General features: G+C 30.3%; 10 protein-coding genes and 1 non-coding gene across 20 annotated transcripts; 4 read left to right on the top strand and 7 right to left on the bottom strand.

Moving 5' to 3' along the window:
- Window positions 1–38,430: 38,430 nt before the first annotated feature.
- LOC142320337 (odorant receptor 2a-like) lies at window positions 38,431–68,938 on the bottom strand. The gene is made up of 7 exons (XM_075358043.1): window positions 68,636–68,938; window positions 65,544–65,953; window positions 65,433–65,486; window positions 53,323–53,419; window positions 50,289–50,417; window positions 47,022–47,177; window positions 38,431–38,490 (listed from the first exon to the last, which is right to left on the bottom strand). The coding sequence occupies exons 1-7, from the start codon at window positions 68,936–68,938 to the stop codon at window positions 38,431–38,433; spliced, it is 1,209 nt and encodes a 402-aa protein (XP_075214158.1).
- Window positions 68,939–200,767: 131,829 nt separating this feature from the next.
- Window positions 200,768–208,636, bottom strand: mIF3 (mitochondrial translation initiation factor 3). Its single transcript, XM_075356885.1, has 2 exons — window positions 207,581–208,636; window positions 200,768–201,017 (listed from the first exon to the last, which is right to left on the bottom strand). Exons 1-2 carry the CDS (start codon window positions 208,127–208,129, stop codon window positions 200,865–200,867), a joined length of 702 nt encoding a protein of 233 aa, XP_075213000.1. The 5' UTR covers window positions 208,130–208,636; the 3' UTR covers window positions 200,768–200,864.
- A 31-nt stretch (window positions 208,637–208,667) lies between these two features.
- Window positions 208,668–236,997, top strand: LOC142319516 (solute carrier family 25 member 35-like). 2 transcript variants are annotated; one of them, XM_075356884.1, is made up of 5 exons: window positions 208,668–209,288; window positions 216,415–216,633; window positions 218,447–218,564; window positions 225,404–225,665; window positions 234,894–236,997. In XM_075356884.1, exons 1-4 carry the CDS (start codon window positions 208,914–208,916, stop codon window positions 225,589–225,591), a joined length of 900 nt encoding a protein of 299 aa, XP_075212999.1. In that variant the 5' UTR covers window positions 208,668–208,913; the 3' UTR covers window positions 225,592–225,665; window positions 234,894–236,997. The 2 variants fall into 2 exon arrangements, with proteins under 2 accessions (XP_075212999.1, XP_075212998.1); XM_075356883.1 differs by having other exon boundaries at window positions 231,365–236,997.
- A 4,549-nt stretch (window positions 236,998–241,546) lies between these two features.
- Window positions 241,547–274,278, bottom strand: mei-W68 (meiotic W68). Its single transcript, XM_075357696.1, has 7 exons — window positions 274,112–274,278; window positions 266,397–266,540; window positions 259,292–259,485; window positions 258,201–258,346; window positions 253,374–253,511; window positions 250,958–251,137; window positions 241,547–241,666 (listed from the first exon to the last, which is right to left on the bottom strand). Exons 1-7 carry the CDS (start codon window positions 274,276–274,278, stop codon window positions 241,547–241,549), a joined length of 1,089 nt encoding a protein of 362 aa, XP_075213811.1.
- Window positions 274,279–275,872: 1,594 nt separating this feature from the next.
- Window positions 275,873–317,808, bottom strand: LOC142320336 (epidermal growth factor-like protein 8). The gene is made up of 8 exons (XM_075358042.1): window positions 317,640–317,808; window positions 304,482–304,556; window positions 296,086–296,211; window positions 292,558–292,676; window positions 291,488–291,613; window positions 283,259–283,350; window positions 281,978–282,085; window positions 275,873–276,129 (listed from the first exon to the last, which is right to left on the bottom strand). The coding sequence occupies exons 2-8, from the start codon at window positions 304,553–304,555 to the stop codon at window positions 276,010–276,012; spliced, it is 765 nt and encodes a 254-aa protein (XP_075214157.1). The 5' UTR covers window position 304,556; window positions 317,640–317,808; the 3' UTR covers window positions 275,873–276,009.
- Window positions 317,809–323,833: 6,025 nt separating this feature from the next.
- On the top strand, window positions 323,834–381,650 carry LOC142319514 (nuclear pore complex protein Nup93-like). Its single transcript, XM_075356878.1, has 18 exons — window positions 323,834–323,995; window positions 326,589–326,773; window positions 327,473–327,653; window positions 333,001–333,129; window positions 337,047–337,214; window positions 341,854–341,993; window positions 345,070–345,300; window positions 350,163–350,300; window positions 351,509–351,687; window positions 353,051–353,242; window positions 362,460–362,586; window positions 365,363–365,513; window positions 366,582–366,674; window positions 368,893–369,014; window positions 371,601–371,718; window positions 375,299–375,453; window positions 377,795–377,843; window positions 381,420–381,650. Exons 2-18 carry the CDS (start codon window positions 326,604–326,606, stop codon window positions 381,537–381,539), a joined length of 2,463 nt encoding a protein of 820 aa, XP_075212993.1. The 5' UTR covers window positions 323,834–323,995; window positions 326,589–326,603; the 3' UTR covers window positions 381,540–381,650.
- A 2,066-nt stretch (window positions 381,651–383,716) lies between these two features.
- LOC142319515 (ADP-ribosylation factor-like protein 2-binding protein) lies at window positions 383,717–402,522 on the bottom strand. Of its 3 annotated transcripts, none has more exons than XM_075356880.1 (6): window positions 402,270–402,522; window positions 399,816–399,935; window positions 397,967–398,073; window positions 391,894–391,979; window positions 385,258–385,354; window positions 383,717–383,978 (listed from the first exon to the last, which is right to left on the bottom strand). In XM_075356880.1, exons 1-6 carry the CDS (start codon window positions 402,355–402,357, stop codon window positions 383,907–383,909), a joined length of 570 nt encoding a protein of 189 aa, XP_075212995.1. In that variant the 5' UTR covers window positions 402,358–402,522; the 3' UTR covers window positions 383,717–383,906. The 3 variants fall into 3 exon arrangements, with proteins under 3 accessions (XP_075212995.1, XP_075212996.1, XP_075212997.1); XM_075356881.1 differs by having other exon boundaries at window positions 397,967–398,070; XM_075356882.1 differs by lacking the exon at window positions 399,816–399,935.
- A 14,957-nt stretch (window positions 402,523–417,479) lies between these two features.
- TRNAS-AGA (transfer RNA serine (anticodon AGA)) lies at window positions 417,480–417,561 on the bottom strand. The gene has a single exon. It is a non-coding gene; the product is annotated as a tRNA-Ser (tRNA).
- A 471-nt stretch (window positions 417,562–418,032) lies between these two features.
- On the top strand, window positions 418,033–988,405 carry mtgo (miles to go). Of its 6 annotated transcripts, XM_075356873.1 has the most exons (20): window positions 418,033–418,184; window positions 433,261–433,321; window positions 537,920–538,213; window positions 907,774–907,943; window positions 942,258–942,399; window positions 943,141–943,269; window positions 944,298–944,458; window positions 949,657–949,829; window positions 953,485–953,838; window positions 954,279–954,525; window positions 959,424–959,628; window positions 961,106–961,324; window positions 962,848–963,041; window positions 964,141–964,404; window positions 966,262–966,509; window positions 970,930–971,136; window positions 972,491–972,663; window positions 974,232–974,359; window positions 980,211–980,408; window positions 984,873–988,405. In XM_075356873.1, the coding sequence occupies exons 3-20, from the start codon at window positions 537,922–537,924 to the stop codon at window positions 984,981–984,983; spliced, it is 3,615 nt and encodes a 1,204-aa protein (XP_075212988.1). In that variant the 5' UTR covers window positions 418,033–418,184; window positions 433,261–433,321; window positions 537,920–537,921; the 3' UTR covers window positions 984,984–988,405. The 6 variants fall into 6 exon arrangements, with proteins under 6 accessions (XP_075212988.1, XP_075212987.1, XP_075212989.1 ...); XM_075356872.1 differs by lacking the exons at window positions 418,033–418,184; window positions 433,261–433,321 and adding an exon at window positions 470,233–470,339; XM_075356874.1 differs by lacking the exons at window positions 418,033–418,184; window positions 433,261–433,321 and adding an exon at window positions 491,728–491,860.
- A 26,789-nt stretch (window positions 988,406–1,015,194) lies between these two features.
- Window positions 1,015,195–1,102,524, bottom strand: LOC142319512 (uncharacterized). The gene is made up of 15 exons (XM_075356871.1): window positions 1,102,048–1,102,524; window positions 1,096,207–1,096,348; window positions 1,063,771–1,063,883; window positions 1,056,641–1,060,943; window positions 1,050,440–1,050,659; window positions 1,047,170–1,047,405; window positions 1,045,428–1,045,617; window positions 1,042,439–1,042,614; window positions 1,041,026–1,041,183; window positions 1,036,364–1,036,524; window positions 1,036,078–1,036,189; window positions 1,029,007–1,029,186; window positions 1,022,155–1,022,253; window positions 1,021,587–1,021,730; window positions 1,015,195–1,015,488 (listed from the first exon to the last, which is right to left on the bottom strand). The coding sequence occupies exons 1-15, from the start codon at window positions 1,102,192–1,102,194 to the stop codon at window positions 1,015,408–1,015,410; spliced, it is 6,462 nt and encodes a 2,153-aa protein (XP_075212986.1). The 5' UTR covers window positions 1,102,195–1,102,524; the 3' UTR covers window positions 1,015,195–1,015,407.
- A 646-nt stretch (window positions 1,102,525–1,103,170) lies between these two features.
- Window positions 1,103,171–1,153,098, top strand: Maf1 (repressor of RNA polymerase III transcription Maf1). 2 transcript variants are annotated; one of them, XM_075356869.1, is made up of 7 exons: window positions 1,103,171–1,103,965; window positions 1,112,247–1,112,396; window positions 1,121,347–1,121,503; window positions 1,124,578–1,124,702; window positions 1,129,604–1,129,723; window positions 1,133,182–1,133,287; window positions 1,141,144–1,145,460. In XM_075356869.1, the coding sequence occupies exons 1-6, from the start codon at window positions 1,103,883–1,103,885 to the stop codon at window positions 1,133,252–1,133,254; spliced, it is 708 nt and encodes a 235-aa protein (XP_075212984.1). In that variant the 5' UTR covers window positions 1,103,171–1,103,882; the 3' UTR covers window positions 1,133,255–1,133,287; window positions 1,141,144–1,145,460. The 2 variants fall into 2 exon arrangements, with proteins under 2 accessions (XP_075212984.1, XP_075212983.1); XM_075356868.1 differs by lacking the exon at window positions 1,141,144–1,145,460 and adding an exon at window positions 1,151,707–1,153,098 and having other exon boundaries at window positions 1,103,172–1,103,965.
- Window positions 1,153,099–1,153,433: the final 335 nt, after the last annotated feature.

Raw genomic sequence — 1,153,433 nt, 5'->3', positions numbered from 1 at the left:
AATCATCGTCAATATTTAAATAAAAGTAGCGTTAGAATAAAATATAGCGTTAAAATGAACAAAGCTAAAATTACAATACTAAAGTGATGGTAGACACTGGATTGACTATTGACTGCCGATCTGTAGGAGTTTCTTATCTACTGCATTGTAAAACGGTCGGTAAGGCTTCCTTATTGGTTAAGTGGATCGTATCAGTCAGGGTATTTATGTATTGATTTTATCCAATAATAATAGCGCATAACTCTTAAACTAAGATCCAAATCTCTGTAGTACGTTTGATTCAGTAATCTATCTCGTAGAACGATTTATTTCAAATTGAATCTCATGATAAAAAAAAGGCTTTCCCATTTCTTCTACTATTATATTCCAATAGTGTACTTAAATTCCATAAAATAACTTCATAAACTAAATAAAACTGCATAAATAACTTCATAAAATTCATACGTTTGGACAATTTTGATAAAATGATTGTCCTTAATAACCTAAAATATTTTTTTACATTATTTTATCAACTTAAAGTACTGCCTTTTTCTTAGCCTTTACTAGCTTGGTAAATCGGTCTAGAAAGATAAGTAAAGAATAAAATTATTTTAAAATTTTGTTAGCCGGGAAGGGTTAAATTTTCAACATTTTGCCAACGCATGATAGTTCAGCAGCATAGTTCTCAAATGTGTTTAAAGTAGATATGATTTAATTAATATTCTGACTATTGTGATTATGTCTTGCTTTAAGGACAAATTTCTTATCTTTTTACGTGATGTAAATAGAGCATAATAATTTAACGCACATGTGTAAACATTTCAAAAGTCTGTTAATTGCTGCACGTGGTGAAATAAAGACCGAAACATTTCAACTCGTAATGTTTTAACGTCATCAATCCGGTTTTGTGATAATAAATTTTAAGTTCGTGTTAAAATGTTATTAAGGTATGAATCAACTATTGGTGGTATATTTGTTTATACGTAGTTGAGTATAGTATCGAGAATGATGGAGATAATAATGGATGATTCCAGTGTGGATTTAGACTAATCGAATATTTTACATTTTTTAATGCACTGCAACGGCTACTTAATTGGCAAGTAACCATTTTTCATGTGTATTTTATTTATTATTGTGAACCCTTCATATTTAATGGTGAAGGCAATTTTTGTTAGAAAATTATAAATTTACTTTTTTAATTTGTTTACTATATCTTAAACAGAAATTTAGTCGTAGAACAGATTCACATTTTCATATTGTTGTTATTCAATTTTTTCTTATTCATGCAAAATATTTTAAAGAATTACATCCTTCTGTATTATTATCTGCTGCTAATACGATAATAAATTACACAACGAATAAAAAATTCGCCGTATTTGTGAAGTAACAATAAAACGATCGGTTTGTAAAAATTTAAATTTATTTGACTTAATCGCTATCTCTTAAAAGGTGGAATAGTAAGTAATATTTCTAGACATTGTGTTACAGTTGAAGCGAGAATGTAGATGAATCCTAAAAGGACAAGGCTTCGACGTACTCGTACTTCCTGGGACGGGCCAGGGCAATGACCTTGCTACAGGAAGGCAGAAGTACCGTTGCTCGAGTCGGCTTACTGCGACATACCTACGCTACGCGGCGCCACTAGCTAACTCAAAAGAACTCTGACGAGTTGCCCCCTCTCCAACCGTTTGTGACGTGACCGGGGTCACATGGACATTGTCTTTCAAGGGTCAACACTATTAGAGCGGGAGGAGATATAATATTGATATTTGATTTGTAAATAAATCATTTGAAGATTTACGCGGATGAACGTTAAGTTAGGCTAGTCAATATTAATTCCGTACGTTTTGTGAATCAGCTTTTTTCAGTTCCGAATTTATTCGTCGAATTGCATTATTTTACGAGTCCTACGCATTAAAGTTTTAATAACACATGATAAATATTATTGTTTGATTAATTCCAAGGTAAATATTCAGTTCGGGTGTCATTAAAACGAATACAATGAATCGTGTTAAATAAAATGAATGAAAATAATCTCTTCCTTTTTTTTGCATTTACTAGTAGTAAATTTTCATTTCAATAGGTTAAACATTTTCACCTTTTACTTTCAATGAGATATTGCCTTAAATTTTCAAGGAGCATATATAGGCCCTATGTATATAATTACTCTTAAAACAGTTTTAGTCATTCCTATAATCAATAACTGAATTGATTATCGATTTCTTTATGGAATCTTTTTCTCAAAATTTATACTATTTTAATTCATGGGGATAATTAAATAAAAAGATTGACTTCGTAAAATTTATTTAAAATTTAGATTGTCGCTTTACTGGTTAATTACGAAAAATTTTTTGAATAAATTCATTTGATATATTTAGTTTATTTTACACAGAAATATTATTTTATATTTATATATAGAACACATTCGCACACTTGAATGTGTAGTTGATTATGTCTTATATATTTTCCGATAACTTTGAAATTATCTTCATAACTTATGTAAAAAACGAGCCACAAGTATTTTTATTGGTAAGTCACTTCTGTTATTCTACAAAACTCCACTTCATTCTGAAAATTTTTTATTAATAAATAAAATAAATCTGAAAAAATATCTTTTTTTTCGCTTTTTAAACTTTCTCGTGTAAAACCCGTACAATACTTCCAGAAATACTGTACGTACATTTACAGTCAGATATATAACTTTTTATATTATCATCGACAAAGTTGGACGTTTTTTAACTGATTAATCAAGTCAATGTAATCTATAATATGCGATCATTGCAGTACGTTTTGCATCATCGTAATTTATACCGTGGTCCGAGTGTTAGCGTCTCGGCCTTTCATCTGGAGAACCTGGGTTCGAGTCCCGGTCAGTCATGACATTTTTCATACGCTGCATTTCCATATCCCACGCATAAGCTTCAAGCTTATGTGGCGAGCGATATTATCAAGCAAAACAAAAGTATTATATTATAAAATTTTAATTTTCAAGTACCAGTTTATCCCCGTTGTAGTAATTGTTAATTTTAATTACCGTATTTTCTAATTTATAAGAAATATTTTTTTCTTTTTATTAACATTTTCTTATAAGATTATTATGCCAGCTGTTTTAATTGAGTTCGGTTGTTTTAGTATTCTTATGATTTATGTTTATGTTGAATTATACGTGTTGTAGTGTATAAGGCTCCTTAATTATAAAACCTGAAAGGTACGATAACATAAAAACATTTTTTCTTCGAAGACTCATTTTCTAAATAAAACTCTACCATCTCTAGTAGGCTAGTTAGGTTAACGTAGCTAACTTCTACTTGCTCTATTTTGAAGCTGTTATAGATCAGCTGTCGGATAATAAAACTAAAAACAACTACACATTGCTAAATTCGAGTACGAATGTTCAAACAAAAAAGACGACCTCTGATGTATTCCAACAGGGATCCTAGAAAATCTTCGCGGTGAAAGATAATAAAAGGCAACACTGCAGACAATATCAATCACGTTATCGACAATATGAGTGACATCTCTGGAAGTGGAAAGAATATTACGGACTCACAGACGAATTCCTTCCAAAGGCAGATTATCCCAATTCTACAAAAATCGAAAATGTCACATGCTCACACTACCAGTGCCTCTATCGAATCAATTTAAACACCTTCTAGTGGAGGAGAGCAGCCGACAAACCGATCATACAAAGGTTGTTAGACCTACGCCAATAATATTTTACGGAATAACCGATTTATTAAAACTCTATGATTTATTTTGGATGGTTTTAGACAGATTTGATTACTTTGTGCGAGTAATAACTAGTAAAAAACTTCGGCTAATTACCATATAGATATAGATGTTTATAAGAAAATTATTAACTTGGTGCGAGGACAAGGCCCGGCCTAATAGCGCTCACAAGGAAGGATGAACGCGCGTTCCGAGTGATACTTAAACACCTACATTATTCTAATCCAATAGATGTTATAAAGGAAGACATTAAGAGCCATGGAGACAGGATCTGGAGTATTGTTAATGCCTGACATCGAGTGACAAAAGAGCCTTTGCCAACCTTCTTCGTCAGCCTAGTACCGCAGGGTAACAGATCTTCGACCAAAAGCGAACTATAGTGTCAACTTCAAGACACCATGGAAATCTCCTGGGATAGCACTTTGCACACGATGTCAGCAATATGGGCACACTAAAAACAATTGCATGTGGCCTTGCAGATGAGTAAAGTGAGCAGGTGGACATAGAACCGCGGACTGTGCCAAGAAGATAATACTATTCCAGCAATGTGTGCACGCTGCCACTTGTATCATCCTGCAAATTATGAGGATTTAGGATGTACAAGAAGATCTTGGAAATGGTGGAGAGGCAAAAAGCCACTTATGTGAGGAAAAAGTTTCCTAGAGGATCTCAAGCAGGATTATTTGATATCAGGAAAAGTAAATTTTCTCCTTCGGATTGGAGATCGCAAGAGGGCTTGAAAACTCGTTATTCTGATCGTCCCTGATCTTATACCGCGGTTTCAGATAACAAAGACTTTTCGTGATTCTAGTGGCAAAGATAAAATAGACAATCTAGCAACTAAGATTGACTTTTTGGTTTAACGACTTGCCTACAGACGAAAGTTATTACCAAGATTTGTTAATGGCGAACGTTTTAAGAATTATGACCTGGAACGTCAATGGACTAGGGAGTCGAAGAGAGAAATTGGAGGCGATGATAGTTACGGAATTTTTAGACATCATATTTATTTCCAAAACACCTTTACATAGTCTACATAGTGCACCATTATCTACTCCACTAACATCCGGATACAAGGACACTTGAAGGTAGTGCAGTTCCGTTCAGAATACTTTTTGGCATCACTTGATTCCAGGTTTTAACATGGATCTTATTCAAGCGGCCTCGTTTGAAATATTGGACTGGCTTGGACCTATCGTGATATCTGCAGTTTATTGTCCCCTTCGAGTAGAGGTGACCATTCATTGTTATGGAAGGTCACGAGGAGACTTCGTCAGCCTTTGCTCTCATTTCCACCTTTAAGAACACCGATTGGATGGGCTCGTAGTTGCGGTCACAAGGCAGAACACATAACCAAGATTTCGCCGTACGAGATGGGAGGATCTCCCCCCATCACATCATATGGAGAGATTTATGGCTTCTTGGATAGCCCGATTCCTCTCTGTCTACCTATACGGCGTTTTACATGTGCAGAAGTGTATGTGCAGAATAAGGTTTAAACAAGACTCCTGGATTTGACTTAACATTAAGACGCTGTTTATGTTGCCATTCAGATCCGTCGAATGCATTAAAATTCATCCTCTTCAACGACATTCTTTGGACGACGCATTTCTCATCGGATAGTTTGCGAAGAACAAGAAGCTTCATGATTACCACGGGATGCCATCTATTCGTGAAGAAATTCATCGGTTAAGCTCAAAGTATACACTTAAGCTGAAAACCATCTGGCTGTTAACCAACTGGATAAAAGTGAGGATGTGAGACGACTGAAAAGGTTGCATTTCTTGGACCTTCAGACTCTTATGCTGTAATAATGTCCTTTTCTTTGTTCTATTCACAATTTAACGGTTGTGTTGACCATTTATCCTTTTTGGTTCTGTTTCATTTCTTGTTGATTTTGTATTCTTTGTTACGAACTTTGTGTGCATTGTTAATTTATTTTTTCGTTGTACTTTTAATTGCATTTTGTTTTGTTCAAACTTTTGTTGTGTTGTTTTGGGTGGTATCACTGGATTCCTCTCTTTCACTATTGCTTTATACGATTTACTTATAGTTTCGTTATTTGAGAAACTGATTGTAAATAAAATAATATTAAAAAAATATATTTATAACTAACATAACAATTTATGTTTTCCCCCAAATATAACTAACTTAGATAATGGACGATAACACGTCCTCATTGGGTGATCAAAATGAGAAAAATTAGTCATCATGCAGTTAATGACATATGTTATACGTTTTATGTATTCATCTGCTTGAGAAAACACTACATTAAGTAAACTTAACTAAGCTTACTTGCTCATTAGAAAATACGAGGATCAAGTGAGGCTTGGTTCGATGCCCTTGTCTATTCTGCCTTAATCTTTTAACCGTAAAATATTTCATGCATCCTTAATTATCTGTTTTATGAAGGATATTTTAATTTTGTCCTGCCTTTACATTTTTTACCGCTCACACACGTTCCTACAACCAAATTAATTGCTGATTGCCTAAATATATGCCCACCAACATTGTTCGTTTTATGAAATTGTGTTTCATGTCTTTTCCATTTCATCAGTTTAATATTTAATTGCTGTCTAATTTTAGAATTGTATCATACACGGCTACCAAATCTATATCCTTTTATTCTGAATTTATAAAGTATTACTTTCAAGAAATAATCTGTATTATAAATAAAATTAGCCTTAGTTTTAAATGATCAAAAATTCAATGAAAAATGAATTCTATGAAACACACACTTCTTCAAAATCATTTTTTCAAACATCTTTTTTTTAATTATATCTTTTACATCCACTTATTACTTAGTATCACTTTTTGATAATATTTATTAATTAAATCGATTAAAAAAAAATGTTATAGAAAATCATTACACGGTGTTTATTATTGTACAATTATGAATCTTTACTTATTTACTCATATAACTGCTATTGTAAGGAAAGTGGTAAAATATATTGGGCAGATCTATGGAATTTGATTTTAACATATTTTACTGGGAAAAAAATGTTTATTCTTTTTTTATTTATCAAACTTTTGACGTTTAAAAGATCTATTGTTTGTTCTAAAATTGTATAATTAGAGTCATGTCTCAAGTAAAATAATAGTTTCATCAAAAGCATAAGTTAGGATTTTCGAAATACAAGATTAGCTCTTTTTTTTTCAACCTGCATTCATCACGCTAATTTATTGGAGATCCCTTTTATTGGAATATCCATAAGAAAATATTTTAACACTGTTATTTGAAATTAATTGAAAGTTTTATCTATGCGGGGGCTTTCATTGATTGCTTAAGCTACTTAACCGATAAAATAATTTTAAAAAATCTTTCTAGGAACACCTTATATTTAAATTTTCATTCAGATATCTTCTAAATAATATCTTCTTTTAGTTCGTGGCTCATTTTATATTCAATACTTTAGAACCAGTTTTCCCTGTTTGTGACTTTTTTTGGTAAATACCAAACTATTAAGCATAATAAGTTAAGTTGAAAGTAAAGGATGTTATTTAATTAAAGTGTCCTAAAAGAATTCATATTTCTTGAAATCATAAACTTGTACGCATATAACCTGTTACGTAAACTTTTTAAGTATATAAATAAAATAAATTATAAATTGCATTAACATAATTTTTAAAATGACACAGATTATAATGTTATAAGTTGTTTTAAAATAAATATCCTTCAACGTAAAAAGTTTATTTTTTTTTTTTTAACATGAGTAAGTAGTTTTATGTCTTTATATGTATAAAGACATAAACTACTTTATATGTATAAATTACACGTAATTCGCATCTGAAACTTTGTAAAAAGCAAGGTTATTCATAAAACAACATTAAACATTTTTAGAATTGCATTTGCTGTAGTTTGCTAAACTACTTGACATTACGTCTGAAATTTCATTACATATTGGAATTCAATCGCCGGTTTTACTTTTCTTTTTATTGAATTGACATTAGTTTTAGATGGATTTTATATTTTAAACGAAAATATAGAGTTGAAAATTTGAAATAATATTAGCTTATTTACCAATATCGCTATATTTTAAAAGTTATCTTTTTAAGAACACGTTATGATTGAAATAGTTTAAGGTTGTAGCATTATTCTAACTGTATCGTCCCCATCCGATAAATTATATTTTATTTTTTAAATATCTAACGTTCTTTTTTTTATAAAACCGAATGTTTTATTTCTACCATGTTGCAGTGATACGATTTTTTAAAAAAATCTTCTTTAAATATTTTATTGGATAAAAAACAATCTTACTTTCAGATTTCGTGTTATTCTAAAAACTATTTTAAAATAGTATTTATTTTTTTTATCTCAACGGCCGACCGAGAAATTTTTCGGGAAGCATAGAAATGCATAATGGTGTAAACAAAATTGCATAAATATTATAAACATATAAAATCGCACCGAGTGCCTTGTATGTAAATCTTTTATCAAATAATTGTTGAACCTCCTTCCCGTTGCAAGCACTCACGGATTGAGACTTCATTATTATTTCTATGTTTTACTGTAGTAAAAATAATAAGGGTTAAATATGCAGAGGTTTAAACAGTGATAAAATTATATTACGACGGCTTTTTGAAGATCCACTAAAAAAAATATTCCGTATATATTTAAATATTTTTTTTTTAAATTAAAAATTTGGGTTTTAGATCCTTCGGATTATAATTCATTAAAAATTATCTTGTACATTAAAATATTAGTCTGTGTTGTTTGTAGAATGCGTTTGTGTGCATTTGTACACAAATAATAGCTTAGAGCTATTTAAAGAAAAAAAAAACGAAAATGAACAAGATTCTATGTAATGGGAATTTGCTTATTTCACAGGAGAAAAATACGGTAGAATATTAATATAAATAATTTTTCTGAATCAATGAACCAAAAGTACTATACAATTCACTGAAAATAGTCACAAAAGAGGGCGGAAACGTTTCGATGTAAGTTTTTAAAAACCGTTTCATTTATAAAGTTTGGTTAAATTTTCTTTTTAAAGGTTTATGGGCTTAAATTGGATAAATTGTATCAGATTTTCAGCAATTGTATCTGATTTAAAGGGCACTGAAAACAACACGTTATTAGAAATTAATTTTTAATTTAATATTTTGTCGTACTTTATCCGAACTATGATATGTTTGCTGCCGTACGGTAAGGTGACCGTATGGTACACTTTGTCATAAGTTTTGAAACTTATGAACTTATAAGGTCATAAATTTCCAAACAGGGCACATCAATCTCAATAAAAGCCACATTAACAAGGAAAAGTGAAGAAGTAATTAGTCTTTTGTTGTTCTTTTTATTGCGCAGAGAATGCTGATGGCAACTCGGAATTGATGCTGATATTTAGCCTTGCAAATGAAACCCTCATTCTATTTATTTTCTGCATACTGAATATTATTACTATTAAAAAAATCTGATTTGAAGACTTCCTTGTAAGCCTATTAAATTACTTATACACATTTTTTGCTGCACTTCATTTAAACTTATTTCATTTGAAAGTGAGATACGATCCTTCAATTATTTAATAAAGTGGACAGTTACACAATCGCATTGTGGTGGACGCACATTGCATCAAATTTTTTCTTTAGTGACCGTATCAACATTTTATATTAGTTTTACATTAATTTTGTTTTACGTCACTCATGTAGATATCTGGTGTAAGTGAGATCGTGTCGGATCCGTAACCACGCACACATTGGTTCGAATCCGACTTCATATACATATACTCGTATTTTTTTAATTTTTAATTTTTTTAAATTTAAATATATTGATTTATTAATAATTATTAACCTGTGTAAACATTTTTGGATTAAAATGAAAAGTACATAAAATTTTATTTCACTAATAACTTCTGATTTTATTTTCATTTTTTTTTTTTTTTGTATTATTATTGAATTATTATTTATTGTTATTTTTTTTCAATCAGAGATTAATAATTATTAATATATTTAAATTAACAAAAAAAAAGGTTAAAAAAATATGTGTATGAAGTCGGATTCGAACCGATGTGCCTTCCCATTGTAATATCCAAATATTTCATTAATTAAAATTGTATTTGACTATAACTCTAGACGAATGAAAATAAGTACCACTTATGATATATCATTGAAAAGCTCTTAACGGGGGCTAATTTTTGCAGTTAAGGAAAAGTCCAAAATCCAAATTTATTTAGAGGTCTGACTGTACACATAGTTTTGGCCCAGACGATTGCAATCAAAAGGGGAGGTAGACAACTAGATGTTACAACAGTTTTGAATACAAAATTTCAACATTCTACGGCTAACGGTTTTTGAGTTATGCGAAATACATACGTTCGTACAGATGTCTGCCGAATCTAGTCAAAATGGATATTTCCGTTGAAATCTGAAAAGTAAACGTTTTTGCGATTACAATACTTCCTTTACTTCATATAAGGAAGTAAAAAGCAAATGTGGGCTTCATGTTCTTTCCAGTAATAATAAAGACTAGGAGGCTGCCCCATCTGGTCGCTTCGCTGCCAGCGAATTGGCAGCAATGGTATATTACCATGTCATAATATAAAGAGAACCAATCTTCGTTCATATCTCGACTCAGAGTTGAGGAAAGATTTTGGGTGAGACCTCATTAGGTGTGACTTGATTATCCGAATGTTTTAAACCATTGCTCGTCCCAGTAGATCAATTAGGTCTCGACTTATTGCAAATTTCATGTTTTCAGAATTTTTCTTACCATTTTGTAATACAGGAAGGATTAAATGTGTTAAGTGTTGTTAATATCAAGGTTTTATCATCGTTTCTCCTAAAGAAAAATAATGACAAATATTGAACCGATAATTGTATAATAAATTGTACTGAGTACTATGAACAGTATTTTGTTTAGTTAACATTTATTCTATACTTAGTTATTTTTATAAAATTTCAAAAAACTTATGTCTACAATATTTTTTCTAACAAAATGTAAAAAAATAATAAATATAAAAAATATTAATGTACACGATACGATTTAGCGTACTAACGTACCAAGAAAGTAGCAAATGCAGTATGCTACTTTGTTGCATTTTGCAAGAAGCGCACTTCATTCAAAATAAAAATATGAGCACACACAGCAAATAAACCAATGCACCATGCTTCTTGATACGAATATACGTCAGGGCCAAAAAACAGAGTTTTTGGATATATTCTCAGTTTTTTCCTTCTATTATGTACTACTAAATCTAATGCCCTTAAAGTGCATTATTAATGTGCAATATTTAGCTAATTATTTTGAAATGTATAATAAACATCTTTTTAAAATTTTTCGAACAATAATACAAACAAAAAACGCAAAATAATTAGCTTAATATTAAAAAGAAAAAAGAAATATTGTAAAACATATTTTAGAAAAAGCTTTGGTAAAACTTACTTTCAACAAAACTGTATGTGCTGGAATCTAGCGTAGAAGTGCTTCATTCATAATAAAAAATGTGAGCACATACAGCAAACAAACGAACGCACCATGCTTCTTGATACAAGGGAAGGGTACTGGTTCTCTAAAGAAACAATTTCTGTTGTTAAAACTTCATTCTGCGCAATATTTATCCTCAGTTGAAAATAAAATAATTTTAAAATCGTTCAGCCAGATATGGATGTCGATGTTTCCGTAATGTTTTCAAAAATAATTTTTCTGTAACTAAATAAATTTTAAAAAATTGGATTTCACCTTTGATAAATGATAAATTTTTCTTCAAGTTTTCTTAAGGTAAAGATGTTCAAAATGGGAAAACCTTTTTAATCGTACTTCCATAAATATTTAAGTATTATAACTACGTATTTTAAAGGAAAACTGATAAAAAAATATAAAATTCTTAACTTTTATTTCGCATTTATTATTCAGTACACAAACGTACAAATTGAACACTACACGATTTCTACAAGTTTTAATAATTTGTAACAAAATGTGTTAGCAACTTCATCACAAATATTAGTCATCTGTTCTAAAATAATAGGATGTGAATAAATGTACTCACAGAAAATGACTGAATCGTTCTCAGATTTTACCGTTACGTGTAGAGCTATATTAGGTTAATTTTAATATATAAAAATATATTTTATTAATGGAAAGATTATTATTATTATTATTAATAAAGTGATAAAAAATTTGACTTTTAATAAAAAACAATATTTTTTTATTTATTTTATAATGCACTTTATATAAAATAACTTGATGTAATTTATGTTTTTTTTTATTACATTTATTTATATATAAATAGTTTACATTAACTGCTTTATTAATCAACTTTTTCGCAGAGAATGAGTGTTCAGATTGACACTTTTATAATTATACATTTATATTTATACATTATTTTTATTAGGAAGTCCTATTAACATTTTTTACAGCATTTTCAAATAGATTTTTGTAACTTTACATTTGTTTAATTTCATTTTTATTTTCATTTTAAGGAGCAGTTATTGGTTTTTATGACACTTAAGCAACACATTTTAAATTTCAACAAATATGTTAATACAGATCTAAATACAGCATTGAAACATGTTAATTACAACATATTTCCTTGAACGTAGTGGTACTTTTTATTTGTTTATACTTTTTCTTTAAATATTTTGTTTGTTGTCAGCAAGTCTATATTGTTTATTTATCTTTTTTATTTTAACTAATAACTTTTTACTATTCTGTAACCGTTAAAAGTTACTATAACATTTGAATCTTCATAACCGCTTTGTAAAACTTTAGCGTTATATCACATTTAAAAAATATATTTTAATGTAGTAAAGGTTCTAACTGGTTTATACTGTACATATATAACGTTTAATAGAACTTCAATTCGAGTTAAACTAATATAAAACCAAACGTATAGAATAACTGAACGCTTACCCGATTCATTCGATTATGAGGATGACCTGAAAGTTTTCTTTAATGAAGTCTCAGAGCTGGTTGAACGGTACCGGCACAAAGAAACTTATAGCTAATATTTATGCTAATCGACACAAAATCTTTGATCGTCAATGTGCTGTTCTCACTTTGAGTAAAGATACGATCTCTAGAGGAAAAACACACGCTATCTTCATACTTAACTTTATTTTTAATTAGTCTAGGTTCATTTAACATATTTAGCACTAATACATGTGCAATCTGTGAATAGATTTTAATCAATGAATATATTTGTTAAAGATGAATGTTTTTATTAAAAAGATACAAATTGGATCAGTCAAATAATTACATGCAATGCCTTGCGGCCGTGTAATTAAATAAGTCATTAGCATAGTATTCAGCCTTCTATATATATCACTGCTGTCAAAGAGATTTACAGCTTCTGAATTTTGGTGAGTTTCCATATGCGGCTCAAAAATGTTTAATTTTTCCGTGAATGTGGGTGAGTTTATAAATCTAAGTAACATAACAGAGATGATTCTTTATGTACCACCATTAGAATAAGTTGTGATAATTCAAATATTTTTGATCGGAAACTTTGAGGTATCTCGATCGCGTTGTGATTTGATGTACAGCAGAATTGTATTCCGTATATCATTAATGGTTTTAGGATTATTTTTAAAAATAGTAACTTGTTATGCATCGTTACTTTATTGTTGAAAATTCTGATTTATTGTGGAATATCCGAAAGAGTTTTTGAAATTTGTGGTTTACTATTAACTTTAATGTATACCATATATATGCCTTCCGGATAAGCTGTATGTGTAAATGAACTCTACTAAGACATTCATATCGGAATAATTTATCCGTATCAGATTGTGTGAGGAATTTATAAACTGTTTATCAATACTGAAGGGCAGATTTCTTTTTAAAGTATAAATGATCCATTAAAATAAGATGAACTTCTTAGATTTTACACTGATTTGAAGAGACGTGAAGCATCAGACTTCAATTTATATTAACTTCAGTTTATAACCAAAATTTATAGTTAGTTTTTAAGCAACTTTATATCAAATTAATGAAGTAAAATAGTTTGATTATGTTTGGTGGATTATTAGAATTTTTAATTTTTACAGTGTTATTTTAATAATTTTTTGTTGTAATATTGCTTGACTGATTTAATTTACAGTTGTTTTCTACTATTTTTTGCATTTATTTTTTAATTTTCAGCTTATGAACTTCTAAATTGTAAAGTATTAAACTAAGCTACACAAAAAAAATTCATTAAATTTTTCATAATTTTTTTTTAAGAAGTTCTGTGTTCGTTTGATTTATTCCGAGGTGAATTTACAAACGACGAGAAAATAAATCTCTTTCGAGTTAGAAGAAGAGAAGTAATTACGGATTAAAATGAACGACTCACGATTTTGTGTATTTTTTTATTAATTTTTACGTTATGAGACTTATAAAATAACTGTTGATAATATCATTAGCAAATGTATAGCTCTTGTAACGCAATCATACGTGTTCCGAAATCTTTATAAGAAGTAACATTACATCTTCGTATATTATAGTTGTACACCCTTAGTCCGTCTATAAAATTAATTATTTATTCATCTACAGTACGTAAATTTTATCATTTTAACAATAAATTTAATTTTTTAAAGAGTACGAGCATTTTTTTATTCATAAATTTTCAACCAGTTTATTGCAATAAACTTTCATCAAATATCAATTTAATCGATATCAAGATACATTCGATTATTTCGTAATTACATGTTTTCATTATTTCATTTCTACGATGTTAATACAGTTTGGTGGATAATAAATTATTACTTTTATAAGATTGTTTAACAAATCGTTTAATTTTATCTGATTTAATGTGAGTATCTTAATGGTAGTATAAGAGATTATTGATAATTTTTTAATTATTGAATAGATTTCATGCATTTTTTACCTTATTTTTTACCAACTTCACTAAGAAAAGGACGGTATTACTTTCGGCCGCACGATGGAATTAGGATGTGAAATTGAATTTTCTTAACGTTTTGAGATATGTGGAGTACGAAAATACAAAGTGTGATTTCCTTATAGATATAAATATATATATAGGCAATTGTATTAAATTTGTGACTCGAAAATCTCCAACTTGATTAATTTAATTGAAATTTAGATATGCTGTAAAAATTTATCTGAAGTTGTCCATGTGAAAATCTGATGAAGATTGGTTGAGTTACGCTCAATTTAAGGTCGACAACAGATAAGATAACCTCACTTTTAGGTTATATTGACATTGTACTAGTATATCATTCGTACGCGCTTATGCAGTGAGTTGAAACTCACAGTGTGCATTGGTGAGCGAGTTGAACTTCATGCTTGTGTGTAGGGTCTACTCCTTAATCGAACGTATGCTGTACATTGTACCCTGAAAATCATTGCGTTTCTGACTGCGACATAGTTAGGTTGTCGGAAACGAAAAGTTGATCTTGGCAGTTCTGCGCAAGATTCTTTTTTATTACTAATTGTCAGTAGTTTATGATTGCCTATTTCGTTGGTCATACGTATCATGTGTAGCTTAGCTATTTTAAGTGAAAATGTTGAAATATTTCAACATTAGACGAAATGGCTATTTCCCAACGTACTTTGGGAAATTTTGTACGTCCAGACCGACTTTAAGATTATTTTTTATATTAGGATTTTATTTTCTAGGGAATGCTGTTTTTAACTGCTAACCGGTCAAAACTACCGACGAGTTGCCGTTTTCCGTTTGTACGAGTATTTTTTTTTTTCATATATCTAAATACATTTTTAAGAATTTCATTTGCTCTCTAGAAATTATTTTTGTCGATTATTATTGAAGGTGGATATGACCCTTCACCTCAGAGTAAAGGTTACTCGTAATATGTGTGGGCTTACCATCATTTATTTTAATTGTTCATCTTTGACTATGTTATTAAGGTTTTTAGAAACTCAGTCCGATGACGTACCTGTTACTATTACTGCCTTTTCATTCGTAAAAATTTCTATCATTAACGATTTATGTTGTAGGAGTTCCGCAAAATTTAGAAAACAGAATACATATTAAATACTTGTGAAAATTGCAAATAAAGGTTCATAATCAAACATTAATTTTATAATTATCGCAGGGTTATATATTCATTTAAATAAAAAATAAAGCCTTTTTGTAAAAGGATGATTATTTTTGAATACTCTGTTAAAAAGAATTTAAAAAATCAAAATTAAAAAAAATTAAAATTAAAAAATTAGAACTTAAAAAAATTTAATTTGAGAGAACTAAAGAAAAAAAAGACTGTAATAATAGTATGAACAATTTAAACCCAAAATGAATTATTTTTCTGATTTTCTATTACCTAAGAAATTAAAAAATTCTTCTTCCTTCATATGAAAATTTCTCTTTCTGATGTATCTCCCATAAACATTTTGTCCATCTTGAAATTTCGAGTTTTCCTGAGATATTTTTGTAGTTATTTAACTTGTTTAAATAAAAGTTGAGAAATTTGATTTTCATTACGTTGGTAGGTATGACGGTATATATTTTTATTACACGATCTTAAAAAGTACCTACTATGTTCTTTAATGATAAAGAGAATAAGGGATGTGTAAAATAATTAAAAGTAATAATTATTACGGCGGGGATGAAATGATAACTGGAAAAACAACTCTTTTAAAGTAAATGCCGTGGTGGAGTGGTAGTGACTCGGCCTTTCATCCAAAGGTCACGGGTTCAAATCTCATCAGGCTTAATATTTTTCATACGCTACAAATTTCCATATTCATATTCCCACACGAAAAGGGTTCTTTGTAATCTTCTGTAGTGAATTAATTTATCAATAAAAAAAATTACGCTACAGTTAATGGCTGCGAATAGGAATAGTGCTGCGACCTTTACATAATAATACAGTGTGACACAAGGAAATGGGGAATTTTGAAAAGTAAAAAAATTGAATTTAAAAGTTTTGTTGTTGAAAACAAAAAGTAAATTACATGCCATTAAGTTTTCCAACTCAAAAGATTAGATTTTAATTTCCAAAAACAATATTTATAAGGTGATGGCCATTCAAACGTACGCATTCCTGGAAGCTGGCTGAGATTCTGCATGGCACTTTGAAACGCTTCCAAGGGAATTGCAGTGATTCTTCTCGAATCCTCGTTTTCATCTCGGTGATTGTCGTTGGGCTAGTGGTGTACACTTTACTTTTGAGCTGGTTCCACAAGAAAAAAATCACACCGACAAATCTGGTGATCTTGGGGACCAATGAATGTCGCCAAACAGTGAAATTACGTGGTTATGGAAGAGCTGTCAAACGGCTGCCATTGACGGTCTAGCACTACGGGCCGTGATTCCATCTTGCTGAAACGATGGATTATGAAAATCAGGAAACTTTTGAAGTTGTTCTGCTGACAAAAGTTTCGAGCATATCAACATATCGTTCAGACGTTACTGTCGTTGCATTCCCTCTCACATCCTCAAAGAAGTAAGGCCCAATCATACCTCGCGTTGATACAGCACACCAAACTGTAACCTTTTGACTGTGTAATGGTCGTTCGTGCGATTGAAGAGGGTTTTCAGCTGCCCAATATCTGCAGTTCAGTTCTTGTACAACTTAAATTTTGTAAGGGTGAAACTTCAAATCACTGTGGAGTAATCGGCGGATGGTTGTTCGGTTTAGGTTCATTGCTGCTGTGAATTTTCTTGCCGATCGTCGTGGGCTCCTTCTAATTGAGGTCCAAACTGCTTCAATATTCTCTGGGGTTCGTCGACTCCCTGGTGGTTTCTTTTTTAGAGTTGAACCCGACTCCTCGAAATTCTCAACCCATGTCTTGATGGCGTAGCAAGATGGAACGCGGCTATTACGTCCTAAATTGTAATGACGTAGGAATTCCCGTTGACCAGCACTCACACTGTCACCATTCATGCCTTCAAAAATTCACGTTGTGTACCGACCCACTGGCCCATGATTACTATATTGCAGGTAGTTGTGTACCGAAGGATGCCATTCCCACCTTTCTACCAGTTCCTCAGGGATGCCACTACTATTTTCAAAATTCCCCGTTTCTCTGTACCACATGTATGTAACTGTTACAGGTGTCATTAGCTATTACTTGTAAGACAATACCCTAGCCAATCATCTACACCCGAAAGTTGTTGTATATTGTCAAAAATGACGCAATTATTTAGTCTTATTTTTATTTACAAATATATATTCACCCGACACATATAGATGTCTTTTCTTTATCATTTTATATACATTTTCTTACCTGGCTAATCAAAACGACAATAACAGTTTTATTTTTTTTATTTTTAGGACTCAGAATTTCTAACTGAAGCAGGTATAACCTGAATGATGACCAAGAGACTGATACTAATCAGATCATCATAAACTGGACGAGATCAATGAAAATTAGTTATACCGAATTTAATAGAGCGTGTTTTTAAATTCTTTTTTAAAGCTTTTCACGTAGTTATAAAGTCAGTAGTTTGTATTATAGTCTAAGTAAGGAGATTTGTCTATTTATTTTTTACTTTTTGAAGATTAAATGAAACGCTATAGATATGAGGATAATATAAACTAACTTCATTTGTTTACCGTCATTATCAAGCGGTTATTCGTTAATTATGAAGTCATTATTAAACTTCAAAGACATCGATAAAGCGCGACGATTATGATTAGTAGGATTCATTTGTAAAACGGAGAAAGGAAATAATTGTTTTGTTGCCTGAAGTAAATTTAAGTTTGAAAACAAATTCGAATTATATTTATTTTTCAACCAAAAATTTCTTGCTTATAAGTACAAAATATTTATATATATTTTTGTTTTTCTATTAACTCATAAATCATTATTTTTTATTATCAGTAACGACATCACGTTATTTAATAAAAAAAAGTTAAAGATTAAAGATTTATTTTTTAAAAAAATAAATAAGATTGGTACATAATTTATAAGGTAGATTCCGTTAATAAAGATTCACATTCTAAAATTTTTATGTTTTATCGGATTTAGGTCACTAATTTAGGAAATAACACCTCATTTCTTCGTAATAAATATACTCGACTAATATTACAATCGGCTTAAAACATAAAATCGCTACTTAGGTTAGTTATTTAGAATTGTCTCAGTGTTGAACATATTTTTATGTATTAAGTTAAACTACAAAAAATGTTAACATTAAAAAGTTTTGACTATAAAGTTTTTGGTTTTGGTTTTAATTTTTTTTTAATGGTAATATTAACAATGCAAGCGTTCTTTTCTAATTATAACCGAATAAATTTTAATTTACTGATATTCTTTTAGCGGGTTATGACCTACCTAACAGAATTCTTTTAGTATTTTTTAATGAATAGAAGTCGCCTACGGATTTTTATTATGAAAAAGAGATCGTGTGATGCCTATGGTTTAACCGCTGTATTCCTAGAGAACATAGGATGAATTTGAAAGAACGTATAAGGACTAACCATGACGAAACTAACCTTATATAAAGCGGTACATTGATAAAGCAGGCAATGTTTAATATAAAAATATAGGCTACCTATTATTATATTATTTATTTATGTAGAGTCTTATTTTACGTAGGCTATTTTTCTGTTTGTTTACTGGTAGACCTACGCCATTAACCCTACATAATATCTGTACCGTATATTCAAGTAGTTTATGCTGTACGTAAAATTAGTTTATCTTAATAACTACTACAAACGTATTGTTATATGAACCGTATCTGTTTATGTTTATAGGGTTACAATTACAGTCGTTTTATTTATACGTTTTCTTATTTACATAATTACAATATATAAAAAAATGGTTGCCTGTAGGACTGCTATTCCCCGAGGGATTAAATAACTAACTATATGTTAATGATTTAAGGTAGGTACACTGGTTTAATATAATTTATATTGTGTTGCCTTGGTTTTATTTTATTATGCATTTTATTGAGGCACAGCTGCACATATATCTTGTATTATTTATTATGTTGTACATATAAGCTTTGAGTCTTGTTTTTAGGTAGTTCCATTAAGTGAAACATTTTTTAAAATTTGCCTACATCTGTTGTATTTTCATTTTCATTTTTTATTTTATAGATTGATTTTAATTTTAAGAGTTTTTAAGTGTACTCAACGAAGCACACGAATTATTTTCAATATCTATCAAAATTCATAAAGGTAAGAATTAAATGAAAAAGTTAAATGTTTGTATTAAATAATACTGTTGTTTTTGGTGTTAGCCTATTTTAATTAATAATTATACTTTTGTACGCACAGATACATGTTGTAATTGTATATCAGAAGAAAACAACCTGACTAAAAAAAAAGTTATCACTAAAAGTTTTATATATATATATATATATATACTAGCTCTACCCGCCACGCTTCGCTGTGGCACATGGCGGTTGCATGGATGAGAAATGATAAACAAAACAAAGCATACGTTTCATAGAAGTTTAATTTTGCAATACTTGTGGATATACAATATTTTTTTGTTTTTCCACTGTCTGCGTAGATATAAAGGCTATCTGATTTGCCGACTCGGGAACACGCAACATACAGTTGCCCATGTGAGAAGCAATCCGCATCTAAATCTAAACCACACAAATCTAAAAATTGACCTTGAGCTTTATTGATTGTGATTGCAAATGCCAATCGAATTGAGAATTGCAATCTTTTAAATTAAAATGGTGTATCGGTCGGGATTATGGGTATTCGAGGAATGAGGACATCTTCACCTTTGAAAGGCCCCGTTAAAATCGTTGCTTCTACATTATTCATCAATTTCTTAACTGCAAGTCGCGTGCCGTTGCAGAGTTTTGGCTGATTAATATTCCGCAACAGGATAATTGTCATTTTTTGATCGAACCGTTGCTAGAATCAATCTAATGAGGATTGTTTTCCCAGTTCCTCCTGGCGCATCCAAGAAGAAGGTCCCCCCAACTCCGTCATTTATCATTTGCATTATGCGATCATAAATGCCTTTCATTTATTACATTTTTGTAATACTTTTCCCATACCGGATGCTTTGGAAATTTTGCACGTAGGAGTCTCGATGATTTGCATGTTTAATGGCAACTTCAGAGCTGAATGCGCAGTCCTTCCACCTGGTAACAGCAGCTATTCCAGACGAAGCAAGAGCTAAGGCTGTCATTTTTTGATCGAACCGTTGCTAGAATCAATCTAATGAGGAATCTTTCCCCAGTTCCTCCTGGCGCATCCAAGAAGAAGGTCCCCCCAACACCGTCATTTATCATTTGTATTATGCGATCATAAATGCCTTTCTGTTCACGCGTTAATTTGGGAATGTTTGATTGGACATATGACTGAAGATCACCAATGTTGTAACTCTGTTCACGGCGTAAATCCACATCAAATGAAGCAATCGCAGCTTGGGTGGGTGCGGCATTCCCAATTGACTAAGAACTTTATTTGCAATAGCTAAGCACTTGTCTTCAATATTTATCAATGCTTCGTTGTAAATGCCTTCTGTAAATTCCATGGTCATATTGGCATTTTCTAGGCGTACTCTATGCAAAATATCCTCAGCCATATGCGATCGATATCTTTCCCATAACTCTGTGGGAGATGAACGGAAGCAAGCGGTCAATATAATTGCCAATAATGCGTGAATTTGGTTTGGATGTGCAGTGTTACACGCGTCATTAATACATATATCCCACTGTTGGTCGTTTTCTAATAAATTCAGAGCTTGGTGAAAGGCGCAGCTCAATCACGACACGATCACACAAAAGTACCTCGATTAAAGTGAATATTTAATTCAGATTGTATAATAATCTGAATCAGATGCAAGTGGATACGTATTTAATTTTTTTTTTTGTTAATAAACAATGTAATTAATTGGGAACAGGTATTGTTTCACATGTGACTACGGTTGTCGTTAGCTAGTATGGCGAGTGTTCCCCTCGCTTCCTGCAGATGGCGCGGTCCCTGGTACACAGCTGAGCGTTAAAAAACTGTTTTCTCGCGGTCGCGGGTATGTGACTGATGCGAAAAATAGATAAAAACAATCTTTGATGCGGGTTATGTATCGTGCTAAAATTTGAGCTCAATCGGTGCAGAAAATTTTGAGTTTTTGAAGCGACACAAACGAACTTAACATTTTTATATATAAAGATTTGTGGGCTGCGAAAAAAAGCCCTTAAGTCGTGCGAAAAAACACATCATTTTAAGTGCTTACAAAAGCAGAGTAATGCTTACAAATTACAGAATAATCAAACGGCGTTGATTTCAGATGTTAATAAACTGCTAACGTAAGTAGAAGTTGTGCTGCTTCAGTGTACAACGTGATTCTCGAGTATGAATCTACTAATGAATTACGGTCTCCAAAGAAAACAAAACCCCGTAGGTCAATTGAGAAAAAGGTGAGATTTTGATAAAAACGCGATTCGTAAAATATTTACACGAATTTGAATTATTTAGAAATAGTTTAGCGGTGTATTATGTCCTTTGGAAGAGAATTCGGTTATTGTCTTCGAAAGCGCTTCTTATCATTAAACGAAAAGAATTTCAGCCGTATTATAGAAAAACAATGATATCAAAATGTGCCTTGTTCAAAAGGAATAATTTTTGAAGAAGTTTAAGTTAATGTTCAATCATTGCAAAGGGTTTCGCGTATTAAAAGTAATTATAGTCCGTATAAAATTGGTTTGACACACAACGTCATATTGGTAAGTCGTGTTTTTATTCGGCTCCTAACGAATATGTTTGCCGGCCTCCGTGGCGCGAGTGATAACGTCTCGGACTTTATCCGGTGGTTCCGAGTTGGAATCCCGGTCAGGCATGGCATTTTCATACGCTATAAATCATTCATATCATCTGAAGCAATGAATAACGGTGGTTTCGAAGGTTAGAAAAAACAAGAGATAGATTTATTAGAAATAGATGAAAACAATCTTTGATGCGGGTTATATATCGTGCTAAAATTTGAGCTCAGTTGGTGGAGAACACTTTGAGTTTTTGAAGCCGTACACAAACGAACTTAACATTTTTATATATATAGATATAAAACATGTAGTGAGTGATTCACATAATCAACCTCTCAACAAAAACTGCTGAAGATAAATTGATGAAAATTTGTATACACATCCTTTTATCTTTTTAGGCGTAAATGCACGCTAAGAAAGGATTTTTGAAATTTCGACTTAAAAATGTTAAATTGGAGTAACAACGAAATTTACTTTTTTTTGTAATTTCTCGGCAACGAGCAGTAAATGAAGATATCAACTTAATTTATGGCTTGTGTAATCTTCAAGTGAATATTTAAAAACAAATTTCTAGATTTTTCAAATTCCGATTTTAAAGGGTTAAAATGGATTCAGAATTTTTTTGGAAACCCAACTATTTCTGAAATTTATCGGTAACAAATAAAGTTATCAACTTGATTTTTGGTGTGTATAATCTTCATGTGATTATCTAAAAATCAATGTATAGATTTTTCTTTCTTTGAGATTAGACCTTGAAAGAGGTTAAAGAAAGTTAAAAAATGTGAACAATGATTGCAAATTTTCCCCATTTCCATCTATACTAAGCGAAAAATTTATTAAATGTAAACTTGTAAATACTTTTCAGATAAATATCTAAAAATCATATTCGGTTTTTTTTTAAAATTTCGATCTTTTAAGAGGTGCGACGGTGTATGGCGCGGCGACTCAATCAACACAGCCACTGCTATTATTACTATTACTATTACTGTAGGTGCAACACAACTGGCTTCACCTGCCTTCGGCTGCTTTACTAAAAAAATAAAATAAAAAAAATGACAAACCAGGTAAGGTCATTTTCTAGCGGTGTTTGTCAGACAACGCTAAGAACCGGGCAAAATACATATTTACCCGTACGAAGGTATAACCATTATTTTAAAATGAAGGCCAACTATTTTGAAACCCACATTCTTTAGAATCGTCAAAATTTTGCGTCTTTTTTTAACCTCTGGTACCACCGTTAGGTAACACTTCAGAGGATGAGATGAAGGGCAATTTTTGTAGTGTGTGAAAATACCATTTGCTAGTGCAGGATTTTCTACATTGAAAATTGCTTATGGGTTTGTATATATTAAATAAAAGTTTTAAAGATTTTAAATTTATTTATGTATACATATAACATTTTTTTCTTTCTGTTTTACTTCCTTGTATGAAGTAAAGGAAATATTGTGATCACGAAAAATTTCGGTTTTCAGATTGCAACGGAAATATCCATTTTGACTAGCTTCGGCGTGACGTATGTATTTATCCCGCATAACTCAAAAACGATTAGCCGAAGGATGTTAAAATTTTGGATTTAGAACTGCTGTAACATCTAATTGTGCACCTCCCCTTTTGATTGCAATTTACTGGACTAAAAGTGGCCAAAAAGCCCAAAATCCAAAGAAATTAGATTTCGGACTTTTTCTTAACTGTAGTAATAAGCTCTCATTGAGAGCTTTTTTACGATATATTAAAGTGGTATTTATTTTTCTTGGTTTCAGAGTTACAGTTACAGCCAAATAAAATTTTAATTAATGATATATTTAGATCTTAGAAGGGGAAAGTACATCGGTTCGAATCAGACTTCATCTCCTTTTTTTTTATTCAAATATATTTATTAATAATAAATAGGTTTATTTATAATTATTTACCTCTGATTGTAAAAAAAGTTTTACAATAAATAATAATTCAATAATAACAATAAAAAAAAGATATGAACAAATATCAGAAGTTATTAATGAAATAAACTTTTTTGTACTGTCCATTTAAAAAAAAATAAATGTTTATATGTAATTTAATAGGCGTACAAGAAAGCCATGTGGTGTCCACATCAGATTTTTTCGCATATACCTAGTTTTACATGAGATTAGTAAAATTTTTTTCATGAAAAATTCTGTTTTATTTATATTTTTAAAAATCAGAAATTTTTCGAAGTTTTTATTAATTTATAGTTTCTTGTTATTCATAACAATATCTCCTTTTTTTACTTTTTTCAATATTACTTTAGTAGTATTAAATATAACTATTGAATATATTTTAGTAATATTAAATATATTTTCAGTAAGAACTTTCTTTCAATTTTTCCTTATGGAATATTGTTCCCTACAGAGATTGCGCCTGTAGATTATTTACAATTTATTTGAATCTATATAAATATATAATATTATTATAACAATAATATATTTTTATATATAATAATATGTTATTATTTATAATAATATAAATATTATTATAATTTTTTATTATATAAAATATATAATATTATTTAAATCTATATTCTGTTCGTAATATTATTAATGTTTTTGAAGACAATTGCTATAGAAACAAATCGAGAAGAGGCTTTAGACATAATCCATTTTAATTTTAAACTATATATATATATATAAAAGAATATTATATTATATAAAAGAATAAATATAATTTCAGCATTCCAAAAAAATAAATAAATAAACAAAATATACTTAAAATTTATCATGCAACTACTGGTTAAAAAAAGAACTATTAACAGTTATTCGACAGTAACATTTGCCACAATTTAATCAATAAAAAAGTACACACAATTATCAATTAAAAAAAATCTAACGAGAGCAAAATTTACTGTTAAAAAATAGGTGTATATAAAAAGATGTGGTGAAAAACGTTTACCTCGATCTAACGGCAGTTGTAAAAACCTTTTTCAAGAACGCATGCAGAGTAACAAATAATATGAACAAATTACCAGTTACAAATAATTTGATCAAAATTCCTGTTACATGAATCGATTAAAAATGGCGCCAATGAATTGATTAACTTTCCAACTATCCTGGTGGAGTTGTGGAATTCAGTCATTTTAAGCTGTATTGTAACTTTATGATGAAAGTGATTCCTTTTTATTGAAAAACAATAACCAACTCTTTTTTTCACCTTTTTTTTATAAAAATACTTGTTTCTAATTTTATGATACGTAGTTAAATATATTAAAAGGCTGATTGATTATTCCTATACTTGTGAAGGATTAAATGAATTTTGAGCGGTGGTACTATTATTCTAGATTCTTGAAAAATGAAATTTGCTTGGGGGATTCCCATTCTCAAGGGAAAGCATTCAGGTAAAATTAATTTTTACGAAAATAATCCCTAAGTGGTGGTAATAAATTTAAAAAAATAACTTTTTAAAATCGTTTAAAAAATACAAAGATACAATCATAGATCTAAATAAACAGAGTTGTAATTTTGTAGGAAAGGGACGAAAATGTTTGGCTAATTTTTTTCAGAAATACTGGAGTAAGAGTTATAAAAAATTAAGATTTTTAAATTTTAAATGCGACCAGTATCTTCCGAGATAGATTTAAATTTAAAATAAGATTATTTACAATTTATTTGAATCTATATAAATATATAATATTATTATAATAATAATATATTTTTTATATATAATAATATGTTATTATTTATAATAATATAAATATTATAATAATTTTTTATTATATAAAATATATAATATTATTTAAATCTATATTCTTTTCTTTTTTTTTTTTTTTTTGTTAACAAAAATTAATGTCTCCTCCATTTAAAAGAAGACCAGTTTTTTAATTTGTTTTTTTTACCGATCTGTATACTTTCTCGTTATAGCTCGTTATTATTTCATGGTTAGCAGCATACATCACTATAGACGGGAACATAAAGAATAAATGAATACGCCTTTTGGAATTTTAAATCATGTAAATTTTAGCAATTACGTCACTTTGTTAATTTAAAAAGTGTTATTTTGAGAGCAAGCGAGCGAGTGTTGTGTAATAATGAAATCTTATTTACTTGAAAAATTGAGCATAAAAATAAAATTAAAAAATTAAAAATGAATCTTGTAATGATTATTGGTTGAGGGAAATTATTCATTAGTCTAATATCAATTTTTTTTTTCTGAAAAAGAGCTATTAATCTTTTTTTTTATTTTAGTTGTATAATTTTCAACATATTTTATTTCAAAATGTATCTGGAAACGTGTTCCAGTAGAAATATTGATAAAAGTATAACGTGTATATAAGTAAATTTGTAATAATTTATTATTCTGCTGGTAGGTAACAACAGAAAAAACCATTAATTGTGGGATAGCATTATGCGTACCATTTTTCCCACAGCCGAAAAGTAAGATAAAGTTAAAGCTGCTGAGGTACTAAAGGCACTATTCAGACTGCTTTATTTGTACAGTAACGTTCAATGTAATTCTAAATTTCGATTTAATAGAAAAGTTTCAGCATCTAAAATACACAGCCACATAAGCTGTTTTTCCAATAAATAATAGTATAACAACGCCAAACATAAAAGAAAACTTGTTTTTCCGTCAATTTTTTTTGTGTAAACACAACTACGAGATAAAGAAATTCATTCATGAAGCTTCCTATGCAATAATTAAGGTTCATAATGGGGAAAACGTTCTATAAGTAGTGATACTACAGTAGCAAGTGCACTTGATCAGTATAAAATTTTTGAAACCCTGCCTGTCTCTGTGTAAGAAGTGCTGCATTAAAGATATAATTTATGAAATAAATTCTGATAGTATTAACAATTGTAGACAACTTTACACGAAACAATAACTTCCAAAAATGGCATAATTACTGTCAAGAGTAAATCATGCCAAATGAACCAGAAATTGTGAAATGCTTGAGAATTGTTGAAATTTTTCTTCAATGAATTGATTATATTATCAGTAAGCGTACACCCGATCCATATTAGGAATTGAGATACCAGCCCTGCAAATATTTTTTTAACCCCAGGAACTATGCTATAGTGAACACCATTACATTAAAAAAAAACATCTGTAATCACAGCAAAAGTTTCGTGCAAAAATCAAAATATCTCATGCATTACAGCAAAAACACTATAACAAATGGTGTAAGTTAAAATTAAAAAATAAATAACGTGGTATAACGATTAGATTAACCTGGAAATAATGAATAAAAATTCAGGATATTAAAAATTTGTCAGGATAAGTTTAGTCTAAGGAGAAAGGAAATAACGATTATTTGTTAGTTTTTCTTTTAAAGAGAGAGAGAGAAATACAGAATGAGAAATAGTTTTATTAATGTTTAGAATAAAAATTACAAAGTCGACTACTACTCAGAAGTAAATAGATCTATTTAATTATTTCTAATAGATGCAGTTATTTATTTAAAACCTGTTTAAGTGATTATAATGATAGTGTAGTATAAATAATCTTCTCAATAATAATAATAATAATAACAACTGAAGTTTATACTTTTAAAAATTTTAATCTGTTTTTAACTAAATCTTATATGAAATCTATTTCATTCGTATAAACAAGTGTTTCGTAATAACGATGATCTTTTCTCAACGATTATTAAATATTAACGGTTATGTAACTTTTCCAACGTTAACGAGTGAAAGTATAACAATTTTTTTTGTGTTGATCTGTCTTTCACTGTTAAAAATATAGTCGTGAGAAGATCGTCTTTCACCTTGAAATTTATTAGAGTTGTTCATTAAACCTAATCTATCGCTTTCGTTTTAACACTTGTTAAAATTATTATTTTTTTTTTTTTTTTTTTTGTATGGGACAGTACGATCTACATGAAAATTAATTTTTTTAATGCATTTATATTATTATAGTTAAAATCGAATTAAATGGGTAAGCGGTAAAGAATGTAATTTAATTTATGAAGCAGATGGTTATATTTCAATCGTTAGGCTAATTCGTGACGAGAATTTTCAATACCTTGTCGGTATCGTTAACTCGTGTTACTGTTTCAGTATTCACGGTTGCTACCCACCAGCTATCGCTACATATTAGGTGACTAGTTCATATAATTCATATCGTGTTAAAATTCAGTGTAAAATCGGTTGGTACAGTCAAATTCAATCAGTCACGGTAGAATAGGTACGAGTAAAAAGATAATTCTAAAAATAAATTATTTCTTCATGGAAATTCATGTTTTTTAACTATAAAAAAATTATATAATTCATAATTTTTTTACTACTATTGCCAATCCGATGGATTGTTTTAATATGCACTAGTCGGTATATATTTTCCCCCATTAGTTTAAAGCATAAATAGCTTCATAAGTTCAGTAAAAATTCTAGGGTGGTCTTATCATTCACCAATCAGTTTTCTATTAAATTATACTGATCCAATTCATTACTCTATTTCTCTTCTTTTATTTAAAAAAAACAAAGCTAAAACGCGTATCTGTTTTAACTAAAAACACCTGACTTGTTCGTAGTAATTAAAACATTAATATGTGTCGCATACAAACGGATATTTTAAAATGCATTTTTATATTATAATATTAAATGCTATGAAATATTTGGTACCAGTGCAATATTTCTTTTCAAAAATATGATCAGTACATTGATTTATGAGTGTCGTCGATGTTATATCGTTACAGTACTCTTTCTCTTCAAAGCAATTATTTTAAAAGCTCTAAAAAAAATAATTACACATCATCCTGTCGTAATAATGTTTACTTTTTCAATTACTGTGTACATTTTCTTATTCAGCTTGTTAAACAAACATATCACATTTTCATTAACTTTTCAACGCAACCGTGAGTGAAATATCTGATAATTAAAAAATACATTTTTAATTTGGAAAACTTTTAATGGAAAATGTTGAGTTAGATTTAAAAATTATTGAAGAAAAATTATTTCTCTTTTGTTTTAGTGTATTTTTAAAACGCAGTAATAAACTTGACTAAAGAAATAAAACTACATAGGTTAATAGAAAGATACCCACCCTACAAGGGATTAAACATCAATTCACGATTTTATTAACCGTTTTTCTTTATCGAGTTATTAAAATTTAAATTCGTTGGAAAAAATATAGCGCGACTAGTGTAGCATAATTCTCATAATTAACAAATATGCAATAGCTGTAATATATAATTTTAACTGGTTTTGTAAAAACTAAAAGTCACTACTATATTCTTCTTCTTCTCTTCAAGGGATAGGTTTGAACCTAACAAATATAGATTTATATAAACCATGAAAATGTAACTACTTCAAAATTACTCAAAGTTGCACAGTCTTCTTATGCTTCTTCTTAATCTGATTTTATCTTCCAAAATCATTTTTAGGATTGTACTGTTATTCATTTTTAAAGATGATTTCTCCAACTGTTGTTATGGTTTCAAATTTTTCAGTGATATCAATGAAATTCAAGTCGATTTCGATGTCTATATTTTTAATCCTTTCCTCTCTTGTGCAGACTTTGACTTTCGTAAAAACCTAATTCCAACTTTTGTTCGTAAGATTCCATGTTTTACTATCGTATAAGAAATTCGTAACGGTAATAGAACTGTAAAATGTTATTTTTGCAAGCCTTTTTCCCTTATTCCACATCTATTCTGAAAACGGCCAATCTCTCGATCAAAAATTAATCGACAATCTAAGTAACTGATCTGCTCAATAATTGAGTTAATAAATACAGATCTTTGATTTCACAGGGTCTTTTCCTAAGGATGTCATAACTTTAGCCTTTGAACTGGATATGATTAAATTATAATCTGTACAAATATTGTGTAAAAGAAGATGGATTTTTGCAAGTTTTCTTCAGAGCCAGCAATTATATTGAACGATAACCCATTACGCCACTACGGTTTATTCATATACTTCTGTTCTCTAATGTGGTCGTTTATATAAATATTGAAAAAGGTCGGAGACATACTTTACCCTTGCCAATAAATAGAATAATCACTGCAATATAGATTTAAACGTTTTTAAAAGTATTTTGTCTGTATGATTTCAGTAACAGAAAGTTTTTTGCAGTTATCTTTTATTTCAGAATTGAAATGGATTTCATACTATACAGCAAAGTGAAATTAAAACTTTATTACTGATGTAGTTCGGGTTTCTCTTTCAATTAACATACACTGCCGTTAAACACTCATATTGTATATAACAATAGCGATTTTCTTAGTTTGATAAAAATATGTAAAAAAAAAAAACTTAAGCGACATGAATCTGAGAAAAAGTTTTTTTTTTCTAGATTAAGGCGGTAAGGATTTAAAGACAATGTCACCCAGATTCGAATCAGGAACATTATGAAACATTAACACCCTACCGTGTAAGCAACTTAATTTGTATAACATAGTTTTCAAAATTAGTTACCCAGTTATATGTGAATGAATTTCTGTACAATTATCTTCTGCCTGTCTGTAAGAAACTCTCTTCCATTAGCCTACTGTTCCCGTCGCTACTCTTCCATCGTATCTTAGCAAAAGAAAATATTTATTCATTTAATTCATTTGTCTCTTAATAAACACCAATATGTGTGTTTTCAGTGAAATACTTACATAAGATTCTTGTTTTATGGATTTTGTCATTTAATGATTTGATGCTGTTTTTATTCCATCCTTCTTTATACTAGTTTTTTAACTCTTTGTACTACAGCCAACATCATCTGTTGTCTGTTTTACATATTCTAATATCTCTCAACTTCTACAGTTAACCGTAAACTCATCCCTCTATCCTCTATTATATGATAATTAAGTCTGGTTTCATAATATATGGTCAACCAAAATAGCTACTTTTTGTAATTCCTACTTCATAATCTTTTTTCTTTCCTAATCGTCTATCGTTCTAACTTTATTGAAATATTGTTTCTGCTTTTCATAAACGTTTCTACGAGTTAAAAAGACCATAGTAATTAAAGTTATAGTTACAGTCGAGCTTTAGCCTTAGGTTTTATCTAATTTAACGTTTTTAATTTTTTAATTTTGAAAACATACTTTTGCATTTACAAAACACGTTATATTGCATTTTGGAAGTAATAAATGCACTCAATAATGGCCGCTTTTGTCTGTAAAAAAACGACTGCAAGCTGTCCAAAACCTTTTCCTTATCTACTTGGTAAGAAACATTCTAATTTGGTGCGGTGGTTTTTGTGTTGTGAAAAAGAATTGAAAGATAATCTTCTGTAAACGCATAATGTAGATGAACAGAACGAAATATGGGTTGATCTAAGTATCGTACTGTAATTCTCAAATAATAAATTTACATAAAGTAAATAATGTTGGATTTTTACATAAAAGATCCGAAAAATCACGACATCTTATATTAATGAAAACTGTACTGATTCAGCGGTTCATCATTTAGGGAAAGATATATTAAAAAATTTCCAATAAAAGACATCTATTTTGAAAAGTAACACACTTATTCCTCGGTGTCAGATGTAAGGAATACTTACAATAAACCTACAGTATTAAAAAAAAAACAGGAAATCTTAATTTTAGCTCGGTCAGTTAGAACTTAAAAAAGAAAATCAAATATATAAATTAAATTTTAAAAACGAAATTATAAGGAACAAAAAGGGGTCTTTCAAATTTTCAAAAATTGAAGTGTGCATTGCAAGGCAGATCTTTAAGAAGATTAATAACAGATGCTAGGAAAGAATTGAATGACAACGTAGATAAAACCAGACATAATGGTGTTTCATGATTATATTGATTACCTGCAGAAAAAAAGGAAGAAAAATACCTTGGTCTAAGCCCTGTAATTCTCAGCTTAAAAATGAAGTTCAAATGAAGTTTAAAATAACGATTATTTTTATATAACGTGATCACTAATTATCAATCACTTTCTTAAACAGAAATAAATATTTGAGTCATATTTTGGGTTTTTCTCTTTCAATATTTTGTGGTCTTTTGAGTGAGAGACTTTATTAATAGTGGCATGGTAATTTTAGGATTATTTCTTAATCTCAAGGTATAATCTTAATAACTGTGTAAATCTCTAGTTCGAGACAGCGAATCACCAGTTATTTGTGAATAAATTAGGCCATTGTTTCTGCAGTGAAGGGGACTGTAATTTTGTAGCGCTGAGCTTTGTATGATCTGCATTATTTTTACTTTACTCCGTAATTTTTTTTACAGCAATTTACTCGGTAATTTGTTTTTTGTCATAGCTGAACCCCAAAGCAGGATATAATATTAACATACTGCTTCATAATATTAATTTTACTGATGATTTCACTCTGATGTAATGCTGATTAAGCACGGGATGATATCTGAATGACTAAGCAGGTGTTTGATAAAATAAATGAAGTTGTAGCGTGCATTACAAGGAATGGTTTAAAATTAAATTTTGATAAATTGTTTGATGTCCAGATCGAGTAGAAATTTTAAATCTTGAATGTTGATGGGCTGATTCAGTCCTATTTTTAAATTGGGTGGATATCAGTGGATAAATTAGTGAACAGGTTTTCTTCTCGTGTTTTTTTAAATTTGTTTTCTGATAAAAATTTTAAGTAATCGTACTATGGCGTATTACATTATGATGGTGTACGAGAGTTCAGCTTTGGCCCTGATTAGGGTTTATATCTCCTAAGAGAGATATTAAAATTGTAGCAGGTATTAATAGAAGAGAAGTATAGAAGACATTTAGAACAATTAAATTTTTGTATCATCTTTAATGTGCATTACTATGCAGGGGTCCTTGTTTGTAAACAAGTCTTTCTTTCTCTTTCCTGTTTAGCCTCCGATAATTACCTTTCAGATAATACCTCAGAAGATGAATGAGGATGATATGTACGAATGTAAATGAAGTGTAGTCTTGTACAGTCTCAGTTCGACCATTCCTGAGATGTGTGGTTAATTGAAACCCAACCACCAAAGAACACCGGTATCCACGATCCGTGTTAAAAATAACTGACTTTACTAGGAGTAAACATGTCTAAATTACTTCTTTTTTTTTTTTTTTTTTTTTTTTTTTTTTTTTATTTCTTCCCCTACTCTCCCCGACCGGATATCCATTTAAGTATACTCAGTCGGGGAGAGTGTCCTTTTACTCTAAGGGAGTGTCCCCCGCCCACCGGTTGTACACCCAGCACGGCAGGTTAGTTCCCTAGTTCCCCCGGTCTCGGATCTTTAATTTTATTTTATTCGCCTGCCTCTAATCCCCCGCCTCGGAGACGGGGTATGGCTACGCCACCTCCCATCCCCTCAGCAGGGAACCGGGTCTCGGTCATTATGTCTTTGCCGCTAATCAGCGGTACCGCCCACACTAAGCACCGAGGCACCCGCAGGAGCGGCACCGCCAACCGGGACTCGATCTTTTATTTGCCCCACACTCCCCAGGAGTTCCCCCCCTTCTCAGGAACCCGCACACCACGGCGTACGGACTCCGTGGCCCTCCACGGAGGGACTGTCCTCCCTACCCTAATTTCATAAACCCCTTCTTCTATCCTCTTCTTCCTTGGTGCGTAAGATTTCCCCGGCAAACCTACGGAACCAATCCCAGTTATCGTCACTATAGACCATCCAATTTAAGAGGTTTTCAGGTGTAAGTCCGTTGTCCGAAATTTCTCTTCTATTTGGAGCCCATCTTGGGCATACAAACACAGCGTGTTCCGCATCATCAGTCTCTGGGCAGTACACACATTGTGGGGTAGGTCTTTTTCCAATTCTAAACAGATAATGGCCGAACGAGCCATGCCCCGTCAACAGTTGTGTCGTATAAAAATGTCTAAATTACCTGAAACCAGATAAAGTAACTCACGAATACGGTATTAAAAAAATGCCCGCTAAATCATATTCGTTTTGATACTTCACAAATAAATTACGCTTATGCACAACACTAATATTTTTTAATTATTGAATTGATACAGATCCATGTAATAACCCAACCGAAGATGCTAAAAAAGATCAAACACACATTCATACAGCTTGAAATCTGTTCGGTGAAAGATATCTGGAAGACTGAATACAGACTAAGGCTCCGTTGGGATTCCTTTTATGGCTAAATATCATACATCGGTGATTTTCGACCGAAATTGTAATTTTTTTTTTTTTTTATTGGTTTTCAAAAATTGCTCTTGTACTTTGTCAAAATATAATTTATTATAGATATGGTATAATATATATATATATACAAATAACCATGAAATTAATACATATTTAAATAAATTTATATTTGATATTATATGTAATTATAAATTCAATAGTCTTTGTACTACGTATATATGAATGTATGTTTGGTTTGTATTATTTATGAGTATCATCCACATTATTATTATGATTGGCATTAAAAAAAAAGTGAATTAAATTAATTATTATAATTTACTCATTTTGTTTATTGAAAAATTCTTTGATAGAATATGATAGTTTTAATTCTTTTTTAAAAGAATAATTTTTTTTTATAATTCACGAATTTATTTTCTTAATCTTCGCAGATGTACTTTTTGTTTGGATATGTTTTATTGTTTTATTTTTTCTGATTTTTTTTTGTTGTTCATCTTTCCTTTTTACTAAACAAGGCAAACGGCTACATTTTGGTGGGGTTTTTATTACTATTATTTTAGTCAGTTCGAATAATTCCAGTTTTTAATGAGTTTAAAAAATGCTACGTAAATATATACTTATTTGTGATTCTATTTTATTCGTAAATGAATTATTCACTTTTGTGTATCTTAAGTGACAAAAACTGAACTGGTATTCAGTTAATTTGGTTTTTTAATTAACAACACGTGCTATATTTTACTTAAAATACGTTGAAATTAGATAACTGAATATATAAACAATAATGTATAAAGACGTTTAAAAGATGTTTGTGAGAAACGTCCTTTTTGTTTATTAAAAAAAAAAAACTTTATTAAAACTGTGCGTCTAAAAATCCGGTGTTTTTAATTTATTTAACCGTTGTCCGATATTTTTTCCTTTGGCGGTCCGTTGCATAACCGAACCAGAGAAGAAGATATACACGTGGAACATGAATAACAAGACACGTGGAGGGGCAGTTAAGCTGAGATTGTAGTCCGGTATTTGTACAGTGTTACGGGGAAAGCGGCCTTGACCCAGGGCAGGGGGCGACTGTTATATAAACCGGGCGGTGTCTTCGTAATCGACCGAGTGGAATCTTCACCGGTCGACTTTCTCGTCCAAGGACAGAAGAGCCCGGTACTCAACGGTTTCTCTACAGCACGCCGACCGGGAAAGTATCAGATTCATTTCATTCTCTCTTTCGAAGGCCATCGACTTCTTAAAAGGAAGATGAGTGGGGTTATCATTATTAAATAATTATTATGTATTGACCATCGTACCCGGGACCTTTTTTTTATAAATTGCTCTAAATCAAACATGCTTTTATGGGTTTATTATGTTTATAACAAATTTAACTTAATTTCCAAATTTATGTTAGAAATGTTATTATAGATTGTCCGTTTTTTTGTATACGAGTGTATAAATATATATATATATATATATATATATATATATATGTATATAATATTTATTTTACGGGTTTGATTTCAGATTTTGAAGTGGTTTTATTAAGTCGAATTTGAATATTTTGAGTAGATCGTCTATATCTTTTCCTGTTATATAATAACAAGTTTGTATATTTTATGTAATAATCTTACTAAACTAACAAGTATATATATTAAAAAAGTGTTAATTTTAGGCAAAAATATACCAATTCTTCCTAGTAGTCAAGAGGAATTAAATTGCCTGTTAGGTGTCTTAAACAAACGTTTGTCGGCGACCTAGTATGAGGTACGTAAATGTCACTCCCAGAAATGCAAATAACTTTCTAGAATGACAATCATTCATGCCAGATTAACTAGAAAAAGTAAAGGTAAATAAAATGTTTTTCCCATACCGTTGCTGTATTACTGGATTGAATTATTATGTAGCTATTACCTATTATGTCATTTAATAATGAAATCATTTTGATTAGCAAATAATAATATTTAATTTTTAAATCAATAGAAATTTAAAACTTGTCAGATTCAAAGAAAAGATATAGTCACCTTTTATTATTTTTTATATTATTTTTAACAGTTTTGTATTTATGTATTTAAAAGCGAGAAACTATATGTTAAATTCATAAAAAGAAATATTAAATAACTTGGCAAAGTTGTGTGAGAAAATATAAATTAAATTTAAACTAAAATAAAAAAGAAATAAAATTAGAAATAAATGTCAGATGTAGTAGTATAAGAATTACGTCATAATCTTTTGTTAAAAAAAGAAATGAGCGCTTGGATTGGTTATTTGTTTAAGTGGATGATCAGCTTTTAATCTGAAGTCTTTTTATTCAAAAAAATGTTTGGTGTTACTTTAGAACAATACTTTTATTTGTTAAGTGCATCTGACCAAATGCTTTCTTGTGTTTTTGTGATAATAATTTATTGCCTTTATGAAAAAGGATTTTATCTAACTGTTTAACGGTTATTTCAAATTATGGCAAACTATCATTTCTTTGCTAATTAAATTGATCATGGTAATAGTATTACTTTAATTTTAATAAAATTTCCGATTTCCATGGCCGAGTGGAAGCATCTTGGCCTTTCATCTGGAGGTCTCGGGTTCGATCCCGGATCAGGCATAGCATTTTTCATATGCTACAAAGATTCATTTCCATATTCCACGTACAAGCTACAAATCTTCTATGTAATATCATCAACTAAAAAATAAATAAAAATACTAATTTAGTTCGTTAAAAAATTTGCGTATATTAACTAATAATTTAAAATTACCTAAAAATTCATTCACAGATTTAAATTTAACTTACTGTTTACGAGAAACATTTTTTCTATTTCAATATACTACAGATTCTTAGTTTAGGTAGCTTAGGTGAAAATCTTTTCTTTTCTTTTATTTTTTTGTATAACTTCTGGGACCACCGTTAGGTATTGCTTCAGAGGATGAGTTGAACGATTTGTAACCGGGATTCGAACCCGGACCTACGTATGAAAGGCCGACACGCTACCACTCGCATCACGAAGACCGGCAGGTGAATATCTGCCCACTCACTAATTCACCTGACTATCCTAATAACAATATTACTCGTGCAACATGAACTTCTATGGCGTTGGTTCTATCATTTGCAAAAAAATATAAAATATTAATGATCACCGCTACGCATCACCTGTTAGCGGAATTGATAAAGACAAATTCTATTTTTATAGGTTTTTCTTTACAAGCATTGAAAAGAGTAAGTAGTCGTGCAATTAGATAATAGATTACTGGTGAAAACTGCCCATCAGTCGTGTTGCTGTGACAACTGGTCCATTTTTTAGTAATAATGTTAATCGAAGTAAATTTTTGAGCTTCTCTTAAAAGAAAGAGAATAATTTATAGAAGATATATACCATTTCAAGTTTTATTTTATATATTAGTTATAAATTGACACAATATAAACATTTTGAAATAATTCTGTTGTAAAAGAAGAACTTTTTTTTTAATTAGCAATAGTGATCGGCTGGAAAGGGTAAATGTAAAATACACATTGATTTCAGTGGTTTCATAAATTATTTGTTATTATATATCTGGTTAGACATGTTAAATAAGAAAGAGTTAGGCATTTAATTCAATAAAAATATTTTTTCTGACTCAAGGTAGGTGTGGTTACATAGACCTTTGCGAAATTAATCACTAGATTTATCGCTACTTTTAGGATCAATTCTGATTGCTGATTGATGTATGAGAAATATTGAAAAATTTATTTTGCTTTTAAGTAAAACTAATTTTATATATCTGTACTGAACACTTTTATATGTTTAACATTCCGTCTACGTCCATGGCGGAATAGTATCGTCTTTGCTTTTCATCCCAGAAGGCTCTGGTTCGAATTCTGATTAGACTTGACAGTTTACAGGTGTAAGATAATTATATAATAATTAATATTAAGGAAGGAAAGTTTAATAAGTATTAATGTGATTATGAATAAAAACCGAAATAACTTATTAAACATTTTTTGATTGCTACTTTAATTATTAAATACTAAATGACGGTTCGAAACTAATATCTAATAAAACTAATATCTATTAGCAATTAGAAATATACATTGCTTTATGTTTCAAGCTAAAAATCTTAAATGTAACTTTTTTTCTGGATTTTATTTAATGCTTTATCCAATACAATATTAATAAAGTGGGAGTTCAGTAGTTAAGAAGTAAAGCTTATTTATTTATTAGAATTAATTCCATGGAGAAATGTAAAATATGAAAAAGATGCTTTCATTACCTGAAACAGATAAAAGCACATTATTATGTAAAAAAAAACTTAATTGTGTAATAATTAACAAACTTTTTTATGATTTAATTTACCTCTACCCTTAAATTTAAAAGAAGAAACTGGAAAACCCTACCTTTTGGTTATTTTAAAAATTGTCTTCAGGTCTTTTTAAAGTGAATTTGAAATTATTTTTTTTTTTTACTGTCGTAGATAAAATATAAATATATTTTCTTTTCCATAACCTTTTTAGTAATCTTGAAAATTTAATTACCAAAGTAAATATAATAAATTAATTATTTTAAACGGTTTTTTTCCACTATTATATAGTAGTGTAATATTTGATTTGTGTTAAATCTCAATGAGGTCATATGAAACTTGCCTGAAAAGGTCGTTTTTATGAAGACTTTTTTTAAACTGCGAGCTTACTTTGTATTTAAAATCAAAGAAAATATTTACATCATTTGATTTACGTTCGAGTTCATGTAAAATATATAAGTATTATTTATTAGAAACGGCTTTGACTTGGGAATTATTTAGAGTTTAAAATCGGTTTAGAGGTATCAAATTAATGAACAGACGCCCGCTTGAATAATGGGAATGTAATGATAGTAATTATAAGAACGTAGGTATGAAAATGGGGTGTACAGTTTCATAGAGTTCATGCAGTTAAAACGAGTCAGATTTAATTATAGTTTATTTCGATCACGTCAGTTGGTAGCACTGACTTTTATTCAGGGTTAAATTAGAGCAATCCGTTTAGTGTACGGGCAGAATCTCAAACTGCGGTAGTTTATAACAATAATTATAGTCAAGCGAACCATTTACCGCTCACGCACTGTTCACGGGTGATGCATTCGCTATCAACCGGCAATATAAAAGATTTATATTTTATATTTATGTGGTTCCGCCGTATGAACACTGCAACATTAAAACAAGAGATATTCAAATTCAAGATTACTTAATTTTTATGAACCTGTATGTATTCTACGATTTACCTACCTAATTCAGCGCTTGATTCAGTTTCTCTTTTATTGTGGTCTTTTTATATTTATTGTGGTGTGAATTTAATGACGAATAGTTTGTAAGTTATATGAAGGTTAAAAGATACTTGATTATATTAGTCATACAATCAGTTAACCTGAACGGAATTGTTGATGGTTCTTGAAATATGATAAACAGCTCTAGCACTCTGATCTTAATAATTTCTAGGAAATAATATAATTTTTTATTGCAGTTATGATGCTAAACGAGAAGAAACAGCCTTACAGCTTACCTTTCTATTCACTTACACGCGCGCGCACACACGCGCGAGCACACACACACACAAAAAGTGAGATACATGAAAATTGTACTATGTACATCTTTTTTAATGATTTCAGATACACATTTTTTTAAATTTATTATTTTTTCGGCTGAGTACTTCTCATCCTGGCTATTTAGGTAATGAGATCAGGAATTTTGAAAAAAAATTATTTAAGATTTTAAGCATATCGTTTTACAAATTATTGTAGGCGCATAATATGATTTTTCATACACTATACTGCTATTCTATTTTTAAATTTTGAAATCGCAATTTTGTTGAAGTTGGTGCCAACTTAAGGTTGGTAAACTGTTTATGGTTGTTTTTAATCTAGCGCCCACTTCAATTAGCCGAAATTTATAGGAAACTTGAACATTTTTTACGTTTTAATGCGTTTTTTGATATTATGTTAATTTTTATTTCAAGTATTTTTTCTTTAATTTTAATCATTGATAATTCTACAATAAGAATGATATCCATATGTAAAGTTTTTTTGCAAGTAAACCAAAAGACAATAAATCGGTGTAATGATTAACAAAAGAGAAAGAACAGAAATAAATAAATATTGTTAAATAATGAGGACATTTATATATGAATGTTTTTTCTCAAGTTTTCCAAATAGCTTTCTTGAAGTTTCATGTTAAAGATTATTTAAGTGTCAGTATAACTTAAGGCTGTGAATCATAGCGGTCCTGTATTAAGAGACGTATTAAGAGATAACGACAAACAAAAAAGTCTTTAAACCATCTATATGACCTTGTACATTTCTCTTAAATTCGACTTCATCTCAGAATCTTCCTCAATAAAATAAAAAATAAATAAATTCTACTAATCAGTGTGTTTTTTCGCGAAGTTTGAATCTGCAAATGAGAATCATTCTGGTCGTGATCGTATTAAGGAAAGGTTAAGAAAAAATGCAATTCCAAGTCAGAAAAGAAAATAAAAAGGAAATAAAAAAAAGAAAAGGTTGAAAAGGAATATTTTTCGAAAAAAAAAAAATTACAACTTACTACAACAATAAGCAGAATTTTATACTTTTCAATATTTGAAAGTAATCAGTTAGATCTAAGAACGAAGATTTTTCTTTTAAAATTATTGGTAATTACAATTTGAGAAAAAGTTTTATTTGTTTAGTTCTGGTAGCTTTTTTAAAACTGTTGGTAGGAATGAAATATGAAGACAGGATACTAGATCGTGGATACTGGTGTTCTTTGGTGGTTGGTCTTTGCTGGTTCTTTGGTGGTTCTTTGGTTCTTTGGGTTTCAATTAACCACACATCTCAGGAATGGTCGAACTGAGAATGTACAAGACCACACTTCATTTACACTCATACATATCATCCTCATTCATCCTCTGAAGAATTATCTAAACGGTAGTTACCGGAGGCTAAACAGGAAAAAGAAAGGATAGGAAACGAAGAAATTTTTTTTCTACACAACGTCTTTTTATATTTATTGATTTAACATCGTTCTACATCAAGCAGCCCAATAAATATTACTTATCATAATGCAGGACAATGTTTTCTACCCTTGTGGCAGTCGTCAGACTTCAGTCAGTGCTTCACATGTGTTGAGATGAACACCATTCATAAGATCTCCCAAGTTGCATAACCCACAGACAGGACCGTCTGCCACTCCAATTCTAAATAGGCGAGCGCTCAAGTAATCATGTCCAGAAATGATCCTGAAACAGGCTACGGTCACACTTCGCGGAAGGTTGTGAGGAATTCTCGCAGTAGGTAGCAATAACGAACCCACCGGGTTGGTCTAATGGTTAACGCGTCTTCTCAAATCAGCTGATTTGAAAGTCGAGAGTTACAGTCGAAAGTCGAAAGCCAGTTATTTTTACACGGATTTGAATACTAGATCGTGGATACCGGTGTTCTTTGGTGGTTGGGTTTCAATTAACCACTCATCTCAGGAATGGTCGAACTGAGAATGTAAAAGACTACACTTCATTTACACTCATGCATATCATCCTCTGAAGTATTATCTAAACGGTAGTTACCGGAGGCTAAACAGGAAAAAGAAAGGTAGCAATAACGAAGACCACTATTTGCCATTAGCGCTAGTAGCGTGTCCTTTGTTTGCCTATACCTTCAGTTTATTCTTTAATAATCTTTTTACCGTACTACATTCGATTCGAGAGATGCCTGTGGTTGCAGTTTCTTGAAACCTTCTTTCGCCAGTCTATCCGCCCTCTCATTACCCCAGACACCACAATGACTGGGAATCCATTGCAGCATCACAGTCCAACCAGTTTGTAGTAGATCCGCTATCATCTCTTCCTCGCCGGACGTCGACAGACATACTTGCCTCTAAGGAGGTAAATGCCCGCACCGCCGCTTGCGAATTAACAAAAACAACTACTTTATCTCCAGAGGCAAATCTTAGCTGTTTTAAGCCCAGTATGATAGCTCGAATTTCACCGTCACAGTTTGATGTCATCGTTCCCACCAGTTCCGATATCTAGAATTTTTGAGAGAAAACTCCGGCACCACCGTTACCACATGCGTCACTGGCAGATCCGTCCGTGTAAATGTGGAGCCAGTATACAGAGGGATACCTCACATTAATCCTTTCCAGGGCAATAGCTTTCAATTCTGTTGGCAGTATCTTACTTTTGCTCACGGATTGGAGCAGGTCCAACCTCCCTACGACTTTAGGTAGGGTAATATTGTCTAATAGCCGTGCTGGAAAAACCTTCCTGTATTCTATGTATAATTCATATGCCCTGGTTAACTCTTTTATCTTTACCAACAGGGACATTTGAGTCTTCAGACGTTGGTGAGGGGACTTATAATTTTCCCAATACCCTATGCCGAAGCGCCTAACAAGTTCATTGAACTTTATGGCTGGAATATCTCTTCTAATTTCCAGTGAGTTTACACCAGCTTGAAGTTCCATTGCACCTGTTGGAAAGGACCGGAGGCGCCCGGTTAAGAGTCGCAGAGCTCGATTTTGGATTTTATTTATTTTTCCCGAGTTGGTGCTAGATGATGTTGAAATAAGCTCACTTCCATACTCCATAACGGGTCTGACATAAGTTGTGTAGGCTTAAATTAGAACACTTTCGGTGTCTCGCCATTTGGTTCCAGCTAATCGTCTTAGCAAGCCAAGCCGCTTGCTTCCTTTGTGCACTAGTTGGTCAACATGTTTTGTCCATTGAAGCTACGTATAAAGTCGTACTCCTGAGTATGTAGCTGTTTTTGTTTCCTTCAAGAGTCTCATAAGTATACTAACGACAGCTGTTCAAATTTCTTAGTAGATAGTGTGTAATGTTTTCTTAACAGGTAGGGAAACGAAGAGGTAGTAAAATGAACTGATAAAAATAAAATGTAAGTGGAAAAAAAACAGGGAAGGATTGGGAGATTGGGCATTTCTTGAGAATGAAATACTTTTGGTAGCCAGCAATTGATTGAGGGAATGGTGAGAAACACAGAGAAAAGTATCAGATTCTGGACGAGAAAAAATATACGCTTGGAGAGAAAAGTTAATACATTGAGAGAAGTTGCCAGGGAGAAGATCAACTAACGATGATTGCATGTGTAGTACGTCAAAATTATCTTACTACTACGCAGAAGTAGACTGCTACCTTCAATCCAGTTCGCTGAACAGTGAATTGGATTAGAAAGAGTTGATACCCTTAGAATCAAAGGCGGAGGTGACTGAGGAGCTCAACTACCATTAACCCTGATGACAGGGAATTATTGTAATACCCTATTATCTCCTAGCAAGCGGATTACTGCACATTCATTTATTGTTTCAAGATAAGATTGATATACTTCATACAGTCATTAAATATCATATAATCATAATATCATTAAATATGTAAATACTGCTTTTGAAAAATATAACTACATTAATATTTCCAAAATATGAATGTTGTTTTTATGCTGAAAACATTTTTTTTCTAGTACCCTCTTTATTTTCAGTATCCGGTGATAAAAAATATAATGCATTTTCTATTTTATTCTATTTTTTTTTATACTGTAGATAATGTATGAATATTTATTTCAGAATTTAACTATAGGTTATTTATTAGTCAAAAAAGATTTTAACAAAAAATTGTTACATTATATTTAATTGTAGATTTAACCGATAAGAAGGGGGTGTGAATGAAAGATATGCATGAATGAATATTATTTACTTCATTTATAATGCATTAATTATAGATTTCAAATTATCGTTACATTGCTACACCCATTTAACTAACAAAAAGTAGGTGTTACAACTGACGTCTGTTGCGAATGTAAATAATGTTTAAGCGGTAGAATAACACCCATAATATCTATCTACCCACTGCTCTTTTTTTTTATTTTTTATTTTTAGTTTATTTATTTTAACAATAAAAAAAGTAACGACATCTTACTAACTACAGAGAACAAACTAAATGAAAAAAAAAATGTATACCGCCCTCTAACATAAATAAAAGGTAATAATTGAACGACCCGATAAACTAGACAGTTTATATCAATAACAGTTGGTAAATTTATTTATGCTGACAGTAAAACATTGACTGCAAAAATTCATAAAAAAATAAATTTTCTAATGCATATTATTTAAAAATAGAAATGGTAGTAAATAAATGTTAATATATTTAAATAAATAGATTTACTGCTTACGCTTATCTATTGATTTAAGAACTTGAATTTTTGCCGACGCGTGAATAACAATCGTGAATATTATCTTATCTGGAGGCTACTTGCATAAGTTACTCGGTTTTCAGTCGTGTAAAAAAAAAAGTCATTGTTTCTTTCTTTGCACGAGTTAAAATACAAAAATTATTAAAACTATTACGCATAGCTTACAGGTTTTATTTTCAGTAGACTTTATTTCCCTAAATAATGACTGCGGCAACTATTTCAAATTTTTTTTGTTTTAAAAGTAGTATAGTAAGAGGTTTTATTCCTGGTTCCAAGGTTTTGTGTATAAATCTAATAATTTTTTTTTTAACTTATTTCAGATTAGATGGATATCCTCTGTTTGATATGTCTGAGCGTTGTTTATTCATTTGTTTCTCGCAAACTTATCATAAATTGTTTTAGAATGTTTATTAGAAAGCTTAATTTCCGAGTTTAAATAAATGTAAAAGCGATTATACAGTTGAATTTTTTCATCTTCTATCTTTTGTATGTGTTTGTGTGTGTGTGTGTGTGAGAGAGAGAGAGAGACAGAGAGAGAGAGAGAAGTTTTATTTATACCTATGCGTTATCCCTGATCCCTGATGGTAAGCCCTTGGAGTATATTTTTGCTAATGATTTTTATGTTGCTTAATATTTCTACTTATTTTAAATCGTGAGGAAGCTTTAAAAATTTATTGTTTTCTATAATGTTGCTCTCAAGATCATCAGTAAATCTCATATTATTTTAATGATTTCATTCTGCTGAAAGCTACGTACACTTGCGGAATTTTTGCTTTATTTATTTATAACTATTTAATTCAAGAACGAAATAACTGACTGAGATAAACTTTTTTGGTTTGTCTTAGGTTTTCGTAGATAAAGACTACTTGAAACTTTAAGCAACGAACTTTTTAAACAAATTTGTATCTACGAAGCTACATCTTATATACTAAAAATATTTTACGTTTTAGAAAATCAGTTAACTATTCCTCATACATTTGAGAAGTAAAAGAAAAAAAAAGTGTTATAGGACTTTTATTTACAATAAGACTGTGTCTACATAAATATAGATGCAGGTGTTATTGCTTAAAGAATCTCGTTATTATAAAGCAATGCAAATATATTAAAAAAAGCAATAAAAATGAAAGAAATAACAACAGCAATGCTTCATCAAATATCTCCCCCACTAACACATAGTTAATTAACGATACGGCATATTGCTGTTTAATAGGCGCGCAAAGTGCATACGTCTTAGAGGAGGGCTCTTGTAGAACGAGATATATTTTTTACAAAAGAAGAAAAGGTAAGAGGTGAATCAAGAAGTTTTTCAGATAGTCAGATGGGACTGAGTTGCTGTTACTACTTCAGAAATTTACATTCCGTTTATTGAGTACAGTAATGAGACATCTTCAAGAAAGCAACCGGAAATTTAGTGTACTATATTTGTTTTTATGAATCTGTTGATACTTATTGTATTTTCTTTTGACAAATTACTCGATTTTTTTGGTCTTCGATACTGTTCCATCGCTTGTAATTTAATTTTTTATTATGCAATACTTATTGTTACTTTTAAAATCAAACTTTTTTTGATTACGAAACATTTTTATTACACACAGTATATTATGTTGTTTTAACATTTTTTTTTTTACATAATATGTTATCTCTAATTATTTTAAAGTAATAGCTAGTCATTTATATTAACTAAACTAAAATATCAATTAAAATAAAAACTAAAATGCCAGTATAGAACAATCAATCTATTATCTAGAGAAAATAAAGAGTTTGTTTATTTCTACAATTTTGTTGTCTGCATTGTAATTATACACTAAATATGTTTATTAAACGATTAATAAAGTTTAATCGTTGAGAAACAGTTAAGATATTTAAGAAACTTAAGAACCTAATCGTATACGTGCAATAAAAGCGACTACACCATCTTTGTATGACTACGGTTATTTACAATAGGGTTAAGAGAGCCAGCGATGCTACCTCGACTGCATAATACTTTGTTTTATGTATTATTATGTATAATCCTAAAAATAAACATGTGGTAAACTTAATTTTTTAATGAAATTGTAGAATAACAATAATTTGAATATACTTTTTACTTAAAAATAAGTGCCACTCGGTAGTTAAAATATTAACTGTGAAAGCATTGTGAGCACTGACATTTTTGTACCCTAGTGTGTCCTATGAATACATCATTGAAATGAAAATTTAGATGCCAAAGGTTGAAAATGGGTTAGTTATACAATTGCCCAGCTAGACAATTCTGAATGAGTAACTTAATCTAGATCCATATTAATTCCTGTAAAAAGATTTTTAAAATAAATTTTATAAAACTCTTACGATTTATAGAAAAAAGGTTATTAACAATAAAGGTTAAAAACTATTATCATTTGAGAAAGTTAATTTCTCTCTTTTCATTGTTTTATAGTTTTCTATGATCCTGTATTGCTTTACGTGGTTAAGCAAGTCTTTTGTTGAAACTAGAAAACATTCAAAATTAATAATTTTTAAATATTGTACATACACTATTATTTTAATGTAATAATTTATATCATGATTATTTACACAGATTCCTTAAATTGAGAATATTGGTAACTTTTAACTTACTGAAGCAAATGTTCCCAGATTTATTTCAAAAAACTTTCCTGCAGTGAAACGAGAAGGAGAAGTCGTTTTTATTAACGCTATTAAAATATGTTTTTTGAACGTAGGTGATCCAGATGTCCATGATGTCTCATAAAAAACTTCGTGCAATGATGTCGTCTGAAAAATATATCCGTTTATGCTAAACTATATATAATAATTGTTTAAAAGAAAAACATACACGGACACAAACATATGCTCCTAAGTTAAAATTAATTTTATGTTATATAAAAATAATTTCGTATCTATACAATATTTTTATTCTATTAAAGTTGCTAAATATTTTAGGATTATATTTTCTGTCGTTCATTATTTCATTCCTTTTTTCCTTGTAGCCGAAATGTTGAATGATTTTTCAGATATTTATAATTCATAAAAAACGTCCGTCTCTATGATAAAGTAAAATGTGTTTGTTCACATCATAAAGATCGTTTGAAATATACGCTCTGTTTTTGCATGGGACCTAAAGAAAAGTTTTCCTAGTTTCTGATTATTTAACCCTAGATTTTACAATGGAGGTTAAATAATATAATCTCGCTCGAAATATCGCCTTTAGATTCCGAAAGTAGTTTGTAGACTACTAGCGTAATTTCAAGTGGAATTTCAATGAAATCCAATATTCCGTTGAACTTTATGATAGAAATTTTAAATTAATTTTGTAGAAAATGTATTTCGTTTTGTAAATGAATTAAAATAGTTTGTAAGCAAAGTCGCCAGGTCTTCACGAAATGGTTAGTATAAAAATCTTCTTTTTTAATTTTTTATACGTCTCACTTAAAAAATCTCAATACTTTTTTAATTTGTTATATTCCGAGACTCCGTGTAAAATAGTATTTTCTGTTGATTTGAAATTTAACTCTGAAATAAAAATAAAGTTAAGAAATATAATATGAGTTATCTAGTTTCTTAATTCGCCGATTGCCTGGTTAGCCTAATCTCATAGTACATCTCTAATATGAATGATAATTTACACAGCAGCATGGGACATTTGTCCCTCATTTGGCTCTGTGATTAGTAGGGAGATATATAATAAACTCGTTCAAAAATACTCCAATTAAGTATCAGAGAAATTTATAACGGGACATCGACGAACTTATTCTATAAAGTATAAAAAAAAACCCTGGAAATCGAGTCATTTGTGAAAAGTAAGGAGGGAATCAACATTGCAAGAAAAAATAATAAACGTGAGTGGAACTGATAACTTACTCTTCTTTGGAAATCGGTTAGAAAATATGCATTATTATTATAACTAATTGAAAATTCTTTTTGACTAAGGATGAATTAACAGCTGTAAAAAAAAACCATCTAATAATGTTTTTCAATTTAATATTTTATCAAATGCTAATAACATTCCTCCCAACGATTCTAAACGTATTATCATCCATATAACACTTCAAAGGTAAGAGATCATAAAGCTAGAGACTGAATACTATAAGGAAAATTACTGTTGAGTTGCATTTAATGAATCCGGTAATTCGTAATTATGAATTAGAAGGCTCATAGTAGGTAGGATGGACGACATGCGTCTCTCAGAAAGACCATTATTTTTAATATGCACCTGTTAATTTGAATATGATTAGATTGCAAGTCATAATAATAATTGAAGTTTCAATTCTTGTTGATAAGAACTGCGATGAGGTTGGTTGTTAAGTAGGGCTTTCCGGAAAAATGTTCTGCATCATGCACCGCATATCCTGATAATAATTATTCTCATCGTATATTATTTGTAAAAGAAATTCTTATCGGTTAAAAATAAATATTTATTAATTATTGTAATCATTGTTCCGGGCAAGATTAAATGTATATTTTAAAATATTATGGAATTATCTAAAATATAAAATTGTTTAATTATGTAAATAATCATCAATACTGCATATTATTTTGTTAATTTGTGAGTATACTGCAGATTTTTATCTTTTTTTTTTGCAAGCTATCTTAAAATTAGTATATCGATAAATGATTTCTGGTAAATATGCTGTATGTATTAGGCCTATGTAAATATTAAAATGAACTTAAAAATTACAAAAGTATATAAAAAACTTTTTGAAAAACGGAGTAAAAAGTGAAGAGTAACAAGCCGCAATTTAAAAAAAAATTAAATTTAAAAGTCGGCTCTAAATTAACAACTATTTACCAAAAATTTACTAACTCCTAATTTGATATCGACTTCAAAAAGTCAAAATTTAAAGAAATTTATAAATATTATTTTCTAGTTTTGAGTGCTCTTTTTTAAAATCGGTTTAATTTTTTAATAATAATTTCATTATACTTAACATTATTTTGTTCTATTTTTATTATAAATATGGATAGATCTACAAAAATCGCTATCCTTATCAAAATTATACGTTCACAAGAAACACAAAAGCATAATTTAATGAAAATATGAAAAATAATGCGGAGACGACTATTAAGAATGCACACATTTTACCAGAATTAGCTAAGGCTCTTTATATTGTATGCAAACCGCAGTTTACAGTAGTGTCTTTTATGAGAATGCTTAAGCCCGCTATTGCCAAAGTTAATCTATTCTCTTTTTCCTCTCCTCAATATCCCCCTCTCTATTCCCTGATCGGCTGGTAGTTTAGGCAATAAAGAAGTAAATATTTTTCGACTATTGCCGTTGTGCATAATATGTGCATGCTTGCATGAAGAACACTATAAAATCCACAAAAAATGATCTTCGATCTCCTTTATCATTCGCTATATTACATAAGCGTAATTGAATAATACGGTGCAACTGACAATAATTTTTTTTCGTAAGATCAATGTCGTTTCTAAACTTGGCTAGTACTATAGAATGTTGGAATATGTCTTCTTTTTTTTTACTTTAAGTTCTTCAACTTAAGTTAACGAAAAATAAGATGAATATCAAAATGGCATTAGACGTTTTTGTTATATTAATCCATAACTGAGCATTAATGACAAAAAAATAAAAATATCATCAAACGTGTTCTACAATGTAGTTTTTCGTTTAAACTTTTTTCACTTAAATTTTATTGAAAATGTAAATATTGAAATAGGTATATTCTTTGAGAAGTAAGGCTTGAATGTACATAATACAATACTCCCAATTATAAAACTAGTAAGCACGACCCGTGCTGTAATTCGACCCGAATTACAAACCTTTTTCTGTTACTGGAAACTGTAAAAAAAACTTTTTACTTATTTACAATTAACTAGTTTCAGACATTATAGACTGGTAAACCGTCTTTTATTTAAAGTTAATATTACCTGATCTAACACAATGTGCCCGCACCAACTGTAGACCAAGAGTTCCATTACAGCAAACACCAAATACATTAAAAATTTGCAGCCCATCGCTAGTGACATAGTAGAATTTTCAGAATTAGTTGTTTGGGCCTAGAAATAAACACGAGTAATTCTTAATATATATTTTTTTTAAATCAAGTGACAAAGAGGTTTTTTAAAATTATTTTGATAAATGTTAAGGATTAATAATTTTTGTTTATAAGGTAAACAACTCTTAACAGAAGTAAGGGGACTACTAACGGCGCAGAAAGGACGTTCACTAAAAACAAAAACTGCTAAGAAATGTATGTTTAGCAACACATTTTACCAAATATTCATCAATCTAAAATAAAGAATAAAGTAACGAACTTTGACTCGTGTGTTTTCGTCGTATAGACCCGAAGATAATATAGTTATACAAATCGAATAACTCAAAAACGGTTAATCATACCGAATTGAAATTTTATAGCGATAAGGTAATAGAACGAACTAACTTATATAAAACGTTGAACGTGATTCGTTTATTGTTTTTTTTCTATCAAGCGACCAAAGACATTGAACGCAACAGAAATTTCAAAAACCGTTACCTTTTCTCGTTCTTTTCGTTATGTACGTAGTAATAATATATCTTAAAAAATTGTAAAAATATAAAGTTTGATATATAAATCGAATCCAGTGTAAAATAATTTAAAAAGTGATATAATTACTTTCGAAATTTGTTGAACGGTTTTGTTTTTATAAAACCTCAAACTCGAAGGCGCATACCTTCTGTGGCGATAGTAATTGCGCGACTACCTATGTAAATTGATAACATGAGCAGATAACTATACTTATGGGAAACCATAAGTAGAATTTTTAGTTATTTTTCTGAATGGAAACTTCTCAGTTAAACGAATTGCAACTTGCAACAAGATATAGAAGATTGGTTTTTTTTTTTTGTTTTGTTTTTTAATTTAATCTGGATCAGAAAAATAGAATGATCAAAAATGTAATAAACAGTTTTAATTTTCTAAGATATCAGCCTATTTCTATTGTTCTTGATGCAAGTACAGTAAAATAACTGATTCTTAATTTAAATACATTTTATAATTATATTTAAGTCAGGACATTCTAATTATGTTTAAAAATATTGATTGATCCAATTAAATTTACGGTTTGTCAAAATTACAACGTAATTGTAAATTAATATATTCACATATATATTACAAGTATTAACATATTAATTGTAAATTGTCAAAATTCTTCGTAATTAATTTATATAAAATTATGATTATTGTAAATTATCAATTTTATTATTATTTGTTGAGATTATTACTATTTATTACTAATTTAAGACTCATTTGTTTTTAACGGTTAACCTATCACCATGATGGAAGATGATATGATTGGTTACATATTAGAAAAGTTGAATCGAATGACTTGTAGTAAAAGAAAAATTAATATGAAGGCTGGATAGATATTTAAGGGGTGCTATATTTTGAAGATATTTATACATTATATAAATTTTCTAGTACAGTATTTTCATATTATAAAAACTTGTTACATTAAAAATAATAATAAAAAGTAACGCTCCTAAAAATTAATTTTATAGGTTTTGAATATTTTTACTTTTAATTTTAATGCGCTGTAATTTTTTGTCTTATTTCTACCGCAGTATTAAATTTTTTTTTTCATTATTAAGATGATGACAGTTTTCAATCTATTCACAATGGAAGAGCTTAAATGGCATCTTTGCCATAGTTTGAAGCTTAACAACTAATTGTAGAATGACAGTAAAATATCGAGAATAGTCGTATTTTGCTCTACGATCATTGTGTTGTAAATCAACACACTATCATTATATTAGTGAAATTTTTCTTTTAATAAACTAAAGGAAAACTAAAAAAAAATACGTTTCTTTTTACTGCTTTATATTTGATCAGCGGTAAATATTTGTTATAAAAAGCCGAGTAAGAAAATATATCTTATAACAAAAAGTAACATTTGTTAGATCGGGAATAAATTGACAGGTGTAAATAAAATTTAAAGAAATTATTTACCATCAACGCTTATCTTTTTTTGTTGTCCTTCCCAAGCCTGGATCGATTACCTACTTTCCAGTTTGCCATTTTTTCTTTTTGAGTTTTGTAGTATTTAGAAAAATGTTTTACAATAATTGCTGTAGAGACGAAAAAGCACAGTAACGATCACATCAATAAATATTTTTTGCTTGTGTGGGCGGTGTACAAAAAGTTATGTAAAAAAAAAAAAGATTATTTAACTCATTTATTTGCGAGGAGTGGTCCTCAGTATGTTATGCTATTCTGTTATTGTTACATTAAAAATGTATATATTCTACATTAGTTAATATAATGATTATTTTAAAAGATTTATTTTTCCAGTACAACTTCATTCCTGTCATAAATATTAGTTATTTTTAATTATTGCACAATATTTCTTCTTCTGATTCAGAATCAAGACGAATTTACTAATTAATATTTAAGAATAACGATTCCCAAGTGAAATAGGTGTTGCTTGGGAAATGGCCTATGACTAGATATCCAAAAACGGCCTAATTTGACGAAAAATGAGAAAAAAATTGTTAAATTAATAAAATGTCTTTAAGCGTATGAAGTCAAGTAAAATTAAAAAGCAGAAAAAAAATATATAAAAAAGCACTTGTACATTATAAGGATGTCTTTTTTGTTCGATTTATTTATAGCATCATAAAGTGTTCATGTACTCCTTACTAATTGTGATAACAAGCTATTCGTATTATTTTTTTATAATAAAGATTTTTACTTGCTTGACAATAGGAATATGAATTTTATGTTAAATTAAATAATATTTTTCATTAATCCTCAGTTTTGTTAAAAGATTATTTTGTAAAATTATGAGTCATAACGTCAACAAGAACAGCATCATTATCTTTTAATGAGTAATTCATTATATAGCTAACTATATAAGTTATTACGTTGACTCGTAATTGCGCAAACAGCAGTATTTTAGTATTTTCTCGTTTCTGAAAATTACTTACTGTGAGAGAAATTCCGACTAGACATAAAGTCAAAGTACTGACAATCATTTGAAATAAAAACAATGGGCTGTAAACTTTCTCCATCAGTGCTGCAAAGCTGAAACATAAAAAGATTCTAGTTCGAGTCGGAATTGTAGTAGATGCGCTGACCTTATTAAAAATGTTATTTCTTTTTCGAAATAGGGTATAAAATATACATATACTTACCGATTCGTTTTTCCCCGTAACTGAAAGATATAATAAATACAATTCAAAATAAATATATTTCATACGACTCGCTTTTTGGGATTTTGTTAATAATACAGATTTTTTTTTTTTGATTTTTCCTTCTTAACTAGTTACGATTTATATTTTACGATAATTCTTGTCCTTAATAACTCGCTTCATCAGAACGATGAAATTTCAGGTGCTCTTTATTCTCAGATCACTTTTCTAATAACGCTTGTAATTTCGTTTCTTTTCTTACAATTTTCTTACAAAATTTAAAGAAGCTGAAAAAACTAAATAAGAGATTTTTTTGCTTCTTTTTAACTTTATAAGATTTTAGTCTGTGTGAATAACCGAGAAATATATCTATAATATGTGCTATCAGCTGTGCCATAACTACCTTTTATTATTGTCAATGTGAATCAATCTTCATTCCAGTCAACCGTTTAAAAAAAATAATAAATATTATTTGAAAAAAATTTACATTAATTACTGCAGAGAGGAAACATTTTGTTACGACCACTTCATAACAATCCTTGGGATGCAAGTGGACCGCAGCTCATAACACAATTCACTAGCCAATTGTTTTCTTGTGGAAATCATTCTACATATCCTGTACTGGCATAAGATTTTTTATTACAATTTTGTTTAAAAATATCAATTCATCAACAACGTAATATTTTTATCTTCTACCCCATTATGTACATTATTTTATTCTTCTTGCAATAACGAACATGTCAGTTTTTTTTCGATAATTATTCCAGACTGAAATAGTTGTAAAATGAAAAAATAGTTGATAAAAAGTTAAAAGTAAATGATAAAAAGTTAAATAAATGATAAAATGATAAAAAAGATAAATGATAAAAATAAAAAGTAATAAATGATAAATGATAAATGATTAAAAAAAAATGATAAAAAGTTATACCAAAAACACCCAAGCTGAGCGAAGATAAAAAAGATTAGATTTTAAAAGATAGTAAAATATTAAAAAAAAAGAAAAAAGTTTTTGCGAGTTGGTGTAAAAATGCGCTTTAAGTAGCATTAAATTTACTATATAAAGTCTATTTCCTTCTTTTTTATTTTTAAGAAATACTGTAGTAAGAAATAATGTTAAGTAGAATAACGGGAAGTGTTTGGGGATTTAAATGTGACAACCTTGATTTCTTACAGTTCTTATGAAGCAAATTACTTATTAAGAGGCTTCAGATCCATCAACACAGAAATAAACAATTAGGCACATTAATAAGTTATTGTGGTATTATATTAATAAGTTGTTACATAAGTTATAACTTTGATTAATAATCATTAACTTACTAATAAGTTATTAATTATTTTGTATGAGTGACACACGCGCGCGCGCGCGCGCACACACACACACACTTTAATAAGCACGGGAATCCATGTATAAAATTAAATTCGGCAAACGCTTTAACTCATTATAATATACTCGTATTTTTTCGAGGAATGATTATGCTTTTGCACAACGTTTTAAACAACACTGAATAATAAAAGTTTTGACCGAAAACTTTGCTACGACAATCGTAACCAAAACAGCAACATTTAATATTTTTTACAGTACCTCTTAAATAACTACTCGACAGTGAAACGGTGAAAAAATAAAATTTAGATAATGTTTCTACCTCAAAAGATCTCTGTTTTTCGATACTTAGGGTTGCTTTCAAAATTAGCGTGAAAAATATTAAATGATCGACATTTTAGTTGCATTTGTTGTAGCTTGAAGTTTTTTACTTCAAACCTTTTGTTTTTCGAGCCTTTAAAATTGATGTGTCGCAGTCGTACCCTTTTCATTTAACATTTTTGAGTTACCCTCCAATGGCGGCTCCTCTGTTTCTTGGAGTATGCATGTAAGTGAAAATTTATTGAAAGGTTTCAATATTCTATTAACACCAATTCTCTTTCTCTCTCTCTCTCTCTACACACACACACACACACACACACACACACACACACACACCCACACCCACCCACACACACACACACACACACACGCACGCACACACACACACACACACACACACACACACACACACACACACACGCACGCACACACACACACACACACACACACACACACACACACACACACACACACACACACACACACACACACACACACACACACACACACACACAAGCATACATCATACATTATATTGTATCATTCATATTATCTTCTTAAATTTGTTTCTAAAAGTTAATGGTATTAGACAATTGTGGTAAAATAATATAAATTTGAATTGGGCAAGCCAACTGAGAGGTGTATTAGAATCAGTGTTAGCTGAGCACATTCTTTAGATCAAAACTATTTATGTATTTAAGGAAAGACATCCGCAATTGAAAGCCTGGTTTTGTTCCAAATCAAGAAGAGACGACATGTTTAATATTATAATCCCGGTCATTGATTCTGGAGTTCATTTGGAAGTAGAGAAAAATACATTGAACTAACAATATCATTTACAAAACAGCATCTTAGAGTTTTTGAGAGAGCAAATGAAACCTCAAATTTATTTTATAAAATGAGCTAAATAAATTAGAAAGAACTATAATCAGTCATTTTATAATTATTGGAAATAAAACTTATTTTTTTGTTTTATATTCGTTTTTTATTCATTCAAGTCGTTTAATATTTTCTATTAATCAACGAAACAACGAAACTTGTCATATAATCAAAGCAGTTTGTATTATAATGAGAGAGTATAAACTACATTGTAATGTAATTGTTTGAAGTTAGTGATGAACTAAAATTGTTATTTCTTAGATAAGGATGCTAATGTTATAGAAGAGAGATTGTATTTTGAAAAAATATACGTTAAAAAATGAAAAGTGTTTTAATTTTGTATTCAACTTTTTTTTTCATTTCTAACGTACAACACATTTCTAACACACAATGATGTGTAATAATAAGCTATAATGCAAAATAAACATTTTATTATCTTATTCAAAAAGTTTTTAGGTCCAAGACACTTTCTCATATCATTATTCAAGTAAATAAAAGATTTCGTATTGATGTGAAAATATTTTTATCGTTAAAATGAATCTTTGTTTAAATCTCATAAAATATGATGAACATATATATGTATATTATACTTTATAGCTGACTAATTTCTTGATTATCATTTATTTCGATTAATTTACGTCCATTAGGTCGCAGTTTTAATGAATATCATTTATTTTACCATTGATAAGAACGGGTTTCTCTGTAAATAAAAGTTATTTAGCCACCATATTTGTTTTTTTTCTTTTTAATCATAAAACAATAAAAAACATAATTATAATAACAGTGTAGCAAACAATAGAAATCATTCTAATTTATTTACAGGTAACTACTGTTTCGATCTTGTCATAATATTTTCTCCCTTCCACTGTAAAAAGTAATAACTAAATATTGATTAATATATTCCTTTATTCTTTTATTTAATATTAGTCAAGTACTAATGGTAATAATAATTGACACTTTTGAAAAATGATCCGTATTCTATGAAATGTTAGTCTATAATAAAATGATTAAATAAAAATACTAATAATTTTGAATAATAACCAAACCTGGTTCTACTATTCCATTTCAATTGCTTCTCATTGTTAAAACAAAAATAATTAGATATTCGTGACTTGAGTTAGGTTTAGGTCGTATTATTATTCAGATAGATGTATTTATGATTATATATAAATAGCTGGTTAAAGCTAGCATACGTAATTTATAAAAATAAATGCGTAAAATTATCTGGTAATACCTAAACACTGGTTTTTATTACTTAACATGATAGCGGATTTTCTTTTTACCATTTTAATGTTTTAGAAGAACATTGGAATAATAATAGTTATTATTATTATAGAATTAGTACAGAAATGCAAAAATTTTACTTATTTACCTTGAAAAAAAATTTTTTTCAAGGGAAATAAGAATACAATTTTTTTTTATATTATGAAAATAAAAAAAAAGTATAACTGCGTTAAAATACCTTTTAATATTAAAAAAAAGCGAAACTAAACATGTCTTGAATATACTAGTATTTATTTTAACATATTTTCCAGTATATATTTATTATTTATTATTAATCTCACACTTTGATTATCATCTTAGTTATAAAAATTAAAAGTTCATAATCATTATACAGTGGTTACGTATCATTATTTACTAAAACATTCATATGATTCTGCTTCGGCATTTATTTATGAAAAAAAGATGCGTTCCAAATAGCAGGATTCTGAACTATGTATCATTTACATTTATTTTTTTTATTATTTTTTTTGGATGATTTATTCACCATATAAGATTGAAAATGGTAATGGTATACGAAATGCTGTTGTTTTCAGTGCAGAAAACTCATCATCCACCCCTGCCAAAAATTCAAAGATTGATTTATTACTAAATTTTCTTTTGACTTCGCCATTTACCATGAAGTCTGTAGTAACTTGTTACCAAGTTATCAGCAAGAAAATACTTTTTAAAATTCTTGTGCACGTGAATACGGAATGGAAATTTTTTAGCTTATAAAAAATGCCATCCCTGAGGGACTCGAACCCAGGACCTCTGGGTGAAAGACCCAGACACTATCACTCCGCTACGGAGATTTTGTCCCATTTTTATTTAGAGCAGCTTAAGAATTGCAGTTACAATTTAATTCCAGATTTGATTTCTAATGAAAATGGATCTTTCTTCTTCTTAATATAAACAATATACAAGGGACACTCAAAAGGTTTTCTACCTAGGGGTGTTCCAAGTTACGTATTGAGATGTGAGATTAAAATATTATTAAAAAAATTTATTAGTTGACTGAAAGGAAAGCATAAAAAAAATTCATCTTACATAATAAATAATAAAATGCACATTTACACTGATATAATACACTTATAAATGGGATTGCTTCAGTACTGCATAATATATTTAATAACTAACTTACCAATACAAAATTAAAAACAAGTTTGATAATTATTAATGACTCCCTTTGGCCTGTCTTGCAGAGCAAAGGTTTTCGAAGGAAGGTTAAATATTAGAAATAGACACTCTGAGTTCTTTTTCTATATTTAGCTGAGATCTATATCCTGTCTTTAAAGCAGCCGCTGCAGAAGATCCGGTTACGCAAAGGAAGGATGTTGAAAACGGTAATAGTATACGAAATGCTCTTGTTTTCAGTGCAGAAAACTCATCATCCACCCCTGCCAAAAATTCAAAGAGTGATTTATTACTAAATTGTCTTTTGACTTCGCCATTTAACATGAAGTCTGTAGTAACTTGTTACCAAGTTATCGGCAAGAAAATACTTTTTAAAATTCTTTGCCAGTTTGGTTAAATGATTTTCAATGGTTCAAAAACAACTTTCACATGTTGTGTTTCAGCCTTGAACGTTTTAATACATTCATCCACATTTGCAAATATTTCTACGTTTTTTTGCTTTAAATTTTTGCTCCACAATTCTAATTTTATACAGAAAACATTTTATCACTCGTATCCAGAATACGTGTATTTGCTCCTTCGAGTTGAAGATTCAAGGTATTTAATTTCTGAAATATCTCGATTAAGTGGCTCAATTCCATCACAAATAAACCACCTCGAAACTTCTCGGCTTTCGGTCGGTTTTCTTCTTTTAGAAAAATTACGATTTCATCTCTTAATTCATAAACACGTTATAAAACTTTTCCACGTGATAACCATCTTGCCTCGCAATAAAATAGTAACGCTGAGTGTACTGCATACACGTGTAGGTTTGAATTTCTATGTTGCGTAAAACATGCTTTTGACTGGTATGAGTGTAGATCTGATTTGACTTTTTACACGTACGTTTTCTGAGGCATTTACAATCACGAGCGGTGTTGTTAAAATCGATGCATATTCGGACGCAATTTTTTCACCCTATGTTTGCATAGTTTATAAAATTACTTATGACAGCAAATAATGCTAGTGCTGTTGCTTTTAATTCTATTGATTTGCAGAAAAGTAGTTCTACTGCTGACATACCATCACAAAATCGAACATAGGCAATGAAATGAGCATCTTTATTGCTATCTGTTGCCTCATCAAACTTAATTGAAAACAATCTGTCACGCAACTTTTCGAAAAGCTGATTCTGTACATAGTCAGCTATATCACCAATTCGACGGGCAACATTATCATTTGATAGAGGTATGGACTGCAATTGTTTGAGAAAATTATTTCCAAACATAGTTTCTATAATCTCAATCGCAGCCGGGAAAATAAGCCCTTCAGCAATGGTGTGAGGCTTTTTACATCTGGCTATTTTATATGAAACTTTGTAAGAAGCTAGTAAAGCTTTTTCAATCACAAAGTTTTTTTAAAAAATTATGTTTACTTTTTCATGTGATTTCAATTTTAATTCGAATAATTTTCGGTGTTTGTTAATGTACTCACTGTGAAGCGTTTCCAAACGTCGTTTAAGTTTGTTAGGTTTAATGTTGTCTGCTGCCAAAATGTTTGGGCAAATAACACACAGGGCCTTTCTTGTTCATTTACTTCAGTACAGGTAAACCAAAAATTCTTGAGAATATTTTCTTGATTTTATTTACGAAACCACGCTCGTCTGTGCACTTGTTTATGCTTCATTATCGTCTAATGCTCGCCCACTTAAAAATTTATCTATGATTCTGTATAAATCTACTGCCGTGAATATTTAATACCGTGAATTTCAATTAACACGCAAATTACAACATACACATTTTCGATAGATTCGATAGCGATAGAAGGAGTGACTCGACTGAGACTGGCTGAAATTGTACGAGATGCAGCATTTATACACGTTTGCGCAGAAGGTTGCGCCGATGTTCTGGAATGTTCGAGACAAATCGGAACTTCTCGAGAAGCCGCAAGAATGTCCGATATGGTGGACGTAAGATAGAGAGCAATAGAGAGGCATCGATTCTGGTTTTGTCATTGCACAGAATTGGTGTTGCCAAATTAATAAAAAAGAATCAATAAATTTACTTATTCTTGGTAAGTTGTAAGGTTTGTAATTAAGGTTGTAGTGTAGCTTTAGCATCAAAATACATTATTATGGTGTACATTGTTATTGTATAAGAGGGGAAAAATATTGAAAGGTTGAGAAACGCTACCTTACGGTGGTTCCGAACAGAAAAAGAGAGAGAGACTACAGCAAATATGTCAGCGCTCCTTGCGATGAGAGGGGTTCTAATGACACAGTATACCCCTTAGCCACTAGTTTATTTAAAGTATTTTTTGGGGTACGATTTTGCAAAACTTTTTTTGGAAATATTATTATTTTTAATTGTTAACAAATGTGCCTAAGAAAATAAGACCTTAATTGGGCAAAATATCGAGATACAAAGAGTGACCTTGCTCTACAGCTTCATTTCCTTGACCCTTTAAGTTGAAATTTTAATGGCATCAATGTCCCAAATATAGAAATAATCTGACCAAGTTTGGTCAAAATCGGTCGACTGGTTCTTGCGATATAAGGTGATTTAGGCAGCGACAAAAAACACCGAACACACACATACTTACGAACACCCGGAAAATTTCCATCCGGTTTTTTGGGTTCATTAGGTGTCAAGACGTAAAGATCCGGTGAAAACCACATATGCCCAAATTGGACCGATTACCATAGTTCCCCTTCTATAGCTATAACTCTGCTATAGTGCTAGGCAGGAAAGTAAAATAAATATGTAATTAAATCTAGTCTATTTTGGATGATTTTTGTTTCAATTATTTTACTCTAGATTAAAAGATACATTTTTTACATTCTGAGTCATAATAATAATTAATTACCGATTTATAAATAGGTTCTTAATTTATTTTATATCCAGTAAATTTCATTAAAATAAAAATAAGCAGCTATTGATTAATAATAAACCAAGTAAAGACTAAATTTCTGTTTCGTTTATATCTTGTAGATCATGTTTATTGAAGTCGCTTCCTTTTATCAACTAAAGATATGACAATAACCATGAAATCTTTTTGATTTACCAATATTAATATCATCCAGTTAAGTTAACAATTAATGTGACCTAAATTACCGTACTTTGAAAAATTCAGAATAGGATAAACAATTCTCTGGTCTCTGGATAAAACAGAGTTTATCGTAAAGTAACATTGTTTAAAAGGGCGGCATACATAATTGCCATGAAATACGGAATTAATTAATAATTTCTTTTAAATCTTATTAATAAATTGAATTCCATAAAAACTGTACCGGTGTTTTAAGTGGAAGTGCGGTCGGATATCGTGGTTGTTGAGCTTCGGCGTTATCCTTCTATCTCTTTTGTTTTATGAGGTCATATGGACCTCATTGATTTCCAACACCTAAATTAGTTTATTTTCTTCAATTTGTAGATAAAAATTAACATAAAAAACTATATTTATTTTTTCGTTTTTTTTTATCAGTGGATCATATTTTACAATTTAAAAAAAAATTTGTTCACACACAAATTATTAATTAATTTTTTTTAAATTTATTAAATAACACACACACACACAAATAATGTTATATAAAATAAAATTAAAATAATATTCAGACTTTTGGGAAGGTAAGTATAATATTGATGTAAAAAGAGTAATGGCTTTTATTTTCGTTTTATTACGACCTTTAATTTTATTGTACGAAATAAAGGAAGTATTGTGATCGCGAAAAATTTCGGATTTTAGACTTCAACAGAAATATCCATTTTGACCATCCCTGAATCCATTTTGACTAGTTTCGGCGTGACGTCTGTACGTACGTGTCTCGCATAACTCAAAAACGATTCCCCTTAAGATGTTGAAATTTTGGATATAGGACTGTTGTAACATCTACTTGTTCACCTTCCCTTTTGATTGCAATCGACTGAACTAAAAGTGTCCAAAAAAACCGGAAATCCATATATTTTGAATTCTGGACTTTTTTTAACTGCAGACTTTTGCTTATTTTCATTGGTTCCAAACGTATAGCCAAATGAACTTTTAATTAATGAAATATTTAGTTCTTTGAAGGGGATGGCACATCGTTTCGAATCAGACTTCTTCTCCTTTTTTTTCTTCAACTTTTGTTTTACTTTTTTTTAATTTAAATATATTGTTTTATTAATAATTATTAACCCGTGATTGTAAAAAAAATGTATAATAAATAATAATTCTATAATAATTTTTTCACGGTTCTTAGCGTTATCCGACAAACACCACTAGGAAGTGATCGTACTTCGTTTCTCTTTCTTTTTTTTTATTTTATGTTTTTTAATCGCGTAACCGGAGACAGGTGCAGCCAGTCGCGTCACACATACAGTAACAGTGGCAGTGGCTGTGCTTTTTGACCCGCCGCGCCGTACACCGCCTTAAAATATCGAAATTCAAAACCAGAAAATGTTTTAAATATTTATCTGAAGAGTTTTTGCAAGCCCAAATCAAGTATATATTTTGTTTAGTTTAGTCTGAATTGGGGAAAAATTTCAATCATTTTTCAACATTTTTTCACTTTTCTTCTCCTTTTTCAAGCAGTTTTTTCAGGCTATCTTCAAGCTTCAGTAGCTTTGACCAGCAAAAAGTACTGAAGATAAATTGATGGAAATTTGTATGCACGTTATTCTTACGGTGTAAGTGCAAACTAAAAAAGGTAGGTTTTAAATTCCGAGTTTAAAGGATTAAAATAAATTTTAATCTTTTTTGAAACCCGGCTATATTTATTTTTTTAATTTCTCGGTAAAAAATGAAGATATCCACCTGATTTTTGGTGTATGTATTTTTCATGTAAATATATTTAAACATATTTCTAGATTTTTTTAAAAATTTAACCTTGAAAAGGGTGGCAAAAAGTAGAAAATAATTTGAAAGATGATGGCAAGTTTTCCGATTTCCGACTATAATAAACGAGATATTTATTTGATTGGGGTTTGCAAATACTTTTCAGTTAAATATCTAAAAACTATTTTCCGGTTTTTTGAATTTCAATTTTTTAAGGGGTGTGACGGTGTACGACGTGGTGACTTAATCAACACAACCACTCTTACTGTATGTACAACATGACTGGCTGCACCTGCCTCCCATTACTTGACTAAAAAACATAAAACAGAAATAATTAAACAATTTAAAAAAAATGAAAAACGTAGTACGGTCACCTCCTACTGGTGTTTGACATAACACTAAGAACCGGACAAAATATACTTTCACCCGTGCAAAGTACGGGTAACCAGTTATAACTAATAATTTTAGTATAGAGCCCGACTGTTTTGAAATCCATATTCTTAGATCACTCAAAGATTCTGGTCCTGTACTGACCAAACTGTTGCTCTGAAGAAGTTAAGATACATTGATATTGATTATAAATTGAACAGACTTGAATTTTTTTCATTATTATTCGTAACAGACATGAGTTTAATGAGCACAGCGGGGTCCAAAGGGTAGAGCCCTCAGACTAGAGAAGGTTGAGCTATACGAGCCATGACTGGCTAAATATCCCCTGATCGCGATGGGAGATGCTCTGTTTTTTGGAGGTGTGTAGATATTCTTCAGATATATATTTAAAATCCATTTTCGAGGGTTTTAGAATTTCGATTTTTAAAGGGGTGCGACAGTGTATACGGCGCGGCGGTTCACCAACACAGTTACTGTTACTATATGTACAACGCGACTACCTGCACCTACGTCTGGTTACCTCACTACAAAATAAAAAATATCAAAAAATGTAAAATAATACACAGATGAGAAATGAAGTACGTTCATCTCCTACTGATGTTTGTGGGGTAACGTTAAGAACCGGGTAAAATACATTTTTACCTGTACCAAAGGACGGGTAACCAGCTATAACTACTATCTTTAAAACCGAATTCTTCAGATCACTCAAAGTTTCAAGCTCTAACCAAACTAATGCTGTGAAGAAATTGCAATACCCTTATAGTTTTTATAAATCGAACAGACTATAATCTATATTTATTATTATTCTCACAAGCATGAGTTTAATAAAGACAGGGGGTTCAGGGGGCAGCGTCCCCTGGCTAGACGGGATGGGAGTGTGAAGCGAGCCGTGACCGCGACGGGAAACCATATAACGCGGACGAAGTCGCGACGGGTGTGCTTAGTATATATGCATATATAAGTAATTTTCTATTAAATGATGTATTACATTTATTTGATGATTATTTTTTTTTAACTTTTAAAGAAATTCTATCTTTATCGTTTCAGTGTATAGCATGTAGAAAATTTGGGTTCATATTTATCAGGAAAGTGAAATTTACACATGCTTAAATTAAAATGTTTATTATTTTTTTATTTATGATGCATTAACAATTATATCGGATGATGAAGAATTTCGAAAACTGGCCAGTCGATTATTTCATGATTGTTTATATTTTTAATAAAAAATTTCTACTTAAAAACAGTGTATAATTTAATTCCATAGAGGTTTTTGAGCTCCCTATTCATAAATCAATTAATTTATATATAGGAGACTATATTATACGACTATACTATTAGATAATTACATAAATATAATAATTACATATATTACATATACTGCATAATAATTAATTCAAATAATTAATTTTTCCACAATTTATCATATTTTTATTTATAATCCTTTATTATTAAAAGTAATTTAAGTATAAAATAGCAGTTACTTAAAATAATTTAAATAATACTACAACAAAAAAATGATTTATCAAAACGAATATAAGTCCTGACTTCTTTTATTTTATTTTGAGTTAAAAATATGTAACAAAGGATATTTTTCCTTATAAGGCAGATTTAAATAATGAAATGAAACTATGCATTTTAATAATAGATTGATTGATTATAATATAAGATTACCCTCGATTTTTCCGGTAATTATAAGAAATAATTTAAGCGTTAATTCATCGATTAAGATGTAGGGTGATCGGAATCTAGTATTTCCACAACTATACAAAAATAATAATTAGTATCGCAAAATAAATATTGAAGTACTTACCGTAATATCTTTTCATGATCTGAAAGGCAATCTTTCAGAAGCTCATCCATTTTTCTATTAATAAATTTCTGGCAATAAAAGTATGATAATGATTTACTCTCTAATTTAAACTCTTTTTGAACTATTTTCCTTGCGTTTTGTTCAATATTTAAAAGATTTAATGACAGAACACGTACTTGTGATGCTAGAAGTTTAGCGTACGATAACAAAAGACAATTAACGTTGTACAATAATGAAGCACAATAGCACATAATTATAAACTCCGAAATATAAATCAATTGTTTTGTCGGTGTCTCATTTACTGAAAACGGATACCATGATGGCATAATTATTAAACTGGTGCATTGATCTTCGATTATACATTTAAATATCGGAATGCTGTTCCATACAGCGACCGTAGTATATATTATTATTATAAATAGATTTATGTTCTTTGTTAAATTTCGAGATGAATCTACAAGCATCGCATACGATGTTATTTTGTCATGTTTTGCAGAAATCATAAAAGTTATTTCAAATACCTGGAAAGTAAAATGAAATATTTAAATTCAATTTATTTTTACACTATTTTCCTTAGTTATTACTCAGAGTGAATGGGTGAGTGAGCCGTATGATAAAACTAAATTATCGAGAAGGTCTATTATAAGCTTTAATTACTCTGTATTCTACTTGGACTGCGTCCTTTGTAAAGTGTCATTTCCTTAAATCTATGTTAAATCTTTGTCAGTGTATAGCGCTAGTATAAAATTAATCGTAGGTTACGGTCTCCTAACAAAACCAAACCGCATAAAACAATTAGATAAATCAATCATTTCTATTAAAACAATATCCGAGAAGAGTACACGAATTTTATTTTCGAAATGAACTGCAGCAACTGATAAAGTAATGCGTGAGATATGTCGACATTGATCTTGCAGATTTTCGAAGAATAATATCGATGAATCTCAGATACATAAAACGCAGGCCGGAAGATGTATTTGTCTAGAACGACAACTGTAATTATTTATAATTTTTGCTTTTAATTCTTATTCTAAAAACGGCTAAAAAACTTTGATTTATAGTATTTCGTAATTATTGTTTATTTGTTAAATGATACAGTTTATTACTTTTTATATTTTATTTACTTTTTTCATATCTTTTTTTCTATTTTCCGTAGTGTCTACGATGATGACCGTTTAATAATTGAAATGGTTTTCTAGGTTTAAATTTTAAGTGGAATTTTTTTAAACGATTTTTGAAACAGACTTGTTTACTAATTTATTCCAAAATTTTGTAGATATTATTTTTTTTTAAATTGACGTTTATAATAGTTTGATCGTACGAATAAAGTGGATCGCAAAGTTTATTAAAGATTTATTATAGTTGACACCTGCTTAGAGAAGTACTCGAGTAGCAGCTGAACGGATGATGTAAAATAAGTGATTGAGAATAGGAACCTGTCTATAGCAGATTTGCAAAGAATGAGGATTACTTTGGGTGAGGAGAAGTAGTCGACAGCTGTATCAATCTACAAAAAGTAAAAGTAATTTAAAAAAATATATATATATATATATATATATATATATATATATATTATTAAAGCTAGGAGGATCTTTTCTCTTTATTTTTTAATAATGTGATTTTCTACTCCAAAAGGAAAGTAAAAATTTACAAAAAAAGTTTTGACTTCTAATTAATTTCTTAGTTTTAACAGGAATATTCCATTTGACATACTCATTAATCTCTTTCTAATTTAGTGAACAATCACATAACCAAAAAAGAAAACGTATGTGAAATAAATGAATACGATATTTACGAAACGCTGCATTTGAATATAAAATAAATATTAAATAAAATAGCTTTATCTGTATGATATTTTAAACATATACGTTTTTTTTGAACAAAGAATTTGAAGTTAATAAAAATAAATGTAAAAAAATCATCAATAACAACTAGAATAGTTTAATCTTTAATAAATTAAAATGAATAAAAATTTTATTTAAAAACTTAAAATCTATGACAACTTTTTGTTACAAGCTCTAGTACTGCAGGAAGCAATTTTGCGGTGTTCAATAACTTTAATTAATCACAACTATATATATATTGGTACACTATGAGTTTGAAACAAACTTGAGGGTAGTGTTAAATTATTTCCCAATCGCTTTTCTTTTAATTTAAACAATACTTAAATTTTTTTTCAAAAAATGTGAAAAAACAAGGAATGAAACAAAAAAAATAATAAAAAAGAGATCTCTACAGTAATAACAATAACAAATATTGTTATGATTTAAGCGATTAATCATAAGAGCGTGTTAATGATTTTTGTGATTTCTGGTTTTTGATTGTAAGTAGATTATTTAGATAGTTTGTATTTACGTTAAAGTTTTTTTCCTTTGACCTTTTTTTGGTTATTAAATTTATATGGGGGTGGGTACTTATTCGGTTTGCGGGTGTGAAGTTTTCTGGATTTATAGTTGGAATTATAGTTGGATTTATAGTAGGAATGGATTTATATTGATTATTATTGTGAATATATTAGTGTAATTGTTATTCCTATAATATCTTTAATGGTGAAGTATGGGTAGAATGAGATTTTTTTAGTGTTTTTATTAAAAACACAAATGAAAATTTCCCTTCTTGACTACTTTCTTTGCTAAATCGAATTTACGTTCGAGTTAAACTCAAAAATAGTTCTAAATTATGTCTTATTGATTGTATATTAATTTATATTTTCTCATTTTCTTAGTTTAGTTTTTTGGGTTTAAATCCTGCGGTTTTCCAATTAACGGTCCTTAATAAACTGCTGTTTAGATAATAAAAGATTATTTTGAAATATTAAAAACACTGATATGTTCCTTTCGGTTAAATGACTAAGAAAATTTGTAATACGAATGTACCGAAAACAGTCATTTTATAAAAAAGGCTTGTAATTGTTATTGTGCGCTGCTGCTGGTAATGCAGTGCGCTGCCTAATTTTGGCCAACCGTTTTTTACTACTTATTGCCTTTCTGGCGTAAAATATTTGTTTTAATCTTTATTTCTAAATGTCATTTCATTCTCATCAAAGAAAGTGAACAATACAGATAACCAATTAAAACTTAACTATGATTCACTGGGTTTGTACGCTATTTTTTCATTAGCGTGAAAATTGGCTCTGTAAATTATCATATTAAAAATAAAATAAATTAAAATGAATTTACTATTTAGAAATATACATATTTAACCTGTGAAAGATCTCCAAGATACCGACGTTGGGTGCAACAATAGAAAAATTTTATAGCTGATTCAACTAACGTGATATCTACAGCTAATTTTTCCAAAAGCGTGACGAAGTCATAACAAAATCGAAAAGAACCGTACAATTGCGTTAACACGTACGGTAAGAACAAGCTCATCAATAGAACGTTCACTGACACGAAGTACTTGGCATTGTAAGATTGCTGACCATTCCTTGATGAAATAATGAACTGCCACAAACCAATCACCTTGAAGGAACGCACGTCTAAGCTTCCAACAATATTTGTCATTTTCCTGTATTTAAAAATAAAAATTATTTAGTTTGAATTAATCGTGGAAAATGTAGAATATAATTTATATATAAATATAAATGTATCAGTGGTGTAAAAATCAGAATAGTAAATGAAATTAACTGGTTGTTAAATTAAGTTCGTAATGGCAATATTGTACAAAAAGGAAAACATTTACATTGATAATTTTTTTTCACATATCGTATAAGATCGCATAAAAGTTTCAAGACATTTTACGGGATTCTTTTTTAAATCCTTTCTCTTGATTTTGAAATAAAAATATAAAGTGAGGTACTAGTAACTAGACAAAAGTGTTCATTAATCCGACGTGGATTAAGAGATTTAGAAAAAATCCTGTTAATCCGATATAGAGTTAACGGGTATTTAAAAATTGCGAAGTGAAAGTGAACGGTCGATCACCTCTAATTGTTCGTATCCTGTTTCGGTCGTCTAGTAGCAATCATCTGCACAAACTACGAAATTTCTTTATTCCATGTTATGGTTTACTTTAAGCGACTGAGAGTGAACGGCCATCACGCATCGGCATATCAGTGAGGATGTTAAAAAATATATAACAAAATCTTAGAGAAAGAAGAAATCTGGTTACATTTTACTTTATAATACTCGTATATACAAGTAATATTAAAAAATTAATTAATTATTAAATGTAACTGATACACAAATAAATTGAATGGAAATTGTATTGGGGTAGTTGAAGATGTAAAAAATTCATTTATTAATTTATTATTTTGCCGGCCTTAGTGGTGCGAGTGGTAACGTCTCGGCCTTTCTACCGGAAGTCCCGGGTTCGAATCCCGCTAAGGCATGGCATTTTCACATACGCTACAAATCATTCATCTCATCCTCTGAAGCAATACCTAACGGTGGTCCCGGAAGTTAAATAAAAAAAAACAAAATTTATTCTGTTTTTTTCAAGTTATTTCATAATTTTAATGATTTTTTCTCTTTTAATAAAATAATGTATTTTAGGCTATCTGTACTGGACAACTAAAATAAATAAAATTAGAAAAAAACTTTCATTGAAAAGATTTTTAGAATTTTTTCTCTTATATATTAAGAATTTTTATCTTTGGACGTCCGTGAACATTAAATCTATTTACATTAAGTCACTGAAGATGATTTCGGTTAATTTAACAAAAAAAAAATTATATTTTTAACTTGATTAAAAAAGGAAGAAACTTTCAATGCGATACGAATAAATATTGTACTGAATTTTAAAGCCTTATTTTTCATTATACGTAGTAATTTCGATGATTATATTTTTTGCAGAGGAATTTCAGTTGGTAGTGGAGAGAATCGGAGAAAATTAGGGATAAAAAAGTAATGCATATTACCAAATTCCAGTCGGCCCTAGCTTTCAATTTCAGTAGCGTTCTATTTAAGTTTGTCTGCATTACCTTTTTGATTTTTATCAAAACGCATTGAACATTCCATCTTTGCAATACTTAGAAATTTTTCATCTTATCATACACCCTGAATTTTTTTGTAGAATCTTTCAAATAAATATAAAAGATTTAAAATATACGAGTGTGTGTATATATATACGAGGTGCGACAATAAAGTAATGAGACTGATTTTTCTTTGCAAGATGTGGCAACCTTGCAGCTTGCGTAGGTAAACCATCTTTGACCTTGGTCTATAAGCTACTTCTAGTCCAAGCGGCACATTGATGCAACTGCTCAGTCGTGAGTTGTGCTGTAATAAGTGAACACGTGTTTGTGTCTCTCGTCACAGAAATGAAACCGCAAATTATTGCGCAACGGTATGCCATTTTTTTTTGCGTTAAATCGGGTGTAAACGCGATGACAACTTACGGTAAGGTTCAGAAGGCTTTTGGAGAGGAGGTTATGTCAAGAGCACAAGTTTTTCGGTGGCATAAAATTTTTAGTGAAGGCAGAACGAATTTTGAAGATGAAGACCGCAGTGGACGACCATCAACCTCACGGACAGATGTCAACTTGACCAGGGTGCGTGAAATCGTACGATCTGATCGAAGATTATCCGTGAAAATGATTGCAGAAGAACTCGACATCAATCGAGAAACGGTTCGTCTAATATTAACTGAAGATCTTAGTACGAGAAAGATTTGTGCAAAAATGGTCCCAAAAAATCTCATACAACAACAGCGAGAAACACGGAAAAATGTGGTAGCCGATCTGTTAGACCAAACGGAAGTCAATCCAGATTTGTTGAGCCGTGTTATCAATGGTGATGAAGGTTGGTTTTTTCAATACGATCCAGAGACAAAATGCCAAAGTTCGCAATGGTGCTCAATGGGATCACCCAGACCAAAAAAAGCTCGCATGTCAAAGTCAAAAGTGAAATGCACGCTTGTGTGCTTCTTCGATTCCAAGAGAATTGTTCATAAAGAGTGGGTGCCTCCTGGACAAACAGTTAACCGATATTTCTACAAAGAAATTTTAGAAAGACTTCGTAAACGAGTTCTTCGTGTCCGTGCCAACATTGCTGATAATTGGATTCTGCATCACGATAATGCGCCATCCCATACTGCTCTGTCACCATTTTCAAACAACACAAGATGTCCAAAAAGCTGTGACGAGGGACACAAACACGTGTTCACTTATTACAGCACAACTCACGACTGAGCAGTTGCATCAATGTGCCGCTTGGACTAGAAGTAGCTTATAGACCAAGGTCAAAGATGGTGTGCCTACGCAAGCTGCAGGGTTGCCACATCTTGCAAAGAAAAATCAGTTTCATTACTTTATTGTCGCACCTCGTATATATATATATAAAATAACTCATTCTCAGTCATGTGATGACTAAAATTATTTGAAATTTATAAAATTCAATTGAAAATAAAAGTGCCTAAAAACTATTTTTTTAAATTAAATGTTGTAATGCTCCTTAACAATATTTTCCATAAGAAATATTTTTAAAATGTACGTTTATTAAACATAACAATGAAAAAATAAATTGCAACAGAAATCAAAAAAAAACTACGAATCGATAAAATGAAAATTAAGATAGACAAGTAATTTAAGGTAAACTAAAATTTCTTTAAAAAAATTTATGAAAGTTAGTATAAATCGGTAAATTTATAAATAACAATAATTGACATTTTACAAACTAAATTAGTAATTAAACGGTTCACAGTTTCGAGAATAGCACAATTAGAAAACATGACTTTTTTGATTATAATAATTTTTTTTAAATTCGTTGGTTTATAATTCTTTTCTTTTTTTGTAGTCGGATCAACAATTAAAATCATTACTGACTCATCAACATCTGTGTGAACGTACCGGTAAAGTGCAGTCTTGAACAGATTCAGGCTGACCATTCCTGAGACAAGTGGGTAGTTGAAACATAACCACCAAAGAACTCGAAATAATATTCAAATCCGAATAAAAACATACTATCTTAATTAGGATTGAATTTTAAAACTCTCGACTTCGAAATCAGCTGATTTACGAGTTTTAACATCTAGACTAACCTAGTAGGTTTATTATTCCTTTTTAAAATGTATGAACATTTTATAATTAGATAGCTTGTAATATAATATTTTTCATATCAGTTTTTAACATGATTTTCAACAAATATTTGAATGATCACCACCCATTAAAAATAACCATAATTTAATTTTTTTTTAAATAAGACATGAAATAAATCATTTTGGATAATGTGAAAGATTAAAATTAAGACCTCCATCGTGGAAGGTCGACGACAGAAGTGGTCGCGTCTCTCCATCTCATGCGGAAGGTTCTAGGTTCAAATCTCGATCAGGTTTGACATTTTTCATGCTTTAAAAACGTGTCTTCCATCATTAATTGTAAATGGACGGATTAGCCTGTACTGGCAAAAATAAATAAGTAAAGTTCTAGCTATTTGATTTCTCCTATAATTTTTCTATTTTTGGCCCAATTCAGGATTGGTAAGTGACTAACAACTGTTTTTTAATTTAAAGTCAACTTTTTTTAAAACTAAAAATTTTTAAAAATACTGAAAAATTATTATTTTTTACTTTCTAGAACTTTTCTTGCAGTCGGATCAACTTTTTTAAAAAACTTTAATTTGTGCTGAAGAAAGTAATATGATTAAAGTTAGTTAATTGTATTCAGAAATTACTGTTTTGTGTATTAAGGGCTCAGAAATTCTTTTCTTCCAATTAAACAGAGGTAACGGCCTGAATACCGACGTCAGTTTGGTGGTTTCCGAACTGATATAAACGTTTGAAGTTATACCCTTAACTTTCGTTTTGATATTTCATAGGTATATTCAAAGTTAAACGTGGTTACAAAAGTAATCTGACTACTGTTTATTTTTAAACTTTTATTTCAGTATTAAGTGATATATGTTTATTATTAAGGGATAATAAAGTACTATTTAATTCTGTTCTGTAATGGACTTCCTGGTAACTAACCAGGAGTTAGTTACTCCTGGTAACTAACTTCCTGGACATATGATATTTTTTACATGTTATACATGATTTGGGTTATGCGGAAGTCAAAATTCCCTTTACCGAACACACTCGCACGCATTCGCAGTTTCATACCATTACTTAGACTCGCTTCAGCTGCAATATTTGTATCTCACATCTGCTCATAGTACATTCAGTGAGTCTTCTTTTTTCCTTTCCTATCTCATATTTTCCCTTATGAAAAGGCGGGTGCAAAAGGAAAATGTACTGAATATTTTTATTTCAATGATAATGAGTATGAAAAAAATATTAAATTTGTTTTTTTTTTTTAAATAGTTTCTTACCTTGCATTGGAGATGAAACAACAGTATATTTAAAAAAATCATTCTAGCAATTCTTGACTTGTATTTTATTTTGAAATAAACGTAATTTCATAATTTGCAAAAGTAAATTTGTTTGGTTTCAGTTTTAATCCCGACATGAGATGATCAGGTTGTTGAATTAGTAATATAGCAATTTTCCTCGTTCTAGAATAATTAATATTGAATATAGGAATTATTTAAAACAAAATGATATTCGTTGAAGAAAAAGTTCTTAAATTACCTTCACCAGCTCTGAGTGTGTATTTATTAAGAAGTAAACAGTATGATATATAAAATAAGTGTGTTATTTGTATGTTGTGTAGTTGGTCTAGTGGCAAAACTCGTCTCTCTGCTACTACTATTTATACTGATATAATGTAAACAGCCAATGAACAAAAAACCATTAAGTCTACTATACTATTATTAATAAATGTTATAATTCCCATATTATCGGCTGGACCGAGAAAGATAGTCGTTTCAGCTTGGTCAAATTTTGCAAGTCATCACATCACCGAGCTTATTGAATTTTCTCTTAACATAGTTATTTATGATTGTTGACTGAATTTTTTCTTTTATTTATTTTGCTTTTTTATTAATATATTACTAACAAAAAATATAATAAATTTGTTTTTTTTAACCCACTGGATTGATCTAGTGGTAAAATTCGTCGTAAATCAGCTGATTTTGAAATTGATTACTCTCGATTTCGAATTCTAATAAAGGTGGTTGCCTTTATTTGGGTTGAATACTAGATCGTGGATACCGGTTTACTTTGGTTGTAGGGTTTCAATTAACTACGCGTCTCAGGTATGATCTTCCTGATTCTGTACAAGACTACACTTCAATCACACGTCACGAAAAAGGGTCGCGTCTGTCTACGGGCTCCGTATCCAGAAATCTTAACGGGATATCTAGAAACTTCCAGATATTCATAGGAGAATAATTAAAATTTTCAAATTTATTATCTAATAGAAATAGCTAATTTCTGCTAGAAATATGAAATTTCTTGCGATTTATCATTGACAAACAATGATTATGAGATAAATATGTCGACGGCTATTGATAAAGAAGCATCTCTTGCGTGTACTTTAAGAACCAATGTTAGAGTAAACGAAAATAAATTAACTACAGAAATCTCGATTCTATCGCACTCCTAGAACAACAGTGCCATAAGTAAAAAAATAATAATTATATTATGAATACCATATTTTAAAACTTGATTTGCTCTAAATTATTGTACTAATTTTGTACTAAATTTCTTCTTTTTTTTGGTTTACAAAAGAAAAATATGCTGTTATATTTTTTTACAAAACTTTAATGAAGACAATGCAATAATGCTACGATTTAGCAAACAGCACTCATATTGATGAGAAAGGAATGTTTTCTTAAATTTCTTAAATCAATACTATATATTTTGAGTTATCAAACTACTTTAACTCTGCAACCAAGAGGCTTAGAGAGACGAATAAAAGAAAAATTAAAGCTTGAATATTCTACTTTTTTACAGTATACTTCAGATTTCAAAAATCATCAAATTAAAAAAAAAAATCAGTGAGAAGAAAAGTTTTAAAAATTTGAAAGTTTTTCTTCATTTTTCATCGAGTGCATGGAGGAAACGAAATGTTTTCAGTAAACTGCATTCAAATCGTTTAAAAGCTTAAGTTATTAGCTATAACTTATTTTTTTGTATATCTCTCTACGAGTTTTCTGAACCGAAATATTCCACTTTAAAGAGAAAATGCCACTTTTGTCTTTAATGCTGCATATCTCCCGATCTAAGTAACGTATTGATACAAATAAAATGGAAATTAAAAGGTTCTGATCTAGCTGATCTAACTTTAATGACAAATTGTGAGTTCTTTAACGTAGCGTTGAAGATTTTGTCTTTTGTTCATTTTGTGCCAAGGTACTGAAATTTTTAAAGATCGATACTGCAACATTAGTTCTCAGCTTAGTTCAAGATCATGTTGGCAGTAAACCCAACATTTTGAGAACCTCCACGGTGATTTCAAAGAACGATTCCAGGACATTTTAAATATGGACATACCAGATCGCAGGGTATTGTCCATGTCCGTACTAAATATTGATATGGACAACGCAGCAGGATCATCCCAGTTAGAAGTACAACTTATAGAATTAACAACATAGGAAAAAATAAAAATAAAATTCAAGAATGGCTACCGAGAATTTTGGCTGCAAAAGCCAATCCCGCAAATGTACTCTAGATTATGGTCGATTGTTCAACGATTCTGATAGCATTCCCATCGTCGTATTTGTCTAAACGTGGATTTAGTGCTGTAGCAACGTTGCTAACAAAAAATAAGAAATTGCCGCATGTTACCGAACACGGTGACTTACGGCTCATTTTAAGTAAATTGAGCCAGATATTAACAAACTCGTTAAAGCACATCATATTCATCCTTCACATTAATGTAAGTGTATTTTTTAAATTGCAATCTTTGTTTTAATTATCGTATTGTTATATTGAATATGCTATCGTTGTTGTTGTTATATAGATACAATTGTAATTTTTTTGAAAGCAATTTTAATAAAAATACTTCAAAATATGATTAAATATGCATTTCGATTGATCTCATTTAAAATGTAAGTTTCAACTCAGAAATATGATGTGCCACGTTTAAATACAATAATTGCAACTGAAGTTTTTAAGCGTGCATCTCAAAAACAGCAATTCCAATTATTATTTTTAACAGATGCTAAGTTTAAAAATTTTGGGGGGCGCTAGAAAAGTTTTGATTCTCAATATGGGTGGTGGGCAAAAAAGTTTGAGAATCAATGCTCTAGGTTTATGGAACACAAAATCTATTGTAAAACTGCCATAAATCAAGATGTGGCTATGTTGTTTTCGCATAAATACAGCTATATGCCACAGTTTAATTTTATTCATTTTTAATAAATATTGAAGTTTGTTTTATCATTATTATTAACATAAATAAGCTACACGCCAAACACAAACTTAGAACAATACGAAAAATATCAAAATTATAAGTTTTAACATTAGAGCTGTGCTCTTAATATACTCAAAGCTCGATAACTCAAAAGTGCAATTTTTAAGTTGTGGAACTATTAATCTAGGTATGCGATATGACAAGTCTTAAATAGGATCTCTATTTAGTGTATAACATCGTATTAAAATTAAAAAATAATAATATTAAATAAAAACAGTTTTAAAATTATTCTCCTTCTTCCTCATTTTGAATTTTATGAATGAAGCTTGAACCGTACTACATTCGTGATGAGGATGCCGGGACCTATAGAACGAGTGCGTACTTTGTATAATTTGGTAGAGTGGAGCTGCCTTTGAACTAACCTGCGTAATCTGCTTTGATGGTCCAGCGGCTGAATAACTAGATTAATGACCGGTGTCTGTTACGTAAAGTTAGGCTTTCTAATCAAAATACAAATATAAAAAATTCTGATTTATCTGAGTTAACATTTAAACTACGTGTTATGAAGAATTTAGCAGAATAAACATTTGTTTTTGTCTGTTATGGTCTATTACAAACATTTCGTATGAAATGTTACTATTACATTTGTTATTTCATATGAATAACTTCAACGGATCAGTCGTAATTTTATTTTAAATACTCAACAATCATGATTAAAGTTTTGTTTAAAATATTATTTTATTTTAAATACAATGAAACTTTTCTATAAAGTCAATTTGATTATTTAATAATATTTATTGAAACGCTCAGTATTATGAAGTTAGCACGAGCTTCAAGAAAACTGTGTGGCGAGTTAGGTTATTAAAAATATTTTTAATATTTTGACTTTTGTAAAAAGATTTAATTTTCAGAAACAATTTTAAAATGAACGAGCCGATTACTAAAAAATGTTCAAAAATAAAAAAAGTTTGTAAACCATTTATAACAGAATTATTTTTTTATTTTTAAAAATATAATGTAACTCAGCCATACTTACAAATAATTCGATGCAGTTCAAGTCCAAAAATGTAAATGAATAAGTTTTTACCTTATAAAAAGTTATATAATAAAGTTATTATTATTATAAAAAGTTAGAAGAGTATAAACTTCTTCTAACGTTTGTTTATGTGTATACCGGCAAGAATACTTTTGTCGTTTTATCTGACTGTATTTGAGTAAATACTTAAATAAATAACTAAAGAAAGAAACAAACAAAACTAAGTTGTCTTAAAATGTCGAAGTTCTATCTAAATAGACATTTAAATAATTATTAGTTATAGACCGCTGTCACAGTGCGTGTCTGCTGTAAACTTTTTCTCCGCCTGTTGTTTGCAAACGGTCAGTTTGGAACTAAAATCAGAATATATTTGTCCTTCCATTATTTTATCTTCTTTTTATTTGCTACATCAACATTTAATGAATACAGACGTCGAGCGAAGAGTTCCATTTTATTTTAGTTATCAAGAAATACGGTGTTACCTTTTAAGATTGTTTTATGTAGATAATGTACATTAAACTGTCATTAAAAAAAAGTAAAAGAAAAAAAAATAAATGTAATAGTTTCATGAAAAATATTTAATGCATAAGTACATTTATTAGTTGACAAATGCAATCTAAAATAAACTTATTAAATTAAGTATCTTAAATTAAATGCAATTTATATTTTGCTTGTACTTTAAGAGAAAAATATTTAGTATGACGAAGATTTAAAAAAAAAAACTACCTTCTTGTCCGAATAATTGACGTAGTAAGAATACGTCGTGTTTTGAAAATATAATTGCGGTTTAAAAAAACTCAGATTGATATTAATCAATTTTATTGATTTTTTATTTTAAATTCAATTATATTACACAGCGTTAAGAGAAAAATATATAGTTTGACGAAGATTTAAAAAAAACTACCTTCTTGTTTGAATAATTGACGTAGTAAGAATACGTCGTGTTTTGAAAATATAAATGCGGTTTAAAAAAACCAAGCCTCATATTAATCAATGTTATTGATTTTTTATTTTCAATTCAATTATATTACACAGCTTTAAGAGAAAAATATTTAGTTCGACGAAGATTTAAAAAAAAAAACTACCTTCTTGTCCGAATAATTGACGTAGTAAGAATACGTCGTGTTTTGAAAATATAAATGCGGTTTAAAAAAACCAAGCCTCATATTAATCAATGTTATTGATTTTTTATTTTCAATTCAATTATATTACACAGCTTTAAGAGAAAAATATTTAGTTTTCCGAAGATTTAAAAAAAAAACTACGTTTTTTTCCGAATAATTGACGTAGTAAGCATATGTCGTGTTTTGAAAATATAAATGCGGTTTAAAAAAACCCAGCCTTATATTATTCAATTTTATTGATTTTTTATTTTAAATTCAATTATATTACACAGCTTCAAGAGAAAAATATTTAGTTTGACGAAGATTTAAAAAAAAACTACCTTCTTGTCCAAATAATTGACGTAGTAAGAATATGTCGTGTTTTGAAAATATAAATGCGGTTTAAAAAAACCCAGCCTTATATTAATCAAGTTTATTGATATTTTATTTTCAATTCAATTATATTACAAAGCTTTAAGAGAAAAATATTTAGTTTGACGAAGATTTAAAAAAAAACTACCTTAAAAAAAACTTAATAAAATAATAAATAACTTTAAAATATACTTTAGAAACTATGCTTTTCTGTAAAATTTTATTTTTACTTTCAGCTTGATGCTAACAATCAAATTTGAATAATAGCATTATTATTAATTTCTTTTTAACATTTGTGTATTTGTTAACTCTAACAGTTTGTTTCCATAATTCAGAATTTATTAATGATCACCGTATACGGGTTTATTAGCTTTGCACTACAATTTGACGAATTTTTGCAGTTAGACATTTTGAACTACGTAGGTCGAGTACCATTAAATTATTTTTCACACAAACTATATTTCATATGAATCTACGCGTAGTACGGATTTTTTATATATATTCTAATCATATGTACATTTAGCGGTAACACAGCTAGGAAATATGTATAAAATTCATTTCCATACAATAACAAGAACGAATATTAGTACACTTAAATTTTATTTTTTTAAGCACCGGAGAACAGAAAAAATTTATTAACGTATTTTGTAATGAACATTTGTGGATAAATAAAATTTCTCTATCGTACTGATAAGCTTTCATACAAATCAGTTTTAGCCTGATCATTACTTAAAAGAAATAAAATAAGATTGGCTGTGCTCAACAGTGTAAAAATAATTCTCTAGTGTAAAATAATACTTTCCAAGTTTTATATTAAACAATAAAAAGTACTTAGTATGAGAGTTATATTCCATTCTCTAAGCATCTCTCAAATTTAAATATTTATTTAATATTAAAAACACGTCGCCAAATCAGTTAGATTATTTTAGTGATGTTTTGTTTTTGTTTTGTTTTCAAACAAAACAATAAGTTTTCAAACTAAAATAATCACTAATAATAATAATTGTTTTTGTTTTCAAAATCTGGGAATATTCTTTTTAATGTAGTATCCACAGTAGGCCTAATCCATGTACCTAGAAAAAAATTTCAATTTTTTTAAAAAAGTTTTTGATTTTATCAATTTTTTATTTATAATTTAGAATGTGCATCGGTGGAGACATTAGCCGAGATGAAGTGTTATAGATGTGGAGAGAGTGGGCAGGTCGTAGCGAAGTGTGGGAGCCCGGACCTTTCTAACCTTTGCTTTCGGTGCAATGGCAAAGGCCATAAGAGAAGTGAGTGTCGACAACGTGAAGGGAACGTAGCGGGCAGTGAAGTCATGTGTCGGAGGTGGGTGATGGCTGCCATGACGAAAAATCAGCCCGCTGATTCGTGTTCTACAATTTAAACTAATCGGAGCCGCAGGGCCATGGATGCATGCTAGGAAGTGGCTGCTCGGCTAGACAGCGACATTATTGTGGTCAGTGAACCTGATCGGAGGACAGTCGAGGTCACCAATGGACTGTGGCGGCAAATGCAGGTACGGCAGTACTAGTGGTCTCTACGATTACTGCGGTGCATGGTACGGGATCGGTATCGTGCTACGCATACATAGCACGATCCCGTGCTAGCGAGGCTGGTGGTGTATAGTGTTTACCTGTCCCCTAATATTGACCTGACGGCCTTCAAAAGACTGGTGGACGACTTGGACAGAGACATCGGGAGGTGGAGAGCGAAATATATCCTAGTTAGAGGTGATTTCAATTCAAAATTCAGGACTTGGGGGAGCCAGGTTGAAGATGGAAGAGGCCGCGTTCTGGAGGATGCGATGGTCTGAGTAGACCTCCATTGCATGAACTGGTGTGGAGAACGGACGTTTGTAAGGGGGGGGGGGGGTCGGGGAGTTTCTACCCCGGACCTGACTTTTGTAAGCATGAGGTGTGTACGGCAGCTTACGGGTTGGAGGATCCTGGAGGAGGAGTCGCTCATTGATCATCGCCTGATAATATATGAGGTTGTCGGAGTCGTTATGGAAGGACCAACGAGTATGAGGAGAACCCGCTTCAATCATATTAGAGTGGAGCAATTTCGGGCAGTGGTCGGAGCTGGATTCAAGGAAAACGAGATAGACGACCCGAACGTCTTAACTGATGTGATTTACTGAGCGGACAGAGAAACTGGTGTCATTAAGGACACGGTCCCTTGTCGCTGAGGAGTTTACTGGTGGACTCCTAACCTGGCAGTTCTAAGAAGGTGTGTGGCTAGTCGGCGACATTTCCAACGAGCGCAGTGACGGGGTGTGGAGCTAGATAATGAGCTGCATTGACATCGAACGCTCAGAAGAGAGTACAAGAACGGTATAGCGGTTGTCAAGAAAAGAAAGTGGTTACAATTTTGCGAGTCGGTTGACGACGATCCCTAGCGCGATGCGTACCGGATCATGATGAAGAAATTCAGAAAGAGGTTATCGGTCTTATCTAAAGGAGATTTGGTGAAAAGTGCTAGAGAGCTGTTTCCACTAGGCAGGGACACCTTCAGGAAGGAGGTGGTGGCGGCGGAGGAAGTCGTCCCATTCACCCTCAGTAATTTACTGCCAGAACTATTAAGGGTGGCAAGAGTCCGGGACTGGACGGGATTCCTCCTGAGGTTGTGAAGACCACAGTAGAGACCGTGCCGAACAAGGTCTTACAGACCATGAACACATCAACGAGTGGATACCTGAGGAATAGAAGGGTTCGAGGTTGGTTATGCTGCAGAAGCAGGTAAGATGTCTGAGTCCTCCGACGGCTTATAGACCATTATTCCTATGAACTGCTTCGCCAAATTATTTGAGAGGATGCTGCTGGGAAGATTAAGTGAAGAAATTAAGGCCTCTGGAGGGCTACATGCGGATCAATGTGTACGTACCTAAGGAGAGTCATACAGGAGTATTTCAGAGACAGCTACGTGATCGGAAATTCTGAGGTGGGAGAAGAAAGGTTCTCTGTCGAAAGGGGTGTTCCTCATGGATCCGTCGTGAGTACAGATTTGTGAAACATAGCATTTGATGTAGTATTACGACAGGAGTATCCAGAGAAGGTCACACCAGTGGCATTTGCAGACGATTTGGTTTTAGTCAGTAAATCCGATGACGAGCTGATGGCTGTGGGAAAGGAGGCGATGGACTTGGTGAAGGGATAGCTGACCACCAATGGGCTGAGGATGGCAGATGATAAAGTGAAGGTCGTTGTGATGAATGGGGACCGGAGATTGAGTCCTCTTCGGATCCGGGTGGGTGAAACGTTTGGGTACCCCAGCCCGGTGGGGAAGTATCGGGGGGTTTGGATGGATGGGCATAGGTCTTTCTCCATACATGTTGAGAAATGGCGAGCAGGTTGTCCAAGCACTGACAAGGTTGATAAGCAATATCGGTGGCCCCAGGACAGCGAATAGGAGGATACTGTCCAGTGTATACTCTTCAGTAGTGCTGCATAAGGCGTCTGTTTGGGTTGGTTCTCTTGATAGGGCACGCAACAGAAGAAGGTTGTTGTGCCAACAACGACGGCTCAATCTGCGGGTTATCGCAGGGTACCGGAGACTACTGCGGCGTCAGTCATAGCTGGTCTGCTACCGATTGACCTGCAGGCCAGGATGAGACATTATATTGCTTTGGGGAGTGAGAGGAAAGTAGCTGTCGACGAGATGTTTAGGACTTGGAACGACCGGTGGAATGCGGTGGAGACGAGTGGTGGACACACCGGGTCATCAGTGATGTCAGGAGCTGGGTAGAGTGGAAGCGCAGTGATACAATTACAACCTCACTCAGTTTCTATCAGGGCACGGATGCTTTCAAGATTACCTGTACCGTATGAGTAGGAGTACCACGATATGCTGCTATGGTTGTTGGCAGCAAGATTCGTTAAACACATAGTGTTTTTTTGCCCGAGGTGGAGAGACTTGAGGGCCGCCATGGTGGGTCACGGCGCAGTAAATGTGGATAATGTCGTAAGTGTGATGTTGGGTGACAGAGATGTTTGGACGAGAGTAACGACTGCGGTGTCAGCTATAATTAGAAACAAGGCAGCATAGAAGAGGGGCAGACAGGCTGGAAGTCTGTAGTTGACCTGAGGCAGAGCGACTGATGCTGGACGGCCAGCCTGAGGGGGTTGGCGGCGGGGGCTCCTCGAAGTCGTCGTTCGCCGATGATCCCCTGGGGACGTCGCTATGGCTATTCTAATTCGGTGATAAGAGCGCCCTGGTGTTTGCGCAGGAGCAGTGTATATATTATGTGGATTAGGTCTGTCCCCTGCGTGACTGGAGGGGGAGGTTTTTTAGCGGGTGAGAGCCCCGAATTTGCTGTCAGAGCGAGCCTGGCGACGGCTGGCGGAGCTCTTTTCTCCCCTACGGAAAAAGTATCGTCAGAATATTTTCTCTTTATAGATAACCATTTACTTCAAAACCTTTAATATAACGTTGGAATCTCAAAGTTATTATGCTTTTCGAGATTGCTTAAATAGTTCGTTTTTGAAAGTAAAAATTTTGGTGTGATATCTCAGTTAGGCTATAGTGCTTTCAATTTCGATTTTCTTTTAAGTAAATGAAAATTTAGTATCAACCTCTTTTTTGTATCGCTTCCACGATTAAAATAAAACTTTCTCTTTTAAACGTTCCCTCTGGTATTGATAAATATTTATCTCAAAGTCGTAATAACCACCACGCGATTTCACGCGAACGTATATTACTTAAAACTTAAAATTAAAAGATCGCTTTAAAAAGAGTCATCACAATTTCACGTAGTTAAACGATTTCTTTAACAAATAACAGCAAAAACTGATTTAAAAATATTGTAATGTTTTTCACAAACGCGACAATACTGCAAGTTACAGCCTAACCTAACAATTACGTTTCTATGATACATTTCTTAAATAATTCAAGTGATATTACCTTACTCCACATAAATTTCCAGTTTGTAAATCGTATTTAAACATTATGTTATTAACCCAGGGATCGCCATGATTTAAAACCTTGAATTCTATATTTTCTTCGTGTGAAATATCAATCATTTTATCCAAAATATTCCCAGAGAAGTTTTTTATTCTATTTCCCATATCATACCTGCAAAAAAACAATTTAAATATTTATCGTTGAGTAATATAGATCATTGTTAATTATAAGTATTAAATCATAATTGTCATAAGAGAAAATAAGATTAATTTTTTAAATAAATAAAATATTTATTTCATTAATGTAAAAGTTTCTACATTTGCCATTAGGAATACTGAACTTAGTGTTACAAGGTGCACTCAAAACGTTATCTACCTATCTTAGAAAGAGTAGTGTAGAGGTAGTGTATTTTTATTTTTCAATATAGATTCCTTGTACTTCCACACACTTGCTCCATTTAGCCTGCAGTAAAGTTATCCCAGAGAAAAAAAATTGTATCTTGCTCCTCAAAATACCCTGAAACAGCTGCTTTCAATTCATCATCGTCGTGAAAACGTCTACCTCGAAGGTTTTTCTTGAGGTTTCTGAACAGAAAATAATCACTGGAGGCTAGGTCCAGACTGTAGGGAGAGTGAGGAAGTTCTTGAAATTCACACTCTTTCAGAGTTTGCTTTGCAACGTGTGATGAGTGGAGTGGAGCATTATCATGCAAAAGCAAGACACCTTTGGTTAGCTTCCCTCGCCTTTATTTCTGCCCGTAACTTCTGAAGATACTCAGCGTAGACATTGCCAGTGACAGTTTGGTTATGCTCCATGTATTCAATCAGTAAACTTAGGGAACTTTACTGTTCCCTAACTTTAGATCATGGCCCTGATCATGGCCCAAAAAATTGTGGCCATGATCTTCCCAGCCGATGGCTGGGTTTTGAATTTTTGGGTGTTGGGGATCCTTTGTTTTCCTCTGCGTGGACCAGAATTGTCTCAGGATCCAAGTATTGAACCCGTGTTTCATCACCAGTCACGAACCTGCAGAAAAAATCCGTATATTCCTTTCACACAGCTGCAAGTTCTCCGCACTCAACTGCGCATGATATTGCTTCTGATATGGTATGAGATTTCATAGGACCCATTGGGAACTGACTTTTGTCATGTGTATTTTTCATGAAGTATTGTTATAATGGTTTTATTCAGTTACCCCACCTTCTGTAGCAAGTATTGCAACCTTAACATGTCTGTCTTCCATAACCAATCTGTCCATTTTCTGGCAGATGTCGGGTGTGATTGATTTCACAGGTCTTCCGCTGCGGGGATCATCTTCAATGGATTCGTTGCCCCAGTTAAATTATTTGGACCAGAATTTCACTTGTTATTATGAAGGTTCATTATCACATACACAGTTACCATCCTACTATGGATGTCCTTTGGACATTTCCCTTCTTTGGTGAGAAACTTTATTACTGGTCGATGTTCTAATTTCTGCAAATCCATTGCTACAGCCGGGTTACTAACTTCGGAGGACTACTGCATCAACACGTGTAATAAAAATTCAATCACAATTAGGTCATTGCATACACATATTATGAACTACATGTAGGTATCTAACACATCTCAATTCGTAACTCGCAACATCCCTAGGTAGATAACATTTTTGAGCTCCTCTCGTACATTAGTGTTTATTTTAAATAAAATTTCCCAAATATTTCTTTATTTATTTCCATACTTATATTTGCTAGAAATATATCTTAATTTTACTAAATCTCTTGGTGTAATTAGTGTTACCTCTAGCTTTTTATATATGTGAATTTCTACGTCAGAATATGCTAATAAAAACAGTTTAGTGGCCGATAGGTAGTCCCCAGAATTCGTGAGTTTTAATATACCAAGGTGACACAAAAAAGAGGGACTTTAGAAATGCGTAGTGGTAGCCATTTACGGTTGGCAGCGCTCTTTTATGCAGAGGCAAACTTACCACTCAATCATCATGGAACAGTGGAACGGTCAACAGCGTGCTTTTGCCATACATATTCTTTACAAGACCAACGATAGTTTAGAAGGTGTACAGAGGGAGTTCCGACAACATTACAATTTAGGACGTGTTCTATGTAAACAAGCGATAAAAACGTGAATTAAAAACTTTGTAGAGACTAGATCGGCTCTGAAAAAGAAATCGACAGGATGACCAGGAAGTGCTCGTACTCCACAATATTGAGGCTGTACGCGTTTTAGTCGTACATAGGCCACGGCATTCAATTCGTAAACAAGCAGCTGTGGTAGGAATGTCCGGAGAGAAAGTTCGCCGAATTCTTCATTTCAACTTAAAATTTCATCCTTACAAGTTACAGATCGTGCAAGAACTAAAGGTAAAAGATCATCAGTTCCGCTTTGATTTCTGTCAAAAGATTTGGCAAACATTAACGAGGACAACGAATCTCTGGACAAGCTGTTGTTGTCAGATTGTGAACGGTGTGATGTACAGTTTCGTCAGAAGAGGACATCGGACCATACTTTTTCGAAAATGACGAGCGGATCACGAAGACTGTCACTTCGGATCCGGTATGTTCACATGCTGCAATCTTTTATTACACCTGCATTGAACAATTTCCCACACCAGCACAAAGCCTGGTTTCAACCGGATGGTGCAACGTCGCGCATTGCAAGGTAATCAATGACAGCTGTGCCAGAATCATTCAGTAACCGTGTCATTTCAAGATTCGGTGACATTCTCTGGCCCCCAAGATCACCGGATGTAGTCATTTTTTGATATTTTCTTGTGGGAAAACTTTAAGGGTGTGGTCTATAAGAATTGGGTAAAGACTGGGTGAATTGAAAAAAGCATGATGAGATTCGGACAATCCCACCTGACATGTTGCAGCGAGCAATGGGGAAGAACCTCAACGGCAAACTGGCAGAGTGCATACGTAAAGGAGGATGTCATCTACCTGAAGTAATTTTCAAAAACTGATATTAGGTATTTTGATAATTTGATATTTCACATTTTTATATATATATTATATTTCAATAGTAATGGTTTGTTTTTTCTGTTAATGTTTTCTGTTAAATGTTTTGCTGCATTTTTCAAAAGTTCTCATTTTTGTCACCTGTATTACCAATTCAACTGAGCTTCTACTTTCCTACTTTCATCACTAGATTCATATACGCCAATTCAACACATTTTTATTAAATTATTCCAATCAGTCATACTCATTTTGATAGTTTTATACGTATACAGGATATCTTCCACTGGAATTCATTTATTATTTTTTTAACACTTTTCTAGTTCGTGTTATTTCACGTCTATTACTTTTATTTCAGATAAAGAAGAGAAAACTTACATGTTTTTATTATTTTTTCAGTGACTTATCTTTCTAATTAACTTTAAATGTTAATGCTACTTGAAAAAGGTGTAAACTAATATTGCTAAACATCATAAAAAAATAAAATGGTATTAAAAAATACCATTTACGGGTATTTGAATGGAGGGGAAAGATTCTTCATTCTGCTGTGATTAAATTGATAATTATTTTTACTCTTTCTTTCTTTTAACTTCTTAACTTATATATTTGCAGTATAATGTTTTTACTTTCATTAAAACAGTTATTCCTTACTCCCAAAAACAGTTACCTACAAAGATTCTAATAAGGAAAAATATTTTCTACAACTTATAACGCATTATTTACAGAAAAATAATTTTTAAAAATTCGATTCGATTGGTTGAAAAAGGCAAAAGTGAGAAAAAATTATAGAATATAAAAATCAAATCTTTAATGATATTGGTTTGTTTATTACCCACAATACTTTGATAAAGGTTTGAGAAGTGTTACTATTCTGTTTACTGTCATTCATAGAAAAATGATTAATTGTAGGCGGGATTTAGAAAACTATACTTCTTTCCAACTTTATTTCTCCTAGTTTAAAGAAATATAATAAAAATCTTTTAGTAGATATAACAGTAGTATAGAAACCTCATATACTGCGTCAGACCAACCAGTCCTGAGCACGAGCCACTGACGCAGTATGTAAGGTTTTTTTTCATGAGATCTGATTGGTTGAGAACGTGAGGTCTTTCTTCACGAGAGCAACCCCCTCTTTTTAGTTAAATTTTCACTACGAAAGCGTGTAGTAAGCACAATTCAGTTTCCTTCATAAACATACTTACCTGGCGTGGAGGTTACAGTGATCATCAAAAAGTTTCCTTCATAAAACAATACTCAATTACAAAAAAAAAATAGAAATGTACCGATCTGCCTGGACAACAGGGGCGCCCGCAATCCATGGACAACCCAAAAATAAAAAAATAATTAAAAATTTCATGAAATAATAAAAATAAAATAAACTAATTATAAAGCTTTATTACTTTGCCGGATAACGGTGAGTAAGCCCACTATATTTTCATACATTAATAAACAATACGCGATTGTATTGGGTTTAAAATTCTCTTTAAATTCAATATTAATTTTCAAATCAATAACACCAATTTTTATCGATTCATCTTGTCGTGAACAATCAATCACATATAAGGGATATTTGTTTTTATAATCTGAATATGTGTATGCTGAATCAGTCAATTATAATATGATTGTTTAAACTTCACAAACATCTTCTACATCAACATTCGATCCCCACTAAATCCTCATATAGATAACAGTTTGAATTTATGAATATTTTAATATTTTTAACGTTACACAAATCAAATTCTGACGCGTTCTTTGTAGCTTTATTCAATCTATCGGTTTGAAAGCCTACAATAACGTATCGAGGTTGTCTAATTGTGATGATGTTTTTATATTCCAAGTCATAGATTTTGTTTGTGGGTCTGTCGGATTCTGATGAAGTTCCCAACTTCTAAATTGTATACGCAACTCTTCATTCTTTTATCTCAATTTAGCCAATTCCAATCGATATTGATTCGACACCTTTAAATATGGTACAAGCCATGCAATATCTGCTATTTCTAGTTTACATTTATGATCTGAAACTGTGGCCAGTATTGCGTTCACATCATCACTAGTACGTTTCAATAATAATTCTTGTCTGTTGTTTATAATTATTTTTTTATAGTCTTCAGCAAACATTGATAGGGGTATGTATAAAGTAAAACCACCATCATCATCCATATTAATTTTATTTCTCCCATTAACCCAGCCGGCTTGTTCCAACAATAGACTCGAATTATTTGTTATTGAAATCACATTTTTCATAATAGAGGTCACACCTACGTTTCTCGTGCTGGCCACCTCTTGGCCATTTATTTTATAAATTATCTCATCGAATAGAAAAGCGCCAGCAAAATAAATTAATCTGATGTTGATTTTTTATTGTTTTCACCGACAAGTTTTCCACGAATACGTGGACAACTATCACCCGGAACTGTATATTCATCCGGTTGATTTATTCTTATTATAATCTTATCACTCGTTTTAAAGTTATTTTCAAATGGGGTGTGTTTGTGTATTTGTTTATATGTTAAAGATTCGTCTATAGACGCGACTATTTCAACATTTAAATAATTCATCTTTCAATCTATATAATAAAAATTATTTTTTTTATTTCAATGACTTATTGACTCTTTTTAATGTTTCCCAACAATTTCAAATCCCAGAGATTTTAATTTTTTAATACTTTCCTCTGTCAATTTATAAGTTTCTTTAAATTCAACATCATCACAAATATTTCTAATAAATTTCTAAAAAAAAAAATAAAATTGTAATAATTTATTTGCATTTACATTACATTTACATATTTGCATTGTTGTTGTATTGGTGTTTGCTCGCAAGGTGATAGATTTTTTAATTTTTTTCATTTCGTTTTGTATATATTCACCAATATCTTCAATTTCATAACTACCCGTTGGTATTGTTATGTAATTTTTCTTTCTAAATTCACAATTGTTATTTTCATCTTTTTTAACGTCCTTGTCGAACACATAACATAATTTATTATTTTTGTTCTCTTCAACATTTGGAATAGTGTTGGCCATCATCAACCACTTTAATCCCAATTCATATTGGCCTTTTGAAAGGTCAATTGGAGGAAAAAATGCTTTTTTAATCAACGAATCGTTTCCATCAATCGATAACAAACACGACATATCTAAAATAAGAAAAAAAGTTAAAATTAAAAATATATAATTTATTCTGATAAAAATTCTAAACACAATCGACCACAAATTACATCATCGACTTGATATCTGTAAATAATTCACCAATTCTGGAGGTGGGTGTGTTTCCTATACTATCAAAATAATCTACATTTTTATCGATTTTTCTAAAGCAAACCCAATGTGTCCCACGACCTTTTGCAGGGACCAAATTAATTATAGCACGTTCATTTTTTTCTAATCTTTTTTTGGTAAAGTATCCAACATAAAAACACCTCTAAAATGTGGAATTTTCAATTTTTTTGCATATTTAATCAATTCGTCGTCACATAAAGCACGCCTCGGTATTGAATCGATTTTTTCCTTTTTTAATCTATTCCCACTTTTCTTTAATTTTAATCTACCCCCAAATTTAGACTTTAATTTCATCGCATTTGTTGCAACATAGGCAGACAGCCGCTCTTTCAGTCAAAATACTATCTGGGGCAGTTACACGTTTCCAAGCTCGCTGAGCAAGTGCTTTATCAGCTTCTGATCTGGTTTTGGTGTCTGAATATTTTGAATAGGCTATGTCATGCATTTTACATGCATCATCCAATTTATTAACGCCTTTATCTCCACGTTTTAATCTTTTATCTAATTTCGTCCCAGGTCCACAATAATTATAACCTGGTATGTGTTTTTCAACTGGTAATAAATCTACAGCTTTATTCACCTCAGAACCAATAATACCACGTCCTTTTTTCGTCTTTTTGTTCATGTCTATATAAAAAAAAATAATTTCAATGTAAATAAATTATTGATATAAAAATTTAAATCATATATAATAAATCTACAGGCTCGAAAAAATATTTATAATATTTCTATGGTTTAATACTCATTTCATTTTCTCGAATCGTTACCCCAACAATGGATTTACTATTGTCTTTCAAATGATTGGCTATGAGATATTCTGTAATACGGCCATTTAATTCATCGTCTATATACTTTGTAATTTTTTCTTTAAGAGGTTCGAGGGGATCTTTCATGAATTCAACAGTTGCATTTGCAAGTTTCATTTTTTCATCGCCTATATATTTTTTAATGTTTACATCATGATTTGTTATCTCCTGATTTAATCGTTCTAGACCCACATACTTTTCACCGAGACTGTTTGTGTATTCGTCAAACAAGTTTACATCGTTTAAAATTTAACGCATCCTTATCATCGATAGGGTCAGATATGTTACACAATCTATGATGTTTTATATCAAAATTTCCATCTGGTGTGAGTGAAAAACCTACTCCTGGTGGGCCTCGTACTTCTCGACGACGACCTTTGCCTAATTTTATTCGTGGCATTTCTCTATATAAAAAAATAAAAAATTAATATTCAAAAACCTATTCAAATTCGACATCTTTCAATTCATTAATTATGGATATGATTTCATTTGAAACGCTCTTGTTTCTAACGTCATATTCACCCCCAAGTGTATACAATCTATCTATCAACTCATTTGGATCGTCCCAATATAAATATACTGGATTGTAATTGAATTCAGCATGTAACAACCCAGAACCACTAAAAGACGTGGATGGTGTTCTATATGGGGAGATTGGGTAAACAGATTATTTTGAAAGGAACAACTTTCTAATCACTTCATTATATTTAAAAGATTTATTTGTTTTTACTGTATCTGTATCATGTCGCACCATCAAATGAGCACTAGTATGTTTTAACATTTCTCAATAAGCTTTCATATCTGCTCTGTGAACCTTTTTCAATCTGGATTTTTATAAACTAACAACTCTAAAAGACCTGGTGTGGGTGGATAAATGAAATCCCCCAAATGAATTTTATCATTTTTAAATTCAATTTTAATGTTACCCAAAGTGCAAGCATCTGTATTTTATCATATTTTACACCATACACATGATCTATAGATACTTTTGGACCTGTTTTTAACATTTCCAAGTATGGTTTAATTATTTTAGTTGTAGTTATGTCGGAAGACTGACTGTCTTCTAATATAGGCGAATATTTTGTATATATTCTAGGTTCTTCGTCTTGAGTTTGTTCAGCGTGTAGTGGTAATGTTGTGTAAATTTCTCTCTAGACTAGGTGGGCGTGGCTTAGGTCACGTGATCAGAATGCTGCTCTTTGATTGGCTGTTATGCGTCAACTGTTCATCTATATCTACTTCAATTCGTTCAAAGTTCGTGGTTTTTTGCATTCTTATTATAATATAAATAATTTTAATAATCATGTATTATTGATGTTAACATTCACTCTATATATATATAGACATGTAAAAAATTGGGGATTCCCTATGACGTCATTTATTAATCATGTTTTTAACATGATTAGTTAAATCAACCAATCAGCTCTCGTGAAAAAAAAACCTTATATACTGCGTCAGTAGTTCGTGCTTAGGACTGGTTGACCTGACGCAGTATATAAGGTTTCTATACTACTTATAACCAACAGTTAGAAAATGAATAAGATAATTATTTTAAATAAGGTATTTTTATAATTCTTTATTCAGTTTTGTAAACATTTTCATGAAATCTAACTTCTCTTCAGAATATAGAAATCGTTTTTCTATATTTTTATAATTATATTTCTATAATTTTTCACCACTTCCATGCCGCTTTTTTTCGGATCCTATTGTTCTGCTGTTGGCGAAAATATTTAAGTCTTCAAGAAAAGAATATTGATGAAAAATTATTTACTTGTAAGGTAAAAGTACTATAATCATTAATTAAACCTTATGTAAACTAAAGATGGAACCTGAATTTGAAGCCATTTTAATCATGAAATTGGATTCACACTTTATTTCCAAGCGTCTCCTCTCTTTCTTAATAAATTAATGTGCAATAGCAGTAGTAAAGACAAATTGGGCCATTAAAATTAAAAACAATTTTCGGTGGGATGGTATTTCCATCATAACATTAACATCGTTAATTATTTATCAACAATCAATTAAGTCACGCCGATTAATTAAGGTAAGAATTAGTTTTAATACCAGCTATAAATCAGATGTTTTTGATTTGTAAGTTTCATATTATAAGCTGCATTGTTTAATAGAAATAATATTCAGTCTAAAACGTTTTTCCCACGCTGTCTGCTTTCTATTGGAAGAATAGTAAATGATTTAATATACAGCCTAAGCAAACATGATAATATAAAACATAGAAATAAAATAATAATCTTGTTAAAATTATAGCCAGAAGGACTATTATATTTCGTATTTTTATTATGGCATTTATAAATATTTAACTAATAATTACGAAAAAGCTGTTTTATATATATATTTTTTTTTTTTTGCATTGTATAATTTATCCTTTCAGCAAGTTTCGCTAATTAATTATTCGATGTAGTTATGTTTTTACACTGAAAATAATTAAATAAATATACCATTAATTTCAATCAGGAATATATATTTACTCTTTTTATTTGATATTTATGTCATTAAAATATTACCTTACAATATCTACATTTTGTACGCGTTTTTTTGTATAAAAATATAAAACTGTAGTTTATAAATAAAATTGAAATTTTATAATTATTTATAAACGGTTTAACTGATTTTATAAAACAGCTGCAATTATTTTCGTAGTATTCTGAATAATTAATAATTAATTAATTGTTAATACTATGATTTTTTTTTTAAATCTTCAAGGAATTAGTATGAAAAAAGTAATGTTTTGATCAAAGTTACATTTTTTACATGTGTAAAAAAATTCTTCCAGAAATTCAAAAAAATCTACATTTGTAAATTAATGATTTACATTAAAATTTGTTTTCAGAGTCTTACTGACTTTAAAAAATTTGTTTGTCTTATTCACTTTTTTATTTTCGTTTATTTAAGACTTTTTTTTTTTGTTTTGAAGGTTATATTTCTACGATCATGATAAAATTATAACAGCTGCTATTAATTATAGTCCAATTTAACACTTCTTAAAAATTAACAAAATTTTAAAACATAATTCAGACTCTTCCGTGTAGTAAAACTCGCACCGGTTCAGCTAATTATTTTTTTAATTACTGGTAATATAATAAGTTAGTGCAGCAATTAACTATGTTTTTAATAGTGTATTTTTATTTAAATTAATACTTATAAGTTTTCTGGACCTTGGAAACGCCTAAATTATGACCCTTAATATAATTTGTTTAAGAAAACTTGGACGAACTAAAGTAAACCCTTTTTTTAAGAAATGTATACAATCGATATGGTTGTGGGTTTATCAGAGAATACTCCCAAGGATTTTCGTATATGAACGGGTTTAAGCAACTACGTTGTCTCTTTCTCACTTTATTCAAATAATTATTCAGAAGGTGCTTGAAATTGACGTAAAATATATCATTATTTGAGCTTGTAGAAGGAGTGGATGGGTACGATCCTGTTTGCAAATAACCACATAGTTATCGCAAATTAGTTAGAGGATCTTTTGTTTAAGCCAGGTAAACTTAAAGGGAAGTACAAGAATGGGCTTTAAAACTTAAAATAAATATTAAACTCATAGAGTAGCTTGATTAAGCATAGAGTTAGTAGGTGTAATAACCATGCCGGCCTCCGTGGCGCGAGTGGTAGCGTCTAGGCCTTTCAGCCGGAGGTCCTGGGTTCGAATCCCGGTCAGGCATGGCATTTTTCACACACGCTACAAAACATTCATCTCATCCTCTGCGGAAAGAATTGCTTGACTACGGACTGGGAGGTTAAACAAAAAAAAAAGGTTAATAACCATAAATGTACTGCTAGCGAATGCAAGATCAATTGGTGACTAAGTGTAGAAATCTTAGATCAGTATTTTAATGGTGATGATATGGACAATAACAACAAACAAAAAAATGTAAACATAATATTAATCAAAAACTTATTATCAAATAATCAATTAATTTTAATTATTTTGCTATTAATCAAAAACTTACTTTTCTAAGTATTCAAATTTTTCTGCATTATTAACCAATTTATCTCCTCTTTAAGATTGTAAAAAAAGATTTCACCAAAAGATACAATTCATTTTTTTCAATTTCACATTATTCTCCGTACCAATGGCTGACATTAATGGAGTGCTTCTCCTTCGTCATTTTTTCCTGAATTTTAGATCGTACTTTGTCTCTTTTCGTTCAATTATTTTAGCTTCTCTATTTATTTAAACTCGGGACCCTTATTATTTATTTATTTTATTTATTTATTTACCGTTATTTATATCAGTGACTACAAAGATACATGCTACGATTTTTTTTGTTGATCAATTGTAAATTAGCCCAAAAAAGTATCATTAGGCATCAATTTTAAAATGTTTTCTACTATCTCTCGCCTAACTGGAACAGGCAAAAATTATGATTCATGATATAATTAAAATAACAAATTTAATAAAAATGTGGTAATAATAAATAGGAATAGAGATAAAAATTGTAATATTAAGGAAGAGTAATTGGATTAACTATATGATAAATTTCCATAGAATATTTTTAATAAGGAAAATATGAAATAAGAATGTAAACATATGAGAACTGTCTTAACACTGTATAAAGTGGTGGTGAACTGATCTATTTACTCCGTATGATCAGAATAGCTCTCAATTTATGTTCTTTACGTGTGAGATTGCAAGATGTCGTAAATCATTTGACTAAGGTGTAAATGTTCTTCAAGGATTGAGTTTCTCAGTATAGTCTGATAAAATATTGTTATGGATGAAAACGTTAGCGTAAAAGAATAAATTTGAGCCCATTTTTTCATTGTTCTGAACCTGAGTATGAGAAAATAACCTGAAGAACACGTCAGGCTGGAGATTAGAAATGCATTGGTTGTAAAGTTTTTATTAGAAATTCAGATTGGAGCATGAAGAACTAATACTGGACATGACATATAAAAAAAAAATGGTTTATTTTTTACAAAAAAGGGGTTGTCCCATAAGAATTCGTTATGCGAGATCGATTGTAAGAAAGAATTTTATTTGACGGTAATGCAGAGTTGAGAAAGACCTAGCGGAGCTTTTCTTAACTACATAGAAGTAAAGAAATGTCCGGAGGAGTGGGGTAATAATTCGATGGTGTTCCACAATAATGCATTCGCTCACGGGTCGTTCTTTAAAAATAAATTTTTAGTGAAAGAAGCGATGAATATTTTTCCTCAGCGCTCCTACTTCCTCAGGATGGTTCTTCCTGACTTCTTTTTTAATTAATTGAAACCGACCTTGAAATGCCGATTTTGTTAATAGTCAGTATTCAAAACTGAAATTAAAAGAAAATTCTACGCATAATTATAATTATTCTACGAAAAGCATTTTAGGAAGCTTACCAATACTGTAATAGTTACTTCGGTAACTTTATAAAATCCTAGAAAAGTTAAACACTGTATAAGAAGGCAGCGTGCAGTTAAATTGTTGAAGTTAAAGAAATGAGTGGAGAAGAGATAGAAGTGAAGTTAACATTAAATCAGTACAATGAAGTACATTAAAAATGTAAGTAACATGAACAAAGCTATCTCGTATAGACAAAGGGCAAAACCAGGGTAATGCCGGAATAAATGAAACGACTATGACTAAAAAATATTAATTTAAAACAAACATATATCAACTACTCTTCCAGCTAAAAATAATATACTCGTACAATTCGAACTACTGTGGTTAAAAATGGAAACGGATGAGAGTATAAATTCTGTGGGGATACACGCGGCAGTATCTTGCAACATCTGTGGTGGTACATTTGTATAATGGTCAAAATATTTTAGGCAGGTTTAAGATCAAGGTTTCTGAGTAACTGAAGGTGTAGGAAGACTTTCGTAGTTGGTACTCCCAGAAGGTAAAAGATATTAGTGGTGTTGTTTAAGTTATTGTGGATTATTTGTGCTTAAGTGATAGACTACACTTTATGGACGAATCGTACGAGTTCGTATAATTTTTTATTGTGTTAAAAGTCTTTTATAACGATTTTAGAATAGTGTTACAAAGATCACGTGCACCGGAAGCCGTACAGGTTAGTTCGGTTCGTCGGAATTGGCGGCAACTACTGGAATAAACTGAGTGAGTGAACAGCTGTTGCTTCCCGCGCTAACGGACTAGGTTTCCTGGGTGATCTTCAGTCCTTTTACTGATCTGGGTCTTAAGTCAGGCTCTATTCCATTCTCTAGCTTCTCTCGCTTTAGTTTTCAGGATACTTGTTGCAAGGTGTACTACCTTGTCCCATTCCGCTCTTCCTATCAACATGTATGAAAGTGTTTCTCTCGGAGAAAGCCAGCTTAACCCGACATCTTGTCGGACCACATCCCACCGCTGGCATTGGTAGATGGTGTGCTCAACGGTATCTTCGAGATCGCAGTACCTGCATAGAGGAGACGCTTTCCTGCCAAATCGATGCAGGTAGGCTTCAAACTCACTATGTCTAGAAATGAGCTGCGTTATATAGAAACCTAACTCACCTAGTCCTCTCTCCACCTATACATCTATTCTTGGAGTTAATTTACGCGTCCATACCCCAGTAGGTGAGGTGTTACAGGCCTCCTGCCACCCGGCCAGAAGTACGTTCTTAGCCTCGGTCTTAGTCACACCAAGATAAACCCGCTGGAGCATCAATGCACGCAGCCGTACCTCCGAGGAACGGAGGAATCTCGGAGATGACCTCAATAGCGTTTCGCAACCGTGCGGTATGCGGCCGCAATCTTCAACGCAGCACGTCTTTGAAGCGATGATATTTTATCTACATTCCTTTTATTTTCAAAGGCCTCTACCCACGCAGGGACGGCATAAAATATGATAGAAGAAGCCACCGTCAGTATTATACGTCGTCTGGAAGCATGAGGACCTCTGTGGTTACGCATAACCTTACCGAAATTACCAACTGTCTCAGCATGTGCCAAGGTCTGCTGAAGGTGGACGTTGTAGTTTCAGCTCATCTCCATCTTGTTTAACGCATCCCGGCGGGGGAATACCAACCAGAAGAAGAATTTTTCTTCGTGAAGGTGAGCGTAAATTTTCTAAGTCATACAGAAGTAATATAAGGAGGAATTCTTCCTTGATAATGTCTCCGCCTCTCTTCCATACTTTCCCAAACCCCCCGGCTCTATCCTGATCCCACCCGTTCCGATCCTTTGACGCCCCAAAATATCGTTTTGGGGAATACATTTCCCCGACACTCCCAAAAAAAAATAATTTTGGGGGTCTCCCAAAGTCCCTCCGACCACCCCCGAACACCATCGAGTGGGGTTTAAAAAAAATGTGCAATTCAACGCTGAGTAAGAATCTGGAGGTATTAATCCAGACTCGTTCTAGATGGAATAAAACCGTTTTCAAGCGAGCAGGAGCCTTGCTTACTCCACGATGAAAGGAGAACAAAGTGGATCGTCACGCCAATCAAGCCTAGTGGATATGAATTTGCATCTTCTACCTGAACCGGAGAAGTGCGACTCTGGAAAAAATAAGGAAGTAGCTAAGGAGCGATCTCCTAAGCGAAAAGTGGACTAATTGAAGATAGTGAAGGCGATATATCAGACAGATCGGATGGTTAGCCTGTGCCGGCAACACATAAACACGAAAATTGAAATTGAACAGTATGGCAAGCAAAGTTTTGAAAAGGTTAAAGATGTGGAACTTGTGATGAAATCTATGTATGAAACTTTTCTCCCAAACCCGGGATTTAACAAAGAGACGCAGACTGAAACGGGTTCATGAAAAAACGTTAAAGATGCTCAAGTACAGACCAAGAATTGGGGAACAATAGAGTACGTAATAAGCTCCGGTAATCTAGGTAATTTGAAAGATGTCATCAATATGAATTGGCAGGAGGATGTACTCCAGAAGGTGGAGGTGTTGTGTGGTTTCCCTCTGAGTGAAGTTGAGGGGACCCTGCTTTCTTATCCCTAAGGCGAGTCGGATAAAAAGTCGTTACACGGATACAATTTGGGAGCTGTACCGGGAATTGGTAGACGCCTCGACGCGAGTGCTGATATACCCAGCGACACGATCGTCAGGGATTCCAGGAGCATAGCAATTTATTACCCTGAAGACAAGTACGCGATATTCGCGATAGTTGTGGAGGAGGAGAACGCGATGTTAGTCCGACAAATCTACAAAGCACTCCACCGTGTTGGGAATAAGGATACGGGCAGGTTGCTATTCATCGTCCCAAACGATGAAACTGGTGTAAATTTCAATAAGGTAATAGAATTCTGGACCAGGACAGAACACCAAATGAAAGATAAACGGCCCCTTTACTACTGTAGACAGGGAGTTAAAGAAGAAAATTCCCCAGGGATCGGCCTCCCCAGGAACCGACGAGGCTGGTTGTCGGTAATAACAGTCAGGAAGCCGAATGTATCGTATGCTGAGTTATAGAAACAAGTAAAAAGCGGCTTCGGGGACGAATTGGCGGAGGACATCCTCTCTATGAAGAAGAGCAGAACGGAAGATACTATGAAAATTAAAATTGGTGACTCATCCGCGAAGCGAGAAGAGGTAATGAGACGTGTGGGTTCGAAGATTGAGGATGCGGTGATAGGCGAGGGTCCTGGAAATGTTCGAATGAGAGCATTTCAGGTTAAGGATTTTGATTTGGACGATACTGGAGACGAGGTGAAGACTGCAATCAGCAAAGAAATAGGTGCAGACGTTCTGATAGGTGCGTTCTGTAGGTGCGTCGTTGAGGCCGACTTATGGGGGTACACAAAGAGCTACTACCTTACTCTCCACCAGAGAGGCTAAGATGCTGGCTTGTAAGCAGAAATTAAGAATTGGTTGGCACAGATGCCGTGTCGAACCCAGTGTGGATGAAATCAAATGTTTTAGATGCTGGAGTCTTGGACATAGAGCGATAAAATGCGGAGGTTCCAACCGCTCCGACCGATGCTATAACTGTGGTGGGGTAAGACATAGAGCCGCAGATTGTAGGGAACCCAGAAAGTGCTTGGATTGTGGTAAATTTGGACAACGGACCGGAGACCGGGATTGTGATTCACGGAAGTCATGAACGTTTTACAGATCAACGTAAATAGGAGGGCAACTGCCCACGATGTTGTGTGGCATTCGCCCACACAACTCTGCCAGTTAATGTTGTCATAGGTATCATTGCGATAACTCTGAATCAATGCATAATAGTCAGTAGCAGTATTTCTCGGAATAGCAGTGATGAGAGATTCACAGAATTCCTACAAGATTTATAAGGTCTGATGAGGTTGGCAAAGTGGCCAATTATACTCGTGGGAGATTTTACCGCAGAATATTTTGAACTCGGCGACATGAGGTCGACCGGACATGGTTACAGATTTGCAGCGTTCCTTGGTTCATTGGACATGACGGTCCGAATAGCCCGGGCGTCCCGACTTTTGTAGGTAGGGGGTCCGGAGCTGCCATTGATATCACGACGATTCCGGAGAGGATTTTCTCCAGACTGGTCCATTGGAGGTACTCCAGGAAGAGTTAAGTTCAAGCCATACGCTTCAACTGGAAATCATCAGAGCCGGAGGTTCAGTTTTTTGCTGCATATGTGGCAGCACGGGTGGAAGGCCTATAAGATTGGAATCCAAATAATTTCTTACGGATACTAACAGAAGAGAATGAACGCATAAGACCGCGATCGGACCGAGGTAGAAAAAAAGTCTATTGGTGGATAAGGGAAATTGGTGATCTACGAGCTGCGACCTTAACGATCAAAAGACGTCTCCAACGAGCTCGACGACATCATCCTGAAGAAGTGGAATTGGCAGAAACCTTGATAAAAATTCTTGAAAGACATATAATGCGGTCATCAAGACGTCCAAAAATGTCGCCTGGAAAAGACTGGTGTCAGAACTAAACGACTACCCGTGAGGGAGGAAGTATCGGATATTGATGAAGAGAATCGGTGCGCCCCTCTCTCTACTCACCAGGAATCAGGTGGAACGAGCTGCAGGACTCCTTTTCCAGTCAGATGGAGAAGTCCAAGTAAATGTCACATGCGACAAGAAAAGACGCTTCAACATGGATGAATTTCGCTGGACAGTATCTCGGACTAGCAGCAAGAATAACACGTGACCATACGGGGTTCCAGGGGGACTACTGAAGGGGCTGGCTAGAAGACTTCCCTGGCTTTCACTTGAAGCAATAAATAAAACCCTGAGAGCGGTTGTTTCCCAGTCACTTGGAAACGGGGAAAACTCCAATTGATTCCCAAGACATCACAGACCGGTCGAGTTCCAACTTTCCGACCGATCTGCCTGCTACTCTCTATAGGGAAAGTATATGAGAGACTATTAGCGGAGAGGATCTCAGAAGAACTGAGCGCGACGGGAGGGCTAGCTCCTTCCCAATATGAATTTATTCAAGGCAAGTCCATTGTGGATACCCTTCGAAAAGTGACGAAATGGATAGATACATGCAGAGCGGGCATACCGTCGGGGAATGATGCAAACTGCGAATAAAACAGTGCGGCGGATGAGTACGTGGCTTCAATCTAAGGGACTGGAATTAGCTCCCGATAAAACGCAGATGGTTGCAGTGATCGGGAGGTGTAAGATCCGTCATATTAGTGTAATGGTCGACGGCGTCCAGATAGATGTGAGGCCACACGTGAAATACTTGTGTTTGGTTTTCGCGGTCATGTAACTTCAACCAACACCTTCAAGAGACAGCGCAGAAAGCGGAAAAAACTTTTACGTACGTATGTACTTGTTTTGACGTATTTGAAGGTGAATAACTTTTGACTGGTTAAACTGATTTTAATGAACTTTATTATATAAAGACTCATATTTATGACGGGACTGGTTGGAAAAGTTTGGGGTCAATATCTAAAGGGGGTGTGGTAGATAGTCTTCTGGGGTCAGTTTACTCAAAATTTTGCAAACCTAACCTCACTTTATATTGAACTCAATACATGCGTTCATGCTTGTTACCATTTGAAAAAAAATTGCCTCAATATTTGCATATTTTTTAACCGAAATTTTTTCTTCTTCCTAGGCGCAGTATACCTAGCCAAGTGACCCAAAAACATAAATAAAACTTTGGAGTCAATATGGTCAGGTGGGTCAAATTTAAAAAAAAAAAACTTTTTTGACATTTTTAAAGCATTTTTGGTTTATTTAAACTTTTAATTAATAATAATAATATTACGATAGAATATAATCAGTATTCACCCCGCCCCAAAAAAACAACTTGGGTGATTTTTTTCATGTATCTTTGTTTTTCTACTATATAAAAATAAATAACCAATGCCAGGAAAGTATTACAACTTTGTAGTCAGCTTTTTTTAATTTCTGTCTATTAGCACGAAACAACTTTTTTAATAAAATTTTATAAATGACTAATTTTTTTCTAAACTGTATTTAAAATTTAGTGAAAGAAAGTAATATCTAAGTAAACAAAGTCTTTGACAATTTTACAACTTTGAGTTTGGGTTTGTTAATTTTAGGAATTACTAATTAATTCGCTCACTTTACATCTAGACCTTAATTCTACGTGTCAGCAATTAATTTCCACCTGTACCGACCTGATACACCACAGCAGACCAGCGTCTTTTGTCTCTGGAGTCGTCACAGCCTAAATGGCTGGTGGTACACTCTGGACTGGTAAGTTTGGTTCGTTTTAAATAGTGTAACTGCGGTCTTATTACTGCCACCATAAGACCTTGAGAACATATTCAGTAGCACAAATAGTGGGTTCAAGAGTAATAATTTGATAATAATAATAACTCTATGTACAAGATCAATTATTATTAGTTTTTTTCTAGACAAAATCTGTTCTTATATTAAGATCTAAAAACATAATAAGAACAATTGCTGTATTACCATTAAATTTCAAATGACAATAACATAAATGTAAGTTCATAATTTTTTATGCAAAATAAACACAAATGCAAGTAAATTAGGTTCAAGGTAGGAGTCCTTTTGCATCAGTAGTACTTGCTGCCCACATGGGAATACTCGTACAAATTGGATATTCCTATAGTCACGATCACAAAGTTAATTGTCCATTACGTCCCTCAAACCACACACTCCGAGTAAATATAATTAAAATCACAATCTTTTTTGAATTACTCTTTTTAAGTCCGTCTGTAATATTTTTAAATCCCACTAAAAAATTGTTTAATAACTTTTAAAACTTATTAAAGATCACACTAAAAACAATATTCCCTACTCAGCTGGAAGATGACGCTTCTTTTGCGGTCCCAACTCACCGCCGTCAGTCTAGCAACACGCGGGTGTTCATTTGTGTATTCGTTCAGCAATTTTTGCTGAATTGCAATTTTAATAGTTTAGGCTTTAAATTACACATAAATACACATTTAATAGAATTATAGTTATTTTTATATTATATCATAAAGTAAAATAGCTTTTAACACATTGTAGCGTGCCAGTTATGAGCTAACAATGTTTAAATCTGAGATTTAATGTTTTTCAGGCAATCAAAGAAAAATGTACAGAAATTAGTCAAGTGAATAACAATAATGCTTATATGGAACATGATTTAAATATCAAATTATTATTACTTTTTAAGAAGCTACCTGTAATAAATTTTTCTTAAATATATTTGACTGAAAAAATTTCTGTGACTCATGTAACTTCTTCAATCATACGAATGAGTGTCTATCTCTATTTACAGGAATAAATGAAATCTTCTAGATTTCTAGCGATGTAACTATATCAGGCAAAGAACGAGTCTACGTAGCTGACACGGAGATGCATTCCAAAAATATGTGAATCATGATATGTAGGCTGAAAGTGACAGAGTGACTAGTTAGCGTTTTCGTGAATGAGCTTCATCACATTAAACTCTTCACAGTATTGCTGTGCGCAGTATTCTTCACAGCAATTGTGAAGAATTAATTCTTCACAGTATTCACAGTGCAACTTTTTTTGCACACCAGATTGATGCATGGATACTTCATATGTACGGTAACAAGCCAATTTGGCACAGAGGTAGCTGATGTATTCTTCACAAACTCTTTGATAATATGTTATGGGCTATTCCGGCGGAGGTTCAGATTGTCGCCCACTGTTGACAGAATGTTACTTGATAAGGCAGTATTTTTCAAGCATACGTTAACTACATTCAATGAACAACTCTCTAAGAAAACTTTTTATCATTACTTTTACGTTAAATTAGATTTAGCTTACTATATTTTCTAATTAATAAAATCAAATTTCTCACCATTCTGTCGGCCATGATGTCATAATTACATTCCCTAAAGTTTTGGTCCATTATTCGTAAATGTCTGCACCAACGGATCATCCTTGGAAGCAAAGGCGAAATACCTAAATTCTTCTTTGCGAAGAATGCCTTTTTCGTGTAATACTACAGACATGCCGTGAAATCTAAAAATTACACAACAGTACCTTATGTAGACCTAACTGTAATTTAATTGATTTTAAAATATACTACTTATAAAATGTGTTATTTACTTTATACTTGGATACAAAATTGACTTCCTTACAAACATTTTATGTAATTATTAATAAACTAATGAATATTCTACCACTCGTACGTCCAAACTCCAATTCTGCTTTTGACGTTCTATAGTTTTATTTATTCTTATCTTTAGAAAGGTAGTGCGTAGAAATAGATGTACGTAGAAATACATGTTGGTTGCTTACCTTATGTTACAACATTCTTCTTTCTGCACATTTTTATACATTGTTCTCACATCTTTACCGATAAGCTCAATGAAAGTTTGAACCTCAAAGTTAATTGAAATTCACCATTAATTTTTAACACGTGTTATTTGTTAACATTAAAAGATGAAACCTTAACAGCTATTATTTAAAAAAACAGCGGGTAACAGGAAAACAATCGTCCAAGAACATTCAAATTTAGTGAAGACATTATGAAAGTATCAGTTAATAGAGGAAATGTTTGAAACTTTGCCATGTTTGTAGCGTAAAATTCAAATAACATTAAAATGTTATCAGGAAAAGGCAAGAAGTCAAATTTCAGTAGTGAAATTACATTTTATGCTTTAACCAAAAATAGCTAAGAACAAATCCCCACCCCCGAAGTTTTTACCTTTGTAATAAAGTGAGCTATTAAATAGCTTCATCAGCAAAGTTATAGCGTTACTGGAGTCGAAACTGATTAGTCCTAAAAATTAGATGTTTTTTTTATTTTTGGACTTTGTTCGTTTATTCTCTCTAATACCTTGAATTACACCTTAAAGCTAATAAAAAAACTTATTCAAGCTTTTTTTCTCGATTACAAAATTTTTTTTTCAGTTTCACTTTTATAATGACAGTAAAAAATTAACAACTACTGCTAGGAAAACAGCTGATAAATGAAAATTAAATTTTTGATTTTACGACCGGTAGAACAACATAAGTTTTCAAAGATGTTTTGTAGTCTTAGCTGATTAAGTAATCATAGTAGTGAAGTGAATTATATCTGGAAAATTCGATTAGAAGCTGGCCTATAGAGGTAAAACTTTTGGTTATGGATAATGGATTTCATATTCAACCTTCATTTACAGGACTACTGCTACATCGGACATTATCTAAATCTACTTAACTTCACTTGAGTTTAACTATTTAACTAGAAGTTAAATAATATTTATAGTACTGAAAACAAAAATTCAAAGAAAAATTATAGGTAAATAATGGTAAGTAATTATAGGTAAATTATGGTAAATAATTAATTATTAATTATAGAATGTTTCTAATACTTTTTGGCTCTAGAAGAAGAAAAATATTAAAATGTACATTCTTATCAGAGTATACCTTAAGGAACAATTTAACGATCCTAGAAAGTAATGAAAACGTATACTGTTATTCATCGCACACAGTTCTTAAAATATGTAAGAAATTTTAAAACCTTTAATTGATAATTTTATTTACATATCTTCATTATCTCGACCAATGTTTTTATAAGAAGGCGAAGCATCTTTTTACTTGAATCTCAAAGGCCAATTTTTTTCCAAACTGAAATAATTCCAAAGATTTTCCAGTAATTTTCATATTTTTTTTTTATGACTTGTAGGAATGGTAGGAATGGTAAAATTCTGTCTCATCGAATAATAACAGGAATATGAGCTAAGGAATTTCCAGCGTTTGGTCTGCGCTTTTATTTGTTAGGCTGTTACAACTCTCGTTAAAAAAATTTCTCCAGTCAATTTTACTGTACCTCTTTCTGATCTCCTGCACTTCTGGCTTATTTATTAAAACGATTTGTTCTGTTAAATGAAATACTAAATACTGACCCTGTCGGGGAAAGCATCCTCCATGTGGCAGTTCCGTTCGCCACGCCACCCACTCCGTACCTTTTTTTCTTTTCCTGTTTATCCTCCGGTAATCACCGGAGGCTAAACTCCGTCTACTTCAGAGGATGAATGAGAATGATATGTATGAGTGTAAGTGAAGTGTAGTCTTGTTGTCTCAGGTCGACCATTGACGCAACCATAACATAACACAAAAAAAAATAAAATAAAAATGAACTCAAAAATAAAAATAAATAAACAAAACACTACTAAAACATCAAGCCTCATAACAACAGAACAAAACCACGACACAGGAAAGACCAGGCGGAACCCTAAATTCCCTCTACAATCCGTTCTCCTGCCAGGTACCCGATGAAATTTTCAACAATTACCCATTCGGCCCGGTTTTTACAATGCTAACGGAAATCTAATGTCGACTCGACAAATAGTCTCCGTGCGCAAAAATTCGTATTTCGCGCATTCGTAAATTACATGTATGCGTTATCAAGTTGTCCGCAATCTGGATACATACCTTAATCCACTAGGCCAAATTATTGGAGTCTGTCTCGGAAGGCGCTATGACCAGAAATAAATTGCGTCACATACTTGTTAGGGTGGATCTAAGGGGCGCCTCGCAAACCAGCAACCACCGGAAAGACCACCGGATCATGTGTATAACCCCCATTCATCTGACTTCATTCCATCATGCTACCTCATTCCATCTGACCTGCCATAAAGCAAAATCATGCAGTTTTATCTCGCCAATTTTTTCTGAAGTCAATTCACCTGACTTCTTAGCAACTTAATGCTGCTGCTTTTCTGACGCAATTAACAATATCGGTTTCACGCCTGCAAACACCAAGATTGCCTCTCGTGAAATAGTACGGTAACCTCCCGTTACCATTAATAATATAAAGCGTTGAGCTCTTAATAATACATCCCGGTAGCTTTTAAATTTTAGCCTATCCGCCCAAACAGGCGCCGCATATAACATAATTGCCTCGGACACGCCCTTATACAGAATACTCATAGTCCTAAAATTAAGACCCCAATCAGGATTGACCACTCTTCGAATACCAAAGAAGGAATGATAGGCCTTTTCCACGACGTAATTAAGGTGCTTTTGAACTGCAATTTCTCGTCAAGAAACACCTCGAAGTAGTTTTGAACTTGAACATTTTAATACGAAGGCCTGACATCGAACCACAAACTTGACGCCTCACTACCGAACGGCCTTTAAGAAGCATCATTATGGGCTTCTCCGGGCTGAACATCATCTTATGTTGATGACCCCACAATTCAAGTATCCTTCATGCCTGGATGGCTCGAAACTGAATCTCCCTTCGCGAGCTTCCTTCGACCAGTAGAAGCCCATCGTCAGTATAAGCCACGATGAGGCACCCGCCAGGCAATCTCAGCCGCAGATGGGAATCAAACTCCACCACCCTCAACAATGGACCCAACACATTGCCCTGAGGACAACCCTTAAACAGCGTCTTGTCTACCTCATGTCCGCCCTCGCGAAGCAGCGCATCCCGATGTTGCGCTGCTTCTCGGCCTCTTGGCTAAGATCAAAGCATCCCGATGTCTAAAGTAACTTTGCATTACTCGCAGTTCACTATCAGTGCATTGTTTCTTTTATAATTGATAAACGGCAGAAGGCCACCGCAGGTTATTAAACGCACGGGAGATGTCCAGGAAAATTCCCAGGACATATTCCTTCTCGCTAGCTCTTACCACACTCTTCACGCGGAGTATGGCGTCCTCTGCACCCTTTCAGGGGCCAAACCCCTAGTGACTTTCCCCTAGTAAGATTTGTGATATCAGCCTCTCATTTATACGTAGGTGCAGAACCTTTTCAAAGACCTTAACATTAACTGGCAGCTATGCCAAGAGCCTGTACCACGAAGTAACAACGGGATCCTTGTCGCCTCCTTTAAAAAACAATTTAAGAGATCCTTCTTCCAGCATACCGGGAAGTATCCACCAAACAGTAATTTGTTAAACACGCGTGTGATTGTTTTTATACTAACCCCGACCGAGTGAACAAGTATCTCTGCGGTTATTCCATCAAGTCTGGGGCCTTGCCCCTACCTAAACTGCAGATAACTTGACGCTCTTCAGCATCGGTAATTTCCAAGGATACTGCACCCCCGCGAAACGGAGCAATCTCACGCCTCACCCGCAGATCGTATGCGGTTTGATGTTAGAAGTAATGTACTTAAATGAAGTAATAAAAGTATAAATAAATAAGTTTGGAATTATAACAAAGATACAACTGCTAATATTATATATAGATAAATTGTATTTTTTATGTAATAAAAATACAACTACCAGCGTTCAAAGGATAATAACCTTGTCTTTATAAAACCACAGATATATTATTATTACTATAAATCCAGTAAATCTTAAGTTATATTCTTAAATCTATTCTTAAGTGTGTATTATTTTTTATGAAATAAATGTAAATGGTACTTACAATATTCGTTATCCGGTTATCTCTTGAATTTTACATTTTCTACTACATAAAATTAATCTGTTAATAATCTACTTACCTATCTTAGTCTATGTTGATTATCGGCGGCCAGAACTTAGCTATTCCTTGAATAATTGATCGAATAGGATCGTTATTTATTTGGTTATACCACATGTAAATTCAAAGAAGTGTGAATTTGTAAGGTTTCTAACGTTTTATTGCTTATTTCGTCTCTTTGAGTTTCGTAAAATCTTTTTAATTGTTTGGGTATGCACTCCATTGACCAGAAGTACAAAATTTTACTGTGCGTTGAGCTTCATTATTTTCCGATGAAATCTACTGGTTTGAAACGCAATCACCAATCCGTGTAGATGGTCGACTGCATCTTGTATCATAGTTTCTATATTGTTTAGTTGGGAAGGATACGACCTATTCAGCTCTTGTACTAAGAAACGCCAATCGTGCGTTTCTCAGCAAAATTCTTTAGAGACGAAAATTACGAAGCCAGTGTTATTTTCCACTTACATTACTTAGAAGTCTATCCTCAACCTGTACAATTTTACCTATACCTTTAATTTTTTGATTTGCAATATTTTATTCTTTCAATAAAATTGCACACTTACGCATGCAATTGTACCAGTAATCCAACATTTCAAATTCATTCTCACGCCAGTTCACGAGAGTCAATTAGCGTTTTTATATATAGATGAAGTATACTGTTAAAAGAAAGCAGTCTTAGCATGTTCAAATCAATTCCGGATATGTAAATAATCTTTTTTACAAGTTCGCTGATTACGTCATGCCGTCATTGTAATAAGGCATCATTTACATGCCGTTTTTCGTAAAATTTTTCCGGGTAGAATGTTCTCATATCGCAGTAACTGAATGCGATATGAGTTACTACTCATATCGCATTAGTTACTACTCATAGTTCAGTGTACTAGTACTAGTGCACTAGTACACTGAACTAGTGCACTGTATTAAATTTCTGTACTAGTTCATTGAATAAATGCGCTAGTTTCAGTACTAGTTCTAAGAATTAAAAAATACGTAGTGCGTTTGTTAATTTCAGTTAATGTCGGTTGCCGATGATAATAACTGATAATGAAGATCGTTTACTTTTTTTTCTTATATTGTGTAATAAGAAAAAATTAATAATAATTGTTATTATGCTCATGAAAATAATAAATTTAAATAACGGTAAAATAAGGTGGCGGCACCCTCATTGTGTAAATATACGGTAGTGTAAACTGTAATAATTTTTCGGTGTACGCCAGCAAAATTACTACATATCTTAAAAGATGCTGAAAAATTAAAATAGTTGTAAACATTAGGCTGATTTTTCAAACGTAGAGGTTATTTTGAGAAACACCATCAGCGTAACATGACGGGATTGACTACGGTTTGTTAGAACCGTATCCGGGACAGTTGGAACGAACGCCTACCGTTTTTTAATGTTAATAATAATTTATCATCATTCAATAAGTCATATTTTTCACAATTTCTTAAGCTGTATGTTGAATAATTAACAAAAAATAAAATAACTCATAGGAATACTGAGTGATTTTTTCTCTTTATTACTCAAAATTATATTATACATTTTGCAGGTGTATTGATGATGTATAACACCATTAGTGTCTACTATAATTTGTTGAAAGTACGTCACTTGACATGATCTCTCGCATAAGACTATTTGAATTATTTTTATTATGAATTTGCGAAAAGATGATATATTTTTGAATAAAATTTTCTATTTTCAAGTTACGATTTATTGGTTTTTTCATCCATTACGTTTTTTTTGTTGCTTCCCATGTGGTTATTCTTGCGTGGTGTTAGGAAGATAATTATCTCTTGGTTTATTCTTAGAAAAAAAAATTGTCACTAAGTTTAATTATATGTAATTTATAAATATTATTCTGGATGATTTTTATTACTTGTGTGAAGGTTAATTGGTTTCAGTCCATTACGTCTTGATGTGGTTATAAAATTAAGTTTTAGATGTGTATAAAAAAAAAATAATAAAACTGGCCTTGACCACGTAGATTCGCTTCTACGCCAAATTACTGAATGCATCATCATCAAGGTATAATAAAGTTGTATACTCAGTCCGTTGCTCATTTAATATAATCATAATTAAGTGAGATCCCAGTTCGTGTGAGATTTACTTATTACCGCTTCTTGAAAGCGGATTTTTTCTATTAATTTAATATTTATCTTTGCTATAAATCTTAGATACTTTATGAAAATAATTTTTTTTTATGTATGAAAATTACACTGGGATGAAGTATCACAATAATTTTAATTGTTTTATAAAAAAACTGTACATTGAAAATTTTTCCTTATGCCATAACATTTTGCTTTTAAAATCTGATTGTACGTTTAATAATCACCTTATGATTTCTTTTTTAATTGTAAAATTTAAAGAAAAAAACTGCTAATCGGCGTGAAAGAAGAAATTTTTCAGTTCACTTTCATGATTTTTTTTTAAAATACGTTCAGCGTCAGTTCATTTACCTGAACGTGTATTTGAATGTTAACAAAATTTTACTTTATAAATGTTCCTCTGACAGCCGGTTTTTACATATTATTCTCTGTTTTTAATTATCGCTATTAAGTATTGTATAGAATAGTGAAATATATACACTAATATAAATATTTAAACACGAAAATTCAAGAAAATTAATTGAAAAACTTAGAAGAAGCGACAACTTTCAAGAAAACGTTGGTAATTTTCACTGAAACATAGTATTAATAAAAACCAAGTTGGTTGGTATTCTTAGATTTGACATTTTTGATGGAGAAACACTTTTTTTGACATATTACCCGTATTGAAAAGGCAAAGAAAAAAAAACTTTTCGAACACTTTTATCGAGTTATGACACTTTGCTCCATTTTTGTATCATAACCTCTGCTATTGTTCTACAATTACGTTAGTTTACGGTCATTATTGATAGATTTTCTTTAAAGTTTTATTGTATACTCTCACCTGTGATTACATGTTATACGAGTATATATATATGTATAAATGTGTATATAAATTTATCTGATAATTAAACAATAACTGCAGTAATTGTTTTCCTAATTATATTACCGAGTATATATAGTGTACATACTGAATTTCTACTCAACAGAAAGGTTAAAGTTAAATTATTGTTTTATATTGACGCTTGTTTTAATTATTGTTGGGAAATATGTAGAAATCGGTGGAAGAAGAATTACCAATAAGAGTTGGTTTTTCTAAGAGTAATCATGTTAACTGTAAAGCCTGTCCATACGGAAAAACAAAGTGAAGCTGAAATTTGTAGAACAGAACGTACTTGAATTTCGGTAGTTGGCATGTTGAATAAAATACGTCAGAGAATACGTCAACGAGAAACCACCTTTTACTTTTACTACTTATGCCAGGCATGAAAAGGACTATTTAATTTTCTAAAGTGATTTGTATATCATCTCCTATACAATTGGGATCACAATTCGTTAAAGTTACGGTAAAACTGCATTAAAAGTTATAATTAATTGCTTAATGCAATTTAATGGTAGTATAATAAAATAACTTAAGCATTCAACTATTTTTGTTATGTAATAAATAAACCACTACTATTATGTAGAAATAAAAACTTCCTCTCTTATTTTGTTTTTTTTCTAAATGTTACATAATCAAATGTTTAAACCTAAATGTTTACATATAATCAAGGTTTACTTATGTACATATAGTTTTTTTTTTTTGTAATTACTGTTCATTTAATAACAAAAACTAAAGTAAATTTTATAGGAAGTTGTCTTTGCACATGTAAAATATATAAAAATGCTGAATATAAGGATGAAATAATACCTTATAATTATTTTTCCTAAAAAAAAAAAAAAAAAAAATATTTTTAGAATATTTATGCATGATATTATTTTACTACAAGAATATTCTCCAAGCTGGTTATTGTTAATATGTTTTTGCTATTTTCAGTTATCTCCAGGTGAAAAACTTGCAACCTTTGGATGGGAGAAACGAAAAAATACCAATTTTTATTTTTTTATTTTGAAACATGTTTATTCCCACCTAATTCTTTTTGGATATTAAAAATACATCGATTTTTGGTCGACTGGTTAATAAATTAAGTATTTTTTTGGGAGGGAATTCCGAAAAAGATCCAATGAAAGGAGAAACACTTTCAATATGTCCATGGGCCCACTTATTTATACGTTTCTTTCTAAAGGCTTATATCATTTTCAATTAACTGATATTTTCATTTTTTTGTCTTCTATTTTATCTTGATGTTCGATAATTCCTTACTTTCAATCTGTTTCATTAACTATTCTTTGTTAGAAAAGGTTTGTTAACATCTAGCTTATGAGATGGAACATTGAACGACAAAATTTCATTTTTTTTAATTTTGATAAGAAAATATTTTGGGGAAGAGACCTCAGAGATTCTTTTTTTTATTCTCTAGAATTATTGACTTTTTTTAATTAGGAAAAAGCGTATCGTTCAATATTCTACTGAATAAGCCAGAGATGACAAAATTGGAAATAAATTTTTTAATTGTATTTTGTTTTTAATATAGAGAGACAAAACAGTTATTATAAATTGTCATTCTAAAATTTAATTAAAATATATCACAATAATTATAAAAATAGATTAAATATTCCATGTTAACAGATTTTTCTGCTGAAGAATAAATCTGATGAAACGGACTAAAGATAAACGCTAATGTTCATAATTGTAATATTAAATATCAGAAATTATATAAGCTTCCTTGTTTTAATAAACAGGTTTACGATTCCTTTTCTTACCTTGCTAAACTAGAAAGGGCGGCTTTAGCATGTAGAATATCAAACCCTTGTTTACGATCAACTACTTTATATCCTAACGGACTAAGATCTTCTAATAGCAGTCCTATTTGTGTATCAGTAGCATTAACATTCTGTCCATAATTGTTCCCTCCAATCATCGACACTTTCCATTAATTTTTTCATCTCATTTAACACTGTTCTATAAACCTGCATAAAATTAAACAAATAATAATTAATGTATCATAGGCCAAAAATTTCATTTAAAATTTACTTGTATACATTTCTTGAAAATAAATCTGTTTTATTTTTTAAACTTGTTTTTAGAAGAATTTACTCAAAAGTTTGTATTTTTTTTACAATCAGAGGTTAATAATTATTAATAAATCAATATATTTGAATTAAAAAAAAGTTAAAAAAAGGAGATGAAACCGAATTCGAGCCGATGTTCCTTCCTTTTCTAAGAATGAAATATTTCATTAATTAAATTTTTATTTGGCTATAACTCTGGAACCAATGAAAAGAAGTACCACTTATGATATACCGTTTAATAGCTCTCAATGAGGGCTATTCTTATTACTACAGTTAAGAAAAATTAAAAATTTTTGACTTTTTGATTTTTTGGACACTTTTGGTCCTGTCAATTGCAATCAAAAGGGGAGGGACAAACTAGATGTTACAACAGTCATAAATCCAAAATTTCAACATCCAACGACTAACCGTTTTTAAGTTATGCGAGAAACATACGAACATACGTCACGCCGAAACTAGTCAAAATGGATTCAGGGATGGTAAAAATGAATATTTCCGTTGAAATTTGAAAACCGAAATTTTTCGCGATCACAATACTTCGTTCAAGAAAGTAAAGATTATTATTCGGAAAATTGTTTTGTAAAATCGATTTTTTTTTTTGTAATTTATATCCGATATCTTACAAGATGTATCCCCAATGAGTGGTTGTTATATTGGACTTTTTTACTATTGAGATGTGATTAGAAAGCAGATGAAAATTATGAGAAATCTGTAATTGTATGCATTTTGATTTTATTGCTGATTTAACTCATGCAAGTTTTAAAATAGAATCTCTATCAACTAAGTCTAAATACCTAGTTTGTAGATGTTTATATTCCTTCTCATCTTAGTTACCATTTTTTTGTTTTTATTTATTGATTTTTAACTATAAATTGAAAATAATTCATTTTTCTCTTTTTATTTTGTAGTTTGTGAGATCCTGTGCATACTTACGTTTTCTTGCAATGTAATTTATTAGAAATTAATCTACAAATAAGGAGTAATTTCATAATTTTTATTTGCTTTTAATCCGATTTATTATTACAATGATTTTTTGTTTAATTATTTGGTTGCGCCAGGAAAAGTTAGATGAACTGCTATAATCAGGCTACAGAGAATCTGACTAGTAAATAGTACTAATATCAATGGATCAGACGTTCTGAAAAATGCAAAAGTACAATGATACAGTCTTGTAACACCGCTTGACTATAATCATTGTTAATTACCGATAATGAAATTCTTTAATGATTACTGAAAGTAGTTCAATCGTTTTAAAGTTCTTACTAGTTATGTTTCATTTCATTATATTTTGCAGGCCTGTTTACATGTAAGTGCCACAACCGTAACGGTTGTACGCGACTTGACATGAGTCACAAATCAAAATAACTCAAAAAAATTACATAGCCACTCTCAACGATAAAAAGCAACACACGCCAGGCCTATCTAGGGAAATTGTAGAGTGAAGTGGTTTACCGTTCTCTTCACAGGCACGGTAACTGGGCAGTTACCTATGCATTTAACTGTGCAGAAAATATTCTTGCACGCCAGTACCCCATGCCCAACAAAATTCAGGTGATAATCACCCCTGTAAGCGAACCGTCACACTATTCACCACAGGCACATTGATCATTATTATTACTCTTAGAGAAATAAAATTTGGGTAGATTATTTTTATATTATATGTTTTACATCACCCTCATTAAAAAAAAAAACACTGAGAGAGACAGTGTAAAGCAACAAATCAATTTATCGAAAAACAATACATATACGTACATTGTCTCTACTAAGTAGAAATTACTTTCGTGACTGCACCTTGTAAAAATACTGAATAAAAATGTAATAATAAAAGTGCAGAAAAAAGTAAATAACAAAATAAAGGCGATATAAAATTATTTGTGTTCTTCAACCACGATTATTATAAAATTAAAATAAACTTTGCACAAATTGACTCTGTTGTGCAGTCTTGCTACGACAATTAATTTGTGCTTCAACCACAACTCGGTTTGGATATTTTAACTGTGTTGGGACAATCTTTGAAAAGCACGTATACTTGTCAAAGACAGATATTACTAACAATCAGTTTTAATCTATACATACAAGTACAACATTCTCCGGTGCGACCTCTGTAGAAATTTTATTTATTTATTTTATTGCTGGAGTATAAAATACACTACATATTCTACTATATCATATTCTTTACAAATTTATTCAATTTATACACCCGTAAAACGTGTTAACCATCTGAGTAGAAGGTCTTACATATAATAAAGGTCCCAAAGACAGGTAAACGTCCTCATGATGGCAGTTCCTACGGACCCATAAGTCTTCTTCTACCGATACTATCAAAGTTGTTTACAAAGCTGTTTCCCCAGGGACTTGGAGTGAGAGGAGATTACACCAAATCATCAATTTGGCATCAGTAGTGAGAAAATTGATGATTTTTTCACTCCTGGTATGAGCAATTTATCACTAAACAGACCCAAAGTGCTGTTACCAGTGCTTGGGGAAGAAAATGTGCTGCTCAGCAGCGTTTTTGGATGTTCAGCAAGCCTTTGATAAGGTCTGACTGAGTAGTCTGTTGTAATAAGCTAAAACTGAGCCTTTCTCAGCTACTTTACTTAGTCCTGTGGAGTTACCTACTTGGGTGCTTTTTCAAGTTCAATCAGGAACTATCTGAGTTCTTCGATATAAAGTCTGAAGTTCCTCAGGTTCTATATTTGATTTTCACATCAGACCTTCCTGCTCCAGATTACGTCACTGTCACATCGTTTGCAGACGACACGGCAATCCTAGCTGATGATGATCTGAATCAAAACTCTGCTAAACTATAATCAGAGTTAGACGAGGAGTGATTGGGCATGGTTGACGGAATGGAAAATGAGGGTTAATCAGATCAAATCAAGCCATGTGACATTTACGATTAGAAGGGATGATTTTTCACGATTCCACCTGAATGGCGTGGAATGGCGTTTTCTTTTTTTTTAGAACAAAAAAAGAAACAGCTTAACGTCACACATAGGGAAATAACCTGGTTTCTGGGTAGGAACTCACAGTTATCTTTATCTAATAAACTGTTGATCTACATAGTTATCTTTAAACCTATCCGGACGTATAAGATCCATCTATGGAGTATGACGAGTAGCAACAATATTGAGACAATTCAAAGATTTCATATAAATTGATGACGGCCATAACAGAGGCGCTGTGGTTTGTTTGTGGTAGAGAGATTCATCTGTCTAAAATTACCTTCTGTTTAAGAAGAGATCCAAAAAATTAACTCTTGGTACAGAGGTTAGACAAACATGTTAATTATCTGGCAGTAAATCTATTGGACTACAGCGATGACATCAGACAACTAAAATGTTTCCATCTGCTGAAACTCAGAAATGTAACCATAGGGGTGACTTGGAGAAGGAACCTAAAAGTGGGAATTCAGGATGATTCTTCACTGCATAGTGAATGTCACTTTGGTAGTCTACGAATTACAGCTATTTTTACTTACCGACGAATATTTGTTTTATCTATTGTATTGTTTTTACATATTGGTTAAGATAACATTGTTTTTATTTTTATTTTTTTTATCTTTTTCTTTCTGTGATTTATTTTTAGTGCTAAGTATTGAACTTTACTTGGACCACCTATAAAAGTGCTTTTCCTATATATGAAATGTTGAATCTTTGTATACTTTAATGAGGGGTTTCGACGGAAACCTATCTTCACGTGATTATCATAAATCAAATTTACTTATAGTTTCCTATGAGGTACGGTTGTAATTGCTAACAGATAGCAACAAAATTGTTTACTTTCTTAAAGCTGCTTCTTAAAAGTTATGGATATAATATAGTCGGAGTTTTTGTAAATTGGTTCACATGCTTAGATTTTGTATCCATAGACTATTATGTTCATATCTTAAAAGAGTAATAAGTTAGTAAAAATAATATTTTTATAAAAAGTTACGGTTATAAACGACGAATAAACAACAGTAAAATTTCATTAATTCTTTTTGATTACCTGGAGCTTTAATTATCCAGACTGCAAAATTTTATTAAATCATTTAGGTTAAAACATTTTTTTTTTTTAATTAAAACAAAAGTTAATTCCTTATTTTATTTATTTAAATAAAAATAAGTAATTTCTTTGAAGTAAATGATTTCAGTTAAAATAAGAATTAAGAAGTTGTGCAACATAGACTGTTTTATTTATTTTTTTTTTTAAGTTTGTTTTATAGGGCCTGAAAAACTAAAGTAATGGAATTAAACGACAAAGAGGATTTAGCGGTAAGGAAAAGTGAAGAAGAATAAAAAAGTAAAAGATTACAGATATTTGGGTGTTATGGTGTCACAAGACTGGAAGTGTTCAGTGTATATATAAGGAAGGATAGCGATGACAAGGGAACCCTTCATTAAAAAGAGAGAACTACTTAGTAAAAGTCTGGACTTAGAATTAACTTAGTTAACTTAGTTAGTCTGGAAGGGCTTAATCAAATCCCATATATGAAGTGTTTAGTTGAATTAAAGCTTGGACGATGATGAAGACGAAGAGGAACTGAATTGAGGATTTTGAAATGGATGGAGAAAGTAAGATGGATGGGTAATGAGGAATGAAGAAGTAATGGACAGGATTAAAGATGAAAGAACACTTATGCGAGAATTACCCGAAAGAAAAAAAAACTGGTTAGAACAGTTAGAGTTAGAGGAATCTTGGCAACTGCATTGGAAGGGACAGAAGAAGGAGAAAGGAGAAGGATGAAGTTAACAGATAAGATGAAGATTGAAAACTACAAGGGACAAAGGAAAAATCTTGGGACAGAAATGGATAGAGTCAGCGGTGGTGTAAGGAACCTGCTGGCAGGCAGAACGCAAGATAATGATGATTATAGGGCTTATTATACAGCAAAGTTCTCTTATGCATGAAAAATATGTTGTTAAAAATACAAAGCTATTGTTATTACATCTAAAAAATTGAATTTTGTTTTATATATATATATTTTAATTTTTGTAATTAATCCATTGCTTCTTCTTAGAAAGGAATTATTATTACACATACAACCAAAACATCAAAAATTAGTTTAAATGTCAGGAAAAGATTTTTGAAAGTGTATGTTTGGAGTGTCGCTTTATATGGAAGTGAAACTTGGACAATCGGAGTATCTGAGAAGAAAAGATTAGAAGCTTTTGAAATGTGGTGCTATAGGAGAATGTTAAAAATTAGATGGGTGGATAAAGTGACAAATGAAGAGGTATTGCGGCAAATAGATGAAGAAAGAAGCATTTGGAAAAATGTAGTTAAAAGAAGAGACAGACTTATAGGCCACATACTAAGGCATCCTGGAATAGTCGCTTTAATATTGGAAGGACAGGTAGAAGGAAAAAATTGTGTAGGCAGGCCACATTTGGAATACGTAAAACAAATTGTTAGGGATGTAGGATGTAGAGGGTATACTGAAATGAAACGACTAGCACTAGATAGGGAATCTTGGAGAGCTGCATCAAACCAGTCAAATGACTGAAGACAAAAAAAAACAAAAAAAACAACCAAAACATTAAAAACTAACAAACATATAAAACCACATATAAAACATCCTTCACCAACATATTAAAAAACTTCCAGAATCAATCAAAAATACCTTAATCTCTGTGTGAAAAAATCCAGAATTTTGAACTATTTGACGCTTAACAGACTCTTCTGAAATATCCTTCTGTATAAAGTTTTTTTTGTTATTTCTCCAGAACCCATTACAACACTCAAAATCAGTCTTTTTGTTTCTCTTATATAGTTCTCACCCTTTCCTCCGAGTGATTCACTCGATACAGATAATATCTTTTGTATTGATCTGTCGTTGCTGTAGTTTTTTAATGTATTTTCTAACCATTCTTTAGTTTGCCACATTCTTCAAAATAAAATTTTAAAAGCTCTGAAAAATTAAATTAATACAGCGTAGAAATTCAAAATTTACTCATCCACTTACATATGCGTACGCGCGCGCGCGCGCGCGCGCACACACACACACCCACCCCCATTCACACAGGGGTACGTTATACAGTACGATATTATAAAATTATATTTACTAATAGACTCGTATAGTGATGTTCATCAGTCGGTAGAATGCTATTTATTATATAAAAGGACCGCATCCGAATTTCCGGACAAAAATCGCAAATATCTCGAAAACGGTCGGTCCTACCACTCTGATATCCAAAAAAAATTACAATGAAATTGTAGACCGTACGGTAAGAGTCTCGCAAGTAACAAAGGGATGGAGGCGATTGTTGAGCTATTACTCAAGGCGGTCATGTTTTGTGATGCTCTGTACTCACTGTTCAATTCTACATATTCCGTTGTTATTGTTATTATTTTGTTTTATTGTTCGTTTCATTGTATTTTTTATATTGTTTTGTTCATTTTTTTGGAGTTTCCTGGTTACTTTTTTCGTTTTACTTTTTACGTCATTATAACCTAATTGGACAGCCACATTGTTTGTGACTGTCCAGCTAAAGGCAAATGGACGTGAGTGACTACTGCAGTGTCAGCCATAATAAGAAACAAGGCAACGGAGGAGAGGGACAGGCATACTGGACGACTGCAGTTGACCGGCGGCGGAGAGACCGATGCCGGACGGCTATGGGCGGCCAGCCTTAGGAGGTGGGCGGCGGGGTCTCCCCGGAGTCGTCGTTCGCCGATGATCCCCTGGGGACGTCGCTCTGGCTATTCTAATTCGGTGGCAAGAGCGCCCGGGTGGTTGCGCAGGGGCTGTGTACAAACCACGTTGATTAGGTCTGTCCCCTGCGTGACTAGAGTGGGAGGTTTTTATAGCGGGTGAGAATCCCGCACTGCCGTCAGAGCGGACCTGTCGGCGGCTGGCAGAGCTTTTTCCTCCTCCTACGGAAAAGTAACAGAATGATACTAATATCAAAAAAGGTGAGAGACTACATTTCTATTATGAAATTTTTTTATTAATTTAGAATTTTTTGAAAATTACTTTTAAAACAAATATGCAATTCAAGAAAAGATTTTGAATCACTAATAAGTCAACGTGCAATATAAACGCTAATAGATGATAAATTTGTGACAGCAAATTCATATTTGTAAAATTTAACAAAAATTGTAGTAATGACTTTATACTACCCCTGATAATTGTAGAGTTTGTTTAATAAATGAAATCGGGCAGGTAAGAGTTTTGTAACAATTTTTTTTATTTTTTGCTTATTATATGGAACGCTTGAACATTTTTTTATTATCTACGAGTATTATTGTATATCTATTGTCTATATATTTAACATGTATTTTTTTAAACAAAATTCTAAATTAATAACAGATTTTGATAATAGAAATGTAGTCTCTCACCTTTTTTGATATCGGTATCATTTTTTTATCTCTCTTTTTCCTGTTTAGCCTCCGGTAACTAACGTTCAGATAATATAATACTTCAGAGGATGAATGAGGATGATATGTATGAGTGTAAATGAAGTGTAGTCTTGTACATTCTCAGTTCGACTATTCCTGAGATATGTGGTTAATTGAAACCCAACCACCAAAGAACACCGGTATCCATGATCTATATTCAAATCCGTGTAAAAATAACTGGATTTACTAGGACTTGAACGCTGGAACTCTCGGCTTTCAAATCAGCTGATTTGGGAAGACGCGTTCACCACTAGACCAACCCGGTGGGTTTATATTTTTTTTGTTTTTTTTTTATCTGGGAACTCTTACCGTACGGTTTACAATTTCATTGTAATTTTTTTGGATAGTACAATACGCTTGCCACGACAGGAAACTACTTATCAGCGCACAGAAAGAACAACAAACAACATTTCCACTCAACGTCTCGGTAATGAATCCCTATTAATTTAGATTTCAGTCAAAGAAAATTAATGTGTTTTCAAAAAGTCTCTTTAACTTCCCTTATTTTTTTTTTAACGGTTGAAGATTGAAAAGATTAATTTCTCAGCACTTACTAGGCCGTAATAAATATTTACTTAACTGAATATTCATACTATGATTGAAGGGCTGTAGATAAGAAGGAGGTCAAATATTTTTAATTCAAAAATAGAGCATATGAAACATATTTTAAAGCCTATTTTTTAATGGCAAAAATGGTGTAAACTAAGAGTAAAAAGGAAAACTAAGATATTAGAAAAATTTCTTAATTTTAAAGCACTGTTTTACCATTTTAGGGCTTTCTTTGTGTGTTACTTTAAAATCTGATCGGCCACTATTATTTAACAAAATTTGTTCGGCCACCATTTTTAACAGATCAATTTTATCGAATTCCAGTTCTTTAACTATTTGTCTTTAAGTAACCTTTAAAAAATATACCGAATACTTTAAATATCATAATTTTTTTAGCTCTCTTCTTCCGTGCAGCTCTCAAAATTTGGATAAAAAATAGTTATTATTTAATAAATGTTAAAGTTTTATTTTAACAATTAAAAATTTATAAGGGTTAAACGAACCTTTTTAACACTTTGTATGTGGCATGTAATTACTTACTGAAATTTAGAAAGAGTGGGTTTTTCATTAATTTTATCTGGTAACGCGATTATCCTGATTTCGATTTAACTATGTATACAATATCTTCCAAATGATACGTATTGTATCATTTGTAAGATTTTATTACATAAACCTAAACGGTCTGGTAAGGACGAATCTTGAACCGACGAACGAAAATTAAAAAAATGTTTAGCTGTGTAATAGTGCATTTACTTATTTATTTAAAAAAAATTTTGAATCTTTTTTATTCGTAAATTTAAGCCTACAGAAAATTAATTCACATAAAAAAATAAATAAATTCTTAATTATTAAAAAAATAAAAGAAAAAGGTACTAATTTACGAAATAAAATTTAGAGGTGTAATACCCTCTTAGATGTCCCAATTAAACACGTAAATAACGATTACTAATAATAAAAAATATAAATACAGTTTGTTTTAACAGGAAGGTATAGTTAATAACAGCTGTATTTTAACAAAAGGATAGTTGAATTATTACTTGGGTGGTCACCTTTTCTTCAAACAGTTAGTGGTGGAAATAATTCTGGGCGAGAATGCAAAGAAGAAAGAAATATCGTTTAACTTTTAGTAGTAGTATTTTAGTGTATAATAAATGTTTCATTCAAAAAATTTAAACGTAAATTTTTATAAATATGTGGTTTTACTTATTTATTGATCTTTTAATTTCTTAATTTCAATGTACAGGTAAAGTTTACAGTGTTAACAGTGTTTGCATTGTGTAATTAATTTCACATCGTTAATCTGCTGTAAACCGTGTTAGTTAATTATTATATATTTAAAATTAAAAAATAAAATAGCGAGCTGTTTACAATTTGTATTACCAATTTATTTTTTGTAGAAAACTATTTAGAATTAATTAATCAAAGTGTAATTAGCTTTATTTTTTATGACTTTTAAAAGTCAGATATGTTGGCAGATTTTTTATTTTTCTATTGCTGTTCTTAATTAGCTGATTACGTATGATAAATGACTGTACAAATCGCTTTGCAAAGATATTCAGCCATAAATTAATAGATAAAATAAATACCTTAATTATTTAATAAATAAAAGTAAAAAATGGATGTAAACAATTTAAAAAATATATATTTTCCCATCATATTTTTAAAATGTCTACACGTTGTTTTTATAGCAGTGCATTATTTATTATTGAAAAATAATTTTTTTTGTGATATTAGAGAATGAAGTTTTATATAAACTATTTTTAGGAAATTTAATTATTTTTTTCTATCAATAGTGAAGTTTAACTGGGATTGTATGTTTTATTGGAAAGTACAAAAGCCTTTCATCACCATCTCATTTCTCTCTCTCTTTCCTCTCTCCTCTCTTTCTAAGTACAAAGCCTGTTATGATGCATGTGCTCACCCGCGACTTTTAAAAATATTGATTTCTAATATTTCCTTTAGTAATTACTCAGTATTACTTTAGTAATTACTTCCTCTCCAGCGGTTTATTCCATATCACATTTTCTCATTCTGTGTTCGATCTGAACTTTTCTTCCCCTTTAGATGGTGCGAAGATTTAGAAATTAATTGTAATAAATAACTTTATTAATTTTAATACACTATCATAATTACTTAATTAAACAGGTTTGTCGCACATATAGTCTAATGAATATCGGAATCGAATATATGATATATCTGGAATTTGATTTGAATACTGGGAGTTACAAAAATATACTTATTTTAAGGCCATCATACCTAGCAAAGCAGAGTATATTTGCTTATATAATAGATTGTTGTGTAATTTATGTCATCTAAAAGTTCACCACCAAATAAAACCGATTTGCATGCCTTCGGCCCCAGAAATATGTTATTACTTTTCTTGTATCTGTAGATATTTGAGTATCTGTAGATTGTTTCAAATCAACAGTTTTGTCGTAGGTTTTAAATAGAAAACATGCCTCAGATAAGTATTTGTTTGCAAAAAGGTCTTCTTATTTTTCTGGTAAGTGGTGACAATTGTTGAATATCCTTGTCTTTCTAATAAATTAAAATACCCATATGCGCATTTGTACCGACGTTCACTTTAAACTAAAGAACCCCTGGACTGAAGTGAATTTCTTTACCATGTTTTTACTGAATTTTGAGAACGAACTGTATTTTGTTGTTGAGGCAGTAAAGCTCAATAAAAGAGCATGTAATTTTTATCATTTTTTAATTAGAAAATATACTGCATCAAATAAATCACACTCTATAATAAATATCTATATGGCTGTATAGTTTTCTAAGTGGAATTTAGAAAATGACTGAATTTTATTATACAAATTGGGTAAATTGTTTTCGAGATATCTGTTTCGATTTTCGTATATAGACAAGTGACGTAATTTTTCATAGCGAGCATTTTCTATGTTGAACAGTTAACTTCTGTAACCAGTTGTTAAATTAATTTTACTAGTATTTTCATGTCATCTTTGTGTTTCGTAAAGACACTTATTTCATAGATTTGTTTACTTCAATTTCTATATTGTTTCGATCTGTTTTACTGAATGAGATTACAAATGGACCACATAACCTCCTTTAATAAAACTTTAAAAAATATATTTATTTTATTAGAGATTTTATAATTTACATGAAAATCTAAGTAATGTCAGCACTTATAATAATGTTCTGCACTGTTAATGTTAATAATGTTCTGCACTTGAAATATTTATCTGTAGGTTATCTCCTCTTGACAGAAAATACACTTTTTTTACCATTTACTCGCCATGTATATACTTTACAAAACAAAACAAGAAGTCTCTTTTTACGACAAAACCTTTTTTTTTTATTTACACGTTTTTATTGCACTTATCAAAAAATGACAAGTGATGAAAATGTAAAACTAATATTCGTAGAATTGTTTATAAAATTTATAGAAATGTTTTTTATCTTTCTACGGGAGACCTTTTTTCTTTACGGGATAAGATTTTTTTTTGAGATTTATGGGTAGTGAATAATTTTTATAAAAGAGATTTTAGGGAGACCATAAATTAACGGAGATAAAAATTTATTTAATTTTCATACGAAACTTTTTTGAAATTTGTACTATGTGCTTTCGTCCCGGTAATAAGTAAAATTTAATGTTAAAAAATTAGTTTTCATCCCAAATTTCGAATTTTCCAAATTCCTCCTTATACATTGAAAAAACCAGAATCACTCACTGCATACATTCATCCAAACAAAATATTACTTAATTGCAAGAATACTTTTTAACAATATTTTTGTTTTGAAAATTTTAGCTCTTTTTAAGGTTGAGAATAGATTTTTAACAATTTCAAAGCAATAACAACATGTTTGTACTTTTGGATTTTTTAATTAATTCAGATTTAAAAATAAGTTAAAAAAATCAATATGTCATTTATAAACTAAATAAAACTTGCACTTACCTTAAAAGCAAAAAAATACTAGGTATCTAAAAATTTACCTACAAAGAATTTTTTTTCATATGACATCCGCGTATGACAATACATTGTTGTGATCTGGGTGTATGACGTTTTATAATAAAATAAGCTAGCATAATTTAGTAAACTTGGACTTAATTATATATTATTTATCAAACAAATATTATTAATTTTTATTGACCTTGAAAATTATAATTGTAGTTCCTTTTTCCTAGTGTAATTACTTCATCATTAATTTAAGGTTTTTTATTTTTTATGTATTCATGAAATCAAACCCTCAGGTCAATTATAAACATAATTTTTGAGTATTACATTTTTTCGACTGCTTTATAATCTCATATACCAAAATGTTGCATTGTTAAGAAGCCTATTTTGCAAATAATGAACACAGTAAAAACTAGGCGCTTAGTCCAACCTTTCAATCGGGCCAAATGGTATTTTGGTCTAATCGGAAAGTCGGATACTTTCTGTATTTCTTTTTTGTGATACTACCATATCATTTTGGGATCACAGAACCCGTTGGGATGCTAGAGAATCAGTTACCATACGAAAAAGTTATATTTATTTAAAATCGGAGTAGAAACCTCATTTAGTAGTCTATTTTACTCTTCTGCATTTAATAAAAAAAAAGATTTTTGGGACCGATCGATCTGTTGTAGACTATACTACCTATTTAACTGATATTAGTTTAAACCCTGCTTTGAGGCGGTCAGTTTGATTTTTGTAATAACATAATTCTAAAGGAAATTTGACTCAGAAGAAGTAAGATAACTCTAAAGAAATAATCGTTTTTAAAAATATTTACGTACACTATCTACAAGTTTTTTCTATCTATAATTATTTTGATCTAATAGTGATTTAGAAAAACAGAACAGTATTATGTGCATTACACTTCCCCAACGTCTTAATTTGTTGGCTGATCTAAACAAGATTATTCTACAAATTAAATTTTTTGTAAAAATCAGCTATCATTCTTTATTAGTTACGTAAAATTTATAATTTTTTTTTTTTAAATAGCTTAAAACTTTTGAATGAAGCAAGCACAAAGAATCTAAATATGCCGTCGGAATTATCGTAATTTGTTCTATTACGGTTTGACGTTTCTATCTTAAAAAAATGAGACGCAATAATGGCAATTAGCATTTGGAAATCACTATTACACTGAGACATCAAAACGGGTCTTACTTAAAACCCAGTGTAGAGTCTCATAGCAGTTCAACCAGTTAATGGTACTTTTTCATTGAAATTTATTGCAACTTTCGGAATTTTATTATACTTCATACCATTTAATTGCCAGGATGGTATTCCTTGTCATATTCCAATTGTTGGGGACGATCAGGTCGTAGGAAATCCAGTTTACCGTCTTACCCAAGACCTCTGATTTATTATGAGCTTACGTAGCTGCTGCTAAAACTAGACTTCTATCTTTAAAGGACGATTACAGAATATAATTATTTATTCCGGTACGAATTAATTTTTAATTTATCGTCATAAATAAATTTACTATATGATATATAATACGAAAAAACGTTTTAATTTTGTTATAATTTCAGGTATAATTTATAAATTAATTAAATTTTCATTACATTTGTAGCAGTTCAATAAGTTATGCAGTTTTTTATTTTATTTTTGAATAAATATTTTATTAATTTTCTATGATAGGAGTTATTCATTACACATACACGATATATCTCATTCAAAAAATCAGGTTTTTCTGGTCTGACTAGTGTCTGAAACAAAAAAAAAACATTAATTGTAAAAAAATATTTTAAACTTTAATTATAAAGTTATAAAATAATTGTCATTATTATACTTCAGTATTATACTTTATAGCTGTACAATAAATTGCTATACCATAAAACGTTTTTCAGATATACTCTTTTTTAACATTATTATATATTATAATATCATTTTTAAGTATATCAGAATAATTGATATACACTGTAGTAAACGTTTAATGATTATTGTAGAATTTTATGTACTTGGTTTATACTTAATTATAGATTATAATGGTTCTTTCTAGAGAACCAATAATTTTTTCAGACTATTTTTTGGAAAAAAAATGATGATCGGTTGACAAAAAAAGTTTACACTAATAAATTGCTAAATAATACAAAAATTATTACGAAATAGTAATTTATGTTTAATTTACTGAATATTTTATGTAATTTTCATATTCTTCCACTGATCAATTAAGATAATATATATAAATTTCTCATTACTCCTCAGGTTATGTAGTAATGATCGCTGTTTTAATTATATTCTATACTTTAAACTTGATCCATTGCCCAAACTGGGCAATGGATCAAGTTTAAATAATATTAAATCAAGTTTTGTTAAAATATAATCAAAAAAATAAAAATTTCATTTTTTTTTAATACAATTAATAAATTTTTCAAGTAGTTAATAAACAAGAAGTTGAATGAAAAAGAATTTTAGTAAAATTAGCTTCTACAACCATTTTAATAATGGATAAAGTATTATTCGGTGTAAAAGTATACGAAACGAAGTTGTGATACTGTTAAAAGTGCAATGGGTGTTCCAGCTCGCTGTACTTCAGTTAAACATTAGACCAGTCCGGTGGGCTACATTTTTTTCAATTTTTTTTACATGTGTTATGCATTTAGAGGCCTAACTTAAATTCAATCTGAAAATATGAATCATATTTACTAGATGAAGTCATATATCTTTCTCTTATTTATTTAGTATAAATTTTTTAAATATTTTTGTTTTATATTTTTATGTTTTTATATACCATTGAAATATGCTTCTTTAATATTTTAGTTGAAATATTTGCCATTTTTATTAAAAAATGAATAAATAAAACAGAAATAAATTGGTAAAATTTGTATTCTACAATTAGAACTATTTGGTGGCGCTGGGATCGTGATATTTCAAAAAATTGTATTTACGGTCCGATTTAGCTCATATTCAGAATATGATTAGTTCCGTGAAAAGACATATTTTTACAAAAAAAAAAATGAAAAAAGATTTTCATTCATGAAGATCGATTGCTTTATTTGATGAGAATTTTGAACTTGTTTTTTCATAAAAATAAGAAGAATCTTATTATTAACAGATGAATAGTTATTGATTAGACTTGATATATTGTCCAATCAACCAAATGCATGATTTCATATTTAGTGACAATGTCTTTTTGAAGAACTATAAATAAATAAATTGTTGAATTTTGATGTTTTCAATTGACGGCCAACTCTCGCCGAAACCTTAACAATTTTATTGTTTTGGGGATTTGGATATCATCTGTTTCTTTTTTTTCTGTTCATTCGATAAATTTAAACCGTTTTTATTTTTATACTTATAAAAATTCTGATATCTGTCGTGTGTTTTCTAATAACTTCTCGTCGATTGCATTCACGTATCTAATGAAAAATCAAATTTGTTCTAAAACTAAAACATAAACGTACTTGGAATTTCGTGGCCAACTTTTTTTGCAATTAGTAAATCATTAGCTTCAATCCAATTTTTCCCAATTTTAATTATGCTACTAAATGTCCTTTCATTGACTACCCGTGATGAAATATTGTATAACTTTATATTTTTCCCCGAATAGTTTTCAAGCATCATTAGACAATTTTTTTATTCTTTTAGTTTCAGTTATTTTGCGTAAACTTACTGCGTCGTTTTCGAATAATTTTATTTGAATGATCAACAATTTTCCTAAAGAATGAATTTCCATTCTTTGTATGAAATCTGTGTTTCCACATTCAGCACATCTACCTTCGACGTGAGTTTTTTCACTAAAATTATAAATTAGATTTTGGAGACTTATACCGTTATTGTTCTTTAAACTATCCGTTCTATGTGTAAACTAAATTATTTTCTTTGTGCTCTGAACCATACTTACGTTTATTACTTGCACAAATAATCGTGTATTGGATAGTGTATTCTATAATGTTCTTGAAAGGTTCAACTTGTCAATTAAATATGTAAAAAATTCAATACTTTTTACCATTAATATCAGTTTTAACTTATTTTATTTTATTTTTTTACGTCAGAAAATACCCATACTCGTTTAATTGGTTTTTTATCTTACGCTTCGGTGAAAACAGACTGAGAATATTGCGTCAAACAAATTTATGAACAATGGTGTAAGTAACTGCTTTAGAATATTAGTTTGATTATAGTAATTTAAGTTTTTTTTTTAATAAAAATATAATTGACTAAAACATGGTATTGGAGATATCGTTTAAAATTTAATAAAAATTTTAAAATAAAATTTAAGTTTTTTTAGACTTTTAAAGTAATGTTGCTCTATTTTGTTGTATTTTCGTATGTCTTTCAAAAGATATATAATATAAAAAAATTATAAATAGAAAAATGGATGAGTATTATCATCTTCAAAATTAAATAAGTAATAAAAATTCTTAATTATGTATTTAATTTTTTTTAATTTTTCAGTAAACTCGCTGAATTTGGTAACCATGTCATGAATATTGTCAATTTTTAATATTTGTTTAAGAAAATATTTTGGTAAAACGAAAAATAACATTACAACAAATTTTGTATAAATAAATTTATTATTTATGTGTAAATTAAAATTATTTCGTTTTTCCAAATTCCCTGAAAGTCGTTGAACGTAACTAAATCGTAATCACGTTACAGGAATGGATCCTATAACAATAAACAGATTTAATTATATATATACGAGGGTTTAACCTTCAGAGAGAGTTTTACTGAATAATTTAGGTTTCAATTTGACACTTCCATGCGCCTTACAATTCTTGTCTTGGGAAAGTTGATCGAAGAGGAATAAGTATACGTATGAAGGTTAACTCTTTAATTCTTAAAAGAAAAGCACTTATTATTGCAACATATATTTAGACGTTAATAAGAAATCATCGATCAGTAATAATGAGTGCCCGCACCATGGCAAAAATGGCCTGATCCCTCGATGGATTGTGAGCAGGGTAGAAACTTGCTACCTACTCGCAGGTTAGGGTGTTTGTCTCGATCCGCGATTGTTGGGCAATCGTTCTTTTTTATTACCAACTTTTTATTCCCTATTCTTGATCTCTTCAAATATTAACAGCTCTGTGGATGTAGGTCTAATCCTGGTATACTCTCGTTATTGACGACACTGATTTTTACAGCCAGTACATAATCGATTTTATAAAGAATCTGTTATCTAAACCCCCTTTAACCATAATTAAAATCATGAACTTAGTTTTACGGTGTTTTTGTACACTATTCAAAATAGCAATTTTTATTGAAATATTATTAAAATTGTACTTTTGATCCATCTTATCTAAATTACCCACTGAAGTTTCAGAAGGAATCATTAATTTTGCAACAAACTTAACACGTTTATGAAAACTTGAAAATAAAGCATTTTTGGAATACAAGAACTTTTTATTCAGTTTTATTCAGTAAACGCATTACTAAATCTTTATATCCATGACGTAAGTTCTTTTATGTGTAACGATATTTTAAAAAATTCGTCTGAAATTCACTTTATTACAGTGTTAATAAAAGTGTAAAAAAACTTTACTTGTGTCTATCGAAGGTATTTTGTGCTATCGAAGGGTATGCAAAATTAAATTTTTTTTATTCACTTAGAATGTTTTTTGTGTTAAAAATAACATAAAAACATTCTAAATGCACATAATTAATTTAAATCGCACATATCATAAACAAATAAACAAAGATCTTTCAAAACCCAATTGAGTCGCATCCAACGATACTACAACATCCAGCGCCATTATCTAAAAAAGGTTAACATAGCCGAATGCCAGATAAATTATATAAGCAAATATAAACTGAATTTAAGAAAAAAAAGAATAAATAGTGGCCGGGTATATGTAAACAAGTCTACAACTCACTAAGCGAATAAAAAAAAAACTGAACAAGATTTTTGATTTCCTCACTTAAGAAAATTAAGATGAATTAAAATTACTTAATTAAATAATATCCTCTTTTAGGCATAGGTTCTTATTTGGTAAACCAGATTCAGAGTGTTACTAGGATTGGGACTAAGCAATCAAAAGAACTGTATTGCTTGTACATAATCATCTTTCAGGCTAATGTGCTTGACTTTAAAAATTAAAAACTGGGTCAAAAATATTTTTAGTTAAATCTAAAATAAATAGATGGATTTTGGAGGTCTAAAATAGTACATTTTAAATTCCAAGTTAAAAATAAATTTGGAATCTGAAATATTTTATTCGTTAGTGCTAAATTTAGTCATTGTTTTGTGATTTTTCATGGATAATATATTAAGAATACCATATATATAAGGTATATGTTACGCTATAGCTGCAATAAATTATATATATATATATATATAATTTATCTGATAATTAAAAAGTAACGGCCGTAATTGTTCCCTTAATTATATTACCAAGTGTATATAGTGTACATACTGAATTTCTACTCAACAGAAAGGTTAAAATTAAATTGTTGTTTTATATTGACGGTTGTTTTAATTATTGATGGGTAATATGCAGAAATTGGAAGAAGAAGAAGTACCAATAAGAGTTGGTTTTTCTAAGAGTAATCATGTTAACTGTAAAGCCTGTCCATACGGAAAAACAAAGTGAAGCTAAAATGTTTAGAACAGAACGTACTTGAATTTCGGTAGTTGGCATGTTGAATAAAATACGTCAGAGAATACGTCAACGAGAAACCACCTTTTACTTTTACTACTTATGCCAGGCATGAAAAGGACTATTTAATTTTCTAAAGTGATTTGTATATCATCTCCTATACAATTGGAATCACACAATTCGTTAAAATTACGGTATAACTTCATTAAAAGTTATAATTAAATTGCTTAATGCAACTTAATGGTAGTATAATAAAATAACTTAAGCATTCTACTATTTTTGTTATGTGATAAATAAACCACTACTATTATGTAGTCATAAAAACTTCCTCTCTTATTTTGTTTTTTTCCTAAATGTTATTTACATATAATCAAGGTTTTCTTATATATATATATATATATATTTTTTTTTTTTTTTTTTTTTTTTTCTAATTACTGTTCATTTAATGACAAAAACTAAAGTAATCTTATAGGATGTTGTCTTTGCACATTTAAAATATATAAAAATGCTGAATATAAGGATGAAATAATACCTTATAATTATTTTTCCTAAAAAAAAAAATATTTTTAGAATATTTATGCATGATATTATTTTACTACAAGAATATTTTTATTATTATTTTTAACACATACAAAATGTTTAATAATCCTATAAAATTGTAATATCTATTTATATGTTATGTCAGTTGTATAAAACTTAAATGTGTTTACCTTAAACTCGCATCAACACTGGTGTGTAAAGTTTCTCTGCAAGTTCTCACAAAAAAAATGTATTTTTTTAACCATTATTTATTTACGGAAATTTTTAGAAGTAATATACAAGAAAATAATTTACAAAATTTAGATAGTAAACCTGATATTTGAAAAGATTTTTAAAAATCCTGTAAGTTCAAATTGAAAAAATGATGAACATTGAGAAATTTGATGAAAGGAAACCTAGGACACCTTTGTTAATATGTTAATAACTAAATCTTTTCTGTGAAAAATCATTGTCTTTACTCCTTGTAAGAAGTAAAGGAAGTATTGTGATCGCAAAAAATTTCAGTTTTCAGATTTCACGGGAAATATCTGAATATTCCGATTTATGAATATTCTGATTTCAACGGAAGTATATGAATTTTGAACATCCCTGAATCCATTTTGACTAGTTTCGGCGTGACGTCTGTACGTATGTATGTATCTCGCATCATTCAAAAATAATTAGCCGTAGAATTTTGAAATTTGGATTTAGGATTTTTGTAATATCTAGTTGTGCATCTCCCCTTTTGATTGCAATCGACTGGACCAAAAGTGTCCAAAAAAGCCCAAAATTCAAAAAAATTTGATTTTGGACTTTTTCTTAACTGTAGTAATAAGTCCTCATTAAAGCTTTTCAACGATATGTCATAAGTGTTACTTATTTTCATTGGTTCCAGATTTATCCCCGAATAAAATTTTAATTAATGAAATATTTGGATCTTACAAGGGGAAGGCACGTCGGTTCGAATCAGACTTCATTTCCTTTTTTTTTTAATTTAAATATATTGATTTATTAATAATTATTAACCTCTGATTGTAAAAATATTTTACAATAAATAATAATTCAATATAATAATAACAAAAAAATGAAAAGATCAGAAGTTATTAATGAAATAAAATTTTATGAACCTATAATTTAAAAAAAAAATGTTTATATGTAATTTAATAGGCGTACAAGGAAGACATGTGGTGTCCACATCAGATTTTTACTGTTTGTGCACGCGGCTTTTTTGTGATGCGCGGCTTACATACACTAAACACACACACAGTTAATTAAAAATATTTATCATTTTATTTAAATACATTATCTTTTGTTTATTTAATTCAGTGATTCTAACTAAAGTGCGCGCGCATACCGTATTTCATTCGCGCGGGTGTGGCGGTACTAGCGGCCACTTTAAATAAATTTTTACACTTTTTAAATTCTACTGCTCTTCTATGACGTCACAACGTAACAGAAGACTACAGCAGCAGTCCTGCCGCTAACTGTGACGTTGGGATGTGTAAGGAGGGGTGGAGGCTGGATTAAGAACACTAAGGAATAAATTTGTGGATCCAACGAGATGCTAATAGAAAAAACTAAAACGATAAAGACCCTGTACTACCTTCAACGTTTCAAAATCATCACTATTTTTTGGAGTGGGGGTGCAATTAGCAAACAAATTTTTACACAAAAGTTTTTTTTTATAATTGTTCACAAAAATGCAACGAAAATCACCCCTTGTACTGCCTTCTACAACTCTTCAAAATTAAAACCATATTTAGGGGTGGGTGTGAAATTAGCAAAAACGTTTTTTTTACAAAGCTGTTTACTTTTGTTAATATTCATAAAATCATCAACAAAAAAAACTACAACCTTAATTATGAAAAATCTGGAAATGATTTCGTTTTCTCCCCCACCCACAAACCTTTTGAATTGAAAATTTAGAAGCATCAATGTCTCATATATAGAAGTAATCTGACCAAGTTTGATCAAAATCTCTCGCGTAGTTCTGGAGATATACATTTTTCGGGTTTCTGAGGTCAATTTGTCAAGATTCGGTTAAAACCGGATATGCCCAACTGGACAGTATCATCATACTTTGCTTTCTATGTAGCTATAGCAGTAAAAAGAGCTGTCATTGAACAAATTAATTCATAATTTAATGAAGAAAACAGTTTCTTTAATGAATTTTCAACGGTTAGATACTGCTTAGTTATTATTTTGAAACAATTACGCTTGTAAAGCGGGAATTAAAACAATTTAAGTAAAGCGGGATTAGTTTAATATTTGCTTTAGTTAAGAATGTTGCAAGTGAATTTGAACTGAATCAAGTTATTTTTTTTTTCTTCTTAAGGAAGAACTTCAGAATTTTTTACGTTTAGAAAATAATCAGTATAACTCAATATAATTGATATTTTTAAATTCCATTTCAAAGGCGATAAATAAATTAAAAATAGCTTCGAGAAAACTACTGAAATGTCTTAGTTAATATTATTTTAATTTTGGTAGGTGTAGTAAAAGATAGACAAGAAAAAATATTGGCCTGAACTTTATCAATTTACATCCGTTTTTTTTAAATTATACAATAAAGATATTTTTCATAAAAAAAGGGACTGTGAATGAAGTACCTGTCGAAAAACTTTAACCATTTGATACTATGAATTCTTAAAAAGTGACAGCTGTGGTAAAAATATAAACCCACCCCATCCTACTATTGCGTGAACAACCCACAAATCCGATCTAGTACTACAACATATGGAACGACCTAAACAATTGAAAATGAAGAAAGATATACAGTCTTTGCACCCAAAAACATTAATAAAAAGTGAGAATGATGATGCATATTGTTGAAAAATATTCCCACCCTCACTGTACTAGGGTTGCTGACCTGACGAATACAGCGTAATTTTTTATTCGTTTCCGACTGCTGGAAAAAAAAATGAAAGGTGGATCTACCTGCACCCTCGTTTTCACTTGGAAAAAAGAGAAGAGTAAAATACATAAAGGAAGGTCAGGGAAGGGATCCGCTTTAAAAAGTTTTTTTTATTATTAAAAAAAAGATAAGTAAACACTTATAAAATATGCGGTATAAAATCAGGAAGTTGTGTAAGGAAAATGTGTTTGTATTAGTTTTTTCTTCTTTTTGTAAGTACTTTGTTCATTTCCTACCTTTAAACTTCCGGAGGGTGAATTACGCAATTTTTGTTTCATGAGATATCTCAGCGAAATTCGATATTTTTTTTTATAAAAACAAATTTCCCAGATGGCGAATACAAAATTACAAGCTCCATTAGAGAAATTCTATCTAACCTTTTGTTGTACCTTTTAACATACGTAAATAGACCGCAATCTCGTTTATTTTTCCTATGTATTTAGTATTATCGTAATAATATCTACGTAACATAATAATTGGCTTTTCTTAAGTATAATCTACCTACTTCGTAGATAAAAAAAGTAAACATAATTCTATTTATGAAATTATGACAAGTTAAAAACTAGTACTTTTTTAAAACTCACGAACTCCAAGTATCTTCTCCGATAAGTGATACTAATTATATCCATCGACGTTAGTGCACTAAATTTTAAGTAGTTAATGAGTATCAAACTGTACATATTTATGCATTATTGTAGATTATGAAATTCCCACTTGAGAAGCCGCTTCACTTTTTTCTTTTTATTTTTTGGTTTTTGAGTCTTCATTTATTTTAAGAAGTTGATGCCTTATTTAATTGAATTTTTTTTTTAATAAGCTGTAATATTCCCGCATGTTTTATATTAAAACTTTCATATTGCAGAATATTCCATTCATATAACTTTCAAGTTTATCAGTACCTTTCAAATATGTGTAAGTATAATTTAATTAATTTAATTAAATGATTAAATCTTCTGTAATTTTCATTCTGCTAATTAAAAATAAGTACATAATATTCCGAAAATAAAAAAATTCAAAATTCTATCATATCAAATTCCTATCTTTCATAATTCGAAATCTCCGTTTTATAAAAATTAGATTTGCATTGATATTGTTTGAGATTTAGTGTTTTTTTTAAATGTGGTCAATAATTAGGCTAAAAAATAGATAAAATCAGTTTTAGGTAATTGATATCACCTCTACTACTCGAAATTGAAAATAAATTATTATAATCGAGGCATACACTTTAATAGATTATAAAAGTTTTGAAAATATTTTTTATTCAAAATCATTCTCTTGGAAACTGAAAAGCGGGTAATTGTACTTATTTAGTACGCAATACTCTTTATGAATTTAGACATAATTTAGGAAAGTTTTTTTAATTTCATCTTAGCGGTATCATCACTATACAATGAATAACAATATATTGATCAATTCTATGATAAATCTTTAAATGAAGGACTTTCTATATAAATGTTAGGTAAATATTCATGCTGCATGCCGTAACCTAACGGCCGTGTGTAATTTTCTTCATAAGTGATCTACAGGCTTTCTGTAATAATAGTGCTTTTCTGTGTTGTTGAATATATATCCTGACCGAAGTGAGATTTTTATGAACAGTATAATCTATCTTTTAGAAGATATTTAGAGTTTAACGAGTAAGCTTCAAAATAGATTATTGATAGAAAATCTACTTACACCTCTTTTAAAAGTTGAATTAGATCGCAAAAATAAATAAAGGGAGTCGATTAAGTACAAAGTTACAAAGCTTTAGATTTCAACATTATATTAACGATTTAGATTGTATTCAATTTAGTACTCGCTGATTATTGTTCCTAGTGAGAATAAACATTTAACAATATAGCTTATTTACGAGTATTGTCGAATATTTTTTTTCAAAACGTTTATACCGGTAATAAACAGACATATTTAAAGCATATATGTTTATTTTTAAACTTTTACAAAAGATAAATCATCTTGAAATATATTTATTATTTTTAAAATATGTGCATTCGTGTAATTAATAACAGTTTAGGAAACAGACTGTGTAATTCTTGTAAAGAAATGTATAGACAGGTGTTGAAAGAGAAGGAAGCAATAATCATAGGTTGTTAGAACTGTGAAGTGCTTATCACAGTGCATTTCTCACTTACACTACTAGTGGCACTAAAAACACAGGTACATTTCATTACTGTTATTACATTAAATTACTGTAACTATCGATTTTTTTTTTTTTTTTATTAATTTATTCATTTGATTATTAGTATTTTCAAGGTGTCCGTCGGTAGTAATCAGAGTACTATAATTAACTTCTACTACAATTTTTAGTTTTTGTCATTTTATTTTATTATTATTATATTTTTTTGGATGAAACTTTTAAATGAAAAACGTAGTTAATATGATATAAATTAAATAATTCTTCAATCAAATTAATATTCTGTGTGTTTTGATTGATTGTCACATAAATAAATAAAAGTGGATGAATTAATTTAGTACTGTGTAAACATAATAAATTAAAAACAATAATTTTTAGTTTTTTAAGAAATTATTCATGTAAAATGATATTTTACTTTTTTTTACATTCGCTTCAATAATAATAAAGAAGCTGTTTATTAAATAAGCGTTTTAAACAATTGAAAGTAAATTGATGTATGTTACATTACTGTAATTTTAAAGAAGGTTTCTAAGTTTTATATTTTTATTGTACCAATTAAAATCGTGGGAGAATATGCGGAAAAAAATTTATTTACATATATATAAAACTATGTGTCGTATTTTTTGTTAAAAGATTTATTTATGTTGAATATTGAATTCACTGAAAATCTTCAAATTCGTACAGCTGGCAGTGATGAATTGTGAATTCCCTAACCTCATTTTGGATTTGAAAGAAACATCGCGGTATAGTCTGCTAATTCGGGTCTTTAATTGGTACCCCAATGTCTGCGTCTTGTAAAATATTTTTTTTTTATTGTGAATTTAAAAATTATTGAAAACAGACTTTTACTCTCTTAAATTTAAAATGGAACTAGCAGTTAATGATGTTAAAGAACAATTTAGATTCGGAGTAACAGTACAAGGTGAAAAGATAAAGATGCTACGATTTGCTGATGATATAGTAATTCTAGCCGAGAGTAAAAAGGATTTAGAAGAAACAATGAACGGCATAGATGAAGTCCTACGCAAAAACTATCGCATGAAAATAAACAAGAACAAAACAAAAGTAATGAAATGTAGTAGAAATAACAAAGATGGACCACTGAATGTGAAAATAGGAGGAGAAAAGATTATGGAGGTAGAAGAATTTTGTTATTTGGGAAGTAGAATTACTAAAGATGGACGAAGCAGGAGCGATATAAAATGCCGAATACCACAAGCTAAACGAGCCTTCAGTAAGAAATATAAGTTGTTTACATCAAAAATGAATTTAAATGTCAGGAAAAGATTTTTGAAAGTGTATGTTTGGAGTGTCGCTTTATATGGAAGTGAAACTTGGACAATCGGAGTATCTGAGAAGAAAAGATTAGAAGCTTTTGAAATGTGGTGCTATAGGAGAATGTTAAAAATCAGATGGGTGGATAAAGTGACAAATGAAGAGGTATTGCGGCAAATAGGTGAAGAAAGTAGCATTTGGAAAAATATAGTTAAAAGAAGAGACAGACTTATAGGCCACATACTAAGGCATCCTGGAATAGTCGCTTTAATATTGGAAGGACAGGTAGAAGGGAAAAATTGTGTAGGCAGGCCACGTTTGGAGTATGTAAAACAAATTGTTGGGGATGTAGGATGTAGAGGGTATACTGAAATGAAACGACTAGCACTAGATAGGGAATCTTGGAGAGCTGCATCAAACCAGTCAAATGACTGAAGACAAAAAAAAAAAAAAAAAAAATTTAAATCATTTTATACAGTGAATGCGAACTTCTTATAATTCGGTTGTACATTTTAGAATACGTTCGCTGCAGCTGCTTACAGAAAAGTTTGTAGAGGCAAGAAAAACATGGTCCGATACCTATGTACTCGTATAATCATTATTTACACTTTTTTTAAGTTTACATTTAATTTGTGATAAGAATTAAACAATTATACAGTAATAAAGAATACGAATGGTTTGGTTCTCTCAAACTCGACGTAAAGAGTCCAGTTTTATATGAAGTACTTTTATCTAAAAATTAAATGTATAAATTTTGATGATTCATTCAAAGTAGGCTTGGTGATAAAAATAAGATAATAATTTTATTTTATCAATGTGATACACATTCTTAAATGACTTTAAACCGGTATTCCGGCGTCTTCTGGTAGAGGCCCTTCAATAAAAATAGAGTCAAAGAGATTAATCTCTAGCAAACTTATTGACGAATTTCTCAAACAGAAGAAAAACAAGCGATGGAATATATCTGGCCAAAATGGAATTACTGCCATTAGAAAGTCCAGGAACATCTGTTCCGGGTTACTAAAATATGACCAAAACGCTGGACCGACTTAAGAATAAAAATTGACCAGTAAAACATTTTTTGAATACTTTCACCCCGAAAGATGAATTTATAAAAAAAAGTCTTTATTAAGAGTATTAGTGATTAGTTCATTTTTCTGGTCAGTCCCTTTCAGTCAAAATTGTTTTATTTCTTCAGACAATTCACAAAACTGGTTAACTTAATCGTGTTTGGCATTTACAGCTAGATTCACCAATTAAAATAGAAATCTTTGGGATCATGTAACTTTCGTAAAAACCACATCCCGTTTAATTCTATATTTAATTTGACCACACATGTTTTCAGTACGTGTAAATATATTTTGTAATAACTTATGGTTGTGGATGTTTGTAATGATTTAAATTATAAAGACAAACCGTTTACTATCTGTTACAACTCAAAGTTAGAATGCATTTTAAAAGAAATTTTTAGCGTGAAGAATGAAATTGGAAATTTTACATAATCTGTTTATTATATTATATCATAAAAGAAGCATTTTAGTTTGCCTGTTTCTGCGGAAAACTAATTTTACATGCAGCTGTAAGATAGCTTCTATCTCACACATAGTTCATCGTCACTTTAATGTACCATTATACTGGAATACTATGCCGAGAACAAAGGTCTGTTAGTTCCGGGAGGTTCGTTATTGTATGATGTTAAGGCCCGGAGGTCTCCTGGGCTGTTGATAATGATTTTACCTCCCGCTGGTATAGTCCTAACCTAGCCTTGCAATCCGACTGTTTGTCTTCCCCAGCATCTATGCGTTATATTGTTGTTTTTATTGGATCTTATTATTCGGTCAATCGGTTTAACAAAGCGTCCTCCCACAATATTTTGTTTTGAGTCTAAAAATTTTTCTAATAAAAATATCTTAATTCTGAATTCCATTACTTCTTACAGTTATTTCTATGGAATAGTTTAATTAATCATTTTGTTGAAAGTCAGCATCTGAATATTAATTATAATTTTATAGTACTTACTGTTTTAAAATTATTACAGCTTACTTTAAAATAAAAGAATAAACGATTCCCTAGCACGCAAATCGAATAACACAATGCGAGCTGGTTGGTCTCAGCTCACGTAAGCTGATCAGTGTTATCTACAGCATTGATCAGTATGTAATCTAAAAATTAAATTTTTTCAACGAATCCTCCAAACCGTTTAATAAATGTTCCAAAAGTGATCTTTTCTTACATTTTCACAGCTGTTTGTCTAATTAATAACTGTTGATTTTTGAAGAAGCGATTTTTATCGCTATGCCTGTATACAGATTGCAGTAAAGAATTAGGATGCGATAGCTATTATTTTCCTGGTAGGAAAGTCAAAGAAAATGTATCTTAATCGATTAAAGAAGGGTTTATTTAATCTTTAGGTAGTATTTGATATTTTTTTGAAACTTTAAAGGTATTCTTTTTAAATTTTCTCTAAATAAATAATTGTTTATCCATTTTTAAAGAAAATGTTTAAAATATCTGTCTTATTTGAAAACTTACAAAAGAAGTAATCATGAAAGTATTAATATTTCTATGTTTGCTCATCCTTGCCATGAAAATTTAAAATTTCTTAAAAAATTCCTAAATGCATTACAAATTGATTGCATTACTAAAATGCATTACTAAATTGATTATATGATTATATTCCTAAAACAAGCATGAACAAATTTTAAATAAAATAAAATGAAAAATCAAGATTTGGTTCATCTATTTATGAGTAAGAATCTTCTTTCCGGTTTCAAAGAAGCCTTCTCTACTAACTAGGAGAAGTTTTCTTAATAATGTAACTTATAAGCGGGGAAGAAGCATGATTTCCCTACCAATCCTCCTTTGGCTGACACCACGGACTCTTGAAAATTTAGTTCTTTCAAAACTTTTCTCACAATATCAATCCGTCGCTGATTAGACATTCTAATAATATGTTGTATTATTATTATTTAAAGGTGCGTAAACAAGCAACCTTCGCTATAAATATTACTGTCCATTCTCACAATTAGTTACTTATCTACTTATATGAATGAATGCCAGAACTTTCCTGTGAAGTCAGGAATGACGTCATTCTCAGAAAGAAAGGCTCCAGAGATGTGTAAAAGGTTTTACTGAAACTTCTAATAATGTTTTTATTATAGAGTTTACCGGTTTTAGTCGCATAACAAAGCTCCACATTTGGTAAGAAATACATTTTCTGTTTTTAAGCAAGTGCTTCATCTTTTTTAATACTCTGTAGCCTTGGACATTCTGTCATCCAAAAATGCATCTTTTCGCTGTTATACGTAGTCCGAGAGAGTAAGCAAAATTTCCTATTACTCCCACATCAGCTAGGAATTGACCGGTGTAGTGTTGGTGTTTTTAGACGTCCCTTACTTGATATTAAAAAATTATATATGGTATCCACTCTACATGATCTGCGCTGGTTCTACTCGAGGTAGTATCAATTCGCGTACATCTCGAGTTTCGGCACTAGTCGTAATTTTTTTTAATTTTTATTCTTTATTTAAATATATTTTTATCCAGATTTTCGTTAATAAGTTTTTACTGAATTATTCTGTTATACTGTATTACGTTTCGTACATTATATTTAACATATAACATATGAAACGTAATGTTGTCAAACTAAATGTGTATAGTTCAATACAGCGAACAGCATTTTTGGTGTTCGTTGATGATAATTGAATTTCTATTGTTAAATATCTTTTTAAATTTCCTCTTTTATACATACCGAATTGATTTCTGAATGTCTTCAAAAAATTGTTAAACAACTAACAGTCTTTAGACTTGGTCACGATAAATTTGGGCTCCTCGGAATCAAATGGACTATGTAGAAATATTATCGGGGTTTTTCTATAATACTCAAAAACACAAAATAGAAAACTTCACCGAGTAATTTTGTAATACAAAGATGGTGGATGATATTTTTATTCAAGTCTTCATACTTTTTTTTTATTCATCTGATTCCTGTAGTCTGCGTTAGAACCACACGTAACTAGATGACTGATGCGTTAACCAGTTAAAAAAATGTGAGTATAAGCTCACATTTTTTGGTAAAACGTGTTACTAGACAACCAAAAATATATTCCAAGCAATATTTAGAATTATTTTGTCAGTATTCGTACTCTAATTTAAATAGATTTAACTTTTAAGACATCACTTTCTTATTCAACATTTAAAAACTGTATTTCGTCATCTTTAGTACTGTAATTTATAAAAAAAAAAATTACTTAAAATAAATTATTTAAAAATTAAAAACTTCTAGTTTACTTGTACATTAAAACTAGTTTCCACCCATATAGAAACGAGTAAATTATAGATTATTATATACATTATTTGAATAATATTGTTTTTTATTAATTCTAACTAAAATTTTTACTTAAAGGTAATGTTTGGTTATTAAAATGAATAAGTGTATTAAATTTTTAGGTTTTAAGTTAATATTTCTTCCATTATACCTTTAACCTTTTATTATATATTTAAATTATCTTAATAGAATACTTAATTAAATTTTATATGTAATCTTTACAACTTTTTTTTATTTTAAATATATTTTATAATTAAAAATATAATATATAATTACAAAACTATAATATATAATTACAAAACTATAATATAATTATATATATATTTATAATTCAAAATTTAAATATAATTAAATAATTTTAAAAATATAAAATAAATAAGATACAGTATTTATTATATATTTTTTAATTTGTAGTATTATTAATTTTTACCTAGTTTCAATTCTTATATTTTATTTTAGTCAATTCTTTTCGTGAAGTTCATTATTTAGTACTCATAAAGTTTATTATAGAACATAAATTTTATGTAGTTGAGATGTAAATAAAATTATATAGATAAATTTTTTACATTGGTCGGGCATTAATACTTATGTAAATGAAAGTCGAGATATACGTTATTAGTATTCAGTTAATTTTATATAGTTCTTCCGTAAAAAACTACATTACAAAAAAGTGTTTGTTAAAACAATACAAACTGAACATAAAAACAAAATAACCTTTTTATTCTTTTTTATGTCCGTATTAGAGGACAAACAAAAAGATTAAAGTTGTTTAAAAAACTACTACAAATAATTACGCTAAAAATTTTGGTAAAATACTAGATTTTAATGTATTAACACAAACACACACACACACACACACACACACACACACACACACACACACACACACACACACACACACACACAAACACAACACTGTCTCATATTATTTTAAAGTTTGTAAGAATGTAATAATTTATTTATTATAACTACCTAAATTTAAATATTTTTCTTTTTGTTTTAACATGAAACTTTTATTAATTCATTTTAGTTTACTTAGTCAAATACCATTCGTTATACAAAATTTTTTAAATAAGGTAAGATTGCTAGTCTACAAATTGAGCGGTAAGAACGAACGGATGTTTGTTTGAATTGGAAATTGTAATGTATATTTTTTCTTGTTTTATAACGTTAAAGGCCATTCACGTAAGCGGCAAACATAAAAGAAAAAGATGCGTTAAAATGATTTAAACCAACAGAACTGAACGTTGCCGTAATTACCTACCGACGAACCGGTTTCTTCGGAAAGGTAGAAAAACAAGAGTATTTCTGCTTTTTACCACCATCGCAGCACCTGTTAGATGTGTATTCTTTATGTATTACTATTACCTAACGGATGCAACTTTTCTATATATTTTTCCTCGATTATTTTCTTTGTAAAATTAAACAGGAAAATGCTTGAGAAATTAAACTATATTGTTGTTCTCGTCCTTAATAATATTGTAGTAAGTTTTTAACTTTAATACTCTTTTATTATTGAAGCATAATAAAAGAGTATCTTAATAATGAAAATTTCCTTAATTATATTAAATTATCTATTAATAAAATATGAATAAGTTACATATAAAACCGTAGAATACATATGGAATGTACATAATTCTTTCTCGTGGTCTTAAAATTAAAAAAATAAGATTACAATTAAATACGGCTTACTGAACGTTGGATACTCTCTGAATGCTTAGGGCGTCGTTCAGTTCAGTTAAGATCTTATCCAACAGGCCTTATTCATCTGTCTTTATATCATTTTGTGGTACTATCCATACTTATTTATTTTTTACTAGGTACTTTATTTAGGTTTAACCTTTTTTTTATATATTAGTATGCTGCTTCATAACATATAATAAGGTCAACCGCCAATTCAGCAGTTGGATTTGTCTAAAGCACGCCCTACCTTTCTTACGCAAAGTATTAATCATTAAATTAAAAGTATGAAATACTTGCAATTTAATTTATTATTTCTATGCTTTTATTGTGCATCTAATCCAGATTAATTAAGCTGATTTATTTGCCATCGATTACGAAGGAATTACTATTTTAATGAAACTTGGAGATTATAATTCAACCAATTCTTAATCATTATTGAAAGGCAAAGTCTTAAGTATGTACAAGGGATTTATACCCTCTAGATGAAAAAGAGTTTTTTTACATTTAGTCGCTCGGGATGAATTTTACTTAAAATAACAGAGCTCATACAATCTGAAATTTAATGTTTGTATAAAAACTACATTTTAATTTTAAGAAAGGGTCTGATTCCATTTTGCAAGAAACATTTTTTTTTTTATTTATCGCTGATGATACGTTCTAAGAAAAGATTTCAAGCAATAAAATTTACAGAGAATAAAAAATTAAACATTAAAAACTTATACTACTATTACAGGACTGTATTTAATATTTTCAAGCACTTGAAAATTTTTAAGAGGGATCTGTATGTATACATGAATTGATGCCTATGTATACAATCAATTCAATACACCGTATATTTGGTTAATTTATTCATATATGTAGAGCATGAATTGATTGACACATAGATAAGTTACATTTGTTATCTTTTTATAAGATGTATGTATCTTTGTGTAAATATTATATTCACTACAATTTTATTGTTACTATTATTAATTAAACGATAATTACTAGTAATGTTTTGGTAACTGGATTGTCACAGATCGTGATCCACCAGCTATGTCAATTACTACTCAATTTCCAATCGGTCCTTTTCAGAGCCAGTGCGAGAATATTGGTTCTGTTCTAAATATATGTCATTTTAACGCTGAGGGCCTGAACAAGTCAAAGTTTAGTATTTAAGCAAAATCATCTTCGAAAAAAATGCGTCAATATTCTCACACTACAAGAATCTCTTACTGAAAATCCAGAAAAACTGTGCAAGAGGCAATATCCGGGGTACAGACTTATTCAGACCATTAGTCATAGTGTGTACTGTGTCGGTGGACGTAAAAGAAGACATCGAAGAAATGTCTATTATTCACAAAGCTTCTGATGACTATATTTATATTGATAGTAACATTTTATATTTATGTTGTCCGAAAACGACTATAGATAATGTATAAGCCTCCTAACATCCAGTTGCCAGACACTGTCCTTCTCAGTTTTGAACATCCTGTTCTTTTTGTCGGGGGTTTCAATAGTCATAATAATTCGTGGGGATACACGTCTGACTATGAAATGGCAGAAGCCTTAACCAGCTAGGATGAGAACAACGTTATCTTAGTATTTGATTCTAAGTATGTAAGTACTTTCTATTCGGCTCGGTGAAATCATGGACGTCATCAGATTTTTGCTTCTGCTCCTGTGATGAATCTTTAATATTCATGACGGTGGATAGGAAAGTTCTTGCCTTCCCACTCCCAGTAAATGCCTGTCTTGATTACCTCTGGAATCCAGATACCTCTGGTCAGCTCCTTTCCTCGACCGAGGTGAAGCTTTAACAAAGCTAACTGAGAGGCCTTTAACACAAGGCTTGAACACGACATCAGGTTCATTCCTCCTATAATAAAAATTACGATCGATTCACCAGTCTCATACTGTCCTCTTCAAAAGCCTGCATTCCGCACGGCAAGGTTATATAGAAAAGACTATATTCCACGTTGAAGTCAAGAATGTGAGAACCTTTATCAGGAATTTGATGAATCTGAAAACTCCGAAACAGCTTATAGACTGCTCAAGAAGTGGGTAAACATTATCGAAAACCTGGATTTTATCGGTTGCAGTCGAAAAGCTTGGTCACTCCTTAGAAAAATTTTCACTGGTAAGCCTTTAACTCAATATTCAGTGTCGCATCCTGACCCTCAAGCTATAGCTAAGCAAGTTGTGGTTTGGTCAAAGTCCCTTCAAAGTCATCCTTCTGAAAAACGCGTTTTGTACAGACGGGACGATTTAAATAAATCTCATCAGGCATCCCCGGAATTCTCCAGAATGTTTTCCTTGGAGGAGCTAAAAGTGGTGATCACTGCTTTACCAATAGGAAAGCATCCGGATTAGACAGAATATTTCCGGAGTTTCTTACACAAATTGCGTCAGGGTAAAAACATGGCTCCTGGCAGGTTTTAGTATTGCCAGAAGCCAGTGGCGAGTTGCTTTAGATTTTTAAAACATTTAACATTGTAGCTGTTTTTTTCAAACGGCATTTGTTTTGCTCCGATAGAAAGGGTTTTTTCTTTTTTACTCTTTTGGGATGCATTTTTATGAAAATATTTCAAGCGACAAAAATTGAACATAACATTTTAAAAATAAAGAAACAAAGAAAATTTTAAATAAGTATTTTTTTTTTTAGAAAGTTTTTCGGAATTTTAACTTCAAGAGTTCCCTTTTGAACAGTGGATAATACAACTGGGCGTATATGATGTTTATCCCAAAAGTAAGTGTACTGATTTTTTATTTAATTATCTATTGGAATTACCTGAAATTACAAGTTATCTCCTTTGAAGTATGACACTTGGGAAATTACACAGCGGTTCCAACGTTTCTTCCACTGTTCATAGCAGTACCGGAAGTATTTTTCTTTAAGCGTGTGTAGCTCATCGGTTATAGTTGTTTTTTATGTTTTCCATCTTCCCGAAATGATTACCTTTCAACTTCAATTTCAACTTAGGGAAGATGTAGAAATCGCACGGAGCTAGATCTGGGCTGTAGGGAGGCTGTGGAAGTAGGAGAATGTTTTTCTTCGCCAGAAATTCTCGAACTCAAAGCGAGGTGTAAGCTGGCGCGTTATTGTGGTACAGCATCGAATCATGTTTGGACTCGCTGGACCCGTTTTCGAAGTTTTTCCAAGACATCTTTGTAAAAGGCGCTATTAATTGTCTAGAGGTAGAAATTCTTTGTACACAATGCACAGCTCGCATCACTTCCACATTTTCATTGTTTGTTGACGAGGCTGGTCTTCCAGAACGAAAGCTATCTTCAAAATTTTCTCGGCCCTCTTTGAAAGCGTTTTGCAACTTAAAAACCACATTTCTCGATAGAGTTACATCTCTTCAAGCTTTGGTTAAAGAATCAAATGTTTCTATGGCAGACTTGTTGAGTTTCACACAAAATTTGATAGCGAAACGTTGTTCAATATTTTCCTCCGCAAACGTAACGAGGTTATAAAATAAGAACATACATGAATAGCAGTAGCGCGCGACTGACTGAACCGATTCAGTTAAAACAAGTATGCATGCGCAGCCAAGATCTACCTACGCGCTGTTACACATCAAGGACATTTTACATTACATGTTCGTCCGTAGGAAAATCAGTAGTATACTTACTTTTGGGACAAACCTCGTAGGATAACTATAATGAAACATTGATTCTTAAATATATAACTTGATTTATATAAAGAAAATAAAAACCCCAATAAATTTACTTCAAAAAATCGATTAAAAAGAGCTCAACAAAACGAAAAAATAATACTTTATTCCATTCTTCTTTAAATTTCAAGAATATCGCCCGCGTAATATTTTTAATTGCAAACTTATTTATTTGTAAATAAAAATTATTTAATCAAGAATGTTGCTTCTAGATTTTCATTAAATCCTGAAAAAAACGGTAAATAAAACTTTTCAAAGAAATAGAAGAAGAAATACATTATAAATAACGAATTGTTGCTCAATACTTAAATATATATGTCCCTGATAAGGGCCAATTTAGAATATAACAAAAAAAGTGCTGTTTGAGATATTTTTATTTCAGGAATTTCTTGTAAACTACATTGGCAATGTTTTTTGGGGTGCTAGAATGAATAAATTGTTTTTTCGCGTAATATCAGCGAGGTATACTGGCTCGTCGTTTTCTATATGTTGCCTTGGTAACAGATGATGCTGTCAGATCTTGGTAGTCAGTTAATGGTAACGGTTTGTATGCCTCAGAATAACCAGTAGTTAAATCACCAGAGAAGCACATCGTTAGTACAGGGTGAACGTCGTTACCGAAAGTAGTCTGATGTTCACAATTGCGGTAAACCTCAAATACAAGTTGAATTAATCTACTAGCCGCTAGCAGCTCATACAATTCACCTTTGGATGTGATCCCAAATAGTTTCTATCATATTTGAGAATTCCTCTCAGTTCACCAAATGTGACACAATTATTTTCCGCACTTCGATCGCAAATAGCTGTGTTTAGTACATGAGATGAAAAAGAGATCGAATAAGACACACACCATCCTACAATGGGTTTAATTGTGTGAGGTAAAAATTCTCCATTGACTTGCTTTTCCAGCAGTACCGTCGTGGCTTCACTCGCGCTGTATGGATAGATATTTACATTAAAATTACACACACACCAAAAATCAAATTGATATCTTCATTTGATACCGAGAAATTTCCAAAAGTAGCCAGGTTTCAAAAGATTCAAAATCCATTCTAATTCTTTAAACTAGGAATTTTAAAAAATCTAGAAATTAGTTGTTTGATTTTTAAATGAAAATTACACACATCAAAAATTAAGTTGATATCTTCATTTATTACCGAAAAATTAAAAAATAGTAAATTTCATTTTTACTCCACTTTAACGCTTACAAATTTTCATCAGTTTATCTTCAATAGTTTTTTGCTGGGCGTTGATGAATCAATCAGTCAGTTAGTACTAGTTTCTTTTTAGGTATAGATTATTAGATCTGAAATATATGTGGGTATTAATTCATTTCAGTAATAATAAGTAGTCAATACATTCCTCAGTATAAAGTAATAAATATCGCTAATGAAAATAACTTTTTATTTTTTAATTCTCCTTATTAGCTTGAAGCTTTCGCATGAAAATATGGCGTGAAAATATTTTTAGCATTTGATAAATGCCATTCCTGACCAGGATTCGAACCCGGGGTTTTCCGGATGAAATACTGTGACCACCCCCTCTATGAATTTCAGCATATTCAATGCATTTATTTCTCATGCAGTTATATTATATTGGAATCGTGTAATAAACCGAAACGCCTGTGGAATCTAGGACTCTGATAAATGGCAGCCTTCAATAGCGTTCATTATTATAGTGAGGTATAAAAATATTAAACCCAGAACGGTGAATCACAAGTATTAAAAATAAGTCTTAATTGTTATTTCTATTTAAACTGTTGTTATTATTAGTGATTAATACATATATTAGGAGAAAAATCCAGTTCATATTCCATGATTCTTTCAACGAAATTGCTTAATAAAACGATGAAATAAATTATTTATATAATCAAAATTCATTACAAATTTTGATTATATGCATTTTATACATATCTTCTTGTTTTTTTTATTTTTTTTTTATTTTTACAAGCACTAAGCGTTCGCTTATTCTATTAGATTGTAAATATTTTTTGTACAACTAAAATTCCAGAAAATCTTTTGAAAGATAATAAAGAAAATATGACAAACATCTGACATAATAGATTAAAATTATTAGTGAAATTAAACTCCACGAATAGATTTCTCGTAGTTCCCATCAATTACAACGAAAATAAAACTTGTATGGATATAATTAAAGGCTTACGTAAGTTATTAATTCATCAATCGCCGAGAAACTAAACTCTTTATATCAAAAATGTTATAACTTTATTAGTGATCATAGGATAAGGTTGTTTATTTTCTATACATAGGTGCAATTATTGTATTAGTTATAATGTTGCTAGAATATCTTATCGTTAATTATCATATAACTGTGAAATATCCTATTTCTTTTATATTAATTGCACGTTATAAGACATAATAATTAATTGCGTTTATTAAACTAGTTATTTAATTTTTAATGAGTGATTTTTTTTGCTCTAAAGTAAAAAAAAAAAACGACAAAATAAAACTATTTGTAAAGAAATTTATAATAAGTTTATATTTGGATGAACAGTTCGACTCGATTTATAAATTATCTTAATTTCATTTCGAGTTAATCAATTTTTTTTACAGTAAACGGCGCTCTAAATTGTTTAATTGTAATATTAATACTAAGACTAGTTTGTTGTAACTCTACCGATGACTTTGAACCTAATAATCTGCTTCATAATCTAAGTAAAAATCGAGGATGGTCAATTAGGTAGATTTCATAAGAAAGCTACCTACTGTAATGAGTACCATTATTCGACTTCCGGAAAATTTCGACATATCTTCGCATTTCACATGCCCCAGACCCCAAAACCACCGTCAGCTCAAAAGTTTATATATATATTTCACTTTCTTGTGGACACGATAACTGCCGTAATTTTGCGCCAATCAGTTTCTAATTGGTCTTTAAAAATAACTCCACCAAAATCTCGGTCGAGTTTTTTAGCGGCCAAAATCGGATGATGGGGGGGTGGCTTTTTCGAAAAAACGAAATATCGCTATAACTTTCTTATTAAGGAAAACATCGAATTCGTTTAAAGTTCGTACTATTCTTTGGATAATGGCCTAAAACTTATTTAAGTAAATTTTTTGATATCACTAACCATTAGCCCAGGGAGTGGTAAAGATAGGGTTTTAAAGTAAAAAAAAATTGTACCTCCCATAATAGGCACAGTATCGAATCGGTTTAAAGTGTTCGTTAGTCCTCTAAACATTACCTAAAACGTTTGTCTGAAACAATTTTTGATATGACCAACTCTTACGGCAAGGGATGACCAAAATATTGCTGGAATTGTAAGATGTGGCTTGTCTATGCTAAACACGTGAAACTTTTTTTCACGTCTAACCATTGTCGTATTGAGTAAATTTGAAGTTTTTCTTAAATTTAATGTTAAATTTTTTTTTATTATTCCTAGTTAGCACCGGTGAAATCTACCCCTCTTGCGGCGTGCCAAAAGGATTTTTTTTATTTCCCAATCACTTTCATCTAAGCCTACCCAATTTAATTTCATTTACGAAATTTTCCCGAAGAAAAAACGAAAGAAAATAATATTTTTGACGAATTTTTAGTCACACAAGGTCTTAGGTTTGTGAGCTGAAGTGTTTTAAATACATTTCCTATCGCATGGTTAATAACTAAACTTTTGTGATTATCATTGCCCAATCAGGTTTTTTTGAAGGTATGGTTTTCCAGTTATCGTTTTTAAGTCCGGAATGGTAATTCATATTTAGATAAAAATATGAAACATTTCACAAGATGTGGATGATGGACAATATAACTCTCAAGAAAATTATTACGTAGTCCATCATTTTATGAACAGCAGTCATAAGGTAATTTCTTGATCGTTAAAACATTTTCACTTCGTGAAGTAGTTAACAGTTGTGAAAGGTACCAGTTTTTTTTTTTAAATAGGTATTTTTTCAAATAATACTTCATTCCCGTTATAAAGGTCATTTTTAATTATTATACATATTTTTTTATTCAGCTTAACACCAGTAGTACTGTTAACAGTAGGTTTCACTCATTTTCTTCTGGATTATAAAAATTAAGATCTAAATCAATATTGCATTAATAACGGCAAAATTTAATAAAATAAATAATGTAACTGTTAATTGTAATTGATTGTGGAAAGTGTATCCAATATCATAGATAATTTTACTCTATTAGCAATATCGTAAATATTGTTTCCAGGGACATCGGAGAAAATTGATGAACGTCTAGATACTTCCATGATATATCCAGTAGATAGAAATCAAAAACGTACTTTTCTTAGTTTTCTTTAACTTTTTAAAAACAAGCCAGTAATGAAATTAAGTAAATTTGAAAGAAAAAGAATGAGAATTAACAAAAGATCAGACTCAATTATTAGCTTTATTATGAAGCGGAATGTTCTCTAACCCATTAGCAAATACAACGCGACTATAACATAAAAGATTTTTTTGTTATTTTTACTGAATCATCTTAATTTGAACAAGTTGAAATAATTATTAAACTAGCCGAATATTATCAGTCGTTTCAAAAGAGGAAACCTTCATTAAAATTTGGGGAAAATGTTTCATTAAAAAAATTATTTCAGTTTTTATTTCTATAATTTTTTATCTTTGATCTTTTTTTTCGTTAACTGCATTCCAAGAAATTAAATAACAAAAATCGTTTCTACTAGAAAGGAATGAAGCGTTTATTTAACTTTTCACAAAATGTTTGCCACAAAAGTTATTAAATAATTCCTGTAATATTTTATTACTGAAATTATCTTGTGGATTGCATCTTCAGTGAGAATAGTAAATTACAAAAATATATTTCAGCCAGAATTGAGCCAGAAACAAGACCCATATTAAAAAGAATATTTTTTATTTTCAAAAATTCTTAAATTTGATTTAACAATTTTTAAATTAAAGTTCTTTTCTATGATTTCTTTCATTTTTATTTTTATTTTAGTGCAATCTTAATGGTAAAAAATGCCAGAATATTTTTTATTTTAAAGAGCGCTTCTCCGAGTGAATATTTTTAAGTTAAAATTAAAATTTCAAACAACTAAATTTATCCTCAACATATCACTTTCATGAGAAAAAATATAATTACTTCAGGACTTCGTTTATCATTAAGTTGCTAACTAAATTAACTAAGCTAGAAAGATGATTAATTTTATTTTATATTGATGTAATTGAATGCATTAAGGATTTTTGTGTATATGTATGCAGTAAAAATGAATTATTATCTTAACCTTCTTTGTACCGAAGTACCATATGCGACTTTCTCCGCAAAGGGAGTACATTTAACCCTCCATAAAACTAGGGCCTTATCAGGCCTAATGTTGATCAAAACATCAAAAAGCCTTCATTGACGGACTAAAGGGGAATGTCGGAAAAAAATATTTTACTGATCTCTAGAGAAATAACCCGAATAAGATATTTTCGCAAAGGATCGGAACCGATCTATAAAGGATCGGAACACAATCCCAAATTCCGTCTGTCTTAAAAACAAAATATAATATATAACCGTTATTAGAATTAAATAATCCGCAGGTAAATAGAAAGACCCAGCAGCAAGGTTCAGATGTCCAGGCTCTGCAATAAATAGGACACATCTCCGACATCCTTGCATTCCGTTCCGTCCCGAAATACAAGTATAAGAATATTTCATAACAATGATTCTTTCTGAACTTAAAAACCAAATGTTTGTATAAAAATTTATTAAAAGTTCATCATTACCATTTTAAATATGAAGTCATGTTGGATAATAACAGAGGTCAACTTCATTTGGGTATGAATTAATTATTATAATTAATTTTTATGAATTAATTATTATAATTAATTTTTATGAATTAATTATTATAAGAACAGTCTAGATTTTAAGTTAAATATGTAGGCCATTGTGTTTATCAATACAAGTTTTTCTTGTTTGTTTTTATATTAATTATAATACAATACTCACCTCCTAAGAAAAGTTGAAAATAAGAAATATTCTTCTTATGAAGAAAATTGTAGACCTGGAATGAAAACTTTGCAGAGAACCAAAAAAAAAATTTTATAATTTTTTGTAGCAATTTTGAAGTGATAGCAGCAGACGTTAAAGATGGACGCCTACTCAGTGCTGATGGGTATCTGTAGGGGACAGCCCCGTTCAGGAAGGTGGGAGGCTCCAGCATCCCACCATCAATGATTGGAGGTGACTCCTTCGCAGCACCTCTAGGGAAGGGAATGTAAGACCTTAGTCCCGGTGAAGGGACCCCTTTGGCATCCTCTCATTAGAGGCTTGGCATGTATTGCAAGATTGTGTCCTGGCTACCTTAGCGGGACCTTGTGTTCTGCCGGGGTAGTTTGAGGCGAAGGCACTCCTCGGAGATGAGTTATGCTTAGATGCGGGTCCGGCTCTGGGGAGCGGGGTAAATGGAGGTGAAAAAAAATAACAAAGAAATAAGACAAAAAATAAATAAAATTTCAGTTTAATATTTTATAATCATTAATATTATTGTACGATTATTTAAAATTTTTCTATTTAACAATTTTTGTCCAAAGCTTGCTTTTCCTGAATTGATTTACATACTTTTGACCAAAAATTAACATCGAGTTTTGGGGAGGCACTGAAATGTATACTCTTTGGACGTATAATTCTTATGAGGCGCTGAATTCATAGCTTACATAAATGTAAGCCTGTTATTTTTTTCTACAAGGATCAGATAACAATATTACTATTCTCTGATTTCAAAAGTCTATGTCTAGACTTTTTTTACTTCGATATTTTAAGAAACTTTAGTAGTTGTTTGGAGGATAGTTATAATTTCAACATACGATAAATTTATTTTGATTTATGATGGACAGCTTTAGAAAAACGTTATCGCATTAATTAACTGGTGTAACGCAGAAAATTAAAATGTCTATTATATTTAACAACTTTTTAATCAGATTCAGAAAATGTAATAAAGTATTCTACATGTACTGACTATCGAAAACAATGAAAATCTACCGTGTTGATATTTTTTAATTAAGAAAAATAAAGAGAGACACGACCGTTGTTTATTCAAGGTGATGTTATGATAACAAAACACATCACCGTGATATGAGATGGAAGATGGACAAGCGTTCTCATGTTATTCTGGACTTGATCCCATGTTCTGCTAGTTCGTGGAATGTAAATAAATTACTTTCGCAATAAGGAAAAACTGGTTTGTCCGGGCGGGTGCATCAGGTGAAGAAAGACGCTGACATCAGCCTGCTCGAGAGAGGGCGTGCTAGGTAAGGTCACCTCTAGCAATGTTTCAAGGTCAGTAAGGTGGCCGATCGTCCGCCGTTAGGCTACTAGGAATTTGAGCAGCAGTTCTAGGAAAGGATGAACGGAGCTCCTCTTCGGTCTAGATATCATAAAATGACCTTGAGTGAAAATACAGTTCACTTTTTTTTATTGATAAGATTACATTTAGAACCCAGTTAGTTTTTTTTTTTTTTTTTAATAAATACGATAATGTACAGACAAAAAGTTTTAGTTTGCATTAATTTTATGGTATATTACAGCTAAACAAAAATAATAAATTATTCCAGATAATTACTTATTTAGTAATATTTATCAGATAAGTTCTTTCTGTTAATTCACAATAAATGAAGTATTACCCTCAAACTATATTTTTTGAAACCTACTGAAGCGGCGCAGTTAAGAATCACCATGGATAGACATATTCCTCCATCCATCACTCTCATTCTGTCTCTTTTCTGCAATAATTTAATTTAGAGATTAGAACACATACAAGTCGTACGAATTTGCACGAAATGATTTGTAGAGTAAGCGGTTATGCATTTGTCGCATTAAATTTCTTCAGTTCAAACTGAAAAATGTATAAGAATACATTCGTTCTATTGATTAACATTTTATTTAAGTACTTATTTATACCAATCCTTAATCATGAATAAATAAGTGATAATTTTGTGTCTACAACGATTGTTTAAAGATTATTGTATAATTATTTTTAAACTACCAGATAGATACTCTGAGAATTCCAAAAAAGAAGAAAAAATAATTCAAAACTCTATAAATCAATAAGACGTTCTATTAAGTTCTTTATAATTTCGGAAATATGTTTCTTTGAAATAAAAGATTATTAATTATAATTTAAGTATTATAATACATTGTTAACGCTGTAAAACTTTACAGATACGTAGCACTACTCGTACTAATATCTGATAAAAAAAAAGTAAAAAAGAAGTAATCTATTCTATATGGTTGTACATATTCGCACAATATGCTGTAACCACACTAATTATATAAATAAAACTATTTTATCTCAGCAGAATTTTTTTTTTTTTGAATTGTCCTGATACATACATCCAATCTTTTTCGTATTAATTTGTGTTATTTTTTTTTTGTTTTTTTTTTTTTTTTTTTTTTTTTAACTTTCAAGGCCGCAAAGGACCACTTCAGAATAATTCAAGTCTCTTTTTTGCCGATCTTTTGGCCTTTAAGTTCTTAGCTTTTACTTTCTCCCAGTATTTAGTCATTCTTAATGATCTTGCTTTACGATCCTCTTCTGAATAAACCCTTTTCGTATAATTAAAAGTTCTTACTTTAAAGTTGGTATTCTGATCTTTAATAACAAATTTTAATTTTTCGGATTTATTAAGTAAATCTTCGTAAGTCAAATTTAATTCTTGCATGTCTTCTTTAAGTTCTTTGATCCATAATGGCGGATTTTTTAAAGACCAAAATTGATCGATAGTTCTCTTAGTAATCCTATCCTGCGGTAATCTTAACAAGTGTGCACAGAAGGAAATTCGCTTCCTTTCCGTATTGATACTATTTTCATAGTATTAATTAAGGATTCCAAGTTTTCGTACAGAAATTTATTAGGTAATAATCTGTACTGATTTTCATGTTTATATTTTTTGTTTATGCAGGTTCTAAAAATCCTGCGTTCAATTTTAAGCAAAGGTTCAGTCCTATTTTTCTGATTTAATCTAAATAAAGTCTCGCTCGCGTAAGTAATTACTGATTTAACCACAGTTTTGTAATGTCTAATTTTAGTGTTAATCGAGAGCGATTTTTTGTTGTAAGTATTTTTGGTTACTTGTAGCACTTTAAATAATTTATTAAGTCTTTCAGTCCAATTTTGTTTTTCGTTACAATTACAAGTAATGATCTCTCCAAGATATTTACATTTTTTTACAGTTCTGCTTTGTTTCCATTAATATTCACAGAATTAATAACTAAAGGATCTATAGCCATCATTTTGGTCTTATCGTAAGAGATTTTAAGTCCAATTTTATTCGCAAGTTCTTCTATACTTGTTATTTGTATTCTGGCTTATTAATTTGTTTATATAAAAATTTATGAATGTAACTACACCCTAAATAGAGTAGAGACTTTTGTGATGTGTAATTCACAAGCTACATTACAAAATTACTAAACCATTTTCCTTGATTAAATGGTTAATAATGTATAATGTATTTTTTTTTTTTAACGGGAGGAATATTTCAACTGAAATGCTAGAGAAAGTTTTTCTGAAAATTATTTTTCCTTGAGTAAGATTTTGAAGCGTACAGTTTGTTGGCTATTAGTTCTTTTCAGTTCAATTGCACTTCTTTTAACATTATTTTCAATAAATATCAGTTTGTATAGAAATTATTGCAGTAGACCAAACTTATTATTTCTTTTTTCTTCATCCTTGATAAATCCATTTTCATTATTGTTATGATGGCATTCCCCGTACCCTACACTACTCATATAAAATAAAAAATAATTTCAGGTATATTTTTTTACATTTAATAAATAATAAGTTTTATGCGTTGTCTACATTCGATGTCCGATTGAAAACAACTAGTGATTTTTATAAATTAATTTAAAATTGTTATTATGCTCTTGATATCTATTAGATTTTACATTAAGTCTTTTTAAGCTTATTGGGAAGAGTGATCACACACACATCCAACCCCACCATTGATCTACTGTTTGTGGGATTATCTCCTCATATTTCTTTAGACGAGGAACCTGATTCATTTAAAGTTGGAAATTTATTTGAATTTTGATGTTTTGAAAACAACTTAATTTTTATTTATCTAAAATATTTAAAGTTTTTAAATAGTTTTAGAGCAATTTTAAAACTAATACCATAATATTAGTATATATACTCGTATTTTAAAATCCAAAATTACTTACTGTATGTATGTACTATACATTAAAATGTATAAAATTAAATGTAATAAATGTCTATACTATAAAATTACTTACTAAATGTATATTTTGATTCTTATTTTTTAAATTTTGGTTTTGTAACGATGATATATTAACTTATGACAATTATTCTTTAAATGGATATAAAATTTATCATAATTAACTATATTACCATTTTTAGAAAATAAATATACCAAAAGTCATCCATCGGTCAACTTTTATTTTGCTAACAAATGTTTTGTGATAGTGCAAGTTTAAGACTCGAATTCTCTTACGGATTTTAGTGAATATGGATATAGTAGTTGGGTTTCAATTAACAGCATATTAATAGGATTAGTCAGCATTATATCTATTTTTAAGCTGCAGTCCCCTTAAACTGGATATGCGGTCTAGGCTGTTGTAAGAAGACTGTTAAGTTGAAAATAAAAAGCTATGATAAATTACACGATATCGTAAATCGTATGTAAAGACAACCTTCGGTAAGTTATTTTTTTCAGAAATGCAATTTGAGTATGAAAAACTGACTTAAGTTACAAATGGATTTAAGCATTTCAACTTAAGTTTTAAGTTTCAAATTTTTATTAATATTTTTCATAACTGGAAAATAATAACTAAGTATATAAAGTAATACATGAGGTTTCAAAAAAATGACAAAAAGAGACCGGTATCCTTGGTTAAAGTTTTAAATCATTTTAACAGTTGGTAACTTTTCTTAACATTAGATCATTATCTATTGATAATTGCCTAGTAAATCATCGGTAATTTTTATTTTTGTCTTTATACTTAGATTATTTGCGAATTAAAATTACATTTGCAACCTGTTAAAGTCAGAAAGAGAGAGAGTGTGTGTGTGAGAACAGTGGAATGAAGATTTATGAAGAAATGAACTTGAAATCACAACTGCATATAGATAATTATTAATGATTATTACTGCTTGTGCTATGAGTAGTTGTGTAACATTACGTCATTTTAACCACTACACGTTTTTTAATAGATCAATTTTTCTTTTTTAATTTATATTCTTTAGCTCTTAAGTGCTAGCCTACATTTAACGATTGCACTGCGTTTATCAGGAGAGGAAAATAATTAAATCATCACGAATTTTAACACAATAGGCTTTTTCTGTTCTATCTCTTATATTTCATGAACGAGTTATGTCGACAAAATTAATTAATTTATTTCATTAAAACAAATTATTTTATTTTTCAAATATTTTGTAAAAAACTTTGTTGAACCCAATGGTTGAAGAAGTCCTGGCTCGTGCACAGAGGTGCAGTGTCCACCGGTAGAATATCATATTTCCTTATAGGTTTTTCATATGCAGTGATGGAGCCGTCTGTGTCCTCAGCCTCGAAGTAGCTTGTTGATAGTTGGTCTATTCATGCTTACAGACTCACCTAAAACGCTCCCAGAAACTAAATGCTACACTTTCTCGGTATGATTGTAGGGGTTCAATCTGAGTCTGTGCCTCCATGGCGGCAACAGGATTGGACTTAGCCGCTGCTAAGTCCACCCTGTGATTACTCTTAAGACCGTATTTTGAACGAGGTCGAACTTGATTAGTGTGCTAGCGCAAGCTGCGACCGTATATTAGCACAAGTCTTTTTTACAACTTGGAGGCAGTTTGAGAACATCCTGATTTGCACCCCACTCTGTGGCTGTTAGTCTTCATAGTAGGCGGGTTACTTTTACCACCTTTTCCATAGTGGGGCTTCCATATTAAACGTCTGTCTAGTTGAACCCCTACTTATTATATTTTAATAAATATATAATTATAATTTAATAAATAAATAAATATGATTATAATTTAATTTATATTTGGATAAATTGTTTTCCTCCAGCACAATTTCATTTTACTGGAGGTGGACCTTTGGTATTTTTATTGACAGAGAGAAAAGCTGAAGGGTGGTTTTTGATGCATTCACTGTCATTGCGTTTTGCTTTGTCCATTGTTCAAGTTTTATCAGAGCCTCCTTTAAACAGACCTCGAGTGAAGAGATGGGTCCACTGGTTCCCCAAAAAAGTATGTCGTCTGCATAAAGGAGTGCCTGGACGCCAGGCACGCTTTATACCGCATCCAGGATTATTGCTTTACATGGCATTACTCCCGCCACCAACCCATTCGGTCGCCCGAAAGCATAAGACCAAATATCTGTGCCACGAACGGCTACTGAGCCTAGAATCAGTTTAGCGACCAGTGTCCTAACTAGCTCCTTGAGCAACCTAATTGAGTGAGTGAACTAAGCGTGGTGCCACACACCACTTGCTCTGGGTTCCACCGCTAACTTGTCATACGTTTCTAATATGGGTAGGTCCACCCCGTCAATGTAATGTTTTTACTAAAACATTATGACATTCAATTAAATTTATCTCGTCAAGATAGCAATTCGCTGCCACGCCTACGTTGCTGAATGCCATCAAGTGCCTGTACACCAATATTAAAACGCTTGGAGCTCTAATTGGCTGATGGCCAACCATAACTCTCGGGTAGCATCCCACAGCAGCAAGGTAAGAATCCTTCCCTTAAATAAAGTACTGATGCCGGTTGAACGAAGCAACGGCATCAAGGAACTCCCACGCAGTCCGACAATACGGCTCTCGGAGTAGCCGCTTATGAGTGGCCAAATTTCCCCATGATCTCTAAGTTCTAGGGTGGCCTGAGTTCTGCTCCCCAAGAGCTGGGGAGTCGAACATCATGTGTTCGTTCGACTGGATCTCTCCGCAGACGCACAGCTCATCAGCTGCCAGACGGAACCAAAACAAATATTAGTTCAAGTTCGCGCGGTTGGAGAACACCTGGGCACCCGTTTCCCTTAAAAACAAAGGAGAGGCATACCATCCCCCAAGTCCTATATTAATCTGTACAAGGACCTTCCCTTAGTCGTGGGGTGCCATTCTTGCTGCCATGCATCCGTCGCAAGGCTATACAGCCTCCTCCGCAGGCGGGAGATGAGCAACTGTTCGAAATTTATAACCGGTGCATTGTCATCACCGTTCCGCTCCGATACAGGCCCAGCTCGAAACTGCATCCCAAATACCTCGGTCTCCCTGCCTCTTCGCAACTTCCACATGGCCATCCAAACTTTACCCCCTAAATCGATTGGGAGAGCCTTTCCCAATACGGTGGTAGTCTCATAGAAGGTTGTTTTAAAACCACCAGTGCATGTAATTAAGGTTCTGCGTTGGGAACTCCTTAAATTCTGAACAAGTGCTCTATTTCTGTCCAACCTATGCGCCAAACGGACGCAGCATAAGAGGCCATACTTTCAAAGGCACCTCGGTACACCATGTACAAATGACGGCCTTACAGCCGTCCTTCCGAGCAATCCTCCTAAGCTTGCGCATCACAGAGTCGGCGTCCGCCGCTACTTGCCTAATGTGGTTGCTAAACAGCAACTTCTTATCAAACAAAACACCTAGATACTTATGAACTTTGGCTCGGCTGATTATACAGCCTTTATACTTAATGTGGGAGTTATGACTCTATGATAATTTGTCTGTACTCTTGAGAAGAAAATACTTCGTCTTGGGCACAGAAATCTTTAAATTTTGCAGGTCCATCCAGCTCTCCACAGTCGACAAAGCCACCTGCGCCCGATCTTCTAGCTGCAGCCGTGAATTACCACGAACTTACAGGAGACAGTGATTGGCAAAAGCCTGAGCCGTAACCCCTTCTGGAAATGTCAGTCCCAGAAATCCATCAAATACCAGGTTCCACAGTAAGGGAACGAGAACAGAACCCTGCGGTCTTCTCCTGGTGACGGACTTTTCCAAGCCAGATGCGCATCTCTAAACAAAGCCGTACAGTTAGACAAGTAGTCACGCAGTACGGCCTATAGGGCTACGGGAACACTGCGGCGTTACAACTAATAGAGGACAGAACTCCAACACAAGGAAGGAAATTCTGTCTCTATGTCTATAAAAATTACCAAAACAAATTTAAAGTCGGCGCTTTTCAGCTCGGTAAGAGCATTTAAGATGCAATCTTCGGTGCCAACTTCTTTCATGAATCCACATTGGCCTTGATTTAGAAGACAGTTCATATTAATGCATTCCCAGAGCTGTTCCACAACCAGCCTTTCAAGCAACTTGCCGATAACCGGCAGGAGGCTGATGGGCCAATAACTACCGACCTGATTTTGAGAGCACCCTCACCAAAGCCACTTTCCAACAAGTCGGAAAGCAACCCCAGCTAAGGCAACCCGTGAACAGTCTGCCAAGCGGCTCTCTTATGACAGGCAGCAGATGATAGAAGATATCCGGGTCAAGCTGGTCAATACTCGGTGCCTTTTTCAGTGCCATTCGAGAAACCACTAGGTCTGTATCCACGAGATCTACAGCCCGCACGCCAAGGAATGGTGTCTCACCCTTCCTCACGCCGACTTTTGCTTCACCCTTCGGAGCACCTGGAAACAGAGTATCCAGGAACGCCTAGTAAGTCGCCACAGATATTAATGTGTGGTTCCGATCACCAAACCCGCACCGAACACAGAACAGTTCGTGCAATGGCTTTGGCCGGTAGCATGACTTCGCGAGCTGCCAGGGGTTGCGCTGCAACTGGCTTACGGAGTCTTGCCAAAACCTTAGTTTGGCTTCCTTGATGGTATGAACGTATTCACTACAGGCGCGCCAGTAGAGCTGCAGACGCTCAGCGCGCACGTCATCAGCGATAATCCCCGTTAAAAGAGCGACGCTGGTACCTTCTACTGGCAGATCTCACTTTTGCACGCAGCACGCTCAGGTAAGAGGACCACCACCTTTTCCCGGGCTGCCGCCTGCGGTCAAAGACGGCCTCCCGAAAGTGGAGGTCATGACCGCTCCAGCACTCATCGTCAATGAGTTTTTGTGCTTCAGTCAATTGATTTAGACGGTTTCCAATCATCCTTTCTGCCACTTTACAGAAAGCACTTGTCAACGATATTGGTCGATAACTCTCCGCCTTATTGACTTCTTTGCCTTTCTTCAGTATAGGAACGATTTCGGCCTTTCTCCATTGCTGTGGCACGTGCTTTTACGAAGTCAAATTTATGGCGGCTAGAACTGTTTTCTTAACGGCATTGCCAATGTGAATTAAAAGCTCAGGAAAATATCATTAATTCCTGCCGATTTCTTTTTTGTTTTTGTCTACAAGAGAGCATTTTCCAGCTCAGCAATAGTAAAGGAAGCACCAGACAGCTCCTGAGTTCTCTTGTCCGATCATGAGGTCAATGAGCGTTTGGTCAGTGTCCTGATGATGGCTTTATCTCCATGGACACGGCTCACATTCGCATAGTGCTTGCGTATGGTATTGGCTGTATCTATTAGGTCGATAAAAGATTGATTGGCACATTGCAAGGGTTGCTGCGGCATTGGAGGGTTGTCGTTGTTAAGCTGGGGGTATATTTGTGAGCTTGGGTATCATTCTTCCTAAAATCCATCGTAGCAGTCAAAACCCTGAAAGCAAAGCGCTTGACTTTTTTATTTCAGCGTGAAGCTCAGCTTGATGTTTCCTAAGTGACCTGAGGACCTCCGGTGCTTTTGTTCTTTCGGCTGTGCGGCGGCTGTTACCTCTTCTTTTCTTTAGGTTGGATAATGTGGAGTTCCAAAAGTTTGCAGTTTTCACCTATCCACGGAGTATACACTGTTGTGCACAGTCCAGTAAGGCTTCATTAATTGTGTCGATATTTTTTTCATAGGAGTCAGATATCAGTGCCTCAGAATGAACCGCATCCGTTCAGAACTTATCCCAATCAGCCTTCTTGAAATTCCAGCGCGATCCCAGGCAGTTACTGTAACATGTCTTGTCTATAAGTGAACTGACGAGAATGGTTCTATGGCCGCATCCGCCAGCGTCATCGAGAAGTTTAACTTTTGTTTTACCATAAATATGGGAATGTGGGTAACAACTAGATCCTGCCTTGACGTTTGACCCGAAAACAATAAGAAAGTTGGCGATTCCAAAACCCCTAATTGGTTACTATCGATCATTTCCTCCAGAATCTCCCAGGCACGGTAAGCCTTGGATAGCCCCATCTTGGTGAAGGACAGTTAAAATCCCCGACGAGAATACGGTTAGGCTGGATTGATTCTTCAACCGCTTCAAAAGAGGGGGCGTCACCAGGAGGGTTATACAGGCCAATCACACTAAAGTGTTGTCCATTTTTCCATACATCGAACTTAACGGCTTCGAGCTTGTCATCGTCTTCTACTTCATGTAGCACTTGGAACCTCGTTTTTACATTATTTTAACTCCAATAAATATACCAGAGGAGATTTGTCGGTATCTTTTCATAGTTGTGATGGCGTAACCGTTTGTCTGACAAAACTCAGCAGTTTCTGTGGCAACTCCTGCTTCGACGATAAAGAATAAATCCACGTCTAAATGGTAGACGTTTCGTTTGAATTCTAAAACTTTAGTGCTGTTAAGGCGTCCTTTATCCTTCCGATAAAGGATACGAAGGCTAGTGTCAGAGCTCTTAAAACAGCTGATTTTTGGAAGGTACTTTGAAGCCATCTTGATGTAGTCAGCACGTTAAAAGCCGAACCTTGTGTTGATCGTTTAGAATACGCAGAGCGCACCACGAGCAGGCGATCAACTTCCCGCCCCTCATTAATGTAAAGGTAACCCCACCAGTAATGTATAGGTAGTTGATAATAGAACATCAAATCTGAAACAGAGTCCAAAAGCAGCTGCCTCCCAGCAGACAACGCCAGGTCGCAACATTTTCCTACATTCTCTGCATGGGACAAGCGGGATCTTCATTTATTTATCGTGAGGAATAACGGATTAAGGATAAGAAAAATTGGATGATAAGGAAGATTGATATACCCTAATTTCAACCACGACGCTTGACACGAAAACCCTACCCAAAGGGAGATGCACTGCAGCCTCCTGGGATCCGGGCACTTTTACCGTTTGTGGATACAGATATACTGATTAACAAGTTTGCATTGACTAGTTTAAATATATGCGATTAATCAATTGCCTTCTTTCCAGAAATTAAAGAGTCAGTCGCCATCAATAATAAAAGCTAGATGTATTATGAAATCCCGGAATTGTGCGGTGAGTAAAAGTATTAAATTATAAAATCATCTATCTCCGTTAGAAGTACAGCTATTTTTTGAATTTTCAGAAGTAAAACAACAAAATCTGTTTTGTCCCTTAAAAGTGGAAATGTATTTTTTTCTTTTTTTAATGCAAATTTAGGTTTTTTACTGCTAAAATTTATCAGGATTTATCACCTATATTTTTAGATTTAATTTTTAAATATAGGAAGAATATGGAAAACTTAGATCTTAACTTTCAGTCCCTGGTAAAATATCTGAATTTATAATTTATGAAAAAATAATTGTACGCATAACAAACACTCATTTCTTATTATTAACTTTGTTATTATCCTGTTCAACAAATACTAATCTAATGATTTTTTTTCAAATATTTGATTTTTTTTGTTGGGACTGGAGTACCACAATCCAATCTGGAATCTAGTCATTTTGAATATATTTATTTATGAATAAATAGTATTAAACTTTCAATTATATTTTTGTATGTAGACAACTTAAATGTATTATTCTAATCTGCGGATGACGTTTGAAGCGGATTATGAATTATTACATAATTAATCATATACTCGTATTTTGGATAAATAGAAATAGACAATTTTTGTCTAGTTTTATTTTGAAAAAAGATTATATATTATTTGTAATTATAGTAAGTATTTAATTAAAATCAATTGCATTTACATAAAATATAGGTAACAATTCTTTTGAACTTGTAATGCTACACGAGAACTTTGCTCTGCCGATTGAATGTAAATTATCATTTATTGTGGTAGAATTCTAATTAGTTGCCATAAATTTGAAAGTTTACAAACATTAAAGAATGTTTATTCTGTTTTAGTATTGTCAAAATGATAGCAAAGATTGTGTGAAGCCTATTTCACAGAAGTTACAAGTAAATAAATTTATTAAAAGAGTAAAATATATTATTAAATATTAAGTAAAGAAATGTATTTGCTGAATATCTAGTATGATGTTGTGTATCATTACTTCTATACTTACGATTTTTTATTGTATTCTGGTTCTACTAGTATAGATTTATAAATCAACTGTATAGCCAATCCATGTTCTGCAGCAAGAAGGCTTTTAACTCTGGTTAATATTATGTAAGTTTCAGTGGGGTTAGCATGCTGATTGCAATGGTATGTTCAAATTATTGATGAACTCAATTGGAAACCACTTCATCCCTCCCTTTCACTAGTAAGCCTGGCATAAATTCTTATTGAAAATGTTCATTATGAATTGCTTTGCCACTTTTTTAATGATGCCACATGTCAGGTCATAATGTACATGTAACAGATTACTTCCTCCATATTAATTAATTTTTTTATTCATTCTTTTTAAAATCTATATATTATTTTATTAAAATTAGCCGTTAACTCCATGATGTACTGTACTTATTCAAAAAAGTTGATTTTTATACAATTGAAAAAAATATTTTTTCTTTTTTTGTAATTTTTTTTTCGTAATTAAGGTCTTCTTTATGCTACTCTTTTGATCTAAATCCGTTCATGTATAAAAACATGTTGAATAGTCGTTGTAACCAAACTGAACTCTTTTTTCTGATTGGCAACTAAAAAAGATACATGGATAACGTTTGCTAATTGACGGGAGATATAAAGATGGTCGCAAAGAATAATTCTTTGCATAAATTACGGGAAAGATTCTATAATTTCAAGTACAAAGAGTTTATTATTATTAAAACATTTCATTCTTTTTTTTTCAAACGTCCATTATCCTAAAGATTATTTCCGCAACATTAAAATAACAAGTTAAACGATCACTAGTCTGCACCTGGTCGTCTCATTCCTTCACATTTGCTCTTCTTTTTCTTTTAGTCATTCACCTTGCTCTTCACTCATCTACCATATATTTTAGTTATTTATCATTTCTAATGGCTTTATATATAATACTGGTTTTTAAATATTCAGATTATGATAGATGTATAACGTTTAACATTTTTAATCGAATTATAATCGATCAATAACAAGCGATTATTTAAAATGTCATATCGTTTGCCAAATCTTCTGTGGTTAAAATAAAAATACTGTAGCGTCCATAAAATAAAATTCTTAACTATGTAATGTAATATAGATAAATTATTATTTATATTTATGAGCATTTATTTTAGTTTAATGTAGTGAACAAAAAATTTGTTCTGACACTGTATTAATTAGATCTCTTATATAAATTTTTTAGCTTGTCATGTAAAAAAATTATAAAATATGTCGGTATAAGAATTCTACGACGTAGTAATACGCGGATAATCAAAGCGAACCAGTTTTACCAATAAAATTAACAAATTATTCTTTTCTAACTCAGGACAGCATTTTTTAATGATTGCACTTATATATAATTCGAAACGTTTCATTGTTTCCTTGTATAATAATTTTTGATATACACGATTAAAATTGTTACGTCACCGTTTTGTAAGTTATGTATTATAACTTACTTATTATAACTAACTTAGATTGTTAACCGTAAAATAAAAGAGTACATACATTGCTTTAACAATTAATATTTGTCTTATGAATTATATCTATAAACTAAACTTGTTCGTTAGTCATTTTAGACAGCACTGTTCAAAGATTTCAAGGATAATTGCTGATAATAAAAATGTTGGTTTATACGGACCCGGCCCGACGTAGTGTGTTTCACAGCAATAAAAGTATAAAAGATCATAAACAAGTTCATCGGCATTTTATTTTTTATTTTATTTTAGTGAATAAAGACCTTATCGTAGCCCATTAGTTCTCGTTTTAAAACTACCGACTAACAGTATGGGATGACGTTTAGGTTATAATTTTTCAGGTTTGTCTATAGCGGGGATTAAAATAATTAACTTAAGTGTTTTGAGAAGAAAATTAATGTTGGAGTTCTGCAACATTATTTATACACTTATAAACTTCAAAAAATAGATTCTATTAATTAAATAAACAGCGATTTACTCCTGGTACACGACCGTCTAGTAACTAAGAAACGTTGTAGCATAATAATAGATAATATTGTTTGTAGAAAGAAGTACAAAATTTTGTGGAAGTACTTTAAAAAAAACTGTAAGATTAATTCACTTTATATTTATTGTATAGACGGCATTACAAACTGTTACTCATAACTGACCGAAATAAATGAATGGAAAGAAATTGACATGTGATAAATTGGTTGATGCTCTTCTATTTTAAATATACAGTGTGCGCCTTAAGCTCCGTTATCCTATCACAACTAATCTTTTTCTATTATCAACCCCGATCCAAGTACAGTCTCGTTCTTTCGTTCAAAAATATTTCCATCCAGTTTTAGAGGAGTAGGATGGATTTTTCGACGGTTTCATTGTGACATTCCTTCCATGCAACAGTTTGTCAGAGTATTCGTACCGAAAGAGGTGTTTCATTTAACTGTATGAACTGTAGATGAATAATTGAATCGTACCGATTGAATTCAAAAAGTTGGAATATTAGGGAAAGAAAATAAAAACAAGAGCACTTGATTGATTTTCTCTGTATTCTTGAATCAGTATCAGGTAGGGGTCGAATCCTTCTTCAGTATTTCAAAAAAAGAAAAAAGTAGAAAATTTTAAAAGTAAGCCGTGGACCAAAAACATTTTTTGGTCAGGTTTATGAAATTTAAAACATCTTGCGTGGCCGATTATTTGAAGGAAGGGGGCATATTGTAAAATTTGTTTAGTTGATTGATACTTTTGACTACAAGAAACGAGTTTTTGAAATTTACAAATAAAAAACTGCTAATTTTGGACCACGATAACAGTACAGTGTACTCACCCGGTGTTTAATGTTCTGAAATATTGAAATTTCGTCTTCTTTACATCCCTCTATTAGCTCTGATTTGGCGCATAATGATTTCCCTCTGTTTCCAAGCCGCATAAAAGTTTATTTCCCAACCGCATATGTTCAGTCATGAATCAAGTACAGAAAGCCCGAAAAATTTGATTGACGATTTGCTAAACTTTCCTCAAGTTGTGAAAATTGAACTCAATTAAATAGTGTATATATCGAAAAATAAGTATTATTTAGCCCACCGGGCAGGTCTAGTGGTGAACTTGCCTTCGCAGATCAGCTGCTTTCGAAATCGGAAAATTCTAAGATTTAAATCCTTGTAAAGGTAGTTACTTTTATACGAATTTGAATACTAGGTCGTGGATACCAGTGTTATTTGGTGTTAGAGTTTCAATTAATCACACATTTCAGGAATGGTCGACTTGATACTTCATTTACACTCATACATATCATCATCATTCTTCCTGTGAACCACCTTACGGTGGTTCCGGAGGCTAAACAAAAGAAAAGAGTCAAAAAAGTATTATTTGCCTAAGAAAAGAAAAAATTTCGCGGAGGAAAGGAAAATCAGACCTGTATTATTGTAATGGTATATTATTAAATTTTCTTAAAAGTCGCTTTATAATGAAAAAGTTTAATCTTGTAGGAAAAAGTATTGCCCATATTTTTTATTAGTAAAATTTTAACATAATGTAACCGTTAATAAAATATTTAAATATTTATGAAAAATCCAATTAAAAAAAAATCGATAATTTCTGTTTTTATCTGTAACTGCGAATTATTTATATCAACCCTGGAAAAAATGAACGTGTTGGAAAAAACTGTCATTGTTGCTATAACAAGAACTAACTAGAATGATATAGTATACGGAATATATTGTTTTATTCGTCTTAATTATTAGACGACTAATTTTTTAAATATATATAATAGCTACATTCAGTACTCACAGACATACATTACCCGTACTCGTGATTCTGCAACAATTCGGAAACTCGGAGCTTAGATTCAGCCAATAACTAGCGTAAAATTTGTTGTATTCATTTAAAGTGAAACGTGTAATTAATCATTTTTTTCGTTATCTAATGTTACTAATTATCAATAAAAAATCACAGTTTTTAAAAGCTATTTTCTTCATCGTTATAACTAAATATAAAATTATTTTAATATAAAAAGGAATTATTACGAGTAATTATTTTCCGATTCAATGTTTAGCACTTCCGTTGGCTACCAGCATCTTTAAAAGATTGTTTGTGTCATACCGAATTTAATATCTAAAATTATTCATATAAAACTCTTTTTCGTAGAAATAGGAGATGTAAAACCTCGACAGGTTAATGGGAGGTATACGTAAACCTATCTACTAATGTTTATGGATGGTTTTAATTGTTGTATGACTATAGCAACTTGACAATTTTTATCTGTTTTTTAGACTTTGATAAAGAAAAAACAAAACATTCTGAAGATGATGACTAGCTATCGAAAGGGCTGAGCGTTGAGTCAGAAAATACCAGCAAGTATTAATTTATTTTTTAATAATTTCATACAGTTACATATTATACCCAATAAATAAATATTAAAGGTCCATTTATACATCTATTTATATCACAATTATACTGGATATATCCAGTTGTGTAGCTTATATATTCAGTCTGTAACTCACATTAATTTATTGACTAACTTAATTAAATTTCGAATGAGTATATCATTCTATTAAAATATTAGCGATCAATTATTTTTTGAAACTGGAATCGAATGTACGTAATGTTACTTTTTTACTTGCTAGAACAGGTGTTAGGTATTTTAATATTACAGTCAGCAAAATTAATTTATTAGTTAAAAAACTACGGAAAAAATTAATAAGTATTATAATAAATATGACGTAATATTAAAATAAAAACATTATGTAATTGAATGTTTTTATAATATACCTACATTTACTAATAATTTTAATTTATTTACAATACCCTCTAAGTGTTAAAACTATGCCTATGATATTTTCAAGGTTAAACATGCGTATTCAGTTATTTGTAGAACAGTACATGATGTGTTTTTTTTTTAATCATAAATCGCTTTTACATAATGGTTTTTATACAACTTACTAACCACCCTAATGATTTATACCTTTAAAAAAATTATTATAATCATTTATAAATCAAATTGTTTAATAAATATACATTTTTTTATTTTTTAAATTTAAAATATTTAGTTTTCTGAACCGATATTATTGTAGACATAAATCATCTTTTTTTTTATATAATTTATTTATTATAATGGCGTACGATAATATTTAAATTATCTATTAGATTTCCACAAATTAAAACGCGTGAAACCTTTCTTATTAATATTTAATAATTTTTTATCCATAATTGATTGTGCATGTCTAACGTGTTTTTTTTTGTTCCAAATTTTATCTACATTCGGTTACATCTTATAGAGACCTCAAGTAAATTTGAATGATTCTTAATTAAAGACACAGCAGCTATAATTGAGTTTATTATTATATTTCTATTCGTTTAATAAATTATAAAATTGATATTTTGGATTTCGGCCGAAAGTCTAATGAATGTTTAATTCATTTAACTATAAAACTCGTCAGAGATGACGGGACATTTCAGACAGCTTACGATTGATTATTTATAGAAACTTCATTTATATTTCTTAACTCAATTAAGATTTTATCGATTCAGTCTTTTAACAAAAAACCAGTGACGGTTAGCAGCAGAAGTGACTAAAGAAATCAGAAGTACTTTCTACTCATTAAATTACGGGGGTTACAGTATGTCCGTTCCTGAATGTCGCAGTCTGCCTACATGTATAAAAGTTAATCGAATATTTACTATCTACGAGCTCACTCCGAGCATAGCATTCATTAATTCCTCCCGAATTCCTGACCGCTGGATCAGTTGTGACGGGGTAAGAGAATAAATAATTTTTATTGCTTAGATGCAGCTGCTGATCGACTGAAGTCCAGTTTCTTTTATGTTACACAACATTTTAATTGTTAGCTATTCAAATGTGTCCAGTGTGTGCTTTAATACCGTTGCGCTCTGCCTTTCCCAGTTTGTTAACGTTTAACATCAGTAAATTAAAAACGTAATCAATCAAAACGTAATCAAGTAAACGTACTGAATTAAAGAAGTTAGGAATAGGATCAAAAATTATTAATGATGCATTTTAAATAAAATTTACCGCACAAAAATACCATATAAGTACGTAATTATTAATCATCGGGCTTTTTTATTTTTATTTTTATTTTTCTGTTTCTATTTAGTCTCCGGACCCGAAAGGTATTACTTCAGAGGATGACTGAGGATGGTATGTATGAAAGAAAATGAAGTGCAGTCTTTTACAGTCTCAGGTCGACCATTCCTGATATGTGAGGTTGAAGTTAAAATTATCGGGTTACGAATACTAAACCTACCAATTCATATTATTGTTCAATTCATATTATTGTTGTACGTTTTCCTCAAGAACTACATTAATCGAATTTAAAAAAAAAGTTATTAAATGGAATTTTATTCTTGTTTAGAAAGATATGTTTTCTCTGAACAGATAATATTATTGCATTACTGTTTGAAGATTTTTATAAACAGTTTTAAATTAACGTTTATTTCCTAGACACACAATAAAGTGTCGGTATCAGCTCCCGGACACGATATTTATGTAGTACGTAAATAAATAGTTACTAAAAATCCAAAAAGTGAGATAAAATCATAGTGAAGTATTACATCAATAATCTAAATTAAAACAATAAAATTACGATCTGTTATACGCCAAATAGTATAAATAGCTGAGAGCTATTACTGAACACTGAAATGTTTTAATATAGACGGACGGCCCTGAGAAACTGTTAAAGATTTGGTAAAATTGTTTCTTTGTTCCCCAACGTAGCTTCGTTTGTCAGTCTAGTTTAAACTTGCGACGCATAGCAGATACAATCCACAAGGATGTGGTGCACAGTTAGCAGACAGTCGCAGCGAGCACAAACGGGTGCATCTCTTTGTGTCATTAGATATCCATGAGTGAGCTAGTATGCCCTATTTGCAAACTGGCAAATAAACCCTCTCGATGGTTATTTCTGCATGATGAGCTCCACGGTAACACAGTGTTCTTAACTGGACGAAGTTTATTATTGATGGTAGCATTCCATTCACTTTGCCACTCACTATGAACTATCCTCTTCAGAAAACAGATAAGATCGTTTGAAACAAAGCGATTGGTGAAAGAAGGGTGGAAACAAGCCTCTATTGCCGCACTATCAACGTGCTCATTGCCTGAAATTCCAATATGGCTGGAGATCCAGAAGAAACTCACAGTTGTATTACGTTGAGTCATTTGAGAAATAACTCTCTGACTTACGGTGTCTGAAGTACAAGTCACTAATCGCCTGTAAGGCACTCATGGAATCTGAACAGACAAGTACGTGTCTAAATGTTGTACTAATTATATTTAAGGCTTTATCAATAGCATACAGCTCTGACAATCCTGGGAAGGCCAAACATGTTTGTTCTGTTGTCAACCACAAAAGCACAACCAACCGAATTAATGTTTTTAGAGCCGTCTTTATAAACTGTAGCATCAGGATTCACGCTATTTATAATACAAAGTTCTTCTCGTAAAATATTCAACTTTGTGTTCTTATGATACTGACATAGACCAAAGCAGTAATTAATGGGTGAAGATCGCCAAGGGGGGTAATTGCAAGGAACAACAGTAAGAAATGGAGGTAATTGTATATTTAGAGTTAAGAAGAGGCGCTGAACTCTGATGCCTAGCGGATCAGTAGCTCGACTGTTCCTGGTATTCGTTCAGATGTAGGTTAGAGAACACCGCATTAAAACCTGAATGATTTCATTGCGCTTTAATACGAGCTACGAAACTGCAGATCATTTGGTTTCGTCTATTCCAAAGGGATGGCTCACCACTTTCCACCAGTAGACTTACTGCAGAGCTTGAACGAAATGTACCTGTAGCAAGATGGATGAACGAATGATGGACTGTATCTAGCATTCTAAGAGCGGTGGACCGAGCTGATAAATAAGCCACGCAGCCGTTGTCCAAGCAGGAACAGACTAAAATTCGGTAGAAGCGCAACATGCATACTCGATCAGCTCCCCAGCGAGTATTAGATAAAACTATCGGCATGTCTAACATTTTACCTTCAGCTCCTTCAAATATGTTATCCATGTTAGTTGTTAGTCAAACCACATACCTAAAAATGTAACCCGTTCACGTGCAAAAACAGTTGAGAATCAAAACCTTCCCTCAAACGTAAAAAGCAGATGCATTTCGTTTATTTCGGAGAAAACGTAGATCCGGTCGTTTTAAACCACGATTCTAAACGGGTTTATTTTATTTTGGAGCAGCCTCTTACTAGTACGTAAATTGAAAAATCATCAGCAAATAAAGAACACATAACGGGTTTTCGCACGCAGTTCGTTATATTATTTATGGCTATGGCAAATAAATTAATACTTAGGACACTTCCCTGTGGTACTCCGGTTTCTAGTGTAAAACTTTCGGATATCTCCTTCCAGCTCGAACTCGAAAAGACCGACTATTGAGGGAACCACTTCTAAGTTTTTTAATTGACTTCGCAGAGCCACACGCTGTAACAACGCATCTATTAATTAATAAAGATGAAATCTTTGCAAATGATTTACCTTCTACCTTGTATGTGGCTACAATAGTGCTGATATTTTATCATTCTATGTTTTATCTCCAGACACATATTCGGCTGACAACGTCTGTCGAAGTCTTTTTAAGTTCTCGGGTGTTTGTTGGTTTTTTCAAGTAGACCAACGACCACCGAAGAAGTATTTAATGGGATAGAAATACGATTTCCACGAGTATAGGCGATATAATGGATCACTTCAGCAGCGCGTACTGGAGCTAGGGCTGAATACAACTGGGTTCACCCTGATGCTCAGAAGATATCGTTTGACTCACTACGTAGCGCCATCCACCCATCGGATTATGGTATGGCATAAATTCCACCTTGGATTATGGTTACGTTTCGTAAGGTGTTACAATACCACCAAGTGTATGTGTAAGAAGAAATAGTGTAAGGTGTTATCTTGCTGTATTTGTATGTATGTTGTAATTTTTTTACACTGTATGTTGTATGTGTGCACATTTTGTAATGTTTATGTAGTGTGTGTATGGTGTAAAAAGTTCAGCAGCTCACTATGCAATAACAAAAGTGTATAAATAAAAAGATGGTCAGGGTTCTTATTTGTGATGTAAAACCAATTAATATGTGGAATTCTATTAACATATTTATTTTCTGCCATTTTGACAATTTCGTAATCTTTAAAAAGAAATATTCACTATAAAAACAATTATAAAATAACGTGGTTATTACGCAGTCGGAAATTCAATGATTTATCGCTTTCTTTCGGTTTAATTAGTGATAAAATTAAATTTTTATTTATTGTATGATATTTTCTTTTCACTTTTTTAATTATTAATTGTTCTTTGTCTGAAGGATATGTTCAGCATTATGAATCTAGAAAAATACAATTTTTTATTGACTATCAATACTAACTACAAATCATTCTAGAAAGATGAATTCACTAGTTTATTTTGATACATTATTTTTACTCACCCTGATCTCTTAATTTCATGTAGTTTAATTATAATATCATTAAGCTTTATCAAATGCCAAGGTCGAAAATTTACTCCCCCGCATTACTCTTATTGTCTTTCTTTCTCTCTTTGCCTTCTTCTCCTCACCAATCTTTTTTCCTTTAAGCAAACTTTTGTGAACAAGTTTATTAACAAAATAATAGTATCATTTTATTTTATTTTATTAATTACTATTATCATATTAATTGCCTTAACAAAATAATTAAGAAAATAAAAAATATTTTGGTACAGTATTTGTTTGGTAAATTAATTTATAAGAAAAAGTAAGTGTAATTAATTTTACACTTACTTATGTAAGTGTACAATTAATTAAGTTTAATATATGCTGTTCGAGTTAAGAATAAAAATATTTTCTTTTAATATTTTTTTTTATTTTGTTGAGTTAAATGAATTTATTTTTTACTTTGTGTATACAAATTTATATTTATTTACTTATATTTAGCTTTTAATAAGGTTATTAGAAAAAAATATTTTTTTTTTAAATCGATGTAGATTCAAGATACATTTAAAAAGTAATTAAAATGATAGTTTTCTTTAGTTCAGATTAAGTCAGTATCATAAAAAATTTTAGTAACGAAATGAAATTGCGCATTTTAAGATAAAAGTGACTGGAAAATAAAATAGGAGCAACCTTGATTTTTTCCAACATGATTTATTAAGTTTCATTTATATTTGCAAAGATGTAACTGTGGATACCGATTTCTTGAAGTATTCAGAGATAAGAGTAAATCTATTCAGTTTTCACACCCTTAGTAGGAATTTTTATTCTTTAATTTTGGAGTTACTGATCCCTTTCGGATGAAACTTTAATAGTGAATTTAAAAAAAAATTAAAGTAGATTTTGAAAAAACTTGGAAAAAATATTTTTTAAATTTTTAATAGAACCTTCTTTTTTAAATTATTTAGTCATTTAATTTGTAATATTGTGATTGTAATTAACTCCTTGCAAAACAATTTTAGTAAAAGTTTCAAGAAAAAAATATAATTTTAAACGTCTTTTACCATTAAATTTCTGAATCGAGAATTTTTCGTAGTAATATAAGAATTATATATAAGTTGTTAAAGAATTATAAGTTGTTAATCAGAAAAATGTTGGATAATTCATCAATTTTACAGCATTTTATAATTATTAAGTCTAATAATTTTAAATATAATGTACCAAATTATACACTAAAATCCTTACTTTCTAAATTAAAATATCTTCTCTCAGTTAATGAACTATCGCTTTCTTTTTACTCTTATAAAGTTAATTGAACAAGATTCATAGCTCGGGATCTGAGTGTTAGGTGCAAGAAAGCCCTAAACATTTCTAAATGTTTTTCGAACGCTGATTGAGACTCAGAAAAAAGGAGACTACTGTGATTATATAAAGCATTGGTTCAATCAAACCTCGATGAAATCAAAGCTAATGAATGGAGAAATCTCTAAATACGAAATTAAATGCAGTTAAAATTACTCCAAATATATGGATGAGCGATGCGAACTGACTCGCCGAGAACAAGTGGCGATGACAGACTCAGAATTGGTTACACACGAATAAAAAATTCATATTTGCTAACCGGCGAAGAAAGACCAGTGTGCAGTTTATCTGACAAACCATTTGCTTTTAAGTATCTACTGGAAGAATGGATAATATATGAAAAATCTCCGAAGAGGTACGGACTAATAATATCGCTGCTGATTTAAAAAATAGCAAAGAAGAAAAAATAACTTACCTACATGCCAGCGGATTTCTACGAGTTCATAATAAAACTTCGACGAAGTCAGTATCTGTTATGTTTGACAGAGAATCCTCAATGTGTGAGGGCAATTTACACCCGAAGATAGAGTTCTCAAAGATAGAGTTGTCTAAAATTCTTTGTGTCTTATTTTACTGCACGTTTTATATTTCATTTTTATGTCAGACCCCTTTGTACCCTATAAGTGTTATATGTGTGCGTTTTGTTCAAATTTGTCATATTAGTTTATCTTTGTTTTATTAAAATATAACGCTCTATACAACCTTAAATCTGACGATCCTGCTGGTGGATTAATTCTTTTTTAAACAATGTGAAGGGCTAATGACCTTAGAAATCAATGCAAAAAAGATACTAAATTTATACCTTATAATACTAAAAAACCTATATAATGGAAAATGATTGAAAAAATATTAAATAAAAATAATAGAAAAAACCTTATTATAAAAGAGGTCTTATAATTCTTAAACGCTGTGTTAAAACAAAATACTATTTCTTTTTACAAAACTATTTGTTACCATATTGAAGAATAGACTGTAGATAAATTGTATTTTTGAAAATTTTCATGGTCGTTCTAATTGACACGATAAAAAAAAAATATTAACGATAAATATAAAATTTTTTTATACATGTTCATTGACGATATTATATATGAAGAAAATATTGACGAATAAGATTACATACTTAAGATAATTTAAAAATTATCTAAAAAGCCAATAAAATAAAATTTCACATTTCTAGAGAGCCTTTTAAAAGTTCCAGTATTTAATAAATAAAACTAAGGTTTTAGAGACTAAAACATCTTTTGGAGGAAAAATACTTAATAAAGAATTTTAAATTTGTAGTTTTAATGCCTTTTTCTTCTTAAATAACTTACCGTTTTTGTAAATTAATTTTTATGATTATCATTATTTACTACGGTATTATATACATAATTTATATCATAAAAATTAAATTACAAAAACGGTACATTATTTAAGAAGAAAAGGCATTAAAATTAAAAATTTTAAATTCATCACAATAAAATAAAACAAATTTTATAATCAATTTCGACGGATAAGATTACAGATATTTTTAATATTTGTTATAAAACAACTTACAGCGTTAAAAAGTAACAAAAGATATATCTATCTTTCGAAAAAATATCGACCCAATAATTCTGTAATATACAGCAGAGATTGCTGTAATTATAATTAGGCTTATGTAGGAATGATTGTTTATAAAATATATATATATATATATATAAATAATACAAATTATGACATTAAAAAAGCGTGAAAGTATTAAAATATATAAATAAATGTAAAAGTATGATTAGTTGGGATTTTTTTTTAATATTAAATCTAAAAAATAAAAAACTGATTAATGAATAAATCATGAAAATGAAGAATTTTTTTTAACTATATTTTTTATACCACTTACGTTAATGAAAAGTTATTTGCTGGTTTTGCCAAACAGTCGACTTCATAACTGCAGTTATTTACGCAGTAATATCTAAATCAATACTCTTGTTTCTGGATTATTTTTCTCTGCGGTAGGTAAAATAATTATTCGATTAGTTTGCAGATAAATGATGCGTTAAAAACTACTACAGAAATTACTAATTATTAATAATTTTATGACTTTCGAGTTTTAACTGTATTATTTATTGCATTTGTCTCCACGTACGTAACCGTATAATGAATATTGCTAATTATGGAAAGATAGGTAATCTGAACGACTAACCGTTTTTACTTCTTCATAAGATTAAAACGAGATTTGTTTTAGGTTAGGGATTTTCTTCTTATTCGAAATTATGGAGAAAAACAGTAAAACTGAAATTCTTGACGCATCATTTTTATATTTCAAAATATATTCCACGGTATTGATTCCATGTTAGTAATAATCTATTTCCTGATTATGATATTTTACGTATATTGCATCCTACTCCAAGCTGTCCCGTTTTCTTTTAATTTCTTAGAAATATTTTTATAGCTGCTTTATACGATCTTAAAATTACGTTAATAATAAATATTAATTGTTTAGCGATATTTGTCCTGCTGCAAATTTAGATCCCATCCAGCCTACATCAGTTTCTCTTATGATAAACTCGTATAAGATGTAGTGTTTTTATTTTTTTGTTTTGTTCCTCTTAATATTCTATTCGTAGGCTTCCATTAGTTCGCTGACTGATCAGCGTTACAGCCGTATTAAAGGCAGGGAAATATACTAAAGCAACAACTTAATGAAATTTCCCTTCCTTTAATAAAATTTTGTACATAGTCTCCAGCAAGGGAGAAATAAACATACGTATGTATAGAGAATGTTCTGGGACGTATTAGCCGTACTTCAGGAACTGATTCGGAACACCAAAATGAGCAAAATCGTTCATATCGACGGAAGTCTTATTTTGCTTTGTTTTCCTTCTGAACGCCAGCCATTCTGTGATTTTCAAATGATATATATTTATTATTTATGGAATATATATATTATTTATGGAATATATATATTATTTATGGAATATATATTTATTTATATCCTAACTGAAGGTAGATTTAAAATGTTACCACCGTTTTCTGGGATATTTTAAAGTTCTTTCGTTGAAGGATCCGGCTAGTCTCAAACTGTCAGCTTCCTTCGTGGTACCAATTGTTAACTTTGTGAACCACTTCGATACAACATGTATAATTGCCCCAGCGAATCTACGAGCTTGTGACATCACGTGTATAATGAGATGTCTCATTATATTATTGTTTTCCAAAATATTATTTTTGCGCGTAATTATTATTTTATTTTTTTTTTCGACTTATGGACAATTCGGGCGCCCAAACAAATCATTTATATTGTTGTGTGTTCAGTTCTTTCCACTTGATTACATGCATAAAAATGCTTAATCTTGCTTAATCTAAATGACTCAATCTTGTAAACAATAACAGTTCCTTAACCAACGACCAATTCTATGATTGGTATTATGTACAGGCCTATAAAAAGACCTAAAAATGTATACATGCAGTTAGAAATGATGTCTTTCGTCACGATTATATTTATATCCGTCATTCGTAGTAAACAATGTGTGTATAAAGAAATAAACTTTAGTCCAGTTTATATAGTGTTCAGTGAAGGTATTCGGATAGCGTTTTTGTGCGGCCATATTGTTTTATAATTACTCATTGTTTTTTGCAAGTTTTTTGTAATATATATATTTTTTTTTTATTCTTGTTCGTGTTTTATTAGTACGGTTTGTTATGGCAGAATTTAAACCCGTAGTTAAAAAAAAAATACTTAGGAGTCAAGCACCTGAAATTATCAATAATTTTTATGATTTTATGAAAAAAGAAGCTCTAAAAGTAGGTAAATTAACTGACGGCAAACATATAATTGTCATTCAAAAATGCGAAGAAAGAACTGCTGCTCCTTGTGAGATATCAAGAACACAGGTTCAAAAACTCAGAAGAGAAAAAAAAGACATGATTTTTCAATCAACATCCTAATCGTGTTCTTTCAACACGACTAAAAATTATAAAAACGTTCGATTGGTCAGTGTCGTTTTGGTTTAGGTGTAGTTAAAAGAACAGTTAATGAATTTCATTCAAAGAAGAGTGAATTACCTACTTTAAAAAAAATAAGGCAAGAACTTCAGTGATCTATTGATTTTAAAGGCAGTAAATCAACTTTAACTGTCATTTTGAAAAAGTTAGGTTTCAAACGGCGTAAAACTAAAAAACAGAAAACTTTTAATTGAGAAATCCGACATCAGGTGGAAGAGAATTGAATATTTGCAGGCAATGGCTAAGTACAGACAAAGCAATGCTACAATTGTTTATTTGGATGAAACGTAAGTTTTAAGTTCGCATTGTTCGACAAAGTCGTGGTCTAATGCTATTCATATGCTGATTAATAAAGATGACCGTTCAATAGTAATTCAATAGTAATTATTTTTTTAGTATTGGAAAAAGAGTTATTCCAGCTTATAATTACTTTCCCGAATTAACTTTTCCGAATTATTAACTTTTTTTTAACTTTTTCCGAATTATTTGGAATTACTTTCCAAATAATTAACAGAGGAAAGATATTCTATTGTTAAATTGAAACCCCAGACTTTTTATTTCTAGATTTTTAAGGTTCGATAAGACCATAATTATTTAAATCTTAGTTATAAAATGTCGTTTGAATGTAATTTGGTTTTCCTTTTTACCACAGGACATACCAGCAATCAAAAAGTTTCTATAAGGTTAACTTACAGAAATGTTTTGAAACTTACAGTTCGATTTTTTTTTTGTGTTTTCTTTACCCAATCAAAAAGATCGTAGACAAAAATGTAATCGAAAAATTTGTATAACGATGTTAAACATATTAAAATGTAAGTTTTATTGATTTTTATAACTTTTGATATTTTCTTCTTTACGATTTCCATTTTAAATTATAATTATTTACTAAATCATATGTTATCAGAGTGAAAATTGGTTTTCTAAGGATTCATTTTGTTTTTTTAAATAGCCATAATATTTTTATTTAAGATGTTGGTACGAATTAATTACATTTTATAATGAGTTAAAACAGGAATATCTTTAGCTATTTTTAGCTAGTCACTAGCGTAGAATTTGTGCTGACTCTATCAACTTTTTACTGTTTTAATAAATTTAGAATGATTTTATTAAATTAAAACTAAATAAAAATTCAAAGAGTAAGGGCAAAAAAAATCTTTTTTTAATTATTTTTTAGAGGTGAGGAATAAAAAAAATGTTCTAAAAATATTCAAACTCAGGTTAGGCTTAACAAATTAGCTTAAACCAAAGTTTTTTCTTACATGTTCATCAATAAAGGCTTAAACAAAAACGTAAGAATTTTTAAAAACGTTTTCTGTGTTAAGGTCCCCGGTGTTTATAATTTTGGAACATTTTAGACATTTTTTAATATCTTTATATTCGATGTATAAAATATCAAAATATTTTTTTTTTAATATTAAAACCAAAATGAGAGAGAACAAACAAAAAAAATATTTAAATTACAAGAGCTAGGGGTTGATTTTTTGAAAAAAAGCTTTTTGGATTATTTATATAAGCAAAGTAAGTAACGGATTTCCAAAGTAACATTTTTTAAAGTGCCTCTGGAGAAAATCAAAACTGTTTTTTTCAGCGATATCCGTCACTCCCTCAACGATTTAAAAAAAAATTAATTAGATCAATACCCCATATATAGAAATATTTGAGTCAAAATTGAAGAAAATCGGTTCGGTCAATTCTGAGATATAAGGTCAAAAGCAGTGCAACATACATAGTACATACATATAATTTTTTTGGTTTAGATGACTATTTGGACCCTAAAACGAAAAATTCGCAAAAAAAGATCTATACCCCGTTTCTGACATGATCATCAATACCAAAAAAAATCCCTTTCGACACGCCGGAAGGCGGAGGTAGATTTCACCGGTGCTAAGTAAGGAATAGAAAATATTTCCACCTTAAAGTTAAGAAAAACTTCAAATTTACTCAATACGACAATGGTTATATGTGAAAAATTTTCACATGTTTCTTTTCTTACCCATTTTCTTACAATTCCAGCAACATTACGGTCACACTTGCCATAAGGGTTGGTCATATCAAAAGTTGTTTCAGACAGATGTCTGAATAATGTCGATAATGATAGACGTCTGATAATGTTTAGAGGACTAACGATCACGTTAAAACGATTCTGTACTGTGCCTATTAAGGGAAGTATGATTTTTTTATCCTCGAAACCCCTTTTTTTCCAGTAGTAAAAGCTTTTGAACTTGGCAATGAAGGAACCGTTAGATTTTAACTTCTTTGAGAATTCCGGAAAGTAGTCCAGCAAAGATAGAAAATAAAAAAGAAAAGAATGCTTGAGCGATAAAGATTGGCCAAAATATTTGTTTTTACATACACTTTATGAATTAATGAATCCGTAGCACGAACTCACTGATTCTCTCGAACGAAGTTCGAGAAAGGAGCAAAATTTTTTTTCAGATATCTCCAAGATTTCATAAAAAAAATACAAACTTTATGTTTAATAAAATTTCATTTTTGATTTGGTTTTTTTTTTGTCGTAACATTAAGAAATACCTTTTTTTAATTTCCTTTGAAAAATCTAATAACTTAAACGTTTTACTTTCGCGATTCACTGAAAATATTCTCATTTCTGAATAAATACTTACAATAAAGTTCTTCAGTTTACAGTTACAACCAAAACTTCTAATGTTGCTATTTTTTACTTAAGTCTCATTAAAACGTGCATAAATGCATAAAATTTCAAATCATTCTAAATTTTCGTTCGTGTAAAAAGTGTTTAAAAATACACGCAAAATCCACCTATATTATTTTGAAAAAAAAATAATACGATCAATGCACCGTATTTAGAAATATTTTAAGAAAATTTGTTCGGTCCTGAACTATAAGGTCAAAAGTAGTGAAACACATGCGTACGTACATATAGGCAAAAGTAGCGTGTAATATTTTTCATAGTTTATACTATTATTTTAATGACACGATAGTTTATATCAACAAAAAATTATCATATACAACTAAATCAATACAGAGATAGAAATATAGTTTGTCCAAATGTATATATACTACCTCTCCGTTGCAGCTTCTCCTGTTCAAGTATGGTTACTTGCGTTTCCTGTAGCGGCCAATCTTTTTATTTTAATTTTAGTTGCGATTGATCGGGTAGTTTTTTGTTTATCCCGAACAAACAAAAACCCTCTTCCTCTTTTTATAATAGTAAAGATAGATAGATTACTTTATTTAATGTAAATTTAACTCTATTATTATGTAATATTATTCATTCGATCGATTCGAATTATTCAGTTCAAACCCTGTTCGCAGTTCATTGATTCAATTCATTAAAGTTTTTAATTCAACCGGGAAATCTCCACTAATACATTTTTTTCGAAATTTCTTAAGATGAAATTATCTAAAAACCTTCTCAGTTATACCAAGAAACAAGAGTAAAAATATGGCTGCGATTGAACGGTAGTATTTTTGTTTATCCCTAACAAACAAAAACCTCTTCCTCTTTATATAAAAATAATGAAAAGGTTTTTAAAAAAAAAATATTTTCTATTTATTCGCAATCTAATGAAAGATTATTATTGGTAATCCTTACAGAAAGTTATGCTTAGATTACATTAGTTATGAACAATTTTTCCTCATTTAGGTATACATGCAAACTAACGCTGTTTGTCCCATACAGAAGTAGACAGGGGAACACTATTATTACATAAACAACACCCCGTCGTATTTACAAAAGTGCTTTAAAGAGTACTGGAAGCAAGATTTGTTGATAAGGTAAACATTAAATCTTAGAAGTGCAAGTGGCCTGTCCTTAAACACATGAAACACTAATATTAAGAAATGTAATAATAATACACACTACATATGTAACACCTATTACATATGTAATACATGCTGAGAATTTCAGCTCAGTTGCAATTATAGTCCAATTTTTCTATTTTTTAAGTATCCTAGATTTGTATACTTTTTATTATTCTTTGTAAAAATGATTTTTTAAGACAGAATAATATTTATCTATTTCAAAAGAGTTAGCTAATTTTTGTAAGAATTACGTTATTAACAAATGAATTTTGAAAATTTTAGTATCTATTTGTTTAAACATAACTTTACGCTAGTGAAGCATGAAGTACCTTTTATATTTTGTTTATAATAATCACTTTGTGCGCCCGGTCAAAGATAATTAAATTCTTTACGTATCTCAACAAAAATTAACTAATTTAACCGTTAAAAGAAACCTATTATTAGTGTTAGTAATATTTCTTAGCCAGAATTTATTACTTTAAAAGAAGAAAGGCTGCAACCTAAAACGTAATATTTTTAGGTGTTTGGTCATTAGAGCATCAAAATAAGAGTTTTTATTTGTAATAACGAGCAGAATAAAAATAAAACCGATTCTCGAGTTGTTTCGTGGAATTATCTTTTCTTTTTCTAGCTATGGCTACATCTTTGTTACTTCAGTAATAATGACATGTTAAACGCACATCCAATATTCATTGACTACATTGCGGTTAGTCGAAGTACTTACTTGTCGAGGCGAGGTCTGTGGTCGATATTCAAGGACACACTGCTGCAAAGCGGTAATATGATGATGATGTTAAGAGAGGCGGTACTTTTTCCAAGGTCATGGCCACGGTTAGGAAGGCATATTGAGAGTGAAGAGAGCATTCGGGATGTCACGGCCACTTCTGGGAGTAACGTACTACATTCGTTTGTTGTATGTTTCTATTTCTTCATATAGAATATTTTCCTACCGTTTCCCACCAGTCTTTGTTCTCCCACTTCTGAAAATATTTGTCATTTGTAAAAAATCTCATTCGTTACATTTTTAGGGAACATACTTGTAGAACAGCAAATAGATGTTACTTTTTTTTATTAAGACTTTCGGATTTTATCCGAATAAGCTCCTCGAAACAAGAGTTCCTCGTTAAAATATAATTGCATGTTCAGGGAAAATTGAAGAATTAGTTTTCCTTCTGAACTCAATATTTTCATGAAATTTTATTATCACCACTATTTTTTCGAGACTGTAAACGTATGAGACAATGATTTTAGGAATAACTTCCTAGATTTTTAATACATGACATAAACTCACATGGATAGAGTATTATAAACACTATGCATTTCCATTACAGTTTTATTTAATTTTTGATGGGATTTAGAGGCCCTACGGTTTTTTAATTATTACGTTTATTTTACGCAGCCGTGGTAAACAGCAGGCTGCAACTCACCACCAGATTGCACTAATGGACTTCTCTATTAACATCCTCAGTATAGATCTAGCGAGGCCTGACAAGTTAGAAGGAACCAAGCATAATGAAAAGAAATGGAAGAACAGGAAGAGTTCTGTCCTGGATCTATCCAGTACAAGAACTCCACTTCATAAAATAGCTTCAAGGAATTTTCTGAGCAACGGACGCCATCCCTGCGGCAACTTCTCAGAAAAACGGGACATTTTACCCATGGTGGGAGAGCATGTTATAGTTTCACTATATTTTTTCAATTTATTGAAAAATACTACTGTAACATTTTTTAACGCAATACACAGTACTCATAAAAACAACAAATTTACAATTTAAACATTTATTTCTAATCGAAAATGACGAATATTTTTCATATACAACAATAGCAATCATATACATTGTACTAAATTTATATTTTTTCGCCACTCACATACGTGTTCATTGAATTTCTTTTCGGTTTTAATTTCCCATCGTTAAAACTATAAAAAATACTGAGGAGCTACAATCGTTTGTTACTAATTAATTATAAATTCACTAAGAACAAAAAACAGAAAAAATATAATTAAAAAATCTCTTGACGCCTCAAAAAAATCTTAGGTCTAAATTGTTACAACTCAGAAAGTATTCACCTGATTAAGATTAAATACCTCCAATTAGGTTTTAAACAAAACAGAGATTTACTTCTGTCTAATTTTTCGGAGAAAACCCTTTAATTGCCTGGTTTGCTTAATGCTTAATCACCACGCATTAGTATATACAATCACAGACGTTATCTCAAACCGGATATTTGTTGAGAAAGATCCTATTGTAGTCTGTAATATATCTATACGTATAAATGATATTAACAAATTAAATCCTCCAACTTACTTCAACTCGATTGTAAATAAATGTATCTTCATAATTTTCTTCTTTTAATATTCTTTTGTTAAATTTTATACGCAATTATTACCGACCTTCCCAGAGTGCACCTGTTTTTTTTTTTTACTATTAATATGGCATCAGACGTGCGTTCATACTACGAGTACAGTATCATTTATCTTGAACTTTCTAACATTTTAACGGACAAGATGAAATGGATGAAACGCTAGACCCTTGCCGCCAATCGAAACCGCGACCGGTTTATCTAGAAACTAACTTGTTAACCATAATACCAATTACAACAGTTGTGCGTCTATCTTTATTTGAACAAATATAACAAGGAATCTGATGTGTATCAATGCAGGATATCAGCGATTTTGCTCATGTAATCCTTTATTCACACAAAACGCCAATTAATTTTAAAAATAAATTGAAAATATTTGATTTAATATTATTTAATAACAAATAAATTTTTTAAAAATAATAAAAATGTTACGGTTATTTAATATAACGTTGGTTTTATTTCTGTATTAGAGAGAACTGATTTTAAAGTGGGAGAATATTTTTTTGTCAGATGTTAGTATCAAATTCACGGTCAAACCATTAGTAGTGAAACATTATTTTTTAGGATAAAAAAAGAAGATAAAGAGTGAAATAAAAGAATGATTGGTTTTAAAACGGATGAAGACCGAGAAGGGTTAGACGGAAGGAAACACGTGATGGATAAAAGGAAGAATTCAGCATTTTGTTGGACCACCTTTTCTAATCGATCGTAGGATGTGCGAAATTAATTGGCCCTGGGCTATAAAGTGCATCACCTGCAAGGGAATAAGGGTTTCGAATATTTTACGAAAAGGGTGAAAACCAAATTATCCCCTTTGCTTCCGGTCGGAGACAACATCGCCAGTTGGCTCACAGCAAAATCCCAGCGGATTTTTACCTGTTACATCATTATACGCGTCCTGTGATTTTCAAATGCATCATTCTTTCAATATATTTTGGTAGTCACTCTCACTTTCGTCTGCAAGCTGCCAGTTAGTTTTTTCTCATCCGGTAATCTTTTTTATTTTGCTTGAAAATAAAAAAATACACTCCTTTATGTAATGCAAAAGTTTATAAAAGTAATTTTTATTTATTAGTAATTCGTATATATATACATATTTTTTTTAAAAATTCATTGCTTTCAAAGGAGATCAATATTTCTCAAAAGAAAAATATTTTGTACAAAATCAATTACAATTCATTTTTAATTGTTCTTACAAAAATGAATGGGGTTCCAAATATTATGTATTTATTACCAGCGACTTTTCAGTCGTATAAAATGTTTTTTGTTTATTTTTATACTAGTTACAGAACATCTGCTAATAGCTAACTTGCTTAAAATTCGTATTTTCAAAATTTAAATTCATATAATGGAAAGAGTTAAACCATTCGTATAACTTTGAATACATTGGCATTAAATGTTTTATATATTTAACAATACATAGTAGAAAAATACAAAGCAAGGAGAAATCGTTGAGTAGCTAAAAAATCGTTTTGCAAGATTTTGTTCCTGGCATCTTTACAGTTTCATTATATAACATATGAAATACAAATGTATTATTTTATTAATATAATATATTTATTAATTTGTTAAAGTAATTTACCATTTTTTATATCAGATTTATTGTTTTACTATGAAGTTCACTTAAAAACCTTTAGTTGTTTTTTTTTTGTTAATGAGGAGCGTTGTGTAAAAAAAAAACAAAAAAAAAACATTTTCTTAGATAGAAGTATGCTCCGAAAATGGAAAATATACAAAGAATGTAATAATGGAAGATGGTCTAATATCTAAAAAAAAATTGCTTTGAAATATTCTATTCCTGGCTCTATGCTGATAAAATTATTTTCTTTGGCAATAAAAAAAGTTATTTTTCATAACTTTACTGATGGTAAATAAACCATCATAATATTTATGTATATATATTAGAAACACAGAACAAAACTGTAAATTATTTCTTTACAGTTTTTTATGTTTCTCACTCAGGAACATACACTATGGCAAATTGTTGAATATGTAAAGGAAAAAAATACCCTTTGCAAAATTCTATAGATGGCTCTTATAACAAAATAATTTTCCTTTGCAATTAAAAAAAAAAGAAGTTTAATAGGTTTTTAGGTTATAATTTTTAGGGAAAAAATATATACATTATTGTTCAATTATATTTTTAAAAAACCTGTTTCTGATAATTTAAATGTTTATTTCAACTACAAAATTATTTTTATAACACTAAAAAACGTTCAGTATGTTGGGGAACATTTAAACTTGATTATATATCATTTTAATGTGGACTATTTCACTTTAGATCCTTAATTTGTACTTTTGTACTTTGATTAGAAAGTTTGGGAGAAATTAAAAATTTCCCCTCACCATAGATAATGAAAAGCATAATTTTCTTTTAAATTTTGGTACTATATTAAACATAGACTTCCATGAAATAGTGGATTTCATATTGTCTTTCATTTAGAAGCCAGGTTCACATTCCAGTAAGGCTAGATAATTTTTCTTATGCTAGAGAAATTCTTTCTCATTTCATCATGGGAGAAATATAATTGTGAGTAGGTATCAATGTTAGAACTGTGTATAAGCCAATTCTCATTTTTTATAGGTTTTCTCAAAAAGTAGTAAACATTTTTTACTATATTTTTAAAAAGTTTTATTCATATAGTGCAGGGCATCCTGCATAATTTACCTTATTATTTGACTGTCATTATTTTTTAATGCCATTATAGACTTTATAATTCAGATACAAGCTAATGAATGAATTTTTGAAGTTTTGTCTGTTGTTTATAGCTTGTTCTACAGTTAGCTAACATAACTAGTATGCAGTAAAAAAGCTTTTATATCTATCTATTAGTAGGTTTTATTGGTTGCCTCAGTTTTTTCTGAAAAATATTAACAACAACAACAATAATAATAAGATACTTTTCAATTCATGGAAACATACATACATAAGATCTTTTTGGAACTATTATGTAGCTCCTTTATATTTTTGATGATGCTTTTTTAATGAGTCCATCTTAAAACGATTGAAAACCACTTAAATATTTAATGAATAATATATTCAATGCATGTTATTTTTAATTAATAGGATTTTATCAAATTCACATAGATTACGTTACAACACAACTGGTAAATAAGGACTTATAAAATTTTCCTTGTTCTCTGTGAGCACTGTGAATTATTCTAAGTGCTACAGTTATAAGGGGAAATTTCAAAATCATTCCGGTTCTGGGAAAATCTCACCAATCCCAATCCTTTGACCCCCTTCCAAATTTTAACCCCCCAAAATTTTTATTTGATTTTTGGATGGGGCACATCTTCCTTTCCCCCTGAAAATTTTATTCGATTTTTGGGGAAATACATTTTACCTCTTCCCCCAAAAGATAAAAATTTTACCCCCTTCCAAAAACCATTGGGTGGGGTCTCGTTAAACGCGGGATTTGGTTTGTAAACAGAAAATCACATAATGCAGAGTAAAAATTGATTTAAATGTCAGGAAAAGAATTTTGAAAGTATATGTTTGGAGCGTATCTTTATATGGAAGTGAAACTTGGACGATCGGAGTATCTGAGAAGAAAAGATTAGAAGCTTTTGAAATGTGGTGCTATAGGAAAATGTTAAAAATCAGATGGGTGGATAAAGTGACAAATGAAGAGGTGTTGCAGCAAATCGATGAAGAAAGAATCATTTGGAAAAATATAATTAAAAGAAGAAACAGATTTATAGGCCACATATATTAAGGCACCCTGGAATAGTCGCTTTAATATTGGCGAGACAGGTAGAAGGAAAAAATTGTGTAGGTTTCATTGATCAAATTTCAGTACAAAAGAGCTTATTGATTCGCAGGGACATTATGTTTTCTTGAGCTCAAAAGAGAAACAAACATACAGGAGGTTGAGCTTAAAAATTCAATATTTACTCATACGGTGATCTAGAACTTCAGTTAATTTATTGTAATACAATAAATTCAACTAATTCATTGTCAGATGAATGATTCTGCAGTTAGTTATTGAGGTTATGTTCTGTATTAAAAATTTCACTAATGTAAGCTTTAATGATTTCATTACTTTTCTTTTGAGAAATTACATGCCATCTATTACCATGTGGTAACTGTGAGATATTCATGATTGAAAAGAGTAATACCATTATTTGTAGGTTCGCTAATACTGATGGTTGTGGTATTTGATCTGCCCAATTCAAGAATGCCGTTTTCTCTGATGATTTTACCAGTAATGTTTTTTTTGACCTTATGAATATATTTAATTGCTTTTGCTTTTCCTAAAAACTTTTCTATTAAAATAAACTGCTATGATTAAATTGAACTGCTTTTTGAATACTTTTCCTGTAGCTAACTGAAATTTTTTTTGTTATTACCAAGCTAAAAAAAGAAACACAGGTATGTTAGGAAACAAACTGGAAACCTTTTCACTTCTTAGCATAGTATTGTGCATTATGTGGAACAAGCAAAAAATTTTTCAGCTTAGGTATATTATATCCGGGTGTTATTTGCTTATGTCTGATTGCCCATCTAGATATTATGCATCTCTTAGATGCATAAATAAATATAGATACTAAATTGGGGGTCACATGCTATTGGCTGGGAAAACTTTTGCTGATAATAGTTTTCCTCTTCTTACTCTTTTTTAAAATTGCAAACCTTTTTTAAATGAGAAGCAGATTTTTTCAGATTAGGTCAGTTTAGTTCTTTGAAATCAGTCTTATTTTTACTATCATCATTACATTTTATTCTTTCAATAAGCTTCTACTGCAAAATTTTACATTTCTAGTAACCCATCCCCAATGAAATTCAACTTATATTAGGTATTTATGTTGTTAAATATTCTCCTATGTTTGAATTAATTTTCTGATTATTATTTCTTCTTTTATTGCTTTTAAAATTACTCTTTTTTGTAAATATCATATTTTACACTTATAAAATATTTTATTCATTAAAATTGCCTAATTTTGCATCAAATCTTACAGTATCAGTATCATATAGTTACAAACCTTAGCAAATGAATTGGTATCCTACAAAGTGTTTGTTTTTGCTACATGCTGGTGTTTTCAGAGTTATATATTTAGATACCACTTTCTGTCTGCTAAATGTGAAGAAACAAATCACTGACACAGGGCTTGCTCATTATTGTAGGATATGTTTGAGTGACAGCTGTGTTTTTTCCATACACCATTAAAGGAAGTATCTTTTATCAAGAGATATGATATTGTTTTAAATAACACCAGTAAGAACGATTCATGTTAGAAAAGCAGAATTAATGAAATATCTTCTCAAACTAAGGAAGTTTTTAACAAATAAAACAGTACGCAAGTTTGCAGATGTAAAAACGAATCAAAAAAGGTAGTATTTAATAAAATAAAAAAAACTGTTATAATATACTAAGATTGAACCCTCTACTAGATTTCTATGTTTGAGTGTACTTCTTTATGTTATTTATGGTGCACCAAAATGAAAGGAATGAATCAATCTCAAGGTGCTTCATTACTTTTAATTTATTTAAGTATGGAGGATATTGAAGATGATTACATGGATAGACAAAGAGAAAAATGAAAAAGTAATAATGAGAGTAAAATAAAATAGAAAATCTTAGAGCAATTCAAAAGAGTAAAATTTATCGGCTGCAACGTTACATAAGTGAAGAAAATGTAGTTAAAGCAATGCCAGAAGGAATGTAAAAGGAAAAAAAACAGATCCTGGGAAGAGTATATTATAAGCTTTGAGAATTCAGAAGTTTAACTCTATCTTTTTCCTGTTTAGCCTCCGGTAATTACCTTTCAGATAATACTTCAGAGGATACTTGTACAGTCTCAGTTCGACCATTCCTGAGATGTATGGTTAATTGAAATCCAACCACCAAAGAACAGTATGGTTAATTGAAATCCAACCACCAAAGAACACCGGTATCCACGATCTAGTATTCAAATCTGTGTAAAAATAACTGACTTTACTAAAAACGTTCATTTCAAAATATATTTCAATTTTCCTATTTATAATTTTTTAACAATTTATGTAATTTATTCTTGTAACCAAGATGATGAAAGTAGTAGGTGGTAGTTGTGAGTTGTTTTTTTTTTGTAACTGCTAACAATTTTCTTTGTAACCAAGATGATGAAGTAGTTGGTGCAAGCACGAACACAAGATGGCATATCCACAGTTCTGCAAATTTAAAATATTCATTAAATAGATAATATTTTTTCATTTGTGTAAATTTTCTTTGTAATTGTTTTTCAATATGATGAAAGTAGACTCCAGTTTTTTCTTTTCGATTTTTGTAATCATTTATGTAGATTTTCTTTGTAACTATTTCAATATGATGAAAATAGTAGGCAGTAATTTTTTTTTTTTCTGAACCTTGATGTAACTTTAACCATTTATGTAAATTTTCTTTGTAACCATTTCAATATGATGAAAGCAGTAAGGATTATTTTTTTATGTAACAATTTTAAGTAGTAAAGTAATTACTGCTAAGGCAGTAATTTTTTTTTTTTTTTTAAGTATGTTTTTAAACATTTATGTAAATAATTTTCTTGTAACTATATCAACATGATGAAAGTAGTAGGCAGTAGGCAGTTTTTTTGTTAATTATATAACAATTACTTGTGACTGTAGTTTTTGCTTTTTCAAATTTTTTGAAATCATTTATGAAAATTTTTTTGTAAACATTTCAATATGATATGTATTGGAAGGTAGTTTTATTTTTATTTTTTGTAACCATATATGTAAATTTTCACTGTATGCATTGATGAAAGTAGTAGGCAGTAATTTTTTTTCATTTTTTATCTGCAACTATGATGTAACTTTTTAACCATTTATGTAAATTTTCTTTATAACTATATCAATATGATTAATTAGTAGGCAGTAGTTTTTTCCTTTATTTATTTTATTATGTTATTAACCATTTATGTAAATTTTCCTTGTAATTATTTCACTTTTTTTTTGTAAGCATTGATGAAAGTAGTAGGCAGTAATTTTTTATTTATATTTTTTATTTTTTATCTGTAACTATTATGTAAATTTTCTTTATAACTATATCAATATGATGAATTAGTACCAATTTTTTTTTGTTTTGTTTAAATTTATTTTGTAAATATTTTAAGATGATGAATTAGTTATTTCAAGTGCGAAATACAAGATGGCGTACCTCCAGTTTTGTAAATTACTGTATAATTCTTTGAATAGCTAATATTTAACATGCAAAAATAAACTAGATTTGTATTTGTAAAATAAATAAATTTTTGTATTTAAAAAAAATTAGATTGGCGACACTAGCTCTTCAATTAGTTAGAACAAACCTAGATGTAGACACTATCAGTGGTATGGCCAGGTAACCCCTGATGCCAAAATACATCATTTACTGTGATGTATCTTTAAACTGTATTTTTTATGTTTTTACTGCAATTTTGATGAGTTGTATCAAAGATCTATTTCCGTATTTAACTTGTAACCCTTGAACTGTAATAATTACAACAATGGACTACAGATTCAGATCAATCAAATACCAAGAGATATTACGTTTAAAATTCTGTAACAAATATGAAAGATGTTACAATAATCCTGAAGTATGACTTTTTTTTTCGAGTGAATATTTTTTATGTATAATTCTAGACTGTTGGTATGTGTGTAACTACCAACATCTGTTCAAAGGTAGAAAACTGTATAAAGAGTAAAGGGGATGATAAACAATTGTTCAGAGTCAAGAAAGTAGACATCAGTGTTATATGAGAGAAAATTGTCAGCTTTGACCAAAAGGGAAAGTGTACTGATGAGCAATTATTTCAACTATTTGGTTTGTTAAAATTGTTATTCTATAAAAATGAAGACTTGAAGCCGGCAGATAAAACATATAAAGTGAAATTAGGGCATACAGAGCTGTAATCAAGGCAACTGGCGCTCGTTTAATACTGATGGGGCAGTTGAAAAGCAGCAAATCCTACAAGTACATTAACTGCACCAGAAAGTTGTTTATACACAACACCAATCAGAACTGTGTTTTACGTACTCCATCCCCTACTACTCCTCAACAAACACCTATTATCTAAATCCCACCAAAATCCTATATATCCTTATACTGATCAAATGTTCAATTCACCCCTACCTGTGCTTAGGTTACCCATGCCTTATGTTACCCATAATAAAACCCGGTACATTAGTGCTGATGAAATATTATCTAAGGTCACATTGGGTCAGAACCTGAACCTGGTCCTAGTCAGGATAGGACAGGTCAGGACTAGACAGAACAGGACAGGACATTACAGGTCAGGGTGTTTACGTTAAACAAATCTCTGATGCAGTTAATGTCTTATAGGATCTACTGCTTTTCTCCTTAATCATCAGCATTAACCGTTTACGATTTTGACACCGAACACATGAACTAAAAACAAGGTTTTTTGTGTTGCAGCATTGAGCACATGTCGTAAGAATGCAGTGTGTTATTTGCCTTTTTTATATTTTTTACATGGTTTTGGTGAATGGGAAATATCATTGTATGATCTGATAGACCAAGTTTCTCTTCATAGGCAACTCTACTCATCTGTAGTCCATCGTAACTATTACAATATGACAACTGTTAAAGATTAAATATAAATATTATAATATGAATATTAAAAAAAATATTTGTTGGCATCAGGGATCTGAAAGAAAAAATTATTAGTATAGAGTAATTTGTTTATCAGCAATGAATTTGAGATGTATATTAAGTGTACCGCGCATACCACTGCTAGTGTCTTCATCTAGTTCGGTTCTAACTTTTTTTTTTTGTTCTAACCTACTGAGGCACGAGGGCACTCTAACCAGGTACTGTAAACACAGTGTCGGCCACCTTGGAATTTCTTTTTTCACTGTGGGAAACTCCCCTTTGTCTCACAGTGTTTTTCAATTAACGAATATTTCAAAGGTTTGCAAAACTGAGTATTCGTCATCTTCTATTTCCCGCCTACTACCTACCTAACTACTGCCTACTATTGATGAATGAAGCTTTTTTATTGTTGTCTCACAGTGTTGTCAATTAACAAATTTTACAAAGGTTGGTAAAACTGAGAATTCATCATCTTCTATTTCCTGCCTACTACCTACCTAACTACTGCCTACTATTGATGGATGAAGCATTTTTATTGTTGTCTCACATTGTTGTCAATTAACAAATATTTCAAATGTTGGCAAAACTGACGATTCATCGTCTACTACTGCCTACTATTGATGGATGAAGTTTTTTTATTCTTGTCTCACAGTGTTATCAATTAACAAATACATGTATATATATATATATATAACAATTACATGTATATATATATATATATATATATATATATATATATATATATATATATATATACATGTATATATGAGTATATATGTATATATATATATACTCATACTGCAAAATTTTGTTGGTAGAATTAAATGCAATCCTATCTAAATGCCTTAAGCCATCTTAACTGTTTCTGAAACAAAAAATAAATCAGGAAAAAAATTATTAGTACAGGGTAATTTGTTTATGAACTACTAATGTTATATGTGTATTGTAAAATAGAAAAAGAAAGAGTAATTTTAGATGGCCATCGCTTTTACAAAATAGGTAAACAATAAGTAAATATTTTGAAAATCTCAAAGGTGATGAAAAAATGGAGAGAATTTTTTTTTTATAAAAGTTCTATGTCAGGAACCGAAGGTGTTACAGTCATGATAGTTTGGGTATTTAAAATCTTAAAACAATTTGACAAACATTTCACCATTTTCAAAAATCCAGTTGGAAGGAAAGGAGGCAATACAAAATTTTGTATGAAAATTCTAAATCCTAAAATTATTGGCCAGTCTCCATGATGTGAGTTGTACAGTCTTGGCCTTTCATTCAGAGGTCGTGGGTTCAAATCCCGGTCAGGCATGGCATTTTAAGACCTTACAAAATTATCATTTCTTCTCATTCTGAAGCATTACCAAAACGGTGGTTAAACTTAAAAATATTTAACGAATAATGACTGAATTCTTCTTTTTCTACAAAATAACCAAACAAAAACAAACTACGGAGTGTCTACCTTGACGACAAGAGAACACCCCCTAAGTGGTCCCTATCCACCCAGATAACTTTTTCAGTTAACATTTAAATATAAAGCAGACCCAATATTCCCGAGCTGCCTCACTACCTCTAATCGTCTTTCATCATACCGATGGCAGACATATAAAACAAGAATGGTATCATTTAATATGCTACACCACAGACACAGACCCAAATCGCCCAGGCTGAAATGATCTGCTATCCCCAAAAGCACCATGGCCAGACAGAAACTGAATTATATACTTGTCCACCCAAGAGGCACCCCTCCTCACATCAGGGTGGGATTAGACACCCATCAGCCGTCTCATTCCACCTATTCTGCATAATTGAAATCCATCATTCACAATCTCTCTAATTCTAGAAGTTAGTTGACCCAACTCCTTTGTAAAATAGCGTTGTTGACACTCAAGTGCAAGAAAATGGGCTTTACTCCAGCAATCACTAGGACAGCCTCTCGAGAAATTGTACGGTAACCTCCTTTCACAGTCAACAACAAAAGGTGCTGGGCCATCAAAAATATGCCCCTATAAATTTTTTATTTTAGCCTATCTGCCCAAACAGGTGTAGCATACTACATAATTGTCTCACACACACCCTAATAGAGGATACTTATAGTCTTAAAATTCAGACCCCAATCCAGATTAACCAGAAGTCAAATGCCAAAAATACTGGCGTTCTTTTCTACGTACTATAAATCTCCTTACCTCATCAAATTTAGCCATAAATAACATTACATTTAGCCATGCTAGCAAAGAATTTTAAAAACTATTTTCTTGCTGACAACAACTTTGTAACAAGTTACCACAGACTTCATGGTAAGTGGCAAAATCAAAAGAAAATTTTGTAATAAATCACTCTTTGAATTTTGGGCAGGGGTGAATGATTAGTTTTGTTCTCAAAAAAGCATTTTGTATACTATTATACCATTTTCAACATCCTACCTTTGTGAAACCAGCATTCAGCGGTGGCTGCTTTGAAGACAAAATATAACAGATCTCAGCTAAATATAGAAAAAGAACTCACAGTGTCTATCTCTAATATTAAACCTTCCTTTGATAAACTTTGCTCTGGAAGACAAACCCAAGGGAATCACTAATAATTATTAAACATGTTTTTAATTTAGTATCGATAAGTTAATTATTAATACTTTGAGCAGTACTGATACAATCCTATTTATAGGTGCATTATATCAGTGTAAATGTGTATTTTACTATTATGTCAGAATGTATTTTGTTTAGCTTTCCTTTCAATAAATTAATAAATTTTTTAATAATTTTTTTTTTAATATGCTTGTACCCCCCATTTAGTATTATTACAACCCCCCTAGGGGGGCATATCCCACAGGTTGAGAAACACTGTTGTAGGATGATATAACATTACTTTTTGAAAAGCAAAACTGCAGTCAAGTTTGATAAATATTATGAGCCAGCTCCATTAATTAGAACAGTTTACAAGTAATTACATTATTTTTGGAGTGGTCATATCAGCATAAACAATACTGAACATTACATTGAAATTTACAGAGATTACAATAGAAAAGAAAGTTAAAAAACCATGATGAAAATCAAGTATTAAGGTATTTATTTATATGATATAGTTAAAGTGGATAACCTTTTTTATATTTTTAAAAGATAGATGAACATTGTAATTTCAATATTATTTTTTATTATTTAACAGACTAATTAATTTAATTATTTTGGTTTTCCATATAAATCTTCATATAGGTAATTATTTATTACAAATATTTTTATTTTAAATTTAATGTCACTCGCACAATGAATTCAGGTTTAATATTTTTATAGATAATGAATAATGAAGTTTTCTGCCATTATCATGTTTTAATTGAGTAACATAATATTAATTTTTAGAATAATGGTTTTTAACCCACATTCTTTACTGATTTTCAATAGAAGAAAACCACTTTACAACACCAATGTGTAGTTTCTTCAGACCTTTATATTTCACCAGTTTTTTTTTTAATTTGTGTCCAAACAAAATTCAAAAGATGAATTTTTAGTAAACTTTATTCTAATCCTTACTTTTGGTACTTAGATGTTACTTACCTTTCTGGTTGTTAAGCCATTAACAAAAAAAAAATTAAAAAAAGAACTATATCAATACTGACTGTATACATCAGAGTAAAACTTTTTTTACAATACCTTTTTCTGGAACTTCCAAACAATATTTACAAAATGATGTCAAACATTAAAATTATGTCAAAATTATAAGAACAATTTTTTTTTAAATTCAGCTTTGAATCGTCATAGAAAACATGCATGAGCATAAAAGACTGATAGCAGATGTTAAATAAAAGCTTGGTTAATATTATAAATGTAGCTTTTGCAACTGACTTTACTGATGAATTCAAATACCTTTTAACATTTATTAAGAAACAATCCCAAGTTGAGTCTATGAAATTCTCGTAATAAACATATTTCTTCAAATAAACTTTTGTATATAAAAAAAATATTTAGATCATTCATAATTACTTGTTGTTATTAAATTTTATACAATTGCACAGCTGCCTTTATCTATAAGTAGTCAAATATTCTCACGGTTAGAGTGTCATAGTGCAGCTATCTCTCGACTCATATCTAATGGTAACATACTGACTTCTACGCAACCAGTTGGTTGATTCAGGTTTAATTCCTGGCAAGACTCTTAATGTATTTTCATAGATCTATCATTTCATTCATTCAATCTTCCTTATTAAAATGCTTTCATAAATGCATATTCAAGGTTATAATAATAAAAACGCAAAACCTACAAATTCTAAAATTCAGAAGAAAGGATTTAGTAAAATGTTGTAAAAGCTATTTAGTAAAAGCTACTGGTTGGGATCTAATTAAACGTTTTTTTTGTGGAATAACTGGAATTTAAATACAAGATGGAATTATAATATAATTAAAAACACAGTATAAAACCATATAATCATTATTATAATACAATAATAACATTTATACATCAATACTCTATAAAAAAAAAAGCATATGCATGTAATAATTGCATCTATTACTACTGATCTGAAGATTCAGAATTTGAAGTAGGCAGTTCTGACGATTTCTTTAACGCTACAATTTGAAATCTGAGATCAGGGCCTTTTTGCCTTTTTTGAACTATTTTACCACTTTCTTTTACACCTTCAGCTACTTTATTGTAAATATTCTCCTGAAAAAGGAACACTCATTCTTAGAATAAATGAATTATTATTTTTAAATAAATACATACTGAGAACATAATATAAACTAAAACATGATCCTACATCAACATTTTAAATAAAAATAAAACAGCTAAAACAAAATGTTCAATTTAAAACAAATACTCTGTAGCGCTAATATGAAAATCACAACTCAAAATCTAACAAGGTACCATTTATTTGTTTGTCATTATTTACACATTAGTCTCTACAAATAAATTATCAAGGCTAGATTCCCTGTAATTACATGTATTAAACTGCCAATAAACAAACAAAAATTTTCAAACAAAACTAATACAAATTTAACACTGACAAAAATTACTAAATAAAGTTATTAGAATACAAACACAAGTTTTAGAAATTTGACTAATTCAAAACAAAGTAGAACAAGATTTCACAAAAAATGCTACAGTATTTAACAGAACAGAAATCTTAATATATCTAAAAAAAAAAAATATATAACTAAGATTAAAAAACATATTTAATTACTTAAAAAAATTTTAATTTCATGACAGTAACAGCTGATTTAAAATTAAGTTTTGTATATTTGAGTAATTTTTCGAGCAGTTTTGTGTTAATCTGAAGTTAATATTTTGAAAAATAGTTTCATCCGCTATTACATACAATGAGAGACAACACTTATCTGTAAATGATAATTAATTAGCAAATGTGCATACAATCCCAAATTCCTCAGTCATATTTTAGTTACTAATGAGTCATATAATTAGAATTTTTTTTTATTACTCACACTTGAGAAGAGAATAACCCACATTAAACTACCACAATGCACTTCCAACATATATTTTCATTCATTGATATAGTGTGATCTTCGTGATAATTTCACCAGTTCTTTTCCCTTACCATCAAGCTTTTTTTTTTAAGTACAGTACTTAAAACATATTTAATTGAAATTTTGGAACATAACCCAATTGCAGATAAAACACATAAACCATTTCTAAAATTTTTGATGGTGATCTATACATGGGATGTAGTTTTTAGATGATGAAGTACCAGCTCATTTTCCTTGAAATGTTACAGATTACTTAAAAAATACATAAGGTAACTGATGGATTGGTAATGAGTGACCAGTAAATGGGCATCACAATTTCCCAATCACAAACCATAATATTATTTCCTTTGACTTCGAATGAAGTTGTTGGTTTATTTTATATATTTTTACACAAAAGAATTAAGAAATCGCAAAAGAGAAGCTGCAGCTATTCACTGTGCTCTAGAACCAGCTATAGATATAACAAAACTAAATCCAAAAACATCATGCAGGGTTGCATTTGGCACCATTCATATTTTTAAAATTCATTTTAACATTTTAAATGAAATTGTAATCGTATTTTTTTTTTTTTTGAGAAATCATTATTTACGTTTTTTTTATTGCGTTTGGTCAAGGAGAAAATGCAACTTTAACTTAATATAATAATTAAGTTAGCATATACTCATTCATTTTCTATTAAAATTTGATTTAAATATGTGTTTTATAAATAATATTTATGCATAAAATAATATAAGTAATGGTGGTATTAGGCGAAAGCAATTAAAACTCGAATTTTCATAAGGAGAATCATGTATAACTACAATAATGTAAACAATTTTTAAATCATACACAAAGTATCACTAATATAATTTTTTTTTTAGTTGCATAACAAATGAATTATAACTTTATGTACAACAATGTATTATTTTATACATTACATAGGTACAAGAAACTAACCTTTTTTGTTTCTAGTCCATTTTTGATTTTGAATTCAAGTACACCTTCTTTATAAACAGGTTCAAGCATATTTACCACTAGCACACATTTCACACACTATCACACATCACACTATCACACATTTCACCAATAGCCCGACACGTATCATAATCATAAAATTGGAACGGTATACACATTGTGAACTGCAGCAACTAAATTTTTACTTTTCTTTCGATATTTTTTTCTTTCTAATTTCATTTCACCTAAAATATTGTAATTATATCTATATTATTTTTCTAATAAATTATTAAGTTTTAATAATTATTATTTATTATTAAGTTTTAGTCATGTTTTTCATAATATAAAGCTACTGACTTTCTGCCAACATTACTCCTCAAAAAATTAATAAACATTTTCATTGAATTTTATAATGATCCTGTGTTGACTTGAAAAACTATCTAAGCTTTCAATAAATAATCTGGTTTCAAGCTTTTGAGAATTTGGATTTACAGTAGTTCTTATCTGTGATCCTTCAATACTCAAAATAACAATTTTGTAAATAATGATTTTGTAAACGAGCAGACCCTTTATCTTCAGACTTATCTTGACTAGATTAAATTTTTCGCTTCAATAAAGAAGTAACAACTTGTTCCTGTTGTTTATCAGGTAGAGACTCAACCAATTTGATAATATTTTCATAAACCTGGAATACCACAGACATGCTGTTTTTCTGTTCTGATTTCTCAAAAACAAATTGTATATAATGTAGAACTTCTTGATTTTTCTTCGATTTTTTTTTTTTGGTGTGTCAAAAGTCTGTCAATATGAGGAGAATTTCCATAAACAACATTAGAATTAATGATTTGAATGGACAGATTTCATTCATGGCCTCACCGAGTTTTGGTTTTTTGTTTGCCTTAATGACACCCCATCAAGGCAAATTAGATCTAGTTTCTTTTGGTAGAATTATATCACCTTAATATGGCAGTTTGCAAGGGTCTTTTGAAAATCTTTTTTGCATATTCCAAATAATTTATGCAACATGTTGTGCATATATTTAGTGGAAATCTTTATTCAACACGGCTGAAGTCAGAATTTAGTAAAGTTCTAATTAGTTGCACGTACTTTTCATTTATATGAAATTTCTCTGGGTTTGTTCTCCCAATGAAATTTTTTTTACTATACAATGTCACACACCTTTTTTTCTATTTTTTTCAAATGTACATTTATTCAGACAATGATTCATTATCACTTCATTTTGAAAATGTACTTAATACATATACATTACAAAATCACTGCATGAAGTTACAAATTAAACATTGCATGGCAATAAAACTGAATGTAACAAATACCATATGACATTTAGTTCATGAGTTTTAGGTATACCTGCCTTTTTCTAATCAAAGAATAATTTAGATAACCATCCCCTCAACTTAACTTGTAACTATTAACAAATAATTATGATTACTGCCAGTTTCATAAGCAATTATGATTTAATAGAAAATATTTATAACATTTACTTTTAAAGTAAAATTTATTTATTAACAAATACCTAAAATTTAGATCATTAATGTCAAATGTTAGAATATGATTTAAGCCATAGATATATTTACCTAAATTATGCCTATAACTCAATCATTAACAACAAATGTCAAAATATGATTCATGCTTTTTTGTTGATAGTTATTAACTTTCGCTTCCTGATCTAATTTTAATGGATTTTACAGTCTATTTCAAATTCATTCCATTAATTAAAAAATTATTTAATGAAATATAATGTAATTTCACACAACACCTCAATGCACAAATAAAAGACTACTCTTTAGATATATGAAAAAAGTAATGTGCAATCCAACCATACCTTATGCCACTGGTAATTACCACAGGTGTTAACTCCACCATCAACCACCCTAATACCCAAGTCGATGGAATTATTATTTATATTATTTTATGCATAAATATTATTTATAAACCTTATTTACATTCAAGTTTTAATAGAAAATAAACAGCCACATTAAATTAAAGTAGCTTTTTCTGCTCAACCAAACATGATAAAAATAAAAAATGTAAATAACAATTTTTCAAAATAAAAAAAAATCTGATGTGGACATCACATGACTTCCTTGTACGCCTATTAAATTACATATACACATTTTTTGCTGCACTTCATTTAAACTTATTTCATTTGAAAGTGAGATACAATCTTCCAATTCTTTAATAAAGTGGACAGTACACAATTGCTGAAATATTAGTTTTTATTAATTTGTTGAATTAATAAGTGTATAAATATGTGAAAAATCTTACATGAAATATTAGGATAGCGTAAAAGTCCCTTTATTACTAGTCTTACTAGATCAGTATTAATCGTATTTTCGTGAGTTGCTGATTAACAAAAGTTTCAGATTTCTGGTGTGTTGTATAAATAAATTACCCGTGCAGGCCATTTTTATTTGTGCACACACCTATTTTTGTGACGTAGCGGTTTACAGAAAAAATATAACTAAAAAACTATTGGTTCTGGAAGGATGAAACAAAAATTAATTTATTCATATTTTCTCAAGGTAAAAGATTGGTCCAGTGGTTTATTTACCTATCTATCTTTTTTCTACGAGAAAATTACCAATAAAGTTGTATATGAAAAACAGTGAAATTTCAGTTTTGGTAATTATTTTCAAAAGGCAGGGATAGAATACACAGTTTTAATTATTTTTTATACATAGGTGTATGTTAGCAGTTTTATCATAAATAATATCAATGGTGATATACTTACCACTAAATTTTTATGAATTTTTGAAAACCAATTTATTTTTTTTAAATTCAAATTTTGGCTTCAATTAATTCTGATGGCGCTGGTGATGAAAATCTCAAACAACTAACAGTGTTTTTGTACATTTTTATGGCAAATAAAAACGTTTCTTGTGCATTGTACTAATAAAAAGTTATAACCTCTCAAAAATCATGAAAAACTGTTAAAAGCGACACCACTTCAACTCACAAAATAAGTGCTCCAAGGGGATTCTTGTCTTCCACTTTACATTTTTTATGTATTTTTTGTATTTAGCCCCTATGTTGTTGAAGTTAATAATTTCAATATTTTGAAAATATTAAATTATTAATGATAGGTCATAATTTAATAACTTAACCAATACCAGTAACCTAATACAATTTTAATTCAAAAATGCTTGTAAAACTTACCCAAACTGAGATTTCAATAAGTAGCCTAATCTTTTTTCAAGAATTAATTTTAATTTTATAATGGTTAATTTTTGTAAACACTAATGAAGAAAAAATAAATTGTACCAAAATTTTAATTATTCTTCAATGAAATAGCCAGTTTTTATAGCAATGAAAGTTTATTATTTAGTGTGGTTAACGAACAGCTGTATATCTCTTCTGATAATTCTCTTGAAATTGTGTGACAACAACCCATCACTGTAGTTATTTCAAGTGGTGTCAACTTTCTCAGGACTTTGCAGATCGGTACCCACACTTTGTCTTGTTGAGACTTTTGAAATGATGTATGTGGTCCAGCTGGGTGAAAAAATGAACTTCAAGTGTCTGTTATAACATGAACACTGCAATTGAGTCGTTCAAACAAGTCTATTTCAACTATAGTAATAAGTGTAAATATTAAAGTGCCAAGAAGACAAGAAATCCCCTTGGAGCACTTTTAGCGAGTCAATATGGTATCACTTTTAACAGGGTTTTCATGATTTTTGAGAGGTTATAACTTTTTTATTACTACAATACACAAGAAACGTTTTTATTTGCCATAAACATCTAAAAAACACTAAGTTTTTTTGAGATTTTCATCACCAGCCCCATCAGAATTAAATAAATCCAAAATTTGAATTTTCAAAAAAAATTAGTTTTCAAAAATTCATAAAAGTTTAGTGGTAAGTATATCACCATTAATATTATTTATGATAAAACTGCTAACATACACCTACGTATAAAAAATAATTAAAACTATGTATGCCATCCCTGCCTCTTGAAAATAATTACCAAAAGTGAAAGTTCGCTATTTTTCATATTCAACTTTATTGGTAATTTTCTCATAGAAAAGAGAGAGATAGGTAAATAAACCACTGATCAATCTTTTACCTTGAGAAAATATGAATAAATTAATTTTTTGTTTCACTTTCCATTTTTTGTTTCACTTTGTTAGATATGATTTTTTCTGTAAACCTTTACATCACAAAAATAGGTGTGCGCACAAACAAAAGTAGCACCACAGGTAAACTACTTAAATTAAAAGAAATAGTTTCAAGGTCCTGAAACATTTAGGAAACAAGTGGGTACTTACGTATTAACGCCACCGCAGCTACAGCTTTATTTAAAAACAAAGTAGTCAATCGGATTTCGGTGGAAAATGGGCCGATATAGAGTTTAACATAGATTCAAAACAGTCTCTTTATTAATTTTAATAAATGGTTATTTATATTTATTTATTTTATAAATATAATTTAACCAAACGTAACCTACGCTCGCTTCGCTCACTAACCTTGACTAATTAACACCGTAATTTTTTGAGTATAAATTCAATAATTATTGCAATTATTTATAATTTAAATAATCAAAACACTCCGATTGACTACTTTGTTTTTAAATAAAGCTGTAGCTGCGGTGGTGTTAATACATAAGTACCAACAAGTGGACAAGTTTCAATTGTTTCTGAATTTTTCAAGCAACCAACTTGTTTTTTTGGGACACTTCATCTGGATTGACCCAATTATGTTTAATACCTGATCATGCATCGTTTTTCAGTAAAATTAAATTATATGAGAAAAACTATAAATTAAAATCTTATTGGTGGAAAAATAAACTTACTGCTTCTCCTTTATCATTAGAAATTACAACTCTTACTTCATAATGTTTATCTAACCACTTAATCATATTTTTTATTTTTGAGTTCAAATCATTATCACTTATCTTAGTTGACAATGATACCAGTTTAGTTCCCTTTATTGACGATTTATTTTTCTCAGAAAATGAATGTTTAATTTTCATATCTTCTCGTAAATATTGAGCAATAGTCAATAACCTATATGTAGCCCTTTCAGTCTTTGCATCATATTCCTTAACTTTTATAAGTTTCAAGTCTCTCCGATTGGCTAATTTTGTGGCATCCTCTAAAGTTGTTACAGTTATGCTATGGTTAGTATCTTCTAGAGTAATATAAGTTAACTGTTCCTTTTTCTTCTTTGCAGGTTTAACAGTACCTTCTTTACTAACATTTTGTTTGACAGTTTCTACAGAAGTTTTGCTCAGTCTGAGAGAGGTATGAAAGTTACTGTTTATGTTAAATAAATTTCTTCTAAAGTAACTAGTCTGATACAATACATTCACACTACTGGAAACTCGTTGAAGGAATAACATGTTATTCAAATATTAAGTTATTTTACCAACATTTAAAACATTATGTATTAACCTGTAGTTAAATAAAATTATTATTACTTAAAATATGTAAATTGATATTTGAGGTTATCTACTAACTTCCTAAAATATTTTAGAATAAAATAACAATCGGTTCTTAACGGTAAAAATCATATCATTTACAATTCATTACAAATTACTCATCCCTAAAAAAAGATCAAAAAAGACAATCTGAAATACACATTTCACCAATAACCCGACACGTATCATAATCATAAAATTGGAACGGTATACACATTGTGAACTGCAGCAACTAAATTTTTACTTTTCTTTCGATATTTTTTTCTTTCTAATTTCATTTCACCTAAAATATTGTAATTATATCTATATTATTTTTCTAATAAATTATTAATGTGTAATTCAATAACTTTGAAATAAATTAAAAACTATGATGTGATTAAAAAAAAACATCACTACAAACTACTCCAACAGGAACGCAAGCTGCAATCTTAAAACAGCTGATAAAGTTCCGTCGTGACTGGCGGGATGATAAGGTACATGGTAGAGGTCGTGCAATGTGTTAGCGATATTAAGTAATGAAACTTTTTTTTATCATAAAATTAGACGATTCGGATGACTTTAAATGATAAGTATGCGAGATAGTAGTTTAACTATATAGGCTAACTACTTATGAAATTATAGACACAATTTAAAAAACTACAACTCGTGTAATATTGAAGTGACTTGTAGGCGTATTACTTAGAAAATTTTACTGACTAGTTTTGAAATGGAATTTATCACTGGTGCTTTAGCCGCTGTTGGTGCAGGATGTATAACCAATCCAATTGATGTTGTTAAAGTAAGATTTCAGCTACAGGGAGAATTAAAATCCAAAGGTCATTATGCAGTTCATTACAAAAACTTTTTTCATGCATTTTATGTGATAGGAAAAACAGATGGAATTTTTGCATTACAAAAGGGCTTAGGCCCTGCTTTATGTCACCAAGTGTTCTTAAATGGCACAAGATTAGGTGCTTACCAGTTTGCAGAAGAAAGAAAGTGGAATGTTGATGAATCTGGGAAAATATCTATATTCAATACTGTATGCATTGGTACTGTGGCAGGAATAATGGGCGCATATGCCGGTAGCCCGTTATATTTGGTATGAAGCTAATTTCTTTTTTTATAGTTTATTTTTATCTTTCAATGAAATTCTCATTCACCTCATGAAATTATGCCCTACAATATGATGGAATGATGAGAAAACTTATGTATATCCTCACCGTAATTGAATCTGTTTGAAAATTACAAATTTTAGTGTGTGTATAATTATGTTTATATATTTGACCCAATGAACATGGACGTTCATGTACATTGTATTAAGCAGTTCCTCAGTGTAGGTAAGCAGAGTGGATTCTGACTGTATAAAAGCTCTCAGTAGTTGGAAGAAATCCAATAGGTCAGTAATGTAGTTAGGAGTGTGTTTATATAAATAATGTTTTTGTAGTGGTAGTTGCTACCCAAGTATGCATTACTGCATATACTGTAAAACTTAGTTGATTTTGTAATAAGAATAGTACTAATGCTGGTAGTATATCACACACTACTACATTTCAACCATCTCTTTCATACTACAATTACATAAATCAGACTTGTAGTACTATATTTTGTAAAGTACAATTGCAAGGAGTTACAGACTACTAACCTTTATTTGTTTCCTGTTTAGGCTTCGGGAATCACCCTCGGATATTACTTCAGAGAATGATATGTACGAGTGAAAGTTAAGTGTAGTCTTGTACAGTATCAGGTTGATAACTTCTGAGATGTGTGGTTAATTGAAACCCAACCACCAAAGAACACTGGTATCCAGGATCTAGTATTCAAATCCATATAAAAGTATCTTTGCTAGGATTTGAACATTGGAACCTCGACTTCGAAATCAGCTAATTTGCAAAGACGCGTTCACCAGTAGACCAACCCAGTGGGGTTACTATCACCTAACCTGACTGCCTGTTATCATTCCTTTTTGGTTTTTTGTATTGGGTCTTTGTTTTTACTCTTACCAAGTCATTTAGCTACTAGTAAATGCCTACATCACCTTGTGATATAAGATGTGACTCACTGGATTGTAATACAAAGTCTGAATCATAATTTTTCTTCCATAGTGTCTGCTTCTTCATCACTATTTTCTTGAAACAAGTTTTCAGGAACCTTAGGAACTGTAATGGATTCACTATGAGGTACAGATCTAAGTGCAGATGACATTGTAGAATGCAGTGTATTTAGAAATTCCAAACACATTCGTTAAACAGAAATAACAATTTCTTAAGTGATCATTTAGTTCATACCAGACCATGGGGACTCCAGGTGGCCTGGAGTCCCCATGGTCTCCCCATTCTCTTAAGTTGACTGCACAGTTATTATGTATTACTTAGTCTAAGTAAAATTTATAAGCTTATTTAATTAAGGATGTAATATTTTTCCTTATGTGATTTTATAGTGAACTCATCAGACACTTAATAAAAACTATCAAAATCATTTGCACTTATGAAGTATTAGAGATTTCACTATTCATTCAATGTAGTTGTCACACTGACTGAATAGATTATGATATTAAAAATAATAGCTAACAAGCTTTGTGTTTTGAATTTTAGAGACATGATGAATCTTGTTCATGTACAGTTCAATAGAAAGGTTGATGTGATATGTGATGTTTATGTTATGACTTAAGTTTATTTTATGTTTAGCGATGTGTACTGAGCACATAAATATAAAATAATCGTATAAAATAAAAAATATATATGTAATTGTACATATATCATGTACATATACATGTACATTATGCATCATGTACATATACATGTACATTATGCATCATGTAATATTAACAATTTTCAAAATTAAAATTTTGGAATTTTTCAAAAACATGGGTGATGGAAAAATGTTGACTTCAAATGCATTTTCAGCATTAAAAAATAATAGATGGGTTTCATGTATCACATGTTAAGAAAAAAAAATTGTGTTATCAGCGTAAGCAGTAGGACCTGTTCTGTTAATTCACTGCCACCCTTGTTTTACTTACCTCATGCATCTCCTGTGCACGATTGATTAGCTGCAGGTCAATACAGTGCTATTTCACTCAGTATATCATTGAAGGGATCAGCAGTCTTGTTCTTCACTTGCTGCCTCCATAGAAATTCACATGTTAACTGTAGCATGCTTCAATGATTTCCCCAAGTTCTCTTCTGTTTCAATTTGGCCGTAGTCCACAAATTCTATTGCCTGGATGTTTGCACCAATCAAAGAACTGAGAAATTGACCAGTTAACTGTATCTCTTTCATTCATCACTTATTATGGTAATGTAGAAAGCTATTCGATTTCAAACCATGTTAATCAATCTTGCACTGCTGCAGTCAGGAACTGCAATTAGGAAACATTCTTCTGTTTATATAAGCATTCTACCAAAAATTCATTGTTGTGGGAGAACACACCCACAGTTATTGGCAGCTGAATAAAAATTCAGCTACTTGTACCTGTAAATTACATCTGCTAATTACTCTCTGCTTACAGAGGCTTGCATTTGTGCATATATCATGAATGTATTTATTCCAGTTCACAACTATATTTTTATTCAGTTCTTTCTTGCAAAACTTAACTACTTAGATACTCGTGTGCCCAAGCATAAAATAAAAAATGCTACAGTTGAGCATGACAATCCAGAGCCAGTTAAATATGTGTTTGTTGATACTGTTTTTTTCCAATTACATGTATTACAATTATACCTAAACTATCTTGCAAGCCAAGTTCAAGAGTCATTTCATGTTAATGGAAGGATTTGTTTTTCTTTAGAAAAAATGCATAACACAGACCTGAAGGATGACCACAATTGATTTGAGAGCTATTATTCAACGACTACAGTTACAGATAACAGTACAGCATGCTGTGATAGCTACATGACAACAAAGGGAAAGGATTAAAATTAAAGTAATGTGCAACACAGGGAACAGGTAAGGTGGCAGTGAATTAACAGGAAATATCCAAAGTTACTGTAATATCAAGTTTTTAACTGATAACTTTTCAAATGATCCTCTGGCAGTCTCAAATCCAGTCAGGCTTTTTCATTTTCATATTATACAGATTTTCTTACCATACACCTATGCACAAGCTTCAAGCTTTCATGGTAAACTGTCAAAATAAAATCTGCAGCCAATGGATTTACATTATCCACTATATTGAGCTACCCTAATTACACCCAACGAATGAAATTGTTTGTAGTACAGTGTTATAGGTATTTTAATATTTAAAAGCTATTCCAAGATCATAGTAAGAAAATAGGATAATTGTTCTTTCAGATGAAAATGCATGTGATAAAAAACTCCAAGCCTACTGCTATTAAATATTAGCAATCATTGTGCTTTCGTAACATAGATTATGAAAGCATTTATTTTCTAACTGTCCTGACTACTTGTTTCATTTTTTCCTAATTTGAAGGGGACAAAACCATTAAGAAAATGTTCAAACCACGCTTCCCTAAAATAAGATTATATTTTGTTAATTAGTTTCCTTTCAGTGTATCAATTTTGTATCTGTAATGTTAAAATGCATTGTCTGCTCTTCAGCTAAACTTATGATAACATTCAAGGATGTTTAATCTTAACTAAGCATTAAAAGATTTTATATGAGATATCTGTAATAATGAAATGTTGATTACTGTGCTGTTTGAACTAAATGTATTTGATAATGGAGGCCTACTCAAGCAAGACTTACTTAATTTGTCAGGGCTTCTCTGTTTAAGAATAATAAGCCTTTGAGTAGCTCTATTACTTTTAAAAAGTCTTAATAATGTGTGGTTTACTCTCATCAAGGTATTTTAAAGTGAAAAGATTGTTGGAGGTCAGAGGAATTTTCAGAAAGTAGAGTAAGTAAAATTTAGTTTGTTAATGACTGTGACTTTAAGATTGGACGGAGCCTTACAATAGGATGTAAACTCATTCGTGATTTATTTTCTTGCCATTTAATATGATTTCTTAAACATCCAATTCATTTATAACAATTTCTTTGTTATTAAATTGAGACATTCTTGGTAGAAAATATCCTTGCTTTTTTCTCTTCCAGAATTTATCCTTTCACTCCATACACCCTTTATCATCACAATTACTTTTTAATTTATATACAACATTTTTACACTATACTTTCTGTAAGGATTTCAATATTCAGACTTGAGTTTCTTTATCTGAAAAAAACTCCAGTTCGATGAATTGGCATGAAATTAGGTTGTGTGGGCCAAACATCCTTTTCAGTCAACATTTAGTATTGAACACATGTATACAATACCTCTCCAATGGGGTATAACTCTTCCCTAGGAAAACAAACTTCCCTAATATATATTATTTATTTACTTATACTTTTGTTGTGTCAACTAAGCCTCAAGGTACTGCAATGTATTTGTACAAGACAAGTATTTACCAAACTCCAAGGGAAGTAGGACTGTAAACATAGATAGATATTCTAAATGCTTAATTGAATTTCAGTTAATCACAGAAAGAACTTAACAATGAATACAAAAATGCAGTCTTCTTTTCTTGAGAAAAATTTTCAGGAAAAAATGGTTTCTATCAAACACTACCAAATTTTTACTTAATTCAAAAGTTAAAATCCTGCTATATGGAGAGATTACAACAATGGGGATCTCCTGTGATGAGTAGTGCAGATTTTGTCTGTTAACTTCACCTTTAGAATTTTCACATTTCATGTAAAGCCTCTTTGGAAAACAGTACAAAGGATAGAATTCTTCTCAGTCCTTCCCAAAAACAACCACACATTTTCATCCTACAATAAGGATCTTCAGTTTCTGACTTGCCATGGCACGCCAGAAACTGAGTGAGTCTGTAACCCAGTGAGCCATGTGATCTCCTATACCAACCCTTGACATCGGGACGGTGTACGCACCGTCCACCGTCCCTTCATGGACCAGTCCCATCACTCCTGACAGTATCATTACCTGCAACCAGACAAAACTAAACAGAAATATTAGAATTTTGCCTATGGTGTGGTTCTTTTTGGACACTATATATATATTTTTAAAAATATTTCTCAATACTGTATCTCCAGTATAGTATCTGAGAAAATTGTTGAAGGCATTAAAAAATTTAAGTTGAAAAACTTTCTTTTCTAAGTGTGTTATTGCACTACATTAAACAGCATGTATGCATGTTCATCCAGAGTTAACAAAAATTTCAATAGGCAATATGTTACTAGAATTAACTGACAGCATGCAAATTTTCTACATAGCAGTAAAAAAAACTAAGCTCTCAGCACATTTGAACAATATAAAGTTATCACATGTACCAAATTTTCCAAAACAATCTATCAAACCAACACACACTAAAGAACCAAACATATTATTTGATTGCACACTAAAGAACCAAACATATTATTTGACTGCACACTAAAGGGATTTCTTAACTACTTTAATAATTTTACAACCTCAGATAAGCATAATATTATTTCTTTCCATCAATTCTGCTCTTTATGAGGTAATTGAAAAGCCTTTTGTGGGTTCAAACTGTTTAATATTTTAATTTTTTTGAAAAATAAGATCCCCCATCAGAATTAAATGAAGCCAAAATTTGAATTTTCCAAAAAAATTAGTTTTCAAAAATTCATAAAAATGTAAGGGTAAGTATATCACTATTAATATTATTTATGGTAAATCTGCTAACATACATCTACATATAAAACAATAATTTAAACTGTGTTTGCCATCCATCCTGCCTCTTAAAAATAATTACCAAAAGTTAAATTTCACCGTTCTTCATGTTCAAATTTATAGGTAATTTTCTCATAGAAAGAAGAGAGATATGTAATAAACCACTTGACCAGTCTTTTACCTCTAAAAAAATTATTAAATTGCTTTTTGTTTCATCCTTCCAGGACCAATTGTTTTTTAGTTATGATTTTTTTCTGTTAACCCTTACATCACAAAAGTAGGTGTGCGCACCGTAACAAAAATGGTCATCACAGGTAAACTGCTTAAATTAGAAATTAAAAAAAAAATAGTTTCAAGTTCAACAAATGTTGTTGACAAATGGTTAACAAATGGATAAGTTTCAGTATTTTTTGAATTGGTCAAGCAACTAGCTTATGTTTTTTTGGGACATTTCAAATGGATTTACCCTATGACATTTGTTTCATTCATTGCAAAATGAAGCAAAACTGTGTATTCAGTTTTGTACTGCCTTTTTTTTAACCTTACAAGCAAAACTGAATTTATTTAAAAACTTTTTGTTTCTCTGTCAAGTCCTAATCTATCACTGCAGTGATGAAGTAAAAATTTACAAGAGCACCTCCCAAACTATTTTCATAAATTAATTCCAACAATAGGAGAGGTGGGATTGCATAATGTTATATACATAAAGCTTACATTTTCTGATCTTTGTGATTAGGAGGTTGGATTGGACAGCCTTATTATAGTTAAAGTAACTTAGTTACTTTTCTTATGTAGTAAATTTATATTTATAACGTATCATTTTATTATAATTGTATTTTCATCCTATAATTTTTATAAATAAAATGGCAAGTCAAATTATGATCCTAGACGGGATATCAAGAACCACCCCATTCAGTAGTAGTTACTGAGTTAATTCGCACTCCCTTCAGGCTCCTCCATTCCTTCAGCCAGTGAAATTTTCTATGGACGTTTCTGTACAGAAGAGGATAGCACAAAAAGTCAAACTATTGTTTGAAATCAAAATTTCTAGTAGATAATCAGCCCTCCTAACTCGTGTCAAATTAAGATGTTAAAATCTTTATTTACTGGATTAATTTGAATGTTGGAAAATGACAGTAAAAATAACAGTTTTGATGTTTCTCATAAATAATTTTTATTGTCAAGAAAAATACGTCAGTAAAAAAGTAAAGTATAAACATTTTATAAGATTATTTCCATTTGTTCTACACGATTAATAAATAGTTTAACCGCAAAATTCTAATACAAACTGTCATATTACTCAGCACTCACAGCTACACTTTCATACATTTTGATACCAAGGATTGTTCCCATTGTTGAAATGGTTTACATTAGTTACTATTTTTCATTCTCTTAATGTATTATAAATTATTGTTGAAATATTCTGTGATTAAGAAATCCTTAAACATAATTTCCTTGTTGGGAGAGTAAATACACACTTCCCTTACTCATTTTTCAAATGCAGTAAACAAATAACAAGCAAAAAATATTATTTTACTATATATAACATTTTTTTAATGAATTATGTTGCTTTTTCAGGTAAAAATACACCTACAATCAAAAGCTGCAGCTAGTATTGCTGTAGGTCATCAGCATGACCATCATGGAACATTTCAAGCACTAAGATCAATATTCAAAGAACAAGGGTTTTTTGGTTTATGGAGAGGTGTGACAGGGGCATGTGTTAGGTTGTCTGTGGGATCTTGTTCTCAAATTACAGCATTTTATCTTGCACGCGAATACTTAGAAGAACATCAGGTATTACACTTATAGACTATCTTGTTAAACAGAGTTAATACTTTTCATCTGTTCAAAAATTATCTCATCTTAGACATACAACAAAAATATCTGATGCCCTCTTGGCTCTCAAATTGTTACTCTTCAAGCACATATTCATCTTTAAGAAGTAATGATAAGAAGGTAATGATAGAAGGTATCTGGAGAGTTTGATGCTTACCAAACTTAGGGTAATACACATTTAATTAAAAAGATCTGAACTAGAGACTTGGAACTGAAGACTAGGGCAATGTTATGATGGAATTTATAGTTGCACATCTGTCCTGCACAAGCTTAAATCACTTGTTAAGTTTGTATGTGCTCACTCGCCCTCTATTAATACCTACAACTGGGTAAGTTCTCATTAACATTATTTGTATTTTTTTAATGATCACTTTCTCCTGAAGTTCAGCCATTTTTAAATAGCATACTTTGCTTTTGTTTGTATACTCCTAATATTGTTGCCAAATTCTTCTTAAGTCTCCCATAATATTTCACCGAGTTTTTTATAGTAATAAAATACAATTTGTGGTGATGAAACTTTTTTATAGAGTATTCCAAAATATTACTGAATCATTTAATATTAACAGATGCTTGTCAAAAAATATACCTCTGGTTAATGTAGTGTGTTTAATACGTATAACTTTCAAGATGTAATTCTTAATTACAAATCATACTAGCCATTTAATTAAAGGACCTTCCCACTGTGCTAACTGTTTTAGTGAGTTTCAAAGCTGTCTTTTAAAATCTTGTAAAATTAAGATCTTAAGTTTATTTTTAAAATCCATATAATACACAGATACATTATTTCTCAAACATGGTACCGCTGATATGTTAAATGACAATTAGATTAACAATTAATATAATCCACCTTACCACCATGTTAATACATTCTCTAGATCTTTCGGCTTACTTGGAAGCCATCATCCAGAGTTAAAATTAATGTATTTGAAGTCAAAAGTTTAAAAAAAATCAGTTAAAATTAAAAAATTTAAAAACAGTCATGACTGTCCCGATCCTACTAGTATAATTTAATTATAATACATTATCATGAGTGTACTAGTAGGACTGGGACAGTCATGACTGTTTTTAAAACTATAATTTTTTTAACTTTTGACTTAAATACATTAATTTTAACTCCTGATGATGACTTCCAAGTAAGCCAAAAGATCTAGAGAATGTATAAATGTGTTGGTAAAGTGAATTATATTAATTCTTAATGTATGCAGATGCATTAGCTAAAGATATATATTTGTAGATAAGAAATTAAACTTACACTTTATGACAAAATTAAACAATTATTTGATTACAGTTTGAAATTTCATGTATAAAGAATTTTCTTTGCTGTCATTTATGTCAATTTCAGATTCCTCATTATTCCATTCTTTATATAATTTTTGCAGAATTATATAATTAATTTTGAAGGCATGCTATCTCCACTGACCCATTCTATATCATTTGCTATAATTATTATTTTAATAGCATTTAAAAGATCTCACAATTTGGACTAAAAACTCTTAGAGGTATGTGATATTGTGATAGAATTCATTACACCTCATGGAAATAGTACATATTACATTGTATCCCTGCCACTTTTCATGAAATCACTACCAGTAAAACAGTATAGCTCTGACACAAGAAATAATTTATCTAAGCTCTTTAAGTAAAAACTAAGTGTATGTTCAGCAAATGGTCTTTTTTTAGACAAACTTTCAACTACAGAAGTTAGGTAATTCATTTCCATTATTAATTAGCTACAATATTTTTATTTTATAAATTGTTTGTTTTTTTGCAGGTATTGACTTCCCAAAAAGGTATAATTAATACAGTAGTTGCTAGTGCAGTTGGAGGAACAGCAGCAGCAATCTTTATGAATCCATTTGATGTAATATCCACTAGGTTGTACAATCAAGGTATATAGTTTCTTTTCTCATCTTACTTTTACTGAATTTGTTAAGTTTTAGTATTATAATTAGAGAAAAATGTTACATATACAGAGCATCCCTAGAAGAAACAGAGAAACTTTCAGGAAATGTTCTATTGGTGAAAAGAATGAAAAAAGTTCACAAACACATAGGTCTGGAAACGCTTTGTTTTAAAGTTATGGCTAGAGAAAAATTTCATCCAGATTTTAGGTCTTCTAATAAAAAGAGATCCTACTGTAATTTTTGGGACCCAAATTAAGGAGTAAAAAATGATGGTTTTTTTTTATGTAATTTGAGCTGAGAAATAGGATAAAACAGGTCCAAGAACTGTAACTCCAGTAGTTTTTAAGATAGACAATGTAAAACACAAAATTTTGTATCAAAAAACAAGTTTTTTTTAGGTTTTAGTACAATAGCTTTGTTAAATGACTGATAAATGCAGATGATTTAGTCACAAATAATTCGGAGAAAATTAATGTAAATGCAGCCAATAAAAACTTTTAAAAATCAGTTTTTTGTTGAAGCAAAACAGATGAAAAATAGACAGAAAATCGTATTATTCTTTCTATACCTAATAAACATTATTGTTAATATAGTAAAACAAAAAAATAAAATACATGAAATGATAAATAAAAGCAGAATAACAAACCTCAATTATAATAATTGTTCAAAATTCCCTCCTTCACAATGTACACAGCACTCTGCCTGACTTAAAATATTTCCGGTGGCTTTCCGTATCATCTCAGGATCGTTTCATATAAATTCAATAGCATTCTGTATTTTAATGAGCAACTTTTATTGGTATACTATCGTTTTCATATGGTCCAAAATGAAGTATTCTAGTAGTGTTAAGTCAGGTGATCATGGTGGCCAATCGATTGGTCCAACCCACTGTAAGAAATTAGCATTCAAATGGTTTCTAGCTACTAAAGAGAAATGTGGCATTGTACCATCATGCTGGAAAATCATTTGCAGTCTGTTTTGTAAAGGTACATCCAAAAAAGCCGGCAAATTATTTTTCAAGAAATGAATGTATGCATCTCCTGTAAGATTTTCATTGAAAGCAGATGGTCTCAGAATTTTGTCATAAATTATGTCACACTAAACATTAATGTGAAATCTGTGTTTGAAACTAGTTTCCACAGTATCATGTGAATTGTCTTCACTCCATAAATGACTATTTTTAGAATTGAAGACTCCAGTTCTCATAAAAGTGACTTCATCAGTAAATAAAATTGAATTATCTTATCAGCACTATCTAGATGCCAATGACACAAGTTTAACCGCTGGGGATAATCTGTTGGCTGCAAATTTGAACCTTCTGCAGGCAGAAAGAACAAAGATTTTCTTTCTGTAGGTCTTGTCTTTTTTCCAAACTTTATTTTTGACAAACCAGTGTGATATGAAATTTCCCTTGTTCTAGTCCTTGGGCTATGCTGAAAATGCTGAATCACATGATGTTCATCGTTAACACAATGATTTATTTGGCTTTAACAGAAAACGAACATGTTTGAAATGACCCTTTTGTTCATAAATGCTGATACACTGAAGATTGTTTAAATAGAATGTTTGTTAGGTACAGAAAGAATAATCATGGAGTTCGTTAGAACTTCGCCGGTAAGAATCTGTATACGGCAAAGTCAACGAATGATGTTTACAATTCTAAACTTGATGTAACCTAAAGATGAAATGAAAATGGGGAAAAAATTAAAAAGTAAGCATGGAAACATGGAAACATTATATTTCAGTTAAGTTAGATTTGCAATAAAGATACTTTCAAAAAATACCTCAGATTTTGTTAAACAGTGTTTTTTTATCCATTTGATGAATCATCGGACTCAAATATGTCATTTTATTCATTTTTTTTACAGTGACTTTACAAATCTTGTCACTAGATAGGAGTACTTGATAATACTAGGTAGCGTATAAAAACTCGATAATGTACTTGAAATAATAAAATTTAAAAGAAATGTACTACAGCTTGTTTTATAGTAAATGCTTGTATGTAAATGAAAATACTGAAGATGAAACAATTTTTTTAATTCCCATCACTTCAATACAAAAAAAAAAATGAAAGTATTAGTTTACAAGAGATTATACTAGTTTTGTAAAAAGGAAAAATATGGTAAGTAGTGAATGATTCAACTATCAACAAAAAAAATTGGTCATGAAATTCAATTTGTTTGTTCTAGAAAGGCAATAAATTTTAATAGTAAATCCATAATATAAAAAAATAAATAAAAGAATAATCTAACAAAATGCAATGATATCTAAAAAAATTACAATGAAATTCTAAACCATACAATAAGAGCCTCGCAGATATCATTTCTTCCGCTTAAAAACCAAAAATTTCTGTAATAAAAATAAAACTGTTTTTAACAAAATGATACTGATATCAAAGTAAGACAATACATTTTCTATTATCAAAATCTGTTATTAATTTAGAATTTTGTTTAAAAAAAAAATACATGTTAAATATATGTAATAGATAATAGATATACAATAATAGATAATAAACAATGTTTAAGCATCCATATAATTAGCAAAAAATAGAAAAATTTGTTACAAAACTCTTACCAGCCCAATTTCATTTATTAAACAACAAATAATCATAAGAATTGTATTATTTCTATGAGTGTGATATGTATTATATATAAATGAAATCAGGCTAGTAAGAGTTTTATAACAAATTTTCCATTTTTTACTTATTATATGGAACGCTTAAATATTGTTAAATTATTGTATATGTATTGTCTATTACATATATTTAACATGTATTTTTTTTAAACAAAATTCTATTTTGTTAATAGAAATGTAGTGTCTTACCTTTTTTGATATCAGTATCATTTTGTTAAAAACAGTTTATTTATATTACATAAATTTTTGTTTTTTGAGTGAAAGAAATGATATCTGTGAGATTCTTACTGTATGGTTTTCAATTTCTTTGTAATTTTTTGGATGTGATTTTCTGTCTATAATTTCTCTATTTTGCTTCAATAAAAAACCGATTTTTAATATTTTTATTGGCAGCATTTACATTAATTTTCTCAGAATTAAATTCTCTACAAGTTTTGTGACTAAATCTTCCGCATTTGTCATTTAAAAAAGCTATTGTACTACAAACCGAAAGAAAAACTTCTTTTTTGACACTAAATTTTGTGTTTTACATTGACTGTTTTAAAAACTACTTGAGTTACAGTTCTGGGACCTGTTTTATCCTACTTCCCAGCTCAAATTACATATCAAACCACCAACTGTATTGCTTAATTTGGGTCCTAAAAATTACAGTAGGACTTCTGTTTGAAACAGAATTATAACATTAATAAATATGTACCTAAAATTCAAATTTGTTTATATGAAAACCACTACAACACAGTTTAGGATATTGGGTCAGAATACTTTTTTTTGGAAGTACTTTAACAGTCCTTGACTGCATCAGCCAAATAATTAAGATAAATGCATATAAAGCCTATTACTAGTTTTCTAATCATTTATATCATTATGTTCTACCATAACAGCTCCTGGTTTTTGTGTGAAAATGCCATCACTGACCGGAATGGCATTTTCACACAAGCTGCAAATCATTCATCTCATCCTCTGAAGCAGTACCTAATGGTGGTCCTGGTGGTTAAACCAAAAAAAATCTTGGTTTTTATATTTAATTTATTTATAAATCTGATATATCCATTTTTTTGACATTTTGGTTTCAGCTTTGCCCAGGTTTATAGAACATGTTATTTACAAATTGTGATCAGTGTATATTATGAACACTAAACTAATAATAATAATTCAATTTTTTAATAAGCTAATATTTTTTATAAGAGGTAGATCTTATACATTCAGGGTGTTAGACGTTAAGGTCTAACTTCATCCATTAACACATTAAGGTGTTAGGGCGATTAGCAGGACTGAAATCTGCATTCTTATTTTACTTGTTAATTATTTGATAAAATATTTTTATTTTTTTGCTTGATATTGCCACAAAGCTTGAAGCTAGTGTGTGGTATATGGAAATGGACTTGCAACTAGATTTGAATTAACTTTTAACATAAAAGCCAACTATTTTGAGGATTTCATTGGAAAGAAGTAGATATTTGTAGAGTTGATAATTGTTTTAATTCTCTTATCTTAATTTATTCTTTAATAAATTATTATCATTACTAATAAATAATTTTTATTATTAATTATTACTAGCATTTTATTTAAATGTTCATATATAGTTCACTGGTTAATCTAGATGCAATTAAAAAAATGGCAAGAAGAACGAATTAGGTATAGTGGTATAGATACAAATTATAAGAATAAAATGGTAGAGAAATTAAATTTCTTTTTGAAATTGTTTCACATATAAATAAATTTGTTTTATTACTTGTTCAAAATGATTATATTACCACCTGCTTTAAATTTCTTTATTAAGTTTTGTAAATAAAACAAATGCGATGGGTTTTTGACTGTTATCGTAGAGGTAAGGAATACATTTTAAAACTTTTGTTCAAATTGTACGTATAAAGAGAATCATTCTCCAGGTTCATTTTTTAATTGAGACCATTAAAATAAATTAATTATTTCATATTTAAAGTACAATAAATAAGGAAAACACCCAGTTTAGTGAACAAGAATATTTTATTGGATATTTTTTAATTAATAGAAAAGTTTTTCTGTTAATGAATTCTTATTACCAGAAAAATAAGGAATATTTATGTTTGTAGTGTGCTATAAAGTGATAAAAAAAATTATATAAACAGATGTGATTTAGTAATGTAAAAGTTATCAAAAAGATTATTGAAACTGGCATAAAAATAAATATGTATAAGCAAACATAAAAATGCTGATGAGAAACAACTAGGTTAGGGAGAAAATCACTCATGTGAAACACCTTTAATTGTGTTTTGAATCAGTGTAAATATTTTTCTGACAAAAGCAAGATGATATCAATGTATTTAGATTTTAAGAGTTTGAAACCAATGACAAACATATTAATAAAATGAAAATATTGTGATATTATGAATAATGCTTGTGGTTAGTTTAAATTTTTATTTAAAACAAGAAACTAAAATAGATAAAATTTTCTCTAAACATTGATATTCAAATATCTCTGGGAATAACTTTGGTGGCTTATGTTTATTTTATATGGTAATGATGTAACTTTAATATTTCTTATGAAATAAAGTTGTTTCCAATGATATTTTAGTTTATGTAGAAGCAGATAGTGTAAATGAGGAGATAGAGATGATTTAAATGATTGGATGAAACTGGATAAATTAAATGTGAACATTAGTAAAACAAAATATATCATATTGAACCATAAATTTAATGATGTCACATTAACAGTAGATAATGAAGTTTTGAGATTGGGCTACATATCTAAATATTATTACTTGTTAAAAGTGAAATAAAAATATTGATATAGTGTTTACAAAAATATCCAAATAAATAATTTTTTTATTATAGTTAGAAATAAACTCAATTGTGTTCAAGTTATTAGACTGAACAATCTAGTAGCACTTAATGTACAAGGGATATCTCTAAATTAAAGACCGCTGGGAGATTTCTCTCCTTAAAGTTGGCGAACCTGTGTCATTCATGGCCATGCTAGTAATATACACACTATATTTTTGTCTGTAAGTTGTTGTGTTGTAGTATCTTTAATTACATGTGAGTTATTACATTATAAAATGAATAGGATGTTGTCGCTGACTGTGAAGTACGTGGTCATATGTTTTTTAAACCATCAAAACGTTAAGCCGGCTGAAATTCATAGGCAGTTGGTTGTTGTGTACAGCGATAATTTAATGGATGAAAGAAACATCACAAAATGGTGTGAAAGGTTTACAAGCAACAGAATTAATTTGCATGATGAAGAATGTTTGGAGAGGCCCTCTATAATCACCAAGAACTTGTTGAAACATGTCGATTTAAAAAAAATTATAACAGTTAAACAAATAAAAGAGTCAATGTGACATGTGCTCAGAGACTTCTGTGTGTAATGAGTATAAAACTTATATGTTAGTCAGAGACATAAAAGAAAAAACAAACATACTGAAAAATTTAATAAGGTATGTAAAATAATGTTTATTGCAAAATAAGTACTTTGATAAAAATGTAATTTCATAGTCATTTATCAGACTGTTCACTGTTCTTTATATTTATAACCTGTTCACTATTTGATAAGTTGATTTATCTTTTATAGCGATAGCAATTTTTTTTTGTTTACTATAAATAAATTACAATATTAAGACATATATATTAAAGTTAATTTGCATATTTTCCTTTAAACTCTGTAAATACTCGTACTCTTAATTATATGGCCTTATGATTTATTTTCTAGTATAATTATTTATGTTGATAATAGTTAAATACCCATTTTTCCTAATTTTTTTCTTAATATCCACATTCTCTGATTTTATTTAGATTAAAACATTTAATAGGTCATCAGTTTTAATTTTTTTTTGCAGGTTCTCTATTAATTAAACATTTACATCATTGTAAAAATAAAAGTTGAAAAATGTTATATTACTGTATTTATTATGTTCAGCGGAAAAATGAAGTAATAAACTTCATTTATTATTTTCATACCCTTGTTAGAATCTCATTGGTAAAACTTATTCATAACTGTACACCGATGTAATGTTGACTAAATCAAAATTATGGTGAATGACCAGTTCCTTACTCATCAGTAGCATGGGCTACTATTTAAAATTTGCTGCTTGTGGTGGACAAATCATGTTAATCATAAAATTAGATTTATTATCCATACAGAATTAAAAAAGTGTGTATTTTAAAACTTAAAAAGTCCTAGTTTTTATTGTCATTTTCTTTTTCTTAAGGAGTTGACAAACATGGGCGAGGACTGCTGTATAAAAGCTACATGGATTGTGTTCATAAGGTATGGCAGTTAGAAGGAGTTAGTGGATTATACAAGGGACTTATTCCACAATTCTCTCGTATTGGACCACACACTGTTTTGTCTTTAGTCTTTTGGGATATTTTAAAGCAAGTTTTTAAGAAAGATTAAAAGTTGGTAAATTTTTAAATCTTTAGATGTTTAAATAATCAAAAAATCATCGGATGATAGCTGCTATGGAACAGGTGACTGTATTGATTAATTTATTTTATAATTTCTTAATTTATTTGGAACAACAGGGTGACTGGTAAATATTCCTTTTGCAGTTTCTTTAAGTTCATTACTTTCCTGAATTTTTCTTATATCCTTAATTGTTTAAAAAGTAGGGAAGTAGTTGTTTTATTTTTTGAATTTTTTGAACAATTGTTACTTTATATTGCTCCAAAAAACATGGTAATAGTACTAGTTGCAGCAGAAAACATGCTGTTATATAAATGTCTAAACAGAGATGATAGCTGTTTAATGAATGAAATTTGCTTGGTCTTGATGAACACTCATTTATTCTTTACTTATTCTATAAGTTACAGTCAATCATAAGAAAAATTTACCTAAGTTTATTTTAGATGTATGAGGTCTGTAAATGAAGTAATGAGGCTGCTTATGTAGCTTATGGTACGGTAACACTACAGACAACCCTTCACTTAAATGTTTACTTAACATCCATGGGAAATTTAACTAAACATGTCGTGGATCTTCAGTATGAGTTCCAACTTAGTAAGTAACCAGGTTGTTTCTAGTATGTAACTTGTAAATTGATTTTATTTTGTTGATTATGGAAATGGAAGAGCAAAAATTTGAAACAACATGTGATAAAATTTTGTCTCAAACTTGCAGGAAACACCACCACTCAAACTTAAAAACAAGAAACAGTTCAGTGAAAAGCATGTTACATCAAGTTTATAAATGCCACAAGGCATTTTTGGAGGGCTGTGAATCCATTAAAGTTGAACCCCCCTGGAATACCTTCAACTTCAAAAATTGATGACATGTGGAAAAATTGCAATCCCTCAACTATTCAGATTGCCAACTGACAGTAAAAATGATAATGTCCTAAATTTGGACCATACCATCGTTCATCAGATATTAATATAGGATTTGTCCTTGAGGAAAGTATGCATGAAGTAGCACTTAACTCACCATGCCCAAAAAAGGAAAGATTAGCAAACTTAAGATTAAATGCATGTTTATCTATTGTTACCAGTCAGCTAAAAATAATTCCAGATAGTGACTTCCAGTGCTGCTGTAAAAATTGAAATCAACATTATCAGTAGTATACAGCCTCCCAAGGAAACTATTTTAAAGGAGATAAAATTGAGTTATAATTTAAAATCATATACAGTTATACTGAAACAGTATCATTACTTTATTTACAGGACTTATAATTAACTTTATTGAGGATAATTAATTAATTTACCTACGTGTTAATTTATTACCTATAAGTATTTCTTGTAAAAAAAGTATTTTACCAGCCTTTTGCAAACATTTGTAAAGTTTTAGAGTGTACAGTAATTTTCTTTTATTTGTGTAGTTCAATTAAACATGCCAAAACTGAAATCTTACTCAGTTTTTAACTTATAAACTATTTTTAACTTTAAACAAAATTATTGTTGAAAATTATCAAATTCTGATAATTCACAGAAGTCATAGCACAAATTTTATGTAGCAAAAAAAGAGGTCTTTAGGCTTTTTTACAAATCGAAGCCTAAAACACTATTTTTTTACTACAATAATTTTATAATCTTTTCCAGCTCCCTAAATCCTGATTTTTTTTTTTTATTCATAATTATACTAAATTTATAATATTACTTAAATTTATTTCATGATTTTACAGTATCACAAGAGTCTGTAAGCTCAGTTATAATAATGCATTTATTCTGTTATCTCAGACTATCATGCTTAGTAGGTCTCATTAACTGAATCCAAACATCTAAAGTAATCCTGTTATACGGTTATATTTTTCTTTTACTATTAACTTTATCTTATCAAGGCACAAATTACGATGAAATATTTTTTTAAATGTAAACACATGTTTCTAAATCTCTTTATAATATTGAAATTTTAATTAAACACATCTATAATTAAGACATTTATAGTAAAATGTAAAATATAAGCTTAGAAAAAAAAGGTTTGTTAATTCTTAAAATACTAATTTTTTGGGGATTTATGTACAAGAATGTAAAGTAGACTTGGCTATAAAAATAATTTAATACAAATAAGCACTTACTGTTATAAACAAAATGAGTGACTGGCAATAAATAAATTAAAATACAGGAAAAACTTCCTAAATCTCTTTAAACTATCTCAAAATAAAAAACGTTAGAAACTGTAATTAACAGTCTGTGAACACAGATTAGAAAGCAGAACATATGAATAGAAAACATCAGTTATGCGTGATCCAAAACATTGACTTGAAAAAAATGTTTACGTTTCTCTTGAAAATAATAATTTAACATACTTCAATACTGATCTGTATTATCTCCATAAGCTATTATTATACAATGTAACTTATATAGTTATACTATGTAGGGTAGACGGGGACACATTTCAACAGATTGAATTTCCCTCCACAGGAACTGTTACTCGATTGGCCAGCAGGTGACCAATCAAATTTCATAATGGAACAACAGTTGGCAATAATTTTCCCTCCATTTGCTATCACATATGCTGTGTTATGCACATCATATGTACTTTGTTATGGAATGACTTCTGTTTTGTGTCTTGTGAAGTTAAAACTGAATTTTTTTTCATCAATTAATTTCTCTTACTCACCATCCATTGAGGTAAATTAGATTTATTCATCAAATTAATTAAGAATTTCAGCATCTAACAATACCATAAAACTATAAATTCCTTTTTAAAAAAAGGAAAACTAATTTTAACGACTGCGCATGGATACTTAATAAAACTCCTTTAGCTTTGTATACTAGTCTGCAAATTTTCACCGCAAATAAAGAAAATATCTGTTCTGATTATTTCATAGTTCAAATATGAAATATAGCTTGATTTGCAAATATGTATAACTGCTTGTATATGATTATGCAAAATACCTCGGCTCAAGCATGCCAACAAGTAGAAATGTAAATAAAATAGCTAGAATTGACTGGATCAAGGTTTTTATGGTTCGTGGTTTTAAATGGCTCACAGTATGAAAGCCAGAAAACACCAGCTTGTCAAGAGCTACAGCTTTTAATTAAGCAAACGTTGCATAATTTTTTTGATAATTGTGAGTGAATTATTTGCTCAGATGATTTCACCGGGAGGCGTATATAAAACTGAGACAAGACAAGAGTATCAACGTACATCAATTTATAAAAGTGGTTGATAAGTAAGGAACAAGGAAAAATGATAGCAGTGTGTATGATTGTCAATGCTGTCAGAAATACAGTCCCTCCAGCATTTTTATTTTCTAGGGTGAAATTTCATGATAAAACTGTAGGTAGTTTGGAGCATCTGAGGGAAGTTTAAGTTTATTAAACAGTCTCAAAAGTGAGTAGATGATCGGCCCTCTATTTTTACAGGTTGTAAAAAATACAAAAAAGCATACAAGGTGATGAAAAAAATACAAAATTTTATTGCTGCTAGGCAACCACAAAAACCATATCATTCTCAATTCTATATTGCAAGGGTGGGCATGCATGAGGTCAATGAGAGCCGCATTCCAGTTTTTCATATATTATAAAGAGCCACATCATAGTTACATGGTATTAAATATGCAAATTCAAATTTAATTAATATGGTTACATATTCTGTACAAGTCTTAAGTTAGTACAACTCTTCCTTAGTTACGGATGATTTCATGGTCTTCAATAATTCCACACAGGACTTGCCATGTATCCATACCATAACTACTCTGCTGTCGTCAACTGGGGGAGTTGACCTTCCAGCCGAGGCCGATCTCTACCTTGATCGGCCAAATGTTTCCGTCGACCCAAAAATCACAACCACCGGTGGTTCATCGCTGTTGTTGAACAAATTCACTAGCACCTTTCTCACCACCATATCGGCAATACAAATACTGGTGATGCTAACCTTGCCAAAACACGCCTTAATGACCTCAGAAAAAGGCGACGTCTAATGGTCGCCGCCCTCAGTAATGTAGTAAATCCTAAACTTAATACGCTGAGCTGACTCCTCATCTTCTCCCATGAGGGAGGAAACACCTCTAGCGACATCGCCTGATTTAGATTATGGTGCTTTCGAGTTAACATCGTCCACCCTCTGCTTGTTGGCAAAGCCAATAAAATGACATGTCGTCGCCATCTTCGGCAAGTGTCTTGAATTATCTAACTCTATTCAATGTCACTGACAGCCACCTACACGGGAGTAGGTCTAGAAGTACTGTGTCAGTCAATTCTCGCTTCAATATGTCCCCAAAGTCTGATTCCTTCTGTGGATCAGTCTGCGTGGTTGTGTGACCACCATTAATGGCAGCGACACCACTGACAGTTGTTTTAATCCACTATATATGTCAGTCAGCTCATTCTCATGGTTGTAAATGTGTTTCACCAGACCCAAACTGTAATTCTTCTTCAACATCAAAATAGCTAATCCTAACTGATTAGTTCCATCAAGCCAACCACTGGCTCCTCCTCTTCAGAAGACACCTGTTGGATACGTTTTTTCCTTTAACATCAGTGACCATATAGTCACTGATGTTGAAGGTGTATGACAAATTTTTTTGTCGTACTTGCGTTTAATTCCTAGTATTTTAACACCCCACAAGCCTAGGTTTGGAGGAGTCCTAAAAGGGGGGTTGGTGGGATCTTTTTGTCGGGAAGGGGTAGGTAGTTTCTATAATCCCAAAAATTTTTTGGGGAAAGGGGTCCAAAATGTTTTTGGGGGATTCGAAAATGTATCCCCCAAAAATATTTAAGTGAGAGCGGGTCCGAAAGAACCCGGGGCGCAAAGATCCTGGGGTTTTTGATCGGAGGTATGGGGTGGGAGTTATAAGGAAAAATGTAGTCCTCTTGTCAATTGGCTTGAACAATTAAGTAAAACTACTAAAACTTTTACAAGTCAGTTTGTTTGCCAATAAACAGCCTACATCACAAGCCAGTTGTGACTTGCTAGTAGGACTTTGAAAATTTTCTCTCTTATATTGTCTATACATGTATAACCTCAAATATATATAAATCACTGTATTTACACATACCTCAGTTCTAATAATCTACAGTTCAAAACTCTTCTTGGGGTGTCCCAGCATCACTAATACTGATCACAACCCCGAACACTCCACTAGATAACTCGCTATATTATCACAAGCTTAGCTTCAAGTATTACTGTAACCAAAAATATTCTATTCTCAAAAATATCGTAATAGAAAGAGTATTCCATAGCCGATTGCCATCAAATTTTGTGTCCGTGTCCAATAAATCCTACCCAACAATAATCAATATCCATATTCATTAAAATAATCAAAAACTGTATAAAACACAGAGCAATTACAACATGTGTGTCCATGAGAAAGTAACCAACTTGACCTAGCAGTTATCCACCTGCCAAGTCATGCATATACAAGCGCTAAAGAAGTTTGAACAAACTGGATCTGTGTTTGACAAGAACCATCAATACCCACTTGTGAAAAGGGCCTAGGTGCAGAACAAGGTATTTGCCAGCACATCCTAAAGAACCCAGACTTGAAGCCATAGATCATGCTTTAAAAGTGTTAAATAGACCATAATAAATGTGTACAGCATTCACGTGGCTACTGAAGGAAATTGTTTACCCGATCCAAACCTCTATTTCATGATGGACAAGGCATGGTTCCACCTCAGTGCCAATGTTAATTCACAAAATTTGCAATATTGGTCTGTCATAAACCCATGAAAAATATTCAAGCTACCGCAGCATGATGTAAAGATTGAAGTGTGGTGCGCTGTTTCAGGGATGAGACTCATTGGACCCATTTTCTTCAGAGACAGTGAACTAAGTGTATTACATTGCCGGCATTTATCAGCTCTTCATATAGCAACAGATGCCAGACAAACAATGTTTCGCATATACCAGTAGGACAGTGCAACAGTACATGCTTCTTTGGAAGCTTTGCACCCAGTTTTCACACCTGACAGGACATCTCAAAGGATCTACCCCTCCACAGTTGCATGATCTATCCAGTTGTAATTTTTATGTGTGGAGCAACCTGAAGGGCAAGGTTTATCAGAACAATCCATGAACTCTTGACGCACTGCAACAGAATGTACCCAGTGCCATCATCAACATTCAACAGGATAAGTTACGGCAAGTCACACTGAATATGAATGATTGGGCCAAACTGTACCTGTACCATGGCAGTCAACATTTCCAGCAGTCCTTGTAGAAATGGAGGAACTTGCATAAATAGGTTATTGTCTTTCATTTACTTGTATAATATCATCATACAGTTCATTAGTTCTTTGCTTGCTTTGGGCTCGGTTTATATTGAGCTATCCTGTATAAGAAAATATAATTAAGAGAAAGAAATGCAAATTAATTGTATCAAAATTTTAATAATAAAAATGCATTAATAAATAGTATAACATTTAACAAAGTTCTATTGTCAGAACTTTAAAATTTGACGTAAAATTTGTTAAAGCCATTCGCAGCTATTCTTTAAGATGATGATTGGTCAACTATAAACAATATTTCAACTTCACAAACTTCATTATGGAGTACAATGATTTACAGCAATATGTTGTACAAAAATTGAATTTAGACAGCAAGCAACTTTCTTTAAGTGTTGATATTTTGATTCTGGCACAGATTTCAAAAATTCAGTAGATTAGTACTGTATTTGCAATTCCTGGTCCTATTTCAATCTGTAATTACTCTAATTTCCCAACCTTTTTTTCAACAAGTATTTTTCAGAAGTTGTAGATCCATCTTCAGTAATATTAAATAAATGGGTTCACAAAATATATAAATGTAGATTTCAAATCTTCAATCCTTTGTTTGAAATCTGCTTGCAGTTCTTCTGATTTTTCTTTGTATTTATCTAACTTTTCTTCTTTGATATTAATTATATTTGCTTTTACTAGAGGAATATGATTAAATATTTTGTTTGTAAGATCATACACAAAAAGCCGAAGTTTAGCTTCAAAGATAAATACAGTTTGTGACAAATAATAATAGTTTTTCCTTTCCTTCTAAAGCCAAGTTAAATGATTGCAAATGCTTTTGCATGTGTATAAGAAACATTAAGTTAGAAACCAAGTCTCATTTTCTAATTCTGGTTATTTTTTTTCGTGTAAATGTTGTGATACAATTTAAGAGTTCCACAAAATGGCTCAAAACATTGTAAGTTGACAGCTATCTTATAGCACACTATAGGGATAAATCACTGGGCAATTCATCTGTTTTATCATTCACCAACAATTTTCTAAAAAGTTCTAAAATTGGCAGTGTATTTTGGTGTTTGTTCTAATTATATTCACAATCTACAAAACAATCTTCCACACATTTTTGTATTTGAAGTACTTTGCTATGAGATGTTATGAGGTGAATTATGCAGTGAAAGGTAAGAAATATGGAATTTTAGAATACTTGTTTAAAAGATCAATGAGACTTTGGTTTTTCCCTATCATTGCAGGGGCTCTATCAATTGCAACACTTATAAATTTATTACAAGGCTATTAAACCTATTTATTACTTCAAGTGCATTTCTAAGATTGATATCACGAGTTGTTTCGATAAGAGCTACTATGCTTAATATTTCTTCCTTCACATTTATGTCTGCAGATACTTAGATAAAAACAGCTGATTATAGAACATCCTGATTGTCTGTTGACTCGTCAAGAGCTAAACTAAATTCTGTAGAATTTTTCAAAACACACATCAAACTATTTTCAATATTTTTACTTATTGCACCAATATGATGCTTAGTTGTATGGCATAACATAGAAACCTGTTCAATCAATTTATACAGTTTTGTAATATCTGGATCCATAACTTTAACTACTTTTTCCAAATTTCTTTTAATAAATTTTCCTTTCCCATATTGAAGTTTGGCATGAGCAATATTCCAAGCTATCAAAAAATTAGCTTTATTTGCTTTGTAATCTACCGCTAAAGACAAGAGTCCTTATTGCTTATGAAGACTAGATTGCAAAGACTTAAGTTTCTCTATTCACAATTTGAATTGAGCGGTATCGTGTTGAAAAGTGGGGATGACTTACTTTATAATATCGACATAAATTGCCTACTTTGTAGTTTGTATCTTTACAACAACTTTGCGTTATTGTCAACAAAAGCAAAATTTTCTACCTATTCTTCTTGAAAAATTCTATTTTCATTTCTTGATTGATATTTTCCGAGCTCATGGTATCAAAAAATGTAGATACATTTAATTCCAGAGTCCGAAATTGAAATGAAATAAATTAATTACGGTACAGAAAAACAAATAGACTAAGCATAAAATCTGTGTAACAAAATATTAGTTACTTAGTCAATTTAACAAGATTCAGTGAACAATGTTGTGAAATAAAAAAAAAATTAAATGTTGCACGAGAGCCACATTTGCTACATTGTTTGCTAGAGACAGTAGTATAGTGTTGGCAACATTTCCTCCTCATTGCGCTTACCATCTACAGCCCTTGAATACTGGAATTATGAAGCCATTTAAATCAAAACTGAAAAGTGCACAAAATCACAATGACTAGCTAGTATCAAATCCTGGAAAAACAATTCCCATTCACAACTTGGCTGCATTAACGAACACAGCTTCGTTAATTCAGTACATCTTTTAATTCTTTATTTACAGTGAGAAGTATTAGTATTACTTTTAAAGAAACTAGTACTTGACTGCTTTCTCATCTGAATTTTGCAGATGACAATTTTGAAGCTAATACACCTATTCATAAACCATCAGTCACACAACAGGATCTGTCCCCTATAGTTGATTATATGCTTGTACCAAGCTACACAACTGAAAATCATCCTACAATAATCAATGAAATCCCTGCTGCAGACTTACTGAGTTGTAAACCTGAAAAGCTAATTCAGAAACAAATAAGCCTGAACATAAAAGAAATCTTAACACCTGAAGACGTTCGGCCTTTTCCTGAAGATATTGCAAAAACTAAAAAAAGGAAGAAAAGAAAAAGGGAAATAAAAAATTCTGACCAAACAACAGAAAAAATCAAATTGAATAGGAAACCCTGAAAAGATTATAAAAAAGTCAAATGTAGCCAAAATTAAGATCAAATCTGAGAAAATAGTAAAAGGAATTGAATGCAAGCCTGTAAAAAAGGTTTTATTTTATGAATCTTCTTGTAATGAGAGTGGAGACCTTTTCAAGATGAATCTGAATGTGAAGATTTAGAATAATTTTTGATTTCTAAGACATTAGAATTTGAATAAATAAAATAAAAAAATGAATATAAAATCATAAATTTGATGATTTGTCAATATAAATAAATGATTTTATTTTATACTTGTAGAGTTTGCAGAAGAGAAGAATAGTTTTTTTTCTATAGAACGAGTAGAAGATAAAGAAGTAACAGAGTGAAATTCATGTGAAGGAAGGGAGAATCTTTGAAATTTACATTTCCTGAAAAAAAAAAAAACGATCTTATTTGTGTTGAAAGGATAGGTATTAAAGTGAAACTTCCTCAAGTACACACAAATGAAGAAACTTCTCAAACTAGTTCTTCACTGGTACTTCCTGTGAATTTTTCCTCAGTTATAAAAAAAATAAGGTAAACTTTAAATAACAGTATAATATCTTGAAATGTATTTTATGCTTTAACTGAAAAAATTGGCTATAATCGTAGTATTTTATTCATATGCAATTTGTAAATTCAATTTTACTCCTTTTTCTGAATATATATTTCAATAAAATTTATGCTCTTTAAAGTGAAATAATTTTATATTTATTTCTTGAAAGGTATCCCATACCCTGAAAAGTCCCCCACAGTTTAGGTACAATTCGACAAATATAGGGTTTACTTGAAATTTAAAATTTAACCTTTTAGTTGTGATCAGGAACTCTGGCAAAAACTTATTAACTGTTTAATATATTATTGAAATCACATATGCCAAATAATAAAATAAAAAATGGGCACTTCATATAAAAAAAATATATATATACTAAATATTATTGAAATCCACCCCTTTCTGTCGTATAGTTACCTAGATGTACTACATAACTTATATAGTAAATATATTATTTATGCTATATACTAAAGATTTTAAAAAGGGGTTTTGTTCTTGATATTAATTACTGGCAATATTCAAGTAAAACACTGACATCTAAAATAAATCCCCTTAGTCTCAAGAACTTGAGATTTTCTCACTTACTGAGCTTACCATTTCATGCATTGTTCTTGTTACCTGAAGTGTACAGCTAGCTAAGAATTATTCTTCAATTTTGACCTTTTTAAGTAGCAGTTAAAAAAAAAAAAAGTATCGTACCCCAAAGATGAAAACAAATTTTATATGAAATTTTTTTTTGTTGTTAATATTGTAAGTGGTATCAAGTAAGAATCCTCTTAAAAATGAATTAAGGATTTGTGGGAGCCACTCAATAGAGCATATTCTGTTGATGGTATCAAATATGAATACTTATGAAATAATAATCAGTTTCTCTCTTATTTAGTTTGTTACAGTATTTATTTACTGACTGCATACTTACCATTATAATGAAACAAACAATACTTTATTTATTTTATTCTGTGTTCCCATAATAATATTGCAGTTTTATTTTTTCATCACTGTAGTATATGTTGATTTTTTTAAGTCTTATTCAAATAATAGAACAAGAAGCATTTTACATGAAAGATAAGAACAAATTTTTACATACTTCATTTTATAACTTTTTAAATTTATTGCTGGTGTATTGTACAATCTTTCAATATAAATTAATTTATTCAATATGAATTTATCTTCTCAATATAAATCAAGAATTTATATCTGTGATACACTGTTCATGTATTTTGAACACGAGCTGAGTTTTTTATATATAGAAATTGCCTACAAAGTAAGTGAGTCAGGTTGTTTTATTTTTACAATATTTGTAAGCAAGTATGTAGTTACCATTATTATAAAATAAGAGTTTGTATTTGTATTAGCATGTTTATTTTTATTTGTTTACACAATTCAATTTTTTATGTTTATTTATAAGTATCTGTAATCTCTTTTTTATGTAGTTATTATATTTATATCATGTGCGTGTATTTTTTTTTGATCTTTTAAAGAATTGTTTCATTCTTATACATTACTTAATGATAATACATCTGTTTTATTTATAAATAACTCATTATTTAACTTAATATTATTTATAGATAATTAAAATTTTGTTGCATAAAAATTATTTTAATGTTAACTATTTATTAATTTATGTTGAATGTTGATTGAGTTTTGTTATTTAAAATCATGAATTATATAAAAAAGAAATATAAGATTAATTTCATCACAGAATAGATTATTTTAAACTTTTTTCCTGTAGCTTAAGCTGTTATGTAGCTGCGCAGATGCTTTTATACACTGCTAAAAATATGAAAAATTTTCTAGTTCATGGCTTTATTCAAGATGCAAAGAACATGTTTTTCTTTTTCTTTAATATTAGGCACGAGATCTATCACTAAGTCATCTCTTAATACTAAATGATATTGATGAGCCAATATTAACTCAATTTTCTGTTAACTCTTAGATCTTAATGTAATAAAAACTGCCATGTGCTTTGTACAAAAAGGTTTTGAAGTGATTTAGATATTAAAAATGTATAACACTATGTGAAAGCATAGCTGACATCATTCAATATCAGTTTTTTTGTATAGTTTAGTAGTACTTCTTTTGAGCTTAATTTGTTTTAAAATTAATTCTAAAGATAACAAATATCTCAGAAGACTTTTGAAAAGAAAGACTTTTGAAAGAAGACTTTTGACTTACTTGAACGAATTAGATATAAAAGTGAATTCATGAATTCAATCCTCTTGCATAGCCTTACACATTATTACTTAGTCACAGAATAAAGCACATTACATTATCACAGAATAAATTATTTTAAACTTTTTCCTGTTGATTAAGCTGTTATGTAGCTTTACAGATGCTTTTATACACTATGAAAAATATGAAAAATTTCTAGTTTATGGCTCAATTCAAGACACAAAGAACATGTTTTTTTTTCTTTGTAATATTAGGCATAAAATCTAGCATTACACCACCTCTTAATACTAAATGATACTAACTAATGAGCCGATATTAACTCAGTTTTCATAAATGAAATGATTAATAATCATTTCAAGTGTTCTCACTAGGAAAATTCATAGTAGTAGAGTCACAAGACTATTTGATATCACCAATATAGTGTAATCCGCATATAAATATTTTGTATGTCTTTGCTGAGTCCAATACTGTGTGGCCCTGATGTAATTTATTTTCAGAACTACCATTAGTACTGGAAGAAGAGAATTATTTAATGTGGATTATTAACTCATCAGTCAAGCAATATTGTATGAGTTGTCATTATTCTCAAAAAGTCTAACTAAAAGTGACAAGTTCTTACCACATTATGACTTCTAAATTATTCGAAGGCAATGATAAAACCACAGATGATTGCTAATAAATAATTATTATTCTAGTGCCTTGAATAAATTTCTTTCTACTTAAATCTTACAAATTAATACTTTATTTTTATCTTGGTGGGATAATTCAGATAAAATTTTTACATTCACTTTTACATTCCACACTTCTATCTGATATCTCCAGATGTTGAAATGGTAACTTTAGATAAAGATGTTTTAATTATATAACATTCTGTAATAAATGCAAGATGTTCATTTTATCATTCCAACATAACCACTTAAAGAATATTAAACTGTTTAGACAGCTTGTTATCCCTTAGTAGTTATAAATGGCACTACTTTCAAATTACTTAATGAATTTTGAAATTCATTTTACATCTTTTGTACAAGTTGACCTGTTACTAGTTGTAAATAAAAATTTCGAGATCACAAAACCATGCAGCAAATCAAAACAATAAGTCCCAAATTCATTACAAATATCTTCAATAATATTTTCACACAAACTGTCTGCTTCCCATGCTTTTTTCCTTATTGATTGCATGTCGAATACATTTCCAAACATTTGGATCTACTCTATTAACACCTACCTATCAATAATTTTTTTATATCACAACTTGAATGTTGTATTATTACTCTCAATGTACCTTTGACTTGTGCCCATTTGAATTCTATTGTGTTAAAATTGCAGTGGTATTGAGGAAGGCACAATGCAATTTTTTGATTTTGCAATTTTATCTACTTTATAATGAATATATTTTTGTTTAACTGATTTTACTATTTTTAAAAGTTCTACTTTTAATATGTCTTCGGTGTATGTGATGTTCTTGATTTCAAACATTCAGCAATTTCTGATTTTTGAGTCAAAACATTTGGGATTTTTTCAGTTTTCAGGCAATGGTATGACTCTGTCCACTATTATGATAAATTCTTCAGCAACAATTCTTTTAAACCTATTACATAATATTGTCACCATTCATTTCATCATGATACACTTGGAAAGATCTATATTCAAATACTTACCAACCACCATTCAAAAGCCCATTTTCACTACCTACATGTGTTATCTAATAATCATTTACCTTTTCCAAACGAGGTTTCACCCTGGTTGACCTTGATAAAAGCATCTTTTGCACTGTTTATTTCTTTATCCACCCACACCTTTCTCAGTACATGTCCCACATTAGTCCAAGTTTCATCTAGATAATAAATTGTCTTACCCTCTTCATGAAATTGAAGAGATTTTTTCAAGGCCCGATCGGTCACGAAATTAAAACCACAGTGAAAATAAAAAATATTTTATTTGTAACAAGTACTTACATAGTTACGCTATTTCTCTACATAGTCGCCACTCCGATTTAGACATTTGTCGTAACGTGGTACCAACTTTCCAATACCCTCGTCATAGAATGGAGCCGCCTGTGTTTTCAGCCATGTTTCTATCCTGGTCTGCAGTGTAGAAAATCTAAGTCTTTATCTGTTGCATCTTTATGCAATTCTATTTCAGACTGAACTTCAAAAAAGGTTTTTTCGTATTCTTACAGCTTATTAAATTTTATAGTGAACATACCATAATCGTCTGATTCAGCATTAAAATTATCAATGAATATTATTGATAATTTTAAGCAAAATTATCAATATTATTGATAAACTGTATTATTGTAAACTGTAATAGCAGTTTTTCATAATACCTCGTTTTTTAATTAGATCTTTAAAGTCCATTTTGACTGGAAGCACAATATTGACAGAAATAATTCAATAAATTTATAATTTAAATTGTTATAAAATAATACTATTAAAAATAAATAATATTGAATTTAAAGTAATATTATTAAATTATATTTGATAATCAGAAGTTGAGTGAATAAGTTTGTTCCAATGTATACTTGATTTGCTGTTATCTGCTGGTACTGGCCTTGCTTCAGGTCAAAAATGAAGCAATAAATGTAACATGAACTGCAACTATGAGTTCGCGTATGCAGTATAGTTCTGACACAGTGAAGCTTACAAAACCGGTATTATTGAAGACCCGCAACGTATAACCACTATTGTTATAATCTTATGCATAACTGCATCTTACAACCTATTTAAAATGTATTTGATTTTATGCATTTCCAACTAATGCCACTTGTACCCTTGAATGTACACTGTTCGATAAAATTAGTGTTCACACATTTCTTAGAAACATTAAGTTATGCTATTTAACACTGCTTATAAATACCACAAGATGCAGTTCAGAGATGCCACAAACACATGTTAAACGATCTGTTAAGTTACGTGGAGTTTCCTGGTTTATTTTTCATGACAGAATCACTCATTAAAACCGACTGCCATAAAAATACAAGGTAAATTAAAATTAATGAAAATAACAATGAATAAAACTGCTATAGAAATGAACTATAAAACGGATGTTAAGTCTTCAGAGCTAGTATGGACTGTATTGGTATTCGGATGAAATGATGAAACCATGTTCTTCTGGGATAGTTTAATTTAATTTTGTCTCATTAGACACACTTAAAATAATATACAAAACAAGTCACATTAGACTAACAGAATGCATGACCGCGCCAAACGGGATTCTTCACTAGAATGGAAGTATGAAACTGACTCGCAGGCCAGCGCTAGTAGATACTAGAACGCAGCATTAGCTAGCTAAACTAGGAATGGAACAACTGTATTGTACCATACAGAGTAATACGGTAACTAGACAAAAATACTTAGAATGAACTGAATAATGGTATGAAGCATTACAAATTATGTTACTGTTATTAAAACATCAATAACAAAGACTCAACAAAACATTTAATTGCTTATTCTCTTATCAGCATGCCATGATGTCAGACAAGTGATAGCTTGCAGTACATTATTATAAGCATAAAGCAATAATTTCACTTGCACATGGGAATGACAGAATGACTCAGTTTAAATTTTTGAGATATTACTCATGCATGCTGAATTCATATTTATATCTGCTGCACAGTTTCATGAGATAAGGTTTAGTTTCATTCTTATAAAAAATTTTGTCTAATTAAAATTATATCTTTACCTTACTCATTAACTTCAGTAAGTATGAGTAATTCTTATGTGCCGTTTATGTAAAAATCTCAGCTGACCTAAAATACTGTGTTTGAAAGTAAGAAATTTTCCCTCCAGATTTTACAACAGACAGAAATTCCTGACACTTCATTTATGAAAAGAGTGATAATGAACTTTTAAGTTTCTTTTGTGTATCTTAATCTGTTCAGTGAAACATTCTGTATGCTAAAATAAACCGCATCAGTTATTTCTATATAATCGCTTACCAATTAAAAAACCCAGGAAGAGCGTCCATAAATTTATCCTATAAAGTACAAGAATACAGGAATAAAATACAAAGAGAAACTCAGGCATATAAATTAATTTATTAACACATGTTAAATCACTGTATGTTGTTACAACTGATAGTTTACAAAATAAAATTTTCTGAGACTATAAATTTTCCTTGATATTCAACATAAATTTTTTATTAATCAAAATGTTAGAATTAACTTAGTTAAGAAAAGTAAAAAGAGAAATAAAAGTAATGCAAAATATTATACTAACTCCATACAACAGACCTTATGGCGAACGTAAACATCGCTTAAATAACTAGATGAAATATGAGAAAATCCTTCAATTTCACATTTGATGTTTGAATCTATCATTACATTTACCTGAAATAATTAAAGTATTGGTAATTTATAATTGTTGAAATCTTGATTTTTTTTTTTATTTCAATTCAAGATGATTAATTATTATTTAATCGATGGGCAAAAAAAATTTGATTTTCATCAATTCTGTATATCTAAAAGTAGAACCAATTGCTAATAAAAGTAATTTTCAAGAGAGAATTGTATTATACATGCTCATTAGCTTCAGTTAGTAGATTAGATAGCAGTCAGCCATTTATTGAGTCGATAGTTTGATTTCTCATAACATTGAATAAGGATTGCTGATAGTAAGGGGATTGCTACAACAATAAGCAGTCCTATCATATAACTAATCACTGAAATAGTTTCTCAATACAAAAACTTATTGCTGTTGAAATTCACTGTGAATTGGGTAAAATTTGTGAGCATACTTTAGTAATGAATGAAGGCAAGGTAATGGTATCATGAGTGTAATTAAGACTGTACAAATATATATGATTATCAGAAAAATGGAAGAATTAGTGTTCAAGGATAGGATGCCCTTGTTGAATGAATAGATCCTGAAGCTCAAGAAACTGAAATTTTACAGAATACATTGTGCTGAACTTTTACTGAAAACTAGGTAGTTATAAACTAAAATGAAACCTTATTAAAAGATTTTTGGGTGTTATAACCAAAGCCTGTTGATTGGTGTCAAAGACCAAAGAATGACATCTGTACATACAACTTCAGTAAATTTTATAGAGGAAGAAAATAGTATATATATATATATATGAATGTATGCACAAGGTTGATTCCAAACTGGGCAGTCTAATAGGATATGATTCTATAGCTAAAAATAAGAAAAAAAGTTCATATAAACATAAGTCAGAAAATGGTATGTTAGCGAAACATTTAGCCCTGCTTTCTGCTCCCTTTGTGAAATTAAACCGTACTAAAATTCTAGGGGTAAATTTGGTGCTTTCTTATGGTTTTTGAAGGAATTGAATAAAAGTGGTCCCATACCTAATCTCACTTAGGTTTAAAAAAAACAAGGTAAAATACAAAAAGATATTATTGGAAAATACACTATTTTTAGGTTTCAATAAAATAACCAAAAACAATTGAAAGTTTCTAATTAACATTATAGAAAATTTAATTCTGAAACAATTGGTGTAAATAATGTTTATTAGAATTAAACACAAATTTGAGAAGTTCAACTTTAATTAGAAACAAAACATACAAACTGGATGGGAAAAGCAATACAATGCTTTAAAATACAATACAATGCTGTTTAAAAAGCAATTTTAAACAGAACAGTTTACATACAAATGCTAAAAATTATAAAAATAAATATGAAAGACATCCTTTTAAAACTTTAAAATTTTAATTTGAATATTCATTTTTAGCAGTTTTTGTGCTGATATTGTTCGGACAATCATTCACAATGGACGATATCACAAATTTGTTTTCGTTTGGAGAGTGATGGACATGTTGTTAATTTATGGTAAAGTAAATAAAAATGGATTGGCTGCTGTGCGTGAATACCAAGAAAATTATCCAGATCGAAGAGTATCAGCTCATAAAACATTTGAGGATTTGGAGAGGCAAGTTTGAGAAACAGGTATGCTTAAATCACAACATTTTGTGAGAAATCCAAATGCTGTAGAAGCAGTATTGAATATGTAAGTAAGCAGCGATGTGTTACTTTCTCACCAGAAAGTAACCACATCACTTCCATGTTTCACAATCAAGTGTGTGGTGAACATTAGGAAGCAACAATTATACCCATTCCATACAATATGTGTAAAAGAGTTATTGCCCCCTGAGTTTAATAAACGGATGAAATTCTGTCAATGGTTAATTAGAAAATGTGAACATCATTCCGATTTCGTAAATAATATTCTAATTATTGATGAATCCTGTTCTACAAGAAATGGCATTGTAAATTACTGAAACACTCACTTGGGCAGAAAAAAATCCCTGTGAGACTCTACAAGTCATTTCTAACTCACTTTTTCATTTAATGTGTGGTGTCGTGTGGTCTTGGTGATAATCTCATCAGCCCTTTCTTCTTAATGCCAAGGCTCAATGGAGAACAGTACTTGCATTTTTTGCAAACACATCTAATGGAACGCTTGGAAAAAGATATTCCACTTGCAGATACGGTTTTTCAATAATGACATACTTGCACTGTACTGTCAAGTAAGTAAGCAATGGATTGGTTGAAACGGACCAGTAAAATCTACCTAGATCCCACGTCAGCAGGCTTTTTCCTTTGGTGTTGGATGAAATGGTTAGTCTATTCCGCTTGTATTGGTACACAATAAGAATTGAGACATTGTATAAGAAGATGGAGCTGCTATCAGGAATAATAATGATGGTATTAAACGTGCTCGGCTATCATAGATTCGTCGAGCTGAACTATGCATTGAACAGAATGGCGACCACATTGAACGACTGCTTTGAAAAAATTTTTGTTGCTTTATCAAGTAACCATTTTGATATTTAATAATTTTTAAAAAACCAAAAAGTATGTGATTTTTATTTTTGAAATCAATTTTTTATTAATTTTTTCTGTTGCTGATAAGTTTTCTATTTGTCTTCATTTACATTTTGTTGTTCAAACACTGATAAAAGTTGTGTTTCAAATCTTGTCACTTTTCCCATTCAATTTGTGTGTTTTGTTTCTAATTAAAGTAGAACTTCTCAAATTTGTGTTTAATTTTAATAAACATTATTTACACCAATTTTCTCAAAATTAAATTCTCTGCAATGTTAACCAGAAATTTTTATTTGTTTTTGGTAAATTAACTAAGTTATTTTATTCCAAACATAAAAAAGTGTATTTTTGACAAAACTTTATTGTTATTCCCTGTTTTTCGTAAAACCTAAGTGAGATAGAAGTCTGAGACCACTTTAATTCAAAAACCATAAGGAAGAACCAAATTTACTGCTTGATTTGTATCCCAAGAATTTTAGTAAAATTTAATTTAGCAGAGGAATCAGAAAGCAGGGCTAAATGTTTCATGAGCTGAAACTCGTTATCAAATCATTTTCTGACCTCTGTTTACATGAACCTTTTTTGTATTTTTGGCTGTAGAATCATCTCCCCAGAGCTTGCTGTGCAATTTGGAATCATCTTTATTTACAATATCTGTAAGTTCTTGCAGGACTTTGGTAACCTATTCTAATCTTGAAAATAATGGAAAAAGTTCAATAAACATATGTCCCAAAATACTTCATTGCAAGTTATGGCTATTAAAAGATTTCATTCAGATTTCAGCTAACCCAGTGAAATGAGGTGATACAGAAATTTTTAGGACTTATTTAAGGCACAGAATTAATGATTTATGGTTTCTGACCTAAAAAATCCCTAGTCCCAGAACCGTATCTGCAGTTGTTTTTGAGAAATCTGCGATGAAAATAAATTTGGAAAACCCTTTTTTTTATGTTTGACGTACAATAACTTTGTTAAATGTGTAATAAACACACAAAACATATAGAGAATTTAATTCTGAACAAAATGGTTTAAAATAAGTTGAATAAATCAAAGAAAGGTTAGAAAAATTTTAATTTTATTTAGAAGTATACAGTATACTATATCAAGTGCATTTTACATACCAATTTACAGTAAATGTTCAAAATTGAGCCTGCCATTTTCAGCACATTACTTGGCACACTTCTGTATTGCTTTTTTTGTTTTTTTAAGTTCAAGGATGTCCTTATATTGCTCAACCGCATCCATAATGCAGAGAAATAATTGCTCACAAAAATATATTTTTGTCTTGTATACAACATTAGTCATCCATCCCCAGATGCAAAAATCAATCTTGTCTAAAACCAAGGTGTTAGATAAGGCAATCTTGGTGGACAGGAACATGGACCTCCATGACCAAACCATTTCTCAGGGCAATGATGATTTAAGTGAGTGTAAATGGCACAAGAGAAGTGGGGAGGCACACCATTGTGCTGGAAGTATACTTTGCATCTTAGCCCAAGAGGAACATCTTCAAGCAGCTGCAGGAATTCTTCTTGAAGAAAGTAAAATGGTCCAAACAGCTGATTGTGAAGAAGGCCGCACCATACAAATGCAATAAATCGGTGTTGAAATTGCTTTTCACTGTTTCATGAGGATTTACTTCTGCCCATGTATGCTCATTGCGTAAGCTGTGGAGCCATCTCGAGTGAAATATTCCTCGTCGGTAAACAAAACATAGTTGTAGAGTTGTCGATTTTTAATCCACCAGTTGCAGAACTCCAAGCAAAATGGACCGTCTCCTGGGTGTAGATGTTGAACTGGCTGTTTATGATAAGAATAAAACTTGTTGTAAGTGACCTCCAAACCATTGGACTGACACTAATTCCATAGACTGTGCTGAAGTGCATCAATAATAAGTTCATCAGTAACAGAATCTGTTGGACAGATCATTCATAGCTAGTACAAATATTAGGTAGTGAACCTGTTTCTTGAAGATTGCAAAAAGTCGTGCTAGTTGTTGTGGGATCTGGAATCCTGTGATTCAGTAAATATATTTCATATTCCACTGTAGCATTATCATTACACACACACACAAAATGAATATCATATCAGCGTATTCCTCTATTGTAAATAAGTACAGCATTACTTCATTGGCAAACCGATCACATTCAAACTAAAATTCAGAGATAACCTTCCTAACGACAGTACAGTTCACAGTACCCAGTATACTTAATGCACCTTACAGAATGGTCAGAATCAGTCTAATGTAACTGCACTGAACAAACTCAGGTTGACTACTCCTGAGATATATGGTTAATTGAAACCCAACCACCAAAGAACACTGGTATCCATGATCTAGTATTCAAATCCGAACAAAATTAACTAGCTTTATTAGGATTTGAACCTGAGAACTTCAACTTCGAAATCAGCCGATTTACGACGAGTTTACCACTAGACCAACCCGGTTGGTTCATAATTCAGTATTATGCACTGTCATTATAATACAGCTGTTGTTATTTTATTGCCAATTTTGATATAATAATTTTTCAAATAAATTATTGTATTCTTTCAATAAAAAAATTATTATCCAAGTAATTTTTATTTATTTATTTTTATTTTACAATTGTTTGTAATTTTCAATTTTTTTTTTTATTTTTAACAGTAGATTCTGTTTTTAAAAATTTTCCATATCACCAAAAAAGAATTTGGTATCTGTTTACATTAAATAATTACTTTAATATCAAATGTAGTATTGTACTGTTTCTAGATGAAATTAGAATTTTTTTGACTTTTCTTTGTTTTAATCAAGTTATCTTACACCATTTTGTTCAGAATTAAATTCTCTTCAAGGTTAGAGTAAAGGTTTTATGTATTGGTTACCCATTTAACAAAGTTATTAACGTCAAGTATAAAAACAGGATTTTTTACCCCAATTTATTGGTTTTCACCCCCAGATTTCTCAAAAACTGCTGGAGTTACAGTTCTAGGACCTATTTTATTCAATTTTTCAGGTCAAGAACCATAAGGAAAAACAAATTCTGTATCTTAACTTAACGTCCTAAAAATTTCAGTACGACCGGATTAGTTGAAATCAAAGTGAAATGTTTCACCACCCATAACTCATAAACGAAGCATTTTAAGACATATATTTTTAGAACTTTTTCCATGAGTAGAATAAGTTTTGAAAGTCTTGGAGAACTTCATGATGCAGACTGAATGTACACTGTATCTTCTCAATCTCAAAAATGTACTCCATACTGCTGCCAGAATTATTTAGAATTTTAATATCTATGACATCATTTTTAAAACTATGAATTACTAGTTTTCAATTTAATGGAATTGGTCTTCCAAAGGCTTTGTAGGGCTAATTATTGGCACCATTAACTGTGGAGTTTCAAGTAGTATTATTTTTAGTCATGCCCCTTTTAAAAATTTAAGGAAATCCCTAAAATATATAGTTGAATTATATTTGACCTATGTTTTGTTTGTTAACTTATAATGAATATTGATTTATATTGTTGGGGTGTTGAGATCTTGATTTTTAATTTTTTTTAGTGTTATCTTTTATAGACTAGGTTTAATGTGATTGCTTTCTGTTTCAGGTTATTGTTGATTTTTAATTCATTTGTGTATGTTGAGTAGTGAGTGTAGGTATGGCTGTGTATCAAATATGGTGAGAATAATATTGCTGGATTCAATGAAATCCCAGCCAATGGATTTTATAAGGAAGTAAAAAATATTTTCCTCAATATGGAAAATGGTTGGAAAACAATAATAGAAATAATAGAAAAATAAAATGGGTAAATGCAAATATTGAAATGCATTGGTTACAAGTTATAAGTAACCAATGCAATAAGTTATAAGTTATTGGTTACTTATAACAAGTTATAACAATGCATCGTAACCCTCTGAATACGTAGACTCTACCATCCCAAAGTAAATATCCCGTATTTCTGTTCCTCTTATCAATAATCTTTTATATAAACCTTAGAATTGTATGAATTTGAGAAATTTTTTTTATTGACACAATTTTCTTGATAATATAAATGTTTTATACATTTAGTTATATTTTATTCTTATTACATTGTCGCGTATTATATTATTAATGAGATGAGATGAATATGTCTATCTGTAGTTATGAACAAGATTTCTGAATGTCAAGTGCAATGTAATACAGGGTGTCCCATATAAAACGCAACCCAACCTTATATTGGTAGGTATTGAAATAATAAAAAGGCATGTGTAAATGTAAATGTAATTTTTATTATTACCATCCATTACCTTATATTTAGAGTAATTGTTGGAAGTGGCCGCCATCTTCTTGAATACAAGCTTCAATTCTTTTTACAGCGTTTCTTGCAACTTTTTTCAAAGTTTGTGGCTGGATATTTAATACAGCTTGTTCAATATTGACTTTCAAGTGTTCATGGTTTGTTGCTTTAGGCTTTTTCTTTGAGGTAATCCCATAGAAAAAAATCCGCCGCAGGCAAATCTGGAGATCTTGGTGGCCACAAGCCTCGACTGATAACACGATTACCAAAGAATTCCTCAACAAAATCAGAAGTTGAACCTGCGTAGTGCGATGTCGCACCGTCATGTTGTAGCCAGCAGTGTCTGTCTTCCTCTTCCAAGAGTGCAATGAACTGAAATAAAATATCCTGATATCGTTCTGCATTAATGGTGTACTCGAAAAAAATAGGACCTATTATTTTCTTCCGCGATATCGCGCACCACACTCTCAACTTCTGCGGGTGTAATATTTTTTCGTGATAAATGTGGGGATTTTCAGCACTCCACATTCTACTGTTTTGACTGTTTACGTAGCCATCCAAATGAAACCGTGCTTCATCTGTTAAAAATAACGAATCCATAACATTAATTCCCTCACGCAGAAATCGACGGAACCATTGACATTATTATAGCCGTTTTTCTTTGTCGGGCTCAAGAAGTTGATGAACAGTTTTAATGCGATAAGGTCAAAATTGTAATTGTTTGGTCGCCCGATGAACAGTTGATTTAGACAAATTAATTTCAGCACACAAACGTCTGATCGATTTATTTGGCGAGGCGAGTAATCGGTCTTTGATTTCAGTGACTGTATCTGTATTCAACACTGACGCAGATCTTTTGTGTTCCTTGTTATTAACAGAACCGGTATCTCTAAATTTTGCAACTAACCTTAATACTGATGGTTTTTTAGGAGCTGGTTTATCTGGGTACTTATTGCGAAACAAATCTTGCACTGCAACCACTGATTTCGTACTGAAGTACAACTCAACAATGAAAACACATTCATCTTGCGAAAACACCATCTTGTCTCTAGCAATACACTGAACGTTATGATTGCATTGTTGTTACTATCGGTAGTGTTCTACTGCGTCGCCACAATGTTCAGATGTTGGACGAGTCCATTTCAGTAACGAGTAGGGGAGTAAGCTTGACTTTTGAAATTTCATGGATGAGTGATTGATGGGTTGCATTTTATATGGGACACCCTGTATATTAATATACATTTTTGATATCAGCTGTATTAAGCTAGCTAGATATATTTGTCAATAAGAAGAAAAGTACAAAATATAAGAAATAACATATGGAACCAAACATACTGCCACCTAAAAATCAATAATAATTTTTTTCTTAATATTATAGTAAAAATATAAGTAATAATACAATGATAACATTAACAGTGTTTTGATCTGAAATCTCAAAATAGTACAAGAAAATAAATAATATAGCATTACATTAAGATGTTAATACACATTAATTACAATTGTGCAAAGAAGACATAATTGTATAATAATAAATATTAAACATAAAAATTAATTATATTTTACAAAATAAATAACTAGTAATGCACATAGGGTCGTTGTAATACAAATGAATCCTAGATTAATTCAAACAATAATAAAATTATATTAAATATACATAATACTATATTAATAAATAATAATGTTCAATTACATAAAAATTAGTTTTTGAAAAATTATAATGTATTATATGCCTTTACATTCACAGATCATTTTATTCATAACCATAAAGATTGATCTATGATTATATCATTAATAAATGTAGGATATGTTTTAAGTGTTGTTTTTTTGTTCATGCAATGGCCAGTCTAAGCATGATGTCATTGACGAATATGGAAGTGTATGGGTAAATGTCTTAGAATCCTATTCCAAGACTAAATAGATATAATCTTATAATAAGATATATATCATGTGGTGTATCCAATAGCCAGACTAAGTATGATGCCAGTGGATATTTTGGCCCAACATCACCATGGATGTATAAATATGACACTTCTTTAAAGTTCCTGGGGCCCAGCTAGAATGAAGGTGAACTCAGTGGCATGAATAGTCATGATCCATTGACGATTTGTACCTAGGATCACTTGGATCTAGGATTTATTTTAAAGGTGATGTTCGTGAAATTCCATTGGAATTAGAGTGTATTCAATGGCCAGACTAAGCATTATGCCATTGAATATAAAAGCGTATGAGTGATGTCATGGGGAACTTATTTACATGACTTGAATAAATCATCTAGGTGCATTAAAAATACAATCTATCTATGTCAGCTCTTTCTTCAGTTTTTTCACATTTCTACTACAAATATGGAGAAATTTAGATACTCAAAGTAGTGTTTTGTGAAAAAATATAATTGTATTCAAAAAGCATTCATCACTAAAAAAATAAACATAAGCGTTCAGAAATATAAACCAAAATATTTGTTAAGACTGAATTATTATTTTGATCTTATTTTAATTTTATATGTTATGTTTCTTAATACTTTCTTCTACCTTCCATTTGAACATGGAAATAAATATATATCTAAAAAATACTATAATAACATACCTGAGAAAGAATCTGTGGATTTGAAGTTACATATGGCCGTTTTTGAAGTGCTTTTGCTTTCTGTAAATCAGCAGTTGTCAGAGGAATACCAGGAATACATAACTCTTTTATATCTGTAGGATGAACACCAATCCACTGTAATGCAGGCACTGCTAACAACTTGCTTTTTTGAGACATACTCTGTAAACAATATAAGCCATTTAAAAGATTTTTTTTAATCAGGATAGTGTTTTACTATGTGTTTCTAAATCTTCAATAATTTTCTATCTTATGTATTCTAATTTTGCCTTTTTTTTTAATTTTTATGCCTTAAGATATGGCTGTAATGAAATTTTGTTCTTTATTTTATCAAAATTTAATTAAAGAGCTTTAATTAAGTTAGTTAATTAAGTTTAATTTTAAGTTTAGTTTAATTAAGTTTAGTTTAATTAAACTAAATTACTAAAACTAATTAAACTAAATTAATTAAACTAAATTAATTAAACTAAATTTAGTTTAATACTTTAAGTTTAGTTTAATTAAGAGCTTATTAAGTTAGTTATTAACTAACTTAATAAGCAAGTTTTAATCAGTCGGTTCTCAGAATTAATGTTTAATTTACACACTATAGTTCATAAACTGCCTTTAAAAATGTTTTCTAGTACTTACCCACTAGTTGGTTATTTTCTATAAAAAAATTCTTCAAGTTCTGATCTATTCAGAGAAAAAGGATAATGTTATCTTCCCTTCACCCACCTTCATAAATTACTACCTACACAGTGGAATATCTCTGTTTACATTGAATGTTGATAATATTATCCATAGTGAATAGTGTTCTATAACTATGCTAGCATAGTACCCTGGTTAACTTTAGCGCTTGCATTATTTTTTAATCCATTAAAGATATTGAATTTTGGTTAAATATTTCACTGAATGAATCCCAATAGTCCAACTAGCCTGAAAGGCAATAGGATACTAGCAGATAAATTAAGAAAAGGAAAGATTAAATTGTTTCCTTTGTTTAGGATTCCGATTGGGACATAACCAGTTTTTTATTTCATGTAAGTATTAAAAATAAAGTAGTGCACATAATTATATTATAATAAAATTAAATACAAAAATTAAAAGGTAATAAATCAAAATATAAAATTAAATAATTAATTACTTATTTTCATCGTCATTCAATTTCTCAATGATGAGCATCCATCAATAGTACCTACCCTACTCCTCCCAAGTCAAGTTTTTAGTGTTATACTAATTCATATTGCATTAGTTGACCTTCTGTTCAAGCAATGTTTGGTTCCCCAGCATGTGCACACAGTAATATGAAATGATTTGTTATGGAGTAGTGCATTGATAACTTAAAGAAGTGAAACTAGATCTTGTAAACTTCTAACAAATTTTACCATCATTAGTAAAATACCAACATGAATATCAGCTTATTCATTCAGTAGTCTGAAATTTACAGCTTTATAAATTTAACTTTAGTCTTTACCATCACTTTCACATTAAATAGGACACACTTACTAAATTATTTTGCAGAATGTTTTATAAGTAAAAACTGCTGCAAGTTTCCTTTTTTTGTTTTATAATCTGTTCAATCAGGAAAAGGTTCTACTGATTATTAGTCCCTAGTTCCTACAAAAACCATCTAATATGATTTACCCTAACAGGTCATTTGCCTGATTTTGTCTTAAATCTTGTACAGCCAGTAATAATTAATTTTTGTTTTATTTTTAGTATGCTTTTTATCAGGAAAATATCTGCAAGATCTTCATTTACTATCAGCCCATTCACTTTGCTGTGGATGCATTGACACACAATGAAAACTAGTTTCATCATGCCATGATTGCATAGTTACATTATATACCATTCAAACTTCAGTCTCTAATAATACAAAAATGGTTGTATTAATCCTTCCTTTCTCTTTTTTAATAGGAGTGTTTGCTACAAAAAGATTCAATTTGATCTGTTCATTTTTAACAAAGTAAATGAAGAGAGCAACTAACTATATTTGTAATGTTGAAATCATATGTTCCTCAGTATCTTATGTCAACAACACTAAGAAGAGTTTCTAACAAATAGGATGATAAGTAGAATTAATGAGACACTCAGTGCTTTAAAAATATAAGAAAAAGTATAAAATTAGATGTAATTGTTTACACTGTTGCAGACAATAGTTCGCAAAATTTAAATTACTTTTACCATTTATTTATTTAAATCCACTTGAATAGATATAAAACAATAATACACAAACAATAAAAATCTAAAAAAATATTGTTATAAATCACTGTTGAAGACAATTATGTGAAATCTTAGATACAAACATTAACTAAATAATAATATTTCTATATTAACCACTTGCTGGTATTCTTACTGATCAACGTTTATTAGTCATGAATAAGCAAACATTTAACAAAACATCATTAAATCTTACCAAAGAACCAAAACGATAAACACACATAATTTCAATCCCATGCGGGTCACCATCAACTAGTGCAAAAATAGGTAATTTTAATTCTTCCCATATTCTACGTAGCATTAATCTTGTATTTATATCAGGAAACCCTTTACCCTAAAAAAATTTACGTAACAAAAATTAATTCATAGTTTTATTAACTTAGGCAAATTTATTACAAACTACTAGATACTGCTATACTAATCTTTTCTTATAGTCATGATTAATCAATATTCACCAATAAATTTATAATGAGAAAAAGTTCTAGGCATATCATGAATTTTTGACCAAATCATTTCTCTGTAGTCTAGATTTGATGTAACACCTGATATTATTACTGTTGAAGCTGAAACAACTGATAAGCTTGATAACTATAGATGTATACTAAAATTTAATTTATTGTAACTACAAAATTACATAAAAATCATGTTAAAGAAGAAATATATTCTACAATATGTATCCAGAACAAATGTAAATCTTTGGCACCCAACCAGAAAGGTCACTCCTATTATCAACATGCTTTTGTGCTAAAAAAGAAAGTGTATGTATTCTTTTTTTATTTGTATAAATTATAAATGTCAATCCCTCGGGAGAGCCTGTAACCCCTATAGGGCGGATCAAGGGATGTCTCCCAGTAATAGGTGGTAGGAGGAAAATCAAATACCTGCAGACCAACAAGTAAAGAATTGGTCTATGGCCTCGAAGGCGGATGAGGAAGAAATTCTAAAGGGCAGAGAGGTGGAAGAGCCTAGGAGGTGTGTATCCGAATCTAATCCCAGATTAGATTCAGATGTAGGTCCAGATTCTCAAAGATGGCAGCCCCATCACTGAAATTACTCCACAAGATATTGTTACTGTCTTTAGAGGACATAAATTTTACTCACAAGTCTCAAAGAAAAAAGCCGGACCGGAAAAATGAATACAAATATGGACAGAATGAACTTAAAGATTTTGGAATAATGGAAATATTAAAATTAACAACATGGAATGTAAGGGGATTAGCTCGTAAGGAAGCTGAATTGTGTCACAGTCTGTCGGAAAATAAAATAAATGTAGTATTGGTAACATAAACTTGGGAAACAACGGAATAACGCTCCAGAGTATGAAAAGGAGGAAGAATCTGACATTTTCTATTGCCAATTACAGAAGCAACTAGATTCATATGACAAAACAGATCACATAATAATATCTGGTATCTTAATACAAGAGTTGGTAGACATCCTATAGATTGGTACTTTCAGAGAGGAACATGTGAATAAGAATGATATAAGATTGAGAGAATTTGCAAATGCTAACTTACTCTAAGTTACATATACATTTTTTTGGAAAAAAGATATAAATAAATATGCTTGGTCAGCAAAAGGTCTTCGATCAATGATAAGCTATGTGAACGGATGGCTACTCATGTATATAGAGGTGAAGATATAGGTAGTGATCACTATATGGTTTTGTCCAGAATTGAGTTGTAGACTAAGAAGAGAAGGGCCCAACAGTCGGTTGTAGGTAAGGGATGAGATGTTTATAAAGCCTACTTGTTCCAAGAAGAAAGTATTTAATAAACGTTACAGATAATGTTAACAGAATATGTAAACTCTGTCCCCACAAGCGATGATAAGAAGAAGAATGGAATAATATGCAGAATCTTCTGGTAAAAGTGGCAAATGAAGTGCTAAGTAAGAAAGTAGTCAACAAACATAAAAAATGTCTTAGAGTACTGAATGAGGAGATAAAACAAGCAGTAGAAGATAAAAAATTAGCTTATTGTCAGTATCTCCAAACACAAACAACAGAGATATTTTAAATGAGATGTGGTACTTTGTTTTAAAGGTCTTTGCAAGACGAGCAAAACAGTATTAAAAAAATTAATTTCTGACAATTTAAACCACAAATGTCACTAAAAATTTTAAAAATCTATTATTAAAATTTTTCAAATGCTTCTTTTACTTAAACTTAGAGTCTTGAATTTCAAAATAATGAAATAATAATTTATTTATTCATTTGTTAACATTAAAATTTTATAAAAGACTTTTTATAATTTCAACATATATAACTTTTTCTTATTTCATAAGAAAGTTTTTATTTCTTAAGTTGCCATTATCTTAAGTCTCTATTATCTTAAGTTGTCATTAACAATTAAACAAATATAAGTTACATTTTTTCAAAATTTATATTAATCATTGATTTTGTGATAATTAGCTAGAAAACAGTGAATTTGGATGTACCCTCTTTGAATTCAGATGAACATATTGAACATGGTTGTCCTGATTTACCACTTTTTCAGGTTTTAAGGTTCGTGTGTCTATGAGCTGCCTATGAATGGGTGAAAACATTGTGTAAGAAGGGTAACACTCAATTGAGGAAGTATTCCTGATAGCAGTCTTGCCTTAAGGATGCTGCAATGTGCAAGACCGTACATTAAATGCATATCAGCTATTTGTAAGTTAGTATGAATATGATTTACATTACCTTCCCTGGTGAATAAGATAATGAAGAGAAAATAATCAACTCGTACAACACAGATCAATGTATTATCTTGGTCAAGAGCAAAAGACAAACTTTGTATTAGTTTTTATTTACATTTAAAACAATAACTCTTTAATTACATCTGTTTTGATGGAGTTTTTTTCAATGGTAATATTATTTATCATAATATTTTCATGATTTCAATAATATTTTATTGTAATACTTTCAGTATTATTATAATTTATTATATGATAACATTAATAGAGAATTATTCCAGTTGAGATTTAATTTTATTCAGTAAGAAATGAAAATTGGTTTTTTAATACAGAATTACTACTCACTTAATCAATGATTACTCAAGAAATTTTGCCTTACATTTGCTATTTATGAATGGATTTGAACAAATAAGGTGTCATTTTCTTTGTCATAAACACTTAACATTTTTTGTACAACTTAACAATTAAAAAGTTTTCATGGCTGCCATTTTGAAATGGATTGAGAGATCCGGTTCATTAATTTTATACAAGTAAACCTCTAGATACCCTAGCAGTATACAAAATTTCAGCTTAAATGATTAACCATTCCTGAGAAATAAATTTTTATGTTAAAATATAAAATGACGGATGGCCGGTAAAGTGTTTTCAGACATATGTTGATACAAACTTTTTTTCCTTATTTTGAAGTGGGGGACCATCCGCTGAATTCTTGAAACAGTTTTTATAAACACACTGCATATAGGAACCACATTATATATATATATATATATATATATATATATAAAATGTGGTTAAGACACTACAATACAGTTCTAAAACCAGTGAAAGTTTGGGATATATACATCATACTAATATATATATTAGTAAAGATAACATTTTTTCTTATATCTCTCTACTATGAACATATAAATATACAAAGATATTTTTTTACGTATATTTTTTAATTCAAAGTAACTTTTACCCCCTCCCCCTTTTACATTCTGCACACAAAAAATTGATATTTTTTCCTTTTGCCTCAAGCTTTATTATACTTTACACTATAGAAATTTTTCATAAAACTTTCTAAAACAAAAGTTTCTCTTTTTAATAAAGACTTTCTTTTATGCACTATAATGACATTTCATCCATTATGCCATAATCAGTTTACTCTGTTGATAGACTTTCTTTGCATAATATTAATACTGAAAGGCAATTGTTCTATTTAAAATCGTATTACGTTTCTGATCCAGTTTGTGTGTTTTGTTTCTAATTAAAGTTGAACTTCTCAAATTTGTGTTTAATTTTAATAGATGTTATTTACATCAATTTTCTCAAAATTAAATTCTCTACAAAGTTAACTAGAAACTTTCATTTTTTTATTGGTAAATTAACAATGCTATTTTATTCCAAACCTAAAAAAGTGTATTTTTCGACAAAACCTTTTTTGTGTTTACCCCATTTTTCTTAAAATCAAGTGAGAGAGGTCTGGGACAAATTTTAATTGATTTCTTTGATCAAAAACCTTATGCTAGCACTAAATTTACATCTCGATTTATACCCCAAGAATTTTGGTACAGTTTAATTTCACAGTGGGAGCAGAAAGCAGGGCTAATTTTTTTTTCCAGAGCCAAAATACTATTGCATCGTTTTCCGACCTATGTTTAGATGAACCTTTTTCTTATTTTTGACTGTAGAATTATTTCCTGAGAGATTGCCATGCAATTTGGAATCACTCTGTTTATAATTAATAAAATCAATATTATTACATAACACTGATTTTATTACTTTCCATGATGTCCTATAAAATTGTTTATTAACACGAATAAATGCAAATGTCAATTCAGTTTTATTAAATTACTCGTAGATTCTAAAGTACTGGTTGAGGAATAATGTGTTAACAAAATTCTTAATCATTATATTAATTCCTTATATTGTACAGAATGTTTAAAATTGTATAATCAAAATGACATCAGCATGTGATTTATATATCAATGCACCCACGTAACCAATCTTTGAATTCAAAAGATTAAGGTACCTAATTGTTTATGACATTTTGATGTTAAAAACAATAAAAAGAGTCAAAGATTAAATAAATAATTAAGGATCTACCTTTTATGTAGTATAACCAACAGAATGAAAAAAATTCACTATCTTCTATTTTTTTTTTTTTTGACTCCGTCTATCTGAGAGTTACATTTAGTTAAATTCTAAGCAACCTCCAGTTTATTAAATTAGATATTAAAATATACCTTTCACTGTTTGAAAGCAAGTGTGCAACAAATTTTATGCGTAATTCTATTATTATTTTTCTAGATTTCTCCTTAGACCAGTTAACACAATACAGATCAAAAACCTTTTTTAAACTTACTGTAATCAATACACATGGGCCTAATTTTTCCAGAACTTTTTCATCTAGTAGTTTCTGAAATGTTGCATCTTTTTCAACAACTAACACAAATCTTGCATTTGATTTAAAGTTTGTCAAATTAATCACATCTTGTGGTATCAGTAGACCTAAAAAATATTATGTAATATTAATATCCTTAGCATAGATAATTTTTTCTGGTGGTTTAGAAAATGGCATTTATATGATAAATTTTTTAATACTTAACTGATACAGTTGCTGAACCTTTTAAACAACTTCTATTCTTTTATAACTTATGATACTCACATTTGAATATAATATTAATTTTATCATGAAATTACGTTCACGGGATCTCACATCCTCAACCATAATTGAATTATTTGATTAAACTGTATATTAAAAATATTAAAATAAACCATGCACATGGTGTAATGTTTGTTACATAATGCAGTTTAATTAAATAATTTAGTCATAATTCAGTAAGGATGCAGGATCCCACAAAAGTACTTTCATGATAAAGTTATGGTAAGATATGTCTTTCTCAATATTACTGGGTGGTTTATATTAATATTAACTTGTTTGAAAATAATGTATATCTTTTAGATCATAAAACATAAAATACTGATAATTTTCAGAGGAAAAATACCAGGAAATGAAAAAGAAATCTATATCTATTTGCACTTAATGCATAGAACAGATCGGTCTGTTCATACGTCTATATATTGTCAATATCTAACTGATTTAATTTTTTTTGTTTTATTCCTCCTTTTATATACTGTTGATTGTAAATATTGTATCATAAGACATTTAAACATATTTCATTCATAATTTTATATTACATTGTGTTAAGTGGAAACTATATGACAGCAGGTTGCTGTAATGCTGTAATATTTATTAAAAATAAATATTTTGAAATTTTTTAATAAGAAATTTTTGCTATAATGAAATAACATGAACTTATTTCATAAAAGCAAATAAAGTTTCATAAAACAGCATAAAATAATAACACAGAAGATGCATGTCAAAATATTTAATTGACTAAAGCATTATTCCATAATATCATTACTAATATGTAACAAGTCTTTATAATTTACCCTGAGATTTGTTGAATTCCAACAATTCACCAGATGGTCCCATAACATTTAGTGAACCAACGATTAATCCTTTTGATGTAGATTGTAGTGAAAGTTCCAATGGAATTACATCTAGAACACTGTATACCACACTGAGTGCAGAATTCAGATTTGACTGAGATTGAAATAGTGAAATATTCTGATAGTACAGTTCTCTAAAAAAAAATACATATATATTCTTTTAAATTATCTGAGATGTGTATTTTAATAAAGAAATATTAAACGTACTAATTGATAAAATATGATGATATGAAGCATAAAACCTGGAACCTAGAATATACTAGCCAACTTGTCCTGCACCATCAAAAGCTCATAAACTTAAAATATTTACTTATTGATTTAGTAACTTCACTGCAGTGTCTCATTAATTACAGTTATTTTCTTTATTAAAAAATATTGTTATAATGTAATTATTTCATTATGTGTCATCAAATTGCAATACTTTATTTTATTAATGATATTGTATTTTGTTATTGTTTGCATAAAATGATAGCAGTAAATTCAAAGAAAAAAAAATGTTGGTACTTCACTACATTGTTAAATATATTCATGGATTATGAAAGTGATAATTATGGCATTTGCTTACTACATCACAAACTTCATTTCGATGTAGAACTTTTCCCTAGTAAAGCATAATACAATCTTTATAAAATTTAAAAAAACTTTTTTTTAAGTTCTAAAGAAATAAATAATGATTGTTGAAGTTAATGGAAAATCTATCCTTTGCATATGCATATGCAATTCTCCTTAAATAATTTTTTAACAGCTCATGATGATCATTTGTTATCATGAATTATATGTGGTTATTCATAGAAATAGAGACACAGTTCCTATATGAATAAGCCAAACTAGAATTGTTGGTTTTGATATTTTTTGGAACTATTATAATCAGAAGACAAAAAAGCAGCTCATAAAAACTCTTAAGAACATCATAGAACTATTTCAAAGATTTTTGTATTATTCAGCAATTTGACTACATAATATATAAATATAGGCTAATTGACAAATTTGAAAGCTTGAGAAAAAATAATTCTGGACAAATATCCTTATTAAAGATCTTCTATCTACAATTAAAATAATATAATTTACTGGATGAACTATCCTTGATTTCAATGTAAAATATGAATTATAAACTTAATAAATATTTGCCCTGTACTTTTGTATACAACTTTCTAAGATAACACATGTACATGTTATCTCCCACTAATTTTATTTACATGTGCTCTTATTGCCATCACTCCTAAAATTCATTTTATTATTGTGTTAAATCATTTGTAACAAATTCTTGATCTTCACTGTTTCATTATGTTATTAGCATATTTTCTCATGTAAGACACACACCTGAAAAATAATATGTTTTTTGGGAAAAATTAACCTAAAATTTTCAGTTGATTTCTGTTTATTTTTTGTATTATAAAAATTAACTAATAAAATATGTGCTTTAAAATTAAACTGCCATTAGATACTATATCACAAACAACAATAACAGGACATTGATTAACACTACTAAAGTTAAAGAAATACACTAGGCTAGCAGAGGCTTACCATATTTTTTTGGGTCCAACCCAGGACATATTTTTGAAATTACTTAAACGTCTTAACAGTTTACTGAAACATTAAACTTTATTTATTCAGTTGTATTTTTCATTAGACATGACTTTTTTTCAGAAATGTTTTGTTTGTTTTAATTACATCATAAAATTCACAACAAAAAAGTCCCTAATTAATTTTAACATTTAGCAGATGTTTAACAGTAGATACTGAAAGTCTACCCCTTTCGCAGACCAAATGTTCCCAGTAATTGATAAAGATCTCTCAACTGGAGCAGATGTCCCAGGAAAAGGCATTGCAAACTCAACCATTTTAAAAATATTGCAACATGAAATATCAGTCTTTTGAAATACCTTAAAAATTGCTTTCCACTTCTCTTAAGTAGTATCTGGTACTTTTTCAGAACTTAAACCACAACCTACCCTTTGGGTTTGAATTATCTACTTCAACAATATACGTTCATCAAATAGGTCATCAGTATTTATGGAATCTTTTATAATTTCATTAACAACTTGTGCACTCTCTTCTGAGTCAGAACAGGCAATTTCAGTTTGTAAATCTACCCATTGAAACTTACTAACTTTATCAAAATTGGTTCTCCACAACTCTTAAGTATTGGATACTGGAATTATAAAAATTGTCTATGTTTGAGGAGAAATGTTGCTGAAGATCATTATTTTTTTTTAAAGTGTACAGTAATTCTTTGGCAGAAGATCTGTGGATTTTTCTTTCCTGAAGTTGAAAAATTAATTCAGAATATGTCTGAAATGCTTCTGTTGTGATAGAATTAGCTTCCAATTTCAGAACCTCATTATTAAATAACTGTAGAGTACCATATAAAAATTTCAAAAACAGTTTACTTTCTAGATTTAAAAAAAAATCAAATAATTTTGGGCATTTGTCACAAGATTAGAAGTATGATTTTAGACCATCAAAAATGGAAAGAACTCTTTCTTTCTATTGCATATAACAAACTAAGGAGCCTTGTACTGCTATGAGATAATACTTTTTTGTAATCTGTTTCCACAAATTCAGAGTACTCTTTTAGTGCTATTACTCTTACTTTATATATGTGAAAATATTTATAAGTTTTTATAACAATAACTTCTTTGTCCAGGGGTAGAGAATCACATGCTTTACAATGTGTACAATGAGAGCTGAGCAACTAATTCCTAAAATAGGTCTATCTAAATCACTTTGAGCTTTTCTGTAGATATTTTCATTCCCCTTTCTCTTCACACCACCAAAATTACTGTTAGTGTTATCAGCAGTATAACAAACCAACTTCTCTTAAAGTCTGTATTTTTTCACTCACTGCAAAAGATAATGAGTCATTTTTTAAGCAGTTTCACCTGACACTTCATCGAAATGTAAAAGTTTTACTTGAATTCCCTCCTCCAGACTGAAATATCTTACAACAATCGGAACAAATTTTACTTCACTTCTGTTTGAGCTATTCATCGTTACTGTTACATAATTAATGTTTTCCAAAGAACGCAACACATTATCAAATATAAATGGTGTAATAACGTTAACAATAATTGCCTCAGTTTTGGTTCTAGCAGATGAAAATTTTGGGTCGTATAACTTTTTAACCAATTTAGATGTGCAGTCTGATGTTTTGAAACTGAGTTTGTGTCTAGCAGTGTGGTATGAAAATGTAGCTTCTTTAGCAGCACACTCCCATATTTGGCTGTAAAAATTTCTCTTATGTTTGCTGAAGCAGTAGCATTAATAGCACTCATATGTTCAGCAGTTTTCATGTGGTCTTCAATATCACCCTTTCCTTTATGTGCAACAGAAAATTCTTCAGTACATAGTGTGCAATAAACATATTCATTGTTACTGTCATTACACAATTTCAAAAATGTGTATTCCTGTTGCAGCTTAACATTAAACACACATTTTTTCGCAATTTCTAAATGATTAGACAAAAAAAGAGTAAAAATAAAATAATCAAAAACATTTAGATGAGTTACTTCACACATGAAAACAATATAAACAAACTGTCCCTGTTGTGTTGCCGAATGACTAAGTAAAAAGTTGTGGCAAGACTGGCAGCTACGCTTCCATCAAAATTGATGTCAATGCTTGCTACAAGGTCAGCTGAGAGATGCACAGCCGTAAGAGAATGTTTAAAAACATGATGTCGAACATATAGGTCTAAAATTAAAAAAAATCCTCGGGGGGGCAGTCATAAAATTCTCAAACCCTGAACATTTTTGCAACCCCAGACAGCACTAAAAAAACCAGGACTGTCCGGGCTAATCCCAGACATATGGTAAGCCTAGATAGCTGGCACGTCTGAAACAAATAAAATAATAAAGTGCTTATTTTAGCAACATCATACAATCATTTTAATAGACAAGCAAGTTAAGATATTAATATAGTAAATCTGAAGAAGGATTCTTATTTGTTTTTTAATCTTCATCACTGTGTGAAATCATTTTTAAAGTCTAAGAATAAACCTACAACATTAAATTAATTCTGTTCCAAAACGGTGTTCATGACTAAACAGGGTTTTAACAAAAATATCATCATACAAACTGAATGTTATTTTTCAATCAGAATCAGGCTTGGTTATCTCTAATCAGCCAGCTTCCAGTGGTTAGTCAAATGTTTAACTGCAGAATATGATACAATTAATGGATTTTTCTTTAAGATCATTGATAAGATTATTATTCTAAGATTGTAAATTCTATTAAATAAATAGATCGCCTAGTACAGAATATTGAGATAAGACATATCTTATCTTAATTTTTCATGAAATACTTTTGTGGGATCCTACACCCTCAGCCATGATTGACATAATTATGTTATTGCATTATAAAAATACTAAAATAATAATAATTGCATATTAATATTACCACAATTGCTGTTATCTAAACTCTAGTACAGCTTAAATGTAAATAAAGACATTAGAATGGTTAGTTATGATATAACTAACATGTATCATAGCATACCTATAGACCATAAATTAAAAAGTAACCAAGAAAATCCAAAATTTATAAAGATTTCATCACTAATATAAGAAATACATGTTAGCAAAACTATTTTGAATTTAGTAACAAATATTATACCCAAAAAAAATACCTTACCTATGGGATTTCCACTATCAGCTATTATGTCAGTATTACATTTACAGAATTTTAGAGTAAATTAGTACATGGTATCATTCATACACATAAAGCTTTAATATGGTCACAGTATATTGATGATATTCTCATTATATAAATCCCATAATAAATAATGAACATTAATAATATTAAACAAATTAAATTCTTATAATGAAAATTTCAAATTCACATTTGAAATAGATAATAATAGAATGTTAAATTATTTAGATGTCAATATTGATGTAACCAAATATTGAAGTGCAACCAAATTTAAACATCAGAATATAGAAAACCTACATCAAATAATATAACAATTCATAAAAAATCATATCACCCTTGGTCTCATAAACTTAACACTTGTACACATATTAAATATTATATTAATTATTATTAAATTAATACTTATACAAATAAAGCAATCAAATACACATATAGAAAAGTTAAATTGCGAAATGAACATCATAAAACACATAGTTATTGAAAATGGATGTGATGCTATTTTAATTAACAATATTTATTTTAAAAAAACTATCAGCATGCAATAACAAAATAACTACCTTACAAACAATACATAATAAAACACAAAAGAATGAAAAAATATATATAAATTTATATACACTAATAATATATCATTGAAAACATTAGTAAAGTTACAATGAAGAAATATTTAAACCATTATACAAACCTAATCATCACGTAATAAAATATTTAAAAAAACAAAAATAATAATATAAACAATCTGTGTGGATTTATAAAATTAAATGCAATGGTACTACTTATATAGCAAAAATAAACAGATCCTTTAAAACCAGATTTCTTGAATATTATAAAAATTACTAAAGTAATAAATTAGGTTTATCTAATATGGCAGAATATCTAATAAACAATAAACTTTCTATTTATGATATTAACACAAATTTAGAAATTAATAAATATGACATAAAATTAAATATATTAAAAAATATTACATATATAAATACAAACAAAATCTTAATTTGATAAACCATCAGTGTTTGAGGGAGACAGTCTTATAAAAACTGCAACAGATAGCAGCACTGGTGTGAATTAATACACAGTTTTCATTATTTTTGTTAATATTATTATGCAATAAAGGAATTATTTCAATTATGACTGAGGTTGCAGGATCCCACAGAAGTACTTTAATGAAAAATTAAGGTATGATATGTCTTATCTCAATATTCTGACTAGGTCGTTTATTTAATAGAATTTAAATATAATCTAACAATATAGAGAAATAAATCGTAAAAAGATTAATTTCAGTAAGGTAATATATATGTGTGTGTATGTGTACTTATTGCATGATCTAATTCAACCCTAACCAGGTTCAAATCATTGTTTGAAAGATAAATTGTTTAGAGTGTATATCTATAACAAGTACTACAACCCTGGTTCTTAATCAAGTAAGATATATCATGTAAATCAGTGAATCCCAAACTGTGCACCCCAGGGAGACCACTTCTTCACAGGGGTGCCCTGAAATATTGTAAAAGCTTCATAATTAATTGAACAAAGACATTTATAATTATTAATTTAATGTTAATAAAGTAAAGAAATAATGATGCACGAGTTGTATTTATTCTTATCTCTTACTTACGAGTAGTCATACTTTTACTTAGGGTACGGCACCGTGGAAAAAATTTAATTGAATAAGTGCGCCACGACTTGGAAAAGTTTTTTTGAACCACTGATGTAAAAATTCTTTTCATCTGTTAAATAATTGTGATGTATGTGATTTAAAGAGATTTTACTTATAATTTCCTACTGCTGAGTAAATTGTCAAATAATAATATAATAGTAGATAAAGAAACAAAAGCGATGCAGAAAAGAAAAAACTAAAATTAAATTAATTTAAGTGAGACTGTGCTCATGATCCAAAACAAAAATCCAAAATTTGTTTAATACAATAAACTAATTTAGTGAACTCCCAATGAAAAGAAACACATTTTTAACCTTCATTTGCTAAACTTGTATTCCTTTCACAAATACATGCTGTGTAAGATATAAAATATACTAAATTTACGATGGCTCAGGATTTCCAAGAAGTGAAACATCTAGGAGTAAACATGATATATTAACAAGAAGAAAATTGTATATATTTCATTTAAACATAAATGGAATTAATCTAATTGTATGTACATTATTAATTAATCAGTCATTTAAATTAAATTAAAAATTTAATGAAGAGGAATTTCCATTTACCTTTAAAGAAGGGTAAGAATACTCCAATTAAATACAAGTCCTTTTACACATTTCCAGCAGTATACAACATTTACAATATAATTGTTAGATGTGTAATTCACAATCATACAAAACAGAATCAGCCAAAAAAAATCAGATAAATAATTAATCAAAATAATCAGTTTTATAATTATTCTCACCGAACTGTACAGTAACTTGAAGCTGCTAACATCATGTATATTTTTGAGAGCAAATATATTACTTTTGATAATTTATCCTTGCTATTAACTGCTCCAAAACTTATAGTTTGTTGAGACGCTTCACCATCATCTTTAAGAGATAAACTGAAATTTATAAAAAAGTGTGTTGAGTTTGTGACTTTCACAAGCTGTGTGTAAAGCCTTTCACATTTTAGTTAATATTTTTATACTAGCTGTACCCTGCCATGCTTCGCTGTGGCACATTGTGGTTGCATGGATGAGAAATGAGAAACAAAACAAAGCATACGTTTCATAGAAGTTTAATTTTGCAATACTTGTGGATATACAATATTTTTTTGTTTTTCCACTGTCTGCATAGATATAAAGGCTATCTGGTTTGCCGACTCGGGAACACGCAACATACAGTTGTCCATGTGAGAAGCAATCCGCATCTAAATCTAGACCACACAATTATAAAGATTGACCTTGATCTTTATTGATTGTGATTGCAAATGCCAATCGAATTGAGAATTGCAATCTTTTAAATTGAAATGGTGTATCGGTCGGGATAATGGGTATTCGAGGAATGAGGACATCTTCACCTTTGAAAGGCCCCGTTAAAATCGTTGCTTCCACTACGTTATTCATCAATTTCTTAACTGCAAGTCGTGTGCCGTTGCAGAGGTTTGGCTGATTAATATCCGCAACAGGATAATTGGCACACCTATTTTCAATATTAATATGTGTGGTTGCATCCCTGACAGATCAAGTGAGTTTAAAAATTCCGTTGGATAATTAACTACTTCATCTGCTTTAACAACGATGTCTATCAACTTATATGTAATTTCCTCAATTTGAATGCTGGATTGAATAACATTATTAAGTTGATAGACATCTTTATTCTTTGCGGCAAGTATAGCTCGTTCACTGAGCCAATCGTGATTTCTATGATTAATTTGAATATCAGGAAATACTTTTTCGATCAGTTCTTCTTTCGATGTTACTAAATTACAAAAATTATCAGGAAATGATATTCGTCTAGACATCTCATCGACTGGTAGTTGCCCGTTTCCAATGTCCAGTAACTGTCGTGAGAATACCTCAGCTGATGGATCATTCTGCAACTGGACACGCATATTCGTAGTCAACTGCAATGTACGTACGTGTCGCCACAGTGTTGAATATTTCAGGCAAGCATTTATTTCGTCTGCTGAGAAATTACAGGCAATGTTTGCCTAAAATATCCTGCAGGCAATATCAAAGCATTCCCGAATGGTTGAACGTTTCCACGCAAATCTCGTAACGATCGATCAAGAGCTTTAAGGGATTTTTTTTGTGCCATCGTGCATTTATCCCAAACAATGAGTTTACATTTTTGTAATACTTTTCCCATACCGGATGCTTTGGAAATATTGCACGTAGGAGTCTCGATGATTTGCATGTTTAATGGCAACTTCAGAGCTGAATGCGCAGTCCTTCCACCTGGTAACAGCAGCTATTCCAGACGAAGCAAGAGCTAAGGCTGTCATTTTTTGATCGAACCGTTGCTAGAATCAATCTAATGAGGAATCTTTCCCCAGTTCCTCCTGGCGCATCCAAGAAGAAGGTCCCCCCAACACCGTCATTTATCATTTGCATTATGCGATCATAAATGCCTTTCTGTTCACGCGTTAATTTGGGAATGTTTGATTGGACATATGACTGAAGATCACCAATTTTGTAACTCTGTTCACGGCGTAAATCCACATCAAATGAAGCAATCGCAGCTTGGGTGGGTGCGGCATTCCCAATTGTCTAAGAACTTTATTTGCAATAGCTAAGCACTTGTCTTCAATATTTATCAATGCTTCGTTGTAAATGCCTTCTGTAAATTCCATGGTCATATTGGCATTTTCTAGGCGTACTCTATGCAAAATATCCTCAGCCATATGCGATCGATATCTTTCCCATAACTCTGTGGGAGATGAACGGAAGCAAGCGGTCAATATAATTGCCAATAATGCGTGAATTTGGTTTGGATGTGCAGTGTTGCACGCGTCATTAATACATATAAACCACTGTTGGTCGTTTTCTAATAAATTCAGAGCTTGACACGCAGCGCGGAAAGTGGCATGTGTGACGCCGTCAACAATTTTCAAATGCTGAAAAGATCTAGGACCAGGCACATTTACCAATAGCATGCGAAGGAAAAAACATTCATCTTGATTGGGATCCACTGTATAAAGTTTACTAATTGTATTTTCTCTGAAAACGCCAGACTGGCTCTCCTCGTCTGCGTCGTACGAATACTTTTTTAGTTACATTCCACGTGTAATAAGAGGGAACTTCTGAATACATCAGTGTTCTGGCAAAAGCGTCTTCCTGGCATAAGGTGAAAAAAGCAGTCAGAGTTGTACCAGGTGTATTAAGGGCTCTTTGTTGCACATTTGCATCTGTGAAATAAACACGCTGTCCATTCTCTAAATATACTGCTAAGTGAACCACAGCTGGATTGGGTTCATGCATGGGAAATGAAAAAATTCGCCATGCAGCCTCATTGCTGCTTATGTATCTTCCAGCCTGTTATTGTGCAATTTCATAGATATCTCGTACTGCATTTCTGTCACTATTTTCTGATTGCACACTGCGGTTGTCGTTAGCTAGTATGGCGAGTGTTCCCCTCGCTTCCGGCAGATGGCGCGGTCACTGGTACGCAGCTGACCGTTAAAAAAAAAACTGTTTTCTCGCGGTCGCGGGTATGTGACTGATTCGAAAAAAAGATAAAAACATTCTTTGATGCGGGTTATATATCGGTGCAGAACATTTTGAGTTTTTGAAGCGTACACAAACGAACTTAACATTTTTATAGATAAAGATAAAGATATGTAATCTCTATGAAGCAATTTGTAAAGGTTGTTTCTACTTTTGTAGTCATTACTTGAGAATGTTCTTTGAATTTTTATGTCCCATTTGCCTAATCTAATATTCAGTACATTCATTTTAGTTAAATTTGTTTGTTTAACTGTATATGATTTTCAATTGGTCATACAAGCTTGTGAACCTTATTTGTGGTTTGAAAGCACAATAACTTTTCCAGAAAATTTTTAAAACTTAGTTGATATTTTTTTGCTTTTTTTATAGTTGTGTTGTCTAAGAGTGTAAGTGTCAGCCATATGTTAATGTATAAATAGACACTGTATTGTCACTCTATAGTTGTGACTATATTAAAGGTAGTAATATCTGAAATAAAAAAATTCAATTAAGTTTGTTCATCATCAGTAAATTTAAAAAAAGTAATCAGTAAATGAAAAATCAACAAAAAATTTTTATCATAAAAAAAATTGATTCAAGATAATGTATGTACTTGTAGAAAAATGCATGCATAGTATATTAGAATTCTTTTCTGAGCAAGTTTTTGTTTAAAAATCAAATGACAGTAACCAGCCAGGAATTACGACATGGAACCAAACATAAGGACTACCAATATTTAAAACACCTTAAAAGTACAATATCCCCATATCATCTGCAAGGTACTAAATAGAGATGGAGCTGTTTATCATATAATTCTAATATTTATAAATTAATTACAAAACCAGTCTGAGTCCAGTTATTTTTATTTTAATTACAATTACATAGTTATTTTGTGATACAATTACATCTTTATTTTAATGGAATTCATTAAGTAAATCATTTTTCTAACAAGGTGAAATTCATATAAAATTTTATCAGACTGACTTATAACAGAACAAGAGATCTTTGTGCAAGTTGAAAATTACTTGTAGAACTGTGTAAAGAGGAAAAATTTGTTAATTATTTAATCATTTGTTTTATTTTTTAAAGCCCAAAAAACTTCAGTCCTTTATAAATTCAGTACCAAAGATTTATTCCACTTAAAAACTAAGCATAAGTTACCACTTTTTTTAATTACTTACACTTCACCAAATTCACAATTTTTCCACACTTTGTTGTTTCGTATAACAACATAAGGTACTTCTCCGTTACTGATGTTTTGGATAAACTGTATAATCACATCTTGGATCTGCTTCATTAACTGTTTTCTAAGAGAAAGATAGAAACTAAATCATTGTGTAATCATAACATAAAAAAAAGAATATTGACAATAAATTAATTAATAAAAATATATAATTAATTTTTAATTCAAAAAAAGATAATAAAAATTGATTGTATATATTGATGAATAATAACTAAATCAGGAAAACAATAACTAAAACCATCATTTGATTGGACAAATCAGTACATGAAAATTATACTCTAAAAGCTAAATCAGCTACCTCTCTTGTGCAATTTAAAATAATATTACATTATATTAGCACAACAATCGAATACCTACTTTCATCAAAATTTATTCATATCCTTCACAGATAATAAATAAAAATTGCAGTTAGTATAATAAAGTATATCAAATATGAGTATGAAGCAGTAATTAATTTTACATCAATCTTATGACCAATTTTCATTCATATTAAAAGAGAACTTGCCATCAATATATTCAACCACTATATCACTGACAAGAAAATGAAAGGTAATGTAATTTATACATGGCAATGTATAAATAAAGTTATACTGTTATTTGGTACCTGTTAATCATTTAAATGTAGCAAATATAGTTGTTTCAGAAAACTCTATGATTAAAATAGGAATAAAAATGTTATTTAAGAAGTTATCTGATTGAAATAATATTAGTTCACATTTTAACCCAGTTTACATATTTTTTTTTTTTAGATATAACTGAAATGTCTTTTCAAATACAATATATTAAACAATAGAAAGTGAGCAACTTTAACAAAAACAAAAATTAAGAAAGAGAAAATCATCTTGTACAGAAAAACAAAATTAGATTTCAAAATTGATAAATTTCAGCACTAATAATAATTTTTTATTGACATTATAGCCTGTTACTGCAAATACATGAACCAATCAGTTTGTTTAATATAAAAGGAATTAATAAAAATAAAAAAACAATTCAGTTAATATAAATAAAAATACAGCCTCCTTCCCTGTGTCAGTAAGTGAAATTTCACAGGGAACCACATAAATTGGATCTATATTAAATTAGACTTTGTTGGAAATAATTAATACCATTCCTTAAAGTTTGAGAGTTCATAGATTTTCAAATATGTACCATCATTTTATTTTCATTAAAATAATATATTCATTTGAGTAAGTTCATTGCCATGCATAATGAACTTATTCAAATGAATAACCAAAGCTGAAAGTACTCAGGGTAGTTTTCATTAGGCTAGGTGGCTGGATATGTTGGTATATTTTGATCAATTACCAACAAAATACTTATTGAAGAAAAATGTAATTTCAATAATAAATCTTTTGAACACTGTACCTTCTTATCATAAGCTGCTTAGAGACAAATCCTAAGTTTTCTTCTGAAAATTCCGATTCAATTTTACACTTTAAATAGATAAGCCTCTTTATGAATATATTATCTTTGCAACTCATACTAGAAATCGCGGAAACTTTTCTGTTGGAATTCTGACGTAAATACAAATAAACGGAATTATTATTAAATATTTTTCTATATAAATGTTAAGTTAGCAATCTTTTTCTCCCAGAATAACGTAATTATTCAGTGAATTAAAATTTCTTACATCGACCAAGTAACAAAAATCAACCGGTCATTGATTCGAAAATGACTGTGGAAGGTATCAGTATAGCCAACTGAAATTATGGTAGTACAAAATACAATTAGAATCTGAAATAGCTTGCTTACAAAAATATTAAAGTTTGACACTTTCCTGTAATATCTACTTAATGCAGTGTTTTTATGTTACTTTTCTATTCCGAAAGGATGCGTTTGTAAAAATAAAATTCTAGCTGTCAAGAAAAGACACCTTTCAGTTTCTGCTTAATATAAGTAGAATATTATACAGATTCTTGCGGTAAGCGATCGCATGAATGTATTTTTGTGTTATGGTAGAATATTTTGGTATTAAGAAGCTTTATTACTTAAAAATAATTATTAAGTTTAATTGATTAAATATCATATATATATATATATATATATATATATATATATATATATAATAAATATTATATATATATATATATATATATATATATATATATATAATAAATATTATATTTATAATTGATTTATTGGGGAAAATAAAAAAATAGTTTGCCTTTCTATACCCAAAAAATGAATTTATTGTAGATCTCGTATCCTACCAAAGTAGTTTGGACGTGTTTCACAATAACGAAATTTTTGTTAAAATTTAAAGAAAAAGGTTACGATAAGTTATCATTTGAACTTATTTACACCTTGCAATAGAAATTTACGTTGAGAGGTATCCTTGCTTATAGCTGGAGATTAAGATGGGAACTCCTAATTGTCCATTAATTTATAAATACACGCCACTTGCTGGTTGTCGGTTGTTCGTTATCCACGGATATAGGCTTATTTTATGAAAGAGATTAATACTATGCTACTGTATTAATAATACTATATTCCACTTTTTATCTAAAGCGGTAATATTTACAAGACTTTATTTTTCGTTTGCAGTAAATTTTGAGTTTTTAAGCATGATTACCGCAACCAAAATTTGTACTGCCTCCTTTCACGCTGCAAATAAGGTCATAGGGAGGATAGGTAGAAAATTAAAATTACACAATATAATTCTGGGTTTATTTTGTTATATTAATTGGTTAATAACAAAAATAATTTTTCCCATAATTATATAACTGTTAAATAAATGGAAATTGGCTCGAGTTTTTTTGATTGAACAACAAAATTAAACGTTAAACACTTTTGAAGTGTAAATAATTTGCTTTCAAATTGGATGGAGGGTGTTCTTCCAGAGGACCTTTTGAAGCTAATTATGCAGTATTTACACTATTGCCATTGATGTTAATGGTGCCTTATTTTTTACCTTCTTAAAAAGGCTGTAAGAAGTAGTTTTATTTGTTTTTGTTTAATTAAGATGTTAACTTAATTATTAAGTTATCATTAATAATTTAAAGTTAATTTTATATTAATGTTGAGACCCAACCCCAGTGGGAAACTAAGTCGGTGTGTAGACAGGATTTGGAACTCAGCAGAAGGCTGATAATTTTCCCTTGACAACCCCATGGGGTATGTCTGTGAATAGGATTCATAGCAGGTATGTTGACAGGTCTCTCAAAAGGCTTCTGCACAGGTTTATTGACAGGTTTCTCAAAAGGCTTCTGTGCAAGTCCTTGGACAGTTCTGTGGAAAGGTCTCTGAGCAAAGCTGTACAGGTTGTTGAGCGAATCTCTTGAGTTTTTTCAAAAATTAATCTATATGTTTCTGCGCAATAAATACTAGTTCTATATTTGCATAATATGCTCCTCCCCATCACAACAAACCATTCATCAATTTTGACTCAAAATTAATGTATGTACAAAGATATTAAAAATGTTATAACATTTTTAATGTCTTTGGAGGGCAGAAATTCTTTAAACAATAAAATTTATGAATATCTACATCTAATTCTTTTATTATTTTTTTTTTAAATCATCAATCCCCATGATATTTACATCTAGAATCACTCCTAAATATTTAATCATGTTATTTTGTGGCATTGCTGGAGATAAGCAAAATTGTTTAACTCACAATTTAAATTATGATATTTAATATTTTCTACATAGTTCAGTGAACCTTTTAATTGAAAAATTAAATAATTAGTGTTTGCTATATTTAATATTATTTCATTCTTTGTTAACCACCATCTAATTGTAACCAGGGTTTTTCAATATTCTTTTTTATTATTTCCACATTCTTTGCTTCATAATTGAATGTTGTATCATCAGCAAACATTATTCTACCCTTGGAAATTCCATTACATAGATCATTTATGTAAATAATGAACAATATAGCGCCAAGAAGAAACCCTGCAGTATTCGTCATTTTATAACCCCTAGAGAACTTACTTTGTTACATATTCTTACTTGTTGAGTCCTACCTTCCAAATAAGATTAAACCCAACTATTACAAAATCCTCTACTCCAGCTTCCCACAATTTATTTAACAATATTTTTTGATCAACTACATCAAAAGTTTTCCTCATACCTAAAACAATCCAGCTGCTTGTATCTTTTATTTTTACTATTTATTATATTTTATATAAAATTCAGTAGCATAACTTTAGTATTTCTACTCTTTCCAAAACCATTGTGATTCTCACTGAAAAAATTCGTTGTATCAAGAAAATTAGTTTTGACTATTTTTTCTAAATATTTTTACAGTTCCAGTAGCAGTAATATTGGTTTATAATTACTTATTTTTACTATTTACAATCAGTTCCTTAAGAAATGCATTTATCTTTGATTTTAAATCATCATTTTATCTGAATTTAAAATTCTTGTAATAATTCTTAAGTTTGATATTGTGTGGTTGGATCTTCATTTTCTTATACAGAATATCTCTTTCTAATTCTATGAACTAAATCTATGATCACCCATGGTTTTATAGGGGCATATTCTTGCTTATTACTAACAGATTTTTTTTGCCAGATCCATGTTTTCTATCAGAATATTAATGAAAGAATCAAAAGCTTTCTCAACATCTGATATTTGAAAAGTATTATTCCAACTTTCATCATGAAGTTGTGCTTTAATTATATTTACATCAACTTATGATCTCAAATCTATTTTAGTTGTATCATTGAAAACGAAAGTATGAGTATTTAGTATTAACCTAATCAATGCATGAACAGTAATTCCCAAATTAATTATTTCAAAATTCTGATTAAACATATATATAACTGTTTACTTTAAATTTTATGGCTATGTGGTCTATACACGAACCAGAGGATTATCTAATGGGACTATTATATAACAAACTGAAACCACGACCTTGTAATGTAAATAAATAATTATCTTCAGTTATATCATTCTTCAAAATATCTATATTTATATCACTGCCATAAACTGAGCTGATGTCATCGTCTGATTTGTTACTGCTTACGAATCTATCAAGTTCTTGAATATAAATATCTAGTAATCCATCAGCGGAAATAAAATTCAATTCACACTGATCTATACACTTTACTTCTTACTTAATATACATAATAACTCCTTCTGCTTTACATTTTGAATTGCAGTTTGCTAATCATTAATAATTATCTACTTTGTTTCCAAATAACTCTTCAAAAAGGGCCATATTGCCTTCGCTTGAATGACAGCCAAGGTTGTCAAGTTTGAATCAGGGCCAAAACCAAATTAACCTACAAGTTTTATTAAAAACAGATTAGCTATTTAGAAATGATTCCCTAACTGACTACAAGTATCTTGTAGTTAAATAAAGAGATATGAACACTGAAAAAATTTCCTTCTAAATTAAATGGTTAATTCAAATACTCATTCTGTTAAAATATGTTGAGTTCATTTTTTTTTAGGTAAACTGAAATGATCAACATAAATATGAACATGTAGCCTGTATATTTTTTTTTAAAGAAAATGTCTACATAAATCTTTTTTAAAAATTAAGCACAAATTTAACTTGGGAAATATTTTTATATAAGCATGTTTTAAATTTAATCACCTTTATTTACAATACATAGATAAACTGTTCATAAATAACAATTTCAAATTATAAATATGATTTTGTAATTATTATTCGTTTTTATTTTTCATAAAATTATAAACATGACTTATGAAAATTAAATTGATTTTCTAATGTTTCTACTCTATTACATAGATACTGCAACTCTGCAACATATGTTTCAACTTTTTTCCATTTTTCATTGTGGTAACGTAACTGAAAAACAAAATAGAAAATTTTCCATTATTAAAACAGAACATAGAATACTTCTTTCTGTTTATATAAACAATACATTTTAACCGATATTAATCAGTGTATTTAGATACTATAAAAATTAATCAAATTACTCTTCTCGTTATGTATAACAAATATAGTCTTTTTTTTTGCCTTCAGATATAAGCAATCAGAAATAAAGCAATACTGAAATATTTGATATAATGATTTTATTATTAATAATGACTTTATTATTTTTATATAATTTTTTTGGTGATGCCCTCTAATTTGTATTTACATTCACCAGTAAAATATTGAGAAATAAAATATAAGATGTCTAATACAGGTCTGTCTAATGCATAGATCCTAATTTAAGAAACTGATAAACAAGACAAACACATCTTGCTCCAAATTACTACTTCAATTCTTCAAGTTAAATTTCAGATCAAATCTTTTTCTTCCTAATGAACAATCTTCTTGGAAGAATTAGCCAGTTTATTTTTTCAACAATATTTTTTTAAGCATTCCAAAACATGCTGAACAAAATTCACTTGCAATCACGAAATGGGCGTTAAGGGGACATCAGAACTCTGAAATATTTTATAGTTGGGGATAGCACTGCTAGCCTGGAAAAAAGGTGTAATGATTTATTACTGCCATTTACACCAGAACTTGTTACACATCCAGTCATCAGTAAGAGTACAGTAGCAGTAAAAGTGAGCAGTAACTATTGTCTAGTGGTTCCTAAACATTTTTTATCTAACATGAAAAGAGATACTCAAATGAAACAAATATGGCATAAAAGTACATTTTATTCACTACATAAAGTTATTTATTTTTCCACTTAGTCACTATTCACAATTACACAAGGGTCTCGGTGATTGTATAGTGAAGATGTGTGTAGCCAGCAGTGTCATGTAGCAGAATTACCTCCTCAGTGGATTGTTGAAAACACACACACACACACACACACACACACACATCTCCTGAGGTTTTTTAACGTTTCTATGAAACGTTAAAAAGAATATGCAATTAATCTAGTTGCAGGTAGTCAGTCACATACATGTGTATGGAATTCCAGAACAATGCCAAGAGAATTTTTTTGCAGAGGATTGAGCTTAGAATTTTTTTGATTGAGGTGAACTATAGCGCCGGTATTCCATGCTCTGCCATTTTTCTTTCAGGTTGTAATGATTCATTTGAGTTTCATCTCGCATCACAATATTTAATATGAGGGAGTCATCTCCCTCATCACAATAATGATTCAGAAGCCATCCACAGTATTCCTTTCATTGCTGTCTGTTCTTTTCTGCGAGCTTATGTGGTACTCACCACGCATAGATTTTTGCCCAATCGTGCAACTATGTCACCTACCCATTCTTTTGATATTCCTATCTAGGTTCAATGCATTGTTGAGTGATGCGATGGTTGTTTTGAATTTCATCCACCTACTTTTCGTGGTTCTTATCAGTCACAGAAATTTGTCAACCACTTCAAGGTTCATCCTCAATATTCACTTTACCAGCTTCTGATGCACAAAATGTTATTGCCCACCAAATCACAGTACTTCAATCAACCATTTCATCTTCACAAATGTCTTTTAGACAACTATAAATGTCACCAGCATTTACTTTTTCTGCTGTTAAAAATTCAGTAGCTGTACATTATTTGAGACGTGTAGGCACACTTCATTCCATAGTAAATACTAACAGAAAATTAGAGGGTATGGGTCAACAAGTATAGGAATGTTAGTAGGGAATGAAACTACAAGATGGCAGCACCTGTCGCTTTGTGCAAATCTTGTTTTCCTGTGATTTTCCAGTATGTATTACATTCAGTCGCTCCTTATATATTGACGATATGTTTGTAACACTTATGATTTAATTGTACATTTGTTTTTTTAATTTGTTTGTGTTTTAATAATGTACCAAAGATTTCTTATTTATTTAGAATACTTTTGTATGTAGGGTCTACCAACTCTGGTTATAAACAATTGTAATAAAAATTGACTAATTTTTCTGCATTCTTCTTTCCATAATTGATTTCTCAACTTTTTTCTTTAGATACTCTTGCGGTTCAGCATGCGAGAATGTAATTTTTCCTGCCATTGTACAATTGCCCCATACTTTTGGTAGTACCAGTGTTAGTTTTTGCGTATTACAGTAGAACAATATTTTCTCAATTTACAAAAAAAAAACATTTTTTTGGCACCAATTACCTCTTCAGGAATGATAAATTTCGTTGAAACAGAACACTTTATTTCCATGAGACTTTCATATCTGATCAAGCCATCAATAGAAACTCTTAGGGATGCAAATTCCTGATACATAAAAAAGATAAATCATTTTACATTAATCTCATATTAATTTTCTTGTCTACTACCTTTTTCTTTCCATAAGACATTCCAAAATAAAAAAAAACACAAATCGTCATACAATAATAATTACTACATTTTAGCACAACACATTGCTTGTCTCATACAAATAATTTTTCCAAATTTCAAAGTTATTCTCTTCAGAATTCTCTCCATTTTCCCTAATTTCCTTCTGAGATGGTTTATTTTTTTATTTCTTTCCATCTTTTGGCATTTTCCTCTAAGGACTTCAAGGAAAAGTCTACTAGATTTTGAATTTCTCCATTTCAAGATCTGTTTTATTTCATTCCCATAGTTCTCATGTGAATACCTCAAAAAGCTTTTTCCTTGATTTATTTTTCTTCTGGAAATCTCTCATTTTTCATAATTTTCACTCTTCTATGTTCAGTTGCTTTGCTTCGGAATCCTGGGCTAGCATTGTGAAGGTACTTAAGCAATGCATAAACTAGCCTTTTTTTTTTCTATTTTGGGTAACTGATGCTGTTTGTTACCATACTTTACACATTCTTTAAAGCAGCATTTAATCTCTTCCCTCTAATTATTTTTATTACGAGAGCATTATATAATTCAGCTACATTGCTATTAATGTTAATTAAACTTTAACTTTCTTTTTCTGTTCAGCCTCCCAACCACCACTAAGGTATTACTTAAGAGGATGAATGAGGATGATACGTATGAATCTAAATGAAATGTAGTCTTGTATAGTCTCAGGTTGACCATTCCTGGGATGTGTAAAACTTTAACTTTACATTGACAATAATGTATCAACTTAAAATGTAATAAAAAAGACCACATGCTTTCATATCTGCTACACAGTTTTCCTCCTCTATTTTAGGCCAACTAAAAATACATTTCTTATACTTTTTGTGGTCTCCAAACATATGAAGTGCAAAGTTCAGTGTATACTGTGTATAAACTTTTTGAAAAATTAACCTGAAAATTAAATATGAAAAATAAAATAAAAAACAAATTAAATTTGAAAATTAACCTTTGAAAAATTTACGATTAAGGTTGTATAATAAATCAATTAAGTAATGGAATACTAATGTAGTATTGCATATAATAATATTACACATTTGTTTCTCATCAGTAACTCACCCTTTCATCATTTTCATGCTAAATACGAGATGTATTTTACCATTTTGATCGTTTTCAGGAATGGGCTTTATCCCATAAGTTTTAGTATCTTTGGGTTTTTCTATATCTGGTGTCATTTTTTGTTCCAGTCCTTAAGTGAATAAAGTTCAAAGAAAATGTTTTTTAAGCTTTATGGTACCAACAGATTTAGTTTTGACTAATTCTTTAATATTATTCCATTAGTTTTTCAAAGATGATTTCTGCATTTGATTTTTTTCAATTTCTTCAACTGTGATTTATAGAGACTGGCTCTATCCATAACCTTATAAATAATTACATAGAGACATAGACTCTGAGTACTTTTAAGCCCAGACATAAATTCAAAGGATTATTAATATAATATACAGTTCTAATGTGAACATATAATTCTTTTTTTTTCTTTAGAATATTTGTAACAATCTCTAAGCATACTCAAAGGTAATGAAATTATGATGAAAGAATGCCTGACAAAAATTGAGTCATTAACTTCTGCATCTAAAATCCAGCAACTCACTAGACCAACCAATAGGACACTATTACATAATTATAGTATTTTTCTTATACCATTACACTAGTATTTACTATTACATTTATTTTTTATTTTTTGAAAATGAAGCTGAAATCTGACCAGCAAATTTAATACAAAACAAATGTATCACTTTGAGTTCTGTTTAAGAAAAAAAAATTGCAAGGGGTATATATCACTTTTTGAAAAATTAACCAACACATATATATACAATTAAGGTTGTGCAATAAATAAAAATAAGATGAAATACTATTGTAATATTGCACATAATAATACTACACATTTGTTTCTTATCAGTAATTCAAACTTTCATCATTTTCATGCAAATACAAGTAGTATGTATATATTTTACCATTTTGATCGTTTTGAGAAATGGACTTTATACCATAAATTACAGGATTGATTTTAAAATTAATAATTGTAAAGAATTTAATAATTGCCCTTTAATTTTCAGTCCAGTTGACTGAAAAACAGATTTATATTTTTTCATATCAACATAGCTCAGACATACTGATTTAAATTAATAAAACATTTACAGTGAGTGTATTGTGCATGAAGCAGCTAGTATGGTTCCATTTATAGTTGTTTCAACATACTGCCAATAAGTTTAACTCTTGAGTGGGTGGAGTGATTGATTTCAGTTTGCTAGTCCAAGTCTAAGACTATGAATTACACTCATTAGGGGTTTTACTTTCAGTATATTGGCTGATTTTCATCAAATTTCAGCTGAGTTCCTATAGGTTCTGCTTAAATAAATCAAGTAGATTGTAATTTTGAAGAAGTAATGGGAAAGGTTTCTTTTAGAAAATTAATATCACTTTTTTCAATTATGAATAAATAAAAAATTTAATTTCTACAAACAAAACTCATATCAAAAATAAGGTTATGAGTTACCTTTAAAAAAATAATCAGTCAAAAATATTAGAAGCTAACAAAGTGGTACCTAATTTTTGCCTGTTTTGGAGAGTCTGAATTTTTTAATACTTACTCTTCATCTAAAACTCTACAAAACTTCTAACATGAGGTTAAGCATTACCATCATAAGAAATAACTACAATAATAAATAAGATGAAAGTTATAAAATATTTTCTAGACAGATTTGAAATTTATTGCCTTTCTTGTACTATGAGTAACACTATATAGGCTTGTATTACAGCCCTAAAACATTTTTTACCATCCTGTAAATATAAAAATGACCAGTACAATTATTATAGTTGCTAAACTACTTTTTGTTGATCCTGGCAATTCAAGGTACACTCTTTATCTAGTAACTGTAGACCTACATGCTTTTTACATGTTCTTTTCACCCTACTGATTTGTAATGATAAGAAATACATTTTGTAATATGTTAAAAAATGTTAAGCCTGATTAGGATTCGAACCTAGAACCTTTCAGAAGAAAGGCAGAAACACTACTACTCTGTGGAGGTTGGAGTAATCACAAAAGATTGTAGGCTGTAAGGGAAAGTGGTAAAGAACATATAGATTATTAGCATATCATACAAGTTTACATGGACTTATATTTATGGTTATGATAGTTTTTGGTTACTAAATAGTGTTTCTTATGGTCACCTACACAACATTGTTCTGCAGGTCCTGCAGAACAGTGTTCTGCATTGAGTATCCAAGTAAATGGTTACTTTTCACCCTTTATACTTGTACACTTTATTTTTATTAAATGTAACTAATAGCATTCATTAAAAAGAAAACTATTAATCATTTGAAACTATAAAAACTGTAATATAATTATATTCATGTCAAAGATAACTTCTGTAAAACTTAATAACATTATTTTCAGTAATTTATTAATTGCCTATTAACTAATGAAATACTTACTAAAGAATCTACTTTTTGTTGTAAGGTATCAATCATAGCTAGTAGTTCACTGTTGGTTGGATTATCAGAAACTTCTGTTGATAGTTCATTTCTGTTAGATTTAAAAACCTGAAATCAAATAAATTTGAAACATTAGTATATGTAAACAGTAACAGATTATCAAAAACTAAATCTGAAAGTATTTTTTAAGTAGCTAATGATTATTAAGTTATTCCTTAATAACCTAAACTAAAATATCGCACAGTAGTCAGATTAGTCACACTGCTTCAGATGTATGTGAAGGAATGGTTTAACCACTGGAAAGAATTTTTAGATTTTATATACCTCAGAGAGAAGTGAAGAAGTAAGCTGATCAATCAAAAACTTTACTCAGATTAAATTAATAATGGAAAAGCTAATAATGGAAAAGCTTTTATTTCAATGTGAAATAAAACAGACATTGAAAATCTGTTTAAAGATTATTGATGAGTAACATCATCAAATAACTAAACAAATAATGCAGTTCCGATCTGGATCTATAGAAAAATAAAAACAAATGGAAATTTGATACATAATGACCATTCTAATTACAATGTAATAAAATAACTCGTGTATAAATACAAAAAAACACTTAGATATTTAAGCTGTATGAAAAAATACAGTAATTTGTCTTCAATAAAATCACTTACAAAGAAACTGAAATAATATTATTATAAAAGCATAAAACTGTTGGTAAGCACAAGAGATCATAAGAGTATATAAATTAAAAGTGTATTTATTTGTTTTCAGGTTTTTCTAAATTGTATTAATTGAATTTTATTCAAACACATTACATTACAAAATTAATTAATATTGATTTTAACCAAGACAATACAAAGCTTCTCAAATGTTTTCATTCTCATCTTTAACTGCATGTTGTTATAACAAATCTAGGAATTTTAATCAAAAGCATAATACGAATTTAAAAAAGAACTGGTTTTGTAGAAATTTTACTTCTGTTCAGGCCTGAAAATTTTAGGATAGCACCATAAACTCAATGTGATTACTGATGGACCATCCTCTGAATAACAAAGTGAATTTTATTAAAATTATTCAATGTTTGACCTCCAAACAGAAATAGACAAAAAGAGAAATTTAAGATTGCTTTATTGTACCTCCAATTCATCTTTTAATAAAAAATTAAATTAAGAAATTTTGGAACATTTCAATACTAATAATGTATACATCATGCTTAAGAAAGTAAAATTGAAACAAGATAAAAAAATATTGTAAATAAATACTCTGGTATTGTTTCATTCTTACCTCATTTAACTTTGCCATATTTTTAGCAAACACATCAACATCTGACTCATACACATCAGTTCCAGTACCAGTAACACTAGGCCAAGATCTGTCTAGAGAAAAAAATAATTTTAGTTTAGAAGATTCCTGTGTCATAAGGACAGTAAATGGTCTTCAGCAAGTAATATTTTTCAGAATCATAATGATTATCTTATATTGTTTTATTAACAAAATGATAATAATCAACATACTATATTGCAGTAGTAGTTCAGGGCACTTGAGGGGGTTCAGGGACTCCTTAGTACTGGCTTTTTTTCTCTTAAAAAAGAAAACAGTGGAATACTTTGCTAATGTAAATGTTTAACCATCATAATTAATTACCAGTACGTTTCTTTATTCAGATAAACTGTTCCCAAAAATAAGAATGATTTCTTGCTTGTTGAAATCACAATATTTTGAATTCTAAAATGCAGCAGTGAAAAAATATATATCTAATTATCAGACCAATTTGGAAATTATGCTATTAGGTAATTAACCATAAATTAAACAATAACTTAACCATAGTTAAGTTTTTTTAATTAATGGTTTGATAATTTGATATCAGTTGGCAGGACCATTTAAATAACTAGAATTGGGATTGTAAAAGAGTTACTCATTTACCAAGATCTAACTCATACTAAAATAAGTAATTTTTAACAAGTAATTGTGCTGTAAATGTTTTACTGCAGTTAAATTTTAAACAAATTAAATTAATCAAGCTTTTAAAAAAACATTTTTTTTATTTATAAAATTGAAGTATGATACATTTTTCATTCCTTGTTTAATTAAGGCTGATTAACAACAAAATTTCCACATACTTAATAAAAATTCTACTCTACACTCTATGGCTAATCTACTGTTCTATGCACCAATAGTTTATTTTTGAAATTTTCAAAGTGATTCCTTCAACTTGATAAGGCTAATGCTTAATTTATTTTAAAATGTTTTAATATGGAAAAAATTGAGCTTGTTCAATGTGGGGAGACCAGACATGTTCACCAATACCATCATAAGTAAATAAAATAATTAAAATTCATATATTATTAGTTATTCATACTGTTTGGAAAACAACAGATTTTTGCCAAAACTATTTGAAACATTAGATGGGATAGTTGATGTTAATTTAAGCATTAGCCTCTTTTGTGGTTATGTATTTCAACCTTTTCTGTTTTTGCACTTTATTTTTATTATTGATTAATAATTTATCAAACTAAATTGATTCATTGATTGCATGCTTAGGAAATTATTTATAACTATGAGTTTAATGCAGTTCATTTTTTAAATACTTCCAAGTAAGCTTCCAGAAGATATTTTTAGAATTGTAATCCAGTTCCTTACCCAAAGTGTTTTAGGTAGTACTGTTATTACATATTTAAAACAAATGCAATAATATTGTTTTAAATATATTTGTAAACCTTTTCAGTATGTGATGAAATAGTATATTTTGTTTGTGTAGTATTTGTTTAATTAGCATAACAAAACATGATTTTGTTTTGGTCAAATTTAAAAAGAAAAAATATTCTAAATGAACAATGTAGAACTTCTACATGATCAGTTATACAGAGAAGCCCAGTTTAGCGCGGTATTTGGGGGACATGTTTACCCCCCACCACGCATTACAACCTTACCATGATACAACAAAATGTGATCATAGAAGTGACAAAAATCGATCCCGCGGAGGGAAATATTTATGAGCTAATAAATTATAATATTATACAATAATATAAAATAGAGTACTTTTAAAAATTATGCAATAGTTATGCTACTTATTCTAGTCCTATAACTGATCTCAATTTACATCACACTGCACAGAATTTACATTAACCTAATTTTGCACTCAATGTTCAATCAGTAAGTTTTGTTTGACCAACCAATGCACTACGTTTTTTATCCATGCTTGTTTGATTGTAGCAAAAGGGAAGAAATGAATACTGTTCAATTCATTTTGCCGCTCCATCCATAAAATCACCTTGTTCATGAGACAACATAAACTAAACCATTTCCGCTGGTGACAGTTCCTTCACTGGAACATTTCTTCAAACAATTCTAAATTATAGCCAGAGTAATGCTTCCCCATGCAAGACCTACTGAATATGCAACTGTTTTCAGATTGAAAAAATTTAAAGAAAGTTTCCATTTCCTTGTCATAGTTCACTAGAGCACTGAGTAGTTCTTGGTGGTAATGGACTTCAAATGACCAAATAATATTGCGGTCCAGTGGATAGATCAAGTGTTTTTTGGCAAAAACATAACTGACTTTTCCATCTCGTGATGGTAGCACATCAACAGGTAGATGCACTGAACAATGGTCAAGAGTTCTTTCTTCAAGTTTTAGTTATTGCATATGTTTCCTCAATGATGAAACATATTCCTCATGGAATCACTTCGCAAAAATTTCATAGAAAATCATGCATTTTTCATATGTTTGTACAATAACAGTAGTGATGCCATATTAACATGTTTAAAACACACCAGACTAGAACTTTTCCCTATGCAAACAGGTTTAAGTTTATGCTTCTGTCATATGACTGAGCTTCTTCTTTATTGCTGGTTTGACTTATACTGTGATGAGATTTCCACTACAAAAACCAACCATCAGTTGCTTTAAAATTATCAGCCCCATGCAAATCTTTATAGAACTTCACAGCTTGAGCTCTGATGACCAATATCTGGACTAGATATTGGTACCCTTTTCTTCACTTTGTTTTATTAAGAACCACCTGTGTAAGCACTCATCTGCGATATCCTTGGAACGCAATGGTCACAGTCAACTAGAAGGTATGGCAAGAGCAACTCAAACGGTAAAATTATATTGCAGAAACGCTTTTTGCAGGATTTTTGCTGTTTTAATTCAACTTATAAAAGTAACGCCCATGAAATACTTACAAAAGTTCGGATGTAACGCGAAGGCATTACATCCGAATCCACGGCATTTTGAGCTTCTACTGTACCGTTTGTTCTGCTCCTTTAAGAGTAAGTAACATTAACAACAATGTCATCTACACCACTGAGATAAGCAATGCATATAGACTGAAAAGATATTCTGGAGATGTCTTTCTAAATATTTAGAAAATGGATTTATTAAATCTATTATTTTATGAAAGTTTAAACTGCATATTGTTATGATGATCATAAAATTACTGGTATTGAAATTAATTTCAAATAGTTTCTCTGTGGTGATAATGGAAGCAACAATCTTAAAGCTAACCTAACTATTTACAATCACCTTTCAAGGTCCATCACTGACTACAAAGTTTTATCAGGAAATCCAGCAAGTCTTAAGTTATGCACAAACAAGCAAAAATCAGCCCAAAAAATTAAACATTTCATAAAATAATGGTTTAAAAATTAACTTTCTAAATATGTGTATCCTTACCAATGGTGGTAAAGAGGGAACTGCATCCGCTTATAAGAAAAAAATTAGTTGGTTATTTTAATTATCAATAATTATAATATACTAGTCACCCCTTGCTGCTCTGCAGCGTTATAACTACAAAGTAATGCTACATATTTTTCTTAAAACTCGCCTAAAAACCTATTCAATTTACAACATGTCTGACCCACAACCCTGCAATAAAGACCTATTCCGGCTAAAAACCTACAAGACCCGTTATGCTCCGCAGTGTTATTATTACAAAGCAATTTTTTATATTTAAAAAAATTGTCTAAAACCCCACTACATTTGCAAGTCTCACCCTATCACCCTTGTTTTTTTCTTTCCTGCCACAGGTAAAGAACGTGTTCAAAACCTATTTTAGTCCGTCAAGTCGTTCTACTGGACGGATCGGGCCGATCTTTTTTTATTCCACTCAGAATGGCCCGCAGATGTCATCAAACATCGACGAATCTTCAATATGACCTTCTGTGTTTAATAACTTCGGAAACTTTCTCAGTTAAGGATTTTTTAGAATTTCCCAGAGGAGACTCTAATTCGGGTTTCGATGACATATCTGTAGGTCATTCCAAGCAGAATGAAAAAAGTCAGCCCGATCCGTCCTGTAGAACGCCCGGACAGACTGGAAAAAGATTACTTAATATATTGCTTGCTCAAAACCTATTTCCAGTACATCTGGGGGTTCTATGGACGGATCGGGTAGATTTTTTTCTGCTCAGAGTGGCCTGCGGTAAGTCATCAAGCATCAATAGACCTTCAAAATAATTTTTCTGTGAGTAATAGCCTCAGAAAGTTTCTCAATTAAGTAATAATGATGATTTTCTGAGGAATGTTTAGAGGAGACTCGAGTTTGGAATCCGATGTCGCTTGACTTATCTGTGGATCATTCGAGCAGAATAAAAAAAAATCATTACGATCTGTCAGTAGAACGCCCAGACGTACTGGAAATAGGTTTCAGCCCAATTTTTTTAATATATATATATATATATATATATATATATATATTATATATAACAGTAAAATTTACTGTTACACGCCGGCGCCATATTACTTGCGGCAACAAGAGCTTTCTGGAATAGTGTCGTCACACTAGTCTCATTTCACGATAAATAGGGATTCCAGAAACTATTTACCAAGTACATAAGAGCGCACGCATTTTTAGTTAGTCAGTGCAGTTATTACTTTCACACAAATGTGTAATTAATGTTTGCAATTTTTTCTGTAAGTTTGTTTTTTTCGTCCCAGCCACCTTCCATCCACTGTATTATAACGGATGGATATTAGAATATTTTTTTGCTAAGTAGCCTACTGTGACGTTTGTTACATCTTTTTATTTAACTTTCAATCTATGTTCCGTAAATTTACAGAAGCGCGACTCTTGCTTTAAAAGTATATAACTTATAATTTGTTATTCTTCATTTTCTGATTATCTTTTTATGTTTGCAAGTGCTACGCCCACTATGGATTCTTTTGTATCTATCAACATAAAATTGAGTTTCGTATTTAAGTTTATAATTCTTGTTAAACTCTTCTAAATAACCAGTACTTTTGATGAGCTATTAAAAATAATTCAAAACTTGTCTTAATACTAATATTGCTTTTGCCAGTTATTCAGTTTTTATATCGCTAAAATCGCCTCGTTTCTAGTTTATCTTGAATTCGTCAGTAATAAAAAGAAAACATTTAACTACCTTGTGATAAATTTATGATTATATGGAAATATACGTATTGGGGTCCCCGTCCAAAAAAAGATTTGTAAAAATGTCTGTATAGCTGATAAATTTTCTATTGATGATTCTTGCATAAGTTTTAATGATATAATGATAAGAATCATACTTTTTAAATTAAGCTCAACTAGCATACTCATATACTGTATAAAATTCAGTTTTGACAAAAATATCAGTTAGAACCTTGCTTGTCAAACCAATGCAGCAAGATCAATCAACGTTTTGAAGACAATGGTTGTCATGAGATGATATTGGAAAATTCGTCAGCCTGGAGAGCACTATGCCAGTTGATAAGAAAAAATGTGTATTGGAGTGAAAGTACTTCATTTTGTTCAACCTTTTACAATTTAGAAGGCATTGAAGGAAAAAGGGAATTGTGGTTCTAAATATGGAATGAGGTACAGGAAGTGCCAGACATAATTGAAGTTTGAAAAAAGAACAATCATTTTTCCTGACTATTAGAAAGGCTTTGCTGATATTGCTTTCACAGTCCTGTACAAATACTATTGAGTGTTCATTTAGCTCTCTTCATCGAATTAAAACATGGCTAAAAAGCAACACTGGAAGTCTTTTAAAATAAGAATTTTATTCTTCCTTTTGTTATTGTATAGCAACCCCTCTCGTGGACTAATCTTCCCCCATGAAAGAAGTTAAATTCAGAAAACTGTTCCCCCTTCCCACTATCAGGCAGGATTTTGCATACACTAAAAAATTATATGTTTATATTCCCAGGCACAAGCTTCAAGCTTATGTAGCAAAATCATCAAGCAAAAATAGAAAACTATTTATAGAGTTTCTTGAGTATGAAACTCCTTTTGAAAATTTTCATATTTCTATTTGTACAATAAATTTTATCTTTAAAAAAGTGGAATTTAAGTTAAACCTTTAGGGTATCTCTAGCATGTAAGCATCTCATGATTTTCAATATCATTTTGGATTATAAAAATTACTATTTATGTATCATTGTTTATTTAAAATAACAAATAATTTTATGAATTATTAAACAAAATACTCAATTTAACATTTTTTCGACCCTTCCAAAGTATTAATTGAATTTTCTCAAATTAATAACTAGAGTAATTTTTTAAGTTCTACCTGGTGTCGGAAAAAGAACTTGATTTTAAATTAAATTTACTTTATTACACGTAGAATTACAAATGTATGCGTTTTATTACATAAAAGTACAAACTCTGAAGTTTTTTTACCTTAATTGTAACTCAAAATGACTACAATTTACAGTTCTCCACATGTCAAATTTATAATCTGCCTCATTCCATACTTTGGGGAGTCTGTAGGAATTGCTTCCATGGCTGCTGTTATTCTTTAGCACAGGTGATCAAGTAATTTGATTTTTCCTTGGTATAAGATATCTTTTACGTAACCACAAAAGAAGAAATCCATAGGCATCAAATCAAGAATTCATGATGAGCAAGCGATAGGAGCTTCTTTACCTACCCAGCCTTCTGGGAACCTGTCATTGAGTGCAGTCAGCACAACTTCTATATGATCAGGAGGGGCTCCATCCTGTCAGAAAATTAGGCCTTCCATATTTTCAATCTGCAGAACACTAAGTTCTCTAACATGTCCAAGTGCACTTTGTCTATCAGAGATAAAAAGGCCCAAAATTTTGTTTATGCATGATATCACACCAGACATTCGTTTTCAGGCAGCTACAGATGAATTCCAGCAATTCATGTGGATTTTCTGGGCCTAATATTCAGCAATAATGGTGAATTATGACTCTATCAATACTAAATGTTGCTTCATCATAAATTAAAATATGTTGCATGTCATTTTCTTCAGCAGAAATGTAAACTATCATGTTAGTAACAAATTGAATTTTATGTGGCTAGGTTGTTATAAATTGAATTCTCTGTGGTTAGATTGAATTTTATGGAGTAGCTGTGGTTAATAAACAAAAAATATCAATTACTTAAACAATATCATAGATAATGGTTTTAGATATGTTTAGTTGACGACTAACACTAAAAACAGAAAGTTTTGGACTTATTTGGAAAGACAGTTGAATTCTTTCTGTTTTTGCACTATTTTTTAGGCCTATCTGATACGGACCTTTCAAAACGCTTCCAGTATCCAAAAATTGTTTACACCACTTACATATGCTTTAAGTAATATGTCTTTACACATAAATCATTAGTGCTACAAAATAAAGAATATATTTGTCCGTGAAACCCTTCTTTTCTGGTCACTCTGTATGTTTAAAGAAGGTTATATGGATTTATTTAAATCCAGAATTTTAAAGAGTTAAGTGGTTTATTTGGATTTCATTTTATGTAAATAAAATGAAAAATGTTTTCTGTTATTTTAAATTTTGAAAAATAAGATTAGTGTTTAAAATAGTATTAGGATAAAATATTCTGCTCCAATAAAATTCATATGAATGGTATTTTTAATTTATATTTTATTCAAAATACATTTTATTTTATGAGGACCCCAGTTTGCTCAAGCCTGTATGAAAGTCATGGTTTTCAGGATTTTCATCAGTCTCATGAAAATCCACATCCACTACTTGTGTTTTCAGAAGATCTTTCTGGAGCTTCTACATCCACTATTTCTACTTTCACAAGATCTTTCTGGAGCTTTTATTAAGCTCTTTCATCAGTGGTGTTGTTAGGCACTCTTGTTTATGATATTGATTTTGAGATACTAACAGGGAAGCATCAGGAGAGGTGAATATGGCAATCAAATTTACGTTCAATACCCAATATATCAATTACAAATATTTATATCTTACTATCTGTGCAAATTCTTTTTCAGCATCAGCATTTTTCTTCAAATTTGACATGTACTTTGCTCTTGCAGGTATTTTTGTGGGTTTTAGTTTTCTAGTATGTATTGATTTTAATTTATTTATTTTTTGAATTTATCTTTTATGATTGATTTTTTTTACATGTATAAGGTAAAAAAAAAATATATCAATTTAAAAAAATTAACATTAGATTATTTTAGATATTATATGCATTAATATATGACAGAAACTAGGACCCTAGTTAAGTGCAGTTGCCCATCAGCCTAAAAACAACACTTATTAATGTTTAATTCAAACTACCACGAATAACTTTAAAATACCATTCCACCTGCAGGTATGTCCATCAGATTGCAGTACATATCCAGTCCTACATGTACACCTATAACTTCCAAATGTATTGATGCATGAATGATCACATGGACTTTTCTCAGCACATTCATTTACATCTGAAATGCATAAATTTATTTCAAAATTACAACAGATCAAATAATTAATGTATTAACTCAATTTATATATATATGTATTTTAGATGCCATAACCAAAATGGGTTTCAGCAACCTAGCATTAGGTACACATCACTCCTGAAATTCCATTTTCAAGATAACAAGCATCCTGTGAAGGCTTATTATTTAAAGTGAGGAGTGAAATGGTTTCCCATTTCCTCCTTCATTGAACTAAACATTGGACACACATCAGCATGCCGGCCTACTAAAATGCAGGTGATGTTCAGTCCTGCAAGTAACACCTACATCCACCCCATTTAACACAGAAACTGACCATTTAATGAACACCATTATTCTAAGAAAAAGTAGCTCTGAATGATGTATCTTAAAAACTTCTGGTGCTTTGAAAGCATCATAGTCATAAGAAAGACTAGGACTGATAATGTAGAACAACAAAACAGTAAGTATTCTCCTTCTGCTAAGAAATAGTGCTTTATATACAAATACACTACCCCTTCTTAGTAAGGAATAAATTAAATTGTGCCCGGGTGTAGTATCCCAGAGGTTTTAAATATTATAATAATTAATATTATAAATATTGTAATTTTTTTTTGTCATTAGTGTTGACAAAAAATTCCTTCATTTAAATTTGGAACCACACAGGAGTTTTCCTCAGGGGTTAGTTACTGAAGCAGCACTGTATTTTTATCAGTAGAGAATTCATTTAAACTACATTTTTTGTTACTAGTGAGAACTAATGAAAAAAGATATTTCATTTAATTATCTGTATTAAACATTGAATCACAGATTTTTTAGCATACTGAACAAGCTAATGGTAAATACTCATAGTAAACAGTAAAATCTGTACAATTTTCCAGCATGGTAAATTTATTGTTTATTTTTAATAAACAATACACTAGATAATTTAGTTACTATAGATTAAATACCTTTATTGCAGCCATAACTTAACTTTGTATCTTGAACCCATCCTGGACAGCAAATGTAATTAATTTGTCTTCTTATTCTATGCTTATAAACATTTCTATAACCAGTTCCATATGTAATTCTGAAATGAATATATCACAAAAATTTTTCAAAATTTTTAAAAACTTTCTTTATACTTTTTAATCATACTTTAATCAAATTATTATCATACATTGCATAAGTTTAATTAATAGACTAATTTGGATTTCAAAAGATAACATCATATATTAAAATGTCTTATATATTTATAAAATATCAAACAAATTTTCAATCAAACATTTACTTCATTATTTGTGACTTTTGTCATATATATATGAGTGATGACTAAATGTTGTCAAATTCAAAACCACAAACACTCAAGTTTTTGTCATTTTTTTATGTCAAATGGCTATCGGATTTGTCATGTGTGACCCCCAAAATCCCTGCATAGCCATTTTGCAATTTTTTTACACCCACACCCTTAATTTACCTCCGTACAGGAGGATGTTTGCAAAAGTAATGGTGGAATATTGTATTCACCTGACCTTAGTAACTGTGCAAAATTTCATCAATTGGCAATGTCAGGAAGTATGTTAAATTAAGGATGCAAGGTTTGAGGACAAACATGAAGCGAGTGGTAGCGTCTTGGCCTTTCATTCAGAGGTCCTGGGTTTGAATCCTGGTCAGGCAAGGCATTTTCACACGCTAAAAATATTTTCATTCATCTCATCCTCTGAAAAAATACCCAACGATGGTCTTGGAGGTTTAAAAAAAGTAAAAACAGAATTCAATTAAAGCATATATGTGAGTAGAATGTCTAAGAAAAGGATCTTAATGTTATTTATTTTGTAGTGTTAAGTCACTTCTACTGATAATCTTAAAAACATGTGAACTACATTGATCAGTGGAAAAAATTGTCTAGTAGTAACCCATTATTTATTTGATTTAGATTTTATTGTATTACAGTTTGAATTATTAATGAGTTACGATTACAGCATGTATAGAAGAGTAAGTAAACTCTAATTCTAACTTACAAGAAATAATCCATTAAATAAAATAATTAAAAATAAATGTCATATAATAAATTAATAAATATGAGAACTACAATGGTCAGGTAATTTAGATGTAATTAACTAATAATATCTTAGAAAAATCTTTTAATAGATACTGTAAAGGTTAAAGAATAAAGAACACATGTAAAGTAGATTAAAAAATATAATTTGTATACTTCCTAATGAGCGGAAATGGTTTCTATCAGTGTAAAACAGTGTTTCCCTGAAAAGGTGTTGACTAATGAGTTGCTTTGCATGTTTTATGTTGTGTGTCTCATTTGTGGTTGATATGTAAGTAGAGCATTTGATGTACAAAGTGGCACTAGCTTGTTAGAGATTCTTTCTGTTGATGCTCATTATATCATTAATACTTGCAATGAGCAGAATAAAGTGTTTCTGGTATGAATATCAACTACATTTCTGTGGGCTTGGCATGTTGATAAGCAATAAAATATATTTAATTTTATGAAGAACTAAATTGAAGAGAATTTCATTTCTCAATCTCCTAGGTAAACCTGGTCTAGAATCCTTAATATTCTTGCAAAATTTTATTTTTGAGAGTATGCTCATCTCATATCAGGTCATCTACAATAATTACAGTTATGGCATCTTATATAAATATTCAATTTTAAAATTATATTCATAATATTTAATCATCACGATAACACAATAGAACAAAAAAAAAAAAATTCTCCTAAGAATGAGAAGAAAACAATTGTATAGAGTAAACCGCGAAGAGAGAAACCCCGTTTGAAAAAAGATTTTATCAATAAGCTATAAGGGTAATAAACAGTGGTTTTCCATAGCATTGTTGTTACTTTTTATTGTAGGGATTACGGCAGCCCAACAATGCTACGGCAAACCGCTGTTTATTACCCTTATAGCTTATCGTTAACACTTGTTTGAAGGTATTTCCCGATTTCACCTTTTCTCGATTTATTTATTTATTTTTCAGACATCAATATTCTTCTTGTTTTCTTTTTTTTAAATATAATTTTCAGAAATTCATATTCTGTATAAAATTTCCAATAAACACATATCAAAAAATCATATGGTTGACAGTCAAAAAATTTTAACTTTAATCGTTAATAACTAATCAACGCGATCCGATAAAATCTTTTTTCAAACGGGGTTTTTCTCTTCGCGATTTACTCTATACAACCGTTCTCATCTCAGTTTTAGAAGAAAATCTATGTATCACTGTGTAATAAATTTAACTCTTTTTCTATGTGCTTTGAGTGACTCGCAGCAATTACCAATTTAAATTTTAAATAATAAATTAATAACAATTAGATTCTCTGAGAAGTCAAACTACCCTGAATGGTAAAGAACCAATGAGGAACCAAGTAGCCAATTTCAGGCTTGAGAATCTCATTATCAAATCTTATAGTTATCTTATTTTTAATAAAAATAATTTATTTACTTGTTTGATAAACATTGTAACAAGACCAGTATAACAAACCAGAATGATGGATCCCTGCCAATTAAGAAGAAAGTAGTAGGAAAATACAATGAAAGGAATCCAGAAGGGGACTAAAAGGAATTCTTTTTCTAAGGCTAACAGGTCTGTTTAACAACTGTTCTTTGTAATACTGCTCCTCACACACCTGTCTGGTTCTGCAGATCAAGAGAATATGAGTATAAATGCTTGAGGCCTGGCGAGTTAAAATCAGTATTAAGCAAGTATAAGTGGGTGCAGTGAAGTGTATTTGACGCAAGAGTAAGATGGTGTATAGTAGAGTAATGTGCAAAGTGATGTCACAAGCATTCAAACATTCCAATGTGGACAGTGGGTGAATAAAGGAAGTTGTTCAGGGAGTTACTGATAGACAATTAATGAAAGAGATAAAATATAAACTCATTCATAAATTGTTAGGGTAGTTCTATTTTAAAAAGAAAAGGTATTTGCAGAAACTGAACTTTAGACTTCTACTACCTGGTAGTTAATACAACACCAGTTATTAAAGGTGTAAATATTAGTGGTCATTATAATCTCTTTTGTCAACTGAACTGGATTCTGGTTTTAATGACTTAACTACCTGTAAATTCTACTTTGCATGTAATTTATTGTTATTGTTATTATTATTATTATTTATTCATTATTATTGTTGTGGTTGTTATCACTATTATTAATTGATTTGCCATACTTATTTATGTTCTTAAACTAATAAACTGTAATTATGCAAACATTTTTAATTTCTAGCCTCCCAATAATAATTTAATTTTTAGTCTCCTGATTGATCCACAAACACAGGACAATGTAATGGTATAATTAAGTAAAAACTGTATAATCAAGGCTATAACTGGTTTTTAAATTAATTTTTAACTTCCTACAAAATGATAATTCATGTAACCCAAATAATAACAAGTATTTATCAAAATTATATTACCTTTTATTGTTGTATTTATACCTCTCTTATATGTTATTTCTACAATTTCTGATATAACCTTTCTACTAACCTAAATCCTCGGCATGTTTTTCCTTTCTGGCAGGGTTCACTGTATGTTTGCATTCTTGGTTGCCTGAATGTTTCAACTGTTTTTATAGGTTCTACAACTGCCTTTTGCAGTGTGCATACATGTCGTCTGGAAAAAAATATTATAGTAGTAAATAATCAAAAAGAATTGTTTTAACAAAAAAATATTAAGAATACTGTTGTCATCCATTTTAAATATTGATTTGACATTTGTAATAGTTAATTTTACTTATTTTTAACTAGTCCATCACACTGACGTAACAGTAATTAAAATATACAGTTAAGAATATCCATAACTTCAGCCCACTCTTTTCTACCACTAAAGCCAGATGTCTTTCAGTTTATCTGTGACAGCTCTGTTGATCTCATTGGCGACACTCAATAGCTATCCATTCTCACTAAATGGCTTCAATGGCACGTCGCACGTTAAGACCTTATTGTAGCCCTGAAAGGGCTGTTGTTGTTGCCAAATGGCTTTGACAGCATGTTGTAATTTAAAACCTTGTGGTACCCTGAAAAGGGCTATTTGAGATTTCTGGAGTGGTGACCCTGAAAAGGGCCGTTTTTGCATTAGTTTCGAGAAGAACTGTTGAGTCTGGAAGCTGGTCACCAGCTAAGTCGACTCAATTGTAGTCGGGGAATTGTGGCTCGTTGATTGAAATCAGACCAGGCTTTCCCCTCAGTGGCAGTTGGGTCCCCACTACAGTGTGGCAGTAGTGGCCTCCAGGGCCCCACAGTGTCAGGTCAATGTCGGTCATCTTCCGCCAATGTGGAAGTCCCCAAGCAATTCCATGCTGGGCCAGTTCGCCAGCATGCGTCACCAGCATCCCATGCTGGTGAGTCCGCCAGCCAGGACGATTGAAGCCCAGCAAGCTGGAGCAGAAAGATAGTGTCAACACACAGCAGCTCCCTTGACGTGCCGGCCAGGCCTGCTGCTCCAGCGGGGATGTTGGCATCTGCTGGGAGATCCCACATGAGTCGGCTAGGGAACTTCTGTCTTCTTCCATCTTCTTGTTCTTTTTGGTCTTCTCCAGGCGGTGGTTGACAACAAATTGAAAATTCACTCTGGTGTATGCTCTTTTATTGGAGCCTGTTAGTGGTGGGACTGCAGCTTCGCTATGGTGGGAGATCTACACAATCAGCTTCATGGTGGGAGTGATGCTCATGCAAGCACGTACGTATACTGTACTCCCGCTGACATCTCCGCTATTAGCATGTTGCGTCTCCCGATCTTAACTTAGACATATATGTGGCAACACCATGTAGTAATCCACTGAGTATTAAGTATTGAGAAGTATCTTACCATTTTACTGTAGTATGGTGAAGCTTCACCTTGCTGATACGTAGATTGCATTTGTGTATTTTACAGTATGTCATCAATATGGTAGGAAATATATTCCAAGAAATAACAGAACAAGGCACCTGTACAATTACCATGGTAATTGTTTGTAATAGTGCGCAGTTTTGTATGAAATCTGATTTGATTATCAACCAACTTCATTTAACAATTATAGGATTCACAATTGATCAGGATTGATTATTTTTCCTGTTGCACGAAACCTTTCTGAAAAAACTGGTCTGACATGTCCAAACAATATTTGATAACCAATGGGAATTGTTGCATCTATAGCAATGGAATTGTAAAGTATAAGACTTTTTCCCGTATTCTTAAGCATCATACAATGATCTGGCTTTCCTTGCTTAAGTAATTACACTTTCCTCAACTTATTTATCAATTCATAAGAAAATTGTGACACAATGACTAATTCTCTGCTGGAAGATGTAAGAAAAGTTTGAAATTATAAATAAATATTAGCCCCAATGTTTTCACTGACCTCTCTGTTGCCACTTTTTTTAATTAAATGACCCACTCATAATTAGATTTTTTTTAAATACCCTATGGATCAGTGCATGTAAGGTCTGAAGGTATTGCACTAATGCTTCTTCTAACATAAAATTAATTTCTAACTTGCTTATCTTTTTTCCCCTACTTGTAAATTTTGGTATTTCATAGATAAGTAATGCAATACAATTCAATGCAATTAAATTTTTTTTTGCAATACAATGCAATATAAGATGATGTTATTTAAACATTGTGTGGCCTTTACAATAGTAATTGGAATTACTGTTGTTCAGGCCTGATGTATCCTAATACAGTTGTATTAACATAAGACCTAGCAGTAAAATAAAATAATTTTTTTTCATAACTACATTTGCAATGGAAATTTTCTTTCTCCTGATTTTTAAATACTATATTTTTAGTTCAAGCTCAAGATAAAAGTAATTGAAATCATCCCACAGCTGGGCATAGTCTAGAGTAATGACATAATAAATTATGGTTCTGTGACAGAATGGTGCAGGTAATACAGGGAAAAGTAAACTTAATATGCATGATGAGCAAGGAAGAGAGTGACATTCCACTGTGAGTAATGAACTTGTTGAAGAATATGAACATGTCTTTCATGATAAATGCCGCTTCACAATTACTGAACTTAGTGAAAAGTTTCCTCAAATTTACAAGTTCACTTTACGGAATTGTTACAAACAGATTGAGTTTTTATAAATACTGTGCACGATAGGTGCCGAAACATCTTAAATTGCCCACAAAAAGAATGGGCATGGCATTGACTTTTCTTCAGTGATACCAGAAAAATAAAACTAATTTCTTGATAGTATTGTTACTGGGGACAAGACATGGATTCGGTTCATCAATATTGAGACAAAAGAACAGTCCAAACACTGGATGTACACAATCAGCCAATAAACTCAAACCAGCCAATTCGAACAAAGAGATTGATGTCTACCGTGTGTTTGGAGAGTAAAGAAATTCTGTTGGCAGGATTTATGAAGCTAGATACAATAATAATCCCCAGATGTTTATTGTGAAACATTGATAAAGCTTAGGATGGCGAAACAGAAAAAACAAAGAGAGATGCTAACAAAGGGGGATAGTTTTTTGTGTGGCAGTAAGCAGCCTCACAATACCACTAACACTAAGGATATACTAAACAAATTTAGGTAGTAGATTTTTAACGATCCCTGATTTGGCACTGTCTGATCTCATTCTGTTCACAAAATTTAAGAATTAGTTGGCTATTCAACAATTCAAAATTTCATGGATGAACTCATAGAAAGTACAGGTATTTTGGTGGCGCTGTTCTTTGTACAGGGAATAGACAAGCTGGTGTCACAATACCTGTGCTTGAATTTTTGACGAGGACTATGCCTAGATGTAATATAAGTATGTTATGTAACTTTTATATACAATTTTTTTATTTTTATTTATTCTTATTTCTCAACTGGAGGTTAATTTTTAAGTAGTCCTGGTATAAGTTTATTAGAAACAAAAGTTTAAAAAAAGTTTGTAATAAACAGGGATTGGATACATGTATTGTTAACAATAGAGAAGATTCATTGTTGAATAATAAACAGTATGGAATCAATATACTTTTTTAGAATTCTACTTTTTTTTTATTTTATAGGTGAGGTTTTTATATGTTAGGAACATTAAACAGTTTCTTTCCTAGTTTTATTTAACGCAGAAAATATTTCTATGACAATTGAAAGTTTGTCATATCTGTTTTCAATTCGCTAGTTTTCATTTCGCCAGTTTTATCTTCCCCTGTCCTATTATAAGGGTGTGTATTATTACTTCTTATCAGTTGGCTGTCATACCCAGACCAAGAGGAGAATTAATTGATTTAGGCTAACCGTTTGCTTTCTACTTGAACTACCTAAAAAAAACTGTAGTCGGCAGTTATTTTTATTTTACAAACATAGAAAGAAATAATCTTTTTTTTAGTATATTTCTCTTTTGTCAATTTTTCTTTTATTTAAGTTTTATTTCTTTTTTCTATATTTATCTTTACTAGTGTCTTTGTATCTATTAATATTGATTATTAAAAAATCAAAACGCACATCCTGCTTTAGATTTTTATTAGTTTTTTAGGTTTATATTTACAAATTCATTTTAATAATTATTTATCTCATCCTTTGTAGTTATTAAAAGTTTTAACATAGTATAGGGTTTTAGAATGAACTAGAATAAATTTTTAAACATTTTTGCTGATAATCAATGACTTAAACCCTTAAAAGTCAGAAATGTTTTAGTACCAAATCATAAATATTGATTTTAATTTTATTTCTACAAACAATACAAATTACTTTTAATTTTTTTAATACCTTTTACTCACATCTGTTTTTATCCTTACAAAGTGGAAACATTTCATTTAGGGAACAAATAATTTAGAACATGAAAATCATGTTTAGGATCGTATGGACTCTTTTTTCCACCATCAAGTTATTGCTTTCTAATTAATCTGATTTTCTTATAAAAAATAAGAAATCTGTAATTTTTACAAACATTACAACTGTTAAAATAGCAATTCTACCATTAATTATTAAGCAGTACTAATGTTGATATTTCATCATATATCCAAATTACGTTTAATATTTTTGCTGTTTTAAAATTTTTCTCTAGAGCTCTTTTTATCTTACGTAAATTATACTGTGTTGGATATGTTTGAGTGATCAGAACACAGGATTTATTTATTTATACCAGTATTAGTAGAAAATATGATAATGAATGATTATAACTTAAAGAATAAAATATATTGTACAATTTGAAATGCCAGATGAAAGGCCTCAAAAAAAAATATATATAATAATTTAGATAGCAAAAAGAGGCCTAAGTGCAACTTAATTATAATGTTTATTATGCTTAATTTCTACTTAATATTATAAGTCTGTTATTGGCATGCTATAAATTCATTTTGATACATTTTACAATAAATTAAAAGATTAAACAAATTTTACAAAGAAATGGCAAAGGATCTTATAATCAAATAATAGTGAATTTTTTTAACATAAAAAAATGAAAAAATCCTTAAATAGCCTCAGCATAACAATGGACTACAGAACTATTTAATCATTCACAACATAATGGCTGTACACACATTTATTAGTTGTCATTTTAACTAGTTACCAAATAAGGTATAAGTGGTTTAGTATTCCTTGTAAGGAAAGAACAGAAAAAATAAATGTTCCACAACATAACCCAACATTACAGAATTACATTATTTGTTATTTTTTCTATAAATTCCTCACTAATCTTTAAGTAAAATATTTAGTCTCTTTTCTTTATATTATTCTTAATACAAAAAAGAGCCTGCCAACAAAATGTAGAAAACAAGAATCGCAGACTAAAGTATTATGAATATGTTACATTGATGGTAATATTGTTTTGTATAAAAACACTTTTCCACATTAACCTTTTATAATTTTCAGTATAAAACATAAAGAACGTGAATGACAATATTATTAACGCCTCAAGCCATCCAACTTCACTTACACTGTCCTTTCATAAGTATCATGATCCACAGACTACTCATAATACCCATAACTCCTGAAGATCAACATCAAAGTTAACATTATAAAATATTTAGCACTCACAAACAGATGTAACTCCAGTTCTATACAAAATTAAATAAAAACAAAGATAAATAGAACCAAAATGCATTACATTATTATAAACAAAGACTGCAAAAAAATAATTCACAAATTTAAAATATCTGGATATGTTGTCTTCAGAATCAAAACCAATAGTTACATTCAAACATAATCTTCAAACACAATGGGCCTGGAATATATAAAATTAACTGTTCTGCTGCAAAAGTTCTACGCTGTATATATAGCTTTAAACAAAGATGTAATGAACTCTTGAAAGCCCTCTGCAGTAAAATAATATCAAAAACTGCCACCCATCCCGTAGATAAAAATCTTAAATCCACCAATATTGACCATAACAACCTTCATGTTTTAAGCATACACAAAAAATGACAACATATTTGAAGATGATAAAATAAACAAACACACCAGGTATACTTAACTAACAAATTCCACATACCTTTCAATCACATTCTAAGCACCTGTCTAATAATTAAATTAAAAAAACTGCCAGCATAGTATCAGTTGATGCCAATGTAAGGACCAGTATAAATAGGTCACTAAAAATAGCCAGAAAAATGACTGAAAGTGTTTTGAAGTAAGTTATTGAATACTTTTTTTTTATAAAATTTGGTTTATTTTTTTTATTTATTAAAAATGTTTATATTTTTAAATATTATACATACCATGAAGAATGGATAGTTATATTGCTTTAGAGTCCACACAATAAAGAAACTTTATATCAATTACTTAAAAGGATCACTCCAAACTATGAGAAAATTTTGTTAGAGCAACATCATAAAATATAAAATTAATAAACAAAAAAATGACAAATGAATGTAATTCATACTGCATAAAAATAACAGTAATTAAATGAAATAGCAATAGTTTAATTCTGCATCATTTTCACTTTTTCATCTCCTATTTATTTTTATTAATCAAATTTGTAATTCCTGAAATCATATTAATTATTCATTAATAAATTAAATTGCTCTTTTGTTTTGACAACTGATTAGTTTTAATAATTCCATCCACATCAGACGTACGATTGTGAACACTTTTACAATTGCCTGCTCTGTTTATTAACATCGTAGATAGATAGCCTCAAGGTTGGCTAGTAATCATTCGTACACGTTCATTTAGTGAACGGATCATATTTAATAGATACACTGAAAACAGTAAAGTATATATTAATATTTTATTATCGAAAACTAATCTTTAAAATTTAGCCAATTATTTTTTTCACCTAGTATAACACAAGTAGGTAGAATTTAAGCGTGGGAATAACGTGCTTGTTAAATTGCCACCACAGAAGGCGTAATGAAATACGAAGGCGGAAGATGTCTACGAAGTGAAATGCTTGTTAATTCGTTGTTTATTATAATAAGAAATAAATAAATAATAAGCAAGATATTATTAACTACAATCTGTTCATCTGTTTACGAATAAAATAATGTAAGTAGGTACGCATTAAATTCAAAGTTTCTTAAAAAAAAAAAATAATTATCATACCGACAAACCATCAAAATTTTAAAAAAGAAACCTTAGGCAAAATAATTTTGAAAAATATGCGCAAAATTTGTTAATATATTGCGTGACCGACATCAGTTAGCGATGGAATTCTCTGGGTTATACAGAGTTAAGCAAGTCGGTGAAAAAGTTCATAAAACTCTTGGTACCGAAAATGGACCACCATGTAAGCAATTATACACATTCTAAAAAAAAATTATACTCTTTTAAAATAAACGAGATTATTTTTCGACCTACTATCATAAAATAAGAACGAAAATTTAATAAATATTGCGATCAGATATTACCGCATTTATATTTCTTTCATAAGTTCTAAATTATCTATACATTTAGGCCTCTACCATTGTAATTATCTACAGCTATGGAACAACGTGAAATATAGACCTGAAAAATGGCTTCCACCTAGTGGCAATATTTTTCATTTATTTATTTAATAATAGGTTGCATTGAAAAGTAAGATAAATTTGCTTACGCTATCGTAAAGTATTATTATTCTAACGGATAAATACTATTAGCCACCCATACATTCACAAAATATGTTTAATGAAAAACTAATTTTTTTTAGTGCAAAATAATACTAAGACAAATTGAACGGAATAAGAATCAGAAAATAGATTAAATTTTTAATATTAAACTTTAACTTAATAAAAATGTTTATTACCTGATATTTTTATTAGTTAAATTTCACTTCGTGTTTATAAGAATAAATCTTACTAAATGTAATAGAAGTATTTAGAATTTACACGTCTACGTAAATAGTGAATAAACTAACAGCCAAAAATAACTCGTAATGTGTATTGAAACAAATCTAAACGTTTTAAAATTGTTTTTAAGCAGTTTATTTTCCTTTATTTTTTTATTTATACTTTTTTCCTCAATTAGAACAAGGAGAATTATTTTTTAACCATCTTATATTCAATTGTTTAGTTATAAACAATTGATTTCAACAAAAATATATTCAAATCATTTTTAGAGAAAAGAACGCATTTTAAAAGCAGATTTATACATTTTTCTCGTCTTTGTTTAAAAAAAGTATAGCCTTTTCTCACCATTTTCAAAACTAGTGATATTATTAGATATATTATTAGAGAAAAAAATTAAAATAAGTTCTAACGCATTAAATAAAATTAAATAATTTTTTGTTTCTAAATAAAATTTCTAAGCCCCTCGAAAACTGTTTCTCCGTTGAAAAGATATACGTTTCAATGAACAGTACGCTAAAACACAAAAGTAAGATAAGATCTTTTTTTAAGATTAGTTAATTTTTATTTAAAAATATAAAAACTGTAATTAAATATAATCTTATAACATTATATCATTATATCTCATACTTAAATATATATATGCATATACATATAATTAAATCCAACAATTTACAGTATAATAAAAATGTGATCCACTTACCCTGAATGAAATCTGGTATAAGGTTCTCCATAAATTCCACAAAGGAAAAGAATAATTACAAATATCTCTTGCATTCTAAAAATTTAATAAATAACATTTATGAAAAAAATATATAAATAGATTATTTTCACTTACAATATGAAAGGAAAGAAAAATAAAAATTTATTTACCTGAGAAAAACGTCCTTATCCTAATCACATAGAAAGAATTATAAATTTTAACTTTAATAAATCAAGATAAAACAACCAAAACTCCTCCATAGTACTATTTATAAAACCTTAATTAATTAACCTATTAAGGTTAAAAGTTTATTGATTAGAAGTAAATGAGTTTTTTTTATAAAAATTGAAAATATAATTAACCACTTTCAAAATCTTAAAAAGCAAGTGGATTTTATTTTTTAATTACTCATTGAATCGATCGGATTTTTTCTATTTCGTAAGGTACCGTGTTCGTTACATTTGATACGGTTTCATAAATTCCATATGTTATGATAATATGACAACTGTATTTAAGATGGATGTTATTTTGTAATAATTTTTAATAAGTTATTTAAATAACATTTTGTTAAAATTAAAGACAATTTTATTTTTTAGGTGCACTTCTTTTAAGATTAAATATCACTTGAAGAAATGTTTAATTTTTTTTATAGTCATATTTTAATTATTTAATCCAACTTAGCTGACAAATTTATATTTTTTAAGAAGTAATAAAAAAAAAGGAAATTTACCAGTGATTTATAACTAGAATCGCCCACGTAATTTTGTGTACTTATCAAACATAGGAAATTGGTCGACAGTTGACTAAAAGAAGAAAAGGACAAGTAAAAACTAAATAGATTGTCAGCAACAATTTATCATTCAGTCACTAAAATTTATTAAAATAATTAATTAATTGTTTCAAATTGAATTAAAAATATGTTTCTTATTATTATTATAAGAATATTTAATCACTGTCAAACTTAGATTCATTTTTATTATAGTCGTTAATTTATGCAATTTACTAACCTATGTTCATCTTATATATATATACTAGCTCTACCTGCCACGCTTCGCTGTGGCACATTGTGGTTGCATGGATGAGAAATGAGAAACAAAACAAAGCATACGTTTCATAAAAGTTTAATTTTGCAATACTTGTGGATATACAATATTATTTGTTTTTCTGCTGGCTTGCCGACTCGGGAACACGCAACATACAGTTTCCCATGTGAGATGCAATCCGCATCTAAATCTAAACTACACAATTCTAAAGATTGACCTTGAGCTATATTGTTTGTGATTGCAAATGCCAATCGAATTGGGAATTGCAATCTTTTAAATTAAAATGGTGTATCGGTCGGGATAATGGGTATTCGAGGAATGAGGACATCTTCACCTTTGAAAGGCCCCGTTAAAATCGTTGCTTTCACTACGTTATTCGTCAATTTCTTAACTGCATGTCGCATGCCGTTGCAGAGTTTTGGCTGATTAATATTCCGCAACAGGATAATTGTCATTTTTTATCGAACCGTTGCTAGAATCAATCTAGGAATCTTTTCCCAGTTCCTCCTGGCGCATCCAAAAAGAAGGTCCCCCCAACTCCGTCATTTATCATTTGCATTATGCGATCATAAATGCCTTTCTGTTCACGCGTTAATTTGGGAATGTTTGATTGGACATATGACTGAAGATCACCAATGTTGTAACTCTATTCACGGCGTAAATCCACATCAAATGAAGCAATCGCAGCTCGGGTGGGTGCTGGCATTCCCAATTGACTAAGAACTTTATTTGCAATAGCTAAGGACTTGTCTTCAATATTTATCAATGCTTCGTTGTAAATGCCTTCTGTAAATTCCATGGTCATATTGGTATTTTCTAGGCGTACTCTATGCAAAATATTCTCAGCCATATGCGATCGATATCTTTCCCATAACTCTGTAGGAGATGAAGGGAAGCAAGCGGTCAATATAACTGCGAATAATGCGCGAATTTGGTTTGGATGTGCAGTGTTGCACGCGTCATTAATACATATATCCCACTGTTGGTCGTTTTCTAATAAATTCAGAGCTTGGTGAAAGGCGCAGCTCAATCACGACACGATCACACAAAAGTACCTCGATTAAAGTGAATATTTAATTCAGATTGTATAATAATCTGAATCAGATGCAAGTGGATAGGTTTTTTTTTTTGTTAATAAACAATGTAATTGGGAACAGGTATTGCTTCACATGTGACTACGGTTGTCGTTAGCTAGTATGGCGAGTGTTCCCCTCGCTTCCGGCAGATGGCGCGGTCACTGGTACACACCTGACCGTTAAAAAACTGTTTTCTCGCGGTCGCGGGTATGTGACTGATGCGAAAAATAGATAAAAACAATCTTTGATGCGGGTTATATATCGTTATAAAATTTGAGCTCAATCGGTGCAGAACATTTTGAGTTTTTGAAGCGTACACAAACGAACTTAACATTTTTATATATAAAGATTTGTGGGCTGCGAAAAAAAGCCCTTAAGTCGTGCGAAAAAACACATCATTTTAAATGCTTACAAAAGCAGAGTAATGCTTACAAATTACAGAATAATCAAACGACGTTGATTTCAGATGTTAATAAACTGCTAACGTAAGTAGAAGTTGTGCTGCTTCAGTGAACAACGTGATTCTCGAGTATAAATCTACTAATGAATTACCAAAAAAAAAAACCCCCGCAGGTCAATTGAGAAAAAGTTGAGATTTTGATAAAAACGCGATTCTTAAAAAATTACACGAATTTGAATTATTTAGAAATAGTTTAGCGGTGTATTATGTCCTTTGGAAGAGAATGCGGTTATTGTCTTCGACAACACTTCTTATCATTAAACGAAAAGAATTCCAGCCGTGTTATAGAAAAACAATGATATCAAAATGTGATTTAGTTTAAAAGGAATAATTTTTGAAGAGGTTTAAGTTAATGTTCAATCATTGCAAAGGGTTTCGCGTATTAAAAGTAATTATAGTCCGTATAAAATTGGTTTGACATACAACGCCATATTGGTAAGTCGTGTTTTTATTCGGCTCCTAACGAATATGTTTGCCGGCCTCCATGGCGCGAGTGGTAACGTCTCGGACTTTAATCCGGTGGTTCCAAGTTGGAATCCCGGTCAGGCATGGCATTTTCATACGCTATAAATCATTCATATCATCACCAACTGCGTTTGTCCTTCTTGGTGGCTTTTCTTTTTGTTTTGGCGTTTTTTTTATTTTATTTTAATAAAATAGAGATGTTTTAGCTGTTAAATATGATTCAAAGAAATTTGGTCGTTGTGTTTGACAGCGGCCATCTTGCAGTGATCTGATTGGTTTTCCTTTGTTTACATTTTCAAATGAAAAATGTACAAATTAAAAATAGATAGATAGATTTATTAAAAATACATGAAAATAATCTTTGATGCGGGTTATATATCGTGCTAAAATTTGAGCTCAATCGGTGCAGAACATTTTGAGTTTTTGAAGCCGTACACAAACGAACTTAACATTTTTATATATATATAGATAGGTTATAAATGTAACATAATAAGCAAATTGAACAACTCATCAACTAATTTTTATTCAATATATAAACTGATAAAAAATCAAAAAATAAAAAATTTCATTGTATCTCTAGTTCCGACTAATTAACAATTTTTACGGGTACTTAATGGAGCTCCATAACACTGTAATACAACTCCATAATATTGCTAATATACACATTACATACATTAATAATATATTACAGTTAATAACATTGTAATATAGCTCCATAACATTGTACCGTAACGTAACACTAGAAATCAAAGAAAGAAGATTACAGATAATCGAGGGTTCAAAAAATAAGCAGCAGTCAATCAGGACTGAACTTAATGAGATAAGTTTTAACACAAAATTTAACTGATTCATATGTATACGAATATAGTAAAGAAAGTTAAAATATTCAAATTGATCAATTTGCTCTTTGATTCAATTTTTTTACATTAAATTTTAGAAATAGAAAGCTATCTCAATTTATATCGATACTAGTGGACCCGACAAACGTTGTCCTGACGCGGCATTATTCTGTAATAAATTCACAACACATAAATATAAGAAACTTATTTAAGTTAAAATTAGTAGGAATGTGTTCGAAATTTCATTAAAATGACTATTAGTATGATATTATCAGTTTGTGATTGTTGTATTATTGTAATGGGTTTATTGAGTGATTATGTGTAGTATGGGTAATATTTATTTTCACTAAATATTGAGATGTCCGATGAAAATTGAATTAAAAAATCGAAACGTTGAAAAATTAATAATTAGTGTAATTAATAAATTTTCATCCACATTACTGCTAATTTTCACTTAACATCATTCTAAAAAAGTACCTCCTACATATTTTTTTTAATTTAATAATTTTGATGTTTCATAACCATGTAACAGTTTAATTAATCAATTAATAAAAAACGTAAAGCACTGTAAAAAAGCAACGTAGTTAAAATTTTAGTAGAAATTTTTATCATTTTTCTCATTCTTTATTTTAACGTCTATTTTACCAAATTTTAGATAATTGTAAATAAAAATAATTTTAGAAAACTTTTTATAAAATTAATCAGCTAAAACATGATAAATTCATTTTTTTAAATATACTTTAAACTATAATTGTTATAAGTAACTTATATTTTAATTTTATAAATGTTATAATTTATTTTACAAACTTACATTTTTATTTTCAAAGTTCCGTTCAATACTTCATAAGTTGCATAGAATCAAATGAAAACTAACAATTTAAATTTGTAGGTTAAGTTGATTGTTATTGAATGCAAGTGTATACATCATTAAAATTCACGAAAAATCATGTAAAATACTCACTTCAATACTAATGTACATTTTTTAATTAAACTTTAAAACGTTATTTCAATAAATAATAATATAATATAATATTCTCAATAAGCGCGCAATTCTAAATGCGATCGCAGTGCTGCCTACTGGATCCAATTGTGAACCTTACCATCTCAAGATCAACAACACATAAATAAAAAAATTAAAAAAAAAAATCTTCTATCGTTTCAAATTGTGAATCTAAACCATTCTCGAATCCCCTTGAACACACACAAAAATTTCATCAAAATCGGTCCAGCCGTTTAGGAGGAGTTCAGTTTCATACACACGCACACAAGAAATATATATATATATATATATATATATATATATATATACATATATATAAAGATTAGAGCGCACTAAAATTGTATAAAAATGTTATAGTAGTAAATTAAAGTAGATTGTAATGAAATTAAATTTGTATGAGAAAAAATACTTCTTAGCCTACTTATAAAAGGATTTTCTTTTTTTTATCATTAACAGCTGAACACGATCTCCTCAAACTTCTTACTGAAGAAAGATGATTCCGACGTTTTGAAACGAAACGTTGTTATTCATTTTTAAGCAAAGTTTTTTATACATTTTTAGTTATTAATTCATATTATTTAAGAAATCCGTGACTCTTGTACATATTCAACGGATTACTTCGACCCGTTTACACGAACTACAAGTGCAGAAGTTTTAATTGTTAAAACAAAACCAATAATTTTTTTTATAACATTTATAATCGTTTTTATTTATATAATATTTCTTAAATGCTTCCATGTTGCAATGAAAAATAATTATGGAGAAAGAGTTAAGTTGCAGGTGATTAGTTTCACACTGAACCGGTAATTCCTGGAAGCTAAACAGAAAAAAGAAAAGTTTCAAACATAATAAAAAAAAATATAGTGTTATATTAATATGAAAAATGTTATTTAATAAACTATGCTGTCACGTGTTCGCGGCTCGATCAGGATTTATGTTTATATAATTGCAATTTATTAGTTTATTAATGTAGAAGGTAAATAAAATAAGACAAATCAGTAATAATAAAAACGACAATAATAATAATCGATAATAACAAACAGTAATAATAAGAATAATAACAATAACAAAACTGTTACAATAATAATAATAAACAATAATTACACACAAAATAGAATTTAAAGTAAGGTCAGGATTTATTTACAGGAAGTAAAATCATAACCAGAATTCAGTTCGGTTTACAAAAAATATTATGACCGCTAATATTTATACTTCCAAAGACTGGTATTGTATTACTACGAAGTATGATAGATAAGTCTATGATTCTTTCGCGCAAATACCTTTCCTGTTCACCAAATAAATGACCCTATTGTTTATGAATGACTGTAACACTTATCCCTTTCACTAAATGTCTATAGTAATTCACCAAAACCACTTCCTACATCCTCCACTGTCCTCAGCGGAATTACTTGTGACGTCACCTTAATAGTTTGGAACTTGTACACACTAAATATTCGCTCCTTCACTGACTTGCATAATAACTGCTCGCTTAAACTCTTCGCGAAGTACTTACTCGCTTCATCAAAACTGACTCAACTCGTCTTCCCTGGAGTATTTATACTGCTATCCTCTTTACCTGTAGAACCAGAGCCAAGTTGAAGCATAAGAATGATCTTCAGAGACATTTTCCCATACTTTCCTACCCTGATCGGTAATTCTTTTCATGGAACATGTGTCGTAGGTGCGTCAGCGGGCAGTATTACAAAGAACGATTGTTAAACGGACCTGTTAGCCTTAGAAAAAGGATTTTTTTTAATCCCTTTCTGGATTCTTCCCATTATTGTATTTTCTACTACTTTCTTCTTAATTTGCAGGAATCCGTTACTCAAGTCCGTTATACCGGTCTTGTTACAATATGATAGCCAACCTAACATACTCCAGTTTATATATAAAACAAATATATAATTTTAACTAGTTGAAATGTTATTTCTGTTATACGGTCGATCATGTCGAGTCGTACAGAAATGAAGGTACATAAATACTTTAATAGCATCAGTTATGTAAGTGCTTGCTGAATTTAACAGACTAATTAACTCTATATAAAGTGCAGGCGGCAAACATAATGCGATGACAGACTACTGTTACATAATACGCGAAATGCTTAACTATCGGATTCTATTTAATGTAAAGTTCAACCTTTATCAAACTGTAGATATCAAACTTCGTTTTTTTTTTATACAAATGACCCTCATAACATTGAACCGAAAACAAGTGGTAACCCAAATATGCGCAGTAGTTCTACCTGGAGTATCTAAAATAGGTTGCCGCTACTAACAGTTCAGTGGAGGGGATAGAGTACCGTCGACAGTACGATGACAGATATCGTAGGTAAGAAGAACCCAGTCGCGGATCCAGCAACCCATGCCCATCAACTGAGCTTTCTAAACTTTTACAAGTAATAATGTATAAAGATTACGTTATGCCTTGTATTAGTAAGTTTTCTTAAGGATAATTTTTGTAGATATATAAAGAAACGCGCCTGATTTGAAAAACATAAATGTAATTCTCGATAAAGAAAACTTTCCAAGATATGGCAAGTAAAAAAGTAATATCTATTTTATATTTGTATACGCTTTAATTCACGTTGTTATTAAACGGATACCAGCGCATTAAAATTCAAAAAAACTTGTCGTACTCCACCCTAAAGGAATTTATTCCATTAAACTTAAAATATCCTTTTATATAAGCAATAAATATTAATCTTTATGACGTGACAGATACAGCCTTGATTGACAGCCTATTGTTAAGCAACAAGCAGGTGTCCCAAAACTGAATACAGTTCACTTTATCAAGAAATTATATTACATATTTATCAAGATCGGTCGTTAGTGAATAAATTTAAGTTTCATTTGTAAATTTGTACTTGACAACACAACGGTTGTCTTTCAAAAGCTTTCCTTCGATCTCATTTTAATTATCGAGGTGGCGTTCTTGCTTCATAACCGCAAATGTGTAGAAATAGAGAATCATGTAATCCTGTTCTGAATATTGTTCACTTCTGGACCAAATATACCCGCAACTTATTTTTGTCTTTCCGTTTTCTGTACTCGGCTCACATATTTTACCAAGAATATAATTAGGATAATCATTTATTTATATTACAATAGAGTACTGTACAGCAAATTTAAAAGGCCAATGATTAATAACTTCAATTGAGGTAGGTGAAATGCATATCAAATTTTAATTTATAGTTAGTTAATGACTGATTTACCTACGGTTTCATGCCGTTAATAAAGAAAATATTATTTCATTTAAAAGTAAATATAACGAATAAAGCTATCAAGATGTGTGTGTTGTTTTACTGTTTGCTGAAAAACGCACTTTATCTTTAAAGTTAAACTAATGTTTATGGCCATGGTATAAATTCATTATAATTATTATACCGTGTTGTTAATCTACAAAACATGACTTTCTTAACTCACGAATAAAACTTCACTTTGTGACTTTTTTAATTTATTTTTATTGATTATGTATTCCTGATTACAGAATAAAATTATTTCATAGCTCTTTATTAGATAAAAAGATTTTTTTTGTAAATATATAAATATATATATATATATATATATATATATATATACAAAATTAAATAAATTAAAAGTAATTTGAAAGTATGTTAGAATTATGTTTCTTCATGTATATTAACTGCTGATATTCTAATACTTCAGTTACATTAAATTACTTTCTTGATGTAAAACATATTTTATAAATGGTTTTATCTTTTTTTACATATACTGATATTTGCATTGAGCTGTGGGTTCTATTTTAACTGCAAGCATACCTGAAAATATATGGCATCCGTCAATATACGTCACAAACGTTTACCGTTGTATGATCAAAATTCACCGAAGAGTTAAAAAAATCTACATTAACCTTAAATAGAAATAGAAATCAACCTCCGAGTTGTAACAGTTTAAATACGCAGTACGTATAGAATATACGAAATCTATCTTCAAGTAATTTAGTATGGCATGTATTTAGATTTGGGAATGAGTTATTCGGAAATTAAACACCGTTTTACTGCTTATGCAAAATTAACTTCATTACCCGGTAAACTAATTATTTAAGTTAATTTGGACCTTTTTCGGAATCCCTCCCCCCAAAAAAACATTTAATTTTTTAACCAATCGATCAGAAATCGATGTATTTTTAATATCCAGTAAGAATTAGGTGGGAATATGCATGTTTTAAAACAAAAAAATCAAAATTGGCAGTATTTCGTTTCTTCCCCCTCATCACCCAATAAAGTTTGCAAGTTTTTCACCTGGAGGTAACTCAAAATAGCAAGAAATATTGATATTAACAATAACCAGGTTGGAGAAATAACACAATAATCAGATATAACCATTTGTATTGCCATTCTTATAACCATTTATATTTATTTATTTTATAAATATAATCTAACCAAACTTAACCTACCTTTGCTTCGATCGCTAACCTTACTAATTAACAGTAATGTTTTGAATATTTAAATAATAAATTCAGTAATCATTGCAATTATTTATTATTTAAATAATCAAAACATTGCTGATAATTAGTCGAGGTTAACGAGCGTAGGTCAAGTTTGGAGTTTGATCAGTACAGGCAGCTAGTTATTTCCTGCTATTTTGAAAGATGCATATTCCCACCTAATTCTTATTGGATATTAAAAATATATCGATTTTTGACCCATTGGTAAAAAAATTAAGTGTTTTTTTTTTTTGAGGGGGGATTCCGAAAAAAATCCGTTAATTTTTTTAAATTTATTATTTCCCGTTTGCTTTGCAACTTATACCACAGCAGTCTGGAAGCCGAATGTTCTCTTGGATACCTTTTTCTTCATCAAATGAGGTTTTCTTTGTAAAGTACGATACATAAATTTTACAATTATATACTACACAATTATATACTACATTACTCTTTATTCATTATTCAATTATTTAAACGACGGTTCCGATGGTACCGAATGTCAGATTGGCAGAATTCTGATCTGTCAAGCTAATTTGCATTCGTATAAAAAAAAAATAGCTACGTATGTAGACGAATAAAAAGGTTTACAAATTTTGAACGAAAAAAACAAATCCCATCACTTTTTTATTTTTGCCTAGCGATTATATGTACACTATAATTTTGACCTTTAGACTTAATCGATGATACAGAGCAACAATATAGTTCGTGTAACTTTTTTTATTCTGATGCACTGTAGAACGTACTGGGTGTCTACTACATTCACTTTTTATTACTAGTATCACAATGTGAACACTTTTTCTAAGTATTATAATTTTAAGAAAGAATAAATATCAAATTTTCAACTGATGTACGATTTATTAATCTCAGTCCTTCTGACGATCTGAAATTATTAATCAAAATAAAACATATAAAACTGACAATAACTAATGAATGGTTAATAACTGTAGAAGCAAAACCGAATTAAAAACGAGTAGCATAAAAGGGTTTTGTGCTGTTTTTGAATCGATGACCACATTCTTTATTCGGTTACGTACTAGTCGGTTGAAGTTTCAATGCAGTTTGTTTACTTCCATTTCTATCTACATTTACAATTTCCTCTACCAAACTTCTTTATCCGTGTTTTTATAATCATATATACCTCTTTATCGTCAAGTTTTTTCTTTTACTTTTTTTTCTTTATTCTTTACCTAAAATTGTAAACCCGTACGAATCTTTGACGGCAGCCTAACATCTCCCTTATTCTTAACATCTCAATATGACGTAACTTATTTCATTTTCGCTGAGGTCAAGAAATAATCTATACACTCTCACTCACACTTCTTGAATCATATGCGTATCATATCTGCATGTCCAGAGTAAAAAACGGGACTGTTATTACGAATTGTTTTTCAAATTAAGGCTCAAAGCGACCTTTTTGAGTTTTATTTCTAATTAATATTGTAGGATACTTGCATTGCATTGAGCATTCAATGTAATTTTACTGTGTCACAGTTAAACTCATATTCTCACTCTCTGTCGAAATGCTGAAAATCGCATCGATTTATAGAATGCCTCTTCCCAAACGAATGATTCAAGAACTGAAAGCCCAGGTTCCCAAGATTCATTACAGAAACAAGCTTGCACTAAATTTTGGCTCGATATGGTTAGACATCCTTGAGATGATGCTAAGTCAAACCAGAATTATAAAAAATCAAATTTGTATTTAAAATTTCCTATTATCTGGCTATATGGAAGACCTAAACTGTAAATTTATGTACATCTCGGAAAAAACTTCAATTTGAAATATTCATAATAAATTTCGGAACTTCTGGCTATTGGGCGCATTTCGAAGTGCCTTAGTATCTAAAAATGGCGCCAGATTCAAGAAAAAATAACGGGTAAAATACCGTTCCTATTTTTTTCTCTTTTTTTTCAAAAATAATTGTTATTCTTCACCTACGCCACTTTCCCAAAGTTTGTATTAAAATTTAGAGCTAGGTTTACAATAATTTTGTTAGAAAACTAATAAAATGTTATACTTAGTTTCTCCGCACTTTTTACTCCATACCTTGAATTAATAACTAAAAGAGAAAGTAAGTAGTGTTTTTGTGTTTTTTTTTTTTATTATTAAGGATTCGGTTTTTTCATCCAAAAACTCATCTAATGAAAATCTTTCAAATGGAAAAATTACAAATAGTTTTATGACAAAATCTTGTAAAATTTATTAATATTTTTTTTCTGGAAAAGAAAATTTTTATAAATTTTCTTACGTTCTTAGTCAGGCCCTCACCCAGTTATCATAGAAATTAGTACCAGCCCCATTATTTATTTATCAGAATCCACTTACTGCTTGTAAGAAAGAAAGATATTATACAACGCAACTCCGTTCCAGCTTCCCCGCAATCAGGTAACAGATTCTAAATTAAGACAAAAATTTACGTTTTCTTATTTTGTTTTCTTTTTTCTATTAATGCATGAATGTACAATAAAAGATTTCTAATAGACAATAAATTCTTACTTTCATAAGCACTTGGTTGGGGCTAATAAAATGAAGAAAAAACCTATAGATATGGAAAAACAAACTACGTTGTCTGGACAATAAAACATCGTTATGTTGCAGATATTGATGAATATATTACCGGTGTGAAAGATTTATTATAAGCAAATATGGTTGCCAGCTGGCTCGCTGTTAAGTTTTTTTATAACAATCTATACAATAATCTGTTAACAATTTAACGCATGTTTGTGGGCCCGGATGATCGTAAACTGAGGATTAATTAATCCTCATCCCCCTTATTAACCTTATAAATTTTTGTAGAAAAAAAACATCGATAAACAACATCCAGATGTTTTCTTTCTGTAGGTAGTGGCCGGGTATGGAAAAATATAGTCCGAATTTAAACAATTAAAAAAATATATATATTTTAGAAAAGTATAAATGAATGAAATGGCAATACGTAATTGAAGGGTCATTTACAACTAGAAAGAAATTAAATAATAACAAATTTTAAAAACGTTAATAAACATAATAATCATGTATTTCTTTCGTTAATTCTTTCCGTATTTTACTTTTAGAAAAGGTCTCAATTTTATGTACATAAGTTTGAAAATAGACACAGTAAGCTACTACCACTTGTAAAAATGTTGTCTTATTAAAACCCGGGTTAGTTAGTTTCAAACAAAATTTAAATAAAGAAAGATTTGTAAAAATATTTCAGTTAAAATTATATGAATGATTAGTGAAACAAAATGCCAAATATTTCATATTCGATAAAAAAAATTATCTTTCGTTCTTTCTTGGTAAAACTTATTTTTTAATGAAATAATTGTTTTGTATTACATATTTTCGGACCATAAATTGAAATATAAAAGTATTGATATTTTATTTAAATCTAATTTAATGATAATAAATAGCATACAGTTATATCATAAATATTTAAAGATTCAGAAAGACTTCGCTACTATAAATATAGATTTTAATATAATATCCTTTAATTCGAAAAATTACATTTCATTATTGACTTATCTTTAAATCACTTAAATGCGAAAAAATAATATTCCATTTTATATAATGAGACAAAGTTGAAATAGACTACAAAAATACATATTTAAATAAAATATGAAAACTTTTATACAACCTTATTTTAATGAACTTATATTCCAAAAAAATCAAAATAAATAATATTCATCAAAATTTGCCGATCTAAATGCCAGTTTAAAATTGCTAGTCTTAATTATCAAATGTATTGAAATAGAGAAAAAAGCTTTATAAACAATGAAACTGAAAGTAAATTTACGTTATCCTCTATTCTTAGAATAGTATAAATAATACGGTTTTTGTTTGACTTACTCAAAAAACAAGAATCCGAAGACTACCGAAGCGTATTTAGCTTGCCAAAGTATGCGTTGTACGTGAATACGCGTGCGTAGAATCCCAGACAGAACCAGAAGTCTGGTAAAAAGCGACTGACTGCTCGGTCGGCCGACAGGACGCGTGAATCGTGCGCGCTGCTGCAATGTTTACCTCCTTCCCTCGCCCACATACCGAAGCCGACAACCTGACCTACCCTTCGGCGTCGTAACTTGCGACAAGGCATGTGGCAGTAAGATTTGCTGCTTAGACATGAGGTCTTAATTGAAGGGGCAATTACTGAATAAATTATATGTCATTTACTTATTACCGTACATCGATAACTTCACGAATAAATACAGTATGAATTACGAGAGAATAAATTAGTTAAATAGTATTGAATATTTACCTGTGTATCTGAACCGGTAATTTGGGCTAAATATAATGCGACTCGGTTACAGAAATCTTACCACGCGGTGTTAATTTAAAAGTACACATTTTTTAATGTTTATCAAATGAATTTTTGAACTACTCCATCGGTCACTCATATCTGCGAACACCAGGTCAAAAGACTTGCACGTTGATATTTAGAACGCTTTCTTTTTTAATTTAGGCAACCGTTAAAAAAGAGTTTATTGAAATTTATTATCCTTATTTTTAACTTCTGTTTTGACATTTTTGGCATTTTCTTTTATGCGCTCGAATTCATTTTTTATGCATTATTTATAAATTGTTGTTTTTTTCTACATATTCGTTGAGATTGAAAGTTACGACCATCCGAACATAAGGCTAGCATTTTTTCACTCGGACACTACTAGTTTACATTAAAGCAAGACAAATTTTAGTTCATAAAGTCGTATCACTCGTGACAGATTTTCAACAAAGGTTTATAGAGTACAGTTACACGCAGCTAACGAGACATCACCTCAAGTTCACAAAGAAACATAGACTAGTAGAATATTAACAAAATGCAAACTTTTATTTATCATTTTATAATTAGGTCATCCGAAAGCAGACTTACCGTACGGAGAAAAGTAATCTATAAAGTAAAAACTACGCTTCACATTCAACTCATACATTTAATAATTCTAGACACTTAACTAATTAAAGCTAACCTAGACAATACTTCGAATAACGGAATATTATTAAGCAGGTATTTTTGTGCACAGAACAACGATTTATTAACTTTGCGTACAAATAGACAATACCAGATCGCTGTCTTTTCTGTAAGCCGTACAGGACAACACAGGTAACAGTTTTACACATTATATAATCATTAAATACGATTATTTAAACAATATTATATCATATTTTTAGATGTAAACCATATTATATCATACTTTTATGTAAATCCATGAGAAATAACAAAAAAAAGAGTGCCGGACGCATATCAGAAAAACCCCGACTTTTTTCCCCGAAAACCGTTATACCTTAGAGACAAACAATAAAATTTTAAACTTGAAAAAATATCATTAGGTGCCTCATAAAATTAATTAAAGTCCAAAATCAAGATCGTTTTAGGGAATCTCTATCGTTAAATATTACGTAGAAAAAATTAATAAAATTCTTTTTCTTTAGAATCTATTCTTTCTCGTTTGATTTATGCCAGTACATAAAAAAATATTTGTGTGCGAAATTTTATTGAAAAGAGAACAATAGAAAATTGATGACTAACATAATCAAAAAACAGTTACAGAATATTGCCAGTTTCAATTAAGTAAATACTCTGACAAACACTGCAACCCAGCAGTATTAAAATTATTGAATTGTTTTTTTTTCAAACTGCAATTCGAAACGATTTGTGTAAAGTAATTTTATTTTTTATTCTTATTGCATACTCCACTTCATCGTTACTGTTGAACAGTTGTCCTCAAGACTATCACGAAAATTATACTTTGGAAAAGTTTACCAGAGATTCAGGTAACAGATGACAGGAGAATCAAGTTACACAAAGGAGTGATTGAGACAATAGTTCAGATCTTCTAAGACAATTAAGTGCAGCAGTCGTAAGGATGGAATCACAGTAATGACCTCAACGGACTTCAGGCAGTCCTTGCCAGTGGACACGAGCTGATGAAATCAAGCCTTACTTGAGGTCACACAGCCGCATGTCAATGACCACTCGCGGTCACGACCTTCACATAAGAGGTCATACGGACACGGTAATGATCCCAAGAAACTTCAGGTAATTATTACCACAGTAGATACTGGATTATGAAGACAAAATTTGATTTAGATCATACATCATAGATTACGGCATAAAACTAAAGGCTACCTCTAAAAAAAATTATACGAGTTAAATTAAGAGACATGAGAAAACACTTTGAATGTGACTGAAACCACACAATTCACAACATTATTTATAAAAAAGAGAAGACGGTAACGTAAAAGAGACAGATCGACTAAGAGGTATATCATTAACGAGTAAACTAGGCATTTTTTTCCTACACTTTTCTTACTTTTCTTTCCTAGATTTATCTTGCTCAAACGTCTCATTTATCCACTTCGTCCTTTCATGCTAATTTTTAAATTCGTTTGGTTTTATAATTTTCTATGAAAATTTCAAATTCTTTCCGAAATTCATTCGGAGAAAATTATAATGAAAGAAATACAATCTAACGAAATAGTACTGTATTTCTTCAAATTTTTCCATTAGTGAATTTTACGGTTGTTTCCTCTGTATTTCTTTTGTTTGAAATCGTACGAGTGAAAACTTAGCGTTTCCGGACCTAGTCTATGAATTTTTTTCATATATTGATGCGAGAAAATTGTCACTAAAATACTGGATAGTTTTTTTATAATTTATAAAAAACTACATACTTGGAAACCTTTCGAATGTATGTACTCCTGAAAGTACAGTAAAAGAATTATGTGAAAAATGGATTCCTTACCAAATAAATCTAATAAAAGATTTATGGTTTTTAGTCTTGAAATACTTTTCAAAAATATCCTTCCTTGAAAAACATGAAGAGATATTTTTTGACTAGGTACATTTTAATACCCCATGTTAGCATTCATTGTAATACCAATTATTTGAAAACCTACAATCTGATAATTCCGTTAACAATCTTGATAATTCCGACAGGTAATAACATTCTGGAAATTGATAGTTGTTAATAAGAATTCCAACGACTGAAGCTGTTAAGAAACCAATTCCCGTAGATCACCTATGTTACAGAAATCTGGATAAGTTTCACTTCATAACATTTAGAGCTATTGATAGTTAATTAATGACCGTAGCGATTGATGAACTAAAAGAAATTAACAATATTTCGTTTAAATCTGAATTCTGTTCTGTAGAATGAACAATCAACAAACAGCAGCGGAAGTAGTTATAAGAATATAGTCGACTACGTGATAAAGGAAAATGCAAGTACAAAGTTCTGTATGGTACGGGGCAAATCACAGACATGTTTTTAAATGATACGGAAAATAATATATCCGTATCGTTTATAAACGGATGCCTAATCTAATTCGTGCTTAATCAGATCAGAGATTAAGCATTTTTACAAATACGTTTAAACAGTACAATATTTGAATAAAAACGGCAAAGAACTGCATTTAATTTGTTTTGGTTGACAAGTTTTTTTTTTTTTTTTAAAGTGAGAATTGTTTTTTGCTAAGTATAAAGACAGAATTAGCATATTCAGGGAAGATGTAATTTACATAATAGTAAAAAAAAAAGAAACACATGCGCAGTGCGCGTGTGTATGTTGTCTCGTAAAGAATGAAACGACACATACTTTTCATTATTAACGCTTAATGCATACGAGGTTTTCACATTGAAATGAATAACTAACCTTTTAGTAATTGCAGTGTTTATGCAAGTAAATTTATCTCCATTTATTCCGGGCGTCAACCAAGTTACTCGAACTCGAGTTCATCGACTTATAATATTAGTAGACGCTATTTTATGACCATCAACACATAAGAATGCTGGGTTAATATTATGTCAGGTTTATGACAGTGCATGATATGAATAAAGGGAAGTACGAAGTGGCATTATATCTAAATACACTTAGTTTAAATTTTTAACTTTTATATATTTTTAATAAGTATGAAATACTGCTGCAAACTCAAAATTTTTTTCTTCATCAATCGTGAAATAATTAGACAATACTATAGTAATAGACTTGTTTATTTTGATGCTAGCAGGCCTACTGCATTTATAAGAATTGATTTCTTTAATCTTCTTAACCTTCAGGCAGTTGCAGCCATAGACTAGCTGTTGGTCCTCTTTCATATTTGTGTTATATTCGCTAAGTAAGCAAGTGAGGAAGTTTATAACGTCATTTTGAAAGAAATATCCCCCAGTTTTTAAAACATGCGCTTCGTAAGAACAAAAAAATGTCATAATTTTTTATTGGATGTCGTCCCCTATTAGCCTTGCTCTTCATTTCTAATTCACCATAAATTTCTGATGAACAAGGGGAAATTCAACATTTGGTCCTAACAGACGCAAAAGTAATGATAACTAATGAATAAAAGTCATTTCCATTTTCGTGCCATTATACATAGTTTTGTTAAAGAAAAAAAAGTATTTTTGTCATCCGTTTTAACAAAAACTGGAGTGAAACAGAAGTATTTAAAAGTTTATGTCAAATTAAATTAATTATTATGATATTTGATACAATTCCTAATATGTATATAAATATAATTTACAATTACTGTAGATATTAGTTCTCCTACTGGAGTAATAATAAAAATTTATATATATATCTCATGAAGATTTTCTGATGGTTAATAAATTATTGTTATCTCAGCATTGATGATGACATAACAATAAGTACGTTAAACTATGTTAAAAAACGAAATAAGTACTTAAACAGTTACTTATCTGCATCAATACAATTCCAACATTTCAATACCTAACACCAAAATAATAAAATGTTTATTTAAAGGTTAATGGACGTTAGTAAGGAGTAAGGAGACTGATAATGGACAGAAATCATCGCAAATCAGATGATTTCATAGTCGAAAGTTCTAAGATTCAAATCCTAATATAGGCAGTTACTTTTATATGGATTTGAATACTAGATCCTGGATACCGGTGTTCTTTGGTGGTTGGATTTCAATTAATTACACATTTCAAAAATGATAGTGATACTGTACAAGACTACACTTCATTTATATTCATACATATCATCCGCATTCATCCTCTGAAGTAATACCTTACAGTAGTTCTGGAAGCTAAACAGAAAAAGAAAAGGTCTGTTACGTTTATCGTTATTGCCATATACATCCATTACAAACATTCTCTTATATGTTTCATGCTTCTGCTGTACATACACAGAACAAATCTACTTACACCTGTTTATTTCTTGAGTATAGTATTTTGCAAAGCGTCGTTGTTTATATGGTATTAGATTAAATGTAATTTATCTGATTCTTGTGTACATAAACAGTTCAGAATACGAGAATGTGTTCTTGAAATTTATCTTAACGTTTAAGTTGTTAAAAACTATTTCAACGTCCCAACGTTCGCCATTTAACTTTTTTCTTAGCTTGCACAATCATAACTCTTTTAATTGAATTTTTGCAGTTAATTTCTAACTTCATAGATGTTGAAATTAACCAATAAAAAGTCTAAACAGAAATAGGCGAGAATAAGTTAAGCTGGTATTTTCAATGCTCAGTTTTTTTTAACCTCAGACCACCGTTAGGCATTGCTTCACAGGATGAGATGAATGATTTGTAGCGTGTGAAGACGCCATGCCTCACTGGGATTCGAACCCGGGATCTCCGGTTTTAAGGCCGAGACGCTGTCACTTACGCACGGAGGCCGGTTTCAGTGTTCAGTTGGACGGAGCAAAGCAGTTAAGGGAAGGTGCAGCTGTCAACGCTACTACTGGTTTGAAACTAAACTAAGTAACAACTAACCAGCCAGACTATTGAAAGTGGTTACACATGAAAATCAGTTACATGTCATCATAAGTAGTTAGATAATTAAATTTTACTTTAAAATAAACCATATTATAAGTTTTTATAACTTTAAGCTAATGAGACATGATTACTAGTTTACTCACTATAATACAATTATATAGCACTTTAATGGATTTTTAAATAATAATCAGTTTGGTAAAGCTCAGCTGCTTATTTTTTTTCCAAAGAAATGAATTAAGTCTAGAGGTGATTTAAAAAGGTAGCTTTACTTATGTACAAATTTTTTAAGTTGGTATACCTGTTATGTTTTACCGGTCTAAGGTATGGTGTGGTTAATGTGATTGTTGGAATTATGAAAAGTACATTTTGTTCTACGTGAAAATTATTCTGTTTTGAAACTTTTTTCTATGTTCTTTAAGCTCGTGTTGTAACGATAAGAAGACAATTATTTGGTCCTTAAGCTCCTTTTTAAGGTAATTCTGTTACTAAATTCAACTGTAACCTTAAAAAGGAGAGTATTTTATGTAACCTCAAAATTGTAGATGTATTTTCTGAAGTAAAGCATAATATACGGTATGAAAATATCAAGACTAATCTTACGTAATTTCTGCACAATTTCTTCTGATAAAGAATGGAAACGTATTGTCATCTGTGATTGTTTCACAACTTACAATTAAAAATTGATTTTAGCTTTGTGTAAAATACCAATAATGATATTAAAATATTAATATATTTATATTAGTATAAAATTATAATACCAATGAACTTAACTGTTATTGGTATATTTTGTGTACCGTTTATTGTTTAAGTACTAAAATTCATTAAGTAAATAATCATTCCCCTGTAGATGAGTAATCATTTTAATCATAAACATTGCAAACAAACTACCCTCAGTCAATGAAATCTGTAAGTAGGGGTAAAATATAAAGAACATAATGCTTTTCAAATCAATTATTGTTACTTTGTAATAACAAGACATAACTTAATATTTTTTTGTACTTTGTCATGAGCATTTTATTTTTATATTTCCACTGTTTTGATTGATAACAATTTGATATTTGGAAGATTGAAAGCATGTAGATGTTCTATTTATCTACCAGTTTGTGATAGTAATAGATAATTTTAATAGTTTGTTACACAAGTAAAGGTATGTGAAGCTAGTATTAGGAATTGCGTCACATTATATTTAACATTTAATACTGATTTATCTATATGAATAGTGTTAAGTATAACTATCTTATCTCCATGTAATGTAAGAGGAATTGAAAGATGTAGGCCTTAATGTTAAAATTTGTATGTGATTATTTTTAAGTGTCTGTAAATGACTGGCAAGTGAAGTAATTGCATAAATTATAGCATGCAGTTTTATTTATTAAATTATATAGTGAAGTTTATTTTTTAAAAGTATTATATAATGTCCTGTGTATTATGCATTTTTGAATTAACTGGTTTGGTCCTGGCCATGCTTGTTAGGAAGTTCACTGTACCTAAATAAATCTCCTTGTTCTTAACATTGACTTTCTTGAAAGCGTAACATTGAAGACTTTTCAAATTGTATTGTTAAAAATAGTGCTATCTTTTTGTGATAACACTTTTTTCAGAGGTTTTAATGAAAAGCTTTACAAGCAGTATCAATGCATTATGGCTATCTTTAAAAATATCTGTTGTGGACACCACATGACTTCCTTGTACCCCTATTAAATTACATATACTTATTTTTTGTTGCTTTTCATTTAAGCTTATTTAATTTGAAAGTGAGATACAGTCCCTTAATTCTTTAAAAAAGTGGACAATTATACAATTGCATTGTGGTGGATACCACATTACATCACATTTTTTTGTGTTGCCCATATCAGCATTTTATATTAGTTTATTTATTAATTTTGTTTATGTTGCTCGAGTAGATATCTGGTATAATGAGAACATGTCGGATCCGAACCCATGGTCACATCGGTGTAAATCCCACTTCATATATATATTTTTTTAACTTTTTTTTAATTTAAATATATTGACTTAAAATAATTATTAACCTCTGTAAAAATTTTTGAATTAAAATGAAAAGTACATAAAATTTTATGAAAAAAAAAAAAAAATATATATATATATATGAAATTTGATTTGAACCGATGTGCATTCCCCTTGTAAGATACAAATATTTCATTAATTAAAATTTTATTTGGCCATAACTCTGGAACTGATGAAAATAAGTACCACTTATGATATATCGTTGAAAAGTCTCTCAATGAGGGCTTACTGCAGTTAAGAAAAATTTCAAAAACCAGATTCTTTTGTATTTTGGGCTTTTTTGGACACTGTACAGGTGATTGCAATCAAAAGGGGAGATGCACAACTAGATGCCCTAAATCCAAAATTTCAACATTTTGTGGCTAATTGTTTTTGAGTTATGCGAGATATGTACAGATGGCATGCCAAAACTAGTCAAAATGGATATTTCTGTTGAAATTTGAAAATCAAAATTTTTCACGATCACAGTACTATCTTTATTCCGTACAACAAAGTAAAAACTGAATTCAGGCTTAGATAACGTCATGTGAATTTGAAATTTTTAAAAGACAAAAAGGAAAATTTTTTTTTATAAAGGAAATTTGTGGAAAATGTCAAAAGTTTAACCAAATTGCTATAGAAATATATTCAGTCCACAAAACTCAGTGTTGAATTTTGTGGAATTATTTCATCAAATTGCAAAAAACCAAATACTGAATCCCTTAATACTTAAATATGTAAAGCATAATTTATGTAAATATGTAACTAAAATTAAATTTATTTAACTTCAGGTTTGCAACTTAATTGTTTTTCTTACTTTCAACATTTTAGAGCTTCATTAATGTCATTCTGTGTTTATTGTGTAGTGGTTCATCACATAACAGATTTGTCACACTAATTACAAGTTTTTTATTTGTAGCATATTTTATTGCATTGCTTTACATGTATTTTTTTCTGTTTTAATTTATTAGCTGTAATTTTATCTATGGAAAGTATTATTTACTGAATTAATTGGTAGTTTTCTGTTTTCATAAAACTAATTAATTTTCTTTATATATGTAGATACATTTATTCATAATGTCGGAAACTGACTTCAGTGAACTACTGAGACAAGCTGAGCAACTATCAGCTTTTGCAGATGGTGCTGAACAGCTTCCTCGTGTTGAGCGTTCATTGCGGCAAGTCTTGGATGCTTCACATGAACTATGGTCACATGTTACCACTACAGGTGCTCAGGATATACAGGCGTTAGTATTTTTATTTATCATACAAATTAATATAGTTTACTTTTCTGTCAATCTGTGGTTTCCTATATAATATTAAATTGCATTTGTATTTCAAATCTGGACACTAACTGTTTCAATGTTATGAGCACTAGTTTAAATATACATAGTAAAGGTCCAATTATCCAGGATTGATTATCTGGTTTGTGACAACCAGGGTTTTAAGGCTTAAAAGTTCTATTTTTCATTTTTAAGAACACATAATTAGTACCTAGATTCTGCACAGTCTCTAGATATTAAAAAGTTTTAAAGCTGAATTTTTTTATTTCATGGACTCTCCTATAAAACTTAATTCTTTATATGTGTTTCACAGTTTTGAGACTGCTTTACTGAGAAATTCATTGAATCTTCAGCTTTCTTGGGATCTAAAATGCTGATCCCTAAAATTCAACTGGTTATGGTATATAACCATAAGTAGCTCTGAATTTTCCTGGTCTGGGGTGGAAATGGAATGCTACTGTATTCAATTTTTTCTAAGATTTTATATTCTATTTATATCATATTTACCCATCTTAAGAAGGAGATAAAAGTTTATGAAAAGTATCAAATTGATTGCTGTCTTGTCAAAAATAATTATTTTCTAATTCAGATTGTTAATATTTTTATATTATTTTGGATACAGCTATGCTTAATTTTTTTGTTTCTTTTTTTTTTTAATTTTAGTAATCTGCTTTTGGGTACAAAAGGTGTAGATTTGCCCCAGTTAACACAAAAATTGGAAACTCTTAGCGCAAGGAAAACATTTGAACCTTTACAGCCAATACCAGATAGCGATATTCAGAATTTCTTGAAAAATGAAGCCGAAAATGCTACCATTTCTCTTATTGAATCTACCCATCATAAGGTAATGTAAACTTTATATTGAAAGTATAACTAATATTTTTTAATTGATTTTTTAAATAAATTTAAATGTTCTGTGTTAGACTGTATAGTAGACTGTTCTGTAGTTTTTTAAGTTTATTAAATCTTTTTATTATATACAGATAATGGCTAATAAAGAAAAAAAATCTGACGTGGACAACACATGGCTTCCTTGTACATCTATTAACCTTTTTTTTTTTTTTTTAAATAAAAAGTACATAAAATTTTATTTCATTAAAAACTTCTGATATTTTTTCGTATTTTTTATTATTTTTTTATTTAATTATTATTCATCGTAATCTTTTTTTACAATGAGAAGTTAATGATTATTAATAAATCATCAGTATATTAAATTTAGAAAAAAAAAAGGTGAAGTCTGATTCGAATCAATGTGCCTAAGATCCAAATATTTCATTAATTAATATTTTATTTGGCTATAACTCTGGAACGAATGAAAATAAGTACCACTTATTTTGGTTTTCTTATTATTTTGGTTTTCAGATTTCAACGGAAATATCCATTTTGACCACCCGTGAATCCATTTTGACTGGTTTCGGCGTGATCTGTACTTATGTATTTCACATAACTCAAAAATGATTAGCTGTAGGATGTTGAAATTTTGGATTTAGGACTTTTTCTTAACTGCAGTAATAAGACCTCATTAAGGGCTTTTCAATGATATATTATAGGTGGTTCTTATTTTCATTGGTTCCAGAGTTATACCCAAATAAAATTTTAATTGAATATTTGGATCTTACAAGAGAAAGGCACATCGGTTCAAATCTGACTTCATCTCCTTTCTTTTTTTTTTTAGTTTAAATATATTGATTTATTAATAATAATTTAATAACAATAAAAATATATATATGCGAAAAAATATCAGAAGTTGTTAATGAAATAAAATTTTATGTACTTTTCATTTTATATTTATTTGGTGTACAAGGAAGTCATGTGGTATCCACATCAGATTTTTTATTTACCAAATGTCCTCATTAGGGTTCATTTGGCCTATTGTTTCTGATAATAATTTTGCTTTTAATACAGATTCTTTTTATGTTACATCAACTACTTCTGCATTTCAGTTGCAGAAAATGTTCTGCTAAAATTACTTTTATCAGAGTAACTTTTTGTAGTCCATTTTTCTGGAGTCTGAAAACTATCTTATTATTCCAATTACCCTTTTCAATTTCTCTTTCCAAATACAAAAAAAAAAAAATGGCAATAGCCATATTAAATAAGAATGTTTATGCAGTAATTGTTGTCTCTTTTAGAATGATATCATTTTTTTTTTGTTTTATTAGTCAACTAAGTCCAAACAATCAGAGACTTGGGATTATCTTGTAAAAATGATGTTTCATTTTTCTCTACAGACTACCTAAAGGAGTCAAGTCAAGCAAACTTGGTGGCTAAATGCCCTCTCAGATTAATTTGCTTCTGAACTTAACAAGTCAATAGCATCATGGTGACTATGCTATACGGGTAATATCTTACAGGACGTAGCCATATAAAATTTTACCTGTTATTATACAATGAAAGTCTATATGACTAATCCACAAAAAGTTTCCTGCAGTTCAAGTATCAAAGAATATGGGGCCATTCATTTTAAATTCTCTTAATCATCAATAACAATTGCTTGGTATAGCCCATTTATTTCAGATTGTTCTATTTTGTTACCTTGTAGAGATCCAAACTCTGGTGTCTTATATTCTTTGCTTGCACTGTTTTATTATATCTTACTTACTATCCCAATTTACAAAAAAAAAAAACTTCTTTGGACTAGAGATAATGCATTGCATTTTTATGTAGCATTTCTTTCTCTTTTCACATTTGCAGTTTATCAGATCTCAAAATGCCCTCCATGATTTTGTTTTATGAAATGTATCAAACATTATGTTGATAGTTAAAAATTGTAAATTGTTAAATTTGTCACGCATTAACCATTGTGTTATGCGTTAGTACTGTATAAAAAACTTCTATATATTCATCTGTATTTAAAATACTTGTTGTATTAGCAGCACAAAGCCTTGATTGGTAAAAAAATTCAAATTCTGTGATGTATGTAATAATGTGATGACAACCTTGGGCACAGTATGAAAGAAAGGAAGGGAAGAAATGCAAGAAACATGTCAAATTATGTAGACTATGGTTATATTTTAGAACACTTGTGGTATTATTATAAACTTCATGAAAGAGCTGTTTTTTAGCTCATTTTTTTCACTACCTAATAATGTATGATGCACTTTAATTTTTCCCCTTTGTGAAACATCCTGAAACATAAATATTTAATTCATTTTATACCAGAATACAAGATTTTTATTTAGTATCATATTTAGTGTAGGTATCATATTTAGTGTAGAATATGGTTTTTTGTCCTTTGTTCTGTTACAAAGGTAAGATGTGATAGAATACAGTTGGTCAAGTACTTTTAAAACATTTTTTTTTATTTTTAAAAATAAACATCCTTAAATAACACTGAAAATATGCATTTTATAAATTTATAAAAGGGGAAATCCTGGGAAAGTCCCGTCAGGGTGATTGAAACCAAAGGTGATAATATTTAAAAAAGGTGACAGTGAGAAATGTGAAAATTATAGAGACATAAGTTTGCTGGACAGTGCATATAAGCTATATCCCAGGATTCTCAATAATAGGCTGAAAATTACAGCTGAACATGTAATAGGAAAAGAACAAATGGGATTCAGAAAAGACCGTCCAACAATGAATGCAGTCTTTACATTAAAACAGCTGATTGAGAAAAGAAGGTAATTTAACCTGGAAACTCATATAGCCTGTGTTGACATTGAAAAAAGCATTCAACAACCTATATAGAGGGAAAATACGGAACCATAAAGAGTTTATACAGAAGCACCACTGTGGTTATCACTACAGATGGACAAAGATTGGAACATGTCAAAACAAATAAGCGTGTGAGACAAGGTTGTTGTATCGCTCTGACAATTTATATATGATAATTATTATGACAAGAGTATAGCTAGGCTGTATGTCTGTCTATATCAGTGCGGTAGACCTAATAGTCATAGACACAGGCTTAGTCGACAGCCAGAAGATTGGTGCCAGCATGGCACCAAGTTGGTGCGTTGGTGCCAAGTTGGTACATGGTCATTACCGCGATGTGACGTAAAGGCAACAAGTAAAGTAGCTGATTATTGCTAATATCAGAATATAATTTTTATGTTGTGTTTTACATATTTATTATTCTCATTATTTTGAAGAAACCAGTAATCATGATTTTATAAACAAACTACTGCAATTGAGGCCATACAATGTGTATTCTAAACAATAAATTTAGATTCAACATACAACGTAAAACATTCCAAACAATGAAATATTAAATTCTTTATATTAACAATACATAAATTAAATTAAATGTAACATATCCTGCCACTTCTGTTCCCCATGAAATTTTGTCGCACTGTTTTCATGTATCTCTCTGCCAACTTCCTCTTCATGGAACTCATCTTCCTCTCCACCTTCTTCTAAGTCCTCAAAATCAAAAAAGTCTTTAAGATGTTTGGCAGTATTGTGATCCACAGCACAAATCATTATTAGTTTTGGTACCCTTTATAGTGATACTCGCACACTGTTACCAAGGATTGGGAAACTCTATTTGAGATGACCAAACACTATTATGACACTTTCTTTAGTGTGTTTACTGTTAAACCCTTCAGGTATCATAAGCAATGGCATCATATCAAGAAATTATGTCCTGAATATCATTTCTCCATATTCATGCACAGAGCTCGGCCACTCTGTCCTAATGCTTGTAAACCTTTCCTCCGCATCACACATTGCCAGAAAATTTACACTGGCATAACCATTGTGATTAATATATTTGTCCCCAAACATTGATGGTGTTTTTTATTTTTTATTTTTATTTGGATGCAATCTAATGCAACAACAGTTAGTAAATGATAGTGCATTTGCCGCCGTAACTTTGCGTTATTTATTTGTTATGTCCTACTGGGAAAATGAATTCACTTTTTCAAGAATATGATCCATAAAATTATTTCTACTGTTACACACTGGATCGGTTTATTCCAAAATCTTCTGCCACTCCACTCTGAAATTCAGCATAAGCAATATAACATAAAAATATTTCTGTGTGCTTTCTTGTGTTTAGCAGTTTTCGCCGAGGTTCATCACTATTTGTCATAAATTCGGAAGCTAGAAAATCAATACTACCAGTCTTGAAACACATCAGTTCCTTGCATGTACTCTTTTCTCTAATTTCTCTATATGTTTTTCCTTCCCTCACATGCATGAACATTGCCATCCACTTAAGTAGTTGTACCTTCACTTTATTCATATCAAAAGTGAATATAACTATCTTTCCAGAAAAACAAAGTTGTAACTGTAGGGGTAGTTGTAACTTAACTTTTATTCATACCAAAGGTTAGTTACAAACTTAGAAATACCATAGTGATAGCATCAACTCTTTTTTATTCACTCTACCTGATCTTAGAGAACTGTATCAATAATATCTAAGAACTCAGTATAAAATTATAATCATTTAAAAGTTTCTTTCAGTTAGGTAGCTTTTGGAGGTGGTTTCTTATAGGATAAATTTACTCATTCCAAATTTTATCAAGTTTGTAAAGGGTTAAGTACTACATTTCTCACAAAAATTATTAATGAAATTGTTAAAGATTTTAATTTAATGATTATTTTTCAAAATATAATAGTAATTACATGGTACATTTTTATGGTGCCACGTGTGAGCTTTCATTCAGCATCTTTTAAGTCAGCATCTTATCACATTGATAAATCCAAATGTTCAACTAACAACCAATTTTTCAGCCTGTGTATTTTTAAAAGACAAAATTAAGTACTTAACAGAATCATCTCTAGTAAGATTTGTTGTTACAAATGTATTATAACAGGGACTGGTAAATTTACACTTTTTTTAATGGTTGAAGTGAATTCATGTACGTGGTTTAAGGTTTAAATATTTTTTTTATCTACGTCTTATAAATTATTTTATTGGTAATTAGAAAATATGAATTCCAGTGGAAGTTTTTACCCAGAGTAAAGATAAAATTCATTGATTTTAGCTACTTAATTTTTATTTTCATTGATGAAATTTGCATATTCCACTTAAGAGTTGTACATAGAAATTGCAAAGCCTAGTTTTCTGAAGTTGCATGCCGTTCTAGTAATCGTAGGAAGAAATAAATATTTAAGCTTCTGCATTCATAATATTGATTATGTCTATTAAAATGATTAGAAAAGTTTTTTTGTGGTTATTTTTAATTTTAATGCCATTAAAAAATTATTTGGTTAAACATTTTTACAAACTTTTCTTGTTACAGACATTTGAAAGATTACATAATCGTCACAAGAAGAAAGTAAGACAAGAATGGCATAGTGAGAAGATAAAGTTGATGAATTCTCTTTTGGGTTATTCTAAACATGTCATAGACCTCCCTTCTAGACCAGAGGTAGTATTATCTTTATTATATTTTTTACTGAAATTATTCTTTCATAAATATCTCAACATCCACTAGAATTAAGAAAAGAATAAAAATTTTCAGAATTAAAGCAACTTTTCTTCAAAACTACCATGAATACAAAATATTCTTTATAAATAACTGTATTACTTAATTAGAAATGTAAAATCTGTTGGTATATCAGTTTTTATTTTTTCAAATTGACAGTTAAGCACATGTAACAGATTGTTTTTAATATATGTAAAAGATTAAAGAGGAACTAAAAAGTTGTTTCTCAATGACCAGGATGTTACTTACTGATGCCCAAGTAAATCAACTGGCTTTTACTTACACAGTCCTATATTATCTAATGTAGATTTCTTTGGAAGTATATTATTTTCATATTATCTAATTTGGAAGTCTACAAAAAAAAAGTCTAATACTCCTGTCATCTTGAAATAATTTTGTCTTTTGTTTTCCATGGGTTAAGGGAAATTCTAATTTTATAATTTAATTACCTCCTCTTTGATAGCTGTTTTACTACATGATCCAGTTGATTAAATTTAAATATTTTAAATGTTTTAGCACCATTTTGAATGTTTTACTGTAACATTTTATGATGTGGTTGTTGTATTCTGCCTTGAAAACACCTCATTTCTGCTGTTTCAGATCTAATATGAGTTATTCCCTCCTTTACAATAGGGATTTATACATTTTTTTTATAATTTAGACTTAATAAGTAAATAACAAAAAAATAATATGGTTTTAACTACTAAAACAGCTGTTGACAAAACGAAATACATATTCGAAGTTAACAAACTATTATTGTACACATTCCAGTGGTACTAGTAAAGTAATTGTGACTTCTGCTATGAAGTTCGATTACTGTTTTAAACATTGTCTGTGTGAATGGATGCTGATGCACATCATGATTATGTTACATAACAATTTGGCTTTATTTATAATTTCATATTAACCCATATTTTGCCACGCTCTGATGCAATGGTCGGAAAATGATTTCTTAGGTTTATAGATGCTTCTCAGTCATATATATGATTTTTGTCCCTCAGTTATGTTTATCAATTTCTGAAATGCTGTGAAAACTCAAACTTCAGCAGCAAAGGGTAACTGATTTAGCTTAACTATATTTTTACTAGTAAAAACTAAACAGAACAGAAATTAGGATACAATATAAATGAAATGTCTACATTTTATTTCAGTGTACAGTGAATATATCAAGTTTATTTTTTATGGTAATCAATAAAACATTTTGGTAAGTCCAACTTTACACTTATTACATGAAAATACTGTTGTACTTTTACATTGTCAACAGCGGATTCTTCTATTATTTAAATTTTTTTGAGGAAGATGTTTGTCAACTGAGTGTCGCTGAGTTGCAGTTGAAAACACTGTTGGTCGTCCAAGTCTCTGCATTTGTAGAATAGCAATTTCTTAATAATAATAATGCGATAACTACAAATTGTCAAAATTTGAGTTGCTGGACTCTTTCTTTGTGGACATATTTATAAACTTCCACGAATTTACTAAAGCTACTTCAAGAAAGTTTGAAAACAAAGGCCCACACAATTTTTTTCATTTCATTGTTATTCGACAGTTGCTGACACCATTCTCCATGATTCAAACCCACCCATATAGCAATTGTATTTCTTGATGAGATCTGACTGTTAGATTGAAATTTTCATTTTTTCACCTTAGAGTACCTTTTGACATTATTCAGAGGTTCAGTGGACTGAAAATTTGTAATTAGAGTAACAGTTTTGCAGTAACCATTTTAAACGGACGTTTCTTGTTTAGAACAGATTGACAGGCATGTACTTTGTTCTATAGAACTAAGCCCAAACTGTACTGTTGTATTATATTTCCATCTCTGTCTACAGCCAAACAAAAAAACAGTGCCCTGCTCCTTCATGAATATGAACTTCACCTTATTGACTTGCACAATATCTGTGTTTGTAATTTCATCTCATGCTGTTAACTGAATTCCTATCAAATTTTTTCTTGCATTCATAGTCTGATTAAGCCCATGTGCTTAATCGTTTTTAAATGATCGAATATTCTCATCAAAAAACAGATAAATTTACATTTCCATAAGGAATTTAAAGCTATGCTGTTGTAGCATACACACCAATTATCTTACAATTGATAGTGAATTATGTAAAATGAGACTACTTTTATGTATCAGACACAGTATTTTCAATTATAGTACAAATCTATTTCTACAGACAATTTTCAATATATTCATGTAATTTTTCAACAACCATTGTTCAAGATTATAATAATTATTTGGACAATGATTGGATTTTTCATAATAATTTTTAAAACAAAAGTCTAATGGATATTTTATGGGAATAGTCAATGTATTAGTAATGCTTTATCAAAAATATAAGTTATGATGCTTTATAGTGGTAAAAAATGTTGTTAGCAAACTAAAAAACCAAGGAAATTTACTTTCCTTGATTTTTTTTTAGTGCATTACAACTAAGTTAGTAAATAAACTTGAATCTTATACATTATAGTCTTGATTACCTACAGAAGTGATGAGTTGCAATTAACTAAAGATGGAATTAATTGAACATTATCTTCTGATGAGCTGATGAAGTATGGTGGTTGATTTTTTACTTAATTCTCCTTGACAGATTTATTTTTAAAATTAATTTGTCATAGAATAAATGTAGATTAGGAGTCCTTTTTTCTGTCAGAGCTAATCTCCATTTGCAAATTTTGGAGTTCATTAAAAAACTGTTTTTTGGTATGGTGTGATAGATATAAGTAAGGTTTCTAATTCATTGGATAGATTGTACAAGAGATGCAGTGTCTACTAAAAATTTAGGTAATCCTGTACTTTAACTTGCACTAATGGTATAGTATTATACATTTTTACATCATCAGCTTTAAGTAATTCTGAAAATAAATCCTGTTTAAATGTGATTCTCTTGAAATAATTTAGTTCAGGTATTAAAAAATATATTTGTTAAATATTATGAATTGCTTGTTACTTAAAAACATACAGTAAAATATATTTTTTCTTTGGCATTAAGTATAACTGAACATTTTTTCATATATTTAAGGTATATCTTACCAAGTAGTTCCAATAACTTTCAGGGCTTAATAACCCTGTAGTGAAGTTCATTATTGTACATTTTTGTATTTTTAGCCAGTCCTCCTTTTGAGATGTAGAGATTCAACTTTTGAAATCAAATATTTCTTGAAGAGAATGGAAAAACAGCATTATTTTTTTCATTATCTTTAACAAAGGGAAGGAATCATACTGATATTCTTTTCCCCTCAAAGAACAGAAAAATCCTAAACATTGATTTTTATAAAACTTTATTTTAATTTGGACATTTTTTATAAAATTTAATTTTAATCAGCTAGAATTTATCAAAATGGCTTTATAGATTAAAAAGTTTAATAGACTTTTTAAACAAATACTATTGGTAAAAAATTAGCATTTTGGAATTTTTTAACACCCTGCAGATAGGAAATTAAATACAAAAAAAAAATTGGTCATCTAACCAGTTCAAAGTTTGCTGATTTTCTCTATAATGATTTTTAATTGAAAATTTACCTTATGCAACTTTTTTTCCACTACCAATAATAAGTTGCAATTAAATAACAACAGTAAGTTAATTGTACTTAAAAATAAGGACTGTCAAACCATGTTTCTCCAAGGTTTACGTTATTGCTGAATGAGGAGCCCTTACCCTTAAGTATTTTTTATGTGATCTTTTTAAATTCATTTCAAGAAATTTCTATTCCAATTTGAATAGTTTAAAGATTATTTTTGCAACAATAAAAATGTACAATATTACTTGTTAGAAAGACTTTTTTATTTAAATGGATACACCTAAAATTGTTTTATTATCTTTTACAGTTTTATTATTTTTTGTTTTGTTTTTTGTCATTAGAGAAGTGTGATGAATGAAAGTGTATTTGGAATGAAAAGTCACTTAGATCAACAAGAGATGGCTTATGCACAGTGTGTTATTGAATATAATAAGTGTGTAATTCAAGGTTCTGTTCGCCCAAATTTAATAAAAAAATTTTCATCTGTTGCTACGTCTTTCAATGATCAGGTATGTGACGGTAATTTACAATTTGCCATTAATGTGGAAATTTTTGTATATTAAAAATTGAATTAATGTTATTAGTTGAATATTTTTTTAATAAATTTATTTAATCGTTAATTACTGTATATTATCTATGTTTTATGTTGTAGATAAATTCTTGTTTAATATGTGCATAGAGAATATTACAAAATTTAATTAGGTTTACAGCCTGTGGTTTATCTTATCATTAAAGTCCTAAAGTAAAAAAATAATAATAAACTAAAGCCAGTTAACTTTTTTTTAAATACTACTTAATATTACTAAAATTTTAGTATTAAAAATTAAGCATCATAATTTTAGTTTAATGACTTGAAAATTATGCTGTTTGATATTTGAGAAATATTTTTTTATACTATTTCTCTACCACATAATAATAAACTTTAATAAAAATTGTCCCATAATTACTTAACTATAATATTTATATTATAATCCTGAATGAAGCCAATGTAGTGTATGTTCCATTTCTCTGTGAATTTTAATTGCAGAAATATAATTTTATTACAAGAAACTTAAAAGTCACAACAATGATTCATTTAAAACATTAATGAATAAAGCATCAAAATTTGAAGCAGTTTGGTCATGAATCTTGTGGTTATAAATAGCCATACTAAATTTTCAGAATCAGAGCTCCCAAAACAGGTTGTTATCTTGGATTTATCTAAAAACAAAATGAGTACTCATATAAGTATCTGAAAAATGTTTGAAGGCATCGACCAGTTAATAAATATAATTCGTTAGTTATAAGTATTATGTGACCAACTTATTGATGAAAATTCTTTGTGATTGCAGTTAATTTTAAACTGTTTAGTTTAGATATTAAAAAAAAAACCGTCTCAAATTAACCTTTGCAAGGATACAGTTGCCTCCTGCCATACTTCAGCATACTTGATCTGCATCCCAAATTTTCCTTGCAGTTAGTAAAGTGTGTGCTTTTTTTTACAGACGCTTTACAGTATTAAAATATATTTGTTTCTTGGAGGTCATGAAGTTATTTCATTTATCAATGTGGTGCTTCTCTCTTTGATTACTACTGTATGATAAATAGAATTTTCTCCTTTTGCAATGCTTGTAGGTATTAATATTAATGTATTCATACACAGAATTTCATACATGAAATTTTGTTTAAAAAATAATGCATTTTTGACAAAAAATTGCAGATAAATTCTTTTTATCCTGATTTAACTCTTCAGAATATCAGTTAAGAATTTTTTTTATTCACATGAGTAGAATAGGTTATGAAAGTTCTGGGAGAACTTCATGATACACCTCTGTATTCAAGACAAATATCCGTCTGTACTAATATATATTGTATATATAATCCAACTTGATCCACCTAAGCACAGAAATTATAAAAAGTAATTAAGATGACACTTACCTTATCTTTTCTTAACTTTTACAATAGCGCTTTCATGGCAACCTACATCTTCAGCGTAATTTTTGTTTTTTAAAACTTTTATATCAAACTACATATTAAACTCAAAGACAATTAAAATATATAAAAAATTGTAATATATGACTATTTTTTTCTTTTTTATTATCAAATTAAAATTGAAAATTAAGAATTAAAATATAAAAACTATTTTTTTTTTATTATTATTAAAAATCACAATTTAAAACTTCTTTTTAAAAATATGAAAAATGAAATTATGAAAATTAAAAACTACATGTATAAAATATGACATCAGAATTAATAAAATTAAAATAAACAAATAAATAGGATAAAATGTGCTATGTATCTTGGCTAGCCAATGTTGTAGCGTAGTACTGTATGGATTTAAATTAAATTAGATTTATGCACTATCATTATTTTTATCTGAATAAGTGCTGCCATCTACTGCAGCCTGTATAAGCGTGTCATCTTCATATTATGTTTGCAAGTTGATCAAGTTGAATTTCCTCTTATCTTTATATAAATAATATTCTCCAAAATGTCCAAATTTTTATTATTATTCATATTTTATTTCTTAATTTAAAATATTTTCAAATTGTTTTGAATATCAGAAATAGAATGTTTATTGTTTATGAGGTGGTTAGCAACATTAGATAAACCCAGTTTCCCATTTTTATAATGTATAATATGTTCAAGAAATCTGGTTTTAAAAGATCTACTAGTTTTCTAGTATCTATATATATATATATCTATATATATATATATAGATATATATATATATGTGTGTGTGTGTGTGTGTCTTGGTGTCATAGTCATATTTTATTTTATATATTTTCACATAAATTATATGAATCGGTATAATTACTATTTTTTAAATATTTTATTAAATGGTTATTTGTTTTGTATGCAGATCTAAATTTACTTTTATCATAAACCTTAGTTATATTTTCTACCATGTTATAAGTATATAAATATTTTAAATATAAGTTGTCATTTTTCTGTGTATGATGTAGTGTTATTAATTTTTGAAATTTTAAAATTGTTTTTGTATATATTATCAATTAAAGAGTCTCTATAACCATTATATAGCAGTTTGTTTTATAATATCTATTTAAATTAATTTTTACATTTTAATTCTTAATTTTAATTTGATAAGAAAAAAATTTCTTATACTTCACCACAAAAAGTCAAGGAAAACCAATATCAAACCTGCTGAAAACTAAGATAAATTCTGGGCACCACATATAGCATTCATCAAATGTTGTTAAACTAACCTGATGGTTAAAAGGAAAAAAGAACAGTTTCCTACAATTTGGCGAGAGCCTACTAACCATTATGACAACTGTTATTTTTGCTTAACAAATGTTACTGCTTTCAATTCAAACAATAAAAGCAGTATTTATTGCATGCCCAAATGTTTGTTCAGCTATGAGACCACTAATTCATGGTGTTGATTTACCAATTCTGATAGCTCCAACTTTTTGGAAAGAAATGAAAATTTCTGATTCCCCAGAGGGCTCAACCCATGAATTCTCAACTTCAGTAGATATTAATTACATTCCAGAAGAATTGCTGAACCTTACCTCATCACACAAGCAAAACTAAACAACCTAATTCGTGACTTGTATTTATCAAAATAACACTCATGGCGAATCATTGCTGACCTGAAAGTGATAAGCTTCTTCACAGTCTCCAGAGTAGCTTTACAAAATATATATGTTTTTTGTATTTGTGGGATAGTTGGGCTACAGATAAACACTACACAGTTAAAGACTGGCCAAAAAGAAATCAGTTTACCCCAGGAAAGGAAAATGTTGTCAATTCTCCTTGTTGAAGCAGATTGTATTATTTTTCCACCTCTACACATAAAACTAGGCCTGATGAAGAATTTTGTAAAAGCATTAGATAAAGATGAAGACAGCTTTAAATATTTATCCTAGGTTTTTCACAGTTAAGTGAAGCCAGATTAAAAGAGGGAATATTCATTAGGCTACAAATAAGAAAATTAATTTGTGAAAATATATTTGACAACAAACGGAATCCTAAAGAACTAGCAGCATGGAAGTCATTGAAAGATTTGACGTTAATGTCGAAACCAAGATAGGACTGACCACCTCGTTGTTGCTGTTGAAATGCTGACTTCACAAAAACAGTTTCAAGAGCCTGAATGGGTGAAAATCACTGGAAGCGAGGTCAGGATGTTGGGGAGTGGGGGGGCGTCAATAACTTTGGTCAAGTTCATGTAGCTTGCACGTCATTTGTTATCCTGCAGAAACAGAACACCTTTAGTGATCACACCAGCCATTTTTTCTTGAGAGCATTGTGTACATCTTGAAGAACTTTGCACATTTATTGCTTCTGTAATTTGCTAACAAGTTATCCATCGATTATCAAGGATCAGTTCTTCCACTCACTGAATGTTCATGGGAATGACTACAGTAGGCTCCAAACCACCTCGACCAGGATCAATTTTCACTGATGTACAACCTTCTTTAAAACATTTGCACCACTCAAATGTTTTACTGCGACTGAGAGTCTCATTCACCATACTGTGCAAGGAATCGTAAGTTAATCTCACCGGGTTTTACACCTTCATTCACAAGAAATTTCATTACAACATGCTGTTCCATATATCCATTCACTACATTGGACGCTATATTCTTTACGACTGACTGCTCTTGTTTAAAGTTGCTTCACACCAGTGCAGCATGCAGTAACAGCTGACATTTGTATCTTATCTTATGCGTACAACCAATAGAAGGCACAGGAATCTCCATTTACATTCTAGTCTAACAAAATTCCCAATTGACGTGAACGTTCCTTGTATATTTAGTAAGTTATATATTCTACAAGGCATAAAATAAATTGCAAGAATGCTCATGTAAATTCATTGCCGTAGCCGTTATCAAGAGTAGTTCTTAACAACTATAGAAATGAGTTGTAACTTCAGTTTTCACTCAGGCATACAGTTTTCAGATATAAAAATTTAGTTTTATGATCAGAAATGTAAATTAATTATAGCTTAAAATCTTATGAATACTAAAAATGAATGTTTTAAAATATCATTGCACTATCATCACAAGATTATTTACCATTCATAATGGAATGAGAATACTTTATATATTTGCATTACTTTATTTAAAAATCTAAATTGGACAATGCTACTAAATATTCTTTCTTTATGTGATAATTTTTTTTTTTTATTATTATTACTAGAAAGTGAGCGAGTTGTGGAATATTGTTGATTACATGACTCAAGTACCACCACAAACCAAAGGAACTCCTTTAGAAGCAAGAACATCACCTGTTATGGTCGATGCTCTCATACATCAAGCAAGACAGTACTTAGAAAACAGGTATATTGCTTCTTTTTTTATTGATAATTGAATTATTTAATAAAAATTTATAATTAAACTTATGAAGTACAAATATATGCTGATATATGTTCCTAATCAATATGTATAAATAAAAATAAAATAATTAATGATTTTACTGTTTTGACAGCTACAATGGTATTTAGCTAGAATTTTGTTGTATATGACTATAACATTAAGTTTTATATTTTAAATTAGATAATATAAACCACCTAGTGTAGAATATTGAGATAAGAATTATCTTACCTTAATTTTATCATGAAAGTACTTTCGCGGGATCTCGCATCCTCAGTCATGATAGAATTATTTAATTAAATTTCATATAAAAGTACTAAAATAAACTTTACTAGGTGGTTTATATATAGAATTTAAAACATAATTTAACAGCACAGAGAAATAATATGAATTTAAAAAGATTTATTGCAGTAAAATATGAAGTTTATCTAATATGAAAATCACTGATCTGGACCATACTACTACAATATCTGATTTACAAATAAATTACCCATTTTAAACATAGAGTGGTTGACATAAGTGATGATTCACTTATATTCTGAGGAATATACCAGCTATGTGGAATATTTAATAAATATTCCTTTTTTCCATATAATAAATTTTGTTGCTATTTTACTCTAAATTTCAATAATTTTGCCACAATGGAGAGTTATCTCTTCTATTCATGTTTCATCTCCCTTTTTTACAGTAAATACATATGAAGTAAAGATGTTATATACTTAACAATATTTCTTTTTCACACTGGTTATCATAACTTTTATTTGAAAACATATTTTTATTAGTGATTTAGATTCAATGTAAAAAAAAGATTAAATAAAAGAATTAACAATTATTTATTTAATAATACATATACAGGTTGAATGGAATTTACATTAACTGCAGTCTCCAGCTTCAACTGAAGCAGTTAAGACATGAGTAATTTAATGTACACTAATGCTACACATTCATAGTGTATTTTCCATAAATTGTTAAATTATGTAATTACGAATCTATGAATGAGTTGTTAGAACAAATGTTAAGTGTAAAATAAAATTTGACAACTGAACATCAATTTTTTTATAAAAATTCCACTAAGTTGATCTATAGTAGAACGCTTTTTTTATACTTTAATTACAGATAAAGCTCTGTTTTCAAAATGAAAGTATGGAATTTTAAATTGCATTATCAAGAAAAGAAGAAAAAACATAAACAACTTCCTATGCTTTCTTTTACTTAATTCCTAGCAGCGTTTTTTTTTTTTTAATTAATTTACTCAAACTTATAACACAGATAAATTTAAAGTATAAATTTAATACTTTCTTGAAGTGATTTATATTCTTTAAATATAACCTCTTTTTTGTAACATTCTTACAGTTTTGGTTTTCTAAAATTTCAGTTCCGTGAAGTTGTGCACTTATTCTTTAAATCTACAGTGTTACTTTACAATAAATACTCCATTCTCAGAACTTGAATCATTGTTATACTATTCCATGTTCCAATCAAAATATTATTTTTTTTTTTTATTTCCAGTATTCATTCGGAATTCTTGCTACAATTATTGTGGATTTATATTCTGTTGTTCCTACTTGTAATCTGAGACAATGTTTCAAGTTTTGCAGTTAGTATTTATTTATTTTTCTAAAGTTTTGATATCTTCCCACTCAGATTCTTTCATTTTGTTGAATCTAGAAACCAAAAGTAATCTAAAAACTACACTGGCCAACTTTGCCATATTATAAAACAGCACACTCCCTTCATCATTTTGCAATTGGGAGAGGGATTGGCTGGTTTCACAAACTGCAGAACTCGCCAACTGATGCATTGTGAATTTATTGAGCCATATTTCCAACTTATTAAATTGTTACATCAAACTAGGACAGTTCCTACAAGCTGTAGTTATTAGTGAAATTACTTTTCTGTTATTGTATTATTCCAAAAAAAATACTCTCCTAATGACTAATTTACTTAGCACAGTTTTTTTTATAAAACAACAAAGGAACAGATAAAACTTTTAAAAAAATTAATGCAGTCTAAGGAACAAATTCTATCTTTCAAATACCTCTTGTGGAAATAAATTTGTTTTCTCAGTCCTTAAAAACACAGTTTTAATCTAACTGACATAATATACATTTAAGTTACTTGGTCACTGTTCATGTATCTTTTCTAATTTATTATTGAATTTCTACTACTTGACCTATTTTTACCAAATTTGGCTATAATATTTCCACAGTAGGGGCATTGATGTTATTAAATTTTATTTTAAACACAGGAGGGGGATACAGGGGAAAACCAAAATTGTCTCAAGATCTTGCATCATTAAGGTTATATATATTCTTTTTTTGATAATTTTGTGAATATTAATAAACAACTTTTGTAAAAAAAATTTGCTAATTTTCATCCCCCCACCCTTAAAAATGGTTTTAATTTTGAAGAATTATAGAAGGCAGTACAAGGGATGATATTCGTTGCATTTTTTTAATGTTTTTGTGAACAATTATAAAAAAACATCTTTTGCGTAAAAAATATTTTGCTAAATTGCACCCCAAATAATAGTATCAAATTTGAAACATTGTAGAAGCCAGTACAGTGAGTCTTTTTCATTGCAGTTTTTCTATTAGCATCTCGTTGGATCCACAAATTTGTTTCTCACCAAAGTGGGATCTTAAATCAGCCATCCCCACCCACTTACACACACCACTTAGTGACTGCATTACTGCTTTAGTCGTCTGCTATGTTGTTACATCACATGTGAGCAGTAGAATTAAATAAATGAATAATATTTAAATGTAAAAATTTATTTAAAGTGGTCGCTAGTACCACCACACTCGCTTGAATGAAGTACAGTATGCACATGCACTTTAGTTAGAATCATTGAATTCAATAAACAAAAAAAAAACTACTGTATTTAAATAAAATGATAAATATTTGAAATTAAGTTGTGTGTGTAAGCCGTGTATCAGAAAAAGCCGGATGACAGGAAAGTCCTACAGCTGTGGTGTCAGTTTTTTATAATTTTTTTAGTTTTATTAAACAAAAAACTAAGTAGTTTTTTTTTTGTTTTCAGATATAAGCAGTACATGAACAGTGTTGTGGCTAATAACATGGCATCAGCACATAGAGGTGGCGTACCAGGTACTTATTCTTTAGTAAGAGGATTTGTTAGTGTCAGAGTACCTCTAGGAATGTTAGGATTGGAACCAACAAATCTTGATGGTCTGCCTCTTTGGCCACTTATTTATTACTGTTTGAGATGTGGCAGTTTTTCTGGGGCTGTATATTGTGCTCAACAAGCAGGGTATGCAAATAAACTTCTTTTTTTTATTAGTTTATGTTGTTCAGTTTACTTAATTATTAATACTTGATATTTATTTAGCTCTAGACGCTGTAATAAATTATGTATGATATCATTACCATCAAGAAATTCACCATTAAGTTCTTTTATTTTTTTAAAAATAAATTATGTTTATGGTAATAAATGAATATGTAAAAAAATAATTTTATTGCATTCTTACTCCTTCATGTGGCAAGTTTACATGACCCTCATTCAGCTTGTTCCACCACTTATGGTTAGTTTTGTGACTAATCTACATTGTTATTTTTAACCATTAAACAGCGTCATCTATCTGATTTTAAACAAATATAATTTAATTCAAATCTGTTTGTCAAATATAACTTTTCTTTTCAGAAAGAACAAATTTTTAAGATGCAAAAGTTGATCTCCGACGTGCTACTATTTTTTTTTTGTCTTCAGTCATTTGACTGGTTTGATGCAGCTCTCCAAGATTCCCTATCTAGTGCTAGTCGATTCATTTTGGTTATATTTCTGACTGAAAGCTCGTTTCGCCTGTGCTATTCGGCATTTTATATTTTTGTCAATCTTTAGAAATTCAACTTCCCAAATAACAGAATTCTTCTACCTCCATAATCTTTTCCTATTTTCACATTCAGTGGTCCATCTTCATTATTTCTACTACATTTCAGTACTTTCATTTTGTTCTTGTTAATTTTCATGTGGTAGTTCTTGCGTAGGACTTCATCCATGCCGTTCATTGTTTCTTCTAAATCCTTTTCACTCTCAGCTAGAATTACTTTATCATCAGCAAATTGTAGCATCTTTATCTTTTCTCCTTTTACTGTTACTCTGAATCTAAATTGTTCTTTAACATCATTAACTGCTAATTCTATGTAAAGATTAAAAAGTAACGGGGATAGGGAACATCTTTGTCAGACTCCCTTTCTTATTATTGCTTCTTTCTTATGTTCTTCAATTATTACTGTTGCTGTTTGGTTCCTGTAAATGTTAGCAATCGTTCTTCTATCTCTGTATTTGAACCCTAATTTTTTTAAAATACTGAACATTTTATTCCAGTTTACGCTATCAAATGCCTTTTCTAGGTCTATAAATGTATGTTGGTTTGTTTTTCTTTAATCTTCCTTCTACTATTAATCTGAGGCCCAAAATTGCTTCCTTTGTCCCTATACTTTTTCTGAAACCAAATGGATCTTCTCCTAACACTTCTTCCACTCCACTCAATTCTTCTGTACAGAATTCTAATTAAGATTTTTGATGCATGGCTAGTCAAGCTAATTATTCTGTATTCTTGACATCATATTCTCCTGCTTTCTTTGGTATCATGACTATAAAACTCTTTTTGAAGTCTGATGGAACTTCCCCTTTTTCATAAATATTACACACCAGTTTGTATAATCTATCAATCGCTACCTCACCTGCACTGCGCAGTAATTCTACAGGTATTCCATCTATTCCAGGAGCCTTTCTGCCATTCAAATCTTTTAATGCTTTCTTAAATTCAGATCTCAGTATTGTTCCCCTTTCATCCTCTTCAACTTCGTCTTCTTCCTCTATAACACCATTTTCTGATTCATTTCCTCCGTATAACTCTTCAATATATTCCACCTACCTATCAACTTTGCCTTTCGTATTATTCATTGGTGTACCATCTTTTTGTAACACATTATTGGATTTTAATTTATGTACCCCAAAATTTTCCTTATCTTTCCTGTATGCTCCATCTATTTTACCAATGTTCATTTCTCTTTCAACTTCTGAACACTTTTCTTTAATCCACTCTTCTTTCGCTAGTTTGCACATCGTGTTTGTAGTATTTCTTAATTGTCTATAATTCCTTTTATTTTCTTCATCACCATTCTTATATTTTCTACATTCATCCATCAGCTTTAATATATCGTCTGAAATCCAAGATTTTCTACCAGTTCTCTTTGTTCCACCTAAGTTCGTTTCTGCTGATTTAAGAATTTCCTTTTTAATAATCTCCCATTCTTCTACATTTTCTACTTTGTCTTATTCACTCAGACCTCTTGTGATGTCCTCCTCAAAAATCTTATTTACCTTCTCTTCATCAAGCTTCTCTAAATTCCACCGATTCAACTGACACCTTTTCTTCAGATTTTTAAACCCCAATCTACATTTCATTATCACTAAATTATGGTCGCTATCAATATCTGCTCCAGGGTAAGTTTTGCAGTCGACGAGTTGATTTCTAAATCTTTGCTTACCCATGATATAATCTATCTGATACCTTGCAGTATTGCCTGGTTCCATGTGTATATTCTTCTATTATTATTTTTAAACTGGCTGTTGGCAATTACTAAATTATACTTTATGCAAAACTTTATAAGTCGGTCCCCTCTTTCATTCCTTTTGCCCAGCCTGTATTTACTCACTATAATTCCTTTCTTGCCTTTTCCAATGCTAGCGTTCCAATCTCCAACTATTATTAAATTTTCATCTCCTTTTATGTGTTTAATTGCTTCGTCAATTTCTTTGTTTACACATCATCATCATCATCATCATCATCATGGGTGCTTGTAGGCATACAGACGTTAACAGTCATTGTCGGTTTAGTTTCAATTTTTTCCTTTTACAATGATTCCATCACTTTACATTTTGAAATACTCTACTCTCTTCCCTATCTTCTTGTTCATTACGAAACCTACTCCTACTTGCCCATTATTTGAGGCTGAGTTAATTATTTTAAAATCACCTGACCAAAAGTCATTTTCCTCTTCCCACCGAACTTCACTAATTCCTACTACATCTACATTTATTCTATCCATTTCCCTCTTTAAATTTTCTAACCTACCAACCCTTTTTAGACTTCTAACATTCCACGCTCCGACTCATAGAATGTTATTTTTTAATTTTCTGGTGACCCCGTCCTTAGTAGTCCCTACCCGGAGATCCGAACGAGGGACTAGTTTACATCCGGAATATTTTACCAAGGAAGGCGCATCATTGCTATATGAAAATGCAGAGAGCTACATTTTCTTAGAAAAAAAAGCAGCTGTAGTTTTCCATTGCTTTCACCTGCCCAGTACTCAGAGGACTGAACAATGTTGATATGGCTAAGTCATCCTGATGTACGCCCTTAACAACTACTGAAAGAGCTGCTGCCCTCTTTCAGGAATCATTCCTTAGTCTGGCTCTCAACAGATACCTCTCCAATATGGTTGCACCTTTGGTCCAGCTACTGTGTATCACTGAGCAGTCAAGCTCCCTCACCAACAGCAAGGTCTCATGATTCATAGAGGGAGGTGCTACTATACAGCTATAATTAAAATAATAACGTTCAACAACTGCAATCACTGTTTTTCTTTGAGGTTTGACTGCAGAATAAAATTTTATAATACCATTGCTTAGGTCTATTTAGTTTTTGTCACTGATCTTGTTCTTAATAACTGTAGTGTAAATCATTATTGACCTGGCCAAGAATGTTGATCGACGTCTGGCAAATAGAACCAATTCTAAGCATTCATCATTTTCTCTTTTGCCATCTGGTATCCCTTCCATTAATACTTTTTTTTCAATAATAAATACATGTTATTAACTCAATTGCATATATTAAAAAATAAACTTTTAGCAACAGCAACAGTTCATTCTTTTCCAGTGAATCATTATTCAGTTCCATTTGTCTTGTTGCTCACCTACAACCTTTTCATTATGACACCTTATATAAAATCTATTGGAAGAATAGATTTAACACATTACATTCATTTTTTGCCAATATTGTTAAATGATTGTTAGCCATGACTGTGATGTACCTTCTGTGCTTTATTATTGCACTTTCATTCTTCTAAATATTTTCAAAGCTGAAATGTTTGTCTAATTCAGAATATGTTACACTATTGAGCTGTCGAATTAGATTATTCTGTATCAGGTATCAATGTTAAATAGGCGAGAATGTCTTGTTATATTTTATTAAAAACTATAAAATGCAGATTTACAATTATATACAGTAGTATATTTTATTTTTTTATATTTATTTTTTTTTTTTGTACAGTTTCAGGCTGATGCCTAATAATAATCACTTTGTTGAATGATTATGAATTTTTAACATATGATAAATGCTAGGTCTGACTAGGAGTCAGACCTAAATGATAAATATTTGTACTCTAATATATAAATTATTTACTCTCGAATTATTTTCTTTAATTTGTTAAAAGTACATAAATTACAAATATAAGAAATCTTATTTTTCACGCCATCGAATTGTATAATTGTGTATTGTTCATAAATCTTTAATTATTCTATACAAATAAATTGAAATATACTTTTTAAAAAAATATATGATTCTTATAAAATTGATGTATGTTTTAGGTTAGTAAATGCAACACACACATTTGTAATATGACAACTAGTGTGCTCTGTTTAAACAATACAAACAATTTGGTAGAATCAGCATTACATCCAAATAAATTATTGATGACCTGACTTATATACAAATTGTTCTTGAAAATGACAAATCCATTCTCAAGAATATTAAATCCCATGCAGGCTTGCTACTGTCTGTTTAGAAAATGTATTCACTCCTCAAAGCTTTTAGAGAGGAAAGTGAAGTACCTGATTTTAATGACACATAAATTTTTGTCCAATTCATTTCTTCATTTTCCCATGTAAATTTTTTAGAAAATACAATCTGTATACATATTATTAATTTTAATTGTCAGTGGCTATTCTTTTCTTTTTTTTTGTGTGTGTGTGTGTGTGTGTAAGGTATTCAAAATAAAATTGAGGAAACTTTCAGAATAATTTTACAATTTAGAAAATGTAATTTAAAAAAAAAGAAGTTTTTTATACCTCTACTTAACAAAATATTTTTTTGATTTGTTTTATAGTGCAGGTATGGAAGAGATGTGTCATGTTTTGGAGGAGTTAAATAGCAGTTCTGTTCACCGTTTAAGTGCTAAACTAGAAAAACTTGTTCGAACTCAATATAGACGAGCAGTAAGGAATACTACTGATCCTTATAAAAGGTAATTTAAAGTTAAAGAACATATCTTTGATTATATATCAGTATCCCATCTCCACCATTTTAATTTTTTTTATGAGACTTGTACAAAATGCTTGAACTATTGCTGGGTTTTATTTTGATGCATTGTCAGTTTAATTGTGTGTTAAGTGCAGTTTTATGTACTTTTTTAAAATAGGTTCTTAAGATGGAAAAGTTATTCATTTCCTCTATATTTTTGCCAAATGGATCACCAATTCTTAAATTGATTTTTTGGAAGCAAAATCTATATTTTTTTTTTGTTTCCTTTCATTTTAATAGCATATTTGTTATTTCTATACATAATATTCTGTTGAAGTATTTTAGTAGTTTTAAAATTAAATAAATTTTTAAATTTTTTTGTAAGAAGTAATTTTAATTATTTTTAAGGGTTTAGAGTGACCTGTAAATTCTATCCCCTACAACTTGATAATTCCCCAATACCTGGAATGCCTCAGGGTCTAGCATCCTGTAAATAGGAGTCTGTTAAGGAAGGATAACGACAATGAAGGCAAAGTCATAAACTGCTTCCTGTTTCTGAAGTTGGCTGCAGTTTGAGTTCATCCTGTTGAAATTTACTAGTGGTTAATGACCTTATCAGTAATGCCACTTAAAAATTATTTTCAGATTATTGATACTTTTGTGACCAGAATAAATAATTAGTGGGTTATGTAAAAGATTTATTTACTTATAACAAAAATTTTAAAAAACCCTACATTTCAGCCTTTTTCATTTTGCAAGTAATTAATATATTAGATAATTAACAGTTGACTTCAAAACATGTAAGAGGGCTTACAAAATGTGTAAGATTCAATGAAATCACTAGAATTTCCTGTTAAGTAGCTGCATTTTAAAAATATCTGAAGTAAATCTTTTTTCAACGTTTTTTATGTATTTTTTTTCTTTAAACTATACACTTTTTGCAGTCTGTCAAACAAAAACTTTCACCTTCGAGGAACTCAATTCCAGGAATATCTGCTCCTGATAAATGAAAGTTGCTTTTTTCATTTGCTATAAAGTAAAGAAGGAATGGAATTCTCTATATTTTTTTCTTTTTTGAGAGCTTTAATCATTTAAAATTTGGGTTTTTTACTTCTTGCAGCTTGTTCTTCTCTGAGAATTTGACTCTGCTATACTCCAAAATTTTTAATTAGAGCAATAAATGTTATAAATTTACATTTTTGTGTATTTCAGAGCTGTATTCTGTGTACTTGGTGCGTGTGATGTCAGTGATGAGCATAGTGAAGTAGCAAAGACTGCTGATGACTATTTATGGCTTAAATTGTGTCAAGTTAGAGAAAGTTCAGATAATTCAGAATCAAGTGATCGTATCTCATATTCTGTGTTACAGTCATTAGTGTTAGAAGAATACGGTTAGTATCAGTATTTTATAATGAAATTTTTTGTTCAGTTACTCTGAACAGTATTTGTTCAGTTACTTGTACTTAAATCAAGTCAATTGATTTGATTTTTATTTATATTCTTGTTCATAATTTCTGAACTTGATAAATTATTTTTCCAAAAAAAAAATAATTTTTTTTTTACTAAAAATTATAAGATTAACAATTATATTTGATCTATTATTAATTAATAAATTTTATTTACTTTCAATTAAGATTCAGATTTTTTTTATAATTTATGTTTTAAAAAAATAATTTTATGTGATGAATTTTAAAATCTTGGAAAAATTAATCAAACATCAGTAAAAAATAACTTAAAAAATATATTGAAGTTTAGATATAATAGTTCTTCACTATTAACATATTTAAAGGGCTTTGATTAATAAGATTATGCAGAGTTGAGCCCTAAAACTTATCTGTCCTTAAATCAGCTCATGCTTTTACACTAGTACTCACTGAATTAATCTCATGTATAAATTCAGTGTGATGGTTTATTTTATAATTTCTTACATTTAAAATTACTTATTAAATGCAATCACTGTAAATAAGAGAAGTTATAAATGGCTTATAAATAGCTCAGTGGAAATAGAACTTCATATTTCTAGATGCTTTATGTATCTAAATTTTTTGGATTACTTTTATTTATCATTTTTAATTGACTCCTCCAGTAAAAATTTAATTTAAAGTTAACTGCAGTAAACTTGTAACTCTATCATTAAGAAGATTTTCCAACTAACATTTCTGAAGTAACTGATAATGTGAAGCATTATAAACAAAAAATGATTCTCCCTTCCCTATAAATTTATGAAAAATTTCCTTTAAGTATCAAAGTATAAACACAAAAATAAAATATTCCACATGAAATTTTATCAAAATTAGAAGAACCATTTTAGAATAGTTCAGCTTCAAAATCCATCAATCTTGATTTTAGAATCAGCAGTTAATATTTAATAAAATAAAGAAACTATAGGTAATTGGAAGAATTGATAGGTTTTATTTTGTGTATCAGTGTTATAGAGACATTACAGTTGAGTCACAACATAGATAAGTTGCTTTCTGATAACAGGAACATAGCTGTAAACAAGTGATGGTTGTTCACTTGTATATATAAAAATTACATTAGTATAATATTAACATATATTTTTAACTTAAATGTAAATTATTGCATCAGTAGGATTGAAAAAAATCAGCCTTGCAGTTTTAATGTGTATTTATTTTGTTAGGTCAAATTTTATAAATTATTAAGTTTTATAATTTTTTATTATTAAGTAGTATTTTTTATAGATTCAATATTTATTGTAATTTTAAGTCTTATGATTTTTAACTGTTTAAACAGGAGAGACTCATTATAGTGCCAAGGATCAACCTCATGTTTATTTCCAGTTGCTGTTTTTAACTGGACAGTGGGAGGCAGCTATTGATTTTCTAGTTCGTAATGACAGATTACGTGTACATGGTGTTCATATGGCGATTGCATTACATGAACTTAGTATGTTGGCAATGCCTGCTAGTGTGAAGTCGCCTTTAAGTTAGTATTAACATTATTTATTTATTTATTTTTATGTGGTCATAAAAAAAATTTAATTTTTTAGTCTGCTTATAAATCATATAACACTTGAAAAAGGATCACACTTAAAGGACTTAAAAGGATATACATCACTTAAAAAATATCTTCTTAGATAGAGGAATGGAGTTGGAAATTCATTAGATAGAGACTGATTCTGATTTCTGTTCTATATATAATATGTAAAAATACATCATTAAATTTAAATCTCTGTAGCAGATCTGTAGTAGAAAATATGCTTTTGTTTTATAAAAATGTATTATTTATTTTTATACTATAACTAGATTTTACCCCACGGCTTCGCTCGTGGTGTACTTTTAAACGAAATACCCAAGCAACTATGTCATGTCGATCAGTGACTTTTTGCCCGGCCATTAGCCCTTTAGTTGCATCCTGCCACGAAGGATTACAGGTAAAAGTTACAAAGAGGTCAGGCCTGGCGTAAGTTCCTACATAAGTGAAAGCGTCTTTAGTATATTCATGCAGATAATGGGGACTGTTCACAAAAGTAGAAGGCAGAATAACCATCTTGCCTATGTCGTTAGGTCTAACAGCCACCTAACCTCAAAAACTGGAAAAGTTTTAGTATTGCTTAGAAGTGACAGAAGAATAACAATAAATATAGAATGATTCGAAACAGCAGAAGCACTATACTCAATTGAATAGTGACTTGACCATCGGTATTACAGTGTTGGATTAGCACTTTATTTCATTTACTTACTGGAACGCCAGATGGCGTTGAATTTGGTCAAATTTTTTGTCAGACGATCATACCTACCAATATAAATTTTTTTACCCTCCTGAAAAAATATTGTTTTTTTTTTTTACTAAAAAGTGTCCTACGTCCTTCGCAATACCTTTGAGAATATGTGTACAAAGTTTCATGATGATCGGTTGAGTAGTTTCTGTGTGAAAGTGTAACAAAAAACAAACTCACATTCACATTTATAATATTATATTATAATATTTCAGTATTGAGTGTATAACTGATTGTTGTGTTATGTTGAATTCTATCTGAGAAATTTCTATTTATTACTTATTAATCTCTACATGAGATTAAAAAAAAGAAAGAAGTAATATACTGGGTAATATAATAAATTGCATCCCTTACAATGTAATTATTCCACATGGTATATCTCAAGGACTTCCACACAGAAAATTTAAAGGTGTAAAGAACAGATAAATGTCAACAGCCAAAGGCATGTTTAATAAACATAATATGGCATGATAGTACACTTGGTCTAAGGTTTTTTAACCATAGATCTTCAAAGATAGCAACATTTATTAATGGCTAATGCCATAGCAGTTTATACAGTTTTGACAAACAGCTAATATGGAACAAATTTGCCGAAATGGAGTATTATGTCAAACAATAAAAATATCTGGCTGGAATTCTTTATTGGCAATATAAACTTATCTCAAGAATAAATCTGAGTACAGTTCTTTACACACACCACCTTTATACTAAATTTTAAGTATCAAGGATCATTTTTTAAGTAAGAGACTTTTGTCATAAACAGATAATGTAATCCTGTTGTCCTTCAAGAATTTTTAAGATTGGTAGATAAGCTTGTCAATCTCCACATTAAAGAACCTGACCTATTCCTTGAACTAATCAGTGACAGTTTTTTGGATTTAATTATTGATTTTCTTGCATTTTCTGCTTAAAAACTCCTTCAATTTCAAGTAAAGATGGTGACATACATGAGCTGTATCGAGGATATAGTAACCCTTGCAACTGATCTGTTGCATTCTGTTCAATATGAGAACAAACATTATTGTGGAGCAGGCACCACTTTAGTGAACAGGCAGTCAAGCATCAATGATTTACTGAACCATCAAGCAATGGTTCTGTATATTGCATCATAACTTTTTAAAGTCTCACAGTACCTTTACCTTTCAGATCAAATCACCACTACCATGACTTCCATGGTTGCAAGTACCTGTTTGAACATTCTGGTTTTGGTCAGAGAATGTCAGCAGTAGTGTCATTCAAGAGCCTGTCATTTAATTTCAGGAAGATACCTATATCTACCTCTTGTCACTATACAACCCAAGAATTAACCCTTTGTCTAAGGTAATGATAAAAAATAGCCATTCTCTTCTGTTTGTGTTCTGAAAACATTAGGGAAAACTACTTGAATATGAAATTCAACAATCATGAATCTCTGTAGATGAGCATGTTTATTACTTTTCATTATGCACTTTTTCCCTTCATTGAAAGACCATCACCATTTATTTCCGCATCTCAATTCCCCCTGAGGGAGAAGAAAATCCACCTTGTGATATTGCGGGTTGCCACATCACCCCCTCCATTCCTAGCCATTATTACCTTAATTGGAGGACATCTTCTAACTCTTGCACTGATCACATTCCACAGTCATCAGCCAGCCTCAGTAAGATACCACTGATGCGAATGCCTCAGAAGATTTTCCCATCAGTAAATTCTGCCCTGTCTTGGCCTTCTCCAAAGGCATCGGACATCTGTAAACTACCACGTAGCCTTCAGGAACTACTCTACTCTACCAAACTCACAGAAGCACGAAGACCCCACACCTAACTTTGCTAACACCTAAACTTTCTGCCACCTAAATATGCCATTACAGAGCCAGTCATTCAGTAAATTGCCAATTGCTACGATAGCAATAATAAATTGATTGTATGGAGTGCAAACAAACCAAAAACATAATCCCAGAGGACCTGAGGTTTGATCCATCTGGGAGCTGAGTATAACCTCTAGTCTCCCACTTCAGTTCCAATTTTACCATTTCCACACAGTTTTGGTCTTGTTTCACACTTTTACACTTATCCAACTACTATAGCGAGATTGGGATGTTTACTAGCTGTCAATAAATTTCAGCTGGATGAATGTTTTTTGCATTAAAAAACAAATTGCACTCTGCATTCAGTAGAATTGATGTTAGACATGGTTAATGGAATATTATGATAAAGCAATGTTTGATGCATTCAAGAGCTAACCGATACTATCATAGGTACAAGTCGACAAGTTGAAGTTCATATTCGTGGAGGGGTGCAGCACCTGTTATTTTGTTTGGTTATAAACAGAGATGAAAATATAACACAACAGTACAGTATGGGCTTAGTCCTACTGAACAAAGTGTAGCTGAGCAGTTATACTAAGGTGCTTGTGAAGGGGAGTAGATGTACATCTGTAAGTAGAGGGAAAAGCACCGTGCTAGAATGGCTCTGCTATTCTAAACAAGAAATGTCTGTTTAAACTAGGTTACTGTATTTTTTTGGAACCTGTGATTTCTTTCTGAATATGGAAATAATACAATTAATAATATTAATTTACATTACTGTATTCATAAATGAAATAAATTTAACCTGCAATTAATTGCAATAATTTACATTTTCACTAAAACAGTATCATAGTTCACAACATTATATTCAAAGCTGATAGTAATAATTTAGATATTTAGGCCTACAGAATCACAAGTTGGATATAGCTGTAGAATAAAAATTAAAATAATATTTTTATATTAATTTATTAAATAGTAAAAATATCTTCTGATAGGCCAGCAACCCTTGATTTCTGAGTTTCTCAGTTTCACTTCCATCAGAATTAATTTCCAATTCATCTTCACAACCTAGATCTCATCATCATCCCCTACATTTATAATTATGCTTTCAATGGCATCTTCTGTTAACATATCTGTTTTCCAGTAAGTATCTAGTATCTTCTGAACTTCTGACACTGATCTTTTCCAGTCTTCTACAGTAATTAAGCAAAATCGCATCTAATGTAACTGCTCTCAGTTCTGTTAATGACATGTGGGACATATTGCAGTTAAATTTTTTTTTAACTAGATTCCAAATAAATTTAATTGGATTAAAATGTGGGTGGTAAAGTGGCAATCTAGGCACTGTAATTCCTTTGTTATTTAGTATTTTGTCTAATTCATATTGTGGTTCTAAACTGTGATGTATGACAGTTTCTAAAAGTTATTTTTTGTTAGATCTGAGTCTTAGTTAATTTTACTTTTTTTGAGCCATACTTGAATATCTCTTTTCAACGAACTGGATGACGGAGATTTATTTTTTTGTTTCTTATGGTAAGGTGCATTATTTATGACTAAAATATATATTTGTTGATAGTCCTGGAATTACTTTGCTTCTCAATATACTTCAAAAATAAATTTTCATTGTTCATCTCTTTATGATAATATTTTGTTTTGCTCTTGGAATTGTACATTAAAAAAGCACCATCTATGAATCCCATGTCCCCATTCACATGAGCCGCAATTAAGTGGTCACCATCAGTACTATTAACAAAAACACCTGGTACATTGTCACTTTGCAAGCATTTTTTTTACCATAAAATGTGTGTTCACCCAAGTTTCATCAGAGTATATGACTTGTCTCTTTTGCTCAGAAGTTGCTTTTTTCTCAGACACCAAAGAAAAAATGCAGGTTTCTCAGTAACATCATCTCACTTACCCAGAATCAGTCTATTGTTCTTATACTTCCTGAATTGAAAACCCATAGATTTTATACTTTTCCTTAGTGTTCCCTATAGCAGAAAAATTCAGTTCCTTGTGATAAAAATTGTGTAATTTTTGTATAGAAAATATTTTCTTATAGAATTTGAAATAGTTAAAAAATCTCTTTTAATAACTCGCTGCCAAAATCATCTATTTCATATTTACTATGAGGAGTATATTTGTTTTTGTCTTTGGCGTTTAAATTTGAGAACCACTAGCCTTCGTTTCATATCCAATTTTCCTGTAGACCAGCTTAAGTTTAGCATTCTACAAGCAAGTCCCATCGCTTTCACAAGATAATCATTTATATCAATAATCCATTTTTTCCTTTGTCTATGAACTTAATAATATTAAATGCAAGACGATGTGCTTGACTGCAAAGTGGTTTACCACATTCACTTGTCATCTTAACACGATGATTACTTTTAAGTAACAACTGCTGCAATTTCCAACTCAAAAAATAGTGAATATTTGTTTTTATTAGTAATAACATATCTTTAAATTACCTAATACTTATAATTATTACACACCTATTTTAAACTTTTAACCAATAATTCTATGGCTCTGTTCATCATAATATCATTACTTAAACCAAAACACGGTTGATGTAAGAAATTTATACTTTATTTACTTGTATATACTTTTTTTTAGTACGATATATTTTTATCATGCTTGTGTTTTAAAGTACATTGACTAAGAAAACAATTGTTCTTATTACAAAATGACAGGGTAAAAGAAAAACTTCATTACTTATACAAAAATAGCTGTAATTAAGCATAAGAAAAACTGATGTTTTTATTATTAAACATTGAAATTAAAATATCAATTAATTCATTAATATGAAATTAATATAAATGAAGCATAATAAATAATATAATGTTATGTAACATTATCATGATGTGCATTTGTGTCCATACACACAGATAATAATGTTTAAGACAGCAATCTAACCTCAGGGCAGAAGTCACAATTACTTTACTAGTACCACTGGAACATGACTGTACACAGCAGTAGTTCATAAATTCTCTAAATATGCTCCTTGTCTTGTCAATTAATAAGTTAAGATATGATCCCAAATAAGTTGCATTCAAATAGTGCATCATGTTGTGTTGTCAATATGTACAAATGATTTCTTCCCTTCTAAATAACCCTTATACACTACTGAAATGACAAATTCTGTCTTTAGAAAATTTTAATTTGTTCATCTAAACAAATGCATGCTTATTCTATTAATTATTATTTTAATGACTGGCATGTATGAAAATTTAATAAATTACAGTATATATGTAAGAAAAAAGAGAACTTAATATGTTAAGTTCACTACATTTCAACAATTCTTGCATATTTTAATTGATAATGTAATTCTTGTAATAACTTAAATATGATTATTTATAAAAATTGTATTTGTCAAGAAGATTTGTGGATTATCTTTACGTTACAGATAATTTTTTCCAGATATTTCTTTTGAAATGTATACTAACATGTATTAGGTAATTTAAATTAATACTAATGAATAATTTATTGCTTTACTAAGTTTACAAGCTATAGAAAAAATGTTACAATAAGAACATTATCACTCATAATTACCTTAAATGCTATCATTCATGTTATTTTACAGTTGTATACAACTGTAAAATAATATGAATGATATGAACATGCAATGTTATGTTAGATCAAAACTGTGCAGGTCTCTAATCAAAGCAGTATGTAATTGTTGCAGTATTTTATGTCTTAAATTTCTCACAGAATCCTTGATTTTTTTTTAATTTTCTTTCCAAATTATCCCCATTGATTTTAGCAGATTGTTATAATCATCCATTCCCTTCAATAATTCCTTTATTTCATATTCAGTGCTTTCTTCTTCAGTATTTAATAATATTGGAATGTTATTAATTTGTTTTTAAAGCACCACTATCCTCCAGAATTTGCACTTGCTGAACAATTTCTTAACCTAAAAAATCAAGATGTGCCTTAACTCAATTTGACAAAGTTGCTTCATATTAACTATTCATCTTCTATAAGAGTTTTTATCAATAATTACTTTGGAGGTGGTTGTAATTAAGTTATTTAATTTTTCTTTTTTTTGTATAAATTTTTCCATATTAAATTCCAGAAATATTTAAAATTTATAAAACTAATTATAATCAATTTTTTTTTATTGTTAGTAGAAAATATGTTAAAATTTTTCTTATAGGAATGTTTTTGTCTATAAGAAAAGTAAAATGTTTTTGAATGTAAAAGTTTAATGCCCCTTATAAAATTGGCATAGTAAAAATTTATTTGAACAGTGTAACTTTCAATAACTATATCAAATTGATGATATTCAAGCTCAACTAGAGTAATATTCAGCAAATAAGTCTTATAGAACTCTTAATTCAAACCTTCACACTATTATACAGGGTTATCATAAAAGAATGGTGCGGTTTCAGTAATTCATAGGAAGATTTTAGGGAAATTTCTCAATGTTATGGTATCCCTGAAAGCCTCCAACCCAAAAGTTTGTTTATCAGCAGTTGTAACCATAACGTCAGTTCTTGTATTGTTGTTGTGGTGAGTTTAGTGAGTTACTATGTTCTCAGATAAAGACAAAGCAAAGTGTGTTTTATTGATGGCTGAATTAAAATCCGTAATTTTAGTTCAATGTGCGTTTCGACGTGAATTCAAAAGAGATCCACCACACAAAAATAACATAACACGTTGGTTCAAACAATTCGAAGAAACTGGATCAGTTAAGAAACAGAAATCAACCGGCAGACCAAGTGTACCAGACGAAACCGTTGAACTAATTAGACAATCGGCAATTAGAAGTCCTGAGAAGTCCACCCCCCATCGAAGCGTCGAATTAGGTGTTCCAAAATCAACAGTTCACAAAGTTTTACATAAAAAACTGAAATTACACGCTTATAAAATCCAGATACTGCAGGAATTGAAACCCGATGATGGTGTAAAACGTTACAATTTCGCTGTTGAAATGAAGTGAAAACGAATAATTTTTAGATGTTATAATTTTTACAGACGAAGCTACATTCCATGTGAATGGATGTGTTAACAGACACAATTCATGAATATGGGGCTCTGAAAACCCACACGCAATTATTGAGAAATAACGCGATTCGCCTAAAGTTAATGTTTGGTGTGGTGTGATGAAAAATCGTGTAATAGGGCCTTTCTTCTTTGCTGAAAAAACAATTAATGGAGTTGTGTATCTTGACATGTTAACCAGTTATTGCTTTCCTCAGCTGGATGAACTCGAAAACATTCATGAACTTCATTTCCAACAAGATGGTGCTCCCCCGCACTTCAATGCATTGGTCACGGACGCTTTGAACGAAAAATTTGGAGATCGATGGATAGGCCAGCAAGGACCCATACTTTGGCCTCCAAGGAGTCCAGACCTGACACTTTGTGATTTTTTCTTTTGGGGGTACATCAAAAGCGTTGTTTATACACAAAAAATTTGCGACCTAAACCACTTAAAAAACAGGATTAATGAGCAATGACAACCATTAACGAAGAAATGTTAACTAATGTTTGGAGAGAAGTTGAGTATCGTTTGGACATTTGTCGCGTGACTAAGGGCGCACATATTTAAATTTATTAATTATCTAAAAAAATGTTTGTGATGACAAATTTGAAAAATAAAAAACATAAACTGTAAGTAATTCTGTTTTAATTTAAACCATGTTCAAAACTGCACCATTCTTTTATGATAACCTGTATTTCCCTGCAAAAAAAAAATGTATTTAAAAATTTGAGTTAACTATTGTATGACTGCTTCAAAAATTGTTTGTAATTACAGTATGAATATATTGATATATAATTTCTGTGTAACATTAATCTGTTGTAATACAATAGCACAATTCCATCATGTAACACTGTTAATCTAGTGTGCATTAAACATTGGTTTTTCATTGAAAATTGTTGTTATCTATGTAATTTTGTAAGAATTTAATTACCAATAATCAGTCGGTTTAACAATCATTTTTTTCTGCATTAATAGGTTTATAGAACTATATAAAATTCAATCAGATGAAAACATTATGAAATATATATATATATATTTAAATTCTGTTAAATAAACCTCCTAGTACAGAATATTGAGATAAGACATGTCTTATCTTAATTTTTCATGAAAGTAGTTTGCAGGATCCCACATCCTCAGTCATGATTGAAATAATTCCGTTAGTGCATAATAAAAATACTAAAATAATGATAATTATGTATTAATTTACAGGAGTGCTACTCTGTTGCAGTTACTATAAGAACGTCGCCCTCAAACAGTGACTGATGGTTTATCAAATTGAAATTTTGTTTGTATTTATATATATATTTTTTTTTTCTAATATTTTTAATTTTATCTCACTTTTATTAATTTTTAACATTTCTAAATTTGTGTTAATATCAGAAATAGAATGTTTATTGTTTATTAAATGGTCTGCCATATTAGATAAACCTAATTTATTATTTTTGTAGTTTCTGTAATGTTCAAAAAATCTCGTTTTAAATCTATTAGTTTTTCCTCTATAAATAGCATCACAATAATATTAATTTTATTATATTTCTCTCTCTGTGTGTGTATGTGTTTTTTTTTATACATATAAATACATATATTTATAGCATTATTTATTAAATATTAACAAAAAATGTATTTTTTAAATAATATTTTTATTTTCCAGTGGTGATTGATCCAAAAGATCCAACTCCAATGCGACGTATTAATCTTGTTAGATTGATTCTAATCTTTGTTCATAAATTTGAGAATCATAATTCACATGAAGCTTTGAATTACTATTATTGTCTAAGGTAATTTTTTTATAAATAAACATTCAAATTATCCAACAAAAAAAAACCTTAAGCTCTTAAGTACAACAGAAAACTTAGTTTTCTTCTGTTAAGTTCCAGTTTCTTCTGTTAATTATTCATGTTCAGCAACTTAGCATCTAACTTCAATGCATGAAGTTTCTCATTAAATACAGTCTGTATTTTTTCATTCATACTAAATGTTTTTTTTTTTCCATTTTAACTTCTGCTGTTTACAGAATATTGTTTTAATATTTTTATAAATTATAGTCATACTTCTGTATAGTTCTGAAACATCATGTCTGAAAATAATTTCAGTGTGTAACAGACAATATTATAATATACTACAATTAGTAAAAAGTAACAGGCAAGATAGATCTTAATAAATATAACTATCGACATAAACCATCCATAAACATGCTAAATTAACAGCAAACTTACCTGTTTACATAAAAAATTTGTTTTTTTGAATATATGGATTCATTTTGGTTATTAAAATATTATATCAGGCATTCCACTCACTTCCTAGTAAATATAAAATAGAATTAACTCGTAAATGTAAATGTTACTGTCAAAAATTTTGTTTCTTTGTTAAATGTGGGGAGTTGCATTTAGAACTCTTATAATTTTCTCTGCTTTTATTATTAAATTCTCTACTTACTTTTATTAAAATTTCAGATATTAAATAGTTTAACATAATCAAAATATGCAATTTTCATATAAATTTATATATTTTTAAATTAAAAAGCTAATGGAAAAATTTAATGTTTATTATGTACTAGTATTTTTTTTTCTAAGATTTTGTGTTTATTTATTTTCAAGTAGGCTTTTGATGCCTAAGTATCTATTTTAATAAATCTGCTACAGTATTTATAAAAATTCTACTGTTCTGATTTATTTTGTGCTTCCATAGTTAAATAGAAATGGTTCATCATTGTACTTTTTTTTACATAATATGAGGAGCAATTGAGAAGTCATGCTCACTTGCTAATAACCTCCATACAGAAAGAGACAATCGAATAAAACAAAAAGAATCATAATGTTAAATTTTATTGGATACAAGAGTTTTCCTTTACTTTTCAGTATAGTCACAACTTACAGCTATACATTCCTCTTAAATTGCTGGAAACCTTCACTGGCACTTACTATATCCTTCACTTCATTTGTGGTAAAAAAATGAGTGCCTTAATTAAATTTGGGAAAAAGTGAAAATTGTAGGGTGCCAAATCCAGTGAGTGTGGAGGATCTGAAATGCATCTGAATTTCAGCTTTACAAAAAATAACAACAGTATGTGTGTCTGAGCATCATTGTATTATAGGATTAATCACTCAGTGTATTTTCAGATATGACACACTCAGCTATACAATTGTTTTAACATCTATATACCTTGTAGAATTATCCGATTTCCCAGCTTTTACACAAATATTATTACTCAATTTAGACAAGTAACTTGTATATAAGTTTGGCATCCAGAAAATTGTCAAGAGAATTTTTTTTTTTTGCTTTACAAGCTCTATGCACAAAGTTTTATCTCTGTGTGAACTCTGTAGTTGAATCAAAAGTCTTACCATAAATTGCTTGTAAACATGATGAATGATGTTAGAGTTCAGTTTTCCAGCTGTTAAAATTCAATCACTGCATGCTGTTTTATATCTATTAAAGTACCAGTCATCTTGACTCCATGCTACTGTACACATTCTTATGTGTGTTAATAAAATTTAACATGACTAGGCATATTTGTAATGTCAAGATCCCAGCACATGCCACTCAGCACTACATTTTATTGTGTCTTATTTGCAATTGTGTATTATTTTATCAATCACTCTTTGTAACTTAGATGGCATTAATAACAGGTGATTTATATATTGTAATGGAATAATAAAATGAACAATGTTGAAAGAACTGATTTTAAAATATGAAAACTATGGTAGTGAATTTTTTGACATTAATAAAAAAATTATGAAAAGATAAAAGGATATTTATCTTATTGTAGTTTACAAGTATGTAAACATTCAATGAATCATTCTTTGATGAAAATTTCTCTGTAAAAATTTATTTCATCTGTAACATGTATTATATCAGGCAGAAGAGAAGAATGGAATTAAAAATGTATTAATATTAAATATTCTCATTCTATTTGTATCATTGTAAATAATGCATTGTTTCACAGTAGAACAGGAAACAATTTTTTTTACTTTATATCATATGTTCCAATCATCCTTAAGGGTATGTTGTATATAAAGTTCCAAAAATACAAGAGGCAACAGTCAGTTACTTTTTCTGAAAGTAATGAGGTTACACCCAATCCTTATAATGAAAATATTGAATTTGTCACTTATAGGAAAAAATATCACCTGCATTTCAGTGGTTTGGCTATGGCTGTATTTCAGTGGCTTTGGATATGTAAGGTATATTTGGCTCAGTGAAAAAAATAACAATAGATTACTTTATTCCTCACTTTTCATAATCTGGCATGGGATGCTTGTTCATGAAGATTGTTGCTTCTGTTTTAGGCCTAACATTTGTATGTGTCAGGTTGCCTACAACCAACTTACAGGGACACTAAACAAATGTAATGTTAGTTAACACTCAATCTATATAATATAGATATAATCTATATAATGCTTGTTGTATTAGCAAATTTTCAACTTCCTACTACTTGAGGTTTAGGAATTTCATCGAATTAAAAAAATATTGTTGTTTATATTTCCAAGACTATGAAGTAGTTCATGTTTTCGTGGATGTATTCAAATAATCAGATGTGGAATTTTTTTTCAGGAATCTTAAATCACCAACTGGAGATGACATGTTTGCTGAATGTATTAGTGATCTAGTTATGGAAACAAGAGAATTTGATGGTATACTTGGAAAGCTTGAACCAGATGGCTGTAGACATCCAGGACTCATTGATTTCTTCAATGGTGCTGAGGTAGTCCTTAACAAACCATGTTTAAAAAATCATGCAAACCATTTGAATTGTTTAATAAATAATTTTATTAGATATTATTTAGTTATTTTTTTACAGTCATTACCAGTTTTCACATGTAACATAAGCTTGCATTATTTTTTAATGCTAAAAAATATTAAGTTATATGAGAATGCATTTGCAAAAAAAGTCAAGTAAATTGAAATTTTAAGCTCGGAATGTCGAGCTTATTTTTAATAAATATAGTATACAAAGATATTGTGTTTTATACCTATACCACATATAGAGTGGTTGAATTCCCTTTACTACCAGCCTCCATAGCAGAGTTGTTATAAATTTTAGCTGCTTCTCAACTGAATATTCTGCTCTTGGTTTGAGATTGTTTTGAAAAGCCTGATTTTGGAAATTTTCACTCGCTACAAATCTATCTTGTGATAAAAAAAAGTAGGATGATTGTAATTGTGCATCAATTTACAGTTGCTATATTTTTATCAACATTGAGTGATTCTTTAAGGGTTATTGTAAATATTATTTTAATTAGGAGATAACATAGATACAAATAGAACATTTATATAGGTATTTATTTAAGTTTGTAAATTTTATAAAGTTAGTCATTTTTATTTTAAATTTAATTTTAAAAATTAAGTCTGCATAACTACATTACATGTATTATCACTAAATAGCAGTGAAATAAGTAAAAAAAGATGTCTCATTTAAAATATAATGGAATTTTTTTTTTTAGTCAAATGAAACACGTACGTCCAGGCTTCTTCTTAATCTTTATTAATTTTTGAAATTATTAAACTGTAGCAAAAACTAATATAAAACTGAACTACCTCTAATTTAACAGAAATGAGTTTAATGCAGTTTTTATATTTTGTTACAAGTTAAGGCAATAATTTTAAGTAAGTTGTATGATAAGGTGTTTGTATTACTTTTAATAGTTCATTAAAGAAAGTAATAATGTAGTAATCAAAATCCTGCTAACTTAAATTAGTTGAACTTTATAACTCAGTGTTTCTGTATTTACTGTGTATGAAGTAATTATTTTTATCTGTTCTCTCATTTCAGGATGATGTGAAAGCAGTAGTTGAACGTGTAGCATCTACAGCAGAAAATCGTGGACAATTTGAAGATGCTATCAAACTTTATGATTTGGCTGGTGTAAGTTTTTATATGTACAATTTTTTTTCTAAAATGGTCAATTTTGTTCTTATTGAGCTCCTTTTCTTCCTGCCATTATTTTTTTATGTATATTCATAAACTATAGTAGAACTTATTTTCAATAATTATGATAAACTTTTTTTAATCACAAATCATTAGCATTTGTTTAACTTTTCTGCTTCACTTTTAATCATACAGATGTTTTGTTTTGTTTTTTTTTAACAGTTAATAACCGCCATTTAATATGAGGCATACCAAAAAATTTTAATTACAAAGACTTTTACATATGATTAAGGTGCAACAAACATCCTCATCAGAAGCAGCTACTGATGTACATAAGAGTTGATTTTATTCCAAAAATTTTTATAAAAGATGATTTTTACATGTTATATAAATATATTATATATTCACATTTATAAAACAAATGTGAATAAAATTTACTGTTTTATGTTATTTAATATGTAACTGGGATTACAATCTACTAATTTTGTGATGTTCTATAATACTGTGCTTTACATTATGATTTCATTGTTAGCATGGAAGCTATAAATTTACAAAATTAATGGTTATAGCTTTAAAATTAAGAAAGTTTTCTTTTTTGCAATTTAAAAAAAGAATCATTAAATACATCTGTTAAAGGATAAAATGTCTGAATCAAACTTGTCACTGAACATGAGCTTCATTTATTTAATTTGGCACATTTGTGTAAAGCTATTAATTTGTTAATTATCAGTGAACTACAAATCCTTCATTAACTATAAAACATTACGAATGTGGTTTTAGCTCTGTTTCCCTTTTTAAAAACTAACTTTAAAATTACAAGTGTTCTTATGAATATTAAATTGTTGAGTAAGCTTCTGATTTCACCCTTTTCTAGCCAGTCAAGAAATTTAATTTAATGAGTTTATCTTCCTTTGAAAAATTGTTAAATTTGTATTCAAAACATAGCTTTCTTTATACTTCTGTTACAAAACTGTAATGATTTTATTTAACATACTGAAACGATTTATGCAATAAAACCTCATTTATAGAACTTAACTTGATTATACTGTAAAAGTATTATATTTAATACTTTTACAGTAAAAAATACCTCAGTTTAATGATGTTTTTTACCCTTTTAGGTGAAATTAATTTTAAAATATCTTTGATATCTTTCATTTGTTTGCTTTTGGAAGTTTCAAATACTGATCAGGTTTAGTAAGCAAAATGAATGGCCTTGAGTTAGTCAAATAGTAGATAATCATATATTAATTTGTCAGTATCAGAAACTTTTTATATTTAATAAAACAGCATTCATTTATGCTGCTGGTCACATTGTTAACTGTTCCATTTAATATTACTAGTTGTTACATAATATGGGAAGACTACTTCTGTTGCAGTGTACTCTCCTGTGCAACAACTTGCCCACTTATGAAATATAATGAGAAGCAATAATGAGGAACACTGCCTCCATAATTACTTACATCTCCTATGCTAGTATATAAGAGTTAGTGGAATAAGCCTGCAGAATTATAAGTTTCATCTATAATGACAACTATAATGACCGTAAAATAAAAGTTATGTATTTTTTAATCAAAAAACTCAGTAAAATTAAACACTACAAAAAATAGAGCGTATTACTATCTACATTGAAATAATTTTTTTCTAAAAAATGCAGTATTTTGAAAGAAGTGGCTGGATATGGTAATGCAAAGTAAAATTGTGTATGAGAGAGCCACCATGACTTTCTGAAAAAAGTTGGTTCAACCAAGCTTGGACATTAAATATGGCCATTACTGTCAATAGAAAATAATATATTGGGTGTCTGAAAAAGAACTCTGGGGTTTCAAGAATAAATATAGTTTTTATTTTGCAGCACTCAGTAATGTATGCATAATCCTGAAGCTTGGTTTGTCATCTGCAGAGGTCTATGGTGCTCATATTGAGTTATATTAAGAAGTAAAAAAAACTTTAGATTGTACTTTCATACAAAAACACATACATTTTTAATCCTAAATGTAATAAAGTAAATTTAATTTAAAACAGCGGAGTACTTTTTCGGATTCCTGCATTTAATTTTATTGAAGTTTATTTGGAAAAGAGTATTCCACATGAATCTATTAAAAGTTTTGCTTGGCTTAAGAATACAGTTTTTAAATCACAAAAATTCTACCAGAAGAAAACTTACTATTAACCAATATCAAATTTAAATATTACATTAATTCATTTTAATTTTCAGTGTCATGAAAAGGTATTGTCACTGATATCAACATTGTTGTGCCAAGTTGTTTCTAAACCAGATCATGATCCTGCCTCCTTAAGATCACGACTAGCAGTTTACTCTCAGGATATCTCGGATAGGTATGTAATGAAAAATTTACTATTAGTGTTACCCAGCATAATTGTAGATTAGCTATTGCAGGAAAGTGATAGCATTCTGCTCCAAGACCCTGGATAGTATGGGATGTCAAGTGTACATTACAATCAACACAAAATGCCAGTTTTTAGGGCTCTGTAAAGCTGTAGCAAATATTAAAGGAGCAGAGAGGTTTTAAGTTAGATTCCATTTTAAAATTTTCCACCATTAATGGTAAAGATGAATTCTTTTAAGATTCTGATCTGAAATACATCTTAGGGATTAGAACAACATTTCTCAACCTGCAGGTTGTAAAATTAGCCTACAACTTTACATGTAAACTATAATGAAATCATTTTATGACAAAAATCATTTATTATTATCATTTTACTTACATTTATAAGTAAAGAAATTAAATTAAAGAGACAGTTGCATTTGTTTTTCGTTTAAAAGTTTCTCAATTTGTAAAACTATCTTGGAAACACACAAAAGCAAATTGTTTTAAAATGATAAAAGATAATTCCTATAATTAGTTGTTAGCGTAACCATAAACGAAAAACCCTTTTCACAGAGATAAGATGTGGCAAAAGGGAATAATATTTTCAATGCTTCTCTGATTAAATTTCCATATTCACTTTGACAAGCAAACCAAAACATAAGTAAATCTTCAGATGTGAATTGTAGTTGTAACGTTTTATCGGCAGAAATTTCGATGAGCTGCTCATGAATCTCAACTAGTAACTTAGGCTATATGAAGATGAATAGCTTACGCAAATTCATCTTCATGCTATTCAAACTGTGGTGAATAATAGTGTCTTCTTCATTCAAATTTTAATTAGCATAATCAAAAGTGAGTGGAAACTTATCAAAACTTTTGTTTTGAAGGTGAATAATCCAGATATCAAGATTCTTAATGAAAGCATGAACTTTTCTGTCATTAATGAACTGTTGTTATCATGTACTTGTAAATTCACATTCAAGTCGGTTAAATGTAAAAATACATCAGCTAAGTAAGCCAACAGCAACATACACTCATCTGTAAAAACATTGAAAATGGCATTTATTTATCCTGGAAAAATATTATTAATTCATCTCACAATTCCAATCACCGGGTTAACACTTTCTCCCGTGATAACAATCTTGACTTCTGTATGGAAAAGAAGAATTTTTTCTCTTTCCCCATTTCATCACATAGTTTGGCAAAGAGCCTATTCTGTAATAGTTGACTTATAAAATTAACCATTTTTACAGCTTAACAAAGAATTTGAGATTTACCAGCATATCTTTTGTGGCAAGAGCATGTCTGTGAAGGAAGAAGCCATACATTCCATGAATGTATGGCTCCATGAATGTAAGCCATACATTCCCAAGAAATGTTCTTTCTTGTTATCGCCTTTGCACCATCACTACATACTGCGACACATCTTGTCCAATCTATGTCATAGCTTTTGGTAGCTTCATAAAAACCATCAAAAATGTTTTTGCTTCTTCTATGCCTATTAAAACACTAACTATATCAATTGCAACAGGCAATATGAGGTTTTCTGACTTTCATCAATATGGTTTCATTTACAAATAGAAGCTTGTTCTCAAAGTATGTAATTTTCTTTTGAAAAATTCCAAGGGTTTGCGTTAGAGATTAACTTTTACTGTTAGAGATTATGTAAAAAAAAATTATTGAAATATAATTTAGAAGTCATATGTTTTACATTTTTCCAGTGATGTTTCAATATGGGAGCTATTTCAGCTCGCATTAAAGGTAAGAAATTTTGTTTGCATTTAACTATTTATTTTAATAATTTTTGTAGTTTCATAATTTCACTAAACATTGCAAAGAAAAAGATGTGAACGAAAGAATTTTATGAAAACTGCTGACAAACTCGGCCATCAGTTAGAAAATAGTAAAATTATGTCATTTGAATTGTAGAACACAATATACAACTTGTACTTGTTTAAACAGCTATTTCATTGTGAAGCAACTGTATTTTCTAACAAATGACCAAAATTACCAGCAGTTTTAATGAGGATTTTTTGCTTCATAACCATTGTTTTTGAAATTTTGATGTGAAATATAAGAAAGATGTTAAAGGAAAAGTAATTGAGAGTAAAAAAGTCATTCTTAAAAAATAATCTGTATAATGAAGAAAAGTTTAGAAAAAGTGGCTTTAAATGTTTAAACAATAGATTTTTGAAATAATAAACTTTTTTAAATACAAATTACTTGTAATGAAATATTGAAATTGTTGTACCATGAAGACCAGATGAAAATTTAAGAGTACTTTTTATAGTATAAATTGCCTAACTTTCATACTTGTGATTCAAAAACATTGCAACCATATCAAAATTGCAGAAAAGAACAAGTTTTAATATTCAGTTTGTTTTTTTTTTAATACTGTTGTGAAATTCTTGTCAGAAAAAATTGGTCCCCTAACTTCTAAAATGTAATCTAAATGTAAAAATCTAATTAAATTGTTCAAACTTTGTTGAAAAACGTTTTTCATGTGATCATTATTTTTCTTGGATTATTATACCCTACAGTTAGTTCTATTCTCTGGGTTTCATATAATAAATTCGTTTATTTTTTTTTTCAGGTACGCTGGAATACAAATAAATTGTCGTTCAGAAATAGCAGCTACATTTTACACACTTCGTGATTTGATTGTGTTTTTTGATCAGTATGCATGTAACCAGTATCAAGAAGCACTGGAAGTATGAGTATTATTTTTTTTAAGATTTAGCTCATAATTTAACTAAATGAAATATTTTAGAATTGCTTTTCAGTCTGGAATATAAGAAAGAAGACACATTCCTTGAAAATGTTGAGGGGATTAGAACCTCACAAAGATTTTTATAAATTATCATTTAATTAAGTATTCATTATTTTTATTGCAATAAAGTTTTGTGAAAATTAGAAATTAAAATTCCAGTGTTTGTGTTTACCTGACCCAGGTAAAAGACAAAAGAAATTACCTAAATCGTTCATCAAATAAACATAAGTGAATTTGTGTATATTTTAGAAAATCTTATTACTGGAAACTCCAATCTATAAGATAATTCATTTATGCAGATATCATAGTGTTCTGGATTACATATCATCCATTTAATTAATTATTTCTATTATTTTACAAGATCCTTTATTTGGAAAAATGTTTACTTCAAATAAACCCAATGAATAATAAAGTAACTCTTCTTTATGAATAAACTGATTATAATTTAATAATTAAAACCACCCACTCATTTAAATGTAAACTACTCTTAACTTTTTCAAACAAATAGGGTACTATTATTTAACTCCTATAATCATTTAATATTTGTTAACTTTGACTTATAGTAATGAATCACAAATAAAATGAAAGAGTAATTCTTACACATTTTTCCTAAAGTGTTCAATATGAGTACCTGTTGTTACATGGCACATATCCAACCAACAAAAGAGTTTGTCCCGTACTTTAACCAGTATATCTTGAGTAATGAAAATGACAACTTCTTCAATCGTGTGTCTCAAATCGGAGAGATCAGAAGGTAATGGAGGCACATTCACAAGATTATAAAACCCCAAAAGAAGTCACATGGAATCAGATCGATTGATCTTGGAGGCCACCATAAACAAGCTTTTATCAATTCCACGTTGACTAATCCAGCACTTGAAGAGAACTTCAATCAACTAATCCCATACAGAGTTATGTCAGTTAGAAGGTGACCATCTTGTTGCCAAATAAAATTCTGTGGTCCATCTTGCAGTTGAGGGAAAAGCCGTACACATAGCATATCCAAATAAGCTTAAAATCCAAATTACACTTGCTTCAGCAAAAAAGAAGTGTTGTAAATTTACCTTTGGCATATTGTACAGAAAATATTTAATTTTGGGGGATTCTTTTGCATTTTAAAAATTCATGGAGATTTTCTAGCTCCATATATAAATATTGTGTGTTAACTTTTCCACTAGGATTAAATGTTGACACATTGCTAAACACAGTACTATCAAGAAAGTTGTCATCTTCATACAGAAACATTTCAACTATGAAGTTAGCATGCACAGCATAATTAGTTAATTTTAAAGCTGTAAGCATTTACTTTCATTCTGACATTTCTAGCTTTGCTAGTTTGTGACTGGCTTTCTTAACAAATTTTTTAGGACTACACAAGAGACTCCCTGAGTCATTTGCACTCTTTCCTTTACATAATCATCTGGTTATTTAAAATTGATTATGCTATTGACAGATGTTATTGTCACTTGGTAGATGAGTATTAGACTTTCTGCAGAACACATGTTGATCTGTAATTACAAATTCACACTAGCAAACTGCAAAACACAGAAGGCTGTGGTACAAGAGTCACCACCATCTTTGCTAGTGGTGCCGTCAAGCAAAAAGATAGGGAATCAGGACTACAACCATGCATGCAACTAAAACTTCCTTTTTTGCTTTTGATTCTATCCTTAAATCAACACTGTACACCTCATCCATGACATATTATAACAAATTAAAACTCCGATATCTTTTTTGTATACCCAGTAATTTAAAAATAGTGACTAATTCTTTGTTTTCACATGTTAATTTATGGTAATCAAAAATTTATTAAAAAAATCTTACTGCAGTATTTTAAATTTCCTAACATTGTATAGACCTTAAAATTTAACCTTCCTGTTAGTGATTATTATTACTCTATGATATTATTTATTTTCTTGCTTTTTTTACTTATTAACCTTAAATGATTAAAAAAAAAATTATTTAATGTTCTAGAATTAATTAAACTAAACTAGTAAGAAGTTATAAAAATTACCAGAAATTCAGTTCTGTTCTAAGGTACAATTTTGTATTTATGAAACATAAAAGCTAGTTAAGAACAGTATTTTGGACTGATTAAAAAAAAATTATATTTTACCTATTACAGAGGTTGAAGACATTCCTGGTAATGCTTCTTATTTTAAAAAAAAACTTATTAACAAAAGAGTCTTGTTAATAAGTTTTTTATGTCATTTCAAGTTTAATAAAATATTACCTTTTTTCTACATTTCAGTTTTTTCGCTTTAAAACTGCACAATGTTAATATACAGTAAATGTTGCTGTGACATTTTTCATATAAATGTTGAAAAATTACATATTACCAGGAAAATAATGTTCCAAACGTAAATTTTAAAAATCGGGTAAATAAACAACAGTATCTAATCTTATTATTATTTTAGGCATTAATAAATTTCTTTTATATTGAATTATTCTCATTAAAGAGAGGTTATGTTTTTGATTTCATTATTACATGAATCCATGAGCATGGGTGGATGATTTGGTGCTTCCAATTAGATAGTGATTATATCATATTAAGTTGCAGTTGGGTGCTGTTATCCACATTTTTAAACTTACCTTATTGTAAAACAGCTTTACAACAAAAAAAAAATATTGCTGTTTATGTTTTTTGTAGTCATTGTAATATTATCAACTCCTACATATTTATTTCTGCAAGAAATTTTGAAGTCCTTACAGAACAATAAAATATATACTTCTTAGTCACTGAAATAACTTGTTTCAGCATTTCAATAACCTAAATTTCATTTCATTATGTGTTTTGAAAGCATCATTTCTAAAAGCATTTTTTTTAAAATTATAATATTAATTTTTAAAAAAATATTCAGAAGTAAAATTAGTAGTGACAGTGATTGATTATCCCTTTTATTGTTTAAATATGCAGCAGACAGAATCAAAAAAATCAAAAAATTTTTAATTACCTGTATGTTTTCTTTTTAACATGCTGCATTTTGCTTATTTTATTTTAACAAGATATTAATTCCATCTATAAAACTACAATGTATAAAAATAACTTGGCAAAAAATTTTAAACATTGTGTTTGCCCAAATAATGTATTCCTAAGGACACTTAATTCTGTGGTTTATATACATTATTATTGTTAGTTTTACATTCATAGTTGTGCTTTATTTTATGGGTATTTATTCTGCATTATATGATATTCCGTTTTGGTTTTTTTAAAGATTAGGTTTACAAGTTAAATCTTACCTACTTGTACTACACTACAAATAATCATTATCCTGTACATCTGCTTTTAATTCTCCCTTTTCTTTCCTGGTAACAAAAAATGCAACATGATCATTGAGAAATGTTGAAAAATAGGTGTTATAAATTTTTGTCATTGGTTTAAAATGGATTATCAGACATAGAACAAGTCATCAAAACTGATAATGCTAAAAATGAGTTTTAATGTATATTTTTTCTTTATCAAAATATTTGTTAAAAGGTCAACTCTTATATTAATATTTTTATTTAATTTCTTTTTTCAGACCATTCAAAAATCACGATTAATTCCATTTTCAAAAGAAGAAGTTGATGAACGTGTAAGCAATTTTTCAAGATTAGAAGAAGAAATCAGCCGAAATATTCCCAATATTCTTTTAGCCACTATGAACATTCTCCATAATCAATACAATCAGTTGAAGTAAGTAGCTTAATCATTTTTTTATTTTTATTAATTTTGTAAGTTATTCAGTAATTTATATTAATGGAAAAAATTTCTCTTTTAATTATTTCCTCATATTTTCCACTGATCTGCATGGCAGAGCGGTAGCATCTTGGCCTTTTATCTGGAGGTCTCGGGTTCAAATTGCAGTCAGGCCTTATGAAAACAATAGTATACCAACAAAAGGTTAATACTAAAGAAGAGTTACTCATTAAAATATGAAATGCTATTGAATTTATATGAAATGATCCTGATATGATACGGAAAGCCACCGGAATATTTTACATCGGCAGAGTGCTGTATTGATTGTAAAGAAGGAAATTTAGAACAAATACTGTAACGTGAGTTTTGTTATTCTGTTACCATTTATCATTTCATATATTTTATTTTTTTGTTTTACTATATTAAGAATAATGTTTATTGGGTACAGAGTAATGCATTTTTGTCTAGTTTTTGTCTGTTTTGCTTCAATCAACAACCAGTTTTAAAAAGTTTAATATTTACTCTTTATTGGCTGAATTTACATTAATTTTCTCAGAATTAAATTTTGTACAAGTTTTGTTAAGTGCTCAAAGTTAAGAAAGTGTAAACACAAGTCAATGTGCAGGGTGGGGATAAATCGGTATCATGCCAGTGGGAGGAACAGAGGATTGACTACACTCACACACATGCAAGTATATATTGTTTACGTGTGTGCGTATGCTCCAACAGCACGCCGATTGCTCAAGGATACATAACGTCTGACCATTTCTCTTGTTATATTTATTTCTACTTGTTTGTTTAATCTATTATTTTTTTTTAATTTTGTTGGTTTAAATTTCTAAAATATTTTATTTATTTTATTGTTTTGTATTGTTTTTTGTAATTTTCAGCATTCATGTTGTCCCGATATTATCCTTCTTTTGGCCCAATGTAAAAATTAAAAGACCCTTTTGAATTTCTCTTGCTTCATTGTCAGCATTAACCAATATCAGCTTCGATCCTTTGGATACAGGTGTTTTATAGACTTTATTTGAGCCATCGGTCCAACCATAACTTTTCCAGTGTGTCAAGTCAATATAAGATTCATCTGAAAAAATTGTTGGTCTTCCTTCTTCCTGTCTCTAAAATACTCATTTTATTTAGATAATTTACTCATTTAATATGTATATCTTGTTTTTCTACAAAGATTTTCCTGTTATTTTCAGTTTTCTTCCATCTAAAAGCCAGACTTCTCAGAATTTTCCTTAGTTTTGTGACTGTAATTCATCTGCAGATCTGGATGTTTGGTTTTTAAAACGAATAATTTTTTCAATGTCGACAGGGCTTTCTTTAGTTTTGTATGAAAATTGTATATTATATTTTGTAATGTACATTTTTGGAAATTGTCGATGTTAACTTTCATTTTCATTCTGAGTTTTTCCCAGCAACTAAATTCTCATTTTCTCCCAGTTTATTTGATTCTGTTATCACTTTATGCACAATATAAATAGATACTCCACAAAGATCTGCTATGCAAGCTTGAATTTCTGTACATACCATCGCTGGATTATCTTAGACTAGTTTGCTGTGGACATTCATTATTATGCATTTGTTTTGGCTTTTTAAAGGTATTCCTCTCCCTAATCTACGATTGCATCTTGGATGAGGCATTAGGAAGATTATTTAAAAATTCCGTAATTGAAACAAAATTAGTTTTGAAAAAACTGTTTATAAAAAATAGTGTTGAAAAATATTTATTATAAAGGCTGGTAACAACATACGGTTCAACTACACAAATGCAAGAAGGCAACTGAATTCCTGCTTCTATTCTTGAACGTATCGCACAATCAGCAAAAAACTTGTTTTTCGACACCAATTTTTGTTTTTGCATCAAATATTTTAAAAATGACTGAAATTATAGTTCAGATACATGTTTTATCCTATTTCCCAGCTCTGATTACATAAGGAACCACCAACTTTACTATTTTGGAAATATACTGTATTTTGTTAAATATTTTTTTTTTTGTGTAGTGTACCTATGTACTGTACTAAACCAACTTATAATTAATGTTACCATCTATATTTCATTAATAACCACCCTAAGTAAGTGCGCATGATTTTTTTTTTTGAAAAACCTAACCATTCTTCCTTAAATGAGTAATAGTTCCGTTCTATATTCACGGCATTTTTATGGTCTCAAGCCTCTGCGAATAAGGAGATTTTTTGTATTTTATTTTAATTGACTTCATTAAAATTTCCAGTATCATGCAATTCAAAGAAAGTATAATTTGTAATAAATTAAAATTGGCTTTATTACGCTAAATATATTAAGAAATGTTAATATATTAATAATTTACAGGGGAGAGGTTCAAGGTGTGGGTTACATAGAAGACAGTACCAAAGAAAAGGTAAATATTTTATTTTATTTCATATTGTATATTATCTTGGAATATATGAGTCTGTTGTTAAGTGCAAGAAATATTTGTTAATGTCTTGTTTAGTAAGCTAGTTTAAATTATGTTTACATAACTGATGAACAGCAGTTTTTAAAAAAATCAAAAATATTTTTGTGAACAAAAGGCGTAGACAGTACAGTAGTTATGTAACATTCACTTTATTTTCCCACTTAATCTCCATTTATTATCCAGTCATTAGTGGAAGGTTAAAAATGTCCTTATGAAAGCACTTTTTCAGCTTCTTGAAATGTCATATAAACTGTTTGATTATTATTATAATCTCAGTGTTTACTTCGCATCTAGTTTCCATGAAATCAAAAAGAAGATATGAAAGTGTCAAATCAGAACTTTCAATTCTGATTAAGAAGTTCTTCTCACCTAATTTCCTCAGTTTTGCACATGGTGAAATAAGGAGCATCCATTGTTAATTTAGTGAATATATTTTCCCTGCCAGTTTACATGTAGAACACAAAAGTTTTTTTTAGTGACTTAACATTTATAGTTTCTTTCTCTTGATCCAGATACAATAAAAATTTGAAGAATCTAAATGGTACTCTCCTACAATTAGGTTGGGAAATCCCCTCTGCCCATGAAAATGAGAAAGTAGACATTTTGCTTTATCTAAGAATATGTGCCTTTTTATCTTATATTTTTCTAAATTTATAGTTTCTGTGAAAGTGCACAGTAGAATTATTCAGTTTGTTTAAAAATTGGGTAATCTCCAGTTTGACTAAAAACTTTGTTTTTTTATTTGAGAATCAGCTCTTCCCATTTTTAGCAGGGTCCCCATCATTTTTTCTCATAGAAACAGTTATTGTTGCATCCCTTTTGACCTCATTCTTCTAGTTAAATTGTAAATTATTTTTACAACTTTTGAAAGATGTAAATTTAGTTTTAGAAAAAAGAATCTGCTACTTGATTTTTTCTTTAGGTGATTAATTCACCACTAATGTTTGAAACTAGAAATATGGTATAAAAGTTTTTTTGACTACACTAGTATGGTGCCTTTATCCAAACTGAAAACATCCAGTTTAGTTTTCATACGAGAAGCAAATTTCTTTCATTTAAATAAAAATTTATTTTATGTTACTGTATGGTATTATGGATTACTTTTAAATATTTTCTAATTCTGCTGTTTTTATTTTATAAATGATTAAATTGCCATAAATAAATGTTATAATGTTTAGAAAATAAAATCATATTTTAAAATGTTATGTTGTTTTTAAATGTTTTAAAAATATTGGCTTATTCTTAACAAGTATTATAATTATGTCAGCAGATAAAGGCTAAATGATAAATTAGCTAGCATTATAATTGTCTGACATATATAAACATATGATTTATATAATCTATCGTGATTTTATTTATTGTAAAAATAAACACAGACAAGCCAAGTATTATAACTCAGGAAATGATGTCATCATCTTCCTTAGAATAATATTAATAAATACATTGTTTGAATGCTTTGGTAAAATCCAGTTAACTAGTTGTCCTGAATTTGTTGATCCTGTGAGAGCATTTATGCAAATTCCACTTTTGTTTTTATTCGAGTTTTGATTGCGAAAAGATAGTCACATTTTATAATCAGTTGTATAATTTTAGTGTTTTATAATAATGAGTGAACTGAAGTCTACTATAAAAAAAAAACTAAAACAGTAGGCCCAGGAAATAATAAATATTGTGTATTTGTTTATGAAACGAGAAAATTGATTTCCAAAGTCAGAAAAACACCTGATTCACATTAAAAAATGTGAAGAAAGGACAGCAGTTGGTATGATGCGTTGCAATCCCAAGTCTTAAGAGTGAGAAAAAGAAAAAATCAGTTGCTAGAAAATTTCGCAAAATTCAGCAGAGACTTCCTTCTCTATTCCAATAAAATACAAATCCATGAAAAACCTGCAGTGGGACTAAATGACCACCACAAGTGTGTAGTGAGACCGCAAATGAATTTCATAAGCGGCATTCGATGGTAAAAAATAAAATTTTAGTGCTTAAAGATGTCATTGGTTATTCAAGAAAAGAACAAGTTTGATAAAAATTGGGCTTTAGGTGAAGCAAAACCGAAAGTAACAGTAAGGTTCTCACTGAGTGACATGACATAAAGTTTAAGTGTATTCAATATCTGACTGCCATAAAAAAATTTAGAACTGAAATAGGTCAATAGTGTACCTTGACGAGTCATTTATATTATTTTCTCACAGTACAAATAAATTGTACAGATTTAGACAGCAGGCTGAAAGTTCCTATTTCAAAAGAGACTGCATACTTTTAGTACAGCTGGAGGAGAAATCCACTCCTTACTAACTTGGCAAAAAGTGGCAATTACAGAGGTCAGATGAAAGCAGAAAATTACTTAATATAGACAGAAGAGATATTTATACCCAAACCTTCCTGATAATTCTGTAGTAATTTCATGCAATGCACACCCTATCACAATGCCATTTTAGAAAAATTACCAATTTTCAATTCAAGAAAAGAAGGTACGATAAAGTGGTTGCAGAAGCACTCTGTTCCTCATTCTTTCTCAATGCTGAAACCACAGTTGTATGAATTAGTAAAAGCAAATAGAAAAGTTTATTGACTGTGTTTGACAAACGTTTACAAAAAATGCATGATGTTCTCAGACTACCTCCATACCACTCTATCAAGATGGTTTGGCCAGAAGTTAAAGGATACATAGCAAGTCATAATATAACTTTTGATATCAAAGTTGTGAAAATAAAATGGCCAATGTGAATGAAAAAAGTTGGAAGATGTATAGTGATAAAGTTAAGGAAACAGAAGCTGAATATATGCAACAAGAACACATTATTGACAGTACTAAGGAATCATTTATTATTTCTTTACAAGAAAATAGTGAAAGTGACAGTGATGATTCTGATGACCAGTATCCTGGGAAATTATAATATTTCTTATGAAGTGGATGGCATTCACCCCATTTAATTAAAATAATTTTATTTCGTTCTAACATTTAAAAATAATTAACTTCTGAATATTTTTTTAAAAAATAAAATGTAATGAACACCAGCACTCTATGAAGGTAAAACATTTTGATTTTGCATGTTATACCATTTTTTGTGTAGGCATACTATTGTACAATTCCCAGCTTCACATAAGCACTTTGTAATTCTTGTCATGTTTACCATTTGAAATATCTGTACTAAAACATTTTTTCACAGAAAGTTGTTGGATTTAAAAATCCAACTAACTACTTTCACAAAAATAGTTGGATTTAATTGGTGAACCAATTAAATTTCACATAACTTGTAATAATGTTCAACAAATTATAATTAAAATTTCAAAAAATTGTGATCTGCGATCCAATTCTAACACCACAATACATCTTATGAAGCTATTCGCTGTTAGGTAATAAAGAATATTTTATGCTGCAAGTATAATAGAATGATTCAAAGTGCAGCTATCACTGCCCTTTGGCACCAGTCATCAAGATTGATTGCGCCACCTGTACCATAATTTCAGGTTTTGCAATCAATTGTATAATTAATTAATGTATTGTTTGTATTTCAGCAACTAAATTTCTTAAGAGAGCGAGCACAAGCAATCACAAGTTTTGCTGGTACTGTTCCATACCGAATGCCAGGAGATACTAACAGCAGATTAGTTCAAATGGAAATTCTGATGCATTAATGTTACTTTTTTTATACATATGTCAATCAATTTTTATTTTTTATCAAAATCATTTTATAATTTAATAGTACTTTTTTTCATTATTAAACTGTTTGATTATTAAAAAAAAAAGTTATTTTCTTGTCTTTAGGTCTTCATCTTATTTTATATCTTGTGAATGGTTTATTACCATATAGGTTCATTACATATGAGGTTTGATGAAAAAGTTTATTAAATTTTTTTTATTCCACTTGCTAGAAAGTTTGGATAAAAAATAATTTCTGTAGTAAAAGTATACTTGCATTTGAGATCTGTCTTTTGGAACACATTAAATATGTAATTTAGACATCAAAGTTATATTTAGTAATTTTGTAATGCTTTATAAGATGATGAAGATTTATATTGAGTTTGTGAAATTAAAATAAGATATAAGTTCTCTAATGTGGTGAGTAAGTTGCAAAAGGATTTAGTATGCTGGAACAAATATTTAGTCCAAAGGTTTCAAAAACAGTTATGAACCAGTTGAAGATGACAAAGAGTTGCAGGACCAAACAGATCCCTGACCAGTGAAAAAGTGGAAAAAATAAAATGAAAAATTGTGGCTGAATTTTTTTTCTCTAAAAATTGTCTTGCTATAAAAAAGATCTGTTGAAATGCTGAATGAAGTCACTAATGAACAAACCATAATCCAGCACACATAAATGGTAGTATAACAAGGATGTATGCCTAAAACATTACAGAGGTCCATTTATCTTACTAGAAGTTCCTGAGTGACCAAAGACCAAAAAAATATTTGAAGTTCAATCAGATATTTAAGTTCTTATTAACACTTTTTATCATGTAATTCTATTCAGTGATTTTTTTTACAAGTTTCTAATCGGTAGGTAAAAACTAGTACATGACCATTTTACATAGTTTGTATTAAATTGTCAATAAAATGGGCAGATGTAATTTTTTGTAGGAATTAAGCAAGTCAGGAGGGGTAATGCTAAACATCAGTTTTAAAATAAAATTTTCTTATGTATAAATTATAGTTAAATTTCAAATATGTTCATATTTGTTATGCAGAAGGGCAAGTCAGATAATATACTGCATAAAGTATCTTATACTATCACTTTCAGATTTAATTAACCAATTGAAGTTCAAGAATTAGTGATTGAATGAATGCTCATATCTTTCATATATAAATTATGTATATTTATATATAGTCTACATTTAATAAATCTTATCTACAGATTTTAGTGATTACAGATCCAGTTATAAGAAATATTTAGAATTAAATAAAGACTAGATTTCCAAAAAAATATAAGAATGATAACAAATAACAACACCTATTAAACATTTTCTTACATGTTAAGATGAGTTGTTAGTTATAGTTGATTTAAGAATATATTGAAAGTATTTCAATATAATCTGAAATGTAGTAGTTATTTATGATTGATTCAAAAGAAAAGTAAAATCAGTTAATTTAATTTTGAATCTGTTTTATTTAATGTAAATAAAACCGATACTTTGTTTTTTATTTTAGTAGCTGAAAATAAGATTAAACAAATTTAAAATGTGTCACTGAAATATTCTCCATGTCCACAGCATGAAATAATAAAAAAAACAAGTTTTTTATAATATTGTATTCATTATTTTTTCATTTAATAATTTTAAATTAAGATGGATAAACTCTTTTTTTATATAATTTATTTTTGTTTTTGTTGAATTAATATTGTTTATTATTTGAAGTTCATTGTAGATTAAAACTGGTAAACAATTTCATTCGTTTCATTCATTTTTTTCTGTTTATGGTGTTTTTATTTTTGCTTATTATTGATTGTTCTGTTTTGTTACGCTGGTTCCATTTGTTGTCCTTTGTTGAGAAATGTAAATTGAAGAATATATAATGGAAAATGAATTTTTCAAAATAGTCTACAGAAATTTAACAGATTCAGTAGAAGGTGCATTCTATCATAGATCAAAACAAAATAGAAATGACAAAAATGCATGATACAAATTTACACTGTTATATTGTAATTTGTACTAATTAGAATATTATAATGTTTCAGCTTATTCTCACACAGAAGATGAAATATAATCTTATTTGTTTTTCTATAAACAATTAATTTCATTAGTCATTTTGAAGTAACTTGCTTTCAGAAAGTAGCTGTAAAAAGGTGAATTCATTTTTGCAGTGAAAAAAAAGCGTTAAATTTGTTTTTATAATTTATTGTGCAATTTCAATAAAAAAGAAAGGAAATGTACAAAAATATGTAATTATTAAATAAGTTAAGAACTAAAGTGCAGGTACTGTGACATAAATAATTAATATTTTTTTACATAAAAGAGAGCTGTGTAGAAAGTGTAGTTTTTATAAATATAATAGCTTTTGGTAAATAATTTTCAGTCTTCTTCAAGAGAGATCGGTGTAATGGTAATTCCATTAGAGAAATCCACTGCAGTTCCTTCTTTCATCTGAAAAATACCAAAATATAAATAAATCATGAGCTCTTGCAATTCCATTACAAAAAAAAATGTAATAAGTGGATAGTAAACTCATGTTTTGACCATTTAGTAATAATAATATATCGTGCATCAGTGCAAATTGTATAATATAAACATTAATTTTCCATCATTGTTGAACTGTTTATACAACAACTGTTTATACAACTAAAGTACTAATTACCAGAAACTGATCATTATAAAGCAAAAAAAAATGCTGGTAAATAACAAAATTATATTATAAAATTAAAGGACTGTTGCATCATCAAGCTTTTCAGAAATTTATATTTTTTTCTGTACAAAAAGATTTTCAATTGCGCTGGCCCAGTTAAAATAACATAATCATTATAAAAAGAAAATTTGGTAAATCTGTAATGCTGTTCTAATCACTGGTTCAAAATAAGCCAGTGCTTTAAATCTACTAAATCAAAAAAATAAATGCAAGCTAATACAGTTTGAAGACAATTGGAAATTTATTTCATATCTTAAAATATTCATAATTCAGTTTTATTGCAGGCTTTTATAAATACCTTCCTGGCTATAGTAATGCCAAAAGGAAGATATCAGATTTTGTATCTCATGTATGAATATTTTCTTCTCAAAATCTAAATCATCTCTCTGAATTGATAAATTGTCATTTATCGCATGCTAGTTAGAGATTGTTATTGGTTTTGTCAACCGTGCTTAAGTTATAAGCTGCATAAAAGTTTTGGAAATTCAAAATTGCAACTAAAGAACTAAACTCATCATTAACTAAAGAAAAAAACGGAATTTTCTCACATTAGTGTCAAATTCAAGAAAACAATCACGAATCCAAAAATATTTAAAATAGTTGCTGAATGTTTCAGCCATAAACAAAATCAAATTGGCCACCTTTATCATCAACTAATAAAATAGGTACAATGAGTGTCGATTTTTAACACTACTTCTTTTACACTTAACTAATTTCTTTTGTCACAGTTGAATTTAAGCTGGAAGGCTTTATCTAATAGAGCACTACCACCAGATAGTAAATAGAATCTCCTAATCCCAAATAAATAGGCAGCCACCTTAAAGAAAAAAAAAAAAAAAAAAAAAAAAAAAAAAAAAAAACCCCAGCAAATACAATTACCGTGATACTGTTCCTAAGAAGAGGGGGGAGAATAGAGGAAGATATATTCAATCCACAGGATTGTCTTTGTGTTGAGGTTTGATAAGGATAGTTTATTACCTTGCTCAGGACAATTGTAAAATAATTATAATAAAAACTTACTGCTTTGTAATCGAGAAACATTTCTTTAAAGGCAATGAAATCTGAAAATGTATAAAGTACTTCAAATACTTCTCCATCAAGTGAATCTTTTTTTTGTCTGAAATATAATATTAAACTTATTATAAATATATACTTAACCATATATTCATATATTTATTTATTGATCATTACCAGATTACAGAATAAGATACAATACATAAAATTACATAAAATATTACTAAACTTCTGCAAAGATGCATCTGTACCCAGCTTGGAAAAAACTTAACAGCCAAAACAATAAATTTTATTCATCATATTTTCACACCCATTACATATTTCTTAACACTTAAAATTTCTCTCTATTTCAAATATGCCTTGTTTTCATTTAGTAACTCAATTTTCCAATTTATTTTTGAATTCAGGTGAAAATGAAATAAAATTATGACAAATATATATATTATTTTTTAATATTTCATTGTTGACTTTAGGCAAAGTACTGCTTTTTTCATATAATAGAACTGTTATTAACATATTTATATGATAGTATATACTCTTTTTTTTTTTTTAGAATCTTGATAGCCCTATTATGAACATTTTCATAGTTTTATTTGCTCCACCCTATTATGAACATTTTCATAGTTTTATTTGCTCCACCCCATGCAATCATACCACGAGTAACTAACTATACTATAATATAACCCATACATAATCATGAAGAAATTTTTAGCAGGAAGTTACTAAGTTACTAAAAAATGTAAATCATATTTGAATTTTTACACAATATTAGCTATTTGATAATTCCAATGCAAATGTTTATCAATGATAATTTGTAAATGATTACTTGGTTTGCTACTTTTTTAATTACTTTTCCTTCAGTATACTATTAAATTAATTGGGTTTCAAGTCAATGCGACTTGAAAATATATGAACTATTTTGTTAATATTTAATGATAATTTATTTACATCTAGGTAGTCTTTCTATATTCTTTAATAAATTTGTGTCTCACTTAGTTTCAAACCAATTGTTAGCTTTACATAACAAAACCATATCAAACGTATATGATGTTATAAAACATTTAATATCGGAGTTTATTATAAAAATATGATTTACACATAATGTAAACAATGGCCCAAGTACTGTACCTTGTGGTACTCCAGTATCTAATGTAATATAAATGTTCACAATTTGTATTCCATTATACAAATACTTTTATTAACTGCAATACATCTCCTCTTATACCTTCTAATTTTCTATTTTTTTTAAAAGTAATTTATAGTTAACAGTGTCAAAAGCCTTTGCCAAATTCAAAAAATCACAACTACTGTTTTTTTTACAGTCTACATTTTCAGCAATTGTAATTTCAGTAATAGCATCTTTTTTTCCTTTACCTTTTCTAAGACCAAACTGAGACTTACATATAATATTGTAATTTTCAAAAAAGTTTCATAATTTTTTATCAATATTTTTTCTAATATTTTTGTAAAGTTAGAGATCAGTGATATGGGCCTATAATTTGTAGCTAGTTTACAATTGCCAAACTTAATATCAGGAATTACCTCTGCTGATTTGAAATGACTAGGACAGATGCATTTCTCAAATAGATTTGAGTAAAAATACTATAGGATATAAATATATCCTATACTCCAGTATGTAATACATTCACAAATTTCCTTTATGGTTTTAGCATGTATGTTGTCTACACCACCAGATTTGTTTTTTAGTAGCATTATTGTATTTATAACTTTAGTAGAAGTTTTTAGTTTTATAAATATACTATTTTTTAATCTGGTGGTTTTTCTTTCATTAGTTTACAACTGGATATTTTTTTTGCTTGATGGATCCTACTGTAACCTTTCCTACATTTCCAAAATAACAACAGAAATAATTGACTATACTAGTCACTATTTCAGTAAAATGTTCATTGTGACTAATTTCATCTATTATGCAACAAAACTCCCTACTGATTTTTTACCTCTGCCACTTTACTCACGAACTTCCATGTTCTTTTTGGATCAGTTTAGACTCTTAATATTTCATTTTTGTTATAGTTTCATTTTCTGTATTTTTTCCATAGCTTTTACTATTGTTCTTTAACATTACATGATTTTATAAGTCCCGAGTAATCCGTGGCTAGGTAAATTATTATTTTTTATTATATTTGTTGATTTATGGAAAATCTCAACTATAATACTGACTAAGAATTCAGTCACTTCGTTCACATCTTTCATTTGATATATCACATCACAATTTGTTGACTACATAAATATATAAATTTTTATAATTAATTTATATAATTATGTAGTCAACAAATTGTGATATGATATATCAAATGAAATATCCAAAATAGTGGATAATGATCTGTTAGATCATTCATTATTCAGTTTTATTGATTGTGCTTTTGAGATTTGATTCAGTAAAGGCATTATCATTACATAAATTACTCTCATTTACATATCTAGTAAAGCTTTTAAAATATAGAATGTATCTGAATTAAAAGAAATTACTTTGTAATTACTTTTTTAATATCAGTATTAAAATCACCTATTATAATATGAATTTTGAAATTATTGCAACTCTGAATATATTTATACAAATCAGACATAATTTATCATAATTAAAAAATCTACAATTGCATTTTTTTTTAAATGTTTTTCATTATTTAGTAACAGTAACTCTAGTTTTAGGATAGTGGTTAACCCTATTTTTTCTATTTGTATATTCATCTACAATTCTACATAAATAAAAACTCAATCTCCTTTATTTAAATATCCTTCATTCACACATGTGTTATAACCATCAAGTTTACATAAATTAATCCCCAGAAGTAATTTAACCAGTTTCTACACATATCACAGATAGTTTAACTTTTAATAGATATAATATTTCCAATCATTCTACATTTTTTTCTCAGATGCCTTATGTTAACATAACATTACTAACTTTACGTCATTTGTTTAAATCTCCTACATTCTCTGCTGTTAACTCTTCTATTATGATGTCATCCACAGTTTAATCCTGAGGTTCAGAGAATATTTCACAAGTAATATTCAATGATAATGCATCTTCTTGTATTCCATTCTCCTGTGTGTTTAATACTTTCCATTTTTGAATGATGGGTTAAAAGGGCAGTCAGTCTTTTTGGATTACTCTGTGAACTAAATATTTGTAGGTTTCACAGGTTTTATAATTGGCTGTATGTTCAACATTCCTTTTGGAAAATTTTTCATTAAAGTGTAAACAATTTACACACTTTGGATTACATTTATTTTTACATTCTCTATCAAGATGATTCAGTGAACAAATGCAACATCTAATCAAAGATGTACATTTACTGCCGCTGTGTCCTGTACATAACACATTTGTAGCTCATATTTAAATTGAAATCATTCACCATCAACACCTATTATTATATCCTATAAATATTACTTTTTCATTCATTATCTTCTAACACTTTTATTTGTTCATCTGCCATTTTATTTCCCCTGATAGAACTTTTTTCAATGTCTTCTTTATTTTAATTAGTTAAATTCGAGTCAATTTTTAATCTAGATTTTTTAATGTTTAAATTTCAGCATTTAACCCTATTGGATCATTTCTTAATACATCTGCACTTTTATAACATCAGTAGCACTATTGCATTTAACAATAATCTTTTTTCTTGCAATAAAGATATTGTTTATTTGAATTTCTAAAGCTTCATTCAATATTTCCTTTAAGTTTGTATACATGGTTTCTATATTGCTTTATGTACCTATAGGTTTTAATATCAAACTCTGTATGTTTGCATTTGAGGTTCGTACTTCAGAGCATACCTGTGCAAATGTATGTGTAAAAGTGTTGCTGCTTGATGTTTGACAATGTGTCTTTGAGATGCTTATTATTCTTGGCAAGTTCAATATTTAATGCTTTCAGAATATCTTTTTTTTCTTGGAATTCATCATTTATCTCTTCTAAATGTTGCACTTTTACTTAAATAATATTTTGGTTTGAAATTATGAGCTTGAGTCATCTTGTACTGTACTATTTTATTTTGCTTTCAATTCATAATATGCTTGTTTTAAGGTTATTTATGAATTTTTATACTTGTTATTTTCTTTAAGATTTTTATTTTTTTTTATTTTCATCTTTTATAATATTTTTCAGTTTTGTTATTATAACTTTGTCTTGCACCGTTATCTCATATTTTGAAAATGAGGTTAGATCAAAGTTTTGATGTTCTTCATAAATGAGTAGATTTGTCACACAAATTTTTTTTTTTCTGTAATAATCACTACAAAGATACACACTATCACATATTATACATATAAATATTCCAGAAAATTGTTTATTGTGACATTTCAAAGGAATGTTGGGAAGTATGTTTTCCTCGACACCTCTTGCATCCATTATCTTGACAGGAACTTTGTAATATTTATACAAAGAGATTGTAATATACTCGTAATTGTCAATACAATGGTAAAAATGATTCACTACAATCTTAAAAATAAAACACTTGATTTGAAGTCAGAAAGTTATATTTTTAAATTTGTCATTACTATAATTTTGGTAATTTATAAAATTTTATTCTCATACCCACTATTATACAAATACAAGGATATCAACTAATTTTTCGTTAAGCCTAAAAAAATTTGTGATAAAGTTATAAAAAATGTTGATATTAACTACGGTACAATTCAAAAGAGCTGAGTAAAAGTATGTAAACAAGATGTGGTCTCTTTCATTATACTAGACCATTTTCTGCACAAGTTAAGTATTACAACTACAGCATATAGATATCATAAAACATCTCTAGAAATAAGGACAAAACTGAACATAATATATCAACTATGAAACCATGACCAAGGCCAAACCAAATACTAGAAAGAGAAAAGAGAAAACTATCAGACAACCACAAACAAGTATGAAAATATACATTACACTGAAATGTTATGTGACACAGATGAACCTGAAGAAAAATGAAATAACAATGACAACACAACTAAACATCATAAAAGAAATTTTAACCAATACACACAGTCATCACTTTGCTCCCACATCAGTAGCTGAATCTCTGAGCAAGTGGTGCCATCGTCCATTGTGTAATGAATTATAATCCATTTCTTCCCAAGAAGGTGTTAAATACTCTGACATTTTGTCTTGACTCCAAGCACAGTTCAAAACTGTCAAAAACTCGTGTTTGATTGGGCCAAAAGATTTTGAAGTGCCCGTGGATGTAATGGAGAACAAAAGTCATGAACACTGTCTGTGGACTAGTGTCGATGAAACATTCAGACCTTTTGTAACTTTGTGGAAGGAGACTGTCATAGAAACTCCCAAATTTAAATGCATTTATTGTTATATCAGAGGTGATCATAAGTGTTGGGAGTGTGCATACAATGTTGTCAAGACCTTCTTGGATACAGCCAAATGTCAGTGAGGTGGGCTCGATGTCTTCTCACCGAGGCACAGATAAATGTCTAGAAAGACATCTGTGAGCAGCTTCTGAACTGCCTTGAGGAAGAAGTTAAGGAAGGTCATATTGTGACCTGAGAAAAATATAAACCCATCACTACACTTCAGAAAGCAAGAGAACAAGTATGGTGAGGTGGGAAAGGAAAGTGAGGAGCACTGATCAAGGCCAAAAAATGCTTGTCAGCTGGAAAAGTTTGCAACTGTGTTTTGGGACTCAAAAGGTATGCTGCTGATTGATTTCCTACACGAAAAAAGTATGTTAAATGCAGCATACTACTGCTAGTTATTGGATGACATTATGGTTGCGTATTGCAACCTCCTTCACAACACACAGCCACATACACCAGCTCAGACTCACTAAAATTCATTGGACACCTCTTGAACACCCATTGTAAAGTCCAGACTTTGTGTAATTTCCACATGTTTGGTTTGCTGAAAGAAGCTTTAGGAGGGGAAAGATTCAATTCCGCAATTGGTTGTTGAGGCAGAAATCTTGTTTTTTTTTGAGGGGATCAGGAAATTACCTATTCAATCAAGAAAATACTTTCTGTTGAAAGAAACTATGTAGAAAAATAAGCTAATTTCATTCTTATTGAGATCATTTTATTGTCCACATCATCATGATACTATATACTATAATTCCGCTGTGGACTATAATATAGAGATACCCACATTTGATTTGATTCATGGAATGTAGTTATGCACAACTGGTAGTGTCTTACAGCAAGTGTTGAAGATGTCCATAATTTTTCTGAAGGCAGGTGCGTAGGGTTTGGACATCTAAAAATATAGTGATATTTTTTGACACCCTTCGTAGTACATCAGGGCTAATGGAATTCATCTCTGCAGTAATGGCTCACTCCAGGACATGTGAGTTTGCTTGAAATACAGATCCATTCAAAAAAAAAAACCAGAGAAACAAGTCAGGAGAACGAGGAGGCCACAGTTCTTTGGAGATCATGTGGTCACCAAACATTTCTTCCAAAAATTCCATGATGTTGACCCGTCTTTTTGCAGCTAACAATAGCATTCACCAGGGTGGAGAAGAGCTACAAATTGCATAGATATATTCTGATATACCAGACTGTCAAGGGTTTCATAAAAAAAAATCATTACTCATTTTTTTAATTTATATAATTGTAGTAAAATATGAAAACCAGCAAAACTTTTTATACTACAAATTAATTTTTGTTTTGAATACTTACATTAGATCACGCAGAAAATTGCTCATTGAAAATCCTGGTAGAAGTTCAATAAGTCGTCTTTCTATAAACCGTTCTATAACGATAATCTACAAATTTAACAAAATAACATTTTAGTTCTCTACATGAAAATTCATTAAATACTCTACAGAATTCTAAGAATAATATTTATTTTGTTTCACATTTCATGTGTACTAAAAGCTAGCTATTTCATCTGAGAATTTTTTGTGATTTTTCTTTTTTCAGGATAATAGAATTAATAATCCGATCACAGTAAATTAAATCAATTTTCAGTAATCAATCCACATTAAAGCAACTAACAATTTACATTTAAAAAAAAATTAACACCCTATATCATTAGGATCAATAATAATTTTCCAAACAGCCCTAATATGTAGAAACCACTCAAAAAAATTAACATCATGTGTGAAAAAATTAACACTATTATTTAGAATTCTTTTCAAATTCTGCTTCAATTAAACAATTTTATTTAAAAAAAAACAAAAAACTGTAATACTTATGAGAGATGTCAACATATGAATGCAGGTTACAGATACTATTGTTTTCTGAGCTGAAATGAGTCTTCTTCATGGTCAATCATGAAAATATATGTCTTAATACACAAAACACTGTATTTATTTATGTATAAAATAAATAGACAACTAGTATAAGCTCATTAGTCGTCTTTCTATATACTGTAATTTAGAAAGATGATTTAGAATGATAATGACACTAATAATAATTATAGATATAGACTATGTCTGAAATTTACATATTTATAATCTATCTACTAGCTAGATTTTTTAATAGTTCAATGAAATATGTCCTTATTGTTTTATTTAGCACATATTACTTTTTATTTTAGAAATATTGGTGCAATATCAAAAAGTAATCGCTATCAGCTACAATAATTTTTGTTTCTTACTACCCACCACTGTGTCATGTATGTCTACATTATCATAATCACTGGCACAGTTGATGGCAAATGCTTATATAAGTTTTCCATTTATGGTTCTACATCTTCAAAACAATTTTTTTCTAATATTTATCCTGAAACCTAACTAAACCAATCTACCCAACTCTACCCACTCCACCACTCTACCAACTAATCTACCCACTCTGTATCTAGTGCCAGAAGATTCCCAAATAGATTAAAATAATATGATGATATAATATGAATTAAAATAATATGAGCTCGATATTCTAAAAGCTGTTTGAAATATCAGTGTATATGATGAAGATATAATTGCTCCCATAGTTCATCTACTTAAAATGTAAATATAGGTTCTAACCTGAAAGATTACGAAGCATAACCACCAGAAAGAAGTCCTAGTGTGGATGTCAAACCTCAACATCTGCCTGGGAACTAAATGATCTGTAATATCACAAGCCAATTTGTGGGCACCCCCAAGCATTAAATCTTTCCATTGCATCCAGCCCCCAGTGTGACCATAAAGTGGATGAAGATGAGAGATACATGATGCCACATCAGATATCATGTCATTAACTGAGCCATGAATAATAACATTCCTCAGCTCCTACTGAGCTTCAGTAATACTATCCTCGGTTTTAGTTATATCATCCTACATTAATGGCACATAAAGTTATATTAGGTCTCAGTAGTTATATACAAACTCAACATAGCAGTTTTTCCAGAACAGCTGTAAGAGATGCTACTGAAAGCCCCAAAGTTGCCAACCTGGATGATACAAAGTTTCTTCACAGTAGATTGTTAGTTCATCCACCATCCATCAACAAGCTTTTTACACTCAAACAATCCCTCACACAGAATTGGTATTAATTTTCAGATTTAACAAACCTATTTACATAAATATTAGGCTTCTTAAATTATTTAGATCCAATTATTTTAAGCCAAAGGCTTCTTAAATTATTTTATTCAAATGTGCACTTCCAAGTGTTTCATCCAGGGTCCCCCATGATTTCAACTTAACACTAAAGCTCCAAAATAAGTTGCCTTAAGGTCTACCAGCATTTCAGATTTTATTTTTTCTATGGAATATTTTCAGCGGGCTAATTCCTAGTCCCACTTAGCAGTCCCAAACTTATTAACTTCAAACAATTTTCAGGAGCACTTTTTATGATGCCTGAAATGTCTAGACGATATTCGATTTCACACCACACATTACAAAGAATAACTGGAGTTATTCCATTAATTACACCTTCGATTCTTCTTTTAAGTTCATTGATGTTGACACTTTGTTGCATACAACCTGTCTATGACAAACCACCAAAGAAAGATATCGAGTGGCATAATATCACGAACCGAGGTAGCCAGGGAATTAGTCCATCATGGTCAATCCTACATTGACAAAATTGTTCACGTAGACAGTCGCTAACATTTAAGTCCCAATGTGGTGGTGCGCCATGTTGGGAAGTAAACTTTGGGTTGCTGATGTTCAGTTTTTGGTACTGCATACTCCTTAACAAGTTTAGTTAATTAATGTTAGTAAACATTGGCTCAGCGAAGAAGAATGGCGTCATAAGCAGTCAACACACACCAAACATTAATTTTCGGTCTATCACATTGTGTTGGTTGAACAACATAAGGGTTCTTGCTATCCCAAATCTGCAATTATGATGATTAACGTGACCAGAAATATGGTAGGTAGCTTTGTCAGAGAAGATTACTTTTTCTAAAAACGCATTATCTTCGTTCACTTTATCAAGAATGTCAAAATTGATATATCACAGCATGGTTTACATCATATTCAACTGCATAGACCAACTGAATTTTGTTGCATAAAGTATTAGTCGATTGTGTAGAACCTTCACAATTATCAGTTGCAATATTCCCAGTTCTAAACTCTCACGAGTCAATTTACCCAGGCTTGTCTAAAAAGTTTCTCTTATTAAATTCATAATTTCCTCAGAGACAGGAATTCTGCCAGCACCTTTTTGTGCTCTACACTTCCTGTATCCTTAAACTACTGATACCAATGTTTAATAGTCTTTATTAAGAGGATCATGGCCATAAACTAAATGAAAAGCCTACAAATAGTAATAACAAACCCACTTCAAGAAACCATAATACCCATATTGCTTTCTCCTGCATGGTAACCATTGCTCAACTGAAGATGATCCCCCTTGTCGTTACATCGCACTGGCATGTTCATTCAAGGTCATCAGTAACTAGTACTAATTAATGTTTGAAAAATACCACAAGCACTACATTGACTTGTTCATTTTTTAACTCCCAAAATGTGCTGAATAACTTACTTTCATCCAGTATAACTATCTATAAAGGCACTCACTACATGACAAGGTACTCAGCTGCTAAGGTCCCAAGTCAAGAAAACTACTACATTTCTGGAGAATTCCAGAATTCTTACAAAGCACCTTGTTCTTTAAAACAAAGGAAATTTTTCTTATCCTCTTCATAAATATTGTAGCAGTTCTGGTTTGATGTAGTCAAATCCAAATTAATACTACCTATATTTTTGAACTTAATTTCTGTAGCAATACAGTACAGCTTCCAGTTCAAGCGCTTTAATATGCTTGTAATTCAGTCAATTTTCTTTTGGTTTTAGGAATAGGAGGAAGGCTTTATGAAAACTATAATAATATTTTTTTTCCAAAATCCAGACTGGGTTTTTGATAACTTCGATATGCAGAGTTCCTATCCCCAAAGAGCTCCAATAAAAAAATAATTGCCCCACTGCATGCAAGAAGGTACCTACAAATAGAAAAATGGCTGTTAGATTCCACATCTATCCAAGGAAGAATGGATAAAGGATGAAGAAAAGTGAACAATTAATTAATCAAGAGGGACTTTCCAAGAACTACAGTTTAGGTTAATAAAACTATATTAATAACTGATGTTTGGACTTACAATTCAAGGTAGCTACTCATCTAGCCCATCTTACTCTGTCAATTTCTCAGTTTGAAAATTTGTTTAGGTTATACACTCATAACTATTTAATAAACCTTAATCAGTGGATACAATACTTCATACACTTAAAAAGTAAAAGCAGCTGTACAATCCAAACACATTACGAAAAAATATTTCAGAGATAGGTTTCTTCCCTTGCAGATTTTTCATAAACCTAGGGGTTTGGCTTAGTTCAGCCCTTGATGGAATTTGATATAAAAATTTTATCTAGTTTGCAACAACTCAAAAGAAAAAAGTAGATGTACTTATATCTATTACAAGGTTTTACTTCAAAGTACGCAACTACATGAAACATCCTTACTTATAATAAATATCTAGGATTTTAGTCTCAATACCAGGTCTATGCTGCTTTTAAGAATATAAAAAAATGTTGTTTTAAGAAATATTTTTGATTACACCTCAAGCTTTGTAAGTTTTTTAAATTAGCTTCATTAATAGGCAGAACAATGATTCTACCGTTAGTGCAATAATAAGTACAACAATAAAACTAACTTTATTAAAATAATACACATTCTAAAAGGTTTTTGTGCCGGAGGTTAAATACCTTCCCTTCCATCAGCAAGTTGAAAGACTGAGTTCAAGCCATAAGTTAAATTTTAATCAGTTCCCGAGTTCTATTTACAGCAATCATTCGTTGTTAGGTTCTAAGTAACAACACATTCTAGCTTTAGGCACAGCTATATGAGAGTCATTCAAATATAAACCGGAATTTGTTTACATATCTTTATTGATAGATAAAATTACAAATAAATTACATTATTTTTCTTCATAGTTTCCTTTAACAGAAATACATTTTCCCCACCCAGGTAGCTTCCTGATCCCCTTATCAAAAAAAACAAGATAGTTGCACAGATAATGTCAAACAACATTGAATATTCTAGAAAACTTTTCTTTTTTTTTGTGTTTAGCCTCCAGAACCACTGCAAGGTATTACTTCAGAGGATGATATGTGTGAATGTAAATGAAGTGTAGTCTTGTACAAGTTCTAGACAACCTGTTGAGATTATAACAGCAGAGAACATTAAAAAAGATCTACGATAAGGTGATGGAGGAAAGAAGATTGAAGATGTGTCAGATTACTTAGACAATAGACATCTCAAATGGAATAAGTGCATCATATTTTATATATATATTTTATTTTTTACTTCCAGAACCACTGTTAGGTATTGCTTCAGAGGATAAAATGGATGATTTGTAGCATCTGAAAATGCCATGCCTGACCAGGATTCGAACCCGCACTTCCAGATGAAAGGCTGAGACACTACCACTTGCACCACAGAGGCCAGCCATATTTTATATATTACATGTGCGAAAACTGTTCACAAGATCGAGTGTCACAACTGATCAAAAGTACGAACAAGTAAAGATTTCTAAGCATGGTTTGGAGTTGTTTCAACATATTTGAAAGGAAGTTTTGTATCATTTCTTTGATGAAAGTTGATGAAACCTGGATACATCATTAGCAATCTGAAACCAAGGAAATGTCAAAAAAGTGAGTTGCCGTTGGGGAATCTTTTGCTCCAAGGAAGATTAAAACCAGTCCATCAGCAGAAAAGGTGATTACCACATTTTTTGGGATGCTCATGACATTATCTTCACTGGTTTTCTGGAGAAGGATAAAATGACAACTGGGCAATATTATGCATGTTTACTAAATTGCTTAAATAACCACATTTGATGAAAAAGAAATTTCTTTTTCACCAAGAAAATGCACCAGCTCATTCTTCTGCAACTATAACAGCAAAAAAGCTTTAATTATACTACAAAATTCTTCTGAATTCCCCACCTATTCAACAGACTTAGCACCTTCAGATTATTATCTGCTTCCAAATAGGAAGAAGTGGTTGTTGGAAAGAGATCTACATGAAATGATGGAAGTTATTGTTAAAGCATTTACCATTTGAAGACTTGGCTAAACCATGCTATAACGACAGGATCTAAAAACTTGAACACATTGGACTAAGCGTAAAAATTTAAAAGGAGATAATATTGAGAACTAAAACAAAATTTCTTGAAAGGCTGTCTTTATTTTTGTACAGCGCTAATCAAATACTTATTGTATACCAGTATATGTTGTTTTACATCTATCTATAATTAACAATGGCAAACTGAAGCCCTACAATATATTTTATCATACTTAAATAATAATTTACAAATTTAACTTACATACTCATTGAATATATCTGTATAAACTAGCTTATTTTCTTCACTATTATCAAATTCATGCCAATACCTATCCATAAATGATGTCTGCAAATGATGAAATTCTTCTTCTGAAACAAATAAGAAATTTTATTAATTCTTAAAACATAAATTTTATTTGTTTTACTATTTAATTTAAAACATCTGAAATACTTTAAAAATAATTATAAAACTACTAATTAAATTCTATTGTTTTTCCACATTAATTTATTTTTTAAAAAGCATTTGTTGTATATGTTTATTATATGGATGTTGTTTTTTTTAAAGTTAAAAATCAATTCAGGAATGAATAATTTCCATTGCTTAGATGAGTTTATTCATCACTATATAACTGAATTAACAAGAAATAACTAATTTCTAAATGGTTTTCAGTGAATGATTCCCATTTATTAATTGCTGAAACATTTTTACAATTTTTTTTTATGAAATAAAGATTTAGCCTCTACTCATTAAAGATAAATATAAGTACATTGAAATGCCTAAAAAATAGTAATGCATATTCAAAATGGAATGCAGGAACTTTGACAAAATATATCTTTGAAAATCTAACATATGACTTTACTAAGCTGTTAGGCAGCTGTTTTATCAGTGTTGAAGACAACATCTATTTTAAAACTGTTAAGAAATCTCTTTAGAAATGTAGTCAAATATATATTTTTAACTGGGTTCTGTTAATTTGTTCAATATATATAGTTTTTCTTAAATTTATTAAGAATATGGTCAAAAACTTTCAAGATAAATTACCTCCCAGCATTCTAACCCCCCCCCCCCAATTAAAAAAAAATTAAAGCATATTAATATCCAAAATGTGTTTTACCTGCAAGGGAAAATAAAAAACTTGAACTCCATGGTGTAAAAAATTAATGCGAATATTTCCTTGTCCACTTAATTCAAAAATTCAGATACTGGGATATTCAATCCATTTTTTTTCATTGGCATGCTTCAAGGGGATAAAAGCTTTATGGTATTAAATTTTGGGTCTCATTACCTTCCCTAGTAGCTTGAGCTCCTTAGTCACCTTCATTAACAAAAACTGAATTGATGTCAATTCTTTAAAATACACTATCTTTCAAGAATACATAACAGATTCAATTATAACAAAAATTTCAGGATCCCTTATTTCACAAGATCCTACCAACTTTCTGGAGTTTTAAGCACACAAAACAAAAAGTTAAAATAACACATAATAAAAGTTAAAAAATAAAATTATACTTTTATTTATTTGGTTTTCCACTTTTTTTTTGTAGGAATAGTTTTTCTTTTTTATAGTTTTAATGAGTAGCTAATGACCACCACCCAAGTGAAGTCTGGTAGTTCAGCTAGTCTATTAACTAATGACATGATAAAAACAAGTCTTGCAGAAGAACTACAAATTTCAATTCAGGTAGAGTATTAAAATAAATTTTTATGTAAGGATGTCAGTTTAACTCTAATTTTATTAATATTGAGTACAGATAAAAATGTAGGAAAACCATTAATCATAAAAGGATTACTATGTACATAACTACAAAGAAAAATTCATTTTTAATCGATGATACAGATGTCTGTATCACAAGAAAAAAAGCCTTGTCAAAAAATATCGGTAATAATAAACAACTACATTTTTTTATCAAAGATTACTAAAAACAAAAGTTTTTTAAATATTATTTTAATTCATTTATTTATTTGATTTCGTATATTACATGACTGATAACAAGGGTATAAATATAATTTTTATCTAAACAATGATACAATTTATCATATAAATTTTTAAAGTATAGTTTAACACAAACATAAAATGGAAATATTAAATATAGGATAAATATATGCTCACCAATTATAATATCTTCAATGTGTCCAACAACAATATCAAATTGAACTATTTCTTGATTTCTGTTAGTGGAAGTTAGAGTGTCTCCTTCATTACAGACAGTATGAATTTCAGTGCCTGATTCTGAAAAATGGAAAAACACTATCTGGTTCTTGATTGCAATATTACTATTACAGTGATGTAATAGCTAAGAAGCTGGCCAAGACTGGAATAACCATTAAGATTTGATCCAGATCCTAAAGTTCAAAATAAAACACTATACCATTCCCGTTAATTTCTTCTACAATTTCAAATCAATACTATAGATTATAAACATGGGGTATAGGAATAATTATTTTAAATTGACAATACTTGTTATCTGACAGGAATCAAGATTATATTTTCTTAACTGAATTTTAATCATATTTTTCTGTGTTAGCATACACTTTAGATTACATTAAATCCAAAAATAACAGCCAAGTGAAATGTTTCCCTTCCTGTGAAATATTTTATAAATCGAGAGAGTGTAGTTTGAGAAGGTTAAAGGATCAATTGGCCATATTTTGGTGTCATTTATATGAAACTATTCTCTCAAGTCTGTGTAAAACAGATTCAGTATGTGGCTTGAAGAGGGCTAAACCATTAAAAATTGTGTATTCTACACTCCAGACAACAATAAATTTGTTAAAATTCTCATACTCTTAAATTCCAGCTTGTTTAGTACAAAGACATTTATGCATTTTAAATGTATGAAAATGATCTTTACTAATCTTTTGACCACATAAAATCCAAAGTATTCTATAATTATAACAAAGTACGTTACTAAATAATTTATATTTATAATAAGTATTTATCATATCAGTAAATGGAAACTTAAGTTTAGAGTAAGTGAGGCTAACTTCGACATGGATTTGTGAATAAGCAGAATTAATATTGTCGTCAATCATTCAAACCCTGACATTTTTAAGTTATAAGGGTCTTCTGCCTTGGTCAACAAATTGTTAAAACTCTCATACTCTTAAATTCCAGCTTGTTTAGTACAAAGACATTTATGCATTTTAAATGTATGAAAATGATCTTTACTAATCTTTTGACCACATAAAATCCAAAGTATTCTATAATTATAACAAAGTACGTTACTAAATAATTTATATTTATAATAAGTGTTTATCATATCAGTAAATGGAAACTTAAGTTTAAAGTAAGTGAGGCTAACTTCGACATGGATTTGTGAATAAGCAGAATTAATATTGTCGTCAATCATTCAAACCCTGACATTTTTAAGTTATAAGGGTCTTCTGCCTTGGTCAACAAATTGTTATCAAAACACGCACTAGAATATCAATGTGAAACAATGTAATGCAAATCATATATTATTTTACTTTATAATTGCAATCAAAGGCCTAATTTTACAAATATTGCAATAAGATGAAAAACAGTGAAAACACTTCAGGGCCACTATGCCTAGTTGTATATTTCTTTCTGCCAATCATTTAATAAATCTAAAACACATATATGTACAAAATAAGTATAAGCACTGATTTCCTCCTCTATGGCAGCAGAGAAAAAAAAAATTATATATATTTGTTAGTTTAATATCTTATTTTGCAGTAAAATGGCTGATTCTGTTTTAAAAATAACACCACAAATTTTGTATCGCAACATTTTTTTACTGTTTACTGGAAGGAAAATGTTTAAAATGGTGACCATTTGCTAATATGTTACCAAGAATATTCTATTATATTATTATATATTCTCCTAGAATTTAAACATAATTTAAATTCTAGGAAACTTCTGCATGGGATTAAAATAAACTTTAATCCTACATTTTTTCCCCTCTCTCTCTCTCTCTATATATATATATATATATATATATATATATTATTTTCTTTATAGTTTTTACATTTTACACATCCTCTTTTATTAAATTAATAAAAACTGGATGTCACCAAAACATGATCAACGTAAGAGAAATTTCAGCCATCTGAGATATAACACAAAGAACACAATTATAATTTAATTCAAGGCACACAACTAAAATATAAAAAATGTTTTTTTGGAAGTTACAAAACACATTCCAACTTTGCTGATCCACCTCAATCTCATATCAACTACCACATTTGCAAAAACTTATAATCTCATCCTTCACCCTCTATTTACTAATACATTACAATTCCAGTACCAATTACCAGTTTAATGAAAATATGTAAAAATAGCAAAATGAAATAGCCATCTACACATCATTATAAATAAGTTCTGATGTAAGAAAATCATGATTACTATAATTTTAATGATTAGAAGTAGTTAGAACAAAGTTTTAACTACTAGTAGTAAGTGGTTTCCATATTTTTTTTTTTCTATAATTATAAAACAAGATGACTAAACTTACAATAAAATTATGGATAAGAGTTTATATTCGTAAAAAAGTACCTAGAACCAGTTATCGTCCCTAATTTTAAAATACAAAATTACACTGACCATCTTCTGGGGTAATGTCAAAAGATTCATCCATCTTAAATATTTTATTAAAAATTACTGTTTTAATATTCTCGATGTTCCCGGTCATATACTACAAACAAATTTCATCAAATAAATGCAAAACCGCGAAACTTAATAGAATTAAGATTAAAAAAGTAATACTTTGAATAAAAACTCATCATTAACAGAGTTAATTAACAATAACACACAACTCAAAATTACAAATTAAAATGAGAAAAATATTAGCATCAAATCATAACCTCAAAATAAATGCAGTAATAGATAAATTTTTCAAACAACGTGAGGATTGCTACCGCTTTTGTTAGAATACGTGTGAACGTTAAAAAAATGAACTATACTGAAGAATTAGATGATTTGTGCACGTATTAATTTGTAGGCTACAGGACATCTGCTTGAAGTCTAATTTGTCGTGAAAAACCCAACCGTTATCACACATAAAATTTTCCTGCCAAGCAAATAATTTTAAAACTTTTTAATTGTATGCTAAAAATATAAACTAAATTTAGAACGGTTCTGATACCTTTTATACAATTTATAAAAATGGGAGAGACTCAATTTTTGTTAAAGACTACCTTTTTAATAAAGTTGAAAGTTACCGTATATTCACAGAAGAAATTAATTTTGAATGCTGTGTAACTCTATGCCCTATACTAAAGTAATTGATTGTAATCTACAGAACTCTTTCTGATTCTTTTGAAACCTTTCTACTTATATTATCGGAAACTTAAAATTCCTAATAAATTTAATGTCAAAGTGTGTGTGTTGTGGCGATTTTAATGTTAACTTGCTTGACAAGTCGTGTTTAACGAACTATTAACTCAATTTGATTAGTACGTCTAAAAACTCCGGTTATTCAAAAAGAAGGGGCAAATTTTAAATATTTATTTCTAATGAACGACAGTAGATAGAGACACATATTGAAGAGACATCACTGAATAGAGGAAAAAGTTCAGCTTTTAATATTAGTTCCATTTAATTTTTGTTTACGAGAAAATGGCGACGCCACAGGAAAAGTCATTTTATGTGCTCTACTATGCAGAGTGAATCCATTATTTCAGTGCAGCGTGCTTTTCATTGTAATTTCAAACAAAGAGCCACTTCGTCATAAACAGATTTACAACTAGTACAAGAAATTCGTAAAAAATTGTTGCATATGTAAATAGAAAAGCACTGGTTGTCTTCACACGTCAGATAAAAATGTTGAGCGAATCCGAACTGTAGCCCTAGGTTGTTGCCACGAATTCAACAAGATCGGGATGACTTTATTTTCATGCAAGACAGCACTGCACCTCACTTCCACCACAAGGAAAGACAGTATCTGAATGGCAATTCCAGAACGATGGATTGGAAGAGGTGGGCAACACGATCTTGTTCATTTTAGGTGCCTCCAAGGCTGCCTTATCTTACTACTTGCAATTTTTATCCATAGGGTACATAAAAGACAGCATGTATGTACCAACCTACCGGGTTGGTCTAGTGGTTAACGCGTCTTCCCAAATCAGCTGATTTGGAAGTCGAGAGTTACAGCGTTCAAGTCCTAGTAAAGCCAGTTATTTTTACACGGATTTGAATACTAGATCGTGGATACCGGTGTTCTTTGGTGGTTGGGTTTCAATTAACCACACATCTCAGGAATGGTCGAACTGAGAATGTACAAGACTACACTTCATTTACACTCATACATATCATCCTCATTCATCCTCTGAAAAATTATCTAAACGGTAGTTACCGGAAGCTAAACAGGAAAAAGAAAGAAAAGCATGTATGTACCACATATGCCTGCTACTCTTCAAGATCTGCGAAATCGAATTGTTACATCAGTGAATTCAATAACCATCGTGTGTGGTAAGAAATGCACTACCTATCGATGTTTTCGTATAACAAATGGTGCTCATATTGAATGCATAAAATAAAACTTTTAACTTTCCTCTATTAAGTGATATATCATATGTGTCTATCTATTGTTCATTACAAATTAATATTTCAAATCTGCTCGTTCTTTTTGAATAATTCTTTATTCAATTTTCCAGGCAATCAGAATTCAAGGACTTTGGCCTTGAATTATTATGTAGACAATATTTTGACAAATTTACCGAGATCCAATTTTTTATCCTTTTTTTGCGGATTACAGTCTCTTTAAGACCATAATTGTCAAATTGTAATAGAATCATTTATCAATGAAACAATCAATGAGAATAGTTTACTTTTATTCTTTCTAGAGGGTGATAAATAAAGATTCAGTTAACTTGAGAATCCTATTGGCAGAAACAAATTGTGAAAGTAATAACAAAATTAGCTCTGATAAAAAATGTAACAATTCTTTTAATGAGTTCTAGCTTGCCCTTTAGTAAAAAAAGAAACAATTTAAACATAGAAAGAAAAATGTATGGATTACTAAAGAAATGGTAAAATCTAATTATGCAAAGAAATCTCCATTAAATGTCTAAATATAATTTGTCTGATTTTGTCCAGAATAATATAACTGTCCAGAATTATTTACAAATGAATTTACACTAAATTTATTTGTATTGCTAAAAGGTTATATTATTATTTAATATCTAATTCAAACAACAAATCTAAACAGACCAGGTTGAAGAAAAAACAGATAAAAAAATATTTTAATAAAAAAAATAAATAATTAATAAAATAAAATAAAAATATTTATTAATAAAATTAAATAAAATATTTTAATAATTTTTTTTCTAGTATTTCAAACAATACGACTGATTCATTTCAAACAAGCCATGAATTATTATTTTTACTTCCTGTTGATACCCAAGAAGTTAAAATGTATACTTTAAATACTAAAGTAAATATTATGTGGGTCTGATAACATTCTGGTTAGTATTTTAAAAGAAGTACTTCAATCTCCCAAGCAACAAGAATTCAAGGACTTCACCTTCTGTATAGATAATATTTTGACAAATTTGCCAAAAAAAATTTCAGTCCTGTACGACTACAGTTGATATTTCCCAGTTTAAAATTGGAAAAATTTCCCACTTTTTGGAAAATATTTTTAATTCTGTAGATAACAAAAAGACCCCATTTTCAATTCTTTGCAACCTCAGTAAAGCATTCACATTATGTTGATACAGTATTTTACTGCTACAAATAAATGTTGTAGCTATTATTGGTTAAAAGCATACCTTACCAATTTACAAAATCATCAACCATTCATTATAAACCTTTTTGCTGATGACACAACGATATATCTGAAAATAGTTATTTGAAAGGAATAGAAAATTGTATAAGAGCAGCTCAAAAGATTGTTCACTGGATAGATTGTAATCATCTAAATTTACATATGGATAAAACTGTTGCATTGTGCTTCTCATCTAGACTGTGTTGATCATTTGGATAGAATTTCCATTAACGGTACTCTTATATAAAAATAAAATATATAAAGTTAAGTCATCTCTTATGGCTTTATCAAAAAGTCTGAATGAGTTTTTAAGATACAAAAATGGACTATCAGATCATTATCTGGCACCATAAGTATGAATCGTGTAGACCTATATTTAGAAAATTAAATATGTTAACTTCTTGTGTTTACATTAATGAATGTGTAATCTTTACTAAAAAGGATTGTCTTAAAAAATAAAAATATCCACCTTAATGAAAACCAATATCTACCTTATCCAATCCAGACAATGAAACTGTTTTCATATAACTCAATTCAGTACTTTGCCTTTTTATGATTTTATTACCATTTTTAATAAACTGCCTAACTAAAAATCTCCCCACCAATTTATTTAAAATACAGTTAAAAGATTTTCTTTTTCGAAAATAATATTATTCCGTTGATGAATTATTAAATAATACTAATTAAAAACAAAAAACAAAAAAACATGATTTATCTGCACCCTGTCCAACTTGCATGTAATCTTGTTAATTTGTTTTTATATTTATAATTTATCTTATACTAACATGATCAATAAAATATATTTTTATGTACTGATCAGACAGAATAAAGATTTATTTATTTCAATTTTTTTTATTTGGAATTAGTGCCTATTAAAGCTAAAATTTCAGTTTCAAATACATGTATGACAATTTCAAAATAACATTTATATAATAATTCTTCAAAATTAAGCATTATAAATACTCTGCACTTTGTTGAATGTCTTTCTTTCTTTTTCCTGTTTAGCCTCCGGGAATTACCGTTCAAGTATTACATCAGAGGATGAATGAGGATGATATGTAAGTGTAAATGAAGTGTACATTCTCAGTTCGACCAGTCCTGGGATGTGTGGTTAATTGAAATCTAACCACCAAAGAACACTGGTATCCATGATCTATCAAGTATTCAAATCCATATAAAAGTAACTGCCTTTACTAGGACTTGAACGCTGGAACTGTCGACTTCCAAATCTTTTGTTGAATGTCTAAATCACTGTTTCTCAATGTGGTCTGCATACCATTGGTGGTGCATAGACAAATTTAGTGTCCATGAACTTCTTTATATTTATTACATAAGTTTACAACCTTCAAATACATTAAAAAAATGAGAAATCATTTTTTTAATGGCAATAATAATCCATACAACTGAGAAAACTGAGCACACTTGCTTACTGTACAACTGCGAGTTTACAGTTAAATTTGTTCTGTGATAGACAGCATTATGAAAATTTTTAATTTGTTTGTTTGTTAGACATAAAAAATAAGTAAGATTGTACTGTTTATTTAATAATTGACATTAATTTTTTGACGTATTTCACACTTAAAAATATGAAATGAAAAGAAAAAATTAAATGTATTATGGACTTTTTCAAAACCAACCATTAGTAGCTGTAGTGCTTCAAATATTAGTTATTCTGGAAAAGATTCACCTCCTCCAAAATGATAGTGTCTGTTCATCGTTATAACCCAGATTACTTAATATACGTTTTTATTTCATCAGAATCGGAAGAAGATTTTACGAGACCTCAATGCGTCATATGCAGAGAAATTTTATCAAATGAATGTATGAAGCCTGCAAAATCAATATGTCATTTACAAACAAGATAGATTTTGTTTTGATTTTGAATTGTAGATTTCAAATCTACAAAATAAGCCACTTGAATTTTTTGAAGGTAAAAGTGCTGAATTTAAAAATCAAAAGTTATCTTTGAAGAAGTTTCTTCTTGTTGACAAATCTTTTGTAAAAGCATCATTTTAGGTGTTTTACGAATTGCTAAGTGCAATAAAGCTTATTCTATTGCGAAGACTTACTAAAACCGTGATTAATAGACATGTGTTTTGAAATCCTAGGTACAACTGCTGCAGATAAAATGAAAACCTTTCCGCTTTCTAACGATACTATTCAACACAGAATCAGTGAATTAGCAACTGATGTTGAATACCAATTAATCCAAATAATTAGCAAATCATTGTTTGCTGTTCAACTTGACGAATCTAGGATGTTACTAATAAAGCAATACTGTTATGTTATGTTTGTTATATTGATTATGAAATTAATGACATAAAAGAAGAATTTTTATGTTGTCTTTATCTTTTAATCATACAACTAGTTCAGAAATATTTATATTGATAATATAATTGCAGTATTATTTACTGAAAGGAACTCACATAATTGGAAAAATTTTATTGGGTTATGAAAACCCAAAAACACAATGAATTATTTTTATTCATTGTGTTATACATCAAGAGCATTTAGCTGCTAAAAAGTTGTCTCCTGATTTAAACACTGTTCTTATTCAATCGATAAAAATAATAAACTATGTCATAGCAATGGACTGAATTTTAGACTATTTTCAAAATTATGTAATGAAATGGTATCTGAATGTGAACTTTATTCGTTCACAGTGAAGTAAGATGGTTGTCAAGGGATTAATATTAACAAGACTTCACGAATTAAGAAAAGAAGTAGAAACATTTCTTGAAACAAAAAATTCAGAACTAAGAAATGTTTTACTTGAACACAATTGGATTGCAAAACTGGCTTACTTATCAATATCTTTTCATTAACAAATGACTTAAATTTAACATTAACAATTTAACATTAAATTTAAATGACTTAACATAACATTGCAAATAATGCTACCACTTTTGACTTGTAGAATAAAATAGAGGCGTTAAAAAAAAAGTTACAAACATGTAAAGGAAAACAACTATGACATGTTTCATTCTTTTTCAGAATATATTAATGAAGCTGATATAAATATTAACAATTTAAAAAGTATTGTTGTCGAACATGTAACAGTGTTTAGTTCTGCATATGATCAATATTATCCAAAAAGGAAGATATGTGGGAGGAAATATGTAGATTTTAAATCTGTTTGTTGAACAACAAGAAAGCAGTGTTACTGATTTAGAACAAGAAAGATTAATAGAATTAGGTTGTGATGCTGCATTACAGATGTCATTTAAGTTGCTAAGTTAAACTCAATTTTGAGTTAAAATTCATAGTGAATGTTCAGAATTGCATAAAAAACCATAGAAGTGTTGCTGCCACTTCCAATAACTTATTTATGTAGAATCAATATTTTCAGCAAAGACTAACACCAAAACAAAACAGAGAAATCGTATGAATATAAATTCAGCTTTGTGTATGGCAGTTACTAACATAGTTCCAAGAACTGAGAAACTAATAAATGAAAAACATACACAACAGTTGCATTAGGTTTGCAATGTAACAAATTTAATATTCTTCCTTAATAAAAAAAGAATTTCAAAGTTTCGATTTTGTATGTTTTTATTACATGGTTTTATTCAAATTGTCTTCTATTTATTTCCTAATTTATCTCAGTCAAATATGGAAACTAATATATCAATTTTTCTAAAATTCTGCTCAAAGAACAGTCTTCGATGATAATGCATGAATCTAAAAGAAAATTAGACCTAGGGTTTTTCCAGAAACTATTACTTGGGATAACTTTTGAAAAATTTTCTCTCCTCTCCCTCTACCACAGCATCTTGTGTAAGATTGTTACTAAAAAATGTATCATCAAATAAATCAAATGTATTTTTTAGTACTATCTAAACTTTTTAGGTAATTAGTCTGTGAATTACTAAAAAAAAACCTCCAATTTCTTCAGTTTGATATGGGACTTTTTGTGTGGTCTGCAATACAAGCTTAACATTTTTATTGTCCGCAGTATCAGTTGCATTGAAAAACACGGTCTAAATTAAATAATTATTGCATTATCTACAAATGAGAGGATATTGTTTGGACATATAAGCAGAGCAAATTGAGATGACAATGGCCAGGTTAATGGATCATGTAAATACCTTCATCATAAAACACTGAAGAATAACACATCAGTTGGTGATAAACAAATCACCCTGTGATTAATTTTTCTTGTAATTTCCACGATACTAGAAATGTAGTATTTAATAATGTCAAGAATTCTGGTTTTAGATGTTTCTATTTTATACATCACTTAATTTTCCAATATGTTACTACACAATTTTTCATAGCAAAACATAATGACACATTAAAATTACAAAATATCAAATAAACGACTTTCAAGATAAAGGAATTCTTTCTTCCAATAAACTTTTGAGACCAATTAGCAACTCATTAGTTACTATTAGTGATGTTGTTAACAATACCTGTTTTAGCAGCATTATAGAACCTCAGCAATATGCAACTGACTAATATATTTGATCAAAGTTCATTGTGTTTAATATGTTATTTAGATCAAATTTTGTCTGAAAATTTCATTATAAAATTTACAATTTTTTAGATTGCAACCTCAGACATGCTTTACTTAATAAATAATATTACCGGTTTCTAATGAAAAATTAAAAAAAAATTATTTTAATTTATTATAAACTTGCTTCACACCTTTTAGTAGACTTTGTGACCAGTTAAAGTGCTATTTTTCTCTCTGATCTTATCATCCAAAGCCTATTTTTTAGGAAGACATTTATTTAGGATATGGTAAAAAAAGTGCAAGTTAAATTTTAACTATGAATTTCATCTGTTTATTTAAAATATTGTGTGTTTGCAAGAATGTCAGCAATTATACTGCATACACTTTTTTTAAAAAAGCTACTATATTATTTCTTCTGTGATTCAAAAATTGACTGAATATCAACATGTTAAACCAGCATTTTTCAACCTTTCAATATTTTCAATCATAATTTTCATCACGTCCCCCCTCTCAAAAACAATATATACAATAATAATGCATTTTAATGCTAAAGCTATATTACGACCTTAATTACAAACCGTAAAAATTACCAAGAATTAGTAAATTTATTGATATTTAGCAACATTGATCCGCTGCATTACCAAAACCAGAATTGATGCCTCTCTATTGCTCTCTGTCTTACATCCACCATATCGAAAATTATCGTGGCTTCATGAGAATTTCGGATTTGTCTTGAACATTCTGGAAGATCTGCGCAAACGTCTATAAATGCTGTACTTCATTCAAATTCCAGCCAGTCTCAGTCGGTCAATCGGTCTATAGCTATAGAATCTATCGTGAATGTATATGTTGTAATTTGCATGTTAATTGCAATTCATAGTGTTAAATATTATTAGTAGATTTATTATTAGTTAATAATATTATTAGTAGATTTATACCAAATCATGGATAAATTTTTAAGTGGGTGTAAGCAAGCATTAGACGATAGATAGTGAAGCATCAACAAGTGCACAGAGGAGCATGGTATCAAAAATAAAATCAACAAAATATTCTCAAGAGTACTTAAATTTTGGGTTCCTCAAGTAAATGAAAACGAAAGTCCCATGTGTGTTATTTACTCAAAAGTTTTGGCATCAGACAGCATGAAATCTAATAAATTTAAATGATATTTGGAAATGCCTCATAGTGAATACATTACTTTAAGAATTCTTCAAATTAAAATTAAAATCATATGAAAAGCAACCATCATTTAAAAAAAAAACTTTGTAAATGAAAAAGCTTTACTTGCCTCTTACACAGTTTCATACAAAATAGCCAGATGTAAAAAGCCTCACACAATTGGTGAAGAGCTTATTTTACCAAATTGAGATTGAGAAAGTATGTTTGGAGATAATTTTGCCAAACAATTGCAGTCTATACCTCTATCAAATGATACTGTTGCCCATCGAATTAGTAATATAGCTGAAGATGTACAGCATCAGCTTTTCGGGAAGTTTCGTGAAATTTTGTTTTCAATTCAGCATTATGAGGCAACAGATAGCAATAAAGATGCTCATTTCATTCCCTATGTTCAATTTTGTGATGGTATGTTAGCAGTAGAAAAACTACTTTTCTGCAAACCAACAGCACTCGAATTATTTGCTATCTTAAATCATTTTATAAATGAGGCAAACATTGAGTAGAAAAATGTGTCAGAATATGGTGATGGTGCTCGTTCAGTGTCTGGAAAATTCCAAAGGATACAAGCACTTGTGAAATAAAAATCTCCACAGTGTGTCTGGACATACAGCATGATCCACAAAGAAGCTCTGTCTTCCAAAGAAATGAATTCTGGTCTGAATATTGTGCTAACGACAGTTGTAACCATAGTAAATTATATAAAAATGAGACCCCTAAAATCAAGAATCTTTTCTGCACTTTGTAAAGACATGGGTGCCATACATTTATGTTGCTACTTTATTGCGAGGCAAGATGGTTATCACATGGGAAATTTTTGCAACATGTTTATAAATTAAAAGATGAAATCACCATTTTTCTAGAAGAGGGAAACTTTTTCAAAAGCTAAGAAGTTTTATTTGAGTTGAGATGGTTTATTTGTGATGGAAATGAGCTTCTTGGTTGACATATTAGAGATATTAAATACCTCGAATCATTTAGCCATGTTGACAAAGAATTCAAGAAAGTATTTTCTTGTTGACAACTTGGTAGCAAGTTACGAGTGGGTTAGGGAACTATTTCAAAATACTCCTGAAGGGCTCTCAACTGCCGAAGAAGAAATCTGCATAGACTTCATGGCAAGTGGCGAAATCAAAAAACAGTTTAGTAATAAATCACTCTTTGAGTTTTGGGTAGGGGTGGATGATGAGTTTTCTGCGCTGAAAACAAAGGTACTTACATATCAGCCCGTTGATCATAATCATAATGATTCCATACCTTTGAAGTATTTTCAAAGTTACATCATCATTAACATATTTTACATATTAAAAATATAAGCATTATTGCTCATAATTATAGATATAAATTAACCAAACTTAACCTACACTCGCTAACCTCGACCAATTAACAGTAATGTTTTGATTATTTAAATAATAAATAATATCAATAATTACTGATTTTTTTATTTAATACTCAAAACGTTCCTGTGTTAATTAGTCAAGGTTGGCAAGTGAAGCGAGCATAGGTTAAATTTGGTTAAATTATATTTATAAAACAAATAAATATAGATGGTTATAAAAATGGTAATATCAGGTGATATTAACAATAACCAAAAAGTTTGCAATTTATTGGTCGATGAATTAATGCATAAGCAGCAAAACAAGAGCATTTCTTATGATATTACCATTTTCAACATCCTACCTTTGCAAAATTGGATTTTCTGCAGTCTTTGAAGACAAAATATAGATCTCTCAGCTAAATATAGAAAACAAACTCAGTGTCTATTTCTAATATTAAACCTTCCTTTGAAAAACTTTGCTCTGCAAGACAGGCCCAAGGGAGTCACTAAGAATTATTAAACTTGTTTTTAATTAATACTGATAAGTTAATTATTAAATACATTGTGCAGTACTGATACAATCCTATTTATAAGTGTATTATATCAGTGTAAACATGTATTTTATTATATCAGACTGTATTTTGTTTTGCTTTCCTTTCAGTAAATTAATACAATTTTAAATATTTTCTTTTTGATATGGTCACACCCCTCCATTTAGTGTTATCATGCCACCCTAGGGAAGTGCACTCCACAGGTTGAGAAATACTGAGTTAAAATAATATACTTAAATGACAATTTCATTCTGGGGCTTATAATAAAGTAATTTACTATAATGTGTAGTAATTTACACTTAATGTGGTGTAATAACTCACTTAGGTAAGTTGGTTACCTTATCTGAATAAATTGTTTTGTTTTATAAAATAACTAGCAGACCCAACAATGCTTTGCTATTGCTAGATTTGAGTATATATATTTAAAATGAATACAACTGAAAGTTTGGTAAAACATTAAAAAGATTAACATTACGGAACCTCATAAAATGTAACCTTTCACTTTATCTCTTTTTCCCTTCTTCCCTTTCAACTCTTTTCTCTTTTTACCTTTTCCCTGCTTCTCTTTTTCCCTACTTCCCTGTTCTTTTTTCTTTTCCCCATTTCCCCTCTTTCCTTTTAAATCGGACCAGTAGCATAAATCGGTCTAGTAGTTTTTTAGTCTATAACGGACACACATACGAACATTGCCTTTTATATCTATAGAAGAAGAAAGTCTGTATATTTCTTTCTTTGTTTCGTAAATATCTTGTCACCGGCGCCACCTAGCGGGTATAGCATTTGCAAAAATTTCTCTTTTCACATAACTAATATGTATTCTGAATATGAGCCAGATCGGTTCATAAATACAATTTTTCCAAATATCTCAACTCCAGTGCCACCTAGTGGGTCCATTTTTTGGAGAAATATTTCTTTTCACGTAATTAATATATATTCTAAATATGACCCAAATTCAACCATAAATACAATTTTTCAAAATATCTCGACCACAGCGCCACCTAGCCGGTCCAAACTAATTCAGAAACCTTTGCGGGTGTGCGCACAACAACTTACCAAAGTTTCATCACAATCGGATGAACGGCAGAGACATACAGACAGACAAACATTCATTTTTATATATATAGATTTTATTGCTCAATAAAATCTCTGATTCTACTACAATAAATAATTGCATTTGAATTAGTTTATTTAATACAATGTAGGAATTCCATAATTAAAGAAGTATAGTTTATTTTTAATACATTTTAAACAACAAAAAAGATATAAAACTAGAAAATACAGAGAAATTGGAAAATGAAGAAGTTTACTTGAATGATATTCCTCAAATATTATTAGATGAACCAACAAAAATAAGGGATGTTAATATAAATTATTAATTAACTGCTGTTTCACATAAGAGTATACTGAAATTAATTCTAACCTAAATTTCTTTATGTCCTAAGGAAATAACGTTAGTATTAGAATCATTGGTCACTCACTTGTAGGTAACAATATAAATTAGTATTATAAATTTTATAGTAAAATAAAATTAACATTAAGTAAATTAATTCAAAATTTGAATTTTTAACTAACATAATTTTTCCTAATTAGATTGAAAGTAAAGTACAAACTTAATCCATTCATTCATTGCAGTAGTAAATTTTTAAAGTGCAATATATTCCAGTGCATTATATTACAGCACTGAAATATAAATTTTGGCTAATCATCAAGAGGATAAATTCATACTTCAAATAATTACAATTGTATAATGTTTCCCTTTTATTTATCAGTTTACAAATGAAGAAGGCTCATTTTATTTTGTCAGAAATTAATCCATTTTGCAAATCAGTCAAAAAAATTTTTTTGAATAATATTTCTGTGTTCAAACCAGAAATCAAAACTTAAATTAGTACAGAAATTATGTTTTGTAATTAATGGAAACACCAGCTTTATAAGACTAACATTAGAAACTAAAAGATCCTCTGACTTCTTTCATAACAGTTCTGTGGGCATTATCAGTATGCTGTACTCATAATATATTATACATTATGAAGTTTTCTGTAAGTTTAAAAAGGAAATTGCACCGTTTCCAATTTTCAAACTGAATTGTAAAAGAAACAAATACATTACTGTTAAAGCATTTAAGCAGAGTATGTAAATATAAAGTGGTTATTCGGCACTTCCCTATATGAAGCTAATATTATTAAGATTCAGGGGAGAAAGGAGGTTTACAAAGTGTTGATTTTGTAATTTGTATGTTTTGAAGGGGGGTTGTGGAGCTAAACCCATAGTAATTTCATATTACCCACCTAATTTTTAACAATCTTTACAATAGAAAATAAAAAAAAAAATTGTCTTTCTAGTATTCTACTCCTCATATTTTGCTGTCATAAACCACCATTCTTCCAAACAAAGTTTTAATAATATTAAGAAATTTAAAGTAACATACTTTGTATTTAATGATATTTAACAAATATTTATATAGAATACATTTGCTTCTGTTAGGAAGTACTGAAGAAAATTTTGCAAATTAGTATTCAATAAAGTAGATTTTTGTTACTTGTGTGTACTGTAGTTACACAAGGTCATACACCATACACCATCTAATAGAAAAATATTTTTTTTGTGAACTGCTCTTGAATATCTTTTAATAAAGAAATTCCAGACATTCTACTCTGGTTACAGTTAATTACTATGATGGTTTATTATTTTATAATTTGAGAGACATATATTTAGAATGTGGTTAAAATTGCTTGTGATTTAAATTGAGACTTGATTTAGTTGTATTGAGGGTTTTAGAAATTTCATAATGTTCAAGTATATTAAGATGCTTTTCCCGTTTTTTTGTTTATATATAGCACATCAAGGTCGTTGTCAATGTTGGTGGATTTGTTATTTGTAGATTCAAACAAAAATACAATGAACATTTAAATGTTCTACAAAGGAACAACCTCACTGACACAAAAATATTAGCATGACAACAACTTTGTTATTCCACACATACACAAAAAGAGATAACATCTTAATACACTTGAACATTATGACATCTATAAAACTTAAAAATACCTCAACATAGCCAAATATTAAATACACAGACACAATTCAAATCCAAGACACTTTCAACCACCTTAATACATGTCTGTCTTATTATAAACCAGCAGTAATATCAATGTGATAACAGCAGCACCAATAACTGAAGTTGTTCACAAACATGTCTGAAAATTTTTTGAAGTGTTTAAAAAAGTTATTATTATAAAATTTGGCTTATCTTGTCACTGCAGAACTTTATTTATATATATATATATATATATATATATATATATATATATATATATTATGTTTTTTTTTTTTTTTGCTGAATTCTTTTATTTACTTATGATCAGCTTCTACAATGAAGCTATAAGCAAGTCATATGACTGACCATCACATGAAAGAGGACCATCCAATGATAATCTCCTCAAGCAATACAAAAAACAATAGCATAACATAAACAAATAATAGTATAACATTTGATAGTACCTTTGAATGTCCAGTCAACATTAACATTAAAATAACTAATTAAATTTAAATAGAACAGTAAACAAAACAGAAACTTTGAAACATCCAAAAAACATAAACATAAGCACTAAACCACCAAATTGAATCATCATAGCAGACCATCAACAAGATCCACACGGAGCCTTTTCAGCTCCTAACGTCCACGATGTTATCTAGCAGATTCAAAGTTTATATTTTAAATTAATATTTTCACCAGCCGTCATGGGCATAATTAATTTTTATATTAAAAAAAAAAAAAAAAAAAATGTCCATTCTATATTTTGAAAAATGTACAAAGCAATTTGTACAAATCAAAAATGTGTCAATCACTCAAATCATAATATTTGATTAATAAAAGTGCTTTCATAAAATTCATATTCAAGATATACTTTACTTTATAGACTGAATTGTAATCCACCTGATGAAGTTCCAGTTAAAATAACAATTGATGATTTTATAATTATAGCAGATCAAGTTAACAAAATAATGGTTCTGCTCCAATTTTTTCATTAAGATGAACTTTATAAATTAAAACAAATTGTTCAAGATGGTAATTTCCAGAGGAAAAACCCCATTTATAGTAAAAATTTGGGTTTTTTTTGGAATCCGACAGCCATTATTTTCAAATTTTTTAAGTACACCTACGTAATCCAGTGGGTATTTAGAAGTATTTGCACAGAAATAATAAATATAATCTAACCACACTTAACCTACACACGCCAACCTTGACTAGCAAGCGTAGGTTCAGATTATATTTATGATTTCAAAAACAAGCTATTTTACAAATATTGAGTTAAAAAAATTTAAAAAGGTACTGTAAAAATTAAATTAAAAAAAATTTAAATGTCATATTCAACCCAGGAAATGAAAGGTTAACTGAAAAATCATTTTCAAATTCTTATTTCTTAAAATTTTTACAAAATTAAGTTCTACATAATCCTTCACCCAGTAATTATTATATTTTTTTTATAGATTATATTACAATAATAAAAAACGCACTAATGTCGAGTACATAAGCAAAAAATTTTACCGCAGTCGGTAGGACTCGAACCTACGCTCCCAGAGGGAATCTGATTTCTAGTCAGACGCCTTAACCACTCGGCCACGACTGCCCGATAATGAACTTGTGATATTTTTGTATTAAAATAATAGTGATTCTAGAAATACAAAAGATGATTTTTTTACGTTTTTCTTTTTTCTAAGAATCCAGAACTGCGTTACTAAATTAAAATCTGTAAGCGTTTTACCATTAACATAGTTAAATTTTTTAATTTGAGTTTTCCGTATTTTAATATGAACGAAATCTTACTAAATGTTAATTTTACAGATAAGTTTTATAAAATTTAATTTAAAAACTTTCTTCGTGAAAAAATAACACAATTCACAGTATTAATTTTTTTGTGGAATGTTATACTACAAGATTCGACGTTTACCTGCTGTACTCTATTAAAGAATATTATAAGTAATGTGTTACTCATTGTTCCGACAGATTGAGCTAAACACTCTGTTTTGGTTGACATAGGGTTTAACTGCGCATTCTAGTTTGAGCATATACAAAATCAATAAACAACAATGGCGACATGTGCAGTCGGTAGTGTATCATAGTGGTTTTAACGTTTTGTTCGGTGTAATATTATTGCGTATATAAACTGAATACGCATTCCAGATCATTAACGGAATTGTAGGTTATTATATTAAATGTGTGTTTGAATCTTAAATAGCGTGTCATTTAAATGTAAGTGTTACCGCATTGTTTTTTTATTTCAGTTATTTGCATGTGGGCGTAGCTGCTGTCAAAACCATGTTTTTGTACGATTCTGTAGCATGTATCATAAATTCTTAATAGAACTGTTTTATTAATTATAATAATTGCGCTAACTGTTAATTTATTTTAAGACGATGACATGTTAGTTAAAAGATTAAGTACGCATTCTAAAAATTGTGACAATTTTAATTAAAAAAAGTTTAATATTATTTTACGTGTAAGTAACATATGTTGACATTTCTAGAATTATCTAATGATTTAGTTTCTCTTAAAACTGCAGATATTCCGATGTACTTACCTATTAAACACTGAAGAATATTATTTTATGTTTTTATCGTACTGAAACAGTTCTACTTGCTGCAGCTGTATTGATACTGAGCGAAAGATAAGATGTTTAACGGTGTTATTCGTTTCAAAAATTCATGATTATAATAATAATTATGAATTAGTTTTTAATGATGTGTTTTCAATAAAAGCGGCATGGTGTGTTTTTGATTTTAATTTTTGTTTACATTTTAATTTATTGCAAGAAACAACTTGAAACGTTGTATGCATTTCTGTATTATGTCATTGAGTAGATTGTTTATGCCAATCTAGTTTGTTTATCCTGTCAAGTTTACCAGTCAGATTTTCATTCTTCAAATTTTTTCTCACATTTTACATAAGCTTTTTCTACATCAATTTTTAAATTTAATTGATATGATTATTGATTAAGATTTTTCGTTTCAGTTTTCCTTATGCATCTGCATTTGTTTTCATTCACAAATAGTACAGATTAGGTTAACTTATAAAATTACTTAAAAAGAAAATTTTTTGTTGCAATTTGTACTTTCAACTTTAATCAGTTAATTAATTAAAATGTATTGTTCTTTTAAGTATTATTTTTGTAATGTTTACGATCAACAAAGTTTCGAAACTGGTATAGTAGTGAAAATGCGTAAAGTTTAAATAATATTTTGTTGAGATTTTTAACAACAGTTGTAGTAAACATTTTTTTTGCAATTCAATTCTTAAATTTTTATTATATTAATTTAAATCACGGAAAAACAGGTATGTATATATAAAAAATAAATATGCACCAAAAAAGCGGGTGTAGATCTGGTATGTATCATAAAACATGTTCCGGAATTTTAAGTTTTCACCGAGACACTTACAGGCTGCATCGTAGGAATCTACGTATTTGCTTTAGCGATTATGAAACTTTTTAAAATATTGCAGAGCTGAGGTATCGAAAAAATGCTTAGGAAGCGACTTGTTTGTAGCGAAAGAAAAGGTTTGTTGATTGAAGAAATCGAAAAAATTAAGCCTGAGGAGAATTGATTGATTCTCAAAGTAAAAAAAAAAAGGAATTAGATTACCGTAATTATCTGCTACTACTATGTTTTGTGTCGTTTATAGTTAATTGTTCAATAACTGCTTTTCCAAAATTTGCACTCGTTTGAAAAGAAATTAATTAAAGACTCTGTTGTTTATTTACTGTCATGTACAATATACGCCTTCTAAACATCTCCGAATTAATAATTTGAAAATGCGCTACTCGCTGTCAAATTGACGGACTATATTTGACATCACGTTTTGAAATTTGAATCTTGTAGTGCACTGTGTTAAACTTAAAAATGCGATTTAACCACCAAGACACATTTACATTCTTTTATATTTCATAACTGTTAATAGAGCTTAAATCCATTACCTATAATTATAATGACACGTAATAGATAAACTTTCTCATTAAATTAAGAATATTGTATAGTTCTTGCAAGTCAATGAAAATTCGTAATATTATTTACTGCATATTAAAAAGAGTACTTAGGGACGTAAAGAATTGCCAATCTAATAGTGTTATGCCTGATTGAACGACATATTGTTATAATTAAATTCTCCTCTCAATGTAATCTTATTTGAAACTACATTTTCAGCATTCGTTAACTATTAAAAGTACTTTTGGAAAAGAAAAGCTTATATAAAATAACACTTATAATATAGTTAAAAGAAATTCATTGAAATTGTTTACGTTTAATGTATCGCGGAAACTACTTAAAGAATAGACATTTAATGATTTGAAAATCACAACGTCCGTATCCGTGTACTCGATTATCCAATGAAATGATACTATAGACTCTTATCTAGTCTTCTTCTGCGACAGGTATTTAATTAATGAAAATTATTCTGTTAAACAATTTATAATTCTTTGTAGATCATTTGGAATAAATTACCGGTACCGATAAAAAATAATTTACGTGTTTTTATTTCGTAATTGGACGAAGCCTGTCTGCTTAAGTGTTCGTTTACGCATAGGTAATTAGATGAATCGTAATACAGGAAACGTGCCGATTTCAAACTTAGAATGTATTCTGTTCGTTTACTTAGAATCGTATTGTATTCGTAGCTCAGTTATGTTAAATTATGCTGTACGAATTGAGCTAACATGTTTTTAAGGAAAACTTTGTTTAAATATATTTTTTTTAATCGGTTTTAATGGTTTTTTTTTTTTTTAATTTAGGTGATCTATGTATTCACCTGGATTAATGATATGTACGTCTTTTCTTGTAGCCTGTTTGGTTAATGTTTCCTATAAGTAGTTCCAATTCACTCACAGGGTACTTATTTCTTTTTCTGTTTAGCCCTCGGAACCACGTAAGAGGATGAATGAGGATGAGTGTAAATGAAGTGTTGTCCTGTACAGACCCAGGTCGACCATTCCTGAGATGTGTGGTTAATTGAAACCCAACCACCAAAGAACACCAGTATCCATGATCTAGTATTCAATTCCGTATAAAAGTTATTTGGGAAGACGCGTTCACCACTAGACCGACCCGGTTATTCTACTCACAGGGTACTGATTATCTATAACTTCACAGCTTAATTCTTTTCCGAAAGTGGAATAAATTCGCGTAGAAACGAAGTTCTTAGTTCAAACTGTGAAAGTTTGATTATCAAAACTCGAGAACCTTTAAACGAATTGAGATGTTAACTTTTGTTGTAGAGGATTTTTATTTAAAGAACGCCGTGTTAATTATAATTGCATTGGAAATTGTTTATTTTAGACAAATAAATTGTTAAATAGGATAGTTATATTCTTTCTTTGAATGCTAAAAGTAATAAGTACACATTCCTTTTTGCCTCATGCCTGTAGTCAAATAACAGGAAAATATTCATCCAGTTTAGTGTGACCAAGCAGGACGATTTTTTTGTTTTTCAAAAAAACTCTCCTTGCTCGGTACAATACGTAAACTGAAAGTTTTCCCCTCGCCAACGTCTGTGGCAGTACAATGTACTGCCACGTTGGGGCTATACTATAATAATAAAAGTACTATAATAGTACTAGTCTGTTGTGTTTGCATTTTATATACAAGTGTGTCATGTTATTAGTAATCGGATGATGTCATCTGGTTAGATAGTACAACAAACCACGCTCGCACTCCCGCCCAGCCAATCACAGTTCGGTTGACAAAGACCAGAGGCAAACCATCAAACCCACCAGGTTGGTAGGTTGGTCTAGCGGTGAACGCGTCTTCCCAAATTAGTTGATTTGGAAGTCGAGAGTTCCAAGTTCAAGTCGTAGTAAAGACAGCTACTTTTATACAGATTTGAATACTAGATCGTGGATACCGGTGTTCTTTGGTGGTTGGGTTTTCAATTAACCACACATCTCAGTCGAACTGAGTCGAACTGAGACTGTACAAGACTACATTTCATTTACACTCGTACTTATCATCCTCTGAAGTAATACCTGAACGGTTATAGGCTAAGCAGCAAAAAGAAGAAAGAAAGGGGGGACAAACCATCAGCTTACGTAGTGTATATACACAAATTGAAATAAGTCTGTTACATAAAGAAGTAAGAAAATAAAATCAAAAACAGTTTTAAATCGGTTTTTTTTAATACGTTTAGTCCTTGAAAGATAGTTATAGTTTACAAAGTGTAATAAAATAATAATAACATTTTTATGTTTTATTTTAAAGTGAAGAATGAAGGTTCATTTATCACTATAAGCAAAGTAGAATAAGTTAATTATTTTGCACCGCTTTCAAAAGTAGTAAAACTAAAGATAAGTACAGTTTTATCTTATTTTATCTTGATTTTTCTTATAAATTAAATTTTTTTAGTGATAATTATCGCTATGCGTTTTCAGTTTTAATGAAATGAATAAATTAAATAAATTATCAGACACATAACTGTAATCTTATGTAGAAGTAGTAATTTGCTATCCCCGCTTAATAAGTATCAAATGGTAGTATTAATTTAATTATAAGTGATAGGCGTAATTCTTTGAATTATTGTTCGAAGAAGTACTGTTTCACAGAGTATTTCGAATAATCTTTTCGCTGCTCAGAATTCATACTTTCCTGTTTACTTTCCACAAAAAGTTTGAGAACACGTCACGTAAAGTTTGAGAAAGACACGAATGAATATATATATAGAGATATACCTAAAATGGTGAGTTGGCTATACATTTTCGGATCTACTTATCAAAATGAACTTAATTCTTTCATACTTTAATTTCTACTTCATATTCCTCCTGGTCGCCATTTTGTGTTTATTAATGAAAAATGTAATCTCGAGAAATCACAATAATATTTGGCACGCATATTTATACCGATGTTGCCTTATAAGTAAAAAATTACCGTGTAAACACATCCAAAAATTTCAAAATTGCAGCCATGTCCATTCTTCAATCCTTTGTATCTCGTTAATCCACAGTTTTGTCATATTACGTTTTACGTGTAAAAATGTTTGGCGTTTTGTTTTCAACAATATGACACCTTAGATTTGAAAATCGGTTGACAAATAACTAACTTAAGACAGAAAAAAATATGACAATTTCTGCCAGATTTCATCTCTGCTGAATCAGATAAATTGATTTATTATGCTTTTTTTTGATTTTTTTAATGAGATGTGTGGGCATCGACTGCTGTGATCATTTAGTCCGAATGGAAATTTGTAGCCTATGAGAAATGCCATATCTGACCGGGATTCGAACCCAGGACCTCCGGGTGAACTGCTGAGACGCTACTACTCACGCCATTTAATTGATTTTATTATTCATTATTTTTCTTGAAGAGAATTTTATTACAAACTGAACGATAACCCACTTTTTAGTATACGATCAGTTAGCCAAGAAACGAGAATTTTTTCTAAAAAAAAAAAATTGCAAAATTAATCTTCGATACATAATTCTAATAAATTTTACTTAAACTTATTATTTACTACTGTGCAGCACTTAAAAATGAAAAAAATACGACAAATTATGTTAAAATAAACTTTTAACATAATTTTAAAATCGTATTAACTGTCATTTTAAAAGTAAGAAAATTCACTTCTAAAGAGTATTTTAATTACCATTATAAAATTACTCGAACTTCTGTTATTTATGTAGGCTTAACAGTGTAATGTCGTATTTTATCTTTTTTATTCTTTACCTATCGTGGGAGGCAGATCCGTCTGGTGAACGCATGATGAGCCTGATGACTATGACGATTGGTAAAACTGTCCCCCTCTCAGTCACTGTAAAAATATATATACTTGTATTCTTACCTTTACTAAAGATTAATGTTTTTAATTTGTTTCCTCCATAATTTCAATATTTTTGTAGATCAGTCGCCAGAGATGGTAAAAACTAAACGATTGGAAATAAAGTCTTTATTGTAATTTTAAGTGAATTTATATGTAAATTTCAAACATTTTATTAGCAGAAATAAAATTTGGAGTTACACCGGTTCAAGAAACGGAACAAAGAAATAATAGAAAAAAGGTATCAATTTTGCGATTTTATTTCACTCTGCAATTTACTCCTTTTGATCTACGAAAATAGATAAAATATTCTTTAATTACAATGTATATGGAAAAATGTTTAGAATTGTAATTTTTATAGATACGTGATTAAAGATTTGAATGAAAAAACAAATTCTATCGCACATATTACCTAAATGTATGTAGTGGAATCTTATTAGAAGTTACCGTTAAACCTTTTCGTCTTTATGTAAATTTAAATTGACTACTGCAGAAGTTGTAATGCTAAAGGCTGTTACTACTATATTTCTACTACTATGGTGTATGAGTAGTATTTAAAATAACCGTATTTTTATTCAAACTGTTTCAGGATGTATCTCCAATTCGTATAAGCGTATTCCTTCGAGTGAAGTAATGAAAAATTTCATGTATCATAGATCCGAAAAGTCTTGTTTTCGAATTATCTAGCGAAAGATTTCGTTAAGGTTTCTGCTCTAAACCTGAAACAGTGTTTTATATTAAAACCCTACGATACAAATTATTGAGCAGAGAATTATTAGTTTTATATCATCTTAAATTAGAAAAATATAATAATGGGTCCCAGAACTGTATCTCCGGTAGTTTGAGAGAGAAAATTGTTGTAAAATAAAAGAGTCCAAGCATCCTTTTTTAGGTTTATGTAAATCTGTTTTGTTCAATCATCAGTAACCAAGTAAAACGTCAAAACAGAATTTGTAGAGAATTTAATTCTTATAAGAGTACTGTAATTAGAATCAATAAAAACCGAATATATATATATATTTTTTAAATACGTTATTATTAAAAACTAAACAATAAACGAGCTCTGAAAATGTTCTACAAATAAAACTTCTTTCTACTATACTGTATTTAATTTTTTATTTGTCTTTTAGTGCATTTTTTAGCCGCTAGAAGTCATCCATATGTTCATGTACGTAATTGATCTTCCAGCATACACCAATGCCCTCATGTGTCCGTGTACGATGAAATCTATTGTATTCAAATCGGGGAATCTGGCTGGTCACGCTTGTCGTTTTCCTCAGCCAATATAGTTTCTTTTTTTTTTTAATTTGAGATGTTGAGTTACGCGGCGATGAAAGTCAGTTGGCGCCCTATCTTGCTGAAAATATTTGTGTTTGCATTATCAACATCCTCTACTAGCTGAAGAAATTTGAGCTGGACATCTCCTGAGAATCTACGAATAACATGAGGTCCGATCAGAACGTTTTCTATTGCACCGTATCAGACGTGTATTGGTAAACGACGTTGTATGTTTGATTTGGAGGTTACGTGAGGATTGCCGTCATTCTAAATATGTTTTTTTTCCTTGTATTAGTAATACCATAAGTGTAAAATATCGCTACATTAGTGAAAAGTAGAATTGTTAATTCATTATTTTCCCATAACCATTGACAATAATTGATTCTCAGATTATAATCACGTTCTTCCAAATTTACACTCCTAAGATGATGGGGATGAAGACTTTCACTATGTAACATTCTCTACATGATAACTTGGCAAATGTGCAACGGTACAGATAATCTTCGTGTGTAATAAAACTTTCCTGTTCTAAATTTACTATGAATGATCCTCTTTCTCTCAGTTTTCTATGTGTATCAGTAAATACTTGTCTATTGGGAATAATTCGGTTAGGAAATTATCGACTATATTCTTCAGTGGTTAGAAAAAATTCAGCGTTTTTCTGTATTGTTCCAAATTACTGACAGTAATTTTAAGAATTCAAAAAATAATACTCCAAAAACAGTAGACTCTTTCCACTTTTATTTTACTTTGAACGTAAACCTAATTGATGTGAGTTCACTTCAACACTATTATTGTATTTAAAATGTTGGTCCGTGGCATGTTTTGAAGTGGAGCATAAATTAACTGTATTAAATAGGTTAGCATAACTCACTAAAAGACCAATAAAAATTATAATGTACAGTATAGTAAAAATAATTAGATCAGAACTTTTTGTTGCATTTCCGCAACACGCTTTTATTGATTTTAATTTTATCAATTTTATTCCCATCCAGGTCTTCTCACTGTTTTCAGTTTGCTTTTTTGGTTTCTCTAATCGCCTTAACTAGTTTTTAAACCGTTGTTTCTTCAATCAATTTCTCCAATTTTTGTAAGTTCCATTTCTTAACTACTTTCTCTTTCTCACCTTCTTTTAAACTATTCTCATTTCCATCAGCAATAGCACATGATACAATCACTATTGATAACTGCACCTGGTAATCCAGTGACTTTCTTAACAGTATTCCTATACGTTATGTATATATATATATATATGTAATATTTACGTAGATTATCAGGAAGTCGCACTGTAGGGTCCACCTGTACCAGGCGGTTCACTAGAATCACATTATGTGTTTCTTTAGCATCGCTGATGATATCTGCTGGAGGAATACGAAAATGAAAGATAATAAGGGGAATTGCTGCGAGATGAGAATTTTAGATATTTACAATCTAAGTAAACGTTTGGTATGTAAGAGACGTATGAACTTAAAATTAAAACTTGAATTTGTAAAGAAAACAGGTTGTTTGGTGTATAGTGTGATGTGAAGTAGAAGTATTAGATTTACTGTTGTTATTAATAAATAAATAGATTATTTTAAAATTAAATTTACAAATTTAATTAATCGAAAAGGGAGAAGTCGAGCCTAGTAAATTATACATTTGTGCATTTAAAATGTATCAAATGTTAGTTAAATAATGCTAATTTTTCCGTTCAGTACGGAATGTCAGTACGACATGCTATCAAAATACACCCTTTTCCTTTCTGGTCACATGCTGTAAATTTAACACCCAACAGTAATTTATGTAGTTTTTTAACCCAGAAATTCATCTGATAATAATTTATTGTTTAGAGTAAAGTGCGGAATAATCGTATGATGTAAATAAAGTAATAATAATTGCTTAGCTGAGGGATATTGATGAGGGACAATTTTGAAGATTTAACTGTCATTACCTGTACATTTAAACATACCTGAGATGATCTGATTGCTATTAAGCTTACAGATTATACGATAAATGCAGAATATTCTAGTGGTGAAAATAAAGAAAAATGTTTGTATAAACATCGCCCCGGAAACGATTCGAATTACATTAGTGAAATATTTCGCCTTGTTTTCTGTTCAAACTGTGAAATGAGGCTGTTCCGAATCCTTGCGATAGAAATTAGGGGCTTAATTAGTGATTTTATTTACTTTTTGACGTAAAAATATGATTTTTTTTCCCCTTTAGATGGGAATATAAAGACTAGAGAATAAAGTTTGTGGGTCATTTAATTTTGACAGAATTGGCGTAAGTCTGACTAAAAATTCGGCTTTAACTAAAACGTGGTAGAAAAAATATTAAACAGAACAAAAAAATGTTGATACTGAAAAAAAAATTCAAGAAACAAATTAACTACGTATTTTAAATTAAAAAAATATATATATATACAGGATCATTCACGGGAACCGGAATTTTTTGAAGTGGGTTGTACTCGGGCGTTCGTGGTGGGAGGGGCACGTGGCTGGTGTCTGACGTTTCCTTTGTTCATAGCATTTACATTTTGGTCGTTGAGATGGAGCCGTGGACGCTAGACCAACGCCTGTACGCGTATGACAGTTTTGTGCGAAATGACGAATCCGTAACTGCTGTTCAGCGAGATTTTCGCCGTCACTTTAATATCCATCGTAATGAAAGTGTCCCTTCTCGTAACACAATATTGCGATGGGTAAACAACCATCGAACAAGCGGTTCAATATTGAAGAAAAAACCACCGGGTCCCCGACGAACTGCTAGCACTCCGGAGAACATCGAACGTGTAAGGGAAGCCATTGTCAGAAGCCCACGCCGCTCTATTCAGAGGCATTCAGCAGGGCTTCAAATGAGCACAAGTACGGCAAGACGAATTCTTCATACAGACCTGCATTTCCATCCTTACAAGATAGCCGTCGTGCAGCAGTTAAACGAGCAAGATTTCACGCAGCGATTACAATTTTGTCGACAAATGCTTACCGTTTTGAAGAAAATGAAAATTTGTTATTGTTAATGAATGACGAAGCCCATTTTCATCTGAATGGCTCGTCAACAAACAGCCGGTATTGGGCAGAAAGAAACCCGCATCAACTTCACGAGAGACCACTTCATAGCCCAAAGGTGACTGTCTGGTGTGCGGTAGGAAAGGTCGGTGTTATTGGACCATATTTTTTTGAAGAAAATGACGCTGCCGTAACTGTAATAGCTGATCGTTACATTGCGATGTTGAGTACGTTTTTCATCCCTGAGTTACGAAAACGGGGAATCGATTTTCAAAATGTGTTATTCCAGCAGGATGGAGCTACAGCGAGGGCAACGATGGCTGTTCTCCGTAACTTGTTTCCGGGACGGATCGTTTCCAGATTCGGCAACATTCCTTGGCCCCCTCGGTCCCCCGACTTGAGTAGTTGTGATTTTTTTCTGTAGGGGTTTCTGAAATCGCGTCTTTACGGCAATAAACCGCGTACATTGGAGGACCTAAAGATCGCAATTGGTCATCACGTCACCTAGATTGATGTTGACATGCTGCAAAGAATTGATTGAGGCCAGTTACCGTGAAAGGCTACGACAATGTATTGCCCAAAATGGACATCGCTTGTCGGACATAATTTTTCGTTCATGAGTAAATGACAAATGCTTTGATTTAACAAGTGTTTCAGTACCAATAAAACTTTTTTAAAGTAAATATTCAATTTTTTATGATTATTTTAAAAACATCCGGTTCCCGTGAATGACCCTGTATATATATATATATATATATATATATATATAAACATTTCAAAACTTACAATTATATAATTTGGTTAAAATAAGAACTTATATCATTGTTTATATCACGCTCTGCTAGATCTAAAATTTCTTGACTGTGTCTTACTTTCCCGATAGCGAAGTTCTTAGTTAAGTATTTTTTCATTAATCTAGCTAGCTGTTTATTTTGCTTTCTGTTGTATGTTAATCTTTTATTCACACATATTTATTACGTCTTGCGAGTTTTCTGTGTAACTAATCGTATCGTAATCTTTATCGTCATTAACAGTTACCGTTCATTATATATAAATAAATTGTTTACACAAGTGTAAATGCTATGTGGTTATTTTAATTTTTTTCACGTATATGTTAAATGAGTTGAGAACCGTCAATTTTTTTCTGAATATCGGCAACAACGTAATGTTGTGACTATGTCCCTTCCATCGACCACCATTTTTACTGTTGAATTATTGCACAAACATGAAACATTCTTAAACAATTTATTTACAAAGGTAAAAAATTTTTATTACAAATTAAAGATGTTTTTGCCTTCGTCTGGTTTGTAGAAAGGCTGTAACCTGCTCGAGCCTGAGGGTCCGATCGCCGACTTCTGAGAGGGAATAAATTACTCTAAATAGATCCAGTCATGCTTGTGCATCCGTTGAATATGTAATCAAATCTGTATTAACGCACTTTTTTTTTTTACAATTTTTTTGCAATGTTGATCGTGGAAGGTAGTTTGAGAAGCAGAAAGTTGTTAACCTTCGGTAGCTTATATTCGTTAGAGTTATCTTAAATAATTAAGATTACTAAAACTTCTGTAATATCTATTTAAATTTAAACGGTTTGCTTTAAATTTTTTATTTACTCTTGGATCATAAATTGCAATAAATCTTTATAGAGTATAGTGTGGTTCATTAATACATTTCTTTCTTAATATTTATCTATTTCTTTTGAGACTGTATAAGTTCTGTTCATTACTAGAGTGTTGTGGCCTACTAGATATGAATTATAAAGCTCATCGATTGTAATACCATTGTATTCAATTATAAAGACCGTTTATAAAACGTTTCGGGAAAATTTTGCGAAATTTATTGTTATATCTGTCTTTTGTATATATTTCAATTACATTTTTAATTGTGCGTTGTCGTTGTTTATAACATATAGAAGAAGAAGAAAGCTGTTAATCTCAAATAGATGTACGAAAGTGATCTATTACGTACCGGACTGAAAGTTTTAAGTCCTACAAATCATTATCCGTTGTTAATACAGAAATATTCTTGGAAACATGTTGATTTTTGATTGTACAAAGAAAATTAATAATGAATCTATCCGAAGACGTTTAAATGTAAAAATAATTTTAGTTTTACTGCCTTATGGAAGATCTGCGGTTGGTAATTCAGATAAGGTAGTTTTGTGATACATTCTGCAGCATTAATCCAATTTGTATTCCCATAGGATTTGACAGTCTTATTTGCTGTTGAAATATGAAAATAATTGTAGTTACAGTCCTTTGTATTCCTTCGAGTTCTGGAGGTTTACTCGCAGGAAATTGATTATGCCATTGTTTCTTGGCTCTTGAAGGTAATTAATGCATTGATGTTTTACAAAGAAGAAAGAAGTAAAAAAAAATTAAAATTCCAAAAATCATTTTAAAAATGTTACAAATTATCCTTATTAATTATGTGATACTATTAGAATATTATGATGATGACGTTAGTGATGATAAAGCTTTCTTCTGTAAGTGAGCAATCAGGAGGTGTCTCTCGAAAGAATGCTAAGAAACTTTGGATGGATGTTCCTGTTTGTTTTTACCTTGAACAAGTTACGCTAATTTTTTTTTTAGGTAAGTGAGAAAAGTTAACCAGGCGAACGATACCCAACGGGTTGGTCTAGTGGTGAACGCGTCTTCGCAAATCAGCTGATTTCGAAGTCGAGAGTTCCAACTTTCAGATCCTAGTAAAGACAGTTACTTTTATACGGATTTGAATACTAGATCGTGAATACCGGTGTTCTTTGGTGATTGGGTTTCAATTAACCACACATCTCAGCAGTGGTCGACCTGAGAACGTATAAGACTACACCTCACTTGCATTCATATATATCATCCTCAAGTAAGTAATGACGGTGATTCCCTGAGGCTAAACAGGGAAATAAATAGCCGAAAGATGACAAATTCTTACTCCGGGGATCATATCTAGAAAATTAGTTTTTCCTAATTAATAATTTATTATTCGTTCATCTGAATTGCTTATTACCTAATGATTTGTCTTATTTAATCGGTACTTGTGTGGTAGGTCTCTACAGAGAAAGAAAGTACGCGAGTGATAAAGTAATGAGAAATTGTACCTGAACTGTACACCTATTGATCCCAGTCAGAATGAAAATGTCACAATTAGACTTGATATCAATCGGGTGTGTTGCTATTAAGTGATTAAATCAAACAAACAGAATTGCATATAAACTTTGTTGGATTTTGAACTGCGATTCATTTAAACTGAATAGAACCAAAGGCACTGTTAGTTGCGGAAATAAGTTTTTAAAATACATTTTTTATTTTTATTGAACCGATATAATTTTTTGTTATCTTCTAGATTATCTACTAAACAGTCGATCATTATATCGAGTTTTAATCGCCTTAACTAGTTTTTCAACCGTTGTTTCTTCAACCAGTTTCTTAAATTTTCTAAGTTCCATTTTTTAACTGGTTTCGCTTTCTCACCTTCTTTAAAACTATTCTCATTTCCATCAGAAATAGCACATGATCAGTATTGATGTACAATACTTTTTTTTTAAAGAGGTGGAGGAACCCCATTTACGGGCGCCTAAGCATTGTCGGGCTGGCTAACTGGTTCAGCCAGTTATAACCAAGAGCGTATGTATACCTGCACACTACCGACTAAACCTTCACCCCTGGTTTCCCCCTTCCTGGGACTGCTTATAAAAACATTTCATCAGAAAAAGGGGGAATCGCCCAAACACACGCACATAGTCATAACAAACCAACAAATGTCACACACCACACAAATAACACCGCTGGAAGCAACACATACAGCAAGTCAATTACAAAAACCGACATCACACAAGAACCCTGTAGAAAACAGAACAAAGCTTCTAACATTCACAACACCCACACGTTACACACCCACACAGCAGTCGAGACAGAATATCAAATAGTCATACCACTTACCAGTGACCACCATTAGACGCACGAGCAGAGTGTCCCCGGCCTCATCGCACCCAGGCGACCCCCACACGTACGGGGAACCCCCTAGGCAATCAGCCGAGAACCTGTCCGCCCCCCGCCCGCGCCCCCCCGCGCGCCGGCTCTGCGGGACTCTTCATATACTTGCAACTTCCTCATGACCGTCCTGACGAATCTTTCCACAGTCTTCCATTGTGCCTCACCTTGTAATAGGATTCGTAGGGTATCTTCAGGGCGAAACATGAGCTCACGTGTCAGGTTGCCGAGCATCTCTACACTATATGGCGAATCGCAGGCACAAAAAGAATACATGTTGGGGGGTCTCTTCCACCTCGCACTCCGGACAATTTTCAGATAGATCGAGCCCTTATACTAAGTCCTTATACAAATAAGACCTGAATCCCCCATGACCCGCCAGGAATTGTGTTAACTCAAAACTCAGCGTGCCGTGGGTCCTCCGGCACCGTGCCCTGATCTACAATACTACAGCGGTTCAAAAAAATAACGATCGCTATTTTATTTTTTGGATTACGTTCTTTCAACAACGTAATCCAGAAAAAATTTGGATTTCGCCTTTTAGCTTTTACGATTAAAATTAAAATCTTGAAAAACATATATTTAATATTTATTAGTCGAGTAATTTTTTCAGTCTGTATTTTATACTGTTTTTCATTAGGAATGTTTAAGGATGTAGAATTGACGTGATTCATAGATAAGTTGTATCGTAACTCGCTATATACATTAATTGAATTAATTGTTATTGAATTTCAGTTAACTGGGTCCCATTATTTTGCTATTTCTTCACCATCATACGTACAGTTTTTTATTGTGTTTTAAAATATATTTGAAAAAATAAATTTTTATTTTGTTTTCTTCTGAAATATTACAAACTCGACTAAATTTTTTTGAGTTTCTTACTGCTAACGTAAGTTTTTAATAATCTGTTAATATAGTGTCTGTAGTTTTAAGTTTTACTTTTTAGTCATGTAGTTTTACTTATTTAAGACTATTTATCTTGTAAATTTAACTTGTATTGTATCTCGATGCCGTAAATTAGCAACGAAAAAATGTTTATTGTTATGAGATAATTTTAAAGTGCAGGAATCTTTTTTAGGATATATTGTATCGTGCCGCACTACAAACCTTTAATCCAAAATTGGTGGGGTTCAGTTATGACTGTCCGTAAATTCGTTAAAATCTTTGGTTTTGGTATACTATTCTGTTGAGTTTTATTGGTGGTGGTCATTGGTGTAGTTATATTGTAAATTAAATTAAGAGTATCGTTACGTAAAGTAATTTCTCTTTTTTGTTCAGGAAGTAGTGCTGTACGGTATTTTGATGGACCTTTGAAACATCTCTTTATCCTTCCGTTGTGGTAAGTTTTAGGATTGGTTTTTTCTTAAGTAAAAATAAACGAAATTCCAAATGAATTAAATATAATTAATTTTTAACTGTTCACATTTATTTATATTTGTCTAACCGACGTTTTCTTTATGTATTAATACAATAAATTGATTTTAATGAAAAGATTTTTTTTCTTTATTTCGTTGATTATTAAGCGATTTAAACCTTTATTTCTTAGTATATGATGAATTTCTCACGAAGTTTTTCAGCTATTATGAAATTAGAAACGTTTATAAGGATTGTAACGTCAGATAGGCTATCGCATACGTATAATTTAAACATATTTATAATTTAGTGCGACAAACTTTGTTTATCCTGATGTTTAATTACACTGTTTTACTTTTAGTGAAATCATTGTAAATACATGTTTTAACGAAAGTTATTGCAAATAATTACTTCTAGCTCATTGTTATTAACATTGAAGTATTGTTTAATGTAAACCGAGTAAAAAACGTTGAGAAAATTAGCGCTTTTCTACATTTAGTATAATAAATTTCTTCAAGAGCATAATGAAAATTCCCCCGACTAAAAGTAGTTAAATTGTACTGCTAAACGACTAGTCGTTCCGGGATGCTGCAGCACCGGGTTAAAATCCACTTTAAAGTACGATGTTAATTTTCAACAGACTTCAAAAAAGGTTCTCAAGATGAGGCAAAAAACTCATTCATTGGTGCCCCTCCAAGACCGATGATTTATTAACCCCTTCATCGATTGAGGTAAATCATCTTTACAGATTTACGCAAGAAAATACGGGGTTAATAAAATAATTTTAACATTTTAATAAAAATTACAGTTAATCTAATAATTAAAATTTTTAGGTCAAAAAAATAAAAGTATACTTATTAATAAAACAATATTATAACCAGATGTTAAAGGAATAACCCGATCGTAGTAGCATTTCGATCGATCGATAAATAAATTAATTAAAATTAATGTTTAAACGTAACCGCACTTTTATACTGAGAAATATTCTTCAGTGTTATTCTTTCGTCACACAGATAGGATAAGTTGTTTTCTTTTTGTTAATGACTAGAGCAATCGATGCTATTTAAAAAGAAAAAAAAAGTTGTAGAGAAAATATAAAAGATTACGATTTGAAAACTGCAACCGAAATTATATTTTTATTGTCTGATTAAAAATCATTATAAGACACATAAAACGGGAACGGTCGGTCCATCGATACTTTCGGGGGCCGAAACTTTCAGTGTTTGTTGTATGTCGTCAACGATAATTCATAAATTAGATTTTTGTTCATTCTTGTTAAGAATTTATTCGGATATCGCTTTTAAAAAGTGAAACTCTCTCTAGAATTATACTTTTTTTCTTAGTAAAGTTTTTAAAAACTATTTTGACCTAAATATCGGCGATGAAATGATAATAATTCTTTAATGTATTTACTTTGTTTTTGTAGAAAAAGTGTATTAGTAAATTTATGAACAATTTCGCCATCATTCATGAGAAAATTGAAAAAATAGTTATAAGGAATTTGCAAAACTGAGAAACTTTGCGCTTTTTTTAAAAGGAAAATTTGATTAATATTGGTATCTGATATTTCTTTTCTTTCAAAAAATCGATTTAGTTCATAAATTATAATTTTGTACTGCGACATTCCTTAAAATTTATATGCAAAGAACTTGACAGTAGTTAGCTACTACAGCGTCCTGTGTTAAACAAATAAATGAGCGAAAAAAAAATTATGAAATGTATTAACTTATATTGCATTACATTAATAGAAGAAAAACATTTGATTTTTACTTTACTGGGTTCGTAGCTGTTGATTTAGAGTTATGCTGCAAGAAGGATATCGGTCTAAAAATGGGGTATGGTGTTTTGCATTTTTCGACGTTTCATGACCTAGGGATCCCAAAAAACAAATTAGGTGGGAGAGAATGTTCATATGTACGTATGTAAGTGCGTTGGCGTGTTTGAATATTAATAACTTTTGACTGGATAAACAGATTTTGATGAAATTTTGTATATAGACTCGTGCATATTGGACAGCTTGTGGGTAAAATTTGGTGGAGTCAGTATTTCCAGGAAGTGAAGGGAGGTTTTGGGGGTCAATTTTCTAAAAATTTTGCAAACATTACCCCGCTTCATATTAAGCTCAGTACTTACGCGCATGTACTATCTTACCATTTTTCAAGAAAAAGTTGCCCCAAATACCTCCTTTCCCAAATATCAAAAAAGCTACATTTTAATTTATTACATATATTTTAAATGTCTTCCTAGACTTAGTAGTAATGCATGCGAGCAAACAAATACCTTGGTGTGGGAGAGCCCATCAAAGTTTAAAAATATCGATTTTTTAAGTTTTTTAAAACCTTTTTTGGATTTTATTAAATTTTTGATAGTATAAAAAGTTTCAAATTATAAACTTTTAGTAATAATATTACAATAAAATTTCATCATAATTCACCTTCACCCCAAAAAAATAAATCTTAGTTAACTCTTTATTAGTTGTACGTTTTTTTAGTGGATTATTTTTAGTTTTTTCCATTTAACATAGTAAACGTTGATAAATTTTAAAAAAATTCTCTGAAGGTGATTTAATAAGATGGGACAACAGAAAGAATAAAAAGATACCAATTTTTTGAATTTTTATAACTTTTTGGTTTAATAAAACATATAATAATTTTACAGGCAAACTTTATTATAAATTACCCGTACTCCAAAAAAAAAAAATTTTGTAACTTTTTTCAAATGCATTTCTTTTTCCACTACATAAGAATAAATACTCAATGCCAGGAAAGTATTACAATTTTTTTGTCAGTTTCTTCTTTTTTTTTTTGTTAAAAATAGTGGAATACAATTACTGAGAGAGAAATAAGTGGTTAACCTATATTTTTGATTAGACGGGATTCCATTATCTCACATTTCTGTGAAAAGAACATTAAATTTGCCATAATTTCTGATTAGTTACGAACATCGTATCAATGAATGTATTTTAACAAACTTTTTACCCCATTCTTATTTGAATTAATAGTTGTTACAAAACTGCACCGTTCGATAAAACAACCTGCATATAAATAAAATATTGCTAATAAACGATTAATGACGAAAAAATTATGAAAACTATAAAATTTTAATTGCATTCCATCAGTTCTATATACTAAGAAAATAAAATTATAATGAATGAATTTTATTATCATGGCGTGAAACTGAGCGCTGGTGGAATGGAGAAATATTAAGATAAGCGGTTAACCTCGGCTTTTGCCTGATTGGACTCTTTTATCTCGTATTTCTATAATAAACGTATAAATTAATCGTAAATCCATATTTTTTGATTGTATTTTGTCACTCGTCCTTTTTTGTTACGCTGTTTTTTTATTATACTGCTTAACATTATACATAATACCATTAAGATTCTTTACTTAACCTCCATCATTCTTTAAATTACAGTCTCCATTATCAACAGCGAAAAAATTTATTAGGATTTTATTTTTTATGGAATTCCAGCAAATTTTGTGCAAAAAATAATAATTTTGTTTTGCTTTTTTGTCGTAAAGTAGAAAATCATGGGGTAAGAAAAAATGAAGCAACGTAATACAGAAATAATTTGGATTCTTTTAATATTTATTAGTTAAGTACATTTTTTCAGTCTGCATTTTATACTGTTTTTCTTTTTTACAATTTTTAGATTATGAACGTTAAAATGGTAGACCGTTGGTAGACCATTTAAAGAATGAATATCTGATGAACTATTATTATTATCAAACAATAGAATAATTCACATAAATAAATAAATAACAAAATAAATTTTAAGAACTGATATTCTTTTAATTTCATACCGATAACTTTATTATAATAATAATTTTTTAATTTTATTTAATGAGTTTTTTCAACGATTGAATTTCATTTGAATGCGTGAAACATAGCATTGAAGGGAGTGCTATAACAAAGTAATGAGCGATTAACGTCGAATTGATTGGCTGGATCACATTTTATGATATTTCTCTATTGTTCGAAAAAAATTTACATTTGAAATTCCTGTTTATAATTACATTTTGAAACGTGTCCTAATTTTAAATAGTTTTGGGATCAGGCTTGTACGATTTAATTCACTTGGTGAAGTATATATGTGAAGAAAATTTCCTCCAAGTTTGACAAATTTACTTTATTCGATTCTCGAAAAATTTTTTTTTGATGTAGTTTGCGACATTATCCCATCTTTTTACCAAAGTATTTTTTTTTGTTGACTGAATTCAGATCTTTCAATTTTAGAAAATATAAAATCTTATGACACTGTTTTAATATTGATTACGATTTTTAACTTATGCTTCATAGTGTTAGCATTATTCACTAAATTGAAAACAATTTTAATGAGTTAACCAGATTGAAAATTCATATGAACTCATAGTACTCAAAAGGATTATGCGGTTATTTTTATGTCCGCCCTTCAAAACTTCATAATTTGGGACGCCAGTAAGAAACTGGCGTCCCAAAAATACAACTTCGAAGGGATGAAGTTGTATTTTACACCTCTGGAAGGTATTCGTTTATATAAGTGTTATACCAATAATATTTTTATAATCGTATGGTTAAAATAATGTAGTAATAATATTGTAATTAATCGAGTAATAACGTACTGCTGTAGTACAAGCGTAGTGTATAACTACGCTATAAGGCTAAATATGGGTAATCTGTTTTTAAATCTCTTGATATTTCGTGTTAGAACTGAAAAATGTTATGTATATGTATTCAGAGAGATTATTGGATCTAATATCTGGAATGGGTGATGGTAGAATACTGAAATATGATATGGCTATTCGTGTATATGGATCACTAATGCTATCAAATTTTATGTAACTCGAACAGAGGTATTTTCTTGTCTGATAAGGGCAAATAGGGTAGTTCCTTTTCATCCATCAGATTGAATGCAACTGGGAAAGTTTTACAACAATAAGACTTTTTTGCTAAGATGATATTAATTATTATATATATATATATATATATATATATATATATATATATCACACCAATTACATATACCAGAATTAACAAATATATAGTGGTTGCGTTTCCCGTCGTGGTCATTTTTTGTAATTTATGTTTTTTTAGTCAAGTAACCGGAGGCAGGTGCAGCTAGTCACGTTGTACATACAGTAACAGTGGCGGTGACTGTGTCGTTTGAGTCGCCGCGCTGTACACCATCGCACACCTTAAAAAGTTGAAATACAAAAAAATCCGAAAATGGTTTTTAGGTATCTGAAGAGTATTTTCAAGCCCAAATCTACTGAATATCTCGTTTAGTATTATCGGAAATAGGGAAAATTTGCAGTCGTTTTTTTTGTTGTTTTTTTATCTTCCTTCACTCCTTTGAAGGTATAATTCAGAAAATCTAAAAATTTCTTTTTAGATATTCTCTTGACGACTACGCACACCAAAAATCAAGTTTATATCTTCATTTGTTAACGAGAAATTAACAAAAAGCAGACAACACAGTTGTAGGACTTCACGCGGCTAAAGCCGCGTTCCGAGAAAATCCTACAACAGTGTTTTGTTTCTGATGCACGACTTACATACACAACTTAATTTAAAATATCATTTTATTTAATTATAATATTTTTGCGTTTATTTAATTCAATGATTCTAACTAAAGCGCGTGCGCATACCGTATTTAATTCGTGCTGGTGTGGCGGTTCTAGCGGCGACTGTATACTAATAAATAAACTAATGTAATTTCACAACTTACATAGAACAAATTCGCTTTTACGGTCGACAGACTGGTGTAGCCGCGAGGATTAACGCACGAGGTAACCGGTCGATTGAGTTCGAGACCCTGTCAGTTTTTTACATTTTAATGTTATTCATTTATTTAATTCTATCGCTCACCTTTGATGTCACAACATAGCAGTAGTTTAGACCATTTTTTGGGATGGGGATGCGATTTTACAAAAAACGTTTTTGCAAATATTGTTATTTTTTAATTGTTAAAAGATGTGCCTAATAAAAATATGACCTTAATTAATTAGGCGAAATCTCAAACCTAAGACTACATAAGGTGATTTAGAGGCCAATACCGAACACGCACGTATGAACGTTAACATCAGGAAAATTTCCATCTGGTTTTTTGGGTTCCTTAGGTGTCAAAACGAAAAACTCCGCTGAGAACCCTTATGTCTAAATTGGACCGATTACAAAACTTTCCCTTATAGCGTTATAGTTCTACTATAGCTCTATATAGACGGGAAAGTAATAGTAAATGTCATTCGGTATTACTCCATTTTAACCTTATAAACTCGGAATTTGAAATTATCCTTTCTTGGTGTACGTGAAGTGTAAGTAGGATATGTTTACAAATTTTCATCAATTTCTCTTAAGTAGCTTTGTTGGGCGTTTATTATGAATGGCTCACGACGTGTTATTTTTTATATATATATTTATTACGTTCCCTAATGATATATATATAATTTTTAAACTAAAATATCAATCTGATTTGTATAAATTTATAATGGGACGCCATCTAGAATTATGCCTACTTTTATTATGAAGTTATTTTGCATATTCATATTTCTACATTGTATTAAATAATCTTTATTTGCAATTATTTTAATTATTTCACCTCTAAATAAATCTAAAATCAAAAATTTAAATCTAAGATGTTTGTAATTCCGAAAACGATTTTCTTTCTTCTGAGAATCTCAGCTCTACTTGAGTCCCTCAGACTTAACTAAGTGAAAAGGTCCCCTGTTAAGATCTCAAGTGCTCCTAATCCTAACAACAGGCCTAAACCATCAAAATATTATGAGTTTTATCCCGACCAAAAACAAAAAGGATTAAAAAAGGAAATTATTAAAAGTCTTTAATTTTTTTTCTGTATTCAGTAAAAAGTCCTCTTAATCATTTGGTGTCTAGTTTCATATTTTCGTTGTAAGGTTTAGTTATTATTTTAATGTAAGAATGGTACTCACGAAGTACCATTAAATTTCATAAAACCTATAACGGAGTAGCATTTATTACAAAACATAAATCATTACAACTCTTTTGGATAATAATAAGAAAACAGTTCGTGATATCTTTATCAGATAGTATGAAACAATTCATTAGATTTAAGCCTACTATAATTTCATAATCATACATACTGACTAGTAAAATTGCATGTCAGTTTGCGCACAATTTAAGACATTTTGTTAACTAAAAATATTCTTTAATTGACTTTCGCTCTTATGTTTAATTATTGAAATCGGTCAAAATCCAATCATCCCTGTACTTCTGAATTGACTGGAAAATAGTAAATGAAAAAAAGAAAATATTAGTAGATCTACAGATCCAGACCAGCAATAATCTGGTTTAATTAGCTTATTATCCAATGCAGAAACATATTTACATCTACATGACACTGACTTACATTTTTGAATTCCGGATTTTTTTCCCAAAATTATGCCAAGTTTAAGTTATGTTTGAGTATATATATATTTACTCAGAAATTTGGAATATTTAACTAGACACATTAGAAAAAAATTTAATTAATTAATAAATAAAAATAAGAAATAAATCTATGTAAAACGAATGGATAGATTTAAAAAGAGAAGTAATTAAATCTGGAGAGGATGCTTTTCGTAAACTGGTACAGTCGAAAAGAAATTGATTAGCGAAAGATACTTTGTGGATAATGAAAGAACTGCTGGATGAAGGCGGAAAAAATGAACATTATGATTCGAAAAAATTCCTTATCGGTACTATATTTACAATAAACATACTAGTAGAGCGCATAAACACTTTTTGGGACTGAACGGAAAATAAAACAATATTTTAAATCCGAACCGTACAGTGCTCCCTAAAATTGAAACTGATTTTATTTTATAAAGTTGATTTTGGAATGAGTAAGAGGAATTCATAATAATGACTTTTAGGGCATAATTTGTAGTATCACTTTTAGAGAATACCGTATAACCTCATGAACCATATGCCATATAGATTTGAAAAAAAGTAAAAAAAGAATATTGTTACTTTTTTGTATTTTATTAACATTATCACTATAGAAGATTGAACGTATAATAGTATTTATTTGCATAATGTTAGTAAATCAAATATTTTGTAAATATTTAATTAAAAGCGTAGAAATTATACAGGTAACATAAAACTGAACGCATAACGTAACCGTTGCAGAATCGGGTGGTTGGTTATGTTGTAATGAAATTTTATGAATTATACGGATAAATTAAATAAGAAAAACATAGAAATGTTTTTAAATGTTGCATTTATTTACCATATTGTTATAAAAGCTGTTAAAAATGACCACTCTGGGAAGCGATACACTCTTTTGTTAGATATATTGAGGAAATTTCTTGTTGAATGTTCACCTTCAGTTCATCAATATTGTGGGAATTAGATGTATAAACTCCCTCCTTTAAATAATCCCAAAGGACAAAATCGCAACTAGACAACTCTATCTGTCCACCAACAGTGTTTTCGAGAAGCCAGTTGCAATAATCAAGACGTTTCGGTTTGTTTGTCTCTTTCAGTTGTTGCACAGTTGTAACGCGGTATGGTTTCAGTTTTAATTCGTGAAGAATTTTACGACAAGATATGTTTTTAACACCAGATTGTTGGGATAACTTGCGTAGTGATTATTTTGGACTGGCAGTAATTCTCCTTTCAATATCGACAGTGGCCTGTTGAGTCCTTACGGAAGGTTGCCTATTTCGTTTCGCATTTGAAATCATATCTGTTGTATGTCATTTTTTAACTAAATCGTGTATGCTACTCTTCGCTGGGATACAGGCATTCGGAAATTTGTCTACGAATACTTGACGTGATAGATTCTTCAAACGATCCAGAACGAATATACCCCTCAACTATAACTATCCTATCCTGGATTCAATAAGGCATTTTACGCAGAAACAACTTTTCTTTCTTTTCCCTGTTTAGCCACCGGTAACTACCGTTTAGATAATTCTTCAGAGGATGAATGAGGATGATATGTATGAGTGTGAATGAAGTGTAGTCTTGTACATTCTCAGTTCGACCATTCCTGAGATGTGTGGTTAATTGAAACCCAACCACCAAAGAATACCGGTATCCACGATCTAGTATTCAAATCCATGTAAAAATAACTGGCTTTACTAGGACTTGAACGCTGTAACTCTCGACTTCCAAATCAGCTGATTTGGGAAGACGCATTAACCACTAGACCAACCCGGTGGGTTACGCAGAAACAACTGCATTCATAATACTGCACTGCAACAAAATGTATGCTGCACTGAACGTAACCATCTGACAAACGACAGTAACTATCAGTAGTACCATATACATCCACTAGTCGTATACATGCGCTAGTGTCTGAGTCTTTCGTAAATAGCGTTGGGTAGTGGTTTCATTATGGGTTCAGTTTTATGTTGCTCACTCTGTAGTAGGTATTTATTTACCTTAATTTCTGTCCAGTCCTCGAGTCGTAATCATTTAACAAAAATAATCGTCCTCACTTCCATCGACAACGTTCGAAATACAGGATTTCTTAAACAATTTTTTAATCAAATCATCCGGTATTTCTAACCGAGCCGTAAAAATTCAGCTCACAAACATGGATCAAAGACGGCTTCTTATTTTATCAGATGATGTAATCTCGTGTGCCGTGTTGCCATCCAGTTTGTGTAGGGTTTACCGAGTTTCGTTTAAAATGGTCGAAGAATAGATGTCATTTCACCTGATCACACATTCCAGCAATCAGTCTTCGTTTTATGTTATTGGTGTAAGACCCCTAAAATGTCCATTACAAGTACAAAAGGTTTTCGTAATAAAGACGACTCCAGACGCTTTTAATCCGGTCCAGTACTTGTGTAAAAGTATTTATTTGCTTGTTGCAAGTTGTAAAAAAAGGATAAGTTCAGTTGATCGAATATTAAGGAACTAGGATTAATCAGTTTGTTTTTAGAAATAATTTAAAGTGTAAAATCAATAAAGAAAGCAACAGATAATTGATGACGTCGAACGTGTATGGAGCTCAAAAGTTGGCCCAGAATAGAAAGTACATAAAAAGACTGATGAGATAGAATTATTCATAATTCATTGAATAATTCAATGTTATGAAATTGCTGTAAAATGATTTATCTAAATACAATATTATTTTAGTAAACAAGGAAAACAGTTTATATTGTTGAGTGTTCTTTCAGTAAATAAAATAAATCAGAATCAACAAAATTATCAGTTTCATTCATTCATTTACTGCGTTTAAATAACACTACATTATTACAGTACAATGTCTCTATTACCGTGTGTGTTTTAGATATCATTAATTAGAACAAATTAAGTATTTTACAAAAGACATGAATTATATTAAAACTAATATTTCATATGCACGCTAAAAATTCCGTTTTATTATTACGTACTGGTAAAATCTGTACCGGTATTTACAGCTTATCGCTCCGATACCGCTTAACTTAATCGATGTTTTCAACAAAATTACCCGTGGTAAATATTAATTCAAGCTCCATAGCTCAGTCTTTTACTTTGAAGATTCCGGATTCGAATCGTCTGGTCAGAATTTTTTTAAGGCATATGCTACGAAATGCAAATATGCTACGAAATTTGCATTTTCATATTACCATATTTGATAATTTTTTACTAAATACGTTTTTGAAATTTCATTCTCATTGATTTACTGAACTGTATGACCACTAAACATGTTGGAGTATTTTGTAAGTTAATGCAATGAGTTTTATTTTTAATTTTTTTTGTAGTCACCGTCTTTCAGTTTGTCTTCAGTCAATTTTATTGCATGTATTGTTTAAATTAGGGAAATATAATGTTAGTAATAAAACACCTGATATATTAATTTGTGCATTAAGGACATCGACCGTTGTTTTAGATCAATGTTTACTTCAAAATTATGTAATTATTAAATACGTAATTAGAGCATGAGTTTTTAACATTTTATTGTAGTATTCCATATTTTTTCATATATAAAAATAAATAATAAGTGCATAAAAATGGTTTTCCTAAAAAAGTGTTTATTTTTCCTTTGTACGGAAACTTATGAGACACCTGTATATAATTTATCTGTTTTTCGTAACTATTAATATTTATAATTAATTATTTTACCTTAATTATAAATTTTTTTATAATTTTGTGTTTACAGATTTCTGTATTCCGGAATAAATAATAAAATATTATTATTATTAACTAAAGTTTACCTTTCTTAATAATAAAACTCGTATATAATTTTTTGCCGTATCACCTTAGTTTTTGCCAAACTTTTCTAATACGATGATTATTTTTTATTTTGCACAGAAAATTTCTCTTAGTTAATTTTTTTCCAGGTAACCTGCTGAGTGGAAGCTACAAAAAATACTTTGAAAAAAAAGAATTGCATGCTCTTTATTGATGTTTGAAGAGTTTTTTAATTGTTTGTCATCGTGCGTATGTTATATATTTTTAAAAAATTCTCCTACTTTTAAATACAAGGTATTAAGACGATAATTGGTAATTTAAAAGTTGTATTCCTCATTACTATTTCGTTCGTAGTTGGTAAGAAACTATTTCTTTCGTTGAGTGCTTTATTTGGTAATCTCTGACAATGTGGTTCCGTGCAGCGGTCAATTATTGTGAACATTAAAGTCGTCGTGATCGTTGTTCGGCAGACTTATTTGACAGCCGATGTTATTTTTTTATGCTAATTCTTTAGTTAAACTGGTATTTACTTTTTCCTGGATTTCTTAAATCCTTACCTCACGTTATTGTATTAGTCTCTTTTAAAAAACTTTTTTTTCGTATTTTCGTATTATTTTGATGAAGTTTTATCGCATTTAGCGTTTCTTGCAAATAGCGGTTACGTCCAACCATATTTTAAATAAAATTAAATGAACTTAAAAAAAAACGCATTAATAAGGAAAAATAATACAACATTTTGTTACATTTTAAATATTTGAAATTTGTGTCAATTTTATTTTGATGTAATTAAACAAGCAAGGTGTTTTTCTCTCTATCAATACTTATCGTAAACTTGATAACTTAATTCATGCTCAGTAATCAAGTTCTTCCATTTACAAAAGTCTGTCGCCAACTTCTGTTTTCACCATTTTCTTTTTTAAACTCTCATTTCGTGTTCTTTCAACGCGCCTAATTTTCAGCACTCTTTTGTACCCATTTATAGGTTTTCTTTGTGGTTATTCTTGACATCCACATTTCGCTGGGTAAAGCTGCTTTATAAGGGCAATTTGTAGAGTTGAAAATCGGCAATTCGATAAACTCTGCATACTAATGTCCAATAGTATGTTTGGTTCTGTTTAAAAAGCATTGGAAAACCACTTGATTCCTCAATTTCCTTAGTAATTGATATGAACTACTTGTGTTCTTGAGTATGGCTATACCAAATTTCAGGATTGACTTGGGTTTCATGTCAGATCGCATGGTTCTACACGGATCTACTTGGTTTTGGTTATGGCACAAAGCTTTGCACTCCGTACAAATCCTTGAAGTAAATTTGTTTTTTTTTATTTCTAAACATATAAATGATATAAAGTTTCTCTTATTCTGTGCCATTTTACTTTTGTTTACTTTATCAATGCCTTGTAATTATACAAATTAACAAATTTTTCAACTTCTTGGATATTTTGTTTTCCTATCGTATTCAGTCTACCAGTTTTTTGCAGGAGTACTGTTATAATTTTTATTATACTCCTTCAATTAATTCCCTTGATAAATAATATGATAAATAAATAACATTTGTTTTTGAAATAAGATCATATTTTTATGCACGATCTTTTAAACATTTAGAAATACGGTTTTCTATTGACGTCATAGCATGTAATGCAGTATGTCCTTAGGGATACTGCGTTAGAACTAAAAATAGGAATACATTTTTTTTAATAGTTCTCTGTATGGTCTGTTCTGAAACTGTGCATTTATTTTCATATTTAATAGGAATTTTTTCATCGGTCTTTTAGGATTAAAATCCAATATATGTATATGTATATATATATTTTTTATTACTACATTGGTTTTATATATTGTAAGATTATGTTTTCTAATTACTCTTTAATTCTTGTTTCCTGAAATTTTTTTACCCAAACATATCCCCAGCGAATAAATCACAAAATGTTTCCGTAAAATCAGGTAAGGAATTCCAATTTGACATTTCTAAAATCGTTCTATGAAAGTTTTACTCTAGTTTTCATCACATGGAAATTTTTCATTAAATACAACTTCAACTGGTTAATCATTGAACCATTAAAAAAAATAGCTCGTTCCAATTCGAAAATAAAGCTTCTATATTTCTTCAAGTCGTATTTTCGGCCGTATTTTTCTGCTAAAATACATCTTTTTAAAGTGCATCCTAAGCGAATAAATGGGAAAACGTATTTTTGTAAAAAAGGGGGATGTCCTTTCAAGTGAAAACACAGCAACATATCCGAATAACCCCACCCCAGTAACTTGCTGAACAGTAAGGGCCGTTTTGTATTTCAAAGTTTTTTCGTGTAGCATACTTCCGAGTGCTTAGTAAACCAAACTCAGTTAAGATATAGCCGCATTGTTCCTGCTAATGAAATTTCGAAAAAAAGACTGAATTGCATTTTGGTAATCATTTTTCAAAATTTGTTCTATAAAAATGTCAGCTATTTAATAGAAAATCACATTTTCATAGGTAGTCTAGTGTTGTATTTTTTGTAGCTTTATCTAAATTGCGTTGTCTGTTAATTGATTGCTGAGACTTTTTCATTTTCATAAAAATGACATCAAAGCAACAGCCCATATTTTTCGATTTCATCCTGTATTATTGTTAGTAAGAAATTATGCATGATTTTGAAAGCTATTCAATGAATTGTAGAGTAATTTAATTTTAACGGACCTGGGTTAAATTTAACAAATATTTCAGTAAAATAATCGGTCTGATTGGTGCGGTTGTTCCTTAGTCCTTCGGTACAAACAAACAGAACGTTTATTCTGATTTACATATGAAAATTAATATATACGTATGAGGTTTATTAATAACGATTTTATGTACCTAGTTATTAGTTCCAAGAATTAGTTTGATAGCGTTCTTTGTTATTCCATGAAGATTTAAGACTAGAAGCCTCTGGTTTAACTTCTACTCATAAAAGCAGGGTAGTGTAGAGCTGTCAAGTGAGGTAATCCGGTAAAAGAGTGTAAAGAAAGAATGCCAACAACCACTCCACCGCAGCAGTCCTCTCGGAATGCGGCTTCAGCCTTGAGCCACCAGTCGTCTGGCCAGAATGATGTCATCCAACTCTTCCATTGCTAGAGTATATTCGTTTAACTTATTGCATTCACCAAATTACAAGAAAAAGATACGGAAAGCTACATTCTTATTGCATTTATTTATTTTTTACACGGTGCATTTTAATTATTTTTTACATTAAAAAAAAATCATGTACGGATTGTATTTTTATACGTAGTTTTCTATCGAAAACCTTATTACAGTTTGTATTTCCGACATTCTGAACATTTTTATCATAACAGATCTTGCAGTTTATATTATCTATTACTTCTAAAGAATTGTTTTTTTTTTTTTAGTGATTTATTCTGTAAATTTAAGAAATATCGTTTACTCGTGATTGCCACGAAAGGTCAAGATAGTAAAACTATAAATTTATCAAAATCTAATTTGCACTTTCTCTTTCCAGTAGTCTTACAGCTGAACCTTTTTTCTTTTATTTAATATCCACACTTTATCTGAAATAAACCGTATTGTTTCCATTTTATCTTAGTTAAAAATAATTATGTTTTCTTCTGACAAGTGGTCGTTTAAAGACGGGATAGTTTTATCAACCGGTTTGCATAGGATGACATTATTTTGTTTCACTTGTAATTCTAATAGTTTTTCTCGTATCCTAGTTTACTCACTGAAAGAAAGAAATGTTAAATAGTTATTGTATAGTGAAATTGCTCAAAAGGTTTTTGAAAAGAGAATCATAAAAATTCGACAGCCAGTCATTTGATTGTTAAAAATAAAATACTTGGAAATATTATGGAAAGTATTTATTTCCTATATTTATAAAATTGAATAAAAAAAAAACTGTCGATTAAAAATTATGAAGTAGCTATTTTGATAATTCGGGTCGAAAGCGTGAAGTTAGTTTCAAAAGTATAATTGAGCAAAAATATAAATCATTTATAATACATAATTGAGCAAAAAATAATCATTAAAGTAAATTTAAAAAAAATTTACTTCTAAAAACTTTTAAAAAATTTGTGTTTAATAAATTTAAAATTCTAAAATTTTATCACATATTAGGCCCTAACCTTTCTCAACAATGAAATTTCTATACATCATTTTTAACTAGGTAATTTTCCCAACTGGCCAAATTTGTTTATTTTATGAACTTTTTAAAACTTTGGTTCCTTTAAGTAAATTTAGTGACCGGTATTGAGCCAGAGTTGGGCTTCGGCCGATTTGTTAGTTTTCTATATTTAATTGAACCAAATGCTCGCTCCTTTATTGTATTTCTGCTTTTCTTTCGGTTTACCCTATATATCCCAAATTGCAAAATTGTTGTCCTTAGAAATCAATTTATGTCCTCCCGTTTTTTCGACTAATCTATTTTTACCTTTAGCGTTTACGAGAACAAAATCCAATTTCTTAGACTTTAACGTAAAAGATATGATTTAAAGATATTTTTTCACCTTCCTCCAATACGGAGACCGTGTGCAACTTTTATCCATTTTATCTAATCCTTCTCTGAAATAAAGTTATTCAATTATATTGTCTTTGGTAAATTTTTATCGTTCTTCTCTGTATATTTCAATTGTTTTTCTTGAAAAAAAAAACCGTTTGTTTTAATAAAATGTATTTCTCTTTAGTAAACTTTTATATCAAGTGGTTGTCGGTTTGCTCTGTATATCTTCCCATTAAAAGCCACCTTAACATAATCTTGTAGCATAAGATGAAAAAAAGCAATAGTTTTTTATGTAGCTATCAGTGTGCGTACTTTTACTATAAAGTGTTATTTTAGTAATTTTGCGAATTAATTTTAATTCCCAAATTGTAATATCTGTTTAATTTAAAATGGCAGGTAAATATTATGTCTTTCTTAATTTATTTAAATCTTTTAACAAACAAGAAGTAGTCAAAATCAGTAAATATCCGTGCAATCCTATACGCGGATTTTTAATATTACATTATAAAATGTTAGCAGTATTTCAAACAGGATAAGAGGTTCATACATCAAATTTACAACTTTTTAAACTTTTTAGTAGTTTACAACACATTAAATAATTAAACAATGCAACGATAAAAATTTGAAAACGAGATAAGGAAAGAATTTCTAAATTACGGCCTATATATAATATAAAAAGTATTTTAGCTTAGTGTCTATATGTATATGTCGATTTATTTATACAGTAGTCGCGGGTATTTTCTGTTTCTCCCCCACAATGTTCGTTTTTTTAAGAATAACTATTTAAACTCATTAAGAAAATTTTAACATGTCTTTGCAAATCAGCTGATTTCGAAGTCGAGAGTTCCAAGTTCAAATCCTAGTAAAGGCAGTTACTTCTACATCTCAGAAATGATCGACCTGAGACTGTATAAGATTACACTTTACTGCACTCATGTATATCAACCTCATTCATCTTCTGAAGCAATACCCGACGGTGACTCCCGGAGGCTAAACATGAAAAAAAGATTATATGTATAATTTCTCTGCAAATGGTAAAATTTTTAAAAATCTTATAAATTTAAAATTACGTTAAAAATCCAACTTTAAAAAAAAAAGAAAAAAAATGGCTGTCGGATTCCGAAAAAGGGGTTTGTAAATAGATATATTATTTATGCTATCACACTGTAGGGGAAAAACAGAAAAAGCCCGTATTCGATGCTATGACATAAAGAAGCAACAATAGTATCCAAACTATCTATTTAATTTTAAATTTGTTTGTAATATAATTTCGAGATATATAATACGTCTGTAAGTTACCAAACGTTTCAAACCAAATGTTTTTTTTCTTTACAACTTCATAATAGTAATTTAACTTCGTTTCTACCAAAATTGTATTGCATCAAAAATAAATTGCAAAAAAAAAAAACATTTTCGAACAAAAGGGGTCGTGTCCCTTGTTTTTTCTGAGAGCCCCTTCTGAATATTTTCGAAATGCGGTTGGCTTATAGTCTAAATTTGAATCGATACAAAAGCGAAATTAGCTTCTTAGTTTTTTTCTATAAATTTGGGTTAGCTGTTCAGGGAAGCTGGATTGAAAGATATACAGACTTTAATTTTTTTATTATTGTTTTAAATACAGTATAATATATTATATTTGTTCATTCTATTCGTAGAAATTTGACGTAATCCATAATTAGTTTTTAGTAGGGAAAAGTGCTTCGTTACATATCTTTTCACTTATGTTGGTCGCGTTGATGACGATGACATTAACTGGAGCATATTTATAATAATCATCTGTTGTTAGTATTGCCCAGTAATTAATTTCATAACATTCCAAGTGTATTCTCTTCCTTGTAGATTAAATATAATGGCCGTCATATGTCTTGATTCTTTCCGTGTTCCGCCATTTCTTGTTATCTTAATCTGCGTCTTGATTTTTTCTTTCTACGTCAAATATATTTTTACGTAATAGAATTTTTTTCACGATTTAATTTTTTTATTGTGCGCAGTGATTATTAAACACTAAATGAGGAAGTAATGCGTTTTTAGTGGAATAGAATTTTAATTTGTGTTTTATTTTTATACAGTTACACCTTCTCCCCCACGCTCTCACTCACTCTCACTTTGAGCGTGCGCGCGCGCGATAGCTGAGGAATTCTGTTTGAGAAATTAACAAAATAAAGTAGAGTTCAGGAGGTAATTTAAATGCCTAAAGCTGCTTACAGTTGGTAGTATCTACACTGAATGATTCTTGGTGAAACCAAGACAGTTAATAGAATATCAACAAAATAGAAGTTGTAAAAAATAAGTTTTCCTCAAATCTTATATTATTAATTAAGAAAATAGATTCGAATATTGTTTAAAACTTTAATAAAAAAAAAAAGAATTTATTCGTTTTAGATTAGGAAGAAATTAACTAAATGTAATATAGATACTGTGGTCGGAGGGATGGGGACATTCACTCAGTCGCCTGCTCAACGGTCTAAGAGTGATTGAACAAGAGCTGATGTATTTGTCATTTAATGTAAACTAAAAATAGGATCAGACTGTCAGATCTGTGTAAATTAGAGTCGAAGAGATCTTCCGAATACTCATCTCCTATAATACATCCTTTAAGATTTCCTACAGTCTTTTGTCTAGTCGTCTCTCAGTTGATGACTTTTCAGCGATGCAATCGATTAAAAATGTCTTCACACATGAACTTGTTCTAGAAATACGAGTAGGTCTTCACTTAAAATGAGATTTTAATAATGAAAATATTTAAAAATTATATTAAATTATTCCTCTACATTCTGATTTGTATTTATAGTGGTTATTAAATATTTGGTTACCGATCATATTTTTATTTTTATAAATCGATTCGTATACTATTTTTATTTAATATGCATTACGTAATTGGTTAATTTTTATATCATTAAAATTTCGGTTCGCAAGCGAAAATATCCTTTTCTGAAAATTGATGAAACGTATGTTTAATGAACCGTGCAATCGCCATTATGAAACGCCTCTTAATACTTCTAATCCACTCTTCTGTTGATTTATTTTTCTTCATCCTTTTGTCGTAATTTGTTATAAAATCATTATTTAGTGTAATGCAATTAGGCTCAAGTCAACCGATGATTAATTCATTCGTGATTGAATTTATATGATGACATCGAAACAATAATGCTGATCTTTTTAATAAAGCAATAAAAAATTTGCAGAATTCTTTGTGTCTCAGTGAGAATATAACCAAAGAATATGTATAATAGTAAAATATTGTAGTACGAGTACCAACTCTTATTTTTTTCTTTTAAGTAAGTTAATCGTGTAGAGGAGAGGCACCAAAACTGACAGGTTCGGTAAACCGACATATCAGTGTTTTTCTACAATAATGTGCTCCACTCTCGGAGGAAATATGAATCTTTTCTATTGTATGCTGTAACTGGAGTTAACGTAGTAGAAACCGGTTCCCATTTGTATTATCGTGTAGAAAGGTGTGATTGGTTTTTGTTCGCGCTGATTTTTTTGTTCTGCTATCTTCAAGAGCTTACTGTTGCAAGAAATCAGAGGTAAGAAATTTATTTCACTACACTATTTTGTTGCTGAAATATTGAATTTTTCAAATCGCTATAGATTTTTTACTAATTTACTAATCGTTCCTAATGAAACAATTGCAGGAGTATAAAATTATGATGTTTTATAAACCGACACACTTGAGTGTCTGTAAACCGACATACCTGAGTATCCTGCTTGTAAGCAGGCTACCGTATCGTCAGAGTAAATGCAAAATCACAGTACGATTAAATTTCGATTGACTGATTTTGCTTTTTTATTTTTTATTGTTTTAGTCCAAAGGTGGTTGGAAATACGTCACGGAATCCACCTCCTCATAATAAAGGAACTAAAATCCTTTGGTGGGATCCAAGTAATATGGCTAAGGCTATAGTAGTTGTCTGATAACGGGATAACGGGTTGAAAGCTTGAAGACATTCCAGGTGCCTCAGAAAACTTTAAGGAGACTAGCTGACAATATGGTATTCCATAAGAAGCAGCTAATTGTAAACACGGGAGAGACCACCTTTCTTCAGCCCAGAAATGAAGCAGGCCAGTTTCTTTGGTTTAACAAGAAAGGATCTACGTAGAATGGCATTGCAACTTGCTGTTAGAAATAACATCAAGCATTCTTTCAATGACATTATGACAGGAAAATCCTTGCTTCGCCTATTTTTAAAGAGATTCAGACTTATCTGTAGCAACACGAAGAGAACCCTCGCAGTCAGAAGGGCCTGAAGCTAAATCACGCCCCAGGAGAAAACTGAAATTCTCAAAAAACAACTGTGCCGGTGCTGAGAAAGACATTTATGTTTGTAATTATTGTAAGTAGATCGAGTTTAATTACTGTAAATTTTCTTTTCATGGTTTTTTCTATTAATTTCTTGTGAATATTTCCATTGGTAGAAGTCTCATTGTCATTATAATAGGCCCTATAGGCGTATATCTCAGAAATGTAACTTTCGAAATATAAACGTGATTGTTGATGAACAATTTTGTGTAATTATGAGTTAATAAAGGAGTGGTTTCCGTGTCTGGCTGAATCTTAAGATAATTTTTGTTGGTATGTCGGTTTTGGTAACTTTCCCCTACATAATGAAATTTTTAAGTAAAAAATATGAGATGATTAAAAAAGAAGTAATAAATAAAACTATATTTAAAATATAATAAATTAGAATCTAGTATTGGTGATTGCATTTTCGAGCATTTAAACAATTAAAAATATTGCATGCTGTAATTTTTTAACCGCTATTTTGTAATGAATTTATTGTCGTAATTTATGAGGTTATACGTGTTATTTATGTTAATTTTGCCACAAACTATTGTTTTGCTAATGTACTGCTATTCTCTGTACCGTTTTAAATAGTTATTGCTGTAAGACATATACTGTATATAATATTTGGAATTCTGAACATTACACATCCGTATGTCGTTAATAAATATTTATTCTTATTGTTATACTAATTGTAATAAATGCCAGTACGCTAATTTTTAACTTTTATCTTAGTTATTAATATTTATTTTTACTTTAAATATTATTACTAGTTATTGATTTTATCCACGACTGTTACATTTAATTACCCAACAAATATGCTGAAAAAAGAAATTAGAAGAAGGTTGGCTTAGTCCATACACATCAAGGAGTATCTTTCACAGTAATTTGTTCTAAATGTTTTTGTTCACATTCTGATACAGCAGTCTTTTAATAGGATTCTTGATATGTAACGTGATTTTAGTTCATAAATTCGTTTGTCCTAAATTGTACTGTATACACCCATGACTACGTATAGTCGAAATATAGGTATATACCTATATACCAAGCTCACCATTTTATCCCTGATGACGGTTGCAAAAATAGCCTCCGTGTCGTACGTGAATTTCATATATATCATCCTCTGAAGTAATACCTTACGGTGGTTCCGGAGGCCAAACAGAAAAAGAAAGAAGATTAATTACGATGTAATCATTAAACTTATATTAATCAATCCGTACAGAATTGTAAACAAACTGCTTATTTTAACTACGAACATACACGTAGCGAAATAAAATTATTTAGATAAAACGAAAAACTTAGTCGTGAGTAATTACTGGTATTAAAAAATTAAACTCTAGTCTACAGTGTGACGCCAGACTTACCGGAAGCTGTCCTTGTACTTTTCTCTCGCACAAGCAATTCTTATTTTATATCAAAAAAATTTATCGATCATTTTGCGGTCATTTTACGATCAATTTACATTGTAACAAAGACCGTTCAATTCTTAAAAGTTTCATATACGGCACAGTTGCAGAACGACTGAAAAAAGACCAACGCGCGATAGTGAAGCACTAGTGAACAAATGGCAGCCAACACCTCCAATCCCGCGCTTTTACTCAATGCCGCGTCTAACGTGCTTCTCGAGTTTTCTCGTGGAACGCTCGATTGCAGAGCGCCTCGAGTTACTAGTTATTGAATTAAACGAGACAAATGGTTCAGTCGAGCACGCGTTGTCAAGTACAGATATGGCGTTTGACAATTTTGACAGTGAAATGTTGATTGAAAAAGTAGAAAAGCGACAAAGAGCTGTGTGGGGATATGGAGTGTTTCGATTACAAGAATAGATTTATAAAAAGAGAAGAATTAATGGATATTTTTTCTGAGGATCCTTCAGTAGAACAGAAGAAAATACTTGGTAAGTTTTATTTATTGAAAATAGTATATTATTCACCTGTTTTGAATTCACCTGGGCCAAGCACAGGCACTCCTAGCAATAAAAAATCAAGCACTCCTAGCGATAAAAAATCAAGGTAAACCCAGTAGACAAGCGCTTTTCTGACATACTAACCAAAAGTCTTTTACTAAGGGAACAAAGAGAAACCGAGAAAAACAACCAGGATGAGACATAGTTTTGTTTATCTTTGTATAAAGAATTAAAAAAAGTTCTGATCAAGGTAGAGTAAAACAAAAATTCAGTCGCTTGAGATCATTCAAAGAGCACAAGAGTTTTACAATCAAACTAATACGTATGAAGCACCAGGGAGAACGCTATACCGACAAGACTATAATAACCAAAACAACGACACTTGTTCAGCATCCCAACCCCATAGGGGAAGACAACCGCCTTGTGACGCTACCGGTCGCCTCACCCACCTCCCTGTTCGTAAAGCCCTGGTGGGCTTTAACGGGAGTCTTCTTTCGCCTTCTAACCTTTTACATCTCAACACTTGTTCAGCAGCTAATCTGGGCAATGTGGTGAAGCAAACGCAGCAGCTTATTTGTCCCAAATTCCTCAGCCCAGGGTAAATAGTGTACAACCAGCCTCTTCATCAGCGAATGGCAGTTACACTTCTTGGCAACACAGTTCTGATTTGATGAAACTTTACAATTAACTTTTTACGTTAAATCTTACTTGTTGTGAATTTTGTGTTTATTGTTTCAAGTTAGTGTGTTACGAGTTTGAAAGTTCACATTTTATCAATATAATGGACATTGATATTGAATACTTTTAATTTTTATACATATAAATACTTTTCATTTTTATATTTTTCTACATTTGAATACTTTTCATTTTGTAATGTTACATGATGTAAATACGAGTATAAATAAACTTACCTCAACGTGATCATGAGGTTTTCTTCAGGTGAAATACTATCCCTCACAAAGTTTGCGAGGGATCATATATCATCCTTAATTATTTTCAATAACTCCTCAAAGGATTCAATAGATATTCAAGTGGCTAACCTAAGCCCCTTTTTTTCATTTGGATACAGTATTACAAAGGAGCTATAGGTTTGTTAACCTATCGCATATAATTGGATGCTATTGTCTTTGCCTGGTCTTTCGTGTTTTGAAACGACGGTTTGAAATAGCTAGACTAAAGCGTATATGTGAGCATAACGCTACAACTGTACGCTCTTCTTTCCCTAACGCGCGCTTAAACGCACCATCAAGTGTTCCCATGTGTACATACTCTTATGCAAAGGAGCTAGCTAGCCTTAACGGATACGCACATTTCTTTTTAGACATAGTTTTTTCTACTCGAAAAAAAATAACAATAGTACAGCGGCTACCTGAACCAAGAGCCATTCACAAAGAACCGATAAAGTTTCAAAGATATGCCATAAGTTTACGAAAAAGGAACAGTTATTCCCTAGATTAAACGGGGAATGGGGATCGGATACGGTGACTTTCGAAATGCCATCAACAATTAATAGTGTAGATCCAAAGAATATTAGATACGTACTGCCTGTTACGCAAAACAACGTTGCTTAGTGATGCTGACAGTACTTTTTGACGAGAAAAAAGTATTCCTGTATGTAATTTTCAAAAGAAAACATCTATCGAAAAGTGTAAAGTTTCTACAAAATATTATCGTACGAGCACAAGAAATGGAATAAATGAATAATAATGAATGAAAGGGATTAATGAATTAATTACTGGACTGGAAATGTTCGACCAGGCGGTGTATCATAAAGCCCTTCGCACTTGTAAAGGACATTTGTAAAGATTATACAACCGATGATGTAAAGCGAAAACTGATTGCTGAAAAATGTGATAAGGTTAAAAGACATCTATCCTGGCTGAAAGACATTACCTATTCTTAGAACTACATATCTGCGTAAACCGACCATTTGAAACCAAACTCGGTAAACACTACACACACTGTATGACCAACTCAGAACACGAGACTACATAATCTGGTAAAATTATGAAATCCATTTTGATGCTTATTTATGAGTTGATTTTTGCGGGCTCAGTTGGGAATACCTTATGATTTCATTAAAAAAACTATTCAAAAAATGTTGTATTTCGAACGCCGTAGTTGGAAGTGAGGATGATTATTTGTGTTTAAGTGATTACTGCGCAAAATCAGCTGATTTTCGAAGTCTAAGGTTCGAGTCCTTGTAAAGACAGTTACTCTTATATGGATAATAATGCTAGACTGTGGATATCGGTGTTCTTTGGTGGTTAGGTTTCAATTAAAAACACGTTTGAGGAGTGGTCGACGAGTCTGTTCCAGACTACATGTTTATCGGTACATTTACACTTGCCTGGCAAGCCGGTAGCGGTATTACATTTGCTTATACACACTCACCCAGACACCGCAGTAACTGGAAAATTGGTTGTAGAAAACAAATGATAACGAAGATAATTGCAATTCTACGGGTAACAGAAACTCGAGCACTGATGATAGTAATTAAGGTAAATTACTTACTACAATTTCTATGCTTTTAATTAAATATTTACTGTATAGACTGATTTATTGACATTATGCAAATTACAAAATCTGTTTACCTTAAATCTTCTACGGTTATTTTGTTAATAAATTGCAAAAGATTAATCACTTTTTTTCAATTTTCCAAGCCTGGTTGCGCGTGGTGTATGTATTTATAGAAAAAATATAGTTCATATTTGTAAGTGTTGAAATAAGAAAAACTTGTGTAGGAAGATCAACTTTTCGTTTCAACGCCCTAACTATTTCGCTCTTAGAAACGCACTGATTTTCAGAGTACGACGTACTACATAGTTCGATTAACTAGTAGACCATACCACACAAGCGTCAAGTTTCAACTCGCTCACCACTGTGAGTTACTGTGTAAGCGCGTATGAAAAATACATCACTACATAGTCAACATTTAATTGAACGTAACTAAGAATGATTTAACCGATCTTCATCGAGTTTCACATGCACAACTTCAGATACACTACTACTGCATATGTAAATTTCAATGAAATTTTGGTAATAAATTTTCGAGCCACCAATTTTATACCTAGCTTGTATATGTAAGGAAATTACATTTTACGTGAATGGTGTTTTCGTACTCCTTATACCTCAAAACTTGAAGAAAATTCAGTTTCGTCTCCCAATCTCACCTTGTGACCGAAAGTAATATCGTACTCTTCTTCGAAAACTAATAATACTTTTTTTACCTTTTTCAATTCTCCAAACGTGGTTGGGGTGTGGTACATGGGTATATACGACATAATTTCCTTAAACCGTCCATAATTTGGGAGAAAAGGTGTTATTCATGTTGGGAAAATTTAATTATTAATGAAGTGTTTTATACGAATAATATCTATATATATATAAAAATGTTAAGTTCGTTTGTGTGCGGCTTCAAAAACTCAAAATGTTCTGCACCGATTAAGCTCAAATTTTAGCACGGTATATAACCCGCATCAAAGACTGTTTTCATCTATTTTTAATAAATCTATCTATCTATTTTTAATTTGTACAGTTTTTTAATAAATAAGAGGCTAATAAATCAGATGGAAATGTAAACAAAGGAAAACCAATCAATGCAAGATGGCCGCTGTCAAACACAACGACCAATCACAAAGAGCCCGTATGGCCGTTGCCAATGTAAACAAAATCACAACTGATTAAGTAACAAATTTCTTTGAATTATATTTAACAGCTAAAACATCTGTATTTTATTAAAAAAATAAAAACACCAAAACAAAAAGAAAAGGCACCAAGAAGGACAACCGCAGTTGGTGATGATATGAATAATTTATAGCGCATGAAAATGCCATGCCTGACCGGGAATCCAACTCGGAACCACCGGATTAAAGTCCGAGACGTTACCACTCGCGCCACGGAGGCCGGCAAACATATTCGTTAGGAGCCGATTAAAAACACGACTTACCAATATGGCGTTGTCTGTCAAACCAATTTTATACGGACTATAATTACTTTTAATACGCGAAACCCTTTACAATGATTGAACATTAACGTAAACCTCTTCAAAAATTATTCCTTTTGAACTATAAGCCACATTTTGATATCATTGTTTTTCTATAACACGGCTGGAATTTTTCGTTTAATGATAAGAAGCGTTGTCGAAGACAATAACCGAATTCTTTCCAAAGGACATAATACACCGCTAAACTATTTCTAAATAATTCAAATTCATCTAATTTTTTTACGAATCGCGTTTTTATCAAAATCTCACCTTTTTCTCTATTGACCTGTGGGGTTTTATTTTCTTTGGAGACCGTAATTCATTAGTATATTCATATTCGAGAATCGCGTTGTACACTGAAGCAGTACAATTTCTCCTTACGTTAGCAGTTTATTAACATCTGAAATCAACGCCGTTTGATAATTCTGTAATTTGTAAGCATTACTCTGCTTTTGTAAGCATTTAAAATGATGTGTTTTTTCGTACGACTTAAGGGCTTTTATTCGTAGCCCACAATCTTCTTTATATATAAAAATGTTAAGTTCGTTTGTGTACGCTTCAAAAACTCAAAATTTTCTGCACCGATTGAGCTCAAATTTTAGCACGCTATATAACCCGCATCAAAGATTGTTTTTATCTATTTTTCGCATCAGTCACATACCCGCGACCGCGAGAAAACAGTTTTTTTAACGGTCAGTTGTGTACCAGTGACCGCGCCATCTGTCGGAAGCGAGGAGAACATACTAGCTAACGACAACCGTAGTCACATGTGAAACAATACCTGTTCCCAATAACATTGTTTATTTACAAAAAAAAAACGTATCCGCTTGCATCGGATTTAGATTATTATACAATCTGAATTAAATATTCACTTTAATCGAGGTACTTTTGTGTGATCGTGTCGTGATTGAGCTACGCCTTTCACCAAGCTCTGAATTTATTAGAAAACGACCAACAGTGGGATGTATGTATTAATGACGCGTGCAACACTGCACATCCAAACCAAATTCGCGCATTATATTGACCGCTTGCTTCCCTTCATCTGCAACAGAGTTATGGGAAAGATATCGATCGCATATGGCTGAGGATATTTTGCATAGAGTAAAATACCAATATGACCAGAAAATAACAATATGACCATGGAATTTACAGAAGGCATTTACAACGAAGCATTGATAAATATGAAGACAAGTGCTTAGCTATTGCAAATAAAGTTCTTAGTCAATTGGGAATGCCAGCACCAACATGAGCTGCGATTGCTTCATTTGATGTGGATTTACGCCGTGAATAGAGTTACAACATTGGTGATCTTCAGTCATATGTCCAATCAAACATTCCCAAATTAACGCGTGAACAGAAAGGCATTTATGATCGCATAATGCAAATGATAAATGACGGAGTTGGGGGACCTTCTCCTTGGATGCGCCAGGAGGAACTGGGAAAACATTCCTCATTAGATTGATTCTACCAACGGTTCGATCAAAAAATGACAATTATCCTGTTGCGGAATATTAATCAGCCAAAACTCTGCAACGGCACGCGACTTGCAGTTAAGAAATTGATGAATAACGTAGTGGAAGCAACGATTTTAACGGGGCCTTTCAAAGGTGAAGATGTCCTCATTCCTTGAATACCCATAATCCCGACCGATACACCATTTTAATTTAAAAGATTGCAATTCCCAATTCGATTGGCATTTGCAATCACAATCAATAAAGCTCAAGGTCAATCTTTAGAATTGTGTGGTTTAGATTTAGATGCGGATTGCTTCTCACATGGGCAACTGTATGTTGCGTGTTCCCGAGTCGGCAAACCAGATAGCCACTATCTACGCAGACAGTGGAAAAACAAAAAAATATTGTATATACACAAGTATTGCAAAATTAAACTTCTATGAAACGTATGCTTTGTTTTGTTTCTCATTTCTCATCCATGCAACCACAATGTGCCACAGCGAAGCGTGGCGGGTAGAGCTAGTTAAGTTATCTATAAAATGATTAATGTTGACAATTTAATTGGAAACTTAATGTGGTGTTTTATGCGATAGGGCCTTAGTGACCACTGATCATTTCGATGGAAATATTTTATTTGATTTGTTAATGAAGGTTTGGTAAAACGTATATCAGAAATATTGATTTAGCAGCCAGACTTAAACATTTAAGTATCTTTTTTCTATTCATGATCCAAGTGATGCGTTAAAGAAAATTTAAGGACAAGTTTTTAAAGAAAGACATGGTTAGGTTTGTCGACACCAATTTCGGTATTGTCTTTCCAAGTCAGAAATTCAGAAAGGCTATTATTGAATCTTGTGCATTTTTATAGCATCATTGTAAAAAACAATAGATGTGTTTGAATTACGAGAAATGTCTAAGAAGTAGAAATATTGTACTGATATTAAGTGAGGATAGAGACTCGTTGAATTTGTACACTTTAAGTGATAAAAAACGTAATTTTTATTGTAATCGTGGTTGAAGAGCACAACGAAGGCTTAAAACAAAATATGTCTCATATTATTTCATTTTTCCTTTATTTTAATTGCATTTTTGCAAGTTATATATTAATACATATTATAGGATTTTAGATATTTTTAATAAAATTGCAATTATATGTTCGGTGTGATTTACTTTTGCTATTATTTATGTTTTATAAAAAAAGTAATCTGAATTTTCTTCATTAGTTAACATCATACATGTGAATCGGATAATACTTGATATTCATTGACTGTAATTGCCGATGCGAGTTGAGGCCTATACAAAATTTTGTAATCTATGTAAAAAAAAACCTTTGTACGTTTGGCCCACGTGTAGTTAGTCCACGTAACCTCCTCGTTAAAATTGTTAGCAGTCGATGTTGAAGGAGCAGTAATAATCATAAAACAGTCGATTAACCCGTAATTAAATAAACACTTGTTATAAATCGTCCTTAATTAATTTTATCCAAATCAATTCTGTCGGTAAAATTCATCTTTCTTGTGATAAAATTAGCTTAAATTAATAACAATTTATTTGTCTTTCGATAAAGTTGTGGTAAAATTAGAATAAAAAAAAAAATTAATCTACGATAAAAATTATTTTTCGTCATTTAATCAAAGTATTGATATCGGAATTTGTTTGTTATAATCTTTAAATTGTATTATTAAGGTAGCCTGTCTGATCGTGATAACAGATTTTTTGATAACAGCGTAACGTGGCCGTCAAAAAATTAAGATAAATCTTTATATTATGAAGAATAGTATTGTGATTCCGTTTGTCGGATGAAACGATTATATTTAAATGCATACTTGGTTTTCAGAAGTAATTTTGCCTATAATTTTACAGATCGAGTTATAAAATTAAATTTAAGAAAGTGTCAATTGTGTTTCTTTAATTATAAATAATAATTTTTAAGTGTTTTTATCTTATTAAAGATTCAGATCACATTTTTACATAACCATGACATTAGTTCATTATAAATTATTTTAGTTGTGATGAAGTTGTGTTAACAGTTTTTTTTTTTTTAAGTTAGGATATTGTGCGTTTTTTACGTAATCGTTAAATAGTTCGATTCAATTTGTCCTCCTGTAATGTAATTTATACATTATTATTTTGTGTATTTTTAACTTAATTCTTGTGGACTTCTGTGAATTAATAACGAAGATACGTTTATGTTTCCAATTCATATATTTCATTTAGGTGGATGTGGTGACTTATTTAAAGTAGTTCTTAGGTTTTCTTTTTAACGAGTCGGTAAGTTTATTGTTACTGTCTAAATTTCTTTACACAATGTTTGCAAATTTGATTGTCTTTGATGTGTGTGTGGTGGGGGTGGGGACGCGCTTGAGCGTAAAAACTTAAATCTTGTCTATCGATGTAAATTTGATAAATTTTCATATTTTGTTAGCCTTAAATGAACTTCTAAATATTTTTAAGGCATTAAAAAACAGTTGCATTTTGTATAATAAATTTTAGACCTTTGAAAATTACCCACCGGGTTGGTCTAGTGGTGAACGCGTCTTCGTAAATCAGCTGATTTCAAATTCGAGAGTTCCAACGTTCAAGTCCTAGTAAAGGCAGTTACTTTTATACGGATTTGAATACTAGATCGTGGATACCAGTGTTCTTTGATGGTTGGGTTTGAATAAACCACACATCTCAGAAATGGTCGACCTGAGACTGTACAAGACTACATTCATCCTCTGAAGTAATACCCGACGGTGATTCCCGGAGGCTAAACAGGGGGAAAAAAGAAAAAGACCTTTGAAAATTAAGTCGGCAATACATTAAGTTGGTATGCTTCGAAATTAATTTGGGAGATACAGTTTTGAGACCTTTTTTATTCGATTTTTCAGGTTAAAAAAACATAAAAACGACCAAGTTTACTCCTTAAAAATTTCAGTATGATGTCATTAATTGAAATGCGAGCTAAATTTTTCGCTAGCCGTAACTCTGTAACAAAGCGTTTTCGGACATATGTTTGTATGAACGTTTTTCCTTATTTCAGGCTGTAGAATCGGTTCCGAGATTATTTCTCTCAATTCCTGATTTATTCTGTATATATACGCCTCTACTATGTACTTCTGATAAATTATGATAAATCTTAGTTAATCGTTTTTATTAGCCTTTTTATTAAAGTTCTTCGAAAAACAGAACGTAATGATTTGTCGAAGCACTAAATTTCTTATTATTATTATATAGGTATAAGCTTATTAATCGTAGTCGTTCATTAATTTGCAATTTTTTTTTTGCAGCTCCCTTACTAAATTTATTGCTAAAGCTTATTTATTTTATTTTTAATGTAATATGAACTATACTGTGACTATTTATATTTTAAAATTCCAAGTATTGTGAAATAACTAACAAGAAGAGATTTCATATTGATTTGCCAAATTACTTTAGAAAATTTAGTAAAGTTGTTACGTGTCATCTAACAACCATGTACCTACAGCTTATGAGTCCCCACTTTTCTCCTACCATATATCATGTCATGTGAATTTAAAGAAATAAAAATTGATTGAGGTGCAATTTATGTAGTTCGCTTAAAAATATTTATCCGCTAACATTGCGAATAATTTATTATACAAGTGGCTTATTACTTGAATATTAAAAATGAATGTTCGAGAAGTTACCATAACCTACGCAGGGATAACCTTGTAAATAATATAGTTAAGTCCTAACAATAAAGAAAGACAGTTTATATTTAATTGTTGGAATTGGAGAGTAAAATTATTCCTATAAATACGTAGAGTACTATTATTATAATAGTTCTTATTTTTACATTTGGCACAGTATGTCTTTGCCAATGATATTGAAATTTCATAATTACAGTAAAAAATTTAGCTGATCTTATTTGAAAAAAAAGAAAATAATTGAATAAAAAAAAGGAAGGAAAATCCGAAGGAAAACGAAGAACTTCTATTTTTTAACCCGATTCGAATTTTCGCTCTATGAAAAATTCTTAAAATATTAACCGTCTTATTGTTATTGTATTTTCGGATTGTTGGAGGGGGCTGAACTAACGGTTTTTTCAGATATCAACTGGTTTTTTTTTTTCAAAAAATATTTTTAATTTTTTAATCGTAAAACTTGTACAATCGTTTTGATAATCTGAAGATATTAAAAATAAGATTATTAAAAATAGTATATTAAGATTATTAGTATAACAATATATATTAAAAATAACAATTTTATGACCCGGATAAAGTGGGATTTGTAAATTAAAGCGTGATGAAAAGGTTCACCCCAGAGCGAGTTACATACAATTCCTCCCCGATTTATTAATGATTACTAGAGCACATGTATTACTTAAAAATTATGAACTTTTTTTATTCAATATATCAGACGAACATTCAACATTTTTTTATTATTTTTCTTAAAAATGCCTGTAACTGGAAAACAGGGTGGTTAAATAACTCTCGTAAAATTTGGCGAGGTCATTGAGAAGAGATTAATTATTAGGCAGTTAATAGACCATACTTTCGTACAGCAGAGTTAGGTTAAAAAGAAGTAAAAAAGTGTATTTTCGTTAATTTTTTTGTTTAATAATAAAATGTTATTGGGAATTAAAATAAACCACCATTGATTTTTTTTAACTTTATTGTGGAACAAAACTCAAACAACAGAAAAAAATTTAGTTTCAAAAAACGATCCTTCATCAAATTTAAAGTTTTATCCGGTATCTTACGTTTTCATATGAATTAAGCACTTCTGTTATATGTTCATAGAAACTCATCACCCACAAGATTAACTCCTTTTCGTTCCTTTCGATTTTTCAAAATTATTTTCTTGTTTTTTACATTTTTGGCACATTTCATCTGTGAGTAACATATATTCCTTTAATTGTTCTTTCCGTATTTTTGTAATCTTTGCTGGATTATCAGGTGTTCATTTGATATCAATAGTTTAAAATAATGCAATGCAGTTAACATTATTACGTACCTGTAATCTTTATATACTCTATTTTAATTGTATTCTGAGATCTGAATTTAAAAGAGCATTAAAAGATTTAAATGGCAGAAAGGCTCCTGGAATAGACGGAATACCTGTAGAATTACTGCGCAGTGCAGATGAGGAGGCGATTGATAGATTATACAAACTGGTGTGTAATATTTATGAAAAAGGGGAATTTCCGTCAGACTTCAAAAAAAGTGTTATAGTAATGATACCAAAGAAAGCAGGGGCAGATAAATGTGAAGAATGCAGAACAATTAGTTTAACTAGTCATGCATCAAAAATCTTAACTAGAATTCTATACAGAAGAATTGAGAGGAGAGTGGAGGAAGTGTTAGGAGAAGACCAATTTGGTTTCAGGAAAAGTATAGGGACAAGGGAAGCAATTTTAGGCCTCAGATTAATAGTAGAAGGAAGATTAAAGAAAAACAGACCAACATACTTGGCGTTTATAGACCTAGAAAAAGCATTCGATAACGTAGACTGGAATAAAATGTTCAGCATTTAAAAAAAATTAGGGTTCAAATACAGAGATAGAAGAACAATTGCTAACATGTACAGGAACCAAACAGCAACAGTAACAATTGAAAAACATAAGAAAGAAGCGGTAATAAGAAAGAGAGTCCGACAAGGATGTTCCCTGTCACCGTTACTTTTTAATCTTTACATGGAACTAGCAGTTAATGATGTTAAAGAACAATTTAGATTCGGAGTAACAGTAAAAGGTGAAAAGATAAAGATGCTACGATTTGCTGATGATATAGTAATTCTAGCCGAGAGTAAAAAGGATTTAGAAGAAACAATTAACGGCATAGATGAAGTCCTACGCAAGAACTATCGCATGAAAATAAACAAGAACAAAACAAAAGTAATGAAATGTAGTAGAAATAGCAAAGATGGACCACTGAATGTGAAAGTAGGAGGAGAAAAGATTATGGAGGTAGAAGAATTTTGTTATTTGGGAAGTAGAATTACTAAAGATGGACGAAGCAGGAGCGATATAAAATGCCGAATAGCACAAGCTAAACGAGCCTTCAGTAAGAAATATAATTTGTTTACATCAAAAATTAATTTAAATGTCAGGAAAAGATTTTTGAAAGTGTATGTTTGGAGTGTCGCTTTATATGGAAGTGAAACTTGGACGATCGGAGTATCTGAGAAGAAAAGATTAGAAGCTTTTGAAATGTGGTGCTATAGGAGAATGTTAAAAATCAGATGGGTTGATAAAGTGACAAATGAAGAGGTACTGCGGCAAATAGATGAAGAAAGAAGCATTTGGAAAAATATAGTTAAAAGAAGAGACAGACTTATAGGCCACATACTAAGGCATCCTGGAATAGTCGCTTTAATATTGAAAGGACAGGTAGAAGGGGGAAAATTGTGTAGGCAGGCCACGTTTGGAATATGTAAAACAAATTGTTAGGGATGTAGGATTTAGAGGGTATACTGAAATGAAACGACTAGCACTAGATAGGGAATCTTGGAGAGCTGCATCAAACCAGCCAAATGACTGAAGACAAAAAAAAAATTGTATAATTTGAATTAGTTTATTTTTACATGTAATTAATAATTTAAATTTACATTTTGCTGTATTAATCAAGTCATAAGAATAAAATTTTTATACACTTAAGATTAAACTTGACTTCCCTATTTTGTAAAAAACTAAACATTGTTTTTTTTTCTTTCTGATTTTAGCAGTTAGTACCAAATTAGAAAGAAACAACAACCAATAATAACTCACTAAATCTTAACTGTTTTCTAGTATTTTAGTGCAGTATTTCTGTCTGTTTTTAATTTATTTTTTTAAACATTTTGTCTAATTTTAAATTTTGGTAAGCCTACTACAAGTACGCTGTCCGTATGAAAAAAAAAACCCTTTCCAAGAAATCCAAAGATGAATATCCAACGATTTATAATAATATGAGAAAGAATACACAGAAACAAAGGAACTATTAAACGTGAGCTAAGGCTGTAATGAATGTGAATTTTTTTATGTAAGTTTTCCAATTAATCTCCTTGAATTTTCGCATAAAATATACTTCGAATATCAGAATAACATCGGCCAAATTGTGCTATAATAATCTAATACTAAACCTTGATAACAATAAAAATATATATATATTCAAATTGTTTATATAGCTTATATATTTTTCCATTTAAAAAATCATTCATTTATATTATCTGGAAAAACTAGTAACGGGATCATTATAAGAAGTTACTCGACAATAAAATAAGCATCATCGTGCTTATAAAATAAGCATCATCGGTTTAAAATATAAAACAAAAACCGGGTTTAAATCCTGGTAGTCTTTTTCGTATGCTACCATATTTCATATATATAATCTAATTTCAAAATACCCCCAAAGAATCGTTATATTTCATAATATAGAAGTTCGTTAAATGAAAATTTGATTGTAAATAAAAATTTTTGTATTCCGATATAGATGGTATTAAAATTGGAGACTGATGCTATTAAATTGTTAACTAACATTATTGTACATAATATATGATTAACTGAATAATGTGTATTGAAAACGAGAGATTTTTATGTAAAATTAGAAGTGTTATTCAATATTTTATCATTAAGGTTAACGTTAGCTTTTTATTGATTTTTCTTCTTTTTTTCTGATGAAAATGTTATTTTTTATATTTTATCTTATTTGTTTTTATCGATATTTCTTATCTTTTTTTGTGTATTTTAATGCGACCCACATTCATGATTAGTTTCATAAGCTTTAATTCATAGTTTTTCATAGTTTCATAACCTTTTCTTTATAAATATTCGCATATTTTTTTCAGTAGTTTTTTTTAAGATAATATGGTATTACACCTCGTTTATTAATGTATGATGTTAAATAATGTCCGCTTGCGTAGTTATTATCGATTTCTAGTGTAAAAAGTAAATTATGATTTGTGAATAGTGATTTTGGTAATGTAATCGGTTATTTTAATGGAATTGGGGCTGCTTAACTTAGATCAGCTGTTTTTTTTTTACATAGTTTAATTTTACCAGATGCTGCTCATCGTTAGATAGTGCTCATAATTTTATGAGTTAGCTAGTCCGATAAATCCCGCTCCTTTGAGTTCTTAGCTCGACCACTCGATTCGACGTGCTGACATGCGGTTCTCATTGGGTAGCTAGAAGGGAGCGAGTGAGAGGTGAATGCCTTGGTAGGTGATCTTTATCGAGTTAAGCAGTGGTTCCCAAACGTTTCCGAGTCGCGCGGCGTCCTTTTTCAATTAAAATATTTCCTTGGCGCCCTACCCTAAGTAAAAGTATGACTACTCATAAGTAAGAGGTAAAAATAAATAAAACTCCTGTATTTCATTATTTTTAATTTTTTTACTTTATTAACGTTAAATTAATAATTATAAATATCGTGGTTCAATTAATTATGAAGCTTTTACAATATATCGCGGCGACCCTGCGAAGAGGCCGTGACCCCCTCCGGGGCGTCACAGCGCACAGTTTGGGAATCACTGGGTTAAGGTATGGTAACCCCGACGGAAGGGTTTTTGGTGTTCCAGGTCGAGGGTTGTACGGTATGGTGTTACCCTGTCTGTATTAAAAATTATTTCTCACTCATAATCCTAAAGACAAGTTCGGAAGTAGCAGAAATCCAGATAGGAAATGTCCACCTGGTTGGTCTAGTGGTGAACGTGTCCGCAAATCAGCTGATTTTGAAGTCGAGAGTTTCAACGTTCAAAAGGCAGTTACTTTTATACGGATTTGAGTAGTAGAACCTGTGTTCTTTGGTGGTTTGGGTTTCAATTAACCACACATGTCAGCAATGGTCGACCTGAGACTGTACAAGACTACACTTCACTTACACTCATACATATCATCCTCATTCATCCTCTGAAGTAATATCCGACAGTGATTCCCGGAGGCCAAACAGGAAAAAATGTCTTGGTTAGAACTGTTTATTTACTTCGGTGCGTTTAACCTAAATGAAATCAATTACATATTGTTATATGTGATGGTCCGAGTTGATGATACGCACGTTCTATGGCAAGCTTAATAATTAAGAAGAATTTTATAGGTTGACGAAAGGCCATTGTACTTATCATACATCAAAGTGATACAAGATAAAATTGTGGACGCACCTTCAAATTGAATCTTTTAATATTCCTGGAAGTATTTATAGATGTATCAACATATAAATCAACCATCTTCTATCTTCATTAAACCAAACATTACAACGCATAAAAATTAATCTAAAAATGATATTTATTTATCTATTCATAATTAATGAATGTCATCACTATGTCAGAAATTACAAGAATAAATGGCTCTGCTATGTTGCTTGCGGCGTGGTGTAATGTAGTAATATATATATTTCATTGCCATTCATTAATTATCACTTCTCGTAATATTGTATTCATTGGGTGTATTGTATATTTATTGTATTGTTTAGTTGACAGTCAGTCAAGTAAGTAATATTAATACGTCTGTGCCTCTGCTGTATCCGTGAACTGTTGACGCATTGTTATTCATTTGCTTGAATGATTCTTGTTGCATCTGTAAACTTTGATAATAATTATTGTTTTACAGCCATCTGGCAATTTTGTTTTGATACATTATTAACATGGAAGTACTAAAATTTAACGTCTTCATTTATTTCGCAGGATTTGTACTAGCTGCTTTCGTGTTTCTATTTTTTATCTTTAATTTTGTTTTTACGAAGATGATACTTACGTTATACCTGTAATTATTGTTATTGTTGTATGAGTATTATAGTTTACGTTACGCAGAAACAAGTTGTCTTAGGAATAAACGAATCCACGAATTTAATCCCCAGTTACGGTATGAATTCTTTTTTATTTACACTGAAACATTGAAGCATGTGGTTTAACGAGACTAGCACGCTACGTATGTATTTTCATTGTTAAATTTAACAATTTGTATAAAGAGTTTGAACAAAGGTTAAGTTTTCAATTGATAACGAGTGAAAATTTCGATCGTCTGTTAATAATAAATACACTATCTTTCAAGAAAAGTCACATAAATTGATACGTACTAGGTCTGGATTTGATTCTGCGTTTACATGAAGCGACTGCACTTCTTAAATATTCTTAAAAAATTATTTTGTTAAGTAAAGTCTTATAAAAGACATTGTAGTTGTATTCCCGGAAAACAGGGGAAATTGTGCATGATGTTTTGTAATCACTACAGGAACGCCGGAACAAAATTGTTAATACAGTATAAAACTAATTTTTTTCTATCAACTAGTTTGTGAGATATAGTTGTTTTTGATGACAAATTATGTTTATCGTGACCCATATTGCTCGGTTGTCTAGAAGTAAACAAACCAAAAAATATTAAATCAATCAGTAATACAATATCTATTTAGTTAAAGAATTTTAATTTAATTTTAGAAAGTTTTATAAACGTAATAATTGTTGAAGGTGTCCGTCCGTTTCTTAGGTAAATGTTTAAGCTTGTAGAAGTCTCTGAGCAGGTTTAAAAATAACTTATCATTTATAGCTTCTGTCATTTTTTCAATAGTACATTTTATGTTTGTTTTCAATTCTTCAATGGTATGAGGGTTTTTTACCCACAGTACTTTTCAAAAGTCCTCAGAGAAAAAAATTGATAATATGAGTTTAAGATACCTGAGGTCAAAAAAAAAAAATGTTGAAATAGGACGGTCAGAAGAAAACTTTACGGTTTTGGTTGTTGTTATCATGTTCTGCAAGTTCTTGAACTTTTTGTTACTTTTTAATAACAGTCATAATTTTAAGCGTTTTGTAGAAATTGTGAGAATTTACGCAACTTTTCTAATTTAATTTCAACAACTTCGGATGTAAGCAGTCAAAGCGAAAATTATCTTCTATCCCTTTATTTTTGTGAAACCGATCTAGCAAATGTTGTGTGTTCGATTTATTCGGCACACGCTTGTCAGGAAAAATATTCCGAAATAATTCTTGCATCTGCATGTAAGATTTTTTTTGTGATTATGCTCTGAAATAAAAACTAGTTTACTCTTCTAAAAATTCATATTAAATCTAAACAGAACAAAAATTTCACGTAACAGGTTCGGCTGACTGACTAAAATATTTCACGTTAAGCAGTAAATTCAGTTTATCAACGGCACAACTATAGTATTTACATATCCGTGCCGCTAAAAGGATTTTTTTTAACAATTCTGGGTTGTGTGGTCTTAGTATAATGTGTTGCTTGTTTGTCGAGTTTACATGCTTTCATTTTCCTGCAATTCTTAGATTTAGTTCTGTAAATTATCTGGAATGACTGATTTGTAACATTTTTTTACTAAATAAATAATATATCTGATTTTATTACTTCTATACTACAAAAGCATATGTTATCATGGAAATCATCCTTGTATTAGGTAGATTTCATAAAAACTACCTATTGTAATAGGTACCATCATTCGACTTATCTTAAATATGTTTTAGACTCCAAAACCACCTTCAATTCAAAAGTTTATATATACATTTATATATTTCACTTTCTGTATATATATATTTCACGTTCTTATTAAGTAAAATATCGGATTCGTTTAAAGTTTCTACTATTCTTTGGATAAGGGCCTAAAACTAATCTAAGTAAAGTTTTTTGATATCACCTACTATTAGCTTGAAAATTGAAATAAATCTGTGGTTTAACTCTTAACTTTCTCGTTCTACTTGACTCGAAAAACTTACAACTTTTTCTGGTCGAATTATAAGCTTTACTTAGATAGAGCTGAATCTCTTTAATGCCACTGTCAACTGGAATATTAAAATCCATTGATATTGGAATCAATTAGGTATAGTCAGATATTAGCTAGTTCCTTTCCTCTGCAGAATCATGCACAACTGTAATTATCAATTAATTTATCTAAGCTGAAGTGTAATTTGACAAGATATATTCAACCTAATTAAACAATAAAAACCTAGGATCCTCATGTCTGTTTATGGCTATGGATATGACTATAATTGCAGTAATTTTATCTTGAAATAAATTTTTAAATAATTCATTGAACGTCGAGCTTTTATTTATTATAATTAAATTATCGTATGTTTTTTCCTTCTTATACCGAAGTTATGTTCGAGATGGATTACATTAAAATCGATTTATTATCGGCTCGTTTTGTCTTGTCACGTCCTCTTTATAACAACTAACTGATAATGTTGCTATACAAGTATAACTTGGTTAGCAAACTTCACCTTTAAACTTTATAAAAATCAATACAATATTTTTCTTCTTGAAGGACGTTTACTCCTGACTGTGTCTGTTGGAAAAGTAGTACGGTTAAGACTTTATTATTGATTATATTTCATTGAAAAATAATTTTATATGTTTTAAAATTTTGTGATAATATTAATTTTTACTCGTATTTAATTGATTTGTATTCATCGACTTATAATTTAAAGATAAAATACTTCAAATTTTGGCAATTTTCATTCTGATTGATGGACATAATTGATAAACGGTGAGTGTGTGTCGGTTTTAATTTTTTCTTTGCTGATAGAGGCCGGTCTGCCGATAAAATGTTGCACAGCCTATCAGATCGTTGGCGCCAGTCTGCTGCTGTATGAGAGACATCGTCTTCGTGCTAGTTCAACAGCAGGGTGCTAATTGAAGTTGACTAGACTGTATAGTATTTTCGTAGTCTTTTTTTTAATAGTGATTTACATAAGAGCTGTTTTTCTTTCGAACGAGAATTTTCCAACGAGTTGAATAAGATTAATTTGTTAAAAATAATGTTTTTTTAAAAATTATAATTTAATAGACGTCTTTATGTTAATATCTACATCTAATTCTTTAATTATATGTATACGTTATTTATATGTATTCAGTATGTATTATTTTATTATTAAATAGTATAGAGCATTTTATTCGTATTAGCTTATTAGAAGATTAGTTACGAAAGGATTAACTGACTTACTATATTCAGTTCTTAGTTTTGTAATAATATTGAAAAATATCTGCTGTTCATCGAGCTACAAATAACACAGCTATGTTATATAAAAATTGCTAAATGAGCTTTATCTTTAATAATACAGTAATTTTGTATGCTGTACCGCTAAATAAAACTATCTTATTACTTTTTAGAGGATATGAAAATTGTATAATTTTATTCAAAACAGTTTCTGAACAAAATATTTAATGAACTTAAAAACCAAGTTTATGTTAAAAATTCTTGAATGTAAGCGGTTTAAAAAGGGTAGTTAAATCATTAGTAAAAGAGTTTAAAAAAATAATAAAAGAATATCTATTATAATTTTGTAATGTAATGGTCTGGGAAGTACTATTAGAAATTTTTTTTTTAAATCTGTTGTTCTAGCTTCTCATAAAAATTCAGATCATAACTTCGTTAATTAACGCTGTTTATAATTAATTACCTTAGTTTAAACCATTATTGTAAAGATTCTGTGCAACAGCTAATCAATTTAAATTACGCAACAATAGTTATCATTCAGTTTTTTATTTTTGCATTTTATCTTTAATTTTAGTTTTAATTGTTGTTTATATTTATTTTTTTTTCTTGTAAAATTAGAATAATTTTCTATTGAATTTTACTTTCATTATTTCAAAATAATTGAACACTTTTTTATTATTCACTTACCACATGTTGAGTTATTAAACAATTCTATAATTTAAGTAAGGAAACGGTAAAAAAGTTCACGCTTCAAGATAAATTTCATTTTTTTAAAATTAAGATTCACATAATTTACATTTATTTATTAGTATAGAATGATTTTTATTCAATTGTGTTCGTAATTCTGAGCTAAAAAATATATAATCGATACAAACATTAATGTCGAATGAAAAAATAAAATAAAATTCAACCCTTTAAAAGATTCTTGTTAATTTATACGAAGTTGAGATTGTAAAAAGAAAATTAATATAATTTATTTATTTTGTAAATAAGTAAATTTATTATTATTTTTTTTTTACATGTAAAAAGAAAAATAAATTTAATCGAAAAAAGTTTTCTCAAATGAAGTAGATGTATAATAGTACATATAGGCTAGAGTACTAGTTTTTTTTTAATAGAATAATGTTAAAATAATGGTTTAAATAATGTGGATGGCTTGTTATGAAATTATCACAATAACCGGTATTTTATACTTTTATGATTATAATTGAACTTTTTTTGAAACTTAAATTTGGAGTTTTGGTTAGGTCTCAATAGTATAAGGTTTTTCTGTATAACATTTAATAAATAAATAAATCTAATTATGAGCATCGTTAACTATAAATATTTTAGGGGATTATTAGAGATCAAATTAAAACCTTATTAAATTAGTCCATGACGTTTATTATCTATTATGTAGCTCGTTTATTTTCCGTACACTTGATATCTTGGGAATAGCCATTCCAGTTTTAAGAATTATATTCTAGTCTGGTGACCAGCAAACGTTTTGGTTATGGAACCTAACACATCATCACACGTAATGAACGTAACAAGTTACATTATATTTCTTTATTAATTTTTTTATGATTACAACTATATTTGATTACTTGTACCAAAAATCTAATCGATCTTTCTACCCAGTACTTTTTTCGGGTAAGTACTGTTACATTTTAATAATTTAGATTTCATTCACATCGGTTTGTGATATTCGTGTACATTCTATTAAGCGACACTTATAAACGTTTGACAAAATTGAAAGCTTTCAACAGTATGTTACTTCTCGTCCATTTTTGGAATAAAATTAAAGATATTGTTTAAGCTGATGTAATCGCGTTTAAAATAAAAGATGTAATAATCTGCTCTAATGAACGTGAACGCATTTTCGTGTGATTCAGCAGATTATACAATTATTAATTTTTAATTTATGTGTAGTTCTCTTTAAACCACTTGTCATCGTCTTTTTATTTTGTAATTTTGTGTAAAAGAAATAAATTGTTATTACTAATTTGTTTCAACTTTATTACATGACGTTTTTCACCGTGCTTTGGTGTCTGATTTCTTGTTACTTTTATTTGAGTGTGTCATGTTTATCGTTAGAAGATATGTTGATAGTCTTTTATTACCTGTAAATTAAATACTTTTTAAAGTGTGAAATTTTGCAGTTGGTTATTAAGTAATGTATAAAAAAATGTTGAGAAGTCTCAGTAATCTAATAGTAGTTGTTAACAAATTTCACAGAAACATTAAGTGGCTTAGTAATAGAATTTTTTAGACTCCTTATAAACTGAAACATTTTTGTTCATTTATTATACTCCTATCGACCTTATATTTGAATTAAGAATATCAAAATATTAACGTTTTGTCGAATTTAGTGTTAATTTATTTTCAGCGTAACCTCCATTATTCGTAAATGTGGTGGCATCATGTACATTGTCACAATGGCGAATTACTGGTTGATTTTATGATCGATTACTTCAATGTCTTTTCTTTTATTTTTTCTACTTCATTCATTCATTGATTAATTAGATTTCAGTTAGTTGCTAAATACAATTTAATCACTTGAAATATTGTATATATTTGTTCACTTAAATATTTATTCCGGTACACAAAGTGAACTGAAGGTTTGCTCCTGTCTTGTCAACCGATCTGCCGGCTGGCTTAGGCGGGGCGGGCAAGAGGGGTTTATTGTTCTGTCTAACCCATTCGTTCTCAAAATGGGCGATAACGCCCCCTTGTGGGCACTGGTGACTTTCAGGGGGAGGTGATAGAAGGTCCACAGAAAATTGGTGGTGTTCAGTCGGGCTAGGAAGGCGATGCCTGATTAAAAAAGGCAAAAATAATGTTTTCGTGATATTTCAAACTAAAATTAAATGCCTACTGTAGTAGTAAAAAATATTAAAGGGACACTTATATTTTGTGATGAAAAATGATTGTATTTAAACTACTTTAACTTTGCAACCAAACAGCCTTGAGGGACGAATAAAAAAAATTAAAGCTTGAAGCTTTTGACAGTATATTACAAATTTCAAAAATCATCAAATTAAACAAAAAAGATTAGTGAGAAGAAAAGTTTAAAAAATTTGAAAGTTTTTCTTCATGTTTGATCAAGCGCATGGGGGAAACGAATTTTTTCAGTAAACTACAATAAAATCGTTAAAAAATTTAAGACTATAGGTTTAATTAATTTTTTTGTGTCTACGATTTTTCCGAACCTAAATATTCCACTTTAAAGATAAAAGGCTTCTTTTATCTTTAATGCTGCATATCTCCCAATTTAAGCAACATATTGATACAAATAAATGTGGAAATTAAAGGGTTTTGATCGAGCTGATCTAGCTTTAATGACAAATTGTGAGCTCTGTAATATAACGTTGCAGTTTTTGGCTTTTATTTGTTTTTGCCGAGGTATTGAAATCATTAAAGATTGAGATTGCAACATGTATCACCCACTCTCAGCTTAATAACTTTGTAACATGATCATTTTACAGCCTCAATCATTAAAGATTTCAATACTCTGTACAAAATGAACAAAATTCAAAGTCTGTAACGTTACATTAAATACCTTACAATTTGTCATTAAAACTAGATCAAAACCCTTTAATTGCTGATTTTCAAATGGTAAGTTTAAAATTTTGGGGAGAGCTAGAAAATTTTTGATTCTCAATGTGGGCGAAAACGTTTGAGAATCAATGGTCTAACCAGATGGCATCACTGTGCTTTGCACATGGTTATTGACTTCAGTAAAAATTATCTACTGAAACCGTTATTCTTGTACATATATATATATACACACACACGAGGTCTGTAAATAAAGTAATGAGACTGGTTCAGAAAAACTTTTTATTTACACTCCAATTATACATGAACTCTATCACTTCCGAAATAGTTCCCTTGGGAAGCCATGCAATGCTTCAAACGGGTTTTCCACTCTTCATAGCAGTGTTGGAACTCAGAAAGTGGAATATCCTTTAGATGGTCGGTTACATTTTTAAAAATGTTTTCTACTGTTCCAAAATGGTGTCCTTTGAAGTGTATTTTTAAAATCGGGAACAGGAAAAAGTCTCAGGGACTCAAGTCAAGTGAATAAGGTGGTTGAGGAACTACAGAAATGTTTTTCTTTGCCAAAATCTCATTGATTGAGAGTGCAGTGTGACATGATGCATTGTCATGATGCAGCATCCAGTTGTCTTTGATGGCTGGTCTCATGCGGGCAACTCTTTTCCGCAGTCTTTCAAGAATTTCTCGGTATACATATTGATTTACAGTCTGTCCTGTTGGCAAAAACTTCTTATGAACAATGTCATTACCAGCGCAGAAAAAAATTAGTATGGTTTTGATTTTTGATTTGCTCATTTTTGCTTTTTTTTGGGACGTGGTGAGTTTGAAGTGTGCCACGCCCTGCTCTGGCGTTTTGTTTCTAAGTCGTACTCAAATATCCAAGATAGTAATAACATTTTTTAGAAAATAAGGATCAGTTTCAATTCGCCCTAGAAAATCGCGGAACACTTACACCCTGTTGTTTTTCTGTTCAAAAGTGAGGTTTTTTGAGGCCAATTTTGCACAGACTTTTTTCATGTCCAATTCGTTTGTCAAAATTTGAAGGACTGTGGTACGGTTCAAATTCAATTGTTCTGCAATCATTCTAACAATTAATCGCCGGTCGTACCGTATCAAGTCTCTGATCCGCCCAACATTGTCGTCAATGTTGGGCGCCATTTACGTTAACTGATTTCCGCTCATCTGAAAATGCTTTAAACCACCTAAAAACTTGGGCTCGTGACAGAGCGTCATCTCCATACGCCCTTTGCAGTTTTGAAAAAGTTTCATTTGCATTCTCACCCAGTTCAACACAAAATTAAATTGCACAACCTTGCTCATAGTTAGTATCACTCATTTTTGAAACGCACAACAAAAACTCGTTTCACGAAAAGTTTGTTTACCTCTCACGTGGCAACAATAAACTAAAAATATTTATACCTTATATAAATCAGCTGTTCATATAACCATATGTTTACTAGTAACTTTACAATGTTGCCACTTTGGCTGCCAAAAAAAAAACTAGTTTCATTATTTTATTTATGGACCTCGTATATATAAATATTGGGAGAGATCTGGAGGTTCTACTTAACCGGATAAAAGGTTTTTCATTATTATTTCAATGATTATGCAGGAATCTTGTGGTAAAAAATACTGCCTCCGAAAATATAGGCATAATTTATTTAGTAGTTTTTGTTTATTGTTTTCGTCCTAAATTATAAAGCTCATTCTTATTTATACGGCTTACCATTAAAAAAATTTAACGATTCAATTTATAAAAACATATGAAAAGTGATTTATCTTCAATGAAGTGATTAAAAAAAGATTATTAATTATATAATATATTATAAGCGAATTAAATAATATAAAAACGTACATATAGAGTTATATACGTTTATTTGGTACTTTAGTTTTTTTAATAGTTTATTTTTAGGTTAGCAGATATTCAGTTTTTATTTTCCTACTTTTATTTGTACGATTTCTCTTTCGGTCAAGTACAATAAAGTATTGATTGTAATCTTACTTGTGGGAAAGTTTTTTTTTTATAATTATATCTGCTGCAAAATTTTGTTATACATTTTATTACATACGAAACTTGAAAATAAAATAAGGTAAAGAATGTCGCAAATCTAAAAACATTTTTTGAATTTCCCGTGAGAAAAAAGAGAACATTTTAAAAATTGATGGTACTATATATGTTTATAACTTCCCGCTTAAAAATCGACATCTGTTATAAAACTTTTAATTGTGTTTGACTACCTGTTCAAAAGAGGTTCAATAATAAAGTGACTGACTCGTTTTGTAGTATTAAAATGCATAAAAGTATTGACCGATATTTTTCATTATTGAGAGGTATTTTTTTTTAGTTTTCATGCTTTGAATGTTACAAGTTTTATTCTCATACAATATATTTTTTTTAAAAAAGGTTTTATTTGGTAGTTTGATTATTATTTTTCGTTTTATTACTTCTTTATTCTGTATATTTAAACTGTATAATATCTGTCGAGAGGCATTCGTAAACAACGCCCAGCAAAAACTGCTAAAAGATAAATTGATGAAAATTTGTGTACACATTCTTACGGTGTAAGTGTACACTAAGAAAAGATTCCTAGTTTAAAGTATTAAAATGGAGTAACAATGCAATTTACTATTTTTTAAAAAATTTTCTTTAAAAAATGTAGATATCAACTTGATTGTTGGTGTGTGTAATCTTCATGTGAATATATAAAAACTAATTTCTAGGATTTTTGAAATTCAACCATGAAAGGGGTGAAGAAAGATGAAAAGATTTTGAACAATGATTGCAAATTTTCCCCATTTCAGACTATACTAAATGAGATATGGGTTTGTAAATACTCTTCAGATAAATATCTAAAAATCATTTTTGCCCGGTTTTATTTTTTAAGGGGTGCGACGGTGTTCAGCGCAGCGGTTAAACCAACACAGCCACTGCCACTGCCACTGTTATTGTATGCGCGACGCGACTTGCTGTAACTGCACCTACCTCAAAAAAGAATTGACCGCGACGAGATACGCAAGTAAACATATAGATGCGCGAATCCGTGTACTAGGATGTTGGTGTGTGTGTATATATATATATATTATATATACATAATTTTAAGATGTACGAGCGTTACAAAAAGAAAAAAATAATTTAAAAAATGAATAATTACGATTATATAATTTTTAACATAATATCTTGTTAAAAATTAGCAAGAATAGATTAAAATAAAACATTCTCGAGGATTCAGCAAAGTACAACAATGAAGAACAAAATTCATCATTTTATTCTAACACTTCCTCACCTATTTTGTAAGAGTAAAATCTCTCTTTTATTTTATTATTATTATTATAAAATAATCCTTTACAGTCCACTCCGAGACTGAGTTATTTTATTACCATACTTAATAAGATATAGTATTTACTTCAACAGTAGTTTTATTCCTGTACAGTGTTGACTAAATTTTTGTTTACTGCGAGAATTTCTTTAATTATTATAAAAGTAAGGTTTACTTTTTCGTAGGTCTTCACCGCCGTTACCCATCGGGTTGGCCTATTGGTGAAGTGTCTTCCCAAATCAGCTGATGTGGAAGTCGAGAGTTCCAGCATTCAAGTTCTGCTAAAGGCAGTTACTTTTATTTTATACGGATTTGAATACTAGATCGTGGATACCGGTGTTCTTTGGTGGTTGGGTTTTAATAAACCACACGTCACATGAATGGTCGAACTGAGACTGTACAAGACTACACTTCATTTACACTCATACATATCATCCTCTGAAGTATTAGCTGAACGGTAATTACCGGAGGATAAACAGGAAAACGAAAGAAAAGGTGTTCACCGCCATAAAAATTATCAGATCAAAATTTTAAAAGAAATCAACCAGCAATAATATATACTTTTTTAAGTTTAATGCAGTAAAAAAATCTTTGTAGCCTCTGGTAATTTTTTTTCTTAAAAGACGAGATTGTTTTTATTTCTTTATAAACATTTTTACTAATTTAGAACCGAAAGTTTTGGAATGTGAAATCCATAACATTGCGAAGGGACTTTCTTTCTGTTAACACATATAATATTGGAAAGAAATTAATTCTTCTGTTTACCTATTAAATATATTGGTTCATATATCCTACTAAAACCCACGATATTATATTATAGGAGAGGTTATCTTTAAAGTAAGGACCGTTTCTTTGTAAAAAAAATTATAAACATTTTTTTATTTCTCTTAAACTACATACCTTATACTACTTCTCTATATGATCGCCATATGAATTAAGACATTTATCGTAGCGATACCTCAGTTTCAATATACCCTCGTCGTATTCTCCTGCCGCCAGTCCATTTAGCCACTGATTAACAACATTTTTAAGTTCGTCACCCGCGAATTGAGTACCACCCAAACATTCTATAAATTTCCCAAACAAATGGTAATCAGAAGTAGCTAAGTTCGAACTATGTGGTGGGTAATCGTAGATTTCCCATCCAGATGTTCTTAGTAAATCATCTGTCGGACCCGCAATATGTGGACGTGCATTATCGTGCAGCAGGCCGACGCCGTTTTTGAATGGCGCGCCATAACTTACGTAGAGTTTCGCTGTAGGCTTCTGCATTTATACGTGGCATGAAATCAATCAGCAATATTCCAAACCGATCCCAAAAGACTGTGGTCATCAGTTTGCGTCCAGATGGCTGTGACTTGACCTTTGTCGGTCTGGTTGTGATTGAAGATTACGCCATTCACGTAACTGCCGTTTTCTGTTTGGCATGTTGTACGAAATCCATGTTTCATCACCGGTAAAAATTGAATTCTAATCACTTTTTTCTGTGCATCAAAAATTCCAAAGCAGATTCCATTCTGATTTTTTTGTGACGTTCCGTTAAGACGTACGGCACCCGACGTGCACAAACCTTTCTGAAGCATGAACGATGTGACTGATAACCTCTTGAAACAGTGGGAAAAAGAAGAGTCAGGTCAGAAATCGTTGGGCGACGATCTTTTTTGATTTCATCATCGACGCGTTTCAACAAGTCCTCGGTGATTATCGAGGGCCTCCCCGAACGTTTTTCATCATTCATATTAACTCTGTTATTTCTAAACCTTTCACACCATTTTCGGACGTCTTTTTCATTCATTACATTATTACCGTACACAGCAACCACTTGCCTATGAATTTCAGCCGGCTTAACATTTTGATGGTTTAAAAAACGTATGACTCCACGTATTTCACAGTCGGCGACAACATCGATTTTCCTATTCATTTTATAACGTAATAACACACGTAATCAAAATACTACAATGCGACAACTTACAGACAACAATGCTGTGTGTACATTACTGGCGTTCCATGAGCAACACAGGTTCGCCAACCTGAAAGAGAGAAATTTCCCAGAGGTCTTTATTTTAGAGATATCCCTCATATTTTATATATATTGACGATTTTTTTTTAATATATTAATTCACCACAGAAGCGCAAATCTTGTAGAGAATATGGAAATGAAAATTTTGTAGCGTATGAAAAATGTAATGCTCGACTGAAATTTCCACCCGGGACTTCATGATAAAAGGCCGAGACGCTACCACTCCGTCACGGAGATCGGTAGAAACGATTATTTTTATTTGGGTGGATTCCAAAATGTCATGAACGGATATCAAAAATGGAATATTTATACAAACACACACGCGCGCACACACACAACACACACACACACACACACACATAAAAATATATACAGGGAAAGAGAGAGCGCGTGTGAGAAGGAGGAATGAATTTGCCAGTATGAATTAATGCTTTGAATACCAGATCGTGGATACCGGTGTTCTTTGGTGGTTGGATTTCAATTAACCACACATCTCAGGAACGATGGAACTGAGACAGTACAAGACTACACTCATACATGTCATCCTCTGAATTAATACCTGAACGGTAATTCCCGGAGGGTAAACAGGAAAACAGAGAGTATGAATTAATGCGATTATTCTATATGTTGTTTATTTTTTCACAATACGTCTGATAATTAACAGGTTAATAGATGTAAGTGTAAAAAATGAAGTCTGCAATAAGGCGGTTTCATTAATAAAATGATTCAATTAAATTTAACCAAGAAACTATAGGTTGGCCAGTTATGGACATTACACCCTCTCTTTCTTTCTCTCTCTCTGTTTATTATTATTATTATTATTATTATTTTATTAATTTTTTTAGGTTATTTTCCCATCGATTTAATTTCTTTTTCGACCTACACTTTTTTAATATGGAAAATTAAATATCCAAAGGTTTTAATTAAATTGAAGTTGTTTGTATCTATATTGTTATTCTAGAGTTGTTTTTAATATGAGTTTTACTTTCGTAGAATTATAATTATTAGAATAAAAGAAAAGGTCACTTGATATTAAGTCGTTTAATGTGGGAAGTAATAATCTAAGCGTATGAATTGTTGCAATAACATTTTATATTACATAGATCGTCATAAAGAATAAATAGTAAGCGATTTGTTCGTGTAACTTAAATTTGTATTTATCAAAAGCTACTTTTTCGAATTATTTACGGTTCTTGTAACTGCTGACATTATTGCGCCCACAGTATTTAATTTTTTTTTATTTATGCATTATTATTAATTATTTTTTACTGTATTTGATTTACGCGTAATTTGTTTAACCTTGTAATCATATCCGTTATGGTATGGTACAAATTTGCAAGCATTTTTCAGAGGCTTTCCTGTTATAATTCGGCTTGTTTCTTTTGTCTTACATCTATTTTTGAGAATTTCAGTCGTTGCAAGTTTCAGTTGCCTCAACGAAAGGAAGAGGTATGGGCATTTTATGCTAATGTTGTTGACCTATCTTAAGCCGGTTTACACATGATACGCTGTGCTAAACTATGTAGTAACAGAGATTGAATGTTTCATATACATTGCAACTATACCGTGTTGTTTTAATAGGTTAAAAATTAAGAACATAATCTTAAATTATGGGTTACTTACCGTTCTGAATTCTGTACACTTAACTGTCTGGTACAAAAAAAAATCAAATAGCTATTTTCAACCGACTTGAAAGGAGCGAGAAGTCCCCATCAAATATTTTAGAGTTACCAATTATGTCTTTAATTTGTTGGATTTTTTTTTATTCTTAAAAATGAATTTGTAAGTTTCATCAAAATATGTCTCCTCATTCTTTTAACTTAGTTACAGGAAATGGATAGGCAGAATTTCGGAAAAATAATTGTCACATTTATACTAAGAGAAGTATCTGAAATGAAATCAGGGAACAAAAAATACCATACGTACAGTTAAATATTTTATTTTAAATGTAATCATATTGAATTTATATAAATTTTAATCTATTTCCGTAAACAAAGTCTGCAAGATATATTAAAGATTATCTAAATTTAGGTTTTAATAGACTTATTCCATTTTAATTATCAAACTTATTTTAAAGTTTTACTTAAAGGCATAATTTAATACAGTATGCTTACGTCTGTTTTATGTTTTATGAAGTATACATTCCCTTTCCCACTGTCTGGTTTTACGTGCGCATTTATGTGTATTCGCGCTAGCCCATAGTTTTTATTAGTATGTTTTCAGTATATAAACGATAGGTTATACAATACTTTAAATGATTAGAAAGTATTAGTCAGAACGCTTTCCCTTACGCTCACTTCCAGATAGTAATTTAATAATTATAATTTAACTAATAATATCTTACTTGTGCAGTTGAAACACTTGATGTCCGTAGTCGTTTGCTTTTAGTGAAATGGAATTATCAGTTTTCATTTATTAAATTATTTATGCTGACAGTTCTGCGAAGAAATAATGTATAATTCATTGTATATATGAATTAATTATTTATATTTATGTCATTAATTATAATCGGACGCTGTCAATGTATACACATAATTAATTGGTTTTATTAGTGTGTAACTGACAATATACAAGTAAATAAATGTTAAAACAGATTATTTCCGCTTTGAGTAATTGCAATTAATTTCACTGCATGTAATTTACAGTTAAATAAATTTAAAAAAACTGAAACCGAAAAATATTTGTAATGATTCCAAAAAGTCAAATTGACGATTATTCACGAAATTTACCGATCGGAAACTGAAATGGATTTCATATGGAAACTTTATCGGTTAAGTAAAATCGTAAGATATTTTAAGCCTATTTCAACCACTTGTGAAGCTACAGCTTACGGACACGACAATATGCAGTAAATTCAATTCAAAAAATTTTTGATAAATGTTATTAAGTTCATTTTGCAACTTTTATCTTTCTGTTCGACGATTTCTTTTGGGAACAAGTTCCCGTAATCAGTATGATTATACTAAATCCATTATAGCATCTAGGTAAAATACTAAAACATACGTATTACACTGTTTCACATACAATATGGTTGTAAAAGTTAGCGCTGGCAGATTTATGGAAGCATCTTTATGGGGATTGCGCATGATAATCTACTCAAAACAAATTTCATAATTAAAAATCTGATGTGGACACCGAATGTCTTCCTTGTACGCTTATTAAATTGCATATACACATTTAAAAAAAAGTACATAATATTTTATTTCAGTAATAACTTCTGATTTTTTTAAATTGTTATTATTGAATTATTATTTATTGTAATTTTTTTTTACAATCGGAGGTTAATAATTATTAATAAATCAATATATTTAAATTATATAAAAAAAAGTTAAAAAGAAAAGGAAATGAAGTCGGATTCGAACCAATGTACCTCCTCCTTGTAAGATCCAAATATTTCATTAATTAAAATTTTTATTTTGACTCTGAAACCAATGCAAATAAGTACTACTTATGATATATCGTTGAAATCTCTCAATTAAATTTATTACTGGAGATAAAAAAAGTCTAAAATTCAAATTCTTTGGATTTTCTTTTTTTTGGACATTTTTGGTCAAGTCGAATCAAAGATGCACAAGTAGATGTCTCAGCAGTCTTAAATTCAAAATTTCAACATTCTGCGGTTATTCTTTTTTGAGTTATGCGAGATACATACGTACGTACAGACGTCACGCCGAAACTAGTGAAAATTGATTCAGGGATGGTGAAAATGGATATTTCCGTTGAAATCTGAAGACAGAAATTTTTCGTGATTACAATACTTCCTTTACTCGGTACAAGGAAATACGAGGTATATCTCTAAAATAAAGACCGCTGGGAAATTTCCCTCCATAAGGTTGGCGAACTATATGCCCACGTTAGTAGTATGCACATTGCATTGTTGTCTATAAGTTGTTGCGTTGTAGTATCTTTGATTACGTGTGAGTTATTACTTTATAAAATCGATGTTGTAGCCGACTGTGAAATAGGTGGAATCATACGTTTTTTAAAAACATTATGCCGGCTGAAATTCATAGGCAATTGGTTGCTGTGTACGGTGTTAATGTAATGAATGAAAAAGACGTCCGAGAATGGTGTGAAAGGTCTAGAAATAACAGAATTAATGTGCATGATGGACATTCGTAGAGGCCCTCTATAGTCACCGAGGACTTGTTGAAACGCGTCGATGATGAAATAAAAAAAGATCGTCGCTAAACAAGTTCCGACCTGGCCCTTCTTTTTCCTGATGTTTCAAGAACTACTATCGGTCGCATTGTTCATGACCATTTAGGCTGCAGAAATGTATGTGCACATCGGGTGCCGTACGTCTTAATGGAACGTCACAAAAAAATTCGAATGGGATCTGCTTTGCAATTTTTGATCCGCTACACAGAAAAAGGTGATTAGCTCCTAAATTCAATTGTTACCGGAGAAGAAACATGAATTTCGTATTATACCCCAAAAGAGAAAACGGCAGTCAAGTGAATGGCCTCATTCTCAATCACTAACCAGACCAACAAAGATCAAGTCACAGCCATTTGTATGCAAACTGATAGCCACAATCTTTTGGGGTCGGTCTGGCATACTGCTGATTGATTTCATTCTACGTGGAACGACTATAGATGCAGAGGCCTACTACGAAACTACGTAAGTTACGGCGTGCCATTCAAAATCGGCGACGTTGGCGGCTGACCGACGGCATCGTCTTATTTCACGATAATGCACGTCCACATGTTGCGGGTCCGATACGTGATTTACTATGGGAAATTTACGATCACCCACCATATAGTTCGAACTTAGCTCTTCCTGATTACCATTTGATTGGGAAATTGAATGAATTTTTGATTGGTAAGCAATTCGCGGATGACGATGAACTTATAAATGCTGTTAATCAGTGGCAAAATGGACTGGCAGCAGAAGAATACGAGGATATATTGAAGCTGGTGTATCGCTACGATAAATGTCTTAATTCATGTGGCGATTGTATAGAGAAGTAGTATAAGGTATGTAGTTTAAGAGAAATAAAAAAATATTTATAAATTTTTCGGAATAAATTTTTTTTTTCAATGAAACGGTTTTTACTTTAGTGATAATCTCTCGTAAAAATGAGTTTAAACTCATGAGCTATCGGATTACCTTCTCAAACTCGTTCGTGTTATTATCTTTGTATAGTTTTGTTTTAAATTTTTTCAATCGTGTAGTGTGGTACGTTGCAGTTCTATAAGTTTATTAGGTTTTGAGGAATAAATAAGAAATTATGTTTTGTTAGATTTGATTCTACCCTTCGCTGTCTCATGTGCGTTTATTTTTAGTCTGAAATCATCATTAGAGAGAAGATAATTCGTCTCATACTGTATAAATTAAAATTATGCCAGAAATTCTTCTTCCATGTTCATTTCGTTGTTTGTTTATTCTCGTGTTTGTTGAATAATAACACGTGTATGAACAGAATTAGCGATGTTTCGTATTTTGAAATTCTACTTATTATTTTGTTTACTTTAAGTATTATTTATGTTGTAAATTATAAAGCGGTTTCAGTTTTTATCTTAGAAGTTTTATTCTTCGCATATTCATCAATTTGTGGCAGAAACGGGTCCTGTTGGAATGTTCATTCAGACTGTTGTAAGATGCTTTAGATATTTGACCCTGCGCTATACCTTAACCTAGATCTGGTAACAATAAATTTTCCTGTTTCAAGTCCGATAGTTGAACTTCCTTACTTCATTTATAAGGCGGCATGAATCATGTGATCTAACAAATCGTGAATATGTCTGCTAAATTTTTTTTAACCAGAATTATATATTTATAACAGAAGAAGTACATTTTAAAATTGGCCTTATGTCACTTGTTATAATTACTAAGCAGTGTACTGGCTTCTTGACAACTATATCAGTTGATATCTATTCATTACAAGTACCATCTTTTCATCGATCTCAGTCTCGCAATTAATGCACCTTTCGTGTATAAAATGCTTCAGAGTGTTAACAATACCTGAATAATTTGTGGAGTTTATATTTAAGTAATAAATAAAAACGTTAATTTTTTTCGATGAAAACCTATTAATTAAAAATTGAAATATTAATTTTTTTTATAATTAGTGTTGTACTCGTACTCTTAACTAGTCGCGTTGGTTTTTACTAGAAAAATATTTATTCCAAATTTTGTTCTAGTCGGTTTTGTTTCTTCTCACACGATTATAGATAAAGTTGTATGTATATTCAGACATTAATTTTTAAGGCGGGTAAAGGAATACTACAATTTATTAACAAAAATCAACACCGAATAATTTCATGATCGGTACATTGTTTCTTTCATTAACTTAAAACAGTCTTATTATTTTGAAAAATCTTGTGTTTTACTTTTTGATATTTTTAAATTATTCAATGTGGAGGGATTATGGTTTTTATTACTTAAAAAAAACAAGGAACATCTTATTTTTAACGAAGGTATTTTACTTTGTAGGTAATAATATTAAAGTAATGATAGTAATTCATTTTAAATATTAAATTTGAGATCATAGGAAATATTTTCCTTGTTTCAGTAAGCAGATCTGTGACAATCAATCTTTTTCTATAATCTATAAAATTCGTGGTTCCTTTCTGATTAATAATCTTATTTTCCAGATATTAAGAAACCGTTATAGCATAATCTAAGATCGTTCACCGAAAATTATCGAATTGTAAATATTCCAAAGTACGCATATTACTTTTCTAATTAAATCGTTAAATGACATTATTTACTGATACATTTATTTACTGTTAGGATTTAGAAGTGCTTTATCGTGCTTATGTAATATGAAACAAATTATAGAGAAATAAATAGAAAATTTAACAAGGAAACCCACATTGTTTTATAAAATTTTGTTGGCCTTCATTTCAGTGATCCAGAAGACTTTGATAATTTGATAAGTTGAGGCATAGTTATGCATCTGGTACAAATTGTAAGGGCTGGTTATGCAGATAAAAAATATGTTTGATAGAGAAACAAAAGAAGTTGCTAGTAGTTTACTAGAGAATTCGATTGGAATTTAATTTTTTTCTCTTCTTTTAACCCGATGAAAATTCTGGTTCTTCAGAAGTGGTTTATTGAGTTACCGTCTTATGGTTTTGACTTCGAGGAGAGAAATACCATTCTTTCGGTTTTATATTTGTAAACCACCAAGCTATTATACCTCATCATGTAGACAACGTAAGAACTGCAATATTTTATACTATAGGAAAGTAGATATGTATTATAAAATCGAGACAGTTTATTACTTCAAATCGAAGAAATAATTAAAATAACTTTGAAAAATAAAGTACGAAAATATTTTTTTTTAATTTCGTATAATATTTCGGTTTCTACTTGTTTGAATATGAGACCTTAAAAAATGTATAATGGCAGTCGTTATAGAATAAACGATCTTGTTTCCGAGATTCAAATACCTCAGGAACATTTTAGGTAGAACGCATAATATTGGTATTCGAAGGAATATAATGTATGTAGTCTGAACAGCTGTCACCGATAGTGGTTCACTCACATGATCGCATGAATCCAGAAAGGGTCTCTAACCAGTTAGTAAATTATAATCCTATTGGAAGAAGAGGTCGAGATCGCCCAAGATATAAGATGGAGTAAACAATTTATAGATATTAACGACCTAGTGGGTGTGATACCTATAGTATGATTCCTAGTGATATGAGTCGTAGAATGTATCATAATGGGTATGATACCTTTATGGAGTGGAAAAAGAAGAAACATTAGATTTATTCCGATGAATTGGAAAGAAATCCAGTTTAATCGCTATTATGGGAATTCCCTATTATTATTATTAGAATTATGGCTTTCGTTGCTAAAGGTCAAAGTAAATCTTTTGCAAAACATAGTCTGTTTTCGAGCCTTTTCTGATTATAAATTACTTTTCTACTACACACGTTGTCAATTAAAGGAAGTAGGATGTATTTTTTTAATTTTTATGATTAATGATGTAGAAATTTATAAGAAAACGATTTTTTTTACAGTTTTACTCTTTAGCAGCCTGAATGTTGCAAATAATTGCTTAATTTGTGGTTATTCTTAATTTGCAGATTTAGCTCTTTCGTTTAATATAAGCTGTTAATATTTTCAGAATCAAATTTATTTTATAAATAACATTAATATAAAAAAGGAAATAAATTAGAAAAACCTTCTAAAAAGTAAAAAATAAGAATTCAATCAAATTGAGTATTTTAAACAAAAAAATAATATATTAGCAAATATAAAAATGCATTATGAAATTCATATAAAAGGTAAAAAATAAATTATATAAATATCTAATAAATAAATGTAATAATTATTAAATTTAAAATTAAAAGTAATGAAAATATTTAGTTAAATAAAAGCGTGGCGCAGTTTTTATAATTTATTTACAAGACAACATTTATTTTTACAACAGTTAAATCTTCATTTTCATTTTCAATAACGACACGAGGAAGCGGAAAGGTCTGCTGGAATCTCTCCAGTTGAGACTGACTAGCTACAAGTAACAATCTGGTAAAAATCACCCACTCGCTTTCTTTGAACGTGTTCTCATATATTTGAAGTTCATCTTCGAATTCTGCTTGTAATCTAAGCCAAATTGAACGCACTCTTTCCGCTAAAAGTTTCATTTTAATTAATTATGAATTTTTATTTATGAATTCATAATTACGATTACAATTATAATAATGATAATAATTAATAATTTTTCAGATTACCGTCAGAATGTAATAACTTTGTGCAAGATTTCTAAATTTAATTTTTATTTAAAGGTCATCTCGGTGCAAATTTGAACCATCAAAGAATTAAAACTTGAGTTATTTTATTATAAATAAAGTATATACATATACTAAACAACCTCATTAAACAAAAAATGTATTTTAAAATAAAGCAAATGTCTATAAATACTAATTCGAAAACATTGTTATAAAACCATTACTATTTTTTTTTAATTATAATATTTTTCTGTACACATGCCAATTATTAATTTGATTTTATATTTTTAAGCGTATCGATTTTTTGTTTATTCGATCGAATGTACGATTGTTGCTAAAATGGTTTCAATAAACCGAAAAATAAAATTACAATTTTTCCGTTTTATTTAAATTTTTTTGTACATTAACGCAATTTTTTTATGTAGTCACATTTTGTTGTGTAGTTTTTAATAATATTTAATATTAATTAATTAATATTTTTATTAATATTGGAAAGTGTTCGATTTGGACACTTTCCTTTCGATATGGTCGTAAACTTTAAAAAAAAAGGGATGACAATTTATTAAAACAATAGGTCGTATTCAGGTAATCAGTTGTATAAAAAAGGTTAATGATATTGAAACTTGCTTGCGTGTTTACTGACAAAGCTGTGCTTAGCGCCTATCTCCTTGTTGCTATAGGCAACAAGAGAGTAACGTGTACTATCAACCTCAAACTGGCTTATACTTGACTATTTATTTAACGATTCTGCTTTAGGTGCCACGTATCGTCGTGCACAACACCGCATTGACATAAAGTTCGGAGGTTTAATTGATTTTATTTTTTATTTATATTCATATCTGTGTTGTTAAGTGTAGTTATATAATTGATAATAATAGGTAAGTTAATTGTAGTACATATTTCTCTATCAACTATTTCATTATTAAATATAATTTATAATTATTAATTTATTTACTTTTTTATTCTTCTTCAATATTGTCTGTTACTTCTTTTTAATTTTTATTTATTCTTTCTGTTACTGTACTGTAAGTAAAATTCATTGTGTGTCTTTATTTCAATGGTTGTAACAAAATAGCCTCATTTTTATGTTCAATATGTTTTTTATTCTGGATGTATTTTTTAAAATCAAAATTATTGTATACCGCAAAAATTTCTTATTTTAGTTAAATTAAACATTTTTATAGTTGGATTTTTGAAATTTGTTTTTTTTCCTGTTGATTTTATACATGAGCGCGCGCACATCTCTCTCTCTCTCTCTCTCTCTCTCTCTCTCTCTCTCTCTCTCTCTCTCTCTCTCTCTCTCTCTCTCTCTCTCTACATATATATATATATATATATTTACTCGAAGATTGTAATGCTTTAAAATAGGCTAGAAATCCATTTTTTAATTTGGAAATTAATTTTATTTAGCCTTAAATATATACCAGCTTCAAAAGTCTACAATACCAACAACTAAACTCCATCGATCATTGCATCCAGGATTGATGATAATTTTCTAACTCTATCAGGATTAGTAAAGGTGATTAATTTAATTCTAATCTGATCTGATTAAAATTAATACGACTGAATATTGATTTAAACCGGGATCAGACAGCGTCTCATGACAGCTGTATTAACAGACAATTTTTAATTCAAAAACCTAACGCAAAGGGAATGATGGGTAGTTTTCTCATCTCTGTTAGGTTAATAGTAGTATATATCGTGAAATAGAGGTTGTAAAACCTTTTCTTCATACATCAGCGTATAAACAAATCTCTTCTCCCTAAAGTAAACGCTGTTTTAATTTAATCCTTTATTTGACGATTTTAAATTTTTCTGTTCTTTTCTTTCTCTCTCTATCTCTCTCTCTTTCAAATCGTCAATTCTTTATCTTGTATTTATTTTAGTTTGGTTTATTTACTTTTAGGATTACTTATTATGTATCCCTATTTTATTTTAGTTATTTTACATTTATATTTTTTATTATTAATTGGTGATCAGTTTAAATTTTCTTGTTATTGTTTTATTTCTTTGCATCTCGCATGTTTTAAACTAATTTTTTGTATGAAAAAAAAAATATATAATGAGAAAGAATGTTATTTCTTTAAAAATTATTTTTTATATATATATATATTTTTTTTAAATTGTTAACTCTTTCGAATATATAAAAATTGTATCCTAATTATCTTAACAGAGAAAATCAATTTGATTATCATATTGTCAGATATGTAAATAAATTGAATAAAATTTCTCTTATTTATTAATTCATCTAATTGCTATCTCTCTTTTGGATGTTTTGATAATCTGTCTTAAGCGCCGAAGCGCTTAGTATTTTGATATTAAAGAAAATAATTACTTGTTTGAAACTGTAAAATATAAATAATAGTCATTGTGTTGTATAATTTTTAATTTGCAACTCATTTAAGTTATTTATTTTACAAAATGCTGGTCAAAATACAGATGCATTATTTAACTTTACTTTTGATTTTTTTTATGTTTACGAATTCATCCATCTACCTGTATTAGTATATACATTATAGTCTTGTTTTTAGAAAATACCTTGCGTAAAATTGTACTGAATTTTTAATATTCAACGTAGATTAATATATTTATATAAATGAAAGTCCTAAACTAACACAGTTGTAATTTTAGAATATCATTGTTTTGAATATGATTGCAGATCTGACTAAAATTTAAATCCGTTTAAAAACTAATATCTTTTCTGTTCTTTAAAATTATTTTTTTATTCGCCAACTAAGAACAAAGCATTCGATAGAATTGCTAGATTATAACAGTTAACTTCGATAAAGTGTTATTATTATTTCAGATTATGTATACATTGATGATAATCTTTTATTTTTGTTAAGGATAAGAAATTAGAAGTTTTATATGTGTCGTCTAAATGTATTAGTAGCGGCATTGTTCTATAGTTTTTGTTCAATCATTAATTATTTTATGTTTATAATGATAACTATTTGTGTAGCTTGTAGATTGTGACAAAACTATTGGTATTCGCTAAGTGCATTATTACGGGTACCGAATGACTTAATTAAAGAAAGTTATTTCTTTTCGTACAAAATTCATTATTTTTTTTATTTATTTGTATATTTACTTCCTTGTACGAATTAAAGAAGTATTGGGATCAAGAAAAATTTCGGTTTTCAGATTTCAACAGAAATAACCATTTTGACCATCCCTGAATCCAATTTGACTAGTTCGGCGTGAGTTCGTATATATCTCGCATAACTCAAAAACTATTAGCCGTAGGATGTTGAAATTTTGAGTTTAGGACTGTTGTATCTAGTTGTGCACCTTAATAGGCATACAAGGAAGTCATGTGGTGTCCACATCAGATTATTTTTAATAATGAACTTTTTTCAAATTCCTAAACTCTTAAGAGATTATTATGAACTCTTGTAAAAATGTTTTTAAGAAATATTTAAATAAAGCCCAATATTTTGAAACAACATATATTTTAACTAACAAAAGCTATTCAATAGAACAGTAAGAAGTATGTGAATTCTTTAAAGGGAAGATTTGCTACTAATAGTGTAAATAACAACTGTTTACCATACATTGTACAGTTCTTTAACGTATCTATTTATTAATTAACATTAACCCAACCATTATTTTAAGTGTTTACAATAGCTGACTGTTTTGTAAAGAGCTAGCTGCTGTTTGTATAGTCAGATAACTACTTTTAATCTCTTAAATGATTTATATGATTAAAAAAATTGTGTTTATGAACTATAAGAAAAAGTTAAATGTCGTGGCCATGTTTCCGTTTTACCGGTTACTTTCTATTATCCGAATGGAAATCTTAAGAAAGAATTTAAAAAATTGTTTACAAATATTTTTAATTTTATTTATTTATGTTGTCCCCCTGAACCCTTTTTTTGAAAAATATCTCCAATTAGTAAATCACAAACGTGAATTTTCATCATACGGTGTCGGAGCCTTGTGTGGAATTAAAAAAAAGACATTAAAGTAATTCGTTTACATGTATTAATTCTGTATGTATAATTAATTCGTATATATATATATATACACACACACACACAGAGAGAGAGAGAGAGAGAGAGAGAGAGAGAGAGAGAGAGAGAGAGAGAGAGAGAGAGAGAGAGAGCAATGAGCTTGATATGTTTAATAATTAAAAAATCGAGGGCGGTCTAATTCTTTAATCCTTTTTCGTTCGTGTACAAATTTAATTTCATAAAAAAAAAAATTGTCTGCAATAGAACGAAAAAAAATTGAAGAAAGGTTCGTTTCTTTAACGTGGCTTGACGTTTTCCTTTCAAAGCACACGTCTTGACGTGGGAAAAAGACACACGCGCACGTTTATGTGAGTGTGTGTTTTGTATGTGTGTTATTCAGAATTAATTTTTATTTCTCTAAGGTAGTAAATTTTGTTAATTGAAATTTAATAGATATGACGGGTTTTATATCTTTTTCGAGGAACCTGTAATTTAAATGACAATCTACGATATTTTACCTTTAATTTCTCGCTGCTTTAATTATCGCTGTCGTTGAATGTAATGAAAACTTTATTTTCCTTTTCTTTTTTTAGATTTATGTTAGGTCTAGATGCAGTTATTTAAAGGTTATTATGGTTTACTTTAATTTTTATTTTTCTTTCTTTAATCTTTGATTATTATTTATTTGAATTTAGCTCTTAATTATATGCATATCGCCCGTCACTCTCATAAATTGAGCTAAGTCGTAACAAAGTAAATGTACTGGAAAGTGTATCTAGAAACAGATTTTGGGTTTCATTTACTTACAATAAGTAAGATTACTGTTCGTTTCATTTGACTCTGGTAAGTAAGAATTGCTATACAAAGTATTTTTAAGTTATAGGTAAGATAACTAGTAATAAGTAAGATAATTTATTTACGCTTAGTAAATAAGTCTTACTTATCTTACTTATTTACTTATTAAGAATAAATTCGTATTCTTATTAAGAATTTATAGTCCTTTTTTATCGCAATATAATCATGAAATAAGGTAATGATATAACAGTTGTTTTAAAGTATCATATTCATGTACCGGTCGCGTTGTAGCCGTGCGGGAGTTCTCTCTTGTAAAATAATTTCATTGCTAACATAAGTACTTAAATAATTAATTATGATATAGCTACAAAATGTTAACCACCGTATTGATTCGAAACCACAATTCGATGGTCTTCTTTCTAATTATCGGACTTTAACTATGTCTTAAAAACCTATCAAAATGTTTTATTTTAAATAGACGACACAATTTTTTATATAGAAATATATCTTATGTGTTTGTCTTGTTAATAAACAACTTTGTCTGTGTACATTTAAAAAAAAAAAAGCTTAATGTTTGGTAAAAGTCAAATAAAGCTTCGGAAAATGTTTTATTTACCACTTCGTATTTTCATCTCGTTCTGTTTGGTATATATAGAAGTTGACATTCTCAAAAAGAAAAAAATATTAAATAAATTTGAATTTCCTCTAGCTGATGTCACACCACGATTCAAAAATTCTTAACAGCCCCGGACGAAGGAATGAAAGAGTATGGAATGAAAATAAATATAGGAAAACTAAAGTAATTGAAGTAAATAACAAAGATGATTTAATGGTAAGGAAGAATAGAAAAAAATAAAACGTTGCAGATATTTGGGTATTATGGTGACAGAGGACTTGAAGAGTACAATGGAAATAAAAGGAAGGATAGCCGTGAAAAAGGAAGCTTTCAGTAAGAAGAGAAAAAATCAGAAGAGAAAAATCAGACTTTTACTTCGTAGTAAAAGTCTGATTTTAGAGTTAAGGAAGAGGTTAACCAAATGCTAAGGAGTGTCTTATATGGAAGTGAAGCATGGTCTGTGAGAAAGAGAAAAGGAATTAAATTGAGGCTTTTGGGATGTGAGTATGGAGAAAGTAAGATCGACGAATAAAGTGAGAAATGAAAAAGTAATGAACAGGATTGCAGAACAAAGGGGACTTATGCGGGAAGTATTTTACAATAAATGTAACTGGTAGGACATGTGATTAGAGGAATTGGAATCTTGAGAACTGCATTGAAAGGGTTAGTATTGGAAGAAGAAAGAAACCAAAGAAGAAGAAGGCTGACGTTAATAGATGAGGTAAGGATTAAAAACTACAAGGGGACGAAGTAGAAAGCTTGGGACAGAAGTAGATGGAGACAGCGATGGGACCTGCTGCCACGTAGAACATCAGATAATGATTCTGGTGAATACGAATTCTATTCTATGGACGCTAGTGGAATTAAATTAAAATTCAAAAAGCGAATATATAAAGATGAATTAAGTTTTTGTAAATTCAAGTAAAAATTTTCATTAAAAATTTAATTTAAAAAAACGAGTAGACGAAGTAATCCCTTTGTAGAAGAAATCCGATTCCAAGGAACAAAATAGGTGAGAAACCTGTTCCTTGATATAAATAAAAGGAGTGTCTGATAACGGTGTTTAATAACAATTATTTCCGTCACGTAAGATTAAGCGTATCTTTGATAAGTTACACCTTATGATGGAAAAAATTAAGTGTAGCTACAACTTAAGATATAACTCTTTAAAGACTAGCTTTTATAGTTAGGGAATATAAAAGCTTGTATAGTTAAGGAGCTCTTCCCTAAATATTTATAGTTAGGGAATGCGGTAACTGTACTGTATTACTTTTTCTTTTAATTTATCCATCTAATTTTTTTTAAATTTTACGTGAAAATACTTTGAATAGCAGACTGCCTTTAGGTTCTCTATCATTCTTTAACGGCCTTATACTAGTTATAATGATATGAAAAAAAATTATAAATATCTTCATATCGCCTTTGTGACCGTGTAATTTTTCTAAATATGTTTGTAATGAACCACTCTTTCTTCTTATTATTTATTAAAACTCTTAAATCACCTCCGTGTATGAATACGATTTACATTAAAGACTTTCCGCTGTTAAGGAATAGTAAAGAGAAAGATTAGTCTTCATTTAGAAGATGTATGATCCAGTTTGTTTGTAAATTTTTAAATAAATAAAAGATTAAAATTGCTGCAGAGGCAGATACATTTTAACCAAGCAGGCATTATTCAGTTGTGCAATACTGCACGTGTCAGCAGCCTACACAATTTTTTAGGTTAAAAATAACACCGCTACAAATTTTATATTAGAATTTTTTTTCCCGTTAAATTACATATAATTCTTTTGAAGCTTTTTCATACTCTTTAAACAGTTCCGCTACATTTTAAATCCTCAAGAAATAGTTGCTGGTTATTTTAGAATGGTCCTTAGATTTAAGAATGTGTAGGAATATATCTGCGTATCGATCTATCTACAAAAATTACAAGCTACAGATTCTATTAACGTCTAGAACCTTAATTTCTCTCAAAATCTGCGCACCGGTAATGAAATATTTATAAAATTATCAAATTAATTTTTGCGGAATTTGCAGCTAATCAAATTTTTTAATGTAATTCATACACATAAAAAAAAACACTATCTAAAACTTTTGTACTTACGACCATGTTTATACAAAATTGAATTCCACAAGTTTAATCGATGGAAAAATATAACAAAAACGTGTGTACCGGTATTTATTTTCTTTATAAAAAAAAGTGGACTTTTTGTGAATTATATTAATGTCATAACCGTAACCTGATGTGATTAAAAAGTCACTTCCAAAATCTATGTAATTATCCTTAAGAATAAAATGAAATCCATACCAGACTTGAGAAGGCGAAGAGTGAAGTCGTTTCCCGTCGCCTTTTTCGCTGAAGTAAATGTACGAAACGTATCATGCTGAGCCTATTGAAATCAAAATAAGATTCAACCGAACAAGGGCAACTACATTCTGTTCACCATAAGGATTGGCTGTATAGTGAACATCATTAACCTTACCGAAAACGACTCTGATTATAGTTTCGTGTACCTAAGACGTTTATATGGCGTTAAAAAATTCAGGGAGAGATGATTTAAAGCAATAGGTTAATGAACCCCGTTCAGTAGTGAATTAACGCGTTGTATATACTTTTTTATTCTTCGAACTACACTATCTAGTGTAATGTTCAGTTATTTTCAATGACGGGCGTGACATAATATTTAATAAAACGAGTTCTTCATTGCGTAGCCTATACAATATGATAAGATTGTAACATTTTATTTATTTAAAATGTCATTACATATTCATTTCCGAAACGTGCTTTTAAATCTATTTATTGCGACTGAAATAAAACTCTTTTCCCGTTTCAATAGAAATTTGCAGTTTACAATTTAAGGAAAAGCTTTAGAAGTGTTCTGAATAAAGTTTTGCTTTTATTTTATTTAGTTAAATGATTTTTTAATTTTACACATGTTATTAATTTGTATTACTGCAGTGATTGAATAACATACGGATGTCGCGTTTATACAGTGGTTGCGTACGCATGCTTCTGTGTATTTTAGTTAGATAAATACTGTTAAGAGGGTGTTTGACGTCACCGAATTGATCGTAGCACGTTATCTGTGCTCATCCTACTACCCTGGTAACAGATGAGAGGCGCCCCCTCTCAAATATAGACGTCAATGTCTCTAGGGTGTAGTTGATGCCCGTCATCCCCGCTTATCTTTTCGTATCCTATATTTAACCCATTTGTAAATTTAACCTTCACGTATTGTCACATATAGATTTTAATTTTAAACATTTTAAATATTATTTGTAATTATTTTATTCTTTTGATATCAGCTCTGAAGTATTTTATTAACAATTATCCCCAAATATGTTTTTTCTATACTATATTATGAAAAACTTTACATTAATATTTGAAGGTAACGATAAATTAAAAAAACCATGGGCCAAATTTCTAACATTCTTTCACAGATATCACACTCATCGAATTACGTAGGCTACGTTATCTTTACACACCTCAGCCTAAGATGAATGGAGGAGAGAACTGTAAACCGGGTCGAAGACCCGGTTCATTTGATAAGACCCAGAATCACTCAATTATATAAATAAGTGTCTTGATCGTCAATATATGTATCGAAAATTGAAATTGGTACTGTATTTAAAATAAAATATTTTCCACAGTATTGTAGTCTAAATTGGATAAACGGGACCCGATTTCAAAAATGTAAGAACAGATAAAAGCTTACATTATCGATTTCCAATCATCTGTTAGAGAAAAATCACAAATACACGCACATTAACATAACCTTAATATTCATCGATTGCCTAATCGCCAAAAAATTCACATCATTATTTATTTTAAGAATATGACAGAATACAAACAGATGTACAGAATGGACAGGCATCAGTTCAAATTTAACCTTTTTTCTACAACATAGGAAATAACTGATGCCTGTGTGAGAATAACAGTACCAGGTCAATGAAAGGATTATGACACGGGTTATGCGTTTTTATAACTATTTTATAAATTTGGTTTGGTTTGTCGCTTTGAAAAATTTACAATTTTACAAAAAAATATGTTTACTCGATTACCTTATAAAAACATAATTTGTTTTAGTGTTTTAATAATTATTATTTTTTATAGAGTCAGCCGTTTACAGTTGAATATTTTGATATGCTGTTTGGCTTTTTTAATAAAGTCAAAAAACTTTACAGAGTCAAAGAAACGCATTAGATTTATAACCATCGATGATGATGAAATATCAAAACTCATAATAATATAAAATCATAAATAATGTTTTTACTTTGATATTTTAAATAACATAATAATGGTAGGAGTTAAAATTTAAAAACAGAAGAGTACATACGAAAAGTCCTAAAATCCAGTGGATCTCTACTGAATTCATTTATCGAAAGATTTAACTGTTTTTTATCATGAAACAAAAGGAAGAAGAATAAATGATTTTCTAACCAACAAATGAAGGACATTATAAATTCGATATTTAGTTTTTTAAAGATTCATATATATATATATATATATATATATATAGAGAGAGAGAGAGTGAGAGAGAGAGAGAGAGAGAGAGCGAGAGAGTTGACTTACACCTAGTGTCGTTCATAGAATGTAGAATAGAATTTTGACAATTGTTATTATTATTATTCAAAACTAAAGATCGTAAAATTAGTACCAATTTTTTTTCAGTACCAATTTCGAACTAATTCTTTGAAGAATTTTGGTAGATTCAGTTTTAGTTTACTATTATTAGTTACCTACTAAAATGAATTGTCATATATCATCAGTTTATCTATCATAGCTCTATTAAATCTACCGCCCGCCATTTTTTTTCCATCTATTCTTCAACGTATCCCCTGATTAAGATAAATGGTGTGATTCTTATTTCATTAAACTCGTTGCTGCCTTCTTCAATTTCTGGAATTTATACAAAAGATAAAATATACCTCAAAAAACGTCATTCTTCTTTTTGAGTAGTCGAATATAAAGTTTATTATTAATAAATGTATAATTGGGAATGAAAAATACATACAAAAATATTAATCTTATTTTTTTAATATTATATTTAGAATCTCTTTTACATTCCACGTTTATGTAATTATTTCTTATTATATTGTATGAATAAATGTACGTCTCAGTTGCTTTTAAACTTCCAGAATTTGGTTTTTGTACATCGATATTTCTTAATTTTGAAGAGAATGGTTTTTTCCCGCCCTGTTTAATTAGTTATAATTTTGGACTCTTAAAAAAAAACATCAAATAATTTATGTTCACTACTTAAGGATATGTATTCATATTTTTTAAAATTAGTCATTATATTGTTTGTGAAGAATTAATTACCTGATCTATTTTATAGTGTTTTTTAATCAATAGTTAATTAATGTTCCTTCGAATAATCATTAATAATTAATAACTCTATTGTATTTTATTACAACGGCTTCACCACGTGCAGTGTAAGATTAAAATTTAACGAAGCTTGTATTAATTTTTTTTATGGATTTAAATAGCATTTAAATTCACTATAATTAATTATAAGATAATTTTTATTGTTAATTTTACAGAGTATGATATGGTTATTTACTTCTTTTTGATTTTCAAACGGACCTTAAAATGCAATTTCCCTTTCTTCTTTATGGAAGGAAAAATATTTATGAAAATTCTCGCTTTTATCATTTTCATTAAATAAGCATTTTGCATAGTTATGACTATGCAAATTATATTAAATTAATTTTTTTTCCTAATGTGTACGTTGCAAGATGTTCAACCAGTGAACAATAAGCAACCCCCTCCCTCACGCCCAATAAGATGAGGATGATATGTGTGACATGTAAATGAGGTGTAGTCTTTTACAGACTCAGGCGGACCATTCCTGAGACTTGTGGGGTTAATTGAAGCGAAACTACTAAAGTACACTGGTATCCACCGTATAGTATTCAAATCCGTATAAAAGCGACTAAATTTTACTGGAGTTCTAGTTTACTCAAAACCTTCAAATATGAAAATCAACTGTTGAACAACTGATTTGCGACGAGTTAACCACTAGACTAGACTAGAATTTTTTTGTTAATTGAAAAAAAAAGTATTTTTATTTTACTTGGGAAATTGTAAAAGTTTTTTTAGAATTTACATCTCTACCTTAAACGTTTTTCGGTGTAACTTGATCGTTTGAAATCGTATTCAAAGAAATACCAGGATCAATTCATTTTCAATAAACTCTTAAAATTTATTTAATAAAATATAACTCTATGGAACTCAGAATTTTCAAGATAAATAATGATTTAAACATTTAAATAGTCCCTATTAAAATTTTAAAAGATAGAATCGTTTATATTTTTTTTTTTTTTAGAGAATGTTGGTAAAAATATGTTTATCGATTATTATTAAAATATCGGACCATATTTTGGTTATAAATAATTATTAAAACACACAAAAATACAGTAAAATGGATAACGAATTCTGAAATCAGTATACGAAATTTAAGTATTTCTTCAAGGGATGGAGATATCTCGTTTTATTTTAATCTCTTAACCGAGAGTGAAATCGAAAAATAGTTTTGTACTTCTGTACGCCTATTGTACCTCGACCGTGTTCAACGGTTTCAATTTACACATTGTGTATTATAAATGGCTCTTTTCCAGAAAAACAGTGCTTATTCCTCTTCATAAAATTACGAAAATCAGAAAATATCTGACCATAGGTTATCGAGACCTCCTCCCACATAATAAAGATGCTTTTAGTCATTTCCTTTTAAGATTTATAATATTCCACAGATGTCTTCAATTGCCGAAGAAATTGTTCTGGTACATTGTCTTGATAACTGCATTCGGGAAAAGAAATGTGAATAATTCGGATGTAACTACTCTATTACCATTATCATGTTTTTCTTTCGGATCATTGGAACCCGAGGTAATTTTAAGGACATAAAAACGCGTGAAGTGGTTAACAGCGGTTTATGTCACTCTCAGCGAGACATTGACTGACATTTTCAGAAGCGATGGAAGACGGTATTATGACCACAGTCGGCGCTTAGATGTGTAACACTAAAGAAAATTATATCTATGTAGATGTGATATGCAATGTTACAATAAAAATTTTCACGACATGGCTGTAGTTTAGTAGGCGCACATCACTATATGTATTAAATTCATTCATTAACTCAGTAGTTTCCAAACTTTTCCCAGTCGCGGCGTCCTTTTTCAATTCATTTTTCCATAGCGCCCTACCTTAAGTAAAAGTATGACTACTCGTAAGTAAGAGATAAAAATAAATAAAACTCTTGTATCTTCATTATTTTTTTACTTTATTAGCATTAAATTAATAATAATAAATGTTTTGGTTCAATGAATTATGAAGCTTTTGCAATATTTCGCGACACCTCGCAGCGCACAGTTTGGGAATCACTGCATTAATCCATTAACAGGGGTGAGAAGGACAGATGTGAATAAAAACATTTACATCTTAAGTCAACTCCTCTTATTAAACGGTATTTTATACTTCTTAACTCCTTATTTTTCTACCTCCTGGTCACGTATGCGCATTTGGAGTCTCACTGTTGCTTGCTATTCTATAATAATAATAACCAATATTCTATATATTAGATAATGCCATATGTATAGCAATTCAACACCTATATTCGTTACTGTCATAATATAATATCGGCTGTTGTTGGAGTCTAATATAATTATTTATATTAACAAGGTAATTATAAAATGTAACCTCAAGTAATTTGGACTATCGATCGACAGCCTCTTGGCTAAGATCAAAGATCAAACTGTAGTCGTTCATGCATTCAGTAAAAGAAACGAAAAGGGAGTTAATGATAAGTACTGATGATATACTAATTTATTGTGTGCTATTTTTTTCCTTATTCTGCGTTTGTTATCAAATGGAGTAGATTATATGCTTAAAATTTTCTCCTCGAATCGATTGGTGGCAATGTAAATGTATTTAGTTATAACTCTCCATTCTCACTTTTTGTTACCTGATAATCTTTTATTTTTGTAATGACGTGGAAGTAAAAATATTATACTCATTTGAAATATTGTTATTGACGATTAATATGATAGAAATTTTACTTTAGATCGAGAATATTTGCGAAGTGGATAAGTATGTTGATTTGCTTTGCAGTTTTAATTAAAATTTACGAATATATCGAGCAAATTGAATCGATTTGATTTTGTAGATTTACATTTTTATTCGAGTTTTTACCTCTTCCATTAGTAAAGAGTCGCTGGCTGCATAAAATTTATGATTTTCTTAAATATTTATTTATCCTTTGACGTATGTATAACGTGAAAGAGTATTAAAATTAAAATGATTGACAGTTTTATGTTACTTATTATCTCGACGAAAAGTAGGTTGACTCGTTAAACGTGTATACTTGTACGCGCATAATCATTAGTGATCCGTTCTTTATTGTGACATATGTTTCACTCAGACCATATATAATTATAATACATTAAATAATCTAACCCTCATACGTGTATGAATACGTATAAATTATTCTGATGTATATGTGAATGCAGTAGAATATGTAATGAGTAATAGCTGCGATCCTGCTTGATAGTTCGCCATTTCAGTTTCACGATAATGTGGAAGATACAGTAGTAATGTTAGTCCTGTATACATAATATGTGTAATTTATCTGTATTTAGCTGTTTTAAAATGCGGGTTCAATGAAATCGTTCGTCGTTATACTGAATTAACATTTCCTATCAAAATATTACTAAAAATAACTCTTATTTTAACTCCTTACACGTACGTTTGTCACGTTGTCTGATGTATTTCATTTAAAAGTGCAATATTTAAGTTTTCCTTTATTAGATTAATCCCGTTTTATTTGACCGTTTAGCATTTCCCCTGTTTATTTTTTAATCTTTATTTCTCAATAATTTGGATAAATAAGTAAAATAAGCTATATCTTACGAACGAAAAAGGGTACTGAATAGCTTTAGAACAAGCTTTTTTCTTTCGTAAAGAATTATACGGTATCATTTTTGTTAGTTGCCTCTACGGGAAATTATGTTTTTCGTTACTGATAGACAAAAAAAGAATGCTCATGAATTTTCAAGAAATCAATTTTACTCAGCCGTTTTATTGTTATTAGTAATATCCTGTAATAACCACCCTGATTAGATCTTCATGTAACTACGTAGTTCTTGTCTTGGATTTTGTATCTTAATTTTAGTAAAGTGAAATATTATTTAATTGCTGTAGAAACTTCGTAAAAGTCATTAAGTCTTTGTAGGCAGATGAGTTTAATGGTTCTAATATACAAAAGAAGTAAGCAAAATAAGCTTTGATATAAAAGATGTTTTTTGAGTGAATGAGTTTAATTTTTGGGTATAATATTATCCATTTATGGACTACAGAAGCCCAATTTTGTGTAATTTCAACGAATTAATTCAAAGATATATATTTTAGTCAACGATAGGTAAATTTCAGAGTAGCGTATTGAAAATATTATGTTATTAATTATTTTACCGTTAAATAGGATTATGAAAGTTGAAGAATGTTTTGGTTTTATCGTTATTATATTTTATTTCATTTATAAAAATATAACTTTTGTCGTATCACTAGAATATTTGCGTAAAATATTAACAGTTTCGACATCAATCATTTTTCCATAACATTGACTTAATAACATTTTTTCCTAATCTCCATCGAAAAAGATCATTCAATTACAACTTGTGAGTTCCCAGTGTCCAATAACCTATTTGCACATGACCCGTAACATACCTATCCTCAAGGATACCTAAATTACAAAAACCTAAATTACATCAATGTAATTTAGGTTTTGTGTCGCCTCCTAAGCGCTATTATTAACCGGATCACCTGACTACCATTTAATGGAAAAATCCGTTAATACCAAATCTGATGTTTACATCGCCAGTTTTCACATGCTGTCAATATCATGAACTGGACTGCCGAAACAAGTGCTGTTCACCCACTAGTAGTATTTCAGGTGCAAATCAAAATCCACCACCAGAATCCCTCCTGAAGACATCCGAATCTACTACTCCCCATATAGATGTGCGTATCCGATAGAAACAAAATTTTTCGGGTCAGGCGTGGCGTGGTCTATAGCCTATTTAATGTTTTGAGAGCGGCTAATTTTTCCATATATGTATTCACAGACTCCACCCGATTTACCACGTGAAATGAGAAAGCAACCAGCCACGAGTATCTTAACCGGCCTGCGGCCGTTGACCACTCTTACGGCGTTTTGGTAGGGTGGATGCGTGATGAGATAACTGGCCAAACTGAGAACAGTTTCGGATTTGCAAATCGCAAATAATTTTAGTCGTAAATCCACACCTCTATTTAATACAATATTGATGATGATCTATTTTATTACGCATCTGTGGAAAAATTACGGCGTTCTGATAGGTCTTACTCCTTGTCAGCGTGAAATAGAGAACTCACCTTCAAACTATCAAGTCTCTTTCTAACTAAGTAGTAGTCTCTTTCTAACTCCTGGCTAATAAAACTAAATTAATTTCTTACTTACTTCTTCTAGGTCTTACTTAAATTCAAATAGATGTTATAAAATATATAAACAGGTCGAGTATTCTCAACAGATATGATATTTCCATTTCCTTTTTTCAGATTAAATCTGTTATTTTTGAAAAACTTTTAACGACTTAGGATCCTTTTACTCGCAGCATTTTATTTACAACTAATAATCGTAAATCTTTTATGACTAAGCTACGAAATAAAATAATTACTTTTTTAAATTTTACTTATTCACTATTGCTGTAGGGATTAAATAAAAATTTGTTTATTATATACTCATCGCACATATTATATTAAGTAGAGGAGTGAATCTACGATTAAAATTACTACCGATGTGTAAATTCGAAAATGTTCTTTGTTTGGCTTGTTAGATGTAAGGAATCGTCGTGTTTGCTGCGTTATATAGCTTAGAAATGCTTATAGTATGTCACCAGTTCAGTTTTTCCTGAAGTCGTTGAATTTCCCTGAAATCGAGAAGTACAACTTCTTGATACAATGTTTGGAGGACCCAAGAGGTGCTAAGTCTAATGTGCTGGGTGAGATCCTCCCTAAGATCAGGGAACTAAAACCCATTGTTGAGGCCTTGGATCAAGGCTATGAAAGATTGGCTACTAAGCCTGAAGTAAGAAAGGTTGTGAAGGAGATAGTTTCGGCCCCTCCCATGGTTCCACAGGGCTACGCGGAGGTTCTGAAAGAGAGGCGGGAGGCTAGTCTATCCCGTAAGCAACCAGGGGTTGTGTTCGTCAACCTACAGGAGGGGGCAAATACTAAAACATCTAAGATGAAGGATGAATTTCAGGCCGTCCTTCGACATAAGAGGCAGAACCTGAGAATTCGTAATGTTAGAGAAACGAAGAAGGGTTTAGTCGTCATTGCTAACGATAAAGAAACTGTGCGGGTCATCTCTGAATACTTTAAAGTCGGAAAGTCCGACATGAAATTTGACCCTAAAGGCAAGAGGCGTCCTAAAATGCTTGTTTATGATATAGATTGACGGCTGTCTGAGGAAGAATTAACGGGACTCATTAGGGAGCAAAATACTCAGATGGATGAGGCTACATTCAAGTCTGAATATCGATTATTATATAAATCGGGTATGCACGAGGCAGAGCGCTATCATGGGAATTTGAGGTTAGTCCTAAACTTTCCGGTAGCTTCACTGTGGAGGACAGGTTGTTTGTAGACTTATCTTCGTGTAAGGTTACGTAGTATTTAGATGTTCAGCGCTGTTTTAAGTGCTGCAGGTTTGGTAACAGGGCTAAGTTCTATGAACATCCTGCAGTTTGCGCTCATTATGGTGATGAAGGACACATGCGTGAGAAGTGTCCAAAGAAGACGTAGGGTCCGACTTGTATTAATTGCAAACGTCTTCGGAAGGATCATAAGCACTCTGTGAACAGTAAAGATTGTGGGTGTCATCAGAGAGCTCTCGAAATGTACTATTATTCTATTTCATTAAATGATTAGATTTGGTCAGTTGAATGCTCAGGGTGCTTACATTGCTCAGGTTGAGTTTTGCGATTGCATTACGTAGAGGTTAGGATGTTGTTTTGTTGCAGCATCCATATAGTGTTTCCGGTGATCTGCCAGGTTTTTCTCGTTGGAAAAGGTTCTATTGTGGTTCTGAAAGCGTGTTCGCTGTTTTGTGCAGAAGGGAACTTGATTGTGTCTTTATTTGACAGCTGTCGGATAATCATCGTCGTTGTCCGTGTGGATGTTGAGAACTTGCATCTGTATGTTGCTAGTTCATATTTCCAGTATAGAGATCCTGCTGATCGTCATCTTGAGGTCTGGGATAAAATCCTTCGATTCTCTGGCAATGGTCCAATCCTTATAGGTGAATGCTAAGTCACTCTTGTGGCATAGCGGTTTCACCGATGTTGGCGGTGAATTAGTAGAGGACTTTTTGGCCCAGCATGATCTACGGGTATATAACGTACCTGGTGAGTTGCCCACCTACGTAGGTATGATAGATGGGCGTCGATTGTTTGATGGAACGAACATCGATGTTACTGTTGGTAGGTTTATCCCTGCCAATGTTTTTAATTGGAAGGTAGTTGATAATTACTCGAGCGATCATCCATTGATTGTCTATGAGATTGCTGGTGGCTTGAATGAACGCTACCGATGTAACGTTCCGGTTCTGCAGGATAGTTTCTGCAAAGGCATGCGGACTGGAAGAAATGTTTGATTTACTTTCGACCAGGCTTCGAGTTTTAAATCGGAGTCTGGATGTCTTGGATTTGGAAGATCTGGCAGTTGGTTTGTCGGCGGCTTTTCTTGATGCCGCTGAGTGTTCAATTCCCCAAAGTCCCGGTCGAGAGAGGATTGCATCATGGTGGAATAGGGAGCTGTCCGGCATGAAAAAAGCGGTTTGTCGCTTGTGGAAAACTTCTCAACGTGAGGGTGATCCGGGACGACGGGCCGTCCTTGTTGCTGAATACAGGACCCTGAGGTGTCATTTTCATAAATTCCGGACTGCGAAAAGTGACTCCTGACGTTCCTTTGTTCATGAGCAGGGGAACTGAGATCCCTGGGGCGTAGTATATAGGGTCCTGGGATACAAACGACGAAAAGACGTTCTTCTATCTGCTTTCCCAACCAGGTTTGGTGTAATTTCTGATACTGAGATTTCAGACAAATTACTAGACGATTTACTGCCTAATGATAGTGAAGCTGAAGAGACCACATATCATCTGCGGATGCGGCGAGAGGTCGCTTAGTTCCGCGGGGGTACAGTGTCCTTGAAGATCACCGAGGCTGAGGTGCGTCATGCTATAGTTTAGGTAGGGGTAAGGCCCCAGGCTTTGATGGAATAACAGCGGAGCTTCTTGTTTGCTCGGTTGGGGTGAGTGTGAGAGTTGTCACACGTGTATTTAATAAATTGTTGTTTAGAGGATACTTCCCTGTGTGTTGGAAGAAGGGGGTTGTGAAATTGTTAAAGGTGGCGAAAAAGATCCCGCTGTTAGTTCGTTAGTTCTGACGTTACTTCCGGTTATTGGCAAGGTCTTTAAAAAGGTTCTGTTTCTGGGTATAAATGAGAGGTTAACCTCGCAAAGATTGTTGATGGAAAATCAGTACGGGTTTCGTCCCGGAAAGGGTATGGAGGACGCCATACTCCGTGTGATGAGTGTGGTAACAACCAGTGGAGCGGAATATGTCCTGGGGATTTTCCTGGATATTTCCGGAGCATTAGTAATCTATGGTGACCTGCTATTTGCCAACTCCAAAAAAGAGAATTTACTGTAAGTGAATTGCAAGTTATGCAAAGTTACTTCAGTCATCGGCAAGTGCTGCTCCGCGAGGGCGACCATGAGGTTGGCAAGATGCTGTCTAAGGGATGTCCCCAGGCCAGCGTTTTGGGTCCATTATTGGGGGTGGTGGAGTTTGATTCTCTCCTGCGGTTGAGGTTGCCCAGCGGGTGTTGAATTTTGGCTTATGCTGACGATGGGCTCCTGCTAGTCGAAGGAAGCTGGCGGAGGGAGGTTGAGCTCCGAACTCCTCGGGCTTGCAGGATGCTTGAACTGTGGGGTCATCAACACAAGATGAAGTTTAGCCTGGGAAAGACGATGATGATGCTCCTCAAAGGCCGTTTGACAGTGAGTCGGCGTGTCCGTGTTTCGATGCAGGCCAGCGTATAAACATGTTCAGGTTCAAAAGTACCTCGGGGTGTTTCTTGATGAGAAACTGCAATTTAAGAAGCACCTTCAATACGTCGCGGAGAGGGCCTGCAATGCCTTCTTCGGTATTCGACGTGTGGTCAGTCCTGATTGGGGTCTTAACTTTAAGACCATGAGCATTCTGTATAAAGGCGTGTGCAAGGCTATTATGCTGTACGCGGCGCCTGTTTGGGCGGTCAGGCTAAAATATAAAAGTTATCGGGTCATTTTATTAAGGGCTCAACGCCTAACATTGTTAACGGTAACAGGTGGTTACCGTATTATTTCACGGGAGGCATGGTGATTGCAGGCGTGAAACCGATAGACTTGATTGCGTCTGAGAAGCAGCAGCGGTATGTTGCTAAGAAGTTCGGTGAGTTGACTTCGGATAAAGTTCGAGAAATTGAACAACATGGCAATGCCTTATGGCAGGCCAGATGGGATGAGACAGATGGTGGGCGTTATACGCATGATCTCTCTCCAAATGTTGTTGGTTTGGGGGATGCCTCATGAGTGCACCCTAATAAGTATGTAACGCAATTTCTTTCCTGCCATGGTGCTTTTAGGGACAGACTGCAGCAATTTGGCCTGGTAGATTCTGGGGTGTGCCCTCAGTGTGGACAATTGGATGACACCTACGATGTTCTTTATGAGTGCTCGAAATACGAGTTGCGTACGGAGATCATCCGTCGGCTTGGTCTTATCGGGTTGGCGTTGGATCTCCGTGTAAACTGGAGTAGCCAGGCTAAATGGGAAATAGTGGAGAGTTTTGTAGTATAGTTAGCAAAGGAAAAGATTGCTGAGGGGATCTAGAGCTCTGCTTCGATTTTTCTTTTATTCTATTTTTATTGATGTTTTGTTTTATAAATTATGTTTTCGTTGTTCTTGTCCTTGTTTTGTTTGAATGTTACTGTGTTGTTATTGTTCCATGTTACGTACTTACACTCGCTGGTCGAACCAAATCCATTACTCTAAGAATAGCGTCCTCTGTGCCCTTGCCAGGGCGAAAACCATACTGGTCGTCCATCAGCATATGGTTAGAAGTCAACCTGCTATTAATGCGGAGGTATAAGACCTTCTCGAAAACCTTACCTACTATAGGCAAGAGCGTCAGAGGTCGGTAAGAAGAAGTTACAGTGGGGTCCTTGTTGCCACCTTTGAAGAGCAGTTTCAACTCACCACCTTTCCAAACGCTGGGAAATATCCAGCAAAAAGCATCTTATTAAAAATCCTAATCAGGGTAGACTGAATAGACATCCCAGCCCTGTATGGGAAGACACCCGCTTTGTGACACTACCGGTCGCCACCCCCCCTCCACCGTTCATAGCCCTGATGGGCTTTAACGGGAGTCTTCTTTCGCCCTCTAACTTTTAATATCTCAAAGTAATAAGCCAGGCCTCGTTGGGATGCCACCGATGTAAATGCCTCGGTAGACATTTGATTTTTAAACTCAGCTTTTGTCTTCCTTGTAGGCCTCGTCTGGACATCTAGAATGTCCTACATCATTGCCCTCTGAACTAGCTAACCGATTTCGCGGAAGCACGAACCCCGCGTTTAGTTCTACATTTACTGAGCCAATTCGTGTAAATGACTCATTCGAGGCAAATGCATAATAACATACCACTAAAAATGTTGTTCGCAAAAACGAAATTTAGTCCTAGTTCCCTAATGAATTCAACTTTAGTTCAAACCCCTGACTTGGAGACTGATTAGACGTCAAATTCAAGCATTTCATTCTGACAAAGGTTAATCTACAAACTAATGATAAGGAGAATGTGTAATAGTCGTATACATTTCTTCGCCTTCGTGATTTTTTAACTTGAGGTAATCGGTAAATATATTTCATATTGTTACAAAATGTAATATTTTTCTAAAAATGTGTTACAAATACCCTGATAGTTGTAAAAAATAAACGACTTACGTTTAGCGAATGGCGAAATAGTATTTATTGTATTAAGGTTTTTCCATATTAATCAATTATATAAGTTTTTACCAGATTTTGTTATGATATTATTTATAGAATTTAAAAAAAAGTCCTTTTAATGAAGATTTAGTCCACTAATAATAATTATATCTTATTTAATGTTTGTAATGTTTGGTTCGAATGTATAGTTCTTGCTAAAAATAAAAGGATCTTCAGCAACAAAGTGGTGTTGCGATTATTATTGAACTTCTTTGTACGAAATAAAGGAAGTATTATAACGGAAAATTTCGGTCTTCAGATTTAATCTCCTTTATTCTTTTTTTAACTTCTTTTTACTTCCTTTTTTTAACTTTTTTACTTCCTTACGAAGTAAAGGAAGTATTCTGACCACGAAACATTTCGGTTTTCATTTTTCAACGGAAATATCCATTTTGACCATCCTTGAACCCCCCATTTTGACTAGTTAGTTACGTACGTATGTACGTTATGTAAGTTTCTATCTCGCATAACTCAAAAACGATTAGCCGTAGCATGTTGAAATTTTGGATTTAGCACTGTTGTAACATCTAGTTGTGCACCTCCCTTTTTGATTGCAATCGAAATTAAATTAAAAATTTTAAATCATGAAATATTTGAATCTTTAGGCACATCGGTTCGAATCAAACTTCATTTCCTTTTGTTTTTAAATCTTTTTTTTATTTATTTATTTTTTAACTTTCCTTTTTTTTATTTAAATATATGGATTTAATAATTATTAACCCGTGATTGTAAAAAAACTTCTACGATAAATAATAATTCGTTGATAATAAAAAAAAATTATTAGTGAAATAAAATTAGAAGTAAAATAAAATAAAAATAATAGATTTGGTGAAACATCTAATCATTTAATATTAACGTAAAATTATAATTTAGAATTGTATTATTTCAGGATTTTCGTAGCAAATTCTTATAAAAGTTGTATATTTATGTAAAAAAAAAAATTATTTAATTATTTAACAGAAAAATAAAATACATTTTTGAATTGTATGCAATTTAAAGTGAATGTTGAAATTTTTTTTTCATTTGCACGTAATATGCACAAGATTTCTGGTGTGTCGTATAAATAAAAGTTAATAATAATTAAATTATTAATTTAGTGAACTCATGTATAGTAGTTAAAAATATTAATTTTGATCTTACGGTCTAGAATAATCAGTTTTTATTATTGGATTATTTGGTAAACATTTTATTTAAAGAGTAATCAAGGGACTTTTGCTCTAACCTAATATTTCGGGTAAGATTATTGATTTAATAATAGTATAAATATTTGATGTTGATAAAAACGAATATTTTAGCAATTGTGTAACTGTCCACTTTTATTAAAGAACTGGAGGATCGTTTCTCACTTTCAAATGAAATAACTTTAATGAAGTGCAGCAGAAATGTTTTTATGTAACTTAATAGACGTACAATGAAATCATGTGGTGCCACATCAGAATTTTTAAAGTTAGTTTGTTAAGAATGAAGTTTTTCGGTAATCAGTATTTACTGAATTTACGTAACTTTTACTAACTTTATGTTTTAGTGTTTTTTGTGTTTTTTAGAATAACTTTTAACTTGAAATGCTTTAAATAATTAGCTTTATCACTTTTTAAATGCTTTAAAATGATGAAAAGGGAGCGGATTAAATAAAAACGTATTTACTGTAATTGCATTTCAGTAACTTTAAGGCCTACTTTCTTTTTATAACCGTTCAACTGGTTTATTTATAACATTTACATTTACCAATTAGTTGTGCAACACACTAGCATATTATTTATAATGTAGTTTTATAATTTTGTTGATTTGAAGTATGAAAAAAAAAATTTGTGTAATAACATCAGGTGTGTTCGTATATAAAGTACTTGTAACATGCAATGTAATAAAGAAATACTATAAATTATAATCGGAAATGTTGAAATTTGATTGCAAATTTCTACGTGAGAGGTCAGTTAAAATAAAAAGTAATTTTAGTGTTATATATATTTTTTCTATTATTAAAACTCATTGTTGGCTGCACTATGCGATTTAAAAAAGTGGGTATTATGTATTTATTTATGCAGTGGTTATTTTTTTATTTTTTTTTTTTTTATATATTCGTAATATCATATTACTACTGCTACACCCTACTCAGATTTCCGTGTTGTAGATTAATTTACTATTTCATTACGTATGCTCTGCGTTTCCTACTTTCTAGGAGTGTCAGGTTTAATAACGATATGCCTTCTTAGAGTTTGTTGCAATATGACTTTTACGTTCATATTTATATTGTAAAATTTACGGGCAAAAATTACACATAAACAATATTTTAAATAATTTTACCACAGTATTTTTATTGTATATTCTATTTTAAAGATATTCACATTCGTACGCATTGTAGATTATGAACTCGGGAAAAAATAACTTTTTATTTTATAGAACTGATTTAAAACAATTTAAAATGTTAGTCTTTAAGAGGGAATATTATCAGTGCCATTCATTATCTTCATCTGTAGTGCATTTCCAGATATAAACTGAATAACATGTCCTTCTCGCATCTCTACCCTGAACATTCTTTGCTGAATTGTCATCCTTTCTATTATTCTAAAGCCATGAAAGTTCCTGTGTAGGTTAGTGGTTGCGTGCGTGTGTGTCCCACTAACTAATTATTACTGCTTCCTTTTGGTTGTCAGTTTTCCTCGTTCATCTATATCCCTTAAATACTAATATATTCCTTATCTAAAATGTAAATTTTGTGCTCTATTCCTAGCCAAAAATTTGGAAATATTAGTTCCTATTTCATTGCTCATATCTTTCATACAAATATAACTAAAATAGCATTTTTCAAAATATTACCTCATTTCTATACTGCCTTTCTTGGTTATTAAATACATCATCGTATTACCGTATGCATCCCTTTCTTGTGTTTTCTTGCTCTTTATCTTTTTTATACGTATCTCATTACGTTCTGCGATACTTCAGACGTGCTGAAATGACTTCATTTGTATAATACTATCTCTCTTTTATCTCATTAACATACCGTTTTTTTTTTTCTTTGGAATCTTTTTATAACGTTTATATCGCCCCCTTCATTTTCTGCTTCTAATGGTTGATCCTTATCGAACTATTTTATTGCCTTGTTTGCTGCTTAAGCTTGTCTCTGCAAGTATGGAAGAACGTCGAGTATATGTTGCAGCTTTGTCTTATCCTTCTCCCGGATTTGTTTTTCATATCATTCTTTTGATTCTCATTGATATTTATTATAATGTATAGATCCGTATGATAAATCTCCTTCGTTTCCATTCCACTCTATTGTCCTTGAGGCTGTTAAATGTTTTACTTGGCATCGTCAACTTAAAAAAAAAAAAAACATCCTTATTGATTTTAAATAAGTTTATTCATTAGTAAACAAACCCGTGAATCTTTATGCTCAGAAACAGAACTGTCATACACTAATAAAATAAAATTGAGATACAAGTTAGTTGTGGGGAAGTGTTGTAACCTATTTTGCTTCTTTGAAAGCTCATTTTTTAATGTCGTCTGTTATTATACTAGTCAAAAAGATCATCGATAGATGGAAGTTCAATAAACAGTCGACTTATTAAAAGTCAACTTAAACTTCGATAAAAGACAACTTAAACAGTCAACTTCGGGGCTCGTAAAATGTAAAGTGTTCTTATTGAATTATATAAATTTAAACAAGTGGTTTCAGTGATTGTAGAAATAATTTTATAGCAAAGTTTCTACACTTTACGATGTAGGGTACGCAGTGATAATTTAATATGTTTAATAAATGATATTATATAAGATGCTGTAATCGATTTATTTTTGTTAATATGACAGTAGCAAATATGGAAAACAATCTCAACTGTGATAACGCACCTAACTTATGTGCTCATCTACGTAAGCGCGACAAACTTGGTATGTACTTTGTTTCAATAAGCAGCGCCTTTATGCTTGTGATGTTCATACTTGATAAATTTTTTTTAAAACCTATACTGTTTTAAACAAGATATACTTTTCATTTTGTGCGCTATCTTTTGCCGATAAGTTTGAAACTTATCAACTCGCTTCATAAGTATGGTAAAAATTCAAGGATTCTCTCGTTTCTTTAATCAATTTTCCGTTAAAAAGAAATTTCATCAATACTGAAATTTGTCTTCAACAGTCTGCAAAATCTAAATAATATTTTCCTTTTTCAAACTGAATAGAATTTTCGCCCGTATGAAACACGATAAAAAAAAATCTACAAATATTATTGACTTCGTAACATAATTGTTATTATTACTAATAAAGATTAGTATTTTTTCTTATTATTCTCACGTAATTTGAGCATTTTTAGACCAACGGTTTTCTAGTCATCGGTCATCTTACAAATTGTTGCAATTTTAGTCGAAAATGATATTGTTTGAAAATTAAAAATGTTTTATTCTTTTGATAAGTCGAATAAGAAGACGCATCAGTTAATTATAAAATTTTATTAAAAAGACGAGGACAAGTGGTATTTGAACATCGAGTGATATTTTATTGTACATCGATTATCCATTCGGTTATTACACAGTTTCTTTCTGGACATTATGCTTTTCGAGATAGGTTGGCCAGATTTAGTTTGATTAATTCAGGTTTGTGTCCGGAGTGTAGGGCCATTAATGATGTGCGTCATGTCTTATGTCTGCCCCAGATACGAAGCTGAGCGTACCAAAGTAACTAGAGAGCTTGCGAGGATCAATTCTGGTCTTAATCTGCAAGTTAATTGGAAAACCGAAGGTGAATGGAACATAGTTTCTGGTTTCCGTAGATTCTTAGCCCTGTGGAGGATGGCTAATCAATCAAGTATTGATCTGATTGCATAGTCTAATTGAAATTAGATGTAGGAAGAAATTTTGTGTGAAACCTTCGGTGTTACAGGAAGGCTTGGGAATCGCGCTTTCGCGAATCGTTTAATTTGGTAGTTGAGGGTTGTAAGATGTGGTAGGTGATCGTGATTGGAGGAGACAATACGAAGGCGATAGTAAGTTGTGTAAATACATTGATGGTAACGTTTGTCGAGGCATTTGTCTGCATCGGTAGCATCCTGTCAGAGACCAAATTGATGACTTTGTTGTGTTATCAAGTTTAGGGTCTAAAAGACGGCTCCAGAAAAGCCCATCAGGGCTAGTAACGGTGGGTGGGTGCTGTGGCGTGATGGCGGATGTTTTCCTCTACGGGGGTCGGTTGTACATCGATTGCCTACTGTGGCATAAAATATTTTATCATATTTTTATTTAAATTTTTCTTAATCCTCATCTGATAAAGATTATTTTTAATTTAAAACACATTTTCTTATACTCGGGTTATCAGAGAAAATTAGAAGTTTTTTAAATTGTTAAAAATAACTTTCCTTACTGAAATAGCTGCGTGTTTATAAAATGGGCTGCTGTTATAAAACAAAAAAAAACAACCAATTTGACCATGAACAAGGGAAACAAATTATATTTATTGTACAGTAGAAGGTGGGATATACTTTTTGATTTTTCTTTCGTGGGTTTCATATTAGCTTAAATTTGAACTAAGTTAAAATAGTCAAATTTTTTTTTCTTAATTTTATTGATGATAAATTTCAATAATATATTGAAATTGCTTAGGAGAACAGAAAAGTGATTCGGGAATAATTAAGGATAGCCTTGATTTTTTATTGCTATTGTAAAGCGACTTTTTATGCTTCAAACTTATCGGAAGATTATAGATTTTATTCTTTATGAATACATGAAACACGATTTTGTTTACAGCATGTGTTTTAAGCTAAATTTTATGTGCTATGGATACTTTTTGTATTTACACTGTTATTCAGCCGACTGTTAACTGAATTACAGTCATTCGTTGATATTTTTAAAACAGCTTAGTAGTATTAATTGATCCATACTAACAAAAAGTACTCCTTACTTTTTTGAATGCTCATGTTACTCGATAAGTACAAAGTAACAACTCTATTCGGATTTTAATCTGAGTCGTGCAGAAATTCGTAATAATTAATCTGCAATAATGCTAATCACTAACAGAGTCCTTTTTACCTGTTAAATCGATATGAAAAGATTTCTGTAGTATTTAAATAGAAATTTTGTTAGGCCAGTGTATGGATTTCTCTCTCTCAAAAAAAGAAGAAAACAGTAAAAAAAAAATACATAAATATGTTGCAAGACAATGTTCCTTCGATATTTTTCTCTGCTTCAATATTTTATGTATATATTTCAAGAATTTTTTTTAAACGATGCATTCTTGTAAAAGTATATCCAATTTCATGGATTATTAAATTATAGTGAATATAAAAATAGTGAATTTATTTTATGACTGCTTTTTTAATAATAATTTTAAATCATAATATTATTTTGTTTCAGTTAAACATTTATTTCTTTTAGATTATAATCGGTTTTTACTAGGAATTCTATTTTAAAATTACGTTAGTTTTATTTAATTAAAAAAAAAAAGAAAAACATGTAAAATTTGGAATGCCGTACTGCAAGTCAATTCTCTTATGGTGAGAAGTAAAAAAAATAATACGAAACCAGTCGTTAAAGTTGTTTTATAGGTTCGCAGTTTGCTTAAGGTTCAGAAACTTTGTTTACATGTCCTTAAAGCAAAGAATGCGCGCGTTGTTTGTGAAGTACTGCGACTTTATCTCTACATTTCCGATCTAACTTCTTTCTGTTATTCTTACTTTCATTTAATAACAAATTCCTCGTTCTTCGTGAATCTATCTTTCAACAGGTTTCAACTGAACGCCCACCGTTTTTTTTCGATTTTAAGATCTTTCATTTCCTTGCAATTTCTTCCTTCGTTCCTTATATCTGTTAGCATGTTAATCGTTCTTTCTCTTTCTCATTTCTTCGATTGAAATAACAAATTTTTTTATAGGGTAATCGTTTTTACCCTATTTTGGTACACTCGTTATAATCGATTCTATTTTGTTGCTATGTGCTATGGATACTTTGTTATTATCGGTACTACTTTTTTATTATTCACTACATTGTTATTATCGATACTACCTTGTTATAATCGATATGTCAAATTTTAGACGTATATCATTTTATGGTTGAAACGCTGAAAAAAAAAAAAATGTTAAGGCATATTTATCGTTAAAACGTTTTTTTTTTTAAATGACTGATTTACATTTGTTGTATCTAACTAGCGGAATTTTTATTTAAATTTATGTGTAGTTGAACGAATACTCTTTGCTCACTGGTTTTATTTAATAATTATAATATTAATACTTAATTAATTACTTCCCTTTTATTGATATAATTCATTTAATAAATTATAGTTTTGTTAAATTATTCAGTTACCGTACTTTTTTGGTTTTGTTGATGAATGATGAATTTTATACCCTTTGAAAAATGCCAAGCCAGTCCGTATCCGAAACCAGAACCTTCGAATAAACGGTAATGACTCTTCCACTGTGAGTCAGAAGTTGATACATATTATTTATTGTTTTAAAAAATTGATTTAACACTTTTCTATAGACAACGTTTACTTTTTCTGTTTTTAATTTTTATGAAACGCATAGCAAGATATTTTTTGTATCGAAATAAGATTTGTTGAGTGGTTGTAAACTTTTCGAGTGGATAAACTTTAATTTATTTCCGCTCTACAAAAAATAAATAAGTTACTCTTTTGGGAACTTATTATACATATACCGGGTGATTCAGAAAGAAAAGGAAATAATTTGGGAACTGATTCTAGAGCTTGAAATAAGAAAGAAGTTCATATAAACATTTTCCGAAAATGCTTTGTTATCGAGTTATGTCTAGCGAAAAATTTCGACCGGATTTCGGTTCCTCCGATGAAAAGAAGTCGTACTGAAATTTTTTAACTGTTATGTAAAGGGTGATTTCTTATGTCTTTTAGCCCGTAAAATCGAATAAAAAAAGTTCCAGAATTGTGTATTTCCCTTAGTTTTTATGATTTGTATAACAGAAAAATTCAACGACAAAAAAACGTTTTTTTAAATTTATTTATTTTTTTTTTGGTATAATAACTTTGTTTAATGACTATAAGTATGTATATTTTATTATTAAAACGTGTAGAGAATTTAATTCTGAGAAAATTTATGTAATAAAGTTTATGAAAAACAATTAACTTTTATTATTAAAAACAGAACAGAACAAAACTTAAGAGAAAAATATTATGAATTTGTAAAAAGCTGTTGTAAACAGCTGTTTTTAGTACAGTAAATTTAGACCTTTGAAAAATTAAATTACTCGTACTTTTAATTTACTTAAAAAAAAAATACTCATTGTGGTTTGTACCGTATTAATTTAAAATAAATGTTGGAAAATTCTACCACTGATTCGATGCCCCATTCAATTCGTCAACTCCTCTCCTTACATTTTCTGTCACCAATCTAATAGATATCTTCCCCTTTCTTGATGAGGGCAGCAGCATTGAGAATGCTAGCGAGCAGTTCATCACATGTGTCTACATTTTGCTTGTATACCTCGCATTTCATTCCCATAAACAGTAATCTAATGGAGTAAGGTCTGGTGATTTAGGTGGCCAATTTACCGACCCTCTATGTCAAATTCATTTACTAATAAATTTTTCATCTAAGAATTGTCATTCTTCATTCATGAAATGTGTTGGTATTTCATCAAGTTGATTGTATATCAATTTGTCTCGCCAGTGAGAAATTTTCAAGTACTGTAAAAAATTCATCGTTTAAACATTTCCCCATCACAAGCTGATGGTGCCACACGAAATGTTCACCGAAAATCGTTGCTGGAAGTTTGATTCAACAAGAGCATGTAGGTTTTCTTCAGACCACCGATGTGAATTCCGTGTCTTGCTTATGCCATTACAAATAAAAGTAGCTTCGTTCGAAAATAATATGGACAAAATTAATTGGTAATTATTGTTAACCTATTGACAAAACCGCATGGTTACCAAGCTGGTGTTGAACTTTCACAACATGATAAGGACGCAGTCCTTGAGCATGTAATGTCCTCCACATTACATTTTGTGGAAAGTTGAGTCGTGTAGAAGAAATTCTTCGCGTGCTCGTTGTAGGACAAAGCTGTACCACCTGAAGAATGGTTTCCCCTTCAACGTGTACCGGTTGACGTTCAGATGAAACATAAGCGCCAAGACGTGTATCATTCTTGAAGATTATTAAAATTCTACAAAATTCTTCACGGTTTGAAACTTCTCTTCCAGGATACGTATGTCGGTATTCTTCCACAGCAGCTGGAGCACTCCCATCCAAAAGCCATATAAGAAAATCATATCGGCATATTCTGCATACGTGAAGAGATGCAGCATTTTTCAAAACAGAGAATTCAAAGCGGAATTTCATTTTTCAAAATCCAGGTTCAATTGGAAAGACCAAGCGGGTTGGTATAATGGTGAACGCGTCTTCTCAAATAAGCTGATTTGGAAGTCGTGAGTTCCAGCCTTCACGTCCTAGTAAAGACAGTTATTTTTATACGGATTTGAATACTGTATCGTGGATACCGGTGTTCTTTGGTGGTTGGGTTTCAATTAACCACACATCTCAGGAATGGTCGAACTGAGGCTGTACAAAACTACACTTCATTTACACTCATACATATCATCCTCATTCATCTTCTGAAGTAATACCTGAACGGTAATTCCTGGAGGCTAAACAGGTAAAAGCGAGAAGTTCAATTCGAAAAAAGTAGGTATACAGTTTAGAGTACACAAACAAAAACACTATATAACTTGATTCTCAAAAATAATTCAACACGATCAAAATTATTTCAAAAATAACTAAACCGTCTAACTTTTATTATCAGCACGTAACAACACAGAGTAGTATTCAGATTCATTTCGAAGCGTACAATTAGTGTTGCCAACCTAATTTTTCAAAGATCTAAATTTATTGTTCTAAAAACAGCTGTTTTTAATTTTTACAAATTCATAACATTTTTTCTGTTAAGTTTTATTCTGTTTTGTTTTTTTAATAATAAAAGTTAATTTTCTTTTTCGTAGACTTTATTACATCAGTTTTCTGAGAATTAAATTTTACAAGTTTTAATAATAACATTTACACATTTATTGTCATTTAACAAAGTTATTGTTCTTCAAATTTAAAAAAAATGGTTTTTAGTTGTCGAATTTTTCTGTTATAAAAATCATACGAACTACGGGAGATACAAATCTGGGACCTCTTTTATTCGATTTTATAGGTCAAAGACTATAAGAAACCATCAAGTTTACTCCTTTTTATACATCGCCTTAAAAATTTCAGAATGAGCTCATTTCATCGAGGTAACTGAAAATGTCTGAAATTTTCACTAGCCGTAATTCGGTAACATAATGTTTTAGGAATACGTATGAACGTTTTTCCTTAGATCATACTAAGGAAAAAATTTGAAGCTGTAATCAGTTCCCAAATTATTTAATTTTTTCCTGAATCACTCTGTATATTGACAGTTTCACTATAGAAAATTCTGTAAATGAATTTTTTCTCGTAACCTAATACCTATGATAAAAATAATTAAGCTAATTACTTGATTATGAACATTCACTTAATCATTGATCAGTCTATCAAAATTCTTTTCATAATTTCTTGTATTAATATCAGTAATGTTTTCATTGACAGACCTGTAATTCGACCATATTTACTTTAACAATAACATTTTTGTTTACAACGATAATCGGATATTGTTTCCTTTGTTTCCTGTTATTTATCAAAAATTTGCAAAGGCAATTTTATATTCGCGGAAGCGCAAAAAGAAATTAGTATAATTATAAATGGAGAATTTTTATCGCGCCAAAAACCATTAAACCATGATTAGTTGTTATTTAAATATTTAAGCACCTGTGTGGTGTTAATTAGAGTCGTAATTAGTTGTTATTTAAATAATATTTAAGCATTAGTGTTTATTAGTGTAGTAAACAATATTGCTGACAGTTTTCAAGAACCGTTTAAAAAAAATGTAATGGTGTAAAACTAGATGCACTTATATTTTTTTTAAATAATCAAAATTATTGTTTAGTGGTTACATCATTAAATAATCGCCAAAAAAAGAAAGAGGTAGCTCGAATTTGAGTGGTAACCTTGAGAGTTCCATTGTGAATTAATAAATAAATAAAGTTATTGTTTCACAACAAAATACGATTCGATGATTGTTAAACATTTAAAATGATATCTGATCAAACTCAAATTGTCATTTATAACGGATCAAATGAAATACGAGATGCCTTTGTAGACACTTATCAATGATAATTCATAAAAACAATGAAATAAATGTTTCATTTAAAGCTTATTCTTTTCTTAATATTATTCAGTGCGCAGTACAAATAATAAAAATGATCAGACGATTTTCCGACTATATTAAAAAAAATGTAATCCGGTTTTTATTAAATTTTTCGTTGTTGAAATCTATAATTCATATAGTTTGCACTAAAAAAATTTTCTTTAGGATCAGTTACTCTTGCATGTTTAAATATGTTAGCAAATTTTAAAATGTGCTTTAAAACAGTTTTTAGAGTGTAAGAAGTTTTAGAAAAAAAAAAAAAAAAATTATTTAGTCATATAGCATTGCTATGTGATTTAGATATTGCAATCCTATTCTGTTAATAAGACAGTAAAGAAAAATCGCACAAAATTTTGATGCATTCTTTGATTTATCCGCAATGGAAATTAAATATTAAGAAAAGTAAAGTGAATTCTTTTTTTGTTTTTATAAAGAGGCTGAGCATTCTTGCGGGGCCATGTAAAGGTTGATTGTAGTATTGCTTGGTTGATCCACACCGATCATAATATTCATTATACTGTGATGACGGTAAACGAAATAATACTATTAATATTCTGATCCTAATTAACGATTTGGAAATAAAGAATAATTCTGAAATAATTTTTAGTAAAGCCGCCGCCGCCGCCTATCGTTGTAATCTAAAAAATACGATGATTATTCCATGAAATCGTACACGAAATTTATTTTAAAACATTTTATCAATTCACGGTGTTTGTTTATTTTATGACCAAATATGTTGTTTGTAACAAGTAATTTTTAGCTACATATTTAAATTGAATAACACTGCAAATAATAATTAAAATAAAACTGTTCTAATTTGTACGGTTGTAAACAAACATAATGCAGTGTATTATTTAGACTACACAGAATGATTAATAACGATATAGAACTGGTAACAATGATTCATAAACAAACTTTTACATTTTTATAGATCGTAGAGGAATTGTGTTATAGTTATTATTTTTTGTTAAATTTAATTTTCACTTTCCATCATCCACTATTTAACAAATAGATTTCGTATGTGTCATCAGGTTTAGGCAAGTACGATTTAAAAAAAAATATATCATATATTCAGGTAGTTACATTTACATATTTAATTGTTAAAATATTTCTGTAAAGTGAATAAAAAGTTCGTAATTACTGTTAGTTACTACTAAGTAGTTTTGCAATTGGTCAAAATAAGTGAATAATAAGATGCAAAATTACATACTAGTAATTAACGATTTCGTATCACCCGGAAAAACTTTACTACTAAGTTTGTTTTATTTCGAGTTATTATATCTTCCATGAATTGCACACATGTGATAATACCGACACTTTCTGCAATGTTATTACACTTCCGTTTGGTTGCTGTTTGATACGAAATAATCTTTATTTCGTATCGTTTGTACCAGTCATCTTCCGGTAAAGAAATGTTGCGAGTTGATATTTTACAAATATTTGAAAATGACATCTTTATTAGACGAAGAGATAGTAGACAAAAGGTTAGACAGTAGGTAGGGATTTGTTAGTGAAATTATTATCGGAAAATGAAATAGTATTTGAAAAGTGTAAGTTGCTGGGAGTGATATTGTCAAAGAAACAAGGCTTAGAAATAATCGTGGATTGGTACTCAGATACATTTGATAAACTGATAAACGTGCAGTTAAAATTGTTAAATTATCTGAAATCTGCCTTAAAGAAGATAATCGACATAAAAGCGAATGAAAATCTGATCTTCAGTAAACTACCGGTAAGTTTGTAATTACATTTTGATGAAAGAGTATCATCACGTATTTAATTTTTTCTGAAAACAGTTTAGTTATTAAAAATTTTTATGTTTTCATTTTCATTACGCAGTAACTCCTTAGCTATTTTCCTTCGTTCGCTTTACACATTCCTGTTGCGTATATTAAAGAATTTCGCCATGGTTGGTACTAATAAAAACCTAGCATGCCTTCTGTGATACTTGAAAAAAATCTAGTTGTTACCTACATTAAAATCAAGTATGTTATTTTTGTTCACTTTTATTTTTTAAGTAGTTACTACAGTTTTCAAAGTATTTCATACTTCCGCTAGGATTGTCGTAATTGATTTGAGTGTTATTTTTTTATTAAAGTAATTTTGAGAATGGAAGTACTCCGAAACGCGTCAACTACGAATGGTAGAGTGATTATTCTAAGAATGACGAAAAATAACACTCAGATCAATTAGTTACTAGATATTTAGCAAAACCAAGTTGATACTAAGCTTAGTAACTAGTTTTTTATTCACACAAAACCTGGAAGTTACTTAAAAATAGTATTAGTAACTACTACTTTTTATTCACTTCACTTTCATAAGCTGTAATGAAAAAAAAAAACAACTAACGAATTTATGAAGTGAATAAAAAATAAAATAAAAAATCCACTACTGTTAACACCACATTTATGTGTAAATTTCGCACGCCAAACGCGTTTAAAGAACTACAGATTATAGTCCAGGGGAATGATGGTTTGATTTTAATCTTCATAGCAATTCAACTTGTTTACTACTTTTCGAGATCTTTCATTTATTCATGGAAAACCCAACGAATTTTCTAAAATTACTTGCAGCTTTCTTTTACTTCCTGATTAATAATACAAGAGTAACAATGTTCGAACGATTTTTCTATGAGTTTCGGAAACAGAAATAACAATTTAAGTTTCATCTTTATTAAGAAATTTAAAATGGCCTGATCATTGATTATTTTGATTAAGAGTATTGCTTATTAATTAATTAAGAGAATAAAAATCCTTTAAACAAACCATTCTTTTTTTTTTATCTTGCATAATTATGTAAGTTTAGATTTTTATTTCTTGTAATTGGTACATGAGAGTTTCTCTTTGCGATTTTATTTCAATAACAATTTAAAAATGCTTATTCTTTGTTTTTAAAAATTTATTAAATTAACCGAAGCGTTAAACTACCACCTCACTTCATTTGGCTTCTAATTGACTTTATTTATCGGAAACCTTTGCAATTAAATTAATAAAAGTTTTATTTTTATTATAAACTTTTAAACAAAACTAAAAAAAAATTTCCGAATTTGTTAAAATTTTTGAGTCCCCGTATCAATGGTTTTTTTTATTGAGTATTATAATTATTACCAAAGTAAGATTAAAAAATCAAAGTTTCCAACCATATAATAATTTTTTATTTTATTTTGGGGGGCTCCCTTACTTTATAGGGACAATTTATTTATTTATTTATTTTTTTAAAGAAGTCATCTTTAACAAAAAAATAAACTTTTAAAAAACTGTTTAAAAACACTAATAAAATGAAGTATAACATTTACGTTAATGAAAAAAATTTCTTCTTATTTTGGATCTGGGTTTATATTTTAGGTGCCAACACTACTTTAATTCTAATTGCCGTTAAAGTGGCAAAGGAAAAGAAAAATTTAACGAGTTAAGACAAAAAAAAAAAATTAAATTAAAAAAAAATGCTGTGGGCACTACATGACTTCCTTGTACGCCTATTAAATTACATATATACATTTTTTTAAAGTACATAAAATTTTATTTCATTAATAACTTCTGATATTTTTTTTATTTTTTTTTTGTTATCATTGAACTATTATTTATCGTAAAAATCATTTTACGATCACAGGTTAATAATTAATTATTAATAAATGAATACATTTAAATTTTAAAAAAAAGTTAAAAAAAGGAGATGAAGTCTGATTCGTACCGATGTGCTTTCCCGTTCTAAGATCCAAATAATCCAGTAATTACAATTTCTTTTCGATATAACTTTGGAAACAATGAAAGAAAGTACCACTTATGATATATCGTTGAAAAGCTCTCAATTAGGGCTTATTACTGCAGTTAAGAAATAGTCCGAAATCCAAATGTTTTTGAATTTTAGGCTTTTTTGGACACTTTTGGTTCAGTTGATTGCAATCAAAAAGGGAGGTGCACTACTAGAAGTTACAACAGTCCTAAATCCAAAATTCAACATCCTACGGCTAATCATTTTGAGTTATGCAAGATACATACGTACATACGTCACGCCGAAATGAGTTAAAATGGATATTTCTCTTGAAATCTGGAAACCGAAATTTTTCTGATCATAATACTTCCTCTACTTCGTATATGGAAGTAATATATTTTTAATAATATTCACATACAGAGCTTAAGAGGTTAAGCTTAACAAATTTGCTTCAATAAAGCTTTCTCTAAATCTGACACCTCCTCCAGTAAAAGCTAAAACAAGAACGTAAACTTTTTCGAAAAAACCTTTCCACGTTTAAGCTCCGAGGTTTATAATACAGGAAAGTTGTAGACTTTTACGGTAGCCTTATATATAAGATTTTTAAAAAAATATTAAACCAATGGGATATTAAACAAAAAGCATATTGTAATTTTAAGAGCTGGGGATTGATTTTTTTGGAAATATTCTCTGGATTATTTATATATGCACTGTAGGTAACAGATTTCCTTTGATAAAGTTTTCTCTAAACTTCCTCAGAAGAAAATCGAGATAGTTTTTTCATGATATTTCCCCATCCCCTTAAGGAATTTTGAAAAACAAAAAGAATAGTGCCCCATATATAGAAATATTTGAATCAGACATGAAGGAAATCGGTTCGATCAGTCCTGAGATACAAGGCCAAAAGCAATGCGACGCATACGTACGCACATACATGTGTTTTTGGTCTAGATGAATCAGTTGAACAATTTACAATTTACCTATTGTGATCCTATCAGTGGCGGCTTGCGTATAGGCACTGTGGAACTGCAGCACCCTTATTTCCATTTGATATTATCGATAACATTTAATATAAATTGTTTATATTAATCCTTTAAGTCCTTTTTCTTTAATTCTTTCTTTATACTTGTACAATATATAATCCTTAAGCTTAATGTCAGTAGCCATCCGCCAGTTTATGAAAAAGATACAAAAACTGTGCAATATGGCACAGTTTCAGCGCCGTGGTGTTTGGCTGTTGTGCGCATGCGCACATAGGAAGCTGCACGCGAGGCTGCGAGGGAGGTAGAGTACTGACGCTCTCGCAGTGCCGATCATGGCATGCTTTTTTTTCTTATAAAGAGAGGTGGAGGATCCCCATTTTCGGGTCCCTAAGCAGTGTCGGGCTCGCTAACAGGTTCCGCCAGTTATAACCAAGGGCGTATGTATACCTGCGCACTACCGACTAAACCTTCACCCCTGACTTCCCCCTTCCTGGGACTGTTTATAAAAACATTTCATCAGAAGAAGGAATCGCCCACTCACACACACACACACACACACACACACACACACACACAGAGAGAGAGAGAGAGAGAGAGAGAGAGAGAGAGAGAGAGAGAGAGAGAGAGAGAGAGAGAGAGAGAGAGAGAGAGAGAGAGAGAGAGAGAGAGAGAGAGAGAGAGAGAGAGAGAGAGAAGTCATAACAAACCAACAAATGTCACACACCACACAAACAACACCACTGGAAGCATACAGCACGTCAAATGCAAACACCAACAATAACATTACACAAGAACCTTGCAGAAAATAGGACAAAGCTTCTAACACCCACGCGTTACACACCCACACAGTAGTCAAGACAGAAATCTCAAATAGTCATACCACTTACCAGTGGCCACCATCAGACGCACGAGCAGTGTCTCCGGCCTCATCGCACCCAGAGACCCCCACACGTACGGGGGACCCCTTAGGCACTCAGCCGAGAACCAATCTGCCCCCGCGCCCTCCGGCGCCATTCTCCTCTGCGGGACTCATATAATTGGAGCTTCCTCATGACCGTCCTGAAGAATCTTTCCACAGTCTTCCACTGTGCTTCACCTTGTAATAGGATTCGTAGGGTATCTTCAGGGCTAAACATGCGCTCACGTGTCAGGTTGCCGAGCATCTCTCTACGCTCTATGGCGAATCGTGGGCACAAAAAGAATGCATGTTGGGGGGTCTGTTCTACGTCACACTCCGGGCAATTTTCAGATTGATCGAGCCCGAATCTATACAAATAAGACCTGAATCCCCCATGACCCGTCAGGAGTTGTGTTAACTGAAAACTCAGCGTGCCGTGGGTCCTCCGGCACCATCCCCTGATGTCCCTAATAAGGCGGTGGGTCCACCTATCCTTCGTAGCCCGGTTCCACCGCTCCTGCCATGTTTGTGCGATCTCTTCTTCTAGTTCTTAAACAGAACGCTTCCTAGTTCTGTTACGCCGCCCTGGCATGCTGGTAGAAGGTGTTTTTTTTTTACTTCGCGTGTTTATGGAACACGTTCCGTGTTCGTTCTCTGTTCTAGTTTAGTCGGTGGAATATGAAAATGGTTTAGTTGTTTTTTCAGTAGTGATCAGAAGATGTGCGGAAAGCAAGGGCTCTTTGATTGCCAAATCTGTCCAAAAACACGCTGAAAGGGCGAAAGAGAAGGTAATTAGTAAAAACTAATTATGTATTTGTTTCTGTGTATATAGAAATTTAAATTAAGCACCATCGGACTATAGCGTCTTTAAGCGGACATTTCATTAAGTAATTATCTAATAATACTAAAAAATATTATCTGTACTGACGTTTTATTATTTATTCGGTTGAACCGAATACAGTTTTTAAGCACAGTGTGATTAAAAATCGTCTACCATATTTTTGAATGTGATAAAATGTGGAATTATATTACTCTCCTGCTTCCAGCTATTCTAAATTGATTCATTTTTTCCGATACATTTATTTTAGAAAACTTTAACCATGGCCTTGAAACGGTCCAAAAAAAAATTCTCTGTTTAGCACACCTCACTAATTTTAGCTATGAGCCACCATTGGATCCTACCGTGGCAGATTATGTTATCCAGTTGTTTTATTGTTATATATATATTTTTTTTTTGTTGATTAGAAGCTTATAAAATGTGGTGTTATAGAAGAATGTTAAAAATCATGCGGGTGGATAAAGTAACTAATGAAGAGGTGTTGTGGCAAATCGATGAAGAAAGAAATATTTGGAAAAATATAGTTAAAAGAAGAGACAGACTTATAGGCCACATATTTAGGCATCCTGGAATAGTCGCTTTAATATTAGAGGGTCAGGTAGAAGGAAAAAATTGGGCGGGCAGACAACATTTGGAATATGTAAAACGACTAACACCAGATAGGGAATCTTGGAGAGCTGCATCAAACCAGTAAAATGACTGAAGACAAAAAAAAAATATATATATATATATATTTATTTTTTTTAACCACAAATCTCAGGAGTGGTCAGCCTGAGATTGTACAAGATTACAGTTCATTTTCATTCATACATATCGTCCTCATTCATCCTCTGAAGTTATACCTTACGGTGGTTCCGGAGGCTATACAGAAAAAGATTCTATTGTTAACCTTAACGATCAAATGCTGTCCAGAAATGAAGAGATTTCTTTAAAACACTTTTATTTAATGTGTTTATAAATAAATGAAATAGTAATGAATATTTTTAGATTATAATTATGCTGATAAATATTTATTCTTTTATTTCGGTATTGAAGCTAGTTGAACCTAATATTTTTATTGGTATAATGCATTTATAGTTGGTGAAATACTAAATCTTTTTGTAATTACTATTTGATGATCATAATGGTGCCAGTGATGACACGTTAATAGATTAATGTTGATTATATACTAAACATGAGAGTAATTGCCTTACCTCATCCTGTAAAACTTCGTATAACAAGGACTAATATAAACAGCGAAAACAGTGTTTTGACCCGACAAGGACATAGGTTTATGCTGTTTGTGCAGGATTCCGTATAATTCTCTTTTGTCTACGCAAAAATTTATTATTCGTGAGTAAATGTATTCTATTTAAATCTTATCTTCACCTTTGCTTTTTTTTTATGACTTTTTACATCCGTTATGATTATTTTATTAGTTATAGTTGAGATCTTGGTAGTTTACTAGATGTAAAAAAAAATTACAATAATAATATTAAAATATCATTTATATCAAGTTTATTTGATAATTTAAGAATAAACTATGTAAAAATTTATTTTCATACCTGTTTTAACTTATTTGAGCTATTTGAAAAATAGTGCGTTAAAAAATAAAATACTACTTTATAAATTTTATTTCCCTCTCTTAGAATAATGAAATCTTTGATAAGGGAGGCTGGCTTGTCCTTTAGAGATTCATAATAGCCGTACCATCACTATTACTTGAACAAGCTAATTATAGATTGGTCAGACTAAAGGAAGGAACTTTGTATAGTTGTTAAAAAGGCAACAGGTCGTAAAAAATCACAGTCAGTTTAATTTCAAAGGTTGATGTACGATAGTTGTGCTAAGAGTCGTACTTTACCTGACTTTCGATAAAAAAGTAAAACTTGATTGATTAATGTTGATTACATATCTATTAAAGGGTGAAAATTAATTGAAAATAATACTGTAGGTTTTTAGAATCAGGTAAATAAATAAGACCCACCGGGTTGGTCTAGTGGTGAACGCGTCTTCCGAAGTCAGCTGATTTGAAAGTCGGGAGTTCCAGCGTTCAAGTCCTAGTAAAGTCAGTTATTTTTACACGGATTTGAATACTAGATCGTGGATCAATTAACCACACATCTCAGGAACGGTCGAACTGAGATTGTACAAAACTACACTTCATTTACACTCATACATATCGTCCTCATTCATCCTCTGAAGTAATACCTGAACAGTAATTCCCGGAGGCTAAACGGGAAAAAGAAAGGAAAATAGATAAATTTTACGCGTTTGGCTATAAGAGAACAATAAAAATAGTTTATTGTAAAAAGTTTAAATTTTAAATTCAAGAATTATTCACGATTGCGGCAAAATATAGGTGTCCCATAGGTTTCCACACATAGGAAAAATATAATCTTTTTTCTCAATAGGAACTATTAAAACCATCAAATAATATAAGAATCTTCGAGTCAGCGTGAAATGTAAAATAAAATCAGTAAATTAAATCAGTTAAAAGATAAATAGGTAGGATACGTAAAGAAATTATTGAGATATTAAATAGAGTCGGAATTTTAAAAATAATTGTAATATATTTAACGTATTTTTAAGATACGGAAACAAAGAACTAATTTGATCGATTTTAGTCCGGAAGATGAGACGCCCATTGTCGGCTCCAGTTAAACACCAGTCACCCCTTCGATATCTAATCTACTGGAATTGAATTTACAAGTAGTACTACATATAGCAGTGGCCATAATTATTTTGTATGTCTTCTTTGTAGTATTTTTTCGGCTTGGAAAATAAGTTACTCGGTCTTATAATACATCCTTTAGTTGTAAAAATCAATTGTTGTAAAGCAAAAATCAGGAAGGGGCCACTAGAAGCTTCAACGGGATTTCCAATCGGTATCTGTAAACATAAATTACTAACATTTACGTCCAGCGCTCCTTTCTAATTTTATACTCCCCTCTCCGTAAACGTGAAAAATTTGCAAGTAATGTGAAATATTTGTTGCAAATAATAATGTTTACACTTCAAAACTTGATGTATGTAATCGTGCCAAATTTTAATCGTTTTTTATTATTGAATATTTATCTGTCTTCGTACGCATTCTCCCACGGACATATGGGAGAACGTCACTTCCTTCAATTTTTCCAATTGTTAAAAATAAATAGCTTATCTTCTTTAATATATAAAATATGGTGAAAATATTATGATAATGGGATACTGGGATGCAAATAGAAGAGAGTTGGGCTTGTTTAAAACAAGCCCATTGTGGGTTTGTTTAAAGAAAGGAAATAAAAACTAGGCTTTCAAAATTTTGTGCGTAGTGGAAAATAGTAATTGCGATTTATCTTTTTTTATTTTTGAAAATCTTAGAATAAGAAAAGTACACATAAATGAAAAAATCATTACTGAAAAATAGAAGTTTTCGATTTGAAATGTTTACAGAAGATTCAGTATTAGTTTTTGGGGTATGATAATATATATTCAAGAAAATTAATGAAAATCGAATATAATTTGGTTATGAAATGTAGACTTAAGTTAAATAAAGTTTTTTAATAAAGTAAACTTTAAGTTTTAATAAAAAAATTTTTGAGCAAAGAGTATTATGAAAGATTAGAAAAAAATGATTTCCAGTGATTGACCGACGTTTATTGACGAGTACGAATAGTTCTTTTGAAACACATTTCCCATTTTTTTTTTCGTCTTCGAGAAAATAAATTTTGTAAAATTTGGTTCAAAAGTTACTATAATTTCGTTTACATAACTTTTTACATTTTTTTTCCGTAGTTTTCCTATTTCTAATTTTTCAATTTCTCAGTAAGACTATAACATAAAGATAAAAAAGAAACGTAATTATGGTACAAAAACAAAATCAATAATAATAATAAAACGTATTACAAATAAATAATAATAACTTCCGGTAAGAATCTTCTAACCGTAATAATCATTTAATTATTACTATTTATTATTATTATTATTATAATAGGGTTATTTTTTTACACATTTGCCTTCAGACAAATATTTTATTATTCATAGATTGGTTACATGTCAGGTCGTGTCGATGATGAAAATTACACTGTATAGTTTTTGGGTTGTAAGAAAGGCAATACCACTCCTTAATGATCTTTTGCATATGCTTGATTAAAAGATAAAAAATTACAAGAATCATATTACTGTTTCAGAGTCAATCGTTGTCTTAGCCAATAATTAATTCAATTTCTTTTATTATTTTCCGATACCCTTTGAAATATCGTAATCTATTAAGATTATTCTTTAGTACGTTCTGTCATATAACGATATAATGTTGAAATGCAAACGCATAAAAAAACGCATTTGCGCATTAATAATTCATTATTTTTCGAAGACCGTTTCATTTCTTGTCATAAAAATATCAAAAGTATTACGTTGTTCAAGGGAACAATTTTATTTTTATAGTCCACGTGCATATGTTGTACATATTACAACATTAAGTACTGTTAAACGTTACAGCTACTTTTGTTTTACATTTAAAGAAAGCTTAGATTACGAGTATATTTACAGTTACAAGTAAATGTGCATGTGCGTGATAATGCATGGTGTATGTAGTTGCATTATACAGACATGCATGTAAATTTATTACTTGTCATCTGGGTATAAATGAGAAGGTTACACTCGTTTTACTCGTTTTACTCGTTCGTACACGCATTAAAACTATACGTCTTTTTTACTAGCCTATATTTTACTGTGTTAAATAATATTTAACTCGTAAACTAGGGATGTAGTTCGAGCGATCAGCGTCTGTTTGATTGTTCCAAAAAGAAAGGTAGTTAAAAAGAAAGGTAGATATAACAATTAAATGCGATTTTAAATTTAATTAATTTTATATGTATTAGATTAGGTGTTGTCTTAATAAACAATATTGTTCTTATAAACCATATAATACAAAAATTATTTTAAAAAAAACGTTATTTCTCATGAAAAATTAATTTACTTATTAATCTGATATTAAGAGTAATACGATTTTCTGTCTGTTTTTCGCCTTTTTTGCTTCCATAAAAACCTATTTTTAGAAGTTTTTATTTTCTGTATTTACACATTAATTTTCTCAGAATTAAATTCTGTACAAGTTTTGTTACTAAGTCTTTCGCATTAGTCATTTAAAAACGTTATTGTACTAAAATCGTAAATAAAATTTATCTTTCGACACCGAATTTTGTTTTACCTTGTATATCTTAAACACTACTGGAGTTACAGTTCTGGGACATGTTTTATCCTATTTCCCAGATCAAATTACATAAGAAACTACCAACTTTACTCCTTAATTTGGGTCCCAAAAATTACAGTAGGATTCTTTTTATTAGTAAAGCTGAAATGGGGTGAAATTCTTCGTAGTCGTAACTCGAAAACCAAGCGTTTCCAGACCTATGTTTATATGAACTTTTTTAATTTTTTTCACCAGTAGAACATGTCCTGAAAGTTTCTCCGTTTCTTCTTAGAACACCTGTATAACGATTTTAAAACAAAGTTATATTTGTAGTTTGTTCTTACAAAAATAGAAAAATCAATTTAATGTAATGGTGGGTAGTAGATTTAATCATTCATTCATATATACTTCGAATATTTTGTGCACCTCTATCGAAAGGGGGTCTATAATAAACTAGATCCCTAGTTCGTAATGTGAATATACATGAAGCTTTTTACGTTTTTGGAGCACCACGTTAAGGTGGCATAACAGCATGCCATCCAGTTGTTGTACCGTCTTAACGTGTTGTTAATTATAATCTAGCAACAGAATTTTACGCTAAAGACTACCAACATCGAAGAACCTGTACGGTTAGTTTATTCCGATGGACCCGAACGATGAACGTTCCTTATGAAAACAAAACGCTAACTCTCTGTGCCACCACATTACATTATATTAAAACTATTATAAAAGAAAATCATTAAATATATCCCGTTAAATAATTATTATAGAAAACATTGTACAGTACTGAAATAAACTGCGTACTAAAATTTTTATAGTTGTCTATCTCGAGAAGACTGGAATAATCGAATCAAATTTACACAAATAAATTTAGTTCTTCAGATAGTGAGATCGGTCAAGTAATGCGTCGTTGCAGTGGTAAGTTATTAACGAATGCAGTTCGTGCTATAATTATCAGTCTGAGGTTGTTTCATTCATATTAATTACTACTGATTGATTAATAATAATTGTTGTTTTATTCTGATTAAAAAACAAAAGTTTTCTGTATGTGCATATAAAATAGGTTTTATTCTTATTTTATGCAGAATGTGAAAGACGCTTCTAGTACGTACACGTATACGTGGGTGTTTAAAACAAAGAGTGTGTTGTTACATACGTGAACTGTTAAACAATTACAGAAAAAAAGGCAGTATCGGAATTTATTATGATCTTCATCTATGAACATTAAATTTGTATGGAAAAGAGTGAATATTCTTTTCGATATATTATATGATAATATATACTTGCTTTGAACTGTTTTTTTTTTTTTTTTTGTTTATTCAATGATAATTCAATCTGTCATACTATAATGTTGGGTTACAAATTCCTGTGAAGCAGACAACTATTCTGTTGAAAGTGTCATTGTCATACTTTGTGCCCTTTCCGTGTGAAGCTAAGTGCAAAGGATTGTTCTTTATTAATAAAAAGGATAAGATTTTTGTGCAAAATATTGTTTTATACTCCTTTTTTTTGTTTAAAATTATTTTTACTTAGAAAATATTGTCTGTACCCATTGTAATTATAACTACTAACTTTTATATTAACTTCCTCTAGACCTTTTTACTCAACAAACTTTTACTCTACATCATTAAACATTTAATGATGTTTAATTTCTTGTAAAATTAATATTCTATCTTTTTTTAGGTTGCTAGATTTTGCTTTTACAGATAATTCAGCTAAGAAATCATCTTTATAAAAATCTGGATTTTGTATGCACTAATTGAATTCAACCATACACACATAAATATTTGAATTATTTATTCAATTAAAATAAAATAATATTTTTACAATTTTTAATTTTAACATGCCCGCGACAGCGTACATACACGTTACGGAGAAGTTTAAAATTACTTTTTTCTTCAAAAAATTAAACAAATACTTGGATTTTTAAAGAAAATATAAAGATATTGTCAAAACGTTGAAAACTTTTTTAACGTTTCGACACATATGGTAGTTTATATATTGAATAACATTTGTTTAAAAATTGATTTTTTTAATTTTCATTCTTAAATGAAACCAGTAAATTTGCTCTTATTTTTTATTGAATTTCTTTGAATATTGTGTCTAGCAATTATATATAAAATTCGGGATCCTTTTATGAGTTGGCACACTTAATCAGTTAAAAGTATTTCTTTGACTAAAATTTTCTTTTTTTCATTTCTCTTGCTTCTGATGCTTAGCCGTTTTCATTTATTCGAGAAACCAGTGGGTTTAGAAGAGATCTTTTTTATCATTTTAATAAATTTCTTTCGCGTTATTTTTTATCTTTGCCATCCTTAATATGTTTTTAAATTATTTCCTCCTTGTCTTAATTTTGACAGATCTGGAAGGCTATATAAATAACGGGAACCCGATTACTAGATCGTCTTCGTAATTGTAGAGCCGTAGAACCATATTTTTCTTAACTATGTTATATCTGGTTAAAATTAAAATTATGCCTGGTTAATATAGCTATCGAAAGACATTCTACAATACTTAATTATTTATAGTAATGAGAAGAATTTTCTTTAAGTTTAAGTGATAACGCAGAAAAATATATCACATATACTGTCATTTTATAGACTTGTATGCTTGTTGTTGTTGTTGTCATTTGATATGCTGATACTTTTTCTTTTTTCCCAGAGATGGTGAAGGTGCAGGAGGAGGACCACGGTTCGGGTTCTGGTGGGCGGAGAGGTGGCCAGCATGGTCCCGGTAAGGTACCCCCGGCCGGTACCAGTAACGTGGCTACTCAACACTTCCACTACCACTGGTCCTATCCTACTGCGGCAGCGGCCTCACCTTCCCCGGCTACATTCCATTTTGGTCCAGGTTTTGAACCCCAAACTAGTCCTCAGCAACATGTCGTGTACTTCCATGTTAATCCTGGTGTTACAGTCAGCTTCCAGATGGGTGATAATGTCCAAGTCATCAAAGGTAATTTTTATTTATTTATTTCTCTACGGTACATTTGTTAATATATCCTTCCTATTTTAGAAATTTATAATTTTGTTTGAAATTATTTCATAAAAATATCTTGTAATATTATTGTAGAGAATCTTTTTTTTTAAATTAATGTAGGCATTTTTTCACTTACGTTATTTATTTCAACGAGATTTCAAAAGTTATAGTTTTGTTATACAGTATTTTTTTCAGCACTAACGGAAATAAGGTTTTTAAGAAGAAAAGAAATAAGAGGCACTTGTAGTACACTTCCTTTCTCACAGCACTGAATACCCAAAAAAATCCTTTTTAAAATTTTTATCAAAAGACAAGATGATGTCTATCAGCCAAATAATACACTTATTTTTAGGAGTCTGTTTACTGATTTATGATAAATCCAAAAATATCATTCTGTTATTCTCTTTTTAACGTAAAACTACCTTTTTAACGACCATTACCTTTTTTACGTAACGGACGGATGAGCCGATTTAGCACATATATCCGTCTGATATTAGTCTACCAATATTTTTAATAAAAGCTTTAGCAGGAACAGTACGCTGACGTAGCATTTGTATTCCTCGAATAACCGCCATTCTTTATATCACCCAGCCAAATCATTAAAATCAATCGACCCCCGAAGGAGGACATTTCGTTTTTTCCCCTTGGGCGCACAACGAAGTGCCGTTATCAGTGCCTGGACAAGATATTTATATAGTACCGGGGAGATATTATACCCTATGATATGCTTGCGTTCCCCTCCCTGATTGGGTTAATGAATACGTGAATAATAATTAAGTTAGACATCCATCACGAACTTAATCTGTTTCCTATCTTACGGATGTTTTATGATCCAACATTTGTATGAATATAGTAATAAATGTTTCTGATCGGTCGGTCACATGAGTTAATCATGGAAGTATCACGTCATCTAGTAGCTTCTAGCAACCAAACTGTTCTACATAGTCGAGAAACTATTTTTGTTGGGAATACGGTTATAATTTCAAAGTTTGAATTATTTTTACTGTTTAAACATCAACAGTATTAAACTTTTCTTAATAATTTTATTTTATTTTTTGTTAAAATTAAAAAAAAAACGCACATTTAAATGCCAAAAAGGAACAGAAAAAAAGAAATTATATTAATAAATAAGTAAGTAATATAAAGACTTTTTATAAATTATTAAACTAAAGAGATAATAACCCTATGATAACTGCTGACCTCACTCGGATCCACTCCTGATTTTAAGAGCACCGTCACGAAAGCCATCTTCCAACAAATCGGAAAGCAACCTCAGATAAGGCACCCCGAGAACTCTCGGGGTGCAGATGATAGAATATATATCCGGGTCAAGCTTGTCAATCCTCAGTGCCGTTCCAAAACCACCTCATCTGAGTACCTCATGGTACTCAGTACCATTCCAAAAACCGCTCGGTCTATATTTACGGAATCCACAGCCCGTAGCCAGGAACTTGTGTCTCACCCGCCCTGACCCCGATTTCTGCTCCACCCTCCGGAGCATCTGGAAACAGAGTATTCAGGAACGCCTGGTAAGTCGCCACAGATGTTAACCTGCGGTCCCGACCTGCATCGAACAGTACGTGCAATGGCTTTGGCCGGTAACATGACTTAGCGAGCTGCCAGGGGCTGCGTTGCAACTAGCACATAGAGTTTTGCCAAAATTTTAGTTTGGCTTCCTTGATAGCATGAACGTACTCATTACGGGCGCGCCGGTAGATCCGCAGACCTTCAACGCGCACGTCGTCAACGATAATCCCCGTTAGAAGGCGACGCTGGTGTCTTCTACGGGCGGTTCAACTCTTGCGCGCAGCACGCTAAGGATTCAGGAGTTTGCGCCCGCGTCTAACAGACGGCTCCCAGGAAACGGAGGTTGTGACGGCTCCACGCAAGCGCAGATCAGCGGATTGGCTACTACCCAAGAGTCCGTCCATTGGCCTAGGCCGCCGTAGGACCCTATCGCAGCCAGTCTTGATGGCCCGGCCGAGTTGTTCAGCCAACAATTCCGCCTCCTCCCTGTGCTCCATACGCCATTCCCACCCCTGTAAGGCAACCGCACACTTGCCGAAGCCTGTCCTTAACCAGGCCTCTTAGGCTATAGCGACCAGAATCTGGAGCTCTTAGCCCGCCTCCGTAAGCGATCTCATAGGTTATAAGCCTATGATTACTCACATTGGCCTCGAGTCAGACAGTCCAACTACTTGTACTGCTAAGTAGATCGCCCGGTTGATGGTTAACCGAAAATAGCCTTCGCGTCTTGGATTTTCACGTTTACGGGGATGTAATAATTTAATTTATTATGTATGTTAATTAATCGTTACAACATTGTAATACGAACTGCCTTTTTTACTGCAAATGTACAACCACTGAAATAAAACGATTGAGATAAAAGAAAAACTCGTCTATTAGTAATTACCGCTGTTAGAAAATTAAACTATTATCCAAAAAAATTAAAATGAAATTATAAATCGTACGGTAAGAGTCTCGGAGATATCATTGCTTCCGCTCAAAAAACAAGCATTTCTGTAATATAAATAAAACTGTTTTTAACAAAATGATACTAATATCAAAAAAAGTAAGGCACTACATTTCTATTATCAAAATCTGTTATTAATTAAGGATTTAAAAAAAATACGTGTTAAATATTGTAATAGATAATAAGCAATGTTTAAGCGTTCCATATAATAAACAAAAACTAGAAAATTTTATTACAAAACTCTTACCGGCCCGATTTCATTTATTAAACAACGAATAATCATAAGAATTGTATTATTTCTGTAAACGTGATATGTATTACATGTAAGTACCGACGACGATGAGGACGACGTGTGGACGATTATTTGGGGGTAACCTATTTTACGATTTCAGTTACAATTCTACAGATGACGGAAATTCAGCCCACTGGGTTGGTCTAATGGTGAACGCGTCTTCCTAAATCAACTGATTTGGAAGTCGAGAGTTCCAGCGTTCAAGTCCTAGTAAAGACAGTTACTTTTATTTTATACGGATTTGAATACTAGATTGTGGATACCGGTGTTCTTTGGTGGTTGGGTTTCAATTAACCACACATCTCAGAAATGGTCGAACTGAGACTGTACAAGACTACACTTCATTTACAGTCATACATATCATTCTCATTCATCCTCTGAAGTAATACATGAACGGTAATTCCCGGTGGCTACATTGGAAAAAGAAAGAAAGATGACGGAAACTCGAGCACCGTTGATTAAGGTAAATTTCTACTATAACTTCTATGTTTCTAATTAATTATTTACAGTGCAGATTGATTTATTTACTGGTGATTTTGTTAATAAATGCCAAATAGTAACAATATTTTTTTTACTTTTTATAAATTTCCACACCTGGATGCGCGTGGTTCATGGGTGTATACTGTAATAACGAAGTTTTACCAATACGTATTTGAATACTTGAATGTTATCCGAGTTAATTATTAATAAACATTTCCTTGAAACATTTTGTAATGTAATATTTAAGTATATTATCGTTTATTTACATAAAGCTTAAAATACCAACTAACTAAAGCCGATTCGTTATGTTATTATGTTATTGATAAGATAGTTATTAAGTATCAACAAAACTTAAATATTTTTCTGAATGAATTTTCATTTTTATCATATTTCATTTATATTTACTAAACGTTAGTTACATAAACTAAATAGCTTAGTATTCAATTAATTAAAATGAATAGTTCTAGAATAAATTTTACGTTTACTGGCGTTCGAATATTTGATATCATCTTAGTTCTGAAAGAGAAAATTGAATAACATTTTGCTCTTCCTCATTTTCCGTTGTAAATTTGGCATGACATGTGAATTTTTTATGGGACTGGTTGTGCTCTTTCGGGAGTAAATTGTATTCATGTTTAGGTCACGCAAAAAACCATACGATTTCGACATATTACCAATAAACTTATTTACATGCTGGATATCCGGATAAGACTTCCTACCTATTATTCAAAAAGAACCCTTATTTAAATTTTTTTATATTTTTGTATAAGAATTGTTTCAAATCTAATTTTTTTTCTTTATTATTATTTTTTTTTAGTATATCTAAGAAGTAAACAATAAAAAACCAATCCCGCGATATGGCGAAGAAACATTTGTGTGAAGTTTCAAAAAATTTCAATTGGAATTTGTTAAAAATTTTATTTACTTTAATTTTAAGAGTTGAAATATTTCTCTAAAATTCTATCCTATTAATGCCACCAGATTTTTTTCGTATAAATATTTCAAGCGAACAGATTTCTAACATAAATAGGATTTGAGTCGTGTAAATTGTTATTTGAGTAAAATAAGTTCAGTTTGCAAGTTTCTTTATTGCTAGTTTGGCTGTCCAATCGTAGTCTCATAGAAACAAAAATATACAAACCGAGATAATATATAATTATGGACCCAAATTGATTTAATTTGTGGTTTATTTCATTTTTTTATTAAATACAAAAAAAAAGCATGAAAGCACCATTTATTCTCAACAATTAATTCGTTTACAAAATATTTATTACCTAAGGAACGGATTTCCTAATTTTGAAAGTTGCAAAAACGAAAAGGAATTTCATATCTTCTTTAATAGGTACTTCTTTAATAGGCTATCTGTAAAAGAATGTTAATTTGTGGGCGGGCCGATGTATGGTAGATTAACACGTTATCCTAGCAAATCATCAACGACTGTAAGTTTGGAAAAAAAAATAAACAGAGGCCTTTGAAATGTAATGTTACAGGCTGATGTTCATGTTTAATAGATTGATAAAATACGAAGTGAGAAGGTCTTAAGATGGATGAGATAGAAGAGAAATTTGTGCCAGAATCTTGTAAAGAGATGAACTAGGTTTGCAGGTTGTTAATACATATTAATACACCCAGATTTAGTTAATTTATTAATTAAATGGAAGTGTAGAGGGTAAAAACTCTAAAGGAAGGCAACGATTGAAATTTATAAAACGGATTGTTGTGGAATAGGATGTAGTAAATAATTTCAGGTTAAAAGATTTACGCAGAACAGAAAGAATGGCATCAAACCAGTCGAATGATTGATGACTCGAAAAACATTACATTTTTTCTTTCTTTTTATCATTTATATGTATTTTATTGTAATTTATTTTGTTCTGTCTAATCTATCACTTCAATAGAATTTGATTTATTGAAAACTACCACTTGTTGAAATAACTAACTTTGTTCGGTTAAAATATATTCAACTATTTTTTTTTTTTTTTTTTTTTATGGCTAACTAGACCACATTTTAGATTCCTATTCCAGCGTTTTATCTACAGTTCTTACATTCTAATTCTCTGTCTTTCACAATATTCTTCTGCGATATTTCTTTTCTTTTTTTCTTTCTTTCAATTTTTTGAAATTAAAATTTTTTTAAAACATTTTTTTCTAAATAAATCTCTTTCTAAAATATCATCAATGGAAATATTTAATTTTTCCATTTCGTTTTCTGTTTTCAGGATCAAGATTGGTTTAACTTTTTTGCTGTTGTAAAAATCAAGAACCTTTTTAATTAATCTATTATTATTATTATTAATTCGGAAAATATTTTCATAAAAACATATCTTCGCTTTTTAATACTTTGTAAAAATGTTTCTTGTTATAAATTTCGCAGTAAGATTTTAATAATCGAATCCCATCTTTGATTTTTGGGCCTAGAATTCTTCTTTCTTTTTTCACAGTATTTTCTAATTGTCCGATGTAAAGTTTAACTTTCAGATGCATACAAACTTTCCGGTTTTATCACTGTACTGGTAATTTATTAATTACTAGCACAGCTTATTGAAATAATTATCTTTTGTTTTCTGTTTTCTTGTGAATTTATATTGACATATATTGAGATGTATGTACATGTTATGTATAATTTTATTTTACACAGTGCAGTAGTACCCGCATTCTTTCCAGTACTTTGTTTTAGCCAGACCATAAGTTACGTATAATTTAAAAATACACATTGCTATGTATATTCGATGTTATCAGATTTATTAACCACACAGTTTAATATTCTGTTATGCATTCATGATTCATTCTTACAGAGTAATTTATAGTATTTTTTTCATACAAATTGAACTTTTTTTTTCTGTAATCGGACCTCTTAAGGATCACGATGCATAATCGTGACTTCTTTCTTTTCCAAAACATTTGGAAATCCCGCCTAAAGATTTAACTTTTGAATATGTTTTGTTAATTTTTCTTTTGTAATATTACTTCCTGGCATCATAGCTCTAGAGCTATGTTGCAAGAAGGAAAGTATGGTATTCAGTCAAAAAATGGGGTATCGGTTTTTTAATTTCTCGAAGTTTCATGACCCATGAACTCAAAAAACAAAAATTGGAGCGTAATGTTCGTACGTACGTATTTATGCGTGTTGGCGTGTTTGAAGGTTAATAACGTTTGACTGGATAAATCGATTTTGATAAGGTTTTGTACAGAAACTTGTGTGTATGGAACAATTTGTAGGTAAAACTTTGGGGGTCAATATTTCCAGGGGGTTGGGGCGGAACTAATAGTATTTCATTATTGATGTGATACAGTCATTACATGTCAAAAAAAAAGTTTTGATACCTACTATTTCAGACTTTGATAAAAAGTTTTTATCCTTTCACATAGATATGTAGCCAAACCAAGGTTTTTCTCTTTAACTCGCCTGGTTTTCATTTTATTGCTGTTTAATATTCTCAACATTTTGCCAGCATAACCTCACTTTATATTAAACTCAATACATGCGTGCATGTACTATCTTACTGTGTTTTTTTTAATATGCCTCAAAATACCCCTTCCCAAAAAAATGAAATTTTATTTATTTCATGTTTTAGGTTTTTAAAATGTCTTCCTTTAAAATAACCTTTCATTCGTGTAATGTGGACTGACTTATGGCTGTTTTATATAATGTATATAAAGTACTTTTTAAAAATTAATAATATCACGTAAATATACTTCATATACGAAGTTATTTTACTATATTTTAGTACATTTTATTGTAATTTAGTGATATTACACTCCATAAATTCCGATTTTAAGGAATATATGAAATTTTAAAACAGTTAAATAAATATTAATAAGTCGACGTATATAAAATATTAAGTAGTAGGATAATTATACTGTTTACACTTAAATTAATAATATAGTAATCAACACGTAGCTAAGCTGTACTTATGTACTTATAAGTAGATTTAAAAGGAGTTAATGTTTAAAACTTTCATTTTAAATTAAATATAATTGTATTGTTTGGTTCATCGGGAACGAATATTAATACGAGAAAAAACAATAATAAAGAAAATAAAGCGTAAAAAAACATTATTTGGAATCGTGTAAACATTAATAAAATAACATCTGAAAATGCGTTCATATTTTGTATCTTGATAATATTTGTATAATTTTTAGATTAATCCATCGTCCTGATACATCAACCCTCTTTGTTTTTATTTATTTAACCATAAATAAACAAGTCATATTATCTACCAGTTGGATAGATGAAAAATCGGGAATATTATAATTATTGATGTGATACAGTCATCCCATGTCAAAAAAAGTAGGTTAAATACTACCTACCTACTATTTCAGACTTTGATAAAACGTTTTTTATCCATTTATGTAGATATGTAACCGAAGCAAGGTATTTCTCTTTTAATTCCCCTGGTTTTCATTTTTTTGGTGTTTAAAGTTTAGATAAAAATTACGATTTTCCTTTTAACAAACGTTACATACAATTTTCTCCTTTAAAAAAAATTTCTTAATCTTAGTGAAAATTTACAGTATTAAAAATTAAGATTCATGGATATGTCCCTCTATTTTTTTTTTAATAAATTTTGCAGTTTGTATAGCAGAAAAGAATTTTTTTCTTTATGAAAGGTAGGGATAAATTTAATTAATCAATTAATTTAATCTTTTTTTCCAAAAAGATCTTTAAGGTATGTTCTGTCAAGAATTAAATTTAGTCTTTTAATTCCTCTTAAAAATGTTGATATCTTGTAAAAGATTTTGTTTGGCAATGTTATAATTTCTCTTGTTCTGTAAATATAAAATACCATGTAGTTACGGTCACGGTAAAAAAATGATCTGACAGAGACAAAGCACTTAGATAGTTGCTAGTGCGTATTAAAACCAAGACGAAATGTACGTTCTAACATTGTATCACCAGTGTTATTCAAAAGAAAAGCCTTTGATACTTCTGAAACTAAAATATTAAAAACGTGGTAAAAACTAATTCACGAAGTATTCACAGCGATTTTCAACCGATTGGGTTAAGATAAATTTTGATCTACATTTGATGATTTAGCCAGCAAAATAATCCATTTTCGCTTACAGCAAACTCTCATTCTTCATTTCTTTGAACTCACTAAGATAATTTACCAGCCAATCTTGTATTAAGCCGAAACAGGCAGAAATGCCTTAATCCACGAAGGGAAGCAGATGTTTCATTAGTTTCAATCAATTTTAATAAATTTTTTTCTTTAAAATGCCGTCCGTGGCTTAGGCCTACCATTAGATTTCTGATTTATATACTTTTCATTTTTTACTAACGTAATATGACAATACTGATGGAGAAAATCGTTTCGTTATTTTCTTTATTATATTATGCATTGAAACAAGATCTAGATTTAGATCCTAAATCTAAAAACCTGGAAAATTGCCATTGATTCCTAAAACAAAGTTTCTATTCATCAACAAAAACTTTCAGTTAAAATTTCCGTGATTATTTTATGCTATAAGCCATGGTAAATCAAAGTACGAATTCGTAAACCATTTGAGAGCAGGTTTTAAAAATACATTTTTCAATTCTTGTAAAACAGTTTTCTGTTAAGTAAATTTTTATTTAATTCCTAAATAGTCTGTAATATAAAGCCTCTAAATAGTCTGTAAATATTTATAAATCTGTAAATATAATTTCTGTAAATATAATTTTCTGTAAATATAATCTGTCTATATAATTTCTATATAGTCTATAAATTCTATATAGTTTGAAACAGACTATTTCTAAATAGTCTGTTTGAAAATCTTTTTTAAAATTAAAAAAAACATTTCTTGATACAAAAAGATTCCATATTTTTAGGTGACAGATTATTTAGGAACCTAGAAGGACCATTCTGATGACAAACCCACCTTAACTTAGAAATTGAGAAAAACGCTATGCGTGTAAAAGAAGATATTGTGTAATTGTAAATATATATTATTACTTGTAGTGTCTGAAACGGGGGAGAAAAAAGAACATGCGGTTTTTTATTGCCTATTTCTTCTCTCTAATGCCCTAACACTGTGTTATCCTTGGACAAGGCGAGAAGACTGTTATTCTACACCGGTTCCACATTTGTTTGCTGTTGTTGAAACTTCATTTTAAATGAACGTATCGCTTCTTAACAGATCGCACAGTATTAATCCAAAACAACAATGGCTCTCAGTAAAACTTACGCGTTGACATAGTTTTAGTTTATGTGGATTTGTTTACATGTTTACAATTATCTAAATGCGGAAATTTTTACATAAATAAATGCTAACATTTAATTAATTTTAATGCTTAATTTTTCTTAATGCTGTCATTTTCTGTATGTATATCCTGGATTTTTTCTTAACGTGTAGTCCTGTATTATGAAAAAAGGATAAATAGATTCATAAAACTACTTTGGAATAAACTATAATATTAAGTACATTATTTTCTTTTTATTCTTTTATTACAGTATTATTTTTTTCGCACAAAAAAGCATATTTATAAGCATAATAATATATATATAATTACATAATATCTTCTCCAATAGTATAGAATTTTTTCTCAATTTGTAAGTTAAAGTGGATTTGTCATCAGCATGACACCTTCTAACCTCCTAGTTCCTCCTTCTAACCTTCTAACCTCGATAGTTCCTGAAGAATCTGTCATCTTGAGGATAGCCATTTCGTTGGGACATAATGACATACCCAATTCAGGTCTTTAATTTTTTTTTTATAAGAAACATGATTTGTCTAAATAATAAAAAATATATAAACTATAATAATAGACAAAAAAATCAAAATCTGTCAATTTGGTGAACTCTAGGAGTTTTAACTTGACTTCATATTATTTTATATTTATCGAAGAAACGGAACAAGTATAGCTCTAAGGAAAACATTTTTTATTACAATTTTATATAAAAGGATAATAATTTTTTTTTAGGAAGTGAAAGAGCTATTTACATATAACATTTATATTGAACATATCATTATTATTAGGAAAAAGATTACTCGATTACTTCTTTTCCTCACATAGATAATAATTTGGGGTCAATGAGGCCTTGTTTTTTTATACAAGCTGCAAAATTAATATAAAAAAATAAATGTATATTGTCAGTCCTTCCAGCTATTAGTTTTTTATGAAATCTTCATACTTTGATGTTAAAACCCAAAAAACGTATTTTTTTAAGGAAGGCGTAAATTGCATTTAACACCTGTGGAAAGAATACCTAATTTTTAACAAAATTTTAAATATATGTGTTCAATGTATGATATGTATATATGAGAATGTACTCTACAAACAACAGCTATATTAGCTGTTGTTTGCAGAGTACAGTAAAATCTCACAAATCTTGCAAAGTACTGAGATTTTACTGCAGCGTGTGCGATTGTGTTAATGAAGTAATGTACTGGGGCGACTCAATTTTTTAGTCCTCTCCAGTGTTTACATAATATTTTATCGTCTATCTTTTTTTGTTGTAAACAGTATAACTTTAAATGTAACTGCCATGAAATTAATTCGTAAATAACTCGAATGATTCGGCGTCAGATGAAAACTTAACATAAAACATATATAATATGTACGCGTAACTTACTAAACAATTTTTTTCCTGTTTAGCCTCCGGGAATCACCGTCAGGAATTACTGACATCATTCTCATACATACATATCCTTAATGAGGATGATAAGTGAAGTGTAGTCTTGTACAGTCTCAAGTGGACCATTTCTGAGATGTGTGGTTAATTGAAACCCGACCACCAAAGAACACAGGTATCCGCAATCTAGTATTCAAATCCGTATAAAAGTAACTGCCTTTACTAGGCCTTGAACGCTGGCACTCTCACTTTGTGATTTGGTTATATTCCGAATTTTATTAAAATTTGAGATTTTGTGGGTATTATAGCCTGATTGAAATGATGTGGAATGACCCAGATACAAGTTTGGATGCCTCTTAATTGATTTACAGGTGTTTATCTTTAGGTTCCATTACATAGGTTATGGTTGAAGGCAACCTACATGAGACAACATTCACTTCCTGAAGTCATCCTATAACCTTTGTCAAGAACAAGTTCTACACGTATTTTTTTCGCTGCTAGCCTACTTCAATTTTGTGTTGTGCTATATATTATTTGAGTTAGTTTTAACATTTTATATTCATTAATCTAGAATTATTACACGGACATTGTAAAATTGGTTACTCTCTATTTAATTACGAAAAATTTTCTTTGAATTCATTCACTAACCATTTATTGGTGAAAATTTTTATTAATAAAATATTCTAGAATTTAGAAAACATACAGTTTTTAAATATTTTTCTCCATTTTCTGTTCATTTAATATAAAATTCAGAGCAAAAGTTTCGTAAAAGACTCTTTCTTAAATTTATAATTATTTTCTTAAAAATCACTAACAAAGTGAGAAAATTAATTAACGGCTTTTATAAAAGATTTTTTTATCAAAGCAAATATTCTTACTGAGTATTGGCTGACTGATTTAAAGAAGATGAAAAACTGCTAAAAAGAAAAATTAAATTTCATTTTGATAAATATAGTCAAATTTTACAGTTAAAAAAATGGAGATTGTAACACCTCCTTTACAATGAATAAAAAAATAATTTTCTATAAAGTGCTACACCTCTGTTCTGTTACGGTAACATAATATTGTTTAATTACACTAAGGTTGTATATTCTGCCAAGTGGAGCATCCTATTTACTAATAGCTATTAGTGCCCTTATTTCTGTAGATATAGACTGTACAACATCATGCGATCTCATTCGTTATATTTGTTATTTTTAATGTGTCTTATCTAATTTCTGAAAATAAAAATTACTTTACAGTACTATTGAAATCTGGTTTAAAATTCTAGTTCTAAATGAAGCCTACACTATAAGGTTGCATTTACGGATATGCAGTGTTTATAGTTCTTAGAAGTAAGTAGTATTTCATATATATGGTTAGCGAATGTTATTAATGTATCTGGTTATACATATAAATTCCATGTTAAACAGTCCTTGACCATTACACAAATAATAGTGCTTGCATGTACGAGTTCCCATTTCCTTTGCAACATTGAATATCCTCTTTACTGTGCATTTTTTTTTTTACATTATGCACTTTTATTGCGTTTAGGCAAGCTTTATTTTTAAATAATTTGATCGTATAAAATTTGTTGTTATTAGAGATCTTTGTTCGAAAGCTTGTAATCTTCCTTGACTTTGTTAACTTACGAAACATCTTAAGAGTAGTTTAGTGTTCTTGAGTACATAATGAGCAGCTTTTGCTTTTGGTGTAATTAATTAATAAATTAAAGTAATTAGTAGAGGAGATTTATAATTTAAAGTAGAATTATCATTTTTTCAATATATTTCCTTTTCAGTATATACCGTGATGTACAGTTTGAACGAAGTTCGACGCGTCATTAATTTTGATACGTAGAAATATCTTTTCCAAGATGACAATTACGATTATTCAATGTTTCACGCGTAGAAACATTTGGTAATAAACATGTAATGATCCTTGTTAATAAATAACAAGCATTTATTTGGTAAAGCACTGAAACTAGTAAGAAAATTGTGGAAGATTTGCAATCTTTTAAATTCGGTATATGTGTCACAACTTTTTTTCCTGTTTAGCCTCCGGGAATCACCGTCAGATATTACTTTAGAGGATGAGTGTATGAGTGTAAATGAAGTGTAGTCTTGTACAGTCTCAGGTCGACCATTTCTGAGACGTATGGTTAATTGAGACCCAACCACCAAAGAACACCGGTATTCACGATCTAGTATTCAATTCCATATAAAAGTAACTGTCTTTATTAGCATTTGAACGTTGGAACTCTCGACTTTGAAATCAGCTGATTTGCGAAGATGCGTTCACCACTAGACTAATCCTGTGGGTTATATCTGTCAGAACCACTGAAATATAGAAATACTAGAATGGGCACTGCCTATTTCCAACGTGAGCGGAAAACGAACGTGAGACAGATAGATTTAGAGGTATAGTTTTCTTTGTCGCACAGTGCAGCGCATGCGCATTGTACCTAACGTACCGTCCCTTCAGAAAGTGAATCCATAAAACTTAATTGTAGTTAATATTAAGTGATAAAATCTCATAATTCTATTTAATTAATAGAAAAATGTTAATGCTTATGAATATTAAATAAATGTTGAGTTAATCATTGTATCATATAAATGTTTTTATAAAAACTTTCCACAATAACTTGAATTATGAAATATAACTTGTGATTTGTGATGAGATAGATCGTCACAAACTTTTTGAACGGACTGTAGACAAAGGGAGGTATACCTCTAAATCAGCTATCTTTGTTGGCACGGATTTCTAACGCTAGTGCCCATTCCAGTATTTCTATATTTCTGTGCTCAGAACTTAATTTTATTGAAGCAGTTTTAAAGGTACATTTTATATTTCCAATAAAAGTTTAATTCTCCTGACAAATTTGGGATTAGTATTCCATTAGTACACATTAAGATAGGGCCAGTTGATGAACTCGTGCTAAACAGGGTGTAGTCCTAAGCGTAATTTTTTTTTGGTTGAGATATCGCCACATAAGCTTGAAGCTTGTGCGTGTGATGTGGGATCGAACCCTGGAGCTCCGGATGAAAGGCCGAAACGCTACCACTCCGCCACGGAGATCGGCAATGGCGATCAATTTCATTAAGATATTTATGGGTTAAGTAAATCTATATTAATTTATGTGGCAGTCCGTGGAAGATCGACAGACGTTAATTAAAGTTTGTAGTAGACAAGGTTTATTAAACATTTTGCAGCCGGAAAGTAAGTTAGAAAAGTATTTTTAATTTTCAAGCGGTCTTAAAATATTTTTTGTGTAAAAGAAACTCTTCTGTTGTAATGTGAACATTGAATGTTTAGTGAATTTCCGTTAGTAAGTTAATGTAGATGTATCTTCTCAAACGCAACTAACAACCCGCAAAAGTTACAGCAAACATTGCGTTTGCTTGTTTTACTTAGTCATCTGGAATTTCTATTGGCACAGAGTCAATAGCTTATGTTTACGTGCATTGTAATGTCAGTTCTTGTTTAGGTATAATAGAAACAGTTCATAACAATTTTAACTCTGTATCAACCGTGAAACTTTTTTTTCTTTTTTGGTTTATGTAAATCTTATTTGTATACCTTTAGGTAGAAATACGACCACTCTCTTTGCGATGATGCATGTTTGTTTAATGTTATTTTATCAAATAACTTTTCCCCATACTTAAAGATATTTATAGTTGTTTTTTTTTTCTAATGGAGAAACAGTCATTTGAAACCGTTTAGAGAAACATTTTACTTTGCTCAATTTATGTCCATTTTTGTGTTCATTTATTACATTTAATAAGTAAAATAACAGAGTATTTAGGAAAAAAAGATTTGCAGGTATAAGTAAATAAAAATTTATGTTTTTTAAATTTAAACACGTTGTTTTCTTGTAAAAGTCGATAAAAAATAATTAAATTTTATTGTAGAAAAGGGGTTTTCATTAATATTACATAAATATAATTATTGCAATTTTCAGTAATCAGTTTTTCTTTTTTCTTTCAATTTTCTTTCGTAATATTCTTCAAAATTATCTTAAAAATGGACGTGCTTTGAAAAACTTCTTTGGGTTATTTTGAATCTTCAAAAACAAAACAATTTTTTTTCTTGCCCTTAGCTTCACAAACTTTCTCACAAAACTTAATATGTGCACCACCTGTTGGCATTTTCTGTAAACTACTTCATTTTCATGAAACATAGGTTTTATATGAAAATAATTTTGTAACTCTGATTATCAGTGGCTTCTACTAGCGCAAGATAAAATGTTTAATCTCATTCTTTGTTCTACTCATGGTATAACTCTCCATATTATTGTGAGTGACATAAATATTACTAATAGAATTACTGTTCAATAGAAACCAAAATAACAACGAACAAATTTTTTCATCTAAATTACTGTTTAAAACCATTAGGTCCTGTTGCAGGAAAAAAGATTGTAGAAAAGTTTTAATTTCACTTGAGAGTATCTTTTACCCTTAAGTAGAGATTCGTGTAAATTTTTGTTTAGCCCGATCGGATAATTCCGCAAACCTCACAATTCTAGGAAATTGGGAATCTAGGGGATAGGCGAAGGGTTTTGTTACGAATGTTTTGAACTTCCAACCACAGTCCACAGATGTTACAACAGTCCTCACAGATGTTACAACAGTCCTAAATCCAAAATTTCCACATCCTACAGCTAAACGTTTTTGATTAATGTGCACGGAATTATTAAACGACTGTCGATTAACCGGTTTTTCTAATAATCATTTATCCAAAATTTTTGCTTCAATTGGGATCTTTGATATTCGAAGAAAAATATTTTTTGTATAGCATATATTTAAGCTGATTTATGCAGGATTGTTGATCAGCAGTGCGTATTTCTCCTTTTAAAGATCATACCTGGGTACAAGTACCTGATCTCCGGAAGAATTGTGATTAGATGGATGCTCACTGCCTGGGAGAAACTTTTAGGTAGGACCGTTGCTTTCGTTTCATGATTCGTCTGCGAGTAGATTGTCCGTTTATCTCCATCCCTTTCGCTTATCTTTTCCCCCTTGTTGGTTTTATTTTTAGTGGATTTTTGCTTGACAACCGTCGGATCGATGTCAATGTTATTAGAGAATGAGCGTTTGCCTCCTTTGTTTATTTTGTAGTTTGTTAGGAGCGGCTCTGGTTGTTGTACAGGTGTTTCAAAATTAATATCGGGGTTTTAAAGCCATGTAATATTTCTCATGTTTCACGAATATTGATTGATTACATATGAAATGAAAGAGCAACTCAAACAGTTCTGCTGTGCGCTCATAAACTGTTTCCCGTACCTGTACCTTCCGATTGAAAGCGCTAGTAGCAGAGATGGCGACCACCCAACAGAAAACGGTTCTTTGTTTTGCAGTTTGCAAAGGGTGAATCTGTAATTACCACTCGACCTGCGTTCCGTTTGAAGTTCCTGTTGATCCCCCGAGTGACAATAACATTAGCTGATGGTATAAACATTTGAAATCATTGGCTGTACTCGTAAAGGAAAGAGTAGGAAGAGGAACAGGACGACCAAGGGTGTCCGAAGACAATGTTGAACGTGCAAGAGAGTTTTTGTGCGTAGTCCTAGGAAATCCGTTAGGAACGCTAGTCGTGAATTAGCAATTCCATTGGTGTCTGGAGGATTTTAAGGAAACGCTTACTGCGTCCATATCGTTTCAGCTGTTACAAGCGCTAAAGCCTACATATTACTGTTCGCGTAATATGAAATGATCATATTACGATCATTTCATTAGCTTTCGATTAATAATTAATGATCATTTCATTACTTCGCTAATGAAATGATGCATCGTGACGATGAAGACTTTCACTATCGTATCGTATTCAGTGACGAATCAACATTTCATGTTAATGGAAAAGTAAACATTCATAATGTGCGTATATGGGGATCAGAAAATCCTCAAAAAATATTGCAGTTTGAACGAGACTCCTCAAAACTGAATATTTTTTGTCCCGTATCCCGACGGCATGTTTACGGGGCGTTCTTTTTTTGGAAGCAAGTGTGTCTGGAATGAACTTGATATGATATAGCTATGGTTCTTTCCCCAACTGCAATACGAACCACAGAACTTTATTTGGCAACAAGATGGTGCTCCTCCTCACTGGCGTAACGCTGTACGCGATCTGTTGAATGAAATTCTCCCCGACCGCTGGATCGGTCGCCTGGGACCAGATGATAGGACTTGTTTGCCGTGGCCTCCACGTTCGCCCGATATGACCCCGTGCAATTTTTTTTTTCTTTGGGGGTTTATAAAGGATCAAGTGTACGTGCCACCGTTACCAGTTGACCTATCCGACTTGAGGAAAAGGATTGAAGCAGCTGTCGCTTAAACTATTCATGATTTGCTGATTAAAGTATAGGATGAAGTCTCCTATGTATGCCGTGTTGCAAATGGTGCTCACATTGAACACTTATAGAAAAACTATTTGAGTTCCTCTTTCTTTTCATGTATCAGTGTAAGTAAAACTAATAAATATTACATTACTTTAAAACCCCGAAATTCATTTTGAAATGCACGTAGACGCTGTTTTAAGTTACCGATCGACTTAATAGTGATGCGTCACCGAGTAGATGCCGATTGCTAGGTGCTAAATATGCACTTTAAGATTAAAAAAGTAATAATTAACTACAATAAATTAAAGAGGAAAAGAAGAAAATTAAGTTTTTAGTAAGCACATCTGTAACTTGTTATTAGGTTTTATATTTCAGAATAATAAACCGAACAAAACCTAGTTTTGTTAGGGAAATTTATCTAGTGTTTTTTTATGTATACTTTAATATTTTTTCTTTTTTATTACGTCACGCTTTGTTTTTTAAGTTGTTCGCTTTGTCATCGCCAAGCGGTACTTTATCGCAGAGCAGTATGGTAACTAAACTGTCCGAGAACATTATTTACCTTACTAATTTTCCAATAGCCTCTCCGATTTTATAGAAAATCGAAAAACTTTTTAATTATTGTCAAAATTAACAGAAAGGAAAACGAATGATGGATCCTTTTCTTTATTTGCTGAAAAATGATTGTAATTACTATTAGTTAAAAATATTGTTCCATTTTCATTTTAACTTTTATTTATAATTTTTTTTAAATATTAAAAATATATTTGTGATTATTTTAATACAAAGTGCAATGTACTGTTGAGAACTAATTGTTAATAAAATTAATTTCCTTTGTCTTAAATTACCTGTTTTCATGTTTTTATTATCTAATTATTCTTATGTATGTTTAAAAACAAAACCATTACAGATAAAAATTCCCATTTACATTAATTATTTTTGCGATTATTTTGGTTAATAATACCTGTCACATATTTCAATTATTATCACACACTTGTAATATAATTTTATTTTCGTCATTATATTGTTGCTTACGTTGATTTTTTTAATTAAAAACATCTGAACTTAAAAAAAAATAATAATATATAAAAATAATAAATTGCCGTTCTCCGTGTCAAGAGTGGTAGCATCTCAGCCTGATCCAAGTTTTCGGGTTCCAATCCTGGTTAGGCATGGCACTTTTTATATGCTGCAATATTCCATTTTTTATATTCCCACGAACAAGTTTTTAAAAACTTCTGTGGTAAATTAATTCATTAAAAAAGAAAAAAAATCAGTTAAATTCATTCCAATTCGATATTTTTGTATTTCGTAAACTAATTTTATCCCATTTCTTTCGTGGTGGAAATGTAGAGAAAATGGAAGGAGGAAATGTAAGAGATATCGATTATAATTTTGTGGTTTTATGTCATAATTATTAATAATATAAAATATTTAAATATTTGTAATTTTTATTGCGTAACAGATTAGAAAGTATTAGAGTATAACTGCATGGATCGTTACAGTGTATGAATTCATACTTTTTATGTAACATTTATTTTATTTTTAATATAATTGAGTGAAATAATAGATAATCGTGTTCTTCGATAATATACTACATGAAAGTAAGTACCTTGAAAGGTTTTACCGTAGGTGAGGAAATGACTGCAAATATATCAACTTTGTTTCATTTATACTTGTACTTTAGTTGTGTTTCCTGATTTATTGAATAGCTTTCGATTAATAATAAATGAATTAAATTAAATTTCGCTATTTAAATTTAAATTCCGTGTTAATTTATTGAAATTAAATTTGTTATGCCGATGCATTCACCATTCTGAGGTGTGAACAATTTATTGTTGACGCATTTTGTTTCTTTCATGTTTCATATATTATTATTATTCGTGTTGCGTATATTATTTGTACAGCAGTTTGTAAATTACCTTCGGATTGAAAAATTGTTGATTCGTTGATAGATTGTGATATATTATTATCTGTTTCAGGAGTAGTTTTATTTTATTTCACAATGACAAGTTAAAAATACATACGAATCTGTTAGGGTGAGGATTGATTCGTAAGTAGGTTAAATAACTACGATTATAATTTGGTGAGATGGTTTTTTTTCTTAATAGAAAAATTGTATAATTTTTTTCACCTTGCGCAGCAGCGTAAGAAATTTTAGATGAAGGTAATTTTTAAAAAACATTCCTTTATACGTCATTGAAAATGAATGGTAGTCTATTGTTTTTTGTTGTTTTTTTTTACCTATTTTATCATCGTTATCGTTACAGTGATGCATAACAAACAACCTGATGTTTGGTAGATGTAATTCACGAAAAATCACTGGCATTTTAAAATTTTTATTTATGTTTATTTTTTCTTTTCTGTGTGATTAATTTCATTTATGTATCATACTTGCAATAAATTGTACACCACTATTTCGTTGCAGAGGTGAATTTAAACCGTGATTTATTTGACGGCCTCTTTTCACAGCTATTAGATATTCCTATTTAAAACTGTTATTGTAGAGATTTTCTCAAAGAAAGTTCCCTATTTTTTATCCAAATACAACAGAACCCGCGTACATGCGGGTTGCTAATAAATTATATAAAACTGCGAAAATAAATTCGAAATAAATTCAAAATTTTAAGACTTCTTGATTTCCATTGTGTAATCAATTCTCGTTATTTTATGACAAATTATTATTTTTTTCAGTAAATTCGTGAATCTTTTTTAAGAAAGTTTGTATAGTGAATTTTTTTTAAAAAAATCGCAGTATGTTGAATTTTATGTAATTATTTGAATGAATTTTTAAATCCAGGTAAAGGAAGTTTTATATTATCTAATCCTTTAAAATTTTAATTCATCATGCCAATAAATTAAGATTGTAAGATTTCATCCCCTGCACTTCCTGTGACAGTAGACTCATGCTTGTGAGAATAAAAGCCTGTTCAGTTTCTAAAAATTATCAGTATATTGCAATTTCTTCAGCGCAACAATTTGGTCAGTACAGGACTCAAAACTTCTGTGGAGTGATCTGAAGAGTGTGTGGGTTTCAAAACAGTTAGCCTCCATCTGATTGCACGTCCTTAGTACGGGTAAAAATGTATTTTTGCCCCTTAACCGACAAACACCACTATGATCGTACTTCGTTTCTAAGTTTTTTAATTTTATGTTTTTTCGTCAAGTAACTGGAGGCAGATGCAGCCAGTCGCGCCGTACATACAATAACTGTTACTCTACACTGCTATTGTGGCTGTGGCTGCGTTGGTTGAGCAGCCGCGCTGTGCAACATAGAACCCCTTAAAAAATCGAAATTCAAAAACATCCGATAATGGTTTTTAGATATTTCTCTGAAGAATATTTGTAAGCCCAAATGTAGTGAATATCTCGTTTAGTGTAGTCGGAAATGGAGAAAAATTGCAATCATTAGTCAAAATGTTTATACCTTTCTTCACCTCTTTCAAAGTATTGAATTTCGAAAAATCTAGAAATTGGTTTTTAAATAATTACATGAAAATTGCACAACGAAAAATCAAGTTGATATCTTCATTCGTACCGAGAAATTATAAAAATATAAAGTTCACGGTTACTCCATTTAAACCCTTTAAATTCGGAATTTCAAAAAATCCTTTCTGAGTGTGCACTTAACACCTTAAGAAGATTTATACAGATTTCCATCAATTTATCTTCATTAGCTTTTGCTGGGCGTTGATAAATCAGTCAAACCAATCAGGACAAGTTGCTTTTTAGGTACAGATATATATATATATATATATATTTTGTTGCACTTTTTGAGCAATTTTTTTTTTTGTAAAACGTTTAAAAATAATCTGGACATAATTCAAAAAGTTATTAATTTTCAAATATCATTCCGTGGTTACAATTAATTTTCTTACATATATTGTTATTCAACCTAACAAAACGAATGAATATTCTTTTTTTATCAGTTTCTCACTAAATAAATACTGTTTAAAAAATGACCGATAACTGGAAATCGTCGGTTTAAAACTGATGTCTATGAAGTTGAAAAAACACAGGTTATTATTCTGTTACAAGCGAATATTTTTAGAATTTTTTTAGTCGCGTTGTTTAGTTGATTCGCTCATTCACATTAAAATCAACGGAATCTAAACGAACATTCTAAAAATACCTTTCGAACCTCTTAATAAATTAATAGAAATATTTTTTTTTATCTGGTAATCACGTGTTTAACGTAAATTCGAAAATGTGATCCTATTTTAATTCAGTAAAAAATCTGACTAAAATATTGTAATACTTCCCTGGCATTGGTTATTTATTTTAATATCGTGAAGAAATAATGAACATGAAAAAAGTTACTAAGATTTCTTTTTTGGGGTGGGGGTTAATTATGATGATGAAGTTTTACTGCATAATTATCAGTATATGTTTAAGTAAACCAAAACAAGTTAAAAAAAATTCAAAAAATCAATATTTTTTAATTTTTTTCTGCTTCTCCAGCCCAAAGAAAACTTTTAATTTTTCTACGTTTACTATTTTAAATGGAGAAATTAAAGATTTTTGGGAAAGGGGGAATTTTGAGATAAAATAATTTAAAAATGGTTAAATAATCTTGTACGCATGTAGTACATTAATATAAAGTGGATTTATTTTGCGAAAATTGAATCCAAAAAACTTCTACCCCACCCCCTAGAGCTATTGACCCCAAAACTTTATTAACAAATTGCCCCATTTACTCGAGTCTTTTTAGAAAATTTCATCAAAATCGGTTTATCCAGTCAAACGTTATTAACTTGCAAACACGCCAACACACGTACGTATGTACGACCAATAGCCCCCACTTTTTTTAAATTTTTTGGGGAACCTGGGTCATGAAACGTCGAGAAATGCAAAAAATAAAAAAACTCATTTTTTAACTGATTACCATACTTTCCTTTTTGCAGCATCGCTCTAGAGCTATTATGCCAGGAAATTACAAATGATTTCGATTAAGTTGTTGGTGATGGAACCATAATTTTAAAACCCCAACTATTTCCGAAGTAATTAAAGCAAAGTATCAATGTACGGCCGTAAATTTGACGAGGGAGAAAATAAAGTATATTTTATCTTAAGTAAACCGCATACTTTATAAAATTGTTTTGTTGAAGTTACAGATCTCGAGAATAATGCATACGTGAAAGTAGTGTTTTTCGTTAAATTTAATCAAAATTTTTTTACTGTTTTTGATATTAAGAACCTATTTAAACCAGTTAAAATAACCAAAGAATAGGTATGAAATATTTTAAAACAGAACATGGAATAAAATGTTTTTATATACTCGTGTATATATATATAAACTTAAACTCAGTAAGTACCTCCTTTTCTTAGCTAGAGTAGTTTTGTAATTTTATGATAGTTACAATATCTTATAGAGACGATATATACTTTCCATAACACGTATAATATTTATATTCCGATGAGCTAATTCTTTTCATTCTCACTGTGCTATGAGTATAACTTATTACTACAGTAATTTTTATTATTTGTATATTTATCAGTAAATCACACAAATGCATTGATGCACTTCAGGGCCATAAATCCCACAAAAATAAATATGAATAGTTAGGTATGTTTCAAGGCCTTGAAGCTGCTGGCTCTGACTAGAAATTTTACATCAGTCTTCTTTCATGTACGCTTAAATTATGAATACGTAGATAAATAAATAATAATATTTCATATGGGATATGAATAGATTAATTTCAGATATAAATTAACTTTGACATTATAATGCGCGGTGTTGTAAACTGTCCTATTTATCTTATATACAATTTTGTATCCGTTCTCTAATTCTAAACACTTTACAACTATTTTATTATTTATTTATTTTTTTGTAATACCCGATTTAAAATGCTTCTATTCTTTATATTCTTTCTTTTTCGCATACATTTCGCAATTTTAAGGCTCCACACCGCAAAGAAATGTTTAAAATAAACATATCTTTTTAATGCCTAAATCTGTCTTTGATGCTTGTAACTTTCGAATATGTTGGAATGATGCCCTTGTTTGTGCTACTCTCCTTTTGATGCCTTCATCTATCCTTTGTAATTTTACTACCAAAATAGCAATGCCCCGAACGAGAAAGCAAGGCGGATGGGTGGGGTTAGAATAGCATAACATTTCAACCTTCGGTATCTCTTTTCCTATCTTATATTCTATCTCATCCTTGTATTATTTTTTGCCGCATTTATTTTTATATATATTTTTTTATTACTGTGTTTTTGTTTTCAAATTGTGTGAAGAATGTAAATTAGTGTTTTTTATGATGCCTGAGTTTTTTCTTTTTAGTAACCTTGTGAAAATAGCAAATAACATATTGTGTGTTTTTACACTCGACTGAACGTTTGGGATTTCGTTTGTATGATTCTTATGGTTCAGGGAACAACTTATTTGTCTCCATATATTTGTATTTTTTTCATACTATCTAGCCACATGCTGTTACGAAAAAAACAGTTGGTATTAACCACACTTAACCACGGACCAGTGTCTTTAATTGAATCTCAACAACCGAAGTAGTTAGTAACGGGCTCATTCAAATCCGATAAAAGTAAGTGAACCTTTCTGTGTAATTTAATCCTACACCTACAGCTTCAGCTGTTAATTGGCACGTGTATATTTTCATGTTATAGTTTCGGGAACAACTTTCAGAGATTTGAGGTTTTTCTTTAATAAGCAATTTGTGACAAACGGCCTACATGGAATATACTTAGTACATTCTGTATGTATGAATGTAGGTAAAAGAAAGGAGGCTGTTACTGTTAGCGGTCGTGTTTTATTGTATAAGTACAGTTAAGTTCGTAGTAATGAAGAAAGTCGGATAATCTTGCTTTTAAGTCGAGTCACACAGCCTCTTACAAGTTATTAGAGACTAGGTTAAGAGGTCCATCAGTCAGCCAGTCACCGGGTCTTCGATTATTCTTATATTACTAGATTTTATTTGTTTATATACAGATAAATAAGTATGTTTTGTTCCGTTTTTACAAATAATTGGTAATATTCTAATTTTACAGTACTTGGAATTTAGTGGTATACTTTTTCATAATATACAATAGATCCCCGTTTAAACCGATTCGGTCGGGACCGATGAGCAGCTGGTTAAGTGAAAAAGTCCGTTAAACGGTAGAATTATTTTCTTATCAATTAACTGTTAATGTAATAACCTTTCCGTGAACTATAACAGTGACGATAACAGTAACGATAACAGTGACGATACTGTACGCTACTTAACATTTACTTAATAAATATCAGGTAAAACGTATAATTTTAGCCTATTAATTATTGTTACATAAAGGCGTCATATAAATACCTTTGTTATTAATCACGTTTTTAACTCAAGTAAATGCAGATTAATCGTTCAGATTTTGGTAAAGTCCTGTTAATTTTTGTTAAAAAAAAGAATTTTGTCGATCTACGTGGCAGAGGGGTACCGTTTTAGCCTTTCATCCGGAACTCCTGGGTTCTAATCCGGCTCAGGCATGGCCGGATACTTTTCATACGAAACACTTTCCTTTACTTTTCATTCTCCATATTTTTTATGCATCAATACCTTGGTATTGTTGCAGACCGAGGATCTTCACTCCTCGATCGTAGTTTTACACTTAACGTCTCGTATGTCAAGAATTTTTTTCACCTCTTGATTGTGTACTTCAGTTTTGTTTCTTATTCTTTACATTCTTTTCATTCCATTCCTTTTTCATTTGCTTGATTCGCGCTTTTAGCTTCAGTGATTTTGTTGTCGTTAATTATCATCTCATTTTCTAATTATCCGTTACTGAACATTCACATTATCCATATCAAATAGTCCAATATGATGTCTTCATTGTCTAGTTCTCTTGTATAATTTAACAAAGTTAGTTTTCATAATTTCTTTAATACCTGGATTTTATATTTATCTATGACATTTTTACAATCTTCTTTACCTTTTTCCAACATTTGCTATTTTTGTAAAGATGAAATATCATCTGATGTTACTGCTACGTAATGTATCGTAATGTAATGTTAAAGGTTTAACATTTTAACGTAAAAAAATTAAAATAAATCGCTTGACGTAATATATACTATAGTTTAAATATTGTTTGTAATAGTACTCACGATTTTAGAGTATTGTTATACATCAAATAGTAAATATTGTACGCTGTTATATTGAAACAAAATTCATTTGAGTATGGTGCCTTCAGAAAAAGCCTAAGCTTTGAACGCTCAACTGAGGCATTATCGTTGAGATGTTAACTGTTGCTATAATAATTTAATTATAGCTTAATATTAAAAATTACGAAAAATAATTAATAATCTAATTTAGTTAATGAAAACTTTACACATTTAATCGTGCTATGTTGTAGGCGTGAAGTAGTAATGATTTAATTAAATAAAATGTCTTCATAGATTTGTCATGTTAGTTTCAATATAATCACTTCCAAAATCGTTTTGTTATATAAGTAATTTTACCTTATCAGTTGTATTTGAAGTTAATACTCTTTACCTTGGACTATTATTTACAAAATCTAGCGTGCTTGTTTATATTGTACAGTATTTCGTATGGAACAGGGAAGTACATTAAATTATTTATGAACACCCCTTTTATAGCAAACTCCATTTCCTTTGTTTCTTTATACTTATAAATTAACTTTCTGTAAAGTAGTTTTTCGTGTTGATCTATTCGCTTACGGTAGTGTAGTTTTTAAAAAAGTGAGCTCTGAAAATATTAACAAAGTAAATAATAATAGAAAGTGAATGCAAGTAGTTTTAAATACAGATTAGGATGAATATCTCATCAAAGTAAGAATCTGCATCGATGTATATTCTTTGGGAATACGATTCTCCACAATATTTTAATGATCGTGTATATAAACAAATTTTTCCATCTCACGCTTAGAACAGTTTCGATTTCTGGATATTTAAAATTAGAACTATATATTTTATGTTATGCTAATTTGGATTTATTTTTTAATATAACTTTCAGTGTGATGAGAATGTCAAAAACAATAGTGATATTATTAATTTTTCTCAACCAAACTCGCGGGAAATATTTGAAACTCTCTTTTAAATTTAATTTCCTGGTTTCCCGTGAAAAGTTTATGAAACCACACAGGGGATTACTTATCGCTGTTCCATCAGTTGTTTACAAAAATTATTTTAATGTAAATTTCATTTGTAAACTTGCTAAACTTATATACTCCTGTTTTCTACATAAAATTAGTTTAGGTGTCAATCAGCTGTTCCAAAATTTCATTATTTCATCGAATTCTGGGATTCTATGCCGTAATATGATGATTGAAAACAAGTGTAGAAAGTACAGAACTATGAAACTGAGAATAAACTGATGTTATCTTTTTTGTATTCTAAAATTAATTAGCAAAGATAATAAAATCACTGACAGTAATATTTTCAGGAAAAGTTTCCACACTGAATGCTGGTGATATCCTTTGCAATGTAAGATGACAGCATTTAATCCGATGATCTACAAATCAAACTTGATGGCACTTTGTCCGGAAGCTTATTCCAATGAAATGAATTTTATTGAAGAGCTCTAATTGAGTGGGGTTTTCGGAGATACCATTGATAGCATAAAGAAAAGAATCTGCAAAAAATGTAGCAAAACGACTTTACTTCAGAATAACAGGAAAGAAGACTCCGAGAAAACATGGATAAAAACTGCGCGTTGCCTTTCGTCCAATAGCAGTTTATATAATATCTTTAAAGAAACAATTGCAACGTTGCAGTAGCTATATCTTGGAAATTGGCCTCTCTTCTCGGAAATGCTGAGGATAAAACTAAACGTATCGAAAAAGTTGGCTGATAAATTGATTTATAAAGACAGAAATTCCAATTTGGAATACTTTCATTTAATTTTCATTCGGAAAATTAAATGAAAGTCTGTAACTAGAGAAAAGAAAATTTAACTTCTAAAAATAGAAGACCCGAGAAATCGGCTGTTGTCTAGTATCGCTAGGAACTAGTTACAGTAATTGGAAACCGTTTTTTATGTTCGTAATAAACAGAAATTGTATAATTATGGAACTTATTTTTTTTAACAACCATGCTTTTTTAACAATTTAATTATTTGACTACGATAAGAGGCAGATAACGAAGAGCGTTTAAGAGTTTTAAATTAAAAAAAAAATGCTATATTAAAAATCATAAAACCTGTTTTTATGTGTAACCATTTAACATCCATTTAATATGTGTAACAATTATAATCCAATCCTTAAACTAAAGAAAAGACATGTTTTTTTTTTGTTTAAGTAATCGCACATACTTTTTTGAGATAAATTTTTATTTTATCTAACCCTATATAAGGGCACTCGTAGTGGACAATCTAGTCAGAAGTTTCAGTTCTTTAGACTGTATATTCACGTACGCTCGATTATAAAAGTAAATCTGTTACAAAATCATATCAGGAATAAAAGTTAAAAGAAAGAAGACTTTTCATTATTGCCCGGAGTATATGTTTATGTATTATTACCACACTTTTTCTCTTTAAAACAAAAAAATTATTGCATTTATATTAAGAGAATCTTTTTTTTCATATATCATTCCGTCGCCGTAATATATATATCGCCGTAATGGAACCTTCTTTTAATTATTAAATACTTTTTTTTTATGCAACTCATTTAACCATCGGTTATTTTTAATTTTAAAAAACGTTTATTTTTATTACTTTTAAATTACTATTAAAACTGTTTATTTTTATTTTAAAATTGTTCAAACTGAAGTAGCCGTTGCTTTAAAAATAAACGATAAACCGTTTGTCCGTTTAAAAATTGAGAAAATATGGGTTATTAAACAATTAAAAACAAATCTTTTTGAAACATTTTTATACCGTTTTATGTTCGTTATGCTTTAAGTCGAGGTTATTTTTATCTACTTGTATTTCAATTTATACAGAATTTTCAGTAATGGAGTATAATTAAAAAGTTTTAAAAAAATATGGGAATAAAATAAGCTCATTGTATTTTTTTATTCTGAGCTTTAAACTCATCGATTATAGTAGAAAGTGGTTAGTATATAATGAAGTAAGTGTAAAAATGTTTTGTGATGATACAATTTCATGAAGATACGAATCAGGCTTTAATAACAGTAGTGGTTCTCCAGTAAATTAGTATGTACTTGTACATTTATGTTATTTAAAAGTTTTTATTTTATGTTCCAATTTCGTTTTTTATATATGCAAAAAAACCATCTGGGAACTCAATCTAGTCTTATATTTGTTAATTACATGTATCGATCGCTTTATAGTATCGGGGCTCCAGCACCTACGGATCTTTCGTCTTGCGCCATTGGCTGGTTATAAATTGAATAAGTCGTACAATGTCACAGTAATATGTAAGAAAATAAATAAACGTTTACGATTTTATACTGAACCAGGCTTTTAGTAGCTATTATATCTTGTTTAATAAATTCCCTTAAATTCTTGTGATCATAAGAACGAAAATTTATGTTTATATAGTTCCCTTGTGTTGTGAAATACATATATAAATATCTTCTTGTGAGTTTTACGACTTTTGAAACCGGAATTTAATTATGTTATTATAATTTTAACAGTTATGAATATGTTATACAAATATGTTGTTTTCTTTCAGGTTAGTAACCGACCTGTTGCATGTAGAAATGGATAATTTTATTACATTATTATTTGCCGACCTGTAAGTTTATATTTAATTCAGTTGTTTTTTTAATAAGCAACTTTAAACGATTTTATTTTTCATTTACTTCTTAGAACATTTTACACATAGAATATTTATTATGTAACTTTATTATCTAATTAATTTTGTTTTTGTAATTTGTGTTGTTATTGTTATTATTATTAATTTATTAATATTTCTGGGCTTTGCAAAATAAATAATTTTTAACCTTATTTTCACCAAAAAGTAATTATTTTATTGGGAGTTTGGGGTAATAAAATGATCTAAACTTTTTTGGCATTATTCGTCGTTTAGAAAGCACATACATGGGCAAAAATTCTACCTGGAGTGTCTGAAATACTGTTTGTACTGATCATAGTACAGTGGAGGGGATATTGTATCACCACAGAACATTGTAGGTAGCAAAAAGCCAATCGTCGGTCCCATTTTGCTTATCAACTGAGCTTTATATGCTATATGTTGCACGATTATTATTTTGTTACTATTTTATTTATCAAAATTATGAAGTAAAAAAGAAACACGAAAAACAATATTGGCTATTCAACATTTGGAGCAAGAAGAATATTAATAATTTAAAGAAAAAAATATTAAAAGAAAAGTTGCTAAAATATGTAAAATAAAAGTTTCGTAAAGTTTTTAGGAATTAGTTTCTGTAGTAGCACCCACCGGGTTGGTCTAGTGGTGAACGCGCTTGAAGTCGAGACTTCCAACGTTCAAATCCTAGTAAAGGCATTTATTTTTATACGGATTTGAATACTAGATCGTGAATACCGGTGTTCTTTGGTGGTTGGGTTTCAATTCACCACACATCTCAGAAATGGTCGACTTGAGACTGTAAAAGATTACACTTTACTTATACACTCATACATATCCTCATTCATCTTCTAAAGTAATACCTGACGGTGATTCCCAGTGGCTAAACAGGGGGAAAAAGTTTCTTTTGTAGAATGAATTATTTAAATAAATACTTGACCGTATTCTTGATCAATTGAATATATTTATTTTGAAAGTGTTTTTTTCTGTTTGTCTGTGGCTCTGAAACGTGATTTCACTTTCTTAACAGCGAAATATCATATTTCATTTTTATTTATCTGAAAAATAAATCTATTTTATTTATATCCAAAGCAGCATTTTATATAGAATTATAGTTAATCAAGGGCCATTAATTGTTACCGGTTACAATTCCGACGAAGATCTGTATACGAGTTGATTAGAATTTATAAGTCGAATAAGATACTTATAAGGTTTTGTTTGATCGACTACGAAAAATATTGAACCGTTTTTTGGTACTTTTTGAAGATCTTAAAAAATAAACTAGAGTTATTCTACGATTTAGAAGAACGCTGAATTGTAATAAATGTTACTTTGAAGTTTTGATTTCCTATCGCTGCTTTTTACTTCCTCGTACGAAGTAAAAGAAAGTTTTGTGATTGTGAAAAATTTCGGTTTTTAGATTTCAACGGAAATATCCGTTTTGACCATCTCTGAATCCATTTTGACAAATTTCGGCGTGACGTCTGTATCTCAAATAATTCAAAAACGATTAGCCGTAGGATGTTGAAATTTTTGGATTTAGGACTGTTGTAACGTCTAGTTGTGCACCTCCCCTTTTGACTACAATCGACTGAACCAAAAGTGTCCAAAAAGTCCAAAATCAAAAAAAAGGTGGGTTTTTGTCTATTTCTTAACTGCAGTAATAAGCCCTCATTGAGAACTTTTCAACAACATATCATATGTGGTATTATTTTAATTGGTTCCAGAGTTATAGCCAAATACAATTTTAATTAATGAAATATTTGCATCTTATAAGGGGAAGGCACATCGTTTCGAATCAGACTGCATTTCCTTTTTTTAACTTTTTTTTTTAATTTAAATATATTGATTTATTAATAATTATTAAACTCTGATTGTTAACAAATTTTTACGATAAATAATAATTCAGTAATAAACGTAAATAAAAAATTATGAGAAATTAATGAAATAGAATATTATGTACTTTTTCCTTTTTTTTAAATATGTATATATATCTAATTTAACAGGCGTACAAGGAAATCATGTGGTGTCCACATCACATTTTTTATGTTTACGAACATTTTATTTGTGTTATAAATGCATCGTTAGTGATTTCTTTGTTGTTGTTTTTTTTCATGTAATTGACTAGTATATTTATTCTAATGCGATATAGTAGTCAGTGGAGAGATTTGATTTTTGTTTATATTATTTTTATCATTTTTTAGAGGATTCACACTGAATATAAGCGCACAGATGTAATTATTAAAAAAATATTGCTTAAATTTTTAGGGTATTAAATTTGTGTGGTTATTTTATATTTACCTATTAATCTATGCATAACAAATGTAAAAACTTTCCTTGAAAACGTAGTTTACTGTCGTCATTGCTTTGTTTCTTTTATATTTAACTGCCGTATTTATTTTTTGATAAGGAAAGAAAGGATTATGCTACAGAGTAGATAAGATGAAGTTGTAGTAGGCCTTGGAAGCGAAATGAATGATTTTGTTTTAGTTAAAGTAGCATATTTTTAAACTGGGCAAGGACATTACTTATCTATTTTCATAAGTGCGTGTTTCTTTATCGCAATATCCATTCGGCCTACGTTCTTAATTCATTGCGTGTTAAATTCAGAATCTTCTCAGCTTGTCTTAATTAACGGGTCGGCATATTTGATGGATCTACATTTAGTCATGTTTTTTGCTTCCTCTTTTCGGTTTTCTAATCTCTTTTACCACTGCGGTGATAGTCTGTTATGTTTTTCGTTCGTGAAAGTTCTTGTTTAATCGCGCCAGTTGTAACTAATAGTTTCTTGTAATAAATTTTTGTAATCATGGAAAGACTGTATGGACACTGTATTGTCCAACTCAAGTGTCGTTTTAAATTTTTCATCCTTTCTCAGGATATTTCCGTAATATCGTTTCTTGTTTTATAGAACAATATTAGAAGTAGATAATTTATTCCGTAATAACCAACGTTCTTTTAACTTTAACAAAGAAACATTTTTATATATGAAAACCAATAGTAAAATAGGTTTAATTCTTATGGACAATTGAAATGTAAGTTATTTACATAGTAAATAACATTTGCTATGTAAAATGTTTATTATTTTATTTATTCGCATTTTTTATTTCGATTTTTGTATTAAGTTTATGGGTGACCAAAACTTTATCACCCGTAAACAAATTCAACAGGAACATTTTTTTTACGATAAAAAATAAATTCTTATTATTTCGAAATTATTTTTTTTGTAAGAAGATTATATCATTGTTAGGTTAATGTTTTCATAATTACCCACAGAAAACTGATAATATTTTAGTTAATGTCTTCCCGTTTTTAAGATCCTGCGTATATTTTCTATAATGTCTTATTAAAAAAACAAAAGAAAACCCGACTAACATTTGTCACATCTACCTAGAATAATTATGAAAAGCGAACGAAAAAGATAGTTGAACAAGTTTTTCTTTCTTTTGTTACATTTTTTGTAAAGTTTTTTTTGTGTTTTTTCAACGTACAATACGAGTAAGTTAGTCAGCGATGTGAAATTTAATATTACTTCTATCTACATTTTATATTGTAGTCCGGTGTCTGTTAGTGTTAACAAAGTGGAGTCTATTAAAGTCACAATCTCATATAGCCTACAAAAGCACCATACTATAATAATATAAAATGGAGAAGTAATATTAAATTTCACATCGTTGACTAACTTACTATATCCTGAAAAAATGTTTGATAAAAGAAAGAAAAACATGTTTAACTTTTTTCTTTTTTAAGAAACATTTTATTTAAATAGAAATTTCAAAGATATTGAATGATAAACTACATGCGTTACACGCGTGTATATGGTGCTAGTCTCGATGCATTCCTGCTTCCTTTCGCCGAGCACATTTTTCGCTTTTACCTCAAGAACGATAAAATTTTCGAAAATGTTACAAACAAAAAGTATTTCCTTTCTGTAGTTTTACGGAATACCATCATTAAAATTAAAAATAACCTAATTTTTTAATGTTATCCCTCAGTGTTGAAGGACCCGCTTCTTCTAGATAAGACAATTTAAGATAACCTATGTTACGTCCAGACTGATGACGTGTTAGTACCCAGAAGTTGGTTGTAATTGGTTAGATCTCTGAAAATAGAGAAGGGAACAAACATACATTACAGTTAAATACAATACCATTCTTCCTGTGGACGTAGTAAAAAGAAACGAAACGTTGTTTTTATGACAAAATCGTTCTTCTATTAACACGTTCAATAAAATATTTATTTATTTCAGTAATAACTGTTTCAAAAAACACATATGACTTAGACGTCGGATTTCACTTTGAATCTAATTGGAAAACCGAAAGTAAATTTCGGATGAAATTAAATACGAAAATATTATGAAATTAATGTGAATTATTTATTGAATTTTAATATTTATGGGGCACGATTACAATGTAGAATTATTTTTCTTATTCCGTTATAATTTATTCCTTATTTTTAGAAATTCTAATGTCCTTATTCTATTTCAAAAAAAAAAATAATGAAAATATATTATTAAAAACCAAAAAATATCAAAAAAATTGTATTTCAAATTTTTAATAGATCTCCGTCCTCTAATACTGTCTTTCGGAATCAATATTATGCAAAAAAACATAGCAGTTACTTAAATTAACTGCTTCAGTGTGTATGGAAATGTAAAGGAAATCATATTATACAATAGCTAAACGGAAATACTCCTTTAAAAGTTTCATTACGTTAAATTTTGTTATCTTGTAATTATAATGTCGAATCCGCTTTGAATTTGTGTTCTTTAAGCTGCATATATTACACTGTATCACGCGAATGAACCTCTTTATCATGTAAATCACGTAATGAAACGAATTTAAAGTGATATCTACCATGTACTAATCGTTTAGGTGTTATATTTAATACAGCATTCCTGTATAAGGTCAACACCACCATAATAATCCGCGTTGTAATTTCGATATTTTGAAGGGATTTAATATTGAATTTGTTGGTGAGCGTGCGTGGATCAGTGTGTACATTATTGTATTGTATTAAATGGAAAATTTAATATGATCTTCAGATTAATTTCTCGTAACACTACGTACAATGAAAGATTAGGCTTGGTTTTGTAATAACGTAATTAATCGGGTGATAATTTATAAACATTAGATACGTAACCTATATAGTCTGCTATTTTAATGCCATTGTTTACAGTATTCATTATTTATTTAGTTGTAATATTAAGTACAGGTTAATAATCCGATTACAGTTACTAATAAAGATGAATTTTGTTGCGTATAAAAAAATGACTGGCTTGACCGAGATTCGAACCTAGAACTTTCTGCATGAAACACAGAGAAGGATATTTTACGGCTATTAAATCTAAATTATCCAGTTTTTAGTGTATTTTTCGTTGTAGGTTTGTCTTTGAGGCCGCTCATCCCATGCGGTTTTCAATAAAAAGCTCCTCTTTCAAGGAGTTTTTATCTCATATGTTTATAAATTTCCGTACCGATTCGCATAGCGAAGTACTGTAGTTGAAAATTTTTTCATTCACGCCGAAAGAAATTTTATTTTATTCGAAAGTTTTCCAAAATCGTTGGCGAAATATTACCGTATTGAAAAAAAATTGATCCGGGTGCCGGAGTTAATTTGTCGGGGAATGTAGTGCATCTTTAAGCACCGTTACACAACATGGTTTTAATAATTATTGTTGCCCTACCAATCGACTATTTATTCTTTCAGCTGTATTTCCTGCTAAAATATGTTAATAATAATTAAATATAGTTTCTTAAATAATAATACTTGGAATAAAAGTAAATAAATTATAGACATGATCGTTGTCGGTCGTCTGTCAATTTGAGATCAAATTAAAAAAATAAACCATTGATTCTCTCTTCGTGATTATTAATAAAACAAGAAAGACGGAAAAACCATATTATAATAATAATCATGATGATAAAAGAATAAGATAACCGAAAGGGACTAAACCTTATCGGAACAGATTATAGTTAAGAACCTATTACAATAGTACAAATAAATAACAAAACAGGCCAGCATTGTCCTTCATTTAATGATAATTATTAATAATTAGCTTAAGAAATATTTTTTATCTTAATCGTGATAAAAAGAATATATATGTATTATATAACTAAAAAACATACTTGATGCATAAAAATTTTGCAAAATAAACAAACAAATTAAAATCTCCCTTTGTCTTGCAACGAGCTTCAGCTAAAAAAAAAAAAAATAACGTGCACATAAATACGTATACGAACGCTCGTGTATGTTAAAAACTTTTCTCAAAAGTGTCTTCGTCTAAAATATTAGTCTTTCGAAATAAATACAATCTTGATAAAAATGGACTTAAAGGTTTTTTCTTTTTTTAAATGCTATAATTATAATGAATCCGGGCATATATATCTGTTTCCTTTATTTCCTTTCGTTTTATCTAATACCTGCTATTCCATACAGTATATTATTCTTGGGATAATTAAATTACATTTTACTACAGCAAAATTTACACTTGCAATTTATTGCTACGTAATTAGCCAAAATTCCAGTATATCTCTTATAATATCATCAAATAGTTGTATTTTTCCACGGAGTATGAATTCAGCCAGATAGCTTTTCAAAATGACGTCTTGCTTTCATTATGTCATTTTTGACGGAGTTCCACATTACAATTATTATGTTTATTGCTTATAAGCTCAAAACAAGCGGTCGATGAAGTTGTAGCCTTTTTCTGGTTTACCGTTATATTGTAAATCCTGTAACTTGCAGCTCATCATTATTATACCTTCTTGAGCAGTCCGAAAGACTTGATCCGGGTTAAAACCTATTTTTAATAAATTAAGAATGTTTATTCATGTATTACGAATCTTTAAAAAGGTTTTTGTTTGTATACATCGCTAAAAATTCATTGCTGCATGAATTATACGGTGAGTAAATAAACGTCCATCTAATTCCACTGCAAGCCATTCTCTACCAACTTCCTGTTATCGTCTTTTGCAGAAAAAGATTTTTTATAGTGTCAACAACAATTTATCGTATTTGTCACACGGAAAAATAAAAAATTAAAATTAAACAACAAACATATTTGTACATTAACAAATAAGAGGGAGGGCTGAGTTAATAGACGATAATATGTGTTTTTCATTATTAAATATATAGAGGTTTTTTTTTCACATAAAGCACATTTTTATAAACACAGGATTTAAAAAAAAATATTTTTTTCTTTGAATTCAGTAAATAACTTATTTTTATTACTGCATTAATTTATTTTCAAAAAAAACTATTTTTATTTCGTTTTAATACTGGCTTACACAGTTTTATTCACGATGTAACTTATAGGTAGGTGCTGTAACGGTTAACTTTTGACCAAAAACGGAACGGAAGTTGATTTTACTTATCTGTCTGACTTACACGACCAGAATGATTAATTATCGATTACCGATACGATGCTGAGAATCTTGTGAATTGTAGTGTAGTTAAAGTGTTGCGCGATAATTTTGTTATTATTATTATTATTATTATTATCATTATTATTGTTATTAATATATATATATTTATATTTAATTATTTTTTTAAATACTGTAATTATTTTTATTTCAAGAACATGAATATATAAAATGTTTCTTCTGTGAATTAATAGAATTATATTTTTGATATTACAACGTATTTATTCGTGTAATGTGCATTTTTTTTTATTGAGGTAAGGAAAATTATTATATGATAATTCGATAACAATGTTAATTGTTAAAAATTTAAATTTCAACGTAGGTGGTAAAAATAACATAGATAATTAAAATACAAATATTATTTCGTTTTAATGTCATTCAGTTCACCGTATAATAAAAAAATGATTGTACATATAGAAAATTTTATTCGTTTTATGTGATCTTACTTTGTTGCTTGGAGAAACGGGCGAGAAATAAAACTGATATTTATTAATTTCTTATTGGTTGAAATGAATAACGCGTCGTTTTACCTTCACTATCCCATAGTAGTTTTAAGTCTTACAGAATTTTGCAATAATTGAACACTTAGCGAGTAAAATAATCATCTACTTTTGTGTGTTTTTTCTTCAACGACCGTTCCATTTCAGATATGTGAGCGCGCGTTCATGAATCATTGTATGTTAAAATTGCACGTATTTGTAATTCCCACAACTATTAAACGGAGCTATTCAAATTAACTGTCCTCTATATCCATACCATTCATTAATTCTTTCATTCAGTCGATTGTGACTGTATATTTAAACGTAGGATAACTATTTGTAATTCAGTTTTTGTCATTTAAATAATTTAAAATTATTATTATTGAATTTTTTTTTTTTTTTTTAGTTTATATTAATGACAAACATTCATATTTATTTTCAGATATAAAAATAAATATACAAATTAAATGTTACGTAAATGTTCTATTTAAGGAGAAATTAAATAATATCAAGATTTATAGTTATTCTAAACTTACGTCACGTTAAAAAACGTTTTAATCCGTTCCTTTTATTGTAGGTGTCTCAGTTTTCCTGGCATTTTTTATTCCTCCTTTTGTCATATTATTTCAGGCGCTAGAGATTAAAATCGTTCACGTATATTTACCTAACTCCCAGTAGAAAATCGGAAGCGTAGTGTTCGATGTGGATTAACGGGATTATTTCGTCTCCACCAATCGGGGTTACATGAAATATTTAAAATCTTTAAATTTGGATGAATGATGGAAGCATTTTGCTTAGGAGGAGAATGTTTGGTGATCGTACTTAAAAATAGTGAGTTAACCGCTGATTTAAGCGTCTTCTTTCCTAGTATTTTTTTATTTATTTTTTTAACATTTTTATTTATAGTCACATCTATCCGGATTTGAATACTAGATCGTGGATGCCGGTGTCCTTTGGTGCTTGGGTTTCAATTAACCACACATCTCAGGAATGGTCGGCCTGAGACTGTACAAGACTACACTTCATTTACATTCATACATTTCATCTTCTGAAGTAATAACTTATATCAGTTCCGGAGGCTAAACAGAGAAAAAGAGAGTCTCATCAATAATTAAAGTCATTAGCTACTTATCAGTGTAATATAACTGTACCAGTAAATACGTAATCATGAACAAACTCAGGCCGACCATTCCTGAGACGTGTGGTTGACTGTAACCCAACTATCAAAGAACACCGGTATCTACGATCTAGTATTCAAATCCGAATTACAGCGTCTACCTTTATTAGGATTTGAAGCTCAGAACTCTCAACTTCGAAATCAGTTGATTTACAACGACGAGTTTACCACTAGACCAACCCGGTAGGTAGTAATTTTATTTTAAGAGTGGTTTGAACATAAATAATAATTGAATCTTCTACAGAAGTAAATTTTTTCTTTATGGTTTAGAAATGGTAGTTGTTTATATTATCATGCGTAATTGTTACAAATAAAGTCTTAATAAAAAACTGCGCATGAAATGTTTTGAAAATAAACAAAATAAAATTAAAATAAAAATTTATAACTAGATGAGCATTTAAAAAAAATCATCGGTAAATATAGGAAAATTAGAAAAAGTAAATTCTGTAAAAAAGTTAAAAGTTATTATACGTAATGTAGTAAACTTCACAAGTAAACTTTAATAAAATAAAAAAAATATAATAAATTTCTGAAAATAACAGTTACCTATGAAACGATTAAATATTGCTTTAAGCAGCCCAAGCCGGAAGAGATAACTTAGCTTACAGTAAAGTTTGTCGGTTGGACTGACTTTGAGTGTCATTTTTGTAGTTAGTTATTTTGTTCTAGGCGTCCTATAAGTCACAACGGGGTTAAAACGGTTAAATTTTGTTTGTTTGCTTATATTTCTTTATTTATTTATGGTTATAATAATGAACACATCATGGTGATTACTTTATATTATGAACGGAAAATTACATCTTTTAAATTTCTCCCATTTTCGATTTCGCACAGATGAGCTGTTTTTACGTCATGTTCTATAACAGTTGCTAGACTTTGTGATTGTATTGCCCTAATTTCTGCTCGAATGTTTTCCTGTAGTTGTATTATTTGTTGTTTGTTCACACTATTTCTTCCCCCATAAAAATAAGTCAAGGATCGTCAGATGTGGAGACCGTGGTGGCCAGTCCACTTTGATCTCTGGCAATTGTTCGTTCGCAAAGAGCGTTCTGTAAAATTTTCATTATGGCTTCAGCTTCTACCATCTTGTAATACCATTTTGCTGAAATGACATTCCAGGTCTGTTTTCCATTGCAGTTCTTACGAAAATTTGAAGCATTTCTCGATACGGTTCTCTATTGACCTCACAATATCACCGTTGACATTTTCGAAGAACAACGGTCCGATGACGCCCTGCGATTAATCCATACCAAACTCTACATTTGAGAGGATGCAATTCATGCTGCTTATATTTTCGGTGATCCAAATCCTATAGTTCTTGCCTATTTACTAAACCGTTGACGTGGAATTTAGCCTCGACACTTTTTCGCACACGTTCCGTATTTGCCTCTGTCCTAGCTGACCGTGACCGTCCTATATGTGGAAGGTCAGTTACTGAACCCTGTTACTGGGGCTCATTAAGGAACGAATCATTGATCCCAAGGGCGCACTTTTAACGTTAAAACATTGTTAGTGTGCTTATTTGTGTATTCTCTAACAACTAAATATTATATTTTCAAAATAAACTGAAGGATTTTAGTGCGTTGTAGGGTTATGAATAATTTTTCTATGGTGGTTTTCAGCCCCACTGAACACTGACCACTACTTCTAAAACAAAAAAAAGAAAAGAAAATTAATCAAAAAAGTTATTACAGGTCCAAACTCCGTTACGGCTGATGAACCACTGTTTATTTTTTATTTGGATAACATATACAAAAAAGTATTTTAATGTTTTCTTGGCATTATTTTTCCATTAATTTTTTTTTTACTGTATATTTATTTGTTAAATTATTTTTAATTTTTATATTTACTTTTCTAATTACCCTACACTTACCGATTATATTATTTAACGACATAGGCGGACATTTAGTTAAAAGAGTTATAATTTTTAAACGATTTTTGATTTTTTCTTTGTAAATACAATTTTCTTTTAATAATCGTTAAGCGTAGTTCATTATTTGTAGTATTATAGAAGATAAAACGACGGTGAGGAAAATTATTTATTCCGTTAAAACAGATTTTTCTGAAGTATTCATTCCCATCTGTAATTACCGTTTGAAACAGGTGCGCGAAGTTTTTTATTAATATATCTACTAAGGCTTGGTATGACGCAATGCCTATAGTTTTACGTCAGTCGAATTTTATTGAATAATTTTAAACTATATTTTAACTGCGTAAAAAACCCAGAGAATCATTATTATTATGTAAAGAAAGTAGAATATAATAAATTAAAATTAGTATTGTGTTCCTTAACAATAGTATGCATTTAATATATTTTTTTAATACATCAGGATGTAAGTTTATTTAGCTTCTGTGTTTAGCGGCATTAATTATTATTTAGTTTCCTTGTTAAATAATTTAGTTATTTATTATGAAATATCTCTGGAGATGCTTATTTCAAGATCAGAAACAATTAATAAATTTTCAAAAAATCAGACGAGTTGTTAATTACAAATACTGATCGGGAATTTATGAATATATATGTTAATATAATGTAAAAAATTATGTAAAATTTTCTATACAGAATTGTTTCCAGGAATGCTCATCTTAGTTAGCTTCTCGGTTGTAGATAGTTACGTTATCGTGTCACGACAGTTCATTAATCAGCGTTATTTCATGACTGTCATCTTCTTCAACACAGATCCCGTCGCCTCACATTATCTATCCTTGGTACAATATCTCGAATCTACAGTAAACTAAACGGTGAAACGACCACAAAACAGTGAGAGTAGAACTGTATTACAATTCCCTCGGCTTATGACTGGTCTGGAATAATTCCCACAATACCAGTCGCTCGCTTCTTTGTTATTATTATTAATAATTTTTTAACCGCATAAATATTATGCTTTATAAATATAAAACTTGTCAACATGAAAAATGAGATGTTTTTCCTAAACTCATTGTTTTCACAAAAGACTAATTATTGGAATTACTTAGCTCGTGTGAAATATAATAATCACATTTCCGATTAATGATTATTTATTATTTTTTTCAAAAATCTACAAAATTAGTTCATAAATTTAATTGATGTAATAGGTACGGAGCGTAAATTTAATTGACTTCATATTGTATTATTTTTAAATTGATTATATTTTAAAGGAATGTCCCTTTAAACATGAGTAAATTGCGTGAAAAATTGTATTGTCTTAGCAATGTAGTCAGTTCCATGTGGAATTATACATGAAATCAGATCAGGCAGTTGGATTTAATAACCGGATGTGAATCATGTTTTCAGAATTGGATTATAAGTAGAAGAAATTCCGTCAGCATTTGCGATAGTGGGAGAATGTTCCCTGCGTTTCATACTAGAGTTATGGACTTAGATTTTCTTCAATACAAGCCGGTTCAGTCATACTTCCGGTCAAAACAGTCCAGATTGCGATTCTGGAATTTCATCTTTCAGTATGAATTTTGAAAGAAAGTACTCTTCAAAAGCTTTATAATTCTTCTTTTTATTTACGGCACGGCTTAAGATTTTTTATTAATAAACGTAGCGTTCTATTGACGACTTTTTATATCGGGGACAGTTGCAATAAGTACTACACAAACATTTTTTATATCTTGTTATCCAGTAATCAATTTTATTCAGAATAAGATTTTTGTAGCTGTTTTTTGTACGTGAAGATAACATCGGAAAAAAAAACAATAAAGTCCGTTTCACCTGAAAAATGTCGCATTTTTTATTTTTTAGCTTAGTTTCGTCTCTTGCTTTTAGGGGGAAGGTGAATTGTTTTATTTTCTCTGATAGCTACTTTTTGTAATCAATAGAATCGTAAATATTCGTACGGGATCAGGCCAGTAAGTATTAAAATTATGCAGCCTGAGATAATATAATCTTTTTTTAACAAACGTTATATCATCCGTAGTACTTTTCCGTTTTCCTCAACAATACCTAGCTTTTTTAGGAGAAACACTACCTGTCTATTTTTAATAATGATTTTTTTTTCATCACCTTAACTAATATAATAATCCCTCTTTGTGTTGTAGAGGAAAGTTCTGCAAATTTTAGTATCATCATTATTTTTTTAAGCATGACATTATTTTAAAATCAAGTAGATAAATAATCTCAATCATTAAAAATTAAATTTAAAAGAAAAACCACTTACCTTATAAACCCACAAATATATTGCTGTAGTTAGTTAAATATATTCATCCGAGAATGTGAATAAGTTAGGAATTAATTGCAATAAAAAAACTATTTATTACATTCTTTATTGGAATGAACAGTTTAAGTAAAGAACGCCAAAGAAATATGCAATTTAACAGTTATTTTACGCCAAAGCTAAAAAACTGTATTTTTCAACTCAATTTTTTTTTGTTTACTACATCCTATTTCGTAGAAAATAATGTTGATACAGTTCGGGACCCATTTTTTATAACTTTTTCAGGTCAAAAACCACAAGAAACCACAAAATTCGCCACTTAATTTACCTTCCCAGAATTTCAGAATGGCTTCATTTCAGCGGAGGAGCAGAAATCGAGGCGAAATCTTTTACTAGCCGTAAGTCGCTAACGAAGCGTTTTTGAACTAATGACTATATGAACTCTTTTCATTAATTAATTGAGAGAAATACGCCAGGAAGTTTAACAGAATCCTCCTGGAACAATCTGTATGTGTGTGTATATATATATATATTTGGTTCGTTGTTAACCTCTGCGGTCATGTTTTAGCTTAGCTGACTTTTAGTTACTGTTCTTATTAATTAAAACCTATTTTAATTACATTTTTGTAAGTAATTCAAATCTCTACGATAGCCAGACATGTTTATTTCTGATTGCTATGCATACATATTTCAGTATATTTTTAAACATGTATGAAAAATTAATTTTAGTTTTTGTAGGCAAAAAAAAAAAAAAAAAAAAATGTGTAGTTCTGAGCAAGACCGACTTTTCGTAATTTTATTTTGTTTCCGCTTAGCAACTTGCAGCATCACAAAGAACCACGCTTCTAACTTGCCCCGCTCAAATTTTTTCGACCTTAAATTGAGCGTAACTCCAGAACGACTCAACCAATCCATCATATTTTCGTATGTACTACTTAAGATTACAATTTTATCTAAATTTCAAAGAAATTGATGTAGAAGTTTTGGAGATTTTCGAACTATAAAATTTATACATTGGCCTATATATATATATATATACCGAAAGTAACGTAGTTTCTTCGAAAAGTCGGTATTAAAATAAATTTCATTAATATTTTACAAGAAAGAATAAGGATGCTTTAAAAATGTATTCAATACGATTAGGCTGTTCATATATGCAAATAAATTATTGTTTCATGAAAAATTAGTGTCAAACGTTTTTATTTTTGTTTTATATTTTTAAACAAAGAAATTTGTCTCGGTCAGTGTATTTGTAGACTTCAAGTACTACAGACATTCTTTAGTCGAAAGAAGTCGTTAATAAAATATTTTTTGCCAACCCAACTTGTCCATTTCGTACGATTTGTCCGTGTTCTTCGGAATTTTTTTATCTTAATGAGGTGTATTGATCTCTTCTTTTATGTTTGTAGTTTCTGGAATTTCACATTAAAATACTCTTTTTTTTCATCGCCTTAACATTTATTTTGTTTTAGTGTAACTTTACTTTTATCTTGGATTCAAACAAGACCGCAGCAATTTTAATAGATGTATTCTTTTAAATCTGTCTTTAAAAAAAAATTAATGATGTTACCATGTTTAACATTTAAAAAAAAATAATTATTTTGTTGTCCCTCAGAAAATAAAAAGTATAACAGTATCGTGAAAAATAATTTAAAATTGATGTGATATTATATTCGCTAACTGCAAAACTTAATGTTATTTATTTTACAGTTGCGTATTTAAACTTTTTCTTGGTTGTTCCGAAAATACGTAGTTTTCTTGTTGTGTCGTTCACTATTTGTAGGAAAAAAAACGAGCAAAATTCAACTTCTTAAACGCATTCCATTTAAATAAAATTTATATATATACGTATAAAAAGACGCTTCCTCTTTTCCTGTAACTTTTTTTATAAACTTAGATAACTATATAATACAAAATTTCTTAAAAATCACACTATATTCATGATTTGAACACTTTTAACAATATGCATATTTACAGATACACGTACATTTTTGTTTCTATACGATTAACGGGCCAAGTTACACAATTACATTAAATCTTTTACACATAAGTACACGAGTGAGTCAGCGCTATAACAAACAGTGAAAATCAATTAAAAAGATTTTTTTCAGTACGGTGGTTTATTTTGCCCGAAAAAATATCTTAATAGTTAATCTTGAAAATAAACGTTTAAAGAAACACATTGTGAGGGGACCTATTCTGTTTGTTGAAAAGTAATACATGTTACTGCGTTGAAATTTTTACTTTTTTTATTAAGGACTAGGTGTACTTCATATATCGGTTCTTCATTGATAACGAAAACAAAAAAGACAATTTTTGCATGGATCATCTCTTAAGTATCTTGTTTTGTAATCTTCCAAATTTTATACATGTATTCCATTTGTCACTGGAGAGTAACGTAATAAATTTGGTGTTATTCCTTTGGAGTCTGTAGTCTCTTGATTTGTAGGAGATTAATTTATTTTTTAAAATCTAAAGTAATTTAAATAGAGTTATCCGATTTGTTGATATAAAATTGGCAAGGACTTTGTATCAATTGTTAAACGCTGTAGTCGATTTCTCCATGGGCATATTTTTCGTTTTGAATGAGATCAGCCAATTTTTTGTAGTACGATTAATCTTTGAAACACTTCAATCGATCAGTTATAAATTATCCATGCAGTGGGCTTTCACTTGAGTATTGTCACACATTTTACCTATTGCATTCTTTGTACATTTATTTATGTGACCGGGAGGCGGGAGATTACTACTTTATTACAAAACAGTTTAGTGTCTATGGATTTATATAGACATATAGAATTCCATCCGTATATAGAATTTTTTACTCTTTTGTATTTCTTCTGGACATTTCTTGCTAAGAAATTTCTAACGTTAGTTGAAATCGTATTTAACCCGCTCGAAAAAAATTTGTTTTGAGTTAACTCTAAAACGGTAGAACGTATTTTTGAATGTTACTTAATTGTTTATCAGATAGCTTTAAATTCTATCGTGGGATTCCACCTACATCTGTGAAAAAAAAACAATATTTTCCCATATTTGATTATTATCAGTAAAAGGGAGGGGGAAATTATTCATACAAATTACAACAATTTTTTTCATATCATTTCTTGAAATTTTGGTGCAGGCCGCCTACTTTGCTGAAAATATATCGACTTCACGCCAACATGAAACGCGCAAAAAATCTAAAAAAATATTTCTTATTAACTGTTTAATAACTCTGTAGGCAGTTCTTTTTGTCTTTGTTAAATTTAAAGGTTTTTCAAATAACGATTTTAAAGTTATCGACCGTTTTTCAGATTATAAGAATAGTTATTTTCTTTTAAATTAAAAGACTTGTATCTTAATTTTTGATAAATCGGATAAGAAAACGACTATAAAAATCACCAAATATCCATTAATAACTCGTGAATAAATTTAATTATTGGAAATAAAGATGTAATTAAATAAACATTTCTTGCCGATGAGAGCATTGTTCAATCACTTTGTGTTCATCCATCGATTCTTAAACGGCTTTAGTTGAGCAGTGTTTATTTATCGGTTGTTTCCTTTCTATTTAAAGCTTGATTTTTCTTTTAAAGTAACCGTTACTGTATAATCCTATGGACTACGCGGAACCGGGTTTGGAAAAATGAAAAAATTAAAAAAAAGTTGTTACTTTTTTACATTTTATTTACTAAACCTTAGAAGATTGAACGTACAATAACAGTATTTATTTTCATAATTCCAGTGAATATTTATATTGTAAATATTTAATTAAAATCATATAAATTTACCGTTATCTTTGCTTGAGTTTACGTCATCCGTAGAATTGTAATTATCTTCATTATCACTTAACCGCAAATAATTGTCCTCACTTCTGTCTAGAGCGAAAAAATTCAATAATGAATATTTCAAAAATAATAATTCAAAAATTTTGAAGTTTGTAATCAAAATTAAAAATTTTGTATTAAAAATTTTGTTATCAAAAACAGTATAATTCTATACTGTATTCATTTGTACTAGTTTCATCTATACTGTATTTATCTACCTCATTTACAGACAAATTTTTGTTTTATATTATAATTTATATCACTGTTTACAGTGCAATTCTGTACTGATCGATTAATATATTTAAGTTTAAAGATTACATTATCAGTATGAAACCTTAAAATCCAAGTACTACGCACAGACTACTTTTACGACTGTCATTCCGGACTATATGGTGCGCGTATTACATGAGTAAACGGTTTTTATTCTATTTTATGGATTTGATTTTATTGTGGTAAAGTTGTAATTTTTTCTTTTTTAATAAATGCCTGTTATTATTTTGCAATTTATTTTATGTCAATTTATTACCTTAAAGAAATTAATTATTAAACTTAATTTCCTAATAGACATGTATCGTGCAGTGATATATTTTATTATTTTCTGTAAAAGTCTTTTGCGTTTGTATTGTTTGTTTACATTTTTTATTTTTATTATTTTATTTACTTTTTTTGTATACTTTTAACGAGTTTTTTCTTTTTTTTAAAAAAAAACAACATTTTATTGTATTAAAATTAGTAATAGGACCATAAAAAACATTCAGTTCTTTTGTTTATGTTTTTATTATTATTATTTTCTTTTTATCCATTAAAATGAAACAAACATGATATTATTTTGTGAAAGTTGTGAGTCAGCTATAATTGACAGAATATTTATTGTTAAATGGTATGTTTGTTATGGATAATACTATTTTATATATATATTATTTTTAAGAATAGAATTGCACGGAAAGAATCTGCTGATTTCTCTGTGATAATAAGTGATAGTATTAGTTAAGAAAAGAAGAAGAAATTGAAGATGCATGCATTCGTTCGTTCTTCGTCGTAAAAGTTAAAAACGACATAAGAAAATGAACTGTTAGTGAGATACCTTTTACTAGCTGTGTCGGAGTTGCATTGGAATGCAATTTGTGGTGAACGAAGCACGCCTTCTTGTCACGAAGATCGACTGCCTGGGAAAGTTTTCTAACAAAAATTGGCCTAAAAAACTAATAGAAGGTGAAACGATAAAAAATAAAATAAAAAACTGCAATAAATAATGAACAAATATTTAATTGATTTCATGTCTTAAGATTTATATTACGGTATTGAACCGAATTAAAAGTGATTAAAATTTTATTTCCTTATAATATTTAGAAATTGGCCAATTGAGATGAACTTTGGTGGTCTGAAATAATAAATACACCTCCCCCCCCAACACACACACACACACACACACACACACACACAGAGAGAGAGAGAGAGAGAGAGAGAGAGAGAGAGAGAGAGATAGAGAGAGCGAGTGTGAGAGAGTTTTATTCTTCTGTCCTCCATTTTGTATTTTTGGAATAAAAATTTATGTGTAGAACGGATTCCGTTATTTTAATGAAATTAGGTATATACTTTAAAAATAGTATTCTCAAATAAATAAATAAATTTTGAAACGTTCATGAATTTCAAAATGGCATCCTCCTTAAGTTTCTGTCACACGATAGCTTAAGCACTACTAGATACTTAAGAACTACTTTATTTAAGAAGTAATGCATTGTTAGGTAAAATTTTAAGAGTTTCATTCTGAAAAAGACACTTGTTTTAAAAATCGTTCTTCAAACTATCCACTCACAATGGAAAACTAGGTATAAGTCTAATATTACTAGTCAGTAGCACCCAAATAGTCATACTGGTCGAACACTACAATTACTAAACAACCGTGTTGTTACTTCCTCCATTATGTCAAAAAACACTAACTGAATATTAATACAAAAATACTTTAGGTAGCTGTTTTTTAAAATTCTTTTGTAAGAATTTACAATCTACAAATTTTCTCATATTTGTAAAATCAAAACTATAGTTGATCTTAATACATAAAAAGATTAACAACAGATTGTTTATTTTGTATTATTGAAATCTTCAACGGTTTTTCTTTTCTCCTTTTGTATGACATGCAGATCATAAAACGATTGAACGCACTTGTACTTAAAAACAAATGGATCTGCTAGAGAAGTGGCCAGCCTGTAACCTATAGCTGCTGATCCAGATCGTGTCAGGTTTTTAAACTTCTACGTTTAAAGTTTTTGTTTATATCTTCTGATAGCTAATAATTTTGTTTTTAACAATAATTAAATATATATTGTGTTTCAGTTTTTGTCAAACAACCCCTTTTTGAGGACCAGTGATTCCCGAACTGTGCGCTGCGGCGCCCCGGGGAGCCGCAGCCGCAGCCTCTTCACAGGGGCGCCGCGAAATATTGCAAAAGCTTCATAATTAATTGAACCAAGACAGTTATAATTATTAATTTAATGTTAATCAAGTAAAAAAATAATGAAGATACACGAGTTTTATTTATTTTTATCTCTTACTTACGAGTAGTCATACTTAGGGTAGGGCGCCATGGAAACGTTTTAATTGAAAAAAAGCGCCGCATATCGGAAAAGTTTGGGAACCATTGACCAAACAAATAAAAAGGCGTTTCTGGAGCAATGTTTATACAGCAATGTTTCTTATATTTAAGTTAAGAACTCATTACCGAAATATTGGACAGTCTTTTTCGTTCATTCTACATATTTTTACTCAAAATTTAATTATTCAATTTTCCCTCATTTACGTTATCTTTTTGCTTCAAGAAGCAGAAATAACTTTTAAAAAAAATTGTAACTAAGTTTAAAATTTATTTTTTCTGTTAAAATTCATCCAAAGCATTACGATTCATGCTCGTAATAAAAACTTGACTTTGATCGACTGTTCGATCCAACGGACAGAAATATCTCTTGAAATACTGATTGATAAATTGCGCAATTTTTCTTGGTTGATAAATTTATCACATTTGTTCAAAGCATGCTCGTGAAAATACGGTTTCGAAATTTTATAGTGGATGAAAAATACCAAGCCTGACCAAGATTTGAACTGAGAACCGCCGGCTGAAATTATTTGTGATCCATTTAAACTAAATTTGCATAACGCAAATATTTTGATCGATTTCCAGAAGTTGCCTTTAAGGATGTTTTAAAATAGAATTTTTAACGTGTTTTTAAAAATCTAAGTTTCGATTATTTTCCCAAGTCATTTCCGGGCTCAGAACTTAATTTTTGATACCTTATACAAATATAGAATTTCATGTAACAGGAAAAGCCTGAAGTTTTCAACTAACGTATTGACAAATTCTTTTACTTCGGTAAACCAAACGTTTTGATGATCCTATGTTTTTTTTTAATTTCTATCCACATGAAGAGTCAAATTCCCAACCTAGGAACAGCTGCCAGCGATTATAATCGTTATTTTCAGCCTACATCAGCCTACTTCAGCTTCAGTATTGCTGTTCGTTCTAACTTTCTAGCTTAAAGGTTGCATATGTTTATTTCTAAAACAAGAGAAAATTACAACTTTGACTTTTTAATTGTTTGCATGAATAAATTAATGAATATTTGCACTGGATTTATTAGGTTTATTGTGTCCTGATATAGACATACCTTTTGCAGTTTGTTTTTATTAAACCCATCGGGTTGGTCTAGTGAAGAACGCGTCTTCCCAAATCCAGCGGATTTGGAAGTCGGGAGTTCCAGCGTTCAATTCCTAGTAAAGGCAGTTAATTTTATAAGGATATGAATATTAGATCGTGGATATCGGTGTTCTTTGGTGGTTGGGTTTCAATTAACCACACATCTCAGGAATGGTCGACATGAGACTGTACAAGACTACTCTTCATTTACACTCATACATATCATCTTCATTCATCCTTTGAAGTAATACCTGAACGATAATTCCTGGAGGCTAAACAGGAAAAAGGAAGAGGCAGAACTTTGTTTTTATTAAAAAAAAAACTCAAACCATACAGTCGTTTACAAGTAAGCTCTCTGAACTTGCTGTGTTTTTCTCTCTTAAAAATTAGTGCAACAAATGAAATAGTAAATTTGCTGTTATTTATTTACTGTTAGATGAACTTCAGTTGGTGTTAGTAAATGCTTGAATTGTTGGTAAATAATAATATTTATTTTTATTATTTCATCATTATAATTCCTCTTTCGCCTCATGTAAAGTGCTCTCCAAAAAGGAGGTCTGTCTAGTCCAATAGTTAATATTGTGTCCGGAGTAGTTTTTACGTTTCCGATAATTCGTACCTACATTCTTTACAGCTGTGTCAGTTAAACATAGAAAACCTTTTCCTATTTCTTTCTTTTTTGCTTATTTTTTTCATTTTTTAATCTCTTAGTTTGTTTTTCCTCTTTTTCTATTCGACCAAATTAGTTAAAATAATGGTTTCTAAACCATTAGTAAAATAATACAGGATATGTGTAAAACTTTATTCAAAATCACATCATAATTTTTATTACAATAATAAGTAAAATATGTAACATATTTTATAATGTCATAATTTTATGATGTCATGTATAATTTTTATAATGTCTTGTTCTCCACTAAAAACCTTTTTGAAGTTTATTGTAAAAAACAATCACCCGAGTTATGAGAAAACTCCCTGTAGAATTGCCACGCAAACACTTCGATAAAATGTGGATTTACATTCGTCTGTTTTAATATAGAATACAATAATAAGGGGAAGTATTATAATGAATCAGCATTTCAGGTACTCTGTTATAAAAATTGTTATAACATTATTAAAGTAACTTTTATAAAAATTTAATAAGGGATAGGTACTTACTTACCTTTTAACCCATGACTTTTACCTCGAGATAATATGTTTTGGTGTAAACTTCACCAGGGAGCTTTTGAATATTATTTGTATCCAAAAGTAATATAAAAAATAATGCTTTATATCTTTTCCAACCTTACCTCTAACAAGGATACAAGTTCCTTCGTGGGTTCTGAGAAGAGAGAAAATATTTAAAAAAAATTATTTTACGTATCTTAAAACAGATAAATTTTCAGAAAATACTTAACAGATTTTTTCTCAATTAATTATCTTCCATTATAGTTAAACAAAATTTAGTAGTTCTAAAAACGTTGAGAGAAAAAGTGGGATTAAAACTGCATAAAACTTTCGTAAATACGTTGCTAGCTTCTTCAGGATTTAGTTGCTTTTTACTTCTTTCTGGTCATTTTATACTAATTGGAGCATTAAGTGATAGATAATCAGATCAAATTATAAGTATAAGCCGTCATAAGCATTTTTATTTTGTCACGGCCAATTTTATGAAATACAGCAATTTGAGCTTAACTTATTTATGAAGTTATCACTAAAATTTATTTTGTAAAGTTTGAGGTAATTTGTAATATTCAGACAGGTATTGCTTCAGTATCAAATAAATTTTTTATTAACTAATAAATACTTCGGGGCAGATCTCATGCAGGGTGAGTGCAAAAATACTGTTTTCTTTGTTGTACTATGAATTTCCTTGCCTTTTCACTCGGTTGTATTACTTCAATAGAAAATCAATTACCAATTCTTCCCAAATAGATAGTATATTTGAGTAAGTTAACCTCGCCACCCGATGTTTCATTTTATAGCTTGTTTTTTTTTTTTTGACCAGCTATCACTTTAATATTTAAAGAACTGATTGGATGTCTTAATAATAATAAAATAATACTTGTTCTTAGATTTTTAGCAGCTATTATAAAATGAAAATATTAAATTATTAGGAAATTTATGTTTATTTCTAAAATTTATTTCTGTATTTGTAGCTATTTCTATTAATTTTTCGTTCATGCTATGATAAGGAAAGGTGAAATGTCAAAAGGTATCAAGAAGGTCTTAATGTTGTTGATTTATCATTTTTATCGTGAAATTATTCATTTCCCAGAAAAGAATTTTTTTATTGCTTTTTAAAAATATTGCGGATTCGGCCATATCGAAAGAAAAACATTTTATTTTTCTTTGTCCTCAGTTCTTTTTTTATTTTAGTTTAAAAATAAATAAAATTGGATTTATTTATTTAGTTTTCATTGTACAAATAAAGTTAAAAATAAATTTTAATACTGTTTAAGTAATAATGTTTTTAATAAGGTCTTGACGCCACTAGAAGAATCCAAAATCGTAATTGTTAATACTTTTATGTTAAATGTTATGAAATAATTAATCATCTTCTGTTAATAATACGTAGGTGTTTTTTATTGAGAGGTATCCATTCCCTTTCACCTATACTTTTCCTTAAATTAGTTAAAGCACTAGTTAATAAAATCTCTACTACTTAAGATTCTTTTAAATAAAAAATGTTACTTTCGGTTAAAATTTCAAAAGCTAAGATATTTGGTAAGAGTTTGAATTAAAGATTTGGAATTTCTTTGTTCACGAAATAGATTTTATAAATAAAAAAAAACTTAGTTAAACCGTCCTTTGCCGTTCTGTACGAAAATAGATGAAAGATTATAATAATTATCCTGCGTAAAATTGGAGTTAACAGCGATGCTGTATGAATTTGTAATCGTTCTTTATTGTAAACTTTTATGAACAATCCGCTTCCACTAATATGCTTAATACAATATTTTGTATAAATTATTAAACTAAACATATCCTCTGTTTACTGATTGAAGTTTCATAATTAAATAAAAATACAAAATAATTTCAGCCGAGTTTAACAGAGGGAATTTTTTTTTATTAAATTTTGTATACGGGTTGATGTACAACTTATTCAGTTCGTAAAGTTGTTATACTCTATTATTCAGTGAAATATTCTAAAATACCTTATTAATATTAAAAACTTACAAATTATTAGCTACATTTATATTTTTTAATTTAAAAAAAAAGTAATATTTCTTTCTTTTGTTTTACTTTCCCCTTCCACTGTATTTGGCAATAGGTTTATTTAGCAACTTCTTACGGGAATAAAAGACCTAAGACTGGACTGTGTAGTTGAGATCAGGCGTTTTTACACGGTTCCTAACTGATGATACTTATCAGCAAAAATATTACGTGTAATTTATAGCTAACTTACATTAATAAACCAGTTTAATTATTTAAATATTAATATTCTATTTATAATAATAATATTATTATTATTTTATTTAAATAATAGAAATAGATATATCTTGAGTAATAATAGAAACTTATGTAAATAATAGAAATAGATATATCTTGAGTAATATACTGTAATGTTAATCGGTTTATTAATGTTATTCCTTTTTGATAGAACTATTAATTACTGTATTAATATAAATATTTTTCTCGGAGAATGTTGTAGTCTTAAGAATAGGTTTTATAACCTTGAATTTTAGCTTTTCTACCTTTTATATAAGAATAAAATTTAAAAAAACTATTCTTGATGACCTGTTGAGTTAAGGGATGACTCGTTTATTAATTGAGACTTTTCCTATAAACGTTTCTTTAATTTTAAAAGCCTAAATCATTTTATTATTTTTTTAATAGAGTAAATCATCCTCTTTCCTTTTTAAATTTGTATTGAATGTTTAAATTTGATCCGATTTGTATACCCTTAGATATAAAATTAAATAATGATTATTTGTGCATTTTTTAAATATTAATATGAAGGTATGATTATAGTAATTATATAACACTATAACGATAATTTATTATTTATCTCTCTCTCTCTCTCTCTATATATATATATATATATATATATATATATATATATTGTGCCTCAAACGGTTTAGCGACCAATAACCTAATTAGATCCTAGAGCTTACCTAACTACGTGAGCGGAATAAGCGTGGCGTTCTACACCACTCGCTTGCGTGTCCCGCCGCTCAATTGTCATATATTACTAAAATGGGTAAGCGTGCCCCGTCTACATACTAAAATATATGACTTGCCAATAAATTAAAATTTATTTCGTCAAGGATAGCAATTTTCTGCCACGCCTAGGTCGCTGAATGCCAACAAGTACCTGTCCACCATATTATAGCGCTTGGAGCTATTTTTGACCCATGGCCAGGGATTTTTTCGAGGGTAGCTTCCTACAGCAAGTGATAGGAATCTTATATCCCTTAGACTACTGATGCCGGTTAAACAAAGCAACGGTATCAAGGAACTCCCACACGGTCCGACAATGCGGCTCACGCTACATTGACTCGTCGCTTATAAGTGGCCAATTTTCCCCTTGATCTCTAAGTTCCAGGGTGGCCTGAGTTCTGCCCCCCCCCCTTTGCAAGAGCTGGGCAGTCTAACATCATGTATTCGTTCGACTGGACCTCCCCGCAGACGCATAGCTGATCAGCCGCCAGGCGGAACTTAAACAAATATTAGTTCAAATTCGCGTGGTTGAAGAGCACTCGGGCTCCCGTTGCCCTTAAAAACCAACGGAGGCCAGCATCCTTGAACTTTTCTTTTTCCTGTTCAGCCTCCGGTAATTACCTTTCAGACAATATTTCAGAGGATGATATGTATACGTGTAATTGGAAGTGTTATTACACTTATACATATCATCCTCCGTTGGTGGAGGATGATATGTCACACAGTCTCAGGTCGACCATTCCTGAGATGTGTGGGTAATTGAAAGCCCAGCCACCAAAGAACAGCGGTACCCACGATGTAGTAATCAAATCCGTGTAAAAATAACTGACTTAACTAAGACTTGAACGCTGGAACTCTCGACTTCCAGATCAGCTGATTTGGGACATCCTTGAACTTGTTTTTAATGAACCCTACGGGTTGATTCGACCATAGAATAAATTCAAACTTATTCTTTATGTTGTTTCGAAAATTTTCTGGAGGCGCAGCCCTCGATTTGGTCAAAATATTTTGTATTTTTTGCTTGAATGTTAATCTACTTTAATGAAAATAATATTATTTAATATTCGTAAAATTTGGAACAATTTTTATCTAAGATATCTTTTAGTATGTTGTAATTTTTTAGGAAGTGAAATATTGCATAATCAGTAGTTATAAACAACACTGTTTGCATGATTACCTAATTTGTCTGTAGAAAGAGAAAGTAAAATATTTTTTATGACATAAGAAGAAGAATTCTATAACCCAGAAACGGTTGTTGAAGCACCATAATATTTTGAATTTTTGCTAATGTGTTCGAAGAGAGTATGCATTCAACCTCATTCATGAAAATTCAAAATTGGTTTTATTTTCTGTAATCGATATTATTCAGATAACATTTACTACGGTCTGATGATTAGTTAATTTTTTTTGTTTTTTTTTATTTCACTTTTACCCAAAATAATTTCTTCCAGTTTACGTTAGGTTAGGCGGGAATGATGTGGCGGGATTTTCACGACCGGATGTCCATGCTAACTGCAGCCTACCCAGGTGGTAATAAAGTATGAAAATTTGTAGTGTGTGAAAAGTAGCTTATCTGACCCGAATCTTCCGTGTAAAATGAAGACCCTTCTACACTGTCACGGAGGTTGTCTTTGCTTTAATGTTTGTGTTTTGTATTTTTTCTCGGAATAAATTTTGAACTTCTCTTTTAGATTTATTAGTTTATTAATTGATCTTAAAATGAGTTAGGCATATGGCGCGATGATATAAATCGAAAATAAATATTTTTATGCTTGTTCGATGAATGTTGGGATATTGTCAAGCTGGCTCCATATCCCTCTTCGCATGCGCTTCAGGTTTAATTGTGTATTTATACAAATCATTGCAAAAAATTCATTTATGTATTTAAAGTTTATTTTTTAATTTAATGGGCGCGCTCCCCTGTTTTGTTGACCTGAGCGAAAGCAAGTATTAAATAATACTAATTAATAATAATATATAATAAATAAATAATATCCCATCGGGCTGGTCTAGTGGTTAACTCGTCATCGCAAGTCAGCTGACTTCGAAGTCGAGAGTTCTCGACTTCGAAAGTCAATACGGATTTTAATACTAGATCGTGGATACCGGTTTTCTTTGGTAGTTGGGTTTTAATTAACCACACATCTCAGGAATGGTCGACCTGTGACTAAACAAGACTATACTTCATTTACATTTATGCATATCATCCTCTGAAGTAATACCTTAAGCTGGTTCCGGACCCTAAACAGAAAAAAGAGGGAGAGAGGTATTAAATTATAATTAACAATTTTTCAAATTGGTTTGTACATACGTTTACTCACACCTGTCGACGAAAAGTTAATTTCATTATTAATAGAAATATAAACTTTTTAAATATTATAAATTATTGTCTTTTTAAAGTAATGCTTTAAATATGAAAAAAATTGTGGAAAAAATTTGCTTTATACACTAAAAAACTTTTTTTTTCAGTTATTATTAGAATTCAAATTTTGTTGAAACCTGTAAATAAAAAGTACACCGTTTTTAGAATGTTTTCCCGGTGTTACTGTTAAAACATTTAAAATAAGAAAAAAACTCGTGTACAAAATAGTACAGATTATTCTCTTCTCTGACAGCTGTGTCGCTCTGAGCACTGTAAAGCGACTGTAGTCTTCTGCGAGAGACAGCCGAAATTCGTATCGGTTTTAATGGAAATTCCTCTTCCCTTGAATTGAAGTTCTATTAAACTATATATGTACCGTAACGATGTTGTTAAAACAAATGGTTCATTGCAGTAAAGAAATTTCCAATCTTTGTTAAGTCGAAATATAATTTTTTATAAATTCTTTTTATAAAATTGGAAATTTTTTTTAAAATATTTAAACGATAGCCTTATAATATATACTCGAATCTTAAATATGTTTGTTTGATATAATTTATTTTTAATATTTTTATATAATCTGTTAAAGAATTTATTAAACGTTGAAATTCCAATAGTAGGAATGCAGGCGAAAAGTAATTAAAAATAATTTGTGCATAATTTTCTATAATTCTTACTGATTTCGTTCAAATAAGTTGTTAGTCTATAACGCAAAATACCGTTGGTTATATGATGTAAATTTAGTTTTTCCTACGTTTCGTTGCTTATAAACTCCTCAGACAACCTGTTTCTGGTGAATACTCTATTCAATCAATCAATCTATGTTTTGTTAATTATTCATTATTTTCGGTCGTTACTTCGGACACCTAGTGTCTGATATACTGATATCCAGTACTTTATTTTATTGTGCCAATGATTAATAATATTATAAATATTTATAGAATAAATTTGATGCTACGTTGTTATGCATTTATTAAACGGGGTATCAGTATTTATTGATTATATAAATATTTATTTTCTTTGTGCTGTTATATCTAAACCGTTAAAGTTATATATGTATCATGTTATAAAGTCATATGAACCTTTAAATTATCTTAATACTATTTATGAATATATGTTATGATTACAGTCTTTGATAAATAATGAAGACTGTTAAATACACTTGTGTATAGACTAAACAATATGTACTAGTGAAATGTTTTGTTACTTGTAACACATTTACGTTATCTAAATAAGTTTAATATTAATAAGTAATTACTTTTGAAGGAATTTGACAGAGTTTTTTAATGATTGCCCTATCAACAAATAGTCTGAATTAAAATTTTAATATCCTGATGTACTTATCGTATAGCAATCTTAATACAAGATGTTACAGATTTAGAACAATGACATCTCAATCATAAAAGGTTATATGGTTTTCAAGTTCTGTTCAAAATTAGCGGTTGCGAAACTGGAAAACTGTAAAACAGGATTTTTCAAGGTCGACCTCGACCCGTAAGCTGGATCTAATATCCCTAAATGTTAATCTAGTACGTTAACCAGTGAATCGGCTCGTAAGTCGAGTTGGTCGCGGTAATTCGCCCTATTTTGTATTTTATGTGTCTCGCATTTTATCTTTCAATAGACGATTGAATCAAAATTTGTCTCAAAGAAATGCAAACTTCTATTCGACAGAGTTTTATTCTCTTAGGAGTGATTCAATTGTTTAATCTTCTTCCTTTTTTTTTAACAGATCAGTCTTGGATTAACTTGTTGAGGCGCCAGCGCAAAACTGAATAAGTCCCTGAAAGAATTACAGAATAAAAAGATAATATTCAAAAGATAAAAATAAAAATAGTACCATATCTTCTAGGAAGTAAATATGTGATACTGTAAAAAAATGTTTTTACTGTAAATTAAGAAATAATTATTAAGATGTTATGATTACTACTGAATGAGGAAGAAGTTTTAGTGTCTTATACAAAAACAACTATTAATATTAAAAGTTGGAAATGTTACCATCAGATGTTAGGAAAATTTTTCATATCTAAACACGCATTCAAAAATAGACGCAGCGATTGTGATCTCATTTAAGAAGCAGCACTTTACCGATCATCTGAATCGGTTGATCCGTTGTTTTACTGTGCAATAAAATTGTTTTTCTTCCAGAAACTAAGGAACCAATCGCGGAGATATTCAACTGAATTCTGTCGACCTTCGTAAAATGTCAGCGTTTACTTTTCACCTGGACGGTTCTAGATTCGAATAAATATCAGATTTGGTATTTTTCATACGCTAAGAAATTTATTTATAATCATGAAAAAAATAGAAGAGGGTGGCCGTAATTGGGGTGAGCAGCTCGTAATTACCGGAGTAGAATAAACAAATTATAAAACGTTCGGCCAGAATGAAATTATAAAAACATTCGGCTCACTGGAGAACAGTTAGAAAACGGTTGATTAGAATATTTGATACGATTACCGATTTTTAAAAAAATTATCTACGACCTGGTTTTTAACGTATAAAGAACTGTAATTGTACAGTAACTTTTTCATTGTTATTTTATTATCAAATTGTTCAAAAAGCATCTACAATAAGTTGTGCTTAGTGGTTATTGAAAAATCTGAAGTGGGTATCACATGACTTCCTTGGACTCCTGCTAAATTACATATACATATTTTTTTTTTTTAAATTACGTAAAATTTAATTTCATTAATAACTTCTGATAATTTTTTTTATTGTTATTGTTGAATATTATTTATCGTAAACATTTTTTACAATCAGAAGTTAATAAATGAATTTATTTAAATTCAAAAAAAAACTTAAAGAAAGGAGATGAATCTGACTCTTCGAACCGATGTGCCTTCCCCTTGATCCAAATATATCATTAATTAAAATTTTATTTGGCTACAACTCTGGAACCAATGCAAATAAGTACCACTTATGATATATCGTTGATACGCTCTCAATGAGGGTTTATTTCTGCAGTTAAGAAAAACTCCAAAATCTAAATTCTTTTGGATTTTGGTTTTTTGGACACTTTTGGTTCATTCAACTTCAATCAAAAGGGGAGGTGCATAACTAGATGTTACAACAGTCCTAAATCCAAAATTTCAGAAATCCAAAAAGATAAAGAGTAAAATTTAAGAATAAAATAGATATGTACGAGTATTTTAATTTTTCAATTATTTTAAGTAGATGTAGAGGAATTTATAAACGTTACTTATAAAGTTCCAAAATAAAAAAATTTTTGGATGTATTTTTAAAATAAAACAAAAAATTTAAGACTGTAGTATATACATGATTGTGAATAGTCGAAGAGAAAGCAAAAATTAGATTTAAAAGCAGTTATTACCACTTGGACTTACAACCGGGATGGGAAGTCTTAAAAACACCTCTTTAAATGTAAGAAAAACATTTAATTGCAATTATTCTGCAAGAAATAAATTTTAAGAAAATATTTCCTAATTAGACTTATCTTTGAGGATGTCAAACCCCATTTTATTGTAAAATATTCGTAAACGATTCTCAGTGTTTATCCCTTAATGTATGTTATTATATTGAAGGTTAAAACTATAGTAGTTGTTTAATATAATTAAAACAAATTTTACTAATTAATTATTTGGTTTTAATTATATTAAACAACTATTATAGTTTTAAAATTAATTGAATAATTTCTTCGATTAACGGCTTTTTATTTTTTTATAATCTCCGTTGAGTAGTTTCACAAAGATCTACTACTTGATCAGAACGGATTTTTTTAATAAAAATCTAATTAAAACTTAAATTTTATAGAGATTTAGTTTTTAGTCGATCAAATAAAATGAACTATTCTCCTCCTATTACAACAATATGTATGTAGATAATGAAATTTTGATTTTTATACTACAATTAAATATATTTTTAAATGTAAATTATGAATCTTTGAATAATTTAATCTATATTTGTTTTTTCCTTGTAAGCTTATCATTCGACCCATTGTCTTCTAATTTTATTTGTTCATTATTTTCTCATCGTTGATGTTTTGCGTCTGTAAGTGTGAGGGATTGAAATTTGCTAATAATCGTTTCTAGATTTGGACATTTTTGTTTAGTTTCCTTATATATTAAAGAAAAGTTTTTTATTTAAAAAAAACTTGGTTTTCGTATATAGAAATTTATTTGCTTTCCGACTTCTATTTTTTAGACATTTGGTTTATTATAAATATTAAAATCATATTTACTTTGTTAATTATCGATTAAATATTTTTACATTTCCGGTTATATAGTTATACTGTATAGCTATACAGCGTATTATATTAAAACGTAACCTATTAAATCGAGTCAAATTTTGGATGTTGGAATCTTTTTCTAGACGTTTCTTGACCCATCTAATCAAAAAACATAATTTTGCCGTTGAACAAACGTCCGTTTGCACTATGTATATGTTGGCCTATAGTTTGATATTTCCATACCGGATGGACCGATTTGGATAAAATTTTCCACGGTTTCCATATTATTTTAAACATACATTTTATACAGTTTCCATATGTAGGACGTTCATGGCATTTAATTTTTGTCACAATCGGTTCAAGGGGCAGGAAGATGAGGATTTTAAGGGACCCGTACCTCCACGGTATTAGTCAAAGGTTAGGTAACGTTTTACATAGTATAATTTAGTGCCACTTAGATAGCCAAAATACTTTTTGATTGTGTTTGGTCTTATTCCAATCCTCAATAAAGGGGTAGGTGAAAAAAATCTTTTTCTTTTATTTTTTGTCGTTTGTGGACTCGGGTAATATTGTTGTACATTAATTGCATAATTATTTTTTTTTATATCCGGGCCGGATATCCAATTAAGTATATTCGGCCCGGGGGCGTGTCCTTTAACTCAATGGAGGCCTCTCCACCCACCGGCTAGAAATCCGGCACGGCAGGTCGTCCCTCCCGGTTGGATCTTCTGTTGCCTGCCTCAAATCCCCAGCGGACGGTAACCGACTATGTCGTTCCCAGCCCGCACGCCAGAGACCGGGTCTGAGCCATTAGCATTGCCTGCCTTTAACCACGGGAAGGGGAAGAACTAGGCCCGGCTATGCCGTTCCCAGCACCCCCCTCCGGAGCCTCAGTCTCAGACTTAACTTTTTCCCCACCTATTGATCCCTGGAGTCCCCGCCCGATCATTGTAGGCCGCACACCTAAGCATGCGACCACTCACGGATGGGGCTGTCCACCCTTCCCTATTCTGACATCATCTAGAACCCTCTTCTCCGCCCCTCTGCTACCTTGGTGGTGAGGACTTCGGTCCCGAAGGTCTCAAACTTCCTCAGTTGGCCTCCGATCCTAACATAACTGTCAAAAGATTCTCTACCTGAAGCCCGTTAATCCCGGCTGTTCTGTTCTTCTCTGATTCTGCCATTCATCACACACAAATATGGTGTTTTCTGCGTCATCCTCCTCGTCACAATATATGCAACGGGGACATTTGTGAGGGATATAAGCCTAATTTCTTCCTTTTTTCCTTCAGTTATGGTTTTGGTTGAAATGATTAGACATGATTAACAGATTTTTAAGAAAGTTTGTTGTAGAACTTTTGAATATTAATACTGTTTTATTTTGTTTACGAACTTCTTCAAGGGGGAAGTGGTGGTACGATCACCCGTATTCAAAAATATGCCGAAGCGAATCTACGAAGTTATTAAATTAATAATCTTCCTTACTGCTCTGAAGGTAACTGATATCTTCAAACCAGTTTTAAAAGTAAGAAAATATTTTGTTTCTTTCAAAATTGAAAATTATAATTTTAAGGGTTATATTAAAATTAACTTATTTATGTTCTTTACAGCATGAAAATACTATAAATGTAATATTATGTATTACAACCGTTTTCTTTTGGTAGTTATTTCATTAAATTTTTCAATTTACACAACATTATTATCTATACAGTACATTTCGGAATTATATTATCTAAGCTACCATAAGTTTTTTCTTTTCTTTTTTTTTGTATGCGTATTGTATTTGTTGTTACTTAGAACATTGTTTTCGATAATTACTCACTTTTATTTTTAACTATTTATTTATTAACATCCAAAAATAAAAATGTATAATATTCTATTTCTAAAGTGCGTATAAACATTTTTATAAAAATTATTTAATTTTTTTTACACACTATGTTATGTTATTAATTAATCTGACTGAAAATTATCAAAATATCATTAATATATCTCTACCCCATAATTCTGTTTTTTGGGTATTTATATTATTACGTCTTCCATATATTATAAAAATAATTCAAACAAACAACACAAAGGTTAACTTCAAAGGTTCAAAGGTTAAGTTCTTCTTTTTATAAATAATATTACCATTAAGTGTAAAGTAATTTTCTTTTAATAATGACATTAATTTATTAATAATTGATTTGTTTTTTCTTTAGTATTTTGTTTAGACTTTCGTGTTAAAATTGCTAAAATTGCTTTTTTTTAAATTATAGAAACTCAAACATTAAAAGGTGTGTTCAGATAATTTATTAAAGGTCGATTAGATCATTTTTCTTCATGAATTAATATGGTTAATTAATGTATTAATAAATTATTAATTAGTTTGCTACTCTTAATCAAGTTAATTTAACAAAATTATTATACTAGTAGCAAAATAAATAGTTGTAAAAAATCATATAGAAACTACAAGGTTAGCCAAGCCAATAATTATACCAAATACGTATTTTATAAAAAATAAACTCTTGGAGTTCATTATTATTGTAAGTCAATTACGTTCTCCTGTTTGTATCATTTGAATTGTTTCTTATATTATTTTATTATTAAGTAATGTGTATTGTTTTACAATTTTCACGTTTAGTTAAATGTTTTGTTCGTAAATTTTTGTTAGTATTTTATTTTTAATATGATCTGTCCGAATTGAGTTTACGTGCAGTAAAATTTTATATTAGAATGTTACGTAGAAAAACATAATATGCTCTTTTTTTATTACGTTCCGGAAGTATAATAAATTAAAATTCACATCTTCTATTCTAAAAAAGTAAATATTTCTGCTCTGAAGTAGACCTGTGTAAATAAAAATTATAAAAAAAAAATGGTATAACGGAATACTGTTAGTTCCTGGAGAGCTTTGATTATATTAAAATAGTATTAGGAAAATTCAAGTTCTAAGTTGTTGCGGAAAAATAATTTTATTATATTTTAGTTTAGTTAAATCACTAAATTTCTTTTCTCACATGTACTCAAAGGATAATACTTACCGAATTTATGGGCTGTTGAATTATGTTTTTTCAATTGTTAACGTTTTCTTGTTTAATACCTTATTATTTGAATGCATTAGGGCATTTTTATGAAAAAAAGAAAAACAAATCCTATTCACAGTGGTATTAAATATAAATATTCACTCTATTGTTTAACGGGAAATTTTTAGTTATGAAAAAGGTCATTTTTCAACCATAATATACGGTTAGGATAAGGTAAGAGAATATTGACAACCGTAAAAGAATTCACATCTGGTAAAAGTACGTAACGATTACCGTAGTGTAAGGGTGATACAACGTAAGTTAGTGTTTGTTTAAAAGAAGAACGAACGTTGAGCAGGGGACCCGTATTACATTTTTAACTAACGTACATACTTTTTAAAGCTAATCCCTTTAAAATGCACTAATACAAAGGGCACTAAAAAATGTTTGCATTACAACTTTATTTTTTATAATTTTTCAAAATAATTTCCACCGCACATTATGCATTCTCCATTTTTCGAAACAGTCTTCAAAGAAACCTTGCCGTATTTCTTCAAAGATCGGGTTACACTTATCGTTTTAAGTCCTTAGGAGGTCATCATCGCTCGTAAAATGCCTCCTTTTCAGTCTACTTTACCTGGGGGAACAGCTCGAAGTCACTTGGAACGAAGTCAGAGCTGTAGGAAGGATGCTCTAACAGTTTTATTCCACTGCTGGCCAGAATATTCGGAGCAAACTTTGGTGCGTTATAATGGTAAGAATCCATGTGCCATCCTTAACTTTGGACGCAGCTTCTTGAGAGCTTCGACAAGTTTAAGCAGGTATACCTCGGTATACCTTTCACTGTAACTGTCTTCTCAGTTTCCACCACAACTCGCTCAAAAATTCATCTCACACTAAAAAATACGATCACCAATCTCTTTTTTACTGATGTGGATTTTCGAACAGCCACGGAGGTCTCCTCGTTTTCGAACCCCCACACTTTGTTCCTAACCTTGGTTGGGATGTCATACTTGTACAGCCAAATTTCGTCACCTGTCATAATACTGTACACATAGGGAAATTTTCCATTTTAAAATGTTTTCAACATTTAACGGCACCATAAAAACGATCAGATAACCTGCCATCTGATTGTCGTTCAAGCTTTCCGGCACTCAAAAGGTACAAAGCTTTCGAACTTGAAGGTGATCTCACAGATTAGCTCGAACTTCTGATGCATTAACGCCCAAGAACACCTCTATTTGGTGTCCTTTGTACTCAAGCATTCAGATAAATTCAATCTTTTTATTACATATGAATTTGAGTAGCCAGAATTTTTTTTGACACCTCACACGCCTTTCTGTCTCAAACAATTTTCGCACAGCAACAATTTTTCCCTGTCACAGACGAAGACGGTCGGCCTGACCTTGGAGCGTTCTCAAGGTCAAAATTTCCTCTTTCAAACTCTCGGTAGCTAATATAATATTGTTGTATGTTGAGGACAATCCTCTCCAAACACAGGAGTAATTTCCTCTAAACACTGAATACCTAACCCAAATGCAAAATTGTCCGGTATTCTGTTTTCGACCACGACATCCATCACTACTTCTTTTCAGTAACGCATTCCAACCCCCGGAGGGGAAGATACCCGCCTTGTGACCATTCCGGTCGCCTCCCTCCTCCCGTTCCTAGCACTGATGGACTTTAACGGTGGTCGTCTTTTGACCCTCTAACTGATTACATATCACAGTTACCAGCCAGGCCTCAGTTGGGATGTAAATGCTTTGGTAGAGATGTACATTAGTGAGTTTTGATTCAGCCTTCGCCTTCGCTATAGGCTTCTTTCGTAGATCTTTTCAGTATCACAGCTAAAACGCAAGAGACAATGACTAGAGCGACTATAGTGTAAGATGGGACCTGTCTAAACAGCACTAACTTGTAACCGCTTATGATCTGTTCCGTCTTATTGCAAAACTTTCTTGGTGATCTTTGTATAATGAGAATTTTTATTATGCATAATTTTTATTCTGTTTAATTTTAGCATAATCATGTTATAAAGATTGCTTGGGAATTTATGAAAATTTCATTTCATTTAAAATACACGATGTTTCTCATTTTAACCGTGATTTCTTCTGAGCCAGCCATTAGGAACCTGAAAATTTTCTTACGCCAGTTTCTTATACTGCACAAGGATAAGAAATATAGTTAATGTACTATATGTGGTTATATGATAAATAGATTTTCGTTAACGCTCTTAAATTAATAGAAAAATTATTTATGCATTATTCTCTTTAAGTATGACATGAAGATAACTCATTGGCAAGAAAGGTTTTGGCTAAAAATTGATTTTTTTATACACGATGTGGATGAAATGTAGTAAAAAGATTGAGTTTACTTTCTACGGAAGAGTAGTTCAAATCTGGCTATCCTATCACGGATCAGAAGGTTGAAAATGTCAGCATTCACAGTGCTAATTGATTGTTTCAACACGGGATGATATATATACTCGTATGTGTTTCACCCTAAATTGGGTTTTCCTGCTGATTTTTTTATTTTTGTATTACTTTATTTTATGCCTTTAAGGTTAGTTCATTTCGTTTCTCTCGTACTGTAGAACCAAACAAATATTCTGGGCCACATTGGACTGCATATATGGCTTTATTAAGATAGAATTTTGGGTACCTCTCTTCTTAGCTGACGATCAAACATGAGTAATTTGAGACATTTTATTAAAAAAAGCGTTTTATTGAAACTTTTTAGCGGTTCCAGTAGCTAAATAATTAATTATTTTACACATGTCAATCTTTTTTTTTTTTAATTTAGTAAGTAAATTGCTATAGGTATTTAAATAATATTATAAATATTATATTAAAATAATATATCAAATAAATAATATTATTATAGTTTGTTTTTAAATCGCGGATTTTTCATAAATTACTGTAAAAAATTAATAAATAGAATTTATTTGTACAGAAAAATAAGTGTAATAAATTGTATCGTGGGGTAAAATTTGTACATTTTTGTTTTTGTTTTTAAGCTTTAAAGGGTTTTGAATATTGTAAGTTTATTTGGAAATTTTTGAAGAAAAAAATATCTTTATTTCTTTACAGTTAGTATTGATAAAATAAAAAAAAAACCATTTTATTCTTTATTATTATTATTATTGCGATCTCTAGCGTCTGATATTATATTAAATAAAATATTACGTTTTGTTTGAGTAGCCAGAATTTGAATATTTTTCAAGCCAAGTAGGAATTGAGTAATGTAATGAATTACATTTTATATTTGTTTGAATGGTGATCAATATGTTTTCAATGGCCAATTTTTTTTTTGTAACTTTGAAGGTTTTAGGTTTATAGGGAAAGAATTTTCTCGGGATTTGGGTTGATATTTTCTAGGATAACGTTCTAACCTCTTTGAAGGTTTAGTTTTTCAAATCTCTCCACTCCTGTTATTTTTAATGGTAAATATTTTCTTACAAAAATAAAACGTAATTGAATTTTGTTCACAATGGTCATGAAAACTTTTATCTTAAAGCGGGGAAAAGTTTCAAATTGAGAAGTTGAAATTACGTTGGCCGTTATGACTTAGATTGGCTGTGTGAGCTATGTCTAGGTCTACTGTTTAGAGAACCACATTTATATTACTTTATGTAAAACTTTACGTGAATCTTCTTTTCCTCGAGTCAGTTGTCTCAGATCTTTTACGTTTCCTTAAATAGAGCTTAGTGTATTAATTCAAATACTCTGTATACATCTATTTGCTCAAATATTGGGTGTGCGCGCGCGTGTATGTGATACTAAGAATTAATACTAAGGGCGTTTAATACTAAGAATTAATTTTAATATAATCGTATAATGAATTTGTACTATCTTCTGTATTATTTTGCTACGTCATTCGCTTTTCATAATCATGCCTTATATTAATATCTGAAAATAACACATTAGATTATCTTAGACCCTCTTATCCTCCTTCTGTAAGCTGTCTCATAATTGATCCATGATGGGATAACATCGCTGACAATCGAAAATTAATAGTAACTAGTAAGCCTAAGCCTGATCATTAACTAGTGATATTAATGTTCACTGTTATTGTAATTAGTGAATAAATTAATTATACATGACTGAATTGTTTATTTAAGGAATTTTAGGAATGTTCCCTAATTAATATGTTATAATACTTTTATTAATATATTGATTTCTTCACGGAAAATTTTATTTTTGCCTCGTCAAATACTTTCTTATTAAGGATAATGTTGAAATTTTACAGGCTTGTATTGCGCCACGAAAAAACCCAACTATAATTCTAATTATGTTACATTCAAGATTATTTTATTTGTTCACCTTTGGAAAATAGGATGATTTTGAAAGTGATTTACAAAACTTCTACCACTTTCAGTTTTTCTGTTCATTTATCGTAACGGCTTATAATAGTTGCCGGCATTCCTTGTCTGATGGTCTGCAGCCTGTCACTAGTGCAGTATTCTCATATCCCTTGTTTAAGCCGACGGATTTAAAACGCGTGCGTAGACTGTTGCTTGTTGGTTTCGCTACTGTTCGAATCTATTTTTATATAAAATAATATTTATACGCAGTTGATTATTTATTTATTTTTCTAATAAGCCCTTAAGAGGCTACGTTAATCAACATAAAATAGTTATTTCTTTAGTTTCTTCTTCTTGGTTGTTTCAGTTTTATGTTTGGCCCAGTATTCTTTCATTTTCTGTGACTAGTTGTTTACGTTCTTCAGACCACTTTCTGCCAATTCTCCTTGTTTTTTCTGGAAAACCTTTATAACTTTGAATATGTTTACTAAAGGAAACATGTTATTAATCATTTCATTTGGAATGTTTAATTCTGCAGTTTCTTTTTTAACTTCTTTTGTAAATACAGAACTGTTTTTCAGTTTACCCATTTCATCAAAATTTGTTTTGTTAGTCCATCATTGCCCATTCTGAAAATGTGCCCATAAAACCGTAAATGTCGTTTCCTAATTGTTTGAAATCTTTTTATTCTGGAATGTATCTCTTTGTTTGATCTTTTCTTGCTTCAAAGTTCTCATTTTGTTTTAGGCCGTATATCTTTCTAGCATTGTTTCTTTTATCTCTCCAATTTTTCAGCTAACCCTGTTCTATTACAGTTAAGTGTTTCTGTTGCACATAAAGCTTCTAGAATGATCACTTTTGGTAATGTCTTTTCTTAACATTCCAAGGTAATGATTTCTTATTATAGGTGTTCTTAGCTAAATTTATCTTTTCGATTCTTGGTTTAATTGCCTTTTATTTATTTAGACCATCAGACACCCATTTCCCTAGATATTTAAAATGATGGAAATGATATTTAAAATTTTGTAATTTCTTTTTATGTTTGTGTGAAACTTGGTTTTCTCATAAGATATTTGTAAAGCAATTTTTCCAGCTTGTAGTCTTCATTTTTTTTTACTGTTTCTGTGCTTCCTCTATTGATTCTATGAGGAGAATAATATCATCAGCAAATGCTAGCAGTCTACAGTGATGTTATATTTGGGACTCAATCTTATCCCTTTAGGTTTTACTTCTTTTAGCCATTCTCCAGTTATGTTTTCCAATACTCAGTTAAATAGTAGTGGTGAAAGTCGAACTCCTTGTCTTACTCCTGATTTTATTTCAAAGGTCTCTGAGATTAGTCCCATGTATTTAATTTTTGATTTTGTGTTAGTATTATTTTGTATTAGGTAGGTATGTCTTTAATAATATTTCTAATTTTGTCATCTGATTCAGATTATTTTAGCATGTTTATTAGTGTTTCTTTATCAGTGGGATCATAGGCCTTTTGGAGATGTACAAAATTCGATGTGTAATATTTGTTTCTTAATTTCTGATATGCAATTACGCTTTTCAGATTGAATATTTGTTCAGATCACGATTTTTATTTTCTGAACCTTCCTTCATATTCACTCAGTTCTTTCTCCATCTAGATTTCGATCCTCCCTTCTCAAGTGTGGAGATACAAATCTAGGAGAAGAAGAGATATAGGACGCCCAAGAAAGCTATGAATGCAGGAACGGGCCAATGAGCCTAATCCATGACGAATGATGATGATGTTTAGTAAAGAGATACGTCTACAGTTATGAAGATCTGTGTTGTCTCTTTTCTCGTGTAATGTGTGTGTCAATCTTGTTTTCCAGTCGTAGGTATTTTTTCTGTCCTCTACATTTCTTTTAATAGTTAGTTCTACCAGTAAAATTTGCATTTTTTCACCTGCATATTTCTAGAGTTCTCTTACAAATGAATCTTCTCCACATACTTTGTTATTCTTTAAGCTTTTTTGTTGCCTTCTGTATTTCTTCTAGGTTAGGGGGACATTGGTTAGTGATGCATAGACCTGAATCTACTAAACGACACTTAGCCAATCTCTTTCGAAAAACACCATGCCCGGAAAGAAATTGCGTAATATAGCAATTGGAGGAAATCTACCTAACGCGCAAATCAAACGCAATTGAAAATATAAAATGCCTGTAACGACCAACAGGGAGTCATCCCACCTGGCCTGCCAAGATGTAAAACCCTGGTCTTCAATTTCTTGCATACGTTCTGAATAAGAAGACCATCCTGTTTGGAAATATAACGTTCCTTACGTTCTATCGCAGGATTATCTATCGGCTTAATGCCAGCAATAACACAGACTGCTTCCCGCGATACAGTCCTGTAACCGCTGATAACAGTGAACAGAAGGAGACGCTGGGTTCTCAAAAGAGTGTCCCTACGCATCTAAAGATCATGCGATGAGCCCAGACAGGCGCAGCGTGTAACATAATATCCTTACTGACACCCTTATAGAGGATACGCCTGGTACGGAAATTTAACCCCCAGTCAGGATGGATAACAATGTGAATATAAAAAAAGGCAACAACAGCCTTTTTGGCAACATGTTAAAGGTGTTCCTTGAACCGAAGATTCTCATCAAGGATTACACCCAAGTATTTCTGAGCAGAAACATACCTAATGGGAAGGCTGGTCATTGAAAGCCGTGTTCGGTATGAATTAACCAGCCGACCCTTCAACATCATCGTGCACCGAGTTTTATCTGTTGTTTAAGTATTTTTTTTTGTTGGTCAGTTTCAATATAACTCCTATTTAAAACTTCCTACTTTAGCTTCAGTTGCCTTACGGGGAACAAAGGGAAAAATTGGGTGTATTTTGTAAGTAATTTTAAGTAATTCATGAATATTTTTAAAAAATAAATTGAAGCTCTCAAGAATTACGAACCAACGCATCAAGATTTAATATGGAAAACATTTATTAATTTCCATAATTTTTATGAAAAACGTTTTTCCCATGTGGTACTAAGAAATAACTCTTCAAATATAAGTTTTTTCTTTCATGGCTCATATTATAATTAATATTTTTATATCAGTAAACAGAATAGTAGTGTTGCTTAATTTAAGATGAAATTAAAATATTAATATTGAATTATAAATCACTTCACTACATAACAGATGTTCATTATTTTAAAATGTATGCGAGCTCATTTAATAGCTGTAGTAGTTAGCAAGCTGGCTTCTAAATCAACAGATCTTGTGTTCGATTCGGAAAGTATCGGAGATTTTAATGTTTCTTTAAATATTTCTTGTAAACAGAAAATACTAACAGAAATATCTGAGGTAAGAGAATATACTTCAAAAAATTTGCCGATATTAACTTGACAGTATCAAATGAAACTAATATTTTCTCTTATGTATATAAAAATACTAAAATATTAAATTAGATTCTCTTACGAACAAAATTGTATTTTAAAAATCGAGCGTTTTCGACTTCATGGATTCTCATTTGTACATGAAATTAATACCTCATAATACTCAATTCTTTTAATAATAATGAGCACAAATATGCATAATACCTCTCCACCGTCAAACAATAGCAGAAATCGGGGTATATACCCAGATCTGGGTAGTATTTATAGTTAAATTATGTAGATGCCGAATCAGTGTAATACTAAAAAAATATATATTTATATACATATTACATTTAAATCACATGTAAAAATTGTTATTATTTTTGTACCTAATTTAATTAAATTTAAAAAACTCTTTTTATTTTATTATTCATAAAATATTTTTAAATTTAGGCTCTACTCATGTATGGAATATACAAGCTATTATTTTTAGGAAAAAGAGATTTCAGGAAGATTTGGTTAAGAAATCTTACATCTTAAATACTTGAAATTTATTATTTATAACCAGAAATTCTGATTATTGCAATCTCTGTTAATGACTGTGGATTTTTATTTTACAGTAGGAGTGATCTACATTTGTCCGAAAAGTACCACACCGTAGGCGAAGTCGCAATATTTGTTCAATATTCTCCGTCGAATTCCAGACAAATGTGTAGGCGATGTTTCAGGTTAACATCCGGGACGATAATGATTATCTATGGCATGGGATTCGTCCTCAGTTCTGCTGCTTAGGTGGGCCATATCGTGAATCTTCACACCGTACACTTTAGATACCCTCAAAATGAAAACTCCATTGAATTTAAATCTGTCTACCGTGGAGCACATTCACATGTCCTTTGCGACTTATCCAGCGTTCAGAAAAGGCTTCAAAGGTTTCAGTATCATATAACAGTATAGTAGTGCGGTGGGACTCCGTCCTTTATGAACCATTCAGGACGCTTTCCGATGATATCCAATTCGGGAATTACTTTTCACCGTCCACATTTCCTTCAAAAACGTTCGGGCTAACGATACGATCATTCTAGATGCCGCACTACACCATTACACGATCAGACCCCTGCTGTATGAAGGGATCGTATCAGTGAGGTTTTCCTTTGATCAGTAGCGCAGATATTGTTTGTTGGCTTCAGCTTTCACGTAAAAATTAGCCTAATCGGAAAACAGTATAGAAGATAGGAAGTCCGCATTCATCTCAGTCCTGCCCAAAAACCACCTGCATATTTCCATCCTCATATTACGGTAAGTGTTTCAGGAGTTGGAGCTTAATGGAAGAAAATTTACCTTCTTCAGGATATGAATGGATTCGAATGTGGATCGAGGAACGTTCCTCGATCCACATCCGGTGAACCGGCCGTACCAGGCCGGTTTACCGGCTTGTTTTCTTTGGAGTGCCGTAGATCCTGGCAGTCACAGCTTCTTGTACTACGTCATTTGTCCGTTGCCTTCTCGATCGGGGCAAATCGGCAACATTACCCGTCCCCATAAACTTGTCAAGTAATCTTACCGCAGTGCTGTGTGATACTGGTTGGCGTCGATTAAACACATTACTAACACCACGGTGTGAGTAACGGCCACACAACAGGTTGATTTTCCTGAATCCCTCCTACGATAGCATCATTCCTTCCAACCATGCAAAACGAAACGGAGATAATAAAATTTCGCATATAGTGCGGTAGTTTCGGACACTCTTATTTACATCTATTGTTTTATTCGTCGATACAGAGATATTAAAATTTCGCATATGGTGTGGTAGTTTCGGACACTCTGTATTATTCGTCGATATTTGTTCGGTTACGAATTTCCAGTTATATTTAAAAGTTCCCTATTATTTTTTATAACTTAAATTTGAATTTAATATCTAGTATAATTTCATACTATTATTTTGTAAGATTAGAAAGTAGTTTTTTTTCCATTTTGCTTGTTTACATCAAGGGAACATTAAACCATACTATGTATTTAATTAGTGGTGTTCCTACAACAAGACCGCATTCTTATACGCTACTTTCTATTTGTTTACTACTACTCATATTACCCTAGCGGTATATTAAGGTGGCTAAGGTGCATTTAGCTGTTGACCTTTGCGGTTATTAATCAAATTATTTCAGGTAGACTACCGGTCATTGTTATTTATAACCGTCTTAGTTGCAGTTTGGCTGTTTAAAGACTTACACCGTATTTTTTATTTGATTAAAACCGATTTCCATTTACTCTATCTGGTTTATTTAATTATTTTATTATTTATAGAACTGTTCTTTTATTTTATTGTCTTTTTTTATAAAAATAAAAAAAATAAATTTTTATTCCCACTGAAGATCAGTTGCAAAATTCAAAGGATATATATATATATAAATAACACATGTAAAAGGAATTAATATTCTACTTAATGGACAGTGTAAAAGTAAAGTACCGTAGATGCAGAGTTAGTTAAGTAGGTAGGAAAAGTATTGCTTTGTTGTTAACAGTTGTTATGAAAATAATTTAAGTAGGTTTATATTCAAGTAACGTAATTTACAGGTAGCGTAAATGTAAATTTTAATACTAAAACTTTAATTTTACGTCTAAGAAAGATAAGTTCGAGAAAGTAACAAACCCACATTAAATAACATTTATGAAGCTTTAGAAAAGAGGAATTGTGTATCGTTCCTTTAATAGTATTGTAGATGTTATTCAAATTTTATTTTAAATTAAATTTTCATCTAAATATTAAAATTGGTAAACTTTAAAAACAATATTTAAGTTGTTAAGTGCAGTTATATTTTTGTTTGCGATTGTTCATTTAAGATGATTTTTTTCCAGTTTTACGAAATGTGTTTACTTATTCTTTCCTAAAGTAGTTTTTTACTTCCTTGTGCGAAGTAAAGTAAGTATTGTGATTGTAAAAAATTTCAGTTTTCAGATTTCAACGAAATTATCCATTTTGACAATCCGTGAATCCATTTTGACTAGTTTCGGCGTGACGTATGTACGAACGTATGTGTCTCGTATAACTCAAAAACTATTAGCCGTAGGATGTTAAAATTGTGCATTTAGGACTGTTGTAACACCTAGTTGTGCACCTCCCCTTTTGATTGCAATCGACTGAACCAAAAGTGTTCAAAAAAGCCCAAAATTAAAAAAAAATTGATTTTGACTTTTTCTTAACTGCGGTAATAAGCCCTCATTGAGAGCTTTTCAACAATATATGTTAAGTGGTACTTCTTTTCATTGGTTCAGTGTTATAACCAAATAAAATGTTAATTAATGAAATATTTGGATCTTACAAGGGTAAGGCACATCGGTTAGAATCAGACTTCGTCTCCTTTTTTATTTTAAACTTTTTTTATTTAAATATATTGATTATTAACCTCTGATACTTAAAAAAAAATTTACGATAAATAATAATTCAATAATAACAATAAAAAAAAATTTAATAGACGTACAAGGAAGTCAGTCATGTGGTGTCCACATCAGACTTTTTTTTGTCACAAATAAATATCTACCATCTGTTTCTCGAATTGGTGAATAGATGTCTTAAATATATATCTAAAATTTACTTGAAGGAAAGAAAGCTCAACAGTAATTAACTCCTCTAATTTTGTTTGGCACTTTATAATATCTGCCGATGTATGATAATGAATTTTTTTATAACGAGTGCAAAAAAACTGTCTGATGAACTTTTGAATGAAAGGCTAACACGAAATTAAAAAAGAAAAAGAAAATCAGATTATTAGAGTGTACACATCTTGTATTTATTTTCACATAAAGGAAAAGCGAGATGTAAAATTTATTAACGTGTATATAATGAAGAGAGAGCACTGGGAGAGAGAACACTGTCGCTCGCGCAGAGTGGATCCTGGCGTGCTGGTGGAGGTAGTTTTTTTTTTTACTCCGAGTGTGTTGTGCCTAAAAACCGTGTATCATATACTTGAAGGACGCGTATTCAGTAGAAGGACGTCTGGTTTAGTAATGAGGGAAGAAAAGTTTTCCTGTTCATGCCAATTTTCTTACATATAATTCATTGTATGAGTTCTCTGGTGGTGGTGGTGATGTAATTGAAAATCATTCAGTTTATGATGATTAATTATTTGTAATCAACTAAATTATTAAAAAAATATATAAATAAAATAATTAAATATTATTTTATAATAAGGAAATGAGAACACTATCGTTTAAAACAATGCCATTATTACATATGTAAGAAGTCACGCCAGGAATATAAGCTCATTCCGCCTATTGACAAGTTGATTTGCGACTAGTTTACCGCTGGACCAGCCCGGTGGGCTATCTTCAAACATAGTACAGATATTTTCTTTCATCAAACCTTTTTAATAACAGTGCGTCGGTATTCTGTTTTTTGAATTATACGGATAATTTGATTAATTATGTACCTTTTAATTAAATTGTTTTAAATTTTATTTAACGAATTGGGAATTCGACAAGCGATAATAAATAAATAAAATATACTCGTGTATATTTTTTTTTCATTGAAAATCTGCCACAATTGTATTATTAATATTTTTTTTTAAATTGTGCATTTTTTTTTTATTAATGTTTGTTTCCCATCGCTGGTATTTTTCACTTTTCAAGGTAATGTGGATTCTTCAGTTCAATGGGAAAATATATTACATACATGCTTTATTATATACACGTTAATAGATTTTATATTTCGATTTTCATTTATGTGAAAATAAATATAAGATGTGTATGTTTTTATAAGCTGATATATCTTTTATCATTCTGAAATTTTGAATAGATTTCATTTATAACTTAGGTAGTAATTTAAGATATTCAGTAAAATGCTATGTGTCTTCGTGCAGATAATTTACTTTCTCTGATTTTATTAGAATAGCATGTAACCTACTGTATTGGAAAGTAGATAATCGAAATCCATTAATGTTATGAAGACTCTTAATCTTTTTGTTTCTTTTTCCATTTATTGCAGTAACATGATATAATACAATTATATAATATTTTACTTTTATTTTTTATGTTAGTCTTTCTTGACCGGTTCCAAAATGTTAATTGAATAATATTTTGGGCGCTAAAGAGTTTTTCCAGATCTTCTACTGACTTTTCGTACGGTATTTCTTTCAGTCGCACGATGGGATTGGGGAGGAATTGAATTTTCTTTATGTTTTGAAGTATGAGGAGTACGAAAATAACATTCAGTTAAAAATTATATTTATATATATTAAGTGTCCGTGTGTCCTTATATTATAATATATTCCTTAGTTATATATGTGTGTGTGTGTGTGTGTGTGTGTGTGTGCGCGCGCATCCCTTAAAAAACCGAAATTAAAAAAACCCGAAAATGGTTTATAGATAGATATTTATTTGAAGAGTATTCGAAAGTCTAAATCTACTGAATATCTCGTTTAGTTTGTAAGGAAATGGGGAAAATTTGCATTCATTGTTCAACATTTTTTTACCTTTCTTCACCCCTTTCAAGGCCAAATTTCAGAAAAATCTAGAAATTGGTACTTAGATATTCACATGAAGATTACACACGCCGGAAATCAACTTGATATATATATTTTATATTCCGAAAAATTGTAAATTTCATTGTCACTCCATTATAACCTTTTAAACTCGGAATTTCAAACGAAATCTTTCTTAGTGTGCACTTACACCGTGTGAAGAACGTGTACTCTTATACAAATTTTCATTAATTTATCTTTAGTAGTCTTTGTTGGGTGTTGATTATGTATGACTTACGGTTTTTTTTTTATAAATAAGACCCCCAATATAACTTCAATTTGAGGTTATTTATTTCGATCGATTTTTGACATAATTTTGACACTATTTACTAGTATTATCTGTAAATTGACGAAAATTTTCATAGTAATTTCATGTTTAAAAAAAAAATTGTTATATCGATATGATCTTTAACTTTTCGTTCAAATTTATTTTGAAGAAACAAGTAAGATATTAACAATTATTAAAATATCCTACTATGAAAAACCCACGTTGTCCTCGATTTTTACTAAATTTCGATAACGTATCTATCGAAGAAAAAAGAATATATTTTCTTATTAAGGAAGAAAATCGTGTAGTTTATCATACAGAAACGGATGTAGTGGGTTTTAAATTAATGCTCAGATCTATTTCTTTTAATTTATAGAATGTTTTTTTTTGTTGTTTTTTTTTCATTGCACTGGTTTTCATCTATTTATTTATGTTATTCTTGAACTGAGTTGAACTTTATTTTAATATTTTCTTGAATATTTTTTTGTTATATATGTTAAATATATTTTAATCTTTCGAAATATTGTTATGAAACTTGTCTTAATGGTTTTAATCCGCTATTAACGCATTTTTCCTTATGTTGCGTTTCAGTTAATTTTATTTAGTTTTCGGCTTTGTTAAAATGACTTTTACAGTCCGTCATATTTTCTTGTATTAGTCATATTTACTGTGGTCGTCTAATATGACACTACTCCGTATTAGTCGTCGGCTGACAAGTATTATTTTATTATTATTTTGCTTTTCTTAATTTTCGTCACACTGAATTAGAATTAGTACGGTATGGAGGGGGAAATACAATGAATCAGTTGCCATAGCTACATCACCGCTTATGCCACCCACATTCGTGTCTGTCTGTAGGCTACTGGTAACTTCCTGTCTTGACCATTGTAAAATAACTACTAAATTAAAATAATAATTTACAACGTTTCGAACACAAGTCACCAATTCCTTGAGAATTTAAAGAAATTACGTGGGAGTAAACCGAACGAATATACTCGTATAATATTAACCGGCATGAATTTTCTCCTTTAAATGATTGTGTAACTTAAAATGGTGATAATAATATAGTAGTTTAAAATTTATACGTATACAGAGTTTATATTCACGTGTACTTTTTTTTATAACATCACGGTGTTACGTATTTTCGTTTTATAAATGTATTTCGACTTATTATCATATAAACGACGTTCAATTTCACAATCGTAATAACTTAGTTACATGCAATAAAATAAATGTTTAATGCGATAATTGTACGATGAATCACGCTTTAAAAAAACGCTCCGACCATAATTTTTCATTTTACAAACTGTTATTATTTCATACTTTAGGTCTTAAATAAAAACAACACGGAAGGAGGACTAATGGCGAGCATTTTTACTAGTATTTATATATGATACTCCTGCAGGATTCGGGTCAAATCTTATTCAATGTATCTTGGATTTACCCGTTAACTATTAATCAGATTTAATAGAATTTACAAAGTTGATTAGTTCAGAACACTCAGACCACTTCTTACCTGATTGGACCACTGAGATACCTCTATCTCAATGGTTCAATCAACTGTATTAATGAGATGGAGGAATGGAAGATAATTAGTTTTGTTTGGTCGTTTATTTGATATATTCTATTACCGAATGTATCGTTCAGGAAAATTAATGCAGTATTTATTGCTTTACAATTCTTTTATTAGCATTGTAGTAGGTATTTTTTCATTACGAGGAGTCTTGTGAAATTCTTAAGAATTTTACTGAAATTTTTAAAAATTAAATAAGAAAGGTGTATCAGATTATTTGTAATCAGGTGATACGAATCTGTATCAGAAATTGACCTTGAAACCCATCGTACGCCTTCTGTATCTTTATCGACTGAGATACAGTACATCTTTACTTTTCTGAAATTTACAGTTCTGAGGGAAGGAACTTCTACTCGGTAAATCTTTGTCCTTTATACTTCTTTATTATTACTTACAACAAAGGGGTAGCCCACTAAAACATTAGTTGTAAATTTTTTTGTTTGTTATCTTTTTTTATGAAACCTTTTTATTCCGGGCGATGATAACGCGAAAGTGTTTTTCGCCGTCCAAAAAAAAAAGGAAAGGAAGGGGCAAAGAAGCGTCTTTTCACCTACTTGTCGAATATAGTCGAATAGCTATTTTAACGCGGCATGCGCGAGCGCATAACTCATTTTATCTCGAGCGTTTGGTTACCGGAAGGTGTACATAGGATGATGAAGATTCTTCCATCGCTTAGTGGTCTTTCTTCTTGTACTTACTAACCATTCAAGCAAGGCACAGGTCTGTTCAGTACTCAGCCACGGTCAATGGACTTTATTGAAAAAGCCTGCGGTTCGTGGAGATAATGTCAAAATTGAGGTTATCATCTACAGGTTTAGTGAAGGCCCTTGTCGCTCGTGCCAGATAAGACATTTACACTTAAACCGAGACTCCCGTTATATCTTTGAAAGCCGAACCTACTTTCTCAACAAAACGAGATGGCCTAAATCGTTCAGTTGTTAGTCATCTAGTCTTGATTAAAAATTAATTTAATTTTTTATTATTATTATTATATGATACTCTGATTTTGTGATGTTCGATGATTTCTGAGAGAAATGTTGATCGATGCAAAATAGTGAAGCATGTTATGCGTAGGGATTTATCTGTTAATCTGATATTAAATAGCAATTTTGAAGTAAAGCTCTATTAATAGATATATTAAATAGCAAGTTGTTTAAAAATTATTATTATATTAATTTCTATTCGTTTTTTTTTTTTTTAAAGTACTCACTACTACTCCAGACCTTATTTGTTCCGTAGTATGTTTGTTTAGGATTAATTACTTTCCCTCCTTTTAATTAATTTCGCTCATTGATAGATTATATGCCAGATTATATTATTTGATACGATATAAGGAAACAACCGTTATTATTACCCCGCTTAAATGCAAGTAGATATTTGCATTAGATTGTAAAAACATAATTGTTTTTAAATAACCAATAAAAGGATTCATTTGATGGGTTGTGTCTTGGATGTACCACATCGGATGGTATAATGCATTTTGTTGCCGGAATGGCAGTTCAATTACTGTCATTATAAATAGCATTTCTAATTTACACCTTTATTATAAGGTTGTACAACTCACTGTTTGCGTGAATCGGTTGATGGTGACTGTTAGACGCCATGACGTTTTTAATTTCATTTGTGCACATTTACGTTCTTTTGATATTCTCTTGAACGCTTTAATGAAACTATTTTTCTTGCTTTATTAAGTTTGTAGTGGTATTCTGATTCAGTTATTGCTATTAATTTTACATTTCTTTTTTTCTGTAAAAAAAAGTTACACAAAATTGGGTATCACATAACCTTATATAAACTATTTATTTTGTACTTCAAGTTTATTAGTAGTTTTACTTCATTATCGATTTAACTTTTTAAATCATTCATTATAAAGTATAAACGTTTCCGCTCATGTAGAAAAATTAATTCATTTATTCTCATGTATACGGTTTCCTTATTTTTGTATAAGTGAACTTACAAAAAAAATAATAAAACAAAGTTTAAAATCGATGATTAGGTATTTTGGACCGATACTTTTTCTAGAGGTTGATAAAATATTCGAGCCAATTTTTATCATAAGAGAAAGAAAAAACTGTAAGAAATGTCGTTGTGTTATTATCATAGGGACTTTCCTTCACTCGATAAATTTTAAAATTACTGGTAGTATGAGTTGTGAATATCTAAAGTTCTAGGGTCCATTGAATTAGTCACATAAATAATAATGATAACGGCTTCTCTTCTTTATTTCGACTGTTGTAGTAAGTTTATTCACCTTTTATCTGTAAACCTTTGTTTACAGTTTTACTTGAAATTTTTAGAGCGAAAGGAGATATTGTAAATAGAAAGGATCTACAATTTGTTACGTCACATTTTTCAAATTTACAATCTCGTTGGAAACGATTACCGATATGAAATAGTATCGGATAGAATTTCATAGTTCTGGGTGTGGAATCTTAATAGAATTTTCATAATATTTCCTTACAGTATTTATAGTAACTACCCTTCAGATAAATAACCGTTATTAAATAGAGGATGAAGTGATATATTTGTAAGTAATGTAATTACATATTTCACCCACTAAAGGTATATTACAACCCTCACATATACCCAGCTCATTGTCTTATGATGAACGGTTAATATTGCAGTTTACGTATCATTAACTACAACACAACATTTATTTAAAGTAAATATTATAACTAATACGATTACAATTTACGTAGTCGTTACAATAAGGTACATTTCCTTCTTCTTCTTTTTTTTCTTGTTGATATGAACAACTTTATACATTTTTTAAATTTAATAATTTATCCTCTTAACTGAAAACATTTTTACTTGACACGAAGCAGATTAACGGAATATCGCAGAAACACGTTCAAAAAATATTCAGCTTGATGAAAATAGTAAAGAAAGATTAGTTTACAACTGTAGGGCATATTTTTAGAATTTTTTTTTACATATTTCACATTTTCATAACGTTGTAACTTACTAAGTTAAGACTTTATCAAAGAGGTACTTTTTTTTAAAGACAAATTTTAGCTATGCAATTAAATTTTATAGATTAAAAGAAAAAATATTGGAGAATAAAATAAATCACCCTTAATTACTTTACCGTTATTATGAGACCAGCTATTTAACTTAAAATTCATCGGCAAAGATAACATGACTAATATATTAAGAATACTAAGAATTGTTATTATTTACATATAAACAATTAAAAATAACAATAATTGATCATTAAATCAAGAAAACAGTCATTACCATTTCTGTGAATAGTTTAAGACAAACCTAAAGAAAACCCTTGATGTAATTTTATGTATAAATTTATGTGTTTATATTTTATTGTAGCCAGGTCTTTGCCCTCTCTGGTTGAGTTGATAGTTATTTAACGAGAGAGGTAACATTGTTTCTTAATTTAGATTGGAATTTTTCAATAATAGTGTTTTATTATTTTGGCATTAACTGTTGTGTTTTCAAAGTTGTTTTTTTTTTATATGTGTATTAGCAAACAGTAATGAGACAGGTAACCTATCCTGTGGTAGACTGTGATGTGGTTTAGAGAAAATAAGACTAGCTTCTTATAAAAAGAGAATTTCTTTTTTTAACTACTTCTTTAATATTAATTTTTTTTTTGTCACGGTAATTTAATAATAAATTGTAAATATTCTTCATTGACTTTCTCATAATGAAGATATTCACAAGGTAAACTAGTTATAAACTTACATGTAGAACAACTTATATTGAAATATTTATGCACAATATAATTTTATTAACGGTTAGCGACAGACAGTTTGTTCGTTTTAGACTTCGATTACTTTCTTTACCTTGAAATGATGATAAAATGTAATAATTAATTTTGTGTGATGTCGAAGTGAATGGGTTTTTAATTGCTAATTGCATAACTCATCATCATAATTTACACATCATCTATACTGAATTTTACCTTTACTTAAAAGTAAAAAAAAAGAAAAAGTAATAGTTTTTACGTTAATTTTATTGAATTGTTTGAGTTTTGGTACTTCTGAATTTATAAATATTCCGTTACTGTCATCTATGATATCTTTCTCTCTCTCTCAATTTAATTTTTTTTACGGTTCAAAAGAATATCAAAATATCTGAAAAAATATACTGTCGCGTGTTCACGGCTCGATCAGGATATTGACAGATGAAAATGTTTATATACTTACACTGTATCGCTTTAAAAACATAAGTAAAACAAGACAAATCATTAATAATAATAATGACAATGATATTAATAATAGTAAACGACAATAGCAAAACAAATAATCATTAATGTCAATAGTAATAATAATAAACAGAGATTACATACAAAACAGAATTTAAAGCAATCATCAAGATTTGTTCACAGGTAGATAAATATTGAAAAGCAGAATTCAGTTCCATTGCCAAAGACATAGCATGACTGCTAGTCTTAACCCTTTTAATCACTAGTCTTGTAGTAACAACAATAGTACAATAGATAAGACAAGTATAAAGGTCTTTTACTGCAAATATCTTTGCTGTTCACAAATAAAACCACCCTCACCGAACCATTCCTTGTTTTCGTGTAGCGGGATTAAGGTGACATCACCTTAATTGCGCCGACATGGTTCACTTTGAAATTTGCTCCTTCACTGACCTACTCGCAGACTCTCCTCGCGGAACTGACTTTAACTGGTCTTTCCCGGAGTATTTATACTCCTATCTTCTTTACCTAACGGACCCCCAGTTGAGCGTGAGAACGATCGACCGAGCCGTTTCATTCCCATGTGTTCCTAGACTGGGTCCGATAACTCTTTTCACGGAGCAACATTTGTTTAGGTTTGTCTAGTGGACAGTATTACAAAGGACCATTGTTATATGGACTGTTACCTTTACTAAAAGGGGTCCTTTTAGTCCCTTTCTGGATTCTTCTCATTATTATACTTTCTTCTTAATTGGCAGGAAACCATTACTCAGGACCGCTGTACCGGTCTCCTTACAATATTATATATTGATATAAAATAAATCATACGATTTGAAACTCCTTTTAATAAATTATTTTAAAGGTTTTTTTTTTATTATGTAGTAATGAAAAATACCATCCTTTCAAAAGGAAAACAAGACAGTTCTTTGAGGTTGGTAAATTAATGCAGTATAGTAGTTTTCAATATCGAATAAACAGTTGATTAATTCTTCTCTTGTAGGTAATATAATATTTTTATTTTAATTTGTTAATGGATTTACTTATTCCAAGTTTTATGAAAAGTAATAATATCAAGAGGTTAATGATTTTGATTATCGGTTTCAGCTTATTATCCATCTTTGTTTAATGTAATATAGCGTAGATATAAAATGTTAACGTATAATTAGATTGTCTAAAATTAAAAAAAAAAAAAATTATATATATATTAAAAATGTTTTTATATATGCGTATTATATGTTCTTATAAATACATATTACATATGCATTATGTACTCTTATGTTACCTATGCATATCATATGCTCTTTTATAAAAAGAGGAAACGTTTGTTTGTAATTTAGCAAAAATCTCAAGAACCGCTGAACTAATTGCTACCAAATTTTAACAGTAGCTTATTATGTTATCCGGAGTGACGTAGGTTATATTTAAATGAAAAATTTATTAAAACGTGTAAATATTAAAAATACGTTACGGTGCTGCACTTCTCATTAGGGCCGCTAGGTGGCGAGCCGCTAAATTCTAATGTTGCATTCTTATCGGAAGCCGCTTCCAAGATATTTTCCCAATAATAGGAATATTATTGGAGGTCTTATCGAGATTGAAGAAAACATTTCGTGAGTGATTCATAATCAGCGCTAAGTAAAAACTACTGAAGATAAGTTAATGAAAATTCGTATACATATCTTCTTACGGTGTAAGTGTACACTTAATGTTTTTTCTGTTTAGCATCCGGAACCACCGTAAGGTATTACTTCAGAGGATGATATGTATGAATGTAAATGAATTGTTGTAGTCTTGTACAGTCTCAGGTCGATCGTTCCTGAGATCTGTGGGTGATTGAAACCGAACCGCCAAAGAAAATCAGTATCCACGATCTAGTATTAAAATCCGGATAAAATTAACTGCCTTTACTAGAACTTTACTAGGATTTGAACCTTAGAACTTGCGACTTATAATCGGCTGATTTGCGATGACGAGTTAATCATTAGACAATCCCGGTGGGCAATGTACATTAAGAAAGGATTTTTTGAAATTCCGAGTTTACAGGGGTAAAACGAGTAATAATGAAATTAAATATTTTTTGAATTTCTCGGTAATGAATGAAAGTATCAGCTTGATTTTTTGGTGTGTAATTTTCATGTGAATAAACCAGTTTCTAGATTTTTTAATTTCGACCTTGAAAGGAGGTGAAAAAAGTTAAAAAAAAAGTGCAACAATAATTGCAAATTTTTCCAATCCTGACTGTACTAAACGAAATATTCAGTAGATTTGGTGTTGCCCAGATAAAACTCTAAAAACCGTTTTCGGTTTTTTTTAATTCGATTTTTTTTAAGGGGGCGATGGTATACGGCGCGAATCATTATAGTCACTGTCCCCGTTAATATATGTGCACTGGCTGCACCTGCTTCCGGTTACTTGACTAAATAAACATTAAAAAAAAATTAACCGCGAAAGGAAATGTAAGTAACCATATAGTGCGGGCGACGCTGCGAGAGAAAGCAAGTAACATATATAGATAAATATTTAAAATACACTAATATATATATTATATTTTTGTGGTTTGTCTTGATAAAGTCCTACGTCTTGGACGAAACGTCGAGATTTTCTGCTTTTGTTGTTTTGTTTGTTTGATTGTTGACCTAATAAATTGCATTAGAAAATTTTCTATTATTTTGGATAATTTTGTTACTTATTTAGTTTTTTTTTATATTTGTCTAACCAAAGAAATTTTTTTTTTGTCTTCAGTCATTTGACTGATTTGATGCAGCTCTCCAAGATTCCCTATCTAGTGCTAATCGTTTCATTTCAGTATACCCTCTACATCCTACATCCCTAACAATTTGTTTTACATATTCCAAACGTGGCCTGCCTACACAATTTTTTCCTTCTACCTGTCCTTCCAGTATTAAAGCGACTATTCCAGGATGCCTTAGTATGTGGCCTATAAGTCTGTCTCTTCTTTTAACTATATTTTTCCAAATGCTTCTTTCTTCATCTATTTGCCGCAGTACCTCTTCATTTGTCACTTTATCAACCCATCTGATTTTTAACATTCTCCTATAGCACCACATTTCAAAAGCTTCTAATCTTTTCTTCTCAGATACTCCGATTGTCCAAGTTTCACTTCCATATAAAGCGACACTCCAAACATACACTTACAAAAATCTTTTCCTGACATTTAAATTAATTTTTGATGTAAACAAATTATATTTCTTACTGAAGGCTCGTTTTGCTTGTGCTATTCGGCATTTTATATCGCTCCTGCTTCGTCCATCTTTAGTAATTCTACTTCCCAAATAACAAAATTCTTCTACCTCCATAATCTTTTCTCCTCCTATTTTCACATTCAGTGGTCCATCTTTGTTATTTCTACTACATTTTATTACTTTTGTTTTGTTCTTGTTTATTTTCATGCGATAGTTCTTGCGTAGGACTTCATCTATGCCGTTCTTTGTTTCCGAACCAAAGAATAGAGTTTAGTTATTGTGTATATATATATATACGTATGTATAATATATAATACAGTATATTATTATTAATTTTCTTTTGATGGGGAGTTTTATTTGAATTTCTATTTTATAAAATCATTGGGTCAAACATTCATCTGTTAATCTGATATGTATTGTAATCGTATCCATTTTAGGCAATTATCTTTTTATTTTGAAAGTGCGTTTATATAAATCTTCGGGTAAACTAATAGAAACCCCAGTCATTATGCTTAATTTTGTTTTTTAAGTTTAGAACTTATAGCATTAAAATGTAACGATGGGTTTATAGCATTAAAATGTAAAATGTAACGACGTAGTAAAATGTAACGATCATGTTTTATCATCATCTATTTGTTGACAGCTGCTTCGAAGATCTTTTCTATCAGTGTTACTGGAGCTTTTGCGATCATTTACGCAGATTGCTCAAACGAGAAAAGTACGGATCTTCCTTCTTTCTGAAATCTCACTTCCAATAAATGGTTTCATCTGTTGTTTCAGAAAATGTATTCTGTTAACTCACGTCTATTAATTTGTAGCCCCAAACGCTTGAATCGGTTATTGGGTTTTTTCATATCTTAATGTATTTTACCTTCCTGTATTTAGTTTTTCTTACTGCTAAAAGTTATTTAACAAATTTCTTTTACAATTTTAAATTATCATGTTAATTTTCCTTTTTACCGTCTATATTGTGAAAACAAGTATACCACAATACACAAGTGAAGGATGAAAACACTAGCGCATGATATTGTAATTTAAGCGTTAAAACATAGTGAAACAGGTCGAGGTTTGGTTTCAGAGTTAATTAAAACCACAAAAGCTCAATATCCTCATCAAACCACAGTTTTAATAAAAGTTTATAGTAATGCCGACATGTTCATTAATATTCTTTGATGTATCCAGTCGTTGGGATGTAGAAGGATTCGATATATTTTTACAAAAATATCATAAATGTTATTTAAACAAAACTTTTTGATTTTGTTTTTTCTTCTGAATTTAAATATTAACATTACACATAATTCTCTTTCAGCGTAAAAAAGAAAAATGAGAAATAATTGGTAGCAGTTATGTAATGTAAATATGTACCCGCTGGAAAGAAAAAATCTGATGTGGACAACACATGACTTCCTTGTATGCCTATTAAATTACTTTTACATTTTTTTTTTTTTTTTTAATAGAAAAGTACATAAAATTTTATTTCATTAAAAACTTCCCGATATTTTTTTTTTTTTTTTGTTATTGAATTATTATTCATCGTAAAAGTATTTTTACGAGAGGTTAATAATAAATTATTAATAAATCAATATATTTAAATTAAAAAAAGGAGATGAGGAGGTCTGATTCCAACCGATATGCCTTCCCTTAAGTTCCGAATATTTCATTAATTAAAATTTTATTTGGCTGTATTTCTGGAATCATTGAAAATAAGTACCACATATTATAGCTATTTGAACAGCTGTCGATGAGGGCTTATTACTGCAGTTAAGAAAAAGCCAAAGTACAATTTATTTTTGGATTTTAGGCTTTTAGACACTTTATTTTTGGACACTTTTAGTTATCTCGATTACAGTCAAAAGAGGAAGTGCACAAATAAATGTTACAACAGTTCTAAATCCAAAATTTCAACATCCTACGGCTAATCGTTTTTCAGTTATGCGAGCTAAATACATACATACGTAAGTATAGACGTCACGCCGACATTTGTCAAAATGGATTCAGAGATGGTCAAAATGGATATTTCCGTTGAAGTCTGAAAACCGAAATTTTTCGCGTTCACAATACTTTCTTTACTTCGTACAAGGAAATAAAAATGAGTAAAAAAAATTATTCTTAGTGGAGAGAGAGCATCTTCTGTCATATTAATACACGTAGTGAACTTATTAATTAACTGAAATAATTCAAAATTTGCTAAACCGTTACGCCTTTTATAGTATATATTAGACCGTTCATGGAAATAGAAATGTAATAGAACTTTAATTTAAGCAAAAAACCAGAAAGTTGTAATATTCACGACAGTGAATTTTTAATCTTCTTCATAGTTTTATTTTATTCCTTCTAGTTACATCTCACTGCTTAAACGTTTTCTTAAGAATGAAGAAACTGAAGGAATGTACCCTTTTTTATTACTTTACATCCGTATGTAGCGTGGAAAAAGTTATTCATTGCCTGATAATTTTTTCCATTGTTTTCCCTGAAATTTTGACATGTTTAGGCCACTTATTTTTCATTTTCTACCGAATATTTTCTAATTACGGTTATAGATATTTTAGTTACATATTTATTTTTTCAACTTAAAAAAATTAATTTTTCATTCTGAAACTAAATATGTATGTACAGTTTTGATTGTTTTTTTTTTTCTATAAAATATTGTAGAAATATTTTATTCTATAAAATATTTGAAAATCTGTTAAAATATTGTTATGGTAATAAAAAGAAAATGTAACGATTACATAAAATAGACTGCCTTGTGGAACGTTGCTTGTAATACAATGGCTGATCATTTGTTTGGGAGTGTTAGTTAACATCGTCAAAGTGGTGAGAAATATTTTATCACATGGTTATTAATACCAAGTTTCATCCACGATGTAGTAAAAGTATCTAAATGCATGATGTAGTTATTCTTCGTAATCTATATTTACTTAGTTTATCAAATCAATTTTTTTTTTTAAAGTAAAAATCCGTGACCGAAATAACAATTGCTTATAATCGCGGGACAACCCCCCTCCTCCGAGAATTGACAAGATACATGATAAAAGATTAATTATTAATTATCATCACGTTTATTTATATAATTTTTTTGTTCTTTTCACATGAACGTCAAGTCAGATTAAAAAGTAGTAAAAAAGGGGTACTACTCAACAGTTTATCTTCAAATAAAATTAGATTCTTTTTTTACGAACCGAGTTATTAATCTTCAAACTTTTCAGCAAAGTTGACTATTATAGTTCACGGAATAAAACGATAATATATTACCTACTAGCTCATGCGGCCTTGAGTATTATGCTACAAATCATTAACCTCTTTTTATCTTTGCATTTTTTTTTTTTAATTTACCGTGTCGAGATGACGCAACAGTTAGGCGTTTCCTTTCGTGTGAAAGACTCAACCGTACAATAATTTGTAGCCTGACTAACGAAAGAAGACACCGTAGTTTAAGCAGTTGCAATTTTGCAACAAAAAGGAAAACATATGATATATACCAAATAAAGAGCATGTTATTTTTTTAATTTATTTATTAATAAAAATAAACACGTCGTTTGTACTGAAAGAAATCAAAACAGGTTTTTAAGCGGTTTTTTGTACACTCAAATTTTGAGCTTTATAACTTGGACAAATAGTTCAGTAAAGAATGTACCTGTCTGTTTAAATATATATTTTTATCTTTAATTACAAAGATAATTTTATTGCTTAAACAGAATACATTTTTTATCAATTATCACATAAAATTTCAAGTCGTTTCGTTCATGTGTAAATATCTGTTTCCCTGCGTTTTTTAAAATGTAAACCATGTGTTTCTCTCTATTTAAAGAGTTCTTTATAAATAATATAAAACTGAGCGGAGTTTAATTTTTGTATGTTCTATATATTTTCTTGTTTTATTACAATCGGTTACAATGTCAAAACATATTGATGTTGTTTCTTTGGGCAGGGTATATTTATTTTAAATTTCGACGACATCTGTTCTTCAATTTGTCGCAGACAATTGGTAAATCTTGGATTAAAACAGCTGTATTGAATAATAAACTAAGTTATTTCTTTAAGTCTAAGTTCCTTGTAAACAAGGAACGTAGCAAACTTATAAGTCTTAACTAAGTAGAATTACAAAATATAATCATAAAGCTTTGCAGACATCCGGATAACGGTACGATTAACTCGCACTCTTTACTTCAGTAGTTTGGCTTGTTTTGTTTAAGTTATTGAATAATCTCCTATAATGCGATTAATATTTTTCGTCTTCATTCTTAACGTTTAGTTTATGTCTGTAAATTTTTCTACACATTTTATTAAGACAGATTAGCTACTATAGAAATGTCAACACGTAACCAAAAAACATTTCTTGATTATTTATTTATTCATTCTGACAAATACAGGTTGACACAACGTCCCAACTATCCTTTTTCATTATAATCATTATTATTTTATAATAAATTAATTTGCAACATTTGAAAAATATAAAGTCTTAGCGAAATTCGAACTGATCTTTGTTATGCGATTTTATTTCGTGACTCAATTACGATCGATTGATTTATTTACTACAGACGTAGAATTTGTCAAATTAGGTGTTTGATAGAAAATATCTTTAAAAATAGTTAAATTGTTAATTCCCAAATGAGCGTAAACCTACGTATTTGTGTGAACATCAAAACAAAAACAAAACATAGTTTTAACATGATATAACCTTATTCCGACAAAAAATATACAAATAATAAATTATTGCAAAATATTTGATGGGTTTTTTCTTTTCATCATCAGTCTTATGCCTTTTTTAATGCTTTTCTCCATTCCTTTGATGTTACATTTATTGTTGCAAATTAACAATTAAATTTTTCTATCTCCTCAAAGTATAGATTAGTATGTTAAATGTAAAAATACCTTATTGGCCTTATCAACTTTAGTTTACTTTCTTATGCACTTATCAGCCAACCAAAATATCGACTGGTGCAGTCTTGAATCGACAACATTCTACTAACGTTTGATACTTTTACGAATACAATTTTTGAACCGAATTTATCTAACCTTAAAGTTATATTGTTAACTTTAAATATTAAAATGTATCACACCATTATAAACTGTCTTGGATTTGTTGCAAGAAAGAGTAAATTTTTTAATTGTATTATAGAATTTTTATTTTATAATTCATTGAAAATATGTAAACCCACGTAAAATAGACAGTAATGAGTGTCAAAATATCATTTGCCAAGAAAAGAGTTTTTTAAAGCTTAGATGTTTTTAATGGCAGTACTATTATTGAATATTATTGGAAAATTTTAAAAACGATCATTAAGAATTCTTAGCGCTTAGGAAATTCAGACATACACAAAACTCGTAAATTAATACCTGTGCATTATAGTTATAATTTTATGCGGTAACTTGCAGTGCATTATCATATCAACTTACACTTATCCACGATTAAGATATTGATAATAATATATAGTTCGCATATTTTTCTCATTTCTTATTTATTTCCTTTACCTTTATTTAAAAATTCTTTCTGTTTGTGGTGATCCTTTACAACTTCTAATTATGTTTATTTGTCGTACTAATTCTCAAAAAAATTAGGTAATTTACCCAAAAACTACCTTGTACTTCATCTTTAATAAGAAATTTTGTCGGTCATAACTTTTGAGCGATAATGACCTATACGATTAAACCGCTTGATCCAGGGTTTAGATGGTTTACCCGCTCTAGCTTGTGGTCGTAGTTATAACTACACAGGTGTTGTTAATTACACAATAAAGACCTGAGAATTAATTCTTCTTATTTGGGGTTATAGGTTTCATAAAAAGTATTACACTGGTCATATGGATACGATAAAAATAAATGTTTTTTCATTGTTATAGATAACCGTGTATACGTTTTTTACAAAATACGATAAATTACTTTGCAATGAGAACATGTCTTTCTTTTACGTCGGCTTACTTTGAATTTCGTTTAATCTTTTTGATGACTATGCATAACGTAAAACCCCTGATGTGCCGTCATCTTCTGTTCCTTCTGTACATGTTATGTAACTGCCATAAAGCGCTACTCTCCATCCAACTATTACAGCTAATTTATTTCTAATTCATAAATTAAAGTTTAAATTAATAGACTGTTCTGCATTTAAGTTTATTTGGTTTCCGTCTCTCTGCATTTAGTCGCTTACTTCATCCATTCTTTGTAATTTTATTACCGCAATAACGAAATTTTGCTACCACTGTTGTGTATGTTCTCCTATTTTTTATTTAATTTCTTTACCTTCTTTCGTGACTTTACATTTCATTACTTTTGTTATCGTTTACTTTTAAAGTGAACTGTTTTTTTAAAAATGAATCTATATCTTTAATAGTTTTTCCGAGTTCATCCAAAATAAATATATCATCAGGGAAATTTAACATTTTTATGTTTTGTTCTAAAGCGGTTGCTCCTTCTAACTTAAAGCTTCTATTTCAGTACTTTTATTGCCTCCTATATGTACAAATTAAAAAATAATATGGGTAATTTATATCTTCGTCCTCCTTTTTGAACTCCAACTTATTTTAACTTTTCTTTTTTTGTACTTTGATATCGTACTTTTCTTAAAAATCTTAACATTTTATTATTCCATTATCAAATGTTTTTTTTTTTTTATTTACATATATGCCGTATAAATAGCTTTTAAATCAGCCGATTAAATAGTCGGCTCTTTAGGTCTAAAATTATTTCTGAACTGATTTTATAAATCGGGGCAAAATTTTATTGGATAAAAACTCTGTAAGGCCACTGGGATAACTCTTAAACCTTTTCTTATCTGTATTAAACATTTAATAATAAAAAAACTTTGTTAACTTGATTTTACTGGTTTTTTTTTATTATTATGGAAACTAAATTTTAGCCTACCCGATTTATATAATTAACAAAAATAGATATTAATTTCTAAACTAACGACTTGAAATAACAGAAAATTATAACGTATACTTGTAGATATTGTCTTTACGTCGTAAGTATAAAGCATAGTTTACAATAGCATAAGAGTAAATATCCGCATCATACGAGCATTGTGCGATTATAGGAGTGCCAGAATAAATGATCAGGTTAAGAGTGAAGGACGTATTATATAAAATGTAAATATTTGATGTATTGTAATTATTTGTAAACGCGTGATTGTTTGTTGTGTATTCATTTTATTGTATTCCTACACTTACGTTCCCATAATATTATTACCATCTTCACGATCCATAAGCTGACGATTTTCGAGGATGACTGTGCAACACGCATTATATTAACATGTAAAAAGTGTTATAATTGCTAATGTTGACTATGTTTCACAAATTTATCATTTTCAATTTAAAAAGAAGTCTAAACCGATTGTAAAGCATTCCGGTAGTATTTTTCATCAGTCACGAATTTCAAATCTGAACTACACAAAAAACGGTTCTGAACATTTTTATTTTAATATATTGTTTTATACATTGGAACGCCGATTATCCGGCTTGACCTCTTCAAGGCCGAATCACGGTAGTTGGAAAATTGAAAAAGGCTTATCATACATACTGGACATATCATTTTAATATTTAATGGGTATAAAAATAATTGCTAGAAGAATCTAACACATGCAGGGCCAACATATGGTCCGCGAAAGTTTTTTCAATATTGGCTTTTTTTATAAGCAATTGAGTAATGGAAAATACGAAATTTAAACAACTTGCCAAGAAATATTTAGTAATTTTTAGCTCAACTTATATTTGTGTAAAAACTTTTTCTTTAATGAATCTAAATAAAAGTACAACAAATTCCATAATAAAAGTTTGTTTACTTAAATGAATCGTTTTCGTATTTAACATTTTTTAATTTTAATATTTCATTTGGTCCCTAAATAAAGCTTTCTTTCCAATTCGACCCGGAGGCAAAAACTGATGGCCACGACTGATCTAACATATGGACTTCAAATAGAGTACCCAGATTATGTTTCAGATCAGCTAAAAACTTTTTTTTTAATTTCTCTCATGAATATCCATTTTGGTGATTTAACTACTCCTCTTATCCATTCATAGCGATTGTACTTAATAAAACTCGTCCTAAAAATATTCATACTATATTAGAAATTTATAATAAATTATTTTGAGATTATGCTTCTTAGATTTTGAAAAGTAAACGGTTTGAAAAATGCAATAACAATAGTCGAAGAAACTTGTCAAAAGGAACCCTTTTAGTAAAGGTAACAAGTCAGCTTAACAATCGTCTTTTGTAAAACTGCCTTCTGACACACAGTGAACAAATGTTTGTACCGTGAGAAAAGTTACCGGACCAGATTAAGAAATGCATGAGAACGAACGGACTCGAGCGATCGTTTTCACGCTTCGAGTTGGGTCAGGTCCGGCAGGTAAAGGTGGTAGAAGTATAAATACTTCGGGGTAAACCATTTAAGAGTCAGTTGTTTGAGTTCTGCGAGACGTTACGACGTCTGTCCAACGAAGAGAGTTCGATAGAGTTCTGCGAACCAGTCCAGCGAGACATTACGATGTCCGTCCAGCGAGGAGAGCCTGCGGTGTGAGTCTGCAAGACGAGAGTACGAAATGTCAGTCAGCGAGAGCATTCTGCGAGGAGGACAGATGAAGGAGCGAATTTCCAGTGTGAATTAAGTTCGATACGATAAGGTGACGCCACGAGTAAATCCAGTAAACAAGAAATACATCGGTGAGTTACTGTAAAACTGGAGAAAAATATAATGTACTAAATTTCATTCATAAACTGTTAAGGTAGTTTTATTAGTGGACATCAAAGGTATTTGCAGTGAACTTTATACTTGTCTTATCTAGTGTAATATTGTTTGTTAATACAAGACTAGTGGTTAAAAGTGTTAAGACTAGCGGTTGTGCTATATTCTTTGTTAATGGGTGGGAATTCTGGACTATTTATCTACCTGGAATAAACCCTGACGATTTTTTTAAACTCTGTCTTGTGTGTAACCTCTGTTTATTATTACTATTGACATTAATGACTATTTGATGATTTTTTAATATTATGTTTATTTTATGTTTTGATTATGATATGTACGAGGGACGATCAGAAAGTATGTTACACCCCCTATATGATACAAACTCTTCTTTATAAGATTTTTTTTTTATTGAACTTTAAACTACATATTTTTATCTATTTTTCGACATAATCACATAGTTTTTCTAAACACTTTTCATACCGTGTGACAAGTTTTTCAATTCCATTCTCATAAAAATTTCCTTCAATCATTTAATGACTGCTTCCTTCAATTCATTATCATTAGCGAAACGCTTCCCTTCCATGTCTTACTATAGAGGACCAAGCAGGTGCTAGGGCAGGGCTGTAAGGCGGATGAGACCACACTTCCCACTTAAATTTTTTCAGTAACGCTTTTGTCACATAAGCTGAATGAGAAGTAGCGTTGTCGTGAAGAAAAACGACTCCATCGCTCAATCCCCTGGGTCTTCGATCTTCAATGGCTTTATGCAATTTTTTTAAAGTCTCACAGTAAGATTAGGCATTGATTGTTATTCATCGGGACATAAATTCACTGTAAACAACTCCCTCACAATCAAAAAAGACTGTCAGCATAACCTTTCCAACATGTGGGAATGTTTTCACTTTTTTTGGCTGCGGCGAATTTTTGTGTCTCCGTTCATAAGATGCTCGTTTAGTCTCAGGAGTGTAATGAAGCGCCCAGCTCTCATCCCTTGTTATCATTTGTTTCAAAAACTGTGGACCAGTCCTGGAATAACGTTGAAGAAAAGAAAGAGCAGATGCAAAACAATGTTTTGGATATGTCGGTCAACAGATGTGGCACCCATCGTGGACTCATACGGTAACCAAACTGATCGTGAATAATCGCCGCAAACACACTATAACTGATGTTAAGTTCACTTGCAATATCTCTAATTTTAACTCGCAGGTTACTCAAGATCATTTCATTCACACGTTCCGCGTTACCCGTCGTGTTTGCAGTTGAAGGACGCCCAGCAAGAAGTTTGTCACTCACATTTGTTCTTCCGTTTCTGAAAATTTGGCACCATTTTGTGATCATCGGGCGTGATATTCATTCTCATCGTATACCTCAACAATTTGACGATTAGTATCACAACAATCGCACAAAAATCGGACTGCTGAACGGTCTTCTAGAGGACGAAACCTCTAGAGGACACGCCATATTGACAACGACATTACACACGTACTGAATGTCGTGCAGAATTACTGCTGGGGGAGCGTGAAGACAACAACACAACCAGTGCTGCACCACAAGACATTAATATATATCCCTTTCAGTTCAAGAACACGGCAAGGATGTAACTTATTTTTTGATCCAACTCTCGTATGCATTAATTGTTAGGTTATTGCCACTTATTATTATCACTATTATTATTTTTATCATCATATTGTAATTATATTGATTGTCTTGTTTTACGTTTTTAAACCAATAAACTGTAATAACTATATCAACATTCTAAATTGTCAATTTCTCAATATCCTGATCGAGCCGTCAACTCGCGACAATATATATTTCCATATATTTATTATGTTTTATATTAACTGACCGAGCGAGGCTAGCTATATATATGTATATATATAAATACGCGTGCGCGCGTGTGTGTGAGTAAATCGTTAAATTACATAAATGTATTGACCATCAGATTGGAAATGTTAATTCGACTCAACCATAAAATGATATTAATTCGTATTTTATGATTATTAAAATAGTAATATCATCTATCTGGTTATCCTTAACATTTAACTTCGGCAAAAAATATAAATTTTTATTATTATCGTATTATAATAATAACTTTCGTTTGCCGTTAAGTTATTTTTAAAAAATCGATCGTTCATTGAAAAAAATATAACCTACTCACAATTTAAGTTATTAGATTATATTTAGTATCAGTTGATATTACGAATAATGTACTAGTTTTCTATTTTTAATAAAAATTATTAATAATAAAAAAATCATGTTTCACGATAAGTAGAAACGTGGCTTGTTCGTATGACCTTTTGTAATTCATTATTAATTCATTTTATTAGTCCATTAATTTTATAGATTTGTTGTATCAGTTTACGGTTTTATTTTTTAATCTGTTTAAATTTTATTTATTTATTTTTAATATATGAAATATACTATTATGTACGTGTAGTAATAATTATCGTTATAGATTATGAAGATAAGTTTTATGTTCGACTACCGGCTTCATCGAATTAATAATTTTATTATTAGAAAAGACAGCTGGAATCATCGTGTTTCCCGAGAAACACAATCAAAGAATGTTATTTAATGCATCTTCTATTTCTAAATTATTTACTTTTTTTCTTTATGACGTTGATTGCTTGTTATTCGTAAATAAATCATTCGGTTTTCTTAGCTCTTTTTTTGTTTCCTTAATTACTTTTAAATCTTCTTTTTAGTTTTATTTTCTCTTTTGTTCTTTCTTCTATTCACTTGAAAAAGTTCTTTATCTCCGCATTTTCCTACAGAAACGACCTTCAATGCTAGTGTACAAGGTTATTCTTTTTATGAAACCTATAATTGAAATAAAACCTTATTAAAGTTTTTTATTTCTTTATTTTACTTTTTTCCTTTAATTATATAATATTCGATAATAATAGTTTACACTCGATGAATTCAAACTTAGATAACCGAAGATATGTATGCTTTGCAGTTTTAATAAACAAGCGACGAACTTAGCAACATTGTACAGTGCGCTACATTGTAAGATAAGGTATTATTGGTTTCACGGCATTTGGACCATCAGCTACGTTACAAATAAGACTCTAAATAAAACCACACTTTATTTTTGGTAAAGAAAAACCATTGAAAATTTGGCTGTATTTTTCTGCTCATTTATTTAGAGACATCTTAATCAAAGGCGCGTTGTCGTTGGGCCCGGCTCGTTATTCTTATTGGGTAGTACGGATTCTTAAGAACCAAAAGAAAATACTACTCGGATACCACTGAGCATACAGCTTTCAGAAATATCTTAATTGGGAGTATGTTGCATCGCTCGAAAATCCCAATTTTTGGTTGTATTAATCAATCAGAAGATAGCCGAAAATATTATTACAATTTTTCTTTTTTAACTTTCGAGGAAAAAATACTTCACGATTGGAAATATACCCTCCCGAAAAGAAGACTAATAATTTGAACTGCGTTAGTGAATTTTCGTATTTCAAAAGTTTTCGAACAAAATCGACTAGGTCAAAAAATGGGACTGCGCAAAAAAGCTATTAAATGCGTTGTCTGTGGGTTCTTCCTTTGAAAAAATTTGTTTCTTTTAAATTTATGGCAGAACATATCATCCTCATTCATCCTCTGAAGTATTATCTAAACGGTAGTTACCGGAGGCTAAACAGGAAAAAGAAAGAAAGAAGAGATAAGAGTATTAAACGAAGCAGACCTTTACCATATCTGTGTTAGATTCCTCTCGTTCATAGGATGCTGTGACTCGACAATTAAAATACCAGTTAGACTGAGGCATCCCCCAGTCCCTTGGCAGACAGGGTATGGAGAAACAAATAGAATCCTCTTTTCTGATCTTTATTTAAGTAGAGAGAGAGAGAGAGAGAGAGAGAGAGAGCGAAAGAGAGAGAGAGAGAGAGAGAAAGAGAAGCATAAATCAGTCTTTTGATATATCTTATTAAAATATTACAAAATGTACGAAAAATGTTGTACTATAGAATTAGATTAATTGAATGCTTCTTTGGTCAGAAACTTAAAAAAAGATGGAATATGAAGGTCTAACATACTACGAAGTAGTACGGACTCTACTATTCTTTTGTAGCTGGAGCGATTTTTAGTAATATCTTAAGATCTTAACTTGATACTGGTATTGTAGATTTTATTATACAATAACATTTTTTTACGAATTCATCAAAGACCTGAACAATCCTCTGTAATTAATTATAACAATTCACTAAATTTTCTTGTAGGCTGATAAAAATGTTGTACACATCAGCTATTAATTTTTTTACAGTTCAGACATCTATTCAAGGACTGGAAGAAATGTAGTTTTTTTTCATCCCGCTATTTACCATAGTAAAAAACTACTACTTTAATGTACCAAAAAGGGCCACAAAAATTACATTTATTCTCTAATAGTGTCTTTGCAAATAAGTCTACGAATGTTCACTGTTTGTACGTAACATGAGAAAATATTTCTACTTCCAGAGGGAATGGATATCGAACGTGCTGATTTCCCATGTCTGCACCGGGCCGTTTATTTATTTTCAACAGTAAGGTGTAAAATATTTTGTCATCGTAAATTTTTTTCATTTGAACTGGTATTAACGTAGTACAAATATATTGTATAACATATAAATTATATATTATGATGGCTTCTTCTTGCCATTATTAATTGGTATTACTAGTAATAATAATAATAATAACGTTAATAAGTAAATTAGGTATTAAATGAATTGACCGAAGTGCTCTGGCGTTTTGTTATCGTTTCATTTATTTGACATGTGTTTAGTCTGCTGATTGACAATTCCCTTGCACAGTGCCAGAAGCCAACCGGCAAGCAGGTTCACGGCCGTCCGTGACCGTGTTTAGACCGGCCGGGCCTACTCTACAATTGGCATTGACGCTGTTTCTGCCGCTTCGGCGGCCAACCCCTTCTTCTTCGTCGTCTTCATAACCATCTCCTTCTACTTCTTTTTCATCTTCTATCTTAAACAATGCATTCTTTTTCTTTTGTCTCGCCTTTTGTTGTTCCATCTACTAGCTGATCCTTTTTCTTATTATTCTTTCAGACTGTCGCCATCTCGAGTACATCTTACCTCTGTTTACCGACGTATATTACCTCGTAACAAATATGTTGTTTTGTATTAAATAAATAATTTTCTTCATTAGTTTTTTGTCGTGAAAGATTTTCTTTGGTTATTTTGTTACGGTATTAGTATAAAAAAGAAAATGTATTTAATTCTTAATAAAATTACGGTTCGGTTTGAATATTATACAGTTAAAACTTAAAACCAGTGATACATTAGCTCTAAAATATCCTCGATAATGATGATACTATTATTAAGCCAAAAATAATTTAGCAAAAGATTTTTCAGAATAGATATTTCAAAATTAATTGTCAAAAGAATTAAGAAATTAAGTACGTAAAGTACGAAGAAAGATTTGAATTATATAGAAAATAATTAACCGTTTAAAATCATTTGATCATTTTAATATAAATATAAGTTGCTCCTTTTTTAAAGAGAAAATAGTTTTATTAAGCCTTTTTTTTAATACTACAGTTAAAGTTATTACTAAAAAGAGGAAAATAATTGATTTAGAAAACTAGAAATTAAAAATCAGAAGTAAATGATGTTTTTTCTTCATATTTTGAAGTCAGCGGTAACAAATACAGCAGTTACTTAACATTGCTTAAAAAATAAAAGTAAAAAACCCTTAAGAAAAATATATCAAGGAAAATTTTCTGTCTAATTACGTAAAATATTTCGGAATTTGTTGGTCAGTCATATTTATATACTTGGATTATTAAACCGGTTATATTTTAGTTAAAAAAATTATTTCCTTTATTTCGGTGATAGATATTAATTTTTATAAGTTACTAAAAATGTCTGCTTGTAAATTATTTTTTACTTTACACCTTATTGTTTATAAACTAGGAATTTTTCTGGGACAGAAGTCCAACGTGTAAGAAATGTTAGTTTAGCAAAAGTTAGAAATATTTCATCTGTCTAGTGTATTTATTATTTGAAAATATGTAATGGTTTTATAAATTCTTATGTAAAATAATATTTTTAGCTTAATAAATTATCATTAAAACAACTTGCGCATTGTTTTTTTGATTGCAGTATTTTTCTATTAAATAAAAAATGATTATGACCTTCTTTCTGAAATAGTAACATTCGTTAATTTTAATTTTTAAATAAAATGAATAGTGTCAGTTATTATAAAATTAGTGTTAATATGCTATTACGATATGATGGAACAATTTGAATTTCCTTGGAAAATTCCTGGTACATTTTCGGAGTCGGTTTATGAAGGATTAAACACCAAAATAATCTTTTGCTACTTTTCTTAATGTCACTAATACTGTCACTATACATTGTATAATACAATGTATCTTGTATGTTACGTGATTCCTTTACTTCCTTAAATGAAATTTTAAATTAAAATTTCGATAAAAGTTGAATAGGCTCTTAAAATATCGGTATTAAGTAGAAGAACGTAAAAGAACAGCTGTGATTTTTGGCAACATGGTGTATGTAGCGTTGGATTAATGTTACCTTCACTAATTGGCAATACAGTATAATATTAAGAGACGTTTACAGTAATAAATTATAGGCAAATAAACAATATATCATTTTTACTAATTCGAGCAATGATTTCATTTTCTATTGATGTCAATTTAAGCTGCACATGGAGGAATACTGACTGGAAGACAGCCGTCTGGCCTCTACTGCAAAGTGGTTGGAATCATTTATATCTTTCGATTAAAAAAAAAAGAAATCGTTAAAGCTTAGTTCTTTTTATTGTGTTTCTATTTTATAGATTTTATCAGATAAAATTGTAATTTAAACATTCATAATAAGAACTGAAAAGACAAGAAAGTCGGTATTTTTTTCGTATTACGATTTGGTGATGAGTTAAAAAAAAATTACTGCTTTTACATCATTCTTTCGTGTTGTATGTTATTAATTATTTCAATTCACTTCATAGATTTAAACGACATAAAAAAGGAAGAGATTTTCAATTCAGCTGTTATTTTCAAGCATTTAAAAAAAAAATTGTTCATCAAAGACAGATTTGCATGATTTATTTATAGAATAAGTTCTTGTGGAGTTTTTCCTTGCATTTTGTTTTCTTAGAGTAATTTTGTGATTAATCTGTTTAATCATACTACACAGTGTATGATATTAAAATTCTGTTTTTGTCCTCATTAGATTAAAATTTTGTAATGGTTTTTGAAAATTATTTCTTCTAATATTAAAGTTCTTTTCGTGTGAAAATTTAAGAAACTAACAAACTTTCCTGATATTTAACAGTTTATTTTTATCAATACCCTGGTGTCTTGCGAACATTCTTTTAATAAAGCGCTCCAATTTTGTAGGTGTACACATATTTTAAATTAAAAACAAAAAATAGATAAATTAAAAAAATAAAACAAGTTGAAAAAAATGGTACTACAAACAAAAAAATAAAACTTCTACAATTCTTTAAATTTCGATTTCTAAACGTCAGCGCCAAATTAAGGCTAAATCGATTTTTTGGGTTTTTTAAATTAGGCACTCATTTATAAAAAGTGAAATTTCAAAAAAGCATTGTAAATTGTATTTTTATTGCTTTTTTAACTTCTGTTTAATTACTTTTATTTTATTGCCTAACTGATGGATAAAGGAAAGACCTATTTAACCTTTAAACTGGTATACAAAGAATGAAGATTTCCGAAGGTCGCTTACGATTTCGTACTTCGAGGTCATATTTATTTCAAATAAGACTTAAATTATTTACAACGTCACGAAAAACATATTTTATAATTAAAGTTTTGTTATATTCTATACTATTGTACGAACGATTATATTTTTATACTGAACGATTAATTTCATTCCAAAACCTTTTTTAGGAGTAATAGTGGAAAATGGAGACATCAGGCCTTAGAAAGTAGATAGGTTTCCATTCCTGACTAGCTGGTGAACATTATAAAAATAATGATAATTGAAATATTCAAAATCTTATTACTTTACTACATTTTATTATTCTCTGCAAATTTTGATAAATTTGATCTCTTACGTACAAGATTTTGATAAGAAAAACAGTCGTTTGGAAAGCTGCAACTTTCTATTTCAAGGAAATAAACATCTCGAATTTAATATAAAGTATCTAAACAGATTTATTTATTGTATGTATTTATACTTTTATTTACTGTAATGATTTGTTTTTGCTTTTAATGAATACATTTTAACAAATAATAGAAAAGAATATATTTATCCAGAAAGTAAATTATCGAACTAGCCAATCAATCGGCTTGTATCGTTTGTCTGAAATGACTATCGTATACGTGTGAAAGAATTAATTACACGTAGTGATTCGCGAAAAATATAACAAACTTTTAGGACATGTTCTACTAGTGAAAATAAAGAAGAAAGTTTTATAAACAGATTTTGAAATGCTTCATTGGCGAGTGTAGGGTTGTGAAAGATTTCAGACTGATTCCTTTCCGTAAAAAGCTAAGCCAGACTGTAATTCTTGGGACCCTAATTAAGGGGTTTTATATAAAATTTGACTTGACGAGTCGAAAAACACTATTTTATGTTAGGTGTAAAATAACTTTGTTAAATGGAAATAAAGCATAAAAATTTTAAACTAAACTTGTGAAGAATTTGATTCGAAATAAAATGGTTTGGAAAAGGTCCACCGAAAATAAACACAGACTAAGAATTTCGAAGTTTATTAAAAACTAAACATGTCAAACCATATCAGATCTGGTTAAAATCTGCCACATTTTAATGTCTTTTGTTTTTAATAAACTTTTAAATTTTATGTGTTTAAATTTTTGTTAACTTTATTCATACTATTGTAGTCAGAATTAAATTCTCTACAAATTGTATTTAAGACCTTTATGTGTTTATTACCCATTTAACAAAGTTACTTTACCCCAAACAAAGTTACTTGACCCCAGTTTTTTATACACCAGATTTCTCAAATATTATTGAAAATGCTGTTCTGGGACTTATTTTTTTTAATTTTTTAGGTTAGATTTCATATAAAATCACTAGATTTATACTCTTAATTTGGCTCTCAAGAATTACTGTCTGGGCTTAATTTTATCAAAAGTGCATTAATCAGGGCGAAATCTTTTGCCAGCTGATACTCGCTAATGTTTATATGAACTTTCTTCTTCTTGTTCTTTTCACCAGTGGAATATGTTCTAAAAATGTGTTACACTCTTCTTGAATGATTTGTCTTAGAGTGTAGATCTTATAGATTTTAGTGCATAAATCTTATAGAGATCGATTACATTCTAACTATCGCGTACCTTTCTACTTATTATCTCCTGAACCCTTTTTTTAGTACGTTGATGAATCTATACCATCCAATTCAATTTTTGTATAATACATTTCCTAAACCAGAATGAAAACTTTTCATCAAATTAACACGACGTCATCCAGTTTTCTGTATGTACTTTTATTCTCTGTAATTTTTTTCACTCTTTTCACCCTTTCTCTATATTCTTTTAATAATTATTCGTTAAATTTTATAAAAAAAGTTTATATTATTAATGAACGGAAAAAAATTTGGTTGGATAAAAAATTAAATAAAAATCAGCCTTACCAAATCTTATAGATTTTGTAAGGTATTGTAAAAAATAGTTAGGAAAAAGAAAAAAATAATGGATCAGGAATTTGAGAAAATGATGTTCCATTTTCTCCCAGAGTTGTTTAGAACTTAAGTCAACATTTTATTGCCGGATTGACCACCGCCCTTTCATTGAAGGGATGCCACAAAAAAAAGAACTCCAGATTTTATAATCTACCAAAAAGTACTTAAAAAAATGTTTAAAGTTAAGTTTAGTTAATTTATGTTTAGTTTTCATCAAATTAATTCTGCATACTTGATGTATTTTAGGAATGTTATAAGCATTAAAAAAAATTTGAGGTTGTCATACCTATACTTCAATAACACAATAGCTATGTATAATACCAAATAAGCATAGCAATTGCTATTAATGCATGTAACAAGCGTATTTTTCTGGGGGGTTAATTTTATATATATAAGTGTAACAATTATTTTTTTTTAAATATTATCAGAAATTCTGTTATTTCTTGCCAGTTATTAAGTTACATTATTTAACAACATTGTAAAATCGTCAGGATCCAGATTCGTATATTTAAATGTTAAATTTAGTTATTTTTAAACTGAAATTAAATACCCTCTTTTAACGACATCATGTGATCATTGTGCTTTCCTCTACCTTAGGATTTAGGTTGGATGAGACACCCGTTGAACTAAAACTGGGCTTTTCAACTCGGTGGGAGAAAGTATAACCTAAAATAAATTGTAGAATAATAAGTTTCGCTTGTATATAATATTATATTTTACTCAAAGCGAGTATTCTTTTAAATCATATAGCTATTTTTAGTTTTAATTAACAAAGTTAGTTTTATGTGAAATTATCCATATAAGTTTTAATTAATGTCATGTAATTTTTTTTTCTTACAAAATGCATCTGTAAAATTAATTCTCAGTAGTGGATTACTAGCTCTGTTTAGCATATGCAATATTGTTATAACATCTGTAAAAATAGACTAACTCTCGCTCAGTGTCAACACTGTTTGTGTTAAATAATGTTCATTATATTAATTATAAAATACTCCAACGAATGCGCGACTTTGACATCATCTCATAACCGTTACTTTATTTTTTTCAGTCCTATTACTTAGCTGTTCTAAGCTACTTACTTGACTAACATCGTTGTGAAACAGAAATAAATTACAATTTTATATTTAATTCTTCTAAATGTTTTCGGACGTATGTGTTACGACACATCTATTACGATAATCCGTTACGACAGAATTTTAAATTGAAAATGCTATATTATAATACCATTATTATTATTAAAAAAACGTTGACATGATTTTTATATCTTTTCTGTTTATGAAAAAGTGAACTTGGAAACTACGTTTGATGTAGCTCAAAATTATTTTCTTTATTCAGCCAAATTTTTATTGCAGTTTACGTTCAAATTATTAAATTTTAGGATAGTTTTAGTTAAATCAATATTATTTACGTAATATTGAACGACCATTTTCCATAGATTTATAGAAGAATTAGGATCAGAAAGACTTAAAATCGGTATTTTAAATTTTATTTTTATTTTTATTTTTGTGTATGAAATTTATAAATTTCATACACTAAGAATGTGAAATATATGTGTGTGTGTGTGTGTGTGTGTGTGTGTGTGTGTGTGTGTGTGTGTGTGTGTGTGTGTGTGTGTGTGTGTGTGTGTTTGTATAAACCTTTTGAGTTTGGTTTCTGGGGGATGTGAAACGCGAAGATATGTCGAAATTTTCTGGAAGTCGAATCATGGTACCATTACAATAGGTAGCATTCTTATGAAATCTACCTAAAAGCCGAAAGTTTTGTTTGTTTTAATTTGATAACACGCGAGAACCATCTGATCGATTGCTTTCAAATTTGTAGGATACAGTCGTGTTATCCCAGGGAAGGTTTTAGCCGTAGATCGAGGCCATAGCTCTTTTAAGGGTGAAGTTGTGGTGTTTCCCTCGTCAAAAGTCTGTATTGTTTTGTTACCATAGTTACTAATATTTCGTCTTTTATAATTTAGTTTCCTTTTTAGGTGTTTTTAAAGTTTGTATACGTTAATAGTTAGTCAGTATTATTCTAACAACGATGAGGATAACGAACACAGCGGCGGAACAGGGGACGGAGCCCTCTGGATAGACGGGAAGGGCGAGGATTCCCAAACATACTTAAAAAACACGAAATCATATTTATTTTACATGGTGGTGCCCCTCCCCCCAAATTCCTACAACCCCTAAATAGCTACCGACCCCAAAAAAAACTAGCGTTCGAGGCTAGGTGAAACGCCTGTATGTAAATAAAATTATCATTTCAAAGAAAAAGTAAATAAAAATGTTTACTTGTTGAAAATGTGCAACAACTTCTGGTTCATACTTTGGGCGTCCCAAAATATTTATTGTTCTTTCAATTAAATAAACTAAATTTTATATATAAAATAAATTTCAAATAAGAATACATTATGTCGAGAAATATATTTAGATAAATTTAAAATATTATGTATTGTTTTTGGAAGTATAAGGTTGACTTCACTGATTCATCGGATTTATAAATATAAATTTGTTTTAAAATTCTGATGATTAGTTAGATTTCAAAAAGAAAAAGACTGATCAGTTTTCGAAATACTAATTAGAGATTCGTTGTCCTGACAACTATAAGTGTGGTAAATTTCGTTTTCCTGACATGTATCGACCCGTTTTACAATTTACAATCATTTTTTGTGTTTTTTATGTTTTATTTTGAAAGTAATGAACAAAATATATATTAAGTACATTATTTTATAACAGATTTTTTTTTTTATTAAATAATTTTTAATTTCAAAAAATAAATTACATTTTATAAAACTTCTACAGATTCATTCAGGAAAATTGGCTATCCATTCCCAAGAGAACAGGAGAGTTTTATATATATATATATATATATATATATATAAATGTCAGGGATTGAGTTGGTAAACAGCTCTACAGTTTAATGTTTTAAATTACTTTTTAATTAGATTTTATTAAAAACGTTCTAAGTAAACTTCTCTATCAAAGTACTAAAAGTAGATAAAAAAAATTCTTAAGTGAAAAAAAGTTACGTATATATTATATTTTATTTTATATAATTATTACGTTATTACATTATTAAGTAATAAAATACTTTACTACTTCAATTACTTGTAAAAAGTAAAAATTGTAATCCTGTAAAAAAGCCATAGTGCATAAAAAGTCATGCATGCATTATAAAAATAATACCAAATACTACAATTTTAAAAAAAATTGATTTCATTTTGTAATCATTTGCTGCTACTTAAGTTTTCAAGATTGCTGGACAAATACTGTAAATTAGATTGAATTAATAACCATAATTACTAAAATAGTGATTTTTTTATTTTAAATAAAAACTAATATCTATGTATACTTTTCCTTCCTTGTACGAAGTAAGGGAAGTATTGTGATCGCGAAAAATCTCGGTTTTCAGATTTCAACGGAAATATCCATTTTGACCATCCCTGTATCCATTTTGACTACTTTCGGCGTGACATCTGTGCGTACGTACGTATATCTCGCATAACCCAAAAACGATTTCTCGTAGGATGTTGAAATTTTGGATTTAGGACTATTGTAACATCCAGTTGTGCACTTCCAATTTGGATTGCAATCGACTGGACCAAAAGTGTCCAAAAAAAGCCCAAAATCCAAAAAAATGTGGTTTTGGACATTTTCGTTACTACAGTAATAAACCCTCATCGAGGGCTTTTTTTTCAACGATATATATATAATAAGTACCATAAGTGGTACTTATTTTTATTTATTCCTGAGTTACAGTCATATGAAAATTTAGTTAATGAAATATTTGGATTTCACAAGGGCACATCGGTTCAAATCCGACTTCATCTCCTTTTTATAACCTTTTTTTTTTTAATTTAAATATATTGATTTATTTAAAAAAATTTACAATAAATAGTAATTCAATCATAACAATAAAAAAATATATATATATGAAAAAATATCAGACGTTATTAAAGTTATAAAATTTTACGTACTTTTCATTAGAAGTAAAGTGGTGTTCACATCACATTTTTATATAATAATAAATTTAAAAAAATTACTTACCGGGTTGTGAAGTTAATACGACGCATACGTTCTAATATTTCGAGGTTTATTACTAGGGAAGGTCATATTACAAAATATAGGGGACACTAAAACCTTACGTCCATTATAGATGACTGATCGTCTTCATAAATAAACTCATAATCCAGATGCACAAACCAAATTGGCAAAATCAAGAAAAGTTTCGTATTACAAAATAGGTTTGGTTCTATAAAATGCAGGTAGATTAAGAATTTGAAAATTCTTACAAATACTTTTGTTAAGAATATAGCACAAGAAAATGAATAGATGCCGTTGAAATGTAGTGTTATTGGAGGATGTTGAAAACTAGGTGGGCTGGTAAAATTCGAAATAAAGAGATTTTAAGACTGAAGGAAAAGAGAAAAATTTGCTGCAAAATCTTGTAAAGACACGAACTATTTGTAGGACTGTGGAACATTTTATTAAGAGGTTTAATTAATTTGGTGATGAAGGAATTTAATATTTATCTTCTGCCTAACGTGGAAGGTAAAGCTGTAGAGCAAAACATAGACTGGAGAATATAAATCAAATAATTGAGAATGTAGAATTTGGTGATGAAGGAATTTAATATTTATCTTCTACCTAACGTGGAAGGTAAAGCTGTAGAGCAAAACATAGACTGGAGAATATAAATCAAATAATTGAGAATGTAGAATGTAAAAAATAAGATATTCATTAAAAGATTAGCACAGAACAGAAAGAGATGGAGAATAGCGTCAAACCAGTCAGCTAACCGATCAGACCAAAAAAAAGAAAGTATTTATATAAATTACATAAAACACTGACCAAAAGTATGTAGTATTTAAAAAAAAATATATTAATTTTATTATTGTGGGTGGGGTCAATATAAATTTTTTTCCTCCAAATATTTGATAGTTTTTAATGAATGTGTACCGTGGTGATTGACTGAACATTTTTGGATTGTTAGATTAATGAAATGAAAACCTTTTTTTTTCAATTACACAATTTTTCAACACAATAAAAACTGTATTTACATGGAGATATACGTTCCAAAAATTTCTCAATAAAGTTATTTTCTTAGAAATATTTAAAAACTATTACAGCAATTTTTTTTAAATAATCCAGATTTAATAAATCTGAGAATTTTTGCACGTGTTTTAAAATTTGTTGCCGAAAATACATGTTTATATACATAAATATTAGATATTCTAGTTCATTGTAAAGACTTCGTTCAGACTCGCTTCGTTAAATCAAATTTAAAATATTTATTTGAAATGGTAATTTCCTCACGTAGAAAAATTGATTAAAGAAACTGAATTAAAAAAAAAGTAATAATTTAAATTTGTAATTTTTTATAATATTAAAAATAATAATACATAAATATTTAATTATGTTCAGGTTATATATAAATAGACTTTGAAAGTCTCAAATTATTTTGTCTTTCTTATTTGCCAATTTACGTGTTTGATTGATTTATGTGTTATGCCACCTGTTATTTTAATTGAAATTTTTTCTTCTGAATCTATTATACAAAGAAAGACAAATTTTGAGAATCGTTACACGTTACAGCTCATTTGAGGTTTTGAATGATGCATGCAATATTTCTGAAGCTATTCAAAACTGAAATTTTTTTTCTTCTTGATGATATCGCCTCACAAGCTTGAAGCTTGTGCGTGGGATATGGAAATGTAGCGTATGAAAAATGCCGTGCCTGACCGGGATTCTAACCAGGACCTTCGGATGAAAGGCCGAGACGCTACTACTCGCGCAATGGAGGCTGTCGCGAATGGTTCTATTTATTTACTAAACTGTTCATGTAATTCCGCTGTTTAAATAAATCATCGAATATTTATTTTAAATAAAATGTAAAATATCTTGTGTAAAATATTTATTCGCATATAAATAAGTAAAGAAATCCAAAATAATTATGTTCATGATGCGCATTTTTACAACATTTACCTCCGTGCTAAATTACCAAAAGTATGAATACCAGTAAAAGCTATATATTTATATTACGCTATATAGATGTTAATGCCGAGATAACCCACATGCATCCTTAATCGACAAAAACATACCATTCATTTCAGTTATTACATACCATTATTATTGTTATAGTAATTTCAATGCTAATAATAAACATTTTTTCCTAGAAAGTAATATAAAATTAAAATAATCATAGCAAAATAATCAAATAAACATGTAAAAATCAAATAAAATATTATTAACTAAAATTACTCAAAAAACGCGCGCGCGCACACACACACACACACACACACACACACACACACACACACAACACACACAAACAAACACAAAACAATAATCAGCTTGTAGTATCCAATTCATGTTCATATAGCAGATATCAAGAACAGACGACCCAGAAATGACTTCTGTCGTACGTAAATTGATTCGTTTGATGTACTTGTATATTTACATTATCTCTACTATTTTATGCGTAGCAATTCTTATAGGGTCAAAAGTATGTTTAACATTTTTTATTTTTAATATTTGTTCGCAAACAACGAATACAGTTGTAAAACCAGCAGGTCTACCAAATTATTTTCAGAATTTCACAATTCTTTTAATCGTAATGAAAGATTTATTAATTATTTTTTCCATATAGAAAGAGGAATATCGTAAGTATCAGGTCTTAGAAAAGACAGCTAATTATCCTTCTTGATATTTAAGATTAAATTGATACAATAATCCTTACGGTAAAGTTCATATCGTTATTAATATGTGAATTTGACAGAAATTTTAGCTTAACAACTCATCCTAGAAATCTGAAATTTAAGAGCAATACTTCCAGAAAATAAAAACCGATTTTGTTTTATAACAGATTTATTGAATTTGTTTTTAATTTTAATATATGCATCCATAACCACCTCTTAAGTTCAAGCATTTATCAAATACTGGCACTAGTTTTTCGTATGCCATCGTCAAAGAAGTCTGCCGTCAATCCATTAAGCTACTGACGAACAACTAGCTGTCTTGACGTCATCGTCGTTTTTATAGCGGTTCCCTCCAAGAAACTCCGTCAATTTTATAAACAGGAGGTAGAAATCGCTTGGAGCAAGATCTGAACTGTACGGCGGATGATTAAACACCCGAAACCTTTGAGAAGTTCAAAAGTTTTTTCCAGCATGTGGACGTGAATTGTCAAGAAGGAAATAGAACCATGCCAGGCATTTTGAATTACGCGATGAAGTTTCAATTCCGAATAAGAGTCTGCATTAATTGTCTCTCCGTGAGGCATAAACTCACACAGCAAGACTCCGTGGCGATCCCAAAAAATTGTGGCCATCACTTTGTGTTTTGTTTATCTGATTTTTTTGGCTTTGAAGGCGATCGAGATTGATTCTATAACCTTCTTTTTCCTGTTTAGCCTCCGGGAATTACTGTTATGGTATTACTTCAGAAGATGAATGAGGATGATATGTATGTGTAAATGAAGTGTAGTCTTGTACAGTCTCAGTTCGATCATTCCTTAGATGCTTAATTAATTGAAACTACATATAAACTACAACTAAATATTCAACTACTGACATGATTGATGTGTACTCTCTTGTGTGTAGTGCGAAACCCACGTTTCGTCATCAGTCATATGATCCAGTATTTTATCTTTATGGTACCGATCCAGGAATGATAGAGCTCAGCAGAGATGTGTTATTTTTTTGTGATGTCAACATTCTTGGGACCCATCGGGGCACAAATTTTACGGTAATAATATAAGCGAACAGTTACAATTTTGTGTAACAGAAACATGTAGGAAATTTATCATTAGGTTCTCTTGAACATATCTGTCGATCCGCTCTTTCAGCTGTTCAATAATGAGAGTAGGGCGTCTTGAGCGTTGCTCGTCATGAATAGATGTTTCCGTGGCGTAAATAAACACACTATTTTCTTACGTCTCGTTTATTCATTACATTGTCACCGTATACTCAAGTAATTTGACTCGTGAATTTTCACAGGACGAACACCTTGCGTATTCAAAAAACCGATCGTACCTAACAATCGACGGAATTTTATTTATTTTTTATTCATTATAAACACACGTAGTCACTCTGTGTCACAGTACAGTTAAGAAATGTTGTACAGCGCTAGCCGAAAAACAGCAGAAACCAGCTGGCCTTGACCAATTGTTGTGAGTGAAGCTGCGCGCATGCAATGGGCAAACGATTGTTACTTTCTGGACGATCGTAGTATGTTTATGTATGTAATTAAGAACAATAAATACAGAATTAATAACACATTTGAATTTTTTTTAATAATTTGCTATTGTCTAGTACATATATGTGGCTTTTGAGGAAAAAAATAAAATGCTATTTTATTTCTATTAAATATTAAGAGTGATGTTAAATTAATCTGTGTTTTTTACGAATATAACACGGATTATATATTTATTTGATATATAATTTATAATTATTTGAAATTTTCTGGCTGCTTGAAGAAAAAATAAATTATGTTTATGATATTTCTTCTTTCTGCAAATATTAGGATAATAATGTAACAATTAGATTTGTTAAATTGAATTTTCGAAATTTTTTTTATTTGACTTCCCACTTTTTATTCTATAATTTTTTTTTTCTTTAATGATAAACCAAATCAAAGTTTTTCCGCTAATGTTGTAAGGTCGTATAAACGAACAATCAAACCGATCTCTTACAGTCTTAATCTTATATCAGAGAATGTTTGAAGAGAAGAGGTCTTGTTTTTAGTTTGTATAGACTGATTGCATGAAACTGGTTTATATAGTAAGTGAAAGGAAAAAATTTAAAAACATTTAAAATATGCATTTAATATATGTAATTTAAATATGTAATTATTTATAGAAATATTAATATGTAATTTTACAATTCATTTACGTTAATAGAAGAAAACAAGGCTAGTACCAGAGTTACTTACTTTCTTGGCACCGACAAACTGAAAAAGTGTATTTCGATAACTGGTTTCTTGAAAGATTTCATAATTTTACCTTGCAGCTTTTTTCATTTAAAATGTTATTTAAAGAAAAAATAAATAAATATTACTAGCTAAGTTTATATTTTTTTGTAAGAAGGTTTTTTCTAAACTACCTAAGTAAATAGTCGTAAATGAAAAATTCGTAAATTTCTCCCTTCCTATAGAAAAATGTGCATAAAATTTTAACACAGTATCTAGTATATAAAGACAAACCATCCTAAGCAGTGTATATATATATATATATATATATATATATATATATATATATATATATATCTGGCAAACAATTTTGAACAAAATTGGTGTTTCCAGTCTGAAGATATTTAGCAAAAAATTCAATGCGACTTACGTACATGTGTACGTACGTACATATATAGTGTGACGGATTTCTTCGGGAAAGAACAGAGAAAAATAAGGAAAGAAGAATCTAAAAGGAACCAAAAAAAATTCTTGTATTTAGAATAACAGATCGTTTAACAATTTGTTCTTTGTAATATAGATGATGGCACCTCCAAAAGCTCCTGTTCGACCAGAAGAATTACCGGACAGGAAAAAGGATTTATAGAAAAGCGTAGAAGGCTTGGACAGTAAACGTTATTACACTTGAACAATCAAAAAAACGGTTCGGGTACTGGTTCTGCCGACCAGGAGGTATAAATACTGCCGAGGAGCTTGCCGAGGAGAAGTTTTGCAAGCCGGAGTGCGGTGCGGCGTGCGATAACAATAAGTGTTGGTAACAACGACTGAAGGGTGCGTCGCGTTTTCCATTTTGGACAGTTCTTGAAAACAAGAAACTATCCAACAGTATTCTGTTCATTCACAATGTGTACGGTAGGTTTTTTGTAAACAGTAAAACTAATAATACTTGCAGAAAATGAATTGTATGAATTTTAGATTTTTCTGTTGTTATTTTATTGGTAATGTAATATAGTTTCTATCAGTCATTATAACGTTTTTAGAAGAAGAACTTTTAGATTTTTCTATTATCTTATTGGTTAGTTACTATCAGTCATAACGTTTTTAAGAAATTGGACTGTATTTTGGTATTTATAATTTAATTGTCATTAAATCAATTTTGCCTTTTTATTTGGATTACTATTTTGTATGTTATTTATATTTATTATTACTGTATATATATATGTTTATATTTATTTATAAGAAATTATTAAACGTAAAGCGTTACAGAAGAGTGTTGATGAAAACGTTGCACTGTTATTTAAGAGAAGATAGAGTGGTCGGAAAGTCTATAAACATTTGTTGGTTGTAAACAGCTAAACATTATATTTAATATAACGAGGTTACAAAATATCACCAAAATGAGCTTGTGTATGACATTTAATTATCAAATTTTCAATATGAAAAAAACAAAATACAAGTTCCTTAATTATGAAAGGTTTACGTACTTCAACCGCAGAATTTGATATAAATTTAATGTTCAGCAAAATTCCCTTCACAGAAATTTAAAATGATTGCTTTATTACAACAGTAAACGAAGTCAATTTAACCTAAACCCTATTTCACTTCCAACCCCGTCATAGAGAGTAATTTTATAAACTTTCAACGTTAGTTTAATCAGTTACATCAAGTTCAAATTAATATTTCGTCTCTGTGAATACAGGTTATTTAAATAAAAATCAATAAAAAAAATATTAATATCAGATCAAAAATTACTCTATTTTTCTTGCACAGTACAGTAAGTAAAGTAATTGAAATTTAATTTTGAAAATTAAATTAAAAATAAAGTAAATTTTTTATAACAATTCTAAACTCGTGTACTCATAATTAAAATTAGTTAAAAAAACCCTGTAACACCCTCACAAGTTATTTGGAAGTCAAATTATGTGAATGGTACAAAAATGTTGAAACCTAATAATTTTTTTCTTTTTCATCCGGGTTTAGATCTTGGACCCTGTTACTAGCTGAAAATTTTGTAACTATTAATATTTAGTAATTCATTTCTTTCTCTCTTAAGTCTCTAAATTTCTGAGTTCTCGGTTAGAATATTTCGCTAGGAAGATGATTATTATTCATCTTATTAACTTATTAACAGCTGAACAGCAATTTCTTAATTTAAGAATACATATTTAATACCTGTGTCGCACTTTCATATAACGTAATTTGCCCTTCCTTGTAATTGCAGAGATTGAATGCATCTTAGCAGCCCGTAATCGGTGCAAGTCGAATAAAGCTTAAAGGAATAATTTTCATTAATAAAGTACTAGATATATGAATTCAGTGTATACTAAAGATGCAACTAATTTAGGTTTCTGATTACCATTAGGTATCTTTTACGCTTTCTATAGAAATCAATTAAAAGAACAAAAATACGAATGTATAAGCTTAAAATCATTTCATAACCGATGAAATAAATCACTTGTTCCTTTTCATTGAACAGAATGAAAATGGACGAGTACAAATGAAAGCAGAAACATATTTAAACATCTGCTTTTGAAAATATTCCTTAATAGAATGGTAGAGACCCAAAAACAGTTTAATTTTATATAGCGTTATTAAAAAAAATTAAATCTGTGATATTCCTAAAATCGGTCTCGGGTTTATTTTTTTTAAATGTAGCGATAATAAAAAAAATACAACTCAAATAATACAACTACAAAAGTACTTCTATTAGAAAAAAAATTATAAATAAATTAATATTATCATGATAAAAACTGAACAATAAGAAATAAATAAACAGAACAAAAAGAAGTTATTTATACTATCACAGCTGTAGTCTGATTCGTTCCGTTCTTTAACTTATAACAATAAGAATGCCAGGTGTTATTAACTTTATTAATGTCTCCCTTACAATAAAATAATTACCAATAAATTTAAATTATGTTCTAACATAAAACTGACATAAAAGTTTATCTTCACTTGTATTTTACACTTGTTACGAATTATTACAGAAAATAAAATCGTTAAATCATAAAACATTATTCGAAGTGTAGATTTTTACATTTAAAATAAAAATAAAAAAAAAACAAAAAAAAATTACAAAGAATATATTATTACATATAAAAAATTATTTTTTAAAAAAGCTGTTATTTAATTAATATTAATATTAATAAAAAAAGGAAACAAATTAGAAAACCCCTCTAAAAAGGAAAAAATAAGAATTAAAACAAATTGAGATTTTTAAACAAGAATATATAATATATTAACAAATATAAAAATGCACTGAAAAGTAAAAAATAAATTATATAAATATCTAATAAATAAAAAATAACTAAATGTAATAATTATTAAATTTTAAAATTAAAAATAATGAAAATATTTAGTTAAATAAAAGCATGGTGCAGTTTTTATAATTTATTTAAAACAACACAACATTTATTTTTACAACAATTAATCTTCATTTTCATTTTCAATAACGACGTGAGGAGACGGAAAGGTCTGCTGGAACCTCTCCAGTTGAGACTGACTAACTACAAGTAACAATCTGGGAAAATGCACCCACTCGCTTTCTTTACGTGCTCTCACAAAGTTGAAGTTCATCTTCGAATTCTGCTTGTAATCTAAGCCAAATTGAACGCACTCTTTCCGCTAAAAGTTTCATTTTAATTAATTAAGAATTTTTATTTAATGAATTCATAATTACCATTACAATTATTATAATTAATAATTTTTCAGATTACCGTCAAAATGTAATAACTTTGTGCAAGATTTCTAAATTTAATTTTTATTTTTAATCTTATTAATCCTTAAAGGTCATCCTTAAAGGTCTAAAGGTGCAAATTTGAACCACCAAAGAATTAAAACTTGAGTTATTTTATTACAGATAAATAAAGTATATACATATACTAAACAACCTCATTAAACAAAAAATATATTTTAAAATACAGCAAATGTCTATAAATACTTATTCGAAAACATTGTTATAAAAACTGCGCCACGCTTTTATTTAACTAAATATTTTCATTACTTTTAATTTTAAAATTTAATAATTATTACATTTATTTATTGGTTATTTATTATATATTTATATAATTTGTATTTTACTTTGCAGAGCATTCTTATATTTGTTAATATATTATATTTTTTTGTTTAAAATTTTCAATTTGATTTAATTCTTATTTTTTACTTTTTAGAGGGTCTTTCTAATTTGTTTCCTTTTTTATTAATGTTAATATTAGTTAAATAAAAGCTTTTCTAAAAAATAAATTTTTATACGTAATCAAATATATTTTTGTATTTTTTTAAGACTAAAAAAAGTAAAAATATTTATTTTTATACATCGAAGTTACATACGTGTACCAGATTTCAATCATTTTCATACGATAGTTCATGAGAAATGAAAATTTTCAACTAAATGCATGAATTAAGCGTAGGGGTAGTGCGTGGTGCATGGGGGTGGGTCATATCAAATTCCGACACCGTTAGTGCTGTATTGTCATCGAAGTTACATACGTGTAACAAATTTCATTGATTTTCATACGATAGATCAAAAGATATAGCAGTCGCAAGATTTGATTATTCCTGAAGCGAGTTAAATAAACGCATTTAAAAATCATTACTCATTAATAAATCTCGGTTTAAAAAAATCCAGTAAATTATGCTAAACCAAAAATATGCGAAATACATCTGTTTTACACAAACTAATTGAGACGTCACATAAAACTATCATGAAAGCAATAGTTATGTAAATAATATTAAACTAAAGGTAGATCGTTGTTCGAATACGCATACGTTCCGATACTACTTAATTCATTTCCTGAACCTAAGACTATTCTTCAACAAAAAGTGCGAAAAAGTTATATAGTTTTTTTATAAATCTATGAAAAGTTTTATAAGAAGCTTTCCATACAATTCAGTGACGACACAAAAAACACGACTCAAAACTTAAGAAATTTCAGGAAAATTAATGTTTAATTTATAATGCATGTAGATATATCTATTAGGAAGTATAAAGAAACCCCAGTTTATCCGATAAGCAGCTCATCCATCCCCGGGCTGGGTTTTTATGCCATCGCCTTGTAGGAAAGTAAGTCACTGGACAGGTTAGTATGCTATTTCAGTGAAATTCTACGCCTCTTGTCATGTTATGTGTAGTCTATATGTTCCAAAATTCAAATTGTGTGACAGGTATATTGTGTAAGAGGTGTAACAGTATACCGCTCATCAAACCACAAAATACGTTCGGATTATTAGTTCTAAAAATTACCACATCCTTAGCATGGATCCAGTTGGTAACTAGTTAAAACTAACCAAAACCCCTAGAGGAAAAGAGAATCAAGATGAAAAAAAATAGGTAGCGAGAAGGAATTATCTACTCACAGAGAAAGCACGAGACGACAAAAACCCAGTAGATAGCATTCACCAAATCCCTTTCTTGTTCTGGATGCTCATCGCTTCCGTAACACCTCGGAAGATTGAGATATCTTTACCAACAAACTAGGAAATTATGGACACTTGCGTTGCCCAACTCAAATATATGCTACACCAAATTTCTTTTCCTTCATATAATAAAAAGATACTTGAGAACTGGCTCAGGTTACATTAAGGAAAATCCTTAGCCATCCTCAGAACTAAGTGGTGCATGAAGTATTCAATTTAGGTATATTAAAATACATAATACGACATTGCGTATAATTCATCAGCAAAAAGGAATTTCTAATTCCTCCGTGCTAGAGAACAACGGTTATTATCCAGGAAATTGAAATTTGAAAGGATCATTATTGCCCTTTAGTTAAATCAATGCTGCAACCAAAATTCTTACAGGAAAATAATTCTGGATTAAGATTTCCCAGTCCAGAATTATTAAAAATATAATTAATTTTGAGTTAATATGAGGGGAATATTGAAAGTTAAATCAAGGGAATACCTTTTTTTCTTAATCTTCACATATTAACCTTATCATTAAAAAAATGATGACAGTTAAAAAAATAAAATGTTATAAAATAATTCTTAGTCTATAATTAAATAATTTAAACTTTAAATATACAGGAAAGTTTGGAAGTTGAAGGTATGGAAGAATTTAATTCCTTCACATCCTAAGAAAATCCATTTCGACACGCCGGAAGGCGGAGGTAGATTTCACCGGTGCTAAGAAGGGGATAAAAAAGATTTCCACCTTAAAGTTAAGAAAAACTTCAAATTTACTCAAACGACAGTAGTGGCATGTGAAAAACGTTTCACATGTTTAGCGTACGACAAGCACCATCTTAAAATTCCAGCAACATTTTGGTCATCCCTTGCCATAAGGATTGATAATATCAAAGATTGTTTCAGACAAAGGTTTTAGGTAATGTTTAGAGGACTAACGACCACTTTAAACCGATTCGATACTGTGCCTATTAAGAGTGGTATGATTTTTTTTTGTCTTCGAAACCCCATTTTTTCAAACCCTCGGCCAATGGTTGGTGATATTAAAAAACTTTACTTAGATATGTTTTAAGCTCTTATCCGTAATAGTAAGAACTTTAAACGAATTCGATATTTTACTTAATAAGAAAGTTATAGCGATATTTTTTTTTCGAAAAGGCCCCCATTTCCACCCCGATAGTCCGATTTTGCCCATTAACGAACATGACCGAGATTTTGGGTCGTTATATTTTATGTATCAATTTGAAATGATAACTGCTGTAATTTTGCGCCAAAATTACAGCAGTTATCATGTCCACGAGGAAGTGAAATGCATATCTATAAGTGAAGTATAGAAAATATATTTATAAACTTTTGAACTGACGATGACTTTGGGGTCTGGGGGATGTGAAACGCGAAGATATGTCGAAATTTTCCGGAAGTCTAATCATGCTACCCATTACAATAGGTATATGAAATCTACCTAAAATGAATCGACGAAAAAAAATAGACGAGAACTTACTTAATGTGAACTGTAACACATTTACGACATAATATTTCCTGAAACCAGCAAAGAAAGCAGATGAACAACCGTAGCTATTATTTAAATAATTTTGTTTATTATAAAAAAAAAAAAATTACGGGACTGATTTGTATAGAATCATTTATTAAAAATATATAATCAATTTTAAGATTTAACCTCGATTCCTGTTATTTTAAGTAAAAAAAATTCATTATTGAAAACAAAATTATACTTTCACTATAATTCCTCATAAAATTCATAAGGAAATGCAAAAGTTAATAAATGCATTAGTAATTGTGTAATTTTCATTTAAAATAAAAATGTAATCTGCCATATATTTATAAATACATACAAAAATAAAAATGTAACCGGGTATATATTTATAAATACATACAAAACTACACTCAAAAAAAAAAAATCAAAAGGAAAAAATTAATGTATTTGAAGGTTATACACGAGGAAATTGCATCTAAACTATAATAATACATCACAATTTAATTCATCAAAATTAATTACAGTTTGCCTACACTTCTATAAGCCATTACCTTGAACATCAAAGTATGGTATAAACAATTACAGGAAAAACACCGGTGAAAAAATTTTATTTAAATTTATTTATTTTTTTAATTGATATAATTTATTTTTTATATATATATTTTTTTACGTACTATATATAACATTCGTTTTAAGGTCACGTGCAAAGAATATACTACTATGTGTTGAAAACGTTTGCTTAGATAAAAGGTCTATACAAATGGCTAATATTTTGGCCAAAAATATTTTTGATATATTGGGTTAAATACATTTACGACTGAAAAATTAAATGTTAGATGAAGATAAATCTTGATGTGTTCTATATTATTCGGTAAACGTTTAAAAAATTTCATTATTTAAACAATACAAAATTGCCGATTGTCTGTTGCTTTTAATACGTTTTACCTGTTGATATTACATTTTTAAACCACGCTGCGGTAAATTTTTATTGAGATCAACAACTAATGACTGCTATATAATAGATTAAACAACAATTAGTTGATTGTATTTATCATAATAATCAAAAGTATTATTTGAAATATCTTGAACTGGAAGTAAATATATTTTATTTTACTTAAAAACAAATATCATTAGATTTATGAAAAAAAATTGTTAAAACTAGTTACCTAATTTAAAATTATTAAAAAAAATTAACTTGTGCGAAAATCTTTCTCGCGGTTTCAATTTTATTATTATACTCTGTTCAATATGGACGTATCGTCTCTTATTTGAAAAAAATTACTATAGAGATAAAATATGCGTTTTATTAAAAGTAGTATATTTCTATTTTTCCATTTTCTACAATAAAACATGCAAATATATGAAGTGAGAAATATATATTTTTTCAAAATAGGAAAATAGTATTCACGCCAGCAACGCGGCACTATTTGATGTAGTTGTTTCTTTGTGTTTATACCACTTCTTGGAATCTTCGCCTGAACTGAATTACAAAAGCAACAGGTAGGCGGTATTAGTTCGTGAATCATACAATAACTTGTTGTTTTAACCTCTTTTGTTTCGTATAAATATATACGTTACCACGACAATCTGTACTCATTAATCTACACGCACCAACCGGGTTCCAAATAACTAGCTTGAAGCCGGCACCTAAAAGTATTATGAAACTAATACGGGAAAAACCAATACATTAAATAATGTGATGTGGACATGACTTCCTTGTACTCCTATTAAATTACATATACACATTTTTTTTTAAACGAAAAGTACATAAAATTTTATTTCATTAATAACTTTGATATTTTTTCCTATATATATATATATATAATTTTATTGTTATTATTGAATTATTATTCATCGTAAAACCTTTTTTTGCAATGAGAGGTTAATGCTTATTAATAAGTCAGTGTATTTAAATTAAAAATAAAGTTAAAAAAAAGTTGAAGTCCGATTCGAACCGATGTGCCGTCCCCTTATAAGACCAAATATTTCATTAATTAAAATTTCATGTGATATAAACTATAACTCTGAAACCAATGAAAATAAGTACCACTTATGATATATCGTTGAAAAGCTCTCGATGAAGGCTTATTAATGCAGTTAAGAAAAAGTAAAAAATCCAGATTTATTTGGATTTTGGGTTTTTTTGGACACTTTTGGTTCAGTCGTTGAAATCTAAAGGGGAAGTGCACAACTAGATGTTACAACAGTCCTAAATCCAAAATTTCAACATCCTACGGCTAATCGTTTTTGAGTTATGCGAGATACATACGTTAAGATGCGTGTTTACAGTTGAAGTATGGGAAAATGCAATGATGTGGGATAGGTTAATAGCCTATGTATATATATGAAAAAATAAAAATACTGTTGTATTTTTATTATATATATATATATATATATGAAAAATTAAAATATATATATATAAAAATTAAATTAATATATATGACAAAATAAAAATACTGTTGTATTTTTATTTTTTCATATATATTCTCTAACATTGTAATATTTATAAAACATTTGTTTTGTAGGTATCTACGTTTTATAATGGTTAAATCAAATTAAACTGGCATACAGTATTGTAAGAAAATCTTACAAATAAATTTCTTAGATTCTTAGAAATAATTGTCGATACACGCGAGTAAAGTAGTGTTGAATTTTGCAGTCGGTAAAAATGCAACTAAATTACTTGTAGTTAGAGAATTTTAAAACGCCTACGACTTATTACCTTAACCGAAATTTTCTATCAGATTTTTTTATAATTTTAAACAAGTAAAAATAGGTTTTTGTATCAGCCTGATAATGAATGTTAAATTCTTCAAAACCAGCATCATATTTAACTACATTTCGCTACAGCATTTTCGACTTGAAAATGTACATCAAATCAACTTCTTACAATAAAGAAAATTATGTTCTTTTTTTTTTAAATGTTCATCAACTGTTAAAAGATTTTAAAAATAGGTTACCGAAAGTATTTAAAAATAAAGATTTATTACTATGATAAATGTTTTAAATTGAAATTTCTAACAAAAGTGATTGCTTTGGATGCGAGTGCAATTACTACAAAACAGTAATGGTTTATTTTGGGGGATAGCAGTGTGGTATCAAATAAAAAAACATTAATTTCGAGCAAAATTATCGAGAGAACTGACTGATGTAAAGCAGAATTTACTTAAAGATACAATCTTAGAAATAATCTTCCACTGTGCCTACCTTTTCCTACCTATATTTTTCCTACCCTTTTCTTTTCCTTCGTTCTTTAGTAAGCCTAATTCATTTGAGAATAAAATATTAAAATCTCTGTTTTTCTATGTATATATATATATATATATATATATATATATATTATATATATAGAAAAAGGCACGGCTGATAAATTTTGCACATATATGCGTAGCATGAGAATGAAAAGAGTTATTGGAACGAAATAAAAAATTAAGAATAGTGCAAAACCTTAGCTACAAATTGTAGTATTTATTTTTCAGTATAATTCCCGTTTACACTGATACACTTTTCCCATCGTGTGACAAGTTTTTGCATTCCGTCACTGAAAAATTCTGACGGTTTTTCCCGGATCCAAGTGACCACAGTTTCCTTCACCTCATCGTCGGTGGTGTAATAATTACCTTTGAGATCCCTCTTGTGATGAGCGAAGAAATAGATGTTGCACGGAGCCAAATCCGGCGAGTATGGCGGATGCGGAATAGACTCAAATTTCAGCTTGCAGAAAGCCATCAGAGCATTTCCGTTGTACCCATCGTGCACAGATTTTACGGTAATTTAATAGACCTATAATAATGCCTACTCGTTGTTTACATATGCCTAACTGAATAGCGAGATGCGTTGGTGGGTGATTCGCCGGTCACTTTGAAGCAAATCGACCACTTCCTTTCAATGTTTCTCGTCAGTCACAGAAATTGGTCGTCCGCTGCGAGGTGCGTCCTCAATTGTCGCTTTAACAGCTTCAAATTCGCGAAATTTCAACGCCCCCGCCTATTCACAATACTGTCAACAGTTTCACTACGTAAACCGCTTTTAAACGATGAAAAATATTCGTAGGTTTCACATTTTCAGCTGTTAAAAATTTGATCACTGCGCGCTGTTTTAACTGTTTGTATATTGGCCGTACTCGACTCCATTTTAACTGCTACTGAAAACAAACCGGTTAACGGATTTCCACTCATTGTCGCAGGTTTGTATAGGGGGAATTTATCTATCATGTGCTGTCACGCCCAACTCGATAGTACCTTTGTCTCCGTGTAGCACGCTAGTGTGCAAAATTTATCAGCCGAGTATCGTACATTTTATATACCGATAGTTCAGATGCTTTAGGCCCTATGTTGTAAGAAGTCAAATCGGTTATTATTTCCCCGCTATTATATACGTTTAATTTGGATTGTATACCAGGAGTACTGTTAATTTAAATTATTATATTTCTTAAAGAACATATTATCTCAAGCTCGGAATTATATAATATAATGCAGGAAGGAAGCATTAACCATTATACTCTCAAGTAATTTTTCACCGCCATTATAAACTTCAAGAATGCCAAAATAGTCTCTGCCTTGCATTTTGTTAATCGTAATTTCCTCTTATTTAAAAGTTTGTATGATCTGTGGGAAGGAGAAATATCAATTCAGATGAGTGCAATATGAATTTATATATTTTCTATATATTATCTATATTCTATATATTATCTATATATTTAAGCGACGTTTTAAGCCAGAATTTTGACTTATTACCTATTTCCTTTCTTCGGTCCATTTCTTTCCACGACCATCTTCTATTTTTATTTCTTGAAAATTTAATTATAAATTAACTTTCTAAATAGATCCATGTTTCAAATATCTGCAATTTAAAATTCTGCAACTGGGATCGCTTTGAAACCCTTCTTTACTGGTTCTAACCATTTTTTTTTTCTTTCAGGAGAAATCTGTTATTTTTTCAATATTCTACTATTAGTCGTTTGATAGTTGTGACCAAAGAAACTCGGTCTTCTTTTTCTGGTTACCTGGAAAACTTTTACACATTTTTTATAAATTTTAATTTTTTGGAATTCTGACATTTTTAATATTGGGGCTAAGACATTTTCCCAGGATTTTTCATTCTTTTTGAGAATTTGTTCTATTTCACTTTTAACAGTTAGAGTTAAATATTTTATTGCTGTCTGTTCTTATTACAGTATTGCAAAGTCTGACTTTAGTATTGTTGTGGAGGGACTTTTCATTGTAAATATTATGCGTTAAGTTTGTATTACATCTTGTTTATTTATTAATGAAACACATTTCGTTATGTTTACTGAAAAATTTACGGGTTTTTTTTTTAAATATCGCGTCTCAAGTGTAATTTAAATTTAAAAATTTGTAAACCAGTAACAAAAGATAACTTTAAAATCAGATGTTATCGCCAAAGTTTATTATTATCTTAAATAATTTCCTAAATAGATTGTGTAATAATATTTAATCTGTAAACGCGCGCGCATAATCATCTACCTGTAAGGGGAGACCGGGGATATTAGCGGGAGTTCCAGTAGCGGGTGGTGCCGCAGTCGTAACCCGGAGGATATGCTGCAGTCATAGTGTGTGTGTGGGTGCGTATCTACCAGTTTCCTGTCGCACTTCCTGGCCTTGTTTCCGAGCCGTATTCATTCTTCTTCCCTTCTCCATATATATTCATAACGTAATCTGCCGGCTGTATTGAAACGTATACACATTGTGGTTCTCTATTCCCTTGTATAGGTTTACAAAAGATGACGACCGCCCGAGGGCTTACCAAACTCAAATGCATTAATAATTGTTAATCAAACCTGTGTTGAAGCAGAATAAAACATAATAATAACTTCGATACTTCACATTCGTTAAGGTGCTATCATATACATGCTATAGAATTCACATACTCATAAACCGTAATAAGGCGTCTACTTTTTTTAACGTTTTGTGTGCTTAATACTTAAGTTGTAAACTTTCGTCGAATTTAAGACGAATAAGTAAACGAAACAATACACTGTAAATATTTGTCATTTCAAAAACAGAATATAAATTAAATAGACCTATCTCTGTTCCACGTAGATGTTTTATTTACCGATAAATTTCTTGAATTTTCTTATGGATTTCAAAACAAGTCGCATGAAATTTACGATAAATTATTAGATTCTTGTTAAATACGAAATATATGATGACATTAAAAATTATACTATAATTTCTAGTATTTTAAGAAATTATTTTACACCGATTACTGAACCAATTGCTGTTGAGAGGGAAAGAAAAACAAGATAAAAATGACTGATCATCTGAAGTCTATCTGCAACAACAGATTGATTATAATGTTTCACAAACCACTTCTAAGCACACATGAAAAAAGTTCTCGTTCCGGATTTGAAGAAATATTTCTTTGTTAAACATATTTAAATCTTCGTCAACATTTACACATATCCGTTCATAATATATTGTTCCGTCAAAGACTCCAGCAAAATGTCAACAATTAAATCTAGCGATATTGATGTACTGTCCAAAAGCTAAAACTATTCGTCCCAATTCATCTACCTACCAGTTCATCATTTAATAATTTTATTTGTTGTAACGTAATGAGCCGAACCATGATTTCGTTTGAAAATAACCGGAGCAGTAAAATGCGGGATAAGTCGTGATTTAATATGTCTTGTCATAACAGTCATTTACGGTATTGTCGTGTAAGCCACAACACAAAATAACGTCAGTAATGATTTAGTGTGCAAAATCTGGTGTTTTATTTTCACAGGTTGTCTCTTTTTGTATTCTACAAGAGTGAATTTGATGTTATATTTTTTGTATTTTTTTTTCCGTGTAAAGCTTGAGCTAAATCGGTGATTGTAAATAAAATCCTTCCAATGTGAATCAAAGAAGTAATTTCTTCAAAGGGTGCATTCTTTGTCATTAGTCAGTTGAGAAATCACAGTGGTATTTAACGGCTATCATATCGCCTCATTTAATGAAAAAACTGTTGTATTAGAATTGAATAAAATGCTTTGATAATATCAATAAAATATTAAGATATCCGCAACGGTATCTTAATGGTTTAAGACCACCGGATAGAAAAAGTACCTGTAAAACTTGTAGCAATTTTTTTTTTTTAATTTTTAAAAAACGTGAAGCTGATCGGGGATTATCGTTTCTTACTCACACTTTATATAAAAGGAACCGTACAATAAAGTCCACTTGGTAATATTCCTTCAAGATGCCAACGTGTTATATATAAAAAAATAGCGTAATATTACAACTTAAAATCTAATCAAGAAAACAGCGGCTTAGTTGCCACCTTTAACCTCCATTTTGGGCAATTTCGTTGGTTTTTATTTTTTATTTTTAATGGAGGCAGTTTTCACGGACTTGTTACTACACGTTGTCACAGAAAGAAATCATAAACGGGTGGACAATGTGCGAAAAAAATTCGGTGATATCAAATGAATATTTAAATTCTCCGAAGTATCAAAGGCACACGAAACTAGTATATTTTTTTAAGAGCTGTGTTTTGAAAACCAAGTTTCATCTTTTTTTTCTTTCTACAGGCATTTTACATCTTTATTAAGTGGAATAAATGCCCTATGGTCAAAATAAGGTATTGTTTTTTTTTCAATTTTCCATTTGGTTTTGTACTGTACCTTTAATAAGAAAGTTAATTAAAATTAAATTCCTGGCTTTATTGCTCGAATACTACTAGCATTTGTTGGTGTGTATTATATATAATCATTCCATAAAAGCTATGAAATATATTACAGCCAGTAATACAACTAAAAGGCCGTCTGTACTGACATTTGCAAGACTATTTTATCTTCATCACATTTTATTTAATTTAACCTTGACATAAACACACTGTAGCATGATTAGGTTATTATTTAAATTGTTAGTTATAATTATACTAGAATATGTTGCTTAAAATAACTTTTATATCGTAGTTAATTGATTTTTATTGTAATCATTATTGTTAATTTATTTTCCTTTTTTATAGTTATGTCAAAATAAATAAACAAATGAATAATTGAAAATAAATACGAGTATAAAACTTTTAAATAAAAAAATTGATTGCGTTGAATTATTTAGAGAAATTGAGAGAAATTAAATAAATATTGACATATGTCTTAGTTTCTCCATTAATTTAAAGAAATCTAAACATTGTTGCAAACATAAGTAAAAAAAAAATGATAACCCTTCAACCAGTTCATTTTATCAATTAAAATATTTAAATAAGAAATCTAGTCAGTGGCTAAAAAACAATCTGGATGACAAATAACTCGTAACACTAGCGGTTGGTATGAAAATTAACACAGTGAACTGCTATAAATTAAAGTTTGAAATGAAGAGACAAACAAATGAGAACATTGACTCGATGAGCTTGAAATGAAATGAAATCGACTATAAGACAGTGGAAAAATAACACGGATAACATTCAGATTACCAAACAAGTATTAAATACAATAAGATGAAGAAAACTAATCTTAGAATATCGTCCTTATGTCTGACAGAAAAATTAGAAAACCGCAGAGAGGAGATCATCGGATGACATTAGAACATAACAGGTAAATATTAATTAGATTTATACACATTATTGCCACAACACCGAAATAAATGAAAGATTGGAAGCGGTTAACAGTGTATTGTATATAAAAAGGAATGGATTGTAAATGAAATTAAATAAGGACTGTTAGAAAAAGAAAGAATTCTAGGATAATTTTTTCAAATGGTTTTTAGGAAATTAAAAAAGAATTTTGGAAGTGTTAATGAAATACGAGTGAGATGACATGATAAAATTCGGATTCCAAATTGGGACTTTTATCTAAGAGTAATAAACAGATGTGAAACAACAGATTTCTGCAGATTTCGTGCAGATTAATATGAAAAAATTTTAATTTACGCTTCTTTTTGGAGGAATTCTACTTTAAGTCGTAAATGCGGAACCTATAAATCGATCGGTATTAAAGTACGAACATTAAATGTCTCGGTTTGTAATTTTTAACTACTTTATGGTAACTATTTGTTCCGAATATCTGTGACTGTTACGGCTGTAAATATTGTTTGTTTATTGTTAGTCTGAACAGCATTGTGGAAGTTCGAGCAAACAAAGTTTTTTAGACTTTTCGATCACAAGATTCTTCCTCGATCAACACATTTCTAATCAAGCATTTTTTAAATTTTTTTTTATTACAGTATGATCTGTTGTAGATGAAATTTCTTTTCTTACGTTATTGTGCCGAAATAAATGTGATCTTTGCTTTCATAGCGGTTAATGCTTCCTTTTTCTTTGTACTCTAGAAAGAACTTCAACGTCGGAAATATGAATCGTCCGAGAGATACCTTCAAGGACTTTTTAAAAACATCCAATTTCCTACATGCCGGCTACATCGGAGCCTATACCTCAAAACAATAAAACAACGACGACACATAGCAACAGAATAGTTTCACTTTAATATCGACGACATTTTAACTGATTATCCATTTTAATAAAGCAGTTTAAGCTCTTTAAATGAAACAACTGATGTCCAAATAATGTTCCCTTTAATCATTTATTGTGGTGCCTATTAGATTACATTTACACATTTAAAAAAAATCAAAAGTACATAAAATTTTATTTCATTAATAACTTCTGATATTTTTTCATAATTTTTTTATCGTTATTGTTAAATTATTATATATCGTAAAACGTTTTTTACATTCAAAGGTCAATAATTATTAATAAATCAATATATTTAAATTAAAAAAAAAGGAGATGACGTTTGATTTGAACTGATGAGCCTTCCCCGTGTAAGATATAAATATTTCATGAATTAAAATTTAAATTGGCTATAACTCTGGAACCAACGAAAATAAGTATCACTTATGATATATCGTTGAAAAGCTCTCAATAAGGGCTTATTACTGCAGTTTTGTAAAAATTCAAAATCCAAATTGTTTTGGTTTTGGGCTTTTTTTTGGATACTTTTGGTTCTGTCAATTGCATTCAAAAGGGGAGGTGCACATCTAGATGTTACAATAATCCTAAATCCAAAATTTCAACATCCTACGGCTAATCGTTAAGAGTTATGGGAGATATATACGTATGTACATAACGTCACGCCGAAACTAGTCAAAATGGATATTTCCGTTGTAATCTGGAAACTGCAATTTTTCGCGATCACAATACTTCGTACAAGGAAGTAAAAAAAAACTATTAATTGATTTATATCGGTACTTAATACCTAGAATTTAATTATAGCTTATCTCCATTTTTCTATTCATAAAATGTTGGAAATTGTCATGATTATCTGCAATTAATAATTGTATCATCTCTAAACAAAGAATAACTTTTAACCATTCTCCATTCAAGAGAAATGAAGATACATTTCAACTTTCTGTTGGGCCCTTCTTAAAATACATTTAGAATTGATGTTAAATATTAACGTAAGTTGTCCTTCAAGACAGCTTAGTCAAGGATAAGGCGTAGGATTTGTGTCTGTACACCTTTGCCTTACTCTTCGTAGAATCTTTACTTCCTCCAGCACAGATATAATTAATTGAAAGTAGGAGGACCGACCTGCTTAAGTCTATCATTCATTCTAATGCTCTTTAAGATTGTTAATTTAGGATGTATTCAATCAAACGCCTCTTAATGATCAACAAAATAAGAGCGTATGTCGCAATTAATTTCTCTTATTTCTTTGCAATACACTTGAATTGTATATGTAATCACGTAAAAATATTATATGATTAGTTCAGTGTCTATTTCTGCTGAAGAGACAGATAATAACGTTAACTACGAAATATGAGGTAATTGATCTAGTAAAAAAATCCTAATTCGATGTGGGAATCAAATCTGGGGTCTACCGTACTGAATCAAAAGGATACAGGTTTCTTGCTAATCTGTTTAAAATCGGTTCATAAATATTAATCTTAAGTCAGTATACACTTAATTCGTTACATTTTAATTGTCATCTTATTAATCTCCCTGGTTGTTAGGGAAACCGTGTGTTAGAAAAACTATTGGGGAATCATTTCGGAAGTACAATTTATTAATTTCGGTATTCGTATCTTATTTGTCTGTCGTTAGTATATACAAAATATGGATTTATGATCTTTCTGCGTTCTTAATGCAGTATTTGTTCAACACGTTCTCTAATTTATGTAGAATATGTTTTTTTTCTATGTAACTTTTTCTCTTGTATTATGTATTGCACTTTTACGTGCTGATTATTCAATGAATACTCTACCCGGATGTTCGAAACACTAGGGACTATTAAACTGAGCATGCATCATTGTTTTGACGTTAAATGTTATACACGTGTCACATATTTGCGCCGTTACGCATAATATAACAGCAACCCTCTCGCTTGTGAAAATTGTTTCTCTTTTGACGTTATTATAGGTCACGCTATAACTTTTATCATGAGCTTTTTATAAGGTAGGTAATTGAGAATATTTCATTTATTTTTTAAAATTATATATCTTGAATTTTAACATACTTATTTATTTTTTTTAAATGTTTTTTTTAATTAAACTTGACATCGTTAAATTCACTTCTGTCAAATCTTATTTAACATAAGTCAACCTATTTGGGCTACGTTTATGTAAACAACGTAAAATAAACTCCAAGCTTAAAAATTATTATTGTTTAATTATCTTTTTATTTTCAAGAAAAGATTTATATTATCAAAAAGTGTTTAAATAATAAGTAAAAACTAATTTTAAGTGTAATCTCACTTTCAAATTAAAGTTAAGGTGAAAATTTCTCAATATTTTGTTTTCATTCAGACTTGTGCTTTACCTTTTTACTGTTCGATTTTTACTTGTTTTTCCGTAAAATAATTTAACCGAAAGTTTTTACTAATTTTTTTTTTCTTAAGGCCGGTTCACTAAGATAAACAAATACGAATAAAGGCAACCTCAGAAGTCTTTTTTTGATATTAAAATTAGTGAAACGCCCACCCGCAAATAATAGGCAGTGTTCTTTTCATTCGTTTATAGTAACGAACTGGCCACAAACAATAAGTTCAAAATAGAATTTATTAATGAATACTTTGTTGAAAAAGTAATACAGGAAATTATAATTAAAATTGAAGTACATATATATATATATATATATATATACATATTTACAGACCTCGTCTATATAATATATATATATATATACACACACGAGGTCTGTAAATAAAGTAATGAGACTAGTTTTGTTTGGCAGCCAAAGTGGCAACACTGTAAAGTTTCTAGTAAACATATGGTTATATAAACAGCTGATTTATATTAGGTATTAATATTTTTAGTCTATTGATGCCACGAGAGAGGTAAACAAACTTTTCATGAAACTAGTTTTTGTTGTGCGTTACAAAAATGAGTGATACTAATTATGAGCAACGTTGTAAACCAAGTTTTGTGTTAAAACTCTGTGAGAATGCTAGTGAAACTTTTTCAAAATTGAAAAGGGCGTATTGAGACGACGCTCTGTCACAAGCCCAAGTTTTTAGGTGGTTTAAAGCATTTTCAGTTGGCCGGGAATCAGTTGCGGAAGATCCACCCTCTGGAGGACTGTTAAACGCCAAAAAGTGACGATAATGTTGAGCGAATCAGAGACTTATACGATTCTACCGGCGATTAACTGTCAGAATGATTGCAGAACAATTGAATTTGAACTGTACCATCAGCTTTTGACAAACGAATTGGACATGAAAAAAGTTTGTGCAAAATTGGTCCCAAAAAACCTTGCTGTTAAACAGAAAAACAACAGGGTGGAGGTGTGCTGCGATCTTCTTGAGCGAATTGAAACTGATCCTAATTTTCTAAAAACTGTTATTACTGGTGATGAATCTTGGATATTTGAATACGACCCAGAAACAAAACGCCAGAGCAAGGAGTGGCACACTTCAAACTCACCACGTCCCAAAAAAGCAAAAATGAGCAAATCGAAAATCAAAATCATGCTAATTTGTTTCTTCGATAGTAATGGCATTGTCCGTAAGGATTTTTTCCTACAGGACAGCAGACTGTAAATCAATATGTTTACCGAGAAATTCTTGCAAGACTAAGGAAGAGTTGCTCGCGTGAGACCAGCCATCAAAGACAATTGGGTGCTGCATCATGACAATGCACCTTGTCACACTGCAGTCTCAGTTAATGAGTTTTTGGCTAAGAAAAACATTCCTGTAGTTCCTTAACTACCTTATTCACCTGACTTGAGTCCCTGCGAATTTTCCTGTTCCCGACTTTAAAAAAAAATATGTAGGACGTTACATTTTAATCGCCGCAGGCGTTTTTCTCGTATATTAGCCACAGTATAAAAAAATTACAACAACAAAAGTTACTCAGACTGGAGGAGGACATGTCATGGTGACCTTTGATTTGATTTTGACATATTTCAAGGTTTACACGATTTTTTTTAATGGAATGACCTATTTTTGACTCCACCAATGAATAGAGCAGAACATTTTATATTGAAGTATATGCGGTTACTTGACTAAAAACATAAAATAAAAAAGTTTTTAAATGTTTTACAAAAATTAATAAACGAAGTACGGTCATCTCCTAGTAGTGTTAGTCGGGTAATGCTAAGTACCGGGCATACATTTATAGCCATACAAGTACGAGTAATCAGTTATAACTAAAATTTTAAAGACGGAGGCCGACTGTTTTATATATTATAAATACTGCCAGGGATCAGCGAACAGAGTCAGTAGTTCGACGCAGTTGTAATAACAGCGATATCAGTAAGCGTGTGGTAACAGCGAGTGAAGAGTACGTTGTGAATATTGCAGGAATGGACAGTGGTTGAAAACAAGAAGTTGTTCGGTGAGTTACTGGTAAATAGTTAAAATGACAGTATTCTACTCATTTATAAATTGTAGGATATTTTTTTATAAACAGTAATAGTAACAGAACTTGTGGAAAGTGGATAGGATGGACCTTTTGAGTTTTCTACTGTTATCTTGTTAATGCAATGTCAGTTTCTAGCCGGTGATTTTAATATTTTTAGTAAATCTGACTGTATTTTGATATTTATTAATTTTTCAATAAATAAATCTTATCTTTTTATCTGAATTACTATTTAGTATTTTATATTTATATTTCTACATATATATTTTTTTTTTCAAAAGGTAAATTTTATTTGTAAGAAATTTTTTGTCTCTCAATATCCTTGCCAAACCTCGAACACGCAATAATATATACATATAAAATAATTAATCTATCACCTGAAGTAGCACCTTTTGCATGGGAATACGGAATGTAGCGTATGAAAAATGCCACGCCTAACCGGAGTAAGAACCCTGTACCTTCTAGATGAAATGCTGGACGCTACTATTCCGCCTTTTTACATTTATATATCACAGTTCTCCCCTTCCCAAACAGCTATAATTTCTCAGTTTGATTGAAATTTTTCTTTATACACTTTAAAGATCTGTAAATTAATACTTCTTTAAGTTTTGAATTATTTTTATTTTTTTTAGAATATTATCACAAGATTGTGGTAAGGATAAAATCCTTCTTTATTATTTTTATGGATTTTATTCATTTTTTTTTTCTTTTTCATTTTTGCCTGTCTTTGTTACTCTGTTAAGAACTTTTAATATCTCATGATGAAGAATAGTATTCCTCATTTTGTCTTTTTCTTTAGAACAGAAATTAAAAAAAAAAATGTTAACGGAAAATTAAAACAAAAATCGTATATATGTCAGTACATTTTATTTAAAACATTTCTTTTAAATTTGATGTAGAGGATTTCAGCGGGAGCTTTATACTTCTTCGGGTGAAATTTTTTTGTTTCCTTGCTTTCATTGCCTTTTTCAGTCTTAGATGAAATTTATTCCCATACAATATTCAAAAGTCAAATGTTTCCATGATTAGTAAAATAAAATTATTATTTACTTATTACGTAAATAATATTAAGATGCTTACTGGTGGACTATATTTAAAGGTTCCTGTTTAAAAAGGATATTGGTATAAGAGGTCATTATTACAAAGTTATTTTCCTACGTAGGATAATAAGAAGTCGCACCCAAATGAAAATACTATTTTTTGACCAAGACGTTATTTCTGACACAGTTAGGCAGGTTTTTGCAACTATCCATTAATTAAAAAATGTTTGCGGAATTTTCAAACATTTCTACTAAGATTTTTGTTGTATCGATATCATATATTTAATTGGTGTTACCTTATATAAAGCCGTCGTACCGAAGTGTCATGCCGTCGGCATGACATTTAACCTCCGGTATGACTCGCTATTATCAGTATTTGCTCCGATTCATAAAGAAATAATTTCTATTAAATTTTATCTATTTTATTTATTTGTGAACGAAAAATAAATACAATATAGATATTTCAAAATTTGAAAATGCACCGCTTGTTGCTCGATGATTTACGTATAAGGTTCAGCTTTCCTTCATGGATTCCTTTGCTAAAAATCTTCAATAATATTATTTGTGAACTCCTTCTGCCAAAATGGTATTATTATGTGCATGAAATTCTCTAAATATAGTGGGAAAAATTGTTCATATTGATTTTAAATAATTTTAATAAATTTTTTGGCAAAAGGTTTTTGCGCTATCAAAAACTAGTTATACATTAATACCCGTATTATAAAATATATATTTTTAAATTTAATATTAGAGTTTTGTTTATATATATAACGTTTCTTAGCGGAGTTTTTAATGTTTCTTATTTATCTGTTTTTTTATGTTCGATTATTACATGCTATGAATTTATTATTGTCATAACTTCTAATTATTATTTGACTAATTATTATGGATGTGTCATATGTTACTGTAACTTCTCCAAATATGTAGTTTCGTGTTAGTATTCAATAAGTATTCAATAAATAAAAATTATTTCACCGAATTAAACTTTGAACTTTAGGTGAGGGGTACGGTGGTGTGGAAATGGTAGATGTGTTTTTTTTGATTTTTCAAAGTCCGAGTGAAGATTTGAAGTTGGATTATAGTCTATCACTGATGATTATAAATATAAGTCTAATTTTCGACGCGGTAAACAGTATCCCTAATAATTGTTTTTATGAAATTAGAAATTTTATGAATTAGGACTGTATTGATAGTTTTAATTAAACAAGAACAATATTGCCAAGCGAGCGTAGTGTATAGTTCATAATTGAAAACCGTAACAGTTTAATTTCAATGCCTGATAAATAATAATTTATACGTATTAATGTACGTTAGTATTACCAACTTTATAAAAATCTTACGAAAAAAAATTCTACACCTAGAAACAGATTTTCTTCTTATTTCGTTAATACTTTTCTACAGAGAAAATTAATATCACTATATCAATAAAAGATCAGCAGTGACTGCAACAGAACTAACTGAACAACGACGAACAAAATCTCAAGAATTATCAGAACTTAAAATCGAAAACAAAAGATTATTAACAAAAAAATATTACGTTATATGGTATTAGTTGGTAAACGATTAATTCTGTAGCGACACATCCTTCGAGCTTCCTTTTTTGTAACGTCGTACAATCATCAATTGTAATCATTTTTCGCAACAGCGAACGTTACTATAGATACTGAACAGTTTAAACTTTTTATTAGTATTTAGCGAGGCGTGACAGTTACATGATTATTCATCGTCCAACTGTCAATACAGTTGGAATACAGTTGGACGAGTATTCATCGTCCAACTGTATTGACGATAGAGTTGGAATATTCTTCTACGATCTACGTAGGAATATTATAATTGGTACCAATTATAATATTCCTACGTAGAAAAATAAGAATTCGTTTGCATCCAAATGAAAATACTATTTTTTGACCCAGACGTTATTTCTGACACAGGCAGGTTTTTGGTACTATCCATTAATTTAAAAATGTTTGCGGAATTTTCAAACATTTCTAAGATTTTTGTCGTATCATATTATCATATCTTTAATTGGTGTTACTTTATATAAAGCCGTCGTACCAAATTGATGACGTAACATTTAGTCCTGACCGGGAATCGTATTGCAGACCTTCTATATGTCCGCTTACTGCTCTGCCAACTGACCTACCAAAACACTTAAATATTTTTATTTTATTATTTTTTTAATCACTCGGTAGACGATGCACTTTTTTTAATATGTTTAACAAGTTTTTTTATTCTTCACTTCTTTTATTGTTTTCCATGAAGGTTTTACTCTTAGCACTTCTTCCCGTTAAAAATTTAATTAACGAAGCCTAGCTTAAACTTCTATTGCCCACCTTGTTTGTTTTGCGTTTTTACTTTAAGTAAAGTTTATACCTATTCATCTTGAAATTTGTTTATCCTAATTTTATCAACAAACCTTATTAATAATAAAATATTTTTAAAAATCCCCTGTAATATAACATCTCAGTTTTTATTCTCTTTCCTGCTTAATTTATTGGTAATCTCTCATAAATTGCCGCATTGAATAATATATTTTGTTTAATTCCTTACATTTTACCCTCCGAATCGAAGGATGTTTTAGTAAATAATATGTAAATCTAGTTTTAAAGGAATTTATGCTTCGATTTGATTAGTGGACTATTTTGTATCTGTAATATTGTATTTATAATTTTTTCCTGTTTAGCTTCCCGTCAGATATTATTTCAGAGGATGATATGTATGAGTGCAAGTGAAGTGTTATCTTGTAAAGTACCAGGTTGACTATTTTTAAGGTGTGTGGTTAATTGAAACCTGACCACCAAAGAACACTGGTATCCACGATCTAGAATTCAAATCCGTAAAAAAGAACTGCCTTTGCTAGGATTTGAACGTTGGAACTTTGGACATCGAAATCAGCTGATTTGCGAAGACGCGTTCATCACTACAGCAACCCGGTGGGTCAATATTCTATTTATTATGTCGCAATCATTGTTCAAGTTAAAAAAATAAATAATGAACAATTTCCTCGAAAAATGAATTTCTAGTTCAAAAATTAAAAATTCATTTTATACTGCTCAGCCGTTATCAGTCAAAACTGATAAAGGATGTGCATTGTTAACTTCGACCTTCTACTAAGAATCTAATCGGTTGGCATTCTCAACCCAGGTATAGGATGGAGGAACCCACCGGGTTGGTCTAGTATTGAACGCGTCTTCCCAACTCAGCTGATTTGGAAGTCGAGAATTCCAGCGTTCAAATCCTAGTAAAGGCACTTACTTTTATACGGTTTTTAATACTAGATCGTGGATACCAGTGTTCTTTGGTGGTTGGGTTTCAATTAACCACACATCTCAGGAATGGTCGAACTGGGACTGTACAAGACTACACTTTATTTACAATCATACATATCATTTATCTTCTGAAGTAATATCTGAACGGTAATTACCGTAGGTTAAACAGGAATAAAAAAGATAATGTACTAATATACACAAGTGTAGTTCTCCAAAGAGCCAGATTCTCAGCTCTAAAAAGAAGTAAGTAGAGTTACTTTCTAAGCGTCAAAATAATGCGTAGAATTTTTTTTCTTAAATCACTTCTTCAAAACCAAATTCCGCATTTAATTAAAATTTAAAAAAGAAAAATGTATATATAATGCCAAAATCTGACTCGGTTATGAACAAATAATGGGGAAAACCTCAACTACACAAAATTCCTGATGTATGTGGCTCGATAAATAAAAAGCACCAGTAAAAATCAATGGGTTGCACTTATATTTTCAACTTAATAAATAAATCATCACGTTTTATTTTCTGTAAGTGAAGCCGTTATCAAAAGCGTTCACGATGATTACACATGTATAAATTCAATCAAGTTAAGAACATACCCAGTGTAATCTCCGTTCAAAAGAATTAAAAGAATAACACGGAATCGGATGTTTTTACATCACAACAATAAGAACGTAAACTTTTTTCTGAATTATTTTGAAGAGTTATATGTATATATATATTTCTCGAAATATCATATACCACTTTAATATTCCTCAAATGCTATAACATAATCATCCTCAAAATAAGACTAAATAATCATCTTTTATCTTTATACCTATTTAGCACATTTTTCTTTCCACCCCGTTAATATATAATTTATATTTGTAAAAAATAATGAATTTTTTGTTTACGTTTAATGTAGTTAACAATTTTGTAATCTTCAATCCAACCGAATAAAAATTGCATGCCATTATGGCACATTACACGACAGGTAAAGATTTCATTTCTTTTAAATTATTTTGGTAATCTGTTGTACTTAATAACAATTAAAATTTAACTTATACTAATATTGTTATATATTTTTGATAAGTTTTTGGTAAGTTTTACTTCTTTAAAACCCTTCTTTTTCTTTTTTGAAAAACCCTTTTGATATGAGTGGGTTTACTTTATTTCACTTTTTTCAGACAGTTTAGATACTTTCATTTCATTACCAAAAGTTATCCGCGAAAACGGGAAAAAACAGAATTATCGAGTTTGACTATTTTCTAACCTACTCGATCTTTAGTGTGGATCGTACATCATCTCAGTGCGGATCAATCATTTTTTCATATCTCCTTTCCACTGCATAATAATAATAATCTGTATTTTAATCGATATATGTTATCTCGATTTGTATCAAAGTTTTTCGATTTCCGGTTTTTTACAGTAATTTGTATTGTCAAGTTAAAAAAAACTGGTGTGTTCGTATCGATAGCTCGAATAAAGAAATAAGTATAGCAATGAAAAACTAAACATTTCGTCGGGGACGAAGTAATATTTGTAATAAAACATTCATTTGAAGTAACTATTTCGGAGCAGAGAGTACTGCAAGATTGAGCTGCTACTACTGACTATTGCTGACTATTCCTATAAGACAATAGGTGATTCAACAATAGATAATAATTTTCGAAATTTGTAGTTCATCCATATTGTAACGAAAAATTTCAATTTACAAATATTTCTTCATTATTATCATAAAAATCGGTTTCCTTTTTAATTCTTTACTAATTTTCATAGATCACTTATCAAAACGAACATTTCAATTCCTTTCACGTTTTTAAAATGTATCGTAGCTGATAACTTTGGTCCGGATATTTTGGAAATTAGATATATATTTGTGAATAATTAAAGTAAAACAATTTTGATTCCCTTTGTTTTAATTTTACCTTTCATCATTCTTTTTTTTTCAAAGATTAATTTTTTTAATATATAACATTACTAGTTTTTTGAAATTTGTAATCTTGATTTCACTATTTCCGTTAATACATAAAAACATAAGATTAATCACGTGTAATTATTGTATTATTACGTGATTATAATATGCTGTTGTTAAAATAATTCATACCTTTATGAAATTTTTAAATGTTTCCTTGCGTGTTTGTGTGTGGGATTTCGTAGCTGTCATAGATTTTTTAAATCTACATTAAAAAAAAAAATTATTTCAAAACTTTATCTGTTATCACGTATTATGTTAACAGTAACAATTTATTTTTATTAGTTAGTTGAAACATTTCCTGGTTGAAAAAAAAATCCCAGAATGTTTTGGTAGTTAGTGTTAAAATAATTAACTTGTTAATTTGTTGTAAGACTTGTTAATGACAGATTTAAACATTAACATCTTGACAGCTGCCACTTTTAATAATTTTATTTTAATATAAGATAAAAAAATTGCTACGTCAGTATGCTTATGCTATTCGACTCTACATTTTTAACTTAAAAAAAAATATTGGTTTCTGTACTCTTTAGTAATATAAAAAAAACATAATAATTTTTTCATCTGTTTAATACATTTTCATCGGTTCAATCGGGATACTGGTGGTGATACGTATCGTTGAAGTAATTAACATCTGAGAGAATGGTATCAATATTAATGATATTTTAATTGGTTTAAAACTGGTAATTATATCTGTCTGTCTACCTGTCTGTATATATATGTATAGATTATTTAAAGCTATTTATATTTTTTTTACAAATGAAAATTCATTTATTTGTAGAATTTTAATTTCATTAATATCATTTACGAAAATTAAGAATTGTTATTTTTTTACATTCCACTTTAACCATATAATGTACTTAATATTACATTACTTCGAATAGATTTTTTTTTGGTTAGTCATAATTACAAATTTCTTGTCTCCATTTTTTACTTCCTTGTACGAAGTAAAGGAAGTATTGTGATCGCGAAAAATGTCGGTTTCAGATTTCAACGGAAATATCCATTTTGACCACCATCCCTGAATCCAATTTGACTGGTTTCGGCGTGACGTCAGTACGTACGTATGTATCTCGCGTAACTCAAAAAACGATTAGCTGTAGGATGTTGAAATTTTGGATTTAGGACTGTTGTAACATCTAATTGTGCACCTCCCCTTTTGAATGCAATCGACTGAACCAAAAGTGTCCAAAAAAGCCCAAAATCCAAAACGATTTGGATTTTTTGACTTTTTCTTAACTGCAGTAATAACCCCTCATTGAGAGCTTTTCATCGATATATCATAAGTGGTACTTATTTACATTGGTTCCACAATTATAGCCAATGAAATTTTAATTAATGAAATATTTGTATCTTATAAGGAGAAGGCACATCGGTTCAAATCAGACATCTCGTTTTTTTTAACTTTTTTTTTTTTTAATTTAAATATATTGATTTATTAATCATTATTAACCTTTGATTGTAAAAAAATGGTTACGAAATATAACAATTCTATAACAACAATAAAAAAAAAATTATGAAAAAATATCAGGAGCTATTAATGAAATAAAACTTAATGTACTTTTCATTAAAAAAAAGAAATGTGTATATGTAATTTAATAGGCGTACAAGGAAGTTATGTGGTCTCCACATCAGATTTTTTATGATTGTATTTAAACATGTTTATGGTATGCCTCTGTTTATTTTGGTATATTAAAACTCTTGAGAATCTCTTTTACAAAACCACTGCTAAATCTGTTCTAAATAATATAATACGAGTGTAATAATAATTTCCTGTAGTTTATGTTGATTTCCTAAATATAGTTTATTTATTTTCCTGGATTATGTTCATGATTGGTTTGTAATAAGAAAACTAGTATTTTGATTTCATACTAGAAATTTGTATCAACCGTCTAGCAGATTTATCATTTTTTACGAAATTTACCATTTAACCTTAAAAAACGTATTTATTTATTTATACGAAGAGGATATAATCGAAGCCCAGCACAACATAAGAAATTTAATACTGAATATATTTTGAGAAATGAATATTAAAAAAAAATTAAAAAATTGAAAATTAAACTGAGAGGAAAACCTTAATGTTTTTGAAATGGTAGTACCGTTTTTCCTTTCACCTGCCTCTTTATGGTAACTACTACTTTTTTTTACTAGTCATATTCCTATTTTTATCTTTGTTTAATCATTTTAATTTTTTTTTTTCAGGTATGTATCTTCTTCCAGACCGACAACTTATCGTTTTTACTTTTGCTGTGAGTAAATTACATATTTTTGTTTATATATGTATTTTTTGTTTTCACATATGATTATTAATTTAATTATTTTTAACATTTGCTTAGACTATTAAGATAACAAATTGTTTATTATTATTATTCGTTTGGTGTAATGTTTAATAAACTACATGCATGCTTACGTAAGTCGTCTGGAATTTTTCCTCATATTACGTTTTTGTGAGTCATTATATTTACGTTTAAAAATATTTACATATTATATTCATGTTATTTCGTTTAATGACTTTAAACCCAAGTTTATATGAATTAGTTCCAAATCAATAGAGAAATATTATATATATTATGTAGGGTGTCCTTAAAAGGTGAGACTAAACTCTAGTAAGTGATTCTACTTAACATACTGAAGAAAAAATGTCCAGTGAACATAGGTCCAAAAACGCATATTTTTCTGTCTGTCCGCCATTTTCTGTTTTTAAGAAGAAAAAAATTCGTTTTCAAGAACGGTTGGTGATCATTTTATTTTAAACTTAAGTTTATAAATAGAAAAAAAAATAACGATATTCTTCGTTTACGAATTTCAAAATGGCGGTCGTTTCAATTTTTCAATTTACCAAATTGTGTTATAAAAATTATGAAGTATTTTTTTGTGAACAATACGACACCTTAGTCGTAAAAATACGACAACAAATAACAGAGTTATTGCAAAAAGTAAGCCTTAACCGATATGGTAACCATCTTGATTTTTTTATTATCGTGACTCGTTTGATAATTAAATCAGATTTTCTGATTAAAATTGTTAAAATTCAACATTATGGATATTTAATAATAATTACTGTAAGAGCATGTGAAATTTTGTTTGTTTTCTGATGAGAATCACAACAAATATTCAGTTTGACTTCCATTCATTCTGCCACAACAATCCACACGTTTAGTGACTGACGTACACTCTCAAAAATTCTGCCCCCAGGCTGCTCCCTGGTTATTTGAAAAGAGCGCACAATTCTATCCTTTAACAGATGAACATCGACAATCGGTGTTGAATAAACAAGAGACTTTACATCTCCCCGTATTTTCTACGGGGACTATCTATAGACTGTCTTATCTATATTATTTTATATCTTATCTGTGGACTATTATTAGTCTAATGAGTTCAGATCTTGGGAGCGTGCAGGCCAAGGAATGGGACCGCCCCGACCAATCCACCTTCCTTGAAAACGATCAGTTAATTTTTCTCTGACGACAATTGCAAAGAAACGGCCGAGGCTGTTGAAGACTACACTTCACTTATACATATCATCCTCATTCATCCTCTGAAGTAATACCTGACGGTGATTCCCGGAGGCTAAACAGAAAAAAAAGACTGTAATTCTTGGTACTCAAGTTCAACGGTAAATTTATTAGTTTTACATGAAATCTGACCAGAAATATTGAAAAATAAATAGATCCCACAACTGTATCTTAGTAGTTTTCGTAAAATTTGAGGTAAAAGGTAAAAGATCGGAGTCTGAAAACTATCTATTTTGTGTTTGATGTAAAATACTTTTTTAAATAAGTAATAAATAGATAATCGTTTAAACAAAATTTCTAGCAAATTAGACTCTCGGAAAATAGTATGAATAAAGTCCACAAAAACTAAATACAAATGTAAGAATTTTTCAAGTTTATTAAAAACAAAACATTTCAAAATGTGCCAGATTTTAAAACTAGGTATTAAACGAACAAAATTTTCAATATTATAAAAAAAAAGAATTAAATGTTTTAGAAAAATAAAAAATACAAAAACAAATAATATACTTAATTTAATTTTACTGAAAGCGCAGAAATCAGGGAATAATCATCTCTCGTCAGCCGATACTCATTAATGAAGTTTTTCCGGACCTATGTTTATATTATCTTTCTTCTTCATTTTTACTAATTGATCATGTCCTCTTTTTTCTGTTATGTCTCTGGAATTACCGTAAGGTATTACTTCAGAGGATGATTGAGAATATGTTTGAATGTAAATGGATAGTCTTGTACAGTCTCAGGTCGACTATTACTGATATGTGTGGTTAATTGAAACTCAAGCACCAAAGAACCTCGGTATCCACGATCTAATATTCAAATCCGTATTAAAGGAACTTCCTTTACTAGGATTTGAACCTTAGAACTCTCGACTTCGAAATCAGCCGATTTGCGGACGAGAGTTCACCACTAGACCATCCCGGGTGGTTAATTGAACATCCTGAAAGTTTGTTACATTCGTCGTGAATCACTCTCTATATTGATTTATAAAATAGTGCCCACGTCCTTTTTATTGTTATGTAATAAAAACGACAATTTACCTTTTTATTGTAAATAAATGGTGAAATTGTGTTAAGGAATCTTTTATCAGATTAATTTAAAATAAAAAAAAATTATAACATATAGCGGCCAAAATACAGATATTGAAATTTTTTGTACGTATTTCGGGGTGATCTCAGGAATTTTTAAATCAGTTTGAAAATATATTGTATATTTTTAAGTACTTACTACTTTGGGAATAACATGATGCTATACAAATTAGTAATTATAGCACCCTTACCTCCACCTTTTTCATCACCATTTTTAAATCATAAATAAAATACTCTATAAATAAAAATAAAAGTGTAGAGCACGCGCTTAAACCTATTCAAAGTGAGAAGATGCGAGTGAGCAAGAACAGCATGTTTATATTCAGTTCATCAGTGTATCTAGTAAACGCGTACGAAAATTTACACAAATATTCTTTAACAGTCTTTTACTATATGCTTTCATGTTTTGATTCCTTTGACGTAGAAAGGCAGTTAAGAAAAAATTTATTGCATATATAAGTAAGGTAATACATTAATGTATGCGTTTTTTAAGGAGGGAATTCTCATTATTTTTTACTTCTGTTCTTTCGGTAGACATAAACATACCGTAAGTATATTTTTACATATTTATATTCTAATTGCAGTAGATTTGAGCAAACCTTATCTTTTTAAGTATATGAACGTACAAGTATCTTTTTAAGAGAACATAACGTTTGCAATAAATTTTATAAGGACTCGTTTGTAAATTTTTCAATGCGGTTCCATACTCTTTTTAACAATTTAAATTGTTTTCTTCTTGCTAATGATCAATTATAAAAAAAAGTTCAAGTATAACGTATTAAGAATATAGAATTTGAATTAGTGTTTGTAAAAAATATTTCCTTTCCGTGTACAATGATAGTTATACAGAATTGGTTCTTGAGTGGAATTCGTTCTATACAATTTTATTCCCTAGACTAATTTGCTCCTTATACGAATCGATAGCGATAGCACAGCGACAATCGCCGAGTACCGGAGGCTACTTGAATATATATTTGTGATGGGTGCGCTCTCCCGCGCGTATGCAAAATTAATAAACTTTCTTTGTGTAATTTTCACTAAAAAATTATTAATTTGCCTGTTGCATTAAAAATTAAAATCGGCTTGACTAATTCACTCTTCTGTAAAGATGCTAAGGATAATATTTATGTTTTTAAAATATAATTTCACGTAAAAAAAGTCTATTACTCTAAAGTCATAGACATTACATTTTTTTTTTCTTTATTTATTTTTATTATTCTAAATGCAGTAATTACTTTTTTACGGCTAGTTTAGTTCAGCTGTGTTGTAATTTCGCTCGGTTCAATTATAGAATATATTTTTAACGTTGTCCATACATGTGCGTGTGCACGTGCTATTTTTTTTACGTTTAATGTTTTAATGTATGAGAAGTCGTTGTTATTTATTACTAGCTAATCACGTTTATTGACTGGGTGTCCTTGTTCTTTCATATTCTGGAGACCAATAACAGTTGCACTATATAGTCAGTTCTGTGTACGCAAGTATTAGCGGTTTAAAAACATTACTTAGGCTGAGTTTTTATTTTTATTTTTGAAGTTCTTCTGATTGAATAGTCAGCTGCTTAAAATAAACAACATAGAGTTATACCGGTATATTAAAATAATTTTAACCGTTACCTTTGATTTTTTTTTTTTATAGTAACAGATTTACCCGTTAAAGAATAATTTCTAATGATTTTACTAACGTGATAAAATTGGAGGAGCGTTTTCGTTTTTAATTCTTATCGTAATAGTTTCGTTTTTATTTAAAAACATTAACAATTTTAATACAGGTGTATTAACCTGGACATTTCGAAAATTTCACCTCCTTTCTTTCAGTATAGAATTTTTCCTGAATTTCTAAAATTTCTTTTTGAAATATGTTAATGGTTTACGGTAGTTAAGTAGTGCTTTAGTAGATTATGATGCTATTTAGAATCGTATAACCTATGATAGGTTAGTTGTAGTTAAATATTTTAGAACCTTCTTGAATGTAAACTACATTTGGTTATTTTTTTAAATATCATTATTCTTTATTCTCAGAATACTGCAAAAATTCGTAGAAATTTATTTTAAAAAAAAAATTGTAGATAAGGCATCAAAGGTTTTTCACTTATGAAACGAGACATGGTATACATAGATTTGACTGATATCATCGATTAGGAACTGGAATATGGCTTTTACCAGTAGGTACAGTTTAGTTTTTACCGACAACTACTGGCTAGGAAATAGTTCTTTCGTAGTTCCACGAGCACACGGGTTCGTTACACTGTTAATTTCCAATGAAAAAATGACTGCCGTGTCGGCTTCCAGATGGTATTACAGATGGACCAGGGCTGCTGGAGTTGCCCAGGGAAGAGAAAATAAAGGATAAAAAATGGAAAGGTGAAAGAGCGGAGAGGAAAATAACAATCAAGTCCCAGACGAGTACCTGTGGTCGAGATAGTATACCGTCCTTCTCAAAACCAGTGATATCGATTACTGGTTTTCGGTAAGGAAGCTCTAGGAAGGCGTTTTGTTTTTGAATAAAGTTTTTAATTTTTTCTCGATGAATTATTGTTTTTATTTTATTTTTTAAAATTAAGTTATATAAAACGTGTAAAAGTTCCTTTTTTCTCATTACCAAATAAGAAAAAAATTTATAGTGAAAAATGGAAATTTATAATCTAATTTTTTCGATAAATTTTCATTAAATTTTTTTTCGGATTTATCAACAATATATGTTTACACGTATTGACTTATAACACCAGTAAACAAAAAATGATAAAACTTTTCACGTTTCTTATTAAAAATTCCTACCAAGGTAAGCAATATATCGCTTAACTCTTCCGTCTGCCAAGGTTTGAGTTATTATTAGGTAGTCTGTCCTCATAACATTTGTTCACAAGGCATATGCATCACGTTCTCTGAAGGCTTTATGTTATTTTAATGTAATATGAAATGTTTTAATCCCATTTAATATTGAGAACAGTATCGTAATATTGTGTTACCGCCAAAAATTCAAAAAAGAGATTCGATAAGAATCATTTTCTACGATCCTTAAAACGATAAGATATTTTTAGCTTAATTCTTTTGAAAAAAAAATATTTTAATGTAATATTATTTTAAAGAAAAATATTTTAGTGCGGAATGTTTTTCTATTTTATCAAATTCTTTAAGTAATTTTCTGAAATTTCTCACTACAGATTTGGTGAAGTCAGAGAGAAAAATAGCGTTCGATTATGTTATTAACATCAGTAGCTACGATAAATTCTTAAATTTTTTACATACTTGTCTTCATGACACACGATCGAGATTCGGGACATTTCATCTATTTATAATATCGATCTTTATTTTTCTTTAATGAAGCGGGTCCTTTTGTCATTCTATATCAATGCTTGCCGAATGAAGATTACTGATTCATTTGATATTTCGTTTGTTTCCATATATCGTTATTGTTTATTCGAAAGCATCAGATTAGAGACTTCCTGTAGGTGTAACAGTGTACTTGTGGCCGGTTAGATTTGTGGATATTCGGTAGGATGTGTTGTTAATTAAAATCCAATAATAGAATATGCGGGCGTGGACAGAATCGGTGAACAAGAAAAACGTCCTCACACGTGTGAGAAGGTATTTTATGAACTTTATATTCGTACAACTGAAAATTTTTTCATTAATGACAGATTTTAGGTAGATTTCATAAGAATGCTACCTATTGTAATAGTTACTATGATTCGACTTCCGGAAAATTTCGACATATCACGTTTCACATTCCTCAGACCCCAAAACCATCGTCAGTTCAAAAGCTTTATATATAATTTCACTTTTTTGTGGACATGATAACTGCCGTAATTTTGTGCCAATCACTTTCAAATTGTTACATAAAATATAACGACCCAAAATCTCGGTCGATTTCGTTAATGGGCAAAATCGGACTATCGGGGTGGAAATGGGGGCATTTTCGAAAAAAACAATATCGCTATAACTTTCTTATTAAGTAAAATATCGAATTCGTTTAAAGTTCTTACTATTACGGATAAGAGCTTAAAACATATCTAAGTAAAGGTTTTTAATATCACCAACCATTGGCCGAGGATTTGAAAAAATGGGGTTTCGAAGACAAAAAAAATCATACCTCTCTTAATAGGCACAGTATCGAATCGGTTTAAAGTGGTCGTTAGTCTTCTAAATATTACCTAAAACCTTTGTCGGAAACAATTTTTGATATGACCAACCCTTACGACAAGGAATGACCAAAATGTTTCTGGAATTGTAAGATGGAGTTAGTTTGTCGTATGCTAAACATGTGAAACTTTTTTTACATTCAACCATTGTCGTATTGAGTAAATTTTAAATTTTGTTAACATTAAGATGGAAATAACACCGGTGAAATCTACCTCTGCCTTCCGACGTGCCGAAAGGATTTTTACATGTACGATAACGACATAGATTAGGATTAGTAGATCTTGTACTGTAGATATATACCATTTGGTTTTACTTTTATTTTATCTCTTATACAAATACTAAGATGTTTACACGATTTCCATGTATAGTTACTTTATTGTTATTTGCTTTGAGAAGCTTTATTATTTTTTCCAAGATTATATGTGAATATCGTACGATGGATTTTCTAGAAGCCAATGTACGTAATTTTTCGATGGGCACGTCACATTTTTTTAGTGTGTATATGTAACGTATATAGACTTAATTAATGTTTATTTAAAAAAAAGAACCACTTGATGCAATTTTCATCCAATCAATACAGGACTTTTTTAACGTTTAATTGTGTGAATATCTTTTGATGGAAGTTCATCATTTTTCGTAATTTCTTCTTTCGTTTTATGTTCACCATATAGAATTTTATAGCAAACGGCTGAGTTGTGCTAATTGTATTAAACTACCTATCTTTTATTGATCAGGAAGTTGTTACACGGTTGATGTTCCCGGCACGTAATTAACTCGTTACATTAACAAAGGTACTCACCAGTGCGAGTACACTTTTCCTACTGTGGGGATTGAATTTTATATCTTTCTTTATCAATAGAAACTATACTGTAGTTTCTACATTACTATTACTTGTAATTACTTAAATCTTGTTGTGTCTTTAAGTTTTGGCGGGAAGCCCAAAAGTAAGTGCATATATAATGAGAAGAATATTTAAAGGAAATGTCATTCTTAATAAAAATGAAATGACATCGTAATCATCGCATGTCTTTAATAATGACATTGAAATCTTATAATCTATCTTTTCCTTCTTTACAGTTCCTTTTATCCATTTGTTCCCTCATCCTTTTTCCTTATTTTGTTTTATCTCGGTTGTGTCTTAACTATTGTTAATATTTATATATGTTTATTACATATATTTATTTAAATTTGTTATTTTGATATAAAAAGAAAATTTAGAAAAAAAGGTTGGCATATCGACTGAGAAAACCTTGAATGTCAACTTTTCTAAATAATTCTTAGTATAATTAACGGTAATCATGGTAACGCCCTCTCAAACTCCCTGATCCAAACGAATAAAGGTAGATTGAAGAAGTTATTATTTTTTACTGGATTTAGACTTCTAGAAACACCTATGTGGTATTGGATAACAGCTTACCTTGAGTCTATTACCGGTTTTCATGCAGAAACTGAAAAACATCTTTCTTAATTGTGAGGCCCTTGAGTGGGTAGCATCTTCTTTACCTTTATCGTTGAACAGCATCTGTCGTTTGTCCTTTGGGACACCATCTGTCGTGGATGTTTTTAACGTAGAAAACTCGTGGCGTTTATTAGATATCCAGAGACGGTCAGATTAAGTTAGTTACCTTGATTGTGTGCAATAAGCCTTATGGCTGAAGTCCTTTGGTGACTGTTCCCATTCCCTTTCTTAATAATAACTATAACGATTAAGTAAAACCAGATAAATAATGAAAGTAAGCGTTAAGGTCGAGAACGGCCTAAAAAAATGACTGATGGTAATATAAATGTAGTTAGGCTAACGTATATAATTAATTATTCTGCCTTATTAATAATCAATAAAAAATAATATTAATGATAAATAAAATCTGTTTATATTGATTGCATTAGTTTAAATATTAATTCCGTGTTTGTGAAATCATTTTAATACTGCATTAAGCACAGTATAATTCAGTAATATTAATTAAAATAAATTATGAAGTGGGTTTATTGATGTTCAAGAAATCAATTATAATAATCGATCATTTTTTCTACGTTTATGTATAATAATTAGGCTAGGAGGTTTTATATCCGTATTGTATTACTAAAATATATCCTACGATTACGACAGTGTTTACCCGTTTTTTATGTCTTACTGCCCTCAGGCTGACGGTTCGGGAAAATTGGAGGGGTTCCCGCAAATTAAATTGTAATCTTGCTAAATTTATTTATTTAAAATTCACTTGAATATATATAGTATTATACAATACGTTAATACACATATAAAAAAGCTAAAAATATAGATACAATAAATCATTTTCAATTACAGAGATGAAGCCTGCTCTCAAAAGTAAATACTTGAGTCGAAAGCAAGAGTATGATAAAGTTATAGGAATCATATAATAAATGTTATCAAAAACGTAATTTACGTCTAAAACAAAGTAGAAAGCAAAAAATTTACAGAAAACAAAATGTGATATAAATCAAATACAAACATAATATTACTTATCGTATACAAAACATATACGTACATATAACAATACAATAAAATCACTTAATAAATAATTAGAACGATTTTGATGAAATTTTGTACAGACTCATGTATATGGGGAATTTGGTTGGTAAAGTTTTGGGGTCAATGTTTCCAAGGAGAGATCCCTACTTTTGGAAGGGTTTACTTACATTCTATATTAAATTGATTTAAATAAGTACACTACAGTTTAAAATTTATTAGGTTGTATTAAACAATATTACTTTACGAATATGTGAGATTATTAAGTCGCTTGCAGACTTATTGTCTGCAAGCAATGCTGCTATCTATAGTCCATATCGTTTATTATTAAATAAATAGGTATGATACGGATTAATATAATTTTTGTTAACGAATATAATTAATTCGTTTCAAATTTTACTCGTACCTTTTCAGCATATTAGATTACATCGATACATGTTCAGGAGTAATTGCACCGTATCGTATAAAATTTTGAAGAAGCCGCTGCTAATTGCAGAGACGAAATCATTATTTAAATCAGAATTGAACTGTGTTCAATTACAACTCTTTTTTCTTTTTTTTTTAATGAAGATCTTCTCAGTTAAAGATATAAACGGTTCTTAAACCCGAAGTAAATAAATATATCGTTCGTTGATAACTGATTTTCAATCAACCACCCTAATCGTTTTATATACAGGTGTTTATAAAAGAATCCTCGGTTTAGAATATTATTTAAACAGCAACATATTTAAAGTATTATTTACATTACTATATATTCTGAAGTTTTTTTTTTTTGGTGTTTAATACACTTCAATATGTATACCATGTGTATGATTCATTGCCTGCACACGTCCCGACAGTAACCAGCTCTTCCCTCACCATCACGGGTATAATGGATGATGCTGCCGCAACAATCGTCTTCTGTAAGTGGTTGATTTCGTGAATCTTTTCCGAAAAAAACAATATTTTTCACATGCCTCCACAAAAAAAAAAATATAGTGGGGTTCATTTCTGGACTCCTTGGTGGCTATGCGACCGGTCCTTCTCTTCCAATCCACCTGTGTTTTGAAACCCGAATGTTTAATGCAGCACATACAAGGTTGCTGTAATGCGGCGGAACGTCGTCTAGCTGATAGAAAGTTAACCCTTTTTATTTTCTTGTAGTACAGGGAAGTATTGTAATCGCGAAAAATTTCGATTTTCAGATTTCAATGGAAATATCCATTTTGACCATCCCTGAATCTATTTTGACTAGTTTCAGCGTGACGTCTATCGTACGTACGTATGTATCTCCCATAACTCGAAAATTATTAACCGTAGAATGTTGAAATTTTGGATTTAGGACTGTTGTAACATCTAGTTGTGCACCTCCCCTTTTGATTCCAATCGACTGAACCAAAAGCGTTCAAAAAGCTCAAAATCCAAACATATTTTGATTTTCGACTTTTTCTTAACTGCAGTAATAGTTTGCATTGAGTGCTTTTCTACGATATATCATAAGTGGTACTTCATTCGTTCCAGACTTATAGCCAAATAAAATTTTAATTAATGAAATGTTTGGATCTTAGGGAAAGGCACATCGCTTCAAATCAGGCTTCATCTCCTTTTTTTAAATTTAATTATATTGATTTACTCGTATTAATAATTATTAACCTCTCATTGTAAAAAATTTTTATGAATAATCATTCAATAAAAAAAAGAAAAAATATCAGAAGTTGTTAATGAAATAAAATTTAATGTACTTTTTATTATAAAAAAAAATGTGTATATGTAATTTAATAGACGTACAAGGAAGTCATGTGTTGTCCATATCAGCTTTTTTCTCTTCATTATCGTCATTTTGAGGAAAGACGTAAAGTTCAAGCATATCACAATCACCCGGGCAGAGTGCTAGTGGCTCTGGACGTTAACGCCAAGTCTTCCGCTTGGGGTTCACCATTCGCTTACCCCAGAGGTTCTGGTCTCGAACAGTTCATAGAAGCCAGGAACCTCTACTTGGCCAATGATGTAAAACAGCCGCCAACGTTCTCTTCGACGTCACCTTGGTAACGGGCGACTTGCTCAGGTATACCAGTCGTTGGACTGTCTGGCCCGAGGTCAGTGTAGCGATCATATGCTTATAACCTACGAGATTGCTTACGGAGGCGGTCTAAGAGCACCACATTCGGGTCACTATAACCTAAGGGGCCTGGATCGGGACAGGCTGAGGCGCAAATGCGCAGCTGCACTACAGAGGTTGGAGTGCATGGAGGGCAGCGAGCAGGTGGAATTGGTGGCCGAGCGTTCGGCCGGGCCATCAAGACTGTTTGTGACATTGTCCTACGGCGGCATAGGCCAGTGGGCGGAGTATTGTACTGCGGCCAGTCTGCTCTTGTGTCTAAGAGTGCCTGGAGTCGTCATGACCGCTGCTTCTGGGCAGCCGCCTGTTAACCGCAGACGGAGGCTGGGAAATAAGTGGTGGTCCTCTGACCTTAGCGTGTTGCGCGCAGGTTGCATCTTCTAGGAAACGGTTACCTCTAGGAGTTAAATAGGAAATTGTTTTTGCTTAAACTGTTTGAGGCGTAGTAACCCATCGTGGCACGGACATTCAGTTTGCTTTTTACACTGTATTTCGGTATTTCTAACGTCAAGCTGCGCTTTACTAAAGACGTTTTCGAGCTATGCGTACAAGATATTCGGATCCGTTTCACAATCTGTGATACCGACGACCTGCCTGGTGACTTCCCTTTTAAGACACTGCTTATTTCCTTAAACAACTGGATTATTGTTTTATTCTTAGGCGCGGCATCGCCATATTCAAGTCGATAATTAAGCTGAACTGTGGTAACCGATCATGTTTTGATAAACCGAATCAGCTTTCTGATGTGGTGTCGTCACACTCGAGTGTGACTGCCGACCGGATGCGCAGTGAAGGTCACACAGTGGTGCCAACCGCAATAAAAAATATAATAATGTAAAACATAAATATGGAAACCGGATGCTCTTAACTGATTCCATTATTTTATTACGATTTTTTGAAACCAAAGAGTTCTTTTATAAATACTCCATATATACCTGCATATAATGTAATTTTACCGAATTATACTTTACCTTAGTTTTTTTTAAATAATTAAAAAATTTATCTTATTCGGTTCTACTTTATTAAATGAAGGTACATGATAGATTTGCGAAACTCAGCAAATTGTATTGAGTTATATAGTAGGCGTAGTTTGCCAACTAAATGAATTAATATATCTTATAATAAACCATTAGTAAAAGAAATTACATAATGTTATCTTGAACTTCATAATTGTTACGTTATTTGTGTATGTGAGAACTATGAATTTTTTTTAAGGATGATTTTCAATTCGGTCCAAATGGGTTTTTTATGTTTTATATATACTCTTCATCTCATAGACCAAATCGATCTCATATTCTTCATCTAATAGACCAAATTCCATGAATCTTTTTTCCTTTTTTTTATAGATCCGTTAAAGATTTTTACAGATAACATCAGAGGACGATTTATGAACGAAAATTACTTTGTGTATAAATATAATTTGAAAATATATAAAAAAAATTTTTTTTGGCATCATTGACGCCAAATTTTACTTAGGATTATTATCATAACGAAGATATTCAAAGTGTTTTCTCGCGAAAATTCCAAAAAATTATTTGGAAAGCTTGTAGGATAAAAAAAAAATAGCTATTTGCTCATGTCAGTGCATTTTACCTAGCCCACGTTCGTTAATAGTCTGTAAGTAAATTCTCTGCATTCCTTTTTTGTTTTTAACAAAATTAAGGTTACTTGCCTTTATATTTTTTTTTTTCTGAACGACTAAGAGTTCTTATAATCCTATCCAAACTAATTCTAAAGCATTTAATAAATCAAATTAAAAAAAATATATATCCGACTTATAAGTACGCAGTTTTTGAAATTCGTTTCATTTTGTATATTACAGTCCTCTTGACTGAATAAGGTAAATTTCTATCTACGATTACATGATATCCAATTTGACAAGTTTCAAAGTGATCAATATTATATTAATTTATTGGTGTTTGAGGTTTCGGTTTTCCATTAATATATACTCTAATCTCGATTTGTGGATTCCTGATTAAAAATTTGAAACATAAAAGTAAACGTATACGTCACTTTAAAAACAAAGTAGTATGTGTATCTGGTACCTTTAAAGCAACATATTCTGACTGACTGATTCATTAATACCCAGCAAAAACTACTGAAGATGAATTGATAAAAATTTGTATATATGTTCTTCTTACGGTGTAAGTGCACATTAAAAAAGGTTTTTTTGACATTCCGAGTTTAACAGGTTAAAATAGTGTAAAAATGAAATTTTTACACTATCGGTAACAAATGAAAATATCAACTTGATTTTTGGTGAGTGTAATTTTCATATAAATATTTAAAAACCAATTTCTAGATTTTTCAAAAGGGAAATTTTTATAATTTTCGAAGGAAAATTTTTCTAGATTTTCCAAAATTCGACCACTATTGGGGTCGGTCAACAACATAAAAAAATGTATACGCTGAGAAACACACCGATGAATGTGCGTCATCAGCAACAACAGTTTACGAAAGGGTCGCATTACCAGCTTCAGCAGCACGCCAGTGAATAACACAGCAGCAAATATTACTTCTCTTTCCTCAGCGCTCGAAATATTGCGGCTGAAGTTACATTGATAACGCAGGTGAACGCGTCGAGGGAACGCTAGTATATATATATATATATATTTCCAATCTTTGTGGCAGAGTGGTAGTGTCTCAGATCTTCATTTGAAGGTACCGAGTATGAATCGCAGTCAGATGTTTTTGATATGCTGCAAGATTTCCGTTCCATATTTCCGCGCACAAGCAACAAACGTTTTCTTCATAATAAGGTTATGCATTCGAATAACATTCTTTTTTTAATAGATCATCATTATTTATTATTATTAGCCTATATATATTTTTTACTATTTAATATTAACAGTTACTATACTAGATAACGATCTGAGAAAATTATTATACTTATCATATCACTTTATCTTTTATTAATATTTATTCTGTGGATTCATTCATTACAAGCTTATAATTATCATGTGATTATTTTTTATTATTAGGCAATTTTATTAAACATTGTTGTTAATAAAAAATAAAGAATAAACACCTATGATGAATATATTGAAAAAGTATTTAGTGATGTAATTTCGGCTACGGTATTCGGTATTCGTTATGATTTTTTTTAAATAAACGAAAAGCTAATTCGGAAAAATCATTTATAAAGCCGGTCAGAAAATCAGTCGAGTTTTTCTAACGATTTACTGACCTAAATAACCTATCTTGGTAAATTTCTCACAAATGTTATCGGCAAAATTGAAGCGTTACATTTAGTCTACCTCACCTAGCATTACAACGCGAATCTTTTGCAGTAGTTTTGTTTTTAAGCTGACCAGTCATTGAAAAGGCTGCTTGCTTCAGCCGGTAATTCTCTTCTCATCAGTCAGTGTAATGAACGATCGTAAAAGTCAAAAGATACGCGGTGAAGGAATGAAAATTCAATACTAACGGTAAAGTTAATTTATAATAATTTGTGGAATTTATTCTTTCAATTTGTGATGTATCTTTTAAAAAAAATATTATTGGGAAAGTATTAAAAAAGAATTAGATTTTTTAAATTAACAATTTTTTAATTTTAAACTAGTTTCTTTACTTTTTAAAAGTACATGTAACTCTCTACGTATATATTTTAAGCATACAACGTTGGAAGTTTAATAATATATTTGGAAGCCAAAATCCATATAACGACTTATTACATTAAATGCTTTTTATTTCCTTAAATCAACAACGTGGAGCAAGCGACTGTACAAAATATTAGATGCTGTCCGATTGTCAAATCAGTTTTTTCTTTGAAAAAAATAGGCTATAACATTGCGAATTAAAGTGAACGTTTAGGAAGTTTGTCGTAAAAAAATTTGCGATTGACTTCTAGGCGTTAGGCCTATACTTTTGAGGAATGTTAAGTAAGACAACTGTTGATGTTGTTTTGACAGAACGGGTTAACTGTTCATGTTATCTTAGAGGATGATATTAGTATAAATTTAAAACCGGTGCAAATATTTTATTTTTAACATTTTAGTGGTAGTTAACAATTTTTTAAATTTTCATTTATTCTCACTCTAATGGTCGAAGCATAATAACTTTTTCTCGGTTTAAATATGTAAAACCTCATGGAAATATCTCAGTTAATTATTCCAGGCGGATATAATATGTGAACCTCAAGAAGTCGAGCCTAAAAATGCCAGTACTACTCATACTTGCTGATATTATAATATCCTTGAATATATCAATGTTTGTGGTAGTACGTTTTAATTATTATTACTTTTATAATTCTAACTGAAATGTCGTAAATAGTGAAATAACCTGATAATTAACGTATTAAATCGAAAAGGATCTCATCGAAGAGGAATGAGATCTTTGAAAAGCTTGATTATCCATAAATGCTTAAGTTACCCGTTTTCGTTTTGATGTATTGTATTTCGGAAATAAGTCAATACGTTAAAACCGTTCCATAGTAGACAAACGATCATGAACCAACGTTTAATTATAGTAGTCGATGATCCTCGTAATGGAATTAACTGTAACAGTAGTGTTACATATTTGATTTCATAATGATGATCAAGAATGATCTTGTTTTATTATCCGGTCAACATTTTCAATAGACGAAAAGAAATTAACATGAATTTTGGGTAAGCCATTTTAAAACGTGTAAAAAACTTAAAAATATCTCCCATAATTAAACAATAATTATGGTTTTCTGGTCGTTCTTACTCAATTTAGACATTTTAGATGAATGGTTTTCCGGATATCAGTCATTTTCCAAATGGTATGTATATCAGTCAGGAACGGTTAGTTTTAAAAATTAATCATTTTATTACCCAAAATATTATTAAAAATCGTTGATCCCTTCAAAACAGTCAGATTCTCTCCTATTTATGAAAACTAGTTCAAAAACTAGTTTGTGGATACCGGTGTTCTTTGGGGGTTGGGTTTTCAATTAACTACACATCTCAGGAATCGTTGACTTGAGACCGACTTTGAGACACAACTACACTTCATTTACATTCGTACATATTCTCATTCGTCCTCTGAAGTAATTCCTTACGGTTCTGGAGGCTAAACAGAAAAAGAAAAGTTCAGTTTCTAAACTACATAATTTAACTTTTAGAACAAAATTCAACCGGTATATAGTATATGAACATTTAAAGCTGTTATATTCATCGGATCTTGAATTTATTATCGCAAAAATTTGTTTAAAGATCGACTTGTTACGTTAAATGGTAAAGAATGAATTTCATGATCCGGTTCGCTTGTTTATTTAAATAGTGATACTATGTTACAACCCTTGCTTGTATTTATAACACAGTTTTCATTTCAGGGAAAGGAGAAAGTGTATTTTAAATTATTTTCGAAATTACCCGGCAACAAAAACCGAAAGAGAAGCCTGGTTTTCTCTTTTTAAACATTATTAACAAGTTGATGCGATATTATATTTAAGAGGTAACGGTGTATAAGATCTATCATTTTATTTATTTAATCGGTTAGATTGTTTTTGTCAATAATATTGGTCATTTACATTCATGTAAATGGGTTTACAAGTTTAAACTGAATATAACTGGTGAAAACTGCTCTATTTGTGTGTGAATGTGCGGCTGGAAGGGTTATGATAAATTGCAACATTGGTATTGTATTATTGTTGTAGATTTGCTTTCTATGTTCTGCTGGACTGGCACAATATTTTATTGTCTGATGTACAGATCTTAGTGCAATGAACTTGGAATTTCAGATCAGCTGTAACGTTATTGTATTCTTAACAATGATTTTTTTTTTTAACCTCCAGGACCACGTGTTGCGTGTTGCTTTAGAGGATGAGATAAATGATTTATAGCGTGTGAAAATGCCATGCCTGATCGGGGTACGAACCCGGAACCTCCGGATGAAAAGTCGAGACGCTACCACTCGCGCCACGGAGGCCGGCTAGAATAATATTACACGTATGTTTAATTTTACGAATAAAGGTAAAGGGACGAAACATTAAAAAATTATAGAGCTGTTTTTATGTAATTTGTATTTAACAGTATTCGGATCGTTTTTAGCTACATATCGAAGAATTCCTTGGGATTTCCATATGAATTTTTTGTTCAATTTAAAAAAAAATTTTACTCGTTTTTATTTTTTGAAAAAAAATATTTTTAATTGAAAATCTGTTAACAGTTGCAACAATCGGATGTAAATTTTCTGTAGTTACGTTGTTTATAAATTATCGTTTGGAACTACGAGTTTCAGTTTCATATACAGTATTTCAAAAAATGACCATGTGGGTTGGTTTTTCCCTGAGTGATTTCAACAAAATCGACCATAAGTAAGAATAAAAAAAGAAAGCAAAACGATCACAAAAATTCCGTTTCTTAGCTTCTTCTTACCTGATTTCACTGGTTTTCCCAACACATTCTCTTATCAGATTTTTTTTATTGTTATTATTTTATATATTTTTCGTATATACTGTTTAATAATTTATTTAAGTTGCGTAATCTTTTAACTTTTTTTACGTTATATATTCAATTCGCCTTGTAATTTTATTCTATTCAGTTAAATAAATTATTTTTTTATCTTCAGTACAATGAAAAACTAATACAACTTACCATAATATTATTACTAATAATATTAATGTTAATTTACCCGTATTTATTTACAAAATATGGGTAAATCCAATTATTTATCGTTTATCGAATATTTTTTCTTCAATCATTTTATTAAAATTTTTCTTAATATTTCTAATAGTATGTTTAATTTCCATTAAACAAAAAAGTACAGTATTTGATAGAATAATTGTAGAATACAAACTGTAAGTTTTTTGCAGTCTATAGATTTATGATTTTTTAATCAAAATCAGTGAGATGCCTAAGTTATAAAAATACATCGGTCTCGCGATTCTGTAATTTGATTTATTTATTATTATTATTTTAAAGTCGTATCAGCTGTTGTCATCGGTGATTTTAGAGTTGCGGTCGACTCACAAATTTTCCAGTTACTATCCAGGAATTTAACTCAGACCCTTCGATTTAGTGGAAGTAGAAGATTTAGATCGTAATTTTATTTTGATTTCATAATTTTAAGGTAAAATTGATCTTTTAACTATACCAAATTTCTATCAAAAAACTACATTTTAAAACTTGTTTAATTTCAGTTTAAAATCGAGTTCTTGTTTGTAGGATATAAACGGTAGATTATATAATTGTGTGAATAAGTAGTTTTTTTATCTCGGCTGGTTTTGTAATCGTTCAAGCTTTACGTTTTACAGAATTTTTTCTTTTAATTTTGTTTCTTTTCCCCTCCGGTATAAAAATTGAAGGAACGTCAAGCAAGAAACATGTTCATTAGTTGTACTTTTTTTATATCCAGTTATTTTGAAGTGTAATAAAATCCGAAACTAATCATCCAAGGTATACGATAACGATATCTATAATTACTGTTATTTAACCAATAGAATATAAACAAATAAGTTTTTTCCTTTATTTTTTTGAGTGAATTTTTAGGTTCATTGTTAATCAGGTCTGTTAAAACATTTCTGTGATATTACTTGGGATTTATTCAGTCATCTTACAGTTAAAATACTAATTGGATTTCAGTGTCGGTTTACTGAAGTGCCTGTACTTTGGCCGTTAAAATTCATTTAACGACGATGACTTAAATATGTTGATATAAGGCAGGAATGTGTAATCTTTAAAGAGATAATACAAAAAAAAAAAATATGTTAAAAGTTATGTTTTCATCGAAATTTAATGAATTAAATTCATTTATTCCCTAAAAGGTGATTCAAATAATTTTTTTACGGTGATTGGATTTAAACCGGTTTTTTACATCCTTTAAAAAGATATTAAAGTATTTAATGAACCTTCTACTAGTTTTAATAGTAAGTTTAGTTCAGAAAAAAGTGTCAAATCGTGTACCGGCATTTGAATTACTGCAATTAAGTGTCATACTTTACATTTAATGTGATTTGTGTTCGTATACAGTATGAAAATATACAAATTTAGGATTTTTTATGATTTATTTTAATGAATTAATGTTGTATAATTTTATACATTTTCTTATCTGTTTTAAAATAAATAATTATAGCGTGATTGCAATTATTTTATTTTTTCTTCTGTTGCAATTTAATAATTTGAAATGAAGTAATATATTTTAAAATTAACGATTGATTTATTTTTATAATTTATAGTTATGCGCGCGTACGTATATTCTATTAATACCATTTAATATTAGCTAATATTTAACTAATACGAATTTACTTTTTTCAGGTATAAGTGTGATTTTTCGTGTTGAAGTTAAATCATTTTCATTTTTAAAAAAATATTATTACATCCATCATTTCTAAGTATTGTGATTTTTAAAATAAAAATTATTTAATACTATATTATAGTTAAGATTAAATTCATGATTATAATTTATTATTCAAATAAATTGCTGTATAAATACTTCTTTTATCAGGAAAATCAAGAAACTTTAATAATAAAGTAATGATTATTATTTAGAAAATATTTATGAAGAAACTGAATTAATTATTATTGAATTCTTTTTACTTCATATTTGCAATAATAATATTTATAACATTCCTAGAATAACGAATGATATTAAATTTAAAAGAAAGCCTAAGATTCTTTATTATTAATATTTTAATTATACTCAGATTGAAAGTTTTTTTTACAATAATATTAAAAATTGAAAAGATATAATTTAAAAATTATTTTTTAGTCGCAACCTTATGTAGAGTTTACGAAATATAATATAAATTTCACGACCTAGAGGCTTGAAATTTGTATTTAAATTGTTTTAGAGGGTACAGAAAGTGGATGGACGTTTCCTGGACTTTTTTTCAGAAAACGGATAATTCTTTGAATACGATGTCTGTTTGTGTGGACTTCTGACGTCATTAGTCACGAATATATTATGTCGAACGCATGCGCTGTAAATAATCCCAATGTATTTTAACTTTGGTAATCTAAGAAATTATGATTTGATTGTTAGTATTTAGCCATTCTTTATATCCTTAAATTTTTGCTTCATACTCTCCCTGGGGTGTTCCAAGTAGGGCGAAATCATTACTTTGTAAGAAATGCAATTACCACTATCTTATCCAGAACTCGACACCTAGACTAAACTAATTCCCGTAGGGTTTTCCATACATGTTTTGCTGGTGACTGCTTTATTCTGTACATTGAAAGATTGATAAAAAAACTAAAATTTTGTTCTTTATCACTTTGGTATGATCAATCTAATATTAAGACTGATTTTGTTTAGAATATTTAATCTACTAGTGCAGTTTATTACATTAGAAAAGTTTATAATTTTATTAATTGTAATAGGTTAATCTTTACTAAATATGTAATAGCTTTTTTAATTTTAGTTGCAAAGTGTTTTGTGCTACTTTAATATTAAACACTTTCTGTTTCGTTGAGGCCAGAAAAGATTACAGGCTGACTATCTCCAGATCGAAAGGGGATTATTGGAAGCAGCTCTGTGAAAAAATCGATGGTAACATCTAGGGACGAGGATACCAGATCATCACCAAGAGATTCGGGCGAAGGCTGGCGGTCCTTATAAATGGTCAGCTGCATTGTTATGTGGCGGCGCTCTTCCCAGTAGGTGGTGACGTCAGAAGAGGTATTCCTCGGTTTACCTTGGAGAAGCTGATTGCTGCCAGCCGGAGACTGAAGTCCGGGAAGATGATCTTCCGGTTGAAGTGGTCAGGATTGTGGTTGACGTGCACTATATAAGGTGTTGGCAGCGTTCAACCAAATCCTGTTCAACGAGGCATTTTCTCGCACTGGAAGGAGTCTAGGCTGGTGTTCATCAGAAAGGAGGGTCGTCCTATTGATTATTGATGACCCCAGTCTATAGGCCACTATACCTGATCAACAACTTTATGAAGTTGTTTGAAAAGATGTTGGTTGTTCGGGTTGCTGATAATCTTGAAAGATGCAGTGGGTTAAGCCCTAATCAATTCGGGTTCGGAGCAGGCTTCTCGACGGTCGATGCGGTTAACTGCGTTATGAGCATGGTGGACCGGGCGGAGGTTGGGTGGAAACACAGAAGGAACATTCCGGCACTCATCTCCTTTGACTAGGAATGGTTTCAACAGCCTATTATGGTCGTCGATCTTCTAGTCACTGGCAGATAAGGCGATTGACGCCTACCTGAAGAGGATGCTGTTGTCCTATTTCTGCCAAATGACTATTATCGCCAAAGGACTATTGTCTGCCAAACGAGTTAGTCCTGTTGTCTTTGCTGATGATCGTTGCCTTTGATCCTGATCATAGTGACCAGGACCGAGCAGTTGGTGATGGACAGGGGCAACGAAGCCATCGAGCTAGTTAGCGGCTGGCTACTCGATAAAGGGCCGGAGCTGGCTCCTGAGAAGACCAAGGTGCTGGTAATGACCAGAAAACGGAGACTGGAGCCTACCGCCTTTCAGGTGCAGGTTGTTTTGTGCTTCCGGTTATTTCGGTGAAGTACCTCGGGGTTTGACGCTGGACAGGAAGTATTCCTTTCGCAGACGTATTGCCGAAGCCGCGATGAGGGCATAAAAGACTGTGATCGTGCTGAGCAGGCTTCTCAGCAATGTCTCAGCAGGTCCTGGGTCGTCTAAACGGCGTATTTATTCGAGATTCTGGTAATGCTGTATGGGGCTCCTACTTAAATAAGGGCCCTGTACACTGAATGAGCTAGGCTGACCTTGAAGCAGATTCAAAGAAAGATGTCTGAGAATTTTCTCTAGGTACAGGACTGTTTTGTCGGAGGCGGCGTTTGATTACCGGTACGCCGCCGATGGATTTGTTGGCCAGATTCAAGGATGACTGCTACCGCGGGAAGGATAGGACCTTGTCCTATGATATTCTTTTTAACCGGTGTCAGACCAGATGGGAGACAATAGCGAAACGTAGATGGACGTTTAAATTAATTAATCGTGTCGCACTGTGTGTCACGATTAATGAAAGATGGATTATGGGGAAGTCGATTATTTCTTAACACAGTTGCTGTGGGGTCATCCTGTTTCAGGTCGTACCTGTTTCAGCGTGGGCGCAATTCAGTCAATTTGTGCCCGTACTGCTGCGCCCTTGATGATGTCGAGCACGTACGTTATCTTCGTGTACGATAGATGGACAAGTTCAAGAGTGCGGCATGTGGCGGTAACGGGCCCTCTGATGCCAATATTGTTGGTGTCATATTAGATTCCGACGAAAAGCCGAACTCTGCCTTTACGGTGGTGATGGGCATCATGACGGGAAAGATAGTGGAAGCGTAGGATAAGGAGACAATCTGCGGAGGTAGGAGGCGCCGGTCCACATATCGACATGGGTGTCTGTTCTACATTGAGGCACATGGAACTCCGCTGAATTCCTGCTGTCCCTTCCAGTCCGACGATCATGTTATCGCGTCATGTTGATTAATATTATCGCGGGGAGGAGACAGGAGGTGGGATGGAGGGAAAGCCTATGTTTGGATGGGTGCGTTCGTCCGCGACCGGTGGTGGATGGGCGTAGCTCCGTTGATCCCCGTGGGGCTCCACTATTTCGCTATCTCCTTCTGTATTATCCTGCAATTCGCACGAGAGATTAAGTTTTGCTTTTTGGTGGGTCCGGTCTTCGTGTTGCCGATAGGAAGGGAATTGTCGATGAGAGCCCAACACTGTTTTGTGGGAGCAGACGGCGGCTGGTAGGGCTTTCCCCACCACCTACGGAAAAAACTTCCTGTAATAACTATTAAATCTCTTAGGATAACTACTTTTGTAACTAAAAGAAAATATATTCTGTCTGGAGACTTAATAATTCATTTCATAATAAATCTTTTATTGCACACTAAGTCAATTTTTTAGTGATTTTCGGTAGTACCGCATTAGTGAATGGCAGTACCTCATGTTATATGATGAGCTGTTACGCATCAAAATATTACTTAAATATAAACTGTTTTCTACCTCGGAATAATTCTACATCAAATTCCTGATGTTGCTCACTCTCAACCATTACTTACGAAACAGGTTATTAATGCAACTAAAGCTACTGATTTTGAAGTTTTCTTACAGTAAACAAAAAAAAAATTATTGTTATTATTTCTCAAAATTATATATATTTAAAAACCTTAACATCTTAATTAAACTAAACGTACTATTACAGCCTTAAAAATGCTTTAGAATCGGTATTGGTATAATTGAATTAACTGCTTTAAAAAGATGGACGTATTATCACAATTTTTACTTTCTTGTTTGAAGTAAAAGAAGTATTGTGATCGCGAATAATTTCGGTTTTCACATCCACTTTGACCATCCCTGAATCCATTTTACTGAATCCATTTACGTCTCGCCGTATGTACATACGTATGTACATACGTATGTACGTATGTACATACGTATCTCGTATAACTCAAAAACGATTAGTCGTAGGATGTTGAAATTTTGGATTTAGGACTGATGTAACATCTAGTTATGCACCTCTCTCTTTTGATTGCAATCTGAACCAAAAGTGTTCAAAAAAGCCCAAAGTACAACAAAAAATTTGGATTTTGAACTTATTCTTAATTGCAGTAATAAGCCCTCATTGAGAGCTTTTCAACGGTATATCATATAAGTGATACTTATTTTCGTTGGTTACAGAGTTACAGCCGAATAAAATTTTAATTAATGAAATATTTGGATCTTCCGCAAGGGGAAGGCACATCGGTTCGAATCCCACTTCTCCTTTTTTTAATTTAAATATATTGATTTATTAATAGTTGTTAACCTCTGACTGTAAAAAAAAAGTACAATAAATAGTAATTCAATAATAACAATAAAAAAAAAAATCTGATGTGGACACCATATAACTTCATTGTATGCCTATAAATTAAATATACACATTATTTTTAAATGAAAAGTACATAAAATTTTATTTCATTAATATCTTCAGTTTTTTTTTTTGTTATTGAATTATTATTCATCGTAAAACTTTTTAACAATGAGAGATTAATAATTATTAATAAATCAATATAAAAAGTTAAAAAAAAAGATGATGAAGTCTGATTCGAGCCGATGTGCATTCCCTAAGATTCAAATAATTCATCAATTAAAATTTTATTTAGCTGTAACTCTGGAACCAATGAAAATAAGTACCACTTATGGTATATCCTTTGAAAGCTCTCAATGAGGGTTTATTACTGCAGTTAAGAAAAAGTCCAATTTTAAAATCTTTTTGGATTTTGGACACTTTGTTGTCAGTTGATTGCAATCAAAGGGGAGGTTTACAACTAGATGTTACAACTTTCCTAAATCTAAAATTTCAACATTCTACGGCTAATCGTTTTTGAGTTATGCGAGATACGTAAGTACGTACAGACGACACGCCGAAACTTGTCAAAATGGGTATTTCTGTTGAAAATCTGAAAACCGAAATTTTTCGCGATTTCAACAAGGAAATAAATAAGATATCAGAAGTTATTAATGAAATAACATTTTATGTACTTTTCATTTAAAAAACAAAAATGTGTATATTTAATTTAATAGGCATAGAAGGAAGTCATGTGGTTTCCACATCAAATTTTTTGTTTACGTAAACAGGTTAAGGGTGTGATATAAAGACTTATTATGAAAAAAGACGGTTGGATAGTGTTCAAAAATAAAAACATTAGAGCAGTCGTCCACAAACGTTTTCGCGTGTGTTTTCTCATAAATATTGTAATTATACTTTTATAATACCTTCGTTCATATATTTTCTTTGATGTAAACAGGAAAAATTTCATATAAATATTTTTTATTTCATATAACAGCTTTGTTTTCGAGTTTGGCTTACTTAAAGTTTTGCTCTTATTTCTTCTCCAAGGATAAAATGAAGCCATATTGAAATTCTTAGAACTTAAATTTAGATAGTTCCATACTTCTAAATTTGATTTGAAAAAAGAATGAAACTGGCCCCAGAACTGTATATCTGGAAATTTTTGAGAAAATTGAAAAACACAAAAACAAGGTATCACGAAGCACAATTTTTTTTTACGTTTGGCCTATAATAATTTCCTTGAATTGATAGTAAACAAATAACATTTTTAACAAAATTTATACAGAATTTAATTTTGAGAAATCTATAAAGTAATGCAATAGAACCTAAAGAGGAGTTAAAAAAATATAACTTATTAAAAACAAAACGGACCGAAACGTAGAAAAAAAAATTGCACTATAATTTTTAAGATAAATAGAAAACCAATATTTATTTTTTATTACTTAAACGGCGAATGTCAACCCGATTCTAGGGAGAATCGGGCTGACAGATTCCGCAAATATTCATTTTATGATAGTAATGTTATGTAGAAAAGAAAAGCCTTTTATTTTAACTTTTCTTTTTCAATATTTTTAATATAAAATTACGTGTACATTCTGAGTTGGAATTTAAATTACATACTTTGGATTTGTTACCTGTCCGACGGAGACTGACCAAACTAGTTTGTAGAGTCATTATATACTTCAGGTTGTATCATACAGAGAAAATTATCAACAAATTCTTTTTAACATGAATTACACGAACAATTCTATAATGACATGCTTTATGTTTGTGCCATTTGAGCTCATCAATCATCGTTTATTATGCTGTCAATAGAAATCATATATGTTGCTGCTAAGTATGTTCCTGTATGTAAATATTGTAATATTTATTTGGTCGTAAAAGATACATTTTCTGATCTTTGTACAGAAAATTACTGTCGGTTGCATTCGGTTGTAATGTGTAGACAGCTGTTATTTACTTATTTAATTTTTGTTTTACGTTATTACTTGAATAATGTACTTGCACAACAAACAGGTAACTCTAATCTATCCGCATTATTTTAAAATGGATTACTCTAAAACTAACAACTAATAGCTTAAATCACTAATAGCTTAATAATATATTAACTGCGTGTGAATCCTCATTCTGTTAAATTCATACTATTTTAAAATGTTAAAAATATTTTTTTATTGCGAAATAAGTAAATAATAAAAAATTTGGTCAAATTAGTTGAATTTGGTATATTTTAATCGACTAAAAAAAGGATGAGAAAAATCTTAATGCTTATTCAAACCTTCACCAGACCAAACGGACTGATATCAATGATTTTTTGTTTTGTTTTATTTTACAAAGGAAGTTTCTTAGATTTTGTTGTCTCATTGTAAGTATTCCCAGATAAGAAGATAGATAGTGGACATTTTTTTGTTAACGAAATTTAGATTGTTTGAAAAATTTGAAGAGGAGAACATTTTTTTAACGTCATTGGGAAATATTGAGTTGTTAAAATATGATATATATATATATATATACCAGCCAGTCTAGACCAGATCAGGACCCTCTGGACCCAGGTCAACCCAGGCGAGTCTCGGGGCAAACCAAGCGCTGCAGAGCTAGAACTTCGTTTGCCATTCCCATCTAGTCAGAAGCCTCCGTCCCTTGGACCCCTCTCATGGTTGTGAGAATGAAACTAATAAATAACAAATAAGGTATTCAGGCTGTTTAGAAACCTGAGAAAGACACTAAATTACAAAAGACAGAATAGTAGTAACTACGACAACAAAAGAACACAGACCTTTAACGAGGAAAACTCCACAACCTTTCTCATTTGCCATGGTGATAGTAATGTAATAATGAATTAAATGAATTAATTTTGTTTTCTTTAATGAATATCTTTAAGTGAAAACTTCACCCACCTTGTGAGTTACGGTCTTGATCTATGGGTTAAAACTTTCTCTTGGATAACACGAATGTATCCTACAATGTATTTGAAATCAATCGTTCGGTTGGTTCTCGCTTAATGCTGATCAAATAAACAATCAGACAGTCAAATTTTTGTATTATATATAAAGATGTAATGTCTTTGTTATACCAAAGTTATTTTTTCATAAAGATTCAAACAAGTTAATTGAAAAATATAAGATAAAAATAAAATTCCTGTCAGCATCGTAGTCCCTTTACCACGTTTTCTTTTTAATCCTTTTTTCTATCAAGACAAATGTTAAAAACAAAATTTAAAAAAACTCTTTTTTTATATATTTATAAGTCCTCAGTTATTGATGATTTAAATTCTCAAAAAATAAATAAGCTATATCAAGCGCAAAATATTTTAAGCAAGCCGTATAGAAAACATGGGAACACAATGTATATAACATGTTTAGGCTCTAGTAACCTGGAAATTTCAAATAATTGCATTATATGTTTTATATTACTATATTAAATTAAATATACAGTGATAAACTATAGATGAAATTTAGCTTCATGTAGTATATATATATTTTTTTTCTGACCATTTGAGATATGTGCAATATGAAGTTTTTTACCTTAATGTTTTGATAAATTAAAAAAACTTATTTTATATTTTTAATTGTTTTATCCTCAGACGAATTGGATAATACTATTATTTATTATAATTAAAACTACCCGTTTGATATTGTTTTATAATGTTATTTGAATAATATCTGAGAGAACAGAAAAATAATTTCGCGTACATGTTGTTAGTCATTCTACAGAAGTATTATTATTTTTATTTTAAAGTATAAATAATATGAATAATCTATTCTTTCAGAACGTGTGCGAGTTTTACTTAGTTTCATTGTGTAAAAGTATATTTCTCTGTATAATCCATGTACAAGTATTTTTTCTTTAAAATAGTTGGAAAAGAACTATCACTAATTTGTACAGATATATTTTAAAAAGGTAAAAGTGGCAGGAGTTTGTTGACGTTGAAAATTCTGCACATTTTTTTTTGTAAATATCTGTCGAATATTTTGAAGAATATCACGGATGCAGTTTCTGAGTTTAAGATTTTTCATATTTATCGAAATAAAATGATACGATCCTAGAAATCTGGAGGGTCATTATTAAATAAGTAAATTTTAAAAAGTTTTGCTAATTTTTTGAAAGCAGATCTTAGAGAAAATCTTATTATGCTACGGTTCGTAAGTTAGATGTAATTCTGTTGTAGTGTTTATTTGTTTAAATATGACTGCTAGTTATTTCAAATTCAACTTTACGGTAATGAAATTTGTCAATCTCCATTTTTGAAATTAAGTACATTTGATTCGGATAATATTTTCTAATTCGGTTTGAAGTAAAAGCGTATGTAAAAACATTTTTTATTTATTTCTGATATACGACTAAACTGAGCCATACAAGGCTATTTTTAAGTAACTGCTAGGTTCTGTGTGAATAAAAAACTAATTACAACTAAGCTTATTATCAGCATGGTTTTTCTAGATTTATACTAACTACTTATAAGACAATTTAACTTAAGTAACTACATTTTTTTAAGTATCACAGAAGGTACCCTTGTTTTTTTTATTACGAATAGTATCAGCCTTGGTGATGTTCCTTAATATACGCAACAGGAAAGTGTACGGCGAACGAAGGAAAATAGATTAGGAGTTACTTCGTTTTGTAAATGAGAACATAAGATTTAACATTTAACTGAATTATTGTCTGAAAAATAAAATTAAACACGTGGTAGTCATGCTCTTTCTTCCAGACGGTTAACAAACTTTCCGGGATTTTACTGAAGACCGGATTTTCATTCGCTTTAATATCGATATTCTTCTTTACGGCAAATTTCATAATGTTTAGTATTTTTAACTGCCTGATTGCTAACAGTTTACCAAATGTATTTCAGTAAAATCCGTGATTATTTTCCAGGTTTGTTTCCTTGCAACTTACGCTTTTCAAATACGAATTTCGATAATAATTTTACAAACAAATCCCTAACTGCCTTTTGTTTTCTACCTCTTCGTCTGATGAAGACGTCATTTTTTAAAAATTATAAAATATCTACTCACGACACTTCTTTACCGAAAGATGACTGGTGCAAACGATACGAAATTAAGATTATTTCGTATCAAGTAGCAACTGAAACTGATATAACATATCAGAACGTGTCGGTGTGATCACATGTCTGTGATTCATCGAAAATCTAGTAACAGTTAGATAGATATAAAACTGATTTAGTAGTTACTAGAGTATAGTTAGTTAAATTTTCCGGGTGATAATAAATTGGACTAGTTACTAGTATGTAACCCACCGGTTTGGTCTAACGGTGAACTCATCATCGGAAATCAGCTTGATTTCGAATCAAATCCTAATAAAGGTACTAGTACTCAAATCCGTATAAAAGGTAAACTTTTATACGGATTTGAGTACTAGATCGTGGATACCGGTGTTCTTTGGTGGTTGGATTTCAATTAACCACACATCTCAGGATTGATCGACCAGAGACTGTATGAGAATATACTTCATTCACATTCATACATACATCCTCTCAAGTAATACCTTCGGTGGTTCTGGAAGCAAAACAAAAAAAGAAAGTTACTAGTATATAATTTTTCATCGTTTTATTCACCTCATTTTTACCAATTGTAAAACTACTGAGTAGCAACTAACACTAGATATTAACTTTTCATTCACTTTACTGAATGTATTAACAATTATTTCCTCTTATTTGATTTTTAGCTGACTTTGGCTGATATTAGCGTACAGTTTGTTTTGAAGTTTATTTTGTAGTATACGTAAGATTACTGGTAAAACTATTGTTAGTTAAATTATGTAATTTGTATCTTGTACATTAAGCAACATGTACGTTTTCTGCAATAATGAGAACTCCGATTTTCCGAAGCCCTATTGATTGAATCGACCATCAAACCGAATCATAATTTTGTAATTACTATGTTTGTAGACTTCTTAATGTAATATCGTGGTATTATGCGCCAGTAACTGATTACGATAGTCAAGTCTTGTTAAATCACTATACTTTAGTAGTAACCGTAAATTTCATCACAAATAATAATAATAATAATAATACGGTAAATTTGATTAAAAAATATATATATATATATATATGTATTAGGAATATTATTTCTATAAAAGAAATCACGTATTCTTCGAATTAAAATTGAAAGTAAAACAAAGAACAGTCGATTTCTAATATAATGTATTTGTTTGGGTTTATCGGCAGTATAATTCAGTGAAGTGAATGAAGTGTGAAAGTACTTCACTGTTAAAAATGTGAGGTGAGGGAGTCATAGTAGAGGGAGGTGTTGGTGATGGTGATAGTACAATTAGCTTTTTGTTGCATAATCCGTGGCTTCCTGTACAGTGAACTGCTACATGAATTACTTAAGTGTACCACCGGTACTATAAAAATCTCCAATACCTCCCTTGCCGCTCATCGTCGACTCGATGCTTTTCCCTTCTCTTTTTTTGTTTATTAAAATATCAATAAACATAAAAACAGAGCCGTTGATATTCATTCAGGCAAAGACCGTAGTGTACCGTTCTTCATTATCTTCATTGTTCCATAGCGTTTATAAAAGTTTAGAATTTAAATACAGTTTTATCGGACCGATTTTTATTATAACTATTGTGCATCGTACGGGTGCTATGTAGCGAGTTATTCACTCATTAACATTCAATTCGAATTAGTATTTATAATTACAAATAAAATGCCGTTCTACATTGTGAATCAGTGAAACCTTTTTAGCTCCACGACCTCCAAAAATTAAAAAAAATATTTAATGAATATTTCGCGACCCACCAACACCAACCCAATAAAGCCTAATTAGTTAAAATTATTTTGCTGCGTTGATAGCGATGGGTATGCATGAGGTGTACAAACATGAACAACTTACAGGTTCTAACTAGAATGTGTACATGTTCCTGGTAATTTAGTCTGCTTGCATAATATTCGCTTTGAGAGCATCATGTTCGAACATGCATAAGATACGTCTGATCACGTCGTGCTCTCAGCAGTATAAAAGAGGTGTAAGGGATTGCAAAACGTCAGTTTAGTTTCGAATGCGAAGATTGCGTCTGGTGCCTTTATTTAAGTTTTTAAAAACATAATTTCATTGAAAATAATAATAATTGAGGTTTCGATTTTCTAATGTGCCGTCAAACAATGCAGCTATCTTTTTTTCAATTAGATTCCTATGCAAACCGGATAAATTTGTGAAAAAATGAAATGAGCCATCTACATCCAGTGAATCGATTGGTAAAACGACAAGATTGTACAATGACAGTTATTTAAATGATGGTTTTATTTCATTGAATAGGAAGCCACAGTGCGTTTGCTTTCAAATCCTCACCGATGAAAGCATGAAGCTATCAAAATTATTCGACACTGGGAAACTAAACATCCAGATCATAAATTTTCGTGTGGAATTTTTCGTAAGAAAGTTTCATACTTTGAGAAACAACTAGCTTCTACTTGTAAATCAAGCTATCCTGATAAAAGTACACTTGAAGCAACTTATCTCGTACCATAAAGAATAGAAAAACGTCCAAAACCCATTTAATCGCAGAAAACCTAATTTTGCTTGCCGCAAATTGATATGGTCGGTGTTTTAATAGACGTGGAAGAAGTAAAATAGTTGAAAAAATTTCGCTTTTTAATGACACAGTATCAAGGCGAATCGATGTTCACTATCTGATAATTCAACAAGTGAATTATAACAGGAAAGAACAGCGGATTTCTGAAAAAATTAGAAGATCGTCTTATACCAAGGCAGAATGACGCACTGCTTCCTTCACACATCTTCTTACAACAAAAAATTTGCCGGAAATCTCAAACAAGATCTTTATAAAGCTGTGAAAATGGTTAATTTTATTAAAAGTCGACCGTTACAGAATTGGCTGTTTGCTACGTTTAGCAAACATGAAATGAGCGAAAAGAAAAATATCTCTTCTTTTCCGTACAGACGGTTATAGCGGGAAAAAGTGTTAACCCGGTTATTGGAATTGCGAGATGAATTAATAATATTTTTCCAGGATAAACAAATGCCATTTTTAATGTTTAATCATAATAATGTGTATATGTTGCTGTTGGTTTACTTAGCTCATGCATTTTCATATTTAAACGATTTGAATGTGAATTAACAAGGACGTGATAAAAATATTTTATTAATGACAAAAGTTCATGCTTTCATTAAGAACTTGATATCTGGATTATTCGCCTTCAAAGCAAAGTTCTTGATATGTTTACAACCATTTTCTATTATACTGAGAATAATTTGGATGAAAACAACACTATTATTTACCGTACTTTGGAAAGCATGAAAATGCATTTGTGTGAATTAAAACTTCAGTTGGTGGAGTATTTCCGAGAAGATAAAAATGATATCTCCAATATATGTGTACTGAATCCATTTAGTGAAAACGTTGTTGCAGCTGCTAAATTACCAGTTGAGATTCATGACCAGCTCATCGAAATGTATGCCGGTAAAACGTTACAACTACAATTCACATCTAAAAATTTTGATACATTTTGACTCGCTTGTCGAAGTGAATATGGAAATTTAGTCACAAAAGCATTGAAAATTTCTTTCACACATCTTACTTCTATTAAAAGGATTTTTCGTCCATGTTTGCGCCAAAATCATGTACTACTTGAAAACAATTCTTTTTTGTGTTTCTAACATACATCCACGTATTGAGAACCTTTTAAATAAAAAACATTCACAACCATCTCATTAATTTATTTTCTTTACATCTGTACTTATAAAAGTAAGTAAAATGTTTATTAAAAATGATTTTTTTCTCATAAAATGATTTCATTATTGTTTACGTGTTAAGTTGAGTCTAATTTCGTGACCCCCCTTTCATATCACCGCGACCCTGAGGTTGGAAAACGCTACACATTTATGTGATCTATGTGGCTTCTTGAAAACTTCATACTTTCTTTAGAAATATTATTTCCGTATTAGAAGTAAACAACATTACTCGGCTACTTGATTTGATTTTAAATGACAATTTTTTCCTACATTGATTTGGTGATTGTCTGCTATACGAATAAAAAAAAAGAAAGAAAAATCATATAATGTAAGAGTATGATTTTCCATTTATTTTTAATTCTAAAGGACAGCAAATTCAAAAAATAATTTTACGTAACATTCATTAATATGTTACAATTTTGATTATACTGTCCCGAATCGTTTTTGAGATGCGGTGATTATATTTTTCAATTTTAACCCCCCGTGTTGACTTTCTAATCGTCGATGACATACTAAAGGCTGCTCTTAACGGGATTGTCTTTGTTTCAAACTTAAGTGATAGATTCACGTGAAATTTCAATGGAGGTTACGGAATTACAATCGCAAATAAAAACATTTTAAACATATAAAAATATTTTATTTAAAAAGTTTTTTTTTAATATAAAATATATCGTAAATCAGTTTTAAAATATATTAAAAATGAAAAAATTCAACGTCCAACAGAAACCAAATCCAACTTTAGTTCGTTATATTTAATTTTTATATGGAAAAACAATATAGATAATCCTGTTACCAACAAATTAACCGTCGCTAAAGTGGCTTTGATAACCTAAAATAAAGTTAACTTAAGAAAAATTTAAAAAAAATCTGATGTGGACACCATATTACTTCCTTGTACGCCTATTACATTACATATACACTTTTTTTTTAATGAAAATTACATAAAATTTTATTTCACTAGTAACTTTTGATATTTTTTCATATTTTTTTTTTTTATTATTATTGAATTATTTATTATTTATTGTGAAACTTTTTTACAATCAGAGTTAATAATTATTAGTAAATCAATATATTTAAATTTAAAAAAAAAGAGATTAAGTCTGATTTGAACCGATGTGTCTTCCCATTGTAAGATCCAAATATTTCATTAATTAAAATTTTATTTGGCTATAACTTTGTAAACAATGAAACTAAGTACCACTTACGACATATTGTTGAAAAAATCTCAATGAGGGCTGATTACTGTAGTTAAGAAAAAGTCAAAAATCCAAATTTTTTTGGATTTTAGACTTTTTGGCCACTTTTGGTCCAGTCGATTGCAATCAAAAGGGGAGATGCACAATTAGATGTTACAATAGTCCTAAATCCAAAATTTCAACATCCTACGGCTAATCGTTTTTTGAGTACGGGAGATACGTACGTACGTACAGACGTCACGCCGAAACTAGTCAAATTGGATTCAAGGTTGGTCAAAACGGATATTTCCGTTGAAATCTGAAAACCGACATTTTTCGCGATCACAATACTTCCTTTATTTCGTACAAGGAAGTAAAAAAAGAATGGTTGTAATTAGTTCACATATTTATAAATTTAATTCGATATTTAGGTGAATCCATTTTTTTATTAAGAAGGGAAATCCGGTATTATGTTTAAACTCGATCTTATAGCATTTCATCTGATTATATGAGTTAATAATCAAATTCGTTTTCCGATATTTAAGAACCGATATTAATTTCTGTTTTTTAATTTTAGTTATTGTAGTAAGATATTTTGCTATTAGGTGGAAAGACATGCGTTCAACAGTTTTTCAGAATGCCGGCTGTTACCTTTTGTCACGGAAGATAAAAAGTTATTGCGGAGGGGATTTTTTGTCCTCTGAACTTTTCTTTCTTTTTTTTCTTTTTCCTGTTTAGCCTTGCTGGCACTGAACACGTGTGTCCCCCCCTCCATTTGTAATGCGATTATTTTTGACGCCACCTACAATTTTCTGTCCATCATTGGTTACGGTCCACCCTCAAATCTAACATTTGTCACTGAGAACCGTCTCCTAGTAATTATATAGCACATTTTTTTCTCAGTACACTGTTAAATATTTAACCCGCTGGGTTAGTCTAGTGGTTGAACTCGTCATCGTAAAATCAGCTGATTTTTGAAGTCGAGAGTTCTAAGGTTCAACTCTTTGTAAATACAGTTGCTTTTATATAGATTTGAATGTTAGACTGTGGAACGATGGGTTTCAATTAACCACAAGTCTCAGGAGTGATCGAACTGAGTCTATTCCAGACTACATGTTTACCTCCGGTACATTTATACTTATGCACTACGTCTGCAGGCAAAGTCAGGCCTGGTAGCGATAATTCCATTTGCCTATATGCACACAGCCAGACCTGGGAGTAGCTGAAAAACTGGTTGAAAAAACACTGTTAAATACTTAAACTTACGGTGATGTTGGACTATCTTATTATATAAAGGTTTTATCCTCAGATATCTGAGGATCCTGATAGTCTAGCGAGGGGACTCCGCCCCCTGGCCTCCGGGTCTCAGGTCGATCCGGACAAGTCCGGGACGTCACGGGAGGAACCTAGGACCAAAGAGCTCGCTTCGTTCGCCACTCTCCCGTGTGCCAGAACAAATACTGATGAATAACATTTAAGGTATTCAGGCTTTACAGTAACCTGAATAAGAATCTAAATTACGAAAGACAGAATGGTAGTAACTGTGGTAACTAAAATACATAGACATTTGACGAGGAAAACTATACAACCTGTCTCAGTTGCCATTGTGATAGAAATGTAATAATGGATTAAACGGGTTCATTTTTTTTCTTTAATGAATATCTTTAGTTCACAACTTCACCACCAAGGGAGCTTGGGCCTCGGTCTATGGCTTAAAATCTTCCCTGAGATAACGTGAATGTATCCTGTTAATTTGAAAGGAATCGGTCGGTTAGTTTTCGCGGGATGCTGTTGGAAACAAGCAAGCAAACTTTTCCATTTATATATAAGAAATTTATATAATTGTGAATTTTTAAACTTAATTCTCATTATTGTAAAGTATAAGTAACAACATAGCATTTAGCATTAATACTGCGTACCGAGATTTTGGTAAGGGATTTTCTCAACCGCTTGAGTCCCACCATGACGCTCCTTACTGAATTTAATATTAATAACCAAATAAGTGTTCCTAACGATCCTCTTGCTTCCACGCCACCACCAGCCATTTTGGGCGATAGAAAATTTGTTTCACTGATTTTACTTACATTCTCATCTCGACAAGAATTCCTATTATTTTAAATGAATGTCTTGATGATCCATTTGTTATCCACGTAAGCTATTTAATATACGAGTATGTCTTCTGTATTATAGTTCCTTAGATCTGAATATAAATCTACTTACGAGTATAACAAAATTTTGAATTTCAACACAGATAATAGAGTATACTAATTTAACTATAATATATAATTTATTGTATGAAATATGTGCGTGCGCATGTATGTAATATATATATATATATATATAAAATACTTCGTATATTATATTTTCAAATTTAATTTAAAATTTGAATGCCGAAGTGAGAAACGGCCAATGCACAATTGCGATAGGCTCGCAATTTATTTAGGGTAAAATTTATTAATTTTGTCCTTAGTTATGAGTTTGATGAGAAACAAATTAAGTGCAGTACTATGATAGAAAAGACTTGTGAACGTTTAACATCAAGATAATGTTAAACATTTTATTAATGCTATACAAGCCAAATTCACATTCACGTTACCCGGATTCATGCCAACATAATAAAATAGAGTGCTGCTTGTAAGTGCAAAGAAATGTTTGAGGAAGACGGAAATATTCATTATGCTTGTCTTGCCATATCTTTGCCGATTAGTTTGAAGCTTAATAAATCACTTTATAATAAAGTTACAAAATCAAAACCGGTTTATTTTACTCCCAAACAGTTTTTCTATTAATCTATGTAATTTCATTTCATTACTCAACTGTCTTAACAAAAAGTGTACATTACCGACTGAAATAGCTTTTTCTTGAAAATGTACTGATAAATGGTAAAAAATACAGGTTAGCTGAGGATAATTAGAAAATGTTATTATTAAGCAGGTAGTAGAGTGTATATTTAGATTTTATTGTACACTTAATAATTATTAGGAACAGAATAATAATTTATTATTCTGTTAATAAATTATTTATTTCTTTATTTTAAGTCAATTATAATTTATTTTTAATTTGTTTTTACCAGTAAGGTAAGAGTTAGATTAAAACTAGTATAAAAAAGTATATTTGTTAGAAAAAAAAAATCGGTGATGAAATTAAATTGATTAAGAGAAAATTGATTGGGAGGTAAAATAAGACCACTCTCAACATTTTTCCTTCATTGTGAAGGTTTAGAATCATGGGCAACGCCAAATATCAAAATTTAATAAAAATAAAATGTTCAAATGAAATTATTTATTTCCGAATTGTAAATATTGATTATATATCTTGTTAAAAAAAAAAACAAAAAAAAAAACCTTTATTTCGTATATTTTTTCTTAATTACATGTTATCTTACTTTTCACCAGACGACATTTGTGTTAAAACAATTTTATTATAAATAAATTTAATCGTATAGAAACGTAATTATTTGATAATTAATAGTTAAAATACATAATAAATTATACAAATGATAATAAAATTATAATTGAGAATATATAAAAGTAATGAACAATAATTAATAAATTGATGAACCGATAAAACCAAAACTATCGATAAACCGATGACTATGCATTGTGTAAGAAATTACCGAAAGAATTAAAAGACTGGTATGGTGTGGAGTTGATAGATGTTTGACTATTATAAAGGGCTAAAAATATTTATTGAACGAAGTATATATTAAGAGGATTCCACTGGAAATTTAAACTTTAAAGTTTTGGACTTTCCGTAGGAACTTATATGAAAGCTTTTATATTTACAGAAAGTTTCTTGGACCTGTAGGCTTACTGAATAAATCAGAGCGGTGTAACTTGTAATAAATAACAGGATTCTCTGACGTATGTTTAATTTTTTTTTAATATAATTAGGTACTATTTTTTATTATGGGTTGAACAATTAGGTGATTAATTATTTATTTTTTTAATAATTGTTATTCTAAAAAAAAAAACATTCTTCTAGGTTCGTGAAACCGACAGTGACACTGTTATTTTCGTCGTATAATTTTTATGTTGATAAATAATAATAAATTATTATTTGTCAACATAAAAATAACATGTCAACATAAAAATTAAATTATTTATCTCAAACTGGTGTTTGTAATTGCTGTTATCGATAAATAATTTAATCTTTTTTGTGCTCTATGTATCGATTAATAAATTGTGAATCAAAATTCAGTGTAATTAATCGGTATGAACTTTGAAACAATAGCGTACACTGTATGTAAATATTTTTCAGGGTTATATTTTTATTTATTTTACAATGTATATTATAAATTATAGTATGTCATACTTTATACGCCGACAATGACGTGAATCGGAAACATATTGTTGGTACATTTCCTTTGAGCATTGCCCTGACCATCCGCATTAGGTTTTACGTACTTGCATTCTAGATCACTGTTGCGTGACTCTACATGTAATATACGGCAGATATATTTTATTTTATCGTTTTAAAATTCTAAAAAGTAGACTATTATTAAAATAAGTCATAAAATTTGCTATTTAGTTAAAGAAGTCAAAATATTGGAAAGAATTTTTTTCTGTAGTGGCTTTAACAGTTCCTAGTCTAAGATTAATACCTATTCTCTGAACCGCTAATATTTTTATTTTTCCGGTAATTATTCTGTTAAAACACTGAACGTTAATCGCTTTTTCCTTGCCGCTGTTTTATTAAATTACGAATATTATGTATTCACATCCATAACAGAATGCGAAAATACTCGTATCTTCCTCGTTTATGACTTTATATATTAAAATAGATTAGATATTACTAAATAAATGTTTCGCCTTAGGTTGGTTTTTTGTGTACCTGGATAGAAAACAAAATTCCTACATTTGTCCAAATAATAACCGTATAAAAACTTCAAGTAAACTGTAATTTTTTAGGTGTAAATTTATGCTCGTAAATGAAAAAAAAAATTCTTAAGTGAAAAAACGACCAATAAAATTATGCCAACAGAAATAAATGTACTCGGTGCTTTAAATTAAAATTTTAAGGTAAGGTATATTCCAGAATTGAACCGGTGTTAAATTAGTTCGGTCAATATTATTGATTTGATTATTTTTGAGGTAATCCAGAAAAGGGGATAGAAAGTTCAAAAGTAATCGAAAAAGCCTGAGATTCGGATTTTATATAGAAACATTCAATGATTTATTATGTTCAGACATTTTCTCGAATTATACAATTTTTTTAGTTCGAATAATGAATTGTTACATTTTAACATATATCTTTAAACGGGCTATGTTCCATTTTTATCCGAAATTTTTTTTTGTGTAAAATCTGAAGTTAATAAAAAAAACTTTTTTATGTAAGAATAAGCGATATAACTTTTTAAAGTACTGATATATTATTTAAGTATTTTTTACTATAATTGATTTATGTGTATTATTTTGTTTCCTCAACTACTTATCTTACGTGAGGCAACAGGTCGCAGATCTATAATTTAGTCGTTTTATCCAGTCTTTAAATATTTTACGACAGGATAGGTCGAAGTACTATCGTTGCTTAAACAGATCCATTGGGAATAAACACACCGTAAGCTGTTTTAGTTTTTTATCTATCCGCTATCATTTTAAATCTAAAAATTGTCTGTAAAAATTTCCTACATAAATGAATATTTCAGTTATTCATTAAATATATTGATTTATTATTTTTTACACTATGAAGTAGAAGTTTTGTGTTCCAATAATTTCTTTTAAATATTTATTTTGCTATGAAAAAATGCACCGCGAGCTAATCGTTATATGATAATCAGGTTCAATTTTAAAAATGTCTTAAATGATCGTTATATTTACATGTAATCATATATAAGTATTAATATAGTTCTATGCGATGTTAAATAAGAACTATTTCTTCGTATAGGTGTCCCCAAAATTAATACTGATTGCATTTCTGTTCGTTTATGAAAAGCCCATTCTAATTTTTTAATATGTTTTACGTTAAATTATTTAATCGTTACTATAAACTGTTACAGATGACTAAATTGATTGTTTTACAAACGTGGGCAGTAATTTTATTTAAATATTCACACGATCTTAAAAGCTAGGATGACTTAATATTATTATAATTATTTTCTCTTGAGCTGTTACCTTACACTCGTACTAATTCCATAAGATCCTTTTCCTGATGACGTTTAAATACTAACACTAAATAATTGTTGATAAGTAGAATAGCCATAAATTGCAAACCGTTTAGTTTGTGATTGTTGAATAGCTTTCTTTAATAATTGCTCAGTAAAATGTAAAAAAAAAAAAATCAAATCTTATCTAAATTTCTGTGTAGCAAGTTTTGCTAGTACATTTCTTCGGTTAGCCTTAGAGGTAGATTTTTCGTTTGCTACTACATTGCTTACAAATTCTCAACCTAAGTAGTAAATCGTGGTATCATTGTTAATTCAGAAGTGTGACTAAACGTAGAATTTCGTTCTGTTCTGTTATATTCCAAAGATAAGTCAATTTGATTTTATTGGTGAACCAAATTATTTTGTGTCGAATCGATTAGTATTATTAAATTAAGATTCTATCCTAATATAAATAATATTTAATATTCATCTTACTTCCGTATTTATATACTAGACCAAAAGCAATAAACCTCTAAACCTCGGTGAAGGAAGGAAAGTAGATTTAGTTTTCTAGTGTTGGTTGTTAGTTGTTAGTTGTGGTGACGTCACATATCTGGACCGTTATACGAGGACCTCATTCCTGACACACGTACATTGCTGTACTGCCTGTGCTGCCACACCCCTCCAGCTATCGGTTAGTTATAGTTAGTCGGTTCTTGCCTATTGCTTGATGGTTGCACACTGCTGTGCATTGTATGCGATAGCTGAGTGTGTTTATATATATATATATATATATATATATATATATATATATATATATATATATATATATATATATACACGTGTGTGTGTGTATGTTTTATGAGAATGCATTCCACTACTGCCAACGTACATGCAACGTGGTGCATCTTTTTTTCCTTATGATCCAAGTAATAAAAGAACCGTCAATCATTTCTGATATTTTGTTTAAGTTAACGGTATGTTGCTATGTGAAAACATTTTAACTATTTTTTTCTCATAGCCCTGATATGAATTAAGTTGTTTTGTTCTTAATTCTAATTTTTCGAATCCTGCACATCACGATTTTTTTTGTCCCAGTGCTGATCTTTGAAAACTTTGATAGCTGGAACTATAAAAATTGCTATTTTACTGAATACGTAAAATTTAGTCATATTCACTTGTCATCGTATTTCCTTGCAACATCTGAAGCGAATTTTAGGTCTGTATAAGATTAGATAAGGCCAATTAATAGTTCTTATCTATTAAAAGAAGTCGATTCTGACGTATAAGCTCAGATACTACATCTGGAGGAAGAAAATTTCAAAAGCAATATTTCTTTATTGAAACCCTTCACATTGGGAAATAATGTGTGACAGTTTCATCAGACTGACGAGCTAATTTAATAGATGTTTACCGGTGTTCTTTGGTGGTTGAGTTTCAATTAACCACACATCTCAGGAATGGTCGACCTGAGACTGTATAAGACTACACTTCATTTACATTCATACATATCATCCTCATTCATCTGCACCATTCTCCGGAAGCGGTGGTTCCGGAGGCTAAACAGAAAAAAAGGAAAAAAAAAAGACTGAGCTAATTTACAAATCAGATATTTTTTTTATGAAGTCCCATAGTTCTTAAATGATAACCGAACGTATCATTTTAAAGTTATTACACAGGTAACTTTTCTAAAAGTTAGCCTATTTATCCTTGATAAAGAGAATCAGACAGGTCTTAACAATGGTACTTAACAGAGTCCTGGTTTTTAACAGGTCTTAAGGGAGGTTTTTTTTGTTCTTGAATGAGAAACTTTCGTTACCTGTTATATTTTGCATGTTTATGCCTTTTATCGGAAAACTCATTGTTTAATTGCTGTACGCGTGATAACTTCACGAGCAAATCCTGGACTAAAAAAAAATAAGTATTTGAATCGTTCTTGGCCAGAAAGTCAACCCTCTCATTGCTCTCAACCCTTATCTTTGCATTCCGTGTAATTCAGCTTTATTAAGAAGTGGAGATCCAAAATGACAATCCCAGACGAATAAAGAACTAAAGCGTACTGAGTTAGCAGTTTTTTCTCACGGTTGATTGTCCGATAATAATATGGTTATGTGTTGATCAACACATCCCGTTTCCGGATATTGCCTGGTGTGTTTAAGAATTGCAAATATCTCAGCCTAAAAAACAATATATATCAGTAGTCTTAAGACTAAGAATATTCTTGAGCGATTCACTAAAGGTCCCAGCTATAATTTATTTATTTACCCATTATTAATCTGTTTAAAAACTCAAACGGTTTCCTGTAGCGATTTTGGCTAGTTTTCCAAAAGCAAAATGGAGAAGATATCGGAGACGAAAGTATAAATATCATTTTAGTTTTGTATAGACCTACGTTAGTAATAAGAACATTAAAAAAAACTGCGAAGCTATCAATTTCTTAGTTATTCTGAAAATGGTTTGTATTATCATCGTCTGCATTTCTCATCGTTTTGGTCTCCTTTTTAACATTTTTTTTTGGGTTAATACTAATATGTTTCACATTCGGTCGCGGTTTGTTTAGATTGAATATTTCGTTACAGACGGGAAAATTTTAAACAGTGAAACACTTATCGATATCGTCCTTTAAATAGTAAATTTTTTTCATGACTGCAAAATTTTAATTAAACATTGTAATTTTTCTTAACCGTATTAAAATTAATTAAATTGTGTGTTTGAAGTACTGAATAAAATTCTTCAGTAAAAAAGTCTTCATTGTTAATTAATTATCGATTTAATAAATAAATTAACGTACAAAGACTTCTAGTTATTAATTAAAATAACTATCGAGCTTTTCTTATAACGATGTAATAAAAAGCGCGAAATTTAATTACATTGACTAAAAATGGAATAATTAAAAAAAAATTGAAAAATCATAACTATTCGTCTGTTAAATATTTTATTATACTTACATATACGTGTTCATTATAAGAAATATCATTAATTAATTTTTATTATGTACGTAATTTAGATTGTTTTAATTTTTTACGTTCATCTTTCTCTGCTCTACCACAAGACTGCATAATGGTATTGGTAGTCTGACATCATCATGACATTCAAAGTATTTCCTCGTGAAAATTCAAGTAAATAAGTTTGAAAACTATGAGTAGAATAAATAACACATTCCAATAGAACCTTAGCTCACGTTTTGTAACGGTCTTTTTTCGTCACTTCTTAACCATTTTTTTCTTACTTTTATCGAAAAACATTTCTTACGATCGATTTGTTCGTTTGGATAGTGTTTTTTGCAAACCTGTACATTTTTTTAAAACTAACAATACAAAATAACAATAATCATACCTACTTCAATAATCACACTGTAAACTGAAAAAAAAAGATACGTTTTTAATATTTTTCTTTAAATTTCAATTTTTTTCAGCGTCGAATAAAGGGTTAATAAGCTGTTGTGGAGCCTTTTTGCTTAATTTTCCGACGAAAAATAATGAATAAATTTAAATCGAAATCAAAAACAAAAGTTGAACTTTAAAGAACTGACTTTTAGTTGTATTTTTTGAAATATTTGTTTTATGTTCAAGCTTTATTGTCACGAACAGTAAATCCTCTAATTATTTACATTTAAATGCACTGAAAATTTGAAGATATTTTTCTTTATTTTCTCGTAACATTTGTATAGTGTTGTATTGTTGTTGTATAACATGTAGCCTCCCATTTTGATATTTTAAATCTACTATACTGCTTGAAAATTAGTTGGAAAAAAATTGTACGTAATTTTGCTTTATTCCTGAAAGTCTTAGCTCATTCTCATAATAAGTCTCATTACGTTATTTGACTGCATTTGCTCTTTTTTTTTTATCAAAACGTGTTTTTATGCCTTGGCGTTTATTGAACCAATTATCATTAATTTTTATTTCTAAACATATTTTTAATAAAATTAAAACTAAAATATTTTAATTAGAATAAACATTTTAAAAACAATAAAAGCTATCTTTAAAAAAATTTATAAAATAATACTTTATCAATTTTTTTCTAAACTTTCAATTTTTAACCTGTTATTTGGGGCTGAATTCAAAATTTATTATTAATTAATTTATGATTATTAATTTTTCGTTTTTATTTCTTGTAATCTAATTCGAGTGTTTCTATGTTATACTGATAAAGCAGAACGACTTGTAATGAATTCAGTTAAAATTGTCGTCTAAAGTGTCTAATGATGTATTCATAATATATGTATATTTTTTAATATTTCAGTTGATATAATTTCACTCCGATTTTAAAATAATAAAAAAACATGCAGTTTAAGCCTGAAAGTAGACGTAAATATTATTTTTTTGTGATCGAGATTTCCTGAAGCAGATAATTTTGTTTTGGACATAATTTTAGAAGGCATTTATCCAATGAACATTTCAGCTATTAGACTGTAAAGCCATCGAACAAGAAAGTTCCCTTTGCAGATCCATAAGGACCTAACCTTCCATAAGATCATGTCAAGGATGTAACTGTTCTACATCTCGCTCATTCTTGTGGGTCTGATTGCCAATTACAAAATCCGAACCGGTCAGAATAGATAAATAAAAGGAGAAGGAGGGTTGGTGTGAAAGAACCATTTAGACTTTTAAAGCATCACAACCCCCGCAGTATAAGCATGTTAACCCCTGCAGGAGAAAGATTTCCGCCTTGTGACGATCCCGGTCGCCACACCACCCCCTCCGTTCCTAGCCCTGATGGGCTTTACTGGTAGTCGTCTTTTACACCCTGTAAACTTGGTAACAAAACACGATCTCAGTTTTGGTCAGGATGCCACCGATGCAATGCCTCGACAGACATTTCTTCAGTGTATTTACACAACCTACTACAGGCTTCGTAGGGTTCCTCCAACCACGATCATCTATCATAAGTTACAACCCTCAACTATCAAATTAACTGATTCACGGAAGGCGCGATCCTCGCGCCTTCCTCTGAAAGGTGTGGTACCTTCGGTGTTCTCCAACACCGAAGGTTTCACACAAAAATTCTTCCTAAATCTATCTCAATTAGTCTTTGCACTTAGGTCATTATTTGATTTTATCTTACACCAAAAATACTATCCTCACTCCAAAAAAACAAATGTTGATCGCACCAACGGCAATTTTCTCTTACAATTCAATTTACTTAGAGTCTTCTTTATTTACTTAAAAGTCAAGAAACATATTCAAAAATTTAGTAAGTGTCTAATGAAAACATACCCTATCTCTTTCTCTCTCTGCTTTGGTCTGCTTTCGGGAGCGAGGTCAATGCCTAAACCCTCTCACCGCAGCTCCATCGCGAGGTCTTCACACATCCATTCTCATCCTGACAGCGAATACTCAGCTAACTGGGGCTCGATGCCAAAACGGTTATCTTGGTGAAGTAAGCACCGAGGCGGGTCCCTAGCTACCCGGGTTGCTATTATATCTGTACATCTATAACTACATCAAGTGCTAGTTTAAAGTGCTCGTTGAATCAAGGATAATATCTAGATACTTCTACAGCGGGACATACCTAATTCGATGACCTGCCATTTGATACACGAGGTTGTCGCGTAATAGCTGATCTGTCCTTGACAAACATTATTGCTGTTTTCTCTGGGGTAAACGCCATCCTATGTTGCAAACTCTACAACTGGAATATCTTTTAAGCCTGGGCAACCTCGAATTCGATCTCATTCCTCGAATATCCTTTAACGAGTAAAAGCTCATCGTTAAATAAGGAGCTGATTACAAAAAAAAAAAAAACGTTCCTTCGGTGATTGCTTAAATATATTCTGAAATCAAATTTAATCTTCCTTTAGAAATTAAAGACGCATTCACTAACAGGCCTATGGTTTCTAAAGGAATATTGTTGCTCTTATACAAATAATTTCCTTTATTATTGCTATTGTACAAATATCATTCGTACCCCGGAGTTTAGTTTTTATATTACTTTTATTTTACGCTTACCTTCATGGAAACATTTTGTGAATTTGTATTTAATTTTTTAGTATTCGCATTTAAAAAATAAGTTCATATTATGGTGCGATCTGAGTGTATGATTTAACTCATAAAAACTTGTATCTGGGAATTATTCACGCTCTGAAAAATTATTCTTAGTCACGAATAAAAAGACGAAGTTACTTAAATACAAAGTTGCGATAGGAATAACTAAAACACAAAACTTCATTTACAGGTAGTATCGAAAGGAAGGAATCAGCGTGCTATATAACTGTGTTGTTATACTTCATCTGTTAAAGTAGATTTTCCTTGAGTTCTTTATCCGATTATCCCATTCTGAAAAGATTTTTGTATTAATTTGTTAGACTACGTTATAATTTTTCCGAAGCGGTTTGCTTTAAAATTATTGCTTTTTTTCTTAGTTTATAATAAACAATAAGCTACTGTTTAGATTTTTTATTTTACCAATTCGGAATGTCCTTGAATTTATTATAGTATGAAGAAACTGCCATCAGATTCGAAAGATTCCGGTGAAGAGTTTCGTGTTGCATGATACATATTACGGTAGCATGTCTGGCCGTTTGTTTTTTTTTTGTTTCTCGTAGGTGGACGTAAACTTTTATGTAAAATTTCCACGCAAGTGATTAACCTTTATGTATTTAGGGTGACTGTGAAAAGTTTTTGTTTTAATTACATCTTTATTCGCTATTTTTTTCTGTCTGTGTTAATTAAAAAGTTTTAAAACTAAAAACTATGCAAGCCCACACCCGCGCGCGTAATTGGGCGTTAAGTTTGTTTTTTTAGTTTTATTTATATTCTGTATGGATTTAGCCGATTTTTATTTTGTCGTTAATGTTATTCATGCAAATTTAACATTAAGAAAATTTATTTTTTGAAAACTTAAAGATTTGGAATAGCATTATTTTTCTTGTATTTACTTGTCAGATTAAAATTTCTAGGATGAGTAACGTGACTGCAATTTTTGTTGAATTAATGTAACAAACACATGATTATTATCATTATGAATGAAATAAGGTCTTAAAAATATAATTTTTTGTGAACTTTTGTATTTTTAATTTATTAGTCTGACCGAATGAATAAATTTGTATTTAGTATACTGCTTTGATCTATTTCTAGTTTGTTTTTTTTGTATATATAAAGTAGTCGGTTGAATAGCACAGCATTATGTTGCATTGCTTTTCAATGCATTGTGAAAAGATAAACCGGGCAACAATCGCTAATGATGACGTGGTGAATGTATTATTTTTAGTGGGAACGAATGGTAAAACATTAAGCGTGTGCCACAACCGACCAGGCACCATATTATTGAATGCACTTCCTACTTTCACTGCACAACTGCATCGTTTCAGCTGCAGCAGACCTTAAAACATTTCCTCGAGTTAAATTTACTCTCGACAGTCATCGTAATCATCCGTAATCATTATCATGATTATAAAAGAATGTATGATGATTTTTTAAAAATTTGTTTGCTTTTAAAATCAGATTATTCAGTAAAATGAATCTCGTTTCGTTTTATTGTATTACATTTATCAATGTTCTGAATTACTGAATTCGTTTCAGTCTTAATAATCTTATAATTTATTTTAGCTATTATAAATTGTTTCCCACATTTGTTTAATTATTGAATATTTTCAATATTTGTCCTTATAATTCAAAATATTGAATGTAGAAGTTTGATTTTAATTCTTTGTTTTACTAATTAAAAATACAGAATTTTTAAACAGCATTAAAACTATAATAGCATAGATAGAATTCTTTCAACGTTTGGGATTTTATAAACAGTAAAATCCTGACAAAATTTTAACAGGGTTGATATAATCAGTTACAAGGGAAAGGTAACCGGTTAATCGAAGGCTACTTGTAATATAAATGGAAATTCAATTTGAATGTTTGTTATCTTAGAATTTCCTAATATTATCTTAATTATAAGTCAGTCTTGCTTTGAAATTAGAAATTCAACATTTTCAGCATGTAAACCATAATTCTCGGGTATATAGATCTTTCGAATCACTGTTATGGAATTGAACTGATTGTGAAGTAGGATATTTTGTTTAAATAACGGTGGAGGTTTCTTCAGCGATTTTTTATTTTTAATTACTTAGTAAACTTAGTAATTATTGGTTATGTCATTCTCTCCCATTATTTATCATGTACCAGGAAGGAAATCCCTGCTCAAAATTAACACAATTATTTTTCATAAAAATAATACACAATGTTAACTTGACAACATTGACGATGTTGTTCTTCCTAAATTTTATTTTTATGTTATAATACTTCTGAAATAAGTAATCTAAAAACAAATTTTGCTAAAAGGCAACGAATTTGTTTAGTATCGCTTTATTATTTACTATAGTTATGTTAGAAAGGCTCTCCGTAAAAAAAAATACTCGTAGTTGTCTGATTTTATTAAATGCAATTATTGCATAGAAAGTTTTGTTAAAAACGATTGTATTGATCGGGTCTCCTGATCGAGAATATTAAAAATATATATATTTTGTCGTGATAAATGAAATAGAAAATTTCAACATAGGGGTATATGATGGTACAAAACACAGGCTATCACATGATTACGTTGGAATATAAATCAAATATTTATTCAAATAGAAGAGGAAGTAGAACGCTATATGATTTCTGGTGGCAGAGTTTCTAGATCAGAATTGGGTACTGGGGTTTCACAAATAATAAACCGTATTTTTAAAGTTTTTCAACTTTTTTAATGGGTGGTACACAACCCGTTATTATCCACCTGGTTGAGTTAAAATTTCATCAAAAGATGTCTCGTTTATGCTTGCCTGTTATAATCTTCCAAATTTGTTATAACCACTGAGATATCACTTGAAGAATTTTAATCGTTTGTAACGTATTTCATGAAATTTGGTACAACCGATTTGGATTTGCCAAATATTAGGTACACGTATTTACAAGATTGTTAAAACAAAATGCTTTTTGGGTAAAATACTGTACAAACTAAAAATATTTTTTACCCTAATAGCGGTACAAAAAGTTACTTGTTCAAAGACTGTAGTCTGGCCAAAACCGAATATCTAAACAATATAAATACTTAAATAAAAAAAATGAATTACTAGTATAAAATAAATAAATAAATGTTTCTCTATCTCTCCACTATATGACTGCGTTCCTTAATCTCTTATCGAATCTACTTTTTGTATGAACTCTGAAATCATATTTACTTCCTTGTATGAAGTAAAGGAAGTATTCTGATCGCAAAAAATTTTTGTTTTCAGATTTCATCCCTGAATCCATTTTGAATAGTTTGGGCATGACGTCTGTACGTACATGTGTATCTCGAATAACTCAAAAGAATTAGCCGTAGGATGTTGAAATTTTGAATTTGTGACTGTTGTAACATCTAACTGTGCACCTCCCCTTTTGATTGCTATCGACAACCAAAAGCGTCCAAAAGAGCCCAAAATCCAAAAAACAATTGGATATTTTGCTTTTTCTTAACTACAGTAATCAGCCCTCATTGAGAGCTTTTCAATGATATATCATAAGTGGTACTTATTTTCATTGCTTCCAAACTTTTAGACCAATAAAATTTTAATTAATGAAATTTTTGGATCTTAAAAGGGGAAAGGGATAAGGCAAATCGATTCCAATCAGGCTTCATCTCTTTTTTTTAATTTAAATGTATTGATTTATTAATCTCTAGTTATAAAAAAAATTTACGATTAATAATACAATAATAACAGTAAAAAAAAGAGGAAAAGATATCAGAAGTTATTAATGAAATAAAATTTTATGTAATTAATAATTAAATAATCCACTTACCAATAATTCTTTTATATACGTGTTCAAGCGCTTTCAGAATAAAATTCCATCATCAGGAACTACATTTTTTTTTACTTTGTAATCTTATTAAAACTAAAACATATTTTTCGTGTGAATTTGTTTATGTAAACTAATACAAGATAACAGTGGTAGTCATAGTTTAAAATTGTGTCGACTTAACGTCCTGTCATTGTGAATGTCTCCACCGTTTTGTATTACTTTATTTTATTCTGAAACCGCTTGAACACGTAAATAAAAGAATTGTTAGTAAGTAGGTTTTTTAATTATTAATTAATTATATATCATACCAATGGGCAATGCTCGATAAAATTATTAAAGATTTTATATACTTTTCATTTAAAAAAAAAATGTGTGTATGTAATTTAATAGGTGTACAAGGAAGTAATATGGTGTCCGGATCAGATTTTTTTAATTTCGGCTGAAGAAATATTTGATACAGATTTTATCTTTTGAGGCATAAAAGGTAACTCGGAGGAATTAACTACACCACTTGTAATTCGTATTTTACTGTACAACTATTACAATCATATTTGAAATATTCAAGCTTTATAAATGTGCTTGTGCATTCATAAAGCTTTTGTATGAATAATGTATATTATTTATGATTATAAATGTGTGTGTTTGTGTTAATTTCAATGGTCTAATCGCAGATTTTAGACCATAATTTTTTTAAAGAATAAAATACGATAATTACCGCATGTTTTTTTATTATGTTTATCCTTCGGAACTGGAATTTTTTAATCCCATTTTCCTTTTGATTCGTTGTAGCAACTTGGCCGCTCTTTACAGTTCTGTAACCACGAAGAGGAAGAATCTTTTCTACAAAACACTTCATGCATTTCTTTTTTGTAAAAATTAAAAATAAAAAAATTTATAAATAAAGCAGTTGGTTATTACTCAATTCTAAGATTATTTTATACAATTATTTTTTTTAATCTTAGAAAACACCTTTTTTTATTAAAAATATGTTATAAAAATTTAGTATTTATAAAGTATTTATTTAAATATAAATAATATTAGAGCCGTTGTTATTAAATCAGTAATATGATATTTCTGCTAAAGCTGAAACAAATTTAGAAGGGATATCGAGACTAACCCCCTTCCGTGGAATGTTTTTTTAGCTTCTAAGAAAAATAAGATAATTGCATTTATTTCCAACAGCTGGCTGTGATTGCATTCTTCCTTTTTATGACGGGTATTATATGACTAATCGTACTGTTTATTTCAACTACGTTGAATTCTACAGCATAACTAATAAAACGTCTCTGGTTTTATCTATTGTAATATGCCCTATTAAAAAATTACTTCCTAGATTTACCCTTGTTGTAAAACACTATGAACAGCTTTTGTAATCGTAGATTCAAATATTAAAAAAAAAATATTGAATATTATATCGTTCTTCGGCGCTTCCCTAATATCCTTCCTCTCAGGGTCTTTGAAGGTAGTACTAGCATTTTGAAAACTACTGTTGCAGGCTATACGATGTTTTTTTTTATCTGTGTAAGAAATTTGAGCAGTACCTTTTTTTACGCAGCCTTCAAATGTTTAAATCGATGCAAACCAATACATAAAAGACTTGCAGAATTAATTTTCAATTAGATATTTGTTTGTAGTTAAATATTCGTCAGGGGTATTCCCTTACTTTTGGGATTATGACCAAAAGGTTCCACGAGTTTCTCCTTACGGCTGGAATGTGTTCTCCAGTATCTGAGATTGGATACTGCTGTGTACTTCAGGCCATTAGTAATCGCTACATGTTTTCGAAGCTAACGTGGTTATTCATCTAGACTGCTTTTGAAAGCATTAGGCCTCCAATGAACTCCTTCATGCCATTAGTCGCCGCAAAACTCTATGAAACAATATACGCTATAAAATGGACACTGTTTATGTGAGAATAAAGTGAACGGTAATTTATTTAAAGATATATGTTGTTTCTGTATATAGAATTAGTATATATTTCTTGTGCGGTGTGGAGTTGAAATAAAACATATGCAATCATTATGATTGCATATGTAATAACGTGTATATAGAAAGGCTGCATCCGATCAATCTCCGAGAACGTTGCTCCCCTCTCCCCGCATTCTTTAAGTGAAGGCCCCCAAGGGATTCCAAGAAATTAATCGATTTATTTAGACGAAGGTTTTATGAATACCGGTTTCGCAATTGTAAATAATTATATGGGTGTTTTGTACACAGGAAAACCTCCTCTTTTGCAATTAAACCTGTATTCTTGTTGTTATTTTTATAATACTGTTGTAAGTAAACAGCAACTTTAAAAAATGTAAAATGGAATTGAAATGTAAATACGATAATTTCACAATAAATAATTCTTTATTTCACAATTAGAATCTCTAAAAAAAATTAACGTGAAATCAATTCTAATAGTTAGTTAAATTACTTGGGAGGATCATTTAAGTTTTCATTTTTTCAATTGATATGAGTTTTTTTTACTAGTCTACACTAATGACGACGAAGAACATCAATATGATCTCTCTTGCATCTTAATAAAGACTACCGAATCCGCCGCTTAGAATCCGGCATAAATGTTAATTGATACTTTTCATACAATATGAAACGGTATTCCAATGGCGCTGTAACGTTGTTTGCAGCTGGTACATTACTAATTATTTCCCTCCTTGTACAGGTATCAGATGTTGCTTACATCTGGTATCTAACTTGAAAGTAATTTTTATGATGATATGCCCGGTCTCAAGGAAAACTTTAGCTTAGCAGACTGAAATTACACACACATACACACACACACACACACACATTCTCTCTCTCTCTCTCAGGCTGTCGGTTAGAGGAAATAATATTTTGGACCCTTAAAATTACATGCTGATGTAAAAAAAAAAAATGGTGTATTGTGAAGAAGAGATTCTGATATTACGATTGGTTTTAGATTATCTTTTTCAATATTAGTACCGATCCCTTGGATAATTTCTCCTTCAGATGCTTAGATCTCTCCAAAATTACAGTCCTGTAAAATTTTGTTGGTATCTATTTCTCTACTAAAATCATCGGACGGCTGAATGCTAGGTGTTATATCCATGACGGTTGTGAGCGATTTGAAGCGAGAAAAAGTGATAAGTAAGAAAGATATTACCGTTATAAAAAAAAAGCCATTCAACGTCAGGGTTACTAAAAAAAGGTGAGGAATGAACAGCCGGTCTTCTTCACCGAACCAAATATAAAATTGCATATCAACACGCCCAGCTCACTGAAATTCAGCTCTTTTTTCTGTATATCCTCCGGAACCACCGTAAGGTATTATTTCAGATGATGATATGTATGAATGTAAATGAAGTGTAGTCTTGTGCAGTGTCAGGTCGACCATTCCTGAGATATGTGTGGTTAATTAAAACCCAACCGCTAGAGAACAACGGTATTCAAAATCTAGTATTCAAATCCGTATAAAAGTTACTTCCTTGATTTGAATCGTAGAACTCTCGACTTCGAAATCGGCTGATTTACGATGACGAGTTCACCACTAGACCTACCCGGTGGGTTGTGTTCAGCTCTATAAATGACACCTTCACTCTATTTTCCGTAGGAATTAGTTGTACAATGAACATCACTAATCTCAAAAAAGCAGCTCTGATTAGCGCTATTTTTACCTCAAATGTTTTATAGGAGTCATTATAATAAATAACATTGTTAATTAATGCACCACGTATTGTGAAAAAAATTGTATTGTACTCACTGCCTGCACTCAGTAAGGGAAATCGTTAGATACCCGTACAGAATATGCTGAGAAGACCCGTCGGTTACAGTAATGAAAATTGCTAAAACTGCATTATATCATTGTAATTTTCATCAGTACGGTACATATTATATACCAGTTACTTACGTTTGTGTAGTAGCTGAATAGTTCACAAACTTGTAAATATTATTCAAAAACAGTAGTTATTTTATCTACTTAATTATCCTACTTGTTCAGATATACCTTTTTAAGTTTTTACATATTTATTATTTAAGAAACCGAAGTTACATCTCTCCATTGCTTATTCTTGATTAGAGGAAGCGACCGACCCACTTTCATTAAGGTGAAGTTCTCTAGTTTAATAAGATAATGTTTAAACAGATAATCTTGATTAGGTTATTGTATTATATATATATATAAGTACACAACAAAAATTTTGTTTTAATAAATTTTAATTAATTAAAAATGTACTTATATTTAATTAATAGAACGTGTCTGTAAGTTCATGGAAGTATTCTGATAAATAAATAAAACCTTACCAAACAAGCTGTAGAAAAGATAGGTTGAATGTTAAGGTCACCTGTTGTTATGATATTCGTTTTGTGTTGTTTGTAAGGGCATGGCATTGTAAATAGAAGAAGCCGTATATAATATGCAGTACAAATATACGGTATCGACATACAAGGTGACGACGGTCCGGCTGTTTAATCATTGCATATATTAACAAAACATATACATATACCATATAGAAGAATATATATATATATATATATATATATATATATATATTCGTATTCGTATTTATAAGAAACACCTTTTGTGTAAAATCTTATGTTTTTTATTTAATTTTTGTATCTAAAAATATCTTCCTCCACATTCTGCGTAATTAGATTTGTTATATCTGAGGTTACCCTGATCTAATAGAAATGAAATTTTATTTAAATTATATTTATGTATTACCATTTTAAAGGTCACAGCTTTTTTTTATTAAAATTTCATTGTTTTAATGTTATGCCAAAATGTAATATTTCGTAGTACCTAATAAATAACTACAGTTGATTAGTTTTATCATATTTCCATTTTTTAGTCTTTATTAATCTTTACTCAGTTCCCTCTCTCTCTCTCTCTCTCACTCTCTCTCTCTTTGTCATTACATCTCCTATTTGTATTTATCCTTATATTTAAACAGTGAAATTTCTTAATACTGGATATTGATTGCGTTTGTTATTGATGTCTGCGAAAAAAAAGCAATGTTGAATTGCTTTTTTTATTTATTTCAAATTAAAGTGCGATAGGAATGATTTACAGATACATGTTCAACCTTTTCGTGTTTCTTGTTAGCACGATAGTCTAATTGCACACATTTCTCTGTAATAAGTTTGTATTTTGCTGTCAGAAATTGATACTCCGGGTTTTATATTTCTTGATGTTTTCAGATTTTCTTGTCCAAAAATAGGGATGTCTCTTAGAAAAATATGTGCATTTATGGGTTGGTTTCATTTATTTAGCTTCATATCATAGAAAAGGTTTTAACTTAAAATCGTAATTTTTTGTGCGGAGTTTTTGTTGTAGGAAGGATATGATCGTATTAAGTATTTGAAAAAAAATCGGATGAGGTAGTGGAAAGGATTTTTTAAATTTATTTATAAAATAGGATTACCACTACACAAAAATGTTTTTTGGATTGCTGATATTAAAAGATATCGAAAATACAAACGTAAAGTATTCAAAGTTTTTTTAAAAATAATATTATTTAATTAAATTTATTTTAGATTTTCATGCTTCAAACTATCAGCTTTTTTCACTCTTCCTAAAAGATGTACTGTCAAGGTAGGCACAATTTTTAATGCTTAATTCTGAGGTAAAAGGAAATTTTATCTCCCTTTTCAAAATTAGATATTTATTATTTCTTAAATTTGTTCGTTTTGGACCAGTTTGAACTGTTTTCTAATGAGGGGTTATTAGAGTACGAGCAGTTTTCCATTTTCATTGCATAATTAGTAATAAACTTTAACATTTATTTTTATAAACATTACTTTGCTCGATAACTCAAATGCCATTCATACTTTTTTTATCGTCAACCTGTCTCTCTACTACCTGTCTACTCCATTTAGGCCGGTACATAAATGCCAATATAATGCCCTTCTGATCCTCTATTATGTTATTGCTTAATTTACGCTAATCGTTGTGGAACTAACCTATTGATTTAAGAACGTCTGGTTATTCAAATCTTTTAACTTTGTTCTAGTTCTCTGCTATCTGCCAGTTTCTGATTTTTCATTACATAATTATTAAAATAATATTAGTTATTTCAGAAGAAATCATCTTCATTCGATCTTTGAGCGCCGTGCATCAATCAAACCCTTAAAAATCAACAGATCCTATATTCGTGCCATAAATATTAAAATTTCACTTCTAAGTCCGCAATCGGCCTAAATCGACACATTTATTGCGAGCACATCTTTCTTGTGAAATTTGATTCTTCTTCATTATTATGATGCGCGTTATTTAAATTCCTTTATATTTTCAAAAGTTAATAAACCTATTTTTAATTCTTTCTTCTTCAATCGTATTCTTCTTACATATCTATATCGTCTAAATATTGAAAGTTTGAGCGTATGCGTGTGGTATTTTCCTGATGTGTTAACTAAGAATTTATTTATTTAGTATCATACTGAACATTTATGGGGGAAAATGTTTCAGAATTACATATCAGCATGTACTGAAATTATTTTAAAACAGGATAATTTTGAAATATTTTTTCTTGTATGTAAGGAAAATAGTTGAACTTTAATGGTACTTTAAACTATTATTTGTTACGTTTTATAACATTTTTAGTGTACTGAGTGTCTCACAAAGAAGCCTGTAGAATTTCAGAACATGTTCGACGAGTAAAAATAAAGGAAAATGTTCATATTATAAACATAAGTCCGGTAAATCTCGAGCTTTGATGTTTATCCTGCAAGTTGTACGATCATGCGCCCGGAGGTCGAGGATGCAAGACGGGTCCATTTGCGTCAGGAGTTGTGTCTTCACAGTAACGTCATGATGTCTTTGAGGGACAGCACCACCCTGGAGGGGTGGGAGGCTTCGGTCTTCCACCTTCGTTGATCGAGTGGGGACTCCTTTGAGATGCCATTGGAGGGAATGTAAGACCGTAGTTCCGGTGGGGGATTCCTTTGGGGGTTCCCCACTAGAGGCAAGGCGTCAAGTGGGGAAGTCCCGGTTGGGACTAAAATCAGGGTAAATAAAGCCATTATTAAATGAAAAGGTTAATTTGATGATTTTCGACCTGCAATTGAATAAATCAGGTTCTAGAACTGTATCTTTAATGAGTTTTTGAGAGAATTACTGTAAATCACAGAAAGAATAGTGTCGTAAAACACAACTTATTACGTTTTACGTAAGTTACCTTCGCAAAAATGTCAGTAAACAGGTAAACTTTTACAAAAAGAATTTGTAGGGCATTTAATTCTGAGAAAATGTATACAAATAACGTCAACTGAACATGAAGAGTTTAAGAAATTTGATGTCATTATTAAAAATAAAACGGGCCGAAATTTGATAAAAAATACTGTATTGTAATTTTAAGTAAAAACAAAGAATCATTTCAGTATTTGAAAATATTTAGAGATTAAAACAATATTGAAAATAAAAATAAAAATTATTTCAGAGTTTAATAGCATTATTTAAAATCCATTGTATTATATTAATAATATTAAGAAACGAAAATTCATTATTTAGATATAGTTTTGAGAAAGAGCTGATACTATTCCCAGTGGAATGGAATTAAAACAACGAAAGCTACAAACTTTCCATTATTAACAGCTACAGCATTAGTGTTATGAACAGTGATATGATATAATCTTGTCATCCATTAACTATGTAATAAAGTGGTGTAATATCTTGTCGATTATTTCTTTGAAACTATTCTTTATTGCCTGTTTTCTATTAAGAGAGGATAAGCCAGATAAAGATAAATCAATATAATTTTATTGCGACCTAAAAATTGTATATTGTAAGATATTTACATTGAACAGGACAGTGGAACTTCATTCCTTATTTTGTAATACCTCATGTGTAAACAAATCACCAAAGTTAAAAAATTATTTTATATTATGTAACCCAATCCTGTCTTCTACGTGATCAAGATCAAGGTATTATAGTGAGTTGACAATTTTTCTCTTGATCTCAATCTTTTACATTTAGAAAGCTGGAGGAAGCTACATTTTGTCAGTTCACCTTGTCATTCAATCTATTTCTGGTAATACCAGATGCTCATGTTCATTTAATTTATATTTATAAAAGATCATCTGATATAGAAAGTTGAAATTAAAAAGGATTAACCTAAGAAAATATTTGTTACTCGTTTCTTTTTTGTTGGAAAAAAATTAGAGGATCATTTATCTAATTATTAGTTGAAGTTCGATTTTAACACTAATTTTATTAAGAATTTTGTAAATATGCAATTTTTCGTTGGTAAAATTATTTTATTTACTTACTTAACTGATTTGTGAAGAGAATTGTTTTTTTCTTTGATCGTAGGTTTTATTTGCTCTACTGAATGACTTTTTTTATTTAATTTTATATTACAAAAATACGTATTAGTTTTAATATTTGTTTACTTATTACTTTCCTTTAAACATTATTTGTATTTCAAATGTGGTAATTATTTTTATTGATTTTACGTTTTTTCATTTAAAATTATTTTATAAACATGAATAGAATGAATAAACAAAACCGTCTTCAAAAGATACAGCAAAAGATTAATACACTAATGGATTTTTTGAAGTCCACTCCCCCACAAAAAAAAAACTTAGTAATATAATACCACTGGTTTATCACTAGTATAAAAAATACTGAGACAGGTAGTGGAAAACAACAAATTAATCTGTTCTTTCTGTTGTAAAACAATAAGTAGTGTGTATATTAGAGCTGCTTCAACGCAAAAAAAATTGTTTCTCAAATCATTGTTCTGGAAATAAGGAGCTATATTATTTTGTTATTTTACGATACGTATCTTAGGTTCACAGAGAAATAATAATTTCTTTCTCTGAAAGTAATTATGTTCACTACACCGTCTATCTCTCTGGTGAGTTGTGTGAAAATGTCACCTGTAGAACTGAAAAATCTATATTTCAGTGGCCTTAACTTCCCGATATGCAGTAGTATTTGGCTTAGTGATGAAGGCAACCTGAATTCACTGTACTTTTCAAATTTTTTATTAAACTTGGCATTGAAGTTGTTATTTTGAAAATGGCTATTCTAGTTTTTGTATTTAATGTCAAGTCCGCCTGCATCCATCACGTTTATCGTACTTAACATACATACAGATCGTGATATTAGATCCTCAGACACACAGATTACAAGTAATATAACATTTTTTTTTATTTTGAGAAGTTGCGAAATTATGAAATATTATTGAATTTTTTAGGATGCAATGAATTCTTTTTTCTTTTCTGTTTGGAAAGTTCTTATAAAATTGAAGTAAACTTACTTATACATCCATTATAGCTTACATTATTCATATAAATATGAGTTTTTATATTCATAGATAGATATGAATATTTAACTTGCAATTCCGTTTATTAAATGCTTCTGAACAAAACAAAATTTAGCATCAAAATCTTTTTAACTATAGTTATTGACAAGTGTTGTAAATCTCTTCAAAATTTTTAGACGAATATAATTTAATGCGTACAATATTTCATAGAAATTAGATTAGATTCTAATTTTGCCTGGAAGCAACGTTAGTCATTCTTATTAGTATTCTTCTAAGTGCTTGAATAACATTTTTTACATAAGTTTGTTGTTAAAGAAATATAACGCTTGATATAGATTTATAGGGAAACGTGTAGATGGTATCTTTTCATACTATTTACGTATACAGTTATCCTAAGTAGATTTTGACTTAAGCAACAATGGCTTCTTCTACGTATAGGTTGAATTCTTTCTTCGAGGATGAGCTTTTCATATAAATTCTGTTTAAGTAATTAATATTTCGTATTTTTATGTTGTAGATTAGAATTTATCATTAAATTAAATGATAAATAATAAATAAAATATAAATAATATAATAAAACCTTCGACCTGCAGTGGGTATTCCATATATCACTGTTTTTTTCTGATCTCATTTTTTTTTTTGTTCATATATGCTAGCAATAACAATTTTAAAAACGGCTCCATTTTGCAATTTCGTTGTCTTGATAACATTTTGACCATTTTATTGCAGATTTTTATTATAATCTTATGATGGTAGCAAGAGAAAACTATTTTCCTTATGAGACATATGCTTTTTCCGTTGTAAAAGACATTTTATGCAACCACGTGTAATAAAATAAAATATAGTTTTTTTATCTATTATCTTACTAGAATATGCGATATTAAAGAACAATGCTGAACCCGATTTAATTGCTTCTCGGTTTATCGATTCCGGTCATCTTCAACAGAATTCTCTCAACGTCATAACAAAACCGCATCCGTCCAATATCATCTGCCTTTTTCCTTTTGCTACATAATTCGAGATTATTCTATGTAAGTAAGCGTTTGATGACACGCGACGATTGATATTACTGGAAGATAGAGGATTGGGTTTTGAACGCGGTGCATAGGACTACTCATCCGTGAATTAAAAGAGAAACAGAACTTAGTGGTAGAAGATTTTAAGGAAAAGTAGGTACTTTTCATTAAAATTCATAAGATTAACGAAAAGTCTTTCTTAAAAATATATTGAAAGTTATCCAACACAGGAAATCTGACCGAACCCGTTAATATAAAATAGCATATATTTTAATTGACTTATGAAAAATCGTTGGTATTTTGACCAACGATTTTCTTTTATCTTGTGTAAAAATAGTTCTTCGGGATTGTAGGCAGAACAGATACCGATTATCTGGCGAGAGCCTGGGGTATTCTTTAAGGTGGGTTTCTTGCGGTTCCTCTGTGAGATCATCTCATCCGGAGATCGTTTTTATGATTGTATAGATTTCTTATTATTCATCAGATCCCTCCAGGTGGTTTCCCGTGGTTTTATGGTGACACCTGTTGAGTTGTGTTACAGATAGGATGTGTTCGGAACGGAACGGAAGGATAGTAGTACAGTCAATTTGTATTTTTATTTTAAAATCCTTACCTACCGATTGATGTTTTTTCCATATGTTAGGGGTGATGAGGGAAACTTAACTCCGGATTTTTAACATCCCCCCTCCAATACATTTTTGAAAAACTCAAAAAGATTTTGATATGCGGTTTTCTCTGAATCTATGCATTTTAGAGAAACGTTTATCAAACAAAAAATGTAGAGGCATTCTCCTCTACAATAAATGTGTTTGAAGTTATGCCGTATAATTTTAAATTGAAATAATAGGTGGCGCTGAAGTTGTAAAAAACGTGTTTTTGCGGTTTTTTCACCGGATAAATTGTTTTTTGTCTATATTGCATTTGGAAAAGTTGTTAATCTCAAAAAAAAACAGACAACTTTTATTTAAACAAGTTTCTTGTACGACTTACCGTTTTGGAGCTGTAGCTTGTGAAAGTGTGAAAATGTTGTGAATTGGGTACGTGTTCGTAACCGGTCTAGTCGCTGAACAATGCCGATCTCCCCGGCTGCAGTAACAATAGGACCGCTGCGTTGCCATTGTACTGCTATAACTCTGGAATGCTAAGTCTTACAAGAAAATTGTTTGAATAAAAGTTGTCTGTTTTTTTGAGATTAACAACTTTTTCAAATGCAATACAGACGAAAAACAATTTTTTCCGGTGAAAAAACCGAAAAAACACGTTTTTTTACAACTTCAGCGCCACCTAGTATTTCAATTTCAAATTATACAGCATAACTTAAAAGAGATTAATTGTAGAGGAGAATGTCCTCTATATTTTTTGTTTGAAAAACTTTTCTCTAAAAAGCATAGATTCAGAGAAAAACGCATTTCAAAACCTTTTTGAGTTTTTCGAGTTTTTCAAAAATCTACGGGAGGGGGGTGTTAAAAATCTGGAGTTAAGCTTCCCTCATCACCCCTAACGCATGGACAAAAGATCAATCGGTAGGTAAGGATTTTCAGATATAGCCTATTTTGATAACAAATTTCCTGTACTATAGCGGGAAATGTATATCCCCCTACAATATATAGAAATATTTATATATATATCCGTACAGGATAATCTTAGAATTTGGACAACAATCCCTTACTGCTGGGTCTTTCTTATTATCGGGTGGGTATTTGTTTATTAATATCAGTTATATATTTTGTTTATGGACGGAATTTTGGATTGCGTTCCAGTCCTTATAGATCAAATTGAAAATCGTTACTTGGGCTGACCTTGGGAGACTAGCATGAATTTGCATCTTTCTTCCGGGATGATTCCCCTTCAGTCTGTTCACTGAAGTCCTGCCAGTGCTAGTGTCTTTTGGTCTAGCAGAAGTGCGCATTATGAGACCCTAATGGTTGGTGGATGTAAACCACGAGCGGTTGGAGGCGACCCCTTTGCCGGAGGGAGTTGCATGTGCGCAGTCGATGTGTTCGATAAGAGCTACTCTGTCAACAGACTTATCCGGGATTTTGTTGTAGGCTGTAACAAACTCAACCTGTGGCTGAGGTTCTTATCGGGTAAAACCTATTTTTTCCTAATTTGATAAAATACAATATGTTATAGAATTTATATTCAATTCGCTGACCAAATATCTATTATTAACATTCGATTCATCATTCATTGAACCGCTACGGTGAAAGAAGGATTTACAAATTCAGGAAAATCAGAATTGTAAAAAAATTGGATGAAAAATGGGGCAAAAATTAATAATAATTTTATTTGGGTTACCGAATGAAAGAAGAATCTATATTTTGTTTTTCCTCAATCCCCCCTCTAGTTTACTTATGTAATCATAACTGACTTACTTAATATTTTAAAACCAATTATTTAAGTTAAATATTCATATTCATTATAGACTATATCTCCTGCCCAATTTTAAATATAATTATAAAAAAATTCACTAATTTACTTGTATTTCTAAATAATCGTTGTATATTTATTTCCTAAATTTATATTTTTCATTATCTTAAACTATAAAACTAATTTTAAATTGAATTATTTCAGTGATTTAGCTTTCTTTGAAATGTCACAGATTTGTTTTGCACAGTCCTTAATTGTAAACTAACTAATTCTTATAACATTTGTAATGTACTAATGCAAATATAAAAACATAATACAGATGATAAATATTTAAGCAGTAAAAATTTAAATTATAGGAAGTAGTAGAAGTATGTTTACATAAGTGAATAAGAATCCTTGCAAAAAGGTTGTTCAAGATCTTTGGATGGAGTTCAACAGTATAGAAATGAAAGCCAGAAAAACAAATAATGAAGGATATTTTAATAAAATTGATATAATAGTAACGTTGAAAAATTTGAAAAATTAAATATCTAGATTGGGTGTATAAAATTCTAAATAAGACGGTTCTAAATCGAACTGAAGAAAAAAACTGTACAGAAAGTTCTGTCTATATGAAAGCCTCCATTGGTAATTCATGTATTAAGTAAATAATTAATCCAAGATTAATTATTTAAAAAATAGAAGGAAAATAAAATAATTATAAAGGTAAAACCTGTAGATAAAATAAGATATTAAAGATGTAAATATAGAACTTTGTTCAAATTAAATGATTATTACAGAATAGAAATCAAACGAGAAATGCAACTAGTCGAAGGAGTGGTGATAAAAAGTATTTGTAGTAAGGTCATCCTGAACGATCGTTTCGTTTTTAATTGAACGACCTTTTTGAAACTGATCTCATTTATTCAAGCATCCTATTTGTAGGATATCCAGAAGGATTTTGTAATGTATTAAATATCCTTAAATCCTTTAAATCCTTTTGTAATGTTTTGATACGGCTTAATTACTTGCTTGGATCGCGCAGTATCTTTTATTAGCTGCTTAATTGAGAAACACACTTCTATTTAATTTTATTATTGTTGGTTGTCGGCTCAAGACAGTTCATCTCTCGGTTGCTGGTTATATTTCTTTAATAACTTATTTTCTACCATCTCGTGTAAATGAAGTTGTATAATCCACTGTCGTTTCTCGCACTCAACTCTCCATTTATTTCTGTCCTGCCAAATTTCAGAATCGATCTGTCGTTTCTCCTTGGGAGCGCCCAGTTCCTAATATCTTCTTTTTTTCCTGTTTAGGTTCTCCGGGAATCACCGTCCGGTATTACTTCAGAGGATGAATCAGGATGATATCTATGAGTTTAAGTGAAGTGTAGTCTTCACTTAATCAGGTCTCAGGTCTATCATTTCTGAGATGTGTGGTTAATTGAAACTAACCACCAGAGAACACCGGTATCCACGATCTATTACTCAAATCCGTATAAAAGTAAATGCCTTTACTAGGATTTGAACGTTGAAACTCTCGACTTCGAAATCAGCTGATTTGCGAAGACGCGTTCACCGCTAGACCAACCCGGTGGGCTCAGTACCTAATATCTAACAGGTTCTGGACTTACCATTTTTCTTTCTTGAAGTACCGATTTAAAAGTAGTCTTTCAAAGCTTATCATCTGTCATTCGCTTCAGACGATCGTACAACACATGCTGTGTGCATTCTACATCTTCGACTAGTGTTTTCCCGCTGATAACTCTTTTTTTAATAAAATATTTACTACCAATCGCAAAAATTTGTAATCAAAAACATTCGATTAGTATACATTCGTAAAATTGAAAGATGTGTATTAATTTACTGCTTTATACTGTATGTCCCAGACTTTCTTATGGCTTGATTCGGTAAATCACCTGAAGTACAAGTGGAGCTAATTCTCTAAGCGTGATGATGTTCTTGCACGTGCACTCCATCTAGGTAAAAAGATTGAAGGTATCACTTGTTAACCTGAATATTTCTTGCATTTCGGAGAACTTCATACTGATATGCAATATTGTACTCATATTCGGTTCTGTGATGAAGGAAATACGAACTATGTTATTCTTCGCTTTTGTTAGCAAATGTTACTTAAGATCATGATTATTTTTGAAAATGACTGTACTGGTTTCGTGAGTGACTTGTGTTTCCATTTACCTGGAAACACAAGTCTTAGTAAAAAAACGTTTAGACGTTTTTTTACGTCTAAACCTAATGGCGTAATTGTTGGGTAATAATTTCTTCTTCCGTTTTCTTAACAGCATTGCAGATATTGATTAAACTAATTTAAAAAAATCTGATGTGGACACCACACGACTTTCTTGTACGCCTTCTAAATTACATATACACATTTTTTTACAATCAGAGGTTAATAATTATTAATAATTCACATTTATTTAAATTAAAAAAAAGTTAAAAGAAAGGAAATGAAGTCGGATTCGAACCGATGTGGCTTCCCCTTGTACGATCCAATTCATTAATCAGAATCGATCGATTTCATTAATTAAAATTTTATTTGTCTATAACTCTGGAATCAATGAAAATAAGTACCACTTATGATATATCGTTAAAAAGCACTCAATGCAAGCTATTACTGCCGTTAAGAAAAAGTCGAAAATCAAAATATTTTTGGATTTTGAAAACTTTTTCACATGCAACCATTGTCGTATTGAATATATTAATTTAACTTAATTTTAAGATGGAAATCTTATTTTATCTATTACTTAGCACCGGTGAAATCTACCTCCCCCTTCCGACGTGCCGAAAGGGATTTTTTTTATTTACTTTCGAAACATTACTCAGATAATTTATTATTATTCTTCACAGATAAATCTATCGCGGTATTCTCGTGGTCTTAGGCCGTCATAGACGGATGAAATTGTAGGCCAACCACAGACAAGTATTAGCACCTAGTAAAAAGTAATATATTTTCTTAATACGATAAAATCTTACAATATTGTAATTACTTTCATAAAACTTATTGTTTTTTTATTTATTTATTGCGACACACGTACTAGAGAGCTGCATCAATTATATTTCTATTACCGCTGGTAAAACATAATCTTATAAAGAGTGGTACATTCTCTGTTAATACCTGTATACGATTAGGTTATATCCTAATCTGTTATTACACAACAATGAGTACCAAAATTATTGTAATAAATAACATTTTTATTTGTTGTGTAAAATCATTTTATGTATTATTATTATTTTTTGTTTAAATAAATTATTGTTTTAATAAATTGTAAGTTGCTATTATTTTATAAAAGTATGAATAAATAAATATAACATAAATTATATAAATCTTCTATGGGTAAATAGAAATGATTATTTTAAAAAACGTAATTTGATGATAGACATTTATTTTTAATTTTCTGATTTAAGGATTGTTAACAAATGAAACGTACACTTGTTTATTTTACCTGAAAAAGGTTGTATAAATTATTACCGAATTGTTGCACTTCTGTTTACTTTCATTTCTAGTTTTAAAATTTCACCATTTAAAAACTGTAATTATATCTACCCTTTTCAAAATTTATATTTGTATTTGAATTCAAATAATAATGCAATTGTCATGTTATGATTATCAAGCGATATAATAACGCTTAATGGTTTTGTTATCGTAAAGCCTATCATTATGATGGATGACCTGATTATTATCAGGCTATTTACGATGATAATGGCTGTCAGGAAAAAGTGAAGTGTGATCATGTATGTACATGTATTTGATATTGTATGATAAAAATATAAAATTTATTTATAGTTTTGTGAATTCAAATTACATTACAGGAAATTATTAACTTCCTGATTATTAAATAAAGATTAAACTAACAAAAAAGTAGACCAATTGAGTAGAAATTAGCATCAGGTGTATATTATATTCATATGAATAATTACCAGTGTAACCAGAAAAATGTATTACTATTTGAATTGTCAAAAATATTTCCATTGACATCTATATTTTTACTTTAATATGTAACTTGATTGGCATAACATTGGTGCTTTTTTCATTGTTCAGACGAGCGGATGTAATGGTTTGTTGATCAGTGCTGCCCGTAGGCGTACCCAGAATTTTCTCGGTGTTGGGGGAAGGGGTGGGTGGGAGGGTAAATAAGATTACGTTTTTTGTTAGAAAGTAGTTTTATTTGAACATTTGAAACGCAAAAAGTAATTAGTTGCAATGTTGTTCGAACTTATCTAAATCTTAGTTCTGCACTAGCTTACGAGAGTTTTGACTAAATCTTGACAAAATTTCTTTCTCAAATTTATTTTTAGCTTTCAAAATCCTATTTTTATGCACACTCTCATACAAAGACCGACAAGCCGATTTTGTGTCATTGTTGTCTGTAACCAAGTTTTTACCCTGCGTAAGGTGCTGAAGTATCTTTCGATATGCATGTTGTGCAGGGCTGTGCAAGTGAGATAAGTAGTTATGGATAGGTAGAATAATTGGGTTTCTATAACTAGTGCAGCTAGTTCTATCTCCTTCAATTCGGCATTTGGCATATTTTTTCCTTTCCATTGGTTATACCAAAATTCAGCTTCACTGAGGAAATCATTCAAATTATAGTAACTACAATCTTACGTCATATCAAGCATTACGTGAGAGTACAGCATAAGTAATGAGAATTCGGGAAAATTCTCGAGTTTTTCTCATGTTGTTCTCAAGTGTTTTCTTTTGATGTCTGTGATTTTTTAATATTATTTGCACATTGAAGTAAGTCCACGCTTGTTGACTAAAGAGCATTTACCACTGTTTGCAGGAATGCCAAATATTTTGCTATGAGACAAACACTAACATCCCAACCCCGTAGAAAAAGACACCCGCATTGTGACGCCCCCCCCCGTTCTTGCCCTGATGGGCTTTAACGGGAGTCGTCTTTCGCCCTCTAACTTTTTACATCTCATAGTAATAAGCCAGGCCTCGTTGGGATGTTACCGATGTAAATGCCTCGGTAGACATCTTGAATGTCCTACATCGTTGCCCTCTGAACTAGCTAAGCGAGCTCGCGGAAGCACGAACCCCGCGACTAGTTCTACTTTTATTGAACCAATTTCTAGTAAATGTCTCGAAATTCGAGGCAAATTAACAACGTACCACCAAAAATGTTCGCAACAACGAAATTTAGTCCTAGTTCCTTTAGTGAACTCAACTTCAGTTCATACCTCTGACTTTGTTTAATTGTGGAAAGATGTATCTAGAGGAAAGATCAATGCGCCCTCCAGATATCAAATGTTCATGCCGCCTACATTCCCACAAGATCGAGGCACTTTTTTTCATGAGCAATCCATTATTGATAACGTTGCATTGAACAGCTGGAGTATATGCTGCAACAAAAACTGGTTTTCTTTCAGAAATTAAAGATCCAGCTAAGAATATACATGTTACCTAAGGAATAAACTAGCCCAACTTGAGAATTGTATGAGTCTTTTCCGTTCCAACTTTCTTTCCTTAACCAACTGAAATGTAGGCAGTTCTTATGGTCTTTTCTTTGGAGGGTGATATTCTACTTGATCTATTTTATTATTATATACAAGCGCCAAATGCTTTGCTATTTTTGTTTTTATTTATTACTTTTAATTTTTGCAAAAACGAAAATAATAATAATTGAGATTTTTCAGTTAGAAAGTTAAAGATCGTAATTTTTCAGAATTCTTAATGTTTTAAAAGTAAGCTTTTTCCATGTATAAAATAGTATTACTCAAAAATTGATTACTCAAAATATTGGGTATGGGTATTTTAAATTTTTCGGCATTTTATGACCCAGGGACCCCAGTAAACAAAAAAGGTGGAGGGGTTATGCTCATGTGTTTACGTGTTTGAAGTTAAATAACTTTTGACTGGATAAACCGATATTGATGAAATTTTGTACTGCGACTCGTGTATATGGAGCAATCGGTCGGTAAAATTTTGGGGTCAATATGTCCTGGGGAGGTAGATAGGTTTTTGGAGTCAATTTTCTCAAAATTCTGCAAACATAACTCCTTTCTATATTAAGCTCAGAACATGCGTGGTGCATATCTAACCATTAAAAAAAAATTTTGCACCAAAATTCCTCTTCCCCAAAAATCTAGAAAGGCAATTTTTTTATTTATTGCTTATTTTTTAACCGAAGTTTTTTTTTAATGTCTTCTTAGGTGTAGTAGTAGTACTAGTGTAAGCGACTCAAAATAAATACTTTGGGGGCCACTATTGTGGTAGGGAGCCGATCAAAGTTTAAAAATATCGATTTTTTCCAATTTTTCAAAATTATTCTTGATTTAACTTAATTAAACTTGTAGTAATAATATTACAAAAAATGCTATCATAATACACCTCCACCCCAGAAAAGGAATCTTTACATCTCTACATTACAAGAGATTAACGTACTGTAAAGGATTTCTGAAGTCTTGAGTACTTATAAAATAAATATAGAGCTGTAATGTTTAAAGGCGTCTAATTTGTAAATAAATGTCTTTCCCGGTTATTCCATTATTGTCATTCATATTTTCTGAAAAATACACAGGAATAATTTTTCATTAATATTTATGAACTTATTACAGCAATATTTTTCAAGTTTATTGATGAATCTAGATTTGGACTAAATTAAAATCATTCTTCTAATTTATTTACTTTTAGATTAATTATATTTGGTAACTCTGTTCGTTTTAAAATGTACATAGTGACTAAACTGATATAGAGGCCACGACCAACGTATTACAATTTTCTTGAAAGCGTTTCTAGACTACTGAGTGATTGAAGAACCTAATGCGTGTGGAAATTTAATTAATTTACTTTCGGCCTGTTCTAACGTATAACAAAGAAGAATTAATGTTTTCGACAAAAAAAAAATTCCCGAAGTCTTTTAAATTTAAATAAAATGTTTTTATATCTTTTAGCCCAAAAATTAAATTATCTAGGTTACAAAATCCTATTTGCATATTAATATTACTGCTTGGTTTTATAATTCAGAAAGAGATATTTGTGCCGTTACGAAATTTTTTGTAGTCACTTATGTTGGACGGATTCACGCTAAGATACTAAAAAAATAATTAAAAAAACGTAGTTTAAGGGGAAGATAATAAAAAGGATGATCTTGTATCTGGTTGAATTTTTTTTTTAATTTTATGTGTATATTTTTTTTTCCAACTAAAATATCGGAATTATTAATATTAAAATATTTTTAACAGTTCACAAAAAACACCTCTGAAACATTTTATTAAAAAGAGGATCTTTCTTTAAATATTTTTATTATTTTTCTTTAAACGTGAGTAATCAGATGGGAACAGTTTTCAATCTGTAATCGTACGTTAATCATCATAGTGGATAATGTCAGGTGGGATGATCATGTAAATTCTTCATAAAAAAAAAAAAAAACTTGAAACTTGTGATAATGATTACAACATTTATTTAAAAAGCAGAAGATAAATTTTTACTTTTTTTGTTTAACAATTAATTGTTTTTTTTTTACAAATAGTCCAAAGTATTGTATGTATAATTGTACTATTTTGAGGGAATTCTGATTGATAATTTGAATTGATGTTAAATTAGATTTATGCTTGTTGTCATACATTTTTTTGATAAGAAAATAGGTTAAATGATTTTAGGTAATAATAATTTTCAACTGAATTTAACTTGCCGGTAAAGTTCAACTTGTCGTTGCCAACTTGTTTTTTAACGTTAAAGAAGTATAACAAAGAAGGTTGTGATTAAAAGTCAATAATATAAATTCAGTAATTTATTTTCATAAACCTGATTAATTCTTTTTCTTCTCCCAGGATGATTTATATTTTTAAAAGACTAATTTGTGGTGCTCCATAACAAATTTTTCCACGTTGAAAAGAACAATTGCAAGTTATTTTTAAACATGTTTCACTGTTGACATATTTTAAAAATATTTTGCATTTTTTTATCGTCATTATTGTTTATCCCTGGATTGTTATGACATAATTTTATCGGTCTAGTATCATTTTTACGCGAAAATCCAATCGCGTGTGTTGGAAAACCTAATATTAAAAATTAAAACACATTCCAAAATTTCAAAGAGCAACGTGTAACAGTCACTTTATGCTTATCTCCATTCGGTTTTTTACTTTCAACGAAATAAAGGTAATTTCCTTTTTTTCAGTTTCTTATGAACGATATTATTCATTCGAACAGCGTTTTTGTAGATCTGGTCAAGTTAAAAAGAAATTTATATTTAATTTGGAGTAGAAATTCAAAGAATTCAATATTTTTTAGATAGATTTTTTAAAAATAGCTTCTTATGTTCATTGATTCAAAGAAATGAAATAACCTCTGCGGTGAAGAGAAATATATCATAAAAGCAAATAATTTTTATAAATAAATTTGATATCCAAACAACTCGGAGAATATGTTGTAGTATTCAGAATTATCTTTAGTATTATGGTAAATTATTTTGTTAAAAATTATGTTTAGTAATTTCTTTTTTCACGTTCAGTGTTGATTAAAGTTTGAAGTGGTGGTAAGACCTTAGCCATGTGAAGGATAATATAAAAGCAGTTCAGTAGACTACCTATCAATTTGGAATTTATGGATGGATACTTAGTTCTAATTATATTCTGGCAGTGCAATTCACTCATCATGACCTATTTTTTTAAAATTTTCTTCTGTGAAAATTAAAATCTTAATTATTGAATTTGATTAATATTGAATTTCAATTAAAAATAAATACAATTTTCCTCTCTCTTGAATTCTACATTTCAATTATTTCTAATGTAATTTATGTGTTTAATTTTTCAGGTGGGTTGGAAGTTTTATATATTGAACCTTAATTCTTTCGTAAGTACTTATTATAATTTTTTAGACTATCTATTATGTACGTTTATTATTTAGAATCCTTTTGTAAAGTTGTGGTTTGAATTAAACTTTGAAAAACGTTATTTGCACTATACATTATTTTATATCCCATTACAATTTGGTAATCTAAAATTATATCTTTGCTAATATATGTGTTCGTATTAACATGTGAGCAGTGTATATTAATGTTATAAATTTCGTTAAAGTTTAAGCAACAGGTTTGCCAATCTTATTATGGATATTTTAAACTAGATACACAGTAGTTCGTTGTTTTTTTTTTTTGTCTTTTGGATTCCGGTGAATTTTTAGTATCAGACTGATAAATATATATTCTCAGACGTTTCTTCTTGTTTTGTATATTTGATAAGTGATTTAAATGTAAATCGCAGAGTATTTTTATATGGTGATGCATTCTAAAGCCTATTTTTTTTTTTTGAACGGGGCAGAAGTACAAAACTGCTGGAACGGTTATTTTGAATTCGGTTTCAGTATTCTACAACAAGCTTGGTCGGAGGATATTACCAAAATAAAAAAATATTTAGCAACGTACTTTTACTTACTGCTTGAGCAAAGTAAATTTGTATTGTTTTTATTGCTTTTATTCGAATTCATTTGACAACATTGACCATTTTTCAACAAACTGAAGTGAAAATAAGAAATGTAAATAGAGTTGTGCTGAAATCCCTCAGGATGACTAGTTCCTTACTATCTTTATTCTTATGGCCTTTATATTGATGTAACAGAAAAATTTATTTCAAAATAGTAGTAGTATAAGGACGTGATTAGAAAATGCGCTGATTCTAACAAAAACAAAATTAAATTAGAAAATTTTGCTCGTTACTGTCCTTGTAACGTAATGAACTGAAAGTAAGTCTTAAGCTAGGAAGTAATTTGTTTTAGCTTGAGTAATTATTTTTTGCGTTAACGTATAATTAGTTGGTATAGTTTAGGATGTGTTTTTCTTATTATAAAACATGGAGAATTAATTTCATTTATTGTACTGTTGGTTTTGTTTTTTGTATCATAACCTCGGATCTGTTAGTTACGTATTGTATGATAAGTATAAGATAGATGAGGTACAAAATCCCATATCCTTGTCCGGATCGAACCCGAGACCGGCTGAACCAGCGTCTAACCACTGTAAAGAAGTTCTATATTTTCAGTTTACTTTTTTGGCGTTATAGTTAAGATAAATGCTTTAGTAACTTTTTTGTTAATAATCTTTATTTAAGACCCACGGTTTAAGAGGAAAACAATTAACATTTAAATTTAAATGCGTATTATCAAACTCAATTTCCTCTTGAATTCAATATCATTAGAATGGCTGTGCAGTTTTATTTGAGATCCAGTCTCAAATAAATAAATAGTCTGTATTTGAGATCTGAAACGACTTATAATACATGTACCTTCTGCAAACTTGCTAAATTTACACCGCTGTGCTTGTTCGATCAGATTTTTAAATGACGTTAGATACCTCCCAATTCTTAGTAGCTGCTTATTTCTCTCCAGTATTTGTAAAAGAGATCTTATTCCCTGTATACAGATTTAAATTCTGTAAGAAGCGGTAATTTTTTATTTTGCAGTTGGAGCAGATCTAATATAATTATCGTTCAAATGTTGTCAGTTAATTTTTATAACTATTTGAGAATAATTGCGTTTAATTAAAAAATCCAAAAAAATTACAATAAAATTGTAAATCGTACAGTAAGAGTCTCGCAGATATCATTTCTTTCCCTCAAAAAACAAAAATTTCTGTAATATAAATAAAACTGTTTTTAACAAAATTATACTGATATCAAAAAAGGTAAAACATATATTTTTATTATCAAAATCTGTTGTTAATTTAGAATTTTGTTTTTAAAAAATACGTGTTAAATATATGTAATAGACAATAAATATACAATAATAGATAATAAACAATTTTTAAGCATTTCATATAATAAACAAAAAATAAAAAAATTTGTTACAAAATTCTTACCGGCCCGATTTCATTTATTAAACAACGAATAATCATTAGAATTGTATTACTTCTGTAAATGTTATATGTATAACATATAAATGAAATCCGGGCGGTAAGAGGTTTTTTTTAATTATTTATTAAAATTTATTGCCTTTCTAGAACAAAAAAAAATACATTTTTGAATTTCTCGGCCAACTCTTTTTGTTGATATTCATATCATTCACTTATATCATATTTTCGTTTTTTAATAAACTAGTATAGTGACCTTCACAAATCGAAGACCTTGATGTGAAATTGCACTTACTACTTTGTAAGTGTAACACTCGATTTTTATGGTATTCTTGGACACACTTTTTATATTATTATTATTATTATTAAATAAACTTTTTTTTTATTTCTCCATCAGTTAGTTCAAATAGTTCTAATTCCAGAATAAAAATTTTACCAATCTAATTTATTTCTGTTTTTTGTAACAAATCTGTTCCCACATTTGAATCACTTTCCTGTTGTTCGTGTTTTTTGTGTTTTATTAGCAGCTATAAATAATCTTTAGTAAAGTAATACTTTTATTTATTTTTTAATGAAGTGATGGGAATTAAAAAATTGATTCATCTTCAATACTTTCATTTACATAAGAGCATTTACTATTAAAACAAGCTGTAGTATATTTTCTTCTTAATTTTATTATTTCAAGTGCGAGTACATTATCCAGTTTTTGTACGCTACCTAATACTATGAAGTACTGCTACCTAGCGGCGCGATTCGTAAACCCACCTTTTTGAGAAAAACATGACATGTTGAGTCCGCGGTTCATCAAATGGAAGAAAAACCGTTGTCTAACAAAATTCGAGGAATTTTTTGAAAATATTCTTTATTATAAATCTAATTGAACTGAAATATGTTTTCATTCTTATTTTTAATTTTTTCCCCATTTTCATTTCACTTTTAGTTTGATCATGTTTAGAACTGTAAAATAGTTCGTTGACTTCGCCGTACCATCCAGTTCTGCGGACTCTTACCGGCGAAGTTCTAACGAACTTCCTGAAAAAAAAAAAAAACGAGAACGAGTTTTTTTACTTCAGTGATGGTGAAAAAATAATAACGATACTGTTGCCGTCCGTCAAGAATTTCATGTGAGATTTCCTAATTCTCCAGCACCGAACTATCAACACTCGCGTAATAATTTATATTACGTATATTTTCTTCAGATCAAAAATGACCAGAATCACCTCTTTGCTGTATTTAAAACTTCACACTTCGTTGTTTGTTATTAATAGAGACAAAAAAACACAGTTTAATAAATGTTAATAAAATACATCTTTTTTATTTGAAACTGTTTAGCAACAGTGAAAATTGAATTTTATCCCACCCGGGATGTTGTCGATTTAATTAACCTCCTTTATGTTTTATATCTTGATGTTATTTGTAGGATTTTAATTCCTAGATGAAATATCATGTTTTCGTTCATCGCTATAGCCTTTGAATATTTAATTTGCACGCCTAAGACAGGCCTAGAATGTTCCAATAATTTCTATCCTTAGTTTAAATTATACGTTGGTAATAAGATGAATCCTCATAGATGAAAAAATACATCCCCAAGTCGAGAATCTTAATTACTCGATTTCGAATTTCCGAGTTTGATTCCTTAAGTTTTTAACTACGAACCGTACACGTGTATGCTCTGAAATCTCATTAGTATATGAAAATACACGGAACGTGTTTGTATTCGAAGAACAAAATGTGATTTCTGTAATGTTGCTTAAACCTCAGTTTTCGACAACTAGATGCGAGTTAAGAGTTGTAATGTATTCGGTTTGAAATCTTATTTTGCCGTTTCTGTTTGGGAATACACCGGATTAGCGAGCAAGTTCTTATTTCATCCGGTAATAGTCCAGTGTACTCGCTCTGTTAGTTTTATTGAAATGTTGTTAAACTTTTCAGTTCTGTGGGTTATGCGCCAACTGCGATAAACACATAGTGCTCCTGTCTCAATTGGAAATAAGAAGCCAAAGAGTAGATCAGAACGATAGAACCCACCGGGTTGGTCAAGTGGTTACGCGTCTTCCTAAATCAGCCGATTTGGAAGTCGAGAGTTCTAGCGTTCAAATCCTAGTAAATGCAGTTGCTTTTATACGGATGTGAATACTAGATCGTGGATACCGCTGTTCTTTGGTAGTTAAGGCTATACAGGAAAAAGAAAGATCAAAACGATAGAGGATAATTTAAAGAATTGTACCTGAATCGGTAAACGGCTATGAAATTAAAAAATTCTAAAACTGACTAATTTGATTTTAAAAGAGTAGCAAGACAGGGGTGCTGCCTTGTTTAAAATAATGATTAAAAATATTCTAGATGAAGGTGAAAGAATCTGAGTAGGAGGAAGGAAAATAAATTTTATAAGATTCCCAGACGACATGGTTTTTAGGAGACGAAGCGCGGATATTTAGCAGATGAGTTATTTAGAAGAAGTTATAAAAGATTCTGGAGTGAAAATGATTGTTGGGAAAGGTAAAGTAATAAGGATAGGAAACGATAAGCCAAAGTATAGCTGTACGTAAAAGGAAGAGTTAAACGTGTAAAACGGTACAGTTAGTTAGGTACCATTTAACGTAAAATTGGAAAGTGAAAACGAAATAAAAACAGGAATAGCAGTGGGTAATGAAGCATTGAGCAGAAAGAAACAGTTACGTGGTAAGCTGGTTAGAGTTGAAGAAGCGTCTTGTGAAATGTTGTTTGGAATGTACTTCTGTATTAGGCGATCAAAAAGGAAATAGGAACTACCAGGATCTTAAAAGTTTAGCTGTGAATCAATGGACTGGAGACACATATACGTATTTACAGGAGTAAATGTATGGATTAGCCAACTTATTTTTTCTGAACTACGTATTTATTTTTTCTGAAATTCCTGAACTACGTAGAACATTATCGTGCATTTTATAATTCATGTCTTCGTTTATATATGCAAAAGGTTTTAAGGAAAAAAATCAATATTATCTCATACATCGATGTCTACCTGTCCTACAATATTTTAAATGTTTTAAATAAACAAAAGAAAAACAATTGAAGTAAGGTTGGGTAATTTTATAAAAACACTTTCCTTTAATTTTGATTTATTAAAATAGCAGTTATTTAAGGAAATAAATATCCCGTAATACTATTAAAAATAAATAAATTATACTTGCATCTTATTCTGTTTATCTAAAGTCACCTTTGTTACCGATCGAAAAATTTTTATTGTCTGATATACGGTCATCACGGTTCGTTTTTTTATCACGATCAAATTGAATAAACGTGTAACCGCAGCCGTTTCTACGATCATTGTCTTGCAGTATTGTATTTTAACAAACAGTATTTATTTACTTGTATATGTGTTGTAATATTTGCGTGATCGTTATTTTTCAGGTAAAATAGAAAGGTCGATGAATAAAAATTGTTTATCTTTTTAAAATATACGTGTGGTTGTTCATCGAATATTACATTATTGTTGTTCAAAGGAATATTATTTCTTAAATCTCGTTTCCATTATGAAATAATTTTTAATAACTATTGTACGGTTGTTATAGCTGTTATACCTTATACTCTATTTTCGAGGCGAGTTTCAAGCCAGGCTTCGGGAAAGTATCTTGTATTATTTGCTATACAGTTATTGTAACTAATGAATCACTTTTGGAATTTTCGTAGTTTAAATAATAATCGTGTGGTATTTATAATTCGGTCTATTCCTTAAGCCATTGAACTAAGGAAGTTGCATGTTTGACTTTAATTACGATACTTAACTAGTACTCTGTATACCGTTATTATTCATATTTTTGCTAATTTATTTTTTATTTTTGTACTGTAAGCTAGCGTTGCATTTTTTCAATAAAATCTGTTAGATACAGTTATTAATTACGTACCGCCTTGTATACAAATTTTTGTAAGTAATTATTAAGGGTTATTATCCGATGTAAAAAGAGTATAATTTGCTTAACGATGTGTATGCATATTGGTATTACATCTCCAAAACAACTTCGTCAATTTTTACGAATAAAGTTTGAAACTTCTGTTCAAATGGCGCTGAATACATGCGAATTTGATAATAATTTTAATAATTGCTTGTGAACAAACTGTTATCTAAAATAAAAATTAAAATTCATTGATAAATTGCGCTTTTTGAAAACATGAAGACTGAACATTTCTTTATCTTACTTCATAGTTAATTATTTACTCTAGAATAAATCTACGTGATTGTCTGGGGAAGTAAAAAATAAAATTTTAACGATCTGTGTTTTTGCTGTAGTAAAAACCTTTTTCAACGGTGGAAAATTATGATTATTAGAAAGATAGGTTAAAATTTATTCGAAAATATTAATACCTTTTCTTATTCAGTAAATTTACCGGATTATACTGTGTCTGTTAATCTGCCGTGAGAGTACTTGTCTGACAGACAAGTTGGGATTTAATTTTACTATTTTTTGGTAGGATTTAGACTTGTGGGTTAACCCTAATGGGCCTTGTTATTAGGGTTTTTGTACAGCCAATGGAGAGAAAACAGTTTTTTTGTCCTTTCTACAGGAAGCCGATTATCACCAGATCACATCAAGAATATCTCTGTTCTTCTGAAGGCACTGGATCATCAGTGTAAGTTCAAGACCTAAACCGGTGTAAGTTCGTCTTCTAGACGAAATATAAACTTGAAGAACGGGAGGAAAAAAGTATCGAATGTAATGAACAGGAATGGATAGTGAAAGATCTATTTTTTCACGGTATTATCAAGTCGGCAAGGAAAAAATCCCACTTAGAAGTCAGAATCCCCTTCCGGTAGCACAGTCATTCCGTCTACATTCCTTCGCGAGATCGGCCCAAGTGGAAGCAGTTCACATAGATCAACTATTTTCCGTTTATTAATTCAAATATACCATGCTACAGATATTGTTTGTATTGGATATTGTTTTTTTGTTTGATATTGTTTGTAGAAATTAAACTCCCAGCTGAAGAACAGGGTTGGTTTCCTAAAGGAATAATTATAACCGTCCCTGAAATTATGTTGCTTGTAGAAGTATCCAGATAAACTCTTAATTATAAATCCAAATCCACGCTGAACTCATATAACAAGGTAAAAGAGTACTTCTCTTGCCTTATACGTGGCGAAATTAAAATTTATTTTTTGAAGATGCGTTTATTTACGTAACCCAAAACCTCTGAGGTATTTTAAATAAATTTAATTGTGCACAAATACAGGCCTTAATTTTCTTAATCTTTTAATTGATGAAGATCTGTTTTTATTTTGATAAGAAACTAGAGGAATAAAACAAAATAATATGATAAATAGAATTATTAAGAAAAAAACTTTCAACTTAATTACTGAAGAAGTTAAATTTTGTGCTTATCCGTATCATGGGAATTTTTGGGAACACCATTGCCAATTATTTATCAGTCGCAATTTATATGCGTCATTTTAAAGCAATATGAATTAAAAAGAAAAAAGCAATTTTTTTTACAACTGTTTTATCTGCTTATTTTTTCTAAAGGTAGATTTTTGATAAAACAATAAAAATAACATTTTTGATACCTGTATTCCTGAATTTATTTTTTTATGGATCTAAATTCTGCAGTTTGATACTTCTTTCACCGTTTATCTTTGTTAATATATTTTTTACTAATTAAATTAAGGGCGTTGTACAATATAAACATTTTGATTCAAATATAAAACACAGAGTACATTATATATATTTTTTTTTTTTGCAGGAAGTAACATGATTAGGGAAGTTAGGATTGGCTTTGTCACAATAAACCGATAAAAAAATGTGGTGGATGTATGTACTATAATACTCGCCTTATAGTTTTATCGATAGATTAGAAACTTCATACGTCATGACGGTAACTGTTTTTATCGAAATAATGTAAGTTTTATTCCACAATCACTTTTCGGTTAAGCTATGCAGATTTATTTGATTACTGATGTTTGTCTTAGAAATATTGAAAGTTTACAAGTTTCCAACTTTTTGATTCTTTTTAACCTACTTAACTCTACTGTAGCTCCATGCGAAATTCTCTGAAGTACGTAAAATATTCCCTTTTAATTGATAATTATTACTTTGCAATTTTTCGTACAATTTATGTACTACCAGACATATGAACGATTTTTTTTAAAATAAAAAATAAATGTTAGTATATTGAATATTGTGTGCCATAACGGTTGAATGTGAATTCGTTTACGAAAATGGTGTAGTCATTTTTCAAAAACAAAAAAAAAACATTTCATCCCACAATTACCTAGGGAGGTGAAAAGTGATTTCCCGTACCTTCTACGCTTGAATCTTATATAATTTATAAGTATACCAAATTCTTAGAACTGCAGGCGATATTCATCTGGTTGAGGGTTTATTCTTGTCACCACAGATGCTGAGGGACTGGACGTATAATGAACATCAGTAATATCAAAGAAAGCAATTCGGATTGTTTCTAAGATGATTTAATTACGTCACAGCGATAAAAAGACTGGAACAGATATTTTAGAAAAATACATTAATATATTCCTTTATGTGGGAAGAAATATCTATGTGTGTGTGTACACACTCATATATAAGAACATGTCCCTCTTGTCTGCTAATCAACGCTGAACAAAAAGTACTGCTGATAAATCGATGAAAATTTCAATACACATTCTTCCGAGTTTAAGGGTTAAAACGGAATAACCATAAAATTTACTACTTCTTTAATTACTCTGTAACAAATGAAGATTTCAACTTGGTTTATGATGTGTAGAATCTTCATGCGAATATCTAATAATTAATTTCTAGCTTTTTTGAAAGGGGTGAAGTTACTTTGGAAGGGATGAACTTACCTTCAAAGGGGTGAAGTTCGAACAATGATTGAAAATTTTCCCCACTTCCGACTGAACTCGATTTGGGGTTGCAAATACTCTTCAGATAAATATCTAAAAACCATTTTCGGTTTTTTTAAATTTTAATATTTTATGGTGTAAAAAAATAAATTGCTTTGTAATTTTTTTCCGTTTTAGGAGTACGCTACCCGCTGTTGACACAAACTTTATGAGATTTGGTAACATTGTGATGATAAATACTCGTATATGTTTGTAATTCTGATTTGTATTTTGCAAGGCAGTGATTGGCTCTAAAATCCAATTAGTAGGTGTTTTCTTTTTCTGTTTGTGAAGATATTACTTCAGTGGATGAATGAGAATGTTATGTATGAATGTAAATGAAGTGTAGTCTTTTACAGTCTAAGGTCGACCATTTCTGAGATGTGTGGTTAATTGAAACCCAACCACCAGACCGCGGTATCCACGAAGCAGTATCCAAATCCGAATAAAAGCAACTACCTTTACTAGAATTTGAACCTTAGAATTCTCGACATCGAAATCAACTGATTTGCGATGACGAATTCACCTCTATACCAATCCGATGGGTTAGTTAGTAGGACCTGTACTGGGGCACAGCCCCCTGGCTAAACATCCCGTGATCGCGATGGGAAATACTAGTAACATTATAGCGCCGCGCAAACAGAAAAATAGCCTAGCGTAAACAGAAAAAAACGGAATCTTTTTTTATTAAAGTTTTATTAATGAAGTAAAATTTCCTTGGTTTACGAGAATATTACCAGTGAATAAAATAAGCCCGATAATGTCATTTATCACTAAATTTCGAGTTTTTAAACATAAAATTACGGTTATACGTAAAATTGTTTACCGTGCAAAATTCAAATTCATAATCTTGCATTTTAACTTCATTTGCATTTTGTTATTTTAACTTGATATATGCGTGTAAGAAATGTGCACGCAACCGCGCCTACTATATTGGTGCACATAAATTTTTACTACATATCTTTCAAGTTCTTTTCGATTTCGTTAAATTGGCTCAATTATTAGACAAATTTATAAAAAAGAAGTTCAATTTATTTAAATACATCCTCTTTAACGTAGTACCTATACATTAATAGAAAAGTTTGTAACCGTAACGATTGAGGTGTGAATTTCTGGCTTAATAGTGATTTTTTTTTTTTTAAATTAAAAGTTTATAAGCAATATGAAGAACATTAACTGTGGTTAGATTTAGTTATGTAGAATATAGTGGCAATTATAAGTCTGCGATAATTTCATTATGAACTAACTTGAATAAGATTCTTTTTGAGTTTTTTCCTATTTATGAGTTAAAATTATCCAACATAATCTCGTCGTCGTATCGTTTTAATCTAATAATTTGAATAGAATATGTTTTTAGTTCTTTTGAAACTTGGAATTTATATGCCTTCGTTGTTCAAGACCATCGGTTTAAATTTCTGTTTTATATTTTTTATGATTAGAATAGATATAATTTCTTATTTAACGTAAAATTAACTAATTTAAATATCTCATGAAACATGAAACTGTTTAACATTTAAAAAATATTATTTAATTCGATACTATTTAGATTAATTTGCTGTTTCTAAGGTGAAATTCTTTTTAAAATTAAATAAAAATATTTACCATTAGAGGATGGAAATCCAAGGAAATTTTATGTAGCCCGTTAATCGGTAGGGATTTCTGAAAGATATTTTTTATGTTCGATGGATGTATTTCCAGCATTAAGTAAGGTACCTCGTTAAGCTGTGTTTTTCAGTTTTTTGGGTGCGATCCCCAGAGCACACGAAGAAGGATTGTAAGTAGAGCTCTAAACAATAATATTGTGTAATGTTTATAACAGAAATAATTTTGATTTTGAAAAAATACTTTTAATACTAGTTTATAGAAGTAGGTTCAAGAATTTATTTAGAGGAAAGGTTTCAAACCAACGACCATTTATTTATATTTTTTTTAATCGTCAACTCTAAGAATAAAGATTGTTAACGTAACTTATATCAGGTGAGCTACTTAAAGTCCAACAGCTAAAGATTAAACAGAGTTGCGACATGTAACATTTAACGAATTTAATGAAAAAAATGTAACCTTAAATTAAATTTAATTCTGTATTTAAATTAGGAAAAGCTTCACATATTTACCTTATTTTTACAAAATATTTCGAAGAGAGCGCCCTGCACAGCGATGCACTTTTGTGCTCGAGTGATCGTACTGAGATTCACCTGACGCAAATCGTTGTTGTCAATGATGTCGATTTCTTGTTGAATGTTCACCTTCAGTTCATCGTTAGCATAGGGATTTAATTCATAAACTGTCTCCTTCAAATAGTCCAAAAGAAAAAATCACAACTAGACGAATGCGGGGAACGTGGAGGCCACCGTCATTTGCTGACAGTTTGGTCTTCTGTAAAAGCTTCGTTAATGCGTATTAGTGAATCGTTTGATATGTTGCTCCGTTTTGTTAGAAGAAGCCGTATTTTTTCATGATGTGTTAATTAAACGTAGAATTCGTCAAAAGTTGTACGGTGCACTTCTATATCAATACTTGGTCAAGAAATGTTGCCCCCCCCACACTATACCATTACCAGAAACTGCACACCATACACCAATTATTTCATCATGTAAATCGCGCCCATACATCTTGTGAGGATTTTCGGTCATCATGGTATTGTGTAAATTAACATGCTCAGGTAAATGAAACCATGCCTTGTGTGACATGAAATAAATAGGGTCTAACTCTCCGTTGACACTGTTTTGAGAAGTCAGTCTCAATAATTAAGATGTTTCAGTTTGTCTGTTCTTTTAAATCGTTACTCACCCGGTAAACAATACGGTTTCAAATTTAAATCGTGAAGAATCTTATTGCAACCTGTGTATTTATACAATTTTATTGTGGTAAGTATAGATTTTTCGGACCGCCAGAAATGCTTCTTTGCGTATCGATTACAGCCTCTTGAGTCCTAACTAAAGGTTACCTATTTTGTTTTGCGTTTGAAAATGACCCCTTTTTGTGCCATTTTTAACTAAATTGTGTTGCTACTCTCTGCTGGGATACTGACATTAGAAATTTTTCCCCCAAAATTGCACGTTTCTTGAAAGGATCCAGAACGCACATAGCGTTTCCGCTATATCAAGCCTTTCCTTAGTCGAATGAGGCATTTTAGAAAAATACAACTGCAAAGAACGAAACTATACTGCACTGAAGCATGAACTGTTTACAACTATGACAATAGACCAGAGTAACAATATACACACCCATAATGGTACTAATAGTAGCAGCAATGTTAAAAGTGACATTTAGTGACAAAGTAGTGGTAGCAGTGTTAAAAGTGATATTTAAATAACTAGCCGCTTCGGTTCTGTTTTAAGGTTCTCACCCGGTATAATATAAATATTTCTTATTAGTGACATTACATCAATCCTAAAAGGAAAGAATCACTTTTAAAAAATTATTGTAATAATATTTCTTTTCTATACCTATGAGTAGCACTCGCCTTATGAAGTTAACAAATCCAAAACTCTCATTTTCGTTTTTTAAAAATAAAATAGCAGTTATTTTACAGCTAATGAAATATTTTGAAAACGTTTAATTACTTTGCTTAATCAGCTATACTTTTCAAAGATTGGCCAAAACAAATATGATTTTGAAAGCGGGATTGGAATTGGAATGTTTACCATTACCATACTGAAATTGAAACCTCTATCTTACGTGAAAATTTGCGTTCTCGTGACGTAATGTTACGACGATATCGATGCTAAAACAATTAGAACAAGTTTTGATTTTTTCAGATAAAAATTATCCAAAAATCTTTTATCATCGTTGTTGTAAATTAATGTATTCTTCGCAGCTATTTCGGAAAGAGTTACATCACTTTATAATGACCCGTTTGACCAAAACATAACAGGTTCTGAGTTCAGTTCCTTTTCTTGTCGGTTAATTTGAGTTAAATTCTTTCAGCTGTTTTCACATAACATTGATTAATTGCACTGTTTCATGTTAATTTTTTAAACCAGAAATCTCATAAATAATTAGGTTAGTTGTAGCTTTTTTTTATAAAGAGCCTAAAAATGTCAGTTTAATTAGAGAGTTCACTAGAAGTTGTTAAATTTGGTCTAGAATTGTGGATAAATTATAAACAGTTGATTGTTTATCCTTCAGTAGATGATCTCAACTTGTATCCTATGGCGGAATATGAAAAAGGATAATAATTATTATATTACCATTGGCCGTTAATTTGTTTCTTGGTAATATAAATTGTAACACTAATAACAACTGTGAATATGCCCGTTATTCTTTAAAGAACATAATGAACTTGTTTTGCTTTATAGTTACATATAGTACACGGTTCCTTCTTTGAAACAGTTTTGTAATATTCTACTTTCCAAATCCGTCAAATTTTATTTCATGAATTTCCGTTAATATTTACTGATAAATTTAATAATTACGTATTTAAAGGTCACGGAATGAAGTTCACGGTCGTATTTTTTTCTAGTTTCTAAGGCGTTCACTTATTAATTAAAATGTTCGATTAAATGGAATCTCTTCACCCCTTTCAATTCTAAGAACGGTGAAGGATTTCCTAAGAGAATATGAACTTATCTGCACTAATCACTAATATATATCACTAATCTGCTCCTATCTTTGGATAAAGGTACCATAATCTCCTTAGGGATTTTTGGTGTTATAGGTAACTGCTATCTAGAGAGACTTTAAAGATTTATTTGGGTGGTTTCGTGTATCTTCTTTCACATCACTTTCGTTGTATCTACTTTCGTTTCGTGTATCGCTTTTGGATTCATTGTTCTTATTCATTATCCCTTATCCTTGATCCATCTTCCGCAGTGATGTCATTTAGGTTTAGCTAAGAAGAATCCGTATTAAAGAAAAGGGAATTTTAGATTTACTACGTTCTTGTTTATTTTAACAGCTGTACAGTAAACTGTTGTAACACAACACTAAGTACTGTGTGCAGCTCTGCCGTAGATCTATCCGAGAGCTCTTTTACCTACCGGAAGGCTGTAAAAAACTCAATTTGTGGTTGAGGTACTTATCGAGTAAAGTTTGGCCTCTAAACCCCGCGAAAATCCCCGTTTTATATGTGATTTTTAAAAGGCCTTTCAAGTTCATATCTGCATGTAAAGCTTTTACCTCATTAAATGCACTAATTTTAATTACTTATTCAAAATTATTTTTACGTCCTTTTAGTCATTTATTTTGCTACTTTTAACGAGTAAATTAATTCTATTTGGGCCGGTGTAATTTTATGATTGTAGGCGACTGCTGCTGTGAAATTTTAATGTAATTTAGGACCACTCATATGCAGTTTAAAGGAATTACTCAAGGATAGATATATTAAGCCTGTACACTCAGTTGAAAAATCGTTACTCGTAATATTAGACCGTAATTATTTTGTTTATTCTCGTAAATAATTGAAAGTCTGATCCCGTAGCAGAATAAAATAACTTACGTAAAATATGACAAAATTCTTCTGTATCACGAAAATATTTTAGTATTTACCGGAAAATGAATTAGAAATGGTATATTGTTTGTATAACTTCAATATATTCTTCAGTGTGGAATTGTAACAAAGTGTAAAAAATAAATTCGTAATTTAATCGCTTGCCATACAAAAAGTGCTGAAATAGTTTTGCTGTTCTGTAAAGATAGACCAGGCTTATGAGAAATATGCATCATAGATCTAAGACTTTCCTGATAATACGGATAACGCATTGTTTTACAACAGAAAGTTGTAATTAAATTTGTTACTGTATAAATTCTGTCTGACAAACGTAAAGTATTCGAGATATGGGAGGCAACAGAAATAAATTTGTCTTCTAGCCAGTCCCTTTAGTTAATGGAGTGAAGTTTTCACTTAGAGAACTAGAACATAGTTTTAACTTAAAGTGAAGTTGTCATAGAGATGAATATCAACTTCATTTATTTGAACTTGACATGCTGATGTTTTACAGTTTTTAGGCTCCGTCACGATAGGAAACGGGAATCCGTTTCACTCCTCATTTTCCCTAATAATCCTGGTATTGGATGTTTTTATTATTGAAAATAAGCCGTCAGGCTTGAAAATAGGCTCCGTCTCGATAGGAAATGGGAATCCATTTCACTCCTCATTTTCCCTAATAATCCTGGTATTGGATGTTTTTATTATTGAAAATAAGCCGTTAGGCTTGAAAATAGGCTCCGTCACGATAGGAAACGGGAATCCATTTCACTCCTCATTTTCCCTAATAATCCTGGTATTGGATGTTTTTATTATTGAAAATAAGCCGTCAGGCTTGAAAATAGGCTCCGTCACGATAGGAAACGGGAATCCGTTTCACTCCTCATTTTCCCTAATAATCCTGGTATTGGATGTTTTCATTTTTCCCCTTCCCTTCTCCACCGGGCCGGATCCTGCAGTTAAGTATTATACAGCCCAGGGGAGTGTCCTTTACTCTAACGGGCCTCCACGTCTCGGCCCGCCGGTCGGATCTCACTTTGGGCCCGCCTCAAACCCCCCCCAGAGTAGGAACCACCAGGCCCGGTTATGCCGTCCCTGAGTCTCCACTTCAGGAGCCGGGACTCGGTCTTTATGCCAATGCTTGCTATAACCTTTGTAACAGCAGTACCTAACGACCAAAAAACTGAGATAATTAGCCTTAGTTTATGTTTACCCAAAAGATTGGAAATTTTCATTCCAAAACTCCTGAATTTCATGAAACTGTAAATAGCATTACATAATATTATTTAATAAATGTAGTCCATCCAATTTATCGTTTAAATTGAGAGAGTAAAAAATACCACCAAAATAAAGAGTGAAAAAGATATAATTTAATAGATTTTTCTTGGTAAAAGAAGGAGTATATTATAATTAACAAACGAGAATTTAATCTGATTTACTTATTGCTTTTAATTGTCTTTTTACAATCGTGACATAAAGCTAGATTGTTGTAAAATTAATAAAATTATGTCTTAAGTGAGATTAAAAAAATAAGATTTTATTAAATAAAAAATGTTGGGGAAATTTATTTATCGCACCTCATATTTATTCACTAGTATTCCTAATCAACGCACCGGGTTGGTCTAGTGGTGAACTCGTTATCACAAATCAGCTGATTTTGAAGTCGAGAGTTCTAAGGTTCAAATCGTAGTAAAGGAAGTTACTTTTTTACGGATTTGAATTCTAGATCGTGTTATTTGGTGGTTGGATCAATTAACCACACATCTAAGGAATGGTCGACCTGAAACTGCACAAGACTATACTTCATTTACATTCACTCATATCATCATCTGAAATAATACCTTAACGGTGGTTCCGGAGGTTAAACAGAAAAAGACAGTATTCCCCTCTTAGTATTATCCTGTTGCATAATGTTATAAATAAAAAAAATAAGATTAGAATTGAAGTTTAAATTACAGTACTACCTGTTTTTTCTCAGATCGATAGTTATTCTTTCCTGGGTAAATTTCCTGATAGTCCAGAAAATTCTAGATGTTAAGATATATAATTGCAAGTACCTAAAGGATTTCTGTAATATTCTGTATGTGAGATATACTAAAATACTGATCTTATTTGGGCGAGAAACTGAAAATGTTTATTTTCACCCGTACACTAAATCCTTTGCGCCAATGGTGGTCCTACGCCTAACCTTTAAGCACATCCCTTGCTTATAAAATTTATTGACTTTTTTCGTTGTACCCGTAGTTTACGTGTTTCTTTCATAATTAGAGGTGATTTAAACCTTTGATTTAGTCGTCTGTTTTGTCATTTCTAGATATTCGCTCCAAGCTATCACTTACCTTTCAAATAGGGGCATGAATTCTTCTTAGAACGTTTTTCAGGAGTCCTCATTATCCGGAGCATTTTTATCATCCTTTATCGTAATCCGTACTTCACAAGTGACATCCATTTTGATTGGACATTCATATTAACTGTTCTTTTATTTGTATTTATCGGTTCTTAGTTATCTTCTAGTTTGCAGTATGCGCGGTTTCGTTGTATTCTTCGATATTACTGTTTTGCTGCATATTTTTTTCCATATTTTGTCATTTCTTCTGTACTATTTTATAAACATAATCAATTATAAACCCGTAATCAATTTACAGTAGTTTAATATATGTAATTACATTTCAAGTACAGTTGCTTGTGATTCTGACAATTCCAGAAATTATGCTTACACACCTACTCTACAATTAAGTTATTGTTACGCTGATAAACTTATTACAGTCACTTAACAGTCACTTAAGTTTTCATGCTCTATTAAACAAATAATTTCACTTATTAATACACACTGTTGCAGTACTGTTCAAACTTAATAGTTATTTTCGACCGCATTGATGATTAATTCACACTAAGAAATTACTTTATCCATTAATATTACACGATAATTAGACTTGTCGATGTTCATTCATTAATTACGCTTATAACTTTACTTGAAATATTTACAGCTATCATTCGCTAACAACATTATTTGCGACATCCAGGACAGTTTAAAATTTTTTACTTTCAAAGAAAATGCCCATTAAGATGAATTGTTCGACCCGCTCATCGAAACAGACTTCGACGTAGTTTTTCTCTACAGAAGGTGTATCGTAATAGAAGTTTGCCAAGTTAAATTGATTTGTATGTAGATCTAGTGAGAAGAATTGTATGGGTTTGTCATCCATCCCGTTCTCAACACACCCGCTTAAAAAAAATGTAATACAAATTATTCAGTCTTTATTCGTTTATATTTTTATTCAGAATAGTTGAAGGTACAGTAAATAGCGGTGTTTTATCATAAAATAATCAAAATTTTTAACTTCTTCTTTTGTGAAAATAAATAAGATTATAGAAATTTTTAAACTTTGCCATTGCTTTTGTGTTATCACAGTAGTTTACTTTCATTATAAAACATCAGCATTCTACCGTACTTACCCTTATCTAACTCGAAATGGAATAAATTTACTTAGGAATTAAAACTCCCTGATGAGCTTTGGGTCCTTAATCTTTCTTTTTCCTGTTTAGCCTCTGGTAACTACCGTTTAGATAATACTTCAGAGGATGAATGAGTATGATATGTATGAGTGTGAATGAAGTGTAGTCTTGTACATTCTCAGTTCGACCATACCTGAGATGTGTGGTTAATTGGAACCCAACCACCAACGAACACCGGTATCCACGATCTAGTATTCAAGTCCTTAATCTACGAGTCTTTCGTGTTCTTCTAGTTTTCTCATTCCAAACCTCGACTCCCATCATCCTCAAGCAACACCTACATTTTTCGTCCCTTGCCCTGTTGGCCGGTTTAAGCGTTTCTCGTCCGTTCCATATTCCAGTAATTATGTCATTCCGTTTATGTTTATTCGGTTTCCCCAGCCTTATCTTTGGTCCACTATTTTGATGCAAGATGAGTTACTTTTTCTGGTACAGAGTTTCAACGTTACCACCGGCTCCGTCCTTAGAGGACAGCGGACTCTTCTGTTGAAACTTCTACATCACCCTAGCGGTAACAATCGTCTTCCACCATTCCGATTAACGATTTTCTGGTCGTAAAGTGAATTATTTGTCACTTATTGGTTGCATCTGTTCATAAATGGTGCTTCCACTAAGATTCAATAATCAGTCGTTTTATTCTTCTACACAGCCTCAATTATCGCAGGCTGTTATTCCCTCAGATGTTCCAGGCATTACGGGATCATCAGTCTGTAGGGGGTTTGTCTTCTTGCCTGGAAACATAAGAGTTTGTTATAAAATCATAAACCTAACTGTATAAACGATTATAGAAAACAATTACATAAAAAAATAAATAAAAAATAAAAAGAGCCTATTCCTCTCCTTCGGATTGATTTTGATAACTATCATAATAACTAAGTATGATAACTATCATACTTAGTAAGTGTTATTCACTTTTGTTATATAGAATTAAAGTTTATAACGGTAGTTGAAATCAGTTAATTTGTTTAGAAAATATAAAGGTTATCGGTTTCAAAAACTGATTTTTAAATAATTTTTCTAATGCGGTAGCCTGGATTATCAAGTGGAGGTACCTGTAAGTCTTATAATTTCCCCTTTCAGATATGACAAAGATGTCTAGCAAGTTTGACAAATCCTCTGATTTTACGAAAGCCGGCCTAGGACAGAAGTTTAAAGAAATCTTAGACTTGCTGTGTAGTTTAGTATTTATTTTAAATATAAAAAAAATATTACATTTACTCTCTGTTGTATACCATCCTAACATCCTGGAACTCTCGACAATTATGAGCCCTTCATTTAGAATATATCCTTCTACCTACATACATAAAGAATAGCTACTTACAGAGAGTAAAACGCCTGAGAGTTTTTAATTCTGGATGAAAACAAAAATCATGAATGGCAAGAAACATTGTTTATATTGATTTAATGGATAAATATAAACTGTTTGTTGAAATACGATGTTATTTAATGTAATTGAAAGATAAAAAAGTTTTTTTTTGCGGAATATAATTGCAGAATTGTTTTATGACTTAATTCTATATCATAGGCCTCATTAATTAACTGTAAATCAGCTTTACGATTGGCTACTTGATTCTAATGCGTTATCGGTTTAAAATAGGCTAATTATTTATTTTTATTTTGTTTATTCATTATATTCTTAGGTTTTTTTTTTAACAGAGTATTATATAATTTTTATTACATAATTTTAATAAATAATTATTGCATACTCACTATCTTGATGTGCTTTTAGACTCTTTCATCATTGTATTTGTTGTCCTATTAAAGTTTAATGATTCTTTTTAAAATTAATTATTATGTATTAATAAACGTCTTTCTGGTAATTACTTTGATGAATGACTGATGTTTATAAAAATCCTTTTAGTGTAAAGGAACGTATATAAACATTGAACTTTTATTGATTATTTTTATTATTATTATTATTACAATTATTGTAATCTACTTTCTCTATTTTCTACGTAGCAATTATGAGGTGTTTACAGTCTGTTGAAGGCTGCTGCCTAGAAGTCGTAACAAATTAGAAAATAATATACAGTTTTGAATTTGATGGTTGCGTAATATAAAGTTTTTTTTTATCGTATCGTTCGTTACTAGCTGTGTACCGGGCTTTGTTCACCTCTGAAAAAAAGGAGCTAGGACCAAGGACAACCTCAGTTCAATTTATAAGAACGTTTGTTACGTATATCTTCTAAAAGATAAGGGAAATAATAAATCGGAGGTGTAGTGTCCTTGAGTAACTTTGAAGTAAATTTTATCGATAGGTATAAGTTTTATTGTTTATAATTTTACGTATAATATTTTTTTGAACGTTACTATTTCAAATTAACAATTTTAATTTAATAAATGTCAATTAGTCGAACGTTGTGTTTGAGCCCACCACAGTAATAGATAGATGGAAAGTTAGGCTTTAGAAAGTCTAAACAGATTTTTTTGCAAATATTGATTTTGCGATCTTTAAAAATACTTTGATACATATAATTTTAATTAAAATTCAGCTTGGTTTTTAAGTTATTCAGATAAAGGTATCCCATAAATTTTATTAAAATTGGCTCACATTTTTTTTTAATGCTAGTAAGTGGAAAAACCTAATAATGAAGCTAAAATTGTATAAGAACACATTCGCTAAAAATTCAGTGCGTTAGCCCAATACATCTCTTATTATGAAAGGATTGATTATAATCTAGCGAAATAAAAACAGATGTAAAAATATTTTCTGTAAATTATTGTAGGTTTGTAGTTTTAACCGATCATATTTATTTGTACTGGGAAAATATGTAATAATCTTGAAACTAAACTATATTAATATGATTTTGTTATTTCAGAATGATTCTTAATTCAATTTAGAAAGTCACAGAAATCATTTAGAAATATTTCATTTCAAAAAAAAAAACTCTTGCGGAATTTTTTTTGTTTCAGAGTGCAATACCCACCTTACGCTCGATTAAAGTGTAACCTCAAATTGAGGTTATGTTCTCTGTTGTCGATATTAAATTTAGTGTAACTGAAGGACTCGTCCAATCTTCATCAAATTTTTACATGCACAACTTCAGATACACTAGTACAACAAATTTAAATTTCAATGAAATTGATCTAACGGTTTTGGAGATTTTCAAGCTACAAAACTTTATTCATGAATGGTATTTTGGACATTTTCGAGCCCCAATATTTTATACATGAATAGTATTTTCGTACTTCTAATACCTCAAAACGTAAATAAAATTCATTTTCACCCCCAATCCCATCGGACGACCGAAAGTAATATCGTACTTTTCTTCGAAAATCGGTAAAAAAAAAAAACATGGTTACAAAATTTACAGATTGGTAAAATTTTGCAGTACGATGGATTTGTTTGAAATATTGCGTGTGTATTCTCTTAGTCGAAATTATTTAATCTCGTTTTATTTAGTTTAAGTTAAAAGATTGCTATTTTTTCTTTTTACCACATGTAGCCTTGCTTAGTTTTTCAGTCTCATCGTGAATATTGCTGAAAAGGTGCCCTTATTATCCAAATGATGAAAGTAGAAGTGTGCTGTAACAACTAAAGTATGTAAGGAAAGTAGGAAGCTCAGGACTTGAACTCGGATACTACCTGTTAAATCATAATCTTTGTATTTTAAGCTGTTATAAAATAAATTGGTCCCGTTAGTTCTGAATTAATTATTCTCAGGAGAAATAAATTAAAATTATTATTGAAAATTCATTCTTTAACCACAAAGTAGTTGTTAAATGATGTGTGTTGTGGTAAAAATTATAACAGGCATAACGGATTACTGATCGAGTTGGCTGACGTAAAATTTAATCCTTCGTTTCAAATGATTTCTCAGTCGAGTGCGTGTCAGTCATATGCATTTGTTCGCTAAAAATCCTTAGTTGGAATTAATTTAATAATTCTAGTGCTTTAAAATCTGTGTAAGTACTGGAAAAAGATATTTCGGAAATACTTTTGTTGTTTCAAATTTATATTTAAGAAATTGGCCATAAGACATTTGTTTAACCCGTCCTCAATACTGTTTTCTTATCTGAAGTATTGTTTTTCAATCTAAAATATTTTTTTTCATTTAGAATTTTTTTGAAAGAGGTAGGTTCATTCATTTTAATATCGGTCTGCAACTTCGATAACTTAATTATCTTTTCTTTTTTTTCTGTTTAGCCTCTGGAACCACCATAAGGTATTCCTTTAGACAATGAGGATGATATGTATGAATGATACTATCTGCAATTTTTTTTTTGTATCAATAACAATTTAAAACAGGATTTTCATATTCTTCTGAGGACGAATGTGTTCATCTGCAGAAAATTGGGAAAGCTCTTCAGACTTATCTGTCGTAAAAATCTGAAAAAGTGCGTTTTCAAACAGCAGAAACGCTGTTCCTTCCATTTATTTTTAATTTTATCAGTTATTAATGAAAACTAACTAATAAGTTACTTTTAGAATGACGTATATTATCATGTCGTTTTAAAATGACAAAATTATAGTGAATTTTGAAATTCTATTCTAATAAATAAAAATCGAATTAAAAACATTTTACCGGGAAACATTAATATCAGCAGGTAAAATCGAGTACTGATGTAACGTGTTTAACCTGACATAGCGATATTAAAGTTTTGTATATATTTTCCGAAATAATTTTGTATAATAGAGTATTGTTTTCTTTGTTTTCTGAACAGTATATTTTAGTAACAAGAACTAACGTAAAATAATTTAGTTGTAATGTTATTTATTTATTTTTTTTGTTTAACCTCCGGGACCACCGTAAGGTATTGCTTCAGAGGATGAGATGAATGATTTGTAGCGTGTGTGAAAATGCTATGCCTGACCGGAATTCGAACCCGGGATCTCCGGATGAAAGATCGAGACGCTACCTCTCGCGCCACGGAGGCCGGCGTAATGTTAATTGTATTAATGGGAACCCTATATTAAAATTATACCATAATATTTTGGAAAGAGTTTCCTGTGTACTCTTATTTTATTGGATTGTTTGTTTAATTAACATATTTGTTTAAAAAATTGGATTGTTTGTTAAATATTTTCTTTTGATATGACACATATTTGAATGATTAAGTTTTGTATTTTTGTGTTTTACTTCCTTGTTCGAAGTAAAGGAAGTATTGGATAGCGAAAAGTTTGCATTTTCAGATTTCAACGGAAATATCCATTTTGACCATCCCTGAATCCATTTTGACTAGTTTTGGCGTGACGTCTATACGTACGTATGTATCTCACATAACTCAAAACCGATTAGCCGGAGGATGTTGAAATTTTGGATTTAGGATTGTTTAGGATTGTTGTTGTTGTTGATGCACCTCCCCTTTTAAATTCAATCGACTGAAACAAAAGTGTTCAAAAAAGACCAAAATCCAAAAAATTTGGATTTTGTACAATTTCTTAATTGCAATAATAAGCCATCATTGAGAGCTTTTCAACGATATTTCATAAGTGATATTTTCAATGGTTCCAGAGTTATAGCCAAATGAAATTTTAATTAATGAGATATTTGGATCTTATAAGGGAAAAGCACATCTGTTTGAATCGGTCTTCATCTCCTTTTTTTATCGTTTTTTTTTTTTTTTTAAATATTGATTTATTAGTAATTAACCTGTGATTGTAAAAAAAACATATTACAATAATAATTCAGTAATAACAACAATAAAAAAAATATGAAAAAATATTAGAAGATATTAATGAAATAAAATTTTATGTAATTTTCATTTAACAAAAAAGTGTATATGCAATTTAATAGGCTTACAAGTAAGTCTTGTAGTGTCCACATCAGATTTGGTAAAACATCTGATTATTCGTGTTTGTTTTCATTTTGTTGCTAGTTACATAATAATAATTTTAAAAAACGTAGTATTTGGTAGGTATAAGACTTAGTGTTATTTAAAGAGTAATAAAGGAACTTTAATTACTTCAGGTAATTACTTTAATTACTTCTATTATTTCTTAATATTTCAGGTAAAGATTGTTGAGTTAATAACTGTATAAATATTTTATGTTGATAAAAACTAATATTTTAGCAATTGTGTAACTGTCCACTTTATTAAAGAATTGGAGGATCGTTTAAATGAAGTGCAGCAAAAAATGTGCATATGTAATTTAATAGGCGTACAAGGATGTCATGTGGTGTCCACATCAGATTTTTAAAGTTAGTTTATTAAGAATGGTGTTCTTCGGTAATCAGTATTTACTGAATTTTTGAAGTAGAACAAAAATTTTCATAAAATGCAATTTTTTAATTCTATTAATTTTTTTATTTTCTTAATAATTATTTATATAACTTAATTATCAAAACAAAAAATTTAATCAAGTTTAAAATTAATTAAAATATGTACGTTAAAAGCATTTTAAGTTTAAATTAGTACCCGGAAGCTTGATTTGGAAAATAAATTGTTGGCAGACTGGCTTTAGATATATAAAAATCGTTATTGACGTGGTACCTAAATTATTTCTTGAGGGTAAACTTTTAAAGTTTAACTAATAAAATCACTAGAAGGCCGCGTATAGTGAATTGAATTACAGTTTAAACTCTGTAACAAGCTAAATTATTTTGTCCAATTTTCATTATATTTAGAGATTGGTTCCCTCAGATCTCTGTTCGGACATCTGCTACTTTAAATATGTTTTTCAGACTGCTCATAAGTTATTAAATTGGTTTAACGATAGGCCGTATTGATTATGTATCTATGGTGCGCCGAGGGGATAGAAAAACTGACTTTTATTAAACTCTATCATAATAATGTAAAAATTACACGCTTATAGAGTTCAATCACCAGTTAAGTTCGAACGACAAATTTAGACGAAGTTCTAATGAAGATAAAATAAATCTCTATAATATTATATAGCAATTTTAAAATATTTTTATAGTTTACGGAATGCATTCACGCTAACTTTGTTAACACTTCATGTATTTAAATTACTGCTGTATTGTTTTTGTTGGGCGAGGTGAACATGCAAGCAATATTCGGTTAAATGCGGATATTCGTGGACACAATTCTAGGACACGTAATGATTACCATATCATGAAAACAAATTGTGTAGAACAGTCAGGTACTTTCATCAAAGGTTTTTTGTATTTTAATGCGCTTCCTTATATTCAAAAATATTGTGGTAGGGCTAGAATTTATGTGAAGCTGTCCAAAAATCCACACGGAACATTCGAAACTAGACACAAACACAGGTTCCATGTAAACATTTGATGCGAATTTAGGCAAAAAAATAAGAATAACAAAGTTATATTACGGCATAATTGATAACTGTTTTGTGTTAACTGTTGCGTTGCCATCAGGGTTTTTTTTAAAATAATTATATTGTTTTTGTACTTGTCAGTATTATTTAATCTCTTAAAAAGTTTGTTTACTGTATTATTTATGTAGACCCGTGTATATTTATATTTGTCTTGAAATTTTTTTAGACCTACATGTTTTATATATATTTATAAACTGTATAAAATAAATTTTATAATTTTTTAACATTACGCAAAAAAAAAAAAATTAAATATAAGCAGTCGATAATAAAATAAAAATTAATTCTTTATGAAGTAATATTGATATAAGTAAAGAATATACATCAATTAAATAGATTAGAAAAAATGTATTAACTCGTTGTTTTTAGATGGTGAATTAATTTCAAAATATATATAGACAAGTATCCATTTATTACACGGTGCATAAATAGTTACATGGTTGATTCTTTACGGAACTACAACTCTGTTTATCTCCCTTCCTGTTGCTGTAAAATATTATTTTTTCACCATCCGACAGATAAAATATTTACTGTGAATTTACATAAGTCTGGTTTGATTTAACATACTGTCGTGTCAAAATATTTTCAACAATAACTTAAACAGTTTTGTTCTTCTGTTCGTTCTAAATTGAAAGAATAAGTTTCTTCTTTCTCGTCTTTTCTTTTACTTCGTTTTACTGTTGCTCTCTTATCGTATCGTTTTTCTGGTACGTCGTTTCGGTTAGTATGTGCGTAGTAAAGACACTCAGCAGTAGTGAAACTCAGACAGCCGACGACCCTGATGCATTATTTATTAGTAATTTTGGCAGTGAAATATTATTCGTATGAATTGTGTATATATGACACCAGACGGTGTTTTGTTATTAAAATTTCTACAAAATGAGTGTTAAGACTGAAAAATTTTATTTTTAAATAAACTGCTTATCTTACTTCAAGATTTATAAAATAGACGAAATAAAATTTGAAATTCTGTTATTAAATAAATTCAAATAAAAGATGTTAAACGTAATAAAAATATAATAAATAAATAGAAAATAAAAACAGGATGATACATTTAAGTATAAAAAAAGATGTTTAATTCTGAGAACAGTGGTACCCTCATATTAGCAAGGACAAGTATTAAAGAATGTGTTTTAACCCTTGATTAACGCGCTATTTAAGATTGATTTGAAGCTTAATAAATCTTCATAATGACGGTAAAAATCGACGATGATCTTACTTTATTTCCTGATCACTTTTCTAATTAACCTAAGTAATTTCATTGCTGAAATTTTACTTATAAATAAAATTGAAATAAAAGTAATAAAAATACAATTTTCCAATTATTTTTTTTAACCTAACTTAACTGTTAAAAAAAAAAACAAAAAACAACCAGTTACTGGATGTAAATTCGAGTTGGGTACTTGGTAAGATAGTATTAGCTATAATTACGGAAGTCCTATAGAAAATTGTATTTTTTACATTTTTATTAAGCACTCGTGTGAAACGCTCAATAAAAATTTAATAATATGATCTATAAAATCCCTAATAATGGACCTTTTGTATTATCTTCCCCAATTGGGGCGGTTTTGGTTCTCCGATTTTCCGCTTATCGGCCATTTTTTCGGAAATAGCTATTTCAGTCAAAAATGATTCTTTTTAAAAATGTAAAAAAAACTACTACGTCCATTTTGATAAATTATGTAAAATAAAATCCTAATAACAATTAAAAACACCATTACTTGGACGAGGATAAAATGATATTTGTTTAAAAAAAATAATAATTTATTATTCTGCATAAGAATTCTGGGTGATTTCAAATTTTCATCATCGTAAAGTTCAAATGAAATTTATTCAAGGAAGATATTTAGGACCTAAATTAAAAAAAAAACTTTATAATTACAGTTCGCTATAAAATTAACGGAAGGAAGTTAGTTATTAATATATATAAGAAAGACGTATTATTTTAAAGCTTACTGTAACAGTAGAAGTATTGTTAGAAACTTTCAAATTGTAGCAGATTCCCACCGGTTTGGTCTAGTGGTGAACGTGTCTTCGCAGATCAGCTGATTTCAAAGTCGAGAGTTGTAAGGTTCAAGTGGTAGAAAAAGCAGTTAGATCGTAGATACCGGTGTTCTGTGATTGTTGGGTTTCAATTAACCACACATCTCAGGATTGGTCGAACTGACACTGCACAAGACTACACTTCATTTACACTAATACATATCCTTCCTTTCTTTTTCCTGTTTAGCCTCCGGTAACTACCATTTAGATAATTCTTCAGAGGATGAATGAGGATGATATGTATGAGTGTAAATGAAGTGTAGTCTTGTACATTCTCAGTTCGACCATTTGAAACCCAACCACCAAAGAACACCGGTATCCACGATCTAGTATTCAAGTCCGTGTAAAAATAGCTGGCTTTACTAGGACTTGAACGCAGAAACTCTCGACTTCCAAATCAGCTGATTTGGGAAGACGCGTTAACCACTAGACCAACCCGATGGGTTGCTTCCGGAGGCTAAACAGGAAAAACAAAAAAAAACAAAATTGTAGCGTGTATTGATTAACTTTTATTGTTGGATGAATAAGTACTTAATGTCTTTACATTCTCGTGGTCTATATGCCTACGTTAAGTTTCTCGAAACTTAATAATAAAATTGCATCAGCTACCATTTTTTTTGTTATCAGTGTGTAATGTAAATTTGTGTTGAATACAAAGTGAGATAGTATTAGCTTTAATTACGGAATGTAATTTTTTTTATGAATGTAATCTAAATAAAATTTGCAATTTAAATACGATTTTTGAATTATGGAAATTGGCTGAAGAATTTTCGAGTTGCTAATGTCTTAGGCGATTTTTCCGTGTGGAAGGGGAGGTATTATCCCTCCTCAAATTGTTTAAATAAGAAATTCTACAAAGGATATTTTCTTGGTATTTTTTTATTATTACAGAGACATAGAATGGAATTTTTATGCCAGAGGTCGAGCTTGCTAGTAATATTTGTATTTTACGCAATATTAGGAAGCCCGATAACTACGTCTACTATTATGGTTATTGGGTTAACATCGGGAAAGCCGGAGAGTGGAATGAATTCCCCAGTGAAACCCTCCACCAGATTACAAGTACATAAAGGATGTACAAAATTAACAGGTTCGTGACACCTTCGACACGGACATAGTGGGACCCGATCTTAACCAACGAGGGCCAAAATCGAGGAAAGTTTATCAGTGGTATTAAAAAGGGGCGTATGACATGATAAACATCTTCCGCGACAAAGTCGCAACACGAGAGAAACCCATTGCATACCTTATAGGCTTTTCACAGACAGCGACTATCAGTCTCACGGGAGCTCGAATAATTTTTGCTTAGATTGGAAGCAGTACTGAACAACGATTATTATGCACTGTCTACAAAAATTATACATTTTTTCATCACCGAAAGTCCACGATGGAACAGATTCAGGTTTTCCAAAGGAACACGTTTGTCAATCCTAGAAGGGAATTCTACCTGAACTAGTTGGATACAGTTTCAAGAGTTCATATAAAAACTAGAGTTTCCCAAGCGATGTTAAATAACAAGAAGATGATTCTTACATAAAATAGTTCAACAAGAACCGTCAGTAGTTTCAAGAAATTAAAACAGATTCTTAAAATTAATATGAAAGAAAATTAATCATTGAAAAACGTGACATGAAAAATAGGAACATTAAAAATATGTTGCTTTTAAGAATAAAAAATCCCGTAGTATGCAGCGATGACAAACGTCACCGTCCTTTAGAATCCGTAACGTTAAAAGAAACATTCTGGAAATCAGTAATAAAAGGATGAGTCAAATTTACTTGTCACTTACTTGGGTGGATGTATAGTAATTTTCACGTTGTATACAATGGAGGGACCTCCGTGTAAAAACAGGGAAAATCATAATTATAGTATTTGACGCAGATTAGAGAGGTTAGAGAAAGAGACCGGCCTCATAATGTACTGAAGGTAGTAACGGGAGAGCAGAAAAGCGCGAAGGTGAAATAAGCTACTAAGCAGTATTGGAGTAAAGAAGAAGAAGGCTTCCTTAAATGAAGGTTTGTAAATTTTCTCGTTTCTTCCATAAGTTCTAATAAATAATTCATGGATCATTTACTGTTTTCTTCAACTGTCATTTCTATTTATTTCTTCATCTATCATTTTCAAAATTGTACTTTGTCTTTGAAACTCACCATTGGTTTTTCGTTGTACCACACGATTTTTTTTTAAATTTACATTGTTATTAACTAATTTTTATCGGTATGGAATCCTGCAACGAAAAGTCTTAACTTCCTGTCAAAAACTTGTTAACAATTTAATTGAGATTTATTAACATATTTTTTTTATAGTGTACAATTCTTAAATATTTGGATTTGAGATGTGGTTAATTGTGTTCTTTAATTATTACTATATGAAATGTATTACTTATAAATTAAATTTTATTTATTTTTAATTTGTTATCCATTTTAATATTTTTTAATGTTTATTTTCTTTTACTCTGCGTATTCTGCTTAACGCCACAATCCGGAGATCGGTTGGAACTGACTGTAAGAACATTTTCTGTTTTCTATCAATATTTTTAGCTTTTTTTTTTACAATTTGAGTGTATGTTCGTTCCTGTGTTTCAAAATGAATGTAATTTTTTCTGTTATCGGGAGTCGGATTCTTCTTTTACTCGCTATCTTTCCTTCTGAGATTTTGTCAATAAATAATTTATATGCTGATGTGGTCGATTCAGGCTTTCTTTGTTAGGTTATTTTCGATATTTTACTGCTACAATCTATTTTTTTAAAGATTTACTCATTTTTTATATTGATCATTCAAGATATCTTCCATATTCTCTAAATTCATGTCACATGTCTTTCTTTTGTCATCCATATCTCTTTATTTTTCTTTTTTCCCTGTTTAGCCTCCGGTAATCACCGTCAGGTATTACTTCAGAGGATGATATGTATGAGTGTAAGTGAATTGTAGTCTTGTACAGTCTCCGGTCGACCATTTCTTTGATGTGTGTTAATTGAAACCCAACCCCCAGAGAACACCGGTATCCACGTTCTAGTAGTATTCAAATCCGTGTAAAAGTAACTGCCTTTACTAGGATTGTAACGTTGGAACTCTGACTTCGAAATCAGCTGATTTTGCAAGACACGTTCACCACACATCAACCCGGTGGGTTCATACATATCTTTTGTCTTATTCATACTAAACGATTGTCTTAATGGTTTTCTATGTATGAATTTCTGTATGAGATATATTTTTATGACGTAATAATATTCTATACATGTTTAAAATATGAAACAAATATATTTAAACGTACATTGTAAGAGTATATTCGTGAAACAATGTTTTGGTTGAGGTATGCGTCGATAACGTTATGTATAAAAAGATCGAATGGAAAGCAATAAAAATGTACTGTATGTAGTTATTTCAAGGACTACTGTTGTATAGTTTTTTTAGTGGGTTAGGTTTTGGGGTGTGGGGAGCCGTTTCACCCCTATTGCATGATTATACTAACGTTGTTGTAGTAAGTTTAAAAGGCCGCTGGATTGCGGGGTTGCTGTCATTCATTTCATGGTCTCTGGTTCATTGACTTCTGGCGCGATGACCTTCTCGTAAAGTTCGTTTTAGTTCGCATTTTTCCGTCATTATTCGGATGCTGGCGGGCGAGCCTCCACGTCGGTCGCCCTCATTCCATTAGGAATGTGCCAACAGTTCGTTCTGCACCGCGCCCAGATAAATAACTCTTGTCTTTAGCTGAGCGATTTTGTATTTTTGTAATTTTATAATTATCTATTGATTGAGAATTGTTTTAGTGATTTGTGTGTGCTTGTGTGTTGTGTACTCTTTTATACAGTTTTTAAAAATTTCATATTATTTTAACATAATTATTGTGGAGTGAACATTGTATTTAGCAAATTTTTTTTGTAGGATTTGCAGATTTTATTAAAGAGTTGTAAGTATATTTTATATTTTACCGATTTTATTTATTTAACACTTGTATTTTACTTTATGCATTTAATTCTAAAATATTATCGATTAAAAAAATTAACATTAATAATTTAAATGCTTCTTTATTTATTTATTGAGAATTATCGGTTTTATTGTGAGTTCCGAAAAGTTGTTAAAAAGTAATAAAGTTATTATATTACACGTGTTTAAAATTTTCTCAGTTTCCTGGTTGAAATTCGCTATCCAGTGCTTTGAAAGGTTCTGAGGTTATCTTTAATTACGCGGATTTAATAACGGAAGATGAGTTTTTTTTGCAGATAACGCTACAGAGGGTTTTATGTTGTAGCAGTCGCGATTGTTCAGAATTGACAGTTGTTAACATTGGAATTTTTATTGGGGTGGGGTAAGACATTCTGTTCATCGTTGCAGCCTTAGTTCGTGCATAACTGTATGGGAGCGTCTTACGTGTGTCATTATTTGGTGTTATCAAAGCATTCGTTTAAGTTTTTATTTTGTATTTTTTTCAAAACTTTACATTATTTGTTTTATTGTATTCATATATTTAAGTCGGTAAGTTAATGATTATATATTTTTTATAAAGGATTTGAATGTCCATAAATTTTTAATTTAAAGTTAATTCATTGGTAAATTTCAAGGTTGAATACATTTAAAATTGGATTTACAGTGGCGGTACTAGTTAACAATGTAACTTCTTAAAATAAATCTATTTTTGTATCCGTTCCTGGAACTGTCTAACATCATCATAGTGTATGACTGGCTTAACAATTTTTTTTCGTATAAATTAATAGTTTTTAATAGTTTTCATTTTCCTAGTTTAATCATGAGTTATGATTTAAAAAAATGTTATTAGTTTTTTTTTTTAATTTTGTTGCTGTTATATTTTTAAAAATATATAAATATTCATATTAAACGTTTTTGTCATGGCCGCTGTATATCATGTCTGCACTTGTTTGTAATTAATATATAATTAACACCTACTACATTACTGTATTGTTTGAATTTTTTACTATTTTGTTGAATTACTGTATTGCTGAAATTTAGAACAATTTTAAGTAAATAAGTAATAAATAGCTCTCAAAAGGAAGTAAAATGTTCTTGATTAAGTAAAATAGTACCTTAAGAATACTGTTAAACAGTTTAAAACTAATTTTTTAATTATAGAGTTCACATCTATTATTTTTGACGTTTGAGATAGTGAAGCAAATATTTATTAGAATACGTATAGATTATAGTTAAATCTGTAATGTATGAAAATGACGATAGCTATGACATGATTTTTTTCGGTCCTTATACACAAAAAAAACTAGTGTTTCATATTTTTATGTATTGTTATTTTGCTTATAACATATTTCTGATGTGTATAGTTATTCATTTTTTTACGTAATCTAGTATATTCGTTATTAAAGTTTTCTTAGCTTGTAGTTCCTTTTTTACCACCTGAGTAAACAATACAGCTAACTCATTTCATCATGACGAAGTAAAATCCTTTTTTTCTCGTAACATTTACTTTTAATTAGCGTGGTTTGTGAAATTTAATATGAACTGAGACAGTAAAATTCTGTATTGTTATTCAAGTTTTTTTTTTTTACATCGTTTTACTGACACTCTTTATATGTATAGTATGTGTGGTTGAATGGCTCTTATTACACGAATATTAAATATTAATTTATCTGTGATTTAATTAAACCCCCATTTTCGTTCAGAAAAAAGTACGATTCATATGTATTTTTTAATGTTTTTTTTATTTTTAGTTCCACGTAATAAATTTCAATCAGGCCATCATTCTACTAGCATTTTTGTTCATTTTTTTTTTTAACCTTTTTCTCTACGTAATGAGCATGGCTAAAAACATTTTATATGTTGATTACGTAACAAAAGGAAAGTTTCTCTTATGTTTGTTGTTTTACCGTTTATTATTTAAATTAAAATTTTTTACGCTGTCATATGTAGATCGTAATTATGTTCTTCTTATTGATGAGATAAATATGTATAGCTCAATAATATCTCAAGTGATATCCCGTTTAAAATACAGTCGTGTTGGTTACTGTAATGGACAACTTATTTCAAATCTGATAGCGGAGATGTCATTTTTAAATTTTATTTGGTTGATTTAGGCAAAAAGGCTTAAAAATTATAATTATTTAAAGGTAACAACAACGATAAATTTATTACAAAAAAAAAAAAAGTTGTATAATAGTTAAAATAAATTATTGTCATGTTGACAGGTAGCAGTAAAGATCGGCTTTTATTTATTTATTAATTTTTATTAACATTAAGTGGTCATGTCCTCTTTGTAAGCATCAGTTAGTATTGATTTATACGTTTCGTTGTATAGAATCGTTAAATATTTTATGTAAATAATTAGATTTCTTTTGTGTATATAATAGCATGTCTTCTATCTTAATTAAAAAAAAAAAAAGAAATAATAAAAAAATACCGCTTTGTGAAAGGCAATTCTCGTTTGCTACGACAGTCTTTCTCAACTTTGTGAAGGTAAACTAAATGTGCAGCAACTGACGTGTAAGCTTAATATTGCTTATGAAACAAACTATTGTTTTTGTTCTGTAGTAATCTTCGATTATTTTACAGAAATCTCTTCCTTTTTTTCATTAGGTTAATTATTATTTTACAAAGGTTAGTTTATATATCTGTATTATTTTCTATTTTTTTGTTGTATAAAACAGTATTTTATTTATTGAGATGTAATATTCCTTTGAAAACAACTTATTTTTTGAGCGTGCGCGTGATTTTGCTCTTCCTTGAGCCTGGTATTACCGAATCTATTTTTCTTATACCTTTGTGCATTTAACGTAAAAAAAATTGTATCTACTACAATTTATTTAGTGTGATAAATCTGTTTAAAATGTTACATGTACCTTTATTTTCTTGTCATTTGATGTTGAATTTTTTTTCTGTGGCAGGGATTTTCTTGTTTGTTTCGTAATCGATAGATAAAGGTATTATTTTACACCCTACTTTTTCTACAAAAAAATACTGATTACCGTACTCTAGTCAGTAAAAAAAATAAACAAATAATTGGTTTTCTGTATTTCGTAAAGCATTTAGTTCATTAATGTATGAACCAGTTCATTAATGTATGGATTAACTATAATATAACATTTAAAAAAAAAAATTTCTATTTTATTTTTACGGCTACTTCTAGAATACATCAAAGATAAAAGATGAGTTGAATGATTCATAATGTAAAATAATATTTATCAAGAAATTTTATGCCTAATTTTCGATTAGAATTATTCTCCTATTTTTCCGTTAGAACACGTCCCATTAGTGTATGGAATATACATTTAAGTAATTCAAGCAGTAGCTTCAAGTTGTCTGAAACATTATTTTATAAAAATAAGTTTCTATTCGTTTCTCTTTTCATTTACATTATGTGTCCGTCTTATTTACTTTGATTTTAGAAGGTTGTAATAATACTGTATATTTTACAGCGTAAGTAACTGTAGACTTAAATACCCCCGGAAAGAGAGTCAATTTTTAATGTAAATAAATGATGGCCATACATATAATCTTTGCCTATTCGTTAGACTGTTTCAACATTTAATATTTTTTATGCCATACATAACGTACAGCAATCCGTTGTATATTTAGAATTTCTGGAAATTTATGTTTGATCGGTAAAATTGATATATAAGGTTTTTTAATACATATATTTCTGAATTATAAAAAGATTGTTATTTAAATTTACTAAACATTCATTATAATCATATTAGATATTACGTAGGATTTTAAATCCTTCGTAATATCATCCTGTCTAATAGCATTTCAATTTTATTGCACGATTTGGATCATTAGATGTAAACTTAATGCACGATCAGGTTCAGTTTTAAGTCTGATGGTTAAGCAAAACTGATATACGGTAGCTTATTATATATTCTGTTTTGCCCAGAAATAGAAGTTTCTAATTTTCGTTTGAGTAACCCATTTATTCCATTGAGATTATTCCCTCCCTGTGGAATTCCTGTATTAAAGTGTTATAGATTCTGTCTGCTGTCTCCGGTGATGTTACTTTTACTTTGATTGTGTTTTTCTCGTACTTTTAGTGAAATGTATCCTTCAAGATTTTGACTACTTTCTGCTTTCTTCTTCTTCCTACTAGTCCTGTACTAGTAGGCAGAGTGATAACGATTGATTCGTTTTTATTTCAGAATATATGTGTTACTGCGCGGGCGCTTGTTTGGGTGTGTGTGTGTGTGTGTGTGTGTAAGGTTTAAAAGAAATGTATACTGTTAATTATAACTATGTTAAAAATTTTGCAAGTTTTAAAGGTTTAGTTAGATGATAAATAATTTTAAATGCTAATTAGACTAATACCATATAAGAAAACGCTTTTATTGTTTATTCATCATTTTAATTATCGTCTACATAATTTAGAAATAAACTGATGACATTGCATTTTACCGTGAAAGCACTGTATTCCCGGCGTTCGTTGCTGGTGCAGTTTTTTAATGGGTTTCAGATTAATTATTATTAATCCTGTGTGTTTTTAAAATGCAATTTTTTTAAACATTTATTTCTAGTTTTTGTTCGGTAATCGAACAAGAACAAGCTAACTTCTTGTTCTTGTCTAATTTTTTAGTTAAAATTAAAATAAATATTCTCATTTTTTTGAAGATTATTTTATTCTTGCACAAAAAAAAGGTTTCTAAATGAAATAAAAAGTGTGTTTGACGACTGGTATTTTCCCTTCGCCCAATTAAGTTTTTTTTATTAACACTGCGACTCTATCCGCAATATATTTTATTTAGAAAATTATTTACTTCGTGTTCCAATTCGGGCAAAAAAAAAGAATATCAAGGCGTCCTTCAAATATTTTCAAATTCTTTTTCATTAGTAGAATAGTATAATAGTATAATTGCTGTATAATTTTCATCTGGTATAAAGAAGAATAATTCAATTTGTATTTAATTGCTTCATTTAAAAGAGTAGGCGGTAAAATTTAATCAAATATTTAGTCAAATCTTAATACTTAAAATTAAGTAAAAAGATCTACAGTATTCCAATAAAATAAATTTTCTGTATAAAAAATTTATAATAATACGCTGTATATATTGATATAAAAGAATAAAGTTAGATGATTTGTATTTATGTGGAATAATAAAAATAAGCTTAATTAATGATTACAGTAGAAAGTTTGCTTTCGCGGTAAAACATTAAGTTAGCAAAAACTGACTTCTAAAACGACTTTTGTTACGGGTGCTGCGTTTAAATAAATTGTAAGTGATTCTTTAAAAAGTGATAAATAATTAATGCAGTTCGGATTATTTTATATAGAAAGGATTTAAGGTCGTTGACCTGTGTAAGACTGTCCTTTGTTTGGGCGTAAAAAACTCGTATCTCATGGATGACTTGTACCGGAATGCAAATGTGAGAGTTGTTGCAGATAATACAGGTACTGGGTGGTATTCGGAGAAGGGGTAGCGGTTTGTACTGTACATTATGAAAGTGTATAGCCTACATACTGGCCAGTATTAATACTAGTAAGAATTCACTTAGTAGAAATTAGTTACGTTGGTTTTATATATAATATTCCTTTTTCTTTTCATATTACATTGTGAATTAGTTGCTAAACAAAACAGTCAGCAACTTTTATTATATATCACTATTCCACTATACGAAACTGACTACAACGTCCTGCTGTGTCCTGCCTTAACGCTGTAGTTGTTATTTAAGTCTCAAGATTGCAGCTTTCTCTCAAAGCTAGATCCGGTATTGAGAAGGTCGTTGCCTCACATATCTTGAGAATAGATCGTATATTTAAACAATTAACACCTACTTCTACATTTGAAAAGGAATTAGTGTATAGTGATCTATTATTAGTTCTATTGTTACATATACGAACACACACATACAGACACACACACACACACACACACACACACACACACACACACACACACACACACACACACTCACTCACACTCACACAGAGAGAGAGATAAAGAGAGAATTCGAGATTTAATGTTCGTAATTTGTCTTATTTGTGGTTAGTTTGCTGACTGCTTCTTCAGACGGTGTCGGATTCGATTTCCGGCAAGGGTTTGGTATGTTTTTTTAACTTATCCATTTTTACTTTCTTGTACGAAGTACAAGGAAGTATTGTAATCGTGAAAAATTTCAGTTTTCAGATTTCAACGGAAATTTCCATTTTCACCATCCCTGAATCCATTTTGACTAGTTTCGGCGTGACGTCTGTAAGTACGTATGTATCTCGCATAACTCAAAAACGATTAGCCGTAGAATATTGAAATTTTTGTTTAGGACTGTTGTTGCACAACATCTAGTTGTGCACGTCCCGTTTTGATTGCAATCGACTGGACCAAAAATGTCCAAAAAAGCCCAAAATCCCCAAAAAATGGCTTTTGGAGTTTTTATTAACTGCAGTAATAAGCTTACATTGAGTTTCAACGACATATTATAATTGGTACGTATTTTCATTGGTTCCAGAGTTGCAGTCAAATAAAATTTTAATTAATGGAAATTTTGGATCTTAGAAGGCACGTCGGTCGAATCAGACTTTATTTCTTTTTTTTTTTATTTAAATATATTGATTTATTAATAATTAATTATTAACCCCCGATTGTAAAAAAATTACATAAATAATTACAAAAAAAAGAAAAAAATGTATGTGATTTAATAGGCGTACAAGGAAGTCATGTAGTGTCCACATCAGATTTTTTCCAAAACAACGTGTAGAAACATTTCCTGGATGTAGTATTAAAATAAAATATAGAATAAAAATTATCCTATACAAATTTAGAATACTTTAATTAATAATTGGTTTTTTATTATGATATTGTGATTTTATAATTTTTATCATCTTGATGATATTAAGTAAATAAATATAATTACAGGAACGAGAATATTTATGATATTACAGTAAATTAATTCTAATAGTTCAATTCTAAAATTACAATAATTTTTTTAACTGAAGTTTTCCTAGTACGTATTAAAAAAAAACCGTTCTAGCATAGTACTCGGGTTGATTTTCATGATATAAAATTATTAAATAGAAAAATAATTCCATAACATGTATTTTTATCAGTAGTGTATAATTTTACGTAATCTGTTGAGTATCGAAATTAATTATTACTAAAAAAAAATTGTCCAGTATTTTTATCGGAGAAGAAATTAATTTCTTTTAACACATGAAAAGCACGTAAAAATCACATGTCGATGAGTGATTGTAACAAAATAGTTTTATTTATTTATTTTTTGTCGCTTATAATTCGATGGATCGATACATTCTTGCATAGATCTCATCCATTACTTTCTTTATTGTATTTTATCCTTTTCATTTCATTGAACATGTTCGTTGTACATCTTTCGTTATTTGTTTTATGTAAAATGACAGTTTTACTTGACTTGTGGTGATAGTTCATGAACGAATTCTTTTCTGTCTTTAATTTGGTTACCTATGTTTATAATTTTTTTTATAGACAGACAAGTTTATATATATATATATAAATAAATAAATATACATACATACATACATATATACATATATATATATATATATAAACATTGTCCATTCGCATACGTCATTTTGTGAATTTATAATTGTTTTTCACTTTTTTTATACGTGAAATTAAGTAATTGGATGATTATGCCGGCATAGTTTCTTACGTACGGGCACATGAATAAATAAAAGTCCGTAGATTATTTTATATGTAAATTAGCGTAATGCGTTGTTGTTTATGTCTATACCTGACGCAATTCATTATTTGTCAATTGTGTGGCAGGCTGAAGCCTATATTTATATTTACTGTATAATTTAGTGAATTTATAATGCACACGGTTTTGAAGTAGTAGTTAAACGGTAATTTTAATTTTACATATTTATACAGTAAAAACAGTAATTACGTTGTATTTTATAAGGTATCTAGGCGATTGCTTGCTAGACAAGAGATTGAAAGAGAAATCCTTGAAGTTATAAAATTGATTTTATTTGGCCGAATCGCCTACCTCTTTTAAACTATTGCTCACTTAAGTGTTATTGATTTTTTAATGAATTCGATTCAGTTTGAAGTCTCTTCGAACCATATTCTATTTTGTAGCTGTTATGTCAACTAATTATTAATAGAACGAATTAACTGTTTTTTTTATAAAGTAATTTCTGTATTATTTGGTAGCAGCTGTGCATTGAATTAAAATAAATATTGTCGTATTTTGTTTGCTTAAAAGTGGTCTGCATAAGTCTCTTAATTTAGTTACTGTTAATTTTTTTTGTTATTTTTTATAAATCAGTCTTTTCTCAGTATACGTAGTTCTGCTGTTTGCTCGGTTCAATATGACCCGATGTGTATTTTTCCTGATGTCTCAAGAGCTCTTATTGGTGACAATGTTCATGATCATTTAGGCTTTAGATAGGTTTGTGCACTTTGGGTACCGCACGTCTTAACGGAACGTCAAAAAAAAATCTGAATGGGAGCTGCTGTGGAATTTTTGATCCACTGCACAGAAAAAGGTGATGAGTTCCTTAATTCAATTGTTACCGGCGATGAACCATGAATTACGTATTTCACCCCAGAGAGAAAACGGCAATCAAGTGAATGGCGTCATCCTCAATCACCAGCAGACCAACAAAGGTCAAGCCACAGCCTTTTGTATGGAAATTGATGGCGACAGTCTTTTGGGATCGGTTTGGCATACTGCTGATTGATTTCATGTCACGTGGAACGAGTAGAAATACAGAAACTTACTGCGAAATTCTACGTAAGTTACGTAGAATTTCGTAGAATTTTCACAGTAAGCCGCAACATAGGCGGCTGACCGGTGGCGTCGTCCTGCTGGACGGTAATGTCAACATGTTGCGGGTCCGACACGTGATTTACTGAGAACATTTGCAAAGGAAATTTACAATCACCCACCATATAGTCCGGACTTAGCCCTTTCTGATTACCTTTTGTTTCGGAAATTGAAAGAATTTTTGAGTGATTAGCAATCGCGGGTGACGATGAACTTCATTTTTAAGTTGTTAATCAGTGGCTGAATGGACTGGCGGTAGAAGAATACGACGACGGATATTGAAGCTAGTGTATCGTTACGAAAAATGTCTTAATTCATGTGGCGATTATTTAGAGAAGTAGTATGAGGCATGTAGTTTAAGAGAAATAAAAATATTTATAAAATTTTCAGAATAAATTGTTTTAGAATGAAACGGTCTTTACTTTAGAGATAACCTCTCGTATAAATGTAAATGAAGTGTAGTCTTTTACAGTCTCGATCATTCCTGAGGTGCGTGATTAATTGAAACCTAACCACTAAAAAACACTGGTATCCACGATCTTATTATTCACATCCGTATAAAATGTAACTGCCTTTACTAGGAATTGAAACTTACAACTCTCGACTTTGAAATCAGCTGATTTGCGATAACGAGTTCACCAATAGACCTACCCGTTGGGTTTAGATATTTTACCCGATTGGATCTAAATATCTCACTTAATTTCCTTCAGATACGTATTCTTGTAATGAAAGCTCCGTATAGTTTCTTTCTTCACAATTTTTAGCGCTCAACCCTTGTTCGGGAAATCTTTTCCTTTTTCCGTCCATAATTTTTGTGTTTTCTGCTGCCTTTTATTCCTCGTAATTTGCCCGTAGTCACTTTCCTTTCCATCACTCTCGGAATCAGGTATTTCGTTCATTATGGCATTAACATTTTTAATCGCTGTTACGATTTAAATAGTTTGTTTGCGATTAGGAGGCGTGTGTGAGAGAAAACAGTTGTAGGTGCGTAAAGCTTCGCGACAAGTGTTCTAACCAGTTGGAGCAAAAATTCCTTTTTTCAAATAATATTTTATTTTAAAAAATATTTCTATTTAACCAAAATATAACCTTTTTTTTAAGCGTAATCAATTTAATACAATGCGCTGTTTACTCAACAATTTGAATATTCTGATGCGCAAAATTAAAAAAAAAAAAAATGCTGTGCAACTTATAATGGTAAATAAAATATTCAGCATTTAATGTTCATTACCAAGATATATGTTCTTTAATAAGGCATTAAAGTACTGGACATTTAATTGCTATCCTACTATAACTATGACAATCATAGTATCTCCTGTTAATAAACCATATTTAATACAAATTTATAGTATTTACTGAATTGTTTATTATATGCCCCAAATTTTAATGTATATGAACGTTCCGAGAAAAATAATTTGTTGTTATTAATTTTTTTTTAAATAAAGGAATTTCAGAAAATGACACGTGCGTATATATTGCAGTTAAAAGTCAATAAACTTTTAACGAGACGGTACACCAGCACCATTGTGGTAAAATGTTATTATAAACTTTAATATCTCTTGTGAAAGTAGAATTAAGAAATATTAATATTAAAAATATTCCCGACTTGTTTTGAAGTTGTTTTTTTCCTCATCAAATACTTTTGTTACTATATATTAATATTATTATTTAATTTGATAAAACGTTTTGTATCTCTGAGTAGCTGTTTTATAGTATAATTATTTTAAAAACTTTCTTTAAACATTCCTGTCGATTTTCAGTTAAACCTTTCACTTTGTTAGATGAACAAATCATCATTTTATATATAAAAAAAAAAATCACTTGTTGCTTAATAACAATAATAATAATAATGCGTTTTGTGTTATGTATATTAGTTATTACCAATCACCGATTATTAATCGTATACATTAGTAATTTACCGCTTTAAAGTAAATGAATTATAATTTTACTTCCGAGAAAACTAGTTTTGTTGCATCATCAATTACAAATAACTTTAAATTCTATTAATCTGATAGCGAATATTAAGGAGAACTTTCTAGGGCGACAAATCCGGAAAATAATTGAAAAATTACCCAAGAAAAAATATTTTAACAATGATTCAGTTATTGTGAGAAGTTTGTACTGTAGGAAATTCTTAATTTCATTATGCTTATTTTCGACAGAAGCGTGCGACACCAGTTTACTAATAATAGACATTACAAACCGACTGTACTAATCTACTAATATAAATACGCAAACATACATAAATATTGATAATAATGAATGCTTAACTCAAGCGTAAAGTGTTATACAAGCATAAAGTATTAAAAAAAATCGGATTTCACTGTAAGTCGTAGATTTTGTGCAGTTAGTCCCAAGACTTTTAAAGGAGGTGGGAATATTGATATAACACAAGGATGTCAAAGTAATAGCATTGACAGGTGTGTGTGTGTGCGCGCGCGCGCGCATATGTGTTTTTGTTCGTTTGTAATGCTATTTTTAAACTAACGGCTGCAAATAAGGGGGTTCTTTCTACAGGAAGGAGACAACTTGGCTGGCGGTGGGATGGTATAGCAAAATTATGGTGGTGAGAAGTTGAATTGGTTGTCACATTCTTTTTATTAGTATTTTTTTTATCAAGGTTATTTTAACGATTCTTTATAATTCTTTTTTGTTTGTATTTTACTACCTTTAAATGTTTTTTATTTTATTTTTTTTAATTATTAAAACCTTGATTTAACAGACTATAATAGAATGTTCGTCCGTGAAATTGAATATCCGTTAAAAGTAAAAAATAATCCGTGAATAAAAATAAGTTTCTTAGTGTTCGCTAAGAGGTGTTGTGTTCATTAATTTTTCCAATATTATAAATGTGCATTCCCGTCTTATATTGTATGTATTCTTTTTAATATTTATTATTTAACTTTTTGTCGTATTTTAAAAAGAATATCCAAAATAATTGATCCGATTAAAATGATATTTGTCAGCGGTTTTCTTATTTGTCAGCAAAGAAAGAATATCAGATTAAATATTATGCGCGGTGGAGATGGAGTCTCTGAAACGGCTGTTGAATTTCTATAAAGTACCAAAAATTGAATTTGTCTTTTCTTTTTTAGATAAATCCTAAGTAAAGATTTAAAAGTTTTGATTTCAAAGACCTTATTTTGGTTAATATTAATCACGAAATTCATAACCAGATAGTTTCATATTTTTAAGCGTTATTTATCATATTGTTTTAAATGTATTACTTAATCTTAAATAGCTTAACTTTTATAATTTTAAAAAAGAAGACACGCTTTGTTGACTTCGTTACGTATTCAGTGTTATAAATTAAATTTCAAAGGAAAGTTATATGAGCAGATTTTATTATAATTTTAAATTTATTATTACGCGATAACATCCGAGCAATTAGAAACAACGATACCAAATTCCTTATGTGCAAACAAGTAACTTATATAGCTGTTAGGAAAATTATTAATATTATGAATTAAATCACCACAGAAGGTTTCAGAGAAGCTTGTAAAAGGGAATTTGGTAGCGTATGAAAAACGGTATGCCTGACTAGAATTCGAACCTGGGACCTCCGGGTGTAAGGCCGAGACTCTATCTTACCCCCGCGGAGATATTATATTCTATAGATTTATTTAATTTAAAATGTGTCATAATAACTATCACGATTACTCAGGAAATCCTCGGTTCTACGATTTAGTTATTATTACGTTATAGAATTCTTATGATTTTTTTTTTTAATTTTTAACTTTTATTTTTCAATGGAGGAAATACTGTGTATTTATTTTTATCTTTACAGTTATTTGGTTTATTAATTTGTTTCTGTTAGTTTTATGAAAGGCGATAATGAAATTAACTGCATCGTATGCATCCAACAGTATTTTATTTTAACTGTATTTTTTTCAGTTTGTCATTATTAATGAACGGCAATTGTAGGGAATATGAATGAATGAATGAATGATGAATAAAAAAGACGATGGATGATGTATTTTTAATGTACTGTATTGCGAACTGTTAAATGCATTCAGTTATAATGAATGCAGTTAAAAAGAATGGAATTTATTATTATATTTTAAGTTTACTTTACCTTAAATAGATAGCAGTAATTGATTGTATGTGCGAGCAGTGCGGTAGTATTTGTGTGTTCAGGTCGCCTACTTTCTAAATTATTCCGACAATCAGACGGTCGGACGGACAGATAGACAGAAAGACAAAGATTCCTCTCACTTCTTCCTATCTTTTCTACTATAATTATAGACAATATCTATTTCTAATACATTTTTCTATACAATTGATAAATTTTATTTCTTACTTTTCGTTATATGTTGCATAAATTTTACTTTATAAATGTGTAGTTATTATATTATTTCGCTACAAGTTTGTTACAACTTAATAGAGTTTAACAGATAGCTTTGGAAAGTCACGATTATTTTCAGCTCTCAATCTACTCCGTTGCTGAAACTATCCCTTTTCCTTTCTCCTTCTCCTTTTTTATTCTTATTCATTACCCGATTCCCTTTATTAGACCGTTATTTTTTTCTTTCTTCCTCTCATTGTTTTTAGTGAAGGCGAACACACACACACACACACACACACACACACACAGATACACGCGCGCGCGCGCGGTAGTATAAAATGTATTGTACGTTGAATAACTAATATAATATTATTTACTACGGTATGTTGCGTTGAACAAATGGTGTGCTTAGTTTTGTACCTTTCATTCATTCTTCTGTTTTTATTCTTTGCATACGCGCATACATACATACGTAAATACATTCTCCTTTTAGTTCAGGCTTTGCTATGTGGAGCGAATATTTTATATTCCTTTCTACTTATACATATTGTATCTATTGTATATTGTGTTTATGAATGTATGCATATATTTTTTTCTTGTTTTTAACTATAATACAATACAATAATTTATGCGGCATAGGCTATTTATTTGTAGAAAGTTTCTGTAGTTTGCATTGTACGTATGTAATTCTTGATTTTTTTTTAAGCTACTTTTACAGAAACTCAATTTAATTGCTCTCTTGTATTTTCTTTCTATGTACATTTTTTTTTTAATGGATGGTTCTTAAATTTGTTTCTTTTGTATTATCTTTCATAATTATGGAAGTTCCTATTTTTATATAAATTTTACTTATTTTTTTTACTTTCATAGTACTATCTCTTATTATTGTTATAATAATAATAAAATAATAATAATAATAATGTCTTATCTTTAGAGACAATATCATAAGAAAAACTACTCTTTCGAAAATTTTCAAGAAAGTTGATTTTACGTATCACTGTTTATTATTTACGTGATCATTTTATTTCCTCTTAATTATTGTTGTGTATTTATTTGTTACTAAATCTAAGATAATGTTTTTTTTAATATTTATTTATTACTTGAATCGGTAATATTCTTATAATTAGAATTTGGAATAAAATTATTGAAAATTTCCTGTTTAGTAAGTATTTTTTGGGGGTGGGAGTGTTGCTTTGTTATAAATTCTTCCATATTTATTATAGGGTTTTTAGGTGTTCAGTAAAGTGTCATCTGCTGTTAAATTTATTATTATTGTAAAGTATTTATTTATTCTTTACAATTAGATTCGAAAACTGATGACGTGTAACAACTATTTTAGAGACGTTTGTTAGGTTAACTGTGGGTTCTGTACTAAAGGTGTTACATGTAATATTTAATTTAGGGATTATTTATTCATATATAGTCGTATTACAAACGTGAATTAATATTTGAAGGTCACTTGCTATGATTGTTAAGGAATTCTAAAGCTTGTGTTGATTTCTGCTGCTATTGGAGTACAAATCATAAAAGTGACCAACTTATAATACTGCTCATGCTTTTTATCTGTATATACATTTTTTTATATAGGTAAGCTTTTTTGAACAGATACAACGGGAAGAACATTTATTTAGGTTTAGAACATTTATTAGCGCTTAAATACTGGTTTTCTTATTTCCCAATCAGATGAATCGGATGAATGAAATGCTACACAGTATGTCTGAAAAGTTCCCGAACTAAATTTCTGTAGTCGATACAAGTAGCCCTATCTCTCGGACAACCAAGGAACTATTTAGTACGACATCTTATGAGTGTGTGTACAAAATTTCATCCCGTTTCGTCACTCCAGTCTCGAGTTATATTCGGCCGCGTACATTGTGTTCATGTGACCTTGTGCGAGCTCGCATATAGAACAGAGAAGCGCGATAAAATGTTGTTTTCGACTTAAAAAATCTTTCGTTGAAACTTATTCTATGATACAGCGAGCATTCGGTGATGAAACCGCATCTCGTACTACAACATACGAGTAGTGGAAGCAGTTTAAAGTCTGTAGAGAGTCGTTGGATGACGACGAATGAAATGGGAGACCGTCAACAGCTGTTCACAACGAAAACGTTGCAAAAGTGCGCGCGCATCTGGTCAAACTGTCCCAACTGGTCAAACCGTGAATTCTAAATTCTATTTCGAAATAATGAAACGCCTGATGCTTCGCATTCGTCGAATCCGGCCCGAGTACCGGGATCCGGGCAGTTGGACTCTTTCACGACAATGTCTCGGCACACATGGAAACAGTTTTAACACGTTATTACGCCGCAGATCAAATCACCGTCTTATCCTATCCGCCTTATTCACCCGACTTGGCTCCAGCAGACTATTTTTTGTCCCCGAAACTCAAGTTGAAGATGAAAGTCCGCTTTTTCGACGACATTCCGGCCTCCAAAGGGCTTGCACCGAGCAGTTGAAGGCGATTCCACAAAGTGATTTTCCAGAGCGTTTGATGGGTTGTATCGGCACTGCAAAGAGTATATAACTAGAGAAGGGTCTTATGTAGAGGGTTGATGTGAGTAAATTTGTTTTTATCTTTAAATGTGTATTTTTATTAATTTAGTTCGGGAACCTTTCAGATATACTTGTATGTATCCGGTTACCACAATCAACGTCCTCTTGCTATCTGATGTTTTTAGTTTAAATATCTAGAAAATTCTTTCCGTGTAACACATTTTCATCTGCAGGGTAGATTAAATCTCTTAATGATAAGTGTGCTTTCAATTAATTTTGGATTCAGGTTAACAACGACATTAATAATGATGTGATTAGATGTATTAAAATTTGCTGCTGATGCCGATGCCACCATTGTTAATTCAATAGGGACTGTGGATCACAGCCAGCCCTGAACTCAGCATTAATATATTCGTAAATTCTGTGGATACTCGGATGGAACGGTATTCCATAATATTATATTTTATTGTAGGGCTCTTGTTCGCAAAAGTGTATAGTTATCTGGCTGTACATAGGATTGGATTATGTTGTCGGTGTACCTTGTATGAGGGATAAAGCAGATGAACTAGTTTTTACAATAAAATGTCGTAGTAGTTTATTTTTTCTTACATTTATATAACACAGAAGTTCCACTTGGCCACAAGATAGACATTTTTTACGCATTTCTAACACGAATAAAAATAAAAATTAGAACACCATATGAGTGTACGGCATGCCATTATAAAGCTACAGTAACACAATTGTGTTGTGTCGAATGTCACTGTATATGCTCTGTGTAGTAGTAATTATTTCGTGGTGTTCAAGGAATTAACTTTTGGCTATTCATCGCAAAACATAAAAGAGATGCCAGCTAATGATAACGTCGTAATTAATTTTAAATGTATGGTATTTTACTGTTTTATTTATATCGGCAGTTTTTCTTATGTAATTTCATTATGTAATAAACATATGTTTAATTGATTTAAAAAAATGAGGATTGTAATGTCGGGTGATGTAATTATTTTTGTTATTATTTTAACATTTCTTTTTGATTGTGTAATTTAGTTAAAGTTAAGTAACTAAGTAAAGTTCAGAGCTGTATATTTCTTATCTTCAATATTAATTTATGTATATCTAAATTGGAAGAGTTTTTATTTTTATTACTGTTTTTAATAATGTAATTTTATACTGTTAATTAGACGGGTACGTTCTGATTTTGTTCATGATGTAATGCAGTTAAAAATATACAAATTTTCACATTATTATTATTATTACTAAAATGAATTAAATTTCAAAGGAAACTTTTTTTTAGCGGTTACAAAAAGGATTGAATAATTTTTTTACACAATTATTACTCTCGTATTGCGGTTAAGGTTTCGTGTTTTGTGATTCCAACATTGTGTTGCTGAACTTTTAGTTGTTGGTTTATCGAAACAACTGAAAATAATTTACTACGGATTCACAGTATGTGTTTAAAAGGGAGAAAACATAATTATATGATTTCATGAGAAAAAACATCCTGAGAAAAGTTGATAGTCTTATTTCAGTAGTTTTTCAGAATGGTTTCGTTTCTTTTTTTATTGGTAGTATAGAAATTCTACAATTTTATTGTTAGAACCGTTTAATGTGTATTTTTGTTCGTTTATTTGTTTATTTTTACTCAGAAACCCTAAAACAAATTAATTATCGTGTTATTTTCAAGCCGTTATCATATAATAGCTTATTTAATAACTAATAAGATGGATGAATTAATCATTTTGCGATAAGTATTCCCTAATACGGAGCCTGTTTGTATACTGAGTTGGCTGTCCGATATAAAACTCAAACGTCAATTTAAAATCCGGTTCTGACTGGTGTTTGACTATTTTTGAATATACTTTATTCTTGATTTTTTTTCTCCTAAATAAATTGTAAGAAAGTTCTGGTAGTAATTTACAACATATTTAAAACATAACAATATAATATCATTTGTAATGATTCTTGTCTTAATCGGCATTTAGAATTATGTAAACAAACAGCTGTGGATATATTTTCTACAGGATGGAATATGTGTGAATACGAATATATAATGGAACACCGTAATGCTGGTGTTCAGAAAATGTTTTTACGTGAACAATTTTTTTGCTGTTGCTAAATTCTCTAAATAATAATCCCTTAGAAAGTTCTTTATTTATTTTTTTATATTTTTCGCAATTAGGGTGTGACTTCAGGACTTTTTGTTTTCCAAAAAAATATATATCTATCTTGTTTGCGACTTTCAAAAATATTTATATTTCGAATGTTGAATGGTATTTATGAATTAGATTAAATTGCGTGTAAAAAATATAGTAAAAAATAATTGTAATGTTTTCAGTTTGCAGATTCGAAAAATAAAAAATAAAATTCCATTATTTACTTTTTTCATCGTGAAAAGGTTTTTTTTATTCTAACAGCAGTAATGGTGACTGGACGTTCAATTAGAAAACTATAAAGAACACACATTTTTCCTACGGAATTTTTCTAAGCCTTGAGAATTAGAAAAGTACATCTATAATATTTACTGCATAATGATTCCTTGCTACATAAAACGCCTGAATTTTGATCTTCCATATTTATTTTTTTATGAACACGACGCCGACAATGTTTCTTCAATTAGGTTAAAAGCCTACATGCTGCTCTTTTTTGCCGCGTAATAAACCTTTTTCCTTATAAATTCTTTCCTTCTTTTCACTTTAATTTTATTAAAATTTTGTTTGTTATTTTTTAATTCGCCATATCTTGTGTTAAAATTTATCAAATGATTTTATTTAGAGCACGAAGCTGAAAAAGAAATTATTGATTGTTTTCTTTAGAATTTTTTTTTAATATTCGAATTAAGAATTTAGGGTTATCTTAATTTGCCATCTTAATATGCATTTACAAATTTTATCTTTTAACTGACTTACGTATGGAGCCGTAAAGAGTTAACCCGAAAGGAAAAAATAATGAGATTATTCTTACATCGTAAGTTTCTTTACACAAAACAACACGTTTTCGCGTATCTTCATATTCAGTTTATCTTGTCAGATGTTAAAAAATAAAATTAGTAGAACTACCTAAGATTAACTGAAATATCTTTGTCAGTAGGCAAAAAATTGTATCCTTAATACACAATAAATTTATATTGTATTATTTTGTATTTTTATAAGTCGTTTGCATGTTTTAGTTACTTAATTTTTGTAATTGTTATTTGGTTATTATTTACTTCTAAGATGGCCAAATTGTTTTTTTATTTTATCATATTTTGCTATTGCCTGATATTTCTGAATTATGTACAAAGGTAAAAATTTATTATATGTATGTACATACTTAAGTTCATAATTTAGGTATTTAGGTATGTACAAATTTTATTATCTTTTTTTTTGTATGCTATTAAGAGTCCATGTTTCTGTTATTAAATTCTGTTGGTTTAATTTAGTATTGATTTATTTTCTATTTATTTAACAAAATTATTTATTGTATGTCAAACATAAGATAGTTATTTTTTCGATCCCAATCTTTTGTCTTTTACCCCAGTTTTCTAGAAAACTACTAATTATACAATTCTGGGACCTATTTTATTCATTTTTTCAAGTCAGATTTAATATAAAACCACTAATTTTATTTATTAATCTGGCTTCCGAGAATTACAGTCTGGCTTAATTTTACCGAAGGCGCAGAAATCAGGGCGAAATCTTTCGCCAGCCAAAACTCGCTAACGAAGCGATTCCCGAACCTCTATTTTATTTTCACCATTAGAACATATCGTGAAAGTTTGTTACATTCCTAATGAATCATTCATTCTATCTATATCCTTCACGAGTAATTTAATTTGAATAGCATTTTATGTTAACGTTTAAATTTTATTTATGTTTCATGGTATTATATATTTAAATTATATTTTCTTGTTATTTTTCGTTCGTGTGCGTGTGTGTGTTTCTTTAGCCGCTAAATTACAGTCAGAATTAATATTAACTTATTTACCATTAATGTTAATCAGGCGTGTTTAATTATTGGGTAGTTTTGATTTTTATAATTATTCCAATCTTAATTCAATGTGGAAATTATTTTGAGCCAGCAGTTTCCTGTGATTTATATCTTAAAGATACTGAATTAAAAATAGGACCTTTCGGTTAATAAAGAGCATTTCTGTTAAAGAAAGATTAAATACGCTTTTGTGTTGGAATTCTACAATATTTGTAATACAGAAATCAACAGTCCATTCGCCAGCTAGTTTTTAATTTTTTTTTTTTCATTTCTGTTGCTTTTTTATCTTGATTTCTTTAACCGTCTTACAGTTTATATTTGTACATTTTATTTACTTAATTAATTTACTTCATATTAAATAATATATAAGTAATTTATATTTTAATTCACTTGGGAGCCATGCAAGTTCTACCAGTCAATCATTTTTCGAAATACGCCCTATTATTCTACAATAAAATATATAATAAAAAAATTATAACCGAAAATTTTAGAAGTAAAAATGAGTTTACAGGAGTAAATTGAGTGAAAGGTATATCGCGCTGGCGATTTCACAGTCCCCCAAAAGGCGTGTTTATATATTTATAAGTTTTACAAATTATGCTTGTTAACGGAAAAGATAAAAAAAATTGTTCTCTTTATTTAATGATGTTTAGAGTGACAGTATTTTAGAGGATTTTAATCATCTTAATATGTGAAATTATTTACGTGCTTAACTCTTAACAATTAGGCTATTTTTTACGTTAAGAGTTTTTAGTCGTACAATATTCCGGAATAATTTGGTCATAGTTATGTGCACTATTTTTAATTTTTTATATTAAGCTATACTATATAGTGTCGTTGGTATTCAGATAGTGAATTAGGTGTGGACACGGATAAGGAGGAGGTGTGAGTCACCACCGAGTTCGCCGACAACTCTTGATTATGAGTGAATCATGCGGTTCGTGACACTCACGCGTTCAAGTAGTGCATCGTATTATAAGGATGATGTTCGATTATTTAATAATTTCCCTTCTGTAGTTTAAGTTTTTATTGTAGTATTTTATGGATAAATATAATGGCATTTGTTCTGTTTAGTTACTCATGTAAAATGTAAAATAAATACCGACCGGATTTGATGTACGACACGTCATAAAACTGAACTTTTATATAATATGTTACAATCATCTTATAAAATTCATTGTTTCACGGGATAACGGCAACACGTCTGTTGCCGTATTATGTACTATTAGCTCTTAAAAAAACATTTGATTACTTTAACCCGGATAATTTGTTTACTTGTAATGTATTTATTTGGTTTTACGCTTTGGGCGATAACTTTAATAAATATGAACGGAATGAGATTACTGTCGTGTGTTATTCATGTGATTCGTTACATGAATCACCATTTAGCATGAACATTCTCTTACTTTTTTGTTCCGGCAGATAAAATATAAAAAATCGTGTTTTGTTCGGTGTCCAAGTCGAAAGTAACCAATTATTTTATAAAAATAAATCACTACAAAGTATGTATAAATATATTCTTATATACTTGTTATGGACGAGATCGGTTATTTCATAGTTATAACCCGTTAATCTATATCGGTCATAATTTAAAAAAATATTTTATTTCTTAGAATTTATGGTTTTCGAATTACGGTAAAGAAAAGAATGTATGTTATTAAAGTTACGATTTAAAAGATCTTACGATATGAATAAGTAGTTTAACGGTTTAATATTTAATCTTCGTAACATTATTTTTCAGATCTGTATTAAAAGGTCAATATACGGCATATAGGTTGTATTTGTGCATTATGTGTTATTTTCCCCGCATGCTGTACTATAGTGTAATATAACTCGAGATCGCTAAGTTCCAATTTATATTAAATTAAAGAGGATTTAGGATTTGAAGTTAAAACTCAACGTTATTCAATCAATAACGTTGAATTTTATTCTCAACATGAACTTTGATATTTGAATAACTGTGTTATATCGTGTTGTATGTTATATTGATTGCGTTCTTCTTGCTTGAGTTAATAAATTAATTTTTTTTTTCATGTTTTATAAATTCAAGAGATTTTGTTGTATTTCTTACAATTCAGTAATTATTTTACGTTTTACGTTTTATTTTTTCGTTGCAGATTCTACTTCGTAAGATTTTTCGTTAGAGCATCTTGTCTTGAATTGCCTTGTTTTGGTATTTTCATAAATAAAAATAGGTTTTTTTTTTAATAAAATTTGTAGGATATTTCTATTTATTTTTATTAATAGTCAATTAAAAATTGAGCAATTTTATTTACGAGTATTCGTTCGTTCTGAAAAGGACTTTAATTAAATTTTGAAATTTTTTTGGTTTTTTTTTTTACTTTACCCTCATATTTGGCTTCGTTTTTCTACAAAGAAAATGTTATTAGATTATACTAAAAAGTTGTTTCTGTTTGAAACGTACTAGAACGGGATCATCAGGATGTTTAACCCCCCCCCCCCATCTTCACTGGTTTGCCATTTGAAGTGTCCTTTTGCCTGAACCGAGTAATACAATTATCTTTATTGAAGGAATGGGTCTTTTCTAATTTTCCCCCCGCACAATGGTTTTTTTTTTTTACGTTACGTGTTAGTAATTGCTCATGTTATAATTATATGCTTATAATTATAAATATAATCCAATCAAACTTAACCTACGCTCGATTGGCTCGCTAACCTTGACTAGCGAGCGTAGGTTAAGTTTAGTTAGATTATATCTAGCGAGCGAAGCAAGGGTTGGTTAAATTTTGTTAATTATATATATAATTTTTTCTGCAAATACCTCCAAATACATTATAATTATAACATGAGCAATTACTAATACGTAACGTAAAAAGCACATTATGGGGGAAAAATAGAGAAGACCCGGAACCACATTGTTCTTTAAATTTAAGATTTAAAGAACAACCGATTTTGTTTTAATGAAGGCCCTATGGGATTACTGAACAGTTGTACGCGATCTGATGTGGATCTTAAATAGAATCCCAGTCCGGCTATAGAGTTTTAATAATAGTTACATAAATATAAAAAGTTTTACAAATCTTCCTTTACATGTAATCAAAATTATATAATAAATTTTGACTTTTTTGTAAATATTAATCACCGATCAACCAAAGCATGACTCGTGGTTGTCCGCTTGATGTATTGTTCAGTTAAGGGTATCAATGGACTTGATGTGGAAATTATTTAAGCTCCCTGGTAAGGTTTTTTGTTTGGAGCAACAATTGGTTTGTAGTATTATAAGTAAAACGAAGTATTTTATCGGTTTTTAAAGGGTAGTTAAGGTTTTTAAGGACATAAAGCTTGTTCTTCCACGATATTTAGGCTTTAGATTTTTTATTAATATCCATTAATATTGGACTCAGTCTGAAGAGTTTCAGGAGTTTCGCTTTTTATTAATTATTACATGATTCTGCAGAACTTACGGCAAACAATTTTGTAGAAATAGGTGTATATTATTTGGATTCATTGTACTGTCAGGATTGGTTGGTCTGAGAAAAATAGCGATTTGGACATAAAAAGAAAATTTGTGATTAGCTATTATGGTATGGGCTTTTCGTAGTAAAAATTGTACCTAAGGTGTTATTGCAGCCAAGACATATTCTTTAATTTTGTGCGTAGTTACATTCTGTGTTTGTGAAAGGATAGCTTATAATCGGCGGCCGTTTGCAACCTACTACTGTTCTTCGATCGAATCAGGAATTAGGAATGCAGTGAGGTTAGGTAGGCTGTTAATAGCAACCAGTATCCAGTCGACCAGTTTGTTGCTAGGCGGACAACTTTGCCAACTAAAACCGCTTTACGGCCTTGACAAAAAAAAAGTATAAATATTTTTTTATATAAAAATTATTTAATATTACCAGTCATTATAATAAACAGTATTTGCTACAAGACTTTTTATATTAAGTTAAATGATTTTAACGATGTTCAATTTGATTTTTTTGAAGGAATGTTTTGTACCAGTTGAAGAAGTGACCTTGCTGCCTGCGGCCTAGAAATGACCTCCTTCCCAGCGGTCAATCGGCCATACGCCGCACATACCGTCGTCTGGTTGAGGCCACTGCCCCCGTCTTCCATCCTTCTTACACGTACCCGTCCGCCGTTCCTGTCTCTCTTACTCTTCATTCTTTTTTCCTCAATCTCTCCTTCTTTTTTTTTCTACTATTTGAACGTCTTTAAAAACGTTATTTGTTATATTAAATTGGAAAATTCCACGAAAAAAGTAATTCTTATAATTTTGTGAAGTAAAATCTGTTGAAACGTACCATAAGGAATAATACTAAACTCGCCGATCTAGTCGAGCGGCTCTATCACACCTTATAAGAATATGTAAAGGTCAAGGGTACTAAAACTCAACTTTATATTTATTGCAAACTCTTAACGTGCTGATGAAGTTTTAAGATATATTTCAAAATTAATTTCAGATTAAATTAAATTTATTAGTAGAAGCGGAGAGGTTGTAAGTAGTAATCTCATGTGAAATATCGATTTTATGTCTTCCAGGTCTTGGTAAAAAGATTTTTTTTTAAGTGAAGCCGACGATTGACGTCGATTGTGACTTTCAAATTTAAGAATTGTTGGCGGTTACTTATTTATTTTTCCTTCAACCGTCGAGTGGTATGTTTTTAATTTTTCTTATTGAAGATTCTAATTTAAACTTTAGATTAGATCATGATTTCTTCCTTTGCTGTTTCTTGCAATTTAGTGTACGTGTTTATTTACCTATATCTATATTGTTTTATGTTAAGAAATTTTTGTATATTCTGTTATTTCATTTTTTCCTGTTAGCCTCCAGGAATTACCGTTCAGGTATTACTCCAGAGGATGAATGAGGATGATATGTATGAGTGTAAATGAAATGTAGTCTTGTACAGTCTCAGTTCGACCGTTCCTGAGATGTGTGGTTAATTGCAACCCAACCATCAAAGAACACCGGTATCCACGATCTGTTATAAATCCGTATTTAGTGTAAATCCGTATAAAAGTAACTGCCTTTACTAGGATTTGAACGCTGGAACTGTTGACTTCTAAATCAGCTGATTTGGGAAGACGCGTTCACCATTAGACCAACCCGGTGGGTTATTCTGTTATTTCTGGCACATTTTTATAGTATTATTATCGATTTGATGAATAATACGTTTGTTTATTTATAATAATTTATTTTTTATCTTTAACATGCTTATAAACTTCATTATTTCTCTGAAGTTTTTTCGTTGATTTGGCTTATGTTTTACGTACCAAGAGAATTTTTAAAATAAAATTAAAAGTTACAGAAATGTCTATCATATCAATACGTGGTATTTGAGGAATAAATAAATTATATTTATTATGAAGAACTCTTTATCCCGTAAATGGTTCTAGGAGTAAATAATCATTTATATTTGAATGCGTGTACTAAAACCTAGTTACAATTACTCATGATGAGAAATAAATTTTGTCTCCTGTGGTAAATTCTATCCTTAAATGGGATTATAACTAAGAATTAAAATTTTAAAATTAATTTTCAAATAATTTTTTTTGTACTTAATGACATTTATAGGATATTGTTTTTAATCTTTTGTGTTGAACGATTTTATAAATATAAATTAAATACAGCCAAATCATTAAAATAAATATTTCATTTAGGTTTGATATAGCATGTGTTTCATTATCGTTAGTTCAAAACAAAATTATTAAAATATACATAAAAATAAATATCCGTCTTTATTTTGTAGATGATAATTAAAACTGTGGTCAACCATCTCCAGCCAAAGACCAAATTATTTACCATGTAATCTATTTGTTACAAAATTAATAGAAGAATAAAATACTCTTTTACTGTAATTATGAAGCGAGAGTTATTAATCTTCATACTCATTTGCAAAGATATAAACGCAGCTAGATATAACGCAGCATTATACATCGTCTGTTCAAAATTCATTTGAATTTTATCATGATGGCATTCGCATATGTTGAGATCGCTTTTATTGGAAATCCCATTCAACGATTTTCAAATGTAATGTTTGTTTAATGTTTTCGACCTGGAGGAAATGGCGTCAAACGCCTACCATTTTGTTTTTTCAGATGTTCATATATCCGTTGTCATCGGCTCTATTAATACGAATTATTTGATACTTGTTTCATAAAAGTCGGTGTAAGTTGCATACAAACAGCTGTTTGTTATCGTTACAAAGAGAATCTAAACACATTCTCCTTAATTTAAAATCTTGTAAAGAATCAGCTGAATGAATTTTTTACAGGGCGACTCGTTACATTTAATATTTTACGATTTCAAAATTTTCGTTCATTTATTTTTATTGTTTATAAGCTGTTGACTTATTTTGAAAATTAATTTTTTCATGATGTTTGTATCTGTTCTGTTTGTATCCAAATAAATTTTATACTTTGTTAACAGTTTTAATTTTACTTATTTCATTATACCATATACTCTCTTTTCATTAGCCAATTTTTAGGTAGATCTCATTAGAAAGCTACCTATTGTAATGGGTACCATGATTTGACTTCCGGAAAATTTCAACATATCTTTGCGTTTCACATTCCCCAGACCCCAAAACCACCATCAATTCAAAAGTTTATATATACATGTATATACTTCACTTTCTTGTAGCCACGGTAACTACCGTAATTTTGCGCCAATCACTTTCAAATTGATAAATATATAAAGACCCAAAATATCGGCCGAGTTCGTTAATCGGTAAAAGTGGACCTTTGAGGTGGAAATGGGGGGGCTTTTTCAAAAAAAAAAAAAAATATAGCTATAACTTTCTTATTAAGTAAAATACCGAATTCGTTTAAAGTTCCACTATTTTTTGGACGAGGAACTAAAACTTATGTAAGTAAATTTTTTTGATATCACCAACCATTGGCCCAGGGGGAAAAATGGGTTTTTGAAGACAAAAAAAATCATACCTCCCTTAATAGGTACAGTATCGAATCGGTTTAAAGTGGTCGTTAGTCCTATAAATATTACCTAAACCCTTTGTCGGAAACAATTTTTGATATGACCAAAATGTTGCTGGAATTGTAAGTGGAATTTGTCGTATGCTAAACATGTGAAACTTTTTTCACATTCAACCATTGTCGTATTGAGTAAATTAGAATTTTTCTTAACATTAAGGTGGAAATATTTTTTATCCCCTACTTAGTACCGGTGAAATCTACCTCCCCCTTCCGGCGTGCCAAAAGGGATTTTTTTAATATATTTTATAATCTGTCTTTTTCATAATGTTTGGATAAAAACGTGAAGCTTCATAAGTTTTATTCAAGTTTCATAGTCAAATCAAATGTCTTAAAATTAGAATAATTTTCTTTTTTTTAACATACAAGCTTACTTATATTTTACTTTGGATTTTCATTTATGTATATAAAAACCAGTTTTTTAAAAGATTTTTAATATTTTTTTCTCAGCCCTAAGTCTTGTAGGATAATTAAATTATCTATTTAAATATTATGAAATTTACTGTTAACTTCATGATTTAATCGAATGTTCAGTGATTTGTCTTTGTTATGTAAACTGGCATTGAGTTATTTATGTTCTATGTGATCAGAATGTAATGTTAACTTAATTATAAAGTTTAATCAGTTAATATTAATATTAATTTTTTTTTTATACTGTATAACCAAAATTATTCAATTCTACTTCCGCGTATGCAGTTTGTATTGTATTGTTAAATTTACATTTTATTCTTTTTATGCTTGTTGTAATATTCAACAAGTGACCGTATTCAGATTACGAGTAGTAAAATTTAATTAATTAATGTAAAATATTAATGTTTTTTTATTATGCAGTAAGGGACATCTGGGGTTTAGCCGTCGTAAAAATCCTTTATATATATATATTTTTTTAGTGTTATATGAACGTACGAGTAGTTTATTTCAATTTATCCCTTTGTGTTACTGTTTGTAATAAAATGTATCTCATGTGTTTGTAAAATGTATCTCATATTAATAACAATCTATTTTTACGTGTAATCATTTTGTGTGTTTTAGTATCGTAAATGTTTTTAAGCATGCGGGCTGATTCCTTAAGTTATCAGAGTCTGCTTAATTTTAATATATAATTATATGAAATTAATATTTTACATTATTCGTTTAAAATTTGTTATCGTTACGGATACCCTTTTTGTATGAGAGCATTAATTATAATTAATTAAAAGAGAATATGCGTATATCCCTTCTGTTAAGTAGTGAGGGGATTAAAAGGATGTTAAAATCAATAAGTGTTATTTATATATCCAAGTATTTATCTGTATGTATGTTAGGAGACATAACCAAATCGTTCTTAATAATCTAATAGGAGACACCAGTAACTCCCATAAACAGCTATTATCCAGAGTATTCGTCTCAAAGTGGGTGATAACGCTCCCTTGTGGGCGCTGGAGGCTTTCAGGGGAGGCGGTAGAAGGCCCGCAGAAAATTGGGGGCGTTCAGGCGGTCTAGGCGTTTTAATCAGCGACGATTAACAAAAGGCAAAAATTATGTTTTCCTAATATTTCAAACTAAAATTAAATACCTACTACAGTACTACAAAAAAATAAAGGGACACCTATATTTTACGATAAAAAATGATTGTATTCGAACTATTTTAACTTCGCAACTAAGAGGCTTAGAGAAACGAATAAAAAAAAATGAAAGCTTAATACTCTACATTTTGACTGTATGCTTCAGATTTCAAAAATCAACAATTTAAAAAAAGTGAGAAGTTTTAAAAATTTGAAAGGTTTTCTTCGTGTTTGATCTAGGGGCATGGGGAAACAAAATTTTTACAGTAAACTCTATTAAATGTTTAAGGACTTTAGCTTTAATTTCTTTTTTCGTATGTCTTTCTACGATTTTTCTGAACTGAAATATTCTGCGTTAAAAAGAAAAGGCCATTTTTCCTTTAATGCTGCATATCTCCCGATCTAAGCTACGTATTGACATAAATAAATATGGATTATTATCCTTCAACAACGACGACTTGCTTATTTACTGCTAACACTTGGAGAACTTTTACGGAGATTTCAAAGAACGATTCCAGGACGTTTTAAATATGGACATACCAGATGGGTGTTGGATCCTTTTCAAATGTCAACACGGCAGGATCATCCCAGTTAGAAAAATAACTTTTAGAACTGACAGCAAACGAAGAAATAAAAATTCAACAACGGCTACCAAGAATTTTGGCTGTAAAAGTCGATTCCGCAACTGTACTGTGGATTATGGTAGATTGTTCAACAACGATTTCTGGTAGCATTCCCATCATCGTATTTGTCTGAACGTGGATTTAGTGCTGTAGCAACGTTACTAACCAAAAAGAGAAATCGGCTGCATGTTACCGAACGCGGCGATTTACGTCTGTTTTTGAGAAAAATCCAGCCTGATATTAACAAACTCGTTAAAGCACATCAGATTCATCCTTCACATTAATCTAAGTGTAATTTTTCAATTGAAAGCTTTGTTTTAATTATTGTTTTGTTATACTGAATATGCAATCACTATTGTAACTATATACAATTGTAATTGTTTAGAAAGCAATTATAATAAAAATACTTCCAAATACGATTAAATATGCGTTTTAATTGCTCTCATTTCAAATGTAAGTTTAAACTCAGAAATAGGATATGCCATGTTTAAAAATAATAATTGCAGTTGCTTCTTTAAGAGCGCTTCTTAAAAACAGCAATTGCAATTATTATTTTTAACAGATGGTAAGTTTAAACATTTTGGGGGCGCTAGAAAACTTTTGATTCTCAATATGGGCGGTGAGCAAAAAAGTTTGAGAATCAATGATCTAGAGCAACTAACATCTTATGCCAGGTTTACTGCGGTAAAGTATAGAGTTGTGGTCTTCATCGAGTCAGACCCGCTATACTCTCGCTTATCAGTACGCCGAACTCACCGAAGTGAGTTATATTCAATATATTCAATCTTAGGATCCATTTATGCGCTACGATCGTGTCACCAGACGCCGCAAATATTTGCAATACCTCATATAAATTTATTCAGTTTCACGATGTATCCAGTCGTGTTGTATTTTACCTGTAAAATTATCGACTAGAAATTTAAACAAAAGAATCATTTAATTTACTTTAAAAGCCTATATTGGATGTAAAATTCAGCGTAGAATGATATTAATGTTGCGAAGAATACAATATTATTAACGTTCTTAGGATTTATCCAAAATACAAGATCTCTTCTTTACCTCTAATAAACAATTCTCGTTTTTATTTTGCCCACAGCATAACTGAAAGAAAAATCCATTAAAAAATTGAAAATCTCATTTATAAATCAGAATTGAAAAGTGTAGAATTAAATTCGCAAAACTGGTCTAATCATGTTACTGTTACGCTCAGAGTGAATAGACAATTTGTGATTGCGGCAACAATGACAGTCATTAGGTAAAGAACAAATCAACAATTACGTCATTATCATCTGTTTATCGTCTGATCGCATATTTCGTAACGCTCTAGAAATCGTCCAAAGAAAAATTTATCGTTGCATTCTACGGGTATGATGGCTGATAGCCCTCTAGATCACAGTTACAAAATTATAGTACGATATTGTATAAATAGTTCTAGCATAACTCCATTGTTTCAGTGCTTTATAGAAAATAGGACCACAGTTTCATGTAAAGTACAAGGTGTTACAAGCTTGATTATCCTCAAAGAAAGACGAGGCTGCACACCATTACTCTAATAAAACCTCTTGATTAGATTCGTTAGTACCTCGGTTCCGTTACATGCATAACAGTTTAGGTAGCACAGACTGAAACAGATCGTGTAAAGCAACAAAGTAACGAAATCGTTTTTGTGGGAAACTGCTTTGTGGAATAGGTGTACTAATTTAATTCAGTATAAAATTCCGTAAATTTCAGTATAAAATACAATTGAAATTTACTTCAAAGAAGTTTATTTTAATAATTGTGTGTATATATATATATATATATATATATATGTGTGTGTGTGTGCTTTTTTTTTTTTTATATTACGGGCTGAACTACTGTAGTCATTAGCCTAAATAGAAATTTGTAGCGTATGAAAAATGCCATGCCTAACCGGCATTCGAACCCGGGACCTCCGGATGGAAGGCCGAGATGCTACCATTCCGCCACGGAGATCGGCAAAATTTATATTAAATTCTATTATATTACTAAATTTATGAAATCAAATTTTAATTTTTTGACTACCCGAAGAAATTTAAAAAAATTAATTACTATATATAATTCATTAATTATGGGTAGAAAATATATTATTATTATTATTATACATAATATATGACGTCATGATATATACAGTGAACAGTTAGGAATTATAGATTATTTCCATATCAGTTATATTGATAATCTTTAATTGTTATCGAACCTAATATTTATAAATGTTAGTATTACAATATAATTGATGGAATGAAACGATTGAATGTAGTGGGAATTTCTTATTTTACGTGCACTATAGTAAGTGAAGTCGTGCGAGTTAATTACAGTGTGACAGGACAAAGAAATGAGAAATTCTTGTAAGAATTAAGGAAGACTTTTAATATTATTTAATTAGAAATTAAACATGACTTTTTCTTCCATGTAGTTAACGGTTTTTGCAATTACGTACAATCATAAAACAGATAAAAAAATTCTACCGTTCACAGTATGTAGATAGCATGCGTGTAAGTTTAGGGAGTTTTAAAAAATGATTTATACTACAAAACAAGGTAATAATGTTAATATTATTGCAGTCATCCCCGTACTTTCACCAAACCGTAATTAAAAATACATTATTCACGAATAGCATTTCTAAACCGTATAGAACATTTCATATTTAACAATGTAGAAAGTACATTAACAATAATAATTATAAATAATTGGATCCGATACAGTCTGTAATTCATTATACGGAAGTTGAATCTATAAACTTCTTTTTTTAATAGTCTTCAAAAAAAGAGGAGGCTCAACATATAAACCTATATAAATATTTTATCTTTCAAGTAATGAATTTTTACCAAATGAACCAATTTCATTTTTTTTTTTTTTTTTTTTTTTTTTTTTTTGTAGAGGAAATTGGTGGTCTGGTTCTACATATTTTCCTCTTAAACTACATTTGACAGTTTTTAAGCGAATAATAATTATGTTTATCGACGGTTTGAAGACATTTTTCGGGGTTTTTGTCATCATTGCTTAATTACATATTGTTACAATGTTATCCTGTTATTACTCTGACATTTAAATTATTTTCTCAAGAAGATTAGTTGAAAACATAATATATATATATATGTATAAAAATATTAAAAAACTTAATTCATATTATCGAATTCTAGAGAGTTTTTCATAATTATTATGTCTCTTAATGTGTTTTTTTATTGTTTTTTTTTACCAAGATGTAAGTTTCTCATCTTCACATTTCATGTGAACACCTTTTCTTATAAAGGAACTTTCTTTGGGCTGCCCATATTTTAAACTGATATGAAACTAATCATGGTTAAATAAACTAAAAAAAGTGAATCTGATTTAGGATTTAGGAAGCAAAAAATAATTATTTTTTCAATTACACCTTTAATGTATATTTTATGAAAGTCGGGACTAATCAGCGGCTTTTACCAAACAGGCAACGCACCGGGGATGGTGTAGTGACGGACGCGTCTTCCCAAATCAGCTGATATGGAAGTCAAGAGTTCTAGCGTTACTTATACGTTCTAGCGGTACTTTTATACGTTTTTAAATACTAGATCTTGGATACCGATGTTCTTTGGTGGTTGGGTTTCAATTAACCACACATCTCAGCAATTGTCGAACTGAGACAGTACAAGACTACACTTCATTTACACTCGTCTGCTGGTCCAAAACGGATAGGAATGCTAATAACAAATCCGTCCATAAATATAACAAAAATTAAAACTTATAACCGACACTAAAAAATAAACCCTTGAAACACGCCCGATTATAGAATCATACAGCAGCAAGGGACACAGTAAAGGCTCTGCGATTCGAAGGGAGAATTGTGATACTCCCGCCACTTTTGCATTCCATTCCATTCCATTCCATTACACTCGTACTTATCATCCTCTGAAGTAATACCTGAACGGTAATTCCCGGAGGCTAAACAGGAAAAAGAAAGGTTATTAATAGGCTTATAAATACGACCTTGTAAAAAAAAAAAAATAAAAAAAAATAAAGAATAATTAAAAAATGATTTCTAATGTTTGATGTGGCGTTCTAAAGTCTTTTTTTTTTATTGTTTATTTTTAAATAATATTTTTATTTAGATTAATTTTAAGCAAATTATTATAGATCAAATGGTTTCTTTTAGATTTCGTATAAATATTTTCTGCAATTCTCTGGTACAACAAAAATTATAAGTGTATAAAGACAGTATACTTTCACGGAAACTACAATAGTTTCTACAGTTTATAATTCTGTCGTACTCTGTATATTGAAAAGTATATGAAATAATTTCGTAATTTTTACAAGCAGGCAAGTTCCATTATAATCTAAATTAACATACTATTACAATTGAGACGTCAATGTTAATATAACGCCAGTTGAATTGTTTATTCGTTGTTGCATTTAACATAATATTAATAGGGTTTAAGTTGAAATATTATCATTTAAATCGGTCCACTTTAGATATTACTAATTGGTACTGTAATTACTTTTGTTTGTTTATTGGAGTAAGCTACGATGTTTATTTGATTTTTAAATAATGTTCGATTGTTATTTGTTGATTTAAAATTATAAAAACAAAACATTGAATTAATGCTTACCTATTCCACCGGATATTTCAAAACAGTTGATAATATTGTTCATTGTTATTAGCCAGTCATTATTTTCTGTTTATGTCCATTGACCGCCCGTCCGTTGTTATATGCAATAAACTGCAATTGTACTCATAAATTGTTGGTTGATTTAAAACATTTTATATACGATTTAAGTTTCTGATTATAATAATTGTAATGTTAGGTAAAAATAAATAAATCCAGTATTGTAACTATTAAAGGTTATTACTGACTACTGTAATACGAACAGTACAGACGCTTTCTAAAACTAAGTTGCATTATTATCTGTCATTTCTAATCTTCATGCAAATCATGAGATTAATTTGTTTTTTTCTTATTATTTAAATCTTTGTTTTATTTATTCATCATGAACACTATCTTATCTTGGGGCTGTTCCTGTTATCGCCGACCGATATTTTGTTTACCTTAAACGATTGACTTCCGGGAATTACAATTGAGATTATTACAGAGGTAGTAATCAAAAACGGTCCCCAAATATTTTTATACACTACTAAAATTAAACTTAAACGGTTTGGTGGCAGATTCGTGTATTATACTGAATAACTTAAATAATTGATAAAACCTGTGAATGAAACCTTTGCCGGTTTTGCTTGAAGACGACTAATTTATTATCTACACGGAATAATAATATCTACAAGCTTCTCCACGGAAGTATATAATGCAAAAGTTTTTATCGTATAAAAAATTATGCTAAGTCTAATAAGGATTCGAATCCAAGCCTTTTTGAACGAAACGTTAAGACACTGCAGACGTAGCCTACAAATCTACCTTTTGGATTACATTGAATGAGATTCATCATGATTCTCCTCGTAGGCTTGGTCTTTTAATACCCGGATATACGTTTTTCTCTATGAATAACCTGGTTTTATTTACGAAATGAAAATGTGATAAATGTAACTGCAATATATGTAAATCAGTATGTTTGTGTCCCTGGGCTGTGCTTTGCTTTGTTATTAATCCGGCCACACCATGCATGGCAATACCATGCTTTCACACAAAAGCGATTTTCATGTAAAAGTTGTAGTTCTTAATTATTTTTATATCACAATTTTCTTAAATAATTTAAAAAGAATGAATAATGTGATTATATATATATATATATATATATATATATATATATATATATATATATAAAATGTTAAAAGTTAAATTGTAAAATAAAAGTAATTAAGAACTTCAACTTTACATGAAAATTGCTTTTGTGTAAAAGCATGGTATTATTGTTTTTTCCATCCTACCCTTTGGGCCGGATCCATAACAAAGCAAAGCACAGGGGGGGGGGGTTGTGGCGACCGGAAGCGTCACAAGGCGGGTGTCTTCCCTTACGGAGTTGGGATATACCTGATAACTTACAGTCATGATTGTATCAACTGTAAGGGGCCGAATCACCAACTCACAGCAGCGTCGTTCATCAGCCCACATTCGGTAGTCGAACACGTCGTGTTCCGGTGTTTTCAGTTCTCCGCAAGAAAGGCAGAAGGGGCCGTCAGTTCTCTTCCTAGCATGTAAGTATATCCGAAACACGCCGTGGTCAGTTAAAAATTGTGTCAATCAGTAGATGACCTTACCAAAGCTGCGGTTGACCCAAGGCCCCCCTGCGGAGCAAGTCCCTGGCGGATCAGACGCGATGTGTCCATCGCCCCGTGGAGGACAAGTCCCAGCATACCTGCCATTCTCGGAAGAACCGCCTGTGCATATCACTCCTGTCAGCTCTTCCAATAATTCCAATCCTCATTCCGGCTAGTTTTTTAAATGGAAGAATGCTCGCCATGACTAACACTGCCTCAGTCGAAACTGAGGAGTATGCCGAAACGATGCGGAGGGCAATCCGCCTCTGCACACTCTCCAGTACCCGCAGACTTGTGGAGTAACGAGTCTCGAACTCGATTATTAGGTGGTCGGACATAGATTCCTCCTGTAAGACACTCCAGCTCAAGTAATCATTCACTTTCTTCACAGAAACAAATGTCAGGTCTATCGCCGAGGACGAAGATTCTCTTGCAAACGTCGCAGCTTGCTCATTAATGGATATAAGGCCCATAGCCGCAGCTCGAACCTGAAGATGAAGCCCGTGGAGATCATCGACAATGTCTCCGAACTCAACGGACTTCGCATTGAAAATCCCTGCTACCACCAAATTTTCATCTCGTTGTCGCCAAACCTCCAGGAACAGATCATCTAAGAACGATATAAACCTATCCGTGCTGGAGTTCGGGGCAGCAGTAGCATGAAAATACTGTCAACACTCCAATATTTGCCCAAACAAAGCCATTCCCAGAGCCATTGGATACTGCTGGCACTCCAGGTCTCAAAAGGCTGATTGCTGCTGTCGACGCACTATCCAATAACCACACCGAACTTGGAGTGATTGAGACAGGCGGCTCGGAAAGGAGCACTACCTCGGCAAAGCGGTTGAGGACCACCTCCCAACAGACATCAAGTGAACGCAAGAAAAAGCAAACAGTTCTTGAAGGGCGGTCATGATTGCAGAGTTCGTCAACACAGGACACTCCTTTCCACGTACCATCGTATGGCCCCCGTCAAGGATCCCAGCTGATTAATCATCCCCTGACTCCACGATAGGCGCATCTAAACCTTCTCCAACAGCACGTTGCCTCCTTTTGTGACTCACCAGTGGCGCTTATTAATCGGGTTTAATCTCCTCCACATAATCATTGTCCATCTCGAAATCACTCGGAACCGGAGTCGCGCCCGGTACAGCCTCTGATGATAAAGGGGGGTACTCTCTCTCTCCTCATATGTTGCCTCCTGTACACTCTCCAGAAGAGTCATTTATTTCTCGCCCTACAAAGACCATACCCCTTCGGGTACTCCGCAGAGTATTCCTAGACGTCTTCCTGACAGTCTCCCCCGCCCGAACTGATAACCCATCACGAAGGGAACGGGAGAATGGGAGAACTGAACGGGACATCATCAATTAATTGTAATTTAAATTAATAAATTAAATAACTGTTTATTCTGTCAATCGCTGTTGCAATATTTATACACATGGAAAAATTTGACCTAGAGGGCTCCCTACCTCGAAGGTAATCAACTTGAACAAATTCAACAGCTGTTGTCGCCAGTAAACAAGTCCTAGCAACCGTAGCCTGAAAGTAAAAATTATAATTTAAACTCGCAAAGAATGGAGACGGTCAACAAAAAACAATAATTAACAACGTTAATAACTCAACAACACAAAATAAAAGTGAGTACAGGTAACCAAAACGACACAAAATGACACCAAATAAAAAGATATGCAGCGGCACAACAAACATAAAAATTAACCAAAATCACGACGAAAACATAATTAAATAACGGAAATAACTTAAATGAAACAAAACAAAAGAACAATAACACGTAAACGAACTGAAATACGAAGAAAACGAAAAACTTAGTAAGAGGCGGGAAAAACACGTCTAACGGCTTGATTTCCTTTTCAGATTGCTTTATTCTAAATGTACTTTGTCTTACAAATATTTTATCAGTAGCGATTACATTACAGTAGCTGACTGTTCATGTTAGTCTTGATGTATTACATGACAGTTATTATTATAACACGTGTTTATATTGCTAATCACAACTTGCTACGTTGGTAAAAGATAAGTTTAATCTAAATATTTTGTGTTCATATTAGCTTATTTAATTTGTTATCGTCTTAAAATATAATGCAGTAACGATATTTTAAACGCAGTATAGATAAATTTGCGTAAAATTAACTGAATTATTATTATTAATGAACATAATATTTTACTGTCATTTTTCATTGTAAATTGACTGTTAATATTTATTTTTGATTTGTGTGTCAATTAACTACTTATGGTATTGACATGTATATCAGTCTACAACGCCGTCGACGTGTGTGTATATAATAACTGATAAATATTTAGTTGCAATAAATGCTTAGTCTATTTGTTATTTTTGATTCGTTCTGTTACATTTTCTAGTGTTTATTATTTTTTTTTTGTTAAATTTATTGAAATTTTATTTTTGCGTAATTTTTAAATCAGTTAAATACATATTTGTTAGTTTTTAAATTTGATTGAAAGTTATTTGACTGTCAAATATTCTTTTAATAGTTTATTTTTCGGTACTTCTACCATCTTAATTTTACTCGTTTACGTTATATCTCTAAAAAAGAGGATTTTTTTTTATCTTAAGTCCACCAACTCAGGATTAATAAGATCAATATTTTTAAACATTTTATGGAGTTCATTTCCCTTCCGTAAAATTATATTCTAGTTGCAACCTGAGAAACAAATCACGATATTATATTTAACCAATAGGTGTGCAAAACTCTTTTAAAAATTTCCAGAAGATGCGGACAAAGGTTTTTTTTTTACCCTTTCTTCATTAAATCCCTTCCAAGTAGGAGGAGATTTAAAAAAAGAGTTTTTCTTAAAGAACAGCGATGAAGGTTTACCATCAAAAAGGAATAAACGCAGTGATATTAACTATTATAGGTTATAAAATTAATCTCTTTTTTACATGGCAAATATAAATTGCTAAATAACGAACACTTTATACTCAAAAAAGTGTGACAATTTTAAATTGAATCTCTCTGTTGCCGATATCAGATATATTACATGTATAAACTATTATGTACTCATTAAATAGTTTTTAGTCACACTTACCGTAATATAGCCGTAAAGAAACCTTGTGCTTGTTATTTATATTTTTCTTTTATTTGACGCGAAACCTGATTGCATGCTTGTTGCAAATTATGCAAAGTCACTTTCATAGTTATCGTTGAGAAGGGAAAACTTTTATCTGGGTTGACTCTGACAGGTAAGAAATTACGTAGCGTGATTCGAACGAACTTAATTGATCGTAATATTGATTAAGTTAGTATAGTTTAAGTATCTGTTAAATACAAATGCTTTTTCTATCTTTATTTACTTGTGTATAAGGTATATAACAGATGAAAGCACGCTTTATAGTTCTTTATCTGTTTCTTTACTTTTACGTGCATACTACAGTAAAAGTCTTGTTTTATAGTTCATTTCTTATGTTACTGTACTCAATATTAAAACAGTACTCTTTATGACGAATTGTTATATATAAATACGAAATAATCTTTTATAATACAAAGAAAGAAAACCAAAAAGGAAAAAAAAATGCTGTCACATAATTCACATATATGTTTTATTACTCTTCTTATTTAAATTACGTTTTATTTCTTGGGTCTTATTAATTTGTTTAAAATAAAAAAAAATATTTTTTTTTTCTTGTCTAAAAAAAAATTGTCTGCACATTGCTGCTTCTTTTGTTTTTGTAAGCTTTATTGTGTGTTTATGTCTTACAGCCATCGAATTTTTAGTTCGATTTCTATAAAATCTTTAAGCGTTCTCATAAGTTCACTACACATTAGAAACAGGACGTTGTTTAGATCGTAGTTTCCGTTCACATTTTTATTTTTTTCTGTAACTTGTGCGACATGCTAGATAAAAATGTTGTTGACTTCCCACAAAAAATAGGTTTATAAATAAAATTGAATTAGAAAATCAACAGTATGCTAGTTTTTTTGTTTTGTTATAACATAGTGTTTTGAAATCCACTTCTAGAAGTAATCGTTTATTTATTTGATCACTGAGAATCTATTATACTCCCTCTAGAATTGAAGATCTAGTATTATAAATGGGGTGAGACTGATTATTCTGAGAATGGGTTTGGAAAAGTAAAAGTTAAAGGGCCGGGAATCGGATCTTAGATCAATCGATTAATCTAAGATTCATTTCGGGTTAAACCGTCAGTCCGGTTTTATGAGTACTGTATTTTGATTATTATGTAATTGATAATATCTTAAAACATTTTTAGCATACTTTAAGCTGCATATGCTATTATTTTTGTAGTGACAAAAATTTGTTTATATAACAAATTTTTGGCACGGCTCTAACAAGCAGTTAACTAAAAGCTTATTTAAAAGCTACAACTATACTTTATTCATAATTCTTAAAATTTGTTATAGTAATAAATTAAAAAAAAAAAATATTTTAACATAATGTAGTTTTCTGTTAAAAAATAATAACAATTTTTAAAAGCTTATGTAGTTAGATACGAAACTGTAGATTAGAATACGAAGTTATGTAGGAGCTGGGTAGTTTAGTTTTTAGCGGCGTAATAAAAGGTAATATTATGAGAAGGGGTTAGGTCGGCAATTTTGCTCGCACGTGCAACCTTGGCTGCGCCTATCACACATAGATGGAGAGCGGTGGATGTTCGTATATTAAAATTTTTCTTCTTTCTTCTGTTAAAACTTGCTCAAACGTGCCTGTATTCTTGATCACTTAACATTTTTTCCTGCCAAATGATTATTGTTAAAGTTTATAAATTCGATTTCTTTTTTTAGAGTTGCATTATAATGTATTTTTATTATTATAACGCTTACATACATATCATTCATTTTTTTGCGACCAAAAGAACATGGTTTTTTTAAATTTTCGTTTGGTTTGCCCGGTTTGTTTTAAACCTTTTCAAATATTAAAAAAAAAACAAAAAAATAAATAAGCAGTGCCAAGAAAGTTCCGGGTGAGCCAAAGATCCTATGAAAAAAATTACAATTTTTTTATTATTAAAATATTAAAATTTCTTTCTTTCAGATTAAACTTAAATAAAACAAGATTCAATCTGTAAAAATACACTCTCCAAAAAAGAATAAAAATAATCATATTTTATTTGAAAAGTCAGAGGATTGTATCCGAAACAGTTAAAATTTTGAAAGTTTTACAAAACTAGAAAATTACCTGGCACAGTTATCCGCGCGGTTTCAGCATTTGAATAGTCTGGATCAATGGGAGATTCCAGAAGATCAGAAGACCGAAATATTCCAGAAATAATTAAAACATTGTGTCTAAGGAAAATTGTATCGGATGATGCCACAATGTTAACACGAAAACGTTCCACTCAGTTGGGCATTAAAAAGAAATGCAACAAGGATTTAAAAATGTGTCTTTACAAAATCCAATAATTATCTCATAAAATGGACAAGAACGAATTACGCATTACTGCTGGAATATTGCCGGCAGTTTATCAACACTGTCGATTCATTTTTGTCTAATTTTAAATTTTAATTAATGAAATATTTGTATTTTACAAGGGAAAGGCACATAGGTTCGAATTCGACTTCATTTCCTTCTTTTTTTTTTTTAAATTTAAATTATTGATTTATTAATACGAGATCGTAATTATTAACCTGTGATTGTAAAAAAGAAAAAAAAATTGAAAAAAAAATCAGAAGTTATAAGTGAAATAAAATTTTATGTACTTTTAAAATTTTGAATATGTAAATTAATAGGCGTACAAGGAAGCTATGTGATGTCCATATCAGATTTTTTATCATTATTATTAACTGTAACTTTTTTTATAGCGAGTAACTTGACTTCCTCATCGACAAATAGGTAATGCGACTATTATATGAATGGTAGCATTGTTAAATATAAATATTGATATTGATTATTTACGCCGAACACGCTGACGGAATGAACAATTTTAATGAAGGAAGAATTGGATAAACCAAACAGTTGGATGGTTTGGCAAACATGACGTAACAAACTTTTTATATACTCTTCAACAGATGGATATTGATATGATACCGATACATATATTCGTTTATTTCTTGTAGTCTAGCTGTAGCCGTTAATGTATTGTGTTTATCTTTCACTATTTTTTGCAGATGTATATTTTAAATACGAGTATGTTTACATTCTGTTTTCTGTTTAATTCTGTAAATTAGTTCATTTCCTGTACATTTTTAATAGTGTGAATGTGTATAACTTACTTTTAGTTTATTTTTAAAATTTGCTCATTTGTTTTCCTTTTTTAGTTAATATATTTTTTTCATTTTTCGAATTTTGAAGGGAAACATTTTTGCTTAACTGATATTCTATCATTTTATTTTTACTTATGCGTTGGAGTATTTCTTATTTGTTTGCTTTATCGTTTTGAAATTAATGAGTTTTTTTGTAATTAAAAACTCAGTAAAAAGACAATACAGAGCGAAAATTGTATTGTTTCTTATTTCCATGGAAAGATTCGCATAAATATTTTTGCATTTTTACTGGTATTTTCTTTGTTCGGTTGCATTCTTTACAGATTGCATAGAGTACAAGAATGGAAATTAAATGTAGATTAGATATAACGTATTTGTTAAATTATCTTAAATTTTAAATTGTCATTGAATCCTGAACCAATTCAAATATATCGAATGAACGGCTCGTGAATATGGCTTTTTATTCATGAGTAATTTAATAACGCCTCTGTGGATCATTTACCGGTGCAAGACTCGTTCCAAAATTTAATAACGTTGTATTCTATTTTGTTTATAACATTTAGTCTTGCGTATTTTATATATATTGTATTAATTTGTTTATTATATTAAATAGAATATATTATATTTAATCAGTGTTGTCTCTCTATCATTTTAAATTGGTATCTCTTGTTTATTTTATTGTGACTTGCACAGTTTCCTGTGTGTTTTTTTTTTGTAGATTTCCATTCTGTAAACCTAAAAATAGATTGTGTAGTAGTACATTTGATTATTGTAAAATAAAAAACTGATAAACGCAAACATTTTTATAAACGACCAAATAAAACAATTATCTATAATAGAATTGATGTTTTCTCTATCAACAAAGAGTATTCGTTTCATTCAAAGAGCCTCTTCTTTCTTTCGCCTCTGGTCAGCAATTTCTGACCGGCTGCCAGTCTCATAACGCACATAATTAATGCACCCGCCAGGTGTGTTAGATTTGCTAAACAGTTTTATTAATTTGTTGTTAAATCTAAGGTAATGGTCTAAGCTGTGTTTAGCATGCAGTGTACCTTAATCGCCACGTTTTTAATATTAATGGTGTATATCTATCGTAGCCCATATGATCCATATCATTTGTTATGGACAAAAAACCTCCTTGTCTTTTTTTCCGTTAAACAGTTTAAAAATTATAACATATAAAAACAAATATTAGTTATATTTAAAAAAAAAAGTCTTTGGAGAAAATATTTATGACAGATCTCGTTTTAAAGTTTTTTATCGGTATATAGATAGAGGTACAGCAGTAATATAGGTGTGCCACGTCGACAGATCGTTGTGTGTGGTAGCGTTATTACAAGGACGGGAAGGGAACAACAGTTTTGCACGTACGTTCCAGAGATGCAGTCAGCTGTGAAGTAACCTAAGCAACAGCCTTGCTTTGTAATAATACTGTCCCAATCTGTAACAGATCTGTGTTGTGAGGTAATGACCCGGTGCAACAATTACCTACCCCTCCTGTGTCTGGCCGCCACTGTGTCCCCCAAACTTTGCCGCACCCACACTTTGCTTGTCTATTTTATTATATTTGTGGCCTTCCTCTTAAATATCGATATAATTTTATTATTATGTTGCCGTTGATTCGTGTATACAATTAAAGTATACTGGGGCACCTTCGCGTTACGTACGTACTGCGATTGAAAATTAATAATTATTTATGATAAGAGAGTATACGTATAGTGAAACGCAGCGAATATATATATATATGTGTGTGTGTGTGTGTGTATGTGAATTAGAATTTGAGTGAGCAGAACGATACACAACAGGCTTTGTCATTAAACCGTAGCTGAACAAATAACATCCTCTAACCCTCTATACTCTAATATTATTAAATTACTTGACGTCGTTCATAGTAACTGATGACAATCTTGGTTCACATCCAGAATTAGAATGACCTTTAGAACTACGAGTTACGATTGTCATAATGCTTTGTGATAGTTCTGCCCCTTTTAAAGAGATAACGTTGATTTTTACTATTACAGAAAGGTACATTTTTTTTGCAAACTTTATCCTGTAATTTAAATAGCGTAATTGTACTTTATGTCAGTATTTACGTGTTAAGTGTACAGCATTTTTTTTTTTTGTTCTTAGATCGTTAAATAAAATTTCTCTTAATTATAAAAAGCTGTGTGTATGTATAGCAAAAATTATTTATTAATTTATGAATGTTTTTAGCTAGTTTTATTCTGTAATTTTATGAGAAATGAATCGACGACGACATTTAACACGTGGATATAATTATTTCTTGCATCGTTGAATGGTATAAGCTTAAAATTGAATGACAATAGAATACTTTAAATTTAAAATTTTAGGAAGAAAAAGGCTTACAATAATAGTGGTTCACTTACTTATGACTAGCTTATGTATTGGTTCTCTTCCTTTGCTAACGTATGAAAAGTTTAATAACAAGAGATAAATATTAAAAATTAAAAAAACACGACTGCCAAAAAAATAAAACATTGGTCTTATTTGACCAATGTTTTATACTAACATTATATGTTTTTATACTAACATTGAATAATTACTAATATAGGATAATTAAGGAGCGTGCGGGTGACACAATTTTGTATGTAGTATAATTTTTTTTCAGTTTATTTTATTTATAGCAAGCGACACTCCCGATAACGTAAGGATTCTAATGCGGGGTCATACTTCTAGATCGGTTCAGCCGTTGAGATGCCACGGTGGAACAAACATACACCCTAAATACATTACACTCCTTTCTGGGCAGTCGTGTAATAAGGATATATTGTAAATATAAAATGATTAATTAAAGCATTTAAGGAAATCGTATAGGACTTTCATAATTATACGGTAATTTTTTTTTGTTCTTTGTTCGTTTATGACGTTTGAGCTGATAGATTGAAATGGCTTCGTTCGATTTGAATTCACTCTCTTAGATAACTGAGAGTTTTCGTTTCGTATGATCAAAATTGGCTAATCCAAATTCGTTCGTAATCGTAATCCTAATTAATAATTAATTCCTATATATCATAATTGATAATTAATATATTATTTTTTTAAGATTTGATTTTTGAAGATGTATAAACATTTTATCCGAGATCCACGGAGTCCATTAATATACAATGATTTTTAATTTCGTTGTGTGTAATTTTTTTTTTTTAAATTCAAGGATTTTAATTTGTTGGTCTTAACTTTTTAAGCGCTTCATATGTTTCATATAACAGCACATAATGTTGAAATTTCATAATTTCAATATTTATTTTTTTATTTTCCTATTTCAGTATTTATATACACATTAGATTCATTCGATTAAAAGAGACTAAATTATTATTTTTTTTTTTGTATTTTCCAAAAAACAATCTATTCCTGAATAAAAAATTTTGTATAGAATTTTTCATATTTTAATTAAGAATATAGCTCAATCTTTAGAAAAGTGATACTTCTCAAATGTTTACGTATCAATGAGTTGGGGTTATGCAGTAAATAAATCTTCAGGGTGTACGCTTTTACTTAGAGTATAATTTTTTTTTTTATAGTTTCCTAGTTTTATTTTTTATTTGGTGGTGTTTAAGTCGGTTAATAAAATAATTTTCCAGAATATGTCATCTGTGCAGTTTTTACCACATACGTTTAGTTATTGCTATTATACATTTTTTAAATTCTTATTTCGTTTCAGGTCTTTAAACAATAATATGATTGTCATGTTTTTTTTTTTTTATGATGATGAGCAGTGATTGCGGTCTGGGTGGTCGGTCAGCATTTAATGACGGTCTGTTTAGGTGGGAATCGTGGTCGCTTCGTTGCAGAATGGTAAGACAGTGAGGCAACAGCGAGGCTCTTGAGGGGTTCCGTCCGTCTCCGGTCACCTCAAGAAACATAGCTGATGTTGCTTCTGCTTGGTACAGTGCTACAGGAAATGAGCAGCATCCGCTGTAGAATATAGAAGGCCCACTGTTACTACTGCTGTGCTGTAGTATAATGTTATCGCGATCGTAAATACAATGAGAAGAGTTTAGGATCCGTATTTTGTAAGCACAATTAATAAAAAAATATATGTATTTTTTATTAAAATGTTTTCATAAATCTAGATATTTGTAGTTTCAAATTACAATGATTAATTTGAAAGTGATAATGTGCATTCGGTTTAATATTTAAATTAGTTAATACATTTAAATATTCTGACATTCGCTGTTGAAAACGTTTTTTAAACGTCGTAGACCTTAAAAAGAATTCTCGTTGAAAATATTGTCATTTTTTTTAAATTTAAATTCATATTGAACTATATTTGTTCGCTATAGATTGCATTATCGACCGTATCGATGAATTTTTTAGTCAGGAAAATAACTGTACAGGCGAAGTTCATTGAAAATTAATACAAGTTTAAAAGAACTGTTGGTATGAATAAAAAATGAGTAATACTGTGCTTAGCAATTTTGTATAACCATTATATTAGATATTTAAATATATATTATTATTTAATTAAAGTATTATTAAAAAATTTACTGTAACATAGTAATTTTATTTTTTGTTTATAATTAAAAATATAATTTATTGCTTCATTAAAAGGAATTTTAATGTTTTAAAGTTGTTTTATTTAATTTAATATTTATTTTAAACATTTTATTTCGTAATGTACTTTACATTTCATTTATGTTTCTGCCTTTTACATATTTTTTTCTTTACTATGTTTCGGTGATTATAGAAATTGCAATTAGGATATAGTGAAGTTTCATTTAATGCTTTTTGTTTGTTTTTACATTTTCTTTTTAAAAATTACCTATAAAACGGTTGTTTTTAGATTTTTAAACTTTTTGTAATAATTAAAAAATAAAAAGCAAGAAAGATTATTTATTGTTCTTGCTTTTTGTTTTGTCGTAATTGCAGTTATTCTTTTGTTTGTCTCTCTTCCATAAAATACTTGTATTAAAAAATAAAAATAAAAGCATTTTGAGGTTGTTTATTATCTTTATTATTTAAACCAGAACAATAATTTTAACATTGCACTTTCAAATTATTTTTACATGGTAAATATTTTAAAAGCTTAATTTTGTTTACATAATTTGAACGTAACTATTATTATTTGTTTAGATAACTTGAACAAATTAAAATTATATTATAGTTGTAAATATAATTTTATTTTGTGCTGATTACCAAAAACAAAATCCTCTTAACTTTTGTTTGTCTAATTTTATTTATGATCTAAGCTGGTTAAAATATTTTTTTTATTAAAGTGTATCGTTACTAAATATTGCGTTTTTTGCCACCGAATAGGTTAGTTGTAAAATGCACGCCATCGTTATTTTTTTCATTAGGAATGCTCGTTTAAATTTACAACAAAATGTATTGTTCCGAGAGCAACTAAACTGTTAGTGATATTCTTGCTGTAGTTTATCGTCCTGGATAAAGCTATGAGATACGAACATCGAGTAACTGCCAGTACAACGATCGAATATGACTTTACCAGATGTTAGAAATATTTGTGTGCAGGACTTTGAAAAATATTTAAATCCTTAACCTTCTCTTACAGTTCATTCTTTTTTTATTTTTTTTATTTTTGTGTGTAGGAGTATTTGCTGGCAAGTTTTGTCAAAACTCATTGTTGAAATATTCAAAACGACTGTACTTATCTGTTGTTAGTTACGATATGTACGGAAATTAAATTCTATTTATGCATTTACACATTGCGTACTGTTGAAAAGTGATAATTAATTATGTTTGTCGTACAAATGCGCATTATTTTCTGTTATTTAATTATAGATAATGTTATTTTCTTGTTAAGACCTTCAAATTTAAAATTATATTTTGTAATACCAGTTTATGTAATGATAATAACATGTTTTTTTTGTGTACTAAAATCGCAAGTAGCTGTTAAGAAATCAAAACAAAACTATAAAGAATTACTTTTTTCAATTGTATATAATATATAATTAAATATAATAATCAACCTCTTATTTACTTGACAGTTGTAATTTTTGAATCTGTTTTTGTTCTTGCTTTGAAGATACAAATCTAATTGTTTAAAAAAATGTTAATTCTTCAAAACAAAAAAGTTAATTTTTGTACGATAATATTACGTAGTCAGCAATTCAATTGTAAAAACTACAGAAATTATGTACGGTTTTCGTTCTTGATTATTTCAGAGTTTTCGGGGTTTTTTTTTACAAGTAATATATCAAATGGTTGTATAAGTGGAACAGAGGAGGTCTTTAAGATATTTTTCTAAGGGTTTTTTCTTACTACTTGTCTACCGCGAATCTATTGATTGTGTACACGTAAATGTAATCTATATTACGATTAAAGTTTATCATTTGATTTTTACTGTCCATCAAAAGTATGGTAAGGTTATTATTGAATATTAAACAATTTATTTTAATGGTACAATTTTCTCTAGGTTAAGAATATTATTGTAGGTTAGGTCTAGTTTAGACATTAACGTTCAATGTGTAAATGATATATACATTGAGCTTGCTATCAGTAGCATCGAAAATGAAATCATAAATTGAAAGAACTTCAAAGATCAAGGAAAAAGTGGGTATTTTAGTTAAAGAAGAATGACGTATTGTCGGCTGAAATATCTAATACGTACAAATTTTTTGCTACATTCGAAAATTATTTGTAACTTTCAAAGAATTTAAAATGTAATAATTTACTAGGGAATTCATTAATACTAATTTATATTAATTTCATTTAAGATATTATTACAGTGGACAACGCAAAAATGTGCAATTTCTAATTAAAAATAATAAAAGAATTTAAAAATAATAAAATGGATTCGTTAGCCAAGAATTTAGAAGTGGAAATTATACGTTGATATTGCTTACGAAAATCAACGAATTGTTTTTGCGCTCTGGAGCTTATTATTGATAGATTTTTATCAGAAATTGTTCTTTAATGTAATTACATGTTTGTTATAAATTAAATAAAACCGAATTGAAAAAAATCTCGGTTCTGAAAACTTCATTAAAGTAGACTCTTCCAGTCTGTATGTAACGTTTATTTGATTTCTCAATCAGCTTGCACCCGTTGTAAGACACCGTAGTTAATAATCATGAACCGCTTTGATAATGAACCAGTCGTCAGTACTTTTAGTTTAAGTTAATGAAAAGAACGATTAATTTTAGAATATTTAAGAATTATCAAGGCGTAGTTGTCATTCGGTTAGATAAATGATTTATGTATCATTAAAGGTATTTTATTTAAAAATATGAGTGGTTAAGTGGAATTATTAGGGGAAAAATCAAACATATTCCAGAAATCGAAGACTGGACGTATCTTGGGCTGTACCTATCAGTATATTATTAATAAAAGCTAATTCCTTAATTAATATCTAACGTAGAAACCTTGAAAACCTATTTCGGAATTAACAAATCTACATATCTCTTAATTCTGATACTTCTTGAAGAGTAATCATCGATCGCATATATTTATCTCTTGACTAGATTATAAAAAAAGGTTACATCCCTGATCAGGGATTTTTCTTTTATTTTTAATGGTTGAATTTCTTTTTACGGTTACTCATTTTTAACATTTTGTTGTATTTTTATTATTTGTCTTATTGTATCCATACTTTTTTAATTAGCAACTGTTATGAGAGGTCTTTAAGGGAGATCCTTCTGTCATCTAGTGCGATTTGAATTGTATCGTAATATGTTATGTATTAACCTAATTAATAATGAACCTTATTCATCCGATACAAAGGAAATTGGTGCCGTGCTACATAGCCTTATTACTTTAAAGTACTGAAATGAATATTAGATTTTTTTAATAAAACTTACTAATTGCTTTATGTGTTTGTTAATTTGTTATGGAAGAACTAGCTTGTATTTTGAAGACAATACGTGTCTGCATGTCTGCAAATTGCTTTTGCATATGATGCAGTTACGTAAAGTTCAAGGACTGGGATGATTATTATTTGTATAGTAGCGCTAGTAATTGAATCGTTCAATCTTAATTATATTATTTAAGAAATGCATTTGTATGAAATTTTGTATATGCTACGAAAGTGAGAAGTTATTTTATTCGTATAACTTTTTGAATAAAATTTCGTTTCATGTTTTTAATTATACAAATTATAAGAAAAATGAATAATTTATTTTATCAATCATTCTGATTTATTGGATATTCATAATTAAAATTTCAAAATCTTTTTGTTGGTAGACTTAAATCAAGTATGTTAAGATTGATTTTATAGATATAATGTTGGTTCCGAAAGTTTTCATATAAACGTTTTTATTTTTTCCCGTTGGTTAAAAATATAATTCTTTATGACAATATTTTACTTTTTTATGAATTAAATTTATTAAAATTCCACAAAACCGCCTAGGAGAAATTTTTAGATATAATTACAGAGAATAACAAGTTTAATTCGTTAGAAAGTACCCGGTTAAAAGAATTATTATTGTGTTGAACTGCTACAGCTTTATATTCGTCCCTTGCGACATTGCCATTGCATTTGAAGCTCTGTTTTTTAGTGACTGTGAAAAATGGACGGTCGTCTTGTTTTTGTTTTTTTAATTCTATTTTCTGTTAATCTAAGCAGTTTCATTTCTTTACTGAAAGTTTTACTTTAAAAAAAAAACCTGAAGTAAAATTAAATAGAATTTTACGTTTTTGATTTACTTATTCATATCAATGTGAAACATGCAAAAATTCTTTATAATACTCTCTATTAACTGTCTGATAACTAATCCTCTGTCGTTATCCTTGCCAAATTCGGATATTTCTGCAGGAACGCGTTTGAAAGATTAGTTGTTTGTCAGTTAATGTATTTTTTAGAAGTTTTTGCGAGTTTCACATGAAAGCGCAGAATCGCTAACAAATGTAAAATAGAGTGAGATTCAAAATCGGCTAATCCTCTTATTCTCAATATGTAATTAACGAAATGAAATTGCATAGTTTGAAAGAACATTTTTTGGCCTTCCTTTTTATGAAGGGTGTTAAGCAATTTCATAATCATCGCCAAAGAAATAATGTGACTAGTATAGGACTTTTTTTACCATCCCGATCGGAAAAAAATTGAGTTTTCAGTTGGATTTCGATCGTATTCGTCAATTTAAATATCTTTTACGTTGTACTTTTCTGCTCTCTTAGACAGTTTGCAAGGGGCGCGATACGAACTTGGTCGGTTAATAACTAGTTGCATCGTAAATAGAAATTTCAGTTACACGTACGACCAGTCTTACCTATTTTGTATTTATTTTGATGAAAAAAAATATCTATGAACTATAAATACAATTAATAGTTATGTCAATAATAAAATTTAAAAAAATCTGTTTAACACAAAACTTATAAAAAATGTTTATTAAAAGTTCTTTAATTCTTATACTTGATCTGAATTTTTAGTCTTTTTTTTAAACTTCAGTAGGATGTTTGAAATCATTTTGTAAATAGAACTACCTGTAAAAATGATGGCTTACAGTTTAAATTTGATTTTACCTTTGTTAATTTGTTGCCGTAGCAGAATTTTTGTTTGTAATTTGTCATATAACTATTATTCCTTTTTAAATGATCTCTTTTTATTTAATATCATTAAAAACTAATGCATCGTCACATCGGTTAAACTTTGTAAACTCAATTGATTTCAAACCAGTTGCGTTGGTGGACAATTTGTAGATAATCTCAGGACTCAGGCGATGTCAACATTTTTTTACAAATTTAATTAAATTTTGTCGCGGCGGTGGAACAAGGCGCATAAGAATTGTTTAGAACAATTCTACTGTGAATTATACGATTTTAGGTCATAATTGTGCTAGTTTTGGATTACACGTGCTATATAATTCGAACAAGGGGCGGGAATTTGTGCGTGCCCTGCACACGTGTACCGCCCACCGGTGCTATGTAAGTAGTTCTCTCCTTCCGTCCGGCTGATATTCGCAAGGACAACGCAGAATGTAACGGAGTTGGCAGATAGGCTTTTATAGGCCGGGAAGTTGTTAAGATTAGATTGACACTTGTCATGATGATGACTTCGTTTTTTTTGTGGTTAAATTACACATTTTCCGTTTCCTTCTGGCGACAAATTATAATGTAAAATTGTAGTAATGGTCTTTAAAAAAAGGATATTTTATTGATGACAAAACCTCGATTATAGATTAGTTGAATGTTTTTAAAAAAAAGAATACTAGTGCAGTAAATTGAAACTAATTTTTAATTTGAAAAATTTATAAAACGATCTATGGCATATTTTAAAAGGTCAGTGAGTAGTTGCTTTTTTATATAACTAAAATTTATAGTTGATTTTGAAATAAAATGCGTCTAAGTCGCAAAGCAATTATTTTATTGAAGATTTTAGCGCTCTAAAAAACCCTTTATATAAAACAAGTTTCTTTCACAGACATGCTTTACTTAACAAAATGTGATTTTGATTCAAAAAGAGCAGGTTTTAATTTTTAGTAAACTATACATGTTTGTACTTCCAGAATAGTTGTTTAAAATATTTTTATTCACTTAAATTTTTTTGGATTCTTTAAGCGGTTTGCGTTGTAGTAAATTGCACGTTAACAGGTTAGTAGCTTGTTTATTTACTTCTATTCTGATGATTTATTTTGAATATAAAGTAGTCCAAAGAAGACATTTTCAAACATCAGGAATATTTGTTTTTATCATTTGGCATGGTTTTTGAGCAGTAAATAGAAAGTGACACAGGTATGTACTTCAACTTCAGGTTTTGTTTTAAGATTCTTATTTAATACTAGTTTGGGGTATAAATTATTATCGAAAAGATTTTAGATTTTAGGTTTTTCTTCATTGAGATCAAATAATCTGTGTAATTATTCTCATTCACTTGATTAACTTCTTTTAACCGTTGTGTAGTGAACTAACTTTATATGTAACTAAACTTCGACGAACATTTAATTTTTATTACAACTTTTATTAGCTAGCTAAGTCATATAACTTAACGTGCTGCAGCTTACATCTCTATGTTCTGTTTCGATCTAGGTCTGGAAATAGAACCTTAGATTTAGTTAGCTGCTAAATGGTAAACAAGAGTTTGAACACTGTTTTTCTCCCCTTAATATACTATAGTTGCTGAAATTTATATTGATAGTTTACAATAAATCTTTTATTTATTTGTTAACGTTTCATTTTGTTGCTGTTCGAATTTTAAATGCATATTATTTATTTATTAAAAATTACTTTGTGTTTAATATCTTCAGATGTTCTACAAAAACAAAAAACTTATTTGTTTTTTCTTTAACTATTTTTATTTGTTTATCTTAATAGAGACGTTCTTCGTACCACTTAATGTTTTATGATGTGATATTATTCGGTTTAACCTCCCGGAAAATGAATTTGCTGCAGTAAATTGGAATATATTCGAAAAGTAATTTTTATATTTCATACTTAATTGATGAACTTTAATATTAGTTTTAAACTTGATCACCAAACTTTGAGAAAAATAAAAAATTATTTCCCTTCGAAATACTTCTTCCTCTTTTTCTTTGGATAACTTATATAAGAAATAAATTTTTACCTAAATTTATTTTTGTTTAGTTCACCGAAGTAACAGTTTCCTCTTAGTGAATCTTTCGGTATTCGTATGGCTTCAAATTGTTCTTCAGAACCTGCCGGGACTGTGTAAATTGAGAATGTTAGATAAACAAAAACGAAGGACTTAATAAAATACTTGCTATCAAGTTTTTTTTTTTTTTAGATTAAAAGAAAGGTTTTTGTTATAATTCAAGTAAAAAAAGGGTCGATCGTTTTCATAAAATGAATTAATTAGGCAAGTATACCGAAACGAATTTAGTATTATCGATTATAGGATTCGCAGAAATCAAGAATGGCCGAGCTGATGACCTTGGACATAAAAGATCCAAGTTGTTTTTAATGACCTATGTAAAGAAACTGATGTAAAAGTTGAGAAGTATATTCGCCAAGGGGGGAAATAAAAACTTAATACTACAGTCATAGTTTTACTTATTTAATTTAATTCTGTAATCAGAATAAATATTTTTAATTTTGCTTCATTTTCTTCTTTCTTAAACCGTGTGTTGTTTTTTAACCCGAAGGCTGATTTAAACCATCCTGTTTTCCAATAGTTGCTACTAAACATTAGAAGCACTAAAGAAGTGTCTTCGTTCTACAGTTATGGAGTAGCGACTTAGTCTTTACCTCTTAGACTCATTGGGTTAATCGATGCATCAACTAAAATATTCATTCATATAAAATATTCATTAGAATAACTAAGAACACTTACTGATTTCTATGTGACAAGGCCGGATTGCTTTTAATTTTTCGAGTGGTAAAATACGAATTGTTGATCGATGTTTTGAGTAGTACAGTTAATGTTATGTTCATATTTATAACAGAACATGTTCGTATTTTAAGTCTTCCTACGTATTCAGTTGTTTATCGTGTAAGCCTAATATGTTTCCGGTTTTCTTCGCTTCCGCTTTTATTTGATATTGCTTTAGATGATTGAGCTTACTGTGTTTCATTTATGTTCGTAGCAAATATATGTTTTTTAAACTGTATTAAATTTGGTTCCAAATATTATAAACATTTTTAATCTTAGTGGTAAAGTGTGTAATATATATATAATCGGCCGTACTTCTTCAAATCTGATAATGTTGGAGTTTACCTTATTTAATCGGATTTAGCGTTAGTAAACATTTTTTTGTTTTTGTTAAATTATTTGTATTTAATAAAAATTATTTTTTGAAAATTCAAATATTTGATAAACATATTTACCACTATGTTAATTGTTCTTAATATAATATAATAAATTGTTTCTATAACTGTGCTTTGGTGTTTTCTTTATAGTATTATATTAATAAAAATTATATACAAATTTTTTTTATGTCTATTAGGAAAAAGCATTAACATCAAAATAACAACTCGAAAGATAGAGATTTTTCCTTTTTAATAGACCGGATTACATAATTAGAACAATGAATTTTAATGAAATAGGATATTTTTAATTAATAGGCGATGATTTTTCATAAGTACTGTGAATATCCTTATCATGGTTGGTTTAATGATTATTATTTTTGTTATCTTTCCTACACACATTCCACCCGTGTTATCAATTTTAGTAAAATTTAGTATTCTAAGAGATTAATTTTAGAAAACTACAAACAAATTTTTTGTCGCAATTTGTATTAAATTCTCATTAATATATTTTTTTTAGAATGTAGAGAATGAAAACGCAACTTCTTGAAAGTTCTAACTTTAAGTTCTCTTTTTTTATCATGTTGTTAAGTACAAAAATCACAACGTTGCTTACAGATAAAAGGAGATTTCCCTAACTACTATTTGATTTGTTTATTTTACTTGTGAATATAGAAAAAGTGCTATTCAAGACACATTACAAAAACTTAGGCCTAAATTTACCGATTCTGGCTCGGATCCCAGAAATGTAATTCATCAAATTTCAGTCGTTACTTAACGCTAATCCTTTTTTAACTCGGTTTCTTGCGCACAGAAATTAAATATTTAAAAAAATTCTTTTAGGTTCTCTGTTATTGAATGTTATACAATTTCGAGTTTGATGAAATCATTTTTTGTAAAATGATTTATTTGTTCCTTGTGTAGGGTTTTGCTTATGAAATTCAAAGCGGCTAAAATTTATTTATTTATAAATTGTTTGGATGGGCAGGTGCCTTTATATAATAGTAATTTTTTATTGGTTATTTTTTACGATCAGGTGGTATTTAATTGTAGTTTCCTTCAACTAAAACTTTAAAATGTTTTTTTTTTGTTTTCGTTAATATTTAACATTAATGGAAATTAATTATAAACAACGAATTAAACGAAGAAAAAAAAAAGAACTATTATCCTATAGAATCTTTTGTCTGCAATTGGATACTTTGTATTGAATTTAGGTCGACTAGTATTAAAAAAAAAATAAGTAAATAAAAACGTGACATGTTCATTTTTTCGGAAATTCTGAAAATAAATTTTAAATCAAACATTTGCTAATCCTATTATTTTGCAATGTAGAAAGGAAGCGACAGAATATGTCTAAAATGTCACAAAAATGATCTAAATTTGGTATTTGCCTATTTGGTCGGCATTTTTCAGAAAATTGAAATATATACCAGACTTGCTGACAATTACAAGTGACTTACGCTGTAATTTTAGGATAAGTAAACCTGAAATATTAATAAGTTGATCGGTCGTGACTAGTTAAATATTGCTTATAAACTAAACTGCCGCTGTAAAGTATTACAACGAACATAAGACAGAGTGAAATAATGACCGAGCGACATGACGTCAGTCTTGTTTCGTTTGATTGTTCGTTCAATCTTATTCATTTCATTACCTGATGGTTTTTGTATGAAATTTACCTTTCGGGAAAATAAATAATCTTCAAACTACGTGGAATAATTTTCGAACTTTACGCCCTCTACCGGTCAACCTAAATTCTACTGATATGAATGAATTTTGTTTTAATTTTATAGTTCAGCATTAAATTTTACTAATTAAAAAAAAATAAAGATTTCATTTGTTTACTCCATATAAACTTCGTTAAAAAAAGATTTCCTATCCAATTATTAATGATACGAGAAAGGTCACGGACTTATAATACAAGATTTTTATGAGTTAATAAAATTGTACTGTTTATCGATCGATTTCCAAGAAATTCGTCGGGTTTTCCTTGTTTTAATTTTGATTATTTTTTGTTGTTGATAACATAGTAACCTATCATTGTACTCTTATTTTACAAACTTTCTTATTTATATTTTTAAATTCATTTGTGCGAGTTATTTGTTTATTGTCACGGTTAATAACAAATATTAATTTAATTTTAAAATCACATGTTCGTGCGGATATAAATCTTTTGCGTAGCGCATAACATTTAAAAGTATACTACCACTACGAAGTCGGATTATTATTAGAGAATGAATATATGTTGAAGTATATGCATGATTTCCTGTTTTACAAACATGTTTAGGTTGGAATATGGTTAACAAATTAAGAATGCAGTTTATTTTAAGTGAAACGAAAAAAGATTTCCGTAAAAAATCCATCAGTTAGGATAAACTAAGTGCTGTCGACTATCGTACGAACGCAGTGATGTAAGAAATGTGACATTTAAAATGGGGAAAAAAATAGGCTGTCTCATTATCATCCGCGTTAAAATTACCAATTATAGTTTTATAACCAACGATTCTGGTACGATTAAACTGTAGACGGATGTATTTTCATTTCATCACTGTATATTTCATTGATAAAATCTAATATCTCATTAAAATTAACTTACATGATGAATTTCATTAAAACGAAGAACTGAATTATTATGATTTGCACTAAAATTTTGTTACCGCTGACTATAAATTTTTGTAGCGTAAAAATATCTACCGGTTGTTGGATGACAACAATAACGGTTTCATCTCTCTTCGCAAGATATTAGTGACATTCTAGTTATTCATACTGCCGGTTGAAAGTTCGTTTATTCTATTGTTTACAGCAATCGCAGCGTTTGTATTTCATCTGATTATTTTTATTCGTAAAATATTTAATTACCGTGATAAGCCGTCAGGGGTTTTTTTTTTAAATAGTCTTTTACTAGCTAGTAATAACACTGTCGCGATGAATTGTTTAACGTTATAATCTAGATGTTTCTTGATTATTGTTGTAATAACCGGTGTAAAATAAATCGCTTTTGATTCGCATTAATTGTGATTTATTTAATAAATCATCCAGTACATTTTCTATCGTATTAAGATAATAAATGAGAGGTTCGTGACCGACTAATGAATGTAAGAAAATGTGAATTTATATATGTATACGTCTGTTTAAATAAACTGTTGACGTAAGCATCTGTTGGTTCGTTGTTTTTAACGGTTGTGTGTGTATGTATTACCCCTTAACACTCGTGGAAGTGGGTCGTTGCCTGTTGTAGTACGTTTACGTTCGGTACTGGCGTAGAGTAGATGTGGGACATCGATCCGATACCGTCGCGCCGTCGGTCGACCCTTTCCGCCCTCGTCATATTGTACCCTGTAATTCCCTTCTGTACCCGATGTCTGGTAAGACATTATGACCTATCTCAACGCGCTGTCTGAACTCCTCTCTTCACTGTTTCATCCTTTAAATGCCCTCTAAAGATTTTAATGTTTAAAATAAATAAGTGTTTCCCTTAAGTTTAATAAAGCTAATAATATTAAGCAGAATGTTTAAAGAATTTTTCGTTTCAAATAGTGAATTATTCAAAAGTTAAATTTATTTATTACGCTCTTACTTGATTCATTTTTTCACGGTAGCATTTTTTATGGGTGTCTTAATAAATTTTTATAATATTCTAGCAGATGTAATGTTCTCTTTTTTAAATGCTTCAGTTAAAGTCGTACGAATGGTGGTGTTCTGTAATATTTTCTTGCTTTATTCTTGTATTAAAGGTTCCTTGTGTTCATTATCAGTTCTTAAATATCGTAGACTTAAGTGTTAGTCTTTGCTGTGTTAGTTTAAAGTGAAATTAAAAATTATTGAATGAACTAACTTTGAATGAATGCATAATAAATTTATTGATTATTGTTGGCATTTTTATTTATATTTTTATAGTGCAAACAAAAATAGTTCCTGACTTTTCTTTAATTTTCTTCTTTATTTCACGTCTAGGAATTTATTTAGTAACTTAATATTATAAATTCAACAAAAATTTTATATATTTTTTAAAAGTACGGGTAGCAAGATCCCCCAACTTTTAAATTTGGCTAGTCTTCTTCTGGTGAAGAAATTCAGTGCATTCGATTCATCAAATAAGATAATAGTGATAAACTAAGTGAGTTTGTTTTAATGCTAGGAAAGACAATAATTTGTTGAATCGACGTAAATGCTTACTCTCTTAATTTTTGGACGGTTCTACTGATTTTCATGAGTTAGGTATCAAACGATTATTCTCGGTTGTCCGACTAAGAAGAATTCATATCGATTTAGTTAAAGAAGAGGTGTTGAGTTCTAACCTTGACTGAGCGAGGACGTTGTGCGTTGCGCTCGCTTATGAGCTTGCCTGTTGCTACTCCTGTTGTTACGGTTTATTGTGCTTTGCATTAAGTTAATTATAATTTCTGCGTATTTTAATAAATTTGAAACATTTTAAAAATCAAGTATTGTTTTTAATAATTTTGATTTTGATATTATTTATAAACATTTTAAATTTTTTTTCGGGTTGTCTGTGCTTCCCTGCCACGATTTGTTTAAATTATGGATAAGTTTGTAACGCGGTAGTCTCTAGGAGGAAAACGGGATCGCACATTTAATTCGCTTTAAGAGGAAGACCTGGTAGGAGAACGAATTCCTGCATCTGAAAATGAGGATCTCCTTCGAGGTATGGAAGCAATTATGAAGTAATTCTTCGAAGAAAACTTGGCCAAGCTGACAACAAAAGAGATTATTTTGGCTATATCGGATGTGATTCGCGAACTTACGGCGGAAAATAGATCGTTGAAAGAAGAAGTGTGGACTTTGAAGAAGGGAACGCCAAATGTTTGAGTCTCGGCTGGACATTGACGAAGACCTGGAACGCCGTATAATATTTAAAGCGCTGAAATTTTAATCCGATGAGGACTGTAGTGTAATTTTGAGGGGCTTATTGGAATGTGTTACAAATAGATCGGCATGTACTGATTAATAATCGGGCGCATACACTTAGTAAAAAAAAGGATAATGTTCCCATTGTAGCAAATTTGCCATTCGATAGCGATATAGAATATGTATGAAAATCACTAGGAGGCATGATTGCATAAACTTTCGTTTGGACACTAGGAAGAAAAGGAGAAAGCTTTTGGCCATTCGAAGGGAAATTATTAAAGCGGCGGACAATAAGAACACGATTGTTAATGTGGATCAGCTGGTTTTGGAGGGTCAAAAATTTACTTGGACGGCGTGGTTATATTGACAAGATGTTCTCAGTTATTACTTTGGGGAAATTGTAAAAAAAATTAATGGGGAAACCGGGGATGTTCAGTAGTGAAAATTTGTCTGTCAGGAGGGGGAGAGGGATAAAGTACTAAAGATTTTAGTTATAGCGTAGCGGGACTCAGCGGTAGGTTATGGTTGCATGATTTTTTGTTATAAAGAAGTGCGATATTGTATGTTCAAGTGAAACGTGGATGCAAGATGAGAAACCTGAGCGATATGAAAATTTGTTTTCAGGAGTTTAAGGTTTCTAGCGGTTAGAAGTTCGGGTTATAGAAGGGCTAAAGGTGGAATTATGCTACGCTAAAATAATATGCGGGGTTTTAATTGGTTTTTTCAGAGGCCATTTATGACTGTAAAATGAAATAATGATATCTGTATTTACATTGTACCGGTTTATTTAAGCAATAGTGGAAAGCGGGAGGATGGTGTATGAATGGGAATGTAAATGCGGTTAGGTGTTCGAAGGATGAGGTGGTTAATGCTCGGGAGCGTAAAGTGATTGAATTATTTGAGAGGTTTGATCTGTGTGTGATAAATGGTAGAACAAGGAATGATAAGAGAGGTGAATGGATTCTTATTGAGGGTATGGGAAGTTCGGTTATAGATTTATGCTGTACGTCAATAAAATTGTTAACTACAGTTAAAGGTTTTGAAGTTATTTCCGCGGATGTCAGCTGAGGTCTTGCGGAGTCTAGATGTGTCTGCGACAACTCGCTTTCAGTTTTTACTATTTTCTGTTTTTTCGTTCTTGTTTCCGATCATGAAGAACCAAGAGTAGATCTTCACGCGGCAGTAAATCTGGGTCGACTGGGGAAGCAGGAGGAGCCGGCTGTTGATGGACGACCGAAGGATTCCTCGGAAGGTGAAGGCTGCGGGGACGCTTTGAAGGAGGACCTTGCGTCCCTGTCTTGGGACTTGTGAATGGGTTCTGGAACGAGTGTTAGCACGGAGTGGTCGCAGGAGAAGTCTTCTGCGAAGAGGCAGTTGAGTCTCTCCCACTGAGGAGGAAGGCTCGAAGAAGTTGTGGGCTGGGTCCGGGGATTTTGAATCGCCTGCTGTGGAGGGGATATCTGTCCGGGTTGGCGATCAGGAGGCTGGTCCGGATGGATTAGGGCAGGACGAGGCACCCTTTACTTGTCGGGAACTCTTCCGGAGTGTCATAGACAATTTTTTTGCGAAGACAGGGCCGTGAGGAATCTTGTTCGTCAGCATCCTATTGCAGAATCGGAGCTTCAGCGTCATTCCATCGATTTGCGGAACGCGGTGTCTTTAATTAAGAGGTATAGAAATGTTTGAGAAGAAAGAAAACATTTTCTTAGTCTGTAATGAGAAGTAATCTGATTTTTTTAAAAGGGTAAGGTAAAATTTCTAAGTTCGTGATTCAAGTTCGACTTTTGTGAAACTGTTAAAATATTTAAAAACAAAATGTATATAAATGTATCGTGGAAAGAGGGAAAAGGGGAGAATAAATGTATCCGTGGGAAGAGGGCAGTTCCAGTTGCACATGCGTTACCATTTGGGACGGACGAAATTTTGGATTCTCAAATTATTGAGATAGAGTTGAATATGGTTCTGCAGAGCAAAAGAGAATAAAGCCCTCGGGCGCAGCCGGTGTACCATTTGAATTTTTCCGTAGTTGCTAAGTACGGTTTGAATAATATATGGAACAGTTTTTTGGTTAATAATGAATACCGGTGAAAAGCATGTGGAAGGTTTTTGAAGGGTAACGACGGTGGTGGTAACATGGGGGACAGTTTTGGGATTATTAAATTCGATAAATTATTAACCTTAGAAAATCTGCTGCCCGCGTAAACTTGCTATTAAAGTTGTCGAGTACAATATCGATGGAAATCAATGGCGGAAAGGTATGGCTGTGAGTTTAGCGAGGGTGTGGATGGCGTGAGTGGTCGGAATGTACTCATGCAGGTGAATGTTGTGAATGAATGCATGAAGAGGGATTTAAGCGAGAAATGGATTGTTCGTGTGAAAAAGTCGTTATTTTATTTAATAATATTTATAATCGTCTGGATGTTGTTCTAAGATATCGGAATTATTTTACTGGTAAATTTAATAGGAGCGATATATGAGTGATATTTAGAAAACACAGAGTGCACTACGAAGATTTAATAAGAGTCCGGGTAGGGATGATGGGCAGTAGCTGGTTATGCACGTTATATAATAGGACATAGAAGAAGACATTTCGCATTTTATCGAAAGGTATCCGATATTAGCGGATGTAAGAACTGCTAAACTGAACAACAGTGTAAATTACAAAATGGAAGGGATTTGAAAAGGCTGAAAGGATTTATTATAGGTGTACATGGTCTTACAAATGTTGTTTAGTTGCAGAATTTAATAGACAGGAACCAAATTGTATACTGTTAAATGATAGTAAGCATTTAGGAGGGGGGTATGCCAGTGTAGATGTATGTTTGCGTGTTTGGTGTGTATGCCGGTGTGCTGTATTTAATATGCTCTGTATATAGCTGAGTTCACTGAAATTCTTATTTTCGATGTAAAGTTATAATCAAGCTACATTGATCATAATTCATATTCAGTGTATTGGGTAGGAATTCATGGAAATCTTGTACGCGATGTACTAATTGTTTTTTATTTTTTCTACCCGTTTATAGCGGTAGGGTTTTCGGTATTGCTGGTAATAAGGTTATTTATTACTTGCGATTATTTTTGATATTATCTTATCTTGCTTTTGTTTGTAGTAGAATATTAAATAAAAAAACTCAACCTGATAGAGACCAGTTCTTGGTCATGTCTATAAAATGTTGGTTACCGTATTTGTAGTAATTATCTTTTATTCAGGATTTTATTATTATTATTATTATTATTAATTATTAATAGACATTGGAGCAGTTGTTTTTTTTTTCAACTTGGAAAACAAAATTATTTGAAACAAATTATATGGAGGATGAAATAATTGTAGGATTTGATTACAGTATTGTGGATGAAAAATAATAATAAAAATTTAATTTAGCAGAAGAAAATTAATTTAAATAAATTTGAAGATTAGGTTATGAAAATTAATGTAATGAAATAATTTATAATAAATTAAAATTTTGTGACCGAAATGTTTGTAACATAGTTGAAACTTAGTAATGTAAAAACAGATTTAAGCTACATTTTATAATTTAAATTAATGGAAATGTAGTTTGATTTTTTCTTGGGCAAAAAACGCTATAGAGTTATCATCACCCAGACACAATGTATTTATTGTAAAAAAAACTAATTGTTAAAAATTCACAATTAAATACTAAAACCCGACAATGTAAAAATACGTTAAATGTAGTTTGAATAATGAGATCGTATTAAGTTTAAATAAAATTGTGTTTTGAATGTTATCAAATTTTTCGTCTGGTATGATTTTGAATGACACTAAAACTCTAATAACAGTGTTTGTTATACTTTGCTGTAGACAATCCAGTATAGGAAATCATAACCTTTTGTTCCGATTTTTTTCATAACTATTTCATATACCCTCTCAATAGAAGGAACCACAATAATCTGAAAAATTGAATCCTAGTGATAGTTTTCCATAGTCGGAATTTTCTTAATTTTAACTTTCAATAGATCTAATTATCATTATTATTATTATTATTAGATACCTCCACTAAGATATTAATGGCTTTCTTTTCTTTATGTAAGAAAAATTTTTAAATACTTTTTTAGAAATAAGTAGTTATTTTATTCTGTTTATTTTTAATATTTTCAGATTTTTGTACTTTTTTATTAACTTTTATTTGATTTAACTTTTGAATTACAGTTAATATAAATGTAAAATTATAGTAAGATAAATTATTACAAGACTAGAATTTTATATGCTATCCTTAGTACGTGATTAGTATGAGTAGTTGATAATATTATTCTCTACTAATTGCTTGTTTCATAATAATGCAGACTACAGTTTTAAAATTACAAATTATTGTTATTAGAACGATTCATTTATTACAGAATCTTACGTTCTACTATATTTCGTAAAAACCAATCTTTTTTTAATGATTTTAAAGTAATACAGATATTCACATGATTAATCTTGGGCCTGTGCTGTAAAAATGTAAACGGAAAAGGTTTGTTGGTTATCTACACATATAAATTTTATACATTTATAAAATAAAAAATAAATAATAGCGTATAAATATATATTAATAAAAAACCGCTATTTGTTCAGCATTCTCCTTAGTGAGTATTCCATTTTTCATAGAAATTACGGTTTGATTGTCAGTATAGAAAAAACGTTTGGAAAAATTGCGTTTTCTGAATTCACGGTTTTTTTTCTCCCCATATAACTAATGTCATACTGTTGAAACGGTCGGTTTAAATACCCATTTCTTAAAATCTAGAGCAGCCATTCGAGAGTCGTAACGCTCGTACAAAGTACGTTCACGAATACCGGATTGCTGAATGTACGAGTACATTACCCTACTGCTACTGCTGGGTGAAAATAAAGTCCTTTATTACAAGCCGATCGGTTGCGGGTTATTGGAGTACTATCGTTGGACCCCCGATTAAACATCTGAATCTGCACTACGATATCTCTCTCAGTACTTCATCAGCTCCATTTAATGTTTGAATGGTATATTGGAATTTTATAAAACGTAAAAATAGGTTACTGCGATCTTGAATTTAAATTTCAGATGTTTTATAAGAAAAACTCGATTCCTCTGCGGTTGTTCGCCAATGAATCGGTATGGTTATTTTTTTACTTTAAATTATTATTGATTTAGTATTTTTTTTTTGTTATTGTAGAATTAGATGAAAAAGAACGAGGAACGATCGATCAAATATTATAATCTATCAGTTACTTATTTTTTTTAATTCTCTTAGTATTTTAACGCAGTCATTTGATATGCAATTTATAATGCACTGTTATAAATTCAATTTATTAAAATGATGATTATACCATTCGATTCACCTGCCTATTATCGACCGTAGACGGCGATGTTGGGATAAAAGGGAAGGTTTTTCATTAAATAACTTCCATTTTTTCAAAGCATTGCGTTCATATTTTTAGACCTCCGTTATTCCTGTACTCTTTTGTTTGGTTTTTTTTTAAAGATTTCCTTGATCTACACAAAATTAAATTGAGCTATTTCAAGCGAACGAAAAAGCAAGGAAGTAATAACGCATATTTTTTATTTTATGTTCACTCAGACGGAATGGTTTTTCAAATATTTGAATAGAGAAACGTATTTTTTTCTTCTCTTTATGTTTTATTACAGGAATTTCATTTTACGATTACATCCACAACTAACGTTTATGAAAATTCCGTTGGTAAACTCATATAAGGTATTGCTTGGTGTATTTTAGTTTCGTAATAAAAAAAAATTGAGTTTAAGTTATTTATTTTTCATAATGACCTTTCTTAAGACGACTGTCGAGGTCTTAAACCATTTAACGATATTATTTAATTTTACGAGACTATACCAGTCGGATGAAAGTTGTGCACTGCATTGTTTATTATATGTTTACAGGTTCGTTAAACTTTACTTTAGTTAGTAAAGGTTGTAATTTTATTAATGAAATTGTCTTAATCTTAACATAAATGGTTTATGAGTTTGAGTCATTATTTACAGCATTGATTCTCAAAACTTTTTCGCTCACCGCCCACAGTGAGAATCAAAAGTTTTCTAGCGCCCCCAAACATTTTTTAACTCACCATCTGTTAAAAATAATAATTGCAATTGCTGTTTTTAAGATAGGTTCTTAAAAATCATATTTGGAATTACTTTTATTAAAATTGCTTTCAAAAAAATTACAATTGTATCTATATAGTTATATAACAATAGAGGTAGCATATGCAATGTAACACTACAATAATTAAAACGGAGCTTTCAGTTTAAAAATTGCACTTACATTATAATGATCTTGGGTTAAGCTGAGAGTGGGTGATACTTGCTGTCTTGTGTTGCTGTCTCAATCTTTATAGATTTCAATTCCTCGGCACAAAATGAAAAAAAGCCAAAAACTGCAACGCTACATTAAAGACCTCACAATTTGTGAATAAAGCTAGATCAGCTAGATCAAAACCCTTTAATTTCTATATTTATTTGTATCAATACGTTGCTTAGATTGGGAGATATGCAGCATTGAAGATAAAAGTGGCCTTTTCTCTTTAAAGTGGAATATTTCGGTTTAAACTTTTAAACGATTTTAATGCAGTGTACTGAAACTTTCGTTTCTCATACCATGCGCTGGATCAAACACGAAGAAAAAGTTTCAGATTTTTAAAACTTTTCTTCTTACTGATTTTTTTTTAATTTGATGATTTTTGAAATTTGATGTATACTTTCAAAAAGTAGAGTATTCAATATTTTTTTTTATTCATCTCTAAGCCTCTTGGTTGCAAAGTTAAAGTAAGTAGTTTGAATACAATCATTTTTTATCATAAAATGTAGGTGTTCCTTCAATTTTTTGTACTAGTGTTGTAGGAATTTAATTTTAGTCAGAAATATCAGGAAAACATAATTTTTTCTTTTTTAATCAGCCATCGCTGATTAAAAGAGAAACTACTTCCCGTGAATGCCTCCAGCACTTACAAGGGGGTGTTATCTATCGCCCACTTTGAAAACGTTTGATTTACAGCAACCGGGCGACATCTGTATTTGACTGATTGCTGAATTATAAATAATTATTGTTATTTGTATTATTAACGATCATAAAAATTGCGTACAGTTCTATCCTAATTTAATCTTGCTCATTTTGAAGTAAATAATCTCATACATATGATCTCATTATTCATTTGATTAAGGAGCAATTACATTTTGTCGCATCTAGTTTATTTAAAAAATTAATTGTGCATATTTGCTTTTTTTGTTTTAGTTATCAATTTTTTATAACTTGTACGCTTTTTGTTTTAATAATGCTATTAAATTATAACGCAAACATATTTTAAACAAAAAAGTAATGAATTTGTTACATATACGAGTAATTAAATTATTAGAGCATTATTTTTGTATGTCGGCCTATATTTATGCCGATGAGTTTGAAAATTAATAACCCCCTTAATAATTAAGGTAAAAAAAATCCATATCAGTAACATTTGCTAAGTCTTTTTTGGTTGTTTTTTTTTTTTTAACTTATGGCGATTGTTTTATGATATTTTTGTTTAAATAAAACTGTGAACTGGAGAAAGGAAGAAAAAAGAAGAAAGAAAAGAAATCCTTGTTTTATATGTTTAAGCTGAAATCCAATTATCGTATCAAATCTAATATTATCTTGAGATTTACATAATGGAAAAACAAAAAAAATTTCTTACGAACTCTTAATGTTTGTTTTGCCAGACTGGATTTTTAAACCAACGATTTTTCGGTTATTGCTCTGTTTCAGTAAAGAATGTATAATTAAAAAAAAAAAAAATATGTATCTATGTACGTATTAGTTGTACAGTATACTCGAATAAGCGATGTTTGCAAATAAGAATGCGATTAAATATTTCGCGACAACGTACGATCATTGTAAAGTCAAAACGTAAGTAATTTAAATTTTCATTTTCTATTGTAAGCAGCAGTCAGTAGGTTACAGTCAGTAATACATTTTCTTTTCCGCAGTAGTTAATGCGGTTATTTTAAAAGGATTATTTTTTCTTATTTATTAAAATAATACATATTGATTACGCAGTTAATAGAACATTTGTCACACGGGCTTATAATCGAGTGAGATTAAAATGTAATTAAAAGGATAATCAGATTTTTTCAGAAAAGTTTTAGTTTTAAAATGAAATTGTATCATCAACCCATATAGAAATGTATTCAAAATAAGATAATACCTGCCTCGATTTTTTTTTTTATCTTGTCAAGCCAGAATATTAACCTTCAAATTTACCAGCAAAGATATAACGCGACTACTACGTCCTTTAATAGAAAAAAATAGCGCCTTAATTGTGGTACGAGTTCCATCGAGAAAATGTCGATTATCATAACGAAAAAATTTTTAATCAATTAGAAAAAAGCATATTATAGCCGGTGATTGGGGAATAAATAGCCACGCTCCACCGCTACATTATCCATCTGATCATCAGTATGCGATACTGTAACACTATTAGCTGTTTATTTAAACCATCGATTGCGTTCAGTCGGATGTTAAAGTTGTCTCCCTGCTGTTGAAGACAGGGATGATCGGATCCCTGCTCCATAGAGTATAAATGGCCAGATTCCGCTTGAGGAATAAATTTTATGTTAAAACATAGAAGTTTAATAAAATCATTTTTTTGCTAATTTTTAGTTTCGATGATAATCTTATTTGTCTGTCTCTTATATTTAAATTGTAGCCGAACGGCTTGGTACAGAAATTAAACATTACTAAGGTATTATTATTAATCGTTTTGTAGATTATGTAATTTAAAAATTTGTATTTACTGAAAATAAAATATTTATAAAAGTTAATTAGCCACTATCTGAACAGTTAATTGTAGTAAAAAATTGTGTTATTAAATAACACAATAAAACTATTGCGCTAAACAATTTTTTTCGTGTGTGAGAACACCAGTTAAATTTTTTCCCAAGCGCATTTAAGTTTTCTATTATACTTTTTCTTGAAAGAAGTTATGTTTACCGAATTCTCAATTAGTTATTTTTACTGTTTAACAATATTCACATTTATAAAACAGCTGTTATTGTCTTTTGTGTTATTTGTAATGCTTTTTATTTAATTAGTTTTTGTTAATCGTCGTTATACTTCATTAACTTGATTTTTTTTTCGCGAGATGGATGTTTTTATAATTATTTCAGTTTTCCTATTCATTCCTACTGTGAGATTTCTTATTTATTCTGTTTTATTATGTTATTCGATTCTACCACTTTATTTATTTTTTTTTTAGATTTTGTTAATAATTTACGGAAATTTTGTAAACATTAAGCGAAAATTATGTGAAATCTATATTATCAGACTTACGATATTCATTGTAACGCGAGAGTAAAATAATTTGGTCGTTTTTTAAAAACTGTTTTAATTTCATGACCTTAAAACTGATGATTTGTTTTAGAAGATGCGCATTGAAAATACATTTCCAAAATGAGAAACTAAGTTTAAAATAAAGATTATATAATCATATTATATTTATATTGAAATCACGCTAAATACCGAAAATAAACATATAATTACAATAAATATTTATATGACTATTGTTTTTATTGAATCTTTTAATTAAATATCCCTAATTTAAGACTGAATTTACGTTTTCTTCGTTCGATCACTTCGTCTCAGTGTAAATTGCTTGAAGAACTATACTTGCTAAGTTTATTATGTTTTGGCAAGATCAATAGATTATTATCGATAGATGGAAACTGATGTTTATTCTTAGTAAAGATTGTAAACTACAGACTCTTATTCTCCGATATACCTTTATTATTTTAAAAAGCTTTGAGTGTAATTTGCGATGAATTCTGTAGGAAAGCCTAATTTAATAAAACTGTTTCCTAATATAACCCGCGTTTTAACAGTATACGCAGTTTTAACGAATAATGTTTTTTAATAGCTAATGACTGTTGTAATCGATGCTGCTATAAATTTATGTAGAAAAATCATGACAGGATGTAATTGGTAATTTTGAATTTTTAAAAATGCAGTTATGTCTTGTGTCTTTAGAATGAAGTAATAACGTAGTATTTAAATATTTTCAAAAATTCTGGTTTATTTTTTAGACTTTGAACTGACTGGTATGATCGATAGTTTTTATTTCTCTTGAAAAATTTTGCAGTTTTGTTTTGAACAGTCTGCTCTACATATTTTCAATAAAAACCTTCAGTTTATTACTATTTCTCATTGTTAAAGGATTCAATTAAGAATATTTTTGGTGCATCAGTAGAGTATGGACCTATTAGGAATATTATTTTTATTTTTGTCATCGTTGTCGTTTAAAAACGATTTATTCTGACAATATACGTATCCACTGCGTCGATTCAGCAGTGTTGCTGTCTATTAAACTAGAACCACTGAATTACTTTTCACGAATAAGAATACTGCGAAACTGGTTTATTGAGTAAAAGTACATAGACGTGATTTTTCCAAACGTTACATAAAACTTAAGTTTGAAATAGGATGGGAACACATTTACGTGTTACATTGTAAGGAATAAATAAGAATACTGGAGAAAATTACTTTATATCGTAGTGAGAATTATCACTTCAATTAAGGTACTGAAAACTGGTTGGTACTTGTGATATCCATAGACAGATAAATCCTTAACCTGATAACTAATTTTTCCCGATTCCTTCTTAAGTATAGTTCCTTCTTAAATTTTAGTTATTGTTTATTTTATTTTAGTTATATTTTTGCTAATATTATTGATTAAAAAATTGTTTATTGTGTATGTATATTTTTTTCTATTGCATATTTTATATTTTAAACAAGAATAAAAAATAAAATTGACTTCAAAAATTTGGTTTTAATATTTGAAAAAAGATGAAATAAAAACAAAAATCAAATAAACATTTATTTTAATTACTGTATATGTTTATTTCCGGTAATTAGCATGATTTATATATAAATACAATCTTAATTACATAATCAAAAAGTTATAGTTTTTTATGTATAATTTTTTTTTTATATATTTTTAATAGCAATGTCAGTTGTGCAGTTTAATGAACGGAACATAATAGTGTTACATAATTGTTATGTAATTTCCTTAATTATTTTTTAATGTAATTAAGGAATCTTGTTTAGTATCTAGATGTTCGGACAGAATTTTCGTTTATTTTAAAAAGTATATTATTTTAAAATATATTTTTAGGAAAGTGTAAAAGTTTTGATATTAAAATTATACTTTAATTTACTTCTTATTATTAAAGTTCAGTTTTTCAAATTTTTTTATAACTTACGTTATTTTATTTTAAGTTAACATTTAATTGGTGTTGTATTTTTAATGAACTTTTACGGTAATGAATTATAAAATCTTTTCTATGTAATAATAAAAATATTTCTTTGTTGTAGTTACGTAAATTATACATTAAGTAGACAAAAAGTAAGTTCGGAAAGTTGCTTGCACTAGAATTATGGAAGTGTAATGACGAAACGTTCTTAAGAATTACTTCGTACTTTTATTTCATTATTTTATAGAAACGGATATTACAATAAATGGAATAGTTTGTAAAAGGTGATGAAAATTACCTCCTCTAATCTAACATCAATACAACTCTGCACACGTTTCAGTTTTTCTAACTAACCAGCTGATGTACTGGAATGTCTCGTACGTATGCCTATTGCGGGTTTTACTTCGTCATTCTGTTGCAATACAGTGCTTGTTTCGCTGCCCCTCACATAGAAAGTAATCTGGGGGAGTCAGATCGGTCGATTCTGCAGACCACAAACTCCTAAAAATGATTCGTTCACCAAAGACATTTCGTAAAAAAAGTCATTGACCTGTTAGTTATGGCGCCATCTTGCTGGAACCAACTGTTATTAATTTTCACTTTTAACTGCCTAATTAAGTTTCTTAAAACAGCACAATAATGATCATTATTAACTGTATCTTCAAAAGAGATTGGACCCACAATGGGCGTTCTACTCACGTCGACCCAGACTCTAATTTTCGCTTCTTATGAGGTTTGTTCGTTTAATTCACAGGGTTTAGTTGTTGACCACAGTCGTGCATTTTGTGAATTAATATACCCTCCCAGTTGAAACCACGCTTCGTCTGTAAAAAAAACGTAATGTCGAAGATATCTATGGAATTTTGGTCAATTAAAGTCTAAACCATTGACAATAATTTAGTTTTTTGGCGTGATCTGTAAGTTTCAGTTCTTGAACACACTTTACTGGGAAAAGTTTTAGTTCTTTTCTTTCAGTTTTATATGCGGTAGCAAGTACGATATCTTGCTGCTATGCTAACTTACACTTTGACTTTGATGGACTTTCGGCCGTAGCATCGGAAATATCAAGCAGGTTCTGTTCGTTTAGTTTAGGTGGTGTTCCACTTCGATCAGCGCCTTCAACAGAGCCTGTTGCCCGAAACTATCCTATAAGAGTTCGAATTGCATTGCGGTGAGGAACAGGAATATTTAGAAACTTTTCCAAAAACTTGTGCTTTACTAAATCAGTATACTTTTCACCGTCACGAAATACGTGTTCAGCGAGAAAAATGCGTTCCTCTACCGAAAGAACCCATTACGTTTCTCCCAACTATTGATTTCGATACGCGAAACAACACGAACCCATAAGGCAACCAACTTAACGCCAAAAAACAAGTGCACCACATAATTGTAAAGTACATTTCACAGCGACTCTCCGAACATTTTGTATACTCGTAATGTTTGTGTTTTATTTTATATTTAATGTGTTATTAAAAAAATGTTAGTTTCTTTTTCTCTTTGGATGGAGTTAACTTTTTTGTACGGTTCCGTTAAAAAAAAATTAATCCCAAATTGCTTATTATGATCGTATATATTTTTAAAAATAATTTTAAGTTTTACAACATACAACTGAATTTTTATTGTAATTTAATAAAATCATTATCTGGTTTAATTATAATTTTAAAAATATGTAATACTTGCTAAAACTAATAATAATAATAAAAAACCTTTTGCTCGCGCACGTGTTTAGATAAATATAAATAAGGTTATAAAATAACATAGAAGAGTAATTAAATTATAATTGATTTTTGTTACATTCTCACTTGTTATCGTTTCAATTACATTTTTTTTTCTTCTGGGCTTATTGCATTTAACATTTTTTTGCATAATCTTCAAAAATGCTAAGAGAAATTTGCAATAAATTAAATTTACAATATTTATTATTGTAGATTAAGATTAAAACGTATTATTAAAGAGGTTAATTAAAATGAGTTCATTTTTGTATTGTAGCTATATGTAAAAAGCGAATAGCTCTTATTTATTTTGTTTGACCTACTTACTTCTCATGTTAGTTATATTTTGTCGTCTATTTTTAAATATCACAAAGGAGGGTACTATGGTTGAATGTAGCTCAGATAAGGTGGATTTTTTTTTTTTTAGTAAAAAAAAGACTCGACAATGATATTCGTTTATCAGTACTTAAAAATACTTTTTGTACCTCTTCACTCGTGATTTCAGTCGGAATGCGATTGGTTTTACCTTCTATTTAGTTTCTGATAGAGAAGTAAGTAATTTTTAGTTTATCTTGTCATTTTATCTCCTTTCCACTTATTGAGTTTTCTGACTTAAACTTATTGGTATAAGGGGTGATTAAAGCCGGGGAATGGGGTGTAGAAGAGGGTGGGAAAATTGAGAGTAGAGTAGTATTTGTAATAATTCGTAAAAATATTTTAATATTAAGCAGATTTTAATCTTATTATAATAACAGGAAACGTCTGTTTTATTTACCTTTCTTATTGCATAAAATTTAGAATGTAAGTAAATATTTAAATTTTTTTTTGTCGAGGAATATCATGCCGCTTACCGTCGCAGTCTGACTTCAATTAATTTTACGATTAACTCGTTACTTGAAGGATTGAGAGGTTAGGAATATGTAATTTTTAGGAATTATAAATTGTCTGGTTCATTAAAGCTTTGTTTCACAATTTTTTATCATATTTTTAAATTGAAGCGGTGTCATCTTTTTCTTTTTCCTGTTTAACCCCCGGGAATTACCGTTCATGTATTACTTCGGAGGATGATAATAGGTATGAGTGTAAATGACGTATAGTCTTGTACAGTCTCAGTTGGACCATTCCTGAGATGTGTGGTTAATTGAAATACAACCACCAAAGAAAACCGGTAACCACGATCTAGTATTTACTTAACCGCTGGAACTCTCGATTTCCAAATCAGCTGATTTGGGAAGACGCGTTCACCAGTAGACCCCAACCCGGTGGGTTAAAGCGGTGACATCTTGCGGCCCTCAACTGCTACAACTCGCCCGAAGAATTACAACGTACTCGAGAGGTATTTTTTACTCTTACCTAAAATAGGTCTCTTAAATAAAAATCTGAAGAAAAAAAATTAGGTGACCAGTCGTGGAGCATTTAGTCGACTTCTAAGTCGCAGGCTCAGTTTTCAGCTTCCAACATAGATGTACACTTAATTTTTTTTTTCATCTTTTCATTTCTTACATCTCAACTTCTTTCGCATTTAATTGCGTCCATACTTGTTTTACATGTCTGTCAACTTGTATGTACGTACTAGTATATTTGAAACATATTAATCAGGTAGTGGATTTCCAATTCACCTTGAAATTCATAATTGCGTTCTCTCTTGCTTGTTTATGTACGGTAGGTTTTTCGTTTATAAAGTCATACAAATCTGTAGGTCTAGCGGATGGAGGGGGAGCTTTATCCTAAAAAATGAGATATGTTGACTTTAAACTATATTAATTGATAAAATAGACCGTAAAAATGATTTATAGCAATTTCATTTGGGAAGCGGGATTTGTTTTAGTTCTGATCGACTGATAATTTCCAATTAACGAGACGCTATCACTTTGCTATTTTGATTTTTTCTACTGAATTGAGCTTATTTATCTCAGCTGGTTGTATTTTTGCGGGGTTTTCATTTTCATAATAGCTACAGATAAATCTCTTTGTTACATTTTAATTTAAAAGGTTTTTTGGACTTAATTTAAATATTATAGTTTTTTCCGATTTCATTTTATATGTATTATAAACTCTTATGAAGGTTATACTTTTTCAAAGCGATGAATTACCAAAATAAATTTTTTATTTAAGTTTTCTTAATTTTACTTGTTTAATTTCTAATGTTTAATTTTTGATATTATTATATATATATTATGAAAATTTAAGCAAACACCTACAATTTAATAACTTAAATATCATCAATCCTTATGTTTATTGTACATTTAAAATAATGTTAAATTTTCTTATTTTTAATGTAGCAACGAATTGAATTTTGTTACGAACATGCTCCTTTTTTGTTTTTATTGGTTTTTTCTTTCTGTTATCTGGGTAATTGTTTTCAGTTTTTCATTTCCATCTTTTATTACTCAGCGTAATTTACTGGAACTTAATATTTCCAGTAAATTACGATGTTGTAGTAGTTTAATTTTAAGATTAAAATACTTTCATTTTTACTTCCTTGTACGAAATTGATTAGCCGTATAATGTTGAAATTTTGGATTTAGGACTGTTGTAACATCTAGTTATGCACCTCCCCTTTTGATTGCAATCGGTTAGACAAAAAGTGTCCAAAAAAGCCAAAAATCTAAAAAAATATATGTAATTTACATATGTATATCATATTTCATAACTCACAAGGAAGCATGTGTTATCCACATTAGATTTTTTCATGAATCTTTAATGATATGAAATTAAGTAAAAAAGATATCACTTCTTGTAAAGGGAATTTATACGATCAGCAGGAGTCTTCAACGATTTAAATAATTCAGGCGTAGGATACCTGTTCCTTTCTTACAATCAACCACTTCTCTCCTTAAAAGTTCTGCAAGTTTTGGCTAAACGCTCAGATCCGTGCTGAGGATTACAGATCTTGTAGAGGTACTTCGTTATTGATGTTTGGTGAGGTCGGCTTTGTCTATCAAAAAGCCAAATCATTTCAAATGAAAAAGCCTAACTTTTAAAATTTGCTTGATGTAAAATTCCCTTATAGAAGCTAATGTACACGTTTTATATTGGTTAAAACTACGGATAAATTATTGTGAGTTCGTTTAGTTGTGATTAGCTTACGATAGGGTTAACCCACCTGGTTTGTTTAGTGGTTAACGCTTCTTCCCAAATCAGCTGATTGGAAGTGGAGAGTTACAGCGTTCAAGTCCTAGTAAAGCCAGTTATTTTTACACGGATTTGAATACTAGATCGTGGATACCGATGTTCTTTGGTGGTTGGGTTTCAATTAATCACACATCTCAGGAATGGTCGAACTGAGAATGTACAAGATTACACTTCATTTACACTCATACATATCATCCTCATTCATCCTCTGAAGAATTATCTAAACGGTAGTTATCGGAGGCTAAACAGGAAAACGAAAGAAAGAAAGAAGAAGCTTACGATAGGTGATACTCTGCTATTCTTTCCGTTAATCATATGTGTTCACATCGAGTAGCCCCCATTGTCATTACATTGAGCGATCTTCTAATATGTTCTTTTATCTAAAAGTTTGCTTATTCCAATAATGATATTTCCTTTTTCAATCGTTCGTAGTGTACATGATGTTCATTGTCGTAAATAGTCACCGCTTTTTTAAGCATTCTTTTGGTTATATTCGAATTAGATTGTTAGATTTTTTTTTTTTGTTTTCCACCACTCATCTGATCCTGTCGGTTCTTTTGTTCGTATTTTGTTTCAATATTTTTTTTTATTGGCATTTTTTCGTTTATTTTTTAAAAAATAGTTCTTATAGAACTGATTGATACTGTGAAAGTAATAATTTAATCCCATTATTCTTGAAATCGGTATCTTAAAAAATAGTTTACTTGTTAATATGTTAAAATTGAAAAAAATATGAACACTTTCAAAGTTCTTTTGTTATAATTATAATCCGTATATATCCATATCCTTCTACAGAGAATAATAAATAATAAATTGATGAAAGTTTTTGATGTAAAAATGAAGGAAATAAGTTCTATCCAAGTCTCCTTCATAATCTACTATCTGCAATTGTTTAATTTATTGAATATTCTATTTTGTTGTAAGTCAGCGTGTTTTAATATAGTACATTAAAATTACAGAATAAAAATATGTATAATCAGGATTTTTTTTTATTGCGGTTATTAATTCCGTATCGATAAATAGACGTCTGGTATATGTTATATGAATATAAGTGACTAGTTTACTGTATGTAGAAAAGCATTACTACGATTATGGTATGTAGTCTGTGGATTCGTTCCAAGCCAAATGTTTATTTTGTTCACATTAGTACAGCACTTCTATGGTTATCAGTCTAAACAACATTTCATTTTATCTTTTCAATTTATTTTTGTAACAGAACCAGCGAGATGTATCGAATATAATTCTTTTATTTCAAAAAATCTTTTAAAATATATAAACATTGTTTTCATTATTATTTATAAATTTTTTAACCAAATTTTACTCTTTTATTATAATATATTGCATGTTGTGTTTCGTTATTGAACAGTAGCGCTATGTCATGAATTTAAAATTCATTTATTGTTAATAAAAACTAAGCTCCAGTTGTTTGTTGATTTAAAATGAAACTCTCATTTGGACACAGTAAGTTAGAAAGGCAGCTTGTATTTAGTTACTTTTATTTAGAGTTAGATTTCATTGAAATTTTGCATTAATTTTAATTTAGCTGAAGTATGAGTTAAAAGTTGTTACTTATCTTATGATTTATCAGTTTTGAAGTTATGACCACTAAACACTTTTACGCTTCGCTTATCCGTTTTGTTTCAATGCTTATTACAGTAGTAGATTACCTAATAATAATAATAATTCACAGCTCGTTCAATGATAGCGATAGAATTTTATTTTTACAAAATTTTCGATTTGAACGTATATTTTCAGTTTTAGTTCATAAATATATATTTAGTTGATAAATATATTTATTCTCGATCACGCAAATGCAAATTAAATAGCTTGATAAATAAGACTACAAACGCTAACCAGATAAAAGCAAATCCAAGCCTACGACACGACATTTTTGAATTAATTTTAGTTCATAAATATATATTTAGTTGATAAATATATTTATTCTCGATCACGCAAATGCAAATTAAATAGCTTGATAAATAAGACTACAAACGCTAACCAGATAAAAGCAAATCCAAGCCTACGACACGACATTTTTGAATTAATATGACGACCTCTTTTTATAATATTTTGACAGAACCTAATGTTATCAAACATCAGTAACCTATACCGTGGAAGACAAGATTTGATAAAAATGACGTCGCCTGGTTGTTGTTTTGCGTATTTCTCTTGCGACGACTCTTACTCCGGCGAAAGAATTCTCTTCGTTTCCCCTCTTTACACGAACACGTCAACTTATCTTCTCAACCTATTTTTATCTTCATGAAAAATTGGTTTGTCGAGGTTATAGATGTATCATTTTTTGTAGTAACCATCGAATTTATATTTCCTAAACATATGTATCGTGTACTTTTTTTGTTAATTATTCCTGTCAGATTATGTATTTAAATCAAAAAAGTACATTCTAAGCTATTGTATATAATAGAAATATTGTTCTCGTATTTGTTGGAAAATGAAATTTCCGTTCACTCAGCTTATCGGGTCACGATTAACAAAAAGAGTGCGGAATTTTTCCTTATTCGTAAAATAATCATTTTGTCTTAAGTGACTGTTAAGTCACTGTTATACATTCAGATAAATTCCTTACGTCCTGTGTTATATATTAACGTTTTCCGTAACTCTGTGTATTCATTTAGATGAGATACTCAACCCTCTTTGTTGCAGAAGTGATTTTTTCTTTATTTACTTATTGTTTGAAAGTTCCGTTTAAAAAAGTAAAGGAATGTCCAATTCCGACAATCACGAATGAGGACCCACACAAGAACAGTAAATAAAAAAATTAAGTTGGTATTTTATATCTGTGATTTAAAATAATCCACATCAAAGTATTGCTCCTGACCAAGCGATTACATCAAGAACTTGTATTGTTGACTTAAAGTTCATCTGGCTGCTGATGTTGCATTTACCTTCTGTGTGTACAATACGTTGTACGTAATCGCGACAGCTGTTACACAGTTTCAGTGTAATTGGAATGCGTGTAACATTCTGCTATAGTTGCATAAAATTACTTTGTTACCTTCTTTCCATTTATTCACCATTCTCTTGTTTGTTATTAGATGTTCGGAATCGGGAAAGTTTCTTTTATTGTGCTGCATAATAAAAAAACTGCCAGTTGTATTTATCAGTAAAAATGATGATCGGCGAGGGAGGGAATAGTGTACGTACGTGTTCAGGTCATTTATACAAAAAAAAAAAAATATATATATATATATATATATATAAAGGGCCATTTTTATACATTAATTTATTTGTCGTTTGTTGCTGTTTGTGATTGATACCCAGTATTACTCGTGGCTTATATATGAACGTTTTTCTCTACTAGATTGTATCATATTCGATTGGCTGTTTTATTTCTAATTAACTTTTGTTTACTCTTACAATTTTCATTTCTGTTTTATAATTAACAGTACAAGTTTATAATTCTTTTCTTTCATTAAAGATTATAATTCGATTGATTTTTAACAAATACAGTTTTTGAGACCATTATATTTTTCTACATTAACATGTGATTTACAAGCAGTTAACCTTTTCAGATCATTTAGTCTTGGAACTGGTTATGTACGGCGTCAGTTTTAAAACGGTGTTACAAAATCATTTTATATGACATCCAAGTCAGTTATTTTAATTTTATATTCACAAAGGAATCAGTTTTATTAGACAATTTGAACGACGTTTATACAATTTAAAATGTTTTATTTAGACTAGAAAGAATATGACCATTTTTTCCTCAGAAATGTGCTTGTGTGTGTGACTTGTGTATTATAATTATGACTATTATGGATTTATTTATTATTTATACAAATATCTTATCTTAGTAGCAACATATCGATGTATTGAAACACATAATAAATTATAATATACGGCACACACACAAAAAAAAATAATTTTTTGTCATAAATACCTCACTTTTACTTGAGGTCTATAAATATCTTTAGTAGAGGCAATTTGTCATCAAAATAGGCTGTATTTGAAAATCCTTACCTACCGATTGATCTTTTGTCCATGCGTTAGGGGTGATGAGGGAAGCTTAACTCCAGATTTTTAACATCCCCCTCCCATAGATTTTTGAAAAACTCAAAAAGTTTTTGAAATGCGTTTTTCTCTGAATCTATCCATTTTATAGAAAAGTTTTTCAAACAAAAAATGTAGAGGCATTCTCCTCTACAATTAATGTCTTTGAAGTTATGCCGTATAATTTGAAACTGAAATACTAGATGACGCTGCATTCCAGAGTTATAGCGGTACAATGGCAACGCAGCGGTCCTATTGTTACTGTAGCCGGGGAAATCGGCATTGTTCAGCGACTAGACCGGTTTCGAACACGTGCCCAATTCACAACATTTTCACACTTTCACAAGCTACAAAACGGTAAGTCCTACAAGAAAATTGTTTAAATTAAAGTTGTCTTTTTTTGAGATTAACAACTTTTCAAAATGCAATACAGACGAAAAACAATTTTTTCCGGCGAAAAAACCGAAAAAAACACGTTTTTTACAACTTCAGCACCGCCTATTATTTCAATTTAAAATTATACGGCATAACTTCAAATATATTAATTGTAAAGGAGAATGTCCACTGCATTTTTTGTTTGAAAAACTTTTCTATAAAAATGCATAATAGATTCAGAGAGAAAAACGCATTTCAAAACCTTTTTGAGTTTTTAAAAAATCTATGGGAGGGGGATGTTAAAAATCTGGAGTTAAGCTCCCCTCATCACCCCTAACATATGGAAAAAAATCAATCGGTAGGTAAGGATTTTCAAATAAAAATACAAATTGACTGTACTAATGTAACACATAAAAATTCGTAATGAATAACAGTATACAGTAAAAATTGTTTTTTGTCAATCTGAAGAGCCTTTTCAGGGGTAGGGATTTTTATAAAACGTAGTTTTCTGAATCTACTTTCACTTATACTAACATATGTTACTAATTTGTGATTTATGACACGGGTTTTTCATCATATTTCCCCCAATTTTCAACCGATTTGCTTGAAAGTATTATTTTTTAAATCAGCAAACTATCTTTCATAAACACAAAGAAAAAAACAAAAAAAATTCCGCTAATAAAAAACGCGGGAGAAATGCGCAAAAAAAATCTGCAATTAAATTGTCGTAATTTTTGTACTGTTTCAATTTTGTTGTTACAGGTATAAAAAATATCCAATCGTAACGTTTTTTTTTTTGTGAGAATCTGTTAAATCTCTTTAATATACTGTAATTTTTGAAATTTTTTTCACAAGAAGGTAGCATAAGACTATGAAAAGAGGCAATCAGATACCAACATATTTTCGCGGAGCGCTAGTCAAGCGCGGATCATTGTGATGGGAAAGGTTAAGTAGAAAAAATGTGGAATAGGCGTGGTATAGAGGATTTTCTAACTCAATTAACTTATTACATGTTTTTAAGATCCGATTTTTTATAATAGATTAGACAAATTATGTTTTCAAAAATTTCTCATTGAGACTGTAAATTAAATCTAGAATTCAAAAATATTTAAAACCCAGTGTAACATACAAGCAATCCAGAATCGAATTTGAAAATTTCTTTTATTCAATTTAAAAAAAAAATACTAGAATTTTTGTACTTGCTCTATCCGCAATTCCTTGTGTGCCTTCTTATTTATGTATAAATTATTTACTACTTCTACTTCCTGAGTACAAAAATTTCAACCTTTTCTTTTTATATCTTATTTCGTGATGACTCTTCAGTGATTGTTTACTATTATAAGTTTCAAATGTCATATATTATCAAACTAGATTTATCATTCGGTAATCAGTTGTATACCGCTTTTTTATTTGTTCCCCCCATTAGGATAAAGTTATTCAAATGCTCTTAAATTTAAACCTTTTGGGTCCTTCATGATAAAAGCTGTTTTACCTTATTTCTTAAATTTTTATTTATTTTTGAAGTATGTTAACAGTAAATGTTGTTGGCGAGTTGATATTAGTCGCACTATTCATTTTTGAAAATAATGTAACCATTCTCATGATAAATATCACCTTTTTTGTTACACTTAGAAAAGTAAATAGTGAAGAGTTGTTAGTATTAAATAGTTTTATTTTTATCGTAGCTTCATAAGCTACGACAACATAATCAAGTTAAGTCTATAAAATTCTTGGTGGTATTTGGCCTTGCAATTGGCAACTTCATTCTGTTCACCGTAGGGACCAAAATATAAAAGAACCAACAAATAAACAAGAAAAATATAAAAAAAGAAGAGAAATATTCATATAAAAACTGTAACAAAAATTATGTATTGAACACAATTCAAATTCATTTTTTAATTTATTGTAGCTGTACAGTCAGTCTTTGACGGGCATTAGCTTCTTCGTTGGTTTTCTTGTTGAGTCGAGTTGTTAAACCTTTCACCCTTAACCAACAGAACCAGTGTCTTCCATGGATTACCATGCCCTAGCTGTCTCAACAAAAACTGCAGCCGTTAATTGGTGAAAATTAGTCTGTTCAATAGTGGCTTTTTACCAGTTTTTGACCGGAGCCGAAATAAAATACCCGGTCAATAAATGTACAAATTCTGTTAAGGAATAATTCTGTTTACCGCCTTAGCTCAGCGGGAAAAGTTGAGTATAGTTTATTTTTTACCTAATTATACTAATATCGATGATGAAGAGGTTCTTTCTTAGTTATATCCTTTCATCGGAAGTTAAAGTTTGCTAATATTTGCATTTATATAGAATACTATATACTATACTATATAATACTATATTATTATCGTGTATTTTTGTCTAGAATCTGAACGACTGTTGCACAGATAGAAAAATTAACATTAACTAATTTTGATTATGATATTAATTATTTTCCAAAGGTTCATGAAGAAAGAATTGGTATTGGATGGCTACTTCATTGATCATAGTAGTCGTATTCCCATGAAGTATTTTTGATTCTTCTTATTTCTCCATGTGTGATTATACGGGCTATAAAAAGAATCTGGTGGTTGTTTGGTTCGGGTGAAAGTTTTTCTCACACGTGTATTTTAGTTATATTAATTTTTTTTTAGAGAAATCACTAGCCACTCATTTCATTATTTAGTTTTCTTTGTTTTTTCTTTTAATTTTCCATGTTATTTTCAATAAAATAAATTATTTAAGTTCAATTTTTATTTATTTATTTTTTAAATATTATTTTGTTTATTGTGTTAGTTAATTTTTGGGTTCTGTTTTCAGGTGAGAACGAAAATAGAAGACGCACAAGGCGATTGAACGCTGAGTGATATTGGTGATGCGTGTCGTGTTTGTTTACCGCCAGCGGTAGAAGCGAAAGGACAGGGCAAGGCAGACGGCCTCAAGGGCGGCATGATAGGATGCTAAAGGCCATGGTAGCTGGAAGTCAGCACCAGTTGTTGGAGCACCCTTCGACACCCTCACAGTCGCCGTGCAATGATACTATGTATTGCTACGATTATTACCAGCACTACCATCCTAGCCCGGGGCAGGGTTCACCTGCACCCGCATCAGGCCCTCAGCCGCAAGCAAACGGCCCTCAAGACCTATGCCCTCAACTCTGCACCCTTCACCCGGCTGATTACGGTAACTTTATATACTTCGTTTAAAATCACCCATCGTAGATAATTAAGGAGGTACATATCGAGGAAGAGTAATAAAAGCGTTTGTTCTTCCTCGAAATGCATTATCCGTACAGAATGTATTCTTCACGCAATAAAATGGTAAACTACCCACGAGCAGTTACATTTTTTTACGTCTGCCTTTGCTTGAATTTTAATTTGTTGAAAATAAAATTTAATTTGTGTAAGTCGGTAGAATTCTGACATCCCACCGCTATGTACGTATGTCTGTGTGAGTTTGTCTGCGTGTGCGTGCACTTTCTGTCTAGTATAAGTAAAAGGATCGATACGTTTCGTAGATTTAGTTACCTAGTACAATCCAGTATGAAAATCCTTAGTGTTAAATGATATTTTGTGGGGTTTCGTATACGTAATTCTGATCGAACCATTATTACTGTAATCTAACAAATATGCATATAAGTTAGTAGAAAATGGCAGCGGCAAACATTTTTGTTTTAATGTTAAAAATAAATTTTTATTAATGTAAGCATATTTATTAGTAAAATAAATCAGAAACACTGTTTTGACTGAGACACGGTTCACTTCGCGTATCATCAAAAAACAGTTTGTCTACCTTTCGTGTTAATAACAAAATAACGAAATAACTTATTCTGTGAATACTTTGTTAGTTTAGTTTATTATTAATTGCAGTTTATGATTCATTTTAAATTAACAAAGTTAGTTTAGAATTATTTCCTTGTGATAAATCATTCTTTGTACTGTTTATACTGCTCAGTTCCGTGTGCTATCTGTGAACGTGTAACTGTTGTTTCTAATACATTTGCTTTAATGTGTTACTGTTTCAAAACATAATTTGTGGATAAATGGTCCTCTAATTGAAAATAAAGTACGAGAAAAGTTCACTTAATATTACAGAACTTATACATCATACGGATTTTAAAAAGAACCGTTACAAAATGTTGCAACTGCCATTACAAATAACTATAAAAGAAAACAATATTAAATTTCTTTTATTGTCTCGGTTTTTGATTATTTCGTTACTGTCATATTTGTTTAAGTATAATCATAGTTACGTAAATCTACTGGATTTGAATTTGGTATTGCTTAATCAAGCTTTATGAGCGAGTCAAAAATTATGAGTGTGTGTGTGTGTGTGTGTGTGTGTGCGTGTGTGCGCGCGCGCGTGTGCACTGTTTAAAGAAATTTCTCTTGATTTTTTTTGTATGTTACATCTTCTTCATTAGAGTTCCATGATTACTGTATCAAAATGCGTTTGTTTGAAGTTAGTTGTTTTCGCAACGTTGCGTTGGTAGCGTTTATTATTGATTTTCTTGTGACCCTATGCCGGTTTATTATATTCATTTTTTTTTTTTTTAAACAGTTACAGTAAATATTATTATTACTGTCTGAAAGAAATTCTGTCGTGTACCTATTTATTTATTTTTGTATAAAGTATCCGAAATGTAAGCGTAACTGAGATATAATTTTTCTTTATTTAAAGAATTAAGTTACTTTTTAATAAACTTCAGGGGTAACAAAATTTTACTAATTAAACATTTAGACTTTTGTTTGTCGTAAAATGACTACCAAAAGAATCTTTCCCGCGAAGCCTTTTTATACTACTCACGAACGTAATTCTTCTCGTTTGGTAAGTAAGATTTTCGTATATAATTATTTAAACCGATTGTTTTGAGACGCATAAGGTTATGGGATGTCTGCTCTAGTGAGGTGGGTTCTATATTTATTAAAGTTATGGGTGAGATTATGCGATTAAATGTTCTTTCTGATCTCAAAAAATGTATTTGTATGTTTAGATTATTGGTCTATAGCAGAAACAGAACGTTTCTGGGACAGGCCAAAAATAGAAGCTTGAAAAGAGATATTACCGAGGTATCAGTTTAATTAGTTTACCCATTTCTTTACAGGTATGTTTTTTAAAAGCGTTTTGAGGTATGGAAGTATAGTTTTATATTATATATACTTTTTTTTATTACGAAAAAACTTTGTACACATACTAGATCTAAACTACTTAAATTTTGGTTTAGAAATTTATTGAAAACGGATAATTACTTATGGTTCACAATCTTGTTTTTTTCGTAGATATATGCATTTTTACCTCTCCCATAATCATTATACAAATGTTTTATTAAAGATTTCAATATCTAGATGTTTTGAAGTTGTTTTATCAGTTGTTAATTGATTATTCAATGTATGTGGATAAGTAATGAATTTTTGTGATGCTTTTGCGTCGTATATAGTGTGTGAACTTTTTTTTAACCGGAAACCGTAACGGATCAATTGATGAGCTGTATTAGAAACATATTAACACAACCGTTATTCATCAACCTACTGTACACAATGTTCTGTTGTTGCTATAGTGTTGTTAGATAACGGGTGACACGTGAGGGTGAATTCATGTTGTATTAAACATATTATTTTGATAGGTATTGTATTTAATTATTTATATAATCACCTGGTTTTATGTGCTTTTTTATGTAATAAGCTGGATTACTAATTAGCTCTCAGTTCAAGAACAAATACTGAACCTGCTTAAAAATTTATTCCCGTTTAATTATTATACATCTGTATTTTTTTTCTCATTTTTGTACTTTATGAATCTACTTGCCAGCTAGAAAATTTGTGGCGAGATCAGGAAAAACTGTTCATTGAACGATCCGCAGCTGGTAATTTCTCAGCCGAAGAATCCAATTCTACAGTTTTTATCAATAGTAACTCAAATTGTGTTTAATATATTCAGAAGGTCGCTTATTGTCCTGTTTTTCTCTTCTATTAAATTATTGAGTCTTTCTTTGACTTGTATTTATGCTGCATTTTTTATTAATTGACGCAATCTTAACAATATTTGTGGAAAAGGTTTCTCAAAAGCCGATTGTTTTTTAAAAGAGTACGCAATTATAACCTTAAGTAAAACTTGGACTTGTCAAAAAAGTTTTAAATTTGTTACTGTTTTCTATTTATATTAAATACTAATGCTATTTTTAAGCTTTTTAAGGATGATATAAATTTTTTTAACGTTTTATTTATAAAATTCTTCCGATTCATAAAATATTCAAAATAGGTGCGGTCTACGACCAACAAACGTTAAAAAATGTGGTTTAGCCTCCAATTCTGTTCTTGGTGTACTTGTCAGTGTGCACATTTGTGAATTGCGTATCTTTTTACCGGAGCACTAATTTTAGCGTAAATCTTTTTACGATTATTCAAAAACTGTTTTTCAGGCTAAATTTTATTAGATTAGTTTCTACGGTTTTATATTGAAGTAAGAAATCTGCGAGAAGAGCAAAAATTGTTATTGCTTTCAGAATGTATAAATTTTCTTTTAGTAGCGGTCCCTAAAATTTTAACAATAATTGTTTGTTAAGGACTTTTTAAAATTGATATTTGTAAAAAAAAAACGAACTGTTTTCTGTTGTCATTTCTCACGTTTGCCCGTTTTTAGGTGGAATATTTGATATGTACGTTGATTCATTGGACATCCATTATAAACACTTTAATCGGAGTTGGATTTGGTTCTTAACTGGCAAAAAGTATTCGAAATAGTTTGCATTCAGATAAAGAACTCACACCTTATGTACGAAATTACATTTGTATAAATCTTTTATTACTTTTTGATTTTGTCGTTTACCATTATATGTGCACACTTGTAATATTTTCCTTTTCTTTTACTTTCGAGCTCTTCAGATAGTTGTCCTACCATTTTTTAAAGTTATAAAACATTTTACTTCTATTATTTACCCGGTTATTATTTCTTAATTCTAGTAGAAATCATTCTAATTAATCGGTTTAAACATCGTTTTCGTGAAAATAAAATAAAGTAAGGGTTTCCTTTTTGGTGTAGATCCTCTTATGTTCGTATTATTACTGTAATCCTAAATCATAAATTCTGTAATCTTCTTTAGTCGGTATCTGGAAACAAAAGTCGATTGATGCTGGAAGGGAGTTTCGATATAAACGTCCTTTACACAATCCCTTACAGGTTTAAGAATTAATTATCAGGGATTATTGTAATTTTATGTTACGTTAACGTTAGTTGTTTTTATGTTGGTTAATTTTATTATTGTTTCCCAAAATTGATCTTTTTAAGACGTTTGTATTTATTTCGATATTAAGGGTAGAATTGTTTTAATTAAACTCATTCGTTTTTCTGTTTATTTTCCTGATTATTCGAGATGAATTAGAACTCTCGACCTGTGACAACTGAACCTTTCCATTAGGAAATGCAAAATGAAGAAACCTGATGTGGACAGCACATGAGTTTCTTGTATGCCTATAAATTACATATACACATTTTTTAAAAACTTTTTTTCATTAATAACTTATGACGTTTTAATTTTTTTTTATTGTTATTGAATTACCATTTACTGTACATTTTTTTTTACAATCAGAGGTTAATAATTATTAATAGGTCAGTATATTTAAATTTTAAAAAAAACTTTAAAAAAAAGAGATCGAACCGATGTGCTTTCCCCTTAGAAGATCCAAATATTTCATTAATTAAAATTTCATTTGGTTCTCATCATGTTCCCCAGGAGGAGTCCTCTACCCTTTGTGACGCTGTCAGAAAAATCTGAGGACTTCGCGATGAAGTCCCCAGCTATCAATAGACGCCTAAAGCCGTGATTGCGGACCGCTGTTTCCAAGTCAGCCAGAAAGTCCACGAACTTCTGAATTCCCATGTTGGGAGAATAATAACAGCTAAATATCACCAGGTTGCTGAGGTCAACCCAAACAAAGCTCTCCCCGGCCCACTAGCAACAGTCGGGACTCCTCCCCTCGGGAAACCTATGGCTACCCTGTGCGTCAGATCCGCTACCCCCACTGTGTTCCCTCCACTATAGGCACATTGGGTTCTGCTACTAGGATAACATCCACTTTATCTCTCTGTGCTACTTCCCAGCTTATGTCCATGGCGGGTCTTCTTTTTTCTGTTAAGCGTCTGGGAATTACCGTTTAGGTATTACTTCAGAGGATGAATGAGGATGATATGTACGACTGTAAATGAAGTGTAGTCTTGTACAGTCTCAGTTCGACCATTCCTGAGATGTGTGGTTAATTGAAACCCAACCACCAAAGAATCCACGATCTAGTATTCAAATCCATGTAAAAATAACTGACTTTACTAGGACTTGAACGCTGGAACTCTGGACTTCCAAATGACTCTGGACAAATTTGTAGTAATAAGATCGATGTCCTCACGAGAACCCACTCTGAAAAGTTTAATTTCTCGTAGTGTTGCTTCGTTTTTTGTACGTTTAAGTTAATGTTGATTATGAGTTTTCATTTTGTGATTGTATTTTAATCTCAATGTCATAGCTGATTTGGGAAGACGCGTTCACCACTAGACCAACCCGGTGGGTTTCTATGGCGGGTCTGCTAGTGTTTGAATTAGTCTTTAAATATACCTTGACTGCACTGTCGCCCTCCGCTACACACAACACAGAAGCCGCGGTATGCTGACATTGAGCCCTTCTGTGACCAGCTTTCTTGCAGTTGAAGCAGATATTTGTTCAATCGGTACCTCTGCAGCTGGATGAAACGTGCCCGGTGCCCCAGCACCGGTAGCAAAATATTTTACCTGGTCTCAATTATGTTTACATTGATCGCTCCATTGATACTTTTCTTACGTTTATAACTGTTTTAAATTTCTTAAATTTCTCAAGTGCTTACATTAATTCAGGACGTAAAAGACGCTTAGTATTGCTTTATACTTGCTTTAATTACTGTAACAGATTTACTTTCGATTAATCTTCTTGTAATACCCAACATTTATTTATGAGTGTTTTCATAAATACTCTGGTTTTTTAATTTCTATAATTGATCGTAGTAAAATCGATTGATGTTTTGATGAAGTAATATTGTCTTTGATGTTACTGAAAAATCTGTAAAGGACAGATTTTGAGCGACATAAAAATTCTTTCTGTTATTGCTTCAACTCTGTTGTGACATTGTCTAGGAGGTAAATGTTACAATATTAGATTTCATTTAATTTTTAGACAGTAAAAATTAAAAAATCCTTATACTTCGGCCAATTATTACGTCCGAGTTTTATTTCTGATGAATTGTGATGCAGAAAGTTTCTTTCAGCACTGTTTTTGTTTATTTTCCTTTACATTACTATATGAAATTATTAAATCGTAGTGACTGAATTGCAGTAAATATGTTCCTTTCTAATTTAACGTCTTAGTTCGCCAAAACATTCTTTCTACTTTTCCTTTTCGCTCTTATTTCTTTAATTCTTGTTTTTCTATTAAAATATCGTGACCAGACAGCTTTCGTTTGTTTTTAAACATGTTCGTGATTATTGTGAAACCCGTAAAAGAAATCTAAATCGATTACAAATTTTTTTTATTGTTATTCCGTCTTCAATTAATGGTTTTTTTTTAAATCTAGAAATATTTATTATTATTTAAAAATATATGTACTTGTTTTCTGAAGTTTTTACATTTTTATTTTGACCTCAATGGAATAGGATAAGTATATACAACGATAATTGATCCATTCGTAGTAGGATTTGTCCGATTTCTCATCTGTATAAGGAATAGATCCATTTTAATATTGTTTGCTTCAGTAATTTGACTACTTTTTTATCGATTTAAAAGTACTTTTAAATTATTTGTCTTTTAGTTTTTAAATATTGTTTTTACTATGCCATTTATTGGGAGGAGTTTTTCGAAACAATAGTTTTGAAAAGATTTTTGTATAAACTAAATCATTACACGACATTGCCAAGGGGTTTGCTGTTAAAACGACAAATTTGTAGTAATAAGATCGATGTCCTCACGAGAACCCACTCTGAAAAGTTTAATTTCTCATAGTGTTGATTCGTGTTTTGTACGTTTAAGTTAATGTTGATTATGAGTTTTCATTTTGTGATTGTATTTTAATCTCAATGTCATCTTTTCGATGTGGGGTTTTCGCGTAGTCTTGGTAAGTCGTCTAGAGATAAAAATAATAAGATTCGTCATTATTTGCTAATCACAATTATATTTTATTTTGCTTTAAACTTAAAACTGAATTTTATTTCTATGACGACAAATCTGGCATCAAACTGATAAAATAATGGCGTCAACCGATTGACGTACGGTTTTCTGTTATTAATTATGGTAATTGTTTTTTATTTGTACGATACATTTTTTAATCCCATCGGTATTTTTCTCTGATTAAGCTTGTCATTTATTTCCAGTAATTGTTGATTTCCTTCATTTTTTGTTTGCATTTAATTAATTTTTAATGTAGCTAATTAGATAAAATATAATTTTTAAGTTGGCTTTAAGTAATTGTTTTCGTATTTGTAGTGTTAATTTTTTTAATTAATTTCAAATTGAAGTAACGTCTAGACATGTCAGACAGAGAAATATCGATAGTTAATTGATTACAAGAGTGGAGATTTAATTGTTCTATTAATTTATCAGCATTTGTTAATTTCTTAAAAATTAATTGCTCGTAATTAAAATGAATAAATTAAGAAAACTATTCACTTTATAAATACATGTCATAATATCTCCGAAAAGGGTTTTCTGTGAAGCGTATTTTGTTCATGTGCTTAGAAAGCGAGTCGTTTTTTTAATTATTTATTATTTTTTAGGCATATTTCGTCACGTCGATTAACAAATTTAATAAGGAAAGACGATCCTATATGGATTTCGTTTTTCTGGCCGCTGCACTTTTATTTCATCCGACTCGGTTTTATTACAACTTGATATGTTTTGGAATGAAATAAAAAAATCAGTTTTTGTAATTCATTTAATTTCAACAAAAGTAGTTTCATGCAAACCAGTTTTTTCTACCTCGTTTACAGTAGTAAAGTATTTGCCAAAATTATTATTGGTGAAATTATTACGTGGCTGTTGTCCTTCACGATTGCTTAGACGTTCTGTCCGTTTCATCTTCCGGTTAAGTTTTATTTTTTTACTCGGTAATTTCATCCTTTCGTTCAATTCAAGTATTCTTTTAGTTTAGATGAATATAAAAATTAAGTAATTGTAGCGTTTGAATGCGTGTGGATGACTGGGATTTGAACCCAGAACTTATCAAATGAAAGCAGAGATGCTACCATTCGACACGATGATCGGTGGAAGGAAATAACTTTTGAAAATAAATTTTTCTTTTCAAATATTTAAAAAAAAATGAAAACAGATATAAAAGTTAGTGGAAAGTTTGTTCTATCTTTTTTATAATTATCGGTCGAAAAACTGTTTTGCATGAAAACCGTGTTAGTGGTGGGGCATATTGAATGAATGTCGTCTTCGTTTAATGTAGTACACTCATCCCGGTTTTAAAAACCCTATGAACACAACACATTTTTTTAATTTTCTTTTTTATTGTCGTTATAAAAACGAATTCCTTCTTCTTAATGTTCCATTTAATTGTTTGTTTTTAAACTTTTTGTTCGTAGTTTAATATTCATCTTATATATTTGCTTCATTTTGTTATAAATCCTTATTTTTTATCTGTCATTGAGACCGTTTTTGGTCTTGCAATAAAATAACGTATTAATCTATTTTTTAGTGATAGAAATTGCGCCATTTATAATAATTTTCGATTAGAAAAATTCTTTTTATTAACGTACAGTACTTTTTGTTTTGCAACCTAAAATAACTTCGTAAAATTACATTTGATGATAATGTAATGTGTACTTAGTTTTTAAGTTTGATTACTTATTTCAAGTTTATTAATAAGAATGCAGTCATGCAATATACATTTTTTTTCTGATAAGTGACGTAATTTCCTTATGATTTTTTTTTATGAATCATATGCACTATATTGCTTTTGTTTTTAAATGTAAATGTGTGTGAATGGAATTACAAATAGTGCGATTGCAACTATCAATCGCTGCCTACGAATCTAATTCTACAGTGTCAATTTTATTTTATTGTTCGACTCCTTAAACAGCTATAAAAAATATTTTTAATTACGACTCGTTATACAGTCTTACGTAAATCTGTAATAAGAATTATATTTTATAATAAATTTATTTTGTAAAAATAACTTAATTCATCATGCCTATCAAAAGTATCAAATTTTTGTGTTTACTGGTTTTTATCTAACACGGTGCTATTATATTGTATCTTTTCAAGCTGGAATCATTTTATTTACGAAGCTTAAGCAACTATATAATTATTTAATATGTAGAGGATTTTGAATAAACGCTGTACGTGTTTATCTATTTTATCGCAGAATGTCAGCTGTATTCAAACAGATATTGTCAATGTATGGAATTAGGACTATGAAATTTGTTAATGTGTTTAACCAAATTATTTTTAGACTCGAAACATCCGAATATCGATTGATTATTATTCTTCTTGGAATTTCATTTTTGGTTGTAAGATTTTTAATATTTCCTCTGTCGCTTATACTAAAATCTTACACCTGCTTGTTATTACATTATGAAGTTACATGTGATCTGTAAGCAAAATATTTTACTATTTCGTATACTATCCATTTGTAGTCGATTTACATTACTTTTCCATTTATTAATATTATTCTTCGTGTGTAATTTCGTTTTTGATCTAACTTTCTTAAGAATGCTGCTGCTAAAATGCACGCAAACTCAAATGCCTAAGACCGTAGATTTCATCTGAAACTTCCTCATAAAACTTTTGTGTTTACATTGTTACGTTATTTACCGTGTTATTTACGAATCTCTTAATGTTTTATTATTTTAACATAAAATACTCGTACTCGGTTCTTACAATCGCACTTAAACCTGATCCGCAAAAAACATCAACTGTTAAAAAAGTAGTGTCGTTTGATCTGAAGGGAGTCGTATTATTTCATAAAATATTTATCCTTTCTCGTAAGTTAGTATTTTAGGTTAGAATTGGAACGTTGGTTTTGGTAAGTAAACGAAAATAAGTTGTTCTCTTTGCTTAGATGTTTGCGGTTAAGTATTTCGCTCGATAAAATTAGTTGTAAGAAAAGTATTATGTAGTTATAAAGAATTCTAATTATTTTTTCTTTCCATGTACTGTACCTTTTTCTGCTTATTATGAGAAGAAAAAAATTTCCCTGACTTTGTTTCCGTTTTTAAGTAAAATATTTTTCGATATTTGCCAAATAAATAAACTAAAGTTCAGTTTTTATTTCTTTTATAGCAGAATCCTTTTTGTGTCTATTCTATCGTAATTATAGATCTATCATTATGAATATAATGATCATTAAGAAGATATTTAACCGTGTTTAAATATATAATTGAAAAATTATAAAATTATTAAATAAAAATAAATAAAGGTTATTAAATATAAATTATTATTATAACGTTAATTATGAAAAAGATATTTTTAATAATAAATGTATTTGTTCGGCTAGATCTCGTTGAACTGTCTTAATCATTTAATTATAATTAGGACGATCATGTATCAGGACTCCTTTGTTTACGCTTAATTTCAGTTTAGATTCTAAAAGAATATTTGTTCCCGTATCGAGTGGAGGAACAGTGTAATGGCAAACATGATTTTTTGTATTTAATCGTATCTGTCTCCTTTTTTTTATAAATGTGTCGAATGGAAAACATGTGAGATGTCATATACTAATGAGATCTATCAAAGTCGCTTTCTCTTGGAGAAGTAATGTTCTTTATACAGCCGGTCCCTGTGATCAACAGAGATTAAATATACTAAATCTAAGTTTCAACAGTAAACCTGGCTCGGGATGACTGTTATTCTTTGAAATGGCTATGCCGTTTTGCAGGTATGACTTTATCTTTTGTCAGGTTGGCTAGGGGACCGTTGCGGTTATCGCATTAACATACATTACATAAAGAATATTAGTTTTTTTTTGCCGGTTTCAAAACTCGGGAAAGATCTAATATTTTTACTTCGACTACCATTTCATCCCATTATTTCCATTTATCATTTTCCTGGTTAAAATATGTGTGTACATGCTTTTGCGTAGTCGTAATAGTGCAATATCTACCGGGCCGGGCTAATAGGTGCAAGGACCGAATGGAATGTCACCGGCTGTACACAGGTGCAGTTATTTTGATAATAATAAAAATATACCCGATAATAACTTTTATAATCCCGTTAATAGTAGTGTTATTAGAATAATTTTTTGATATCATTTCTCTTCTTACGAATGAATTACGATGATAAAAGGTGATTTGATAGAAAGTAACTAAATGCTATATTTATAACAGCAATTTCACTGGGTATTGTTTCAGTTTATCGAAATAATAGGTTACGATTTCGTTTTCTTTATCCATTAATTTCAAAATTTAGACGTTCGTGAGAACTTAATGTGCGAGTTCGTTGTAAGATGTGAGAACAAGGTGTAGATGTCTGTCTTGTGAAAAAAGTTGTTGCTTATAATTTAATTTTGTTTTCTATAAACAAGTTGCTGTTGTTAGATTACTTCTAGATTGTATGTATTCCAGATAAAACTCTGAAATGGTTCAATAAAAGCATGTGACTCCATTCGCTTTGCAAATCTTGTCAATGAAGAATGTTTTAAAAAAATACAATTGTACGTTAATGTACAATTAATGTAGTAAATGGAAGGAGGAAATAATACCTTCTAAACCATTTCAGTTAATAGTTGAAATAATAATTTTTATTTGTAGACTTAAAATTGATTCTCTGTTATTTTAATTAAATAGACAAGTTTTTACTTATTGATAATCGATTTAAATAATTTGAATAGAGAGTAAAAAAAAAAATCATGTAATTCCGTTACTTTTCTGTGTGTTAATTGTCTTAACATTGTAAAATGTATTTATAAATAGCATGAATATCTATTAATCTTTTTCATTTATTTTAGTGTTTAAAATTAATTAAAGTATAAAATAAAGTAGTTTATAAAGATTAAATGGATATATTTTTATGTTTCTGTTAAACTGAAATTAAATTAGTTTTGTTTTGGTTCATGCATTTAGCTTTGCAGTTCATGCACTTCACTTAAGCACCAGAAATTTTAATATAAATTATTATGTATGCAGTTTTTTTATCTATTAGCTTTATTTTCGTTTATGTTAATTGTTATCGTTTTTTCCCGTATTTTAAACCGTTTGTCCCATGTTTTTGTCGGCTTAACCGAGATCTTTACGTTTCCAATCCCTTTCTGATACTGATCCGCTTGTACTAGAGGTGCCAGAAGTTCATTGATTTACAATAGTTAGCCTGAAAAGGTTATATGTGGGAATGAGATACGAATAATGTATCTCACTCTCTTTCTGAAAAAAATACAAGTAAAAAATATACACATTTAATTACGGCGATATGTCACGTACGCGACACAAGCAGGCTGTTTCAAAGTTTTCAAAATAATATTGTTAAAACAGATAAGAAGTAAAAATTGTCGAACATTACTTACTGTACACACCGGTTTTCTCTTGCAATTCTATAATTTTTTAGTTTTTCCATTACCTTGCCTGATGCGAGCACTGTTTACTCTTACCTGCAGTTAATTTTTATTTTGTTTGCTAATAAATTTACTTCTCTTAATTTCGGAGTTTTTTAAACAACTTTTCTTTTTCAGTTAATTTTTTGTTATGATATAATTATAATACAGTTAAAGATATAAAAGTATCTAATTGTAAAATGCATTCGACTCTAATTTTTAATAATTCAGTCTTCAACGTTGTCGATTGTTTGTTCTTCACAATATTTTCGTCAGGTATTAGATGGTAGGAATACTGTAAAAGCATAATTTGACTAAGTCTGGGGCTTGAACTAAGTTGAGTTCACTAAGGGAACTAAATTTTCGTTGTTGCGATCAACATCTGTGGTGGTATGTTGTGTTATTTTGCCTCGAATTACGAGACATTCGCGAAATTTGCTCTTAATAAGTAGAACTGGGCGCGGGGTTCGCCCTTCCGCGAGCTCGGTTAGTTTGTTCAGAGGGATACGATTTAGGGCATTTAAGATGTCCGGACAAGGCCTACAGCGAAGTTATTAAATCACCGATGCAAATGTCTACCGAGGCATTTACATCGGTGGCATCCCAACGAGGCCAGGCTAATTACTATGTGATCTAAAAAGTCAAGAGAGCGACCAGACGACTCCCGTTAAAGCCCAACAGGGCATGGCACGTCACTAGGCGGGTGTCTTCCCCTACGGGGTTGGGATGCAAGAGCATACAGTTTGAAAGCAAAGCAAAACGGGTTTTGTTGTATGAAACGTTGCTCGTCACTACGCATCGGATTTTTGAGATTTAGTAAATTTTAACGGTCACCCTTTATCACTAACCCAAATCTCGTAACGTAAAATAAAGTAAAACTAAACATTTATTTTATAAGAAAACGTGAAAGTACTTATTGTTCATTTTTCTATACAACTGTAATAAGAGTGGACATCTTAGTGTTTTTGTAGCTTGTACGCTGTCATTTTGATGCGTTGATGTTTTTTTATTAGCAAATTTTTAATACGACCATTTTGCCGTCTTAAAAATATTTCCGTCGTAAAATTATTTCCTATACTGTTATAATCTTATGTTTTATTAATTTATATTATTTTTCACACCGTTTAACTATCATTTATATTAACATTTGTGTAACAAATCAAAATTTGTATTAACTAGTTTAATATGTGTAATACTCCATTATAATTTTATATTAAAATCTGTGTGAATGAGTCTTCAAACATATATGTACGTATGTTTAAAATACAGAGATTTTATTAATTCTTTACCTTATCGAAATTTGTTTAAGCAGATTTTTAATTTGAACAATAAATGTTGGTCTATTACGGTAGAATATAGACGAATCTTATGCGATCGTAATCTACAAATATCCCCGTAAGAAATTAATATTAAGATATTATATTTATTTGCAAGCTAGACTAGTGTTGTAAACAAATATATAATTGTTAATTAATATTATTTTATTAAATAGATTTTTAATTTAATAAGCAAGTTATTCCGTTTCTTCGTATTAATATGTTTAACTTTAAAAGTTTTTAAAATCTCATTCAAATATATGGAATACTTAAAAGTTACTAAACCAGTCAAGCAATGTTTGTGAATTAATACATTTTTTTTACCGAGGTTTCAGAGAAAATTACTGTATTACTTTCGGTTGCACAGTGGATTGTGGGGTGAAAATAAATTTTGATTATATTTTGAAGTACGAGAAGAGTACGAAAATACCATCGACTTAAAATGTACTTTCCTTATAAATAGCGTGTCCCATGAAGAAACAGAAAAATTTTCAGGACATGTTCTGCTGGTGAAAATAATGACAAAAGTTCACATATACATTGGTCTGGAAATGCTTTGTTTTCGAGTTACGGCTTGCGAAAGATTTCGCCTAGATTTCAGCTCTTCTAATAAAAAGAAGTCGTACTGTAATATTTGGGACCCAAATTAAGGAGTAAAGTTGGTGTTTTCTAATGTAATTTGAGCTGGGAAATAGGGTAAAACAGGCCCCAGAACTGTAATTCCTGTAGTTTTTCATTTGTCTTGCTTCAATAAAAAACCGATTTTTGTAAATTTTTATTTACTCTTTATTGGCTGTAGTTATATTAATTTTCTCAGAATTAAATTCTCTACGTTTTGTTACTAAATCTTCGGCATTTATTTGTCATTTAATAAAGCTATTTTACTGAAAACCTAAAAACAACTTGTTTTTTGACACTGATATTTGCATTCTTAAAAACTACTGGAGTTACAGTTGTGGGATCTGTTTATCCTAGTTCCCAGCTCAAATTACATTTGAAACCACCAACTTTACTCCTTAATTTGGGTTCCAAATATTACAGTAGGGCTTCTTTTTATTAGAAAAGCTGAAATCCGGGCGAAATATTTCGCTAGCCGTAACTCGAAAACAAAGAATTTCCAGACACGTATGTTTATATGAATATTTTTCCATTATTTTCACCACTAGAAAAAATCCTGAAAGTTTTTCCGTTTCTTCGTGAGAAATTCTGTATACGGCCTATGTATGAGATTTTTGGGCTCAAAATTCTTCAAAACTACTTGACCAATTTCATTGAAATTTAGTTATGCTGTTTTAGTGTATCCGAAGTTGTGCATTTGAAAATTTGATGAAAATTGGTTGAGTCGTTCTTGAATTAGGTTCAATTTAAAGTCGACAACAGATCTTAACAGACTTTTTTTATGCATTATTTGATTCTTTTTTTTAATGTGTCTTGGAAAACCTGCCAGTTTGTCGGAGTTATGTCATCGGTTAATATTTAAAATTGGGATAGAATAAAAGGTACTATATCTTGACAGAAGCTTAGAAAAAAGGCATTTTGTTAACTGGAGAATGCTTTGATTTTAATTTAAAAAAAAATACATTTTTAATTTTTTTTAAATAATAATCATAAGCGTACTAATGAAATGATATTGTATTATTTACTATGAAATGTCACTTTTTTGTTTTAAAACTTTCCGAAATCCTTCAGATATATTTAAAAAAAATCTTTTATTGAATCTTATTACATAATTTAATTACTTAGGTTAGGTTTATAGGACAAACCTTATACATTGACCATTTTAAGTCAGAGTTATACACAATAATTAATTTTTTAATGTATACGTTGTTTTTTTGGTTAATGCTGACGAATAATAACTTCATATTTAGTCTTGTGCTTGTATAACTCTCCAGTGCAGCTTTAATTTATGTTTGACTTTTCTCTCTCGCTTTAAATCAGCTATTGGATCGATTACATACATTTACTCCTTGAATTTCTACAATTAATAATCGTACAAGTTACTGTTAACGAAGATATGCCGATTTAATTTTTCTAGTAGATTACATAATTTTTAAAGTTCAGCATCGTTCTGATGCATTAGTATATTTGTGGAATTGCTATTAATATTAGATTAAAATTTCTTTAACTATAAAAAATCACGTTTAGGCTTGTAACTTTCGATTTGCTTTTTAGGCCAATTGATGTTTGTGTCGATAATTAAGATCCCGTTGATTTCACATTCATGAATTCGAAGTAGAGCTGTCATTATTTGTTAGATATAACTATTTTCTTACGAACAGTCCATTTATTTTCAAATGTTTTCTACTACCTTACGTTTTTTGAATTTAATAACGTGTTTGAAAATTCTACTCTATACCTAGTAATCCGGGAATCGAGCCAAAGAAGTCTTGTTTCAGATTTTATATAATAGTGTTGACGCGTAAATATCACTTCGTACTTCCATTTATTTCTAATAAAGATATTTATCAGAGCACGTGTGTTTCAGTTCTCATGTAAATCAGTTAGAAAACTGCCAACAAAATTCAGTGATCTATTGATACTATGAGGTAAGAACGTAAAACTTTTCTAGCTTGTATCTCCGTGTTGTGATTTTATCATAAGCGGTTTATCTGCGCCACGTTGGAAATAAAATAGTTCACATGCTTTTGGAATTCTGTCGACGTAATACGATAAAAAAATGTATGAGTTCATAGATACGTAGATAAATTATTTGCGTGAAGAAAGGTATTAAATTGTCCTTAAGTTATTGCATGTTTAAAAATAATCTTACTGATTTCTTACGTGTACAATATTTCTCAGAGAAATAATTGCAAAGATTTTTTTAAAAGTCATTTACAATTTGACTAAAACTCCTCCCTAGTTTAGTAATGAAATTAAGCCGGATTGGTTAATTTAAATTTATTTTAAGTCGCTCTTATTATTGTTATTTGTTTTTTACGTTTGCAAGTTTAGTCGAATCACCGGGATCTTTTACGTCTTATATTGATCAGTACTAACTTACTGATTTTTGTTCAATACTTACTTAACGTACATTATCTGTGCTTTGAACTTTTCTTAAAATCTTTGAAGCGTTAGAATTATTTAACTTTCAGTTATATCAGAAAAATAATTTTGGAGGGGGAACAAAAAGACAGTGTAACTAATGTTATTTAAACGTTATAGGATTCCACATTTCGTTTGCTAAAAGATGGATGGAGAAGTTTCCCCTTTTTACACCAATTACAGTTTGTACGTTTGTGTGGCGACCTTAGTTTAAAAATAACTTTCTGTGTTTCATGTTTTGGTGTACTCATCAGCACAGACTCGTATTAACATACTTCTACCATTTGCACGTACCAGTACCCTTGCGTGTGCGTTGCATACCAGGAAGTTCGTGCGCTTTGCATTGTTCTTTGTTAAAATGAACTTTTTTCTTTTTTTTTTTTAATTAGAGTTAGTTGTTTTGTATGCTGATTTTTTTATTTGTTGTTAACAGTAAGACCCCTGTTGCCTGTTTGAAAAGAATGTGTGATGTTTTAAGAATAGGTAGGCGAAATTAGTTTTGTTTTGTCGGTTCTGTTGTAATTAAAGTGTTATATATATAGACTGTAATGTTGTGTATTTATCACCATTAAAACATGACGGACCGTCTGGGGACCAGAACGCTAAAAACTATCCTGTATACTTCTAAATTTCAGTTTTAGATCGTTGTATTATCTTTTATATTTTTTCTACGCGTTTTAATATCTTCGTACTGATCCTACAACGATCGATTCAAGTCGTTGTTAATGTTATCCATTTTAAAAGTACTTTTAATTATATTTATGCTGGTGTGCTTTGGCCTGTATTATTATTTAATCTATTATACTTTAAGAATTTCCACCTTAGACTGGACAAGACAACTGTCTTGTAATGCGGTAAATCTCGTATGTAATTTAATTCACTAGTACTAGTGTGGAATACACTGTGCCGTATTATTAATACTCGACCCTTTGTTTTGAATTGATTTTTATAAGAAAAATACTTTTAGTCGATAAATTATTTTTTTAAATTAAACTTGAAAAAAAAGTGCGTCTGTTAAAATATATTATATTATTAGATAGACTAGTCAGACATTTAGATAGATTAGATATTATTAGATAGACATTTAGTTAGACATTATTAGATTTACATAAAGTTTTTTTGGAGAAAACATTAATTTCAAACAAATAAACATGCTAAATCAAAATTCCTTTTTTCTCTTTTTTTTTAAGACAGCACTCTTTAACCTTATTTTATTATAAGGCCAAAATTTTCTTCTCTTACGTATTTATGTTTTGTTACCCAATAGCCCAACAGGTAATAACAAATGTAAAAAGTCTCGAAATCATTTGAATAAATGTACCGCAATTACAGTAAGAGTTTTTCCTGTTTGCTGATATTTCTGTATTACAGTGAAGTAATAAGCTACTTCAGTGTAATATATAGTAAGAACAAAAATTACTAGGAGTATTTGATGATGTCTGGTGGATTTATTCCTTAACACACTGTGCTAACGCACATTCTGTACATTCGGAGGTTAACCGAACAGAATTTCAGTTTTTCATAGAATGAATCGGATTACGTTAATAAGTACCTCACTTTCTTAATAAACGAAAAATTTACCATAACTGATGACGGGTGTCGGCCCGTAGATCAAAAAGTTGATAAACCGATAACGTTTAAGGCCGGTAAATTAAAATTCCCATTATGTAACTCCAACGGTCGCTTGATAGCCGGTAAAAAACTGGTCGTGGGTCGGGTTCGTCCTACAGTTTCGCAGTTGAAAAGGAGTGCTTTAAAAAAATAGTTCACCGATTGTATTCTAAAATGTATGGATTTTTCCAGACAATAAACTTTGATTGACAGACAGTTTTGTCTCTTGACTATTACTGATTGTCGAATAAAAAAAAATCAGTAGTCGTGGGATGTATTCGGCCCGTTGTTCCGAAATTGAAAAACAGTGCTTTAAAAACCCGTCAGATAAGAATCAAGTTTACGGACGTCTGGTGAATCAAGATAATCCACCTAGGATGTACCATATAACCTAACTAAATAAAATTACTTCAAATGTCTTCGAGACTTCCAGATCGTTTTACTAATTAATTTATGAGCTTACTGAACCCTGATAAACGAAGTTGCTTTATGGATTTATAAATATCTTTTATATCCAGTTAGTATATTAAAAATACCTTCAGTTTAATATTGTCTTATGAACGTAATTTTATCAGAGAACATTTCTTTCTGCCGAATTTTTTCAAATGTTAATGTTGTTCACAATTACTCATACTGTTTATCTTGTAGTAGTATACGAATATTGCTACGATAGAAATATTTTATTACTTATTATTAAATCATCCGTATAAATAAATCGGTTACCGTGTTGTTTCTCTAGATCGGAATTGATTTCTTACATCTTATTGTTTTTTTAGTATTCTCCGGAAATTAATAGAAATTATTTGTAGCAAACAGTGGTTGCTTGTTTTTATTTTTTAATTTGTGAACCATTGTATTTAATCTGTAAAATGCAATGAATTAAATGCTGCATAATGATTTCTCTTTGATTGCTAATTAGTGTTGTTTTGGTTTTAAAGAATAATGATTTTTTATTTCGTTAAAAATATCGGTCTGTTGCGGACAGACTTAACTAGTAAAACGGATGACTGATGATGTTGCAGAATTAAAAAAAAAGACGCAGACGAAGAAGCAATCAGCTGACCATGAAGATCCGATTCATGTCTTCACGCTTACTTGGTCAAGTGGTCCAGGAAGCGATAAGCGTTTGAGTCTCGGCTGTAAACTTAATCGGTGTCCGAAGCGAACTAATAATACTCGACTCCAGTACTTCCATTTCCTTGTTTATGAAATTCATTAGTAGAACCCGTTAATAGGTCGTTAAGGTAAAAATGTGATCGTTTATATTTATTTGCCCGACGGATAATTAAATTTTGTAAATCTGTTATCGGTATTTAGGACCTGTAAGGGATAAAATCATGTTTTACTTTCGGGGTTACAGGTTTTGTCGTAGTTCATTTCTCACCATTCGTATTCTAAGTTAGTCGATAGATAAAATCTGATCGAAAAAAATGTTTACTACAAATTTATTTTACTTTCAAAACCTGGCGATTGCAGTATTTCAGGAAGTTGAGAAAACGTTTGATAGAACAAAATCAATTCAATGGTGTCAATGGCGTAGAATAAAATTTCACAGTTATGGCGTTTGTTTAGCTATAAGCTTGGGCTTATTTTTGATGTGATGACTTGATAAAAGTTGAATGGATTTCAACTTTTAGCAAAACAGCGCAGGATTATTTCTCGAGTCGTAAGACGAAAAGATTTTTATTCTTGTTAAAGAAAATTAGTCGGCGGCATGAGCCGCAACTTGATCATGATTTCAAGATTTTCATTGATTTCATTTTTCAGAGTCTGTTTTTATTTATTTTTAAACGTTATATTTATTTCCAATTTTAGTACCATCAATGACAATTAAAAGTATTTTAATGACTTCATGTGTTAATTTAATTTAGTATTTGTAGTTGAAGTGTGTATGATTTTGCTGTAGAATTCCAATGTAGAATTATGAACTGTAAAAAGTTCAGTTTTTTTTTTAAATCATGATTTTTTTAAACTAATTGTTACTGAATTGAAATTATATTCTATAGATATTTTAAGTTAATTTACACATTTGCATTTGTGTGGGTTATTTACGTAACTATTATTTTTTACATGACGTTACAGCTTTGTAGCATTCTTGTTTTGTGGACATTTAAAATTTCGTGATATGTATGAAGTAAAAGACGTAGACTAGTTAAATTTTGCGTGTGCTGACCTGGGGTACTGATAGCGGAATCAGAGGAATGTTTAGTGGTAATTCGAAATTAAGTGCGACAATATAGTTTGTTATATTAAGTCCTCGAATATGTGATTGTGCAGTGTTACCCGTGACTCAGGTTGTTCAGTCGACCGTTCTGGAGTACGTACGTTGTATTTATATACATCGGATTATATCTTAGGTTGCGGCACTGTTTGTTGTGCCGCAACCGTATCATTGCCGCAGCCGCCTAGCCGCTACCACCACCGCTTCTGTAGCTGCAAGTATGTCGTGAGAAAGCGGCCTCAACTCTCGACCCTGTCTGTGTTCCCATTCCGCTGCATGTTGCTCGCTAATCTTTCTCGGTTGTTGCTTCATTCAACATTTTACTTTATACCGCTGAATTAAGAAAGAGACAGCGATGGAAGAACAGATAACTACGTACTATTAAGGTAAAAAATGGTTTTTTCATCCGTTGTAGAAATTTCTTTGGCGTCTTTGTCTACTACATCCTCGGTATCATCATCATCTTTATGTTTGTCGTGTTAATTTCGTGATGTCATTAAGAGTTGTTATCTTTCCATTAATAATATTATTGGCTCTCAATATATTAATTTGAAATCAATTCGGATAACGAAGAGTCTTTGTAATAAGTTTTGTATTGGAAGTATTTAATATTTTCTTTTTAAGATTATAAATAAAACTTGTTTATTTGTTTAATAAATTCTAGTTCCGAAAAGTATTACTTTTAAGAAAACAAAGTACTCAGTTGACTAGCTTGTGCCAAATATACATAGTTGAGGACAATATATGCGATAAAAACAATTTCAGTAGTGTAAAGGATGTAATTTACTGCATTAAAGAAGGCGTTATGATACAAAAATAAAGTTATGTTAAACGGTTATTAAGATTAAAGACAGTTTCTTGTCTGGTAATTGTATATATCTATTTTTTTTTGTTTGTTTGTAAACACTTTCTCAACATTTCTATCTGCTTTTTAAGGCGTTTTTCCGAGTGGTTGATAAGATCTTTTTCCAAAACCGTTTGGCACGAGATTTTTTCTCTACTGTGGTTTTATTTACTACGGGTTTATATTGTAATTTGTCTTGGTTGTTCGAAAGACAACCATCAGATCAGTGCATAAAAAAATTATGTGGAGGAAAGCTTGCTGCTTTTGGAAGGCTCGTCTCTCAAATACGATACTAAAACTATTGTTTAATAACTGAATCATAGGTCTGGAAAATTTTCAGATTAATAGAAAAAAAGGTCTATCAATTGAAATGAAAAAGAACCTTTTCCTACTTCAGTCCTCTTAAGAATATCCTGTATTGGGAAAAATAAGGCCGCTCATAAATGTAGTAGTTAGACTTATTTAAAATTGTCCACTAATTTCGTACATTTAAGCAGCTTATTAGCGTTAACCAGGAGCTACGGGCGTAGTCGTCCAGATTTTAATCTTTTGCTGGCAGTAAATTTCTGCGTTTTCAATACTAGATCTGGTACAAAAGTTAGTTCATGGAAGACGACTTACGTCACCTACTATTCCTGTGTTATTTTCCGAAAGCAGATTTTAGTTATTGCGTTATTAAATATTACGGTTATCTTGATGAAAATTAAATCTCTCATGGTCTTAAATTAAATTTTTGTGTATTTTGTGATAATTGCTCTATTATTTATTCATTCATTGATATACAACAGAACGAATTCACATACAATGCGCGTAATGTGAAAATGAAATTTTTGTAGTTATGAACAATGCCATGCCTGACTGAGATTCGAACCGCGATATCCGGATGAAAGGCCGAGACGCTACCACTCCGCCGCGAAGATCGGCGATTTTGCCATTAATCCCTCTTGACATATGACACGATGAAATATGTTTTTGATATTCAGATTTCCGTACGTTCATTCATCCCTGTGCTTTGAAATTTAGTTTTTTAATTTTAATTATTACCTCTTCCATTGTCAATCATTGTTTTACTTTTTATACATTCTGATCTTCTAAGTTTTCTATTTCATTTTTTTACCTTATACAATTTTGTATTTCCTTATTATATCCTTCCGCTGTCGAAACAAATAGGATGAGGATCCATTTTGAAATTATCTCTTACTAATTTTTTTCATTTCGTGTGGAGAATGAAAAATTGTTATTAATTGAAAAATTAGCTGATTTCAAACAACCGTTAAGCAAATGGATGTTTGTGTGTCCTTGATTGTTTCCTATAATTAGTTTTATAATCCCGAGAAAGTAACTGTACGTATGAATTTTTTTTTTGTTAAACAAAAGAATGTTTTTGTTTGTTGCGATCGATGTTTAATTTATCAGTATTTTTTTCTCGCTTCAGAATTTCACATTTACGTAGTGATATTCTTAAAACTTTATTATTAGAACTTATGTGTAAGTTTAGCACCAGTTTTCTGCATTACGTTGTCATTTAATTTTACTAACTAGTATTTTTTTTGTGAATTTATTATTTTTTCCATCCGTTTGTGTAAAATTGAACAATAGAAGCTTTCGTAGAAAATACGATATAATTGTTTGGTGTGTATAAGTCCACATTTAATTATAACAGTTGACGTTCAATAGAATTTTTAGACTTTAGATGATTGTTATTTTGAATTTGTCCTTGTAGGAAGCTAATTTTAGTAATTTCAAATTCGCCACCTTAAATGGCATAAATGTTTTAATATGTGGTACGTAGAAAAACATTTTATTCAAAAAAGAAGAAAAAGACCATATTCTTTAGTAAGCGACTTAAAATTGTATTTGGGAGTACCTCAGATTATTTTTCGCTATTAAAAAAAAAAAGAAAACTAACTGCATCTTTCGGTTTTTAATTATATTATGATCTCTAGTATATCAGGAAAAGCGAGAGTCATTTATAAGTAGTTGCTATTATTAACCGCTGAATTTTTAAAAATATTGTGGTACATGTAATTACTTAATGTACGTGCTTTTTTAAATTAACATTGCCTAATTTATATAATTTCGTAAATCCACTAATTTGTACCGAATTAGATAATATTACATCATTGTTTAAGCTTTAAAAATTATCATAATAATTACCTTGTATTATTTTTCTGTCTTGAACGTAATTAAAATAAATTACGCTGACGTAATTTTTTAATAGCGTGATTTCAGCGGCCTTATAAATAATTTATGTGAAGTTTGCTATTATATTAATTTCTGGATGATTGATGTTCCTGTTGTTTATCTCCCAAACAATCTGTTACATCTTTAAGAAAATTTAAACTGCTCTAATAAATAGTCTGTTCCCACCATCAAAGTATTTTGTAGTTTATTATACTTGAATATTTCTTTTTGATAAGATAAGTGGACTTTAATGGATTTTTACAACTTATTATTCTTCACTCGGATATTTTCAAACTTACACAGCTCTGGAGATGGGCAAAGATTTTCCTTAAGGAAGTTTGAGCCTTTCTCGAATAGGTTTTAATAATTAATTTTTACTGCGTATATTAGATTTTGACGATGAAAGATCGTCGATCAGCAATATGTTACTTTTGCCCGAATTTTGGAGGGATTTGTAGAACACAAAAAAATCCATAAAAAGATCCGAGATGATTTTTTTATCGAGATTAAAGATATCCGGATTTCTTTAATTATGGTTCTTGATTTTAATTGAAGAATTATCTAAATACCGTTGGATTTTTGAAAGTAATCTTTATGGATACGTAAAATGAAACCTGTCGTTGAATCGACGTATGTCACCAGTGAGAAGTCAATAAAAACTGGATTGATCGCTTTTTAATTATTTATTTCCCTCCCGCCACCGGGACCCCAAAAGGAACCCCCACCGGGATTAGGTTTTACTTTCCCCCCGACGGTGCTGCATGGAGTCTCCACTCAATCATCGTGAGCGGGAGACCGACGCCTCCCCTTCTCTTCTGGATTGGGCTGCTCCTCAGAAATACTATGGTATTCCTATGAAGAAGCAGTTCGAGATGCTAAAGGAGGCATGTGACTTGCAGAATAAGCATCTAGGGTCCTGCGTGCACTCCTTGCGTAAATGGCCAGCCGTACCACATGTAAAACAGTGCCCGCTTCTGGCTGCGCCAGAACAGAACTTGGATTCCAACATCTGTTGTGGCTTGGATTCCAATATCTGAAGCAAAGGTCGTCGGATGTACGTCGCACCACTCGATAGGCCACTCACCCGATTCGAACTCGTCCTCAGACAATAGTTTGCCCGTCAGGATGGGCGGCACTGCCAATGCAACCACCTGAGTGGGGCCGTAAGCCTGCCGCATTGATAGGAAGTCAGCAGTGACCGACTCACCTATCGTCTTGTGAACCCCTCCCGAAGAAACTCGTCCTGTGACGTGAGGGCATCCACGTCCTTAACCAGGACGTGGGCTCTTCTGCCGCACCTACCAGCAGGGCCGTAGTGGCACCCTCCACCTTTTCGGTAATATCATTACCGAGTTGGTCCGCCATACCACTGTCCGCCCGAACCCGGAGGTGAGGTCCGCTTTTTGGCTGCTCATTAATTAACCGTATTAAAAACGATTAACCTACTTTCCTGACATTAATAAAGAAAAAATTACCCGAGTTATTCTACATTTTTCGTTGACTAAAAAGAGCACATAACTTTAAAAAAAAATTACAATACCATATTTGCTGACATCTGTAAATACTGACGATATAAGTATTCTCTTTTCGTGTTACTGGTATAGCACTGCAGAAACTAATATAGTGTTTTTAAGAAATTATTCTTTCTTATAACGTATACGATTTTCTTTAAATGAAATATTTTTCTTAGGTAATTTTTTCAGAATACATAGCAAGTTATTTTCACTTCTCGCGAGTAAAACCGAAAATAAGTGTGAGGGCGCACGTATGCACTTCGCGCGCCAGCATTAGCACTAACGTTATGTTATTAAAATTAATATTATATCAATTGACAGAAAGTAAGGAAATCTCGTTTACCGTTAACGGTTTATAACATAATTTTACAGTCAGGTTCGCTTTTAATTTTAAGTCACGCTCTGGGAACGTAGCCAGGCGCAAAGCCTCTGGTCTGTTTTTATGTATAATAATATAGTAATTAATTCTTTTTACTGCATTAATTCATTTTATTTTATATGTACGTGCATTTATATATGTATATGTATATGTATGTAGTTTGTTTGTCAGTCAGGAGCCTGATAAATACGTACTTACATAAATTTTTAAGTACCTTTCCTTACATACGGTATATATTTTTTTATTGATCTTCGTCACGATTCTTAATCCTAACGTTGAAAAACTGCGATGGTCGGGATTTTCAGTCGAAGTAGAATTTTGTTTTTAAGGTTTCTACTGTGCTTAGTTAGACAATCCGATTAGAATCGTATCGTTTGAATGTCGTATGAGTTTGTATTTTGCACTTTCGCGATTAAAGGAATATATACAGTAAGTATATTTTTCTTTATAATTTGTAAATAAATAGGTACTGAAGTCCTAAACGTTTTTGAAGTATTTCTGTTAATCATTTATTTGCTAGGCATTTAAATTTTAATGAACGAATTGTGAGCTTTAAGAAGTTGATCTACGACATTTTCAGCAGTAACGCTATTTTTTTACGTAACAGTAAAATGTATGCGTTTTATTTAAGTTGCGTAATACTTTGTTTAAATTCATTTGAAAAAAAATATACGATTGTTGAAATTGAAACTGTATTAAATCCTTTCTTTCATCGTTCATGAAGAATGTATTTATGTTTATTAAAAAATATAAGATTAGTCCTGAACCGAAGAAAATTTTCCTGTTAGAAATTAGTCATCTTGTTTGTCTACTGTTGTCGCATTCATCTGTTGTTGAATTTTATTTAAGACTATCAGGCATATTTCAACATTTTGCAGTCCGTTATTTACTATACTTTGCAAGTGGAAGTGGGTGTAAGGTGGGAGGAATGTTTTTAAGGGGTGAGTGATGAGATGAAAGTCGTACTGTTAAAGAATTCCGATAATGAAACCCCGTTTTCTTTTGTTTGCTTTGCATTTTTTGCGATTAAAAAATTTCTAGATGTTATTTTTCTTTTTATTTCTATTACTTCTCAATCACCAGCCATCTTTCGTATATATTTGTTTAGAGAAGGAATTAAGAGCGCAATACGTAAAAATTATAATTATATTTAAAAAAATGTAATTTTTATTGTACTTTTTATCTTTACGTTTTAAAGATAGAATATTTGTGGTACTAATAAAATGTAATCACCGTTAGCACTACTTTTGTTGGAAGATCGTAGTCTATTGAAGAACCGAGCACCATCCTTTACTACTCGCTGTAACTTCCCGGTATATAAGATCATTTCTTTTTCGGCCTTTTTTATTCGTCCCGTTCACTAGCGGATGGTTGGTGATGATTAACCTTCTTGCTCATATCTTTTGTTGGGAAAGGGTTTTCCGTTTTCCCCAAATCTACATACAATTTTGATTAATTTATCCTATGGATTTTTTCTTTTAGTACTTATCCTATTAAATGTAAGAACTGATGATATCCTATAATATTTCGTGAAGATTTTTTTGTTTGCTAATTTACGCAGTAAATCTAGCAATCTAGTAAAAGGCTACTAAATCACGCAAAACAATCTTTATAGTAATAAATAATCTTTTTTGCTAGTTTGGTTTTACGACTCCTAATATTTTTAAAGAAAATTTACCTTTATTTTTTCATACAAATAAATGCCTATGATTTTCTACAAATATGAAACTTTTAAGAATTTTGTATATGTATAGCCGATTTATGTAATTATTTAAAATAATTAACTTTTCTATTTTTATTTAAATTAATATTGTTGTTCATTATTTAGTTTTTAAAAAAAATTATTTAATTTTCAAGTTGTGTTGGATTTATGTTATACGCAGATTTGTTGTAAGTTAGTTAGAATAATTTAAATTTGTGTTACTGTTATTTAGAGGTGGCTTAATGTATTATCAAAGTTAGATTGAATAATTTGTCTGTGTGTGGTCTACTTAAGGATTTAATCACATTTTGTTCATTACGAAAACATTCCGACGATAGTAATGTCTATTTAGATCATTGACGTCATATTTTTTTGTTTGAAATTTTATCTTTATTTGAACTACATTATATATATATTTTTTATCTTTTATTTTAAGTCATTTGGTAGATATCTGGTTCGACTATTAAACTTGTTACATTCTTCTTAATATTATAAGACGCATTTTAGTTTTTACACTTAAATTGGTTTCCTATTAAACGAGTAGTAATAACTTGCAGCAGTAATTATTTAATTAGTTTATTAAAAAATAAATGAATTAATTCATGTCCTTAAGTAAAGATTATGAAAGATGTAAGAAATTCCAAGAATCTCTTCTAAGAAAATTAATTTCATAAACTGTTGTTCAGCTGTCCCATTATAATATCCATGTTGGATATTATCGTACCACTGTTTGTATTTCAAATTCATCGTCGAGGAAAATCATTAATTTTTAATTAATTAATCGGTATACTTGATTATTAATGTAGTTAATAGGAGCATAAATAAAACATCATCATTTTGTACGACCACCATCCTATAACTGATATTGCTCAACTGTTCTATGAATTCTTACTTCTATCGTGATGTAAATAGAGTGACGTCAGAACGTTTTCTAATTGGCTCATCAAACAGTTGCGATTGAATAATGCGGTACACTCGCGTTCCAAGACTAAAGTTAGTAAAACATTATTAAATTTTTAATTTATTTTGATTTTACGGTGCGTTTTAAATTTTAACTTACAGAATTCCATAATAGAATTATTTATGCGTCCATCGTTTATAATTGTATAGTACAATGAAAACATTTTAGTGTTAACTGTAAAATAATGATAAAAAAGTAAAAATAATATTTTGCGATAGTAATGGCTGTCTTTGTAATGTAATTAATTTTAGTATCGGTAGCATTTTAGCAGGTAAGCAAAATAAAGAATTTATAATATAATTTACAACTTTATTTTAATTTACTAAATATAATAAATTAAAATAAAGTAGACGTGACTGTAAAAATGTTCGTATAAAATAAAAATATAGTAAAAGAAATTATTTTGAAGGCATTGACTGATCGGACCGAATTCAAATACTGAATAAATATAGTTAGTTGTTTATTAATAAAAATAAATAATACTCTACGTATAAGTAATTTTCAGCGCACTGGTAATGTGGATGTAGCATAAACAACGTGTGTGTAGTAGTTTCCTGTTCTCTATGTGTTAGTGTGAATAAGCAATTTTTCAATTTATATTAGATTTTACCTCCGTAAGTTTATTTCATGAGTATAGAATAAGAAATATTAAATATACATTTTCTTGATTATTAATGTAATACTTTTTTTTTTGAAGAAGTGGCCACTTGTCCTCATAATCCATTGTTCGATAATCTTTGACTTTGTTGTTATCGATGGAGGCGTATGGGGAGCTTATTTGTGTATTTTTGGACGTTTCTTTTGAATGTGCATGTTTTCCTTTTTTATTTAAACAAAGTAACAGTTGATAAATGAAATCAAATTTTTAAGTCTTATTTTATTACATAATGATGATTAATAATTTAATGCTTGTAAACTTTTATCAGTACCAAATTACTCACACACGCACGGGGTATGCAGTTATTTCTTTCTGCATTAATTGCTGTAGATTCTCGACTAGGCTACGTTAAAACTTTTCCATTTATCAGTTGTTTAATAATATTATATAAATAGTCGTACATTTTCATCTCAATGTTTTAAATTCATTGCGATTTTTTTGTTATGCTGTTACTTAGAAAATCGTTTGGAATTAAATTTTCCTTCTTTTCAGAAATTACTCTTTTTTGTTAAAAAAAAATATATAACCTGGGTATTGCTTTTGCGAGGAAAGTTTTTTCGAAAAACGTATTGCAGTGTTTTATTTATTTATTTTAATCGGTGTTTAGTACCGTATATTACAACAAAAGAAACATTTGATTTTATTAATTTTTCCCCAAAGCTAACATCAAAAAATTTTCTTAGTATAGGACTGTTAAAAAAAATATTAGTAACAATAGAATGCTTTTACTAGTTTTCTTGTAGTATTACTAGTTTTTTCCTTTATGTTTAGTTATTCCTGTAATCCTTCCGTTACCCAAAATTTCGGTAATGAGCGAGTTCGTTCTTGATGAATTTAAATTTAATCATCTTTGTTTATTTGTAGGCTTTACGTGGTTATTACTTAAGGGTGAGTCTTGGAAACCTAACTATTTTTAAAATGAAAACTGAAGTATAAAAAATAATCCTTCTGTTTTTCTGATTACTGACAATAAGAAGCCATTTGTTTTATAGCACATCTTTCAAATGTCTTTCATCGTTTGTTGTTCAGTCTTCTCTGTAGATTTCGCTGTTTGCGCCTTATTATCGGGTACAGTTGTAATTTCTTCTTGTATGGAGGTCTTAAGTTTGTTAATATCCGTAGGCTTATTAATAAGTACCTTTATTCTTGAGGTAACCCCCAGAGAAAATAATCGGATTGGATACTGATCGGTCTGGAAAATTTGTGCCCTGGGACATATCCTCCTCTGGAAATTATGTGGCCTGGAAATATCTTTTGATCATCGCCATATATGCTTTGCCCCATCCTGCTGAAACCACATTACTGTAAAATCAGTCTAACTTGAAGGGGTTTAGCAGGATGCTACTGTAACAGTGACATCGTTGTGTATCGAGCAGAAGTGATTATCATTGCTTGCCATCCCTCTTTAAAAAAAAAGAAGAAAACAGGACCTGTGATTCCAAAACTTGCTTGGCACAATTCCAAATTGTGAAGTTTCTAAGGGTTCGAATCGAGAGACCAGTAGGAAAATTTGGTTTTTCACTATGCCCGATAAACGAAAACTCGCTTCTTATTCATTAGCCGACCAATTCATCAGTAAACAAGTTAAAAACATTCCCAGAATATCGCCTGATTTGCTTTATTACACTTAGTCAGCTCTTGCACCTCTAACATTGTATACGGATGAAAGCGAAAATCCTGTAGAATTCTTCTTCACTGCTGAGAAATAAACGAAGGACTGCATATTGCTTTCTTCTGGTTGAGGGATTAGAGCTTTTTTGACTGCCTAACTATCGCTGTTTGTAGGGCTCCTCACGTTTGAATTGGACATGGTGTTTTCTTTTTAGTTTTCAAAGCATTGGAACCTTTTCACGTATTGCGGTTAGGAATGGCACCATAACGTGGACTATTTATATGTCATAGAAATAATGACGTTATTCAACGAATAGTACATTTTTTGTAGTTGAAACGGCACGACTTTGTAGCGTTAAAGATAAAATGTTTAAAGAATTTCATTTGGTAAAAATGACACACGTTTCCTATCAATTTATTATTTAGAAGAAATTTGGGTGCATAAAAATCGTACGAATAAGTTATGTTTGGCGTTATACTAAGAAAAACGATGGAATAAGACTCCCTGTAGGGAAAGGATAATGATCAAAACGGATTTAGATTAACGAAAGTACGCAACCCAATTTAAACGCTACCAAACGCGCGCGCATCTTTATCCCGATTATTTTCTGAACCCTTTATATCTATCCATACACGATTATTTTTTCTACACTAGATACAAATATTTGACTTTTACTCTAATATAACAGTTGTATAATTAAAACTTATATTTCTGATAACAACATCCTTCAGCGGTTTTAGTGCGTTACACATAAATAGGCATTAAGCCCACAGTTTTATTGGTAGGTACTTCTAGGAGCATAATTCTTGGAGATGAGAAAGTAAGTCGTGAGTCTTTTAAGGTTCACGTGGATAATAGTTTATCGTGGCAGAAATTTGATTTTAATTTTTGTTGAAGACCTTTTTTGATCATATTATTTAGTCGATAGGATATCGTTAATTAAAATTTTTAACTATAATTTTAAGGTAAGAAATCGTTCATTTGCTTTTCTTCGGTTCCGTAGCACTCTCAAAAATAGAAGTTTGTTTTGTTAAATTTAAAGACGATTCTTACGTGTACCAGTTTAGATCACTTTGCAACAAAATTAATAATTTTAACTTCGATTTAGGAAATTTTTTTATTAGTTTCTTACAATCGGTTAGTTTATTTTTTAATTAATTTGTATTTTTGAAACGAAACTGATTTGTTTTATGTAGTTATATATAACTAGTTTATAGAAAACCATTTAATACATTTTTATTATCTTTGATAGATTATCAGTATCATACCTGTATTTTTGCGTGGAATAAATTCAAAAAGTAATATTTCTATTATAATTAGACGGTTTATCTTATTTAATATGTAATATGAATTTTTTTTAACGTAGTTAAATGTGTTAAAAAATCCATTTTTTACTTTCCTGACATCATAGCTCTACCAGAGCTATGCTGCAAGAAGGAAAAAATGGTTATCAGTCGAAAATGGGTATGGTTTTTTTTTCATTTCTTAGCTTTTCATGACCCAGGAACCTCAAAAAACAAAAAAAGAGTGGGGGCAATGTTCGTACGTGTGCTGGCGTGTTTGAAGCTTAATAACGTTTGACTGGATTAACCGATTTTGATGAACTTTTGTACAGACGTCGTGAATATGGAGAAGTAGTTAGTTAGTCAATTTTGGGGTCAATCTCCCAGGGATTGGGGTAGGTAGGTTTTTGGTGTCAGTTTTCTCATAAATTGTTAAGCTCAGTACATGCATCCACGCTTATCTTATCATTTTTTTAAAAATTTGTCTTTAAATTTTCCCTTCCCCAATAAGCGAAGAAAGATATTTTTTTGTTTATTTCATATTCTATAATAAATGTTTTTTTTTTACGTCTTCCTAGACATAGTAATAGTCCAAGTGACTATATCACTATATATTGAGGGTTAAGGAGGTCATAAAAGTTTAAAAATATAGATTTTTTGACGTTTTTAAAACTTTTTTTTGGTTTATTCAACTTTTAATAATAATATTACAATAAAATTTCAACATAATTCGTCCCGTCTCCCCCCAAAAAAAATTTGAGAACTTTTTTTGGTTGTACAATTTCAGTGGATTTTGTTTTAGTTTCTTCCATTTAACAAATTAAACTAGAAGAATAAATCAAATTTCTTAGAAGGTGATTTTGGAAGTAGGGGAGCAGAAAAAAATATATTAATTTTGGAATTTTATAACTTTTTTGGTTTATTTAAATATAATTTTACAATAAAACTTCAACATAAAAAAGAAATCTTTTTTCATGTATCATTTTTCCACTATATAAGAATAAATAGCCTATGCCAGGAAGATATTACAACTTTGTTGTCAGCGTTTTATAATCCACATTAAAAATTAAGACCAAAAATATATTTTATTTATTCTTCAGTTGAAATATTTTCAATTTCATCATTAAATAAACCATTACATGGAAAACTTTATCTGAAGAGTTAACAGTTACTACGTATGTAGGGAAATGTATAGCGTCTAGTAACGAACGAAAGCGTCGGTAGATAGCTACAAGAATTCTCTTTCAGATATAAAGGATGGAAAGCATTTATTTACGGTTGCATCATTTCGTATGCATTCCTAAACCTAACTTTTATAATAGTGTAAATGAGTTTTAAATCTAAAGAAATTCACATTGAAATGAAAATGGTCAGTCTTCAAAAGTGATTTAATGGCTTTTCTTAATTCATTTAAAATTGCTAGTGCAATTATTTTAGGCAGGTACTTCTCATTCAGTGGAACTAATTATACTGCAAATAATGAGACAGCGGAAAGAAGCTATCAAGACTGGCGGTAAGCAAATAGTATGCATTCAATGACAAATAAACAAAATCAATTAATATTCAAAGTAGCACTTTACAAATTAAACACAAAAGGAATGAGTTAAACAGAAAATAATTGCAGAAAACGCCGTGATTTGATTACAGCCATAAAACTGTAAATTAAAATTCAATTAAACTGATCTCAGCTTAGGGAAGGAAAATAGTCGTAGACACAATACTTCTTTTGTATTAGCCGAATAAGAAATCAGCTAAGAATTTGATTTGATTCGACTTCGTAGTGGCTTTGTTTTCTGCACACCCATTTACCATTATGAGTATATACAGATGTAGATTTTAGTATTTTTTTACTTCCTTGTACGAAGTAGAGGAGGTATTGTGATCGCGAAAAATTTCGGTTTTCAGACTTCAACGGAAATATCTATTTTGACAATCCCTGAATCCATTGTGACTAGTTTCGGCGTGACGTCTGAACGTACGTATGTGCGTATGTACCTCGCATAACTCAAAAAGGATTAGCCGTATAGGATGTTGTAATCTTATATTTAGGACATTGTAACATCTTGCGCAACTCCCATTTTGATTGCCATCGACTGGATCAAAAGTGTCCAAAAACCCAAAATCCAAAATAATTGGATTTTGTACATTTTCTTAACTGCAGTAATAAGCCCTTTATTGAGAGATTTTTAATTATATATCATAAGTGGTACTTATATTCATTGGTTCCACAGTTATAACCAAATAAAACTTTGATTAATGAAATATTTGGATGTTACAAAGGGAAGGTACATTGGTTCGAATCCGACTTCATTACCTTTTCTTTTTAACTTTTTATTATATAATTTAAATATATTGATTTATTAACCTATTACTGTAAAAAGTTTTGTACGATAAATAATTCAATAATAACAATAAAAAAATATGAAAAAATTTAAGACGTTATTAATGAAATAAAATTTTATGTACTTTTTATTAAACAAAAAAAAAAATGTGTGTATGTAATTTAATAGGCTTACAAGGAAGTCATGTAGTGTGCACATGAGATTTTTTAACTCGAGGGATCTTGAAACAACATGAAGAAATTAATCCTCATGTTTTTATTTTTTTATTTTTGTCTGTGATAGCAGTATTTTCTTCAGCTGGGAAATTAAAAAATCCTAATGATCGATTGGTGAAGCCTTTACGATATAAAAATTCATATTTGCAAAAGAAAATAAGTACGTAAGTTGATTTTCGCAAAATTATTTTTTTTTAAATTAAAAATAAAATTTGAATAATTTTCAAAGTACGTATTTGTTATTTTTTTGTAAAAAATTGTATGCAGTTGTTTGGAAGACACCTGATATTATTCTCTTAAGAAAAAGCACTGTCTCGTAGGGGTTTTAATTCTCCGTATTCTTTATCTTTGCCTTTTATCTTTCATCGATTTCCTTTTCTTCCCCTATCACGCGCTGAACTACAACACCTTCCATGCTTGATTCACTAATGAAAATATTACATCGTCTCGCAGTTTCCAGTGTCAGATTATGCCAAACAATTTTATTTTATGGAATCTAACGAATTCGAAAATGTTTTGTACTGTTTACGTTTAAAAAAAGTAAATCAAGAAAATTTGTACCATGTGAATTATTAAAAAAAAAAAAAACGATTGAAAATTTATTTTCAAGTAACATGAACGTACACACTTATTTACATAAATAAGAATATTATATTTGTACGAAAATAAATTCGAAAAGAAGAAAAATACTAGTATTTCACCTATTTCTAAAAACGTTCTAAACAAACGCTGTTGTAATTAAAACAAACTTGCCAAATTAAAAACAGACAACTACTTACTACCCGTTAATTTGGGGTTGACTTCAAAACGTCGAAGCTGAAAGAATTGAAAAAGTACTTATTATCTTTAATACGTATTTCTTTCATCTTCATCGCTTAGTAACTTCATCTTTTAATACGATTGGTTGAAATAAAACCCTCTTTTAACGCACGTTTGCTTTTGAAATTTCGGTTATTTATGTGTTTGTGACGGATTTAAAATTTTTATGAAATACTACAATAAGGATCATTTGTGTGTTAAGCGAAACGATTTATTTCTAACTATTTTTTCAAAGTATTTTCTATTAGAAAATGGCCCTTCATACTGTTGGGAAAAGTGTCGGCTGTTGGCCCTCACTGACTTAGTCTGACGGTCAGAACCGTGTCAGGCTAAGTAATTAAATAATTTTAAGTTTCATTCTATTCAGTTTCGTTAAAGTCCAGTTCATTAAAGTTCAGTTTCGTTTTAGTCCAGTTTGTTAAATTCTATACAAAGTGAGGTCTGTTGTTCACAGAATTGAACGGAATTTTTTTATAAGTTTGTCTATTTTATGTTTTGTTTTTGTTTTTATTCAAATTGATGTAGACTGCCCGTACGCAAAAAAAGACGCTCAAAAGGATCCCAAAGCGAGAAATATAGTTTATAAATGTAGGAAAGGAATGTAGAGTTAGGCTTTAAAAATAATGCTATCAAACTAAGCTAGATTTCAGACCGATTCATGAAATGTCCCGCAGTTGCATGGTGAAAATTATCTTTACGATTTGAGGTATGATGAGTACGAAAATATCATTTACTTAAATTGGGGTTACATTATGTTTATGTAGGCTAATGTATAAACTTCGTTGGCTCGAAAATCTCAAAACAACGTGATCAATGTCATTGAAATTTAGATATGTAATTAAAATTTGAAGTACTGTATCTGAAGTTGTGAATATGAAATTTTGTTGAAGATTGGGCGAGTCATCTTCAGTTACTCAATTAAGGTCGAAGATAAATGTAAGATTATGATCGAAGAAAAGTACAGTATTACTTTCAGTCGCATGGTGTTGTTTAGGGGGGTGGGGGATTAAATTACTTTTCTTTGCGTTTCGAGATATTAGTACGAAAATGCCATTCACTTAAAATCTGGTTTTCTTATATGTTTATTTATACATAGGCCTATGTATAAAATTTTGTAGCTTGAAAATCTTCAAATCTTTTGGATCAATTTCATTGAATTTAGATCTGCTGTAGCCTGACCTCCGTGGCGCGAGTGGTAATTTCTCAGCCTTTCATCCGGAGGTCCCGGGTTCGAATCCCAGTCAGCTGTAGCATTTTTCACACGCTACAAAAATTGTCATTTCATCTCTTCCCCTGAAGTAATACCGGTGGGCCCGGAGGGGCCAAAAAAATGTATATGAATTTGTCCATGTGAAAATTTTATGAAGATTGATCGAGTCGTTCTTGAGTTACGCTCATTTCAAGGTCAAACATTTTTTTATTATTCAGTTTTACGTCTATGCATAACGATTTGTGGCTCGAAAATTTCCAAAACTACTAGATCAGTTTCATTTAAATTTAGATATGCTGCAATAGTGTTTCTGAAGTTGTGCATGTGGACGTTTGATAAAGTTTGGCTGAGTCGTTGAGTTACTTCAATTTAAGATCGAAAAAATTTGGGGCAAGTTAGAAGCGTTGTTCGTTATGATGCTGCAAGTTGGAAAGTGGAAACAAAATAAAATAACGATATCTTCTTGCGCAGAACTGCGAAAAATGTTTTCTAATTTTCTGAAAAAATCTGTATATTTGAGACATCAGACTACATTATAACTCTGTATTAATCGTATTCTAAGCAGTGAGAACCACAAAAAAAAATGTTCAAATAGTGTATGTTAACAAATTTACAATAGGAACATCTTAGTAGCATCTACAAAATAAAATAATAGTCAAAATCGAACCATTTTGGGAAGATAAGCCTTGAACTAGAAGCTTGTACAAAAATCAGATTGGTTGGATTGATAACTTCCTCTTTTTATTTGAAGTCGGTTGACATGTCGATTAAAAAAAAAAAGAAGTAATTAATCTGATAACGCATGCAATAACCAATGCGCGTATGCAGCCTGGCTCTACTTTCGCGCAGATGCGGCAGTTATTTGTCAACTTACATGGCCGTACAGAATTTATTCGCCGCTCTTTGACTTCCTTCACCACTTTGCGGAACAACCTTCAGGCGCACTAAAATTTCGTCAAGGTTTTCCTTTCCTTACTTTTTTAGTACTACATAAATATCAGTATTCAAAATATTTCTCTAAGCATAAAAATCTAGTACTTTTATTTATTTATTTACATTTGGAAATAGGCCTTGTCGTTTTTGTTATGGGTATTCAACATTAATTAAGAAAATTACAAGCTTTAAAACAAGCGGTGGATTGGATTTTGTTTTACCTCAGTGATAAGATACGTGACTTCAAAATAAGCGACAAGTTTTGGCAATGGTTTGAAATACGTTTTAGTGTGTGAAGTTAACCGTGTTACATTCTATAATACGTTTTATTCCTGTTCTTATGTTCCCTATTATTATTTATTTTACAGATTGATTATTAGGCCGTATATTTTTAACAACGGTAATACTTAGATTGTACCAGTAATTATAACGATTAGCTCTTTAGCAGTATGAATTATCGTACGTTGTAAATAATCGTTTTTCTTTTTGTATTCTTTTTATTGTAACCTACATTTGTAATGCTGTAATTTTTATAATTTTACGTTTTGTTGAAAGTTTTGTTTCTGATTCTTTTTTTGTTCGGTGGAATTTATTAAAACGTTTTTTGAATCGTTCTGGAATTTGTGGTTATTGTTATTTTTATGTGTTTATTTACTTAGCGTTATTATATTGAGCACTATCAACTAAGTTTTGTTTTTTTATTTATAGATTAATTAGCTAAGAAGTTACTTAATTTTAACATATTATGTGGTGGTAAAGTATGGGAGAATGAATTTCGTTTCATAGCTTTATTCCGTTTCGGTATTACAAAAGGCTTTCCAATAGGTTTTACATTTAGGAGAAGAATTAATAATCATATTTTGAATTTTATTTAAACGTTTGTTTCGAGTTATATATTTTTTCCTTTTGGTTGATGATTTACCCATTATAATTTTAGACTTAATAATAAACAAAGTTCAAGGCTATTTCTGTTTTATTGAATTTGTTTTTTTCTTCTAAATTGTGGGATTTTTCCTGTTTGGTTAAAGCATGTTTATTTTAACACATCTTGGTGGAATTGTATTAATTCATTATGGCAGATATTCTTAAATAAGAAATCGTAATGTAGTTTCTTTGATATTTGATTTTACTTTTATTGAAAAATCGGTTAAATTGTTAAAACGGAATAAAGTAAATTAAAAAGTAGTTTTTTATTGTTAATTTTATCCGACTGTAAAGCTAAACTAAATTTTGAAACACAAAACTTCTGACTCGTTTAAATTTAATATAAAACTTTTTTTTAGTAAACTAATGTTATTTTTTAACTAATTTTGAAGCCAATTTAACCCAAATAGAACCTAATACAATTCAAAGCTAAAACTTATTATTATTATTATTCGTATTTGCATTTTATTGTAGTAGGGAAAAAGAAAAAAAAGGATTATCTTTACACAAAACAGATTTTTTAAAACGTTTAAACTTGAATAATTTCATTCTGCGAATCCCTATTTTTCCAATTTTTGTTATCGGCTGTATGGCGGATATTTATATAATTGTATCTTTTTTAAATTTAGAATATTTTTAAATTTATTTATTTTGGGCCCCAAAGAAATGTGTTACATTGTTGTAACTGACACTATAGAAAATTTTTCCATTTTGTTTCATTTTTTTTTTAGATGTTTGAAAGTGTCTTTTTATTTTAAACAGCCAGGAAACCGAGTAAATAAGCAGTTTATTTGGATTGATATTTTTTTTATTGGATACTCTTATGATAGTTTTATATATATTAGTACCAATGTAAAAAGCTGTTACTGTATGTACCAAACTGTGGGAAGTTTCGTATCGTAATTATATGCGAGAAATTTCTGTTTCTACTGAAAAATGTGAGACAGGAAAAACAATAAAATCATGCCGATTTCCTAAGGCAGAGTCTCTACCTTCATCCAAAAGTTTGAACCCCAGTCAAATTTACCATTTTTCATACTTTACAAAGTTCATCATAAAGTAAATGTGATTGGGCGAAAACCTTTTGTCGCTTTGAGAGTAATTAAATAAATAATCTCCGTGGCGATCATTTCACCGACCTCCTAGCGGAGTGATAGCGTCTCGGCCTTTCGTCCGAAGGTCCCGGTTTCGAATTCCGGCCAGACATGGCATTTTTCGCATGCCACAAATTTCTTTATCTTCCATTAGTAACTGTAAGTGGGAGTAAGGCTGTTGTTGCTGTGTAAATGAATAAATATATAATTAAACATGAAAATTTTAAAAAGTAATTTAGTACAGTATGAATGACTGAGCGATATTGATTTCTGAGACATCTTGAATGTCAGTTATTCGTGTTTGTATTCATCCGATGACATTCGAACGCTTTAAAGAATTTGAGATTGTTAGATGTTACTTGAATTGAGAAGGAAAAGAAAGTTTAATTTGGTTAAAAAAAAAAACAACAGAACAAACAATTACTACAAATTGTTATTCGCAACACACCTTTATTGTTGAGACAACTTGTTAAAGAATTGATCCAAGATGATTCATTTACTGTTGTTTGTTACTTGAGGAAAGTTGATTGTTATATATTTCAAAATCTCACCTACTTCTGGTTTCAATTTTTTTTTTATATCTTTACGGCAGAAATATTTTCTTATTTAAAAAAGGAAATTCAGTTTTCTAATATTTGAGAGTATAACCATTCATTATATTGAGGTTGAATAGAATTTTTTGAGAAATAAATTACGTCAGTTATTCTGGAGTTAGCGTGTGCAAGTTTTATATGGAACTGTTTGTAATAAATTTCAGTTTTCCATAAATATTTATTTACTTTTTTGTGAGCGGGACTTTATTTGTATTAATGTAAAAAATTATTTTTTTACTGAATGGCGTTTCAATCATTTGTATTCCTAATTTTATTTATCTTATTTCCCCTCATGGGTGTCTGTGATTAAATTTATGTCGATAAATAAATTCGTCTGAAATCAGGTTGGCCGGTTGAGAAATTCAGTTTAAATCAGTTGACTACATTTTTCGTACGTTATGTGCTTGACTTTTTTCTTCTTGAGATTATTTTTTCGTTTTTTGTTTCTTGTATGTTGAATGGGGTTTTATTTTTAAATTTTAGCTTGCTTCTAGTTGTAATAAAATTTGTAGTCAGTTATACGAAAGATATTTCTGTTTTGCATGCTAATTAATCATTTTCTATTACTTAGGTAAGGATTCACAATAATTAATAAATTTCTAATCAAGCTGACTGGAAAATGGTTTGATTATTTGAAACTCTATGAAATAAAATCTTGCCTTCTGCTGAATTCGCTTCCAGCCAGCCAGGTTGACAACTTTGATTCCTATGCTCTGAATGCAATTAATTTTTTTTATTCCATTAAAAATATCCTGTTATATTGTTGTAAAATATCCCTGTTATATTTTTCTATTTTTACGTATATCTTTTAACAGAATTCAGCAAATAAGAAGAGTTTCATATTTAAAATACAAATTTTATGAAAATGATATATTTCTTAAAAAATTAAATACAACCTAAGTATGTTTAATAACATTTTATTAAACGAATATTTTTTTTTTATTTCAGACCTTTTAAACGGTTTATTGTTAATTTTGTTATGTAACGACAGGCGACGTTATAGAGACTTTCTACGTAAAGTACATAATTTTACAACGTAATTCTTCTACGTAAACTTAAACGTTAGTCAAAATAACTTTTTGTTGGATCGAAAAGGTTTAAAATTTGAACGTGTAGGTTCGGAAGCGAAGAGTCCATGGCCATAACTCTTAAAATATCTTGGAGAAAAAGAGAATTGTTGGGGAATTTACTGCAGATTAAACTGTGAAGATGTCTACAAAAATTGTTTAAATTGTTTATAACAATATTAATGTCTCTTATTTTTTCTTGGTTTGGTAACATTTTCGGATTATTTTATTTTAGGATTATACGGTTGAGAAATTAGTTTTATTCGGTCTCAGGCTCGCGTAAAGTAATATAAATACGGTAATTGTTAATTAATGTAACTGGCGTCCGATTAATTCAGCTGATTTCTTTATTCCATCCCTTTTGCTTCTGATCATCCTTCCATAACGTCATCCGGATTTTATCTGTGTATGTAATCAACGCGGAGTCAAACCGATGTAAGTCGGACTTTGTGGCGTTACTACTTCTTAACCACAGTTCTTCGTTTTTGTTCTGAATGTTTATCATAGTTATTAAACTTCGCCTGTATTATCTTAGAATCTATTTTGTCGGTATTTCTAAGTTTCTATTCGTTCTGGTTGCAGTAATCTTTGCGGTTGCAAAAATTCTGTACTTAAATCTCTTAGACACGATTATTCTGTGCACTAAGTCGGTCGAGAATGTAAATTAAAATTGTTTTTATCTTTGTAGTCGATTGTATTACAAAGTTAAAATGTGAAAGCGGTTGCCGTCATTGCCACCTATATCTTTGCACGATTTGTTGTTTGATTCCCTGTTTGTACGTAATACTCCCTCGACTGAACTCGGCTGGCGCACTCGACTCTACACCACACAATTGCGAAATTAATTACAGTGAACCGAACAGTATCTGTACGTCTCTTAGTTCGTAGTATGAGATCTGTTGTCAGGCCGAGTACGTGTGTAATAAAGAATCCTTTTCAATCTTAATATGCGTTCAGCCTAGCGAGAATTACATTCGAGATCATGGTCTATTTGCAACGGAAAACTGTACATTCAACGCTGTATATTGTGGTTACATTATTTAATAACCTCTTCTATTTGCTGGCGCTATGTATCGTATTAAAAAAAAAAAAATTATTACAGCTTGATACTTCTTGAGAATTATATTGCATAATTTTTTTTATTAAAAAAATTCTAGGATTATCTTCCGCTTTGTTTGTAAACAGTAATTTCGTAATATTAGTAAATTTTTTTCTAGCTAATTTCTTATATGAAGGCACATAGTACAGGTTAAAGTCGATCGATCGTGGCGTTGGAGTGGGTGGAGAGTTGAATTATGTTGCGGTCATAGAAATCTTGCGACTAATCCAACTAATTGCCTTATGATTATTGAACATCGTTAGGTAAATTTACGAATTTCTGTTATAAAAAACATTTTCTGACACAGTGATAAACTGTATCAGTCAAGTTTTATAATATGAGAGTATGCCTTTGTCTATGAAAACTACAACAATACTAATAGAATTATGTCACGTATTTTTTCCCTTTTAGAATTTTGCTGATTGTGATTGTAGTTTACGTTTATGTTTCTTTTTTTCACGTTTTTACTTTTAATTTTCGTGCACTAATGTTTTTTTTTCGCTACATCGTTCATATAATCGTTTATCTGATTTACTAATTTGTTAACATAGGCATTCATTTATCTATCGTCAAACTTAACTGATCTAGTAATTTGTAACTGAACCAAATTAGGTAATTAGATAATACTTCATAAATCTTTTAGCAGTACCGTAATATTTTTATGTTGTTGCGTGTTTTTATGCGCTTGAAATCAATTGTAACTGATTATATCTAAAATGTGTATGTTTTTGTGAAAATCTCAGCCTTTTTTAAAAAAATATTTTATCTATCGTTTGTGCTCATTTAAAAGGTTTTTTGTGTCGATTGCTTATATATTGTCCTGCATGGTTATAAATTTCCTTCTCTTAATATACCGAGCGCCATGGTACACGGGAAGCGATTGTGACCATTTACATGAGTCCTTAATAATTTGTTTTTGGTTTTATGAAGGCAGTGTTGTTATGATGTACACCCTCATTGCCATTTATATTGTTGTTACTGATGCCGTTCGTTGTTATTACGACTTGAAAAGTACACGAAAATTTCGGTGTATTTCAGGACTGACTACTGTAAGAAAAGTGTCTAATCAGTATTTAATATCTCTTACTGGATGTATAGGCTTATTTTTTTCTTGAAGAAAACCAAACAGCTCATTAGTTTCTTAGTTCTGATATTCTATAAATTGAACAGAAAAATTGCGGTTAATATGGTAAACGTAGTTAGGTGGTAATCATAACGCTGAACTGTATTATGTTAACGTTGAATATGCTCACACGCCGGTGGTCGGGGTGTGAATACCAGTCATGACTTAATTTTAAATCACTGTATTTTAAATTGCATTTTAATCTTTAGCGTATTATTTTAAACTACTTAACTTGAAATTTTTATAAATTAATTTGATTAAAAACGTTTCCTCTTTTCTATTGAAATCTAAATATGACAATTTATCTATGTGCGGTTATTTTTTTTAAACCAAACTAAAAATTATAATTTCATATGTATTAAAAATGTTCTTTGTTTTTTTATTTATTTATATTGTTTTATTTTAGGACCGGTGACAGTGCCGATGGTTTCCACCAATTCTTCACCACCTATAGCGATGCCAGTTCAAGTTCCGCACGGGCATGTCGTTCAACAAATTGTCGACGAGAGTGGTACCTTAAGGCATGTCATCTTATCTCCACAACATCCTCCTATGGTACCCATGCCTCCTCATTATGTAAGTTTTCATAAAAATTACATTCGCATGTATTTTAATATTTAATTAATCCGTTACCGATATTATTAATGAAACTATTCCATAAACTACTGTAAATAATATTTTAGTCTTTTTACAGCTTGATTGTGACAGGGAAAAAGACGCAAGCCCTTTATATTAATTCAGAATTGTCAGAATCGATTTCTTCCGTATTGAGATCATACTCACTTGAAAGACTGTGACAATGGAGAATGACCGTATGGTTTGGTCACGTGTAGCCCATGAAATTTATTTATAGTTTACTGAGATTAAGTATTCATTGATTTTTTTTAATTAAAAATTTATTTTTATAAATAATGAGGTTTTATGTAATTTACTTCTTAGCGTCAAAACACTCTTTTCTCCAATCTTTCGGTTTCATATTTTAGTATCCATTCAATTTCTATAAATCTTTCTGATTTTTCCTTGTAAACCAAAAATTTTTCTAGTGGACATTGTTAATTTTTTAAAAAACTATAACAGAAAATATTTTGCTGCCCATCTCAGAATCTGGGAGCTAAATAAATCGAACAATACAACGATAGCAAGTTTGTAATTGTCGATCAGATTAAAGTTTAATTTTAATTCGATGAGATTAAACGATCAGATTAAATTTCGTTACAGTTCTAAAAAATTTAGTAGTCTTGATTTTATCCTGTCACTATTCTGATTTTTGTATATTTCATTTTAACTTTGTCTACGAAAAATTCGAAAGAAACTAGAAAGAAGTGTTCAGAATCATTTTTAACGCCACTCAAATTTGTCTTTATAGAATCTCTCTTTTTCTGTTTAGCCTCTGGAACCACTTAAGGTTACTTCAGAGAATGAATGAAAATGATATGTATGAATGTAAATGAAGTGCAGTTTTGTAGTTTTGAACAGTCTCAGTCGATCATTCCTAGATTTGTGGTTAATTGAAACCCAGTTAATCAAAGAACACCTATATCCATGATCTAGTACCCAGGCCTTGTAGTTAGGTTATGTAATTTTTTATTTCCCTGAAGTGATCGTTAAGCAGTTTTATAATTAGATAGAAGAGTTGATTATTGCGTAATTTTATTTGTAGAAAGGAATTATATTTATTAAAGACATAAGTATTGGGTTATTTATAATTATATTAAGTATAAGAAAATCTTTCACTACACTACACACAGTCATAGTTAGCATGACGCGTGTATTGTCATGTGAGCGGTACGTTCAGGGAGTAAAAAGAAGATGTAAAATGAAAGAGAGCGCGTGAGCAGTTTGTTACCTGTGGTATTTATAGCTGCCGGTTCCGTTTTGGGTTGAAAGATGGAATTGGTCCTACGCTATGTCGGCCGGCTAAATGCCAGTTGTATCTAGTCATTGCATTACATAAGACCTAGTTAAAGTTATTTTTTATTCGCACTGTCTGTGTTGAGTCTGTGAAAGAAATACTTATAATTAGCTTGCTATATGATTTACATGTTTGTACACATTTTTTACAGGTTCTTTCTGTATTAATATAGTGTGTTACTACCTACAGTAATGTCGTACTGTACTTTTGTTGCTATTTCGAAATTTATTTATTTATTATTATTTTTTTTTAATAATTGAGTATATTTTATAAGACACATAAAGTGACTCTCGTTTAACTGTAGGTGAAATGCACAGTGTGTTGTTAAATACAGAATTACAATTTTAATGAATTTATTATTTTTAAATTTTCTTGATACTCCAATTTAGGATTTAGATAATTATTATTGTTTCATGATGCATTAAATATGATTTCTAAACTGTAGATATAATAAATCTATTACCAATGTAGGTTTTATTTTGCAATTTACTAGAAATTTTTCGTTAAATCTGTGATCATTTTAATATTTTATGGTAGAACTAGTGTTCGTGTGCTCCGTGCGGCCACTTAAGCGAGAATCATACTCCGGTTGTGAACATTGCCCATTCAGTTGACTCAACAGGTTCCATCGATTTAAGGGAAGAAAATTTATTCCGTTTCTTCTTGTGATCTAAGTATTGTAAATATTTTTAGATGATTTTGTTTCATTTAGATAGACATCGTTTTAACAAAAGATTAAACTTACAAATGCCAATTAAACAGACAATGAAAGCTGACCAAAAATTAAAATACTGTTTGCCGTTTTAAGGAATGATTCTGTAGTCTTTTGTATTTTTTTTTTTTATTCTGTAAAATGTTGACAGTAAATTTAAGTAAAACTACAACCTTACTACACAGTTTACTTAAACTGCGTTACATTAAAACATTACATTTTACTTACTACATTACATTAAAATAAACATTATTACATTATTAGTCTCAAGCTTTTTTTTGGACAACAATTCTAAATATTTTTTTCTTAAATAAAAACGGGTTCAGTCCTTTTTTTTTTTTTTGTTAGCAACCGATAAAAATTGCAGTGACAATTTTCTAAGCTGTCCCAAAATTTGTTAAAAAAATCACTCTTTGACTTATCTAAAAAAATTACTCTATTGACTTAGAAATTGAGTCTTGTAACTCAATAAACCGGCTAACCTTAGATGGATGGAGTTGTTAGATTTTAACAACACTAACGTCAGTGTTTTATTATAAATTCAGAGATATGTAATGTTTCTCCCTTTTTTGAGACGAGTTTTATCAAAAAATAAATTTTTATCATTTATTATCTAAACTTTAAACATTTGTTTCAACACAATACTTGCCTCATCTTCGCTCCATTTTTAAGGAGGAAAACTTCACTTTCAGTTGAGTAGTTTTTGATAATTATGAATATGTATTATTGAATGGATTACATTAAATACTAAATGTATTTCTATAGAATTTCAAAACGTATTATTTACATAAATATTAAATTATAATAATATCTGTTAATATAACGTTAGCTATTTAAGCTTGACATTTTAAGTAATGATTATGTATGTACACTTTTTTCTAGTTGAACGACCGAAATTTAGATTACCACAGTTATTTTTAAGAACTTTATTTCGGGATGTAAAGTCGTATTCCTTTTGGTTTTTCTATAGAAAATTATGTGTAAGGTTTAACCTGTTAATTTTTCCATTAGTAGTATTCACAACCATCTCCAAAAGAAACCCTGACGACCGTTTCGGGTGTACTTTCCTGATTAAATATTGTCTTCATGTATTTTATTTCTTGGCTTTATGGGATTTATATTGTTATTTCTTACTTTGAATCATCTTCAGAAAGTGCTTTAAATAAATTTGCAAGCGTATTGCCTTAAAATATTTAAATTAATGTTAAAAAATAAATCATTAAATGATTGACGACTTGACTAGATTTTAATGAGCAAATTATTAAGTATATTTATTACTTTTATATTTATTGATATTATGAATAAATTAAGTCGATTGGTTCTTAATGTTTAATAAAAATACATTCTTTTTTTTTTGATAGGGCATTGGCCTTTGCCTTTCTTCGAAACGCACATTGTTGTTTCATTTCATTGTTGTATGGGATTAAAAAAAGGATCTTTTATTTAAGTACTATTCTTTTTGTCGTCACACGTCCTTGATTATGGTGACAAATTATTAATTGAATACCACATTTTATCTTAGATATGATGTTGCGATTGTGATTGATTTTATTAATAAAAATTGGTTTAAACATAGTTTCAATAATTTTTTTGTTTGTAAATTAAAACCAATTAATAAAATATTTTCTGTAATTCGTTCGTTTATCTGGGAAGTTTTTTTCTTGTAGAGTATTAGTAAACATTTTTTTTTTTGTTATTAATTAATGGAGCGCAGAAAATTCGATAATGAAAATTTTAATTTTGTTAATAATCACTGTTAACCGTTATAAAATTTACTCATTCCGATAAAAGTTTGTCTGGTATGAGATGAGGAATTTTTATGTTCATAACTTACCCCGGGTTCATCCTCCTCTCTACGCAGCTACAGGCATTTATTTAGCGGGCATTGTTTTAATTTACATAGCGGCGGTGATTTGGTCTGGGTAGTGATGGAGGTGGTCTCTCCCATCAATTTACCAATTATCTCCTGATTACTCGACGTCAACTGTTGCCTGCTAGCTATCGTGTTGGGTTCTGCCAGTTGTGATGAATGGCGCACATGTTTACGACACGTGCTTTTATCTTTTCTGATTGGGTTTTTTTATTGTTTAGTATATTATTCTTTAGTTTGAGGTAACTATAGGTGTTGCAGTTACTTCTTTTTACAGACTTTTCGAAGAGAAGTACAGTAACACTAGTACTTTCTGTCGCATGTTGGTTGTGGGGGTGGGGGTGAAAATTAATTTTCTTTACGTTTTAGGTAGAAAGATACGAAAATGCTATTCAATTAAAATTGGAAATTCCTTATATAGAAACTATCCGTAACTAACTTTTTATGGATTTTACGTTTTCGAGCCTATGTGTAAGATTATTATTCTTGTGCAGAACTTCTGCGTAAGAATTTTTTTATCGAATTTGGATGATAAATTATGTATTTATTATGAGATAATTATGTATTATGAAATTTATTTTTTTTAATTGAATATTTGGCGCTTTCACCCATACCCATTCTTACACTACTGAAAACTTATAATTAATCCGATTACAGTTTTAATATTTTCCTTATGAAAATTAGTTTTCGAATATCATGCTCTAAAAGACTTAAAAAAAATGGATATTATTTTTCTTTTTGTAGATTTATTTTTCAAATGGTTTTCAAAAAACCAAAAAGCTGCACGTATTCAATCCGTTGAATAAATAGAGAGAAGATTTTTATAATATTTACTTTTAATAATTTGGTAAAATAATGAGCGGTTACATTTTATTACTACACTGTTTACATACAGTAGCGGAAAAATTAATCTGAACAAAGGGAATTGTTGTTCTGTAGTAGAAAATTTTCATTCTGTAGCAGACTGCTTGTTGTTTGGGGTTTCAGGTTATGTTGTTATTCATATACAAACAAAATTAGTGGTTTTTGTGTTTTTATAATTCATTATCTATTAGTGTTTTGTGACCTTGTGAGTTTGTTATAAGTTTTATTCGTTTTTAGTTAATACAATGGATATAATCCCGTGAAAGCGGTAAAAACTTATTGTCCTGTCCCAACACACACAAATGACACAAATACAGATTGCTAGTAAGTATAGTGTAGGGTTAGGTATTGTAAATAAAATCGTGAAAAGGTTTAGGAAAACAGGTTCGGTCTCTGCAAAGAGAAAAGGAAAATGTGGACTGAATAAGAAAACTACGCCTACACAGGATCGATTACTAATAAGAAAAAGCAAAATTAATCCTCGATTGTCAACTGTTGAACTTAATAGGAACTTGAGAGCCAGTGGGACTAATGTTTCTGATATGACAGTTTGTAGAAGATTATTGGCAGTGGGAAGGATTACTCGGAAACCTAAAAAGAAGCAATTACTGATACAGGTTATAAAGACAAAAAGGCTTCAATGGGCAAAGGAACCTAAAGTATGGACTATTGAGATGTGGAAAAAAGTTATTTTTTCAGACGAGACTCATTTCTTTGTCCAAGGGGAGAGAGTAGCTTACATTTGTAAGTCAGCAGATGAGAAGACTACTACGCCAGCACACCTGTAACAAGCTCCCAAATACCCAGTCAAAAAGATGTTGTGGGGATATTTTACGTATGAAGGACCAGGAGCAATTATGCCTGTGGATGGTATGATGAAATCGGACCAATACATTAACATATGTCAAAGAAAAATGGCCACACTTATGCAGAAGAACTCGGGACTCATTTTCCAACAGGACCTTGCACCATGTCACACGTCAAAAAAAGCAAAAGAGTTCTTCAAAAACCAAATAATTCGAGTGCTTTTGTGGCCAGGGAACCTCCCCCCCCTTCCTGAATCCCATTGAAAATTTATGAGAAATACTAAAAAGAAGACTTGGGAAAACGGATTGTAGCACAAAAACTGACCTTTTTAGTTGAACGATATATTTCGTTTCGAGATGAAGAAATTAAAAATAATTCTCTACCTTAGTGGAATCAATGCCAAAGAGGATTAATGAGATAATCAAAAGCAAAGGAGGACACATAAACGATTAAATTTGAGTAAGTTTGACTATTAAACATTTTTTCTTTTAAAAATAAAATTTTCTGTTAAAAATTTTGTGTTCAGATTAATTTGTTCGCCACTGTACAACTATGTTTTTCACGTGCAACGTTAGTTCAACGATTCGCCACTAGATCACAGCATGCACACAATATTTTTCCCCTGGAGTTAGATTTTTCCGTGAAGTTAAAACTTCACGCACCTATATTTTGTTTAACATTTTATTCTGTAGTATGCTAAATTTGGTAGAACATCTTTAAGGACGCAGAAAATTCAGCTAATAGAAATAAACAAAAAAAAAAAAAACAACAAAAAAACAGGCGTAGGCCAGACAATTCGAATATATATATAATATATTTGGCAAACCATTTAAGATCTATTTAAAAACATTTTTTTTTTTTTTTTTTTTTGTTATACCTTCTCTCGCCAAACAAATCGTTGAAAATCATAGTTACTAAGTCTAGAGTCAGTTATTTGAGAATCAAATATAATGACGAACAATACCTGTAAATTTAAACAAGAAAGAATTTAATTGCAAATTAAACGTCACTATTAAATTTGCCAAAAAAAAATAAAAAATAAATAAAGCAATCTGCTACTATAATAACATTCATTAGGAGGAATCTCCAACATTTGAACGAATATTGTGCGAGTTCAAAAATGTTTTAAAGAGATTGAGTACACTAGATCCATTTCGTTTTTATTTCTAGTTTTTATTTGTAGATTTTAATTGGAATTAGGATTTGAATTTTCTTTGAATCCTTTTGATTTTGAATCCCCGATAATGAATTTTCTTTGTTCGCAGTGAATTTTATTCAGTTACAGTATTATTAATTTTGTTTCATGAAGAAATCCGTAATGCGGTGGTAATTTGGGTTGATCGCAATAAGTGGGTGCTTCATTATATGTAGTGATTTTAGAATTATAACGGTATGTGTATACAAAGAAAGAATACGGTTGACATAAAAACAAACGTGCGTTTCCGTTCTTTGAACTGGCAGGTTATGACAGCTAATAAATATTTTGACAGGCATGTATAACAGAGTAATGTATCATTATCCAATTATCATTAATACATATTTACTAATCGACTAGTTGACGGACGTTTTATGTTTTCAGATCTATTTTTTTTTTCAGAGTTAAAAAGGTGATTTAAATTCTGATGTTTTATTTTGTTTTTACTCAACGTTAGAAAGCACAGTGAATCTGATTCCACCTCTAGATGACAATTGAAACCAATTTAAACCGAATATAAAAGCTCTAACTTCTGTACTTGTCGCGGTATATTTTTTCTAATAAGTTTGAAGGTTAACAACTCTTCAAAATTTCGATAAAAAACTCGATTCGGGGGTGAGTAGGGTGGTCCTACGTCACTTATAAATTTTTCTGTGCGGTTTCGTTTAATAAATGATCTTTATCTTTAAAAAAAATTGTTTAAGAATATTAGTGAGCATTTTTATTTAGCTGTTTTTTTTCTCTGTATTTTGATTCGGTGGAGGTATGATTATTTTTTACCGCAACCCGACTTTATATATTTAAAACACGTAAAAAATGTATAATTGCCTATTAAATCTTCTATTATTGTAGATTAATCATTATCCGTTTTTCGGCCATGTTTTCAAATAATAGTCGTTTCTGTTTGGAATTCTATTATTAAAATTAGTTTGTCGTTCTGGTATGTCGAATTGAAAAATGCTTACATTATTTGACAATAACCATTATTGCCGATTTCAGTGGCGGAACGGTAGCGTCTCTGCCTTCATCCGTAGTTCCCTGGTTCGAATCCCCGTCAGGCACGGAATTTTTCATAAGCTACAAATTTCAATTTTCATGCAAAATGACCAAGGCCGGTCCAGTCGATGGCCTTTATCTCAAAAATTCGTTAACTTGATGTAGTTGTTTTATACAATAGCAGTGTGTTATTATGTGATATTACCGTAGACGTTTTCATATCTCAGCAATTATAGTTTGGTTAGATATATTAGTGTGTACAGGGTATTATTCTACGAGTCATACCAAGTGTTGCTGAAACGTTAAACTTTAAGGGATGCCGTTCACCATTCTTTAAATTAATAATAATAAAGATTTAATTTGTTTATAGTTGTTCGGAATGTACTAAAATTCTGAACATATTTTAGTATTTGCTGATGTTTTCCCCCCGCCAAAAAAAATCTATTTGCTAAGCACTTCTTATTCTCGTCTGGCTATAATGTTGATATTTGCTATAATTCTGTGCTCAAGGATATCCTGTTTTGAAATTGATTATTTGCCTTTGTTTTAATGTTACTTTTATATTTCTAAATTCTATCTTAAAATTATTATTTCCTCACGTTCTGTGTGTTAGAATTAGGTACACCTTAGGCTTAGTTTTCTTATAAAATATTATGCATAGTTTCAGGCATTCGTTATTATCTTTGAAATGTGGCGCATTCTTGTAATATTAACTATTCAATGTAGACGTGACTAATTGAATAAAGCATTTATTATTCCTCAGGAAAAACATGGTTTTTATTTAAAAAAGGTTTTACAAACATTCATTTCTTTTAAATTATTCTATTAGATTTATTTCTACAGATTTCTATTGTGGGTTTTTAGACTGTAATCTCTGGAAAACTATTAATTAAAAGTTTTACATCTGTGGTAAACGTCAATTTCCAGGGTGGCGCAGAAAAACGGGAAAGTTTGAATTTGATGTTAGCGTTAAACTGTATAAGAAAGACGTTAAACTGTAGAGCAGTAACGGATTTTAGTTGTGACGTGACAGTGGAATAGTATAGAGCGTTTCGGTGCCGTAAGGGCGTTTTACCGAAATGGTGACTGTGACAACTGCACAAAGAGTGTTTCGGTGACACTAAGAGATCCCACCCGCTGTCAAGTTCCTTCTTCACACGCAATCAAAACTTGGGTTTGTAACTTTAAAGAGACTGGTTCAGCTTTGAATAAAAAACCTAGCGGGCGTGTATCGTCTGTACGTTAGCCAGAAAACATTGATGTTGTGAAAGCTGCAGTGGTAAGGAGGCCTTGTTTGGTATGGAAAATTGCCTCGTCATTGAAGCTCGGGCGTGCAAAGAATACTCTATAATCTGAAATTTTATCTCTACAAGATTCAAATTGTCCTAGAACCGAAACCTAACGATTGTGTATTGCGTCTGCAATTTTGTGAAAAACAGGTGTCTAAAATCGATGAGAATGCTAACTTTATTGAAAATCTTTGGATGTCAGATGAAGCCCATTTTCACTTAAGTGGATTTCGTTACTGGGCACAAAGAAACCCTGCTCAGCTTCACCAGCGTCAGTTAAACAGTGCTAAACTTACCGTATGGTGTGCAGTTTCGTGACGTGGGCTAATAGGCCCTTACTTCTTTGAAGATGAAGGGGTTCTGCTCTCACTGTGATGTCTCAACGTTATGTCGACATGCTAGAGATTTGTTTTTGCTCCTAGGCTCCATTCTCTTCCAAATCTTGACTTTCAGCAAACCTGGTTTCAACAAGATTGAACATCACACACTGCCTGACAGTCTATGGCAGCATGAGACATTTATTTGGGATCGCATAATTTCAAGGACTGCTAATGTCGTTTGGCCGGTCTCAGATTTTCAGTTTACAACTTCTTTTTGTGGGGACATTTGAAGAGCGTTGTGTTCCAGACTAGACCGAGAAACTTTGCCTAGCTCAAAACACATAGCACGACTAAGAGAAGATACTTGAATAAATTTATACAGGATCTGGGGGGATGGTATGCCTCAAGTTCGTTTCTAAGGGCAACTACTCTTGTAGAACATAAAAAAACCTACTTTGCAAACTTCAGGCTCATTAAATCTAACTCCAAATAGTGTAACACAAAAATTTAGGTAAATAAAGAACACTTATCGAATGGACGTTTAAGACGGGAGAAATACAGTTGCCGGAACACACGATAAGCATGAAAGAAAACAATTTGCCAGGAACCTGTTCAGAAATGGAGGAGATTACAAAAGGGAGCGATCGAAAAGAAGATGAAGTGATGGTGCTTAAAGAAACGGCGGGTGTAGCAGCAGTAGGTTTTCACCGGTGACTGATTGTTGCACAGAATAAAAAAGAGTGGATCGGCTTTGTTAGGAAAGTTTGAGACAACATATCGGGCTATGAACAAGAACGGGAAAAGGATGATTATTTAAATTTAGAAATGTTCAAGGTTGCTCGATGAGAAAAATTAAGGACATTATTTCTATATTAGAAAATGTTATCGGATTTCTTCAAAATAGATTTTATTTTATTGAACTGTTTCAGAATGTTTTATTATTTTTTTAATTGTGGATCTGGTCGAATCATAAGACTAACAACAGGCTCTCTACATAATCATATAATGCAAACAGATAAATTTGTACGTTTACTGATTTCAAATTAGCAGTACTTAATAAAATGAGAAGTTTGATTTTTTTTCACTTTTATAAAGTTATGTTTATTATTAGAATTTTATTGCCTTTTTTTTAGACAGCATTGAGAGAATTTTTCCTTTAGCCATCTGCTCGAAAGCAACCGTTGCGATTGCAGTTTTATTTTATTTTTGACCGACTTATTTACACTAATTAAAACAATTTTAATATGTTTATAATTAGTTTAATTTGAAATATAAACATTTGTTGTAATCAGTACATTACCATACAAAAAACTTACTTATTATTATTCTTTTTTCTGGAGACTTACTTTTTTACTATAAAATTAAAGCAGAAAAAATTATCAAGAAAAAATAAGGTCCGATCTTCATATAAGTTATTTAAATGAGTCTTTTGATATCGGCAAATTTTCTCTTAAACTGCTTCATCCTACCCTACTAAACGGCATTTGGATGTGTGTGCGTCCCCCTTAGCGTAGCACCGGAATGTACCGATCACTAGCGGAAAATCCCGGTTCGTTAGTACATGTCTCGTGGTGGTCAGGTGTGTATATTTGTTATATTATTATACATCGATATACCGTATATGCGAAATATATATTGAATTTTTGGGAAAAATTAGTACTTTTTAACCAGATCCGAATTTTCGGATGAAAATCGCAAATATCTCGAAAACGGTCGGTCCTAGCGCTCTGAAAGATTTTTTCGACTCTCCTCGATAATTCTTTATCTGCTCCCAGTGGTACCCATCGGATGATAATATTTTCAAGTGCCCCCGGGGCGCCGTTCGGAAATTGGTGATGGGGTGTCACAGTAATATCTCAGCAACCGCTCGTCCGATTTTCACGATTTAAACAGGTCGAGCATTAACTGTTTAACGCATCGGATACACTCTTGATCGACCGGATCTTGGTTATCCGGAAATTAAATCGTTAAATGTTTTGATTGCATTCACCCACCGTAAAACTTACCTATCCGATCGTTCGATAAATACGCTCAAACCTGTGCGCTAGTGTAGCTGTAAAGTATAAACTTAAAAAGAGTAAGAAGTAAAAATAAGAAATATAAAAAAACTTTTTAAAAACCACTCTTATATTAAATATACTAAAAGTAGAAAATAAAAAATGTGTAAAACCATTTTTAAACACCACTCGTAAATTGAACGAACGAAAAGGTAAAATATAATTTTAGGACGGTATCTCAGAATGGATTTGACAACAAGCTTTGATGGTGATATTTAAAATTATGTGAAAGTCAGCTTTAAATTAAAAATTTGATGTTTTTGCCAATTTTTTGACGGTAATATTTTGTTAAAAAAAATAAATAAACGATCACAAAGCATCCGATTAACCACTAATTACTCGTACTTGCAGGTTAAGCTGTTACTGTGCTTTTTTTGTGTCCACACGATTGTATCAATTTTAGTTTTAATATCTATTTGATTTATATTATGTATGCTTATCTAATTTTTATGTGCGAGAACTTGTATTATTTTTTCGATCGAAAGTAAGTTTTGTTTATTTTTTTATAATTTTTTGGTAAAGCGTGATCTAAATATTTTAATTTATATGGTTGTATTATTTTGTAACATTTTTATTGACTATCTTTTTTTTGTAATTTTTTAATGTTGCGTTGAAAAACGAATTGAAATCTTAAATTCGTTTTTTCGAATGACATCAATATTTAAATGGTTTTATTCAGAACTAGCTATTTTGATTTCGATAAGTTGGTCCTTTAAGAAGATTAGGTTGAATTACTTGCTTATACTCATTATCTCTTTGGTTGGATTTTCTCTTCGCGCTTAGTAGTTTTCATATAGACGTATTCCTCTTCATTGATTAAAAAATAAAAAAATCACCAAATCCACGTACTTCAAGGATTTTCTCCTCAAAAAGTAAATAATAATCTGTAATTAAATATATGAATAGAGCGTGGCTTTAGATCGGTAGGATTTAACGATTTTTAAGCTCAGGGTTTCAGTTTTTTCAGTTTCATTTAAGCCGTATTTTTTTTTCGTTACGTAATAAATAGATCATTTTTAGTTTTCGTATATTAATTTAACTTACTGTTAAATTGCGTTATAAATTGCTCTGTTATAAGTTGCTCTGTTTTTTGTTTTTTGAAAAATAGAAAATTAATAGGATTTTTATCCTTGTCGGTTTGTTATTCAGATAGAATAAGTTTTCGGTTTTTATACGGTACTGAATCCCTAGGAAGATGTAAAAAAAATCATAAAGCGGTCGTCAGAACGGGGTTTCTAATGTTAGATTTTTTTATTCTTGGAATGTATTTTTAGTCAAAAATTTGACGGTACTTTTTAAAGCGATTAATAGCCGGAATTAATTTTAGATAAATAAAAACAGCTAATGGCAGGACTTGATTTTGTTTTTGTGCTAACCGCTAAGTATTTTGAAATATTACCTAAATAAATAAATAATTAATTAATAATTACATTTTGGCGATAAACGATGAACAAAAAATACAATCCCAATTAATAATTAAGTAGAATAATTGTAATCCACACTTATGTACTAATTTGAATACATCAGTTAATAAAATACTATAGAATAGGTAACTATTAGAATATTATACGTATCTTTTTTGGTGAATTAAAATTCAGAATAAATAACCGTTATTAGAACCGATGAAATTACAAATGATTGCTACCATATTAAGTTTACATATTTTAGCTAATGAAAAAAATAAATAAACAGGAAAGGGTGTTCTCGTTCTGTAAATTCTCGCGTAATCCTGTTTTACAGACGATAAAATAATTCTCTTAATATTCTTTACGCTTTAAATTAAAACAAAATTTCATATAAACATCTCTTGTACCTATTAAAAACATAAAACAGTTGTTTCTTTGTAATAAATCTCTCATAGCAAATAAAATCTTTACTAATTGTATAAAAGAATAGTTATCCGGATAGAGAGAGCTGAATTACTTATTAAGTTAAAAAGTGGAACGTTTAACCGTTTCTAAAAATGTTTACTACAAAGTAAACATTTAACTGAGTGTTTTATTTTTGTAATTAATTTTTTTTTAGCGTAATTACATCATAATTTGTTTCAGTAGTTAATTGCCAAAAAGGAAAAAATCAGATCTTAATTTAAGTTTTTAATGAGGTATAGGTAATTTAATACCAACTTCCTAAATTTAAAGAGGACCATGTCTCTTGTAACCCGCCTACTACCACCTTCTTGAATTGTTTTAACAACTTTCGAATTTTAGTGGTTACGGTTACCGTTATAATGTTTGAAATATTGAGATTTCGGTCGTTGGACTGGGTCCAGCGTATTTCAGACAGTCTGCCCCAGTTAAATTAATATGTGATATCGTGTTATTTATTGTCACTTAACGTTTTGTTTTAAGTTCTTATAATCGCAATTTATAATATTAAAATTTGAAATATCTGCTTTCTGTGTATAGCAGTATCATCAGTTGTCTGCTTTAAGCTAACAACAATCCGATTTTTATATATTATGATCTTAAATTTGCCTTATTGAAAAATAATGGTCTGTTTTTAATTATCGAGCGAAACCGAGTTAGCTTTTTATTGTAATTAATTCTTTATTTGTTAATTATTTGAAATTATTATTATTATTATTATTTATTCTTTATTTGAAATTTCGTTCTTGTATAACGCCTAAATGAACTCTTATCTGTTTGATTTTAATTTACTTTTGTTTTCATTTTCTCCCTTTTTATTTCCCTAAATTTTATCGGGTATTATAAATTCAAGACTTGCAACAATATGATACGATACGATTTGAGCCAAGCTTAGCATGTATCATTCTAGAATAACCTAACCAACCCGTACTCGATTAAAGACTAGTTGCAGTAGAGTACCGCATATGACCCGGCCTTAAAATCGCCTACGGCGTTTCTTGCGGGAGTGTATCCCTAATTACAAGGCCTTCTGCCCATTCACGGAAAGGGGAGCCCGTCACAAAAGAAAAGCTTCTGGTGCCTGCCAAAGAAAACTTCCTCAGATCGGAACGCAATCCCAAAATTCATATAAACCATGAATATTATCCAATTTTTATTTATTACTCGCCAGTTCACTAGAAAGACCCAGCAGCAAAGGAGAAATCCGGATACTGTAGTAGACAGTGCAGTGCGTTCAGTTCCGTTCCGATACGTAATTTGTAGATACTTGATTGAAGTTTTTCTTTTTGTATAGCTTTATTATTTTTTTTCTGTGTCGAAATAGGCAAGAGGATATCTTTGTTGCATTCTTTTTTTTTGGATGAAGTTAACATCTCCGCTTTTTCTCTGGAAACGTGATAGGGTAGTGATTGAGGTTGTTGGCCAAATGACAGAAACGTTGTTGCGAGATCGGAATGATGTAGAAATGTAATTCCGGATATTAATATCGTTCAAATATGCGAAACAGGGTTTCAGATTCTCTCACTATTATCCAATTTGTTACTAGCTATTCTATTTTCTATTACTCGCACTAAATAGAATTCTTTTGATTGGATATGATTTATGATGAACTTCAAAATCATTAAGCATTAGGCGGTAAGTTACACGTTCCTACTAAAAGCTGGCTTTTTCCTTCCAAGAATCGGTTATTTGGTGATATGCATTTGTAAATTCATTGGAGCAGAGTGATTTATATTTTGTTACACCATTAATAAAAATCTTATATTACAGAAGAATTCATCGATTATTCATTATTGAATAGTTTAAAGCGAAAGACGAGCACCGTTATTGGTACTTCTCTTTCGCTTTAGACTAACAAAGTTTGGGCACGGCAGAAAGAACAGATTCTGTTCTCTCACACCTGCTGTCAGAAGTGGATTAATTTCATTTTTCATAATTATCTGCGCCGTTATTACAATTTTATAATTATCGAGTGACATGTTTCAGTAGAGAAATTGGTTTGATATCATCTTGTGGTAAAATGCATTCCGTCAGCTTCGGGAGTGCAGATATATTTATTTGAGTCGGCTTAGTTCCACCCAAAAAAATTGTACCTTATCACCATACGTTGACTTAGAATCGGTATGTTTACCGGATGACTTACAGCATCGTTTAAGCATTTGCGACCCAATTTTTAATCATAATTTTCATCGCGCCCCCTTTTCATACAATAACAATTTATAAAATATTAATATATTTTGAGTATTTTAACGCAAAAGCTACACTACGACCTTAATTACAAACCTTAAAAATTACCCTAATAAGTAAATTTATTGGTATTTGGCAATACCGAATCGCTGCATTGACAAAACCAGAATCGATGTCTCTATTGCTCTCTACTTCCACCATGTGTGATATTCTCGCGGCTTCGCGAGAAGTTCCGATTTATCTCCAACATTCTGGAAAGTCTGCGCAAACGTGTATAAATGCTGCTTCTCGTTCAATTCTTGCTAGTCTGAGTCGAGTCGATCCTTCTATCGCTATCGAATCAATCGTGAATGTGTATGTTGTAATTTGCGTGTTAATTGCAATTCACAGTGTTAAATATTTACAGCAGTAGATTTATACGGAATCATGGATAAATTTTTAAGTGGCTGTAAGCGAGCATTAGACGGTTGTGAAGCATCAGCAAGTGCACAGACGAGCGTGTTTCCGAAAATAAAATCAAAAAAATATTCTCAAGAGTACTTAAATTTTGGGTTTACCAGTACTGAAGTAAATGAAGAAGAAACGCCCCTGTGTATCATTTGCTCAAATATTTGGCAGCAGACAGCATGAAACCTAATAAACTTAAACGATATTTGGAAACGCTTCAGAGTGAATACGTTAACGAACCCCGAGAATTCTTCGAATTAAAATTAAAATCATATGAAAAACACATATCATTTTAAAAAAAAAAAAAACTTTGTGAATGTAAAAGCTTTACTTGCTTCTTACAAAATTTCATATAAAATAGCCAGATGTAAAAAGACTCACACCATTGCTGAATAGCTTACTTTCCAGTTACAATTAGGCTTGTAGAAACAATATTTAGAGATAATTTTGCCGAAAATTGCAGTCCATATCTCTTATCAAATGATACTGTTGCTCGTCGAATTGGTGATATAGCTGAAGACGTATAGCATAAGCTTTTCGGGAATTTACGTGATCAATTGTTTTGAATTCAGTGATGAGGAAACATATCAATGAAGATGCTCATTTTATTGCCTATGTTCGATTTTGTGATTATATGTCAGCATGAAAAGAACTACTCTTCCGCAAACCAATAGAACTCAAAGCAGCAGCACTCGCATTATTTGTTGTCTTAAATGATTTATAAGCGAGGCAAATATAGAGCGGAAAAATTGCGTCGGAATGCGCACCGATGGTGCTCGTTGATATCAAAGTATACAAGGATATCAGGTCTGGTTGATATCAAAGTATACAATCACTTGTGAAATAAAAATCTACGCAGTGTACCTGGACACAGTGCTTGGTCTACACAGAAGCTCTGGCTTCCAAAGAAATGAGTCCTGGTGTGAATATTGTTCTAACGACGCGTGTATCCGTATTAAATGATATAAAAATGAAACCCCTAAAATGAAGAATCTTTTCTGTACTTTGTAAAGACTTGGGTGAAGTACTGTACATTCAGTTTTACTATTTTATTGCGAGACAAGATGGGTATCACGTGGGAAATTTTTGCAACGTGTGTATGAATTAAAGAAATGAAATAAAGATTTTTCTAAAAGAGGAAAACCGACCAGAAACAAAAGTTTCGGGATGGTTTATTTGTGATAGATTTGAGTTTCTTGGTCGACATGTTCAAGAAATTAAATATCTTGAATCTTCAACTCTAAGGAGGATACACATATTGGATACGAGTGATAAAGTTAATGCTTTTTGTAGAAAATTGGAATTTTGGAGCAGAAATTTAAAGCAAAAAAACCTAGAAATGTTTGCAAATGTGGATGAATGTGTTAAAACTTGCAAGGCTAAAGGAACACGTGAAAGTTGTTTTTGTAACCATTGAAAATCATTTAGTCATGCTGGCAAAGAATTTTAAAAAGTACTTTCTTGATGACGACAACTTGGTTAGGGTGGGTAGTTAGGGTGGGTTAGGGATCCATTTCAAAATAATCCCGAAGGGTTCTCAATTGCCGAAGAAGAAATCTTCATAGACTTCATGGCAAGTAGCGAAATCAAAAGACAATTTAGTAATAAATCACTCTTTGAATTTTGGGCAGGGCGGATGATGTTTTCTGCACTGAAAACAAGAGCATTTCGTATACTATTACCATTTTCAACGCAAAGGTATTCTACCTTTGCGAAACGGGATTTTCTGCGGGTAGCTGCTTTGAAGACAAAATATAAATCTCAGCTAAATATAGTAAAAGAACTCAGTGTGTATTTCTAATATTAAACCCTTGAGCCTGTCTTGCTCTGCAAGACAGGCTCAAGTGAGTCGCTAATAATTATTAAACTTATTTTTAATTTAGTATTGATGAGTTAATTATTAAAATAATTTGTGCAGTAATGATACAACCCTATTTATAAGTGCATTATATCAGTGTAAATGTGTATTTTATTATTTATTATGTCAGAATGTATTTTGTTTTGCTTTCCTTTCAGTAAATTAATAAATATTTTTATTAATATTTTCTTTTCGATATGCTCGCGTCCCCCATTTAGTGTTTTCACGACCCCCGTGGGGGACGCGCCCCACAGGTTAAGAAACATTGACTTACTGGAATCAACAAGTGTTTGCACAGAAGTGCAGATTCTGGAATCCGTACTCGAGCGATAGCTAGTTGTAACAGTAATGATTTATTTTATAAAACCTGTTGCCTAAACTTTTACGATTCATAAAAACACTTATTAGTTTCAGCTGTAATCACGAAATTACAGACCATCCTCAACTTTAAATATTCAAGATTAAAGATCCATCGATAGAGTCCACTTCTGGCTTTTTAGTTTCGTGTATAGCATACTTTTTTCTTCAGGTTTTGCATAAATATCAAGTTTTTTTATAGGTTTCACCATAGAAAGTACAACCAGAAATTATTTCAGATAAAGTCGGTGATTCAAAGTTTACAGTACCACCAATTATTTTGAAATTTTATTTTTGCCCTAAAATCTTGCCAAAATTAACTTTCATTATTTTGGAAAGTCTTTTGACCATCATCGAGTCCTCTTAATTTTAGTTTTTTTTTTTCATCAGGATTTGACAAACAAGTTCTTGTAGTTCAACACGTTCTTCAAGGTTCAAATACTACATGTTCTTTTTTCCGGACGTTCTTGTTAAATAAATTGTAATGGTATCTTTAAAGCGAGGTGTAATTAGCTAAAAATTTAACGTACACGATAGACAGCATACAACTTAAACTATGAGTATAATATGAATAAACAGAAGTCTCCTTGATAATAAGTCGGTAACAACTGATTATAAGTAGCTATTGCTTGAAAAAAGAAGCTGACAACAGGTTATTTCTGATGCACGGTTTACACTCAGATATACACACAACTTAATTTAAAATATTTAACATTTTATTTAAATATAATATTTTTTCGTTTATTTAATTCAATGATTCTAACTAAAGCGCATGTGCATACCGTATTTAATTCGCGCGGGTGTGTCGGTACTAGCAGCGACGGTCGGCACTAACTTAACTAATGTAATTTCACAACTTACATAGAACAAATTTCGCTTGTACGGTCGGCAGATTATGTAACGGCGAGACTTAACGCACTAGGTACCTAGTCAACCGGGCGATCAAGTTCGAGAACCAGCCAGACTGAATTTTTACACTTAAAATATTATTCATTTATTTAATTCTACCGCTCACTTGTGACGTTACAACATAGCAGTAGTTTAGATAGCATTTTTTGGTGGGCGTGCGATTTTGCAAAACATTTTTTTTGTTGAAAATATTGTTTTTTTTATTGTTAACAAAAGTGCGTAAGAAAAATGTGACCTTAATTAGCTGAAATCTCGAGATACTGAGGGTGAACTTGTTCTGCAGTTGGACTCCCTTGATCTTTTAAATTGAAAATTTAATGGCATCAATGCCCATATATTGAAGTAATCTGAGTTCAAGTCAAGTTTGGTCAAAATCAGTCCTGGAGATATAAGGTGATTTAGAAGCCATTACCGAACTCTTATACGAACATCCGGAAAATTTCCATCCGGTTTTTTTTTTGTTTTTAGGGTTTCTTAGGTGTCAAAACGTCAAGATCCATGAAAACCGCATATACCCAAATTGGACCGATTACAATACTTTCCCTTCTATAGCTAAAGCTCTGCTATAGCGAACGCTATGTAGACGGGAAAGTAAAATGCTAACCAAAATACCGTTTAACTTAAACAAAAACTGACAACACAGTTGTAGGATTTTACCGTCACGCAGCTTTTTTCTGTTGCACGGCTTACACACACACACACACACACACACACACACACACACACACACACACACACGCGCGCGCGCGCGCGCGCGCACTCACACGCACACGCGCGCGCGCAAACTTAATTTAAAATACGCCAGTGCTACACTGGCGCTCCTTGTGATGACGGGGTACCATTAACGCAATGTACCCCCTTAGCCATTAGTTAGAGTATTTTTTGGGGTGGGGGTGGGATTTTGCAAAAGGTTTTTTCAAATATTGCTTAACAAATGTGCGTAAGAAAAATATGACCTTAATTAGGCGAAATCTGGAGATACTGAGGGTGAACTTGCTTCACAGTCTCACCCCTGTGACCTTTTAAGTTGAAAATTTAATGCCATCAATGTCCTATATGTAGAAGTAATCTGACTAAGTTTGGTTAAAATCGGTCTTGTAGTTATGAAGATATAAGGTGATTTAGAGGCCAACACCGAACACACATGCAAACATTAACATCCTGAAAATTTCCATCCGTTTTTTTTTTTTGTCAAGATCCGGTGAAAACCGCATATGCCCAAATTGGACCCAAATAGGATTCCAATACACTTTCCCTTCTAGAGCTATAACTGCTATAGCGCTATCTAGACGGGAAATTAAATATGTTAACCGAAACACCGTTTATCTTAAAAAAATGTTAGTCCGAATACGTCCGAGTAGTACATATGAAAAAGATCAGTTACAGGCCGTTTTTAGAATTTTTTGTGTCTTCACGCTTACATTGAGCAGAATAAGTACGCTGTAAAAAAATAACTTTTTTTTTATTTTCTTTAATGTATTGAGGAGAACGAACTTCTTGAAAGGAATGGAATTCCGTTTTTGAGGATACTTATAGATAAATTATTATTTTAACTCTATGAAGAGCAACTCATGAACATGTTGTGCACGGGCTGCTCTCGATAGATAAAATTAAAAAAATGAATCTTAATGAACATAAATCGCGTAGAAAAAAAAATTAATGAAATTTATTTACAATTAATCATAATATAACGTCAAATTATGACGGGAGTTATTAAGCTTCAAAATTATCAGGTAAGATATGGGAATAGTATAATGACTGTTTATTTAAAATATAAATAACGATGTCATCCGAATTAAAAAAAAACGTCGATGATAATTTATAGCACCGCATTACGATAATGTTAAGAATATTAATAGAGCGCGGGACTGATCAGTTAACTAGCACTCTCTACTGTTAGATGTGAACAACTAGTTTTAAACGTTACAAATCTACTCAACATGTGTTATACGTCACCTCCACGTAAACAGCTGAGAACAGTCTGGAGTTTCTTTACGCTGAATATTTTGTGATTGCGGTTACGTTGTGTTTGACCGTTCCGTTCTTTTTACGCTTTTTTGCTGATCGTTCGTTCAAACCATCGTCGATTTGACTATTTACCTTCGGTCGAAGGGGTAAAACTCTTTAAAGAAAACTTTATATGACTGTAATGGCAGATAATGATAACAATAAGGTGAGATTGTACGTTGTTGTACTGTTTATTTGTTTACAGTTAGTGTAATTTTCCTTATTTATTTAATTTTTAATAATTCTAACTGTTATTACATTTAATTAACGTATTTCTCGCTTTTCGTTTGATTAAAATTTTTCTTCTGTATAAACAAACAGCCTTCCATCTGTTGTTTTGCTTTTGTTTTTGCTTGCGTTGTAAGTATTTATAAATTATTTACAAATTACGATTTAACGGTTGTACGGTAATTCAATTAATCTAGTTATTTCAATTTGTCTAGTTAAGTATGCAAGGAATTATACAAATATTTGCTAGTTTTTAGTTTTTATGTAAAAGCTTATCTCATTTAGATAAGTTAATAGCTCTCCCTAGCGACTAAATATTTGAATGTTTTTATTCTTGTTTTATATATATATATTTTTTTTTTTTTTTTAATAACAATATATTTACTTCCTTGAACGAAGTAAAGGAAGTATTGTGATCGCGAAAAATTTCGGTTTTCAGATTTCAACAGAAATATCCATTCTGACGATCCCTTAATCCATGTTGACTAGTCTCGGCTTGACGTCTGTACGTATCTCGCATAACTTCAAAACAATTAGCCGTAGGATGTTGAAATTTTGGATTTAGGACTGTTGTAACATCTAATTGTGTACCTTCCCTTCTGATTGTAATCGACTGAATCATAGTGTCCAAAAAAGCCCAAAATCCAAAAAGATTTGGATTTTTTATTTTTTTAACTGCAGTAATAAGCTCTCATTGAGAGCTTTTTCAACGATATATCATAAGTGGTACTTATTTTCATTGGTTCCAGAGATAGCCAAATAAAATTTTAATTGATGAATATTTGTATCTTACAAGAAGACACGTCAGTTCGAATTAGACTTCATATCTTTTCTGTTTTTTATTTAAATATATTGATATATTAATAATTATTAACCTCTGATTGTAAAAACATTTCACGATAAATAATTCAATAATAACAATAAAAAGAAAAAGAAAAAAAATATCGGAAATTATTAATGAAGTAAAATTGTATGTACTCTTCATTTAAAAAAAAAGAAATGTGCATATGTAATGTAATAGGCGTACAAGGAAGTGTCATGTGGTGTACACATCAGATTTTTTTATAACGAAATTATAAAATAAATATAAACAAATATATATAATGTATATATTTTTCAATAACGCAATTCTTTTTCTTGTATTTAATTTTCTAATATGTTTAGTATCAAACGTACGTATTTTCTCCCTAAATATTGTCTTATAGATAGATACGTTTCTTATTTAGAAACTAACAGAGTAAATTAAAGATATAGGTTTTAATGAGTTTTTAAAAAAGTATTCGTAAGACTTAATAAAAAAGAAAAGTAGTGTTAATAATGTAGCTGATTAAAATAAAATGAAAAAAATATATCAACTTTATGTCGTTTTCTAAAGGCAGGGTAGTTTCTGTTATTAAAAATGTTTTGCTTTATTTTTTTAAATAAGGTATTTCTTACTATTTGTGGAAGCTTATGTCATTTTAAGTATTTGCTGCTGAATGTTAAAAGTTTTATTGAAGTTGATATTTTATTACAAGAGCCCGGTTTATTCCAGTTACGGATGTTTCTATTTCTTATTGGATTTGAAGTATAGAATGATTCATTGACTGTTTTTATTTCATTTGCTATTAGTTCTGTTTCAACATACTGATAAAATTCTTTGAAAATTATCATTCTTTTGTATTTGTTATATTTGGTTCCTCAGGCCGTTAGCTTTGCTTTGTTATCTTATTTCTGTTAAGTTGTTTGAAATATTAATTACACCAATCGTTTATTAGTTAAAGTTGAACATTAATTACATCAATCGACCGAGATTTGTAATGGCCGATGAATATGTGACATCATCAACATTGTAACTTTTTTCGCCATCTTTCTCTTTCCTAGTAATTCCATTCTTTCTTCAGATCTGTTAACCTTTATGTTTTTCATCCACCGTTTCGTTTTCCGACCATCCTTCTCTCTATCATTGTTCTATGTATTCCATCCGATTAGTTAGTTTTTCTTTTTTCTACGCCATGTAGATAAACATAGCGTAGAAAATTTTATACTTCAGTAACTATTTAGTTGAGGTGCCTCACCCCAAATTTGTAGTTATACAAATAAAAAAAAAAAACAAAAAAAAAACGACGAAAACTCAACAAAAGTCCATCAGAACTACTTAAAACATCACTAAGCAACTAAAAACGAACAACAAAAAGAAAAAGTTACAAAACTATTAACGAAAACTGCAATAATAACCACGAATACTCGGGAGTAAGAAAAACGCAACCGCAATCATCAAGAGCTGAACCTAACCTAATTAATTATTTATTACTTAAATAATCAAAACATTACTGTTGATTAGTCAAGGTTAGCGAACGAAGCGAGCGTAGGTTAAGTTTGGTTAGATTTTATTTATAATTTCTTTACAAATACCTTCAAATATCCACCGGTTTGGAAGAAAAAATTGAAAAAAAGTGGCTGTCGGATTCCGAAAAAGTGCCCAATAATTTGTGTCTATAGAGCTTTAGTATTGCATTACTTGACCTTTAGAGATGAAATACTGATTCGTAACGTAAAAAATACCATTATAGAGGAAAAACGGGAAAACATTTTTTCCACAAAAGATTCCATTCTTAACAGAATTCGAATTTTCCATGCGCTATCGTACATTATTCTCTTTTGTCTGATTCATAACATATAGTAGTTTATAAATTTAAAATGAATCTAGTTTTGATGTTTTCTCATTCCAAACAAATTTCTTTTCTTTATCGTTCTGTTCATCAATATTATTTGAAATTATTTATTTACTTTCTGCATTTATTACGTGATTTATGCGGTATATAATGTGTGTAATCAGACCGAATTGAGAAATTTTGAAGTCTGTTGTAAATTGGTACTTGTATGACATTAAAAATGGTTAGATACGGATGAATAATGGCTGACGTGTTGACTTACACATCACCGAAAATATCGGGTGCTTGACTAAAAAGCGATCATTTATTAATAAAAAACCTTATTGAGAAAGTTACATTCGTGCATGACTATTATTTTATGTTACATTTCAATTTTCTGTTTTGTATTTATCTTGTAACACACTCCTTTAATAAATTTAATATTGTCTAATAATCACTTAATTATAAATTACATTCTGTAGCCATCAACAGTATTTACTAAATGTGTGCAGCCACCTGTCTCATGTTCTTTATTTGTTGTTGATTTTGCTATATATTTATATTGCGTCCCGTCAATAGCCACAGCAGAGACTACTACAGTACACTACATCTTGGCTTGAAGCTTGGTTCATGGTTACCGGCTTAACTTTTTAATCTGAGAAGACAAACTGTGAAGTCTTTTTTCATCTACGAGACCCCTTTATTCCGCAAGTCTTTCTCAGTAAAGAGCTAATTGCTATCTCTCCTGATGTCAGATTTTTAGGGTTATTTTTTGATAGCTGCCTTCGTGAATCAAACACATCAAAGAATCAAAAACAAAATGTCCCCAAACTCTTAGATATGCTACGAGTCCTTAGCAATACCGATTGGGATTGGTTTGCAACGGCATCAAGGAACTCCCACATGGTCCGACAATGCGGCTCACGCCACATTAACTCGCCGCTTATGAGCGGCCAATTTTCCTCTTGATCTCTAAGTTCCAGGGTGGCCTGAGGAGTTCTGGCTCCCCTCCAAGAGCTGGGCAGTCGAACATCATGTGTTCGTTCAACTGGGCCTCCCCGCGGACATACCAATTGGGATGCCGATCGGCCATGTATGTTGCATTTTTACTATTCCATAGTTCGTTCCCGTTTAGATTGTGGTTGTGTCGCCTACTTTTCAGGGCGCAATACCGTGCTTAAAGTGCTGTATGCTGTACATCATATTTTTCTGCGGCTGGCTACAGATACCTTTAGATCAAGCCCTGTCGTAAGCGTCCTTGTTGACTAGGGTGAGCCATTACTTTGGAATAGACGGGACCAGATTTTAGCATCTTATTTTATCCGTCTTAAAAGACAGCCAGATCACCCGGCTTTTGGAAATCCTTATCTTCGAAGATATGAGGACCATCCAAGTTATACTGCACCTGTAGATATTCGTACCCGGCAATTATTACATCTTATAAATGTTGACGCATCTTCCATTTTTCCGATTTATCCATCTTCGTATCCACCGTAGAGAATTAACCTTATTAATTTTATGTTTAACCCCACCATATACAATAAAGAATCAACACCACCTATTTTCTTTCAGCAAATGTTTCATCATATTCTCTCCAAGACAAATCCAGACGCAGTAGTATACACAGATGAATCGAAACAGTACGATACCGTTGGATGGGTATTTATTGTTAATGACCGAAACTACATGTTCGGTCTACCCGGTCTTACGAGTGTCTTTACTGCTGAACTATACACTGTACATAAGGCTTGAAAATTTCAAAGCCTTTATTCCGGGCAATGGTAACACGAAAATGTTTTTCGCCCTCCCCCCAAAAAAAATATATGCAGAATTAAACCGTGTGCATATTTGTACCAATTTTTGCTTAAAATTCAAGAATCAGTGGGCTGGTCTAAATGATTACTTTTACAATTTGAAAAATTTGAAGACATTTGTAGGCGTAAATTTATGTAAATAACTGTTACTTGGTAATCACAAGCCGTACGACGAGAGAATCTTATATTGTATTGTGTTTTGGGTAGTAAGCTTATATTTTGAGACACGGACATATATTATACTTATATATTGTGATACCCTAGTTGTATGTAGCGAGTAAAATCTACAAAAGACATTTTGTATTCATATTTGTTTCATAAAAATCTGATAATATTGTTATCGAGATAACAAAATGTATCGAACATTTTATCTGAAAATTTTTTGCAGGTAGGCGAAAAAGTATTTTTCGTAATAAGTTCGACATAAATAAAATAACTTCGACATAAACTATTCATACTTTACAACATGTGTTAGTATTATGTTAGTTTATTTCCACCGAGCGGAAACTTTTTTAAATGATTTTTTTAGAATAATCTTGTTGAGATAAAGAAATGAAAGTTAACAAATTTAGTGTACTTTTTTTAAATATTGAACGTTGGCTCCGGCTCTCTTTTGGTGACAATGGTTGTTTTATTATTCATCGCTCCTAGTATTGTAGCAAAAGATAACGAACTGTAATAAAATTTGAATCGGCTTTAAGCTTTACAAAGATTTTTTTGTTCTTCATTTTAAATGTATTAACAAGAAACCTTTCGGCAAAAAAAACTTTTTTTATTATGAAAATTAAATTGAATTTTAAATCACAAATAAATCTATCCTCCTCTTGAATGTTTTTACTTTGTACAAGTATTGTAATAGCGAAAAATTTCGGTTTTCAGATTTCAACGGAAATACCCATTTTGACCATCCCTGAATTCATTTTTACTAGTTTCGGCATGACGTCTTTATGTATGTACGTATCTCGCATAACTCAAAAAACGATTAGCTGTAGAATGTTGAAATTTTGAATTTAGAACTGTTGACATCTAGTTGTGCACGTACCCTTTTGATTGCAACCGACTGAAACAGAAGTGTCTAAAAAAGCTTTGGATTTTGGACTTTTTCTTTACTGCATTAATAAGCCCTCATTGAGAGCTTTTCAATGATATATCATAATTGGTACTTATTTTCATTGGTTCCAGAGTTATAGCAAAATAAAATTTTAATTAATGAAATTCGGATCTTAGGGGAAGGCACATCGGTTCGAATCGGACTTCATCTCCTTTTCTTTTTTTTAAAATTTAAATATATTGATTTATTAATAATTATTAACCTCTCATTGTAAAAAAAGGTTTTACGTTGAATAATAATTCAATAACAAAAAAAAAGAAAAAGTGTATATATATATATATATGAAAAAAATCAGAAGTTATTAATGAAATAAAATTTATTGTACTTTTCATTTTTAAAAAAATGTGCATATGTAATTTAATAGTACATCGAACAAGGAAGTCATATGATGTCCACATCAGATTTTTTTTTAATCTTATTTCTCGCGGGAGATACATTATAATAAAAGATTTGTGGGGGCATGAATTAAGATCAATTAAATTTTGGACTAATTTTATATGAAACATTTTTTTCTAATTTTGACGTTGGGTTATAAATTCCGGAAGAAGGTCGTGTGTCGTTGTGTGTGCGCGCGAGCGTTATTTACAACTAATAGAGCAGTTTAATAAAAAAAATTATGTTAAGTATAATATAAAAAGGAAGTATGCTGTTTGTAATCAAATGGCTTCTGATTTTTATATTTCTTTATTTATAAGATTTCGCAATTTGAAAAAGAGTGCGCAGAGTAGAGGACGTTGCAATCTGTTCAATTATGAAACAATATGCAACCCTTCTACGGCTCAATGATGAGATGATGATGATGATGATAATGTGCATGACATGTAAATGAAGTGTAGTATTGTACATATTCAGGCTGACCATTCCTAACACGTGTGGTTTATTGATCCCCAACCACCAAAGTATACCGGTATCCTCTGCCTAGTATTCAAATCCGTATAAAAGCAACTAACGTTTACTAGGATTTGAAAGCATAGATGAGAAATTTTTTTTCAAAATTAGACGTTATTGAAATTCTTTAGCTTTATTAGAACAGAAGGAGGTTGTAATGTTTTTTATAATCACGGATTTTTTCAATAATCCCAAAATATTGTCGTTTGAATTTTTTTTTTATTTGGCTAAATTTTATGACTTTGAGTAGAATATCTTAGCAAACTGTTGAAATTGTATGAATTTTTACAGGATTTACGAGATTGTTTAAATCGATAAGATTTTATAATTATTTTCCTTGTATTTAAGATTTAAAAGTAAAATATTGATATAGGTCATAAGGATATAAATGATATACATTTCTATCGCTGGAAAGGCTGTATGCGGATTTCGGGAAAATTCAGCAACATCTTAAGAAATTAAATCACTTAATTTATGTTGATGTATTGTCTTAATGTGAAACAGGTCTCATATTTTAATTTATCCTGTTTATTCGATTGATGTTTTACGTACTGATAAAAATTCCGATTGTAGTGTTTGGTATTTTGCCTACGAGTTATTTATGATGTCATTATTTGATTCTTTATCGCATTGATAAAAAATCAGATAAGATTTAATAATTTTTTTACCATCGAATTGTGTTATATAATATATATATATATATATATATATATATATACACACAAAAGTTTGAATAAAAACTTATTTTTTCGAACTTGTATGCACTGCATATCAATCAGTCCATCATCAAAAGACTAGAATCCACACATTAAATTATTTTGTTAATTTTAAGTCAATAATTGCAATTAGATTAATATGAATCCAGCTTCACTGGACTTATTACATTGATTATAGTACCTTATGCTAAGAAAAATTGAACCCTGGAATGTAAATTCCTATGAGAAGTGAAAATTGGATGATCTCTGAACATATGAAGGAGATGGATTAAATTTGTTTAATGGTTTCTGAAATTTGTAGACATAAATTTTGGATTGTAGTGTATCTTAATAAAAATAATAATAACTGATTTACGCAGTTTTCTAACATTAATAATTATAATTAAGACACAACTGAATAATTTTATTTTAATAATATTCTTTAAAAAAAATAATAATAATAATTCCTTGACGTTTTATCCTATTTTTCATCCATTAATTTTTCTTTTGTGTGTGTGTGTGTGTGTGTGTATATTGAACAACCTTTTATGGTCGCTTTGACCATCTGTTTATTTATAAAAGGGTATAAATTACGTAATTAGCATAGGTACTTTCAGAGTCAAACTTATTCGTACAGCTAAATTTTCCTTCGATTTATAAGTATGATTATTTTAGCAGTTTTTTTGTCACATTATATAGCCAGTATTAAATTTATCCAGCTGTGAGAAAGCAGAATATCAGCTACTAAAGCACCTTGCTCTTTTATTTTGACCTTGACATAGAATATTTAGCATTCTTTCTCGGGGAGTTGCCTACTACCCGCTTGTCCGTCCGTTTGGTCAGTCCTTCCATTCCATAGCCGTGCTGCAGTATATACTGTAGAGGGCAGTGTACTCGGTTGAACGACATGTTTGTTGCCTTTTATGCTACGTAGGTATAATAGCAATAATTCTTCTCGTCTCTTACATCAGTACAATTTATTAATTTTAAACAAATCGCTATCTATCCCGTCCGTCCATCTAATCGTGCTATCTCGACGTGTAACGGTTTTATTTAATTAATTTTGATAACGACCGGTTTCTCGTTTGTTTTAATTATTTGGACGGAACGCACATTTCTATAGATTATTTCTTAATTTCTTTTTGTTTAGTATTAACAATTTAATTTTGTAGTTTTTGTTTTGCTTAGCTTTAATGCAAAGTTAATGTTAAATGTAAAAGAAAAGAAACAATTGTTCTGGTGTGTGTGTGTGTGCGAGAGAGAGAGAGAGAGAGAGAGAGAGAGAGAGAGAGAGAGAGAGAGAGTGCGAGCTATCGAGTCCTGTGATCTTTCATTTTTTATTTTGTTTATTTATTTTTGTTAAACGATATTTATGAATAAAAGTGATCACTGATAGATGATTTTATTTATTATTTTTTTCATTTAGTTATTGCTCATATTTTAATTAATGATAATCTTTATATTAGCTGGACAAATAATAATTTTGATTATTACTCTAACGTTTACCATAATTTTATATTTGATTCTCAGCTGTTCTCTTATTTTTTTCTCTGTTGCGGGTTTTAATACGTTCATGTCCGTTTATTATGAGAACTTAACACGAGTGTAATCGAATTTAATTGAAATCAAGGCTAATATTACGATCGAATGTGATTATAAATAGTATGATTTAATGTATTAGTTTATGATTGTAATGATTTTTGGTCATTTGAAAGGTCAGATAGTTGTTGCCGATGAGGTGTGTTATAGTAAGCTGTTTTGTCAAACTGTGCGCTACCCGGATTCAGATCAATTATTCAACACCGATGTTCACGTCTCCGTTTTTACCGATTACTTTGTCAATTGAGTTTAGAAGTAACAGGTCTGATTCGACTTAATCAACGTGAATCTAAGTAAATTTATCACATAGCAATCCCCTGGTTAAGAGCCTGTCTTCGGAGAGTTTAATTGGCATTAAAACACTTATGGAAATTTAATAGCTATTTTAACTGAAAAAAGTTTTTTTTTGTATTTTAAAAACTGCACTTCGGTTGCCAATTGTTCTTACTGGTACATATAGCATGTGTTTGTTTTCTATCCACGAATCATTTGTTTGTAATCCATCGAGTTAATTCGTTTATGATTAATGAAAGCGTGATTGTGGAAGTTTCTTCGGCGTGGCGAAATTGATCGATTTTATAATACGTAGCAGAATTTTAGATTATGAATTTTGAATAGAAATTAATATAGATAAACTCTTGAAAATAAAAATCTTTAGGGTTCAATTAAAAAAAATTACCTCTGATTCTACTAGACTGTAATTACAACCGTTTAAAAATTAACATATTTGCTATATCGGATAAGATTTTTATGATTAATTTACCGTATTAACCTAGAGCTTGTGTGTGGGATTAAGGTATAAAATAATTGTAGTATTTGAAAATCGCTAAGCCCGACTGGGATTCTAACAGGACGCCTATTTGATTAAATTGAAAATTCATTTTCACAAGGCGAAATTTGTTAGATGTGACGTCTAACTAAATTTGTTAGAGAATAGTTCAGATAATGGTTTTTTCTTTTTCCGTTTAGCCTCTGGAACCACCGTAAGGCATTACTTCAGAGGATGGGATGATGATGATGATATGTACATGAACATGTACATGATATGTACATGATGATGACATGATGATATGTACATGTAGTTTTGTACAGTCCCAGGTCGACCATTCGTGAGATGTGTTGTTAATTGAAATCCAACCACCAAAGAACACTGGTATCCATCATCTAGTATTCAAATCCGTATAAAAGTAACTTTACTAGGATTTGAATCTTGGAACTGTCGACTTCGAAATCACCTGATTTGTGATAAGTTCACCACTACACCAAAGTTCAGATATTGCTTGCGCAATAAGTAACTTAGTTGCAGATCTCACATTCTTTGTATTTAACTATCGCTTTACTGTAATAGAAAGAGCTTTATAAAATATCGGTTAAATAATTTTCTTCATTAATTTTAGAGGATGTTAGGTTAACTAATAACTTTTGTTATGACATTCTAATAAAATTGTGTCGATTCTTTGTACATGTATTTTAACATTATTCTGATGAACTGCAAATTAAAGAAAATGACGTGAAAAAACTGACCTTTATATCAGTTTCAGGGAAACTGAATTTCTTATTTTGCCGATAGAAAATCATTTTAATATGAATTGAGAGTATAACCGACATACCTTATTGGTATGATTTATGATGCTATTTTAATGATTTAGAAGAACTGAAACATCACATCGTGTGTGCATGTATAGAGAGAACATGTTCTTATTTTATTTGTTCATTGGCTGTCTTTTGTATTCACATTTTAGCTGCTTTTAATAATTGAAATACGACTCAGAAATTTTTTTCAGTTTGTTTAATTTTCATATATATGTCACGATTCATGCTTTTGTATGATTTTCAAAAATGTCTATTTTTGGTGAACAAAATGATTTGAGAAATTTTTGAGAGAATTTTTAGTCTGGTCTGTAATCAACATGTTTGGTAAGTGAGTGAACGTCTGTGCTGCGAGTGTGTTTTTCTCACACAGACACACACGGAGATATATTCTAATGAGTATATTAACATGTATTAATTTGGGATGCCTTTTTTTTAAAAAAAAAAACATTAATTTGTGTAATATACTCAACGTTTTCTAGTTATATATATATATTGTATACCATTTACCTGGTTATGTTAAAAATGAAAGCTTTCACTGCTTGTTTTATAGTCCTTGGTAAGTTTAATCCTGTAGTGTTTTGAGATGTATAGGTTTACTTTTATTTTAGTACGGTAGTTACATGTTTTGCATAAAGTTCATAATTCATTCTGAGATTCATTGTTGTAAGTTTAAAATTGAACAAGAAACCCATGGGGCTACCGATATTTGCAATTTTTTTTCCTATGATGTCATCCAACAAATCCTGTATTACCATTATGCCTAATAGTGCACATATTTTCATTAGATGAAAGTGTCAGTTTATTAATGGTGAATTGTCTTCGTGAACAGAAACCTGTTTAGATGGATTTTAATGTTTTATATGGTCTTTATGAGTGATGCTTCGTAGGAAGAACAGTTCAATCTGAGTGCACGTTGAAATATCTTTGACATTCATGGCTCATGCCTAGACTACCTTAAACTGGACTGGTCTGAACTGGCTTTACTTAGTGTCAGTTTTTTCTTAGTAATTTTTCTCAAGGGAAGGTAATTGTATTCTTTTATTGAATATGACTATCAAAAGAGATATTTAACTTGTAAAATATTCTGACAGAATAGATAGTTAAGAAGAAAGGTACTTATGTTTATATATAACATAAATTGTACATTTTGCTAGATATGTCATTTTTTCATATTCAGATAGTATTATGTTGTTGATGGGAATGAAAATAAAGTATCGCATCATTTGTATAGATTACCCTGGCCAGTGTTACTGGTATATTTTCAATTTTTAGTACTTTTGTTGTTTTATATACTGGAAATGGAGTGATGAGTTTTTTAAATGCTCCAGTTTTTCCAGCAAGGTACAAGAATCACAGACCAAGTTAATGTGTTATGGATACTAATTTTTTATTGTTTTATGATGCAAAGGAAAAACAGTGCTCAAATTTCTATTATACAGATTTTTCAAAATTATTGTTATCAATTTTTTACTTAATTTTGCCAACTATGTAGAACGAAAATTTACCTTGGACTATATTAATTGTTACTTTTCTTTATAGCTCTTTTGTTTAAACAAGTTTTTCCCTACTGTTTTGACATGGTTTGCAAAAACCACATTATGAATGTTTAAAATATTTGATTTCAGTTAAAGAGTTAATAACAGAACATGTGATGAGATTATGTAGGCGCTGTGATCCGTGATTGAATAATTTCTATTAGTACTACCCTTCTAAAAATCCTTATTCGTTTTTAACTTGCCATTATTTGTTTACATGCAATGCCTTCTTTCGTCGTTACTGAAACGTTTTAAACTAAAAAATTTCTTCTATGTCTTGTGAGATGAAATTATTTTTGAAGTAAATTGAATTTGGATTTTGATTTAAACTTAAGTGGTACAGTATTCAGTTCTTTATATCTCATGAGAGTAATAAAAGACATCCTGTATCTAATTTTATTGTTTATTGATGAAAACTTTAAAACCTGATAAAATTATTTTGAAAATTTGAACTAATTTTTATTCATGCTCAAGGTTGTTAGAAAAGGTATTTTGTGGTTTAAAATTATTTTGCATGATGAATCAGTTGTTTTATTTGCTTAATCCATTCGAATGATGAGTGGAAGTGGATGTCACTTTTTAATCTGCAGCATTAGTGACTTTTGTTTATCATAAGGTTTTAACATTATTATTAGCCATCTTTTGAAGTTCTTTATAAGTAAGATATTTTTGCTGAATAGCTCCACTTTTATCATTGTTTTTGTGGTCTTGGAGTTCCCATTTTTTTATAAGTTTCAATCTTAACAGTCTGCATTTTTTCTCCTCTGTTTTTAGAAGCTTTGACCTCTTCAACCGCCTTCTTTTGTTTATTTGTTAAAATAGCTGTAATTGTTTATTTCATTTTAGTATTTTATAAAATGATATCTCCAGTTGTGTTGGTAAACTCATTTCAAATGTTTTCTTTGTTTTTTGTGCATAGCAATTTTTTTTTATATCTGTTTTTTAGCTTTAGAAATTTCTGTTGCCAATATCTTTGTTTATTTTTTAAAAAAATTAATATTTTACGAAAGTAATAACTTTTATAAGATACTGTTGCAGTAACAGTAATTTAATCTGTGATGTATAAGTGTTCAATGAATTCGTTTTATTTTTATTTTTTTGTTCAACTATACATGTAATGAATTTATTTTATTTATCAGGGTCCAGGGCCAGCGAGTGGGTCCAACCAGCCTCATCAGCCTTTTTTCCCACCTCAGGGTCTGCCTCATGGTTATCCTCCTTTTGGACATGGTACACCGCTGCAACCAGGACTTTTAGGGCATGTTCATCCTAGCCAACAGGGTAATTATTAATTTTTACTTGATAATTAAATAAAATTAATTATTTCATAAAATTTTATTTAACAAACTGGTGGAAGTCATTTGAAAAGATTATCTAACCATTATTTCATATTTATAATGATTGTGTGTTGCTAAATTTGTTTCTTACGATTTTATTTGAAAAATGGTTAAACTGCAGTAATTTAAGCAGCTTTTTCTGTATATTGCTGCAGAGAGAGTGTTGCTGAAGTCTATATAAAAGTCTTTGCTAATAATATAACATTGCTGAGGCAGATGAAGTTCTACTGTTTGTTATGAAGTGTGTGAGCTGCTTAGTTTAGCTCAGATTGAATGCAACACACATTTTAATTCTGTGTTAATGCAATGTATCTTTATGCTATGTTAAAATTTATAATTCACTATTTGAAGTGCTAATTTGTCAAAAGCAGTTGATAAAAAATATCAAAAAAAGGAAGCGATCAAAATGAAATCACATTTTTACTTTTACAGATTGTATTTTGGCATTGTACATTATCATTTTTGCCAAGTTTTGTTAACTTAAATAAAATTTCAGATTATTTTTTATCATTCTGATTACTATTTATAGGTGCGCATTTTAAAATCTATTTATCAGTGTTATTTGAAATGTATTTATACCAAATCATTTGTGGGATTTGACTATACATTGTAAATTAACATTACTTCATAAATTTTGATGTTCTGTACTATTGTAAACATGTTGCAATTCTTCATTTAATTCCAGGTCATTCACCGCCTCCGGCGCACAATTTTCATAAAGATGAACGCACACAGCGACAGTACAATAAATTACGTAAAAAACTTGAACAGAAACAAGTTCGTGGTGTTACTCCTCCAATATCACCTAGGAAAGGTAAGTTCATACTTCCAGATATCCTTTTTAATATAATGATGTTTTAAATCTCTTAAATTGTTTTTCTTAAACCCCAGCCACATTTTACGTAAACACATCATTTGTAAGGTTGAATTTTTTGTTTAGAATTTTCATTATATAATACTGAAAATTAGTTATCTGTTCTATATTTTAAATTAATTTTGCTTAGAATGTCATGTTTGATTTTAACATCATGATGTTTATTTATTTTAATTTTTGCAGGCATTTTACTATTATTCTTAGATAAAATAATTGTCTAGTGTTGCAAATGTATATTTCACATTATGGATTTTTATAAAGGAAACGAGCATTTGAGCATGTTCAGTATCAAATCTGCTTTTGTCTGTGTAGCAGCAAGATAAACATTTTAAATGTAATTCCTTAAAGTGAGAATTCAGACTTATTTTAAGTTTTTGGAGCTTCTCTGTTGAGAGTGTAATATTCACAGCACTGAGGTAAGCACTGTGTTTACGGTGTGGTATTTGAGAAATTTGAATTGCATGTACTGGCATTGTATTAGGAAACTGAAATACTTTTTAATAGTCCGATATCAGGGTATTCACCTACCACTAGTTTATTCACAATAAGCCAGTGCTGACCTAGTTTATAATTAATTTTATATTTTATTAATAACTCTTATTTTCTAGTAGTTATCTCATTTTAATTTTTTTTATTTTGCTTGATCATTTCACCACATAAGATTGAAGCTTGTCTGTGGGATATAGAAATGGGATTTTGTAGCATATTAAAAATGTCATGCTTGACTGGGATTCAAACCCTGGACCCCGACATGAAAGGTTGAGATGCAACCACTCCATCATGGAGATCGATATTGCTTTAGCTCTTTTAAAACCTTTTTATTTTTTTAATTTGAATCTATGATTTTAGTTGAGAACTTCCTACTGTTCGCCAGTGAATGTCGTATATTGTTTAAAAAGTTCTATTTCTTGAAATTAAAATAAACCACATTTTTATTTGTAATTGTTATTATCATTCCTTGTTATTAGATTTTGTAAATGGTGTACGGCCCAGGAAAGGTATGGGAGGAGGTAGTGTAGGGACATCAGAGGATGGCGATGGAGAAGAGAGTAGCAGTGTTCAAGATGAAGATGATGATTCAACATTGTCTTTATTAAATGATTTCTTAGCTAACATCAAACCGCCTCAGGTATATATTTTAAAATTATTTTTATCTTTTATCTCTTTTATATATAAAATTATTGGCCTAAGCTGGCTTGAGCCTACTATGTTTCTTTTTTCATCTCCTCCCTGGGCTGGATCAACGTGAAGCATAAAAACACAGCCCGGGGGAGTGTCCATTACTCTAATGAGCCTACCGGCTGTAAGTCTGGCATGACAGGCAGGCCTGCTGGTAGGATCTTAATTTCCTTGCCCTGCATCTAACTCCAGTGCAAAGCCACCAGGTCCGACAAAGTTGTGCCCAGTGTCCCCACCCTGGAAGCCAGGACTTGGTCTTGCATTGCCTGCCTCATACAGAGCCAACCCGAAGGTTTGCTGTTGTAAAATTGACGTGATCGAACATAAATATAACAACTCTAAATAACTATGTTCAAACTGAGGCTGCTCAAATTGATTTGTTGTTAGATTGTAAGTGAAGTTAGAATGGTAAGTGAGCTTGTAAAATTTATAAAGTTCTATTGTTGCAAGATTAATTGAAACAAATATGAAATTAAATGGATTATGGAATAAACATTTCATAAAGTATTTCAGGATTGTATGACATATATTCTGGTTTATGAAAGTTATTGGTTGTAAATCTGTAAAATTCTCTTAAGTTTTTTTCCCTCTATTTTTTCCTTCTAAAGATTCATTTCCTTATGCTTTGGGATGATTTTGAATTCCTTTAATTTATAATTTCTTTATTACCTTGTAGTATAGTAAGCATTGTCAGGTTGTAATGTATCCTTTGAATGAAATACTGTGTACCCCTTAGAAAGGAAGGTACGAAGGCTATTTTTTAAGTAAGGTCTGTTTATAAATTAATAGTTATAAATTAATATTGTCAAAAACCTTTTTATTTAGCTCTTTACACTTCGTGCTATTTTTCTACAATTTTACCTTGTTTGTTTAAACATTTATCATAGTGTTTTAGTAAATTATTTATGCCCACATCATAGAAATCAGCCACTCCAGGTAGCAGAATAGGTGGCAGTCGCTCAACCAAGGTCCAGGCTGTACTGTAGGTGGTCCATTTGCTCTCATCCAAAAAATCTGATTAACTCTAGAGTTTGAGTAGCAGAATGAGGTTGAGCAGTGTCATGCAACAACAAAACTCCAACAGTAGGCCATATCGCTTATTTTGTATGGCACATCGAAGCTTCATCAAGGTTTTGGAGTTCGCAGCTGAGTTTATTGTTGTCACTTTGAACATAAAATTGACTAACAGGACATCATGTCCAATCCAAAATACAGTTGTCATAATATTGTGTTGACCTTGTCTGTTTGGTTTTCACTTCAACCTGAGATTTGTGTCACCATTCCATTGATGCTGAAGTGATGTGAGAAACCCGTGTCTCATCCCCTGTGATAATGTGGCCCAAAAGTATTTCCTTCCCCACGGTATCGGGTCAAAATGTTAAAGCACTAGCCATTCTCAATTTTTTGGTGTTCTTCAGAAAGCAGCCTGGGAATCCATCACGAGTACAGTTTTTTGAACTGCAAGATTTCAGAAATAATTTTATTTAGCTCTGACCTTGAAACTTATGGAAATATCAGTGACAAAGTGGAATTCGTGAATCGCCAGTCTAGATAAATTTTTGCGTCAACTTCATGCATCAAATCTCTGTGATTACTGAAGGTCAGCCTGATCATGGTTCATTTTGGACATTGTTACACCCATCCTTGAACAGTCTTACCCATTATGCACTTTTCCATCACTCATTGAATTAGGCCCATAAACCTCACATATCTGGCAATGAATGTCTGCTGCTTACATGTTCCTTGCAGTCAAAAATTGAATTACAGATTTCATGCTGACTGTGAAATCAGCGTTAAATTTTTGTCAATTATTTGAAACATTTCAACTTCACAATATAAATCGTACATAGTGATGCTACAACTGCAGATGACATCTACATTTGTGTAAGGCATGCTGGGAGCCGGGGCACTTTTGCATTTCAAAAGCCTTGCAAAATTTACATAGCTACAGCCAATTGGACCTTACTTAAAAAATAAGCCTTGTACATTAAGGGATTAATATTACTTTTATTTTTCTTGTTAGCATAAGTTGTAACTTAGTTACTGGATGTTTTTTTTTAAATTATAAATATTTTGTGTCAGTTGATTAAGGTTCAATGAGAAAAACCATTGTTTATTTTTAAGTTTTATGTGTGAATGTTTGTGAATTTTTAATTAATTAAAGGTAAGGTGTTAAAGAATATTAGAGAAAGAAAATTGTCTTTTAATAAATGAATTCACTTAAAGTAATTATGCAATGAGAATGTAATATTAATATTTTATATTATGTATTTATAATGGAAATTCTTATCTTAATTGGAATTATTCATATCATGATGGGGTAATGATACAGTGATTATTATTGTTCTATATAAAATCGTACATTCTTTTATATGCAGTGAATATTGTACGCTGTCAATGATAAGACACTATCTGATATTAATAAAAATAATTTGTTTATGTATAAATGTATTATGACACAATAATTTTTGCCTTTTTATTACTTTTATATTTTCACTTGTCTCATGTATTTATAATTTATAAATGTAGGAAATGAATTCTTTTCACTGAGGTTCAAACAAGTACAGTGTATCTAGACTTATAAGAATTGCTAATTAATTTTTTTAATTTTAATTATAATTTACTGTTAGAGAATTTACATTCATTTTAGAGAGTTTAATTTATTTTAGAATAAATTAAATAAACTGATTCACTGAAGATTAAATTGCAGATATGAGTTGAGGATATCACTGGTATTTCCTGATTAGATTTTGTTCAAAAAGGAACTAAGATAATAAATATCTGTTTATTATTATTATTATCATGATCATCATCATCACCATCGTTACAGTCACCATTATAAAATTCACAGCAGTAAGCAATCAGATATCTCTTATGAATTCTATATCTATTATGACTTCTGAATGGCTTAAGAACTGATCTCGATTAAAATCTGAAGAAAACATAACTTGTGTTTAGTATTTGTGTAACCTCTTTATCGATCTCGTTTAATTCTGTGCAATTTAGGTAATAGGATGATAGGAATGTCTTGTTTCTGAAAACTGCATAAAATAAAGTATTGTTTGCTTGGCATTTCGCCTGCCACCATCCCATTTGGTTGCTCTAAAGCATAAGATCAAATGTGTATGCCACAAACAGCTACTGAGCCTCGAAACAGTTTAGCGACCAGTGTCCTAACTAGCTCCTAGAGCTAACCTAAATGCTAAGCTATAAAATAAAGTATAAAAATTCTTCCTGTATTTGGTCGACTGTTGTTGATGTTTTAGAAGATAGATTGCTAGTAGAAGCAATAGTATGAATTTAGTTTTGAGCACCTATTGTCATCTTGATTTATTTTAGAAGATATACTGGTAACATTAAAAAACGTATCTCTCTCATTAATGCCTATTTTAATATAACTAAGTAATATCCTATGTATGATAGTATGTCTATAAAACTATCTACCTTTTTGTTTAGAACTCTTTACTTTGTAAGTGGGATGTTGGATTTAATGGAATTTCACATTATGTGGGCTGCATTATTAAGTTACCAATATTATATTAACCTTTGAGTAGTGATGCCACTGATCAAAAAAATATTGTATATCTATAAGCAAATTATACTTAAAAATTATCAAAATATCTCTATTGTTGGAATTTAAAATGTTTCAGAAAAAAATTTGCTAAACTTTTGTAGAACAAAATGCAAAAATGTTGTTTTTTGGTGTGTATAATAGGTTTTAAATATTTTCAGTTGCTTAGTAGCGTTTTTAAATATTATTCTGATGTTTTTACTTCAGAAAGTATTGAACTTCAGGAAGTATTGTGATTGGGAAAAATTTCAGTTTTCAGATTTCAACGGAATATCCATTTTGACCATCCCTTAATCCATTTTGACTAGTTTAGGCGTGACATCTGTATGTACGTATGTACATATGTATCGCATATCCCAAAAACGATTTGCCGTAGGATGTTGAATTTTTGGATTTAGGACTGTTGTAACAACCAACTAGTTGTGTACCTCCCCTTTTGATCATAATGGACTGAACCAAAAAAGCCCAAAATCCCCCAAAATTTGGATTTTGGACTTTTTTTTAACTGCAGTAATAAGGTCTCGCTGAGAGCTCTTCAACGATATATAATAAGTGGTACTTATGAAAATTTTTACAATAAATAATAATTCAATAATAACAATAAAAAAAATATGAAAAAATATTTGAAGTTATTTAATAAAATAACATTTTATGTAGTTTTCATTTAAAAAAAAATGTGTTTATATAATTTAATATGCATACAAGGAAGTCACATCAGAAGGTGTCCACAACAGATTTTTTTATATCACAAAAAAAATATTTATATGAAGTAGTTTTTTGAAATTTTTCCTATGTTGAAAGTAGTAATGCTGGGATATTTAGAATATTTTGATTAGATTTTCTATAAACAAAACAATTGTAAATAATAAAAGAAAAACACTTTCTGTGCAGTTATAAAATGTTAGCATAACAATTTGTTCCTTCAACTTTGTAGTATTTTAATGTTTTTCAGATATTTATTTTTCATATCTGGAAAGTATTTACTTCCGGAAACAATACATTCTATGATGTATTTGAACGAGAAATAAAAAAAAGATTACGAACTTATAGACAGCCAAGTAAAAATAACAGATAACGCTATGGTTATTATATAAAATAGAACACATAAAAGGGGTATAAAGAAGCTCTACTATTAATGTAGAAATCTTTAATCTGAATTTATTTTGCATATGAGTATTTGATGCTGGAACTATTGTGATCTGTATTCCCTAGTAGGATATTCTCCCTTTAAAGGTAATAGAAAACTCATGATGAATTGAAAACAATTTTTCTGATTCAACAACCTTATTCCTGGTTCTTGAGAAAGTTACAGAATTTGTTCCTATTTGATAGTTTTTATGCAGTTTTATTTTATTTTTTTTTTGTATAAATACGTGTTTACTTAAAATGAGTGTATTTTAGTCTTATGTTTTTGCATTTTTAAATAAAATTATATTTTTTGAAATTAAGGTGTCGTCTTTGGGATCGATAACTTTAAAAAGATAAAAAATTTATGATATTTTATGTATTGTTATAGCCATTGTATATCATAATTGTTGGAAATTAATTGTTTGCATTAACTTTTTACCTACTTTCAGGTAGCAGAAGTTAATTCACGAAGTGTTCTGCTACAGTGGTGGCCACCAGACTGTAAAGCAAATCCTGAACTGGAAGTTTCTGAGTCAGATATACGTTATGAAGTTCTGCTCAGTGATAAGGGAAAAGAAGGCAAATATAAGCCTATTTATAGTGGTGCTGCTTTATCATGCAGGTAAAATTAATATTTTTTTACTTACCGTTGTATTTATTTTTCATGATTAATAATTAATTTACACCTTTTTTAAAATTAATTGTTATTTTAAACTCTGAAGCTTCTAGTAGTCAAAACTTAATGTTGAAATAAACCATCATTTGGTCTATCTTAAATGCTTTATCATAGCCTGAGTACCTCTAAATATTTTTCATTATTGTATTACCCAATAAACAAAATAACAGGAACTACAAAATACTGGTTTTTTATTCATGAAAATCTAAAGAAAAATTGAATCTAGGTTGTGGACATATGTTTTCTAGTATTGTTTTGCTCAAACAGTATAAATCTTGTAATGGTGGTGTTTTTATTATCATTATGTATGGACAGGTTGCCCAGTTTGAATTATAGTATACAACTTTTTTTTTTGATTTTTGTGAAATTACCTTTTGATGTCAGTCTAAATGTTTACCTGATTATTAGGAAAGCATAACTTAAAATCAGCAAAATTTTCAAATGCTCTGATGACTTATTCAGTAGTTAAGATAATTAAAATAAAAAACATTAGGTTTCTAACAAAAGTGAATTTTTGATAAATTTATGATTAACCTTTTGTGGTTTAGTATGTTGTATTTTACTCAAGAAATTTATATAGTATAATTTTCTATAAGATAAGTGTATTTAAAATTACAAAGATTTTGTTTAAAGTGGTACCAAAGGGGAAATTTTGTTCCTATTTGTAAAATTATTTTTTTCTTTTCAAGCAGTTATTTCATATTTCTGTTTATAATAAAAGTCTCTATTGCAAATTTTTCCATTTAACAAAAATACTTTTTGAGGCTTTTGAAATAACATTCTGGTTGAATTTTAAATTGTCCCATCTCAGCAAAATCAGACTTGTATGTAATTAAAGTTATTTCAGTTATTCCTTAATTATATAAACATGTAATAATAAATTAATTATTAATATAACAATGAATTAGTTATATAAATATGTGTAGTTATGTCCTACAGTATTTTAAACTGTTAGAATTATTCTTATTAGTTTAGAGCAGTGATTCTCAACCTTTTTACCTACATGACTCCGACCAAGTAAAAAAAAAAAAAATTAATATTATTTGTTACCCTCAACTTTGATCCAATAAACCTAGTTAAAACTTTTTGGTTTTAGCATTGATAGCGACGGGTATGAGCATCCATGTATGAAGTGTACAAACAGGATATGAGCAGTTTACAGGTTCCAAATTGATATGTACATGTTCCTTGTAATTTTGTTTGCTTGCAAAATATTCGCTGTAAGAGCATCATATTTGAACATACATATGCTAGATTGTCTTGGTGTAAGGAATTGCAGAATGTCAGTTTAGTTTTTTAATCTGAAGTGTGTGTCTGGTGCCTTTATTTAAGTTTTTAGAAGTGCACTTCCATTGAAAATAATAATTGAGGTTTAGGTTTTTTAGTGTTTGGTCAAACAGTGTAACTGTTCTTTTGTTTTTTTTTTCAATTAAATTTTTATGCAAAATTTGTGAAAAACAAAGTGAGCCATCTACATCCAGTGAATCAATTGGTAAAAAGATAAGATTGTACAGTGACAATTATTTAAATTATGGTTTTAGCTCATTGGATAGAAAGCCACAGCGTGTTGTTTGCTTTAATGTCTTCTCCGATAAAAGCATGAAGTCATCAACATTAATTTGACACTGAAACAACATCTGGATCATAAAAGCAAACCCTTAGAATGTTTTGAAGAAAATTTACATATTGTGAGAAATCACAATATGTAAATTACATATGTAATTATATGTAAAATATATCAGTTTACTTAGCTGATGTATTTTCACACTTGAACGACTTGAATGTGAATTTATAAGGACATGATAAAAACATTTTATTAATGGCAGACAAACTGTTCATGGTTTCATTAAGAAGATTGATATCTGAATTTTTAGCCTTCAAAGAAAAAATTTTGATGTGTTTCCACTCACTTGTGATTAAATTGAGAAAAATTTGGATGAAGAAGACCACTACTATTTACCACAGTTTGGATAGCATGAAGATGAATTTGTGTGAGCTAAAAATTCAGTTAGTGCAATATTTCCCATAAGATAAAATTGATTTCTCAAAGAGATGGGTACTAAATCCATTTAGTGAAAATGTTGCAGTTGCTAAGTTACCAGTTGAGATTCACGACCAACTCATCAAAATGTCTACTGATAAAACATTACAATTACAATTCTCATCTGAAGATTTAGATTTTGTTTTGGCTTGCTCATTGAAGTCAGTATGGAAATTTAGTCACAGAAGCATTGAAAATATTAATCTCTTTCGCTATGTCATACCTCTGTAACATATAGTTAAATATTAACTATGTTTCAGTTAAAAATTTAGCAGTATAAAGGTTAAATAAACATCCAAAGCTTAGATATGTGATGTAATACTTGGAAAAATTCAAATTTATTAAAAAAAAAAAGGTTTAGAAAACTTTAACAGTAACAGGTTCTAAGTAATTAATAATTAATCTACATTATCATTCTTCAGTTGATAATGTAGATGATTTATAATTTAAGGAATTCTATACTTGTGCCGGGATATTAAAAAATTGTCCAGAATCAGAGTAGTGAATGGAAGAGCAGTTAATTGAATACCATTGATTCATGATGGAATAATGATAGCATAGTATACTAATGATGGAAAAATAATCGAGGAAATAAATTAAAAAAAAGATGGAGAATTTTAATATGAAACAGATGAAATTAAGACTAGTAGGTTTAATTTTTTGAGCGACTCATTACTTTTAATATTAGATTTTATTAGAAGTGGTATTCGTTCATGCCAATATACACTAGATAAAGAGTTTAATTATTTGAATAATTTAGGGCTTTTAAAAAACATTTTTGGAATAATGCAATTCAAACAAAAACATTATGATTTTTTTGTAAATAAGATTGTTTCCTTGGTCTCACAAATTGAATTTCATTCCTAACAACCTGATTGTTGCCCTTGCAACATCTGGAACTCCACAGGTAGTAGCATCCTGGAAATCTAAGGAAAAAAATAAGGCTTAACATGTTGTCCGTAATTTTACAATTATGTATGGTACCATTTTACTCAAAATTATTTTCTTTTAGCTTTGCATTGCTGTTCATTTTTTATTCCAACAATTTACATGAATAAAGCCAACTTAGTGGATATTATAATTTAGAGAACTTATCTATAACTAATTTTGGCATTCTCTGTTTAAGAAGCAAGTTTTTCCTTGTGTTTTATTGTAATACATCAAATTAAATTTTTTAGTTATAGTTAATGCAGTTTTGAAAAATCTGAAGAAATTTTATGTTGAATTATTAAACTTCTATAGTAATTTCTGGTCATGGGAATTCTGTCTTTGAATACTTCTGGTTTTCTCCTTACTTTGTAATAAATATTAATTTACTTTTTTATTGAATTTGATGGTTGTTTTATTTTAAAAGTTGCTTAGACTGTGAAATTTTTCTAGTGCATAACTATTGCTTTAAACATTTTTTAGTATTAAATTTTTTGGTATCCATTGCATTGAAGTTTTGATGTATCTGACACTATTATTTTAAAATTAATTTCTTACAAATTAAAGTTACATGTATAGTTATTTAGTTATACATTTTTCATTTAATGATTGACATGCCTATTACGTTTTCAGAATACAAGACTTGAGGCCTGGTACAGAGTATTCTGTTTGTGTGACCGCATGGCTTGGTGGTGTAGTAGGTAATAATGCTAGTGAGCCGACAACCCTTAGAACTCCTCCTTGTGAACCTGATTCACCAGCTGCACCTAAGCTTACTACACGTTCCCGTACTTCTCTGCAGCTGCGATGGTCAGCAGCTGTAGATAATGGGTCGCACATTACTCAATATATTATGGAATCGGATCAGGGGAATGGAAAATGGACTGAAGTGTATCGTGGTAAAGGGAAGGCGTGTCATCTTACTAAACTGCAGCCTGCTACTCGTTATTACTTTAGACTATGTGCTGTGAATGAGTGTGGCAAAAGGTATGTCTAATTATTACTAAAAAATAGTATTAAATGAAATACTTGAATTTATATTTATAGGGTTAGTTAGAAAACTGTTATGGGTAAACAACTTTAAAATAATATTAGTATTAACAACATGTATTCATTAAAATTTGGTGGTTCTGCTGCTCCTGGAATCTCAAAAAGTAGTTTCCAGAAAAAATTGAAAGAAGTAGAATAGATTTAAAATTATAATGCATGAAATCACATTTCATAAGCTAGACCCCGTAAATAATCAAAGCTAAAAAAAAAAAACAAATGTGTAGTTTTTATTGGTTGCTGTTAGTTATTTTGGGAACTATTTTAAATGATTTATCAGTTTAAAAAAAAAAAAGGAAAAACGTTTTTTCTTATTAATATTTAATGCATTCTGTTTGTGCTTGCTAGCCATATTGATTTTAATATCTTCTTTGTTTTAGTCTATACTCAGAGGAAGTGATGTACTCAACATCAGATAGTCCTCCTCCACAGCCTGCTCCTCCTAATTTGATCAAAGCGGAAGTGACAGCTTTAAGTCTTGGTTGGGAAAGACGGCCTTGTGATGAAGATTTTACTCTTCAGATGGAGGATAGGGAATCTGGCCATGGATTCCTTGCTGTTTACACTGGAAAAGATACTGTCTATGTCTGTAGAGATCTGCATAGACATACCTTCTATAAATTTAGGGTATGACAATTATCTGCATTTTCATGTGTGTTATTTTTTAATTTGTTATTCAGTGACAGTGCTCATAAAGACAACTGAAGTGAGAGCATTTTGCTATAATTAGATCATTTATCTCTGTTCACTTGATTGTTGAACTCAGCTTTCAGCTGCCTTTCAGTATGCATTCTGCAAAAAAAATTCTAATAATGGAAATCATAAATAAAAATGTTAATGCTGTATTAATAAAGAAGTAGAAGTATTACTATATAGGTGTCTGATTTATAAACATTCACATACTTGTGTTATAATTACAGTTTAAAAGTTTTTTGGTTTGACTAATTCAATTGAATGACCAAATATGGTGTATATGGGAGACAAAATTGCATTGGCAAAATTTGTGTCATTAGTAAACATATGTATTTATTGTGCTTAATAGTCATAATATTACATTTGAAAATGAAATTGATACAGAAAAATAAAAAAATTCTTTTACTACATGTCATAGTAAGTGTAAACTTATTTTTCTTAAAATATTGATGGGTGTACAGGTGAACGGTAAGTCTCTTTATACTAGTTACGATATTATTAGTATAAGTGCAGGCTTATCCTCCCCTACTTTCTCAGCATTAGTGAGCAATATCAGTGGTGAGAATTGGCAGCAATAGTGCATGATTATACTGGATTTATTACAACACAAAGGGACTTTCTGCTCCTGTATATTTAGTGAATTGACTATTATTATTTTTTTTTAAATGAAATTGTTTATCTGTTAAATATTTCATAAGTTGAGGTTTACCTGAAAAAAAACAAAATACTGTATTTTTTTTAAACGTCTGGGACCACCGTTAGGCATTGCTTCAGAGAATGAGATGAATTATTTTGTAGCGTGTGTGAAAATGCATGCCTGACTGGGATTTGAACCCAGGACCTCCGGATGAAAGGCTGAGATGCTACCGTTCGCACCACGGAGGCCGGCAAATACTGTATTATTATAAAAACTTACTATTAAGTAGTTGTATGAAAGTAATACCACATTTAGGCTACAAAAACTTGACATAAAAGGTGATGAAATTTTTTCTGATAAGTTTGTCACATTTAACACAATTTGGTAAATTTGCAAAATGCCAATCATTAGTTATTGGTTTCATTAATTTGGATCTTTTTGTGACTTTCTTGACTAATTGTATAATTAAGTTGGTCAATGCCTCAATTACAATGAGAATTACTTTAGATCTGAACATTATTGACCTAAAATGTGTAAAATGTTACCGAATGTAATATGGAAGGAGAGATATTTTTGCAAATTTAGTGAATTTTAATAAGGGTAAGTGAATTTGAACTTCAAAAAATTTCAAGATTGTATCCTTTTTGTGAAAGTATTTAAACTTTTTTATGTTTTTACAGCATTATATGCAGGAGGACATAGAAAATATTCTCTTGAAAAATATGATTAAATTAATATTTCAAACTATTAATTGCTAATAAAACTACTTGACAAGGAATTTTTACCAATAAATGGTTTTGCTTGGAAAAGATTTTTCATTAAAACATTTATAATTTAACAAATAAACTTGTTTCCACGTTGAGAGATTCTAAAAAAATTTATCAAGAATGTACTCTAGACATAATGAAATATGATTAAAGTGATACATATCAAATTGCAAATTCAGTGCATGAATAGAAACCATATTTTTGATAAGTCACTGTCCACTAACTTCACAAAACTTTCATGAATTTCATAAAAATTTAGACAAAACAAAATTTTTATTATTTGGAACCACATAAATATTTATCAATGATATTTCTTGTAATGCTCTGATCTATAGAACAGTTTGGTTGGTGTTTTGGAGGAATGACAAGCATAATTAAGAAGCTGACATATAGGCAGACAAGTCTTAAATTTATGTATAATGTTATTCTTTTAAATGTTTTATTATCATTTTGGTGCTATTTTGTATTTATTTAATGATGCCTAAAAAAATAGTTAATTTTACATTATAAATTAATCAACTGATTTATGGTTCTTTTTTATCAGAAGTTTTATTTTTCCATATTTTTTATAGGTATTAATTTTAATTTATATATATTATAATTATGAATGTATTAAATAATATATTACATTTAATATAAATGAAGATTATTTTTTTTCAAGGTCCGATCGGTCACGAAATTAAAACCACAGTAAAAATAAAAATTTTTTTATTTGTAACAAGTACTTACATAGTTACGCTATATCTCTATATAGTTGCCACTTCGATTTATATATTTGTTGTAGCGTGGTACCAACTTTTCAAAACCCTCGTCATAGAACGGAGCCGCCTGTGTTTTCAGCCATGTTTTTACGCTGGTCTGCAGCTCAATATCTGTGCTAAAATGTTGTCCTCCTAGCTAGCGTCTCATGTGAGCAAAGAGGTGAAAATCGGATGGAGCCAATTCCAGGCTGTATGGTGGGTGATCAAACACTTCCAAACGAAAACGCTGCAGGAGCTTCTTTGTTACAGCTGCAGTGTGCGGCTGAGTATTGTCATCAAGGAGAAAGACAATGCCTGATGACAACATTCCTCTCCACTTATTCTGAATTGCCCTGTTGAAGGGTCACGCAGTATGAGGCTGCAGTGATAGTTGTGCCACGTTCCATGAATTCCACCAGGAGAACTCCATTCCGGTCCCAGAACACAGTAGCCATACACTTTCTGTTGGAGAAGGTTCGCTTGAACTTCTTTGGTTTACTGGGAGAATGAGAATGCATCCACTGTTTGGATTGTTCTTTTGTTTCTTCAGTTTCGAAATGGACCCATGTCTCGTCCCCTGAAACAATTTTGTTCAAAAAATCTTCTCCTTCATTGTGGTAGCGCTAAAGAAACGTTAGGGAGGTGTCCATCTCATTGTTTTGTAGGACAGCATCTTGGGAACCCATCTCGCACACAGTTTGTGGTATTGAAGTCTCTCACTCACAAAGGTTTAGAGAGCTGACCTTGAAATTTCAGGAAATGAATCGCTCAATACAGAAATTGTAACCGACGATTTTCTTGAATTGCCTCATCCACTCACTCAACGAGATCATCGGTTGACACTTGCTTCCTTCCCTGACCGCCTGCATCATGAACATTTGTACATCCTGCTTTAAAGTTCCTGCACTATTGTTGCACTTTGCTGTCACTCATTGAAGTTTCACTGTACACATTACTTATTCGCCGATGAATTTCAGCTGCATTACACCCCTTAGCCTGAAGAAATCAAATTACCGCACGCACTTAACACTTGGCGGGAGATGCTATTGTTGTAGACATGTTTTCATGCTAGCTGTGTGTTCAGAACTAAACAAAGTGACGTGGCGTGATTGAAGGCCATACTAGAGATGCTGTGCAACACATATGTGCAAAGGTTCATCTGATTTTTGCGCGGGTTTTTATTTTGTGACCGATCGGACCTTGAAAAAAAAGCAACACTCGTATATACACAGGTGTTTCACGAGGAATCTGCAATACTTTACAGGCATATTCTGCTTATCAAAACAATGAAAAATGTTCATCTAAACATAAGTCTAGAAATGCTTCTTTAGCGAGTTATGAAGTTTCACCTGGATCTCAGCTCCCCTAGTGAAATAAGGTTGTACTGAAATTTTTTTTACCTTAATCTAGAGTTAAAATTAATGGTTTTGACTTGAAAAATTCAATAAAATAGGTTCCAACAACTGTATCTCCGTTAGCTTTTAAGATATCTGACTTAAAACCCAAAATTAGAGATCCAAAAAACAACTTTTTAATGTTTAGCTTAAAATAAGTTTCTTAAATAAGTAATAAAATCATAAATGTTTTCTACAAAACTTGTGGAGAATTTAATTCTTAAAAAATGTTGTAATCAGTGTCAATGAACATTGAACACAATGTTTTAAAATTTGTTTTTATTGAAAACCAAACACAACTAAACATAACTAGCTAGTAGTTGTGGTTGAATGTAGTTTGGATGTCTAAATTTGGGTTTTAAGTCAGATTTCTTGAAAACTAAGAGAGATTCAGCTGTGGGACCTATTTTATTGAATTTTTCAGATCAAAAACCATTAATTTTTCCTCTAGATTAACATTCAGAAAATTTCAGTACAACCTCATTTCACTAGGGGAGCTGAGATCCAAGGGAAAACTTTCGCTAGCCATAACTCGCTATGGAAGCATTTCCAGACCCATGTTTAAGATGAACATTTTTCATTGTTTTGATAAGCAGAATATGCTTGTAAAGTATTGCAAATTTCTTGTGAAATGCCCGTTATATATTAAATTTAATGTTTATGGAACATCTCTTTATTATGATAAAACTAAAAATTGGATTAACTCCTTTGTATATAATTATTAGAAGAAAGATTCTTCACAGATAAAATTTTCCATTTTTTATTGCATTGTCACTTACCTATCACATATTTGTTAATAATTTGGTTAGTTAGAATTTATTATTTCAATTATTTTCATAATTTTTGGTGGAAGATTAATCAATTTCAGTATACCAGTTTTACTATTTCCTATTTACAATTAGTTATTTAATTAAAGTCATTTTGCTTGAGAAGAAAATTTTAAGAAGAAAAGAAAGCAAAAAATCCAAATTTAAAGCCATTTTATTTAAAATTACTCAATTTCAAATATTATTAAAAACGATTGTTTTATGGGTTGTTGGAATTAATGCAGTGCATGCTAGCTTTTCTTTAAAAATTTGTGATTGTGACATGAAAAAATAAGCAGACTAAACAGTGAGAAGATAATTTATATCAGTGGTTACTCATTAATGTAATAAATATGGATTATTAACATATTAATTCTATATTACCTCATACTGAACAGTTTTGCAGTTTTGTGTACTTATACAATTCTATTAATTTAATTACAATAAAGTGAACAATTAATTACTATGTTTTGTATTTTGGTTTGTAGTTGAAAGCCCATAATGTTGAAGGTGTTTCACAATGGTCAGAAGAAGTAGGTTATAGAACTCTACCTGCACGGCCTTCCCCTCCTTGCCGATTAGCTGTTAAAGGTAAAGTCCATGCACACAGCTTCAAAGTAAAGTGGGAACCTCCTGTTGATAGAGGTGGTGCTGATATTACTTCATATAGCCTTCAGATAAAAAAAAATGGAGGTAAAGATAACCTTTTCATTCCTTATTTATTATTTTATTTGTACTATTAATTATTCATCAAAGTTTAAAATACACAGTTGACATGCAGGGTGGGGATAGATTGTTAGACGACAGGGAGACATGAGGAATGTAAAACACATGCTTCACACAAGTTAATACTCTTATTTCTTTATTTTAACAAATAAGGAAAATTAAGATAGGAATAAGTTTTTTTTTAATTTAATGGCTCTATGGATGGAAATCCATACCATCTGTGCTATTGGAGAAACTGTTTATAAAATACAGAAATGGAGATGCAAAAATTACAAATATTTTGGGCTAAATTATGCAAAATTAAGAACATGAGTGCAACAAAGTAACTGACAGCTTATGTAAATTATGATGTTTATTGCAGTAAACTATCCCCCTCCACTCTACTATTAGCAGTACCAACACTATTTCAGACCTCCATGTGGACTAACTACTATGCATCTATGTGTTTGTAGTTTCTAAACCTTGATAAGTAATAATTTATCTCATAAAGCTTTTGTGATTGAAGTATTTAGTTATTGTTTTTGATAAAATGTTAGCAGTTGTTTTGCTTGATATTTAATATTATATAGCCATTGTGAAGAAAGCAATATTGATTTCATATTTGTATAATTTAATTAATGGTTTTTATTTCTTTAGGAACTAAATTCATATAATTACTTTTCTTTTCAAAATAAAAAAATTTAATTATATAATTCAGCACAGAAAATTGAGAAACCAGAGTAAGTTCAACTGATTGTATAGCTACCTACTTATTTAAATACTTCTTTAAATATGATTATTTTCTAAAATTTACTTTATTATTATTTTATCAATTTTAAATCATAATTTTATTCCTAATTGGGAGTTATAAATTCTTAAAAGATTTTTAAGTTAAATTATTTACTGTAATAGAAAGAACTTTGCTGAATGGTTGTTGAAAGACAATGTAAAATTGGAATCATTTGAAAAATGTTAGTTTTTTGCAAAAAGTGATGGGAATCATTTGCAAAAATATGGAAATCTAAAATTAATTTAATGTTATTTTGATTTAAGAGTTTTTATAAGGTAGTTTGATGATGGTTCTCTGTCATTATTCAACAGTATATTCTTGCTATCATTGCTAATAATAAACTGTTTCCTAATATTTTATTCCTGTTTATGATGAATTTTTATTAAAACTTTAATCTCAGAAAAATTTGTTCTATGACCATTCTTCAGTGTTGGGCCATACTGATTTTTCTTATCATCCACAAATGATGAGCTAAATGCTCCTTTAATAATCCTTTTTTTGCTGATGAATGCAGTTTATGTTGAAATTAAACTTTATTGTAGCAATAGTATCATTAACTTTATTATTATTGTATGAATAATATTTAGGTTTTTCGTACATGTTATTTATAATTCTACTGTTGAAATGAAAATATTATTATTATATTATTATCGGGTCATTATTTTTATTTTTCAGAATTTTCTGTTGCGTACATGGGTACGGAGACAGAGTTTATTTTAGATCGTCTAAATCCTGGTACTCAGTATGAAGTGAGAGTTTCATGTGAAACAGCTGGAGGTCGCAGTGATTTTTCTGAACCCCTTGCTGTTACTACTGAGCCAGTATGCCCTGGACAGTGTGCTCCGCCTCGCCTTCACGGCAAACCCCGTCCACATAGCATAGCCCTAAAATGGAGTATGTATATATTTTATCCTATAATTTTTTAATGTTAACTAAACTTTTATAATTTGTTGGGTTCTATTTTTACTTTATTATGAACCCAAGATGATGTTTTAGTTATTAAAACAAATCACTAAATTATTGTTGGCTACATTTTTCATAAGTAATTATACTTTATGTAGATTATATCTAGTATGAAACTCATTTGAAGTTGTGACATGAAAGATAATCATGGTGGAAGCTACGGAATATAAATACAAAATCTATATTATCTACCAACAGTCAATAAGTTATAAGTAGTATAGTTAAAGCAGTGATATAACACAGTGTAAAAGAACTGAATAATCAGTATATTCATTTAGTTCAGTGTTATATGTGTTATTAAAGTTATATAGTGTTATATGTGTTAAAAATACACTTGAGATAATATTTACATATGCAAAAACCACTTTACATGTGACAACTTTGAGGTGATGAAAGATTTTAAAACTTTTAAGAAAACCTGCATAGTGTAAGAAGATTCTTTCTTGCTAGAAAACAATAACCACCATATCGAATTAAGTAGAAGATTAAATGAAAGTTTTACATTTCAAGAAAAAAAAAAGAGTTGAAAACTTAATATTGTGCAGCTTAAAATAGTAAAGTTAAAATTGCTGTTCCCATTTTTATAAACAATGTTGCTACCTTTTGGTCATTTTTGGAAGGATGTCAAACAAACAACTTCTAGTCTGCAAAAACTATTTCACTTGAGTAATGTAAATAATATCGTCTGCAAAAACTATTTCACTTGAATAATGCAAGTAATATGTTAGTAACTTTCAGTTTTAATCAAAATTTGCATATTAATGATAATGTTTTTAGGATATACCATTTGCCATTTTACTAGGTACCAATTATCTTGAATACTGTACAACCTGTTTTGAATTCTGTGAACTGCCATTTTAAAAACTGATGTATCAGCAAATAATTAATTAATATTTGTGATCTTGCTTATAAAACATATGTTAGTTATTAATGTTAACTGTGTTGCTAAAAGAAGTTCTTCATAAGCTTTAATAATATTTTTTTAAGAATAACTTTTTCAAAGCTATAAAACATTAAAATGGATTGTAAGATGGGTGGTATTGATGCTAGAGCATGAACAATAATGCGGATGAGTGTTGTTTGACAGTGCTGAAAAAGTTTTTGCAAGTCACTTGCATATATACACACAAAATGTTTAATATTTTATGTTTATATATATGTAACATTTTTAAGAATTATTGATACATTTATAAAATTACTTACACTACCACTCTTTTTTTCAGTTTGTAGTCAAATTTTATATTGGTAAAAGGTTACTTTAGCTGAACATTGTGAAGTATCATAAAATTTTAGTATATCATGTGAAGTGATGTATTCTCTGATATTAAAATGCAGTCTGTGAAATTTTTTGATGAGGATATCAGTCGCTAGGCAAAAATAAATTTTTTACCATTCTTCATGTAGTCAAAGTAAGTTAAAGTGCTAAATTAACATCTGATTTTTGTTTTTATTAGGTTACCCGGAGGTGGATGGTGGGTCACCAGTTACTGAATGTGAGTTAGTGATGCGAAGTGCTGAAGAAAATAATGATAGTAAAGATTGTGAACAAGTTACTGTCTACCAGGGTAAAGAAACAGAATGTGTAGTCACTGAACTTTTACCTGGTCATCGATATTTATTCCTTCTTAGGGCATCCAATCGAGTGGGAGTAAGTATAGTTAACATGATTATTATATTATTTTTACCAGCTGTTTAAAAAATAATAATATATTATTTGACTTTAGTGTTTCTTAATTTTAGCATTTTGGCTCCATTAATTTCCACTTAACTTTTTTTAATGAATTTGTAATTATTTATGAAGTATTTTTATTGTTATAAAATACCAACTAACATTGCTATTAGTCTATCCATAAAATTATGATCTTTGTTATTCAAATTAATTTTTTTTCTCTGTGTATTTTCTATTTGTGTATGCATTGCAATCGTTTTATGAATCACTGCAAGAAAATTAATTCTGAAAATGCTATATTGGGTTTTAAAAATAAATATTTTAATAATTTTTCAAATTATTTGGTTATTGATAATTTTTTTTTTATTTACTAAATTTATACTTTTTATAAAATGAAAATGTAATTTTACTAATTAGCAATTTTTAATATTATCACGTGTATCTTCACAGATGTGCTTTTGTATGTAGATTTGATGTTGATTTTAATCTGTATGAACTAGCATTTCTAGTATGTAACATTTAATAATTAGGTGTGAAATTTCTTCCTACATGCGTTATTCTGAAAATCTTTCTTTGGACGTCTAATTTCTGATCATCTAGCTCAGTTCTTGATATAGCAAAGTGTAGAACAAAAAAAGTATTTTCAAAAATTAAAACAATATATTTTTAAAGTTACTGTCTGTAATTTTAAAGATATTGAAGATATTTCAATGATTATATGGTATTAATGGGAGCTAAATTACATTATAGCAGAGTGGTCATAGCACCTTTGGCTTTCTCAGGAAGATTCTGGGTTTGAATCCTGGCTAAGCTTGGTATTTCAGATCATAAAAAATGTATTTTTCAGTAAATAAAAAAAAAGGATAGCTGGCTGTAATTAGTGTATTGTCTGTACTTGCCAGAGATGTACATAAATTATATAAAGTCTTATTATATAAATTACATAATTGTTGAAAATGCTCATTTTATTTGATTTAAATATTTTATAACAACATTTTTTAATTTAATTTCTATTTTAAAAGCTTTTTATTTTCTTCAGAACAATGTTATTGTTTAACAATAATTATTTTATTTTTAGACAGGGCATTGGTCAGAACCATTGGAAGTAAGAAGTGGTGCTGCTCCACCTGGTCCTTTGAGTACACCAGTTTTAACGCCTCGTGGTCATAGTATGTGTTGTTCCTGGACAGAACCGCCTAATAATGGTGCACCAATTACCGAGTATCGTTTAGAAATTGCCCATGGCTCTAGTTTTGATTTCTCAACTGTTTATCAAGGCTCAAATACTTCTTGTGAAGTAAGAAACATCCCTCCAGCATCCTTGTGTCATTTCCGGTTGCAGGTATATGTTTTTTTTATTATTATTTCCTTATAATATTTTATTATTACATATTTGTAATATCTTATTACTTATGATCCCTTTTGTGCTTTAAAAGCATTTGCATCTAGGAACACAGTTAGTAGTGTGCTATTTCTCTATTTGCATCAAACAATATTATAGTTTTGTTAATGAAAATTCAGTAAACCTTCAATAGGAGAAAACAAAAATAAGATACTTTTCATTAATTTATTACTGGTAAATAATAATGTATTAATATATGTACATACATATATTTATTTATTTATATAAATATATTAATATATTTATTATTAGTAATTTTCTTTAGAGCAATTTAGTAATGTTTCATCATTACTAATAATAATGTTAATATGGCATTTAGGATAAATTTTCCTTAGATAAAGAGTGTAATTAATAATTAAAATGGTTTTGTTCTAATTTTTGGACAATGTAAGAATGAAAAACATTGAACAGAGTTCTTGTTTATTTACTATCACAGATATATAGGGTATACATAAAAGAATTACACACTGCAGTGAATCAAATTTTAAAAATCACTTCATAGACTGGACACAGGTAAAAAAAAAAAAAAAAAAAACAGTGATTGAACATGAAAAACATAAAAGATTGTAAACCCAAGTTCTCAACTTTTTTGAGAACTTTATGAATTTTCTATTGAAAATTCATACTGAATGAACAAACCCAACATAAAATAAATGTATTAGTCACTTAGATACTAAAAATGTTTCCTAACCTTTTATAAGGTTAGTCTGTGCTATCAGTAAATCTACTGAAAGAGGTGCCGCTAGTAAGCCTGAAGGAGCCTTTGAAAGAAAGAATTCAGTTATTTTGAAAGCGAATCATTTTATATGCAATACAAAATTTTATTATCTCATTCATGCCTTTCAACAAAATTTCAAAAATCTCTGTATATGGAGCTGTTCCATTTGTGGGAAAAAATACAGCTGTAGTGTTTCAATAAAAATGATCTTGCTATTACTAATCGTTCAGCTGAAAGACAACGAATATCTGCTGAATAGAAGTACAAAAAAAGCTGACAAAAAAGTTGTAATATCTTTCTGGGATTGGTTATTTATTCTTATATAGTGAAAAATAGCTGTAAATGAAAAAGTTAAAGATTTCCTTTTTGGGATTGGGGTAATTTATGATGAAGTGTTATTGTAAAATTATCATTGTATGTTTAAGTAAACAAAAAATAGTTTTAAAAATTTGAAATTTTATATTTTTTCTGCTCCCCACCAACAAAATCATCTTCCAAGAAAATATTTTGATTTTTCTATATTTGCTATATTAAATGGAAGAAACTAAAAAAGGATTCTACTAAAAAATATACAGCCAAAGTAAAAGAAGTCTGAGGAAAGAAATTGGATGAAGAAATAGAATAGTTTAGAATGAACATCTGAATTGTGAGAGGAAAATATGAGGATAATAGATGATAATGAGGATCTTATTTTTTTTATCTTAAATTTTGTTAGAAATTGATTAAACAAAATGAGATTATAGTGTACTCTATATTTTTAACAGTACTACATTCTAAATATTTTAAGTTATTATTTATGTTCTTTATTTGGATATTTTTATTCATTCTGAATAAATTAATTCATTTTTAATAATTTTGACAAACCTTATTATATATGCTAGTTTTGTACTAGTGTATATAATAAGTGTATTTTACTGATTAAAATAAATGTTGTTGATAATATTTATTAATTTTTTATACAGTCATTTTTTAAATTGAACACAACTACAGCAGATGAATGATAGTTTTAAATCTGTAATTATGCATGAATTTTTGTAGAAAGTTGTGTCAGCAGTTATTAAATGTTTTTATTTGAATAGGCATGCAGCAGTGCAGGATGGAGTGACTATTCTTTATTATCCAGCACAGTATCACCAGCTGGTCCTCCAGGTCCAGTACCTTCACCTCATTATACAGCTACACCAACCTCCCTCCATCTTACATGGTCAGCACCTTCAGATCATGGTGATCCTATAACACATTATACAGTTGATATTGGTGAAAGATCAGTGTCTTCTCAGGAGACTGCCTGTGACATACATGAACTCACACCCCACACAACTTATAGGTAAGATTATAAAATATATGTTGTTTTTATTTTTTATCATTGTCATCAACATCATATCATATTATTATTATGCTGATTTTATTATTAATTTATTATGAGCTGATATTGTTGTCATAAATTTTTATATTTTAATGTACATATTTTTTTTAAATAACATTAGATATAAACTTTTCAATTTATTATGTTATAAATTGAAAAGGAAGTTGTCAAAATAATGTTAACTAAAGTTAATATTATTTTTGCAGTTAGAAATTCTGTAATATTTATAAAAAAAAACTTTTTTACAAGTTTTAAATGCAGTTAGAAAAGGTTTCTGATTTACAAACATTCTTGTTAAAATAAATTTCTAAAATCAGCTAACATACCTTCTCATCTATGAAGTTGAAAAGACATTCTAAATGGAAGTTATCTGAATATAGTGAAATAATACATTGGAATGAAAAATTTATTTAAATAGTAACTGTAAGAATTAATTGATTTTGTAAAAAAAAAGGTTTCGAGATATACATTATTTTAGATCTAATATTTATTGTAAAAGGATTTAGCTTAAAAAGAAAACACGTTTAGGCCAAATACAAATGTTTTAATGCTAATTGAAGAATTTGTCTAATAATTAATTATTTTTTTTGCTGTCATTCACTATTTTATACATGGATTATTCCATAAGTAAACTTATAGTTATTTATTATATATTTTCTGATGGAATTTATTTCAATTAAAACAGAAGTTATAAAATAAAAGAAATTGTATAAAAAATGTTATAGAGATACAGACTCACATATAAAATGAAATATCATGAAAACAACTTGGATGTAGGAATAGGTTACATTTTTTTATATATATATTGATGTTGGCAAGAACGTAATTTCAGTTTTCACATATAGATAGCTTTATATTGTTTCTGAAGGCATTGTGTTGAAAGCAGTTATGATTTTTTATTTTATTTTGGCATTTGATAACTGCTGTTTGAGCATACCTTAGAAGCAAATTGTGCATAATTAATTTGCACCTTTTAGTTTGTAGTCAGTTTTAACATGGAATGCAAAAATAAACATTTTCGACATATTTTACATTTTTATTTTTGTAAAGGTAAGAAGGCTGAGCCCCATAAAAGAAATATGTGAAGTTTATGGTGTTTATTGTCTATCAGAACACATATGTCAAAACTGGTTAAAATTCTGTTCAGGAGATTTTTCATTCAAAGATGATCAATGTTCTGGTCGACTTACTGAAGTTAATGAAGACCAAATCAAAGACACGTTGAATTAGTTCGTCACATAACTATGTGAGAAATTGCAGAGAACTTAAATATATTGCATACAACAATTGAAAATCACATCAAATGTCTTGGACTCATTAAGAAGCTTGATATTTGGGTTCCATGGGAATTAAAATAGATTCATTATTTATGATATGTATCTCAAATGCAATGAAGTCATCACTGGTGATGAAAAATGAATCATTTACAATAATATCAATCGAAAACAATCATGGTCCAAGAATGATGAATCACCACAACCCACATTGAAAGCTGAATTGCATCGAAAAAAGATTATGCTGTTAATTTGGTAGAATTACAAAGGTGTTGTGTATTTTGAGCTGCTTCCAAGGCATCAAATGATCAGTTCAGATGTTTATTGACAACTAATGAAACCGGAGTAAGCATGAATGAAAAGCAGCCAGAATTGGCAAATCACTAAGGAATTGTGTTTCACCATGGTAATGCAAGGCCTCACTCATCTTTGGTAACTTGTGGAGAATTATTAGAGGTTGTTTGGGAAGTGACAACTCATCCCCCATACAGCCCTGATCTTGCACCATCCTATTACCATTTATTTTGAAGTTTCCAAAACTCTTTAAATTGTAAAACTTTCATTAATGACGGTAACTTGAAATCGCACTTGTTTCAGTTTATTGCTTGTAAGAACCAGTAAGCAGTTTATTGCTTGTAAGTTCTATAAGCATGGAATCATGAAGTTGCCGGAAAGGTGGCAAAAGGTTATTGGACAGATTAGAAAATACAGTTAGAGGCAATTGATTAAAGTTCATTTTTGTGTAAAACAAAGGTTTAATAAAAGTTTTATTTCACACTACAAAACCGAAATTACCTTCTTGCCAACCCAATAGAATATGTAATATTACTTATGTTGTGTAAACAGTTCATAATTTGTAATTGTTCATTCAAAATTAGCATACAAATAGGTTTAATAAGATTGATAGTAGTTTTTCGATTCTTGAATTTTAAACAGTTTAATGCTTACCACTTTGAATATTAAGAAATCCTAAATAGAGAAAGAATATAGCAAAAAAATTTCAGACATATCACACTATAAGAGTATTTTAAAAGGGGGGTTAGTTTATAAATTTGCATGAAAATCCCTTAGATCTAAATAGATGGACTGACATTTTTAAAAATAGGCTTTTATTTTATAATGCTGAAAAAATAGAATTACGTTATACTAGTTTGTTATTTTTTATGAGGGCAGAGGGCAGTTTGATTTGTCAGTGACTTTTCAGAAGGTGGTGTTCCAATCGCTACTTTCTTTCCATTGCTTATATGATCTTATCTTAAAAGGCTTGCATACAGAGTTTCAAGCCATTCTGATAATTAGTAAATATTTGACAGCGCTTGAAAATTGTGTCAAAAACAAGAATTCTGTGTAATCATAAAACACTGCTATTTGCAAGGAAAAACAACAAAGGAAACAGAACAGAAGTATTATGGAGAATCTGCACCTTTGCATGGAATGGCTCAAGAATGGTTTATTGAATTTCACTGTGGTTGTGTGAGTACAAGTGATTCCAAGCATTCAGGACATCCCAAAGGGGTGATTATTCAAGAAATGATTTCTATTATATGATTCTGATTGAATGATTCTATTCTATGTTGAGCCGGTTGGTGCTGCACTCTAGCATCTACTAGTGCTGGCTGGCGAGTTAATATAATACGACCATTCTATGTTAGAATCCCGCCTAGTGCGGTCACATTTTTCATTTCGTCTGGATGAACAGTTAGTATTAGTTATATTCTAAGAATCCCATACAGTGCGGTCGTGTTTTCATTTCAGTCCAAGGGGACTTAGTTTCTTTGTAATGTTCAAGTTCAATTATGACTAAGGTGTCATACATTCGTAATTTTAATGTAACTATTGTAATTCAGTAAAAATGTCAAGGGTGACAAGAAATTAAATATAACGATTCAAGAAGAACATAGCATTGCTTCATTTCATCATCTACCATCTTATCAAAAATACAGTCCACACTAGCTCTAAATTCTACCAATTGATAAAATCCATGATATAGTACTGGAAGATTGCCAAACAAAGGTACATGAGGTCAGTGAGATCATAAACATTTAAACTGAACGTGTATAGTGAATTTTACATGAGTGGTTGGGTATGCAGAAGCTATCGGCAAGATGGTGCTGACACCTGATCAAAAGTGTTGTCGTATGACAACTTCAAAGCAATATTTGACCGTTTACCAGCGCAATCCAAATGAGTTTTTCTGACATTATATTACCGTCAGTGAAACATGAATTCATTATATACCGGAAACAAAAGTCAAAATAGTAGACTTAGCGAAATCAACCCGCTCCGAAAAGAGCAAAGACAGTTCCATCAGCTGATAAGATCATGGCCATGGTTTTCTGGGAAGCACATTATGTAATATTGATCAATTACCTACAGAAGGGAAAAACAATCATAGGAGAGTGTTATGCCTCCTTATTGAGATTCGATGTGATACTGAATGAAAAGCGGCTTCATTTAGGGAGAAACAAATGCTGTTTCACCACAACAATGCGCCAGCTCATTCATCTGGAATTTCACTTGCTACATTAACTAAATTGCATTATGAATTACTTTCTCATCCACCCTATTCTCCAGGTTTAGCTCCTTCTGACTTCTTTTTGTTTCCAAACCTAAAAGACATTAAAGAAGAAGAAGAAGACATTAAATTGTTAGAAAATTGCTACAATAACTATATCAAACTAAAAAGGGATTATGCTGAAAAATAAATTGAATTTTTATAAAAGAAAAGATTTCTTTATTTTGAAGTCACTAACTTATCAAAGCACCCTCATATATGATTAAAAGAGTAAAATTAGTAGGAATAGGTATTGATATTGTTTTTTATTGGATTATTTTTTAAACATTATTATTCTAACAAGAATAAGTCATGATTATTAAATTTTAATTAGTAAAAATTGTTTTATCTTTAGTAAAATTAATAAAATTGTTTTGTTTAACAATGAAAAGTATGTTTTTATATTCTAAGAACAGTTAAAAAAGATTTAATTTTGTAATATAAATATAATGAAATGATTAAAAATATGAATAAAAAAATAAACCACAATAATTCTGATTGTTTTATTGTTGAATTACTTATATTAATGAATTAATACTTTTTTTTTTTACAGAGTAAGAGTTCGAGCAGTTAATAGTGTTGGAGCAGGGCCGTATTCACTACCATTGAAAGCAAGTACTCTTCCATTGCCTCCTTCTCCACCACCTCTAACCTGTACAAATGTTGGACATAACTATTTGAAATTAAAGTGGGGTGATGGCAAAAATACTTCCTTTACTGTATATAGTGTATATTTGTCTACAGCACCAAGTGAAGATGAGTATGTATTGATTGATATTTGTTAAGTTTTTGCTTTTATTTGTGTTAATTAGTTAATCTTCAGATAGAGCAATTTGCCATGACAAGAACTTTTTTTAAATTACAATTAAAAAAATATTTTAATCAACAGATACATGTATGTGGTAATAATTGATGTAAACAAATTGTAAAGTAATTATATAAAATGGTCTAGTTTGTGATTCTTATAATTAAATAATCTTTCTTGATTATCTTACATAATCTTTTAGATTAAATTAAATCAATTAAATTTAGATTAAATTAAATCAGTTAAATTTAGATTAACATTAAAATTAAATTATTGAGTTGATTAAATTATCTTTTCCTGATTATTAAATATTGGTTTTAACTAAATTTCTGGGGATGTATTGTAATAAATATTCTGTAAAAATATAATCACATCGTACAACATGGAACTGCCATATTTCATTCATTTAGTGACAAATTAAATAATATAGCAAGTATTATACAGAGGTACATACTATAAAGAATTCAGTTTTGACAAACAATCTGGCAGTGTAGTTTTGAAACATGTATATTACTGCCATGTTAAAATTACCTGAAGGTTGTCAAACATGTATAAGTTTGTGAGAGTTTCACAGAGAACTTTAAAATAAAATGAGTCATATATCTGTAGGCACAGTATGCAAATAAGGATCCAATTGTTTGCAACAGAAGATACTAAGGTGTTGTGATGTAAGCCAAGTTATGTAAAAGTTTATTAAATTTTAACTCTACTGTAGCTATTATTTGTATTATAATGCATTGTATGATATCTGTATTTTAATACAAATATTATCTTAAACTTTTAACAGTTTACTTGCTGGTAGGAATTGAAGAAAAGTGAAACACAAAAGTGAGGTTAACAAGAATAGACTTATCATTAAATTTCATTTACAGTTATTTATTTTACATCACTTACCAAAAATTAATTGGCTGTTAAGTTAATTATTTGAGTTTTGATGAGAATTATGAATTCCGTGAGTTAATTTTAAATGCTTTCTTTATTGTTGTGCTGTGACTTGCTAACTAAACAATTACTTTAGCTGAATTTATTTATGAAAATTCATGAAAATTAAATCAGATATGTCATGTAACATTTTTTGGAATTAAATGTCTTATTTGATTTTTTAAATTAAGTTTGTATTAAACCATGTTTATGTATTTAAACCAATTAAAAATGCTATGCTATTATTATTAACAGTAAATCTAATTAAACAAAATTATTATTATACCTTTTGCCAGTAAATACTGTTTACTTGTAATTCTAAAAATGAATATGCTGTAACAATTTGAGAGAACTTGTTATATTTGAAATTTTAATTTTTCTTTAACAGGTTTATGGGTTCAGTGGTTTATCAGGGGTGCAGCTACAGTTGTAAAGTAAACCGGTTACACGAACAAACAACATATAGGTTTGCAGTTTCTGCATCAAATGATGCAGGGTCTGGACCATTATCCCACATTTACGAATTTACAACAGCTGTTGCTCCTCCTCCTTCACTTAAAGGTAAGTTAGGTTTGCTGGTATTAGTTTTAATCTATACTTTAAATTAGATATTGAGCGTTCACTGTAAAATATTAAGAAGATTGAGAGGTCATATTACAGCCTTGAATTAAAGTTGAACATGAATATTATGTATTCATTATAATGATTTTTTTTAGATTACCTTTAAGACTGATATCTGTCAGGATATAACTCAGCTTTATTATCATTTTTTTGTTGGCAGTATTTCATTTTCTAGTGCTATTTTACTGAAAGATTTATGTAGAATATTCTTTAATGTCTATAGAGAAAGCACAAATTTATGTCATTATTGAGATTTTTTTCTTTTAATAAACAACTTATTGAATCCTGATCAGGCATGGGATTTTTCATTTGCTACAAAATTTGCATTCCATATTATCATGCAAAGCTTAAACTTATATGTTTAAGTGCTAATAATAATAATATTAATAATAAAACATTACATGCTCATAACTGTTGTAGAATATTTAATGTCAACTCAAATAAAGAGTTAGAAATGTTATTTAATTATTCAGTGGTAGTAAATTAATGTATTTCAGAATAAATTATGAGTAAGAGTTTGAATAAAGGAAAGTAAGATGTTACTATAATATTGTAAACAGTATTTTATTTTTTATCATGTCTTTTTCTTTTAATTTGAAATGCAAATCAAAAACTTAAATAAAATAAAATCATTAACATTTTTAACATTCATAAGAATATTAATAATTTTAAACTTTACACTTTATTTTATCATTATAAAATTTAAGGATTTCCCTTAAATTCAGTTAGAGTTACATTAAGACTGATTTTTAATTTTTACTATTAGGCTAGCAAATTTGTGAAAGATACATTTGTGGACATTTACTGTGTTTGCTAAAAAAAAAAAAAATTGATATAAATATTTTAGATCTTTTTTTTTTTTTTTCTTTTTTTTATATTATTATTAAACTTTATTCTTTTTTTATTTTATTGTAATTGCACACAAAACATAACCACCAATTAAATATAGAATATATTACAAACTTCAAAGTGTTCTAAATTCGTTAAATAGTACACAGCTCTGAACTGGTGAATATTTTTAAATCCTGTGTAGCAATACAGGCCTGACAGTATTGTAGATAAAAATCACAAATCTACCATTGTTGATAACAGTCTTTATATTATACTCTTGCAGACAAAGACTACATGTCTTGAATGTATGAAATTATAAAAAAATGACTGCAGTATACTGAATAAACATACTTAGTTTAAATCCCTCACATATTTTTTAACATGTTCTAAATATGTGTCTGCCTAATTAAAAATAAAACTGCCAGCAGTGACATCATCTGATGCCAGGGATGGAACAGTATTTCCAGTCACTGAAGATTGTGGAAAGTACTTATTGGAAATGTTTTGAAATACATTAAAAACATTGTATTTATGGTTCAGTTTGACATTTCAAAAGTTTGTAGGTTTAGGTATTAACATAATTGCAAATGTATATGTTAATTTTAAATACATCATTCTTTTGATTTTTTTAGTATATATTGTTCCATCCATTTATTGTAAATAATTTTTTTTTTCAGGCATTAAAGTGTTAGATGTTGGAACTCGTTGTTGCACTGTTGAGTGGCAGGGTACACGGCGTATGGGGACTGATCCATTAGTTTATTGTGTACAGTTAGCTAGACATAGGCACCAAGAATATAAACAGGTACCAGTATTAAGTTTTTTAAATTTTGAACTTTAAAAATTTTCCTTTTTTTTAAATTTCACATTAACTATTCCTGTGATTGTTTTCTGTATTTATCTAAGTGATTTTATTTATACATAAAAAAATAATATTAATTAAGTGTAAAATACATTATTAAAAAGCTGAGGTGTTAAGTACCATTGCTATCATTCAACTTTTCTTCATCTGTTATTTATATTATTGGTTTCAGTTCTTAGTTTTGGTTTTTCAAGCCATGTACAACTTTAATGTCATCAGTTGGTGTTTGAACAAAGTCTGCCTTGGTTTATTACCTCGGTTAAGATAAATTGTTCTAAGCATTTAATTTGTTGATTCAATAAGATAAATAACATTTCTTATTTAGTTCATATTTTATTATATTCTTTAAATTTATAATTTATACATATGACATTGTTGAATGTCCATTAGTTATACATTGATATTTAAAACATGCTGAGTCACTGATTGCTGGTACTAGACTGAACAATAGAGAATTAGATACATTGTTACAATATTCATATAAAATATCAACTGTTAACAGAGCCAACTGAATATAGACGAATTAAATTAATTTATAATGAGTAAGAAGAACTAGACAGTTGTAGTTCTATTTTTACAACTTAAAAGGAGGAAGGAAGCATGAATCTCCTAGGTTGTTAGAGCCTGGTTAAACCTGAGTGACAATTCCATGTTTCCAATGCATGGGTGAAGAATTTTCGTTGGTAATTAATACTAAATCTCCAACACAAAGGTTATAAGAAGGAAAACACCATTTATAGTGTTGCTGTAAGTAATGTAAGTAGTCCTTTCACCAACATCTCCAGGTAGATTGTACAAATTTTTGGTGTGGATGCCAATGGCCTAAGCGATTACTTTTCAATCCTTTGATAACACTGATAGACAAAAAACATTTTTTTAATGTTTTTAGGTGTGATACCATTTCTTGAATTGCTTTTTTGCATACATTACAGATCTGTAAATACAATTTTTCTATCACCCTAGTTTTAAAAAGATTACGCTCCAAAAAAAAATTTAAGAGAAAATGTAGTTAAAATCTGTAAAATTATAATTTTGCATGGCCGTACCTGTGTTAGAATGATTTTGCTGATGCTTTTCTTTTATAAATAGCCTCAGGCACATCCTGAATTAATGTCCACTAGTAATCGGCTAGCATGTCAGTGTTCCATTTTCCTTTATAACATCTTTCCATCACCGAAATGTCTTCGTGAAAATGTTCACTGTGTTTGTCACTTATGTCTCCGAGGTTGTTTGGGGAAATATGCAGATGTGAGTGGAAAAAATGTATTTTCAAAGACATATTACATCCCATAGCTCTGTACGAAGTAAGAAATTAATATCATAAGTAGAAATTAATATCGTAAGAAATTAATATCATGGTAATTGTTGGATTTTTGTTTGCTGAGAAAAATTTTGCAAACGTCTAAATGAAGCCCAAGCTGTACATTCCATATTATTTAACATTGAATTAAATACATCATCTTTGTTTGACTAACTCTTTTATTTGAGGACCAACAAATATTCCTTCTTTAATTTTTCCTTCACTTGTATTCAGAAATTTCTGCCTGATGTACAAAAATCCGAGACCATCCTTCTTCATTACTTTTACAAAATTTTTTTTAGTCCTAGCTTGATATGGAGAGGAGGTAAAAATATTTTTTTGGGTTCAACTAAGGGCTCATGAATAATATTTTTCCCATTTGGGATTAAGTTGTATCGTTTGTTCCACTCTTGGGTAATAAAATGTTTATCCCTAGCTCGACTGTCCCATTCGCAAAGAAAACACATGTACTTAGTATAGCCTAACTCCATGCCTAACAAAATAGCTATAACTTTCAAATCACCACATATGTTCCAGCTAAGTTTTTTTATAATTTTTTTAAGGTCTTTCATCACATCATGTATCTTTTTCAAATTAATACCATAAGTGATTGGTATCAAAGGATATTTGTTACTGTTGTCTAAAAGGCATACTAGTCCTCAGGTTTATGAACTTGTCTTAAGTGCAACATAAGCTTATCAATATTTATACAATAAATCAAATTATTTTCATCAATAAAGTACTGAGAAAGTTCTTTTTGTTGGCTTTGAAAGCCCAAATTTTTTTTAAAGTAAATTCCAATCTTGCAGTCTTGATCCTACAGTTCAGCTTGATTTTTTGATAAATTTAAATCCCTAACAAAGTCATAATTCACGTTGTGATGTAAGATGTGGCTTATTTAAAAATAACTCAAAATCAAAATCATTGTTGTCTTCTTCAGTAGTGACTGATTCTTCATCGCTGCTTTTGAAACATACATTCACAGATGGTTCAGGAACTGGAATAATTTCACTGAGAGGTACAGGCCTCATTGCAGTTTGCAATGAAGGATATTTTACAGTATGCTTAGATTTTTTTAGAAATTACAGACACACTTGGTAAACAAAAGTAACAGTCAGTTACATGATCCTTTGGTTCACGCCAGACCATAGGTACATCAAATGGCAAAGCCTTCCGTGTACTTTTCAGCCATCCTCTTAAATAAACAGAACAATTAGTGCATACTATATGAGGAGCCCATGTCTTTCACCATCATATCAGCTGATCACCAATTCTACACTGAAAGTAAAAAAGATATGCTGTTTTAATAAAAGGTGTAATGCTTTTTTTATTTGATTTTACAGTAAACTCACCACATACGTAAAAAAAGCATCATATCATTTACACAATTTCAAGGCATTATGACACTGCACTGTTAACAAACTTAAGATAGCAATAAGACTGAACAGAATTAATTCATTCCTAAATTCAGTACTTAATACAAATAACATAGTTTTGTTTTCAGCTACATGTTTTGGCCTGCACAGACATGATTAATGTTGTTCATGAAGGCTCACTCTTCATAATTAGATAAGATGTCATAATATGTGATATGATATAATTCTTTGTCTAGTATTGTTTATTTATAGCTTACAAATTATGTTAACAAAGTTAAACAATAAAAAATGAGCTAACAAAATACAATATGGGAGCTTTAAATGCTAACTATACATTAAAAAATGAAACAAATCCTTGAATTATAATGTAAAAATTTTACAAAAATGTTGGGTGATAGAAAGATTCTGAGTTCATATTCGTTTTCAGCATCAAAAAACAGATTAAAATCATGTATCGCATGTTAGCAAACAAAGATTATGTTTATCAGTGTAATTGGTTTGAGGCAGAGAAATAAGTGGACATCCAATGAGAAAGTGTCACAGTGATAAAGGTTCTGGGTCCCCATGGTCTGTTAAAATAGTGAAGATAGGATGGGAATTGAGACAGGCTTTAATTTGTGTTAAAACTGCATATAATGCTTCAGAATTAAGAATTGTTTGTCCAGTTACATGGCTTATATGAAATTTTGATGCTTTTGACTGCACTTTCTCATAAACAATCAGAATGGGGAGAAGAGGGAGGAATAAATGACCAATTTATACCTTGAGTAGATGAAAATGCGTAAATCTAATTTAAATTTGTTTGAATTTAAAAGTTGATAAAAATCATACAGCATGTTTTTGGCGGCATGGAAATTGGGATCGTTATCAGGAAAAAAACTTGAATAGGTATACATATCTCTATGCAAAATAAATCTTTTAAATGCAGCAATGAACAACTGTGAAGTCTGATCTGAAACTAATTCTAAATGAATAGCTTTGTAGAAAAACATATAAAAAGTGATATATATAATATTTAATTAAGGTTTTAGACCTCTGCCCGCCAAGACTAATCATAATTGGACTGTTGTAGTCTACTGCACAAGTAGAGAAAGGTCGGAAAGGAATTACTCTAGAAGGTGGTAGCTGGCCAAGGTGTTGAATGCGGGTTTTTGTATTAACAAAAACATATGATATATTTATGAATGATTGAAGAAATAATTCTTTTACTGTTATTAAAATTAATATTTTTATCTTTTGTCCAATGGGATGAAAGTTGCAATAGCCAAAAAGGATCATGCCATCAAAGTGACATATCAATTAATTTACTTTGTGTATAACCTCTTGACAATACATATGCTGGAATATTATAGGATTTGACATAATGCCAGTTTGCATTTGAAGTATTTTTCTGAATCTCTGAGATTCTATTACTGACAAATCTCTTCCAATTAGGTGGTTGTCATGTATCCAATTTAGTGCTGTAATAGATTGTGTATAAATGGATTTTATCAAACATATGTTTAAGGCATTAATTACCTTTAATAATAATGACTACATAGTAAATAACCACAAAGTTCAAATCTTGGTAGTGTAATATCTTTTAAGGGGACTAATTTTGATTTAGAATAAAGTAAATTAGATGTAATTGTATGATTGGCATATACAATTCGTATGTAAATAGAACAGCTTAGCCTTTATGGATGCATTGGAAAATCCAAGTATTTGAATTGAATTAATTCTACTATCAGTGTTAGGTTTCGTGGAACAATTTGTTTTAATTGACTCAATCAAATGCAACTGATTCTTAAATTTAGCCATTGTGTTAGTAACTTGTTGGGTAAAATTTTGTCCTAATTAATTTTAAGTTGCTATAACAATTGCATAAAACGTATAACGTAATAGGACCATTGAGTCCAAGAGGATCAAATACACCTGCTATGTTGGACAATATATTTATTTTAGTGTGTTTTTTAGAATTATTAGATGAGTAGTTTGGAAAAGTCTATAAGATTTTCTAAAGTTGGTAAATTTTGTTCTTGTTTTGATGATATGGAAGAGTTGTGTTCAGAAGAAGATATGGTACGATTGTTAGAAAGCCATTTATGGAGTAGAAAACCGTATTGTTGTAATAACTTAGAAATATCAATTTTTAATTGAATAACTTCATCAAAGTTGTCTGAACTGGTTATGAGATCGTCAACATAAAAATCATTTTGAATGGATTTACATGCAAGTGGAAATTCATTTTCATTTTCATTTGCAATTTGAATTAAATACTGTGTGGCCAAATATGGTGTACAATTGGTCCCGTACGTTATGGTCTGTAATGCATAGTGTTTTATTTCTTGATCTGGAGAATCATGTCAAAGAATACATTGTAAACTGGAATCACTAGGTTTAACTAATACCTGACGGTACATTTTAGCTATGTCAGATGTAATTACAAATGATAGTAGCCAAGGTGCACATTAGGACACTGCATGACAAATTTTGCATTACAAATTGAACATGAACAAAGTTTGCAGCAAATTGGTCCCCAGAAGTTTGAGTTAGGAGCAAGAAAACTTCTGAAATTTGCAATGACATCATGGAATGGCTGCCAGTGAAGTCAGACTTACAGAAGACTTTGCAGGTGACAAGATGTGAATTTTTAAATAGACAGTCAATAACTAGAAAACTCCCACACAAGAATGAGCATATCAAAATTAAAGACAGTGCTGATAATATTTTTATTTTTATGTCAATATATCAGTGGTATTGGTAAAATGGATATCAGAGGGTCAGACAGTTAACCATTTCTGACCAAGCTGTTAAAACAGGTGAGTAAATATGTGAACTAAGTCCATGCGGCTTAGCTCCACTTGACTTGCTTTTTTTCAAAGTTAAATCTGCATTGAAGAACACCCGTTTTTGAACAGTGGATGAAGTAAAGTAGAAAATATTAAACTACTGAAGCAGATAATACTTGATGACTTACAACATTGCTCCTAGTAATGGAGAATTTGTATGCAGTGGTGTGTAGAATGAGAATGGGAGTATGTTGAAGGGGATAAAACCAAGTTGTAGAATAATTGTGTTAATGAACCATATTTTTTCAACCTATTTTGATATTTAACAGTCATAGTGCTTGTTTTAGGTATACATGGGACCAGATACCAAGGTTAGCGTTGGTGATCTGGAACCAGGTGCAGAATACCTTGTACGAGTATCATGTGTGAGACAAACTAGCAACAATGATCTGATGGGACCATTTTCACAGCCTACTGTATTCTCTACTCTTCCATTGCCTGATAATCGCACCCTTGCTCCAACTCCAAAGCCTCACCACTCTCAGGTAAATAAAGCCCTTTTAAATTATTACAGATTTGAGATTTTTTCGGAGGTGAATTTTTATAACTTATTTTATATAAGGTTTAATTCGTATATGTTAAAATAAAAATATGGTCAAATTTTATTATCGTGCTTTAAATATTATTTTACTTTTTAATCATTTGTTTTGATTAATTTGAAAGAAAATGCAATTTCAGTGTTAAGGGTTGTTATAAAGTAAATGATAATTGAAACAACTTACACAGACTGTCTTGTATTGATGTACATGTTAAGTACCTTTTTTCATAAAAACTCTCCCAATTACTGTTTCTAGCAGTTTTTGTAGACTATTTGTTGAAAAATGATTTTAAAATTTGTGTCTGATTATTCAAGAGCATGAATATTTTAAATAATCTGTATAAATTGAACAGTAATAATTCTTTAGCAAAGTTGTATGTGAACTTAACTGAAAGTGATGATTTTAATTGATCACTACTCTAATATTAATGTTCATCATTGTGTTTGACTACTGTATATAATTTCTATGAATCTGTCTGTGTGGTCATATATAATATATATATTTTTTTTTTCTTTACAAATTTGCTACTATAGGCTAGTGTGTATGAATGGAGTGATTTTCTTAGATGTGATTCAATAAACCAGCTACGGTTTTGTTGTTTAGGAATTTGATAAAAACATATAACTAATGCATAAATTATATATTTTAAATTTTTCTTTGGATAACACTATTTTTGAACACTTATTATAAACTGGTACATATAATACAAATTTGTGTAGTGTACTATTTCTAAATAAAATACAAATTTTTCTAAATTTTCTTTGTTTTATCCAACTTATCTTACATAATTTTGTTAAAAATTAAATTTTCTACAATTTTTGTTTAAAGGTTTTATGTGTTTATTACCCATTAAACTAAGTTATTGTATGTCAAACATAAAAAACAGTATTTTACCCTAGATTTCTCAAAAACTACCGCAGATATGTTTCTTGGGCCTATTTTATTCTATTTTTCAGGTCAAAAACCATAAGAAATCACTAATTTTGCCCTTAACATCCTAAAACTTTCAGTACAACTCATTTCACCAGGGTAGCTGACATCTGAGCAAAACTTTTCACTAGCTGTAACTTGCAAATGAAGCATTTTAGGACATGTGTTTACATGGACGTTTTGGTTATTTTCATGAGTAGAATAGATTATGAAAGTCCTTCCCAGGAGAACTTTGTGATTTTATGAACAGTGATTAAGAACAACATGTATGTTCTTCTTTATATCATTTCAATTAAAAGAAAGTCCATTGCTTTGATGAGAAAAAAGTTGGAGTATTATGTGGTCCTTGCTTTGTCGTAATTTTGTTGGTTATCATTTTCTACTTATTTTCTTCCATAGTTTATTATACTTCAATAAAGCAAGTTTAGTTAAACAAAAAAATGTGGAAAATAAAAAAATGTGTGAAAATAAAAAATAAATAATTAAATAATTGTGATTTGTTAATCATTTTTGAAGACATGTGATTCTATTTTTTGTACTATTGTTTGATCATTCTGAAATGGAGATTAGAATATTTAGTACATTATTATTAAACCAGCACTGGTAGTAAACACAAATATTAAGAATAAGGTGTTAAAACATGTGTGACAGCTTACATAACAACTGTGAGATTAGTGTTATGGTCAGTTAAAAATGTCACAGTTAATTACAAACAGCATTATTGCCAGTAACACTAGTCAACAAATTGAAACTTTTTTCAAGTAACATTGATGAAAGTAGTTGTATTTAAAGTATTTTGTGGCTCTTAAGTTTGAAAATGATAAGCAAAATACTGTAACAAATGGGAGTCCATTGTAATCGGGCACAAAACAGGCATGAGCCAAAACTCATCCACATCTTGTTAAATTCACTATAGGTCAGCTAAATTGTTAAAGCCATAATATATATATATTTTAACACGTACAGTTTTTCTTGTTTCAGAGGTTGAGGTTAAACTAAAAACAGAAGAAAACACATATTTTTGCAATGTAATGTATATTGAATAAAAAATATATTTTCATATAAAACATGTTCAAATCTAAACAAATCTAATTAAATATGTTTTATTAAGGACCATATGCAGTAAAAATATATAATGTTACATAAAGAGTGACAAAAATATTTCACTTTTTTCCCTCGTGTTTGTAAAATATTCTCTAAAAAAAAAAAAGAAGAAAACCAGCCTTGTGGTCCTAAGTTTGAGAACGATATGCAAAATTCTGTTACAGTGATGCTAGATGGGTCCCAGCATCCCTTGAATTGACCTGATGTCCTGGTGAACTCTCTCTCCTCATTCATCACTTGCTGCACTTAAGTTTTCCAGAAAATATCCAAATGAAGTGCAGAAAATGTATTTTTAAGGATTTGGGATATCCTATTAACTCATAGAATTTTAAGAGTTCATCTATAATGGTTCTTTTTATAGTTCTCATCTTTCTTATTACCCAGAAATTCCTTCACTACATTTACAAAACTGTTCCAAGCTGTCATTTAATTTTTCTTTAATTAGGGATCTATTCCTTATCAGATACCTTCTTTTAGTTTTGCATCACTTAGCTGGGAAAATAGTTCTTTTAAATACTTGAAAACATTATCTATTTTGTCCATAGCTTTAACAAATTTTTTCATTAGTTCAGGTTAAATATCAAGAGGCGGGAGAAGCACCTTTTTTTGGATCAGAAAGGTGCTTTCTGATCCATACTTTATATTTGAAGTAGCTGGTTAAAAAGTTCTATTAGGTTCAATCTTTCTTAATGAAATGTTCTTGTGTTGCCTGAATGTACCCGAAGCATAAAAAACAATACTTTGTAAAACCCCTTGAAGTTCTAGCAATATACCTATCGCTTTGAAATCTTCAGAAATATCCCATGATGCTATTCATATTTAACTTCATTTAGTATGGTAGCCAAGTTATAGTTTTCTTTCATTGTCACTATTCAGTGACAATGAAGAAAGGAATGGTGTTTCGTTTCCTTTATGCTGTTTTAGGCTGGAACATATGTTCCACATGTTCATTAAACCATTAATTTCATAACAGATCGTAGAAATCCTTCCATTTTATAAAATTTGAAAATGTCATAGTCCTTTCTTCGATAAAGTAAAACACCTGTGTTTATATCTAACAGGTTCCACTCTTGAAGTCTGGAATCAAGAAGTTCAGCTTTTTGTTTTGACAAACCCCCAGGTCACATACTAAATCAGTTAATTCATTTTGAGTTATTAAGTGAACCTCACTGGTGGTTGGTAAAACATAGGGTCACTACTAGTGGTCTCAGGAAGTTGTGAATCCAGATCGTGATGAAGAATAAGAATCATCAGGAAATGTAACGTTGTCCAAGTTTAAAGGTGCAATCAGCACTGATAATTAATTCCTGGCTGTGAGTAATGGGCCTTTTTGCTTAAGACAAATTTGGATTCTCAATTTTGCCCTTTTGCTTTTTTTTTTGAATACCCTCTGTTTTAGAAATGCAGAAGTAGCTATCACTTACATGGTCAGAAAGTTCTTTTCACACCTTAGGAACAGTAAAGGTTCAGAATCTTTTTTGCACTGCATTAGATTAATGTGACAACTCGCACAGCAAACATGAGGAGCCAAATGTTTATATTGATTTCCAATTTGGCACTTAAAATATTAAAAAGTAGACTTTTTTGACTTCCTGAGTTATAAATTTTGTCTTTAAAGTAATCTTCTGCATATATAATAAACTTATCCACTGGAGTTTTGCAACATTTTCGATTAGAACTTGTTATTTTTTATAAAATATAACAAAATCACTAAAAGACGTGATTGTACAGAAGACAGAATCAAACTAAACTTTTTTAAGATGTTTTTAAAACTTTTAGAATGCGGTGGGAATACCCTGTAAAGGCAGGTGTAAATAATATCAGGTAATTCAAAATAGGTTAACAGGTATATGGAAATGAGACATGGTAGGATATTTTTGTGAATAACTATTTTAATAAGTAGTTAATTGAAACACAAAAAGAGCATTTTCATTAATTTTACAAAAATCATGTCAACAAGTTAGGGTTAATGAAAAAGTAATAATGCTTTATTCAGTTTTCCAGGGCATAAGTTTGACATCCCATTCTATATTTACCATAAATTGAATCATTATTGCAGCTCTTCTATGTGTGCGGCTTGATGGTTAACAGTTAATTAAAATAAAACTGGATTAGTCACTAACATTAATTTTTATATATTGTTCTTTAATATCAATTCAATTTAAAAAATGCCCACTGCTTTGAATGAAAAAAAATTGGGATTGAATCATCTTGTATAGAGGATTGGTACCAACTTGTTAAAGAGTACAGCAAAACTTTTACTGATTGGGTTTTTATATACTCTGTGCTTGGTTTAATTTCATTTTTAACTTTTGTGCATGCTGTTATTGCTAATGCTTTCTTTTAATTTTACATCTTTTCTTTTAACTTTTTTAGACAACTGGGCGTAAACAGTTGAGTGATCAAGAGTGGGCAATAATAATGCTATGTGGTTTTATTACGGTTGCTGTGTTGGCAGCTGTTATTATGCAACATCTTATTTACTAATTGGTACAGGACAATGTTTGTGAAGATAAAAGACATTAAAAAATTAGCAAGATATTAAAAATGACTACAGACTGATAGACATGTTAATTTTCCACTCAAAGTGATCCATTTGATTTATTTATATCTATTTAAAGATGTATTCATCATCGTTATTATTATCAGATGTAATGATTAATTTTTTTATCGATTTCAAATATTTTACATTTTAATTGATGTTATATATTAAAGAGCGTGATCTTTTTATATAAATTGTTTTACTTGACATTTATAAAGTGAAAAATGTACTAAAATATATAAAAATATTAGTTTATTATTTAAAATAAAATTGAAGTAAAGCATAATGAAAGGCAACTATGAAACTGCATTTATTGCAATAAAGGTGTGTCAGAATAAGTATACTACAAACTTATATATACACACATTAAGTAACATTATATGTAATTTTGTGTATGAATATATATATATTAAAAAGTATGAAATAAAGGAGGAAAAATTGACCCATTTTGGGGGCGTCTTCCATGTTCTTATTCAGTTCTGCTGAATTATTATACAGAGACTGATAAGTGTAATTTTTATTATTAATAAATATAATCATACTTATTTTATTATTATTTTATTAATATTATTACTATTACATTTAATCTTAATTGTACTAATTATTTGGGTTTATTTTTTTAATGAATAAAATAGGAAATGGGGAAAATGAAAGTGATGCACTTTTATTGCATAAACATTAATTTTCATGTGTACGTTTATATACTCAGTGTTCATGTAGAAAATACATGTACTTGTTTTTATATTGCTGGGGAATCTAAATTATTGTATTAATTTTGCTGTTTGATAGTTTTGGTATTATTATTATTATTTTTTATTAAAATGATAAATAGACTTAAATTCCTATTGTTTATTTTATGTAGATGGTTTTTTGCATGAATCTCCCTTTGAAAAGTATTAATTTTATATGTTTATTATTGTCTCATATTATATGGGCTTGGAATTATCTGTATGATTAATTTTTTCCATATTTTTCAATGCTTTACAAATAAAAATAAAATATAATCCTTAAGTAATTTTCAATTTATTATAAGTAATATATATATATTTTTTTAATTTTTATTAAAATATTAGCCATATTATTTAAATTTTATTTATAGTTTTATTTATTTATTAATTCATTTACTTATCATAATTATTATTCATATATGCACAACAGGACCACTTTTTCTTAGTGCATGAGTTTTATTATTACTGTGAATTATGTATGTACATCTTAAAATGTTCAATGTCAATTTTTAGTAATAGAATTATTATTATTACTTTAAAATTATTTTAATTAAATTACTATGCTGCCTCAAGTGCATGTGGGAGTGCTAATCTATTATTTTATATATAAACATATATATTATAATTATTAGCAGATCCTTAAGTTCACTTTTATTCTTATTAGGCAGTTCTGAACGTATTTATCAAAGTATCATTTAATGTTTTGGTTATATATTGATAATTATATATATATATATTCGTACGCTTTTTCTTTTGGTGGTGTTACATATATTTATGTATATACTAATTATATATATATAGTTACTATTATTATTTTTTACATACTAATTTTTATATTAAATCTTTGTTTTTAATTAGGATAAAATCAAAAAGTTGTACATTTTTATACATATTTAATTATTATTCTTGTTTTGAAATTATTTGATATTATAACTATTCATTATTTTTTCACTAAGACAGATGGCATTGTTTTATTGTATTTTCACTATTTAGTTGCAGTGAATGCCAAATTAATTATTCTAAATAAAAAAATAATTAATGAAAGCGTTTATAGTTTTGAATGTTGGTGATGAAATATAATAAATATTACTCTTTTACCCATGCTTTTGTTTGTAGTTTTTTGTGTTACATTCGATGGATCCTAAATATATGGCCTCTTTAGTTTTAAATATAATTGTTATTAGTGTGCAATAGTATTTATTAATAATATATTTTATATTATATAAATATTATATCCGTACACATTAATGTAAAAGTTCCATTATTAACCGTAATACACTCCAGTGAAACTACTATGTCAATTGTTAATTATTAATTATAATAAATTAATAAAAAAAAGCAGTTATTTGTTATAAATTTTTCTAGGGGAAAAGTTGTTAAGTCTGCGATATTATTGAAAATATAAATAAATAAATAAAACATTGTTAATTTTTAATAATATGATCATTATGTGACATTAGGGATATGAATTATTATATAAAAATAATGAAGAAATATTTTTTATCTGTATAGAGATTTATAATATATTGTGTATTAATGTGTATTATTATTATTCTTATTGATTAATATGGTAATGTAATGTGATTTTAGAAAATGTCATGTCATGTATTATTGTTATTTATTATTAACTGTGTATAAATTTTTATTTAATATTATTATATATTAAATATTTATTTCCATATAAATATATTATAATAAATGAATGCTATATTATTGAATGGAAAAGTATTAATTGCTAAGACCTGTGGAATATTAATATATTATTTACTAATATGTTATAATATATTAAAATTATTGATCGGTGCTAATTGAATTATGAATAAATTATAATAGGCCTAAATAAAAAATATTATTATATTTAAACAATGTTTGTTCAGAGCTGCCCACAATGAAAGAAAAATAGCTTTATTTATTTATTTATTTATTTTTATCAGAGGTACAGCTCTTGTTATATATTTTATTGTTAATTTAATTACGTAATTAATTAACTGTATTGCCTTATTACGAAAGGAGACTGTGCAATACATTTTATTATTTATTTTTTTGTCTCTTTTATTCCATTGTTTGTTATTTGTATGTTTGATCATAAATTAGAGGAGGCGGTTGGAGTGATAGTTACCGAAGTCTTGCCGTGCCCCCTTACCTCCTCTTAATTATCAGTATGCATTTCACGCTTCATTATAAATTTTAATGATATCCTAAATGTATACATTTTTTTTTACAGGAATAGAATACAGATCATTTACAGTAAGGTATATTATTTTATATGTTAATTACATTTTTTCTTCATAATTTACTATTCTAGGAGAGGAGCTATGTAGTGTGTGATAATTATTTGCATATTGTGGTTATTAATCATGAAGTAAAATGCACTTGCTGCTCTTTGGTAATCTTGGTTCATTCCTTTAATATGTGCACACATTTCCAAACACACACACACACACACACACACACACACACACAAAATATGCATTAATAACCTTTATATAAATATTTGATTATGTTTTGATGCATTTTTCTACTTACAGGCTTGCATGCATGTGGGCATGCACACACACGCGCGCGCACACACACACACACACACACACACACACACACACACACACACACACACACACACACACACACACATACACACATGTACTATATACATTCATCCAAAAGGATGTTATGATTATGAAATAATACAATGTCATTGTTATAATGTTATAAATAATAATGATAATAGTAATAAAATTATGTTGAAGCATAAATTATATAATATTATTGTTATTATTTTTTATTATATTGCATAAAATGACAAGATATATATATATATATATATAAGATATATATATATACATACTAATTATTATTACTATTATTATTATTATCATCAATTATTATGTATTAGAATAAATAAATAAATACGTATTATAAATATATAAAATGACATGTTATATTTTATGTAAGTAAAATTATCATTATTAAATTTACAAAAAAATGTAAATTGATTTTATTTTTTATTCTTAATTGTTAATGTGTACTTCTTCTTTTCCTTTAATTTGAACCACAGATTCTATTTTGCTTCACTCAAAGAATACAAAGAGAATAATAACTCCTTTGTATTTGGATGTTAATTTCGTAAGAAAATGTTCCTTACATATAATGAGCAGTGTTTCATGCATAAAAAATACACACACTCTTTCTCCCCTCCCCCCCCTCATTCTCTCTCTCTCTCTCTCTCTCTCTCTCTCTCTCTCTCTGTGTGTGTGTGTGTGTGTGTGTGTGTGTGTGTTTTAGAAAAGCAATACTGAAAGTGATCTAAGAGCAGAAGATTTGTCCCAAAGTAAGTTTACCAATTTTCCCATGTGAGATTTGGCAATGAAGCACTTTGTTGATGTACATTTAGGTGTGTTGCTCCACCTTGACAAACGTCTGTACTTATTTCAGATAGATCAGTTGAATCAGTTGTGAGCTGCTTCTGCTTGTGGGCAGTCATTTTTTTTTTAACCTTGTCAGATTTGTGGTGCACGAAAATATTGAACAATGGTGTTAACAAATTTTATGTAAAACTGAACCGATCTTTCACAATAGGTTTAATTTTTCAGCTGAATATAATGGAGATGCCATTATCAAGAACTATAGTTTTTAAGTGGCACACTTAAGATTTTAAAGAGAACTGAAAATTGAAAATAAACCATGTTTTGAAAGACTGATTTTATTAACAAATCTTCTGCAATTGCTATGAGCTGTGGAAAGATGCCAATTGAATGTCAGGATGATTGAAAAACAGTGGGCTTGGATAAAAATGCAGTACTTAGAATTTTGACAATCCATTTGCACATTTAAAAAATTTGTACAAAACATTTAAAAAACTTGTACAAACACTGCGTATATAGCAAGTAAACTGGTTATAAATATGCCATGATTTGCTGTAAGACTTGAAATTGAAACAAAGTTCTTGGATTTCATAGATAATATACAAGTATCCTGTTGTAATAGGATCAAGCAGGCCAGTTTTTTTTAATGTAAACGTACACCAGTATTAATTTTGAAACTGAAATACCTTGATATTATTGATTTTTTATTTTTTTCACTTTTTCTTTCCTGTACATATACTTATCGTATTATGATTTTTCTAACTACCGTGAAACATAAATTTTTATTTCTGTAATAGAACTGTCATAAATTCAACAAGAGCTGAGCAAAGAATAGATAAAATGTTACATATCATTAAAATCATCTTATGGCGCAATAAAATTTGAAGTAAAAGTATTTGGTCCACATCCCAACTATTTAGAGCTTGAAATTTGAATGTATGTTTTGGATATAGGGCTTTGAGTTTCCTTTGATGTTTCCATGCTGCAACCCTGAATATTTTTTTTGCCGACATAATTATTTGCTGTTTATTTAAATGTTATGTGACAGGTTTTTAATACCCCAACAAATATAACTTTTTATTTTCTTTTTGTAAACAAACACATTAAATTTGGTCTTCCAAATTACAATGGTCAACATGATTTTTGTCTCATCAAGAGTACCAGTAGGTGTACTTAATGCAGTTGTTTATCCTGTTTTCAAATATGTATTCAGAATTTCTACAGCACCCACAGTATTTTATTTTAATTTTTTTAAATGTTTTAAAATGTTTTTTCATCCATTAGTCCATTGTCAAGTAAAAGCTCCTAGACCATTGTAAATATGATGTAATCGTATGAACTAAACCTAAGGGTAGCATTGCTACTGTTGTGCAGGCAGAAGTGTGTAGACAAATGTAGACAAATGAAGTGTGTAGTGTTGCACTCATTCATCAGAACGATGCCAGTTGTGAGATAGTAATAAACCAGTAAACACATCATTGTGAGTGCTTTGTGTGTCTGAATTATTTTGTATTACATATTTATTACTTTATATTTCTTTTAATTACTTGTTAGTTACAAAATGCCTAGAGTTTGTTTAAATCATCCTAACAATTTTTGTTATGTATGTGGTGAAGTGATGCTCAAGTCCCAAAGATGAAACCTTACTCCATTAGTAAAAAAGTGTTATGAACTTTATTTTAGGTGAAAAGTCGGGGACCAAATAAGGGCCTGAGTCCCACATATATTTTTATTGTGTTCTAGGCTTCTTCTGCACTGAAAAATGGCACAACCACATACCATTTGCTATTCATATGATTGGGAGGGGACCCAAAGATCACTCTTCTGACAAACTTCTGCTTAACAAACATTAAAGCGATTACGTCAAAATCAAAACATACATTGGTGTACCCAACTTGTGATCTGCAATGAGACTAGTTCCACACTGCGAAGAATTGCCCATACCAAAGCTTCGAGATCATGTGACATTAGATGAAAAAAGCTCAGAACCAGATGGAAGTAAGGAAAAAATAAACAGATTCTGGTGATACAACTTTTGAACAAACCAGTTCATCTGAGCCTCATTTACTGACCCAAGAAAATCTTAACTATTTATACGAGATTTAAAGTTATCCAAAATAATCTGAAATGCTTGCTTTCCGGCTAAAAGGATGGAATCTTTCAAAAGAATACAAAGTTATGTACCTACTGTAATTGTCATTCTGAATTTAAATCCTATTTTTTTTAAGAAAATGGCTTAGTGTTTTGTAATGACGATAGTTCTTCTCTTATGGAGACACTTTGTAATGAACATAACCTAACAGAATGGCATTTTGTTCATTGATTTCTCTAAAGGTAGTTTAAAAGTTGTGCTTCTACATAATGGCAATAAATTCCCATCAGTACCTGTGGCTCACTCTGCTAGTATGAAAGAAACAAATGAAATCTTTAAATTTACATTGGAAAAGCCTCAATGTGCAGTGTATGAATGTAGTATTTCTGGTTATTTGAAGGTAATTGCACTTATTCTTGGTCTGCAGCTTGGTTACACAAAGTACTGTTGTTTTTTGTGTGAATGGGGTAGTAGGGATAGAAAAAACCATTTCATTAGAAAAGAATGGTCTAAATGCGAATCATTCATTCCTGAACAGAAAAATCACATGACCCATTGTGTAATCATAAAATTGTGTATTACCAATGATACATATCAAACTAGGATTAATGAAGAATTTTGTTGAGGCCATGGACAGTACTCCTGGTTTAATGTACTTAAAACAGAAGTTTCTTAAAATTAGTAATTCAAAAATTAAAGGTATATTTATGGGTCTACAAATACGATCACTAATGCATGATGAAAAGTTTGAGTAACTAAACTTATCCGCAACTTCCTTGTATGATCATAAAGGAAGTAAAAACAAAAAACAGAGTTTGTGAAAAAACAGAGTTTATTCAGTTAAGAATATTTTCTTACCAAATACTGTCTCACATTGGGTGTGACTTACCTACTGTATAAAACTTGCCGCAAAAAATAACTTGCAACCGATTGGTGGTGGCAGTAAATATATTTTTTTTTGTCTTCAGTCTTAGACTTCTTTTTGTCTTAAACTTTGTTTTTTTTTAGACTTGTTTGATGCAGCTCCACAAGATTCCCTATCTAGTGTTAATTGTTTCATTTTGGTATACCCCCTACATCCTACATCCCTAACAATTTGTTTTACTTATTCCAAATATTGCCTGCCTGCACAATTTTTCCAAGTGACTATGCCAGGATGACTTTATATGTGGCCTATAAGTCTGTCTCTTCTTTTAACTATATTTTTCAAAATGCTTCTGTCTTCATCAGTTTTCTGTAACACTTTTCTTCATTTGTCACTTTATCTACCCATCTGATTTTTTACATTCTTCTATAGCACCACATTTCAAAAGCTTCTTATCTTTTCTTCTCAAATACTCCGATCATCCAAGTTTCACTTCCATATAAAGCAACACTCCAAACATATACTTTCAAAAATCTTTTCCTGACATTTAAATTAATTGTTGATGTAAACAAATTATATTGTAGTTATTATACATCAAACCCCCAAAAAAATTTTTTTATCCTAATTTATTGGTTTTCACCCAGATTTCTCAAAGACTACTATGGTTCTGAAACCTATTTTGTTCTATTTTACTGGTTAAAAACCATAAACAATCACTAATTGTGCCCCTTAATTTAAGTCCTAAAAATTTCACTATCACATTTCACCAGGATAGCTGAAATCCAAGAAAAATCTTTCACTATCCATTAAGTAGCAAACGAAGCATTTTAGGACATATGTTTTCCGTTATTTTCATGAGCAGAATAGGTTATAAAAGTTCTGTGGGAACTTTGTTATACACCATATATATATATATATATATATATATATATGCAGCTGATTCCAAAATTGCACAGAAATCCTTTGGAAAGTGTTTCTATAGCCAAAAATAAGAAAAAGGTTCAAAAACGTAGGTCAGAAAACAGTTCGTTAGTGAATTTTGGTTCGCATAACATTTAGTCCTACTTTCTGGTCCCTCTGTGAAATTAAACTGTACTAAAATTCTTGGGGTACAAGTTGAGGGGTAAATTTTGTGCTTCCTTGTGGCTTTTGATCTAAGAAATTGAATAAAAGTGGTCCCAGACGTCTATCTCACTTAGATTTTGAGAAAAACAGGGTCAAACCTGAAAAGGTTTTATTGCAAAATACACTCCTTTACATTTGGAATAAAATAACTTGTTAATTTACCAATAAACAAATAAAAATTTCAAGTTAACTTTGTTGATAATTTAATTCTCTATAAAGAGTAACTTGAGTGAAAGGTGTTTCCAACAAAAGGTTTAATTGTAATGAATAACTTAGGGTCTAAATAAGGTATATTCCAAATTTCATCAAAATTGGAGATGAGTCCATAATTTTAAACAATTAACTTAATTTAAATTAGTAAGAGTTTTTTTTACAAACATAAGAAAACAGAAATAGAATGTAAAACTATAAATCTTTATTAATAAAATTTTAATTTCTAGATTGTAAACTGAATTATAAAATTACAAAAGTCAGTGAAAAGTTCATATTCCTCATTGTAGTAGATTTTAATGTGCCTATGAGCATCAGGCAACTTGCACCTACAATGTTTAATGCCATCATGATAAAGGATTAGTGCCAAAGGTCTTAATAACATCAGGAAGTTTAATAAAAACTAAGGAAGATACATTACTGATTGACCAATCTAATGTGGTGATTAACTGATATCTGTTTTAAAATGTTTATTTTTATCTCAACATTCACAGTTTTATCTTGCTTTTTTTATATATGTTATCTGCTATATTTATTGACCTAGTAGTGGATATTTTATTCTAAAAATCTGTATATTCATCTTAGTAGAATTTAGAGCTAGTGTGGACTATATTTTTGATGAGGTGGTAGATGATAAAATGAAGCGATGTTCTTTTTCAATCGTTATATTTAATTTCTTGCCACCTTTGACATTTTGATTGAATTACCATAGTTACATTAAACTTAAGAATGTATGACACATTAGTCATAATTAAACTTGAACATTATCAAGAAACTACGAGTCCCCTTGGACTGAAATGAAAACACGACCGCACTGCACGGGATTCTGACGTAGAATGATCGCACGACTTAACTTGCCGATGAGCGCTAGCACCCACTAGATCACAGCACCGCACGGCTCGACATGGAATAATAATAATTATAATTCTATGATGTATCACATGAAATAAAACTTAATATGCAAATAAAGATGCTTAATATACATAAAATAATTACATAAACTTTGAGAGTTAAAAAATTAAAGTTAACTCAACAAATCTAATGTTGATACAGACAAAGCTTACAAACAAAGTAAATTGAAATATTCAAATATACTAAGAGGACGTTAAATAAATCTCATTGATTACATTCGGAATGACTTATGTCATTGCAAGCATTTAAATCTGGAAGAACAATCAATTTATTAATAGTTCTTTTTACTATTGTGTTAATAGTTTTCACATCAACTAATCTAACTAGCCATCGTTACCTGGATACACCTCAACAATTATTTCTAATTTCCACATCAGTGAAGGGAGATTACTTTGATTATAACTACATTGCCACACAAATGTTATTATTTGAAATTTTACTTTTTATCCTCTGCTGCAAGGAATGTAAATAGTCATTTGACCAAGTTTTCCAAAAGTCTTTCAATACCTTTTGTATAAGCTGCCATCTAATAAGTCTATTTACATTAATGGCTGAGAAATCAGGATCAGGTAAAGAAGTTAATGGAGCAAAGGTTAAAAAATGTCCAGGAGTAAGTGGAGCAGGATCAGATGCACCAGAAGATTGTAAGTACAATGGTCTGGAGTTTAAACATGCTTCTATCTGGATTAACAAAGTGGATAACTCTTCGTAATTTAGAATGGAATTTCCCATGACTCTTCGCAGGTGAAACTTCATACTCTTCACAGCAGCTTCCTACAAACCACTCCAACTAGGAGAGCACGGAGGAATGAAAGACCAACTCTATGTTGTTTGAGATACAGAAAGATTTAATTTTGGGACTATCTGTATCGGTTTTAAGAAAATCATACATTCTCACCGCAGAAGTTTTTTCCATTATCAGAAAAAATATGAAAAGGCAATCCTTGATGTCCTACAAATCTTCGTAGGGCAGCTATAAAACTTAGATAAATCAGTAACAAGTTCAAGGTGTACTGCCTTGGTGCTGAGACATACGAACAATGCGATGTAAGCCTTAATAGTCAAAGGATTAGTACGAGTACCCCGCCCACCATGACGGATAAATACTGGGCCATCATAATCAACTGGTGTTGATTATGATGGCCCAGTCACAACACCAGACTGGAATGGTCTGGAAATTGTGACTCATTCTTTTGGCAGTTAACCAAGTAACTGACTCTGAGGCTGAACTCTAAAACGAAAACAAGTTAAACACTTATGTATGACAGAATGAATTATGATTTTGGAATTGACAATCCAATATTTCTGCCTAAGTAAGGAATGAATTAATTGAAATCCTCCATGGGATAATCTTAAATGCTCATGAGAAATAATCAATTGAATGAGATGACTATGAGGACTGAAAATTATAGGATGTTTAGCATTTAAAGACAAGTTTGAAAAACTTAAACGACCTCCGACGCGAATGATACCATTTTGATCCAAAAAATGGGTTAAGAGAAACTAATTTGCTTTTCCTTGATACAGCAGCATTTTCCCATAAATCGCTTAATTCTTTAGTAAAATACAATTCTTGTGTTTGACGAACAAGAATTTCCTACGTGGAATTGATTTCTTTCGGAGAAAGATCTAACAATTTACGATTATTTTTATTTTTTAAATTATAAATGAAGCAAAGACAATATGAAAATATGCTTAATGTTCGTAAGAACGAAGAAAATGGTTTTGAAAGTTCTAAATTTTCTGTTGTTTTAAGAGCAGCAGAAAACACATTAGTTTTGCTAGGCTTCATCTCTTCCTTGAGCGAATCTGGCGGAATCATAGAAACAATAGGCTGATTGAATGGCCAGGCGTCATCTTTTTGTTTCAGAAACTACGGACCATTCTACTAAAGATATAACGAGGTTAATACATCCGGTATATAACCATGTGACAAGACGTTTGCAGGGTTATCCCTTGAAGGAACGTGCTTTCATAAGCATTACATAGTTCTTGAATTTCGCAAACTCTATTTGCGACAAATATCTTCCATTTATTAGGAAGCGAAGACAACTAGTAAAGTACTTACTACTTTAGGATTCGACCAAAAATTGATTGAATCAAATCTTATGCCTAAAATACACTTAACCTTGTTGAATAAACGAGACAACAGAAGAGCGGCGTTCAACTCAAGCCTTGGAATAGAGATTTTCTTGACAGGAGCAACTCTAGATTTTGAACACAGAAGTGGATTTCAACGTGTTCATTACTATCAACAGATCTGATGGAAAGACAAACACCAAATGCGCTGCTACTTGCATCACAAAATCCATGCAATTGATAACTCTTGGTGAAACTGTTGATTTTAACTAATCTAGGAATCTTAAAATTACTTGACGATTTGAGCTGAGAATACAGAGAATTCCATTTTTCAGCTAGCGGAGCGGGAAGAACTTCATCCCATTGAAGGTTAGCGCACCATAACTCTTGGATGAACACTTTAAATGGAATGATTGTAAGTAGACAGCAAGTAGACACAAAGGATCGAACAATGAAAAAATAATTGACAAAACAGAACGTTTAGTGTAAGAAGTATTATTATCTTTTGGTTTGATTTGATAAATGAAATTATTACCTCGAGGGTTCCAATATAACCCAAGTGTTTTGATATTTTCATCTTTGTTTAATTTGATGAAGGAATCAGAATCATCGAACATACCAGACACATTTGAATGATATTTATGCAGCGGAAGTCCGTATTTGTTAAGCAATAACGAAATATCATTGTTTTAATTTTGTAATTGTTGTTGTTTTAAATATCATTGTAATTCTTTTAACTGATAGATGTTGTCACAACCAGTGAGCAAATCATCGACATAAAAATCTTGCTTGATTGATCGGCAAGCTTGAGGAAAGGAGACATCATTTTGATTAGAAATTTTGATCAAACATCTTGTAGCTAGAAAACTTGAAGGTGCTAAACCATAAGTAACTGTTTGGAATAACTGATGAGTTATTATTATCGTACCATAGGATTCTTTGCAATGGAAAATGTCGAGGATTGATGCGAATTTGTCGATAAATCTTTGGAATATCTCCTGATAGCACGTAGCCATGAGTTCTAAAATGAATTATAATCTAAAATAAAATTTTTTGCACTACTGGATCTATAGCAAGAATTGAATTGAGTGATCGACTGTTTGATATTTTTGCACTACCGTCAAATACTATTCTGGTTTTGGTAGTGGTGGGGCAAATAAAAGGTTTCAATCTACCGGTTGCATGTGATCTAATTCTTGATATTTTTTTATGAAATGGAAGTAATCTTCATTGAGTTTAGCGTTTTTCTGAAATCTACGATGTAACAAATTGAATAGATGCTTTGTATTCTCATATGAATCTCCTAAAGCAAAATTTTCCTTACGTGGAAGAGATAAAAAAAATCTGCCTTCGTGATCACGAAAGGTATTTTCAACGAAATGTTTTTCGCAGAAAGATTCCTCCTCGGTCGATAAACGATCTTCGATCTCTTCAAAATGACTAATAGAGAGGAAAGTTGTTCATTACTAACAAAAAGTGATGTTAAATTTGAATTATTTTTCCGTTTACTAGATTTAGTAAGGGATTAGACCCGAGACTATGAAACCAAGACCAGCTTTTTGAAGTATGGTATGATTAGCATTAGGAGTTAATTGAACAGACTTAAGCAACGAAAGATAATATTGAGCTATTAGAAGAATGTCGACTTGCCCAGGAACGTTAAAATTAGGATTGGCAAGAAAAAGGTGACAAGGAATTTCCCAGTCGGTTACGTTTATAAAATCATTAGGTAACAAACCTGTAATAAATGGCAGTATATGACACTTCAAATTAAAATTTTCATACCTAGAATTAATATTTAAATCAACACAGCGTAAATTTAGTAACGACATTACTAATATCTGAGATTTGCATCAAAACGGTTTGGTTTGAAGCCCAAGTTTAGCAGCAATCTTTTTCAGTACAAAATGAAATCATTGAAACAGAATCAAGTAAAACGCTGGGGGATTCCATCCTTGGCTCTTGTAGTGAAAGGTTGTGTCTTATTGTGCTCTGTGATTGTGAGTTGTAACCAGTCCTGCCAGGTGTTCAACAGTTCTTCTACCTGCGTCGCCAGACAATGTGAGAAGGGTCTGCTAGGACATCAGCCGGGCGGCCAGCTACCTGGATTACAGGCCAGTTACATTAAGAAAAGGATAATCCTTTTCTTAATGTAACGCAGGCTGATGATGGGGCCCCATCACAGCCTGCTACCGTCAGGCGGGAGAAAATCCCGCCAATAATGCTGGACTGCCCGAAGGAGTGGCCAGCATTAGCGCGCGACATTAAGTCGCGGATCGGGGGGCGCCTGGTGGCTAAAAGCACCGGGCTCTCGATAAGGCTGCAGCTGGGCAGCGAGGCGGATTACCGGGCGGTGCAGAGTTTTCTGCACTCGAAGGGAATCGCCTTTCACTCCTTTCAGCTCCCGAAGGACAGGGAGCTGAAGGTGGTTATACGGGGAATCCCCTATGGGGCTGCCCCGGAGGAAGTAAGGGAGGAACTGACCTCCCTTGGCTATGAGGTGGTTTCGGTTAAGAAGCTCCTCACAAGGGACGGTCGGGAAACCTCGACCTGCCTAGTGGCCCTTAAGAGGACCCCTTCGGCCCGGACCATTTATGACCTTGGCAGTATTTTTTACTGCAAGGTCGCAGTGACTGTGTTTGTGTCACGAGGGGGGCCACCCCAGTGCCACAGATGCCAGAAATTTGGACACTCGTCCAATTACTGCCAGAGGGCCCAGCAATGTGTCAAGTGTGGTGGGGACCACGACACTGCCACATGCGTTAAGCCGCGTGAGGAACCAGCCTCATGCGTTAACTGCAAGGGGCCTCATCCGGCTAATTACCGGGGTTGCCCCTATTATAAGGAGCAAGTCAATAAGGTCAAGGGCATTAAAAAGCCCGCGACTGTTGACGGCCGCAGCTGGGCCCGTGTTGCCGGTGGGGGAAAATCAGCCCCCAAACCGGAGGTGCCGGCACCTGTGGCCAAGGCGGTAGTGAAAAAAGGGGAGGTACCCTCCCCAACACCCGCCAAGCCAAAACCGGCGGCGACCACCAAGAAGGTGGTGAAACAAAAGGCGGCGACAAAGCCGGCCCCGGCGAAGAAGGCCAAGCCTTCCTCGACGGGAAAGGCAAAGCCTGCTCCGGCTGGGAAGGCCAAGCAGGCTGTTAAAAACACCGCGGTCCCTGTGGCCCCGCGCCCCACCAAAAGGGCGGCCGCGCCAAAAGGCACCTCCAGCGGCAATCCGAAACCGGCTACCCCGTTGGAGACCACTGGCATGGAGTTCCTGTCGCAGATGACAGTGAAGGATATCCTGCCACATATCATGATGGTTTTGCCACGCCTGCTCCAGGCAAAATCTCTCAAGGACTGTATTCAGTCCTTAATAGAGTGCCTCATGGCTGTACTGTCCAGGTATGATTAGGCCCACCCTCAGACTCTTGCAGTGGAACGCCAACTCAGTAGTAGGCCGGACGGAGGAACTATGCCGTCTGGCCGAGGATCTACTGATAGACGTGATACTGTTGTCTGAGACGTGCTTGAACCCAAACAAGCAACTGACCCTTCGGAACTATTTTACATATAGGACGGATAGGCCAGTTCGACCCGGATCTCGCACCTCTGGTGGAACTGCGGTTTTAGTCCACAGACGCCACATGCATACGCGCGTTGTTCTTCATGCAAACGTGTGTGCATGTGGAGCATCTGGGCACGGTGTATCGGCTGGTTTCGGCTTATAGCAAGCCGAACGACGCGGTAACCGGCGCAGATCTGGATGGCGTGCTGGAAAATTGGGATGGGCCCATGATACTCATGGGCGACCTCAATGCCAAACACGTGTCATGGAACAGCATTCTGACAAATCCGAATGGCAGATTGCTGTACGAAAGGGCGAGAGCCCGCCGCTTGGTCGTCGTAGGCCCTGAGGTGCCCACGTTCGTGCATCGCTCAGGCAGATCTAGGCCTGACGTGCTGGATATCGCAGTCATGAAGGGGGGTACCCTCCCATTCATGATTGAAACGATAGAAGACCTCAGCTCGGACCATTCACCTGTCCTGTTGGAACTAGGTCAGGCAGGGGGTGGCCGAGATCCCCCGCCTATACCCCGAAGGTCAGTCAACTGGAAAAGGTTCTACGAGACCCTCCAGCGGGAGTACAGGCCGGTAAATCCTGAGCTCCTGAACACCCCGGAGGAAATCGATGACACTGTCGGGCGCGTCACGTCGTCAATGACCGAGGCCCTGGCAGGCAGCTCATCGGCCAAAACTCGAGCAGTTGTTCGAAACGACCTCCCTCCTCATATCTCCGAAGCCATAACGGAGAAACGACGACTGAGGAGGAGATATCGAATCACCCTGTCCCCCGCTGATAAGCGGGCCTTTTATAATCAAACGGACAGGGTAAAACAACTGCTGACAAGCCATCGAGAGGATTCGTGGAACGAATACCTCGCCTCGGTCTCTGACGACATCTCCTCGGTGTTCAGGTTGAACAGGAGACTGCGAGAAGGGAAGAAGCCTCGCCATCCGGTTGTGGGGCAGCGAGGTTTTCTTGCATACTCGGAGGCGGAGAGGGCCGAGGTATTCGCCGATACCTTGGAGGAGCAGTTCACTCCAAACCCCCCTCCCTCCCCGAACGACGAGCACACAACCGAGGTGGAATCCTTTCTTGTAGATTATTTCTCACAGGTGGAGGACGCCCCTCTAGAGATTGACCAAGTCACTGAAGCGGAAGTTTCCGCAGCCATTAAGGCCACAAGCCCCGACAAGGCCCCGGGTGTCGACGGGATCAGCGCCCGTGCATTCCGGAACATACCGGCCTCCGTGATTACAGCAATTTCGGTGATATTCACGTCCATTTTGTACGTTGGATATTTCCCGAATTGTTGGAAAACGGCCAAAGTCGTATGTTTACCCAAACCGGGGAAAAGTTTACTTTTCCCACGGAATTATAGGCCAATCTCCCTGTTACCGGTATTGTCTAAGTTGTTCGAGAGGATTTTTCTCGAAAAACTGAGGCGATACATGGAGGGAGAAGTGCGGCCCGAGCAATTTGGGTTCAGGGAGGGTCACTCAACCACCCTCCAACTGGTAAAAATAATAGACGACCTTGTCGGAGGCCTGAACAGGAAACGGGTGACTGCAGCCGTTTTTCTGGATGTGGCCAAGGCCTTTGACAAAGTTTGGCATAGCGGGCTGCTTTATAAGCTAGCGCGATCGGCGATCCCCTACCGCTATGTCAGACTGATGCGGTCATATCTGCTAGACCGACATTTTGTCGTGCGCGTAGGGGAAACGATTTCCTCCACTAGAGAAATAGCCGCTGGGGTTCCCCAAGGAGCAGTACTTTCCCCGTTCTTGTACACTTTGTACGTGAATGATATGCCGCTGTCGGAAGGGGTCAAAACGGCCCTTTACGCAGACGACACGGCATATTTCTACGAATCCGCAAATGTGGATTACGCGGTCCGGAGGCTCCAAAGGCAGCTGGACTTAGTGGAACCGTGGCTCGACATGTGGAGAATCAGGGTCAACGGTGAAAAATCGGTGGCCGTGATGTTCACATGCAAGACACGAAAACCGACCAGAGAGCTGGAAATCTCAGGGGAGAAAATCCCTTTTGAGAAAACAGTTAAGTACCTGGGGGTGGTGTTGGACAGGCGGCTTACCTTCGGCGAACATGTAAATTATGCGACCCGGAGGGCTAAGGCCGCCAGAGCCTCACTATAGCCAGTGCTGAACAGTGCCAGCCCATACCCACTGGCAACTAAGCTTCTCATTTTTCGGCTGTACGTACTGCCGATTCTAACATATGCTTACCCGGCATGGGGGGCAATGTTGAGCTCCTCGCTTCAAAAGAAGATCGAGGCCGTCCAAAACATCGCGTTGCGGACGATCTTTGGAGCTCCGTGGTTCGTCAGGAACGCCACTCTCCGATCTGATGCGAGATTTCAATCCGTGTCCGAGGTGGGGGTGGCGCAGGCGCGCAGACTGTTCGGGAGAGCGGCTGTGTCCGAACACAGTCATCTTCGGGACATCTGCAGAGAGGACCCAACTCCGACAGTTGTAAGGAAGCGGCCTCACGCCGTACTGGACGAACCACTGTGATGGTGCGGTGCGGTAGCCGAAAATCGACAAACCAGGCTTAGGGGCCTCCATATCGCATGAGCCATAAACGGAATAGTGCGTCAGACGCGTTTCCGGGGTCGCGAGTGAATAGTTTTTTTCGCGAGTTATATAGTTTGAAGACTTCAAATACGGTAAGTCGCGCACAAAACAAAAACGCGGTCTAAAAAGGGAAAAAAAAGGGGAAAAAAAATTTTTTTTTTTTTTTTTTTTTCTCGCGTGTGTTTTGTTCTGTTTCTCTTGTTTCAGAAACGGGAGAAACGTGGATGTGGAACGACGCGTCGTGCCGTCTCATCCTGCCAGTCGAAAGGAAAGTAAAAATTAATTTTTTTTTTTTTTTTTTTTTTTTCTCTCGTGTGTGTGTTCTGCTTCTTTTGTTGCAGATGCCAACAGCCACCACAAAAACAAATGGTTTCTTCACTGCGGCCACGCGGTCCCCCCAACCCCTTCTCAGACACACGCGTGTCTGAAGGTTAATAATTACGTGGAGAGAATAATTACTGTTTACTTCTTTCCAGAAAATCGCCGCCCCAAAACCGCGATCGCGAATAGGTATCACCATCTGTAAGTTAAACTTACAGTAAGATAAAATAACCCAGCAATTGCGACTCCTCCGGAAAAGGGGACACATTGCTCCCTCCTTATAGCTAGTGCCCCGTTGTGGCGTATTCCTGCTAGCCTATTAAAGAGTTAGCACCGAAAGGACTTCAGTGGACGGTCTGAAGGGGAATTACGTCGGGAGGACAGGCTTTATAAGCCTAGCCTTCCGCGGTCGGCCCATGAAATGGGTTCGATAACGCTGGTTTAACAACGGATTGGAATGCAATTAAATCCGTCTTAAATTCACTAAAATAATAATACACAAAACTTGAAAAATTAGATCCGAGATTAAAAAAAAAATAACCCTTTTAAAAACAAGCCCGATTAGAAAGATCCAGCAGCAAGGGACTCTGTCCAGGTTCTGCGATAAAGTAGGGAGTAATAGACTCCTGCCAACTTTGCATTCCATTCCTAAAACGCTGGCTTGAATGAAATTACCTTGTTTATCCTTGACGTTAACTACAGCTGTTGCAAGTAAAACAGACTTGTTCTATTAATATGAACTTGTTCATATTAGTCGGGGGAACTTGATTCAGCTTGGAAGATTTATTTGCTGCGTCTTGTAGCGTTTTATCTAAATGAATTAGTGTATGATGCTTTCGTGAGAATTTTTTACATTTACGATTGCTTGGGCAATCTTTGATAATATGCGTTTACTTAAGCAATTGACATAATTTTTCCTGAAATACAAAATTTTTCCTTTCATTAACATTATAACTTAAAAATTTATCACATTGATACAATTTATGGTTGCTAGTTTTACATGATGCGCATATAGAATTATTAGAACTATTTACATAAAATACATTTTTACTAGAACTAGGTTTTGAATAATCATATTTTTTTTGCCTCTAAAGCCTACATTAGACGGCTGTGCTTTTTCATTACCTTGAATTGTGTCCGTGGATTCAAGAATTTACTCTTAGATTCTAAGAAAGAAATAAGTTGTTCTAACTTCGGAAATTCATTATCTTCTAATGTTTGTTCCCATTTTTTTAAAGTATTCTTATTTAAATTTTGAGTAATTAATTTTATTATAATAAATTCTAAATAATTAATATTTAGATTATTCAGTGTATTAATATTTGAATTAATTTCATCAATGAATTTAGATAATTTTTCAGAATTTTCCTTTTTTAATGGTTTTACATTAATAATTTCCATAGCATGTTTAGCTGTAATTAGTCGTTTTTTGTCATAACAAGCCTTAAGTAAGTTTATGGCAGTTTCATAATTTTCAGACGTTACTGATAAAGTTTTTATTACATCAAAGCATTACCCCTTAAGAATTTGTAAGGTAGTAAAATCTTTCAACATCAGAAAATTCTTTGCGGTTATGGACTAAACTATTAAAAAGATCAAAAAATTTATGCCAAGCTTTCACATCACCGTGAAAGAGCTCAATTTGTATAGGTTTTAATGTAATTGGATTGGGTTTGTTAATTATTTTATTTGACTCAATTGCGTCTGAAATTTTGAAAAGATTTTCTAGTTTCTTATGTTTTAATTTAAGTTTATCAAAAATTTTATCATATATGTCTATATGTCTATAAATGTTATCATATATCCTCTAAATCTTTGTCTGTTACATCTTTATGCAATTCTATTTCAGATTGAACTTAAAAAAATGTTTTTTTCGTATTCTAATAGTTTATTAAATTTTATAGTGAACAAATCATAATCGTCTGATTCGGAATTAAAATTATTAATGAATATTTTTAATTTTGCTATGCAGTTTTTTACAATATATCGTTTCTTAATTAAATCTTTAAATTCCATTTTTACTGGAATTAGAATATTAACAGAGATAATATTAAATTTATAAGAAATTAAATTATTATAAAATAATAATAGTAAAAGTAGATAAGGTTGAACACAAAGTAATATTGTTATATTATTGTCTACGACTAAAGTTGAATGAACAAGATAGGTTGAATGTATATTCGATACGATTTTATCAGCTGGCATCGGCCTATCCTCAGGCTGACGAACAATACAAAACTTGAACTGCGAGCGTGAGCGTGCGTACGCCGTACAGTTCTAACAAGTGAGGCTTACCAAAATCGGTATGGAAATCTGCTTCATATACCTGCTCTCGTTCTAGTCCTGCGAGTAACTGCCTGTTACGACTCATTTGAATATATTTAATTTTATAAACTGTTATATATTTTAAATACACTGTTCTATGAAATTAGTGTTCGCACGGTTTTTATGAAACGTTAATAATTTTATTTAACACTGCTTATAAATACCGCTTGATCCAGCGACTTGATCCGACCTTACGAATACTGCCTTGTGAATCCTACGACCAATCCGGCGACTTGAGGATCCTGTCCCTCAATAAGGCGACACCTCGATCCATTGATTCGGCCTGGAGGTCCATGAAGAGATATGATAGAATTTAGAGCTAGGCTGTATTTTTGTGAGCTGTATTTTTGATGAGGTGGTAGATGATGAAATGAAGCAACGCTATGTTCTTCTTGAATCGGTATATTTAATTTCCTGTCACCCTTGACATTTTGATTGAATTACAATAGTTACATTAAACTTAAGAATGTATGACAGTTTAGTCATAATTGAACTTGGACATTATCAAAAAACTACGAGTTCCCTTGGACTTAAATGAAAACACGACCACACTGCGCGGGATTCTGACGTATAATGATCGTACGACTTAACTCGGCGGTGAGCGCTCGCACCCACTAGATCGCACCGGACGGCTCGACATGGTACAGAACATACATCTATACTAATGGTGTTTTCGCTGCAATTAATTTTTACATGCTTATAAACAATGAAATAGTATATATGCTCTACTCAAAACTAACTGTTTTGTTAGCCGACTAGTTTCACCATATTTTCAGAACCTCTTCCTTTGGACAAACCAAAAAGTATCAAAACTAGACAATAATAAAGAAAATTTTTCATAAGAATAATGTGCATATATTAATTTATTATACATTCTCTAATGTCTGATTTACCAAGTCACCAATGACAGCTAATTAACAAGCATCAAGTTAGTACATATAAACTCTGGTTTATTCAAAAGCATTCTTTTTACCTCTTCTATATTCAATCACAAACATTGATTTCCTTCTTACATTAAACAAATTACATAAAAAGGAAGGCATCTTCAATTAGTAAAAGACAAATGTCATTTAACTGAAACAGAATAAGATTTGCCTTATTGTTTCTGCTGTTTATTAAAACAGACTACGAAATTTGTTTAATGATTAAAATATGTGAACATAACCAATCAGATATTATCCTAAAAGTTATTGCACATACTTTTAAAATATTACTTAATCTGATCTAGATTGTATACCTATCATTACTTCAAACATTTTATAAGTTATACTGCAATTAGATTAAATCAAATCAGTTTCCATCAAGTCTTCATGGCAACTATTAAGGTGTAATTTATTAGAATACTAGAAAACAATCTTTAATTAAAAAACTAAAATAAATGCTGTTTTCATAATTTGTAGCCATAGAAAAATTTCACGTTGATTAATATAATCAGCTTTATAAAATGGAGATTAACTTTATATTGCAACAAATATGGTTACTTAAAAAAAAATTAATGCACAGCAGTACATGAAGTAAGATACACAAAGATCCATTTTTGTGATATGATAAATTACGAATATGGTTATGACCATTACGAATAGTCAAATAAATGAGCAGAAAAGCTTGTTTACGCCAGAAAAAAAAACTATTTAGTAGATGAAATTCTATTTCCTGTTCAGTTAACGCAAGTATCAGATGAATAAACTGATTAATTAATTTCATGTAGTTAATGTCTAAATAATTTGTTCTATCAATAATTACACTCGTTCATACTTTGCCAAATTTTAGGATTAACCAACATAATAGCTAGGTAAAAATTTTAACAATTAAGTAAGGAAAATTGCTTATACAAATTATTCAAAGGCAGAAAACATTTTCGTTATAGAATCTGAAGTAAACACGATTCAAGAAAAAGAACTGCTTAATGAATTTATTATGTTATATGAAACCGTTACCCCAATTATGGAACCCTAAGATTCCGGATTATATTAATAAATATAAACGTAATTTGGCACTTGAAAATCTGTTAGACGTATATTCTAAAATTTAGGGTAACGCTACGATCGATGATATCAGAAAAAAATTAATAGCTTGAGGTCTAATTACCATAAAAAAATTACTAATTCAATAAGAACTGGAGCCGGTACAAATTATGCATACAAGCCATCTTCATGGGTGTTCCTGCGTTACAGTTTTTACGAAACATCGAAACACACCAGCGAAATTGAACGCCGCTTCAAGCATAGAACAGGTAGGTAATATATTTTTTGAGTTACTTCTTTACTGTAGTAATTTGTATTGTTTTCAGAAAATAAAATAAGTCCACTAATTAAACTTATAAAAAGTATATTGGACACGCCGTTTAGCAGTACGAGTCGATTTGGACTCTAGCTGAAGGCAAGCTACATCGCCCGAACGTACGTCGTCAAAAGAACTAACTCTTACTGCTAAATGGCAAGTCTAATTAACTTTTTTATTAGTTTAATAAGTGTAATAATAGAAATAAAAAATCGATGACATCAGAAGGAAATAAAATAGGTGTTTCTTTAGAATTTTAAAAACAGTTACCGATACATTTATTTCTTTACCAATTATTAATTAATTAATTAGAAGTCATAATTAAAAAAAAGTATTATAAAACAAGTAAGTTAAGTCCATTCTGCATATTAAACGCATTCAAGAATACAGTATTACTAATATTTAAGGAACAATAACAATTGTATTAATATTTCTTAACGCGAAAACTAACAAGTGTTTTCAAAATTAATTTTCCCTTCACAGTTATAATATTTACCAAATGTGTCTCAGATTGCTTTAGTATTTGTACAACTATTTCGTTTCAATATAGATTGTAAAGAAGGCAGTTTATCTTCGGCAATGTTGTCACTACTCGAAGGCGAGTACGTCTTTGAAGAATCTTTCGTCAGAAAATTGTGGAAGTAAAAACAAACCATTGTTGTTACTGAAGCTTTGTGTGGGTTGAGAGATATAGGCTTCTGAAAGACTTGGCGAGAATTCCGAAAGCATTTTATATTACAGACCTAGCTCTACTTAATCGGTAATTGAAAGCTTGTCGTTCAGACGAGTTACAATTTGTTGCGAATACGGTTTCATTAAATGAGTAGATAATGCAAATGCTTCATCCCCAAAAAACACAAATGGAAATGTTTCTTAATTATTCGGTAATGGGCAAGGACTCGGCAGATTTAACGCTTTATGCTCCATTAACTCTCTAAATATTGAATGAAAGAGTACTCCTCTATCTGATACTCTACCATTCATGTCAACATCAACGATGATGAAATCTTTATTTGCGTTAGCTATGGCAAGAATACAATACTGAAAAACCTCTTATAATTATATTACAACGATCCAGAATGCGGAGACTTTTTAATCTGTGTATGCTTTACATCCAACGCTCCCAAACAATTCCAAAATTGGTATTTCGTTCCAAAATCATCGCTAATTTGTTTTCACTCTTCAACTGTTGATGGAAACTGAAACAAAACGAGCATTTCGTTTTCTAAACATTTGAATTACAACCTTTATTTCAAAGATTTTTAATAAATTAAAACGTAGTGTCATAAATTACATTTTTTTATCTTTAGGGAGCTGAAAACGAGCTTCATTAGCCAGATGTGTTAATTGTCAATAGCGGAGAAAATATTGCAACTCCGCAAACATAATTGTCTTCTGTCCTATCCAGGCCACCTCCGGCCAAAAGACAAAAAACTTTAGGCCCCATTGCCAAGCAAAATGAATTGTTATCTATGGCTTGTAACTTCTTGGCCAAGTCAAATTCAGAAGACGATAAACCTAATTGTGAAAGCAGCTCCGTGGCCAAAGTTCCCCCCCCCCCTAAAATTGTACCGCTTTGAACCACGTCAAAGATTATATGCCGAGAAAGCAATAAATGACGTTTTATTTTGAGGCTGAACTTCGTAATTTGAAAAAAAAGATTCGGTAAAAATTAACAAGCCGCCACCACCAATGACGTATCAAACTACTTGATCAACACCTTCTGCAGCGAAATCTAGCGTTGTTAGTCCTCTTTCCCTCACCGGTAACGCAGGGCAAGATGAAAATATTAGTGTTTTATTTTCTTCGTTTACTGAGGACAATTAATTGAAATTTCTTCTTATTAATTATTCACAACGCTACAAGTATTTACTTAGATAAATTAATTTTTTTATATCTTTTACAATAAAAATTTATTTATTACATATAGTTTAGCTTTTCATTTGTATGACTTACCTTCACGTAGCTTTTTAGTACATAAATAAATGATTCACTTGTCTCTAGGATCGGTGAACTTATAGACGATGGTGACATAATGTCTAAAAATTTTAAATCTTCGAAACATCTTCCAGTAGCAAGGTATCGTAATGTTAATGCTAACTTTTCATGTATGTCTAAACAGTTTCTTATAACTGTTTCATTACAAGATAATATTGGCGTAACAACTAACTTGTTGAAAGTGTCTTCATTCATTCGTAAGAAATTATGGTAGTCTTCCTTTTCATTCGTTGCTTGAATTTCACGCAGTAAACGAATGTGAGAATTTCGTCCCGCTTTGTTAGTCAGTCTAACCCAACGTTTACGTTTAACTGATCGTTTAGTTGCCAGTGCTAATAGTATCGTTAAACACGCTTTAGTTTCATCAACCGTGACCGCAAACCAACATTAAACAGAATACTAGTACAGTAAGTACTGTTTAAAAATATTCTCTGTATTATTAATCGTGTAATGTATATAAAGTAGTGAACCCGTAATGACGTCGATATTGATGGATAGAGTATTGACAGTATTATTGATCGTGTAATGTCCGCTTATGAGTAATGTTGTTTCAATAACGAACAAAGTTAAGCATTAACGATCAATCTAGCTAATAAAGTATTGAAACTTCGCACATTTTTGTTATGCAATAACTACTCGTTATTAGCACTTTTTAACTTTTGTATTCAGGTTTTATAATTGTGTTTTTATAAATAACTGAATAAAATAATATAAAAGACTTGGAATTACGAAAATATGAAATCAAAAAATTTCTTACGAAAATTTCAGTACGTTACAGAAAATAGCAGTATCATATACACCTCAACTACAAACTTTGGTTCAAAATTATTTTTTGTATTTCAGTCTTTGAAACACTATTATAATAAAATGTAAATTTTTTACTGATAAATCGGTGTTCCCCATCACGCAAGGTTTCCGAAACACTGGCATTTACAATTTCAGATATTTTAATACTTTCTGCAGTCTTAACTACACAATATTCAAATGTCTGACTCACCTAGAAAGTAAGAAATGACGATTTTCTACTATATTTCGCCTGTGAAGCATCCCTCTTGATGGTCCAACAATAACCAGCCAGCATATTAGGATTCCATTTGACTTTATATCTCTTTTCCATAGCTGAAATCTACTGATAAAGTGTTCCCTGTGCTCATTACTCACGGTGCCAAGATTTTCTGGGAAGAAAAATAGGTGCAAGTGCAGGAAGTGTACTTTAACGAACATATTACAACCCAAATTTTTATAACATGTTATAACATCGTTGACAATATTGCAGTAATCTTCCGCCTTTCGATTTCCCAAAAAATTGAGTAACATTTTTGAATGCTTGCCAAGCTGCTTTCTTCGATGGATCTAATAGTTGCTCAAACTTTTCATCATGCATTAATGATCGTATCTGTGGATCTTCTTTAATTTTTAATCACTGATTTTAGGAAACTTCTGTTTTAAGTACATGATACCAGGAGTATTGTCCATGGCCTGGATTAAATTCTTCTGTTCAGGAATGAGTGATTCGCTTTTAGGTCATTCTTTTCTAATGAAATGGTTTTTTTCTGTCCCTACTATCCCATTCACAAAAAAAAACAACAGTACTTTCTGTAACCAAGTTGCAGACCAAGAATAAGTGCAATTACCTTCAAATCAACACAAATATTCCATTCATACATTGCATATTGAAGCTTTTCCAATATAAATTTAATGTTTTCATATGTTTCTTTCATACTAGCAGAGTGAGCCACAGGTACTGATTGGAATTTACTGCCATTATGAAGAAACACCGCTTTTAAACTAGCTTTAGAGGAATCAATGAACAAGCACCATTTTGTTGGGTTATGTTCATTACAAAGTGTCTCCATAAGAGAAAAAATGTCATGTCATTACAAAACACTACGCCATTTTCTTCAGAAAGATAGTCTTTAAATTCAGAATGATGATTACAGTAAGCAGATATCTTTCTTTGTATTCTTTTGAAAAATATCCCATCCTTTTACCTGGGAAGCTAACATTTTAGACTGTTTTTTGGATAACTTTAAATCTTGTATGAGATTTTCTTGAGTTGGTAAATGAGGCTCAGACGAACTGGTTTATTTAAACCTTGTATCACCAGAATCTGTTTCTTTTTTTTCTTACTTCCATCAGACTCTGAGCTCTTTTCATTTAATGTCACATGTTCTGGAGGCTTTGGTATGGGCAATTCTTCGCAATGTGAAACTGGTCTCATTGCAGATCACAAGTTAGAGTACACCACTGTATATTTTGATTTTGACGTAACCCCTTTAATGTTTGTTAAGCAGAAATAGGTCAGAAGGCTTTGGGCTCCCTCCAAACCATAGGGATAGTAAATGGCATGTGGTGTGTGCCATTTTTTGGTACAGTGAGAAGCCTAGAACACGATGAACAACAGATATATGTGGTCCAAGCCTTTGTTTGGTTCTCTACTTTACACCCAAAATAAGGTTCATAACACGTTTTTACTAATGGAGTAAGGTTTTACCTTAGGGACTTGGATGATTTAAACAAACTCTAGGCATTTTGTAACTAATTAAAAGAATGGATGTGCTTACTGGTTGGTTTACTACTATCTCACAACTGGCTTCGTTCTGATGAATGTGTGCTACACTAGAGATCATGTTTGTACATGTCTATACACATCTGTACCTGCACAACAGTAGCAGTGCTACTCTTTCAGCTAGCTCATTCGGTTCCATCATATTTACAATGCTCTAGGAGCTTTTACTTGACAATGGACAAATCGACGAAAAAAAGGTAAAAATATTTAAAAAAATTAAAATAACAAAAAAAAACTGTGTGTGATGGAGTAATTCCCAATACATATTTGAAACAGGATAAAAAATTGCATTAATATACTTGGTACTCATGAGACAAAAATCATGTTGACCAGTGTAATCATCGTTCCACAAGAAATTTATAGATGTGTTCATTTTCCAGTTGACTGTAGTAATAAAGTTAATTCATTACAACAATGGTTCCTAAACTTTTCCGAGTCGTGGCGGCCTGTTTCAATTAAAATTATTCCATGTCACCCTACCCTAAGTAACTCGTGTATCTTCGTGTTATTTTTACTTTATTAACAATAAATTAATAATCATAAATTATTAAATTATATTAATAGTAATTATAAATGTCTTGGTTCAATTAATTATGAAACTTTTACAATATTTCATGGCGATTCTGTGAAGAGTCTGTGGCTCCCCGGGGTGCCATGGTGCATAGTTTGGGAATCACTGCATTACAACATTAGTTGTTATATAGTTGGTGGAAAAAAGAGGTAGATGATTCACACAACTTATGTATGAGTTGTGTGAACATTTTTTGTAAACCAGAAGTGTTTTGAAAGGACACTCACCAGACAGGCACAAAAGAAAAAAAAATTGTCTTTCCAATGAAGTCCAAAACTTTCAGTTTGTAATGTTAGTTGTCAACAATATTCTCAAAAGCACTGTCCATGTTGTTCGTAAGCAATTGAAACTTCATTCTTATAAACTCCAGCTATTCATGAAATTAAACCTAGTGGTTAGCTACAAAGAATTCAGTTTATAACAGCCATGTTAAACTTCATTTCTGCTGATGAATATCTGCAGTGCATTTTATTTTCTTATGCAGTAACATTTCATATATATGGAGTTGTGAATTGCTATAAATGTCTAGTTCAGAAAATCCATATGCATCAGTGGAATTCATCGGTATTATCTGAAAGTGAACATTTGATATCATGCATAATTAAATTTTTAGGCATTTTTTTCCATAAGCAGAGGGTGTAGTACACTTGGACTTGTTACAGAACTTATTGTTTCTGTTCATTGAAAATGCAGAGCGCCTTATTTTCCTTCAGGATGTGGCCCTTTCATATCATGGAGAAGTTGTGCAGAATGCGCTCAATCACAGGTACCTTGAAGGCTAGTTGGGCAGAAAATCTACCATCGCTTGGCCACTGATGGATTTCTTATTTTGGGACTATGTAAAGACTTTGTATACTAGAAAATACCCAGTCACTTTACCACCTGTGCCAAAAAATAACAGCAGCTGTAGAAGCGATTCCAGCAACCATGCTCACCCAAATGTGGAATGAGGTAGATTATTATTTTGACATCTGCAAGGCAGAAAACTGTGCTCATATTGAGTTATATTTAAGAATTAAAAAAATAACTGTAAAATAAATTTAATTTAAAACTACTGAGGTCTTTTTTAGATACCTGGTGGTACTAGCAAATTGTTACAATTCCAATTTATTTTAATCCAGTCTTTCCATTAATTAATGCCTTGATTGATCTGTACAACTAGTACAGATCAACCAAGGAGATAATTTTTAGCATGTGATTATTGTACTGAAAGTTTGCGTAACGTCGGGCTAAAAAATGAGTAACTGATATTCTGTGTTCTCATTGATGAACAACAAACATAACCATCATTATCAACAAAGAACACATCCTTTATCTTGTCTCATTTTGTAATTAATTTGTCTGTATTGAGAAAAACAATCAGAAATAGAAACTGAAATAATCACATATTAAGAGACAGAAGTTGGTTAAAAAATTATGACCATCAAATTCAATTGACTGAAAAGTAGAAAGTAGATTTACGTTACAAAATGTGTACCTGATTTGCAATTATCAGTGTTGTAAATCACTACATCTTTTTGGCCTCTATCTATGAGTATATTTGGGAAACAGGTAAAAAATATATAAATACATTTTATCAAGTTTTACTTCAAATTACAATATAAGATTATATTTATAGATCAAATTAAATTTCATGAGGGAAAGAGTGATGTACTTATTGTCCCTGCAAACATTAACCTATGTTTAGACAGGTTTACTTATACTGTTTACTTGATATTCAGTATGGGACATACTGAATATCTGGTTTTTTTAAGGTTTTTCATACACTTAATTGTTTTGGATTGATGAAATTGATGAGTATTGTCGCAGTTAAATATCTATTTTCAATTACAACTATCTAGAATTCTACTGATGTTTAAATAGAATAATTAATTGCAAAGTAAGAAGTTTGAAAAATTAAAGTAAAAAGTGTACTGTTTTCATCATATTTAAACCAGATGAATATCACATAACAAACTGTAATAAAGAAACCACAGTGTAACTAAGTTTTTTTCTTGAAAGATACTATGTATAAATATTTGCTGTTAATTATTCTGTTAAGTAAATATGACTTATTTAATTATTTCAAATGTCAGGAAAAGATTTTTGAAAGTGTATGTTTGAAAGTGTCGCTTTATATGGAAGTGAAACTTGGACGATCGGGGTATCTGAGAAGAAAAGATTAGAAGCCTTTGAAATGTGGTGCTATAGGAGAATGTTAAAAATCAGATGGGTGGATAAAGTGACAAATGAAGAGGTATTGCGGCAAATAGATGAAGAAAGAAGCATTTGGAAAAATATAGTTAAAAGAAGAGACAGACTTATAGGCCACATACTAAGGCATCCTGGAATAGTCGCTTTAATATTGGAAGGACAGGTAGAAGGGAAAAATTGTGTAGGCAGACCACGTTTGGAATATGTAAAACAAATTGTTGGGGATGTAGGATGCAGAGGGTATACTGAAATGAAACGACTAGCACTAGATAGGGAATCTTGGAGAGCTGCATCAAACCAGTCAAATGACTGAAGACAAAAAAAAAAAAAAAAAAATTATTTCACACTCCCTGCAGTTAAATAATAAAAACTCACAATGTAAAAATGTAGCTTAATTGATATTCAGACTTATTTAAAATTACACAACAATAAGTATTATAAAAATTATGTTATTTTTATAATTAAATGTTCCTTTTTTCTTTTTTTTTTTAGAACAGTTTTACATATATTATGACATTTATGTTATGACATTGTTAAACAACACTGTATTCAAATAAAATTAAATATATATAAAATATAATTTTCATCACAATTAATGGCAGTAATTACATCTTGGATGACATTTAATTCCATTTACTCCACACTGGCAACCTCCACTAGTGTCACCTTTACCCTGAAACAAATCAAATTGAAAAGTAATTATTAAAACTTAAAAAGATTATCGGGCTGTTGTGGCTAGTTCGAACTGTGTAAATCCACAGACAGCACATTTACCACTTTATACCTATATGTTAAATAAAATAATAGGTCTGTAAATTAAGTAGAAACACAAAACTAGAAACTGAATTATTTATTCAAATTAACCTAATCTAACCTGCAAAAATCTAATAGCTTCCTCTTCACAACGTGGAAGATCCCAAATTCTAAGTGCACACATATTACTTATAAGTTCACCATTAATCTAACAAATATTTTTATTTTATCATCTTACTGATAAGAAGTAGAACATAATTATTTAATTCACCACCAGTCATGCTGGTTATAACATTCCAATGATAATGGCACTGCTATAATTCACCAGTACTAAGTAGTTTGTTGCTATTTTATACTAGTTTGTTAAAAAATATATTTATAAAATAATATTAGGCAGTTATATATGTTACATAAGTTTAAAAACATAATAAAATGGTCCTAACATCTGTTGTGGACACTGAACTCCAAATTTGCTATTAAGTTGGAATAAACATAATTTTCCTGACATTTTATTTTTTTGTTGTAATAAATTGTTCTGCAAGTTATAGTAGTGTTTAATCGTGTTTTCTTTAGGGTGCTGTACTATCATTTTGAAGCAAAGTTTTTTCCATTATTTGTATTGCGCTTATCTTAGAATATTAATGTGTGCTCATCTATGAATCTATTTTAAGCTGTTATTAAACTGAAAAACAGATATAAATTACCAGTAAAACATTTCCTGCTCCGCTAAAAGAATCTCAGCCTTGTCACTAGATAACAAATGATCCAGATCTTTTTAAGTGAAAACAAAGGAAACATAGTATTAATATTGAAGTATTAAATTAATTATAGGATACAAGGTTACTGATTGCCCTTGCTGAACGCTGGGCTGAAACTTTGTTGGTAACCAAGGAAAAGGCTCAACTTGATTTACAGTATTTCTGCGGAACACAGAAACCCTAATAACAAATACATGATGCCATCCTAATCCACTCTAAAATATTAATATCAATATAATTAAGTTATAAGGTACATAAATGTTATACTAATAAAAATATAAATTATATCATTAATATGATTCAGTAGTACAAGATTAAACCAAGTATATTTATTTTACTTTTTTTTTATCAGTATAATATATAGTAATGATCACAAATCAATGACAATGTATAAAATAGTAATACAATAATGTTATATAAACATTTATGACCATAATATAAATCACAATTTAAAGCACATTAATAAAATACAATAAATAAATTACAATAATTAAGTATAATCTCAATCAATAAAATTATCATTTTAACAATATTCTCAATTAGTAACATGTGAAGTATTTTTTATTTATTTTGAATAAATAATATTCAATTAATTATCAGACACTGGCAGCAAACACAACTTATGCACAAGTCTTCGGAGCTGATTATTAGCAGTCCTTAAATCGATGACTTGAACTAATTGGTATAAACTTTAAACCTGTATAAACTTTAATGATAATTCTGAATTTCCATTGCATTGGTGAACAGTTTTCCTTAGAAATTAATACTAAGTCTCCAATAGATAGTTTACGCAAAGGAAAACACCATTTATTTCTCTGTTGGAGATAATGAAGATTATCCTTAGACCATTGTTTCGAGATGGATTGGACAAATTTCTGGAGTAAACACCAATGACCTAGGCGTTAATGTCAATTTCTTTATAATCCGGTTCAGGTAAAGACATAGGTGGACAACAGTAAAATGGGATGAGAATTAAGACAGGCTTCAACATGTGTTAAAACCGTATACAATTCTTCAAAGTTCAAGATTATTTGTCCTACTACAGATGTAGATGATATTTTATGCTTTTAATTGTTTTCTCCCATAAGCCACCAAAATGGGGTGAAGAAGGTGGATTAAATGACCATGATATGTTTTGTTGGATGAAAAGAGTAATGAGATAAGGGTGTATTAAATTAAGTAATTTTTGATGGAACAGCTTGAAGAAAATGGAAATTTATGTACTTTTTTTAGATAATAAAACAGATGGCGATGTGGATGATAAGATCACTAATAGGTTGAGGAAAGAAGCAGTTTTTTCTGGAGCGTAAAGCATTTGTTAAGAGTTAGGAGGATTTTATCAGTTCCCCAATCGACTTGCTGTAGTTACTTATGTGGTACTGGCATAATATCTTAGGGGGCTTGGAATATATTGAAGCAGGAGATCAATACTGGTCAAAATAAGAAGGGAGAGCATGAGATATTAGGAGAGCTTTGAATGTAAACAAGATGAGAGAAAAAATTGAGAAAATTAGGATGGTTTGGACATTTAAAAAGGCTAAAAAAATGTGAGTTTCCCTAATGAAAGGGGTGGGAGTGGAAGGAAAGTGACTAAGTAACCATGTACTGCTTTATTAGGTTTCAGTGGGAGTGGGTGAAATAGGATGTGAAATTGAATAATAGACTGCAGAAGTTACACAAAGATAGCCAGTGGTAGGTTAAAAATGTGGGATAGCTATATCATTACAAGACATAGTTGAAAAAGTAATAGTAAGTCCACATTATGGTGAACACTTGTGACTTGGCAAAATGGTGATGGTGAAGGAAGGGATCATAAGTTTGATAATTTAAATTTCAGATAAGTATGTCCTGAAGGGTGAGGGTAAAAGGAAAAAGTTAAATTACTGAAACTGAAGTACATGTAAAAAACTAACGAATTCAGACAAAAAAAAGTGACTGAAAAAGTGTAAATAATTCCAGAAACCTTTATAAGGGTGACAGAAAGGTATGTGAGAGAACAAAGATTTTTAGAAAAAAAATATAGATGGTTTTAGCAATTAAAAAAAAAATAAGAGCTTGCAGGAAGTGGAGGAGACCAAAGAAGATGGATTCAAAGAAGGGTGTTAGAAAGAGGAATAATATTGTAAAAGAGTTGTTGAGGAAGAGAAATGGAAGTTTAAGAAATATTCTCTGAGAAGCTGAAAGAGATATATATACAAACACGAAAATGTTTTGCAAATTGATAAAAAATAAAAGACAATCAGTTGGTAGGCAGGATTCATTTAGATTTTTCTAGAGTGTATTGCAAAAGAGAAGAGTATTGAATGACTGGGAGTTTGTAATCTCTGATTACCCAACTCCCAGTCATTCAATACTCAAGTTGGGTAATCAAGTTGGGTAATCAGAGATTACCCAACTTGACTAATCTTACCCATGATCAAGTAGAGATTGATTACTCAATCAAAGATTAAATAGGTTAGATGATATAGTTTTACTGTTCAGAAAAATAAATAAGTCAGTGTAAGAACTACAGAGGAACACCAGTTAGTACAAAAATTCCTTTTTGATATTCTAAAAGAGTGAGATTGATGAAGCATTGAGAGAAAAAAATGTGATTTTCACTGAAATAGAAGCAATATTGAATTAATTTTTATTGCTTATCAGCTGTTTAAGAAGAACTATGAGTATCAGAGTAATATGGTCACATTATTCATTGCCAACGAAGATAACTTAGCAAACAGTTAAAGGGAGTCTGTCCAAAGCATCCTCAATTAGGGACAGAAAGAACAATCATGAGATACTTTCATTAGTTTATATATACAATATAATATTCTTTCAGTCTCCACAAAGGACAGAATTGAAGAAACACTAATAACTTAAATTTTTTACTTCATCAAAATGCTGTCGAGCCTAAGCCCATCCTCAGTGATATCTTTCTTAAACTGTTTACAATTTACACAATAACTCTATTAGCTTTTTACATTTTATAAAAATTGTTTGTTTAAAATAAAAATAAATTTTAAAAATGTTAAAAACTTTAAAAACATTTAAAATATATTTAGAACAAATATTTGTTCAGTCAAGAATGAAAAAGTGTACTTTCATCTCAAATCAAAATAGAAAGAGCACTAATTACAGATTTATACACAATCATCAGATATTGGGGTTAGAATTAATTCTGGAAGTGACAGGATGGTCTTACATAGCTAATTTGAAACAAGGAAGTGTGTTGTCATCAGTCACTTGTTATTTAATACAATAATGTTTTATCAGTGGAAGATGACAAATCTTGATTTTTAGTGATTTAAGCAAAAAATCACTGGCATACCCAAAAACCTAGTGTAGATGTCAGATGTGTGTGCATGTAAAAAAAATAAGTTGAATCTCAGCCTATACTGATTTACACCGATTGAAACATCACTGCAGTCATTACAGCCAATTCAACTCTTGTTTCCAATATTGCAATTAATATCTCAAATAAAAAAACTACAATAACTGAGGATTAATTAATTATAACTGTTTAATGGTTTGTATGAACTGATTTTTTAATTTTTCTACCCATAATATTTTTTTTTTTTAATTAGTAGAACCTGTTATTAATTGATTAAAAAAACTGTAGTAGGAAAATAGAAGTAAACACAGAATTTTCTTTTTTATTCCAAATAATTTTTTTTTATTCAAAGTGTTCAATACTTTAAATGATAAAAGCAGATGTTATGACAAATTAAGTTTATTTTTTTAGTAGTTTCTGGTTATTAATTCCTGCTCATGATCCAGTTCAAAATTCTTATTTTATCAATGCCATATTCACCCAGTCAAACAGGGAAGCTGGGTAGTTAAACATAGTTTAATTTGTTAGTTGCATTTTCTAGGATATTATTAATTTCATCCAGGAATAAATACACTACTTTTCAAGTGAAGAAAGTTTTGCTGGAGTAGTAAGTATTATTATTAGGCATTATTCTTGAATATTTCTCCATATTTATTGCATGTTGGTAAGTATGTTTTCATTATATTGATACTGTTTGTGTATTGGATACACTGTATTGACTAAATGATGACGCTGATAAATGGAACTAATAGTCAAACGTAGATATGGTCACATGAATCTGTTACGCTGTTTGCTTTTATGTAGCTCTTTCTTGATAACTCTCATTTTCCCCAACTCCTACTGCTTTATTTTCTATTCTCTATTCTTTCTTCATCATTTAAAAATGTAACAATTTTCAAAATTATCTAAATTCTAAGAGTTTTCATTAAATTTTTTTTAATGACACATCAAACCAAATTGTATAATTAAATACGTAAAAAACGTTATTTCAAAAAGTTTGCAGTTTTTATTTCATTATCCTCTGTGGCTGTACTACATACTTAATATGTGATACAGTAAATCTAAGTTTTATAACATAGTTGGCTAATGTGCCTTAGTTTATTTTGCTTGCCTCTTGGTGTGAGTTGGTGAGCAGATGAGTGGGAGTGTATAGAATGGGGAATAGAATGAACCATTATGTGGTATAAGACAATGTTGACTTTCTATCAATTTGCATTATTTGGCTTTTCTGCTGCACGTAGAAATACACGCATATGTGCTTGAGTGCACACACATGCATGCAAGTGTGTGCATGTGCACACATACACATACAATATAAATTCATCTTAACACACTTGAATATTATGAACTATACAAATATACAACAATGGTGTATATTAAATGAAAATATGCAGTTTAATTCATACACATGTTTTGACTATAAAAATGTTAATTAAATAAATGTTAATAATAAATAAAATAAATCTTAATAAAATAAAAAAACACTGTCAACAGTAATATTAGCTGACGCTAGTATGTAAACAGCAGCAGCAGTTACTGTAGATAGACAAAATATAACTGAAAACATTTTATTATTCAGTTTGGTTGGTGTTTCATCACTAAAGTTTTATTTCAAACTAATATCATTACGTCAGACTGTCATGGACAAGAACGTAGGAAATTTTGTTTTTTTAATGTTGACTAGTCTATGCATAACAGCACAACAGTTGTAATCAGTGTTAAATGCTTACAGAGAGCTCTAAGTATTAAAAGTACTTCATCCATTTTCTCCTACAAAACTCATCACCTCGAGTAATTGTACAAAAATGTTTATTTTATCAATAATTTTTTTCATTAGTTACAAAAAAAAAGTTAAATTTGTTTGAACTTTGTTTGGATGTTTATTACAGAACTTATATTAAAATCAATATATATTGCTGCAAAGAAAGAATTTTGGATAAATTTTCTCACCAGAGGACCCCAGCGTGGTCCACGTGTGACCCAACATATTTCAGTCTTGCACATAGAACATCGTAACCAATCACAACCCCACTTTTTCATTAAAATTACTTGGCATGTTGGACATTTCATTGCTTCTCCTCTGTCAACCATCTCCTGTAATTGAATAAGATTTTTATGCATCACCATTTTTTTCATAATTTATTATATGTAACATATTTCTATAAAACAGTTATTAGTAATCTAGCAAATAAAAATAAGCATTTGTAAAAATTAATTTTTTTCTTTTTACCGTTTTATTATTTTTTATCTATGTTTAGTGCTTTTGGAGAGAGATATCTGTTTCATTGAATTTGTATACAAAAATTTAGATTAAAAATATAGTTAAAAAATGTATAAATATAGTTATGTTCACCATTTGTCACTGATATAAAATGAACTATTGAAATGAGAGTAGTTAAAATTAAAGTAATAATTTTAAACTTCATACATTGTGTAAGTTTATTATTTTGGTACCCTATTTGAGGTAAAAAATAAGAATAAAAATAAATAATACTTTATTAATAATGGAGACGCTTACCTCTAACATTTCATTTGTTCGTCTTGCATCAGCATTAGTTTCAGAATCTTGTTTTGCACGTTCTTGAAATTGCTTACAGTTTATTCCAGCATGTATCGCCTGAAACAGAAAATAATCTGTTCAGTAGATAAAAAATTAATGATTTACATGATGTATGACAAATACATATGCATGATGTAAAAAGTTAATTTTCTGTTTATGTTCTTAACTGGTAATTGAAGTAATAATAAGACAGATAACTGATTATCATAAATCTTCATTGATATAATTAGTTATATTTTATTTAAAATGCTTAACTTATTTCAGTTAGTTGGGAAACAAATTTTGTTTCATACCCATTACAATAGAAAGAGCAATATAACATTAAATCATAAAATCATTAACATAAAATAATTTTTTTTTCATCTTTTATAACTGCATAGGATCACTTTAATCAGTCCATTATTCTAGTCTCTTCGAAGGGACTGTACAGGCCTGTGGCCCTCCCAGTACTTTTTCACACATTTCAATCTCTGTCTCCTTTTTGGTGTTGAAAATGTTCGTGTTGTGAGTTTCTTTCTTGTAAGTGTCAAGTGAGTGTTTTTGTCCTTGATTTTTTCATTTAATTTCATCTTTTCTTGTGTAAGATGGCCAATTTCCATCAAATCCTTTCTTATTTCTCTGATCCATCTCCATCTCTCTGATCGTCTTGGTGTTTTTTGAGTTGAGATTGTACTGTACCAGTTGTTTCAGAAGTCTTGAATCTTGTTTTCTTATGATGTGCCCAAAGAATCCTAGTTAGTCTCTTCTTATACATGGTGTCAGTGACGGGTTCTAACTCTTTGTATGTGTCTTGTTTGGGGATGATCCATCTCTGTCGATCTTTCTGGTACGTTTTATTGATGCAGGATCTTGCAGTTCTTCTTTGGACTTTCTGGAGTCTGTCAGTCTTTGGTTCTTTGTTCAGGTGAATATTGTTTCTGCTGTACACATGACTTCCGGTTTTATACTGCAGTGTCTTATTTTTGCATTTATGGATGGACATTTTATACTTTGGTGTATCAGGTCTAATTTTTGTGCTTTAGCTAGTTTGTTTGTTCCTGTTTTGATTGAGGTTTTTTCATTTATGTTGTTTGTTATAATTTCTCCGAGGTATTTCAACTGGGTTACTATTTTGACTTTATTACTGTTTATGTTTACTTCTTTTAATTCTGTTGGTTTTTGAGGCATAATTTCTCTCTTTTTAAATGATATTTTGAGGCCAATTTTTTGTGTAATGTTTTGAAGTTCTAATATTTGTGTTTTAATTCATCATTGTCGTTTGCTAGCAGTGCCAAGTTGTTGGCAAAACTAAGGCAGTTTGTTTTGGTTTTTGGCATATTTTAATTTTTGTGAGGCATTTTTTGAGCCAATCCCTCATTACCGTTTTTGGAGCACAGGTGAATAGTAGAGGTGAGAGTCCATAGCCTTGGCGCAGTCCTGTCTTGATTTCAAAATGGTTCTGAAAGTTTGACTTTAAATTTCACTTTTGACTTAGTATTTTAAATAATTAAATAAAATTTACTTTGATAATTTTTTTTAAATTTATGACAGAAATACAATAAATTATTTGAAAAATTGTTATTTCAATGTTGGCAATATAACAACAACAGCTGATCAACAACATGCATATTGTATTAGTGTTTAAATCATTCTGTAAGGTGCATTAAGTATACTGGGTTCTGTGACCTGTGCTGTTGTTAGCGAAGGTTTTCTGTGAATTTTAGTTTGAGTGCAATGGGTTTGCCATTGAGGTAATGCATTACTTATTTACAAAGAGGAATATGCTGATGTAGTATTCATTTTGGGTGTGTGTAATGCTAATCCTACAGCTTCTGCAGTAGGATATGAAATACGTTTACAGAATCACAGGTTTCCAGATCCCAAAACAATTAGTGTGACTTTTCACAATCCTCAGGAAATAGGTTCACTACCTAATACTTGTAGTAGCTACGAACAATCTGCAACTTAAGGATAGGCCTGAAGAACTAAAAAGAGCAATAAAAGCAATACAGAAACGTGTCAAGAAATGTGTTGAAAGTGGCGCGGTCAATCTTGAACACTTTATAAACTGGTACATATAATGCACTTTGGTCTAGTGTACTGTTTCTAAATAAAATTCAAATTTTTCTCTGGTTTATTCAACTTATCTTACAACATTTTGTTCAAAATTAAATTCTCTACAAGTTCTGTTTAAAAGTTTTATGTGTTTATTACCCCATTTAACAAAGTTATTGCATGTCAGACATAAAAAACAGAGTTTTTTACCCCAATTTATTGTTTTTCCCCAGATTTCTCAAAAACTACTATATGTACGGTTCTTGGACCTATTTTATTTGAATGTTTAGGTCAAAAACCATAAGCAATCACTAATTCTGCCCCTTAATTAACATCCTAAAAATTTCAGTACAACGTCAAATCTTTCTCTTGTATTTATTTTCAAATAAAGCATTTTAAGATGTATGTTTATATGAACTTTTTCAAATACATTCACGAGTAGTATAAGTTATGAAAGTTCCTGGAGAAAGATCCATATATATATATGTATATATAGATGTTCTAACTTATATACTAAAAATATTCCTTGGTGGAATAAATGCTTCTCATTGAAATATGGTTAAGTCAATATTTTTCTTACTACAAAATTATATTACCTTGCAACAGGCTCACTATCAATCTATTATCAGGTGTTTAGAAATTCCTCAGGTAATCAGCTAACTAAAATATTCAAAAACCAAAGATTCCATCTTAAAAAATAATTACCTCTATCAGGGCCGTATTTAGATGAAAAGAGGCCCTAGGCTATTCCACTTATAAGGCCCTTTCACCTCCCATTTTTAAGTTTGTAAATTACATGAGAGATAATAAAATACATCATTACTGTGATATATATCAATATGTTAAATGAAACATGTTGTGATTGGTACTAACCTTTATAAAAAATGTGGCACGGATAATAAATTAAAAAAATTCAAAAACACTTATTTGGACATTTATTCTCAGCACCATATGTAGTACTTGTAACAATAACTAATTAAACATAACACACAGTATTTACAAAGAAACAAAATTCAAATAATGGAAATCTTTGACTACGAAAATAAAATATGCAATAAAAATTATCATATTTTCTATCAAATTAAATTAAATATATTCAGTAAATTGAAGATTAAACCAAATTCAATTCAGATAAATTTATTTCATAATAATTCACATTTAAAGTTTAAGTATGAATTATTATGAATTTTAAGTCTTAAACTAAACCAAAAATGGAACTTTATTCAAACAAAATCCAGATCACAAAAAGAAAATATCAAATTGTATATCACATTAAATTTTATGTCAATAGTTATTTTATTTAAAAACTGATTCAATCCAAGTATACATTTAAAATGAAATAGTAGATCAGAAGAATTTCTTTCTAAACTTTTCACACAGAATTTTTCTATAAGTTTATCAAAATCTATTTTTCTGAAGGTCTCATTTTCAATCCACAAAATACTCAATGAAGACAACCTCGTCTGAGTCATTGTGCTTCTCAATTGATTTTTGATATTTTTAAGTCTTGATAATGACCTTTCTCCAGTTCAATTAGTGACTATTAAACTGAGAAACAGCTGTAAGATTGATTCCACATTGGGGAAGGACACTTGAATATTATTTGATATAAGTTTGTATGTGACAATTTGGAATTTTTTGAAGGCTTATGCGTTTGTCTCACATATATGTGGAAATGAAATAGTTCTTCAGTAAGATTTTGGTTTACATCTTCTGGGTATTCTTGCATTAATAACTCAACACCTCTTTGAAGTTCTAACTTTGATAATGTAAGATCGGCAAGAAAGGAAAATATTTTCACTACATCATCATAAAAAGAAGCTCTTCTTCCTAAATTTGATTCTAGTGCATTTAATATAGGAATAAATGATTTAATCCTAAATTTATCTGCTGAAGAGAGTTCGTATAAGGCATCAGGGTTAGATGAATTTTCGTAATTCCCTTGCCTTTTACTTCTTATTGTCCTTCTGGCAGTTCTATATTCAGTATTTGGCAATGTGTTTTTTGCTTGTTGCTCAAGAGCATCAAAATCTTCCCAAATTTCACGTAAAATATCCAAAAGTGACCAATTTGCACAACTACTAAGTAAAATATTAGGGCTTTGAAGAATTTTATTTACTCTTGAAAAATGTCTAAGTATTCGATTCCAGAAATGGAGCATAAACAAAAATTCAAATTCTTCCATCTTCTCTAAAAGATTGTTGGCCCTCAATCTAGCATCACCCTTTGTATTATTATCTGAATGTAAATAATTGAGTCCATCGGTGATATCATTGTAATTTTCTAAAATAGCTTCTGTAGCTTTTGCGTCTGCCTCCCACCAAGTGTCTGATAAATATTTAGGCACTTTAGAATAAGGTTCAAATGTGATTTCAGAACTGCCCATCTTTTTTTGGAAGAGAAAAAAAGATATAAACTTCGTTCACAACACCAAAAAAACAATCAACAGCTTAAACTTAAAGAGTGACCAGCGCATGGAACAAATCTTACAAACCTGTTTTTTACAATAATTTTTTGCTGCATACCATTGTATATACCAGCCAGCCATATTGGCTGCATTATCATAAGACTGTCCTCTTTCCCGTGAGTGATCTTTTAACTCAAGGAAAGTAAAAAATCTCTCAGTTGGCAAATTGTCTTCAGGTGACACATATCTAATAATTAAGGTCAACTGATCAGTATGGGATATGTCAGAAGTGGAATCTACTGAAAAGCTAAAATAGCCAGCCATTTTTCACTTCTGCCACAATTGTGTCTTTCACTTTATTTGCCATAAGGTGAATAATTTCCTCACATATAGTTTTAGACAGATATGAAGGTTTTCCTGAGCCAGAATTTCCATATCGATCGATATGATCTTTTAAAAATGGATCGAATTTTTCTACTAGTTCTAGAAGACTAAAGTAATTGCTGTTATTTGGAATTCCAAACTTTTCATTGTCTCCTCTAAATGGTAAGCCTTGCTCTGCAAGAGTGTAAATTACAGCAAAAACTCTTTCTATAATCTAACGCCAGTATTGCTGCTCTTTTCTTATTTCTTCCTCAAGCTTTGAAGTTAAAGTTTTCCCTTTTGCTCTTGTTAAGTACGTTAACGTACTATAATTCCTATGCTTAACTAAATCATAATTCCTATGATTTTCCGAATTTTCATGAGTTTGAATGATAGCAGGGTTTTTCCAATTATTAAACCCTTCAGAAGTTAACGCTGTTGCAGAAGATGCAATATTTGGAAAGAGTTTACAAACAAAGCAAAAAACGCGGCCTTTTGAGGGAGAGTACACAAGCCATTTTAGGGTATATTTTTCTCCATTGGCTTTTGTTGAATAAAAAATTACTTTTGTACAAAATCTGGATTGATTCTTATATTCTCGCTTAGAATTTAAAAATGGTCCACAGTGATACTGAACTTGAGAAGGATAGAGAAATGTGATACATCATTCTGCGATAAATTTTTCCACACGCCAACATCTGTTACAGTAGACATATATTTGACATCACTATCTAAATTTGCATATCTTGAACTTGGTATTTATCATTAGGTGTCTGAAAAAAAATTCTGAATATTCGTATTATTTTCTTGTGGCTCGTTTGTATATTCGTGTTCAGTAAGTTGCTCTCGAATTAGTTCCATAGTTTTCTTGCGTTTGCAAGCACCACTTTCAAATCTTTTACTCATTCTTATATTAGAATATAGAACAAAATATTTGAGTTATTAATTATTGTGCATAAATAAAAGTTATTTATTATTAATACAAAAAATAACATTTTACGTATTTGAACTGTGGTAAGTTTTCTTTTGTTTATCGAAATTTTCGATAAACAATTCATTTTCGAATAATAAATTGAACTAAAACAAAAACTCATTTCCATGTATAGCGCGTCTCTTATAACAGTCATTGTTTATAAAATAATAAATCATAATTTCTGAATTTCAAACACTAATCAGTTTAAAAAATATTTTCAAAATATCTTTAATTCAGTAATGAAACTAAATTATCATTTTTCAATCAAGACTGTATGGAACTGTTATTTTGTCTCATTATAAAACATAGCAATAATGAATTATATATATATATATATATATATATATATATATATATATATATATAAAATCATGAAAATATAAAATAAAGCACGTAATATACATTTTAAAATATACAAATTAAGAACTTACCTAGAATTCCGCAAAATGAAGATATTGTCACAAAAAATGTTTCAATATTCTATAAACACTTCATGAAAGTATTGAACCTACTGAACTCAAAAGGCGAGAATCAAATGATCGTGTACGCAATCCTAAAATAAGAATCTTTTCTAATAACACTAACACGTGTTTCATATTATCGAAGTAACACAAATATAACCGAACGTCGGAATATCAATAGGTCTGTTCCAATCTACACCAATCTGCACTTTATTTATGCCAGAACAAACCAGAGCTTAGTCATAAGGCACGTCAATATTTGCCATCTAATATATACAAACGAACAGACCCAACGGGCCGAACGCGTTGATCTTAACCAATACATTTTTGTGTTTGTTTATTAGTCATATGCGTAGAATTTCTCCTTATTTTCGGTCCAGTGTTTTAGTGTTCACTGTTTTTAGAATAGTCTAATTTTAATTTTGCTAACAATTTGAATGTAGGCCCCACTTGATCTTGAGGCCCTAGGCTGAAGCCTAGTTAGCCTATAGGAAACTCCGACCCTGACCTCTATGTTATTGTAACAATTTGCTAATTAGAGAATATAAATTATATTAAAAACTTAGTCATACCTGACATGTAAGGCAGTTTGTATGTTTGCAGACTGGACATAGAAATTCATTGACATTGTCTTCAAAAATACACCATCCAGGACAGTCTGGTGTCTTACAATGAAATGCATTGCCAATTTTATTTTCAGCTTCTGCTACAGATTTTGCTAAATGTTGTTCATAAACATCTGGTGGAACCAGCTGCAAAAAAACATCGTTAATTACACTGGGAAAAAAAAAAAAAAAATTTTGTCTTAGGAGGAAAATTATGTGATTCTGATAGTATTTTTTTCCTGAATTCAAACATGAAATCGGTTTTTCCCATCATGCAAGGTTTAATAGAGTCAGGAATTTATAATTTCAAACATTTTAATTTTCTTTCTACATCCTTAATTACACAATATTCAAATGTTTGACTCACCTAGAAAGTAAGAAATGATGATTTTCTACTATATTTTGCCTGTGGAGCATCCCTCTTGATGGTCCAACAATAATCAGCCAGCATATTAGGATTCCATTTGACTTTATTTCTTTTCCATAGCTGAAATCTCCTGATTAAAGTGTTCCCCATGCTCATCGCTCACTGCACCAAGATTTTCCGGGAAGAAATCAAGGTGCAAGTACAGGAAGCGTACTTTTGCAAACATATTACAACCCAAATTTTTATAAGATGTTATAATATCGTTGACAATATCGCAGCAACTTTCCGCCTTTCGATTTCCCAAAAAATTCTGAGTAACATTTTTGAATGCTTGCCAAGCTGCTTTCTCCATGGATTCAGTAGTTCCTCAAACTTTTCATTATGCATTAGTGATTATATCTATGGACCAACCTTCTTTAATTTTTGCATCATGAAACCCAGAGTATTGTCCATGGCCTTGACAAAATTCTTCATTAATCCTAGTTTGATATCTAATAGAGGTAATACACATTTTTAGGATTACACAATAGGTCGATTTTTCTGTTTAGGAATAAGTGATTTGTGTTTAGGCCATTCTTTTTCTAATGAAATGGTTTTTTTCTGTCCATACTATCCCATTCACACAAAAAACAACAGTACTTTGCATAACCAAGCTGCAGACAAAGAATAAGTGCAATTACCTTCAAATCACCATAAATATTCCATTCATACATATTGAAGCTTTTTCAATATAAATTTAAAGTTTTCATATGTTTCCTTCATACTAGTAGAGTGAGCCACAGGTACTGATGGGAATTTGTAGCCATTATGCAGAAGCATAGCTTTTAAACTAGCTTTAGAAGAAACAATGAACAAGCACCATTCTGTTGGGTTATGTTCATTACAAAGTGTCTCCATAAGAGAAAAAATGTCATGTCATTACAAAACACTAAGCCATTTTCTTCAGAAAAATAATCTAAATTCAGAATGATGATTATGATAAGTAAATATCTTTGTATTCTTTTGAAGAAGATTCATCTTTTTAGCTAGGAGGCAAGCATTTCAGACTGTTTTTTGGATAACTTTAAATCTCATATGAGATCGTTAAGATTTTCTTGAGTCAGTATGTTTCTTTTTCTTCCTTACTTCCATTAGACTCTGAGCTCTCTTCATCTAATGTCACATATTCTGGGCAATTCTTCGCATTGCATCTCATTGCAGATCTGAAGTTAGGGCATACCACACTGTATGTTTTGATTTTGACGTAATCCTTTTAATGTTTGTTAAGCAGAAATAACATGCAGAATTATCTTTGGGTTCCCTACAAATCACAGGGATAGCAAATGGCATGTGGCTTGTGCCATTTTTCCATGCATTGAAAAGTCTAGAACACAATAAACAACAGATATGTGGGGCTCTAGCTCTTGTTTGGTCCCCGACTTTACAAACAAAATAAAGTTCATAACACTTTTTTACTAACAGACTAAGGTTTCACCTTTGGGACTTGAGTGTTACTTAACCACATACATAACAAAAATTGTAAGGATGATTTAAACAAACTGTAGGTATTTTGTAAGTAACAACTAATTAAAAGAAATACAGTTGTAATAATTCAAACACACACAGCACTCACAATGATGTGTTTACTGGTCCACTACTATCTCACAACTGGCATCGTTCTGATGAATGTGTGCTACATTACTTCACATTTGTACATGTCTATACACATCTGAATGTACACAACAGTATCAATGCTACCCTTTGAGTTAACTCATTCGGTTGCATCACATTTACAATACTCTAGAAGCTTTTATTTGACAATGAACAAATGGAAGAAAAATATTTTAAAATATTTAAAAAAAATAAAATAAAGAAACTGATTGATGGAAAAATTCCAAATACTTATTTGAAAACAGGATAAAAAAATTTCTTTAACTACATCTATTGGTACTCGTGAGACAAAAATCATATTGACTAGTGCTATTGAAACATATAAAATTAGCATAATAGCAATTTCTTTAACTAATATGAAACTATTTTTTAAAATTTTATTTTGAGGTTATGCACAATTGGTTATTGAGCTTCAAGGTTCAGTAAAAGAATCAACTGCCGACAGTTGATTGGTGTAGCCTCATTCCAACTATTCCAGAAGAAGTAGTGTGATTAATGAACCTAACTGCTGAAGTAGAATGATTAGAATGAAGCAGGTACACAAATGATTAAAAGTAACAACCTGCCATTTTTCTTTTCATTTATTAATAAAGAGTTCACTCTGAATTGTCAATTATTATTATAATACAATTCAACGAACATGTTATTTTCCAGTGGTGTATATTAAAACATTCTTGCTAACAAAACAAAATTAAACACTGAATAATAAATTGTCTCTGACCAAATTTTATTTTTGTTTATAATTTTTACTAACTTCGGTCAACAATTTTTAACAATAAAATAAAATGCTGTAGCAGTTTATGAATAATAAAAATCATATGATTTCCTTGTACGCCTATTAAATTACATATACACATTTTTATAATGAAAAGTACATAAAATTTTATTTCAATAATAACTTCTGATATTTTTTCATATATATGTTTTTTTTATTGTTATTATTGAATTATTATTTATTGTAATTTTTTTTACAATCAGAAGTTAATAATTATTATAAATCAATATTTTTAAATTAAAAAAAAGTTGAAAAAAAAGGATATGAAGTCTGATTTGAACTGATGTGCTTTCCTTTGTAAGATCCAAATATTTCATTAATTAAAATTTTATTTGGCTATAATTCTGGAACCAATGAAAATAAGTACCAGTTATGATATATCGTTGAAAAGCTTTCAATGAGGGCTTATTACTGTTTTTGAACTGTTAGATTGAGTGAATTGTTTTGTCCATATGAATAGGTGGTTCGTGGATGATGGCAATAGTGTAGTTGAAAAATCAAAATGGTGTATCAGGTTTGTGTATTTTAGGGTGTGCTGTTTGTCTGAGGAAACTTCTATTATGTTGTTTATTAGTTGTTTTAATTTTATATGAAATGTTGATGTAGTTATTTTATTTATAGATCAAATCAAATTTTAGTAATCTTTTTTTAATGCCTTCTTATGTGGTGTGTCATTTTGTATTATTAATATTATTTCTGTGGAAATCTAATTCTAATCTTTTATGTAGCTAATCTGGGAAAGTTTATTAATCTTTCCCTCTAACCATGTGGAATTATTTATTTTCTTATTCCTCAAACAGGTTTCCAAAATTTAATCATAGAAAAGTCATCAGCATATGAAACATATGTAATAAATCTGACAGTTAATATAAATAAAATAAAATCATCGCAAATCAGCTGATTTCAAAGTCGAGAGTTCTACGGTTCAAATCCTAGTAAAGGAAGTTATTTTTATATGGATTTTAATACTAGATCGTGGATACCGGTGTTCTTTGGTGGTTAGGTTTCAATAAACCATACATCTCAGGAATGGTCAACCTGATACTGTATAAAACCATACTTCATTTACATTCATACATATCATCCTTATTCATCCTTTGAAGTAATACCTTACAGTGGTTCCGGAGGCTAAACAAAAAGAGAGAGAGAGAGACACACATTGTCTTTGCTGTGAAGCAAAAAAATGGTTTCTTAAACAAAAAAAAAATTAATGCTTCTCTTGAACTTTAACCTAGAATTAATCTATTTTATACCTGGTGGAAGATTGTTGGTTGGGCTGAATAGAATGAACCTTCCTCAAAATTAAATTATGTTTTGGGTAATTCAGTAGTCCTCTGTTAATTATTCTGTATGAGTTCCAGAACATTTCATCAATAAAATTATAAATGTTTGATTTAAATTGCAAATTAATTTATACATACATTTTGAATTTGTTAACTGTGAAAATTTCTTTTTTTTTAATAAAAATATTTTATTGGCACTGGTTCCAAAAAAACAACACCATACCTTAAGTAGGGATGCTTATCCATAATAAATCTTGTTAAGCACATGTGGGTTCTTTATAACAAAACAGATTGCGCTAATTTATTAGCATCTGCTTTGTTTGCTTTTCCACTGTTAATTATGATCCATAATATTTCTCCTACAATTTTTTTTAACTTTTAGAAGATTCCTATATAAATGAATTCAACATCCTATATCAAACTAGAAGCACAGAATTTACTTGGATTAGTTTTACTTTTCGTTTAATTTCAAGCTATTCTATGGCAACCATTTAGAAACCATATAATTATTTTTTTTTTTTTTAATTTTTAGATTGCACATAAATTGTTATTTAGTAGAAGTATTGAACTGCTACATAATTTCAGTTTTTTAAAATAGATTTTAGTTTTTTTTTATATATTTGCCTACAATTCTATATTTATAACTACCTCTACTTATGAACATTATTCAGAGGAATATAAGAGGTCTTCAGTCCCGCATTGAAGATGTTAGAGTATTGATGCACGCACATGAACCACGAATAATGTGCCTCCAAGAAACGCATCTTCTACAAGATGCAGTAACACTCAGAGGCTATTTCTGCGAGAGATATGACTGTCTTGTAGACAGTAGAGAAAGTGATGGAGTTGCTATTTTCATGTGGAATGAAGTGTCTACAAGGATATCTTCATTCCTGCTGCACTAGCTACCCTCACTTCTGCTGTTGCTGTGAAAGTCTTTATGCTCTTTAAATTGCATATCTACAATTTTTATTTCTCATCGAACTCTGAGTTCAATGCTCTAGAAATATCAAATCTCCTCATGCTAATCCCATTGTTGTTGTTAATAGTAGGAAACTTCAATGCTCACATATTTCTTGGGGCTCATCTTTCTGTTCCTCTAGAGGAAATATGATAAACTAAGACAAGACTTGGACCTTTGTCTACTGAATGATGGGTAACACACATTCATGTCCTTATCATCTGGTACGTTGTCCAACATCGACCTTTCCTTATGCTCACTGAGTTTACTCTCTCATCTTAATTGGTCTGTTTGTGACGACTAAAATTGGTGTGTTTGCCATGGTAGTGACCACAGGCCAATTATTATTGCCTTTGGTGTCGACTGTGAGGTGAACAAACAGCATGGAAATGGATTGTTGAAACAGCAGATTGGAATGGTTACCATAAAGCCTTCCCATCACAGTATGATGATGGTGCAGATGTCCTTTATCAACTTACCTCTTTTACGTCCCTGATACTTGAGAATGTTAATAGATATATCCCACAAACCGGGAAAAACTCTAGATGTTCTTCCATTCCTTGGTGGAATGATGATTGCCAAAACACTATTAGCAAATGACAGCAGGCACTATGCAAATTTAACTACAGGCCTAAAACTAAACATATAAATTTGTATCGTAGGGCTAGAGTGGTTTGTCAGAGTACTCTTAAATGCTAGAGGAAGTCATGGATGAAATACATGGACACTATCTCACACACTACTCCCATGTCTACTATGTAGAAAAAGATCCATGCAATTTGCAAATCACGGAAACAATCTATTCTCAGGCTTATTCATGAAGGAGAACTCTTTTCATCATCTTCTGCAGTGGCAAATACCTTAGCAAATTCTTTCCCTCTATGTCTCTCACTTCATCCATATAGTAACGGATTTCAGAGGTACAAGACACAGATGGAAGTATTATCGTTAAACACTGGTGATTCGGTTGGTGAATTAAATGGTCCATCGCATTCAACAAGTTGTCACATGCACTTAAAAACTCACGTGACCCCCCCCTCTCCACTGCACCTGGCAAAATTCGTCTCGGTATACCTTCCTAATTCAGTGTTACAACACCTGTTGAACATTTACAATGGTTTTTCTCTGCATAAGTCTTCCTACTTGACATTTACTGGACCTTAAAAATGTTGACACATCTATTTTCCAATGTATGCGTGTTCATATCCTCTGTGGAGAATCAACCTTACAAATTTTATGTTTGACCTCATGATATACAATAAAGAATCAACACCAGCTACTTTCTTTCAGCAAATGTTTCACCATATTCTCTCCAAGGCAAACGCCAACACAGTAGTATATACAGATGGATCGTAACAGAATGATAGATACCATTCGATGCACATTTATTGTTAATGACAGAACTTATATGTTTGGTCTACCTCATATTATGAGTGTCTTTACTGCTGAACTGTACGCTATAAATAAGACTTTGAATATCATTAACCCTAAGTACCGTCATGTCCTTATTTGTAGCGACTTTTTTAATGCTCTCCCAAGCTGTACTTGATAGCTCTGATAGTAGTTGTAAGGTTATTTTTGTTTTTAATACTTTAGTTTAAGTTTTTTATTTGTTTTAATTTTTGTGTTTGTTAATTTTATATTTTTTGTCTTAAAAACAAGTTTTTGTTTTCCGGCGATGATAACGTGAAAACGTTTTTTACTCCCGCCAGAAAAAAGAAAAATAAGAGTCGGTACTATTAGCTACTGCAGAAAGCCTAAGCTGCACTAGTTATCATGTTACACTCTAGTAATTTTAATAGGTATTATTAGAAAGTTTCTTCCCACTTTAAAATCACAGATTACAACTAATAATAATTAGTGGATTGGTCAGATAAAAGTGTATGGTACAGAATTGCTACAATGCCATCATGCATTAACAATTAAATTGGCTAAGCTCATCAAATCTTGAATCTACTGTTCATTAAAATAACTTGAAATAAATTTAAAAAATATTTCTTACAGCTTTTATTTCACGTTCCAGAAGTACACTGTCACAAGCATATTTAGTGTCTCTGTATGGACATTTTACCTCTGCCTCTTCATTAAACTGAACAGTATTAATAAGACAGCCTCTGTAAAAAGAAAATTAAAGTATAGATTTATAATGGCATTGATGATAACATTCAGATGGCAACATTCAATTCAATAATGTTTATGTATTATTTAAAACCAAGTTAAGAAATATAATATATATTTTTAACCCTGAAATATTAAAGGTAAGAATATTGTGTTAATTAATTACACACCTACAAAATGTATGTAGACAGTCTCTAAGAATAACTCCAGCTTGTGGTACACACAACAAGAAACATATTGGGCATTCAAATTGTTCTGTATTCAATACAACATCAGTGTTTTCTAAATCGACTAACGCTTGGTAGTTTTGAAGTCTTTCAGCTGCAGTTTCCTGAAAAATTCATACAACAGTTTTAAGGTTTTATTATAATTTTACATTATGGTCCATTTTGCTACTTCTTCCTGAAAAAATAAAGTTTTTAAATGAAATTTAGTTTGTAGTAGAATATTATCTAATATTTTGAACAAATATCAATCACCAGTTATAACACAAATTTTTAAAAATAATTTTTCATTCAATACTTATCAGTTAATCTGTGAAGCTCATTTTCACATGGATAAACAATTAAATTCTAACTTCTCATTTTATAAGGTCAATCTTTCATTCTCATGCAGATAAAGAATCCATCTAGGAATTATTTAGGTAATGAATTTAAATTCTATTAAAATTGCTTGCATAACAATTATGATTCAATTTAAAATCTAAATTCTTGAAAACAACAATTACAGGTTGAAGCCAGGATGCCATTAATAGAATTAAAGGATAGTATGTCAGTTCAAGACAAGCCTTTGCTTATTTTCTAACTATAAATTTTCCTCTTTAGGAATCAATACCTGTTTTAATAAATCAATAAATACAAAATTTTGCTTCGGTGATAGATGAACAGACCTTATAGAGGAAGACACCCACCACCACTCCCTCCATACCTAGCTCTTATGGGTTTTACTGGAGATCATCTTTAAAACCTCGGCATTTGACATATTACAGTTTGCCTCAGCCAGAATGCCAACAATGCAAATGCCTCAAGTGACATTCCCATCGGTGTACTGCTTACTATTTATAAAGAACTTGTAACAAAACGTATCAAACAAGTCTTAAACAAGACTGAAATGTCTTAATTACATCACACGAACTGAACTACCTATCATGATAGATGAACAACAGATAATATGAGGTCTGTTCAATAAATACGTAGACTGTTTGAATTGCTCGGGTCCAGATTGTTCCAGTCAAATCCGCTTGGCGTTGCCATGTTCATACAGATCAGCTGATTACAATGCAGTTTTTTGATTGCAAATATCGCTATTGGTTGCTTAGCTACATGGTTGTTTGTGAAGTGTGTTTTTTCGTTTGGCGGATTTTAGAATGAGTGAGTTGAACAAGCAAAGAGTTGCTGTGAAATTTTGTGTTAAACCTGGAAAATCTGCGAGTGAAACTTTTGATATGCTCAAGACGGCTTACGGCGATGTTGCTATGAAGCGTGTGACATGTTTTAAATGGCATGGCATGGACATTTTAAAGATGGTCATCAGTCAATTGAAGATGATGAGCATCCTGGACGTCCTTCCAGGTCAACTGACGACTCACACGTAGACAAAATCAACAAGTCGACATCTGACCATTAGAGAGCTTGCTGAAGAGTGTGGGCTATCAGTTGGATCATGTTACAAGATTTTGAGATCATTTTACGAGAGTGGTGACTGGATTTTTCCGCCCTCAGAACTCGTGAGTTTTTGGCCAAACACTCGATCAATGTTCTTCCCCACCCACCTTACTCACCTGACCTTGCTCCTTGTGACTTCTTCTTATTCCCCAAACTCAAAAGACCTTTGAAAGGAAAAAGATTTGAGACGATTCCCGAGATTGAAGCAAATGTAACGAAGGAACTGAAGAACATCTCAAAAGAAGCATTCCAGGGCCGTTTCCAAAAGTAGAAATACCGTTAGGATAAGTGTGTGCGTCGGGGAGGAGAATACTTTGAAGGGTACCAGACAAGTAACTTCTAAATAAAGTACATTTTGTTTTATAACGTTAGTCTATGTATTTTTTGAACAGACCTCATATTTAAAAATATAAATTAAAAATTGTTTTGTTATTGCACTGTCTGAGCGTTGCTTAGCTCTGCAAATAGTAATACAACTATTCTAATAATTACCCAAGAACAGCCTTGCTTATTTTGAAATTGCTCAGGGATGAAGATGTATTTTCATGTGTGTAAATATGTATTGGTGGTGGTTATGTAACATAGGGAGTTATGATTACATATCTGCAACATTTAGTAATAATTCATTTATTGTTATAACACTGGTCAACATGATTTTTGTCTCTTGAGTATCAATAGATGTAGTTAATGCAGTTTTTTATCCTGTTTTTAAATATGTATTCGGAATTTCTCCATCATCCACAGTTTTTTTGTTATTTTATTTTTTTTAAATATTTTTAAATGCTTTTTGTCCATTTGACCATTGTCAAGTAAAAGCTCCTACAGAATTGTAAATGTGATGGAACCGAATGAGTTAACTCAAAGGATAGCATTGCTACTGTTGGGCACATTCAGATGTATATCGACACGTACAAACGTGATGTAATGTAGCACACATTCATCAGAACGGTGCCAGGTGAGATAGCAGTGGACCAGTAAACACATAATTGTGAGTGCTTTGTGTGTCTGAATTATTACAACTTTATTTCTTTTAATTAGTTGTTAGTTGCAAAATGCCTACAGTTTGTTTAAATCATCCTAACAATTTTTTTTATGTATGTGGTGAAGTAACGCTCAAGTAGCAAAGGTGAAACCTTACTCTGTTAGTAAAAGAGTGTTATGAACTTTATTTTGGGTGTAAAGTTATGGACCAAATAAAGGTGTGAGCCCCACATATCTGTTGTTTATTGTGTTCTAGGCTTTTCAGTGCATGGAAAAATGGCACAAGCCATATGCCATTTGCTATCCTTATGATTTGTAGGGAACCCAAAGATTATTCTGACTGTTATTTCTGCTTAACAAACGTTAAAAGGATTATGCCAAAATCAAAACATACAGTGTGGTATGCTCTAACTTCAGATCTGCAATGAGATGCAATGCGAAGAATTGCCCAGAACATGTGACATTAGATGAAGAAAGCTCAGAGTCTGTAGGAAGTAAGGAAGAAAAAGAAACATATTCTGGTGATACTTTTGAACAAAGCAGTTCATCAGAGCCTCATTTACTGACTCAAGAAAATCTTAACAATCTCATATGAGATTTAAAGTTATCCAAAAAACAGTCTGAAATGCTTGCCTCCTAGCTAAAAAGATGAATCTTCTTCAAAAGAATACAAAGATATTTACTTATCATAATCATCATTCTGAATTTAGACTATTTTTCTGAATAAAATGGCTTAGTGTTTTGTAATGACATGACATTTTTTTCTCTTATGGAGACACTTTGAAATGTTAACAACCCAACAGAATGGTGCTTGTCCATTGATTCTTCTAAAGCTAGTTTAAAAGCTGTGCTTCTGCATAATGGCAAAAAATTCCCATCAGTACCTGTGGCTCACTCTACTAGTATGAAAGAAACATATGAAAACTTTAAATTTATATTGAAAAAGCTTCAATATGTATGAATGGAATATTTGTGGTGATTTGAAAGTAATTGCACTTATTCTTTGTCTGCAGCTTGGTTATGCAAAGTACTGTTGTTTTTTATGTGAATGGTATAGTAGGAACAGAAAAAACCATTTCATTAGAAAAAAAAATGGCTAAACACGAATCACTCATTCCTGAACAGAGAAATGTGAAACATGACCTACTGTGCAATCCTAAAAATGTGTATTACTTCTATTAGATATCAAACTAGGATTGATGAAGAATTTTGTCAAGGCCATGAACAATACTCCTAGTTTCATATACTTAAAACAGAAGTTTCTTAAAATTAGTGATGCAAAAATTAAAGAAGAAATATTTGTGGGTCCATAGATATGATCACTAATGTATGATGAAAAGTTTGAGGAACTATTGAATCCATGGAGAAAGCAGCTTGGCAAGCATTCAAAAATGTTACTCAGAGTTTTTTGGGAAATAAAAAGGCAGAAATTTATTGTGATATTGTCAAAGATGTTATAACATCTTATAAACATTTGGGTTGTGATATGTTTTTAAAAGTACACTTCCTGCACTTGCCCTTTATTTCTTCCCGGAAAATCTTGGTGCACTGAGCGATGAGCACGGGGAACACTTTAATCAGTAGATTTCAGCTACGGAAAAGAGATATCAAGTCAAATAGAATCCTAATATGCTGGCTGGTTATTGTGGGACCATCAAGAGGGCTACTCCACATGCGAAATATAGTAGAAAATCGCCATTTCTTACTTTCTAGATGAGTCAAACATTTGAATATTGTGTAGTTAAGAATGCAGAAAGTATTAAATTGTTTGAAATTTTAAATGCCTGTCTCTAGGAAACCTTGTGTGATGGGGAAAAACTGATATTATATGTGATATCTTCCTGAGACAAAAAAAAATTCACAAAAAAAGACCTAAAATCATTCAGTGATGTATATATTATTAATTAATTACAATGTTATTGGTAAGTATGGCAGAGAAAACATGGAATAAAAATGCCAAGCTTTTCCTACAGTTGAATATTTATTAATTTAAAATTTACAACTCTCAACTTCAAACTCTGACCTCTTCTGTCACAATTTTTACAACATAGAATTTGGGGTTTCTTTATTTAGTATTTCCCGTGTTTGTCAAATGTGATGTCATTTTTTTAATTAAAATTTTAACAATACTTAATGAAATTTTATATTTTATACATATTCTAAATCTTAAAGTAAAAGCTGACAAACCTCTTGCTGAAGTTCTTCTTGTCTTATTCGTTGTAGTTCTTGCTGGCTAACCTGATAATCTTGAGGTACGTGATAATTTTGAGGTCGAGGACTTGTACATGCTGCACAACCTGGACGAGTTGGGGAATTAACCAATGTACACAACTCACATTTCCATCCTATATTTTGAGAACAAAATTTAAAAAAAATTGTTTAGGAAACATTTTTGTATTTTTCCAGAACTTTTGAAGTATTGTTGTGATTCTAATTTATAAAAATGGTCATTTGGCTCTGATGGTTAACTTATCTGCTATTTTTCCTGCCTGATCAAAAGTGTATGAAAAGTACTATCTTGACTTATTAAAGTCAAATTAATTGTTGCTTAATTGATCACAATTTGTTTTCTGTAAAAGATTTCTGATCAAAACCATTAGATATTTATTCATGCATATATATATAATTTGTACATATTTATGTAATTATTTACTGAAATTAATCTTTTTATGATTCATATTATTCCTCTGTACTGTTAAATTATATTGGTTTATATTAATTTAATTAAAAATATAATTATGTAATTATATATTAATTGTTTGCACGTCTAACATAGTACATATTTTTGTAGCAAAATAGAAGTTGGCAGAAGTTGCTGAAATTTAATTTTTTGCATGAAAAAGTATTTTGTGGCTCTTTTACTTTTGGATCAAAATTAAAAAAAAAAATTTACGGAGTTACACAGTCTATTCCTGGACCCTGTTGATTTTACTTTATATTAATGAACTCTGTTAATTATTCAAAATAAAAAAAAAATATTTTTGAATGCTGATGATATTTCAGAAATAATTAAACATTCAAATAAACACCAAATTAATATTTTTTTACAGGAGAATTACAGAGAAATATCAAATTGGGTTCACTTTAGGTGATCTTACCTATCTTATTTTAAATAAAGACAAAACCTTACTACTTTTTTTCTACTGTTATTTCATTCAATTATTTAAAAACTGAAAAGCAGATTTATTTTTTTAGAACTTTTTTAATCTGTATACAAATTCCCAGTTGTCAGTTCAGCTCAAAATTTGTCAGAATTTTTTAAATATGTTACAAAACAAAATAAAGAAAAATTCTTTTATCCCTACCTTTACATCTTTTTGTTATCTGTCATACTTATTTAATGTTTTAGTGTAATGTACTTTGTACAAACAACTTTTTATAAAAAACATTGTTAATTGATTGTCAAAACTGGGTAGTAATCGTCTCTTAAAAAAGTAGTTGACTTTTTTTTAATGTATTTATTTTTACAGTATGATTGATTTTATAGATACTAGTAAAATTTCTGTTGCAGTGAAATATAAGCTTACAATATTTACTTACATTTTTAACTTTTAGTAATAATAATAATCAAGAGACCTGAATTAATTTAAATTAAATTACCTAAAGCAAGTGTTCCAGTTGGTGTAAATGGTGGTTGAGCTTCTTCTATTTCAATGTTTCGCTCTGGTGGAGTCGGTGGTCGTTCATCTTGTTCTTCAGCTATTTCATTTTCTGAATATTCAGATGCTAAATCTTCATTATTATCATCAGTTAGTGAGTGAGGAGTGTCAGGTCGACTATAAAAATAATGTCAATATGAAATATTTTTCTTTACTTCTTAAATAGTATTATTTATATGATAAATTTTATTTAATTTTCTAAATTCCTTTTCAGTAAAAGAATGTTGAATTTGTTTTTTTTTTTTTGAGTATTTATTTAAAACATGACATACTTTCAAGGTACATGGCAACATGCCTCTAGATATTGTTTAATTGTCCAGTTTCTTCAACCTCTGCAAGGAAGTTTATTTTAAAAAAAAGACTGCTGATTAAACAATTTATACATGTATAATGTTACTGTGCAATATAATTTTTTTAAATCTGCGCCATATGAATGCTCTTATAAGAGAGTACAAGAAGATTATGGACAATCGAAGTCTACCAATACATGAGGACACTGAGGATGTCAATCATGGTTGCCTTCAATCTAGAAAGCCACCTATCAAAACAGCAATTGCTGCCACAGAGGAAGAATTCAACCTGACTGACACCCTGTGTCAAGAATGGACCACAAAGCAGAATAACCAAATTCCATGTATTACTCAAAAACCGCCAGGTTTTGACTTGCCACGTAAGACATGGTCAACATTAAATAGAATACAACAAACTCAGCATGGTAGTGTGCCTATTTCCTGTACAAACGGGGTAAAACACTGATGCCCCTTGAGTGTGGTGAAAATCAAACTGTTAAACACATCACAGAAGTTTGCCCTAGGACAGCTTATGAAGGGACTCCTCTATATTTCCTGATGGTGACTACAGAATCAGTAGCTTATATTAATTTGTTAGATGTTTGTTTGTAATTTTTTACTGTAATTAGTGTTGTGTCTTGGTGCCATACGCTAAATAAATAAATAATTTGAAGTGTCTATTTTCACTTACAATATAATTAAGAAAGTAGCAGTTACTCCAATAAACTACAGATGGGAAACTTTAGCCTTTCAATTTCCAAATAATGAAAACATTCCTAGCCCAGAATTCCAAATTATATAGACACTGTTGAATATATTTTGAATACTTCAAGTAAAATTCTCTCAAAATGGTGATAAATGTATAGTTACATTCTCTTGAGATAAATTGGTTTTATGAAAGAAAATTGGGAATGGGTAGCAGCAGGCCGAGGAGAGTTGATCTGTGTCATGAAAGACTTACCAGTGTATATCTATCAGTTGTGCTCTGCCCATAGTTTTAAACTGCTTACAGTAATAGTTAGAAACTAGAAATTGCTGATTTAAAATGTTGATATTACACTGCATAATTTGGAAATTCATTAACTGTTTTAACTGATTTATTTAGTATCAGATGTTGTTTATATGAATTAAAAATACAAAAATCATCACACAAATGATGCTTCACTATTATTTAGGTCTGTATTACTTTAGTAGTTTTTACTAATATAAATATAAAAGTTTAAAAAATGTATTTTTTGCCCTTAAAACTAGTATAATTTATTTTATTTTGATTACAAATAAACCACTTTGACATGACATGATTCCCAAAATGAATGGACATTATACATTTTACATATCTTGGTCATGAAATTAATTTTTTTCCTGTTTAGCCTCCAGTAATCACCATCAGGTATTACTTCAGAGGATGAATGAGGATGATATGTATGAGTGTAGTCTTGTACTGTCTCAGGTCGACCATTTCTAAGATGTGTTGTTAATTGAAACCCAACCACCAAAGAACACCAGTATTCATGGTCTAGTATTCAAATTCATATAAAAGTATGGAAGTATCCTTTACTAGGATTTGAACAGTGGAACTCTTGACTTTGAAATCAGCTGATTTGCGAAGAACCATTCACCACTAGACCAACCCAGTGGGTCATGAAATTAAATCTGCGTTGTCTCTAATTTAATCTTATTACAGTAACATAATACCCTAGAAGTTGGCCCTATAACTTCTGGAATGTTCCATGAAACAGCACCAATAAATTTCATTGATAGTAATGAAGAAAGTAATGCTAAGAGAAGATACCTGCACTCCTTCCTTAGTGGATATAAGTTTTATGGATCAATTATACTGAGGTTGCCCTATAAGCAATCTTAGAATGACATATTCCAGAAAAATGACTGGAGACAAATAGTTGTTAGGGTCCTGGGAATGATGATAAAATTTGTGATTACATCTGATGGTTTTACAATACTTGAATCTCAGTAAGTAGAATCCTGGAAAATAAAATAAAGCAAGGTGAGAATAAACTTTAATAGCCAAAGCCATATCTAATTTATTGTATTCTGAGGTCAATATATTTAAACAATTTAGGATGAGGTTTTCCTAAGGATGAGTTAGCATTTAGTAGTCAATAACCACTGCAGTTGCAGTCAATGTTATTTAAAATAATAATTGATGTGAGGAATGTGCCTGAAGAGGAAGCTGAGATCATGGATTATGCAAAAAAAGCATGAAATTATTTGGACTGCCTTAATTTTTACTGTTTATATATTTTGATGAACAAATTAGAATGCATTAAAGATTCTTAATTTGTATAATTTTATGTATATATGAAATTAATGCCCCAGTTTTAATTTTCAGAAGAAAATGAAACATTTTTGATTAATTTTAATGGATGGATTTCTTTTTGCAAATGTATGGGATAAGTATAAGGTTACTTAATGAAAATATTCTAAAAAAAAAGTTATAGAAATTTCTTTCAAAGAATCAATTAGTAAAGAAAGAGGTGAAAAAAGAAACATAATTAAAAAAAAAACATGTTTCTTTCAACCTAAAATTTTCAACCTTTTCCTTAATAAAAATTAAATTATTCTGTAAAGTGTTTCTTTCCAATAACAATAATAGATGATATTTCAAATCCCATAACTTACCTTACATCTGATAGTTCTGATTCTGTATCTTCACAAAAACTATACTTGTCTTCTTCATCATTATAATACCAACCACCACGTTTTACATTTTCTGGTGGTGGAGGTGGAACTGGTTGTGATGTTGATGGTAAAATTGCATCTGAGTTTTCAGGTGTTGTTATTATCACTGATGTACGTTCTTGGCCCATTTCTAATAACACAGGAAAAATAAACAGACCGTTGTAGTGTAAAAAGGCTGCAGGTCTAGAAACAAATCATTTTTCATTTCTTTCCAGTAAAGTTAACTTTGTGAATTAGTGCTTTGTAAATGTGTATTAGTTACCTTGCACTTTCTGCCACAACAAGAGAGAGAGTGGAAAGTAATTTACTTTGTATTTTAAGAATAAATGTTTTATGATGTATACTGTTATTTTAGATATTTCATTTAAGATTCTTAAACAACAAAACAAATATCTAATTGTTAATATCAGTAGATATAAATAATTTTGCTGGAAATATATATTATTTTCATTGTTTCATAAGATTTTGATTTTTGTTTCATTTTACTGATTTCTTGTTACAGTTATTCCTTAATTAATTTATTGTTAAAATATGTTTTATTATAAAAAAATAAAAATTTGCTGAACATATTTTACACATAAATATTTTATTGTCATGTCTATGATGTACATCGTTCATATTAGAGTAGGTTGTTCAAGGATTAGTGATTTTGCTGCAGTAACCGTTTCTTAAATTTTATTATACAATACAACATACAATACAAAAAACTTAGAAAAATTGTTATTTGTTGACTGGAGTAAATTGTTACGTACATTTTATTTGAATTAGAGAAGATTATCTCATAACCATTCACAAGTTTGCCATACCAAAGCTGAGGAGTTTGAATCAAGGCAAGTTTTTTATTAAATCAAGGCAAGTCTCTTTAAGCTTTGTGATTGAGATCAGAAAATATTTAATACATTTAACTATTCAGTATTTTTGTGGTTGTAAATAGACTTCCAATTGATTGAGAAAGCTAACTGAAGGACCCAAGGACTAGATTTAAAGATTGATAAGAGACACACATGTATATATTTATTTTTAATGTTTTTCGTTGTGTGTGTAGGAGGCATTATAAACTGTTATGTACAAGATAAGGCTGGGTGTGGTATGTTGTTTTCTTACCATCTTTTTGTTTTTGATTGATTGAAGGAAGCTTGGATTGTAGATAATAGCAAAAATTCAAAAACTATCTATCTACCTACAAACAATTTTGATATGTTCTTTATTATACAGTTTTGGGACTAGCTTCACAAAATATTGCATTGTAAGTAGTTAAATGTTTTCTATGAGACTATTTTGATACACCTAATGCAAAATTTAGAAAGGCAAAAGTAGTTTACTAAATCAGCTAAATGCTGCAATATATTTATGATGGGTAAATGTTTATGATGACATTTTTAGGACATCATTTAACATAATCATCATTTTTAGGACATTTTTAACATAAGTAAATTCTACGTACTTGTGGTATACTGGGTCTTGACCTTTCATCTACAGGTCCTGGGTTGAATCACAGTCAGGCATGACATATTTCATAAACTATAAAATTCTATTTCCTTTCATGTACAAGCTTCAAGCTTATGTGGCAATATCAAGCAAAAACAAATTTGATGTATCTTAAATTATATGTCAACTTTTAATCTGTATTTTACACAACTTTTTAAAATTAATTAATTAATCAAATAATTCATTAGTTATACCTGGTGCCACAAGGTACAAGAATATTGGACAATGAGGTGTATTTATTCCTACATCCATCAATACTACTGAGTCATCAGCAGCTAATTGTTTCCCAAGTATCCATCGTTGAACAGCTACTGGGATTTCAAATTCCCTTTCTACTTTCAATTTTAATTGAGCTACTGTAAAATTTGGTGAAATCATCAAAGGTATTGGTCCTTGGTGTGAAACTTTGTCCTCAACATACATATCAACCCTAGGTAAAAAAAATAAGAAAAAAGTAAGATCAAAATTACATTGCACAATTATTTAATCTTCATTTTATTCTGTTAGTAATGCATAAAAATGTGATATATATAATACTTAATATATAGCACTTAATAATAATTTTAGTAATGTTTATAATGTATTATTGAAATGAATAACGACTTATCACAGTGGACACTAAGAATATTAATATGAAATATTAAAAAAAAGAAAGTCTCATATTATTATACAGAGTGATTCAAAGAAACGGGAAATTTTGAAAGTTGTGTTGGTAGCCGTGGGCGATTGGTGCCACTTGATAAGTGGCGCCAGCCTCTCTAACCTAACCTGCCATTTAGTTGTCATGGATCCTTGGAGTGGTGCGCAACGTGCTTTGCTATCAAAGCGTTTTACAAAAACAATGACAGTGTGGAGGGAGCGCGTAGAGAATTTCGCCGACATTTTAATCTGGGACGGCACGATCGTGTTCCATCAGCACATGCAATTAAAACATGGATGTCTAATTTTGAGGAAACTGGTTCGGCAATGAAAAAGAAACCTCCAGGCCGTGAGCGAACCGTCCGTACACCACAGAATGTTCAAGCTTTACATGATGTTGCCACACGAAGTCCACATCGGTCAATCCGTCGTCTCTTAGCATCTTTACAATTGCATAGTTCAAGTGTTCGAAGAATGTTAGTGAAGGACTTGCAATTCCATCCATACAAGTTGCAGATCGTCCAGGAACTGAAACCGAACGATGCAGTTGTGCGAGCACAATTCTGTAATGTAATGCTACAGAAGATAAATGATAACGAAGAGTTTTTTCACGAACTGTGGATGTCAGACAAAGCGCATTTCCACCTCAGTGGATTTGTTAACAAGCAAAATTTCAGATACTGGGCACAAGAAAATCCTACGCAGCTACACCAGCTTCCGTTGCACAGCCAGAAAGTGACCGTGTGGTGTGCTATGTCATCTTACGGTGTTATAGGCCCTTATTTTTTTGAGGATGATAACGGTCTTGCGATTACAGTGACGTCGGCTCGTTACGTAGCCATGCTTGAAACCTTTGTTGTGGAACAACAAAAGAGATTTCCACCAATTCTTAACACAGCCTGGTTTCAACAAGACGGAGCAACGTCACATACTGCACGAATATCGATGACAGCTGTACGCCGATTATTTGGTCAACGTGTCATTTCACGAAATGGTGACATTAGATGGGCTCCCAGATCGCCTGATCACTCAGCTTGCGATTACTTTTTGTAGGGTCACCTTAAAAGCAAAGTGTTCCACAGTAGACCTGCTACTACGGAAGAACTGAAGGCAAAGATCCGAGAAGCAATTGCGGAAATTCCAGTTGAGAGGTTACGTCAAACCATGAACAATTTAACGAAGAGACTTCGTGAGTGTTTACATAGAAGAGGAGGTCACCTGCAAGATGTCATCTTTAAAAAATAAACTAAAATGTATGTATCCTAAAATGGCAACATTTGTACAATTACATGAAATCAAATTCATTTTCTAAAAAAATTTTTCATTAACGTAATTTAATTTTTTAAATTTCCCGTTTCTTTGAATCACTCTGTACTTGGAAATAATGACCACTTTGGTAGTAAGATCCTGGCTGATTTGAAACTGTAACAGGCAATAGATTATGATATGAGTTCACTAGAAGAGTTTTTAATTTTATTCTGTTTTAGCTTGTTAATTTAGAAAAGTGAGTACCTCAAACTCATCTCAAACTAATGGTTTCATATTCAGTCATAATGAATGATATCCCAGTTGGTAAAAGGGCACATTGAGGAGGTTTCAGAGAATTCTATACCTGTAGAATATAGGTAGATGTATGTATTTCATATATATGTATGAAAATAGCTATTTGGATAATTAATTTTTTTCACACTGTGGACAAGAATACGCATGATAATGCAATTCTTGAAGATGTGCTACTGTAAATTATTACAATATAATTAAAATAATGTTGCAAAGTGTCCTTATGTTAATTTAAGTTTAAAATAACAAACAAACATTTCATTATTTTATGCCTTATTTTACTTTAATTAGAGTATTATTACTGATATTTTGATTAATTTATGTCATAATGATACTCTATGATAAACCCTTAGATTATACTTTCATTGGCTGTGTTTTTGTCCATGACAATTGACAATGAAAATTATTTAAAACTATACATTTTTTAAATGATAAACTGAACTATAAATACAATGCTTTCAACCACCCTTGAGTCATTGAAGATAAAAAAGAGATTGACCTAAACCACTAAAGATTGCAAGGACAGTAGAAAATGTTTTGTAGTTATTAAGAACATTGCAGTGTTGTGATTGTTCTTTAAAGAAGTCTATAACTTTAAACAGCTGTCTTCCTAATTATCACACCCTTTTAATTATTCATAATTTAACAGCAATTATCCACTTTGGAATAAGAATAAAAGCTTATTCAGTTAAGTCAAATTGCTATTATATGATGGAAATTTATATAATTTATGCATATTGAGGTAATTTATTAAACTAACATTAATAAAAAAGGTTCTATAATACAAAGAGTTTGTTGTTGATTATAGTTGAAATGAAACTTCCATAAAAGATTATTAAGTTTTTTTTTGTTTATAATAAATTCAGTATAAGAGTTTTCCTGTTGAAAAGAAATTAGAAAGGTTCAGAAAAAAGTGACATCAGATATTAATGAGAATTTTAGGCTGTACTAGTAGATTGCAATAAAATGTAATAATTTACAGTTTATTATAAATATATTAAGTCAAAACATTATAAACCTACTGACTTTTATATTCTATTATAATGTCACACCTTGTAATACATCTCACTACTATGAACAAATTTGGAAGATTTCTTTTACACTGAAAGTAGTGTACATCAAAATGTTTTTACTGTGACTGGAAGTCATTTCCTATGTTTACCATTGTTATGTACTGAAAATAGATTATTTTGGTATATATAAAAAGTAGTTGTTTCAAATTTCTAAGTAACATTAATAGAAAAAAAAATACTACTTTAGCTTACACTATATCATCAATTGTTTTGTGTCGTGTAACAGAACAGTTGATCTTCATCTGTGCCAACTCTTTTGCAAGTTTAGCTGCCAGCTTTAGTTGACCCTTTGATATCGCTGTTTCAAGACGTCTTAATAATCTGTTAACAGATAACGTGTTCATCATCTGTGCACCAGCATGCTTTTTGTTACCGCTATGTGCTGCTGATGCAGCTTCAAACACTAAACCAGCTGTTTTATAAAAAAAATAGCATATTATTAATAATATTTTAAATCAGAAAGTGAAGATTAAATTTTTAATTGTTTAGATGAAATATAACAAAGTAATATGAGTATATTGACAGTAAAATTGTATTAACTTAATACATAGTGTTTATTTCAAGGAATTTATCACTAGCATCTTGCAAACCAAAAGAGCTATGATAAATTTTAAATGGAGACACTTATTTTTTAATGGAATTAAAAATATACCTATATTTCTGATGTTCTGTTAACTCATATGAAAGCAATCTTATTTTTTTTATATTAGAACTCATATTCCTTATGAAATTTTTGACAATATTTTTTTATTATTGGTGGGTGACCTTTATTTTAAATCTTCCCTTAAAGAATTTAAGCAATTTGGTCAATTTAAAAAAATAATGTTGTCTGCCATTTTAGGAAAAAATTTAATGTAATCCTTTTTTTTAATTTCTTGGAACATCATTTTAGTACCTTTTTACTCTCATCTACTTCTTTTTAAATCTAACTATACAGCTGAGTATATTTTAATTCAACTGATTAAAACTAGTAAAATTCATTACTTAGTAAATATTAAAGGATCATTTTCACTTCCTTGCTGTTTTAAATCACAGTAAAGAAAAAAATCATATTATCCTTTTTCAAGTATATTTTTATCTTAAAATATTAAATTTAATTTTTGCAATAAATGAAGTGAAAGTGACAAGTCCATAATTAATCAAAATTAAAATGAAGACCATTATTTTACTTTAAAAACCACAAGTCAGTCAAACACCAACATTTTCAATTATAATTTGGCTGTTTGAAGTTCACTTTAAAAAAAACAAAATTACATTTTGTTCACAAAAAAATCTTTAAAAGTCTTATCTACAAATATTTCCAAATAATAATAGTTCTTAAGTTACTGTTACTAAAAAATTAATTATTAAATTATTGTTATAAAAAATGAAAGTTGTTTAAAACGACTTATTTTCTCTATTAAGATTTCTAAACATTTGTTGTGAGTCAATGTTTATATTAATAATGAAATAAGAATATCTGAAGATATTAATTAGTGTTGTATATTTATAAATGGTTCAGAGTAGAATAATTTTTAAGAGAAACTTATCTGATTTATTATTGTACTAAATCATAGAATGACATCGTTACTGTTTGCTCTGTTGATTCATTTCTTCTAGGAAAAATAAATTTATCATAGTAATTTGATTTAATTAATATCTTAATAGCATCATAATTGATATAATCATTTCAGTCACTAATTTCATTGTGGATTTTTATCAGACCAGAGAATCAGTTCCATTCTGGCTTTCATGTCAATACCTTCACAAGTTCTTTTGTTTTAGTTCAGTTTTTCTGATATGTTGTTTTTGTTGTGCTTCATGCATATTGTTTTTTTTTGTATTGTTAGTAATCTATATAAAAATGCCTCATAGTTGTATAAATCATCCTAACAATTTTTGCTTTATGTATGGTGAATTTACCTTTAAATCTCAAATAAAAAACATTATTTCTTTGGTTAAAAAGTCAATTATTTTGGGTATAAAATAGGAAATCAGGATGTTTTGGGAGTCTCTCATATCTGCTATAATTCTTACGTAACTTTACTAAGCAGCTGGCTGAGTGGGAAGACTATTATTTTTTATCGTAAAAATTGAAGGCCCAAAAGTAAATTCACAAAATTTGTTCTACATTCTAGTCTTCCTTCAGCCACAGTATATATTCCATACAGTGAAGAGTTACCAGTTCCAGTTAGCCAGAAACATGAAGTTTAAAAGAAAATGTTGATGATGATGAAGAAGGATATACTGTAGTGATTTAGAAACTAACGAAGAAGAAGAAGAAGAGGATCCAGATTTCCAAGATGAGAGCACTGAACTTATAAAATTACTCAAGCAATACTTAATGAACTGGTTTGTTCTCTTAATTTATCTAAAACACAGTCAGAATTACTGGCTTTAAGGTTAAAAGGCTACTGAACTGAATCTTCTCAAAGTGGTACTAAAATATGTTTTATACATGTTAGGAGAAATAATCTCAGCAGCTGTTCTTCTAACAAGGTAATGTAGTGTACTGCAATGAAGCAAATTCTTTATTGGATTACTAGGATTCCATCCATATTGGATAACTAGGACTCCATCACAGTCCTATGGAATGTAGAATTTATATATTCCTAAGTTTGAAGCTGTTTTCCTTCACAATGAAAATGAGAAACCATCAGTTCCAATTGCTTATGCAGCAAAATGAAACAGACTTATAACAATATGGAATTCTTATTGTTATGAAATTTTTATTTTTATTCAGTAAGAAAAGTATTATTGGTGCCTATAATGAGACTTGGAGGTGATTAACACCATTTTATTAGGGCTGGAGTTCAGTTTTACTAGTAAAGTTTCTTATGTAAATGGGACAGTAGATACAACATTAAAAAAGACTAGCTGAAGACAGAAGCACTCGTAGCAATGCAGAAAATGTTGTTTGTTAGGTTTTTGTGAATCCAAACAATGTGTATCTTCTACTATTACACATAAAATTTGGTTTAATGAAAAATTTTGTCAAAGCAATGGATCATAATGGCAAGGTTTATACATTAAAAACAACTCTCTCAGGATCAATGGTGCAAAAATCAAAGAAGGAATATTTGTTGGACCACAGATTTGTAATCTATGGAAGGATTCAGACACTGAGAGAAGTTTGAATAAAACTGAAAAAGCATCATGGGTATAATTTCAAAATATTGTTAAATCATTCCTGAGTAAATAAAAGGCTGAGAACTATGTAGAATTGGTGAGTGAACTTCTTGAAAATGATAAAAACTACACATGTTGCATTTGCACTGATTTTTTTTCTCCTAATCTTGGTAATTTATGAGTAAGTTGAGCAAAGTGAACACCTTCACCTAAATAATTGATGGTGGAAACACACTACCAGATTTGAACTCTGAAAATCAGAGTTCAAATATATTTACCAGTAATTGCTGAAGAGTGAAAAGAAACATTTCACAAGCTAAATATAGGAGAAAACTAAAGGGAAGCAGATATAAGGCAAGATAATGCATCATAATATAGGCCACATAATTCTTTAAAGAAAAAAAGTTTTCTTTAAATCTGTGATACTAAAAAATCCTGCTCTCCATTCAGTCCTGGCTTGTAGATTTGAAATCAGTGAAAAAAATACTACTTAATCGTACCTTACTGAATACAAGTAACAGAAAAAACTTCTTTTTTTTAACCCAGTGTAATTACATACAGTTTAAAATGGTAAAGATATGCACCCAAATGGAGTTTCCTAAGTTATCTTACACTCATTTCACAGGTTATGTATTTTAGGAATTAGAATAGGTCTAGCGTAACTTAGAAGACAATTCAGCCACTAGTTTGTGTTTTATGTAACTTCCAGAGAGTAAAAAGAATTGGCAGATGGTTCCCAATTACTACGGATTACCACTCTGCAAAGGTCCATTAAAGAAGTAGCTATTCTGTCAGGTAACAGCAGGATGCCACAAATGGAACCAGAACGGCTGAGAAAAATCTGATGACACTTATCCAAGGAAGAAGTTATAAAGGAAAAGAAAGGGAAGGTAGATGGAAGGGGGACAATTGACCCACAGAGGGAGTGCCATTGATTGAGATCAGGGTAATTAACTCTTCCCGGTCACAGGGATTCTGGTTGGTAATAGCGGTTCTGGTGTGGGGTTTGTATGGGCAGATCTAGTGGATGTGGTGGTGATTGCATGCTATCACTTGCCCAATTCTAGTATGGAGGACTTCCTATCATTCCTGGACGCACAAGGAAACATAATTTGTAGATTCCGTGGTCGGAGTATACTGCTGTCAGGAAATTTTAACGTGAAGTCACCCGAATTTGGGCGTAACGACCGTAATGTTCGTGAGATGCATCTGGCTGAGCAGATAAGCTCCTGGGGAATAGAGTGTATCAATGGTGACGGAGCTACCTTCGAACGGGGATCGTCGAGTTCAGTTTTGTATCTTTCATTTGTCAGTGGGGGACACATTGAGCGTTACTGCGGATGGCACATCTTTGAAGAGGAAAACTTGTCCGACCATCGAACTATACTCTTTGACTCTACCTTCTGTGAACCGTCGGGAAGGAGTACGTACAAGGATATTGAAGGCGGGTTGCCTAAGATCTACAGAGGCGATACAAAGCATACAGCTGGAAGGTACGTCGGAAGAAGTCATTAGAAACGTACAAGACGAATGTAGAAAATCCCGGGTGGTTATAAATGTCCCGAGCAAACAAGCACGCTTACTGGTAGTTGGCAGAACTAGATACACTTCGCCGGTGGGTATGGGCAGCATGTATGGTCTATCAACGAGCTGGTGGTCGAAACGACCGAGAAGATAGGCTCACGGCATATCGAGAGTACGTAGCCGCAAGAAACAAATACAGGGGTTGGATAAAAGAAGCCAAGAGGCGAAAATGGAGGGACCTTATGGAGGAGATTGATAGAGGGGTATGGGGTATGGAGTATAGAATAGCAACTGGCAAGTTTGACCGCAGATTGCCAGAGTTGCCCGAGGACAGGCTGCGTGTGTGTGTAGCCACTCTTTTCCCGACTAATCCAGTGCCGGAGCCGATGAGAGAAGTTATCGAAACGGAGGAAATTATTTCCTTCGGAGTGGACGAGCTGATTTCGGCTGGACGAAAAATGAGACCCCATAAGAGTCCCGGACCAGACGGATTACCAGTTGAGGTCATAAAAATTATGGTGGAGGTGGTTCCGATAGGTTCTTAAGATCATGAACGGAAGTTTGTAGGCAGGACATATCCCCACCATCTGGAAGAAGGCTAGGATGGTTCTGATACGTAAACCAGGCGAGATAGGCTGCTCTCTCCGATCGCCCTTAAGACGACGTTTTCCCGAATCTCCAACTTTGTGGTGGGGGGTCATGCGACAAAAGGATCGAGTTGCGAGGGGGGAAGGATAACCCGTCATAGAGCTGTCGTTTCGTCCTGACTTGCTCGGATGGCCGGCGGCTATGAAGCAGCGGGACTTCCAAATCCCAAGCTAGGAAGAAACAGACCATCCAGTCGGACCAGAGTAGCATGATAAAGTCCAGCGCCCCAGGTTATGAGAAGGACCGGAGAGCTAGGGGGTGAAGGACAGCCTCCTATGAAGCCGGCGTTCGTCCGCGCTTGCGTGGATGGGCGGCGGTGATGATGTAAGGGAACTCTGGATCCCTTAAGGTCGAAGCAGCTCCCAGGGCCGCGTAATGCTTAATTGCGTATCTGTCCCCATGGAAGGGGGGGGGGGGGGGTCGGTGAGATAGGAGGTTTAGCTGGTAGGGCGCAGGCATACATACGCTGCCCACCGGGTTGGTCTGGTGGTCAACGCGTCTTCCCAAATCAGCCGATTTGGAAGTCGAGAGTTACAGCGTTCAAGTCCTAGTAAAGCCAGTTATTTTTACACGGATTTGAATACTAAATCGTGGATACCGGTTTTCTTTGGTGGTTGGGTTTCAATTAACTACACATCTCAGGAATGGTCGAACTGAGAATGCACAAGACTACACTTCATTTACACTCATACATATTATCCTCATTCATCCTCTGAAGAACTATCTAAACGGTAGTTACCATAGGCTAAACAGGAAAAAAAAAGAAAGCAGAAGGGCATATATATGCATTCTTAATAACATCTTGTAGAACCTGTTGGCAAACCTGACACGTTGCACATAAATGGGGTTTCTCAGACTCATTAGGAAAAAAGTAATTAATTGCTCTGCCCAGGATCAAAGTACGGGTTATCTATATCATGTGCTCTTAATCTTTAAATTTAGGCAAAATTATGCAACAAGAGTTCTAATGCTTCAAACATTTTGAAAAAAGTTAATATATATATATATATATATATATATATAAAACATATACATCATGCTTATATGTAATCAAATGTAATTATTTAAATTGTTAATGATTTAAGTATAAATTAACTTCTACTTTAAATTTACCTTTAAAATCTGCAAGTCCCTTCGGTTGCGTTAATTGTACTGTCAATTTTTCAACTGCTTTTTCATTATTCATATTTATATTTACTGATTCTGGTTCATTGTTAATATGATTGATGAGGACCTTCTTATCATCATTTCCTTCTTCCTCTGAATTTGGTACGTTAGCATATACATGATGTATTGGTAGTTTTGTTGCATCTTTACTTGTTTTTGTGGCTTTTATTCCCGCAAAATCATGAGCTAATATTAATTCAAATGTACCTGTGCCTATTTTTTGCTTTTCTTTTGATAATGATGTATAAAGTACACCATCTTTTATTGTGTATTCTTCCACTGTGATTGGAATTGATATTTCCTTTTTGTCTAGCAATGGAGAAGCAGATTTCAATTTACCTAATGGTGGTTTACTGGCTATTTGATCATCGTTGCCTAATTTTCCTTGCTCTTGTGACTCTGCTTTACGTACCATTGCTCCTGTTTGAACAGATGTTGAGATCTTTTCTGGTTTAGTTCCTGAACTCAATTGCTTTTTAACTTTAACATCTTCAATTATTGTTTCTGTCTTAACTAAATATATTTCTGCTTTTTCTTCTTCATGATTTATATTATTATAATTTGTTTTGTCACATTTTGATTGGTTGAACTTACTGTGTGGAACTTTTTTGATGGCACCCAAATTTTTAACGGCTGGTATGATTTCTTCTTTTCTATTTTGTTTACTTTCATCATGACTTGTTAAACGATTGTTATTTTTATCATCTAATATATTTTTATCAAGTTCTTCAGTTGAACCATTCTTTTTATGGCGTTTTGGTAAAGAATGTTTTAAATCTTTTAACATTTCTTTTAGCTTTGCTTGTTCATTTTCAATGTTGTTAATATTATTGTTACTAGAAATGGAATTACTGTTTATTGGCTTATTCTGAGTTTCATCAACCTCCTTATCATTACTGGTCTGAATTTCTTTTGTGTTAGAGGATGATTTATGAAAAAATGCTAAACGTGCTTTTCTTAATTCATCTATATCATTAAATTTTTCTTCTGTTAATTTTTGTTTCTCTTCCTTGACAATATTGTCAGAGTTTTCTTTTTCTGCATTCTTATTAGCTGCGTTATGTTTTGCATCATCCATATTTGTGTTTACTAATACTGATTTTTCTACAGTTTTATCATTATTTTTTTGAAATTCATTTAAATTATCAATTGCAATTTTTTCTTTACTATTAAATTCTATTGTATGAGTAAGATCGTTTGACTTATTTTTATTGATTGGTGGGTCATTAATTTGCTTATTATTTGTGCTATGTAATGGCGGTTTCCACATATCACATGCTTCACATGTTAATCTCCATCGTGGATTTTCTAGTGTACATTGAGGACATGCCCAAATGCTAGTTGGTCTTTTATTCTGTTGTGAAGGTAGTAATGCAGTAGAAGTTAATGGAGTTATCGTTTGCTGGAAAGTAGTTGTTGGAGTAGTTGGGGTTGTAGTTTTTTGACTTCGTATGCTGGTTGACCCTGGAGATGTTGTTACTGAGCTTGCTGACTCTGACTGTTCAACAATCGTAGGAATGCTTGGACTCGGTGAATGATGACGTCGTAATCGGTTAGCCTCATAAAGTGCTTGTGTTTTAGATGATCTCTCAACATCGATGTCAAATTCATCAATTTCTTCGATTGTAACACGTGAACCAGTTGCGTTTTCTGTATCTGTATTAAAATCATTTATTACTAGTGTGTCATCATTCTCATCATCATTTTTACTGAGTACATCAACCTTATTCCACCTTCTTCTAGTTTCACCAGGTGATTCCATGTATGTTTGTTGTGTTTCTAATAACAATGCTCCTTTTTTAGAATCATTATTTTCAGATGTAATAACATTTTGAGTCATCATATATTTTTCTTGTGTTGTTTGTATTGTCTCGTTCATATCATTAGTTGAAGTAACACTAGTTGCGCTAGATCCAAATGAAAAACGTTTCTCTTTACCTTCCCTTGAAAATAAACTTGATCCTTCTTTAGAAAAGAATGATGTATTTACTGTGACCTTTGTTACATTTGTAATAGCATTAAATAATGAAATAAGTTCTTTGGCTGAACTTCTTTTAGGTACTTCGACATTTGGTGATGTTTGGTATTCTTTATTTATCTCTACAGTTCCAATATCTTCTGGAAAAGTATAAAATTTTGCATCTTCTGCAGCAAGAATTGCCTTTTCTTTAGCATGTTCTTTTTGCACAATTTCAGCTGCTTCTCTGTCTAATTCACTTATGTTAACCAGCATTGATATCTGTGATTTTCTTTTTTCTTCATTCTTTTCTGGTTTTGAAAATATATTAAATTTAGAACTGCTTTCATTTGTATTAATTAAACTTGCTCTTGGTATTCCCACTTCTGGCATCCAGTCGTCCATTTTAGTTTTTTCTTTTTTCTTGTCAAACAGCTTTCCATTACTGAGTCCATGATCCTTAATTATATTTCTTTTATACCAAGGTCTTGGTGAAACAGGAGATGAAGGTGTAAATTTATTTTCTGGACTTGTTGATGAGGTGCCTTCTTCGCTTTTTGTTGATTTCAGAACACCTCTTTCTAATTTTAAGGAATCATTTGATATAGAAAATGACATTCTTTGTTCTAAACTGGGTGAAGGTGGTGGAGTACAAATACTACTTCTTCTATCAGCTACTGCTTGCAGTTTAGCGATATTTTTAAGCAATCTTTCTTTATCTTCAGGACTTAAGCTACCACGACCTTTTTCTTTTTCACTTGATAAATTTTCTTTTTCTAGTGAATTATTTGTTGATAATGAGATATTGGCAGTATTTTCAGATTTTAGATCACTTTTTGTTGTGGATGCATTAACAGGAGGTTGTGGGGCAGGTCGTTTCTTTTTACCAAGACTAGATTGTACAACAGTTTTATTTACATTTGTTGTATTATCTCCTGTTGCTGATGGAACTGGTGGAGGTGGAGCTTTTCTCTTTCCTCTAACATGACAATATGCACCGGCTTTTTTATCTTTGGCAGATTCACTTACAGTTCTCCTATGATGAGGTTTAGTATCATCACAGTTTAATTCCACTGCATTTTCATTATCTTTCTTTGATTTATTTAAATGTTCCAGTGTATTCGGAAGACTATAATCGTTTAATTTTTCTTTTACAACAGGTGGTGGAGGTGCTTTTCTTTTTTTCCTACTTATTGTTGAGCTTCTACTGGCAGGTGAAATATTTTTAACATGTTTTAAAGACTCACTGGATTTATTTATTTCAGTGTTTCTTCTTGGTATGTCATCTGCACTTTTATAAATTGTGCTACTTCCAAATAAGTTATATTTCTTTTTTAATGTTATATCTTTTTCTAATTCTCTTCTCCTCTCTCTTTCTAGAAGTCTTTGTCTGTATGTGTGGGTTTCAGGACTGTCAGTGATTCTTGTTTCTGCCTGATGTGCAGAACCGAATGGTCTATAATAAGCTGGTTGAATGAAAGCAAAACTATTTGCTGTTGCTGTACTAAATAGTGTATCTACACTACCACAACTTGAACTCTGACTTCTTATGAAACGGGGGGATGCGGGTGCTGAGGGTAATCCTATATCATCATCATCTTCCTCTTCACCTTCTTTATCTTTCTTGAACCATCTGAAAAATGAAAATATTCCACTGGCACTCTTTTCTTTTCTTGAAGAACTTGAACTAATTGATGAACTTATTACAGCCGTATGTGTTTCATCACTGTGTGAACGTCCATTTTTGTAAAATATTTGTCTACGAGCAGCAAATACAGTATCTGAAACAGTTATACCTTCTAAATGGGAATCTGATTGATGAGATTGAATAACTATATTATTATTATTATTATTATTTACATTATGATTATTATTCTTATTACTATGAATGTGATTTTGATAATTGCTTAACATTCTTTTTATATGTGCATCATTGCTATTATCTACGATGTCAATCGTATCTCTTTTTTTGCTTCTTGATTCTAAACATTTACTCAATAATAAATCTGCCTTTTCATCTGCTCTTAATGTATCAAATTTGCTATAACAGTCATATAACTTTTCGTTGTCACTTACATCATCAGGAATAATGTTTCTATTACTAATTTCTTCATCTTTTTTATATTTTAATGCAAGTTTTCTACATCTGGATGGAGGTATATTTATAATCCTTTTTTCTTGTATATAATTTTCTCCATCTTTATTTGGTGTTAGTATCTGTTGTTGGTACTTTTTTCTAATGACTGGTAATGGTCCTTGCCGATCTGCATAACTTACACTTGTTCCTGCAAGCTGAAATCAAATAAATTATCTGACTGGAAGAATATTTCCTAATTATTTTTAACTGATCCTAACATGAATTTTTAATGCTTAAAAGATAAGCATACTAATTAAATTACAGATCTACACGGAGTGTTGTTATTAAATATATTACTAAAATATTGTTTTTAAATATAGTTTTTTTACAATTTCTTCCGTAGTGTTTTTTATTTGGAACTATTGATTTATAGTTGGTTATAAAATTTAATCTATAAGCTATTTATTGAACTACATTTTTTAAACAAATTAAATTATTTGTGATATGTTATAAAGTTTATACAAAACTTATTTTTATGATAATGGGCTTTTTTTTGTTTTATATTTTTAGCCAAGTAACCGAAGGCAGGTTCTCCAGTAATGTTGCACTTACAGTAACAAAGGTAGTGATTGTGTGGTTGAGCTACAGCACTGTACACTGTGGTACTCCTTAAAAAAATCAAAATTAAAAAATCCCAAAAATGGTTTTTAGATAAATATTTATCTGAAGAGTATTTGCAAGCCCAAATCTACTGAATATCTCATTTAGTGTAGTTGGAAATGGGGAAAATTTGCAATCATGGTTCAAAATTTTTTTTTTCTTCACCTTTTTTAAGGCGAATTTCAAAAAAATTAGAAATTAGTTTTTAGATATTCACCGGAAGATTACAAACACCAAAAATCACGTTGGTATCTTCATTTGTTACCAACAAATTAAAAAAAAAAATAGTAAATTTCATTGTCAGTCCATTTTAACCTTTTAAACTGTAATTCAAAAAAATCCTTTCTTAGTGTATATTTACACCGTAAGAAGAAGAAATATACAAATTTTCATTAATTTATCTTCAGTAGTTTTTGTTAGGTATTGGTGAATCGGTCAGTCAGGATGGGTTTATTTATAAGTACAGATATACAGAGAGTGTTCGGGTCATATTCGCCGAACTTCAGGAACTGTTTCAGGACAAAAAAATAAGCTAAACGTTCATGTCGATATAAGTCTTATTTTACTTTGTTTTCCTTCTGGACACCATTTTGGGATTTTCAGCAAAAAAATTATTTCTCAGGAACGGTTAAACCTACTTTAATTAAATTTCGCAAATCTAAGACTAGTGTCTTGTTATACGAAATAAACAATTTTGAAAACGTTACCTTCCAAAATGTAAAAATGGCGGTCATTTTAATTTTGTAATCTTCAATATCTTTGTAATTATTTGTTCGATCAAAATTTTACTTATTAAAAAAATTATTAAGTATTTTATTTTGAACAAAATGACACCTTACTTGTAAAAATCCGTCGATAAACAATCTAGTTATTGCAGACAATTAACCCGGCAGTGCGCTTGCGCACTGTTATGCAAGCTGATAATTTTTTGCCTGTTTTTATTTCCTCCCCTAAATGTAATAAAACTTATTAATAACAAATAATAATAGTAAATTAATTATAATAAAAACTATCACCTTGCATTATGGTGCATAAGCGTACTGCTGGGTTAATTATCTGCAATAACTCGATTGCTTGTCAACGGATTTTTACAACTGAGATTTCATTTTGTTCAAAATAAAATGCTTGATAAACTTTGTATTACTTATTACAAAGTTGTGGACGAATTGAACGTAAATTGGAGAGCATGAAAACAGATACAAAATTACATCAACTTTCTGCCATAACTCAGCTGTTTGTTAAGATTTAAAAATATAAAATGTCACTTTGTTAAAAATAAAAGACTTAATATTTTAGCAAAAACGTAAATTTTGATAAAACTTATTTTTATGGAGATATAACGGATTAAAAAATAAACATGACTGCCATTTTGTAATTTGCGAAGTATTTAAGTCCTGATTTTTTTCTAATTTTAAGACTTTATTAAAAAAACATTTACCACATTTTAATATTATTTCTCTAAACGAACTTGAGATATAAATTTTTATATAAAAATAACAAAATGGCGAGCAGAGGTAGAACGAATGAGAAATTGCCATTTTTCCTAAGTGTATTCTTTGTTTAGTTGTACAAGTAGAACCCGAAAAAGTATAATCTGTCTCCCATTTTAGAAATACTCTGTATATGTATATTATGTTAAGGAATATTTGTGTTTCTCATGAATGCATACTTTCAGAATCAAGTTCGCTAACTACTGTTGTTTACTACTGGAGTGTTATATAGCCTACTGCAATCCATGAAAAACAGCAATATTTACTTTTTATTCATTGAAAAACAGTTATCAAGAATGTATTTTATTTTATTTATCAAAAAATAGAAAGTAATCTTTTTTGCAAAATTACACTTTCTTTTTAATATATTTAAGAAACCAATCCAGAATTCATTCTTAATTTTAATACATATCATCTGCTGAACTACTGTTTTACAAAAACATTATATTACAATATACTTATTGAATTTATTTACTTTTTATCATGTATTACAATAAGCAATAATTATAGCTATTAGGTAGTAAGCAACTCTTCATTAAGTCGTGGCTGAAACTTTATCCCCATACTAAACATATAGTTATCCAGTGCAATTACTAAAGATATTAATTTTTTTCTGATAAAGAAGAGCATTTAGTATTTATAATATATCTATCTTAAAATAATATTTACTAACATTAATATTTAGTAGCTTAAGTTATTTAATTCAATTTCTGAAAATTATTTTATCAAATTTTTCATTTTGAGCATTTTTGTATTCCTAGCTGTAGTGCCAATTCTATAAACAATAATAATTTTGTGGTTCATTCATCTAATTTCATTAATCTATTAATTAAAATCATTTTTTTTTTACTGATAAAAATTCCATGATTGTACTTGTAGTTGTAATTCATACCTGTCTTTCTTGTGTACCTAGAAATCCACCAGTACTGTGACGTTTCTTTGATTGTACGAAAGATTGTTTATTGTTCAATTTATTTTCTTTGTAAGAAATTTGTCTTAAAGAATCTGTTAACAGAAAAATATTGTGAAATTAGATATAATTATATTGCTTTAATATGCATAGAATATTCTACTTAAATCAGTGTTCTGTACAGTTAATTTTTTTTAATTCCAAGCTCCATTTTAAAATTACATTCTGTCACTCAAGATGGGTGCAAAGGTGACTGAAAATGGTATGAAGGAGTTTAAAAATTCTTTAAAAATATTTATTAAATTTGGTTTGGTTTGCATCTGAAGTTTTAAAAAATTATATTTTCTCATTCAGTATTCAGTGATGTAATCTAGGTCAGTTAAACATTTATCTTCATTTTTTTCTTTCTAGCTAAAATAGTTATCAAAGTATTCATAAAAAATAATATACCCTCCTTCTGATGAAGTACTTTTTTCAGATTGCTTATGTACTAAAAATATTCTAAATTTTCATCTAATAATTTTTTTTCTTTGTCAGCTAACAATATATAATTATTATTTTAATAATTGCAATAGCAGTTACCTTATTATTATATAATTTATTTTTCTGAAAACTAATTTCGTTTAAATTTTTTGCATTTCATCTTTTTTTTGTCTGTGATCAGATTTAAAAGAGTTTATTTTACAGATATTTAAACAGTTATTAAAAAGGATTGTTTGCATAGGTATTGATAAAAATATGGTATGAAACACAGTAATGCAAGGTAGTTAAACCAATAAACAAGATGTAAAGGAAACAAGATGTATTGAATATTCACAGCTGAATCTGAACACACTAAATAAAATATAAATATAATTTTATAACAATAAAAACAACATTTTAAAACACACAAATATCAAAAAATGCCAGACATATTTAATCATAATACTTGAAACCATTTATCTTTACATAAACTTTCACTCAGGTTTTGGAATCATGATTCACAGCATACTCATGATAATTATGATATATATATGTGAGCAGGGCTCAGAGGAGAAATACAACACTATAAAATACCTCAAATAAACAACACACAACAATAATTAATTTATTCACTCTTACACAAAATAGATAAAAATAAAAACAAGGAAAATCATAACACAAGAACATTATACTTACAAAAATAAAAGGTAAAAAAAAAAACTGAACATAATATATCTTTCAGAACAAAAGAGAAAACAAAAATCAAATCACCAGATGCAGACATACTTTTTATAGTTAATTCTCTAGAAAGATAAAAACTGAACTGCTTTCATTGCATAAAATTCTTTATTACCAAATGAGATGTAGTTTCAAGTAAAGGTTCAAAAAATACACAAAATCACTCGTTTGTAGCTTGCCATTAGCCTTTGCCTCAACTACCTTATCCAGAAATACAGCAAAATTAAAAAATGAACTAGCTATTCTACATATAGATAAACACATCTTAACACAAAAACACAAAACATTGATTTACTAAATGAACTGACACAATTCAGATTTAATACAGCAAAATTAAAAAATGAACTAGCTATTCTACATATAGATAAACACATCTTAACACAGAAACACAAAACATTGATTTACTAAATGAACTGACACAATTCAGATTTAATACAGCTATTGACCACTCTCTAAATAGAGATTCAGCAACAAAAAAAAGTATACCAGCAGTAACTGCAATGAAAAATAGCATCATTGGTGTTACCAAGGATGACCACAAAAGTGGTTGAAAATGTTGTAACAAAGTAAGAATTTTAAGTTACAATTCAACTCTGTAATTAACAATAATTCTTTTCATGTATTTATTCTTTTCTGGCGCTTGAATTATTTTCTTCAGAGAAAGATATAATATATCTCAAACGGCTCACTACTGTGAAGTTCATTATTTCAAACAGCAAAATTTATATTAAAGTAAAAATTTTTCTTATTCCAAAGGTGTCAGTATAATTAATTTTTAATATTTCTTTAAAATTTTCAATCATTTTCACTTCTCTGTGAAAAAATATCTAGACCATACAGGTATTTTGTGTATTTAGGCAATAAATGAATATAAGTATTAAAAATACCGTAAATTTGTAAGACTGATATATTGATGATAAGTGTTATCTATTTTATTGTATTTGTCTTACACGTATTAGAAATCAAGGTTTTAATTTTTAAGAGTTATCTAGTTTTTCAGTAATTGTGATCTATTCTTATGAAAACAAATTGGCTTATTTCATTACAGGACAGAAAAGTTGTCAAAACATACAATAAAGCTGATATTACAACAATATCATATAAATAAAATATAAATGTACTTATAGCTTGTTATAAATTAATGTAATTCGCTTAGTAAAATTATGAATAACTTCTTTCATTAATGACCTCGCTGGAAATTTATTTGTGTGCTGTACATATAATAAATGATACTGTTAATGTACAGTAATTAAATAATTCATCTGTAGTCATTTAAAAGTAAAATACATTTCCTTCTTAATATGAGTATAAATATATTATTTTATTTTTATCCATCTGTTGCTTCATGCAAACCATTTAAACAGAAAAATACTGTAAGGATTAGATTTATTTTTCTGGTTACCAAATCAGTTTATAATTATTCATAAAATTGTTGACCTCTGTTGCGAAGAAGTATTACAGTGTTTTGTCCACAAGGGGAAAAAAGGGACTTAAAACCTTTTATTTTTCATACACTATGAAATATTTCACGTGCATTTCTATGTACAAGTTTTAAGATCTTATGATAAATTAAAGAAGAATTTGAAATTTTTTGTGGTTTATTCCATTTTTAAGCGTATTGTTTAATATTTTTGAAAAAATTTAGTACTGGTTTACATACTTCAACTGATCTGTTTTGGTTTGCTTATTATTTACCACCAGTTTTAATATAAAATATTAAAAAGAATTGCCATTAGTAAAAAAAGTATCGACAAATCTATGCTTGTTTTGGTTCAGAAATGATCTTGAGATTATGAGTTTGAAGCAAATTACCTTTAAAATTAAATTAAGACTATAATATACATAATTGTTGAATTGTAAAAGTAAATGAATTATATTTATTTGACATCAATGAAACAATATTCATAATCTCTGCGTACATTTTTGAAAAGAAATTAGAGAATTACCTTATACTCTGTGGAAGTAAGCTGAGTGACTGGAGATACTGTACTGAAATTCTTTTTTGTTTGAGGCTCCATAGCATCTCAGCCACGGATGATAGTGTAATTTCTAAATTTTATAAAACTATCATTTCTGCAAAATAGTAAATAATGGTGTTCCAGTAAAATTGTTTTGAGCCAATAACAATGACTACTTTAACCCCTTTTTTTATATCTTGAATTAAGACAATTAAATGCAATCATTTTGGCAGCTGTAGCAAAATGCTTTGTAATAAAACATTGGTTTTGAAGTTATTAGGTCTATTGTACTGAATTTTACTTTGAGCTGGTAGTGTAATTTATTTGGGGCTGCTTCTCCATCAAGAAAGTCCAGGAGTAGCATCAGAAATTAAAATTAAAAAATTATTTGCAAAATGTTTAAGGTAAAGTCCAATCTAACATATTTTTCAGCATTAAGAAAAGAGATATCATGTTTGTTACGTCTAATAAAGTGGGTGGCATACTTTGAAGAGAATAAAGACAGAAACGTTTTTCAAAAATAAAATTAATTTTGCAACCTAATTATCATTTTTTTGTATACTGTTGTTATCCAACTTTTTCTTAAAATAAATAAATGAAGGTGTACCTTCATTATATTACATATGACTTGTATTACCGTTTCGAAAAAAATTTAACTAAAAGGCTTTAAACATTTAGTTTAAACAATTTTCTATCTTTTCTACAATTTTTATACTGAAGAAAAAAATTGGGGTTATGATTTTCTACAAAATTCTTTTGGCATTTCTACACAGAAGTTTTAAACATGGAAACGGTGGACCTAAATAAAAAGATGGAGTACTGAAAAGACTCTTACAGGAAAAAGTACTGGAAAAAGAAAATTAAGTTATTATAATCTAATTTCACTCCGTAATGAAAATAAGTTCAAATGAAAGTTGTAAAAAGTAATTGAATGGTTGTTGTATGCAGAACCACTTCTGCATACTGAAATGCTTCTGCATTATGAAAGAGCTCTTTTTTTGTGCATTTTGTTTATATTTTTCGATTTCCACTTATATTCTTTTTAGAAGAATGAATAAACTTTCGTCCAAGAAAATTGATTAAGATTTTTCATTATACAAAGTTTTAGATGAGAAAAACATGTTGTTCTGAACACAGATTGGTTAATTTTTGGTTATGAGTTCATAGCACTTCTACTGGTTTATTCAAGGTAAAAGGTTTTTGATAGTTAAGATTCCAAATGTATTAAAGAATTACTTAGGCATAATGTGAATAATTAATGTAAAACACTTCAATTTAAAGCAGCATTTAATTAATTTTCTGCCATAGTTTAGGTAAATTTTTTAGTTTAATTTTTTGAATGAATATGAAGAATGCCAAAAAATCCTGTAATTGTAGGATTTAATATTAGCATAGTTTTCACGCTGTTGTATATGTATATCCTACGAACTGCAGGTATCATAAACTTTTTTGGAGTCTTTCTTGTTTATCAAGATTGTTGTATGTTTATTATTTGACTTACTTTGTGCATTAAAACTACTTATAAAATACAATAAATATACTGTAAATATACTATACAATAAATATCAATCCTTACTAACGTAATTAAATTACAGGTTGTATTTATAAAAAAAATAATGAACTGGAAAAATTAATTTGGGAAAAATACGCGTACAGTGTATTTTAATTCAGATATAAAATTATATACGGCATATATTGCAATTAATATTTTAATTTTCACAAATTTACTTGTTAAAATTGGGTTTTACTAAAATTATAATTTGTAATTGTGTTAATATACGAGGGACAGGTGCATGTACTCGAGTGTGTGTGTTACATACAGTTTATGCGTATGTTTAAATATAACTACAACAATATTCAGCTGAAAGTTATTTCACTTCATCGTTTCTGAAACCGACTGTGTTGTCTATTTGTTTAACGTAGCGATATTTTACTTTTGTTAGGAAGTTATGCGCCAAGTTTGTGCCAATTTCTTTGTAAAATAAAGCTTAAGAACGGTGATTAATTTGTGTACCAGGAAGATTATTATATTTTTAGAATTTTAAATTAAATCGTACTTAAATAACAAATTTTAGATTTATAAATTAAGTACATTAAATAAACTCATTGTTATAAACCTGTTGTGCGTCTGGTTGTGTATATTTATAAATACTTATTAATCTATTGTGTACTTCACTATATACAATCGATACTTACAAAATACAGTTCTTTATGAAAGAAATTAAAAAAAACTATGCCCGAGATTAAATTTATTTCACTTAAAAAACATAACTATTTTAAATCTCACATAAAAAAAAATCACTACCGACACAAATTTACTTATTTGCAGAAAAAAGTAGTTTAACCGTTCGATTTTATTTAGCTTACGAAATCAACGAACTTTTGAAATGAACTGAGTTTGTCACAATATTTTTTTTCACCGCTCAGATATTTTTGACAGTTTTGAAATTAGATACGAAATTGTTTAAAAAAGATTTAAAAAATAAAACCTTAATAATTTTTCAGTGATCTAAAATTACTCTTGATACTCAGTGATTTTATCCGATTCTTTGTCACAAGAAAATGGAAATACTCTGTCATCAACAATCGAGACGGAAATACTATAGTGTACGACTAGAACGCAGCTAAAGGGACAAAGTTAAGAACTAATGTCATAATAACTACTGCACTCGTTGTGCGACCGTGTATACGTTTTAAAGTTCCTGTCCGCAGTCAAGTTCGGCGTCCCACCGAGTTTAATTTTAGCGGCCACCCACCTACGCAACAGCCCTTTGTGACCGTCGCGTCTCATAGAGGCTAGCGTCGTTTACTACTTCACTTTTTATTAATTGCATCGTACTATTGCAATATTTTGAATCGAGTGATGATTTCATAATTTAATTCATTTACGTATCTGATATGAATGAATTCTGATCGTTAGTGAACTTGAAATAATATTTTATCTGATAGAATATTAGTCAAATGGTCCCTTTATGTTCACACAAACACATCTCTCTGCGCGTGCGCGCAGAGAGATTTTAGGGCGATGTAATCCCAAAATTACCTGTATGTTTCTTCTGCTAGTAAGTAGTTATTAGTATACTAACTTGAAGATTTATCAGTAATTATTTAGTAAACATAATAATGCTGGTCCACTTGCTGAAAGTAAGAATTAATAATTTAATGAAAGATGCATCTCTTAATCATTGGCAGGTAACTTTTATGACTGAAAAAGTGAACAGAATTACAAGGATGAGACTTAATATTGCTTATTCCCATCTCATCAGCTGTTAAACAGTTTGTTTAATCTATTATTTTTTATTTTTATTTTACCAAACCTAATAAAGTTATTAGATAAATATTTAATTCATTTTAAATTTATAATTACGTAAATTTATTATTTTTAGTTTCTTCTTATTGTTTTCCCCGTAATAGGTTACTTCTTGTTGTTTGATAGATCTTTAGTTATCATATGTGAAATAGTTGTAGATGATCTAAGTCACTTCTGAAAATGGGGGAGCTGTTCTTAAAAACTATTCAAACCAGGGAAAAAAAGGAGTTAAATGACATTACATTAGATTCTTATGCGACTTGAATTTACCATAGCTCAATAGAATACTACATTGACTGAAGAGAAAGGTGACATCATGCAGTTTCTCAAGCAACATCTTCGCAATGTCACCAGAGGGATTGGCTGTATAGTAAACATCATTATAGTTAACATTTACTGTTTACAATTGTCTATTAGTGTCATTATGTGCATTATAATCAAGGCTGGGAAATATAGTACTAATGAACAAATTAAAGTACACCTTTTTCTGTTATATAACAGTTAATTAAATAAACTTTTCTAATTAAAAAGGGAAAATTATTCTAGTTGCAGGGCCTGTAAATAAATTTTGTTATATCATCTCTACATTTTAAAACAAAACAATATAAACAATCTCTTGTAAATTTGAATATTCAATAAAATATTTCATATATATTCTCAAAAAGAGACAAATAAGTAACATCTTTCTTGGTTATTCATCATGTTCTGACAGTCCAGCACTAATTTTAATTAAATTTCAGATTACAGACCCTCCAACTTCAAGTGATATAAATGAAAAAATAAAAACCAAGCGATTTTCTTTACATTGATGAAGACAGCAGCTACATATATTAGGTGCAATAACCTTATGGTTGTAAGCAACCTGACATGAGTCATAAATCAACTCAAAAATGACAAATCCATTTACAAAAAACAATAAGCATCTCACGACAGGCTAACCTGTAAGAGTGAGGAGTGAAGTGATTTTCATTGTCTTTTTTATTGAACTGATATACAAGTCAAGCTCAGTGAAATCCAGGGGATATTCAGCCTATAAGTGACACTTTTACTTTTCACTGCACGGGTTGTTAGCTGTATAGTGATCATCATTAGTCTCAGAGAAATTAATTTTGGTTTTATCTTAGGTTCTTTACGCGCATCAGTCATATGAACATGAACATCGTAAAACAAATTAATGACATCTTTCTATTGAGAAACAATTCTTTCTGTGAATACCTCTACTTAGTAAAGAAAACATGCATCATATAAAAAGTTTACTGACTACTTTACTCTACAAAAATATAAAAAAATTCAGCATTCTTTGCTAAAATATATCACTAGTGTTTGACTATAATTATTCAAAGATATTAAAATAATCAAAAAAATTCAATACAGAAGGTTACATCTAATATCTTTAATTTGCTATTTCATAGATGATTCATTACCTTTGTATAGCGTCTAAAGATGTTACTTGTTGAAAATAAGTGTTAGTTAGCAAAGTGGCAAAAGCATCAAGGTCTATATCTATTGTTTAATATTTGTTTAGAACATTTAACAGGTCAGCTGAATTCAAGTTTATGTGAACAGTAGGGAATTTTGTACCAAATGTTTTGTATGTTTATTTATTTATGTCCATCTTTTAAGCATCTGCCTTAACTCAGCAACAGTTTCTCTACTCCAGAATGTACTATTATACATTACTGAATTTAAAACTGTTCTGTAATTAATTTCATTATTTTTATTTTATGCAGTACCTGTTATGAACTAGATTTATACAAGGCCATTTTGTCTTAGCCGATTAAAAATATTCATAGTTGTATGGAAGGTTTATTTATTACAAATAGTTTTTATTTATTTTAAGCGTTAATTTATTTTTAAAAAAACGTAGCAAATATTTTTATCCAAAATCAATATTTAATAAAAAAATAATTTTTGTATTGTAAAATTTGCTGTATTTTAAAATATGTATTAAAGAATTATATAAATTTTATATAATAATTTTAATTATAAAATAAATTTTAATTATTAGCATTTTCACTTTTAATAAAAATAAAAGAGGGATAAAGTTAGTCCTTGATCTCAATGTTATAAGCAAAACTAATCTAATGTTTTAAATAATTTTATTATAGGAAACATAATACCAGAATAATAATAAATATATTTAAATACATGATATATATTTTGGAAGAAAATGTATGTATGTTACTTGCAAAACATTATACATATTCCCAGTTTCTACCTGGAAGAGATACTGTCAAACAGTTGTGGCTGAGTGAGCCAAAAGATAAACATCCAAAGAGGAAATGTAATTGGTACGTAAAAAAATGTAAAAACGTACAAAAAACGTAAAAAAAAAAGAAAATTTGTAAGAAAAGCTTCATTTGATAGCTGAACACAGAACATCTAAGAATGTGGTATTGGGGTTCAAATTGTACAACTAGAATAGGATGTCACTTTTAGGGTTGTGGTCATGATTTTCCTAACTGTATCAACTAGACGCTGGAACTCATTGTGAGCAGTAAGCTTGATTAAGTTGATAGGTTAAGATTAAGTTGAGAGCAAGAATAATGTGCAAAATGACCTTTTCACAGAAAAAAATCTAGAAATTAAAAGACTTCCATAATACTGGTGTTAATAACAACAATTATAACATTTAACTTGTATGAAGCAGCATAATTACTTCTAAAATATTTAATCATGGATTAATTCTTATGTAAATTTGCATCTTTAAAATATTTAAGTTTATATTATTAGTTCTACAAACAAAATAATGGATTCTTACATATAAGATTGTGGATGATCTGATATATGAGTCAAAAATCATTCCTGAAAATGACAACTATCTTTTTGGATAAGAAACATTCTATGTCAGGGTTGCTAGGAAATATGAGAAGTGAAATGGTTTTTCTTATTGCTTGCTATATTCACTGAGCTAAATTTACAGTTACTTATCAGGATATCAAGCCCACCAAAGTAAAGATGCTATTCAACCCTACAAGTAACACCTTTCCTCTGATTACCATAGGAACTGGTTGTATAGTGTACATCATTACTTTCAGAGAAAATAACGCTGATTGTTGCCTCTTATGCTTCTGATGCTTTATGTCCATCATAGCTATTTATAAATTTCTTCCTCTGATTTGTTTGCTTAAAGGTTGAAAATAGAACTTTTCTGTACAGTTTCATTGAAAACTATTATACCTTACAGAGATTATGTTCAGATATGCAAGATACATACTTGAAATCAAGAAATGTTTTTCTTATCATTAATTCAAAATTATCAATTGAAAAACAAAATCAGTTTGATATAAAAAGATCTTCGTTTTTATCATTAATATCAAAAAACAAACAAAATGCACTTACACTTTTTTTTATTTTACTGTTCAATGCGTAATAAATTTACTGTAGTCATATTTTATGTGTAATTGTGTAGGTGTAACTGAATCTCATCAAAGAAAAGTTAAACCTTATGGAAAATTTCACAATAATAATAATTTAAAATAACTTATAAGCTTAATTCTTTATTTATTTTAAATCATAAACAATTTGAATGTACACGCTTGTTACATTGTATTATAATTTTTTAAATACATTTTTAAAGCTTTAAAAAATTTATTTTAAAATTTAAAATAAAATTTAAATAAAATGTGTAAAATTAAATTTAAAAAATGATAATCGTTGAGTATCACTTACATTGTAAAGAGAATCAAATTTCATTTGTACAAAGAGTCAGCCGTGAATTCATGGTTAATTTTCTTTTGGACCGTGATGTAATTTTATTCAACACACTATCTGAATACATGTAGCGTTTGCCAAAGTAAAATGTGTGAGTGCGACGATATGTTAGACTATTTCAGGCAACAGCCCACCACTGACATGTATCTTAACTTGTGAACTATCTGCTTTCTGTTTTCGCATCACTTGCAAAATTAGCATTATTTTTTACCTCAAATGATTTGGTGCTATAACAATAAATTTTATTTGAAAATTTGTTAATCGCTTACAAGATAGAGACGTTTATTTCTTTCTCTATTTGTTTGACTTAACGCAATAAAATTAAGTTCAAACAGTATATTAATGATGTGCGCTTATGTTTTGTTGGTAATGGGTACTCGGTATACCGACATTCCATTTACTTATCGAACAGGAAGATCTATTTCAGGTCTTACAGTTTTCAAACTTTGACCCCGCTTGCCGGTCTAGTGTTTTATATACTAGCTCGGTAAATTAAAATCTTTAATTAGATTTTTTATTTTCCATAGTTATCTCAAAAAAAAGTTACGAACTTTTGTTAATTTTTCAAAGTGAATTATTTTTAAGGAATTTAAATTTTAACATTTATGTACCATTTATTGGATAGTCTTTTTAATTTTTTTAAAAATAATGGAAGTGGTTCCGATTTGGTTAGAGTATAAGAAACTCCACTTAAGTTTAAATTTAAATAAATTTGTTTTAATTCCAACAATCGGTAGGTAATAAATATGTTTACTTGTTAACTGAATATGGTAAATTACAATAAATATGAATAGGTAAACATAAAGGAAACTTACCGCGGTGCCTCGTAAAGGTTGGCACAAAAGGTTCCTTAAAATAATGTGTTATAAAATATAATGAAATAAAATGTTTTATTTGTTACGAATGAATTGAGTTATTTCATAAAACGAATATTTTTAGCATTTATGGACATTTAAAAAAAAAATTAGATTTTTACAGAAATACCAAACTTGCAATTTAGACATTTTCTAAAATCATAAAAATATTTCTTGCTGTTCTATAAAGTAATTAAATTATTCATTTTAATTAAAATAGAACTTGTACCATAAAGCTTAGTCGTTTAAAGCGTTTGTGAATATCAAATGGAATAGAGCTCAGTTTTTTTCTAGTGGATTAGCAACCGTAAAATGAGACTGAATATCATTGGTATTCTATTTAGAGCCTTCGATTTTTCTTTGTAAGTAAAACACAAACACGAAACGAACGTTAACCATCAAGATAACTCTACTCTTTACTGTCTTTTTAACCTTTATTAAATGATGTACTTCCACACACTTTATTCTAAACTATCTTTTTATCAATAAGGAATATATTTTTATTAGTTGGTATATTAACGTGTACGTTGAATAAAAAAAAAGAATGAATATTAGTTTGTAAAGCACTTGAATTCAACTACATTAGTAAGAATTAGTATAAATTTTAGAACATGTATAATTACAAAAAAGAGTAAATTTAATAAAAAGGAAATTAATATTTTAAATATTAGTGAAAAAATGTTAATTATTTTTAAAATTAAATTATTAACTATTATTTATTAACGCTAAATTATAAATATAGGAAAATAAAAGCGGGAAAGTTTATTATATTAAAAAAACAATACGTATGCTGAAATTCGTCATCGAAATTAAATAAAAGGGAATGGTCGGTCAGTGGAAAAAAAATGTTGGTAGTTGCATTAGATGCTCTGCACAGGATAATTTAGGGGTATACAATATACAAACTCTGTCGTCGAGACAGGTCCATTCATAGGAGATTCCTATGTTGCCGGGATCTGCTTTTGATTCTTCAGAGTGCAACAGTGATTCATATGACTACACTATGTATAGTTGTCGGATTTCTTACATCTCTAAGTGAAGTAAATTTAGCTACAATATTTAAGAAACAACTTTTAAATATGACTAATAAAAATGCATGAAAAAATTATTTTCTAATTTCTCAATTCATGTAAACTTAATTTATTCTTACTGTCGAAACATTACGCGTTTATGCTGTATAATTTCTACATTTCCAATATTAACCGACTATTTTTTTGTCTACGATAATCCAAATATTAAATTATGTGCTCACACTAATACACTAGAATAAGGCATATTTAAAATATGGTGATTCATACCGTTAATAAATGTTTGAGTGTGTATGTGCGTGCGCGCGTACGTATATGGGGAAAACAGACCGAGCAGTCGTGAACAACAGCGGTCGTGAACCGAATGACTCATGGGCGAATTCGCAAGTGATATAAAAAAATAAATAAATAAAAATAAGCCTACGCAATAAGCTACGCAATGATGAGCGGTGGGAATTATTACATCCTTATAATGTACTAATAATGTTTACACTGTGTAAAAGTAAACTTATCAATTTATTTTTCTGTTACACATTACAGAGTTATTATTGTAAATAATATTTACTTATTTGTTTTGTTTCAGTAAATCGCAGCTGTAATTCTAACAGAAAACTGGTCAGTGACATACCGATTAGGTCAAAACGTAATTGCTTATCTCAGAATAAATATACGATTGTTACCTGTATACTACAGCACCATTAAAATAGTATTCGATGTCAAATCTAACGGCCGATGGAGGCAGGGCTTAATTTTAAATCGCAATCAGCTGTGAGATTATAAGAGAATATCATCGATAAGTTTTTTGAACGTAAGGTAGCCTCGGAGGCGCGAGTGGTAGCGTCCCGGCCTTTCACCCGGAGGTTCCGAATTCGAATTCCGGTCAGGCATGGCATTTTTCTCACGCTACAAAAATTGTCCTTCATTTTATCCTCTGAAGCAATACCTGATCGGTGGTGCCAGGAGTTAAAATAAATGTGGCGCATCAGTGAGAGCCCGACAGCATTATTTATTTACATTTCTTAAATTGCTACAAAATAATTAATCTTTTACTAATCAATCAGTAATTGCAGTATGGTAAATTTTGTAAAGATATGCCGGTTCCAAACCTGTGACTTAAAATTTTAACAAATTTAAAAGAAGCTGAACATTTTTGTTGATTTGAAGCTTTTTATTTTAAATATGCTCATAACCGTTCACCTTTATTATTAATTGCTTAATTTTATATTTCTTGTGCGTATTGTTATAAACGTGATACTATTTTATCTGTAATTGTGGCTTTCTTTAACCAATGTAACAAAAATTGTCAATAAAAAATTGTGAAGTAAATAAATAAAGTAAAAAAAAATAAATAATAAATTAAAAAAAATATTATTTTACAAACATTACAATAAAATATTTAACTAGTTTTCCCCTCTATCATAATTCATTTGCTATTGCATAAATTATTATTTTTTAAATGAACGTAATCAAAGTATAAAACACGGGAAATACTTTTTCTTAAGTATTAGCTGAACTTTTCTTGACATTAGAAAATAAAACATAATGCTAGCAGTTGATGAATTAAAGTTTTATTTCTACCAATCTAATTTTTTTTTCATTTTGCTTTATTTACTGTCTGAGATGGCATATTTACTTGGAATAGTTTAAATAACTTCTCTCAGCCTAGTTGAGATCAGCATTCTCATAAAATTTAATGGTTTAATTTGTTAATAAGAAATCAACGCGACAAAGTACGCGGTAACTTTTTGTACGCGGGCAAAGTACGCGGAATTTTTTGTTATAATTCCCTAACGTGGTATGACTTCACTAATATAAATAAAATCTCGACTATTAAACGAAATATTGCGTGACATAGGTTTTATAGTTACTACTCCATCCTTAAATTACAATGTTTGAAAAAATAATTAAAAGTTTAAGTTAATTCGATTTCACTTCAAAATTATAAATTTCACCTTTATTTAATTCATAACAAACACTACAAACGGCAAATTCTTTTTTTCTATTCAAATGTAAGATTTCTGTAGTTTTTATTTGGTATGGTTATGGTTGATTCTTTTCCAACAAACTTAAAATTTGTGAAAAATTATTAATACAGTTTTATTAATTTACAATTTACACTCTTTAAAAAATAAAATAATATTCACAAATTTATTTTACACTTATCATTTTGGTAAAACTTATTACAAGTAAGAAAAAGATAGTAAAGAGATTATTAATAATTTAAAAATTTTCCTAAGGAATTATTCTGAAAGTAATATGAAATGGACTGAATGATGAAGGGCTCCATAACGTATGTTGAACAAATACACCATAAATCTGTAGACAGTTTCCATATTGCTGTACGATGTTTCAATGTATGAGAGTTATGTTACTACATAATTTTCATGTGGAATGTGTTGCCATGGTAAATTAATTGTCTGCACGATACCATGTAACTTATGTGTTAATATTTTTGTTTTTCGATTACAGTTTATGAATATTTGTAAGATTTGCTCGTTACTATGACTAGTTAATAATTTTTCCTTTGATTTAGTTAAGCACTTTTTTTTATTAAATAGAAGATTTTTATGATACTGTATTGAGGCCTAGAGCAGTGTAATTATTTATTAAATTTTAAATTTTATTTTTTATTTTTTTACTTATTAGTGCCTACTACAGACCATGATGTGTGGCAATAATATCCTGTTTCATTACAACTATCAATACTACTTCAGTTATTAGAGTAATTCTAGTTTCCCTGAAGGATAAGTACAGTGCATTTGGAAAGTCACTGTGCAGTATGCTTTAAATTATGTGGTACATTCTGTTGTTTCAGCATTAGGTTGGTTGCCATGTAGGTTCGTGGGTTTGTTGGGCATTGCTGAATAGTAAACCAAGATGTCAGTTGTTGAGTTGTGATTGAACATGCTTCGTTTTGTTTAACGGAATCAATAATAGTTGTGAGAAACATAATTGTTCTTTTGGTAGAGGTACGCATTTTTCTTGTTGAACACACCTTTTGGAAAGGTGACAAGTATACTGATTTAGTAAGTACAAATTTTCTGAAAATACTCCTGTTCCTCAGCACAATGTAGTTTGAACTCTTATCGAAAAATTTCTAGTAACAGGTTCTGTTGAAGATGTTGTTCAAAGTGGAAGACCATCTAAACCAAATGAACAGAAGAAGCTGCTTTTTATTTCAGATGCTATGGCCAAACGTCCATCAAATTCAATGCTTAAACTACCACAGCAGCAGGCTATTGGACTTATACCCACAAAAGGCTGTAAGAAAGGAACTGAAACTTTTCTCTTACAAAGTAATGTGTGTTCAATAACTAAAACCTACAGCTCATGCCTAAAGACTAAATTACTGTCAGTGGTTTGAATGCTTTATTGATCAAAATTCTGTAGGTATCCTCGACATTATGTTTTTTACAGATGAAGGGTGGTTTCATTTAACAGGGTGTATTAGTTCGCAAAATACACAACTGTGGTTGACAACTAACTCCCATGAATTACATGAACAATCTTTATGCGAAATGAAAACTGGAGTCTGAGTCAGTGTGAGTAGAATGTGCATTATGGGTCCAATTGTTTTTGAAAATACAGTTAATAGTGATTGTTACTGTGCTGTTTTAACAGACTTCATTAGTCAGTTAATAGAAGTGGAGATCAATGATGGTTGGTTCCAACAAGTTGGTGCCACTGCGCTCACAGGCTAATAGGTCAGTGACTGTTTTTATGAAATGTCTTTGGTGAACAAATCATTTTGAGGGGTTTGTGGCCTGCGCAACTGCCTGATCTGACACTCTCAGATTACTTTTGTGGGGGGGGGGGGTGGGGCAAGCAGTGCATTACAACAGAACATGCACAACTAATGAACTAAAACCCGCAGTAATGTCTTACATACAAGACTATTCCAGTTATTCTAATATCCGTTTCTATAAAATAATGAAATAAAAATACAAAGTAATAATTAAAAACGTTTCATCATTACTCTTCCATAATTTCAGTGCAAAGCAACTTTCAGAACGCCTGTATAATTTACAAAATGCATTGTTTCATGACAGAAGGGGGTGCATTAATTTACTGGTTACACTTCCTGTTTATCTGGGTAAAATGTATTTAAAGTACCTGAGGTGCAAAATACATTGTCAGAGTTGTTATTGTCAATCAATAACAGTGACTGGAGTCCATACTGGAATTGTCACTTATGGATCGAATACTGCCTGCATTTTGGTGGCCTTGGAATGATGATATGCAATCATATTTTTAATAAGTGAAGAAGGCAATGGAGAGGCACTTCACTCCTTACTTTCAGATCACATACAACCATTGATTATGGTATCAACATAAAAAAATAGTATTGTTATGTGTACCTTTGCTGATGAATTTAAGCTTAACACATTCACTTTATAATAATGATAAGTAATAAAGATGGTTTTATTTGACTTCCAAATCAGTAAATAAGTAAAAGAAATATTACATAGCTTGATAACTCATAGATTATTTTCATTAACAAAATTTTTCTTCAAAAAAACTGAAGAAAAAAACATTTTTTGACGTAATTTTATTTAACACTTGGGTAAAACATAAAAACAAGTTTAAAAATCTATTGTGTTGAGAACAGATTGGTCATTATATAAAATTAATCATTGAGCCATATACATTTGATAAAAATATGTGGCCTGATTTGATGTGAGAAGGAGTAACATCTCAGACTACAGCATTATGTTATATTGTTTTTACCAATTATTTAATGAGCTGTAATAAATACCTACAATAATTAGGTGTATAAAATACAAAAAACTAGATTTTTAGTGATGTTGGAGTAAGCAATTTTGAGCCAGAAAAGCTATTAATAATACTATTATTAATGGACATTTAAAATAGATGTAAAGATTAACAAATAAGTTTTCAAAATGAAAACTTAAAAGAAACACTAACATATAATATCTGTAAGAGAAGAGAGAGAAAAATAATCGTTTGGTAACTGTAAATAAAATGTTATTATCCTCTAAAAGTAAGAATGTAAAATGTAGGAAATGGTATGCTAGCTAAAAATATAAACAATCCAACAGAAACTACTATGAATTCTGATTAGAATCTAAGTCCAGACAGTGATGGCAATTTTCCAATTCTCCAGTTAACATCCCACTAGTTTATATAATTATTATATAACATCTTTTCCTAGTTACCTGGTTGTGAACATATTTAATATTCTCACATATTTCATATTTAATATTTACATATTAACATTTTAAATATTTAGAATATAAATATTAAATATTTTAGATATTTATTAAAGAAAAAAAAGTAGTAATTTTACCATTTTTTTTTTTTTTTTACTTCATTATATTTCTGTCACCATAAAAGGATTAATTTTTGTTTTTTAATGAATATCTTTAATATCTTAACCCTGAAGGGGACTAGGGTCTCATCTATGGCTTAAAACCTTCGTTGGATAATACAAAAGTATCCTGAAAATTTGAAAGCAATGGTTCTTGCATGACGCTGTTGCAAGCAAACAAACAAATCCACAAATTTTGCATTTGTTTATGAAATGTTTATAATAAAAAAATTACTTATGTTTTTAATGAAAAGACTATATTTAAAAAGTGTTAGAAAAACCACTATCCTTTGAGGCAAAAGATTTTTAAAATGTAAAAATAATTGTCCTGTAAAAATACTATTTTTTATTTGATGATGATTATTTAATTTATTTTAAGGTAAGATAGATAAATTGAACCTAATAGCAAATGAAAATATGGGGTGTTCATCTTAAAAGAGGTGCAATCACTTAGTTTAGTCTATAAATAACAAGTTTTTAGCAAAGACTTAAATAATAATTTTAAGGTATTACAAATTTTGTCCATCCACTTCAACACTTGTCAACATGTTTGATCATATGGCTTAGCTGCCTCCTGTCTATTCCTGGGTGGCATTGGTAATGTTTGCCTTGATTTCCTGCAAGGTGTGTGAATTGTTCCTATAAACAATTTCTTTTAAATAACCCACACAAAGAAGTCTGGACTAGTCAGATCAGGGGATCTTGGTGGCCACAATCCTTTAGAAATGATTCTTCCAGTGAAAAAAACCTGGAGTATCTTCAGGTCCAGACGTTGACTACTATTAACATATCCACCAAGGTGAAAGCATGCTTTATCTGTGAAAAACATCTACAATGCCAGTGTTGTTTCTTATGAAGTTCTTGAACCACTGACAGTAATGGACCCTTTTAGCAGAATCAGCATTAGTTAGCTCATGGAAAACCTACATCTGATATGGATAACATTTCAGCATTCACATATACCACTGCAATGTGAGCTTAATCTAGTTAAATGTTCTTTACCCAGCTTAGTCTGCAAATATTTATGAGGAGATCTTGTAACTGCTGTTTTAATATCCAGTATGACTGACCTGTCAGGACCAGGAATGACATGTTCTGACCTATGTCAAACAAGTTTCAAAACCTGTTTCACAAAATGTTTAACTAACTTCTGAATAACACTTTTCACGAATGCTTCTATTTCCGGACCTGTCAGGATTTCTAAATTCTATGTTGTGTTAGGTACTTAATATACATTAATAATAATTTTGAAAATAATTTTTTCTATGACTGTATTATAACTTTTGAACTATGTGGCTGGAACCTGCATCATAATGAGCATCATTATGAAAAAACTTTCATTATGATGCATGTGTTCAACCAATTAAAAGTCTACTATTTTAACCACTGACCAATCAGAAGCAGGTACTGTTTATTGCATCAGCCGTGATTTTACTTTGATTTTAATCCGATTTAGTAGTAAGCAAGCAGAGGTTAATTTGAAGCACACAAATCGGTAACTAAGTTTCCATATTACACTGTTTATCCTTTTGTTAATTAGTTGGATTCTGAGTTACAAATGTTTTCAAAACTGATCGAAATTAAAGAAAATGCAGAACTTACTACTAATAACTATTGCCTCAGAAACTATTGTTTAATTTATTTTTTTTTAAATTAAAAGAATACTATTCCACAAACAAAGTATTCTATCACTGATTAAAATCAATAATTCCAATATTTTCTTAGCCTTAGAAAAAGTAGGGTATGTAACTCTATAATGGCGATTAATGCACCCTTGCAAAGTTTATGACACGAACCTTGGTGAGTGTCATGACTTACTTCGCGCTCGTGCATTAATAGTTATCATGCTCACTACATAATGTACATATTCTTTTTTTTTAAATTTGCATGTCTTCAGTGTTACAACCATGCATGAAACAAGATGGAGAGTTGGTGATTATTTTCATAAAAATTCAAAATATTTTATATTTTACTTTCCTGGCTATTGTAGTTTGGAGCTATCGGTCAAAAACTGATTAATCAGTTGTTTTAGTAGCAAGCTTGATGACTTCTAGATGGTTTTGGGTACAATTTAGAAAAAATAGCATTTCTTTATTTATCATTTCATCCCTCGTCCCTCAATTAACTACTGTACAAAATACATACCACCTAAGGCATATTAAAAAAGAATGATCCATAGGACTGATATTTTGAAGTAACCGATTTAAAATACCGAATATCTTAATTACAAAATCTGGTGTGTATGTTTATCTCTGCACATGCGTGTATGTTTGTCTCTGATTGGGTTTTTATTTCGGGAACAATTAATTCAAAATCACAAAATATGGTGTGGTAATGAGGAGTATGCTTCTAATCATTTCTTATTAACTATCTATTACCCAAAAAATTTACTTAAGCTTTCCTTGAGAATGGATTCTTTATTTAAATTTATTTAACTAATATTTTACAATTAAGAAGAATGAAAATTTGAATAGTGATTGCGTGGATTCCATTGTCAATACTGTGGATGAATTGCTTTGTAAAATACTTTCTTATTAAATATCCACACTTGGTGATTTTAATGAATTTCCTGGAAGGCTTGTCTAAAATCTGGGTAACCATTCAAAATTTCCCTTTTATATAATTTGTTCAATAGAAATACAATAATTTTTATTATATTGAAAGAATAATTAATTTGAGTAGCAGAAAAAAATTAAATTGTTTATAATAAGCTGTGAGGTAATGGTATTCACCCTATGAGTTATGTTATTTAGTTAATGCATTTTTAATTAATTACAGCAATAAATTAAATGAATAAGACAGTATAAATTGAATGAGTAATAGTTTTGTGACAATGAATCATAAGTGCTAGTTTTTTAATAAAAAAAATAAAAAATATGTACTGACAAAAATATTAAATATGTGCTGTTACTTGATCAGCATATTATAATAAATAAATTAATAGTTTCTAAAAATAAGAAATTATGCTTCCAGAAGATCATTTCAAATCTATAATATGGCAGCACATCATTTGTTTGTTGTGTACAAAACAATTCATGATTTTTAAATGCACATAATGAACGGATGACTATCTTATTTGATCAAAAGTTATAAACTTAATTTTTATTTAATGTAAAAAATGCCAAGGCTGATCTGGATTTGAACCCAGAACCTTCCTGATGAAAAGTAGAGATGTTGTCACTACCATGGAGGCTGGCAGAGACATTTATATAGGCCAGTTTATATTAAACTTTACCTTAAAGGTATTGATTATAGAATTACAAAAGGCTAGTTTACCACAATAAAATGATTACCACAATAAATATAATTGCATTATAGTATTTTATTAAAAACACAAGAATTAAAGTGTATCTGACAGTACTTATTTTAAATAAGCAAATGATACTGTACACAACTATTAAAGATGTTATTTTTTTTGTTGTTATATTTGGCCAGATTAACAATTCTTTTCAAGAGGAATATTTTTATGTATACATCCTAAAATAGTCAAAATACCATTTTTCCTTTCTGTTCATTTAATTTTTTTTAAATAAAATAGCTCCTGATCAATAAAATGTGGTTAAATAGAAAATACTTTTGTTCAACATAGCTAACCTGTTCTAGCAGTTATGGAGTGATTTTATGATATTACTCACCTAAATTTATTAGTACTCTTGTCACGGGAAAAGGGGTAAGTTTTGATTGAAGGTAGTACTTTTATTTTTTAAATGTTTATAAAGCACCAAAGAGGTTATAAAAATTAAAAACTAGATTTGATTCTCAAATGCTTGAGAACAACTTGTTAATTCAAAAACAGGTGATTACAAGATGATATTTTTAATGGATAAAAAACTAAACTAGTATAATGATTTAGATTTTGAAGAATATAAATAGAAACCATTTTACTGATTAAGTTTATTTTGAAACAATTTCATTCTTATTAATTAAAGTTTAAACATTTACCATTTAGAAATAAATATTCTAGTCAAATGTTGCTTAATATTAGAACTATTATAAAATATTACTGCTGGAGTAGTGAACTGAGTTCTTATTGGCATTTATCCAACAACATCTGTTCACATTTTTATCGACAACACAACTAGTATTTCCTTGTATGACTCACTTCTTCTTAATATTCAGCTCAGTCATTACATTTTTACTGCTTAATGTTTATTCTTTTAATCATTTTTTAGGAAGATCAAATTAATTTAAACAGACAGTTTTCACATATAATAAAAAATATAATTTATAATAAATCTTTTTTAATTGTGTTATCTAAAATGATATTAACTGAAATTAAAAAAATCAGAGGACTTCTATTCTAACTTATAAAATAACTAGAAGAATTTATTTTCTAGGGGTTGGTAGGGAAAAACCTTTATTAATTATTTATTAAGTTATATTTAATTATTAAAATGAATAGAATAAAAATTTTAATAGTATATTTAAAGTCATGTTTCTTTTTTGTGAACAATTTCAAAAACATACGTATACAGTTTTAATACTTGTTTGTTGGTTTCATCTTAATCTATAAATATAAAAAAAACAAAAAGTCCTATAGCTAGAAATTAAAACAAGAAATATGTGTAATAAATAGTAATTAATTATGTTTATCAAAGATATGTGAACACATCTCTATTTTAATATATTTATTAATTCATGCTTTCATGAAATATTTTTCCTTTAATTTTTTAAACTTTTTTCATCTTTCTAGGATTTTTTTTTTCATTGTTTATTTGAAATAACTTTAATTGCTTTTTCAATTACCATAATCATGTACGACAGATTCTTCTCCACTGATAACTATTGTTGGCAAATTTCTTAGTTTATCTTTGACCTTTTGCACCTTTTTGGTGTTACCTTGGTGTTATCTTGTCAATCCTCTTTTTCATACTTTTGCTCTTTCATTCTACCTTTGTATAGCTTTTCAGTAAACATTCTTTTCTTAAATTGTATTTGATCCAGTTTTCCTTTTTCTTTATAATGGTGTACAGCAGTGAATTTTCTTCTACGTACTTAATTATATATAAAATTTTAATAGTATTTTCTTTGCCACATAAGTCAGAATTTGAATAATGTAGTGGAATGTTGTTTGTACAGATTTTACACTGTTGTAACAAAAGAAAAAGCAATAGTCCAGAATGATATTATACATGATTTTTATAATAAAAATTAAATAATTTATAAAAAAAATTAAATAATCTCATAAATATTTTTATTTTAAGATAAATTTTAAACAGCAAACAATAAATCATAGTTTTTAGGAATTATTAATCCTATTTATAGTTTTATGATAAACTACGTGGAATGAAAATTTTGAAAAATTGGGGAAAAATAAATCCATTGATAAGAGTAAAAAATCTGATATGGACAACACATGACTTCCTTGTATGTATATTAAATTACAATTACAATTACAATTTTTTTAGAAGAAAAGTACATAACATTTTATTTAGTTAAAACTTCTGATATTTTTTCATATATTTTTTGTTAAAAGTTTTATTTCATTAAAAACTTCTGATATTTTTTCATTTTTTTGTTGTTATTGAATTATTATTCATTGTTAAAAGTTTTTTACAATGAGAGATTAGTAATTATTAATAAATCAATACATTTAATGTTAAAAAAAAAAATAATAAATAAATTTAAAAAAAATAAAATAAAATTAAGTCTGATTCGAACTGATGTGCCTTCCCCTAAGATCCAAATATTTCATTAATTAAAATTTTATTTGGCTATAACTCTGGAATCAATAAAAATAAGTACCACTTATATATAAAAGTATATAAGTGGTACTTTTCAACTATATATCGTTGAAAAGCTCTCAATGAGGGCTTACCACTGCAGTTAAAAAAACTACAAAATCCAAATTTGTTTTGGATTTTGGGCTTTTTTGGACACTTTTGGTTTAGTCGATTGCAATCAAAAGGGGAGGTGCATAACCACATGTTACAACACTACTAAATCCAAAATTTCAACTTCCTGCAGCTAATCATTTTTGAGTTATGCGAGATACATATGTACGTACAGACATCACGCTGAAATTAGACAAAATTAATTCAGGGATGGTCAAAATGTATATTTCCATTAAAATCTAGAAACCTAGATTTTTCGGAATCACAATATTTCCTTTACTTTGTACAAGAAGTAAAAAGTAATCAATCAACAGGAAATAAAATCCATTGTAAAAACTGGAGGTAATGAGGAAGTTCTTATTTAAAATTTCATTTGAAGGAAAGTTTAGATATGAAATAAGAGAAAGAATTCGAGTGGCAGAAAGGTTTTATTAGAGCATAAGAGGAATAATATGGAATAAGGAAGTGGTAATCAAGTGTTAAGTAGGTGATGGATCTTTTTATATAGTTTCAGAATAATAAAATGTGTACTTTTGTAATTTGTGTGATTACTTTGTTGATGTTTTATGATGTATCTTTTCTCTTTTATTAAATAAAAGACTACTATATGTTAGTTCTTTTTTTAGCCTCTGGGACCACGAGTTGAAATTATAATTTTGTAGTGTGTGAAAATGCCATGCCTGACCGGGATTTGAACCCTGGGACCTACGGGAAACACCAAGACAATACTTATCACGTTGTGCAGGTTTGACTAGTTCTTGTGTTTGATTTTCATAAATATCACATGTAATAAATAGAGAACCAAATTTACTGTTTCCTTATTTAATAATATGTATCTAAAGATTATATTAACAGTCTACATCTGTTCCTTGATTTAACCTTTTTTTTTCATTTCGAGTTATTTATTTTATTTGAAAAATAATGAAATTTTTTTATTTATACAACAAAAGTATGGATATTGTTTGCTGTCTATACGTTATGTACCAAGATAAAAATTGTAAACTTTACAATTTAAATGAAAGTTTTTTTACCAGTTGAGGAATTTTATCAGAATTTTGTTTTTAGTCTAAATAATTAAGAAAAAACACATTTTTTATTTGCATATATGACAGAACAGAATACTGAAATAGTATATAAATGCTGCTATGTCCACTGTTATATTCAAACGGTGTTAACAATTCAAATCATTTTACTGAGTGTACACAAAAGAACACATTTTTTAGTGGATATCAAAGTTAAGACAATTTGAAGTTAATTGGTGAAATGAACAGAAAATGTAATTTTAGTATCAGGATAAATACAATATCTGTAAAAATGTCTGAATGACATTTGCAGTAGGATTACTGACCAGTCATATATTTATTTAGTTACAATATTTGTAAATCGGAGCTACTGGGAATGGGATTGGAAAATTTTCAAGAAAGTAACAGTAATTTTAAAAAGCCAAGATACGATTTGTTATTTATTTACTTATTATTGCTTTTTTGTTTTATATTTGCTCCAATGAGCAATACAAACTTTAGTTTTTTGGGCGTTTGCGTGATTTTTTCAAAAGTGACAATCTATTAAGATTTCTGACAAAAAAATTTTCAGATTTTCATTATGGTTTCAACTTTGAGAAATGTTGCTTCTGATACATACTTAGATAGGCCAGTACTTGGTTTTTATATTTCATCACTAACAATAAATAAATTAAAAAAAAAATTAAGTTAAAAAATATCAAAGAAATGATTCTTGAGAAAATTATCATTTATATTTATAATTATATAGCCAATTGTTATTATCTTTTATAGCTTCAACATGTGTTTATATAATAATTTTAACAAGCCTATGATGTTAATCAACTTGTTAGAACTAAATTAGAACTTTTATGGCACCGATAACAGTTAATGATAATGAGTTAACAGAAAAAATGCACATCCCATGTTATTAAAATTTTAAATTTTATTACAGAATAAAAAAATTATTGTAATAAGAATTGTTAATGAATATTTTAGTGCATAGTTATGCACTATACAAATTTTTATCAGAAATAAATTGCTGTGCTATTCTGGAATAATAAAAGGAAGAGCTTCTGCAATTGTCTGGAAGGATAAAAGAAACCACCGGAAAATCTTGATAGCAGCATCACAAAACACAGAATTAAGAAATCAGATCTACTTGTAAATTTAATTCTATAATAAAAAATTATATAACTTCAAGTGATTTTACATAGTTGTTGATTAAACAGATTCCCGAGAGATAAAGCAAATCAGACGCCATAACACACATGTGAACCTACACACAAGAAAACATTGAGAAATAAGAAATCTGAGGAGCCGATTTACCACAGTTACTGGACAGGATGGATCTTTTTTGTTTCTCATGGATTTATGCAAAAGCATTAGGTAGTATCGTTTAAATCATTGTATTAAATAAAATCGTAGATAATTAATTTGTAGAACTGTTACCTGCGTTGGCCTGTTCGGCTTACAAATAAGATAGCGATCTGGTATTGACTATTTGTACGCTTTGTTAATATATCTTGTTCTGAGCATAAAAATTAATGTGCCTTTATAATAATATTCCGTTATTCGAAGCATAGTTTAGTTTAGTTAATGGAGTAGAATAAGTGTTAACATTTGAAATGTGTAGTAATATAATTTAAGTACTTTATAGGTTACTTTTCTCAGTACGACAAGTCTGCTTATTAGATGACTTAATTACAAAATTTCGAGTGTAAGTTTGCATTCTGTTAACATTTTACTATTGTAGGTTTCTTTATGAAGTTATGAAGTAATTTTTCATTAGTTGCCGTGTAACAGTACGCTGTAAAAGTGTTATTGGAAAGCACTGTTGTGTGTGACACTACTATATGAGCAAAAAGTTGTCCTGCTTTTCTGTAAACTATAAGTGATTGAACAAAGTGCTGCTAGTCTTGTGTTTGGATAGTCGTATGTTCTAAACTCAGTAAGTATGCGGAAAAAAAAACTGATAAAAAAATCCATAAAAATGAATGCTGGACACATAACAGAAAAGACCCGACCGGGAAATATGTACGAGATGTAAAAACGATTAATTGTTATAAAATAAGCGTGAATAATGGCAGGGAAACAATTACGAAAACGATTACATTTTAGACTACGGGAGAGTGTGTGACCTCAGGTATACGTTGTCCAATGGTTTCCCAGTGAGTCTACGAAAGCTTAAGGGCCTAGATGTTTACATACTGACGTCACAGTAGTGGTACAAGTTATAAACGGATTAATACGCCAAGTCAGTGATTTTATTTTCTGTTATCATATTCGCGATTCCGTTTAGAATAGTCTGTTTACAACATTAACATCATAACGAATTAGTAGTATTTAATTTATTGAAGAACTGCAGCTAAAAAATTAATAAAAAAACCAATGATGTTGCAGAATCCTGTAAGTGTTATATATTTATTTTGTGAACATGATAAATAATTATTTATTATTACGTAGTAAAAAGCATAGTGCAATATGCATCCTTTTTTTTGTTTTGACTGATAGACATTTTTGTTCAACTACTGTACCGGTTTAAATGTAACTCATTTTCCATTTTTGAGGAAGGCGTTGCAATGTTTTAAAATCTGTTAACCCTCATAATAGTTTCATCTTAAAGTGCCAAGGTATCTATAATGAAGAAGAATCAACGTGTAGGATGTGTTGGAAAAATAAGTTATAAATATTTGGGCGGACGACGCACCAAACTATTTTTAAGAAGGACATTGAAATGTAAAGTATAATATAATTATTATAAATTAATTTTATAACATAATTATTACTGACTATTAACATTTTAATAAAATTATTATTATTTATTCAAAAAGTAACATAAAACAACTAAATTACAGCTATTTTTACTCCTTTTTAACGCACAGACTCTATCTTTCGGGTAGCTTCTGTGGAAAATAAATTCCTATGGCTGGTGACGGTCCGTTCTCTAACAACTTCAATGACTTCATCGGAACAAAACTTTCCCCTAGAGTTACTTTTAAGATTCCTAACACATAGAAGTCAGAGGGTGCGAGGTCAGGACTGTAAGAGGATGTTACAGAATAGAACACAAATTCACGGATTCATCAATCATGCATCAATACGCAACATACTGTAAAATAGAAACGGAATGTTGCCTTTTTTCCGCTTGTTTGGATGACTGTTTTTACTGGATCCTTCAGTAAATATGAGTAATACTCGGCGTTTATGATGTGCTGCTCTGTTGCGAAATCGATGTATAGAACAGCCGGCTAATCTCGAAAGAATGAAGGCAAACTTTTTCCTCATGAAAAAGTGTTTTTTTCTTTTTTCGGTTTCGGCGACGAAGGATGTCGCCATTGCATCAACGCTCTTTTGCTTTCTGGAGTAAAATAGTGTACCCAGGTTTCATTACGAATAACAATAGACTATAAAAGTTCATCTCCACTTTCTTTACATTATGCTAACAATGTTTGAGATACTTGCAGGCGTGTGTACTGATGTTCGTCCGTTAGCATTCGTGGAACCAGGGTGCACATACGGACTCACCGGGTTTGTCTAGTGGTTAACGCGTCTTCCCAAATCAGCTGATTTGGAAAGTCGAGAGTTACAGCGTTCAAGTCCTAGTAAAGCCAGTTATTTTTACACAGATTTGAATACTAGATCGTGGTACCGGTGTTCTTTGGTGGCTGGGTTTCAATTAACCACACATCTCAGGAATGGTCGAACTGAGAATGTACAAGACTACACTTCATTTACACTCATAATACATATCATCCTCATTCATCCTCTGAAAAATCATTTGAACGGTAGTTACCGGAGGCGAAACAGGAAAAAGAAAAAGAAGGGTGCACATACGTTCAGGTATTGAGTTAATTTATGATACGAGATTCTCACTGCCGAGACACTGATATTGAGTGTAGAAGCAATATGGCACTGTAATTCGAGGATCATTTTGATAAATGTTTTGAATACATGTGTTAATCGTGTCCGCCATTTTTTTCTGTTGTCGATGTTTTCGGATAGCTACAACACGGTTCATTCTCACACGTTTTCGACCGTCTTTAATAGATTTACTCAATTAATGGATGTTTATGTTTGTCAACGTTTTCTCACCTGTCTTTTAAGTACTTCACAAATTTCTAACGTTTCACTTTTTCTTTTGTAAGACATTTTATAACATATGCTGTTACACGCTTAGATGTACTTCTTTTTGACTCATACTTTTTTTTACCTCCTGGACCACTTTAGATATTACTTCAGAGGATGAGATGAATGATTTGTATTGTGTGTGAAAGTGCCATGCCTGACTGGGATTCGAACCCGGGACCTCTGGATGAAAGGCTGAGATGCTACCACTCGCGCCATGGAGGTCGGCTTTTTGACTCATACTTGTAAACAAATGACATAACAGCTGGGTGCTGAATGGCTGTTGTAGATAAGTGCTTGTTCCCACCCATCAGACAATGCTATTTTGTTTCTGCTTTCAAGCTTTTGTTTTTTTTATTACGTGTAAATTCAAATTATAATTTTTACATTCTGTTGTTTATTCTAAAATTGAAATTTTATCTTTATGAATTGTTAAATATCTTTAAAAATAGATACATTTCCATAATCTTCTCTTGCTGTATTTCCCTACTTCTTCTAAAATTTACTGCATGCATACCTTCAACAAAAGCAGTAAATACAAACCATGAAGTGTACTGGTGTCCACTTTGCCACAGAAGTATAAAAAGATTTTTGTATTTTCCATAATCTTAAAATAAATTTTTCCTAATTTATCATCAAAGAAAATCGACAATGATATTACTTAAGTTACTATTTTTTCACTAAGATAAATTTTATTGTCATCAGTTACATTGTATTCTAGGCCTTAGTTTTGATAAGTTTTCTTTAACATTCAAATTTATTCGGTGCAATCATAGCTAAATCTTTTTGTCAGTCATGGGGCTTTTCCCTTTTTTATTTTGGCAGATATGAATATGATGTCTAGTCCCTAAATAGAGTAGGTTAAGCATTATATTTTAACTTTAGTATCTCTTTTACTAGTCAAAGTTGTGCCACTGGCTTTGAGAAAAATCTCCAGTAATCATATTATCTTCCGTAAAATATTCTTCGTTGATGTTTCCTTTGTAGAGAGTTTTCCATGTGAATTTAATCAGCCCATATTTCTCGTTACACTGCATCTGATGAAAATTTAAAAATTGATTTAATATAATCTTATTTTTGGATATTAATCCGAATTACTGGCAAGCACACACAACACTTGAATGGCTTCATTTATTATAAGTATAAATTGTAAAACAATAAGCTAACACTATAGAAACAGATAGCATAAAACATAATTAGTAGATAAGATAAATAACTACAAAAGGGTGTAGTAAATCAACACATTTTGAAGTTTATTGAAAAATACTGTTTTGAAGTCATCTTATCATAACCATGAAAAAACTAACAAACTTACGACAGGTGCAATAGAAGCAGACACAACGAACTTCAACTGCATCTGGATACTGGGTGAGTATGTCCATTATTTTTACCTCACCACATAATTAATTTTTTATTTTTCAATACTTATTCATATTTGTATGAAAATCTGTGCACTCTATATGTTATAATTCTCCTGCAGACCTATTTTATATGTTCATTGGAATAAATATATGAATTTCTCATATGTTATTAGTTTTTCCACCATAGTTGATGACAGTTTCCGCAGTATAAATTAAATCCATTCTGATTTAATTAATTATTTATTTATAATTTTATTTTGTATCTGTTAAGCCAGAAGAAGAGTATATGTTTGTACCTGTAATTCCAGAGTAGATGCTCATAGTTTTATATACAGGTACCTATAATAATGTGTCTCAATTGTATACCAATGTACATGAACTGGAAAAAGCTTTATTTGTATTAGCTAGTCAGATCTGAAAATTACTGACAAGTAATCGGAAATTATGTTAAAAAAAAACAAACAAAATATTTACTGAAGACAGCTAAAAAGTAAAATTAACAAAAACCCCAGGTATGAAAAGGTTCCTCTATACAGTTGGTCATTACTAAATTATGTAAAAATGTGCATATGTAATTTTATGATATGATGATGAGCACTGTCATTCACCAAATCTGATCAATGTAGAAGGATTGGCAGTTTCCTATCATTTTTTGTAGTTCTCAGCATTTATGTTATTTCATTATTTTCCTTACTTTTGGCTTGGTTTAAAAATCAAAATACGTTAGGAGCTTCTACTGTAGAACAGTCAGCCTGCACCAATATCAGTTTCGATTCTTTGGAAACAGGCTCTTTATATCCATTATTTGAATCATCAATCATAAATTTTTACTTGTGGTAAGTAAATGTATGATTCGTCTGAAATAAACATCCCTTATGATTTTCTGATAGAAAATTGATGATGCTCTATCCACTTCATGTAATGCATTTATTTCTAGAACCAGGAGAAAGAAGATCAACCATAAATCAGTTATATCTCATGTGGTTCATCTGCTTTGTTACAAGTGATTAAGCAAAGCATATGTAAATTTCTCTATAACTGTTTTTCTAATGTTTATTTCACTAGTCAAGCACGGTTCCATGTTACTATATAAGTACCTATGCAATGATAAAAAAAGCTAATTCGAGAAATTGCTTGTCTCCCCTGACTTCATTCAATGAAAATTAGTATTTGGTTTTGTCATGACTTATTGGAGAATTATTAGTCCTATATTTTCTCAGAAAAGTAACATTTGAGTATTATTTAGAAAAAAACCTTGAGGTTGATGGATGTAACAAGAAGCAAAAGCCCATACAGAAAACTAAATGACGCAAGTTTTGCTCAATTTCTTGAAGTTATGGCCTCCTCTATCTTTCAATTAGAGGTGTCTTTGAAAAAAAATATTTTGTGAATAAAAAAAAATGCGTGCAAATATGTGTTCGAAGTTTGCATTGAGATACATGAAAGGTATTTTCAACACTTGAGTAACATTATGAATATTATTTCAAAAATGTACTTCTATTTCGAAAACCAATTTGTAAAAAAATAAGTAATATATAAATCTTATAATCCTCCTTGCAATATTGTTACACATTGATATATGAATTTTCATCCACAAGTATAATGCACATTTATATATTTGAAATTCACAATTCAAGGCATCTTATGTGATTTTAAAGCTTGTATTAACAGGCTTTAAAATTATTGGATTAATTACACACACACTGGCAATTAGTTGCTGATGATTAAGTTGCAGCAGTTACTAGAATCAAGGGATAATACAACTGCGTACTTGATCACATCAACTAATAAGTTCTGACAGTTAACAAAAATGAGCATAGGTCAAACAGCTAGTGCCTCAGTTCAAATGGAAGGGTTCAGTTTGTGAACAACTTTGTCAGAGAGCAGCTGTGTGCATGAGTTTTGTTGACGCTATGATTTTCATAACAGAGCGTGATACAGAAAGAGTTTCGATGTAGAGAAATTTATTTCAGAAATTGAATCTTGGAGCCCCATTTGGTATTTTGTCATGTAGCGAGGGAAGTTAAAAAAGACGATGATAAGAAATAGCAAATATATTTGGAAATTAGTAGTTTTCTGGAGAATTATATAATTTAAAGTCTGTGCCTTTTTTACTTAAAGATGATCTCAAAATATTTAACAAGTCATGAAATGATTTGGTAGACATTCATACAAAATTAAAAAAAAAATTATCTTCATATTGTCTTACTTCTATGAAAATGCTGTACACCTTCCTTTCTTGAGACGTTTTTGCACCTTCTCTCGTTTTAAATTTTATATTTTTTATATCATTCTGTTTATCTCTTTGAGGTTTATTCTATTTAATGTTTATGTAATTCTGGCGAACTGTGAGTTATCAGTTTGGTCTCAAACTACAGTTTTCACATTTTGATTTCCTTCAAATGAAAATTTAAAGGTTGTCAGCTATTTGTGAAATTTGTAAAGACTTTGATTGCTGTCAACTAATTAACAGTGCATAATGGTCCTAAAAAAGCTAAGAATTACAATCAAAAAAGTGCTAGCAAAATTTCCTGAAGCTTTCCCTTTACATCTGGAAACTTTCAGAAATATAATAATAATATACAATTAGATTAATTAGTTAACTGACAGGATTGAATATGTGCTTAGTTAATGGGCAAGCAATAATCTCAATATGTTTTAATGGTCCTACAATCTAGTTTACACTACTGTAAACTATGCTTACCTGAATGATGCTTTGAGAATTTCAAATTGAAAGCAGGTGCAATCTGTGTGATTGGCACTAATAATCCATGTTTTTGTTTGCAAACAAAAAGTATACGGTGGCCCCAGGCACCATCAATTCCTCCATATGGTAATGGCTCATCCTAAGAAATAATATCATCTATTACATAGGGAAATATTTTTTTTTTTTATTTAAAAAATCAAGTAAAAAAGTACATCAAAGTTGTACTTTTTAAGCATCAGTTATTTATTTATATATATTGGAGAAATAATGACATGAAAAACATTTTTAAAAAATCAATATTTTAATCGATAATTCAAAAAATTTGGTTAAAAAATATGTAATAAGCAAAAATATAACTTTTTGATTTTTGGGAAAGGGGAGAATTTGGGGAATTTTTTTTTTTTAATGGTAAAGATATCCATGTACACACATGTACTGAGCTTAATATAATATGGGGTATGTTTGCAAAATTTTAAGAAAATTGACCCCAAGAAAACTATCTATTCCACCCCCTGGAGATATTGACTTCAAACTTTTACTAACAAATTGCCTCATATATACTAGTCTGTGTCAGATTTCATCAAATTTGATTTATCCAGTCAAAAGTTATTAAGCTTCAAACACATGTACATACATACATATATATGTATAAACATAACCCCCCCCCCCCCCAATTTTTTTATATTTTTTGGGGTCCCTGGGTCATAAAATGTTGAGTAATGAAAAACCCATACCCCATTTTTTTGACTGATTACCATACTTTCCTTTTTGCAGCTTTAGAGCTATGGTTCCAAGAAAGTACAAAAAATATATTATTCTTTTTAATTAAATGAAATGAGGAGATTATTTTTAATTAATGCTTAGGGAGATTACATAACTATCAAAATGAAGGTTATTCAAATATTTAATTCAAATTATTTATTAAGTTTTATTCATTTAACTACTGCTACATACAGTTAATTTTAAAACTATATATGACAATCCATACACAATACCATTACGAATATAACCAAATGTTTTATAAATTCCTTATTGCTGTTACAGAAAAAGAAGATTCTTCTCAAATTGTAAAGTTATATGGATTAATCAGGATACCCTTTTTTACTGATAAACTTTCTTGTGGGCCTATCTGGAATCCTGCTTTATGTAGGGAATTGAATTTGCCAGTCCACAGCTAGATCTGTGCACAAAAAAATGACCATAGCTTTTGGTACCACATGTGGCTGTCAGCTCTCAGTTTTGAGAAGATAATGAACAAATATTTACTGTGACACTCAACTGATTTTGAGCTTGTGGAATACAATGGTGGTCCTTACTGGCCTAGGCAGGCAAGAAGATTGAACTTACAATCACAGAACAAGCACTGCTCTATCTGGGTTATCTTGTGTCTTAAATTGTCTTTCTTATCTTCACAGGCTAGACTGGGCTCCCACATCATGAAGTGAATGGTCTCAGACTTGGCCAAGTCCCTGTGGGCTTGTTGATTGGCAGTGATTTGCTTCTTTTGGTGAGTCAGCTGGAGGCAGATGACTAGACCAATGTAGCCTCGACTGTGCTAGTAACCTATGTTAGACTAAACCTGTTTTACTCCAACAAAACTTTGCTTCTCATAATGAATGCAGGCTGTGTTGGTCACTGTTCTTCAGGTGAGGATACTGAGTGCATGGTGGACTTCAATTTGCAAAGTGGAATGCATACTGAACTGTAACTTGCAGCTGGGAAGGTAAAAAACACTAAATCTTGCTTTGCAGACTGCAGTGACACATGGGTGGCCAGAGGATAGGGTCTGGCCTACCAAGCTGCATATGCTGGTTTGGTACTATCAGGGGCCCAAATGATTGCACCTAACAAGCTGTCAAGTGGTTGTGGAGATGAAATCAGGATTTAAACAGATAACTTATGGCTTGTACAGTGCAATTCCTTGTGCTTATATGGTATAAACTAAGGTACCTTTTAAGGCAAGGTGGCTGAAATTTATAAGACTATATTTCATTTTACTGTATTGTTATAGCACTTGAAAAGTGTGTAAGGGTACACCAATGATGTCCAACATTGCTGTAAATAATCATGTAAATGAAGAATACTTTTGCAAATATTTATTTTGTATTTTCTCAACTTGTTCTTCCACTTGTATTGATCTGTGTATATGAATATCCACTTGTATATTTTTGTGCTCCAAGTTGAAAATATTTTTTGTGAAATAGTTTTTTTTTATAAATCTTTACTATTTTTCCAAATCTTTGTATGTATTCCAAATACTAGTCTTAAAAGCTGCATTTTGATATCATGACTCTTGCTTTTAAAGGAGTCAATTAATTCCATAAAGCATAATGTTGGGCTAAGTTTTTAAATCTAAGCTTTAAATTTACAAATTTTTTGAGAAAGTTAAAGTTACCATGTTTTCCCTAAAGAAATTAATTTTGAATGTTGTGCAAATAAGAGCCTTAATCTAAAAACTTAAGTCTATTTTTGGTTCTTTTGAAATCTTTCTAAAGAAGAATTAGAAATGGGTCTTTTTAAAATTCCCAATAAATTCAATCTAAATATATGGCATTATTAATATTTGACAAATCTAATTTTCTAACTAATTGTTAATTAAGTTTGAGTTAGAAGGACTGACTCAAACTGAATATTTCCATCTCCTAGCCAAGTAGAACTACAAATATCTCTGCCACTTGTATTATCTTTACCATGAAAATATAATTCTTAGTGTTTACTTGGTTTTCAATGTTTAGTTATATAGTTCAATGTTTACTTATAAAATTTGTAATTTAAATTTAAAAATTAACTATTAAGTTTGTGCTGATGCCATTCACCTCTATATTAAAGGAAGTCATTCATGGATACTGCTATTATCATTTCAAATTTTATTCAGAAATGCAATATTGATGATAGACCTTTAGAAAAAGGACAATGTTGAAATTTTTTATAAAAGGAACATCAGTAGAAAAATGTTTTGGTTAAAAAAAAAAATCAGTAATTTTTACTTCCTTGTATGAAGTAAAGGAAGTATTGTGATCATGAAAAATTTTGGTTTTCAGATTTCAATGGAAATATCCATTTTGATCATCCCTGAATTCACTTTGACTACTTTCGATGTGACATCTGTACATATGTATGAGCATAAGTATCTCGCATAACGATTAGCCGTGGGATGTTGAAATTTTGGATTTAGAACTGTTGTAACATCTAGTTGTGCACCTCCCCTTTTGATTGCAATCGACTGAACCAAAAAGGCCCAAAATCCAAAAAAAATGTGGATTTTGGACTTTTTCTTAGTGGCTTAATTTATGTAAAACATTGTTAGTTATCACATGAAAATATATAAATAAAACTACTTTATATTTAATAATATATTCACTCACACAAACCTTCTTATAAAAAAAAAAAAATATTTTTACATATGCCTTTTTTATAATATTTTTTTCTAGATGTAGGTCACTGGAAAATTAAAGATAAATATAGTATGAAAATAACACAATGAAATGAATGTATTCACACCAGAAAATGCTAACATAGGAAATTCATTATTACAGTTTAGTAAAAAGAAAAGTTATATAACATTATGAATTTCCAAACTGCATCTAATTAATGTGCCAACATATAATAAAATTTGGATTACAAACTGGTATGATGGAGAGATATCCCAAAAAAATGAGCATTATTTTCTGTAGGTAAGTGAGTTGGCAGTGCTGTCCTTTCCTACGAAGTACATTTACTGAAGAAGAGTAATTGTTTTCTTAAGGTCCACTCAACATTCTCAGTGACTGCAAAGGCAAACTTTGAGAAGTAATGTGCCAAGATCAAATTCTGTTTCCTGTTAAAGAAAACAGTAGCAGAAACAGTTTCAATGCTTTGGGGAGCTTATGGAAAGGAAACTCTAAGCCATGTAACAATTTATGATTGGTTTGCCCGGTTCACTTCTGAACCCAGAACAGGGTTGCGAACACAGTTCAGGTTCAGAGTTCCGACCTGAACCTTAACAGGTTCAGGTCACCACTCAATGTCAAAAAAGTGTGTGATGCCATCAGGTTTTATCATTGTAGAACAATCAATGAATTGGGGGAAATAATTAGAATCTCCCGGAATTCATGCCAAAGAATGCTAACTGAAAATTTGAACATGAGACTTGTGGCAGTTTGTTTCATGACTACTTTCTGAAGACCTGAGGGAGAACCATTAGACTGTGCCAGGAATTAAAATAGCAGGAAAATACTGACTGGAATTTTTTGTCAAAAGTCATAGCAAGGGATGAATCTTGGTGTTATGGCTATAATCCTGAAACAACAGCAGTGCAGTCAGTGGAAGACAGCTTCATTGCCCAGATCAAAAAATGCACAAGTAAAATCAAATGAGAAGTCTATGATGGTTTGTTTTTTTGACATCAAAGATTCAGGTTGCATTTGTTCCTCATTGAACCAACATTACTGCAAGTGCTGAAGTGATTGCATGAGGCAGTCAGAAAAAAACAACTTGAATTATGGCAATTGGAAGACTGGGTAATTCATAAAGACAATGCACCTGTTCACACAGCATTGAAAATCAACCAGTTTTTGACGAAAAACATGACAACGGTTTCTCACCCTCATACCTCATCTGACCTAGCCCCCAGTGACTTCTTCTTATTTGTAAGAATGAAGAAAACCTAAAGGAAAAGTGCTTTCAAGATGTAGAAGAGGTTAAGAAAAAATTGCTGGAGACAATTTAGTTCAGAAGAATATAAAAATGTTTTGATCAATGGAAAAACCATTGGGGCAAGGCATAACATCTAATGGACAGTATTTTGAAGGGGATTGGTGTTTTCAAGATATTATCTTAAATAAAAAAAATTTAAATAAATAATTATTGTTTTTTTGGGTACCGCCCTAGTAGTTACTGTGTTGTATTATTATAATCTGAGAATCTATGAAAACTTCAGAAATCTAATTAAATTTAACTATTTCTAACAAGCATATTGTAGTGATTAGAAAAAAAGAAGTTTTTTTGAATTTATAGTTATTTGCAGATTTATTTATTTATTCACAATGGCTAATACCCAATTACAATCTCTTTCATTTATGTTTTGAATAAAAGGAAAATGCCACGCCTAACTGGGATTCATATCCAGAATCTTCTGGCTGAAATACAAGCATTAAAAATTTTGCAATGTAGATCTGTAGGTCTAATAATACTAATGTGTCTCTACTGGAAGAATTTTACTTAAGGTACACAGATAAATAAAGAAAGATAAATTTATAGACTATTTCTTTTAATCCTTAAAATCATCAAAATGCTCTACTGGGTTGAAGAAAAGATTATTAATGGAAAAAATATATATACATATATATATATAAATAATAATATTCATCAAAGTATCTTCTCAAGTCCTAATTTTAGAAATGATTATGCTGATTGATTCATTCTTTTTTTCACATCCTATACAGCCAAGAAGTAAAAGTTTTTCCTTTGGATTTATTTGAATTGTTATTTGGGAGGGAATTTTTTAAAATTAAATTTAGTTAAAAGGTATTCAACCTCTCAATTACTTACCTACAATTTATATTTTTATTAGAGATTTTATATGTTGTAAGTCATCTATTATGTGGCAAATCAAATCTTGTTTGATACTCACTACTAAACCACTCAACTATATTTGTAATACAGAATATTTTTACTTACTAGCTTAAACTTTCATATATTTAAAAATACCAAAAAAAAACAAAAAAATTATAATAATATTGTGTTTGAATTTTCTTTCATTGCAGACATAAAAATGTTATTTTTGTTACATGTAAATTATGTTAAGAACTAGGATATATTATTAGCTACTTTTATCTCTGCATTATTGATAAAGCTTACCAATTCAATTCCAACTGTCCAGTCTTCTTGTCCTATCTCGGGTAAATGTCCAATCCATCGAATTAATCCAGGCTTTGGTAACCCACTTCCACTGCCTAACCAGAATATCCTTTCTCCTACTAGTACTGGTGGTTGGGATAAATTCATTCTTATATAAGAATCAAATGTTCTAGAATAAAAATGATGTTTACATTGTCTATAAATTTTATAATTAGAGAATAAAATTTTCAGATCTCTTCTCAATTACGGTGTCAAAGTGTGGAAATTATAATTGTTGAGAAAAACGGAACTGTTGATATGTTTGGAGTAGTTTATAGAAATCATTGCAGAGCTGGTCATTTTAATATATATTCATGCTGTGAAAATTTGGTTAAAAATCAAGACATAATGAGAACACTGATTATTTATACTTAATAATTTTAAAATACTGTACAAATTGAGTTATTTTTCAAAATTTAATTAATAACTACTTTGACTATATTTTGCTTAATTGTTCTGTAAAATACTGTATTATAAAAGTTTATTGTTATAAAAAATTATATATAAAACTATAACCTACTTGATGTCAGTTTGATGTTATATGACTGGGGGTCTAAAGCTATTTTCGGCTCACCATTACCGCGTTGAGTAAAGCTTACTCTACCCGACAAATTAAACAATTATCTATAATTATAACAGCATAATTTATAAAAACAGCTTACAATTTTTTTAAATAAAGCGGTCTATTAATATTTCTTAATTACGATGTTCGCAACTTCATACACCTGCCCCTCCCCACAGAAGTTTAAACACTTCGCGCTCTGCTAAATGTAGACTTAGGATCAAATTAAGTAATCTCGAACCAGCTTTTCTCAAACATTTTAGTGGTGGGGACTACTGTCAACATTACAAAGCGGTTATAAATGATTTAAGCAGCACCTTGTTTGAGACTAGAGTCTAACCTTTGAAGAAAAGCACTATGGGTAACAGGTTTACCAACTCCTAACGGATTTGGTTTTTATCATAATATTATAATTATTTGATACAGGACGTCAGACGATCGTCCATTCTAATATAAATAATACTTCATGTAGTTTTTATGAAAATCCTTAATTGAATTTTTTTAAATAAACGTTTAATTTCTCCTTCACTGCAATTGTTTATTTCACGCACGTTGGCTATAGTTGCTTATATTTATGTCGTGAAGCTGCAGGAACTGTCAAAAATAAATTTTTATTTGCTGAGGTTGTTTTTATTAGTGTTTTGTGTCTTTCTTTATCATGATGTTAATTTTATTGGATTTATATTGAGTGGAAGTAAAGAAGTGAGTGTGTTTTCTGGTGTAACAGCGATAATCTTTGTATATACTGACCTATAAAGACTGTGAAGGTCTATGGACTAAAGCTATTATCTTTGTTTGTAAACAGTTATTTTGAACGGTTCCAAATAGTTTATATTAAGCTTATTTAAATATCAGTATAAAATTGTAACAATAAATCAGTAAATAAAATAATTTGTTGGTCCTGCTTTTACACTGTGATGTCCCCATCCAACTCAACGAAAGAAAAAATTTATCAGTTAATACCTGGTTTCAATTTGATTCATTCGAGACGAAAAGGAATTTTTCTGCATCCTAAAATAATGTTCAAGAACTTTTCGTATGAGCAAAGTAGTTTTACGAACAGTCAAGTTTTATTTTATTAATTATTTATTTCTGATCTAATCGAAACGAAGTACCTGTATATTATTAACCCACTAAGGCTACTGAAGTAAGTCAAATAAGTTATTTTGCAAATAAATCGAAAATTCAGCCGTGTATTGTGATAAAGGCAACAGTTTATAAAGCCAAAAACAAAATGAAGCTGCTTGAAAGTACCAGATTTGAAGCATTGAATAGTGCATTGTCAATTGATTGTGGAGACAGCAAAATATTGGGAAGGTAAGTTGATCAGAATATATTTAACTGTTGCTTACAAATTTTATCAGAAGTGTTTTATAGATTAATAAACTATCAGCGTTAACAACCCTTTTCAGCCTATTTATTTGAGCGATACTCTACCCATAGTTGGCTCCCTGTTATGATTTTATTGCAATGTGGTTCAGATTTCATGATACAAAAATTAGTGTATTGTTTTCTATATTGTATGAATTTTACTTGTAGATTTGTCAGCATTTCATTTATGTTGCAATAAATTGCGACTTGTAAGTTCAGCGTAGTTGATGTGCTCTGAATTATTGTAAAGAAAGATCATATTATGTTATAGAAAGTAAATGTAATATTTTGAGGTTACTGTGTTTTGAAGAAATGGATTCTTCAAAATTAGTGCTTAGTAACTGATTGGGTTTTACTTGAAGGTAAAATTTTTCTTTGTTGTATTCTATTCAGTCTTTTATCTATTTTTGTAATTTATGAGTCAGCTTGACAATCTACAATAACATAAGTTTCAAATTTTTTAATAACTCATTATCAGTTGTGAAAATGTGCTCACAGAAAAAATTGGAGCTAATTATGTAGTTATTATTCATTGGTGTTACTAGCGATGCTGTTGTTAATTGTATCCATTTTAATTGGTTAGTATAACTAGTATTTAATCAAGCAGTGTATTTTAATTAATTATTTGATCATATATTAAAAGGATTGGTAATACTAAGGAACTACTTTATAACTGTCAAATTTTTTCATACTGACCTATGATTACGTTAAAAACAGAAAAAGTGAAGATAAACATAAATTAAGTGTCAGAAATGCAAAATAAACCATAACTAACCTTAATAATGTCACACTTGGAGTCAGCCATTGAAGATGACTTTCAGCACTGTTTGTAAGGTGATTCAACATTGTACACATGACAAATAACATGGAACATGTGATGAAAAATCTCTGTAGTGATTATATTTCTGTTTAAATATAAATTCGGCCAAATGTCCTATGAGATGCTTTCTCTTTTTTCACAAATTCTAACCTTAACCCTAACCTCTCTCCATTGAACAGATTAGCATCTGAATAGATTCCCAAAACTGATTACTAATTGACTAGAGTACTGATTTTGTGGCACAGAGTTTGGCTTTATACGGGTGACCTGCTGTCCAAACCTGTTTTCTGACATTTAGAATTTTTGTTTTCCTGATTGTAAGCATAACTACTACGATATGTTACATTATCAAGAAATCTTGAAGGATCAAGAAATTGTTCAAATTTCCAAAGAATTTTTTTAATCATTGTAAGATGGGTGCCATTAACAAAAGTGCTACTGGCAGTTCCACTGAGAGAGAAATGCAAAATTATTATGTAATTTGAAAGGAAGTTGTTAATTTTTAATAAGCTTGTTAAGAAAATATTGTCATTAAATTAAATGTATTAACATATTTTGGTTGATTTAGCTGGAAAAGACAATACTAGAATAACATTGCGTAAGGCCTATTTGCACTTAATGAAATCATAAATTTTCCTGGTTTGGAGCTTTGTTAGTTGATCTGAAAATTAGGATAAAGTTTTACCTAATACAAGATATACTAATTGCCCATTACATATGCTTGGGTTTTTTAATTACCCATGTTATCTTGGACAGTGTTGACAATGCTGCTATTCAGAACTGTACAGAAGTAAATATTTGAATAAACAAGCTTCCAAGACAAACAGTAAAAAAATTTAAAAAACTTACTAATAATAATAATAGTTATATAAATATTTACTATAAATCAGATACATACAAGATAAAATTGTGGTGATAATTGTAACAAATTTTATATAGGCATGACCAGCAGTACATTTGAAAAAAGATTGAAAGAACATTTACAGGCATAAATAAAAATCTAATAATGTAAAAATATAAAAAATAATAACTGTAAATTCATTAATTTACAAATCATGGAATTATTAGAAATAAATAGTAATAAACTTAAAAAAAAATCTCTTGAAAAAATCCACATATTGAAGATAATAAAAATAATATAAATGAACAATTAAATTTTGAAGATAATGTGAATGGTTTAAACAAATGATAAAATTTATTTAATAAAAGTTTTCTAATAATAATAATAGCAATTATCAAAATTTTTCATTATTTCATTTAAAATAACCATTTATTTAATGACCTAGAAGATGAAACATACTTCTAATCTAATATTTTGACATATCTGGTCAAGTAGTACTATGAAAGTACTTAAGACAAAAAATTACAAGCAGTAAGAGTAATAATTTTTCTTGTTGTTGATAATGGCTTATTATACTGCGATGATCCTTAATTGCAAATTCATAGCTTAATTTAACCGTAAAAAAAATGTTCAAATTATAAATTTTTCTTTAAAATAATGAAAAATCTGCTGCAGACGATAGAAAAAACTTTTAAACTAATTTAACTTATATACTGGAATTGTATTCATGATTAATAATGGTTATTATTTTAGTAGCTCTTAAACAATAATCGTGTCATACATGCCTATCCTTATATCGATTTATCGAAGAATTGCTCCCTTTTTGAAGTCAATTAAAAAATAAAAATTTCTTGTAATTTTTTTTTATACTAATTACACTCATGTGGTGTGATGTATCATTCATGCTACTGCTATTTTATGATAGTACATAATATATATCTGTTTTTTACTCAAAAAACAGAAATGATTATTGTAAATGATAATTTTTTTCTTTTAAATGAAGTATTGGAAAAGATGTATTCATATTATCATACTAATGGTAATATTAACATGAAGTGATTTTTTTCTCTATTAATGTTTTAGATGAATGAAAATAAATAAAAGTACTGAAAGATGTTAACAATTTAATCATATACATATAAACAAAAACAGTGTGATTGAACAGGCAGAAAAGATATTCATGTTAATTAATGTCTTTTTTGTTGAGACTGTTATAAAACGCTTTTATTATCTTATTATGTGTTAATGAATGGTTTATGAGATTGTTTAATATTAGTGTATTAATGAATGTATTGGATTGTAATTAGACTAATTCTATTTTTATTGTACTTATAATAGTCTTTAACTTTGATTTTTATTTCTACTTTTTGCATACTGAAAGTATTTCTTTTTCAAATCAGGTTGTTTGTATTTTATGATAAATTTAAAACTATGTTTTAAGATCATTTTATTTTAAAAAAAAAAATGATTTTAGTTTTACCACAAAAAAAAATAATACTTTACGTATTAGTCATCATCACTTCACAATATTAATTTACAGTTACTCTATTCTATTTATAGCCTAAAATTTATTTATTTTATAAAATGTATCAGCCCTAATAAGTAAAGTCCATTTATTAGGTCCATTACCTAATAGCTTATATTATAAGATTGCAGTTATGCCACATTTTAATGTTACAAAAAAATTAATGCCATATTTTATTTAGATTGGCAATAATAGTTACATAACTGTGCACGGATAAGTGCTTACATTTGTACTTGTATATATAAAATGCAATTCATGACTGGTAGTATTGCAAATATCTGGATTATTCCAGTTTTAGATGTACTAAAGAATAATAATATTGTAAGTTGAAGTCTGTGTAGAATTGTAATATAGCTTGTGAGAAGAGGGATTAATAATCAATTAATAAACAATTCAATAAATATCTAGCAGTGATAGAAAGAGGATTTTGTTGCTTTTACTAATTAAATAATAATTATTTTAAATGCATGCTGCAATTGAGAACGATGTGTTGGCTGCAAAGTACATTCAACAGTAAGATTTTTATTAGTCAGTAATTGAAGTCCATTTATTAACTTTATGAAAATTTATGAAAAGAATGTTGTGAATGAGAGTGGTGCAAGTCAATGGTGGTGTAAGTTTATTAATGGGTGGAGCATCATCTATGATGAAGAAAGGGGCTGCTGGTTAACTTGTTAATTCTGAATTTGTGAGAAGATTGAAGTTTTGAAATAACTAATGATTTACCCTTTCAGAACTTATTGATTTGTCTCCTATTTCTTGCTTAATTCTTCATTAAATGATTGCAGTAATGGTGTGATACTGCCAAGTTTTATGCATGATGGTTGTTAAAGTTCTTTCATTGCAAGACATAATTTATGGATTAGTGTTAATATTTCTTGGGCATTATAACAATGAAGGTAACCTTTTTTTTTTTTGATAAAATCTTTGTTGGATTTCATAACATTTGTAAATTTAAAAAAATTATCATAATTGCCCACCAATACTAATCTAACAAAAAAGTGTAAACTTCTGCTAGGAAAGTCATAAAAGTTGCTTTTTGAATCAAAAGAGGAATCTTGCATGAAGAATTTTGTATGTGTATGTGGCACAAAATATACAGTATTTGCTTAAAATATATATTATTTATTTAAAATATTTAGTATTTATTTAGTAAATATTCAGTATTTATTTAAAATATACAGTAATGTGCAGATTAATCTGAACACAGGAATTTTTTTTTTACTTCTATGTTCTGGCTACACTGCTTGATAACATCCATTCTTTAAGTTGTCTGTATAATGTGAAGATATTGATTGTTCTTTGGTTTTTTTTATCATTTTTCACATTTTAAATAGTGTTTTGTGAAAGTTTATTTTATTTTTTATTATTAAGTGATATTTTTGTTTTATGTGTCTTGAATATATAATAATGGGCGTAATTACAAGAAAGCATTTGAAAATTGTTTCTTTCTGAGTATACCAGTATGATCCATGACAATTAGCTTCTAGAGTGTGGTATTGGACTAGGGACAGTGAATGTCATTTTAAAACAATTTAAAGAAATTGGTTTTTTTCCACTTCAACGAAAAGGCAAATATGACTGTAAAAGGAAAACTACTTAACACAGGATTGTTATTAATGAGAAAAAAATAAACTTGATCCAAAATTATTTGCTGTGGACTTAAATTGAGAATTAGCAATCATTGGAACAGATTTACCATGACAAATTGTTAGACACCAACTTCTTGCAGCTAAACGGAAAGCTCATCAGCCAGCTAAAAAGCAGCATTTAATACCAGCAATTTGCAGAAAAAGGTTCTTGCGGGTCAAAGTACATGATAGCTGGATCAAAGAAGACTGGAAAAATGTTCTTTTTTCTGATGAATCACATTTTTATGTTCAGGCAAAGGGTTAGATGAAAATACATCTTCAGCTCATATCTAACAATCAGTTAAACATCCCCAGAAAAAAAAAATTTAGGATTGTTTTACATTTCAGTATATCTAGATTCAGTAAGAAAGGGTTATGACAACTTAAAAACAAATTCCCACAAGGCAATGGTGTGTTCCAACAAGATTTGGTGCCATGCCATACTGCCAAAAAAGTGGAAAAATTTTTCAAACAATGAAACATTAAGGTGCTCCTGCAGCTAGGAAACACCCCAAAATTAAATCCAATTGAAAATCCTTGGGCAGTAGTCAAAAAATGACTCAAAAATGGATTTTACCACAAAAATTGACCACAAAGCAATAACATTGGTATGGTTTCATGATGAAATAAAAAAAATGTGTAGTACACTTGTTGAATCGATGCCAAATCATGTGTGTGAAGTGATTAAGAATAATGGAGGACATTTTAATTCCTAGATATTCACAAATTGAACAGGTATGGTTTTTTTCTAAATAAAGTTACTTTTTATTAAATAACATCTGTCTTTGGATTCATTTGCATGCTACTGTGTATTATAAGACATGTATATTGAAAAAGTTACAAAGTTCTAGCATTGTTTTCTTGTATGCAAGTGCTACCTGTGTATGCTGATTGTATTTGAACTTTGCTATGATAGTTGAAGTTAAGAGAGCTTTGATGACCTTTCTTACAGCCAGAATTTGATGCCTTTTAATTATCATCTCTTATGATTGTAAAGAGAGATTACTTTCATCTGAATGCTTTGATGACAAGTTGCAGTCCAGCTTGGAAAAATAGCCTTCAAATTACAGATGGAAGAATTTTATGATGCTGGATTTCAAATGCTTGTGAAACTTGAAAGTTGGCTGAAGAATGATAAATAGCTAAAATTGGTTTAAGTTGTATTCATAGAAATATTGTGACTTATATTCATAGAAATAATTCAACATTTTCAATAAATTATTCTTATTTTTAATTAATAAACATAAATTTCTTTTTGAATAATCGTTTTGGATATCGTCGTCTTAGAAAGTCTGTATATCCTTTGTAGTGTCAGGAGCAGGCAGTACGTGTTAGGTATATTTTGATGAATATATTCAACAAAAAATACAGATCACCTGACTCGCCAATGCCTCTAATTGTATTTTCAAAACTGTTAATCCCAATAAAATACCATTCAGTATATTAACTGAAATTAAAATAATTGTTTCTTGTTTTAAATAATTTTGAATTGCAACTTTTATTAAATTAAGATATAATATTAATAAATTAACTACTTAATAATAATACACAATCATGTTTTCTTTTCCCAGTTGTAACCAGTTGCCATAGTGTTGGTATGCAATTTTTTCATTCAACTGGTTCTGGATTTCATTCCTAATTAGACCTGACATTTTTTCATTATATTGTAAAATTAGTTATTAACTGTTTAGAATAGATAAGTTTAATTAATGTAATCATCTTAAAGGGAGTTATTTATTAAAAAAAATTATAAAAGGATGTGAGAACTGATCTTTTTTAATTTGATACTGATAAATTGAATTCTTTTTTATTGGGATTTAATCACAGTCTTTTAACTGTGTTTATGTGCTTGTCTTGTGTGTTTTTAGCCATTTTCAGTGAACTCATTTTCATATTTTTCCATAGCCTCTGCTATCTCTTTAACCTTAATTTGTCAGTTGTCCAGTACAATTTGGTGAACTTTTTCTATGGTATCGTTGGTGGTTGCAATTTTTGGCCGTCCCAAATGCTCATCATCAACCAAGCTGGTGTGACCATGTTTAAATTCAGCTGGCCATCTTTTCATGATGGCAAATGATGAGACAGAGTCCCCCATAAACTGTGTCCAACTCGGTTTTAATATGCGTAGGCCTTTCAAATGCAAGAATTTAATCATGTTACGATATTCAATTTTTTCCATTTTCACAAAACCACTCACAATGACTTACTCAAATGATTATCAAACAATTGAGCATCCAAAATGGCTTTTTTTAAAAATAAAACAATAATCATACTATATTACGAGGGTTATTTTTTTCAAGGTCCGATCGGTCGCAAAATAAAAACTCGTGCGAAAATCGGATGAACCTTTGCACATATGTGTTGCGGAGCGTCTCTAGTATGGTCTTCAATTACGTTGCGTCACTTCATTTAGTTCTGAACACACAGCTAGCACTTTTTTTTCTTTGTGCTGGTAAATCATGAGTAACAGTCCTTTTAGTTATGCTGAATACTGTAACATATTGATATTTAGTATGTTGTAAATAGTGTGTGACAATATGCATATGCATATGCATTGTCAGATCTAATATGCTTGTTTTATTGTCTTCTCTGCCTATTTTAAATGACCACTTACAGAGATCCAAGATGGTCCTTATATCAGGTTGTTGGTGATATAGGGTAAAGATTTTAATGTAGGTAATATTAATAATTTATACTTGTCTGTTTATATCTTTCTCAGCTTACATTTAAATATTCATTTAAGTAATATGCTTTTACTTTTATATACATTTATTAAGGAATTTGGACTGTAAGTTTGAATGATTATTTTAAATATAATTTCCATTTTTATTTACAGACATGGTTTTTTTATTTTAATATGAAAATAAAAAAAATTGCATATTGTTGCATTACACTGTCTGTCCCAATCTTTCTGATATGTATATAAACCATCTGAGGTACAAATGCCACTTCTCAAAGTAGCTTCTCTGAGAGTAATGATGATACAACCATTTTCTATGGTGAACAGGGTGAAGGTTTTACTTGTGGGGTAACATCAAATGCATTTGAAAGGAAGCTGTATGCTGATATGAAACAGTATATTCAGTTTGGTGAAGAAGGCAGTGAGAAATCACTTCATTCCTTATTTACTCAATAATTCTGTCATGGGATGCTTCTTATTCATTAGAATGAATATATCAATTTGAGAAGTATCTTGTGTCTCATTTCTGTTGCTACAGCTGTTTTGGTTGTGGCATCTAACACAGAATACAGATTGGATTATATGTTATTACTATAGCAGTAATTTTTATTCTCTTCTTTCTGAGAAAAAAAAAAATTTTTTTTGATGATTTTTTTTCTTCCATTGCTTCTTTATATTATCCAACTTAACATTTTTTAAATTATCAATGTTGAATGTACATTTTTTTCAGAGTTGAAAGTTATTCTTGCAAGATGGCTGGAGGTGATAAGCAGTTGTACAAAAGATTTAATTCAGAACTAGGAATGAATCCAAATGATCTGCAAGCTTTATCTCCTCCGCAAACCAGCCTTGGAGTATCACCTGGACAAATGCAATATAGGTATAACATTAATTGAATAATTTATTTTTACTACACATTATTACCTATCACTAGTGGCAGGTTTGACAGGTGGCATAGGTGGCATTTGCTGACAGGGAAGTGATGAAAAAGAATGAAACTGTACTGTCAGAGACCGGCTACATGGGAAGAAAAAGAGAGTGACAAATGAACTCCACAAAATTGTCAAATCTATAAAAATGCTGGTGGCATTTTTCAATGAAGTATTGCACCATACACTGTACATAGTTTCACAGGTACAGCCTGTACAGTGGTACCTATGTTACTCTACATGCTATCTAAACACACTTTCTTCCACTGACAGTCTGATCTTCAATCATCTCATGACATATGCTGTTCCACATGTTCACATTTGTGATGTTGCCATAATAATAAGATAAGAATATACAGTATGATAGCATAATATATATTGGTAGGTATCATGATGATGGGGATCATGGCAATTCCACATTGTGTCATTCCTTGAATCCTTGCAGTCTTTCACAATGCACAATGTGTCATCGTGACTCCACTTCCAATCATTCATTAATTATTTTTTGTTTTTCCCCCATGTGACTGAACTTCACTCATTCCATCTATCCATGTTTCTCTGTTCTACTTACAAGTAGTACAGATTGTAACGTCTTGTAATTAGGAGGCTCAGAATATTCTTGTAGAAATATCATGTATGTAATGTTTCATAATATTTGTATAAATCTGGTCAGGTGTGTACATTTAGGAAAATTGTAAGAACAAGAAGAAGGTGCAAATGTGATAATGATTGAACGAAAACCCTTGCTTAATATTCCATGTCTCATCATCACTGAAAACAGGAAATTTTTTGGGTTTTTACTCAGGAGCGATGATTTTATAATCAAGCAAGAATCTATTATGAATCAAAAGAAAAAAATTGAATCCAAAATATTTGGAGTTGAATTAAAGCAAACAATTTTGACATCTAATCAGGAAGAAGATGATGAATTTAATGTATGAGTACTCTATGTTAAAGGTTTAAGCAACACATGTTGGGCTACTCACATAAAATCATTCAAAATTTCATCTGTATTTATTGCCTTGAGAATGAGAAAGAGAGATGATGTCGAATCAAAAGAATGCTGAATGAAACTGCTGTAGACTGTCTTTGGAATCATCAGATAGTTAACAAATTGGTAAATTGATCAACAAAGCAATGAATGCAATGAATTAGAAGCATATGTCTGGATTCCAAGAGGTTAATGAAGTTTTTGGTTTCTTAGCCCCGCAAAAATTAAAATGTATTACATTAAATAATTTTGAAACTTGCATTAACACTTTAATAAAAAAATATGATGAGTTGTTTGATTTATCTGAAATATGAACTTAAGAGCTTTGCTGAATTGTACTTCTTTGCTGAAAACTCTACTGACTCTAATGCACTTCAGATATTTAGAATATATAATTGAAAATAACCTGATAGACAGTGGAAAACTATCTTTGATCAGGAGGATCAAAAACAGTCGGAGAAAAAACCCGGTTACGAATTATTGGAGGGAAAGTCTAGAAGAAGAAAAGTCTAGAGGCTGAACAGAAATCTTTTGCTAGAAAAGGCATAAGATTACCTGGTTAAGGTAATTCTTTATCCTAAAGTTTTTTATATTACCTATTGATTCTTTCAACATGTATTTTCTAATTTCTTTTGGATATTTTTCATTAAATATTTTATTATAAGAAGTTAAGAGGGCTTATTTTTTTAACAAATAACTTGAACCCACATTTAATATAGTGCATTTGTTTGCATATAGAGATTATAGACCTACATATGTGCGTAACAAAATTACAGCTTATTAACTTCTGTGTAAGATATGTCTGTGGTGTATTATTATCATTATTTTTAAATTTTATTTTTGTGATATCTTAGGTTCTTTTTTGCTATGTCCACTTTTTGTTAAATGGATGTAAATGTTTAGTTAAGAAGTAATTTGTTTCCCGTGTCTGATTAAGAGAAATTGAATGGTCCAGAATAATCCTATGGGTATTTAAGTAGTATCTGAGGAAAAATGATCTCATTTTTAACTATATAATTATATTATAATATAATTATAATTCTATGTAATCATTGTTTTGGGTTAATAAAATCTCATCTTCTCCCTTTCTCCAATTGTGTAGGCTAAAGAGAGGGAAGTTATTAATTCTTGACAGGAAGAAATATTTTAATTTGTTGTATTATACAATCTCAAGATCTGAACAGAATATTATGACTGGTAAATGTAGACCATCGGAGGATGTATAAGAGGTATTAATCAGAGTTACTTTCTCTGATAGTAATGATGGTCATTATATATCCATCCTTATCAACAGAATGAAGATGTCTCTTGTAGGCTGAACATCACCTACATTCCAGAGGGCTTGTGTGATATTGATTTGCAAAAGTATAGGCAGGCTGTGGCACAGTTTGACGAATTATTTCCATGTCCAGCAGAGGCAACTGACATCTTGCCTGAATATGAGCTGAGGAGGTTTACCCCTGCTGAGCTAAGTAACGCTATCGGACAACTCGGTAATAAAAAGAGCCCCGGCACTGATAGAATCCCTGCTGCAATACTCAAAGGCCGTGTAAAACAGCTTCCCTGGGAGATGACTGATATAGCTAATTATGGCTTGGAGAATGATTCATTCCCGCGATGTTGGAGGGAGGCCAGGGTGGTCTTCCTCCCTAAAGGCGGTGATGATCAAGGTCTATCTCGATTTAGACCTCTGAGTCTCTTAAATAACTTGGGCAAAGCGGTAGAGAAGATGCTCGCCAACAGAATTGTATGTGACATTGAAGAAGGCGTGGGTATAAGCGTCAATCAATTCAGGTTCTGGAAGGGACGCTCCACCGTGTTGGCAGCAAAGAAAGTAACTACTTGGATAGCAGATGTCAGAAGAGGTACTTGGAGAACAAGAGGGATTCCGTTACTTGTTTCCCTAGACGTTAAGAATGCTTTTGGCTCCATCAAATGGAGCCATATTCACAGTCCATTATTGGCTAAGAACGTAAGCCCATATCTTAGGAGACAGGTGAGGAGATACCTCTCTGACAGATCGTGCAGAATTGCAATGCAAAGTGGAGATTTGGAAGTCAACATACACGGTGGAGTTCCCCAGGGCTCCGTTTTGGGCCCGTTATTATGGGTTTTAACTTTTGACGGAATCCTGAATTTGGATTATCCTGCAGGAGTCGAGGTCATTGCCTATGCAGATGACCTGGTGATCCTTGCGAGTGATAGACATGCACTGGAAGTACAAAATAAGGCCAATTTGGCATTACAGAAGATAGAAAACTGGCTATGTAATAAAAATTTAGTGCTGAACATTGATAAATGCAAATTTATCACTTTCACTAGAAGAAGGATCATTGATCGGCTGGATATCAGGATCAATGGTGAACCAATAGCAGAAACTGATAAGCTGAAGTACCTAGGGGTTACCTTTCAGAGGAACGGTTCCTTGACCGAACATATAAACAAAGTTTGTTACAGGGCTGACAGAATGATCAAATCTTTAAATATCATTATGACGAACCAAAGAGCGCCTAAGGCATCAAAGAAAAGGGTCATAGCGTCTTTGGTAATATCGTCCATGCTTTATGCGGTGCCGGTTTGGTGGATTTCAGTGCAAGTAAAGAAAAACCTGGCACGTATGATCAGGTCCTATAGGAGACTGTTGCTTGGAGTGATTTCTGCATATAGGATGGTCTCCTATGAGGCTTTGTGTGTGCTCGCTGGAGTCCCACCGATTGATTTATTGGCTCTTTTAAGAGTTGAAAGAGACCAGGGAGTTGAAATTCACGAATCAAGGTAGCGGCTAATGGCAAAGTGGCAGGACAGGTGGAATGAGAATGGCCCTGGAGGTAGAACAAAGAGACTCATCCCCGATATTAAAAGCTGGATATATAGGAAGCATGGGGAAGTGAATTTTCACCTGTCACAATACTTTACAGGGCATGGCAACTTTAATTTTTACTTGTACAGAATCGTTAGAAGAGCATCGACGGAATGTATGTATTGCGATCGCGAAGATGATGTTGAGCACACATTTACTGACTGCCATAAATGGAGAGAGGACATGTTAGTAGACACCGATCTATCATCTGATTGTAATGGCAGATTAATTAATCACATGTTGCAGAGTGAAGATGCCTGGAAGAAGGTTGATTCAGCTATTAAGAAAATATTAACGCAAAAAAATGAGGACGAGAGGAGATTGGGGTTCTGATCTTAGTATAGGGAAGGGCGGATAGCCCCAGTGGTGAGGACTGGCATGCTGAGTTGTGCCAGTTTCGATGAGGTACTGGGTACTCCAAGGGTTTTCCTGATAGGAAAGATCAAAGAAAAAACCCAATCGTCATGTCAAGACAATCATGGTATGGCATGGCGATATATATAGATGGGCATATCAATAGACTCAAAAGAACTGACCGGTGGGCCGACCTGCCATGCCAGACATACAGCCGGTTGGTGGGAAGGCCCATTTGAGTACAACAGGCACTCCCCTGGGTGGCGCAATACCAACCAGTCGGACCGGCCCAGGGGAGGAGAGTCAAAATATCCATCCTTATCAACAGAATGAAGATGTCTCTTGTAGGCTGAACATCACCTACATTTCAGAGGGCTTGTGTGATATTGATTTGCAAAAGTATACAGAGTTCAGTGAAGTCATTGGGAAGGTGCATCACTTCTCACCAACCCTAGAATGCTTGATATTCCTCAAATGGCCTTGTCAATTTTGGAATAAATATTATTTCCTCTTTTCAGTTCACCTGCAACCATTTACTTAAAACACCTAAAATTTGGCTAAACATCATCTAAGAAACAAAAAAAAAAAACTAGAAAGATAGCAAATAGAAACTATAGCAGTTGAAAGATGCTCCCTGGTCTTTTGGGTGTCTAGGCTAGAAGACCTATGAAGATATCTTGGTTCAAAGATATAGGCCAGAAGAGACCATTCTGAATGTTTTAGATCACAGTGTTAAGGCTAAAGATCCTTCAAACTACCTACTTTTCATTTCTTTTCTCAATGACAATATGACTTCACTATTGTGTAAGAACTCTGAATTAAGAGTTGCCATGTCCTGAGCAGTAGTTAGCAGTAGTCAGTAAGGTATTGTTAAAAATCAGCATATTATTGAATCCAACATAAAATAATCTGTTTTTGGATAAAGTTTTATACTACATCCAATAATGATAGGACTTTGAAACAAATAAAGCATTTATTAGAATAGTTGCCTTTGATGTAGTGTTTATCTTTGTTATTGTGACCTGAAGGAAAATGGAAAGTAGAGAAACATAGTGAGCTTTTCCTGTGAGCAAGCTAGCGTAGTTTTTGTTAGGTTGTTCAGATTACACAAAACAAACTTTTGTAAAATTTTCAATTAAAAATTTACAGTAGGGTCAATATAATTTGTTGTAAATGTATTTATAGTGTGTATATTTCACACAGTAAGTATATAATTCAAATGTACTAAATGATCATGAAGCTCACTTGTATTTTAATTGAGCTTTTCAGAACCAAACGATTCCTTTCTCATTTTTGGATTTTTGAATGCAATGGAAATAGGATATGCAATTATTAACCCAGGATCACTCACGCATTAGATAAAATCTAACACGTTGGATGCTTTATGTAATAAAAACTTTATTACATTAAGTATGAACCTTAAACTTCGTCATGACCTCGGCAGGACATCTTGACGCAAGTGTTGTTGCTGGATGTTGTGATGGGGAACTTGTTTGTGGGGTCCTGAAGGTCAGCAGTGGGATGTGCATGTCTGTTAGTTGAAATGTAATGTGTGAATGATCACTTCAGTGTATGTGTTAGAAAATATCTAACGTGCGAGTGATTACGTACAAGTTTTCTGGTGACTTATAATTTTTGACATAGTTTTTGAGTATTTATTATTTATTTATTTTATTTTGAGTATTATGGAATCTGATAGTTCGGTCGTCATGTAAGAATAATGGAACAGGATAGACTTTCTTATTCTGGCATGGTTGGAAGACGAGTTTACTCATGATGAGGCTGATGATGAAGCAGAAGTTGCTGTTGAGTTACAAGCAGAAGTTTTTTCTGACACAGATACTGAGCCTGAACAACAGAAAGAAAACACAGATTTAAGGTACAATCAGATGGAAGAAAATGATCTACAACCTGCCAACATCTTGTCACATCAGCAAACATCAGGTGCACGCTCAAATCAAAAAGCGAATAGTGGCGCCGGTGGTCCGATTTACCATGGTAAGGATGGCATAAGTAATTGGTATGCACACAATCCAGCATCATCATGACCTACCTGAACTGCTAGAGAAAATATAGTTACTATATTGCCAGACATAAGAAATGTGGGTAAAGGAAAAATACAATTATGGAGTGCTGGAGTTTTTATTTTCCAGTTGATGTAATTGAAGATATTGTTTGCTGCATGAACCAGCAAGTATTGCTAATGAGCCACTCATACACAATGGCATCAGAGATGTACCGTAAACCGTTATTACTGAATTGAAGTATTTTTTGGGCATACTTTATTTAGCTGGTGTTAAAAAACTAGTCATCTAAATATTGATGCGTTACAGAGAAATGATAGAACATATCCAGCCAGGATTTTTTTTGGCTCTACTGTCAAAGAGACGATTTCAAACATTGGTTCAAGCTGTACAGTTTGATGAAACAAATACCAGAGCTGCTAGAAAACTTATTGATAACTTAACCCCAATTAGGCAGCTTTTTGAACAATTTGTTAAAAAATGTGAAGAAGGTTATTCAGTAAGTGAATATGCCACTATTGACAAAATGCTAGATGCATTTTGTGGTTGCTTTAAATTTTTGCTTTATATCCCAAATAAACCAGCAAAGTATGGAATAAAATTGTATGCACTTGTAGATGCCCATACTTTTTACACCAGTAAACTGGAAGTATATACTGGGTAACAGCCTCAAGGACCATATTTTATTCAAAATGATGCCAGCAGTGTAATGAAACATCTTATTGAATCCATAGACAAATACAGGGCGTAATGTAACTATGGACAACTACTTAACTAATGTCCCTCTTGCAAATAATTTATTTCTAAATCGTAGATTAACTATTGTAGGTACGATTCGCAAGAACAAATCTCAAATCCCGATTGAACTCATTGTTATTAGGGATTGCCCTCAGAAATCCTCTATGTTTGAATTTGGAAAACACCCCAACAGTTGCCTACTGATTTCATATGTCCCCAAGAAAGGCAAAAATGTTCTCCTACTTTCAACAATGCACAACAATGACGCCACTGATATAATTTCAAGAGACTTGAAACCATTTTATAACTCCACAAAGGAGGGTGTGGACGTTGTGAATCGCTTGAAAAGAGAGTATGATGTTTGTAGAATCAGTAACTGACAGTGTCTAACTTTGTTCTTCTCCCTGTTGAACATTGGTGCTATAAACTCTTAGGTAGTGTTTATCAATCACACAACAAGCCATTTCAAGATGGAGTTACCTCACCTAGCTGGCAAAATCCCTGGTGCAGCCACACCTCGTGAGAAGGGCAGCCATCCTATATCTTCATGTGAGCCTTAAGCAAAAAATAGAGCAGGTAGCACAGCTATCCCCAACCACTACTACCAAACCCTCGGCGACTAGATGGGAGGCCACGCTGTGTCTACTAACTCTGCACAAAAACCGATTTATGCAGTATCAGTATAGCAGCTGTTCATTCTCTATATGTAAAGAGCACACAGCAAAGACTGTTCTGACACAACCACGTTGAAAATGAATGAATTAAAAAAGGAACATTCAAAATAAATTCATAATTTGCTGAAATATTGATTCAGTCAATGAACTAAATATTTAAGTATACAGTAATTAAGTATTTTATTATAGTTTTAGTTTTTAGATGCCCTAAAATGTACACACCTTATACAACTTTTTTATACAATCACCACATGAATTAAGACGTTTATCGTAGTGATACATCAGTTTCAATATGCCCTTGTCATATTCTTCTGCTGCCAGTCCATTTAGTACTGATTAACAGCATTTTTTAATTTATCATCTCCTACGAATTGCTCACCACTCAAAAATTCTTTCAATTTTCCAAACAAATGGTAATCAGGAGGAGCTAAGTTTGGTCTATATGGTGAGTGATCATAAATTTTCCATCTAAATCAATCATCAGTATGCCAAACTAATCCCAAAAGACTGTGGCCATCAGTTTGTGTCCAAATGGTGTTGCGGCTTGACCTTTGTTGGTGATTGAGGATGAGGATGATGCTGTTCACTTGACTGCTGTTTTCTCTCTGGCGTGTAATACGAAATTCATGTTTCATCACCAGTAACAATTGAATTAAGGAACTCATCACCTTTTTCTATGTAGCTCATCAAAAATTCCAAAACAGATCCCCTTTGAATTTTTTTGTGATGTTCCGTTAAGACGTGCGGCACCCAACGTGTACAAACCTTTTTGAAGCCTAAATGGTCATGAACAATGTGACCAATAACAGTTCTTGAAACATCAGAAAAAAAGGGCCAGGTCGGAAATCATTGAGCGACAATCTTTTCTGATTTCATCATCAATGTGTTTCAACAAGTCCTTGGTGATTTTCGAAGGGCACCCCAAACGTTGTACATCATGCACATTAATTTTGTCATTTCTAAACCGTTCACACCATTTTTAGATGTTGCTTTCATTCTTTACATTATCACCGTACACAGCAACCAACTGCCTATGAATTTCGGCGGCAACATTGATTTTCCTATTCATTTTATAACGTAATAACTCACATGTAATCAAAGATACTACAACACAACAACTTACAGACAACAATGCAGTGTGTACATTAGTAGCGTGGTCTTGAATGACACAGGTTCGCCAACCTTAAAGAGAGAAATTTCCCAGCAGTCTTTACTTTAGAGATATCCCACGTAATAATTGTGAGTTGTTTTCATTTGTAGTCGGAGTATATCTGGTGATGAAGAAGGACCATTGTGTGATACTATCAGCAGGAAGACACTGTTTTATTTGATAGCTACACTTAATGCTGCATTTCAGCCTGATTACGATTTTTCAAACGCCAAGAGTCATGAGTTCAGCAAGGAGCCTAGTTTACAGGTGCGTTATTTAATTTATATTAGTATAAAATATAATAATTCTATATTTTTTTTTTGTTATGCTATTATTATTAATAATCATTTTGTGAACTCTGACATAGAGGCCTACTTATGTTTTATTTATGGAATTATAGGTTTTGTATTAATTAATCTCTTTTATATCTCTTTTATATTTTATATACATATTTCTTTAGTAATTGAAGTAACAGTTTTTTTGAGTCTGTATTTATCATTAATTTTACTGAAATGAAAATCATCTTAACCTTACAGCTGCTCAGATCACATATTTATCCAGTGAATTTTTTTTACGTACATTCACTTTTATTTTATTATTATTACATTTTTTGTAAATAAGTTTTAACTGGAGAACAGTTACAGTTAAGTCTCTATAATCCAGCCATATGCTACTCCAGCACTTACAATAATCCATAATCTGACATTTTTGCTTGAATCACAAACATTTACTTTTTTTTTGCCTGAACATTAACTTTAGCTAAAAAAATGAAATTCTCAAAAAATTAGAGTCTGGTGTAAAAATAGTTGATCTTACAGATGAATATGGCATTGGATGTGCAACATTCCATTACATTAGAAAGAACTCCGACAAAATTAGATTATTTATAAAAACCAATGATAATTTGTCCACTGACAGAAAAATGAAAAAAAATGGGAGAGTTACTTGAGTTGAAGAAAGCCTGTACGCTTGGTTTCTCCAAGATTGAAGCAGATGCACTGCTATTTCAGAGGAAATATTCAAGGAGAAAGCAAAGTCTTATTGACAAATTATGAAGAAAGATGATTTTAATGTAAGTGTAAGGTGGCTAGACAAATTTACAAAGAATTTGGCATTAGGCTATTGATTTCCACAGTTGAAAAGCTCTTCTGTGATTTCTTTTTTCTTTTAATGTTTGGGAGCACTGTTAGGTATTGCTTCAGAGGATGAAGTGAATGACAGTCTTTGTAGTGTGTGAAAATGCCATGCTTGATTGGGATTTGAACCTCTGTATGGACTGTGGGACCTCTGTATGAAAGTCCGAGATGCTGTCACTTGTGCCACAGAAGCCAGCAATCTTCTGTGATGTTGCTGCAGTTGAATCCTTCGTAGAAAAATTTAAATACACTAAAAGAAATTTAAGTAGACCAAGTGTACAATGCAGATGAGGCTGTTTTGGAGGTTTCTACCAAAGCAGACTTTTGTTCACCTTAATTAAGCCAGTGCTCCTGGATGTAAAATGGCTAAACACAAAATTACCTTTATGCCATGTTGCAATGCAAGTAGGATACACAAACTCACCCTTTTTTTTTTTTTTAAGTTTAAGGCGAAAAATCCCCAATTGTTTGAAGGGAATGTGAATATGCCTGTCATTTATAAAAATCAAGGGAAAGGCTGGATGACCAAATCTTTTTTGGTGAATGTTTAATGACATTTTTATTTCATCTGTGAGAAAATTTATGAAGAAAAAGAACTTTCGTTCAAAAACAGTACTGATTATTGACAACTCTCCTTCTCACCCTGATGAAAATGAGTTGAAGGGTAAAGATGATTCTATCTGCTTAATGTCTCTGCCACCTAATGTGACCCCCCCCCCCCCACATTTGCATCTGATGAACTGAAACATTCAGGTTATGAAAACAAACTACAAAAAACATCTCTTGTTTAGTATTTCATTTAAAGAGGAGAGCATTGTCCATTCTTTAAAAGATACAAATCTAAAATGTTGTTTTTAACTTTTAAAATGCATGGGAGAAGATGGGTGAAAAAACACTCATTTGTTCATGGGAAAAATGATATCTCACCCTTCTGCTGCTGTAGGCATATAAAAAAACCAAAGGCAGTGTTTTGGTGAAAGAAAAAAGCCCAGAACAAGACAGTTTGTTAAATTTGGATGTGCAGTTGACAGTAGATGAGGAATTAAAATATCTTTGGGATGCAATTGGTGAAAAACACGTCGATGTAGACTGACGATGATGAACCTCACTGTTGTCAACCAGTTCCAGTTTCTGTGACTGATGAGATGCACCAAAAGAAGGTGGAGGGAAGAAGGTGGATGCTAAGTCTATTGTATATTCTTTGTGATGCACAGATGTTAAAACAGCTTAGTAGACATGTAATGTTCAACAATCCATGGAGTCAATAATTCTGTAATATGATAATCCTCAACAACATAAATCATAAATCATCGTGACTGTAGATGATGTTAATACCTGACTAGTTGGTGAGGAAGATGAAAAAAAAATCACTTTATGACAGAAGATAAATCATCGCAGATGTTGCACCAGACAGAACTGATGAAATGGGAAGCCAAAAATACTAACCCTGAACTTACTCACACAATCAACCATTCCCACTGTCATTCGAGACTATTGATTGCAACATGAGTTAAGTGGGCAGAAGAAAATGGTGCTACAGCTTGTGAACTTTAACTTTGAAATGACTACATGAGACAGTTATAAAATTATCTTTTTAAATGAAAAACAAAAGGCTGTATCCCGTATGTAAGTAGGCCTACTGTTTATAACAACTGTAAGTTTTATGAGTTACATATTGAACTATATAACTCAAATATTCAGTGTTTCCATAAGAAATTGTATGTTTTAACCTTAGTTTACTGTTTTATCTAACTTGTTTGTGGGAAAAATAAAGTAGCCTATTATGATTTTGACCAGTTTGATTCATGTCATCTAACTTTCCAGTAATCTGGTATTCGGTAATCTGGCACTATTGTGGTCAAATATGTGTCAGATTACTGTATTACTGTATACTGTATTCTACTGTATCTATATTGTATAAAATATTTTTCCTTGTAATACAAATTGAGCTAAGAAGTATAATTGATGCAGTTTCAGTCAGGAATGCTTTTAGAAAACGTTTCATTAAGTAAGGTTGAGCTAAAATATATTTGAGAATTATTTGCAAAAAACAGGATATATTACACGATATATAGGCTATACATACTTTATGAAATAAGGGCTATGAAAAATGTAATATTTCTTTAGGTGTGGTTGATGTTAATTTATGTAAAATGATGTTTTAATTTATAAATATTAATTTTTCATCTTTTCTCTGATTTAAAGTGGGTTATGAATGCTGTGGACAGCAATTTAAGTGCTGCTGCTGGAGAGCAGTACCGTGTACTACGATCTCATTTGTGGTCTGCTATTGAAGATGAAATCAAAATGTCAGAATGCGATATTTACAGGTAAGTAGAATACACCTTTTACCATTAATTCTTTTTAGTTGTAAAACTAATTAGATAACTTCAGTTATAGATGCTTTCTTCCAAAATGAATTTTTATTTCAATAGAGAACCTTTTGGTGTGTATTTTTTTTATGATTTAAAATTTTATTATAGCGATACCACAATGTGATAGTTACTGTTAAAAATACATAAGAAATTCTGAAGTCATAACTTTGCTTACTTCATTCTCTTTTCTTATTATTGCTATTAGGGATGGCTGAAATGTAATACACAATTGCTCGTAACTTGTAACTTTATAGCTACATACTTCTCCACTAGTGAACCGGTTTTCTCATTCTTTCAATGAAGAATGTCGGCAATCTTCCCTTGACTCACAATTTCAATCCTGTTGATTTTCTTCAGTTCATAATCCAAGGTGAAATGAACCCCTTTAATATCGTTCTTTAGTTGCAGAAAGAAGTGAAAATCACAGGTTCCTAAAGCTGGAGGGTGTGGAATAGATACAAATTAAAATTTTATAAGAGCCTTGGTGGTTGTGTATGATTTATGTTGTTGAGGATTATCATATTGCAAAATTATTGACTCCATGGATTGTTGAACATTACATGTGTACTAAGCTGTTTTAACGTCTGTGCATCACAAAGAATATACAATAGACTTAGCATCATCCACCTTCTTTTGGTGCATCTCATCAGTCACAGAAACTGGAACTGGTTGACTACAGTGAGGTTCATCCTCAATATTAGTTTTAACAATTTCTGATGCATGAAATTTTTTTTTCTCATCTACTTACAGTATTTTGATCAACAGTTTCATCACCATAAATGGCTTTTTAGATGACAGAGAATATCACTAGTGTTCACTTTTTCTGATAAAAATCTAATCACTCCATAACAGTGGCGATTTGACAGAAAATTAAAGGGCAGGTTCAACTGTTTTTAGGATGTTAATTGTAGGAGAATAAAACTACAAGATTGACAGCATTGTCGTTTTGTGCAACATTGTGTTGTCCTGTTACATTTTAATGTGTATTACATTTCTAGTCACACCTCATGTATTTGATTCTTGAACAATTTTTAAATAAAACTCTTGTTTTCCTGTATTTAACTACATTTTCCTTCAAACTCAAAATCGTATTTTGTTAATTATTAAATGCCTTCTCCAGATCTATTGATGGTACGCAGGAGATGGCTTTATTCTTCTTAATCCTGTTGATCTAATATTAGATCACAGCTTTTTGATGTCTAAACTGCAGGATGGTCTCTGTTTTGCTGATGTTCCTTCTTAAAGTGAACTGACTAATCTTAATTTATTACTTAGTTTCAGGTGTTCTTTTCTCCTCTAATCTATGGTAATGAGCATTTTCTCTATACAAGATATTAGACTGATGCATCTCTCACATTTTTGCTTTTTGTTATGAAAATGCTCATTAAGTTCATTAAAAAAAAAAGTTCAGTAAAATTGAGCAAAGCTTATGAAAAGCATATTCAATTTTTTCAACCAGTTCATTACCAGTAGTGGAATGTCACCCTCTTTCTGTCTTATTGTGCCCATTAGTTCATCCTTTCCTGAATTTCTACACCATTCTTCCATCACTCATTACATTATTACCATAAACTATGCAAAGCAACAGTGTTCCTTCCGCATGCAAAAAATGAATGACATAAATACCTTGCAACTGGCAGGTGCTACAACTGTTTCCTCTATATGTCACTACATATTACTATTTGAGTGTAATAAGACAATAATAAGATGGCTTGCTGGAATACAGTCTTATGCAGTTTCTGGTTGGCCGTGGTGGCTATAGATCATATCTCTATAGGTTTAACTTGGACATTTGCCTAGAGTGCAAGGAAGAAGAGACCCCATTTCTGGTGCCTGTGTTTAATGGATCACTTGGGAATGTTAGACATGCTGGATCGTGACCGTATGTTCACGCTGAATAAAACGCAAGGATCCTGTTGGAAGGTGAGGAGAGCTGTGGAAGATTTCACTAGGAAGGTGATGGCGAAACTATATGCTGCAGAGGAATCTTGTAAGTGAAGGAGACGTTGGAGGGTGCTGGGTCAGATGGGCTCGCAGCTGTGCGCCTTGGGGGTTTCTTGAGCACCTGGAGGTTGCCTTGGTGCGATGAAGCCATGGGTACTCCATCCATGGTACCTGATGGTGTCTCTCGCTGTTGCATTGGAGAAAGATACTCTCCGTGTTTGATAAGTACTGTGTTTTGACAGTATTGTTGGGTGTTTTTCTTGTAGCTTTATTGTGTTTTGTGAATTTGTATGTGTGATGTTTATGTGTTTTGGTTGTTCCTTGATCTGTTGATGTGTTTGGTGTTTGTGTGCATAATTGTTGATCTTTTGGCTTAATTTGTTGTCTGTGTGTGATTTTTGTGTTTCATTTTGTGATAAGTGTGTGTTTGTTTGGGAGTTTCCTGTTGTGCTTGCGGTGATCAGTTGTATGTTTCCCCCTTCCTGAAGTAATGCCACAAGCAGTTTCCAGGAGCGGTGGAGGTTTAGTCGGTAGTACGCAAGAACACATACGCACTTAATAACATCTTGTGGAACCTGTTAGGGAGCCCGACACTGCCTTGGTGCTCATAAATAGTGTTCCTCCACCTCTTTAAAAAAAAAAAGAAAAAGGAAAAAGGGTATAAAAGTTGGACAAAAAATGTGTATTACAAGCAGTAAAATGAAAGCAGTTATTTGAGTTAAGATTTATTGGAAGTCCAAACCGAAAACAATAGTGTAGCGTTCATTTCATTCTAAGCCTTTTTATCAAAAGATGAAAAAATATGAAGATATGTATTGATTGTTCATTTATCAGACACTGCCATTTTACTCTACAAGGTTTGTCTGAAATGTTTTGAGCCTAACATAGAAAGATGTATTTTTTCTGTCAAATATAGTTTTATTTTTCAACAAAGTCTCCTTTCAAGTCGATACACTTTTTCCAGCAATGCTCCAACCTCTTTAACCCTTCCCAGTAGTAGCTGGCATCTTTATCTGCAAAATAGGCGTTTACGTATGTGATAACCTCTTTGTCTGATGAAAATCTCTTTCATGCTAGTGAAACTTTAAGGTTAGAAAATAAGAAAAAGTTGCTTTGGGCCACATCTGGTGAATACAGTGAGTGGCAAACCAATTCAAAGTATAATTTGTGAATTTTAGCCCTGGTGACCATTGAACTGTGAGCAGGTGTACTGTCCAGATGGAAAAGCACTTCTTCAAATGTGGTCGTTTTTTTACAATTTCTTACTTCAGCTTGACAAGTAATGATGAGTAATAGCATCCTGTTATTGTTTTTCTTTTTTGAAGATAATCAATAAACAAAATTCCAGTACTATCCCAAAAAACAGTCGCCCTCATCTTCCTGGCTAATGGAACCATTTTTGCCTTTTTTGGAGCAGGTTTACTCTTTGCAGTCCTGTTTTGAGTGTTGTTTTGTCTCTGAAGTGTTGTGGTGGATCCATGTTTCATCTACAGTTATGAATCGATGCTAAAGATCTGACTTGTTTTGCTTAAACTGCCCCAGCAGGGCCTTGGAAATGTTCATTCGAATGCTTTTTTGGTCCAAAGTGAGCAAACGCGCAGATAGCTTATGCATATCTTAATTCGTCAGTTAATATGTTACAACAAACTTATTCTTTTGATATGCCTATAGCCTGTGCCATCTCTCTAATCATAATTTGTTGGTCGTCCAGTACCATTTGGTGAACTTTTTCAATGATATCGATGGTGATTGCAGTTTTTGACTATCCCAAATACTCATCATCAACCAAGTTGGTGTGTGACCATGTTTAAAGTCAGCTGCCCATCTTTTCACGATGGCAAATTATGAGACAGAGTCCCCGTAAACAGTGTCTAACTCAGTTTTAATTTACGTAAGCCTTTCAAATGCAAGTCTTTAATCACAGTAAGATATTAAATTTTTTCTATTTTCACAAAAACACTCACAATGACTTACACAAACGATTATCAAACAACTGAGCATCCAAAGTTGCTGAAATTTTAGTGAGTACCTTTCAACGCATGTACGAATACATTCTTTAACTTTTGTTGAAGTGCTGCCATCTTCATGTTGAGGCTAAAAACTTTTCAGACAACCCTTGTATGACTGCATTTTTGATTGCTCGTTATTCTTAGTTATGATCATCTTAATTGTTTATACCCAATCAGAGGGTATAATGTGTTGCCTTAGGGTGGCTTTCAGTTCAATTAGCATAGTTAATTAATTGGAGTTCTATTTTTTATTATTTTGAATCTATAGACTCAATAAATTTTAGGAAAAACAGATAACATTTTTTAATGTGGCTGCCAATTTCTGAAAAAAATTGAACTAATATTGAGAGAACAGAATTTAGGATTGCAGAAATTACAGTCTCTGTTCAAAAGAATCACGGTGAGTAACATATTAAGATTCCTACAATTTGAAACCCTTAATAATAAATTATGGGTATAACAAATTGTACCATAAGTATATATTTGTTTTTTTTTCTGTTTGATGGCAACATATTGCTACAGAACAAAAATTAATAATCTTTTCTGAAAAATAATATAAGATGAATATAATATTGAGATGATTAAAAGGTTACATACTTACTTACTTAAATATCTCACAAATGCAGTACAGTAGTTTTAGAAAACTAGAGGTCTGGAAAATAAGAAATTAGTCAGAAGAATGATTATTTCAGTTATGATAAAAGTTAATAGAGTTACCAAAAACTTATTGATGATTTCTTACAATACAGTGTGATAAATGTTAGTTTTTCTAACCTTTCTGTAGGAGATAATTCTTCCATTTAGCAGAAATTATTCAGCTGTTTCAGTTTATACATTTATTTTCTAATTTTTATGTTAAATAAAATTAAATTATGAAAAAAAAAATTTTATGTTATTTTTCAGCTATAATCCAGATTTGATCTCTGATCCATTCAGTGAAGATGGTTCATTATGGTCGTTCAACTACTTCTTTTACAACAGAAAATTGAAACGCATTGTGTTTTTCAGTTGCCGTGCTATTAAGTAAGTAGTTAATTATATTTTTTTGTTTTATGGTGATTTTCATTTATTTGTTTCTTATAATGAGTTACATATTTACAATATTGTATTATGATAAGATATCTGATGAGATGAGAGTAGGAAGAAATAAAAGAGATTAAGAACTATCTTGGAATTTTTGTTATTATTATTATTATTATTATTACTCTGATGAAAACCAGCAAATAAAGTATTTAGAAAATTAAAAATATAATAGATTCAAACGTGATCTCAGAGGTAATGGTATCTTGTACAAAAGGTAAAAGTAAACTACAGAGTGTTGTTAAATAGATTTAAGAATACTTCCATATTCTAAATAATAAATTAAAAAAATAGTAATTAAAAAAATTCAATATCAGAATTAGTTATTTGTATTAGAAAAATATTTTCTCACCTTATAGCTTGTCCAAGCCAAATTGGCACAGATCTGATGAACAGCATAGCTGTATATCTTGCTGCCTAATGAGCATGGGTTTATAATACTAATCGATTAAAGACATTATGTAAATCCTATGACTATTGTTTATTCCAATCAATTAACAAATTCACGTCGTGTATTTATTAGTTACTTTTTTAATCCTGAGTTTATATATTATTAAATTAATTTATTTCTTTATTAGATACTGATATGTTATGCAGACTAATCGGCTGCTACTGATTAGTGTTTAGCCCTAAATGTATTTATTTATAGTTTTATTACTGTATAAAATATCCAAGCCAAACTTGCACAAGATTGATTCTACTGTTTATGCTACGCTCTTCACCCTTTATTCTGAGAGTGGCAAACAACTACACTAGCCTAGGCTATGAATCATACATAAGAAAAATTTCTTTATTCACGTTTGTGTAAATAATCGAACGAGATGTGTCATTCTAAACATTCAAATGAATCATTAAATCTCTATTTATGCAAACCGTTCCTGATTCATTCAGAGATTAACTTGTTTTGTAAATGATTTTGTTCTAATTTGTACTATATTTGCAGTTAAAAATTGTCTAGTTAATTGTGTGTGTCCAAAGAGTTATCGTTCGATTATAGTGTTCTTTAAGTTTCAGTTCTTGAAAATAGTTGAAAACTTAAGTGAAATTTTAAAAGTAATTTATTCGCGTTAAATTAGTAAATTTTTGACAGCTCTATTCTTATGGTAGTGAATTGATTTTATTATTTTGCATATTATGTCTAATTTATGTGGAAAAAGCATTCACTGCCAAGGAAAAGACATTATACACAACATTTTTAATTACATGGCTGCTGTTGGAATGTTTGTTAGTGACCCCAAAAAAGTTGTAGAACATGTGTGTGCTATAGGAGTCTCAAAAAGAGCAGTTTTAACAAATTACTAGTGAAATAGCTTCGGAAAAAAATTCAGATGTCCTCGCAAAGAAATAAAATACAAAAAGGAAGTGACAAACCCGGAGAGTTTTGATTGGAATGTCATACAATGTAAAGTGTTTTTACTTTAACGAAGACTGTTTGCAAGTGTTAAAATTTTATTTAATCGAGGGCTGCTTGCCTTCTCTAAGGAAACTTACTAAAAAAATAAAAAGTGATGGTGATATATTGATTTAATTTTAACCCTTGATTGTAAAAAAAATACAATAAATTCAATAATAAAAAAAAAGTATGAAAAAAAATTAGAAGTTATTAGTGAAATAGAATTTTATGTATTTTAAAAATGTGTATACATAGGCATTATTACATATGTGTATATGTAATAGATTTGGTGAAACATCTGATTATTTAATATTATTGAAAATTATAATTTAGAATGGTATTATTGTGGATTTTCTAGTTTAATTTCTGTTTAATTTTATTTAATTATTCTGTAATTTCTGTTTAATTTTATCTCATTAAAGTTAACTACAGAGTGACTGAAAAATACATCCTCATAAGAACAATGTATACACTGAGCCATATAGGCCCGATCTTTAATTAATTGCAAAAAAATTCTTCCCCTTTAGTTCATTATTCCTCTGATATTGTTGGATAACATTCTCCCTAAGTCGGAGTTTATCATTATTTTCTTTATTTTTTTTTGTTTCCAATCATTTAATTGCTCTTTGGTTTGATATAATTCTTCTGATTTTAATTTGTGTACACGTTCTCTAGTTTTCAAATTTTCTCTCTTTATATTCATCATCCGCTCTTAATCTTTTTATTCCTTCCTTGGACGTAACGTTTTCTTCCTCTTTATATTTATCATCTTCTCTTAATGTTTTTATTCTTTTTTTGTTTGCAACATTTTTTCCTGTTTATTTTTTTTGTTTGCAAAATTTTCTTCCTTTTTATTATTTCTTTGTTTTTAACATTTTCTTTCTCTTTTTATTTTTCATCTTCTCTTAATTTTTTTATTCTTCCCTTGTTCTAAACATTTCTTTCCCTTAGTATTCATCTTCTTGTCATTTTTTGAGATATATTTCTTCATGTTATCTTTCTTTTTCCTGTTTGATTGTTTCTTTCTCATTTTTGATTATTCACCAAATAATCCAAAAATAAAAACAGAATATTTTACACCGTTTGATCAAAATTAACATTTGTAACCAGTATATAGAGTTCACTAAACAGAATAGTGTAATTATTTATTAGTAACGTTAATTTATACGACACACCAGAAATCTGAAATGTTTTTTAATCAGCAACTCACGAAGATAGAAATAATACTAATGTAGTAATAACAGCAATAAAGGGACTTTTACTCTAACTTAATATTTCATGTAAGATTGCTGAATTAATATAATAATTGTATAAATATTTGATGTTAATAAAAACGAATATTTCAGCAATTGTGTTACTGTCCACTTTATTAAAGAATTGGAGGATCGTATCTCACTTTCAAATGAAATAAGTTTAAATGAATTGCAGCATAATATGTGTATATGTAATTTAATAGGCATACAAGGAAGTCATGTGGTGTCCACATCAGATTTTTTAGAGATGCGACAAGTAAATGAATGTTGTTGGAGATTATGTTGAAAAGTGAAAAAAAGTCACATTGATTCAGTAAACCATCTTAGTTCTAGAGCAGTTTTTGTCCTTATTGAATGACTCTCATATTATTCACTTAGAATTTGTAGTTAATTGTAACTCATTGGGTAGCCAGTTGGTTTTTATAGTTATCATGCCATTGCTGACTACTCAGTTTGATTTTAAGCTAGGATCTAGTATTTTTTCATTTCTCATTTTATTCAACTCATCTCATTAAAATATGTGTTGAATGTTTGAGATATATATATATATATATATATATATTCTTTTTTAACTACAATTAGTAACATTAAATTTATAATCAGCTGTAATTAATACTGATACTTTTCTATAAAGTAAGTATTAATACATTCTTGTTAACTTCTAGGAAAAAAATAAACTGTGATTTTGGGCAATTTATTTTTCTTTTTGTTATAATTTTAATGTGGTAAATTTGAAGAGTTTTTATTTATTACAGCCCTATATACGCTATGGATTCTGGAATTGGAAGTGATTTCACTATGGATGAAGATGAAGAAGATTTGTATTAGATTTGATTAAGAAATTTCATCTCATAATTATAAGTAAAAATAATTTATTTTACTTTTAATTTGGTTAAGGATGTGTATTTTTCTGAGTTATTAGTATACTTTTATGTGTTTTTTCACACCGTATTAATATTACTAAGTATAATTAATAACTTTACATTTTGTAATTATGTTCACAACTGTGTCCATGAGTGTATGTACTAAAACATTGTGAATGTTATTTTGATGGAGTTTAATAATCCTGCTACCAATTTAAATTGAGAGGATATCATAAGTTCTTTTGTTTATTTTTTTTTTTTATTTGAATCCCTTGTTTAGTATAAGTAGATGTTTCAAGGATTATGTTAATTGAATTAGATATAAATGATATTTATGCTGTATTTATATTTAGAAATGATAAATCTTAAATATAAGATTGATATCAATATTAAAGAGGTATGTTAGCGTGTGCTTAGGTAAAATGTTTGCTTTTCCATGTGGAAGTTTGACAGACTGAGGTCTAGATGCGGTAAATAGAAGTAAACTTTTATCATTATTGGTTCTTGACTCTATATTCTAGCCATCATTTAACATGGGTTGCATCATTTGATCACAGCCTGGTGAACATAGGATTCTTCAACATAGTTCAGGTATAACCTGTGGTGTTTACTGTCATTACAAATATCTGATGTAATCAGATGGGGCTGAGTAAACAAAACTGCACCAAATCATGCTAGAGATTTTTAGATATGATATGACTTGCACAGTCGCATGAAAATATTCGTTATGTATCATATTTTGTGTTTATAATAAATTATATTTAATACTTTGCTTTTTAATTTTATAAACAATTTCTTAAATATTAAATTCATGTTCCTATGATTTCTCTTAGATTTCAGTTATCTAATTGGTTTTTCTAAAACCCCTGACTTATCAATATTGTTTACATTTTATTAATAATTATTTTTCTTGTTATTAGTAAATTATTATTGAACTTTTTTTATTTCTTCTATGTTAGTTAATATTTTTGTTACTAACCATTTAGTTGTTTTTTCTGTTCATTTGTTAGCTCAATAATTATATAAAGTTCTTTTCATATTTGGTTTCAAGATTCTCATCTTTTTACTGTTAACCTTAATCAGGGAATTGTGAACTTAGGTGTGCTTTCACAGTGGGGAATACCTAATAACACGATAAGATCAAATTTTTTTTTGTCTAATACTTATTAGATTTTATATGTGTTGCCGAAGTTTAGAATTAATTCACTAATTCTAATAAATTTGAACGTATAAGTCAGCAACAATTCTTCTCTTCTCTTTTATTTTTGCTTTTTTGTTTAACCTAAAATTGTAATAGTTTAATTTTTTTATCTTACAAGGCAATAAATTGTTTAGGGAAATTTTATAGTATGTGGTAGAAAAATGGTTAGGTCCTTAAAAGAAGACTACTATAAAATTTTAATAAACTATTAAATTTTTATTTCCGTTATTGTGTAGTATTTACATCTGTCCATTGTACTACTTATAATTTAAATTGTATTATGTTACTGACAGTAAGTAGACAACTACGATAATAAATTTTAGATAAGATATTGTAATCTTCATGATGAATTGTGCATTTTTTTATCACTATACTAACTACAATATTTGTGCTTATAAATATCTATCTATTTACGTATATTTATTGCACTTATGTATACCAGGTGTTCATTTGAAAATCTACCACATTTATTATTCAACAGCTCTCAGTCTCAGTGTGTTTCTCTTTGCAGGTATGTTACCATTCTTGGGATGAACCTTTTAAAAATCATTTTTAAAGGGGTGGAACCCACCCTCTCCGTTACACCTACCCAAACTCAAAAATCTTAAATGGCAATGGTAACATTTAATTACATTAATAGATAACCCCCCAAAAATAATGAATTTTGGTAAAAAGGAAATTAAAATCTGCCTACCCCTTTATTCAGTAGGTGCAAAAAACCATTTGGGTAGTACATTTTTAAATTTCAGTCCAACAAAGATAACTATAAATTACACATATTACTTCTTAAACCATTTGAAATAATCATAATCTGTGGATTAAATGTGTGGAAATTATTTTTTAAATACCAATACAAAATTTTTCCCTGTCACTGTAGCTTGTAACAACTCATTGGAAGGCCCTTTGAATGACAAGTAATTTGGTATAAATAAAGTAAATATTGGTTCACTGGTATTGAAGTTATGATTAAAAATATGGTTTTTTAGGTTATGTTGGGATACAGTGTTACTGACCCAAAGCATTAAGTCTGAAATCACCCATTCTTGTTAAAAATATTAGTTTTAGGTTTCTCCAGCATTGAAAAAATGTAGCAGTAAACACAGCATTATAAAAACAGTTAAACATACGACAAACCAGTAATAAAGTACTTACTACTTCTTTGCTGGTAACATGTTGAAAAATTTATTACCAGTTAAACTTAATGATTAAATAATTTTAAAAAACTAATTCATAAATGAATAATAATTGGTAATCAAAAAGTAAAGCTTAAATCATTCATTTAGTTAATTTTTTTATGAAGGTTTCTAACAATAAGAGTCCTTAAGAAATAATAAATGAAACACATTTTTTTTATCTCAATAAAATAAAAGTATCAATTTTTAAATCATTTGTTCAAAATAATTCTCATTTTCCTGTAAACAATAATAAAGTCTTTGTTGAAATTCACATCTTACTTTTATTAAAGTGTCTTTACTTACATCCTTATGTGCTGTTACAATTTCATTTTTCAACTCTTGTATGTTAACATGAATTTCTTTATAAATTATTGATTTTAAATGACCCCACAAAAAAAAAGTTCAGTGGGTTGCAGTTAACCACATATTTGAGAAATGGTCGACCTGAGACTGTACAAGACTACACTTCACTCACACTCATACATATCATCTTCATTCATCCTCTGAAGTAATACCTGACAGTGATCCCCGGAGGCTAATCAGGAAAGAAAAAAAAGGTGCTCCATCTTGCTGAAAGTGAAGCATGTCTTCGTTAAGTAACATGTTTCCATTGTCATATAACTGATTTTCTTAAGGCATGGACTATTAGTTGATGAATAACTTCATCCAGCAACTGCAAGTACTTTTCACCTGTCAAATTCCCATCGATAAATACTGGACTGATTATTTATCACGTAAATCCCAACCCATACATTTAATTTTTCAGGATGCTATGTGTTTCCAACATTGAAAACATAAGCAATTGCATCGCTGCAGTATCAGCAGTTATGTTTATTAACAAACTCATTTAGAAAGAAGGTGAATTTGTCAGAAAAACAAATATTTTTCGTAAACATTGGATTGGCATTTATTAATTGAATCATTTCTTCACAGAATTTAATCCTTTTCTCAGCATCATCCTCATTCAGTTCTTGATGCAGTTCAATTGTATACGGATAAAATTTATTCAATTTTAATGTAATGAAAACAGAACCACAAGAAACCCCAGTTTCGTGGGATATTTTACGAATTGAACTCTAAGTATTTGCTACTACATTTCCCAAAATTTCAACCAAAGTTAATTCATCTAAAACCTTTTGCCCTACACATTTCTTATTCATGACAGATCCTGTTTCTTGGAATTTACAAGATTGACAATGTAAGAGTGAGAAATATTTTTATTTGGATGCCGTTCATTAAATGCTTGGGCAGTTATAATGCATTTATTTTGTTCTCTTTATGTAAAAATTAGTTCAGTCCTTTCTTCCAGTTTGAAAGTAATTTTAGTGGGACAAATTTACTAAAGACAAAAAAAGAAAGGCCAATGGTAGAATAATAACACAAACTAATTGCCGATTTTAACTAAAGAACACAACAATTTAAATAAAACATGATAAGATAAATACAATAAATACTTTTTGCCACTAATTACATACAATATGAAAGAAAACAGTTTGGAAAACCATTTTTACCGTAGAAACTAAAATCTCAATAATTGGCAGGAAATTATAACCTGTTATAACAAGGTAATCAATTTTTCAACATGTTGCCAGTAAAGAAGTAGGTACCTTGTTATTGGTTTTCCATATATTTAACTGATGTTATAATGCTGTGTTTACTGGTATGTTTTTCAATGCTGGAGCAACCTAAAACCCAAATTTTTAACAAGAACGGAGGATTTCAGGCTTGATGCTTTGGGTCAGTGACACTGTATTCCAACATAACCTAAAAAACCATAATTTTAATCATAACTTCAATACCAGTGAACCAGTGTTTATTTTATTTATACCAAATTACTTCCAATGAGGTGCCATGAGTTACATCGTCTAATTTAAAAAAAATAAGTTTTCAATCCTTGAAAATTTAGAAAACAATTAAAGTTTGTATTGGTAATTTAAAAAATAATTTCCACAGATTATGATTATTTCAAATGGTTTAAGAAGTAATATCTCGTAATTTTATGGTTATTATTGTTGGACTGAAATTTATAAAAAGTATTACCTAAAATGGTTTTTCATATCTACCGAACAAAGAGGTGGGCAGATTTTAATTTCCTTTTCACCAAAATTCATTTTTTTTTTCGGGTTATCGATTAATGTAATTAAATGTTACCATTGTCATTTAAGATTTTTAAGTTGAAGTAACTGTAGCAGAGAGGTTGGGTTCCACTCCTTTGAAAATAATTTTAAAAAGGATTCCTCCCGAGAATACTGCAAACAGAAACACAGTGGGACTGATAGCTGTTGAATAATAAATGTAACTTTTCAAATGATCACCCAGTATATCAGGTCACATATGATCTTTCAGTTAAGGGATTTAGCAGACAAATACCATGTAAAAATAAAAACAAGCTTCCTTATCATTTTTAAAATTAGCATTTCTAAATGCAATGCTTTCACTAATCATAAGTGTTAGCAAGTTGAAGACTAGATTAGGGTCCAAAAACTATTAAATTTAAGTTTCAATAGTGAAATTTCTTCAGCATTGGCATTGTCTGATTTTTCTTGAGAAGTCCTTTTAAATTAAGGCAATCAACAACAAATGAAGATTCTTCAATGTCAGTTGTTTAATTTTTCTGCAAAAAATACGCTGTGGTGATTTCCTCAGTATTCAAGCTGCATAGATTCATTTAGAAGGAGAATCTGGTGAGAAACTCAATGTAGACAGTATTTCTCTTGTTTAAGTTGGGAAGAACCTCATTAAGGACCACAGCTTTCTTGAAAGCTGTGGTCTGTGTTTTCTCCTTTTCTCCTGGTTTAGATGAGTTATATTCATCAAAGAACATCTTCCTTTTTCTTGATTTTTTAGGCTTGTACACATTCACCATCGATTACAGTTTGGACAGTATTTAGTTTTCTTCACACAGCCAAATTTAATTCAATGAAATAATTTCAGTGAAATTGATCTAGTAGTTTTTGAGATATCGAGCCACAAAATTTTAAAATTTTTGAATTAATTGAGTGTAACTCAAGAATGACTCAACAATCTTTGTCAAATAATCACACGCACAACTTCAGATACACTACGTCAGCATATTTAAATTTTAATGAAATTGAGATTTATATTTTTTCTTCTTCAATTTAAGTTTGTAACTAGTTATCAGTCTTCCCCATTTCAGCAGCTCCCTACTTGTAGATTAACATGCTATTGAGGTGAGCATGTGAGGCTTCATGTTCTTTAACCCGCTAGTAACCATGTTTCCAGTCATTAAATTCACTGTCATTGAATTCGACTGATATTAGACAAAACAGTTTGCAGGGCCGCAAAACAAAGATTCCTGGCTGGGGGAATAAACTAGGTAATCCCTATTCACTATATCTCCATTAGCAAGTTTTCTGTAAAACAAAGCTTTGTTCAAAAATTTGTTTTTATCAGGGTATACTCTTTTAGATTGTTCAAAGTTGCCATCTTTATTTGGATTGAAACCATTTTTAACAAAATAGTCTCCTGTAGTATCTTTAATTTTCCACAATACTGGATCACTACTTGGCTTCAACTTACTGTAATACTAGTAGTAGGAGTATCAAGTTTTTAAAAGGATGTCTTTGTTTTCTTCAGTGTCAGATGCAATTTTATTTAGACCTCCACTTGACTCAGTTGACTGTGATACGAGACTAGGTTGATCATTAACTCAAACCTCTTATTTGACAGTAGGCATAACAGGGTCAACAAAATGTTTTTCCTACACTAGGATTACTCTTAAAAAATAATCTAATTTCACAGTTTTACTTATTATTTCATTCACTTTATTTTTCCTCTTGCTTGCTACTTTTCAGTATTTTGCGTCTATCCATTTTTTTTGTTAAAATAACATAACCAACTTAACTTTAAACCAAAAGTATACTAAATAAAATGAACTGAATATTTACAAAATAAATACACTAGAATGTACTACGAGTATGATTTGAACTGAAGCAACTTAAGTTTAAAAAAAAAATACTGTAAATGTTTTACACACAATAAAATCTTTCACTGAAACAACAGAAGATTGGAAAAATTGTAATGACACAACAGTGTCAAACCTGACTGTCAGCTTCAACTGACAGCAGACTTGAGTGCTCATGACAATCCCTCTGTAAGTATTTTGATTGGTCGAGATGCTTGGCTTTTTGAATGTAAGAGATGAGGCTGAAAGTGGTGATCTGTGCAGGCACAAGCACGCGCGTGCACACATACACACACACACACACACACACACACACACTGAAGACAGCATCATCCTCTGTATATAGCCTCATGCTGCCCACATAGTACATGGCCTGCTGTCGGCCTCTCCAGCAGTTGTACATATAGCTGATACTGCACTTACTGACTTTACATGCTGCTGGCAAACAACAACATTATGCTACAACTGATCTGCCCCAATTATTGTGCTTTGCACTATATTGAAAAGGACATGTTTACCATATTTTATTTTGTCAGTAGTAAATATGTGTAAAATCTATATTTTTTTTCTTAAAAATTCACATTTTTACCCAACTTTGTAGTCTTAAAATTTTCTGGCATGGACCCAGGCCCTTGTGACCCTTGCTTAAATCCAGTTGTGATTTCAGGCCAAGTAAAACTCTTGGTATTACTTAAGGAGTATGAAAGTGATTAAAAAAAAACATTTTTTTTAATCAGATAAAATTTGATTTTCATTATAAAATAATTTTTTTTTTTAATTTGTTTAAATTTATGTGATATCAAAAATGTTCCAATTGGAGTAAAAGACAATCTACTTATATTTTATAGTAATGTATTTTTAAACTCTATAGGAACCTCTATAAATTTCTCAGTAAATGAAACTACTATCTTTGTGTTTATCAAAATAAACTATTGTGATCAGAACTTTTATTTTTAGCAAGATTTCAATTCAATTGCCTTATTTTTTAAGTATGCATTGATTATGAGTGCTGTTTAAACTTAGTGTCATTAGTGTAATGAGTTGATGTATTATGGAATTTATAATTTTATGTATTTATAATTAAAAGTATGAATATTACAAGTATAAACGCGTTGAATATAAAAGTATATACGCAACTCGTACATAAAGTACAAGTCAACTTTACAGCAATAATTTCTCTGTTTGTGTGTTTGCGTGTTTGCTTATATATATATTTTTAAATCTTTATTAAAAACATGCATAGTATTTGCAGTTAATGTGAATTGATTTACTGCCATTAATGACATAGACTTACTACCATTATTATTAGACTTATTGAGTTATCAGTTTACAAGGACAGCTGATGTAGCAGTTCATCAGTTGGTCAGTTTTATTATTAGTGGCTATTTACTTATTTACTTTTTCTACACATTGTAGGTATATCTTAACTTTATTAAAATTTACTTAGGGGGTTTTCTCATAGTTGGGTTTTATATATATATATATATATAATTTAGATGTCATATTTGTTGAAATTAATAGTTATTTTTATTTTGTTTTTTTATCTTCCTTAGACTTATTTTTAGTTCTTTAAAACATAGACTGCCATGAAAAATTTCAGTGAATGGATTTTCACAGACAGCAAACAATCATTTGGTTTATCTTCTCAAATGACTGTACATTTCACCAGTAGTCATTTGTTCTGGCCATATAAATCTACTCTTGGTTTTAATCTACGTACTGTTTATACTTTAAAGAATTTTTTATGTAAAAATGTTATATTTTTATTTTTTATATTTTTTTGTCCAGAAGAATAAGAATTAAACAGGAATTATAAAAAAGCTTTTGGTTATAAAAATTTTTTTATCAGAGATGATTGTTTGAAAAATAATCCTGAAGAACAAAGTATGCGTAGATTTAAGAAATGAAATATGGTAAAGTATTTGTTTTATTTCCCAACATATTGTTAAAATAATGGAATATTAGTGCAATTCAAAAGACATCAATATTGATTAATACATCATGAGTTTTTGGACTTTGCTGATTAAGTTTGATTGTAAAAACTATGTTTTACATAAAATAAGAGTTTATGTTCCGCAGTGCTAGGCATAACATCATCTACGACTGAAGACCAATTTTTTTGCCAAAATTTTTTCAGTGTGGTTCAAGATATATCATTCTATACGCCTGCTATAATGTAAATAATATCCTTGATGTTAATTTGTTTTAAACCTTTTATTCAAAATTACTGTTGTCAGATCATTCTAAAATTGAAGTGAGAAACCCTTTTTTTTATAGTTTTTTCATTGAGGCTATAACACCTTAATCTGTTAGTTGTATTAAACTTGTAACATTTGCTGGCAGGAATGTGGCTTTAATTTAATTGTGATTGAGGTCACATGATAGACAGCTAGGTGCATTGTCTTGTAGAACATGGCCTTTTTTGGAAAATGTTTTGATTTAAAAAATGTTTTCACTTTTGGAACAAATTCACATCATACCAGTCTTGAAATAAAAAGGAAACTATCCAAGCATATTTCTGTGTATGTAATAAACGGGTAGTGAAATAGATTTATATTTTTAAAAGCTCCAGATTTTCCTATGATGAAAAGCAGTAATATATGTGATTCCAAAGCATTTGAGCAAACTGCAACAGTAATTCTGTCTTTAGACAATTTATAACCTGGTGTGTTTGGTTCTGCTTGCCTAGCAGATAGTCTTACGCAGAAGTATTCTATAATTTATACCTGTTTCATCTATATTATAAATCTGATCAGCTACCAAGTTTTCATCAGTTATAATATTAATCAATTTGAAAAATTATTAGCAGCTGACTGATCAGCTGGTAACTTTTCTCCACAACTTGATAAAACGTGAACACTGTGTTGTTATTTCCGTATTGTAAACCAACCATCCCTTGCTAGCAGTAAAATTCATGTCATCATTAAGCAATTGATCTAAATTTAAAGCTCATTGTTTAATTATTGGGCCACTCAAAGGCATATTTTTATGTCATTATAGAGCAAAACATAACCATACAGCATTATCCAAAGTAATAAAAAGGTTCAGTTTCTTCAGCATACAGTGACCTGATAAAGCAGAAGGCGTTTCATTTGATACAGTGGAACAAAAAGCCTTTATGTTCATTTTATTTTTCTTCCAGTTCTTCACTATAGTTTCCTCCACTCCAAAGTTGAGGGCAGTTTTTGTTAACAGACTTCCCCTTTTCTAAACATTTCAAAGCTTGCCTTTTCTCCAAAAAATGATGTTTTTCTTTTTATGTTCAATTTATTTGTCACAGTTCACCGTACATAATTCGACTTAAATTAAATCCACACAAAAACTCATATAGTACAGTACATTTTTAATTACTACAACAAAACAAACAAAGAAAATGTCTCAATTTAGATAATATGTAAACTAAACACACACAACTGAACTAAACTTCATAATGTCTAATCGAAGGATGGTGATTTCCTATTACAGTTATGGTATAATGTATACAGCGTTTTAACAGAAACATACAGGATGTGACTAATTTTTTAGGATAAATAATATTGTTTTTTTATGATTAATTTCCTTTATCTAAATGGTTGAATTTGTAAACTACATATCATAATTAATTACATAGTGCTATTATTGTAGATACTCATATTTTGTTTCAGGTAAAATATTATGCATGTTTATATAATACATAATTATCTTATGGTCTTTATATATTCAGATATACAAAAAAATCACCCCCTTGAAGAAGAGTCGGTTAATTAAAAGATCTGTTAAGAAAAAGGCTACTGTTTTACATTTAAATGACACTGTTTTTGTTTTCAAACCTACCAGAATATGACCAGCTTCTTTTACCAGTCTTTTATAGCAAGTTTTGCAACATTGCTGTGTTCTTTTATGAGCACGTGAGATGGTCCAAGCAAAGATGGAGATGCTACTGCTATGACAGAGTTCCTTGATTCATCAAATTGTCTTTTAAACTTTCCCTTAAGTCAGTGATGGTAGTTGGTTTGTTTGTCACAGTTTTATACAAGGACCAAGCATTAACGACAGTGTTCAGCATGATGTCAAGTGCCCCCTTTTGGTACTACTTGACCCTTTTGTGTAAGCAACCAGAATGGTACATGCCCATTTGTTCAGCCAGATCACAAAATTATTTTCCTTTGTTGTACTCAACAACTGCAGCTGATTTTGTTGTTTTTTTGTAACAGTCATGGTCATGTTGTCAAACCCACCAGGTTGGTCCAGTAGTGAACTCATCACCACACTTCAGCTGATTTTGAAGTCAAGAGTTGAAATCTTAGTGAAGGCAGTTACTTTCATTTGAATACTAGATTGTGGATACCAGTGTTCTTTGGGGGTTGGATTTCAACCACCTTTTTAACCAGATATCAGGAATGGTCAACCTGAGACTACAGATTACACTTCATTTACATTCATTTATATCATCCTCAGATTTAATACCTTACAGTGGTTCTGGAGGCTAAATAAAAAAAACAGAAATAGAGGTAAATAAATCAAATGAAATGAGAGTTAAATAAAACAGAAATGTTGTCAACGTACTTAGTACTCAACATCAAAATACCCCTCCTATCATTCCATTTAAGGGCAACATGTTATTTCCATTTTTTTATAAAATTGTATTACCTTTTTTAATTTTATGTTGACACTTTCAGGATTGAATTTTTCTTCCTATTAAGAGTTCTCACAACATGGGTATTTTCTTTAATTAATGTTTCTGGAAGTGTAATGCTTATGTACCAGTTCATAAAAATGGTTTTACTTTCATTTAGATAAGGTTGACAACATTGACAACATCAGCAGAAACAATGGTTTCTTTATTACTTCTTGTGCTCTTACCAGATTATATTTTGTATGAGACTGTATAATAATTTTTATAAAATTGGAAAGCTTTGATTTAATAGCAATTAGTTTAATTTTTATTATATTGTTATAAGACAATTCTGTCTCTAAATGGTATCATGCTTTCATCTATGTGCATAAATTCTTGCAGTATTATTGCTAATTTAAAATTTTCAACCAAACCCTGAATTTTATGAAGCCAATGCATTATTGTTATTGCCATAATGAAAGATAACAGCTCAAATCTGTTTCTTGACATTTATTGCGGAAAGACAGACTTGAACTTTCCCTTTGTTCTCCAGTAGTGGCCAATGGTGGGAGAATGTAATTGCCCATATATATTACAATTCCCAAGAAACTTTTCATTTCTGATGCAGTTGTGTCAAACCACTTTTTAATTCTAACACATTTTTTAATATTAGATTCATCTTTATGGGCATTTGCATACCAGTTTGTTTCAGGTACCAAGTGACTTAGTAATTCATTGTAACAAAAAGTTAAAAAAAAATCATTTGGTTCACAGAACTGCATTGTCTCCTTGAGATTACTATTTATTCATTCTCTACATCATCACAATAATAATCTATTTTATATAAATTATACATGCCTCAATGAGATCACTATTTACTCAATTTCCATATCATCAGGATTATAATGTATTTTATATAAACTATAAAAATCATCTACCAGATCCCATATGCTGTTTACAGGAAAGTCATTATTTTCTACAGGAATTTCTGCATCTTTTATTATATTATTAACATCCGAATTGTCACCTTCAATTGCAAGTTTGACTACACATTCTTCATCTGAAATATTGTTCACTATTTTCATCATTATCTGGTTCATATACAGGATTTGTATCACTGTTGTAATATCCATATATTTACTCATCATTACTGCTAGCACTTAAAATTTCATTTATTTCAAACTTATCTGTTATGCATTTAATCGTATTATCTTATGAAATAACGTGTTCAAATAAATTAACCTTTAGAAAACAATACTCAAACACTATATGAATATTCAAAAATATAAACACATTAGTCATATCAGATTGTAAAATAGGATAGTTTAATACTAGATTGTACACTCTACATAATTATATTTCCATAATATTGAACTAAATTTTTTTTTCTTCAAAATAATAACTAGCCTACTTAATTAACTAAAATATATTCAGAAATAAAATATATTTTTTTAAAATATATATATATATATATTTTAAATATTTTATTTCCAAATATATTTTAGTTAATTATATATATTTTTTATTTAAGATAAATAAAATAAACTAAAAAATGTAAAAAAATATTAAAATATAAAAAATTCATAAAAATTATTTATTTTTAACAAAGTTGATATGAACGGGCTAAGGCAATCATGTCATTCTCTGACATCATACCTATTGATACATGTGCTAAAAAGCATTATAGTGGGGATCATACATATTTTGTGAGATTTTACAAATAATATGATCTGCCTCTCAGTCATGTAGCCTGTTGAGCAATGTTTGTGTGATCCATCACTGGGTCATATGGTTGGCATTGAGGGATCGTTGTTTATCTCTATGGCAATCATGTTAAGTGGCATGGTTGAGTAGACTGATTGGACTTTTATTTTTTTATTTTTCTAAGTTTATCTCATTACTTATATATGTGTGAAAGTACACATATGTATGTTGATTCGCTCATCTAATGTATTATCTTAACTTTGTTTTGACAACAACCAAATGACTGCTGGTGAATATTGTATTAATTGATGTGTTAGAATACAGCTGGGATTTTTTCATTGATTCTTTACATATGTTCAGAAAAACTTAATTTCATAATATGTCGTTTAGTAGTTCAATGACTATTTTCAATTAAATCTGTGTAAAATGTGTACATAATAATAAATGTTATTTCAAAGATATATGAATGATTTAAAATAAACTTGGATTACTATTTATCACTTAATGAAACAAAATAAAATCAGTAGTTTTAAACTACCTCAATAAGTCAGGTCAAATAATTGTCTATGTATATGTATGTACAGTATAAAAAATTAAGTAATGAGGTATATTTTTTCTGTAATTTATTACCTTAGTTTAAAAAAAAAATTATTTTCCATGAATAAATTTTAGCATATAAAACATGATGATAATTATAAAATTGATTTTAATTGTTTCTTTTTTCCTTAGATATGTGTATGTGTCTGTTTATCTTTGCATACACATTGATAAATACTGATTATTGAGTACTAATAATGATTATTATTTTATTGTAACATCCCACCAATTAAAAATTATAGATTTTTTTTTAAAGATAAGAAATAATAATTGTAAAATATATATATATATATATATATTTTTTTTTCCAGCCTAAACAATATTTATGTTTCAGATTTTATTAATTTTTATACATATTGCTTCACTGGATTATTATATATTAATAATAACCATTAAATACAGAGGCAAGAACACTTACCAGTGTACATCATTCTCTTTCATCCCTTTTTTCAGTGTCAGTTTTTAAAAAGGGCTGTTGTTATTTTATTAAAAATTAAATTTATAAATGTAGTTGATTAAATAAAAATTGTAATGGATCTTGATGTTTAGGTTTTTATTTTTAGCATAAAGAGCATTTAAAAATTTTCTTCATGATCATTTGTAGGGATGTCAGTAGAACAAATTTATAATGTTTAGTAGACTATTAAACTTTTAGGTGACATTACACATTTGACATAAATTACTTCCTTTCCTGCACTGCTCACAGCAGTTACTTTTAACAATTTATTGAATATTTTACAAAATTTAATGTTATTTATCTGTCAAATAAAAGTTTGTTAAAGGTATAAAAAAAATTGTTTCTAATTAACACCATTGTTTAAAATAGCATGATAATTATTAATCAGAACTACTGCTATCATTCTATTTCACATTGCACATTTTGAAATGATTCCTCACTAGTACAAATATGATAAACATGGGATGGTTGATTCTATTTTTTTAACTGATTATGTGAATTTTAAATTATAATTCTCAATGCAGTCATTGTTAATTATTGAATACTTATATTAATTTTCTAACTACTGATCTCTATTTAAATAGTTTTTATTTAAGTTAAATAGAGAGTACTCCCTTCTAAATAACTTTAAAACATCTTTATCATCCTACTTATTTAAAAAGTTAGCAGTAGAAGATTACATTTAAAAAAGATATGTAATTAATGGAAAATTATATAAGCAAGAGGGAAAAAAGTAAAATGCGTTATAAAATTTTAATAAAAAATTTTTTTTTTCATGTTAATATTTTTATCTTTTGTAAATTTAGTTATTTTTTCGTTTGTATTATTATTCATTGTGTTGGTTTGCTATTAAATCAGTTTCATTAAGAAACAGTCTAAGACAAGGAGACAAAAAAATACCACTACATAGTATAGTGCACCTTTTAATTATGCAGAACAATGTTATGATTTAACAATTAATCAATTTTAGGGTCATATGCATCATTCTCATATTGGAAATTCACTGAAGATGACTTACTGTCATGGATTTTTTAGAAAATTCAGGACAGAAAAGGAGGAAATGTGACACATTCTTTCCACCCAGAAAAAATACAATATCTTTTTAGTATACAAATTATACTGAAGAAGGATTATTCATTAAAATAGCAAAAATTAGTTATTTGGTAGTAGGTACCAAAACACTATTATTTTGGTTTGGTTTATTAAATTTTGATATTAATGATTCAAATATACAGGGTTAGATTATAAAATTCCTTTTTAATGTGAGGATAAAAATGTACTTTACTTAAGGAAAAATATTGGCAACCAAAATGTATTGAAGTCACTAGAGTGTTTCAACAAGGGATGGTACTGTAGAAATGTTGGGAATAATTCTGTAATGTAATGAAAATTAATTAAATGTTAAAATAATAATGATATGATGAATTTTCGAATTAATTTAATTTGAGATTGTAATTGATTTTATTATCAATTCAACTAATCCCTAAGGGGTTGCTTTAATAACAATTTTAGTTCATTTTATATTAGATGTGAAGTATTTACCACACAAATCATTAATACAAACTGGGAATGAGAATTTTTTTTAGAAGCTTTTCATTCCAACAAGTTGAAATATTCAGATTTAGAAGTATAGAACCAGTTGAGTATTGTAAAGGAACATTACCAAATGAGGTCAATATTTGTATGCAAACATTTCCTAGAATGGAATGTAGACTGTATATATAATGTAGAATGTGGACTGTATATATAATTTAATCTCATCAGATTGGCAAATCATCAAAGGTAATTAATGAATAACAAGAGAATAATGAAAAAAAGGGTAAAAACTGTTTCACAATGCGACTAAATATGGATTGGAGAAATTCTGAGAAATTGTCAAAATTGTGGGCTGTAAAATTGTGTTCTACTTTATTGTATTTATTAATGACATGATAGATGTCAAAATGAAGAAATAAGAGGCAAAGTGGAAAAATTTTTTTGGTTTGGTTTGAAACGAATAAGGTGAATCAAAAGCAGTCACAATTAAGTAACTTCTTAAAAAATTGTTTCATGGATTTAATCTCTAACATAACAGGAATTAGTAATTATAATTTGCTATTTTAAATATTGTAAAAATGTACATGCATGAATAATGAGGTCTCCACAGAAAATTTCATTCAACAGTTTTACAAATGTAAGATTATGACACATTGTGGAGTACAAAGATGGTATTTTTAAATAGATTTGACTTAGTCAGCCAATAAAAAGTCAATAGAATTAAAATTTTAATTTTCTTCAGTAGAATGTTTTTGTGAATTTCTGAAATAGCAAATTACTTTGAATGGCTTACTCATATCCTTTTTTCAGGAGTGTGATGAGTGTAAATAAATGCATGTTAATCTCAGGGTCCCTGTAATTTTGTTTCTAAGGTGGTGTAAGTTAACTTCAATTAAAAACACTTTGTTTATCAATAATGCTAATAGTGGTACAATATTTATTTTAAATGTAATGCTTACTATCATTTTTTAGATTCCTTAGAATTAAAAATAACTTTTTTATGATTTGTTTTGTTTTATTACTTAAATTATTGCAACTTTTATTTCATAAATTTTCATAATATAAAATACAATAAATATTTAAACAAAATATAAATCATATAAATAATTATTATAACTTATAAGCAACACTTAAAGAATCTTTTTTTTATTTTAATGCTCACTGTGTTATTTAACAGTAATGATGTTAAAATGAAGTAAATAGAAAAACAGACAACAAACTTTACTAATCGATATTTAGTTAATAAATGAATACATCTCTAGCCTCCATAGTTTCAAGTTGTCATTTACTCGGTGACTTTCATTCAATACAGAGAAATGTTTGATACTTATTTCATGAAGATCAGTGCAGTTATTTTGTTGTTACTGGAGAAAATATAAGTATATTACCTTCCTGGAACAATCTGATATAAATACATCTCTAAACATTATTAAAAAAAGCAAAATTGTTTCCTACTTAAGAATGCTGATATTCAGATTCAGAAGAGTCTGACATTGGATTGTCAGAATTACAGCTAGATTTCACATTTGTTGATCTCAGATCATTCAATAGCATGTTATTTTAAGTACATCAAATGCAGAATAGTCTTTTAAATATTTTCTTTGAAATATTGTTCTTATGATGGAAACGGTGCAAGATGACATCAGTGTTCAGATACATGCCAGGAAAAAATGGACAAAGGAAGCCAGCCAAATATGTAAAATTATAATTTATTATTTATTTATGTTTTTGAAGATACATCTATTAATACTGAAGTAGATTTATAGAAGTACACATGATTCTAGTACATAAAAACTTCATAATAGTCCAACTTCTGAAACCAAATTTATTCAGAGAGGGTGTAACAGAATTTAATTTTTTTATTTACAACCTTATTATTTATAAACTTATAAACTAGCTTAATAAAGGTATACTTCCATTGGTTGATTAAATGTATTTAATTTTTCTTGTAATTATTTACTGAATTAAATTGCTACTTTTTAACTTTTGTTACTATAACATATTTCCATTCACATACATGTAAATTTACCAGAATGTGTGAATAAAATGAAAAAACAAAAATTAACAATGAATGTTGCTATGATGCTGTGATGTGGATTGCATTATTCAAATGACTAGTTATGAATAAGTTAGGTTTAATATGCAATTTACTAATGAATATACCAATAATTATCTCACCATATTCTTTTTATTGGTTTAAATAAGTAAAATTAATTATTTTTGTTTTAGCTGAACATTTATTTAAGTACTGAATTTACTAATCAGCTTCTTAATTAATTTTTCTGCGAATCAGTAAACAGTATGTATACTAATTAGTAAAGACTGAATTTTCACTTGATACTTGCAATATGTCTTAAGAAGAATAATCAGTTATAAAATTTACTTGTTTAGATTTTATTTTACTTTTAATTTAGGCTTAAAAAACTGTCACTGTATGTAGTTTTATATATTCTACTATTGAAACATAAGTACTTTTATTTTATTTGTTTATTTGAAAGAAGATAGTATATTTTAGCATAAACATTGACAAAGTGTTTACTTTATTTTTTTCTGTTTAAGTAGAAATATTAATTTTCTATAAAATTGTTTAACCTTGACTTGGAAATTGTTTTAGTAGTTAATTGTACCTGAAATTAATTATTAAAGTAGTAAATAAAACTTGTTCCAAGTCATTTAATTATGAAAGGAATAAAAATGTAAAATTTATCGAACAGCATTTATGTTTATTATTTTATTTATTAAACTCAAATAAAATATTATTATTTAATGTTTCAATATATAAATATATATATGTAGAGAGAGAGAGAGGCCACCAAGTAGGCTATCTGGTGCAAAATTGTAGTAATTAATTTTCAATCAATATGTCCTCTCTGAAAATTTGAACCTGTAGATATTTTGTTAGGTTTACATTTGTGATAAAAGGACAAGTGAAAAATCGTAACTCGTATACCGCATTGCATTATAATAACAAAATTGGTCATGCAACCCAAATTTCAGTACTCCATGGGAAAGGAAGTTAAAAGTGGTTAAAAAAATGTTTGCTTATTAAATTCTTGCGTTAGCTTTAGTTGTTCAATCAGGTACTCTAGATGGCGTAGCTGACTTTTTTCTTTATAGTTAGTAGAAATGCCTTTGATTAAGATCCTGGGAATATGTATTTTTAGAAGTTATTTTACAAATTAACAATAAACAAAAAAAAATGTTTATTGTATAGCATTTTGTTTTCAGGAAAGAAAAATTGCTGCTAAAAAGAATCAATCCTGATGTTCTAGTCTTGTTAAAGTTTTTAGAGTCCATTAAATAATTGTAAGTTCCCAAGGAACATTCTTTTCAAACACTAATATTAAAATGTGTCTTCAAATATGAAATCACTATACTACAAGATTATTTATAGGTTTAGGAAGCTGTTAAGTTTTTATCCATTTTAGATTCATATATATATATATATATATATATATATATATATATATATATATGTGTGTGTGTGTGTGTGTGTGTGTGTGTGTGTGTAAAGAGAAAAATGAATTTGAGATTTGTTTTAGGTATAGCCTCTGGAAAAAAGCATTCTAAAAATCCAGAAATTTACTTACACTTTAATTTTTCTTATTTAAAATTATAATTACCGTAGAATGTGTAAATAGAATCCTATTTTTTTAGAATTAGTGGTTGCAGGAATTGATTAATGACAGTGCAACTGTGATGTAGAATAAAAATTATTTCTGCAAAGTTTTTTTTGAAAGTATATTTTACTAATGTAAGTACTACTCGTACAAAATTCTGATTTGGATTCTATGATTCTAATTGCATGTGAAAAAATGAAAATGGCTGTATAATTTTGTTTTAAAGATTTAGACATACTGAAGAATAAATGTATTTTATAAAAAGCAAGTAAATTATACTATGATCTACATGTATTACATTACAGGTATTTTCATTCCTTAAGAAATTGAGGTGGTTAAAAGTTAACTCAAATTTGTCTAGTGATTTTATTAAAGTAGAAAGTCCATTTTTTATTTTGTTATTTTTATTTATTTCATAAATACTTTCAGTACTTATGATTGGAAATTGCACAAGATTATTAATTATTTGTTTTAAAGTTACAAACCTAAACATCTTGATTAACTTTTTGTGTTTTATATATTTGCTATGAAATATAATGGTAAATATATTATAAATTTATTTTGTGTTTGTCTTTTTATAAATTGTTTACAATTAAGCAAAATTAAAATTAATTATCTGTAAAATAGAGTATATATGTGCAATTTTAAATATAATTAAAAATTACCATAATGCACTTTTTAATGAATAATAATTACATATTACAATATAGGAATAGCATTTAGTTATCTTACTAATATTTTAAAAGTATTGTTTCACATCATACTAAGCTGAAAAGTACATGTAATATATATTTCACTTTTATTTAGTAAAGTAGTTTGTAAGAACTTTTTTCTGTATGTCAAAGTTTAAAATGTTAACTTAAATACTGCATAAACTTATTCTATTATAAATATAGATAACATTTATTTAATAATTATTAATAAAAATAGGTGTGTAGATATATGTGATTTTCATTTTTATGTAATCATATTAGAAATAAATATTATTTTTTTAACAGTAGTTTGATTACTAGTTATCAGTAAATATAATTTAAGTTTTATATTACTTATTTATTCTATTATATTTTGTATAGCCTTGTCTGTGCTTCAATTTTACACATGTTTGAAGTTTGTTGCTTCATTGTGTTACACTTGGACCTTACTGTACACAAAACATGTAACTCATGAGGAAGGTTCAGTTTGAATATCACATTTAAATGAGTATTACTTAGTTCTGTGAATAAAGGAAAACAAAATATATATGAGGTCTTTTTAGAAAATAACAAAACATTTTTCCATTTCCAATGGAGATTATTTAGTGATGTGCAGTTGGCGGCATTATGTTCTGCATAACCT

Source organism: Lycorma delicatula, chromosome 2, assembly GCF_047948215.1.
Source record: "Lycorma delicatula isolate Av1 chromosome 2, ASM4794821v1, whole genome shotgun sequence".
Taxonomy (NCBI): domain Eukaryota; kingdom Metazoa; phylum Arthropoda; class Insecta; order Hemiptera; family Fulgoridae; genus Lycorma; species Lycorma delicatula.
This window is presented reverse-complemented; position numbering and strand designations above follow the sequence as displayed.

Coding starts and splice junctions, on each gene's coding strand:
- LOC142320337 (XM_075358043.1), bottom strand. CDS start 68,938: ATGACAAATATTGTTGGAAGCTTAGACGTGCGTTCCTTCAAGGTGATT. Junction 53,420..65,432: donor GATCATGAAAAGATATTACG/GTAAGTACTTCA, acceptor TTTATGTTTCAG/CTTTGCAGCACTGATGGAGA. Junction 50,418..53,322: donor TAGTCGGAATTTCTCTCACA/GTAAGTAATTTT, acceptor GTTTATTTCTAG/GCCCAAACAACTAATTCTGA.
- mIF3 (XM_075356885.1), bottom strand. CDS start 208,129: ATGTTATTCCTTCAACGAGTTTCCAGTAGTGTGAATGTATTGTATCAG. Junction 201,018..207,580: donor CTAATGATAAAGGAGAAGCA/GTAAGTTTATTT, acceptor TTCCTTTTTCAG/GAGAATATTTACAATAAAGT.
- LOC142319516 (XM_075356884.1), top strand. CDS start 208,914: ATGGAATTTATCACTGGTGCTTTAGCCGCTGTTGGTGCAGGATGTATA. Junction 216,634..218,446: donor AATACTTAGAAGAACATCAG/GTATTACACTTA, acceptor GTTTTTTTGCAG/GTATTGACTTCCCAAAAAGG. Junction 218,565..225,403: donor CACTAGGTTGTACAATCAAG/GTATATAGTTTC, acceptor CTTTTTCTTAAG/GAGTTGACAAACATGGGCGA.
- mei-W68 (XM_075357696.1), bottom strand. CDS start 274,278: ATGACGAATACTGCAGGGTTTCTTCTTGGCGCTATATTGTTCATTATT. Junction 266,541..274,111: donor AAGAATATTGAAAAACCCTG/GTTACAATTAGA, acceptor TATAAATTTCAG/TTTATCTCTTAAAGATGATG. Junction 259,486..266,396: donor TCAAGTTACTGTACAGTTCG/GTGAGAATAATT, acceptor ATTTTTTTTTAG/AGAACTGTACTATCAGAATA.
- LOC142320336 (XM_075358042.1), bottom strand. CDS start 304,555: ATGCAAGAGATATTTGTAATTATTCTTTTCCTTTGTGGAATTTATGGA. Junction 291,614..292,557: donor AAGTTATGGCTGCAATAAAG/GTATTTAATCTA, acceptor TATGCATTTCAG/ATGTAAATGAATGTGCTGAG. Junction 283,351..291,487: donor ACATACCTGCAGGTGGAATG/GTATTTTAAAGT, acceptor TTTTTTCTCTAG/ACAGATCTTGGCCTAGTGTT.
- LOC142319514 (XM_075356878.1), top strand. CDS start 326,604: ATGTCGGAAACTGACTTCAGTGAACTACTGAGACAAGCTGAGCAACTA. Junction 326,774..327,472: donor GGTGCTCAGGATATACAGGC/GTTAGTATTTTT, acceptor TTTTAATTTTAG/TAATCTGCTTTTGGGTACAA. Junction 345,301..350,162: donor TATTGTGCTCAACAAGCAGG/GTATGCAAATAA, acceptor TTTGTTTTATAG/TGCAGGTATGGAAGAGATGT.
- LOC142319515 (XM_075356880.1), bottom strand. CDS start 402,357: ATGACCGGGAACATCGAGAATATTAAAACAGTAATTTTTAATAAAATA. Junction 385,355..391,893: donor AATTTTCTGCGTGATCTAAT/GTAAGTATTCAA, acceptor ATTATATTTCAG/ACAAAAAAAAGATTCACTTG. Junction 383,979..385,257: donor TGTTTCTCGATTACAAAGCA/GTAAGTTTTTAT, acceptor GGTATTTTTCAG/ATGAAAGAAGGAACTGCAGT.
- mtgo (XM_075356872.1), top strand. CDS start 470,261: ATGAGTATTATAGTTTACGTTACGCAGAAACAAGTTGTCTTAGGAATA. Junction 954,526..959,423: donor ATACCTTCTATAAATTTAGG/GTATGACAATTA, acceptor TTTGGTTTGTAG/TTGAAAGCCCATAATGTTGA. Junction 974,360..980,210: donor GGCACCAAGAATATAAACAG/GTACCAGTATTA, acceptor TGCTTGTTTTAG/GTATACATGGGACCAGATAC.
- LOC142319512 (XM_075356871.1), bottom strand. CDS start 1,102,194: ATGAATTTATCCCAACCACCAGTACTAGTAGGAGAAAGGATATTCTGG. Junction 1,050,660..1,056,640: donor GGGACTTGCAGATTTTAAAG/GTAAATTTAAAG, acceptor TTTATAAAACAG/CTGGTTTAGTGTTTGAAGCT. Junction 1,029,187..1,036,077: donor TGGAACGTGAAATAAAAGCT/GTAAGAAATATT, acceptor GTTTTTTTGCAG/CTGGTTCCACCAGATGTTTA.
- Maf1 (XM_075356868.1), top strand. CDS start 1,103,883: ATGAAGCTGCTTGAAAGTACCAGATTTGAAGCATTGAATAGTGCATTG. Junction 1,112,397..1,121,346: donor CCTGGACAAATGCAATATAG/GTATAACATTAA, acceptor TTTCATTTGTAG/TCGGAGTATATCTGGTGATG. Junction 1,124,703..1,129,603: donor TCAGAATGCGATATTTACAG/GTAAGTAGAATA, acceptor GTTATTTTTCAG/CTATAATCCAGATTTGATCT.